Source organism: Antechinus flavipes, chromosome 3 (genome assembly GCF_016432865.1).
Source record: "Antechinus flavipes isolate AdamAnt ecotype Samford, QLD, Australia chromosome 3, AdamAnt_v2, whole genome shotgun sequence".
Lineage (NCBI taxonomy): Eukaryota > Metazoa > Chordata > Mammalia > Dasyuromorphia > Dasyuridae > Antechinus > Antechinus flavipes.
In genome coordinates this window covers 597,363,010-598,516,442 of record NC_067400.1, presented here as the reverse complement: position 1 = coordinate 598,516,442, position 1,153,433 = coordinate 597,363,010, and the positions used below count along the sequence as shown (strand labels likewise).

Genomic DNA, 1,153,433 nt, shown 5'->3' with positions numbered 1-1,153,433 from the left:
TTTCATATTGTTCCCTTTGGGCACTCCCTAATCCAGTAAAACTGGCTTTTATTGTCCCTCACATATCACACTCTCTCATCTCACACCTTTTCAAATACTACTTACATCTGTGGCTTGAAATTCACTGTCTTCTCACCTCTACCTGAGAATTCTTAGTCTCTTTCAATTCTCAACTCATGCCATTTCTTCAATTTAGTGTATTCTGTTTCCATCACCCCCTGCTGTACAATTATTTATTTTATGTACATGTTCCATCCCATATTAGAATAAAAACTCCTCAAGAGCAGGCAGTATTTTTACTTTTGTCTCTGTAGTCCCAGCACCTAGTATAATGCCTGACACACTAAGTATTATGTTATTAAATATTCATTTGTTGATTGAATAATTATATCACTTTTAAAGTATAGAAGAAAGTCACATGCTCAGATATTCCCTGCCTGGTTTCAATTCTTAGAGCACAGATATTCTCTACATTCAATCCAATCACACCATGTCTGGTACATGTCAAGCAATTTAAGGGGATGATTAACAGTTTTTAATTGACTTCAACTAGACCATCTGATAATTCAGGAGATGCTGAGGCAAAACTGAGTGTGTGCACAAAAGTGCCATCCACCAACATCCAATTCTCTTTTCTCAGAGAGAGGAGAGTTATTTTGAGTTTCTAGATCGGGAAGGGACAACTGGACAAATTTCCCCCACCTAGTGGCTGTGAGGACATGTCCCTCCTGTTCTTTGTGTTTATTCTTTCCAGATTTCAAGAACCCAGAAAACCTGGCAAGTTTGGGATATTCAGAGATGCCATCAGAAATCCCAGCAGTGACCAGAGTTGGAAGAAGCCATAGGAGTAGGAAAGTGACCCCTCAGCATAAGATGATCTTGTCTGGGCAATCTGGGCATTTCAAGGCCTGAAAAGATTGCAGGGTAGTCCCTGAGTTAGGTCCAGGTAAGAAGGAATTAGCTCAGTGGCCATATGACCAGCTTGATCCAGGCCAGCAGCAAACTGATGCATCCAGCTGCTGCATTGTGCCTTTTGAGAAATCGGCCCAGCTGGGCAACTTTTCCCTCCAATGACCACTTCCCAATAGCAAATTTCCAAAGGATTGTCCAGAGAAAGAAGAGGCATGGAGACCCTACAGTTATGGAGTTATGAACTACCTTAACCACATGTGCTCCCTACACAAGTAACTTACTACCATTGTATCTTACCTCCATCCCCATGAACTCTGTATATTTGTGGGCAATTAGACCCTAAAGTTTAGGGGGAAATGCTCTGTAACTATGTCTTTTTTTAATTTGTTATTATTACTATTATTATTTTTGCTATGTCGTTTAAGTAAATGCCTTTGTTAAAGAGTTAAAGCTACTGGTTAACTTTTTTTTTTCTTTTCACATTTCTAGGTTTTTTGTTTGTTTGTTTGTTTGTTTTGTTTTTGTTTTTACATATTGGGTTAAATATAAATCTTTTTTTAATAACTTTTTATTGACAGAACCCATGCCAGGGTAATTTTTACAACATTATCCCTTGCACTCACTTCTGTTCCGATTTTTCCCCTCCCTCCCTCCACCCCTCCCTTAGATGGCAAAGCAGTCCTTTACATGTTGAATGGGTTGCATTTTATCCTAGATACAATATATGTGTGTGGAACCGAACAGTTTTCTTGTTGCACAGGGAGAATTGGATTCAGAAGGTATAAATAACCCGGGAAGAAAAACAAAAATGCAAGCAGTTTATATTCATTTCCCAGTGTTCTTTCTTTGGGTGAGCTACTGGTTAACTATTAAGAGGAAGCAGACTTGCAGAAGCTCATAAATTACAGTGCTTGCAGCATAGCCACTAGGAGCTTGCTCTAGTAGTACTAGTTCAGATTAAGGGAATGAGCCCAGAAGGACTAACATATATGTGTTTTTAAAAATTATAATCTATCAAAATACAAATTTTATAGCATTTCCTACTCATTGTGAAAATTTAAACAACTATAAAGATTAGATATAATTAAAAAGCGATCATTTGAGTCAAAGGATATGACCACCTAATTCATAAAATGGAAAAAAAGTAAACATTTGAAGTAATGTTCAATCTTACCAATAAAAAGAAATATAAATTAAAGCAATAATAATTATAAGTTCTCCCCCATTAAAATGACAAAAAATTATAAATTCAAGTGTTGGTAAGGCTGTGGGGAGATAGGTATAATCATAATGTTATGGTAGAATTATAAATTGGGTTTTTTTTAAACATGTAACAAAACTGGAGATAATCTCTAAACCTGATAAAAACCACAATTTAGAATTTGTCCTTAAAAAATACTTAAATAGAGGAAAAGGAAGCTCTTTGTACAAAGATATTTATAACTATGTTGTTAAAACACATTAGGTTGTTGGAAACAACCTAAATGCCCAGTGATTGAATAATGGCTAAACAGGACTGCAAATATCAACCCCATGGAATAAAATAAATAATACATAAAAAATGGCAAGGACAAAGGATATACAAACATATTTAAAAGGATATATAAGACAGAGAACAAAAAATAGAAGTAGGAATATGGTGTATACATATAGAATAGTGATGTAAAATATGTATGTGTATGAGCCTCTGTGTCTATATGAACATAAACAGACATATATGTCTATTTCATAAATCATTATAAAATTAACTAGAGAAGAAATAATATTTCTTCCAAGAAAACTCCAAATAGGGTCAAATGATTCAGACATGATTGAAAAATGGCTGAACAATAACAGCAAATGGTGGGAATCACTTCACCAGAAGAAATGATGAATTTGACAGAGATACAAAAACATGGGAAGATTTGTACAAACTGAATAGAGTTCTATAAGCAGGAGAACAATTTGCTGATGGCAACAACAATAATAGGAACAATAACAACTTTGAAAGACCTTGGGAATTTGACCAAAGCAACCTGGTAGAATGGGCTGAGGGCTGTCCTAGAAGTCAGAACAAGCCAGGGTTCAACCTTCTCTGCCGGGTTGGCTCTAGGATTCTAGCTGAGTCACTTCACTACTTAATTGTCTAGATCAATGAGATCAAACCCAATTTAAAGCACTAATCCTTCAATAAGGATCATTGCCAGTTCCATATAGATTTAGTTTTCAAATTAAATATCATCTATGTTTGACTGTATTTTTATTTTGTTAAATATTTCCCACTGGCATTTTAATCCAGTTTAGGCTGCTCTCAGGAAGGCTGTGGGCTGCATGTGGTGGCTGGTTTTTGACACTTTTGCTCCCACACAACTTTCTAAAACCCTGAGTTGAGAAGGTACCTACTACCTGTATTGGTAGATGCAGTTTCTTGGGGAGAGCTCTTCCTTGGTGTCTTACATTATCAGCTAAGCTGAAACCAGATGCTCAACCCTCCAGTTCCTTTTTCTATTATATATATGGGGTTATATATGTATGTATGTATATATATACACACACATGTATACATATACAATATACACACATGTGTAATATGTGTGTATATATACATGTATATATGCATATGTATTATATATATAATAGACAAAGGAACTGGAGGGTTAAGGATCTAGTTATATATATATGTATATGTATAATCTATAACCTCATAATCACTATAATCTGAAAGTTTAATTCAATAAGACACAGATGAACTTTCTATGTATAAAAAGTATACATATTAAGGTCAGTCAAGAGGCAAGATGACAAAATGGACCTGGTTTCAGAATCTGGAAATCTGAATTCCATCTTTTGACATATACAGGGAAGGTCATTGAGCCTCTTAATGTTCATTCTCAAAAGATTAGATTGATTAGTTAGGTATACTTTGAATCAGGGCTACAAGGCACAGAGCATTAGACTTGAAATTGAGGAAGACTCATCTTCTTGAGTTCAAATACTAGTTTTGTGACTTTGGTCAAGTCACTTACCCCTGTTTGCCTCAGTTTCCCCATCTGTCAAATGATCTGGAGAATGAAATGACCAACCATTTCAGTATCTTTACTAAGAAAATCCCAAATGGGGTCACAAAGAGGTATATATAAATGAAACGACTGAACATAGTATAGTGTGTATATATATACACTATCTATATAAGTAGAAAAGTTAAACTCTGAGAAGTCAGAGACCCAGCATCTTCTAAGTTTTCTTTTCCATTTCTTCTTCAGTTCATTTTACAGATCAGAGAAACTGAGGCAATCAGGGTTAAGTGACTCAGGTCTTCCTGACTTCAGGCCCAGCCCTGGATCCACTGGACCACCTAGCTGCCAATAAGAGCCTTAGAGATCTGCTAAGGAAATTGCTCATGGGAAGATGAAGTGGAAACGTTATTAATACTTCATGAAGAAGAGTTTTGAGTTGGGCTTCAAAGCAAGGGCCAAAATCCAATTGAGAGAGGGATGTTGTTGAAGGTTAGAGAAAATAAAGACGGTGAGGGCCAGCTTATGGGATCCTAGCTTTTGAACTGGAAGAGACTGTGGAGGCCATATCCTTTCAGCTTATAGCTGAGAAGGCCAAAGTCCAGAGAAAGGAGGGACAGGTCCAGATTCCCATCTGCTAAGTGCTTGAGGAGACCTTCAAAGAAAGGTTTCCCTGACCCCCAAATCCAACCCTATCCATTAAAGTTGCCTAATAGGTAGTTGAATGCTCAATATCCTCATTATGGGGAAGGGGAGAAATATACAATCTAGCCATAAAGAAGATTAGTGATATGAGGGTAAGATTAGAGAAGGGAAAAGAAAGCATTAGAACTCTTCATTATAAGTAAATTTTAAAAGCCCCATTTAATTTCCACAGAGGCATAGTGAAACTTAATAAAGATGTGGTTTAAGAGCTGTTAGGTCAGAAATGTAGAGGCAAGTGTCAAAAATCTCACTTAGTTTCATTTATTTGAATGAATACCCAAAACCCAAAAGTCATGTTATGACCAAAAAAAAAAGGTTATGAATGGTATTATATTTTTATGCCAGGTCTGACATGTGATGCTTCATCTGGTTATCTGCATGGCACTGGAATAAGAAATTAAATATTCTTAGCTAGTTAGTTTTCTTTTAGAGAGATACAAAAAAAGTTGACATTTTACATGTGAGAGAAGTCAGAAGACATAGGTTGTGATCCTAGCTTATCATTTTATCATCCTGTAAACTGAGATTGTCAAAATAAAAGATCCAGAAAGTTCTTTTCTAGTTTTCACAGTCCATGATCCCATAAAGCTTCTTGAAGGCAGATGATTACAGAATTAGAGAATTCTGAGCCAAGAAGAAACATTAGGGATTTCCTTTCATAGGTTCCAATTGTGATTTTAAATCTTCTTTAGCTCCCATGATTTAAAGGCTAGAACTTGAATCTCACAAAGCTCCTATGATGTAACATAGGTCCTGCTAAAGGTGTTATTATCCCTATTTATTTATTTAGCTGAGGCAGTTGGGGTCAGATGACTTGCCGAGGGTCACACAGCTAGGAAGCATTAAGTGTCTGAAGCTAGATTTGAATTCAGATCCTCCTGACTTGAGGAGTCAGGTAATCTATCCACTGTGCCATCTAGCTGTCCCTATTATCCCTCTTTTTACAGATGAGTAACTGAGTTCCTAAGGATACTTCAGAACCTGACCAAAGCTGCAACTCCACTAAGATATGGGATTTGAACACTCACTCAAAATATAAATTAAAACACCTCAATTGTATAGTATGGGAGAATTAAGAGGAGGGAATAAAGGCAAAATGGAAAAGAGGTGAAGGGGAAAGGGAAAGGATTACCAGTAAATTCTGAAGTCTGACACATTACTCTGAAGAGTAGATCCTGTAGAGAATCATTCCAAGTCACCATTTGACTAGCAATTAAAAAATAAATAACAAAATAATTAATTTATAGTATTGGATAAAGTATGACTATAGATTTACTCATTGGGCATGTACCTACTATGTGCACCATGAGCAGTAGCATTGGGTTAGTGTTTTTTTTTTTTTTTTTGAGAGTTTGCCTTGGAGTCAGGAAGAACAGGTTACTAATTGGGGAGGGGGGTACCCTTAATACAGATCTGCCTCTTCCACATCCTGATTGTGTGATTCTGATCAAGTTCCTTAATCTTTCAATGCCCCAGGCAACGAAGGCCATAAATTACAGAACATATGCAGTACAGCATTGGAAGAGGGAATTTCCTTACTGGAAGTTCCCTAAACCACTGAAATTACAGGTCCAGTAAATACATACACACACACACACACACACACACACACACACACACACACACACACAAAACATCACACATAAATCCTCCTTTCTCACATTGCAGTTCACTAGAACTGTCGGGAACCCCTGCCCTTTAACATTCTAATGACCTGCATTAAGCCCCATTTACCATTCTGTACTTGACCTTTATTCTTAAAACTTCAATGCATTGAGTAGCAGTCAGTCACAATAGCCTTTTACCAAATGTTTCTTTTTTATAAAATTTTATTGCTTTTTGGGTAACATTTTGAATTTTGAGTTGTCTCCCTCCCAACCCCAAACTAGAATACACCAACATCTGACATAAATGTCTATGTATACTTCCATATGTCAGTTCTTTCTCTCTAAGTAGATAGCATTTTCCTCCCTAAGTCCTTCACAGCTGATTGTAATGTTCATGTTATTCAAAATCACTTACTCATTCACAGTCACTCTTCAAGCAGGATTGCTTGTTCTGGAATGATCAGCTGTGAATATTTTGTTCTTTTCAACTCTACAATGATCCACAACTACTCTAAAAGACTTATGATGAAAACTCCTATCCATACTCAGAGAAAGAACTGATTTTGTCTGAATACACATTAAAACATTCTTTCTCTTTCTCTCTCTCTCTCTCTCTCTCTCTCTCTCTCTCTCTCTCTCTCTCTCTCTCTCTCTCTCTCTCTCTCTCTCTTTCTCTCTCTCTCTCTCTATTTCATTTTTCTTGAGGGTTTTTTAAGGGGGTGGAGATCTGTTTTCTTTCACAAAATGACTTTTATGGAAATGTTTTGCATAACTCCATATGTGCTTTCTTAATGGGTGTGGGATAAGGGACAAAATTTGGAACTCAAAGATTCAGAGTTTGCTGGACAAACAAATGTAAATTGCTCTCCAGGGGAGAGGGGAAAGGGGAAGGGAGAAAAATTTGGAACACAAAGTTTTGCAAAGGTGAATGTTAAAAATTATCTTTGCATGCATTTTGAAAAATAAAAAAGTTATTATTTAAAAAATAAAAACAAATATAAAAATATTGTTTTAAATGTTACTGGGGAAAAATAAAACTACTATTAAAAAAGCAGTATTACTGTGATATATACAATTACTTACTCTTCATTATTTCTTGCAAGTCTTTCCATGTTTTTCTGAAAGCATCCCGCTCTTCATTTCTTACAGCACAGCAATATTGCATAACAATCATGGACCATAACTTGTTAGGTATCCTTCAATTTCCAGTTTTTTACCACCACAAAGAGAACTAGTATAAATATTTTCGAATATATAAGTTCTTGGAATTTATTGGAAAATAGACCTAATTGTAATGCTTTGGAGATAATTCCAGATTGCGCTCCAATATAGTTGGATCAATTCACAATTCCACCAATAATGTATTACTGTCCTAATTTTTCTATATCCTCCCAATATTTGTGATTTTCCCCTTCTGTCATTCTAACAAATCTGATAAGTATGAGGTCGTATCTCAGGGATGTTTTAATTTACATTTTTCCAATCAATAATGACTTAGAATTCTTTTTCATATGACTATAGATTGCTTTGATTTCTTCTTCCAAAAACTGTTTGTTCATATCTTTGATCATTTATCATTTGGGAGAATGACTCATATTTTTATAAATTTGACTCAATTCTCTGTGTCACCAAATGTTTCTTTAATTTTTAGTGACACAATGGTACTCACTAGAATGGATGAGCTCAAGTATATTTGAGCTCAAACTCTGCCTTTGACTCTAGTGGAAGTATGGCTTCAGGTAAGTCCCTTAGAACTCTTTGGAACTCCATTATTTATCTGTAAAAATAGGGATGATAACATCTCTAGCCAGGTCTCTGAGCCTGTTTATTCATTTATAGAAATGGGAACTGTTATGAGTTCAAATGTTGGAGTTCCTGTTATTCTCAAGGCAAAGCCGGTTTAGAGGCTTGGAGCCCTTCGGATGTCTCCAAATCCAAAGGTTCTGTCCTTCAGCCTCTGCCTCTGCTTTCTTCTGCCTCCAACCAAGACAGAGATGGAAGGTCTCTCTTATCTCCTTCTGGGGAGCCCAGCCACCAACTTGCCGCGGAGAGAGGGCTTCTGGCGTAGCTCCACTGAAATCCGTCAAAGTGTTCTCTGCACCAGAGTCGCTCCTCTCGAGTCCAGCGCGATCAGCCAGCCAAGAGGAAAAAATGTATTCTGCCATAGAGCCCTCATCGCTGGCCTTTTATCTGCCTCTTCTGAGAGAATGGGATTATGGGTTTTCTCCCATAGTGCTCTCTGGCCCAATGAGTTTAAAGCTCTTAAAGGGAGGCGTGGACTCCCTTGAAGTTAGAAAGTGTACTTTGTGAAGCTAGCATACTTGTGGACTCCAATGAGTAAAGGTGTGAACACAAGCCTTGTATTGATTAGTTCTACTTAATACCTTGTTTCAGGTTCTGGTCAAAACATCTTCTTGTAAGATTAGATCAACTCTAATTAGTTAGCAGTTAGTAAGGATTCCAACAGGGAACAAAAACTCTAGCAGAATCCGTGCTACCTCTTTGGATCTCTGTGAGGGTCAAGTGAGAGAAAGGGTTGTGGTAACCTTCAAATAATGGGCCCTAAGGAAGGTTTAAAATCCTAAGTGATACATATAAGAGATAATCTTTAAAATCTCTTTTAGCTCAGAATTCTCTGATTCTGTAATCATATGATTTTAAGAAGCTTTAGAGGATCATGGATTATAAGAGCTGGAAAGAAAATTTCTATTTCAACCACCTCATTCTATAGAGGGAGAAAGTAAGAGTTGTCAAGCTGACAAAGGGGAAATAGTCTTCTGACTCCAAATCCAGCTTATTTTCTTGTTCAGTCACTTCAGTCATGTCCAACTCTTCATGATTCCATTTAGTGTTTTCTTGGCAAAGATACTAGAGTGGTTTGCCATTTCCTTTTCACAGCTCATTTTACAGGTGGGGAAATTGAGGCAGAATTGAGCGCTTTGTCAGACAACTGGATTGTCAAGTCTTCCTGACTCTAGATCCAGTATTCTATCCACTGTGCCATCTAGCTATCTGTCCTTCAACCATTTGGATATTTAAAAACAAGAACAACAACAGTGAATAATGTGGTTTTGTCAGCATATGGACAGCTGGTGGAGGAAATCTCTTCATTTACTTAGATTGTTCATTGAAACACCTTTACAACACCCAATCCTGGGAAGTTGCTTTTAAGTTTTGAGAAGTGAAATAACTTAAAACATGATCACAATACTAATTCAAGTTCCTGGGATTTGAATTTAGGTCTTCCTGACTCTAAGAGCAGCATTCATCTCTCCAATGTTGCTGTCTCCCACAAAATTCTATTCATCTAGTATTTGTGAAAATCTATAGAGTCCATGCTGTCCCAATTAGTTTTCAAACCAAAAAAAATCAGTTACATCATAAAAGCTAATCAAAATTAACATCTTGATGTTTTATATAGAATACTTTTAGCTTTGTAATAAAGAGCTGACATATGGACACTGCTCTAAGGTTTTCACTGATAATTGTCAACATAAATCTGTTTTAAAATTTGCAATTCCAAATGACACATACAGTAATTTAGGGTTTTTTTAAATAATAGGTCCCATTAGTTCATCAAAATATTCATTAGTAATAACTGACATTTATTTATTTTATTTAATGTTATAGTTAGTGATATTCCAATTAGATTTCAAATTTAAAAATCAGTTACACCTACTTTGAGCTTCTTTATTTCTTTTTACATATCTCCTATAAACACATAGTTTTAAAGTTGAAAAACAATTGTGTTTTTGTGAAGTCTAATTCCCATCCTTTTAAAAGAAAAGGAACTGAGACCAAGAGAGATTAAATGATTTGCTCTAGTTCATACTGGTAATTTATAAGATGACAGTGGGTCTCGACCTGAAATGGATCCTAGAATCCATTTGAAAGGTGTGAGATTTGAGATAGAGGAAGATTTTAAAAAGATCATTAGGGACTGTAATGGACAAAGAATACATCTTGAAGTAAATATATATATACACTTACCATGTGCTTACCATATGTGAGACATGGGAGATACAAATACCAGCAAAAAGACAAACAGTTCCCCAATGGGGGAAGAGAGTACACAAAAAATACACTGAAATGGGGGAACGGGATGATATTCAAATGGGAAGGGTGGCAAAGTTCTAAGGTATCAGAAACAGGGTCTGAAATGAAGGATGGCTGATCTGGACTCTTCCTAAAAATGATGGCTCCTAGAAGAACTCACCAATGGAAGAAAGAGGCTACAGGGACAGAAGTTCCAGGGTGGATTCAAGTCCCGACTCTGACCCATGTCATCCTTAATTACTTCATCCCTGAGAGCTCCAGGCAACTAAGATTAAAATACAGAGAAGTGTCCATCTGCATTGGTCAAGCTGAAAGTTCCAACACCAGCCAAACCTAGCCCTTTCCCAACTGACTCCTGAGCAAGGATACACTGCTGCCTCCTACTCTTCACACCACAAGGATTATTAAATTCACTATTATTTTAAAACAAAGCTTCTTGGGAACAGCCACTATTGTTGATTTTTCTTTAATTTCTTTAAATTCTTTCGGTTTAATTTTTTTAAATTCTCAGCTAAGCAAGAGCTCAACAAATAGCTGTCAGTTGGTTGATGAAGCAGACAACTAAGGATGGGGGAACTCCACAGAAACCTGCAAAGAGTGAGAAGAAATGTCAAGTCATTAAAAGTTTTGTTTTCTCTCCCCACAGGTTCCCCGCAGGACCACAGGCATTGGTACTACCTAAATAGTCCACAAAGAGTTTGAGGTTTATGCAAAAGAGAGAACCAGAGTTGCAAGGTGCATAGTAAAGATATTTCTGCCAGAGAGGTGTCTCTTCCTAGAACAATTCTGCTTAGGACTTAGGTATGTAAATGAACAAACCGGGTGGTAGAAACCTTAAACCCTCACCCAGTTTTAGAAAAACGCTGGCTTAGCTACCTGCTCTCTAGCTAGGGCCTCATATCTCTTTGAATTTGAATCTGAAAGTATTATTGAATCAGCTATTTATAGTTAAAAAAAAAAAAGTAAGAAGAGTCATCAATGTGTTAAGTGTGGGGATTAAAAAGGTTTGAGAGACATAGCTTGGGAGTAATTTAATCAATTTATTAATAAGGCCAGCACATTATTAATTATTAATTAACCACAAGTTAATTCTGGTTTTTCCCAGAAAAATGCACATTTTCTGGTTGGCCAGTATTAGAGGTGGGATGAAAAGAGCTTTGAGTCTAGACGCAGAACACTTTGGTTCTAACATAGATTTGTCTATTACTTGTGTTGATCCTTGGCAAAAATTACTTCAGGGATTCTTGTTCAGGGATTATTTCATGGACTGCTTTTGTATCCCCGTCCTTTCCCACCCAGCTTCTATTTTTGTCCTCAAAAGCATTTTATTTTCCTCATCTGGAAAAGGGAGGCATCCAGAGAGTTGACTTGAAGTCCCTTTCATCTGTCTATCTATTGGATATTGGAAAATTTAAAAAGAAAACAAATGCAGCTCCAACGAACTAGTTAAATAGTTATTTTACTTTGAAGTATCAAAGTAAATATCATCTGAACTTTGATTGTATCAGCTAATAAAGAATTTTATTGCATTGACTTCTGAAAGGCAAACCAAGTATAAATAAAATAGGTATACAAATCAAACATTTACTGACAAAATCATAATTTTCTGACTCCCACATTTAGTTATGAGATCCCATGTGAGTTGTGAATCACAGTTTAAGAAGTTGGATGCTAGTTCTTTTTGTGGTTGAAAGGAATTGGAAATTGGGTGGATGCCCATTAATTGGGGAATGAATATAATGGAATATCACCATTCTCTAAGAAATGATAAGCAGGCTGATTACAGAAAAGCCTGGAAAGACTTAACATGAACTGACGTGGAATGAAGTGAACAGAATCAGGAGAACATTGTACACAGTACATACATCTAAGTAACAGCAAGATTGTATGATAATCAACTCTAATAGACTTAGCTCTTCTCAGTAAGGCAGTGATCCAAGACAATTCCAATAGACTTGGAATAGAAAATGTTATTTGCTTGCAGATGGAGAACTGTGGAAACTGAATGCGGGTCAAAGCATACTATTTTCACCATTTATTTGGTTAGCTTTTTCTTTCTTGTGGTTTTTTCCCTTTTGTTCTGATTTTTCTTTCACAATATGACTAATATGGAAATACATTTAGGATGATTGTACATGTATAACATATATCAGATTGCTTCCTATCTTGGTAGGGAGGGGGGATAGGGAGAAAGGTAAAAAAAATTTTGGAACTCAAAATCTTACAAAGATAAATGTTCAAAGGTTCTGATAAAGGCCTCATTTCTAAAATATATAAAGAATTGACTCAAATTTGTAAGAATTCAAGCCATCCTCCAATTGATAAATGGTCAAAGAATATGAACAGACAATTTTCAGATGAAGAAACTGAAACTATTTCTAGTCATTTGAAAAGGTGTTCCAAATTACTATTGATCAGAAAAATGCAAATTTGGACAACTTGAGATACAACTACACACCTGTCAGATTGGCTAAGATGACAGGAAAAAATAATGATGAATGTTGGAGGGGATGTAGGAAAACTGGGACACTGATACATTGTTGGTGGAACTGAACAGATCCAACCATTCTGGAGAGCAATTTGGAACTATGCTCAAAAAGCTATCAAACTGTGCATATCCTTTAACCCAGCAGTGTTTCTACTGGGCTTATACCTCAAAGAGATACTAAAGAAGGGAATGGGTCCTGTATGTGTAAGAATGTTTGTGGAAGTCCTCTTTGTAGTGGCTAGAAACTGGAAAATGAATGGATGCCCATCAACTGGAGAAAATTATGATAGATGAATGTTACAGAATATTTTTGTTCTATAAGAAATGGCCAGCAGAATGATTTCAGAGAGGCTTGGAGAGACTTACATGAACTGATGCTAAGTGAAATGAGCAGAACCGGGAGATCATTATACATGGCAACAACAATACTATATGAGGATCAATTCTGATGAACTTGGCTCTTTTCAACAATAAGATGATCTATGCTATGTCCATGACTAGATGATTCAAACCAGTTCCAATTGTTCAATGATGAAGAGAGTCGTCTACACCCATAGAGAGAACTGTGAGAACTGAGTGTGGACCACAACATAGCATTCTCACTCTTTTCATGTTGCTTGCTTGCATTTTGTTCTGCTTCTTTTTTTTTTTTTAACTGGTTTGATTTGATTTTTCTTGGGCAGCAAGACAAATATATAAATATGTATGCATATATTGGAGTTAACATATATTTCTACCATGTTTAAGATATATTGGACTACTTGCCGTCTAAGGGAGGGCATGGGGGAAGGGAGGGAAAATTGGAACACAAGATTTTGCAAGGGCTAATATTAAAGAATTGTCCACACATGTTTTGAAAAATAAAAAGCTTTAATTTAAAGTTTAAAATTTAATTTTTAAAAAATTTTATTTAAAAAAAAGAAAAAAAGATGAATGTTGAAAACTATCTTTACATGTAATTGGAAAATGAAAAACTATTGAGGAAAAAATAGAAGTTGGGTGTGAGAAGATGGGGATATAAAGGCAATCCATAAAATAATCCCTATTCTAAAGAGTTGAATAATAACTGACATAATTTGCAACAACAATAATAATGAATACTTATATAGTGGCTTTACAATTTATAAAAAATAGTAATAGGTAACCTTTACATGGCGTTGTAAAATTTGCAACAATAGAAGACATATAGAGCTTTAAAGCTTGCAATCAAAATTAACAGCTGATGTTATATATAGAATACTTTTAGTTTTGCAATAAGAGCTGACATAGACACTGCTCTAAGGTTTTCACTAATAATTCCCAACATAAACCTGTTTTAAAATTTGCAATCATAATTGACACATACAGCAATTTAGGTTTATGTTAATAATAGGTCTCATTCGTGCATCGAGATATTCATTAGTAATAACTGACATTTAGACGCTTTTAAAGGTTTGCAATAATACTGTAGGCTGACATTTATATAATGCTTTAAGAATTGCAGAAATAATGATAGTTGATATTTGCCTAAAATGTTGAAGTTTTGCAATAGCTACCATTAGGTACCTATTATATGATGCTTTAAGGTTTGCAATAATGATAGTGGACAAATTATATAAAACTTGGAGTTTTGCAACAATAATGACAGCTGTTATTTATACAATGCCTTAATCTTTGCAATAATACTAAAGTTTACACAGTTTAAGTTTGCAATAATAGCAACTTAATACGTTGCCTACTCTTTTCATAATATTTAATTGGCTGCATCGATTTGTGCTTTTAATAAAGTATTTAACTCAATCAGGGTGCCGTTCAAAAACAGTTAGGTAAAAATCGCCCCTCTCCAGGTCTCAGGTAAAAATCGCCCCTCTCCAGGTGTCCTGCCACCTTTAGACCGTGAGCCTCCTGCAGTTTGCTCAGGATTCCAAGCGGCACATGCGTGCTCCAGGCCTACAATGCCCCGCCCCCTGCAATCTCTCGCAAGCGCATGCGCGAATTTAGCCGCTTCCCCTTCATCCATTGGCTGCCTCGGCTGAGTTTTTCCTTTCGTCCCGCCCCCTCGATCTGTGGTTGGCTTGCTCCTCTGCTGGGGAACGCGAGACAGAATGGGGAGAGGGGGCGGTTCTGCGGTCGCGCCGTGCTGCCCTCGGAATGAGCGGGCCGCGGTGACGTCAACTCCTTCGTCACTTCCGCCCACTCCAGAGCTCGTCAGCGAGACAGTGGGTGTGGAGCTTCGTTCCCCGCGCTGGTCCCTGGCCTTCCGCCTGCTTGGCACCTGAGAAGCGGTGAGAGGCGCCTGGGCCGCAGCCCCTCGGCTCGCCCTGGTTGTCAGAGTTTCCCGGCCGCTGCCACCCACTTCCCGGCCTCAAATGTCAGAGCGTTCCTTCCATCCCTGCTCAGCCCCCGCAGCGCGCGGGGAGGCCAGCGTGCCCCGCGTGAGGGTGGGAGAGAGTGTGGCGGCTACGGCTGCAGTAGCAGTACTCGTGGCCCGGGCTTAGGGAGCGCGTCCAGATCGGTCTTTGGGGCTGGCTTTCGTGGTCTGCGAAATGGGGGAGGTTTGCATCAAATGACCTTAGGGGTCATTCTCCCAGCTCCCCGACCCGCGATGGAGGTGCCGGGGGCTCCAAGGAGTAACAAAGACAGGATTTGAACCCAGGCCCCGTGGCTCCACATCCGGGTTTTCTTTGCTCCTGGCAGCGTCCTGTTAGAGGACCAGACCAACCAGTGCCAGCTAGTCAGGAATGCCTGGAAGCAGGAATGATGGCCAGCATGCTTGTGCATATATAAACGTACAGCAGCCGTGTTTTATATATAATAAAATAACACGACAAATACATATGCAAATGTATATGTGTACAATTGTATATATTTATATTACACATATATACTTTTATGGTTTGTATGTTATTTAACTTGATCCTCAGTGGGAGATAGGTGCTATTATTTCCCCCTTTTATGGATGAGAAAACTGAGGCTAGGGGAAATTAAGTGGATTGCCCAGGGTCATACAGCTAGGAATTTGAAGTAGCATTTGAGCTCAGGAAAACTCGAGCTGCTTCAACTTGTAAACTTTACCCCCTTCTGGCTTCGTTTTTTTTGGGGGGGTGGACTTGGTGAGCTAGTGATCTTGAGCTTTCACTGCCAGGAGTATTTGGGGTGATAGAGGAAGCAATCCACCCCTGCAGATTGGCAGCTTCTCTGTAACTTGAAGTCTCAGATAGTTGCCTGGAGCCCTGAGGTTGAATACTTTAAATATGGTCATGCACTGATGAGGCAGGATTTGAATCCAGGACTTGCACAGTTATGGCAGCTCAGGTCAAGGAATGACAGCAAAATGGTTTGTAAGGCTGAAATAACCGGGATCCAGGAGAACATGAAATCTGGAAGGTTACTTTGACATAATTTAGAAAAGACTGAGCTGGTCTTCCCTGAAGTTGCCCACATACGGGGCCTGAAGCCAGTCTTACTGATAGATGAGAGAATAAAGGAGCCAAGTAAAATTCTGTGATCTGAAGTGTGGCTCTATGGGAGTCCACATTATGTCTTTATTCACTCAACCTCTACCTGCTTTGATATATGTTTAATTTTTTTGTATCTTTGGGGCAAGGTTTGTACTCTTGTGTTGTAAGCTGCATCTTAGGGTATATGTCAAAGCTGCTTGATCTCATCCTTGATGTGAATAATAGCTGGTATTTATATAGTGCTTTAAGGTTTACAAAGCACTCTGCATAGATCATCTCATTTAATCTGGTATTAGCACCAGAGGAAAGTCCCCATTATTGGATTCTAAAATCCTTGAAGAAAGAATCTAAATTTATTTTTATAAAGAATCCAGGGAAAGAAATATTTATTTGCTCTTTTACATGCAAGACATTGATAATATAAAGATTAAAAAAGTTACACCAATAAGTGCTTGCTACAGTTACTTGAGCCAGAGGAAACACTAACCAGAGAGATTAGGGAAGGCTTCTTGTAGGGGGTACTGTGGAAGGAAGCTGCCAAGAGACAGGAGTTCATTCCAAGAAGAGGGGATTAGTATCCCTCAGCTCAAGGAGTGACAAAGTCTATTAGACTGAAATATTGACTGAAGGAGCATATGAAATTAGTCTGGAAACAAAAAATTCCCAGTCCTCCTCAATCCACTATTCCTTCCAGTTCTTGTGACATAGGATCAGAAAATAATTTGGGTGGACTTCCTTTTGTCTGGCTCTTGCTTTCCTACATGCCCTCCTGGAAGGTAGCCCCTCCTGGCTTTCCTGACCCTTCAGCCAGTCTTTTATACCTGGGGACTTAAGTTATTGCCAGTGATGAGATATTAGGTGTATTAAACACTTCTTGCACATGTGTCATCTTCCATTTTGTGCAATGTCTCACCCTAAATAGCCGGTTGGTCCCCACTCCAGTTGCCTTCAACCCTCCCAAGATCTCTTGCTTCCAACATACCAACTCCCACTTTGGCTCAGATCCTCACCACCTTTCATATCTAAACTGTTGCAGTGCCTCAGGATAAGTCTCCCCAAGGCTGCCCGAGTGTGGTATTTAAACTGCCTTCCTGACTGTCATTCCATTACCTCCCTTTCCAGTTTTTTTATGCATTGCTCCCCTTCCAGTCCTTGATGGTCTGGCCAGACCAGCCATATTACAGTTCTTCCATGTGCTATCTATGCCTCTGCACTTTCCCCTGCCTAGAAAGTATTCCTTCCTTATCTCTTAAAATTCCTGATTTCTTTCAAGGTTCACCTCAAGCTTGTGCATGAAGTCTTCATTGAGTCCCACACCTGCTAGTATTTTCTCCCCAAAATTTGCCTTGTTTCTATTTTACATATGCATATATATGCATCAAACTTGGCACATAGTAAGCACTACACAAATGTTAGTTTTTATTATTGTCACTACCTGCGAGAATTTAAAATTTGACAGCAAGGATTGTCTGACTTTTGTCTTTGAATCCATAATGTCTAGCATTTCAAAGATCCTCAATAAATGCCTATTGGCTGATTAATTTCACATAGAAAGGCATTGCCCATTTTCTCCTTGCTAGCCGCTTTTTGTCACATTTCCCTTTCTCCCTATTTTGAACCCTCTTATCTCATGATATGTATACCTGCCTTGAAGACATGTACTGGTGCTACTTTTTGGGACCAACTATCTACAATTAAAGTACTTAGCACAGTTTTGGGCATATAGTAGGTGCTTAATAAAAGAGTTTTAAAATGTTACCTAAGGTAGTGTGATAAGCTCATTTAGCTTCAGTCTTTCCTGGGAAAACAGGACTGACCTACTTTTTGTAATTGCATTTCTGTAACAAAATTTTTTGATAAATGAGTTATTTCTGTCATTTTCATTTCTTCTGTGGAAATCTTAAGGGAGTTTTATTTAAGTCACTAAATTAAGACATCCTCAAGTCTAGTGACTCATTAAGAAGAACTTGAGATCATTGTCTTCTTAGAGATAAAAAGATAAGTAAAACTAACTTTGGTACTTAACTTTCAGATACACTGACATAATTATGTAAAATACTGTTCAAGATTATATTTTAACTGCACAACAGGTGTTGTAAGTACTTGGCAGTCTGGTCAGCTGGATTGAGTTTTGAACATGGATCAGGAAGTCCTGGATTCAGATTTTGTTTCTGACACTTAACAGTGTGAGCACAGGGAAGTCTCTTAATCCCTGTGTTCCAGACAAGCTTTAAAATTTTCCTGTTAAGTTTTGGGTGGGTGGTGATGCACACAGATTTTTGAGAAGTCTGCATGCTCACTGTGGGCCCAGCTGCTAGGGACTAGGAGGTTGCTGATGGACAGGCATGGACTCTGCCTTCAAACACTTTTTATATAGACAAGACAGATATGCATCAACAGAACAGGATTCATAATAGCCAATAACTGACATTTAGGATTTGCCAAATGTTTTGCATACTTGATTTAATTTCATCTACTAGGCAGCAGGGGCTATATTGGTACAGCATAAATTCTGAGTATTTTGAAGGTCAAAGGAAGGCTCCAAAGAGCTTGGTTTTTCAGATGAGTAAACTGAATCACAACTAATGACTCCGCAGGACCCATCATTTTTTGGCTGACAGCCCTGGGCCCTCCCACTGTGCCACCTTCCTCACAAACTTGATGATTGTGCCTCTCAAATTTTTCTGTGGTCTTTCTCAATTCCCCAGAGCACACCCAGGAATAAAGGGGGAAGGGAATTGCTATCAGTTACAGAACTTGGTATAGCTAGAATGTAAGAGAAGATTCTTATGAAGGAAATAGGATTTAGTAAAACTTTTAAGAATCATTTATATGGAACAGAGTTTAATTCCAAGCACAGGAATGAGATAAAGTCCAAGGAGGGTAGGATTCTCTTTCCACTGGTTTGTGTTGTCCTCTTAGCAAAGCATTTTCTTCCCAGGAGGCACTTAATGTTTGTTGAATTGGGAAAAGCAGAATATTAAGTATCCAAGAAAAGCTCTATTTTATGAAAATGTCTTATATAAACCATCAGCATAAATGATGGCATGACTTCAATAGAGAATCAATTTAGTATGATTAGAAAAAAACTGATTCTAGCACCTGAAGATCCAGGCAACTTACTATTTATGGGATTGGCAAGTGACAGCCCCATTTGGGACCTCAGTTTACTCATCTCAAAATGGGAGTATAGTTGAACTCGATAATCTCCATATCCTATGATCTTTTTTTTAGGCTTAAGAGTATAGAAAAAGAAATATTCACCCTACATATGAACTTTCCTCTTTAATAACTAATATACTTTATATCGATTAAATTCATTTTAGAAGCCAGATACTGTGCTAGACACTGGAGGCTAGAGACACAAATGAAGTAGTCTGTTCTTAGGGAATTTACATTCTGTCAGGGGGGTGTATATACATACATATAAATACAAGATAGGAAATATATCAGTAGGAGGATCGAGAAAGGCTTCATGTAGAAGATGGTGCTTGAGATGTGTTTTGAGAGATTCTGTGAAGTGGAGAAGACCAGGGAGTGTGTTTGAAGCATAGAGACAGCTTTTCAGGACTGAAAAAAAAATCACTTTGGCTGAATTGTAGAGTATGGGAAGGTGAATTTAGAATCTGTAACAAGACTAGAAAAGTAGGCTGAGACTAGTTTGTGAAGGATGGAGTTCTTTAAAAGCCAGAAGAATTTATATTTTATCTTAGAGGCAATAAGTAAGTAGCACTGCATTTATTGAATGGCAGAATAACATGGTCATATCCTTGCTTAAGGAAAATCATTTTGACAGCTATGTGAAAGGTAGATTGAAATGAGGAGAAATTTGAAGAGAAAGACTAATTAAGGACTAGATCTTGTCTAGGCCAGTGGTGATGGGAGGGTCTCAAATAGAGTGGTAACTTTGTGAGTAGAGAGGAGGTTTGGGTTCAAGAGATGTGAAAATTGAAGGGATGAAATTTCCCAATTGATTATGTGGGATGAAGGAGAATAAGTAGTAAAGGGTACCAAGATGATGGAAGAAGAGTATGTCAAAAGGCTGAAGGGATTTGAATTTGTCCTTGGAATTTTAAGAGTAAATATAGGTATAATGTGAGAGAGTTTCTTCTTTTAAATCCTTTTTGGATCAAAATGGGTTAAAAACAGCAGAGACTTTGGGAGACATATTGGAATATTCCATTCTTGCCAGTAGGGGATCTTAAGTTTCACTGACATTGTAAATAATTTGATTCTTCATTTAACACCATTAAAAAAGAATTTTTAGGAGGCATATTTAAACATAAAAGGAACAAGTTCAGTATAAAATCATTCTTATAAGTCTTCAAGCAGATAAAAAGTGGCCAATATAGTGATTCTGGTACATGCCAAATTATTTCCAAGTTAGAATGAGTCCTCTGCTTGTGCTGTAGGGTAGGTAACAAGCTGCCTCAAGCTGCTTCAAATTTCCTCTTATACTTTTAGATAGAATAATCTGGATAAATGTAGAGGATTCACTAATGCTGAATATGACAAATATAACTTTTTGTGAAAAGAAATGCTTGTTGATAAGATTGCATATTAGTCTATCTTCTCAAAGATGGGGCGAGGATAGTGTTGGGAACTCAAGATCTTTTCACTGACTGGGGCACTAGGAGCTTCTGAACAGCATTGGGGAAAATTGAGAATTAGTGGGCTCATTTTGACATTTGAAAGTTTGGATTCTCTTATTGGAGATTGCCCTTTTTGAACCATTACATAAAATAATTGAATTTGGACTCAGGTTGACCTTTAGCATTTGTCTTGAATGACAATTCAGGAATATTTAATAGACTGCTTACTTATACAGACTGCAACATGATTAGTATTTTATAAACAAAAAGTTGAGAAAAATTAATGCAACCAAATTGTGAATGCTGTTAACTTTTTAACATTACCACCCTTGGGATAATTAAATTTAAAAATAAAGTTTTCTGTTTCTTGCCTTTGATAATTCAGTGAATAATTGCAGCTTATGCTTTGTTAGAAGTATATATAGTGTAAAAGTTATTGTAGTTCTTATGATTGAAAAATATTTGTTTGGCAAACTAAACCATCAGAGCAAGTGATTATGATAAGAACTGGGTTAGAAATGACTTATAAGTAAAAAAAAAATTTTTTTTAAATTATATTGTTTACCTTAAAGCTTGGTATAAGGGTAATATCCTTTCTTCTACTCTTAAAAAAAATGGATGTATTAAAATATTATTGCTAATGTAAAATAGAGTCAAAAATTAATGCTAAAAATTCCCCTCTAAAATCTTTAGAGATAAATACTATATTTTTGCCTATATTAATAAAGCTTAGTCATGTCATACTGTGAATTAGGATTTTCCTTCTTGTTAAAGGAGAAAACCACCCTTTTCTCACTAGATAATGGGTGAAAAAGGCATATATGTTATTAGATGTAGTAAGTTTCACTTGCAACAAAATGTCTAGATATTGTTTTTAAAAATGTATTTAAAACTCAGTTGAACTTTTCTAATCTGAGTTTCTCCTATTATGATTCATGAGAATAGATTCACTAAACCTAACTTTCTTTAGAAATATGTAGTAGATTGATTAGTTGATATAATACTGTGTAAAAGAATGTGCTTTCGAAAATGTTAATGGATGATGATGTTTACTAGTATCTGTCTGCCTAAACTTTGTATTTTCCCTAGCAGGTATTTGCTCTACTGTTTAAGAAGCTTCTCAAGTTTCAATTTTGTACATTCCTTGGTTGCAGTAAAAGGTTTAGTGGATTAATTGTGTTTATTCAAAAAAATAAGATTTAAAAAATGGCTGCAAAAAAAGCATTAGTCATCCTGGCTAAAGGAGCAGAGGAGATGGAAACAGTTATCCCTGTGGATTTAATGAGGAGGGCTGGAGTAAGTATGCACACTCTTTCTGGTAATGTATTTATGGATTTCTTTTATATCTTTTGACAAAACTTACCAGAGCTTTATGAAATTTAAATTTCCACAGCTAGTATAAATAATGTTAAATGTAAAGTCAATTCATTTTTGTTATTATGCATTTGGTATACTTGTTGGAGCTGGAGGACAGAATGTTAGGTGGACTTTTTCTGTGAAGGAGAACACAGATATTTGCCCAGATAAAAATGCATGGCTCTTTTACTCTCTATATCACCAAAGGAAGTGTTGCCCCCATTGAGAAGTTCACCGAATAATCTTGAGTATGTAGTGATCAAACTTATGACAATAAAGTGAAATAAACATTTACTACAATTTCTTCGTGCAACATCTATTGGCAGCATATACAAACATCACAAATAAGGGAATCTGAAAAAATCCCTTCCAACTCAGAAGATTCTATCAGAGACCATTGAGTCCAACTCAAGACTTGCATCTACAACATCCCTAACCAAAGGTCCTCCAGGAGAGAGACACCACTATCTCTGCAGCTAGCTGATCTTACTTTGAATCTTGTCAGGAAGTTATTTCAGGACAAGACCAAATTTTCCTTTTTAAAAACTTACATTGTTTTCTTGTAAAGTACTCTAAAGCCATGTAGAAGCTTACTCCTTCCTTTAAATACTTGAAGATGGTTATCATCCCCACTTCCTCTCTTCATCCCCAGTTCTTTCACCTGATCCTCACATGGCACAATTTCTAGTCCTTCACTGCCCTGTTGATTTTTGCTCTTTAAATGTGACAACTAGATTTGAAAACAGTGTTCTAAATGTAAGCTAAATAGGACAGAGCAAAGCTTGAGTCAGTTACCTTCCATCTCCTAAACATGAGTCTAAACCTAAGTAGCCTGAAATCTTAGCTTTTTAGGCTGCCATATTACATTGTCAATTCATAATGCACTTGTCCTACAAACTGTCAATTTTCTTAAATAGAGGTCTGGGAATTGTTTTTGTTTTTCAGATGAAAGTCATCATTGCAGGTCTTTCTGGAAAGGATCCAGTACAGTGTAGTAGAGATGTGCTCATTTGCCCTGATGCTAGTCTAGAAGATGCAACAAAGGAGGTTTGTCCTTTTTTCATCAAACAGTCCTTAAAGCTGATCATTCTTCTTCAGTAGTTGATTTCAGAAATTTAATCATGGTTTGTTCACTGTTCACAGAGAGTTTTCTATTACCTTATATTATAAATCATTATCATGTGTTATCTTGTTTATTACAGTGTGTAATTGGCACAAAACTTGATCATTTTTGTGTTTTCTATATACAACAATGTAATCTTGTTATCTTGCCTGCTGTTATGCTTGTTTCTTGTTTGCTACCAAAACAAAAGAGGGGCCAGAGTGACAAGGATTACCACTTGATCTGAACATTTCTTGTTCTCATAATCCTGTATTCTGTTTTCAAAGGAACAGAAATAGTTACATGTTTACTTTAGGTAGAATGTTTGACAAGCCTCTAATTGAAGGAGAATTAAATTGGTTGACATAAATTCATTCTATTGCTGTCATGAGAATTTAAATAAGAAAAGTTTCCAGATTTTTTATGTTGACCTGTCTAGTGATGTTATCATCAAAATGAATTGGGGAGGATTACTTTTTTGGGCACAGCATCAGATAAAAAAAAATTTAAGGGGTAATTCCTGCACACAGGGAATTTTGGGTGCCTTACATTTAGGGATATGACTCTAGTTGAGAATATTATTTAGTCAGTGGATTTTTAAAATTTTGAGAGAACACAAATCTTTTTCCTTCTAAAAACATGTTAACGGTAAGTTGTAGGGAATTTGTATGTTGATAATCAGCTATGAAACTTGTTGATGTTTTTTAAAATGAATGCTTAAAGCAAGAAGGAAAAGTCAGTTATGATTTCTTTGTCTCAATTTTTTTTCTGCTCTGATATTTGGATGATCAGAACATCTCACTCATGTTTTGGTACCCAATACTATTGTGACAAAGAAAAAGAATATATATTTCTAATGTTATTTTTCTTTATTAGCTGTTTTTAATGCAGAGAAATTAGGATCATAAAAATAGTGTTGTCTCTCAGTACATCACAATATTCACTGTTGTATTCTCAAAACTTTGTTAAGTGGAGTTTATCATTTCACTTTCTTATAGGATTAAAAAGAAATATTCACAAATGCTATTGGCCAAATTTCTCTCTTGTTTAGTTTTAGCAATTAGCTCTGAATTTGAATCTTTCTTATTACACTTTGTGTAACCCAGGAGAAATGCAAGATGTGCAAAGTTAGAGAAGCCACTCCAAATGTTCATAGGGACTATTTGTGTCTGACCTGTGGCAGAGAGCACTCTGAGTTTGTATTGGCCTGATCAGCCATACTCTTATCTCGACTCTAATATAGTGATGTCATTTTGGTCCTCTTCAGAAATGAAGGACAACCAAGCAGCTGTGTTAACACTGAGCAACTCACTTTACTTTTGTCTGCCTTGGTTTCCTCACAAGTAAAATGAAGCTATTAATGCCCCTTCTCAACGTGGTTATGAGGAGCAAATAAAATAACATGTGAAGAACACTTGATAAACCTTAAAGCACTTTGTAAATGTTAGCTAATTTTTTTGAAAACTGCCATTTTTGAAGTCATTTAGGACATGCTTTTGATCACTTTTCTCTCAGATTTTTTATTTTTCTGAATATTCTTTATAATTAGTTTAGAATAGAAAATGTCATTAGAATGTTTCTCTTTAATGCCCCTTTTTTTGTTGTTTTTGAATCTTTTAGGCACCATATGATGTGATAGTCCTGCCAGGAGGTAATCTGGGTGCACAGAATTTGAGAGAGGTAATATCTAAAGGAAGTATTTAAGAATGTTTATAGTTCATATTTCTAGTGTCATTAAAATCTTTGAGGGGAATTGATATGCCAAGTGTGAAACTAATAATATAGAGTTTTAAGTTGACTATGTCTTCAAAGTAACTATTTTTCTATAATATTTCTAAATCTTAGTTGTTTTAGGTTGTATTTGCATTTCATATCAAAAGCAGAATTAGAAACCAGAGAAGATTGATTCATGGATTAATGACTACTTATATGTTACTTTTCTTTTTGTAGAGCCCACAAGTGAAGACACTGCTGAAAGAACAAGAGAAAAGAAAAGGCCTTATTGCTGCCATTTGTGCAGGTCTAGTATATTCTTCTTCTTTTTTTTTTGCTGAGACAATTGGGGTCAAGTGACTTGCCCAAGGTCACACACAGCTAGGCATTATTAAGTGTCTAAGACCATATTTGAACTCAGGTTCTCCTGACTTCAGGGCTGGTACTCTATTCACTGTGCCACCTATCTGCCCCAGGTCTTGTACAGTCTTATGCTTTTAGAATGTTGATATTCCAAAAGCTCTGGGAATAATCTTTCAAGTTGACAAGTATGTTCTAAAAGGTTCCCTTGTAGAAATCATAAAGTAACTTATTAGATAAGATATTTTGTACACTCATTTTGTATGTATATATGTATATAGATATTTTGGGGGATAGGAACTGTTTCACTTTTGTATGCACAGTGCCAAATATTGGTTTATTAATTGATTGTGATTTCAAGGATAAATAGAGTTGGAAGGTTTTTTTGGCTGTTTCCTAAATTGTTTCTTGATTCTAGAGAGCCCTTCTCCTACTCCCTTTATCATTTTTTCCCTACATCCTTAGCATAGGTTCTTTGAAATTGAAAATTTCAAATATTTTGTTAAACACAAAATGGCACTGTAGTATTAATTAAAATACTTGGCCCAGCAAATAAACTCTTTGCCAAAAGATTCAGTTGTCACACAGCATGAAATCTGTCCCAAAGTAAACTCATTAGTTGCCCTATTTGTGACTTTTCGTTCATGAGTTAAGTTGTAATCTTTCTAATTTTAGTGACTTCTCATTGGAATTTTTCTGATTGCTTGGAGCTACTGTTTTCTATATATATGAAAATGATATTGAAAACATTTCATTGTCAATACCTGACTTCATACAGTATGCCAGACTTCGAGAGCTGGTTTCTAATTCTGCTTTTAGTATTTATAATTTTGGACAAGGAGCTTCATCTTTCTGAACCTCCGTTTTCTCCTCTGAAGATGGGGACAGTAACTATAGTTCCAGCTTTACAGAGTTGTGGAGATTAAATGAAAGAAAGAATGCCCAGACACTTGATGAAATGTCAGTGAAGAGTAGCTGTCATTACCATCCGTGATAATGGAAACTGAGAAAAATTTTGGCTTCTTATCTATCAGTATGCATCGCAGTGAGAAGAGACAACAGATAGCCATGCGGTCTTTTCTTTGAATCTTTTAACTTTTCTTTTTGATTTGGAAAAAGTGCCTAAGAATGTCTACAAAACTAGATTCCAAAGAATAGCAGCTTCAATACAGGAAGAATAGTCATAGAACATTATAGGAGATAAAATCCAAATCTCACTGATACCAAAGAGGTGCACTAAGAGTTTTAATTCACTTTGCCTGTTATCTGTTTTTTGATCATTTGTATATAAATACAAATTTATGAGGTGGACTTATTGCAGAGGACAGAATTAATATAGCTAATAGGGATTTTTCTACAATAAGCAAAGAGATAAGTGGTAAGAAAGTCCTTGGCTGTCCATGATAAGTTCAAGTCAACAGACCTTAGATTACCAAAAGAGATGGCTAATGTCTTTTTTAACTGACAGTGAACTTTACAAGATTAAGGAGAACAGGAGAGAGGCCATGGGATTGGAAAAGGGCAGATAACCCAGTTTTTAAGGAAAAAAAGAATAAAACTAGAACACAGTCACCAAGAACATATTCAGACTAGAATGAGCAGAATTGTAGAACCCATGATCAAAGGGCTGGGTGATGAATATCTCGGCAAAGCAGTGGTTCTCACTTGTTGGTCTTGATTAAAGCCTTTCACCATCCCACTTGCCCCTCCTTTGACATCTTCCTACACATTAAGAATTGTCTTTCCTAAAATGTGGGCCCCGAACTGAGCATGATACACCCAATGTAGTATGAGCTGGACAGGAGGTGGAGGGACTACCATTTCCTTTACTCTGGAAACTCCTATCTCCTTTAAAGCAGCCAAGATTGATTTAGCATTCTGGCTCCTTTGTTGTATTATTGATGCATTTTGAGCTTGTATTCAACTAAAATTCCCAGGCCTTTTGGATAAACGTCTGTCTCAACATAATTTGGTTTTCTCATGTACATGTGAAGTTGAGTATTTGACCCTGAGTTTTAAGATTTTATATTAATCTCTCATTACATTTTATTTTATAGATTATTTGGCCTGACATTATAATATATTGGATTCTTTTTTTGGTCTCAAGTCTGTCAGCCAACAATTTTGTATGATTTGTCAAAGCATGCTTATATAACTTTATTCTGGTTACTCATTAAAATGTTAATGCAAGGATAAGGGCAGATCTTGATCTCTGGGAACTTCCAATAATCACTTCCTTACTAAAATCACTCCATTAATGACTGTTTTTTGAGTATAGTCATTCAACCAGTTCTGGAAAATAAGCTGCTAAAACAACAACAACAAAAAATAGTATTTCTGCACAAAGATTTTAACATACAGTACAGTGACCTTTTACCCTTTGAGAATTAGGAAACACTCAAAGAGATGGTTGTTATAGAGCAGAATTGTGGAATATGTACACTGTTTTCCTAATCTTGGATCCTTAGACTTTATAAGGCGTTTTGTGGCATTTTTGAATCTCAGAAATGCTTTCCATTGTTCAGTGTCACTTAAAAATACACTTGTTGCCTGAATATTAACTATGATTCCTCCACTTTAAATTTCTACTTTTTTATCCATATTGTATGTGCTTAAATCACATGATTTACTAATACCAACTAGTGGTTTTGTGTCATACAAAAACATTAATTTTAACTTTATCCTATATTTGCAAATATCTCCAGCATTCAGACATTTTATTGAATGCTCTGTATTGAGAAGGCATCCAATGTGCATAAGTATTGTGAAGTTTCTTGAATTGTTCTATTACCTTTAAGGAGGTTTTCATTTAGATGCTAAGGCAAGTCATGAATGTGAAAGTTCACTTTCAGTAGAAGTATTAAATAAACAGAAGTTGTCAAAAGGCAGCCATTCATGTAGTTGGGAAGGTGAGGGAGCAGGAGAGATTGAAGAGTGAGTGACCTCAGGCTCCCTTAGGGGAGAGGATTTCAGAAGCAGGTACTGAGGAAGGAACAGCAGGAGGCAGACTGGACCAGGGCTTCAGGATCAGGAGAGCAGTGGGGGAATGGGGACCCAGAGCCAGAGGAAGAGGTGCAGCCCACAAGCTGTGTTTGAGTTGGGGGGGTGGGGGAAAGGGGGTGGAGAATGACTTCATGAGAATCACCACGAGGTGGCACTGTGGATTTGTGTTATGGTCCCTTTTGTTCCCTGTGCTCTTCATTCAGTACCACTAGTATGCTGTGGCTCTGGTTATGTTTGCAGAAAGCACAAACTGATCTCTTTCCTTTCCCTTTTATTCATTCAATAAAGCAGGCATTTACTAAGTGCCTGCCATGTCTAGGACACTGCTAGAGGTTGGCTGGGTAAGATACAAAATTAGGTAAAATGGTGTGGTTTTTTTTCAGGCATGCTGGACTTAAGTATATTTGCAGAACACTTGATTTTTTTTTTTTTTTAGGCATTTGCATGTGTTATAGCTAAATGGAACAAAAAATAATTAAGTTTTACAACAAATTTAGTAAAAAGAACTTGGAATAAATTTACTTCCAACCCAAAAAATAAAAACCCTTTCCCTTGTCCTAGTCATGTGGTCATAGCTGATTAGAATAAGAAGGAACTCTAGAAATTATCTAGTCTAACACTGTCAAACCTTTTTAAAAATTATTTATTATTTATTTAAGACAAATACAAAGTAGGCAAAGGAAAAAAATTGCTGTGTTAACAGTAAAATATGAGAGGATTCATAATATAAAGCAATAAATTTCCATTTTGAGAAACTTATATAATTAAAACCACACATTTTTTTTCAGCTAAATTTTTTTATTAAAGCTCTTTCAAAACATATTCATAGATAATTTTCAGCATTCACTCTTGCAAAACCCTGTGTTCCAAAATTTTTTCTCACTTTCTTCTCTAAACAGCAAGTAATCCAATGTTAAACTTGTGCAATTCTTCTATACATATTTCCACATTTATCATGCTGCACAAGAAAAATCAAATCAAAAAAGAAAAAAATGAGAAAATAAAATGCAAGCAAACAACAATTAAAAAAATGAACATTCTATGTTGTTCAATCTCCACAGTCCTCTGCCTGGGTGCAAATGGTTCTCTTCATCACAAGACCATTGGAACTTGTCCATCTTTTCTTTGCTTACTTATAGATTTTCTTTTGTTCTTGGCCCTTTCCTCCCCTTACTCCCTCAAGGAGACTAAAATTAAGTGTGGATAGATGCATTTCAATATATATATACACATATACATATATACACATACACATTGGTACGCATCTATGTAAGATCATATTATGCTTATTTGTCCTGTCTGTCTTTGAAGATGGATAACATCTTCCTTCATAAGTGCAAGTCTTTCCCTAGTTTTCTAAATCCCTTCATTCATCATTTCTTATACCTCAGCAATATTCCAACCTTATATTGTCTAGGTTATTTTAAATAGTCTTAAACAATATTGATTAATATAACTGACATGTAATGTAGTTTCCCTGTTTTTCTCTTTTGTTTAAATCTGTTTTAGCTTAACTTTGTCTGAGATCCGATTACTTTTACTGCTTTTTTACATAAAAAATTCTGCTCCTGATCTTTCATCCTCATTTTTTAAAGCAAGTGAATAGTTTTTTGTTTTTTTTTTTTAATCTTTAATAAGTGTATTGTGTGTAATAATTGTAAATCAGGGCCAATTCTTGCAGAGAATGTAACTACTTAAGCATTTGTTTGGGTCTTCTAAATCTGACAATCAGTTGGCTTTCATGTAACTTGTAGAGGTATTGTGTAAATACTCTTTTCTTGGGAATTAAATTGAGACATGAAAGACAGTTCATCACAGTAATTCACATTTTTATAATATTTTAATGTTTGGAAAGCACTTTCTTGCAACAACCATTTCTTCATTATAAAGGTGAGAATGCTGAAGCTCTTAGACACGAGATGACTAGCCCATAAAATTACAGATATTAATAATAGTTTAAGTTGGGATTTGAAAACCAGATCCAAGCCCAGTGTCTCCTTGCTATAATTCTAAAGAAGAACTTTATGGATAACTCTTCTTAGTTACACTGAATATAAATGGAATAAGAACAGAGGTGTATTTTAGGAGCTTAGATTGCTTGAGAAGGAGAACTACTATGTCAGTGTACTTTTTTGGGATTCCAGGCATTATATGGACATGAGAAAATATAAAAGAGTATATTTTTAAGTAGCTAGAGAAAAAAAGGAATTCTACTATTCTGCTCTTCTGTTAAGTGCCTTAAGTAGAAAATACCAAACCCAGAACTCTATGTTTCAGTCAGTGACAAAAAAATTGAGCACTAAATGTCCTAAGAGGTACTTACTGAATCCTAGAATTGGGAAACACCTTGGAGACTCAAAAAGCCAATTCATAACTGAAACATGAAACACTTAAATAGTATCTCTGACACAGGTGCTTATCTAACATCTGAACTCTTCCATTGATTGGGGACTCATTACACTATATTTGGAGGCAGTTTTTCCTTATTTTGGCCTGAAATCCGCCTCCCTAACTTATGTCTGTTGGTTCTAGCTGTACTTTTTTTTTTTTTTTTTTTTTGGCTGAGGCACTTGGGGATTAAGTGACTTGCCCAGAGTCACACAGCCAGGAAGTGTTAAGTATCTGAGGCCAGATTTGAACTCAGGTCCTCCAACTTAAGGGCTGGTGCTCTACTTATTACATCAACCAGCTACACTCTGTAGCTGTACTTTCTGAGGCAATGGAAAACAATTATTAGTCTTTCACATGACAACTCTTAAAAGTATCCTGTGATGGTCGTTTTGTCTTCTCTCCCCAAAATCTTCTCTTTTCTAGGTTTAATGTCCAGTCTCCTGTGAGATGGTACACTTAACCACTACCTGCCTCAGTTTCTCTATTTACAAAATGGGAATAATTGACTTCCATGATTGTAAAGATAAAATGAAATAATATTTGTAGTAATTTGGAGACCTTAAAGTACTATATAAATGCTAGTGATGATGGTGAAGATGATCAGAATTAGACTTGGAGTCATAAGAGATTTGGTTTTGTAACCTGACACTTCATAACTGTGGCCATGGACCAGTCTTTGGGCATCCATTTCATCATCTCAGAAATGAAGTTGATAATAGTTGAAGTGTGCTAGGATTGCTGGGGTGATCAAATGAGATTGGGCATGGAGAGTGCTTTGTGAACCTTAAAGTATTCTATAAATGCTGAGCATTATTTTTAGTCCTCCTCACCCAGTTAGACTTGGTTTCAGAGGACTTTAAAAAATTCATATTCATGTCTTCTATACAAGCCATTTAATTTTATTACTTTTAAAGGTAGTCATATTGGTAGTATGATTCCTGTTTCAAACTTCCTAATATACAAACGTGGGTAATCGAAAATAGAGACCAACTCAAAATGGGATTCATACAAATTGCAAGATCCTCTGGATGTAAATGTTTGCAGATGTTAACTGTGCAGATTACATTAAGTCCCAGAGCACTACAGAGTTTTATTGAATTTGATCATCATTCAAGAGTTCAGCTTTAAAATCTATAAAGGAAACTCACGTGGTTGAAGAATGCCAGACAAGGCAGCATTGAATTAATACTGATCTCAGAAAGATACTGTATAGAGCCAATGAGTTGGGCCCAGAATTGGAAGCAAACAAGCTGAATTGCATCTGGGAAGTTGCTAGATTCTTAGAGTAATCCTAAGCTGATCTCTGAACCAAAGGCTCACTTTTTAAATGCCAGGATTCTCAATTATTTGATGACTAATGAAACACCCCTCTGAACTCTGAAGAATCTCAATTGCAGTTGACATAAAGGGGAATGGGGAGACACATGGTAGGTGTGAATGAGCTGCAATCTATTAGGAACAATGACTTGTGTGCAAGAAGGTTATGTAAGAGGTATTCCAGAAATAAGTGATCAATAAAGGAAGTGAATCTGTGGTATGGTAAGAGCAAGAGCTTAATGATGCATTGAATGGGTAAGAGAGGCTATTTGCAGTTGGATGGATCTGTGAAGCAGAATTTAGGGGAGGACATGTACCAAGAGTGACATATGAAGAGAAACTGTGGAAGGTTCTTGGGTGAGAAACTGAAAGCTGTGAAGGGACAGATGGTATTTTTGTCACTGCAACCAATTGTGGGCAAGGGATTCAGAAGAGACGTGGATTTGGGAAATGAACAGCTGGTAATGAAGATGATGTCTGAAAATGGGATCAACATTTGTGGATCACGGCTTCAAATATAGGAATGGCCGGCTCTTAGCCAGAGATGGAATGTACCTAAAAGAAGTTGATAAAAATGTTTTCTGGACTCTTGAAAATCTTATCAGGAGAATGACAAACTAAGAAAGGAAGAAGAGAAAAGACCCCAGATTAGCAAAATTTAACAGAAAGCAAATCAAGGAAATTAGCGGCTGTAAAACCTGTAACCTCTGAAATCTGTTAAAAAACATACACACACACACCACAAATATGTATACTGTGCAGAGTAACCAGCCAGGGAATATTTTAGAAAGAAAACTGCTTTTGGCACCTGATGAATTGAAGTTGGAGTCCACCTCTTTTATCTGTGTGATTTTGAGCAAGTCTCTTAAATGCTGTTTCAGTTTCCTATGAAAGAATTAACAGAGGTTAATGGAAAATATGTTGGAAAATGGCATTCATAATTTAAAAATGAAAGAACCAAAAGCTTGTAAACTCCTAAAACTTTGCGTGCACAAACACACATAGTGAATACATTCTTCAAAAAGAGAATGGAAAGAAGGGAGTGCACTAGGCTGATGAAATCACAGATCTTTTGCTTATTTGTAAGCTCATAGAGGAAATTTTTATTAGAATTATTGCCTTTACCTCATTCATTTGTTTAAAAAGGTCATGTTGAATCTGCTGTCATTGTATGCAGTATCACCTTATCTTTACTCTTCTAATTAGATATTGATTTTGACCTTTGTTCTAACTGGTCTATGCAGTCTAATTGCAGCCAGACTGCTGATTCTGAAATTGCATCCTCATCAGTAATCATTGGTTTCCTATTGAGATGTAGTCTTTGTATGTGGCACTGTTCAGCATTCGCTATGCTGAATATTCAGACATGAGGCTCCTTAGTGGTCTCTGAACCTTTTTTCCCAATGTTTTTCATATTTTTTTTTTGCTGTGTCCATTTTTGCAGTGAAGTCACTAAGTTTTGAAGCCATGTACTATAAATTTTTATTCAGTATCTTTAGAACTTCTTTGCTTTTTCCTTTGCTATAATGACACAAAAGTACCAATTTACTGTTGAGTTTCAACATTAGCAACTACTGACCTATGTATCCTGCCTTTCTCTTGTTGTGAAATCTTTCTAAAATTAGTTGCTTTATGTATATGTCAGATATTTTTTATTTGAAATATGTGAGGAAAACAAGATTTTTGCTGATTATTTTCACCAGCAGATCACATCTTTATGTTTATACAATTGACTAAAGGTACAGAGAAAATATAAGGTCTTGCTGTACTTTGATTTCAGAACCAAAATACAGTGGAGCAAAATGTAGCTTTAAAGATTTTCTTTGTCTTAACAAGGTCTTTTCCATGCATATATTAAGATCATGGAAAAGATCCTTTATAGATGCAGCCACAAAGATGATTCTGCTCACTATCCCTCTTACCAGTGTTAAGTAAGGAATTCAATGGAGGTGCATGTTTCTCAAAGGTGTTTACAATTCTCTAAGAGGAGGGCTTGCTCAGGCAATATGAATCAATTTCCTTTATATGAAGAAATCCCTCTACTGTTTCTGATTATGAATTACATTGTATGGGGAAGCCTCCTTTATGAAAACTAAGGTCACTCAGAAGAGGTCAGCCCAACAGGTTATGCATGATCATATAGGTAGATATAAAACTACATTTTGTCCACATTATGATGTGCAATTAGATGTGCCTTCCATGTAGTTCCTCAATCCTTACTCTTTGACCTAGCATGTAAATTTTGGGCAATGATCTGGCCCAGCGTAGGCTGGATTGCATTTAAGAAATAAGATAGTGCTTTCTGTGATGATAAGCTACTCCCTAATACAGAAACTCACCCTTTTAGTGACCCAAAAGGTAATGGTGATACATTGAGAGTAGCAGGAGGCTGCAAAATATTACCAACAGTGACGTGTACACAGGAAGCAACATGAATTCAATAATCAAGGAAATGTAAGCTCAGGAGTGCCAAAGGACTGGGGTGGCTGCCTGAATGGAGGAAGTTTGCCCATCTCCTCCATACTTAATCTAGCAAAACCCTGAAATTCATACCAGACCAAATAACAATCAAGAAATGCAAGAAGAAACTTCTTGTTCACAAAACTTTGCAAAAAGTGAACCAGCAACTCTTGGACAGTAGTGAAAAGGAGCTGCCAGTAAAGTCAATACAAGCACAGACAAACAGGCCTCACCCAGGGCAACCAGAGACATGTCCCCTGCAGGGGTTTGGCCTAAAAGCAGCCAAAAAAAAAAAAAAAAAGTGGAGGGCTTCCCCCAAGAGAGCCTCAAGGTGATTGTAAAACCCAGCAGGACCCTTAAAAGTTCAGAAGTGTCTCACCGTACTAGGTGTGGCAGTGACCTGTGCGACTGTGGCTTGTACTAAGAAGGGGCTGTAAGGCCCTCAGTGCTGTGAATGTCAAAGGTCTGGGGTGGGGCTCACCCTAGGAAGATGGACATCTCCAGAGCATCCCAAATGACCCAAGGGCAATACCAAGCACAGGGTTCACCTCTGCAACTGAAAGACAGTGGGGGTGGGGGTGGGGGGTGGAAATTCAATCTGATGCAAAGCCTCAAATCAGGAATTAAAGTTGAAGACATAAATAAGCTAAAGAAGACACTAACCATCATGAAATTGTATTGCAAATCATAAGAGCACACACAAAAAAGGAGCCATTCTTTAACTGCAGGCCAACTCAGGATTTGGGGCAAGTAAATTTTCCACAAGGACTATACAATACCTAGAAGAAATAAAGCAAGAGATTAAGAAGTGAAAGTTTTTGAAGAATGAAACCAGAGAATAAGTAATTTATAAGAGAAAATCACCTTTACCCAAATAGTGGATTCACTGAAACATTAGACCAAATAGAAATTAATAATTTAATGAGACAACAAAAAATATTAGAACAAAATCAAAAACTAAAAATGGAATAAACCTAAGATATTTTATATCAATAATAATTTATCTTGAACACAAGTCAGAATTAATTTAAAAATCATTGTCTCCCTGAAAACCATAATCCTGATAAAAATTTGAACATGGATTTCAAGAAACCATAAAAGAATACTTGCCAGATCTATTAGAATTAGAGGGCAAAGTGAAAACACAAAGAATCCACTGGTGCCCTCCTGAAAGAAACTCCAAAGAAAAAGTACCAGGAAGATCAGAGCTAAAATCCAGAAAGAAGTGAATCAAGTACCAGAGTCAGAATTGCATAGAGTCTAGAAGCTTCTACTAAAAAATGAGCAAGTCTTGGAATTTCAAAAGCTAAAAGATACAGACATAATCAAGAATAACTTTCCTTGCAAAGCTGAGCAGTTCTCTTGCTTCCCTTGCTCTCCAGAAAGGGAAGATTTTCAAGCATTCGAACAGAATTCAACTGAGCAGGAGTGCTGACATGCACAAAGTCCAGAAAAATGTATATTTATTTGAGCAATTGGAAGAAGTTAAATGATTTTGTTGTGCTAACATTCTAATAAGAAAAAAGAAGGAAATATCTCTAAAATCTGCAAAGTATGGTGGGAAAAAAACCACAGGTTCCTGGAGGCTTCTATTCTGAAGGTTTTATAGGAAGGCAAATCAGAGGAATACACCAGCATAGAAAGGAGAGAAAAGGGGATCCTAATCAGGATTTTAAAAACATAGAGAAAGGAATGGGGGAGTAAATCTCACTGTTACCTAAAATAGTTAGAGAATCTATGAACTGATACAAAAGAAAGTCATCGCAACCAGATTGTAAAGAGAACTTTTAACTTTCTATAAAGAAGTGATGGGACTCAAGTTCCAGAAAGAGACAATCATTTTTGGACATAGTCACTATATAGGTTTGCGTGACTATACTTAATTGTTATAAGAATGTTTGGGAGGAGTGTCTTTTAAAAATTGTAGATTATTAGAAACGAGTGTCAATATAAAGTAATTATTAAATAAAAATTAAATAAAACCAAAAAAAAAATTGTAGATTATTAGCAGTAGAGATGTCTCTCCCCAAAAAAGAGTCATTTAAACATTTTATATTGTCTATAAGAGAACAGAAGGAAGTTGAAAAGGAAAAACAAGTAGGGTGGTATTGAAAATAATGTGTACTTAAAAAAAAAAGTGTGAAATGCAGATTTATGATTTCATATGCATATACTTCCTGCTGTATATATGGAAATAATCTACTCTTCCTTTGATGTTTTAAATTCATAATTAGAAAAAATTTAAAGTATATACTCAGTCATGTATCAAACCTGAGGAATGGATAACAACTAGCCCTATTATACTCTGGCACCTCTGAAAATTTACAGGTTCTGGATGAAAGCCACTAGTCATTAATGATTCCTTTGGGGAGGGCCCCTGGGAGACCTGAGGATGAGAAAAGGAATGGGCAGTGATCCTTGTGAGTAGACAAGATGGCCACACAGAATGAATCCATTAAAGTCAATCCCATCATATGAAATTTGTTCCATGTTGTCATACAGAGAGCTAAAAAAAATGAATTTGTCTTCAAGTCAAAAGCTTTGTCAATCCTTTAATCATTATATATATTATATATTTATTAGATGATGTAGTGGTAAAGGCTGGACTTGGAGGCAAGTTGGGAAGATCTGAGTTTGAATCCTACGTCCCACACACTACCTGGCTGTGTGACACTGGTCAGGTCTTTGAACCTTGTGATTTCCTTATCTCTAAAAGGAGAATAAGAATGACCCCTATTTCATAAGGTTGTTGTGACGACCAAGTAAGATTATATATAGATAAAATGCTTTGCAAACTTTGAAATGTTTATATATGTGTATATTTGTATAAAAATATTCGTTATTGTAACATTGGTATTAATAAAAATGTTGGCTTATCATTTTTATTGACTGACTTACTTTAAAAACCTATCATCTCATCCTAAAAATCTTTTAAATTTTAAAAATAACTTAGGACACTATAATTCACATTTTTACAAAAAAAAAAAAAAAGAACTGAGGTGATTCAGGCCACTTCCAATAGACTTGTGATGGAGAGAGCCATCTGCATCCAGAGAGCTGACTGTGGGTGCTGAATGTGGATCACCTTTTTTATTGTAGTGGTTATTTTCTTGCTTGTTTTTCTTTTTTTCTTTCTCATTTTTTCCCCCTTTTTGATCTGATTTTTCTTGTGCAGCATGGTAAATTTAGAAATATGTTTAGAAGAGCTGCACATGTTTAACCTATATTGGATTACTTGCTGTTTAGGGAAGGAGGAAGAAAAATGTGGACACAAATTTTTGCAAGGATGAATGTTGAAAACTAACTTTGCATGTATTTAGAAAAAATAAAAAGCTATTATTTTTAAAAGGGCTAAAAAAGGATTGTTTACAAAATTCTGAACTGCAAATAGTTTAAAAAAATTTTTAAGTATAAGTATAACATGGAGTAATAAAATTGCCTCCCTGGTGTCCATTTCTAAACTTTTTTTTCTTCTATATATTTAAAAAGTTTTGTTGATGCCCCTTTTCTCTTCTAGTAATGGACATTACTATCACTATTCTCTAATTAACATGCCCTATATCCAATAGCCCTCCATTGTAACTCACCTAGTAGTTAAACAAAGCAAATCCACATGTTGGCCTTGTCTCATATTACACCTTTAGTCCTTCACCTGTCTGCCCCAAGGATTAGGTTCTTTATCAGTCTTCTGAAGTCTAATTGGACACTTGTGATTAGAGTTGTTCTGATGTCTTTCAGAATTGTTTTCCTTTTCATTATTGTGGTCACTGTGTAAATAGTTTTATCTTTTTACTGTTGCTCATTTCTTTCTATCAGTTCATATGTCTTCCAGTTTCTCTTAATTCATCATATTTGTCATTTTTTACAACACAATAAATATTGCATTCAGCTATTTCCCAAATGATAGTCAGTGAGTCGGGAGGCATTTACCTACATTGTTTCTAGCTGTTAAAAGGCAACAGAAAAATATTGTTATAAATATTTTTGTACATGTAAATCTGGCAGTACAACTTGGTGATATTATTGGTTACAAATTAAATTCTTTTCTGAAACGCTTAGATCAAATCACAGCTTTACAAACAGACAGTACATTAGTGTATCTATCTTCTCATAGACATAGGCCATTTTCATCTTTTGTCATCTTGGCCATTCTCTTGAATTGAAACTTTTTATGTTCAAATTCTTGATCTAGGCCTCCTGGATTTTTTGTTTTGTTTTGAAGTATTGCCATTGCAGTTTCAGAAATGGTTATTCATTATCTGTGTTAAATCTTTCAAAACATCTTTGTTTTATAGGACCTACAGCTCTCTTGGCTCATGAAATAAGTTTTGGAAGCAAAGTTACAACCCACCCTGGGGCCAAAGACAAGATGATGGATGGAAGTAAGTACGATTGTAGATTTGATGCCCCAAAAGCTTTCTTAAAAATATCAACTAGGATATTAAGTAATGAGTAATCTTTGGGAGTTCTTCCTGTTCAGAGATGGCTAAATTTTCTTCTTTTATCTTTGTCAATTTTTATCTGAAGGCTGTAGGGTACATGGGTAAGGGATGGAGTGTTTCTATAAAATGGAAGGTGAGGAGGTGGCTGAGATGTGGGTGGAAATATGACAGGACATTTTTCTGTAGTTTGTTTTAACAATTTTGCAGCTATGTTGTAGACTAAAAATAGTTGGGCAATGATGGCTTGGAATTTCAGCTACATGAATATTCAGGTTTAAAATTTGAGAACCCCAAACAAAAAAATTCAGAAAAGGCCACCTTATTATTAGTTAAATTACAGTATAAATGGATCTCATTCAGAAACCAACCTTCTTTAGTGGGTCCTTTGAAATTCAGGGGACTTGGGGTGGAATTTTATGCCTGTGGCTTTAGCCTATTTTGTAAACATTCTTCACCCTTAAGAGAGAAGTAGTGATCAAATCAGAATGTATCTTAAAAATCGACTCTCCCCATCCCCCAGCTCCCCATGGTTGCAAGATTAATTTCTTCTCTATAACAATTTATAATTTGTTAAAGGGAGAATTTAAAAGTTTTTATAGTTAAAAAGTTGTGATTTTAATCTTTAATTTTAATTATTTTTATTCTTTTTAAAAATATTTTTTATCTTAAGGTTAATCACAGTAAACAAAGACAAACTGCATATAGTATAAAATAATACTGGGACTATTTATATTTTGAGAAACAAAGAAAAATAATCATAGAAGCTTAAGAATTATGAAACTTTGTTTTCTTTGTATCCTGTTCCAAAAATTTTCTGCCACAGAAGACTGGTAGGGGGGAGAGTCAACGATGGTGCTCAATGGCATTCTTTTGTTAATGTACTTGGGATAGGATCCTTGGATTAGGACTTAATAGAAATTGCAACAGCTGTTGCAGGGTTGGATTCCTTAGAAAATTATTATGTCAGGGTATAATATATAGAAATGCTGTCAGGAAGGACTTTAATGATTTGTTCCTTTATTAGCCTGGGAGCCCCCTGCCCAATGCAGTTTATAATTCATTTATAGATCTGAGAATTGCTTTGGTTTAAAGTTTGATAACTCTGTGACCCACCTGGTATGGAGCTTTCTCTCCTGACTTAGTGAGGCTGGTCTTCAAGCTACAGGCCTGGGCTTTGTCACCAGCCCATACTTGAAGTGCTCTGGGCCTGGTAGAACCTGCCTGAGCCTGGGTTGTTCTGGCACAGCCTTTGAGAACCAGGGTTCCCTCCAGGCCACACCTTAGGCATCAGAGGAGGACCTTTGTGGAGGAAGGTGTATCATACTTGCCCCAAATTTATAATGATCCAAACTAATTTGGATACATGTGATTAGTCAAATTAGGGATTAATCAAATACATGCTAAATTCTGTTTCTCTAGACTCAGTAGCAGATAGTAATTAAAAGGGAATTTGGTTTTAATTTTAAAACCAGAGTTTAAAATTTTTTTGTTTCAGTTTTAAAAATCAAATTTTCTATTACCTACTATTGAGTCTAGGGAAATAGAATTTAGCATGCAGTTAATTTATTCCTAATCATATTGCTAATTGCTAATCATATGCATGCCAAATTAGTCTTAAAATATTTAATGTCTGAGAAAATATGGAAAGTTAAGAGAAAAATGAGCACTTAGAGCTCGATTGTTTAGTACTAAGGGGTTTTTTAGACTTTCAGTAGTTAGTATAATCACTGCTAAATTGTTAGTAAAAAGTGGCTTCTTTTGCCTGCTTTGGCTACCAGAGTTTCTGGGTTATAGAGGAGACTCTCACAGCTCAAGAGAAGATTTCTAGAATTCTTTATCAAACTCATTGTTTTTCTTTGTTGCTAAAAAAAAAAAAATGTCACTGATGAAATTGAAAAATTATTAATGCAATTTTGATTTTTAAATAGTTTGTTGGTTTTTTTCTCTCCCCAAGAGAGAGTTTTTAAAGTATTCTGAATTGCTCTGGAATTTTTGAACTTTATTATTTTAATGAGTACTTTCATGTTAAGATAGTGAAAAATAACTTTTGCTTAAGAGTTGTATTTCTGTTTTGACCAAGTTGAGGGCATGAGAACTCTTTAAACATAAGAGGAACATAAAGCTCTTTAACACATAAATGTATAACTGTAGTCCTATACAAATGTATGAGAGGGTGGCACATCATTACCCTTATTTAATTTACATAAAGTTATTTAACTCCTGTGGCCTCCAGGATCAGATGTAAATTCCTTTGTTTGCCTTTTAAAGTCCTCCAAAACCTGGCCCCTTCCTGCCTTTCCAGTCTCCTCCTCCCCTCCCCCTCTCCAGTGACATCGATGATCTGTCTCATACCCTGGGCCTGGATGCTCACTTTCCTCCTTGGCTGTCCCTGGGCCTGGATGCTCACCTTCCTTCTAGGCCAGTTCAGGCCTCCCCTGCAAGGAGCTTGTCCCAGGCTTAATGCCAGCTTTCGGAGACCGCCTCCGTCCCATCTGGGTATGGCCTGTTTCTGCAGAATGGTGGGTTTGATGGGTGAGCTTCCCGAGAGCTGGTGTCTGCTGGCCCAGCCCAGTGCCCGGCTCCCTGTCAGCACGCACTGCTTCTGGAGCTCATGCTCTGCCTTTCCAAAGATGCACTAATCAGGAAGAGTTCAAAAGAAGAAGCAGCACCAAAGACACCCTTACTCTAGTCCAAGCCTTCTTAAACTTTTTCTACTCGTGACCCCTTTTCACCTGGGAAAATTTTATGCAACCACAGATATTTAGACATAGGAAATAAGTATATAAATCAAACATTCACTGATAAGAAATCATAATTGAATGACCCCACATTCAGGTACGATTCCCCACATATGGTCACAACTCAATTTCAGTTTTGCAGTATTTGAGGTTTTCCAAAATGCTTGTTTTGAGAAAAAGGACTTGCTGAAATTCTTTGAGATCTGTAGTTATTACACTCCCTTACCCAGGGTCTCCTGTGCCAAATACTTCAGAGAGTTTGTGGAACCATTTGGGAGGCAGGTCATCCTATCTTGGAATCGGGTTTGTGGATTAAAATTTGATCTCACCCAGTAGACTTTATCAGTGGTGCGAAAGACTGATCCATAATTTTTATGATATGTAAAAGTCATGTCATTTTGAAGCATAAATTAAAGACACATTGAACAATGTTATTTGTGTGTTTCTGGGCAAGGGTGTAATGGTAGGCCCTGTGACGAGTCCAAGTAAGCAATCTCTGATTTTGTGGCTCTTGCAGATCTGTAAGGGAGAGAATACAAGTGTCCAGCCAGCGGTAAGAGAGGCAGGAAACTGTGCGGAGGGTGGCCTTAAGTCAGAGCAGGAAGAAGTCACCTCCTGCAAGTAGGAACCAGGGCAAGCTTCAGGGAGGGGGTGGCAGAGGGCATTCCAGGCAAAGAATAGAATGAGCCCTTATCTGCCGAGGTGAGAAATGCACCAAAAGGGCACCAGCTCTGTTAGTTCCTGCTCCCCCCCTCTTCCTGCCCATCCTGCTCTCTGCCGGAATCTTTGTAAGTCACAAGCCAGATCCCTTCTCTGTTCAAAACCCTGCAAGACTGTACTGCCTTCAAAATAAAATAGAGCTTTTCAGTTTGGCCTTGAAAGCCTGAGTTTAGCCTCAGACTTTCCAGTCCAATTTCATATATTTGTATTTATGCACATAAGTTTCAGCCAAAGCAAGGCCCAAATCAACATTCTGTATCTTGCCTCCAAACAGTTTTCTCCCCTGTGACATCTTTTTCCTTGTCTCCTCTTTTTAGAACTGTTATAGTTTTTTAAGGGTCAGCTCAGATAGTTCCTACACATCATAATATTTATTGCTGTTCTCTCCTTCCTCAAATACTTTGATTATTACTTATCTCGTTATCCCCAGTAGAGTGTATGTTCCTTAGGTGCAAGATTTAGATTTAGTTTTATTATCTGTCCTTTGGGCAGTCAAGTCTCCTAAGAGGCCTCAATATATAGTCACTGGCTTTAACTGGCAGTTTGAAGTTGATAATTTCCACGTAGACTTCATTTCCTTCTTAATGTTCAGCAGTGGTTTGGAAGCTAATCTTTGGTTATGTTTCTTTCCAAGTATTCTGTGTATTTTCCCTCCTCCCTAATCTGTATCTTCTATTTCTTCACTCTCTTCCCACATTATGTAGTCTTCTGTAGGCTTGTAGGTGGTTAAGTAAATGGTCTTGGCTGACATTGGGTTTTTTGTTGCAATATTTATAAAAAATCATCCCTACTAAAACAGTGAATAGAGTTGGCTGGAGCTCACTATTAGCTGTGGCATTCTGAATGACTCAACTTACCACCTTGTGTCCTGTCTTTATTTTCATTTAAAGATCATTATACCTACACAGAGAATCGTGTGGAAAAGGATGGCATCATTCTTACAAGCCGTGGTCCTGGAACCAGCTTTGAGTTTGGGCTTGCAATTATTGCGGAACTGATGGGAAAAGAAGTAGCAGATCAAGTGAAGGCTCCTCTTGTTCTTTAAAATTAGTGAGAAAAGTTTTCTTGATTAGTAAGCTTAAAAGTTCCTTAGAAATCACTAACATTTAATTTTGGGGGAGTATGAGAAGCAACTTAACAGGAGATCATTTGAAATGTAATTATTCCCAAGGATTATATGTATGTACCAATTGCTATTCATTAATGTATGTTCAAACAAAGGAAAACTTAGAAAACTGCCTGCTCAATAATGTGACTGCAATTGCCATTGCCTGAGAGACTGAAGATAGCTGCACGAACTTGTAGCTGAGTTTCGTGCTTTCCTGTTCATGTGTCTGAACTTTGTTGGCCAAATAAAATACATTTGGTAAATAATTAGTTGTTGCTTCATTTTTGTGAATCGTAGAGCCCATTTATAACAGCTTGTCTTTCACTTTTGTAGCATTCAAATAGAGCTTTTGAAAAAATTCATTAACAAGCTTTTGGCTGATGAGAATAAAGCATAAGTTTAGATGGCTTAAATATTGAAATATTCTATTATAAAACAAAAAAAAGTTTTGATTTTCATTCACTGGCTGGGAAAAGTTATATATAAAAATACCCCATATTGTGGAAAATGTGCATCTTAGTACATTTTTGTCAAACACATTGTGTTTGTCCATTACTTACCTTGAATCTGAACATTCTTAGAGACTATTCTCTACCCCTTCCTCACACATCAGTCCCTTCATTTCTCTTCAGTTTGAATTGAAACCTTTTGATGAAGTTAGGGGTTAAGGAGAGGACCAAATTGTGGCGTGATTGATAATCACATGAAGAATTCTTTCTTTCTTTCTTTCTTTCTTTCTTTATTTTTTGTGATGCTGAGACAATTCTAGTTAAGTAACTTGCCCAGGCTTACACAGTTAGGAAGTGTTAAGTGTCTGAGGTCAGATTTGAACTCAGGTCCTCCTGACTTCAGGGCTGGTGCTCTATCCATTGCATCACTTAGCTGCCTCCCACAAAGAATTCTTTTGTTAACACTTACAATAGTGTTTGGATTCATTTAATATAAATAGTATCTTTGCTCCACTACTACCCCACTATCCCCAATCTCCACCTTCTCTACTAAATTAAAAGAAATACATTTTATTTCTGCCTGAGAAATTCTCAACTCCACACTCATTGAAAATTAGTTCCCCACTATGCTCAAAAAGTTATCAAACTGTGCATCCCTTTGATCCAGCAGTGTTTCTACTGGGCTTATACCCCAAAGAGATACTAAAGAAGGGAAAGGGACCCACATGTGCAAAAATGTTTGTGGCAGCCCTGTTTGTAGTGGCTAGAAGCTGGAAAATGAATGGACGCCCATCAATTGGAGAATGGCTGAGTAAATTGTGGTATATGAATGTTATGGAATATTATTGTTCTGTAAGGAATGACCAGCAGGATGAATACAGAGAGGCTTGGAGAGACCTACATGGACTGATGCTAAGTGAAATGAGCAGAACCAGGAGATCATTATATATCTCAACAACGACACTGTTTGAGGATGTATTCTGATGGAAGTGGATCTCTTCGATAAAGAGAACATCTAATTCAGTTTCAATTGATCAAAGATGGACAGAAGCAGCTACACCCAAAGAAAGAACACTGGGAAATGAATATAAACTGCTAGCATTTTTGTTTTTCTTCCCGGGTTATTTCTACCTTCTGAATCCAATTCTCCCTGTGCAACAAGAAAACTGTTCGGTTCTGCACACATATATTGTATCTAGGATATACTGTAACTTATTTAACATGCATAGGACTGCTTGCCATCTGGGGGAGGGGGTGGAGGGAGGGAAGGGAAAAATCGGAACAGAAGAGAGTGCAGGGGATAATGTTGTAAAAAATTACCCTGGCATGAGTTCTATCAATAAAAAGTTATTAAAAAAAAAGAAAAGAAAAGAAAAGAAAATTAGTTCCCCATGTCTGCTTGCATTTTTGATTTCCTTCTCAGGTTATTTATACTTTATGTCTAAGTCCATTTTTTTTTTTTTGTGAAGCAAAATAACTGTATGGATATGCATACATATCTCGTATTTAACATGTATGGGTCTACCTGCCATCTGGGGGAGGGGTTGGGGGGAAGAAGGGGAAAAGTTGGAACAAAAGGTTTTGCAAGGGTCAGTGCTGAAAAATTACCCATGCATATATCTTGTACATAAAAAGCTATAATAAAAAAAGAAAAGAAAATTAGTTCCCCACTCTGACTAGCCCATTTCACATGTCTGATAGACTGCAACCACAATTTCCTATTTCACTACCAGTAAATACTAATGGATCACCAGTTTGTTGTCCAAGGACCAACTTAACTAATTTATAAGACTTGTTACCAAGTTGATGTAAGATTTCTCTCTCTGTCTCTCTGTCTCTGTCTCTCTTTGTCTCTCTGTCTCTGTCTCTGTCTCTCTCTCTCTCTCTCTCTCTCTCTCTCTTTCTCTGTCTTTGTCTCTGTCTCTCTCCCTCTCTCCTCCCCTCTCTCTCACACACACACGCACACACACACGTTTTTTTTGTGCACAGCTACTCTTGAAAATTGCTTTCTTATATGTGGTTATAGTTGATATCTGTGGTGGGAATGCCCACATTAAAAAATTGAGCTTTGAAATTTGGAGGTATCATAAATTAAAAATGAAAGATTATCAATAAGGAAATCAAAATGAGAGGGTTTTGCTGTTGTCACAGAATTTCACAAACAATGTATTATTACCTAACATTTACCTGTGCTAAAATCATTTTGTGATATATAGCAATTTTTGATCAAAGTGGATCTATTCACTAAAGTAGCATATCTGTGCTAAGTGAAGACAAAAACTTGGAGAAGATGGGATAGAAAAGGAAGTGAAAGTGGACATATGCAGAAGAAAATCCTTTAAAAGTCTGTCTCCTAAGGGCTGGCTGTTCCAGCCTTGGGAGATAACTCTTTTGGAGAATAGAATTTCAAAGAGTTGTCACAAACCAAATTAATGTTTGTTTTTCTCCAAAGGCAATCTACAACTAGTGCCCAAGCTCCCAATCTAAGCTCAGGTGTCTAATCTGTCATGAAAAGAATGATTCTCTTTTTTTAGGCATGTAAATAAAATTGTTAAATCTTTTTTAATATCTTCCTACCCTGAATTCCTTGTGCAAAGTAATAAAGCCTATTCTTTGTCAGAATAATGCTTTAAAATATATAATAAAGTATGTAGATTGTGAGGGGAACCAATTATACTAGAATAGTTCATGGATTTTTTTTTTAAATTCTCATCACCATCTCTCCCTGCAGCCCTGAATTAATCAATAGGGGTTCTTATGATATTTGTAGATGTCATTAGGTTATCTTCCATGATGGTATAGCAAGTATTTTTGAAGTATTCATTTCCCTATTTTATATCTCACTTGATAGTGTTTATAGAACACTTTTCCAAGGAATATAACTATATTTTTAATATTATATGGTATGTATTTTAATTATATTTCTTGTATGGTTTTTTACATATATATGAATATATTTTTACATACATAGGAGAAACCTGCAAAGGGGCATTCTTGAAGAGTAGCATTTAGCTCTCAGTCAAATTTTTGGTTTTTTTTTTTTCTTTTTTATAATCAACAACTGGAAAGCAGAGAAGGATTTTTTTCCCTGTACCTTTAAAATTCCCATCAAAATTGTGTGACTATAGTATCCGCTATGGAATATTATGTAGAATGTTAATCTCAGAGTCCAGAGGATTTGCCACTTGCCAGGAAAGTGATGGATTTAAAATCTAAAGACAATTTTTGGAGGTAGTCAGTATGGAAATTTGTTTGGCTATTTTTTAAGAGGGTTTTAAATTGTTTTAAATTCAATTGATGGAGGTGGAGGGGAGAGGAAGGAAACAAGCTATGTTTTTGTATCAGTACATTTCCTAGGCAGACGCTGCAGATGTATAGGGCTGTTAGGTGGTGCGCGGGGCCTGATGGCAGGGGGGCCTGGCTGGCTAAGTAACCTGGACAGGTCACCCCTTTTGTCCTCAGCACTTGGCTCCCAGGGCGCGGGGTTAGCGCAGCGCTGGACAGAACAGTAAACAGTCTGTGAATACGAGCTCTTCTTACTGGCGAAGAGCTGAGTAAACGGGGCATTCGGGAAACTGAACAGGCCTTTGACCGCCTTCCATCTTCTCAGAAGGGAGGCCCCGTAACCTGGAGATGCTGCGTGGCCTGAATCCGGTCCCCGAAGACTTCGGACTGTGGGTCACAGCCAGGGCACGGTTGGGTGTGAGTAGGTCACAGCATATCATCAGCAAAGAATTCTGCAGGAGAAGCAATATAAAAGATACCATCAAAGCAGGGCATGAGCAGGAGCCGGCCAGTCATTTAGCAAGAGGGAGAGATAATTGATGAGCAGCCCGTCTGAGGGACTGGTCAGCAAGACACACAAACAGTGCCAAAAGGCCTGGAAGACAGCCTCCCCCTGCCCCCTCCGGGGAGAATTTGGGGCTCGGACAAAAGGGATCCCAGCAATGGGTGGGTTGTGGTCAGTGCAGCCGTGGAAAACAGGTTCATCAAAGCCTTTGCAGCTTAGGCTTTGGGGTTCTGTTTGTCATATTTAAATTAGATTTTTTTAATGGCATTGAAGGGTTCTAATGTGATTAGGATAAGTTGTCCAGAGTCTCCCCAAAAGTCTCTTAACTTGTTCCCTATGAATGTGTGAGTATATCTGTAAATATCCATATGTATGTGTGTGTTTACACATACATACCCATTTCTTTATTGTTTATTCCCTCTCCCCACCCCCCCACAGTGGTTAATGTAATGTAGATCCTGTGTATAGCATCAAAGGGAATCCACAATTGCCTGAGGCGATCCGCTTCCCTTTGGGGACAGCTCTGTTGCTTAGGAAGCTGAGACTCTGACTGGGCCACTAAACCGTTGCCTTCTGGGGCAAATTAAACAAGTCCTGCATTCATATAGCAACCCTTCAAATTCTCTTCCCCCAATTCGTTCGGAGCATTGCAGCGATGGGTTTTGTTTGTACAGGTTGTATTTGGTGGCTCGTGAGGTCCTTTCCAAATCTGACATTTTTGTGATTCCGGAGCAGCCATGGCGTTCTTGCCATTCCCCATGCTTCCATCCTCTCCACTGGCTAAGTATCTCAAAGTCCCTCAATAGACAGATCACTTTTCTCTGGACCCGCTCCATCTTCTCGGTACCCAACCTAAAATTTGCACTGAGAACTGTCTATGACACCCCAGCAAGACCTAACCAGGGCATTTATATCATCAGTCTGAATCGTTACGGTCACCTCCAGTGATGAATATATGCAGTGAAGGCATCAGAAAGCCAATCACCGCCCAATGGCATCCTTTCCTACTTCCTTCAAGCGATTCTAGAACTAATAATCATGAGAAGCTTCAAGGAACATATGCTCCTGGGAGTCATGTGCCTGTTTCCAAGGCTTGGTCAATGCCTGCAGAGGCTTTTGACATGGAGCAATTCAATATTGACTCAGAAAGATTGTTAATTATTGATTCACCATCATCACTCCCTGCAGTACCAAGTTGTTCCAGATTCTAAACAAATGGAGAGTCTCTGATGTTAGAGTCTAGATGAAGGTGATTGGACTCCTTTTTCTTCCTTTTGTAAAATGTGTGATTAAAAACTCCATTTTACTTTATAGCAATATTAAAAAATACACCTTGTCCACTGATTAAAATAATTAACTATTATTATTGGTGACGAACTGAATAAGTAGGGAGAACAAGATGGCCATCTGGCATTTGGGAAACTGAATAGGGCTTTGTGCACTAATTAATCTTATCTGTCTCTCATTCCACCTCTCCAGTTGCCAAACCTTGTCATTTCTTTCTCACAACATTTCTTGTATATATCCCCTTCTCTCCACTCACACAGCTCTTATCATAGTTCAGGATTTTATTACCTTAGTTGGACCATTGCAATAGCTTTCTCTTTGATTTTCCTGTCTCAACTTGAATACTCTTTAGAGTGAATGAATTCTCATTATTAAGCGGAACAGAATCTAAACTTGTAACATTTAGGAAAAGTCAGAAAATTAAACAGGAATAATAAAGCATTATTTTTTTCATTAAGAAGGTAAGAAAAATAAACCCATTGCAAACATGTATAGCTATGCAAAACAATTTTTATATTAGCCATATTCAAAGAAGAAAAGAGAAAATAAAATATAATATACACTCAAGTCCATTAGCTCTCTATCAAGAGGTAGGCTGCATGTTTCATCACAATGGTGTTGGTCATTGTATTGGGATCAGAAATCTTAAGTCTTTTAAAATTGATTGTCATCACCATGTTATTGTAGAAACTGTTCTCGTTTGTTCCTTTCTTTCTGCCTCAGTTCATATAACTCTTCCCATCACTTCTTGATGAGACTGGAAGTCAGATGGGATAAAGACTAGAAAAACAGAAATAGAGTTGTTTATTTATAGACGGCTTTTTCAAAGCGTTTAACTGACAACAGGAGATAGGGGATGATAGCTGGAGGACATGGCAGGATCTGGGAAAGGTTTTCAAGGATGGGAGGAAGGACTTGGGCATGTTTTGGCAGCAGAGAAGGAGCCAGTAAATAGGGAAATATTGAAGATTAGAACAGAGATCTGTGGTAGTGTAGACAAACTTCTAAAGAAGATGGGAGATAATGGAGTCAAGGATGCAAATAGAAAGTCTATTTTACTATGAAAGAACAGAGCAAGGAGGAGGTGGTGAGGGATGATATCAAGGCTGGAAGCAGAAGGGAAGAGAAAGCTCTCTGTGAAGAATGGCTTCATCTTTTCAGTAAAGTATGGGGGTGAGGTCAGTCCCGGGCTGAGAGATAGCATGGGAAGAAGAGAGAAAGTTTGGAACAGCCAAAGTAATTGGGATGGGAATCAAGAGGAGTGGGATTGCCTTGTTGGGGGAGGGGTCCATTTGTAATATTCTCAGATTCTCTCAAAGAAAATAACAATGCTTTCTAAAGTAGGAGCAACTTTTTTTTTCCCTTCTAGGTAATTGCCAGATCCCATTGATCATCGTAATACACAATTTTAATGAAGTTTTTTTAAAAATATTTTTAAGCACTTACTATGGGCTTACTATGTAAACCCTAGGAATATGGATACAGAAGCTAGTCTGTGACCTCAAGGAGGGCTCAACACACCCAAGGCAATGGTGGTCAGTGACAGCCATTTTTCCCTGAAAGTTAGCAGAACGGTGAATGGGGGTCCTAGGGAAGCAGGTTGACACGGCTCTTTCTGAAATAATGGCTGACTTTTTTGTAGTGGCAAAGAACTGCAATCTGAGTGGATGCCCATCAGTTGGGGAATGGTTGAATAAGTTATGGTATATGAATGTTATGGAGTATTATTGTTCTGAAAGAAATTATTTCAGAGAGACCTAGGGAGACTTGTATGAACTGATACTAAGTGAAGTGAGGGGAAGCAGGAGAACTTTGTACATAGCAACAGCAAGATTATACTACGATCAATTCTGATGGACGTGGCTCTTTTCAACAATGAGATGATTCAGCCAGTTCCAATTGTCTTGTGATGATGAGAGCCATCTGCACCCAGAGAAAGGACTGTGGGAACTGAGTGTGGATCACAACATAGTATTTTCACTTTTGTTATTGTTTGCTTTTGTTCTTTTTCTTTTTTTCCCCTTTTTGATCTGATTATCCTTGTGCAGCATGATAATTGTGGAAATGTGTATAGAATTGCACATGTTTAACATAGATTGGATTATTTGCCATCTAGGGGAGAGGGAGTGGAGAGAAGGGAAAGAAAGAAAAATTTGAAACAAAGTTCTGCAAGGGTGAATGTTGAAAACTATGCATGTGTGCTGAAAACAAAAAGCTTTATATAAAATTATCATAATAATCATAATAAATAAATATCACAAAAAAGGAATAATGGCTGACCTCCTTTGTTAGCTTCCCCCTTTTAGAATGTAAGCTCTTTGGGGCAAGGACTATGTAATGAGGGGTAAAGATTAATGCCGTGTAATATCTGTAATATCCAGTTCATGAGGAATCAGGAGAGGAAGGGACTTGTGCTTTGGGATAGAAAATAAATTGCTGCTTTTGGAGTTTTAAAAGTGTGTCTACTCACCTTGACACCCATTCTTGCAAGAATGTAAAATAAATATTTTTTGCATTCAAAAAAAGAAAAAATGGGAAGAAAGAAATAATGGCTGAGTTGATCATGGTTCTAGAACTGGATAAATGAGGCTGGGGAGTGAGAAGTACGGAAGGGGTAATAGTTTCAATCAGATGGCACAATCATTAGTCTGGACAGTGGGGTCCCAAGATGGAATTTCTGGAGATGAAGGGGTTAAAATCTCCAAGGCATGATATCTGGCCTGGATAGTATTGTGTCCCCCCCCCCTTTTTTTTTAAAGAAAAAAGAAAACTTCAGCTGCCAGAAGCCCACAGGTGGGTCATATGGAAACAGAATCAGATCTCCTGCCTCCCAGGATAACAGCTATTACACTGATCCTTCCAGTCATGTGGAGAGATGAGTTACCTACTCACCTGGGTCAAGTATCACATGGTAGCAGGTGGCTGCCTTTTGCCCCATAGCCATTTCTGGTCGAATAGGGGAGAAGTCAGACAAGGGCCATTAACGGCAACCTGTCTCTGACCTTTATTAACCCTTTCCTGCCTGCCATCTGCCATATTCCTAGGAAGCTGAAATCCTGGTAGCTCTTTACAGAAGACCTGTATGTCTGAAATTCTGCCCCTTTAGAAGTGCATGTAGCTCCTTCAAGTTTTCCTGCTGATTAAAATTCACTCAATTTGTCAAATTGCCAGCCGACCGTGCTCATTTCTGGGCTCCTGAAACTTTATGCTATTAAAGAATTCAAGGGAAACTTGATAGTTTGACATTCCATTGAATGAAAAGGGAGAACTTTGGAATCTGAAGGGAGGATTATAATCCTGAAGCTTGTCTGAGAAACAAAGAAATGATAAGAAAAAATTTGGATGAAATCTTATTGGGTAATAGTGATGTGGGGGGTGGGATTCTAGGATTCAGGAGGTGGGCATGGGGATGAGCAGTCTCAAACTTGAATGCCCAGGTAGGCTGCACTTTGGTTCAAAATGCAAAAAGGAGGATTTATTAAGATTCAAAACTATAAGGGAGGCGGCAGTCCCAAACACAAACTTTCAGGAGCCGTGGCAGAAATCCAAGAGAGGACTGTGATATATCGGATTAAGAGACTTCATTCAAGTCTGCCTCGTTGGGTAAAAAAACAACAACAACAACAACCCTTAAGCCAGATAAAAACACATTTTAAAAGGGCATTTGAGTATTTTCGTCAGGTTTCTTCTTTCAGAGACAGAATAATATTACATAGAATTTACGGAGGGGAGAAGTTTCTTTACAAAAGGAATGTGTAAGGATTTTAATCTCCTTATCCCCATTTCAGAACCTAACTCCAACTTCTCCCCCTTTTCTGTCTTCCCTCTCCCTCTCTGCTTCCTTTTTTTCTCTCTTTTTCTCTCGCTCCCTCCTCCTCTCCCCCTGCTTCTTTCTCTCTTCCTACTTCCTTCCCCTCTTTCCCCTCTTTTCTTTCTCCCCTCCCCCCTCTCTCTTTGTCTCTTTCTATCTTCCTCTTCCCCTCTCCTTCAGAGCCTCCACTGCACATTGGGGTGCATACATACACACCCTGTATATAAGTTTCAGGGGTTCTCAAGTCCTTCTATTACCCAGCTTTGGTTAATCCAGCCAACAAAACTTAAAGTGCTTACTCTATACCTTTGTAGGTGTTGTGCTAAAATCTAGGTTTTCCATGGAAGAGAGAGAAGGAGGAGGAAGAGGAAGAGAAGGAGAAGGAAAAGGGGGAAGAGGAAGAAGATGAGAAGGAGGAAGGCAAGGAGAAGAAAGGATGAAAAGGGGTAGGAAGAGGAGGAGGAAGACAAGGAAAAGAAAGGAGGAAGAAGAAGAGGAAGAGGAAGAGGAGGAGGAAAAGAAGCAGAACACAAGAAGAAGAAATGATCAAGAGAAGGAGGAAGAGGAGAAGGAGGAAGTGAGGAAGAGAAGGAGATGAGGAGGAAGAGAAAATGAGATGAAGAAGAGGAAAAGGAGGAGGAGTTGCTGAGAAGGAAGAGGAGGAAAAAGAAGAGATGAGGAAGATGAGAAGGGAAAGGAAAAGATGAGGAAGAGGAAGAGGAAGAGGAGGAAGGAAAATTTGAAGAAAAGCAAATAAAGCTTCTATCCAGGAGTTTTCATTGTAATGAAGGAAATCATATGTAAATAAATAGGTCAATAAAATACCCCAGGGGAGCACCTTTTGATAATTAGGAGGCTTTCTTTGCCCTTCCATAGATGAGTCTCTTTGCAGGGTGAAGCGGGGTTCTGCCATTGGGGCCTTTGGGACAAACTTTTCAATATTTGAAGACAGCGAACACACTCCTCCAGCCTGAGCCGTTTCCTCAAGGCACAGCATCCCCACATTTCCCTGATGGCGTGACAGCAGCCTGGTTGCCCACCTAACAGTGCTGCAGCTGCAGCCAGTCCGGCCTTGGGAAGATGCTGTCTCCGACACTGACTCCATTGCGTGACCCCAGGCAAATTATTTAATCTCTGTCTGCCTCAGTTTCCTCATCTGTAAAATGAGGATAACAGCAGCACCCACTTCCCAGGATTGTTGTGAGCATGTGAGTCAGTTAACATTTATTAGACGCCTACTGTGTGCCAGACATTGTACTAAGCACTGGGAATACAAAAAGAGGCAAAAGTCAGTCCTTGGACTCAAGGAGCTTACAGTCTAATGGAGGAGTCAACAGGCAAACAGTATGTGCAGGATAAACAGGGCATCATGAACAGAGCAAAAGCCACTGGACTAAGCAGGCTTGGGAAAGGCTTCTTGAAGGTGAAATCAAGTGAGATAACATTTGTAGAAGACATCACACACCTTAAAATGCAATATAAACGCCAGGATTCTCATTATGATTATAGCCTCTCTGGACACTGCAGCTAAAGAAGGAATCCTGAGCTCAGTCGGGCAGATGCCGTCCGAACTGGACCCGGGACAGACAGTTGGACTCCCGTGCGCCTCCCTCGTCCGGGGCCGGGGCCTCTCCCCAGCCCAAGATTGTCATCTGGAGCATTTTTTCCTGCCGTGTCACTCTCCTGACTCATGGAGCTTGCAGCCCACTGAACCTCCCTGCATCTTTTGCAGCTTCTTTCAGGATAGGTCCTTACAAGTCTTTATCTCAGCTATCGGCTGTTGAGAAGCTGCTCCAATGCTCCAGAGCGATGTGGGGGGTTTATTATACGTTTATCGCTTTTTATTGCTTAATCATCATTTAGTTATTGTTCCAAAACCCAGGCTAGGTTTAATAGACAACATTAAATACAATTTTAAATGGTCAAGACCATTTATTTGAACAGAGTAGACATTCTCCTTGGCTTCTACTTTAAACTTTTATTAAACCAGCACTAAAGATAGTCTCGTTCAGCCAGAAAGGATGGAATCATCTTAATTTTATGACAGCTAATTTAAACCCCAATATCCTGCAGCTAAGAGAAACCATTTAGCCCAGTTGCTACCACACAAATTACTAAGTTTCTTTCTTTCTTTTTTTTTTTTTTTTGAATACTGCATTCATTTACTTATTCATTCATTTTTGCTGAGGCACTTGGGATTAAGTGACTTGCCCAGGTCACACAGTGTCTGAGATCAGATTTGAACTCAGGTCCTCCTGACTTCAGGGCTGGTGCTCTATCCACTGCACCACCCAGCTTCCCCTCAAATTACTAAGTTTCTACATTATGCTTTTCTATTCTAAGTATCCAGTGGCCTGAAGTGATAGCCAACTGAACAGTCCTTCTCTCTGCAAGCCTATTTTGATGATAGAATAGCCTTCTAGGCTTCTATTTTCTATATTCCCTATATTCTAGGGCAGTGGTTCTCAAAGTATGGTCTAGAGAATCCTGGGGATCTCTGAAACCCTTTTAGAGGGTCTACAAATTCAAAAATAGTTTTTATTTCCAATATGGTAAATATCTATAAATATAACCCAGATAAACAAAAAACCTTGGAGAGATCCTCAATAATTTTTAATAGGATAAAGATACTGAAAACCAAAGTTTGAGAACCACTGTTCTAGGGAGTAGTAAAATTATTTTTGTTGGATTGTTTTTCAGTTAAGTCCAACTATTCATGATCCCATTTGGGGTTTTCTTGGTAAAGATACTGCAGTAGCTCGCCATTTCCTTTTCTAGCTCATTTTGCAGATTAGGAAACTGAGGCAAACAGGGTGAAGTGGCTTGCCCAGGGTCACACAGCTAGTAAATCAGGTTGGATTTGAACTCAGATCCTTCTTTATGTGCATGTGTATAGTATATATGAATATACATATACATGCATTAAACATACATTTATGTATATGTATCTATATAATATATATGTATGTGTATATATGTTCAAGTACATACATATACATATATTCTTTTTATTGACTTTTCTACATTTTATTTTCTGCATCTGAGAACAGGTGCAGAGGCTTCCCCAGACGCTGCCAGAAGGATTCATGATCCCCCCAAAAAAGGCAAGATATTTTACAACAGGTGCCACACTTAAGAAAAATCTTTCAGGTATTTTCCTGGCAAAACAGGCAATATCAACAACTGTGGAACTAACCCCCCCCCTTCCAACTTTTTAAGTTAAGCTGCCACTAGTTTTAGTGCCCAGTGATGTATAAATAATACGGCCACGGTTTATGTGCAACTCCGGGTGTGGCATTTCTGTATGATTCAGACGGAATAATATGAGTTTGTATAGATGGAAATGGGCATTTGGGTGGAGATTAAGCAAGGACAGAATTATAATGCAAGATGGGTGGAGGGTAACACCTCTTTTTACGTAGACAAAGGCTATTCCCAAGGTCCATAGCCAGAATGCTCTGGATTTATTTGGCTCTATTACTAAGTGCGGGACCTATAATCTTAAGGTCATATGCTGTTTCCAGAAAAAAAAAAAAAAAAAAAAAACAATCATCACAGTAAGAATTGCCAGCCAAATAGGCCGAGAGTTCTGTTCAAAATAGCAGTTTTGATTTCTAAAGAGCAAGTCCAATGTTGTATTCCCCCGGGACCCTGTAAATAACTGGAAGATGATGTAAATCTGACCGGTTAGTTATCACTTAAAATTGTGGATTCCTCATAAAAGAGCATTAGTTAAACCGGAATTCCCGGCATTTATTGTTCATCCTTTTTCAGTCGTGACCCCATTGGGGGGTTTCTTGGCAGAGATATTGGAGTATTTTGCCGTTTCCTTTTCCAGATCATTTTACAGATGAGGAAACTGAGGCAAATAGGGTGACGTGACTCACCCAGTGTCTGAGGTCACATTTGAATTTAGCTCTTCCCGGTTCCAGGCTTAGCACTCTTTCCTGAGCCACCTACCTGCCTTAATAGAAAACTTTAAATGCAATTTAAAAAAAATTTTTAGCCACTATCCTCAAATCTTATTGCTGCGTCTCAACTGCAGGTTCTTACTCCAGAGACAACAGGGCAGTGATCCTCAGCGATCACTAGGATGGCAAATCCCTTGTGTATCTTTCAGAACTTGACTCTGGGACTCTGAGACCAGGTGCATCAATAGCAATTAAGCACAAAGTGTTTGAGCTAGGGATTGCAAACTCTGCTGCTGAGTTAAAGATCATGCAGACAAGTTAAGCCAAAAATTTCACTAAAACCCCGACTGACCAAAAGACAATGTAGAGATAGACAAAATTCACAGTATATATAAGGGAGAAGGAAGGGGGAAATATCAGTGTCTTTAGATTGTAGGATCTTGATCATTTTGTCCCTTTGCATCTCCTACAGAAATATACCTGAAGCAAAATTAGACCAGACAGTCAATAAACATTTATTAAGCACCTACTGTTTGCCAGGTACTGTGTTTAGCACTGGGGATACAAAGGCCCTCAAGCAGCTTCCAGTCTACTGGATGATGAAATATAAGTGATTACCCTCAGGGGACGGCACTGGAATTAAGAGGGTTTGGGGAAGGTTTCCTGTAGAAAATGGTATTTTAATTGGGGCTCGAAGGAAGCTAGGAGGGTCAGTTGCCAGAGCAAAGGAACAGATGGTTCCAGGAATGAGGGACAGTCAGAGAAAATGCCCAGAGCGAAGAGAGAAAGTCTGGTTTGTAGAATAGTCAGGAGGCCAGTTTCACTGGACAGAAGAGTGTGTTTGTGGGAATCCAATGTGAGGAGGCTGCTTGTTGTAAAAGGCTTTGAATGCCAAAACTAATTTTTTTTTTTTTGGTAGATGGGGAAGTGATGGGAAACTAAGGAGGTTTAGTGAGTTGTGAGGACTTACAGTAATTTAAGTTAGATCTGTGATTTCATTGAAGCAGGAAACTCCCTCTCTCACTGCAGATTAGCAAATTGTTCACAGCCCCGAGGAGTTAAGTGACTGGCCTAAGATCACACATCTGTGTGGGATGCAGGTTTTCCTGGCTCCAAAGCCAGCCCCCCACCTTCGACACCACGCTAGCTTTTCAGTCTAGACTTAAGAGGAGGCAAAAATTGGAATGCTTAATTTAAAAATATGAATAACTGTTGAAATATAGGCAGGAATGGGAGACTTGTTAGTCTCATCACTTATGAAATAAAAATGAAGCAGCAATAGCTGTAAGCATCACATTGCAGGGCAGCCGGGGCACAGTGGACAGAGTGCCAAAAGTCAGGAGTCAGGAGGATCCGAGTTCTAAACCATTCACCAAACATTAGCTGTGTGATCCTGGGTAGATCATTTCACCCTGTGTGCCTCGTCAGTAAAAATGAGCTGGAGAAGGATCTTTGTCGAGAAAACCCCAAAGGGGGGTCACAAAGAATCTTACATGATGGAAAACAAAAACCAAAAAAAAAACAAAATAAAACTGATTTTAAAGAAAATCCAAATACTTATCTCCTTAGTGCTTAGCACCTAGTTGGTGTTTAATAAATGCTTGTCGACTCGCCTCGTCTCCACCCTTGCAGATATTTCTCGTACTTCATAAAATCCATTATGGAACCCTGGGAAAAAATTTTTTTAATATAGGTCTGTTATAAAGAGTCATGCTTTTCTTGGAACTTGATATAATTTGTATAAAAATGATTCACTTGACTTAGGAGTTGTTTATCCCCCTGGGGGCAACTTTGCATTTGTAATGAGAACTGAGCCAATCTGCAGTTCTTGGACCATGTGAGCCCATACCACCCGAGTTCTTCCAAACACTCAGACGTGTAATTAGAGGCCCTTGTGTGGGGATGACGTGGCACCCTGACAAGTCGGATCATGTGTCTGACGGAGGTGCCGAGCCGGCCCGGCTCCTGCCCAGCTCCCTACCGGAGAGCGCGGATCAGGGAGGGGCGGTCACTTTCCTATCTGGTCAGCCTGGAACTCTTTATCAATTCCCAATCAGGGACAGCACGTACAAGAATGTTCCCTAAGGACATTTCCGACAGTCAGGAAATCAAAACAGAACGCATCTTCCCCCGCACTGCGCCCAACGGGCCGCAAACGCACCCTGGGGAGACAGTGGGGAGCCCAGACTTCAGAAGCACCCAGCTGTCCAAAGCCAAGGGCGGGCGAACCAGATCACCTATTCTGTTCCTAAGGAAATTGGCTCCCTGCTCCCACTGCTGCCCCCAAAGCATACACCATGACCGGAATACAGGTAGAGCCTCCAAGAGCAGTCAGCTATACATGAGGACCAGTGTACAGGTAGAGCCTCTAAGAGCAGTCAGCAATGCGCTGTCCCCAAGGTATACACGGGGACCGGTGTCCAGGTAGGGCCTCCAAGAGCCTGGGTTTTGGTGGTGACTGACACATGTAAATGATGGCCTAGATCTCTTGTCAGCAATGGCTGATTCAAGACAATTCCAATAACCTACGATGGAAAATGCCCTTCACATCCAGAGAGAGAAGTATGGAGACTGAATGTGGATCAAAGCGCAGAATTTTCACCTTCTTTGTTTGCTTTTCTTTCTCATGATCTTTTCCCTTTAGTCTGATTTTTCTTGCATAACATGACAAATATAGGAATATGTTTTAAAGGATTGGATGTGTTTAACGTATATCAAATTGCTTGCTGTCTTGGGGAGGGGGATAGAGAGGGAAGGAAGGAGGAAATTTTGGAACATTAAGTCTTACAAAAATGAATGTTTAAAGCTATCTTTACAGGTATTTGTAAAAATAAAATACTACTGAGGAAAAACAATGATCCAGAGTTAAGCAAATTGACATTAAATTGTTGGAGCGTTCATTGGTAGATAATCTAGATAGCACAGATTTCATTTTTAACTGGGGGAAGTAGGAGAGAATCCTAAGGAGAAGCCAACTTAACAGACAACTAGATTTTCTTATTAGCAGTCATGTTTTCCCAAACTCTATTTCTCATATTTTTCTTTACTTGCAGGGGTCACTGGTAAGGTATCTATGAAGAAAATAATAATAACCTACTAATAATAATAACTGCTACACTGTGTGTTAAGCAACTTATAATGATTCTCATTTGATCTTCCCAGCAACCTTTTTTTACAGAGATGAAATGACTTGCCATGAGGCTGCATTTGAATTCAGATCTTCAGCCCTGTGGTGCTTTTAGAACATACTCATTAATAGAGAACCAGCCCTCAAGTCAGGAGGACCTGAGTTCAAATTTGATCTCAGACACTTAACACTTCCTGGCTGTGTGACCCTGGGCAAGTCACTTAACCCCAATTGTCTCAGGAAAAAAAAAGAAGAAGAATAACACACTCATTTCCTTGAAAAGCTCACTTCCTTCTGTGTGATTTTGGAAAATGGTAAGTAAATGGCAGTCACCGGGCTTCGGTCCTAGCGAGGATTTCCGGGAAGGCAACAGTTCAGGTGGGCGCTTGCTCCAGTGGCACAGCTTGACAGATGGCACCAAAGCCATCACAAGAGGTTCCCACCCTATTAACAATCAAATTTCACCAGACATGCCCAAATCCTGCTATTTCACTTTGCCCAAAAGTATGGGAGAGAGCTTTGAATCATCCAAGTACAAACACATTCTAAACACGGCTTGCCCCCTCTCTTAAGCCCTGCCCACCCACTCTCAAAACAGACCCCTTTGAAAATTTTATGGTTGTTTGGAAAACATTCACAGGCCAAAGAAGACAAAACGTTCCAGGCAAGCTTCCTGTGGGGAGCAGGAGAGAAGGGACGGGGGTTTGGGACAAGAGGGATGAGCCCCGCTCCGGACAAGATGCTCGGGCCTGGGCTTGGCTGTCCATCTACCCTGTGCCTCTTGCTTTGCAGTCTTCACAGGACTCAGAGACATAAAGCCGCGGAGCGTGGGGGGATGGGGATGCCAGGTCCTTAAAAGAACACTATCTCCCCAGCCATTGGACTGTAAGCTTCTTAAGGGCAGGGACCTGCCTTTTGTCACTTTCTATGTACCTCAAGTACTTCGAACCGGGCCTGGTCAATACTTGGTGCTTAATAAACATAAATTGCCCGACAGTGCTAACAGTATAAGTACAATTTTGGTGCCTCGGACGCCTTTCCCCGCTCCCAGTTGCTGACATTTAGCCTGGGCAGATAATTGAGGCCTGTTAATTTCATCTTGTTCATTACCAATCAATTTCCACATTTTGTCAATATTTGTGTCAGTTGTCAATATTTGTCTCCGGCACCTTAGAAATGGGAGCATCCAAACAAAGCTACCTAGGAGTTTTTAAGCTAAGAAGAGAATGCATGATGGCAATTGGCAAAATTGGCGCCCCAGAGGAGAAGATTGGCTTTGGAATCGGGAATCTGGATTCAAGTCCCAGCTGTGCCTATTTCTCATGTGATCTTAGTCACATCACTCATCTGGGTTCCAGGTGACAGTTTAAAGTTTTTACAATTAAAAATACATTTCTGATAAAAAAAATTATAAAGCTTTTTATTTTCAAAACATATGCATAGTTTAACATTCACTCTTGTAAAACCTTGTGTTCCAAATTTTTCTTTTCTTCCTCCTTCCCCCCCACTCCTAGACAACAAGTAATCCAATTTGTTAAACATGCAGTTCTTCTTTACATATTTCCACAATTATCATGCTCCACCCAAAAAATTGGATAGAATTTTAAAACTCAAAACTAGGATTTTAAGAAATTTATTATTTTTTTGGTACCCAAACCAGCCCCTATGTCCAGCTTCTTTCAAAAGGCATTTACAATTACTCATTTTTCTTAAGTAAACTAGCCAACTGCTTTTTCAATCAGGACCTTGAGTCTAAGATGGAAGACCCAGAACTTAAAAGCCCCCTTTCTCCCATGACTAGCAAGCCAGCGAACTTAATTTTCTAACATGCAGTATTTTAGCCAGGATTTGCATCTGCAACTATAGCTAATAATTCCTTTAAATATCTATAACACAGTCCACTTTTCAAAGCATCCTTTTACGTACTTTTTTTTTGGGGGGGTGGGTTTGGTAAAGATGTACAAGTATTACTCCAATTTTGCTGAAATGGAACCAGACACGAGGAGTTTATGACTTACCTGAGATCATTAGTGGGATAACTAGGATTAAATTACCCAGGTCTCCTGACAGCAAAGCTGCCTAGAATTAATCCTCAAAATAGCCCTACCCCATAATATGAAATTGGTCAAGAGGGCAAAAGAGCATTTGATTAATTCCAGGACATCCTCAAAGCAAATTCTAAGGAACTACAAAGACAGGCCAGCAGTTTATTAGAGGAAGGTTAAAAGTTCAAACAAGTAAAAATGTGTAAGAAAGAGCAGAAGAATAAGGAGGCAGATGAACAGTAGTCTTGGCCAAAGTACAAAAAAAAAGTTCAGAAGGTTAAAAGGAGAAAAATGAATAGATATAAGATTCAGGTCAAAGAACCTTTGGAAACTTTGAAGATAAGGAGAAAGTTTCTACATTATACTTACAAATAGAAATCAGTGAAATAAAAAGTGCTGAGTAGCAGGATTTCACTGATAAAGAGAACTGGACGATGATTGCAGGAGGCAAAAAGATTATGTTATTGATTATACATATATAATCCATATCAAACTGCTTGCTGCTTGAGGAAGGGAAGGGGAGAGGAGAAAAATTTGAAGCTCAAAATCACACAAAAATAAATGCTGGAAACTTAAAAAAAAAAAAAAAAGATGATTTTGGATTAAGGACAAGAGAATCACCTCCAAATTACTTTAGAAGAATCGGAACCTAATCAGCCTGCACAGAGCCTGTCTGGTAAGAGGCAAACCTTATCTCCCCAAGGATCCACAGCAATACGTTTCCCTAGAGCTAAATTGAGACCCTTGATGGGAATTAAGCTCTAGGGAAAGCTTTCCTAGGACATTCACCTTCTTAACAGTGTAGACAGAGAGAATGGAACTGCTTCAAGTTAGTTGTGTTTATTGACAAGACAAGGGTAACCACTGAAGAGGAATTCAAGTTTCAGGTTGGATCCCCTACTAGTTTCTTAGTTACTCTCCCATTACTATTTCTCTGAGAAGGAAATACATTCCAAGGGGTTACCCCATAGATGTAAAAATAGATCAAAATTTATGTGAGAAAGTTCAGATAACCAGAAAGCAAGAAACATGACGAATGGTGTCATAAATAAGTATTATAACTTTATTAAAATGAAAAGACATATTCAAAATAATGCAACAATACTGTACACATGATGCAGAAATCAGTGCATTTTCTATCGCATGTTTTCACCTTCATTTAGTCTGTACTAAAATATAATAAGCTTTAAATAGCTCAAATAATATCATTCAGCAGTTTAAACTGTAAACAGCTTCTTTTTACTGTTAGGAGAACTTCATGAGCACCTTCCTTCTGTGCTTCTCCAGAGAAGATAAATACACTGAAAGCCCGGGAGAAAGGTGGGCACAAGCAATGGGTGCAGACTTGGAAGCAGTGAATCAGATCTTTTGCTCAGGGTTTTACGTCAAAGGGTGGAAGAGAGGCCCCTTGCGACCTCTTGTATTAAGACGTGCTGTGCTGTTGGTCAAAGGAAGTGTTTAGCTTAAAAAGCACAACCACCTCCAGAAAATACTGAATAGAACACCAGCAACACAAGACCAGCTCGTGTTGTATTTCCGGTTATTAATACAGTCTGAAGTTTAAAAAAACAAAAAACAAACAAAAACCCACCCACCCCCAAATGAGAAGAGATTCTGGATCTTAGTCACTGGTTCATTATTGCCTATTAATCAACAGTGTGAACACCTTGGTGCCTTTCCATCAGGGGAGAGGCTAATAGATCCCACTGCCTTGGGGAGAGAAATTGGCATTTTTTTCTGTAATGTGCTGTTTTAGTGGGTAAAAAAGAACTTAGAAGGCACCATGAAGGAAAAAAAAAGAAAAGTCTAATTCTACATGATATTACCTACGCGTTTTGCTTGTTTTTTCATTTTTTCCAAGTGTGAAATATGTATAGGTAGCGTAATATTTCCCAAGTGAGCTTTGGAAAGAAGCCAATCGGACTCTGCGACAATTTCTGAGATGGGCTAACCATGTTCCTTGCTAAGAGAGGCTAGGTTTCTGTGGAAAAGTCAAACTCAAAAAAAAAAAAAAAAAAAAAAGAAAAGAAAAAAGAAATCAAATATCAAAGCCCCCAATCCCACTAAAACAGAACCTTCTGTGGTTCTGAATGAAACAATACTGTCCTTTCACTTGCTCAATTTTCAATCTGGCAGCACAGTCTCATTTCTCCAGCTTGTATTTTTTTTTAATTACTCTGAATATATATATATATTACTCTAAGATAGTAACTAACTGGTTAACCTGTAACTATGGTTATACCACAAGTTCCTATATAGATATATATAGATATATATATAGATATACATATATAGATATGTTTCCCCTCCCCCCAACATCACATCTTTAAATTATATAGACTTGAATAGAAAGACTTTTTTTCTCAAAAAGAAAATTGAGGGATAGTCATAACAACACCTTACAGTTGGTTACCACTTTCTCTTCAAGGCAGAGAGACTTCAGCTGTTTACTTTGCTGCGAGGCCCTCGGCGGACCTCGGCAGAACCAGGGCCGCCACAGAGAGCCCCCCGGGCTCGCTCTGCGCCGTTGCTGAATGATATTCCCAGAGTTTAGGGAGAAACCACATAGGATAAATGCTTGCGTTTCCCCTGGCCCTCGAGGTCCATTTTGGCTTTGGAGTCCAGCTTTTCTGTCACCGCAGCCACCTTGCAGTCAGTGGACGGCGGCTGAAGGGGGGCGCTCGCAGCGCTGGTCTCTTCGGTCTCCCTAAAGAATTTCTCGAATTTGTCCAGGTAGGGCGGCCTCTCAGGTAGTAGGTAATAGTGCGTCGAGCTCACCTTCTTTCCATTCTCAATGATGGGCAGAATGCAAGGACCCTTGCTGGCGGAGCCTTCACTGTTCTGTCTCTGCAGCGCTTTGCTGCTGACGTACTTGGGGTCGGGGGCGAAGCTCTGCGTGGGGGGCATGACCCCGTTGAGGTAAGACGGGAGGCTTTTAGGACTCGGCGTGCGGGAGTTGCTCCGGGACAAAGGTTCTCGGGGCGGCACCTTAGGGGGCCTGTCTTCATCACTGTACGTGCTGGAAGTCACTTCCGCGGACCACCTTCTGTAGTCTGGCTTCAGTGGCCGGGGAGGGATGGGAACCCTGGGGGGGACTTCGGGTTTCTCTTCGTCGGAGTTGGGAGAAGCCCGGTGTAAGTGGCTGGCCAGCCTCGAGGCCGGCTTGTGGAAGGATCCGGCCGGGCCCGAGTGGGACCTCCGCAGTTTCCGGTGGGACTGCTGGAGGAGAGGAGTTGAGTTCTGCACGTCGGCGCTCGGCTCCGAGGGCTGCCTCCCATCTTCGGGAGCCGGGGCGTCAAAGTAGGCATAATTGATCTGCCCGCAGCCACGGAAGCTTCGCCTGCCCGGAAACCCGTATTTGAAGACAGAAAGCGAACAGTCTTCTAAGAGGAAGTCTGTGTCTGAACTAGTTAGAAACTCCACCTCACAGTCTGTGTCATCCGGAGAAAAGTCCTCCGAGATGGGCAGCGGGGGCAGAGGCCTGGAACCCCGCTCACAAGGAGCCGCCGAGGAAAAGAGGGAAGGCCCGTTTCTGACAGGCGTGAGCGGGGGGCTCTTGGAAGCGGCGCAGAGCCCGTTCACAGAGAGCTTCTTCACACCACAGACCACCCGGTCCTCCTCACTCTTTCCAAAGTGTTCGCTGGGGGAAATGAGGAGAGGAGACAAGCCGGACTTCATCTGCGACGGAGTCCTGAAGCAGTTTTCAGCAAAGCAATGGCCATTCACCGGGACAGATTTTGAAATGTGCCCTAGAATAAACAGGAGATGTTAATGCCAGATCTCGTTCTCCCACTGCGTGGGGGAGCCGCGGCTCCCTACACCCTGGGCAGCTTTCTGCCTAACCAAACACCTCCATTAGTGAAATGCTTTCCCGGTGTAACCCTGAGAACACTCATTCAACGACGGGTGTAATTAGAGAACAGAAGATTGTTCATGTGCATGAACTGGTTCAAAGAACAAATTATCTTCTCTATCTGCTTTTGGACATGAGCACGGTGCACACCCACACAGCCCGGGCGAATGGCGTGACGTGTGCACAATCCGCAGAAGATGAGCAGCATATAATTTGTATGAACGCCACGCCGCAGCAGCCTCGCCATGTCAGGAGAGTGACAGCAGGGCATGAGGAGATAAGGAAGGAGCCGGCTGCTCCGTCGGGGACTCCTGGGCTCAGCTCTGGCCAAACCTGCCGGCCCTCTCCCCCATCTCTTATTAATGGAATAAGCCAACCCCCCTTCCAGCTGCGGCTCTCAAGATGCAGGCTGGCCCCTTTCCCCTGCAGAGAGGAGGACGCTCATCCGGGCTCCTTCCGGGCATTGGAACAGAATCCCCGATTCTAACAGCCCGGCTTTGGCCTCGGTGGCTGCAGCAATTAAAAAGCTAGCTCAGTGAACCCTGCTGTGGGTGCCGGGGCCCCTTAAGGGGAAGGTGAGCTCCTGGAGAGCAAGGATCACCCAGACTGTTTATTTTTTCCTTGGTGCTGGCACCGTATTTGACACATAATGAGCATTTAATAAATGTTTTTTCTTTTCTTTAAAAAAAAAAAAAGCGACCTGTTTCCACCCAACTATTGCCACTAGAGGTCAGGCGACCGTTTCAAATGTTTCACACTGTTCCTCATTTTTTTCACATGATGCCACAGGACAAAACTCTCCAAACATCATCCCCCGAATGCTTAACTCCACCCGACTCCAACTTTCAAAAGAGATACGTACCGAAGGTTGTTAGGTGCTGCTGGGTGGTGGAATTCAGGTTGTAGGCCATGGCTAATGGGTCAATATTCAAAAAGTTGCTAAAAAAAAAAAAAAAAAAGGAAAAGAAAAACATGTCTCAGTCACAAAGAAGCAATCGAGGGTGCTGGAGCTCGGCGAGGCAGGCCGGGCAGATCAGGAAGGGTGCCCTCCCCACTTACTTCTCAAACCCCTTGCGGTTTCCCCAGCAGCTCTTCAGACTTCCCATGGCTTGGCCATTCCGCAGAAATCCAGTCTTCAATGGGACTCTGATTTCCTGAGCAGCAACTCCTGCTGTTGACATTGTGCTTTATTCTCAGGGCCTCCAAGCTTTTGCAGCTCAAGGATTCTGATTAACCTGCAGCTTTCATTCCCTAGGGAAAGAGAGAGAAGTGAGAAGGGGAATCACCAATGAAATATAGCACCTGTTTAGAGGGATTCTGAATTTTTTCAGGGGAAAGCACTCGGGGACAGAGTGCTCCAATCACTGTCCAGGAAATCTCGGGGATTCGCTTCACAGCCCAAGCTGCAGGAGTATGTGTAGTCAAGACCACATTGGTAGACCCCAGGCCCAGCAATGTTTCAGCAGAGGGGAGAGGCCGGAGGGAACAGAGCCCAAGCCAACAAAAGCAGACTTGACTGCAAAGGCGGACCAGGCAGATGGTAGCACGACGGCCGTGCTCACTTCCAGCCAAAGCACACAAGCCTTTGTCCAAACTGGGAGATAAGGCCCTCCTGCCCTTCTTCTCCTCCCTACCCACCCACACCTCCAGGGAAAGCCCACCTGGAAAAGGCCTTTCACCTCAACATCCTCCAAAGTATCGATACCCTGTCAGCAGCGCCTTCCCCCCAAATACCCAGACACCCTATTAACTGTGTGACCCTCGGCAAGTCCCACAACCTCTGCGGGTCTCAGCCTCCTGGCCCCTACAGCTCCAGGGCTAAGACCTGACGTCCAAAGTACAGACCCAGGGTGACCTATGCAAAAGCATTTGTTTTGACTCAATATTTGTTTGGGCCATGGGTGTGGGAGAGATCAGTTGTCCACTTATTTCCTTACACGGAATTGGTGTTCAATCATGTCTCATTTTAGATGAGGAAACTGAGGCAAATCGGGTGCCGTGATCTGCCTGGGGTCTCACAGTCGGTATATGTCTGAGGCTGGATTTAAACGCAGGAAGCAGTTTTCCTAAGACTCCAGGCCCGGCTCTCCGTGCACTGTGTCACCCAGCTGCCCCCTTCCTTAAGATACCAGTGGCTATTTCTGCAGACCGTCTCGTTTTCAGGATCCCATGAAAATCAAGTTCTGCAAGTTTACTGGCTTTAGAAGAGCTCTACTATTCAGTGACCTGCTCCTTGTTCCCCTCCCCCCTTTAAAAAATAAAACCACACAGATGTAAAAGTACATTCTTCACATTCTCCCTGGTGGAATGCTGGATAATTCAGGCCTTGCCTAGCTCTAAGGCATGAATTACATAGGATATAAGTAAACTTTGCCTAATGCAGGGGTTCCCAAACTTAGAAGAGGGGTTCCCTCTCCTAAGTCATGACATCTCTAGGGTCCCTTTCAAACTGACCCTATCTTCCCATGGCTCCCCACTCCTCAAAATCATTTCTTCAATGTTCACCAGTGACCTAAAAGGAGGGTTGATTCCTTCAGTCAGAAACGTAAACACAACTTTACTGAGCACCTAACGTGTAATTATTTTACTATCTAAAGGCCTTCAAAATGCTTTCACCTCCTTCTTTCACATCAGAAGGACTGCACGTAGGCCGGTGTTCCAGAAAGTCAACAGAAATCAATGAGGGAGCGGGCTAGTAACCAGTCCTGTGCTCCATTTCAACAGACCTCAATGAAACATCAATGTTACTCTTCCAAAGCCGGATCTGGGCGAGCTCATTGCTATGCAAGGTAAAGATCTGAGCAATGTTTCGGAAAGAAATGTGTATTTCCCCCATTTCATTGCCCAACAGATCCCATTGGTTAAAGCAGAATTACCAAGAATTTGGTTGGGTGAGGTATGTGGATTAATAGTGGCTGTGGATTCTGAGGAAATGTGTTTTTCCCTATTTACTATTTCTTGAGTCAAATGAGGCTGGAGAAAGCCAGAAAAAAAAAAAAGCCACCCATTTTCTCTCTCTCTGTGTCCTCAGACCAGCTGTCAGCACATTAGTCCTAAGTAGTCATATGGTGGTTTTTCTAAGCATACTACAAGCACTGGCAGGAGTATAGGGAAAGTATCTGTGGTAATATAAAAATGAAAGGCAAGATAGGAAGGAGAATATGGTCTTTAAGTAGTTTGAAAGCACCCGTATGAAGATCACTCATTCAGATTACAGGAAAAAGCCCGAGGCGCTTCTGGGAGGCCCAACCCCCACCTGTATGGCCGCCAACAAGCACTCCTCGTAATTACTGTGTGTCAGCCTCCTAATGCCATCTAAATCTTAGCTTTCAACAGAATGATTGTGTAACTATTCCCTGTTCTGAAATTGCCTTGGAATTTTAGGCTTACATTTCAATGGACACTTAAAACTATTTACACATTCTAGGAAAAGTTATTTTTCAATCATTGTTTCCATCACTTACTTGTTAGCTTTCTGAAGGGAAAAAAAATTTTTTTATATATAAAAGAATTGTATTCACTGAGCCAGCTCCCTCCTAACCACAATAGTGTCTTTGTGTATTCATAGAAGGTTGACCTGCCTCTAAATTTCAATGGGGAATTGTGAATGGGCCGTGTTATGAAACTGTCCGAACTTCCTACTTGCTTGAATGGCAGACGTGAGGAAGGCAATATAATTGCATGTTCTCCTCAAATGGAAAATAGCCTTGGATTGTGGACTCAAAAGGGCAATTTAATTTGTGTTCATCATTGATTATAAGCTCCCCAGGGTCAGGGCCATATTTTATATATATATTTTTAAAATCCCTCTACAGCACCTAGCACATAGTAGGAGAGAAATAAATATATCATAGAATGAAAGAGATGGAAAAGATCTGAGACCACCTAAGTTGGACAGGTACAGAACCTAAGGCTCAGATAAGTTAAGAGATTTCCAGGTCACTTAGGTGGGATGTCAAGTCAAGTTTCCAAGTCTCCCCTGCAATCAGTGTTCCTTCCACTGCAAAGCCAGGGAACTTGAATGAAGACGAGTAACTGCCTTCTCATCAAAGAGATGTTCATAATAATTCTAAATAATCCATGTTCATAATCAATTAAGTGAATCTCAAATTTAGGAACAAACCAACCAAAATAGTTTATCTAATTAATATCCATCAAAGGAGGTTCCTCAATGGTCCCATTACAAATTTAGTCCTGGTTTAAAATTCATTGGGGAGAGAATTAAAAAAAAAAAAAAAAACTTGGCAGGGAAATTAACACCTGAAAATACACTATGTGCCATTCTACTGCTACGAAATGACAAAAATATAATTAGATTAAGAAGTGTTGGGCATCACAATCTAGGCTCATGTCCAAATAATCCAGAGCACAAAAACTCTGGTTCCCTATAAATTTACCAACGGTATTGAACAACTTCATTGGGGTGTTAAAAGTCCAGCAAATTCCAAGGTAATGCTGGGCAGGAAACTGAGAGCCATTCTGCAAGGGAGGCAGCAGTGGCTCTTTTAGATGAAGGGCTTCCTCCCTGGTCATGCATGGGCATCCAATGGCACTATGAAGAGCTGACCCCAAACCCTGAGCTGCTTCTACCACACCATCATCCGCCATGATCAAAAAGGCCCACAAGAGGGAAGCACTATATAATTAGTAAAATTAAAAGAAAATTTGCTTCCCATTCTTGCCTCTTTCAAAAATACTTTACTAGGGTTTCCTGCTTCAGATGAACAGCTTTGTTGTAGTCCAGGGAAGCCCAAATATTGATGGGACAGAGAAAGTCTGGATGGAAAAGGACTGGTTGGCTTTAAGCTGATAAGAATGGGAGGCTGTCAAGTAATAAGGGGCAATGATTCTAGGGAGTGTTGAATTTTACAATTCACTTACAAAATTCACCTATTGATTATATTTTAAAATTGATTTTCCAAATTCTAAAAATGGCATATTTTTACAGACTGAGTCAAACAAAATAAGACTTAAATAAAAGGCAACCTCTGCTTAGAATCTATTTACTTCCACTGCAGCATCCTAGTTTATTTGGAGAAATCTGAAGGTACAACAAAGGTCATTTCCTGCTAAAAGAATTTCAGGCTTCCCTAATCTTTTGCTTCCTAGTAATAATAAACAAATATAAAAGGAATTACTAAGAATGTTTTACAATTTACAAAAGGCTTTCTTTCATCCTATCAATTCAAACATCTATTAAGTCACCATGATATGCAAGGATGTAGTGAAGCACAAGGGACTGAAGCAAACAAAAATAAGATACCAAGAAACTTTCCAGAAGTTTACAATCTAATCAGTGGGAGAAGGAGGAGTGGAAACTCAAAACTACAATGCAAATGAGGGAATTAGTGCCTAGGTGAGGTCCAAGTGCTCTCTTCCACCTGGGGATATAGCAGGGGAAAACTTCAGGGAGGGATCAGCCATGTTCCAGGTTCTCAGATGGGAAGGCCTAGGCTGGGATCTGAGGAGTGACTATGAACCCAAGTTCAAGAATACAAGAGAATTTCTTTATTTGGAAAAAAAAAAAAAAGAATAAGATGAACAAAGAGAAGCAAAATGAAGCAAACAGAACTAGGAATCAAAATATAAGAGATGACTACAAAGTAAGAAAGAAAAAAAAAACCAAAATGCTACAATGTAGTGATGATGATCTACTTTAAAGCAGAAGAGGAGAAAGTGTATCTCCTTCCCTCTTAGTAGAGGTGAGGGGCTGTGGGTCCAGAACACTTGCAGGCCTTCTCTGATTCTGAGTGTTCTGCTTCTTGTTCTTTGTTATGGGGAATGGCCCTCTGGCATTCAAGGGGTGTAAGGAATAAAGAAATGAAAATCACATAAAACCCCAGTAATTTCAAAAATTAAGACATGCTAACCAAGAGGTTTCAATGTGGACAGATGTGGTGGACAGTGTATATTCTTGGAGTAAGACTATTGGCAAAGGCAGGCAAGGATGGGAAGGAGGGGGAATGACCCCTATCCCTGGGCAGGAGAGGAAGTCGGACTGTCAAAGTCCAGGGTCTTCTAACTTCACATCCGGAGCTAGAAGATTCCCTGGTGGTGATCTAATCAGTCTTCCATTTCACAGATGAGGAAATTGAGGTCTGGAAGTCTATAAGTGACTTGCTCAGGGTCACAGAGGTAGCAAATGGCAGAGTAGGGATCCAATCTCTATTAATCTGGCTCTAAATCCAATGTTCTCTCCATTATATATACCAAAGCTGTCTCCTTCAAGTAATTTTACCACTAGAAAAAAACAAAACAAAACACAAACTTAAGTCTGATACTATGCACCCACTGGAAAAAAAAGGATCATTTAAGTTTATAACATTTAGGAAGCCCCCTTGTGAAGAAGGAACTGACACGACTTTAAGACATTAACCTAGATTTGCTCACCTGGCCACCTGATCTCCTTAATGAATCTCCGAAGCAATTGGGAGGGGGAGGGGCACATTTTTGTCACACAACTCATCCAGTTCTGCCCAGTGCTTCCTTATTTGAAAGTGTGATGTAATTTCCTCTTTTCAATCTGGTTTTAGAACCTGATTTCTGTTTATTCAGAGTGAAAAAATGTTCTCCTCAGACTTTTAATCACTTATCTACAAAACTACTTCAGAATCTATAGGAAATCCTATATTGTGCTTAAGGCACAATAGGAAAATAGGAGCTCATCTAGAAAAGAACGGAAGTTCCTTTGGACACAACAAATTCCATGGGTTTTTGATTCTATCAGGCTTATGAAAACTAAACCATTGCTTAAGTTTAGGAGACCCAAGGTATAACTAGTAGTAGTTATTAATATTTGTCCTCTAAAAATTATTACTGAAGGTCTGTCTGTACAGTGCAAAACTTTAGATGTTTATTTTTAAAGAAAAGATAGTTAATAACGCTTTATTTGTAGAATAAGCTCTACAGTAGCAGCTGCTCCACTGAGAACCCTGAAACATAGCTCAGTAGCTCCCTTTCTTCCTCTGTATCTTGGAGTTTACTGGCTAGATTTCTGTCCTTCTTTTTTTTTTTTCTTTCTTTTCTTCTTTCTTCATTCCATCTTTCCTTCTTCCAGATTAAAAAAGCTATTCTTTGCCCCATTTTTTACCTAGTCTTAATCATCGAATGGGTAGTTGGTTGCCTCCGTCAAAACTGAGGCCCGTTAAAGTTCTTCCTGTCATCCTGATCTATATCTGGCCACTGGACCCAGATGGTTCTGGAGGACAAAGTGAGATAGGTGACCCTGCACAGCCTTCCCTCACTTAACTCTAGTTTCCTTGCATGTCATGGCATTCCCTTCCTGTAGACACAGTGGTCTGCCAGAATGAAGGACAAACAACACTTGCAGAGTATTTTACATCTTGCAGAACACTTCCCTCCAGATGACCCAGTAATGTAGGTAATGTTGCTCATTCTGCAGAGTCTCAGTGGCTAGTTGGCTGCAGTCAGAATTCAGAAGCTGGTCTGAAGTCCAGGTGAGAGCTTTGACAGCACCACATCCGTTTTAATTAGAAGCTCTGGATTTAGGCTTCTATTGAGATTTTCTTTTAACAGCTAAATTATACTGGAGAAGTCTCCTATTAGTAGTCAGCTTGAAATGCCTCATGTCTGTCTGCATTATACAGGACTTACTTAAATCCCTCTCCATTTTCTGTATCCTGAGTGGAAGATTTCTCAGGAAAGCCCAAGTTCTGGCTGGAAGGTTTTAAGTCTAGACCAGTGATGGGCAGCAAGCCCATCTATAATCCAAGGGTTAGCCTCAATATAATCCTTCAAGTGCCACAGCAACTCATGAAGGTCACCTAAGGTAAACTAATAAGAATCTGGATCTGTTGGAGAAAGAAACACCCAATTGGATGAAATCACTAATGTCTGAAATGTACAAGTCTTCCCGTCTTATAGTCCCACAGTGATCGGGAAACCTGAACTTGTGGTCATTTATACTTCTGCAGTCCTGAAGCTATTTTTCTTCAGAGACTTTTGAAGGGTTACTGTATGGTGCTGTCCCAAGTTTACAAATGGGAAAACTGAAGCAAAGAAGGCCTAATCATGTGCCTAGGACAAGAATCTACATCAGTTCGACAATTCAGAAGCAAAATTAGCCAGGTTCTACAAAGTCTGATACTGTTAACCATCAGATCATATAGTTTCCATGATAATTCTGAGAGATTTATACTTAGAGTTTTAGAGGCAATTTGTATGCAGAGGTATTCTAAATTCAGTATTGGTCAAGTGTTCAAATTTGTCACTAACTAGCACATGTATGGATGGATAAGTTCCTTAACTTCTCAAGCGTGTTTCTTCATCTGCAAAATGGGGACAAATAACATCCACACTTCACAGAACTAGTAAAGCTTAAAAGAGAACACATATAAAGGGTATTCAGATTTCAAAGTACAATATTAAAATCAACTATTAATATTTTTGGGGGAAAAATAGCAAAAAAAGTAAAATCCCTTGGTTTAATCATACTAATTAAATTATTATATAATAGTTTCATAATCTATAGTCTTCTGTAATCAGTCTATATGTTAGGATCTATCTAGACACAAAAAGGACAGAAACAAATGAGATAAGTATATTATTTTTTTAAGGCCCCCTCCTTGCTGTGAATAAAAGGAAAACTAATGCAGTGATTGCATTAGTTTTTTATCCCTAGATTGTAAAGCCCTTATGGGCAGGAACTGAGTTTTATCATTTTATCTTATCCAGCTCTCATCTGACACTGTATTTTGTACAATGGCCACTTAAGTCAGTGAGCATAAAAAGAACTGATGCAAGAAAGAACATGGGCCGTTATGAATGAACCAATGGGGACAGGCCTGGATGGACCAGAGGCTATGTTGGTAACATAAGAAATCCTTGGGAGTATTTTATACATTATATCAGAATATGTTATACAAAATTACCAATCCCCTGCCTTTTCCCAAAACAATTTGCTATTTAATCTTTTAATGTTTTATTTATTTCAATTAATTTAATTTATAGATTATTGATACAAAACCACTCAGATGATACTCTAGGTTCTTGTGATTTCTTATGAGTACCAAAACAGATTTCTGGATTCCTCTCCTTTGCAGCTTTGTACAAGGTCCTCTGATAGGAATGGTCTGAGTTCTGCAAGACCCTTCAATCTTAGTAAGAGATAGCAGAGATTGCCCTCTTTGGAATTTACGGTCACCCGTAAATTTACTGAGAAGGATGGGAATAGCTAGGTGTGCAAGTATGGTACCAATCCTGGAGGCAGGAGGACCACCGTTCAAAGATTGTATGATGCTGAGTGCCTCAAAAGACAGGGAGGAAGAAAAGGGAGAGGAGGGGAAGAGAGAGACCAAGAAAGACAGAGAGAGAAGAAAGGATACAAGAACTTATGAGAAAATTATTTCTACAACAATAAAATGTACAACTTTAATGGCTGAAAGAGATTTTTAATGTAGAAAGTAAACTGACTTGAGTAATATTTGGTTCTCAGCTAATTGCTCTCTGAGAGATCACATATGATTTGGGTTTCTTGTCACATGCCAAATCTATACTTTAATTCTGATGAATGCATTAAAGTCTTAGCATGGTGCATTTGGTATGGTGCAGGTTCCTCCTGAAACCTGGTCTACCAGGATTGAGTTACAAGATGTACCCAACGGATTTCATTCTAACTGCTCTGCACAGTATGGACCAAAGTTCTGCAGAATTCTTCAGAAGTACTCCAAGCTTCCCTTGAGACAAAATTATTCTTCTAGTGAGGCCCCAAATAGGGTTGCAAAAGTAGAATATGTCAGTCTCTGATGAAGCAGGTATTGAGAGTCCCCGAAAGGGCAGAGGCAAGAGTCGATCAATAAACTGGAAGCAAGGAAGGGCACACAAGAGGGTACATAAGGATGCAGAGATATGTGCCCAGTGACATGCTGGCTAACTTTGCTAGATTGTTTCTTCCTTCCCGTCTCTTTTGAAAATCCTCATTACAAGGAATGAGGAGAAAGGCAGATATCTGAAAATGAATCAATAAGACACAACCTCTCTTTCCCCAAAAAATGAATAACTAGGAGACAAATGAGTCAGTAGTCATAAAGTGAGAGCGAGGGATAGCTGGGGGAAGGATAGGTAGGAAGTTGCGGAAACACACACTTAAGCAAATCTATGGAAGATTTAGAGCCCCTGAGGTGATTAGGCACGTGATAGATAAGGTGCTTTTCCCCCCATAGATAAATGGCATGGCCATCCCCTCAGGATCCCAGTTCTTTGGCATCTCTCAAGAGTTCCCATCATAATTAGATTCGACTTAAGTTGGGGACTGCACCAAAACCCTGTTGCTTCAGGGGTGGAGAAGCAAACCAAAGTGCAGCCTTTCCTTTCCTAGGCCCAGAAAAGCTAAGCAACTGGCCCAGAATCATCAGCATAGGGGGTGGAGTAGAATCTGAATCTAGGTCTTGCTGCCTCCAAGATCAGCCCTTTCTTTCTACCATGCCAGGCTTTTAATGAAATTAAATTTAGCCTCTGTTCAAGGAGGAAACTGGTTTAAATTTTAGAAACTGATAACTGTTAGTCTCTGGACTTCCCTTACTACCAAAGAGTTTGAGGAGATGTATCTAGGTGCATAAAATTCAAAGAAATGTGAGTATAGTGTGCGTGTGTGTGTGTGTGTGTGTGTGTGTGTGTGTGTGAGAAAACCTACTCCTACAAATTACTCCTTGACAATTTCCCCTGAGCACATTTGGGCAAAAGAATTTAGTGATCTGTGAATGTGAAAGTGGCCACAGAGCAAGACCACTTAGTGGAGCTTTATACAACCCTAACCCCCAGCAGCCTTACACTAATGGTCTTTAATGGATGTCCTGGTACACTCCATGTTCCAGAACTGTCAGTGTGAAAGTGCCAAAAGAGCAAAATAGAAGAATTAATGGAGACACATGAATGGTGAGGGATTTAGATTTCCTCTGTTCCACGTACCACCATCCCCAAGTTATTAGAGAGCCACCCACCCTAAGAGGGAGCCTGAAGTCTGCTTCACTTCCCGTAATTCACTTCAGTAAAACCTCAAAAGACCAAAACTCAAAGGATAAAGTACCTTAACCAAGGCCAGCTGCACTATTTCCTTTGACATTCTCGACCAACCTAGGTGGCAGTTAGAAGGGCCACAAAATCCAGTTGTTTTTTTCCCTCTCTTTCCCAGTGCTTTCCACTCCAAAGCAGGCATTTATTTAAAAAAAAAAAAAAAAAAAAAAAAAACAACCTTCTTTCTTCTAAGGATCTGGGTCATTATTTATTTTTATAATATTCTATTTGTAGATGGTTAAAAGGAATTAGAGGAAGTTATGTGACGACTGGCAGAGACATCCCATCTCCCCCCAAAAAACAAAAGCGTTCAGAACAGAGCCCCAGAACAGAGCTCTTAGAAAGCAAGAAGACTCATACCAGCTTGGAATGATCTGTGAGGTTACCTGTACAGCCAGAGGGCCTAGAGGACTGAGCAGTGGGCCTGGACTCAGGAAGGTGCTGTTCAGTCACTCAGTTGTGTCTGACTCTGTGACCCCATTTGGGGTTTTCCTGAGAAAGATACTAGTGTGCTAGCTGGCCACCCCAGGGTCAGGAAGACCTGAATTCAAATATAGCCTCAGACTCTTACTAGTTGTGTTGATCCTGGATAAGTAACTTCACCCTCTCTGCCTCGGCTCCCTCATCTGTCAAATGAGGGTTTCCCATTTCCAAGGGTGGTTGTGTGGATCAAATAAGACCAATAATTGTAAAGTGCTCAGCACAGTGCCTGGCACATGGTAGTCACTTTAGACATGCTTCTTCTCTTCTCTTTCCTTGAAGATAAAATAAAACCCTTTTCATGACTATTATTCCCAAATTCTATTTATACATGAATTTTGCTACAGTCTACTTCTTTAATGCTCCAAGGAAAATTTGTTGCTTACATGCTCCCTCCACTGATACCGAATGCAATCCCTTCTCATTTAGAACAGCTGACCCAAACCAAAAAACACCAAAACTGCAACCCCAAACTTTCCTAAACTGTTTTGACTCTAATCCATACCATTAACTCTAGTTCAGAGTTATAACTGCCCCCATAGTTTAAGACCTTTCTATTTTGACTACTTTCTTCTTGAAATGCTGCAAGAGATTCTGAGATTTGGAGCTGGCTCTGGAGTTCAACCCAGAAATTTTACAGATGAGGAAATCGGGACAGAGTCGGGATTCGAACCAGGGTCTCTCCCCTCCAATTCAGCATACTTTTCACTGTTCCATAATGCCTCTAGGTCCATCTCAACTGGGCTTACATTCAGGACCCTGAAGTCACCTGTTTGACCTGCTGCTAAAAGCCTATATTTATGTTATGTGAATAATGCCAGAAGAACACAAGGAGACTGTGTTTATCTAGGGAGTTATTCATTAGCTTTTGTGAAAGCCTGCCAAACCTCTCTGCCGAAGTGTGTTAAACTAATTCCAACGATGGAGCATCCTTCCAAATGATTTGGATTAACAGAAGTGTTGTTTCCTTAGTGTAGATACTAAGGCGATGACATTCCAATTCCTGGAATTACCGTGGGCACCACCTTTCCTCCCCTCAGTTCAGGTTCACCCTCTAAGGCAACCTGACGGCATGTAGACAATCAAGTCCCATTTCAAGCATGTTAATTTGCACCTGTAATTTCAGTAACTTGCCTTTAAAGCTACTATTAGTGTGACCAGAAAAGGAAGGAAGCATCAACCCAGTTTAACTTCTCTGAAATAATAATAGCATTTTCACACCAAAGTCAAGTCAGTGTGAAGACAAAAGTTTTCTATGGTGTGATTAGTCTTCACTCAAGTAATCTATACCTTCTGTGATCAGAAAACATGCAAGCCAAAGCCAATCGTTTTTAACCTTGCTGTTCGAATATTGAAAAATGGCCAGAAAGCTCTCAAGACTAGCTCATCAAGTAAAAGGATATGCATGCATTTATTTTCAGATCAGTCAGGTATCCTCCTTTTTTCTTTTTTTTTTTTTTTTTGAGACTGGGATGGGGCCTCATGGATAATTTAATTCAAAAAAAATTTTTATTGAGTTTCTGGTTTTTCCAGGACACTGAGCTAGGCACTGTGCAGGACTCAAAAAGCCCAAAACATAGTCCTGGGCCTCAGGGAGTTTACCATCCAGTAGATCTGATAAATTATATAATTTGTTGGTCCAACACCTCCAATCCCTTCCTCTTGGACACAATTAAAAATAAATGCATGCGTGAATTGAGCTGAATGATGGGTACCGAATACTAATGTCAAAGACACATGATAAAGACTGTATTTATTTGTGTTCAAATTTGCTATTATCTGGGAATGATCTCGAGTTAGTAGCACACTGGTAACCAAACGAGAGTCAGCATGTTAAAGGCAGCCAGCTCCTCTGGCTTTGGTCTGGTGCCAGATGCGGTAGATGTTGCTGAAAATGACATTCTAGCTCCAGGGAGGGCAATGTGCATGTCCTGCTTAAGAGTGATTTCTGCCTAAAATTGCATTATCGCAGCAATGTAAACAGAAAGGCAATAAAGAAAGAGACCAAGAAGTCTGGTTAGATAAAGCGCTCCAGACACGAAAATACTTACACTGCCTGTTCTCTCATGGCAGCCTTACCAAACCTTAAAGCTAGCTAGCTTGCTCTCGTGAAGTGAGAGGGGGAAAAAAAAAAGAATTTTAACCTCACCTTTCTTCACCCCTGACAGTTGCCTAGAAACCAGTCCTGCCCTACCTGTGTTACAGGTGTACCTAAAGTCACCAACACACCTCCTTTAAAGCTACAGTCTCTTTTCTGACTACACTCAAGTTTATGACTAACAATCTATTCATATGTTATCAAGTAAGAGACTTGTTTCTTTCAAGCAATGATGAAATACTAATAAAGACTTAGCAAGCACCAATACTGCACCAATCAGTGGCCACCTATCTGTACAGAGTCCTGGACCTCCAGACGTTGTTTTATCTATAAACAGCAAACAAAACACAATGCACCAAGAACGGTCCGGCCAGGAGGAATAGCTCCCGGGAGTCTCTCCCTGCGGAAGCACAATGCCTGGGAAGTATGTGGGACCCTCCAAGAGGAGAATGGACAGAGGCACTGAAATGGGACTGAACGCACCCCGGGGGGACGCGGGGGGGACCGCGAGGCTGCTCCCGAACCGACCAGGGGCAATCCTGCGCAGGCAGCGCCCGCCAGCAGCTCCCACCGAGGCTGCCGAGGTAGGATTTATGGGCTAGAAGGCGTTTGAACAGCGTCTACTGCTATAAATAAAACCGTTCTGACTCCAGAAGGATCCCCCCACGACCAGAGCCTGAGCCCGCTAGTCCGGGAGGGACGCGGCCGCGGGAGGAGCCCGTCGCGCCGGGGGTCGCCGCGGGGCTCGGCCGCCCGCTTAGCCCGGAGTCCTCAGTTTCCCCGCCTGTAAAGGGAGGGGGAGCCGGTGCAAGGCTGTGCAAGGCTGCGCGGGCAGCCCGAGAACAATGGTCAGAGGCATGCAGCGGCGCCGGCCGGGAGGAGCCCCGGGCTCCACAGCCCCCCGCGCCCGCCCCCCGCTCATCTCGCACATCTGGATGGAGAGCTCCCGCTCCGCCACATCTGGAGGGCAGTCATCGCCGCCGGGCCCCGCGCCCCTCCTCCTCCCCGGGGCCGCCTCCGCAGCGCCACCGTCGCCGCCGCCCTCCGGCCCCGACCCCAGCCCGAGGGCCCCCTCACCTCCGCGGAGCCGCGGCGGCCGCCGCCGCCGCCGCACGGCCGCCAGCCTCAGTCCCGCGCATGTCCGTCCCGGCTGGCTCAGCGCCGCGGACAGAGGGGTTGGGACATTGCGCAAGCGCAGACGCCGCTCCCTACCCAAGAAACGTCCCCGTCGATTGTAGGCTATTGAGCGCCGGCGCCGCCGAGCGGTTTATATAGCGAGGAGGCAGAAAGAGGGGGGCGGGGCCGTGACGTGTAGCGCAGCCGGGTTCCTCCTCCCTCCCTCGGCGCCGCGGGAGCGGCGGCTTAAAGCGGCGATGCCGCGGGGCCGGCGCCGTGGTGGGGTCCGCGCCTTGGCGCCTTTGTCTCCCGGCTGCTGCCCCGGCCCCTGCGCGCGGGCTCTGCGCTGCGCAGCCTGCCCGGGCTGGCGGAGGAGCTGAGGAGCCTCCCGGGTCAGGCCGGCCCGGGGAAGCCCCGGAGCCCGAGCTTTCCCCGGAAACGTCTCGTGGAATTTCCCTCCGTTTCCCGCACCTCCCGTTGTCAAGATTGTGTTTGTTTGGGGGAGGCGAGTGGCCGCCCCCATGTGTGGGAGGAGGGTGGGAGCCGCCTTGGGGAAGCCTTGCAGGGTCGGGGTACGGATGGGATGCACAGCCGGATCTGGTCGCCAAGCCCCCTCTTCGCTCCAGAACCTGCGCTGGCTCCCTATTCCCTGCAGCAGTAAGGTGGTGTTTCCCATCTGCGCCCAGCGCACCGCCTGCACTCCCCAGGCAGCCTCCCCGCTGGTGTTGCCCCCCACTCAGAGCCAGAAGGGATTCTACCGTGGATCGTTCAATACGCACTCATTAAACCCCTACTATGTGCTAGGCACTGTGCCAAGCGCTGGAGATGCAAAAAGAGGCAAAACACGCCCCTGCCCGCAATGAGCTTTCAACCTAAGGCAGGAAACCACGTGCAAACGAATGTTTACAGAGCAGGTTCTCTTCAGAATGAATAGAAAGTCATTTAAGGCTGCAGAATTAAGAGGGGTTAAGAAAGGCTTCCTGTATACAGTACATTGGATTTTAATTGGGACGTAAGGAAGTCAGGGAGGCCCATAGTCCGAGCGGAGGAAGGGTGCCGTCCCAGGCAGACAGGATGCCCCGAATGTCTTGGTTCGTGGAACCTCCAGCGGGCCAGTGTCACGACATCAAAGAGTCCGCGAAGTCCAGTTACCCCCTTTTACAGAGCAGGAAACTGAGGCCCGGAGACATTCAGAACTTGCCCACGATTCCCTAGTCATCTCGACTCCTCCATAACTGGTCCCCTCTCCCTTCCCTCAAGATGCTCTCCACTCTGCTCTCTTTGAAGGAGCATCTACTACTTCTCTCTTCTCGTCGCTATTTCTTGGAAGCCCTCTCATTTCAAGTTCGGATCTTTACCTGGAAGGAACCTTTCCTGATCCCTCCAACCCCCTCCCTGAATTGTACCCCCCCCATTACTTTGTATTATCTCCGTATGTAAGAGTGTAAGCTTCTTGAGATGAAGAACGATTTTTTTTTCACTCTATTACCAGAGCACCTAGTATAAAAAAGCTGCTTGATGGATGTTTTGAATTAAATTGGACCTTTGGTCTCTGGCCAGCGAGGACTCTGGGTAATTCTGCTGGAATTTTGGGGAGGAGGGGCATCCTTCATGGGTTACTAAGGCAACAACACCCTGTCCCCCCCCTCCCCCTTCTCCTTCACCAGCCCCCATTACCAAGAAATGACTATTCCCCTTAGAAAAGGAGTTCTGGTCCTTCCAGATGTGATGGAGACAGAAGGAAGTAGTGAGTAAATGGAACCCCCACCCAATGAACGCCTTCTTTGAGGTTCCCAGCTCAGCTAAACCTCAGCCTTTCGGGAAAGTCTGAGGTCCTCACTTCCTTCAGTGACATGCCCCCACTGGGGAGATGCTTGGATCTTTACTAATGAAGGAAACCTATTGATTTTTAAATTCGAAAACCCTTCAATAAGCATCCACTACGTGCAAGAGCTTGGGCTAAGCCGGGGTTTATAAAATTGTCGGCTTTTTTTCCTTTTACGAGTTCCTGCCCTCAGGGAGTCTCTATTCCCCTGTGGGATACGGGTTCACAGGTTAGTTAAAGACAATTTTAAACAGGGAGTTTGTGTTCAAGGGCTCTGGCACTTAGGGTCGGTAGTGCTGGGCCCAGAAGCTCACTAGCATTTGAAAGTCATATGATCTTGAATACAGTCTCTGAATCTGGGCTTACTCATTATTCAATCACCAGGCATTTAAAAATCACCTACTGTGTGCTGGGCCATATGGTAAGCATAGAAAGGGCCCGTAAATGACACAAAGGAAGCAATGAAGCTGACTTTCTATCCTAGGAGACTATTCTCATAACAGTTGTATTAGATGTAAGGTGATTTTTGTGGTTGAAGTTGGGGGGATCAGGACTAATCATTTCATGTTGATCCCTGTACTTCCTTATTTTCTTTCCCATTAGAGTAGAGCTGTCTTTTGAGTGGAGACTGGTTCATTTTTTTTTTTTTATCCCTACGGCTAGTATAGTGCCCACACTATAAGTGCTTAATAAATGCATGTTGATAGACTGATATATGGGCAGCTATAGGGTCCCATTAGGCCTAGAGTCAGGAAGACTTGTTTTCAAATCCAGCCTCAGGTCCTACCAGCTGAGTGATCCTTGGCAAATCACTTAACTCTGGTTACCTCAATTTCCTCATCTGTAAAATAAAAGCTGGAGAGGGAAACAGCCTAACTGCTTGAGTGTCTCTGCCAAGAAAACTGCAAATGGGCCATGAAGAGTTGGATGTGACTGAAAAACAAAAAGATCGATCTATAAAATGGATGGTTTGAGCATCAGGACCTTGGATACCAGTGGGAATAATTTATAGATGGGGAAACTGAGGCTAACATAGGTCAAATGATCATACGGCCTCACAAGATGAGTCCAGTTCTACCTGAGTTAGGGTAGTTAGAGGCCAGTGTCCTATCCATTACTTGGGCATAAGGTTCAAATGGCTGTAATCAATCATTTCTAACATTTCAAAACTCACAGGAGACAACAGAGTCACACTCGCCATTTATCTAGCTCTTTATGGTTCTGTTAGACACTTTACATGCATTATTTCATCCGAGCCTCTCAAGGTATATTAGGTAGGTGGCTTCTATATCTATCACCCCCATTTTGCAAATGAGAAAACTGAGATGGGTGGGCAAACCTCCTAGGCTAGAATTAAATACAATGCTTCTTAGCCAAGTCCTCAATCTTGGATTTATTTATTATAATTACTTGGACATCCGTGGCACCTGTGGTACTATTTATATTGAGTTGGATCCCTTTTCTTTATTAAACCCCTATATTTCTTCAGCTAGCCCAATGGATACAGCAATGCACCTGAAGTCTTAAAGATTTGAGTTCAAAGCCAGTCTCAGCCATGTGACTTTGGGCAAATCATCTCCACCTCTTCCATTTTTTGTTTTCTCATCTGTAAAATAGGGACAGAAGCAGCCAGTGTGACTCTGTGAATAAAATACCCAGCTTGGAAGCAGGAAGACTTCATGGGTTAGCCTCAGACACTTAATAGCTATGTGACCCTGGGCAAGTCATGAAACCCTATTTGCCTCAGTTTCCTCATCTATAAAACTGAAACTAAAGAATGGTTTACCATTCCAGTCTCTTTGCCAAGGAAACCCCCAAATGGGTCACAGAGAGTTGGACATAGCTAACTGAGAAAGAACAATAACAAAAATGAGAATAAAATGAGACGGCATTTGTTAAATTTGTCATTTGCTCTTCCGTTTTGAAGAGGACCGATGAAGTCCTTGACTGGCACTTGTGGATTGGATTGAAATGAGGTGTGCAATCTTCATTCTCTCTTCTAGAGTCTAGACTTCCAGTGGAAGTCCAATGGTGGATCAAAAGTGGTAAGTCCCTAATAACTGTGGAGGTCTGGGGATACAAAGAAAAAACAAAAGGTACTCCCTGCCCTCAAGGAGCTCACAGTGAAATAGGGGAGAGAACCTGCAAAGGTTATAAAGAATATATAATTATGGGATCAATTGGGGATAATCAGTAGAACATGAGAGCTAGCATTTAGAGGGATTAGGAAGGGTTTCTTGCAGAAGATGGGATTTTAGCTGGGATTTGAAAGAAGCTTGGGAAGCCTGGAGGTAGAGATGAGGAGGGGGCAGAGATGAGCATAGGGGGATGGGAATAGGAACAAAGGAGGGGAGGAGTTAAGGGATAGCCAAACAAATGCCAGGAGTCAAGAGATGGAGTGTGGTGATGCAACAGAAGTAAGCCTATGTTTGCTTACAATCTCTCTTTGCTGTGGTGATGCAACGGAAGCTTATTGTTTAACCGTAAAATAAATAGCACCCTTGATAACAAATCTAGAGGATCAAAAGTAAGAAGGATGGGGGGAAGGAAAGCAAACAGATGAAATCCCCTCCAGTTCTGAGTGGCTCAAATTCTCCGAAATGCAGCAGAGTAACGTGTTTGGCAGCGTAGATCCAAGGCCTTGGATGGCCTTCAGCCTTGGCCTGAATGAGGTCCATATCTAGGTAGACATAGGAACTTAAATGTTTAATATGGTGCGATTCTTCCTGTTTCATATAGAGAATGAAATTCCGCTGAGATTATCAGTGAAATGTTAACTTTCCATTTAACAACAAGATCACTGACATTTATTTCCCTCTTAACTTATTAATGACTCTCTTGGATTAATATTCCTGATCCTTTGGCCAAACATCCTATGAACATTCCCTAGTTTGGGGTGAATGGCAGCATAAATATTCAATCAAAAAGGGGTCTGGCTGTTATCATGGAGCTGGAGGTTCTCTGCTACTAGGCCTGGGCTAAACCTCAGTTTCCTCATCTCTGAAATGAGAGGAATAGACTAAATGACCTCAAAACTTTTTTCCATCGCTAAATCTCTGGTTTTCCTCTCTTTGTTTACATAAATTGGAACTCAGGTACTACTCAAAGGTTTTATGCTTCTATAGAGACTGGTCCAGACAAGTCCTATGGGAAGATACTACTTCTTCTAAGGCAGGTCAACACTTTCTCTGCCAACTTAGAGGCTCCTGAGGGTTGCCTGGAGCACTGAAAAAGGATCTTTTTTGTATCACATAGCATACAGGAGGACTTGAACTCAGATCTTTCTCCATTGTTTGAAAATATTTAGCATCTGTTGGGCCCTGATTTGAGGACATAAAAGGAAATAGTTCTATCCTATAGGAGTTTGCATTCTGGGCTGTGGGGCTGGGAGAGGAAAGGGGGAAGATAGAGCAAATAAATATAATTTGGAGAGAAAGAGAACTCTACTTAATGGAGTAAAGAAAGGAAATTGGAGGAGAAAATACCTGGAAAGAAGCTGTGTAGATTCAGAGACAAAACCCAACCAACGCCTGCCTTCAAGGAGTTTTTGTTCCATCGGGATTGAGTCGTAAATGCATGCTAAATATAATCCTACAGAAAAGTCAAATACTTGGGGTTTACTTCTTTGCTGTCATTCATTATGTTCTAGCCCAGGTCAATGCTTGCAGGCTTGCAGGCAATTCTCCCTGAGGAAACTCCTTTTCCTCATATCAAATAAAATGTTTGTAAGACTGTAGCACAACTGGCACATAGTAGGGATCCTGTTAGCATGGTAAATTTGGAGCTGGAAAAGACTTAGAGAGCACCCAGTTTTACCCTTTTATTTTACAGAAATGAGACTCAGAAAAAAATTTCAATTTAATTCAATTCAATAAGTATTTATTAAGTGCCTACTATGTGCTAGATAATGTGCTAAGTATTAGGGATTCAAAAAAGGTACAGAACAGTCCTTGTCCTCAAGGAGTTTACAGTCAAAATGGAAGACAACATGCAAACCAATATATACAAAGCAAGCTATATAAAGGACAAAATTAGCAGCAGAAAGGTACTGGAATTAAGAAGGGTTAGGAAAGTCTTGTTGTGAAGGGCAGGAATTTTAGTTGGGACTTAAAGGAAGCCAGGGAGGTCTGTAGTTGGCTCAGGGGAGGGAGAGTATTCCAGGCATGGGGGACAGCCAGAGAGAATGCCCCAAGCCAAGAGATGGAGGATCTCTTGGATCTAAGATACTGGATCTAAGAGTACCTGGTGGAGAGTAAGATATCAGAAGATTGGAAAGGTAAGAAGGGGACAGGTTATAAAAGACTTGTTAGAGAATTGAGTTTATAGAAGGCCTGGAGAAGTTAAAAGTTGATCATTCATCCAGGCTCTCACTTGAAGCCAATTCCTGACTTGAGGTAGGCAGACATTCTTGCAATCCCTGCAAAATGCAGGGATTTTTGTAAAAACTAATGTTACCACTAACTACCAGTTGTTTCCTTACCAAATAACATGAAATGATGATAGAATCCTGCCCAATTCCTGCCCCCTCCTCCATTTATTAAAAAAAAAAAAATCCATGAATAGCTTTTGTCTTCCATGCTTACTGTATACCCATATGCAGTTCTCAGTGGACAAAAAAGAGATCCAATTCAGGACCTGCCAGGGGACACCTTTTCAGCCCATACAAGTATATCTTTTACTGAATGGGGACATAGAGGAAACCTCAAGTTTCAGCAGGAAACTTGAGCTATTCCAAGTCTCTGCAATGCTGTTGTAACTTGTGATTTGGCCCCATTGGCAGGATTTTATTCTCCCCTATTCACAACACAATGATAATCACCAGAGCAACCTTCAAACACGCCCCTTCTTTACAGAAAGAAGATGGACTGGATATTTGCCGTACATGCAGTTGGAGGTTGCAATGTCTTAGTAAGCCTTTGAAAATCCAAAAGAAAATTACTGGAGTGAAAAGAACTACACTCAAAGAACTTGATGTCTTCTTTCTCAGCCAATTCTAACAAGAAGAAGAAGAAGAAGAAGAAGAAGAAGAAGAAGAAGAAGAAGAAGAAGAAGAAGAAGAAGAAGAAGAAGAAGAAGAAGAAGAAGAAGAAGAAGAAGAAGAAGAAGAAGAAGAAGAAGAAGAAGAAGAATCAAGAAAGAAAAAGAAAGAAAGGAAGGAAGGAAGGAAGGAAGGAAGGAAGAAAGAAAGAAAGAAAGAAAGAAAGAAAGAAAGAAAGAAAGAAAGAAAGAAAGAAAGAAAGAAAGAAAGAAAGAAAGAAGAAGCATAAACTGATTCATTCATGGGTTGTTTCAAGATGGGGCTCCTGGAAATCCAGTGTTGCTGATAGTTTCCTGAATTTCACCTTTCATAGATTCAAAGAGACAAATGCAAGGGATCTTAGAGGCCTTCTAGTTTAACCTCCTTATTTCATAGACAAGGAAATTGAGGTCAAAGAGAAGGGGCAGTTTGGTGTCATGGCAGACAATTTTGGACTTGGTATCAGGATGATCTGGATTCAGATCTGGTCTCAGACACTTCGTAGCTATGTTACTCTAAGCAAGTCACTTCCTATCTTTGCTTCAGTTTCCTCGACTTAAAATGGGGATAATAGCAGCATCCACCTGTGACGATCAACTGAGGTAATATTTGTAAGGAACCTGGCTCATAGTGAGTACTATGTAAATGTTCCCTTCCCTTCCTCTAAAGGATCAAATAATCAACATCAGAGGCAAGATTTGAACCCTGTATCAGGCTTTAAATAGTTTTCCATCAGTAATGGCACATGACAGACACTGTTTTCAGTCATTTCTCAGTTGTACCTGACTTTTCATGGCCCCATTTGGAGTTTTCTTGGAAGAGATACTAAAGTGGTTTGCCATTTCCTTCTCCAGCTCATTTTACAGATGAGGAAACTGAGACAAACAGGGTGACATGACTTGCCCAGGATCACACAGCTAGGAAGTCTTTGAAACTGGATTTGAACTCTATCCTCTATACCACCTGGTTGCCTCTATGACTAAGTAAGTAAATAATATATTTGAGGAGTCATCTGAAGAATTTACTAGAAGAAGGCATACTCTGGACACTTCTTTTATCTCATGTTGTGCTAATATTTGGTCCTGGGGAATATCTTAAGGATGAACTCTTAAGGAAAATACTTTATTTGAAATACTTTTAAAGTAGTCTCCCAGATCTAAATCTCTAGTCCTGTACAATACTAATGGACTTTATGGAATTCTCCTTCCTCATTTTAGCAATTCAGAACAAAAACTATTTAGGAACAAAGATGAAAAGGCTAAGAGAAATGTTCTTTTTTCCTATTTCTAATTTGGTTCAGCATCTTTAAAAGGGGTTAAATTCAGATTTAAAAAAATAAAATGTTGCCTGGAGGTCTGTTTCCAGAACAAAAACAATATTAGCTGAGGTTTTCTTTTCTTTTTCTTTTTTTTATTTAAACACAGAAAACTAAAAATAGCTTCCCAAAATACTTAATTTCCATGATAATGGACCAGATTTCTACTTCTGCCCTTACCCTACTTACTGAAGCCTCTTTGAAATCACAAGAAGCAGTCTAAGGGAGACTGTTGTTGGAGTCAGGACAGGGATGAGAATCTAGCCCTCACTTGGCAAAAAAAAGGGCCTCTTTTCTGGAGGACAATGAACCTCCAAAATTAGCTCTGTGGATTTTCATCATAAATAAAAAATATATCATTTCCTATTGGTGTAGAGAATGCATTGGGGCATGTCAAATTTCATTTTACATAGTAAAATGCTGGTTGTAGAAACTCACAACTGAACTCACCGAAGAGTTGTTGGATGTCTACTATGTGCAAAACATTGTCTGGATACCAAGGAGTTCATACTGATGAATAAGACACAATCTGTGACCTTAAGTAGTTTATTGTACACTGGAAATGGGGCAAGACAATATGTGAGTTTAATTTAATTAAACATATATTAAAAGCATCTAATAAGTTCAAGGGGCTGGGCCAAGCATTTGAGAGCTCATGATCTAAAGGACTGGAGTCAGGCAACCAGGATTTAAATTCTGCCTGCAGTAGATAGAAGAAGGAGCAGGCCTGATAAGCTCCTTCAATAGGCTGCCGGGTGACCATGGAATATGTAATTTTTCATCTCTGTGCCGCAGTTTCCCTACCTGTTAAATTAAGGGCTTGGACTACATGGCCTCTAAAGTGCCTTTATCTCTGTAACTATAATCATAATTAATAAACTGTTATTTCAAGAAGTTGAAAGCACCGATAAGTGATGGGATCAGCTCAGTTCTGAAGGAAGCTGGGGATTTTATGAAGTAGAAGTGGAAATCCTTATAATATAAAGAAAAATTAGAGAAAAATTTCTAGGAGAAGAGAACATAGGATGTGGGAAGGGGGAGCACCGACCAATCTAGCTTTCAAAGTTCAGGCAGTAGAGGTCTTTTGAAGGTTTTTTGAGAAGGGGAATGATACGATCAGGATAAAAAATGCTTTTAGAAGGTCATTCTGGCAAAAGTGTGTAGGGGAAAGAATGAAGGTGGGAAGACCAGTTAGAATGCTATTAAAATATTCTAGGCAAGTGCCGTAATGGGGACCAGAGGTAGGGTGGTGGCTGTGGAAATGGAAAGGAAGGGACCAATTTGGAAGCTGTATTAGTCAGCAGGACTTAGTGATGACTGGATATGAGAGGCCAGGGAAGGGAAATATCAAAGATGCTGCCAAGATTTTAAGCCCAAAATGACTAGTGGGATGGTAATATCCATGAAAGAAACGGGGAAATCAGGAAGAAGGAAAACCACTTCTAGAACTGAGGTCTCAGTCTCCAATGGTCCTTCTATTTCTGACATAGGAGAGCAAGACCCAAAAAAAGAGTAGTAAAGATAACTATTATTGGTCTTGTGCCACAGATTCATCACTGACAAACCCTTTGGAGTCTTTAGTTCCCAAACCTCAAGCATATCCTAGTACAGTCCAGACCTCAAGACTTAGAATTTTGACTTGAAAGAGAGATAGTTCCTAAGCAGATTTCCCTGTCCTGTCCCACATAGTGTGAATGTCTGAGAAGTTATGGTATTAGTGGGGAAAGCTCTTAGGCTTGGGATCAGAGCATTTAGATTTAGATTCTGACTCTGATGCTTGAATCAACCTGAGACTCACTTTCCTAATCTGTAAAATGAGGAGATTGGATTAGATTACTCCTCAACTCCCTTTCTTTTTTTTTTTATATATATATTTTTTTATTTTCTTTTTATTTTATAATAACTTTATATTGACAGAATCCATGCCAGGGTAATTTTTTTTTACAACATTATCCCTTGCACTCGCTTCTGTTCCGATTTTTCCCCTCCCTTCCTCCACCTCCTCCCCTAATGGCAAGCAGTCCTATATATGTTACATATGTTGCATCAACTCCCTTTCTATTCTACTTATCATGACCTAAGATTTCCTTGTAGCTCTAAATCCTGTGATTCCTATAAAGGCTGCTACTCTCATAGGAGATTTGCTTCTCCATAATTTTTTGATTTAGAGCTGGCGAGAACCTCGGGTGGTCTGCTCCAATCACCCCATTTTATAAGTGAGAGAATGGAAGCCCAGAGAAGGGAACCATCACGATCCATGGATAAAGAGTTGGAAGAGCCCTTAAGAGATGATCAGTTTTCACTTATTTTTCAGATGAGAAATTGAGACCTGGGGGGGATGAACTGATTTGCTGGAGGACACATAGATAGGAAGTGGTCTTCTGATCCAATCTTTTCATTTCACAGATAAGGAAACAGGTGCAAAGAGAAGCAATTTACCTAAATTCACATAGCATGTTAACCTAAGAGCTGGGCACAGATCTGGGCTCTGTTGTTTACTATCACTCTGCCCTCAGGGATGGGGCATCTGGATGGCAATGGACAGAGTGTTGATTCTGGAGGCAGGAGGGTCTAGGTTCAAATCTGGCCTTACATACTTATTGGCTGTGTGACTCTGGGCAAGTCACCTTATCCTATTTGCCTCAGTTTCCTCATCTGTAAAATGAACTGCAGAAGGAAATGACAAGCCACTGTGAGCTGTGTGGTCCCATAAGTCACGTTAGCCTGTTTGCCTCGGTTTCCTCATCTGTAAAATGAGCTGGTATAGGAAATGGCAAACCACTTAGTATCTCTGCCAAGAAAACCCCGAACCGGGTCATGTAGAGTCAGACATGACAAATGACTGAGCAATTACAACAATCCTTAGGGACTTTATTTCAGCTCTCTGGCCCACGCCTTCCTTATCTGCAGAATGAAGAGGTTACATTAGACTATTTCAAAGGTCTCTTCCATTTTGCAATGGGTTTTAAAATTGGAGCTAGTGAGAATGGGGCTGGCTTTGGAACTAGAAGATGTGTCCAAATACCTTCTCTGCCACTTACTGGATGACCTTAGACAAGTAACCTCCATGGGCTTCTATTTCCTCCTCTGTAAAGTGAAGAGCTTGGACTCCATGACTTCTGAAGTCCCTTCCAGGTAGAGCCAGGCTCCTATAAAAGTTGTTGACTCACAATGTTGTGTTCCTTTCTCCTCTGGCATGACCCAAACTTCTAACCAACAGGAGGAAGGTGAAAATCCCATAGATGGAACTACTTAACTTTAAGACATTTCTTAAAGCATCATTTGTGCCAAGTTTCTTTTCAACTTTAACCTGCATTTGTCTTAAATTTTAATATTTTCATGTATTTTCCCAAATTCAATCCCATATTTCCTATTAGCTGGCCAGTAGGGTGTGCTCTCTCCCCTTGCCACAAAAAAAGAAAAAAAAAATTGGAGCTGGAACTTTTCATTAAGGGATTTTTGTAATTAGGAGTTTTAGCCTCATAGAGGTAACTGAAAATATAACATCCTTAGGTAGAGATACATGCATACAAAAAACAGGAAAAAGTCAAAATGTCACGTGAAGAATGCTTTGAAAGATGTGATGTCCTCTTTTCCTTTAATTTCATTCTGAATTCAGTGATACTTTAATGCAAGTATATTATATTTTGGGGGGGGGGCAGTAAAGGGAGGATGAGAATTTTTTAGAAGAAAAGTTTTAAATAAACTACATTGTTTTTTAGAAATTCAAAACGCTTCCTAAAAATGGGAAAAATGTCATAAGCCAACTTTATGTATTACAACATTCATTCTATAGTTGAACAATAGATTGAGTATTGTGACCTTGCCTCATTCCACTTTTGAATGTGGTATTTGAAACATGGTCAGTGGTATTGCAATTCTGCAAATAAGAAGATAATTTTATAATAAGTAACAAGTTCATGGAGCTAGAAGAGATTTCAGAGGCCTTTTAGTCCTACCCTGTCATTTTATAGACAAACAAACTGAGGCTTGGTCAGAAAATCAGAAAATCTGGAGCTGCAAGGGATCCCAGCCACCCTTTTGTCCAATTTCTACATTTTGCCGAGAAAAAAACTGAGATCCAAAGGGGTTAAATGCTTTACTTAAGATAGGTCCTTTTATTATAAATCTCCAAGGGCAGCATCAGTTTAACAGATATTTGTAAAGTGCTTATCATATGCAAGACACTCATTGTCTCTGCCCTTCATGGAACTTGCAGTCTCCTAGGGAGACATATATATTTACCAATAAGAATAATGCAGGACAGAATGTGAGGGGGGCAAAGGAGAGAACTAGACACAGTACTTTGAGAAATTTGACAGAGAGAAAACAATGAACTATAAGGATGAGGGAAAGTTTCATGAAGAACATAGCATCCTAAAAGCCTTGAAGGGAGAGAATTTTTGGCAGGTAGAGATTAGGTGGTTGTCTATTCCAAGCATGGGGGAATGTCTGATAGAAAAGGCTATTTGAGTAGTAGTAAATTAGCTAGGGCAGGATATGGAGTGTTTGAAGGGGAATGTGAAATAAAGCTAGAAAGATAGATAGAAGCCAGATTGTAGAGGGCCTTGAATGACTTGTTTTCTATTTTATTCAGTGGCAATAGAGAGCCATTGAAGGTTTTTGAGTGGAAGAGTGACCTGTCAGATCTGTGCCTTAGAAAGATTATTTTTGGCAATTGTGAAGCCCCAAGACTAAAGGGAGAAACTTGAAGCCGAAAGACCAGTTTAAAGATTGTTAAAATTGTCCAGGAGAGAAGCAATGTAAGTTTGGGGAAGAGAAATACTGTGGAAGTGGGATATATAATCCTTGATAACTAACGGGAATGTAGGGAGACAGGAAAAAATGACTCCAAGGTATTTTTTTGTTTTCTAATATCTACAACTAAGAGAGCACTGTAGTTTTTAAAGTTCAAAATCTTAAAGTAACAGTGATTTTTTTTTAGCAAATTTAATTTAACTTAAAATGTTTAAATTGATAGTCTTTTAAATATATTTCTCCCTCTTCTGCTAACCAGTCAGGTATTTCCTATAACAAAGAATAAAAAAGAAAAACCAAAAAAAAAAATCAGTTCAGCAAGTCCAATCATCATTTCAGCTGTCTAGGGGTTTATACAATATTCCACAGCACTATAGTCTCCATCTCTGCGAAGAAGGAGGGTAGATATAATTTTTCAATTCTTCTTCTGCTCAGACTTGGTCACTCTAATTATACAATGTTTATTTTTACTCCTTTCTCCTCCTCAATTATTGCTATAATCATCATCTATAGATCTTCTTGGTTCTGCTTACTTCGCTCTGTATCAATCCATGTAAATTTTCTCATAATTTTTTAAATTCTTATTACATCAGTCTCAAAAATTAAAACGTGAAGGACCAGAGTCATAGCTGATTATTAAAGAAATCTAAATAAAAGTTGCTCTTCAAAAATAATCAATTCAAATCAACATGGGTTTGGCACTAGGGATATTATGGCAGAAAAGAAATAGTCCCTAACCTCAGGGTTATATTCTCCCAGGGATGCAGCATGTATATAAGTTAAGTTAATAAAAAGTAATTTCATGAAGGAGAAAGCACCAATAACTATAAAGATTATGAAAGGGATGATGAATGTACTTAAGTTGACAATTTGAAGGATAAAAACAATTCTGAGACAGAGATATCAGCAAGACATTATTCCAGTTACTGGGAATGGCCTTTGCCAATGCATGGAGGTAGTATTTGGAATATCGCTTTCAGAGAATAGCTTGGTTAGAAAAACTGTATGTAAAGGAGTATAATATGAAAGAAAAAGAGAAAGGTAGGAGCAGTTAGGTGGTGTAGTGGTTAGAGCACCAGCTCTGGAGTTAGGAAAACCTGAGTTCAAATCTGGCCTCAGACACTTAACATTTATTAGCTGTGTGATCCCTGGAAACTTGAGACTAGGTGGTGAAGATTTAAATACCAGTTCTAGGAGTTTGTATTTGATTGTTGAGGTAGCAGGGAGTCCATGAGACTTTTTGAGCCTGGAAGTAGTATAATAATATATAGTTGGTTGTTATAATATATCAGATTTTTCTTTTTTCTTTTTTTTTTTCTTTTTGCAATTAGAGTTAAGAGACTTGCCCAGGATCACAATCTAAGAAGTATTAAGTATCTGAGACTGGATTTGAACTCAGGTCCTTCTGACTCTTCAGCTGATGCTCTATGTATTGCATTATCCAGCTGCCCCTGTAGCATAGTCATATCTGAACCTGAGGGGTTATGATGTTGCTTTAGGTGAGCTTTGAAATGTTAGAAACAGATTAATTATACTCATAGCACCCATTTATATAGCATTGGGGGGGTGAGGCAATTAGGATTAAGTGATTTGCCAGGGGCGTACAGCTAGTAAGTGTTGAGTGTCTGAAGCTGGATTTGAACTAGGTTCCCCTAACTCCATGGCCTGTGCTCTATACATTGAGCCATCCATCCAGCTGTCTCTCTTAAACATTTGAGAATTCAATAAGTATTTACTAGATACCAACTGTCAGCTGTGGGGGAAACAAAGACAAAAGGGAAGGAGACCTTGAGCACAAGGACTTATATTCTATAATGGGTAACCATCTTATACACAGAGAAGTCAATAAAACATATATATACATACACACACATACATTTATGTATGTATAAATTATATACATGTAGAGATAAATACATATGTGAATGTAAATGTACTCATACACATACATATATATGGATATATAGATATGTATGTGTCTTTTATATATTTACATATAAACACACAAATTAAAGACAGAGTAATTGAGAATGGGGTAGAAAACTACAAACCTGATAAATTCCATAGGAGGTCGTACCACAGATAAGTTTTGAAGTAAGTGAGATAGTATCTCCTAGTTTGTAATATGTTATATTTAGAATATGCTCTATTGTTTATCCTCCAGAGGTCAAGAGATTTGAGGAAGGCCTATAGCACTTTGGGCTAAATCCCTGTGGCTAACTTAATGGAAAGACCTGAGCATAATGGGATGGGATCTGTGTTGTTGGAGAAAACCCCCAAATAAATGAGAATAAATGAAAAACGTTTTTGAGAATGAAACTTTAAACTAAAAGAATGAATTTCTAATGTGAAATTCCAGGTGTCACCAATTCATGGGAAAAAGCATATAGGTGGGTAGTTGGGGGTCAAGAAAGAAGAGCTTTCTGTAGCTTCTGATAGGACTTATCCTTCTTAAAATAGTTTTAATCAATCAATAAACATTTATTAAGCACCTTGTATGGATCAAGCATTATGCTAAGTGTTGGCGATACAAAAAGAGGTAAAAGGTAGTCCCTACCTTCTCAGAGCTCACAATTTAAAAAGGGAGATAACAAATATATACAAATAAGTTATAGACATCCTTCAGTGCCTGCGGAATCTGTTAAGGTTAAGAGATTTAAATTTAATTTTCTAACTTAGGATATAATCATCTGTCCTCTGGATGCCGGGACTGTGTTTTTGCATCTGTGGATCCCCAATACTCAGGTAGCATTTTATCCAGATAGGCTTTAAGAGTTAATTTATACTGTCAGATATGTCAGTGGAAATTTCTCATGACCAGGTAAACTCATATTAGGAGAGTATCCTTAGCATTTCTCTGAGGTACAGGTTTCTCTTCAGTGCCTCCGTTTCTCCATTTACAAAATGACCTAGTCTAATCAGAATTCAAACTCAGGTCTCTTGGTCTCCAGATTTAGAATTCTCCCAATATTACCTCTCATGATTTAAGGCTAGGGATTTACTATAGAGATCCTGGTCTCTAATTTCAGTTGGGCGCATTCATATTTAAACAGCTAAAATTTGCTTAAAATTTAGGATAAGTCTACTGAGTAAATATTTATTAAGTTTCTATAAGGGTGTATATGTGTTTGTGACAGAGCTGGAGCTCTTAATTTTCTGAAATAATTTCCCAAAGTTGCGTTGAAATGATACATCTGCCTGATGATACCAATGTCCTCGTTCCAATTAGCCGCATCGGGCTTTTTGAACAGTTGCTCAGTTTAATTTTCCATATCCCACATTTTATAATTTCCAGGAACCAATAAGAAGTGAATCTTAATGATTTATTTGTGCAGAAGGAATGAGTTTCCTCCTGGTCTCACATCCGCCGCCCACATGATACCTCATTTGTGATGCTGGGAAGGAACATTTGCAGGGGAAACTTGATGCCCAATTAGTACATTTTAATCGGAGAGTTGTCAGTGGAATTTCCATCTGGCTCCCTCACAAGCTTCTAGAGGCTGGTGGCATAGGGCTGAGGGAAATGCTGAATGTTGGGAACCTGAACCAAATCGGGCTCGATTAGGTGGGATCTCACAGGTCCTGAATGTCGCCTTTCTCACAAGATCATAGTTTTTATAGATGAAGGGACCTTAGAGATTATTTAGTCTCATCCTTCCACTTTACAGAGACATGGCTAAATGACTTGCCCGAGATGACACAGGTATTAAGAGGCATGGTTAGGATTTGAACCTAGGTCCTGAGATTCCAGTTCCAGTATTCTTTCCACTGAACCACCCTGCCTCTTTGGAAAGAAATTTGAAACAGAGACTTAGCTTACACATTTTTTGGTTTTGATCTCTGACAAGCTATGACTTTCTGTGAAGTGATATTAAGGTCAATTTCTCTAATTATATATTTAAAGTACATTTAAAATTCTTCCCAACCTCATTCCAATCTATCTGTCCAATTATCACACAGAATTCTATCCCTTCCATCTTTCCCTTCCTTCCCTCCCTTCCTCCCTTTGTTTGTTTGTTCCTTCCTTTCTTCTTCCCTCTCTCTTTTTCCCTTCTCTTCTCTTCCTTTCCTTCCATTCTTCTCTTCTCTTCTAGCCTTCTCTTCCCTTCTAACATTTCCTTCTCTTTCAACCTTCCCTTCCCTTCTATCTTTCCCTTCATTTCCCTTCTATTATTCCCTTCCTTTCCCTTTCATCCTTCCCTTCCCTTCCCTTCCATCCTTCTCTTCCTTTCCTTCTACTCTTCCTTTCCTTTCTATTCTTCTCTTCCCTTCCATCTTTCCCTTCCTTTTTCTTTTATCCTTTCCTTTCCTTCCACCCTTCCTTTCCCTTGCCTTTCCTTCCTCTTTTTCTCCATTTCTCTTTTCTTTTTATCCATATTGCTACTTTCATCAATCAATATGGATTTTCCCTCCCCTGATGCAGATTAACTCCAGAATTTCAGAGAGTGGTGTGCAACCTCAGGAGGTTAAGATATTGGCCAGGATCACCCAGTCAGGCTTTGTCAAGGACAGTACTCAAAATTAGACATTCATGATTAATTGCAACTTTTTCTTTCTTTTTTGAGGGGTGAGATGGGGATGGGGACAGGGAGAGCTGTGTCTTTATTGTGGAGAAGTTCCTGGTACATACAGTCCCCCACAGCCACATATCAACGATTCTTTGTGACTTACAGAGAGTGGCCTGGGCCACTGAGAACTTAGGGATTTCATCCAGGGTCCCACAGACAATATATGTCAGAGATGAGCCTTGAACCTGGCTCTTCTTGGCTTCAAAGCCATCTTCCATCTGCTACGTCACGCCGCCTCATATGGCTTTCACAATTCACAGTGATTCTTCCTTCTTTGATTTTCCAAATAGCTAAAGGCTAAACATTTTTCTTGGACAGGATGACTGGTCTACCAGTAAAACACATAACAACTCTGACCTTAACTAACACATGATTTCAATTTTGTGTGGCAAAAACGACTAATGTATAAAAGCTACCGCAAAAAAGCTCGTTTACCCACGACGATTGTAATTATCCCCTTGTCTATAAGTCACCAGCCTTAGGATACCTATAGACACACAGGGGTTCGCAACAAATGTACAATTCCCAGACATGGAAAATGCCCATGAAAAAAATTTTGCAATTGCTAGCGGTTAGTCACATTACGTTTCCTGTCCTCCCTATTGCTTTTCTCTGGCAATAACATCTAGAATTTAAGTTGCTGAGGGGTATTCGGGAAAACCCACATAAATGTCTAGGATGAGGTTTGGCAGCCTCTGAACCTTAGTGACATAACAGAATGTTATAACTTGAGGTTTCATCAAACAGAGATGAGGCAGGAAATCCCAGCCTCTGCCAAACACCCACTTGTTCTCGGCTTGGGTCTCAGGATCTGAGTTTCAGTTAAAATGGATTTTCTGCCATTTTAAGTTTTATTAAAAAAAAAAAAAACAACCCCTTTCTTTAGAGGCCATTAAAAAAAAAAGATATTTCAAATGTTAGAATCATAAAATAACACCTTTCTTCTCCCCTACCCCAATATTTTATATCCATTTTATGTGTAATTAGAAATGTATGTTTGTCTTCTCTGATAGACACTGAGCTCCATGAGGGTTAGGGACTATTTCCTTTTGTCTGTTTCCCCAACACCTAACAAAGTGACTGGCACATAGTAGGTACTTATAAATGTTTGTTGATTGATTTATATATGGAAAGGAACTTAAAGACCATTTAATTCAACTTCACTATTTTACAGAAGAAAGGATGTGACAAATCCAAGATTTGAACCCACTTATTTCAAATTTCAAGATCTGAACCCAGGCTTTCAGATTCCAAATCTAGAGTTATATCCCCCCAATGGTCAATCAGTCAATCAAAAAACATTCAAGGCCCTACTGTGTATCCTGACATTGCAGTAGGCATTGGGAATACAAAGGTGGAAATGAAATAGTTCCTGCCTTTATATTAAACCAAGAGAGAGAAGAAGCACATATATACGTACAATCCAAGTTGTTGCTTTGGCCTAATATCCAGTTATTGTTTTCTTATTTTAATGATGTTCCACTATTTAAGTTTTTTCTTGTACATTAAAAAAAATGATTTGACTTTTTTATGTGGAAGATGGAGGTGAAAGAAAAAGCAATAATAACACATTTCTAGATCAAGGGATCAAGGTTCCAAAGCGTTCTTCTCATAACAAACCTGGGTGGAAGTATGGAAATATTATTATTCCCATCTTATGGATTATAAAACCGAGGTTCAGAAGGTATGACAGTAGCCGGTAAATTGCCTTTTGCATAGTAGGTGCTCAGTTGATATTTGTGGAATTGCTACATTAACTCTGAATCATAGAATATCACAGTCTCCAAAGAAGTAAAGCTGAAGGTCACCCTTCAGGGTCAGTGGAGACATTCAGGGCCGGCTGAGTAAGTTGTAACACATTGCTGCTGGGGAATTACTTGCACAAGCAAAGAAGCATGTGTCAGAAACATGTATGAGCAGAAAGAGTCCCGGAACTTAGTTCTAGGAACCTCAGAGACCACCCGTTCAAACCCCTCATTTTACACAGGAAACAGAGGGAAGTTAAATTATTTGCCCAAAGTCACACAGATGTTAAGAATCTGAAGCAGGACTTGAACCAGATCATCCTATTCCAGAGCCAGTGAGTGCTTTTTTTCACTCTTCAATGTCATAAAATGCATGAAATTATAAAGTAAATTAAAGGACAGTGAAAATAAAGATGTCATTTTCTCCCCAAAAGTTCACAAAACTCTAGCTCTGTGGTTCCCGAAATATAAAAATGGTGAAGAACTCCTGGAATGGAAGAAAGGAGACAGACTAGGAACTTGGCAAAAAGTGAGAGGATCATAGGACAGGATTGAAGGTAGAGAGAAGGAAAGAACTTCAGAAGCCATCTAGTTCAATCCCATCACGTTATCAATAAGGAAATTGAGGCTGGAGGATAGCTGATTTGTCCAAGGTCATAGGGGTAATAAATGTCCACGGCAGGAATTGAAGCTCTGGCTCTGGATGTACTGATCTCTCTACTCTCCCACACAACCATAGATTCAGAACTAGAGCCTGAGAACTTGAGTTCTTCTCTTTCTCTCTTTCTGTCTCTCTTTGTCTGTCTGTCTGTCTGTCTCTGTCTCTGTCTCTGTCTTTCTCTCCTTCTCTCTCTCTCTCTCTCTCTCTCTCTCTCTCTCTCTCTCTCTCTCTCTCTCTCTCTCTCTCTCTCTCTCTCTCTCTCCAGGTAAGAATCTGAGCAATTTACCCAAGAACAGACACTGGAGAGAGCCAAGATTCTATCCCAGGTACTCTTATTCCGGGTCCAGTGTTCTTTCCATTATAGTTCTTTGCTTTGCCTTTGATGGCCAGGTGCTAAAATGGGAGAAAAGTGATCATTAGGAATACAAAGGTTTCTCTTGTCAAACTATTCAGACAGGAAGGACTCTCTAGGCAGGATGTACGACTTTTATAACCATGCTTGCTCCAGCGAGGATATGTTATTGGGATCACAGTGTCACTGAAATATCATCTCGGCATTTTAGCTTGGAAGAAAAAAAAAAAAAGGAATTCTGTATTTTCTACTTTGACATCTTACATTTTGATCCAAGGCAATCCTTGACATACGGAGCATTTGCTTCAGGGACTGGTGGGAGAGACGCTCTCAGACAGGATTGTCCAACAAATTATAATTCCAGCTTTACCTTTGCCTCTCTGGGGAGGAGATGGAGACAAAACCCCATTCTCTCCAGCTAATTGGACTATATTTCAACCTTATGGCTGGGGAGGTCAGGACATACAGTTTCAACTGAGTTCTGTATCCTGTCTTTGGAGAACTGGAGAATGTCACATGACTTTCCAGTGGGCCGTTGGCGCAGTATTTAATATGGAGATTTCAGATGCTGCTTTTTCTCTCTCCAAGGGTAGCTTTTCTTTTCAAAGTCCCTCATGATTGGTTTTAAATACATATTTATCGGTTCTATAATGTAACTGGTCTTTGAAAAGTATACTAATGACTCTTTAACCTCAAATTAGAACCCAAGTTACAATTTGAATGAGGGAAAAAGACATTCAATCCCTACCAAATTATCTAACCAAGTTATTGATTTATCTTCCTGAATTTAAAAGGAGTATTTAATGCTGGAGAGATGATAGAAGCATAAAAATCACTCTATCATGTCTAGTTTTTTCATTCGTATCCAACTCTTTATGACCCTATTTGGGGTTTTCTTGGCAGAGATACTGGAGTAGTTTGCTGTTTCCTTCTGAAGCTCATTTTAGAGATGAGGAAACTAAGGCTCGGGATCACATAGCTATTAAGTGTCTAAGATGTATTTGAAAGATGTACTCAGAAAGATGGATCTTCCTGTCTCCAGACCTGGCACCCTATCCACTATGTTACCATATCTAAGAAGGCACTAATTTTAGATCACAGCAACATACATTATTACTGGGTAAGTCAATTCTTTTTTCTTTGTTTCATGGATTATAAATGATTTTTTAAAGTATTACTGAATATATCTTCCCTGTCCTTCCCTACTCACTGCTATTCAAATAAAATTGTGATATAGTAATCTATAGCATTCCGTTGCTTTCTTCATCTATAAATATGAGAATTGTACTAGATCACTTCTAAATTTATGTCTGGTTTAGATTCTCTGATTTTATTTATAAAACTTATATTTTATCTTAGAGGACATAATGAGTCATGGAAGTTTCCTGAGCAAGGAAGTGACACCATTAATGCTGATTTTTGAGAATGGAAGAAGCCACATTAAGATAAATTGCACAAACTAGTAAGATTCAGGCAATCCATCTAGTACAACCACTTTTTTTTTTTTTTTTGGCAGATTAGGAAATAAACCAGACAGAAATATGAAAGGTATATCATACACAGGAAATTTAGAATCTTATGTTTGTTACTATAACCTTTAGTCTGAATGTGGCTCTATAACCATGGTCAGAAAGCCAATTCTGCAGTGGTTTGAGGTATGTCCGAACTTTAATAATACCAGGCCAGCCCTGTAAGTTAACACAAAAGATTAAGTGATACAAGTGATAAGGGAAGCTGTACCTTATGCAACATGAAAAGAAAGAATGAATGCAAGAGTAGAAAATCCTCCCAGGAGAGCCAAGGAAAGATGTCGGGTTGGTGGTAAGTAGAGACCACACCTAACAAATAAGGAAGTGTGAAAAAGAACCAAGAGCTAAAAATGAAGAAATGAGTGATCAAAGAGGAAGATGGGCTGCTCAGGTGCTGAGAATGTGAGATAAGCAGTGGACAATCTGTACGTCCATCTGGCCAGAGGAAGCTGGGAAAGTGCTCAGCTCACACTGGACAGAACCTGTGGGACAAAACAATGGGGGGATATAGACAAGACTCATACAGGATGGGGCACGGATGAGGTGTAATCTATATTATTGAAAGAAATGTTCACATATGTGAGATCCCAGCTCCATTAAAGCTTTAAATGTGTCCATTAATGACTTGTTCTGTACACCTTATTTCAGTCCCACAGGAAGAGTATCTCCTACTCCATCTATAAATGCAATCTCCCATCTTTGTAGTCCCAAAAGTTCCCCCTGTGGCCAACCCTCAGTTGGTGAGTCTGTCGGCATTTATCTTGATGGATTGCTTCTCCAGATTACAAATAGACAATTTCCCCTGCGGCAGAGCTGTAACTAGGACTGGTGATTGGTGCTTTGCTTCAGGACACTAAAGTTTAGTGGGTGCTTAAGGCACTTACAGCCCTTCAGTAGCACAGAAAAAAAAGATTGAGTTTAGTAACTACTTAGCCAGAACATTCATTAAAAGAAGAAACTTGCAAATTCTGTTCTCACTGCTAAAGTGAACACCCTCTGAGAACAGACTGGAGAAGTGGTCTCCCAGTTACTTCATTCTGCTCCTCAATTGAATTGAGCTTGTATTTTATGTCATTTACTTTATATGAAATTAAGACTTTAAGATTTTAAAAGTGCTTTATGTATGTGATCTCATTTGATTCTGGGAGGTAGGGGCTAATATTATTCCCACTTTATAAATAAGGAAACTGAGGATGAGTGAAGTTAATTAACCTGTCCAGGGTCTTATAGCTAGTTAAGTGTCTGAAGTAGATTTTGAACTCAAATCTTTCTGACTCCAGGTTTAGTATTCTATTCACTAGGATACTCAGCAGCCTTTCTAATCCTCTATAAAACCTTGACTGCATACTTATGTCAAAGCTTCCCTTCAATTCATTGACCATTATTAAGTAGCCATGTATGAAAGCTACCATGCTAGAAGCTAGGGACACAGAGATGAAAAACAAAATTACTTACTTCCTGTCTTTAAGGAAGTTGGGATCTAAGTCTTCTGTTATAGCATTGACTTTGAGAAGCCAGAGTCACCTCTGTACTGAGGTGAGCCATTGGAGTGGGTGGGTCTTTATTGGAGGGCTCTATATACAATAAACACTTAATAAACATTTGTTGAAGTAAAAGGATGGTTAGTAGGTAATTAAGGATGAAAAAGCCTCCTGGCTACCACAGCTGTGTTATTAAGTTAAAACTAAAATGTTCTGCCAGACAAAAGCCTACATTCATTTGAGGAAATGCAGAGTAGTAACTGGGAATTTTCTCACTTGGGGTAAGAGAGGAAGGTAGCATTAAGGACTTAGGGAACAGGGAGCTCACAAGAAGCTGCTTAAGGGAAAAATTATGTCCCAGAATAATGCTATTGGTGCCTTCTAAATTTTAATAACCTAGTCCAAAGCTCTACTTACCTCACCTTAGTTGTGCCTCTGATGAAATGGTTGTCACCATTCACTGTCAAATCAATCACTATTTAGTTACCATTCTAAAACAGAACTTTTTGAGGTAGTTCTCAATTCTTTATCATGAAATTTACTCTAGAAGTCGAGAACTTTTAGAAAAAGGAAATAAAGAAACATATATCTAATGATTTGTCAAATTTTAGTGTGAGAGTCTGAGAACTTTGCCCCAAACGTACAAAGTCTCTTTTAGCAATTATTTAAGTTGGATCTAGAGAATCTCAGGCGCAAAGATGTGAAGTGTGTCATCGGATGCTGAGTTGTCAATTCCAGAAATTTATAAAGTTCAAGATTTATCACTTGTGGTCATCCTGACTGTACTCTTATCTCATAAGACACAATCCATCCGGTCACTCATTACTATGAATGATGTAGATATTTTATATAGATTTAGAAAAGATATGTTAGAGCCACAAGAACATTAGACTGCTGGTTGCTGGCCAGGGTTCTTTCTTTTTATTATTATTATTATTTTTAATAGCTTTTTATTTAGAAGTTATATTTATGGGTAATTTTACAGCATTGACAACTGCCAAACCTTTTGTTCCAATTTTTCCCCTCCTCCCCCCCATCCCCTCCCCTAGATGGCAGGATGACCAATACATGTTAAATATATTAAAGTATAAATTAAATACAAAATAAGTATACATGACCAAACCATTATTTTGCTATACAAAAAGAATCGGACTCTGAAATATTGTACAATTAGCCTGTGAGGGAAATCAAAAATGCAGGCAGACAAAAATATAGGGATTGGGAATCAGGATTATTTCTTGTAAGGGATTTCTAATTGTGTAATCTTTGGTATATCACAACTTTTCTGCCTTAAGTTCTTTGTCTGTGAAATAAGGGAGTTGAATTAAACAATCTCTAAGGTCTCTTAAAGCTCTAATTTTTCAGATGTCTATAAGACCAAATATGATTCTGAGAGATCAAAAGGTTTCAGAACATTTTCTCCTCTAAAATCCTTGAACTCCTACAATATTTTATATCAAAACATAATTTATTAATTTTAATTTCAAAAGCTAGTAACTGATAGTTGCAAAGTAAATGTTTTTTTTCCAACTGAGTCAGATAACTTTAGTAGTTCTACCCTCAAACTTATTTTCCTTCACTTTTCTCTACCATGGAGAAAGACCATTTCATTGGAGGAAGGAAAAAAAAAAAAACAGACCAAAGATGGCTAACAAAGAATTGTTGTCCAAAATAAAGGAGAGAATAAGAAAGCCCCCAGCCGCCCTTGATGAATTCAAGCTACATGGCAATAAGGAAAGGAATAAGCATTTATTAAGTCCCTACTATGTTCTGAACTCTTTTCTAGCACTGTATAAATATTATCTCAGTTGATCCTTACAATAACTTTGGGAGGCAGCTTAAGTGGTGCAATGGATAGATCACTAACCCTGGAGTCAGAAAAAGCTGAGTTCAAATCCACACTCAGACACTGGATGTGGACCTGATTGCCAACAACAACAAAATAAATAAACAAAAAACCAGTAACAATCATCCTGGGAGGTAAGTACTATTATTCCCATTTTACAGTTGATAAAACTGAGGAAGAAATGAAATGTTTTGCCTAGATTCACATAATTAATAATTTTCTGAGGCTAAATTCGAATACTTCCTGGCCTGTGGTCCAGCACTCTGTCCACGGTGCCATCTTGCCACCTGAAAACCTGGTCCAAATGAAATTCATCCTCAGCTACTAAAAGTAGGAGATGTCATAACCGAATTACTGTGAGTAATATTAAACAATCCTAAAGAAGAAGAGTTGAAAAAAATTGCCTCTTTCCCTTCTTTGGAGAGAGATAGGACAATGAGCATGCAGTATTGCATGTGGCTTCACACATGCTTGATTGGTTTTGAGAAATCATTTCTTTTCTCTTTCCTTTTTTATTCTTTGTCAGCTGGACAGGAGATGGAAATGAAAAGGTGATGGGAAAGCCAAAAATAGCAATGAAAATATTTAAGTAATTGTTATTTTTAAAAGTGAGATTGTAGAGAATGGGAGAAAGCCAAGTGTCCTGATTTTCAAAAAAGGAAAGAAAATAGCAAACTATAGGCCAGTGAGCTTAACTTCTATTCCTGGGAAATTCTATAATTGGTGATGAGTGAACATCAGGCAAGGAAGCAGAGATTACAAAGAGCTAGCATGGCTTAATGGAAAGGAAAGGCTGGAACTGGCTAACCTTATTTCTATTCGTTGATGTAATATATTATATAATATATATATATATATATATGTATATGTATATACATATATAATTATATTTCTATATGTATATCTATATATAATGAAATATATATGATATAGATGTTATAATCTATAATCTATTAATAGATTAGGGATGCCAGGGATACTATTGCTTTAAGTCTCAGCAAAATCAACAATTAAGTGCCTACTATATACCAGACACTGCACTAAGTCCTGGGGATACAAAGAAAGGAAAAAATAAGCTCCCTGCCCACAAGGAGTTCACAGCCTGCTAGAGGAGACCATGTCCAAATAATGATGCCCGAACTCTAAACTGCATAAATTTGAGGTTAGGAAGGGCGGGATTGGAAGGGGAAGAAAGAGAAATAAAAAGAGACATACAGAGAGAAATCATCTAGAGAAGATGGAGAAATGGCTTCTGGATAATAAAGCTACTGATGGATTTAGAATGGGTAAATAGCCTGGTTGTAAGAGAAGTTGCTAATGGTTCAGTGTGGGTGGAGTGTCCCAGAGATCTCTGCTTGGTCTATAAAGGCTTGGGTAACATGCTCACGAAACTTGCGGATGATACAAAGATAGGAAGAATAACTAACATACTAGCTAACAGAATCTTAAAAGGTCCAAAAAGATCTCGGTTGATGGTAAAGGAGAGGGATTATGTGTAAAATCTTACATTTGGCTTCCAAAAAATCTTCATCACAAAAACAGGACGTTGGAGGCAAGATTAGATAGAAGTGTGTGTGTGAAAAAGATCTGGGTTTATAGATATGATCAATCTGAGTCATCAATATCATGTGACGGCCCAAAAAATACCCCATGCTGAGATCATGAGATGCCTCAAGCGTGGCTAAGACTCCAGGAATAAGGAGGAGAAGTCCTTTTGTACTCTCCCCTGGTCAGCTTTGTGTGAAACAGTTGCGACCACTAAAACAATCAGACAAAAAGATTCAGAATATAGGTAAATATCTAATTATATTATACATGTAATTATATAATCATATATAATTAATAGCTGATAATTTTTAAAATAACTTTTTATTGACAGAACCCATGTCAGGGTAATTTTTTACAACATTATCCCTTGCATTCACTTCTGTTCCGATTTTTCCCTTCCCTCCCTCTACCCCCTCCCCCAGATGGCAAGCAGTCCTTTACATGTTAAATAGGTTACAGTATATCCAAGATACAGTATATGTGTGCAGGACCGAACATATCTCTTGTTGCACAGGGAGAATTGGATTCAGAAGGTATAAATAACCCGGGAAGAAAAACAAAAATGCAAGTAGTTTATCACTTCCCAGTGTTCTTTCTTTGGGTGTAGCTGCTTCTGTCCATCCTTGATCAATTGAAACTGAGTTAGCTCTCTTTATCGAAGAGATCCACTTCCATTAGAATACATCCTCAAACAGTATCATTGTTGAGGTATATAATGATCTCCTGGCTCTGCTCATTTCACTTAGCAATTAGCTGATAATTTTTGTCTGTGGAAACCAAATAAATCTATTTCTCACAGATTTCATCTGGAGTACTGGAGTTCTGAACACCAAGGGTAAGCTGGCTGAGAAGGGGCTTTCCCCATCTTCCATCCCCCAGCTGCACTCCTTAACCTGTACTCCATCATGGCCCTGACAACTCTCTTCTTCCTCCTCTCCCTTCCATCCCTTCTTTCAGCTTCCTTTTGTGCACTGCCTTCCTCACGAAATTCCATGAAAACAGGGATGTCTTTCTTTTTTCCTATTTATATCCTGAACTCTAAGCACAGTGCTTGGAACATCATAAGCACTTAATAAATGTTTATTGATTATTGACTAAGATGGGAAAAGATCTAATGGAAAGGGAGTAGAAGGGTGAAAGGTTGAGTCTTTGAGTCCATGTCATAGGAAGATCTTCTTGAGGAACTGGGAGTATTTGTCCTAAGGAGGAGAAGAATGTGGGCAGGAGATGATACTTGGGTTCTTCAAGTGTTGAAAGAGCTGCCATGTGGAACGCTGAAGAGAATTAGAGTGCTGGGCTTGGCTCAAGCGGATCTGAGTTCAAATGTGGCCTCAGACACTTATAAGCCATCAGACCCTGACTGGGTCACTTCACAAAAAATCTACCTCAATTTCCTCATCTATAAAAGGGGGCTAGTCATGGTAAGACTTACCTCCTAGGGTTGTTGGAAGAAAGTAAGATGAAATAACATATGTAAAGTGATTTGTGAACTTTAAAGCACTTTATAAACTCAGATTAGGATGATGATGTTTGGCCAGGAAAACTGAGCTAGGAACAGGGAGTGGAAATTTAGCCTCCTGCTTTGTCTTTGACTTTTACCTTCTGCTCCACCCAAACCCTGGATTCTGCCCCAGTACCACCCTGCGCTCTAATTGGCCAGTTTTAGCCTTATCTTGCCAGGATCCCAGCTCCATCTTATCTCAGAGTCTTGCTGCAATGGCTATGTCCTCCTTTTAATCCCCTTCTTTATGGGAAGGAAATTGTCTTCTCCCATTAGAAGATAACCTCTTTGAGAGCAGTCTTGCCTGCTTGTATTTGTATTTGTATCTGGCGCATATGAAATGTATCTAGTCAGCCAATTTATTAAGCACTTCCTATGTCTCTGGCGCTGTAATAAGCACTAGGAATTGAAAGGCAAAGACAGTCTCCGTCCTCAAGGAGCTTACAATCAAATCTAATCATATCTTTCTCATTAATCCAGCCTTCTCTCTATCAGAAATGATGCAGGGTGGAACAGAATGCTCTGGGTGGAAAGAGTCTTTCTTGCTGGATATTTATCTCCTATGATCAACCAATGGCCAATCGTGGCTCCTGTAGATTGATGATGAATCATGCTTCTCACCCCTTGGAAGAGAAGTGATAATCCAGGGGTGCGAAATAAGAGATACTTTCAGCCATGGCCATGGATAGATTTGTCTTGCTTGATTATAATTGGTATTATAAAGGGGTTTGGGATGGGGAGAGAAAGTAAGACTAAGGCCAACAAAAAAAGAAATAAAAGAACATCAAAATTTCATTTAAGAATACACTGAATAAAAGGCCTCCAGAGACTTACATGAACTGATGAATTGATGCTAAGTGAAGTGAGCAGAACCAGGAGATCACTGTTCATAGTAACTATGTTACTATGTGATGATCAATTCTGATGGATGTGGCTCTTTTCAACAGTGAGATGATTCAGACCAGTTCCAATGATCTTGTGATGAAAAGAGCCATCTATTCCCAGAGAGAAGATTGTGGGAACTGAGTATGGATCCCAACATAGTATTTTCACTTTTTTCATTGTTGTTTGCTTGCATTTTGTTTCCTTTCTCATTTTTTTTCCTTTTTGATCTGATTTTTCTTGTGCAGCATGATAATTGAGAAAATATGTATAGAAGAATTGCACATGCTTAACAGATACTGGATTACTTGCCATTAAGGAGAGGGAAATAGGGAGAAGGGAGGAAGAAAAAATTTTGAAACACAAGGTTTGTTTTGTTATTATTTGGAACACAAGGTTTTGCAAGGGTGAATATTGACAACTATGCCTGTGTTTTGAAAACAAAAAGCTTTATTAAAAAATAAGAATATGCTGAATAAAATAGAAAGAACAATCAACATCAATAAAGTTTCTTTTAAAAAATACATCAGTAATTTTTTTTTTTAAAGAAAGAAAACAGTAAACTTTGAATCTACTAAATGAGATGTAATGTATGCTGGAAAAAGGGCCAAATCAAACTTAATATATAGAGTTTCATATCAAAGTTTCAGATACAATCCTCTTTTTCAGTTCTTTGAATGGGAAAATATTAATGTTTGTCTTCTTAATGATAAAAATAAAAAAATGAATAACCTATCCCTCTGCTTAAATAGCCCTGTTCTTCTAGCAAAAGGTACACAGATTCAAGGAACTTTAAGTGGCAGTGAATCATGGACTTGGTACTGTGTTCCATGTTTTTTGGCTGGGGACTCTGGAAAGTGGTCAGCAGTGGGGTTACCAAGGGGGAGATGGGCATGGAGAAATCATTTAGGCGTTTTGGATCTTGGGTGGAATCCCACCATCTCTGCCATGAACTGCAGGTTAGCAGCCCTCAGGACTGGAGGAAAGGAAGAGGTTAAAGGCAGGAGCTGAGGGAGGGTGAGGGACCTCCCGCCTGACTTCTAATTAGCAAATCTGGTCTTTCAGGTTGGGCTGGACCAGGGGATGGCTGCTCCTTTGTTCCCCAGAGAGAAAAAAAGGCTTTTAGATCAGCCTGCTCTTTCTCACAGACAGGCCTGGGGTGGCCCATGAACCCTCCACTTTGTTTAATGCTGGAAAGTATGGCGCAGGACTGTGAAATCAAGGCAACAGGATTCCACTTTTCCTAAGGAGATAATTTTTAATTACAGGCATGGAAAGTGAAGGGCCTGGCACTATGGGCACCCAGAGGAGCCTCGGGAGTGGGAATAGGAAGGGTGGTGATGGGAAATCTGTTTCATTATTTAATTCCATGAGCACAATGCCTGGTGCTTAATAAATGCTTATTATTCATTTAAGTGCCTATTATGTGTTAGTTCGTTACCCAGCTAGGCCTTGGGGATAGGGATAGGGGATTGGGCCTGGAAATGTATGATCTCATTGGAACTGGGAACTCCCAGGTGAGGAAACTCCCTTCCCAATACATAGTGACCCTTTTTCTGCAAGTCAGCTGGGACATAACATTCATCTGAGAGCTCCTTGAGGAAAGGAACTACCTATTGCATTTCTTTATTGCTTAACATAGCGCCTTTGACACATATAGGTGCTTAATAAATGTTTATTGCCTCTCAAAAATGAAAGAGAGCTTAATCTTAACAATCTTACATTCTATTGCTAGGGAAAAATAGATGTGCCCAGATAAATTCATACAAAATCTACACAAAGAAAAGCTAAAAAAAAAAATTGTATTAATATGTATACATATATTGAATTTAACATTTATTTTAATATGTTTAACATGTATTGGATTACTTGACATCTGGGGAGCCGGAAAGGGGAAGGAAGGGAAAATCTGGAACACAAGGTTTTGCAAGGATTCATGTTGAAAAATTATCCATGCATATTTTTTGAAAATAAAAAGCTTTAATAAAAAAAAGAAAAAAGAAAAGGTAAAGTATTTTTGGTTGGGAAAGGAAGTGGGAGAATTGGGAAAAGGCAGGTATAGGAAGGAGATGACATTTCAACTAGATCTTGACTAAAGCTAAAGATTCCCAAGAGGCAGAGCTGAAGAGGAACGGTGGGATTGGAGGGTGGGATAGGGCAGCAAGAGGTAAGTGGCCAGAGGCTTGGAGGATGAAGATAAAAAGTTATTCATGGAAAACAGCACAAAGGAGGCCGGTTTGGCTTAAAAAGTTAGCACAGATAATACAAAGAGGCAAAACCATTTCCTGCCCTCAAGGAGTCTACAGTCTGAAAGGGAGGGAGAAGGAAGGAACAGATAAAAGAGGCTGCAAAAATGGAAGGTATGTTGTTGTTCATTCTTTAGGGAGGATCAATGACATCAGAAGGGTGATGTCTTCACTTGCAAATGAATTGGATTTAAGTTAGGTTACAAAGTTAGCTAGAAAATCATCAGCCTCACTCTCCCCTCCAAAATCCACTGGGACCACTGGCAAGACATAGGTCAGGATGGTTGGCTCTGACCCCGGATGCAGTGGGAGCCCCTGGACTTTTCAAGCTAAGGTCTCTCCCAGGTCTCAGTTGGTCTGAGGCAAGTCATTCAGTAATGAGAAGGAAAGGCCCTAACAACTAGGGAGAATAGGAAAGGAAGCAGTAGGATCCTAGGCAAGTCACTTAACTCCAATTGCCAAGCCAAAAAAAAAAAAAAAAAAAAAAGGCATTTAAAATTAATTTAATTGCCTTTTTGAAATTTTCAAGTAATTATTATTATTTTTTCTTATTTTATGTGAGAAGAGCCAGTGGGATGTGTGGTTTGACTCCAACCTCAGACACTCACTAGTCTTGTAATCCTGGGTGGGTCACCTAATCTCTTTATACCTCAGTTGGCTTATCTGTAAAATGGGGAAGAATGATATCTATGGCACAAATTCCACAGGGCAGTGAGGCACCAAGGAGATCATGGCTATGGTGCACTTTACACACCTTAAATATCATGTTAATGCCAGTTTGGGGGTCTTGTGGAGCACTGGGAGTTCATTTCTAACCCTCAGAAGTCTGGTAGCTTAGAAAGGATTTCTTACAATTGCAGCCTTTGATGCTGTGGGAAAAGAAATATGGTGCTTCTCACTCTCTCCAGCATGAAAAAAAAAAAAAGAAAAAGAAAAAGAACAACAAAAAAAAAATGAACTCCATCTTTCTATTTGTTGTCTGTTCCTTCCTTTAAAGACTCATACTTGATCCCAGAGAAGTATCTTAGCCACTAGACCAAATGCAAAAGATATTCTTGAAGAGGATAATTGCAAATGAACAGGAAATAACTGAGTGTGTAAGTATCCCAGGCAGGGGCAGAGAGAACAAAAGAAGTCCGATTCTTTCATTTGCTCTGATTTATTTTCTTAAACCTTTTGTATTAATGTAGCAGCTGTTTAGAATCCCAGTCCTGGAGGGGAAAGATCTGGATTCAAATCCTAGCTAAAGGGATTTCCATAGTTATTTGTATTCCTCATACTCCTTTGTATAATATTTCATATGATAAAATCTTAATCTGGTTTGAAAGAAAGGAAAGAAAGGAAGAAAGAAAGGAAAGAAAGAAAGAAAGAAAGAAAGAAAGAAAGAAAGAAAGAAAGAAAGAAAGAAAGAAAGAAAGAAAGAAAGAAAGAAAGAAAGAGAAAGAAAGAAAGAAAGAAAGGAAGAAAGAAAGGAAAGAAAGAAAAGAAAGAAAGAAAAAGAAAGAAAGAAAGAAAGAAAAAGAAAGAAAGAAAGAAAAAAGAGAGGGAAAGAAAAGGTGATAGGGAAAGTCAAATAACAAGCATTTATTAAACGCCTACTGTGTGCTGTTATATATATATACTGTTACATCACTGAAGATACAAAGAGAGGCAAGAAACCATCCCTGCTCTTAGAAATTCTAATAGCGTAGACAATGTGGAATTAAATACATATGAGATATAGATAGAGGGTAATGTAAGAAAGGAATTGAGGAGTGGGGGATGGAGAGGGGAGACTGGGGTAGATTTGAATAATTTAGAATTTGAGTTTGCTCCTGAAGAATGCCAAGAGAGAGGAATGAGGAGGGAAGGTATTCTAGGCATGAGGGACAGCCAATGCAAAGGCATAGGGACGAGAAATGGAGGGTCCTTGAGGGATATAATAACTACAAAGTTAATGATCTACTAAAGAGGAGCATTGAAGGAAAATAGATGGTCTCCATCATTGGCTTTTGCCTTATCTTTCCTAGAAACCTTTTCCCTTTTTCAGCTTTTTAAATTTTAATTTAATTTTATTTTTATGCGTTATCTTCACCTTTTGGAATATAAGCTTCTTGAGGGTCTCCAAATGTTTGGCTTGTGCTTATATCACCAGTACTTAGAGCTGTGCTTGGTATATAGTAAGTGCTTAATAAATTATTCATTCATTCATTCATGCCCATTGAGATAACCTGGGGGTATTGGCAAGTCAGCCAACCTCCTAGTTAGGAAGTCCCAGATGCAAGTATATATGCATTATATATCTGTAATATTTAATGACTGCCTAACTCTGGACATGTCACACGTTCTCAGTGCTTATGCAACTCCCTAAGAGTATATGTTACTGAAAAAAGATCCATCTATCCCTTATATATATCTTATACATACATACATACATATTAGAGGAAGTTATTCCCTATACATATTACATTATAGGTCTGGTCAAAAAATATAATAATAGCTAGTATTTATACAGTACTTTAAGGTTTCCAAAGTGTTTTACAAATATCATATTTTTAAAATCTTCACAATGAGCCTGGGAGGCCGATTCTATTATTGTCCCCATTTTTATAGATGGGGAAACTGGAACAGGCAGAGGCTAAATGACTTGCCCAGGGTCACTCTGCTAGTTAATGTCTGAGGCAGGATTTGAACTCAGGTCTTCCTCACTCTACAATCAATGTCCAAATTCAGTGTACCATCTTTAAGTTGTTTTTCAGTCATATCTGATTCTCCATGACTCCATTTGGGGTTTTCTTGGCAAAAATACTGGGGTGGGTGGCCATTTCCTTCTCTAGCTCATTTTACAGATCAGGGAACTGAGGTAAACAGGGTTAAATGGCTTGCTTCGAGTCACACAGCTAGGAAGTGTCTGGGGTTGGATTTGAACTCAGGAAGAAGAGACTTCCTGATTCAAGGCCCAGCACTATGGCGCCACCTAGCCGCCTTTACTGACTTTGGTCATCCTTAGTGAATAAATCCTATGGGGAGAAGTTTATAAAGGCAGTAGTGAATAAAGGACTGAATCAGTCAGATCCTAAAAAAATCTCGCTGGATTTGGAGTCAGACTACTTGGTTTTGAATGCTGACTTTGTCTCTTGTTAACAAGTCCCTGGTCTCCTCATCAATAAAATGAGGGATTGAGGCAGGATCAATCACCAGGCCTTGGTTAAGTGTCATATTCTAGGCGGGGAGACAAGGCCTTGAGGAACTTATATTCCAATGCAGGAGGCAGAATAAAAATAAGAAACGGTGCAAGAGACACCTGCAAAGTAGAGAGAAAAGACCAGTGGTCTCTAAGACCCTGCCAGCTCCATGTTTCTGGTTCTACGGCCTAAGGCTGCTATTTGGCATTTTTAAATTTCATGTGGTGAACTCATTACTGTTATTCCATTGGATTCAACAAGCATTCAGGTCAACCTATTAGTTCAATGATTCTAAACTTCTTTTCTATCTTTAAAAAAAAAAAACTTAAAAATTTTTTTTGGTTATTAATATACATTAAATTTTTTAAATAAACATTTCTTTATGAATCATGTTGGGAGAAAAAAATCAGAACAAAAGGGGAAAACCATGAGAAAAAAAGAAAAAAAGTGAACATAGCACTGTTGATTTATATTGAATTTCTCTTTTTTTTTTACTTTTTATTGTTTTCATTTTTTTCTGATTATACATATACATTAATTTTTAAAAATACATATTTCTTTATGAATCATGTTGGGAGAGAAAAATCAAAACAAAAAGGAAAAACCATAAGTGGAAAAAAAAAAAACAGAGAAAGAAAAGTGAACATAGTATTGCTGATTTACAGTGAATTTGTTTTCTTTATACATACATACGCACAAATAAACTTTCCTCTATTTAAAGAAAAAAGTCTTTTTTTTTTTTTTTTTTTTTAACCATTCTATGTTAGGGAGTTCCGTATCTGTTTGCAGGGGCAGCTAGATATCTCAGTGGATAGAACATCAGATCTGGATTCAGGAAGACCTGAATTAAAAATCTGATTTTAGACATGTTGTAGCTGTGTGATCTTGGGCAAGTCATTTCATCCTGCTTGCCTCAGTTTCCCCATCTGTAAAATGAACTGGAAAAGGAAATGACAAACCACTCCAGTATATCTGCAGGGAAAACCCCAAATGGATTTGAAGAATAAGACAACAGCAAATATCCATCTACAAAATAATACTACTAATAACTAATATTTCTATAGCACTTTAAGGTTTGCAAAGTATTTTACAAAAATTATCTCATGACTCACAACAACTCTGGGAGTTAGGTGCTGTTATTTTCCCCATTTTACAGATGAAGGAATTGAGGCAAATAGAAAGTAAGTGGTCACACAACTCATAAGTGTCTGAGGCAATATTCTAACATAAATCTTCCTAAGACCATAGTTCTAACTATTATACTACCTAGAAGCTGTCACCAAGACACAATTCTTTACCTAATGCAATCCCATAATTACGTACAATCTTTATCTCTGTTCTTACTCTAAATATGACCATATGATTTGATGCTTTAAATCATGAGGGTTTGGGAAAAAAAAATAAAGATAAGATCAAATCTGTTTCAGATACTTTTATAAACAATTATTAATTTAGCAACTCCTACTCAAAGAAAGTCATGATTTTTAAAAATAGGATCATGGGAAAAGAGTGCTGATAGGCCCTCAGGGATCCCTCCTACCTCCTATTACAGATGTGTAAACCCCCTGGGAGGTTATGACTTTTCTGATGTTACAGAGGGAGTTAGTGGAAAAATCAGGATTTGATTTCAGGTCTTTCGACCTGATTATTTTTCATTTCTGATTCCCCTACCCCAACCCTCCTTATCCATAATTTCTCTTTTGAATTTGGCTTTAAGAACCATGAGTATATCAAGTCTGATAAGACTCAGAGACGCCTTTATGCATTAATATGGAGAAATTCAATGTTTTCTGCCACTGACAATATATGAAATATGTGAAAATATATTGTGTTTATTCATTCATGTTTTCAGCTCTGTTCTTTAACATATTTAGAGGATAACTGTCTATTGCATGCATTTTGAATAAAGTGAAGTTCTATAAGGCTGTTTTTGCTCATTCCTCTATTTACTGAAAATGTTTCTATTTAGTGAAAATTAAAATGTTTTGTGAAAAATGTCTTAACTCAAATCAAAGGAAAATGGTACCCTTTCAGAGAAAATTCAACGATGTAGCCATTCCCTGTTAGAGCATTACAGAATTCCTACATCTTGATTCAATAACAACTTAAGTTTAGTAATTAATGTTTTGCAATGTAATTATCAGGGAAGTGTTTATAAAGAAGGAACTGTGTTTTTTAAGTCAAACTCAGAAAATGTTATTTTCAAGAAATTAAAAACAGACATTAAAATTTGATGAGGATTTGTGACTCATCTAGAGAAATTTATAGTACAGTGGCACCTCATTTATCTTCACAGAGACAGGCTGAGTGAGTAGACTTGTGACTTCATTGGTAGTAGGACCCACCAGATGAAGAAACTCCTTCTACCCACTTGGGTCAGCACCTTCTCTACAAGTTAAAAGTCTTTGAGAATTGCCTAGAACACGGAGAATGTTAAGTGACTTCCCCAGGATCACCCCGCCAGGATGCTAGATTTAGAACCTGAGTCCAAACCTTCCCATGATACCAAGAAAAAACTGATCTGAGATGTACCAGAGGGCTTCCTGGGAATCGTCAGATCTGACATAACTACTGTCCACTTTGGATGATTCATGTAGGGACAAATGATACCACCAGAAGAAACTCAGCCTTGCTAAAGATGATGAAGTCCTTGGTTAAAGACTGACGACCGTGGGAGCCCAGATGGTTTTTTCATCTGCAGTGCTAATTTAGGACAGGGAATTCAGAACAGAAAGACTAATGTGAGAAGCAAATAGCTGGCTAGGAAGGTGATGTCTGAGGATGGGCTCAGGGTCTAGACCATTGCTTAAACTATGGGAATATTTTGTTCTAAGTAAGATATGGAGTTCACCAAATGAGGACTGGTCAGGACCTATCTGGGGTTTTAGACAGAAAAGGGAAAGGAAAAAAGCAAACTATTTATGTTGATATAATAAGTCACATAGAAGAAAGATAAGAAAAGAGGACCATTCATTCATGGGAGACAGAAGTCAAAAAGTCAAGAGCAATAAATCCAATTGCCTGAGATTTCTCCATATTAATGCATAAAGTATGGGTAACTAATTCTATGAACCAGATATCAGAAATTTTTACCTCATAGGTGTCTCTGAGTCTTGATCAGACTTGATATACTACTTATGGTTCCTAAAGCCAAATTCAAAAGAGAAGGAATGGATAAAAGAGGTTGGGATAGGGGAATCGCGTATAATTGAACTCAATAATCCACCCACCAATAAACATAAATTATGTAGGAACAAGTTTTCTGTTTGACAAGAATTATTAGGAAAATTGGAAAGCAGTGAAGCAGAAATAGGCTTTACCAAAGCTTCTTGAATTTTTTTGTATGAGGGACATCTTTGGTCACTTGGTGAAGTTTCTTGACTCCTTTTCAGAATGATGCTTTTTAAATGTATGACATAAAATAGGATTCACAAGGAAATCAATTACACTGAAATAAAATTATCAAAATATTTTTAAAAACAATTTCACAGATATCAAATTAAGAAACTTTGCTTTATAATACTACTATCAAGTCTTTACCAACAGAGATCAAAGAAAAAGGAAAAAGGACCCATGTATAAAAAATATAATAGCTCTTTTTGTGGGGACAAAGAATTGGAAATTAAGGGGAGTCCCATCAATTAGGGAATAGTTGAACAAATTATGTTTTTTGATTGTGATGGAATATTACTATGCCATAAGAAATGATGAGCAGAATGGTTTCAGAAAAACTTGGGAAGACTTATGTAAATCGATGAAAAATGAAGTGAGCAAAACCTAGAGAATGTTGTACACAGTAACAGCAATATTATAACAATAACCAACTGTGAAAGAGTTAGCCAGTCTAATCAATAAAATGATCCCTAATAACTCTAAAGGACTCAAGATGAAAAATGTTATCTACCTCCAGAGAGAACTGATGATCTCTGAATACCGATTTAAGCATATTTTTTTCACCTTCTTAATTTTTCTTTTCTTTTTCAGCTTTGCTAATATGAAATATATTTTATAACACTTCATATGTATAATATATTGCTTTCTAGGACTGGAGGGAAGAAAGCTTGGAACTGAAAAAAATTTTTAAATGAATGTTTAAAATTTTTTAAAAAAGAACCTCTGTTTTAGGCCAACATTTTATAACATATCATAATAAGTTCAAGATGGGTATGTGATCTGAATATGAATGTTTCTTACTTTCTCAATGAGTTGGAAAGGACTGAAAGAAAGAGAAAATAAAAATAAAATTTAAATAAAAATAATTACACCATAAAACAACAAACAGCTAACATGTATGAAGTACCTACTATGTTCTGGGTAGGAGATCATATGTCTTGTTACAATAGAAAGATCAAGGGATAGAAGTAATTACAAATGATAAAATAGATAAAATAGACATTATAAAGGTTTTTCATGAATAAAATTAATACAGCTAAGATAAGAAGGGAAGTGATTAACTAAGAAAAAAATTCTCTTATCAAATATTTCCGATAAGGACTTGATAATATCCAAGATATATAGACAACTAAGAAAAACACATGTGTCACACCTAAATAGAAAAGTGGGCCAGAGGATAGGAACAGTTCTCAAAAGAATTGCAAAGTATTATTAAGTATATGAAAGAATGTTCCAAATCATTAATAATAAGAGAAACAAAAATCAAAACAGCCCTGAAATTTCACCAACTACTCAGCAAATTGTTCAAAGATGTCAAGAGATAGTTATTGTTGGCCAGGCAGTGGCAAGACAGGCACATCCAAGGGCATCAAGGGGAGGAGGTGTTAAATTAAAGTGCTTTACTGTGGGCGTATATCTCAAGGAAGTAAAATTTATTTTTTAAAAATCTTCCTCAAAATTCACCTCTGGTAAAGTTTTCCATGACTAATCATTGGTAAACAATTAATTGATCAACAAACATTTATTAAAAGCCTACTTTGTACCAGGAACTGGATAATTGTTTAGGAGAACATTGTAGTCAGAGGGTTAGAGTTCAAATTCTGGCTGTGCCGTGGACTCCCAACATGACCTTGAGTAAGTAGGTTCTCTTGGGGCCATGTTTTCCATGCATATAAAAAAGGGGATAAGAAGCATAGCACAGTGGGAAAAGCAAGAGCTCTGGAGTGAGAAAATTGTGAATTTTCCATTTAATAGTTTTTTATTTTGGGCAAGTATCTCTACCATCTCTTCCCTCAGTTTCTTCATTTATAAAATGAGTGAGTTAGACTTAAGGGTCTTCAATTTCTCTTCTATCTCTAGATCTATGAACCTATGATTAAATAATCTCTAAGAGTCCTTAGATCTAGTTTTGGCACCTTGATGCTTGTTGTCTGATCTACTCAGTACAAGTCTATTTTTAACTTTTAACTGTCTATTTTTAGGCAGCAAACTAAAGAAGCTAATATTGAACTAAATTTAATTTTGAAAATAAATGACTCAACTTAACTTTAGCTGTACAAACAGTAAAAATATCAAAATTCTAAGTTTTATTCTGAACTTAAGATATAAAACAAGTGTTTCCATAATAGTAGAAAAGAAAAAAAAGTGATTATACATGAAACTGCCAATCTATTATGAACAGCTTGCTATTATTTGTGTGTGTATATATATGTATATATATTATATATATACATTTATATATATGTGTGTGTATATATGTATATATATATTATATATATACATTTATATATATACACACACATACACATATATTAATGAAAGTAATTCATGTAACCTTTTCCTTTTTTCTTTCCCCTCCAAGATGGTTACCATTAGACCCAAAAGTATATATGTTTGTAATTACATATATTATAATATATGTAATTTGTTATATATTATATATAGTATATAAAATACATACACATATATATTTTTAAATGAAAGTTATCATGTAACTTTTTTCTTTTTTTTTTCTTTCCCCTCCAAGATGGCTACCATTAGACCCAAAAGTATATATGTGTGTAATTATATATGTTATAATATATGTAATTTATTATGTATTATATATATACATTATATAGCATACACATACATATATTTTAATGAAAATTATCATGTAACTTTTTTCCTTTTTTTCTTTCCCCTCCAAAGTAGCCATCTACTATTAGACACATAAGTATATATGTATGTGTAGTTATATATATTATGATATATGTAAATTTATATATATTACATATTATATATGTATAGTGTATAATTATTTTATACATACATCTGCTCCTTTCTATGGATGCAGATGGCATCTTCCTCTTCCTTTGTACTTAATCTGAGAGCAAATAATTGTTTTTTGGGACAGCAGGACATGTCATTAAATCCATGTTTCCACTGCTGCAGACCAGGACTCACTCTGGGACTTAAGAGTCTCATAAAGGAGTTTGAGTGGTTAAAACAAGTTGATGAGCATTTGTTGTGTGCCAAGCACTGTGTAACTGCTGGGAATACAAATACAAGCAAAAAAACAAAAAACAAAAAACAATTCCTATCCTCAAGGAGCTTACAGTCCAGTAGGGAAGGAACATACTTAAACAGGAACAGAAAAGGGGATGGGGAGGAAGAACCTTGCTGGGCTTGGTCAGAGAGTCAGGAGCAGAGTTGGGAGAGCAGGGAAGGATGGCTGGGCCCTTTCTCAAATGGGTATTCTGGGGAAAATTCATTAATAGGATGAGGAGACCAAAGGGGGAAAGGAAACTGAGGCATGGAGGTAATATCTTCCTGGGCATTGAAAGTCCCTGGAATCAGGGGCACGGCTGGGACAGGATGAGCTTACCCAGGTACAGGCAGGCAATATGTGACAGCAAACTCCAAGATCTGTCAGGAGCTTCCCATGACGCCCGTGGAACACTCGGTGCTCTGCGTTGCTTTGTAAGTGCACTTAAATTGTCTCCTCCCCATTGCAAGATAGCTGAGGGAGAGGAAGGACCACTAGGCAGTGCCGGGAGACCCTGTTTTGAATTATATATACAAATGATCAATCTCAGACTCAGTTTCCTTTTCTGTATAATTTTTTGGCAGTACCTTTCTCCCAGGGCTGTGCATTGTGCTCAGCAGGCTCTGAATATTCTGTGCTGATTCCCAAATAGCTTTTCACTCAGGTATGGCATAGAGTAGTCTCAGGGCCAGGGACACTGGGGATGTAAGGCCTCTTTTTTGGTGTAAGGAGGTTGTGTAACCTCTCCAACAATTCTCTCATTACCCACAGACTTCTTGGTCAAGTCAGAGTCAGTCAATCGCATTTATTAAGCCATTAAACCCACTCTGTGTCAGGTACTGTACCAATTGTTGGGGATAAGCCAAAAAGAATATGGTAGTTCCTGCCCTCAAGAAATCACAGTCAATACACAAACTGATGCTGAGTAAAGTGAGTAGAGCCAAGAGAACATTGTACTCAGCAACACCAAGGTTATGGGATGATCAGCTGTGATGGACGTGGCTCTTTTCATCAGTGATTCAGGCCAGTTCCAACTGACTTGTGAGGTAGAGAGCCATCTGCACCCGGAGAGGACTATGGTGACTAAATATGGATCAAAGTATTTTTGCCTTTTTTGTTGTTATTCACTGTCTTATTTTTTTTCTTTTTCATTTTTTGACTAATTTTTGAACTGATTTTTCTTGCACAGCATAATAAATATGGAAATATATTTAGAACAATTGCACTTGTTTAACATATATTGGATTGCTTGCTCTCTAGAGGAGAAGGGAGGGAAGGAAGAAAGGAGAAAAATATGGAACACAGGGTTTTGCAAGAGTAAATTTTGAAAATTATCTTTGCATGTGTTTTGAAAAATAAAAAGCTATTATAAATTTTTTTTAAACAAAAGAAATTACAGTCAAATGGAGAAAGTCATTCTGTGAACCTTAGTTTTATCATCTGAAAAATGAGAGAGTGAGAGGAGAAGACCTGAGGTCTCTTCTAGCAATAAATCTAAGATCTTATATATCACTTCACTTCCTTGGGTCTCAGTTTCCTTATCTGTAAAAAAAAAAAAAGGTTTATTCTATGGCATCTGAGGACCCTTCCAGCTCCAGATGAACTTGGTCTTGAACTTAGATCTTGTGTGGTTGGAATTAAAATGAAAGGATGTGTATGTGTGTGTGCATTGTGTATGTAGTATGTATATATATTATGTGTTAGTATGTATATTGTATCTATGTGTATTCTGTGTATACGTATTTTGTGTGTGTGATGTGTGTGTGTGTGTGTGTGTGTGTGTGTTTAAGGGCCATTTCAATAAATATAGATGACACTGGTGATTATTTCTTTTATAGCCCGGAAATGGAAAATACTACTGAGAAAACAAGAGAGTGATTTCCCTGTTCCCAAAGGAAGGCGATCAGCAATAACTTCTAGGATACATTCCCTAGGAAGATTGGTTGCAACAATCTAGGCTTACATCCGATGTAAATGAAAACTGCTCGTTTCTTACTCTCTTGTTTGAGAGGTTCTAGAACTAGAAAAGTGGGTACAACCTCCTCTACAGATAGGGAAACTGAGGCACAGAAAACAGAAGTGACACATGACCTAGTCAGGACTTGAAACCAAGTCCTTTGACTCTTAGGCCACAGCTCTTCCCCTTGCCCCACACTCCAGCTCTAGCCAATAACATGGGAGAGATTAATAATCTCTCTTCTTCCTCTCTAACCTCTCAGAGGGGGTCTCTGAGATTCCAATCATGGGATTCCCTGGGCCTCAGTTTCCCCATACGTGAAATCAAGAGATTATCTAAGCTCCATTAGTCCTGGAGGTCGGGACTTTTTTTTTTTTTTTTAAAGCTTTTTTGCCTCTCCAGTGCTTAGTATGGCATAGATGTATAATAAATACTTGTTACCTTGACTTCCCTCTGAGGTTCCTTCCAAATTTGGAGCTAGTTTGTGTCTCTCATCAGCTGAATCTAATCTACATAAGGGGGGAAAGAATTAATTTAAACCTTGTTTTTTAAAATTTTTTGACAAGCTGTTCATTTTTTTAAAAAAATAATTTTGAAAGTCAGAATTTTGTTGTTGGTTTTTGGTGGAGATGGGGAAGTTGAAGAGGAACTGAAGGGTTAAGAAGACAAGGATTTGGAGGTAAGAAAAGCCTCCATTCTTCATGGGCCTCCCATCTTTCCAGGAAGGGAAGTGCCTTGAGTGGAGCCCCTTCTGAGCTGGTCAGGAGGGAATTCATTTCCCAGCTGTTTTCTATTCATTTTTGTTGGTCTTTGCTCCCACGGTCTAATGGCAAACACCGGATCTCAGCGCCTACAACGCTGCTCCCCAACTGCATAGCTTGGCTCATGGGTGACTCATAGGCAGGATACAGTGAACCACCTCCTGTAACAGCTGGCCAGATGTCACTGCCCGTCGGCTGGACACCACAACATCTGGAGCTACAGACAGCGGCAGGCAGGAGGAAAGCGAGCTTTTATGGGGGAAAGAACAGGAATGGTGGAAATTAGGCTTAAATAAATTCCACTTTAAAAAAATAAGATGGTATTCATACTTTTATTTTTACATCACCTACACATTTCTATGTCTCCTTCCTCCTCCCAGAACAATATCCCTTAGAATGAAGAGAACAACAAAAATTGAGTCGTTCAGCAAAATTAACGAACACGGTTTTAAAAGTCCTGATTTTTTTTTTACATAATTCATATATATATGTGTGTGTGTATATATATAAAATAGCTTTTTTTATTTTTCCAAATGCACGCAAAGAGAGTTTTCAACATTCACCTTTACAAAACCCTGTGGGTTCTGATGTTACTTGCAACGATTGTTCCACACCCAATCTTCCCACATCTGCCAACAGAAGGGGAGGTAACTTCTCTTATCTTTTTTACAATCAAACAAGTGTAGGAGTGGATAAACTGGACCTGCAGTCAAGAAGATGTGAGTGCAAATTCTGCCTCGGACACTTACTTAGCCGCGTAAAAGTAGACATTTCACCTAACTTCTTTCAGACTCTGTTTCACCATTGATAAAATGGATATAATATTTGACTGGTAGAGGAGGAGTGGGGGCGGGGGCAGGGTAGGGGGACAGAAGGCAAGGCAATTAGGATTAATTAACTTGCCCAAATCACACAGTAAGTATTAAGTGTCTGAGGCTGAAGGCTGAATTTGAACTCAGATCCTCCTGACCCCAGGGTTGATAGGCTATCCACAGCACCATACAGCTGCTCAAATATAATGATATTTATAGAACAATAACACCTGAGGCAGCTGGACCTGGAGCAAGAAGACCTGAGTACATATCCTTACTCAGACACTAGTTATAATAGTACCTTTTTTGCAGAAGTTGTGGTAAGGAATAAACAAAATATCATATATAAAGAGCTTGTAAGGGCTTAGGTATTACTATTATTATTGAATCTTCATTTTATTTTAGTTTTTCAAAAGTATTTTATTTCAAAATAAATACAAAAGTAGTTTTCAACATTTACTTTTTTTTTTTTTTTTAATAACTTTTCATTGACAGAACCCATGCCAGGGTAATTTTTTACAACATTATCCCTTGCACTCTCTTCTGTTCTGATTTTTCCCCTCCTTCCCTCCACCCCCTCCCCCAGATGGCAAGCAGTCGTATACATTCAACATTTACTCTTGCAAAACCTTGTGTTCCAGATTTTTCTCCCTCTCCTCCCCTTTCCCCTCTCCTCAAGGCAGCAAGCAATCAGATATAGCTTAAACATGTGCAATTCTTCTTAGTGTGTTTCCATGATCATCATGCTGTATGAGCAAAATCAGATCAAAAGGGAAAAAGCCATGAAAAAGAAAAAAAAAAGCTCAACAACAAAAACAAAAAGAGGAGAAAATGCTATGCTTTGATCCACATTCAGTCTCTGTAGTTCTCTCTCTCTGGAAAGAGACGGCACTTTCCATCCCATATCTAATGGAATTGCCTTGAATTATCTCATTGTTGAGAAGAGCCAAGTGCACGACAGTTGATCATCACATAATTTTGTTGTTACAATGCACAAAGTTCTCTTGGTTCTGGTCGCTTCACTGTGCATCAGTTCATGTAAGTCTTTCCAGGCTTTTCTGAAATCAGCCTGCTCATCACTTCTTATAGAACAATAATATCCCATAACATTTATTGTATCTTCATTCTATAGATAGTAGAACTGGGGCCCAGAGATATTACTTGTCTGAGATCACATGGATTGTAAGGAACAGAGCCACAGAGCATTGTGCCTCCCATATAGTAAACACTTAAATGCTTGATGACTGATTTAATATGTTGTGGCTGCTTCTAGAACAATAAAAGACACAGATCCTATTCTGAAGGACTTTTAATCTAGTTGGAGTTATAATACTAACATTAAATAAGGAATTAGAGAATATTTGTTGTTTAGTTGTTTTCAGTCACATCTGACTCTTTGTGACCCCATTTTGGGTTTTCTTGTCAAAGATACTGGTTTGTTATTTTTTCTCCAGCTCATTTTACAGATGAGGAAACTGAGGCAAACAGGGTCAAGTGACTTGCCCAAAATCCCACAGCTAGTAAGGATCTGAGGCTGCATTGAAGAACTCAGGTCTTCTTGACTGCAGGTCTGCCACTCTTTCCATCACACCACTTAGTTGCCTTAGAGAATATTACACAATCATAGCTACTACTCAGAAGGAAGAGATTATTTCATGTCAGTTGTTTTTGTTTCTCCTTAGTTCTCCGGGAAGACCATGACATGAAAGTGAATTGGATTTAAGTGAGGGAGCAAGATCACTTGCCTCACTTTCCCCTCAGATTCGTCTGGTTCCAGTGGCCAGTTAGATCAAAATGACTGGAGATGGCCCTGAAGGGAGCAGGGAGAGACCGTGGCCTCAACTCTTACCTGTCAGAATAGTAGGAAAGGTTCCATAGAGGAGATAAAACTTTTTCATAAAAAATTAACTAGTTATTCACATAAACACTTATTCTCTCTCCTTTCCTTTCCTTCAATTTCTAGTTGAACAATTAAAAAAAATAAAAGAAAGTCTTCTATCCCAAATACACATAGTTAAGCTCAACAGTGGCTAGAGTTCCAGCTCTTTCAGCTTCATCCCTTTCAATTCATACCTATTCATTGCTTTGGCCAGAGTTCTAAAATCTTTCAAAGATCTTTATAATGTATAAATTGTGCTGGTTCTGCTCACTTTAGTCTGCATCAGTTCATAGTGGTCTGCTTAGATTTCCTTGTGGAAAATAATATTCTATATATCATAATGTGTTTAGTCATTCTCCAATTGGTGAGCACAATCTTAATTTCCAGTTTTTAACTACCTTGAAAAGAATTACTGTACATATTTTTGTACAAAGTCCTTTTCCTCTTTCTTTTATCTCTTTAGGGTCTAGACCTAATGATGGTATTGCTCAATCCAAAGGCATGCACAGTTTACTAATTTTAGAGTCAACGTTCCAGACTGTTTACCAGAATTGACACACAGTTCCACCACCAATGCACGTGTATCTGTTTTCTCATAGTCCTTCCAATATTTGTCATTTTGGAGGCAGAGCTTTCCCTAGACTTTGAACTCAAGTGGGCTTTGGAAAGACAAAGGATGTCCTTTAAGAAAAATAGTTGAAGGATCAACTCTGATGGGCGTGGCCCTCTTCAACAATGAGATGAACCAAATCAGCTCCAATAGAGCAGTAATGAACTGAACCAGCTACACCCAGTGAAATAATTCTAAGAGATGACTATGAACCATTACATAGAATTCCCAATCCCTCTATTTTTGTTCACTTGCATTTTTGATTTCCTTCACCGGCTAATAGTACACTATTCAAAGTCCAATTCTTTTTGTACAGCAAAATAACTGTTTGGACATGTATACTTACATTGTATTTAATTTATACTTGAACATATTTAACATGTATTGGTCAACTTGCCATCTAGGAGAGGGGTGGGAGGAAGGAGGGGAAAAATTGGAACAAAAGGTTTGGCAATTGTCAATGCTGTAAAATTACCCATGCATATAACTTGTAAATAAAAAGCTATAATCAAAAAAAAGAAAGAAAGAAAGATGGTTGAGAAGAACTAGATAGATCAGGGTAAATGGCAGGGTAACAAAGACTCCATCCTGGAAGCTAAAATTTAGAGGTCAACAACATCATTTGTAGCAATTCCAAAAACTGCTAAGTAAACACTGCCTGGAAGGCAATTAGATAGTATAGTGGATAGAGCTCTAAGCCTGGATTGAGGAAAACCTGAGTTCAAATCTGACCTCAGAAGCATATTATCTGTGTGACCTTGAACAAATCACTTCTGCCTGCATCAGTTTCCTTATCTTTAAAATGAAGATAATAAGGGTTGTTGTGAGAATCAAATGAGATAATATTTGTAAAGCACTTAACACATTTTTTAAGACTAGATTTGATTTTCCTCTTTCCTTTTTTTAATCAGATTTACTAAGGATTTGTCTGTTTTGTTGGTTTTTTCATAGAACCAACTCTTAGTTTTATTAATTAATTCAATAGTTTTTTTTACTTTCAATTTTATTGATCTCTCCTTTTATTTTTAGAACTTCAAGTTTAGTGTTTGACTGGGGGTTTTTAATTTGTTCCTTTTCTAGCATTTTTAGTTGCAAGCCCAATTCATTGACCTTCTCTTTCTCTATTTTATGCAAATAGGCCTCTAGAGATATGAAATTTCTCCTTATTACCGCTTTGGCTGCATCCCATACATTTTGGTATGATGTCTCATTATTATCGTTTTCTTGGGTGAAGTTATTAATTATGTCTATGATTTGCTGTTTCACCCAATCATTCTTTAGTATGAGATTATTTCGTTTCCAATTATTTTTTGGTCTACTTTCCCCTGGCTTTTTATTGAATGTAATTTTCATTGCATTGTGGTCTGAAAAGGATGCATTTACTATTTCTGCCTTACTGCATTTGAGTTTGAGGTTTTTATGTCCTAATATATGGTCAATTTTTGTATAGGTTCCATGAACTGCTGAAAAGAAAGTGTACTCCTTTCTGTCTCCATTACGTTTTCTCCAGAGATCTATCATATCTAATTTTTCTAGTATTCTATATAAAGCACTTAACACAGAGCTTGCTATAGGATAATAACTTCATAAATGGTGGTTCTTATTGAAATAGAGGGCGAATTTTTAGGAAATGGTGGAAAATAATGCTGGTTAGATATTAAGCATTTTAAAATATTTATGAGCTAAGTTATGGAATAAAAAAAGAGCAAGGTTTAAGGAGTCTCTCCCTTTAGAATGGGAGAGACAATATGCAAACAACTGTGTGCCTGTGAGATATATCTGAAATTTTAAGTTATTAACACCTAAGACTATTAATTTTAATAACATTTTAAGCCATTGAGTTTTTATTTAAAATTTTCCCCTTCTTTTCCATTGAGTTTTAATAATGATTTTTAAAATAGTTTTTAGCTATTAAAACTTAAAAGTACAGTCAGATTTTGGGAATGCCCTGTTTACATTGTAAATGGAAGATCATCTCAGAGGTATACTGAGGCCAAGTTTGAGGAAAGAGTTTAACAGAGAAAATAAAATGATTTTGCATTTTATTATCTTTCCCATTATTATCTTCAGTTTCCCCTTAGCATTTCAAGTTGGAGGAGTGCTTAGAAATCATTTAGTCCTTATGGAAAGATTATTTAATCCAAGCCACTCACCATGAAGGAAATGAACTTCAAGTTCAGAGAGGTCAGACATTTAGTCAAAGTCACCTAATAAGCAGAACTGGGATCTGAATCCTATGCTCTGAATTCCAATCTAATGATCCTCCCATCTTACCACACTGCCTCTCATCATGTTGTGTGTGTGTGTGTGTGTGTGTGTGTGTGTGAGAGAGAGAGAGAGAGAGAGAGACAGAGACAGAGACAGAGACAGAGACAGAGAGACAGATAGACAGATAGACAGACAGGCAGACACAATGTGAGAATCACTGTGAGACTTCTTAGAGCATCTACCCCTTTCTTTGCTTTGCTACATCCATATTTTTTTTAGCCTCCCCATTACCCAGGAGGCATGTGGGCTCCTACTTCCAAAATGTACTTTTCAAACTATTATATATAATTTTTCTAGAGTTCTGGACATCTCAGAACTGTAACTAGGGCAGTTTAACTGGGACTTTGTCCCAGGAAGCCAAAATTCAAAGAATGATGACAGTGCTTACAATTCAGCAGATTAGATCCCATTAAATTATCTAGTGGTAAATAGAATAGAATAGAATCTAGTGAGAATAGATATCACAGTGAGAATAGATAGCACTCTCCATCCTGGGCACCTGATTAGTAAGTTCCTGGGTAGTCTAGACCAATACTATTCTACTCTGTCCCTTCTTGCAATTAAGATAAAACTCAAACACAGGCATGAAGGTTTTCTTGACCCCTTTTACCTTCTACTTGTACTGATTTTCTTTATATTTATTCTGTGTCAAATTATATATGAATGTGTTGTTTCCTCTAAAAAAATGGAAGCCACTGAGAGTGCAGGCTATTTCATTCTTGTCTTGGTAAACTTGGTATTCATCAAAGTGCCTGGTACATAGTAAGTGCTCAATAAATGCTTGGTTTTTTTGGCTTTGTTTTTGTTTTTGTTTTTTAGTATTTTTGAGTTCCTTCTAATGTGGAGCACAAGCTTCCAGGCCATTTCCTACCAACTCTTATTCCTGCCCACACTGCCCCTATTTGGATCATCCATCACCGTCACCTCTTCTCCATCAGTTAGCTGGGTTCTATTCCTACATCCTTCACTGTGAGAAGTGTCTTTCTGAGAGTTAAACCTCCATAGCCTGTCCCACACCATAAGATGTCTCAGAACTGTAATAACTTCTCTTTTTCAAGTGCTTAATAAATACTGTCTTTGTCTGTCTGTCTCTCTTTGCTAGGGATGACGGAGAAAACAACAAAAGGGTTTTACCCTCAAGAAGCTTACATTCTCACAGTGGATAGAGCACCAGTCCTAAAGTCAGGAGGACCTGAATTCAAATCCAGCCTCAGACACTTAATATTTCCCAACTGTGTGACCCTGGGCAAGTCACTTAATCCCGACTGCCTCAGGAAGAAGAAGAAGAAGAAGAAGAAGAAGAAGAAGAAGAAGAAGAAGAAGAAGAAGAAGAAGAAGAAGAAGAAGAAGAAGAAGAAGAAGAAGAAGAAGTTTACATTCTACAATAGGAGAAAGGAACAATAGGGATATAAAAATAAATACAAAATATATACAACCAAGAGTTATAACATCAGACTTTTTAATATTTGAAATCAGAGTATTTGATACAGGGCAGCTAAGTGGCACAATGGTTAGAGCAGTGGATAGAGCAACTAGGTAATACAATGGATAGAACTCCTGAGTTCAAAGGTAATTGAAAAATATTTAACAAAATAAATAAACAAGAAAAAACATTTGAAAGCTAAGTCAATATGTATCTTGCAAGGATCTTAATGTACAAATTAGTGGCCCATTTCGATTTAAGTTTGCTTTTACTACTTTGGGCAACTCTTTAAGAGAACTTATTGAAAGAAAGATGGCGACCCGCTTTGGTGGAGGGACGTTTCTCAGCCTGGATATTCATTTTTGCCAAGGAGGATAATAGATTCAGTTCCCATCCCGTCTAAGAGATAGCTCTTAGGATAGAGGAATGGGACTAGGGTAAAGAATACATTAAGAACTATATTAAAACAAAAACTATCAATGACAGTTTATTTTGAAATAAAAATAAAGTAAATACAAAGTCATTTCAGGGGGTGGAGAGGACTAACAGCTGGAAGATCAGGCAAGTTCTTGCTGATAATATACTGCAGCCTCCTTACACCCACCATGTTTCTATCTGTTTCCCTTTGAGTCACCTACAATTTTGATTATTCAGAGATGATGGTTTTCCATGATTCACAGACATATGGCATCACTGAGAAAATTTAGAAGATTGGTTTTGAGGTCAGGGAGCAGTTTGGGATAACTGGATATCCTGAATAGTTTCCTGACTATGATCCCCCTCCTTTTCTTCTTCCTATCCACTTCAAGGACCCGTATGCATGATCTTTTTGTAAATTACACCAAAGCTACACCTCCAGGTGGATTAGCTCAATGGACCAATTGCATGCTGTAGTCTGGACAACAGGTATTAATCTTCATCTGTTTATATTTTCTAGTGTGGATACTTCATAGAGTCATAGATTTAAAGGAGGAAAGGACCTTAGAAGTCACTGAATCCAGCTTCTTTTAAAGTTGAGAGAACTGAGGTAGAGAGAATAAGTTGACTTGCTGGGATCACACAGTTAATGAAGTGTCTGAGATAAGATTTGAACTCAGCTCTTCCTATTTCCAAATCCAATGTTCTATCCACTACAGCATATCACTAGACTGTCTCTCTTTTGAGTGCAGCTCTTTGAGGTGGCTCAGTAATCAGCCAGTTAAGCAACAAGTTTTTATTAAACCCTTACTGTGTTCCAGGAAGACACTCTGCTAAGTTCTAGGGATATCAAAAGTGTATGTGTGTATATATATGTGTATATATATATATGTATATATATATATATATACACATATATATGTATATGTATATATATGTATAAAATATATATTTATACTCTCTGTCTCTCTGTCTCTCTGTCTCTCTCTCTCTCTCTCTCTTTATCTCTTTCTATCTCTTGTCCTCCAGGAGCTTATATTCTAATGGAAGAGACAACATGTAAATAAATAGGTACCTATAAAATATAGACAGAGGAGGTGAAAGGAAATCTCAGAGGGGAAGATATTAGCACCTGGGGGTGGGGAAGGAAAGGTTTGCAATCAACACAATATCATCTGAAAAAAACTCATCATACATCCATCTTTCATTCAGCCTTTGATTCTGTGCCAAAGGCAAAACTCTTAAATGAACATGTTTTATGCCTCATTTGATATTCCTTACAAATAGGGATTGTTTCATTCTTTGTACTTGTATTTTTAGGGCCTAGTGAAGTATTTGACATATAGATAAAGCTTAATTAATGCTTAATCGATTACTAGTCAGTGCATCATCAAACAATATTATCTCTGTGTTTACATCTCTTGAGTAATCTTGTTTGATCTTGACATGCACCAGAGCCAACTTGCTGGAGGAAAGCCTTTGAGTCTGAATTTTATTCTTTGGAGCCAAATTATGTTTTGTTTTTCTAATATCTTGATATGTCTTCATTTTGAAATATCATTTCTCCCTGTAAGAAGAAAAAAGCCCCAGCAAAGCCAACATTCATTATATCTACAGCATGTACAATATTCTACACTTATAGTCCTCCACCTCTCCAATGAAACAAGTGAGGAGTCAAATTTTTTAAAAATTAATTCAACATGAGAAACACAATGAAATCTTCTCCTCTCTATTCCTTTGACTGAAAATATGGTCTGACATAGAAAATCATGTGCCAAAGCTTATCTGCTTCTCATGGGTATAACACATATCCTTGATATGTGTTCAGATAATCTAATAGCTAAAAGCTAACATTGATGTAGCATTTACTATGTGCCAGGCACTAAATTAAGTACTTTACAATCATTATCTCATTCGATTGATCTCATAAAGATTTCTGTAGTGAGAAGAAAACAGTCAAATAGATTGGAAGTTGCTGATAGCCTTTCAAGAATATTTTTTAGAAGCACTAATGTCAGATTTTTTTGGGGGGGAGGTGTTTTAATCATTTTAAATGATAATTTTAATGTGTTTTTGTTAAATGTTTATAACCATTTTACTGCTTCCAGCACAGATTTTTTTTTCCTCTGTGTACTTGACCCAATTTACACTCTCTTTCTAACTTTCTTATCTTGTTTTCTTTGCACATTGGTTTCTCAGATATTCAAGTTTGAACATGGTATCACTGATGATAAGGATATTTCTATATTGGCAAATCTGTTCCATTTTTCATCTTTTTATTGTTTTTTTTTTCATTTCTGAAAATGCTCTTAGTTGAGTCTGATAACAAGCTTTCCATAGACTTAACTTGCCACTTACATACTTGTACTACTTTTTGAGGTAATATTCTTTATAATATACTGTTTTTCCCCCTCCAGTTCTGTAAGTGGGTTTATATGCTTAACTGATCTTGCTATAGGCTGCCATGTTTCTCTGAATGGCAGATATCAAACATTTTCTGACTGAGGTGGTTTCTGGGCTCCTTTGTCCTTCGTGGTGTGGTGGTTTTTTACATTGATTAAATTTTACAAGAGATGCCATCAATCAGAAAATCAGTCTTTCTCTCTTTCCACTTTCCATTTTTCAAAGTCAGCAATTTATTTAAATATTTTGTCATGGTTTCATTCAATATCTCCTCATCTTATTCCTAACTTCTGATTGGCTGTGATTTTTGACTTTCATTTTAACTAGTCAATGGTCTGGCTCCACAAACACAGGTACACACACACCCCTCATTTGGAAATGACTCCCACATCAGGACCTAGTCATTTCCTGCCTATTATAATGCATTTGGTTTCTTTCCTTCCTGCTGTCTTTCTTTTCTTTCTTTTTTTTTAATTGTGACATTTTTCAGTATGTATATTTAGTGGCTTCTAATTCTCTTCTTGAACAAAGAATTCATAATATACAGTAAAGAGGCTTCTGAGTAACCTTCATATTTGTGTTCTATTTCCTTTTATAATCCTAAACCATATTTTCTTTTAAAAATTTAGTTTATGGAATGAAACAAGCATTTCCTTAACATAATATAATAAAAAAATTTCAAATGAAACTTCAAGTTTACTATGTGCAACTTGTTATTCCTTTCAAATATACAATAAAATCATCGTGTGAATTTGTTTCATAAACCATATTTTCCAACATGTATTTTACCACCTTTGCAATGAAGTTACTAAGTGTGAACAGTATGTTAATTTCATTTGGAGGATCCTATCAAGTTCTTCATAGACTCTCTCTCTTCCTTCATCCTCTATAACAAAACTGTAGGCTCATGGTTTAGAGCTGGACAGGATCTTATAGATTATAAGTCTAACACCTTCATACTGATAAGGAGACTGAGGCAGAAAGAAGTTAAGTATCTCACACAGCTAGTAAGTTTCTGAGGTGAGGTATTCTTTTATTAACTCTATAAGGTTTTGTTTTTAAATTAATTTCTTTTCAATTAACAAAAACCTGTCCTTTCCTTCTCATCTCTCCTTGCCTTCCCATATCCCCTACTGAGTAAGAAAGAAAAACAAAACTTCTGGAACAAACATCTTTAGTCAAGCAAAGAAAATGTCCACATTGGACATGTCCAGAAAAATATATGTCTCAATCTGCTCTCTGAGTTGAGCAGGATTTGACCCCAGGTTTTCCTGGCTCCAAGCCTACCATTCTATTACTGGTTCATTCACTTGTCCCAGATGTTAGTATATAAGCCACAGCTGTCTTCATGGTGGTCTCTTTGCTTCCGTTCATTATGAGTAGCCCCTGAGGTTCCCTCTAACTTCAGACCTTTGATTCTATAATAATATATATTGCAAGTTAAGGTAATCAGGCGTCCCATCAAATGACAATCATATTGCCCTTGAGTGCATGATGAAACCAGTTCTGTCTATTCTATATTTGTTTCTCCAAGGCAGGAATCAGGGAGCTATATTTCCTCACCTGAAGAATCTGACAACACCCCTCACCAGCTGTTAATACTCTCTCCTTCCTTAGATTTACCTCAGATTTATGGTACAGAGGAAAACATTCTAGATCTGACATTAGGAGAGACTTAGGTTAGAATCCCACCTTGGACATTTCCCAGTTATGGGACCCCTGGTTAGTCACATCACTAATATAACTTTTGGTTTCCTCATATGTAAAATGAGAGCAATAATATCTATCATCTTTTGCCTACTTCACAGGACTATTGTGAGGATCAACTGAAAGAAAGTATTAGCCCTTGAAATACTATGTGAACACCAAGCATTATCTGGGCACATATTATTTCTCCCCAGAATATAATCTCCTTGAGGACAGGAACTATTCCACATTCATCCTTCCTTCACAAGTACCTAGCACAGTTGCTTGTATCTTCTCCTCATCTACTCTGTATTTATTTCATATGGACTGATTTATACACACTCCTTTTCCACGAGCACACAAGTTCTTTGTGAACAGAGCTGTTTTTTGCTTTTTCTTTGTATTCCAAGAGCTTATCATCATGCACAAAGTAAATGCTTAATAAATGCTTGTTGATTGATGGATACATGTTGAATTTATCTTCAGTCTTCTTATGCCTTTTGATTTCCTTTGAAATGAGAATCTCCACATTAGTTTTAATGTCTACTTTCAGGAGTCTTTCAGCTCATTGGTCATGGTACCCACATCTCACATTTAGAATACTCACAATTAAATTAATGGTCTTTTAAAAAAAATCCTGATATGTGATTTAATTGATTAGGAAATTCTTTTTATCAGTTTTGTAATTTATAACTGGGGGAACTCTGAGATGAAATGACTTGACCAGGGCTATACATCCAATTTCTTTCAGAGAATCTCAGACCAACTCTCTACTTACTGTGCCAAAATAATTTCTGTCTCTCTGTTTAGAGATGACCTAAAAAGTGATTCAGAGCAGACTCTGCCCACCACCCATCTTTCACCACCTTTGAAGAAAGGAAAGGAAGGTCATTTTGAATAAAGGATTGAAAGTCATTTTGTTTTTTTCTTATTTATCATCAAATGACTATCCTTTTAGTCATAGTCAACAACAACAACAATAACAACACCTGAAATATAGAGAGATTCTGCTAGATTTGGAGGGTCAGGAAGATCTGAGTTCAAATCTTATCTCTGAAATTTATTTGCTATGTGAATCATGGCAAGTCATCTTCTCTCTCTATTTCTTTCCCTGCCAAATGAGGGGAGTCCCTTTCAGCTCTAGATTTATGATCATAGGTAATGAGCCCCTCCCTCTTTAATTAGGTGACTAGAGCAGATATACAGCCTGTTTCTAGGACTGTACTTAAAATCTGTGCAGCTTAGTAGACCCTACTAGAATTTGTACTTCAGGAACAGAGCCTTTAAGAATTCAGGCCAAAAAAAATATTGCATTAAATATCTCTGATAAGGGTTTCATAATATCCAAAATATACGTACAACTGGTTTGTTTATTTAGTTGTTGTCCTTTGTTCTCTAAGAGGACCAAAATGATATCACTATGTTAGAGTCAAGTTACAGGGTTTTTGACTGTGGCTGCTCAGACCAATATGAGCTCAGAATGTTCTGCCACAAATCGGACACAAATAGTCTCTATGAACATTTGGGGTACTTCTCTAATTTTGCACATATCGTGTTTCTCTGAGCTAATTCATTTTTGCTTTGCTCATAGAGCATAATACCTTCTCTGATAAGGGTACACCATGTTGGGAGGTCCTGTGCCAGTATCACTCATGTCATGCAATCAGTTCTAAAGTTCCCAAGAGAGACCTTGAGAGTGTACTTGTATTGATTTTTCTGACCACCTTGTGAGCACTTACCTTGTATTAGTTCTCCATAAAATAATCTTTTTGGCAAGTATACATTTTTGCATTTGAACAATGTGGCCAGCCCAATGAAGTTGCGCTCTCTACAGTAGAGTTGGAAAGCTTGGCGTTTTAGTTCGAGAAAGATCTCATTGTCTGGTATCTTATCCTGCCAGGTATTCTTCAGAATCTACCTAAGACAATTCACATGGAAGCGATTCGGTTTCCTGGCATGGTGCTAGTATGCTATCCAAGTTTCACAGGCGTACGATAATGAAGTCAGCACAATGGCTCTGTAGACTTTCAGTTTGAACAATTAATAAAAATAGGCAGGACCAAAGATGTTGCCCAACAGAGAAGTAGTCATGTTATGAACAATAAATTCTCAAAGGAAGAATGGCAAATGATTCACAACCATATGAAAGAATATTTTAAATCACTAATACTAAGAAAAATAAAAGTCAAAATAGCTCTGACATTTAACCTTATACCCAGAATGGCAAAGATGACAAAAAGAAGGGAATAATCAAAATTGGAGGAGCTTATGGACAAACTGGTACACTGTTTGTTGGCTGCTGGTCCAACCACTGATCCAACCATTACACAAAGAAATTTGGAATTATGCAAATGAAATGAATAAAAAGTTCATCCTCTTTGATCTATAGATTCCATTACTAGGTATATTTATGAAGGAGGTCATATGGAAAAAGAAAGTTTTGTATACATCAAAATGTTTATTATAGTAGCACTCTGGTAGCAAATAACTGGAAACAAAGTATATACACATCAACTAAAAAAAGCTTGATAAAATGAGATATATTAGTGTAATGAAATATATGGCTGTGCTGTAATAAACGATGAATATGATGGATACAGAGAATCTTTTCATAAAAAGATTTAAATGAACTGATGCAACATGAAATAAGAGGAATCACAAAAACAATATAAACGCAATGATGGAAAGAATCTAACTGGAGAGAACAACAGTGAAACAATCAAAACTGAATGCTGTGAATTTATAGTGACCAAGTTTGGTCTCAAAGAAGTCTAAGACATAGCTCCCTAAACTATGGTTAGTGATCCCATATGGGGTCTCGAAATTGAGTGGGGGGGGTCAGTAAATGTTTGATTTGTGCACCTGTTTCATATACCTATATAGCTAGGTTCACCTAAAAAATTTCTTGGGTGAAAAGGGGTCGTGAATGGAAAAAATTTAAGAAACTCAAAGACATTTCTCTTTGCTTCTTTGTAGAGATGGAGGGAGTCCATGACTGTGGAATGACATAGAGCATCAGATTTAATCAATGTGTTGATAAGATCTGCTGATTTTTCTTCTTTTTTTTTCCTCTTAAAAAAAATTCATTGTTTTAATGGATAACTTTTTGAGATAGGAGAGGGAGGGATATGAGATGAAATCTAGCTGAGGCAAAACCAAAATGTAATCAATAAAATATATCATTTGTTTAAAAACTCAAATGAATAAATGAGCCCAGTTTTACCTCTCTGCCATGAAGAGGTATTGCAGTAGGATTTTTGTAGTAGACTTTGAAAATGATGAGTATTTCATTGGTTAATCCACAGGCATTTATTAAACACCTACTATGTGTCAGGCACAGTGTTAAACACTAAGGTTATAAAGAAAGAGAAAAAGCCTTAATAAGTATTTAGTGAATAAATATATGCATGAGATACTCTAAGAATAAAAGAACTTGTGTAATACTTATTCCCATCTTTCCAAAGTGGAGGATGCATCTTAACCTTGTAGGAGTATTGGCAATGAAGTATTGTGAGTTCTATCAAAATCAGAATTATGGGGGGAGTAGATAATGCAATAGATAGAGTGCTGGCTCTGAATTCAGGAGGACCTGAGTTCAAATCCAGCCTCAGACACTTATTTCCTACCAGTATGACCTGGGTAAGTCATTTAATTCTGATTACCTTAACTGCTTTCTTATCTTTGGAAGGAGTGCCCACCCTCATGAGGTCTCAGAATCATTGAAAAACTCCTGAATATTGGAGAGGCAGAATGATTAATAGAAAGAGCTTCAACTTTGGAGGCTCCAAGTTCCAATCCTGGCCCTATTACTTCTGGGTGGATGATTGTTAGTGAGTCACCTCTCTGGATTTCCTTTTTCTTATCTGTAAAGTGAGGGGTTTGTGCTAGATGACCTTCCCATCTCTAAATCAATAATTTATTATCTTTTTGAATGGATTTGAAATCAGGTCTTTTTGATTTCAGGCTCAAAGTTCCATTTACTGTACTACCAGCTGCCTCAAAGGAAAAAAGAATGTAGGCTATAATGTAGGTTGTCATTCAGTTGTTTCAATTATTTCTAATGCTATATAGGGTTTTCTTGGCAAAGATACTGGAGTGATTGGCCATTTCTCCTCCAGCTCATTTGATAAATGAGGAAACGGAGGCAAACCAGATCAAGTGATTTGCCCAGGGTAACACAGCTAGTAAGTGTTTGAGGTTGGATTTGAACTCAGGTCTTTCTGAGAATTCCAGCGTTCTATCCACTGAACTATCTAACTGCTTCCCGAGCAGCTTAGCTATTTTCAAAAACTTGAAAGGGAGTAGATTTGTTTTTTTTTTTAATAGCTTTTTATTTACAAGTTATATGTATAGGTAATTCTACAGCATTGACAATTGCCAAACCTTTTGTTCCAATTTTTCCCCTCCTTCCCCCCAATCCCTCCCTTAGATGGCAGGATGACCAATAGATGTTAAATATATTAAAGTATAAATTAGATACACAATAAGTATACACGACCAAACTATTATTTTGCTGTACAAAAAGAATCGGACTCTGAAATAGTGTACAATTAGCATGTGAAGGAAATCAAAAATGCAGGTGGGCAAAAATAGAGGGATTGGGAATTTGATGTAATGCTTCTTAGTCATCTCCCAGAGTTCTTTCGTGGGGCGTAGCTGGTTCAGTTCATGACTGCTCCATTGGAACTGATTTGGTTCAGCTCATTGCTGAAGATGGCCAGGCCCATCAGAATTGATCATCATATAGTATTGTTGTTGAAGTATATAACGATCTTCTGGCCCTGCTCGTTTCACTCAGCATCAGTTCGTGTAAGTCTCTCCAGGGCTTTCTGAAATCATCAAAAGGGAGTAGATTTGGCAAAGTGATAATTTCTCATGTGTTGGGAAAGAGCTCAGGGTTCATCTGGTCCAATTCATACATAAATGGGCAAGATTTTGCAGCAGATGGAGCCCTGAACTTGGAGTCAGAAGCATTTGGGTTCAAATCTTGTCTTGGATATTAACTAGCCCTGTGACTGATTTCTCCACCTTTTTGTACCTTAGTTTCCCCATCTGTGTAAGGAGGAGCTTAAATTTAATAATGTCTGAATTTTCTTCTAACTTTGATATTGTGATCTTTCTTAAGGTCTCTAATAATAGCTCCTCCAAAAGGCGGAAGCTTCCAAGAGCTAATAACAAACATTTTGATAATGCATTAAAGTTGACTAAGCACTATCCCCTCCCCATCCTGTAACAATCTCAGGAGCTAGATTCCCACCCCCATTTTTCAGATAAGGAACCTGAGGCAGGTAGGAATAAAGGGGTCATGCAATTAGAAAGTGACTGAGGCAGGTTTTGAACCTAGCATGTTCTATCCCACTGTGCCACCTGGCTGCTTAATGATGGATATCATTATCTATGGTCTATAATGACTTATAGGTCTAATGGTTAGAGAGGCTTTTTGTTACCTAGGTAAGTACTTACTTCTCTAAAGACCAAATAGGTCAGAAGAAAAGAAGGTAGAATTTTCCCCTTTTATTCTAGAAGTATCAAGAAAGTAAGAGAAATTAAAGAGATGGGTTTTTTTTAAACCAGACCTGCCAAAACTTAGGAAATGGATGGGATGCCCTTTAAATGGGAAATGGCTGCACAAATTGTGGGATATGATTGTAATGGAGACTATGGTGCAATAAGAAATGATGGGCAGGCAGATTTCAAAAAGACCTGGAGGGACTTACATGAATTGATGCTGAGTAAAACAAGCAGAGCCAGGAAAGCATTGTATACAGTAACAGCAACATTGTACTTTGATTAACTATGAATGACTCAGCTATTCTCAGCAATACAGCGATCCAAGATAATTACAAAAGATTCCTGACTGAAAATGTTATTCACATCCAGAGAAAGAACTGAGGGACTCTGAAGGCAGGTTTTTTCATGGTTCTGTTATTTTTGGTTTGTTTCATCTTTTGCAACTCTTTTACAGGATTACACATATATCAATATCAAATTTCTTACCATTTTAGGAAGAAGGGATGGGAGGAAAGGAGGAAGAAAAATTTGGAACTCAAAATTTTGTAAAAATGAATGCTAAAAATTATCTCTACATATAATTGGAAGAAAATACCATAATGAAAAACAAAAACAAAACAGACCTATGATCTCTTTGTTTTAAGGAGTTTCCAATAAGAAACTTCCTCTGACAAGGGATAGCAGCAATTCTCTGCAGTTTACAATCTTGAAGATTTTTCTGGGATGCTGGGGGAGGAGGGAATCACACAGAGGGTAATATGATAATAATACTCATCACTAGCATGTATAGAACCCTTTTATTATTGTTCACAAAATGCTTTGTAAATATTATCTCATTTGATCCTCACAACAACTATTATTATCTCCATTTTATGGATGGGGAAATTGAGACTGGCAGAGTAACTTGCCCAGGATCATACAGCTAATAAGTGAAAGAGGCCAAACTTGAACTCAAGTCCTCCTGATTCCAATTTTGCTGTTTGTTAGCTGCCTGTAGCTCAAATACCTAGGCAAGGTGCTAATATAGTTAACAAAAAATTAATAGATTGATAGATGGCAATTTAAGTTCTTATTTCTATGACTCAGTGTCTGATTTGGAGGGAATAAGATTGAGTAGTTTGTAAAAAGGAGGGCAAGACAAGAAAGACACAAAGGACAAGAAATAATTTCAAGCTTAACGAAGTATGACTGGGGTACATTGAAGGAGGTGGTTCAGTGCACCTGAAGTCAGGAAGACTCATCTCCCTAATTTCAAATCCAACCTCAGACATTTACTAGCTCTGTGATCCTGAACAACTCGCTTAACCCTATTTGCCTCAATTTTCACATCTGTAAAATGAACTGGAGAAGGAAATGGCAAATCATTCCAGTATTCTGCTAAGAAAACCCCAAATCAAGAAAACCTCTTATTTTCTTGATACTTCTAGAATAAAAGGGGAAAATTCTGCCTTCATTTCTTCTGACCTACTTGGTCTTTAGAGAAGTAAGTACTTACCTAGGTAAGAAAAAGCCTCTTCAACCTATAAGTCATTATAAATCATAGATAATAATATACATCATTAAGCAGTCATGAAGAGTCATATATAACTAAACAACAAAGCTACAAAAGGGTCAAGCAGGTCATTTCCCCCTTCTCCCAGTCTCCCAGTCTCCCAGTTCCCATCTCCATGCCTACCAGAGATCTTCAAGTAAAATCCATTTGTTATGTTTCAATTATGTGCAACTCTTCACGACCTCATTTGGGATTTTTTTGCAAAAGATACTGGAGTGGTTTTCCATTTCCTATTTCAGCTCATTTTACAGATGAGGAAACTGAGTTAAACTGGGTAAGTGACTTGCTCAGGGTCAGACAGTTAATCTGAGGTCAGATTTGAACTCAGGTCCTCCTAACTCAGGCTGGCCCTCTGTCCACTTGCCACCTAGATGACTAATTATTGGGCTGAATGCAGAGGGGGGATTTTTTTCCACTCCAGATTGTCTTAAATGGCTGCCTAGGTCCCTTCCCCGTCTGAGTTTGGACGATTCCCACTGCTGTTTTCCTGAGCACTGGAGTTGGAGTTGTAGTGGGAGGCTGAGAGTGGGGGTGGGGAGAGTGGAAGGCAGGTGACATAGTTACCATCATCTGAGTCACTAGGAATGTGGGTGGACACTCGTTTCAAGGGCAATCCATCTGTCTCCATAATGCGCAATAAACGTGTCTCTATTTGTGCCCAAACCCATGTGTGTGCATACATGTGTGTGTGAGTGAGCACGTGCAAACACTATCTCTTCCTCATGGCTTCTCACAAGAGCAACAGTATTACTTCAGAGGAGAAACGGAAGCTAAAGGGTTGGTTTGTTTGATTCTTTTTTTGCTGAAGCATCTAAGAAGGGATCCTGCTTGCGTTTGGGTAAGCCCTGTTCCCCGGCGGTCCCTGTGACCTGCCAAGCTCGCTTGGCTCTCAGAATGAGACTTGGCAAGGGGGTCCTGGAAGGATAAGGAGGAGGTCTGCAGCCAGGCTCCCCCGGATGGCTCAAGAGGACCAGCTAATTAGCTTTCCTGGAGTCTAGGTGGGAGTCCTTTGCCTACACGCTATTGCAGATGGCATGGTAATTTCGGTTGTAATTTGCATTCCGTGCTGATCAGGCAGCCCAGCAGGACCAGCCTTGCTCCCCTTCCTTTGTCAATAAGTTAATTAAAGAGAAAGGGACTATGGGATCAGAGATGCAGAGAGACCCTTGTGGAATCAATGAAGCTTGGATCTAGGCCTGGAAGGATTCCCCGAGCTCTTCTATTCCAACTCCCTCATTTTTACAAAGCAAGGAACTAAGACTAGGAGAGGCTCATAGATTCATAGATCTAAACCATGTAGCCCAATTCGTTCATTTTTACAGAGAAGGAAACTGAGGTCAAGAGAGGGGAGACTGACCCAAGATGGCCCAGATAATAAACCAGAGCCAGAATTTTTGTCTGGAATCTTTTAACTCCACATCAAGCATTCTCTTTGCTATACCACTTCTCCCTGTCACTGGAGGGTTCCAGAAAGTGTGGAGCTTTGAGTAAGGGGTCAAAGGAGTACACCAAATTCATGTCCCAGAGTTTCTGAAGGAGTTTTTATGTTTTTATGAGAGCTGTGCGCCTATTTAAGTCAAAAGCTCATCCTGAAGTATAATAAATATTATTTTATTTAATATAATAATATATTATTATTAATATAATAAATAACTTAAGAAACTTCACTATTTTCTCTAAAATAAAATACCAGCTCCTCTGTTTGGCCTCTAAAGTTCTTCACAATCTGGGCCTCCAATCAATCTTCCAGACTCATTTCATATGATTTCCCCTCCCCTATTCTATATTACAGCCCGATAGTCTCCTTACGATTCCCTTTACATGATAGACTTTATTGCTGTCCTCCATACCTGAACCACTTTGTTGTTGTTCTGTGGTCATGTTTCAGTTGTGTCGGCCTCAGTGTGATTCCATTTGGCATTTTCTTGGCAAAGATACTGAAGTGGTTTGCCATTTTTTTTCTCCAGGCACTGGAGAATTAGTCAGGCACTGAGCTAATAAGGTACTGAAACACACAGCTAGTAAGTAGCCAAGGCTGAATTTGAACTCAGGAAAATGAATCTTCCTGACTTCATGCCCAGAATTCTATCTACTTCACCATCTAGATTGCATTTCCTTTTAATCCCTTGAATCACCTCCCTTGAAGATTCATTTCAAATGATTTCTTCCTTCCCTATTATTAGCACCCTCCCTACCTGTCTTAGTTTATATTTACCTTATTGATATTTACTTTTCAGTGAACATACTGTTTCATCCCAGTAGAATGTAAGCTCATTGAGGACAGGATCTTTTTTGTTTGTAGCCCTTTGTGTCCTCCATACCTAACATGAAGTAAGAGGTTAAAGGTTAATTCTTGAATCTAATCTCTCCATAGTTCTCTAGTCAACCTCATTATCAATGTGGACATCCTTGGAAATACATTGCCAAGGTAATCGTCCACAGCCTTCAAACCTTTTCCATTTGCTAGAACCTGGTTCCTCATATGATGATGTGGTGCTGGAGGCCAATTGTTAGGCCAAAATTAGCATAGAATCAATCCCTATTTTGCTGCATCTCAGCTCCATCGGCTGCATTGAGTGCACAGTCATCTGCAAACTAAAAATCATGCGCCAACACTCCCTCCGTTTTAGTCTTGGCTCGTGGTCTTTTCAAGTTGAAAATTTTAATCAGTGAAGTAGCTGACCTCGATGTCATGTTTGTCCTCATTGAAGAAATTGACAACGTGGCTGCAAACACGCACTGGAGCAAGCACAGAGCCACGTTTCACTCCACTGGTGACTGGGAAAGCTCGAGAGCATCGTCCAGCATCCAGAACTTGGGCCAGCATGAAACTGACCTACGATACTGATGAACTAAATTTTGACATAATTTTCTATCTCTAGTCACTAAGTGTCAGAGAGGATGTGGGGTGGAAGCAAGTCATGCAGATCATAAATTAATAATGCTATGTTGGTAGGAGGATCGGCTCCATTTGGCAATTTCAAAATCCATGCAGCTGGATTCATTTGCAGGACAACCCTTGGCCAGTGTTCGGAGTGAATAGAATGCTGTGGAGGAGGCTTTAAGCTGTCACCCAATAGTTCACGTCCTCGCTGGCTCCAATTCCCGCCTCCGCCTGTGCCCCAGGAAGAAGAGATTAGTGCTAGATAGGATGTGTGACTTTCTGGGGTAAACATTTATCAAGTGCCTACTATGTGCCAGTGTTAGTATGCAAAAACAGGGCGGTCTGCCCTGAAGGAGCTTGCGGTTTACTGGATTTATTTTTAATTTCCATTCATTTCTTATAAAATTATTGCATTCGTGAAAGTAAGATACTTCAGTGGTGTTATTGGTAGAGATTGGCCACTTTTGGGAAAAAAAAAAAACCAAGATTTGGGGACATTGCCATATTTCTGTTTACACAGAGAATTACCAGGATTGTGTGTGTCTGACAAATTTAGTGTCATATCCAAGGATTTTCTGTTTCAGTCTAGTTCAGACTATTCAGGAACTTTATGAGACTGGGCTTTATTATGGAGAGAAATGTTTGTAACAGGGAAATAATATATAACTTGCCCACCTACCATGTAATACTTAATAAATGGGGGAAAAACCTATGTAAAGTCCAGTAATGGGAGAGTAGGATGCTCTGGGAGGTAAAATTCTCCCTGTTACTGGAGACATTCTTGTGAAAACTGGAGGATCACTCGTTGGGTTTGTTAAATAGGGATTTTTTTTTCAGATGCAGGTTAAGCTATATGGTTTCTGAGATCCCTACCAGTTCTGAGACTCAATGCCAATATTCCTCCTCAACATCCAATATCCCCATTGACATTAGAGACCAACTGTTACAAACTGAAGTTTTTCCATAGGTTACAATTCCCTCAAACATCCAGGGCCCATTTAAGTAGAGAAGCAGATGGATTCTCCAACTTGTGAGTTGGAGTCTGTCTTCAGTTCCCAGGAGGCCCAGGCTGTGGAGTTTACCCTGAGTGTCTATCCTTCTAGGGCAGAGTGGGGCCCTTGGTGTTTCCTGTTCTATACAGGGAACCATAAGCTTTCTGAATTATCTCACAGGACATTTCCTGATTTGTGAATCTTGAGACCAGGAGGAACTGGCTCTTCTCTTCATCATCCCCTGATTCCCAGTCTCCAAGGAACATGTGTGTATTTCATTATTCTCCATGGCTTCCCAAGCTCTGCAGTCAATATGGGGGTTACAGTATGTGCATTCCATTGGAAAACCAAAGGTTACCACTTTAGATTTATGATATGTTACATCATTTTATTGGAGGGACTGACTCATTAGATCAGTTTATTTAGCAATTAAATAGAATTAAATAAGGGAACTGTACCAACTTACACCAGTCCTGGCCTGGTTGGTTATATCTCCTCCTCCCTTTTCTAATCAGTAGTCTGATAACAGGTATCTTCATTCCCAGTACAGGACTGGAATTAGAGTCTCTAGTCTAATATTTATATTTATATTTTATATAAATATTTTATATTTATATAAATACGTACACACATAAAATATTTTCTGTATAATATATAATATACTATATAATGTCACATATATGCATAGTTATATACAGTGAATATTACATACACATAAATATATAACATATAGCATATTATATATGCACATAATATGTGTATATTATATTGTGAATAAAATGTAATATATATGATATACATGCACACTCATATACATATGGATGGCATAAAAAATAGAGCACCTGATAGGCCTGAAGTCAAGACAACGCATCTTCCTGAGTTCAAATCCAGTCTCAGTCACTTACTGGTTGTGTGACCCTGGATACTTCATTCTGTTTGCCTCAGTTTCCTCATCTGTAAAATGAATTGGAGAAGGAAATGGCAAACCACTCTAGTATCTTGGCCAAGAAAAGTAAGGTCCCAGATGGAGTCACAAAAAATCAGATATGATTGAAAATGACTGAACAAATATAATTATACATACATACAATATATAGTGTATACTATATAAAATATCATGAATAACATATTATGTGCAAAAGGCCATGCATAATATGTGCTGTATTACATGTGCTATATTACATATTAGACATATACACATATATCATCTGACAAAGTACTTTCCTCACAATGACCCTGTTGGTAGGTAATGTGAGTATCACTAATGCCAGTTTATGGATGTATTAACTAAGGCCCAGAAAAAGTGATTTGTCTGTGGTTCATGAGTTTGATGCTAGAGGGACCTCAGAGTTCTTAGTACAACCCCTTCATTTTTACAAGTCAATTAACAGGCATATATTAAGTGCTTACTATGCCCAGGTCCAAGGAGCTTAGTGAACTTGGACCTTAAAGGCTACCTTGTTCAACACATTCATTTTATAGATTAGGAAACTGAAGCATGTTCCCCAAGATCACATTTTCAGAGGTGAGATTTGAACCCAATTCCTCTTGCTACAAAGCGAGGGCTCTTGCCACTGGATCCCTCTGCCTCCTGAGCTAGGAAATAAAGCAAGTCTTCTGATTCTCATGTCAAACATTTGTCGCTGTGATTTCCATTAAAATAAAATGTATAATGTGTGTTTATAGTATTGTCTCTATTACTCTAGGCTGCTTCTCTGTAATTTTCTGGGGAAAAAAATCTGGGTCATTTTTTTCAGTTTTCCTTAAAAAAAGAAGGGCCCTGAAGTGAAAACTGATACCCCTGACAGGATGGTCATTTGTCATTGGTGTTAGGTCACTTAGGTGTGGGGCATTTGGGTAATGCAGTGAACATGAAAGGTAACACAAGAGTACAAAATGTAGACTTAGATCTTTTCTAACTTAATGATAGGGCACATTGGCTCCAGGACTGGGGAACCCATGCTTATGTGGTACTTCTGTTGAGATGTTAATAGGAGCCTAATTCTGCTATCTTCCATTCCCATGTCAATCCAGCCTCCACATCAGAGACATATTATATGGCAATACATCCAGCCTCTAATGGCTTGCTCTCTGTGTGACGCTGTGCAAATCACTTGAGCCTCTTTTTCTTCACTTGTAAAATATGGGACTGGACTATTTGACCTTTGTAAAGGATCTCTGCTATTTCTTTTTCATTGATAGGTAAACTGAGTGTTCTGAAATTAGAGTGGACATTTTCCTTCTTGGTCCTAATTTCTGGGCTTAATGAATCCAATTTTGAAATAGTAAATATTTAAAAGAAAAATTCCCTCTTGAAAGAGGCAACTGAAATAGAAGCGACTTTCCCCCCTGAAAAACACTTTAGAGAAACATGTTATTAGCCTGTAGAATCTCACTTTGAGTGAATTAGAGTACAGTAAATCTCCAAATATCTCCCGAACTGCCGTTGTGGCTTACTAAACAGCAAAATTACTTTAGCAGCTTGGCGTCTCTCTCAGAGGAGCCACATCATGTAGCTTGTCTTAATCTTCCAAAAACATCTTCCCTCATCCCCCTCCAAGCACCAGATTTCTTGGAAGCACTCCCCGGAAATGAGCATCTTGAGCTGAAAATGAATGCAGATCCTGGCCAGCCCTCAAACAGCTGTTCTGTTGGGAGGGTGGCTTGGGAATGATTGATCATGGTTGGTCACAGCATTTATCTCTGCAGTGGGCAGCGGTACCATGCAACAAAGTGTACATTCACACTGGCTTCCTGTGAGCGGTTGGGCGACGGCATCCTGGGAGGTGTGTCATTGCTCCTGACAGATCTGGCCACCTGAGCCTCGCTCATTTTCTGGGCTAAAGGGAATGTTGATTCCCCCCATCCCAAGGCCTCACACCCCTTCGGCACACAGTAGGTGTTCTATAAATATTTGTTGATTGATTAAAATCAATATTGATTGAGGATATCCCTGTATGACTCAGAGTGGCAAAAGAAAGAGTGCTCAAGTTGGGAATCAGGAAGGTTCGAGTTCAAATTCCCCCTTAGACATTTACTAGGCTGTGTGTCTTGGGCAAGGATGTCATCTCCTGAGTCTCTACTGCGAAATAAGAAGATTGGACATGACATGATCTTTTAGCTCCCTCCCAGCTCTAAATCTGTACTTCTATGACTCAGTTGGCAAGAAGGGAGTTGGATGCCCTCTCTGCTACTTTTGACTAAGAAAATAACTAAAGCCCCAGTTGAAAAGGGTTGGCCTGTCTATTCAGGCTTATTAGTACATGGTACACCCCCTCATCCTCTGCATTCCAGCTCTGCTAAGTGTTTCTTGTGTGTAACATTCTGCAGACTGCCCTCTGTCTTTGTACAGACTCTCCAGGCAGAGATGAAGGAGAGCAATCCAAATATAGAGTGGAACAGTCAGGAGGCCAGTGGTATTATTATTAATTATTCTCATTTTACAAATGAGGAAACTGAGGCAGACAAGTGAAATCACACATCTAGTAAATGGAAATTCGTTCCTTAGTATAAGAATTTGTCACTAGAGCAAAAAATCAAAAATGTATCTAGCTAGTTGAGACAAAACTGATGGAATCATAGGCTTAAGATTAATAAGAAACTTAGAGGCCATTTAATTTACTGACCCTTATTTATCAAAGAAGGAAAGATGGTATTTGAATTCCCATGCTTCAGATTCCAAGTCTAATATTTTTTTTCCTTTATAGTATTCAGGCAAGTTTTCATATAAAGTATATAGTTATAGTATTTATAGAATTCAGGCAAGTTTTTTGACACCCCTGGGCCTTGTTTCCTTGTTTCATCTGTAAAATGAGTGAATTGACCTGGATGATCCTTGACATTCCATTATGGCTCTAAATTTAAGATCCCATAAACTCCATTTTCATGTGTTGAAAATGAGAGCACTTTGGTTTTGTTCCTCACTTTGCAGGTTACTTGGTACTAGCTTCAGACTTCCTGAGCATAGTTGAAGAGAATAATTCCAGCAGACACATGAGGTTATCCTGTCAGCTAATAGCTTTATGTTTACTGAGTGTCTTGGACTTCTTTGAAATAGTTGTGTTCCAAGAATAAGAGTTATTCCCCAGTTGATCAATGGCCAAAAGTTGAAAACAGGAAGTTTTCTAAGGAAATCTAAGCTTTCAATAATTAATAGAAAACTACCCCGAAACACTAATAATTAGAGAAATGCAAATTAAGTCAACTCTGGGTCATCAGATTTGGAAAAGAAAATGTTTTAGAAGCTGTGGCAAAGCACACACACTAATACACCATTGGTAGAGCTGTAACCTGACATAGCCATTCTGGAAAGCAATTTGGTAACTAGTAATTTTCCTCAAATTACTAAACTGTGCATAATTTTTTATCTAGTGTTAATAGTACAAGGCCTAAACCCCAAAGAAGGAAAAAAAGGACCCATATGTAAAAAATATTTAATAGCAAGTCTTTTTATAGTAAAGAACTAGAAACCAAGAGGATGTCTGTCAGGGTATATCTGGAATGAATATAATGGAATATTATTATGAGGCACATGGTAGGTGATTAATAAATGTTGATTGATTGACTATAAAGAATGATGGGGGTTGCTGTTGGTGTAGTGGATAGAGTACCAGCCCTGAAGTCAGGAGGACCTGAGTTCAAATCTAGTCTCAAGATACTTAGCAATTCCTAGACAAGTCATTTAACCCCAATTGTCTCAGGAAAAAAAAAAAACAAAGAATGATGAAGGGGAAGATTTTAGAGAAATCTGGAAAGACTTGCATGAAATAATACAAAACTCAATGAGCAGAACCAAGAGAATAAATTCTATGGTAACAACATTGAAAAGACAAGCAACTTTGAAAGACTTAAAAACTCTAATAAATTCAATGTTAAACTTTAGTTTCAAAGAAGCAAAGATCAAACATGCTCTCCTGACAGAGAAATGATGGCTGGCAGAACTGGAATATAGAGGGTGAGGGAGTGTACTATGTACCAATAAGGCTGGATAGACAGGTCAACTCTCTTCAGCTGTGGCTTTGGTTATATAGTTCTGGACATGGCCAACGAGGGAATTTGTTTTGTTCGTCTATGCGTATTTGTTACAAGGTCTTGATTTTTCATTTTCAAGAAATGGGAAGAGATGGGAGGAAGAGAAAATAGATTTTTGTTAATTTTAAAAATGCGAAATAAAAAGGAAATAAAGTTATGGCATTGGTTTTATCGTCAATTTTACTAGGAACACAGAGCATCAAAACCTCAAGTGGCAATGGGTGGGAAGACTGTGGGTGTTTGGGAGGATACAGCTGTGGTCTTGGAGAAGAAATGAGTAGCTAGGGAAAGGATATGTGACATCAGCTGCATAAAGGGGTGGTCGAGAAGTATTGTTGCTATGGCTCTCTTAAAGAAATACGCTCGCTAGATTAGGGGAAATGGAAAGTATCTACAAAATACACAGCTGGTGTATACAACATGGAGTCAGGGTCAAGTGTAAAAATTCCACAGGGATATCATCAAGAATCATAAAGAACTTCGGAAGTCATCTGATTCAACCACTGTCTGAAGCACAAATCTCACCTATGTCATGTCCCAAAAGAAGTCACAGACGTTCTGAGTTGGAAAGCATTAAAATGAGAGGGGGGCCATCTGAGTCCAACTACGGCTTCCCTCTATGTCATCTTCAATAAGCTTTCACTTGAAGAATGAACTCACTACCTCTCCTACGCTCCGTCCTCCAACTCTACTCCTTTCCCCACGAGGAATGCTCTTCCTTCTCTTTTTCCCCTTCAGTTTCTTGACTTCTTTCAAGCTGGAAATAATAATATCTCCAATTTTCCAAGGTTGAGAATCAAATGAGATAATTGCCTGTAAAATGATTATCACAGTGCCTGGTACACATTAAGAGCTTAATAAATGCTGAGCCTCAGAAACAAATTTGGACAACTGACTATTGAGGTTTCCCTTGACATCAAACCTAAATCTGCTTCTCAGCATCTTCCCCACCATTCTCATTTCCAGTTTTCCCCTTTTGAGCTATAATGCTAGTCCATCTTCCACACTGCAACCCTTCAAATACCCTTGATCAGGCCAGTGAAATGTTGCTCTGTATCTGCTTTATTGTCCAAACTTTATTATTCCTTCTTTCAGCCATGTCTGGCTCTTTGTGGCCTCATTTGGGATTTTCTTGGCAGAGATGCTGGAGTGGTTGGCCATGTTCTTCTCAGGAAACTGAGGCTTGCCCAGGGTCACACAGTAAGTTAAGATTGAATTTGAATTCAGGAAAGGCCTTTCTGACTCTAGGTCTGTTTTTGTATCCGCTGTTTCATTTAGCAGTCTTTATTCCCTTCACTCTCATTTTAAAAGTGAAAAAGAAAACAAAAATGAAAAAATAAATGCTCAGAATAATAGAATTATGCCTCAGGGGCCTAATAATTCAATCTTTTTCTTCTTCTTCTCTCTCTCTCTCTCTCTCTCTCTCTCTCTCTCTCTCTCTCTCTCTCCTCTCTCTGTCTCTCTCTTTCTCTTCTCTCTCTCTTTCACACACACACACACACACACACACACACACACACATACCCTTCTGATTTTATAGATTAAAAAAATCCACCAAAGACTCAGGGACCTAACACACCCAGGAATTAAACATTGGGAAAGGGGTAAGGGTGGTGAAATCTGAACCCAGGTCCTACTATAGCTGAACTAAATTAAATGCAATCTAAATTAAGCTCCTTAATAGCAGACACTGTTTTCATCTTATCTCTGAATCCTCAGCATATAATTCAGTGCTTGAAATGCAGCAGACACTTAGCAAATGCTTGTTGGATTCTAAAATGGACTAGGAAGGAAGCATGGCCTGGTAGAAGGAACATTGGCTCAGAAGTCGGAGGATCTGGGTTCCAGGGCTTACCTCCAGCATTTACTGTCCTCTGTGAGGAAGTGCGACCAGAGGGCTTCTGATGTCCATTTTGGTTCTGAACTATTATCCTGTGATTTGGGTATGAAACTGAGAAAGTTAGTCCAATTCCCAGATTTCTGTTTGTTTAAGAGAACTGAATGGAAGGGAAAGTGATAGTTGGTGAGTCCAACCTGACCCAAGTTTTTGAACCCAGATGACTGGAAGAATGACCGTACCATTGATAGGAAGAGGGAAGGTCCGAAGGGTAGTGACCCGGTCACTCATTAACAAGCCCAGTTCTCAACCTGAAAAGCGGGCCTCAAGTGCTCAAACTACTGTGCTATTTAAAATGGTGAACCAGTGCTGGGGCAATCTGCTGATGTCTCTGCTCCTCAGAACCATCTAATATTCCAGAATTTGGTCAGATAACTGCCTCTCATGGTGTCCCACTCTACTTTGGGAGATGTGCATGTCAGCATGGAAATGGACATCTATGTAGTGGTGGATAAAGGTCACATGTATCCATGATTATTTACAGATAACCTGCAATTATATCCACCTTGCTGGACTCCGTGACTCACCTCTCCCCTCATTAACTCCACCCTCAGAGTTGCCCTTTTAAAAAAATGAATAAAGAAATAGCTCACCCCCTTTACTTTCCAGGTTTTGACCAAAGGCAGCCTAGATTAAGATTGAATGGAGGGGCTTTTTTCAGAAAAACCCAAAACACAGGCCTCAGAATCACAGCATCCCTCCACCTCCCCAAACCTGCAGGCCCAAATTAGGATTAATTGACATCTGTAAATGCTTTTCTAAGAGAGACATTAGCGTTTACCTCCACATCAGCAGCCCAGGTAAGGAAAAGGGCAAAGTGTCTGGAGGTGGTATGGCTGAGACACTGAACTTTAGCCTCAGATTAAAAAAAAAAAGTGGTTAAAATTTTGTTTTCTTAGTCTTAAGGAGCATTAGAGTTCCAACTGGAGAAAGAAAGCAAAATAAGTAGAGATGGGGGTAGCCTATTTTAGCCCTGCGGGGAATACCTGAGAATAACAGGTTGGAGGTCGTTCTGAGCTTGGCTCCCTATTCTTTGGGCAGAGTGAGTAATATTTTTCACAAGAAAGTGGGGTGAAGTTAAGAGGGAAACACTGGGCTCTCTGCCAATCTGCTAATCCTCATCATTCTAATGACAGATGTTAACAGAAGGCCCACTTTATGTGGATAAACTAAGAAAGAAAAAGCTGTAATCCCCGTGTTCTAGAGGACTTCACAAAAGAATTTATAAGCAACCAATCAATCAAATCAATTTGCATTTTGATATTCCAGGCACTGGAAATAAGAAACAAGCATTAATTAAGCACCGATTATAAACCAGATAAGTGCCAAGTGATTTACAAATATTATGCAGTTTAATCTTCACCACAACTTTTGGAGGTAGCTGCTGTTATTAGTTCCATTTTGCTGTTGAGGAAATTGAGATGTTAAATGATTTATCCAGGGTCACACAACTAAGAACTATTGGAGGTTGGATTTGAATTTGATTCCAGGCTCAACACTATCCCCACCGAGCTGCCTCTAGCTGGCTACGAACACCACAGAAGGAGACAATCCCTAGTCTCAAGGAATTGCCATTCTAATAGAAGGACTGATAAATAGATTTATAAGTATGTGCAAAGTACAATATGGAGAATAAGAAATAGGAAGCTGTTGGAGGTAGTTGGGGAATGATGATGGGGGATGATAAAAGGCTTTAAGCAGAAGAATTGTGCTGAACTGTGAAGAAGGAAGCACTCCTTGAAAAGCAGAGAGGAGCTAGGTGGATGGGATGGCCAGCGCAAGTAGAAATTGAGTCCAGACTGTAGCAGAAGAATTTATATTTACTCCTGGAGGCAGTAAACTGAAGTTTATTGAATAAGGCAATGACATGGCTCCATGCAATGGAAGACTTTATAGTTTGGATGCCCTTACTTTCAGAATATATGTGTGTGTGTGTGTGTGTGTGTGTGTGTGTGTATCTCTCTCTCTCTCTCTCTCTCTATCTATCTATCTATCTATCTATCTATCTATCTATCTATCTATCTATCTATCTATCTATCTATCTATCTATCTGTATATCACCAGGCATAATTAGGGCAGAGATAGCTACTGGGTCTTTGCCAGAGGCCAAAATTTAGAGAGAGCTAATAGTATTTGAGTTCTGCAGCCGAGAGACAACAGAGATTAAGCACCTGGTTAGCCAAGACTATTAGTCTTGTTAGAACAGGAAAGGGCCAGATGACCTTCTTTTGCCATATCTTGGTACCTGCACGGGAGAACTCCTCCCCAAGCTCCCCTCCAACCCCCACAATCCAGCGCTTGTGTAACTTCTGCTCCTACCCCAGGCATATTTTGCAAAGTGTAAAAAAAAAATGTTAATTATTGTTTTTTTCTTTCTCACTAATTTAGAGCTGGAATATGGCTTCCTCAAATCTATTTCTATTTCTATTGGTAGAGTAATTCTTCCAAAAAATTATTGGTGTGCAAATATTCTTTTTTTCTTTTAAATGAAAGCTTTTCATTTTTTAAAACATATATGTAAACAATTCTTCAACATCAGCCCTTGCAAAACCTCGTGTTCTGATTAAAACTGCCCTCCCCTAGATGGCAAGTAGTCCAATATATTTTAAACATGGTAGAAATATATGTTAAATCCAATATATGCATACATATTTATACAATTATTGTGTTGCACAAACAAAAATCAAATCAAACAAGTAAAAATAAAAGAGAAGCAAAATAAAACAAAAGCAACCAACAACAAAAAGAGTGAAAATACTATGTTATGGTCTACACTCAGTTCCCATGGTTCTCTCTCTGGGTGCAGATGGCTCTCTTCATCACTGAACAATTGGAATTGGTTTGAATCATTTCATTGTTGATGAGAGTCACGTCCATCAGAATGATCAAAGTGTAATCTTGTTGTTGCCGGGTAAAATGATCTCCTGGTTCTGTTCATTTCCCCCAATATCAGTTCTTGTAAGTCTCTCCAGGCCTCTGAAACCATCCTGTTGATTGTTTCTTACAGAACAATAATGTATATAACATTCATATCCCATAACTATCTATCCATTCTCCAATTGATGGGCATCTACTCAGTTTCCAGTTTCTAGCCACTACAAAAAGGGCTGTCACAAACATTTTTGCATATGGGAGTCCCTTTCCCTCCTTTAAGATCTCTTTGGGATAATGTGCAAATACTCTTAATCATTATATAGTAGATAATTGAAATAATTGTTCCCATTAATATATATATATATATATATATATATATATATATATATATATATATGCTGAGGCAATGGGGATTAAGCAACTTGCCCAGGATCACACAGGCTAGGAGTATTAATCATCTAAGGACAGATTTGAACTAGGTCCTCCTGACTTCAGGGCTATCCACTGAGCCACCTAGCCACCCCTCCCATCAAGTTTTAAGAGAAACTTAAGATTGACTTAGCCTAAGTTTAAGTAAATTGGTGTTTTTCTACCAACATCCTGAAAGCAGATTTGGGGTTTTCCTGGGCTTTGGGTCATAAAGCATCTTTTATGGATTACTTCTATTATCCAGCCTGGTACAGGACTGGCAGCAGCAGGGGTGTAGGAAGACAAGACATTTTTAGGAGAGATAATAACATCCTTAACACTTACCTGATCTAGAAAAGTTTTCTCTGCATTACAAAAGCCTCCTATTAGATTAGATAGGTAGATTTTATGATAAATAGATAGATAAATAGATAGAAATATAAATTGATTTCCCCATCTCTAATTTCTTTTCTCTTTGGTCTATCCACAAAGCTATCAAATAGTGAAATGACAATACCAGCCCCCTCCTCCCGCAGTAGAAAATTTTTATTAACTTCATGTTGCATCTAGAATGAAGTACAAATTCTCAATCTGCTCTCTCCAATATAGGAAATCCCTCTATATAACTTCCCAATTATATGTCCTATTATGCCCATTCACACATTTTCTATTTATTCCTTTTAAATTGACTTGCTAGGCAGCCCCCAGACATTTAATTTCATTCTTATATTTCCTTTGCATAAATGGTTCTCCTCCCTCCCATCTGAAGTGCCCCCTCTCCTTACCTCTGCCTCCTACCATCCCTAACTTTCTTCTAAACTCGGATCAGGGGCTACCACCAATGGGAAGCCTTTCCTGATCTCCTAATTCTAACTGCTTTCACCCTTTGGACATTATCTCGTAGCTACTTTAAATTTAATTATTTATATTTATGTCATCTCTCTCTCATCCTTAGCTCCCAACATCCACAATAGAATATAAATACTTTGAAGGGAGTTTTATCTTTATCTTCCTATCTGTAGTAGCTAGCATGGATTACAGCACACAGTAGGCACTTGATAAATGCTCGTGAAATAGAATTGAATTATTCACATTTAAAATGGCAAAGATTTGATTCTAAATTTTACATATAAATATCATAAACATTTATACCTCTCCAATGGTAATTTGCCTTTATGATCTTATTTTCAAGCTATATAGACAATGAAGTTAAATAGCACAATGGGCTTTTGAGGCTCCTTCCAACTTACAAGGGGGCAGTTGAATGATGTAGTGGATAGAATTCCATACTTGGAGTCAGGAAAACCTGAGTTCAGATAATTACTGTGTGACCTTGGCAAAGTCATTTAATCCTGTTTGCCTCATCTGTCAAATAAACGGAGAAAGAAATGATAAATCATTCCAATATCCAACTCTCAAAACTCTGTGATTCCGTGAATGTAAAATAAAATAGTGGATGAAGAAACAGCCTTAGAATCAGGCAGTCCTGGGTTTAAGTCTTGCCTTTTACATGTACTGATTATGTGACCTGGGTAAGTCAATTAACATCTAAACATCTGAAGAACATTTTTAATATTATATATTGCTGAGAATCAGGTGAGGCAATGGAAGTTCAGAAAGGCTAAATGTCCAAATTCACACAAGATTTGAAACATGGTTATTCTAGTCAACACTTTTTTAAAAGGGAGATTGGACTAGTTGAATCTGTGATCTTTATTGATATTTGGTATTTTCTTGCATCAATCAATAAGCATTTATTAAGTTCTTACTGTATGCCCCACTAGGAACACAAAGACAAAAAGCAAATATAATCCTTGTTTGCACTTTGATGGGAGATGGGGGAGATATATATACACATATAAATCCACATTACAAACTATATCTATAGATATGTGATCAGGCTTTCCTTCTACACAGAGCCAGGAATTTTTGAAGCCTACTTCTGACCACGTGTGAATCATCTATTTAGAGTCTTCTAATTGATTGCTGGGTGGGAAAAGCAGATTTTATGGGTTGCCACACCTGGTGAAAATGGAAGCTCCCAGATAATGGCCTCTCTTGGACAAATGCTTGGACAAAGGGACAATGATGGTTCTCCACCAGACATGATTTCAGCAGGTATGCCCATGGATTCAACTAGCCAGGTCTATACCTGGCTCTCCATCTGTTTTTGCCTTTAGTGTGTTTCCTCCTTTTTAGTCAACTACGTAAAGCATCAAAAGATCAGTAACAATGAAGACCGACACAATAGCACTAGGGAGAAGGGATCGCCTTAAGCAATGAAGAGTCAAATTGTGGCAGGGGCCACCAAAAAGAAGTCAAGTTGGGCTATTTGATGGCCCCGTGCCAATAGAGATGAGTGATTAGAGTGCTGCAAAAATTGTTTTGACTCAGAGAGGCTTCAATATTCATTAAAATGATTGTGCTTTTAGTAATGAGATTCGGTCTAAATCATTCTGTTAAGATACACTGTATTTCTCTTATGTTTATCATTAGTTCCCAAGTAGGAATAAATAGCTTCTCCTATAGTGATTGATATTGTGCATTGAGCACATCTTTCATTCTCCCTTTTTTAGGGAAACTCAACATTGGAACCAAGAATAAGATTGTCCACACACAGTAGCTGAGGAGGGGGTGATGAGTCAAAGAGAGTAAGAACATAATTCCCTCCTTGAGAAGATGGGCTTCCCCAAAGCTGAATCCAAGCTAACCACAAAGGCTGCTAAACAGTGGTGGTATAGATCACCAGTTCCTGTGGTCTTGTCTAAGAAGAGACTCTTAAGTTACAGAGATTCATGCACAGCACTTACACAACAATGAAAATTATAGGTCCATTCAAAATAAAATAAAATTTACTTCTGCCCCATTATCAATCTTGTCTTACTACAGGCACATATTAATTAATAAGGACTAAAGTAGCTAGATCAGTAAGTAGATAGAAAAATAGATTTTATGATAGATAAATAAATAGAAAGAAAGAAAAAAAGAAAGGTAGATTTTATGACAGATAGGTAGATAGATAGATTTAATGATAAATAGAGATTTTATGATGGATAGATAAAAAGAGAGAACCAAAAATAGGTAGATAAATAGAAAGATAGATTTTATGATAGATAGATGTTAAAGACTTGAATACTTTATGTGCCACATATTGTGCTAAAAGCTGGATTACAAATAAAAGAAAATGAGATTTTTTTTCTCTCAAAGAGTTTGTGTTCTATTTGGGGAGAAGACAATCCACAAAGGAGATCTGGAAAGAGTGGGAGAGGGTCCCTATAAAGAACATAAAGATTGAAGTCCGTGATTGAATCTTCTACAATTTGCTGTTACTCACTTCTCGGAGGTAAAATGGAGCTTCCCATGAGCTTCAGGGCCTGGAACAGAGCTATATTATGGTGTCCTTGTCTTGGAGGAAATTCTATTCCATGTTTTCCAAACTACCCTAGGCAGTTTGAAACCAACCACCAATGGTCTTTTTTGGAGTGTTATTTCTCTTCAGTATCTATAGGGTTGAGTGTCAGGGTCAATGCTTCCTGGATCAAATTACTACTCAAACCAGATGGTCTCTTTTCAAGTTAGTGATTCATCATATTCTGGAGTAGGATCCAGGTATATATGTACCGTGTACACACACTCACACATACACACACAAATTTCTGCTAAAAGAGGGGTTTTGGACTGCATAGTCATCTCCTAGTTAAATCTCCCTGTTTATGTTCCCATTTCTCCAAGCATAAATTTTTAGCATAATTGGTCCAGTTACAGTGAACATCAAATTTTGGGGATGATTCATCTCAGTGACTTGGAACCCCATCTGGCTTTTAAACAAAGATTTCCAAGAACAAAATTTTGGAAGAATAAAAAAAAACCACACACAACAAAACTCGTTCTTATTATGATAACACTAGGAAGTTATTTTAAATGAATGAGTAAGTATGTTAATGAGCAACAGAGAGACTTTAGAATCTATTCTGGTTGAATCTCAGGAAGAGGACTCAGAATCTGGGCAATTTCTTTGATGATTCATCTTTTTCTTTTTTTCAGTTTGAAAAGTAGCACATGAATCACCAGTGAATGGTACTATTGCCTCCACTTCCTTAGGAAACAGTTTGCTTATCTTCTGACTGAAGATTTCTGACTGAACACAAGCCAGGAGCCCCAAACTATCCTTTTGGTTTTCCTCCTGGAGATAATCAAAACCTTAAAAAATTATTCTAAGAAAGAGAATCTGTGAAGAAAGAGGAAAAAGTCTCATATGAACAAAAATATTACGTCAACAAGCATTTATTAAGTACATTTATTAAGTACCTACTATGTATCAGACATTGTGCTGAGCATTTAATAAAGAAAAATTATCTCATTTGATCATCACAATTCTATGATGTAGGTGCTTTGAATAATAATTTTCATTTTATAATTGGGGAAACTGAGGCAAGCAGAGGAGGTTTTTGTTATTTTTGTTGTTGTTATCTGTTTATTTTAAGTGACTTTCCCAGGGTCACACAGCTAGTTAAGTGTCTCAGGCTAGATTTAAACTCAGGTATTACTGTGTCCAAGTTCAGCACTCTATCCATTATACCATGGGCTGCCTCTACAAAGTAAGACAAAAAACAACATCCTTGTTCCCCAGGAACTCACAATCTAAAAACAGAGAGCGTGCAAATGATTAAATATAAACAAAATTTAGGATAAAATGGAGATAATCTATAGAGGAAAGGAATGAACATTTCCAAGAATGGAAACTAAGAGAATACCCACTTATTGAGAAATGGTTAAACAAACTGTGGTCTATAAATATAATGGGACATTTCTTTTCTGTGGGAAATAATGAAATGGACTTTTCCGAAAAAGAAATACTCTACATACATATCAGAGTGAAATGTGAAGAATGAGGCACCAATTTATACAATGACAATAAAATTGTAAAGCCAAACAATTTCACAAGACCTTAGAACTCTGATCAAAACAATAAAACAAATTAAAAGAAATTAAGATGAATCATGTTACTTCCTGCAGGAAACCCGATGAATTTAAAATGCAAAATCAGATATATTGGGGCATCATGGCCTATACGCTTTTATAGCAAAGGATTCACTATCTGTTTATTTTATTTATTTTTTTCTCATTCAATGGAAGGAGGAAAATAGGAGAAAGAAGCATATATGTTTGTATAACAAATAAGTGAATTTTGAAATATAAACATGACCCACTCATTTTGCAAATAAAAGAGAATATGTATGTGATAATTATTAATAGCCTCTCTGTCTCTGTCTCTGTCTCTCTGTCTGTCTCTTTTCTTCTTCTCCCTCCTCTCTCCCTCCCTGTCCCTGCCTTTGCCTGTCTCAGTCTGTCTGTCTGTCTGTCTCCTTCCTCTCCCTCTCCCTTTCCTTTTCCCTCTGTCTCTCTCTGTCTGTCTCTGTCTCTCTCTGTCCCTCTCTCTGTCTCTGTCTCTCTGTCTCTGTCTCTGTCTCTCTCTCTCTCTCTCTCTCTCTCTCTCTCTCTCTCTCTCTCTCTCTCTCTCTCTTTTCATAGTGGCAAAGAACTAGAAATCAAGAGGACATCCATCAATTGAGGAATGGCTAAACAAATTATGGTGTCTGAAGGTACTGGAATACTATTGAGTTGAAAGAGAAATCTTGTATGGTATGAATGGATTCCAAAAGAAGTGAGAAGAATCAGAACAATTTGTACAATAATCACGATATCAAAGAAATAAAAAGTCTGATTAATGCTGTGACCTATCACAATTCCAGAGGGATGATGATGGAGAATGCCCATGGTGTATCCCATAAAACTCGAGTCCCAAAGAAAGAGTATAACTCTCTGTTAGAATTCAAAGAATAGCCCTGAGGAGTCAAGACAGAAACATAGTGAGTGGATAGCTTGTCTTTGGCTCTAATGCAATACACTGCTACCAGCTTGTATCATCACGTGAGACCATCCTAGAATGCTTATCAGATAGGAAGTCCCAAATTCTTCAGGTCCCTCAGAACTTGTAGGTTCCTCCTTCAACTCAAAACAGGATGGAGGAAGAAGATCTAGGACAAAGTTAGAGGAGAGAACTTGCCTTTTTTTCCAAATGAAATTAGCTGGAAAGCCAAGGAAGTTAATTGGAAAGTCACACTTACTCCAGTTTTTGGACTGCCTAAAATTCCAACTAGTTTGGTAATTTATAGACAAATGGCCAAGTTTCCTTAGTGTCTTGGAAAACTATTCCTAAACTCTTCAATTCACTCGGTTGGAAGGATTTTCCACACTTAGTCTAAAACCTATGATTGAATATCTTGTCATTTTAATCGGGGTTAAGTGATTTTATTGATTTATTCAGTCATCTTACTTTTACAGAGTTTATGGACTTAGGGTTCAGAATGAGACCTACATTTTCAGGGACTAATTTGCTTTGCTTGAGGATGTGTATTTGTTACAAGAGGAATTGTTTTTCTTTTTTCCATTAAGTTTGGGGAGATGAGAGGCAGAAGAGGGATAATATTAAGGCTGCCAAAGAAAGGAAAAGAAAAGAGAGCCATAGAATCATTTTCATAACACAAAGAAGAGAAGGGAAACACAAATAAGTAGGATAACCCTGAAAGTTACACATTGAATTTATTACACGCTTAAAAGATCCTCATATTAGAGTCACCATTTCATATAAAACTCTCTTTTCTTGTTCTACTTTGCATTTGGAAATGTTTGGTAAGTGAAAAAAAAAAGAAAAAAGTTATCGTTGAACGCTGACCCTTGCTACAGGAAAACCTTCAGGCAAGAAAGTTTAGGAATAATTCCATTGATAAAATGTAAATTGCTCAAGGGGAGCAAATGTTTCAATTTTTTTTTTTTCTTTTTGTATCTTGACCCACCTAGGATGCCACATAAGGAAATATTTGTTGGTTAAATAAGGAAAGAAGTGACCACTGCCTATTTTGTCAGGGAACCAGATAGGCCAGAGCTGAAAAAGAGTTGGGGAACCATCCAGCCACAGATTTAAAATCGGAAGAAAGCTCAGCTCATTTAGTTCAATTATCTCATTATACATAAAAGGAAACAGACTTGGGGGAGGTCATATTGGGTAATACTTGTCAGAGAGAGGATTTGAGCCCATTTTTATTAGTACTTGAAAGAACAGAAACAACAGAATTATTATAGAAATAATTGAGTTGATCTTTCAAGTTTAGTTGTTGGGTTTCTTTTTGTTTGTATTTTGAGAGGATCCCCTTATTTCAGTCTTCTTGCCCAAGAAGATCAATGGACCGGAAATATTTTTCAGGGGAAGGTTGTGAAATAGAGGAAGGAAATAAGCATTTATTAAATGCCTACCATGCTCTAGGCACAGTGCTAACTCCGAACAATTTGGATCAGCTGGGTGGGGCGTGGGGAATACCTTTTTCTAGGACATGAAAGAGTAGCTTGTCCCAAATGTTCTCTTTTTTCAAAAAAAAAAAAAAATTTTTTTTAAATAAAGAAAATCACTTAAATTTGGTTTAAGTTAAAGATTTAGTTTTGGGGAAAGAGACTGAGGAATTCTTGTAAGGGCTTCATCCATAGGCCCTTAATCTCCATTTTGATCTGCAACAAAATATGTAGATTACAGGCTCCAAGGAGGGTTGAATTTTTGGCAGTCCAGGAAGAAGAAATAGGGGAAAAAGAAAAAAAAAAAAAAAGTAGTTTTCCTGGCTTGTTTACTGTGTGCTTATTTGTTTGTCTGTTTTTGTTGACAAGCATAAAATATGCATTAAACCATGTTGCATGACTCAGGATCATAAAAACACAAACCCACCTCCTGGTAGACTGAAGGTCTTGTACTTGTGTACTCACGAGCCTGTGTTCTGTGTTGTTTGAGAACCGTGACCATCCTATGGAAACTGAGCAGCATTTCCTATGGAACATGTACCCTAACAGAATTGCCTGGGGCACCAAGAGGCTTAATGGACGGCGAGCCCAATCAATCAACAAGCATTTGTTAAGATTCTACCAGATTTTTGTTGTGTTGACTGAGACTGGTGACTTTCCCTCAAGAAGGGAATGCTTTCCCTCTTCCGCTCCAACACCTGACCTGTCTGGCTTCCTTTAAGTGCCAACTAAAATCCTCTCTCTTAAAGGAAGCCTTCCCCAACCCTCTTAATTCCAGTGCCTTTGCTCTATTAATTATCTCCTATTTTTTTCTCTATATAAGTTATTCGTACATATTTGTTTGCATTAAATTGTAAACTCCTTGAGGATAAATCTTGTCTTTTGCCTCTTTTTTTGACATCCCAATGCTTAGCATAGTGTCTGACTTAATAAATAATAATTTAATGAATTATTGAATTAAATTTAGTTGACTAGGGCAGGACTTTTTAAATTTTTTCCATTTACAACCCCTTTTCATCCAAGGAATTTTTATGTGACCTCAGGTATACGGGTATATAAAATAGATCTACAAATCATTTATTGATAATTTATTGATTATCATTTATTGATAATCATAATTTCACAACCCCCAAATTTATTCTACCTGTATGGCAGACTCCGTATAGGCTGGCAACCTATAATTTAAGAAGCTCTGGTCTAGAGCACCCATAATAAGCTACTTGTCCAGGGTCTCACAGTTAGTGTGAGTGTGATAGGGGATTTGCACTTGCATCTTCCTGGCCATCAAGAATGGTGATTGGGCCGTGTTAAGTGAGGATCAATTGAAATATGGATATGTGTTTGTTCTGGAAAGGAAGAGACTCAGTGGAAGTCTGAGGCTGCCTTCACACCTTTGAAAAGCAATAATGTGGAAAAGAAATCTCACACCCTCTGTTCAAAGGGCAGGACCAGAAATAAAAGGCAGAATTGCTTCATGTCGGGAGAAACACACACACAAATAAATACACATCTTCCTAATAATGAGGGCTGTTCCTGAGCAGCCTGAGATTCTAAAAGAAGTGTAGGAAAAGGAGGAAGAGAGTCTCTTCCTTGAAGTTTTTCCATCAGAGGCAAGACCACTCTTTATTGTGTATATTGTAATGGGAATTCCTTTGGATTTGGGTTGGACTTCACGGCTGCTGGGGTCCCTTCTGACTCTCAGAGTCTATGATTCTCGACTCCTCTATCCATACTCTCCGCATATATGGTAATTTATATTGCTCTTTTCCAGATGTATACAGTAATAATAATAAATAATAATAACTAACATTTTAATGGCACTTTAAGATTAGCAAAGAGCTTTACATATTTCATCTCATTCATTCCTCACAACAATTCTGAGAGCTAGGTGCTGGTATTATTCCCATTTTACAGATGAGGAAACTGAGGTCAAAGGTGTGTGTGTGTGTGTGTGTGTGTGTGTGTGTGTGTTAAGTAACCAGCCCAGGGTCACATAACTAAATAAGTATCTTAGGCAAGATTTGAACTCAGTATTCCTAACTCTGATTGCAAGATTCCATCCATTGTTTAACAAAGAGACTGTTGTTATCAATAAAATGGAAATCCATGCAATACATATTTGTTACTCCTGGAGGGCAGGGAATTGTCTTTTGCCTCTTTATGTATCTCCAGGACTTGGCACAGTGCCTGGCAATTAGTAGGGACTTAATGAATTGACAATTGATTGGATTTCCAAGCGTTTTTTTTTTTTTTTCTTTTAAATGTGGTGGGTATAGGGGAAAGTTAGAAGAGAGAGAAAGAATAAATTCTTATTAGTTGAAAAGTAAAATAAAAAATCAATGAGGTAGTTCCCAATACCAATGAAGATTTTCAACTATTCTGCAATTGGTAATCTGGCTCCTTCTTGGATTAAATGACTTGTCCAGGGTCATGAAGCCAGTGTGTATCAAAGGTATGTTTCTGACCCCAAAGCCAGATCTCTTCCCACTTTGCCATGCTTCCTCTCATTCAGTGACCTATATATAATTGTAATAAAAGCAACTGAAATCAATGAATCAAATAACTCATCTTGAATCTTTCACAGGACCATGGATAGAATCAACTTTGCCTGTATTTTTTTTCAATACAGAGTTTTCTGGTTGAAGATGGAGAGGGATAGGATTATAGGATAGGAGGACACATAAGGAAACTATAATAGTAGCAATTAAAAAATTAAAAAGAAATTCACTCAAAAACACTATTCAATTCACATTGACTTTTTTCTTAGCATTATGTCTTTTTTATGATATGAGGAATTCTTGCTGCTTAAAAAAAGATAGAAGGAAGGAAGGAAGGAAAGAAAGAAGGAAGGAAGGAAGGAAGGAAGGAAGGAAGGAAGGAAGGAAGGAAGGAAGGAAGGAAGGAAGGAAGGAAGGAAGGAAGGAAGGAAGAAAACAAGTCTTTATTAAATACCTACTATATGCCAGATAGTATGCTAAACACTTTACAATTAGTATCTCATTTGATCCTCACAACAACTGGGGAGGTTAAAAATTGTTATCATTCCTATTTTATAAATGGGGAAACTGAGGCAGAAAGGAAGTGACTTGCCCAGGATAACATGGCTATAAATGACTGAAATCACAGATAGACTCAAGCTTTCTGAATTCCCAGTGCAGTGTTCTATTTGGGCTATGTTAGAAAAGGTTGGGAATCACTTCCCCAAGAGAATGAGTTTCCTACTGAAGAAATTCTGTGGACTGTACGGAAGGGCACTAGCTCCTCCTGTCAGATCCAGACTGACTCTTTTTTTGTTTTTTTTAAATTTTGGTCCTTGAGATTCCTTCTCTTGGACGAGGAAATCAGAAACAACGTCCTTATAGGGAAAGGTTCATTCAGGGTCACAGGTGGGGCTCCTTTGGTGAGTGTCTACTATTTCTCAGTCCATATTAGGCAATAGGAACTGCCTGAAAGGCATTTATTTTTCATTCTGTGTCATTCAACTGTAAGTGAGTCAGTTGTAATGTTATTTACCAAGCTCTCGCTTAGTAAAAACTAAAATCATTTATTCTTTTTTTTTTTAAGCCAAGACTATACACAGTACTTTTTTTTTCCTCTTTTTTTTGGTATTGGGTCAGAGTTAGGGCTAGGGTTTTTTTTCTTCTTCAGAATTGTTCATGGCTCACTTATTAATAGGAAAACCTCATGCCTTCTTGTCCCATTGAGTCAGAATTTGTGACCAATTGCATCAGACAGAAGTTTTTCTCCAAACTGCTTCTGAAAAAATGCCTATGGTAAGAGCAAGAAAGGAGAAAAATGTAAACCTTCTGGAAAATAATCAATTAAGAAATATCTATGAAATACCTACTAAGTGCAGACATATAGGACTTCCTGTATCCAGCTGTCATTTCCTATTTCCTCTTTGCAGGAATATAGTTAAGAACCAGGAAAGAAATTAACTTGCTGTCATACCACCTGTGCATTCAAATCCTTGCACTTTAGTCAGAGAGGGAGAGTCCTTTGGGCTCTTACTCAGAGCTCCATTTACTTTTATTTACTCTTCTATCCAGCCTATCTCTCCAAGCTGATTACACATTACTCTCCTTTCACACACCCTTCTCTTCGACCAAGCTGGTCCACCGGCTGTTCCCCATACACATCCCATCTCCCATCTCTGGACTTGGCGGGTGTAGAATGCTCACACTCCTCTGCTCCTGCCTCCTGAGACCCCCAGCTCTCTCCAAGACTTAGCCCAACCACCATTTCTTTTAAAAAACTCTTCTTGATCCTTCCCCAGTTTTTGGTGCTTCTTGGATCCACCAATCGTGTAGTATTTATTTTGTTATATAACCCATATTTACCTTGCCTGTGAATAGGGCTGAATTGGTCAAGTTAAATTATTTATTATATATATAATAATTTATTACATATAATAATAAAGTATTTATTATGTGCCTACTATACTAAATTTGGAGGATATAAAAAAAAGGAAACACACACACATCCCCAAATGCCCAGCAAGCTGCTTAAATTAAGGAATGATTTCATTTTTGTAGCTCTGTTCTCAGTTCCAGGCACAGCTTTAAAAAATACTTGTCAAGTGATTTACCTTGAATATAACTCCAGTAAGCTTAGTTATCAGGTTTCCAAGCTCCATAGAAGATTAGAAATAGCACTTCAGAAGGGAGGCAAGGGTCTGGTAATACATAAGCAAATGGAGATAAGGGACAGATTGACAGTTTAGTATTAAGGCAGGAGACAGATAATACTAACAAAAGAATGTAGAAATATACTGTGATCCGAGGCCATTTGGTGCGAAAGAAAAAACTCTAGACAAGGGCCTGGCTCTAATACAATATAATACAATAATTGATGTTCATGAGAACCTCGGATAAGGTGAAATTAGGTTTAGGAAAGAAGAAAAGAAAGAAATTTTAGGAAGATTTCTATTCAAAAAAGCAATTTGGCTGAGGAGTGTAGAAGGCAGTGGGGATGGTAATACCACTGAGTTATAAATGGGAATTTTATAATTTCCATATATAGTTTTTCTATCTTTTTGTTTTTGTGATAACCTAGGTTTTTCCAAAAGACAACCCATCTCTGTTCTTTGGATGTTGCTCTGGTTGCCTTTTGGCTAATGTCTGCCAATACAGTGGATCAAGAGGAAGAACTGGCAGCTTCTTCCTCTCTCTGTCTCTCTCTTCTCTTTCTGTCTCTCGATCTGTATCTCTTTCAGTTCTCTCTTCTTCTTTCTTTATTTCTCTCTCTCTCTTTTGTGTGTGTGTCTTGCTCTGTGTGTGTGTATGTTTCTGTCTTTGTCTCCTCTCTTTTTGGTTCTTTTATTTTCAAGACTTCCATTTCATTTACCACTTTTGCACAGCTATCTCTCCCTGTGGTTTACTCCTATCTTCATTTATATTCCCTAAATCCACTAATCTCCTGGCCTTTAGGAGTTCAGGACTCAGCTCAGGTTGCCTTTCTCTCTATCCAAGCTATTATTCCCATTCTTGAGAGATTGAGTAAACCACTAGTACCCTTGAAAACTCTGGGCTTCTAACTTTAACAGCCTTCCCAATTCCCATAATCTACATCTGTGATCCACCTCAGTACTACCCAGGGATGGTCAGTAACTCCTACAATCTCACATAGTGGTGATTCTCCAGGATCTTGGTGCTGAAATTACAACCTCCAGTGCTAACCTCTTATCTTTCTTCTCTGCCTTGACTTCATTTCTCCAGAGCCAATTCTTTGCCTTTTAATCTCACTCTCACTCTTTACCTCCTTCTCAGTTCTCCCTGACCAACTCCTGTGCTCTGGTCTGACTTGCCTCCGATCCCAGTTTTGATCCTAGAGATAATGAACTCAATATTATATTGTTCTCCCTCTTATCTCCCAGGCTCCTTTGTCCTCCTTCACCTAAACCCTTCCAGTCTTTGCTCATAGATAACTTTTGCCATCATCCTTCCACGCTTCTTGGTTATGAAAGGAAATTGTGATCCAGTTGCGTCAACCACACAGGTAGGCATTTGTCTTGCCTATTTTCATCTGGGTCCTTGGCTGCTTTGATGGAATCCTCTTGGTCTTCCTAGATTCCTTGTTTGACTGTCTCTCCTGCACTCCATCACCCAACATCTATTCTGAAGCTACCTGAGTCTTCCGAAGCCTCCAAGGTCAATCTGTTCCCTGACTCTTGCAGGAGATGACCTGTGCTTTTACTGAGTTCCTTACTTTATTGAGAAACATCAGTCTTCTTCATCCCTAAAACACAACAATGACTCCTTGCGATCCTCTCTCTTTATTCCATTCTCCAAGAAAGAAGTGACCCTTCACCTGACTCTTGATCCTAGGCTCTTTTTCTTTCAATAAATCCCTCCCCTCCCACACACCCTTACCTATCTAAATAGATGACTAATAAATGGGGAGATAGGACCCCCATTTTCATTCTCTCCATATCTATTACTCTTCCCTCTAGGCTACAAAAATATACATATATGTATGTATACATACACACAACATACTAAAGAAACAGACACACACACAGAGATTCACTTGATCCTACCATCCCTGTAGATTATTATTCTCTATTTCCTATTCTTTCCATGACCAATTCCAACAATTTTCCACTGCTCCCTCTGCTTTCTCCTCTCCCACCCCCTTCTCAACTCCTTGCTACTGACCCCATCACTCTACTGAAAATGCCATCTCCATCATTATCAAAAATCTCTTAACTGCTAACCTAATAGCATTTCTTGGAGCCTCAGTGATGCTGACCTCTCTGGTCCCTAATTTGGACTCTCTTTCAAGACCTCTTGAATACTCTCCCCACCCTTGATTTTTGTGACTCTTTTTTGGGCACGATTCTCTTCCTACTTGTCAGACCACTCCTTATGAGTTTCATTTGATGAATCATCCAATCATTTCCTGCCCCTTGAGCATGGGTATTCCCCAAAACTCAGAACTAGCCTTTTTTTTTTCTCCTTATACTCTCTCCTTGGGTGATCTCATCAACTCCGTTGGATTCAAGTATCATTTCAGAGATGACTCCTTATTCTACAAGTTAGAATTCTACATGTTAGAATATTTTTAAATTTTCTTTTGGATTCCAGTTCCAAATTGTCAGTTGTCTAGCTGACATATATCTTGGGATGCCCTATAAGGTCTACAAACTCAACATACCCCAAATAGAAGTCATTATATCTATCACCCTTCCCTTAAACCCACTTTTTCTTCAAACATTCCTGTTGGTCTAGTGTATTCCCCAACAATCAGTTGGGCTCATCACCTTGGAATTATCCTAAATTCCTTCTTTTCTCACCAGCTACCATATCCACTCAGTTGCCAATTCTTGGATAGCCTGAATCTATAACATTTTTGCATCTATCACTTTTTCTCCACCCACATGAGTTAGTAACCCTAGTTCAGACAATTGTAATAATCTCCTAATTGCTCATTCTGCTTTTAGTTCGGCCCCCCCTTCCCACTGTTGTGAAATAATCTTCCTAAGGCACAGGTAGAACCCAGAGGATAGTTTGGTGCAAAAATATTGGAATCAGAGTAAATCTTTTCCTTAAGGAAGCTCATTCTCATGACTCATAGAGAACTCTTACTGGTAAGGAAACTTGCCCCAAATTACCCAGGCAATAAACAGGAGAGACAGAACTCGAATCCAGGGCTTTGGACTCATTTTTGTCTTTTCTAATGTAGGATCTTCCTTAGATGTAATTTTTAAAACTGAATTCACAATGTTCCAGGCTAGAGGGAGGAGTTGGCTGTCCCCAGCATCCCATCTCCTTTCTTTCTCCCTCTGGGCATTTTCACAACCTTTCTGCCCCACCCCCCCTTTTCCTCCCAAGCATTCCTTTGGGAGCTCGGTCTCTCCTAATCTTTTACTGCCTTCAAGGCTCAGCTCACCAATGAAGGTACATTCTCTGAGAAACTTTCCCTGACCCCTCTCCTCCTCCCAGTTTTTAGTGCTTTCTTAAATTACCTTGGATTGACAGGGAGGTGCTGGTAAATGTTTAACAACTGGCTCTGGGAGCAGGGAATACATACAATCCACTTTTAAGTTAGATCTGATTTGGGGGGCTATTTTTCGATTATTTTTTTAAATTTAGACAATCAATAAAACAATAAATCAAGCCCCAATTTGGAACATTTGAGACTTTCTGTAAATGCTTGCTGAAAATTCAACAATTGGTTCAGGGAACTCTCTAACCCTAGGCAAATTACACAACTTCTGTCTGCCTCCGTTTCCTTGTCTGTAAAATAGGGATAATAATATCACTTTCTTCCCAATTGTTATGAGGATCAAGTAATATAGTATTTGTAAAGGGCTTAGAAGACCTTAAAGCATTCTATAAATGCTAGCTTTTACTATGAAGATATATTTCTTTCTTTCTCTCTTTCCTACTTTCTTTTTTTTTTCCCTCTTTCCCTCTTTTTTCCTTCTTTCTCTTTCTATGTCTCTCTCTCTCTCTCTCTCTCTCTCTCTCTCTCTCTCTCTCTCTCTCTCTCTCTCCTCTCTCTCTCTCCCTCTCTCTATCTCTCTCTTTCTCTTTCTTTCTTTCTTTCTTTCTTTCTTTCTTTCTTTCTTTCTTTCTTTCTTTCTTTCTTTCTTTCTTTCTTTCTTTCTTTCCCCAAATGAAGCAGCACAGTGGATGAAACACTAAAGCCAGAAAGACTTGAGTTCAAAACCAACTTTAAATACATTCTAGTTATATGAACTGGGTAAATCATTCTCTATCTGCATCAATTTCCTCAATTGTAAAATAGGAACAATAACCCAGGCTCAAATAAGATAATATTTGTAAAGTGCTAGCATAATGTCTGGCATGTAGTAGGAATTGAATAAATCTCTGATATTGGCTTTCATATTTGCAAACACACTTCTTAAGGTACTGTTTCATTTGATTCCCACAACAACATTTTGAGGTAGAACCTATTATTACCCCCCATTTTACAGATAAGGAAATTGAGGTTGACATGTTAACATACTTGCTTAGGGTCTCATAGTTAGAGTCTGAAGGAGGATTTGAATCTAAAGTCTTTTCAGTTCTTTTCTAGTGCTCTATGTGATTTATCTGAAAAAGAGCTGAGGGTTTTAGTGGACTTCAAGCTCAATGTGAACCAAATTCAATATGGCAGCCAGGAAAGTTAATCCGATCTTGAACTACATTTGGAGAAGCAAGGCTTCTAGTAATAGAGAGGTTAAAGTCTCTCTGTAGTTGATCCAGGTCGGACCATATAGGGTGGTCCAGCTACCATTGGACACTGGACACCACTGCACAGAGTAAGCACTTAATAAATGTTTATTCATTGATTTTAGTTCTGAGCAGCACATTTTAGGGAGGACATTGATAAGCTGGAGAATGTCCAAGGAGATAATGGTCAGGGACCTTGAATTCATATCACCTGAAGAGAAATTTAAGGAATTGGGGATATTTATCTTGGGAAAAAACTCACAAGGGATGTGATAGTCACCTTCAAAGATTGGAAAGATTGTCATGTGGAAAGGGAATTAGATTTGTTTTGTCTGTTTCCAGAGGAGAGAATGAGGAGCAATGGATTAGAAGAGCAAAGTGGCAAATTTAAGGCTGCTGTAAGGATGAACTTTTATGTCATGCTGGATGGAGTTCTGAGCCTGGATCAGGAAGGTTAGAGTTCTTATCCAGCCTCACACACATACTAGGTGTGTAATCCTGGGCAACTCACTTCACCTCTGTCTCAGTTTCCTCAGCTCCAAAATGGAGGTGGTAATAGTGCCTATTTTTCAGAATTGTTGTGAGAATCATATGAGGTAATATTTGAAACGTGCTTAGCAAAATTGCTGACACATAGTGGGAGCTTAATAAATACTTGTTTCTTTTCCTCCTTCTCTTCGTTCCTCCCTTCCTCTCTCCCTCCTTTCTAATCTGAAAAATAAATGTACTCCCTAAGGAAGACCTCCCTGGAGGTCTTGGATGGGTGTCTGAATTGTAGCAAGGATTTCCATTCAGGTTTTATGAGTTGAACCAGATGGACTCTGAGGTTTCCCTCCTCTGTGGATCTGTCCATTCCTCCAGTCCCTATCATTTGATCCATATCTCTCATGCAGCCTATTAAGAATGAGAGATTTTGTCACATGCTTTGCTAAAATCCAGGTAAACCATAGTTGCAGCATTTCCCTGACCTACTTGTCTAATCAGCTTCTCAAAAAAGGAAATGAGGTTAGTCTGGCATGACTTGTTCCTAATGAAGTCAGGCAGGCTCTTACTGATCACTGATGACCTTTCTAAATGCTCCCATAGGGTCCCCTTAATAATATGTTCTAGAATTCTGCTGAGAACTGAAATCAGATTCACTGACCTATAGCTTGCAGGCTCGAGTCTTTTCCCTTAAAGAAAAATTGGGACATGTCCTTCCCGTGTCCTGAAGCACCTCTTTCTTCACCATTTTCCAGCTTGACAAGTGCAACTACTCCTAAAAATAACTGAGGTTTCTATAATGATTTAAAACCTGTAAAGTACTTTCAATAAATGATCTCTTAGGAACTCTACAAGTCTAAGAGGGAACTGGTATTATTATCCTCATATTTTCCCCATGAGAAAACTGAGACTGAGAGAAGTGAGATGATTTGCCTGGCTTCACAAAGCTAGTAAATGTCTGAGGTTGGATATGAACCGATTTCAAGTCCACTTCATCATTTAGGAGCCCTAAGATACAGCTTTTCTGCATATGATGACTTCAACTCAACTGGCTGCTCAGGTACTAAGGCTAGATGATCTCTAGCTTTTCTTGGGCTTTGATTCCTAAGATCTATTTTTGTTCTGTCTTCTCTAGTTCACCGATTGTCCTTAACAGCAGAAGGGGGGAAAATAGAAGCTCTGCTAAAGTAGGTTATCCATTATTACCCCTGGACAAGGGAGCAATTTTCTGCCCCTGATTCTATATCAGCCTCCTCCAATTTTTCTTTTAAATCCCCTTTTTTTCTCTCCATAGTAATCCTTGCCAATATCAGCTCACACTTTTCTGATGGGATTCTTACAATCACCCTCCACTCCAATTCCAGGTACTCATCACAAGATCCTTCTAACTTGTCTCTCTGATTCTGATTTCTTCCCATTTCAATTCATCTTCCACATAACTGCCAAATCAATATTCTTAAAACAAATAACTGATCACGTCGCTTCCTTGGTTCAAGAAGACTCTGTGATTCCCTATTGCCTCTAAGGAAATAATTGCAAGCTCTTCTATTCAGTGCTGAAAGCCCTTCCCAAGCTGGTTCCACTCTCCCTGGCCAGACTTATTACACATTAACCCCTCTGCAAATTCCTGAGTCCTGCCAAAACCGTCCTGTTGTTTATCCTCTCTGCACAGCATTCCTTTTCTCATCTCAGTGCCTTGGTACAAGCTGTCCCTTATGCCTGGAGCACTCCCCACCTATGTTTTTAGACTCTTTTAACACTTCAAAGTTCAGTCTAAGTAAATATTTACTTAAATACCCCTAATTGCTTTATACCCTAAGGGTCTCACCAATACCTTTCTCTATTTTTATGTTTACTTTATTTGTATACATCATTTCCCCCAATAGAACATACACTCCTTGAGAGGAAGGATGGTTTCCTTTATGTCTCTGTTTTCCCTTGCTTAATCCAGTATCTGATCTGACCCCAGGTATACACTCAATAAATGTTGATTGAATGAATCTAGCACCATCCCACGCTTGTGGGTTCAGTATATGACTCGAAAACATTACAGTTGCTTAATGGTTCCCACCTTAGTCTCCTTAGATCGCTCTTCCCGGTCTTCCTTCTGGGAAAATTCTCAATATTATCCTTCCTCTTCTGAGCTGAATTCCCTGATAGCAATTTTAGTCTAAGGAAACTGAAGCTTCAGGTTCAGCTTTTGCTGTCTTTCCTCTCCTTAACCTCTGATTGGATGATGAGGATTCCCAAGCTATCTAGTACCTCTCTATGATGATGGCAAGAAAAAAAAAAAAAAACCCAACCTCCCAACAAAAGCAAACAAAAACCTTTCTATTGCTCCCACTTTTAGAAGGAAAAAATATATATCATTAAAATGGGCTAAGAAATTCTTATCTTCCCTGCTTTTGGTGGAGGGAAAGCTCTAATTAATATTGGATCACTGAAACCCTCTCCATGTGCCTCCATGCTACTAGACTTACACCTTGCTAATCACACAGATGATATGTTGCATTTTGGAAAATCCAATTCAGTTCGTTCTCAGTGGGTCACTGCAAAATACCTCTTGTCTTCTACAAATGGTTGAAGCCAAATGCACAGGATCTGTGGTTTTTGCCATTATCTGTATCTTCATATAGTATAATATGCTTGCTGACAATAATAAATGCTTGTTGACAAACCATTTGTTTTCTTTTTCAGAGGTTATATGGAGCAGCTAGGTGATTAAGTGCCTGGAAGATCCAAGTGTAAATCCAGCTTTAAACACTTATTAGCTGAGTGACTTTGGGCAAGTCATTTAATTTTCATTTGCCTCAGTTTCCTCATCTGCAAAATCGGAATAATAAGAACACCTACCTCCTGGGGATGATGTACTCTTTCAGAGCCATATTTCTTTCAGTCTCATTGGTGCCAATGGGATCAATTTGCTTCCTTGCATTGGGATCTCTAACTCATCACTCTGCTTATTATATTTATTTTGTATGTAGACATCTGAGAACATTATAGGTTTCACTGGTTAATGCTATATACCTATGAAGAAATAAAAATACAAAAAGGTAACCCCACTAGAGACAGCATCTTGCTGAGACCAAGGGCTCAGTCACAAGCCTGGTGAAGGAAGAGCACCTCTCCCAGGGCAAAAGCTAAACTTTTCTACATTCAGTGGTGTTCTGGTAAATATTTAACAATCTTCTGTCCAGAAAATATATATATATACACACTTTTATGTTTAATCTGCTTAATCAGCATTTTCTCTATCACTTGCTTAAATCTAGAAAATCAACAAATAATAAATCAAGGACTGATTGTCAGAGATCGCCAATTTCCAAGGAATAAATGTTCATCCTGAAAATTCAGAAAGAAGCTGACTCCAACATACCTCAAAGTCAGCAGAGAGAAAAGTTTGGAAAGGTAGAGTTTGACCATTTAGAATCATCAAGGTCAGTGGCTAATTAAAAGTATCCTTAAGGCAGATAGAACACAGTCTGAGGATATTTCCACGTGCTCTGAAGTTGGGGGAAGGGGAATGGCTCCTCCATCATGCATCCCCCAAGGCAATACTTTTCACACTTCTTAATTATCCTGATTTTAAAATGTGTATATGAACATATATGCATTTTAATGTATGAATAAGGTATAGAAAGTGCTTTGTAAACCTTAAAAACCCTATTGAAAGATGAGCTAGTTTCAATCTGGATAAGGAGCAGTGAGTACAGTGTGATGGCTACAGATTCAGCTGTAGGTCCAGGAAGGTCTCAGTTCAAATCCCATCTGAGAGAAGATGATTTCCCTCCCTTTTGGGGAGGTGCCTCATCCCTACTGAATAGTTTTAAATGTTAGGAAATGTTTCCCTTCCTCCTTACCATACCATTATTCCATCCTCCAAGTTTTTGTTACAGATGAGAATTTACCTTTTCTTCTTTTTATCCTTTCCCCTTTTTATTTCCTTCTTCAATATTTTCTTATCTTACCAAAAATACTTTATCCCCTTTGATAACCTGTAGAATAAAAATGCAATTCTCCAGCCTAATCAGTTCCTGTCCTAGGTCAGAAATCTGAGGCAATAAATGTGTACTTCTTTACTTACAGAGCTGCTGAGGGACATTCTGGGAAGTAGAAATCTAGCCCATTACAGAGGCCCATCAATTGGGGAATGGCTGAATAAGTTGTGGTATATGCAAGTATAATAGTATTATTCTATAAGAAATAATGAACAAGCTGATTTCAGAAAAACCTGGAAAGTTTTACATGGAATGATGCTGAGTGGAATGAGCAGAACCAGGATAATATTGTGTGATAATTTCAGCTCTGATAAACTTAGCTCTTCTCATCAATTCAGTGATCTAAGGCAATTCCAATAAACTTTGGATGGAAAATGCCATCTGTATCCTGAGAGAAAACTATGGAGACTGAACGCAGATCAAAGCATACTGTTTTCACTTTTTATTTTATTCTCCGTTTTTTTCTTTCTGTTTTTTCCGTTTTGTTCTGATTTTTCTCTCCTGACATGACTCATATGGAAATGTGTTTTTAAAAATTAATGTTAATATATAATTTAGAAAAATTTTAAAAAGAAAGAAATCTAGCCGATTCTCCACAGGTCACTGAAAAATCTCTCTTGTTCTTCAGACCAGAGTGAAGACACATTCATAGACAATTATCTTTTTTTTAGGGAGCTCTCCTGGCTTAGCTTTATGGCTAATTTCTAGGGTAAATATCTTGTTTATGAGTTGGAGAAGCAAATTTAGGAAAGGCAGTGTGGTCCAATTGATAGTGCAGTGGCCTTAAAGTAAAGAAGACCAGAGCATTTCCTCCATGTATGATCTTGAGTCACAACTTTTCTGGGCTTCAGTTCCTCATCTATAAAATGAGGACTTTGGACTCTCTGGCTGTTAAGGACCCATCTGTCTGAATCTAGGATTCAGCATCCTATGGATTGCAAATCATTCTTAACCTTACCACTGATGCTGGACAGCCAGATTCTTTTTTCTACTTCCTTTGACACTAAACTCTCTGTCCATTTGTGTGTGGGTCTGGGGTTGGAGAAGGGTTGTAGAGGATCACAGAGAGTGGGGAATCCTGGGTCATATATCAGACCCTTTAGTCCTGTGGAACTCTGCTGACATGTCTGGTTTAGCTCCCCATCCCCCCAGGGGCATCTAAACCTTCCTGAGAAGTCAGGGAGTATGACAACCTGTAATGTAATTAAAGCAGAATTATAATAAAGTGGCAAGGAAGCATCTGCACACAATAGCAAGTTGTTTATGTGGTCCCACTTGCACAATACCCTATAGTTACCACATATACAGCATACTACAGTTATGTAAGTATATTAGGGTATATAAGCCCGAGAACATTTTGAATAAACGGATTCCTGTTTGACCATCTTCATGAGTTTTGCCCTTACTCCTCATCCATGATCAGTTTTCTGGCTGGTACCGAAATCCTCTAGACAGAAGGTATAAAGTTAATTTAAATGAACTAATAAGACACAACAAGATTAAATTATCTAATAAAACCTCCCTACTTTGTTTTACCTGCCCAGCTAATTCCCATCTTCCAAAGGAAATCTTTCCCCACTTCTCTTAATTCACCGTCTTTCTGTTGATTATATCCTATTTATCTTGCCTATAGCTTATTTGAATACATTTGCTTGCATCTTGTCTCCCCCATTAGATTGTAAACTCTTTGAGGGCAGGAACTGTCTTTTGTCTCTTTTTGTATCTCCAGGGTTTTTAGCACAGTGCCTGGCACATAATAAGTGCTTAATATACGTTTATTGACTGATTGCTTTCTGCCCTCGGATGTAACAGCTTTTGATACTTTTTCTGAGTTATTGGTTGGGTTGGGTTTTTACAGAAGTCAGTAAGTAATCCTGTGGCTTTTCCTTTCAACCACTCTCAAGTACTGACTTGGCTTTCCATCAGTATAAATCCCCTGAGGTCAATCAATTGTCGATCCAAGCCCTGGACCAGTCAAGTGAAGGTTTTAATTGTTTGTTATCCTGTCACTTCTGACATAAACTGATTAATGGCTCTGGACACAGGAACAGTGAAGGCGGTTGGCTAATGAATCATATGTTCCTTTTTTCTCCCTCGCTCATCTCCATTCACCAAACACTAATTAAACACCTACTATGTACCAGGAACTGTGGTAGCTCAGGGATACAAAGGAAATAGTGGCTGCCTCCAAGGATATTCATTACATAGAAGGGAGTGGGGGAATGAGCAGAGATCAGGCTTGGAAGTGAAGATCTGAGTTCAAATTTTGCCTTAGACACTAGCTGGATAATCCTAGGCAAGTCACATAACCTCTGTCTGCCTTGGTTTCTTCATCTGTAAATTAGGGAGAACAATAGCATCTATCTCCCAGGATTATTGAGATACTCAATAATAACAAAGAGCAATAATATATCATCTACTATGTTCCCAGACACTGTCCAAAGCACTTTACAAACATCTCATTTTATCTTTACAATGACTCTGGGAAGCAAGTGCAATTATAATCCGCATTTTACAGTTGAGGAAATTAAGAAGTTTAGTGATTTCTTCAAGGTCACACTGCTTGTAAATGTCTGAAATTGATTTTTAACTCAGGTCTTCCTGATCCCAGGGCCACTATACCACCTAGCTGCCTATTAATGAGGTTAATAATAATAACAATATCAATAATAATTTTTACACCTCCAGATAAAAAATTGATGAACTCTTTTTTCTTTATTCTTCTTTTCTTTCTTTCCTCTTTCCTTTCTTCCTTCCTTCCTTCCTTCCTTCTTTTCTTCTTTCCTTTCTTTCTTTCTTCCTCCTTTTTTTCTTCCTTCTTTCCTTCCTTTGTCATACTTAATTGAACATTTGTTTTGCATGACCAAATATATTTGTAATGGGTTTTGGGTTTTTTGCCTTTGTAATGTGTGTAGGAGGGGGAAAGGAAGGGAAAGAATTTGGAACTGAAAATAAAACCAAGTTTTAAAAATTATAATGGTTTTAAATGAGATAATATATGTAAAGTATTTCCAAACCTTAAAGTGCCATATAGCTAGCTATTATTATTATGAGAAAATATTACAAAGTAATTTAAGATCAAAATTTTTCACTGCTACTATTTGTTGTTTAGTCATTTTCAATTGTATCTGATTTTATGACCCCATTTGATATTTTCTTGGCAAAGATACTGGAAGGATTTGCCATTTCCTTTCCAGCTCATTTGATAGATGAGGAAACTAGGTAAACAGGATTAAATGACTTACCCAGAGTCTCACAGCTAGTAAGCATCTGAGGTCAGATTTGAACTCATGAAGTTGAATCTTCCTGATTCCAAACCCAGAACTATATGCACTATGGCGCCACCTAGCTGCCCATGTGGATATTGGGGCTCAGGCAGCTGGAGGATTCCACTTTTTGGGTCAGGAAAGTAGTTAAGAGAAAAGAGGTAAATTCAAATTCAGATCCCTCTGACCCCCAATCCAGTGTTCTTCCCACTCCACTGAGCTGCCTTCAACTCTTACATCCTCTTGGGAAGAACTTCCCAACACAGGCTGTCTCAGGTGGGAGGTGGGAGGTGGGAGGTGGGACGTTTGCTATTTCCCAGAGGCTCCCAGATCTTCAAGCCAAAACTATGTGAAACCTTGTCTGATGTGCTATAATAAGAGTTTCTTTCTGTTGTGTGCTGGGCTGCGGATTCTACAACAGACTTTTAATAAACAAGGGGTTCCAGCCACCAATTGGAAGGCATTTATTAAACACCTCTTAATACCAAGCGCTGTGCTAAGAGCTGGGGATAATAATAACAGCACGCATTTGTGTAGGGTTTGCTAGGTGCCAGACACTGCGCTAAGCATTTTACAAATATTATCTCATTTGATCCTCATAACAACCAGGAATAGATGCTATTATTTCCATTTTACAGATGAAGAAACTGAGGCAATCGAAGGTGAAGGGGTTTTGAATTTGAATTCAATCCTTCCTGATTCCAGGATGTTCACCAAGGACACTTAGCACAGTACCTGGCACTAAGAGGGGCCTAATAAATGTTTATTAATTGATTGAAGGAGTTTATATTCTATGGAAAGATGTATTACATACCTAAATAAATGTATACAAATTAAATAAGTAAATACAAATTAATTGGGGGTGAGAGGGAAGACATTAACAGTTGAGGGTGGTCAGAAAATACTTCATGTGAGAGGAGGTCAGGCAGACTTGGGGCTGAGAAAGAAGCAGGAGGCTATTGCTTTAGCTCAGGCAAGAGGGCGTCACCTTGGCATCAGGATGGTTGGTGGTCATGTCACTCAATCAATTATTATTTATATTTATAGATATAATATAATGTATTTATTAATTAATTTAATAATTAATAATATATGACATAATTATAATTTCCTAAGCACTGACTATGTGTAGACTTTGGGCTAAGGGCTGCAGATGAAAAGAAGGACAAAATACAATTGCTTCCCTTAAGGAGTCTATAATCTATGTACCACTTGTACAGACAATTATATACAAATAATATGCATTTATAGATATGAAATTTGCATAATAAATGGAGGGTAGCCCAATTAAGGAGCACTTTCCTGCAGAAGATAAGACTGAAGCTAAGACTTGATAGTATGAGTATTGTTGTAGTAGAATGGACAGCTGGTTGGGAAGGTTGATCTATACAACAAGCATTTATTAAGTGCCTATTGTATGCTTCTGAGGATGCAAACACGAAATAGCCCCTGCCCTCTAGGAACTTCCATTCTTCTGGAGAAGCCTTCAAGCAGCAGCCCTTGGAAATGTCTGAGCAGCAGCGGACTAGTTGCTTGGTGGGCTTGTGGTCTTGGAGGTAACCCCAGGAGAGAGGAAGGCGAGATTCAGGACAGGGGTGAGAGGGTGGCCACCTCTCTGGGGACCCCAGAAAGGGCCAATACTAAACTCTTCCACAGGAATATTTTTAACAGACACAGAAGAGCTGAGTGGATGGCTCCTTCTGGAGGGCTCTCCATGGCTCGGGGTTTTGTTTTGTTTCTGCATTATAAAAAGCTATTACTAGATAACAGTCACTGGGAAATAGATATGATTGTCAATGGGATACCAATTTTGATTTACGCCTGTTGACTTGGACCCAGGGTTTCGAGAACTCATCGGTCATGCACATGAAAACTTGGCTTTTTTCTGTTTTTCTTCAGTGTGCCTTAAATATCCTTAGGAGAGAAAGGTTAATCAGTAAGGATGGGACTCCAGGCCAGCACTGACAGGCTAATCAACAGCCTTGCCAGAGCTGAGACCCCAAAGATGGACTCCCTTGGAATTTCTTACTCACTTGGCATTTAATCTTCAAAGGGGATTAAATAAACTCTTGCAGGCTAATAGTAAATGTTGCTTTTTTTTTTTTTTAAACAAACAATAATCAACCCAGAACTTCTTCCAATATGTCGGCCTTCACTTTGGTGTATCTTTATTTATTACAATTTCATTATCATAGCATATCATGTTATGTTAATTATATCATGTTAAATTAATTGTACTATTACTATATCACATGTTGCTCATATTTATATTGTTATATTATGATGTCATTAATTATATTATATTGTTATGTTACATATAATATTCTATTAATTATATTATGTTATATATTGTTCATTCCTGTCTGATTCTTAGTGATCCAATTTGGAGTTTTCTTGGCAAAGATAATGGAGTAATTTGTCCTTTCCTTATCCAATTCATTTTACATAGAGGAAACATGAAATGGCTTGTCCAGGGTCACACAATTAGGAAATGTCTGAGGTCAGATTTGAATTCTAACTCTAAGCTCACTATCTACTGTGCAACCTAGCTGTCCCATATTTCATATTCACTATTATATCATGTCATATTGATTATATTACATGTCATATTAATTATATTATATATTATGTTAGGTCATGAGATATATAGATGTTATATTACATAGTCTTTATATTATATGTGTTATTATAGATTACATTATATACATTATATTAATTGTAATATATATTTATAATTACATGTAATTATGTTATATATTATATATGATATATAATTATATATAATCACTAATAATGGTACGTGATTTATATGTAAGTATAATTATGTTTAATTAGAAATAATATTAATATACAATTATAGCATTATATATTTAATAATTATAGTATAACATATATTATTACATAATATCTGTTATGTTATATTATATCATATGTGTTATATATGTTCATCAAAAGTTCCTCATTCCTTTTGATCAATCAACAAGCATTTTCTAAGCGCCTACTATGTGCCTGCTTAGTTCTGTGCTAAGCTCTGGAAACAAAAAGAGAAGGGAAAATAATCCCCGATTTTCAGTAGCTCCTAGTTTAACAGAAGAAAACACTCCATTTATACAGGCTAAGGTGGAGATTCTTATCAGAGGGACCAGTAAAATTTACACTCTTTAAAGGCAGGGACTGTCTTAATCTTGTCTGTGTCCTCAAGGCCCAGCACCAGAAGTCAAGCCTTGGTCTGAACCTCGCTTCTGAGACCGGCTACCTGTGTGATACCCTATTATTATTATCCCCATTTTAAAGACGGGGAAATTAAGGCAAACAGACTTCCCCAGAGTCACCCAAGTCCCTTAACACCTCAGGTCTCAAGTAACTCTCTCACACTAAGTTAGAATAGCTGATTCTCCAATGTAGTCATTAGAAAATTCCCTAAATCATTTCTGTTTAAAATAAAAATCTCAAAGGCTTAACATAAAGCAGAGTTTTTGTAATTGCTGTTGAATTAAATTCTAGAAACTGGAGGGGGGATGGGAGAGCTGTTTCATGGACATAGTTAAGCATTGGAAATGAGCTTGGGGAACCATAATTTTTGACCCAGAATGAAGCCTTCTTCCTGTCCTGGCAAAAGACTTTGGGTTAATCACCGGTATTAATAGCAGGATGAGAATTTCTCTGTTTGTCTAGCCTCCCCCTAGATTAATTCAACTGCTAAGGTTGCTGGGTATCAACAATTAAGAACTTCAGTTTGAATTGATTGCCCATAAGTTTCTTAATTGTTCCTGACTTAAAGGAAGACTTAACTTTGTTTAGGGCCTTGAGGACGGAGAGATCTCTTGTTGTATGTGTCTGGGGACAAATTTATGCCTCTTACCAGCATGATTTCTGCAGTTTGGGCTTTTATCGCTGTATATAGTAAGTACTTAATTAATGCTTGTTTCCTTCTCTCTTTGGGCACTGAATAATCTCCAAAAAAAAGGAGTACCCATAATGATCGGCATTTGTAAAGGTTTGTAAAACACTTTTTAAATATTTCATTTTATCCTCAAAACAATCCTGAAAGGCCCATTTCACAGATGAAGAAATTAAGACAAATAGAAGTCAACTTCACAAAAACCTTGTAAGAGAAGCTCCATGGCAATTATGATCCTCATTTTGCAGATGAGTAAACTGAGGCAGGGAAGTGACAGTCCAGGATCATGGGACCATTAAATGCCTTCTCCCTCCTCACATAAGCTAATAAGTTTTGAAGGTAGTATTCAAACTCAATTCCTCCTCACTTCATCTCCACTACTTTATCCACTATGTCTCTTTACCTACAATTCATTCATGGTCTACTAACCTTAGTCAGTACACTAGAGCTGGCCTTTATATCACATTTATACTCCACGACTTGTTGAGGGTGGAGGGGACATTGAGGCAGCCAGGTGGACTTAGTCCATAAAGGACTGGGCCTGGAATCAGCAGTAAGTTCAAATCTGACCTCAGACACTTATGCCATATGATCTTAGACAAGTCACTTAATTGTTTCCTGAAATACAATAGCAGCACTTAATACTTTGAAGAGATTTTGTGAGGATCAAATGATATAACATTTGTAAGGCGCTTAACCTAGGGCCTGGCATATAATAGACATTTAATAAATGCTTCTTCCCTCCCTTATTCTTATTTCAGATATAATTATCTCTTATTTATTGAAAGAAAGAAAGAAATATCTCCTCTTCCCTCTGCCTCCAATTTATCTCATTCCCAGTCCACAACACCTGTGTCAGCAAAGGCTGCCCTGCGACTCCTTCAGATGCTGTGATCCACAGCTATGGAGGCTCTTGGAGAATTGACCTGCCTCTTAACAATTCCCTGTTTTTTGTTTTTTGCAGATAAAAACTAATAAATAGAAGCAGAAAACAAAGGATTCTCCAAAGGATGTGGTCTTTTCTATAGAATATCATAGAATCTCAGAATTAGAAGAGTTAAAGGCCATTCAACTAAATCTGTATCTGGAAAAGAATCCCTTCAAAGACATATTTGACAAGTGATCATCCAGTCTTTGTGTGAAGTTCCCTGATAAAGGGGAGCCTATTATCTTCCAAAGGTAGTGTATTATTATTGTTATCATCATCATCATTATCCCAAAGCAGTTCAGGACAGGAGCCCAAGCCAGACAACCTTCATTCCCTTCCCACATATGCTGACTTTTCAGACTTTACCACCATGCTTCAGCTGCCATCTCACCCTGGAACTTGCCTCAATATCTGGGATCCCCTCACCCTGGAATATCTGTCCATCCCAATCTTCTGATCCAGGAACAGCCTTCCATGATTTTAAACCCTTTTCTCCCATTGGTGAGTTCCTCCTGGAACCTCCATATTGAGGAAAACTCTAAGCCAGACCACTTTCATTTCCCTTCTGGCTTGACTTCTAACTCTCCTTGCTTCTTTTTAGCTCGCTTTGATATGTTACAGTCCTCCATTAGAATGTAAGCTTCTCGAGGGGCAGTGATAGTGTTTGTTTTTTCCTTCCTGTCTTCTTTTCCTTTCTTTCTCTCTCTCTCTCTCTTTCACTCTGTCTCTGTGTCTTTCTCTTTCTCTGTCTCCCTGTCTCTCTCTTCTCCCTTTCTGTCTCTCTCCTTTCTCTCTCTCTTTCTCTGTCTGTCTCTCTCTTTCTCTCTCTTTCACTCTGTCTCTGTGTCTCTCTCTTTCTCAGTCTCCCTGTCTCTCTCTCTCTCTCTCTCATTCTGTCTCTGTGTTTCTCTCTGTCTCTGTCTCTTTCTCTCTCTCTATCAAGAGATATCTCTATCTCTCTCTGTGTGTCTCTCTGTGTATATATCTTTCTGTATCTCTGTCTCTCCTTTCTTCCTTTCTTAGGATTATGTCCTCAGTGCCTGGAACATAAGTATTTAAATAAATACTTGTTGCCTTGCCTTTGAATTGTGCTATCCATGCACGTTCCCTGACTACCTGAGTTCCCTACACGTGTCCCTTCACGAATGTTCCCTGTATAAATCATTTCCCCTGCTGATGGTGTGATAACTTATGAGCAAGTGATTCTTGTGGGATTGGGGAAATTTTTTCTTGCCACTTATTTCTCTCTACTGTTTGACTAAATGTTTCTCACTTTGTATTGCTATGTTCTCCGGCTTAACCAAAGTAACACATTGATGGAGGCTCAGGTTCCATGACTCTAAGCTGACGCTGACACGGAAAAACCTCAAGCCTCGGGCAGCTTTTTGAGGATCCAGGAGTGAAGAGAGATGTCAGCTGCTACAGAAAGACTTTCAGTACAGAATTCAGAACCTTTTCTATTGCTTTCTTCAATCTAAACATTCTGCAACTTCCATAAATTAGCAATCACGTGCACTTAATGATCTGATGCCATTCAGTCAGCAGCAGCTCACACACTTGGCAGCAGAGACTAATTACATATTGTACCAGCTGAGGTGAGAAAGCCATAATCTGTAGTTACTACTTTCAAGTGATTAGGTACCAAGGGTGATGACTGCTGTTGTTCCATGCAGAGGAGTACCTACATTTTGCTAGGTACTAATTATAATCCTTAGATTGAAGTACAGGGTGGAGAGGTAACGTGACTAGAGACAGTGCCCCTTAAAATCCCACGCCGATGGGAATAAACCTCAGGAATATTTCTCGAGGCCTTTGAAGTGGGAAGAGAAGCCGACGATAACCGTAGAACCATCCTGGGTAACCACCCTCTCGTCTGACACTGTCACCATCTTGGTATAGGCCCTCACCACCTCGTGCCGTTAAACTATCGTTGCTGCTGGGTCTACTTGCCTAAAGTCTTTCCCAACTGCAGTCCATCCTCTTCTCAGCTGTCAAAGTGATCTTCCTTCCAGCCATGTCCTTCCCATTATCCCCCCCCCCACACACACATACACACCCATGACTTTGTATTGCCTTCAAAATTGAATTTAAAATTCTGTTTAAAGCCCACTTAAAAGCTTATCATAACCTGGCCACTTCCTTCCTCTCAATCTTCTTATACCTAAGTCCCCTCCAGGGGCACTTACTTCTTTGATGCTGCCACAAGATAATCCATCTCTGGACTCTCGGTACTGTACTTGGCAGTCCCTGCTGCCTCCAGTTCCCTCCTTCCTTATCTCCCATTCCTGGCTTCCATGGCCTTCTTTAAATCTCAACTTAAGTCCTACCATTTATAAGAAGCTTTTCCCAGTCCTGCTTAATCTTAGTTCTCTCCCTCTGAGACTACTTCTACTTTATCCTGTCTCTGTCTTTCTGTCTGTCATTGTTTGCATGTTGTTTCCCTGTGAGATCATGAGATCCTTGAGATTAGGGGCCGTGCCTTTTGACATTGTGTCCCCAGAGATTAGCACTGTACCCGGCACACGACAGGTAGTTGGGAGTAATAGGGAATAAGACTGGAAAGGCAGAGTGGACCAGCTGGTCCATTTGCATTTGATCCTTATGGTTATGAGGAGCTCCTGAAGCTCATTGAGTAGGAGAGTTATTCTGTCAGATCTAGGTTTTAGGAATACCAATCTGATAGCTCTGTGGAGAACAAGAATTGAGAGATAAAGGCCAAAGTTTAGACAAGAGGTGATGGATGATTCAGTCACTGAGTCTTATCAGTAACCTACTGTGTGCCAGGTTAAATGTGCAATTCTTCTAAACATCTCCACAGTCATCATGCTGTGCAAGAAAAATCAGATCAAAAAGTGGGGAGAACCCATGAGAAATGGGGGGAAAGCAAGCAAACAACAATAACAACAAATGGTGAAAATATTATAATTTGATCCAGAGAGTTCTCTCTCTGGATGCAGATGACATTTTCCATCCCAAGTCTATTGGGATTCCCTTGAATCACCTCTTTGTTGGAAAGAGCCAAGTCCTTCACAGTTGATCATCCCATAATCTTGTTGTTATTGCACACACTATTCTCTTGGCTCTGCTCACTTCATTTAGTATCAATTCACCTAAGTCTTTCCAAGTTTTTCTGAAATCAGTCTGCTCATCATTTATTATGAAACAATATTTCATTATGTTTTATATATATATAACATTCAGCCATTCCTCAATTGAGGAACATCTCAGTTTTGAGTTCCTTGCCACTATAAAAAAGGCAGCTACAAACATTTGTGCACATGTGGGACCTTTTCACTCTTTTATGATCTTTTTAGGGTACAGACACAGTAGAGACAGCAGTAGAGACTGCTGGATCAAAAAGTATGCACAGTTTTATAACCCTTTGGGCACAGTTCCAAAATAAGAGAACAATTTCTGATACCAAAGAATTGAAAACAATGTAAGGTGCCCATCAGTTGGAGAATGACTAAAAAACTATGGTACATAGATATAATGGAATATGATTGCTCTAAGAAATTATGCTTGGGAAAATTAGAGAAACCTGAGAAGATATACATGAACAAATGCAGAAGGAAACAGTACCATGAAAATAATGTATACAATAACTATAACAATAATGCCATGCATGTTGTTGTTCACTTGTATCCAATTCTTCCTGATCCCGTCTATGGTTTTCTTGGCAAAGATACTGAAATTGTTTGTTATTTCCTTCTCCAGCTCAGAAGAGAAAACCGAAGTAAACATCACACACAGATAGTACATGGACTTGAACTTGGGCTTTTCTGATTCCAGAATTGGCATTCAATGCACTGTACTATACAGCTATTTGCTTATTACACATACACACACGTATATATGCAACAAAATCATACATATATATATATAAATCAAAAGTAGATGTTGCCACATTATTGAGAATAAATATGACTTGCAAGAAGAGACATGAGAAGACACTCCCTTCCCATTCCTTAGCAGGGGTTGAGGGGAGGCTCACAAATATTGGATACTGCACATATTTTCAAGTTTGGCTTTTTTTTATTATTATTACATGATTAGTTATGCTGCTTTTCTCCTTTCCTTTCCTTTCCTTTTTTTTATCTTTAAAAATGCTTTTTGTTATATGAGATACCTCTCTTCTTTTTTTCTTTTTTATCTTTAAATATATGCTTTCATTATATGGGGGAGAGAGATCTTTTTTTAAAAAAAAGAATCATTTTTCATTGTACATGGCAACAACAAGATTATATGAAAATCAATTTTGATGGACATGGTTCTTTTCAATAATGAGATGATTGAGACCAGTTCCAATGATCTTGTGATGAAGAGAGCGATCTGCACCCAGAGAGAGGACTGTGGGAACTAAGAATAGATCACAACATAGAATTTTCACTCTTTGTGTTGCTGTTTGCTTGCATTTTGTTTTTTCTCATTTTTTTTCTTTTTGATCTGATTTTTCTTGCGCAGCATAACTAAATAAAAATGTATACATATATTGGATTTGACATATTTTTTAATCATGTTTAACATATATTGGATTACTTGTTATCTAGGGGAGGGATGGGAGGAAAGGGGGGGAATTTGGAACACAAGATTTTGCAAAGGTTAATGTTGAAAAATTATCCATGCGTATGTTTTGAAAATAAAAAGCTTTAATTAAAAAATAAAATAAAATTGACCAAAAAAAAAAAAAAAAAGAATCATCTTGAAACCCTATGTCCCCTCCATTCTGATTTCCATAGGAGCATTTTCCATCACATTGGTCAGAATAGCAATTCAAGCAGTGCCCCAGCTGGCTGGCATTTCAAAATTCATTCCAGGTTTTTAAAGTGATTTTTGAAAATATCAGAGGGCATAAAGTCCCCCCTGTCCTCACCCTAGCTGTTCTTCTCCTCCCTTTGCTGTTGTCTTCCTTCACAACATTAACGACAGGTTAGACTCCTGAGAAAGATTTTTCCAATGGATGATGGACCATGAACTGATATAGAAGGAAGCAAGCAGAGCCAAGGAGAGAGTATGAACAATAACTTCAACAATGTAAATAGAGTTTTTGTTATTATATTAGACGTAATTCAGATAACAACAATAATAGCTAATATTTTAGTGGTGTCTACTATGTGCCAGGCACTGTGCTAAGCACTTTACAAATATTATCTCAATTGTCTCTTGCACCAACTGTAAGGAGTTAATGGTGCTGTTATCTTCACTGCATACCGTGTTTCCCCGATAATAAGACCTATCCCGAAAATAAGCCCTCCCCTTACTGTGTAAGATTCCTCTAAAATAAGCCCTCCCCCAAAAATAAGCCCTATTGAGATTGCTACTGTAGTGAAGGTGATCCCCTGCACTACACACTACATTACGGTACCCTCTGTATGCACGGTCCCCCCCTCTCCCGCCCGGGTGAAACGCACGCCGCGCTCCGAGCTGCATCCAATCAGAGCTGCAGCAGTGAGCGCGTCATCCTGTTCTTCCCCAGTGATTTGCTTGCTGGCGCCATTGAGAGCAGTGCCGCGGAGGAGAGCTGAGGCAGGACAACATAAAAACCCGGTATGTAAGCGGGAGTGAGGGGGCATGATGGAGGATAAAAGAAGAACTCAGGGGGCATCATGGAGGATAGAAGGAGCACTCAGGGAGCATGATGGGGTTAAAACATTATTAAATAAAGGTACTTTTTTTTGTTCACATTTACCTGTTTATTAAAATTGCTGTTGATGTTCATTAAAATAAGCCCTCCCCTGAAAATAAGCCCCTGGTGTTTTTCTGTCCAAAAAAATAATAAGACAGTGTCTTGTTATCGGGGAAACATGGTAGATGTAGAAACCCTGTTACAACAGGATAAACATTTATTAAGCACCCGTGATGTGTCAAGCTCTGTGCTAAATTTTGGAGATACAAAGAAAGGTAAAAGTTTCTGCCCCAGAAATTAGGCATGGACCCACACTTAACACCATATACCAAGATAAGATCAAAATGGGTCCATGATCTAGGCATAAAGAACGAGATTATAAATAAATTAGAGGAACATAGGATAGTTTATCTCTCAGACTTGTGGAAGATAAAGAAATTTGTGACCAAAGATGAACTAGAGACCATTACTGATCACAAAATAGAAAATTTTGATTATATCAAATTAAAAAGCCTTTGTACAACAAAACTAATGCAAAGAAGATTAAAAGGGAAGCAACAAACTGGGAAAACATCTTCACAAAGGTTCTGATAAAGGCCTCATTTCCAAAATGTATAGAGAATTGATTCTAATTTATAAGAATTCAAGCCATTCTCCAATTGATAAATGGTCAAAGGATATGAACAGACAATTTTCAGATGATGAAATTGAAACTATTACCACTCATATGAAAGAGTGTTCCAAATCACTATTGATCAGAGAAATGCAAATTAAGACAACTCTGAGATACCACTACACACCTGTAAGATTGGCTAGAATGACAGGAAAAAATAATAATGAATGCTGGAGGGGATGCGGGAAAACTGGGACACTGATGCATTGTTGGTGGAACTGTGAACGAACCCAACCATTCTGGAGAGCGATTTGGAATTATGCCCAAAAAGTTATCAAACTGTGCATACCCTTTGATCCAGCAGTGTTTCTACTGGGCTTATACCCCAAAGAGATACTAAAGAAGGGAAAGGGACCTGTTTGTGCCAAAATGTTTGTGGCAGCCCTGTTTGTAGTGGCTAAAAGCTGGAAACTGAGTGGATGCCCATCAATTGGAGAATGGCTGGGTAAATTGTGGTATATGAATGTTATGGAATATTATTGCTCTGTAAGAAATGACCAACAGGATGAATACAGAGAGGCTTGGAGAGACCTACATGAACTGATGCTAAGTGAAATGAGCAGAACCAGGAGATCATTATATACCTCAACAATGATACTGTTTGAGGATGTATTCTGATGGAAGTGGATTTCTTCGATAAAGAGATCTAATTCAGTTTCAATTGATCAAAGATGGACAGAAGCAGCTACACCCAAAGAAAGAACACTGGGAAATGAATATAAACTGCTTGCATTTTTGTTTTTCTTCCTGGGTTATTTTTACCTTCTGAGTCCAATTCTCCCTGTGCAACAAGAGAACTGTTCTGTTCTGCAAACACATATTGTATCTAGGATATACTGTGACATATTTAACATATATAGGACTGCTTGCCATCTAGGGGAGGGGGTAGAGGAAGGAAGGGGAAAAATCGGAACAGAAGCGAGGGCAAGGGATAATGTTGTAAAAAAAATTACCCTGGCATGCGTTCTGTCAATAAAAAGTTATTATTAAAAAATAAATAAATAATATTAAAAATAATATATAGGGGGAAAAAAGTTTCTGCCCCCAAGAGGCTTACATTTAATGAGAGAGATGATGTGAAAACAACTATGTACAAATAAGTTGCGTACCAGATAATTAGGAAATAATCAATAGAAAGAAGGTATTGGAATTAAGGGATAAGAAAAACTTTCCTATCTGGAAGGAACAGGATATAAGGGAAGATTAATAAATGCTTGTTGACTGACAAGTATTGTCAAAATAGATAAAAATAATTGCTTTTTGTAATTGAATAGAAATATGATTTTATTGGTGTTATTATTACTATACTCGAGTGAGGACATGATGTTCATTTTATTGGGCAAATGAAGGGGGCAATTATGTTTCTTCTTTTTTTTAATAGCTTTTTATCTTCAAAATACATGCAAAGGTAGTTTTCAACACCTTGCAAAAACATTGTATTCCAAATTTTTCTCCCTCCCTGTCCTCCACCCCCTCCCCTAGAGGCAAGTAATCCAATATAGCTTAAACATGTGCTATTCTTCTATACATATTTCCACATTTATATGCTGCACCAAAAAAATCAGAAAGAAAAAAACAAGCAAGCAAGCAAACAACAACAAAGGTGAAAATACTATGTTGTGATCCAAATTCAGTCCCCATAATCCTCCCTCTGGATGCAGATGGCTCTCTCCATCACAACTCTATTTGAATTGGTCTGAATCACCCTGTTGTTGAAAAGAGCCGGGTCCATCACAGTCAATTATCAGATAATCTTGTTGTTGTACACAATGTTCTCTTGGCTCTACTCATTTCACTCAGCATCAGTTCCTGTAAGTCTCTCCAGGCCTTTCTGAAATCATCCTATTGGTCATTTCTTACAGAACAATAATATCCCATAACATCCATGTGCCATAACTTACTCAGCCATTCTCCAACTGTTGGGCAGCCCTCAGTTTCCAGTTTCTTGCCACTATAAAAAGGGCTGCCACAATCATTTTTGCACATGTAGATCTTTTTCCCTTTTTTTAATGACATCTTTTGGATACAGACTCTGTAGAGACACTGCTGGATCAAAGCAATTCTATTTCCCAATGACATAATACTTTGCTGAGGTCCGCCATTCCCTTTGTCAATCAGAATGTAGGACCCAAACTGACCAGTTTTGATTCTTACCTTAGTTGACTGTAAGAGTTTGGGATGATTAAAAGCATCCATTCCTTCCCCTCTGCCCTGATTAACAGTGAAGAAGTTAACATGTTATTTCCAATAACAGTGAAATGTACATACACACAATAAAAAGGGATCTCTTTTCTTTAAGATGTTTCAAGGTCCATTTCAGGATGGATTCAGAAATCCAGATCCAGCTTCTGGAGAGAGCTGGTCTGCTGAAATATTTACAAAAACTCTCAGGGTTTTTCCTCCCACCTGGAACTGAAAAATGAGCCTGTCATTTGTCCTGTGGGCAGCGTGTTAAGCAAGGCTGGCCCTCTGTGCCCTGTTTATTCTGGAAATAAACCCTGGAAAATGCCTTATACTGTTCTCTAGAGACCTGGATGAGGGCCTGATGAGGGCATGACGAATGAAAACAAACCATCTTTTTGCAGAGTTGAGTCACATCCATTTAAAAAGAAGGGGAAAAAAAAGTCTTTTTAGAGTCCATATCCAAACCTGGAAGATTAAAGTGTGGAGAAGTCAGATTACAAAATGGGTAGAACCAGACAAAATAATCTTTAATACATTTTGTAAATTACTTGGAAAATGAAGATTCCCCATAACATTCTCCTATAAGGAGCCTGTTTATTTTTATAAATTCTCAATCCCCTGGTCAAAGTCGTTGAATGAGAAGAATAGCAAAAGTAAGTGTTCTTTAAAGACTATATATGGCCAAGACAGTCTTATTTGTTTTGTCAACCATGACTAGGATTCTCAAGAATTTGCATTCTTTGCTTCTCAGCATCCAGGGATTTTAATCCTGAAAGCCCATGTAACCATAGGCCTTGAGAACTTTCATTGTAGCCTGGATGCATACTGGGTAAGCCACTGGAAAATTCTTTGTAGGCTGAAAAAGAGTAGTTAACAGTGGAAAAATATTATTCAAAATAAGGTCTTTATTGATTCAGCTCCAGGTATTTTACTTCTTTCCCTCTTAAAATTACTCTGTATTTTTTTGTATTTTTCCAGTGCTTAGCAGAATGCCAAATACTTGTTGACTTGACTTGTAAATAATTTGTTTGCTTGTGTGGTATCTGTGTGATACTGTGGTATCTCCCAGTAGATTTTAAGCCCCTAGAAGGCAGGAACTTGTTGTTGTTGTTTTAGTATCCTGGGTGTCTACAATTTTTAGAGCCTACTGTTATGTAGGTAGTTGACACTGATCTTGGTTGGATTGAATCAAATGATTTATCCACGACTGCTCATCATAAAGTTGGCAGCCAGGTGGCTCAGTGGCTAGAGTTTAGGGCCTGAAGTCAGTAAGATTTGTTTTTAAGAGTTCAAGTCCAACCTCAGACACTTCCTAAATGTGAACCTAGTAAGTCACTTAACCCTGTTTGCCTCCATTTCCTCATCTTGAAAATGAGCTAGAGAAGGAAATGGTAAACCATTTTAATATCTTTGCCAAGAAAACCTCAAATGGGGTCACAAAGAGTTGGAGCTGCCTGAAATGATTCAACAACAAAGCCAATAATAAAAATAGCTAAAGTTTATATATGCTTTAACATTTACAAAGCAAACATCTCATCTGACTTTCACAACTACCTGCTGGTGTAGATACTATCTTAATGTTTATTTTACAGTTGAGGAAATTGAGACTCAGTGAGTTTCTAAAGATCAAACAGTTCATAAGTGCAGGAGACGTGATGCAAACAGAAGTCCACCTTGACTGCAAGGCCAGGACTTTTGTCATTACATCATGCCCTTCTCTCTTAAATTCTAAACAAGCAAACAAACTAACCAAACTAACCAAACCAAATAACTCAGTTCTTGTAGATTGATTGATTAGACAATCCTTTAAAAATGTTCAAATCATTGATTCATCATTAATGGGCTCTTCTTAAATCTACTGGGCTGCTTATCTATAAGCTACCTGTCAGATAAATTGGCCATAATCTATTAAATTTCTATATTTAAATAAATTAAATTGTTTTCTCTTTTTTATTAGATTTTAACTTCTCAAAAAAATAAAGTCTCTCATGCCTTCTCCTGCATTCTCCCAGGCATCCCTCTTCCCCATTCCAGAGCCCAATGTGTTCTCCATAATTTTGCCTTTCTTCTATCTAAAGATAAATCCTCAATGGTTTTTTCAGAAAGGAAAAAGCTTTCTGGGAAAGGCAGGATTTTATCTGGAACTTGAAGGAAGTCAGAGAAGCCAGGAATGGGAGATGAGGAAAGGGAGCATTCCAGACCTGGGAGATAGCTAGTGAAAATGAGCAGTGACTATGAGATGGAGGGGTGGGGAAAGCAATGGAATTTCCTCCTTCCATACTTCTGGTCCTCCACAACCATTGTTTATCTGCTAGGAATAAATGGAACTTAAACCATTTGAATCAGATAAGAGAAAACCAATTTTTTCTTTGCTCTTTTCACAAGCAGTCATTTTTAAAAATTGCCTCTATTTTTAATCAGTTTGTCTGTCAGTAAACATTAATTAAGTGTCCACTATGTACCAGGAATTGTGAGAAACATTGGGAATACAAAGAAAGGCAAAATTTGTCCCTCCCTTCAAGGAGCTCACAGTCTAAATTGTGAGGGTGAGGCCGAATGAACAATATGCACATAACTGTTGTTCAGTTGTATCCAATTCTTTTTGATTACATGGACTCTACTGGGGTTTTCTTGGCAAAGATACTGGAGTACTTTGCTTCAGTTCATTTTATAGATGAGGAAACTGAGGCAAACAGGATGAAGTGACTTGTCCAGAGTCACACAACTAGTAAGTGTCTGTGTCCGGATTTGACTCAGGTCTTTTTGACTCCATCCCAGAGTTCTACTCACTTCGGACAACTTCTAAAGATATTAGCAATGTACAGGATAAATAAGAAGGACTCAAGAGAGGGAAGAGGTGATCAAGAATTGGGAAAAGCTTCCTGTGGAAGCCAAGTTTTTCGTTGGGACTTAAAGGAATGAAAAGTCAGGAATGGGAGATGAGGAAATAGCCAGTGAAAATGTCAGCCACTTTCTACATGAGGCTTTTCATGATTCCTCCATGCCCCAGGAGACTTGAGGCAGGAAGACCAATTCAAAAGCTTTCAATAGTCCAGGTGTGAAATGAGGAGGGCCTGTACCAGGGTGTGAATGGAGAGAAGAGGACATATATGAAAGATACTGTGAAAGGAGAAATGATAACATTTTGCAAGGATTGGTTATACGGTATAAAAGTCTAGAGCGACACTTTGATTACAAGCAAGGTGACTAGAAGAATGATGTTACTTTTGACAGTCATAGGAAAACTGGGAAAAGGGAACGTTTTGAGGGGAAAATAATGAATTCTGTTTTAAGATATATTGAGTGTGAGATATCTTTAGAACATTTAGTTAAAGATGTCCAAAAGGCAATTGATGGTGTAGTGCTGAAGCTCAGGAGAAACACTGGAACTTGATATATAGCTCTAGGAATCATCTGCATAAAGCTGATAATAGAATCTATGCAAAATGATGAGATCGTCAAGAGAGATAACTAAGTGGGGATTGGAAGGGGGGAGGGAAGAAAGCATAGAAAAGACTCATGGGAACATCTGTCGTTAAAGGATGTAACATAAGTTGAGAAGTAGTCAAAGACATAGGAGAAATACTAGGAAAAAGCAGTGTCACAATGACAACCTAGAAGGAGAGAAAATGTAGAGGAGGTGATCAATAGCTAAGTGAAAAAAAGACCCAGAAAAAATGACATACACACTAATTAGAACAGCAGCAGCAACAACAACAATAATAACTAACATTTATATAACATTTTAAGGTTTGTGAAACTACAAATATTATTTCATTTGATCCTCATAAGCCCAGCTAATAAGGATCTGAGGCCATATTTGAACTACAACCATATGAGGGAAATTGAAAGAGGAACAGAGAGTCCAAGAACCCTAACCTCCTTTGGCCTCAGTTTCCTCATCTGTATAATGAAGGAGTTTTGAGGCTTTTGAGGTCCCTTCTGCTGTACAGCATAGATCCTATTTATTTTAATGGTGATCTAGAAGGAATGCTGGAAAAGTTGTTAGAATATTTCAAGCATTGACGTGAATGAATTCTAATGTAAATTATTATTAAGTAAGTTTAGTTGGTTATATTGATAACTTTCAAAAAAAAAAACAAAACTGTGGTATGGGACAATAGGAGGAATGATAGATGTAGCATCGAAGACTTGGGTTCAAATCCTGTCTTTTAACATGTGTGATTTTAGTCAAAGTCTCCAGACTTCTCTCAGTCCTATTTCTTCATCTGCAAAATGAAGAGAAGGGTCTAAAGGAGCTCTAAGGCTTCTTTATCTCTATATCCATAAATTTATGTTTCTTTGACCCACCTTTAAGGTTCCTTCTTACTCTAAATCCACAAAACTATGATTAATTTAGATTATAAAACAAGAGTGGATGGAACTCATTAGTCATCTAAACCTCTCATATTATAAAAAAGAAAACTGAAGGACTGTTAGGGTTAATGGCCTATCCAAGATTCCACAGGTATTAAGTCAGAGGCAGAATGGAAGGAAGGAAAGGAAGGAAGGAAGGAAGGAAGGAAGGAAGGAAGGAAGGAAGGAAGGAAGGAAGGAAGAAAAGAAGGAAGGAAGGAAGGAAGGAAGGGAGAGAGGGAGGGAGGGAGGGAGGAAGGGAAGGAGGGAGGAAGGGAGGGAGGGAGGAAGGGAGGGAAAGAAGGAAAAAAAGGAAGAAGAAAGAGAACACCTGAAGCCAGGAAGACCTGAATTCAAATATGACCTCAGACATTTAATACTTCCTAGCTGTGTGACCCTGGGCAAGTCACTTAACCCCAATTGCTTCAGCAAAAAAAAAAAAAAAAAAAGAAAGGAAAGAAAGGAGAGAAAAAGAGAGGAAAGGAGAAAGGAGAAATAAAGGAGAAAAGAAGAAAAGGAAGGCAGGAAGAGGCAAGGAAAGAAGAAATGGAAGGAGGAGGGAAGAGAGGAAGAAAGGAATAGAAGGAAGGAAGAAGAAAGAAGAAAGAGAGGACGAGGAAGGAGGAGGGAAGAGAAAAGAGGAAAGAAGAAAGGGAAGGAGAAAGGAGAGAGGAGAAAGAAAGAAGAAAATAGAAGGAAGAAGAAAGAAAGGGAAAGAGGAAGGGAAGAAGGAAGAGAAGGAGGAAAAGAGAAAAGAAGGAAAGGAGAAAGGAAGAAGACTTAAGAACTCTGGTCATCTTGGAGATCAATCATGATTCCAGAAGATTGATGGTGAAGAATACTAACAAACTCTTCACAAAGAAGTAGAACGGAGCATATTTTTGTATATAGACAATATAGGAATTTTCTTTTCCTTTTTTATTCCTTTTTTTTTTTTGCTTGACTGTTCTTAATTACAATAATTTTGTTTTCCTTTTTTCTTCTTAATTTATTATTATGTTTCTTTAACCGCACATGGATGGATATGGGAGATAGAATTTAATGTTTGATTATAGAGTGGGATTAAAAAAGGAAAGTGATAGAAAAGGAAAGTGGGGGGGGAAGAGGGAGAAACAATACTATTACTATTACTACTTATAATAGTACTCATTAACATTTACATAGTGCTTATAAGAAAGAAAAGGGAAAAAATTGAATTGTTTTAAAGTTCCTTCATTTTCAGAATTCCTACAGCATTTTTCAAGTAGTGGGGGGCTGACAGCACCTCACTCCTTTTCTGACATTCCTCAGGAAATTATCATGTAATTGAGACAATTCCAGGAGCCCAAAACATGGAACCTAAAGATTTTAGCTGAGTGCTCATTTCCTATCTGATGCTATTTACTCCTGAAAGCAAACAGAAACACCAACTAATCTTTTGCTCTAGTCTTGGCCTGAGGGGAAAAGATGAATGAACCATCTTTGCTCGGCCCTGGGTCTCTCAGATTGCCGACTTCCTGTTGGGTTGTGAAATAGAAAGGTAAACATTTAAATGAATGTGGCCAGCAAGTAACAATCAACCTTATTGTGGAATGAATTCTGGTCTCCTTCCTTCCCTTCCCCCCCCATCAACCTTTTGTGGGGGGAGGTTGGGGGGAAGACAAAGGACCTGGGAAGAAAGTCTTGGTCAGCCCCAGGTAGCTTAGCCAGAAGGTCAAAGTCAGAACCACCATGGGAGGTATGCATTCTTATTCCTAAACCAAAGGGCTGGGTCATTTGAGTTCTTTGTGGAGAGTTCTCCCTATTCTGGGTTAGCTTGAAGAGCCCTCAAGGTAAATAATGGCATGCCCTGAAGGAAAGCCACTCGGAAGACTTCAGAGACTCTGAATTGAGTAATTTGATCATTTGAGTGGGGAATTAAGGATTTACATAACTAGATGCAATTCTGAAATTTAGGATCAAAGTTTGAGAATAGGATGTTCTCCAAGTCAGTCCTTTCTTTGTGTCCCCATTTGGGGTTCTCTCGGCAGAGATAACTAGAGTAGTTTGCTATTTCCTTCTTTAGTTCATTTTACAGATGAGAAAACTGAGGTGAACAGAGGTAAGTGACTTGCCCAGGATCACACAGCTAGAATCTAAGGCCATATTTGAACTCCAGAAGATGAGTCTTCTGACTTTAGGTTCATAGCTGTCCATATGAGATTATAAAGGAAACCAATTATAGTTTCCATAGAAATATAATTCTAAATAAATATGCATTCTATATAAACTATATAGAAATATAGTTATCTACCTATTTATCTATCCATCTATCTATAGAAGAAGTCTAGAAATTCGAGGTGGAGAACCTTTAGAAAATGGATTCATAATTTAATTGTAGAAACAGTTCACCCTATGGAGAATTCATGGATTGCTTGTTTTTTCTTTTTTAATGTATTTCTTCCGCTTAGTTCCAGTTTCATTGTCAACATTTCTGGTGTGTGTGTGTGTGTGTGTGTGTGTGTGTGTGTGTGTGTGTGTATTCATCCAGTGGAAGGTCCCCCTGTCAGTTGATACATTATAAAAATTCATTAAGTATATTCGTAGGAAAGGTGTTCCTTACATGGCAGAATAGATTAGTGCTTTAAAATGTTTCTGTAGGGAAAGTTTTATCTGAATTTCGCGTTGACTTTAATAATAAATTTGGACTGGTATTATAACCACAGTACCTGACACATTATAAGGATTTATTAATTTTTTTTCATTCTTTTATTCACTAATTGATTTATTCACTCCTCTGGGAAAAATTTTGACCTTAAGACTTAAGGTTATAAGTTGTTCAGTGATGAAGAAAGCCATCTACACCCAGAGAGAGGACTATGGGAACTGAATGTGGTTCATAACATAGAATTTTCCCTCTTTCTGTTGTTGTTTGCTTGCATTTTTTTTTTCGTTTTTTCTTCTTGATCTGATTTTTCTTGTGCAGCAAGATAACTGTGAAAATATGTATACATATATTGGATTTAACATATATTTTAACATATTTAACATGTATTGGATTACCTGCCATCTAGGGATGGGGGTGGGGGAAAGAAGGGAAAAATTTGGAACAGAAGGTTTTGCAAGAGTCAAAAATTACTCAAGCATATGTTTTGTAAATAAAAAAAGAGACTTAAGGTTATACTTAAAAGTTAATCACAGCTTTTCAATCTTTCATTTAAGACTTATATGAATTGATGCTGAGTGATTAGCAGAACCAGGAGAACATTGTATACAGTAACAGCAAGAGTATGTGATAACCAGCTGTGATAGACTTAGTTCTTCTCAGTGCAGTGATCCAAGACAATTCCAGTAGACTGGACAAATCCAGTAGATGGAAAAATGTCATCCGCATCTGGAGAGAGAACTCTTGAGACTGAAGGCAGATTGAAGCATATTAATTTCACCTTTAAAATTAAAAAAAAAATTGATTGCCTTTTCTTTCTTGTGTTTTTTTCCCCTTTTGGCCTGATTTTTTCTGGCACCACGTGATGAATATGGAATTATGTTTAAAAGGATTGTATATGTATCTATCTATCAGAGTGCTTGCTGTCTTGGAGAGGGGGGAGATAAGGGAGGGAGGAAGAAAAAATTGGAACACAAAATCTTATAGAAATGAATGATGAAAACTATCTTTACATGTATTTGGAAAAATAAAGTATTGTTGAGGGGGAAAATTACAATAATGGGAAATGTGATATTTAAATAACAGAAACTTAGAGCTGGAAGAGACTTTTGAAAGCATCTATTTCACCTCTCTCTCCTACTTTTGAAATCAAGGCTAGGAAAGAAGGAAGCAAGCATTTATTAAGAGCCCAGGCACTGGGATAAGTGCCTTACACAATAATCGTGGGAGGGAGGTGGTGTCATTATTTTTATCTGAAAGATAGGAAACTGTATCTGGACTCATCCAGCTAGCAATTCTTTTAGATGGGATTTGAACTCAGATCTTCCAAGACCCAGCTTTATCTCCCACAGTATTTAATTGCTTTGATGTCAAACTAATAAAGATTCTTATTTGAACTATTTGAACGTAAGCTAGCCCCCACTAATTCAAGTAGGTTATCTGAATTTCACTTTGACTTTAATTATAAATTAAATGTATTATAACCATAAATTAAATAAGAGTATTATAAACTATAGAAGCATCCTCAACATCTTCAGGACCCTTGCACATACTAGGTTTGATTTCTACAATCTATTCCCTCAAATTCTGCAAGGAAAACATCACGTGTTCGAACGTGACCATGGATTGTGAGTCCAGTCCTCATGTTTGCACACTGCCAAGTGAATAAGGAACAAAGCTATCTGTTCTCTTAGCACAGAGAGGGAACAAATCTATTGATTGTTGATATTCAGTCATTTCAGTCAGGTCTGATTCTTTGTGACCCCTTGTGGAGTTTTCTTGGCAAAGATGTTGGAGTGGTTTGCCATTTCCTTCTCCAGCTCATTTTACAGATGAGGAAATTGAGGCAAGAAGAGATTAAGTGGCTTGCCCAGAGTCATGTAGCTAGTAAATGTCTGAGATCAGATTTGTACTCAAGAATATCACTTTGATATTTGAATCTTTCTGACTTCAAGTCTAGTGCTCTTTCCACTGTGCCACTGAGCTGCCTTCTCTGTTGATTGGGGAAATGACTAAAAAAAAAAAAGAAAAAAAGATGATATATAAATATTGTATAATATTATTGCACAGTAAGAGCTGATGACTCTAAGGGGTTCAGAGATTCATGGGGTATAAACTGATGTTGATTGAAAAGAATAGAACCAAGAGAACAATATGTCCAATGTCTACAACAATATAAATGAAGAGATCACTAAACTCTGAGCAACTGAAAAACCAGGTTTTAGAGAACAGATAATAAAACCACAAGGTAGGGAGGAGAGAATGACAAGGACAAAGTATTATATACATTGCTAAATGTGGCTACTGTAATCAGACTTTTTTGTCTTACTTGTTTTTCTTTGTTTTAAGAGAAATTACAATTGGGTAAGAACATAAATTACTGAAGATGCCAATTACTAAAATAATAAAATCTATTATATTAATAAAATGCATTAATAAAGTATATTAAAGTGGAATGACATTATCTGGGAAAATGAATTGGTTTAAACCCTTTAATATTGTATTAAACTGCATATTAGGTATGTCAAGGACTCAGTCCTATCAAATACTTCCCTTTCATATGGAGGAATGATACTATATGTACAAAGAAGTCATCATCATTCATTTATACTTTTCTGGGCCTGTCATCTTTAACAACACTCAGAAATCATTTATTCCTTTTTTTAATATTTTATTTTATTTTATTTAATAATAATTTTATATTGACAGAACCCATGCCAGGGTAATTTTTTTTTTACAACATTATCCCTTGCATTCGTTTCTGTTCCGATTTTCCCCCTCCCTCCCTCCACCCCCTCCCCTAGATGGCAAGCAATCCTATATGTGTTAGATATGTTGCAGTATATCCTAGATACAATATATGTTTGCAGAACCGAACAGTTCTCTTTGTTGCACAGGGAGAATTGGATTCAGAAGGTAAAAATAACCCGGGAAGAAAAACAAAAATGCATATAGTTCACATTCGTTTCCCAGTTTCTTTCTTTGGGTGTAGCTGCTTCTGTCCATCATTTATCCATTGAAACTCAGTTAGGTCTCTTTGTCAAAGAAATCCACTTCCATCAGAATACATCCTCATACAATATCGTTGTCGAAGTGTATAATGATCTCCTGGTTCTGCTCATTTAACTTAGCATCAGTTCATGTAAGTCTCGCCAGTCCTCTCTGTATTCATCCTGCTGGTCATTTCTTACAGAACAATAATATTCCATAACATTCATATACCACAATTTACCCAGCCATTCTCCAATTGGAAATCATTTATTCCTGAAGCAAGACCAAAATATTGTTCCTATCATTTTCATATATCAGCTGCCATGAGTCAAGCTAAAAATAAGACCAAAAATGTGTTCATTTTTCTGTCCTAAACACCTCCTGTGATGATCTCTTCCTTTGTGGATAGTCTCTATTTCTTTTATACTGTTTGTATCATTATGGGACAAGGGCTCAAGTAATGGACCATGGTCTAAGGATTTAGAGATCCATCTATTCTTATGGGAATTTCTCTCTCTCTCTCTCTTCTCTCTCTCTCTCTTTCTCTTCTTCTTCTTCTTCTTCTTCTTCTTCTTCTTCTTCTTCTTCTTCTTCTTCTTCTTCTTCTTCTTCTTCTCTTCTTCTTCTTCTTCTTCTCTTCTTCTTCTTCTTCTTCTTCTTCTTCTTCTTCTTCTTCTTCTTCTTCTTCTTCTTCTTCTTCTTCTTCTTCTTCCCCAAAGAAGAGACTTCTTCTGTCCTCTTCTCTCCCTCTCCCTCTGCCTCCCTTTTCTTCTCCTCTCGCCCAGAGGATATCAAAAGGATGACAAAGAATTAAGTCTGAGAAATTCTCTGGAGAACCACAGGAGATGTACCTGGTACCTGATCACAAGCCCCTCCCATGCCAGCCCAGTGAGGTATCCAGCAGTAATTTTTGGCTAGCTAGGGACTAGAAAGACACTGATGCTTTTATTCTAGTGGCAGATGTTATTGTATCTGGGAGGGAGAAGGTAGGAGGCAAATAATGTGAACAAATATGGAGTCATTCTGGATCCTTTACTTTTCAGACCCAAATAATTGGCAAGGGATAGGAGAGGGGGGAGTAACCTCTCTAACAAATTAATCTTTGGGCATAACTAAGAAATACTAGGCATAGAAAAATAGATGGAGATAGTTAAGATATCAAAACTCAAAAAGTGGCAGCTTGTAGTTGGGGAAGAAATTGAACTCCTGTGGTAAAGGGGAAACTAACCAAACTAGTTATGAATCATGATTGAATTATTAAATTCTTTTTTTAAATTATAGTTTCTAATTGACAAAATATGCATGGTTATTTTTCAACATTGACCCTTGCAAACACTTCTGTTCTAACTTTTCCCTTTCTTCCCTCCACCCCTCCCCTAGATGACAGGTAGTCCCATATATGTTAAATATGTTAAAGTATATGTTAAATACTATATGTGTGTGTGTGTGTGTATACATATTTATTTTTTAAATTATAGCTTTTTATTTACAAGATATATGCATAGGTAATTTTTCAGCATTGACACTTGAAAATCCTTTTGTTCCAACTTTTTCCTTCTTTCCCTCCACCCCTTCCCCTAGATGGCAGGTTGACCAATACATATTAAATATGTTTAAAGTATAAGTTAAATACAATATATGTATATGTATACATATTTAGATAGTTGTCTTGCTACACAAGGAAAAATGGATTTAGAAAGAATGTTAAAAATAACCTGGGAAGGAAAACAAAAATGCAAGCAAACAATAACAGAAAAAGTGTAATTGCTATGTTGTGGTCCACACTCATTTCCCAGTGTTCTTTCTCTGGGTGTAGCTGATTCTGTTCCTTCCTGATTAATTGGAACTGAATTGGATCCTCTCATTATGGAAGAGGGCCATTTCCATCAGAATGGATCCTCATATATTATTGCTGTTGAAATATATAATGATCTCCTGGTTCTGCTCATTTCACTCAGCATCAGTTCATGTAAGTCTCTCCAGGCCTTTCTGAAATCATCCTGCTGGTCATGTCTTACAGAACAATAATATTCTATAACATTCATATCCACAATTTACTTAACCATTCTCCAATTGATGGGCATCCATTCATTTTCCAGTTTCTAGGCACTACAAAGAGACCTGCCACAAACATTTGTGCACATACAGGTTCCTTTCCCTCCTTTAAGATCTCTTTGGGATATAAGCTGAGTAGTAACACTTCTGGATCACAGGGTATGCACAGTTTGACAACTTTTTGAGCAGAGTTCCAAATTGTTCTCCAGAATGGTTGGGATTGTTCACAACTCCACCAGCAATGTATCAGTGCCCCAGTTTTTCCACATCTCCTCTAACATTTGTCATTATTTTTTCCTTTATCTTAGCCAATCTGAGAGGTGTGTAGTGGTATCTCAGAGTTATCTTAATTTGCATATCTCTGATCAATAATGATTTGGAACACCTTTTCATATGAGTAGAAATAGTTTCACTTTCTTCATCTGAAAGTTATCTGTTCATATGCTTTGACCATTTATCAGTTGGAGAATGGCTTGATTTCTTATAAATTAGATTTGATTCTCTGTATATTTTGGAAATGAGGCCTTTATCAGAACCTTTAACTATAAAAAATGTTTTCCTAGTTTATTGCTTCTCTTCTAATCTTGTCCGCATTAGTTTTGTTTGTACAAAAGCTTTTTAACTTGATATAATCAAAATTTTCTATTTTGTGATCAATAGTGATCTCTAGTTCTTCTTTGGTCACAAATTCCTTCTTCCTCCACAGGTCTGAGAGGTAAACTATCCTATGTTCTTCTAATTTATTTATAATCTCATTCTGTATGCCTAAATCATGAACCCATTCTGATCTCTTTTGGGATACAGTGTTAAGTGTGGGACAATGCCTAGTTTCTGCAATACTAATTTCCAATTTTCCCAACAATTTTTGTCATAAGTCAAATCTTTAAATTAAAATTAAAAACCCTAGTCCATCTGTCAGCTAATATACATTTATTTAGAACCTACTATGTTTTAGGCACTGTGTAAGCACTAGTGATATAAAAATAAGTAAAAATAAAGACAATACTTAACTTCAAAGAATTTATAATCTAATTCATAGAAAAAGATCTGAAAAATGGGGGAGAGCACAGAAGGGAAGGAATACCTGGAACAGGGGTGTGATGTTGAAATCTAAAGTCCTAAGACAAACCCAGGAAGAGGAAGGGAGAGGGCTGGAGTCTGAGTGTTTTTAGTTAATAATAACTGGACTGGGAATGGAACCTAGCAGCATCTCACATATGCATGGGGAAATGGGCTAAATCATCGAGAGCTTGGTGACTTACTCAAATATCTGCTTAAACTTTCCTATCCCACCTCTGAATGTTATTAGATAAAGCACAGTGAATCCCTGTGCTTTTATGGTCTTCCAACAAAAATGAGAGACAGTGAGGGATAGAGAGCTGATTTTGAAACCAAGAAGGTTTGCATCCTAGCACTGTCATTATTCTATATGAATCTAGACAAGTCATTTAAGGTCTCATTATTCTAAGGTGACTCTTGGTTACAAAGATAGGAAAGAAGCTTATATTCTATGAGGGGGATAGCATATATATAAACCACCCCAATCCTACTCCCATCTTCTACAGCTAGCAACACTACAATGTGGTCTCCAGAAACTTGAATTTTAGAAGTGAATAATTTGATTTGGTCTCAAAGGAAGAAGGGAAATAGAGGAATCAGGACACAGCAACCAATCCATCAATAAGCATTTATTAAATGCCTAAATATGACAGATACTAGAGATACAAAGACAGAAATGAATCAGTTACTGCCTTCAAAGAGCCTTCACTCTCCCAGAAGAGCCAATGTGCCCATGTGCAAGTATATATAAACTATATGTGCAATGAGTATTAAGTAATTGGAGGTGGGAAGGAGGCTGGCTGTAGAAGCAAGGATATGAGGAAAGGTCGCAGGTAGTGATGGGACTACAGGGTGTAATAGGGAATCAGGATTCCAAGAGCAAGAGATGAGATAGAAGGAGGCCACTCCAGTGAAAAGGAATGAAGAAAGAAGTCAAGAAACACTGGCTAAAACTCCTGTCTAGCTGTGTCTAGGAAAAACCCCAAAGCCCGTCAAGTACAAATCCATCTCTTTACCTCTGAAGACCCTGGACTCTAGAGAGGCTGTCACGTGTCCATGTTCAAACAGTTTATTATCAACAGAGTTGGAGACAGACTCCAGATCTCATCTTCCTTTCAGTTCTTCCTTCCTCCCTGATCAAAATTTTAGTTAAATGATATGTCCATACTTGCATTTTTGTTTTTCTTCCCAGGTTTTTTTACCTTTCTAAATCCGATTTTTCTTGTGCAACAAGAGAACTGTATAAATATGTACATATATATTGTATTTACAATATACTTTAACATGTTTAACATGTAAGAGACTGTCTTCCATCTAGGGGAGAGGGTGGAGGGAAGGAAGGGAAAAGTTGGAACAGAAGTGTTTGCAAGGGTCAATACTGAAAAATTACCCATGCATTATCAATTAAAAACTATAATTTAAAAAAAGAATTTGACTTAATAATCCAATCATGATTCAATGGTTCAAAGGGTCAGTGTTGAAAAATTACTCATGCATATGTTCTGTCAATAAAAAGCTATAATAATAATAAAAAGAACAAAGGACAAACAACAACAATCAGTATTACTTGGAAGATGGCAAGAAATCCTATTCTGGACTATTGGACTATTCCAGGCCTACTGGAATATTCAATGTTTCTTCCAAAGTTCTTGGAACTTTCTAGTGTTTTATATAACTTTGTGCTGTTAAAAAATTTTTTTAAATAAAATAAAACTGATATGTCCACAATGATTCTATTGTTTCACCAAAGGAAAATCTCAGGAAAGGATGGACTGGAGAGCTGATTGTTAAAATTTCAGTATGAGCATTCATATCTTAAGAATTGATGAACTACAAGTCAAGGCTTGATTTATTGTTTTATGATTTTCTTGATTGAAAAAAGTGATGGAGATTAAACTTCCTGCAGATTAAACTTAAAAAGTATGTCATGTTTGCATTTTTCAGAGAGCTGATTGTTAAATATTTATCAGCACTCTCTAGACTCACATGATTATATAAACAAGGATCTCCATAATAAGATATTCCTCATAGAATTCTCTGTCCAAACCATCCTTCTCAAATAATCTACTTATTTAGAAACTCATGGGATTTGGGTTTAGTGTCAGAAGAGACCTTAAAGGTCATCCCCAGTGTCTTTGCATATAAGGAAACCAAAATCCCAATGAGATGAAATTACTTGTTCAAAGTCATATAATTTTTAAGAGGAGGAGACTTTGAATTCGGATCCTATTCCAAATCCATTTGTCTTTCCATTGATCGATTATTTTTCTGTATATTTTGATTTTTTAAGATGGTATGTATTGAAAAACCAATTTAATATTGTTAAATAATTCTGAATGACAACATGGCATATTGGATAGAATCTGGGAGTTAACATAAGACATGAATTCAAATATTCTCTTTGAAATGAGAACAATAACACCTGGAGTAATTTCCTTCCCAAGTATGGTTGTAAAGACCAAATGAGGTAATATGGTAAATACTTTATGTGTGACTCGATGCATCATCCCAGCCATAATTCACTTTATTTTCCCATCATCTTCTTGCCAACATGAACCTTCTGCCATCCTCCCAAATTTCCAGTCCTAAACAGCTAAGTGTCACAGTAGGTAGAGCACTAGATTTGGGTTCTGTGTAACTGAGCAAGTCACTTAATTTCTCTCTCTGCTCCAGTTTCCTTATTTTTTAAATTAAGGTAATAATAGCACCTAATTTCCAGTGTTGTTGTGATACAAAATGAAATAGTTTGTCAACCAAGTTAGTTATCCTGCCTTGTCAACTACTCTCCCATAAGTATTTTTTCTCATTGAGGGCAGGAATTATCTTTTGTTTTATACTAAGTGCTTAACACAAAGTAAGTGTGTAGTAAATGCCTTTTTATTTATTCACTTTGTAAATCTGGACTATTATTGAGAAGATAGAAAGAGAGAGAGAGACAGGGAGAGAAAATGAAAGAGGAGGAGACAGAAGATACACAGAGAAGAAAAGGGACAGAAGGAGGAATGGAGGGAGGAAAGGAGAGAAGGAGAGAGAGAAAGAGATACAGAGAGAGGCAGGGAGAGAAAATGAAAGGAGGAGAAAGAGAGGGAGAATAAGAGAGAGAAAGAAAAGGGGGGGCAAGAACCATCTCATTTTTGTCTTTGAATCCTCGGGATCTTGTATAATGATAGAAAGTGCTAAAGAAGTGTTTGTTGAATTGAATTAAAACTGAAATTTAAACCTGGTTGTGGTATTTTTTTTTTTTAAGTAATCCATGGCACTCACATATGATCCACTCTCCTGACTCACATTCAGTCTCATGGGCTCATGGCTACTATTGTTAGCATTCTAGGGTCACTCCCGAGGGACCATGCTTCAAAGACTGTAGTTCACATGCCCTCATCATTGTGCTTTCAGTTAACAATCAGCCAGGAGACACAGTTAGCTTTTGAAAAAGATATTTGTCAAGTAATTGTAGCGAGGTTGTAGCAAGTACCAAAAAACATTACCTCCAAAGCCTGGGCACATTTTCTCACAACATACAGCTTCCACAGGGGAAATGGGTTCAAAATGAGAGTATCCTGGCAGTGCAGACCAAATGCAGAGACTGTATAAGGGAAAGGAATAAATAATTAAGCCCTTCCCATCTGTATTGAGCCTTTCTGAAGTTCCCCTTAGGGGTAGCTTTTTGCTAAACCCTAAGGCACGATGCCTTTCCACAACCATGAGGTTCCCTCAGGCACAAGGGGTCACAGTCTCTGCAGTTCCCTGTCCCATATCTCCTGGTACTAGAAACTTTTTTTTTTGTTTTGTTTTGGTTTTAATTATTATTTTGACACAATCATTTGTCTGCAGGATATTCCTCTACTGCCAGCTGAAGACCTTGTTTCTTATTGGTCTAGTCTCTCTGATCCCACCAGGATACACTGTATGTTAGGAGTCTAGACATTCTGAGGATATGAACAATGAAGGAGAGGAAGGAAGGAAGAGGAAGAGATAGAGAGTTGAGGGAGAGAGAAAAAGAGAGAAGAATGAGAAAGAAAGAAAAGGGAGATGAGGGGAAAAAGAAAAGAGAGAAAGAGAGGAGCTGGGGGAAGGAAGAAGAAACAGAGAATAATAGATAGAGAGACAAACATACAGAGAGAGAAGTTTTCTTTCCCACTCATCACTCATCAAGGATTCCCCATCAAGAGATTTGGCTCCACCTCTTAAATAAGAATCTTCAGTTTTCTTAAGTAGAACTCAGAGTCCTCCACTTCTGGATTAACTCTGGGCAGAAATTCTTCCAACTATTTGCAGCCCCCTGGGGCACGGTTAGCTCATTTGGATAGTTTATCTCAGTTCACTTCACAATTTAACCAAAGAGATTTGCACCTCATAAGGGGAGCAATTAAAAACTTCCTCCTGCTCATTGATGGATGGATAGTCAGTTAAAACGTCTGGGTCTTCTATTATTATTTTAATTGCAGAAGGGGAAACAACCACCTCCTCCCTATCCATATACACACAAGTGTCTCAAACCATACAGGGAGCTCAAAATCTAAACTGGCCAATTAAAGTAGAACAGGATAAACTCTTTGAGATCAGAAGCTGATTTAGTCTTTGCTTTTGAATCCCCAGGGTTCAGGACTGGCACATCAAGGACCCATAATAAATGCTTGCTGAATTAAGTAAAACCAAACTATTTGTAGTATTGTAGAACGATAAGGACACAAGGGCCACATCACAGATGTTGGCAGCTGGCCTTCTCGGAGTGAACAGCTGGGCCTGTGGTTACACTTCAGTGGACAGTCAGCATAAAGAAATTGTGACCCCTGAAAAACAGTGTTTCCCTTATTCAGCCTAAAAAGGAAATTATTACACTTCAGATTGACATACAAAGCGAGGATAAAGAATGGTCTTATTAGGATTGCAACGCCGTCAGCAAATTCCTGCTTGTTATTGTTCTAGTGCCTCAGCTCTCCGGCTCTCACATTCCTGGTGGGTGTATTTATTTTGGCTTCATGGGAGCAACAGGGTCACTTTAAGTATAAAATTCAGAGCTGGCTCTAACACATTTTTTTGGTAAGAAATTGTTACTAGACCTTAACTGGGCTTTGGATACTTCAGAAAGATGTAGGTACTCCTGCTCACTAGTTTCCAAGTTGGAAAGACTTTAGTTTCCTCCTTTGTATAATTGGGCTATTATTGATCTCTGGCCTGTCAAGTTCTAAAGTTATTTTTTTTTAGAATTCTGACCTTTTCCCTGACCTTCACTGCTCCTGAACTGATAGAAATGGCAACCCATTAAATCCTTTTAAAACGGCCTTCCAGAGCCTCCGCAGCCAACTTCCCACCTCCACCCCCCATCACTTAATGACCAGACTTCTGGCAATGTTGTGTCTCTGGTTCTAAGCTAAGCAACTTTAACTTCACACAGTGATTTCTCCACATGCTGACAAAATACAAAATGAAATGAAATTTAATTTTAAAAAAGGAAAAGGAAAGAAACAAAACGCTATTTAAAAATTTTCTGTAATAATTATGATTTCTGTAAAATTGTGTTCAAATCAGAATATGAGAACATATTCAATTCAATTCAAATTTTTTGGGGGCAGGGGAAGACAATCAGTGTTAAGTGACTTGCCCAAGATCACATAGTTAGTAAGTGTCTGAGGACAGATTTGAATTCTGGTTCTCTTGACTCCAGAGCCACCACTCTATCCACTGCACTACCTAGCTGTTCTAACCCCCTTCCCATTAAATATGTATTAAACTCTACTATGCTTAGAAAGGGAGCTAGATCCTGGGAGTACAAATACAAGAATGAAATGCCTCCTTGCCTTCTCTCCAAGAGTTTATATTCTATTGTAGAAGATATAGCTCATACAGAGAGGATAATGAAGTTCAATGATTCACTGTAAAAAAAGAACTTTCTCTACCAAGGCAAGTGGACACTTTCAATGCAGTTTATATAATCTTAGAGAGGAGTTCCCTGGGGCATTGAGCTGTTAAGAGATTTGCTCAGGGTCACACAGTTAGTATACTTCAGGAGGCAGAATTTGAATCCAGGTCTTTGAGTCGCTAAGAACAGCTCACAATCCGCTATTCTGAGTTGCCTCTTAGATAATGAAGTACAAATTAATTTGAGGAGGGAGAGAGAGAGTACTCTTACCTGAGGATGGGCAGAAGGAGAATCAGGGAAAGCTTCATAAAGGAAAAGGCATCCTAGGGACACCTTGAGAGAAGAAAAGGATTCTGGGAAGTGGAACTGAGGAAGAGATCCCTCCCAAACACAGAGGACAGTATGGGAGAAGGGCAGAAGTCTCTTGAACCAGGTGGAACTTAAGTCTTAAAAGAAGAAGTCAAGTTGTAAAAGTCTTTAAAAATCAAACAAGATTTTAATATTAATGATGACACATTAGTGTGAATCAGTGGGAAGAATGATTGCATTGGAGTCAGAACCCAGATCTCCTGGGTTCAAATTCCTTCCCTGTCACCCTTTGATACCTGTATGGATATGAGAAAGTCATTTTCATCTCTCTGGGGGCTCAGAGTAAATTGAGTGGGAGAGCAGAGGCTGAATCAGACTATATCTAAAGTCCCTTCCAAATCCTCTGTTAAAGCTTCTACAGTATCAGGAGAAAGCAACTGATCTAAAATATAATCAATTGGAGATTGGGATGTTTGGGAAGTTTGAAAAGGGGATGATGCATTCGACAAAAACAAATAGAATCATTTGTGTGTGTGCATGGAGAGCACCTGCCCCACTTCTTTGTGTCCCCAGTCCCACATTTCTAGATGCCAGGTAGATTTGGCCACTTGGCTTGTCCTTTTGTCCCCTTCCATTCGAACACATAGAAAACCCAAACGATGATTCCCCTCCCTCCAATTTACCCTTCCTCCTGATGTCCTAAGAATTAGTGCTAGAAGGTGTGCAAAGATTGTCTCATATATACATATACCCATACATACATATACACACCTGATCATATATATGTATATATGAAAACCTTTGCACACCTTCCAGTATGTCTGTACACCCCCCCCACATATATATGGGTGTGTATTTATCTATAGTTATTGATGGGCAGATAAGTAGATAGATAGCCTCATGCAGTTCTTTCCATAATCCTGTATAGCTATGGTTTCTATCTCCATTTTATAGAGGAGATTCAGAGAGAATAAGGGATTTACCCAAAGTCACACAGTAAGTCTGATGCACAATTTGAACCCGAGGTCCTGATAAAGGCCTCATTTCTAAAATATATAGAGAATTGCATCAAATTTATAAGAATTCAAGCCATTCTCCAATTGGTAGTCAAAGGATAGGAACAATTTTCAGATGAAGAAATTAAAACCATTTATAGTCATATGAAAAAAAATTCTCTAAATCATTATTGATCAGAGAAATGCAAATTAAGACAACTCTCAGGTATCACTACACAATTCTGAAATAGGCTAAGTTCATGGAAAAGATAATGATGAATGTTGGAGGGGATGTGGGAAAACTTTGATGCTTAATACATTGTTGGTGGAGTTGTGAACTGATTCAACTTTCACATTGTGCTTACACTTTGATTTAGCCTCTACTGAGTCTGTATCCCAAAGAGATCATACAAAAGGGAAAAGGACTTCTCTGGGCAAAAATGTTTGTAGCGATCCTTTTTGTAGGAACAACGAACTGGAAACTGAGTGGATGCCCATCAGGGGGAACGGCTGAATAAGTTATGATATATGAATGTTATGGAATATTATTGTTCTGTAAGAAATGATCAGCAGGATGATTTCAGAAAGGCCTGGAGAGACTTACAGGAACTGATACTAAGTGAAATGAATAGAATCAAGAGATCATTGTACATGGCAACAAGAAGACTAAACGATGATCAATTCTCATGGACGTGGCTCTCTTCAACAACGAAGTGATTCAGACCAGTTCCAATGGTTTTGTGCTGAAGAGAACAATCTACACCCAGAGAGAGGACCATGGGAACTAAGTGGATCACAACATAGCATTTTCACTCTTTTGTTGTTGTTGTTGTTGTTTGCTTGCTTTTTGTTTTCTTTCTCACTTTCTCCCTTTTTTATCTGATTTTTCTTGGGCACCGTGATAACTATGGAACTATGTATGGAAGATTTGTATTTTTTTTTTAACATATTGGATTACTTGCCATCCAGGAGAGTGGGTGAGAGGAAAGAGAGGGAAAAAATTGGAACACAAAGTTTTGCAAAGGTGAATGGTGAAGATTATTTATGTATATATTTTGAAAATAAAAATCTTTAATAAAAAAAAAAAACATTTTAACCCAAGGCCAGTGAAGTATCCACTGTTCTTGCTGCTGTTTGTCCTTCCTTCTTGAAGACGACCATAATATCAGAGAGGTGGTGACATGGCATTGGATGAACTGGATTTAAGGGAAGGAGGGCTGTGAAAATTCACCTGCCTCAGTTTCTCCTCCAGGACCAATTGGGTCCAGTGGCCAGATATAGATCAGCCTGACTGGAGAGCCTCTGGATGCTGTGGGAGACTTTGGCCTTTTAAGTTAAGATCTTGAACTGGTCTCAGTTTGAATGAAGCAAAGTTCATTCATTCAGTGATAATTAAGGCTAAGTAAGAAATGAGGCAAAGAACAGCCCCCCCCTTTTTTTTTTTTTTAAGCCTAGTATTGAATAAATAAATAAGAAGGAATCAGTTTGGGAGAGGAACACCCTCAGGGTTTCTGTCCAAAACAACAACAACTGCTCTTTGTATTTACTCACGATTATTTACGTTGCCCTGAGTGAATGGGCCAAAACAAAAGACAAAGTAGGCTGGGCTTGGGAATTTTTGAGAGTTTATGGGATTTGGATTTAAAGCAAGGCTCTTAAGGAAGAAATCTAGCCCAGGAAAGCCAATTTATGGAGGAGGGAGGGGAAGAAGCTAGCTGTGTTGTTCAGTCTCAGTGGGCAGCTCCCACTTACAGAGCCTTTTAAAGTCTTTCATTCCTAAAAATGACCATGACATCAGGGATATGTCATGACTTGCAAGTGAATTGGATTCAAATAAGAGAGGGTTATGCAAAGTCAACAGCCCTACTTTCTCCTCCAGAACCATCCAAACCACATTGACTTCTCTGAGTCAGCTTTTTTTGGTCTTCAGAACTTTTCTTTCAGGAACTGTTGGCTAGTCGTGCCTTCCCTATCCTATATGTGTGAAGCTCATTTTAATTTTGACTGATTTGGAAACTGAGAATCAATGCCTGAGCGTAAGTGACTTACCTAGGGTCACTTAACTAAGAAAGCATCTAAGGCAGGATTCGAATCCAGATTTTTCTCATGCTTAATATAGTACTCTATCCTCCAAAGCTGGTTCATTTTCTCTTCTTGGATTCAGCCCAAAGAGATTTATTTTGCGTGGGTGGGTGAAAGGACTCTTGATTTATCATCTGACTCATTAACTATCCCTCCTAGCTCTGGGTCATTTGCAAATCTGCCAAGACTGCCTTCTATGCTTTTATCTAATTCATTGATTTAAAAAAAAAAAAAAAAAAACCCAGAACTTAGGATAGATCCCAGAAGCACTTCACTAGAGACCTCCCTCCAGCAGCCTACTAACCCAACAGGTTTTGTAAAATCCCAGACTTGAGACTTGTAAGAAGTTAATCCAACTCTTCCATGAAAGGAAACTCCCCGATCACATCCTCGTCAAGCCTTTTCTGGAGTACCTGCAAGGAGAGAGGAGGGGAGAATGCCCCACCAGCCCATTTCATTTGGAGTTGGCTCTTACCGTTAGTAAGTTTTCCTGACATCAGATCCAAATGACAGACTCCCATCCCTAGTTCCTGATTCTTCCTCTGGGACAAAGAGAACAAAGCTAATCCCTTCTCCTCTGACAACCCTTCAGATACCTGAAGGGTTCTCATGTTCTTTTCCCCATCCCACCACCCCCCCTCAGTCACTTCTGATTAAACCTGACAGATTGACACATTGACTACCAGCAGAATCATCCCCACATGGATGGGGAACTCAATGGTCCCCCGACCATCTAACTGTACTCTCATTTAGACTAACCTTTTCCCATCAGTCCTTAACGATGGCATGGGAGACATTGTCAAAATCTAGGTGCCCTCATCCACGCCATGACCTTGACTTACCAGTATGGTAACGCTGACAAAAACAGAAATGAAGTTAGTCCAGAATAACTAGCTCTCGATGAAGCTCCTGCTGGTGTTCCGGAATCAAGCTCCCAAGCCTAGAGAATGACAACCCCGGCTAAGGCAAGGATTTGTGGGTGTGATTGTTGACCCAGCAGCCAGGAATCTTTGAAAACTTGTAGAGAGCCGCAGGATTGGAGGGAACTAATAAGGCTTCCAGTTTTTAAATAGGTAGAAAAAGATGGGCTCTTTCCAATTTGAATCCCAGGACCTTGATTTTAATGGCTGGAAAAAAATTCTAGACTGTACCAAAAATAATAAATGCATTATTGTTATGATTTGCAAAGCATTTTTGCAAATACCTTGTTTTATTTTCCCAATGATTTTAGGAGGTAGGTGCTGTTCTTATCTTTATTTTACAGAAAAAAAAAAAAAACTTAGGTAGAAAGAAGTTAAATGACTTTATTATCAGGGTCACAAGGGAGACTTTGAATTTGGATCTTTTTGATTCCAAATCCAGCATTCTATCTACTCACTTCATCTCCTAGTTGATTCTAGGTAGCTTTTTTTTTTCTTTTCCTTCCTTCTTTCTTTTCCTTCCTTCCTTCCTTCCTTCCTTCCTTCCTTCCTTCCTTCCTTCTTTCCTTCCTTTTTTTCTTCCTCCCTCCCTTCCTTTTGAATTGTTGCCATATCTTACAGACTTTCCTCTCCTCTTTCCCCACAGAACTTTCCCTTGTAACAAAACAAAAGAAAACAAAACAAAATAACACACTGAACCGGGCTGCCTTATTCTCCTGCTATGGATCAAAGTTCATATTGTTTGCCCTGAGCAGAATGTCAGCTTCTCGAGGGCCACAGCAGGATTTCATGTGCTCTTCTACTTCCAGAGCCTGAAAGTATAGTACCTTCCACAGTACCTGGCTGATCCATTTAATAAATAAGTACCAAATTGAGCCGAATTAATTATGGTATGAAGAGGGAAAAAAATTGTAACATACACACACACAGAGAAATCAATCAATCAACAAGCATTTAATTAACATCCACTCTGTGCCAGACACTGTTTCATGCCCTTAGAGTTACAGGTACAATAAATGAAAAGATCTCTATTCAAAAGGAACTTACATTTTAATGGCAGAAATAATAAGGATTAATCAAGCAGGGATGTGCTGGAGCTTTAGGGTTATAAGAGTTGCTTGTTAAATTTTCACTGTGAATGGGAATTGATAAATGATACAAATCAGGGCTTGATTATGTTTCTTTGATTGTCTAGATTTAAGGAAGTGGTAGAGAAAATATTAAAAATGGAGGGTAAACTGAAAAATGTATCTCACATACATTTCCCCCTGGAAAGTCAATTATTAAACATTTACCAGCACACTCCGTTTATAAGTGTATAAAGAATACTCATATTTAATATATGTAATATTAATAAATACAGTCATTAAATCAAAGAGAGGATGCTAGTAGTTTGGGAATCAGGAAAATGCTTCATATAGAAGGAAGTGCTTGAGTTGGGACTTGACAGGGAGTCTCTGAAACAGAGATGAGGAGGAAGTGTATTCTATGGGATCTATGGGATGCTTAAAGCAAGGTCATGGAAATGGGATATGTTAGGAACAGAAAGATGGCTAGTTTGGTTGGATTGTAGAGTGTGGGAAAGAAAATAATATACAAGGAGTCTGGAAAGATATGCTACAGAAGGGTGCATATATGTATATGTGTTATGTGTCTGTGAGTGTATAAACGGGGAATGACGAGACAGGGAAGGGAAAGGGATGGTGGGATGGTTCAGAGTTGGGTTTGTAGGAAGAGATTTGAAATATCTTCTGAGGAGAGCAAAAGGGAACCAACGAGAAGAATAAAAGGACTGCCTTAATGCAGTGAGTGCCCAATCAACCCTTTTCTTACTTTTGGGAGGAAATGGATGCATTAATTGTAAAAAGACTTTGAAAAAAACATTTCTCTAGTGGGTATATGATGGGTAAAGGTGAAAAAGTCAATCAGGGGCTTCCAGGAACAAGAGACAGCCAATTCAGATTCCTAGGATGTGATGCAAACTGGTTATCTCCTTTAGGTTGCCTGGTACATAATAGACACTTAACAAATGTTGAATTGGATTGGATTTTTTATTCTTTGATGTGGTCTAGAGATTATACCATCTGACAATGACTGTGTGATGGAAAAATTACTCTCTCAAGAGAGAGAGGAAGTGTTTTTGACTCCCAAATCTGCTGCTTATTCCATGGGTAATCACAGGCCCCTGTTTTCTCTTTGTAAAATAAAGGGATCGGACTCAGTGGTCTCTAGGATACCCCTTGCTCCAAATCTATAATCCCATGAGACCATAGAACCTAGAGTATGTATTTTGCTCAATGGAATTTCCTCTTGCTTGTTTTTTTTTTTTTTTTTTTTTGAATCTTCAGGCATAAAACATTAATGTCTCTTTTCTTTCATTGAGATAGCAGAGTATTTTTTGAATTGCCCTTAAGTGATCCCTAGTGCCAAACTGTGTCCTCCCATGACCTCCCTCAATTCTTTACCATTTAGCCTCACTTTGAAAAGCTTCCAAAATAAGCAATCATTAATTTTTTTTCCCCTGTACATTCTACTTTTCTATGGGCTTTATATTTACAAATGTAAACACAGTCAAATTTCAATTATCCCTTTAAAAAATGTTCTGCCAAAGTCCAACTATGTAGTATCTACAGTAGACTAGTAACTCATCATAAAAAGGGAATAACAATTAGTCTGGAATGAATGAATGAATGAATGAATTTATTCATTCATTCAATAAGCATTTATTAAGCTCCTATTTATGTGCCTGGCAGGGAAGAGAGATATAAAGAGAAAAACAAAACGATTTCTGTCTTCAAGTAGTAAATATTCTACCAGGGGATATAGATTCCCACAAATGCATGAGGAGTTATTGCAGAGATGAGGGAAATCCCTAACCAGTGGGAGAGGAGCAGGAAAGGTCCCCATTTCCAGTAATGGGGAGAAGAGCAGAGAAACTACAATTACTCCTTCCATATCACAAGGATTAGGGGTGTGGTGCTCTTATGATCTGGAAAATCCAAGTAAAATTTTTGACCCTCTCTTCATATCAGAGTAGAAGACTGAATTACTATGGTATTGAAAGATAAAATGGGTTGATATTATGCCAAATGTGCTCTGTGTGTGTGTGTGTGGGTGTGTGTGTGTGTGTGTGTGTGATGTGTATATTTTAAATTTCTCAAATTTTTTCTGTGTTGTGTATTGGCACTGCAAAACTCCCTTCAAATTCCAATTTAATTTCTTATGCTGACCTGAGAAATATTGAAACCATTATGGGAAAAGTCATGATGTGGAAAGAATAACTACTGTTAAAAAAAATTAATTGATCTCATTTACTTTTTCTATCTCTGACATTTGCCAATATATCCTTTCCCATTCCCATATAACAAAGAATTTTTAAAAACAAATGAAAAAACAAAACAAAATAAAAAACAATTCCAACTAACATATTGAAAAAGTCTGACATATATATTGTTCTAAATCCTTAGTCCCTGACCTCTACAAAAGAAGGTGGGAAGGTGCCATTGTTTCTGGGAATAAATAAAAGCAATTATAATCCACTAACCCAAGCATGATAATGTTTAAACTGATTTCTAGTGTCTTTGTAATTTAAATTATTGCATTATTTAAATTAAATTATATATGAGACCTGAGTTAAACTTTGGCTGCAGACATTTAGCTATATGATCCTGGGAAAGTGACTTAACCCTGTTTGTTTTAATTCACTGGAGAAGGGAACCCCTTTAGCATCTTAGCCAAGAAAACTCCATGGACAGTATTGGTGTGCTATGGTCCATAAAGTCACAAAGGGTCAGATACGATTGAACAATAAGATGATATAAATAATGAAATATTATATAAATATAAATAATATAAGTAATTTAAGTCTTGTGGTGCTCTCTTCTTTTGTATAATATGATGATTCTCTGGGAGCAGGTTTCTTGGGGAGGTTTTCTGGAGGCAGCCTTAGTTTCAGTTCCAAGTAATAATCACTCCAAATGCAGCCAGGTGTTAAAATCCAGTCCTTTATTGTGTCCTTCAAAGTCCTGAGCTTCAGCCCCTAGCTCCCTCCGAATGTCTCCAGCCAGCGTAAAGGTGGAATATGGAATGACTGTCTCCGCCTCGGAGAGTGGGCTTCTGTTTCTCCCAGAGTGCTCTTTGGCCCTGAGAGCTTCTTGCTTATATGCTGTACACTGAGTACTTACCAATCATTATATCACTGGGAAACCATTGTTTGTTGTAGGATTAAATCAATTCTAAACTAGATTTAAACATTGTCTCCTCAATTCCACTTAGTACCTTATTTCAAGTTCTGGCCCATAATATCTCCTTGTAAAATCAGATCAATCATACTGAACCATGCGAAATTAGATAATTATTGTCTCTATCAATTCTAATGACTTAACACTTTGGAAGGATTCCAACAAAGTCTAATTTAAATTATTTTATTATTCATCCTGTATGTGGTTCTCCTGGTCCTGCTTTCTTTTCTCTGTACCAATCTATACAAGTCTTCCCATGTTTCTCTGAGCTTGTTGTGCTACAATTCTCTTTTAAAGTTCTGACCCAGTTTCCCTAATTGTCCTATTCAGTTACTGTACCTCAGGTTATAACCATTCCCTCTTAATGTTTGATAGGATATAGGTCTTATATCTTAGACCTTAGGCTATAATTATAGCCTATAACTCCCTCTTAGTGTTTAATGGATAAATTTATCCATTTTAGATGTTATTAGAATATCAGTAACCTCTCCAGTACCTCCCATTATGTCATCCTAGGTGCTTCCCCCCATTAGGCCATCCCCATCCAGGTACCTCCCCCATTATGTCATTGGTCTTGTAACCCTATAAAAGAATCTTGTATCCCACAGTCAGGGCTGGATTCTTTAAGACGATAGTCCCGTTCAGCCCTGGGACCAAACATGGATCATTTGGTCCCCGTAAATCTCTCCATTTAATAAACTATTCAATTGTTCTTTCATCTCTACCTTGCTCAGTTTCTCCGGCATTACATACTACACCCCAAAACATTCCTATACCATAATTTACTTGTTGTTGTTCAGTTGTATCTGCCTCTTTATGTTCCCATCCAGAGATGCTGGAATAGTTTGCCATTTCCTTCTCCAGCTCATTTTACAGATGGGGAAACTGAGGCAAACAGGGTTAAGTGACTTGTCCAGAATCACACTGTTACTACTATATAGTTGAGGCCAGATTTGAACTCGGGAAGGTGATTCCAGGTCTGGCACTCTATCCACCACTTAGTCGCCCTTGCTCTGCCTCCTTAAAATGTATCTCAGAAATGAACAGTAGTCTACATGTGATTTGATCAAGGCAAAATACAGAGGACTTCCCTCACTTCCCTTAGGCCTGGATATTGTACATCTCAATGTCATCCCTAAGTTGACACTAGGATTTGAACTCAGGTCTTTCTAACTGCAAGTATAAAACTCTTATCCACTGTGTGACTTGGCTGCCTCTACATCTAATTCATATTCCATGAGTACATAGAGATTGAATTTCATTTACTAGGCTATACTTTTTGTGAGAGCAGTGACCCAGTGTTATTTATCTTTGTCTTCAGCAACTCTCGCTCTGTTTAATGGACTCTCGGTAAATGTTTGTTGAATTTCCTGCTGTTTGGATTTGACATAAACAGGATTCTGACAGCCCCCATAGGGCAGCCTGAATATAATAAAAACCAGTTACTCTAAGAGGAGGGGCAATGGAATATAGTGGGTTATGCTGGGAAGGTGTGGGCACTAATCCTGTCTTGAACACTAACCACATGAGCATAAGCAAGTCATATAACCTTGTTTGTTTTTTGTTTTTTATTAAAGCTTTTTATTTACAAAGCATGGGTAATCTTCCCAGCATTGACCCATAACCTTGTTTAGCTTCAATTTCTATATCTGAAATATGAGGATAACAAGGGCACAGAGAATTGAGGGCTGGACTCAGAGTCGGGAAGGTTGGATTCAAATCCTGCCTCAGACACTGTATGCGGTTCCCTGGGCAATTTATGAAAAGTCTGGCTTTGTTTCCTCCCTTCTCCAAAATGAGGATGAAAATACTTGTAAGAGTTGTTGTGACAAGCAGGAGATGGAGTGTAGGTAAGGTGCGACACAACCGCCAATTATTTTTCTAAGAAGGAAGAAAACCATAGCCACGTTGACGAGCTTGAAAAGGAAAACCCGTAGGATAATTTATTAGCGTTAAAAGAAAAACTTAACAGTACTTGTTTTGCAGGAGAGAGACCGCTATGAGAAATAAAAGCAGCAATAAAGATACAAGTGTTATTCCAAAACTCTTAGTGCAGTTTTAATAAGCTGCTATAACTGCATCTGACTCAATATGTATGTGAAAATATTACACGCAATATACATATATTAAACACACATGTATTAACACATTAAATATTAACATATTAAACATATACACATTTGCATACAAAGGCTTAAACAACTGAGATTTTTGTCTAATTTATCAGATAATATATTATGAGTATGTGACATAAACATATAAATATCTAATTAGTATAGTTATGTCCTATATACCTATACTATATAGTAGTAAGATAATATATGTACAGAGGACCTTCCTCACCTCCCTAGGCCTGGATCTCTTAATTCATCTCTAAGATGACATTATAAAATATGATAATATAATAAATGTACCTATATTTTATGCTAAATAAGCAATTTTATTGATATTTTGTGGGAATGAAATCACATTTGTCAATATAATGTCCTTCCTGGAATGGAAGTCCACCCAAACTTGAACATAATGTCTCTGGGGTTATGTGATTTCACTGATATAAAGAAATCCTATGATCCAGGCTAGTTCCCGTGATTTTATGATAAAGAGAGCCATCTATTCCCAGAGAGAGGATTGTGAGACATAACATAGCATTTTCACTCTTTTTATTTGTTGTTTACTTGCATTTTGTTTTCTTTCTCATTTTTTTCCTTTTTGATCTGATTTTTCTTGTGCAGCAAGATAATTGTATAAACGTGTTTATACATATACATATACATAAACAAAACATACGTTTACATATATTGGATTTAACATATATTTTAATATGTTTAACATATATTAAATTACTTGTTATCTAGGGGAGAGGGTGGAGAAGATGGGGAAAATTAGAATACAAGTTTTTGCAGGGGTTAATGTTGAAAAGTCATCCATGTGCATGTTTGAAAATTAAAAAGCTTTAATTTAAAAAAATAAGTAAATCTCCCTCTATTGATTCAAATCAATACCTCTTCTAAAATCTTGAGAGGCAGCTGCCTGGGACTCTGAGAAATTAAATGACATCCAGGATCACAGAATTAGTCTGTCAGGATTTGAACCCAGATTTTCTTGGCTTGGTGACCAGCCCTTCATCTGTTGCAAGCTCTTTATTATGAACATTTTATTATTATTTAATATATTACATATTTCACTTTTTTCTTTTCTTTTTTTTTTTAAACTTTTTATTGATAGAACCCATGCCAGGGTAATTTTTTACAGCATTATTCCTTGCACTCACTTCTGTTCCGATTTTTCCCCTCCCTCCATCTACCCCCTCCCTCAGATGGCAAATAGTCCTTTATGTGTTGAATAGGTTACAGTATATCCTAGATACAATATATGTGTGCAGAACTGAACAGTTCTCTTTTTGCACAGGGAGAATTGGATTCAGAAGGTAGAAATAACCCGGGAAGAAAAACAGAAATGCAAGCAGTTTATATTCATTTCCCAGTGTTCTTTCTCTGAGTGTAGCTGCTTCTTTCCATCCTTAATCAATTGAAACTGAATTAGCTCTCTTTATCGAAGAGATCCACTTCCATCAGAATACATCCTCAAACAGTATCATTGCTGAGGTATATAATGATCTCCTGGTTCTGCTCATTTCACTTAGCATCAGTTCATGTAAGTCTCACCAGTCCTCTCTGTATTCATCCTGCTGGTCATTCCTTATAGAGCAATAATATTCCATAACGTTCATATACCACAATTTACCCAGCCATTCTCCAATTGATGGGCATCCATTCATTTTCCAGCTTCTAGCCACTACAAACAGGGCTGCCACAAACTTTTTGGCACATACAGGTCCCTTTCCCTTCTTTAGTATCTCTTTGGGGTATAAGCCCAGTAGAAACACTGCTGGATCAAAGGGTATGCACAGCTTGATAACTTTTTGAGCATAGTTCCAAATCGCTCTCCAGAATGGCTGGATGTGTTCACAATTCCACCAACAATGTATCAGTGTCCCTGTTTTCCCACATCCCCTCCAACATTCCACATTATCTTTCTCTGTCATTCTAGCCAATCTGATAGGCGTGTAGTGGTATCTCAGAGTTGTCTTAATTTGCATTTCTCTGATTAATAATGATTTGGAGCATATTTTCATATGGCTATAAATAGTTTTAATTTCTTTGTCTGAGAATTGTCTGTTCATATCCTTTGACCATTTATCAATTGGAGAATGGTTTGATTTCTTATAAATTAGAGTCAATTCTCTATTTTGGAAATGAGGCCTTTCTCAGAACCTTTGACTGTAAAAATGTTTTCCCAGTTTATTGATTCCCTTCTAATCTTGTCTGCCTTTGTTTTGTTTGTATAAAAACTTTTCAATTTGATATAATCAAAATTTTCTATTTTGTGGTCAATAGTGATCTCTAGTTCTTCTTTGGTCATAAATTCCTCCCTCTTCCACAGGTTTGAGAGGTAAACTATCCTATGTTCTTCCAATTTATTTATAATCTCATTCTTTATGCCTAGGTCATGAACCCATTTTGACCTTATCTTAGTATACGGTGTTAAGTGTGGGTCAATGCCTAGTTTCTGCCATACTCATTTCCAATTTTCCCAGAAATTTTTGTCAAATAGTGAGTTCTTATCCCCAAAACTGGAGTCTTTGGGTTTGTCAAATACTAGATTATTAAAGTTATTGGCTGTTTTGTCCTTTGAACCTAACCTATTCCATTGATCAACTAGTCTATTTCTTAGCCAATACCAGATGGTTTTAGTAACTGTTGCTTTATAATATAATTTTAGATCTGGTACAGCTAGGCCACCTTCATTTGATTTTTTTTTCATTAATTCCCTTGAAATTCTTGACCTTTTGTTTTTCCATATGAACTTTGTTGTTATTTTTTCTAGGTCATCAAAATAGTTTTTTGGGAGTCTGGTATAGCGCTAAATAAATAGATTATTTTAGGTAGTATTGTCATCTTTATTATATTTACTCGCCCAATCCAAGAGCATTTAATATTTTTCCAGTTGGTTAGATCAGACTAATTTGTGTGGAAAACGTTTTGTAGTTTTGCTCATAAAGTTTCTGATTTTCCCTTGGCAGATAGATTCCTAAATATTTTATACAATCAGTAGTTACTTTAAATGGAATTTCTTTTTGTAACTCTAACTGTTGGGTTTTGTTAGTGATATATAAGAATGCTGATGACTTATGTGGGTTTATTTTGGATCCTGCAACTTTGCTAAAGGTGTGGATTGTTTCTAATAACACTTTTTTTTTCAATGATGTTTATATAATTACCTGCTAGGCACAAAACTTATAATGATAATGGTTATTCCAGTTCTCACAATAATCCTCAAAATTCAATCTGATAACGCCAGGCAAGATGGGATGAGATAGTCTGGGCTGTAAATCATACTCAGAGTGTGTCTCATGTTTGACTTATCCCCAGCCTTGTCTATAAAGAGGGAAAGCATCTGTGGACTTTTGGCTTTATCTCAGTTTCTTTCCCCTGCTCTGAATCTTTGCTCCCATGACCCTTTTATTTAATGTAGAAACAAATACTGGCTGTCATTAACAGAAATCAAATGCTAATTGTCATTATTAAGCTGCAGGTGCCCTTGAGCTCTCACGAGCTAATTAAAATCATATTAGTGAGGGTGAAAGGGAAGATCTGAGCTCTGAATGGTCTTCATTGGTTTATTATGGGCAGACAGTGAAAGTCACGTTAGGCATGAAACATGCTTCTAAATATCTGTGAAAGGAAAGAACCAGAAAAACAAACTCGGGGACCACAGCAAAGTGGGAGGAGGAAGAGAATGATGACAGAAATACAAAGCCATTTGGAACGTGACAGTCACAGACCGTTGCAGTTTATTCAGCACTGTTCGGTCATGTCTGACTCCTAGTGACCCCATTTGGAGTTTTCTTGGCAGAGATCTTGGAATGCTTTGCCATTTCCTAGTCCAGCTCATTTTACAGATGAGGAAACTGAGGCAAATAGGATTAAGTGACTGGCTCGGGGTCACACAGCTAATAGGGATCTCAAGCCAGATTTGAATTAAAGAGGAGTCTTCTAGACTCTATGTTCAGAACTCTATTCATTGTGCTACCCAGCAGCCCTAATGCAAATGCTAGTTTTATAGTTAAATGGGAAAATGGAGGTCAAGAGAGGTTATATATGATCACATACTAGTTAACAGAGGTTTATCCTCCAAGAGTAAGGCAATAACTTCAGTCTTCTCCCCTCCCCCATCCTTGTAATCACAGATGTCAACTCTCATAGTTGGAAGATAACTTGGAGAGCATCCAATTTAACTTGTACTCTAACACCTGTCCCCTGTGGTGAGGGGGGAACTTCCCAAGGTACCTCCCATTTCACTTTGAGAGCTCTAAGTACAAAAAACTTGCCTTTATATCTGGTCTAAATCTGCCTCTGCAATTTCCACGTCTTCTATCCTCTGAAGCTATGTAGAAAGTCGAATGCCCCATCCCATGAATTCAGATACTGGAACCTAATTATCATGTCCATAAATACATCCACACCCCCAGCCCACTCTGCTATCAATCTTATGTTCTCCAGGTCTTATTGTCTCCCATTCCCTTCAAGGGACTCTGTGTATAATATAAATCTGAGACCCTTTACCACCCTGATTCCTCTCTTTTGGATATTCTCCCACATTTAAATGTAGGGGAGAGAGAGACAGAGAGAGACAAAGAGAGGTAAAGAAACAGAGAGAGAGAGAGAGAGAGAACTGGGGGGTCTGACCAAGAAGGAATACAGCATTTCCTCATTCCTAGAAGTGAGGTTTCTCCTCAAGCTGATTGAGAATGGCAGGAACCTTCTTGCCTGTTATGTCAAGTCTACAACATAACCCCAGAGACATTATGGTCAAGTCTGGGTGGACTTCCATTCCTGGAAGGACATTGACCAGTCAGAAAGAGAGTAACTACAGGAAGGGAACATGGAGGCCAGGGCCATATCAGGTACAGGTGAATGAACGGGAGCTGTTCAACCTGGAGAACAGGGCTCGCAGGGGTTCTCAAACTATAGCCTGGCCCGCGGGCCAGATGGGGCAGCTGAGGACGTTTATCCCCCTCACTGGGCTATGAAGTTTCTTTATTTAAAGGCCCACAAAACAAAGTTTTTGTTTTTACTATAGTCCTGCCCTCCAACAGTCTGAGGTACAGTGAATTGGCCCCCTACTTAAAAAGTTTGAGGACCCCTCTAGACATAGAACCCTAAATCTAGGGCTGAAAGGATCTATATTCTGCTTGAAGACTTCACTGGTGAGAGCATGAGGAACCTGAGCATTTTCAGAAGACCTGAGCATTTTAGCTCAGTAGAGATTAATGGTGAACCCCATTGACCAAGAAAATGAATCATGTTACATGTTGCCCAGGAGCTAGCCGCAAATGGACAAAACTGGTCTGTCTCTCTGATTGTTAAGAATTTTCATAGCTTTGTTTCCAAAGCTGCCCCTCCCCTTTCTCTGTATGTGTCTCTGTCTCTCTTTCTCCCTTTCCTCTCCTCCCTCCCGCCTCCCATTCTCTCTCTCTCTGTCTCTCATTTTTATGCTGACTGGTATTAATTTGCTCAAATTGTTTTAGGACTCAGGAGCTGAGTGAATTCCAAGATAATTCTTTGAATGACTCATGGGCTTGCCAAGAAAAAAAAAAATCATCAGAGTGATTTTACTTACTGGTGCTCAAAGATAAATGGGGGGTAAGAGGGGAGGGAGGAGAAATTAACATGTCCCAGCAGGGAACCCATTCCCTCAGCAGCAGTGATGGGAGAGGAACAAAGGATCCATTGGGATGGCCGGAGGTGTTGAAACTTCTTCCAGATGTGCCAGAAAGGACAGGTGCAGGTGTTTTCTCTGCTAAGGGGCAGGGGAACTGCTGAGTTTTATGGGCTGCAAACTGCTATCAGTAGTTGATAAGCAAGGTTCTGGGTCATTGATTCTCCAGTGATTGGAGAAGACTGATTGCACAAGCTGTAAGCTGTGAAACACGTAATCATGAATCAGGGCATGGGCCATGATCTCCAGGAAAGCTGGGGCATTATGTTCACGTCTGGATGGACTTCCATTCCAGGAAGGACATTGACCAGTCGGAGAGAGAGTATCTACCTGGAAGGTAGATTTGGGGGCTGGGGCCGTATGAGGCGCAGGTGAATGAACCAGAGCTGTTCAACCTGGAGAACAGGGCTTCAAAGACAACAGACATAGAAGTCTAGATCTAGAGCTAGACATCATAACATTGTGAGGGCAGGGAATGTCTTTTATTTCCTTTGTATCTCCAATGCTTAGCACACAGTAGGATACTTAATAAATATTTATAGATCGACTGATTTAGTCTGATCTCTTCATTTTACTTTTACTTGAGATCAAAATGGTTAAGTGGCTTATCCTACGTCATGTAGGAAGTTTGGTATGAGAACTGGGATTTGAACCCAGAGCCTTTTCCATTTTACCGACTGGAGAAACTGAGGCTCATAGAAGTTCAAGAGTCATAGGACCATAGATTTAGACCTGGAAAGAGACTCAGAGATCATCTAATCCAAAATTTCCTTTTACAGATGAGGAAACCGAAGAATAAGTCTCTTGCCTAAGGTCACACAGATAGTTAGTGATAAAGGCAGAATTAGAATTCAGGTCTTCTGACTCTAAAAGCAGTCCAATCTATATATGAAAAGAACCCACATATCCCCAAAGATACCATCCATCCTTTGCTTAAAGACTTCAAGCTCTGAGAGAACCTCTAGCTCTGTGTGACTCAGGAGTATGTCCCGTTCTTGTTGTTGAGAGTTTATTTCACTATATTCATTCTAGATCTGTTACTGAGTTTTATAGACCGCATATGGCTACCATTTTGGGCCAGGATCATGCATCTTGAGCTAGGGACTTTGTTATTGTTCAGTCCTGTCTAACTTCATGGCCCCATGTGCAGTTTTATTGGCAGAGACGGTTTGCCATTGTGTTCTCTGGCTCATTTTACAGATGAGGAAACTGAGGCAAAGAGTGAAGTAGCTTGCCCTGGGTCATGCAAGGAGTAAGTAACTCAGGTCTTTTGGACTCCAGGTCTTTCTATCTATCCACAGGCTGACCTATGGAAAAGGAATTAGCCTTTGCTGCTTAGCCTCTGAGGGCAGAACTAGAAGTGATGATTAGAAGTTTCAAAGAAGTGGATATAATGAAAAAGAAAAGTTACAAATCCTAAAAATTATTGCAAGAAGAATGAAACACTGGGAGATGATTTCTGATTCCCCATTTGTTAGCACACACCCCTTTAAATTACTTTGCATACAAAGTATATTTATACTTTGTATTTATACTTATCTGTATACATGTTACCCCTTATCCCACCTCCAGTGGAATGGAAGGTCTTTGAGGGCAGGGACTGTTTTGATTGAATCAGAGATCTAGGCTTAAAAGGAACTTCAGAAGCCAACTGAGCTAGTCCTTTCATTTTTACAAAGGAGGAAACTAAGTCACAGGCAATTTAAGTGATTTGCCCGAGTCAATACTTATAGGTAGTAAACATTACAGGCAGGATCTTGAATCCAGATCCTGACTCAAAGGCCAGTGTTTCTTTCCCCCCACAGTACCATGACACTGCCTTGCCAAGTCATTTGTATAAATGATAAGTCTGGGTCCTTGTGAGGATGTTCTTCCTTCCTTCCTTCCTTCCTTCCTTCCTTCCTTCCTTCCTTCCTTCCTTCCTTCCTTCCTTCCTTCCTTCCTGCCTGCCTGCCATTCTTTTCTTTCTTCCTTTCATGCCTTCCTTTCATTACTTCTTCCTCTCCTCTCCTCTCCTTCCCTTTCTTCCCAATCAGAATTAAGTGACTTGCCTAGGGTCACATAACTATTAAATCTCTGAAACAATTTCTGAACTCAGGTTCGCCTGACTCCAGGACTACCCCCTGAACTGCCTAGCTGCCCCTTCCATACTCTTTCTGGGTCTATCTCCCTAATGCCAGGCCCATAAAAATGAGCCCAAACGCTCAATTAATTGAATCGAATTACATCTTGGTCCCTTCAGACAGGTTCCATGCACGTGACCAAAGGCTCTTGGTTCCTGATTCACCATCTCTGAATGTTGTGTCAAAGATGATCCATTGCTGAAGAGGAAGGGCCACCTACTCAGTAAGCTTTCAAAGGGAAAAAAAATAGGTTCATTCTAGTTCTTTCCTCTTTGAAATATGTGACTTGAGATTCCGACAGCACGCCTGTCAACTTTCTCCGCCTCCCCCTCCACAACAGCAGCTCTGGAGGCTATCCTCATGTGACAGAGTTCCTGTGCTTGTCTGGGCTGGCCTGAGATTGCTCCTCAGGTTTCTCGATGGCTCCTTCGCTCTGTGTCATCTTCTCTGAGCACACGTGATCCCACTGCAATCTTGCATGACTCTTTTTAGGCTTGGTGACTACCTTGATGAGTTTGAAAATTCCCAATCGGGTCCCGTTTTGCGCTGTCCCCTTTTCCCGGGACAGTCTGATTACCGCCAGTACGTCCGACTGGCCAAAAGAGCTGGACTTTGAATTCGTGTCTGGGAAGTGTCACCTCTGAAGAAAATGAGATCGTCAGCAGTCCCACAGGTCTCCGGGAAGTCTTTCTTATTTCTTGGGAGAGCAAAAAAAACAAGGGGTTATAATTTATGTTTTCAGTATGGTGGCTATATGAAAATTGTATGTGTGCATGTGTCAAGTATTTTTTTTTTTTTTTTAACTATCCTTTACTTGAAATCTAGTGTCTCTCTGGAATCACTTGGATTCTAGAAATTACTTCTGCTGGGGGCATAATGGGGACACCCTCCCAGAACAAGCCTGAATCCCTTCTCTCTGGGGACCAGACTCCTCTAGGACTGAATTTCTGCCATCTAAATCCAAAGAAGGACCCCTTGTGAAAAGGGACTGCCCCCTGGATACAAGTGACACATCTATTCATCTCCCTCTTTACATCCCTAACATATATACAGATATGTATATAATTTATCTGTGTATATAATTTCTCTCTGATCACATGCAAATGGAAAGAAAAGCCTGTTTCCTTTTTTTGTCTGTCTCTAGCATCTAGTTTAGGTACGTAGTATATAATAAATGCATGTCACTTGTTTGTTTTTGAGTGAAAAAAGACTAAACATAGGGGAAAACGCTTAGGAACTTGGACCCCTTTATAGATTTTCTCCTAATTGTTGCAGGAAGTCTCATTCTGCTGGAGTCGCAGATGCATCAGGGTGCTTAGGCATCCCAGCATCCTGAGAGCTACTTACTCTACTACATCTGATTTTGCATGGGATTTCCCATTATCCTCTTTGATGGTTCCTTCATTTTCAGCAGCCTCCTTTTATTGTTGTTTTGTTTAGCTCTGAAATTCATAGTCTACCTTTTAACTAGCGTTAGTCTATCTCCTCATTTCATTCCAATTGGATCAATTCCATTTAATTGAATTCAGTAAACATAACTGAATTCTGGTCCTGCTGTGTTTTAAGCAGTATGCTAATAATGACAGCCAGAGCTTTCAGTTTTGCTAAGAAACTTTTTTTAATCCTTTTTAATTTTTTAACCTTTATTTTCATTTTATCCTCTCAATCACCACAGGAAGTAGGTTTTATCTTAGTTTTACAGTTATGGAAACTGAGGTTAAGTTTCTTGGCCAGCATAACAACAGTTAGGAAGTGTCACCTGGCAGCGCTAGCCCCTGGATATACAAAACCAAGCTCCACCCCCACTTCCCTGCCCTCAAGGTGCTTCCTTTTGATCTGAGGAAAGCCTATGTAGACAGATAATTCTATTTGATTCAGCAAGCATTAATTAAGTCTCCTATGTGCTAGACCCTGTAGATGAAAAGACTTTTTTAAAAATCAAGACTGTTCCTACCTTCAAGGAGCTTACAAAACGTGCACAGATCCGTAACTCTAAATTAAGTACAATATTTAACATGTATAGGACTGTTTGCCATCCGGGGGAGGGGATGGAGGGAGGGAAGGGAAAAGTCAGAACAGAAGTGAGTGCAAGAGATAATGTAAAAAATTACCCAAGCATGGGTTCTGTCAATAAAAAGTTATAATTATTAAAAAAACAAACAAAAAACAAATTAAGTACAAAGAAATTTGGGTGGGAGGGAGAACTAACACCTGGGGAAAAAAACAAAAAAACAAATTAAGTACAAAGAAATTTGGGTGGGAGGGAGAACTAACACCTGTAAGGTCTGGTAGATAAAGGCAAAAGGATTAATGTCTTGAGTCTCTTGACTATTGGTTGGGGCTGTATGAAGAGTTGTTTAGGGTGCTAAGATATCAAGTGACCTATCCAGGGTCCCACAGCCATTGTGAGACAGAACCAGGCCTTCGGCTCAGAGCCCAACTCTCTCTCCACACTGCCTTTCTATTCCTCCAAATACAAAATATATAAAAAGGAAGAACCAAGTAGGAGATGCAGAGTTGGAGTCCACAAGTCCCGGATTCAGATCCTGCCTCAGCAAGTTAATAGTTTTATAACCCAGGCAAATGGCTTAATTCTTTCGTGCCTCAGTTTCCCTATTTCCAAAGGAGGAGAATTGTTGGACTTAATAGCTTGATCTTTTCCATAGGAATCCTAAAGAGCTATGATCCCGTGATAATTTTTGGTATGGATTTTCAGGAAAGGCCGGCTTGTGGGATGCAGTACCTGAGCAGAGCCTTGAAAGGAGCTGGAGATTCTAGATGGAGGAGGAAGAATATTCCAGGTCTCCTGTGCAAAGGCCAGGGCAAAATCCTATGGCAATGAAGATGGGAGGGAGAATAAATCATTGTCAACAAATAATAATGATGCTGCTGATACTGATAGTGATTAAAAAAAAAAAAGAAATTTAGAAATCCCTTCTCTGACCTGCTCAGATTTGATAACCAACTTTTAAACTATGTAAAATAGGAGAAAAAAAAACACCAAAAAAAACTATCGCCTGGCATGGGTCCAGGATACTTCGCCCACAAACTGGTTTGGACCAGTGAGACAGGATGTTCTCTGGAGCAAAGATCATGTGATTACACCGTGTGAACAAACAGATGGTGTATCATTAACAAGGTGTAAGGCTGCATTTCGGAGGCCTTGCCATGGTTAGTGACCCAGACAATTTAATCAGAAAATGGCACAAGGCAAAGGTTTATTCTGTTTGGAACAGACCTCTTTATTTAAAGAAAAACAAAAGCAAGAAACTTGTGAGCCTTCCATATTTCGAAAATATTGGATTTTTAAAAAAATCATAATTTGTTTCCAATGCTCCTCCCCCTCTCTGTCTCTAGAAATCTCTTTTAAAGGAAAACAATCCAACACACTGATCATGTCTGTTTAGTCATTCTCAGTTGTAGAACTTACAGAGCGCAGTCACTCTTCCTGTACCCAGGCCACCAAAATGATGGGATACGGGTAACACCCCCAAACTGGGTCGGGGTTACAGGCTGCTGTCCTGAGTCATCTCAGAGGAATTTGTACACATAGACATCTTCCAGCTCAAGGGATCCAGATTTTATTATACTCCTAAGAGGGGGCTATATACACAATAGTCTTTAGCAAGGAAAAGGGATTTTAGCAATTAAAAATAAAAAAAAAATTAGCAAGCTAAAAATTTAGCAATTAAAAAAAATTTTAGCCAAAAAAAATTTAAAAAGCTAAAAAAAAGATCAATTAAAAAAAAAAAAAAGAAAGTCAAGCAACCGGAAGGAAGACACCATTAAGGGGAAGATGCCATTAAGTGGGATTATGCCATTTTCTGGTGGGCTAAATTCACAGAGAAGTAGAGCAGACCGACCCTGAGGTAGGAAAGGGCATCACATGGCAGGCTAAATCTAAAAGGGATTTAATACCCCAAAAAGAGTGAGCAAAACTGTACAGTTACCAGCTGATGTGTAATAGGGAAAACTTAACCTCAGGAGTTTGATGTCATAATTTGCTTTCTGACTGGTTATGGTAAAGTGTGGTTTTCAGAGACTTCCACTATAATCAAAAGTCCATTTGAATAAAAGGACTAAGATTTAAGAACTAAAAGACCTAAATAGAATTAAAAGGATCCACTTAAAGGCTGAGTTTATCCCTGTTTGCCTCGGGGATTATATCATCTCAGTGGTCAGGCTTTCTCTGCTAAAGTCGGCCTGGATAGCCAAGACCACATCATAGTCATGTCCGATTCTTCGTGACCCCATTTGGAGTTTTTTCAGCAATGATTTCCTGTTTTCTTCGCCAGTTCATTTTACAGATGAGGAAACTGAGGCAGAGTGAGATGTGAAATATGACCAGAGTCACACAGCTAGTAAATGTCTGAGATGGGACTTGAACTCACAAAGAAACTCTGACTCCAGGTCCAGCATTCTATGTGCTGTGGCGCCACCTAGCTGCCGCTGTACTCAAGTCTGTCACTCTTGTACCAAGGGGACCCCTCCCCTTGGGGCATTTGAAAGACCCCCAGGTTTCAGAGTCACCTATGATGCTTCCTGGCTGTGTGACCTTTCTGGGCTCAGTTTCCTTCTTTGCCAAACGAGGGGACTGGACTAGATGACCCTGATGAACCTTCTGGCTCTAAATTTATGATGCTATTGTCAGTCCCCTGATGATGGAGCATCACAGGCCATACATTTGGAGGCAGAGGACATGAAAGGACATGATACAAATGTTTACATTTATACATTATACAAGTCGAGACACAGAAGTCTTGCCACTTAGCATCTCATTGTACAGATGGGGAAACTGAGGCACGGAGCTATCAAGTGATTTGCCCACGATCATGTGGCCAGTGTCTCACTTGAGATCATTTATCCTGACTGGCTTCCTTTCTCCTGCAGTGATCGCTGGTCCTGCTGACTCCACCTTCTGCATGTCTTTCATGAATGAAAGGTTCACCCATTCACCCCTAAGTGAGATGTGATCAGTCACGGATGTTCTAACAACTCTCCCAACCACAAGCCATCACTTCTGATAATTTAATAGCAGGTCTCCTCCCTTTGCATTATCTCCCAGCACGCCTGGAGTTTTGAGGCAATGGGAACTTGTGCAAAGGGTATTTGACTCATAGTCTGAATGTCCTGGGTTCAAATTCCAATTCCACTTCCTCCCGTGTTAACCCCGGGCAAAACCATTCCAGCTTGCAGTCTTCCGCCTCCTCCTTTGTAAAGTGAGGGGTTTGGACTGGTAGGGTTCCTTCCAGCTTTGGTTCTGTAATTCTAGGATTTCTCAGCCAATTTCTTCATATGTCAATGAAATTGGACTAGATGACCTCTATTTCTTTATTATTATTATTATTCTTTACTTTATCTTTATTTACAAAACCTATGCATGGCTAATTTTTCAGCATTGACAATTGCAAAACCTTCTGTTCCAACTTTTTCCCCACCCCCTCCCCTAGATGGCAGGTAGTCCCCTACATGTTAAATATGTTAAAGTATATGTTAAATACAATATATGTATACATGTCCATATAGTTATTTTGCTGCACAAGAAAGATCAGATTGAATAAAAATAACCCGAGAAGGAAAACAAAAATGCAAGCAAACAGTAACAGAAAGAATGGAAACGCTTTGTTGTGGGATGACCTCTATTTCCATGACTTCTCATCTGTAAAATGGACTTGATGGCTCTTGACATCCTTCTAAATCTATGAGCAAGCATATTGCATTCAGTTTCAGGGGTCACATTTTAGAAAGGGCCTCGATATCTGAAAAGGATTTCCAAAAAGGAGGGTACCCAGGATAATGATGAGATCTGAGTCCATGTAACGGGAGGATCCAGGGATTCTTAGCCTGGAAAAGTGAGATTTAGGGACAAGCCTGATAGTCTCCTCAAATTCTTGAAGACAGATTTTTGTGTGTGGACGATCTATTCTGCTAAGAAGCTAGATGGCGCCATAGTGCGTATAGAGCATCAGACTTCTCTTCCCGAGTTCAAATCCCGCCTCAGACAATTATTGGCTGGGTGATCCTGGGCACTTCATTTCACCTTGTTTGCCTCAATTTCCTCCTCTGTAAAATAAGCTGGAGAAAGAAATGGTAAATCGCTCCAGTATCTGTGCCAAGAAAACCCCAAATGGGAACATAACTGAAATGACTGAACAACAGTGACCTATTCTGGAGATCTGCTGACATCTCTTCCAACTTGCAAATTCTGTGATTCTGACTTGTGGAGGATGGGTTACCCTTGTTCTTCTGGGGGCAGAACCCGGATCCATGGTGAAAGTTCCAAAGAATTGAGTGCAGACTCAATGTCAAGACAAACTTTTTCCCAACTAGAGTAGTTCCTAAGTGGAGTGGGATACTTAATGACATGGTGATCTATACAAACACACCTCTGCCCAAAAGGCAGATCTCCTTGGAGATCTGCACACAAAAGTGGGCTATCCGGCTATTAAGGTTTCTATAGAGGAGATTGTTTTATTTATTTTTTTTTCAGGTATGAGTTAGACCATATGGCTTCTGAGGACCCTTCTGGAGATCCATTCAATCATAACAATTTGATTAGGCAGATGAATAGCAAGGAAACAGAGGAACTGGCCCTCGAATCAGGAAAATCTCTGTTCAAGATCTATCTCTATTGGCCAGGTAACTCTGAGCAAGTGATTTAATCTCTCAATGCCCCTATCAAGTCTCTAATCAATCGATAGTATATTAAGTATCATTGTATTCTCTCTCTCTCTCTCTTTCTTTCTCTCTCTCTCTCTCTCTCTCTCTCTCTCTCTCTCTCTCTCTCTCTCTCTGTCTCCTCTCTCCTCTCTGTCTCTCTCTGTCTCTGTCTCTGTCTCTCTCTTCTCTCTGTCTCTCTCCTCTCTCCTTCTCTCCCTCTCCCTCTCCTCCCGCTCCTCTCTCTCTCTTCTCTCTCTCCTCTCTCTCTCTCTCTCTCCATATATACATATATACATACAAACATACATACATATAGTATATACTGTTCAAAGTCAGGGGATACAAAAAGAGGCAAGAGACCATCCCCAGCCCTCAAGGAGCTTACACTCTAATGGGAGGGAGGCAAGGGGAAAGAGACAACATGCAAATAAATATATACAAAGCAAGATATATACAGGATAAATAGGAGATAATTAACAGAGGGAAGGCACTGAAATTTAGAGGGGTTGGAGAAGTCTTCCCATAAAAGGTGGGATTTCAGTTGGGACTTAAAGGGAGTCGGGAAGCTGGCCAAGACCATAAATCACAGACAAACGGCCAATCTATATCAGTGGAGCTACTTACACTGTTGAAATTATAGATCCCACATCTGCCCCTCCCCTCCCCCCAATCCATAACTCTGTGCGGTAGACAAAGCAAGTATTATCTGCCTTGTACAGATGAAGAAACTGAGGTTCTGAGAAGAAAATTCACTGCCCAAAGTCACAAAGCCAGGAAAAAGGAAAACAAGAGTAGGCTTCAGGTCTTTGACTTCTTGTAACAGCACATTTCTCATTATGATCTCATTTGCTCTCAAAATTAAAAGCCTGGATTTCTGAGAAGAGACCTCAGCAAACATTACTCCGACTTGCAACTGAAATAGAGCCCCCACTGTCACATACCCAACCTCTCCTTTTATAAAAGGGAAGGCACAGTTGCCCAGGCAGCCATTCCACCCAGGGAGGGTTATTATCAATAAGAAGAATCTCCTCACATCAAACCTGAATTTGCCAGTCTTGTTTCCTACTTTTGTTCACAGGAGCCAAACAATAAATGAGCCTTCTCTCTTATGAGACTTTTCTAATACTTGAAATGCATTTTCCCCATCCCTGAATGATGGTCCCAGGCCAAATGCCACGAGGTCACTGTTTTGGCACTGATTGGTACAGAGTGAATGTAAAAAAAAAAAAATTGTTTCTGTTTCTGTGTTCTGTCTTGTTTAAGACCCAAATCCTGAGGGTCTTAATTCCCAGACCGATATATTTTGTTTTGACTAGGTACAGAAGGGATTCTTTGCCGCATTTTTTACCCAGCCACTGAATGGGTGTTGCCTCAGTCGACATGATACCTGTTAAAGACCTTAACTTAAAAAAGCACGGCACTCTGGGACATCTCTAGTCATCCTGATCCACATTGGACCACTGGACGAAAGTGAGATTGATGAATTTGTGCAGCCCTCCCACATTAAATCCAACTCACACAGCCAATTTGCATTGGTCGTCTTCAAGAAGGAGAAGGAGAAGTAACAACAATATTAGAAAGTAAGCTTCCACTGAATTTTACCTTTCTTCATTCTAGTACTTATCCAAGTGCCCAGCTGGGACTCAGTCCACACTGACCTTATTGTTGGGGGAATGTCCTGGGCTACTTCAGGCAAGGGAAGACAGGTGCTGGCTAGACATAGCACCATTATCTTCCCCTAGCGCTATTTTCATCTTGAGGGTTTCTTTTGCTTCTTTTCTCAGAGCAAATGCTTGATATATTTGCTGACAAACTGACATTAAGATAGAGCTCTGTAGTTTGCAAAGTTTTTCACATAACTATCTCATTTGAACCTCACTCAAGCCCTATAAGAGAGGTACCACTCGTATCAATACTCCCATTTTTTAAAGCATTGAGTTCCCCACTATATCCATTAGGCTACCCTGTCCCTCATCCTCTGTACTTATCAAATCCTGCCTCATATCATGGTTATTTGTATATCTATCTTATTGCCCGATTAGATAATAGACCTGAAAGCAGGAACTATGGCTGATTTTGTGACAGTGATTGGTATCATTCAGATCCTTTGTAATGCTCAGTAAATGTGCATTAAATCGAATTGGGAGGTTCCAGGGTGGCAATGGAAAGGACCCTGAAGTTGAAAGGATCTTAAGTTGAAATCCGGTGTCTGCCATTGATATTTATGAGACCTTGTTGTTGTTTGCCTTTCCTTCTGGAAGAGGACCATGACATTAGGGAGGAGATGTCATGACCTGCAAGTGAATTGGGTTTACGTGAGGGAGGGCTGGGCCAGGTCACCTGTCTCACCTTCTCCTTCAGAAGGATCAGTGGCAAGATAGAGATCAGCAAGACTGGAGATGGGAGACCTCGGCCTCTTAAAGTTAAGGTCTTTAACAGTTTCTGTCTGACAGAGACAATATCCATTCCACAATCAAGGTTATATCATGTAACTGAGGTAATAAATGGCTTCTTTTATGTAGTCAAAAAAGGAAAAACTCAATCTGGGAGGGAGAGACCCTCAGGATTTCTGGTCAAAACAGAAACTATTGCTGTTTACATTCACTCTGAGGCAACCTATTGCCTGAGCTGTAAAATGAGAAAGAGATTGGATTAAGATTATAGATTTAGAACCGGATGGACCTCAGAGGCTGCTGAGTCTAACCCCCTGACTTTCAGAGCCCCATCTAAGTTGAGAAAGATAAACCTATGAATTGCAAAGACTGAAGTACAAAACACAGAAGATAAGAGTTAGGAGAAGGAAAGGGATCAGAGTAAAGGATGGAGGAGGAAGGGTTTGGATGTGACCTTGAAGGAAAGGTAATGTTTAGATGAAAGAAAGAAAGGCCATTCCATATAAGAGAAGCAACAGGGACCAGACTGAACTTGGTTTAAGCTGTATATAGCTTAAGCAGTACTACTATACTGGAGAAAAAGAGCATGTATAACCAAAGAGTAGGGCATGTATAGCCAAAGAATAGGGCTGAATAATAATAATAATAATAATAATAATAACATAACTGACATTTCTATAGCCTTTAAAGTTTTCAAAGTGCTTTTATAAATATTATTTTACTTTGTCCTCACAATCACCTTAAGAGATATTATTATCTTCATTTTACAGTTGAGGAAACCAAGGCAGGCAGAGGGTCAAGGTCATGCAACTTGTAAGTGCTGAGCTTGGATTTGAATTCAGGTTTTCTTGATTCCAGGCCCAGAGTTCTACCTATTAAAGCACTTGGCTGCCTCCAGGAGAAAAATGGGGAGGAGAGAGTGAGTGCTAGCCAGTGTGTAGGTGCACCTTGGGCAGGTCAACCTTTGGCAAGCTCACGCCATTTTTTAAGTCTTCGGAGACCTGCCTTCCTGATTCCTTGGCTTTTGGTGAGGATTCCATTTTCACTGGGACGATCATGAGATCATAGATGTCAAGTTGGAAAGAACCAAAGGGATTATCCAGGCCAAATGCCTCATTTTACAGAGGAAAGAAAAGGCCCAAAGAGATCAAACTATTTCCCTAAGGTCACCTGACCCCAAAGCCAGTGTTTTTTCTGCAGTAAGGATACAATTCAACGAATCCACAAATTTTTAGTAACCATTGACGGACTGCTAAGCACTAAGGACTAAGGATAGGAATTAAGACTTGCCTGCCCTCAACAAGCTTATGTTCTATTTCATTTAGAGATCATCCCCATCCTACACCTGGGGTCAGGACCTTTCTCAGCATGTTGCAAATTGAGCTGGAACTAGGGCAGGGTGACTGGGACTTGGGCCCAGATTGCCAAGGGTAGCAAATAATGCAGGGGGTACTCTTCCTTTCTGCAGGTGGTCCTCCCTCTCCCCATCTCTATAGGCCTTAGTCACCCCCGCTTTGTGGTTTGACCTTGGCTCCCACCACCAAGTAGCATGGTTGGAGCACAGTGACTTCAGGCCATTACAGTCATGCTTGAGGGGGATGGTCTGACCCCATACAGACCCCGACCGCGTTTGCCCTGCGGCCCAGCATTTTGAGCTAGGTCTGTGGTTTTTAGAGTATGGGTTTGATGAGCCGGAGCACATTCCTGGGATGGCGGAGCACTGTCTCCTCACCGAGAAAATGATGGGGCTGGGCCCAGGGGCCCCTGCAGCCCCTTTTAGCCCGGTTCCATGGGACTCTGGGACTGTCTCTTCTGTGAATTACTTTGTTTCTTGTAAGAAGTCATTAATTTCCGTGCAAAGAAAGGCTTTGGACTCCCGGGCTCCCAGACATTTGTAAAGCAATAAACTGCTTCCTTTCATTAGTCTCTGGTGTGCTTCCTGTGATGTCAGGCAACACCGGCATTGTGTTTCAGGTAATTACTAGTGTCTGAGCTTCCTGAAAGCTTTTGTTTGCATATTTGGATCAGAACAGCAGATCTGGGCAGTAAGGATGTGATTTAGCAAGAATCCAGGGGACTGAAAACCATGGCTTGTGGGGGCTTGGAGGAAAATAACAATAGTATGGAAAGAAAAAAGCAAAAACCTAGAACAAGCAAGTCAGTAACCTTCCTTTCCTCTACCCTTCCTTCCTTCCTTCCTTCCTTCCTTCCTTCCTTCCTTCCTTCCTTCCTTCCTTCCTTCCTTCCTTCCTTCCTCCCTTCCTTCCTCCCTTTCTCCTTATCTTCCTCTCTTCCTTTCCTTCCTTCCTCCCTTTCTCCTTATCTTCCTCTCTTCCTTTCCTTCCTTCCTCCCTTCCTTCCTCTTTCCTTCTTCCCTCCCTCCCTCCTTTCCTTCCTTTCTTTTCCTCCTTCTTTCTTTTTATCCTCCCTCCTTTCCTTCCCTCCTTTCCTCCTTCTTTCCTTCCTTTCTTCTTCCTTCCTCCCTCCCTCCCTCCCTTCCTTCTCTCCTTTTCATTCTCCCTCCTTCCCTTTCTTCTTTTCTTCTCTCCTTCCTTTCTGTATTGCTCACAGAATCATAGTAATATAGATCCGGGAGAGATCTCAATAGTCAACTAGCCCCACCATAGCTACAAAAGAATCCTCAGTATAACAGACCCAACAAATGGTCATTGAGCCTTTACAGGAAGATTTTCTTTTCTTTTCTTTTCTTTTTTAAATAACTTTTTATTGACAGAACCCATACCAGGGTAATTTTTTACAGCATTATCCCTTGCACTCACTTCTGTTCTGATTTTTCCCCTCCCTCCTTCCATCCCCTCCCCCAGATGGCAAGCAGTCCTTTACATGTTGAATAGGTTACAGTATATCCCAGATACAATATATGTGTGCAGAACCGAACAGTTTTCTTGTTGCACAGGGAGAATTGGATTCAGAAGGTAGAAATAACCTGGGAAGAAAAACAAAAATGCAAGCAGTTTATATTCATTTCCCAGTGTTCTTTCTTTGGGTGTAGCTGCTTCTGTCCATCCTTGATCAATTGAAACTGAATTAGCTCTCTTTATCGAAGTGATCCACTTCCATCAGAATACATCCTCAAACAGTATCATTTTTGAAATATATAAGGTTCTACTCATTTCACTTAGCATCAGTTCATGTAAGTCTCGCCAGTCCTCTCTGTATTCATCCTGCTGGTCATTCCTTACAGAACAATAATATTCCATAACGTTCATATACCACAATTTACCCAGCCATTCTCCAATTGATGGGCATCCATTCATTTTCCAGCTTCTAGCCACTATAAACAGGGCTGCCATAAACATTTTGGCACATACAGGTCCCTTTCCTTTCTTTAGTATCTCTTTGGGGTATAAGCCCAGTAGAAACACTGCTAGATCAAAGGCTATGCACAGTTTGATAACTTTTTGAGCATAGTTCCAAATCGCTCTCCAGAATGGCTGGATGTGTTCACAATTCCACTAACAATGTATCAGTGTCCCTGTTTTCCCACATCCCCTCCAACATTCATCATTATCTTTCCCTGTCATCTTAGCCAATCTGATAGGTATGTAGTGGTATCTCAGAGTTGTCTTAATTTGCATTTCTCTGATTAATAATGATTTGGAGCATATTTTCATATTCTATAAATAGTTTCAATTTCTTCATCTGAGAATTGTCTGTTCATATCCTTTGACCATTTATCAATTGGAGAACGGCTTGATTTCTTATAAATTAGAGTCAATTCTCTATATATTTTGGAAATGAGGCCTTTCTCAGAACCTTTGACTGTAAAAATGTTTTCCCAGTTTATTATTTCCCTTCTAATCTTGTCTGCATTTGTTTTGTTTATACAAAAACTTTTCAATTTGATATAATCAAAATTTTCTATTTTGTGGTCAATAGTGATCTCTAGTTCTTCTTTGGTCATAAATTCCTCCCTCTTCCACAGGTCTGAGAGGTAAACTATCCTTTGCTCTTTACTGGAAGATTTTCAAGAAAGGGAACCAAGCAGTGAAATGGAGCAGCTCCTTCTACTTCCAGCCATGGTTCTCATTTGTAGAACACATTGTTTTTGCACCAAGCCCAAGTTTGTCCTTCTGTAACATCTCCCCATTGGGCATGATGTTTTGCCTGCAAGTCAAGTCCTTTTACCTCTCTGGGACTCAATTTTTCTTCTGTTAACTCTACATGGCTTCAGAGAAAGCTACCAGCTCTAAATGTATGTCAGAGGAATCTTGCTGACTTGAAGGTCTTGACTTCCTCTGTGAAAGTGCCATATAAAGCAACATAAATGTATATTATTGTTATTGTCAATCAATAAGCATTTATTAAGTGCTTACATTGCTCCTGGAACTATTCTGACTACATCCTGGGAATACAAATTCAAGCAAAAAGAAAGACAATCCCCATCTTCCAGTAGCTTAATTCTAGCAGAGGAAGACAATACACATTATCATAGATCTAAAAGATCTGAAATATTTTTTAGTTCACACCCTTTATTCTACAGATAAGATTCACAGAAATCATCTGACTTGACCAAGATTCCACCCCTGCTAACTCCAAATGCAGCACATAACTCAGCCTATCACACTAATTTGATTTTCACTATGACCTTGTGAAGTGAGTTGCTTTAATCCTTCCCATTTTGCAGATGAAAAAACTGAATCCTAGAGAAATGAAACATTGATGAGGAAAAGGCAAGGAAGACCAGGGCTCAAAGCTTGTGTAATACTAGTGAGGTCACTGAGTCCCAAACGACTCTTTAAGCAATGGGTCTTAACCTTTTTATTCCAATACCCTTTGGCACTCTATGGACCCCTTCTCACCATAATGGTTTGCAGCCTGAAGGCAGCATAACTGTTTGAAATTCATATCTGAAATAAATGCTAATTTTCAGTGGAAGTCATTAAAAATAAAGACTTCAATTTTTTTTTCTCCCATCCCAGTTCACAGATCCCCTAAAAGAGGCCCAACTCTAAGGCTATTTGCTAATTAATAAATGGGTTTGTTGGAGGGAATTTCCCACAGTGAAGAAATTTCAGCCATTTGATGAAATGAGCCATAAATTAAATATTTCCTTGCCTCTTTTTCTTTCCTTAAACCGTAGAAGCCCTGAAGTATGTTGCATAAGCATAGTTCAAAAGAAGGCTTTGACATTCTCCGGGCAGACAGTGGATAGACAGCACCTTTATGTCACCTGTTTACCCACCATCCCCATTGATCAAGATGGAAACTGACGCCAGGTTGCTGAGCATGTGCCCAACCAAACTTGGCTCCGGCAACCGGCCCATGTTTGGGGTCACTTCTTACACAGGTTTCTTCTGGCATTCCATGAACATGATGTGACTTCCTCTGGTCTCCTTTATACACCTCAAGTTTCCACATCTTAAAAGGAGAAGGGGGGCAGTTTGACAATTATCCGGGGTGGAGTGGACGAGCATAATTTACACAAAATTATGACATAATATGGCAAAGTGACAATGGTATGAGAAAACATTTCCTGGTGGGGACACTGGCTTTTCTATGAGAGTTGTTTTTGAAGGAAGTTGAAATGGAATCCAAATCTACTTACTAAGACGTCAGGGACGTGTTCCAAGCAGGGAGATGAAGAGGCAGGAAAAGGTAAATCAGTGAACATTTAGTAAGCGCCTACTATGCACCAGCTAAGAAGTGATTGGACACAGTGGAAGGAGTTAGGGAGATCTGGCAGACCAAGTTCTGTCTCTGACATACGCTGGCAGTGTGTCAATGGGTAAATCTCTTAACCTTTCATGGCCTCCAAGTGTGTTCCAAGACTAGTATCTTCCCTGTCAGATAGTTAAGAAATACTTGTTAAGCACCTACTATGTGCAAGGAAGCTAGATGACTCAGTGGATAGAGACCCCATGTCTAGGGTCATGAAGTTCTAAGTTCAAATCCAGCCTCAGCCATTTTATTGAATGTGTGACCCTGAACAAGGCACTTATTCCTGTTTGCCTCAGTTTCCTCATCTGAGAAATGAGCCAGAGAAGGAAATGGCAAACTATCCCGATAACTTTGTCAGAAAAACCCCAGAATGGGGTCACAGAGAGTTAGACACAATGAAACAACAACAAATGTGGAAGGTACAGTGCTAAATACTTCTTTCAGAGATATTTCCAATTTATCCTATTTATAGCTTTGCATCTAGTCATCTGCCAGTTGTCCCCCTCATTAGGCTATGAACCTTCTTGAGGGCAGAGACTATATTATTAGTCTTTCTTTGTATCCTCAGCACTTAGCAAAGTCCTGGAATACACTTGGTGTTTAATAAATGCTTGTTGACCACAAATAAAAGCAGTTTCTCTTCTGCAGTAGTAGAAAATTAGAAAAGTTACTCTCTTTCCTTTTACTTGATATGTCAACCAAATGCCATCTTTGCCCACTGACAGGTGATGGAATTCGTGGAGCTAATGTGATATAATAATAATAATAATAATAGAATTTTAAGATTTACAAAGATATTGTGTCTTTTTTCCTCTTAGCAATTCTGGTAGGTAAGTGATACTATTATCCCCATTTTACAAATGAGAAAACTGAAGTAAGACAGAGGGTAAGAGGTTTGCCCAAAATCACACAACTAACAACTAATAAGTATCTGAGAGCACTCTTCCAGACTCAAAGTGCAGTGATCTATCAAATATCACCTCCCTGACCTTTAGTGAACAGAGCATTGAACTGCTTGACAAGAAGTCCTGGATTCAAATCCTGCCTCTAGTAATGACTAGCTTCTTTCTTTCCTTCCTTCCTTCCTTCCTTCCTTCCTTCTTCCTTCCTTCCTTCCCTCCTTCCTTCCCTTCTTCCTTCCTTTCTTCTTTCCTTCCCTCCTTCCTTCCTTCCCTCACTCTTTCCTTTCTTCCTTCTTTCCTACCTGCCTTTCTTTCTCCAGTACCTGGAATGTTGAGAAAAAAGCAAACGGGAGGACCTGGAGATACTTCCCCTCACCCCTTGCCTTCTTAGGTGGGCTATGCTGGGCACTTATTTCTAAATATGTCCCTTTTATTCTGTTAAATTCTGTGCTTGATAGATCTATTAAGATTTCTCATAAATATCCTTGTGGTTGATCCTGTCCTGTGTCCCTTTGTTCATGGCATGAGGATGTGAAACAGCAGCAGAGAGAGTGACTTTTCCTAGCATGGGCATGGAATCTCAACTACCAAGCTTAGTGTCAGCTTTTACTCTCTAATTGGGGGCAAAGTCCCAAACCATTTCACGACTACCTTTCCAGGGACAGAATTACTCTAACCTTAGGTCATTCAAAAATCATCAGACAACCCAATCTAATGACTAAAGGTTTCCTTACCACACTTTATGGGAAAACAGATCCACACTCAAAGGGAAACTCAGAAGTCATCTAGTACGACTCGGTGATTGCCCCAAATCACATAAATCTTGTCAGAGCACGGGGATTGAATCCAAGTCCTTCAATTTTAGCTCCAGTGTTCTTGCCTTTATACCACAGTCTCACAAGAAGAAAACATCTTGGACTTGGACTGGGTTCTTGAACAGTGGAAAGACATGTAAAAGCAATGTATCAATAAAATAGTGAAGTATGGATTGGGGATGGGAGAGACTCAAGGCAGAGAGACCAGGAAGGGAGATGTGGCAATAATCTAGTATTGAGGTAATGAGGAGTTGAAAAAGAACAGCAGTCATGTGGATGAAGACAAAGAGATGATTCTGAGAGACATTTCTAAGAAAGTTTGGTGACATTTTCGATATGAGATGAAGCAAAAGGAAAAGCCAGGGGTTTTCTTACAGCTCTTTAGATAGTAAGTCTAAAAGAATAGTGGTATTGGAGATCAAAATGGAATGTCTTAGTTTAGGAGGAAGAGAAAATAGGTTCAGTTCAGGACACATAGTTTGAGATGATTATGGGAGATTTCTCTTACAAAATAATGAAAAAGAGAATCAGACATGTATATTAGAAGTTATTAACATAAAAATAGGAATTGAAGTCATCATCTCATGAATGAATGAGCCCCAAAAAGTAACAATGGAGTGATGAGGGTAGAAACCTGAAGGTGAAACCTTGGAGATTCAGCTTCACTTTATCTTTCCAGCCTGATTATATATCACTCCCTTTCATAAATTTGCCATTCCTCATACATGAAATTCCATTTTCTACCTCTGTGCCTTGGCAATTACCGTTCTCTGTGTATGTAACACCCTCCTTTCTTAATTCTTCCTCTTGGAATTTCTGGCTTTTAGCCCCAGATCAAGTGCCTTGTCCATGATGTTCCAACCCCTCTAGGGATAATTTCTCAATTTCCTGGAAAGCTGGGACCCTAAAAAGTGGCTGATCATTTCTCTCCTCAGCATTTCAGGGGCAACTGCAAGAGGTTGAAGTTTGTAGTGCTATAAATCATGAGCCCCAACTGATATGCCCCCTATTGATTACCCAATCTTAATAGCTTTTAGAAAGAGCATTTACAAATTTGGAATATTGAGAAGAATTAATAGAAAACATCTCTTTATAAATCAAGAGCGCATACTCCCACAAATACAAACATTTTCCTGAGAATAATGGGATCCGACTAAGAGCAGAATGATAAAGCATCTGAGTGAGATACACATACGACAAAAAGATAACTTGAAATTACTGGATACTAGACATTATTTTTTGATTTATTAGTTCTGGATAAGGAGTCTCATTCTTTGAAACTTCTCCTTCCCTCACGAGGCTGCCTTTTCTATCCATCCAAGAATCCAAGAAGATTCTCCCTGGCTCCAAATCCTTAACTGGAATACTCAGCTCCCAAATAACAAACTAAAGCTGACTATTTCTGGAGAGTGATTTTACTTTTCCAGGAGGAAGGAAAGACTTCCAGAAGACTTGAGACTTCAGAAGAGATTTCACTTTCCTCTGATGATCAAAAAGGTGAGAATGCTAGAAAACATTCCAGGTTACCATAAGTTACAGAACAGTTGCTAGTCTGTACTCATAGAGGCAATTTTCTCAGTAAGAGCTTCCAAAATAGTGGAATTACAAGTCCACTTAAAAAAAAAAAAAAAGGTAAAGGAAGCAGGTGAAGAAATTTGGCATGCATAATGGAGGGAATATACATACATACATATATGTAAAATATGTGTGTATACACACACATAAACACACATGTACAATAGATGCATGGATATAAACACCCATATATATCCAATACAACATACACACATATAACATATACATATGGTTGATTGTTGGCTATTGTCCTTCATTCTCCATGAGGACCAAAATGACATCACTATGTTAGAGTTGAGTTACAACTGTGGCTGATCAGACCAACATGAGCTCAGAATGCTTTGCCACAAGTTGGACACAAATAGTTCCTGGGAACATTTGGGGAATTTCTTTAATTTTGTGCATCACACATTTCTTCTGCGTTAATTCAATTCTGCTTTGTTCACTGAGCCCAGCACCTTCTCTGATGAGGGCACGCCATGCTGGGCGGTCCTTTGCCTGCATCTCCCATGTCATATAAACAATTCTAAAGTTCTTAAGAGTGACCTTGAGAGTGTCCTTGGATGGCTTTTTCTGGCCACCTTGTGAGCCCTTAAGACCCGTTCTTAATAAATTCTCCATAAAATAATCTTTTTGGCAAGTGTCCATTTGGCATTCGAACAATGTGGCCACCTCAATAGGGTTGTGCTCTCTGCAGTAGAGTCTCAATCCTCGGCAATCTAGTTCAAGAAAGGACCTCAATGTCTGGTATCTTACCATAAGTGTGTGTGTGTGTGTGTGTGTGCGTGTGTGTGTGTGTGTATACACACACACAATAATATAATATATACACACAACATAATAACACTCACATAACATGTATAAAACACACACACATACAATACAAGGCATATAATATGCACAATATACATACAGATGTATTATATATTTATACAATATACACACATACACATATACAATATAGACATGTAATATATACACACATATAAACACATAATACACAACATAATATATATGCACATATATACTCATATGTACAATATACACAATGCACACACAACACACATGTACAAGCACAATGTAACACATATGCCTATGTAAACACACATGCATGTAATATACACCTATCACACATGTCTATATGCATATGTACCCATACCTAGATGCAATATATACTTATATACATATAATACATATATATATATATATAATATATATACACACATGACATACTACAATACAATAGACACATACAATATATACACATAGATATAACATATACATATACAATATACACATTCACATACATAAATATGTGTATATATACTCTCTGAGTACATATATACAGAGAGAGAGAGAGAGCTGGAGGGAAAGATAGGAAAAAATAAAGCAGTTTGTGTGAGTGTGGGTATGTTTTAAGATATTTGAAGGAGAAAGGGAAAAAGCTTTTGGAGAGGAAATTTGAAGATGCTAGTTAGAAGAAGGTAGCCTGGCATAATGAATAGTCAGCCTTAAAGCCAGGAAGAGTTGGGTTCAAATATTACCTGGGCAAATTGGATATGAGTCCTTAAATAGCCTATAGGGAAAAATAATTCTAGCTGATCCTAAAAACAGCGTTAATGTTAAAATATAAGCAGTGCTTAGTCATAAGACTCCTTCTTTTATCATAAACACACACATGTATCTATGAACACATATGTACAGGTATGGATAAAGATATATACACGTCTAATACTTAGGAAAATGGATTAGAACTAGCATTTTCCTTTTTTTCTTCTTACCTCTTGCATTTCCCTCTCAATCTCAGTCTGCGGGTTAGCCATTTCTGACTTTTTTCCCTCCTTCAAGAATGTACTCGATTTTCATTTTTAGTCTGACTTCATATATATAAAATGTCAAGTAGGGAAGAACACATAGTGTGATTTGATTAAAAATATTAAGTAGGTTGGAGAAAGATGGGAAAGATAACAGAAACCCCAAAGTTGGGACCCTAGAAATGGCTCTAGAGAAGAGATACTTGTGGGAGCAGATCCTAGAAAAGATGAGAATCGATTGCCTATTTTTGAGTCTACATGGTAGTGTTTCCTTTAAAGAGGAGAGAAACTTTTTTCAGGGGCTTGGACATGGAATGATGATGAAGGAGAGGAGGAAAAGGAGGAGGCAGAGAATGTGACAGCAAATTCTTGCTTACATATATTTTTCTACAACTTTTTACATTTTGAAGGGTTTCTGAATACGTTATTTCATTTGATTCCCACAATAGCTGGGAAGCTCAGATATCATTTTCTTGGTTTGTAGATGGGGAAAGAGACAATGTAGCTAGTACATACATAGACTGCTGGGCTTAGGAAGACCTAGGCTGTAATCCTGCCTCTGACATATACTAGCTGTGTGACATGAACATGTTTCTTAATCTCTCTGAGCCTCGATTTCCCTTTTAAAAAAAATGCAAGCTTTCTGAAATTCCTTATAGGTCTAGATCTACAATCCTAAAATGACCTTAATAGGTACAGTCTGGCTTGTACACCATGAACTCAAAAATACACCAGTAGAAGTAATTACACCAGTGAGTAATTCACAAAATGATTCTAAAGTTATTTACAGAGTCAGCCTGTAAAACAAGAAGTCATATTCTAAGTCTGTACTTCCCATTCCATGGTTCTCCCCCCCTTTTCTCCCACCCACATAATATTTAATCTTTACCATTACATAACTACATTAAACTGGTGCTTAGTATGTGACATCAATATAAACAGGTTATTGATTCTTCCAAAATAGGAAATGAAGGGTTGGAAAGGACATCAACACCAATTACAATAATTTCATACAGAAGTTTAACTAGAGTAAATAAATCGCCATAATGAGGAGACCAAAAAAGCCTAGAAACCGCCTCAGTCAGGAAACCCTTGATCTCTTTGCCAAGTGTAAAGATATTGTAGCCAAGATCAACAAAAGATTAGAATGTTACAGGGAAGGATGGTGGAAGATTATAAGCTGTATTACCTCATGAAGTAGAGAGAAGTAATGAAGGGGAAAGCGAATTTAGAGAGACTAACTAGACAACACCATCTGACGGCACTTACAGATGAATCTGGAAGAAGGATGACACACTGAAGAAAATTAGAAAAGATCTGTAAAATTCCTTGTGGTAAATTCATCCCCACCAAAAAGAATAGAGCCATAACATTAGGACTCTAACCTTATAATCTTTGATGTTTTGCCAGAAGAAATAAAAAAATCAACAATGGGAGTAAAAAACCACAAAGGTGGAACAAATAGTGAACTAGATCAAGTCCAAGTACACATGGTGAGGACAGGGAAGGGAGGGAAACAGAGAGGAGGAACATAGTTTTAAGGTCAGTAAGGATTCATTTGCCATTTATAAGAAGGGAGCAAAGTCCTGAAGTCAGAAGGATCTGAGTTCAAATTTGGTCTAAGACACTTAACATTTCCTAGCTGTGTAATCCTGGGCAAATCACTTAATCCCAATTGCCTCAGCAAAAAAAAAAAGGAAGGAAGAAAAGGAGGAAAAACACCAAAACAGCAGGAGAAGAGGGACAAGTTAGAGCTTATTATTAACAATAACAACAATAAATATAACAGAGAATATCAATAATTATCAAATCATACTTTCTCAAGTATACAGCATTTCATGAGAACAATTTTCATGGATATTGAGGCATCCTTGATGAGAGTAAGGAAAAGACAAAAACCATATTCCACAGTAGACCATATCATTACAATCACACAATTAACACAATTAATTTGTAAGGAATACAAAAGCAAGTGAAGTCTTTGCTGATGGCAGTGCCACGGGGAACACAGACAGCAAAAGAAGGGTTTGAATCTAAGTCATTTGACTAAATTCTATACTAACTTCTTAAGTTATAAGTTGCATGGCAGAAACACAGAAAAAATCTATCTGTACGTAGTACAGGTTGAAGAAGTCACTGTTGGACAATAGTTTGTTTGAAAAAGGTTAAGGGATTTTAAGACATTTCTCTGAAACCAAACTATGAAGTAAAGACAACCAAAAAATCTTTTAAATGCATTGCTAGAAACACAGAGTTTGAGCTGAAGGAGCTTAAAGAGCTTCTCATTGCACCCCTTCATTTTAGATGGGAGGAGAATGGAGCACAAGATCACCAGTTGGTAACAGACTAGTTACTTTGACTTTTCATCCAACACTTTTCCACCAAACCATGTTGCTTCTCTAGCACACTGCGGCCCAGAAATCTTATTGTGCTCTGATTGACCAGACAACCAGAGAATCTGAATGTGGTGCTTGATTGCAAGTCCCACTTAAAAAAAATTTAAATCTTGTTCTCTTTTGCTTTTACATTACCTTAATTTCCTAACATCTTTTTCCCAAGAGAGCCACCTCATATAAAATAAATAATCCTACAAAACTAACCAATATGTCACCTAAATCTGATATCTCAAGAAGTATTCTGGAGTTATAGTTTCTCACCTTTGTAAAGAAAGGAGTAAAGTACATTTTTATATTTCTTTTGGGGGGCTAAGTTTGGTCTTCATAATTTTATAACATTCAGTTTAGGTTATTTTTTCTGTTGATTTGTTCTTTCCTTGGGCATTACAGTCATTCTTTCCCTGGTTCTGTTTATTTCACATTGCAATAGTTCAATCAACCAAACAATAAACCTATTAAGAACCTATTCTATATAGGGCACAAATCTTCCCAAGTTCTCTTTCTTTTTTCTTATAGTTCAGTTTTTAAAAATGTTTGTCTTACCTTTTGATCCAGCAGTGTTTCTACTGGGCCTGTATCCCAAAGAGATCTTAAAGAAGGGAAAGGGACCCACATGTGCAAAAATGTTTGCGGTAGCCCTTTTTGTAGTGGCCAGAAACTGGAAACTAAATGGATGCCCATCAATTGGGGAATGGCTGAATAAGTTATGGTATATGAATGTTATGGAATATTATTGTTCTGTAAGAAACAATCAGCAGGATGGTTTCAGAGAAGCCTGGAGAGACTTGCACGAACTGATGCTGTGTGGAATGAGGAGAACCAGGAGATCATTATAACAGGAAAAATGTTGGATGAGAAGTCAAAGTAACTAGTTCTGTTACCAACTGGTGATCTTGGGCTCCATTCTCCTCCCATCTAAAATGAAGGGGTGCAATGAGAAGCTCTTTAAGTTCCTTCAATATTATATGACAATCAATTCTGATGAACGTGGCCCTCTTCAACAATGAGATGATTGATGCCAGTTCTAATTATCTTGTGATGAAGAGAGCCATCTACACTCAGAGAGGACTGTGGGTGTGGGTCACTACATAGCATTTTCACTCTTTTTGTTCTTGTTTGCTTGCATTTTATTTTCTTTCTCAATTTTTTCCTTTTTTAAAATCTGTTTTTTTCTTGTGCAGCAAGATAATTGTATAAATATATATACATATATTGCATTCAACATATATTTTTAATATGTTTAACATATATTGGATTACTTGCCATTCAGGGGAGGGGGTCAGGGAAAGATGGGGAAAATTTGGAAGAGAAGGTTTTATAAGGGTCAATGTTGAAAAATCATCCATGCATATGTTTTGAAAACAAAAAGCTTTAATTAAAAAAAAAAAAGAAATGTATGTCTCATTATATTCATGTGCTATAATCTATTTTGCCATTTCCTGATCAGTGGGCATCTGCTTTTTTCCAAGTCTTTGCTACTATGCTGCTGTTTGTATTTGGACACAAATAGGGCCTTTGTTTTTGTCATTGACTTACTTGGGAATGACCATTCGTGGCAGTGAGGTCTCCTGGGGATGATGGATAGAGAAATTAATTTGGGGGTATAATTTCAAATGGTTTTCCAAAGGAGCGAGACCCATTCAGAGATCCATCAGCAATGTCCCAATGTCACACACCACCATAATGTTTTAGAAGGACATTGACAAACTAGAAAATCCAGAAGGCAACAAGAAAGGTGAGAAAACTGGAAAACATGTTATGTGAGAATCAGATGCAGGAACTGGGAAGGTTTAGCCTGGAGAAAAGAAGGCTTAGGTGGGGCAGAAGAGAACTGCCTTCAAATATATGAATGGCTGTCATGGAGAAGAGCAATTAGATTAGCTCCAATTCTCCCTGCAGGGCAGAAGAAGGACCTGGGAGTAGAAGTTTCAAAAAGAAAGACTTTGACTAAATGGAAGTAAAAGCTTCTTTACCAGAACTACCCAGAAATGGAATGGGGAAGCCTGAGAAGGTTGGGAGTTTGAGGTCACAAGGAGTAACTGGCTATGTTGTTGGGTACATGAAGATGATATTCCTTTTCCAGGTAGAGAGAGAACTTCTGAAGTCCCATTTCTCCCATTAGATTATGAGCTCCTTGAGGGCAGGGACTGTCACTTTGACCTCTATTTGTATCCCAATCCTTAACAGAGTGACTGCCACATAGCGAGTGCTTAAGAAATGTTTGCTTCAGGGCATCTAGTTAGGGTAGTGGATAGAGCACCGGTCCTGAAAGTCAGAAAGACCTGAGTTTTTGAGCCAGCCTCAGACACTTAACACTTCCTACTTGTGTGACCCTGGGCAAGTCACTTAACCCCAATTGCCTAAAGGAAAAAAAAAAGAAATGTTTGCTGCCTGCCTTTCCATCTACCACTTTCCAGATAAAAGAAGAATCTGTTTTGCTAGATGATTCTAGTGTGGGATTTCAGCTCACCAAAGCAGATTTGAAATCGTCTATAACTTCTAAGTTCTAGGGCTTTGTCTGAGGCACAGAAAACTCCAAGAGCTTGCCCAGGGAACAACAAGCATTTGTTAAGGACATTATGTTAAAAAGTGGACGTACAAAGAAGAAAGTCAAAAAGTCACTTCTGGGTTTTGAGTAGCCTACATTCTAATGGAGGAGACAACATGGAATGACTGCAGATAGGAGGTGTAGACAGAGGCAAGTCAGAGGGAAGGCACTTTCCTGCAGAGGAGAGGATTTGTATCTTGGAGGAAGCTAGGAGGCTCTGGTGAGGAGGCAGGGAGCATTCAAGGCATGGAGCACAGTCAGTACAAAGGGATGGAGTCTGGGGATGGAGTGGTTATTGTGCTTGAGAAAGAGCAAGAAGGCTTGTATTGCTAGATACAATAGAGTGGAAGAGGATCAAATGCAAGAAGACTCAAATCTAAGACTACTAGAAGGAGGTGGGTCCTGAACTGGGTTTTTAAGGAAAGACTTATCAAGTATTCATATTGACTATTACCTTGTCTATTGACTAATACCTTAACTATTTATTATTATTATTTTTTTATTATAGCTTTTTATTTACAAGTTATATGCATGGGTAATTTTACAGCATTGACAATTGTCTAACCTTTTGTTCCAACTTTTCCCCTCCTTCCCCCCATTCCCTCCCCTAGATGGCAGGTTGACCAATACTTATTAAATATATTAAAGTATAAGTTAAACACAATATATATATATATATATATATATATATATATATATATATATACAGGTCCAAACAGTTATTTTGCTGTACAAAAACTAATTTTTTAACTCTTAATAAATAGTTAAAAATTAACTATTAATATAAAATTCTTTGACTAACACCTTTCCCCCTAAAAAGAATTCTATGTCAGTTCAGTCAAAAATTTTCAATTCACTAAGCATTTTTAAGTGCCTACTGTGTGCCAGCCATATGGGTAGCTAGGTAGCACAGTGAGTAGGAAAAAAGTCAAAAAGACCCAAGTTCAAATCAAGATAGTTTCCAGCTGTGTGACCCTGGGCCAGTCACTGTTTGCCTCAGTTTCCTCTTCTGTAAAATGAGCTGGAAAAGGAAATGACAAACTAGTCCAGTATCTTTGCCAAGAAAATCCCATAGACAATGTTGCCATGCTGTAATTTGTGGGGTCTTTAAGAATTAGATACAATAGAATAACTGAATTACCAATTTAGACACTGAACTTATAGAAATAAGAAAAAGGAGTCCTTGCCTTCAAGGAGTTTACAATTTAATAGGAAAAGCAATACACAAAAGGAAGCTGGAATTCTTTATGTTGTAAATATGGAAACGGAAGTATTGGGTGGTGTGGGACCACAGCCCACAGGTCATGGTGTGGCAAAACTGGCATTAGGATTTACGCTCCAAATTAATTAATTAATTAACCATCACCTTATCATTAATTATTTAATTTTATTATTAATTTATTTGTTTTGCGAGGCAATCAAGGTAAAGTGACTTGCCCAAGTGTTAAGTGTCTAAGGTCAGATTTGACTTCAGATCTTCCTGACTTCAAAGCTGGTGCTCTATTCAAGTTACCCTAAATTAGGATACCATTGCCCAGCCAAGAGAGCTTTGGGGACTTAGAACAATAAATTCTTTGGAGAGCAAAAAAAGCCAAGTCATGATTCCTTCCACTGCACAATTACCCCTGCAAAGTGCTGGTTCTTTGGGGAACTTGAGCAGATTTCTGGGAGATAAAAAAGTGACTGAATTGGAAGATGCCTTCCAAATAGCCTTGAACTTGTAGCCCTTCTAAATAAGCCAAACCCTACATTCTGTAGAAAGAAGGAAATGCTTTGTTGCTAAATTCTCAGAACTTAGTCAGGAAATCATCTGTGACTCAGAGGGAATGATAATAATACGGCCTGTATTGAACCACTTTCTACATCTGATCATTCTTATGCAATCTGTCAAAGCTGAAGTGAATTTCTCAGAGCTTTTATCTCTCTCTCCTATTATCTGTTTGACCAAGACTGCCTTCCCCTTTGCCTGGCTTGGTCTGTGTCAGAGCGCAGAAAGCAAAGCTCTTCTATGGATTATAAAAAGACAACGGAAACCAGCAGAATTATTTGGCCCCCCCTGGGTGAGTTTAGGAGGCGCAGCCTTACTGCATAGTCTCCGACAATCTCTTCTAAAATTTCGTCATGGGAGGAGAGGACATTTTCCTCTCTTTTTCTCCCTTGAGTGGCCATGGGGAGGAGGCAGGTCTGTCTTTGGTTGACTGGCTCTCTCTCCTAGGGACGCCCAGAAGGGCACCTTGAACTGTGTTAACAAATGGGTATACTGGAATGTTTGGAGATGCTGCCGTGACCTCTCTAGGAAAATTAGGAACAGCTGATTGGGTCAGGTGGTGGATCCCTGGCCCGTGTGGCATCTGGCCTGCTATGGGACCAGTGCAAAGCTGACAGCATTTTATTCCTAGAGATAAATGTGAGCTGGAACCCAAGATGGCAATGCAGGAATTCTCAGTTAAGAACTGTCCAAAAGAGAAAGGTGTCCTCAGTTTGGATGGGAGAACAGAGACGTCAAACTTCAGTTCCTTTGCTGCAGCAACATTGAGGGGTAAAAGGGGGAGAAGGAACAAAATAGTTCAAATGAGAAAGTAACTGTAAAATGCTCAGTACAATCCCTGGTACATAGTAAGCAGCCTATAAATGAATATAATATATTGTATTATGTAATATGATATGTAATGATGTAATAAATATAATATAATATAAATTATTGTTGGGACAGCTCAGTGGCAAAATGGATAGTTACCAGGCCCGGAGTCAGAAAGATTCCTCTTCTTGAGTTCAAATATGGCTTTAGACACTAGCTGCATGACTCTGAGCATATCGCTTCACCCAGCTTACCTCAGTTTCCTTATTTGCAAAATGAGCTTGAGAAAGAAATGGAAAACCAGTTCAGTATCTTTGCTAAGAAAACCTCAACTGGGGGTCATCCACTGAAAAATGACTAAACGACAAAATTATTATTGTTTTTAGCGATTCCATCATAACAATATTTTGGTAATATAACAATCCAATAATAATTATAATTGATAATATACTATTATAATTATTAAAATATAATTGGGAAATAATGAACAAATGCAATAAAGTCTAGTTGAATGTAAGTAAACATGCTCCCAGCAGGGTCTTCTATCTAGTGTAGTTTTCCCCTGGAGCCCATCTTTATAATCCTGAGTCAGTGGGTGGTACATCCCTAGGTGACCCTTAGCTGGGTGGGAGTAGAAAGCAGTCCTCTCCCACAAGGGAAATCAGGCTTTTCTCTCCCTTTCTGGATTCTTGTCCCCACCCCAGAGTTTCAGAAAAAAAAATCTCTCCAACAAAGCTTAGATGTGACTCATATCTAGGGACTCCTGTAAAAAGGATTAACAGGATCTTTGTTCGAAAGGTATTTGATGTACAACATAGATAAGTATAGGGCATTACTTATTTCCTCTTCTTCAAGAGTAACATTAAAAAAACATAAGCCATCATCACCATCAACATAATCTCCCCCAAATGTAAAAGTACTTTGTGGGACTGTAGGACAGATGCTTCACTTCATCTCTGATCTGTACTGATCTTCTGGATAGACAGGGTTTGCCTTGGGGGAATGGGAGTGGGGGTAGGAGAAGGGGAAAAGCATTAATATTATTAAGCAACAACTATTATTAAGCACTGTGCTTAGTACTTTACCAATATGATCTCATTTGATCTGCCGGGAGTTAAATACTATTGTTATCTCTATTTTCCAATTAAGGAAACTGAGGCAGACAGCAGTTAAATACTTTGCCCAGAGTTATACAGCTAATAAGTATCTGAGGTTAAATTTGAACTCAGGACTTCCTGAGTTCAACTATGGTGTAAACTATGGTGCCACTTAACTGCAGAATCCTTTGTATTTTCTGAGACTTTTGAGCAATAGCATCTTCCAGGTGGCTTCTCCTGGCAGTGATGTATCATCTCTTCCCAGAAGCAGGGAGCAACAGCGGACCACCATCACCAACTCAGTAACCCACGAACTCTCAAACTTATAAGGTGGAAAATGTCCATCTTTCAGGGTCATTGCTCTTAGGGGAAAACACACACACACACACACACACACACACACACACACACACACAAAGCAGATAAGAAAACTGGAGTTGAGGTTTATTCTCAAAACTTTTGCTTCCATTGTTTTCAGCTCTCATTAATCAACTAAGATAATATTTTAAAAGTACTTAGCATAATGCTTAGTACTATAAATGCTTATACTTTTTGCCTTCCCTTCTCAATGCCACATTTTATAAAGGACATTTATATGTGGGGGAGAAAGACAATGAGGATGGCGCAGTTCCTGTAGTTTAAACATCTGCCTTTAATTCCCTAAATAAATATTATTCTGCTATATTCTTACATACACCATACATGGGCACCAACACGCAGACTTGAGGATTTCTAACACCTCCTAATGAAAGAGAATCTTCCAACTATATTCCTCCCAAGCATGTTCCCTGCCATGAGGTTTAAGTTTTCCAGGTTTTCAGGGGTACATATACTTTTTTTTATTATAGCTTTTTATTTACAAGATATATGCATGGGTAATTTTACAGCATTGACAATTGCTAAACTTTTGTCCCAACTTTTCCCCTCCTTCCTCCTACCTCCTCTCCCAGATGGCAGGTTGACCAATACATGTTAAATATGTTAAAGTATAAATTAATTACAATATAAGTATATATGTCCAAACAGTTATTTTGCTGTGCAAAAAGAATCGGATCTGAAACAGTGGTACATATGCTTTTAAAAAATTATTATTATTATTATAGATTTTATTGACAGAATATATACATGGGCAATTTTTCAACATTGATCCTTGCAATCACTTCGTTCCAACTTTCCCCTTCCTTCCCTCCAGATGGCAGGTTGACCATGTTAAATATGCTAAAGTATATGTTAAATACAATAAATGGATACATATTTATACAGTTGTCCTGCTGCAGTACATATATTTTCAAAAGCCCCAAGTGCAGAATGAGGCTGATATTTTCAAATAGGACCATGGATCGGTCATGTACATCATGACTGCTGAGAGGAAGGGAGAGAAATTCCCTCTTTCTCCATCTCCTAAAGGAAATCCAAGGTAGAACTGGTGGAATCCCAAGCCGTGAGTTCAAAATGGTGTTAACAGATAGATGGAACAATGCCCCGGTCCAGGGATGGTTCGGCCAGTTATCGCTAAAGCAGACACCAGTCACGGGAACCAGTAAGGGATTGCTAAATCATCGCTTAAGAGAGTCCTAGTTCACCCTCCCCCAGAGCCAGAGTATATACCAGCTCCGAGGGAGGGACCACAGCCCAGCAAGTCAGGGGATTACCCTACTCTCCTGCTTTTGCTGTAAGCTCATGTGGGTGTGTGTATACATACATATACACACCTATAAATATGTACACGTAGAGACGCATACATGCATATATAGTACAACATGTTTATATATGTACATACCTGTGTGTCTATATGCTTGGACCTGAGATTTCATCAGCCTAGGGAGTGCTCAGGAAGGAAATTTCCTGTACCAACAACGAGGGATGACAAGAGAAGGACTTGTTCAGGTCACATGATGAGTTCTGCATCAGGCTCGACCTGAATTGAGGTCATTGGGACTATGAAATCTCCTGGCTCTCTATGCCCTCTGCCATTAGGATTTTTCCATTCCCCCTTTTCTCTTCCTTGCCACCTCTTGCCCCGATGTTCTTTGTCTTTGTATACCCAGGCCCTACTCAAAGCCTAGCACTTAGTAGGTATTTAATAAGTACTAATTGGCATGTTATCATAAACATGACATGCAGGATGATTTTCAGATAGTTGCTTAAATCAGGGCAAATGAGGTAAAATTAAACCAGGGCATACGATAGGTAAAATTACTTTTCCCAGAATTTAGAATACTTCCTCTTATTCCCAGTTATTAAAAGCCAAAGCAAAATCTTATTTCCAAGGCAGCAGCTCATGAGAAAAAGATCTGGTGGTTTTAGTGGACCAAAAACTCAATATGAATCATCAGTGAGATATGCAACCTTAGACTGTTCTAAAGAGAATTATATTATTCAAGCTTAGGGAGGTGACAGTTCATTTGTATTCTGCCCTAGTGAGAATACTCTTGGAATATTATTTGCATTTCATTGACCAAATGAAATAATATTTGTCAAGAGCTTAGCACAGTACCTAGAACATGGTAGAAGCTATATTAAGATTTATTCTCTTCCCTTTCCCTTCCTAGGGACATATATTTAATATGTCATATATTACATGTGGTACATTTAGTATAGACTTACATATTTTAAGAATGTCACCTATCTGGAGGAGATCCTACCCAGGGAAAAGCAATTGATATGATGAAGGGGCTAAGTTTAAATATTTCCCTTTTATGCCTTGAAGCTCTTTGTAGAGAGGTGGTGGACTGCAGGAGCAGAATGAGGCATACATTTTCAGAGAGAGCCCATGGATTGAGCTGCTTTGCATAACTGTTTTAAAGGCAGAGATATAGAAGGAAGACATTGGGAAATAACAGGAATATTTTTTTGAAAGAATATCAATAAAAGCCTTCTTGAAAATGAAACAAGATTTGCCTTTCTTCACTCTAGCTCCTCTAAGGGGTTCAGAACCATGATTGCTAATTGCTAACATAGGATCAGCTCTCTCTGGTGGGTGGAGACTCCTTGCATAATAGCTAAAGGAATGGGTTATTAAACTGGATGCTTTTGCTTATCAAGAAAAGGCTGTGAGATGCTGTGAAATCCCATGTTACATAAACCCTGACCATAGGGTAAAGCTCAGAAATGGATATATATATATATTTAAAAAACCCAAACAACTGTATTTTTTTTTTGGTTGCCACACAAACATACCTTGTCCAGATTGGTCTTAGGGAAATGGTGACATCCTGTGGCCATATAGGGTACCATAATTTCAGAAACAGCCATTATGAGCTTACTCATTGCTAGAACTTTTGTTCAAAACTCAGCATTTTAGAGCCAGAGGGACAAGGAAGTACACTTGTGAGAGCACTGGAACTAAGATCAGGACATCTGGGTTCAAATCCTGCCTCTCCTCCTTAGGATCTGTGTGATCTTGGACAAGTCATGATTTCTTTGAACCTCAGTTTCCTCAACTGTAAAATGGAGGGTGCTGCATTAGATGGCCTCTGGTGTCCTATCCAGTTTTAAATGTCTGATTCTATGTTAGTGATCCACTAGTGTGATCCACTAGTGATCCACTAGTGTGATCCACTAGTGTGACCCTTTACTTAATAGATGAGAAAGAGAAATCCAGAGAGGAACAGTTACATAGTTGAGTTAGAGTCCAAAGACAGACTTAACTTTCCAATTAAAAAATTGCCTCTGAATAACAGTCGAGTCCCTCCTGGGCCATTAAAGATTTAGGTTGTATATATTTGGTATATACTTACCTGTGTACATTTTACCTCCTCTAATAGAGTGTAAGCACACTGAGGGCAGGGATTATTTCATTTTATTTTTATGTCTTTTGCACCTAGTCTGGTACTGGACACACATAGGTGCTTAATAAATGCTTAATAAATAAAAATTATTTAATATTTTATTTTTCCCCAATTACATATAAAAACAATATTCAACATTTATTTTTTAAAATTGAGGTCCAAATTCTCTCCCTCCCTATCCCTTCATTGAGAAGGCAAGCAATTTGATATAGGTTATACATGCAGATTTAAGTAAAACACATTTCCACGTTAGTCATGTTGTAAAAAAAAAAATCATGGGCCAAAATAAAAAGTCAAGAAAAATAAAGAAAGTTTAAAAAATCAAATATGCTTAGATCTGTATTTAGACGCCATCAATTCTTTCTCTTAAGGATGGATAGCATTTTTCATGATAAGTCTTTTAGAATTGTCTTGGATTATTATATTGCTGAGAATAATTAAGTCGTTCACAGTTATTTATGATGCAATATGCTGCTACTATAAACAATGTCCTCCTGGTTCTGATCATTTCACTTTGCATCAGTTCATGTAAGTCTCTCCAGGTTTTTCTGAGAGCCTTTAGCTCATCATTTCTTATATCACAATAGTATTCCATCATAATCATATGCCATAAATTGTTCAGCCATCCCCCCCATTGATGAGTATCCTCTCATTTTCCAATTCTTTGTCACCACTAAAAAGAGCTGCTATAAGTATTTGGGCTTAGTTCCAAATCACTCCACATAATGGTTGAATCCATTCACAACTCCACCAACAAGGCATTAGTGTCTCAATTTTCCACATCTCCTTCAACATTTATCATTCTCTTTTTTTCTTCTATTAGACAGTCTAATAAATATAAGGTGGTTCCTTAGTATTTCATGTGCATATTTTCACTCAATAGTGATTTAGAGTTTTTTTCTTTAATATGGCTATAGATAATTTTGATTACTTCATCTAAAAACTGACCATTTTTTTTGATATTTTATCAATGGGAAATGGATCTCATTTTTATAAATTTGACTCGTTTCTTTTTTCTTTTCTCTTTCTTTTCTTTTTTCTTTTCTTTTTCTGAGGAATTGGGTTAAGTGACTTGCCCAGGGTCACACCACTGGAAAGTAATAAGTGTCTGAGGCCACAGTTGAACTCAGGTCCTCATGACTTCAGGGCTGGTGTTTTATCCACTGTGCCACCTAGCTGCCCCTCATTTCTTTATATATTTGAGAGATTAGACATTTAACAGAGAAATTTGATTCAATTTTTTTTCATAATAATGATTGCTTATTGTATTTCCCTTCATTCCATTTTTCCCCTGTTTATTCTGTCCTCTCTCTCCTTTAACATATCCCTCCTCAAAAGTGTTTTGCTTGTATCTCTACTAGATCTGTATCCTGAAGATATCATAAAAACTTTCTCCTTCCTTAATTTTATTTTTAAAGATACTCATAATATCATCCCATTCATATCCGTGACTTCTGTTTATATATACTCCTGTCTCAATAATGCCAAAGTTCTTATGAGTTACAAGTATCATCTGCCCTTGTAAGAGTATAAACAGTTTATAGCTAGACTCCTTATGATTTCCCTTATCTGTTTACCTTTTTGTGGTTTTCTTGAGTCTTTGAAAATCAGATTTTCTATTCAGTTCTTGTCTTTTCATCAGGAATACTTGAAAGTTCTCATTTCTTTGAATATCCATTTTCTACCCCTGAATAATTGTATTAATTTTTGCTGGAGAGGTAATCCTTGGTTGTAATCCTAGCTCTTTAGCCTTCTGTAATATCATTTTCCAAGGCTTTTGATTCTTTAATGTAGAAGTCACTAAATCTTGTGTTAGCCAGACTGGACTCTGTAAATTGTTTCTTTCTGACTGCTTATAATATTTTCTTCTTAACCTGGGAGCTCTGGAAGTTGAGTATAATATTCCTGGGAGTTTTTATTTGGGGATTTCTTTCAGAAGGTGATTGGTGGATTCTTTCCATTTCTACTTTACCCTCTGGTTCTAGAATATCAGGATAATTTCCTTGATAATTTCTTGAAAGAGAATGTTGAGTCTCTCTCCTTTTTTAACCATAGTATGCAGGAAGTCTAACAATTTAAAAATTATCTTACCTGGATTGCTTTTCCAATGGGATATTTTACATTATCTTCTGTTATTTTCATTCTTTTGGTTTTGTTTTATTGTTTCTTGATGTCTCATAGAGTCATTAATTCCTATTTGCTCAGTTCTAATTTTTAAGGAATTATTTTCTTCAGAGAAATTTTGTATTTTCTTTCCCATTTAACTCATTCTTTTCTTCAGTGAATTTTTGTGCCTCTTTTAAAATCTGGTCAATTCTGCTTTTCAAGGCATTCTCTTCATTGGATTTTTGTACCTCTTTTACTATTGGGCCTATTTTGTTTTTTAAGATGCTATTTTCTTCAGTATTTTTTATGTCTCCCTTACTAAACTGTTGGCTTTTTTTCCACGATTTTCTCATCTCACTCTCATTTCTTTTCTCATTTTTTCTCTACCTCTCTTATTTGATTTTTGAAATCATTTTGGAGCTCTTCCATAGCCTGTGACCATTTCACATTTTTCTTGGAGAATTTGGATAAAAAAGAATTGACTTTGTTTTCTTCTGGGTGTGTGTTTTGATCTTTTTTGTCACTATAGTAACTTTCTATGGTCAGAATTTTCTTCTGATGTTTTTACATTTTCCAGCCTATTTCAGCTTTGCTTTCAGAGTAGAGGGCACATTTCTAGCTTATGTGGCTGTTTTCGGAAATATTGCTAGAAGTTTTCAGTTTTTCCAAAGGAGTTGTTATTTATCTTTCATTCTCAAAGATGGCCATGACATTGGGGAGGTGATGCCCTGACATGCAAGTGAATTGGATTTAAGTGAGGAAGGACTGTGCTCATTAGCCTCACTTTCTCTTCCAGAGGCATCTGGGTCCAATGGCAAGATGGCATGAGCTAAGGAGAAGTGTATTTATTATTCTCCTGGCCTGTAAGTGACCACAATCACTTTTTTCTAGCCTAGAACCATGAGAAGGGTCCCTTAACCTGCAAACTTCAATGTCCTGGTGCTCCTCTTCACACTGGGACAGTCATTCAGGACTTCAACTGGATCTGACTATGAGCAAAGCAAGAGGATCTCCCTCTCAGAGCCATCAAAGAGACCCATGTATTGTTCTGACCAGTTGTTTGACTCCATTACCATCTGTGGGCTGAGATCTCTGGAAGCAGCTGCTGCAGATGCTGATTCATTCCCTTCCAAGGCCTCCTACTGATTTGCTGGGATGTGGGCTGCACTATAATATACTCTGCTCTTCTCCTGATATGACAGACATTTTCTGCCAAATTTTTAAGTTGTCTTGGGCTGGAAAATTGTTTCACCCCGTCCTTATTGTGAGTTCTGCCCTCCAGGATTTATTTTTATTTTATTGGGGCTATTGGAGTTAAGTGACTTGCTCAGGGTTACACAGCTAGGATGTATTAAGTGTCTGAGATCAGATTAGAACTCAGATCCTCCTGACTTCAGAGCTGGTGCTCTATCCATTGCACTAACTAGCTGCCCCCTGTAGGATTTATTTTATGGCTTTATTTAAAGGTGTTAGGAGGAGAGCTTGCCTTCGTGCCTCCATCCCCTAAGACTCTAATTTGCCATTCGATACCAACTTGTATACAAAGAGGAAATTTCCTCTTTGTAGGTCTTTTCTAATAATTAAAAACACAAAAAGACCACCTACAGGATCTTACTCACTGGATTATTATGTATCTCAAACAAAGTAGTGTATGTAAAATGACACAAAAAATCAGCTCCTTGAAAGCAAAGATTATTTCATTATTTTTGTCTTTGAATTCTCAGCACAGAGCCTGGCATACCGTAAATATTTAATAAACATTTCTTTGTTCATTGATTGAAAAAAGGCTTTAGAAACTTGAAGATGTGATAAGCATGTCTAATAGTAGGAGCAACAGCAGCAGCAGTAGTAGTAGTTGATTTCATTGTTGTTAGGAACTTTTGGTAAGGAAAAAGTTCTCCTTTTTAGTACATATGTTCACTTGTATGCAGGCAAAATGCCGATGTGCACCTGCTCGGCAACTTAACAATCTTAGAAAGTTTTCTGGGGCGCCGAGAAGTTAAATGATGAACCCATTACACAGATAGTATACCAAAACGAGGATGCCAATTTTCAAGATTCAATCCTTATCTGTGACACAATGCCAATGCTTGTTATTTTTTTATCTTTCTTTTTTTCTCCCCCACTTCCTCTTTCTCCTCTTCTTTAGCTTCAAAATTCAGGGCTTTTAAGAGTATATATCTCCCTGAAAACCCAGACAATTTAAACCTTATGGGAAGGAACTTACTAGGAGGAAGTCTGGGTAGAAGGACAAGGAGGGAACCTAAGATTCTCTCTCATTAGGAAGTGCTGGAAATACAACACAGTATTTTCTTGAGATTTTATTGTCCATATATGGTGTGTACCAGGACATTGTAACTCTACTTTCAAATGCTGAGCACTATAAACATCAGAAATCTCCCTGCAAAAACCCAACTGCAGACACAATCATAACTTGTTAGGAGTAGATCATGGGTGCTGTACCTGGACTCAGGATGTGAGTTCAAATCTAATCTCAGATATGGGTGTTGCTTAAACCCCTGCCTCAGTTTCCTCAGCTGTAAAATGGGGGCACAGGAGAAGAAAGTAGCAAACCATGTCAGTATCTTTGCCAAGAAAATCCCATACAAATGGGTCATGAAAAGTCAGATGTGATTAAATGACAATGACAACAATAACAACTGTTCTGAACTTTGAAAAAAAAAAAGGAAACAGGGAGAGGTATTGAGAAAGTAAAGTGATAGGATACTTAAAAAAAGATTTTTCATATCCACTAAAGTAAATGAAAATAAATAAAAATAAATAGTAAAGTAAAAATTTACTAATTAAAGTAAATAATTAGATTTCCCAGTTTCCATTTTTGCTATTAAAGTTGATGCACTTTCAGAGCCATAAATAGGATAGGGCAACCAATACTTTGTCCCTAAATATTCAATATCTAAGGAGTAAGTACATTTCCTCTCCATTCCCTCCCCAATAATTGCAGCCTCCCCAACAGTGGCCCCAGAGTGACTACAAAAATAGTCATTATAGTTTATAGCAGACCACCTGGGCAGGAGGAAATAGATGAGGATTTTGGGAAATAGATCTTAAAGGTGGATTTGAGCCATGATATAGTCATGATGGAGGATGTCAACTATCCAAACAGCTGCTGTAGCACTCTCTCTGCCAAAGCAGAGCAACTAGGGATTTCTTGGCTTGATTTAGTGATAATTTAGTCTTTCAAAAAGTGGAGAAAGGACAAAAGGAATTGCCTTTCTGGACCTAAGTCTCTCTTTAAAAATTTTTTTTATTAAAGCTTTTTATTTTCAAAACATATGCATAGATAATTTTTAACATTCACCCTTGCGAAATTTTGTGTTCCAAAATTTTTTCCTTCCCTTCCCTCACCCCCTCTCCTAGACAGCAAGCAATCCAATATGTTAAACATGTGCAATTCTCCTATAAATATTTCCACAATTATCATGCTGCACAAGAAAAATCAGATCAAAAAGGAAAAAAATAAGAAAAAAAAACCAAAATACAAGCAAACAATAATAAAAAAGTGAAAACACTATATTGTGATCCACACTCAGTCCCCACAGTCCCCTCTCTGGGTGCAGATGGCTCTCTTCATCACAAGACCATTGTAAATGACCTGAATCATCTCACTGTAGAAAAGAATCATGCTGGATCTAATTCTCAACAACATGAAGAAATTAATTTTTAAGTTGAAATGATGAGAATATTGTTAATGAAGTGACCACCTCATCTTTAAATTTATTCTAGAGGAAGCCAACCATATTTTCACATAGATTATAGATTTTGTAAAAAAAAAAAATCTATATTTTGCTGTTCAGTCATGTCTGACTCTTAGTGACCCCTTTTTAGTTCTTGGTAAAAATATAAAAATGGTTTGCTATTTCCTTCTCCAGCTCATTTTACAGATGAGGAAACTAAGGCAAATAGGGTTAAGTAGTGGCTTGGCCATGGTCACATAGCTAGTAAGTGTTGGTGGCAGGACTTGAACTCAAAAAATAAGTCTTTCCGCCTTCAGGTCCAGTATTCTATTCACCAGCTATCCCTTAAATCTATAGATGAAATTTTAAAACAGGTATTTTTTAAAAAACAGTAGTAAAAAAGATTCTTGAAAACTTTTTTTTTTTTAATTTTCATGGATATGTGACCTCCTTTCATCAGTGTTAATCACCACCTACCCCTTCCTTCTCATTCTCTATGATTCTCATTCATGTTCTCTCTTGGAATCCACATAGATGATCTATTTACTGTTTTGGGAGCCATTTCTCAGGTGTGAATGTTCTTGGTTATTGCTACTACACTTGGATAAGAGAGGAATTTCTTTATTAGGACTACAAACTAAGCTAGCTAGCTATCTAAGGCAACAGAAGGAAGAACCAGTTCAAACCCACTAGCCATGCAGAATTAACATAAATCAGAACAATGAAAATGCACAAACTGTCTTACACATATGCTTTATGGGCATTAAGACTACTTAGCCCAAATGGCTCCATATTAGAGACCTATCATTACAACTGAAGGCAGATTCTCCAATTGATAAATGGTCAAAGGATATGAACAGACAATTTTCAGAGGATGAGATTGAAACTATTACCACTCATATGAAAGAGTGTTCCAAATCATTATTGATCAGAGAAATGCAAATTAAGACAACTCTGAGATACCACTACACACCTGTCAGATTGGCTAAGATGACAGGAAAAAATAATGATGAATGTTGGAGGGGATGCGGGAAAACTGGGACACTGATGCATTGTTGGTGGAGTTGTGAACGAATCCAACCATTCTGGAGAGCAATCTGGAATTATGCCCAAAAAATTATCAAATTGTGCATACCCTTTGATCCAGCAGTGTTTCTATTGGGCTTATATCCCAAAGAAATACTAAAGAAGGGAAAGGGACCTGTATGTGCCAAAATGTTTGTGGCAGCCCTGTTTGTAGTGGCTAGAAACTGGAAAATGAATGGATGCCCATCAATTGGAGAATGGCTGGGTAAATTGTGGTATATGAATGTTATGGAATATTATTGTTCTGTAAGAAATGACCAGCAGGATGAATACAGAGAGGACTGGTGAGACTTACATGAACTGATGCTAAGTGAAATGAGCAGAACCAGGAGATCATTATACACTTCGACAACGATATTGTATGAGGACATATTTTGATGGAAGTGGATTTCTTTGACAAAGAGACCTGAGTTTCAATTGATAAATGACGGACAAAAGCAGCTAGAACCCAAAGAAAGAACACTGGGAAACGAATGTAAACTATCTGCATTTTTGTTTTTCTTCCCGGATTATTTATACCTTCTGAATCCAATTCTCCCTACGCAACAAGAGAACTGTTCGGTTCTGCAAACATATATTGTATCTAGGATATACTGCAACATATCCAACATATAAAGGACTGCTTGCCATCTAGGGGAGGGGGTGGAGGGAGGGAGGGGGAAAAAATCGGAACAGAAACGAGTGTCAATATAATGTAATTATTAAATAAAAAATTAAAAAAAAAAAAACAAAAAAAAAACAACTGAAGGCAGCTAGGTGATAGGGTAGATAAAGTGCTAGTCCTAAAGTTAGAAGGACCAAGTTCAAATCTGGCTTCATACACTTAATAGCTGTCACCCTGGGCAAGTCACGTCATCCTGTTTTCCTCAATTTCCTCATCTGTAAAATGATCTGGAGAAGAAAACGGAAAACTACTTCAGTATCTTTGTCCCCCCCACCGCCCCGAAAAAACCCCCAAATGGGTCATGAAAAGTTGAATATGACTGAAATGACTGAACAACACAATCTGTACAACTACAACACTGAACAATAGTAAGTTTGTAATTTATCAGAATATCACTGGAGTACTCAATCTACCCATATGTTATCACTCATTTGAATCATATGATTTCCTTTGATGCTTGTAAGTATTCCTTTTGCCACTCTTTTGTAGAATAAGAATAGATCAAGTTGGAAGAATTCTCCAAAGTCATCTTACTTAATCAAGTAAGTTAATTAATCATACTTTTAATTAATTAATTAATTAGGTCTTTGGAACCAAAGGAGGTTGAATAATTTTCCTAAGCTCATGCAGGTAGTAAACATAAGAGAAGGGATTCTGAGTCCATAGCCACTATTATTTCCATTGCGTCATGCTACTTCTCTTATTTAATATAATCCAATACTGGAAATATCAAAGTTGATTCGTGTCATACTTCATTGCTGTGAGGTCATCTACAATTTTAGTTCTTCAGAGACTAAGAAATTCCAACATTTGCAATTATAGAAAATGACCAACATTATGTTGAAAAGATGCTTTTGAATCAGATGGCTTCTTGTGTTGATTAAATTATGCAACTTCCCAAATTTTAAAAAGTTTTGATTCAGTTTAATACAATTGATCAGTAAAACTAATTTCATTTTTAAAAAATCATGGTACATCTTTGAAAATAACAGAAATCTAGGATCGATAGAAAACAAGCTCAGGATCCAAAAATGTTTTGACTTGACAACAATATGGGGCCAAACTAATAAGATAAAATGTCCAAGATTAATAAAATAAAATGTAGTAAAGACAAATGCTTTGTCTTATATTTAGGATCAAGACATTAATTTCACAAGTATAAGATGGAGAAGATTCAGTTAGAAGTTCATCTGGAAAAAAAAACCATCTGGGGATTATAGTGGACTCCAACCTTCATATGAGTGAAAAGTGTATCATGGCCATCAGAAAAAAGCTAATACCTTCTTAAGATTACTTTAAGAGAAGCAACATTTAGAATTAAAGATATCATGGTTCCTTTATCCTCTGCCCTGGTTATTGTGTTCAATTCTGAACAACATAGCTTAGAAAGAACATCGATTAATGTATATTTTGGCCAACCTTCTCAGCTGCCTCTTGCAAGAAATTTGGACTCAGTGATTGGGATGCTGACACATGAGTTTTCACCTTATCTTGACTGGAACCAGGCCTCCACGCCACTTTCTGGCCATTTCCAAACCCCAGACATGACTCCCTTTTTTCTAACTCTCCTTAATGTGTTGTGTTCCTCCATCATAATAGAAGCTCCTTGAAGGCAAGGGTGGTCTTGCGTGCTTGTGCTTTTATTTTTCTAGTTAGTGCTTGGTATAAGACATTGTAAGTGCTTAATTAAATACTCCATTAGTCATCATTATTCTTCATTAATATACTTCAGAGCATCCAGAGGAATGCATCCAAAGTAGAGAAAAGCCTTTAGTCCTCTTCATATAAGAATTTGTTGAAGGATCTGGGAATGTTTATCCTGGAGAAGAGAAGCCATATGATAAGGACATGATGACAGTCTGTCATGTGGAAGGAGGATTAAGTGTGTTTTGCTTAGCCCTGGGAGGTGGGGTGGGGCAGAAGAATTAGGAGCCCTGGGCTGAAGTCCTAGAAGAGATCTAGGTTAGATTTAAAGAAAAGACTTAAAGCACCTAGCAACTAGCACTTTCCAAAGCAAACTGAGTTGCCTTCAAAGGGAATGGGTTCTTCCTCAATGGAAGCCATCTAGTAAAGCCTGGATGATGACCATTGTTTAGGTCCATTCTAAAGGACATTCTCATCAATAGAGCTCTGGAGTTTCTGCTGATTCTAGGATTCATTAATTTTGTAGGGGAAAAAATATAAAAGCAATGGCACAATAGTGTTTAAAAAAAAAAAAAGACCTCTATCTCTACCCTAAGCCACATAGAGGATTATTTGTTGCTTATTTGATAAGGTGGAGGACTCATAATTCTGATGAAGAATTCATCAATTTCTGTCATCCCAATAATGGTGCAGACTGAAACATGTTCACACTTTCTTATCCTATGTAATTCTCTCGAAGTTCTCCAAAAAGGAGTCATTCACCATACTAAAAATCCATCTTCCTGTTCTTGTAGTATCTTCAAGATGCTATCGATGGGATGTCTTTCATTTTCAGTGTTCGGCTGGCTCACTTCCTTTTCCAATCATACATTTCCTGGATGATGCCTTTGAGACCACTTCTTGTACACGAATCATCCTTGGGAATGTGCTGCAGCCTACTTCCACCCACCATTCATCTCTCTTTCGTTAGTCACTCACAACTGTTCCTTTTTGAAAATTGTGGTACTCTATGATTCTCAGGCATACAATATCATTAATACTTTGCGGTTAAATGAAAGAGGTTTTGTGTCAAGTGGTAGCACAGGATGGCTGGGAAATTTCCCAAGTGTGACCTAGCCTGCCCTCTTCTTTCTGTCCCATTCTGGATCTGTTCCTTCACAGATCTAGGTTGTAAGGGCTACCTCAGAGAACATATATTCATAATGCTTATGGTCTATGACCCACCTTCTTAAACTGTGGGTTGTGACCCCACATGGGGTCTTTAAATGGGGGGATTGTGAAATTGTGATTTATAATCAGTGTTTGATTTGTATACCTATATACTTGGGGTCACATAAAAATGGAGTCATAACTAGAAAAAGCTTAAGAAGTCCTAGTATATGATAATCATCAAGGTCAGTGAATCCAACTCCCTCATTTTGAAGATGAGGAACCTGATGTCTCAGCTTCTCAGTCTCTCACCCCACCATACCAAGCAGTCTTGTCATTTCTATTTTTCACAACAACTCTCATATACACACCCTCCTCTCCTCAGACACTGCTATCATTCTAGTCCAGTCTTTCATCACCTGAATTCTGGACTATTGCAATAACCTGCTACTTAGTCTCCCTGCCTTAAATCTCTTCCTACTCCAATCCATCTTCCACTCATCTGGCAAACTGATCTTCCTAAAGTGTAGGTCTGACCGTATCACCTCCTCCTATTCAATAAATAACAGTGATTCCTCAAGCTTCCAGGATCAAATATAATATCCTCTATTTGTCTTTAAAGCCCTTCATGATTTGACCCCATCCTGCCTTTCCAATCTTCTTATTTCTTATCCCCTTTCCACCTCCATTTAATGTGCAGTTCAGTCATACTGATTTCTACTTCATATCCCAACTATGGACATTTTTTACTAGTTATCCCCTATAATTCAACTCTCTCCCTACTCGTCTCTTAACTTTATTGATTTCCTTCAAGTCCCAGCTAAATTTTTGCTTTTTAAAGAAACTGATCCTGATCCTCCTTAATTCTAGCGTCTTCTCTCTGTTGATTATTTTTCTCTATAGAATATTATTGATATGATATAGTTGTTTGGATATTGTCTCTCTATTGGATTGTAACCTCCTTAAGGACAGGGACTGTCTTTGACTGGCATTAGAAATACTGTAGTAAATATCTGCTGATTGACTAAGTCACTCAGGTAGTAAATATCTCTATATTATTGTCTGGACAATGGTCATTTTTCATTCAGGTAGTTTTTCTTGCTTAGCTGAACAGGCTGAACTCTTTTGGGACATCGTGGATCTCTAGAGGGATGCTTCATAGGTTTCAAGATCTTGTGTAAACTGTTGCAAAGTTGGCTTGATGGAAAGAAAAATTCCCGACAATTGGAATTGTCCATAAATGGAAAAAGCCACTTTGGGAGGAAATGGGCACTTCAACTTCAGGCCCCTCAGAAGCTGGAGGAAGACTCATCCTGTATGTCTCTTGCTTTGTACAGAGAATTCCTTTTCAGGGGTGATTTGAATTAGATGGCTGATAAAATTGCTTCTAACTCTGAGATTCTGTCATTTAATTCAATCAACCCCAAATAAACCCCAAGCAACTAGCAACTAGTGCTGGATTTGGAGTCAGGGACACCTGAGTTCCTTTGTAAGCTATTATATCTAATTCTATACATTTAAAAACATGATTTCAAGAAGAGTTCACAGGCTTTACCAGATTGAATGCCCAAAAATTCACATATAACACAAAAACTCTTATCTAGGGGGATATGATGAAGAATAGGGAATCCTTTTTCCCTTTTCACTTCTTGGGCTTTACATCCTCCATGAGAGTGGCCAAGACCTTTGGGAGCATACTTCTCCCTGTTCTACATCCCACTAAAATGGTTCCATCTGTCAAGGCATCTTGTGCAAACTTAACAAATGGATTGAATGCCTTATCCTTTACTGAGGCAAGTTGGCTTTTCTCATTGATCAACAAATAAAATCCCAGCACCATCTTGTATTCCCTGCACTTTCCATCAATTGAGTGACTGAGGGTGACAAAGGGATTTCATAAGGTCAAAGATTCTAGAACTGTTCATCATTTTAAAGGTCATTGATTTGTTCTTCATTTTACAGAGACCTGGAAAGATTAAGTAACCAAAGGTCACACAATGAGCAAATATTAGAGGGCTAAGTATAGCACTTTTTTGCTACAGAGTAGATGTCTAATTGTTGTTTCCTGAATGGAATTGTACCTCCTTGAAGAAATCAAAGCAAAAAGATGGAATTGATATCAAAGCTTAAATTCAAGGCAAAGAATTAGAGAATGTGTATTATATGTTCATATTCTATATAATACATACACATATGTGATATATAAGACATAATGATATATGATATATATTTATTTATACACAAGTACATATATAATATATACATCCATATATTTATATCTATATGCCTTTTTCCAAATATGTATCCCCAGCCCTTATTATAGTGCCTAGCATATAGTAGGCATTTAATAAATGTTTTTTGAGTAATTGATTATATAATTTATAAATGCAAATATATCTTTCTATATAAAATTTTATATAGTCTAATAATCTCTTTATATATATGTACATATATATATATCCACACACACATATATATACATAATATATAAAAAATTTCTCTCCCTCTTCCTCCCTCTCTGTCCTTTCCTCCTTCCTTCTCTTTTTCCTTCCTTTCCCCCTTTCTCTTCCTCCCTCCCTCCCTCTTCTTCTTCTTCTTCTCTTCTCTTCTCTTCTCTTCTCTTTCTTCTCTTCTCTTCTCTTCTCTTCTCTTCTCTTCTCTTCTCTTCTCTCTCTCTGTCTCTCTGTCTCTCTGTCTCTCTCTCTCTCTCACATGCCTCTGTGTCTCTGTCTCTATGTCTGTGTCTGTCTGTCTGTCTGTCTCTCCCCCATTTTTGGCCACTAACTCTCTATGAGTAAAGGTTGCAGAAGAGATTCCAACCTGCACTGGGAGAGGGAATTTTCTCATCTGAGAGTTACCTATACCAATGAAACCCTAAGTCCTGTTTCTTATCTCCTACTTCCTTATATGTGCACTTACTTCTCTCTCCAGAATGTAAGCCCCTTGAGATCAAGTACTGTTTCATTTTTATCTTAGCATGCCTTCTGTCTAGCAGGGTGTCTACTACATAAAGAAATCCTCCTTTAGCTATTCTGGGCAAGTCACTTCAACCTTGTGGGCTTGTAAAATGAGGATAAAATAACTCTCATCTCCCAGGATTATTGTGGAAATCCTATGCAAGATGTTTTACAAATCTTAAAGTCCTATATAAATGGTAGTGGAAGTTGATTTTTTTTAACTCTAATTTGTTCTTGGGCTCCATGAAGGGAGGTATGGCATCCAGGTCTGGGAGGTGATAGAGCCTCTATACTGTCTTGGTCAGATAACATCTGGAATATTATGTTCAGTCTAGGAAGAATACTGGCCAGCTGGAAAGCATTTAGAGCAGGGCAGCCAGGGTAATGAAGGGACTGGAGTCCATGCCATGTAAAGAGCAGCTGGAAGCACTGGGGTTATTTACCCTGGAGAAGACACGAGGTTCTACTACTCCCTGTACATTTATTTAATCCACATGGTTCGGAATGTTCCTGGGCTGTTCCATCAGCCTGTTGTGCTTTTGCTCCGGTCACCAATCCCAGGAAAATCAAGCTCAGATGTGTTCTTGGCTCATCCCGAGCTGACAAATGCTCCAGCAATGCATTTATGGAGAGATACTATCAGGGCATCTTCACTGGAAATCCAGCAGACTTTCTAGTACTTTGTCCTAGTTAGAATGCCTCTTTCTTAAGGCTCGATGTGTTCAAAGCCTTGAGAATCTGAGTCATTCCTCCTCTCCAGTCATGACATATTTCTGGGAATATGAAGAACGCTTCAGAGACGTGACATTCTTTAGCCTGGAGTTGTAAGTCAATTCCCCACTTCCTTTCTAGTCATGTTGCGTCATCCGCGAGAACAGGACTGAACAAATCTGTTTGAATCTGACATGCCTTAGGAAAGAAATGCGGGCAGGCACATAACGTGGTGCTCTACCCCTCCCTTTGGAGTGGAGTCTGATTTCTCTTGCCCAAAAGAAAAATGGGTTACAGCTGTGCTCTGGACTAATTATGACGTAGGCTTGGACCAGCACCCTCCTAGACTGATCCATCAATTAATGTACCTTGCACAAGAACTGAAGATGGATGATGAACTGGATGCTGAATCAAAGAGGAAGGAATAGAATGGACTGGGTTGTTTTTTTTTTTTTTTTTTTTGGGAGAAATTATCTTATATTTCCATGGATCAAGAAGTAAGGTGTATTACATAAGACTCCACCATCATAGTGAATGACAAAATCATGTCTAAAATATATTGAGAATAACTAACTTTAGTTTCCTTAATGTAACCCATGAACAAATTAGGGTTTTTTTTTGGTAAATTATAAATTAGGATTTTAAAAAATAATAATATTGATTATAATAGTCAGGAGAAATAGGGGAGAACAGAGTCAAGAAAGATAGCTGGGAGAGAGAATACAAATTCTTTGAACTTAGGGACCACTAAATTCTTTTTACTTATAATCCCAGTACTTAATATAGTGTCTGGCACATGTGGGTGTCCAGTAAATGTTTCTAGATTCATCAATTGATTGAATAGGATACTTGGGGGAAGAGATAATTAACAGTGTCAAAGAGAATGAGTATTAAGAAATAACTATTGGAGACAGAAGGACAGCTAGGTGTAATGGATAGAGTACCAGGAGAATCTGAGTTCAAAATCAGCCTCAGATATTGACTAGCTGTGTGACACTAGGCAAGTCATTTTATCCTATTTCCCTCAGTTTTCTCATCTGTAAAATGAGCTGAAGAAGGAAATGACAAACCACTCTAAGAAAACAGCAAATAGGGTCACAAAGAGTCATACAGATATGATTGAACAACAACAAAATTGGAGACAGATCAGAAAAAGATTTGAACAGCTTCTAAAAGTAGAAGCATCCCTTTTGTCCTGATTTTTCTCTCCCAACATGAATCATAAAAAAGTGTATCTAAAAAGTTAATATACATGTAAAAAAGTTTTAAAATAAAGTATATATGTGGGGGGGAATAAAATAAAGTATATTAGGAAAAATTTAAAAGTGTTAATAAAAATTTTTAGAAAAAGTAGAAACATTAAATTTCTTAATTGTTTAAAAAATGCTCTTTTTCATCTTTGTGGGTAATTAAAATGATGTAAAAATTATGGAACTTGGAAACTGAGGAATCTGAGGAACTCAGAAGCCCCTGGGATGGAGGCCAGAGTTGAAATAGAGAGGAAGATGGTCAGCCAACTCCTAGAGAAAGGGAAGAAATCACCCAAAATCCAATAAAACACAGCAAGAAGAGGCTCTACCATATGATCGACAGAATTAGCAGCAATAATAATACTGTATAGAAATAATAATAATACTGTATAGAAATTTCCCTTTTAAGTTGGATACCATAAGGAAGCATGAGGGCTTGAGCCCAAGACTGACAGCAGCTGCTGAGACCAGGCTGCTGGCTATGCTCACCTGAACTGCCTGAAGTCTCCTGGTGCTGATATAGACCAGAAGTCCCACCCAGCTCCTCTCACCTCTGCTGTTCAATGGAGCAGTGGCAAGCCATGCAGCTCTGCAGGCTGCCTATGAATTTGTGGAAATCCATTCCCAAGCACAGGAAGTGGATACATCAGGGCCCCAGCGGGGCTCTGTCCTGTAGCTCTAGTTTCCATTCCTTTTCCATGAGCCAGACTTCTCCAGGCCCTTATCAATTTTATTTTGGTGCCTTTAGATGTTTTCAAGTGCACACTTGTCCATTTGCACGCTCCCTCTTGACTGCCTTGTGCCTGGGAGAAACTCCCATGATTATTTATAACCCGAGTTTCTTTTTTAACTCTGGCCCATGAAGTTGAAACTTCCTGTGCTGAGTCTGAACAGTGGCAAATCTGGCAGGGTAAATTCAGGTTTTCCTGCTGTCTGATCCATTGAGACTGTCATCTTGTTTTTCTCTCAAACCTGGCTGGAAATCCATTGACTCCAAATAAAGGATTTAAAAGGGGAGAACCACAGCTTGATCCCTGGGCAAACTTCTGCAAAAAAGAAGCAGAAAGACATGGCCCCCTGCTTTTTCCTTCTTCTAATTTTAGAGATGGTTATATGCTCCACTGGATAGAGTGTCAAGCCTGACCAAGTTCAAACTCATCCACACTGTGTGTGGCAAGGTATTTCACTTCTGTCTGCCTCCATTTCCTCATTTATAAAATAGAGAAAATAATAGTATCTACTTCCCAAATTGTTATGAGCATGAAAAAATAATTATAAAGTGCTTAGCACAGAGTCTGTCTCATAATAAGTGCAGAATAATGTTAGCTGTTATTATTATTATTAAGGATGGAGGATATCCTAGAATCCATTGTAACTTATAAAATGTTGATTAAAGAGATAGTTCCTTGAGCCATGATAGATCTAGCTCTGGGAGAGATCTTAAAGTCAGAATCCTACATCCTAGAACCCAAACTGAAAGAGATCACAGTGATGATCCCATCCAATGCCCACCTCCACCCCACCACTTTTCAGATAGGGAAACTGAGACAGTGGATCAGGTGATTTGCTCAAGGCCATAGAGCTAGAACCAGAACTTAGCTCCTTTACCTCCAGATGGAAGAATTTCCCTAAAAATGGTGAAGTCAGGAACATAGTACAAAAATGCTTCATTTGAAGTCATTTACTACATGTGAATTTTGGCAACAGACTTCATTTCTTTGGACCTCAGTTTCCTCATTTATGAAATGAAGGAATTAGACAAAATGCTTCTGGGTTTCTTCCTGATCTAAACCTATGACTCTATGCCTTAAATATTTTAATCCTAGTGACAAAGGAAGCTGTGGAGAACAAATCCAGAAGTAGTATAGTGGAGAGAATACTAGAAGTTCTGGGTTCAAATCTCCTTCATACACTTATTAGCTTCAGAGATTAGGTCTTCTAATCTCTGTGGGCCTCAGTTTTCCATCTGTAAAATGAGAATATTGAATTGGATGATCTCAGAAATTTCTTTGATATCTATGTCATAGCATTAAAGCTAAAAGATATGTCAAAGAACTGAGTGAATGCCCACCAATTGAAGAATAGCTGAATAAGTTATGGTATATGAATATTATGGAATATTATTGTTCTATAAGAAATGATCAGCAGGATGATTTCAGAGAAGCCTGGGGAGACTTAGGTGAACTGATGCTGAGTGAAATGAGCAAAACCAAGAGAATCAGCAATAACAAGATTATATAATGATCAATTCCGATGCACATGGCTCTTTTCACACTGAAGTGATTCAAGGCAGTTCCAATAGACTTGGCATGTAAAGAGCCATCAGCATCCAGAGAGAGAGCTGTGGGGGCTGAATATGCATCGCAACATAGTATTTTCACCTTTTTTTGTCGTTGTTTGCTTGCTTTTTGTTTCTTTTCTCATGTTTTCCCTTTTTGATCTGATTTTTCTTGTACAGCAAGATAAATATGGAGATATGTGTAGGAGAATTGAACAAGTTTAACATATATTGGATTACTTGCTGTCTAGGGGAGGATGAGGAGGAAGGGAGAAAAATTTGGAACATAAGTTTTTTCAAGGGTAAATGTTGAAAACTATCTTTGCATGTATTTTGAAAATAAAAACCTATTATTAAAAAAGATATGTCAAAAACAATAATAATTGCTAGCATTTATGTAGCATTTTAAGTCTGCAAAGCACTTTGCAAATATTATCTCATTCTATCCTTACAACAGCCCAGGGGTTGATAGGTATTATTATTATTATTATTTTAATTGCTGAGGCAATTTGGGTTGAATGCCCAGGGTCACACAGCTAGGAAATAGTAAGTGTCTGAGGCCAGATTTGAACTCAGATCCTCCTAACTTTAGGGCCAGCACTCTATCCACTATGCCCCCTAGCTGCCCCAGGCTTTATTTTTCCCATTTTATAGATGAAAACTTGCTCAGCATCATAGTATCTGAGGAATGATTTGAACTCAGATCTTTGTAACTCCAAGACTGCAGTTCTATCTATTGTGCCATCTGGCTGGTGGAATATTAACTCCGAAAGGAAACTAAAGGAACATCTATTCCGGTAATTTTATAGTTAAGGAATTGAGATGCAGAAAGCATTAATGACTTACATTCAGTAGCACAGGGCATACTCAGAATTTGAATCCAGCTCCTCTGACTACAATACTTGGGGGTAGGGACTTTTAAAATAGCTTTATTTACTAGCCTACCTAGGGATAAAAAAAGTTCAATAGGGAATACATTTTTTATAGTAGAAGCTATATTTTGGCCTTTTTAGATATGTATACATATTTCCACAATTACCCTGCACAAGAAAAATCGGATCAAAAAGGGAAAAAAAAAATGAGAAAGAAAACAAAATGCAAACAATCAACAACAAAAAGAGTGAAAATGCTATGTTGTGGTCCACACTCAGTTCCTACAGTTCTTTCTCTGGATGCAGATGGCTCTCTCCATCACAAGATAATTGGAACTGGCATAGATCTCATTGTTGGCAAGAGCCACGTCCATCAGAATTGATCATCATATAACATTGATATTTCTTGTACAATTATCTCCTGGTTCTGCTCATTTCACTCAGCATCAGTTCCTCTAAGTCTCTCGAGGCCTTTCTGAAATCGTTCTCCTGATTGTTTCTTGTAAAACAATAATATTCCATAACATCCATAGGCCACAATTTACTCAGCCATTCTCCAATTGATGGGCATCCACTCAGTTTCCAGCTTCTAGCCACTACAAAGAGGGCTGCCACAAACATTCATGCACATACAGGTCCCTTTCCCTTTATTAAAATTTCTTTGGGATATAAGCCCAGTAGAAACACTGCCGGATCAAAGAGTATGCACAGTTTGATAACCCTTTAGGCAGAGTTCCAAATTGCTCTCCAGCATGATTGGATCAGTTCACAACTCCACCAACAATGTGTGATAGGGGGAGCATTTTAGCTACCAGTGGTTCATGGTCTTTTCTGCTGAAAGTTTATGAGTTTTTTCCCCTAGAAAATCCTTTCTACTTCAATTTCTTTAAAAACAATAGATTCATAAGAATCATGATCTATTTTTAAAAAGGTAATGGAAAAATTTAGTAACTTTCTTTGCAGTAGCAAAGAGCTGGAAACAAAAGAGATATTCTATTATTGTGGAACATTTATGGTACAAAGAGTGTAACAAAATGTTATTGTACCATCATTCAGTGAAGCATAAAAAGACTTGTGGAACCTATGCAAAGTGAAGTCACCGGAACAAATTTTTACAATGTCTATAACAATGTAAATGAAAAGAAAAACAAAACAACCAAGTGTAAAGATTATAATGATTAAGCTTGGACCCAAAGGAAAGAGATAAGAAGGTTCTTTCCTTCTTGTAAAAATTGATATTATGGGTTAGAACACTACATATAATGTCAGACTTGGATGATATATTTTTAAAAATTCTTTATTATAGAGCATGGATATAGCAAGAAGAAAGGGATATGCTAGAAACTTTTGGTAATGTAAAAATAAAACATGGCAATAATTTTCCTTAAAGTGTTCATATACTTTTAATTCAGTGATCTCCCTGCTAGACATATATCCTAAGAGTTCAAAGCCAGAAACTAAAATTCTATATACACCAAAATATTCCTAATAGAAGTTTCTGCAGTAGCAAAAAAGAAATAATAGAATTAAGTGTCTTTCATTTGAGGAAATGGTTAAATAAAGGTATATGGATATAGGAAATAATATCATCCTTTAAGAAATGACAAATTTGAAAAATTCAGAAAAATTTAAGAAGTCTTGTATGAATTGGTGCCAATAAAGAATAGTGAACTATAGGCATTGTAGTGTTTACAAGAGAACACTATAAACGATGGTTGCAGTAGTTCTCTATAAAAATCCTGACAATTTTAACCTTAGTTAATTGTAATAACCAATATTTTTCTTGGAGAACAGCTGATAAAACATACCTTTCTCCTCTTGGTAGAAAAATGAAGGGCTAGAAATGCAGGGTGTTGTCAGACATGATCATCATAATTTTTGGTTTTGCATAACTCAATTCTCTGTTGAGAGAAAATTGAATGTTTGGGACATTGGGAAAAGATGGCAGTATTTAAAAAAACAAATTAAAAAACAGTATTTTAAAAAACCCAATTCAATAAAACTTTAAAAATAAATAAAATTATCTTAAAAACACGCAGTAACATTTTTAGCATGGAGAATAGGTAGTACAGTGGAGAGAGTGCCAGGTCTGGCTGGAATCAGGAAGACCTGAATTAAAATCCAGCCTTAAATATTACTTGCTATACGACCCTGGGCAAGTCACTTAACCCCATTTGCTTCAGTTTCCTTATATGTAAAATGAGATGGAGAAGGAAATGGTAAACCCCTCTATTTCTTCCAAGAAAACCCCAAATCGAGTCATGAAGAATTGAACACAACTGAACCACAACAAATTGGGGTTAAGTGATTTGCCAGGGTCACATATCTACAAAGTGTTAAGTGTCTGAGGCCAGATTTGAACTCAGTCTTTCTGATTTCAGGGCTAGTGTTCTATCCACTGCTCCACCTAGCTGGCCTGTCAAAAACATTTTTAATAGTTGAACAAAGATATATCCTATTGATCATGCAATAAAGATTATGCCTCCAATCATTATTGTTTGGGATCAGATCATGCTATTGTGGAAAGAACACTGGATTTGGAGTCAGAAGATATGCATGTACAAAGTCAGGTATGAAATAGTCCCTGCCTGGACTTTAGAGACCAAGTTCAACTCTCTCATTTTAGAAGTGAGGAAATTGAGTCCCAGAGTGGTTAAGTGACCTGCCCACACAGATCATAATAAGTATTTGAGACAGCACTCAACTTAGGTCTTCCTATTTCTAAGACTGATGCTCTGTCTGCCATTACTTGTCTTAGGGTATGTAAGGTTGGATGAAATTGAGATCCTAAATTCTAAGAAATAGGAGATAGAATATCATGTGGGCTACTCAAAAGAGCTCTCAAAGGAGAATTATACATAAGAAATATGGAAAGATCAGCTGGATCCTGATTGTAAAGACCTTTAGATGCCAATCAAAGAGTTTGTATTTGGATTCTCGAAACCATTGGGATGTCTTAGGCAGTAGAGGGACCTGGTAGTTACTGCAGATCCTTGAAATATCAAATACTGAAATGAACGCTCCAAATTCTCTTCACGCCTATTCCATCCTCTAAGTTGAGAAAGAAAATTTTACTAAAAGTGTAATGTGAGGAAATATTATTGGAACTTAGATGAGTCTTCCTGACTCCAAATTTGGCACTCTATTTGCTAAGCTACCGCATTGACCTAAGATAAGCACACTTCTTCAATGAATCAATTAACTGAAACCAAGTGTGGGAAAAGACCTGTATATTTCCTTGAATCAATCAAAGCCATTGTGTGAGAAAAAATTGGTCATGCCCTGAGGAATTAGTATAAAAGAAAGGAACTATCACAGTAACTGGAAGAGATTCTGAAGTTCTGGAAGCCTGGAGTTGAGTAAGCCGGACTTCCAGCACACCTCTGAGGAGCAAAGCTAGTATGGACCTGCAATGAAGAAAGAAAATGCGTGATGGAGTGGGGCTGGGAATGATCATTGGATCTCCTCAGGTATCTTAAAGCCAAAAATCTAGACAGGGAAAAGTCTGAGAAAAGTTTGTCTCTTTCCCCATCTTCCTCTCCTGGTCTGTCTAACCACAAGCACTGTAGTATAATCAGCCTTTTCTTTACCCAAATATTTCCAGTAAATTGATTTTTGCCTCAACCACAAAGAGGCTAGGCGTTTACTAGAGACTGTTATAATTGTAGGCAAAGAGCCCAACTTCTACCAAATGTTGGGAATTTTCCAAACTGGAGGCTCAAAGTGATTGTGACTGGACTGAAGACTTTTTGTCTGAAATCAACTCTCTAAAGTTACCTACTTGAAGAGGAGATCATTATGTGGGCCTTAAGGGCCATAATATTCTTCTCTAGACTTTAAACATGCTAATTACTGTAATAGAATGTTATATTTGCAATGTCAGAAGAACTAAAGGAAGACAATCAAGTTTTTGGGTGGACCACTCTGTGAAAGAGAAGAATCTCAGGACTGAGAGAGATGGTTGAGTCACAATCCCTGAAGATATATCTATATCTATGTCCATATCTATCTATCTATCTATCTATCTATCTATCTATCTATACACACATATATATGTATATCTATTCAAGTATTCATACATTTTGAAAAAATATTTCAATATAAAAACTGATAAAAATCATGTCATTAATTCATTGGTTTTGTTGTTCAATCATGCTCAACTTTTTATGATCCCATTTGGCATTTTCTTGGCAAAGACACTGTAGTGGGCTGACATTTCCTTCTCCAACTCCTTTAATGGATAAGAAAACTGAGGCAAAGATTGTTAAGAGACTTGCAGGGGACCACCCACATAGTAAGTATCTGAAGCTGGATTTGAACTCAAGGAGATATCTTCTTGACTCCATCCAAGTCCAGCACTTTATCCACTGCAGCGCCATCTAGCTGCCCATTTTATTGGTGATGATATGTCAGTGTTCTTTTAAAATACAAGCCCTTGGAGGATAAAAACTAATTTTTCTTTGTTTTCAGGTATCTCTTGTGCCAGATGCCAGGCATGATTTTTTAGATGGAAGCTGTGATTCCATCAGCATTGTTAACTCCTGGGTGGGGAGGAAGCTCCTTCCCCTTTTAGGGCTTGTGACTTGTAGTCTTAGAGAATTGCCTAGAGCCAAGAGGTTAAATATATATATTGCCATATAAGCTAAACTTAAACCCACCTGTTCCTTGATTCCAAGGCCATGCTTACAGCCATGCTATCCTGCACTTACTTGGCACTGGAGGCATGTTCCTGAAGCTGAACAGACTTGAAAGCCAGCCCTTTCTTCTAAGGATTTCTGAAAAAGGGTTGAGCTCCAAAGTCTGAGAAGGGCGGCATGTGTGTGCTTGCCTGTAAGATTTTAGTGTTCAACATTTAGTGCTCAGAGATTTCCATCTTTTCAAGGCTCAGATAACGTCTTAGTCTTCAGAGGTTTTTTTTTTTTTTTTTTTTTTCCCTTTCATGGTCATTTCAAGGACTTTGGTTAATTGGCAATGTGTCTCATCCTGCATCAAGAAAGCCAAGCACGGACCCTGAATAAACATGTCCTGGCTCTATTTCCATGGACCCAAACAGACAGACTGTTATATTATCTCTCATGAATCATGGGCCTTTGAATTTATTTTACATTTATTCTGAAACAACACAGATCTGCCTCAAGTCATTAATCACCAGCCTTAGATTGTAATTGTAATTGTAAAACCTTCTGCATCTCATTGAAAAGGGGGAAATGGAATGAAAAGCTTTTCTTGTTAGGTCTCTCATTTTCTTTCTTTCCTGATTTCCAGAAAATGAGCTTTGGGGTAGCATGAGTGGAAAGCTTAGAAATGGAATGGTATGAAGGCAGTAAATATTCTAATAATGGGAGTGCCTTGCTTGATTAACCAAGCTACTGCAAACCCTCCTGGGAGTCACACTGTGTTTTGTTTTAGGTAAATGGAGAGGAAAAGATTAGGGGAGAAACGCAGAAGGGGCTTTACAGTGGAAAAAAAAACACTGAAAAAAAGACATACAGAGGAATTGAGCAAGGAAAGACCCAAGAGCCAAAATTGTCTTTCTTTTGGGACCCATGGAGAGTGTTCTTTCTTAGAAAGGATCTCAGAAGCCATGTAGTCCAACATTCCCATTTCATAGATGAGCAAGTTGGAAGCAAAGTGACTTGCCTATGATTATATTGTGGTAGTAAGAGAGTAAGGATGTGACCCCAGATTTCCACTCCTTCCAGTGGACTTGTGGAGTTTTAGCTGATTTTTGGCCAAGTAAACATTGGTTTTAATATTAGTTTGCAAGATCTTTGAGGGCAGAAATTGTCTTTATTTTTTGGCATTTGTATTCCCAATATTTCTCATTGTGCCTGGCACATAGTAGGTACTTAACACATTTATTGATTATTGGTGTTTATATCTTTTATTTGTCAATTGTAAGGGGGTGAGATTTGGGAAGCCGGCATCAATGCACTTGGCTAATGTACATCCCCATATGGAAGAAGCTGGGGAGTATGCTTCCAGTGAGCTCTGACTATAATTTAAGTGCCTTGTAGAAATTTAAAGCATGGACAGCCATTCGATAATTGGGTCTGGTCTGTTAGTTAAACAAAGAAGAGTTTCATTGATTGGCTGATTATGGAACCAGACTTGACTTTGGAGAATGAGCTGCTAAGATCCTCTTGTGGATAGGGACATTGATCTTCTCTCCAGGTCACCTGGACCTGACAGGAGCTGAGAGCTGAGAACATGTCTCTGGTCTGTTCATCCTTTTATGCATATGGATGAAAGAGACCAGAGATTATTATGATATAGTAAGCTTTGAGAAGTCAAAAGAGCAAGACATCAGAAGGTCAAGAGTTTTGTGGTCAGCCAATCCAGCACCAAGGCCAGCACTGGGGGGCTGAGGGAGGAGAGGGGAACAAAAGGAAGAAGGGAAACAGATTTTTTAAAAATCTTCCTAGTTTCCTTCAAATTTCAGCTCCCATCCGCCCAACGAATGAGGCCTCCTCTAATCTCTCCAGTTACTAGCACCCTTTCCCCAAAATTGTTATTGTTGTTCAGTCCTGTCTGACTCTTTGTTACCCTGTTTGAGGTTTCTTTGGCAAAATGGTTTATTCTTTCCTTCTCCAGTTCATTTTTATGTGAGAAAACTGAGGCAGACAGCAGTTAAGTGGCTTACTCTGGATCATAGTGCGAGTAAATGTCTGAGGCTGAATCTGAATTCAGGGTCTTCTTGACTCCAAACCCTGTTCTCTATCCTCTGAGCCACCAGCTGTGATAACATCATGATGACATCTGAGTAGAGAGAAGAGGACAGACACAAAATGAATGTAAGGGGGAGAAAATTTGCTCACAGATATGTAGGATAAGTGAGAGGGAAGAATAGAGGATGGCAAGAAAGGGTGATTTGGAAGATGGTGGTATGCTTGACAGTAACAGGGAAGTTTGGAAAAGGGGAACTTTTTGGGGGGAGAGGTGAAGATTCTAAGTTGTGTTTTAGACATTCAAGTATAACCATGTCACCCACCATGTCAATAAACTCCATGCTACCACCCTACTATGTGGCAAACATCATATTAAGCTTGGAGAGACAGAGACAAAAATCACCCTCAAGAGGGATTCTGTTCTACCAGAAGAAATATAATTTACATAAATAAAACATTTATAAAATAAATACCAAAACCAATCAAAGTAGCTATCTGTATGCTACATGGTCATCAGAGGATACTAGTTACACAAATATCTAATTATGCTCAAATTCTTTCTAAGATATCCCTGATCAGCTCTCCTGGTAGTAGACTGCCCAGCTTCCTCCACAGAGGGGAGACACTGTCTGAGGTCCTTTACATATGGATGTTCCAGTACTTGGTCCATTGCTACTATTAGATTAGGGGAAATCAAAGATACAAATATTAGGAAGACAGACAGAAAGAATTTAAATATGACTTCATCATCATTTCTGTATTTTATATTGCAAATCTAATGAATTATCTGATATAAACACCATTAAAAAATAAATACAGAGTTACTTTGGAAGGCTATTTGGGAGGATTAAGAAACGTCCTGAATCTATATGTGCAAATCTATTTCTAGCAGCCCTTTTCATGGTGGCAAAATATAATTTTTTAGTTTTTTATTATAGCTTTTTATTTATAAAACATATCCATGGGTAATTTTTCAACATTGACTCTTGCAAAAACTTCTGTTCCAATTTTTCCCCTTCTTCCCCTACTCCCTCCCCTAGATGGCAGGTAGTCCCATCCATGTTAAATATATTAAACTATATCTTAAATACAATATATGTATACATATTTATACAGTTATCTTGTTGCACAAGAAAAATCAGATCTAGAAGGAAAGAAAAAAACCTGAGAAGGAAAACATAAATACAAGCAAACAAAAACAGAAAGAATAAAAATGCTATGTTGTGGTCCACACTCAGTTCCCATCGTCCTCTCTCTGGGTGTAGCTGACTCTCTTCATTACTAAACAATTGGAACTAGTTTGAATCATCTCATTGTTGGAAAGAGCCACGTCCATCAGAATTGATCATCATATAATTTTGTTGTTGCCATATATAATGATCTTCTGGTTCTGCTCATTTCACTCAGCATCAGTTCATGTAAGTCTCACCAGGATCTTTCTGAAATCTTCCTGCTGGTCGTTTCTTACAGAACAATAATATTCCATAACATTCATATACCACAATTTATTTAGCCAATCTCCAATTGATGGGCATCCACTCAGTTTCCACTTTCTTACACTAATAAAGGGCTGCCACAAGCATTTTTGCACATGTGGGTCCCTTTCCCTCCTTTAAAATCTCTTTGGGATATAGGGCCAGTAAAAACACTGCTGGGTCAAAGGGTATGCACAGTTTGATAACTTTTTGAGCATAGTTCTAAACTGCTCTCCAGAATGGTTGGATTTATTCACAATTCCACCAACAATGTATCAGTGTCCCAGTTTTCTCACATCCCTTCCAACATTTGTCATTATCTTTTCTATGGTGGCAAAATATTGGAAATTGAGAGGAAATCCATCAATTAGGGAATGGCTAGATAAGCTGCAGTATATGAATGTAATGGAATATTATTATGCAATAAAAAATTAAAAGGCAGATTTCAGAAAAAACTTGGAAATACTTGTATGAACAGATGCAATATGAAATGAGGAGAACCAGGAAAACATTGTGTACAGTATCAGCAACACTGAGTGATGATCAATTATGATTGACTTAGCTCTTCTCAGCAACACCATGATCCAAGACAAGGACAAAATCTCATAAAAAAAAGTGCTATTCACAACCAGATAAAGAATTGATGGACTGTGAATGCAGATCGAAGCAATTTTTTTCACTTACTTTATTCTTTCTTGTGATTTTTTTCCATTTTAGATCTGTTTCTTATTTTACAATGGTGACTAATTCAGAAATATATTTTACATGATAAGACACGTATAAATCTTATCAAAATGCTTGCCATCTTTAGAAGAAGGGAGGGATTGAAGGGAGGGAGAAATTCTTGTTAAAAAAGGAATGCTAAAATTTTTTTGACTTGGAACTGGGGAAAAAATAAAATGCTATTAAAAAAGAGAAAGATCCTAAGTTGAAAGTAATACTCGAGTTGCATCTTAAAGGGGGAAAGAGATTCTAAGAGGTAGAGGTGTGGAAGAAGAGCATTCCAGACATGGGAGAGGCCCAGTACAAAGGCAGACAGATGAGAGATGGAGTGTTGTGTATGAGGAACAGCACCCAAGCCAACTTGGCTGAATTGTAGAGTTTGAGAAGAGGATTGACGTATATAGAGAGACTGGAAAGGTAGGTTGGCGCCAACTTATGAAGGACTTTAAATTCTAAACAGAGGAATTTATCCTAGAAGCAACAAGGATATATTGGGTACAGGAGCAACATGTTCAGATTTATGCTTAAGGAATCACCAAAGTGATTTGGTATCCATTTGGAGACTGGAACGGAATGGGAAATGAAAAAGTTGGGAGACCAATTAAAAGGCCATTGGAATGACCCAGGCTAGTGGGTGTGAAATTCTGAATTAAGATGGTGGCTCTGTGAGTAGTCAGTTGGATGAAAGATGTATTGTGGATGTAGACTCTAAATTTAGCAACAAAATGGATATAAGAGGTATGAGGAAGATTGAGGAAATTATCTACTATAATTGGGCCTCACATATCTTGTATGTACATAGTCATTTGCAGCAAGGGAGCACAGTGAATAGAGAGCCCTACATAGAATCATAAAGACTCATCTTCCTGAGTTCAATTCAAATATGGCTACAGACACTTACTAACTGTGTGATCCTAGCTAAGTCCCTTAATTCTATTTGCCTTAGTTTTCTCATTTATAAAATGAGCTGGAGAAGGAAATGGCAAATCACTCCAGTATCCTTGCCAAGAAAACCCCCATGGGGTCATGAAGAATCAGACAGGACTGAACAACCCATAGCTATTTGCATCTCTTTTCCACCCATTAAAATGAGAACTCCTTGATGGCAGTCAGTCTTAGCCTACTTAGCACAGTGTCTGACACATAGTTAATGTCTAATGTTTTTTGATTAATATCCAAGGGCAATCCTAGCAAATTGAGGGAATTTAATCTGAAGAGATGAGGTTGAAGGGAGAGATAGTCACTTATTAAAGCTGTCTACTGAGGAATGGAGGATGTATGATATTTGTTTTTATTTTTTTAAGTAGCTTTTTATTGACAAGTTATATGCATGGGTAATTTTACAGCATTGACAATTGCCAAACCTTTTGTTCCGCTTTTTTCCCTCCCCATGATGGTAGGTTGACCAATACATGGTAAACATGTTAAAGTATAAATTAAATACAGATATTTGTTGGTGTTGCTTGTATTCCCTCAGATAAAATCACAGATCCTTTAAAGAAGAAGTAGGAGAATAAAAAGAAACAATTGTTTTCATATCAGAGATAATGAACCACTTTGGAATTTTATAACAAATGTAAATTTGATTTGATGATATCCCTGTCAACATTATAACATAAGTATCCTTAGCCCAATACTTGATTATAAGGTTATAGTGTGATCTAGGACTACAAATCTCTGGCTGATTCCAAAGGGTGAAGGTTACTTAGCCATGAGTATGTCTGACCAGCCTTCAGCACCTTGGCCAGTGTGTGGGCTTCTCCCCCAAGCCAATATTTCCTTTCAGATACCTAGGCGATCCAATGTCCATCTTACTTCCAGGACACTCTTTGGATTGTATGACTCTAAGATATTATATATGTGGGAAAAAAGGACACTTGTTAGCAATCACTACATCTCATCCCTTGGCTTTTAATAGAAAGCCGGCATGATGTGTAGAATGAGAGATATCTTAGATTGAATTCTGGGTTTAAATTCTTCCTCAGAAATTGACGGTCTTTGCAATTCTGGACAAGTTATTTAATCTCTTAATTTCTCAATGCTCTGATAAATTTTCTAAGATTATAAGTGGTAAATGAAGAGCCAATATTTACTGTTAAAGTGAATTTCTTCATAGAAGTTTCCCAAAATCAATGAGTTAAAGGTCCAGATTAAGAAAAAAAAGTATAGACAAACTCCAGGGGTGACATTCTTCTGACAGCATTATTTTTCATTTATTTTTTGTTCTTGAGTGATGGAGTTATTGGGTTGGTTTATTATCTTTTTAATAAAATCTCTGGGTTGTTATTTTTGTAGTAAAATTTCTGGAAATTTTCTCAGCCTGAAGATCAATTATAAAATAGATAATTCTCCAGATTTAATTCCACAGCAAAAAGCCATTCTCAGAATCACCTTCTCTTTGTAATGAATAATAGAAATTTGATAGGAAGATGTTGAGAATAAAGAGTGTTTCCCAGAGTACCCTTCATGTCAACCTGCATTTATTAAGTCCCTACTATGTCCCAGACACTGTGCTAAGTAGTGTCACAAATAAAAAAGTGAATCAGAGCTACTTTCAAGAAATTTCTATTTTGGGGAGAGTGGGAAGAAAACATATACATAGAAAAGGAAATCTAAGGTAATGCAAAAAAAAATCCTCCTACTATAATTATGACCAACAAACAGTCATTTAACTTTTACTTGAGGCCGTGGACAAAGTGCAAGGTCTGGAGTCAGGAAAATGAATTAAAATCTAGTCTCAGACACATGCTGGTCAAATCGTGTAAACCACATTTTCTCATCTATAAAGTCGATATAATTATAATTATAGCACCTACTATCCAGGGTTGTTGTGAGGAGTAAATAAGACATTTATAAATGGCTTAAAAGATGTCTGGAACATAGTAGGTGCTTGTTAAAAACTCTTTCCTTCCTACTTCCAAGTCCAATGTAATAACAGCTACCACCTTCCAAGGCAACCTATCCCACTTTGGAGTTAGAAAGTTTTTCCTGTTATCAAGTTGTTTTTTGTTTTTTGTTTTTTGTTGTTGTTGTTGTTGTTGTTGTTGTTTGTTTGTTTTGCAGATTCATCATTTTGTATTTTTTCCCCTCTCCTTCAGTACCTCTTCCCTGAAGAAATTGATTTGAGAGTCAGGATGACCAATTTATATCAGAGCAAGAACCATTCCTGACCCATATGATACATCAAGCTAGGGGCATCTAGTTTTTGCTTCAAGTTCTTCAGGAAGAAGAAATCTTTAGTCTTTTTCTGAAAGCAAATCATTACACTTCTAGTTATTAGATTCTTTTTGTCCTACTTTACCTTTATGCAACTTCCACCTATAATTCCTAGTTCTGTTTTCTGAGGTCATGGGAGACGAGAAAAGGAGAAAGAGAAAAAGAGGCAGAGAAAGAAGAAGAAAGAGGAAGAGAAGGAAAAAGAAGAGGAGGAAAAGGAAGAGGGGGAGCAGGAAGAAGACGAGGGGAAGGAAGAAGAGAAGGAAAAGGAGGAGGAGGGAAAGGAGGAAAAGGAGGGGAAGGAGGAAGAGGAAGTGGAGGAGAAAGGAGAGGAAGAAGAGAAGGAGGGGAAGAGAAAGAAGCAGGAAAAAGAGAAAGAGAAGGATAAAGAGGAGGAGAGAAAATCTAATCCCTTGTTCACATAACAGCCCTTGATGCTTGAAGGCAGCCACACATCTCTCTCATTTCCCAAATCTTCTATTTTCTAGAATAAACACCTCATTTAGCCAATGTGCACATGTGATGGATTCCAAGCCCTTCCCCATCTTGGTTCACAGGATCATAGGTTTAAAGCAGACAGGAACCTTAGTGGTTTCCTAAATATCCTTCCTAAATGGTTGTGCTGATCAAGGAAGAGCATGACAGACCTCTCACCTTATCCCTGTAGGCAGAGAACCTGGTTCAAATTCAGCTGTTGTCATCTATGACCTCTACAAACATGAGTAAGTCACTTAGCTCCTTTGAGCCTCAGTTTCCTCATCTGTGAAATGGTAACTTTGAATCAATGGTTTCCTCCAGGTCTAAGTCTATGATTTTGATTTAGTCTAAGACTATGTTACTTTCCATGGTTTCTCTATCCCACCCTTGACTCTCAATGAAATTGTGCTAAGCCCACAAAGATCTTTTCCATACAAATTGCAATGCAGTCATTCTTAAGAGCAAGTTCGTGTAAATCCTAATTGCAAAAATTCTAACCCATTTCTTCATTTGCACTTTCTCAAACTAATCAAACATTCAACAATCAGAAAACAAGAGACTTGAAATGCCAGCTAAAGCAAGGGCCAACTTTTCAGCTTGGGGGGAAAAATGGGCTTTGTGCTTTTATCAATCATTCATTTCTGCCATCAGTTGGTTATTTTTTTCTTCCCACAATCGGTGTTTAATCTTTCCAGGCAACACCTGGAAATCTCCACTCTCCCCCAATCAGCTACTTTGCCAACAGTGTGCCCAGGGGCTGTTTGCCCAGCATCCCTGTGTTTTGATTCTCAGAAAAAGAGGACTGGGACAGAACACTCTGTCATATCAACAACTCTCCTCCAAGGTCTTGAGCAAGAGAAACTGGGACAGGAAGCAGACAGTGGCCTCCTCGCCCCAGGTAACTGCCTGATCGTGTAAACAAACAGGGCACAATGGCTCCCTGTCTATGGGGTGATAAATATTTATGTGCCAAGCCTTACGTTTGGAGCACTGGAGCCATTCCTCCGATGGAACACTGACCTTTGCGATGCAAAACAGAGGGAGTGATTTTGCAGGTGATGTCATTAATTTCTGTGGCTCCAAGTTGTACAGTGAACAAGGGAAATGAGTGTTTTTTTTTTTTTTATCATTGCTTGGATAGTGACTCAGCAGGTAGGCACAGTTTAGGCTTCCGGGGCTGGGACTCGTTTAGAGTCAAAGTGCCAGCATCCAGCCCTAGCCTTTTCTTGGTGGCAGCTTAGTAGGTGTCTCTAGAACTGGCGAATATCCTTCCAGAGTCAAATATAATCCATACATAATCTTTCCAGGGAAACTTTCACCTCCTCTCAAAGACCAAGTCCATGGTTTCTTGATGTTGGAAGAATCCGTGTCCATAGCATCATGAAATCGTAGGTTGAGAGCCACAATACAGAAAGGGAAACTGTGGTCTTGGGAGGTCTTAAGGGCTTTTCCCAAGTTCACACATTTAGTAACTGACAACCCAGAGTCTGATATTTACCTTGTCTAACTCCAGAGCCTTACACAGTCCCTTTTGTGAAGAGGAAGGAACTTAAATTCTTGTTGATTTAAGTAAGGGAGGAGAGTATGATGGAGGTGGGGAAGAGAGCATTGCTGTACAGCAGGGAGGGCCCAGCTGAAATTAGATAACTAGATAATTAGAATTTGGAGCGTTCTTATTTTTGTAGGATTTCTCTAAGAGTGTTCAGCCAGCAGTGAGCAGGAACAAAAAAAGGGCAGATGATGGCAGTAACCTCAGGTTTTTCCAGGTCAGTAGCTGGCAAGATGTCCCTGGTGATAGAACAAGGAGATGACCCATTCAAAGAGAACTGATTGTATATTGTTGAATTGGTCATTCAGAACATTCAGGTTGTGGTGGTAAGGAAGAAAAGACACAGGAAGTCTGTGTTGTACTATCACAAAGGAAGGGTGGAAGGCCTGGAGGGCACAAGGAAGGTAAATAATAGCCTGTGAAGGGTGAGTCAGAAAGGGAAATTGAAGGAGAGAAGGTTCCAGTTGGGGAAATGGAAATTTCAGAATTGTGGTTATCCGAACAATTGATGTGTCAGGCATTGTACCAAATCCTGGAGATGCAAAGACAAAAGTTCACAAAAGTGAACAGTCCCTGACTACAGGAACTTCCATTGTAAAGAGGGAGGGAGACAACATATAGTCAATAAAACATGACAGGGATGAACTGGTTTATGGGTCCCAGGCTTGGAGAATATAGAAATATTCTTTTTTTAATAAAGCTTTTTATTTTTAACCCATATACATAGATAGTTCTCAACATTCACTTTTGCAAAACCTTGTATTCCAAATTTTTTTCTCCTTCCCTTCTCCCCACCCCTTCCCTTAGCAAGTAATCCAATATAGGTTAAACATATGTTCTATACATATTTCCACAATTATCTTGCTGCACAAGAAAAATCGGATCAAAAAGGAAAAAAAAGAGAAAGTAAACAAAAAGCAAGCAAACAACAACAATAACAAGAATATATGTTTCCCACAGTCCTCTCTCTGGGTGCAGATGGCTGTCTCCATCACAAGTCCATTGGAACTGGCCTGAATCACCTTGCTTATACAGATATTCTCTACTTGCCTTCAACCCATATGATAATATGGAAGCTTGAGTATGAGCCTAATTCCAAGCATGAAGATTTAGAAGTTTATACTAGGTGATGATGATGATGATGATGAAGATGATATTTCTATAACACTTTAAGATTTGAAAGCATTTTACATTTACTAACTCATTTGATCTTCAGAAAGATCCTGGGAGGTAGATACTATTATCAGCCCTATTTAACAGATGAGGAAACCGAGGCTGAGTAGTTAAGTTAAATGGCTGGCTTAAGATCTATCTCTTTCCCTTGTGGCTTCCAATGATTGAGGGCTACTTGAAATTTTCTTCCAGAATCTGGGGGGTTGGAGTGGAGGAAGTGTCTGTCTTGTCTTCACCCCCCAATAGAAGCATGAGCACATGGCTGCCCTTGTCTCTGTATTTCTTCTTCCCTGATCTTCGGTGAGGGATTATTCCAGGAATGAAATATCCAAGCAACCCTGTCCTATCAGACTCTTATCAGAGTTAGGAACGGCAGTAGTCATGCAGCATCTGCTGGAGGGGCAGTGGATGAGTGCATATGAGTTGACAATGAGGGCAGAGAAACATATTGAGAGCCAACAGACATGGAGTCAACTAAGAAAAAGTAATTTCAGAAAGAGTGACCCTTCACAGCATAGAGAATGGCTGTCCATGGAATCTAGAAAGTACTGACCTTCAGAGCCCAGCAGAAAGAGAGTTTAAGGGAGCTTCCCAATGATGCAACAAAGGGAGAAAAGTACCTCCACGGAAGGAATTCTGAAGTTCTCCTTTGTGCTCTCTATGCATGTGCCTCATTACCATTATACATCAAGTTTTGGTTCATTCTACTCATGAATATTGTATGTATTGGTGGAAGACTGCCTTAAGTTTTGGGGAAATGTTTTTGCACCAATAGTTCTTACTATACTTTCTTTAAAAATACCTTTTCTGAAAGCTAATGAAGTCATCTGTTAATTGTCAATAGGGAACACATCAGTGGGGGCTATTGTGGTTTTATATGTATGTATGTATGTATGTATGCATTCCCTCAGGATTACTCCTGTAACCCAAAGGGTAAGTATCAAATACCATTCTGTGTATCCCAAAATCTCTAGTGCAAATACAGATTGGGGGAGAATGATGACCACATACAAGATGTATACAAAATAAAGATAATAATTATGGGAGATTGGTACAGCAAGGGCATAATCTTTGTGTGTGGCTAATACAGAGGGAAGATGGAAATCAAGGTTGTTTAGGAAGCTGATGAACAGGGAGGCTGGGGCGTTCAAGGGGACTTTAGAACGTATATTATTATATTTTCAGATCTGAGGGCTGGGTTAGGGATGGAGAGGAAGCCCACGAGAAAGGAGGGAGGACGAACTTGTCATAGGCTTAGAAGCTATCAAGTTCACAACTTGGATCCCCATCAGAAGTTTTCTTAGAGCACACATAGCTACAGGGTGATGCAGAAAGAAGAACCCTCTTTGCCAAGAATACAGGGAGTTTTAACACTCTCAGACTTGTTTTTGTCCCCAGCCAAGCTTGCAAAAGAAGTAGGGTGATTTGTTTTTGTTCTGTGGTTGGCCTTGCAAGTGGAGCGAGATGAACTGTTGGCCTTGCAAGTGGAGCAGGGTAAACCTTTAAAAAAAACAACTTTTGGGGCCAAATTCTGAGAAATGTACATGACTGCTTATTTTTGCTGAATTGAATTATAGTTTTAAGATAGTATCACTAATGTTCAGAAAGCCCCTTCTCTCTGGGTGTCCACAATCTAAAGGCTGGTTTAGGATGGCAATAAAGAGATGGGAGGCAATATGGTGTAGGAAAGAACCTTAGACTTGGAATTAAGAAGACCTGGATTCAAATTCCACCTTACATATTTATTTGCTGTGTGAATCTCAATATCTCAATGTGCTAGAGATAAAGATGGATGATGGGGCAAAGGACAGCATAAAAATAAGAGTGAGGAGCAAGATAATCTTCCTTTCCTGACACTTCAGGGAACACACAGGATGGAGCACCTAGTTAGAGAGAGTAGTTAGGGATAAAGCATGTTTTGGGAGAACCAGGTTTCCAGTATCCCAAGAAGATGGAAAGAGTTTGAAGGGAAGAGATATAGGATAATGAAGAGTTTATCAGCAGTGGGCTGATGAGGCTATAGAATCAAATGGAACTTGAAATGGTATGGACCATGGAAGAGAGGAGGTGGGTGGGGATGAGAAGATGAGAAGAGGTAAAAGAGAAAGGCAGACAGTGATAGGTAGGCACAGAAAGACAGAGAAAGAGGGAGGGAAGAAGAAAAAGAGAAAGAAAGAAAGGAGAGAAAGAGAGCCATCCAGACAGAGAAGAGAAAAAAGAGAAGATAAAAGAGAGACGAGGAGAGAGAGAAAAAGAAGATGGGAGAGAGAAAAGAGAAAAGAGAGAGGGAAGAGAGAGGGGGAAAGAAAGAGAGGAGAGAAGATTGAAAGAATAGAGAGTTTGGGAAGGAGTAAGGAAAGGGAGAAAATGGAAATCAAAGTATTACAAAAGTAAATGTTGAAAACTAATAAATAAAAAATTTTAAAACAAGGAAAAAAAGAAAGATGATTTTTACTTTAACAAATGTTGACTCTAAAATGTGTTAAGGTGAGAAGTGGAAATTACTTTCCACTTAAAAAATTTTTTTTCTTTGAATTCAAGCCATTCTCCAATTGATAAATAGTCAAAGGATATGAACAGACAATTTTCAGGTGAAGAAATTGAAACTATTTGTAGTCATATGAAAAAATGTTCCAAGTCACTATTGAGCAGAGAAATGCAAGTTAAGACAACTCTGAGATATCATTACACATCTGTCAGATTGGCTAAGATGACAGGAAAAGATAATGACAAATGTTAGAGAGGATGTGGGAAAACTGGGACACTGATGCATTGTTGGTGGAACTGTGAATGCATCTAAACCTTTCTGGAGAGCAATTTGGAACTATGCTCAAAAATTATCAAACTGTGCAGACCCTTTGACCCAGCAGTGTTACTACCGGGCTTATACCCCAAAGAGATACTAAAGAAGGAAAAGGGACCCACATGTGCAAAAATGTTTGTGTCAGCCCTCTTTGTAATGGCCAGAAATTGGAAACTGAGTGGATGCCCATCAGCTGGAGAATGGCCAAATGAGTTATGGTATATGAATGTTATAGAATATTACTGTTCTGTAAGAAATGACCAGCAGGAAGATTTCAGAAAGGCCTGGAGAGACTTACAGGAACTGATGCTGAGTGAAGTGAGCAGAACCAGGAGGTCATTATACATGACAACAAGATTATACGATGATCAATTCTGATGGCCTTGGCCCTCCTCAACAATGAGATGATTCAATCTCTTTCCCGCTATGTTTCTGGCCGTAAGGACTTTGCCATGCTCCCTATCTTGCCTTTCATGCATTACCTTCCCTATTTAGAATGTAAGCTCCCTGAGAACAAATACTATCTTTTATTTTTTAAGCTTGTATTTATATACTCAGTATTTAGATTTTAACATGGTAAACTCTTAATAAATGCTTGTCATCTACCCACTTTATGGTAGAAGGTAAACTCCTCAAGGCAAGGGCGATTCTCACTAATGCTTTGTTCACTACACATATTGATCAAATGTTCACTGGGCTGAACTGAATTCAGGATGAAGAAATGAAAATGGCCAAAGGCACCTGGATTACTGAGAAGAATCACCCCCATCTCTCCTGAGTACCTTGAGAAGAAAATCAGAAGTTACCAAATGTTGCGAGTGTCAAAATGCATCATGGAAAGAAAAAAGAGAACAAGATTGAATTTGTCAACAAGAAACAACTGAACATTAACATGAGAATCATCTCAGAATCAGTGTCCAGGCAAATTATCAGCCGGCCAGAGGCAAGAACAAAGCCAATCTCAAGTCAGAAAGAAAAAGAACTAGAATTCAATGGATGTCATTTTAGGAATTCCACTATAGCCTCTTTGCGCAAAGAATAAGCAAATGAGTAAATGAATGAATGAAAGAAAAAGTAGTAGGTAACCACTTACTTTGTGCTCTGAATTGGGCTTGGGATGGTTTCTTAAATTGGTCATCTGTTTCTACTTTCTGACCAGGAAAGATGCTCTTCACCCAAATACTCTCCACTATTTTTCCTCATTCGAACTTCTGTGTTTTTTGGGGAAAGTATATGTTCTTAATATATAGTACTGCCATGTGCATTCCCTTGATGTATCGTCTTCTGTCTGTACCTTTCAAAGCATATTGCTGGCATGGGTGCAATCCCACAAAATTTCAGGAATACTTTTGGTTCTCCACCCCCTCAGATACTCATCTGAACAAGGATTACAAGATTTGGGGCTTCTGAGGCAAGGGCAGAGTTCCCACTCTACCTGTAACATCAAATTTGCCTCTTTATTTCAGGGTAATTTGTTTATTGCCTGTACTTTGTGCATTTGTGTACAGATGTCTGAGATAATGTATTTTCTTGTTCCCTCTTTTCTTGGATTTTATCTTCTGGGAATCTGGCCACTGCTAGATCTTGGGGGATGGCGTGGATGAGCTATATGGTCTCTGAGGTCTCTTCACTTTTTCCATTCACAACTCCTTTTCACCTAAGAAATGTTTACATGACCCTGGTATATAGGTATATAAATCAAACATTTACTGATAATCACCCATAATTTTGCAACCCCCACATTTAGTTACAAGACCCCAAAAGGGATTGCAACTCACATTTTAAGAAGTTAGACCTTACATGAAAATTACGATGGGTAGCATTTATATAGCACTAAAAGATTTGCAAAGTGCTTTTATAAATCTTAGATCATTTATTCCTCATAATGGCCCGATGAGTTATGTTCTGTGATCATCCCTATTTTATTGTTATTGTTATTGAGTCACTTCAGTCACATTCAAGTCTCTGTGATGCTTTTTGGGTTTTCTTAGTAGAACATTGGAAGTATTTATCATTTCCTTCTCCAGCTCATTTTATGGATGGGGAAACTGAGGCAAACAGGGTTAATTTACTTGCCTAGAGTCACACATCTAATAAATGTCTGGGGCCAGATTTGATTATCTGGGGCCAGACTCAGATCTTCCTAACTCTAAGTCTGGCACTCTATCCACGGCCCCACTTAGTTGTATCATTCCTATTTTATAGATGAGGAAACTGAGAATCACAGATATATGATATGATACTAGTCTCTATTTCACTGGTTTTCTTATCTCTATTATTACCCATAAGAAACTCTATTTGCTCAGTGAGACATGAAGAGACTCATTCTGAAGATTTCTTTTTAAAGTTTAACATTTGAAAATGATAAAACTGAGTCCTTCCAGGTGCAAACATTCTTAGTCATTGATAAATATCAGAACTTTGGAGATGAATGCATTTCCTCCTGGTAGAGAACATTGACTCCAAGAACAGCAAAACAGAAGGAAATGTTCCCTGTGGACAAAAGGCTGGGGTCTTTAGGCCAACAGACAAAAACTCTGAATGCGGTAGAAACATCTTTCTTCTGATTTACCAATTGCCCTTTGAGTGCTGATGAAAGATGGGTTCCCCAGGACAAGGAGAACAAGAATAAATCCTTTTCTTTCTTATGCCTCCAATTGAATGTTCCTCCTGCTTGGAATCCACTGATGCCTTTGCCGTCCAGAATTCTGCCCCAAGAGGTAAGGTCTGGGTTTTGTCAGAGCCTGGCCAGCACACCATGGAGATATGATGCTATAAAAGTGTCTCCTCTCATTTTCAGGGTAAACAAATGGCATTGTTGCCAGGAAATGACCCCTGTGAAAAGAAACTTAGGGAACCTGGAAAAGCTGTTTGAGCAGGCAATCATTTCAGGCATAATTTCCAAGTCCATTAGCCTCATTAGCCAGAGTCAATGGCATGAAACATTAGGTCTTTTAAAAGACTCATAAAATGTGAAATAGTGTCAATTCATCTCTGAGTGTGGGATCATTCAATCTCTTTTCTACTTTGTCCAAGGCTTCGGCTACATTCCTCCCCCAAATTGCATCTCCTCCTTCCCACAAACACCCCTTGTTTCACCCCTACTCTTGGCTGAAGTATAAAACTCTTAGAACACAGAAAAGAAGTTGAAAAAAGAGACAACCTTTTTTTTTCTTGTCTTAAATGTTAATGCTCAGATCCTTAATTGTTCCATCCTATGGAATTCACTGTTTCCCCTCTCCCACACCTCCCCCAACAACCTCTTCCTCCTCCGAGCTTCCTCATTTCTTTTGAGGGAGGGAGGGCATCAGCATGTAGAGGCCACCCAGGTTTTATGATGGTAACTCTGGTTCCTGGAACCGCCTGGTATAAGAATTTAGAAGATGTCTGATTGGTTCATTGATCAATCATTCTTCCTGCTTCCTCCGTGTCCCTATATATTTGTGTGGTATGGCAAATCCAATTTACAAATACTCAAGAGATATTTCAAATGAAGAATAGAAATATTTATTTTTAGAATCTTGCAAGAAGCGAACATCTCCAGACTGATCTCCAAACTAGTCTAGAGAGGGTAATTTCCCACAGAAATTGAAATGAGTTATATAATTGTGACCACAGGACTAATGCTTGGAAGTAACATGAACTTGTTAAATTCTGACCTGAATTTTATGATGGTCAGTTTTACAACTGTTTACAACTGTTTACCCTATTTCATTTCCCAGATAAACTAAACCTCATTCTACCTTAGTTAATGATTTTATAAGAAACCATATAATAAACAAAGAGATTTGTTTAGAAGTAAGTAATCCATTAAACTAGGATAACCAAGGAGGCTGAGTTTACCTCAGGCTTCCTCAACAAATAGAGATTACCCAGTTTACATTAATTAGTTAGCTTCTTCTAATAAGTTAAGTAAAGGTCCAGGAGATCAGATATTTCTACTAGAAGAACAGGTTGTTTGTTTGTTTTTTTTAATAACTTTTTATTGACAGAACCCATGCCAGGGTAATTTTTTACAGCATTATCCCTTGCACTCACTTCTGTTCCGATTTTTCCCCTCCCTCCCTCCACCCCCTCCCCCAGATGGCAAGCAGTCCTTTACATGTTGAATAGGTTACAGTATATCCTAGATACAATATATATGTGCAGGACCGAACAGTTTTCTTGTTGCACAGGGAGAATTGGATTCAGAAGGTATAAATAACCCAGGAAGAAAAACAAAAATGCAAGCAGTTCATATTCATTTCCCAGTGCTCTTTCTTTGGGTGGAGCTGCTTCTGTCCATCCTTGATCAACTGAAACTGAATTAGCTGTCTTTATTGAAGAGGTCCATTTCCATCAGAATACATCCTCATACAGTATCATTATTGAGGTATATAATGATCTCCTGGTTCTGCTCATTTCACTTAGCATCAGTTCGTGTAAGTCTCTCCAAGCCTCTCTGTATTCATCCTGCTGGTCATTCCTTACAGAACAATAATATTCCATAACATTCATATACCACAATTTACCCAGCCATTCTCCAATTGATGGGCATCCATTCATTTTCCAGCTTCTAGCCACTACAAACAGGGCTGCCACAAACATTTTGGCACATACAGGTCCTTTTCCCTTCTTTAGTATCTCTTTGGGGTATAAGCCCAGTAGAAATACTGCTAGATCAAAGGGTATGCACAGTTTGATAACTTTCCAAATTGCTCTCCAGAATGGCTGGATGTGTTCACAATTCCACCAACAATGTATCAGAAGAACAAGTCTTTTGTTCTCCCAGAGCCTTGAAATTGGGTCTGGAATTATCAAGTGGGAGGTTTAAGTTTTGGGATTATCTTCAAATGATTATTCTTGGGAAGTCCTCAGTTTCCTGTTACACTCATATTCCATTGTAAACTGGTTGACGTAAGCTAGACGACACCTTTCCCATCCATCCCCTTTTTCTCACACAGTCTCAGTCCTAGTCCAGAGCTTCAATCTTTATCATTCTGATTGATAATCCTGTCTCCAGTCTCCCCTTGCTCTGATCTTTCATCCACATAGTTGCCAACTTGATATTCTTAAAACAAAGATCTGATTGTGTAACTCTCCACAGTCACAAATCTTCACTAGCTTCCCCCATGGTTTTGAGAATAAAATACAAAAATGCACAAAACATTACAATCTGATGCTGTTCTAGTGGCAGAATAGAGAGTTGTGGGAATCCTCTTTTGGTTGGAAGCGCAGGTCCTTCGTGAAAGAATTCATGAACCCAAAGAATTTGAGGTGGCAAAGAGGGAAGTTTATTGTTGGATGAGAAGTCAGCTCTGCTAGGAGACTGACTTCCTCAGTGGCAGAGAAATAACAAAAGATTTTTTGCTGAGAAGAGGGTCTCTTCACAGCGGGCAGGAGTCCTGGCAGGCAGCTGTGCCAAGAAATTCCTTGACAAGGCATAATCCTACTTTGGACATTCTGCAAAGAAATGAGTTTAAAATTGCCTTTTAATAGGAAATTTGAGACTGAAGTTCCCAGTTGAAAAGAAAGCCATTGTCCCCAGGCCTAGATACTTATCAATATCAGGCCCAGAAAATCACTTTGAAGGCTTAAAAGAATTTAGGATTTCCTGAAAAGGGTCGGTTGGTTCCCTGAAAAGATCAACTGGGGGCTGGGAGGGGGGTAATTTGCCTTAGAAAAGGCCCAGTCTGGAAAGTATATTTTCTCCTAGACTTTGAAAGCTGGAAAACCCCAATCTCTCCTCTTTTGCAAATCAAAGGGGACACAATTTCAGTGATTATTTTACACAATTTTTAGAGTTCACCTGCCTCGAATCCAGTTCCCACTTGCTGTCCTATTCCTGTTGTACATGACTCCTCTCCTTGCACACTGTGACCAAGGCAGACTCACCTGTTCTTTACATATGATGCTTCATTTTCCATCTCTATCCCTTTGCACTCTGTCACCTCATCCTTAGAAAGTTCTTCTGCCTAATTTTTGGGTTCTAGAATTCCTAAATGTTTCAATTGGAGGCAGAGTCAAGATGGTAGATAGAGGGAAGTGGGGCTCACCAGTCTCTAGAATCTCTGATCTTCTTCACAACCACCTTCTCTCTGAGACCTTCATGGATTTCCCCTAGCTATTAGTACCCCCTAACTAACCCTGTTGAATTGATTTTATATATGTTCGGAATGTCTTTATATACATACATTTCTCCCTCATTAAAATATGGACTTTTTGAAGGTACAGATTGTTTCATTTTGTCTTCAGCTCCTCAATATTTAGCATAGTAATTAGCACACAGTAGGTGCTTAATAAATGATTGTTACTTAATGGACCAATTGCCAAGGACTGAGAGTTTTATTTGGCAGGTGACACTAATCGGACAGCTCGTTGTTGTTCAATCACTTCAATCATGTCCACCTCATTAAGATACCATTTGGTGATGGACAGAAACAGCTACACCCAAAGAAGGAATACTGGGAAATGAATGTGAACTATTTGCATTTTTGATTTTCTTCCCGAGTTATTTTTACCTTCTGAATCCAATTCTCCCTGTGCAACAAGAGAACTGTTCGGTTCTGCAAATATGTATTGTATCTAGGATATACTGCAACATATTTAACATATATAGGACTGCTTGCCATCCTGGGGGGGGGGAGGAGGGAGGGAGGGGAAAAAACGAAACATAAGTGATTGCAAGGGATAATATCGTGTAAAAATTATCCTGGCATGGATTCTGTCAATACAAAGTTATTATTAAATAAAATAAAATTAAAAAAAAAAAGATACCATTTGGGTGTTCTTGGCAAAGATACTAGAGTGGCTTGTCATTTCCTTCTCCAACTCATTTTACAGATGAGGAAACTGAGGCAAACAGAGTAACACAGCCAGTAAGTGAGTGAGGATAGATTTGAACTCAAGAAGATGAGTTTCTCTCACTCCAGGCTTGTCATCTACCTGTCTGTCCCCACATCATTCAGCTACTTTTTCTCTTTTTTTATTTATAATTGTAAGACATGTCCTCCTTATTCCCCTCCACAACCCCTCATGTACCCCCTTCTAAGAGAGAGGATTCTTTTCACAAAGTCTGACTAGGCAGAAGAATGACTCAAATGTGAGGTATTTTGAAGAGAGGGAATTTTCTAGACAAAGTTATAACTAGATTAGGGTGATGGGGACTTTCCCCCAGGGCACCAAAATTGAGAGGTTGCTGACAGTAATTGTAATAACTTAGCAGGTAGAAACTACCCATCATAGTACCTACTCAGCAAGAATAGTTAAAGCAAGAAGCTACCAGATAGTATTTTCCAATTCATCCCCAAGTTAGTTAATGAACTTTTATTAAGTGCCCATGTACCAGGTACTGTGTTAAGCCCTAGGGTGAAAAAAGAAAGAAAGAAAGAAAGAAAGAAAGAAAGAAAGAAAGAAAGAAAGAAAGAAAGAAAGAAAGAAAGAAAGAAAGAAAGAAAGAAAGAAAGAAAGAAAGAAAGAAAGAAAGAAAGAAAGAAAGAAGGAAGGAAGAAGGAAGGAAGGAAGGAAGGAAGGAAGAAGGAAGGAAGGAAGAAGGAAGGAAGGAAGAAGAAGAAAGAAAGAAAGAAAGAAAGAAGAAAGAAAAAAGAAAGAAAGAAAGAAGGAAGGAAGGAAGGAAAGAAAGAAGAGAAGGGAAGAAAGAAGGGAAGAAAGAAGGGAAGAAAAAAGAAAGAAAAAAGAAAGAAAGAAAGAAAGAAAAAAGAAGGAAAGAAAGAAAGAAAAAGAAGGGAAGAAAGAGAAAGAAAGAAAAAGACAATTCCTCCTCTCAAGGAATCAACACTAATAGGGGAGACAACATACAAAGAACTGTGTATGAACAAGCTATAGACAGCCTAGACTGGAAATAATAAAGGGATTTCTTGGGAAAAGGTAGGATTTTAGCTGGGATCTTTAAAAAGTCAGGAGGCAGATATAAGAGGGGACAGCCAGTAAAAACGTCCAGAGTCAGGAGATGGAGTGTCTATTCAATGAATAGCAAGCCAGGGTCCTTGGCCCCTGAATAGCTTAGGCAAGGGGGTTTTGCAGCACCCCCAAGATGATCTGTTCCCACATCTCATCTTGCCCTGCTCCCACGCTCCCTCAGTGCCCAACCAGTGGCTTTCCCCTCTCAAGGTGAGCCAGTGTCTGCTTTCTCCTCTCAGGACAGTATTTTGGAATTCCTCTTTTATGCCCTCAAGTCCAGTCTCTGGTATGTCAGCTAACCCAGCTCTGGCTCCAGAAATGCTATTCATGGCTCTATTTTCAGGCCTATTTTAAGTGAACAAATTTAGTCCCCTGGGAGTGTAACAGGGGAGCCAGGAAAAGCATCCACAACAAGCGACTCGCAGAGGTTTCGCCCTCTTCTTCTCTGTTAGAACAAGTCCTCTGAGCCAGGCAAAGCCAAGTCCAGGGGTTGCCCTGTCCTGCAGAATCCGAGTTCACAACCACCTGTTCCCTCTCCTGCCCTATGCACGAAGCGTTCACTTCATCACGGAAAAGGGAAATTCCATTTTCCCAAGTTGAGCACGCAAGATTACAGATGTCTCGGGTCCTGTCCGGATCCGTCATTTGATGGAGGAAGCAAAAGCAGGGAAAGATTATTTAGGAGTTGCTCAGGTCACACAACTAACAAATGTCTGAAGCAACATTTGAATCCAACTCCTTCTCCCTTTAAGTTCTATGCTCTGGCTACTACGCCGGGCCACAAGAAAGGAGAGGAGGGGACACTCATCCCTTCATCTCCATTTTTTGTTGTTGGTTGTTTTTTTTTTGGGGGGGGTCATTTGGGTTTTTTTTTGGGGGAAGCAGAGTCATTAAGTGACTGGCACAAGACCAGGCAGCTAGTGTCTGAGGTTGAATTTGAACTCAAGTTCTCCAGACTCCAGGGGCTGATGTTCTATCCACTGCGCCATCTGACTGCCCCTTTCATAACTTTTAATGTGGGTGGGCTTTTTTTTTCTCTTTCCCAAACAACCAACTTCATTCATTCAGCAGAATTTTCTTTGCTACTTTCTGAAAGATGCTGGTGAAGAAACAATAATTAACTTGTCCTCTTCTATATAGTGCAGGAAGCCAAATCTCCTGGCTCTTCCTGCACCGCTGCCAGGAGAGGAAGGACATAGTCCGTAATCCCAGGTCACCAGTTATTAACAACAAGCATGTGTCAAGAATTTCATAGTCAGGAGGGGCTGTATTTCTTTACACACACACATACACATACACATACACACTTATAAAGTACCATCTCTGTGCCATTTAGTAACCCCAAATCAATCCAGGAAAATCTTATTCATATTAAGCATGAGTCATAGGTCATAGATCTTGAGCTGGAAGGAACTTGAGAGAATATCTAGGTCCATATATCAACGTTACTAAGGTTTTCTCTCCCCTAGCCACACATTATTGAAATTACTTTTTTATTCTGTACATATATTTTGTATTTAATAAGCACAGTTATTTTTAGTAATTAACAACAGCTATTACAAGTAATTATTAGCCAGTTTAAAATTAATAATAGCTATGGTTAATAAATAATAATTATTAATAGTGATAACATATAATACTTTGAGGTCTGCAAAGTGCTTTGCTCATATTATCCCATGTTTTAAGTTTTCATCAGGGTGTGCTTGTTAGACTTTTGTGTTTTAAGCCTTTTTTTTTTGTAAGGAGGAAATAAATAGCAGTCCTATACCTAAACTATCTCAAATCTTGAGTACCTTTTTAATTCCTTTTGGACAGACGCAGTTTCTGCTCCCCATTCTGTATCCTTCAGCCCAGCCCAGATGGGTTTATGAATGGATGAGAGGTGACTATACCTAGAATACTAGATCTGGCGTTTGGAAGATTTGTGTTCAAGTCTTCCCATCTCTAGTACTTACTAGCAATGTGTCTCTAGGCAATTCTTATAACCTCTCTGGATCTCATTTTCTTTATCTGTAAAATGGGGAGAATAATTGCTGTGATACTTAGCTCATGGGATGGTTGTGAGCTTCAGAAGAGATATTCAGAAAACTAACTACAAACTGCAAAGGGGATAAGGGCTGAATTCTGTGACTTCATTGGTATGGGGAGCTCCCAAATGAGAAGAGAGCATCTCCTTATGCAGGTCAACACTTCCATGTAACATGTGATTTATTCAGGTCACACACCCAATAGGTATCAGAGGCAGAACTTGAAGCTAAGTTTTCCTGATTCTGAGACTCTCTCCATTATGTCTATACTGCCTCTGTGAAATAGAAATTGCTACATAAATGTCAGTTATTTCTTTGGGTTGCATGTTTCTTGTGAACAATAGGCTGGGTATGATAATAATAATGACAATACCTAGCATTTATATAGCATTTTAAGGTTTGCAAAGTGCTTTGCAAATATTATCTCCTTTGATCCTTTAACAATCCTGGGAAGTAGGTGCTATTGTTATGCCTGATAAACAAATAGGGAAATTGAGGAAAACAGAAAATAAGAAGCTTGTCCAATATTATACAGCTGCTAAGTGTTTGGGATGAGATTTTTAACTCAGATCCTTGGATGCACCTCTTTTAGGAAGAATAAAGCCTAGCTGAAGAGTGAAACCAAGATGGTGAAGAAAAAACAGGGACTTGTCCACACTCTCTCCCAAACACTCAAAATGTTCTCCCTCTCTTTCGTACCTCTTCCACCCCCAAGACAGCAAGCAATCTGATATAGGTTAAATATATGCAATTCTTTGAAACATATTTCCATATTTGTCACGTTGTACAAAAGGGAAAAAAACACAAGAACAAACAAACAAATGACAATAACAAAACAGGTGAAAATACCATTATGCCTCAATCCAGATTCAGTCTCTGTAGTTCTCTCTCTGGATACAGAGGGCATTTTTCATACCAAATCTATTGGAATTGTCTTGAATTACCACATTTCTGAAAAGAAAAAGTTCATCCCAGTGGATCATCACATAATCTTGTTGTTACTGTGTGCAATGCTCAAAACAAATTTTGGAGCAGCAAAACCTCCAAAAGTTTGATGGTATGGAACAATTTTCCAGCCCAAGATAACTTAGGTCAGCAGAAAAGGTTCTTGGAAAAAGGTGAGAACAGAGGAGAGGTCAGCAAACTAGCAGTAGGTCTTGGTTGACTCAGTGGTGATAGTGACAGTTCCTGGATCTCTCAGAATGGTAAGGGGATCAGACAACTTGTCATAAGAAGAACTGCAAGGGTCTCTTCCTTAGTACCAGGGGCAGGACTCTGTGGCTTTGCCCATACTTGTATGTGCCCATACTCCTGTCTTGAGTGGTCCTAGGGTAAGAAGTACTAACACACCAGAATTTTCAGGTGCAGGGAAACTGGGACCCTGTCCAGGGTAGAAAATCACTCACAGACCAGAGCACAGACTGGGACAGTGGTGAACATACATCTCCTTAAGTCACATCACTTGGGAAGTATTGAAAACTTACAGCCCTCAGAATTAACTCTGAAAATCACTGCTCAGAAAAACTAAAGCTTGGGAAAGTGCCCCCTTCACTCAGAAGTAGAAACTACACTTTAATGTGTAGTTAAAAGTAAAGAAATAAGCTGGAAAATGAGCAAACATTATATAAAGATCCTAGCTATAGAAAATTACTCTGGCAACAAGGAAGATCAAAACACAAAGTCAGAAAAAGACAACAAAGTCAACTGCTATATCCAAAGCCTCGAAGTAAAATATGAATTGGTTTCAAACCATGGAAGATCTTTAAAGGATTTATAAAAAAACAAGCAAGAGAGGTACAGAAAAAAATGGGAAGAGAAAGAGTGATGCAAGAAAATTATGAAAAAATAGTCATCACTTACATGAACTGAGACTGAGTGAAATGAGCAGAACCAGAAGATCATTATTTACTTCAACAACAATACTATATGATGATCAATTCTGCCCACTTCAACAAAGAGATTAACCAAATCAGCTCCAATAGAGCAGTAATGAACTGAACCAGCTACACCCAGGGAAAGAACTCTGGGAGATGACTATGAACCATTACATAGAATTTCCAATCCCTCTATTTTTGTCCACCTGCATTTTTGATTTCCTTCACAGGCTAATTGTACACTACTTCAAAGTCCAATTCTTTTTGTGCAACAAAATAACTATTTGGACATCTATACATATATTGTATTTAACTTATACTTTAACATATTTAACATATATTGGTCAACCTGCCATCTGGGGGAGGTGGGGGGGAAGGAGGGAAAAAATTGGAACAAAAGGATTTGCAACTGTCAATGCTGAAAAATTACTTATGCATATATTTGTAAATAAAAAAGTTATACAAAATAGTCATCAGCTTAGTAAAGAAGGCACAAAAATAAGGTAGAAAATAAGACCTTAAAAAAAACCCAAAACAGGCCAAATGGTAAAAGAGGTACAAAAATCCAATGACAAGAAGACTGTCTTGAAAAGTAGAACTGGCCAAATGGAAAAGAAGGTTCAAAATCCCACAAGAAAATTATTCCTTAATAATTGTAATTGGGAAAGTGGAAACTAATGACTCCATGAGATATTAAGAAACAAGAAGGAAAATTTTTTTAAATGGAAAAGATAAAAAACAATGTGAAACTTCTCATTGGAAAATAACTGACCTCAAAAATAGATCCAGGACAGATCATTTAAAAATTATTAGGCTTCCTGAAAGCCATGATCAAAAATAAAGCACCTAGGCAAGAATCAGAGGGCAAAACAGAAATAGAAAGAATTTACTGATCACTCCCTGTAAGATCCCAAAATGAAAACTCCCAGGAATATTATAGCCAAATTTCAGAGTTCCTAGATCAAGGAGAAAATATTGCAAGCAGTTAAAAAGAATCAATTCAAATATCATGGACAGTCACACAAGATTTTACATTAAAGCAATCAGAGAGCTTGAAATATGACATTCCAGAGAACAAAAGAGCTAGGGTTACAACAAGAATCATCTCCTCAGAAAACTTAGTATAATCCTTCAGAGGGGAAATGGCTATCCAATGAAATAGAGAACTTTTGAGCATCTTTGATGAAAAGACCAAAGCTAAATAGAAAATTTAATTCTTGAATAAGACTCAAGAGAAGCATTAAAAGACAAACAGGAAAGAGAAATCATAAGGGCTTCAAAGGTTAAACTATTTAGATTCCTACATGAGAAGATGATACTTGTAATGACTAAGAGCTTTCTCATTATTAGGGAAATTAGAGGGAATATACATAGAAGATACAGTTGTAAATTGAATATGATGGGAAATTATCTTTAAAAATAAAATTAAGAAGTGAAAAAGGAGTTCACTAGCAGAAAAGGAAAGGAAGAGGTAGAATTGGGTAAATTATCTGACAAAAAGAGATAAGAAAAAGCTTTTAAGATGGAGGACACAATAGGAGTGCATGAATTTTACTCTCATTGGAATTGGCTCAAAGAGGGAATAACACACACTCAGTTGGGTATAGAAATTTATTTTGCCATACAGGAAAATAGGACGGGAAAGGAATAAAAAAAGGATCAGGGTTGATAGAAGGGAGGGCAGATTGAAAGAGGTAAAATTCAGAAGGAAAACACTTTTGAAAATGGACAGAGTGAAAAAGGAGAGAGAGTAGGATAAATGGGGGGGGGGGGGAATAGGATGCAAGAAAATATGCAGTAATCATAATTGAAAAAAATTTACAGCAAGTTTCTCATTTCTAAACCATATTAAAGAACTAAATCAAAATTATAAAAATAAGAGCCATTCCTCAATTGATAAACTGTTAAAGGCTATGAATAGGCAATTTTCAGATGAAATAATCAAACTATTTATAGTTAGATGAAAAATGCTCCAAACAATGATTTTTTAGAAAAATGCATACTAAAACAACTCTGAACTACCATTCCACAACTCATCAGATTGATTAATATGATATAAAAGGAAAATAGGAAATGTTGAAGGGAATGTGGGAAATTGAGACAATAATGTAATATTGATAAAGTTGTATACTGATTCAACCATTCTAGAGGGCAATTTGAAATTATGCTCAAAGGGCTGTATAAAACTATGCATACCCTTTGACTAAGCACTATTACTACTAGGTCTGTATTCCAAAATGATTAAAAAAAAAAAAAAGGAAAAGGACCTGTATGTACAAATATATTTACAGCAGCTTTTTTAGTGGTGGCAAAAAATTGGAAATTAAAGGGCCATCCATCAACTGGGGAATGGTTGAAAATGTTGTTGTATATATTTGTGATGGAATAATACTATTGTGCTATAAGAAACGATGAGCAGGATGATCTCAGGAAAAACTGGAAAGACTTACATAAACTGAAATGAACAGAAGAGAACATTATATACAGTAAAATCTATTGTATGATGAACAACTGTGAATGACTTAGTTATTCTTAGCAATACAATAATCCAAGACAATACTGAAGGATTTATTATGAAAAATGCTATCCATCTCTAGAGAAAGAACTAAAGGAGTCCTAATGCAGAGCAAGACGTACTTTTTCTTTATTTTTCTTGGGTTTTTGTCTGTTTTCTTTTATAAAATGACTAACATGGAAATAAGTTTTGCATGACTACACATGTATAACCTATATCAAATTGTTTGTCTTTTCAATGAGGAGGAAAGGGGAGGGAAAAAGGGAGAGAATTTGGAAGCCAAAAATTTTTTTAAATGAATGTCAAAAATTTTAATTTTGCATGTAATTGGGGGAAAATAAAAATCTTAAATTTAAAAAAAGTGTGCTTTGTGTTTAATTAGGAAAAAATAAAATATTAAGTTTCCCCAAAAAGGTGGACTCAATAAGAAAAAAAAATAGAAATAGAAAATAGAAAAAAAAAAAAGAACCTTTAGCCATAAATATGGACTAGGTGATGTGTTCTTTCCTCTGGGGAGGATTTGTCAGACTGTTCTGGTTTCTGAGTATTGAGAATGGAAACTGTGAGCCAATGGAGTATAAATTGGGCAAGCCATCACTCATTTCATTGGCTGAATTAGAAGTACAGATGAATCACAAATACCATGGAGATGCATCTATTTTTTAAGCACTAACCTTTTTTTTTTTTTTTAATGGAATAACCAAGGATTTATAGAATGCAGGAGCTTTAGGAAAGGTGCACCCAGAGGACATGAAGTAAAACTGGTGAGCTGTCACAAGCACGAGTTGACTCCTGGCATTTGTAGAGCCAGCAATTTTCTGAGTATCTTGGCAATGGTTAAAGGACAAAATGTTAGTCGGGGGGAAGAGGGCAAACTGACAAAAAGCAATTACAAAATAGCCTGTGATGTTTTAGGACAAGTTTGTTGAACTTAAAATAGACTTTCTCCCCTCGCTTTTTTCCCTTCATTAGTCATCAGGCTTAAAAACACATATTCACAGACACTCTTGTTTGACAGCAACATCAAGAATGATTTGTGGGCCCTGGAGCTGGTGGGCTGTGGACTATGGAGTCTCTCTTAGCTTTGCACCTGTGCCTACTGACTGATTTCAGCCTGACCACCTAAAAGAAGGCATGCTCCATGGGGTATAGGCCTGGCTAGATATGTAGCTACATAGTCACACTCACTTCTAAAGGAAACAAGTCATCCAGGAACTAGAAAACTGTCCCATATTTTGAGAACTTCGATCCATAGGCCATTTTGGCCACTTCATAGTATAATATATAGTAGGAGCTTAATAAATGTTTATTGACTGAGTTGCAACCTGTGTGACTCTAGGCAAATGAGTTCATCTCTTTGGGCCTCAAGTTCCTCAAAGAAACAGACCCATGATATTAGAAGTCCCGCAAGTCCAATGCTTTATATATAGTATGTTTGTTTACATGGCTTCTCTTCTATTAGATTGTAAGCTCCGTGAAAGTAGAGACTGTTTTTTGTTCTTTTTGTACCCTCAGCCCATAGAATGATGCCCTGCACATAGTAAATGCTTAATAAATGTTTGCTGATTGATTATAATTCTACTCCCAAGCCACCCACTATTAATAACTCTGTTTCTTCAATATTGGAACTATACTTTCTCGTCTTTGAAAAAATACGTCTCAAATGCAAATTAAGACAACTCTGAGATACCACTACACACCTGTCAGATTGGCTAGAATGACAGGGAAAAATAATGCGGAATTTGGAGGGGATGTGGGAAAACAGGGACACTGATGCATTGTTGGTAGAATCGTGAACACATCCAGCCATTCTGGAGAGCAATTTGGAACTATGCTCAAAAAGTTATCAAACTGTGCATAGCCTTTGATCTAGCAGTGTTTCTACTGGACTTATACCCCAAAGAGATACTAAAGAAGGGAAAGAGACCTGTATGTGCACGAATGTTTGTGGCAGCCCTGTTTGTAGTGGCTAGAAACTGGAAAATGAATGGACACCCATCAATTGGAGAATGGCTGGCTAAATTGTGGTATATGAATGTTATGGAATATTATTGTTCTGTAAGAAATGACCAGCAGGATGAATACAGAGAGGACTGGTGAGACTTACATGAACTGATGCTGAGTGAAATGAGCAGAACCAGGAGATCATTATATACCTCAACAACGATACTGTTTGAGGATATATTCTGATGAAGTGGATCTCTATGATAAAGAGAGCTAATTCAGTTCCAATTGATCAAGGATGGACAGAAGCAGCTACACCCAAAGAAAGAACACTGGGAAATGAATATAAACTGCTTGCATTTTTGTTTTTCTTCCCGGGTTATTTATACCTTCTGAATCCAATTCTCCCTGTGCAACAAGAGAATTGTTCGGTTCCGCACACACATATATTGTATCTAGGATATACTGTAACCTATTTAACATGTAAAGGACTGCTTGCCATCTGGGGGAGGGAGTGGAGGGAGGGAGGAGAAAAATCGGAACGGAAGTGAGTGCAAGGGATAATGCTGTAAAAAATTACCCTGGCATGGGTTTATCAATAAAAAGTTATTTAAAAAAAAGAAAAGAAAAAATACGTCTTAGTTCCCATTTGGTACAATCTTTATAGCAATCTTTTGTGCAACAGAAAGCTGAGAACTTTTTTTTCCTAGAAGAAGTCTCCTTTGTATCACTCTGTGCTCTTATTGTTTTAAAACCAGCTCTGAGGATTTTCATTTCCTCACCTTAAGGTCTTCCACATTCTTTCATGGACTTCTCACCAGTCTGAATGAGCCACATTGTCCCAAAAAGCTGGAAGTCGAGGTGTAATGATTATACAACCAGTCATTCAATCAACAAACATTTATTGAATCCTAACTAAGGGGATAAAGGTGAGCTCGGTGTCAGCAGGAATTGTGGGCAAAGTTCTCCAGCTCTACCCGGCACCTCTGGCCTTGATGTGTGAAGGTCCAGGTCCAGAGAGATCTGTAGAGAGTCTGTACTGGAGGCCCGGAGCATGATGGAAAGTTAAAGGAATTTTCTCACTCCAAAACAAATGACAGACCAGCCTGAGGGACTTGAAACTGGGAGGAAATAAAGTACTATAAAAGGCAGACTTGACCTAAGGGCTTCTGAAAGATAATTGAGTATGGTTGTGGATATGATTCATAAAAGCTGAAATAACCCTGAGACTATGTGCTAGCAAGAACACACAGAAATTGTGCTTATTCCTTCAAAGGGAAGAGGCCCCGTAAAAGTTGCAACTCAGCAAATACCCAGCAGGTGTCAGTGTAGTGGAGAAAATAACCATAACTCATTGGGACAAAGTATCTTTAAACAAGACAAAGTAGCCTACTGGTTGACCAAGCTAGTAGGTACTCTCAGGAACCTTGCAATGGGCAATTTTACAGACAGAAAGTAGTAGGAAATGTCATGAGGGATTGCTCTTTTAATTCCTGCTTCTTTCTCAATTCCCTAAGTTCACTCAAAAACCTACTACTGGCAAAACAAAGATAAAATGATTATCTTTATCCTTAAAGATCTCATTTGAGGGAAGGAGGAAGAGAGTTATGGTAGATATGTAAATACAGTCTATAAAAAGAATTTTTTTCAACAACCCAACTCTTCACATGGACATTACTAGATGGCCAATAGTGAAATCTGATTGATTATATATCTTGCAGCCAAAGGTGGAGAAGCTCTGTATAGTACTTAAAACGAGAGCTGGAGCAGACTGTGACTTGGATCGTGAGTGCCTTATTGAAAAATTCAGACAAATTAAAGAAAGGAAAATGCTCAGACCTAAAAAGCATCCTTTATGAATATGAAGTGGAAGTGATGAATAAATTTAAGGGATTCAATCTGGTAGGTAGAGCACCTGGAGAACTATAGACAGAGGTTCTCAAAAGTGTAACAGAAGGCAACAGCAAAAAATATTCCAAAGAAAAAGAAGAACAAGAAAACAAATTGGCTATCTGATGAGGCTTTACAAAAAGCTGAGGAAAGAAAGAAAGGGAAAGGGAAAAGAAAAACCCAATTGAATGCAGACTTGCAGAGAATACTATAAAGGAATAAGAGTTCTTAAATGAACAATGCAAAGAAATTGAAGTAAACAATAGAATGGGAAAGATGAGAGCTCTTCAAGAAAACTAGACATATGAAGGGAACTTTTAATGCAAAAATAGGCATGATCAAAGCCCCCCAAAATGGTAGGCACTTGACCACTAGAAGAAATTAAAATGAGATGACAAAAAATACAGAATTATTCAAGAAAGACCCTAACATGACTGAAAACCACAACACTTTGGTTCTGAAATAGAATCAGACATTCTAGAGAATGGTTATAATTAAGATTCCACAAGCAATGCTTTAACAATAAGCAAACTGAGAATTAACCAGAAGACCAGGCTGGTTTTTTAAGAGGCAGAAGAACTAGAGACCAAATTATCAAAATTCATTGTAGTATGGGGAAAGCAAGGCAGTTCCAGAAAACCATCTATTTCTGCTTCATTGACTATGTTAAAACCTTTGATTGCATGGATCAGAACAAAATGTGACAAGTCCTCAAAAAGATGGAAGTATTAGCTCACCTTATTTTTTGAGGAAACTGTATATGGTTCAAGAAGCAACAATTACAATCAAACATGCAACAATTGATTGGTTTAAGATTGGAAGAACACAACAAGGCTGTATATTGTTATCTTATTTGACTTATACACACGGTATATCATGAAAAATGCCAGGCTGGATGAATCAAAAGCCAGAATTACAGCTGAAAAATCAATAATCTCAGATATCCAGATGATACTACTCTGATAACAGAAAATGTAGAAGAATAAGAGACCTCTCGATGAGGGTGGAAAACAAGAGTGTAAAAGCTAACTTGAAGCTTAGCATTTAAAAAATTAGCTAAGATCTTGACAACTGCTCCAGTTACTTCCTGGCAAATAGGAGAAGAAATGGAAACAGTGTCTGATTTTATATTCTTGGGCTCAAAGATCTCTGCAGATGATGACTACAGCCATGAAATTAAAAGACACTTGTTCCTTAAAAGAAAAGCCACAGCAAAGCTGTGCAGCATATTAAAAAGCAGAGATACCACCTTGCTGGCAGAAGTCCATATAGTTAAAATATATGTGAAAATATTAAATATAGTTAAAATTATGATTTTTTTCCAGTAGTAATGTATGGCTGGGAAAACCGGACTATAAGGAATGCCATAGAATCAACACCTTGGAATTATGGTCTACTATGTGTTACATGCAGGATCCCAACTTAGAGAATTTGAACACAGATTTCTTTGTTCAGCATTCTTTCTACTGTATCACTATCTCTCCTAGATTTAATAATACATCAAGTTATATTTTAATGTCTTTCCTCAAGGAAAGACCTTTGGTCTATTAAGAATGGAACCTTTTGTCAGCCATGAGACAGTTATTTCCAGAGTCGCTGGCACCTAGGTGGTAAATAGCATTCTTGTAACAAGGTACCTTTGTACTGCCAAACAGGAGTGACCTTGGTGGCCAGAAGAGGAGGAGGTGTTGTTCTGGCATTGCTCTTAGTACATAGAGAGAAACGGAATGTTTTCAGTAATTATTAACTGCTCTGAAAAGGTTACAAAACTACATCTAGAAAAACATAGTCTTTCAATAAAAAAATGCAATAAATAAATGAATAAGTAAATGAAATTTTCAAATGCCTAAAAATGTTTACTACTAGTTGAAAAATAGTCAGTGCTTAGAGAAGTGGAACAATAGTGAGAATGCTACATTTGGAAATAGGTGATAATCTAGGTTACTTACTAGCTGTGAGACCCTGGTGAAGTCATCTAACCATTCTCACCCACAGTTCCCCTCTCTGCAAAATAGGGATAATAAATGTGATACAATGGAAAGTCAAGAAGACCTAAGTTTGGATCCTGCATGTAACACATACTAGCTTCATGACAGCGTGAGTGACTCAGTAACAAATAGCCCAATGCCACAGAGTTTACTTTCTACAGGGGAGAATGCCATATGCATCTATACATATAAACAGAATATATTTATGCAAAGAGGTTTTGGAGGGGATGGAGTTAATAATGTGTTCATTAGAGTTAGAATTGTTGTTTATTCTTCATTCTCAAATGACCATGACATGAGGGAGGTGACATGATGGCATTGAAATTAGGGAGGACAATAATCAAGGCCTATAGCACTCTAGTATTTGGTAATATATCCCCCCCCCAAAAAAAACAAAAACAAAAACAAAAAAAAACCAACTCCAGCTTCAGGAACAAGAATTCACTATTTGACAAAAATTGCTGGGAAAACTAGAAAACAACATGCCAGAAACTCAGCATAGATATACATCTCACACCTCATACAAAATAAGGTCAAAATGGATACATGATTTGGGCATAAAGAATGATATCATAAAGAAATTAGGAGAACAAGGGATAATTTACCTATCAGATCTTTGGAGAAGGGAGGAATTGATGACCAAAGAAGAACTAGAGAACATTATGAAAGTTAAAATAAACAATTTTGATTATATTAAATTAAAAAGGTTTTGCACAAACAAAACCAACAAAAACAAAATTAAAAGGGAAGTACAAAGCTGGGAAAAAATCTTTACCACCAGTATTTCTGATAAAGGTCTCGTTTCTAAAATATATAAGAACGGTGTCAAATTTATAAGAATACATGTCATTCCCCAATTGATAAATGGTCAAAGGATATGAACAGACAATTTTCAGATGACAAAATTAAAGCCACTTATAGTTATATTTAAAAATGCTCTAAATCACTATTGATTAGAGAAATTCAAATTAAAACAACTCTGAGATACCACTTATCCATCTCTCAGATTGGCTAAGATGACAGGAAAAGATAATGATAAATATGGGAGGAGATTGGGAAAACAGACACTAATGCATTATTGGTGGAGTTATGAAATGATCCAACCATTTTGGAGAGCAATCTGGAACTACGCCCAAAAGCCTATAAAATTGTTCATTCCCTTTGACCCAGCAGTATCTCTACTGGCTCTGCATCCTGAGGAAATCATAAAGGAGGGAAAGTGTAATGATCGCGTATTTAAAATCAGCCGGAGTCAGGAACTCAGGTTAAAGAAAAAATCTTCAGTCTTTATTCAAGTGAAGAGGTGAAAAAAGATTGCGATAGCAATATGGGCAAGAAGGATTGCGATAGCAATATGGGCAGCTGCGACAGGAAGCCAGCTAGCAGAGCAAGTGAGGGCTGAGCTCTCCTCCCCTTCCTTTTTCATCCCCTGCCTCCACCCACCAGAATCGTCATTTCCTATACAACACATCAGGACTTGCACAAAGAGTAGGCGGGGGCCATTCTTTCTCCAAGCTTATATATTAATAGAGTATGGTCCAATTACTATTTAGCCTCATGTGCTTGGGACCTCAGTGCATCAACTCAAGCCTCAGCCCATTACAGGAAAATGTGGAAAAATGTTTGTAGCAGCCCTTTTTGTGGTAGCAAAGAATTAGGAAAAGAGTGGATGTCCATCAATTAGAGAATGGCTGAACAAGTTGTAGTTAGTATATGAAGGCAATAGGATATTATTGTTCTTTACAAAATGATGAAAAAGCTGATTTTAGAAAGGTCTGGGAAGATTTATACGAACTGATGCAGAGTGAAACAAGCAGAACCAGGAATGCATTGTACACAAGAATAGCAAGAATATGCGATGATCAACTATGAAAGACTAGATTCTTCTCAGCAGTTTAGTGTCGGAAGCAATCCCAGTAGACTTTGGACAGAAAATGCCATCTGCATCCAGAAAAAAAGATCTAAGGAGATTGAATGTAAATCAACACATGCTATGTTCACTTCTTTTTTTCTGTTTTTTTTTTTTTAATCTCTACCATGAGTTTTCCCTTTTGCTCTGATTTTTCTCTTCCAACATGATTCATAAAGCAATGTGTATTAAAATTAAATAAACTTACTACAATTAAAAAAATGAGGGAGGATTGTGCAAGATCTCCTCCAAAGCCATCCAGGTCTAGTGGCCAGACATAGATCAGGATGATGGCCCTGGATACAGTGGGAGACCTTGACCCTTTTTTTGAATTAGAGTAAGGAAAAAGTCTTATGTAGGAGACAGCATTTAACTGAACTTTGAAAACATTAGAGAGACACAATGAAGAGGTACATTCAAGGCATGAGGCACAGCTTGTGCAAAGGCAAGGAGGTGGGGGAAAATATCTCACATAGGAAGAACAGCAAAATCTGTTTTTTCCAAACTATAAATTGTGGGAAGTCACAAATGATTCCAGTAATTCTGTCTCCCAAAGACACATCCAGTTTTAGGAAACTTAAAACCAAAAGTATAGGAGCAAATTTATCTGTAAATCAGAAAGCACTGAAAAAACTCTAATGTGTATTTGGAAACCAATCCCTACTATTAAGTACCTACTGTATACTAGGCACTGTGCTAGGTTTTGGAAACCAAAGCCCATCTGATCTAGTTTCTGCTTTCTAGTCTTCAGAAGTCCTGCTTTTTGTCTTTCTCCTTATTATAGCTAACTCTGGTTAGGCTCAAACTATTCTATGGATTGAACCTGCCAAGCAACCGTGCCTTTCCTCAGACATATTCCTTTAATGGATTCTTCCAAACTCCTTTCCTTGATAACCTTGATAGATTTGCTCTCCCAAATCTATTCCATATTTGTTACTCTTGGTACCTATTTTACCTCTTCATTCTTCTTCTAATTAAACCTTTTGACAAAGAAAAAAAAATCCTGCCTTCTCTACCACTGGATCCTTTTGGAACTTCCCTTGGAGGTGCCTGGTACCTTCTCATCCGGAACAGCCTACCATCCTGAAATGTCCCTCTGCAGACCCTGTCCCCACCCCTTCTTTCTTGGTAAGTTCATCCGAGCCTCTCCTCTCTTGAAGGGCGCAGGTTAGCCTGCCTTCATTTCCCTCCCAGTCCTATTCCGTTTTGAGAGTTTTGAGTTTTGAGACCAAATCCTGTCTTCATACTGAGTATTTTCAGTTCTCCCCAAGTCTCCAAAGCTTTTCAGCTCCCCTTTTTTGCTGCCTCCATCTGTTAAAATATAAGGTCTTCAAGAACAGGGGCTATCTTCTTTTTCTTATGTTTATAGCCCAAGCACTTAGCATAGTGCCTGGAACATAGCAAGTGCTTTAATAAATGCTTATTTCTAAGCCATGTTAAATCAAAGAGCACTAATTAAGCATCTATTATGTCCTGGGCACTGTACTAAATGAAGAAGACTACAAAAAAAGGCAAAAACATTATCTCTTTTCAAGGGGCTAATGGTGATATAGCTATGTATAAGCAAGATTTAGACAAGATAATCTCAAAGGCACGGCACTAAGATTTTCTAATTAACTTGTTTTAGTTTTAAAATATTTATTATTTTTATTTTCTCTAGTTACACACAAAACATTTTTTTCACCCATGAAAAGGACTTTCCATTGCCTTCCATCTAGTTTGGCCTGTCTGTTGAGATAACTTGGGGGTGACAGTTTTGGCTTTGGGGGGTGTATCTGATGTTCAGGGGAAGCTCACACCTCTGGTATGAGGGCTTGCCAAGGACTTCACAGCGTGCTCATCCACCTGTTACTCAGTTCTCATCTGTGGCTCCGAGTAGCTAGAGCATGATACAGGGGTCCCACCCCTTAAAACCATCTAAGTAGGTTACTAAAGAAGGGATGATCAAAAGAATAGATTTAATCTCAGCCTAAGGGCTTCTTCTGACTAATGGGCTGACCCAAAGGATCTCATCCTCTGGGCAGGTATTAGCAAACTAGGCTTTGGAGCAAAAACTACTCTTACTTTGGCTCAAGGACTATTAGAGGACCAAAAGAGCTAATTCTCCCTTGCAAAGGAAAAGCTCGTTCTATATATATGTATATACATAAATATATATGCATGTGTGTATGTACATGTGTATGTGTACCTAGGTATGTACATGTATATGATATATATAATAGAATACATACATATATATATATCAGAGAGAGTGAGTGTGTGTGTATATGTACCTAGGTATATATATAATAGAATACACACATCTATATAAATCAGAGAGAGTGTGTGTGTACCTAAGTATGAATATGTATGTACATATGTATGTATATACATATAATAGAATATATATATGTATATATATAAATCAGAGTGTGTGTATGGCTTCTTTTAAGACTCAGCTCCCCTGCTATCTTAAACAAGAAACCTTTCCTGATCTTTCCTTTCCCAGCCATGATCCCCCATACACCTTTGCATCTGACCTATATTTTACATTGACCTATTTCTGTATATGTGATTCTCTATGACCACTATCCACTCTAGAATGTAATCTCCTTAAAGGCAAATACTGCTTTTTTTTCCCCCTGTGGCAATTGGGGTTAAGTGATTTGCCCAGGATCAAACAGCTGGGAAGTGTTAAGTGTCTGAGGCCAGATTTGAACTCGAGTTCTCCTGACTTCAGGGCTGATGCTCTTTCCACTTTTGCCACCTGTTTTTTTTTTTTAATTGAAGCTTTTCATTTTCAAAACATATGTAAGGATAATTTTTCAACATTGACCCTTGCAAAACCCTATATCCAGTTTTTCCCTCCCTCCCCCCACTCTCTCCCCAGATGGCAAGTAATCAATATATATTAAACATGGTAAAAAAAATCTATATGTTAAAGTTTAATAGAGGCAAACACATTCATACAATTATCTTGCTTGTTTTCCTTTTGTATTGTGCGTTGCACAGTGTCTAGAACATCAAAGCTATTCAGTATTTGTTGAGCAAAACAATGCAATAAAATCCATGGATTTTAGATAAAATTATTATTAAAATCCTCCTGTCTTTTAGAATGGACAAAGCTAGCTCAGGAAATACCACAGATAGGGACTAGGTGGCACGGTGGAGAGAGTGGCCGCACTCTCAGACCCTTACACTCTGTGCCTCGGTTTCCTCATCCATCAAATAGAACTGGAGAAGGAAATGACAATTCTGGAGTGTATGCCAAGAAAACCCCAAAGAGACGCAGAGAAGGGGACTTAAAACAACCTTGGGGCAGTAAGATGATGCAGTGGATAGAGCTCAAGCCCTGAAGTCAGGAGGACCTGAGTTCAAATCTGCCCTCAGACACTTGACACTTCCCAGCTGTGTGACCCTGGGCAAGTCACTTAACCCCAACTGCCTCAGCAAAAATTAAAACAAAACAACGACAACAAAAATAAATAAATAAAAACAGCCTCCAAGACAAATAGCTCCAATGACTTTTGCAGAGAGAAATGTGAAAAGCGAATCTTCCCCCCAAGCCCCCAGGACTCTGCCCTTTTGCAGGGGGAGCGTCGGGAGCTCCCCTTCTTTTGGTACGGTCTACAACATGAAGGGTCCCTGCCGAACTGCTCTTCAGGCTTTCCGGCCTTCTCTGGGCCCGATCCTCCGGCAAGGCTCCCCTCGCCCATTCACGGCGTGTTGCCTCCACTCTCGCAGCCCTCCGGGAAAGAATCTGATTTCCCTTGCAAAAGACGACGGCCGCTGCCGGGGGGCGTCTGAATGGACGCGCCGGATCCATTGAAGAGGCCTGAAAACCCGGGCGAAACGGGCTTTCCCAAGGTTCTCTTTAAGCCAGAGAACAACCCCGGCTGTGTCGGGGCCATCGCAGGGATTTCACCCAGCAGGAGCGCCTGCTGGAGCCCCGGAGAGGAGTTTCCTGGAAACAGAAAGGGCCCCCATTCAGGGAGGCTAAATAATGAGGTATCTGTCTGGCCGCCCCTGAAAGGCCGAGGCCGGCGCGAAGCTGGCAGCCCGGCCCGCCATGAATGCGCTGTCTGAGCCGCCTTGATGGAGGGCCCGACCCAAAGGCCCCGGGCCGCCGGGGACAACGGCACGGGAGGGGGACGGCGGATCTGGGGGACTGAGTCATGGGGGGGTAAAAGGGGGTCGCCAAGGGCGAGCGGGAACGGAGCTCCCTCTGCATCTTAACTCGGTTCGCCGGGGAGAGCTCGCCCCGGAGCAAAAAGGCAGTTCGACGGCTCCCGCAAAGGGACAAGGATCGGGGGGGGGGGGGGGGGGGGGGGTGGAGTGGGGTCGTCCTGAAAGTCATTTGGGAGAAATAGTCATAATAACGGGAGCTCCCAAACGGCGCTTTCCCTGCGTCATTGCGGGTGCTCCTCCCACGTATTGTAACGGGAGATGGAGGTCTTCAGCTTTTAAAAATCTTTTAAAAAGACATCTGTGCATTCATACTTATGGATGTGTTTATTGTAGGAGTACAGTGTTCCCATGCGTGTTCATAAGGATATATACACTGAATATGTGCCCAAACAGGCGTGTCTGTATGGTCATACCGGGTATTCTGATGCTCACATATGTGTATGTATAGGTAGAGAGAGTCCTGTACACACAGCTCACATAGGTATTTGTATCTCATAGCATATTGTGTGTCTATACATACTCATAGATACATTCTCATATGTGTGTGAATAGATACTTTCATTTATATGCACGTGCACATAAATGTCAGTCTATATATATTATAGGTGCAGTGAATATGGGTTTCAATGCACTGATTTGGCTGATGTTAGACCAGATACCGTGCTAAAAAGATGCACACTGGGACAACTGTATCTACACACATGTACACACAAAGGCTTGTCTCCTTGCTTAATTTCTTTGTGGGTTCAAAAGTAGTCTAACAGGTATAGTTTATAATATATTTTACATTACCAAAGAATGCAAACTACATTTTCTCTCTCTGATTGCATGGAACCCCCATTTCCCCATAAGATTTTTTCCTTAATCTAACCAATTTTAAACATTTTCTCTCTGTGCATAGAATCCCCATTTTCCCCATAAGACTTTTCCTTAATTCCACCAATTTTAATTGAAAAGATTTGACAAGCCATTAGTCAATCATTAAACATTTACCAAGCAACTATTATGTGCCAGGGATGGCACTGGGGATACCAAAAAAAACAAAAACAAAAACAAAAACAAAAACAAAAAAGGCAAAAGGAAATAGCCTGCCCTTAAGAATCTTACAATCTAACAAGAACAACAAACAGATATGTACAAGTAAGTTATGAAAAAGGTAAATGTTGTTGTTGTTGTTGTTACAGTTTTGTTAAAACTGTGTCCAACACTTCATTATCCCATGGGTCATATGATGCTAATACCAAGACATTTTCTTGGCAACAATACTGGAATGAGCTGCCATTTTTTTCTCCAATGGGCAAAAGCAAATAGGATTAAGTGATGTGCCAGAGGTCCCACTGCTAATAAGTGTCTGAGGTCAGATTTGATCTCGAGTTCCTGACCCCAGACCCAGAGTTCCATGAGTCACCTAGTTTTCTCCAGGATAAATATGAAATAATTTTAAAATTCACTGGAGTGAAGAAGGATTTTAGTTGGGACTTGAAGGAAATCAAGAAAGCAGTAGACTGAGGTGAGAAGGAATATTCCCAACATGGGAGACAGAGAAAATGCTGAGGGCTCAGAGATGGAGGGTCTTGTTCTAAAATAAAAAAAAGAAGTCAGTGACACTGAAATGAAGAGTGGGGAGTGGAAGAAGTAGGGGAAAAGGTATGAGAAGACTAGAAAGGTGAAGGGGGTCATAGGTTATGAAGGGCTTCAAAGCTGAGCAGAGCATTTTGTATTTAAACTTAGAGATAGGGAACTCCTGGAGCTTACTGAGTGTGTGTGTGTGGGAGGGGAGGGTGGTGACATGATTGGACTTGTGATCAAGAAAAATCTCTTTAGAGGGTAAACGGAGGATGGGTAGGAGTGGGCAGAGACCTGAGATCCACCAGTAGCTATTGCAAAGATCCAGGTGTAAGGTGATAATGAAGGTCTGCACCACGGTGGGGTAAGTGTCAGAGGAGAGAGTAGGAGATACTCAAGAGATATTGCAAAGGTAAAATCGACAATAGCTTAGACAGGGATAGGGTAAGACAGGGGTAGTGAAGAGTCTGGGATGACCCCTAAGCTGGGAGGCTGAAGGCCTGGGAAGATGATCTTAGATGCAATTGTAATTGGGAAGTTTGAATGGGGGAATATTTATGGGGGAAAATAATGAATTCCTTTAAGATATCTACTGACCATCTAGTTCAGGATGTCTACAGGGCATTTGGAGATGAACACCTAAGCGTCTGATGAATCAGGCACCTGAGTGATTAAAGAAGAAGAAAAGGAGAGAAGAGGACTCTCATGGCTTCGATTTTTCTGTAAAATATGAGGCAAGATTCTCAGCTGAGGAGGTTTCAGGATATTGTTCTACCTGGAGGACCAATGACATCACTATGTCATAGTCAAGGTACAGTTAAGTCCAATACAAGCTTGGAAGGCTCTCCCACCAGTTAGACACAAAAAGACCATTTCAACATTTGGGATAGAGATGTCTCTAGATTTGCACATCCCACCTTTCCTTTTGTGCTACTGAATTCTGCTTTGCCCATGGAGCACAACACCTTCTCTGATGTTGATGTACCATACTAAGTGATCCTATGCTAGCATTTTCCCTCTCGATATTAAAGTTCTTCAGAGAGATCTTGAGGTGCTGGTTGAGAATTGAAGGTTGAAGAATTGAAGGTCATAGTATGGGGGGAAAAAGGTTTGGTTAGGGAAGGTAGCGACAGATCAGATAAATTGTAATTTATTTTATTTTATTTTTTTATTTTAATGAGGCAATTGGGGTTAAGTGACTTGCCCAGGGTTGCCCAGCTAGGAAATGTTAAGTGTCTGAGGTCAGATTTGAACTCAGGTCCACCTGACTTCAGGGCTGGTGCTCCGACCACTGCACCACCCAGCTGCCCCTAAATGGTAATTCCTGAACATGAAAATGGTGCATTTGAAGATGGTAGGATCATGGATATGGCTGTCTTTATTGTGTCTGAAGTGGAATGGAAGAATAGTTCACAGAAAATTAATGGGTTGGGGGTTTGTACATGTTGGGTTTGAGATGCCTATTGAATATCCTGGTGGGCATCCAGCAGTATTAATGGGAGATTTTAGGAGTCAATATGTATGTTGAAGGAATTGGGCAAGAGGGAAAAAATTGTGAACCATGTAGTGATGTCATTAAGAATGGCAGGGAGGGGAATTGGGGCTCTCCTAGACAATGTCCATGGGGATTTTGATCAGCTGGTAGACAAGGATGGAGTCAGTCTCAAAGGAGAAAAGATTACTGAGAAATGGAGGTAAGAAGAGAGCCAGCAAATGCAAAGGGAAACAAGGACCCGTTGGAGTCAATGGAACTCCAGTCTAAGTTGTCAGCAATGTCTTGCAATCTGGCTTTGCCCCAGCATGCTGAAGCTGTTGTCTGCAGTGTTATTCCCACTCTTTTATTGGAGAAATCCAATGGTTTTTTCCTCCATCTCATTCTGTCTGACGCCACCTTTTTTCATACCAGCAACCATTTCCTTCTCCTAGACACTCTTCCCCCTCTTCTGTGCTTCTCTACCTATCCGTGTGCCAGTTTCTTTGACTCCTTAGGGGCGTCATCCTGTGGCCATATGCTAAGGGTGAGCATCTGGTGAGGTCCTGTCTTGAAGACCCTCTATTTTCTCTCAATGATCGTCATAATAGATTCAATCCCCATTTCTAAGGAGATGACTTTCAAATCTATCTTTCTATCCCTAATCTAAACTAGCTCTAGCCCAGAGGTGCAGAGTGGGCTACTATCAGGAAGACGAGAGTTCAAATCTCGTCTCTGGGCAAATACCTCTCTCTGCCTCACGTTTATCGTCAATAAAATGGGGACGTAATAACACTTCTCAGAGTAATTGTATCGAATGAGATAATATTGGTAAAGCACTGAGCACAGTGCTTGGCAGATGGTAGGTGCCATATAAATGATCATTTCCTTCCTACCCTCTCTTCTAAATTGAAATCTCACATTAATAGCTGCTAACATCAATATTATACGATGATCAGTCCTTTCCAACAATGAGATGATCTACGCCAGTTCCAATGGTCCTGTGATGGAAAGAGCCATCTGTACCCAGAGAGGACCTTGGGAACTGAGGGTGGACTACAACATAGCATTTTCACTCTATTTGATGTTGTTCATTTGCATTTTGTTTTCTTTCTCGTCTATTTTCCTTTTTGATCTGATTTTTCTTGTGCAGCAAGATAATTGTATAAATATGTTTAGACATTAAAAAAAATAAAAAATTTAACAGTTGCTAGATGTCCACCAGGATACCCGATAGGCTTCTCAAACCCAACATGGACAAAACAGAACTGATTATGTTTCCCCCAAAACTGTCCCTCTTCCAAATGTCCCTACTTATGTTGATGGTTCCACCATCTTCGCAGCACGAGTCCTCCTTGACCGTTCCTTCTTTTCAGCCTTCTCATAGAATGTCGAAGCTGCTCTGACACTTTTGGGTCACCCTGTAATCAGTCAGTTGCTCTGCAGCAGGTCTAATACTGCCATTCACACTCTTGCCAGCCTCCTGTAGACCTTCATCATCCTCCCCATGACAATTGCAGTAGCCCCTTAATTAGACTGCCAGCTTCTCCTCCCCACTCTCTTCTTGACAGTCCTTCCTCCTCACAGCTACCATATCCTGATGGCATCCAGGATAAATCCAAGCTCTCACCCTGAAATTTGGGCTCCCCATAATCTGATTCTTAAGCCACTCGAAGCACAATTCCAGCACCTTCACCAATCTAAGAGCTTTCTCTATCTCCTCCAGTTGTTATCATTATGTTTCCCCTTAAAATTTCAATCTAAACTTTGTTGTTACTTACTTACTTGTATACAAATCATATTGGAGTGTAAGTTATATGAGGGCAGGAATTATTTCAATTTTTTCTTTGTATTGCCAGCCTCTAATCTAGTGACCTGAACAGAGCAGGTGATTGATAAATACTTGTTCTGGATGAGAAACTTGGTGGTGTTTTCAGGGGCTCGTATAGATGGGAATCGACGCTACATTTATGTTCCCAACATTGCCCAGGACTTTGTTCAGTAATTAATAAGCATTTTATGTTGCTGTTCAATTGTTTTATAGTCATGTCCAATTCTTCACGATCCTTTGGGGGTTGTCTTAGCAAAGACACCGGACTGGTTGGCCATTTCCTTCTCCAGCTCATTTTACAGATAAGGAAACTGAGACAAACAGGGTTAAATGACTTCCTTGGGATCATACAGCTACTCTGAGGTCAGAACTCAGGTTTTCCTGACTCTAGACTCAGATTCTATCCACTATGCTACCTTAAGCACCCTTACAATTATTGTCACTTTTGGTCCTCATAACAACCCTGAGAAGCCACCCATAGACAAATGTTTGAATTGTTTTATTTTGTCTCCAAAGGGAACAAAAAACGTCACACTCAAACTCATCAATTGTCTTTTAGTATATTTAGGGTTTTTCCTAAGATCTGGATCACTTACTGAGATCTGCCTCCTAGATCAAAGAAGCTACAGGGTTTTTGTTTTTTGTTTTTTGTTTTTTTTAGCTAGGGAGGAGGCTCAGGGTGAGATGTGGTCCTTGTCTTCAAATACTTAAAAAACTGTCAAATGGAAGAGAGATTAACCTTGGTCCACCTGGCCCCAAAGGCAAGAACAAGGAATATTGATCGAGTTATAGAGTTATTAGAGCAGGGAAACTTCCTGGCCATTAGAATTCCCTAAAAATAGGAAGAGCTGCCTTAGGCATGGGGCCTCCCCTTGGAGATTTTGGGGTGAAGGCTGAATGAAATTAGAGAGGGAATTCTTGGTTAGATCTGCATTGGATTAGTAGGCCTTCTGGTGTGGAGTCATAGAAAATGGAAGAATAACGAAAGGAGGATCTGGAGGGCTATATAGGCTATAAAAGCACTGCTAGCCATAGTGCATTGAGCACCAGGCCTGAAGTCATGGAATACTCACCTTTCGGAGTTCAAATCTGGCCTCAGACACTTACTATCTGAGTGATCCTCTATCCTGTCACAGGACCTAGATGATTCCAGAGGAAAGAGGGAGATGGGTGACTTTCCCAGTTTTCCCTCACTTAAATCCAATTCATTTACAAGTCATGATATCATCTTCCTGACATCGTGGCCCTTTTCAAGAATGAAGGACAAACAACAACAGAAATATTTATATATACACACACACATGTATACATACATGTGTGTGTGTATATATGTATCTGTATATGTATATTATACACACACACACAAGTTGCAGTAGCTTTTGTTAATTGTACAAAATCAGATTTTATTTTGTCATTTGCTCCCCAGGTTAGGTGTGAAGATCAAATGAGATAATATTTGCAAATATTATCTGTTTTGTAAACATTAAAGTGCCATATAAATGCTGTCTCTTATTATATCCTTATTATTTCCATAGCTCAAAATATTCTAATAGGAGGAGGATAGAAAATCACATTTGTACAGAGATCATTCTATTAATTGGAAATTTTCGTGAGGTGTGTCTAAGGTTAAAAAGGAACCTGACCTTGGAAATGAAGAAGAACTTTATGTATGTGTGTGAGAATGTGTGGGGTCCTGGAAAAAATTTTTTTTAATTTAGTTAAATGCTTCTAGCTCAACAGTATTTTTTTCATAGACTGAGTAAATGTTAAGCATGAAAGGGGCTAGTATCAACAGAAATTGCCCAGTGACTATGTCCCTAGGGTGCCACCTTGTGAGCAACTGCAAGATCACAGCCGTGCCAATTAATCTCATTTCATTCTGCCTAGTTTTTTTTTCTTGATAGAAATGGATTCCTTTTGGTTTTCTCTTTGGAGAGGGGTGGTGAAGGGGAGAAAGGTGGGGAGATGGGAGGGCTAGCCACAAGCAGAGCTGTATATGGTGTTTTTTTCTTTCTTTTTCCCCAATAGTACTTAATTTTTAAAAAATACATATAAAGATAGTTTTCAACATTCATTTTTGTAAGTCTGTGTTCTAAATTTTTTTCCCTTTCTCCTTTACCTCCCTCTCTCCAAGACAGCAAGCATTCTGGTATAGATTAACCATGTACAATTCCATATTTTTCATGTTGTACAAGAAAAATCAGATAAAAAGGGGGAAAAACCCACAAGAAAGAAAAACAAACAAAAAAAAGTAAAAATACTCTCTCTCTATCCACATTCAGTCTCCACAGGTCTCTTTTGGGATGTGACTGGCATTTTCCATCCCAAGTCCACTGCAATTGCTTGAATTACCTCATTGTTGAGAAGAGCCGAGCCCATCAGTTGACCATCAAATAATCTTGTTACTGTGTACACTGTCCTCCTGGCTCCACACACTTCACTCAGCCTCAGTTCATATAAGTCTTTCCAGGCTTTTCTGAAATGTCTGTTCATTATTTCTTATAGAACAGTAGTATTCTGTTGCCTTCATATACCATAACTTATTCAGTTATATTCCAACTGATGGGCATCCACTCAATTTCCAATTCCTTGTCACTACAAAAAGAGTGGCTATGAAAAATTTTGCACATATGGGTCCTTTTTCCTTTTTTATTGTCTTTTTGGGATAAATTCAGTGAAACATAATCAAAGTAAGCAATATGAAAAGAGCTTCCAATATGCTTTTTTCTTTTTCTTTTTTTTTCCTGAGGCAATTGGGGTTAAGTGACTTGGCCAAGGTTACAGAGCTAGGAAGTGTTAAGTGTCTGCCGCCAGATTTGAATTCAGGTCCTCTTGACTTCAGGGCTGGTGCTCCATCCATTGCGCCACCTAACAGCACCCCAATATATTTTCTAGAACAAATTTATTGAAACATAACAAGGTCAAAACAGGGGAGCTAATCTATGGCATAGTAGGGCATCTGGGAGGATGTTGTTTCCAAGATAGTGCTGGGGAGTCATGGAAGAAGCTAGTTTGGGCAATTGCAATGAATATCCTTTTAATTATTTGTCTTGATGTATTGTATTTGTTTAAAAAATTGATAGTCGTGTCATTTGGATCATAATCTCAATCAATAAGCACTGATTTTGTTCCTTCTATGTGCCTGGCACTGTGCTAAATGCTGGCGATACAAACAGAAGCAAAGGACACTTCCTGTCCTCAAGGAGCTCACAATCTAAGGGGGGAGTCAACAGGCAAACAAATTGATATAAAACAAGTTATTCACAAGACAAATAGGAAATGATTAACTGAGGAAGGCACTGGAACTAAGAGGGGTTGGAGGAAGGCTTCCAGTAAAAGGGGAATTTCAGTTGAGACTTAAGGAAAGCCAGGGGGTCAGTAGGTAAAGTACAGGAGGGACAACATTCCAAGAATGGAGAGATTGTCAGAGAAATGCCCAGAGCTGAGAGAGAGCATTTTATTTCTAGGACAAGATCAGGTAGGAGTCAGGGAGCACGGTGCAAGAAGATTGGAAAGGTAGGAGCAAATTGGAGGCAATAGGGAGCCACTGGAGGTTTTTGAATAAGCGAATGAAATGATTTTAGGAAAATCACTTTGCTGAATGAGTAGTGGATTTAAGTCGGGTGAGACTTGCAGCAGATGGACCCACCAATAGGCTATTGCTGCAGTCAAGGTGTGAGATGATGTGGGTCCATAATGCTAGAGGAAAAAGGGGGTCATATTTGAGAAATGTTCCAAAGATAAAATCAGTTTCACCCAGGATCTCTCCTTCTTCCTCCCCCAGAGAGTCTTTCTTTATAACAAATAATACAATTTTTAAAAAGAGGAAGGAAATCAGCTCAAATTGATCAGTTCTCCAAATAAATCTGAAAATACATCACCAAAACTTACGCCCTTTCTACTTCTGCAAAGGGGTAGGGGGGTATCTTCTCATTTCTCTTTGTGATTATGTAACATACATTTTTGATTGTTTTGTGGCTACTCTTTCCACTTACATTATTGTACTCATTGTGTAGATTGTTTTCTTGACTCTTCTTACTTCACTCAGCAGCAGTCCATGTAGACCTTTCTAGGCTTTTCTATATTAATCACAGACATCTTTTCTTACAGCACACCCAGGGACCATGATTTGTTTAGCCGTGCCCCAATCTATCACCATCTAATTTGTTTCCAATTCTTTGCCATCACAAAAAGTGCCACTTCTCATCAATGACTCACTTATTAATGGTCAATCATAGTCTTTATGAGGTATAAGCCTAGAACTGTAATCATTAGTTCAATATTTTAGTAACTTTGTTTTCATAAATACAAATTACTTTTCAAAGTAGTTGTACTGATTTATAGCTCTACTAACAGTGACTTTAGTATACCTATCTTCTCATAATCCCCTCCAACATTGGTTATTGCCATCTTTTGTCAATTTTGTCAATTTTACCAATTTTCAGGGTGTGAGGTAAGGCCTCAGGGATGTTTTTATTGTCATTTCTGTTATTGTTAGTAAATATAATCAGTGCTTTGTGACATCCTTTCAAAGACAATAATTTACAATTCTTCTTTGAGAAGAATACTTCTCAGATTGACTAAGATGACAGGAAAAGATAATTCTAAATGTTGGAGAGGATGTGGGAAAACCAGAACACTGAAACATTGTTAGTGGAGTTGTGGACTGATCCAATTATTCTGGAGAGGAATTTGGAATTATGCCCCAAAGGGCACCAAAATGTGATTCAGCAGTGTCATTATTGGGTGGGTATCCCAAAGACATCATAAAAAGGGGGCAAGGACCTACATGTGCAAAAAGAAATGTTTGAAGGAGCCCTTTTGGGAGGGGCAAAGAACTAGTAGATGCCCATCAGTTGGGGGATGGCTGAATAAGTTATGGTAGATGAATGTAATGAAATGTTATTGCTCTATAAGAAATGATGAGCAGGCTGATTTCAGAAAAGCCTGGAAAGATTTACATGAACTGATGCTGAGTGGAGTGAGCAGAACCTGGAGATCATTATACACGGCAGCAAGAAGATTATGTGATGATCAACTGTGATGGACGTGGCTCTTTTCAACAATGAGGTAATTCAAGGCAGTTCCAATAGACTTGTGATGGAGAGAACTGACTCCATCCAGAGAGACGAACTATGGGGTCTGAATGTGGATCACAACATAGAATTTTTACCTTTTCCTTTTTTACTTTCTCATTTTTTTTCCCTTTTTGATCTGATTTTTCTTGTGCAGCATGATAAATGTGGAAATATGTTTAGAAGAATTGCACACAGGTTAAACAACCTAAAAAAAGAATATATTTCATACCCATAATTATGCAAAATAAGTGATTTGCTTGTCTTCCTTCACTGGACTTTCATTACATTAAATGAATATTTGATTTGGAGACATCTATTAAAAAATATTGTTCTTAAGTTTCTCTTTCTGTCTCTCTCATATATGTGTGGGTGCATGCATGTATGTATAATTTGATAGGTAGATAGATGATAGATTTTTGCTGTTCCGTAATTTTTAGTCATGTCTGATTCTTCATGTTCCCATTTGGGCTTTTTTGGCAAAGATACTGGAGTGATTTGCTATTTCCTTCTCCAGCTCACTTTATAAATGAGGAACTGAGGTGGATAGGGTTAAGTGACTTGCCCAGGAATACACAGCTGAAAAGTGTCTGAGGCCAGATTTAAACACCGGAAGATGCGTGTTCCTGACTCTAGAGCTGGCATTTTATCCATTGCGCCATCCAGTTGTTCATATATGTAGATATATCTATATCTAGCTAAAGTTATAAATAGATAAATAAATAGACACACAGATATAGCTATAGATATATTTGACACGATCAATGTAGAACTTTATTTTGCCTGACTATACATATTTGTTATAGTTTTCTTTTGCAGAGAAAGAAAAGAAACACTTGGTTTTTTTTTAAATTTAAAATATAATGGATCAATGCTATAGCTGGATAATTATGTACAACAGTTCTGTCTATAATGATGTTATGGTTCCAATTTAGCTTATTTGTTGGATTCTCAAGTATATTTGGGGGTTTGTATTTGCAGTCAGGAGATTTATCATTCATTCATTTATAAAGGATGGAGAGCTTCTGGTATATAAAATTAGCTCCCTGCTTGTTTTTGTAGGCATTTTTTGTTTTCCAGTTTCAGTCACGTCTGGCTCTTCTTTCCTTGGCAAAGATCCTGGAATGGCTTGCCATTTCCACCTCCAGCTCATTTTATAGATGAGGAAACTGAGGCAAACAGGATTAAGTGACTTATGCAGGATCACACAGCTAATAAGTGTCTGAGGTTGAATTTGAACTCTGAAAGATTTCCGATTCCAAGCCCAGGCTCTATCCAATTATAGGTATCCAGTAGATATTAAATATCAAATTTTGTTAAGTCTATATCTATCTATAATTTCATTCTCCTCAAGGGATACATTTTCGGTAATTTCTGATGACCGTGACCTGATCTTGAATTGCTCTCTTAGACCTTTCTATTTCTATAAAGAAATCCATGTGACTCAGTGGGCACTTCTTTGTCAAAACAGTTTTGGCTTAGTTCACGTGCAAGTCTCCAGAGGAGGGGAGAAGATTTAGATTCTCTTTCTGGATCCTAGTTGTTTCATAGGCTCAGTCCAGAAATAAATCACTTTTAGTGACACTTAACAAATCCAATGGTATCTATCAATAGTCTATCTTTGCTATTGCTTTGTGAAGTTAATTCTGTTTGTTCCAAATATTTCTGTAAAATTTTAACATTTATCATGTGCTGTCACAAGATTGGATAACTAGTTGTTGCCATAGTGCATAGAGCACTGGATCTGAAGTGAGGACAGGTCCTCTCCCCGCGTTCAAATCTGGCCTCAGACACTTCCTAGCTGTGTGACCTTAGGCAAGTAACGTAACTCTGTTTACCTCAGTTTCTTCAACTCAAAAATGAGCTGGATAAGGAAATACTAAACCACTCGACTATCTTTACCAAGAAAACCCCAAACAGGGCCATAAGAGTCAAATACAAGTGAGAAAGTGACTCAACAACCAACTCAGAACATCTTCTGCCTTGGGACAATGAGCCATTATTTTTTTTTTTTATCAACATTTTATGAGTTCTTCTAAATCTGTCATCATCTATTTTATCATGCCGAAAGTAACATGAAGCTTGGATCACAGCAGTGTTAGAGACTTTAAATGTGTTCTTCCTATTAAGCTTTGACTTCAGGGTAGTGGTCAATCTTTAAATATACTCAGCTCAATTTTCTCTTGATAGTCTTATGCCTGATTGGTCTTTCCTAAAGAATATAGAGTATTTGTTGTTCCAGTTGGCTTTCAGAGTTAAGTCCAAATTCTTCTTGGTGTACAGTGAGAAATTTATAATTATTGAACCCAAATGACATTTTGATATCATTGGAGAAAGCTTCCATGAGATGAGAATGCTACTTAATGGCTCTTCTAGTGAAGATATATATTGGGCAGCTCTTCATCTACACCCATCAATTGATGAATACAATGTTTTCGTACAATTTTCTATTTTATTTGAAAGTTATAATTACGTCTGTTTAAGAGTAATGGATTTGGCTCCAGTAGAACCAGAGTGGACCTAAATCATTTCCTGGGAAGATGTTTTGATTTATGTAAATTGTTCTTGACAATGTCATTATCATGATCATCATGGCTGACACACTACTATGTGTCAAGTACTCTACTAAATGCTCTATCTCATTGATCCTCATGACAACACTGAGGGGTGGGTAGTATTATTATCATTATTTTATAATTGAAGAAACTGAGGCAGATAGAGGTTAAATGATTTGCCCAATCACATAGATAGTGTCTGAAGCTGGATTTGAACCCAGTTCTTCTTAACTCCAAGCCCAGATACTAACATTTTTGTTGTATTACTGTCAAGCTTTAAATAAAGAAGTTTTTCATGTGAACATCAACTACTCAATCAATCTCACTATGCTTAGATCTTATATATATATATATATATATATATATTTATATATATATATATATATATATATATATATATATTTTTTTTTTAACAGTATGGGACTAAAACATGAGTGCATGTTAAAAGCTTTTAGGTAATTAATTAGTCAAACACACTGTAACTTGACTCTAACATAGTAATGAACCAAAAGATATCTTCAAGAATGAAGGACAAAACCAACTGGTAATGAATTAAAAGAGTGTAAATGTTATGGCACTTGGTAAATTATCACTAAGTCAATAATGATCTGATCCTTTCCACCATCCAACCCTTCCCATCCTGGATTTTTATTTTCTTTCTTTTTTTTTTTTTTTTGCTGAGGCAATTGGGGTTAAGTGACTTGTCCAAGGTAACAGCTAGAAAGTGTTAAGTGTCTGAAATCAGATTTGAACTCAGGTCCTCCTGACTTCAGGGCTAGTGCTCTATCCACTGCACCACCTAGCTGTCCTTTAGATATTTTCTTTAACATGACCTTTTTATTTCTCAGACCACGTATAATTTTCTTGCATAGTGTGTATGTGTGTGTGAGCATTTTCTATAAAATGTAATTGGCTTATTTTTGGAGAGATCACTGGGATTGTGTGATATATTTGAGTAACAAAACAACAAAAATTAAAAAAAAAAGATATTACAGAAAGAAATGGAGCATCTTTCAGCTGCTTGGTTTGAAGATCCCAATAAGAAACACCTTTCTGTCAGCAGAGCAGTCATTCACAGGAAAGCTTCAAGTTTATTTAAGGCAGTGAAGGAAAATGGAAATGAAGTGGGTAGCAAAGAAACTTTTAATGCAAGCGTTGGCTGGATTGCTTACTTTAAAAATCAAGATCAGTTATATAATGTGAAAATTACCAAAAAAACCCAAGTAAGACATATAAGGACATATAAGGCAGCTTGGTGACAGAATAGAGCATCAAGCCCGAGCCAGGAAGACCGGCTTCAGATACTTCCTCCTGGCTATGTGACTGGGCAAGCTGCTTAACCACTGTTTGCCCCATTTTCTTCAACTATAAAATGAAGATAATAATAGCACCTATTTTCCGGAGTTGTTGAGAGGATCAAATTAGATAATAATTATAAAAATGCTTAGCTAGCGTCGGGCATATAGTATTTCTTTTTTATTTTAGCTAATACTTTATTTTTTCCCCAGTTACATGTAAAAAAATTTAACATTCATTTTTAACACATAATTTGTATTCTATGAATGCTAGTTTTTATTATAATTCTCTAAGGCTTCTAGATAATGCAGTAGATAAGAGTGCTAACCCTGAAGTCAAGATGATTTGACTTCAGATCCAACCTAGATATTTACTAACTATGTGATCCTTGGCAAGTCATTTAGCCGAGTGTATCTCACTTTCCTCATCTGTAAAATGAACTGCAGAAGGAAATGGCAAACCGCTTCTCTGCCAAGAAAACACTAAGTTGGTATTACAGAGTCAAACATGACTGGAAAAAACCTCAACAAAAATAAATTAGACAGCAAAACAGAGTGAAATTTTAAAGATAATAATCAAAGGCAGATATATTGATTAATAAACTTTTAATGTAGATGAAACAGGTTTATTCTGGAAAAGGATGCTTTGTAGAACTTAAATTTCTAAGAGAAAAAAATTCAACCTGAATTTAAAGTATCTAAGGATTGCTTTACACTTTTAATGGGGGATAATGCAAAGGGGATTTAAAATGAAAACCACTGTTTATTTATTAATCTCTAAATTCTTGGGCCATTACATTCATAGAGATGGCTTCCCGTTCTTTGAGAGTCATGCAGGAAAGCATGGGTGATCTCAAATAGTTATCTGTCCCCCCCAAAAAAAATTCATAGAACTTTAAAAAAAACTTTAAAAATCAAATGAGAGAGAATGAAGAAAAACTAAAAAAGAAAAAAAAAAAAAGAACAATTCAAAAAAAACAAGATTATGAAAAGAAAGGCAATCAACTGGAAAAGGAGATCCAGAATCTTAAAGAAGAAAATACTTCAGGGCAGCCAAGTGAAGCAGTGGATAGAGCACCAGCCCTGAAGTCAGGAGGACCTGAGTTCAAACCTAGTCTCAGACACTTAATACTTCCTAGCTGTGTGATTCTGAGCAAGTCACTTAATCCCACTTGCTTCAGCAAAAAAAAAGAAGAAGGAGAAGGAGAAAGAGAAGGAGGAGGAAGAGGAGAAGAAGAAGGAGGAGTAGAAGAAGGAGAAAAATTGGGCAAGGAAAGCCAACAAAGTTATGAGTACAAAAAATAATTTAAAAAATAAATAGGAAAAACAATTGATCTAGAGAACAGATCAAGAAGAGAAAGCATAAAAATAATCAAACTACCTGAAAGCTATGATCAAAAAAGAAGAAGAACCTTGATACAACATTACAAGAAATAAGTAAAGAAAATTGTCCTGAAGCATTAGAATAAGAGGAGAAAGTAGAAATAGAAAAAGTCCACCAATCACCACTTGAAAGGAATCCTACAAGGAAAACCTACAGGAATGTCAAAACCAAATTTCAAGATCCCTGCTCAAGGAGAAAATGTTACAAGCAATATGAAAAAAACAATTCAAATAGAGTGAACCACAATCAGAATCACACAGCAGACTAGCAGCAGTCACATTGAAAAATTGCAGGTCTTAAAACACTATACATCAAAGAGCAAAAGAACTGGGATTGCAGCTGAAAATATACAGCAAAGTTAAACATGATCCTGAATGGAAAAAAAAAAGGACATTCAGTGAATTTCCAGAGTTTCAGGATTTTGTTATAAAAAAAAATTTGAACTCAAGAGAAAATTTTATATATAAGATTCAAGAGAAATGTAAAATAAACATTAAAGACTAATTACAAAGGACTCAATAAGGACAAATTATTTACTCTTCATACATAGAAATAAAAACCATATGTCTAAGATTGTCATTGCTAATTAGGTAATTTGAAACAAAAATTGAGGTAGAGCTGACTATAATGTGATTCTAAAAAGCAAAACCACATAGAAAAAGGGAAAAAGTAATTATCTTATAAAAAGGAGGTGCAAGAGGAAGAACTGAAACAGAAGAATTAAATGGGCAAGGAGGACTGATAATTCTAGAACCCTATTCTCTTTGGAAGTGGATTAAAGAGGATACTATCATCTATTTGTCTGTCTGTCTGTCTATCTATCTGTATCTAGAAGAATATAAAATTTATAAATTTATAAAATTCTAAATTTATAAAGAAATATGAGAGGAAATAGAGTAGGGGATATAAAAGGGTGTGTAGATTAACAGGAATGGGACAAAGAGGGAACAGCGTGTGTGTGTGTGTGTGTTTGGAAACTACAAAAGTGGTCTAAATTCTGACAGAAAAAAGGGCAAGAGGAAAGGATAAGGGAAGGATTCTTGGAGAGGCAGGTAGGAAATAAATATATACAAACATAATATCGATCAAGAGGAGAATTTATTAAATAAAAAAGCAGGGATAGTAGTCATGCTTTCAGACAAAGTTAAAACTGAAATAAATTTAATCAAAAGAGAAAAAAGGAAACTACACTATATGTCAGTTATATTAATCAGTATTGTTTTAGACTATTTAAAATAACGAGTCAGTATAAGGTTGGAACATTGTTGTGACGTAGAAAATGATGAGCTGGATTTAGAAAAACATGGAAAGGCAACCTTAAGAGAAACAGAGGACAAACCAGCACAGAATAATGTTAATAAATAAAAATGTATGTGTATGTGTATGATTATAGATATCTATGTATATATGTGTGTATAAATATATCCAAGCTTAATTGTAGCCTTCTTGAGGGAGGGAAGGGAATAATGGGGGAGGGGGAAGAATAAAATAAAAAATGCACATCACAGAACAAAAGAACAACAAGGAAGCAAAGAGAAGATGGATAGCTCTGAACACAATGTATAGTAATTACCATATAGGCTTTTTGAAATGGAAATTTATTGCTTTATATTTTGAATCTTCTCTTGTTTAGCTTTGCATGTGGCAATTTTTTTCCATGTTATATATGTTTTAAATTAATTAATTTTTTGTAAAAGAAAGCATGGGTGACTAATGCTGTTTTCAAAGATGGGAGTCGGCTCTATCTTCAATTTGTCCAGCTGTTGAAAATAATATTGCTTTTAAAACATTGTTGATTTGAGATAATGCCCCCAGGCCATGCAGCTACACTTGGTTCATTGTGTAAGAATGTGAACATGTAAATTCCTCAAGACATCTGTATAAAGATTTTTTTTAAAAAGATAGTTTAGATTATGCTGCTAAAATTTTTTAAAGACAATGACAGTGTTTTAATTGGATCATCAGTGTAGCCTTATCTTTAAATATGATATTCATTATTTTTAATTTTTTAATTTTAATTTTAAAATAAAATGCTTTAAAATATTTTAATGCTTTTTGCATCCATCTTAATAACTACTCTATTATTTCATAACAAATTAATCAGAAATGCATTTTTCATATCCTTTGCTATTTTGTTTGATTAATAAAGAAAGATTATTTTTAACAATTTTTGTTGGGTATTTCCATTGGACTGGAACAAATTACCATATTTTACATATAATTATAACTTTGAATGGTACTTCTTTATGGAATTCATTATTTGTACTAATCAGGACTTAGCTGTAAAATTAAATTTTAAAAAAGGAAACTGGGAAAAATGTTGCTAATAATTTATGCACCAATGTGAAGCCTTTCAGATAATAATCGTGGATCTTGTCCCACCCTTCTGCTTTTGGATTTATAGATAAGTTACCCTTTCAATCACTTTCTCCCTTGGTATAACCATTCTGTTGCTCATTATATTAATAGTAAGCTTTCTAACTCTCCTTTGATTCAATTGGCACTTGCATTGTATAATGCAAAATTCCTCATGCCATTTCCATATGTTTTGATCTTAACCATTTCCCAGGCTCTGGCCAGAGAAAAACCATTTTTGTTCAAATTCAACAAATTCAGTAGCAACTATGAATTAGCAGTCTTTGCTATTTCTCTGGAAATTAATGTCTGTTTGTTCCAGAAATATTTCTATAAGCACTTAGACATATAGTAAGCATTGAATAAATGCTTTTTCATTCATTAATTCCTTCCTTCATTTTTTAAAACTTTTGTACTCTGAAAATATCCATAGCAGAGTTCTTCATCCTTGTAGTGTGTTCTAAACTCTCATCTGATAAAGCTTCTGAACCCCATGTCAGAAAAATGTTTTAAAATGTATAAAACACAAAGGATTATAGAAAGAACCAATTATATTGAAATAGTTATTATTTATATTTATATTTATATCTATCCATATATCTACAATCCATTTCACTCATCTATTCATCTATCTATCTATCTATCTGAACCTCATCTCAGAAAAATATTTTTAAATGTAGAAAATACAGAGGATTGGGGCAGCTAGGTGGTAACACTTCCTAGCTGTGTGACCTTAGGCAAGTCATTTAATCCCAATTGCCTCAGTGAAAGAAAGAAAGAAACAAACAAACAAAGGAAGGAAGGAAGGAAGAAAATAGGAAGGAAGAAAGAAAGGAAGAAAGAAACAAAGAAAGGAAGAAAGAAACAAAGAAAGGAAGAAAGAAAGAAAGAAAATACAAAGGATTACAGAAAGAATCAGTTATATTGAAATAGTTATTATCTATATTTATTTATATCTATAACTATATCTATCCATCTATCCACAATCCATCCATCTATCTATCTATCCATCCACCTATTTATCTGAACTCCATCTCAGAAAAATGTTTTTAGATATATAAAATACAAAGGATTACAGAAAGAACCAATTATATTGAAATAGTTATTAATATCTATAGATCTATAACTATCCATCTATCCACAATCCATTCACCTATTTATCCATCCATCTATCTGTCTGTTTATCTGTCTGTCTGACTGTCTGTCTGTCTGTATATCTGTCCATCCATCCATCTGTCTGTTTTTAAAAACCATGTTCACAGACCTCAGGTTTCGAACCCTTGATCTAGATCATCGCTTTTCATATTCCTCTTGGAATCAGGAATATTAATCACACCATAGCCACCTTAGGGTGATGGATGCTGTTTTTCATTGATATCACAGGGGTTTTCCTTAGGATATGATTTCATTTCTTTCCCAGTCCCTCTCACACTCCCAAATTGTCTGTCAAGGCTGGCGTTGCTTAGGTGTTAATTGCTTTGAATGCCTTCCCCCCGTGGGCTGTGATTTCTGGATGTCAGTCTCTCCACAAGCCCACCGTCCCAGCTTTCTCCTCAATCGCCTCCACGTTGCTAGGGCTGCCGTGGCTGGGCTTTTGCCGGCTGGCCCCATCCCAGCCAGGTTCAGTAGTTCCCCTGCTTTGCAGTTGCCCCTTTAAGGAACCGGGCCCAGACCTGCTGATGCTTCTGCAGAAGCTCCCCTGGGCCCAGAGGCAGGAGGACCGGAGCAGTGATGTCATCGGCAGCCTCCCCAGCCACAACGCAGGCTCCTTGAGCCGGAGAGATGATGATGCTGCAGGAGGGACGGCAGCCAGAGCCCAGAGCCTGGGCCTAGGAAGCACAGCCTGGGATAAGGCAAGTCAGTCAAGCAGCTCTTGAGAAGGGATGCTGCCCCCTCTTTCATCACAGGTACCACCATTTCCTCCTGCAGCGACCACTTTCCCCCACCCCCACCCCAAGCTTCCCAGGACACCAGGGGGAAGAAGGAGGATGTCTCCTCGCTAGGCCCCTGAACAGGAAGGAGCTGCCCACAAAGGGGGGGACTGGAGGTTTGGCAAGGGGAGACGCTAGTTCTTTGTTGGCTATTTCTAATGAATTTCATTGTCGGTGGAGAGATCTCCCAGCAGCCCTCTGCGAACACAAATATTCAGCTGGGAGAGACAAGGAGCCTTCTGGGGACAGTTATTAAATTTCTGGAGAAATTAAAGTCGTGGAGGATGGAGAAATAGAGGAAGGAGCTGGGGGAGAGAAGCTCCCCCAATGGGGGAGCAAGGAGATTTCCCCATTGCCTAGCCAGGTTAAGCTGCTTTTGGACCCTGTAACCTCAAATTCACTCAAGCTTTGATAGACAGTCAGGCAGACCTCCACCTCTCCCCGCTTTTGCCGGTGTCTCAGACTGACCTTAGTAAATGTGGTCCAGTTTTGGAGATTCCCTGAATGAAGAATAGTAAATCGGCTTCGATTTTGACTGGTGAAAAAAAGAGCGTGTTGGGGGTGGAGGTGGGTGTCCATCTGTGATTTTTTGAACATGTGGGTCTCCAAATTCAATATAACTTACTCCCGAGTAGAAAGAGCGCCTTTAAAATATTTGCTATTTCCATGGCTATCTTTGTCTTCCTGGTGACCTCATTATTCAGCATTTATTGGGGAGGGAAAAAAAAAAAAGGTACAAAGTGAAGTGCAAGACAGAAGGCAAGCTCTCTAAACAGGAGACTCTCAGAATGAATGGACTGACATGTCTGGATGACCTGGGGCAAGGGAAAGGGACGGTCCCAAAGGAGAAATAAATAACTGACCACAAATCCCACTGCTGGAAATCTTACCTCCAACTCTCTTTAGGGACCAGAGCTGGAAGGGAAAGATTTCTTAGAAGAAGGAACTTTTGAATGAAGTTTGGCCAGAGGAGAAGGAGTAGATTTAGGGAGAAATAACCCGTGATAGGAGTCATATGAGGGTATTTGAGGAGACAACGGGGGAGGAAATGGAGAGATGGAAATAAAATTTCCTTTCAGGGCAATTTTAAGCATTAAAAAAAAAAAAAGACACAAGTATGACCCACTTTCATTAATATAGTTGAGATGCTGGCTTCCTCCAATAAATCTTAAGGCATTTCTTAAGCTCAGTGATTTCCTTATTCTTAAGAAAGGTTCACCCCAAAGTGTCTGATCTCTTAGAGACCAGAGGATCCAGTGTGTTTCCTGTTGATTATGGAAAGGGCTGTGCAATAATACTATTTCTAGGCTTGTAAAGGCTTTTTTATAGGTTTCCTCATTCATCCCTCCCCCAAAACCCTGTGAAGTCAGTGTCATTAGTAACCTCATTTTCCAGAGAAGGAAGGTGAGACTTAGAAAGCTGAAATCATCTGACCAGAATCAAATTGCTAAGATGAGGCAGCATTTGAACTTAGATCTTCCGGCTATCAATTTCTGGTCTCTATACAATACCTGAACCATCTCTGAGCATCCTGCGGTAACTTAATGAAGGCAATTTGAAATAGGAGATAAAGGTTAATTTCTGATTTAAATGAATCCATAGAATCCTGCTTGGGCTTAAAAAAAATCAGTGTAATCTAGTTCTAACCTGATTAAATTTTTGATGGATTTCTACCCCTATTCCCAACCAATATTATATCCAAATATGAAAAACTATAGGGATTTTTAAAGTAAATTTTCTCAGGTATAATTTTGGTCTAGTGAGGATGTTTTATTAGGATCATAGGGCACTATAGTCACCCTATCATAATAGGTCAGGTAAGTGGCACAATGGTTAGAGCAATGGATCCGGAATCAAGAACACCTGGATTTGAATCCGTTCTCAGACATGTACATGAACAAGTATCTTAACCTCATATTTCTCACCTTCAAAATGGGAATAATAATAATAATAATAGCACTCATCTCCTAGAGTTGTTGTGAAGATCAAGTGAGATAATAATTATAAAGTCTTTAGAAGATAGCAAGTACTATATAAATGTTAACTATTATTATTTATTCCCAAGTAAGAAAAGTAACCCAATAATAATAATTTTATTTTATCATAGGATCCTAGAATGAGAGCTGGAAGATTACAATTCCAACTCCCTTCACTTTACAGATAAGGAAACTGAGGTCCAGGGAGGTCTGGAATAAGAAGAGAGATAGTCTGATTCCAAGGTCAGTTTCCCTTTTTTTAACTTGGGCTCCACCTAAATTCTTATCTGTTAATATAAGGATTTGGTCTCTGGGTATAAGTTGAGTGAGCTTCTAAAAAAAGTGTAGCACAGAATATCACAGAATCTAATGACCATGGCATTGAAATAATAATAATGATAATAACTAGTATTTGTATGTGATCTCATTTGAACCCTCACAACAGCCCTGAGAGGGAGGCACTATTATTATCCCCATTCTATAGATGGGAAAATTGAGGCAGACAAGGTGAAGTGACTTGGCCAGGGTCACACAGCTAGTAGATGTCTGAGGCAGGATTTGAATCTGTCTCCTCTTTATTCCTGAGGTTATTTTCAGAGATTAAATGATTCTGACAATAAAGATATTCTGTCACAGTGAAGCTTACTTCAAAAGTTTATACTTAGTTTTGGAAGAAAGATGAAAATAGATATTCTATTAGGCTGGGAGTTCCTTGAGAACAGTGATAACTGAGTTTTTGTTTTTTTGTTTTTTTTTTTTTTTTTTAAATGTCTTTCTTTGTATCCCCAGAACTTAGCAATGTGCCTGGCACATAATAGGTTGCTTAATAGATGCTGGTTGACTGACTGATTGGCTGACTTTGGAATAATTCAGAATTATTCCCTTAAAGAAAGACAGCACTGGGCATAATGGAGAGAGACCTGGCCTTGGATCCAGTAAGATGTAAATTCAAGTCATGCTTGGAGCCCACACCAGCTCTGAAAAACTGGGTAGATCACTAGTTTCTCATTGCATTTCCAATAGAGAACAACTGAGTTTTGGATTAGAGAACACAGGTTCACAGCCTCATTTTGAATTTTCATAATTCTATGATATTAGGTAACAGCCTCAGTTTCCCCATCCAAGAAGTAAAAAGGTTAGACTCATTTCTGAAGTCCATTTTAGTTTGCCTCAATGATCCCATCATCCTATAATCTCTGTGTAACTTAGAACAAATCTTCCCATCTCTCCTGGTCTCAGCTGAGTCATACATGAAATGAGGGGATTCACTTGACCCCTTCCAACTCTTTTATAAAACCATGAGGCTGTAAGTTACAGCCAGGGAGGAGACCTGTAAAGGCAGAGGAGCTTTCCACACTGGGAATGCCCTATGCTAATGGAATCATTAGTCCAGACTTCAAAAAATGTTTTTTTTTAAAAGGTCAGTAAGCAATTAACTGTCCTGGATGCTCTCTGTAACTTCAGTCCTCCCCCTCAGGAAGGACTACAAAGGAAAATTCTAAAATTGCTTAGATGCTGAACAGTTTTCTCTAAAGGGATAGGATAGCAAATTTCAAGCATGCTACTCAGGTAGGTTAATGACTGGTAGAAACAAAGCTTGGGTCAGAGTGGGATTTGAAATCAGGACCTCCTTGCAGGATTTGAATCCAGGATCATAATAGATGGCATTTTGTAGCATTTTATGGTTTGCAAAGTGTTTTGCACATACTTTCTTATTTGACCTGTCCTTCTGAGGTCTAACTGTGCTATTTGTTTTTTGATCAGGTCTCAGTCACACTTCTGAAGTAAGCACTATGAAGTGTTCACTCTTGCAGTGAAAATATTGATTAAAGAGACAAGAGCCTGACACAGAATGTCAGTATGATTGATCCCCTTGGCAAATTTTTCTTCCTTTCTCTAGGTTTCATGGTGTCTAAGAAACAGAGCACTGGGGAGCACCATCTCACCTATGATAGCAATCCTTCCATAGTGTTGCAAGCATGGGTATTCTGGGAAATGTCTACTTTTTGGGGGGGTAGGGAGAATTGTATATAAGATATGCATCATTGACATTTTATCCATCACTTCCTTAAGTTTAGACAATTGACCAAATAATAAATCAAACCTTGATTTGTAGCATTTGATGATTTCAGAGGTATAAATGTTCAAACTGAAATTTTAACAATTGGTATACCAACGACTATAAGTAGGTTTTCAAGCAAGGAGTCAGACTAGACAATAATCCATAAATTAATAAATGCTTTATTGTTCTTTTCACCACACATTCCCCCATTTTAGGAGGTCAGGGGGCCTAGCATCATAGATTTTTAACTTATTATGACCCCATGAAATGCATGCCCTCCGACGTGGCATGCCCACCTTCCACCAAGCTATCATTACTCTTTTTTAGCTGATGAATGGGTAGGATGCTTGGGTCCTCCTTCACCTGCACCCCTGAGAAGTTCTAGGAAAAAGGTGAGGGCCTTGAGTTTTGGAAAACGGCCTAGATTCTCACATAGACATGTCTGATTGGTTTCACATCTGTGATGTCACAGTCAGTGAAGCCCTGGGGATTGGTCGGTGATTATACAGGTATAGGGTTTAGAAGTTTCCAGGCGTAGAAGATTCCAGAAAGGGGCAGGAGGAAGGGGAGATTAGGCAGGAGAAGGAGTGTGTCTATAGCAGAGAGCGCCTGCCGCCAACAAGCCTTATGGATTTCAGAGAGGCCCAGAGAATCAGAGAGGTTGTTTTGGACTATCCCACGCAATTTTTTTTCCTACTAGAATCATCAGGAAATGTTGCTCAAGGATCATTGGGGGTAAGTTCAACCTGTGGACCTCTTCCTCAGCCCCTTCGTTATACCCCTTCCCCACTACTTTATTCTACAATGTCATTTTTTCCCCCCTCCACACTACTTTATTCTACGAGTGCAGAGGGCAGGAACTCTGAAAAGGTATACTTAACACTCATTATGATTGATGTAATCTTACAACAAGATATTTACTCAATAGAATTGATGAGATAATGGTCCCCTAGTGGTAGAATGGTTGGCTTATACTCAGCGTGATGAATTGATGTAATTGTAATCGAGTATTTAAGAGGTCAGAGTCAGACCGAAATCAGAGACTGAAATGGGCAGCCTGCTGACTGGCTGACTGGAAGAGACGAGAGACTGGAGACTGACTGGCTGACTGAGACTGCTGACGCAGACTGGGAGAACGAAGGAGACAGGGCAGCCACCATGAGGGTCTTTGTCCTCTAGTCTCTGAGTCTGAGAGCCGGAGCTCCAGCCTCCAGTCCTCTGTCTTCTCTGTCTCCCAGTCTATCTTCCCTCCCAGATCTCTTCACTCTTCTATATGCTTTTAAAAGTACATCATCATCAGAGGTGTCGATCTTGTAGAACTATACTAAGTACATGTAAATTAGAGAATTATTATCTCAACTTCACTGAGTTAACACCTTGTTGTAAGATTACTTGTTTCAAGTACACTTGGCCCTCTACATATGAGAGGCAATTGAGGTTAAGTGACTTTTCCAGGGTCACACAGCTAATAAGTGTTAAGTGTCTGAGGCTGGATTTGAACTCAGGTCGTCCTGATTCTAAAGTTGGTGCTCTATGTAGTCCACCATCTAGCTGCTCCAATGTTACCATGCTGTTCTAGATTTCCCTTCCTGAAGTGGGAATACACAACTAACAATCATGGTGGTATCAGATATGAAATTAAGATATCAAAATGACCAATGAACTTGGAATCACAGACTTTAAGGTTGAATATTGGCTCTGCCATTGTAATCATGAACAAATTATGCCCTTCTCTAGGTTTCTGCGTCCATAAAATGAGGGGGCTAAGCTAATAATCTCTAAACTGGTCCCTAGAGCTTTGATTCCATGTAAATAATTTAAGCATCAAAAACTTTTGAGATTTTTATGATTGAATTTATTACTAATTAACCATGGTTCTCATCATGACATAAATGATTCAAGAAGTATGGTGTTAGTTTGGGGAACTCTTAGTGTAAGAATTTACCCCCATCAACCCAGGTTGTGATCTATCTATGATTGAATAAATAAGTCTCTAGCACATAGTAGGCATAATAAATGCTGATTGATTAGTAACAGACTCACAATAATAAAATAATTCCTGTGCCAAGCTATCTCTTGGTGAGGTACATGCAGTGGGAAGGAAGGAAGAATACTTGGCTAGATCCCATCTTCTTAAATTGGGGTTCACATCTTGTTACTGAATGTGGGGGTTGTAAAATTATGTTTTCTTTGTATACCTATTTTAGATACCTCTATATCTGGGATCATGTAAAAATTTTTCTGTTGAAAAGGGATTGCAAGTGGAAAAAGTTTAAGAAGCCTTGGGCTAGATCGTCTCATAGATCCTTGTAACTTGCCAGTTTTAGATAGATTCAACACTATAATTCACTTATTAAACTTTTTCTTTTTCTAGTTGTCTTCTGCGTACATTTTCTATAGAACCATCAGAGGAAAAAAATTAGTAGATGAAGTAGATTAAAAATCAATGCAGAATAGTGGATTGAGGGGCTTACCTTGAATGCAGGAGCATCTGCTTCAGTCCTCCCTCTGATCCCCACTAACTATGGGAAAATCATTTGGATCTCCTGGGTCTCAGTTTCCTCATCTGTAAAATAGAAGGCTTGGCCTGATTAGCCAGGGGCTTTGCTTCCTCTAGGGTCTATTTCTCCCTTCAACACTAAAAATGCTCTCTGAATCTGACCACATAAAATCTCTGAGGGCTCTTGTCTTGTGACAGTTTTGCTCATGGGCAGTGTTGATGAGAGAAGGATGATAAGGACCCAATTCAACATGCTGTTGTCATCCTAGAATTGCACAGAACCTCAGAGCAAAAAGGGACTTGGGTCCAGTCAGTGTAATCATTAACTGAAAGAATCCCCCTCCCCAACAACAACCAGGCTCTGCTCAGACCACCTTCCCTCCTATGTGCCGCCCAGGTGGCTCAATCCCATGCTTCCCCTCCCAGATAATCGGTGATTTGACCTCTCTGTCTGACATGAACAAACAGTAGTTTTTTAATTGAAGGGAATGAATGAAACATCACAGGTAAATACTAGAAATTATTCAGACAAGTTGCATTTAAAGGTGAAAACATAAGTTCCTGCTGACATGAGAATTTTCTTATCAATCAATCCATGAAGAAGTATTAGGTCTCTGCAGGATGTTGGCCACTGTTCTAGACTGGGGATACTCAAGTGAAACAAGGAAAGAGGTACCACACTAACAGATAAGTGAATGCAGGATAAATATGCAGCAATGGGAGGTGACCCTCGGAACTGGGAGCATCAGGAAAGACTTTTTGTAGGAGGCAGAGGTGAGGATGAGAAGATTCCAGGCATAAGGGAACATCAAGAACAAATAAATGAACTTTGGGGACCAGAATGCTGTGTTCAAAAAGTGATCCTCCAGCTGCCAGAGCTCCCCAACCCTGAAATTTCCTTGGATGTACTTTGCATCTATTTAGGATTAAGAGTTGGAAGGGACCTCTAAGGCTGTCTGGTTTTACCTCCTTCATTCTATAGCCGTGGATGCTGGGGGCCTGGGAGAGGAAGTTTCTTGCCCAGCATCACACAGGTTGGGTTGCAAGTGGATGTACCTGTTGTTTCCCTCAATAGAATGTGAATTCCTGGAGGTCAGAGAAGATTTCCCTTTTGTCTTTGTCTCTTCCACACCTGGCACAGTGTTTGGCACCCAAAGGGCATTTAACAAATATTTATGGACTTATTGACAAATGGACAAATGTATAGATGAATGGAGGCAGGGAGAAATGGATGAATGGATGGAAGAAGGCAAAGAGGAATAGATGGATGGATGGATGGGTGGGTGGGTGGAGGCAAGGAGGAATAGATGGGTGGATGAATGGATAGAGGCAAGGAGGAATAGATGGATGGATAGATGAATGGGTGGATGGATGAATGGAGGCAAAGAGGAATAGCTAGATGGATGGATGGATGAAAGGAAACAGGGAAGAATGGATAGTTGGATGGATAATGACAAGGAGAAAAGGATGGATGGCAAGGAGGAATGGATGGATGGATGGATAGAGAGATACCAATACACACATGTGACTTTTCTTTTCTACAGGAACGTCCACTGACCTTCCTTTCCTAGGATGATCCCTCCTACAACTGGGACCCCTCCTCCAAGTGAGGTTCTCTTCCCTACACTGACTTCTCAGGAATTCTGGAGGTCACAGGTTTCGGGATACTCAGGAACTGTGACTCGGCACATCAGCCATCGGGCCAACAACTTTAAGAGACACCCCAAGAGGAGGAAACATATCCGTCCCTCTCCACCCCCACCTCCGAATACACCCTGTCCTATAGACCTGATTGACTTTGGGGACCTGCACCCCCAGAGGTCCTTCCGGGAGCTGCTATTCAATGGCTGCATCCTCTTTGGAATTGAGTTCAGTTATGCCATGGAGACAGCGTACGTGACCCCCGTACTGCTCCAGATGGGACTCCCCGATGAGCTCTACAGCATGGTCTGGTTCATCAGTCCAATTCTAGGTAACCACTAATTTCAAATATTCTTCTGTTATTTTCGGGTCTTATACAATAATGACAATAATTAACATATTTATGCAGCACTTTAAAGATTGCAAAGCTCTTTGTGTATATTAATAACCATTTATTAAGTATCTACCATGTGGCAGCGTGTGATAAGCATTGGGAATACAAAAAGAGGCGAAAGATATTCCCTGCCCTCGAGGAGATTACAATCTAATGAGAGAGACAACATGGAAACAAATTACATATATAAACAAGCTATATACAGGGCAAAAAGAAAATAATTAATAGGAGGAAGAATTAAGGGGGATTGAGGAAGGCTTTGGTAAAAGACGGGATTATTGCTGTAACTTGAAAGGAAGTTGGAGGTCAGTGGAGGAGGGAGTGTTCTCCAGGCACAGGGGAGAGCTGGAGAGAACAGAAGGTGACAGATAAGACTGTTCTTGTTCATGAAGTAGCCAAGAGGCTGGGATTAAAGAGTGTGTGTTGGAGAGGAAAATAAAGACTGGAAAGGAAGGAGGAATCTGGCTTGTAAAGGGCTTTAAATGGCAAACAAAGCATTTTGTATTTGCTGGAGTTGTGAGTAGAGGCGTGACCTGAGCTTTAGGGAAATCTCTTTAGTGACTGAATGGAAGATATATTGGAGTGGGTTCCGACTGGGGATGGCAAAGCCACCAGCAGCTACTGCAGTAGTACGGGTGTGAAGTGATGAGGGTCTGCATCAGGGAGAGTCCGGTTCAGAGGTGAGAAGGGGAAGTATTTGAGAGATCCTGCAAAGATAGAATTAGCAGACTTTGGCCACAGTTTGTTTGTTTGTGTGTGTGTGTGTGTGTGTGTGTGTAAGAAAGAGACAGAGACAGAGACAGACATATAGACACTGAGAAACAAAAAGAGAGAGAAAAGGAGAGAGAGAGACAGAGAGACAGAGTGACAGAGAGAGAGAGAGAAGAGACAAAGACAGAGTCAGAGACAGACAAAAGGAGACACAGAGACTCAGAGAGAGAGAAAAACACATAGAGAGGGGTCCAGGATGACCCCAGTCCTAAGGGACTGGGAGGATGATGTCACCCACTTTGATCTTGATGGCAGCCCAGTTAAAACCGGTGCTATTATAATCTGTCTATTAACTGTACTTGAGATAAATTACGTGACTTATTCAGGACCACACAGTAAATGTCTGAGACAGAATTTGTCTCTGGTCTTCCTGACTCCAAGTTCAGTGCTCTGCCCACTGGACCTCCCCAGCTAGCTTCCTTCATAGTTAACACTGCATTGTATATATGGGGTCATAGGTAAATGAAATTTGCTAAATGAATCTGTATTTATGTAGAGGGAGTTATGCCATTACTGATGAAAGAGTAGGAAAAATTCCAGCCTGGATGCAGGACACGGGTTCAAATCTCAGTTGTGCTTCTAATCACCTTGGGGACCTTGAGCAGGTCCCTTTCTTGCTTTGGGTCTCAGTTTCCTCATCTGTAAAATGAGCAAGTTGGACCAACTAATCTTTAAAATTCTTCCAAGTTTACTAAAGAAGGAAATGGCCAATCACTGCAGTATCTCTGCCAAGAAAACCCCAAATAGAGTCCCAACCCCAGGAAGAGCTTGGTCAAAAAATTGAAGGAGGAAATGATGGGGCTGTAAAAAAGTGATTGAACTATTAAAAGAAAAAAGAAAAAAAGAGGGTCACTGACAGAAATGACTCAACGAAACCACACTAAGTCAAAGATGGTTAGCTCCAGTTAATCTGGTGATCCTACTCTCAAAGATGAAGGGAGAAGAGTCATCTTAGGGGTCATTGGTCAAGCCATGTTGATTTGACTCAGGTAGCAAAGTGGTACAATGAATAGAATGCTGGACTGGGAAGTGAGGAAGACATGAGTTCAACTCCTGCCTCAAACATTTACTGTGATCCCAGGCAAGTCATTTTCTCAGTCTCAGTTTCCTCACCTGTAAAACGGAGATTCAAAATAACACTACCTCCCAGGATTGCTGAAAGGATGAAATAAGGTAATATTCTTAAAGCATTTTCCAAACCTTAAAGTGCTATATAAGTTCCAATTATTATTATTAACTCATCTTTAGGAGTTCAAATCTGGCTTCAGATACTTACTAGCTGTATGATCCTGGGCAAGTCACTTCACCCTGTTTGCCTTAGTTTCCTCATCTGTAAAATGAGTTGGAGAAGGAAATGACAGAAAATTCTAGTCTCTTTACCAAGACAATCCCAAATGAAATCCCAAGGAGTTGGATATAACTGGAAAATGAGTGAACAGTAATAATAGAAATATTTAGACTTGGCAACAGATTCAAATAGAGATGACATCTAGATGCAGGCTGGTGGTCTTCTAGGGAACTTTGAAAGGGATTGGGGGAAATCCAAGTTCTGTTTTGAGCTTGTTGAGTTTGAGGTGTCCATGAGACATCCAAAATGTCTAAATAGTCAGAGGCGCAAGACTGGCGATCAGGAGAGAGGAGGGCTAGATAAACGACTGAGAATCATCAATATAAAAAGTTCTTTCTGTTTAAATTCCTTTGAGCTCTGACATCACAGAACAAGATCTGGGAGTTCTGTTGAAGATGTAAGATCATTCAATTTTGGGAAGAAAAGGGCCTGATATATTAACTAGCAGCAGAAACCTCATAGGTCTCATAGCAGAAGATAGATCTGCATCCTGAGAAAAAGGAAAGCAGCAAGAAAAAGCAGTAAAAGGCATTGTAAAGAACATTAGCTTTGAAATCACAGGCTCTGTTTTCAAATCTTGGCTGCTATTTTACTACCTACAGATTTCTGAGTTTAAGTTTCTCCTTTCTCAAATGAAGTAGTTGATTAAAATGGTCTCTTGAAGCTCTATGTTTTAAGGCCCTTTCAGCTTTCAATTTGTATTGTTTTGAATTAAGTTTTTGTTTTTTCCACACTAGACCAGACAACCGCGATAGGGTTTTTTTTAAGTATTTTAAAATTCAGAGCTTAACAAATACCCACTAAAATGTATATCTCCACATACAAAGTAAAGTAGGAAAAGAAGTTTGTACATAAAACTATAAATTTCTATTAGGTATAGCTTGCTATTCTATTTATATAATAAATTCAATACAGTTTTATAACAAATGATTATATTGCATATGATCTTATCATATATTATATAATTATGATATTACTGTTGCATAATATATTATCATAGAATAGATTATATTCAATTAAATCATAATACATTAGAAATATATCACAACATATATATCATGGCAATTATTTAATATATAGCTTCTACAATTGTGTTATATAATATATGATTAACACAATTATATATTATATAATTTATATAATTGTATATGAAGATACAGTTTATATAATAAATTCAATACAGTATTATATAATCAATAATAAATTTGACGTCACTTTCAAAGCTGTCCTGCTTGTCTGTGTTCCCTTTCCTTCTATTTTTTCCTATGCTTTAACTAAAAGGAATTAAAGAATGCTTCAATGACTTTCTTTTCTTTCTTTTTCTTTTTTTATGGCTCAATCACTTTTTTACAGCCCTGTCATTTCCCCCTTCAATCTTTTGGTCAAATTGAAAAGAAAATTAATAAATATACAGTCGATTTAAAAAAAAAACAATCAAGGAAAACAAATCCCCATATCCACTATCCAATTCAATCTATTTGATCCTTCAAAGCACAACTAAGATGTAACCACCTACTCCAAGGCTTTTCCTGATTCTACTCCACCCCCTTCTCACCTCCTATGATTAATCCAAAAATATATGTACCATTTTGCATCTTGAGTCTATCGTCTCTGCCGACAGGAGTGGGTGGTGTGCTATTGGACAAATTGTTGGTTGGTCATTGAATTAATCATCTTATCTCTCAAAATTGTTTTTAACATACAATCTTAAAGAGTTATCTAGGACACCAGGAGGCTAAATAATTAACTCATGCCACCCAAATCATGTGCGTCAAAAGCAGAATTTGAACCCTGTTCTCTCTGACCTCTGCCTACTAGACCATACTCTCTTAAACTTGCTTACATTTTAGTTCATTTGGTTCTCAGGATGAACCAAAGGAGGCTTCTGCTTTGCTTTCTATTTTAAAGTGCTCAATTTAGTCCTGAGAATGGATCATTAATTTAGGAGGCCTCGTGACCAGTAGCCATCTGGGACCACTTGGAGGAGACAAAGCAATAGAGTGGAAGGTTCTACCTAAGACTTAAGTAATTCCTCGGAATCTTATGGACTGTCACAGCTACTTAATGGGAGTCACAGCTGCTGTCAGGAGTCTGAGGAGAAATTTTAAAGGAAATCTGACAGGATCCTCTTTATTCATGTTTTTTCTACTGACTGATAATCCAGGTTTTCCTTCCATTCAATCTCTCAAAATAATAAAACTAATTAGCATAGAGAACATTAAGGTTTGCAAAGCATTTTACAAATATTGTCTCATTTTATTCTTACTTCAATCCTGGGAGATAGGTATTAGTGTTATCCTCAGATGGGGGAAACCGAGGCAAGTTAATTGCTTTTCTAGGGTCACATTGCTAAAAATTATCTGAGACAGGTCTTTCTGATACAAGATCCAGTGTTCCACTCCTTGAACCATCTGATTGCCTCAGAGTCACATGGCTCTTCTAAACACAACTCAGGTGTGACCTAGTACATCAAGACCTTTGCTAATTCTATTTCACCCCTATCCCATCTCCTCCAATTAATACTATTTCCTTCTTAAAATTACCTTGTGTTTAGTTTACTTATCTTTGTATACATTTTTTCTTCAGGAAACTGTTTTAGGGCAGGTCCTAAAAGTTTTTTTGTCTCTCTGTCTCTCATTCTCTGTTTGTCTTTCTCCATCTGTGTCTCTGTCTCTTTTAGTATCGTTCTTTGTTTCTGTGTCTGTCTCTTTTTTCTCTTCTCTCTCTTTCCCTCTGTCTGTCTGTTTCTCTGACTCTCTGTCTCTCTTTGTTTGTCTCTGTTTCCTGTCTCTCTTTGTGTCTCTGTTTCCTGTCTCTCTTTGTGTCTCTGTCTGTCTCACCTTCCTCCTCCCTTCCCTTCCTCTTCCCTCCCCCCTTTCTTTCTGTCCCTGTCTTTGTCTGTCTGTGTGTCTGTCTCTCTCTGTCTCTGTCTCTCTGTCTCTCTCTTTCTTCCCCCCTTCTCTCCCCTTCCCTCCCCCCCGCTCCCCTCCAGTGTCTAGCTCTCTCCTCATTGGTTCTTCTGGATGCCAGATGTGAACATGGTTGATAATTGTGGCCACCTTTTTGTTGTAGGTTTCCTATTGCAGCCTTTGTTGGGTGCTTGGAGTGACAGATGTACTTCAAGATTTGGAAGGAGGCGGCCTTTCATCCTGGTGCTGGCTATAGGTTTGTGATTTTGCTATTTTAAACACTGCCTTCTTCCCCGCCCCCAAGAAAAGTCCCTTTGATTTCAGAAGAGCCCAACCTGGTGACTAAAGCAGACAGAGAATCAGCACCTGCCTCACTCAGGGCATTTGACTTTTGTGTTTTCACTTTTAGACACTTTGCTGAACTGAGACATGAATCATGTGGAAGGGCTCATCCTTGCCCCATGAATGTAACTTGGGTTGGGCCACCTGTCTGATTAAAGGATGGGAAAGGATTTTCCATCACTTGGTTCCCACCACACACAGCTGGCAAACCCATTTCTTATGTGAGGGGATGTTCTAAGTCATATCACAATTCTAAATGGCTGCACCTGGCATCCCCCAAGGGCATATTGCTGGACCAACAACAGCCTGGGCTTTGGGTCGTAGTGCAAAGTGGCCTGTTTATGGCATCTCCTTGACTCACTAAGGTCTTTTCTTCCCTCTCCCATCCTAGGTGCACTCCTGGGGCTTTCGCTTTTACTGAATGGGAGAGACATTGGCCTAGCTCTGGCAGACACTGTCAGTAATCATAAATGGGGCATTATTCTGACTATATGTGGAGTGGTACTCATGGATTTCAGTGCTGACTCAGCAGACAATCCGAGCCATGCCTACATGATGGATGTATGCAGTCCCGTGGATCAAGACAGAGGACTCAACATCCATGCACTCTTAGCAGGTACTGTATTGTTTTCAAAAAGCCAAAATGGCCTTGCTCAACATAGCGCCATGGTCCTTACACATTGAATTTCATTTCATTGAATTAACTTCCTATATAACAAAAACTTCCTGACCCTTAAAACTACTTTAAACTTGAATGAGGTAAGAGGCAATGGGATCCTCCTCACTGTAGGGGAAAGGAAGGGTTTTTAAGCAAAGGTTGGATGGTCATTTGTTTGAGCAATTGTAGAGAACGGGCACCCAAAACAAAGAGTGCCCATTGGACTAGTTGGCTTCTGATATTCTGTGATTATACCCAAAGTTGGGGATGAAAAAACATTTCTTTGTAAACTGGTAGAGATGAATGGTGATTTGCACCATTGAAAAGATCTACCCTACAGACTAGAAAAGAGATTAATCCAAGTGGAAAAACAAAGTCTTCGTAGCACTTGGGTTCTACTGAATGTCCCAGAAGAATGAGATCATTTACACATTCATAGGTCATGGGATCATAGACTTAAAGTTGGAAGATGGCTAAAAGACATTAAATTCACCTTACTGAAGAGGAAACTCAAAGTAATTAATTGATTTGCCCAAGGTCAAAGAGGATTTCAATTCAATATTCTGATTCTAAGATTCTTTCTTCAGTCAAGGAAAAGAATTAGCAACATGGCTTACTTTGATATCTATACACTTTTAATGGCAGTACAACCTAGTGGATAGAGCCTCAAAGTTAGGAAAATCTGGGCTCTGGAAGATCCTGGGGAAGCCCCTCAACCTGACTCAATGGCTCCAGACAACTCTCTCAATGTGAAAGTCACAAAACAGGGGCTGATCAGCTTGGGGGGAGGAAGTTTCCTCGAAGGGAGGAAATGCCAATGAAATAAAAGTTCTGGACCAGAAAAACAATGTTCTAATGAGACAGAATAGATACTTAGAAGGCTCACTTTGCATTCAGGAGAATCTGGATTTAAGATCTGCCTCTGATCATGCAGGATCAGAGGGAGTTTCAACATTGCCAGATTCTGATATTGACAAAATCATAGATTTGGACCAAAAGAAAAATACTTTTAAGATGAAGAATATTAGAAATGAAACAAGTACAAATAAAAGAGTTATTCTGTACAAAATAAATACAAGGTAATTTAGGGAAAAGGAAGGCCCTAATCAATGGGTGGGTGCAGGAAGATGCTGCTTGAATCAAGATTTGAAAGAAATTTCGGATTTCCAGAGACACTCAGCAGAAGTAGAAACCAGGGGAGGAAGATTTTATCTAGGGAAGCTTTATCACAGGAACAGTGAGGGGAATGTTCTTGCTCTTTCTAGAAGAAATGACAGTGCTGATTTGATTATTGCTTTTAAGCAAGAGATGAAAAGAGAGCAAAGAGGTGTCTTTCCATGGCAGAATGGAGGATGGCATGTCCCAAGATGTCCTGGATGGATGAACGGTTATGAAGCAAGTTGTTTATACACTTTTAGGTGATTTTGCAGTAACCAGTTAAGTTCAGCCTGAGGAGAGATCTGAACTGAACAGATTAACTCACCCAAGGAAAAGAGTCATGGTCTCTGGACCATTTGGTAGGCTATGCTATGTAGGAGAGCAGGGTAGTGGAAAGATAGCATGATGTCCAAAAATATCCAGGTTGAATGGATGATTATAGTTAATATGGATATTAAGGGCTAACACCAAAAATATTAGATCACAGAATTTTAGGTTAGAAAGGATTCAAGAGGCCATTTAGTCTAACTCTTAGCTGAAGAATTTATTCTGTTACATGCCTGATTTTTACGTGTGTGTGTGTGTGTGTGTGTATCTTGCAATAACCCCAATTATTTGTTACGACATAGAAAACTGGTGAGCTTTCTGACCTTTATATCAATCCAGGTAGAAGGGGCACAAAATTGTAGATGAGAATGTAGTTGTAGTTCTTGATAAGCTTTGTGAGATTGAACAATGTGCTTTCCAGGTAAGAGAAGTAAGTGTGTGTGTCTATACCTCAACACTATAGTCTGCATTTCAAGTACAACTCTGCTGAAACAATTTTGTTTAATAATATTCTACATCCAAGATGTTGCTAATGTCCAAACTGCCTCCCTTTCTCCTCATGCTCTTCAATATGTGTCTCCCCCAAGATGATTTGAAGTAAAATTTATCGAAATCCTTTACAAGGAGAATATTATAATGTATTAAAATATAGTTTAGGATTAATAGAAACTGTTTATCAAGTGATTTAATAGGTTTGGTATATTGAGCTGAATTGGAGCCCAGAAAGCAATAGCATATAGGGAAGACAAATCCTACTGTTCAAACATACTTGAGTTTCCAGTCCAATCAATAGCCAGAAAACTATGCAGATTAACAAAGCTTTCTAACATTGAAATGGTCCAATCTGAAACTGGAACTTTATTTGGCTGATCAACTGGCCACTGGATAGTCTGATTCTCTTAGCAATAGCCATTACAGAATAAATATTCTGAATCTATACACTGATTCTTCTAATATAGCTATATCTCTCACCTGGAGAGCACACTTGCTATTATTTGTTTAATCTCACAATGCTTATCAAGAACTACAACTATATTCTCATCTACAATTTTGTTCCCCTTCTACCTGAATAGGTGTAAAAGTTAGAAAGTTCACCAGTTCTCTATATCATACCAAATAATTGGTGTTATTCCAAGAGAATTTACCATAAAGTAATCAAACACACATCATTCAGTCTCCCGTGCACACTTTCCAGGATTCTTGAGTCAAGCCCCAGACTTGCTTCCTGGGGCCATAGGTATGGAAAGTGCATTGTTAATACTTAACATTGCCAACTTAGGAACCTCTGAGTAAAACTTTTGTATAAGTTAAAAGGAATTCTTGATTCTTTGAACTGTTCAAATGACATTGATGAGTCAGGTCACCATATATAGCTGTTAGCTGATCATTCAAGAAATTCTGGACCTCAGAGCATTATTCTGTCCAATTGAAATATTTGAGCATGTTAAGCAATATTATTAGTGAAGAGAAAGGAGTTCTCATATATTTTCCTAGTGCAGAAGTGGCTTGGAGCCCTTTCAAACCCACCTAGACCTGATTCAGTTAGGTTCCTGTCATAAGGACAATGGTCTTTCTAATTGTATCAACTAGTGGTCTCCAGGTCTTCATGTGAATTCCAGACTGAACATGCATTGTTGGCTTTATTCCAATTAAATATCACTTATTGTTCCTAGTCAAAAATGACTTTCAGGAACTAATCAAGTTGTGTCCATTAGAAAAATGATAATTAAAGTAAGAATATTGGAAAGCACTTTTACAACCTCTAGCAACTGTCTTCTGTCTACTTCTTTCCCCATTTTAGAGTCTGTAATAAGATAGATAGCAATATGGTTGTCTTCTCACTCAGATCACCACTATTAGGAACTATGTTTACATGTTGTTAGTTTACAAAATGCAGTGATAACAATATAGCATAAGGATTAAGGGAAATAATTTATACATTTTATATGTCATTGTACACATTTACCAAAACCTTCATTAAGAATACATTTGTGGCCATTGAGGTAGGAGGGACAAGTATAAAAATGTGGTGGTAAGTGCATCTGGTTATGCCATACATCACATGTTCCCAGCTAAAACTTCAGTGTTTCTTCAAGAAATAAACATAGTATCTTTTGTCCTAAAGATGGTAGACATTCTGCCCCAAGATACAGTTTCTCTTCTCTGGAGTGACACATCCCTTTCTTTGGACAGGAAAGTCTTCAAACATCATGGGATCAAAAGTTCATATTCAGAGAATATACAATGTTAATATTTTTTTCCAAAAATCTAAATTTTCTCCCTTTTCTACACCTTCCCTGTGAAGACCAAGTTAGCACCCTGGATACTTTAGAATCAGCCGGAGTCAGGATCAGCAAAAGTCCTTGATCTTTATCCTTTGTGGATGTGAATGGAATGGTGATACGAAGTGAAAGGAATCGCTACATGAATCTGCCAGGAGTGACTCTGGCTTTCTCACTCTACACTCTAAATCCTCCACCCAATCTCCTATACAACAGATCAAGCCTGCACAGAGTAGTGGGCAGGGCATATGCTAATAGAGTATTGTCCAATTGATAATTAGCCTTAAGTGCTTGGACCTCAGTGCATCAACTCAGTTTCAGATCCTTACATCTCCCGCTTTCTTTTGTTTTAGCACATAGGTGGTCACGCCATCCCTGACCTTTCAGGGAGGTGAGAGCCCCCAAGGGGAGGTGATCAAACCCCCCCACCCGACTTCTTAGGAAAGGAAGTGAAAACACCAAAAAGGAGGTGATCACGACCCCCCCTGACATCTCAGGAAGGGAGGTGAAAAGCACCAAAGCAAAGTGGGGATTGCTAGAGAGTTTCTGGGTCTTATTAGAAACAGGTATGCACAAACCCATCAGCATGGGAGGTGTTACACAAGCACATAGCAATAACACAGAGGCTATTAGTGATGACTCTCCCCACAACCAGTGCAGGCTCAATGTGGTGTAACAAACATGAATTGTACATGCAAGTAGTGATATAACAAACAATATGAATCAACATGATGGTGTAAAAGATTGCCAGAAGTCCTAGAAGGAGGGTTTGTAAACAACAGTCACACATACGCCTTCTTCAGCAACTAAGAGATAGTCCAAAACCAGTCTAATGTCCATTGCTTCATGTGTCAGGGAATCCAATGATTCCAGCAGATTTTGAAGTCTTGCAACAGTCTTATCATTTCTCAGAAAATCCAATGATTCCTGAGGACTTTCAAGTCCTACAACAATCTTATCATGTCTCAGAGAATCCAACGATTCCTGAGGGTTTTGAAGTCCAACAATTTTCTATGTCCATGATTCAAACGCCATAACTGCCGTGCTCTTTCAGCAGTGAGCACAGTCAGCAACGGAACCACCCGATGAAGGGTCTTCTCCTTCATTTCAAGGGTCTGCTCAGTCTCTCTCCGATGGACAAGGGGAATACGGCTTGTTGGTACCCATCTGATTCCTTTTCCACCTGTAGAGATACAAGCAAACCCTCTCTCCCAAGCAGTTAGCCTATCTGGTCCCTTCCATTCACCACTTTCTGGGTCTTTCCACATCACTTGGCAATTATCTAAAGATAATGGAACTGTTTGCACTGGACACTGCTCTTCTGGTGGGTTATAAAACCTGTCTGTTTTAATCTTTGGCCAGTGACTGGGCCAGTTGGCACCTCTAATGACTGCACAATCTGCACCTGTGTCTACCAATCCTTCTAACGGTAGGCCGTTTATATAGATCATGAGCGTAGGTCGGTCAGCTGTCACAGCTGCTGTCCAGTATATTCCTGGATTTTGTGGCCTGGAGTCAGAATCTGGGTGACCATCACCAGATTGCTTATTAGGATTCTGTATCAGTAAACCTGATGCTACTACTTCTCCTGGGTGATAAGTCACACATTGTCTACCTGTTTAAGTGACTGGGATATTATCTACACATTCCCCAGTTTCCCACATCAGTGTATGGATGGACACTGTTTTGTAAGTAGGCAGTGTTGTTCTCAGGCAGTGAAATGGTCAAGCCTACTGTGCCTGGAGGCAAGGGATCCATAGGCTGGAGAGGAACAGATTTCACCTCTCCAGGGGGTATCTCAGTTGTCCCAGCTTCATACAACTCTATTCTCCCCAATTGTAATCCCTTTCTCCCATCAGATTGCTTCCTGACTGATTGATTGTGTAATCCCTTTCTCCCATCAGATTGCTTCCTGACTGATTGATTGTGTAATCCCTTTCTCCCATCAGATTGCTTCCTGGCTGATTGATTGTGTAATCTTTTTCTCCCATCAGATGGCTTCCTGGCTAATTGGTCATGAATGAGTACTGAACTTCTAAAGGCTCTCTGGGTGTAGCATTGGCTGCCATCATGCCCCAAGTATTTTTTGTCTTGGGCCTTGGGGCTGGGCCCATTTCCCTGAATCAGTCTACATTCTGAGGCCCAATGGAAGCCTCTGTTGCATTTTGGACATAGGGTTTTGGATCTTGTTTTTCTACCCAGTTTTCTCATTCTGTCTCTGTGCCAATATTGAGCTTTCAGATGTCCTACTTTACCACACTGAAAGCATCTACGAGTCTCTCTGGAAGTCCCTTGCCAAAAGGGACCTTGTCTCCCCATGTTGGGATCTTGGGAGGTCTGCATCATAGCCTGACTATAAAAGGCATTTGTGCCCACTGTGGCACAGCGTCTTATGAGCTCCTCTAAAGGAGCATCCTTGCACAGTCCTAGTATAATTCTTCTACAAACCTCATTAGCATTTTCTTTAGCAAGTTGCCTTATCATAATGTCTGTTACTGCATTTTCACCATTAGTTCGTATGACAGCAGTCTGCAAACATCCCACAAAATCAGCAAAGGGTTCATTTGGCCCTTGTGCTATTTTCGTGAAGGCCTCACTCTTGTCATTTTTATTGGGGAGAGAAGCCCATGCTTTGATAACAGCAGCAGCAAATTGCTCATATGCTGCTATGGAATAATTACTCTGTACTGAGATGTCTGCATAAGAACTTACACTTGTTAGTTGGTCACAGGTGATGGAAGTATCAACTCCACTTTGACTATTTTGTTGGGCTTGTCTCCTACAGAGCTCACTATATTCAGAGAGCCACAACAAGTTTTGTCCAGTTTCTAAGCATGTCTTTGCTATAGATTTCCAGTCCCTAGGGGTTAAGACTTCATAAGCCAAATTCTGTAATAACATCTTAACATAAGCTGATGTCACCCCATAAAGAGCGCAAGCCTTTTTCAGGTCTTTCTATATTTCTATATCAAAAGAAGCGTATCTTCTACTTTCTTGACCTGAAGAGTTAAACTGTTGAATCACAGGCTACATACTTTCAGATCACCTATATCCTTCCCTTCCTCAGTGGCTTTAAGTACTGCCTTTTGCAATCTACTCATAGGAAGGGGTGGTTGCTGTGGAGGAGGTGCTGGTGGCATCACTGCCCCTCCCACTACTCCTCCCCCCTCCATCCCAGAAGGTGAAGTTTATGGGAGAAGGTCAATTATCTGCTCTGTAGGTGGTGTTGAAGCTGCCTGGTAAGATGGAAAGTCACCATCACCACACCCTTGAACTTAAATCTCCATGCCCTCTGGGGATTTGGTCATTAAACTGTTCTTTGTCTTTGTTCTCTTTGTCCTCACACTTCTTCATCCCACTGTTCTGAAAACTTTTCTTTTTCTATAACTTGCAGGATTTTTTAAGGCCAATTGTATTATGTTGTGTATATATATATATATATAATGTTTCTTTGGAAAATGATTTGGAACCATTATCATTATAATATTCACATAGTTGATCTCCTACAAGTTTCCAATTGTCTAAACCTATCTCTTCTTCATTGAAGAATCAAGGGGATGTACATTCTAATGTATCCAGGAATCCATCAATCTGCTCCCAAGTCATAAATAAGCCCTGTTTCTTATCAGTCTGAGTATGCTTCCTGCAGATTTCCTTGGGGGTGGGGGTGGAGCTGGAGTTGGGGGGAATCTTTCCTCCATATCTGCCCCATTTCAGCTAGAAAAAGTTACTAGTTTAGCCCTTAACAAAATAAGTTCCCTGCTTGTCTATTCAAATACTCACCTTATTTCCTGATCACTGGGGACTTCTTCAGTGAAAGTGGGGTCCTTGGTTCCATGTTTGGGCGCCAAATGTGATGACTGTATTAGCATCCTGGATACTTTAGAATCAGCCAGAGTTGGGATCAGCAAAAGTCCTTGATTTTTATTCTTTGTGGACATAAAAGGAATGGCGATATGAAGTGAGATGAATTGCGACTCAAATCCGCCAGAAGTGACTCTGGCTTTTCTCACTCCATCTTCTAAATCCTCCACCCAATCTCCTGTACAACAGATCAAGCTTGCACAGAGTAGTGGACAGGGCCATTTTTTCTCCAAGCATATGTTAATAGAGTATTATCCAATTGGTAATTAGCCTTAAGTGATCGGACCTCAGTGCATCAACTTAGTTTCAGCCCATTACACTTCCTCACTTATTAAGAAGAAAGAAAAAAATACTTCTACACGTGAAGTCAAATAAAATATATTTTAAACTCAGCATGAAAGATCTTAGCTTCCAATGGCTATTGGATACCTGTCGGCCACAAAATCTAAATACAAAAGCCTTTTGGTAGTTTCTTTGTGATCATTCTGGCATTTTTTTAGCTATAGGTCAAAGATAATTTCAACTTAAAAAAAACACATCATGTATCATATAAGAAGAATTTATTAATTAACATACTTAGTCATTTGAATAAACCAATTTGCATAATAACAAAAGAAAAAGTTCCATCATGAACATTGCTGTCATTGTTTTAATAGCTAGCACATGTATAGAGCTTTAAAATTTGTAAAGTTCTTTACATAGATCTCTTTCTATTCATAATAACCCCATGGAGTAGGCAGCTATGTAGTTCAGTGGTTAGAGCACTAGGACTGGAGTCGAGAAGACCTGAATTTAAATCCAGCTTCAGACACTTAACTAGCTGTGTGACCCTCTGCCTTACCTCAGTTTCCTTAACTGTAATAGCACCAACTTCCCAAGATTGTTGTGAGGATCAAAAAAGATATTTGTAAAGTGTTTAGCACAATTACTAGCATATAGTAGGCATTTAATAAATGCTTGTTCCTATTCATATAGATATTAATATTACATGTATTTCACAGATAAGGAGGTTGAGAGCAGCCAGTAAGTGTCTGTTCTGGGTCGTAATTGGAAATTAAATTCCCTTGACTCCAAATCTAATACTCTAATTAATGCATCATCTAGTTGCCTTTTTGTCCTGATCTAATTTCCCAATATCACATGATGAGTTCAAGTTTTTCGTAACTACTATTGTTACTATATCTTCTCGGTAAATTGTTGTAATCCAATCTTGTCCAATTCTTTGTGATTCCAGTTGGGGTTTCCCTTCTCCTTCCCTCGTCTTCCCCTCCTCTCCCTTTCCATCTCTTCCTTCCCTTCCCTCTCCCTTCCCTTCCCTTTTCACCTCTCCTCTCCCTTTCTTGGGAAGGAAAGAGATTTAAATGCTATTTCTCTCATCAGGTCTTGGAGGAGGATTTGGATATGTCGTTGGAGGAATAAACTGGGACAAGACTAGTTTTGGCAGAGCCCTGGGTGGTCAGCTGCGAGTCATTTATGTCTTTACTTCTGTCACCTTGAGTATCACCACAGTGCTGACGCTCATCAGCATTCCAGAGAGGCCCCTGCAGCCCTTTAGCAAGAAGAAAACTGTGATGAAGAGCCCAAGCCTTCCTCTTCCTCCTTCTCCCCCCGTCTTATTTGAGGAGGGCACAACTGACAACGCTAGCTCCCAGAATGCCACTCACTTATATGCAAGTTTTACCAGCCCTATTTCTCCTCTCAGCCCTCTCACACCCAAATATGGCAGCTTCATCAGCCGGGACAATTCTCTGACCGGGATTAATGAGTTTGCATCCTCCTTTGGAACTTCCAATATTGACAGTGTACTCATAGACTGCTTTACTGCAGGACACGATAACTACTTGGCCCTCCCTGCTAGTTTACCCAGGCAGACCATCAGTGTCAGCTTCCCAAGGGCCCCTGATGGCTTCTACTGTCAAGAAAATGGAATTCTGGAGAGAGGGACAGTCTCAGTGACTCATGGGCCAGAAGGAGACACGTTAAGGGTAGGTTCTTTGGATGCTCCAAAGCCTCGATCGTCTGGGATTCTGAAAAGGCCTCAGACATTGGCCATCCCAGATGCTGTAATAGGAAGTTGTCCAGAAAGTAGCAGGAGAAGGAATGTGACCTTCAGTCAACAGGTAAGAGCAAATAAAGGGAGGGAAGAGGAAGATCTGACAGCATTTGCTAGTGAAGATGATATACTTAAAGCAGTTAGTTAGGAATCATGAAGATGAAGCATGATGGAACTTGAAAAAGGGAAAATTGGGCTCTGATATCAGGAAAAATTAGTGTTGTCCAAAAGCAGAAGGGATAGTCTTAAGAAAAAATGGGTTCCCCTTACTAGACCCTTCAAACAGAGGCTGCAGAGTCATTTGTCGGGCATGTTATTGTGGGAATTCATTTTTTAGGGCTGGGTGGGACTAGATAGTTGCCGAGTTCCCTTCTACAATTCTCTGATGCTATGAAGCTGCTTCAATGGGTAGTGAGGCTCCTCCTTCCTGCCAGTGCTTAAGAGAGGAAAGTTTGGTTTGTTAACTATTTGTTGGTATATTGGAGAAGACAGAAGAAAAACGAGGTTAAAGTGAAGGGGGCATGAAATTTGTGGGATGTGAGAATCAGTGGCCTCCAGCAGCTAAAAAGAATGATGCTTAAAGCACCTAATTACTTTTTTCAAAGAAAAATCAAATTTCTCTCCCTCCCATGCTTTATCATTGGGAAAATTAAACCAAATCTTTATGATAAATATAGTCAAGCCAAACAAATCCTTGAATTGGCCATGTCCCCAGAGTCGTGTGTGTGTGTGTGTGTGTGTGTGTGTGTACACACACATATACATATGTATTATATATGTATATATATGTACATACACATATAGTATGTGTGTATGTATATATATATATATATATATATAGAGAGAGAGAGAGAGAGAGAGAGAGAGAGAGAGAGAGAGAGAGAGAGAGAAGAGAGGGAAGAGAGGGAAGAAAGAGACAGACAGACAGAGAGACAGACACAGAGAGAGAGATTTCACTCTGAACTTTGCAAGCATCACCTCTGTCAGGAGGTGGGTAGGATGCTTAATTGTTATAGCGCCTAGTTAGCAAGGATAATGAGTTAAAATAGGAAAGCAAGTCCTGATCATGGCTCAACTGAAATTGTTTTAATATTTTCATGTCAATCTCGGGGCCAGTCAATTTCACTCTGCTTATCTCAGTCACCAAAATGTCTAGTGACGGCTTTGGGAGAGGGAACTTTTTGTTCAAAAGGGTTGGACAAGATGATCTTCGAGTTCTTTTCAAATTCTGAGATCCTCTTTTGAGTTTGTGAAGTGGCAACTGCCTTATTGTAAGTCGATATTATGTAATTCCGTGTAACTAAGCAGAAAGTCTTGTAAATGGGAAAATCCTAAACAACTCTAGCAGGCTCAACAGGTGTGTCATCTCTCTTATCAGGCTGATTGGAGGGCCAAAATGAATACAATTCAACAAATATTGATTATAAGCAAGTTATTCTTATGTTCTGGGGAAACAGGTGAGAATGAAACAGTCCCTGTCTTCAGAACTTGAGCGTTCTACTAGAGAACGCAATCCATGAAGGGATAAATAAAAAGGATATAGAAAGTGACTTTATAAGGGAGAGCGGGCTAATGACAGAGAGCTTTGGGGGAAGCTTAGGATACTTCTGGAAAGTAGGGGAAGAAATGACTAGCCTAAGAATGGCCACTTACATGGAGATACAGAGGCAGGAGATGTCATACTACGGATAGGGACGGCTAGCAGTTGAAGAGTTTGTGAAGATAAGGGAGATGGAATTAGGATGGGATTATGCTTTCAATGCCAAGAGGAAAAATGAGTATTTTCTCTCTGGGGCTATGGGGAACCACTGATGTGTTTTTGAGGGTTGAGGTTGGTGACTTGGTCAGCTATGTATTTTAGTAATATTAATCTGGCAGCTGTGTAGAAGATAAGATTGGTGAGGGAAGAGAGTAGATTCTGGGAGCTGAATTAGTAGCTTATGATAAGAGATAAGGTGAGATGAAATTTAAGCATTTTACAAATTCTGAAATCCTATAGAAATGTTTATTATTATTGCTAATCCAGGTGAGAGGTGATAAGGGCCTAAAATTGGATAGAGACATTGTGAATGGAGGAAGGATCTGGAAGGAAGAGATGGGGGGGGGGCAATGCAATGACTTATTTGATTGGGATGTAGGAGGAGAGAGAAGAGTTGAGGATCAATACAGAGTTAGGAAGTGGCAGGAAGGATGATGGCATTCTCAATAGAAATGGGAAGCTTTGGTTAAATTTGAGAGAAATACGGTCCTTTAAAATATAGTGAGTTTGAGATGCACATCCAATGGAAAGGTTTAGCAGGCAGTTGTTGATAAGGGACTACGGCTGAAGAGAGAAAGCAGGGCTGTATTTGGGAGTCCTCTTAAGGGAGATGATCATGAAACCTATGGGATGTGATTAAGACACTGTAGGAGAGTTAGAGACAAAATGAGCTGGGGTAAAGTGATCATCCTTTAAAATGCTGGCATAAATAGTCTCCATGTAGGAAGCGCTTTGAGCCTTAAAAAAAGTTAAGAGTTTCAGAGCAGTGAGTTGGGGTAGTGGATAGAGCACTGAAGTCAGGAAGACCAGACTTCAAATCTGACCTCAGACACTTAACATCTCCTGGCTGTGTGACCCTGAGCAAGTCATTTAACCCCAATTTCCTCAGAAAAAAAGTGAGAGGTTTCCAAGAGAAAGAAGAATATTCCAAACATGGGAGACTTTTAAAAAATTTTTTGTTATTAAAGCTTTTTATTTACAAAACCTATATATGGGTAATTTTTCAACATTGACCCTTGCAAAACCTTCTATTCCAAATTCCTCCTCCTTCTCCACATTCACTCCCCTAGGTGGCAGATAGTCCAATACATGTTAAATTTGTTAAAATATATGTTAAATCCAATATATGTATATATATATATATATACACACACATACATACATATACATATATATGTGTGTGTATATATATATATATATAGTTGTTCTTGCTGCCCAAGAAAAATTGAATCAATTAAAAAACTGGGAAAGAAAACAAAATGCAAGCAAACATCAACAGAAAACATGAAAATGCTGTGTTAGGAACCACATTCAGTTCCCACAGTTCTGTCTCTGAGTGTAGATGGCTCTCTTCATCACTGAACAACTGGAATTGGTTTGAATCATCTCGTTGTTGAAAAGAGCCACATCCATCAGAACAGATCATCATCAACTGTTGTTGCCATGTATAATGATCTCCTGGGCCTGCTCATTTCACTCAGAATCAGTTTATGTAAGTCTCTTGAGGCCTTTCTGAAATCATCCTGCTGGTCCTTTCTTACAGAACAATAATATTCCATAACGTTCATATACCACAATTTACCCAGCCATTCTCCAATTTTGGGGGCATCCACTCAGTTTCCAGCTTCTGGCCACTACAAACAGGGCTGCTACAAACATTTTGGCACATACAGGTCCCTTTCCCTTCTTTAGTATCTCTTTGGGGTATAAGCCCAGTAGTAGCACTGCTGGATCAAAGGGTATGCACAGTTTGATAACTCTTTGAGCATAGTTCCAAATTGCTCTCCAGAATGGTTGGATCCGTTCACAGTTCCACCAACAATGTATCAGTGTCCCTGTTTTCCATGGGAGACATTCTAAGCAAAAGTCCAGAAGTGAGGGATGGAATGTGGCAAGATTTTTAGTAGCTATGTGACCCTGGGCAAGTCACTTAATGTGTTTACTTCAATTTCCTTATCTGTAAAATGAGAATTTCTAAAAAGCACCTAACTTCCAGAATTGTTCAGAAGATTAAATGAAATATTTTTAAATGATTAGTGATGTGCCTAGTGTTTATTAAGTGCCATATAAATGTCACCTATGAACATAATAATGAAAATAATAATAATTATTATTATTACAACAATAATAACAATTATTATTGTCGGGACAGCTAGATGGTACAGTAGATAGAGCAACAGTCTTGGAATCAGGAGGACCTGAGTTCACATGTGACCTCAGACTCTTAATATTACTAGCTGCTACTTGAGCAAGTCACTTAACTCCAATCACCTCAAAATAACAACAAATCCCCCAATAATTATTATTGTCCTCATTATCTCATAGTCACTAAACTTCAGATTTGTCAGGTACCTCAGTGGACATCCTTCCCTGTAAAAGATGTCCTTCTGCTACTTTTCCAAGAAGAAGAGGTCAACTAAATTCTGCGTGGAGCCCTCCAGTGAGGGAAACTCACTGACTCCACTATTAGGTGGCTCCCATTGGTAGACAGCTTCTTCCCTCATAACAAAAGCCTAAATTGTTCTCTTTGCATTTATTTCTCTCTCTTCCCCCCTCCCTTATTAAAGCACCTAATTTAATCTTCAGAATTTAAAATCTTTCCTGTGACAAGATTAAAAAATTTTAAAGACAGCTAAGTGATACGGGGGATACCATGCTGGACCTGGAACCAGAAAGACCCTGGGCAAGTTGCTTACCCCTGTTTGCCTCAATTTCCTTATTTGTAAAATTAGCTAGAGAAGGAATAGCTGTGTGGCTGGGCAAATCAATCCATCCTGTCTGCCTCCATTTTCTCATGTGTAAAATGAGCTGGAGAAGGAATGGCAAACCACTTCAGTGTCTCTGCCAAGAAAACCCCAAATGGGGTCATGAAGAGTTGGACATGATTGAAATGACTGGATGACAACAACAACATGGTGATTCTCCTCTTGAGGCTTAACCCTTCCTTCAACTGATTTTCATACAGCATAGAATCCAGTCTCTTCACCATGATGATGACTTAAAATGTCTCTCTTCCTCCTCAATTTTTGGTAATACTCAAGGTCACTTAACCTCAAGACCTGAGTCCAAATTCTACCTCTCCTGTTTACAGGTGGTGTGACCTTGAATAATTCACTTTGTTTCCTCTTCTGTAAAATGATGGAGTAATACTGCTGGACAATAGGGTCCCTTGCAATTCTAAATCCTTCCATACTAAGTCTTGGTAGTTTTCCAGCTACCAAAAGAGTACTGGGCTGCTGGCTAGAGCCATCACCTGGCTTCCATTTTCTCATCTTCAATCTATTTGCTCCAAATCTTGGAAACTGTAAGCAATAAGTTCACAGGATTTAAGTATCCTGTATCCTTCCCACATGTGTGGCAAGGAAGCTTTAACCTGCTCTCTTTCTGGCTTGAGCAGGTTCATTCTTCCTTGGCTCGCTCCACTCTTGTCATCCTATGGCTCAGATCTCCCACGCTCAAGTGGTCCACCAGCCTTTGCCTCCAGGAGGCAATACTGGAAACAGGGACTCCAGACATTCTGCCCAGCCTTGAGATTCTGGCCTCATTCTCTATTTTCTCCTGATTTACTTCAGATGAGTCAATCCTTTTGCTGTGATGATGATTGACAGTTGTCACTAGCTTGATTTTTGTGATCTTATCCTTTACAGGTTGCTAATATTTTACTCAATGGTGTCAAATATGAGAGTGAATTGAATGGCTCTGGGGAGGTCTCCGAGCAGTCCCTTTCCATGCGGCGTCTCTGTTCTACCATCTGCCATATGCCAAAAGCTCTTAGAAATCTCTGTATCAACCATTTCCTGGGTAAGTGCTAATGATATCGTGGCTAAGGAAAAAAGGGAAAGTCCTAACAACAAAAATGATGTTTAAAGAGGTTCTCCCGTGGAAAGTTCTACCATTAAAATTATTCTTTTGAGCTCATGGAATTTGGATCTGGAAGAAACTTCAGAAATTCATAGATTTAGAGCTAGAAAAACCTCAGGGCCCATCTGATCCAATCTCATTTGACGGATGAAGAATGTACCTTGTGCAGAGTTACACACGTAACAGATGGCAGAGTTGGAATTTGAATCCAGGTCTTCTGGTTTTGAATACAGCATTCCTAAGGCTCAGTCTCTAGAAGATCCCCTTTAATTAATTTTTGACACCTAGCTGACATAGTGGTATAGAATATTGGACTTGGAATCAGAAAGATCTGAATTCTAATCCTGCCTCAGTCACTAACTAGTTGTGTGACCATTTAACCTCTACTTGCCTTAGTTTCCTCTTATATAAAATGAGAATAATAATAATCCCATCTACCTTTATCTTGTTTCAAAGGATATGTGTAATAAAGAATATAGTTAAAGCATTTTGTAAATCTTAAATCCTGATATAAAAACAATTATTATTATTATTGCTAATTTATCAAAGTAGTTAAAACTGTGGTACAAGGTCATTGTTGCTTGGCAAGATAATGAAAAAATTAAGAACAAAGGGAGTCTGAAACCAATACAACTCTATCTCCAAGTTCTCCTGCCCCTTCTAAGTCTCCAGCTGTCCCCAAGTTGATTAGTAGAACATGTAGGAAGCAATGATAATTGTTTATTTTTCACTTTTGCTTTGGGCCAAAACAATATTAAATAATTATAGATGGGCGAGGGAGCTATGGCTTTAATTTGTGACAGGGTTAAGTTAATGCAAGTACGTACCCAAGACATTCAAGATTAAAAGTTACATAAATGGACGTTTTGGCGACTTACAGATTAAATTAGTTAAATACCTACACTTGCTTCCTATATGGCTTTCGGCAAGTCACTTAATAAGAGCAGCATTTATATAGCCTTTTAAGGATTGAAAAGGGATTTACAGGTGTTATTTAATTTGTTCTTTACAACAATCCTAGGAGGCAGGAGTTATTATCCCTAACTTTTTCATTTTCATTCATAATTGAGGCAGACACAAGTGAAGTGACTTGTCCAGACTCACACAGCTAGTAAATGTCTGAGACTGGATTTGGATTCTGTCTTCCTGACTCCTGGTTCTTTTCCACTGAAAATATCAGTTGCCTAGCATTTGAAAATTTTTCATTGTTAAGAATCTCAGAGTTGTAAGGGATATCAAAAGTCCTTTCATTCAAGCCATGCAGCCTCCTTGTATCATCCCAGACAAATCATATGACCTTTACTCAAAACTTCCAGGGAATTAGACCCTAATACTTTATATTCAGGAAGTCCATTCCCTTTTCTGATAGCTCTCTTCCTAGTTTGAAGTAAGTTTGTCTTTCCCCTCTGCCATCAAACCTAAACAATTGCTCCTTTTTGTGTCTACTCATCGTTTCTTCTGGGGTCAAGCAGAATAAACCTGAGCCTTCCTTCCATTTGCTTGGGAAAGGAAGGGCTTAAGCATTTATATAGCACCTACTATGTGCTTTTTACAAATATTATCTCATTTGACTATTCTTCATCTGCTTAAAGACAACTATCATGTCCCTTCACCAGTTTCTCCTACCATGGGCAAGTCATACTGAACCTCAGACTGATCTCTTCCAACTCTGAGGTTATGTTCATTTTTCCAGTGGGAGAATATGTGTTCTCGTCTTCAGCCTAAATATTCACAGTTGAAACAAATAAAAATAAACAAATAAATATGCAAATAAATACCCAAACATGTATACATGTATATACAAATAAATGTGTGTGTATATATGTATAGTTGCAGCAAATAGTCAATCAAATTGTATATATGTTTAGAAGTACATATATAGCAAATGGCAGGGTTTTATGTATATGTATATTCTTATAGAAAAATATCTCCTTCAGGTTTTCATGGTGGGTTACAATGCAGAAATTTTACAGGTGAAAACCTAGGTTTTTATGCTTAAGTACAGGTTCAGGGATCTTAATCAAGATCATGATTCTAACAAGGTTTTTTATTGACAAAAATTACAATAGAGAAATAAGTTTTGATATATAGCAATTTAATACTTAGACCACAATTCTTGGACCATAAATTTGAACAAACTTAGTTAATCATAATCTCATACATATCTGAAGGAAACAAATCTTATTAAAGATACTCTATAGGGAAACTAAATCAGATTACAGATTAAACTATATTTAGAGTTCACAATTGGCTTATTGAAAGAAGATTCACATGTCACAAAGATAGCCAAAGTGGAGCCAGGAGAATCCTTCCACAAATAGGTACATAAGTCACTTTAGGAAGCTGCTATTCCTTTTTGGCTTCTTATCTAGAAATATCAAAGTTTTCTTTTAATATGATTATCCTATGAGTCAGATTTTTAGCCAGGTGAGGTTAATATTAACCGGAGAAAGGATTCAGTTAGCCAGAGATTCCAAGAGAAATGTATAATAAAACCAAATAAAAGGAAATGGAGAATTTCTCATAACAGTATCTTACGTGCAATGATTACATATTTGTTGAATCCCTCTTCTATGGGACAGTTTTTCAAGTATTTGAAATAGTGGTTTCTCCCTATTTCCTTTTTCCTTATTTTGGATAAATATATCTTATTTCCTGCACAGATCCTCATAGACTTTCATCATTTGCATATTTTGAAATGAAGATATTAGATAAAGAAGTGCTATGCAATTAATGATACACAGCTAGGCATAGAAGCCATTCTCTGTGTGTGGTTGTGGGGAAGGCCTACTATGTGCCATGAATTGTGCTAAGCACGCTACAAATATTATCATAATTAATCCTCACAACAATCCTAAGAGGTAGGTATTGTTATTATTCCCATTTTACAGTTGAGGAAACTGAGGCAAACAGAAGTATCTAAAGCCAGATTTAAACTCAGACTTCCTGATTCCAGACCCTGCTCAATTAATGACTCTACCTAGCCATAGGGTGTGATTAGGATTCCTTTATTAGATGTTTTTTCTACTTGTGTCTGTTCATATAGGATGGCTCTCATTTGAGGGGATGCTGCTTTTCTACACGGACTTTATGGGTGAGGTGGTCTTCCAAGGAAACCCCAAAGCCCCTCACACTTCAGAAGACTATCAGAAATATAATGCTGGAGTCACCATGGGATGCTGGGGGATGTGTATCTATGCATTCAGCGCTGCATTGTATTCAGGTATCCACTTCAACCGTGGGACCCAACCAGGGCTTGCTGTTACCTGCTAAGGGCCAGGTCCTGTGGTGGGTGATGGGAGATCCTGCTCTCAAGAATTCTCGTGGATAGAAAAACATGCAGAAAAGCCAATATGTAAAGGTTTGGGGAGGTGGGTGAAACCCTCGTAACTGGGAATGGGAGAGGGGTTTGGGAGAGACTCTTAGGAGAGGTAGCTTTAAGCTTGAGTCTGGACAGGAGCTAATGAGACCCGAAAGGTAGAGCTGAACAAAGAGAATACTCTAGGTATGGAAGCCACGTGCAAAGGTACGGTGATGGTAGATTGAAAGTTGACCGAAGGGTGTAGGGAGTAGCAAGTGTGCCAGACTGATGGGAATGCGATGTTGGAGGACAAGGAGTCAGTCTGAAAACATGGGTTAGAACCTTATTCCAAAAGGCTTTAAATGCCAAACAGGCAAAACAGGGATGGCATATCGATAGATAGGCTGATAGGTAGAAAGATAGTTCTACAGATATGTATTCAGGAGGAAATAATGACTACATTTACAGAGAGCTTTAAGTGCTTTCCAAATACATCTCATTTGATCTTCACAACCCTGGGAATTAGATGTTATCGTTTTTATCCTTTTACAAATGAGACTAGTCCAAGATGATACAGCTAACGAGTCTGGGATTTGAATTCGTCTTTCTCCCTCTCTCCCTCCCTTCCTTTTCTCTCATGCCTCCTTTCTTCCCTCCCTCCTTTCCTTTCCTTCCCTTCTCCCCCCTCTCTCCCTCCCTTCCTTTTCTCTCATGCCTCTTTTCTTCTCTCTTTCCTTTCCTTCCCTTCTCCTCTCTCCCTCCCTTCCTTTTCTCTCATGTCTCTTTTCTTCCCTCCCCCCTTTCCTTTTCTTCCCTTCTCCCCCCTCTCTCCCTCCCTTCCTTTTCTCTCATGCCTCTTTTCTTCTCTCTTTCCTTTCCTTCCCTTCTTCTCCCTCTCTCCCTCCCTTCCTTTTCTCTCATGCCTCTTTTCTTCCCTCCCCCCTTTCCTTTCCTTCCCTTCTCCCTCCTCTCTCCCTCCCTTCCTTTTCTCTCAGGCCTCCTTTCTTCCCTTTTTCCTTTCCTTTCCTTCTTCTTTTCTTCCTTCCCTCCCTCCCTTCCCTCCAAAGCCTCCAAATCTTTGATATTCTTTGAAATTCTGTATAAAATTTAGCGGGGCACTGAGATACTTTAACAATAGGTCTATTTGTGCCTTTTATGAAATGTTCCAGACCATTTGGAGAAGACACAGGTTCTTCTGAAAATTCCCTTGTTAGGTAACAAAATCACACAGCAATAGCATAGAGATAGAAGTTTGCAAAGGTGCAAAGGAGGGAAACAGCAAGCCAGTTTAAGTGACAGAGTCAGAAGGTGGGAAGGTAAGTGGGAGCCAGGCTGAGAAGTTTGTAGGATGTTTGGCGATCTCTGTGATGGCTCACTATCTTTCTCTGTTTTATAGCAATGCTAGAAAAGCTAGAAGAATACTTCAGCATTCGCACCCTGTATTTCATTGCCTATCTTGCCTTTGGATTGGGGACAGGTCTTGCCACGCTCTCCAGGAATATCTATGTGGTTTTATCACTATGCATAACATATGGGATATTATTTTCTACCCTCTGCACCCTCCCCTATTCTCTGTTGTGTGATTACTACCAGAGTAAAAAGGTAGGTGGTGCCCTACCCCACTTCATGTTCATGAAAAACAATCTTAAAATGGAACCTTGCTTTACTTAGGCCAGCTTCAGTTTCTGCCGCCTTTTAGGATCCGTCAATACACCGAGTCCTGGAGGTGGACTGGGCTCAGAGAGGTCAAACTGGTTACGACCTTAGTTGTACAGCAAGGCCCAAAGCAGAATCTGAACCTAAGTCTTCCTTCCTGGTTCCAAGTAGAGCACTTTACCCACTACACCAAATGGAATAACATACAAAATATGCTTTGTGTTCCTTAAAGTGCTATATAAACAGTAGCTGTTACTATACTATACAAGCTTTCTAGGAGAGATGACACTAAATCAGTTTTGCCTTTCCCTTTCTCTCTAGCCATTGTTTTCAGGTCTTTTTTTTTGGTTTGTTTTCAATCCCAGTGTGGTTGCTCCCATATTTGTATTAAAGATTGGGTTGAGTGGGGTTAAAAGAAAAGTAAATCCCTTCCCTCCCCTTCCTTCCTACTTCTCTTTCTTTCCTTTCCTTTCCTTATTTTTTCACTCCATTTCTCCCTTCCTCCTTCCTTACTTTCATTCATCCTTGTTTCCCTTCCTCCCTTCTTTTCTTCCATCCATCCTTCCTTCCCTTTTCATCCCTCTTTTCTTTCCTTCCCTTCTTCCTTCCTTCCTCCCTTCCTCTTTTTTCTTCCCTCCATCCTTTCCTTTCCTTTTCCCCACTCCCTTCCTTTTCTCTCAACCCTCTTTTCTTCCCTTTTTCCTTTGGTTCCCTTTTTCTTTCTCTCGATCCTTCCTTTTCTTTCATCCTTCTTTTCTTCCTTCTTTTCCTTGCCTTCCCTTCCACCTTCCCTTCCGCCTTCCCTTCTGCCTTCCCTTTCACCTTCCCTTCCCTTTCACCTTCCCTTCCCTTGTCTTCCTTCCTTCCTTTCCCTTCCTTCCTTCCCTTCCCTTTTTTTCCCTTCCTCCCTTCCCTTTCTTTTCCTTCCCTTCCCTTCCCTTCCCTTCCTTCCCTTCCTTTTCTTCCCTTCCCTTCTCTTTCTTTGCCTTCTCTTCCCTTCCCTTCCCTTCCCTTCCCTTCCCTTCCCTTCCTTCCTTTCCCTTCCCTTCCTTTCCCTTTCTTTCTCTTCCCGTCCTTTCCTTTCCTTCCCTTCCCGTCCCTTTCCTTTCCTTCTTCCTTCCCTTCTTCCCCCCTTTCTTCCTTCTTTTTTGCCTTCCTTCCTTCCTCCTTCCCTCTCCCCTCCACTTTCTCCTCCAGGCTGTTGCCTACCCACAATCACAATATATAGGAGGCCGAAGCATCCTTAGGTATTGCCATCTGCACCCCCCTGGAAAGGGGCTCAGATGCCCTTGCCTAGGAAGGCCTGGCCTGGCAGTGAGCGTGTGGGACACCTATATAAAAGCGGGTCCAGCACCGGGCAGGCAGGTTCCATTTCACTAAGCCACATGGTCAGTTAAGACAGAGGCCTTCCTCACACCTGGCGGGCCCAGCCCCTTGGCGCGCCCGGGGAAATTGCGCGAGCTTCAGCACCACGAGAAAAGGCCCCTTTTTTCCTTTTTCGCACCACTCTTGGCAGTCCCAGTCTCAGCGGCCAAGTTACCTTTGACTAGAAACCAGCCCCATGGGGCCGGCTCGGCCGAAGGGGTGCCCAGGCTGTGTGTGATGGCTGCTGGCATGTGTGAGTGAAGCCCTTCTAATCACCCTGCTTTTTGGCTTGATTTCTTCAGTGAGGCCACAGTTGGCAACATCCAAGCGCTTTCTTCCCGAGAGAGCCGGGTCAGGTGGGCGCTGACCTCCTCCTGAGCATTGCCCCTAGCCCAGGTGACACTGCAGCCCCCCTCCTGTTAAAGGAACACGGCTGTCTTCAAGAGACTCCGGCACACAGAGTAGTTGTGACTCTCTCCCCTGTAGTTTTAATTAATGTGAGTACCCAGAAGTCCTCGTCACTTAACCCTTGGATTTAGATGGATGTGCCCGGCCTTAACAGGCAGCAAGGCTCTGTCTGGGCTGTGGCTGGCAGGCCCCCTCCTCCAGGGATCGGCAGCTCGGATTCTTCTGCTAATGATCCTGGGTTTCCTAGAAACACGTTGGAAGTCTTCCAGCCCTTTCCCCACGGGAAGCCAGGGCTGTTTTCTTCCCATAGAACGTTACTGTATTGACCTGGTCACGGAATGAATGGGGCAAGGGATCTATCTGATAGAAGAAAGGCTCGAGGACAATTTGATTTCTAGTCTGTAATGGCCCCAGCAGCAGCGGCGGAGGCTTCTGGTTTGAGCCCATTCCCGGGGTAAGAGGTTATGATCCTGCCCCTTGGAGGCAGAGATTCACGGCTGCTCTGACATGTGTCCTTAATCGTGCACGTGTTATGTTAAGGGATGTGGAGAAAAGTGGCTATTGGAGGAAATGAGGTAGGGAAGCCCTTTGTAAGTGCACGTCAGCTCCCAGGAAAGGTTTCTTCTACATCCAAAGGGCTCTTGGCTAGGACGGCTTCTGGGGCAATACTGCACATGATTAAAAATTAAGGGCTTCTTTAGGAGGTGGATTCAGTGACTCTTGTCCCAGGACAACCGGGCCGCTGGGGCTTGGCGTCAGAGAAGGGGTTTCAGGCAGTCTCCAACTTAGCTCATTTGAAACGTGAATTGCATTTTCCCAAAGAAACAAATTGATAAATGGTGATTGACTCCCCCAGTCACTGCACAGAAATCTATTAAACCCAGGGATTCATGACCTTTTTTATGTGCCCTAGATCCATGAGACATATGGACCCATGATGTGTCTAAGCTCTAGCAGTGATAGCGCCATTGGTTTAGAAAAGAGCATGTATGACTTTTTTAGTTGGAGGTTCTTAAACTTGTAGAAGGGGGGCTTGTGAAGTTGGGTTTTTGGTTTGTTTTTACTTTTTGATAACCATTTCAATGCAATTGATTTTCTTTTTCATTATGATTTTATTTGGTGTATTGAAAAATATCCTTTTGAGAAGGGGTCCCTAGACTTTATCAGAATGACTGTGTCCAAAGAGGTCCAAGAACCATCAAAAAAGTTAAGAATTTCTGTTCTAGAAACAGAATCAGGGGTGAAAGAGGTTGAGTTTGTGAGACCTTTTTACTCCCAGGTGCCCCTTTCTCCAGATTCTCCAGGCTAGCCCCTCATCCTCCTCCTCCTCCTCCTCCTCTGTAAATACACACACACACCTGTGGCTTACCAAAATACAGAATTATCTTCCTCTTCTATTGGAAGGCTCAGTTCCTCCATGCTATAAATTCTTGGGAGGCATTAGAAAGAAAGCAAATTGAGTTAATCATACTATACATGACTTTAATCCTTTAAAAAGGAAGGTGCTTATTATAATTATAGGGAATTTCTCTTTCAGATTTCTTTCTGCCAGCTAGTTTCTACCAGATAGTTTTTTTTTTTTAAGTGAAAAGAAAATGATACCCGAGCTCTTTGTTTTTTTGAATTATTTCATGAATGTCACCATGCCCTAGCCCACAGTTTCAGTTTGGAAGGAGACAAGCAGCTTGTGCTTTTCTAAACTGTTTTGTGGCCCAGATTCTTTGGGGTGCTTTCCTCACTCTGGAGACAAATATAGAACTCTTGGGCTATTTCCCTGCTTGAGGCTGGCAGTAGAAAATCTGAAAATGTCCCATGGGGACTTCCTGATGGTCTTAACATTTGTGTAGATGAATTAGAGGTCCTTCTGTGGCAGATTCAGAAAGGGTTTTATAGTTTAAAAAGTCAGTGCGATGGGTTATGCATTGTTTTGTTCATCATGCTTTTCTCCCCTCACATTTTTCTTCCTTTTTGATTAGTTTTCAGGGTCGACTGTGGATGGCACCAAGCGAGGAATGGGGGTGGACATCTCCCTCCTGAGCTGTCAGTACTTTTTAGCTCAGATTCTCGTCTCCATCATCATGGGACCATTAACCTCAGTGGTGGGCAGTGCCAATGGGGTAATGTACTTCTCCAGCCTTGTATCTTTTGTGGGGTGTTTATACTCCTCCCTTTTTGTCATTTATGAAATTCCTCCCAGCGAGGAGTTAGAAGAGGAACACCAGCCACTTCTGCTGAACATCTAGCGCCCTGAGGACCTCCAATTTGGGACTAACACTTGTAACACCGGCATTTTGAAAAAGGGCTAGTTAAGAGCTGACCAATAGAATGACTGGATTGCCTTGACCAGCCTCCTCAACCTGTGTACAAGTGGAAAGATTTCCTATTGGAATGTAAATATGTGACAAGACAATAAATAATAGCAAAAAAAAAAGCAAAAAAAAAAAATTTTAAAAAAGCAAGTCTGCTCCTTCTCATGGTGATGGGTCATTCCAGCAGGGTGAGTTAGGGGAACTAACGCCTCTATGGATCCTGAGGTGGAAGAAGCCGTGAGCATGGACTACAAGGAAGAATACTGATTGTGTTTCTCCTGTCATTTACTGATACAAGAGACCTTATGGATCCCAGCATTCATCATTCAATATAAAGTTAATTCTTGTAAGATATTTTGTGAGGCCCGAGTCTGGTTTCATTTTAGGTAGCAAAGGAGAGTTTCGAATTTCCCTCGAGATGTGTATTTCCTGGCCAGAAGGCCTTGTTTTAGCCCTAAGATTCTTACATAAATATACAGTAGAATTGGATCACTGAACTGGAAGAGGCCATAGAGATCAGAATCCAATTCCTTCATTTTATAAAAAAGAAGATTGAGGGTAAATAAAAGGAAAGTAAAGTTGACTAAGACTAAAAGTAAATGTAGGATGGCTTCCTGACCTCCGATCCACTGTTTGCTCCATTGTCTTTGCTTTGTAATCTGCCATTTTTGTGAACCACCAAAAGAACCCCCACTTAGAGAAGGAGAGAGACCATCTATCAGAACTTACATTTGCTGGTTGAGCAACATGGTGCAAATCTCAGGATCTCCCAAGCAGGTAGAAGGTTAGGGGAGTCCCAAGGGGGCAATAAAGGGTTCTTTTGGTGTTGAGGCTACATTTCAGCTCAGAGGCAGTTCAGCATGTCCCAGGGTAAAGTCACCCAATCTCAGGAGGACCTGAGTTCAAATCTAGCCTGACACTTAACACTTCCTAGCTGTGTGACCCTGGGCAAGTCACTTAACCCCAATTGCCTCAGCAAAAAAAAAAACCCCAAAAACCCTAAATCTATTTAAGCTTTTTGGACTTTGGAATGTCATAATTTTGCCCAACTACATTGCCAAGGACAAATTAAAGGCTGAACCATTGCAGTGGTGGTGATAGCAGAGGGTGAAGCAACATTGGGGCAAATAAACTACACCTTCAAAGTATCCTTCACATATTCTATCACCATTCATCTGGTTAAAGGCTAGACTAAATCAACATGCCCTGTCTTGGACTAATGCAGGAGAGTCTCTCTCCCCAGAACAAAGCTGCCAGCCTTATCTCCCTATATCTGATCAACTGACAGAAAATATGGCACACAGTAGGTCCTTGTTGATTCTTAGTCAACAAACAGAATCCAAGAATTTGGAGAGTTTTTAATAAAAGCCATTGCTTCATCTATCCAGGGTGGAATTGGCCAAAGGTTATCAGGCTGATCTGGGGAAATTTCTCAAGGTATTTAAGGGTCCACAGCTAGTTGCTGCTCTGATTAGAAAATCTACACCAAAGTCCTTTTGTCTTCTGAATAATTAAGTCTAAATTTCTCAGTCTGGAGTGTTGAGTTAGGAGTCACAGAACTCAAGTTTGAATTCTGGCTCAGTCACTGTGACTATAGGCAAGTCACTTTTCCTTTCAAGGAATAAGTTTTATAAAATAGGGGAATTAGATAAAACAACCAATGTCTGAGCTCCTTTTTGAGTCTTAAGACAGATGCTAGTTTAAGACACTCAAAATTGGCAAGATAGAGGGGAAGCTAGGTGGGGTTAGGGAATAGGGCACCAGCCCTGAAGTCAGGAGAACCTGAATTCAAATCTGACCTCAGACACTTAACATTTCCTACCTGTGTGATCCTGGGCAAGTCACTTAACCCTAATTGCCTCAGGGAAAAAAAAATTAGCAAGATTAGGGTTATTTTATCCCCCAATAGTCTCCAATCAAATAATTTTCAAATATGAAATGGATTTTGGATTTGAAGTCAGAGGTCCTGGGTTCTGATTCTGCCTCTTAATCCTGTGTGATCTTGTGCAAGTCTTTGGGCCTCAGTTTCATTATCTGTAAAACTTGGATTAGATGGTTTTTGAAATCTCCCTCCAGCCCTAAGTACACAACCTCCAGTTTTCTACACAGTAGGTAGGTAGCACAATAACATTCAGTGGATAGTGAATGAGACGCAGTTTACTGTAGCAGATAAAAGTGCCATCTTGGGAGTCTGTGACACTTGGACCAAGGTTCAAATCCCATCTTTGACTTTTTCTTGATGGTCCCAAGCAAATTCCTAAATTGCAGTCAGTGCAATTAGTACTGGCATCGGGAGTTTCCTCAACGGGAGTTCCTTTTACCAATGAAATCATAGCTCTGGTTAAGAAAAAAAAAATGCTATGAGCCTATAATGTGTTTAGAAGACAAAAGCTTTCTCTTCCTCTAATGCTGCCATTTGGTGACACAAATATCAGCCACAGGCAAATGTGGGATCTAGTTGGGGTGAGAGAGTACAAGAGCAAAGACTTGGCTTGAGGGAAACGAAAACAATCAGGAGTTGAAGAGCTAGCGATATCAGCATGGCAAATAAGAGTCTAAAATGAGTTTGGGAGTTTGGGTCAAATCAGTTCTTGTCTGAATAAAGCAATTTTCAAATCTAATCTTTAAAAAAATTAATCTCCTTTGAAATAGCACTTCCAAGCTGGGTATTACCCTTTTGCTCATTCATTTAGTTAACAGTCAATAAGCATTTATTAAATCCCTATGTATCTGTCAGGCACTGTGCTCAGCATCAGGAATATAAAGAAAAGCAGTCTCTGCTTTCAAGGATTTCATAGTAAAATAGGGGAGAAAATGTGAAAATATTCAAGTAAGTTATAGAGAAAGCAAATTGGAAATAACCAATAGAAAAAAAGCATTAGCATTGAGGGGGATCAGGAAAGGCTTCTTGTAGAAGGTGGGATTCAGATGGGGGACCTGAAGGAAGCCAGAGAAATGAGAAAGTAGAGATGAGGGAGAACATTTAGGCAAGGGATGGGTGGGTGGGGGTCAGTCAGTAAAAAATACCTGGAGATGGGAAATGGAATATTTTGTTGGAGAAACCTCAAGGAGCGCAATGTCCCTGGACTGCAGAGTAAGTGGATCAGGTGAGAGTAAGAAGACTGGAAAGGTAAGAAGGTGAGATTGTGAAAGGCTTCAAATGCCATATTTTTTATTTGTTCCTAGAAGTGAGAGGGAGCCACCAAGGCTGATTGAAGAGATGGATGATGTGGGCAGATCTGCACGTTAGGAAGACCAATTTGGAAGTTGAGTCAAGGATGGAATTGGTGGTAGTCCTTTCTTCTCACAGAGGACCACAAATAATCCTTGTGAACGCTCGAGAGGATTCTTTAAATCTGTGCATTTTGCATTTCTTTTGGGCTACTTCCATTCTGCTTTGCTACTTTTCTACTGAGGGCACAGCTCCCCGGGAGGTTTGTGCCCGCATCTCCCATATCCCCTCGATTCCATCTTGAGCAGGTGTCACTTAAGGATTGGGGGAGATGAAGGAAAGAGACCAACCAGAAGGTCGGTGGAACAGTCCAGGAATGAGAGAACCTGCATTGAGGGGCACGTCAGAGCGTGTAGGGGGTGGATGCATGAGAAATGATAGGAAGGTCAAAGTGACATGCACTGCAAACAGACTGGGTATGCAGGATGGGGGAAAGGAAGTTTAGGAGGAATGGTGTGCCCTTGACAATAGCAGAGAGAGGGGAAAGATTGGACTCAGTTTAGGATATGTTGAGGTTAGCAGAATTTAAGATGTCTACAAGGAATTTGTCTTGAACTATCTTAAAAGGCAGATCTAATCTAATAAGGTCTTGTGAACCTAACCTATTAAACTAATCTATTTTATTTCTTGCTCAGTACCAAATGGTTTTAGTGTCATTTTATTTTTTAGGTTGTTTGCATTTTTTTTTCATTAATTCCCTTGAAATTTTTGACCTTTTGTTCTTCCAGATGAATTTTGTTATTTTTTTTCTAGTTCTATAAAGTAATTTCTTTCAGTTGGATTGGTATGGTACTGAATAAATAGGTTAATTTAGGTAAAATTGTCATTATATTAGCTGGGCCTACCCATAAGCACTTGATAGTCTTTCAATTGTTTAAATATAACTTTGTGTGAAAAGTATTTTGTGAGGATATCTAATAGGAGCTCAGGAGAGGGGTTAGGTTTTAAACAATAGTCTTTTTTTTTTTTTTTTTTTTTTTTGCTGAGCCATTTGGGGTTAAATGATTTGCCAGGGTCACCCAGCTGGGAAGTCTTAAGTGTCTGAGATCAGATTTGAACTCAGGTCCTCCTGACTTCATGGCTGATGCTCTATCCTAGCTGCCCCTAAAGAGTAGCTCTTAACCATGTGCAGAGATGACTGGGGAACTAATGAGTCCCCAAGTGAACTGGTATAGAGGGAAAAGAGGAAAGAACTCAGGACAATCCCAGCCTGTGCCTTAAATGAAGATCCAGCAAATGTGATTGAGAAGGAATCATGAGACACATGATAGAGGAACGTCACAGAAACCTAGAGGTAGGCTTTCAGGGAGTAGGGGATGACTATAGCGAGGTAAAAAATGATGAAAACTAAAAAAAAAAGTCCTTAGATTTGATAATTAGGATATTAGAGAAGTTTGGAGAGCACAAATGTGGTGAAAGATGAAGTCAGAAAATAGAAGAGAGGAAAGGAAATAAAAGCATTAATTATATTCTGCTTTCTCAAGATTGGCCAGAAAAGGGAGGATATGGGAAAATAATTGATGGGAATGGATGGATCAAGTTGGAGTTTTTTGAGGATGGGGAGATATGGCCACATTTGTAGGGAGCAGCCAGTAAGCAAGGAGAGACTGAAGTGAATGAGATATATTAGGGGCAGTCTGCTGGAGAAAATGAGATGGAAGGGGATCCCTTGCACGCGTAAAGGGGTCTGTGTTGGTGAGAAGCATCAGCTCTTCCTGTGAGATAATGGTGAAAAATAATGGGAGAAGGCACTGGGGTAATACGAAATGAGGTGGAGAGGAGAGGGTTCCAAATTTTTTTTTTCTCCAGTGAATCAAGAGGCCCGGTTCTCAGCTGAGAAGGAGAGGGAAAAGGAGAACCATGGGAAGAGGTTTGAGGAGTAATGAAAAAGTTCATAAGGTCACTGTGGAAAGTGGGATAGTGAGTTAATTAGGAAGATGTAAATGGATTGCCTTTCAGCAGTAAGGGTCCAGTTGAAGTATCTGACAAAAATTTGTAGTGGATCCAGTCGGCAGGATTTTATGGTTTTCTCCGGCTTCATTCAGCTATGGGTGGGTAGGAGTGAAGACCATGGATGGTAGGAGTGATCCATGGCTGAGGCTTATCATGTAACAAGGAGGAAAGAGACTCAAGGACAATGTAGAGTTAAGCCAATTCACATGGGGTCAAAATGGGGGAAAGGGGAATGACTAATTCAAGAGCGATAGCTTGGGGAAAATAATTGAGGGATGGAGAAATTGGACTTCATTATGAGGACAAAAAACTGAGTTAGGAGATGAAAGGCAGGAGGAAAAGGTGGGCTGACAATAAAATGTGGTTAGATGAGGGAATTTCATTTTGTGAACTTGGAAGTGATGTGTTTGTGGGTGATGACAAGGTCAAGGTGACCATTTACTTGTGTAGCTAAAGTGAGATGAAGATCATGTGAGATTAGGATTTTTTTTTCTGAGACAATTGGAGTTGACTTGCCCAGGGTCACACAGCTAGGAAGTGTTAAGTGTGTGAGGTCAAATTTGAACTCAGGTCCTCCTGACTTCAGGGCTGCTGCTCTATCCACTGCGCCACCTATTCTGCCCCAAGATTAGGATTTGAGGGAGGGTCAGTACTATATGTGAAAATCCCCTAGTAAAAGCCCTTGAAGAGCAGGAAACATTTACCTTCTATCTCCTGCTGTACCCAGAAGAAAGAGGAAGTGGAAAGTTGGTGGGGAGCAACACTTCCTGCTGGGCCAGAGAACAGAGGGGTAGGGAAAAGGGGTCTCCTACCTGACCATGTGCCTTCCATCTCATGCTGCCCTTGTCTCCTGCCTGATTTCCTCGGGGAAGAATGGAGCCTTCTACTCTGTGATAATACGCATTCTCACAGCTGGTCATACCTTACCTAATTCGGTGCTTCTGAACTCCTGTAGGTCATCATTCAAACCCCATTCTCCATATTCCACTACTCCATGCTTTATTCCCATCCTCTGAAATCCTCACTCCAAAACCCCATCCAATTCTACCAGACCTTCCACTGTGCACTTCACAATGCTTGTTCCATTGGCAACAAACTTCCCTGCATCCCCTTTTCCTCTCCCACTGCTTCCATCTCCTAGAAATCACTGAAACCTGATCCCCGATGATACATCCTCATTGTCCATCATTTCCAATACTGGCTGTTTTCTCCTTCTGCTAGGCTCACTGGTCAAGGAGGGGAGATGGAATACTCTTTGCTCCCCACTGCCACTTCTGGGTTGTCTCCCGGCCTTCTATTTATTACTCAATAAACACATTTTCCTTTGGGGTTAAAGCAATTTCTAAATCCTTATAGTTGGCTACAAACCTTCAGGTCACTCCCTTCCTCTATGAGTTTAGCAACTGATTCACCATTTTTCTCTTTCCCTCAACTCCTACTCTCACACTAGTGAATTTTACCATAGGATTGATTTTCTTTCAAAATTCTAAAGTTTCAGTTTCTTTAATTCCCTCCTCATCTCACATGAGCTTTCACCCCACCTCAGGTGTACACAGAAAAGATATTTTTACTCCATGATCTTGCCATCACTCCATGTTCAAAATTTCCCAAATCTGACTCTTTGCCTTCCCTCACCAAACTCTACTCCTCCACACCATGACCCCAAATCCTTGACCCCCTTTGTTGTCTCCCAGGACATTACTCTTTTCCCTACCATAACCACTTGGTGACCCAATTCAATTCTACACTGTTGCCGAGTCCCTAACTCCCTTATCATTTTGCCTTTCCATATCTCAGCTTTGGATCATTCCACTTTCATTCTCACATACATATTGAATTAAGTTGAAGAAAATCACACAATCACTGACTGAATCCACTACAAATTTGGTTTACGTCTCAACCAAATGCTCACTTCTACTAGAAATCATAGTAGACATCAACTCACTAACCCACCCTCCATCAAACTTTTTCTCCCCTCAAATTTCCTATGGTCTGTCCTTTTCCCCTTCCCCATCTTCTTGGCAGAGAATCATTTTTTGTGTTTTACAGAAAAAATTAAATAAGGCTATTGGCTGTGAACTCCCTCTTCCTCTATCACTCAAAATGCCACTAATCTACTTCACCTATTTCACATGAAGAAGAGGGCTTACTCTTAGCCAGGCTAACCTTTCTACCTTTACAAATGATACCATTCCATGGCATCTTCTCCAACAGACTACCTCCTCTGTCATCCCCTCTCTCACATCTTCAATTGCTCTCAGTTGCCTACAAATATGCTTATGTCTGCCCATCCTGAATAAGCCATCACCTGATCCTTCCATAATTACTGTCCTATTTTTCTCCTGCCCTTTGTAGCTAAACTCCTCAAAAAGGCTGTCTACCACAGATGCCTCCAAGCCCTTACAATCCAGCTTCCACTTTATCATTCCACTGAAACTGCTTTCTCCAAAATTGCTGATCTCTTAGCTGCCAAATCCAGTGGTCTTGTCTCAATCCTCATTCTCCTTCTCCTCTGCAGCCTCGATAGTTTTTCCTCTCAAATTTTCAGGACATCCCTTTGCTCCTTCTGTCTTATGGATCCTTTCCCAGATCACACTCACTAAACTGGAGCTCTGACTGGGGCTCTCTTTTTACTTTTTCTTTTGATGAACTTCAATCAGCTGCCATGGATTTAATTATGTGTGATTCTCCAACCTACTTATGCTATACTAACTTGTCTGCTTACCTTCAATCTCACAAATGCCTCTTCGCACATCTCAAACTTGGATAACCAATAGACATCTTAAACTCGGGGTGTCCAAAACCGAACTCATTATCTTCTCCCTCAAGTCCTCCCTCCCCTCTCTTAATTTCCTTATTATGGTAGAAGGCAAACACCATTCCCCTAGTCCCTCAGGTTCACAATGTAGGATACTCCTGTCTCTTGCTGCTCTCCCCAGTTATCTGTTGCCAAGACCTATTGATTTTACTTTGGTAACATCTCCCCAATACTGGTCCTTCTGTCCTGACACTGCCACCATTCTGGTACAGACATAGCTTATCCCCTTTTGTAAAAGCTGATGGTGGGTCTGCCACCCTCACTCAACACTCCATTCCAGCTTCCATTCGGACAAAAAAGTGATTTTCCTAAGATCAGGTCACCACCATTCCCCCTGACAAAACTCTAGTGGTTCCCTAGTAACTCCAGGATGGAATACAAAATCCTGTCTGGCATGCAAAGTCCTTTATAACCTAGTCCCCACCTTATCTTTCCCTGGATTTTATCCAGTGACAAGGGCTCCCTGACTATTACACATCTCTCCACCATCTCCTCACTTTTACCTTAATTCCCTACTTCAATCGAGTCTCAATTGAAACTTTTTTTTTTTTAAATTGGAAGCCTTCTCCAAATCCCCCTAATTCTTAGGACTTGACAAACTAGCATGGTTTATTATTGTCCTGAATACATCAGTGTTTAAACATCGTGTTGGAAGAAAATAATGGCAGAGCCTGAGTAGACCTAAGTATCAGCATTTGTGAGAAAAGTGGCAAGACTCGCGATATAAAATTCCTTATTTAGTAACATTCTCAAAGGCCTTGGCGTGCAAAGAGAATTTATAGTATTCCAAGGATGCATCGTGTAAGGCCTAAAATACAGGGCCCAAATCCCAGTGGAACATTAGCCTGGTGATTTGGGGTGGCTCACAATCTGTATATCTCCAGTCACCAGGAGAAGACATTTGGGACACCCCTACATCATAGAGATGAGCAAACAGGCTTAGAGAGATGAAGACAGCCTTTGGCAGAAGGGAGGGCTTACAAACCTTACAAGGTCTGCTGTTCCATGTGTTCTACTCAATTTACCAAGTCAGACATATTGCAGGTAGAATTCCCAATGCTCCTTTGGTTATGTCCACACTCGAGGTATTTTGGACTCTGGCACCCCTAAGTCTGAAGAACTTGGCATATAAAGGTGGAGAAGGGGTAGGGAGGAGCACAGATAATATTTAGGGCAAATCAAGTTTGTGCAGAAGGAAATCCTTTAATCCTGAAATAGCAACTTGGGAGACTAGAATTACATTTAAAAAAACCACACAGAAATGAAGTTAGGAAGAAAAAGGCACCTTTTCAACATACAAATTACAGGAGTAGATACAGGTAGGTCGTATCATATTGCTTTTGTACACAAATACTATAAAAACAGAACACAGTTTGTTGAAAGGACTTTAACTCGCTAGAAATGTGTCTGTAGTTATAACTTTTAAATGATAAATAAAATTTACATATCCACATTAGGAAAACCAAGTCAGTTACCTTAGCTCTTGGTTAGAACACAGTTTTGTTTCATCAAATGATGGCATTTAATTTAAAAAAAAAAACCCAAAGTTATTTTCTATGGTGACTGACAAGCTCTATCAGGTTCGGGTCTCCAGTATTGCTAGTACTAGAAGGAATGTTTGGCTTGGAAGGAGACTTGATGGAGTAGATGCAAGGATGGTAGCTGCCTGAAGTATCTGAAAGGTTACCTTGGTAAGAGGAATCAGTCTGGTTCCCTTGGGGGAGGGGAAAGACCAAATTTAGGCTCGAAATAAAAAAAACTATCCTAAGACTTACCCCCACCAAAATGAATATTGACCTTCTCAGGAGCTAGTGAGTTTTCCCTCACTTGATTTTTTTAAACAATGGCTGAACTAGACATGGTGGTACCTGTAAACTGAGCTACCTGGCAGGCTGAGGCTGGCCTCGTTCTTGATCTTGAGAATTCTAAGCAGCTGTGAGTTGAGCCAACTGGGTGCCTGTGCAAAGGATGGCCTCGATATGGCGAGTCCCTGGAAGTGGGGACCAGGATAAACCGGCCCAGGTCGGACACTGCGCAGATACCGAGGCCCTTGCCCATCAGCAGCCGACGGAGCTGTGAGGAGCTACTGTACTTCCAGCTTTCCCCAGTCTGGGACAGCAGCCTCTGTAAAGGACTGTAGGATCCCTGTGGCGTGTGCCACTGCTGCCCTCCTGTGGTTGCTTTCATGCCTTTAATGGATGACCCATCGTTCCTACTTGGCCCCCTTTGTTAGCCAGGGGCCAGCTAAGTGAGTAACAGCTGTGGGAGCTGGGCCGTGGTCTGAAAGGGAGCTAGCGAGAAGTGCCAAGAAACAAACACGGTGGGTGGGAGGGGGACAGACTGGAACCAGGACCGCTTCTAACCCTGCATTAGATTTCTATTTGTATTTTATTGGGGGGAGGGCGGAGATTGAGGTTTTTCTTTTCTAGGAAGGCAGGAATCACAGCCTCTCTACCTTCTGGACAGGGCACTGGAGAGGAAAGCAGGAGGCAGCTCCACTCTCCATGTCCGGGGAAATTTCTCCCTAGCTCAGGGGGTTGGGGGGAAGAGGGGGGTTCTTCTCCTTCTCAGCTGTGAGCTCTTTGGCAGGGTACGGGAGTTCTATTGTCTCCTCAGAATAATGTTTTAAGTGCATAGAATAAAAGAGAGAATTACAAGGGAAGCAATTATACTGAAAGTGATTAAAACAGATTTTTAAAGTTCATAGACTGCTCTGGAAGTCCAGACAAGCATCTATAATTAAATGTTTATAAAGACAGTAACCATGCTAATATTTTGGAGACACATCGAGAACTTGTTTTCAATAGAACCGACTCTCCTTTTTTGGGAAAGACCAAGGACTTTGGAAAAAATGTGGATCCAACCTAAAAACTCTCACGTCCCTTGAAGCCTTGGCTCCTATGTCCTGAGCTGCCCTGCTCCTCTCCCCTCTCCCCCTCCCTCCCTTAAAGGAGATGGCCCCTTTCCCAAATCCAGCAGATGGAGAAAGCAAGCAGGTTAAAAGCAAGGATAGCAGGGCAATGAAAACCAGACTGGCTCTGAAGGAAGCATCTTGTTTTTTCATCTCACACTCTCCCGACCTTTACATCCCCAAGTAAAGAGACACATTCCACTGGCTAATGCCTGGAGTCTGTAGTGTAGCTTGGTTTTATTTGTCCACAAATATTTCAAAAAAATTACAAAATACTCAAATGGAGAGAACACAGAAGTCACGATTTCTGGGTTTCTACTCTGTTTACACTGTGTTATCTCATGGCAAACTACTCATATGTACATTAAGCTTCCAGATATATATAGATGTAGCAAATCAGAGTGGACACTGAATGTGAGGCCGCAAAACAAGAAGCTCGACCTTGACAACATTGAACAAGATACGTTTGAAACACAAAACAAAACAAAAAACAAACCTGAAACTTCAACTGAAAAGAAAAAAGGGTGAATGAATCTCAAAGGAAACCATGTGTCTGGGTCACTCTAAAAGGGCATCCAACACACCAAGATGACTCCTAGGGCCATTGTCAAGAAAATGTAGTTAATCAGCTGATTTATTAGACTAAATCTCAGTGCTTCACCTTGGGATGCTGGCAGCATGGAGACCCACACACAATTAATAAAATGCTGAACTGAAAAAGGAAACTCATGACATCTTAAAAAAAAAAAGATTAAAAAAATCACTTAATCACTTAACTCTCTTTTCTTTGGGAGAATGGGAATTGGGAGGAGGGTGTTTTTTTGGGGGGAGGGGAGAGAAAGAATTAATTTAATAGTCACCATCTTAGATCCCAAAGGAAAAAAAGACATGTGAAATGAGGGATGAAAGAGGTGGCAGTCCAGTGTTGTTAATTTCCCCTAGATTTTGAGGTGGACTTGCTCCATTAAAAATTTAGGATAAAATGTGTGCACAGCAGGTCAAGACATTCTGATGTTATCATCAGATTAGCCCCCAAAGGCCCTGTTCCTGACTGGCCACTTTTGAATCTGAATGACTTAGCCATGGAACATCTACTACTAAGCAGCTGTGGGTTAAGGCAGGCATGGAATGAGACAAAAGAAAAGCAAAAAATTCCTTCAACAGAAACAACCCATTAAAGCCCAACTGAAATCCAGGCTATAAACACATGGGTAGAAAAAAGCTGGAATCGCCCCTGATGCAGGTTTAATCCAGAACTGAATTGGAGATCACTCTACCCAACGGTGTTGCTGGTTTCTGCGTCAGAACACTGGCTTTTCTTCCTGCCGGTCATAGTGGCCTGAGCACTGGGCATGTCGTGTATTCCTTAAAAGTCTGAGCGATTAACTATGAGTTCATCTACCATGGTCCAAGAGAGTCTTATGATATGACCACCACATAGAACAGTTTAAACGGCAGAGATATAGCCCTCAAGAGTTTGAGAGAAAAAGAACGGAACAAGTTTTGCACCAGTGGAGAAACATGGTCAGCAGATGCAGACATCCCCTGGACCTCACCAACTGAACCCTGGGCTTCAGTAAAAGTGCATCATATGGGCAAAAAGATACAAATGCAGGGAGGTGATTCCATAGAGTTTTGCTTCAAAAAGCTGGATCATCTGACCTTTTGATTGCCCAGAGATAAGAGAAGCCACAAAAGGCTCTCAGGTCTGGATTATCCCATATAGGTCAGCTGCTCCTGAATCAAAAAATGCAATGTTGCCCACTATCCCTTCATCTTAAAGTCAAGGTCCTAACTCACCTAAATGTAATCCACAACTATGGCAATAAGGCTGTTCCCAAGGAATGTGGGAGTGGCAATTTAGGTCTAGCCTTTAAAATTCCAATGTGTTGGCATTTTAATTAGTGTGTAACCTTCCTAAAAAAAAAAAAACACATAAAAACTCAAACATACAGCCTATCTTTCAAATACTAAGTTATTTGAATTATATATATGTACATACCACACATAGATATATATTTGGATTATAAATATGTGCATACACACATATATATGTATGTGTGTATGTATATATATATATATATATATATGTGTGTGTGTGTGTGTATGTATATGTGTGTATGCACACACACACACACACACACACACACACACACACACACACACACAAATTTTTTGGTACCAAATCCCACACTTTATAAACTTCAAGGGGAAATTCTAGAAAAATTAGTTTATTTAACGTAATATATGTGTGTGCCAAGTTCTTGAGCCTACACACACACACACACACACACACACACACACACACACACAAACACACACAAACATATACCCCTTATCCCTCAGAGAAAGAGATGAACAACCATTAACACCAAGGCAAAAAAAGTGGATTTAATTCCTGCATTCCTGGTGAAAAGGGAAGAGGTTCATTCAGTGGATGTCTGCACCATTAACCAACTACACTCCCCATACCAAACCAAACCAAAATACAATCAAGGAAAAACATGAAGAAACAGCTTGTGACGTTATCCCTGCAAACCCTGTGATGCTCACTGCTGCCATCAAATTCCAAGCTTTTGCCCATTTTAAATTAGTAACACCCATCTTTTCCCTTTAATTAAAGGGATAATTTTATATATATATATTTTTTTTTATTAAAAAATCAACTCTTGTCAATAGCTGGTAGGAATTCACGATTAGTGACGTGGCTGGAAAAAAAATATATCAGAATAGTAGTTTGTGGAAGAAAAAAATGGTTGTTTCTGTTTTAAAATTATTATATTTACAGACTTAAAAAGCCATGCTGCAGAACTGAGCTCTCTGTCAAATTATGAAGATTTCCTACAATGTATTAAAATAAAAGTAGATTTTTATTATAGTTCTTGGGTTCCAAACTCATATGCCACCACCTATCTGCAATCCTGTTTTTTTTTTTTTTTTTTTGTTTTTGTTTTTTGTTTTTAAAGAATATGTCTAACGGTCTCTGCACGCACAGTGACGGGTGTGAGCTGGATTCTAGCACCTACTGTGAAATCGAGGAAGGAAAAGAAAACATGAAACCAAACGCCAAGATTGCAGGCAAGATTTCTGAACGTTCTGCCTAGTCCAGGACTCACTCAGCTCCTGAGGAGGCTGTCATGCAGGGAGACCTGAATTAGCCCGGAGGCATCCTCTCTACCAATGAACACTAGTATGCTGGGAAGTCTTCAGTTGCGGGTTTTTTAAATAGATGAAGAAATCTTCAGAAGATATTCTCTTTGCTTTTGCAGCTCCTATTGTATGTAAAAAATCCCATCTCTTCCCCCATGACCTGGGATTTCTGCTGTTACAAATAAATAACTTCTTATAACTGCTTATCACCTTCTTTCTTCAGTCGACTAAAAAAAGAGAGAGAGAGAGAGAGAGAGAGAAAGAGAACATCTTAGTCTTTGGTCTGGTCAGGCTAAGTGGAGACCTTATAAGAGACTGGACCTGGCCTGGAGGCCAGACTGTCAAGACTCCACAGGATGACTTCTCCAGCACAGAAACCCCCAGGCCTTTCTGAGGAGACCTTGTGGCTTCTCCATTCCCGAGTTTTTGAGGCACCTGGGAGGGCTCCACCCGATGGGATGAGTGGTGCTGGGAGCCCCCAAGCAGTCACAAAAGCCTCTAAGTTAATGACCAATCAGGTCCAGAGCCAACATGTGCAATGTTAATTCCACCCAAGCCAATGAAGTGTAAGGAGGGGTGGAGGGAGAATCATTTAGAAACACAAGACCCCTTTCTAATTAAGACAACAGGAACCTCAAGTCCTTTTAGTGGGGTTTAGGGTGCAATTCAAAGGCTCACAGCAGTAGCATTGCGCTGGGCTGCGCGCAGCTCACCTGTAGTAATCTTCCTGACTTGGTAAGTGCCCGCCATGCATGTGGGGGTGGCCGTGCAGCCACTGCTGCTCCATTGCCAGTCTCTGCAGCTCGGCAGACTGAGCATGCATGGCCTGCAGTTGGTGGGCGGCTGACATTGGAGGCGGGATGGCACCAGGCAGGTCACGGGGATATGGGGTACCTGCCACAAAAGAACAGTCAGTGAGTTATTTAAAAAAAAAAAAAAAAGAAAGAAAGAAAGAAAAGAAAAATCCATCTCCTTCATTTTTCTACCAGGACAGTACATGGCTCAGTTTTTAAAAAAAAAAAAAAAAAAAAAAAAGGGCAAAACTTGTCCCTGCTCTCAAGGAGCTTACAATCTAAGGGGAAAGACAAAATGAAAACAAGAGACACAGGTACATAGGATAAGCAGGAGAATTACAAATGGAAGGTAGTAGCATTAAGACTTGGTGCACAAGGTAGGATCTGAATTCAAGGTATTCAAAAGATAGTTGGAGGATGGAAATTGGAGGTCACAGAGGTTAGGGCTAGAAAAATATATCTGAGAACATAGAAGTACAGAAATAAAAATTCCATGCTTAATAAGTGGAAGATCAATAAATGTAAAATTCACCAAATTTTTACAAAACTAAAAACCAATAAATCAATCTTTTAAGATCAGTAAATGAAATAACAAAGAAAAAAAGCCTGTAAAAGCAGAGGACAAAAAAAAAAAAAAAAAAAAAAAAGGGGGGGGGGGGGGGAGAGAGGAAGAAGGAATTCTCCAAAATTGTTGAAATCCATTTCCTGATGCTGTTGAGTAATGAATTTCAGAATATGGTCCTGAGAATCCTGGAGGTCTTTGAAACCCTTTGAGAGGGTCTAAAAATTTCAAATTAGTTTTTTATTTCTAACATGGTAAATATCTGTTAATTATAATCCACAAAAAGCAAAAACTCTTTGGAGAGCTTCCCAATCATTTCTAATAGTCTAAAGGTACTGAGAACAAAAGTTTGAGAACGATTGGGGCCTCAGAGGATAGGGGACAGAATCATTCTGACCACCTCCATATCCTTTCTGAACAAGAATATTAAATCACAAGCCAGCCCTAAAATGAGCACTAGAACTCAAGCCTCACGATTCCGCCTTGCAGGGTCATGAAGAGCACCCTGCCGATCAGCATGTTTAACATAACCTTTAAACAAGTCTTTCGGCAAATGCGTACAGATGAGAGTTCTCACCGAAAACGGGATGTCGAAGCATCTCATGCTCATGAGGTGGCTGTCCAAGCAGAGGGTTGGGAAGGGTGCCAGGGGGATAAGGGAACCGGGCCAGGTGAGGGCCAGCTGCCAAAGGGTCTACCAGTGGATGCACAGGCCCTGCTGAACCTGGAAAACAGAAAAACCAGAAGGTGATGTGTCTCATTTAGCAAAGACACTTCATCAGCATTTGGTCTTGTTCTTCTTATGTCACAAATAAGCAGCATTTGCACTGAATGGCCATTTTACTCTGAAGATTCAGTCCCTCCTAAAACCATGTCTCCTCTGTCATTTCTCTTGGAAATGATATCTGCTTGCCCCAAAATGCAACAATCTCTAACATCCAAGTTCATTCAGTAAGGAGAATTATGTAGGAGGGAGAAATATCAGTCACATGATGAACAGCAGGAGCCCCCTCCGGGGCCCCTGGCCCACCTAGCCAATAAGGAGAGCGGCTCATCTGAACTTTCTGGTGGTGCTTGTTTGGGTGGGGAGGGAGAAGCAGTCTCCAGTTCAAAGACCTGGATCGACCCACTTCCAAGGTCCTCCTGAGGTGACCAAAGTCCAGAACTGCCCAGCCTGCCTCTCGTTTTGGTCAGTCCGATCACCTATCTGCTGTCTCTAAGGTCTAACATTGGTGCTGGCTGTAGTCAAGATATTGGGACTGTGGAGTGGGGTTAAGGTGACCTTAGGAGATCCGACATGTCAGCAGTGACTAACAAAGGGGTGCTGACTTTGGGAAAACCATCAGGCTGCAGAGACCCTGCTGCCCCTCCTGCCAGGCAGACAGCGGGGAGTGTAAACTCAAGGGCAGTTCTCTGCTCATCTCTGGCTCTTTTGCCAGCTGCCCCTGGGGAAGCTGAGCTGCACAAAGCCAACAAACACGCTGGCTGCCCCAGCCTCGGCTCAGCCCCACTGCGCACCAGAGCTTCCCCCTGGGGGAGCATGGCGGCCAGAGGCTTGTGGGCCCTTGCTTCCTCCTCTCTTCTCTTCCAGTCACTTTCCCCTGTGCATTTTCCACAGCTAACACCAAGTCCCGTCCCACGTTTTGTGTGTACTTTTGCTGAAGAGGTTTCCCAGAATTCAACCTGTTGTCTCCAAATCCCACCTGGGTCTCTAACACCTCTTCTTCTCCTCTGGGACACCTATGACTCTTTCTGGTCTACGAAAGATCCTTTTCCTATTCTGATGTTACTGTAGCCTGCAGGAAAAAGGCCTAAATCTCCAAGTCACCCCACTGTGATCAACAAGTTAATAAACCCATGAAATCCTTCTAAAGCTTTCCCTGAGATTTAGGAGAGACAGACCATTCTGTTTCATTCCAAGTCCTACAAAGATCCCACATCCTAAAGCTACCTGGGGTTGACTCCAACCCCACCTCTTCATTTGAAAGCACTTTGTTAATTATCTCCAATTCATCCCATCTCCAGTTCATTAGTACATAGTTTGCATATTGTTTCTCTCACATGGCTGTGTGAACTCCCTGAAAATAGGGCTTGTCTTCTGCCTTCCTTGTATTCTCTGGGGCCCAGCACACAGTAAGTGCTTATTAATGTGCATTGATGGCCACAGATACAAGGCCACATGCTCATTTCCATTGTTTCCAGTGTTTTACACAATAGGGTACTTCCAATTCCAAGGGAGAGGAAGGCCATTTGTAACATATTTACTTAGGTGCAAAGAAGGCAGGGGCCAGCCTGAGCGTCCTATCTTCCCCATGCTCGAGGTCCGGGCTCTGCACAAAGCAGGCATTTACATCATGTCAAGTTATGAGGTAGGGGTCAAAATGGGATAACTCTATCATACGACTAAGTTGGCAAACTCAGCAAAGTGGGGTGATTGGGGATGGGGGATGTCATAGTGCACAGACTGCCAGACTGAGAAGCGGGGAAACTCTGAGTTCAGATCAAACCTCAGACACTTCCCAGCTGCTGACTTGGAGCACATCACCGAACTTCTGTCTGCCTTGGTTTCCAGTCTCTACCACATAGGGTTCAAGTAAGACAAAAATTAGCAAACATTTAGCACGCTTCTGCTCCACAGTAGATGTTCCATAAATGCTTATTCCTTTGCACATGTCACACAATGAGACAGGACTCACAACCAGCACTTCTGAGCTCTGAGCCCCTTATTCTATCTGGTTGCAGAGGGGGCCAACAATAGGTTTTTCCTCAATCTTTAATAAGGGGAGCTCGCTCCATACACAAGCCAAGGATCAAAGCTGCCTTGCATCTCTCTTGGTGTCTCATAGCCCAAAAACTGGGAATGGGGGTGGAGGAGACTGAACAAAGAGAACCCTTTCCATACATCCCTAAAGGTCCCATTTTGTCCCCACCAGATACCCACTGGGGCTGGAGAACAGCCCTGAGCTTGTCTGAATGTGTGCTACAGCCAGGTCCTATTCTTCTATAACGGAAAGGTAAAAACTGAATGAGCTTCAAGGGTATTGATGCCTTTGCTCAGTTCTCTTCAGAGAGACCATCTCTGAAGAGTCCACCTATCAGTTATTGGCTCTTTGGGGGTTTCTTCCCAGTGACCCTGGTGAGTGCTGGCTCCTCTGCCTGGTCAAGCTGGCCAACCTTGTCCTGCGCGGCCACAAGCACTTTCTAGTGAATATTTACAGACTAAGTTGGCAGGGTCCCTATAAGTGCTCTTTCCTCTACAACAGCTCATGGAGAACGGCCCCTATATGACATGAGCTTATGCACATCGGGGAGCTTTCTCATAGTCACACTTTGCTCTCAGAGCCTGCACTTGTCTCTTTCACTTCTCCCAGTGCTACCCAGTCTGCTCCAAGTCTAACTTTTGGAGCCAGATCTCAGGGGGTCCTGTCTCACTCCTTTTCTCCCTGGGTGCTATGGGACTCCAGGTCACAGGACTGATTTCTCCTTCGGTACCCCGGCTCCTTGGGGAGCAAGTGTATCGTTCGAGCAGGCCCGTTAGAGGCAGGTCACCCAAGGATCCTTTCTCAACTTCTGATGCTCTCAGAGGCCAATCCCCTTTGCCCACTGCTGGCCTATTTCCCCTCAGAGGCTCACCTTGATGTAAAGGATCCTGCTGATGGAGATGAAGATGCGAGTGTATGTGAGAGTGTTGGTGATGATGGGGGGTCACATTAAACATCTGGAGCCGTGCAAGGGGGTCATTAGTCAGTGAGGCCATCCGCTCAGCATGGATTCTCTCGGCTGCCAGTCTATCAGGGTAGCTCATTTCAGGCCGCAGCTGGGGACCAGCCAGAGCAAGTCTCTCCCTCTCCAAGGGGTTCAGCCCCGGGTGGAAGGAAGCAAAAGGGTGAGGTCCTGCAGTGGGAGGTATCGTGAGGGCACCGTGCCGAGCAAAGTGCTCCATAGGGTTGGTGGCGGGGTGCAGGGCATCCAACTCAGGAGGCTTCACCTCAAAGCCGGGCTTCATCCTCTCCCGGAGCTCCCGCTCCCGGATCTCGCGCTCCCGGATCTCGCGCTCTCGGAGCTCCCGCTCCCGGATCGTGGGATCCACGTTGTAGAGGCCGGGCATGTGGTAGGCCAGGAGGGGATCGGTGGGGTTGAGGGGAACAAAGAAAGGATGGTTGCGGTTGGTGGGTGACATCACGTGGGGCCGTGCGTATTCACTAAGAGTTCGAAGAGCAGGTGTGTCAGGCCCAATGTACGGGGGAACAGCAGCAATGGTGGTTGGGGGTGGTTCAAAGGAGGGCCGCATGTGGGCAGGTCCACTAAGCTGAGAGTCGCTGAGTCGGCTTTCGTGGGAGGAGCTGGACGCCTTCTGCTACAGGAGAAGGGAGGAGGAGCTTAATTGACATAAAGCGCGTGGAGCATGCCCAAAACCAACCCAAGCACAGGGAGCTCGCCCAGAACATGCTCTGCCCATGCCCACAGCCTCCTCCTCTTGGTTTGGAAGCTTCCCTGCCAGTCACCTAGACAGGAAGCCAGGTAACAGTGCCTGGGAGAGGTCAAGGAACCTCTCCTGCCACGCCTGGAGGGGCTGGCGTGTCTGTGGGGAGCAAGGTAACCTAGGCCCGGGCCCAGGAGCAGGCAGAGGAGCAGCTCCCGGGACAGCCGCTCTGCTTCAGGCCCCCCGCCCCGCCATCGGCCCTGAACCGCACTACTAGCTAAAGCTGGAACGACTAGAACAGCCCGGGAGCGTCTAGGCTCTCTCCAAACAATACTGAGGATGCCGACAATCCCAGCTGCCTTTTAGACAAAGGCCTTTCCGGGTCTGGCTTCATCTGAACCCCACGGCTCCTGGATAAGAGATCTCCCCAGGGGCTATCCGGGTCCCCTCCACCAGGGCGGGTGAGCTGCGATGCAGGCCTGGGCGCACACTTGTGATCGGCAGCACCTCAGAGAGGTGCATTTGATGGACCATCAATGCTCCAAAGCCAGAACAGAACTTTAAGGGCAGCAAATCTTTCTGTGGCTATTAAAAGAAAGTTGGGGCCCCCGCCTCCTGTCCCTGCAGGCTGTCTGTGTGAAGGCAAAAACCCCGGGCTGTTGCCCTGGCGGCCTCTGCCCACTTTGGCCAGGTGGGACTGCCAGCTAAGAGCACTCACGGCGGCTCGCTCCGCCTCTCGCTCGCGCTCGCGCTCGCGCTCCCGCTCCTTTTCCTTCTCCTTCTCTCGCTCCCTCTCTTCTCGCGCCTTCTGCTCCGCTTCTCGTTTGGCCTTTTCAATCGCCTCCTCCCTCTTCTTGGCGAGCTTGGACCCCGACAAGGGCATGAAGTAAAGGTCAGTTCGTGCACATGAGTTGTAGCCCCGGTCCAAGTGTTTGTAGAACCTGGAAAAGACCAAAGACTCCTTAGAGAGAAGGACAGAAAGCTCTGTGAGGGGCCCAGCCTGCGGCCTACCCGGCCCTCTGGGCTCAGCCCGAGCTCAGGACGCCTCCCTGGGGACCAAAGGTCAGGTGGAACATTGAACAAGGCCGTCCCAGGGCTGACCTTGACCTGGTCACACGGGGCTAGCCTCGCCGGCCAGCAGAACCCGCCTTCTCGCAGGGCCCTTACCTTGCGGACTGGCTGGCGTGGCTCGGCGTGTCCACGACGGTGGGCTCGGGGGAAGGGCTGCGGGGTGGCGGAGGGGGACTTTCAGGCTCCTCCGTTTCATCAGGCGCCTCCTCCTTGATCTGGATGGGTGGGATGGCGCAGGAGGTCACTACAGGGACACTTCCGCTAGAAGTCCCAGGCGTGGAACAGGATGGCTGGGAGGGAGCGTTTGGCCCAGATGGGGGGGTGGAGGTGGAAGGGCAGGATGGAGGAGTGATGGGAGGGGGTCCCCCAGGCACAAAGGGGTGCTGAGAAAATGGAGGCTGAGGGGGAACCTGGTGAAGGCCTGAAGGGGGATGGCTGGCAACTGGTGGGAGGCTCTGGCTTTGAGTCAGCACTGGGGGCTGAGCTGGAGATGACTGTAAGGGCTGACTCTGGGGCATCAGCTGTAGAGGGGGTGGGTGAGCCGAGGGCGGGTGATGTGTCGACAGCGAACTCAGCGGTTTCAAAGCAGGAGGCGGCGGCAGGTTGGAGTTCATGGAGAACGGAGAAGGTCCTGAGAGATGAGGCGGGTGCTTGTGGGACTGTGGGGTGGGCAGCTGTGGGATAGGGGTAGTGGGAGGGGGCTTGATGTGAGGCATTGCCATGGGAGCGGGAGGAAGCGGCTGCTCCCGGGGGGGCTGAGGAGGCTGCAGAGATGGCTGGGAGCCCTGGACCTGTAAGGAGCCATGAGGATGAGCAGGAGCTTGTGTTGCTGGGAGTGGAACCTGAGACTGAGAGGACTGCGGGGCAAGAGGGAAAGGTTGTGGCGGTCCGGGGTGTGGCAAGAGAGGCTGTGCCTGCAGGCCGTGAGGGCCCGGGGGCACCTGGCTGTGGAGGGGGGGCTGCGGGTGAGACTGGGACGAGGCGGGAGCCTGAGGAGGGTTCTGTGCCACGCTCAAGGGCTGCAAAGGTGGGTGTGGGGAAGGAAGTCTTTGTGGATGCAGGGCGGGGGCCTGCTGGATGTGGGAGTGGGCTGGAGATGGAACAGGAGCCTGAGGCTGGCCAGGTGGCTGAGCTACTGAGGGCGAAACCTGAGGAGGGGCTGAGGGAGCGCTGGCTGCCGTGGGCACCGGGGCTGGGAGCTGGGTTGCCCCCGGGGGGGTGGAAGGGGCAGCCTGGGCAGGGCCACCGGGAGCCTGCACCACTTGCTGTTGGGCAGAGGAGTCTGAGTCACTCTCATTGTCCTGAGGACTGGGGATGCTTGGGGAGGTGCTGCGATTGTCTTGGTCAATGTCTTTGGGGTCACTGCTCCCTTCATCATTAACGCTGCGACTATCCGAACTCTCTCCTTCTCCCTCACCCTCCGACGGAGAGTTGGGCCGGCTGATCTCCTAGAGGACAGAGAAAAAGGGAGATGTGCAGCTGGACGTAGGGGCGGGGACATCCTTCCTGATGATGCTCCCCTTCTAGCTTGAGCTCACCAAGATTCTCGCATCCCTGCTTGGCGGCCCTCTCAACTTGTTCAGCTAGGCTGTATCTCAAAGCCCCCAAGCCCACCCCCTCAGGAGCAAACTGCTTCTCTGCAACACATTTCTACCGGCTTGCAAAATGTTTGCTAGCAAAATTCCTTCGAAAGTTCCCTTCTTTCTCTTCCTCTACTCTTGCAGGCTGGTCTTTTCATTCCTAGCTCCCAGTATGTTCCTCCTCCCCCTCCCCACCAACCCTGAGCTGCCAGGCTGAGGCTGGAATTAGCAGAGTAGGACCAGACAGTAAATTTACTGGTCAACCATATTATCTGGGCTGGAAAACTCTGCTCTAAGTGAAAGGAAGAGATGATGTGCTCCTTGCACATTACTACCAGCAAGACTACGTCTGGTGCCCGAATACTTCTTGGGCACAGCTCGGGAGTGAGTCTGTCCCCTGAGAAAGCAGTCAGTGCAGAGTGGGGCCCACTGCTCCCAGAGCCTCACCTGGGGGCTGTGGGTTTTAGACTTCTTGGCACTGGTCCTCTCGGGCTCCTCGGTGTCAGACGCTGCCTTTTCTCGCTGACGCTTGGTGCTTTTGAGAGGTGAAGAAGCTTCTTCCTTTATCTTCTACATAAAGAATCATGAAATGGAAAGCTGATAGCAGTGCTTGAAATAATCTTTTAAGCCACCATTTTAATTATGATAGAAAGTAAATCTAAAGAGACTCTCAGAGTAGTGGTTGCAATGAGACATATCCAGGCTCAACAAGAGGAGAACGATCTCAAACAGAACTCTCCAAAATGCACTGAGTGGCCATGACCCCTTCCCTGGAAGTCTTCCAATCAAAGACTGAATGACCAACTCTGGGGATATGTCACTGCTCAGGCCCAGATTCTGCAAGTCCCTTCTTATTTGGAGAATCTGTGACTCTCATGGGAGAATTTCAGGCAGGAGGACACTGTGGGATAGTCTAACTGAAGTGGCAGAGGTATGCTGAGTTTGGAGAATAGCCAAGAGCCCACTTTAGATGGAAATGAATGAAGGGGAATAATAAAAAATAAGGTGTCATCACCCACACATCATCATCATCACCACCACAATATTAATAGGAATGAGGAAAACAGCAGGGCAGTTGGTAATAGCACTACATTTGATTCAAAGACCAAGGTTTATTACTTGATAACTATGTGACTTTGGGCAAATCACTCTAGACCTCAAATTTCTCATTTCCAAAATGAGGGTACTGGACTAGATGGCCCCCAATTCCCTTGTAGTTTTCAATCTTTGATCCTATGCTCCCAAAAAAGGATCCTTGACAGGGAATCTTAAAGGCAAGGTTGGGGAGTATCTATTTAATCCCAGAGGCAACAGCAATCCACTGAAGGTTTTTGAAAAGAGGAGTAAGGCTGGTGTATTATTTGACAAAGTTAGGTTTCTGGCTATTTGGCAACTGTGTGAAGAAAGTATTGGAGAGAAGAGAGAATGAGCTGATGGGAACTAGATTGGAACCTTTCATTACAACAGAAACAATTGACAGGGAGGAGGCAGAAAGGGCAGAAGGGGCTATGCTAAGCTAAGTCACGTCACCAGCTCCCTCCCACCCAAAGACCTAAATAGGTAAGTAGGGGCCATTCAAATCCCAGGTGGCGTTGCCTCGACCGGCTCTCACCTTAGTGGATTTCTTCACTGAATCTGCTTTGCTGTCATTGCTTGAGGTGCTGGCTGCGCTAGGAGAGTTACGGCCACTGGATCGGATGTCTTCGTTGATGGGCGAGGCTCTACCATCAGGGCTAGCAGGTTGCTTCTTGCGGCCACTACGTAGTGTAGACATCTAGCATTGCCCAAAACAAACCCCAAAGAAACCATTAAGGTTAGAATGACCTTGCAGTCCCTGCTAGCCTCTATTTTAGTGAAGTGACCATGAAACTCAGGGAGTAGTCAATACAGGCAGCAATTGTTAACAGCGCAAGATTATTTTCTCTTTCTTATTAAATAATCCCTATCACCTTGGGGGGAAAGGGGAGAGTGGTTATATTATATATAGACATTTTACAGATAGGGAAATATATATTGGGAGGACAAGGACCCTAAGGGATATTTTATATAATATATCATTGTCAGTTCTTTTCCTTTCGTTCTGTATCCTCATCATAAAATAACATTCTCTCAGGTCCACCTAATTTAAGGTTAAAAAATGGAAAATGGGGAACAACCTGTTCCAGAAGGGCCAGTGAGGTTTACACAGAAAGCACAGTGATCCTTAAGCTCTGATGAGAAGCATCAGCCCCAGTGAATTTCACTCAATACACTGCTAAAAGGGAGAATGCTTTTATCAAGAAGATGCTAAGCTTGTCTCCAGCCTGCATGCCATGAGACACATCAATCAAATCCTCATGTGAAGTCTGTTTTTGTTTTCAATTATTATGGAGCATTAAGGAAGTTCCCTATGTTTCCTTTGTGGCTGCATGGCCGTCTGACCACCAGGAAAGCTAAGCTAGAAGGGAAACACATCAAGATGAAGGAGTAGGGAAGGGTTGTGCTCAGGGCCAGGCAGGAGTGCAAACAGGTCACTCTGAAGACAGAGGCTTAGAGAAAGAACAAGCTGTAATGACAGGACCAGAAGAAAGGATCTACTAACTCCCAGAAGATAAGGGAGGTAGGCAGAGGGATAGGAAAAAACCCAAACCAAAACATGTCAAAAGTCTTCAAAAACATATGAAGACAGAAAGACAGACAGAGAGACAGACAGACAGAGAGACAGACAGACAGACAGACAGAAAGAAAGAAAGAAAGAAAGAAAGAAAGAAAGAAAGAAAGAAAGAAAGAAGAAAAGAAAGGAAGGAAGAAAAAAAAGAAAGAAAATGAGGGGGGGATAGAGGTGGAATGGGGGGAAACTTGTCAAGCTACCTGGGGAAGAAGCAGGGAAGGCCAGAGGGGCAGTGACCTGGGCAAGAAGCCCTGAAGTGGAAGCCAAGAAGAGTGCTTTTCTCAACTATTTCCATTATTCTGAGCAAATTATTTTACCTTTGAGGGTCTTCTTAAAGTTTCCCCATGTAAGAGAAATGAAGTTTTTCCCAAGCCTGGCTTCAATAAAAGTTTATGAGAAAGTCCTTCTTTCCTTTCTGCAGATGTGGAGGGCTACTGGGAAGGAACTTGGTGGATGTATGGGCTAGTTTTGCTCAACTTTTCCCTTCCTCCTTCTCTTTTATTATTGTTATAAAATGATTCTCTGAGAAGGATACATTTGGAAATGAAGAGGATACAAAGGCAAGAAAGAATAAAATTGTATCACCCAGAAAGGAATGTATTTTTAGATGAATCCTTGTATTATGCCTTAAAAATCTTTTAGGACTTTGAACATTTTGATGGCAGTAAAGAAAGTTAAGAAAAGTTTTCTGTAAGCTTGAAAGAATTATATAAATATGTATTAGGATAATTATGATGAATAATGAAATGGCATGTTAATTTTGCCTAAGTGGATGATAGCTACCATGGGGAACAGATCAGAGAATGATGGAGATCAAGGGGAACAAATGTTCCAGGAGAGCACTGGAGGTGGCCAAGGTACCAAGATGGTGGGACTGGTAGGACACCACAATGCCCTCAGGCCATACCGAGCCACGACTGCGTCGGGTCCTCATGCTATGCTTTCCGCTGAGCCCATCCTCTTCCTCTTTGACAGGTTTGAACATAAAGGGTGGTGGGTCCACTGGCTTCTCAATTGGGGGGAGCTCACCGTACTTCTTGAAGTGGATGCGACAGTCAGTGCACAATAGGATGTTTTCTCGGCCGCCGTGGTGCCAGTCTTTGGAGGCTTCACAAAGGGTCAGGGGAAGGAGTAAAACAGAGTCAGCATGTCCCTTACCAGAAGGAATGACCACCTGGAGCCAGTCACCCAGACCCCAAACATCACACCTACTCAAGCTGCTGTCTCACTGGGACATGACCAAAGCTTCTAGGTTCTAGGACCAGGACTGCTTATTTCTGGGTTCGGAAGAGACCCTTACAAGGGGCTCCCAGAGCCAACTGTCTCTTCAAGGTGTCTGGTAGCCCATCCAAGCAGAGGGTGGCAGGCCGCCTCTGTTGCCTGTCTCCTCTAGGTTTCCATCCCCCCACCCCCCACCCCTTTTGCTCCTCTCTCTGCTCAGGAATGAGAAGGTAGCACAGGGTCAGGAACGAAGGCCTTTAACGCCACACTGGAGGATTAAGGGCAGATTCCCTGGACCTGTCATTCAAAGCTCTACGGGCCAGGAAGAGTCTGTTGCATTCCTTCCTCAACTTCTCACTTAAGTTGGAATTCAGTCAGAATAAATTGCTGTCTCCACCCCCAACGTCTCATCACCCGTTCCAATTCATCAGCTGTTAAGGCCCTGACAGTCTAGAGCAGCCCAGGCTAGGGAATCGGCCCAGAGAAAGCCGGCACCGGCACAAAGCAGGCCCGGCCTCTGTCACGCGCACGTACTAGTTGTGAAGCAGTGACGACAAGCGTAACCTTTCAGCTCCTGCTCGCTGTCCTCGCTGTCAAAGTCATCTTCACTGGCCGAGCTCAAGTCCACTGAGGAAAGCAAGCAGAGCATGGGGGAGGGGCAGGAGAGAATAGGAACATTCCGATTAGAGGCCCGACTAAGGGTGAGAGCCCCGCTGCGCCGGGAGTCCTCCTCCTAGGCTGGGGCAGGAAGGCTCCCTTCAGGGGAAAGCCCCCGAGGACTCTCCCGGGTGCTGCACGGGGAGGGGCCCGAGCAGTGGCAGGCTGTGCCCCCCAACCCAGACAGCCACAGCTGCAGAATGTGAGAGCCCGGCAGGAGCAGGCTCTGGCCCTGAGGGATTGAAATAGGAGCTTTGCTCATGTGGGTAAAAGGTCGTGCCCTGGCACACATGTTCAGGCCAAGATGGCTCTTGGACCTTGGTCACAAGGGGAGCGCAGTGAGCCGCCGCTCTGTGGAGTCAGAGCCAGAGACTCCGGTCATCCTGCCCCGAGGCCTCAGGAGTGCTCCTGGCGGACTCAGAGGCCGACGGGAAACCCAGGAGACCTTATCCCGACAATCCCACCATCACGAGGATGCCCGTCCTCTCTCCAGTCAGAGAGATAACTGAGGGGGCCCTCGGCTTTGCTGGGGATTTCTCTGTCCAGTTCTACAGCCATGTACAAGCCCCCACCCCACACTGCTTGTACTTACAGAATTCACTGGAGGGGGGCCTGGATGGAGTGTTGACAGGAGTAGAAGCTGTTCGAGTTTTAATCCTTCGAAACACAGCCTGCCGACGGTGCCTCCGGTGAGCCCGGGAGCTGGCAGCTTCTGGGGTTTTCTTCCAATAGTAATAAAAGGTGATTAACTCTCCCTGCAAAACAGAAAAATCCAGTGTCAATTGGGACAATGGTGAAGGAACACCTCTTCAAAGAGCTTCCTCTTTCTGCTGGAAGTGGATAATACGGCTTAATATTGGGTTCAAGTCACAGCAACTGCTTTCCTAATGGCAGGGATGAGCCCTGGGAGGGTGGCCCGGATGTGCGATCCTCAGTTTGCTTGACATAACTTCGTGCTGGTCTCTGACAAAGTCTCTTACACAGAGGAAGGACACAAAACATTCTGATACATATACAAAGGGGGTCAGAGTATGGTTGGTCTCGAGCGCTTTGAGAAAGAGCTGCTTCTGTTCACACTGTCAGCCAACAAGCCAACCTTGAGTTCTGGTCACCAGCTTGTCCCCTGAGACCACTGGGTCTGAGGCAGTCATGTGGATCAAAGAAAATACAGGGCCTTACACAAACACCTACAAACAAAGTACGGCAGAAAAGCTGACTCTCACATGAATTGGGAACAACATATATGCACATATACAATTGAGGGCTGAAATCAGTCAATAAGGATTTATTAAGGCGTTCACAATCTAATGGGGAAGACAACAAACATGTACAAACAAGCCACAGTCTGGATAATTAGGAAATAATTAAGGGAGGGAAGGCATAAGGCTTCCTGAAGAAAATGGGATTTTAAGTGAGGATTTGAAGGCATCCAGGAGGCAGAGTTGAGGAGGAAGTTCATTCCAGGCATGGGGATAACCAAATAAAGTGCCCAGGGCTGAGTGTCTCTCTTGTCACTGCACTGAAGAGTATATGGCAGGGAATAAGAAGCCTGGAAAGGCTAGGTTATATATTTGAATGCCAAAAAGGATTCTGTATTTGATTCTGGAGGCAATATAGAATGCCCCTAGAGTTTACATGGTCAGAGTTGCTCTTAAGGAAAATCACTTTGGTGATTAAATGGAGAATGGAATGAAGTGGGGAGTGACTAAGGCAGTCAGACCATCTAGCAGGTTATTGCAATAATCCAGGTTGGGGGTGGGGAGGGGAAGAAATCTATATCAGAATGGTAGCAATATCAGGGGAGAAAAGGGGGGGTATTTTCAAGAGATGTTACAAAAGGAAATTGCCTGAATGTAGCCATAGATTATGAGGGTGAGAGACAGTGAAGACTTGAGTATGACAAGCTGGAAACCTGAGGGACTGGTAAAATGCGGTTTGCCCAATTGGAGGGGATGGGTTTACCAGGAAAGATTATGAGTTCAGTTTAAGACAGGCTGAATTTAAGTAGTCTCCTAGATATTCCAAGTGAGAAGTATGAAAGGCAACTGGAGATGCAAAAGTGGAGGTCAGTAGAGAGATCAGAGCAGGGTAGGTAGCTCTGAGAATCACCTGCATGGAAATAGTGAAATTTTATAGTAAAGTATAGTATAGTATAGTAAAGTAACATAGAGGAAGGCTTCAGAGCAGAATCCTGTGGGACACCTAAACTTAGAGAATATGATCTGAGGAGTCAGTAAAGGAGATTGAGAAGTAGTCTTTAGAAGAGAGAAGGGAGTCCCAGAAACCTAGAAAGAAGAGGGTAGCAAGTAGAGGTAAAGAGGAGAGAGTGATTAACAGAGTCAAAGACTGCAGAGAAGTTAAAGAGAATCAGGATTGAAAAAAGATCATTAGACTTGTGTTTTGTTCAACCTGAAGAACAAGCTGGAACTATGCCCAAAGAGATATCAAACTAGTAAACCAAAGAAAAGGGAAAAGATCTATTTGTACAAAATATTTATAGGAGTACTTTTTGTGATAGCAAAGAATTAGAAACTGAGAAGATGTCCATCAATTGGGGATGGCTAAATAAATTGTGAAAGAAAATAATTAAGAAATGACAAGGAGGATGGCTACAGAAAAACCTCAGAAGACTTATATTAACTGATACAAAGTAAAACAGAACCAGGACAGCACTATATATGTAACAGCAATATTGTAATGATGATTAACCATTGAAGACTTAGCTTCTCTGATCAAGACAATTCCAAAGGACCTGTGATGAAAAATGCTATCCACTTCTAGAGAGAACTGATGAACTGAATGCAGACTGAAGCATAATTAAAATATATACATATATATATATTTCTTCCTTCTTATTTTTACTTTTTGCAACATAGCTAATATGGAAATGTTTTACATGCCTTCACATGTATAAACTGATTTTTTTTTTGCCTTCTCAATGGGTGAGGACTGGGAGGGAGGGGATTTGGAATTCAAAACTTAAAAAAAAAAAAAGGAATGTTAAAAACAAATGAAAATGAAAAAAGTAGCTTATAACATGCGTATACATACATATTAGATTTAGCTAGATTAATTCAAGAGAATGATAAAATAGCCTACCTACTTCTTGATAGAGAGGTAAAGGATTCCAGTCATTTTGGTTGTGGCCAAAGTTGAAATCTGTTTTGTTTGATTTGTAACAAGGATTTACTTGGTTTTCAATTGGGGGGAGATGAAGGGAGAGCGGGTTAGGCTAGGAAGGGGAAAAGGCAGATTTTTGCCAATTTAAAAAAAAATGAAGAAAAAGCGAGAGTCAAGTATGTTCTTTCCAACGGTTTTAGTTAAACTAAACTCATTCTACTGATGGAAAATGCCTCTTAAATGTTAGCTCAAACAAGATAAAGTATGAGGAAATACAAGTATGAGAATCTCCCAAAAGGAATCTGGCTAATTTGACAATCTTTCAAATAAACATTTTATAGACACAAATCACCAGGACAGGGGATGTACGGGAGAAATTACAGTATGGAAACAAATATTGTAATTGGTGAAGTAAGTCAAATAGATATACTAGAAAGAGGCAAATAGTTGGATTTAGTGAAGAACAGCACAAAGCAATGGAATCCACCTAAAATTGTCATTTGATTAACAAAGCCAATACAAGTCAAGTAGTTAAATATCTCATTTACTCATATCTCAAAGACTTAGCCTAAAAAGAAGACCTGGGTTTGACTACCTAAAAGAAAAATGAGAAACCTAGGGAACTGTGAAGAGGCTAACATATAGGAATTCTGAGCCATCATTTTTTTTTTTTCCAAAACCAGTTTTTAAATCTAGATACTTCTTAGAGCTCTGGGCCTTCTCCAGACTAGATGTTGCCATTTCTTTTATATTATACAAAGAAGGGAGACAGACCAATCTTTTAGGAAGAAAAAAGGAATGGGAATAAATGAAGTTACCACAGGAAACTTTACAGACTCTATGAGTAATCAGTTAGTATGTCTCTTGGAATAATGTGTATGCCTTCTATCAACCAACCCACTGTGAGTGGTTTTAAAAGAAAAAACATGAATGACTGATTTAGGATTTCACTTCCTTTACCTCTTAGTAACCACTCCTGTACCAATGCAAGATGGGTAACTTCTTTGTAATTTAGAGTCTTAGAGAGATTCCTAGAGTTACCTGAGGTCTGATTAAGTAATTCCTGACCATGGTCTCACATGTCATCTTCCTAGCTCCAAACATAGCTCTCTAAGAATTACTCTGTGTGTGTGTGTGTGTGTGTAGGTATATATGCTGCTCCCCACATATGGAGTTATTGCTTATCCTTTTATTTAAAAAAAAAAGTTATAAATATGATCAGAAAGCATTCCAGGTGAGGGGAATATCAAGGCAAAGGTGTAGAAAAGAAAAAAGCAGAATGTGTGGGAAAACATACCATGGCTTGGATGAGAGAGCTTACTAACATTAGTAGGTGAAATTAATTTTATTAAGCTTCACATCAAGAGTACTGATGTTTTTGTTTCAAGCTAAAGAAATATTACCCCCACTATAAGAGCCTTTTTATAAATATTAGAATTTCATCATGAATATGGAGTCAGGTGACTCAAAATCTGGCTCATATTCTGGTTTAAAATAAGAAAACATTTACAATTAGGCAGCCTCTGAGTTCCAAAATGTTTTGCCCTTATAAGTTCTTAAGAAAATATTACTAAAAAATGGCACAATGTCCCATCTAGTCTTTCAGACTAGCCCAAGAAAGGCTTTTCAGCATTATCCAATATAAATCTGTTACTTCCTCCCTTTCTGAATATTTGAGTCCATAGCTTAAAAAGTGAGTCAAAATATCAAGAAAAAATTCTAGTCTGAAAATCCATTCCTATATGTCCAACAAGAAAACTTTCCAATGTCACAGCAAGAAAAGAGCCATGTTCCACAATGAGGCACATTAGGTAAAGTTGCAAATTCCTTGCTGATCTGAAAAGCAATTTGGGACTATGGCCAGGAAGTTAATAAACTGTGCATATCTTTTTTTATCCAATGATACTGCTATGAAGGCCTATACCCTAAAGAACTTGAAAGTAAAAATATTATCTTAGTTTTTGGTGGTAGAAAAGAACTTAAATTTAAGAGGGACACCAAATGAGGAATAGCCAAGGCAAATTATGTTCTATGAATAAAACAGAATGTCGCTGTGCTGCTAGGAATGAGAAAAAAAGACAGTTGAAAAGAAGTCTGGTAAGATTAATACAACATAAAGTGATCAAAATCAGGGAAATACTATTATTATTACAACAAAACTGTAAAAACAATTTTAAAATACTCAAAAATTCTGATCAAGGCAATAGTTCCAGAGAAACTTACAATGAGGCATACAACCTCCACCTTTTAAATTTTTTTTCCTCAATAATATTGTTTTTTCAATTACAAGCAAATTCATTCATCTTTGTAAGATTTTGAGTTCCATATTTTTTCTCCCAACCATTGCCACAAGGACATCATACATGTAGGATCATTTTAAACATATTCATGTTGTAAAGGAAAAATCAGAATAAAAAGAAAAACAAATAAACAAAAAGATGAAAACCGTATGCGTTGATCCATATTCAGTCTCTACAGTTCACTGTCTGGATAAAGATGGCATTTTCCATCCTAAATCCATTGGAATTGCCTTGGGTCACTGCATTGCTGAGAAGAGGTAAATCTATCACTGTCAAACATCACACAATCTTGCTATGACTCTTACTTTCTACATTTCAGCAGAGAAATCATGAACTAATATGAACAATGAGGCACATTTTGGAGCATAGTCAATGTGTGAATTTGTTTTGCTTGACTATGCATATTTGTTACAAGGGCTTTGATTTTCTTTTTTCATGAAGGAAATACATGCTTGATAAAGACATTTTGGTTTTAATAAAGTAGCCTAAAAACATCTTATACTTCCCCAAGAAAATGATTTACAAAGATTCCTTTGACCTTGGGAAATGGCAACTATATCCCAAAGGCTATATACTGAAAGGAGACATCGCAAAACAGAAGGTAGAGGCTACAATATTATTCTAAAGTCTTGCCCTTCCAGCTCTCCACCTCTTGGGTTTATCTCTTCATTTCAGTGCTGTTATCACCTATACCAGCTCTGCTTTACTCTCACTTTTCTACCATCTTCTACAATGCCTTCTACTTCCATTAAATTCACTGAAGTTTTCTAAGTGATTTACATGTTATCTCATTTGGACCTCACAATAACCCTGGGAGATATGTGCTATTATTGTCCCCATTTTACAGATGAGGAAACCGAGGCAGAGATTTGCCCAGGAACCCACAACTATTAAGTGTCTGAGACAAGATTTGAACTTCGGTCTTCCTGACTCCAGGCCCAGCTCTATGCACCGTGATGTCAACTAGCAACTCACTTCAGAGTGTCTGGTTGCTCTGCTTTTTTGCCCTTTATCCCTTTAATCTTCATAATAATCTACTCATCCAAAAATATGTATGTGCGCATGCTCAAAGAAGAGTCCTACTCTGATGCTGGCATGGGGGTGAATCTGGGTTCTCAAAGGCTCTGCTAGGGTCGTAGCAGGCGAGTACAAAACGGCATGCATGTTCCCCTATTGTGGAGAGGTTCATCACCAGATAAGCTGACAGGTGAAAAACTCTTTGACTACAGCAATTTCCAAAGATGATCTACTAATGGGGCTTAGGGAAGCAGAGATCCAGGATGGAATGAATGCCTCAGTAAAATCACAGTGGAAGTAAGTGTTAGAGCCCAAGCAAATCTGTGAGCACAGGTGTCTGCATTTTGGGGTATACAGAGGTAAACACATGCACACATGCCAACTCTTTTTCCAATCCAACTGTCAGGAAATAGACTACCGTCACTGCCATCAGTCCACTCCTTCCATTAAGATGCTTAAGTTGCTTTTGGGCACAAAAATAGAAGACCTAAAAGACTCCATAGAAGACCTAAATGAGTATTTCTAGCAAATGAATGATGAATAACTACCATCAGAAATACTGGATTCCCTGAACAAAGTTGATACATAGAAATAAAAAAAATCTAGTCCATGATTTTTAGATCTATAAGTCAAATGAGGAGGAAAGATAGAAAGAACTGTAATAGCAGCAGCAACAATAATCAACAGTTCTAGGTAATGTAAGCAATGTGTCCAAGGAGCAAAATCCACAGAGAACTAAATCCAGGCTAGAGCCTGACTGTGCTCCTAGCAGAGCAAGGCAAAGTCATGGAGGAGACAAAGTCAGGGAGCCTGCGTTGAGATATTTGTCTCTGTGGACAAGAAATACCACCTTTCTGGATTTCAACTTCCTTTTGTGCATGAGAGAATTAAACTAGAAGAGATTCTTCTAAAGACTATGTCAGGCTTAGATTCTCTGTTGTGGGAGATTAGAGAAGTCATTGTACCTCTCAGGGTTCAGTTCAGTTTTTTCATCTACAGAGTTCTGTGGTAAGGGGTGCTGTCCGAATAGCACTGACTTTTATTTGAATCAGCTTTCTGTGGTCCACATACATTTCAGAAATGAGAATGGAACTTCAAAAATAATCTTTGGTACCTGAAGGCAGACCCCTCTCCTCCTGACTCTCACCATGTAAGAGTGTCTGGAGTTCCATATGCACACATTTACAAGCATGTACACTGTGCCGCTTCCTTTTCCGCTCAAGGCAGACAAGTGTGGCCACAGTGGGTGGATGGTCAACTATAGGTATCTTACAGCCATAGCTGCTGAACCTCTGGTTTTCTTTCCTACTTCTTTCCCCCTTGCCTTGGAAACTGAAGAGACTAAAAACTGTAAACATGTAAAGAGAAATAAGAAAAAGATCCATTTTTCTTCTGTCAGAAATTGTGTGCGAAAATTCGCCTCAGAGCAGTTACCCTCTCAAACCATCCAAAACTTTCAAAGGACGCTGTGTCCCTCACTACAGCTGAAAAAGTAAACAGGCTAAAAAAAGCCACATGGCACTACAGCGACTGCTCCTCTCATTGTGCCAGTAAAGCAAAACCTCAGCCTCTTAATCCTATATTTTAAAGTTCTGTTCAATAAGGAAAAATGAAAAGACCAAGACTCCTTTGTCCTCCCCAAGTAGAACTGTTATTATTAGGGAAGATTTGAATTAAGAGTTCAGGGCTGGGAGAGAAGAGATGAAAACCAGGTGGTAGTGAAGGGATGAGAGAAATATGAAAGGATAAAAGGGAGAGAAGGGAAGGACAAAGGAAGAGAGGGGAAGGGGAAATGCAGTGGAGAAGAGAATAATCATTGATATAGCCCTGCTTATGTGCAAGACACTGTATTAAGTACTTTTAATAACTATTCTCTCATTCTGAATGAAAAGGAAAGTTTTGATGAATTTCATATTCACATTAGGCCTGTGATACAACAGGGCCAGCCTAGCATTGGTACACTGTTTATCACCTGATTGTGCCTCAGTTTCCCTACTTTTAAAAACACAGGGGTGGACCCGAGGACCTCTGAAACTCCTTCTAGTACTAGATTGAGGATCCCACAAATACAACAGAAATGGCACCAAGGTACTTTTGGCCACAGCAAGAAAATGACTATGTGAAGTCAGAAACAATTAGTAAAGTTATCCAAATAAGTCAGATTTTGCAAAATTCTCTAAGGGTTTTATAAAATAAGTTTTATCTATAGACTACAAAAAAGGGAGAATGATATTCACAGAGGTTAGATGATTCTAAGTACATATTGTAAGTTAATGGAAAAGTTAAAGGATGAAGAAGCCTTGAATCCTAACCCCCAACTGTATTCTCTGCTGATTAAAAACCCAAAACACAACAACAGCAGCAACAACAACAAACAAAATTCTAGAAGGAAAGAAATGAACTTAATAGTGGACAGAAATCAATGCCATCAATATCACAGGAGTAGTTTTAAAAATAGCCAACAAAGCATTCTTGACGGGTTTAACAATCTGACTACTACTGACTGGAACTGATAAAACAGACTTTGAAGAAGAAACTCAAGTTTAAGATGAAAGTTGATGAGAAAGTACAACAATATAAATAAAAATTCCAGGCCAGATTTTATTAGCAGTCTGACTTTAAATGCTGTAATGTCTACCTAAGAGATTAAACACATTAGAATGGAGTGAATCTGGGGGATTAGAAACAGCATATTGGTGACTACATGGGTGGCGGGGTCTTGAACACAAACAAAAGAACATGTCGGGAAAACTCTAGTTCTACAAATAGGGAACGAAAGAGCTCCTGGCCTCTCTGGGAGTAAAGTCAATTCAACTTTCATCAAACATGCATAGTGTATGCTGCAAAGACCCATTGCACATAAATTCAGGGAACAAAAGCTGCTGCAGAAATCAATAGTCTACTGAAACATTAACACAGGCAATCATTGATCAAAAGCTTGCTTTACAAAGGCAGCCTTGCAAATTAGCTTCTGCTTTTGCTCACAAGCAAACATAGAGGCATAAATGCTGTCGACATGAATGGCCCGTAATGATCATTTTGTTCCTGGTGATCTCACCTCATCTCACAACAAGGTCTTCTAGTCAACACATCTTACATCTTTGGGCTATAATTGCTAACAGCATGAAGAACCAAACTGGTTTAGTGCCCAGTGGGGGAGGGGGAGAGAAGGGAAAGTCATTTTGAATCCTCAGTATTCTGGGCAGCAATTCTTGCCAAGAGAAGTGCTCCTTACCAATTAGTCTATCTTTAGCAAATGTTTAAACACACACACACACACACTCACTCACACACTCACACACTCTCTCTCTCTCTAGTGTCTGGGATGGGTTTTTCTATCAGTTCATCCACAAAAAGTCACCAATAATTAAAATATTTTGTTCACATTCTGAGTTATCAATTCTCTCAACGGTGTATCTCTCCTTTTCCCAAAATATCCTATCCAGCAAGCAATCAAAGCCTCAGAAATGAACTTTTCCTGGTTTTCCTAAAAAGAAGGTGGGAAGCAGAAAGATAATTTGGAATGGGTAGGTAGGAAATAACAATAAAAATTAAAATATCATACACCAAAGAGAAATGAGGGGCTCTCTCCTATAGGATATTATAATAAGTCAAAATAATAAATTCAGACATTGGAAGAACACTCAATTTTCAAATACCTTCTGCATCAAAGCATCACTGCTAAGAGGCCTAAAGCATATGTAATAATTGGCTGAGAGATGGGGGTGAGTGGGAAGAGAGGAAATGTTTCCTTGACACAAGGCATCAACTCTCCTCTGGCCCTATTTTCATTTCTCTATCCCACTGTGTTCTCCTGCAACTCAATCAAGATTGCTAACACATCATAAAATGCTGGGGCCAAGACAGACAGACAGATACAGACACACACACACACACACAGTGGCCATGCCTAGATGTTTTTTAAATGGACAACAAAAAGTACAAGCTGTGCTTGCTGGTGTATATAGCCCCAGGCTTCTGATGGTCCTAGGAAAAACTAGTTGTTTTGGGGATGACCAGCATATATCTTATCACTTTCCTTTAGAATGTCTGTTATGGTAAAACAGTCAGAGGGAAACACCAAAATTGTTCTTTAATTTCTCCTGGGCAGTACTCTGCCAGGGGAAGGAAATGCAGTAACTCGATCTATCTGATGTGGGAAAAAAATTAATGAAAACTAAGCCACAATTCCTCCTTCTCCCTCAGATTAAGTGACAGGGGAGTAAGAATGTAAAGGTGGTCCTACAAAGGATTCCAGGAATAAGGAGATCTGGGAACAACCCTATAATTCTATGGCAGGAAGTTTCTAAAATTATCTAAGTTCATAGCAAATAGTTTCTCTTGCTCTAGCTTCCTTGTATTTAAAAATGAATGAAAATTAGCATAAGTAGGAGAAGTTTGGAAGGGACTGAAATCAACTCTTTTGATGGTAACTCATCCAGGGTATGTATTACAACTTCCAAACTGGCTCTTATTATACCTTCATTATTTCCAAACAAACCATGGCACCCTGGAAATAAAGGCTGTAAGTAGGTGGAACAATGTTTTAAAATTACTAATGATCTAATTTCTAACACACAGAATAGGAACCTCTGCAAAGGAAAACAGCTGCTATTCATGAATCAAGTGCCCCAATCCTATGGGGATCAACTCCCATCTTTATCAGGATGTAACATCCTAAATTCTAATGAATTAACAGCACTTGCATCTGAGGAACCAAGTACTTAAAGAAACTGTTATTAAAATTTGTATTCTCCCCAAATCTGTAAAGATTAGAACATTCTACAGGTCAGGAAAAACATGCAATTGACTGACTGAAGGCATCAGCAACATACAGCAAATCTACCTAAGGGATAAAATCTTGATTCTTGTAACTGAATACAGTCTAGAGACCTTTGTATTGAAACTGCAAAATTCCTTCTTGAAAGCATTTTTCAAATTTTCATTACATACTGACAACAGAAGACACACAAAATGCCCTGGCATGGTATTTAATAGCACCCAGGTAAATTCTACACTACCAACAAGGAAATGTTGAGGGATGAAGGCTCAATCTGACAACTTTCTTTGACCAGGAAACAACAGAACTAGGCAGCCCAAGTGTGCAAACTCCTTGGGGGGGTGGGGAGGTGGAGGAAGGGAAGGAAGGAAATAAGGAGCATGGAAGCCTAGATCAACAGAGTTTGCTATTAAAGCAGCCTTTTCCTTTTTACATGTTATTTGAGATTTTTAACCATAACAATTTTAATCTTATGACCCCCAAGCCACTCACTAATGTGAATTTTGACAAAGAGGCACGTGCATATTGTAATCAAGCAAACAGGGCAGATTGTGCAGCAGTACTGATTAACCAACAATGTGACTTAAAACCCTGATGTTCCCAAATCACTGGTGTTGGAAATAAAATAATTCAGTAGAAATTTTGCTTTTTACTTATAAATAAAAATGAATTATTCCTGTGCTACAGACACATTCCTCCCCTCCCCAAATTTGTGGACACATATTAATTAAACAACCAGTTAACAAGCATTTATTAGCTGCTTACTATGTGCAAATTCCAATGAGGAAGACAACATACAAACAACTGTGCCCTATAGAGATATACAGCACAAATGGAAGATGATTCTGAAAGTGATACAGGGTGGGAAAGAATTGAGCATGGATTGGCTGTTGTCCTTGGTGCTGGAAGAAGACTTGAAATCAGAGTGCAATGTGTCTGATTATTGCTCATCAGATCAATACAAAGTTGGAAGGCTCTAGTGCAGGTTGGGTACAAATATTCTTTATAAATAATGGAGTGGGAGACACATTAGGAGTGGAGAAATACCCAAAAAAATTTCCTACAGAAGTAGGAGAGATTTGGGTTGTCTTAAAAGAGACAGATGAGCATATTATTCATGGGAGAGCAAGAAAAAGCCAAAACAAAGAGAAAAGTGCCTATAGATAATGTCTAAGTCAACTTTCCAATAGTATACGCTACTCTAATCCAGGAATAAGTCTGAGACACCTCTCCTTCTCCTCCCCTCCTCCATTTCTATGTTTACAAAGCCTCAACAGAATTCTCACTGAAAAGAGAACTATCTCTTTATTTCTGACAAAATTCTAATCTAATAGCGTGATTCACATTTGGGATGATGTAGTTTGCAAAGTATCCTTTTCTCAACCACTCCATAAGATTGTGCTGCAAGTACTAGTAACCTCAGGGGGAAATTGAGACTCTTATACATGGGCACTTGCATATAAAGAGGTATTAAGTATCTGAGGTGAGATCTGAGTTTCCTGAGTTTTTAGTACTCTATTATCAAAAATGTACTTGTATCTAATCTTAGGCAAATCATTCTTCTCTTTTACTCTTTGGAGAAGAAAGAAATGAACTTTAAAAGGAAACTATCAAGTCTGAAGGCAGACTGTGGGTCAGACATTGGACAGGCTTGAATCATACTGTGAAATATCACTGCCAGCATGGAGGGGCAGCTGTCTGTTTCTAGATCAGGCCAGCAGGAAACTATCTTCTAGTTGCACAAGGCTTGCATGGAAGGATGACTCAGGTAATTAAAGTTCTTTCAGTCCACTAAGCAAATCATCTAATCCCTAAAGAAACCTAAGACACTGCTGGTTTGCTCACATTCGAATGGCATTCTATGGTTTGCAAAGTTTTCTCTCAATTTCTCTGTGTACTACATGTACAAGTATTATTAACTTCATTTCATATTTGGGGAAACTGAGGCCAAATATTCCACCATCTCAGAGTTAGCTTGGTGGTCCAACACTGAATAGAAGTAAGCCAAGAAGAATATTTGTCCACATTTGATTGTATGATGTTGGCATGAGCCTGCCATAGTGTACCTGAGCTTCCTGAACAATAGCAGCTGTACCTAGAAAGGGCCATTGTGGAGGAGGCTGCTATCAAGAAACTGTGTCTACTATAACACTGCTTCACTTCCTACACAACCAATCACCTTTATGTCTACTTGAGGCAGGTAGTGTAGGAAGTAACCTGGAAGAACAACAACTGACTGCATCTGCAATTTTTTTTTTTTTACGTGAATATGATGATGTAACACAAATGTGTTCTTAGTGGTTCACCAGTATCCTACACTTGTGAAAAGTCACTTTCCAAAGTGTTAGGTCATAGGACCATCCTTCTTAGAGAGGACTGGCTAAGACTCCCACAGAGATGCCCTTCAACCTGTTGTGCTGGGCTTTTACAAAGTTCTACCTCATGTTAATTAAGGAAAAAAAGTCTCTAAAGTATAAATAAATCAGACATGAGACAAACCTCTTTCTTTTATTCAAGAGACACAGAAAGCAAGAACCCTTAAACTCAAAAGAAGCTAACTTCATTTGTTCCTTCCCAGTTTCCTTTATGTTTCCATAATATTGTTCCCAAGTCTAATCTGGGATAAGAAAAAACACTCCCTTAAATATCCCCTTGTTTAAATCACTTTAAAAATATGACTTCATTTGATTCTCACAATAACCCAGGAAGGTAGTGGAAGGTACATGTCCCAATCTGACAGAGGCCAAATATAGATAGAGGTAGACTTCAGTGAAGTGTCTTGCTTGTGGGGTCCCACAGCTTAGGTAATACCTAAAGTTGAATTTCAACTCTGGTCCTTCCTGATTCAGGCCCAATGTGCCATCTAGCAGCCACAATTGTAGGCTATCATCCTCTGAAGAGAATGAAATGTTCTCTAATTAAATTTATATCGCAATCTTCAAAAGCTAAGGTCCTGTCCAATTAAAAAAAAAAAATCAGCAAACATTTCTTTCATGAGGATGACATAAGATTGAAAGCAGGAGCAGATAGATGTACCCTACCACTGGGTTGAAATTATGTCAGAGGCACATTTAAGTAAAGACTCAGGAGTTATATTGCATATGCACACACTCATGAATTAGCATACATCCACAGACACACACAAGTTAAAGGGAAAACATTTTATTACTACTTGCTCCCAATTGTTTCAATCATCACATGAAATGTCACAATCAACATAAGCAGATCAAATAATCAGATTTCTCACCTAATTGATTGCTATACCTAGAAATGGCTTGCTTAAGAAGGCATTTGCTAAGACAGAGAAATCCTCCAGTTTATTTCTAGATCTGACAGAGCTATGCTATGGAATCATGCACATGGAATTATCTGGGCTTTCCTTGCCCATCCCCAAAATAGGGATGGCTATTCCTAGAGAAGGACATAGTGCTCCAGGGAAAGTAGAATCCCTCAAAGGAGAGAGGTGAGGCTCAACAGAGAAAATGGCTCTAAAACAGGGAGTCATTTTGATTATGTTTAATAAATTAACAGATAGGGGCAATTAAGTGGCGCTGTGATTAGAGCATCAGCCCAGAAGTCAAGAGGACTTGAGTTCAAATCTGGCCTCAGACACTTCCTAGCTATGTGACCCTAAGCAAGTCATTTAACCCCAATTGCCTCAGCAAAAATAAATAAAAATTTAAAAATTGATAACTAAAAAACTAACAGAATTTTAAGAGTTGAAAGGGCCCTGAAATGTCATATGGTTCAACTGGTATACATACATGAGTCCCTTCTACAATATTACAACATCTTACATAACAAGAGCATGGATGTAGCAATGGGAGGATATGCTTAAAGCTTTGCTAGAACCAGGGCAATGGGGGTGGAGAAGCTGTTTCTCTTTCCTTGTATTCCTCCACCCCAATATCCAATATGAATTTATCAAAAAGAAATTCTCCTCAACACTGCCATTAGTCAGATATTGACCCTTAACAACTGCTATATTTAGGCAAAGTCTTCTACAGCAATAAAGGAATTCTTTAGTATCAGCACTTAGAAAACAAAGACGACTTAAAACAAGATCACTTAAATCTTGGGGGTGGGAGGGGGGGTTAGTTTTGATTTTTACAGCAAAGCTATACATGTTTTCTCAAGTGTTTCCATGCCCTCCCCCCCCCCATTTGCTGAAACCACTTTTCTTCTCCATAAGCCAAGTATTTCATTATTTCTTGAATTCATTTTATTAGAGTTCAGGAACAGGGCAAGTGGGATTTCACTGTTGCAAGCTTCTATCACTAATACACTACCTTTCTCACTCTTTTCTAGTTCCTGTAACTAACCTACAATTTTACCAGTAAAAGAGGAGAAGAGAGGAGAAAAAGAAAGAGCTATAAAGCTGTTATTACACCCTTCTCCATCTCGTAAACATTTTTCTATTTATCTGCCCTTCATTACATGTGCAATCTTATTATCTCTGCTCAGCATCAAAGTGACATCCGTCAGGGTCACCCTATAAAATATACATTGGCAATGTTACACTTAATGACAAGAGCAGAAGACGGACGAAGGATGAGAGAGCGTAGAATACTGCAGGACATATGAAAGGGATCATCAGTTCTATCCGTGCATTTCCCGAGGTGATAATTGAATGACAGGGGCTAGAGGGAAATCCATCTTTGAGCTCAAGAAAGGATTGTCAGGAGAAAAAGGGGTTTGTATTGGAGGCATGTAATGGCTGCCTGACTCCTCGTCAGACTGCTCCTGAGATTTATGGCTTTTATGTACTCACTGCAAATGATCAGCCATCACCAGTTTTTGAGAGTCAAATGTAAGAATCAAGGACAGACTGCTTATGACCAAGAACGGACCTTTAAAGTATTTAATGTTGCTGCACGCAATACAATAAATGGTATAAGAATACAGGCACAGCAGAATGTCAACTTCAGAGTCAGTCTGTCTTTCTGGCTATGAAATAGCTGACATTATCATTCCCCTTTCCCCACATCGTAACATTAAGTCAATTCAACCTAACCTCACAAAGGATTGAGAATATGCTAGGTAAAGCTAAGGTATTTTGGTTAACTTCCCCTGCAAAGTGTAATGTGGCATGTGTACACATGAATGACAGACTTATTTTCCTAGTCCTGCGATAAATGAGGTGGGAAATGAGGGGGCGGGGGAAGGGGGAGGAGAAGAGAAGGAGAGACAGACAGACAAGAGAGAGGGAGAGAAAGCAAAAGCAGCAGCTGCCTCATTTTGCTTCAATCCTAGAAACTCCCCCAGGATATTCCAGTTAAATCGTAGTGTTTTATATTATTTCTGGCACCCAATCACATTTGAGAGAGGGCAGCCCCATTAAAAACAGAGTCCATATAAGTCTATATGGTAGCTATGAGGCTTCTTCACAAAAAGAAATACGTTGAAAAGAGCCAGATGTAATGGGGTCTTCTCAGAGAAGATACCAAAGGCAAGGACAGATGTACATTTGTTGAGGGTAGATTTCCAAGGACTGCTGGGGAAGAGGGTGGGGGCAGAAGAGAAAGCAAGAAGGAGGAAGGAGACTGTCTGGACTTGACTCCTTACTTACTTCACTTCTCAGTGATGACCACATTTTTCTACTGTTCATGATAATATTCCCACCATTCATTATCAGGCATAAGGAACATGGATTTTGAGTTAGTAGGATCTCAATGATCATATAGTCCAGGCTCTATCAAAAAGGAAGCCCCACTAAGCCCTAGATGACAAGTGGTCAGCTAGCCTCAGTTTGAAGACCTTTCTAATAAAATGCAGATCCTTCTATGACAACTCATTCCACTTTGAGAAATCTTTAACTGTTAGTCACATTGAAAGGGCACTGTTAGGAAAGAATATATTGGGGAGGAAAAAAGACAGCAGGAGACAGTTTTCCTTTGTCTTTCTTTCATGTGACTGTTTTGGGGCTTTGTTGACCAAGAGATTTAAGATCTGTTTCTACTTTTTGCTGCAGCTTTGGTTCTCTTCAAATGTACACTAGCCAGGGGCATTAATGAATTCTGCATTTTCATGGGCAGAATAAAAAAAATGAATAAATCAAGAGAGGGGAAAAAAGTACACAAAGTATACTTTGTGTTACTGTAAAAAGTCAAAAGCTCAGTAAAACCTCAAAAATCTGTTATGCATCTTGGTCTGTTGCATATGAGAGCTCTCAGAAGTGACAAAGAACAGAAGAGAAAACAAAGTTTTTTGTCCTTAGAAATTAAAGAATGCTCTCACTCTCTAGTCCAGGTCAATTCACAAGAAAATCAAGGAATCTATTGATTAGCCATTGTCGGAACTAATGACTGATTTACACCAAGCTTTATTCTCAGGTCTTTTCTGTTTGGCCCTGGATGCTTTTTCCACCCTCAAGATGTCTCTTCACCTATGGCTCCAATTGGCAAATTCCTGCTTGGACTGTCCAAGTGAAGAAATGTCTAGGTTCACTTTTCTGCTGGCTCAGCTATTGAGTCTCCAGATCTTTTTAAGTATTGACTTCCCATCTCTTCTGATATGATATGATGATCTACACAAGCTTCAGCTTGACAATATGGCAGGCTATTTTCTCCACTACTATTTTCTATAGCAAGGTGTTTTTCCCTATCACATTATTGGAACCTTCTGTACTAATCACTAGTGCACATTAACAGTGATCAAAATATAAGCGTTAAAAAACAAAAATTACAATGGTTTTTGGGGATAAGTGTGTGTAGGAATTTATTTCAAAAGATTATGAATATGTAAATGTAGGTACCAGATTCCCACTATTTATTTCTTCTATAAATAGAACCTGCCTCTTTTAACTGTGTTTATCTCAGTTTTTTCATCTATAAAATGAGCTAGAAAAGGAAACACTCAAGTATCTTTGCCACGAAAACCCCAAAAGGGGTCAACAAAAAATGAGGCATAATTGAAAAAATGTCACATCTCCATCAAGAATGCTTTGGCTTGTCCAATTTTCTATAAACCTTCCAACAATGATTACTAGTATCTTTTTGTCTACTATGCAAATTTGTTAAGGAGGAGATACAGCCTTAATATTGTTTTAATTTATATTTTTCTAATTAGTTAGATTGATCTAAATATTGTTGTTAGTTACTTGCTATTGTAGAACTATTCATTCACGTACTCTTGTCACATTCTTTATCTTGAGCTTACTGTAGTATATGGTGGGTCTAACCTTAATTGCTGCCAAACTGCGTTCCAGTTATCCAAGAAATTCTTACTAAGTTTTCCACCAAGTCATTTGTATTCTTGGCTCTGTCAAACAATGAAGCATTGAGTTTATTTGTTTTGCATTCTTTCTTTATCTAGTCTATCCCATTTTAAGATTGGTACCTAGTAGTTTAGATGATTGTTGTTCTATAAAATAATCTGGAATCTGGGATTTCTATTCCTTAGCAAAAACATTTTGAAGTCTAACCATAATTTATAGACTATTTTAAGCAATAGTTGATACCACTGAATTCCAGCACAACAAAAGTCTGTTACATATATATATTCACAAAGCAAAAATTGGGTCAGGAGAATAAGTACCCCATGCTTCACACATCCAGTCTTTTTCCCTGAAGCAAAAGTGAATCTCATTTTTTTCCTCTGGACTTGGGGAGAAAAAAGTTAGCTTCCATAGCTAATTTATAAATTCATCTAACGGTGTAATGAAATCATTCCATGCTGCAGATTCAGAATTGCCATCCTCATCATGGAGTTGCCACTGCACACAGGAGAATGAGAGAGAAGACTGAAAAATAGAAGCTCCTGACATCCTTATTATTGGAGAGGAGATGCTGGGGAAAAAAAATAAAATCAAAATGAAGAATCCTATGGCTATTCCATTAACTGTCACATTATCTCCTTTACCTAAAGGAAACAAGGAAGAATGTCTAGAAAGGTCAGGCTGTGGCAGCGAAGTCTTTCTGGGAAGATCAGGTGCTGTCACAATTATCCTAAAATGTCACTTGCCCAGGCGGATTCATTTCTCATCTGATGTTAAGGGATGACTATTATTTCCATGAGTACCTTAGGAGCCAACATTTGTGCCTTTATTTGTTCCCTATATCCATGTCACAATGAAATGATCAATTAAACTCTTAAAGTCTCTTTCTTAATATTTTTGTCATAAGAGTTACCTTAATACATTTTTACTTGTACTTTATATTGCTTTTAATTTCAAGCAGCAGACTGATTTTCTTAATGTGATTAGCACAATCTCCTGACCCCAAGGTGACGACATATTACTGTTTATATCATATCATATAAAGCTAATATGTACAGAGCTTTATAATACAAAAAATAGTGTACAACAGTAACAGAATGAATGCATTTTCAAGCATACTTTAACTACTTTACATATGCACCTGATAAAGTGGGAAGGTATATTTCTGAATGGGAGTTTGGGAGGAAATACACCTGGAGATAAAGACTATGGGCAATACTCCTTTGAAATCAATGGAACCAAAGCAGACTTAATGCTATGTGAGTGAACTATACAATATTTTGTTTTGCTTCAGACAACAACAAATAATCCACTTCTTTCCAGCTTAGAATTCTATAGAATTTTTAAACCTAATGTCTCTAGTTACCTCAAGGGGTGTTGTAAAAATTCTCCAAATAACCAAATAATGGTTATAAAGTGTTATAAAATGCTTATAAAGTGAAATAGTAATAAGTTTATCATACTTCTAAAAAAGTAGAACATTGTTGACTTAAGCATATAGACCAATGTGTAATAGTTAAGTGTGTAGAGGCAGCTATGTGGTACAATGGATACAGCACTGAATCTGGACTCAGGAAGACCAGAGACCAAATCCTGCCTCCTATATTTAGTAGCTGTGTGGTCCTGCCCAATTCATTAAACTTCTATCATCATCAGTTTTCTCATCTATAAAATGGGGATAATAATAGTATCTATTTTCTGGGGGATGATATTTTCACGATGAAGATAAAGTGCAGTAATACTTGTAAAACATATTGCGAACTTTCAAGTGTTATATAAATGTTAGTTGCTGCTGCTGCTTTGGCGACTACGACTACTACTTCTTTTACTAACACTATGACTTCAAAAAGAAAAGAAAGCTGTAAACCAGCTTGGTATGGCATTTGTACATAGTACACACATTTATCATCATATATTTCATTATAATGTGCCATGGGAGTGTTCACATTTATGGTGTTTTGACAAAAGAAATTATCAGAGTAGAAAGTTTTATTCTGGCTAGTTTTGAGTTGCTTTCTGCTAATATCATGTCTTGTGTGTGTATACACACACACACGGTAGTGGTGGTGACTAAGATTATGACTACTGACTAAAATCACCATTAATCTATAATTCTCAGGTATTATCAGTCAAAGCTCTTTTTCCGGGTGAGACAGTGAGACTTGCTTACTTACTTTTCTGAAGTCTTCAACAGTCTCTTGTCTTATAGTTATAGGTAAACAACCTATAATTTATTGGAAGATGTGATGGAAAAAATAATTCAGTGGGGTTAGATACTCAGATCATATCTCTGGAAGAAGAAGAGACTTAAAATTTGACTTATTAAAACAGAATCATGAAGCTGACTTTGGCTGTCTTATTCAATCTTTTGCTTCACTAATAACCCAGGAGCAAGGAACTGGGCAAGGAGAACTTTTGACTTGTGTAATGTTCTATCTTCCTTCCTGTGCCAATTAATATCAGTCTAAATTAACTGCCGTTCACAGTACACCCAAAGTCACATGTGAAAAACTAAATTCTTCCTTCCTCAGTAATCATTACAGCAATCAGCACTGTATTAGGCTAGGATTGGTTGCTGCTTTTTGCCTGGTCCTGATGAGGTTCTGCATTAGGTAATCAGAGATCTCTGAATCACAGACAGACAGAGGTAAATACACTCTAGAAAAAGTTGTTTCTCTTCCAGGCCTGTGGGCAAAGTATTAGGACTTTTGTTTCTTCTTTTAAAAAAAAAAAATTCCCTTTACTTTTCCAACTGGTATGCATGCTGCCTCATCATGCCATATTAAAGAGTTGCTGGAGTTATTCAGAGGCTTAGCTGTTGACAAGAAGACTATATCAAGCTAATATTCCCTTACACAGAAATCCGTGCATTTCTTTGGATAAAACAGATATATGCATGCAGGCCAGCTGCTATCATAGCTGTCAGTCTTCTCCTTCTCTCCATCACAAGTGTTGGTACACTCTGGTACAGGTGCAGAGCTTAGGACAGCCCCTGAATTTGCTGAAAGCATATTGCTTCTAGGCAAAGCACTTGGCACACACCCCTCCCCCGCATCCAATGGTATTTTATGGTTATATTTTCAGCTGTATTTAACTTTTTGTGACCCTGTTTGAGGTTTTCTTGGCAAAGATATTGTAGAACTTTATTATTTCCCCTTCCAGCTCATTTTACAAATTAGGAAACTGAGGCAAACAAGGCTAAGTGAGTTACCCAGAGTCATACAGTTAGTAAGTATTTAAGGCCACTCATGAGGAAGTCTCTGATTCCCAGCCCAATGCTTTATCCTCTATACCCCCTGGCTATCCAGAGGGTTATTTTAAGGAGGGATTATAAATAATAGGATTTAGAACTGGAAGGAACCTTAGAGAACACGTGGGTTAGCCCCCTTTGATACTGCATTTTAATAATGGATTTGTGGTCTTGCTGATGTGGTCTCTCCTTTCAACAATGCAAATTACCACTCATCCCAGGCCAAATCTGACCAGAAATTTATTTCAAGGGGTCAACCTAATATTCCAGGAGCTTATCTTAATTTTTCTTACTATATCATGAATACCAATAAAACAAAATAACATCAGTTGTGTCTTGATCTGTCCATGACCAGGTTACCTTTCTTTCCACTGACATTTCTATGGAGACAAACTCAAAAGAATATTAGCATGAAAAAACTGAATTATGATTTTCTTAAAAAGGCTGAGATCCTCACAATTTTACAGTCTTCCAAAGGCAAACTGAGGTTCTCTTCTGTCCAATTCTGACTCTATTTACAGTAACTCTCCAAGATAAAGATGCCAGTGGATAAGCAGTACAGATTGTCAACAGTCAGTATATCATATTCCTGGAAATTCTGCAGATGAGAAAACAGAGGCCTAGAGACTATTGTTTATGTGAAAAGCTTTAGTTTCTAATTAAGTTATAAGCTCTACAAGGCAAGGAATGAGTGCATGAAACCAAATATCCTCTAATTCCAAAATCACACTGCAGTGAAGTGATGGGAATGAATTATAATACATTTTTCCCTTTCCAGTTTTAGTTTGCCATCAATGGACATTCAAGGCCCATTTAAGACTAATGTACAAAATTCTTGTACTTATTCCTCGTCCTAATTTGGCTAGGGGAATTATTGTAGTGTCAAGTCTAAAATAAGGAAAGTAAGACAGATTGGAAAAGTAGGATGGGATTGGATTGTGAAAAATTTTAAATGCTAAATTTACATTTGATTCTAGAGGTACTAGGGAGTCCAAATCGTTTACTGAGCAGACAGAGGTGATAGGGTTAGACCTATATTTCAAGAAAATCCACTTTGCTTTTTCTTTTTGGACACTTTGTGCTTAGCACATAATAGGCATTCTTGTGCTTGGCTATATGGATGATGAAAATAAAGTTGCACTAGTCTAGACAAGACGTTGTGCATGAGAGAAGCTGTGAGGAAAGATTTGGCAACTGAGTTGGAGATAACACTGTGGTTTCAGACCTAGGTTACTAGAAGGATGGTTGTACCCTGAAAAGAAAAATGAAAATTCAGAAGATGAATTCATTTTTATTTAGGGAAGCTAATAAATTCTGTTTAGAACATGTTGAGTTAGAGATAGACTTAATGTGGATGTAGAGATCTGTGGCCATGAGCCCCTAGAAGAAACAAAAGACAGTCTTCCCATCTTCAAGGAGTTCATGATTTAATGGGGGAAACAACAAACCAACAGGTACAAACAAGATATAGACAGGATCAATAAAAAGTAACCCAACTGATTAGAATCAACAAGCTAGAATTAAGTGAATTGATTAACTAGGATTAAGAAGAGTTGGGAAGGGGCAGCTAGGTGGCACAGTGGATAGAGCACCAGCCCTGAAGTCAGGAGGATCTGAGTTCAAATCTGACCTCAGACACAACATTTAATACTTCCTGCTGCCCCCCATCTCTGCCTTTTTTAAGACAACTTCCAATGACAATTCAGCAGAGTCTCTCTATGTAATTAAGTTAAACCTAGAATGTAAAAGATAATCCTTGGTAGGAATACAGGAGTTACTGTATTGCTCTAAGGAAGTACAAGCTGGTAAAACCCTGACATCCATAAATCGGAGGTATAAATACCACAGAACACTATGAAGAAATCCAAACTCTTGCTATGGCCACCCAACGTTTCTGAACAATTTCCTCTCTGGTTCAGAGGGGAAAATTAGGTCCAAAGCAGTTATTAATTTACACCAAGAGGAATCTTCACTATAACATGTCTGACAAGTGGGGTAGTCAGTCCTTACTAAGGAGGGAGATCCATTAGTTCTAGAGTAGAGGATCTTAACTTGAAGGCAATGAATTTTTTTTTAAAAATTACCTTGTTAACTATTTCACCATGCTTACAGTTCCTTTGTAATTGTAATTTAATTAAATTTAAAGACATGGAGCCCATTAGCTTCATCAGACTGGCCAGGGAATGCAGGACAGAAATAGAGGGGAAGATGCTGCGCTCTAGAAGCAGCCTGTATGACCATGGGGTAATTCATGTTTAGGATGTTTACCAGCTCATTTTCTACTCATTCTTCTTGGCTTTTTCCTCAGGCCATCTCTCTTCCATAACAAAGCCCTTCAAATATGTGAAGTACCCAGGTATGTTTTTCCAGGGTAAATATTCAGTTTTTTCAACTGATCATCACATTAATCAGGCAGTTGAAAAACATTTATAAAATGCCTGATAGGGGTTGGAGACTGTGTAAAGTATTTGCTGGAGGCAAGAGAGAATATGGTCCCTCAAGGAGCTCAGTCTACTGGAAGAAAACACATACATACACACAAGTTATACAGGAAAAATAAACTAACAACAGAAAGGCACTAGAAAGAAGATGGCATGAAAGCAAGGCCCTTTACCGACTTTGCTGCTCTCCAACTATTTAAGGAAAGAGAAGTTGTAAAGAAACATTTGTGCCCAATACCTAGAGCCATCTCGGGGCCACAAACATGTTTCCAGTACTAAGTATTGCATCTCTACGTTGACCATATTTTGTTGTAACTAAATATTATTTTCTAATGCTAAACTAAAACATTTCAAGTATAAATAAAGGAATGATACAATGATATTCAATGAATGAATGATATTATCAATATGCTAAATATAATAAATGTATTAAGTATTAACTTTTTAAAAAATTCCTCTTTTTTCTTAAGAATACAGATAAATTCTGATCCCTACCATCGTTTAGACTAACACTTTTGCCCTAAGGTCAATTCTTGGACTAATCTAATGATTCCATTTATGGTTTCATATGAACCCAAAGTAAAGTAGGCCTCTTGGGTGCCTTACAACAAACCCCAATATCTTCCTGGACCAAACAAAACATCCAAAACTAATCTGTTATCAGTACACAAAGAGAACACCATGAATCTCAGAAATGTTGAAAGAAATCTTAATGGTATAGGGAAAAGATTTCTTATTTACTTGGCACCCAAACTGCTCTTCTAGAAATTCTCTTTTCTCTCTTCTTCACTTGATACTGAATCCTCCAGGTTTTCCTCCTACCCCTATGGGGTTCTTATCTCTTTCTTATCTTTCTCATTCCACCCCAAAATGGTCTTATCTTTCAAAACCCTAATGGTAGGGAATCTTCTCAATTTCCGTGGCTTCAACCCCTCTGGCTGATAACTCCTAAATCTGTATTTCCAGCTCAACCTTCTGTCCAAACTTCACACTTTCATTTCCAACTGCCTGTCAGCTATTTCCATGGGGTTGTCCTGCCCACATATCAAAATAGACACATACAGATACCTCACTATCATCTGCATAACAAATTCGTTCATTTAACCTCCTTTTTTCAGTTAATAGTCTTTATACCATGAATGATCTTAGTCACCCAGAATTAAACTCATGAGTCCAGTAAGACTCTTTCCTTTCTTTGTATTTTGCATCAAATTAATCCTTAAGTCTAAAACATTCTCTGCTCTACTCCCATTGTAGACATTCTATTTCATGATGCATTACCTCTTTTAGGAACAATTACAAAAATCTTTGAATCCTCATTGATGTTTCTACTCTCTCCAAATGTTTCCTATGCTGTAAAAACTTAAAAAAAAAAAATCTTATTAGTATGGAACTCCTGGTATAAGGATCCCCCCTACTAAGATAGATCAAAACCAGTTTCTCTCTCTCTCTTCACAGATTAATCTTTATAAAACACAACTTTAATCTTGAATTTCTTTTAAAACTTTCAATAACAATCTCTGAAGATTCGGAACAGCAAAAGATTTTGTAATGCTCTAATATGATTTCTTCATTTTTTGGATGGAAGAAAATACAAGTCCAAATGTGAAGTAATCTGTTCAAAGGCATAAAGGCCATAAATAAAACAAACCTAAACTCACCCCACCAACCTAGCCTCAGTGCTTGTGGCATTGAGGGATCTCTGTGCCAGCTTCTTACCTATCTTACCAAGGCAATTTCCTCCTACTCTGATGCTCTAGCCAGGGGTCCTCAAACTTTTTAAATAGGGGGCCAGTTCACTGTCCCTCAGACTGTTGCAGGGCTGGACTATAGTAAAAACAAAAACTTTGTTTTGTGGGCCTTTAAATAAAAAAACTTCATAGCCCTGCGTGAGGGGGATAAAATGTCCTCAGCTGCTGCATCTGGCCCGTGGACCGTAGTTTGAGGACCCCTGCCAAACTAGATCCTTACTTTCCCTCCCTCCAGTGAAGATATTTTCCACCTTTATATTATTACTCAACTTGTTCTCATAGCCTAGACTGTCCATCCTTCCACGAAAAAGCTCTGCCCACTCAATCACTTTACATTCTTATTTCTGAATGGCAAAGTTTTATTAAGCACTGTCTGTAATTTAAAAAATTATGTCTTGTTTTCATACTGCTTAAACTTTCCCTTATATTGGTTCTTGTTTTCACTCTCCAAAAGCCATCAATAAAAAAGAATTTTAAGTAGTTTAAAAAAAAAAAGGTAAAGAAAAAAAATCATCAACACAAATCAATATGTTGGGGGAAAAATGATTCATAAGCTATGTAATGCTCAACAGCTGTAGACTTTCCACCATGCAAAAGAGTAGGTTCCATATCTTTTCTTTTGGATCATGCTTATGCTTTGCAATTTTGCAATCTTCATTTTTGATATTTTGTGGTTTCTTTGTATTTCTACTGTCTATATATTTTGTTTTGTTTTGTTTTTTTACTTCTCTGTGTGCATCTTTGTTTCTTATAACACAGTCACATTCCATGACATTCATGAACTATGGTATGTTTAATCATTTGTTTTCCAGTTCTTGCTCACACAAGAAAGTATTGACTATATATATATATAAATTCATATTCATTCTGGTGCATAAGGGAACTTTCTATCAATAAACTTTTTTGGGCCTAATTAAAGGAAGATTTTAATTATTGTATTAATTACTGTGTAATTCTAAGTTGCTTTCCAAAAATGGCTACACTGTTTCACCAACTTCACTAACAATGCATGAGTGTGTTTATCTTCCTATAGTTCTTCCAATACTTTTCATAGTTGAATTTTTCTTTTCTTTTCTTTTCTTTTTTTTTTTTTTTTAAAGTTTCAGTCAGAAACTCTACAAAAACGTTTTCATGGAATTTGACATTCAAAAGATATGGTCCTTCAGACACAATAAAAAGGAATTTCATGGCACATAACTGCCACTTTCTTCAGTTTTGAATGTGCATTTCAAATCTGAGTTTTCCCAAAATATACTTGTCTAAGTGAATTCTATAACTTCACCCAAAGAGGTTTTTATTGGACAATTGTGCTTTCAAGTGTTCAAAACAAAACAAAAACAACTCACATATAACATTTAGAGCAAACTGGATATATAGAAAAGGAGCTGACATGGAAAGACATCATATCAAGGTGTCCCAACATTTTGTATCAAATTTATCGCAACCAATTTAAAACAATCACAGCTACATTTCAAAATAAAACTGGGGGGGAAAAGACTGTCTTATAGAAGGAAGTGTCTAGAAACCAGTCCAATAAATAACCCAGAGAATAGGTAATATTGGTCAAAGGCACTGAAAGACCTTAGCTCTAATCTACAGGGACAGAGGAGAAACTCATTTGTTTCCTTTTAGGTGAGAAGAAGATGGTAACTAAAAGGTAGCAGCAGTTATATAAGGTGGCAGACTCTGTTCCTTATTACAAAGAAAGTTTCTGTGGAAAGGGAGAAGAATTTCTGGAAATGGCTATGGTGTAAAGTGGGGTTTCTTCAACATTTTTCACTTATGAACCCTTTTCATCTGAGGAATTTTTATGTGATCCTGGGTATATAGGTATATAAAGCAGGTATATAGATCAGACATTAACAATAATAAATCATGATTTCACATGGGATATCAACCCACTATTTGAGAATCTGGAGTGTAAAGAATTAAAAGCATCAATAAAAAGTCAATTTAAAGTAAAAAAAATCTAAAGAACAAAAGTTAAAAAAATAAAAACCAAAAACCATTGGTCACAGTACAATCATCCTGGAATGATTGCAATGAGGAAAGACAACAAAAGCAAAATGCCTTTTTAGCTTGTGTAAATGGCAGGAACAACTTCTTAGCCCTGTTTCCTCTAAACACTCCCTTTCAGATGTCACCTCGACCTTAAACTCAACTTGTCTAAAAACAAAATTTATCATCTTTCGCCCTAAACCAGCATTACCTCCTGAATTTTTGATGCATGATCATTCTTCCTGGTCACTGAGGTTCCTATCTGTGTCCTCTGACTCTTTTCTTGCTCTCCTACATCTAACTAATCTAACAATCCAAGAAGCATTTATTCAGTACCTATTATGTGCCAGACACCAGAGATACAGAAAGGCTATTCTCTGTTCTCAGGAAGCTGCCGCTCTCTATGGGGAAGACAACATGCAAACAACTATGTACATATAAAATGTATGATTTTATATATCTTTTTTTATATATCAGATATTACATATCTGATAAAATATATAAATATATAAATCAGATAAGCTGGAGAATATTTCAGATTGAAGAACTTGCCCCAAGAGAGATCAAGAAAGATTTCTTGTCAAAGGTGAAACTTGAAGGAAGTCCGAGATGCCAAGAGGCAGTGATGAGGAGGAAGAGAATTCCAGGCATGAGAAGCAGCCAGTGAAAATGTAGGAAATGGAGTATCTTGTGGAAGGAAGAACAAGAAGGCCAATGTCAGTGGTACTCAGAAGATATAAGACTGAAAACATAGGAAGTAACCAGCTTAAGAAAAACTTTAAAAGTCATAACAGATTTGTAAGGCAGACTATTTTATAGCTCAGCATGAGGTGAGGCGAGTCTACATCAGGGAGGTGTCAGTGTCAGGGGAGAAAAGTATTTAAAGTGACCAGTGAAACAGGAAATCGACAGGTCTTGGCAAGAGTGGCTACTTGAGGCTGCGGAGAGATGGTGATAGCTTGCAAAGATGGTGCCCAGATAATGGGTCTGGGAGACTGGGAGGACTATGGTATCCTGAACAGTAAGAGGGAAGCTTGAAAAGGAGGGAACATTTGGAAGAAAAAATAAAGAAATTCAATTTAGGATATATTGAGTTTAAGATGTCTATGGAAAATACAGTTTGAGATAATCCAATGGATGTCTTGTCAATTCTTCCTTTGATTCACAACAATAAATGGAATTTATTTAACACTTTAAATGTGCTTTTTAAAGTTTCACATGAGTTCAGATCTTTTTCATCATGTAGTTAGAATTTTACTTTAAGAAAATGTTTGATATTGTAAACAGTAAATTAGTAACTAGTTACTAAGTTTTTTTAGTACACTAGTTAACTAGTTACACACAGAACATCTCATGTCTAAGAAAGTCTCTATAATAAATTTTCATTAGAAAGGAAACTTCAAAAATATGCAAAAAAGGAAAAAAAGTGATGTACTAGTAATACAGATGAACTTTAAGCCTTTTCCTCACAATGCAGTATTGTTGCTTGTCCAATGGTATCTATCAATTTCCTTTTAAAGAAAAAAGAGCCATAATGTATTATATTGTGAATTGACATTCAAATTTCTGTATGTTTTTGCAATAAAAAAACAAAACAAAACAAAACAAAAACCCGTGAAAAGGCACATGGAGTGAGGAACAATAAGGCGGCCAGTGTCACTACTTTTGTAGAACAGACTAGGAAAGTGGGATGATATAGGTTAGGTAGGGCTTAACAAGTCAATAGAGGATTTGCTCTTTCTTCCTGAGGAGTTGATAAAATAGAAAGATGACATGATTAGACTTCTGCTTTAGGAAAATCAACTTGACAGTTGAGTGGAGGTACACTTGAAGAAGAGAGACATACCAGAAGGTTACAATAATAGTCTAGACATGAAGGGCTGAGGTTCTATACTAGAGGACAGATAGTTGTCAAAAGAGAGAGGGGAAGATGCATAAGAAATAATATAAAGGTAGAAATGACAAGACTCGACCACTGATGAACTATGGGGGTGAGAATGAGGCAACAACACCTTGGCTGCATATATGGGTGACTGGGAAGATGGTGGTTTTTTGGATAGTAGTAATAGGAAGTCAGGAGGAAGAAAGGGTTTGGAGTGAGGGATATTGAGTTCCATTTTAGCCTCTTGAGTTTAAGATATCTGGATGCCCAGTTTGAGATGTCCAACAGATCATGGAAGATATAAGACTGCAAGTCAGGAAAAAACAAAAAGAGTAGACAAATAGAATAAAGTCATCTCTAGAGTCATATATTGAAACTATGAAAACTGACAACATTATCAAGTGAAATAATACAGAGAAAGAAGAGAAGAAAAAGAGCCCAGGACAGAGCCTGGGAGTGGGAGTGATCTGGATAAGAATCCAACAAAGGATCCCCAAATTAGGAACTAAAAGCATGGATACAACCAATACCACTCTCTTTCAGACTGTTAGTGCAGGCAGTAACAGGTCTCTGCCTCAAGAATAACAGCAAGGATAAAAAGAATAAACAGGAAGGTATTTATGGAAGGATAGTTAAGTATTCCCAGGCCATTTTGTATGTGCTTTTCCTTTTTGTCATTTCCTTAAAATGACAGCAATGATGACATTACCTATCCAATTAAATAGTATCTAAGATTGGTACCTTAATTCTTTAGTAGTATTTCCTTTATGGTTAGATTGCGAGAATGCATCATATTCTAGCTTTCCTTTTGTAAAATAAAGACTCTACTAGGGATAGAATACAGGAAAGTGATTTCTTTACTAAAGAGTTTTCTGCTTTTAATTCCTTGCTGATTTCCTACATGTGGTTACTAACTGGAGAAGAATAAGCAGAACTCACATTTTTGATTCTTTTAAGCAATAAAAAAATCAAGTAATTCTGAATAATGCGAGTTCTATTTTTAAAAAATCAAAAAATTGGGGCATGGGCTGTTCCTTGTGTGTTCAAATTTCTAGGTATTTCAGGAACATCCCTTAAGCTTTATCTTCCCATGTGACATGTAGGGGCCTAATACATGCTACTGACTATTAAAAAAAAAAAAGCTACCTCATAAATATTTACAAGAAGCGGAAACATAGGCAAATAACAAGGGAAAAAAGATAATTATATAAAAATTAAGAGAAAAGTTTCTTTGCAAAATGTTTTCTTCAAGAGGTAGCATATCAGAATTCATTATCTATAGAAATAAATTATAAACCTTTAAAATCTGGTATAAGAAATTATTTTAAGGAATGAATGTCAATAATAATAGCTTACTGAATATTTCAAACCCTCTTAATTTGGGGTGAGGGGAGAGACATGGAAGGTTTCTGCTGGGAAGGTAATGAGTTAAATTCTATCATACAGATTATAAATTGCAAATAAAGTAGGTAGGACTATTAATTCTGATAACAAAAAACTAGCCCAAGTAATACAAACACATCCATACAAAAAACTCCAAACTCTATAGAACATACATAGTGCTGAGGTTTCTATTCTGATTGAAAAGGGATTGAATATGAAATCAAAATTCATAGCTCGAGTTTGTACAAGTCTTTGAGGATTAAAATCTCCAGAGATAACTAGTGTCAATATCCTGAAAACTACTAGTCAGAAATTAAATAAATCACAGCATTACTCAGAGAAATGGGGAAAAAGGAAAAGGTAATCTAAGGTAAACATATAACCTACAAGGCAAATGTTTTGAAATACAATGTCCTGAAATATTACTAAAATGTCGTTTCATCTTCAATGATATAACATAGACATGAGATTCTTAAGCTATTCAGGGACCTTTTAAGGAATAGCTATTTTAAAAAACTCATATTGATTCTGATTATTTTAAAAGTATTATTTACAGCTGGCTAAACAATTCTTTTTTCCTTCTCTCTGATAAAAGCTACCCATTAGACGAAAATATCTAAATGCAAGCTCATATATATATACACACATACACACACACACACACACACACAGTATTGCCTCTTTTCTCCCCTAACCCCACATCGCTGTTTTCTTGGCTTTACAGAAACTGCCATCATGAAATAATTGATCTTTTCTGTCAACACAGGACAGCTGCTATGACTATACACAGTCTACCCCCACTTCCATCCTTCCTTTTAGTAGCTTTAATTACTGCCTGAAACAAAATATTTATAAATCTCACTAGCCATTGCATCCATCTAAAAGAGATGAGAAGGCAGTAATGAATTATGTTCAACATTTGTTAAGCTAGCATTAGGGCAAACATCTGCTACAAGGCTGTGTTGAAAACATTTCTATCAACTCGGCCATCTTGTCTGGAAAATTACAAACCCTGAAGGGATGTTTGCTATTAAAGTTTCAGCCATTCAGAGAGCAGCACTCTGACTGATGCAAGTGACACACATAGAATAACACTGCAGCAATGAATATTCTGTACCATTTTAGGAGGCATTTTCAAGGATTTCTGTACTTCCTAAAGCAAGATGACAAATTCTATTCTATGCATGCTACAGACAAAAATGAGGTTAGTATTCAAGGACGGGTACTGATTTTAAAAGAAAAGGAACCAAGAAGCTACTAGAAAGAATATTAATGTACAAATCCATTCAACTTCAGTCTAAAAGGCATGGGAGCTTATATTTATAAGGGGCTGGAGGGCTAGCAGAATCACAGAATTTTAGAATTAGCAGAAACCTTAGATATAATTTAATTCAAAACCCTTGGAGGCAAGGAAGGAGAGGGGAAGCCCCTGGCAGAGCTGGGACCAGAACCCAGGTCTCCAAAAACAGCATCCTTCCCATTCTTCTAATCCAAAGAAGCTCTTCCTTATTTTCTACAGTGCCCATTTTGTGGATTTTGAAAGGTTTCACTGGAGTGTATTTTCTTTTACTCAGAAAATTTCCATTTTAATCTTAATTTAGCTTCCAGGACAATTTTAACATTTTCTGGCCTTGTCTCCTCTCTGGGAAGTTCAGAAATACTTTCTATAAAACTCTAAAAATCTCTCCCTTTCTTCCATTCCATTAAAACGAAGAAAGTCCACAGATGCTCTTCCCAAACCACCTCTCCACCACAAATGGAGTTAGGAATAAGTCTTCCATATTTAACTGTTTTTTTGGTTCAGTGATTCAAAGACTGGCACAACATCTTATACAGCCAAAACATATCCCAAGGACTCTAGGTGTAGGGGTTCTGGTTTCTATGTTGACTAAGGCAAATTGCATTTCTTGATGCCCAAATTCTTATATTTGTATAAGCTGCCCTGTGAGGCCTCAGGATGGCCAGATCTAGATTATTAGAGATTTAGTAAAAGACAAAGGGATTTAACTAAATTAAAAACATCACTAGTGATTCTTTTAACCTTCAATTTTCTGTGAAATCAGGTGCCATATAACTTAACAAAAGTATACGATTATGACAAATGAAATCGGTTCAAATGGTAACAATAAATATGTCTTGATGTTACACAGAAAATCACAACAATATTGCACAAGGTTTTATCCTTTAAAAGAAAGGATAATTTTGTTTGTGATACAAAGAACATGTTTTCTTTTATCCAAGTTCATTTTCAATGACAATTAGGTGGCCAAAGCTTCACCTTTAACCTGTTAATACCTTTGTATGAAATATTTGCTTTCGTATATAATAAGGATACTTTATTTACTTAATAGTTTTCATGCCAAAAAAGAAAAGATACCTGAATGAGTAACTATCATTTCTTCTTGGTTTCCAAAAATGGGGGAGGAGGGTCCCCTTCTGAGAAAATTTGTCTGGAGTTAGGAGATAGATTATTTTTTTCTGAAGAATAATGAGGATGCTACTGTCACTGAATGGAAGAATATAAGAGGTAGGAAGGCATAAGAGTATAAGAAAAATTGGAAGGGAAATAGGGACTATAAAGGGCTCTAAATGCCAAAGGATTTTATATTTGTTTCTGGAAGCAATAAGAAATCCTTAGTTTTACCGAGTAAGAAGAGGATGCCAGGTAGAACAGATGCTTTAGGAAAATCACCTTGGCAGTTGAATGGAGGATGGTCTAGAGTATGGATGGGAGATGGACTTGTGGCAGGTGGATCAGCCAACTGGTTACTGTAATAATCCAGGAGTGAAGAGATAAGAGTCTGTACTAGCAGGTGGCAGTATCAAAGAGAAGGGGCCACATTGGAGAAATGCTGCAAAGGTGAAATGAGAAACCTTGGCAAGGAACTGGATTATAAGGGTAAGAAAGTGAAGAATGGAGGGTGACACCTAAGTTGGTTCAAAAGAAAAGATGATGAATTTGGTTTTGGACAAAAAGAGTTTAAAATGTCTACTCAACATCAAAGACAATAATGGGAGTATTCAAATACCAGGCATTTCTCCTATTATCTTTTGGTTTTACTTTCTAAATTTATTTTGCATTCTGATGCCCTGACATCAGTAAAAATATGTGTGTTCGGATACTGTAAAATTCACCTTTCAGCTTGGAGAAGTGATTTTAGAAAGCTCTAATATTTCTTGATCACTTGATTTCCTCACTAAGTTTAGACAAATCTCTTCGTCAAACAAATCAAACACATAATACACCATTTCTAATCATGGTATTTAATAATAGAAAGCCCTGCACTTTAGAGATGGGATGTTGCTGATAAATATTACAAGGGGTCTCCTCAGTAGGTCTCAATGGAAAGAAGAAGAAAGAGATCAACGTTCCTGTTTTCCAACAATTTTACATGAGGAAGAGAAAGGTATAATATAGCCTTGGAAAAAAGTGAGTCACTGAAGATCACTTGAGGAAAGAGAAATAATACCAATCAAGCCTAAACCTTATCAGGGGAAACCCTGTAAAAAAATTATGTTAACACACCATATAAAAGGAAAAAAGGCAATATATTTTAAAGTCTCTGAAAGAGCCCCCAAAAGCATTGAACACAAAGAGCAAACCTTAAGTCCCCTTGGGCTAACATCTGTCTACCTTCCAGAGAAGCATGTCTTGATTTGCTGTATGAGAGGGAGGAAGTATAGGACCTAACAGGGGGAATCAGCAACACTTTATTGTGTTAAGGAATGAAAATTAAAAATAACACCTCCAAAGAATGGATGATTTCCTCCTTGATCTCTGACCACATTACTGGCTTGGGGAAATAACCTTATTTCCTGCACAGCTGTCTAAGTATCTGAGGCAATGGGAAATAGATGGTAGCTAGAAAAGGGGATTGAGAGAAAAAGGTAACAGAGGGGAAAAGAAGGGTGATTCAGCAAAAGCAAACATACACATATAGCTTCAAAAGAGATGTCAAAATAACACACTGGATTTTTTTTTAATATATGACATTTCTTAAATTCTCTCAAGTAAGTGGAAAACTTTTAGATTTCCACATTTAAATAAACAAAATAATGGAATTACTTGAAGGTAAGGTTCCTGAGATTTACTGGAAAGTCTTTTATGGAAAACCACAGTCAAAGGTCATGGAGATGGGAACATAAAGCATTAAAAGTTTCTTAAGGAGAACAGTTAGCTCATTAATGAACCTAATTTCAATTTAACAAGATTTACAAAACCACTATGAATATAAAAACACTCATTTCTACATAAGCCTGGACCTGTACATACACATTTGACTTCATTTTATAATGTATTTCTATCTTGATTAGAGACCCAAATAAAATCTGCCAGACAAATTTAGCAAATGTCTCTAGTCAAATGCCTTCAAATAACGTTAATAATAATTAAAGGGAAGTAGGGAAACACCCAAATAGACACAATCATCTAGTATGAAATAAGTTTTTTTTGCCTCCTTCAAGGGCAGTTCAATGAGACAAAATAGAAATTCTGGCAGGTGTAATTCTACTGGTAACTGGAAGGGATTGGGAAGACCGTCTCAGGGAAGGGGTTTGGGGCTGGAGCCCTTACAAAAGAGATTTGGAATAATACTTGGCTCCTTTGAGACTTCAGCAATGATAATCATTTAGATGCCACTTAAAAAAAGTCATCCTTTTTAGATTAGGTGTATATTTAGCTGAGTATACCAAAGCTGTCATGAGATTTGAATTCAACATTGTGTCATCAAATAACAAATGTCCAAAAAGACGAAAGGTCTTATGAGGCAACATACATATTTCTGACTCTGGGGGATATGTACAAGAAATAGCAAGAAAGGAAAGTGAACCTCAGTAGTATCAAAGAAGAGATGGGAACAACACACTGGAAAGATTTTTGCAAAGGTGAAATTGACAAACCCTGACAAGGGACTGAATACAGGGGGTAAAGTGAAGAATGGAGGGGGACACTTAAATTGGGAGACTGGGATTAGAAGAATGATGATGTCCTTGACAATAGTAAGGTTGTATGAAAGAGGGGAAAGGTTCAAAGAGAAAAATGATGAATTCAGAGAGGCAAGTCCACCAGACAGAAAAGTGAAAAGACATAAGGAACCACCTCCTAGTTTTCAAGCTCTCCTAATCTGACCTAGAAAAAGGCATAGTGAATAGAGAGATGAAACATTGTCCTAAGCCTTCTTCAGCTACAATCAAAAGGACTTTGCTTCCTTTTTAGCTTTGGGTAACAATGTAGACACTGAGCAAGAAATGAATCCAATTTAATTTTAATTACATAAAGTCTTTCATTGTTTCTTTCAGCAAATACACCTGAAAAGGTCAAAATTAAACTCAAGTAACCCAACACCAAAGGTAATAATATCCAGAATTGATACAGTAACTTTCTCACAATCCACCCAAAATTCAAGTAGCAAAGTTTATTTCCTTAACCCTGAAATTTCCGAAATGTGTGAACTCCAATGAATAAAGGTGTGAACACAAGCATTTTATCAATTAGTTCTACTTAGTACCTTGTTTCAGGTTCTGGCCCAAAACATTTTCTTATAAGATCAGATCAATAATCTATCAACTCTGATGAGTTAGCAGTTTGTAAAGATTCCAACACTCTACTAAAAGATCCATCTTGTTTTTCCCTTTTCTCTCTACTATCATGGTCCAACTATTTATAAAACCATGACTATTATCACAGTAACTTTATTTTTTTGATCCAATTGACATTGGTCTCCTTGAAGTTCCTCCATCTCAACTCAGGACATTTTCTCAGGCTTCTCCCAAGCCTTATCTCCATATCCTAGCCTTCTTCAGTTCCAACTAAAATTCCATCTCCTCCAGGCAGCCTAGTGCCTGCCTCTCTTCTCTCTTAATTATTTCCTACTTAACTTGCCTATAGTTGGCTTGTTTGTGGGTTTTTTTTTTTTTTTCCGCCTATCTCATGCCTCTTTTTATATCTCCAGCCCTTGGAACAGAGCTTAAGCACAAAGTAAGGACTTAATAAATGTTTACTAACTGACTTTATATAACTAGTATTCCCTACAACCTTGCCCCAAGGCATGTATTGGCTTCAGATTTGTTCTTAAACCAGTTATTTTGAGCTACTTCTCAGCTCAAGATCAACAGTGATCACAGAATAAAATTAAAATCCCTTAAATTAAGAGACAAGGCTCACTATAACTTAGCTCCAACCTTCCTTTCTTAGCCTTATCTGCTCCAAATGACTTCTCTGGGAATGGAACTGACTCAAACTGGATATTGGACTCTTTCTCTCAGGCTCAGTAGAGAGCCACCTGGATCATGGCCTCCTTCCATCTGTTCTTCTGTTCACTGACTGGACTCCACTGTGCTACAGAAGCTGCTAACCCAGGCTGAGAAAGCTTCTGTACCCTTTGTATTCCTTGGGCATTGAGAAAGTATGGTGCTCCAGAACTGAAACCCCTTGCAAACCTGAGAAGGCAGAGTAGTGAGTGGTAGGCAGCAAGGAAAGGAATGCCGAGTGAGCACATTTGGGGACATGGGGCTATTGATTGATTGATTCGTCTTGTTTGGATTCTTGGTGTTCTGTACCCATGGGAGAGAGCTGAAACAGATTTTTTTCTGATTTGCATAATTCCTGTTTTGAAGAGTTTTAATAAGTCATGAGGAACAGAGAAGAGGCCTAGTGTTCCAACTTGATTGTATGATCCAGGAGTTATAAAGTTACTTTAGATATGAATCATTTACTGCCCTATATTCTTTCTGCTGTTGCATTGAATTAGAATTTAAATCTTATTTCTCCTCTATTTAAGTCCTCTCCAGATGTCTCACCATATAGTACAGGGGTGACTCTGAGTCCATTAAGGCTAAGATTATAAAGTACAAGATCTGACAGATCCTACAAAGTTACAAAGACTTCAAGTATGGGCCAAGGATGGGGCAGCAATATGAATTGCTGAATATGAAGTGTCTCATTACAAGGTTAATTTGATTAAAATCTGGCTATATTATTTCTCCAAGAGTATCTACAAAAAGTAAAGGGGCTTCAATCTGTGTCAACTGATCTAATTACGACCAAACACAATTCTGGACAAATAATGATGAAGCTTGACAGAGATATGATGAACTCAAAAGGTACAGAATCAGATATGCATTTTTGGACATGGACAATATGAAATTTTGACTGCATATATCAGGGTGCCTCAAACTACAGCCCGCGGGCCAGATGCAGCAGCTGAGGACGTTTATCTCCCTCACCCAGAGCTATGAAGTTTCTTTATTTAAAGGCCCACAAAACTGTTTTTTGTTTTTACTATAGTCCAGCCCTCCAACAGTATGAGAGACAGTGAACTGGCCCCCTATTTAAAAAGTTTGAAGACCCCTGGCATATATGATGCAAGGGTTTGTTGGAGGAAGAGGAAGACTGCAAGAAAAGAAAGAAAAATAAGAGTTTACATGAAGAATTTTTTGAAAAATTACAGAAAAAATTAAAGTCAAAAGGAAACACAAAGCTTTTGCAAGTTACATGTTAAATACATTATATTTAAAAGGAAAATCAAGTTACATATAACTTCATTTATAATTCCTTTTTATTCTACTTTATATATAGAAATGCTCATTTTATTTGATGTTTAAATTCAGACCTTAAAAAAAAGTGGGTCATTTGACAGTTACTAGAAGAATGTCTTATTTTATATTAGACATCTCACAAGTGCTAAACTTCTTTATAACCCCCATACCATCTTGTATATATCAATGATTATTTACCCAGACATATTTCACTCTAAAAATCATTTCATAATAATACCATTAATACACAAGAATCAAATGCACTTTAAGAATGCTCTGAGCATTGCTTGTCTGTAACATTAGGCCTATGGAACTAACTGCCTCTTGTAAGTGCGATTTTCCCAGCATTGTTATATTGCACTTGCCTATAGTTTTCTATTTGAGCTCATGTTTATGAAACCAACACTAACTTTTTGGTATTAAATTTTACTTACAGAGTAAGTGGTACATGTTGGTATATATTTTACTTGTTCAGTAAAATCATGTGTGAGCATTATTCAATTTTTCACATAAAGAATGATTAATTGTGAAAGACTTAGCTACTCTGATCAGGACAATGATCCAAGACGATTCCAAAAGAGCCAAAAGACCCATGAAGAGAAATGCTAAACATTTCCAGAAAGGAAATGAGGAACTCTGAATGTGGACTGAAGCATACTTTTAAAAATATTTTTTTCTTTTTTGCCTGTATTTTCTTTTGCAACATATGGAACATGGAAATGTTTTGTATGACTTCATATACATAAAATCAATCTCAAATTGCTTGCCTTCTGAGAATTTAGATGTCAAAAAAATTTAATTGTTAAAATTTTTTACATGTAACTGGAAACTATTTAACAAAATAAAGAAAAATGTACTTCAAAAATATTTAAATATATACACTCCTGTGAGTCCTTGCCACTTGAGAAATGAGAGAAGTAGGATACTTACTACAACCCCATGATTTTTAACTAAAGACACATAAATATTTGGCACTAGAACTATTAGTAAGCCTAGTCCTTACTTGCTAATTGTTGATGCAACTACATCACTTCCCAATTTATTAAACGTGTTAGGTAACTGCCCACCAAAACACATATTTAATTAGCATCAGAACAAAGAGGTGTGGCCTTGGAGACAAAGATCAAAAGATCACAGAGTTTTTACAGCAGTAATTATGGGTCTGGATGAATCATTCAGTCTTGTGATGAATCAGGGAGTCAAAGTATAAATGTGTAACTAATGACTTAACCTTAAAATTACCAACATATGCTCCGTATATTAAAGATTGCTACTGTCTATCAACAGCTGGGAATAATTTTTGCTTGATTAGACTAAAGAACACAACTCTTTATTTACCAATTTATTCTCTCTCTCTCTCTTTTTTCCCCTAAAAAGCTCAAATCAGAAAGGAAGAAAAAATTATTTTATGGAAACTACCACTATTACTACAAATATGAAAACTGAGTAAGAATATACTGTATAAAATGACCAAGAATTATGAGCACCAGTTTAGAGGGCCGGAACTCTGGAGAAGTATATTTGAAACAAAGATACTTACAAGATGTTAACTCAGTGGAATTGATGAGATGATGGTTCTTTAGTATACATATGCTTAGTACTTAGCATGGTGATATAATAGTTCTCTAGTTCACACATACTCCGTATGCTGTAATGATATAATTGTAATAGGGTATTTAAAGGCTGAAAGGACTGGAAATGAGATATTCCATCTTTGACCATCCTCCTTGTGGCTCTCCTGCCTCCTGCACTCCTCCACTAAGATCGAGACTGGGTCAGACTGTGACAGACACAGACTGTGAAAGGGATAATAAAGACTCTAGACTCTATTCCTGACCATTCTCGTGGTGTCTATCTGGCTGAAACGAAGGTCCATCCGGAGGGCCTCCAGAAAGCTAGTCCGAACATTACACACTAAAACTGTTCGTTCAATAAAAATGAGACAGAATAGAAAAGATGAAAAAGCTTTAGGCGTTGGGAGTCTATCCTTTGGTCATCATAAAAAAGCCCTAAGTGAAACAATGCAACCTGCAGAAGCATTCACCATAATGCTTGTGGACTAGCTAGCTGGCACAAGGCACTTTGACAGTGATGGAGTTCTTTCTGGAGGCTGTTGCCTCATCCTCTCCAGTGACAAAATGCTTCATCTTGCTCAAAGTGACATTGGCTCAGAACCAAAACCTTGATGTCCTGGTTGTTCTTATCCTTTAATGTAAAAGCAGTAGTTACAGATGCCATTTTGTTAGAGTGGTCAAGAATCAGAAAATGATCTTGGGACCCCTGATAACTGCAAACATGAGAAAATAGAACTCTTCACTAACATGCAGACAAGATAGTCTTGAAGGTCCTTACAACTCTAGGTTTACAATCCCATGAAAGAAAGACAAGAAAAGCAAGAATACAAAGGTGTAGTTAGTTATTTGTGTGTCTTTTCATCTTCCTCTCCCTACCGGAAAAAGCAAAGCACAGTGGGATCTTACAAAATGGAACAGCTTGTATCAAGAAATTTTGGCAAGGTTTCTCTTTAAAGCCATAAAAACGGGGAACAAAATTAGACTTATGGCAAACAAACCTAATCAAACTCTGAATAGCTACAAAGAGCAAGAGAAACATTATTATTTTATCACAGTCCACACTGGCCAAGAGCCCAGAATTTTTATTGCAATTTTTCTAAGAAAAAGAAATTTGACAATAGTGTTATCAATGTCCTAGCTGAGAATATCTTATAGTACAACCAAAATTTGTGGGAGGTCAGTCTTTGCGGAAGTCAAAAACCCAGCATGTGGAATGAGTTAGAACCTTTATGCAGTTGGAGTAGTTTTTAAACATGACTACTGTTCTCTTCTGAAGTCTCAGAGCTTCATAGATCATTAAAGGAGAAAGAAAGGCACAGTTGGGAAAGTAAATCAAAAGTTCCTCTGGGATGTACAAATGCTTACTTGGACCAGGTTTTAGGGCAAAAATAGTCTCCATGTTAAACAAAAGGAAAGACTTTTCAAAATAGAAGAAAACGATTTCTCATTTTATTATGAGTCAAACATTTTCTTCCTGGTTTAGAGGTTAGACTTATTATATATGATGATTCCATTCCTGCTGGGAGCTGGAGGAAAAGAACTCTAAATAAGCACAAAATGAAACAGAAAATTCAACTGGGAGTTAAAGAGGCAATGACACAATTTGTGACATATTTTTCCATTACTTCAATTCAACAAACATTTATTAAATGGCTTCTGGTGGGGGTAACTCTGTTAGGTGCGGGGGGAGATACAAATACTGAGATAAAGCATAATGGCTGTTCTTCTGGAGTACATTTTAACCACATCCTTTCTCAATACATGAAAATATTTCAATACTAAAGCATAGCTCAATTGCATTTGCAATTGAACACATGGAAAGCTAGGGGAAAAGGCTTAAATGTATAACCAATATAGAACACATTTCTGAAGTAATTCAAAACTGTTACAGAACCAGCAGAGGGAGGCCTAGATTAGAAAATTGGAAAGATAAACCAGCTTTGTTTGTATCCAGAGCACCAGCACCAAATTGGGATCGATAATCTTCTCTGACCCTGCTCGTGTTTGCTCCTGAGGGAAGTTCTAGAACTTGAGTTCCCTGGCCCAACATTCTAATCAATTCAACTAAATCTATTTCCAGTAGGGACTGCTGATGGTAGAAAGTATGACCACAGACTTAATACACTAACTGTTCTATTAAGTGTTGTTTTGGGAAGTGCTTGGAGGGACAGAGTTTAAAGTAGATTCTCTGACACTGGGAAATGTACACATCCCGCTTTGTTACTCTCATGATGAAATCCACTGATCCTTCTTTTAAGTGCTACAGATTTCCTGAGTCTGTTTAAAAGAAAAATAAATTTAGCTGATTTGAAGCCAAGGCCTCAAGCACAAAGGAAAAAATCTATGCATTAGATTATCCTTATTTTAATATCAACTACAGTTATAGAAACATATAGAAATAATGGGATTGAGCACTGATTAAGTGCCAAGACTGTGGATATTATTCCTGGCGAGAGTTTGATTTAGAAAGCAGCAATTAAAGCCAATGGTGTGTTCCATGAAGAAAGAACATTTATTTCATGCATGGTTGTATTCTGAACAAAAAAAAATAGAGGTTAGTCTGGTCACTAGCAATCTTAGATCATCCACTTTGGATGCTGGGATTCTCAACCTTGGATCTACTGCTACACTAGTTATTCTATCTGCTAAGATTTCAAATGCTACATGCCTAAGCTGAGTATGTGGCCCCAAAGAGGCACAAGTAATTAAAAATCATTTCTACTTCATCTCACCTAAAAACATATCATTGCCTTCTTACATAATTTTTATTAATCTGTGTATGGTCTTAAATCTTTCTAATTAGACAGCTAAGCTTCTTGAAGACAGGGTCCACATTTCATTCACTTTTCTATTTCCATCAGTTATTAGCACAGTGCAATGGACAAAGAAGGCATTCTAAAAAATATTTGTTCAATAAAACAAAGTAAGATAATGAACACTTGCATTATTCTTTTTAGAAAAGTCCCTTTTTTTAAAGGTAAGAATTATTAGAATAATTTCTGAAAAATCTTTCATTTTGCTGTTATATTGCTTATGCAGATTATGATTACTGGCATCATGAGCATATTAGAGGAAGGCTAGAATAATGGATAGGGGAGTGGCCTTCACCAGGAAGTGAAGTTAGGTCAACAAGCATTTAGTACTTACTGTGTGCCAGGCATTGTGTTAAGATGCTGGGGATACAAAGAAAGATAAGTCCCTACTCTTAAGGAACTCCCAGTCTAAAGGGAGAGACACTTCCTTTTTTTTTTTTTTTTAAATAACTTTTTATTGATAGAACTCATGCCAGGGTAATTTTTTTACAACATTATCCCTTGCATTCACTTCTGTTCCGATTTTTCCCCTCCCTCCCTTCACCCCCTCCCCCAGATGGCAAGCAATCCTTTGCATGTTGAATAGGTTACAGTATATCCCGGATACAATATATGTGTGCAGAACCCTACAGTTTTCTTGTTGCACAGGGAGAATTGAATTCAGAAGGTAAAAATAATCCGGGAAGAAAAACAAAAATGCAAGCAGTTTATATTCATTTCCCAGTGTTCTTTCTCTGGGTGTAGCTGCTTCTGCCCATCTTTGATCAATTGAAACTGAATTAGCTCTCTTTATCGAAGAGATCCACTTCCATCAGAATACATCCTCATACAGTATCATTGTTGAGGTATATAATGATGGGAGAGACACTTCCAAGGGCAGAGCTCAATTTTCAGAATACTAGAGATCTTTCCCAAATATGGACTATTGACAAATAGAACCCAACAGGGGAGGGAGGTTTAACATCAGTTTAAAAGTGTTGGAAGAAGAGACATATCCCATCCTCAGTCTAGAACTGCAAACTCTTAACTCTTTTGATGTGGGGAGAAGTGAAAGCACCCCCAACCTGGTTGTTCAGGTCTTGGGCTTGGGGAGGCAGCCTTCAGGGTCTGAGAGAAGTGGGTAGCATCTGGCCAGGGCAGAAAGAAATACAGATGACCCTGATGTACAATAAAGACGGATAACTGTGCAACAGATAATCTTATCTTCTCTGTAAACTTCATGTTCTTCATGATGCTCCTGTTTCACTGTGTGAAATCATAAATCTCATATACAGTTTATTTTTGTAAACGTATATAACAAATTCCACATGTTACTTTCAAAGCTTGCCTGTGTTTCCTTTTTAACTGCCTTCCTTTTTTTGGCTCACTTGTTAAAAGTTTAAAATTTTTATATCCTTCCCATTACATTCTTCATTAAAACAACAACAAATCCTTGTAACAAATATAAATAATCAAAATAAATTCTTTTACTGATCACATTCAAAATTAAACTATTTATAATTCCAGACACATAGATTTTTGCTTCATGTGGTTTGGGTCTCTCGAGTCCAAGGGTTTCTAAACCTGGGGTCTGTGAGCTTAAAAAAAAAAAATGGCTTTTCCAAACTGTCATAGGGTTCTATGACACAAAAATGATTAAGAATCCCTGCTACAATCCAAAGTGGCAAGCTCAATTAACATTCTGACTATCTTTCAAAGCCTAGTTCAAATTTCACTTTCTCCATGACATTCAGCCTTCACTAACTTCTAGTTCCTCTGACTTCTCTGTACCACACAACTCTAGCACTTACTCTTATTTTCTTATGTATTTTACAATAGTTTAAATTCCTTTCTGTAAATAGACTGGGTTCGTTGAGGCAGGAAACTGTAAGCAATTCAGTTTATAAAGGAAATATGGTCTATTGGGTTCCTTTCCTGGTCATACATTGGCCAGTTCAGTTCATATAGCCTAAACCAACCAACAGAACCAAAAGATGTTGAACAGTTCAGTGCACAGAGTTGGCATTGAATGAATATTTATCGGACGAATGAGACAATAATACAGCAATTTTATTACTCAAGTGCTTTTGTGGCATTATACTATTTTTTGCTTCTAAAATTGGCCATGTTGTTGAGCACTAATGTGATATGATACTTAATGAATCTGAAATTAGCTTCACCCACACCAGTTCAAGTGAACTAGACAAGCTAACTCAACGAATGATTTCCAAGATACGGACACAAAGTGTAAATTTTCTCTATATAGCTAGTACTATACTAGTCAAACTTAAATAAGATTCTAAGTATGTTGTCAAAGAAATATATAAACTTTAACAGTCATAACTTACATTCTAATGCTTCAGCCTTCACTTCTACAAAACAGGATGGGACATAGGGAATGGACCATCCTCCAAATAGCCATTCAAGCAAGAAGTAAAAACAGGTAGTATGAATCCTCCAATTTTACATTATGAGAAAAAAAATTTAATGACTTGCTCATAATCCTATAGTTAAATAAATATTGGGGCCAGGATGGGAGAAATAGCCTGAGATCCTTCCACTAAATCATGATCCCTCTTTAAAGTTTAGGGTTCAGCAGGATGAATACAGAGAGGACTGGTGAGATTTACATGAACTGATGCTAAGTGAAATGAGCAGAACCAGGAGATCATTATATACCTCAACAACGATACTGTTTGAGGATGTATTCTGATGGAAGTGGATCTCTTCGATAAAGAGAGCTAATTCAGTTTCAATTGATCAAGGAAGGACAGAAGCAACTACACCCAAAGAAAGAACACTGGGACAGGAATATAAACTGCTTGCATTTTTGTTTTTCTTCCCAAGTTATTTATACCTTCTGAATCCAATTCTCCCTGTGCAACAAGAAAACTGTTCGGTTCTGCACACGTATATTGTATCTAGGATATACTGTAACCTATTTAACATGTAAAGGACTGCTTGCCATCTGGGGGAGGGGTGGAGGGAAGGAGGGGAAAAATCGAAACAGAAATGAGTGCAAGGGATAATGCTGTAAAAAATTACCCTGGCATGGGTTCTGTCAATAAAAAGCTATTTCAAACAAATAAATAAATAAATGAATAAATGAAGTTTAGGGTTCAAAATAAATAAACCAGACTAATGAGTTGATATTATTATTTGCCAAACAGATCTTTGTTTATTTTTTATAAAATAGAAATCAACTGGAACCACCATTTTATCCATGGAATTCAGAGCACCTATTTTCTTGTAGATACTAAGTTCCCTTCTGTGCTATCATCATCTCACTATCTATGAAAATAAATCTAGGATGGGGAAGAAGAAAAATTTGCGTTTGATTTGTTAGATGCATTAAAATCAAATTTGAAGAATTGAGGCAGAAGTTAACTTTTACAACCTGATTCTCAACATTAACTATTTACAATACCCCAATGTCATTCAAATCTCTGGTCCACTTTCTAATTGCCTTCAGAACCAAGAAATGAAGGAGGCCTGCCTGAATTATTTCTCAAACTTGAAGAAAATGTCTAAGTCAATAATCCACAAGTTCCCAAAGGGAAGGCAGGTTTTTATACTATACTCCTACATCATCAAATAATTAACTGTTCATGCTACAATAAAGCACTGACCATTCTTGAGTGAGTTTCTCCAAACATTATATAGGGGGAAAGGTTAGACATTAAGATGGACAGTTGTACCCAGTATCTTTTCTTTTGGGTAAATTCAGAACTATCACAATAAACCACCAGAGCGTGTAAACTTTAAGGTCCAAGATTTCTTCATTGAACCTTCATTTCAACCAGGCAGACAATTCCAGAGAATACATTACCAAGATAATAAAACAGACTATGAGGATAAATTTCTAACAGATGGAAAGGGGAGGAAATCCATAAATGGCTATTTGAATAGTGTAAACTCATTGAAAACATGAGAGAAGTACCTTATAAAACCAAATCCTTTATACAAATCCCTTAGCTCAAATCTCCAATGGGCATTTTTTACACTAAAGATTTGCCTCACTGGACAAGTTGCAATTGGCTAATGGTTCTGTGTTTTTCTGACAACGTTATCCTCAGTTAGCTCACTAAACCTGCTGAGAAAAATAAATAATGGATCTCAATCTTATAAGTAACCTAGAAGATAGAACCGTGGCACAAATGATGGGCACAATAAAAGAGACCAAGAAAGTCCAGATCTGCTATCACATACCAAAGCCCTAGTTCTTTTTCTGGATGCCATTGCTAATAAAGTTTTTCTCTCAAAAACTTTCTTCTTCTTCCTTTTTTTACTCAAGTAAGCTGTCTATGGCACAGGCAAAGTTTCTAAGGCTTTCAAGAAATGGCATTTTAGCAGACTAAGCTACAGAAAAGAGAATGAACTCACAGAAAGCAGAAACAAGATAAAACAAACAAATACATCTCCAAAACCCAGGACGGAGAATCTGCATTGAAAACCAAGGGATCTGAGCCCATACAGAGGGCTCTTAATTACATATACCATGATATCCTCCCTTCCCCCAATTACTTTCATTTATATGCAAAATGTTTTTACAAATCATCTTACTTTATTCTTATAATAATTCTAGTTTACACACTTCATTTGCTTTAGGGATAAGGAATCAGCCTTGAAAGAATTGAGTGTCTCACTTAGAGTCTCCCCATTAAGACTGTAGTCATTGTCAGAATGCCTACAATACAAGGTACCATTGGAAATTCAAAGACATACAGGACAGAGTCCTCTTCTTCATATTAACTAGGAACATGAATTAAAATGGCAGGGACCTGAACCCAAAGTACAAGACTAAAGTTAAACTTACACAGTTGCTATCATGCAAATAAACTGAAATGGAATGGCTCAAGACTTGGCAAATCTTTAAGAAAAATCACCCTACATATGTGTCTTTTATAGAGAACAAGACACTTTGCATCCAGAAAAAGACCAAAAGTATAAAATAAATAGGTGGTTTGCAGTTCCCTTCTATGATAATACTGGTGTTTTTGGAGACCACAAAGCCATAATCTTGATCCTTAGGAATAGTAGCATATCAGAGAGACTAAGACTCCTATTGGAAATATATTGCCAAAGCAGAAAGAAATGACAAGGGCCTCCAAGGAATGAGAAAACTGAAAGGAGAATTAAACTATAAGAAAAACTGATCACAGTGGGAGTACTTGCTATGCTTACCCCAGGAGAGCTAGGCCTCCTTTGGATACCTGTGAAATGATCCTTCTTTTGAGGTCACAGAAACCAGGGCTTGATGACTATTGGAAAACTAAGTCAGAAAAGAGTTAAAGAAAAAACAAAAAAACCTATACCTCAGTAATTTCTGGCTTACTCAACAAACGTAGTGAGTACCATCATTTTAGATAAAATACTAATTAATGAAGGCTTAGTATACAAACAATTCTTTTTACTTTTTTATCTTCCCTAGCAAATAAAATAAATTGTGTACAAAATTCTGTTTGGAAAATCTTAGGCAAAAAAAAATTTGTAAAGCCTAACTTCCTTAAAATATGCATGCATGCACACAGGTGCGCACACGCGAGCGCACACACACACACACACACACACACACCCTTTAAGAGTAATATTTTGATCTCACGTGTGTTTATTTTGAAAAAACTTACGATTAGCACTTGAAAGTAGAAATTGTTCTATGGAGTTGAAAAAGTTGAAAAATCACTTATTTATGGCATAAAATCTTGACTGAGCTCTGAGTAGATAAATATAACAAAAAGCATGAAAGTAATCACAACTTGTAAGTCTTTTTAAAGACCATTTCAACCCTTCCATTTGTTTTACTACCCTATAAAGAGGCAGTCTGCATAGGCCCAAGGGCCATAAATGTTTTCATCCACAAGTAATATGGGTACCTACAATCCAGTCAAATCATTAGGAATACAGGTTGTTGAAGACCAACAGTAAATAAATATCTTTCCCTTGCAAACAGTTTTATGCTCAATTCTACTTAAAAAGTCCATGGTGTTCTTCATTTGAATATAGTTTTTACAGCTTAAGTATTTCATAAAAGTAAGTTATTTTCTCAGCTACACTATTTCTGATACACAAAGAAAGTCTGTGATGTTCTGATTAGATATAAGGTTGTTAGGAGATCAGATAGTAAGGCCCAGTCAACTAAGTAAGTACTCAGTCACAAATAAAAACCAGACTCCTCCCTGCGCCCCCGGTGCAGCCTCTCCCAACACCCACACTAAGTATTTCAGTTATGAAAATTGTCCAGTTGGGCTTAATGTGCAAAAGAAGAAAAAACAAACAAACAAACAAACCAAAAGCCAACAACAAAGCTTTTCCCCAGTGTTCTTGCTTCCAATTGAACTTTAAGCCACTCACTGATCCTTTAGGATAACCAAAAATGGGTTTTAGGCCATTAGACTTAATAGATTTAGTTCCTGTGTTGAACAGCAATAAACTTTTCTACACTGAAATGGCTATAGAATCGCTATCCTTGCTGCCAAGAAGTAGTGCCTGTTTATGTTGGCAGCCATTTGTATTTCTAATGGAAAATTTCAGTGCTGTCTGTATTAATGCTGGACCAAATTATTAAGGAAAAGAAAAGGTACAAATGCCTTCTCCCTTTCCCTCCCCCAACCTGACAGCCTTTTAAAGTGCTCATGCAGTTTCTCCAGATATAGATAATGAAAGAAATTAGTCAAGAAATCTTGTGCCAACACAAAACTGCAAGTAACAGGACGGATCAGATTTAGTGGTCCATAGATCATCTTATGCAATCCTCTCACTTTATAGGAGAAGGAACAAAAGGCCAGAAAAGGAAATGAAGGCAGCATGGGATGATAAATCCAGGGATCTAAAAATGGAAAAACTTGTCTTAACTCCCAATTCTGTCATTCATCACCTTTGGTTGTTTACTATCTGTCTCTAGACCCCAAGTTCCTCATCTGCAAAATGAAGGGCTTCAACTTCATCATCTGTAAGACATGCCAGAGAATTAACAATTGTTTCTATAGTACCTGCCTCACAGAATCGTTATGAGGGGCTACACAGTATGATGGCTGATAAAGCCAGAAAACTTGGATTCAAACACCCCCTCTAATGCGGATCATCCACGTAACCCTGAGAAATCACTTCAGTTTCCTCATGGAATATAAATGGAAAATAAAAGGTTTGGACTAGAAGGTCTCTGAGGTCCCTTTTACTTCTAAAGCTATGATTCTACAAAATCAGATGAAACCAGATCTATGTAAAGTACTTTGCACACTTTAAAACACTATAAAAATGTCAGTTTATTGCAGCTGCTACAGCCACCACTGGTCACCTCATTAAGAGGAAGATCATCATTCAAATAAAGGTTTTCTTATAAAAAAGTAAGACAGTGTTTAGCCTGGTATAAATCATATATAAGTCCAGGTCAGAGTTCAAGATGATTACAGTGAAACCAAAATCCTGGGGAGCAAGGAAGAGAAGAGGTTATGTTAAGAAACTCCAAAGTTGGTCATGATAATTTATATCAACAGAACAAAAGGGAAGAAAGAATCCACTGGCTTTTGCTTCTGAATGTGCTGGACTGCTTTAGCAGAATCGTAGGCAGTTTTGGCAGGAGAGGACTGGGTTTTAAATCCAATGACCTTCTCCAGTGCTATGCCACAGATATAAGATATAAGCTCTTCAAATCACCCACCTGTTCAGGAATCCCATACCGTAGATTAGGTAACAAGAGATTAAGCACTACTGAAGCCAGAATTAAGATTGTTTATCTAAGACCATAAGCCGAAGTTATATAAACCTTTTTGCTGCAATCTCATACTGGAGTCATCCTGCCTCCCAATATTAACAGAATTTGGCTTAGTTATTAGTTCCTGTGTTTTTCCCAATAGAATTCATTTTTCTTTAAAACTAAAGGAATCTGCTGCCTGAAAGAGTTATTTTGCCTAAAGAAAAGAACAATGCATATTCAGTAGTTAGGTACATATTTCAGAAAATACATTCCCAAAAATATAACTAAAACACAGGTGGCTGATTTTCATATTGTTTCCTGAATTGAAATTTTAAATTTCAGATCCTTGGCAGTCTTTTAACCCTGATTTAAAACTAAAAACAGCTATCATTTTACTCAGTGAGCTCTTGCAACTGTTCCAACAATCAAATACTGATATACTTTTCTTATTCTTTTAAAAATGAAATTTGATCAATATATATTATATTTGCATCTCCTTTATTTCCCAATTTGTTCTCCTCTCTGTTCTTCCTCCCAAAAGAGCCACTCTTTTAACAAAAAACAAGAGAAGAAGCAGTTCAAAAAAGCGTAACCAGCACATTAACCAAGTGTTATTTGTAGTGCTCCACAGCCACAGCCACAATTTCCCACATCTGCAAAGAAAAGAGGCCAAGGGACAGAAAGACACATTTCCAACGAGGTGGGGGGGAGGGGGGGGAATCAAGATGAAAGTAAGATTTATGTCTTCTTATCCCACTAATTTGGCTTTTTAGAAAGAACAAGCACTGTGTCTGCAGATTCCTTAACTCTGAAAACAGAAGAGATTTCCAGGAGAGTTCATCCCAGGACACAGATAGCCCCAATCTAAGGACTGCTGGGTGAGGTGCTACACAAATGAGAGCAGAGGGTGGGAGAGGTTCAAGGGCATGTCTGCTTTCTCCTCCTGTATGCCTCCAGAGACTAAGAGTATTAGTTTCATGACACTGCCTTACTCTAAATAAGCCAGAAGGAAGAGATATTGTCTTTTTTCTAAACTCAGTTTGTTTCCAAGACAAGGATCATGATGCTGACCCACAGAGTTCACTGTATAAGGTTCACATAATCTCATCAACTGGGAAAATAACTTGAACACAAAGCAAGATTTATTTTATTTTATTTCTTAAAATCCAAATGCCAGACACTGAAAACCTTACAGTTTCCAAAGGAATTTCTGGAGATGGATGAGTTTTGTTTGTTAGCTGATAGGATCTATTTCACCAATTTTTGACAAACTGTAAGGCATTTCAAAGCCAAAACAAAATGATTTGAGGATTATTTACCCTTTTGGACTATTCATTTAATGTTCCAAGGCAAATAATCTAAAAATGACAGTAGAAATAGTTCTATTTTTGCAGGAAAGTAAACTAATCAAGAGTAGTTATACAAATCCTATAAAATCCAAATATGACTCTGTAACAGAGCTCGAAAAAAACGCAAACCCAAGGGACATAGTTTCCAATCTCTTTCTCAGAAGCCCAGATCACAGGACATTTATTTTGATTTATACAAATGCACTTAACACTGTGGCCTCTGATGTGGTTTGGGCCAAGTAGTGTCTGGAAAGAGAGGGCCAATAGCTAAAGTAAATCTGGAATGCTCTGCCAAGGTTTCTACATTTAACAACAAAAAATTAAATGCCTTTGTCTATCATTCATATATATATATATATATATATATATATATATATATATATATATATATAGATAGAGAGAGAGAGAAGAGAGAGAGAGAGAGAGAGAGAGAGAGAGAGAGAGAGAAGAATGAATGAGGGAATCTGAGAGAGTAAAAGAGTATGAGAGACAAAAGGCAAGAGAAAGACGGTTGAAAGGATACAGAGCAAGACAAAGACTGAACACATAGGGCACATACACAACCACAATGCTAAGGGGCTACATGAGGTTTTACTTGCATATATATTCTCTTGGGTATGATGAGGTTAACACAATACCAATTCAACTCAAACCTCTAGAACCATGTTGGTTTTCCTTAATCAAGACCAGCAGCCCCATTTCAGCAGGGGACACACTCTTAAGAGCCAGGTTTTAGGTCCTATAAAACCAATATAGAAACCTAAAAAAGAATAAGGCGACTGGGTATGCACACACTCCCTAAGAATCTCTCAAATGTCTCTACATCAAAACAAACTGGTTAACATTAGAGCCTTCTCTCACCAGAACTTTAGCTTCTAACAGCTTAGCATCTCTCTCCATATCATTTCCTTTAGTATATGAGAAAGACTAGAAGAGATTTTTACAAAGCCAAAATGGAACATTCAACAAAGTAAAGTACTACATTTTGAGATATGCTCAGTAAATGATGAGTGAGGAAAAGGAGGCAGAATGCAGTCCTAGTCATAGGATGAGTTTTTGTTTGTGTTACTATAACCCCTGAAGAACCATCAAGTCCTCATGTACACCTTGGGCTGAAGAGCTTCTGGCTCTTGTGACGTAGCACCATTTCCTATATTTCACCCCTGAGGGCAACAAATGTCAGAACGGGCACTCTGGGTAACAAAGTAATTTACCAGTCTTTGACAGGATCTGATCTGTCTTGTACAAAGGAGATGTCTGAACCCACAAAGATATCAAAAGGTACTATGGTTCTTTCTAAGAATAGCACACGGGTCTGCTAACGCTCAATCTGAAAAAACAGGTTCTTCAGTTGTCTGTTTATACCATTCTGATTCTTCAAATCATTAAGATTAGTGATCCTAATAAAGAGAAGGGAAATACTTTTAAGTGCCTACAAGAGTGAAGATTTGGTGTGAAAAAGTGGTGTGCTTTTTAATAAATAATCTTCAAAAAGTAATTCACTCATAAGCAAATTCTTAAACAAGCAAAGCTGGCTGCTTACAAATTTCCTTCATCTTCTGTACCAGGAGAGAAATAACCTTTGTCCTTCCTCTTGTGGGCTGTGAATGATTAGCTGGGATGTACTGACAAATAAAAGAGAAAAAAAGATGGCGCCTGGAGGCCAGGATGCTTATGGTTTACCACACTGCTCATCAAATTGAGGCAGAGATGTACAGAGGGATTTTTTGAGTGCAGACCTGTGATTTCATTGATAGAGGGAACTCTTATAAAAATATTCACCCCACCAGGGCAAATCAGCAATTATTTTGCAACTTCAAGACTTAAGAAAGTTGCTTGGGACATTGAAAGGTTAAATGACCTGCCAGCCAAGGGTCATCTAGACAGAAGGTGCCAAAGGCAGGACTCCACATTATTCTGCTTCTGATTACATGTAGCAGAGATAAGGTATTAAAATGTTATACAACAGAGAGTCTTCCAAAAGTCTTAGTGCAGTTTTAAGCTATTGGAAACAAGACTGCACTAAGACCTTTAAGATGCCAGTTCCATCCATCAGTTCCATCCATCCATTTCTTCCTCTCCCTCTCCCTTTCCCTCCCTCCCCCCCCCCCCCCCCCGTCTCCCCTATCCCTACCACCCCTTTCCCCTTTAGTGGAAATAGCTTTTCCAAATTTATTTTTGCTTCTCTTTTTCAACAACCATATCCTGGTGAAAAGTTTGGAAATAGCATGAGAAAAAACTACATGAGAAAAACTAAGCTGGAATGGTCAAAAGATGTAGACAACAGAGAGGTTTTTTTTTTTTTTGTTTTTTTTTTTTTTAAATCAACAAATTATGGGTTAACAAAGAAGATGATGAGATTAAGAGGAGAGGTTCCAGTGATGAGTCTTGTTGCCATGTATTCACACTCAGTCACTAGAGGAGTAAAAGAAAAGAGCTAAAGCTTTGTTAAGTGATTCATCAGCAAGATTAGGGACTGCCAAAAGCCAGAAGATGAAGTATGGCACAGAGGAAAGGGCCCTGAATTTGGATTAGATTTAAATTCTAGTCCTACAACTTAATACCTATGTATGACCTAAGATAAGTCACTTCACTAGACTGAATATCACAGTTCCTCCAATTGTAAAATGTTGTACTACATGACTTTTAAGTCCCCCTTCCAGCTCTAAATCTATGATCCTAAGTGAAATTAAGCAAACTTTTCTAGGTCAAAGATTATCCCACTTACACCAAAACAGATAATACCAGCTTCCAGTGGATACATTAACAGCTCTTGAAATTGTTGTTAAATTTTGTTACTAAAATTTTAGTTAATACTACATATCTTGTATCATATTGTATAGGGTTTGCATTTTTTTCTAATTTTGCAGTACCCTAAATTAAAATTCATAAGTAAAAGCTTGCCTGTATAAAGTACGTACTATGCCTGATCTGATATTCACTCAAAAGTACATATAGAGACCCAGGAACTTAGAAACTTGGGGAGATCTAGGGAGTTACTTACTCCTTACAAATGTTACAACTCCTTACAATACTGTTAACTTTATCAAATAATGAATGTGCCCATCTTGCAGTTGAGGAAGCTAAGGCATAGCTTGATTAAATGACTTGTTTAGAGTTATCAAGCAAGAAGGAGGACTTGCACTAAATGTTTAAGCTCCTAAAACAAAGCTCCTTCCAGCAGAACATGGACCTCAATGAATCAGAGCCTAACATTCCTTAATGAAACTTCTTTTTTATACTATCACTAATCACAAATGTGTAAGCTTTGATTCACTCATTATAAAATTATTTCAAACTTTAAAAAGCTGGAATTACCAGAAAGGCTGTTTTCCACATTAACAATTGCTCAAGTCCAACAGTTGTGATGAGATTTTAAGGAATAAATTGATGGCACTGGCCTGCACAGTATTATGCTTTAGGTTACCTTTTAAAACTTTATTTCAAAAAGTATTTCATTTCCATTTTATAGAAAAAGAAACTGAGGCACAAAGAAGTTGACTTGTTCAAAGGCGCAGAGCTTGTAAGCTATCACCAGTGCGAGAGTAAGAGCTAAGGTCACAAACTTGATTCTGAATCTAGTCTTTCAGTCATTTCTTCTAGATATGTGATGAGAGATAGGTGGGAACAGAGGATATAGCATTGAGCTTGGAATGAAGAAAATTCAAGTTCAAATTTGGCCTCAAGCCAAACTTTGTGATTCTGGGCAAGTAACAACTTGTTTGCCTTGGTTTCCTGAACTGAAAAATGAGGATAAGAAGAAACCTTTTATTCTCAGAAGATTGGAAGATCAAAGGGGAGAATATTTGTAAAAAGTGCTTAGTATGGGGCTTGGTACACAGGAAGTACTACAAAAATACTAGTTCTTTCCTTTTCCCTGTGCTTCTGGAACATTCTTTTCTCAGCATTTTCAGACACACAAAATATACTGAATATATAATTTGGCCATGGGAAAAAGAGCTCTTGACTAGGAATCAGGAGATCTGAGTTCTGCTCTTGACTATGTCACTAAATAGTTTTGTAATTAAATTGTTAACCTCTCCAGGTCTCAGGATGCTCATCGGTAAAAGGTAATAAACCATATTCTCTCCACAGGCCTCTCTTAATACTAAAACTCCATGATTTCCTAATTTATCCTGATTAATACCAACTATCAAAACAGACACTTCTATGCTTTGAATTTCAATGAAACAGCCACATTCTTTTGTTGAAATTGCCATTATGTGAGGTCACTGTTTTGATAATAAGGCTATAATAAGTTGGAGAAAGAAAAGAGCCCTATCTCTACTAATTTTTTGGATAAACTAGGCAAATTACTTTTCTGAGCCTCAGTTTTCTATTCTATACAATGAAGGAGTTGAACTAAATAATTCCTAAAGTCCTATCCTGCTCTAGAAAACCTACCTATGTCCACAGAAGGTCCATTCTATGTGGCAGAATGGAGGAGAAATGAAATTAAATAAATCAAAACTCATATTAAAAAAATAAAAAAATAATCAACCATCACATAGCTAAATTCTCATACCATACTAAAATACAATAGTAATTTTGACATAGACATACTATATAGAAAATGTGGCTCCAAGCAAAAAGCCCCTGTGTCACATTCCTTCCTGGATTGCACAGGAAGGTTTTCACCCATAAGAAGATACCACCTGCGAAAGCTTTGAGGGAAGGCAGGCAATGATGTGTAAAATAATGCTTGATTTCTCCTGGCATTTCCTTTATGTAACTGCACTTTTAAAAAGTACAGAACATTTTTATTCCCTAATGAGTCCTTCTACCTTAATGTTTGGCAGGAATGGGAGATGAATTGATCCCCAATTTTATGAAATTCTAAGGTATGATTTGATTGAAAGAACAGTATTTCCAGGCAGGGATGCTAAAGAGTTAAAATAACTCCCAAACAAGGGCAGCATTTCATAGAAAAACCAGCAGAATTGAACAGATATTTATAATTTAACTATGAGCCTCCTTTTAATTCTATTTTGTTTGTTTTAGGCTTTGGCTAATTACTAAGTTTAAACGGCGACATAAATGAATTATCCTACATCATCGACTTTTTTAAAAAATTAGATTTGAATTCCACAATGCTCGCTTAGCCATCTCCTTCACAAAGTCCATTTCTTATGATTACAAAATAACTTTATTTTCTTCAAGGATATAAGTATTGATTCGTTTTATTAAACCACTTGCAATCTAGACTCATGATATAAAATCAAAAGTTGATTTTTTAAAAGGAGAATCATTACGTTAGCAAGAGCTCTTTTTCCAGTGGCGTACTCTAAACACAGTCCAGGGCTAAAATTTCTTTTTGAAGGAAATAATTTCTTAGTCCGATCCAAGGGTGAACGGCGGAGAGGAGAGGCACAGCGCAGGGCGCCAATCCTTCCCTCCTCCTCCTCCTCCCCTCTTCCCCTTCCCCCCCCCCAGCTTCCCCTTGCTCCCCGTATGTTCAGCCCCACCCCCAGCTCTCCCCCAACATGGAGAACCTCCCTCTTCCCCCATTCCGGGAGGGTCGAGCAATTCCCCAAGCACCCCAAGGCACGGATCCCCCCAACTCGCTACACGGCCACTGCTCATCAATCCCCACCCCACCCCCCCAGTCCCCAGCGCTCCAAGTCCCGTCCACTTCCCCCCCCCCCCCCCAAGCTTCAGCTCGCCAGAACCTCTCAGTACTCACCGTTTCCTTATTGGGAAGCAGCTCCTTTCGGATCCTAAAGAAGTTCTTGCCGTACTGTCGGAGCCCCTTAATGAAGCGTTTCTGCGTTAAAGGAAACAAATGAGATGTAAAAATTAAAAATAAAAACAATAAAAAGCAAACAGGATGTCAGCAAAGCAAAAATCCTTTTACTCAGTAACTCCCCCCACTCCCCCCCAAAGAATAAAGATTCCAGTTAGCGAGAGCTCAGTCACAGCAGGGTCGGTCCGTCTCCCCCCTCCCCCCTCCTCCAGGGACTGGGACCAACCAGTACCGAAGGAGGATCAGTAAAACCTTCGCCCAAACACAAGCAATGGCCCTCAGACTACGTTGGGCTCTAGCATTTCGGGAAGAAACTTGGGGCATTTGCAGCTCCCTACAATCTGTCTGCCCAGGGCCAGGCACGGGCCGGCCAGAGCCCGCAGGCTGCTCGTCTCTCCGTGGGGTTGGAAGCACAAACGCTCTCCTAAACGCTTTCCGCGTTTCATCAAAGCAAGGCGGAAGCGAGCCGCTTCCCAAGGAGAGGGGGATCTTCTTCCAAGGAGAGGGAGCAGCAGAGCCGCGGCACAGATCGGGCCCCGGGACTTTTCCTCCAGCTGGGTTCCCCAGAGCTGGAGAGGAACTCAGCCCAGAGAAGCTGCCCGGGGCAGCTCCGGGGCCTCCCTGCAGGGCCTGGGGGCTGCCCTCGAGCACCCCATCCCTTTCCCCCCATTCCCAGAGCAGCCCAGTCCTCTCCCCCTTGCCGGAGGGCCCGTACAGGGCAGGCAGGGGGCAAGCAGGGGCTGCACCTCTCCCGGAGCGCTTCCCATCTTTTGCAGGCAGCAACTGGAGAGAGGGAGGGAGGAAGGGAGGGAGAAAAAGAAGGAGGGATGGAAGGCAAAAGGGAGGAAGGAAGGCCCCATACCCCTCCCTCCAAGTCCCCCCACCCCCAGCCACAGGTAAGCCCAGCCAGGTGCCCTACACAAGTCTCCAGAGGTGGGGAGCAATCGTCGCCGCCACCGCCACTGCGGTGGCAAACCAAACCCGCTTGTCACTGGGGGCTCTGACACTACAAAGGGGAGGGAGGAAGAGGAGGAAAGGGGAGGAGGAGGCAGCTTGGAGGTGGCGGCAGCGGCTGCTTAGCATGTGATCCCGGCTGGGCAGGGCTGGGCAGGGCTGGGCTGGGCTGGGCTGCTCCAAGACAGTCAATCAGCTCCCTGCAAAAGGTGGCCTGGATCCCCCGGCCCCATCCTAATCCGATTCACCACCAGAGGGGAAAGCTAACCCTGGCTGCAGCTCCCCTGGGGAAACACTGCAAAAAACAGGGAGTCAAGGTTAGTCACCAGGGAATGTGGCACTGGGATGGAGGCCAATTATTTTCTGAACTCGGACACTTCAGCCCAACTTTCCTCTTATGGGATGGGGGTGGGTTATCCCTCACAGAATGCTTTGAAAAAGGATCATCCTAATTTGTGATGGGCCTCCATTTACCCTTTTAAGTATGGAAGTTTCCCTAAAAGAGGAAGTGAAAAGATTGAAAGATTGCCTCCCAGCGAATAATATGAGGCTAGTGGAAAACAATACTAGGGCCTGTCCCATCTGATGGACAAGAAAATCATCTCTAATCAACTGCAACCATGGTTTCTTAAGTCTGGAAGAAGTCTTTCCCAATCTTCTCGGTTGTTCCGAGATTTCCCAACGGAACTAACTTTGCATGTAATTTGTATTTACTTAGCCAGGTACATACTTGTATTTCTTCAATGAGATGTAAAGCTCTTTGAAAGCAAGGACTTTTTCAACCCATTCCCCCCAACCCCTTTTATATCCCTAGCACTTTTAAAATTCTAAGCTTCTGCCCTCTCCCCCAACCCCATCAGACTGACTCTAAAACTCCCCTAGAACACCTTCCTCACCCTGGTCCTCCCCTACCCTGCGATCACTTTACATCTCATGTTTTGGAACCTATAAGGAGATAGCATGACCAACGCAGCTGGATAAGATACGTCAATCAATTAAACCTACCATTCTGTTCAGCAACTCCAGCTACTTTCCAGGCCCAAACACCAATCCCTAATTCCCTCCCTGACCCCCTCCTTGGGGCGGGGCCCCACTCCCACTAAAATGGGGTTTCTAATTAGGACAAAAAACCCTAGAAGGCAGGAAATATCTTTCTTTTGTATTTGTATTCCTTATAAGCATAATGTTCTTAATGTTCTCATTAATTTGTTGTTCATTCAAGATCCCACAGATCCAAGCCAGGCTAGAATTAAGAAAGTAGGCTTAACCTTTGATTATGAAACAGATCCAACTCAGAACATAATTATCCAAAATTCTGTATATTCAGATTACTCCCAATCGGGGTAGAAATTACTTTCACTTCCAACACAATTCATATTCAGTAGGGAGAGAAGGTGGGGCACCTACCCTGAGCAGAGAACATAAAAAAGCTGCAGACAAAATTTGAAGGAAGGAAAATTATGAAAGGGAGCAAAATCTGAGAAAAGGGTTAAAGCTAGTTTTTAAGGCAATTCAAACCCTGTCAATAAAACTGACTCTTCTGAAATCATAAACGTTAATTGAATGATAATTGTGTGTTTAGCCTTGTGTGGGATAAAAGAAAATGACCTCAAAACATCAACTATGTTTTAATAGATATATAATCCTCCAGGAAACCAGAATTCAAATTCACACTCATCTATAATTCTTCCCTGGTCATTCTCTATTTTTATTTCCAAACTAAAATCAGTCACAAAGTCCTGCCTATTTTTCTTCCAAAATGTTTCTCCAAATCATGCCTTGGCTTTCAGTCCAACAATTCAGGCTCTTTAATAGCTGACATCCAGAATCTATAGGGAATTGACAGAAATCTATAATAATCCATAAGATTATAAACCAATGTCTGACAGAAAAGTGATTAAAGGACATCAAAAAAAAATTTTTTTAAAGAACTTCAATGTACAGTTATCAGAAAAAATTTTCTAAAATCACTAATAAGCAAACATACAAACAACAACTCTTAAGTATTATCAATACCCATTAAGTTAGCAAAAATGGCAAACGATGCAAAATTCAATGATAAAGGGGTTGTGAGAAAACAGGCATTTTCTAACTCACTGCTGGCTGACTTCCAATTATTCTAGAAAAAATTTGGAATTATGCAAACAAAGTTATTAAATTTTTCATGCCCTCTGAATCTAAGGTTAAACAGCAACAACTTTATAGGACATAAGTCCTCACTTTATAAGAAAACTGAAGTCAGTGGAGGAGACAGGACATATGCATATATGTGTGTCATTTTCAGTCATGCCCAACTTTGTGAACCCATTTGGATTTTTCTTGACAAAAATTCTGGAGCAGTTTGCTTCTCCAGCTCGTTTTACAAAAGAGGAAACTGAAGCAAACAGAATTAAGTGACTTGTCCAAAGTCATACAACTAGTATTTAAATGTCTGAGGCCAGATTTGAACTCAGGAAGATGTCTTTCTGACTCCAGGCCAATACTCTATCCACTATATCACCTATTTACATTTACATATGTACATACATATATAAATGATGGGTAGCAATAGTCAGAATACAAGGTAACACAAGTAGTAAGTGACAAAAGGCAAGGCTTGAACCTAAGCGCTCTGATTTCAAGATTTCTAGCTGATCATACTTCCTCCAGAAAGGAATTATACACAATTATTCAAATTGTAATGTATATGACATATTTTGGAGAAATGTGTTAATTATTTATGGTAAAAGATGAAAACACAAGGTGCCCAAGGAAGGGAATGGATGAACAAACTTTAGAACATGAATATAATGAAATATTAGTATACTACAAAGAATTATGATTATGAAGATTTCAGGTAAATATAGAAAGTAGCCTTATTTGAAAAGACAGAGAGTGAATAATAGCCATAAAAATATCCACAAAAAATATAGTACAATTAAAGACAACACTTAAAAAAAAAACAAAAAAACACAAAACCAAAACTCCAGTTGAATACAACAGATGAAATCAGTGATACACTTTCAAAGTTAAAAATACATATCTTTTCTCTTAATAGTTGGTAAAAGGAAAATTCCATTTATCAGTAATAATCAAGCTATTGATTGTTTTGCCTAATTATTTTCAGGGAAATAGACTCTGAGGAAATATTTGATTGTTTCTCAAAAAAATATCTTGCATCAAAATAAAATGTTTGAAAAAAATCAATTTCAACAAGTTAAAACTCTCCCTCACAACACAAAATCCCTTCCCTCATTCTGACCACTCCCTAAAAACTACAGAATAAAGCTCAATCTATCTTAGCATTTGAAACTATATGTTGCCTGACCCAACATAACATCAAACGCCATAGTTGATATTTGCATAGGTCTTTAAATTTGATAAAGTACCTTCGATTTATAATCTCATTTAATCCTCACAAGAAATGTGTGTGATTGGAGATATTTTATCTCCTTTTTACATATAAGGAAACTAAGGCATTGAAATGCTAAATTTCTTGTCCAAGATCATACAACAAATAAATCAATAAAACATTTTTTAGCTAGACACTGCACAAAGTGCACAAAAAGAAGCAAAAGCTAGCTAGACCCTGCCCTCCAAGTGATCACAATCTAATGAGGAAACTGAGGCAGACAGGGTTAAGTGACTTGCCCAGGGTTACATAGCTAGTAAGTGTCTGAGGTCAGATGTGAACTCAGGAAGATCTTCTTGACTTTAGACTCAGCAGTTTTTCCACCGTGCCATCTAATTGTCCCCTTGGCAGATAGTAGGCACTGAAAAAAATGCTATTGGTTACTTATGCTTACTATGCTTGGAGTCAGGAAAAGTTCAAATCCAGCCTCACACCTGAGGCTAGTCATTTAATCTCTGAATCAATCCACTAGAGAAGGAAAAGTGCCACAAAAGCCCCATGGACAACACTGGTGTTCATGGGGACCCAAAAGTTGGATTAGACTGAATGACAACACTTCTTAGATGCCTTCTGCAAGTGTTTCTTCCTTTACTGTCTCCCATGGAGAAGTGACCTTTCTCCTTGCAGAGGCCAACTTGTCTACATGCACAAGTGATGCTGAGCCATCTTCTCCAGCTGAGTATCCCTCTATGAACTCGACTTTATTATGTACTATTTTCTGTCTCCTGGCTGCTTCCCTAATGTCTACAAGCCTGCTCCTGTGTGTACCATCCTCAAACTCCCTTCACTTAATCTCTCCATCTCCACTAACCATCAGTCTATCTTTCCTTTTGTGGTTAAACACCCTGAGAAGGGCCTCTCCAACAGGTAGTTCCAATTCCTTGTCTTTAATTCCCTTAACTTTCTGCAGGGTGGCTTCTGACCTCATCATTCAACCAAAATCAAGCTCTCCAAAGTCACCAACAGTTTCTTTACTGCTAAATTCAATGGTCTTTTTTCAGTCGTACCTTTCTACAGCCTTTGAAACTATGGATCACATTCTACTCTGGGTTATACTCATCTCTTGAGTCTTCTGAGTCACTACTTCTTAGTTTTCTTATCTGAACATTATATAATGATTACATAATAATTCTAGTTAATGGCAAATCCTGCCCCTAAAATCTTCCCCAATCCAACTCAGGCATCATTGTGAAGGTCAAATGGATCATATCATCTTAGAACACAGATATAACCCTATCATTGCCCTCGTCAGCAAATTCTATGGCACCTCTAACACCTCCAAGATCAAAAATCCTTAGTTCAGATTTCAAAGCCCTTTATAATATGGGCCATTATGACTTTTCTGGTCTTATAAGCGCCTCCAGATACTCTTGTGATTTAGACACTGATGTACTTGCTATTCTTCATGCATGGCATGCAATCTCCCCACTCCTGGCATTTTCACTGATTGTTGCCCATACCTAGAACTGTTCTTCAATTTTGCCTTCTGGCTTCCTTCAAGTCTCAGCTAAAGTCTCATCTTTTTCAAGAAGAATTTGCAAGTCCTTCTTCATCTTAATGTCTTCTGATACCATCTTCAACTTATTCTAAGTATATTGGTTACTTTATATTTAATTATTTGCAAATTGTCTTTCCCCTTTGGACTATCTTCAAAGAAGATAGGAACTAGTGTTTCACTTTTTTATATCCTTAGTACTTACTTAATTGCCTATTATGCACCAGGCATTGTGCTATCAATGGACTGACATCGAACTAAATCATAGTGTCTTGCCACTTCTACTTCTTTTGCCTTCATTCAGGCTATGCTTCTGGAACCACTAAGAAAAATTCTATTCATCTGTCTTGGAGAGGCAGAGTCCAAGTGGGATGCTGATTCTTCCTCCCCTTCTCCTAACTTTTCTATTCTTTTATTTAATATGTTCCCCCCAGTTATAATCAGAACAAAAAAAAAATTACATTTGTTTTTGAAATTTTTGAGTTCTAGGTTCTCTGCTTTATCCCCATTCACAATTAAAAAACTACATGTGAAATTATGCAAAACATTTTCATAAAAGTCAAGTTACCCTACCTCTTTTTTTATGTGTTACCTTCCCCATTAGACTATAAGCTCCTTTAGATCAGAGACTCGTTTTCTATTTGTATTCTCTAGAATTTAACAGTGCTCGGCACATAGTAGGCTCTTACTAAATATTTCTCGAATTGAAGATTGAACTGTATGTATTTGTTTCTTGTCTCATCCACTAGAAGCGAGGTCCTTGAGAACAGAGATTGACATTTATTTTTCTTGGAATCCTAATGCCTAAAATAGGGCTTTGGCACATAAAAGGTACTCAAAAATGCTAGCTGATTTCCTCTTTTTGAACATGATTTTCCTACTATTTGCTCTTGTATCTTGTTTGATAATTTTTCTGGATTTTTAAAAACTATAATACAGTATTTGTAAAGAATTTTTTTTAAATTGATTCTCTTGAGGTTTTCTAAGTAAACAGCCAAGTTGTCAAAAAAAAAAAAAAAAGCATAATTTGGAGTCTTTGCGGCTCATGTTTATATCTTTTTTATTATTAGATTTATTTTCATCTTACTGCTATGTCTAACATTTAAAAAATTATACCAAGTAACAGTGAGGTTAAGGGGCATATTTATTTTACTCCTATGTTCAAATGAAAAGCTTATATAGTATTTCCACACTGTAAATAATATTACTTTTGGTTTTAGACTTTTTTTAAAAAATTAAAATAGGCCTCCTATGCCTACAATTTGTAGCAATTTCAGTATAAATAGGTATTTGTATTTTTTCAAAGGTGTCCTATATAGCGACTAATATAAACTCATATCTCATTCAACCCCAAGTCTAATCTTTTCTGTCAGGAGAGAGCCAGCATGATTCATCACAGGTCCTTGGGAGTCACAGTTGATCATTTTAATGGTTCTTAGTCTTTCAGAGGTTTATCTTTATAATTGTTGTGATTATTGAATAAACTGTTCTGTCAATTCTTCTCAATCCATGCTAACTAACACTTTATGTAAATCTTCCAAGGTTTCTCTAAAAGAAAACCACACTCTAGCTATATATAGCACATGAAGAATGAATTATATTCACATAGCATAATTTATTTAGCCAATTCCAAAGTGGTGGACATTTCTTTAGTTTTCTGATTTGTGACACTACAAAAAGCTGTTATAAATGATCTGGGGGAGAGGGCAGTTTACATGTGAGGTTTTTTTTTCTCTTTCTTTTATATCTACTTTTATTAGTTCTGATAGTAGCATTGCAAGATATATAAATAGTACAGAGTTTTGGAGGCATAGTTCAAAATACTTAACTGAATTCTTAATCAATTCACAGATGCACCAACAGTGCAAAAAATTTGTTTGTTTTGCATCTGTCCCACTATTGTCTGTCATTTTTATTTTTAGCCAGCTTTGCCAATCTGATCAGGATGAAGTAGAACCTCAGAGTCATTTACAGAGTCTTTACTTTGCATTTTTCTTCACTTCTTGTTTGGTCCTGAACTCTTTCTCAATGTTGTGATAAAAAGTGATTGCTTCAAAAGTGATTGCTTCCTTATTTTTCTACTTGATGATGTAATCACCCATATCTAAGTTATATATCCATTTGAAGCTTACCATGGCATGTGGATGAACCCATGTGAGGTTTTCTTAGCACAGATACTGAGGTGCTTTGCTACTGCCACATCTGAACTCAGATCTTTCTGACTGTAGGCCCAATGCTCTGTGCTCTATGGCAATATCTAATTTTTGCCAGCACACTTTTCGGTTTTCTCAATAGTTATTGTCTAATCATGTTTTATTCAAGGATTTGAGGTTTCTGGGTTTACCAAACATTCTATACTGTGTTCATTTGGCTCTGTACGTAGTATAACAAATTTATTATGCTACATGACCTATTTCTTAACCAGTATCATAATGTTTTGATGACTACTGCTTTGCAGTATAGTTTGATACATGGTACTTCTTAGCATCGTTCTTTCCCACTTTCAGTATTTCAATTAAGTTTTGCTTGATCTTTTCTAATTGAAGATGAACTGTTGTTTTTTTTTTAGCTTCATAAAGAGGATTCTTAACTTGGGATTTGTGAACTTTTAAAAAAAATGTCTTTTGGTAACAATTATTTTCCTTTGAAACTTTATTATTTGACTTTATGTATTTTAAAAACATTATTTTGAAAAGCAGTCTGTAGGCTTCAACAGATGGTAAAAGGAAGAGGACAAAAGAAAAAAATTTTTTTTTAGTAAGCCCTGTTGTTTAGAGTAATGATATGGCACTATTCACATATTAACTTAGTTTGGTTTTACTTTTTCATCCTTCTTTATACTTCTCCTTATTGGCTTAACTGATGTTGTGTAAGATGAGATATTGTTCTTTTGGAAGACTGGAAATCTTCCAAGTTCTTATGATCCAAGACACTTTCCTTTGGTTTCACTCCTTGCTCTTTGATAGCATCATTCCCTCATCAATTTTACAGCTTCATAGATTCTCTAAGATTGGGCATTTTAGTTTTCTCTTTAAGTTAACCAAAATGGAAAATGACAAATTTCACAAGGGCTGTGAGGAAAGAGACAACTACCATAGATTAAACACTGCAATATTAAGCCCATCAATATAAGCTCCAATTATATACATGGTTTCAATATAAAGTTCATATCATAAATTGGAGAAGAGAATAAGGAAATAACGCTTGGAAAACTATGGGTAGAGAAATATACAATGAATACTTTTTGTTATATAAAATGTAAATATTTATAGCAGTTCTTTTGGTGGTGGCAAAGACATAAAACATAAAAAGGATTGTCTATCAATTAGGTTATAGTTGAACAAATTATAGTATGTTAACATAATTTAATACTAGTATGCTCCTAAGAAAAAACAAAAAGGATGATATCAGAGAACTGTGAAAGATATATATGAATTGATGCAAAGTGAACTTTATACTAACAATGACTGCAATGAGGAACAACTCTGAAGATTTAAAAACTTGCAAACTCTTTTCAGTATAATTATCAACCACGATTCCAGAAGACATAATGAAGAATCTACCCTTCTCCTGGATTTACATGGAATTTACATTGCTATGGAAGATGTAATGCACATTTTTGCAGAAAGCAAATGTGAGTGCATTTTTTTTTCCCCTTCTCAAATGGGATGGAAGAAATGAGAATTCCAGAAAACAAATGCTTCTTAATTGGGGGGTGGAAGGGAGAGAAAGAAAGAAAACAAGGATTTCTATGGATATTAATTTCTAAGAAGAGAAGACAGTTCTCAGCTGAGTTTCCTGTCCCTTTCCCCTGGTTCTTGCTAGATCCTGTTATCCTTTCTAGAGATCTTTGCTGTTTTTAGATTTTTGTTTTCTTGACTCCTCTATCCAATGGTTCTTTCTTTGTTTCAAGGACACTTGCTTATTTTCAGGAAGTGGATTGATCAGAAAAATACTAGATTACAAGTTTGTGTGTCCCTTCTCCACCTGCTACATCTAGTGGGTAAAGACTATAAGGACACTGAGTAAGAGCTCAAAGGATGTAAATCTTGTGATGAAGATTTATTTATTTCATGAGTATGTTTTGGTTTTGCGGTATTTTGGTTTTTTTTTTTTTTTTTTTTTTTGGTCTTTATCTATTCAAGTTACACTATAAATGGCACATAATTCATTTTTCTGAGGTTTTTAGGTTGCAGAGGGTTATATAAAGCAACCATTGTGCATCATATGACCAGGTTCCTAAAGGAACTTTTTTTCTCTTTGAACAAAAATATACCTCTCAGTAACAACCACTCATTTGCTCTTCACTCTGCCATTAGGGACTCAGCAGAACTGTAAGGAACCATTTGTTGACAATGGATCAATAGTCAGATAAGACAATTTTTTTTCGTATCCAAAACTGGAAGCTACCTTGAGTGGTAGAATGAGTGCAGTATTTACCCTGGCCAAATCTGGACCCTGATGGCTCAGGAAGGCAGGTGACTTTGCACACACTACCCTGACTTAAATCCAAATTACTTGCACTTAAATCATCACTCTGATGTCATGGTTCTCTACCAGAACAAATGACAAGTAATAACAATAACATTTCACTTCTACCACTTCTTTTACACAGGGATACTTCCTTCTTCTTACCAGAAAGTGGAGTCACTGTATCTTCTCTTCACTGTTCATTATTATTTTTGTATCCCCTTCAAAGAGTAGCTTTACCTGTGCTGTAAATCCTTTGCTACCCCAAAGATGGCATAAAAAGCCCTTTTAGCCCTGGGTTTTGTATATCAAGCTGAGCTCATACCAGATTTAGTATTGCTGGCATTATTTTAATAAAATCATGCCACTCTTTTATGCTCATTCTCTATTACTTGTCCTTCCATTCATCTTTTAGACATATGCTTAAGGGATTGAATGAGTTTTATATGGTGGTTGGTATTGGTCTGTTTGGAAAACTACTTTATTCCCTTCTCATAAGAACTATTTCTATTTGTGTCTTCAGAATTTTATTCTTGCGAGTTTCATATCTGTTGTAGGCTGATTTCCTCTATAGAATTTTAGGCCATAAGATCGTAATTATTTATATTCCAAAGCATTTGAAATCTACTCTTCCAAAATCTTAATCCCATGTCAGAATATGCCAATCTTTTCTTCATCACAAATTCTATAGTAGGAAGGTCATTTTCCCCACACTTTCTATTATTGCAACAACAGCAAAATTATTGCTAAATAGGATGTGAACAGATGTTCCCCTCATTGTTTTTTTTTTTTTTTTTAAACCTTTGAAAGACTAAATTATTACTAAGGCAAATGAAGAAAGTGTTGCTGTTCTTCTTTTGGCAGGGAGACAGTTCCCACAAATATACAGCTAAATGAAATCTCCCATTACACTTGTGGGCCAGATTTATTGTCTCTTTTCTGAACTCTATTTCCTCTTTCGTACAGATGGTCTACTGCATATACTTTGATGATGCTATTACTTGTTTCTGACCCCCTGATGGTTACCAAAACACTTTCTAGTACGCCTTCATCTCCCTCCTCACCCCCAATTTCTGGTTCTCCTCAAGAGCATGTATTCTTAACAAAGGGTACCACCCTACAAGCACCTTCTAATGATAACCTTTCAAAGCCCTGTCTTAACAACCCTGGATTCTATATTTACAGGTCTCAGGGACTTCTATCATGTCAAATTAGCTTCTTTGTGCTAGGATCTCTAAATAAATAAAGTGCACCCATTCGTGTGTAAGACATATGACACCATATATAGCATCTTTCTTTTGTCTCCTGTGAATTTCTGGAAGTCTTTTACTACTCTTCAGTCCCAGAATCCTTGTCTTACAAATTTCTTTTCTGAATAGTTGGGCCCATGCAAAGGTCCCCCAATAGTGTATTAATATGGCTATTTTCCATTTCTAACTATTTCTATCTTTATCAATTTAGGGATAAGGTGAAACATTAGGATAATTTTGATTTGAATTCTCATTTGTTTGGCATATGGAACAATTTTCTTTTCAATAGTTTTCCATCTTTCTGAAGCCACATGTGTGCATGACTACATAATTATTGAAAACTTAGATACTTGTGTTAGTTCCCTGTGTATCTTGGATAAATGAACTTTTATCGGAAATGTCTGATCGATTTTCCCCCTCCAATGGACAGTTTGTTCCCCTTCTCAAATGTGATGGAAGAAATGAGAATTCCAGAAAACAAATGCTTCTTAATTGGGGCTACACAGATTTTGTTCTTGTAAAAGCTTCAAAAAATTTCATGTAACTGAAATTATCTATTTTGCCTTTTGTGATCATATCTGTTACTTGTTTGGTTAACAATTCTTTCTTTATTCATTTCTGAAAAGTACCAGCTCTGATCTTTTCTTTGTTATTATTTTTATTAATGTGATTTTTAATACCCAGATAATTTATTCAATTGAGGGTACAATGATATTTAGGGTAAAATATTTGTATAAAACTAATTTCTACTAAATTACTTTCTAGTTTTCACAACAATTCTTGTCAAATAAAGAATTCTCCCATAGACATATTCCTTCATTGGCTAGGAGAATGCCATTCTAACACATATTCAAATTAAAAAAAACGCAATTCTCTCATATCTTCCCAACATTCTTTACATTCCTAATCATGTTTTTTCCCTTGCATCTCCTGCCATTTGTAGAAAGTAAAGATGATGTGAGTTGCATTCCTTGTGGTGTTCAGTCTCATGCCCAATACTTCACAATCTTTAGTACTATTTTCCAGGTTTCTAATTTCAATATAATTTGTCCCCTATGTGAATCACCAGGAGTGTTTCTGTGTGAATCATCAGGATTGACTTGTTTTGAAAAGTTCTCAACATTTATCCTATATTGAGGCATGACATGCTCATAAAGACAACATACATTTTTATTTCCATCATCAGATGAAAAATAGCTACGTCAGTATGACCCTTAAGCTAAGGAGCTGCTAATTACAAGAACTTATTTCTCCAAATCTTATGGGATGAACTTTCACCTGATGGTTTTGCTGATCTATTTTCTTATTCCATTGAAGACTAGCAGCTTCCAGATCATAAAAGAAGGGAAAGGGACCCACATGTGCAGCCCTTTTTATAATGGCAAAGAACTGGAAACTGAGTGGGTGCCCATCAGTTGGAGAATGGCCAAATAAGTTATGGTATATGAATGTAATGTTATGATATATGAATGTTGTGGAATATTATTTTCTCTAAGAAACAATCAGCAGGATGATTTCAGAGAGGCCTGGAGAGACTTACATGTACTGCTACTAAGTAAAATGAGTAAAACCAAGAGAACAAGAGTTAAAGACAAAGTGGTCAGAAAAAGAGACAATGACACTCTCAAGATCTCAACTTCAGAATCAGTTGTACGAGACCCAGAACAGTGTGCCTTCATCAGAGAAGGTGATGGGTTCTATGAGCAAAACAGAATTGAATTAGCTTACAGGAAACTTGAAATATATAAAATTAGAGAAGCTAACCGCCCCCCCATGTTCATATGGACTTGTCCAACCTATGGCAGAGCATTCTGAGCTTGCATTGATCTGATCAGCCACAGTGGGACACATTGTGTCCAACACAGTGATGTCATTTTGGTCCTCTTCAAAAATGAAGGACAACAACAATGTGTATCCTTTACACTTAGTACATAATAGGGACTTAATCTTTTATTTATTTATTTATTTGTTTTTAATTCAGTGTGGTGGAAAGGACACGGGTTTGTTACTGAATAGCTAATTGTTTGATTCTGGGCAAGATTTTATGCTCTCTGGTAATCGGTTTTCTCACTTTATGAAAAAGAGTTTGGATTAGTTGGTGATTAGATACTCTGAAGACCTAACAGAATAGAAGCTTGACGTGAATGAACACTGGCCAGTGTGGAGTTTTAATAATAACTCTAAGCCCGTTATCATAGAGTCTTGACTCTAGTCATTGCTGCACTGTGAACTGGCAGAGACTTGACGACTGACATTTGTGAGCCTCGTTCTATCACTCGTAAACAGTGGCAGATTTGGGATTCATAGGTAATGCTTTGGCTATATGATTTTGATAAACCATGATAAACACTACCACACATACACAAAACAAACTCCAAAGACACGTGCTATTCCTATACTTCACACAGAGAAGCTTGAGCTTGCTAAACTATGCTATTCAGAATGTACAAAAAGCAAAATATGAATGTGCTGCTTAAATACAGGTATGACTCTTACATTCTCATATTTTTCCTGTTCTTCCTGAATCTCTCACCCAATTTCTAGTCTAAAATTTGCCAAATGCACTAAGTTGTTCCAAAATCCTCATATTCTCCCTTAACTTTCATCAATTTACCACTCTAAAAGAGATCCTCCTGATTCTTTTTTTTTTTTTTTTTTTTTTTGGTTAAAGGTGTTCTTGCTAAGTCACTCCAGTTGAACAGCATAGTTATTTTAAATTTTTTCTCCTTTATTGTCTGTGCAGAAATTTTGAAAAAAAAATTTAATTCAATACTTAAACACCAAAAGAAAATAAATACCCAGCATTTCAATATATAAAGAACAGAAAAGACTGTTGATGAATTTATGAATCTATTACATATAGCTTATTTTTATTTGAAGATATGTAATAAATTCACCATATTACTATAAAAATTGTGCTCATCTATGTTTCTTTTTGGATATTCTTCTATTCTCTTCAGTGCTTTTTTTTTTTTTTTTTAAATGCTTCAGTGAGTACAGGCACAGTCCTGAATCAAAGAATATACACAGTTAAAAGACTTTTTCAACATAGATCCAAATTGCTTTCCAAAATAGCTAGCCCAATTCACAGCTGCATCAAGAGTACTGATTCAAATAGGGTTCCTATTTTTCTACAGTCCCTCTAAAATTTGACATTTTTCTTTTTGGTCAACTTTGAACTTCAAACTGGCATGAAGAACCACTTTAGAGTTGTTTTAATTTGCATTTCTTGCAGCAAAAAGATGGTGTAGATAGACTAATTGACCTAGAGTCATGAGAATCTGAATTCAAAATACATTTTAAAGATTTACTAATTGTATGAACATAGACAAGCATCTCAATCTCTTAATCTCTCATTTTTCTCATTTTTAAAATGGAGATAACAATAATACTATCTACCTCACATGGAGGGTAGCTAGGTAGGGCAGAGGATATAGAGCACCAGATCTGTAGTCAGGAAGACCTGAGTTCAAATCCAGTTTCAGACACCAGCATTATGATGCTGGGCAAATCACTTTACCCTATATGCCTCAGTTTCCTTAACTGTAAAATGAACTGAGAAAGAAACAGCAAATAACTCTGCCAATAAAACCTCAAATGGAGTCATGAAGTTTTGGACACAACTGAAATGAATGGATAGCAACAACTTTCCAGAATTGTGAGAATCAAGTGAAATTCTAGTATTTCATTTGATCATTTTGCTTTACAAAAAACTTAAAATATTGTAAAAATGTACAAGTTATTTCTCTAATTTGTAGTGATTTAGAGTATTTTTCATGTGGCTATTGATAGTTATGAAATTGCCCATTTATATATTTTGACAGTTTAACAATTGGATGGTGGCTCTTATACATTTGAATCAATTCCATAGATATCTTAGATTTGAGATAGTTGCTTCAAAGACGTTCATCCCAATAATGTCTGCTTTCAATTTTAGTTCTATTGATATTTGTGCAAAAACAACTTTTTCATTAGAAAATTTTATATTGACTTCCAAATTTTCTTCTCCTAGACCTTTCACGACTCATTGAGAAGGCAAGCAATATGAGTCCCATTACAAAAATCATGCAAAACATACCTCCATATTAATTATGTTGTCAAAACAAATAAACCCAAAAAAGTCAAGAAAATAAAAAACCAATTTCATTTTATATTCAGATTTCATCAGTTCTCTTTGAAGGTGGACAGTATTTTTCATCAGAAGTCCTTTAGTAATGACATGGATTAATGTATTGATCAGAATACCTAAAGATCTTAGTGGATCGTTGTTATAATATTGCTGTTACCATATATGATATTCTTCTAGTTCTGGTCATATTATTTAAGTGAAAAAACTTTTAAATTTTATGTCATCAAAACTGTCCATTTTATCTTCATCTTTGTAGGTCGTTTTGTTATAACGTGTATGTGTGTATGTAATTTTTAAAAAATTTTCTTCTATAGCTCACATTTCTTTTCTAAAGAAACAGTACTCTAGCTTCAACTGTAAAACATTTTAAATTTTTATTATTAAAAAACCAACCTTTTGGTTATCTTTTTGAGAAATTCTAACTGAATTTGTGCACAAGGCAGGTTTTTCTTTGAGGCTTTGCTTAAAAAATTTTGAAGTGATTCTGCCCTATGTTTGTGTCCTATAAATTCCCTGGTAATATGATGGATTTTTTTATGATTTAAAATTTTTTTATTTGTTTGTTCACTGTTTTAGCTTACCAGAATTGATATTAGGGCTAGGCTGTGCACATTTCTGGAAGAAAAAAGTCTGGATTGTTCTACCTTCAGCTTTTTTTTTTTTTTTTTGGGTGGTGGTGGTGGTAGGTGTTCCTGAGTGTTGTATTATACCAAAATCTCAAGCCCTGAGTGATTCCAGGTCAAAATTCCATCCATAGCCTCCTTGTCTCAGTTCTACAAGTTCCTGATCTGGATTTTAGTCAAAGAAACAGCAGATTACTTGCTGGACTTAGTCATACCAACAGTCATCTAAGAAACTAAACTGGTTTGGAGTGACAATCTTCATTCTTCCCTTTAAATCCTAACTCTAGTTATTATTTGGGAACTGAGATTCCATTCCATTCCATTCCTCTGAGAACCTCCCCTAACAGGCCAGGACCACAACTGCTCCTTGCTCCAGAATACTATCTCTGGTATCCCCCACTCCCTTTCAGCCTTCATTCAGCTACTAGTGATTTTCCTAAAGCAGTGGTGTAAACACACCACCTCCAATCTCTGTAAACTTCAGTAACTTCCTATCACCTAAATAATGAAATGCAAAATTTTGTTTGATAGTTTTTCCTTCATTACCTATTCCCCTTCTTCTAAACCTTTCCAGTTTTCTTATACATCACATTCTCCCCCCATTTCCCCTCCCCAATATTCTGAAATCCAATGACAATGGCCACCTTGCTGTTCCTCCAACAAAATACTCCATGTCCCAATTCCATTATTTTCTCTGGCTGTCTTCCATGCCTGGAATGTCCTCTTTTATGTATCTACTGAACTACCTGGCTTTCTTCAAGTGCCAGCTAAAATCCCACTTTCTTCAAGAAACCTCTCCTAATTCCTCTAAATTCTTCCCTCTGTTAAATATCATCTATTAATATAGCATACAGTTTGTACATATTTGGGTTTTTTTAGTCATCATGAGATTGTGGGCTCTGCAAAGATAGGGAATGTCATTTGCCTTTCTTTATATCAATTAGCAACATGCCTAGAAGGTACATAGCAGGTATTTTAATAAATTTTCACTGGTACTGGGCATCAAAAAAAAGTGCCTGCATTTCTTTCACAGTGGCCCCAGTAGGGGTCACTGCAGGAACCTCTCCTTGCCAAGCATGTGGCCTACTTCTTGTCAGATTTTGTAGACCTCTCTCTCTATTGACCTAGGCCAAACTAGGCCAGAATTTTAATTTTCCTGGCTTTTTGATGGTTAACCTTAATAAGGTCAGAACATTAATTTTTAAAATTGTAAGCAATTTGATGGTTAGATTTTAATAAAGATGATGCTTCTTCAGGAAAAATCACACTCCCGTATCCCTTTCCCTTTTCTATCAGTAGAATATGTGCTCCTTGAAAGAAGGAGGTGTCTGTTTTTGACTTTTGTATCTCTAGTACATAGCACAATGCCTAGCATGCTTAATAAATGAAGAATAAGTACCTGTTGAATGTATATGAACACTGATTTGTGAATAGCCCTCATGTCTCTATATTGTCCTAAAGAATATTTTGGAAAGGCTTTGTTAAATGACAATGAAATCTGTTACATAATATATATAGCCACTTTTAATTGGTGTTTGCTTTAGCTCTTTGTGATAAAATTCTTTTTGAAATTTATATTCTAATATTAATTCAAACACTAAATTGTTTGGTCACTGCAACCTACTAAAAAGGGAAAATATGAAATGATTCTTATTCTTACGATATGCTTTTTGCCTTTAGCACAAAGCAGTGAAAAAAGTACATATAGGGCTAGGTATTGTAATATAGGATTTCTTAAACTTTTTCCACTCCTGACCCCTTTTCACCCAAGAAATTTTTACATGATCCTGGATACAGAGGTATATAAAATAGGAATACGAATCAAACATTTTACTGATAATAAACCATAATTTCATGACTGCCACATTAAGTTACATGACCAGATATGAGGGTGGTGATGCACAATTTTAAGATGCTTTGGATAATAGAGTGCTAGGCTTGGATCAGGAAGAGTTGAGTTCAAATGCAGCTTCTTAATACTTAATAGCTATGTGACCTGAGTAAATCTTTTAACTTCTGTTTGCTTCGGTTTTTTTCTATTGAAAAATGAGAAAGTAATATGTACCTTGTAGGATTATTGTGAAGATTAAATAAGATAATAAAAAGTTCTCAGCACAGTTCCTGACATACAATAGGTGCTATATATAATCTCCTTCCTTTCTCCCTTCTTTTCTTCTTTCCTCCCTACATCCCTATTATATTTCTTATACTGTTTAGTTCATTTAGCTAAATGAAATTTTTGAACAATGACCAATGAATTAATATACTATTAGAAGATTTGAACTGATCTGAACATCAGTCTTAATGTTTCTATCATCAATAAAACCATAAGAAAGTTGTAGTTAAATGTGAGTAGGACTTGAATTAGTTGATGGAGTTGGCTTTATCATTTATCAAATGGTAATAAAAGTCAATTTTATAAAAGTTAAGTTTTTTTTTTTTTCTCAGTGCTTCTAATTCACCTATTTCTGTTGGGGGAAAGAGGGAGACTTTCCTGACCATTCCACAAGGTCACAACACAGGTGACAACCTGAATTCTTTATTTTCAGTCATCCATTGCCCCCATCATATTCAACAAGTTGATAAGTGTTGTCGATCCCACCCCCAAACATCTCTTTTATATATTCTCGTATTTCTATTCACACTGTGCACATGCCCTAGCCTAGAATCATGTCAGCACATCTGGACTACTATAATAGACTGCACTGATCTTGCTTCCTCTAGTTTCTTTATTTTGCCTTATGTCCCTCACACAAATGCCAAACTGCTATTCTTAGAACAAATATCTGACTATGTCATATTGCTCATGGAGCTTAGGCAGCTTTCCAATGTTTTTAGATTAAAAATACTTAATCATTTATTAGACATTAAAAATCTTTCATAATCTAGATCTTGCTGATCTAATTAAACATTACTCTCCCAAAGCACTCTATATTCCAACCTCAGCAGTCTGTATCTGACATTTCATCTCAAGACTCCATGTCTTTGCATAGGGTGTTTGCTCACGAAAAGGTGGCTTTCCTGCCCTTTCTTCAATAGTTAGCTCAAGTCATCCCTTTCTAAAAGAGTCCTTTTTTGATTCTCATGTTGGCTCCCTACCCTGCTCCCACGTCACAATATATTTATTTTGTCTATATCTTGAAGAAATTTATTTGTAAAGATGCTATATTCCTACAGTCTTATTTTTTTATTGATATACGCAGCTTCTAACAGAATGCCTTGTCAGAGTAAATGTTTAATAAATACCTTTATATTATTTATTGCAGAGGATGAATTAGCAAAAATAATTCCATAAAGAACTTGAGAACCTCAAAATTAGTTTAACATATACTTTAATATGAGTAGCTTCAATGCAAATGTTTCATTTCTTGCTTAAAATATGATTTAGGAGCAAGAAATGAAAACTCAAAGATATAAATATTTTAAAAAACACATTACATCTAAATGAGAAGAGAACTAGAAAGGATCTACACATGGTGATCACCAAATATTTCTCTCTCCCTCTCTCTCTGCTTCCCCATCCTACTACTCTCCCCCTAACACTTGCCTCTAATTGATTGAAATAATTCTAGAATCAGTAGTTTATGTATAGTCACAATTAATTGATTCCTATGAAGAAAAACAAAACATTAAAAAGCTTAAAGAATATAAATAGAAATAAAAGGGACACGAATGAAGAAAAGTATAGATGCTCATTACAACAATTTCAGAAGATTTATAAACACAGGTTGTAAGTTATCATGGGGAGAACAAACAACAGAGCCTAAAAACTATCTGGGTTAGTAAACATTAGACATTCCTCTAATGGAAAGATATAGCAAGCCAAAGACAACAGTAGTTTGAATAGAAATTAATTTGTAAAATATGATGTGAAAAGTTTGGTGAGAGATAATAAAAAGCATAATTTTATAAAACAAAAAAGCAGAGGGAAAAATCATTTAAAAAAAAACCTTTGTAAAAGACCCAGCTAAAGCTCTTTTTGTAGTGGCAAGGAAATGGAAACTAAATGGATGCCCATCAATTGGGAAATGGCTAAATCAATTATGGTATATGAATGTTGTGGAATATTATTGTTCTATAGGAAACGATCAGCAGGCTGATTTCAGAAAGGCCTGGAGAGACTTACATGAAGTGATGCTAAGTAAAGTGAGTACAACATCAAGACAACATTGTACATACTACAAAATTATGTGATAGACTTGGCTCTTTTCAACAATGAGATGATTCAGGCCAATTCCAATAGACTTGTGATGGACAGAGCTATCTGAATCCAGAGAGAGGACTGTGGGAACTGAGGGTGGATCACAACATAGAATTTTCACCTTTTTGGTTATTATTGTTTGCGTTCTTGTTTTTTTCTTACTCGTTTTTTTTTCCTTTTTAATTTGATTTTTCTTGTGCAGCATAATAAATGTGGAAACATATTTAGAAGAATTACACATGTTTAACCTATATTGGATTACTTGCTGTTGAGGGGAGTAGGATGGGGGGAAAAAAAGGAGGAAGAAAAATTTGGAATGCAAGGTTATACAAGGGTGAATGTCAAAAACAATTTTTGCATGTGTTATGAAAACAAGAAGCTATTATTAAAAATTAAAACATAAAGATCCAGTTAAGCAAGGTCATTTTGAAGACAAGGGAGAAAAACTAGAAGAGATAGAAAATCTATACAAAGATTTTAATAATAAACTTTTCTCTGTCATTTTATTATCAATAGTCCCAAGGAAGGAAGAAGAAATAGAACTGGAGAAAATAAAGTTGGGAAAAATAGCAAATATATATAGTATACCACAAAGTGTGAATATATAAAGTAGATTCAAATGTGGCATACACTGGTGGTAAGAGACATAAATAAATAGACTGGTGTAGAAGGGGGTAATTTGTAACCTCTAAGTGCTGTATGATCTGAAAGTCCTTCCTCTCCTGCCCTCTACAAGCCTCTAACACAAAATGCTGTAAGACAAGATTATTCAACTTTTTAATAACTTGTTTCTTTAATACACAAGTTTAATTTACAATATTACATTTAATATACAAAATATATAATATTCCTGTATAGTGCCAATCATTTTCATCCAATGGCTAAGACTCCTATGATGTTCTTAAACTAATTAATACATTGTTGTGGGGAGAGGGAAAATTACTTAAAACATATTTAAATTGTATAATTATACTATCTTCTAGAATCACATCAATGGAGGTGAGGAGGGAAATGCATACCTTTAAATATATTTTTAAAAAGTGGGACTGAAAGTATGCATTGAGAGCATTTTGATGAGAAGAGGAAAGAGAACTTTTGTGAGACCTTTCCAGAGCAGACTAACCCACCTTTAGCATCACACATGTCACTAGAAGAGAATAAAAATACCACTGACATCAAGTTTAGTTTTTGTTGACTATAAAAAAGCTTTTGATGCATTAGGGGAAGCATTTTTAACTTTTTACTGTTCTATAACCTTTGGGGCATCATGTTTTTAAATAAGTGAAAGAAATGCTAACAATGTTTCAGTATCAATTTAGTGAAAAAATCCCGGGTTATTTTTACCTTCTGAATCCAATTCTCCCTGTACAACAAAGAGAACTGTTCAGTTCTGCAAACATATATTGTATCTAGGATATACTGTAACATATCTAACATATATAGGACTGCTTGCCATCTAGGGGAGGGGGAGAAGGGAGGGAGGGGAAAAATCGGAACAGAAATGAGTGCAAGGGATAATGTTGTAAAAAAAATTACCCTGGCATGGATTCTATCAATATAAAGTTATTATTAAATAAATTTTTTTTAAAAATAGTGAAAAAAATGATGATTTTCCTTCCATTCATATTCAAAGATTTTTAGCAAAAATCCTGCCTTCATTTAAAAAAGGAGGAGAGGGGAAGAAGAATAGATGCAGGGACAGATGATAAAAAATAGCATGGTTCAGTATGGAGCCAGAGAATCCAAGCTCTACAGTGAGACCTTGGACAAGATGCTTTACCTTTCCTTGAGCTGGAAAGATGAAGGAGTATACTCTGAGGCTCCTTTCAACTTTAAATCTATGAGCCTATTATTCCAATCCTCTCTTCCCTTAAAAACAAACAAAAACTTGTGAAGTCTCATTATTATGTTCATGTATTAGGAGAGATGATTTAGATTTGATTCTGAAGCAGGGATATAAGGCAGGCTCTAGTAAAGTGCCGGAGGCAGGAGATGAAACATTGAGCTTTGGAAAAAAGGAGGTCTATGTATTTGGAATGTAGTGTCTATGAAGGAGTTAAAGGAAAAGTCTAGAAAGGTAATTTGGGGCCATACTAAAGGACTTTCTATGCAGAGCTTAGGATTCATAGTTTATCTTCAATGGAAGAATCTTGAGCAAGGGAATAACCTGTTCAGAATGATGTTTTAGATGTGTTTGGTAGCCATATAGAGGAAGAATTTTAAAATGCAAAGCCTAGAACCTGATAGACCACTTAAAAAGGTATTACAATAATTTAAGAGATCATGAAAACCTGAACCAAGATGTCCACATAAGGTCAGAGAAAATTACAGAGATGAGAGGTACTTTGAAAGCAGAACTAAAGAGAACAGGTATCCAACAGGATAAGGAGACAAAAGACACAAGAACGGCTTGGAGGCTACAAACATGGGTAACTAGAAAGATGACAGCAGCACAGATAGTAAGGTCTGGAGGTAATAAGTACTATGTTAGATGTGTTGGGTTTGAGATGTCCAAAGGAAACTGATCATATAGCAAAGTTCAGAAGAAACTGGGGATATAAATTTGGATGCCATTTGCACAGAGATAATAATTAAGATATTGATTGTAATCTTAGAAAAATGGTTTCACTCAATGGTAGGGTCAAAAAGGCAGAACATTACCTCAGAGGGAACATAGAACAGTAGAAATTCACAAAGTCAGGGAAAGAAGTTCTCCTAAGACAACTTGAGAAGAACCTATCAAAAACCTGACTTCCAGGTTCTGCCTGAGAGAGATACTTTCAGGCCAATTCAGTGGAATCAATAAACAACAAGCCCTAGGGACAGCTGGGTTGGGAGGCAGCCTCAGTCTTAGAAACTTTCACCTTACAAAAGTCTAAGTATAGGAGTCTGAGCAGGATCTTCTACTGTCAAAGGACATCAAGCCCAGCTGTGCTAACCAGATACATCCTAGGCTGGACTGCCCACTGTGGGGGGAGAAGAAACTTGCACAAACCTGGGAAGTGTAGTAGCAAGAGGAATGAGCATGTTATTGGCGATAGGCAGGTGAGCAGAGTCCCTGATTTAATTCTGGAGCAGAGGATACCTGTAGTTTGCAACCACTGGAGGCCTGCAAGGAGCAAGATAATTTGCAGAACAGCATATTGGGGACTCTTGTTGTGGCTTAATTGTGGAGAAATGGAACCCTGGAATAGACCTCAGAAAATAACAAAGAGAAGGAAATGAGGTTTGGGGCATCATTCCCCAAACCTCAGAACTAGAACTTGAGCACACCAACAAGCAATTGCTAAAAAAAAACAAAAAACAAAAATAAATAAATAACAATGAGTAAGCAAAGGAGAAAGAGTTCAATCATTCATAGCCATAATGGTAATAGAGAAGATCTGGGTTCATACTCACAGGAAGATGAAGGACCTCTTTCTTTCTTTCTTTCTTTTTCATTTTTACTTTCCCCAGTTACATGTAAAAAACATCTTTTTTTTTTTTTTTTGGGTTGTTCGTGTACATTTAAAAAAAAAAAAAACATTTCCTTATGAATCATATTGGGAGAGAAAAATCAGAACAAAAGGGAAAAACTATGAAGGAAAAAAAAAGTCTTCACAGTTCTCTATCTAGAATGTAGACAGTGTTTTCTATCCAAAGTTTACTAAGAGTGTCTTGGATCACTAAACTACTGATAAAAGCCAAGTCTGAAATAGTTGATCACACTATTGCTATTGCTGTGTACAATGTTTTCCTGGTTCTGCTTGTTTCCCCCAGCCATCAGTTCATGTAAATCTTTCCAGGCCTTTAAAAAATCAGCTTGCACATTATTTTTATAAACCAATAATATTCCATTACTTTCACATACCATAACCTATTCAGCCATTTCCCAACTAATGGGCTCATTTTCCAATTCTTTGCCATCAGAATAAGAGCTGCTACAAACATTTTGCACATAGGGGTCCTTTTCCCTCCTTTGTGATTTCTTTGGGATAAAGACCCCGTTGTAATGGCAATGCTGGATGAAAGGGTATTGCAGTTTTATAGCCCTTTGGGCATAATTCCAGATTGCTCTCCAAAACAGCTGGATCATTTTATAATTTCACCAACAATGCTTTAGTTTTTCCACATCCTCTCCAATATTTATCATTATCTTTTCCTGTCATCTTAGCTAATCTGAGAGATGGTAATTGGTACATCAGAGTTATTTTAATTGCATTCTTCTTATCAATAGCCATTCCTTTTTCAATGAGAAATGATTAATTGTCTCAAACATAAAAAGAATTCTTGGAAGAACTTTAAAAAGTACAATCCAAGAAAATTATGATAGAGCAGTAACCAATCTTAAACTATATTATGACAGCATTATTGAAGTATAGATAATTTTGATTACATTAAAATATTCTTGTAAAAATAAAATATATGCAGCCAAAGATAGAAGGAATGCAGGAAACTGGGGAGAGCAGAGAATAAAAGAAAACCTATAAGGAAGCAAAAAAAAGTAAGGCTCTCTTGAAATAGAAATTTATTGTTTTATATTGAATCCTCTCATGTTCTGGTGTGCACATGATGATTTTTTTTCCTTTTTTCATTTAAATTTAAGCTTAAAAAAAATAATTTTTTTTGGTTAATTACTTCCTAACAGGGTTGCTCTAAGGATCAAGTAAGATAACACATGTAATGCCCTTGTAAACTTTAAATTACTATGTGAATGCTAACAATTACAACATTCTACAAAAGGTGATTTTCAGGGAGAAAGTATTAGCTAATCAAGGCTTTAGAAAATGCTTCACTTGAAGATGAAGTCTGAGTTAAGTCTTGAAAGTAAGGATTTTAAAAGGTACAGATTGTGGAGGGCACATTCCAGGCACATGGAGAATAGGAGATGGTGGACTGAAAAGAAAAGTAACGAGTCCAATTTGGCTGGAAAGTAAGAGTTTATGAATAGGAATAATGAATAAGATGTCTGGTGAAGCTGGCTGAAGCCAGGCTGTGAAAGGTTTTTCATGGTACACAAAGGATTTTGTATTAGAAGCCAGAGGTAAGAAAAAAATATTACATTTTATTAGGTAGAGAAATGACATGGTAAGATCTCTATTTTGGGAATATCACTTTGGTAGCTACACGGAATATGCTTTACTTGAAGCAAGGAGACCAATTAGAAGGCTATTGCAAAGTGAGAAATGATGAAGGACTAAAATATGTGCATGAGTGGAAAAAAGGGCACATGACCAAGAGATGTTGTGGAGCTAGAAATGGTAAGATGGTAACTAATGGAATACATGAAGTAAGTAAAAGTAAGGTCTTTTGGGTAACATTAAAGGTGCAAACTGGATGACAGAAAAACATGGAGCAGCTCTTGGCAGAAACAGAAATTCAGAAGAGGAGTGAGTTTGGCCCTCTATTTTGAATTTGAGATGCCTACGATATCATCTAGTTTGAAATGTGCAAGAGGCAGCTGGTGATTGGAGAAGATGAGGGAGTCTGGGGCTGGACATATAGATTTAGAAAATACACAGAGATGATACTAAAAACCCGGGAGCAGAGGAGGTCATTAAGTAAAAGAATAGAGAAAGAGAAAAGTGGGGATAGGATGGATGCTGAAGACAGAAGCACACCCACAGTTAGAAGGCCGATTTGTAAAAGACTGAAAAATGAGTAGGAGGTGAAATGGAAGAGTGACTACACATGACTTTTTCATAACTTCGGTCAAGTGAAGACTTTTTAAGGATGAAGGAGAGATATGCATGTAGCTACTAAGGAAGAAGAGTCCTCAGATGACAGATTTTAAGTGGAAAAGGAAAAAAAAGGTGAAAGAGGATAAGAAGAAAAACCAGGGAAAATAAATGGAAGGAGATAGAACACTGGAACAAGGCAGCAAAGAGGGATTGAGACACTGACAATGAAGGAACTCACAATGAATGGTCTCATTTCTCAGGGAAGTTGGAGAAGTCATCTTCTGTAAAGGGGAGAATGGTTATTGAAATACAGAAGAAAAAAGGTTTGGAGCAGCTACTGTGGGAAGTGTAAAAAAAAGAGTCAATTTATGAAGAATAAAATCATCATGTAGTACGTAGGAGTGCAACTGAGATTATGTAACATAAATTTTTAGGTGAGCAAGTCAATATATTTAAATAAGTCCCTTCACGGAACATTCAATTAGATAGAAGGGGAATATAGATAAGAAGAATAAGCCACAAATTCAGTTTAGCAAGGGACCACTGGACAGAGCACAGGAAAATAAAGGATTAAAGAGTAGAAAGCAGTGAAAATATTCAGGGTGCAAGACAGGATTTATTATCTTTAATTCAGAGAATCTTAACCTATTCTGTATCATTAATCCTTTTGGCAATTGGTGAATGAAATCTATATAATCTTTCTAAGAATAATGTGTTAAGTAATTGAAGGAAATTATAAATTTTAGTTATAGAGTAGTAAAAATAGAGATGTAATTTTATTCTCATTCACATTCGTGGATTCCCTGAAATGGATATAGATCGCTAGTTAAGAACCATAAGAACTTTTAATTAAACTGATTTTGGAAGATGGATTTCTCTTATAAGAATGTTTTTTATAAAACTTTGTAAATCACTAAGTATTTATGAAGTATGTACTATATGTCACACATTGTACTGGGTTATAGGCGGCCAATGTGACAAATTATACAATCCCTACCCACAGGAAGCTGACATTTCAATGTGAAAGACAACAAAGAGACAGATACAAAAACTTTAATTTATGGATGCATGAACCACTGAGTGGATATGGGAGGGATGACACACACACCCAAGTTTAAAACTGTACTAAGACATTTGAAACACCTACACTAAGACTTATGGTTTGTTCTGTATGAAATAAATATTAATTGAATAAATACAGTTAAATATAATGTAGTTATATATAAGGCAACTTGAGAGAGGGTATTAACACTTATCAAAATCATGCGAAAGTTTGTGAGTAAAATTATGTCTTGAAGAAAAAAAGGAATTGTATAAACTGGGTGGAAGGTGGGAATGGATTGCATGCATCAGAATAATGAGATTTCTTCCTCCTGAGACTCTGGTAATTTCAGTGCTATTTCCCCCTTTATTTTGCCCTGCTAATCATTTTCTGATTCCCTCCCCATGAATGATGATTTCTCTGGGGACTGGATGTCAAACTCTCTCATTGTCCTCCCACAGCATAGTTCACAGATCATCAGCTTTGATCTCTGCCTAGTAGAGCAACAAATAGCCCCAAACCCTCCATAAATGGCATCCTGATCCTTCCTTTCAGGATCCCAAAAGTTCTCTGCTCAGCAGCACAAATTATTGCCATGCTCCTACTGACGTGTGGGAAAAATTCTGCCATTTTGAGTTTGACTCTCTGATGTACTGGTAATATGGGGGGCTAAGATGAGGACTTGGGTGAAAGGTTGAGCTCTATTATAAGCCAGGCATATATGCACTACTCTGTTCTTTTCTCTCCTGGGCTCTGTTGCAGCACACCAAGTACTGCTATGGTATCGGCTATCTTGGATTCAGTAAATGTCAGAGTTTGGAAACTGGATCTTCATGGCATTAGAAAGAAGAAACATTAGTTTGCATGTGGGACTGCATTATTTTGCATGCCTAAAGGTCTGGCTGCAGCAGCTAGATGGTATGGGGCAAAGCTTCTAAAACTATGGATAATAAGCGCATATTGGGTCATGTAACTCAATGTGGGAATCAGAAAAAAACAAAAAACAAAAAACAAAACCTGGCAACAGTAAAAGGCAGCAAAGATTTGGCTAACATTTAATTCTTTATGTAAAATAAACAAGCATATCTATCTCATTTGCTTTCATCTTTAATAAATGGTAAAATTATTTGTATACCAATGAATGGTTTTTAAAATAAACTTGTTTAATGACATCACCAATAAATAATTTGTGATACATATTTTATGTACTTATATATCCCAGGGGTCACAAAAAAGTTTCTTGGGTGGAAAAGTGGTCACGAATAGAAAAAGTCCTAGTCCAACGGATAAGGTGCTGGAAAGCAGCAGGAACATTACAGCTAAAATCCAGCCTCAGACATTTACTAGCTTTTTAATTGTGGGCAAGTCTTTCAAGCTCTGTCTGCCTTAGTTTCCTCAACTATAAAACAGCACCTCAGAATTAGGGTTTTTATGAGGAGCAAATAAGATATCTGTAAAGTGGACTACAGGACCTGGTACATTGTAGACATGATATAAATTTTTATTCCCTTTTCCTTACTTTCTCTAGTTGGTTAGTACAGCCTGAAGGTAGGCAGTGGGTTTAGAGGTTTCTGAGTATACTTGAATTAGGCCGTTGTGTCTCATATGATGGGATATAAATAGAATTGCTTTATCTCTAATGCATAAATCTATCTTAGTACACAAAAGACTTGTATATGAAAATAAAGAACTTAAATAAGTGGAAGAATATTCAGTCCTCATGATTGGACTGTGCCGATATAATAAAAAATGATGGTACTATCAAAATTAGTTTATGATTTATGATTTGCTTAGTATTTATTAATTTAATGATATACCAATCCAATTACCAAGGAGAAATTTTATAAAATTTCATGAAATAACAAGATAGATTTGAAAAAGCCAAAGATCTAAAGTATCAAGGGAAAAAATTTTTTAAAAAAAGGTAGATAGGGCAGCTAGTTAGTGCATTGGATAAATCACCAGTCCTTTAGTTAGGAGGACCTGAGTTCAAATCTGACCTCAGACACATATGTAACACTTCTTAGCTGTGTGACTCTGAGCAAGTCACTTAAGACCAATTGTCTCAGAAAAAGAAAAAAAAAAAAGCAGGCACAAAAGGAGAATAACATTTCCAGAGTTCAAACTATATTAGAAAAAAAAAAGGGTCAGTGAAACCACCAGAAATTGATTAAAAAATTAGAGAAACAGAATATGGAAACTGATTACACAAAGGAGACTCAGAAACAATGGAACTCAAAAACCCAGTGTTCAATACACCAGAAAATATAAATTATCTAGGAAAGAACGTGTTTGATTAAAAACTGGGAAAATGTAAAGTTATTTAGCAGAAATTAGGCTTAGCCCAACAGCTTATATCTTACTGCACAATATATTCTAAATGAACATGCAACTTTAATATTAAAGATCATGATTTAAAAAAATTAAAAAAGAATTAGACCATATAGCTTTCACAGCTATGGATTATGCTTGTTTTTGTTTTTTGGTCCAATTCCCTAATTTAATTTTTTCAAATTAAATTCTATTTTATTTTTAAACAGAGATCTGTCTTTCCTCCTTCCCCACCCTTCACTCCCCATTGAGAAATTAGGAAAACTAAAGCATATCTAGTTAAGTAAAGCAATAAATACAGAAACATTTATTAGTAAACAAGTAAAACTATCAAATACAGAAATAATTATAGTGAGGAAACATTTCTTACTGACAATGTCTAAAAAATATATGTCTCAATCTGTGCTCTGAGACCACCAGTTCTGTTAAGACAAAGACAACATGGTTAATCATTGAATCTTCAGGAATCATAGTGGTCATTATGTTGATCAAAGTTTTCAAGCATTCTTTCTTTTGTTTTATGTTTTATTTTAATTACCCATGATTCCATTTCTTACAATTCTAACACAGCATCCCCCCAACTCTAATCCCATACCTTTTGAGAAGACGGGAAAAATAAAATTCACTATTATGTATAATTGATGAAAACAAATTTCCACATTGGTCACTTACTTAAAAAATAATTGCCTTATTTTGCATTCTTAGTCCTTCAACTCTCTATCAGGAATTGGATAGCAGGTTTCATGGTTAGTCCTTTGGAAATCTGGTTAATCTAATATTGATAAAGAGTTCACCAAATAATATTCCATCATCTTAATACATCACAAGTTGTTCATTCATTTCTTATGAGCACTCACCTCAGATTATCATTCTTTGTCAACTACAAAAGAGCTATAAATATTTCTGTATATCATTAGAAATTTGTTTTGATTAGGAATAAATTCTCCTTTAATCTGCCTTCCCTCTCATTCCTTCTCTTTCTTTCTATTTCATTGTTGTATTAAATGTATTTCTTTAGCCAAATATATGCATGGTGCATTCTTCATTGTTTTGACCATTTTGGAAGAAAGTGAAGTTCAGTCTATGTGGCTATTCATATATACAATTATTATCACATTATGAGATTAATTTTCCCTATCCGGCCTTTCTCTTCTTCCCCCTCTTTCCCAAGTGTATTTCTCCATGCAAGCACACTTTCCAGATTTAAATTAAGCATTGTTTGGTCCTTTTACCACTGTTTTTTCCTGTTTAACTTTCCATAATTCTCTTCACTCCAGTATTTCTATTCTATTCTACTCTGTTTTTCTTTCTCTGCAGTTTTGACCTTTTCATTATGAATGCTTAGAAGTCCTCTATTTCATCAAAGATTCACTCGTCCTCTATGGCATTCTACTCAGTTTTGCCAAGTAATTTATCCTTGACTATACAACTCTAATTTATCTTCCATAATTTCATATTCTAAATCCTACATTATTTTAAAGTGGCAGCTATTAAATCATCTGTGATCCTGACTGTGGCTACTTCAATTCTTTTCATAGGTATGTTTGCAGTGGTTTTTCTTTGGCCTAGAAAGCTGTGAATTTTGGCTGTAATATTCTTAGGACTTTGCATCTTGGAATTTCTTTCAGGATATGATGAGTAGATTCTTTCTATTTCTACTTTGCCCTCCTGTTCTAAGAGATCTGGACAGTTTTTTGAAAAGATTTCTTGAAACATGATATCTAGGATCATTTTTTTTTTTTGGTCATGGCATTCAGATAATTCAAAAATTCTTAAAATGTCTATCCTTAATCTGCTTTTCAGATAAAATGTTTTGCTATGAGATAGATATTTTATATTTTTTCTATTTTTCAGCTTTTGATATGTTTTTAGTTTTAGTTTTTTTGGGGGGATGGGGCAGAAGTTGCTTCAAGAAGTCATTGCCTTGTATTTGGTCTATTTAAATTTTCAGGGATTTTGATGTTTGGACAAGGTTTTGTATCTCTTAAGAGAAATTGTTGATTCCCTCTTCAATTCTTTCATAGCTCTTATTTCTTTTCCATTTTTTCCCTCAAGTGTTCTCTTTCCATTTATAAAAGCAAAACAAAATATTTTATACTCTTTGAAAACAAAATAAAAACATCTTTTTTGCTTAATCTCTTCAGAAATTTTCATTGAGATTTGTCCTGAAACTGTTCTTTTCTCTGAAGCACTACTTCTAGATGCTTTGAAGTCATTGGGCATCCCTACCACACTATTGGCTTATTAATGGTATGGTTCTTTTTTGTTTACTCAATATTCCAGTCTATTTTCTGATTTCAGATTTTATGTTAGGGCTGGGCTTTGTGCTTCTATGGTAGAAAGGTAGGGGCTGGTCCTCTTGATGAGCGGGGGAGGGAAGAGGGAAGGAAAATACTAAGTGTTATCTTACTCCACACTCTCAGAGGCAGGCTGGGGCTCTACAGGCTTTCAATGCCCTCATCATAATTTAAATCCAAAGAAAAGTCTGGTGCTATTATCCCCCAGCCTGAGATTTTTCAAGTTCTGATCTGGATTTTAGACTAGGCAAGAGTAAATTAACATCAAACTCTGCACCTTTATCCATCAATTGGAAAACTTTATTAGCTCAGAAAAGCAAACAGGGTACACTCAGCCTCAGTCTGGTAATCTTCCCTTGGTTATTTCTGTATAGGATGAACTAGACCTTAGACCTTAGTCCTCCTTTGCTCTTGAGGTCTGTGTCAAAACCACTGTTACTATTGCTGCAGCTGGCTTCTTAACTTGTTCTTTTCTGTATTTCTGTCCAGGGCTTCCCTATCTGGGAACCCCAATGCTGTACACAGGAATCTTAAGTCTGCAATTTGCTACTAAGCAGTAGAAGACAAAAAATGGTGGAATGGCAGGAAGGTATGCACTCAAGTCTTCTCCACATATTCTTTCTAGCAGATCTAAGAGTTGTGGCAAACCAAAGCATGATGGAAAAATTGAGAAGAAGTCACAATCAATCCTTTGTCCAGCCCAATTTGGCATAAGGAGACAAGTCTGGACACTGCAGGTGGAGCTTGGGCAGGGAACAGGTGGAATAATCCAACACTCAAAGAGAGACTACACTATGGCAAGAAGGATCTTAAACCTTTACCAGGACATTTCCAGGCCCACACTAAGACACCTTGATGCAGAGAGGTACAAACTGATAGTTTTGTCCATTTTCATTCTTGGGTAGGAACTATCAGACTAGTATAACTTGTTCCACTGGGGCCAATTCCAATGACTCTACTTCTGCCACTTCTTCTCAAAGCCTCAAAAAATTTGGTGCTGTGGCCTATTTTTTTAATATCTATAATCAATAAGATTTGCAATTCTCATGGTACAAACCTGGACTATTCCTTGAAGGTTTTTTAAAAAGATCTTTCTCCAGATATCCATATTCTATTCTCCTTCTCCTTTTAGTCTCATGTTTCCCTTTGTATTTCCCATCTTAATACATATTACTTTCTTCTATATATTCAGTCCTTCAACCTTATTGGTCTATAAACCTAAATGGACTATGTGACTTCTTATCTACATGTTTTTGTTAACATTATCCCTTAGGCCTATAATACCCCTTCTTCACTATCTGTTAAATTCTTATTCATTCTTTTAAAAATATCTTCTGTTTTTATTTCATAGTAAAATTCCTGATATATCAAACACCTACCCCCTATGAGCACTAATAAATAAAAGAATATTTTAGTAAAACCAATCAAGCAAATTGATACCTGTGAATCAATTAACAAGCATTTTTTTTGAAGTTCCTGCTACATGGCACGCTCTGTGCTAGGAAAAGAAGATGAAAATGAAATAATTCCCATCGGCCCTCAAGAAGCCTGCATTTTAAAAGGAGAGACAGCATGTTCAATTATTAGTATATACAAGGCAAAAAGTAATTTTGTTTTTAAGACACTGGTAGTTGGGGAAATCAAGAATACTTTTATGTAAGTATTTGAAGTAAAATTTGAAAGAAACCACTGATTCTAAGGGACCACAGTAAGGAGGGAGCATATTGCTGGCAGAGGAGTCAAGTAACATAGAGGCAAGGAGATTAAAGATGGTGTGACCTATGTGAGAAGGAAAAAGCTTTTTTGGAAGTCACCTGATTGGTAAAAGAAAAAATATGTAACAAGGCCACAGAGTAGTCATAAGGCAAGGTCGGAGAGGTCTTTGAAAACTAAACAGCGAAGTTTATATTTGGTTTATAAAGTAGTAGAAAGTGACTGGAGTTCATGAGTAGGGGAGGCAATTTAGGTTGCTGGCACGGTAAACTTTGTATATTCAAAGAGGAAGGTGCTTCATTTATGGTATTTTTAAAAATCACAACAGTAGATGGGTGTAATGACTACTTTGATGGCTACTCTTACCCTCTGTGATTGCACCCCTCCTTGGAATGGAACATTCCATATAAGTGTACCTTATAAACCCTAAAGCACTACTCAAATGTCAGCAAATAAGAAACATTCATAACATTCACTATTTGTACTACACTTTGGGCAATGAATCCTGTACTGCCTTCTGTTATCTTTTGAGCTGTTCACATTTGACAAATTTATGTCTATCTACCAAATGAGATGGAAACGTTCATGAGGGCCAGGACATTGATATAGCACAAAACATACATCTTTGTATGAGTTCATCTAAACCAACTGGCTTCAAATATCAACTCTATGCTTCTGACCCCCAAATTTTTCCCTGAATTCCAACTGTATATTAACAAATGCTGCCAGACGGGTCTTTGTAAATGTCTCACAGGCACTTCAAACCCAGCATTTTCAAAGAATAACTCATTCTCCCCCAGACCTCTCTCCTCAATTCTTTATTAATGTGAAAGCAGTTTGTTCGGTCTGCATCCTTCTTAACTTCTCTGCAGTCATGACACTGAACTACCCCCTCTCTCCCTCCTGAGACTGTCTTCTCTGGGGGTTTTCTACCTATTGGACCATGTCGCCTCAGTTCTCTTGGCCAATTCTTCATCTGGGTCATTCCTTTGAACTGCATGTGTCTCCTCGAAGCTCTCCCATAGGAGTTTCTCAATTTACAACCTCTCTCAGTGAAATCATCACTTCCTATGTGCAAATATCTGTGTATCTCTTCCTAGATCCACACGCATATTTAGCATTTCAAAATGGATGCCTCTTAAGTATTTCAAATTGACTGTGTGTAGAAGTTAATTCATATCTCTCCACCAAACCCCAATTATTTTCAAGTTTCCCTATTTCAATTGAAAGCAACATGATCCTTTCTAGTCACTCAGATTTACCATACTGCATTATTCCTTATTTTGTATTGTCACATGCCACATATCCCAGGAGAAATCCAATAATTTCAACCTTCATTTCTCTCATACAATCTCTTTACTCACAACACAGACATCTTCCTAGCTCACAACCTTGTAACTTTTTGCCTGGACTACTGCAGTTAATTCCAAAATGATCTTCATGCCTCAGACATTTTTCCCACTCCACTCTACTCTACATGTACCAAGTCAGTAGCTTTCAGTAACGATCTTATCATAAAATTCCCCTGCTCAGAAAACTCCAATGGGCTCTGTCTCACCTCTGGAATCAAATATAGGTCCATTTTTAATTTTAAAGTGCTTTACTGTCTGTCCCAAATCAACCTTTCCAATCACAGTATATGTTACTGCTTATCCCATTTTCTTTAAAGGTCAGCTAATTCTACTTTTTTGCTCTTTTCAAATACTACATCCAGCTCTTAGTCCTATGACTGTGCTGGCTGCCTCTTTTGTTGCTGTTATTTCAATCATGTAGAGTTCTTTGTGACCCCATTTTTGCTTTGGGTACAAGGGATCAGGGCCCTTGAAGAGCAATATAATTTCCAGTTCCAAGGGAGCAGAGGCAAGCAGCACTGACTGAAACTCCAAGGGATCAGAGGCTCCTCCTGGGAAGAAGCAGAGTACAGACTAGCAGAGCAGTGATCAGATCTCTTCCCAGATCACATCCAAAGCACAGAAAACTTCCAAACCCCAAAAACTAATTCTGAAAACAAGAGTCTGAAAATACCTGAAGCTGAACACAGTGCCCCTCTTCTACCCTGATGCTTTAACTTTAGCTCAACTTAGCATAAAATTCAAAATCCAAAATAGGGTGGAAAATGAGCAAAACCCACCACAAAACTTGACATAAATTCAGAAGAAAACAATGAAGTCAAAACAACTACAAGCAAAATTTTTTGGGTAGAGGAGAGAGATGAATTGGACACAAGCTCAACAAGAATTCCTGGAAGAGTTAAAAAAATCATTTTCAAAATCAAGCAAGAACAGTAGAGAAAAAATTAGGTGAAGACCAAGGGCAAAAGATGAAAATTATGGGGGGAAAAACTCAACCCCAATTAACAGCTTAGTAAAAGAATCACTAAAAAAAAAAAAAAAAAAAAAGGAAATAACATCTTAAAAAGCTACACTGATCATACAGAAAACAGAGGTATAAAAGCTCACTGAAGAAAACCATTCCCTAAAGAAGCAATATGGGGGAGAGAGGGGAAGTGTGCAGCCAGATGAACAGATGGCATAGAGTGGACAAAGACAGAGATAGACAACCAGCCCTGGAGTCAGGGGAACCTGAGTTCAAATCAGATCTCAGACATTTAACACTTAGTTGTGTGACTCTGGGTGAGTCACTTAATCTCCAAATGACTTGCGTGCCTCCCTCTTCCCCCCCAAAAGAAATTTAGAATTGGGAAAATGGAAGCTAATGACGACATGATTCATCAAGAAGCAATTATAATCAAAAGAATGAAAAAATAAATAAATTGCATTGCAAAAAGAACTAATATGGAAAACAGGCTAACAAGCCATAATTTAAGAATCATTGGACCATCCGAAAGTCATGATCAAAAAAGAGCTTAGATATATTTCAAGAAATTATCAAGGAAAACTGCCATTATATCCTAGAACCAGAGGATAAAACAGAAACAGAAAGAATCCTCTGATCATCATCTAAAAAAAGATCCCCAAATGAAAATTCCTGGGAACATTATAGCCAAATTCCAAAGACAAGGAGAAAATATTTTGAGTGGACAGAAAGAAGCCATTCAAATACCAAAAAGTAAGAAGAAAGATTGCACAAAATGTAATAGTTACCATATTAAAAGAGCAGAGGGCTTGGAATATGATACGCCAGAATGCAAAAGAGCAAAAGAAGAATTAAAATCAAGAATAACCTACTCAGCAAAACTGAGAATATCCTTCAAGGGGAATAATGGATATTTAATTAAATAGGAATTTTTGAGCATTCTTGATGAAAAGATCAGAGCTGAATAGAAAAGATGATTTTCAAATAAAAAATTCAAGAGAAGCATAAAAAAGAAAATATAAAATAAAAATCATAAGGGACTCAATAATGGTAAACTTTTATATGCCTAGGAATCAAATGTAGAGCTGGAAAGGATCTTAGAAGTCTTCTCATCAAACCCATTCATTTTATTGCTGAAGAAAGTGAGACTGAAGGAAGCCAGAGATTGCTGGAGATGAAATATAATCTCTGAGGCTCTTGGCTTTAAGAGATAGGCTTTTGGCTTATTTTGCTAAGAATCAGGCCAGTTCACCATTTCTTGGCCATTTCTATACAATGCTACGAAGTGGTAGTACCCCTTCATATGTAGTTCTCCATACTACTAATATGCTTTTAGAGGGCAGGGACAGTCTTATATTCCCAGAGCAGTGTCCAGAACTTAAGTTGTTTTTGCTGTTGTTTACATTCATTCATTCATGTACCATTTGTAGAGAGCAGAATTAACTGCATTTCTTGAGTTTTCCTGGATGTAAGAGCAATCTTGCTTAGAAGATGAATAGAGAAGTTAGATTGGGGGGGGGGGGGGGGGGGGGGGAGGAGAAGAGAAGGGTGTAACCTAGGAATGAGGTTTCCCAGATCAGCATCAGCAAAAGTTCCAGTGAGCAGATAAAGAATTCCAGATATTCTACTGGAGAGAGAACAGAGGAGAGAGGAGGAGAGAGAACAGGAAGACAGAGTAACTATGAATTAGAAAAGGTCTTTGTTAATAATTCCAAGAAGAGAGAATATTTTAGACATAGGAGCTAATCTGTGCAAAGTCAAAGAAGTAGCAGACCAGGAGACCAATGAAGGGTATGGATCTAAGCCAGAGTGAGGTAGAGATACTGGGAGAAATTAAAGATCCAAGGAATGGAATTCGTGTTAAATGAGAGAATGGAAACGATGGATGAGTAGAAAGTTATGGTAAAGGTGAAAAACTTATCAAATCTAGTGCCTTTCAAGCATTTCTGAGGAAAAGACTAGAACTGAGTAAGAATTCTGAAATACAAATCACGGAGTCCAAAGAAATCTAGAAAGATAAATTTCTTTAAGCCTTTGGAAGAAGTTATGTGATGACATAGTGCTGACATTTTAAAAGGGAAATTTTAAAATGAAAGATTCCTTCAGAACCCTAATGTCTTCAAAGGAACTGAGGTAGTTATATGACAAACAAACAAACAAGTTCTAAAGGAGCACTGATTCTGTTCTAAGGGGAAGAAAAGAGAAGATACATTAAGTAAAATACATTAGTGTGGAAAGGAGGAAGAAGGCTGTAGATCTAGCAATTTCTCATTAGTGAAATGGGTTAGAAGAATATACAAAATAGGAGAAAGGAGTAGAGGGAATGGACATCAGTGTTACTCTCTCTTTTTATCTGAAACAAACAAGAGTGCTAAATATACAAATAGATAAATATACCCAATTGTGAAGAAATACATCAAACTCCAGAGAGAAATAGGCAGGGATAGGTGAAAGTTAAAAGGCCAGATAATACTACATAGGGAATAGCCACATGCAAACCAAAATTTCAGATTTTAAAAGGAGTACTAAAGGGGTTGGCAGAGAAGGGATTAGCTAAGATTACTTATTAAATAATTAGGAAATGGTGGAAGAAATTATGATATATATAAAATAAGAGAATATTATGGCACTGTAAGAAACCATGAAAGAGAAAATTTCAAATAGTCTTGAGTACTATGAACTGATGCAGAGTGAAGTGAGCTGAGTCAAACTAAACAAGTATTTATATGAGGATGGCCATATAGCAGAGGAAAACCAACTCTGAAAAGTTTAAGAACTCTGATCAAAGCAATGTCCAAGTCTGTGGAAGAACAATGATAACACACATTGTCTAGCTCTTAGAGAGAGGATGGACTCAAGGTTCAGAAATATACATTTTTGGAGATAGCCATTGTGGGGATTTACTGTGTTTAACTTCTTTGTTTCCATGTTTCTTTCCTGAAGGATTTTGGGGAAAAGATACCACTTAACACTTTTGAAAAAGAACAGAAGGAAGCTCAGAAGAAAGCACAGATAAGTAGTACAATTTTGAAAGCAACATATAGAATTTATCAGATCTTTTTTTAAAAAGTGCCAGGAAATAGATGTTCATGGTTTTGTGGTAGAATCCTTTTTGTGCTCTGCTATATGCATAGAAATGTTCTTTTTGGTGTTTAAACTCAAAATTAAAAAAAAAAAAGAAAGAAAAGAACAAATGAATTATAAGTCAAAGATTTAGTGTTTAATATTCAATAAAGCTGGTTTTCCAAAGAATTTAAGCATGCCTTAATAGTCTTTATAATTTGCTCCATTTCAAAGAGGAAAAATGAGAATATCCAGAAGCTGAAGAGCCTCACCGAAAGCTACACTGACTCTCCTCCTCTGTCCACAAGGAAGTCCGGTACCAACCTGCTCTCATTTAACCCTTTAACTTCACTACGAAAATCACAATGAAAAAAACTTGGGGGGGGGGTTTAAAGAAGGAAAAATGGGGGGTATGGGGAGGGAAGAAAATGTCATTTACTACTTTTCATTACTAGCTATAGTACACATGAAATATTCAAACACACACACACACACACACACACACACCAGGAATAAATAGGAATACTCTATGACAGTAAATCTAGCAATATATTCATATGTCAAAGTGTAATGGGCTGAGGCTTGAGTTGATGCACTGAGGTCCCAAGCACATGAGGCTAAATAGTAATTGGACCATACTCTATTAATAGATAAGCTTGGAGAGAGAATGGCCCCCACCCACTCTTTGTGCAAGTCCTGATGTGTTGTATAGGAAATGACGATTTTGGTGGGTGGAGGCAGGGGAGTGGAGAAGGAAGGGGAGGAGAGACCTTTGGGACGGCCATTGCCACAGTTGCCGACACAGTTGCCTCCATGGTTGCCTCGGCTCGCGTCGCTCTCTCTTAGCTGGCTTCCTGTCGCAACTGCCTATATTTGCTATCGCAATCTTTCTTGCCTATATTTGCTATAGCAATCTTTATTCACCTCTTCGCTTCAATAAATATTGAAGATTTTCCCCTTAACCTGAATTCCTGACTCCGGCTGACTTTAAATACGCGGTCATTACATTTGGCGCCCAAGCGTGGGAACCAAGGACCCTACTTTCACTGAAGAAGTCTCCAGTGACCAGGAACTTAGGTGAGTATAAGACAAACAGGGAACTTATTTTCTTAAAGACGAAAGCAGTAACTTTTTGGCTGAAATGGGACAGATCCTAGGTAAAGATTCTCCATCCCCCACCCCAAACCCCCCAACCCCTGCCCCACCCAGGAGTGGTGTTATAAAAAGCCTGCGTGACCTGATAGAAGAGGAAGGGCTAGTTGTATCTTGGGAACACGCAGCTAAACTTTTGAGTACATTAAAACTTACCTCCCCTGGGTTCTTAGAGGAAGAGCAAATCTCTCTGGGTAACTGGGCATTGGTTGGTCAACAGATCTCTGATTATAACATTGACAACCCTCAGTCAGTTCCCTTCGAGGCATTCTATTTATATAATACGATACAGATGGCCTTAAAATACCGTACTAGTTTTAGGAGAAAAGGAAAAAAACTCTAAGAATGGCCAAATGCGGAAGCCTGAGGTAAAGGAGGAAGACAAAGAACAGATTAATGGCCATATCCCCACAGGGCATGAAGACTTAAGTGAGGCTCAAGGGCGGGGTGAATCTGAGGCAGCTTTAGCCCCACCTGAGGAGCAGGTAATTGACTCTCCTCCATCAACTCCACCCTCCGGGATGGAGGGAGGAGGGGTAGTGGGGGCGGCAGTGACAGCACCAGCACCTCCCCCCCAGCATCCAGCACCTCCCCCCCAGCGTCCAGCACCTCCCCCACAGCGTCCAGCTGCTCCTTTGAGTAGATTGCAAAAGGGACTAATTAAGGCCAAAGAAGAAGGGAGAAATGTATTGGAAATCCAACACCACATTTTTCCAGTTATTCAACAGTTTGATTCTTCAGGTCAAGAAAGTAGAAGATACTCTCCTTTTGATATAGATATCCTCAAAGACCTGAAAAAAGCTTGCACTCTTTATGGGGCTACATCAGCTTATGTTAAGATGCTATTACAAAATTTGTCTTTTGAAATCTTGACCCCTGATGACTGGAAATCTATAGCAAAGATATGCCTAGAACCTGGACAAAACTACTTGTGGCTTTCTGAATATAGTGAGCTCTGTAGGATACAAGCCCAACAAAATAGTCAAAGTGGAGTTCATGCTGCAATCACCTATGACCTACTTACAGGTACAGGTCCTTATGCAAATGTCGCAGCACAAATTAATTATTCTGTAGCAGCATATGAGCAAATTGCTGTTAATGCTATCAAAGCGTGGGCTTCCCTCCACAATAAAGACGACAAGAGGGGGGCCTTCACAAAAATAACACAAGGGCCAAATGAACCCTTTGCTGACTTTGTGGGACGTTTGCAGACAGCTATCACAAGAACAAATGGAGAAAATCCAATAACAGACGTTTTGATAAGGCAACTTGCTAAGGAAAATGCTAATGAGGTTTGCAGAAGAATTATACTAGGACTGCGCAGGGATGCTCCTTTAGAGGAGATCATAAGACGCTGTGCCACAGTGGACACAGGTGCCTTTTATACCCAGGCTATGGTGCAGACTTCCCAAAATTCAAACATGGGAAGACAGAATCCCTCTTGGCAAGGGACTTCCAGAGAGACTCGTAGATGCTTTCAGTGTGGAAAAGTAGGGCATCTGAAAGCTCAATGTTGGTATAGAGATAGAATGGGAAAACAAGGTGGGAGAACAAGACCCCAAACCCCATGTCCAAAATGCAACAGAGGCTTCCATTGGGCCTCAGAATGCAGACAGATTCAGGGAAACGGGATGAGGGGCCCAGCCCCAGGGCCCAAGGCAAAAAACACTTGGGGCATGATGGCAGCCAATGGTGCACCCAGGGAGGGCCTAGAAGTCCAGTATCCAGACATGACCAATCAGCCAGAAAGCCATATGATGGGAGAAGGGGATTACACAGTCAACCAGCCAGGAAGCAACCTGATGGCAGAAGGGAATTACAATTGGGGAGAATAGAGCTGTATGCAGCTGGGACAACTGAGATACCCCCTGGAAAGGTGAAATCTGTTCCTCTCCAGCCTATGGATCCCTTACCTCCAGGCACAGTAGGCTTGACCATTTCACCTCCTTGTATGTACAAAACAGTGTCCATCCACACACTGATGTGGGAAACTGGGGAATGTGTAGATAATATCCCAGTCACTAATACAGGTAGACAATGTGTGACTTATCACCCAGGAGACGTAGTAGCATCAGGTTTACTAATACAGAATCCTAATAAGCAACCTCGTGATAGTCACCCAGGTTCTGACTCCAGACCACAAAATCCAGGAATTTACTGGACAGCAGCTGTAACGGCTGACCGACCTATGCTCACGATCTATATAAATGGCCTACCATTGGAAGGATTGGTAGACACAGGTGCAGATCGTACAGTTATTAGAGGTGCCAATTGGCCCAGTCACTGGCCAAAGATTAAAGCAGACACCTATATGTCTGGAGTAGGAGGATCAATAGCAGCTGAAGTTAGTGCTGCCCCTATGAGATGGACTTTTGAAGGCAAAACAGGAGTTTTTACTCCTTTTATAGTTGAAAAACTCCCCATCAATCTGTGGGGAAGAGATGTTTTACAACAATTAGGGTTTAAAATGAGTACTTCGGTTTTTTAAGCAGGGCTGCTGTTGAAGGCCTGCCAACACTTTCACCTGTTCCTATCCAATGGAAAACTGATACACCAGTGTGGATAGAACAGTGGCCCTTGGGTAGCGATAAAATTCAGGCCTTATTAGATATAGTACAGGAACAGCTTGAACAAGGACATTTACAACCTTCTCTAAGTCCTTGGAATTCCCCAGTGTTCGTTGTAAAAAAGAAATCAGGAAAATGGAGGATGCTCACTGATTTAAGAAAAGTAAATGAACAGATGGAAACTATGGGAACTCTTCAGCCTGGACTTCCATCTCCTACTCAATTGCCTAGAGAGTGGCCTCTTTGGGTCATCGATATTAAGGATTGTTTCTATTCTATCCCTCTGGATAAGGAAGATATGAAAAGATTTGCCTTTTCAGTGCCCAGCGTTAACTTAGCTGAGCCTTATAAAAGATATGAATGGACAGTTTTGCCACAGGGAATGAAAAACAGCCCCACTATGTGTCAAATGTATGTTGCTGCTGCTCTTGCTCCAATAAGAAAAGCATTTCCAAAAGTTATGCTATTACATTATATGGATGATATATTGGGATGTGCACCTGAGGAACAAATGTTAGAAGCATGTCTACAAAAGACCATAGAAACACTAAGATACTACAAATTATATATAGCTGAAGAGAAAATTCAAAGACATGCTCCTTTTCAATATTTAGGATATGAAGTATACCCTAAGGTGCTTACAGTACAAAAACTGTCCTTAAGAACAGAGAAGCTAAACACCTTAAATGATTTTCAGAAATTGATAGGAGATATCCAATGGATGCGACCAGTGTTAGGCTTGACTACCTATCAGTTACAACCATTATATGATATTTTAAGGGGAGACAGTGCTTTAAATTCACCACGCCAGCTTACAAAAGAAGCTCAAGAGGCTTTGAGAGAAGTTGAACTGGCTTTATCCAATGTGGTTGAGAGAGTCACTCAAAAACCTTTGGAAATAACAGTTTTTGCCACACAAGAGGCACCCACAGCAGTCCTTCATCAAGGAGACAGTGTGATAGAGTGGGTGAACCTCCCGGCACAACCAGAACAAAGCCTTACTCCTTACCCAGTGCTTGTGGCTAGAATTTTGTTAAAGGCCATTAAGCGAGCAGTACAATTATCTGGGGCAAGACCTGATAAGATATACACCTTTTACACCAATACACAAATTAATGTGTGTTGTGAGACCATCCCAGAGTGGCAAATTTTATTAGCCATGGCTCCTAATTTTATACATGGGTCTCCATTAAAGATAACCAGACTTTTACATAATTGGCGATGGATTCTTGAAGAAAAAGTTTCTAAAGTTCCTCTTAAAGGACCAACTATCTTTACAGATGCATCCAAACACAATATTTGTGCTGTATACTCTCATGATTTAACCATAAAGAGAGTAGTCAGAACTCCTTTTCAGTCCACTCAGCAGAACGAATTGTATGCAATCATGTTAGCTCTCACTTATTACCCAGGAGACATAAATATAATATCTGATTCAGCCTATTCAGTAGGTGTGGTACAAAGAATTGCCACAGCCCAAATAAAATTTGCAGCTTCTAATATATATCAGCTCTTTAAGGAACTTCAGGAGCAAGTGAGAAAACATCCAGGTAAGATTTATATCTTGCATGTCCACTCACATAGTGGACTCCCAGGCCCTATTTTTGATGGGAATTCAAAGGCAGATAGCCTTTTAACTATGTTAGCCAGTACACCTTTATTTCAGGAGGCCCAGGAATCCCATTCTAAGTACCATCAGGCTGCTCGAGCTTTGCGTTTACAATTTGGGATTACAAAAGAGGAAGCTAGGAGCATAGTAAAAAGCTGTACGGCTTGCCTTCCTTTCCATGTTCCTACACTGCCTCCAGGGAAGAACCCTCGTGGTTTGAGACCCAATGAAATCTGGCAAATGGATGTGACCCATTATAAATCTTTCGGTCGTCTGTCTTTTATCCATGTTGTGGTAGACACCTTTTCAGGATTCACTTTTGCCATACCAGCAGCAAAAGAGACAGCCCGAGTGGTCACTGAATTTCTCATGCAAGCATTTGCCATTATGGGTGTGCCACAAGCAATAAAAACAGACAATGGTCCTGCATACACCTCCAAACATTTTGCACACTTTTGTGCACAGTATAAGATTTTACACACCACTGGCATACCCTTTAATCCTCAAGGACAGGCAATAGTAGAGAGGAGAAACAGAGATATTAAGACGCTGCTCCAAAAACAAAAGAAAGGGGGAGCCACAGGTAACCCTAGAGAGCTTCTAAATCTAGCACTTTATACTATTAACTTCTTGATTTTTGACAAAGATGCACTGGCTCCGGCAGACAGGTTTTATAACCCACCGGAAGGGCAGTGTCCAGTGCGAGCAGCTCCACTATCTTTAGATAATCGCCAGGTGATGTGGAGAGACCCAGAAAGTGGTGAATGGAAGGGACCAGATAGGCTAACTGCTTGGGGGAGAGGGTTTGCTTGTATCTCTACAGGTGGAGAAGGAATCAGATGGGTGCCAACGAGCCGTATTCGCCTTGTCCATCACAGAGAGACGGAGCAGACCCTTGAAGCAAAGGAGAAGACCCAAGAAACTTCGGGTGGTTCTGTTGCTGATTGTGCTCACCATTGAAAGAGTGTGGCAGTTATGGCGTTTGACTCATGGACATAGAAAATCATTGGACTTCAAAACCCTCAGAAATCATTGGATTCTCTGAGACATAAGATTGTTGTAGGACTTTAAAGCCCTCAGGAATCATTGGATTTTCTGAGAAATGATAAGACTGTTACAGGACTTCAAAATCTGCTGGAATCATTGGATTCCCTAAGACATAAAAAGACTTTTGCTGGACTTCAAAAACTTGGGGGGGGGGTTTAAAGAAGGAAAAATGGGGGGTATGGGGAGGGAAGAAAATGTCATTTACTACTTTTCATTACTAGCTATAGTACACATGAAATATTCAAACACACACACACACACACACACACACACACACACCAGGAATAAATAGGAATACTCTATGACAGTAAATCTAGCAATATATTCATATGTCAAAGAAATTCCCTAAAGGAAGTATCACAAGATCATAGGATGTTAATGAGACCCTCCACGAAGCCTTTCTATTATTTTTTGTTTCAAATAAGATTGTTCCCATGATGCCTCACTCCTAATAAAAATATTGGTATTAACTAAGCTTGAGCAAAGCTGTGTACAGATGTTTTATAGTTAGATAGATAGATACATATATATTTATATGACATTTACACAGAATCCATACACTAGTAACATTTACACATATAGCTGAGTACTCATACATACTCATACTCAGTCAGCATACAAAGAGAATTAAGGTTTCAATATGTACAAATTTTTATAAAAGGGATACATTGTTAATGTATAATTAATCTATACATCTTCCCCTCTCACTTTAATCCTTTAAATATTATCAGAGACATCTTCTGTTCATTTGTAATCCTATGGAAATGTGATCTATAATAGGGCATGTAGCTTTTTTAGGATCTTGGTTTTGAAGAGAAAATCTAAACAGTAAAGTAAGAGATTATTATTATTATTATTAAATTAAAGGATGAATAGGGCAGTGAAGGCAGAAGAAGAAAATAGGAAGAATGTGTTGAAACAGAATTAACCAGTACAAAAATGGCAGCTTCCCCCTTCCCACCTACACTGATTTATACACATACTCAAAGGAAGACTTATTTAAACACCTGTTAAAATAGAGCATAATATTGAAGGCAAGGCACTTTCTTGGCAGGGTGTTTTTCCACCCCCAGATGAATTTAAAAAAATAAAAGCTGGGGGAAGGAGGGGGAAGGAGGAGGAAGTATTCCATTTGTCAAAGCTTTTGAGATCCAATGCTGCTCCTAACCTTATTTCTAAGGCCAGATATCATTCCATAATAGTTAATGTAAAGTTACTACATGAGGAAGGAATCAAGAGAAGTAAGTTCTATTACTAAATCTATCACTCCATTAACCAGATGATCTGAGGCAAACCTCTTAACTGTTTCTGCCCAATTTCTCTTTCAGAAAGCTCTTTCAGATCCTATTATGAAAATGATGAGTAAAAAATGTTTCATATGCATTCAGACTTAACAGTATTCTTAAGTGCTACTGCTTTTCTAATACCATATTCACAACATTCTTCAGGAAATTATTTAACCCTAACCCAATGTATATGGGCATCTGGACAAAGGTCTTTTAAAGTAAAAGCTCAGTGTAAGCCTCAATGATTGTCATTAAATTTTTTTCAATGAAGCACCTCAGATAAAGCTTTCTACTTAGGCTTCCTTCCTGTTTTACTACTTCTATCAATTCCCAGCCTTTAAAAAAATGAAGAATGAAAAGGGGGAAAAAATGTACATTTCTGCTGCTTGAGCTTGCCATGCTTATAGTCTCACCAATAAATCATCTACCAATTTGGGCTTGGAAAAGCACTGGCCACGGTTTGATTGCTCCAACTCCAGGTTGCCAAGCAACCAACACAAGAGGGAAGTCTGAGAAGTGCTGACAGAGAGCCAAGCGGCTGAAACAACAGACTTCTCTCTGTCAAAAACGTGTTACCAAGAGCCACTTGGCCGCCTCTGCTCAACACTACATGATTGTAAAATCAAAATCAAAAGGCTATTGTAATAAACACACACTTCCTGCTCAATTACTAATTGTTAAAAAGCTTTGGGGAGGCTGAGATCACACAGTGTATGGCAACAGAAATGTGATCCTGTAAATGAGATCAAGTCACTTGCAGGCTAGAAAACTGATCTAAAAGCAGCCCCGGTAGCTTCAAAGACAAGGACCAGGCACAGAGACTGAACCGGTCCTTCTGAGAAAGTAAAACAATAAAATTGTCATTGTCAAAGGTTAAAAAAAAATGCACACTGCCCTAACAGCTAGAGAAGCTCCACCTCCAACTGTTGTCACAATAATCTGTGTATTACTGCCTCTGAGCTTAAGCAAAGGAAGAGGAAAGGTGTGGGTTTCCCCAGGAGGAAGCAGAAAAATGGCAAAAAGGGAGAAAAGGGAGGGCAGGCAGTAATTCCTGGAACACTGCCCAGCTTCCCTCAGAATCCTCCCAATGGAAACCCAAAATTTCAGACTGATTCAGTTGAGTAGAGTCATTGAAGTAGGGAAAATTATACAACAGACACTTTACCAGGATCCACATCTGCTAGATTATAATTATTGTTCTCATTGAAAAATACTTATCCTATGACTTGTACAACAACCTGGCCATGATTCACCTAGCTTTCCAGCCATCCAATCAAATCTGGTCGGCACCATTTAGAATTGTTAAGGGATCCCTTGAACTTGTCTTTTTGAGTTGTTGTACCTTCTAGAAACACTAGATCCAGAGCATGCAGAAAGCCCTGAATGTCAAGGACAAAGCTCTCCCAGAGCTGATATAATTTGTTGTTGTATCCCAAGTTGGATTCCCTGCATGTCCTTGGGAGGCAGGACAGGCGCCAGCCAGTCTGTTCTAGGCTGGGATAATAGTTGTGCAGCTGGGGTCCTTTGCAGATAAGCAGACCCTATCTTCATAGTCCAGCAGTTCCCAAGGGGAAAAAATGCAGCTTTTACCATCACATTGCTCTTCCCATGGGGAGTGGTCTTGCCTTTTTCCCACTTTTGCTGCACTGTTTCCCCTCCTATGTCATGCCCTTCCCTGGGGTCCCCTCTTCTCCCTGTCCTATTATAAAAATGTAAACTTCTATAAAGACTGGGAATCCTTTGGTTCCCCATGTAAATTCATTTCTCCTGCAATAATGCTGGTTCTCACCTAAGTCTTGTGACAGTCTGATCACCTGTTGAAAGCACACACCAAGGCTCTTTTCTCCAGACCTTCATCATCCTAGTACTTGGCCAGTAACAGTAAAGACCGAACACTAAGTAGAAAGCACTGGAAATGTTTTAAAGGCCTTCAGAACCAGCACTGGAACTCCTTCATCTATAGAAAATAATCTTGGCCATACCCATTCTCACACGTCACTGAAAATTGTAGATATGTTATTATGTAATAAGTTTGTAAATATATATCAAATTCAAAATGTATTTATTTTAAGAAAAAATACCCCAGGACTTTTAAAAGGAAAGTTTAATTGAAGAGATGACAAGTTCAAAGGCTACATTTGCTACCTGCACAGTCCTCTTCTAGATTATGGAGAAGTTCTACTGGAGAAAACCCTTCAATCCTGGTCTCAGACACTTAATACTTCCTAGTTATGTGACTTTAGCCAAAGTCACTTAACCCTCAGCAAAAAAAAAAAACAAAACAAAAAACGGATTAACTAAAATAATAATATAGGATTAAGAAGAAAAATAGAAATATGAAATAACAGAATCTAACCCAGAAAGAACTCAAGACACAGAAGGAATTAAGAATAAGGGCAAAATCCTATCCTTACATTCAAAAATCCAAGAAAAGAAATCCAGAAAAAGAGAAAGCAAGGTCACAAGAAACAGGGCGTTTTCCTTACAGTGCTACAGGCAAAGACAACACTGAGAGAAAAGTATACAAAGGCCTACAGACAAGAGACATTGTATGCAGAGGAAGGGAATTCTTCCCCCAAATTGTAATACTGAGGTTCCAAGTTCAAGAAAGTACTTTCACTTTATTTCTCTTCATGTACAATGAGGTCACAAAAATATTCCGGGTAAGTATCCTTTTCTTCACTTCTTTTAGATTTAAAAAATCTATTCCTTTTCTAAAAACAAGTATTCTTAAGTCAGGAAAATGGATTTTGGAATTCAAAGAAAGTAGGCCTGAGAATTTTGGTCCTATGGAAAGTGCTCTTCTTTCTTTTTGTTGTGCCACAGTTCTCTTTTAAGGTCCGGACCCAGTTTCCCTAATTGTCCTATTTAGTTACTCTGCCTCAGGTTATAACCATTCCCTCTTAAATGTTTGATAGGATAAAGATCTTACATCTTAGACCTTACGCTATACTTATTCCTTCTTAAGGTTTGATGGGATAAAGGTCTTTATCCATTTTAGACATCATTAGAATATCAGGAGCCTCTCCAATATCTCCCATTATATCATCCTAGATGCCTCCCCCTATTAGGTCATCTCCAATCAGGTATCTCCCCCATTATATCATTGTTCTTGTGACCCCATAAAAGAATCTTGTATCTGACATTTGTGGCTGGATTCTTTGAGATGATAAGTCTCATTCAGCCCTGGGACCAAACCATGGATCCATTTGATTCCAATAAATTTCTCCATTAAATAAATTACTAAATGGTTCTCTAATCTCTATCTTGCTCAGTTTCTCCATCATTACATTTTCAGTCAAATTCAGTGTCTCATTCTAAGCTCTGCAGTTATCTAGGTCTCAAGTCATTTGTCAGGACTACAGTCAGATCAAATAAATTATTATGAGAAATCACTTAAAAATGTCAGCAAATGGAATTAAACCAATTGTAACTGCTGCAACCACACAGAAGAAAAGGTGCTGCACAGTTTTAGGAGTCCAGAAATCATAGTGGTATTATTTGTCTGACTTTTCTTTAAAAGAGTAGGAAGACCATTTGGGAAGTATATAGGTCCCCTTCTATATAAGGGGTAAAAGCTTTTGCTTCAAGAATGCACATGATGAGCAGAGGCTGCATCAGTCCCTTTTATATGTTTCTGCCAAAGATCAAAACTAATCCCTCCTCTTCAGGGTGTAATGACAGTTTCCAACATTTGGAAAACAGGAAAAACATTTGAGTACTGCAAAATGATAGAAACTCCCAAACCATACCAACTACAGAAGGTAATGTTGGCTCATCAAGGGAACTTGGCTGTCAAAGTAAAGAAAAATGTTTTTTTTTTGTTGTTGTTTTATCTTTCCTTTGGCATAAATGTCTCAGACTACTTTTAAAATTCATCTTCTTTAAAACTGTATTAAATATAAATATAAAGAAGACCACTTGAATAAAAATTAAAAAGCAAAGAAATGAATAATAGAAAAAACCCTCCAACTATTAAGGGAATTATAATAATGAAAACACAGCTTAAGGGAGATTCAAAGGCAGTCACAAGAATATTTTATTTATGTGTGTTTATCTGTTTACACACACACACACACACACACACACACACACACACACACACACACAACACACAACACACAACACACACAACTTCCTCTCTCCCACCATGGCTTTCTAAAGGTTGTCTGCATAGGCAAAGAAGATTCTGCTCAATTCCATACCTGAGAAATTCCACTTATAAAGTAGGTGAGACAAAAATATACTTTCCCCACTTCCACCAATTCATAACAAATGGAATGCTTGATTTGAGTGCCTGAAATTATTCCAGCTCAGTGGAGGGTAATACAATGAGATGCTTATTGACTCCTCTAAATTCATGAACTACTGCTTGATTCATTCCCAGTGTAGCCTAAAAGCTATATAAATCCAAGAAGATACTTTCAGTATTTGACAGGTATAGAAAGAAATGAAAACCAAGTGTGAACTGAACTCTAAGGCAGAGCATTGACTATGGAAGATTTGAATTACTGAACTGAGAGGCAACTAGAGACAAAAATTTGGGAAGTTTAGACATGAACTAAAGCCTTCACTGGTCCAAAGGAAATGAATGAAAATGTTTTGGACATCTTGTAACTATCATAAAACAAAGGAAATTTTACTGATATGGTACCCAATGAAATGGAGGGCACCAAATTAGTGTTTGGGTTACAAAGAAGCTTTTAGAAGAATATTCTCTCATGGAATGCTTTTCCAAAGTGTTGAGCAGTCAAGATGAGCAGAAATGTATATAGGAGAAGGAATTCTAAATACCTCATTGAAGAAAAAAAAATTAAAAAATTAAAAAATACCTCACTGATGGTGGCATTTAATACCTTGACTAAGGGGAATATGAGTTAAATATTTTTCTTCAACTAAGATCTTCTTTTTCAAATGTAAAGCTTAAATCCTGGTTGGCTCTATATCCTTATAACTAATGAGAAGCTTTAAAAAGAGCAAAACAAATTATTAATATTTAGGCTATAAGCACCTGAAACAGAAAGATGTTTATTAGCAAATAAATGAAACATCATAGACTTTTAAAAAGGCTCTCAAAGAGAACACAGAGCCTGCTGACAGAATGACAAGTGATTTAAGTAACAAAACAGAGCAACTAGTGATGGATCACAAGTTTTTCACTCACTTGATTATAACTTATAATGGAACAAAGGATCATTTTTAAAGCCTAATTGAATAGATAAAGCTACATAATTTGATTCATTGAAATGCACTTCCATGTTCTCCAGATGATTTAAAATTGTTTCCAGGGCTAGTAAGAAGAATAGAAAAATAAAATTTATTATGCAAATATTGTCTACAAGCTTGCAGAATGGCATTTGGGACCCTTATTAAATATTAGCTAAGTGGGAAAAACATGTGTATGTTTGATATGATGAAGATTTTTAAAATAATTACATTGGTACCTTAGCACTCATCTGCTTTGAAACTTGTCAAATTCAGTAATTCCTTGCATTTTGACAAGAAAACATGCTTCAGCCCTTGATGCTGGCTCAGCACTCATTGTCCTTGGTTGTTGTCATGGCTGAGCAGTAGGGATGTGAGACTGGCAGATATAATGCCCAGAACCAGCTGCTGCTACCCTCAGCTGTGGGCAGCTCCTCTCCAGTGAAAGTAGGGAGGCACAAAACTGTCAGGTTGGAGCCCACAATGCTGAAGGTGTACGTGGGCAGGGTGAAGGCAATTCCTGCAGATCCATGTAGTTGCAGTATATGGTCTCCTGGGTTCCCAAAACAGTAGTAATAGAAGAATCACAGAGCAGCCATCATGCTCTGTGGAAGAATAGCAGGAGGAATAGAAGCAGCAGGAACAGCAACAGGGTATGAAGTGGGGAAGGAGCCCAGGCCACAGTAATGGTAGTGGAAGTCATGGGACCTCTGGCAGTCCCAAGCCCCAGTCAGTAGGGGTATAGGGCCACAGATTCCACCTCCACATCCAGGAACTCTACCCTGTCCCCCCAAGTAATCTTGGCTAGCATGAGAAGGGGAGGAAAGGGAGAAAAACAGTATAAAAACTGTGTTCCTCTCAGAATGTGTGTTGGGTCAAGAAGGGAGTGGCTGGGTTGGGCAGCCCTGGGCTGGGTTGGCTTGTTTCTCTATAGTTGGGAGCCCCATTTATCCCTTTAGGGAACTTGGGTGGGGAGGGATGATTAGGTTGCAGACTGGAGATGCACTCCTTATGGGAAAAATTCTTTTAGTTCTCATCATTTTCACCACTCATCATGCCTTCTGGAACCAATTAACAATGAGTACCAAAGTATCACTGTATTTCATTATTCCTTCTACATTTTTTCGGTCAACTTTTTACTTCTTAAATAAAAGCAGGCTCTTAGATAATATCGGAATATTCAAAAGAGCAATGTTTAAAAAAAATCTTGCTCACTCAGCCCAATAACCATTAGTGAATACCTACAGGGAAGGATTTTCAAAAAATGAAGAATGAAGAAGATGAAAGCTAGTATATCAGTAAAGCTAATAAAAAAATTCAAGCTGCCAACAAAGTCAAAGGATGAATATAGAACAAATCTCCTTACTTCCTGAATTATAAAACATAGTCAATACCAAGTTCCCTTATCCCTTATCATTCTACATCAAAAGGAGTTATTTCCCAGGAACTTTTAAGTGAGAATAGTCAACAATGTAGTTTGTTTTGTTTTCTTCTCTGGGCACACTCCTTAATTTGAGCAGGAGAATCCATGTCATATAAAAAAGCAAAAATCCAAGCAAAATGCTAGGTGCTTAATATATTTCAAGGACTTCATCTATAATCACTAATGTATTTCCCATAAAAACGTTTGCTCTCAAAGAGCAAAATTAAAAGAAGTAGAATAACCAAAGTGTGCCTATTCAGTGAGGGGTTCTGTTCCTGTCAGTGGAAATGCTGTGGTTAATCTGTGGTTAAGACTTTATTCACTGAATTTTGCAAGATATACATTAATGTTCAAAGGCCTTGTCAATACTTCAATGCATTCAATGTAAAAATCTTATTTTTGAGTTCAAAAAATTAACTTTACAAATGCAAGGGTAATATGATACAGGAATTTGTTTGAAAAAAAAAAAAAGATCTTGGGGGTTTCAATGGCCCGGTAGCTCAATACATGATGGGAGTATATGTAGCACTTATAAAGTATTTTAACATTTAAAAGCTTCTTCTTAAAAATGACTGAATGACATTTGTTTGAATTCAAGGCACATCATTCAGCATCACAGTAATATAAGTCTATGCTCCAACCTACAGACGACAAAAAAGCCAAAGTTACTCAACTCTATGTAGACTTACACCATTATCTAGAAAGAATACCAAAAAAGATGTTATACTTATCATAATGGATTGGAATACTAAAGTAGGAAATCATAACCTAACTATAACCTGGAGTAACAGGCAATTTTGGCCTTGGAATACAAAATAAAACAGAGGAAAGTCTAATAGAGTTTAGTGAAAATAACTTCCTGGTCACAGCAAACATTCTTTTTCAACAACTCAAAAGGTGACTCTATTATATAATACATGGACATCAGCAGATGATCAACATATAAATCTATCTTATATTTATTATATTCATATTAAATATATAAATAGATAGACTATTTATTTTATGGCCAAAAGTATAGAAGCTCTATACAATCATTTAAAAACAAGACTTGAAGCTGACTGTGGCTCATGATAGGGATGGACCCTGAAACTGTCCTCCTTGACTTTTGGGGTGGACTCTGAAACTTTCTTCTGATAGAGACCCACCCTTCAGGGCAGTTAAGTGGTTTCATTAAGATTAGCCCAGGACCACTCCTTCCTTAGCTTGAACTTGAGTGGTCTCATTCAGCTGGAAATCTAGGCCTGGGGGCAGTGACAACATTGAAGGAATTTCATTCAATAGAAAACCCAGTCTCAGATTTCTTATAAAAAGACAATTTTAAACACCAATTTTTTTTGCAGAAGTCTGAAGCAGAAATTATACTTTGCCAAGGGACCTCTCCTCTTGGCACAGCTGCCTACCAAGACTCCTGCCCGCTGTGAAGAGACCTTCTTCCCAGTGATAACCTCTTGTTATTTCTCTGCCAGGACCTCTTGCAACTGAGGAGTCAATCTTCCTAGCAAAGCTGGCTTCTCAGCCAACAATAAACTTCCCTTTTGCCAGTCAGACTTTTTGGATTCATGAATTCTTTCACATTGGACCTGTGTCAACCAGAGGGGATTCCCATAACTCTCAGCACTGCAACTAACTGCATCAGCTCAGGCTTCTGATTGAAAAATACCGACTTAAATTGTAGGGAAAATCATAAGAATATATAAGTATGACTTAAATAACATTCTTTATGAAGTAGAGATGATAAATAGATTTAAAATAAAAGTGCCTGAAGAACTATGGCAGAGTTTCACAATACTGTATAGCAGGCAACAACAACAAAAAAAAAACAAACTTGTAAAGAAAAAGAAGAGTAAAAAAGCAAAATGGGTGATTGTTAAGCCTGTGTAAAGCCTCTTGAGGCTTTACAAATAAGCTGAGGAAAGAGGGAAAGCAAAAAGTAAAAGATAAAGGATAAGATATATCCAACTAAATGCAGAATTGCAGAGATCAGTAAGGGCAGATAAGGTTTTCTTAAATGAGTAATGCAAAATAAAAGACAACAGAATGGGAAAGAAGAGACCTCTTCAAGAAAATTAGAAACATCAAGGTAAAGCTTCATGCAAAAATAGACATGATAAGACAAAAAGGTAGGGATTTAGCAGAAGCAAAAGAGATTAAGAAGTGGTGGCAAGAATACACAAAAGTAATATCAGAGACAAATCTTAACATTACAATGGTGGCTTACTGAGCTAAAGTCAGACATTCTAAAGAATGAAGTCAAGTGGGCCTTAGGAATCATTGCTAACAATAAGACAAGTTGAGATGATAAAATACAGCTGAAATAATTAAAAAGCTAAAAGATGACTCCGTCCAAGTGCTGCACTCAATATACCAGCAAATTTGGAAAACATTACACTGACCATGGAATTGGAAAAGATTCAGAGACACCCTAATACTAAAGAAGGGGTAATGCCAAAGAATGTTTAACAATTTCACACAATAGCAAGGTTAGACTAAAGATTCTGAAATCCAAGTTTCAGCAGTATGTGACCCATGAATGCGTAGAACAAGAGTCTGGTTTTTGAAGAGGCAGAGAAAGTAGAAACCAAATTACCAATATTCACTAAATTACGTAAAAAACAAAGAAGTTCAGAAAAACATTTATTTCTGTTTCTTCAACTATACTAAAAAGCCTACAATAAAATATGGCCTGTGCTATAAATACAATATATAATAAATACAAAATAAAGCCTGCACTAAAAACAATGACAAAATTTGGCAAAGTCTCAAAGAGATAGGAGTCATCATCTTGTCTCCTGAGGAACTTGTATATGGGCTAAGAACAACAGTTAGAACCAGACATGGGATAACTGATTGTTTTAATCCTGGAAAAGAAGGGCAACAAGGCTGTATATTGTCAACTTATTTAATTTATATGTAGAATACATCATGCAAAATGCAAAGCTGGATAAGTCCAAAGATAGAATTAAGGTTACTGGAGAAATTTCAACAACCTCAGATATGTAGTACATATCACTCTGATGGCAGAAAATGAAGAATTAAGATGTCTTTTAATAAGAGTGAAAGAGGAACATGTAAAAACTAGCTTATAGTTTAACATAAACAAACAAACAAAAATACGTTACACCCTAAGATTTAACAATTGGTCCCATCATTCCCTGGCAAAAAGAGGGAGAAGAAATGGAAGCAGTGTGAGATTTTATACTCTTGGGCTCAAAGATCTCTGCAGATGGTGACTGCAGCCATGATATTAAAAGATGATCCTTGGAAGGAAAGCTACGGAAAATCTAGGCATCCTAAAAAGCAGAGACATAACCTTGTCCACAAAGGCCCACATAACCAAAGTTATGGTTCTTCCAGTAGCAATGTAACATTGTTAAGAACTGGACTTTTTTTTTTATAAGGAAACCACAAGAATTGATGCTAGAAGACTCAAATTCCTTAGGACAGGAAGGAGATCAAATCAGTCAATATTTGAATAAATTAATTCAGTCTATTCACTGGAAAGTCAAATAATGAAGTTGGAGCTTAAATACTTTAGCCATATAATGAGAAGATAGGAGTCATTGGAAAAGATCCTGATGTGTCTGTCCATCATGCTTATCATTTAAAAAAAAAATCAGAACCAAAGGGAAAAACTACAAGAAAGGGGGGAAAAAAAGATGAAAACAAGATACTTCAATCTGTATTCAATCTCTATAGTTTTTCCTCTGGATACGGATGGCATTTTCTACCTTTTACTGGAATTGCCTGGAATCACTGAATTGCTGAGAAGAGCCAAGTCAACCACAGGTAATTTATCACACAATCTCTCTCTTGCTGTGCACTTAGTTCTGCTCACTTCACTCAGCATCAACAGTTCATGTAAATCTTTCCAGGTTTTTCTGAAATCAGCCTGTTCATCATTTCTTATAGAACAATCATATCTCATTGCTTTCATATACTATAACTTAATTCATTCATTCCCCAATTGGTGGATATCCACTCATTTTCCAAATCTTTGCCACCACAAAAAGAACTATTACAAACATTTTTCACATGTGGATTCTTTCCCCTCACAAATAATTTAGAGAAGGTAAAAAATCAGTACACTTAATCATTACATAGAAAAACTGTGGACAGCATTACAATGTTACAAATCTACAACTACAAGGTATATTTCCCATTCCCATTAAGGGTTGGAATGGGGATGTTAGCTCCAATCTTCTCATCCAGATCTTACTTGATACTTACTTACATTTAACTTCACGTTGCATTCACTTCTCATTTCTTGACATCATTGTTTTAATTTATATAGTTGTATGTTAATGTATTAATCTTATTGCTCTTTTTACTTCACTACACATCAATTCATATAGATTTTCCCATATTCTTTATATTCATCATACATTTCTTATAGCACAATAATCTTCCTCCACATTCATGGACCACAATTTGTGTAGCCATTCCCAAATCAATGGATATTTACTTCCATATTTTAGCGAACATAATGCTTTCGTATATATGGGGACTTTCCCCCTGCTGACAGCACCATAATAATAGAGTCTCTAGTTCAAAGGGTATGGGCATTTTAGCTACTTCATTTGCACAATTCTAAATTGCTTTCCAAAATGGGTAGAGCATTTCACAGCTCCATCAACAATGTATTAGTGTGCCTTCATTCCATAACTTCTCCAACGTTTTGCCATTTTGGGGGTCATCTTTGTCAATGTAATAATATATGAGGTGAAACCTTATGGTTGTTTTGATGTTCATTTCTCTTATTATTGATTTGGAGAATTCTCTCATGTGGCTGTGAATACTTTTCATTTCTAATCTTGAGAACTGTTTCTTCATATTCTTTTTTTTTGGCTGAGGCAATTGGGGTTAAGTGACTTGCCCATACACCCGAAAGCCCCTCGAGCTAAGTCTCCTATTATAAAAAGGCCACGCTGGGAACCCCTCTTTGCAGAGATTCCAAACATGGCTACCATGCGAGGACCCTCTGTCCACTGGACCCTCGGTCCAGTGCCCTCCTTATCTCTACCTTCGCCTATACTTTAACTTTGCTTATCTAATAATAAACCTCTTTTATCAATCTAGAAAAAAAAAAAAGTGACTTGCCAGTGTTAAGTGTCTGAGATCACATTTGAACTCAGATCTTCCTGACTTCAGGGCTGGTGCTCTATCTACTATACCAAACTAGCTGCATCTTCATATTCTTTTTGACCACTTATCTGTTAAAGAATGGTTATTAGTCTTATACATATTTATATATTTTGGACCCCAAACCTTTATCAGAGAAATCTGTTAAAAAAATTTTCCCACCATTTGACTACTTCCTTTCTTATCATATGTACATTAAAGTTTTCTGTACAGAAGCTTCTCAGTCTTAAGAAATCAAAGTTATCTAGTTTACCTTTTTAAAATACTTTTTTGTCTTTTGTTTCATTAAGAATATATCTCCTACCCATAACTATGAGAAGTATATGATTTGTTTCTCTTCTAATGTTTTTAAGAGTATGATCTTAAGACTGTATGTCCATTTAGAATGTATTATGGAATATTGTGCAAAGTATTGGTCTAATTCTAATTTCAAATGAAATACACTTAATTATTTCCATATACACTGAATTTATTTTCAGTTTTATCCATCAATGGGCATTGAATTCAATTGCTTTTTTAATCTCTTTTGTATAGTTTGTTTTGTTCCATTCCTCTTCCTGGGTTCTAGAAGTATTACTCTACATTCATAACTATTTCTTTTTATTTTTCTCTTGGTATTCTAAATGTTTTATTACTCCAAATGAATACTGGTATGTTGGAATCTTTACAAACTGCTATTATTTTAAAGAGGAAAAACACCAGCACTGGTATTATTTTATCAAATTCTATAAAGTATCTTCTTGGTAACTTGATTGATATAGCATTAAAACGATAAATCAGTTTTTGTAATATTATTATAATTTTTATCATATTGGCCCAGCCTAGACATAAGCACTGAATACGCCCCCGCTATTTACATTGCTCTAAGGAGCACTTTTTAATTGAATCTATATGAACTGAGAGATTGTTCTCTAGATATTATAAGCAATTTGTAGTTATTTGAAATGGAATTTCCCTTTCTATTAGTGCTACTATATAGAAATGCCATTGATTTTTTTTTTTTTGGGGGGGGGTGGAGGAAGAGGAAAGGGGAGGAAGAGATAATTGAACATAAGTATTTTGTCCAGGGTCATATAATTATAAATGTGTTAAGTGTCTGATGTGAAATTTGAACTTTGGTCCTCCAGATGCCAGGGCTTATACTCTAACTAATTGCACCACCTCAATGACACTGATTTCTGAGAATTTATTTTGCATTTGCTACTTTGCTGAAGCTATCTGAATTAATATCTTTGCTGATTCCCTAGGATTTTCCAAGTATACTATCATAACAACAAATAGGGATAATTTTCAAGTTTTAAAAAATTAGCTTTATAACTTTTCTTTTGTCTTACTGCTAACATTCCTATAGGGAGAGTGGGTATTCCTTGCTTCATACCCGCATTTACTGAAAAGATTCACTTAGTATATTACTGCTACATATGATGCTTATGCTTGCTTTTGGATTTAGACAAATATGTTTAATGATATTTTTGAAAAGTGACTTTATGCCTATACTTTGTAGAGTTTTTAGCATAAATATTGCATTGTACACTGTCAAAGGTTTTTTCTTTCTGCTGCCTGGGTTGAAATAATCACATGGTTTAAGATGTTTGGGTTTTTAATATGATTAATTATGCTCATGGTTTTCCTAACGTTAAATCATCTTTAAATTGCTGATATAATTCACATTTGATCATAATAAATGACTTCTTAGGTAAATACTGCAGTCTGACAGAATCTTATTTAAAATTTCTGAATCCATATTCATTCCTTAACAATCTAGGTCGAGGGCTTTTCTTTTCTGTGTTCTATCATTCCTTGGTTTAGCAATTAGGATAATTTTTGCTTCAAAAGGACTCTGATAACATGCTTTCTTTCTCAATTTTTAAAAATAGTTTGTGAAACTTTAAAAGTTTGGTTGAATTCTCTTTTGAATCCATCACAATCAAGCTTCTATCATTCTTTGCCATGGCAGTACCTTAGCCAGATTTATTTCATTTTCTAAGATTGGGTTATATAGGATCTCTATCTATTCTTCTATCAGGTTGGGTATTTCAAAATTTTGAAGATATTTCTCTATTTCTTTTGTGTTCTCAGTTTTATTAGAATATAACTGCAAATAATATATTCTAATTACTTTTTATTTCTTCTGCTTTTGCTGTGATTTTACTTTGTTCATTTGGTATTTGATAGGCTTTTCTGCTCTCTTTTTTAATCAGATTAGTTAAGGAGTTAGCAATTTTACTCATTTTCTCAAAGAACCAGCCTTGAGTTTTATTCGTTATTTTTACAGATTCTTTTTGTTTCCAATTTATTTTTCCCCATCTAATTTCTAATATCTTTTGTTTTATGTTTATCTTAGGTTTACTGACTTTCTAAGGTTTTAAACACATAGTCATTTCATTAATCCTTTTTTAAAATATAAATTTTGTTAATATGCAAAAAAATAGGATTTTCCCACTGAATACCACTTTGGATGCATACCAAAATTTTAGGTATATTACTTCATTTTTGTTATTATTTTCTCTTACATATTATATTTGTTTCTATTCTTTTAACTACTTTGCTTCCAGTGTTAAAGTTATTATTTCAGCTCATATCTTTTGTTTCTGGTATTTTTTATTGGATTATGGTTTGTAAAGGATACATTAACTATTTTTGTCTTTTTACATTTGTTGGCAATATATTTGTAACCTTTGTATGTGGTCAATTTTTTGCAAAAATTCCATATGGGACTGAAGAATAGCTATAATTTACCCCATTTAATGTCATAAGTCTTTTAACTCACTTCTCTAGCAATTTCCCACATTTTTCCTTTTGGCTAGATTTATCCTAAATTGAAAGAAATATCAGTCTCTTGTCACTATGTATTATTACTATTTCTTCTTTTAGCTCAGATAATCATTTCTTTATGAATTTGGATATGAAAGCATTTATTTCTGATGTTAGCTTGTTGTTTATAGTTCCTTTCAAAACAATATAGTTTCCCTGTTTAGCATGAGTGCAACCTCTGCTTCTTTGAATTCACTTGATATATCATAATTTTTCCCCAAAACCCTGTTTTATTTTATCTTTGCGTTTTTTAAATATGTGTTTCTCATAAGCAACATACTGTCAAATTTTGTTTTAATCCTTTCATGGGCAATTAGATGGCACAGTGGATAGAGCACTAGGCTTGAAATCAACAAGATTCAAGTACAAATATAACCTCAAACACTTTCTAGCTGTGTGATCCTGGGCAAGTCACTTAACTCGGTTGGCCTCAATTTCCCCATCTGCAAAATGACTTGGAGAAGGAAATGGCAAACTGTTCATTATCTTTGCCAAGAAATCCCCAAACTGAGTCAACAAAGAGTCTCAACTTGACTGAAAAATGACTGAGCTTAATTCTTTCATATATAAAGTTATCAGGTTCTACCTCTGATATTGGTTTTTATCACAATTAATGGTTTTTTTTTTTCTTTTCTGCTATAAACACAATGCTATGTTCCTTCAGTTACTTTATGTTATTTGTCTTTTTTAAGGTAGCCCTATTTCCACTGAGTCTCTTCCCCACATTCTGATTAACTAACTCCTCTCATTTCTGACCCTTTTTTTCTCTCCTAGTTATATTTGGTTATATAATTTTTCACCCTTTTTTTCCTCTCTCAGTCAAGTACATTCACTTTCAGCTCCTCCTTTCAGCTAGTTTTATTTTTTAAATTTCAATTTGTTGCACCCATTTCTAAGGATTCCTCTTGCTCTCTTTATCATCCATTGTGCTAATCTAGTCTCTCATTCTCTAATTCATAATCACTCTATTTACTAGTTTCCCTCTTTTTTCTGTTTTCTTCATGCAATCAAAGCTTATCTAAGTTCCCCGTCCAAGGCCATTTTCTTGTGAAACTTATCCCACTTATTTTTCTTTTGCATAGTGACTCACTCTTAGAAAAAGGTCAGATATTGTCTGTGTCAGAGAGGATACTCCTCCATGGCTTCCCAGATTATTACCCTATCACTGGCCTAAACCCCACACTGGCCACCTTTCTTTGCCTATATTATTCAAAATGTCTTGCCCAGATCCATGCTTTCTCACTTGGCCCCCAGGAACTCCAATTGCCTTCCATCTCCTAGTAAGGGTAGAGCCCGGGTGATGAGGTCCAGAGTAACAAGGTGCAGTTGGTAGAAAAGGCCTGAAGGTTTGATGGAATTACTGACTCCAGCAAGCAGCGATCAGCTTAGCCTCAGAGTCCCACCTCTGTGGAGGCGATGGGTAGCCCCACTTTGTTATATCCAGTCAGAAATGAATTATATCAAACCCCTGAGGTTAAATTCCCCTCTATAAATCTGTCCATGGCTCACCCCATCTTTGCTGAACCTCTTTTGGGGCACAGCCAATCAGGCACTTTGTCTCATGGTGTCTTTTCTCTCACCTCTCCCTCATGCCCAGTAGTGTCTCTCCTATCATTCCCCACCATTCTTCTTATAGATAATGAACTCTTTTAGGGTGCTAATCTAAGATTTTGGCTGCCAGCCAAGGGCATACTCCAATCTCATGAAGTGTTCTCTTTCTCCTTGTTAATTCTGAGTTCTACTGCTGTTTGAAGTATTCAGGAAGTAAATGCTCTCTTTAGTTCCGGTTTTCATTCTCAAAATGTTTCAACCATCACCTTATTGTTGTTTATTCTCATTACAAGATTCTTGACTGTGCTTTTCTTATTTGTATTCTCAGTATTTTGTATAATCAGAACTTAATGAATTTAGTCATTTAATGATTTTACTGAAATGAATATCTTTTTTTAAGGTATCTATTTCACGCATCCTAAGCTTCATTGTTCTTCAGGTTATTCTACAACCTTCTACATATAAGAGTAAGTACAGAATTGTCTTGTTATTCAAATTTCTTTCCCTCTCCCTCTATATTTATACAGTCTTTGTCTTGATCCAGAACTTGTGTCTTAATTTAATAATGTGTCTTAGAATTCACAGCCTTAAGTCGTTTTTGCTTTTCTTAAAGTGATCTATGAATTTTTTGACTAGTACTTCACTTTCTATATTCTGGGCAGTTTCCCTGCATTATGCTATTACAATTTTTCCTTCTGCCATTCTTTTCAGAGACCTGTGATCCAAAGGCTGTCTCTATGTACCCTCTCTTCAAGATCAGTATGTTTTTCTTACATAGAGAGCATTTTTAATAGCTAATATTTATATAGCACTTACTTTGTTCCAGGCATCATACTAAGAGCTTTACAATTATTATCTCTTTTGATCCTCACAAGGATCCTGAGGCATGGTGATATCATAAGGCAGACAGAAGTTAAAACCACAGAAGTACTTGAAGTTGTATTTGAATTCAGAACTTCCTGACTCCAGGCCCAGAATTCTATGCACAATGGTACCTCCTAGCTGCCAATCTTTATTTAAAGCTACTGCTTTTTGTCTCTCTCTTTCTGGATTGTCCTTTACTTGAGTATATTTGCACTCCCAAAGTATTTGGTGAGATTTTTTCATAACAGATTTCAATTTCTTTTCTGCCCATTATTTTTGCTGTGCAGGCCCTAAATTCTATTTTAATAATTCTCATTCGAACCACTCAAGAACACTATTCTCTTGAAGCCTCTATCTCATCAAATGATCGATCATTTTCCTTTGTTTTCCAGCATTTATTCTTGTTTACTAAATCTGGAGGACACATTTCCTTCTATTCTTAAATGTTTTCCCTGCTGATTTATCTCAAGGTATTTCAGTATTCTTTATACTAAATTTCAGTCATTCTCCATCCCTCCCTGCCCTGGTTTTCCACCATTCACTTCCTGCCTGCCATCTCTCTCCAAGTGGTTTCTCTGGGGGCTAGTTCTGAAAGTTGCTCAGCCTCCTCCCACTATGGGCAGTACAGAGTTTATCAGCCAGAGTCTGTGCCTCAAGGACTTTATTTGGGAGGGAGGGGGAGTCATAACAGGCTCTAGCTGGAGGCCGAGCTCTTTCCCAAAGACTTAGTGGACTGCTACGCAGCCCCAAACACAAACACTGTCCTGCCCTGTGCCTTTTCATGCTCTTTCTACTCCTCATTTCTCTGGCCTGGCCCTGCTGTCTCTGATTTCTGCCCTACGGGTGCCCAGGGGTCGTCCCCAGTACAGCATCCCCTAAGGTGGCCTGCCAGACCTTGGGGATGTGCGCTCCTAAGTGACTCTGGTTCCTGAAGGAAGTGCCACAAAATTAACCCCAGGTGTTGGCTGTGGCCTAGGCTAATTTCTACGACCCACAGCTGAGGGCTCCAAGGAAAGGAGGCTGGAGGTGGCAGGAGGTTTTATTTTAAGGCTCAACCTTCATGCTATGTCCTTGGGTATGTTCCTACAGCCCTGGCGCTAGGAGCACAAAGTGAGGTGAAGGGTGCTGAGTAAGCTCCAGGTCAGTGAATGTCAGTTTGAGGTTTTTTAAAACCTTCTTTTGGATACTGGATGACCACACCATTGAGGCAGCTTAAGCTACTTTGTCTGTGGTGCATAATTTACTTGTGTATGTGGAGAGGTTGGGAATGATCAAAGAAAATAGCTATTTTTCCATCTAGTTCATCCTTTCTTGCAGATAATAATATTCAATTATATTCATGTACCATAATTTGTTATTCACTACACAAACAACTTTGTCAACAACTTTGTTGCCAGTTTTTTGTCAGCACAAAAATTGGTGTTAGAAATGATGAGGTGTTAGAAAAAAACTATTCCTAATTTTTGCAGTCTTAAAAAAAATGGTCTCTACCTTCAAAGAGTTCATATTCTAATTTAGAGAGGCAGCATGCAAATAACTATATACCTGCAAGATGTGTTCAATGTAAATAGAAATCTTGAAAGGAAGGCACCACTTCTTCACTAAGAATACTAAGACTGGAGAAAGAAGAATGCTGTAGAGAGGGTCATCTATAAATAATTAGGAATGGACCTAGTGATATGGCTGATGTAGACTCCAGATGAAGGTAAGCACCAAATATTAGAATGAGATCATGTGAAGAATTCACAATTGCCATTCTCTTTGGCAAAAGGCAGGTTTATTGGGGGGAATAGGTTACAGACAAAATGAAGGGATACATAGATACTGGGAATGGTAAATACAAAATAGAGTGCAAGTGCATAAAAGACAAGTTTCTTAGTGGAACTCAAATACCCAGTAGAGAGGGAACACCCCATTAAGTTGGGGGACGCCGTTAGCTGGCAGGTTAAATCCTGAAAGACACTCAGCACCCTGAAAGAGTTTGTTAACTATAAGGAGGAGAAGTGGGGTCAGGAGAGAAGAGATTCCATAAGGCATCACGAGATGAAGAGATACCATATGGCATTGGGGAGGGGCAAGATACCACGAGGCAGAGTGCCATGGCACCACAGGAGGGCAGAAAGTATGGCATGGGCCCTAAGTAGACTTAAAGGAAAAATTTAACCTATGGGTCATCATTGGGATTTCCCACTGGAAATGGAAAGCTGAGGTGCTACCCATGACCTCCATGAAGTGGGGGGCCCACAAAGCTAGATTGATCTGTATCAGTCTTCTCCCTGCCTGCTTCAAAGATCAATTTTATCAATTCTTTAGTTTCTCTGCCCACCACATCCACGAATTTGGACCTCATATAATTAGTAGGAAAAAAAAGGGAAGGGTGAAGGAGAAGCCTAATGATTTTTCCCAGCATCATATTCCTATTAAAATCCTTATATTTTGATTTAGTCAAGTAATTTTCAATCAAAAACATAGGAAACACCAATACTTCATACAATCTCCAAAAAAACACAAAATACCAATAATTGGCAGTTCACTAATTTAACTAAAAGAAACAAAAAAGAATTTTGACATATTAATCAAGTAGGAGTCTGGAATGGACTATGATCAAGTGTAATGTCCAGACTAGCTTTCTGGAGGATCTCCAGCCCTCTACAATCAAGAATCTTAAATCAAAAAAGAAATATGAAATTTAATCAAAGAAAAATGATCCTTCTCCTGAGATGTTAATCAATGCTCAGATAATTTTATCAACAAGAAATGGTGAACACATAGGTTTCCACAAATGCAATGTAACAAATGGACATTCTTTGCAGGACAGAAGAGGCTTTTGTGTGAAGATCACAGAGTCAATCAAATGTTTTAGTGACTGAAGTGTTGCTCTGCAGTGACCAGATGCTTTGTAATTAAAAGGCATCTTTTTGTCAAGTCTCTAAAATAATACTGTCAAGACTTCATTATTTTACTTGCCCCCCTTCCAAAACTAAAACTTCCAAAATCCAAACTTCTGGATTATACTGATAGAATTCAAGAAAGCTGTTAGAAGTATAATGGAGCTCAGAGATCATCAATTCTAATCATCTCATTTTCCAGATTAAAAAAAGACCCAAAGACCTGGTCTAAGGTTAAACTGTTCTTAATTGATTAAGCCAGTATAAGAATCCAGATCCACTACCTTCACTCCAGATCAAGGATCCCTTCACCTGGGTCATTATTATTTCCTGTTCTAATAATGAATCATTAACATTCCCAAATTATATTCCCAAAAAATTATATCCCTAAAGCCAACCATAAGCAAGTGTAATGTGTCTGCAAAATTTTTCAATGAATAAAGGATTTGAGAATAATTTGTCAGCCAACTAATTAGAAGTGAGTCAGAATTGTTTAGAAGCCAGATGTTCTCAGGCTCTGGGACCACTGCTGGTTTTTTACTTGGGAGGATCTTTGATTTAAACTGAAGCTAATCCAAGAAAGAAGGGACTGCTGGGATGGTCTAACCTTTCTAACACTGCATGCGCTCTATTTTTTGCACCCTCCCTGCTCTTCTGATGCTTGTTTCCAGATCAATCTCAGTTTCATCTGTGAATCTCTCCAGCTCTACATCTCATGTTGCTGAATATGTACAATGCAATAGATACATCAAGATTGACTTTAGTACTGTTGCTAAGAAACTACAAAGGAGAGAGAAGGTATTCTGGTCCTCCTCATGTATAAAATAAGCACTTTGCCTATGGGAGAACAAATGCAATCTCTCAAGTCCCCCTGTGTCTTGTTCTCCTTTTTAAATGAGAACAGAAAAATGATAGAGAGCATCTGAAAGGGTAAGCCATCTCCATTTTTTACATCCTCTCTAAAATGAGATGGAAAACAGAATTCCAACAACCAACTGCTACAATATTTATTAATCTTTCAAGCTGTAGGTTTTCCCCCCTTGGCAACAATGAAGAATGTACCATAAAATAGCTCTCTAATTTAAAAATATTCTTTGGAACACCTAAGAATAATTTAGTGCATAATAGTATTCTATTTGGATTTAGCTTCCTGGCATCTTTACAGAAATAACCCTCTGAAGAATGGCATCCAGCCAATTAAAATATTTTTAAAAATTTTCTCTTTGGACTAAAAAAGAGTATATTAAATACTTAATACTAATAAATAGTACAGGGCAGTAAGGATGATGAATCAAAAAAAATAAATATTGGCTAAAGCAAGTAAGAAAAATCATAAAATTGTTTCAGAATAATAAAAAGAACACACTTACTTGGTAGCAATAGAAAGATCAAGATTGAGAAAGCAATAAAGTCACATCTGTTGAAGCTAAGGTCACTGGCTGAATATATAATATATAGATTTCTGTGAAGGCAGTTTCTCTTGAACATGAAATACTGAAATGAATTGTTTTGAAATTTCTGTCTCTTCCTGCTGCTTGCTCTATTTCATTTGGTAAAGATTTTTTTAAAATTTATTTTTCTTTATAGCTTAGTAAGTAGTAGCTTCCTTTTGCAAATTGACAAAACTGACTTTTCAGAACTTTGCATAAAATTGATTTCAATCCATTGTCTTATTTCCAAAAAGAACTCGATAATAAACTGCTTTGTTCATACTTTAAGCCAGAGTTTTAGTTCAAACTCAGATAGCAGCTAATCAAAACACTGAAAAATAGTGAAATATGTATCATGATAAATCTTACCTAAATTCAAATTTTAGAGAAGTTTAATATTCTGATTTCAACTAGGAATCTGTTAAAGATGCATATGATATGTCAACAATAATCAGCTTCTGGTATATATAAAACAAATACCTAATTATGTCATGCTTCAGTTATTTTGCATAAATATGGTAATTTGTAACTATCTCCTTTTCTTGTTTTCAAATTTAACTATCAGACTACAGAAAAAAAAAAAATGCATGACATTTTCCTTAAAAGGAGATGTGAGGATAACAGGGGAAAAAAATAAGATTACTTTTTTAATCCATTCTCATAAAAATCTGTCTCTACAATAAAAATGATGCAATCGTGATAACAGGCAAGGGTTCTAAGTGTATTTTTCAATTTTCTCCCATTTCACACGGATTAAAATGTTGCTTAGAAATTGACAGTATGATTCAGTAATATGATTCAAATATGAAGTCTGGGTATTACATGGTTGTTACAATTAGTCCCATCAGAATAAAACAGTATTGTTAACTTCACTCATGATATGAATTAAAGGCAGACACTACTTTATATTCCAATATTAAAAACTCACTTCATGATTCAAATGGAAACTAGTATTGTAAATCTCACCGAGGAAGAACTCTTCTTTGGTCTCCCCTCGCTTGCCTTTTTGTCCACAGCTTTCAAACCAGGAACAACCCCTGCTGTTACCAGAAATATATTTCGATTTTGCTGTGAATTCTATTTTCTACAGCTGCCACACAAATAGTAAATAAAATTCATGGTATTTTTGCCCCAGTAAGCAGCTCTGTTTTCCAGCACATCCCAGACACCTGGATTCAAAGGAATCAACAATGAAAACAATGTTTTCCTGAGCAGATATTCCAAAAGAGGCATAACAAAGGCAATTGAAGATGATGCTGGAGAAAGAAACCATGCTAATAACTGGGTGCATTTTGTGTAAGTAATCCCTTGATCAGGCACACAGGTTCATTGGATTACAAATATTCAAAAAATTAGTTTGCTTTGTCATGTCATTTTTGGAAGGATTTTCATTTATATTTCATTTATATGCTTCAAAATGAAACCAGGATTGAGATATTTTAAATTTTTATTAACTTGCAAGTCTATGTACATAGGCAATTAATGTTTATCAATACCAACAAGTTTGGAATATAAATATAAGAGGTTATTTGAACTAAGACTATTTGCCTCAAATTCACCACCTCACAAGTAGCATAAAATATTTAAAGAATGGACTATTTCTTGAGAAAAGCTAAATATATGCAACATCCTCCACTCAAAGTAAACAAAAAGAAATCTCAGTTTAAATTTAATCTTTTGCTTCTTTTGCACAAGTTAATTCAAGAACAAATGAATTTTAAATATCAAAATGGGCTTGCATGAATGGAGGGCAAAACATAAAACTGCAATTCAGTTAAAAATTAAGTGGCAAGAATCTGAAACATAGGCAAACTGGCAGATTTTGCAAGGAAAATATAGGCCTTGAATTTTAAAGAGAATTCAATTAGCATCACTAGTGTTTCCACAATCAACAGCTGAATGATAATTAAAGAGGCCAACCTCACACATCAGCAGCGGAATCCCAGGGCAGCAGCAAGCAACCCAAGCAATAGGAAGACTGCCTTCAGCCTACATGCATAAACAAGCAGAATGAATAACTACCCAAGTGTGGATGGGTGACTTAATCTGTTTCGATTAGCTGCAGCTCAGCCTGGGTCCTCAGTGTTATTTAAATGTGCTCATCATATTTAATTAAAAACCTAATAAACTAAGGACTTGAAAAAATTTTGATCTAAATTATTCCTTTTTCTTCATTTCTAAGTCAAATTAACATGGGTGAATGAGAACATGGCACTTTAATTAAATATAAATAAATAAATAAAAGCAAGTATGTGTTGGTTAAAAAAATAAGCTACCATTTGCAGGGTTACTACAATTTGATCTATTTTCTACTAATCTGATGGGGGGAATAAGAGGATGGAAAGCTGATTTTCAAGTTGCTGCTGGTAAACTTTTATTTATAAGAACAGGGAGACATCACCTCCTGTTTGATGGAAATCTATACAAACTTGACTAAGATTCAGCAAAGTTTATACAATCTCAGTCCCAGGACAACTTTTAAACTAAGAAACTTTACATATACACATATATATTATGAGAGCTAACTACTGAACAGAAAAAACAAGGTTTAAAAAAAAGGGAAGATTCTGGCAGAATAGCTCAGAAATTTCCAAACTTTCCAGATTTCCCCCACATTATGTCTCAGGGTGAACAGATTGCTGAAAAACAAGTAAGAACTGGTGTAGAACAGGGGCTATCCTGGGACAGCCTGAGAAAACCCAAAGAATGACTCCAAGACCAGGGTTGCACAGCAGTAAAGTGTAAACACTTCCAAGTTAATTCCATAAAAACAGCCAGCAGGGATTTCTGGGGCTATCTGGATTCAGAAGTAGCCTCACACACCCTAGGAACTTTCACCCCTGCTCCCCCAAAATGATTGGGAGCCAGGGGAACCTTAGCAGCTGCCCTGGGTGAGGAGGAACTAGCTCCCCATGGGGGCGCAGGCAGCAGATGCTAACATTGGCAGAAGTCTTGGTTTGGGGTTCTAGGGCAGAGCTCAAGTGAGGCCAGAGGCATCATTCCCTCCCTCTCCCAGGATTGGAGGTCCTTACACTAATAAGTTTTCATTTTAAAAAAAATGTAGAAAGAACCCAAACTTTTCATGGAAATAGAAAGGTTGGAGTTCATCTTTAGAGGAAGATAGTAAAGTACAAAAAGAAAGCCTCTCAACCTCAAAGAGTAATTTTATTTATTATTATTTTTCCCCCTGAGGCAACTGGGGTTAAGTGACTTGCCCAGGGTCACATAGGTAGGAAGTATTAAGTGTCTGAGTCCAGATTTGAACTCAGGTCCTCCTGACTTCAGGGCTGATGCTCTATCAATTGTGCCATCTAGATGCCCCACAAAGAGTAATTTTAAATGGCTACCTACCCAGGAAGAATTCATAGATCTCCAAAAAAGATTTTAAAAATCAAATGTGAGAGATTAAGGAGAAACTAAAAGAAATTTTATTAAAAAATAAGAACAATCCAAGAAAAACAAAAAAATATTATAAAAAGATTATCAACCAACTAGAAATGGAGATTCAGAGTCTTAAAGTAGAAAATAATTCTTTGACGATTAGAACTGGGCAATGGAAATCAGTAAAGTATAAGAAAACAAGAAATAATAAAATAAAATATAAAGAATGAAAAAATAAACAGACTTTAAGACATAAGAAAAACAACAGATCTGGAGAATAAATCAAGAAGAGAAAACATAAGAATAACTGAAGGCTATGACCAAAAATGGAACCTTGACACAATATATTATGCAAGAAATAATCAAAGAAAATTATCCTGAAATGATTTTTTAAAAAGAGGGGAAAGTATAAAAAGGAAAAAAAAAATCTATCATCACTGTAAAGATAATCTATAAGGAACATTATCGCTCAATTTTCAAACCCCTAGATCAAAGACAAATCTTTACAAGAAGCAAATCAACAACAACAACAACAACAACAACAACAACAACAACAACAACCAATTGAAATATTCTGGAGCTACAATTAGAATTGTATAGGATTTATCAGCAGCTATAATAAATGACTGTAGGTCCTATAATATTTTATATCATCAATTAAAAGAACTAGGCTTGTGGCAAAAAAAGTAACCGGCAAAACAAAACATAATACTGAACAGAAAATTTTTTTTTAAAAAGGAGGAGGAGGCAGCGATGACCATTCAACCCAGAGGCATTTGATGAGGGAAGAGAGATGGTAGTTCTGAAAAACTACTTATATAGGGAACAATGCATGCATGTGCGCGCGCGCACACACACACGAATGTCTTTATTATTTCTTCCTCTGCACCTCATTTGTATAGCATAATTACCATTTTTACTTTTTCCTACACAATTTTGCTTTTTAGTCAGGCCATACTCAGCTCTGTCCCAATCTTTCTTTTGAACTACCTACTTACTGATGTCAATCTTAGATATATGTTTACATTTCCACATATAAAACAAAATTAGTCATTATTAAGTCACTTGAAATTAGGCTTTTATATATTAATTTTCTATTACATTTAGGTTTATTTAATAAAAAAATCCTGAAAATCTGTGAGTTAAATGTCCAGAATATTTGAAAGAAGGGCTAGTAATCACTGAATCTCAAAGTTAAACAACGTTTCAATCAAGACAGAAATCTACATTTTTGGTCAGTCACTTTAATATTGTTTTAAATGTATGTCTACATGCGTGTAAATACACACGTGTATGTGCAATAGATATGTGTGTAGATATATGTATTGTGAGGGTGGGGGGAGTGTGTGTGTGTTGTGTGTGTGTGTGTGTGTGTGTGTGTGTGTGTGTATCCGTATCTAACTGTACCTTACTTGGGAAGTAAGGGAGATGAAAGGGGGAAAAAAGAATAAAGTAAAAAAGTATGCAGCAGAGAACAAGAGAATAATCTACAAGAAAACCAAGAAAAGATGGACAGTCTTAAATATAATATTTTCTATTATTATTTATGCTTTCTAAGTGGAACTTTATTGTAACATATTTTGAATCCTCTCTGATGTTCTGCTGGGCATATGACAATGTTTTGTTTTCCTTTTTCTTCTTTTTCTATTTGATTTGTCCTTACATTTTAAATAAAAAATAAAAAGAAAGGCAAACAAGATAGAAAAAAATCCTTCCCATTATTTAATCTTGTGGCCTACTAACTCAAGAATTCAATTTACTAACAGATGAATGAACTTAAGAGGGGAAAAAGGAAAGAAAAAGTTTGGAGCAAAAATGATGTTTCTGCCACAAATTCAATGCTACATTAAGAAATGCATTCCTCTGCAGTTTTATAAAATTGCAATGTACATCCAAAAATATTATTATTTCCTTAGGATATATTTTTCTTTATAATCAATTCTTGAGAATTATAATATCTACTAAGGAGAAAGCTCAGTAAGTGAAACAAAAAGGATAATGTGTTTGATGCCAGATAGTGAAATAAATACTAGATGATATAGAAATACTTATTTCTTAAAAAATTTAAATTTTTAACTTAAAAAAATTTATAATCTTACTGAGAAGTTAACACAAATACATATTAAATAACCAGAGTAAAGAGTAGAATTCAATACACTAATATTAAAAAATGTGCTAATTGATGAAAATTTCAAATGGAGAGTAAAGACATTGTTATGGGAATGTAGGAAGAAGAGGTCATATAGTCAACTGATTTAGCCTGAGAAGGATTTATGGGAAAAAAAAGGGTGTGAGTTGGGTCTTGAAAAATAAATAAGAGTGGGAGAAAAGAGAAGATAAAATCTAAGAGTATAAGAACAGCAAAGAAACTTTGAACATTATATTAATAGGGATCAATCTCTCAGAATTATATAGGATAATTTGTAGAAAGTTATAGTCACGAAGACCAAACAGAATGTCATAAGAATGCAAAAACTAGGAGGGGAAAAAAAGGAAGGTAGTAGATATTAATGTCTCCATGAAATTAATCATAATTAAAACCCATTTCTTCTCTAATTCCTGTGGTTTCCCTAAGTAGATAAAGAAATGTTTTCCCCTGTGATGAGTCTTGTTGAAGAGGACTTCATGTTATTTACTTAAAGGTTGAGGGTCAGACTACCCCTTCATGGTCTTATAAACCAGCCTGTCACATCTGCGTGCATGTGGACACGTATACACACACACACACACACATATGTGCACGCGCACACACACATATCCCTACCCCCTGAGAACAGTCTGACCTCTGGCTCATTAATGGTTAGATGGCTACTAAAACATTTTTCAAAAGCTGGCTGGAATAGAACAAGAAGCAAATATGATGAAATGAGACCAAAATGACAGTGATTTATAGAGTTAATGAACATTATTCCATACTCATGGTGCTCATTATTTGGAATAATGTTTTTTTTTTTTTAATTAACTTTGTGAGTGTGTTCTGTGAGGCTTTGCTTTTCATCATTTAATTCAAACTGCAATGGTAGTGTAGTCAATGCACTGCCACCACAGAGGCAAGAGCTAAGTGCTATTTCAAAGCAGAGAAGTTATTTTTTTATTCACGTATTTGATAGTATATATTTTAGATGTTCTAGAGTCTTTTTACAAAGATGAAATATTGAAAACTATCTTTACATGTATTTGGAAAAATAACATACTATTGGAAAAAAAAAAGATTTTCTAGAGGAAAAAGGATGTTTGTGTATCTGAGGACGGGGAATTCAGGGAAGAGGGCAAAATTGGCAGGCAACATCAAGGTAAGAGAGAAAGGAACGAGATAAGCATACTCAACTGTACAAACATGTCTTATAAGAAACTGGTATATTTTTTATGTTTCAGGCTAGGGTGAGTGAAGGAAGGAAGATTCTCCTCAGGAATAACCTTGGGGCCCTTCACATAGATTTCTGTATTCAGAACTCTTTATCTTCTACTCCCTGTTAAAACTTAAAAGATTTTCTTTTATTTAACAATTATCTTCTCCAGGCATCTTTTCTTTTGAAAAGAAAAATTGGGTTTATCCTAAATGATCTACTTAAATTTTTAACTACTTTGATCAAAAAATATGAAGAATGAGAATTCACATAATATGACAACAGTAAAAGGAGCTTCTCAGTCTGCTTTGGAAGAGGGTTGCTTGAGCTAGACTAAAGAGGACAAGAACCAATAAGTAATATCCCTCAAAATGTCTTGAGCAGCAACACTCCAATATCAAAGACCTAAGCAAAGTCTAACTTATCTCTGCCTGTGTGCCCACAGGTACATATATGCTCATATATCTCTTCGCAGCTCTTTTTCCTCTCAGCTCACTACTCATTTCTTCCTCTGACTCTCTATTATAACCTAACATATGTAACAGATTTTTTTTTTACTATATTCAAATTTTTTTTACCACATTCAAATTTTACATTCTGTTTTTAATGCTATTTCTGGGCCATAGCTAGCCAGGAGGAGGCACACCCTTAAATGACAAAAGGACCAAGAGCAAGGAAAGCCCAGAGCTCCTACTGAGTCTTCGCTCCAGGCACTGAGCCAGAGATGCACTCAGTATATTTTGGAGTCCCACCATTACTGTCATTCTGCTTGTGGAGGTGGGAGGCCTCCAGGTACTTTTTCACTTCCGATCAGGTTGACCTGGCTGGTCACAATCTTATTCAGCCCTTTTTTTCCCTGAGCCAGATTAGCTGCATTCTGGAAAACTGGAGTGACACCCTCCTTCCCAATCACTAAGATCCAAAAGTCATGACTTACCACTTCATCTTCAGTCCAGCATTTCTCAATCAGTTTGGGCACAGGCTTCTTCACCAAGCGTTGGAGGGCTTTTCCAGCATCATAGTTGCTTTCATGTAGCTAAATAAAAAATAAAAGTTTAAGTCAGCAAATTATATTAAGCTAACAAACTACAGGCAAATCAATAGGGGGATGCTACCTGCATTTGCAGTATCATATAACATAAATTAATGAACAACAGTGGAAGTTCATCTTTATAGATTTTCTATTTCAAATTGCCATCATCACTTTTATCAGTATAAACTGTACCTTTCCTTAAAGAAGCAGAAGAGTAAGGGGGAAAAAAGTTAAAAAAATCAGAAAACATATATTCTTCTCACGCTCCAAAGTAACCTAAAACGCAAAGAAAACATATCATTTTATGAGGTATTAGGTTTACAGATAAGAGGACCTTTGCAAAAATATGCTACTTTTGGTACAGATGAAGAAGAAATAGACATCCAGGTGGCAGAAGCCAGCAACAGCCAGGATAGGAAACCAGGCATTTCAATACAAAATGCCACATGCACCCTGGTATGCTATCAGTGTGGTCACTTTAAAGGTAGATCATCACATGCATTTCTCCTTCAAGGTCTCAATTTGTCATGGAGGCTGTGCCAATGTGGTAGATCATCAAGCCAAGATGGTGAAAGAAGTGATAATTTGTGGTTTTGATTACACAGAATGCTTTATAAAATTCAACCTGAGAGGGTCAGCCTCTAGGTCAGATCATCCATTTGTACAACATTCAGTTCTTCCAAACTTCCTTATTATTGAAAAGGATCAACACCTTCTTCCCAGTTAACAGGTCCCTTACCTTCAGAATCTTCCTTGACTGTTCATTTTCTCTACATATGTTAAAATCCCTGCCAAATATTGTTGTTTCTATTTTCACAACACCCTAGTTCAGGCCTCTCCCCTGGATTCCAGCAATGACTGGAATATGAGCTACCAGGATTGAAGATTTGCATTATAATAATTAGCATAAAGACTTTTAATAATAAATTAACATTTACATATACATCAAGTTTTGCAAAGTATAAATATTTTTACAAGTATCTTCTTTGACCATCACAACCATGCCGGGAGGTGGGTATTCCATATAACAACAGATAAAGAAACTGAAGCAGCTAGAGGTGAAGTAACAAAGTCTCAAAGGCTGATTTGAACTTAGGTCTTCCCCACTTTGGATACAGCTCTCTATTGATCTCTATCAAATGAGTTAAATTCTATAAAGCCTTTTGCACACCTTAAAACACTATGCAAATTCTGGCTACTATCCACTACACTAGTCTACAAAAACCATTGTTTTGGAAATTATAGGAATTCACCTCTCTTAAGTGAAGGAGTTGGTCTATCACTTCTAAGATTACCTTTTCAGATCCCAATCTGTATGACTTGTGATTTTTTTATAATAATTTTTTTTAAACCAATGAGGATAACCTTGAAAGAGGATTTATTAAACTCTGGCATTCCAATTGCTAGGGATCAGAAACTTTCAGACAATGTTACTCTGAAGGAACCCATCTTTCAAGTGACTGACACTGAGCAAAAGCATGCTTTCCAAGAGAAAAGAGAAGGGACAATATTTCTAGTTGACAGAAGAGCAGAAACAACTGGAAAAGATATCAAAGTACTACAGGATTTGAGAAACATTAGTTTTGTTTCTTCTTTTAAGTCTCAGAGTACATCATCTAATGATGTTTCTTCAATTTTGTCAACTAAAAAAAGGCGAGCTGCTTTTTGTTATAAAGAACCAAGTCTTGCGAGAAAATTGAGACGAGAAGAGGAATTTACAAATTCTGATTTTGCGGATACCAGACTTAAAAAGTCAAAAGGAAGAAAAAAAAAAGAAAATAAGGAAAACCCTCAAGAAATATTTTAAACAGCCACATTCATTAATTTTTTCTTTTGTTTTTTTTTAACATAGAATGATACATTTTCCATTCTTAAGATTAAGCAATTGTATATAAAGTAGCTGTTTTCTGATTTTGCTATTTACAAAATGGTTTTGATCAAGACAATCATGATATATAATTTCATGTTTTTGCTGTTTCTCTAAATAAAGTCAGATTATTATAGAAATACGAGATCCATTGAAATATTTTTGTGTTTTTACAGCTGACATGAAAATGTTCTGTTTTAATAAACTGAATTTTGTATTGGAAAAAAAAAACCAATGAGGATGGTGGAATCATCCCATTTTAACTACAATAACATCACAGTGCTTCAAAGAGAAGTGAAAATGGTATTATAGAAAACAAAGTTGGAAAAGGAGAAGGAAAAAACTGCTACAGAAAAGAACATCTTTACCATAACAAAAGAAAGACTGGAAATTTCTTAGTGTTTTAATGTTTGTTGGCTTAAAGGATTTCATTTGATACTTTCAATATAGCTCCCAAAGCTCTTTCAAAAAGACATAACATAGAACACTGAATTCTATGAAGTTGTGATTGTTAGTATCCATCAAGGCATAGAATGAGAATACCTGGCTATCAGAGATGTTTGCTATTCTAAGAGAGGAGACCTAGAACAGAGTATAAGTCAAAGAGGTTTGACTGGAGGTTTTCCAAATGTTCTGTTTGCTAAATGTATCAAGCCCTAGAACACTGGTGGGCCTCCTAAATGACACTTACAATCAATGACACCTACAATCACTCAAGAGCTTGGCTTACCTGGAAATCCAGAAGAAACTAAGTAGATGAAAAATGCCTCATCTAGATCAGCAGTTCTTAAAACTTTTAACCTCAGGATTCCTTAAAATGTTCTTATGAACTCAAAGAGTTTTCATCTATGTAGATTATGCCTATTGATATTTACTGTATCAGAAACTGAAATATATTATTATTATTATAAAAATAGTTTTGATCACACAGACCTTCTTAAAGAGTCTCAGGGACCAAGAACCACATTCTAAAAACAACTAGTCTAAACTATGACATACATTTTAGTGCACAACACATAGGGTTTGAACATCTTGAATGGATAATGAGCTGGATTGCTTTTGGGAAATTGCCAAGTACTTTTAATGATGACAGGTTTCCCCCTAAAAGAAAAATCCACTCATTTAATACCAATATTTTTCTGTTGATAATGCAAGGCTATGAGTCTTGGAATATTATAGCCTCTGAAGAACTAATATTGAGTGTCACATAAAGGACAATAAAAAGGTATATGGCACAAGTAGTCTGCTCAATCCACTACAAATAGGGAATTCAGCTAGAGAAGTTGCATAAGCATGTTGGTTAAAAAGAGAATATAGACTGGTCAGATAGCAAGAGAAGGAGGAAAAGTTCTGGGCAGTTCATATGTCTCATCAATATCCTCACTATGTCAAAAGAATCTAAGGAAGTACTCTTGTACATTAGATAGACTGGACCCTTACAGCAAACTTATAGTGAAACATGGAAGAAAGATGCACAGGATGGGCAAGCATAGATGGATGATCACATCCATGGGAGGAACATCCACATACAAGCAGAGCCCCATTGGAACACTACAATATATTCCTCACCAGTAAAGAAGTGACAAGATCTCTTAAAATTATTCTCCATTGTGGAATCAAGATGTAACTATTTTAACTAAAAATTGTCATTAAAAACTCAATTGTTGTATTGCACTGAATGGCTGCAACAGGTGATCTTTGGAGACACAGCTTGGGCATTTAACTTGTAAATCTGTATACACATCCACCACTGAAAACCGGAGACTATTCTCCAAGAGCTCCTTCTTTTCTTTCCTCAACACAACCCCTCAGCCATCTCTTTATCTGCTCCTTCAACCCTATTTCACATGAAGTGGTGCTGTGGCAAACATCTGTGACATAAGAATATACTGTCCTCTGCAGCAGACTAGCCCTTCTATCATGACTAATACTTGTCTGTCCTCCAAAGCTCTGTCATCGGTCTTTTTCCTCTTCTTCCTCTACACACATGCTTTACTCTAATCATATATCACCAAGTACCTTCTGGACTTCTTGAGCTAGATGAAGGAATCTAAAGCTCACGATGTTCAAATCAAACTCATCCTTTTCCTCTGAAACTCTTCCCCTTTCTTAACTTCTCTGTTATTGTTCAAGTTAGCAAAGACCCATGCTCATCCCCTATGTTTCATTCCAGTTTCATTCCATATGTCCAATTTATTCCCAAATGTTGTTCTTCATGTAGGATTCTTTTCTCTCCATTCGCACAGCCACCACACAGGCACAGGACCACATCACCTCCTATGTGAACTAGATTAATAGCCTATGGGTTGAAATCCTTGCCTTAAGTCTCTTCCTATCCCACCCCACTTACCAAAGTGTAAGTCTGCCTTTGCCCTATGTCTCTGTCTGTCTGTCTGTCTCTGTCTCTCTCTCTGTCTCTCTCTCTCTCTCTCTCTCACACACACACACACACACACACACACACACACACACACACACACACACACACACAACCTCCAACGGCTCCCTATTATTTGCACAGTCAAATGTAAAATCCTCTATTTGGCATTGGAAGCTGTTCACAACCTAGCTTCTTGCTAATTTCCCTTACACTTTATTGCTCTGAAAGGTGCTCTTTGACCATGAATACTGACCCTCTTGCTATTTTTTAGGTATAACACTCCATCATGTTTTGTCCTAGTTGTGTCTCTTTTAGGGCTGGTCCATGTTTCTTCTTATGTCTACCCAGATCAGAATAAAGTGCCTGGCACTTTCCTAGGTCATTTTCTCCATTTGTTATCTAGGTTCACTTCCCCAGGTATGTTTTATGGGAAAAGATAATTAATGTTTTCTTTTCACAGTGAAAATGAGTTCTGAAAAATAAGACTAAATATATTCTAAAAGTAAGGCATACAGACTATTCCTATTTGGAAATGATATCGAAAAACAACTTTACAATAGGAAAGCTTAAGCTAAGCCTCACATCTCTTCACTCCATCACCTTTAATCTCTGCAAGCAGCAAGTAAGAGATATATTAAGATCTGGCACTATTAATCCTCCCTGGTCTTGCTGTAAATTAAGAAAAGACATCACCTATATTACATAACCCAGGAGAAGTCATTGCTTTTAAATGCATCATATCACAGATAAAGTTTGCAGTGTTTCAAGAGGATATCTGCTTAACCATCTGCTTCTGTTGTTCATCAGCTTTATCACTGTACTTTCACACCCGTGGATGCAGGTCAGACGTTATGGTTTCTAAATCTGTAACCATTTCCTAAAATAAAAGTTCTCATCTCTCTTTTGTTCTGTCCCTTATGCTTGAGCAAATGCTTTCCTATAGATTCTTTTCTGGTTCCTGTTTGCTCAGAAATGCTCTGGCAGTCACTACTTCAATCAGTAGGAATGGGCCTGGGTGGGGTCAGAAGCTGCAGGTACCCAGCTCCCTCACATGTGTTTCAGAAAACATTTATTTCTTGTTAGGAATAATTAGATGTTTACTGACAATTCAGTACTATAGTTTATGCAAAAAGACCTCAAAACAAAACAAACCCAAAAAACAACAAAACAAAATCTCTTAATGACAAAAGCTAGAGAATTTTTATCTGCTAGCCTAAAACATTAGTAAGCATTTTTTCCCCTCAATCTTTTCCCCTGAACGAATCAATCTAGAGCAAACTATATTAAACTGGGGAGATCTGAGAATTTTTGCCTTCTCAGGAGTCAGAAAAACTGACATCTATAATTTGAAGTAGAAAAAAAATGGGAATCAAAAACATAGATCTTATTCTCTAGACTATTATCTATCCATTAAAACAACCTTTGTGTCTTAATTTCTTCATCATCAAATGGATACACTTCTTAGCTTTATTATGAGATGATTGCGAAATTAAAATTAGATGGCAAAAGCACTTTGGGGAAAAAAAAAACTTTTTCAATGTAAAGAATCGTTTATTACTAAAATGTTCTTAATTTAGATAAAGGGTCATCACCTCAGAATATTCCAACAACCATGGGAACTGTATGAGGTGAGGGTAGCGAATGATGACTCGCATATACTTATATGAAAATTCTAACAAACAAATGGCCTACCACTCTTCTGAATGCAGTTCGAACCAAATTAAAATGTAATTGGGAAGTATTTAAAAAAAAATAAAATTGCAAGAAAATAGATGTTAATATATGGTTTACTCTGTCAAAATGCATCCTACATGGATCCTTATGTATGGATTAGTGGTCCTCATTTCTGAGTCTGACACTACTGTACTAACCTGTCTACGAATAGTACAACGGAAGGCTCTTACTACAAGAAGAAAAACCATTTCTTCATAATTGCCAGTGTTAAATCTGTTTCTCTCACTCTGCCTGACAGATCATTCTCTTGTTTATTACTCTCAGTAATTTAATATATATAAGTCGTTTACTGGCAAGTTACTCAAAAGAATAAATAATACCTAATGATGACTGCCTACAGTTTAATTAACTCATGATTGAACTTTTCACAGTATTGCTATAAACATTAAATTATTGCCTTTCTACAGAGCTGTCATGGAAGAAATCATTGTATTAATTGTTAACCTTGCAACTAAAATAATTCTTCAAGACTGCAGATCCAGAATCACATACATGGATATAGAAGAATCAGCCTTAACTCCTCTTTTAAAATGTATAATTTTTATATAACTAGCACAAGGTCCTAATTTAAATAAAAATCAGAATGAGCACATGTCCAAACACCTCATTTGTATTACAACATTCATTAGTCATTAAATAGTTCAGAATCTTTGAAAAATCTGATTAGCATAAACTCTGCATATTACCAGCAGTTTTCAAGTTGCTGCTCTGGCTTCTCATCTGAGCTGCCGTTTTTTGACTGCGTGATGTTGCAAATAAATTTTCCTTTTGGCATGGCTCAGCTGTCAGGCACCTCTGTTCTATAATGAACCCATGAATTACATCTCCCTGGTCTGACATTTCTGGTCTCGCACATCAAAATATTGTTCTTCAATTGTAATTTATAACTTAATTTAAATGTCCCTTTGACTGTGACCTTTTTAGATCAAAATGGCATTGCATCTGGCAGCTTCAACTCCAGCAAGGCATCCTTTGGCAATTACAGTCATTAGAATGGCTGTAGAAAAGTCTATCTGAGGTAGATGGCATAATATTAAATAACTGGAGCCCATTAAGATCACTGTTGGATTTCTCAATCTTTCCTACAAATTTTGTTTCCTATACATTGGAAAAAACTGCCAAAAATCCATCTGGATCTTTGTGGTAAAGAACAAGGGAAGGAGTACCAAAGAAAGATGCAGTCTTCCCCATAACTTTTGTCTATTTAAGCTGTACCTGTCACTTATCTTGAGGAAAAAGCTCTCTTCTTTTCCCTTAATATGTCAATGCTCAAAAAACATTCAATATAACCCTTATTTCAGGGTCAGTAACAACACATGTTCATTCATCCCCTCAACTTGACTATAAAAGGAGAGTTCAATTCCAGGGCAGGGACAGAGAAGAAGGAACCATTCATAGCCTAGAAATTATGGTGATATAAAAACAAAAGACATCCAAAAAAAATCTTATATATAAAAACAAAAACAAAAATGACTAGTGGAGAAAGAAATGCTGACTCACTATGACCAACTAATTTTTTTTTAAAAAGGCTTCTAATATTAAATATTTAAATATCCAAGTGAAGATTATTTAAACATTTCTATGAGTGAATATTTGAACATCAAAAATAAGCCCCTAGAATGGCAAACCTTGAGACATGTAGAAAAATAGAAGCAAATCACTTAAGGTAATTTTTTAGAAGATATTATTAAATAATCACTGAACACAGGCTATCACTTTGATGAGCTGCAGACAGATTTAAATGACCATAAGAAATTTATCATTAAATCTCGGTACCATCTAGTACCATCCAGTGGTACATTCTTCTGGACTAACTAAATAGGTTTTCTTTTTCTAAAGGTGAGAGTAAAGAACATTTGATTCTTTTAATGGTGGTATAAGGAAACAAGTACAAGGAAGTAATGGAAAGCAGTGGCAATACTTGGATACAAAACATGCTTTCATGTGGGCTTTCATTTTATTGAGTATAAAGGAACTCTTGTTCTTGCAACAGTCCTAAAAAGCAATTCAATTTGATGAGGTAGCTTTTCAGAACTGGTTAATGAATCTAATCTTACTTTAAAATTTTAAATAAATGCTCCATTCATTCACTCACTATTTAAGGTAAAATATAATTTATCCATGTTCAGTCATTTACACTCAAATCCCTGCTTTCCTAGAAGCACAGAATCCTAGAGATAATGGTTTCCCACTCAATACAAACATCTCTTTTCTAGAGACAACCAGGTATTGCTCAAATATTTTCATTGGCAAGGGGGGTCAAGGCTCAATATTTCACAAAAGCAAACTGATCTAATGTAAGATGTTCAAAGTATGAGAAAATGCGTCTTTTATGAAGCTGAAGTGAATCCTGCCTCCCTGAAATGCCCAATCAACTGCAGGTCTTGCTTATGCCCTCCAGAGAAGGACTGAACTTGTGGGCATCCAAATTGTCTATCTTAGATTAGAAGCTCCTGGAGAACAAAGACCTAGCCTAACTAATTTTGAACCATAATGATGTAAATGCTGCATGAAAAATGGTACTTAATTACAGCACTGTCCTCATTAAAAACCATCATCATTTCCATTTCATATGATAGATTATGTATAAACAACCTCAAACTCATGAAAAATGTAGATAATTATCATTAGTATATAGACAGGATGGCAACTGGAACAAAATCTGGCAGGATGAATTTTTTGGTTGGAGGAAAAAAAACTATAAGGGAGAGACAGGACACATGTAAAATATGTCTACTTTCAAAATAATGTTACACAAGGTTGAGGGAAGAAATCTTTTGTAAAGAAAATTAAAACTTAATTAGGAAATCCCATTTTGCAAAATTCTCTAATTTGACATACTGACCTCCTTCTATTTTCATTAGGTATCAAGTGGCCGATCTTTCCAAAGAGATATTTGTGCTAACAGCATTCCTCCATAATACTTCCTAGAATTAAAACTAGGGTTTCTTAATCTAATCCCAAATCCAAGCCTTTTATTTTTATTCAGATCCTGTATAATCTGGTTTTCTCAAACCAGCAAATACAGATTTTTTAATTTGTTGATTGTAATGTTCTTCTCTAAAATATAATGTTCTCTGAGAGCAGGTTTCTTGGGGGGCTTCTGGAAGCAGCCTTAGTTTCAGTTCAGTGTAATCATCCCAAAATGCAGCCAGGAGTTAAAATCCAAATCCTTTATTGTCTCCTTCAAAATAGCCTAGTTAGTTTTCTTAGAGGCCTATCTCTCTCCTTGGTTCTGAGAGCTCTTGCCGCTAGTCCTTTGTCTCTTCTAGCTTCTTGTCTCCTTCACTTGGGGCTTGGCTAATTTTCTGGAGGCCTTCCGGATCTTGGTTTCAGTTTTCTCCACAGGACAGCCTGCCACCACGTCTGTCTTCCTTCGTTCTGCCCGACTGCCATCGCTGGCCTATGAATCTCCTTGACTGAATCCTGGCTTGTGAATCTCCCGGAATCAATCCTGGTTGAGGCTCCTAGCTTATATATGTTCTCTTAAAGGTGTGAATCTTGTAGAACTGTAGTAAGTACTAAGTACATCTAGAGGACTGTTAAGCACCCTGCTAAACAACCATTGTCTCTATCAATTCCACTGACTTAACACCTTATAAGAATTCTAACAGTTGATGAATTGTTTCCTTTGACACATAACAAAACCCAACTACTTTTTTCACTTTAGCATAAAACTTAAATAAAAATCAAATACTATTGCTAGTCTCAATAATAATAAAAATGAGCAGAAAGATATTAATTTTTTGCCTAAGTTGCACACATTAATAACTAGAACAAAATAATTTGAATTCGTTTTCCCCTTTTGCATCAGTAACTGGAGAGTAAAAGCCAACATAAGAATCTTATATTTTCAATGCATGAACATGAAACAGGATGCTAGCTTTCTTGACATAAATGTGAAAATGATTTCCTTATGGATTAAAAGTCACGATCTGTAGTATGGTCCAAGAGGTCCACAGGAGAGACACTAACGTGGGTAGCAATCAAAAAATTGTATTTTACTTCAATATGGACTTTTTTCTCTACATAATTCACCCCCCCCCAAAAAAAAAAAGATGCACAAAAGCAATATAATATTTGAAACTGTCCCCTCCTTCTACTACACCAGAGCTTTTAAACCATATATCATATATCATATATTAGTGGATTATTTTTTCAACAAAATCTGACATATCAAGACTACAACTTACAGGGATTCAGTTTCCTGGTTTCCTGACCAGGTTCCAATGATATACAACAATGAAGTCAGCATAATAGCTCTGTAGATCTTCAACAGGTGTCTCTTTATCTCTGTAGACTGTGGTTGTCAGTCTAATTTCTCTTCTCTCCCATACTTTCCTTTGCAGTCTCCGAAACACTGAACTAGCTCTAGCAAATGCATGTTTCAACCTCATTATCAATGTGTTCATCCCTGGAAAGTATACTGCCAAGATACATGAACTTATCCACAGCATTCAGAACTTTTGTCATTTACTATGACTGATGGTTCCACATGTGGATGGTGTGGTTCTGCCTGATGGAGGACCTATGTTTTCTTGATGTTAATTGTTACAAGAGTGGTAGCTTGCTTTGATTCCATGACTGTCCTCATTGAAGTTGTTTGACAACATGGCTGAAAACATCATGGTAAAAAGCCTTATTTCACTCTATTGGTGATTGGGAAAGCTTGCCCATTTCCACAACCTAGGCAAGCATGCCATAATATAATTGACTTAGTGATGAACTTCTCTGGGCAACCAGATTTTGACATAATTTTCCATAAGTTCTCACAACTGACAGGCCTAATAAAGGCCTTGGTTAGATCTACAAATGTTGTCTACCAGACCTCTGTTCTACGCCTATTATTTTCCAGAGTTGCCAGTGCCATGCCAAGAAATCAAATAGCAGGGGCAGCTAGGTGGCACAGTGGATAAAGCCTCAGCCCTGAAATCAGGAGGACCTGAGTTCAAATTTGACCTCAGACACTTAATACTTCCTGGCTGTGTGACTCTGGGCAAGTCATTTAACCCAAAAGAAAGAAAGAAAGAAACAAATAAATGAATGACTGAATTAAAAAAAAAAAAAAAAGAAATCAAATAGTTTCCATTTGCATTCTCTTAGGGAGTTTCTGAAAATCACCTGGCAGGATAAGATATCAGACACTGAGAACCTTTCTCGAATTAAACTGCCGAGCATTCAGGCTCTACTGCAGAGAGCACAACTTCATTGGGCTGGCCACTTTGTTCAAATGCCAAATGTACACTTGCCAGAAAAATTACTTTAGGGAGAACTCATACAAGACAAGCTTCACAAGGTGGCCAGAAAAAGCCATTTAAGGACTCTCAAGGTCTCCTTCGAGAGCTTTAGAATTGATTATATGACATGGGAGACACTGGCACAGAATCATCCAACAAAGTAGCATGGCGTGCACTCATCAGAGAAGATGCTATGCTCTATAAGTAAAGCAGATTTGAATTAGAGCAGAAGAAATACAACATATATGCAAAATTAGAAAATCCACCCCAAGTGTTCATAGGGATGATTTATGTCTGCCCTGTGGCAGACTATTCATTTTGCATTCAAATGGATCTATCAGCTATAGTAGGCTATAATGTTATGGAAAACAGTAATGTCATTTTGGTCCTCTGAAAAAAGAAGGAGAATACCCAACCAACTACAGAAAATTGTTCTTATCTATTCAGGTCTTTGCAAGATAACTCAAACTCATTCACCTACCACAATTCAATCTAAATTTCTTAGGCTACTGTGAGGAACTGATCTCTGACAGCATTTTATTATTATTTTTAATTAAAGCTTTGTATTTTGAAAACATATGCACAGATAATTTTTCAATATTGATCCTTGGATAGCCTTGTGTTCCAAATTTTCCATTCTTTCCTCTTACCCCCTCTTTTAGATGGCAAGTAATCCAATATTTGTTATACATGTTAAAATATATGTTAAATCCAATATTTGTAAACATATTTGTACAATTATTCTGATGGCAGAAGAAAGATCAGATCAAAAAGGAAAGAAAATGAATAAGAAAACAAACTGCAAACAACCAACCAAAAAAGTGAGAATGTTCTGTTATAATCCAAACTCAGTTCCCACAGTTCTCTCTCTTGGTATAGATGACTCTTATCACGAGATCATTGAAACTGGCCTCAATCATCTCATTGTTGGAAAGAGTCACATTCGTCAGAATTGATTATCATATAATCTTGTTGCCACGTACAATGATCTCCTGGTTCTGTGCATTTCACTTATCATTAGGCCTCTCTGAAATCATCCTGCTGATTGTTTCTTATAGAAAAATAATATTCCATAACATTCATATACCATAACTCATTCAACCATTCCCCAACTGATGGGCATCCAATCAATTTCTTGCCACTACAAAAAGGGCTGTCACAAATATTTTCGCACATGTAGGTCCTTTTCTCTCCTTTAAGAGCTCTACAGGATACAGATCCAGTAGAAACACTGTATGTACTCTGGGTATTTACTCTGACAGTATTTAAATGTACTGGTTAATCAATTATCCTACTAACTTTGAAATGACTGAAATATAGTTTCCATAACTGCATGTCAAAACTGCTAGACAATATCCTCTTGAAAATAATCTTCTAAGATAAATGTATGCTTTGCCTTTCTAAACAATTTCAGAGAACCGTAAAGTTGGACCAGTCAAGTACTCCATCACAGTCTTTTTGGCTCCTGGGCACAGTGAGACATTTAAAAATGAACAGGATTTATCTCACTGGGTTGTTATTTATTTAGCAGTAGAGATATGCAAGTCAATTGTAACTAATATAGTAATAACAAAAAAGACCCTTTATGGAATAAGCTTGCTCTACTAAAGACACAGTAAAGTCTAAGCAAGAAGTAGGGCTTGTTCACAAGAATTTGTCAGTAATCTCTAGCATATACTTAAAAGAGTTTTCTTTGGTTTTCATGTTTGTCTGTAATAAATGAAAAAGAAAATCTATTCCTCTAGCAGGTTAAGATACATAGTAATTTGTAAGGGTGACATCTCCCAAATACTGGAATTTTTCAAAGTTGATATAACTGCCACTTTGTCACTCAAAATGATATGATAACTGTTTTCTGAAAGTACAGAATAATCTTATTAGCAAAAGGAAACAGCACTTAATATGTCTTATACCTGGAAAATCTCACCTAGTCACTTGGTTTTTTAGAGAAAGAAGTTTTCTATCGCATTGGAAAATAATCACAAATTGGCATATATCATCAGATGCTACAACAATCAATTAAAGATATAGACCAACTCTGAATTTTTTAGCCATTTATATCACCTCCCCGTTTTATCATAGCAATGGTGGCTGCTCCCTGCTTCTCTACAGAGAAAAGTTGAAATCCTAACAAACTGGGTTTTATATGCAGGAGTTATCTTTTCTTCTTAAAGACAAAAGGAGCCTCAGAAGAAGGGAATAATCACATGTGGAGATAGCTAGTATTCCAAATGAAAAAACAGGTTGATAAATATACTAGCCCTTCCAAGCATAGAGAATCTATTAACAGAAGCTGCCCTTTTAGGATATGGACTTGAAAGAATCAGAAAGTAGAATATCAAACTGATAGTTAACTGTTCCTTCCTTATAAACAAGGACTAGAATAAAAGCATGTAATTTAATCAAGTACTATTAAATGATGGATATAAACACTGCTGTTTTACTTAGTTCTTATTAGGATGATTATTAAATCTACTGGTATAATGCTTGAGGGAAGAGAGAAAAATGTTATAGTGTAAAAAATAGAAGACCAAAGTAACACATCTCCTTAGTCTACCATGGAGATGATCAATGAGAGAAAGTCACCTTTAGCTTCCGTCAGTGCTAGAAATGATGATGTTCAGCATCCATTACCTTTGAAATTTTCTATGGATTGGCAGATATAGGACACCAACACACTACAGCATAGCAAGGACAAATCTGCTAATGCTGATGTTTAGAAACCTCCATTTCAGCAGTTTTGAGAATTTTTCAAAATAAACAGCTAGGCAACATCCAAATATTCTGTTCATAAGACATTTAAATACCATTCCCTGTGATCAACATTTTCTTTTTAAGAAAAACTGGGGCTGTATTCTTTTCATTCTTACATCTGCTGAAGAAAAGAGACAACACTAAATAGTGAACGTGCAGAGTACCATAGCACAGCACCCAGCGGAAGTCTTGATTGTTTCCACTTCAATTCTTGAAAATTAATATAAACATTTCCTATATTCTGGGTATTAATTTAAAAATTCAAGTAAGGTGTTTAGAAGCAAAAAAGTACTCTCAAATTAAAAAATATTTAAGCCAGGAACAAATCAGTGAAAAATGCAAAGAAACAAAGGAGGCAGGATGTAAGTTTAGCTTTAGAAATTTTGTGAAAGTGCGTAGTTGTCCTCTTTTAATTTATATGCTATATAAATGTTTCATATAGTGAACTAATTTTTAGTCTTTATGCATACTACAGAAATGAAAATCAATCCTATTTTTAGTCAGAATATACTTTAAAGATTAGATTTTAGGGAGGAAAGAGTAAAGGTTGATTGATTATTTCTATTAAAATTATGATTTTAAGAGGCTGGAGAATGAAGTATAATATGAGATCTTATTTCTCCAGAATAAAGGGGAAAAAAAACCTGGTTACCAAAATGAAAAGAGGATCTTAAATAGGAAATGCTTGGCAACCACTGAACTAGACTAAGCCTCTCTCCATTCTATAGCACAAAGGAAAGGATGGCTCATTAAAATTTAAGTCAAGTTAAGGAAAACATTAAGGATAACCAGTATGATCAATGCAACTTGCAAGTTAAAGGACTGGCCCAAATTTTATGAAAAATAAGATACTACTAAATCAGGTTTTTGCTTACATATCTTTATGAACTATAATTACATGTTGAGGGTATCTTCAGTGGAATTATCAGCATCTCAAAGAGTAAACTAGCTTAATTCAACATTTATCCAACATTGACATATACAGTGTTACTCAGACACAGAGTAAATGAACATATTTTCATTTACTCTAGACAATAAAAAGGTTAATTAAAAGCATATTTTTTTAATCCAAATCAAATATCCCAAACATAAGTCATCAATACATGACATTTTGGGGGGGGCGGGCAGGGAAAAAAAATGGATTCCCAAAGCATAGGCAATGGTTTGGTGATCAACTTAATTATCTCAAGATGGTGATAAAAACTCACTGTCTTGGGGCCCACTCAATCTCAAGAGTAGGTCAAATACTGATATATACTGATAACTTCTGAAATTCAAGGTTAACTATCTTCTTTTTCCTCTTAAAATTTAAAAAAAATTTTTTTTCAATGTTTAACAAAGCACAAAGATTTTTTAAAATTTAATTACAAAAAAAAATTTTAAAGCACAAAAATTTTAACATTTTAAACATATTTAACATTGCCCCTTTACTGCAATAGAATCATACAGAACAAAGATATCAAATACAGTTGGTTGTGGCCCATATCACTCCCTACTGGGGTGTGAGACCAGATTAAAATGTAATTGGGAAATATTTAATAAAACAATAGAAATACAAGAAACAAAATTAACTCAATATTCTGCTTACAGGGAACTTTATATTCAGATTAGTGGCCATCCTTTCTGAGTGTGACACTAATGATGTACAGTAAATATCCCTTAAGTTGTTAAAAGGAAAGAAAGGGATATTAATTATTTGGAACATGTAAAACCTAAAAAGCACAGTGTAAAAGCAAAGGACACCAAAAAAAAAAAAAAAAGCAAATAAAAGCTCAATAGTCAATGATCACTTAGTGGAGAGGCAAAGTATCTTTTGTATCTCTCATAATATCCTATGGTACAGCATACCATAATAATTAGCATTCATTCCTGAATTATTGGAGCAATGTTCAGTTTTGCAAAGAAGTTATCTTTAAAAAGGCACTTTAATAGGTAAACTTCAGTTATCTTGAAAATCTTCTTAGGAAGAATTCCTTAGCCTTAGTTCTGTTTGTTTTTTGTTTTTTTTGTGAGACAACTGGGGTTAAGTGACTTGCCCAATTTCATACATCTAGGAAGTATTAAGTATCTGAGACTGGATTTGAACTCAAGTCCTCCGACTCTAGATCCACTCTGGCATCTAGCTACCACGGGTTAATTATTTTTTATTAAATTTATTTTAAATTTTATTATTTTTTTATTATTAAGGCTTTCTTATTTTCAAAACATATGCATAGTTTTCAATATTCATCCTTGCAACGCTTTGTGTTCCAATTTTTTCCCCTGCTTTCTCTCCATCCCTTTCTCTAGATGGCAAGTAAACCAGTATATTAAATACGTGCAATGCTTCTATACATATTTCCACAATTAACATGCTGCACAAGAAAAACAGAATAAAAGGGGGAAAAAATTAGAAAACAAAATGAAGCAGACAATAAAAAAGTGAAAATACTATGTTGTGATCCACAGTTTCCACAGCAGTCCTCTTTCTGGATGTAGATGCTTCTCTTCATCACAAAACCATTGGAACTGGCCTGAATCACCTCACTGTTGAAAAGAGCCACAACCACCAGAGAACTGATCATCATATACTCTAAATCTTAATCAATATTCTCTGATGGAAATGGAAATGGCAAACCACTCTGGTATCTTTGCCAAGACAACCCCAAAATGAATCACAAAGAATAAGAACTCATTGAAAAAATCAAGTTTCTCATGCATAGCAGAAGTCTAGAGAAAAGGATACCTCCTCTGTGATTCCCTCAACACTGGAAAGTGGATCTACAAAGAGGAAGTGGGGGCAGGAAAGGGAGTACAGAAGAGGAGATGGTAGAGATTTAAATAGAACCAGCATGATCCAGGGAAAAGAATGCTGGACCAGGGATCTCAAAACAAACTGAGCCTTTCTGCTAGGCTAGAATCCTGGGTTTCCTCTTCTCCTAAGTCAAGTCAAGACCTTGTCCTCCCCTCTTTCTGCTCCAAAGATATGATCTTGTGATGAGTGAAGAGGGCTGGAGAAAGGAGCATTGCCCAAACTAAGTATTTCCAGATTCATGGGAGATCTAGCATGGACAGAACAAAATAGAGAAAGACAACAGAGGGAGAAGACTCACTAACATCTTAGTTGAGTGGTAATAATAATAGACTTTATAAGGCAAGTAAATATTATCCCTACTGGTTACAGAATACAGAATAGAAACATCATAGCCACAGAGCTAGAGGCTGTCAATGTTTATTGTATATAAGTACCAAGATACTTTCTTCTGTGCCAGTTTCAACATCTGGGATTTAAGATGCTTGGTCAGTTAGATGTTAATATAAATACCAGAAGGTATGGTACTTGTTATTTCTGGATCCTTTCAGTAGAATTCACAATACCATACATAGAACAGGTGCTCAACATATCTGTTTTAAATGAATAACTGATTAAAGCCTGGTTTCCCAAAAATTCCAGATTCATACTTAAGAAAAGGCTTTATCAAAGACTTAATAGGCTCAATTGAAAGGACATTTTATAAAAAATGTTGTTGGGGCAGCTAGGTGGTGCAATGGATAGAGCACCAACCCTGAAGTCTGGAAGACCTGATTAAAATGTGGCCTCAGACACTTAACACTTCCTAGCTGTGTGACCTTGGGCAAGTCACTTAACTCCAATTGTCTTGGCAATAAATAAATAAATAAATAAAAGCCATGGTCAAAATAAAGTATCTCAGTTCTCTTAAATATGAAGACAATCACCTGAAGAAGTCTATTCAAAATAAACTCAGGAATGAATTTTATGGGGTTTTGTTAACTAGAGCATTTAATTCTCATTTAAAGAGAGAAAGGAAGCTTGAAGTTTAAAGCAGACAAAGCTGTAAAACAGATAACAAAAGACCCTTCAAACTTTAAATAAACATCAAAAGGTAAAGCCTGTTGTGCTGACATACCACTCTATTTCTTATGCAGTATGAAACAGTTCTGATGATTATCCCCTTACAACAGAATTTTAGATTTGGTGTAGCTAGATTCACTGTCCTTTGTATTTTTTTTCATGATTTCCATTGATATTCTTGCCCTTTTGTTTTTCCAGATGAATTTTATTATTTTTTCTAGATCTATAAAATATTTTTGGCAGTTTAATTAATATGGCATTGAATAAGTGTCATTTTATATTAACTTAGTCTTCTTATGAGCAATTCATGGTTTTCCAATTGTTCAGATCTGTTCTTGTACAGATTTTATATTGTCTACATTTATATTCAGATCTTGTTCAGGTTCTATATTGTCTACATTTGTATCAAATGGGATTTCTCTGTCTCCTGCTGCTGTGCTTTGTTGGTAATGTGTAGCTCAGAAATAGTGAGGAGTCATCATTTAAAAAAAAAAGCTGAAGAGATCTATAGGAGCAAAGCAAAAGTTTATTGAGAAGGAATGCCCTTGGATCAATGCTCAAAGTCCTTCAGGCCTACTCAAACTCTAAAAAAGATGAAGCCTTACTTGATTTTCACAACTGTCCTGAGAGATCTCACCTCATTCCATTCAGTAATATATAGAAATGACAATGATTTATGTGAGCTTATTTTATAACTAAAAATTTGATAAAATTATTTTTTTTGTGTTCTTCAGTGGATTCTCTAGAATTCTATAAATATACTTTACATCACCTGCAAAGAGTGAGTTTTACTTCCTCACTGCCTACTCTAATTCCTTCCATTTCTTTTTCTTCTATTATTGCTAAAGCTAACATTTCTAGTACAATGTTGAATAACAGTGATGATAATGGGTAACCTTGTTTCACCCCTGATCTTACTGGAAATGCTTCTAATATATCCCTATTATGTATAATTATGTTTGCTGATGTGGTTTTACAAAGATGATACTTATCATTTTAAGGAAACATCCATTTATTCCTATGATCTCTAGTGTTATTTTTTTTTAACCTCTTCTTCAAAAACTTATTTATTTATTTATTTATTCATCCATTTATTTATTTATTTATTTATTTATTGGTTTTGTTTGTTTTTTGGCTGAGGCAACTGGGTTTAAGTGACTTGTCCAGGGTCATACAGCTAAGCAGTGTTAAGTGTCTGAGGCCACATTTGAACTCAGGTCCTCCTGACTTCAGGGCTGGTGCTCTATTCACCGTGTCACTTAACTGCTCCTTATTTATTTTTAATACACATTGCTTCATGAATCATGTTGGTAGAGAAAAATCAGAACAAAAGGGAAAAACCATGGAAGAGGGAAAAAAAAGTGAACATAGCAGCATGTGTTGATTTACATTTACTCTTTCTCTGGTTGCAGATGGCATTTTCTGTCCAAAGTCTATTGGGATTGCTTTGGATCACTGAACCACTGAGAAGAAGCAAGTCTTTCATACTTGATCATTACACATTCTTGTTATTATTGTATACAATATATTCCTTGGTCTGCTTGTTTCACTCTGCTGTTCATGTAAATCTTTCCAGGCCTTTCTATAATCAGCTTGTTCATCAATTTTTATATAACAATAATATTCCATTACCTTCATATATCATGTTCCCAAATGATGGGTATCTCTACTCCTTTTCCAATTCCTTGTTACCACAAATATTTTTGCACATTTGGATTCTTTTCTCTCCTTTATTATTTCCTTGGGATACAGCCCCAGTAATGCTACTTGCTGGGTACTTTGACAAACCTTTGGGCATAGTTCCAGATGGCTCTCCAGAATGGTTGGATCATTTCACAATTCACCAACAATTCACTGGTGTCCCAGTTTCCCCACATCCTCTCCAACATTTATCATTATCTTTTCATGTCACTTTAGCTAATCTGGGAGGTGTGCTCTCTAGTGTTTTTAACAGGAACGGATGCAGTATTTTGTCAAAAGCTTTTTCTATGTATATTGAGATAATAATATAATTAGTTAGCTTTATTATTGATGTGGTCAATTATTCTAATAGTTTTCCTGATACTGAACCAGTACTGCAACTTTGGTATAAATCCCACTTGGTCACAGTATACCAACCTGGTGGTGAACTGTAATAATCTCTTTGCACAAAGCTATTATTAACAAGTAATTCTTTTATGAGCTCTATCATTTTTCAATGAAGTATGTGGACATGCTAGAAGACAAGTTTCTGTAAAAAGTGAAATACTGCATTAAGAGGTCAACAAATTTCAAATTCAGAAGGCTTGCAAGTTTTCCAAATGTTCTTCAAAATATGAGAAATGTAGCATTAAAATACAATTAAGTCACAGAATAAAATATGAAATTTTGCCATTTCAGACAATAATCACTTAAAGGTATTATACTTGAAATTCTACACTCCAAGCATCTTCCCTTATCTTTACTTGTATCAGAGATAATTAACCATAAATATCACTGGAAGGTACCATCACCCTATTATCAAACACCAAAAAAACACCAAAAAAGTAACATGTCACTTTTATTTATATGAGGTAATACTCTAAAGTTTACAGCATTATCAAAATAAGAAATTGCACAGCATATCAATTGTTACCATCAATTATTCAAATCACTGTGTGTTAACTTCAAGTCTTGGATGCTTTAGTACAGTCTGTTTAAAGTGAACAAACAAGAAGTTTCTGAAAGTTTTTCAAATTGCAGCTTCAATTTTTTTTTTTAAAGAAAAGCAACCAAAAAAAAAGATTCTTCAACTAAATGGCTGATTCCCAGTTTTTTATTTCTCTAATCCCAAAATCTTGTGCTATCTTAAACTCTAGAAAATCTCATCTGATTTAAGCTTCAACACTAACATAAAATACAAATATATATATATTTTTTAATGCTCAAATATAGGCTTTATTGATTAGGGATGCAAAAAATCAACTTCATGCCTCAAACATGCATGCCTACATACAATATGCAATAGCTATTTGGATGTGTAGAAATAAAGTGAATAACTAAAATGTATTAACTCAAGGTGTGTAAAATCCTTAAGAGTCTTGTCAAATTAAAAATTATGTTTTACCCACTTCTAGGTCACTGCCAATCAAAGAGGGAAAATTACATAATATTACCTAGGTACTGAAAACATAATGGAAAAAATTTGGAGATGAATGCCAACAATTATTTCTCATGTAGAAGACATATCAGCCTTGTTCTGTTTGGCTGCAGAGGGCAGGACAAGGAGCAAGAGGGTGAAAAGCACAAAGAGGAAAGTTTAGGCTGATGTCAGAATAACAATCAGAACTATGACTACTGAGGGCAGAAGTTTCTTCTCCTCACCCCCATTACAGAGTGACAAACATAAGCATATACACTGTACATGCATGGATACCCTCAGGGTCTTGAGGGAGAATCTGAATAATGTAGCTATTATGTATCTAGTACTGAGGCAGCTGAGTGGCAACTTGGGTGCAAAGCTGGGTCTGGAGTCAGAAAGGCTTAAGTTAAAATCTGCCTTGAGATACTTCATAGCTGCAATACTGTAAATAACTCAAGTTGCTTTAGGTTCCTCATCTGTAAAATGGACAAGAACATCCATGTCTCGGAATTATGGGAATAAAAGGAAAAGGAATTTTTAAAGCACTATTCTAAATACTAGCTATTATTATTAGTGATGATTCTTTTTTCTACCTTGATTCTGATTAGATGAGTGGCTAAAATACTTTCCAACTTTAAAATTCTGTAATTTTGAAAATACAACAGACCTGAAGCATGACAAAGCATAATGGTCAATTTACCATAAAACCCGATTTAAATTCTTAAACTTACTCAAAGAAAACTGTATGTTTTTAGCAATGTTCTAACTTCAATTTTACCTCTCTTCTTTTTTGATAGCCTCAACAGCCTGAGAGATCCCACCAATGTCTTGACATATTTAAAGATATGGTTTATCTACATTTCAGTGTAAGCTTCAATAAAGTCTGTCATGCTTTCCTTATGAAGAAGATGAAGACCTGGGCTAGATCTGGGGAATACGTACCACTTGAAAGTATGAAAAGTTTGTCAAATGGCTAAAGAAAATATGTGGTAAATAACAGTAGAAATGTTGCAAAAGGAACAATGATAGTGAATGTGGATTGGAAAGAGTTGCTGAGAGGGGAAGAAATGGAATCATGTGAAAAAGGCTAGACAGCCTGTTATGGAGCATCTAAAAAAAATTCTGAAAAATCCAGGGAAAACTTCTACTGACCAGAGCCAAAAGAATGGGGTTTAGATGACAACCCTTTTAAAACTAAGTTGGAAAACATATCAGTGACAATGATCCAATGAAAAATGAACTAACAGGTCTCCATAGCAATTAGAAACTATGAATTGATTTCCAATCACTGAAGCATATAATTTTAAATGTATCTGAAGACCCATGCTTACTAAATGTGATCACAAGATTTGATTTCTGCGAATCAAGTTCTGTTAGTCCTGTTCTCAAACAAATCCGAAAAAAAGCTGAAAGCTGAATATAGTATGTAGATATCTCTTTCAATAATTGCATTAAGAAAAAATATTATTGGCTGACAATAAGCAAAATGATAATTTTATTATCCTAAAAATTACACACAAGATAAAAGTTTCCTTTATAAAAATTAGTTTCTTCTTATGTGCATAAGCATAATAAACTTCAGAATTTCTTTCCATTCGTATTAAACAGTTGACATAAGAAGGTTTATTTAAAGTCAAGGGACATTCTTCCCCAAAGGATTTAAAATCCCAAAGCTAGATAATCCTATGGTTAAATTGATTTCAAAGTAATTAAAAGACAAGAAAATAAGAACAGTCATTAGTAGCTGGGAAACCCTATGGCAAAAGACACCTAGTAAGTCTAAGCTTGGTTCTGTGCTACATATCTGACTTCTAGGACACACAGCTTTCCTAGTTATCTTATAAGTTTTCTAGGTAATTTTTTTCAGTCAGTTCAGATTTAGCACCATCCATTTTCTGGACTTTAAGCACAACTATCTCAAGAGTCTATCCCATGTCCTTCATTCTTCTCTCCATGTAATGTCCTTTGCTCTAGTGTCTTCAATTATGTCAGTATAGATGATTTCTGTATTACTTAACAATTCTAATGTGTTATGGGCCAGAACTTGAAACAAGGTGATAACTCAGTGGAATTGATAGAAGTAATGCTTGTGTGTTTAAGTTAACACCTTTGAGAGTTCACAAGTTTGGAAAATTCACAAGTGTTCACAAGTATGGGAGATACACAGTTAGCTTTGTAAATTTCTGAATTCACACTTCCCATAATCCCACTCTTGGAGGAGGAGTCAACCTTTTACACTGAGCATAAAAAGACCTTCAGTGAGTCAGTCAGGGTCAGTTCAGAAGAAGTCCACTCTCGAAGGAGGAGCCAGATTCATTCATCCCAGCCTCTCCTCCTTCGCTTCTCCACTGAAAGATAGGCCTCTAAAAAAGCTACCTGGGCCCAAAGAAAGAGACAGGACTTGGAAGGAGAAAATAAACGTTTGGATTTTATCAGCTGGCTGTGTTTGAAGTGATTATTACTTGGAACCAAAACTAAGGCTACCTCCAGAAAACCTCCCCAAGAAACCTGCTCCCAGAGAGAACCATCATATATTATAAAAAAGAAGAGAACACCACATTATCACCTATCAAATACTACATCACATTATAAATTATCTGCTGAACATATCCACATGAGACTGTCTATAGCATCTCAAAATCACTATGTACAAAATAGAATTAATCTTTTCCCCCTTATGTCTTCCTTTCCTATAAACTCTTTTTATTTGGGGTAACCAAAAATCTTGTCATCTGGGTTTGCAACCTCAATCATCTTCAGCTCATTCTTGTCAACAGGACAAAAAGACAATTGTCAATGACAGAGACTGGGTTTTGTGATTATAGTCACATTAAAACATTTTTGATGGAGCTGTAAACTAGTACAATCATTTTGAAAAGCAATTTGGAATTGTGTAATTAATGGGACTAAATTGTCCAAATCCACTGAACCAAAAACTCTATCACAGGGCTTATATGCCAATGAAATAATTGAAAAAAAAAAAAAAACCCATATACACCCAAATATTTCAAGTTTGAAATATTTTGAGCTCTCTCTTCATATAAGGGAATAAATGAAAAAACATTTATCAAGAGGTGACTATGAATGAAGCACTATGCTAACTATTCAGAATACAAGTAGAAGAAAATGAGGTAGACTATCTTTAGGAAGTCACACTCCAATTAGTGGAAACAACAGATAAACTATAGGACAATTTCAAGGCAGATCTGAATATTCCAAGTGTAAAGTGGTGGGATGGATTTTAAAGACTAGAGGTGCTTAAGTTATACAAGTAGACCAAATGATAATGGTGAGGGGCATATATAAAGGGCTGGAGGACCTTAGAAGACTAGGGCAGAGCTTGATGCTTCTCCATCTCAAGAGACAGAATGGAGCTATTGCCTTATCCAAACTAAGCAGTTACTCAATCTGGGAAATGGAGAATGCATTATCACTGATAGGTAATCTTTCTGAAGTGGCTTTCCCAAATGAGTTTTGAGACAACTAGAAACTGGGAGAGGAGGAAAGAGGACAAGGCAAAAGAAAAATTGCATTTAATAATTATATGACAAAGTGTCCCCTTACCTTCTGCAAACTAGGATCAAGGGAAAAAGAAAGCAATGGTTGCAATGTACAACATGATGATCAGGTTATATCGGGAACATGGTGGTCAACTGGACATTACACATATTAAGAATATTGTTAAGCTGAAGATAGTCAGAGAATGGCTACATTAGAATAGTTGAGTCTCAAGCCAAATGATATTCACTTGAAAGAATTAGGGTTATTTATTCTGGAGAATGGAAAGAATGGATAGGATTGAGGCAAGGGTAGGGGAAGAGGAAACTTTGTCTTCGGACTTGTTCTTCAGGGTCACAGGAGGAAAACCAGGATGGTCATTGCAAAGAAATGAATCTACTTGTTGGCTGGGCAGTGGAAGGAAGTCTTGTTCATGTATAAGCAGGTACTTGCTTAGCCTTGGAGATCCTTTCCAAAACAAACTTTTTGTGAGGAAAGTGATCCAGGTCTGGACAGATATATATAGTGTTAGCTAAAATTTTCTTCAAATGGGGCAATTTACTAAATGTTCAACTAAAAATTTCCAGTGTATTTCTTTAAGGACCTTCATCTAGATTCACTATGTCTCTAGGCAAATGTCTTTTTTTGCATGTTAATACTTCCTAAGTTTTTAATCAAAACATCCACCAGTTGTAGACCTCACTTAGCTTAACTTCACCATCAAGCTTTTTACTATTAACTAAGGGTCTCTTCATCCTTCAATTATTATAGAATAATATAAGTTTTCCGAGGTTGGGAATTTGGGTTTTGACCACTTATTCCCAATATTCACTTTTTATAAGGAAGACATTTAATAAATGTTTGCTAAATTTCCTTTCAGAATAACTATTTCTTAGCACTAACTCAACCTTTTCACAAAGCAAAAAAGAAAAGTCAGCATACTCTTTGCTTCTTAAGGCTACTTTCAAACCTTTCTTCTATTGCTCTCTTAGTAATTTATCCTACCTGAAAGTTTACAGCACCTAATCATCTATCATATTCCATGACATTAAAACATAAATCAAAAGTGTATTCCCAATCCCAAACTCCACCATCTTAAATAATGTCAGTATTTACATTAATGATCCTTTAAAAACATTTGCCTTCACCATCTATGCTTTTTTTGTGAGATGTTTGGTTTTTCTATTTCATCTTTATTCCTTCTCAATTGCTCTCATTAGGGCTTCACTTTTCTATTTTTACTCTTGTATAATACAGTTCAGCATAGCCCTCATGTTTTAAACAATGAATTCCTATTCCTTTTCTCTATTCTTAGTACCAAACTGATCAGTGCTGCTGAAGAAGGTCAAGAAAATAAGCTAATTGTATCCAGTTCTGACGCTGTTTGAGCATATTCCTGTTTTTATTGCCTCACATTTAAATATTTCTTTCGGATTTACAAAAATGCTTTACATATATTCAGTCATGTAACATTCATAATACCACAGTAAGGAAGGTAGTACAAATATTAATTTATAGATGAGGAAAATGAGATTCAGAAGTCATGTGATGTGTGTTATATTAAAACAGCTTTGAATAGGAAGAATTGGAATACAAACTTAAGTGTTCCAATCTAGCAGTTTTTCTATCGTATGATAGTTTTTTTTTTAAGGGAAGGCAAGATGAAAGAAAGAAGAGAGATGGGAAACTGAGCCTAAGTCCTTTTCCCAACTTTGCTGATAATCTATCATAAATATATAACTTCACTGCCAAGATTTTTCATCACTTTTAAATTAGGAATTGATGACCTTAAGCTAGCCCTAGCTTTAGAGGTGAACCAGGGCAAAAGACTTAGTCAAACAGAATGGTTTGCTTTCTTTAAAATAAATACATAATTTTAAAAAATGTTTAAATCTGATTAGATATATATTTGCTAATGGAACACCTTAGCAGTTCTTGTTTAATCCTACATTCTCCAAGGGAACTCTGACATCAGGAAGGTGATGCCTTAACATGCAAGTAAACTGGACTTCAATGAGAGAGAGCTGGGCAAGGTCAACAGCTTCATTTTCCCTTCCAGAGTCATTGGGATCCAAGTGGCCAGATAACAGAATGGGACAACTGGAGATGGCCTTGAATGCAGTGGGAGACCTTGGCCTTCTTAATCTAAGGTCTTTAGTAGGTCTCAATTAGACTGAGGCAACACCCATTCCATGATTAAGGCAAAGTAAGAAAGAAATGAGGCAAAGAATGGCTTTTTTAAATTTAGTTTAAAAAAAAAAATCAATTTAGAAGGGGGAAACCCTCAGGGTTTTTGGCCAGAACAGAAACAAGCTGGGTAACTTGGAAGAGTTGGAGAAAAGATTCTCTTATTTCCCCATACAATTAAAGGCTAAATGTGTCCCAAAAAGACTGAGCTCTAGGCAACACTAGGATTGCAATGACTGACCAACCACAACGGAAACACATACAATATGTATATACATACACACATATTTATACATACATACATGCATATTTTGCTTTTCAGGGGGAAAATCTGCTCCATGTAAATCACATTAAATTTACATTAATTCAACCCAGAATAAGTGATTTTTGCATCAGTCCTTGAAATTAATAGGAATACTAAGCCCTAGGCTATTAATAATTTAAAATTCCACCACCATAAATTTGCATAGAATTATGCAATTTCCAAGCCTATAAATAAGGATGATCTCATTTGATGTTTAGAAAATCTATGAAATACATTGGAAAAGTTTGTTCACAGAAGTATAGACTGATTAGGTAACATTGGAATCTAATAGGAGGATTATAATCCAAATATCCCATCTTTAATCTTCCTGCAATTTTAGGCTAAATTACCTACACTAAACAGTCAAGGGCAGTTTAGAATGAGAAAATTTTTATTTCACTCTACAATCAATACATAGTCTCTCCCTCTTCTAATCCAAGAAATAAACTCTCCCTTTTCTGTTGGGGATTGATTTTAAGAGACTTACTGTGTTGAGCGCATTGAGTGTGGTGTCATCCCGAGAGGCAGCAACACAGCCATCCTCAGTAGAACCTCCATCACACATTCCCGCAAAAGCCGCCATGCTCCTTCATAGGAAAAAATGGAGGGAAAAGGCAGATCTTTTAACCCTTTGATTACCAGGCTACATTTTCATTGTATCAGTCAACCTGCAAGTGGATACCATGATAAACTAACTAGAGTTCTCAAGAACTCTTTTCTGACTCTTTTGTGGATATTAATTTGAGGAGAACACTCATTCTGATATAAGCCAGATAATCTTTCACAACACAAAGTGAACTTCTTTAAGAGGTATCTATGCTCTCTCTTTCAAGGGTCCATTAATACTAAAGATTTATAATTTAGCTGGAATTCCATTGGTTCATTAAAAATATTTCTACAATGGTCATTCTATGAAGTTAAATATTCTCTGATATTCTCATGAATAAATGACTTCTTGTTCCTTGACTATTAAGGCTCCTCTTCTATGTATTGATATAATGCCTAGCATTCCTCTTCCCAACCTAAGCAGTCTTCTTACACTTTATTCTCCCAACAGGTAGTCTTCAATTCAAAGAAACTGGCCTCCAACTTGTTCCTCCAAAAAGATACTCTGAACATTTACTCTTGCCTTTACTCCTACCTAGAATGCTCTTCCTTTTCACTTCAACCTGATAGTGTCAAATCCCAGCTAAAATACTCTTTTTTTAGAAGCCTTCCTCTACTCTCCTTATAGTGATCTTTCTCTATTATTTCCTTTTTATCCTATATATAGGCTTGCTTTGTATATATTTATGAGTATGTCCCCAATTTGTAAGCTTTTTGAGGGCAGGCACTGCACTTTACCTCACTATATCCTGAGGATTTAATACAGTGTCTGGCACATAGTAATAGCTCAGTCTGACTGACCAATTAATCATATATACCTCATTCTTTTTTGGATAGGTTCAATGGTTGGAAAGATTTTTTTCAAAGAAGTTGCAATTGATTTTTCAGCACCTATGATCCACAGCTTCTAGTTTGGGCTCTGAGACTAAAGAGAAGAAGCCTGACTCTGTGCCATAATTATGGCATATTATGATTTTCAAACCTCCCAAGTTCTTGAGATTCACATGTAACAGGGAAGAATCTTCAGTACATTTTTGCTTCTTTGGATGTTCAAGCTCCTCACACTGCAGTGCCCCCAGATAATAGCATAACATTCTACCCCTGATCCCACCAGAGGAGAGCAAAGCAAGACCTATTTCAAGGGCTAAATACTATGCCTCTCAAAGCAACTTACTGCTTTTTTTTTTTTGCTTTTTGAGGGTTTCCATAATGTAGTTTACTCAAACTGAACTTTCATTCCATACTATAATTCCATAATTCTTTTAGATATTTTGTCTAGCTATATATTATTCCATCTCACACTTCTGACAATTGTTCAAATACAAATCTAAAACTTTATACTCATCACTATTAAAATTTCTCTGTATTCTGCCCAACTATTCTACCCTTTCAGATCTTTTCTGAAATGACCCTTGTCATCTATTTCATTCAATGTGGCAGGCATCCCTCCTCTTAACTTTTTGTCACCTTCAACTTTGATAATTATGCTCTCTTTGCTTCCTAAATAAAATCTTAATAGGACCAAGGACACATTTCTGATTCATTCCACTAGAAGCTAATAAACATCACTCAAATATTCTTATTAGACCAAAGACAACAAAAATTTACCTTTACAAAGTATCTTGGATCATCTGCAAAAGATTTTGCTCACAACAAGCAAAGTAAAAGTTATTCCTAACTTCCCAGCTCCCAAACATGCCTACCCAATAGTTCCACGTCTTTTCACCCTTCCAGATTCTCTGATTTATTGTCCTTTCTCCATCAAGATACAGGGTTCTTGAGGGTAAAGACTAACCTGGTATTGAAAATGCATTTTACTAATAAATATGAAAATACTTAGTAAATTCTCTCTCTCTCTTTTCTCTCTGATTCTACATCCAACTCCCACTATACTCATATTTACCAATGCAAAAAATAGGATCAACAAGGTGACTAAGTAACCTAATCCTCTATTCAAGTTTCTTCAGTGCAAAGACTGTATCAGTCATGTTTCATCACTGTATCCCTGTGGCCTGGAACACTGCCTTGCATATATTAAAGGCTTATAAAGTGCAAATATAAATGCTTGTGGATAGTTTAATACTATGAAAATAAGTTCATTTATTTACAGTTTTTATTTAAAGACACTGAAATTTTATCTACCTCTGAGCAAAAAAGTTAAAAAAAGAAAACAGATCTAGGACACCATTGGAAAATGTTAACAAAATAAATAAAAAAGCAATACATGTACTTCTGAATTATACAGATAATGCTCATTTGTGGTTTTCTAAGTCAATATGTGGCCTGCAGACATCCATCTTTATTTGAGTTTGTCTCCTTGCTCTAGCACAGTCATCTCGTAGACTTATTTTCATTTTGTAATGTATGTTCAATTTTGCAGCCCACCACGTAGTTATATATTTGCCATGTAAACCTGTCTAGTTTTGTATATAGGTCATTTATTAAAATGGCAATGCAATATCTAACAGACATTTGGTATGCTGCAATTCCTAACCATATTTCTTCAGGGCAACTGAAATCATTTTTTATTTTTTTCTGAATGATCACTCCATAAGCTAACAAAATATTTAAAAGAATTATGGAATTTTTAAGGAAGTTGAAATATTTTTTATGAAATCATTATCTTTGTGTATCCACATATTGATAACTAATTTCATAATACATACAGTATTATGACCACCTGTAATAAATACTTTGCTTAATTATCGCATATAATTCAATATAAATAATAAATCAGATAGGGATCATGATTTTGTGCATAAAGAGCTAGTCAGAATTAAAAATGTCTGCATTCAAGTCTTTTCTTTTAGATACACAGGTTACATATCCTTGGCCAACACACAACATCTCTGTGTAGTTGCAGGGCAGATAGAGGGCTCTGTATAGGTCCATTAAAATTACATTATTAAAATTACAGATCCCACTAAAGAAATTACTAAATGAAAATGAAACAATAGAATTTTTATGACTTAAAATGGCCAAGTAAAAACCCTCTTTTTTTTTTTTTTTTTTTTTAAGAATAAAGAAACTTAGGCCCAGAAAGGAAAATGAATTACTCAAAGTCACCCAATTAGATAGGGCACTTCCAACATACATCCTGGGCCATGTAACAGGAACATAATGCTTCAGTCACACCACCATTTAACATTATTAGAAGGTGTAATAAAACTGTACTAATTCCTGACTCTGAAAAGAATGTTAATGGATAACTAATTTTTTAAATTTTCTTTTCTTTTTTGGGTGTGGTAAGAGAGATAACTAAGATAAGTGGAAATAAGTTTAAAAATCTTATTCTATATATTAGGAATTTCCCACAGAAATTCAAAAGATCACAGACCACAGAACAAGAAAGGAAGTATGATCATCTATTCCAACTCATTCATAGATAAGGAAGATGAAACTCAAAAGGAAATAAAGGAAAAGGAAAGGAAAATACAAGGGAATAACAGATATTTGAATCCTTTACCTCTGACTCCAAATATAGGTTTCTTTCTCCTACAAGCTGAGAGTGTAAGCTGATTAGTTGCACTTTGTCAATAATGATAAAAACACTCTCAAGACAAAATACTATCATATTAATCCTTAATATATGACGACATCTTGGAGAGATAACACTCTCCAATTTACTACTTAAATTTCAAGGAAGATTTAAATAGTGAAGCAAAATGCTTCAATGATCCCAGAAGGTAAACATAAAGGTTAAGAATATCACCATCGTAGCTCTATTTTAGAATTTCCCTTCAGAAAGAAAGTTCTGGGATAGGATTATGAAAAAGAAGCACAACACTAAAAAAAAATTCACTCAGAAAAATGCAGATATGGATCCCAACTCATTTCTACTTCTAGACAACAGAAAATTTCTGGCTAGACAAGAAGACAAGATCCCAAATGTAGGATATATGGAAAACTCTGTTATAGACAATCTCTATGATGTCAGAGACACTCCAAGTCCAACATAGAAGTTTGGTTTTTAGTCAGTTAGGAATTGGACTACATGACTTATAAAAAAACCTTTTAAATCTGAAATTCTCCAATGGAGTCAGTCAAAACCCCTCCCCCTAAAATGCTCCAACACTATAGACTTAACTGAAAATTAAAAAATAGGAAATTTAGTTTTCATTACCTTGCTGCCCTCAAATACATAAGTAAATCACAATCATTAACTCCAGGCATCCAAACCAGTTCCTCATGCTGGGTCACAGTGTCACCATCTGGAGAAGGAAATGGCTGCAATTCGGGAAGTTTGGCCTAGAAAACAATGACACAAATTTCAAAAAGAAGATGCAAATTAAAAAAAAAATCTCACAAGGAAAGTCTTTACAAGAAGAAATCATTTTTAATGGAACTTACTGATTAAATTCTACACAAGGAATTATAGTAGCACCTTATGTCAAATGAAATATTTGTAAATTATTTAATAAGCTTATACAGACTGGTCACTTAAGAAATGCTAGAAGATCTAAATGATCTCTTATTGTATGTAGTCAGTGTAAACATAAAATAGAAAAAAATTTAAAATTCTATAAACCTTCTGCTTAATCTTGATTTAAGGAAGAATCAAACTATTTCTACTTCAAAAAGAAAATCATTATCATCATTTATGAATGAACTAAAAATGAATTCTTATAAATGAAGACCTTTGAAAATATTAATGTTTTAGAAGGTATGTTTCATTTTTCACAACTAGATTTTATAAAAAGAATGAAATTGAAATATATCAATTTTACAAAATACGCCTTGAACAAACTATTAAAACTACAACAGATATACTTTAAGGAAATTTCCTTCACACAAAATAAATTAATGGATACAATTAATATAATTAGGTATTCATAGCATCAGTAAAAGATGAGTAAGAGCTTAGTGGGAAGTGGGAAAAGAAACTGTCATGACTACTTTTTACAATTGTACCCCAAGACATTTTTTGGCAAATAATATACATTTATACTCAAACTAAAATCACAAACCACTGCTTCACAGACTTTTATTGTTTCCTTATCTCTCCTTGCCCCTCATTTTATTTTTTTTCCTAGGAACACATATTTGTCTTTGAAAAATGTATGTACTGCTCTTTGAGGAGGACTGGAACTAGCAGTGGAAGTAAAGTGGGAATGGTATATATATTAAATTCATACCTAAATTAATTCTAACATTTCATGCTGGAAGTAAAAATTTAAATTATGAATGAGCTCTCCAAAGGACCTTTTCAACATATGAGTAAATTATTTTTAGTAAAAAAACCTATGAAGTAAAAGATATGGGTTTAAATCTCGGGTCTGTTACTGATTCCAGTGATGAGAAGCACAGTACTCTGAATTAGGAAAATGGGCATTCTATTCTCCCCTTTAATCAGAATATATAAAAATTATTGTGTTTCAGTTTAGGGATTTACATTGCAGGAAGAAGAGTGAGACACTGGAAGTGTCAAGACCAAGATATTAAGGATGAAGATCCTGAAAATAGAAGTCATGAGATGTGTAATAGGTTAATTAAATCTACTGTGTCTAGCACCAGAAAGTCGAACAGAGAACAATAATTATAAATTGAAAAATGGAAAATTCAATCTTGTTTTAAGGAAAAAGATCTTAACAATTAAAACTATTCAAAAAAGAAGAGAGCTGCTTTGTGAAATGGGGATAGGAAAAGTAGGAAGCCACTTCATTGGAGGATTACAAGGAAAACTGGATAAACAATTGTCAAGTATATTACAAAGAGGATTACTGTTCATGTGTATGTAGGTTAACCTCAATGGCTGTTGAACTTCTTTCACTTCAGAGTTCTATAACAAGTCATTTAATTTCTGAGTTTAGTTAATGAAACAGACAAGATGATCTCTAAATAACTTTCTACCTCTAAATCTGAAGACCAAATTAAAGGGAAAAAAATAGCACTGAAAAAAGGCAAATATAGTGACATATAATTAATTTTATCAAATATTTCTTAAAAAACAACTACAGTATCTTCCAGTTTAAAAAATTTAAAGCAAAATTGTGGTATTAGTTTTAATTAGGACTAACTGGCTACTTTTTTCTGCAGTTTTCTAAATTGAGTATCCAGTACAAATTCACTGAAAGAGATTTATGATCTGAAACTGAAACTTCAGAACAAGTTTATACAGGATCACTAGTAACAATTTAGACATGGAAACAGGAATCTTATGATTTGATCTGGGTATTTATGGAATTTTAGGAAAGTAAATTAATTTTCCTTGATCTCAGTTTCTTCATCTGACCAACAGAAAAAAGATTTGCTGACATGCTTGATTTCTAGAATAAAAGGACATGTGGTACAACGGGTTTGGGAATCTAAGAGGCTAATGTGAGGTCCCTACTGACCTGGTCCCTGTATGATTTCTTATAAATCCCTCAATCTTTCTGGTCACACATGAACTCTTCTGGCTCTAAATTGTCATAACCTTTTGCTCTGTTATGACTCATACAATTTGAAAGGACTTTGGAAAGGGAAACACATCCAAGGGAAAAATTTCTTAGTTCTTAGGGTAGAAAACATTTTTTATAATAAAACACACATTGTCTTATTTATTAAAATAAAAGTATATGTTCTTTAATGAATGAATGAAAAAGCACAAATTAGGAGCACTTTACTAAGCACTATGCTAAGCTCTCTGGATACAAATACAAAATGAAAGATAATCTCTGCAATGAAGGAGGTTACAAAGGGTTTCTTTTTTTTTTTTGCTTTTTTGCTGAGGCAATTGGGATTAAGTGACTTGCCCAAGATCACACAGCTAGGAAGTGTTAATAATTTGAGACCAGATTTGAACTTAGGTCATCCTGACTTCAGGGTTAATGCTCTATCCACTGAAAAAACAAATATAAGAAGTGATGAGTGGCACGACAGGGAAATTTTGATATGATATTAATCAAAAACAGAATATAAAAATGTTATACTTTTAAGAATGAAAATATAGGGTCTAAAAACCTATTACTAATAAATCAAATTTGTTTCATCAGCAAAACTGAAGACTTACAAAGTGCCTTAAAAAGATCAACTCAGATAAAGATCATTTTTGTCCAATTAGTAATCTGCAAGAAAACTAAGATTCAAAATTTAAATTTATAACACAACAACACTGATTTAATTTTTTTCAACCTATGGGACAACTGAAAGCAGTTTGAATTCTGCTACTGGGAAATGGCAAAAGGCAACTGATCTGGCTAGAACTGTTTAGAACTGATCTTCAAAACTTATGGTTTCCAAAGATGACCCATAAGACCCCTAACTCTTTAGTATCCTTGACATAAGGATCCTCCCTCCTTCCAACTGGAGAGGATGAGGGGATAACACTGGAAATATAATGGTATAGTCTACCATTTAAAGAAGACCCAGAAAACTTATCTTATCATTTCCTACCAAACTATTCTCTAGTTTTGATAATCACTGGAAACTCATAATTCCCCCAAATGAATACAATTCTGAAACTCTTGCTTTGTTAGAAAACTTTCAGAGCCGAGCTGCATGATTTTACAGCCCTGTACCAGATTTTCAGCTTCATTTTGTATATCGTCTCCCCCATTAGAGTGAAAGCTCCCTACTGGCAGGGACTGTTATATGCTCTTCTTGGATTCCTCAGTCCTTAGTACAGTCGTGGCACATAGTATGAACTTAATAAATGTTTAGTGAGAGAGCAGAGGAGAAAAACATAGAGATGGAGTCAAGAGGGAAGAAAATGAGATAAAGAGTAACCAAAAGAGATATGAAAGAAGAGAATTCTTGTGAGTTATTATGGAAGGTAAAAGGAAGAAGAGTGATACCAGAAGACAGACAATTAGTGTACTGCTTCCCTAAAAAACCTTGAGCTCACCAGAAAAATGTTGAAATGGTACTTAAAATGGTACAATGTACAATTATTAAGTCCTTTAGAAAGTAAATCTGTATTGTCCAAAAGACAAATTCTGTGAAAAGGGAAGCAGAGAGTTTTAACTAGAGCAACAAAATAAGCTGCCTTGGTCAGTGGCCTTCACATAAGCTGGCTATTTTTGAATCTGCTTTATAATCTGGTTCCTTTGAACAGAAGCACTGATTTTATCAGCTAGTTCACCACAACTGCTCTAGCCTTGCTGTGGCCACTGAAGAAACACAACTATTGGGCAAAAAAGGAGTCAATGGGAGGTGGTCTTTCTCCTGTTCAAATCTATTATCTTTATGTGGAAGTTTTCTATGCTTCAGTTTCCTAACTGGCTAAATAGGAAAGATAATAGCACCTATCTTCCAGGTTGTAGTCAAGATCAGAAAAGATAATCAACATAAACCTTAAAAGACTTATGCTCTTCTAGCATTGATTGCAAGCCCTTCTCTTTTTTTAAATCAGACAAGAACTCTCAATCATCCCTTTTTTCTCTGGATTCTCCCTATCAACTGGTTAGGATGTCTAAGTCCATAAAATCTTCTTCCTCTGAATCAAGGATCTCTTGTCTACAGCCTAAAACAATGATGATTTTTATTCTCTGAGATATTTTATCCTTTGAAGCTTTGTAACAATGCATTCTCCTGGCCATTTTTGTTTTCTTTCTATTCTTCATAAATGCTAGCCTTTTTAGCTTTCATGGATTTAACTACCATCACCAAGTAATAATTTGGAATAATTTAAAAATCTGTCTCTCAAGCATAGCTATTTTCTGATCAACAGTTTTACATCTTCAACTGTCCAATAGACATTTCAAAATGAATGTCTGATAGGCATCTCAAAATAAACTTAAACAGAAAAGAATTCAATCGTTTCCTCTCAAATCCATCCTTATTCCTAACTTCCACTTTCTATGGGGCACCATTACTCTTCCAGTCACTAAAGCTTTTTTTTTTTTTTTAAACAGTCTTAATTCCATGCTCTAATGTTCCATATGTTTAATCACTTGCTAAATCTTGTCTTTTTCACCTCCACAAAATCATTTCTATCTCTTCCTTTATTTTTTATTAAGGTAACTGACATCCTACTTTAATTCCTTATCAGCTCTTCCCCAGATAAATTATAAGATCATCCTAATTGGTCCCCTTGGCTGAGGTCTCTCTCTAACCGACCTTCAAAATTACATAAGCTAAAGAGAGATAGCCTTTATAAAGGTTTTCCTATTTCATCCTCTTTCAATTAAGTACCCTCTCTCTCTTTTTTTTTTTTTTTTTTTTTTGCATTCACTTACCAATGTATACCCTCTTATCCCAAAGAGAATAGAAACTCATGGAGGGCAGATGCTAGTTAATGAATCTTTGAATACTTAATACCAAGGAAATATTAAATGCTTTGTTTTTAAATTTTATTTTATAATAATTTTGTATTGACAGAATCCATGCCAGGGTAATTTTTTACAACATTATCCCTTGCACTCGCTTATGTTTCAATTTTTCCCCTCCCTCCCTCCACCCCCCACCCAAGATGGCAAGCAGTCCTATATATGTTAAATATGTTGCAGTATATCCTAGATACAATACGAAATATTAAATGCTTAACAAATAATTGTTTGATTGGCTAAATACCGAAATTTGCTTTACCTGATGACTGGGTCCAACACGGATTTCCCCCTGGGTGCTGTTCAGTCTCCTGTCAAGGAAATCAGACAAAGTCAATCAAGGTACAATAATATTAATAAGAATGTTCACATCAAAATAGACAAATATATAAATATCATTAATCCAGAAAGGAATGACTTTGTAGGTTTTTCCCCTTTTTTAAAAAAGTGTTTGTATTCCCAGTGCCTAGTTTTCTGCAAATAATAGATATCTAATAAAAGCTTACTAGATTGGCTTTTCAGTCAAAAAATGAACCATTAAGATAAAATGGCTAAAAGGGGAGGCCCTAGAGAAATGGACCGAAGCTTTTGCTAACTGCTTATATTACCACAGCCTCCCATCTCCAGTATAGCCCCTCATGAGTTCCCTCCAAAAACATTTTCCTTATGCTTTGGACAGTTATTTTGTTTTGGACCCATGACTGAAAGATTTGGACTGACAGATTTCCTAAATCAGTGTGTCTGTAATCTGTTGCAATCTGGAAAAATTGATTAAAGAAGTAATTATCATAGTTTCTTGTCCTCTAATGCACTCAGCTGGGGAGACAGAATGTTAAATTAAAATGAAAGGAAAAAACCATGTGAATCAAAATTATCATAAGTACAAAACTTGAGAAGTAAGATCGGTAAGAGTAAAGATGAAAAGGGGAAGCTAAGTGGTGCAATGGATAGAGTACCAGACATAAAGTCAGAAGAACCCGAGTTCAAAATCTGGCCTCAGACACTTCCTAACTGGGTGACCCTGGGCAAGTCACTTAACTCCAATTGCCTTAGCACCCCCCCCCCAAAAAAAAAGTAAAGATGAAAAAAAGAAAATGGATCAGCTACATTGAATTATTCAAGGAAACACGCCTTAGGAATAAGCATTTTAAATCAGACAATATGGTGAATGTAGAATGAAATAGATAAGATACCTGAAAAGAGGGGAAATCACAATACACAAAGATCATAAGCAAAGTTAGAAGAATGCTTCTACTTGGGGAAATGATGTCAGATAATTTTGGAGAAAAACAGAGAGAAGAATTGGTACTGGATCTATACTGCCATGGACAACAGAAATTATGTATTATTCAATAAGAGTAGCATGTGAAACAGAGAATTATATTATGGTATCTTTATTAATGCTAAATTTGTAAATTGGAAACTGGGATATTAGATAGGCGATTATTTCTGATATTTTTATATTAAGGAGTTTTCCAACATGCCTTATATAAAATATGTAAAATTAAAGGCTATGTCTAAGTCATAAAAAAAATATAAGTGATATCAGAATGTGTAGCTTAATATTGTCTGTTTCATAGGACTCCAGAAAGGGAAAATTTCACAGTATTAACTTTTAATGAGTACAAATTTTTTCAATGGCAAATTGGGAATAGAGAATACATTCCCAAATATAACTCTAAGAAAAAAAAGTTTTAAGTCTCAATATACTGTTTTCAAGTGCCATAAAGAGAGAGCCCAGGTCTAAATGAAATCTTTTAGGAAGTATAATATAATGGGGAACATCTATACTACAATTCCCAGGATTATAAACAGCCACAAGATGCTATGGACTAATTGAAGAACCTGAATATAGCAAGGGGAAGAATGTAGGCTGCAGAATCAAAACCTGGGGATAGGAGGAAGAAGGAAATATAACTATCTCCAATCTGCAATATAATCATGTAGAAAAGAGATTCAACTTTTTCTTCTTGACTCCAGAAAGAAAGGTTTCATTCTGACAGAAAAAAAATTAGCCCAAGAGTTATCCAAAAGTGAATGAGAACATGTTGAGGCAAGGCCAAGTAATTCCTTATCTGGGAGGTTGGAAGAATTGAAAGCTTTGCATAGATTTGGCAACCCTGGTAATTCTTTGTTGTTGTTGTTGTTGTTTTTGCTGAGGCAATTGGAATTAAGTGACTTGCTCAGGGTCACACAGCTAGGAAGTATTAAGTGTCTGAGACCAGATTTGAACTCAGGCCCTGAACTCAGGGCTGGCACTCTATACAATGCAACAACTAGCTGCCCCTAGATAACATTTTTCATCAGGAATTCTTTGAAATTGTCTGGGATCATTGTCTAATCAGAATAGCCGAGTCTTTCACATTTGAGCGTCATTACAACATGGCTGTTGCTATGCACAACATTCTCCTGGTTGTGCTCATTTCATTTTGCATCAGTTCATGTAAGTCTTCAAAGGTTTTTCTGCAGCCATCCTGCCTGTCATTTCTTCTAGCACAATACCATTTCATCACAATCGCACACCAAACAGTGTTTGTCTAACTGAGGAACATAAGGAACTGATGAGAATAAGGATATTCTAATGAAAGAAGACAGCAAATAGAGGAAGCAGAAAAGGAAGAAGGGAGGCAGGTGCACAGCAGCTGGGCCTGATGGAGAGCTCCTGAATAAAGCTTAGAGAAAGTAGATTTTATTTTTTCCTAAATATATATTGTTGAAAGGGAGTGAGTCGTAGGGGTATTTCTGTGTGAGTTTTTTTTGAGAAGGAAACAGCTGATATTATCTCATTTGATCTCACTGGGAGGTAGATGTTATGATCCCTATTTTTTCCCCTGAGGCAATTGGGGGTAAGTGACTTGCCCAGGGTCACACAGCTAGGAAGTGTTAAGTGTCTGAGGACAAATTTGAACTCAGGTCCTCCTGACTATAGGGCTGGTGCTCTATACACTGCACCAAATAGCTGCTCCCAGACCTGGTAATTCTGATGTATGGTGATTTGGTCTCTGAAGAGGGGCTGACCTCCATGTAAGAATGTACAGAGATTTCGGACTACTTTATTAAATTCAATCTCTTCCTTTTCACACTGATGCTGTGCATGCTATGTGCCTAGAAATCCTGAGACACCACATTTGCAGAATCAAAGCTGGAGGCAACACAAAGGGCAATGGAAAGATACATGATGAAAAAAATGCTTTTAAAGGGAATATGATAAGCAAAGTGGACTACAGCATATGTCCAATGATGGCTGACATACAAAAAGTGGCATAAGAGACATAATTCATAAGTTGTTAGAAAAATGCTGGTATATATAAATTGTTTTCTAAGTTCTGTTCATTTAACTCTGCAAAAGTTTATACAAGCCTTTCCAAATTTTTCTAAAATCATCCCCTTCATTAGTATTGCTTTACATTCAAGTAATAATTTTTCTACCATTCAGCAATTGACAGAAACAAGCATTTATTAAGTATCTATTAAAGGCCAAATTGATGAATACCTTTTTATTTCTCACTTCAATACCACTACAAAAAGAACTACTATAAATATTTTTATAAACATGAGTCATTTCTTCTATTTACCATGTTCCCTCGCTCCCACAAGTTCAAGTTACAGTTGAAATAGTACAATGGAGGGGCAACAAGGTGTAATGGACAGAATACCAGCCCTGAAGTCAAGAGGACCTGAGTTCAAATCTGGTCTCAGACACTTAACACTTCCTAGCTGTATGAGCCTGGGCAAGTCACTTAACCCCAACTGCCTCAGCAAAAATAATAATAATAATAATAATAATAATAATAAAGTAGTACAATGGTGTCAAAAGTTTTTGCAATTTAGTAACTTTTGGGGCACTGTTCCAAAATGATTTCTAAAATGGCTGTAGCAATGAACAGATTGAACACCTTTGCTCAATGATTCTTCCTTTTGCTTCTCCAATAATTATAACTTCCCTTTTTTTTTTAAAGCATCAGATTTGCTTTAATTTATATTTCTCTTACTGTTACTTGGAACTTTTTTTTATTTAGCTATTAATAGTATGGATTTCTTCCCTTTAAAACTGCTTATTCATATCATTTGATCATTTGAAAATTGATGAATGGATTTTTTTTCTTACAAATCTGAATCAATTCCTTATATTGTAATCCTTGATCTTCACTATAAATCATTTCCCTTTCCATATTCAATGACCCAACCAAACTGGCCTTCATAATTTTTTTAAATAAGTAATTTACTTCCATTTCTATTTCTTTGTATGTCCCAATAGCTGAAACCTATTCACTCCTTACTTTTTCTCAAAGAATCCTTAGAAATGAAGCTAAAGTACCATTTTCTACAAGAATCTCTTCCTGATGTCCACAAATGTTAGTGCTATTTGTCTGAACTACTTCATATTTCTCTTTGTAAATATTCTGTATACATATATATTTACACGTTTCTTCTCTATTGGAATCAACTGTGTGACACGGGAGACACTTGCACAGTACCACAAGCAAAGTATGTCAAAAAAAAAAGTGCTGTGAACAAAGAAGAACTACAGTAACTCTAAAGAAATATAAAATGTGCCAATTTAGAGACACCGCAATTCTAAATAAGCGCACCTATTACTTGTGTCCAACCTATGGTAGAGCCTTCAGAGATTATACTTGTTTGATTATTAACAATGTTCCTCAACCCCAATACATTGATGTCATTTTGGATCTTTTCAAGAATAAAGGACACCCATATGAAAAGGTGCTCCAAATCACTATTGATCAGAGAAATGCAAATTAAGACAACTCTTGAGATACCACTACATACCTCAGATTGGCTAAAATGACAGAAAGGTAATGATAAATGTTGGAGGGGATGTGGGAAAACTGGGACACTGACACATTGTTGGTGCAATTGTGAAAAGATCCAACCATTCTGGAGAGCAATTTGGAACTATGCTCAAAAAGTTATCAAACCCTGTGATCCTGCAATGTTTCTACTGGGCCTATATCCCTAAGAGATCTTAAAGGAGGGAAAGGATTGTAGCAGCCCTTTGTGTAATGGGAAGGAATTGGAAACTGAGTGGATGCCCATCAGTTGAAGAATGGCTGAATAAATTATGGTAGATGAATGTTATGGAATATTATTATTCTGTAAGAAATGACCAGCAGGATGATTTCAGAGAAGCCTGGGGAGACTTACACGAACTGATGCTGAGTGAAATGAACAGAACTAGGGGATCATTATACACGGCAACTACAAGACTATACAATGATCAATTCTGATGGACGTGGCCATCTTCAACAATGAGATGATATAAACCAGTTCCAATTGTTCAGTGATGAAGAAAGCCATATGCACCCAGAGAAACATCTATTGGAATTGAGTGTGGACTACAATATAATATTTTCATGCTTTTTGTTATCGTTTGCTTACATTTTGTTTTCCTGCTCAGATTTTTTTTCTTTCTAAATCCTATTTTTCTTGTGCAGCAAGATAACTATATAAATATCTATACATATATTGGATTTAACATATATTTTAACATATTTAATATGTATTGGACTTGCTATCATTTAGGAGAGGGGATGGAGGGAAGGAGGAAAAAATGTGGAACAGAAAGTTTTGCAAGGATCAATGTTGAAAAATTACCCAAGCATATGTTTTGTAAATAAAAAGCTTAAAAAAAAAAAAAAAGAAGAAGAAGAACACCAACCAACCACCCTGACAGAATAATAGCTAGCATGTACAGATTACTTTAAGGATTGCAAAGCACTTGATAAATATTATTACTTTTGTGCTCATGACAACTTTTTAAGGTAGACACTATCATTACCTCCATTTAACAGATGAAGAAACTAAAGCAGACAGGGTTTAAAGGACTTTTCCCAGGGACAAACAATCAATATGTATACAGAGCTAAATCTGAATTCAAATCTAACTGACTCCAGGTTCATCACTCTATCTACAGTACCACTTAGCTTCCTTATGTAAGTTCCTTGAAAGAAGGGGACACTTTTTTCCTTTTACTTGTACTGAGTGCCTGGCATTTACTAAAAACTTTTTAAGTACTTGCAATATACTTTCATTATTTTCCCCATAACAATCTATAGAACACAAAGTGGGTTATGTAGTTGGTAGTACTACTATTTTATTCTTACAGAAGAAGAGACTAACAGAGGACCTGAATGCAGGTCTTCACATTATAAAACAAATAGTCAAATTCATTAAATGAGAATATATTAAGCATTTATAATCAACCATAATTCAATTTCACATACATCTATCAATCTCCTTTTACAAATTAAGCATTCTGCAAGGTACTGAGCAATAAAAAAAAAAAATGGTCCATAATATGAAGGATTTTATAAGCCAAGAGAATGATTCATGAACATGAATAAATAATACACGTGGCAGAAAATGATAGAGGCAAAGATTAAGTGAAATAATCTAAGAAAATTTAAGAATAGCAGGTGGCTCTAGATTAATAAGGATGAGAGAATTTCAGGATGGAAAAAGTGAGAAAGAAATGTCTTTTCAGGAATAAAGCAGTGACTTTCAAGGACAAACAAGGAATGCTTTTCTGTGTATGGACAGAGGCAAAAGAATGCCAGATAATATTAAGAAATAGCAAGTCATTCTATTTGCTGGAATATGGTATGTAAGAGAAAAACACACTGAAATAATTTTAATAAATTCAGAGGAACCATACTGAAGAAAAAGTAAATGATAGGTTAAGGAGTACTTTATCCAGAAAGAAAAAATGAATCATAAAGGTTTTTGATCAGAAAATCATAACAGTCAGACTTGTTCATTAAGGAAACTTACTTTGGCAACTTTGTGAAATATAAAGTTTACACCGTTAAGTGTGCTCTAAGTTACCACAGCAACTTTCAGAGAAACATGTGCTCACCTCTAAAAGTCTTGTTGCTTTGGAATGGTGCCATAAATCCTGTTTGGTTGTATGATTGGATTTAGAAAGGAGACATTTAGATCTCTATGGAATGTGTGCAAAGAAGAGGGGTATAGGCAAGAGAATGTGGAAATAAAAATGATAAGAATTGGTAACCCAGGCTCTTCTGAAGTGACAGTGAGAGGCCAAAGATGACACCAATACTATGAAAGTGGATGAATAGTAAACAAGGTATCATCAATAAAAGATATGAAACTGATTAAGTTGAGTCATGACGTCATTACCGTATTACAAGCAAGAGATAGGCCATATTATAAGGTGAGAAAATGAAATGAGAGCAGACAGATATGAGACTTGGGAACAAGAAACTCAAGCTCAGCTTTGGTTGTTGAATCTGAGATAATAGTAGCAGTCTTTTAGGCAGTTCAAGATGGAAGTCTAGAACTGAGGACTAAAAACACAAATTTAAGCATCATCTATGTAGAAATGATAAGGGGAAGGAGAGCAAATGATAGAATGCTGGACAGTATATTGGAAACAATAAGGGGTAAGGGAAGAATCAGTCAAATGGTTAGAGAAGTTGGAAGCTAAGAATCAAGAAAATGTAGTATCTCAGAAACCAAAAGAAGAGAAAGTGAAAAGGATTTCAGAATCCTTTCTGACCACATTCAACTACTGACCACAGTCACACAAATTGGGCAGCTGCTACAATAAAGAATCAAAAATGTTAAGAGTGATAGTACAAAAAGCAAAAGAAAAAAAATGAATACAAATCTTGGGTTGGAGGGAAAGAAACATGGATTTTTAATGAAATAAAAAACATCATATCTAATAAAAGGACAAAGAGTACATTTTTTGAAAAAAGACAAAAAAGAAAATGATTATATCCCAATAAGGAATAATGATATTAGTATTCCCTCAATATTTTAAAATCATCATTGATTGTCAGCTTCTTGAGGGTAGAGGGTGTCTTTTGCCTCTTTTTGTATTTTTAGAATTAAGCTTAGTGCCTGACACATAACAAGTGCTTATTTAGTATGAATTGATTGATCACTGAAAGATTTAAATAACAAAGAGAGCCAGGTAGTGTTTTTATTATGTTTTGATGATGAAACAACAAGAAAAGAGAGAAGAAAAACAATATATTAGAGAACAAATTGGGGAAGAGAAGTAGGGGAACATTATGCCTCATAATAGGTATATAAGTAGGAAACTATAACAAGGAATAAACACCAGACTCATGAGCTACCTGAGGGTAAGAACCATTTTTTTTTTAACTTTCTTTCTTTGTGTGCTTTGCACACATTACCTGGAACATGGTGTTTAATAAATATCTAGTAATTAATTAAGAAATGGGTGAGAGTAATAGATCACTTTTGGACTGTCATTTTTACCAGAACTATCAAAGGGGAGAATGCATTCAGAAACACAATGACTTCAATATATAAATACATTAAACTCAACAGGAAAACTGGAGAGAAAAGGAGGGGAGGAAAGAAAAGAGAAAGGGTAGATTCTGGGAGAAATTAATCATGAGGAAAACAAACCCTAACCTTGAAGGATGAAATGTGAAGACATATTTTAAAGAGGTGAAAAAAGATGAAGATCTTGTTGGCAATTGAAGAAATCAAGAACAACAGAGAGATAGGAAGACACTACAGTCATTCACAGAGCTACTTGGAACAGAACACACTACTTCTTTCAGACCCTAATATTCTTTACAAGAGAGACATAGGAATGAAGGAGAGAAAGGCATGAGAATATTATGAAAAACAAAAACAATGATTAGAACTACTAACAAAAAAAGAGGGGGGGAAGGGGAAGTAAAGGAGCAGAGGACAAGGAAAGGGAAGGAAGAGGGGAAAGAAAAAGGAAATGAAAAGTTAAAGACATTACTAGAGTTTTGCAAAAATTCTCTAGCCATTACTAAATGACAATAGAAATAAGTATACTTACTTCCCAGTAGTAAAAGTTAATTAACAAATACAGATCATATACCACGACACAAAAATTTCACAAACAAATGTAGAAATATCTTTCACTGACCACAATGAAATACAATTGGCTTTTTTTTTTTTTTTTAAATAACTTCTTATTGACAGAATCCATGCCAGGGTAATTTTTTACAACATTATCCCTTGCACTCACTTCTGTTCCGATTTTTTCCCTCCTTCCCTCCACCCCCTCCAGATGGCAAGCAGTCCTTAACATGTTAAATAGGTTACAGTATATCCTAGATACAATATATGTGTGCAGAACCGAACAGTTCTCTTGTTGCACAGGGAAAATTGGATTCAGAAGGTATAAATAACCCAGGAAGAAAAACAAAAATGCAAGCAGTTTATATTCATTTCCCAGTGTTCTTTCTTTGGGTGTAGCTGCTTCTGTCCATCTTTGATCAATTGAAACTGAATTAGCTCTCTTTATCAAAGAGATCCACTTCCATCAGAATACATCCTCAAACAGTATCGTTGTTGAGGTATATAATGATCTCCTGGTTCTGCTCATTTCACTTAGCATCAGTTCATGTAAGTCTCTCCAAGCCTCTCTGTATTCATCCTGCTGGTCATTCCTTACAGAACAATAATATTCCATAACATTCATATACCACAATTTATCCAGCCATTCTCCAATTGATGGGCCTCCACTCAGTTTCCAGCTTCTAGCCACTACAAACAGGGCTGCCACAAACATTTTGGCACATACAGGTCCCTTTCCCTTCTTTAGTATCTCTTTGGGGTATAAGCCCAGTAGAGACACTGCTGGATCAAAGGGTATGCACAGTTTGATAACTTTTTGAGCATAGTTCCAAATCGCTCTCCAGAATGGTTGGATGTGTTCACAATTCCACCAACAATGTATCCGTGTCTCTGTTTTCCCACATCCCCTCCAAATTCCGCATTATCTTTCCCTGTCATTCTAGCCAATCTGACAGGTGTGTAGTGGTATCTCAGAGTTGTCTTAATTTGCACATATGGCTATAAATAGTTTTAATTTCTTCGTCTGAGAATTGTCTGTTCATATCCTTTGACCATTTATCAATTGGAGAATGGCTTATAAATTTAGAGTCAATTCTCTATGTAATTTGGAAATGAGGCCTTTATCAGAACCTTTGACTGCAAAAATGTTTTCCCAGTTTATTGTTTCCCTTCTAATCTTGTCTGCATTTGTTTTGTTTGTATAAAAACTTTTCAATTTGATATAATCAAAATTTTCTATTTTGTGGTCAATAGTGCTCTCTAGTTCTTCTTTGGTCATTAAATTCCTCCCTCTTCCACAGGTCTCAGAGGTAAACTATCCTATGCTGTTCCAATTTATTTATAATCTCATTCTTTATGCCTAGGTCATGAACCCATTTTGACCTTATCTTGGTGTATGATGTTAAGTGTGGGTCAATGCCTAGTTTCTGCCATACTAATTTCCAATTTTCCCAGCAATTTTTGTCAAATAATGCGTTCTTATCCCCAAAACTGGGGTCTTTGGGTTTGTCAAACACTAGATTATTAAAGTTATTGCCTATTTTGTCCTTTGAACCTAACCTATTCCATTGATCAACTAGTCTATTTCTTAGCCAATACCAGATGGTTTTAGTAACTGCTGCTTTATAATATAATTTTAGATCTGGTACAGCTAGGCCACCTTTATTTGATTTTTTTTTCCATTAATTCCCTTGAAATTCTTGACCTTTTGTTTTTTCACATAAACTTTGTTGTTATTTTTTCTAGGTCATCAAAATAGTTTTTTGGGAGTCTGGTATAGCACTAAATAAATAGATTAGTTTAGGTAGTATTGTCATCTTTATTATATTTGCTCATCCAATCCAAAAGCATTTAATATTTTTCCAGTTGGTTAGATCAGACTTAATTTGTGTGTAAAGTGTTTTGTAGTTTTGCTCATAAAGTTTCTGATTTTCCCTTGGCAGATAGATTCCTAAATATTTTATACAATCAGTAGTTACTTCAAATGGAATTTCTCTTTGTAACTCTTAACTGGTGGGTTTTGTTAGTGATATATAAGAATGCTGATGATTTATGTGGGTTTATTTTGTATCCTGCAACTACAATTGGCTTTCAATTAAGGTACAACAAACAATGGACTAAAAGCTTCAAGAATCTCAAGGGAAATAATGAAAAAAAAAAAAAAAAGTAAGGGGATACCAAACAGTATTATATACCAACTTATACTAGGAAGCATTGCCAATTCAATTATTATTGTTAAAAATGGAGATTGATCAGTAGAAAAGATTAGGTATACAAAATAAACAAAAGGGGAGGTGGAAAAGATAACAGAAAAGTGGGATTTTCAAGTGGGACCTAAAGGAAATCAAGGAAGCCAGCAAGCAGAGATAAAGAAAGTATTCCAAGGGTAGGGAACAAGCACTCAAAATCAGGAGAAAGAATGTAATATTTGAAGAATAAGCAAAGAGACAAGTATTCAATGAGCCTAGGTCAATGGAGGGACGTAAGGGGTGTAGATTTTGAATGTAAATCCTGGAGTAGGTAACTTTTCAAAATTTTAGAGGAACGCTGACATGCTCAAATCTGTAATATCACTTTTGACAAATGAATAGAAGATGGACTACAATGAGGAAAGAATTGAAGAAGGAAGACCAAGCAGCAAGCTAAAGGCTTACATTAAGGTGTTGGCCAGGTCAAGGAAAAAGGAAAGCTTTCATGGGATATGTTATGAAGATAAAATCAACAGGCAATGGCAACAAACAGGCAGTTTTCAAAAGAAGAATTTGAACTAAAAGGAAAAAAAATGCTTCAAATTATTAAAAATTAGAGAAATGAAACTTAAAGTCCAACACCTGTCAGGCTGGTGAATAAAAACAAAAATAATAAATTTAGAAGGGTCAGCAGGAAAACAAGAATCTAACTATAGCTGTGAATTGGTAAAGCCATTCTGTAAACCAATTTCCAACTATGCTTAAGAGGTACATACCCCAAGGAGATCAAAAAAAAGGAAAGCTCCTACATGTACAAAAATATTTATAGAAGCTCATTATATGGTGGTAATAAACTGTAAACTGAAAGAGTACCCATCAATTGAGGAATGGTTGAAGAAATTATGATATATTAATGGGAAGGAAGAAAAGGCAGGAGGGAGAAGAAAAGAAGGGGAAAATTTCAGAGAAATCTGAAATGAGATGTATGAAATGATGCAGAATGAAATGAACAGAATCAGAAGAAAAAATTTACATAACAATAACTTTATAAAAACAATTTTAAAATCTCAAGAATTCTGATCAATGCAATAATGACTGACTAAAAAAGACTGAAAATAAAGACTGCCTTCTTACAGAAACAGATTCAAGAGGCAGAATATGACATAAATTTTTGGACATAGCATACTAATCTGTTTTGCTTAAATATGTGTATTTGTTAGAAGGATCCTGTGTTTCTTTTTCATTTCCCCCCACAGGAGCAAGAAAAAATAAATGTGTTAATTGAAAAAGAGATTTTAAAATATATTTAAAATCATTAAACTTTATTTCAATCCTCATCTCATGAAACAAGAAAGAAATGTAAAACTGAACAAAACACAAATGGAGTAGTGAAATCACAGTTCTTTCAAGGAATCCAAGTAATGTCAATGCATCTCCCCCTTCCCCCTTCTCTTCCTCTCTCTCTCTCTTTCTCTCTTTCTCTGCAGTCTGTGTCTCTGTTTTATTTATGAATGATGAGTCATTACTCAAGATTTTTTTGAGTCACAACAGTACAGTTAAGAATAATGTCAAGACCTTTAACTGGTAATAAGGGTATTTCTCTGGATTGTCACGGAGGACCACAAAGCCTATGGAATTGCTTTACAGTCAGGAAGACCTGAGTTTCAATGTGCTTCTGACCCATTCTGGCTCTTTGACCCCAAGCAAGTCACTCTGACTCTCATGTCTTGAGTAATCCTTTAAAACTACAAACTTGCAGAGGAGGAGCCAAGCAAAAAAAGGGTCAAAATCATCAGAGTTCTCTTCGTCAGTGGTGCCAAATTCAAACAGAAAAGGATCCCTGTAGGCAGTTTATTAATTTAGAAAATTATTAACATTATCTATGTTGTACTGTATTTTAATTTATTTTGTTAAGCATTTCACAATTATATTGTAATCTGATGGACCACACTGCAATTTTGAAGGCTTTGAGTATGAAACCTTTGACCTATATTATTGAAACCACAAGTCCAGTACTTATTCCTTATGTAAATAATGTACTCCAGGAGATTTTGTTTGTTTGTTTGTTTGATAGATGAAGCAGAAACCTTATGTATACAAAATCTTGCTGTGGAGATTAAAACATTCAGCATTTCTAGAAGGCAAATTATATTGCTAACAAAGCAATTACAGTAATAATAGTAAGTCGCTTTTTTATTCAGTGCCCCCCCCTCCCCAAAAGAAAAGTCTCAACACTCCATTTATGAAATCTGATACAAAAGAAACTGATGCAACAAAGCAGTATCCATAGCAACAACAACTTAATATTTCAGTCCTCTTCAGCTGCAGTGGATTAAATAAAATGACAAGATGTTCCCTTTGAAAAGTAACCTGTTGCCATAGAAACATTGTATTCTATGAAGTAAACAGAGACTGGACAGAAAGGATCTGGAAGCCTGCAACTGAATAACAAAAAGGCAGAAGTGTCCATAGCAATATAGAAAACAGGAGCACTAATGCAAGAATGGTTTCTTATGAAGAACCTTAAGACAGGGAATGGGATGAGAGCTTGGCTATCACCTTTTCAATAAAGGATTAATGGGGGAAATGGGCACACTGTCATCAGAGAAGAAGCAAAATGAAAGCAAAAATCAGAAATCAATTGAGTATTATCTGTTGAATTTTTATTCATTGTTCACCCAGGATATCAAATAATCCTGAATGAATAATAGAATTGCTTGAGCAGAAGATCCCCAAACTACATTTTAAACACGATGAGGATGGCCAAAAATTTTATATATGAAAGGGAGCTTAGAACGGATCCTTTAGGGCTGAAAATTATATTTCAGGTCACTTAATCCAACATTCTTATTTTATAAATAAGCATGCGAAAGCCCAAATGAATTAAGTAACATGTCTTAAATCAAGACCAAAACAATGAGATCATAGGACTGAGGAAGTTAAGACCAAAGCTAAGAGTGCAGCTACTATCTCTAATTCCATAATCCAGGGATCTTTCCACTGTGTCACCTGGACTCAGCCAGAGCTGAAAGAAAATTTATCTAAAGTGGGTAACAACTATGGGATAGAAAAATGGGATTATAATTCAGAAAAGCCATCCACTTACATCGAGAGATATGATCTGCTAAGTAATACTTTGGCTTCGTTTATTCAAGCCAGAAAAAGAATCCTAAAGACAGAACAGCTACTGGGAACAAGTTGACGAGTAAATTCTGATCCCTGCTCCATGATGGGAATACTGTATGATGGAAGACACTTTGTAACTGCCATTTCTTCTATCTCAAATACCTGGTTCTTAAACTGCAAGTTAGATTTTCTACAACAGGCTGGTACTGAGGTAACTGCAGGACTGCTAAATAACAGCAAGAAAACAATATTCTATAAATGATATTTTATTATTTGCACAATATTTACTATGAAGTTTGCTAGATTTAGTATCATGTGTTACATGTTCACTTAAAAAGTCAAAAATATCAACAGCAATCTTGTTAAGAGTGATCAGAACCATACCTACTCAAGGATGAGGTTAAATCTAGGGGGAAAAATGGACATTAATAAAACTATTCTTCATTCCATAAATAGTTCTATAGTGGGGTGATAAGGAAAGTTTTCCTTTTCAAGAAGTCACTAAGAACTCAAATGTATGTTAATATGGACTTCAATCTTATCATCTGAGTATCATGATGGAAAAGTTTTTGTAAAAATGTTGTTCATGATAAAGGAAAGGAATAACAAAAATGTCTAAATTTTTGGAAGTGATACAAAGCGTATCCAACATTAAAATGTTCACAGAATCATGCAAATAATAAGGATTTAATAAATGTCTGAGATGATGACAGAGCTAGGACATATTTAAAAGCATTTTACAAATGAGGAAACTGAGAAAAAGAGATTATATCATTTCCAAGGTCACAAGATAAATTAGTGCCACAGGCAACATAAGAATGTAGAGTCCTAGGTCCAACTTCATTATGCTGGGAAAATACATAGAGATGTTTTACATCTGTTGGAGGATATGTGAATTTATATCCATACAACTCTACAGATCTACTGAGAAATTAACTGCAAGAATCTCAATGATGATTATATAATGTATTGAACGTATCTTTTTAAGCATAAGAACAAAATGGAAGAGAAAGGAAATAGGAAAAACGAGTCAGAATAAAGGAGAATATAACATATCCATAACCCACTAGATCAAGAATAGTCAACAGCAATATGCAAAAATATTTTCTAATATTTTTCTTAAACTAATTATCTTAAATCTTGATTGGATCTATCCTACCTTGTCCTGTGTTCCATTTAAGAAGCCAGGGTCATGTCCTGATACCAAAAGGGTATCAATTAAGGGCCCAATAGAACATCTAATCTGTTATTTGAATAATAATCTAATTTCAGAGTGACTAATTATCAAAAAGTTAATTATCAAGAAATATGCATGATATCTTATGAACTGATATTCTAGAAAAGAATGGAAAGATAAACAACCCTCTACAATCAAGGGGCTTCAAAGTTCTGAAATAACCCTGCTATACTCAAATATAATTATATAAAACATTTGGGGGAGTGGGAGGGAAGAGGGAGAGAATCCAAGTTCCATGCTAATCCAGGTTAACTGCCTATGTTTCTGGATTTTTCCTGGTTTGATCTACTAATGGTAATAAACTAATGACTTCCATATAAAAAAATTAATAAACCAAAATGAGATTTTCATTCTCACAGTGAGGAAGGGCGATTCCTTTGAAAATCTTTCTGCAGGTTTTCTAAAATAGGGGGGTAGCAAGTAAGAGAAGGGAAGGGAATTCATTCATACATCACCTACAATGTGCCAAGTACTGTGCTAAGTGTTTGTTTTTTAAAATTTGATATGATCTTATTGTATCCTCACAACAACCTTGGGAAATAGATGCTATTATTATTCCCATTTTATAGATTCAGAAACCATAACCAGAGATCAAATGGCCTGTTCAAGATCACACAGCTAATAAACATCTGGGGTTGGATTGACGCTAGGCAGAGAGCACTATCTACTGTGCAGCCAGTTACCAATATTGAGATAAATCTTCAACATTTATAGACATAATAAATATCTTTTCTACTACATACCACAAAAAAATCTAAAAGGACTAAATTTCCTACTGGGAGGTCCAAAGAATTTATTTTCAAAAACCTGATTACCCTCATACATCTCTTCAGTGGAACCATGTGAAGAAGAAGGGAGAAAGACAATGTCAGGTATAGCCATCACTATGCAAAACAGTTTGAGGGAGAATGGTTTGTGTGTACACATATGCACACATGCATGCATACATGGATACGTGACCAAACACATTACACTTGCAGGTACTGTAAGAAAATTTCTTTCTTAAAAATAATTTTGAGAAAAGGATAATGATGTAATACTTCAGAAGAATGGGGTCAGCAACTGTATTTTCAGATCCCATGCCTTTAAGTATTAGTATCCTTTTTATGAAATAATTTTTTTCTTCAGCTCCTAAAGAAATTCTCCCTACATGAGCTATCAATGCAATCTACTAGAGAGTAATGTAAGTGAAGCTTACCAACAAAATTCCAGGAAAGGCCTGAAAATTTACTATTAAATTACGGCCTTTTAATCATCCCAAGTGAAATTATTTAGGTGATTTTAGATTCAGATCTAAAGAATCAGAGGATTTATATAATATGTGAGCAAATTCAACCTCCCTTTTTTGTATTAATTCTGTACTGAATCTGCAAATCAGTCAAAGTTCCTATATCATACTGTGATTAAAAACTCTATAAATATGGTCAAATATAAACTCCTTTATGGCAAAGGGCTATTTCAGGTACTTTATATGGTAGATGAGCAAGTAGAATAGCACCAAACTCATAGGCACCACTTAATAATAAATATCTGTCAACCTGAAAACGACTAATTTTGATTAATTGAATATGACTAATTTTCAAAAAGCAATGTTATAAGGATGTCACTCCACTTTCCAGGGAGTTCTAAAATCCGTCTCAGAGCCATTTTTGCAGTTATTCAATAGTATTCCTATTCCCATCATACTGGTTTATGTGCTTCTTCTCTCACATGACAGTCTATCACTGCTGTTGCCCTGCTCCTTCCACGTCTGAAATATCTTTTTTTCTCATGCTCACCAACTCCCTTCAAAACGTATTTAAAGTGATACCTGCTGTAAAAGACCTTGCAGGATTTCCCAGTTGTTAGTGTCTACTTCTTTCCCAATTTATTGCATTTTCCCACATGTATGTATACATGCATATGTGTATATGTTTCCTAATATTGTATTATGGTCAGATGCTTGGCCGAACAGAATGCAAGATTCTTGAAAATAAGGCTATTTTCATGCTTATCTCTGTATGCTCAGTGTAAAATTAAGCAGACAACAGAAATATTCTAACCAATCAGAATACTTAAGGGGTTCCAGATTATGTCATTTGAGGATAAATTAAAAGAGTTAACTCAGAGAAGAAAAGACAGCTACTCTCGAGTAATTAATGACAACCATGTAAAAGACACACCATTGGTATAACGTGTAGAAATCATGAAGAGGAAAATTTTAGCTCAACATATGAAAAAATTTTCCATTGATCATTTCTCTCCAAAATTACATATTGTCTCATCTTAGGAGGCAGTGGCTTCCTTTTTCACTATAGGGCTTTAAGCAAAGGCTAAAGATCACTTATTTTTTTCAGAAATTCTGGTTTAAATGGTGGTTTAATTGTATGCTCCATGAAGTTCCTATCAACTTCAAAATTCTGTGAGTTCACAAAGAAATCCACAAACCATCATCAAATTTCATTTTCCCCAGTAATATCTACTTCTCTTCAGGTCTTAACCAGATGCAGGTCTGTGATCCTATTTTATGGGATATAGTTCACCTCCTTATAGATGAGAGAAGAACAATTCAAAGCAGAACACAGCAATGGGAAGCAAAAAGGCATTGAGATTGGATAAGGAACAGAGTAAATATGGGCTGAAAAGAATAATTTTAGGTTTGTTCAAGACAGCTCAAATCTATTCTACTTCAAAGTTATGAAACACAGTAGAGGCAGGGGAAACTGAAAGGAAAATACACCAAAATTTTTATTCTTTTTATTTTCCAAATGCTGATCTGTATTATAACCAGATGTAAAGAAAGTCAGTTAAAAAAAAAAAGCTATTTCTTAACAATGGATATAATCCAAATATAAGCCTGTATCATTACCATATTCAAATATTATTTATCCATCTCATCCTTCAATGCTGGGGAAAAACTGTAACAGCCAGATTCAAAAAAGTAAAGTTTTAATTCTTCTCAGATTAAGAAATTAGATTTATAAAAATAGTTTAGAAAATCTAATTTTATAAAATTTTAATTTTACTTATAAATTAAATAGCAATGATTTCAATTAAGTTAAGAAAGTATCAAAACACTATAATATACAAAGCTCTTGTTCCTACAGACAGCAAAATGTTCATAAGAAATGGGGTCTAAGTCAAAAGAACCACCAATCTCTTGCACACAATTTGCATGCCACCCCTGACCTTTGTATCACAACTCTACACTTAGTACACCAAAACAAGCAAACAAGATTTAATCCAGAAATATTAAAGAGCCTGATGATATTCCTATTCTGTTTCAGTTAGATATAAATAATCATTTACATTGTAAGACCAATTATAACTTAACAAGAGACAGATTTAATAACTAGTTGACATAAAATACTTCAAAGACAAAAGGTTGCTCTCTGAAAATAGTAACTATATTATACCAGAGGCAAAGTCCTACATCCTTCCAATTCAAAAAGTTGTAAGATCACTAAATCTAGGATAGGACAAGAGTTCAAAAACCATTTGACTGCAACCCCAAAATGAGCCAACTTCTAGAACAGAGTAGCCATGCAGTTGTGAAATTTTTGTTTGAAGATGTTTAGAGCAAAAAGTGGACTCACTATCTCCCAAGACAACTCATCCACTTTTAAATAGCTGTAACTGTTATGAAGATCACACAATAAGCCTTAAATATGTCTCTAAAATTTTTGTCTACTGATTCTAGATTATTAGTGAAACATAATTTGTTTTAGGCCAAAATTGGGTGAAAGTAGCAAGAACCGTATAATATTCTAAATAGAAATCTAAAGATTAAGCAAAGTCTGCATTTTAATCACCAAATTTATATTAGTATTCATTTTAACAAGAGCTTAAGATATTTATTTGCTGTTGGTATTTTAATTTTACCATTTCTATTAGTAGTATTTTAGATTGTGATTGGATTTAGTATAGCTCATCAGGGCTTAAGGGGACCAGTGAAATATACAAGTCTGAGTTCTTATGGCTTTAATCTTTATGGTGAATTTGCTTGTCCTCAAGTTCAGAAAAAGAAGACACTTGCAGCTTAGCAATATAGGTCTTCCTGGAATCATTATTCCATAACAAGAGGAAAAAAAAAGCTCTTTAAAAAAAAAAAACCTCAATTGTATCACAATAACACTCTTTAAAATGGACAAGCTTATTATGAAACAGAAAGAAGATATCTTATCATGTTATACTAACACACCTTTCTTATTTCAGCTCCAAACGATGATCTCCCAGAGCCTAAGACCCTCATGAGTAACTTCAAAGATCTGAAAAGTCTATGCTGCAGTGCAAGTTGCCACCAAAATAAAACATCCCACCTGAGACACAGATGATGGAACAGGAAGAAACTGAAGCTCCTCAAGTTTCTCACTAACAATCCGAATCCCTCAGATAGTTTTGGTTTGGGGACAGAGGTATGAAGAAGAGAGGATAATAGGAGATATACACATATTTTTAATGCATTCATCGCTTCATCCTTTCAAATATAATTCTGGTTGAATATCTAGTCTAATTGTAGAAAATCTCATCTGTGCAAAGTTGAGAACATACCTCTCCACTACTAGGTAGAGGACAATGAGGAAAGAAGATACATAAACAATCAGACAAGGACACTATTAACTGGTTTTGCTAAATTGTTTTTCTTCAATATAAAGAAGGAATTACGGTGGGGAATAGGGATGAGATTTCCATTAATGACTGTAAAACCAAATTTTTTTTTAACCTGCTCCAATATGGCTTCATGATTTTTCCATCATTTCCAAACATTCACCTAGAGGCAGAGAATGGAACATAAGAATTTAAAAAGTGGGGGGAGTAGGGGAGAAAATCACTAAGATTATCTTTTCTCTGTAAAACAGAATTCAAAAAAACAGATATCAATGCTCAAAGAGACATTAAGTCTATATCTCTTCTGACTGAATAATAGAACTAATCTGACAAAAATGTTTCAGAGAAACCTCTAAAAATCTGGGTAAGGATAATATGAAGAAAGCTAATTGACATACAAAACAATTTATCAATATGATCTCTAGAAAGCAAAAGATCCCTTCTGAATAAGATTCTACCCATGTCTCTACCTTTCCCCCAGCACATACTTGGACTTTTGCTTGCACAAAAACTGCAAGAGAAATGGCAATATTCAGCTTTATTTTTTTTTTCTACACCTCACATTATCTTCTACTATGAAAGAATGATCATCTAGACCATCATCATGGACACCAATTTATCTGATGACTAATCAACACAAAGCAATTTTTTAATAAACTCATGGAATCGAGGGCTACTGCAGCTGAAGTACACTGCAAAGAACAGCGAATTTGGAGTCAAAAGACCTCGAACTAATATCCCTGTTCTTCCCCTCACTAATGTGTGACCTTGATCAAGTCACTGTTCTTTTCTGGGCTTTAATTTCTTCATCTAAGAAATAAAGGGCTGGGTTATTTCTAAGATTCATTCCTGCTCTAAACACCTATGACTTTAGAATTGTCAAACATTTCATCCCGTCTGTGTCTGCCTACCAAAGCACCGACACATATAACACAACAAGTTGGCCTTAAAGGAAACTGACAATTGTGAAATGGCATTGTTGAAATCCTACAGCAGTTTGCTGCATCTGAGTAATAGCTGAGGAACAAAACGTGCAGCTCTGTTTCTACATACTTCAGAAAAATATCACAGGAAACTATAATTTCCACTGGGAAAAGATACTCAACCAAAACAAGTTTCCACCCACCTTCAAAGTAACCAATAGCGGACTACTTACCATCCTCCCTAAAATATTGTCCAAACAGTCTCTCAAAGGCCCAAACATTCCTTAATAGCATCCTGCAGATCAGACCTACAAGCTCCTTGAAGGCAGGCAACAAACCTGGACCCATGCCTACTGAGTAATTGAAACATAACAAGAGGCAGGGGAAGGAAATAGGAGAACAGAGAGGAGGGAAGGAGGAAAGGAAGGAAGGACAGAAGGAGGGAAGGAAGGAGAGATTCATATGGCCTTTACATTCTGCATTTGTTCCATGCATCTCTGAACAGGGTCAGTTCTTTCAAGCTTGCTCTTCATGCATTAAGAAACAACCTGCACAGCTAGGCTGGTCTACATTAAAGGTTCTCAGGAATACATGCACTATGAATAATGAAATGATTTCATAAACATTTTCAGAAGTCAGAAACAGCAGAAAAAGCCATCCCGGTTGGGTGAGGCCAGAGTAAAGTAGCCTACCTGCAGGGGCTGAATGGATCATCCATGACTAACAGCCGCTCTTGTGGGTCTAGCTGTATTTCTGAACCTCTACTTACTGCAAAAACTCTGCCTTTTTCTACTCTAACAACTCAAAATGGAGGCACATGCAGTCTGAGAGACCTCAGAGAGCTTTCACTGAGCTTGTGCTATGACCTAAGCCTTCACGCAGAACGCAGAAACTTCCCCCTCAGACTGACAGGACTGAGCATGTGCTGTGACCCTCCCTCATCCACACACTGTCTCTCACCGCAATCAATCTCAACCCTGCTGTTTCCGTAAATAAAGCACAGCCAGCAGACTCTGCAGCTTCTCCCTGCATACCAAGCTAGTGTGCAGGGAAGTGGGGCCGCTCTGAGGGGTTCTGAGACAGCCAACAGCATGGGGAACATTCAACACAGTAACGGAGGCTCTTCTGAAATCTGCTATTGGCAGAGCAATGGGGACAGTGGATTGGGCAGTTGCAACAATCAAGAGACATTTGAAACAGAGACCACCCCAATTTTGCAAAATCCGTAAGAATCAAAAGTACACAAACCGATCAATTTGCCATAGTTTTTTAATTACTGTTACCTGTCAATAAAACAACGAATATCATAGGACATTTCAAAAGGTTTTAGTTAATAATCTACATAAAAATCCAGCCAACATTTTTTCAAAGGCTTTTGAGAACTTGTAATAGCAATTCTAATTGATATAGTTTGCAAGGTGCTCTCCTCAGACTATCTAATGAGGTTGGCAGTACAAATATTTTACAAAAGAACAAAGGGATGTTCTATTTAGTAACTTGTCCTTGATTTCAGTAATTTAGCAAAGGACCACACAACTTAGGCAAAGCTCACAGTGCCAATGAAGCCAATATATTCAATAAAATGAGAGCTTAAACTAATATCCCTACCGGCAAAAGAGATCTGCAAAGATGTTTTGTCTGATTCTCAAAAATGACCTATGAGGTAGGTGTTATATACACATTATGCTAATGAAGAAACTGAAACAAGACTTGAACCCAGGTCTTCCTAACTGCAAATTCAGCAGCAATTTCATCCACTACACCAGGCTGTCTGTCCTATAAGATGGTCCAAGGCCATTGTGGATTGCATTTGCTAGCATACTGAATAATAATCAGGGTTAAATTCACGCTCTCAAAAGTTGAGTTCTCTCTGATGCGGAAAATCCAGAAACAGAGAAGAACATAAAAATAATGATAATATCTAACATTAATGCAGGGCCTAATATAGGCTAGGCACTGTGATAAGCTTTTTACAAATATTACCTCATTTGGTCCTCACAATAAACCTCACAAATAAAATGGTAGATGCCATTATTAGCCTCATTTTGGAAACTGAGGCTGGGAGATAAAGTGATATACTTAGGATCAAACAGCTAGTAAGTGTCTGATACAGACATGAACTTAGTTCTGGCCTGACACAGGGCCAGTATCTAGCTGCTATATTATACTGCTGTCATATATTTCTAACTCCAGGTTCAGAACACTATCCATGGGGCTACCTGGTTGCTTCAACCTCCCAAAAAGAGACCTGAGGTACAGACATCTCAGGAAATAAATGAATGCTATGGCCAAAGCAATCTGCTTCTGAGGCTTTCTCAATGTGTGATTAAGGGCAAAATTATTCAAACCTCATCTTCTACCCATTAAGAGCCCTGCCTTTTATTTTAGTGGGAAAAAAAAACTGCTTCTCACTCTCTGGCCATCTCATCTCACTTTATCAAGATGTGAGCCCCTCTTTTTTAATTCACTACATCTCATTTGAGAAAGACCTTCTTGCCAAAGCAAAACCCTTCATGAACAAGGGATCTCATTCCATCTTATCTACTGAAGCAGATTGTGCCTTCTATATTCCCACATATTCACTCTCTCCCTGTCTAATGATTATTTCTCTACTACCTGCAAACATTCCTCTCTCTCTCATTTTCACAAAAACTTCTCACTAGAAACTTTATTCCCCTTGTATTAAACCTCTTAATTTTTTGTGGCTAAAATCATGGAGGATGTCATGAACTACATATACTTCAATTTCTTTCCTTTCACATTATTTTTTTAAGTTATATATGTACATTCATTTTACATATTTCTATATGAATTATGGTGGGAAAAGGAAAAAAGGGAGAAGAGGATCATAAGGGAAAAAAAAGGCGGGGGGAGGGGGGGAAGAGGCGGGGAAGGTAAAAATCACATTCAGTCTCCACAATTATCTCTCTCTGGACACAAATGGCATTTTCCATCCAAAGTTTATTAGAATTGTCTTGCATCACTAAATACCTGATCATCACACTATCTTGCTGTTACTATACAACGTTTTTCCCAGTTCCATTCACTTCAGTCAGCATCAGTTTGTGTTAGTCTTTCTGGGTTATTCTGAAATTAGCCTGCTCATCACTTCTTATAGAACAAGAATATGCTTTCAAATACCATAACTTGTTTAGTTGCTACAAACATTTTTGTACATATGAGTCCTTTTCCCTCCCTTTCTCTCATATTCTTCTTAACAGTGAAGTTTCTGAGCTCATTCTTCCACTGAAATTGCTCTCTCTAAAGTTACTAAAGACTGGAAATTGCCAATGGCTAATTCCTCTCTGCATCCTTTGACAGTGTTAATCCCATTCTCCTTGAAACTCTCTTCTCTGATTTGTACTGACACAACTCTCTTCTAGTACTTTGATTACTTTTATGTTGTTATTTTTATTCATTTCAATGACCCCATTTGAGGTTTTCTGAGCATAGACTCCGGAGTGGTAGGCCATTTCCTTCCCCAGCTCATTTTACAGAAAAGGAAACTTAGGCAAACTGGATGAAGTGACTAGTCCAGGGTCACTCAAAGAGCAAATGTCTAAGACTGGATTTGAACCCATGAAGACAAGTTCTCCCTGACTTATCTATTCACTGCTATACCTAACTACCCAACAAAAAGGAACTTCTGGTTTTTGCTTACTTTAATGACCACTCTGACACATCATCTCCCAGGGCTTACTTGAAGACCTGCACAAAACCTTACCTTCTATAGAAAGACTTTCCTTACTTGACCCCTTCCATCCCACCCATTAATTCTGATGCCCATCCTCTGTAGGTTATCTTCATCTTAACCAATACACAGCTTGATTATATGTAGTTCTCTTGTATGTTGTCTCCTCCCAATATACTGGAAATATATACTGGAAATACAGAGCTACTGGAAAATAAGAAGTATTTGCAACTTTCTTTGTATTTCTAGCACTTAGCACAGTATCTGGAAAATAATAGGCACTTCAAGTTATTGACTGATTCATCCTCACTTAACATAACATCTCATACTCAGTTTCATTACTTCTAAAAGCATAAATAAAAATATTTTAATAAAGGATAAGAGCTGAGTACTACTGAATGAAAAAGAGCAATAATGGTAAAAAAAACAAAAAAGCATAAACATAAAATTATTTTTAAACTAAAATGTATAGGATAAAAAAAAAGATGTAATATCTACCGTTTTATAAACCTAAGATAAATGCAATCATAATTTCCAATGGGAAAAAAAATGACCTGAGAGATTCCTTTTGATTATTTTAAAAGACATGTTTCTGAAGTAGCAACATTTTCCTCATTTTTATTTATTTATTTTTTAAAATAAGTTTTTATTGATAGAATGCATGCCAGGTAATTTTTCACAGCATTATCCCTTGCATTCACTTCTGTTCCGATTTTTCCCCTCCCTCCCTCCACCCCTTCCCCCAGATGGCAAGCAGTCCTTTACATGTTGAATGGGTTGCAGTATATCCTAGATACAATATATGTGTGCAGAACCGAACAGTTTTCTTGTTGCACAGGGAGAATTGAATTCAGAAGGTAAAAATAATCCGGGAAGAAAAACAAAAATGCAAGCAGTTTATATTCATTTCCCAGTGTTCTTTCTCTGGGTGTAGCTGCTTCTGTCCATCTTTGATCAATTAAGGCTCTCTTTATCAAAGAGATCCACTTCCATCAGAATACATCCTCAAACAGTATCGTTGTTGAGGTATATAATGATCTCCTGGTTCTGCTCATTTCACTCAGCATCAGTTCATGTAAGTCTCGCCAGTCCTCTCTGTATTCATCCTGCTGATCATTCCTTACAGAACAATAACATTCCATAACATTCATATACCACAATTTACTCAACCATTCTCCAATTGATGGACATCCTTTCATTTTCCAGCTTTTAGCCACTACAAACAGGGCTGCCACAAACATTTTGGCACATACAGGTCCCTTTCCTTTCTTTAGTATCTCTTTGGGGTATAAGCCCAGTCATTTTCTTCATTTTTAAAAAACAAGGTGTGGAGACAGGAGAGAGATCAGTGATAAATGTGGCTAGAGAAGCTCTAGTTGAATCATGAAGTCAGCGCAAGGTTGCAAAGGATTTGGAAAAGAATGAAAGGAAAAGATAGTGACGTAATCAGGATGGATAGCATTTTCTAGGAGTTTAACTGAAAAGGCAAGGACAGATACAAAGACAAAACTAGGATAGGATACATTGAGGATCTTTTTTAATGATGGAAGATGTGTTAGCATCTTTGTAAGCACCACAAGTCAGCAGACAGAGAAATTTAGAGAGAAAAAGAGTTTAGAAAAACAAACACCCCCTCTTAAAGGGTAACAAGAAAAAATACAAGAGTTTGCCAATACAAGGGCTGGTACTGGGAAGAAGAGATACTTTCCCACACTAGAGTGAAAAAAAGAGATATTGGGGGAAAGCTAAGTGACATAAGAAAGAAGATGACTTATTATTGGTACAGTATGAGACTAGGCACTCAGCTAAAAACAATGTAAAATGTAAGAAGCCAAAGAATGGAAGGTTTAGAAAAGTACACTGTGCAAAAATGATTGTTGTTTTTCTGTGGTGAGCTTTTTCTTCTCAAAAAACAGCCAGGTGATAAAAGTTCAGATCTTTTATTATTTCCAATATAGCCCGGTTAGCTTAGAGGCCTATCTCTCGTCTCCAATATAGCCCGGTTAGCTTAGAGGCCTATCTCTCTGCTTGGTTCCAAGAGCTCTCTCCGAATGTCTTTAAATATAAGCAGATCCTCTTCCCCAAGCAGTTAACCTATCTAATTCTCTTCTATTTACCACTTTTGGGATTTCCTACATAATTCATGAAACTCCGAAAGCCACAATAAATTTTGTCCTGGTTCAAGACATGTTTTAGCGATGGATTTCCAGTCATTCGGGGTTAAGATTTCATAAGACAAATTATCCAGTAACATCTTCACATAAGATGATGTAGCCCCATAAAGAGTGCAACCCTTTTTCAAATCTTTAACTTTTCCCAAATTAAAAGGAGTGTATTTTCTCTCTTTTTGACCTGAGGAGTTGAGCTCTTCAATCACAGGGTATGCATTTATAAAATCAGATATATCTTCTCCTTCATTTTTTGCCTTAATTAATGCTTTTTCTAATCTTGTCAAATTCTGCTTTACAGGAGAAGCTGACTGTGTTTCTGTCTCTCTCCCTCCCCCTTGTTCTACCCATGAAGGGTTAATTGCGGGGGGAGGGTCATGAGATGTGGAATCACCTAATTCCTCCTTCTGTGAAGTATCATACTCAGAATTGTAATTAACTCCATTCTCATCTGATTTGTCCTCCTTTTCACCTAGTAAAGTTGGCACTTCCTCCTGTACTTTCCTTTTCATCATTCTATCACTTAAATAACTTCTTATAGCCAATTGTATTACATTATATGTATTAATTATTGAGTTAGGCCCACTTTTATCATAGAATTGACAAAGATCCTCTCCAACCAATTTCCATTCATTTAGATCTAATTCCTTATCAAGAGAGAAACAAGGACATATGTCCTTTACAGTTTGTAAAAGTTCAGTGATTTGCTGTAAACTTATAATTAAACCTTGGCTTTCCATAATTTTGACAATGCTCTCTAAACATTTTCCTTGAACAGAAACAGACTGTTTTCTAAATATCTGTCCCATCTTAGCTGAAATTCTACTTTAACTCTTCTAACAAAATTTCTTTGTTGCACTCACCCTAATTTCTGGGTTGAAGTTTTTTCCACTGGATCAGGATCAGAGGCTTTTCCACTTGAATCAGGATCGGAGCTTTTCCACTTGAATCAGGATCGGAGCTTTTCCACTTGAATCAGGATCGGAGCTTTTGGGCCAAAATGTTGTGATCTAGTTCAGATGGATCTGAATCAGTCCCTGTTCGGGCGCCAAAATGTCGTGATCTTCTTCCCAAATGCAGCCAGGTGATGAAAGTTCAGATCTTTTATTATATCCAATATAGCCCGGTTAGCTTAGAGGCCTATCTCTCTGCTTGGTTCCAAGAGCTCTCTCCAAATGTCTTTAAATCCAAAGGTCTGGTCCTTCAGCCTCTGCCTCTGCTTTCTTCAGCCTCCAGCCAGCTCCAGTCTTCATGTCATTCCGGTGAAATCTCGACTTGTAGCGTCTTCCTCTCAAGAACTTCTTCGACTGGCCCATTGGCCTATTTATGCTCCTTCCAGAGAGAGGGATTATGGGTTTTCTCCCATAGTGCTCTCTGGCCCAAAGAGCTTCAAGGGAGGTATGAACTCATTGAACTCCAATGAGTAAAGGTGTGAACACAAGCCTTGTATTGATTAGTTTCTTTTATTACTAATGTCTCCACACAGTATTTCCAAAAAAATTCATTATTGAAAAGACCATACAATTAAAATGATTATGATTTTTTTTTTCCCATGAGGCACTATGAGCTCTTTTTTTGGTCACTGATGATAGATTAAATTAGTCTGTTTCAAAGAAAGCAGGACTACAATATTTGATTGTATGTTTGTTAAGCACAAAATGTGGTGAGCTTTTTCTTCTCAAAACGCAGCCAGGTGATCTTTTATTATCTTCAATATAGCCCGGTTAGCTTAGAGGCCTATCTCTCTGCTTGGTTCCAAGAGCTCTCTCCAAATGTCACCAAATCCAAAGGTCTGGTCCTTCAGCCTCTGCCTCTGCTTTCTTCAGCCTCCAGCCAGCTCCAGTCTTCATGTCATTCCAGTGAAATAGCCAGGTGATGAAAGTTCAGATCTTTTATTTTCTCCAATATAGCCCGGTTAGCTTAGAGGTCTATCTCTCTGCTTGGTTTCAAGAGCTCCCTCCGAATGTCGCCAAATCCAAAGGTTCTGTCCTTCAGCCTCTGCCTCTGCTTTCTTCAGCCTCCAACCAGCACAGAGATGGAATGAATCTCTTGTCTCCTTTACTTGGGGCTCGGCTAGCTTTCTGATGAGTCTTTCAGACCAGCTTGGTCTCAGTGGGGGGCGTGCAGGAGCCCAGGCACCAACTCCTCTCCAATACAGCTGAACTCTCTTCTGCGACCAGCCAGCCAAGTGGAAAATATATTCTCTCTTGCCTCGCTTCGGAGAGAGGGCTCCTGGCATAACTCCGCTGAAATCTTGACTTGTAGCTTCTTCACTTTGAAACTCTTCGACTGGCCCATTGAAGCTCTATTTATGCTCCTTCAAGAGAGAGATTGTGGGTTTTCTCCCATAGTGCTCTCTGGCCCAAAGAGCTTCAAGGGAGGTGTGAACTCCCTTGAATTTACAAAGTTTACTTTGTGAAGCTGGCATACTTGTGAACTCCAATGAGTAAAGGTGTGAACACAAGCCTTGTATTAATTAGTTCTACTTAGTACCTTGTTTCAGGTTCTGCCCAAAACATCTTCTTGTAAAATTAGATCAACTCTAATTAGTTAGCAGTTAGTAAGGATTCCAACATTTTTCCTTCACTCTCAAAAAGTTCTATGACATCAGGAAGGTGCCACCATGACGTGCAAATGAATTGGATTTAAAGGAGGGAGGGCTATGTAATGTCCCCAGTCTCACTTTCCCCTCCAGAATTATCTGGGTTTTGTGGCCAGATAGAGATTAAAATGCCTGGAGACGGCCCTGGATGAAATGGGAGACGTTGGCCTTTTTAAGCTAAGGTCCAAAGTTCTGTCTTGAAGGAATTTAGTAATGTTGAAGAGATGAAGGTGAGGGAGAAAGAAAACTTGGAGAATTTAAAACAAATGCTGTCCATATTTTGTGTATCGAGTACAAAAATAAACTGATTACAGGGAAAATGTAAGATTAGTTTTACTAAACTAAAAGCCTAGATTAGATTAGACATAAGATTAAATAGTATGAATTAGTGATGGATTCATCAGAACAGATTCATGACCTCCCCCAATCCAATTCCATAATAGTAAGAATAACAATAGCAATACTAGCAGTAGTAATATTTATGTATCACTTAAAGGTTGGAAAGGGCATTACCTTATTTGATCTTCACAATAACCTTTGAAGAGCTAGGTGCTATTATTATTCCTGTTTTATATACTAGGAAACAAAGTCATAGAGGCTAAATTATTTGCATGGCATTATATAGATAGTAAGTGCCAGATGCCATATTAATACTCTTCCTATCCAAATACAAGGATTCTATTTACTTCACTACCAAATTATAGCAGTATGTTTAGCAGCATGTAAATAGCACAAAAGGAATAGATAATTGTACTATTCCATGATTGGAGTTTGGCAAGACATAATGAACAATAATAATAACAGGACAAAGGGATTTGAAAGTAGAAAATATATCAGAATTCAAATGGTTCACTAAGGGGTCAAGAAAGAAGGAAACTTTAACCAATGGAAGGGAAATGATTTGTTAAAGAAGAAAGAAGTTGACAGTGTGTACATCTCAGTGAAAACACACACACATTAGAAGGCACAGAGGAAAAAGGATTTATCAAATGTTATAATCACATAAAATAATTTCAGAATTCATGAACATGAAATGTAACATTTGTGAGTGATGGCAAGAAGAAAAGCACATATGTAATTCTCTGTATGTAGTTCATGAGAACCTGATCCTTGATGTCAAAACAAAAGCAGCTTTTCTTCCTGTGTGTTTCCTTATCTGAATACAGGTGACCAAACAGGGACCCTGCAATATAACAAGAGATTCTAACCTTGGCAGCAACCATAGCTTTAATACCTTGGGAGCTACAGGACATAGGCCTTGGATGCTAACAGGAGTGGCATCTGAAACAACTTTTAGAAGATGACCAAGAGAGAGCAAATGAGACCAATCATTTGCTAGAAGGAAGACATGAATCTTAAGTGAATTGCTTAGATGATAAGAGAGCTGAAGTGAAATACCTGTCCAACTAGCCCACAAGGTGTTTCCAAATATAATATCTCCTGAAAGAAAATAACAGTTTTGTGGTAGTTTGTGATATTTTAATTGTCAATGTGTACTTTTGGGGTATAAGAAATACTTGACCTCTACCCTAATCTACCTTACACATTGAATTTGTTTCTTTTCTTTCCCCCCCCCCCCCGCCCCTGTTTTTTTTCCCCCTGAGGCAACTGAGGTTAAATGACTTGCTCAAGGTCACACAGCTAGGAAATGTTAAATGCCTGAGGCCAGATTTGAACTCGGGTCCTCAGGACTCCAGGGCTGCTTCTACACTGAATATGTTTCTAGAAGGAATCCTGTTAATATCCTTTAGGTAGATTGTAGACAAAGGAAATCCCAAAACTTTAGGAAATATGCCTTGGAGTGGAAGCATAATGAATCATAGTATGCATGACAAAGTACTGACACACCACTTTGGGGTCAGGGTTCCCTAGGATATATTCTAATCTAGTTGAACTTTAATAGGAAAGGGTACCTCTACTTGCTTGGTTGAGGGTCTCTGGAAAAAAAAAATCCTATTTCAAAGCATCTGCAACTGTCCATTTAACTTTCTTGATGAATTAAACACAATCTCTTAATATTAATATTTTTTGTACAAAACTTATGAAACAAAGGAAATGCCAACATACTTCAACAAGTTTCAACTGTAATTCAACACTAGAAACTACGTTCAGATATTCACATGTATGCAAAAAAGTTACTAGTCTTAATATTCAACAATATTTCTCATTAGATTACTAAGAAACATAGTTCTCAACAACAAATGAAAATAGTGATCCAAAATAAACTGGAATAAGAATAACCCATGTAATTCAAGGAAGATACAATATTAGTCAAATAACAGTCTTGCAAAGCATTAAGTATAAACAGAAATTAGGTGATAAATGGAATATATGAGTGTCCTAAAGAAACTGACATTTGGGCTAAACTACTGGGATGAGCACAAGGGTGCTGGAGAAAAAGGAAGATGGAGGGGATCCTTCTCTGAAGAAACTCACATTTTAATGATGGCAACAACACACAATTTCAAGAAACAACATATAGGAAAAATATACTGGAAATAAACTACAAAGAGGTCCTGAAGGAGGATCAGGGAAACAAAGAGGTAGGAATGAAGGAGAGAATTCCAAGTATGGAGGACAGCAAGAGAAAATAATCAGAGTTGAGGTACAGAAGTTTGAAAGTATTAGATTACAAAAGACATTCAAAGAAAAAAGGATGTTACACTTGAAAAGTGCAAGATAAGAGAAAATCTGTAGTAATATGGGTGCATATAGAGTGAGGAAATGAAGGAGTGATGTTACTTCAGGAAAATCACTTTCACATCTGAATGGAAGATGGATTGGAGTGCAAAGCTTTTAGACAAAGACAAACCAAAAGGCTAAGTAGTACTAGTTCAAGTGTAAAGTAAAAGGGATACTTATACTAAGCATGTACTTACTGGGCAAAGGAGGAAAGGAAAAAACAAATGCAGAAAATTCTTTCCTAAAAAAAGTGTATTAACAAGAATTTTTATACTGGAAGGGAAACTAAGAGTGGATGAATGTATGAACCTCACTTATACCTGACTGGTTAAAAGAGAAAACGAAAGAGAGAGAGACAGACAGAGAAAACAGGGGGGAGAGAAGGAGGAAGAGACAAAGAGGGAGAGAGGGAGAAGGTGAGGAAGTGGGAGAGAAAAAGAGGAGGAGGGAGAGGGAGAGAATTGGGAATAGTAATTCACGTTACTCAACAAGGAAATAGGAGGAGAAGAGACTAACAGGGAAAAAATAGTTTAAAGCAGTGGTCAGAAGAAAACAGGGTTTAAAAAAAAGAAGGATAAATGGAGAAGAGAATTGAGACAAATATTACAATTAGCATTCATAACTGAATCTGAAAGAGGAATTCACATATGAAATACAAGAAGATAATTTTAAAAAATGGAATAAAAAGCATAATCCAACAATATTGTTTATAAGATAAACTCAAACAAAAAGGCATAGAGAGAGTTAAAATTAAAACTCTGGTGAAATTTTAAAAGTTCAGGTAGCATTCATATTCTCAGAAAAATATTAAATGCTTACTAAACATATATGCATGAAAAGACATAGAACAGAAATTCTTAGAGGAAAAAAAAAGGTTAAAAGATTTACACAAGGAAATAGCCAGTAAAGTTAAACCAGTGGGGACTTCAATCTACCCTTCTCAGATCTATATAAATCTAAAAGAAAAAAATAATAAAGACATGAAGAATATGAATAAAATTTTTAAAAAGTTAAAATGATAGCACTCTGGAAAATGGAATGGGAATAAAAAAAGAGTATGCCCTTTTGTCAGTTGCACAATTCACCTTCACAAAAACTTATCACATATTAAAGGCATGAAAAGCTCATAAGCAAATACAGAGAAGTAGAAATAATAAAAAAAATTTTTTTTGGATCACAACGAAATAAAAATTAAAATTGATAAAGGATCACTGAAGCAAAAATTAAAAATTGGAAAGTAAATAATCAAAACCTGAAGAATGGAACAAAGAAGAAATCATAGGATGATAATTTTATTTAAAAGCATCAACACACCAAAATTTGTGGAATATATTTAAAACAGTATTTAGTGGGAAAAGTTGTATCTCTAAATGCTTATATCAAAAAAAGAGCAGATCAACAATTGAGCATGCAAGTAAAAGTAAAAAATTAGAAAAAAACAAAAATCTTCAATTAAATATCAAAATAGGTATCCTCAAAAATAAGACAGAAAAGTAAAAAGTAAAACTAGGAGCTGGCTTTATTAGGGAGAAGGCTGAGAAGAAATAGGATACATTAACCAACAGTTAATTCCCAGCATCAAAATTTTAAAAATGAATGTAAAGTGAATGAAGATGAAATTAAATCAATTATATGTCAGTGAAATATAATCTAGAAATAGATGAATATTTATTAAGAAAAAAAGTACTTAAATATGCCAATGGGGAGAGGAGATGAGATCCCTGAGATAAAAATCCCAGGACTAAATGTATTTAAAAGTGAATTTTATGAAATATTTCAACAATTAATTCCAATATTACACAAACTAATTGAAAAAATAGGCTAAAACATCCTATCAAATTCCACCAATGATACAAATATGTTTTGCTATCTAAACTAAGGAGGGTAAAACCAAAGTATACTATACACCAGTAAATTTTTTTACTCTCATAACTCCTTTTCACACAAAAAATTTTTATGTAACCCTAGTTATACAAGTATATAAAAAGGTATACAAATCAAACAGTTGCTGATAATAAATCATAATTTGACACCCTTCCACATTCAGTTATGTGACCCCATGTAGGGTCATGACCAAACAGTTAAGAAGGGTTGCTCTAGAGCAATTTCCCTAATGAATAAAGATACAAAATTTTAAAATAACATATTAGCAAGATTACAGTAATATGTCACAAAAATAATACACTATAAAGAGCTTGGATTTGTACCATAAATTCCTGGCTAGTTCAATATTAGGATGATTATAAAGATAATTGATCATATTAGTATTAAAAAAAAAATCATATAATTACATCAATAGATGCAAAAGCTTTTTGTGTGTGTGTACAAAAATGAGAAAAAATAACATAATGACAAAAAAAGAATACCCATTCAAATTAAAAACACTAGAAAAGTATAGGAATAAATGGACCTTTGTGTTAACCAATAAGTATCATCTTTCTAAATCAAGTAAGTATTATCTGTAATGAGGTTAAACTAGAAGCCTCTCATTAAAATCAGAGATGAACCAAGTACACCTATTGTCATTATTATTCAATGTCATTATAGAAATTCTAACAATAGCAATAAAACAACAACAAAAAAAAGAAATTAAAGGAATTAGAAACAAATAAAATAATTTACAGAGAACCTTAGAGAATCCAAATTTAAAAACTAGTCTATTTTTTAGCAAAATTGCAGGATATAAAATAAACTCACACAAACCATCAGCATTTCCACATATTACCAATAAATCCCAGCAGGAAAAGATACAAAGATAAATACTACTTAAAATAGTTGCAAACCAAATAAATTATTTACTAGTTGAGCTGTAAAAACATAGGCAGTACCTATATGAACATAATCACAAAATAAATGAATGAATGAATAAATAAATAAATAAATAAATGAATAAAGACAAATTGAAACAACTGAAGAAATAAATATTAATTGCTCATAGGTAGGCCAAATCAATATAATAAAAGTAACAATACTATCTAATTTGATTGATTTATCCACAGCCATATTAAACTGTCAAAGAATTGTTCTTTTAAAGCTAAAAAACAACAATAAAACAAAGAACAAAGACAGGTCAAGAATATCAAATGAATGAATAAAAAAAAAATTTAAATTAAAAAATTAAAAAAAAAAAAAAAAACATGAAAAAAGGAGGCAAAATCTCCTTGAGGTACCAGACCTCAAAGAATCAGAAAATCTCATTGCAGGTAGATTTCATACAGTCCACAGTTATTTTTAGTGAAAAAATTTTTCTGTATAAAAAAGTGATCATCAAAACAATCTGATATTGGATAAAAAAAATTAGAGTAGAAGATCAATGAAATACATTAAATATATAGAAGTAAATGACCACAATAATCTAATGTTTGATAAACGAAGAATGGGGCAAAGACTCACTATTTGACCAAAACTAGTAGGAAAATAGCGAAGGAGTATGTCAAGAACTAAACAAATACAGAACAATATTTTACAACATCGACAAAGACAGTCAAAATCAGTACATAATTTTCACATAGTGATATCATAAACAAATTAAGAGCATGAAATATATTAAATTTGGCAAGATTTATGAGCAAACAAGAGGCAGAGAGGATCACTAACCAAAAAAATAGGTAATTTTGATTTGCCAGTTCTTGCTGCCCCTCCCCAGAACTTCTGCAACCAGAGTGGTTTGAGTGTCTGAGCGAGTCTATCTCACACCCCCTAGCGAGAGCAGCTCTAGGGGCAGGAACTGAGCTGCTGCCCTTCTAGAGACTGCCAAAAACCAGAGCCAGGCTTTTGCATGATCAAAATTCAAATTTGCATAAAACAAGAAATATATATGTTTAAAACACATAAACAGACTTCCAGTACAACTAAAATTAAAAGGAAAACAGGAAGTTAGAGGAAGAATTTTGCAGCAACTTTCTTTGACAAAAGTTTCATTTTCCAAATATATAGGAAACTGAGCCACATTTATAAGAGTCATTTCAAAACAGTCAACGGTGTTGAGAAAAAGAAATGAAAGTTATGAAGTTATATTTTTTAAATGTTCTCAATCACTAATAATTAGAGAACTGTAAAATAAAAAAAAAAAACTTCAAATCTTTCAAACAGGCTGAAATGATACTACTTAAAAAGAAAAATTTAAGTCAAAACAACCCTCAGGTGTTAATGTGTTAGAATCTTTACAAACTGCTAACTAATTAGAGTTGATCTAATCTAACAAGAAGATGTTTTGGGCCAGAACCTGAAACAAGATACTAAGTAGAACTAATTAGTACAATGTTTGTGTTTGCACCTTTACTCATTAGAGTTCACAAGTATGCCAGCTTCACAAAGTAAACTTTGTACTTTTGTGAGTTCACACCTCCCTTGAAGCTCTTTGGGCCAGAGAGCACTATGGGAGAAAACCCATAATCCCTCTTTCTCGTATCTCACAATTCCTCCCTCTTGGATAAAAGAAACAGACAGAGGCTCTCGGTCAGATTTCACCGGAATGACATGAAGAGTGGAGCTGGCTGGAGGCTGAAGAAAGCAGAGGCAGAGGCTGAAGGACCAGACCTTTGGATTTGGCGACATTCGGAGAGAGCTCTTGGAACCAAGCAGAGAGATAAGCCTCTAAGGTAACCGGGCTATATTGGAGATAATAAAAGATCTGAACTTTTATCACCTGGCTGCGTTTTGAGAAGAAAAAGCTCAGAAACAGACAGAGACTCTCAGTCAGATTTCACTGGAATGACATGAAGAGTGGAGCTGGCTGGAGGCTGAAGAAAGCAGAGGCGGAAGCAAAGGACAAAGCGGCAAGAGTTCTTGGAACCAAGCAGAGAGAGATAGGCCTCTAAGCTAACCGAGCTATATTGGAGATAATAAAAGATCTGAACTTTTATCACCTGGCGGTGTTTTGAGAAGAAGAAGCTCACCACATTTTGGCGCCCAAACAGGGACCGACAAAATCCTGATTCCAGGGAAGGCACCCAGAGAGAACTTTTAATATTTTAAAGAAGAATAAGAACCCAACATTTGAACTCATAACATTAATGCATCTTCTACAAATTGTCGAAAGAAGGGAAAAGATGGAAATAGTCAATAATAGAAAGACTTATGAAAAAATAAGCACTTATGAAATTGCTGCTGACAATGTTCATCTATATAATTATTGTTAGAAAGAATGTTTAGCAATTTTACTAAATTGACTAATTAATAAATTGACCATTCTTAGATTCATGCACAGAGATTGCATTTCTAAGTTTGCATTCAAAAAAAAAAAAAATCAAGTTTTTTAAAAAAAGCTTCATATACCAAAACATTTATAGCAGCATTTTTTGAGATATCAAAAAATTGAAAATAATGTAGATACCCAATGATTGAGAAATACCTAAAAGTCTATGGTACAAGATTGTAATGGTTTAATATGACCATGCTATTAAGAAATGAGAAAGAATAAATTCCAAGAAGTATATCTATATGTACTGACTACTCCTCAGTTAAGTATGCCTAAACAAGAAAACAATTTATTATGATTACAATGTAAATGAAAAGAATAACAGCCAAAAATCTGAGGTGCTACAAAATTACTAAAATACAAGCAAGAATACGTAGAGCTACTGCCCCATGCTATCCTTTTACAGAGCATTGCATATATTTTTCATGAATCAATCACTCAATGGTATAGAGGCCACAGTCAGTGGGAGAACTCTGGTTGAGGAACAAGACCCTTCAGTCCAAAGGGAATCTGCTGACAATGTCTGGTTCAGTTCCCCATCTCCCTTAAGGGCTCTCAGCCTTCCTGAGAAGTCAGTGGCAGTGACAACTTGTGTTGTGACTAAAGCAGAGTGATGCCAGGTAGCAAAGAGTCATCTACACACAATAGCAAGTTATTCATGTGATCCTGCATACATAGTACATTGTTAGCATATGCGCAGTATTGCTTTGGTTATATAAGGATATTAGGGTATATATGGCTGAGAGAATTTGGGAAAAAGGAATTATCTGTTTGCCTGTCCATGTGAGGCCCACTCTTCACTCCTCTTCTAAGACTGAGATTCTCCAGAGAGCTATTCTGGACACAACAGTGCCTTTTTTCCTTCTTTATACCTACTTTTTGTCTTTTAAGAAATACTATCCATAATATGTGATAATTCTGTGGGAGGAGAGAAGAGAGGGATCTGGAGAAAAGTATGGTGATGCTCTCAATTAAATTTTTTTTTTAAATCAAAAAAATATACTTATGCAAAGAAATCTAAGAAAAAGAATGGGGAGGTGTGGATAAGATCGGAAACAAACCAATGCAGGCAGAAATGGTAGTATACTAAAGAAAGCAAGAACAGAAACAGAAAGAAGGAATAAATTATGATTTCAGAAAAGTGATTACAATTTCTCATGAATGCATAATACAGAAATGATGAGGGACCTCTATAATGTGCTTTCTAGAGCCCCCAAGTTAGGGGGGCCAAAATATATCATCGGAACTAGCTCTCTGGGACCAGAGAGGTTTCTGGACCTCGGGACAAGACTAAGTCCTTGGTCTTAATGGAGGAGTGAAGAAAACAGGAGAGTCACTTGGAGAATGGTCAAAAATGGAATGTCTCATTTCTAGTCCTCTCAGTCCTTATATACTTTGGTATGATTACAGAATTATAGTACACTATGTATGTGTGAACTAGAGAACCATTACATCACCAGACTAAGTACTGAATATATATGTGAACTAGAAAACCATCATCTCATCAGTTTCCCTGAGTTAACACCCTGCTTCAAGTATTGTTTCAAGTATAATTCTCCAGAGTTCCAGCCCTCTACAGACTTCAACTATCTTTATTTCTGATAATGGGACAAAAGTAAAACATTAATAATTTCTTGTCTTAGATTGCAGATAATTTCCTCTTTTAAAAGGAGGAACCACCCAATGGAAATTGTATTCTGGAACTGATATCTGTCAACAAAATGAAAACTAGTTGCTAAAGGAGAAATGATAGGAGCTTGGCGGGGGCAGGGGTAAGGTGAGGGAGCATGCCTCGAAATGATCCTTCCACCTTTCAATTTGTGACAGCAGAAAGATCCAGGCTGGCATAAAACACAAATTCAGGAAGAAAAGCTTTCAAAAGATTCTAGGCAAGTTTATGAAAGCTATCATGATACAAAATTGTAGGAGAAATAAGTCCAAGAAGACTTTCTCAAGAAAACAATTCTAAAAGATATAAATCATTCTTATGAGCAGGAAAAGGAAGCATTATCAAAAAGTATTATGTAGGGCAACTAGTTGGTGTAGTAGACAGAACACCAATCCTAAGTTAGGAGGACCTGAGTTCAAATCTTCCTGGATATGTGATCCTGGGCAAGTCACTTAACACCAATTGTCTCAGCAAAAAAAATTTTTTTTAAAGTTTTTATGTGAATAGGGAGAAATCTGTGAATATTTCCCCCAATTTTTTATAATCAGACAATAAATTTTAACATCATGGCTGCATAAAAAGTATATATGAACTAAGAAAGTAAATGAGTAAGCACATATAGAAAGAATATTATAGGGAAAATTCAAAATTCAAGGTTAAGAGTTGAGTATTGACCCAAGCACCAGCATTCACTACGAAGATTAGACAAAATTAGTAGGAAAATATTATAAAAGAGAACAAGATTATAAGTCAAGAAGAGCAGAACTGTTGTTTCAGGTCTGATACTAACTGACTGGATGTCCTATACTTTATGTATGTCCTATACTTTAACTGGAACTCATCTTACTTCAAAAAAAGGGGACTGCACAATCTTCAAAGAATTTCCATCTTATGATTCTAAACCAGTTAAGTAATGTGCCTCCTTGGACTTTCAACAAGTCCTTTGATCTGTCAAAAGGAAATAATATATAAAATGAAACAAATGCTTATTCTATTCCATGATTATTAGTTTAATTCCTTTTTCTTCTTTTATTGAGATAACTAGCCTAAATGTTTCAACATTCAATAGTAGTGAATATAATAGACATTCATGTTTCATTTCTAATGTTCCTAGAAAAATTTGTAGCTTATCCCTATTACAGATGATGCTAGTTCTTGGTTTGGGTACTACTTATCATTTAAGGAAAGCTCCTTTTACTCCAATGCTTACTAATTTTTTGTCAAAAGATTTTTCTAGAATTAATCTTAATTATTTTTCTTGAAATAATCATGATTTTTGTTACTATTAATATGATTGATTATACTTTATAGTAAATATTGAATCAATCTTGCATTCTGGTATAAATGCAACCTGCTCACAGTATATCTACTGGGATAGACTGCTGTAGTCTTCTAATATTAAAAAATTCTTGAATCAATAGTCACTGTGGATACAGTTTTACTTCTAATGTTTTCACTAAACCCGCTTTAAGTTTCAGGACCATATGATCCTGAAATATCAAGGAATTTGGTAGGAAACTTTCTTTACCTAATTTTTTAATGGCTTATGTAGTTTTGGAATTTTCTTTTAAAATTTAAAATTCAGGGACAGCTAGATGGCATAGGGGATAGAGCACCAGCCCTGAAGTCAGGAGGTCCTGAGTTCAAATATGGTCTCAGACACTTAACACTGCCTAGCTGTATGACCCTGGGCAAGTCACTTAACCCCAAATGCCTCAGCGAAAATGAAAAAAAAAAAGAAAAGAAATTACTAGAATTCATTAGTACATACATCTGATCTGGATATTTTTTTATTTGGGGATTTTAATTGTAGGTTGTAGTCCATTTCCAATGCTGTTTCCCTGAAATAGTTATATTTTTGTAAATATTCACTTATTTCATTTGGATTACTAAGTTTATCAGCATAGAGTTGACCAAAGCTACCTAATCATTGCTCTTATTACTTAATTGCCTGTAAATTCATCTTTTTCATTTTCATTGGTAATTTGGTTTTCTTTGTTTAAAAAGTCAACTAGCTTATGGTTTATCTATTTTGTTACTGTTCCTTTTTTAAAATAGCTCATGGTTTTTTCTTTATTATTTTAATGAATATTCTGCTTTAAATTGTGCTAACCTTTTCTTTTGGATTTCTATTTTGGTGTTTAATTGGGATTTTTAATTTTGTTCATTTTCTAATTTGGGAGTTGCATCCCCTCTTTGTTGATCTCCTATCTTCTATTGATGAAAGTCTTTTAGAAATATACATTTCCCCCTAAAAATGCAAATATTTCTATGATTTGTTCATTGAAATACACATTTCTTAAGATTAGTGTTCAATAAATTTTTAGTATTTGCTTCAAAGATAATTTACTTACTGAAATTACAAATTTTTCTGTTTTGTTGCATCGATTTATAAGGTTTTAATAGTTAATTGGGATACTTAAATAATAGTGAAAACAATTTATTTGTTCAAAGTCATTCTTTTTTCCCCAATTACATGTAAGATAATTTTCAACATATATTTTTGTAAGATTCTGAGTTCCAAATTTTTTTTCTCCTTTCATCCTTTATTCCCCCCCTTTCTCAAGAGAACAAGCAAAGCAATATGATATAGATTAAATTTGTACAATGCTTTAAAATTTCATCTCTTTAGTATTTTTCCCCAGTTACATTCAAAGCAAATTTTTTTTACATGTTTTTAAGATTTTTGAGTTCAAGGTTATCTCCCTTACCGCCCCCCATCCATAATTAAGAAACTAAATGTGAAGTTATACAAAATGTCTCCATAAAAGTCAAGTTGTGAAAGAAAACATAGATCTCCCACCCTAATGAAATTTAAAACCTCAAGAAAAATTAAGTTAAAAATCAAGAGAGAGATAGTATTCAGACAAAATCAGTTCCTTTTCTGGGTGATCTTTCATCATAAATCCTTTAGAGTAGTTGTGGGCGATTGTGGTAAAATATTTTTAAACATTTCAATATTAGTCATGTAAAAGAAAAACTAGAACAAAAAAGCTAAAAAAAAAAAAAAACATGTAAAAGAAAAAGAAACCAAAAAAAAGGGGAAAATAGTATGTTCCTATTGACATTCAGTCTCCACAAATCTTTCTCATGAAGTAGATGACATTTTCTATGCCAAGTCTAATGGAATTGGCTTAGATCTCTACATTGCCAAGAAGAGCTAACTCGATCAAAGGTCGATCATTACACAACCTTGCTATCACTGTATACAATGTAATCCTGATTCCACTCACTTCATTCAGTATCAGTTCATATAAATCTTTCCAGCCTTTTCTGCAATCAGCATGCTCATCATTTTTTATAGAATAATATTTCATTACATTCCTATGCCATAAATTTAGTAAGCCATTCCCCAACTGATGGCTATCCCCTCAATTTCCAAATCCTTGGCACCATAAAAAAAATTGCTATAAACATTTTTGCATATGTGAATCCTTTTCCCTCTTTTATAATCTTTTGGGGATACAGACCCTGTACTGATACTGCTATATCAAAGAGTTTTAGAGCACTTTGTGAATAGTTCCAAATAGCTCTCCAGGATAGGTAGGTCAGTTTACAACTTCATCAACAAAGAATTAGTGTCCCAATTTTCCCACATCTGTACAGAAGCTATATATAGCTAAATATATTTATTTTGGAAATGAATTATTTGGAAATTTGAAAATTAAATTGGAAATTAAACTCCTACTGAAGAATCACTAAACAAATCATAATATAGCAATGTAATCAGATGAAACAAATAATTTCAGAAGAAAGTTAAGATCTTTCTTAACTGACACAAAGAGACAAAAACTAGAATAATTTGCATCATTATAAAAATGACAGAAAAAATTTGAAAAATTTAAGAATTTTGATTAATGCCATGACAAACTAATCGAAAAGAATGAGAATGGAATAAGCCATTCACCTCTTTCCAGAGAGGTGAACTTAAAAATATAGAGATTCCTAAGTTTTGAGACATAGAAAATATGTAGATGTTGTCTAATGGACTATGGCTTTATTTATTTATTTATTTGTTTGTTTTTTTGAATGACTTTTTATTGACAGAACCCATGCCAAGGTAATTTTTTACAGCATTATCTCTTGCACTCACTTCTGTTCTGATTTTTCCCCTCCCTCCCTCCACCCTCTCCCCCAGTCCTTTACATGTTAAATAGATTACAGTATATCCTAGATATAATATTTGTGTGCAGAACCAAACAGTTCTCTTGTTGCATAGGGAGAAATGGATTCAGAAGGTATAAAAAACCCGGGAAGAAAAGCAAAAATGTAAGAAGTTTATATTCATTTCCCAGTGTTCTTTCTTTGGCTGTAGCTGCTTCTGTCCATCCTTGATCAACTGAAACTGAATTCCATTAGAATACATCCTCAAACAGTATCATTGTTGAGGTATACAATGATCTCCTGGTTCTGCTCATTTCACTTAGCATCAGTTCACGTAAGTCTCATGGCTTTATATTTAAGGGTTTCTTTTTAAAATCTGTTCAATGAGAATGGATAATAGTAGGAATAGTTTAATTTGAAAAAAATAATTCTAAAATGTAGTTTATCCACTGGTTTAATTGAACACTATAATTGGTGTTTTTAAAAATGCATATCCATTTAATATTCTTTATTATCTTAGTTACATTAAGAATTTTTGACTGTAAAGCCTCATACAAAAAATATAGAAACAAATATGGCAACTCTAAGATTACTACACAGGATCACCAGCACAAAATTGGTTCAAGTGCTTAGGGTACAAAATCAACATTTACTAAATACTTTTGAGAAAAAAAGAAAGTACAAATGACTATAATTATATCTTTAATTTCCATGTGTTTTTATAAAATATTACAGATTCAAATTTGCTTTGGTACATAATACCAAAGAGCAGAATTCTATTGCCATTTTTATACATATTTTGTTTTAGATACTTCCAACAAAGGAAGACTTTTAATTTCATTATCGTGAAGACAGGAGAAACAATCATGAAACAGACCAGTGCACTTAGCAAAGGTAAACTACAGCAAATGAAAAGCAAATATTTCCAAAGTAATAGTCCAAATGGATAAAGTGTTCAACATTCAGGCTAGCATTTCACTCAAAAATTTCTTTTACCTCTTGGACTCACTCTTTCAACTACCAAATATTGTTCCAATATATTCTTTGTATTATATTTGGTCTGGTATTTTACAAAACAAATCATGCCCCTGAGAGTGTATCAAAAAGAAACCAAAACATGACTTTATCTTCTAGTTGAGAGAATCAGAGGAATTAATTTTAAATCCAAAAGATGAAAGAAAACATTCAACCCATTACAAAGAAACACCTATTTCGCACTCCCTCTTTCCCACTATAAAGATTATAAATGTAATAGTCACAACTACAGTAAGAAAAGGAAAGTCATAGACACCTAGGCCCATCACCAAAAATGCCATGCAATAATCAGAAGAATACAACTGACCCATAGTATGTTCAAGAGAGTAACACAGTCTAGAGCAGGAAAAAAATTTCTCCTTTCTTCATTGAGTGATCCAAAATTCCAACACTGTTTGTGTTTCTCATTCTGCCCTCATCAAAAGTAAATAGCACATTTCACTTGAAAATATTCACTATTACCTATTGGGAACCAAAATATTATTTTTAAATGGAAATTAGCTACCGGAAATAAGAGTTTGGAAAAACAATGCTTTTGGCATCAATGTTTGAAGTTAGCATTTTAAAACTATTCCCCTTAATATAAGAAGTATGTCAAGTTGAATACCAACTTTTTAAAGGGAAGGGGGAAAAAAGGCCCCCAAGTATCTGGGCAATTTATAGAACTTTCAACTAAAACTGCAATACTTTCCAAAGGTACTGGCCCTGTTTCAATCTTCCTGAGATTATCCCCAACTTATATTATATAAATCTTTTATACATAGCTTTTTGCATGGCATCTTCTCCATTAGACAGTGCACTCCTGAGAAAAGAGAATGCTTTTTGCATTTTTTTGTAACCCCAGGGATGAGTCCCAAAGTATGGGACAAAGTGCATGGAACACAGTAAGCACAACTGACTGAATGAAAGTAGTGAGAAGTTATTTGATAGTGAGAGGCTGAAGACAGGATATAGAAAGTAGAGGATTGTAGATATAATATACAGAAGGCAAGAAGGGATGAGATGAAGTTGTCAAAAGAGAAATTAGAAAAGGATGCTATTCTTAGAAAGCAGAAAATCTACCACAGACTAAGGGAAAGGAGGGTATATGGCTAATGATACATAATTTTCAATGAAAAGAATGAGAAGAGAACATTCATGTGAAAGAGTATGTTTTCCTCAGTAAATAAAAACCAAAAATATTCAGCTTAAAAGAGGGAAAACGAAGAGTAGAACACTTCATATAGTTTTCTGTGGAAAATGAGACATGGAATTTATTAGAGAAGAATAAAAAAGGACTGCATTGAGTTGTTGTACAGTCATATTAGTCTGGATCTGACTCTCTTGATTCCATCTGGTGTTTTCTTGACAGAAATACAGGAGAGGTTTGTCATTTGCTTTTCTAGTTCATTTTACAGACGAGGAAACTGAGGCAAACAGGATCAGTGACTTGGTCAGTTAATAAATGTCTATAAGTCAGATTTCTTCTCAGGAAATTGAACCTTCCTGATGCATGTCCAATGCTTCATCCATTGCATCACCTAGCTGCCTGCCTTTGGTTAGCCAGTTAGCAATAACAGTTTACCAATTAGATAAGTGAATATAAAGTCCTAGATTCTGGGATGAATTTTCTAATGTTGTGTGTGAATCTGTGTGTACCTAGCAAATATGAATGGCATGCTGGAAAGAACACCCAGAAATAAAGATGTTAAAACCATGAGGCTCCTATGAATATAACCAGTCAAATATCCACCCCTCTGCCTGGTTTCTTGGTAAGGTGTACCTGACATGTTTTTTAAATAAAAATAAAGGCATCAGGTGATGCTTTTCTAATAAGAAGCTGCAAAAGGTATGTCTGCTGATAAGAAAAGAAGTTATCCATTATGGCACTAGCTCTGCCACAATTATCCAACACCTCTTCAACTCTAAAAGAGAATCAGGACAATATCTGCACTATGAAAGAGTATTGCTGCTGGGAATGCTATAAATGACATGCTTCTTTTTATCTGTTGAGGTTGAAGATCCAAACAAGGAAGTTTAAGAGTAATGTGGCCCAAAATCTCTTACTTTGGCATTTTTTGATTTGAGTCTATGTAGGACAAAGTTCATATGACTGTAGACTTTGATAAAACTTAAAAACAAGGACTGTTCTTGATTATGGAAGGTCTGGAATGCCAATTGGACTTTTCCTAAAATGTACGACTACTGAATGATATATATCTTAGTAATCTCAGTGGGGGGAGTGGGGAATGCACACAAAAACAAACAGCAAAAATAAAACCAGGATTAATGCTGACAAAATATCCTATCTTGCTTAGATTAAATATTAATTTAATATTGCTCATTAGAAATATTAAACAGAAATTATTAAATAGAAAATAATGCTTAAAGAACGCAAAAGATTATTTGCTCATTTGTACTAAGTGATACAGTACACAGCGCCCTAGAGCTGAAGTCAGGAAGGCTTGAGTTCAACAATCTCAGTCATCTACTAGTTTGCTGTGTGAACCTGGTCAAATCGCCTCAGTATGCTTCAATTTACCTAATCTATAAAACAGGGGTGGTAACAGCACCTACCAACTTGAGTTGTGATAAGGATCAAATGAAATAATATTAGTAAAAATCATTTCAGATAGTACAAATTCAGATATACAAATTCTATATATCTGTTAGTAGTTGTTTTTGTTATTTTTAATTGAGTAATCCTTTAATCAAGTTTCTTTTCATTTACCTAGATTAGTGCCTTCAGAAGTTAGGTAAGTGTTACAACTAACAATGTATACTGTTGGTCAAAACAGACCAGTTTATATGCCGTTACTAAGTGAAACTCCATCAAGTCAATCTCAACCATTATCTTTCTATGGATGTTTATCTAATATAGAGCCCTTTACTGTTACGCACTTAAACATAAAAATAGTCTCCCAATTAGTGCCTCTTTGTGCCATTCTAATTAATTCTTCTCACAATTCACAGATAAATATTTATCCAGATTTACTGAAATCACTTCTCTGCTAAAAATCATTCAGTAGTCCTACACTCTAGGAAAAGTCCAATTGGCATTCCAGACCTTCCATAATCAAGAACAGCCCTTGTTTTTCAATTTTATCAAAGACTACAGTCATATGAACTTTGTCCTACATAGACTCAAATCAAAAAATGCCAAAGTAAGAGATTTGGGGCCACATTACTCTTCTTGCTAATGTATTTCAAGGTCACTTAAGAATTCATTAATCTGACCTAAATCAGATCCCAAACATACCTTTGAAAGAGTTAGAACTGATGAAAACATACAAATTCATCAGTAAAAATTAAGGAAGCTGATGAGCTCCTAACATTACCAGAAGAAATAGAGCTATTTCCTGCATTATGATAGGAAAGGAATAAAGTTTCACTGCAGAGCCTCCTTTAAGACAATATATTGTTGACTCTAACTCACAATAAAAAAGTTGTTTTAAATACCATCTTTGTAGTGTATAATTTTTCTGTACTTTGTATACTCTTTACTGTCTTATTCATTTAGGTATAGCCAAACAAATATCAGAATCTGTTCCCTTCCCCATCCTTAGTATCACATTTCATTCCTAGCAATGAGCCACTAGCTTCTCACATAAACTTCAATTATAGTGGCGATTATATTTATTGAAAACTGATCTAAATTTAAATAAGTTGGTTTAAAAACAAAAAGTTAATTTACTTACCTTGTCTCTGGATTGTAGCCCAAAATATAGAAAAATGAATCCACACGAGCTTTAAATTCTCTGGCGGCAAATATATCAGAAAAATGGGAGATATTACACTTTCCTCTGAAAATTAAGAAGAAAAAAAAGGTATCATATAAATTGTTGTTAAAAAAAATTACAAATCAAAATCATGCTAATTTCCATAAAGGGTGCTTCAGGAGAAAGTAAAAATAAATAAACAAATAAAAAACAAACCTATAACTAACCCTTCTCCTTAATCACATCCCATCACATCTAATAGGCATATTCAGAGTCCAGAATGTTAAAAAAGGATGTCAGAGGTCATCCTAAAAGAGCAGCCTGAGTGGCAGAAGGGACTTGCCCAAAGTCACAGCCAATCAATGGGAGGTCTAGGAGAGACTGGTCTAGCTGTCAGACTCTGGCTCTACTGCTCAATGAGCACTCATGAGGGTTTAGGAAAATCAACTTGAAAGTTTAAAGGAAAATTGAATGGAGTGGAGGAGACTTCAGAGATAGATTTAAACAAAATACATTGGAAGTGTCAATTAAGAGTGAAGACACAAAGATGACACCATAGTTGTGAGCATGGATGATTGACTGGGGGATAGTGATAGCTTTGATAATAACAGGTTTAAATTATTATTTTTTTATTATATATTTTATTTTATTTTATAATAACTTTATATCGACAGAATCCATGCCAGGGTAATTTTTTTTTTACATTATCCCTTGCACTCGCTTCTAACAGGGTTAAATTAATAAGAAGGGAAGGTTTGAGGGGAAGATCAGTTTTGGACAGTAGTGATATCACACAGAAGTTATTTGTGACCTGAATATTGACTAAGAAAACCAAAAATTAATATTATCTATGCTATATTATAATTATTGCATATTTTATTTTATTTTTAAACATTTCCATATTATATTTTAATCAGGATTGAGTTCATGAATTTGAAATCTCTGGGTGGATATCCGGTTCTAGGCCTCCAGGAGTTAGAAATGTGAGACTGAAGATCACAAGAGATGATACAAAGAGATAGATCACAGAGATGATCATTTAATTCATGCAACCTGATGAGATCAACCGACAAAATAACATAAGAGAAAAAGAAGGGGGACAAGAACAGAGAACTGGAAACTGTTCCCTTTTAGTGGATATGTCTTATATGGAGATGCAGGATAGAAAGATTAAGAGTAGTCAAAATGGAGGAAAGCAAGGACAGAGTAGTGGCCTGACAACTTAGAAAAGAATATCAAGGAGAAAAGGGTAATCAATACAGTCAAAGGATGCAAAGAACTGAGAAAAGGATATTAGATTTGGTAATTAAGAGATTGAAAACAGCAGTTGCAGTTGCATGATAAAGTCAGAAGCCAGAATATAGAGGGGTAAGATGACAGTGGGTAACAAATTGAAGGGATCTAATATAGATAGGGTTGTAAGGTGGTTAGCCAAAAATAAAGGAAAAACAAGTGATAGAAGTAAAGAATGATCAAGGGAGTTTTGTTGAGGATGGGGGAGTGATAGGCTTGTTTACAGACATTAAGGATGTAGTCAGTAAAGGGGAAACAACTGAATAATGATGTAAATAGAAATAATGAAGGGTGTCATTTACTGGAGATTGGAGAAAAGGATGAGTTTGCTGGTGAAAGAGAGTTTTCTCACCAATGAGAAAGGGAACCTGGTGATGTGAAGGGGGGGAGGTGAATAAGGAGATAATGGCATATTTTTTAAACAAATTTGAAGTGGATCCAATCACATGGTTTTGTAATTTTCTCCAGATTAATTTAGCAACATATGAATAAGAACAAAGGCTATATAGATAGTAGAAAAAAGTCAAGGCTAAGGTTTGACTGAGCAAAATCAGCAAAAGGAGAGGGGGGCAAGAGATTTAAAAGAAGAAAGCATCGAGGGAAATTGGTCAGCAAGAAGATAAACATAGCAAAGAGAAGAGAACCCTCTATTGTTCCTGTACTATCAAGAAATTTATTGTTAAGGAGAATATTTTTATGGGAATAGGTGTTGACTAAAATATGACAACTTCTTGCCACATCTACTAGGCCCTAATTTTTTTTCACTTTTGCCAAGTGTTTTTGATTTTTTTGTCTATGTCAGGGACCCCTTTTGGCTATCTACTAAAGTCTCTGTACCTCTTTTCAGAATCATATTTTTAAATTAAGAAAATTAAATATATATAGAATTAAAAAAAAAATGTAAAAAGGGATTACAGGCAGTTTTAGGGTGATAGCCTGGGAAAGAACTAAGGATTGAAGGGATTAGTAGTAATGATGAAAATGCAAGTCAAAGGGAAAGATGAAATAAAAATATACTCTATAAATAAATACAGAAATTTTACAATTAATGAAGAGAGATGTGGAACATTTATAAGTAACAGAAAGATGAAAGGTATGACCATGCTGAGTATAGTTATAAAGAAGTAGGTCATGAAAAATGAGTAAACTGAGAAACTGGGAAGTAAAACAGAAGAGATAGATGGATAGATGGATGGATGGATAAAAAGATAGATAGGTGGCAAGATGGCAAGATGAGATAGAGATATGGAGAATTCTCCTATTATGAAAGTGGGTATTTAGGAGAAGATTAAGATTACAGTTCACTGAGGCAGGACCCAAACACACTGAAAGAGGAGGGCTAAAAACAGCTACAAAAACTGAGATTGGTTCATAAGATCCTGATTGGGTAATTCTCAAAAGAGAAGAACTTACTGAGTTGATGGAATGGAAGTGGTTAGCAAGAAGTCTTTCAAATTTTTCATCTTGAATAATAAATGAATGGAATGAGTGAAAATGTAATCAGTACTGGGCAGAGAGACTGTATTTACAGGAAAGAATCTGGACTAAGGAGCATCAAGCTGAAAGGAGGGGGAAAAGAAGAGTTTTAAGACAGATGTAACTTTGTTGTCTGTAAAGAAATGATTTTAATGACCAGCAGGATGCTTGGAGAGACTTACATGAACTGATGCTAAGTGGAGATCATTATTCACTTCAACAACTATACTATATGAGGATCAATTCTGATGCAAATGGCTATCTTCAACAATGAGAGGATCCAAATCAGTTCCAATTGATCACTAATGAACAGAACAGCTATATACCCAGGGGAAAAACACTGGGAAATGAGTGTGGAGCACAACATAGCATTTACACTCTGATATTGTTTGCTTGCATTTTTGTTTTTCTTCTCAGATTATTTTTACCTTCTTTCTAAATCCAATTTTTCTTGTGCAACAAGATAACTGTATAAATATGTATACATATATTGGATTTAACATATACTTTAACGTATTTAATATGTAAGGGATTACCTGGCATCTAGGGAAGGAGGGAAAAAGTTGGAACAGAAGTTTTTACAAGAGTCAATGTTGAAAAATTACCATATGTTTTGTCAATAAAAAGCTATGATAAAATGAGAAAAAAACTTATTCTCTATTTATATATACATATATACATTTATATAATTTCAAGAATATTTTTTCTTTATTATTATAGCTTTTTATTGACAAAATATATGCATGAGTAATTTTTCCAACATTGAGCCTTGCAAAACCTTTTGTTCCAAATTTTCCCTTTGTTCCCCCCAACCCCTCTTCCAGAGTGGGACAGTGGAAAGGTGAGAAAGGAAAGTTTGATTGGAGTCTGGGTCCACACAGGAAAAAGGGAATGAGAATTAAATACAGGGTTGCAATTAGTTTAAATACAAACTATATATAAAATATGCTTGTGTATATTTCAATTCCTTTTTATTAGAATGGGACAGGAATTCCATAATGAAACTGATGAGGAATGAGGGTGCGAAAGAAGAGGTTAGGCAGGAATGGGTGAGATTCAGTTCTTCAAGGAGCACTCAGGGGGAAGGACTTATTGCATGAGTCTAAGGGAAGTCTCAAATAAATGTGAAATCTTGCAGGGGTGGAGTGAAGGGGTGGGGGGCATAACTTCCTCCAAGAAAGCTTATCTTGCTCCCAGGAGATGCAAGACCATGCAAGACCATTTGGGTTTGTAGATCAAGGAAGACATTTTTGTTGTGATTTTGCATAATTGTACAGGGCTCACTCAGGACATATAAAGTTTTACTCTCATCAAAAAAATGTCTAACTTATCATTCATAACACTAGAGGATTAAGTATGGTGCTCAGCAACACAGCAGAGGTAGAGTTTTTTCCCCTAAATAATAATTTAGGATTAAATTTCTTAAACTGTTACTTTTTCTTATATCCAAGTAAATAATGAAAAATTATTTTTAATTATGGCCTAATAATCTTCTCATCCACAAAAAATGCGAACACAGAAATAAATTCAATCTAGGAGGTCAACAAACCTGAAAGCAAGACAGGATGACAAATAAGACAATACAGGTAAACAATAATCCTTCATGTCTTTAATAAAACATTTTTATTAATAAAAGGATGGACATTACATTCCCTCTTATATCTTGGTCACTACATTGGGTTTTGCCCATATTTAGAATGGGCCCTTCTTTGCTTTTCAGAATGAATTTCATTCAAGACTCCATTCTCTAAGCTACCTTTCTTATCCCTAAAAATTAATTTGGACAATTATGTATGTTATTGTTGTATTCATTTATATACTTGTTATTTCCTTTGGTAGAACATAAATCTCTTGACTGAGGAGTTGTTTTTGTTTCTCGTTTCTATCTGCAGTTGTCAGCACAGGGCATGGCACATAGCGTTGAATGTTGAAAAATTTGCTGACTGCATAAAAACAAAAATCTTCTGCCTTCAATGCTGCGAAAGATAATTATTTCTTAAAAAGCTGTCATAAAAAATTTTTTCTTCCTCCTTTAACTTTAGAAACTGACAAAAAATAAAAAATGTACCCACAAAACCAAATTTTTAAAAATTCACTTTTACAAAAGTAGTACCCCAAATGAAACATATAATCACTATGCCAAGTCCATGTATGTACATAAACAAATAAATAACTTAATGAATAGACAAAGAAATTCAAAACAGTCCTTGCCCACAAGAAGCTCCCAGAAGAGGGAGATAACATGCACTAACTGAGTACAAACAAGATAAAAACAGACTACAGAAGAGAAGGGGGCATATAGAAGAGATATTAAGTAGAAAGAAAGGAAAGATTCGAAGACAGCCTAGATGTACTCTCAACAGTAATGGAGAAATAATAGGGAATCAGGAGAATGTCTCAAAACTTAATACTAATCCTTGTTAGATTAGTGGCTCATTGAAAAAATCAGCACCTCTTTCAATATGCTCATTACAAAATGAAGATAAAAATACTGGCAATATCCATTTCAAAGAGTTGGCTTACCTAGTTGGTAAATGAACAACAAAGAAATATAATCTGTTATAAATATTATCAAACACTAAATTTTAACTTGCAGAAGGCACTAAATACATATGTACATTAAAGTAACTATCATCCCTCATTATCAAAAGGCAATTAACCTTATTATGCAAATAACTCTGATGATTCTCAAATCCACTAATCCTGCCCTAATTCTACTGTCCACCAATTTTGCTTCTCCAACTGTCTTTAAGATATCTCAACTATTTGTCTATTAGATATCTTACATTAGACATGTATAAAATAAAATTCATGTCCTTCCCCCAAATTCTCCCTTTCATTCTATCTTTGCAGTCTCTCTGGCTCATAACCTAGCAGGCATCCCTCGCTATCTCTCATCACCCACGTCCAAATTATTGCCAAGGCCTGTCAATTCCACCTTTACATCATCTCTCCCCTTTCTCTCCTCTGACAGGATCAACAGCCAGATACAAGCCCTTTCTAACTCCCACCCTGATTACTACCATAACCTGAGGGTAGATCTGCCTGCCTCAAAGTCCCTCCCCACTTCAGCCCATCCCCTTCTCAATCACTAACAAGATTTTCCTAAAATTCAGGTACCATCTTGCCACTCTCTTTACTAAGTAAACTCTACTATTATCTCATTTATTACTTCCCCAATCAAATACAAAATTACTCTATTCAAAGAACTTCATAAACTCTTCCCTCTGGTCTTTCCAGTTTTCATACTATTTGCTCCCTAACACAGACCCCTCAATCCTCAGCATCACTGGCTTCTCATTCAACAAATGCAACCCACTATCTTTCAGCTCCAGGTATTTTTCCTGGTTGCCCACTAAGCCTGAAATGTTTTGCTTCCTCATCTTTACCTCCTGGCTTCTATGACTTCCCTTAAGTTCCAAGTATATTCAGTCTTCTATAGGAAATCTTTCCCAGCCCTTTAAAATTCTGGCAAGTTCCATCTGTTAAGAAAGTCTTGTTTATCCCATAGATGGGATTTCTGTAAAAAGCTGTTTGTCTGTGGTTTCCCTATTGTCAGTTCCTTTTTAGGGACAGCCCAGCAAATGGCAAGCAGCAGGTGCTTAACAAATGTTTACTGATTGATCTCTTTAGTTCACTCTTCATAGACTATTCCTTTCTTTCCTTTTGTATTCTCAAATCCCATCAAAGTGACAATAGATCTCAAGCAAGGAGGCTTAGAGACCATCTAGCTCATACCTCTAATTTTACAGAGGAGGAACCTGACACTCGGAGGTGTGAAGTGATTTGCCCAAAACCACAGGGGGAGGAGACATCAAGAGAGCTTTGCAAATAATAGGGGACTATTTAATTTTCTCGGAGGATCAATGACCTCTTAATGGCGTGATAGCTTGAGTTGCTACTTAAGGCAAAGTTGCCCAGTGATTTCCCTTGCCTCACTCTTTTATCCAGAATCATCAAAGTCCAGTGGCAAAATAAAGGTCAGGACCACAGGATGATCCATGTCTTGGTCAATGTCTGACCAAACTCTAAGTACTCCACAATGCTTACTTCAGTTGCCTGAATGAACATTGAACAAATTCTTCTCATCTGCTTATTCCATCAAAGGAACTCTCCACATGCTCTGGGTGAACACTCTCCTAATTAACTAATGGCCTTATAGCCATATGGCTATACTCAATCTGGTTTAGCTCATATGCCAAAATGATTTACCAAAGTGTGGCCAATGAACATGCTACAGCTTTTTGAAGACACAAGTGAGAGCCGAGTAATAAGTGGACACCAAAATAAGTTTAACATATAGAGTGACATTATAGGAGAACAAGGCAGCATGCTCAAATCTCAAAGGATAATTAGCATCCAAAATCTCACTCTCAATAAGAAAGGAGAAGCCTTGATTTGAGGACTGCTGTTCTTTCAATTCTCTATCTATTATCCTATGATTCAACCCATATTTTTCAGCGGCTTTTCAAATTTATCTTTCAATTGACCTCTAGAAACAGATAATGAAGTTCTAGGGTTCCATATGTGTATATGTACTATGTTTATGTATACATTCTCTCTCTCTTCTTCCCTTCCCTCCCCCTCCCTCTTTAATACTTGAAGTTCTTGGGAACTTTAAGTTCTCTAAGTTCTAAGGAAACAATGAATTGTTTCACCAATAGTTGTTTTTTTTTTTTTTTTTTTTTGCTTTTGAATCCTGAAATTAAGGGGAGGAAGTAGTATGGTTACATAAATGAGCACTAGTTCCATTGTCAAAGGATCAAAGTTCATATTTTCCTGATGACTCTTAATATCTACCTGACTACATGCAAGCTATGTAATCTACTTAGATAATAGATCCCAAATCAAAAAAAAAAAAAAGAAAGAAAAGAAAAAGAAAGAAAGAAAAGAAAGAGTTAAGTCTAGTTGACCTTTAAAACTCTGAATCTATGATTATTATGTGCACATAAAATCCTGTGACAGAAAAATGTAGAAGAGGAGAACTGGCTCTAGATTTAGAGTCAGGACCTAAATTCCATTTGATTATACTTTATGAATGACAGTAGGCAACTCACACAAATTCCCTAAATTCCTCATTTATGAAATGAAGGTGTTGACCTAGTTGGTCATCTATAATCGTTGTCTGTAATACATCTAGGATCCTGTGATGATAATAACAGAATAACATCATTCTAAGGAATCCTGAAGAAATGAGAACTCCAAAGCTAAGAAAAATGTGGCAAGAAATATAAGACCAATTATCCAGCCAATGAAATTAACTTGATGAAATTCATGTGATAGTTCCATGTCTGAATTTAGAGTGAAAGGATTCTTTTTAGAGGTAGTTATTATACCTTATCATTTTATAGGACTAAATGGTGTGAAAACTCAAGGTAAGTCCACTCCAACAATAATAAGATTATAACCAACTACTTCATCACTGGACAAGGCACTTAACTTCTCTAAATCTCAAATCTCTCATTTATAAATTGAAGACAATAATGGCATCTATGTTGGTAGTATGTTGTAAAGATTAATTAAATATTTTATTTAAAAATGCCTTATAAATCATCAGTTTCTAAGAAATAGCAGTCATGATTATCTGTGATAGAATACTTGGATGGACTCCTGGCTTTGAGAGTTTCTGCTAACACTTTGGGTAGTTCTTTTAAACCTAGTGAGTTTCACTTTATTCACCTGAACTCTTCCATAAGACAACTGAGAAGGTTTGTATAAACAATAAATTCTTATTGAAATCTAAGCTATTAGAATTTCTACATAGAAACAGCTTGGTCGCACAATAAACAAAGCACTGGAATCAGAATTGACCCAACTTCAAATCCAGCCTCAGACACTCACTAACTGTGTGATCCCAGGCAAATCACTTTGCCTTACACTGGAGAAGAAAATGGCAAAATACTCAAATATCTTTGCCAAGGAAATCACATATAAGGTGAGAAAGAGCTGGACATGACTTAAATAATCAATAAAATTATATTTTACTAATATTCAACAGCACATGAGAGGCCTTAATAGGTTAACTTCTGTGACACTATTATCAGCAATAAAATTTTACAAATGATAATAGCAGTAGAAGTTGAAGGAGTTAAAAAATTACTAAGCTACAGGCCAAGCTGTTCTTGGTTAGTACTTCTAGAAAAAAGTGATTTTCTAGTGGAACCAAGATTACCAAATACTTGAAATGTGAAGGTTAATTCACTGAAATCCCACTCTAATATTTCATTACGACCTGGTAGAACCTGGAACTCTTAAGGAATATCCTAATGGACCCCAAATTCTGAAATTTTCTCCAAAGTAAAGAAGTTTTCAGTATGATCTTGCAGTAAATTGAAGGAATAAACAGAGGTTTATTACCCTCAGAAAGGAGGCCAGAAGGTATTTACTTCTTTTCTGATGACAGCAATAAGATGACTTTAAGATTAAAATAATTCTTATCTAAGACTAAAAAGCTGCATCACTCAATTAAAATAAAGTCTTCCCAGGAACACAATTAAATCAAATAACTAATCATTTGAAAGCCACATTTTGTTGGAAATAGCCATTAACAATTGTATTTTATTTTAATAACAAAAATAGCTTTAAAAATAAATTTTGTAAAAAAAAAAAAAATTTCCCCACTAAAATGGCCAAAAAAAATCTTCATCACAAAATTCACTATCAATAACAACAAAATTCAAACTGTCCAATTAAACCCCTGCTCAAGAATTGGACCTCAAATATTGATGCTATTTGAAAGCTCTAGCTAGAAGCAGTGTGAAGGGAGAAGGAAAAACCACATCATGTTAAAATTCTTCAACCAATTTGCCCAGGCAAACTATGTTAAAATCAGATTGAAATATTTCAATATAACCAGATCAATGATATTTGTAAAAGTATTAGAAATGAAGTAAAAATTACCCCAGAAGAGTGAAGAACAAAATAATCATAAAATACAGATTAAATATTAATTTTAAATGCTTGCAAATGAAAGATTTTTGTGATCTCCAAACACTGGCCTTATCACATAACATACATTTATTTCAAGAAACATCTAAACTACCTAATATCTTAATGCCCAAATCATTTCATGATGGAGTTTGGGATAGAAATGGTGGAGTGAAGGAAATGGAAAGAAAGGGAGAATGAGGGAAAGAAAGGCAGGTTCTACATATCTGATTTCTATGTCACGTTAGTATGAAAACTTAGCTCAGTTAATTCAATTAAATTTCTCATTAACTTGTATCTTTCCCATTTGCAAACTGTATGTTAGAAATTATTTTTATTAATCCATAAAAAGCACTCTAGAGTATGGATGAAGGACTATCACAAATTTCTAAAAAACAAAATTTCTAAATTTCTCTGAAGCCTTCTAAGTCCAAGGAAAGGCTCTCTTCCCCACCTTCAATATTTCTTACTCCCTTCCACATTAAAAATTAATGCTAATTTGTCTTGCAGTAAGAACCTTCATTTAAATGGCTTTACTTTAAGTAAGAAAAATCTTCTCTAGATGCTTGCTATGAAACATCATCTAAACATCTGTATTGGAGATATTACTCCATCCACATATAGTAATATCCGTTCCACTATTGATAATCTAAAGGCGGCAATTTCCCAAAACATAAATACTTTCATTATTGGAGGGAAAAATATTATCTATCTCCTTCCATACAAAGTACAAAGCATGTCATTTAAATACAAAATCTAGGAGAATAAGTTTTGTTTTTTTTTAACTTCTGTTGATCATAAAACACAAATGATTAAAACATTTCTACAAATTATGATTCATATATTGGCCTCAGACTCAAAACTTAATAAATTTAACTGAGCTAAGATTTTAAAGACAATGTCAGATAATATGTAGAAGATGAAAAAAAGAGGAAAGAAAAAGGAGGAGGAGAATTTTGATTTAGAAGGGAAAATGGGCCTCTCAAAGTTGAAATGCAACAATCTCTTGCACATAACATATGAATTAGGATGTCAGCATCAGGATTTTGGAGTCACATCTTTCCAAATTAATACTTGTTCTTGATTTATTATTGACATGCTTAAAATAACTAAATACAACAAGTGTATTAAACATTTCTACAAGATAACAAGGTAGACAATGTTTTTCATCATACTAAATGTCTTTTAGTTTATATGAGACTTTCATCTAAATTCTGCCACTTACCGAAGGGCAGCAGCATGGTAAGTATCAACATAATCGGAAATGAAGAGCTCTCGATTCTTGATAACTGGGTCTGTAATGACAAGTTCTCGTCCAGAATCTGTTAGAAAAAGGACATAAGATAGGGGTTCTTAAAATATCCATCTTTCCTAAACCAATCACCTTAATTTCTCTTCCAATCTACCAGCATTTAAAAAAAAAAAAATCACTGATAATCCCCAAATTTATTTTGAACAAACATAAGAGAATATGGTGACTTGAACAGGGTGGGCATCAAGATCCAGGACTTCAATAATATGAGAAACCCCTAAGTGGAAATTTCTTTCACCAATGAAAATCAACCACTTAAGTAATATATGGTGAAACAGAGTTGCCAGTGGTATGCTTAGAAATGTGTCCTAGTTTACAAAGTAAGACTCAATCTATTAATTAATTAACAGAAGAATAAGAAAGTACTAAGTTAATTTATAATTTAACTGGAGATAATAAAAAAATAAAATTAAATTTAAAAAACAAGGTAAACCCGGCATCCAAAAAGTTTACAATAAAATAAGGATAGGAAAAAACAAATAAAAACAAACTTCCCAGGTAGCCTTTAGAAGGGGTCTTTTGCTCTAAAAATGTCAGGGCATGCTAAATAGAGCCATGAAGATCTAAAATGGCAAACTCTTTACAGAAATACAACCTAAGGAGTTGACTTGAAGCCAAGACTTGACTTGAACTCAGGTCTTCCCAATTCCAAGGTTGGCTCCTTTATCCATTCACATCAATTATGCCATACTGCTTTCACATGGTGATTTATGGCAATAATAATTCCATTCACCACATTTATGAAGTGCCATCTATGTGAAAAACCCTATGCTAACAATTGGAAAAACAAAGACATTTTACAATCCTTGTCCTTACATTCCATTATGGGGTTACAGCATGTAAAAAAGTAAATCTAAAGAGTATATAAAACAATATCAAGTGTTTTCCAGAAACTGCTAATGTGGGGAAGAAAAGAGGTCAAGAAAAGTTGGAGGGAGCAAATGAGCCATGCTCTGAAGAAAGCTTAAAACTGTAAAGCCAATGGTAAGTAGAAGGGGAGCATCATGGGAGGAAAAATGCTAGTTGGACACTAAAGCTGGCAGAGAAATGGATGGACTGCAAGACAAAGACAATCACTAGTGATCAAGTCAGTCCAACTTCAATGGAAAATATATCAAGAGAAATGATGGAAAGCTGAAAAGGGTAATTTAAGGTATATTACAGGAAGCATTAAATTTCAGGCTGAATAGTTTATATATTTTATTCTAAAGGCAGCAGATACAAAAAGAAAAAGTGTGACAAGATCACTGAAAAATTACATAAACTCTGATCAAAGTGTGACAAAACTATAAACGCCAAAAAATAAAACAATGGAAGTTTGTCTGATTTGTTTCTGACAAGCTACTTTAATTTGATTAAAATGAGTCAGTTCATCATCCCCAAGCCAAGGAGTCATAGATCTACATTTAGACAATAGCTGCATCTGATAAATGAAATCTGTCCCAAAAGCCCACAAGGTCATCTTACTGATTATTAACTTTTTAACTATCTGTTGAAAGTAAGTTAGCTAACATACCCTATTTTCTACTGGAACTTCTTTGGAATGGGTAACCAATCAAAATGTAACAAAACCTCTTGGCTAATTCTGACTATCATATTTCTTACTTACAAAAGATGTATCTTTAGAAATTTTTTTTGGCTATCTGCATCTGGAGAAAGAACTATGGAGACTGAATGCAGTTCAAGACATACTATTTGCATCCTTTTTGCTGCTCCTGTTTGCATTTTTTTCCTCATGATTTTTCTTTTACCACATGACTAGTAAGAAAATATGCTTAAAATGATTATGCATAACCTATATCAGATTGCTTGCTGTCTTGGGGAGGAAAAAGTAAAAGAAGAAAGTAGAAAACAATTTTGGAAGCCAAAATTTTACAATAATCAATGTTGAAAACCATCTTTATATGTAATTGGAAAAATAAAATACTATTGAAATTTTTTAAAAGAGAGAAATGTTTTTCTGGTCTTCTCCATGCACATTTTCCTTGCCTTACTAAATACTTTTCCCCACACTGCTACAAAATTTCAAATTCAGTTCCTCAAAAATGTCCTCTCTAGATGCTCCTGACTACTGATATGCTATTCAAAGTAAAAGTATGATCATCTAAAGTTACCTCCTAAAAACCCAAATTTCTAAAAGAAACTTGAACCAAAGGCTGGGAAAATGCTTTGATGACAAAGGAAGAGGGAAAACATGTCAGAAAAAGTATACTTCAATAGTATCTAAATATAGATGTTAAAAATTATTCATATATTTGCAAATTTTATCCTTTTTTAGTAAACTAAGAAACATTTTTAAAACTACAGACTCAGTTCTGAATAAATGATTAAAATGAAACTGCAAAGAATAATGAAAAGTTGTATCTTTCTATGATTTGAACACTTCATGACTCAAAGAAAAATCTAACATGAGATGTCATGTTTCTTCTAAATTTTAATTCCTACATGATAAACTTAGATACAGACACATATAACAGTGAAACTGCAGAACCAACTGCAAAAGTAGATAATGGAAAGTGTAAAGTTTGATTTTTTACAAAAGTACTGAATGGAGGCCTCTTTGGCAACCTTGAAATAACATTAAATATGGACAAATTTTATTATGTATAGGAAAAAACAAGAAAACTTAAAAAAAAAAAACAAGTACAATTCTCATCAAAAAATACATTTAAACATTTCATTGTTGTAATCTGAGCAAAAATCTATATTAACAAAAATTATTCTAGTAGTAAGTTCCAAATAAAAGTTATAGTTATTCAAAACAATAATGCATTTTCTTTAGAGATTAATATACATCAAAGAACCCACAGAAGGAAATAGATTTGATAGCTGTTTTTTCATAATATTGGGAATGGGAGCAAGAGAAGCAAAAGTAACAAAATATAATCCTATAGGGTTTTTACAATCTTGATTATAGATCAAATGTTGTGGAGGGGAGAGGGGGCCAAGATTTTTTAGGTATAAAAATGGTGTAAAAATTAAAAGTTTCAGATGAGGAGACCTCCTCAGTATCTGCATTATAATTGGTATCTTAGTCACTGACAAATTAAGTAGTTTCCCCAGGGGACATAACAAGATGTATGTATATTTGTATGTATGTATGTACGTTCATTTACAAACATGTATTCATGCTTCAGAGTTCTGACTCAATTCTGTACATTAATTATAACACTCCCTCAAGAATTTTACACACAGAAACACTTATGAAGTGCTGGAAATGACCTGTTTATAAAAATGAATATATGCAGAATGTTTCTCTCAAATTTACCAATGTTACAAAAATAACTTTACATAACAAAGAAAACTTTTCATTTAATTCAGAAAAGAGAGATATATATTTTCCTTGTCAATTTTGCAATCTGTAAATGAATTTGTTTTTATGATATTTTAATCTACAAATGGAACACCTTACCCACCTCTCCCGAGAATGTTCATTTAGATTCTACTTGACAGAATAATCAAGTTTTGAACTAATATTTAATTATTGATTTATTTCCTGTGCTATTCTTGAATAACTTCTTGGAATTCTCCTTTGACCACGCTAAATGGCCCTAACAGTAGGGGTCAGTATTTACCATTTTCATTGTGCCGGTCTTGAACCAAATGCTGATAGACAGAATCGGGAACTTCAGATTGACGATAGTACCATTTGACATTCATAAGAAGATGGTCCCTCTTGCTCTGAAAAAGAAAATCTAAAGCATTACTAAAAAGAAATTCACAAGAACATGGATATAATTATTACAGATTACTTAGAACTTAAGCCCGTGAGGTCCCAATGTGAAAGGCAGAGGGTACAAGTCAATTACACAAAGGTCAGATCTTATTATTTTAAAAATGGACAAAAAACAAAATTAAAAGCCCCTTAAAATAAAAAAAAAGCCTGAGTCAAATAATGATTATTTACATAATATTAACTCAACAAATCAATTAATTAGAACATACCCTCCACATACCAAAGTTGGGATATCTAGTTGAACAGCTTAATAGAACAGCCAGTGTAGTTAACCAGGAAACCTTTTACATTGCATCCCTTCTGACAAATTTTTATAAAATGTGTATTTCTTTCTTCCTGTAGTATTTAAATCAGTGAACAAACATTCATTAAGAACCAATGGGAAAGAAAATATATTAGAGACAAGGTAAAAATTAAAAATATCATACTGGCCCCTTCAAACAACTTGTCTACTGAGGTAGAAATGGGAAGCCCATAAGAAGGCAAGAAAGTTCATCAGGAAATATAATACCAGACCAAAGCTGAAGAGAACCCACAATAGGTCCAAAATGCTTTAGGAAAAGGTAAAAAGGAAGAAGAGTGGGTAAGGGAGCAATAAGATCAAGGACTCTCGGACCAAAGGGTAAAGGCTCAAAGTATGATTCAGATACAATCAAAGTGATTTTGGCAAAGTTATTCCAATTCCCTGGACCTTCCCAATTTCCTCATCTATAAAATAAACCCGTCCATTCTAACTCTATATCTAAGATCTTATAAAACTTTTAAGTTAGACAAAGAAAGGTTTTATGGAGGAAGTGGCACCTGAATTTGAAGAAAAAGATTAATTCTGAAAGCCAGATATAAGAACAATGATTAGATTTTAGAAACAGGGAAAAGGACAACAATTAAGGCAGAGCAGTGGTCAAGAGTATGTCCAATTTAATCAGAATGTGAACTTTCAGAAGAAAAGTCAAAAAATTCATACAAATCTTTAAACATGTAAATTTAGATCTTTGCTCAATTTTAAAGACTAATCCACCCATGAATGGCCATCCCGTGTAATTCCTATTCATGAATTCTGATGAATTCCCTAAAGGGTGTTCATGCAACTGACTCAAAGTCTTCCCAACATTCTCAAGGAATTAATAAGGTATCAGTGGAGGATTTGAACTAGCAAATTGTCAATACTCATACACAGTCTTTTCCTCTCATAAATTTCCTCCCAATATCTTTTAATCTTATTGATCTTCAAAATTTTTCAATGTGTTACAGATTGCTTACAACCACCATGTGTCTTACCTTTGCTCTTTGTATGATGCTATATGAATACAGAAAATGAAATAGATTTGATGAAGGTAAAATGGCAAAATAAGAAATGACTAAATATGTGATACTGTCCTCGATGGAAACAAAGATGCTTGAAACAAAAGACAAATTAACTCAATTTTTAATATGCTGAATTTGAAATAACCACTAAGGTATCCACTTTTGAAACATCTAAAAGACAATACTGTAAGACAAAATCTCAAAGACTGCAGTTAAAAATATACATGAATATATATAACTATGTACATGTCAATATACATGTATTTATAACTATATGTAGATAATGAATCATTAATTCTTCATAGTTATCTCCATGCTTACTCTTCAGATGTACCTATATACAGAATATTTGTACCTAAATTCTATTAAATGTGTGCATATTCTACATATATGTGTACATATATGACTCTAAAAGTATAATATATAGGTGTAGTATATGTGTAAATATTTGGCATAGAGAAGATAAACACAAAGATACATGGTCAATTCCTGAATATCCCTTACAAAAGCCTTTTTGGCTCTTAAATTTTGGCCACTGTATCCCATGAGATAAAAAATACAAAATCACACTTAATTGAATATGCTCCTTTTCAATTTTCTAATATTAGAATGAGAGTGGAAAAAGCAAGGAGGGGGTAATGATTAAATTCACAGACTACTAATAAACATAAACTTAATAACAAGACTTTAGTAATAATAGTGAGTGAACATACTAATATGAAATGATCATCATATCTTCCACTATAAATGAAATGAGTAGGAAAAAAAAAAAGAAAGAATAGCTCATGAAAAGGTCAAAACAAAACAATAAAAAACCACCAAAACCAAAAGATGTGGCAAAATAGGATTTATTAAATATCCAAAGACAATAAGAAACATTACTTGATATGACAGCCATCTTATACTTCAGTGACCTGATTAATACTGAAAAAATTTTACCATGAAAGTAACATAATTTCACGTTCCAATATCAATTGTAGATGATGAAGTAAAAAAAAGAAATCAGAAAGCATGAATAAAGATATGAGACAAATCTTTTTAGCATGTATTAAATACCCTCAACCTGCCTGACATTTTATTAAATGCTAGGGATACAAATTAAGAAAAAAGATAATACCTGCTCTCCAAAAGTCTTCCCCATGGGGAAGAAAAATAAAAACAATTATGTACAAACAAGATAAACTAAAAACAATCAATAGAGGCAAGACCCTACCTTCAAGAAAGACATATCAAAGAAGGCAGGATTTTAACTAGAACTTGCAGGAAGTCAGGTTGGCCAAGAGGAAGAGACAAGAAGAAAATGGAGTATTCCAAGAATGAGGAACATGTTTAAGAGAAATGTCAGAAGTCTAAAAATCAGAGTCTTGGACAAAGATCAACAAGTGTAACTGAGTCCCAGAATATATGAGAGGATGAAGGAAAAAGACAAAGATAGGAGGAATCAAGTTGTAAAGGTCTTTGAAAAACAAATGAGAAAATAGAATCTATGTTTTCTTTTACAACATGACTTGTATGGAAATGTTTTATATAACTTCACATGTGGTTACTTAATTCTGAATGGGGATAAGGGAGAAAACTGACAACTCACAAATTTTAAAAACAAGCAGCTAGATGATGTAGTGGTTAGAGCATTGGACCCAGAATTCAGGAGGACCTGAGTTCAAATCTGCTCTCAGACATATAACACTTCTTAGCTGTGGGACCTTGGGCAAGTCATTTAATTGCAATTGCCTCAAAAGAAAAAAAAAAAAATTAATAATGAACCTGAAGGTAAGTGGGAGGGTAGTGGTGCCTGAACAGTAACATAATGATCAGAAGAATGAAATATTTAGGAGAAAAGATAATGAGTTCCGTTTTGGCCATGTTAACTTTGGCGTATACACAGGACATATTGTTGAAAATACCCAAAAGGCAAGTTAGTGATTCATGATTGTAGTTCAAGAAAAATAGACAAGAGCTAAATTGTTAGGCTCTGACAATTTAATGTTCAGAGGACAGATAACCAAATGAAATAAAGAAAAAAGTAAAGAGGGCTGAGGACAAAGTCTTGGAGGTCATCCATGGTTAGTAAAGAACCAGCAAAGAAAACTGAGAAGACAGAAAAGAAAATTAAGAGAGAACAGTGAAACAAAACCTTACAGAGGCAAGAGAATTACAGTGTCAAATTAATGCCAAGACCTTTAACTGTACCCATACCCACACCCACACAATGTGCATAATTACAAATTTTTGGATAAGTAGTTGTATCAATTCTGGATTAGTGAATACCACCATTTTACTCACATTACTAGAAATTATTTTCTTTATCTATTATACCTATTCACAGGTCCACCAATAATGTCTCAGTATTTTTCTCTCCTTAAAACCTCTCCAGTAATGATTACCCTAAGCTTTTCCTATCTTCACTACTTTTTTGTATAGAATTTGAAAATTCAAGATTATTTAGGTTTGCATTTCTTATCATTATTTACTGGGAATGTTCTTTTATAAGACTGCTAATCACTGATAAAATCACTCATTTTTTGAAAATTGCTTATTCATATATTCTAACCATTTCTCTATTGAGAATTTTATATATGTTAATTGTCAATATATAGGATATAAAAACCTTTATAAATTATTTAAAATATAAATATTTATTTCTTGAACTAAAAATATTTACATCTTGAAGTTCTTGATTTAAAAAAAAATTATCTAATTTATCCTTTGTACTTCCCTTCACCTCTGGTTTAAGAATTCATATTCCACTCAAATTGCAAAAGTTATGTGATCAGCTCACTTTTGTCTCTGTCTCTCCCATTCTTTAAAATCCAAGTCATAAATACATTTTGAATTTGTTCTAAAATATGGTGGCGAAATATAGCTTTAAGTATAAATTCTGCCAAGGTCCTTTACCATTTTTCATCCCAATGAAACAGAAATGTAATTGATTTTGGTGGGTTCATTTTGTAGTCTTCATCTTTTATTAAAATTATTTAACATTTCAACAATTCAAGAAAAATGTGAAATTCTTGGAGGACTCTAGTATTTTCATAAGAAAACTTGTTATCACTCAAAACAAACATCTGAAAAAGCTGAAAATAAGAAATATGAAAAAAAATTCTCACTTACTTCTTTGCAGAGGTGGAAGGTACAAAATTGTTTCATATTGACTACATTGTCAGACTTTTTGAAATATTTATTAGGCTGAATTTCTTCCCTCTCTCTTTTAGTCTTTAAAAAAAGTTTTTATATGAGATAGTTTTGTGGGAAGGAGTGGCAGAAACTAAAATGATATTTTAAAAAACATCAAAAACACTTATTTTTAAAAAGTTACTTGGGGCAGTGCATAGAGCACCTACCCTGAAGTCTGGAGGACATGAGTTCAAAGTCACCTTCTGACACTTAACACTTATTAGCTTGTGACTCTGGATAAGTCAATTAATTCCAATTGCTTTGTACCACCCCAGAATAAAAATCATTTAAAAGATTGGATTCCAGAGCTTCCAAAAAATGAAGTCTGAATGTTAATTAAAAATGCAGTTTTCACAATGTTAGCTTAAGATAAATATGTAATGCCAAAGCTGATTAAAATGGCTTTATGCAAGAATAAACAGTCTTAAAGAGAATTAGAGAATATTAAAAGCCATACAAATGATAAAAAGCAAAACAATTCTGAGATTTTACCCACACTATAAGCATAGGAAGACATATAAAACAACAGAAAAATGTCACAATAACCAACATATCAACATTTCCTATTAATATATGGCAAATGTAAAATTTTTAAAAATTGAATATAATTTTAATTACCAATCTTAACTCTAAAATACAGATACGAGAATGTATCCCCGCCCCCCTTCCTGCATGACAGGTAGGAGATTTGGATCATGAAAATAATACATAACAAAATTTGAAAAATATTAATTTTGCTTAAATACTTTTTTAATTTTGGAGTCTTTATTAAATGATAGTGTCCTGAATAGGAAGAGTGAGGTAATTATCGGGCTTTAAAGATAATGTAAAAACAAAGGTTGATATATAAATTTTAAAATTTGAATTGGTTTTAAATGTAGAAAAGCAAACTGGAGAGAATTATAAAGGAAATTTCAAAGATAACTACAACTATTCTTTCCAGGAGAAATAAAATTCTCTACAGTATAGATATTTCAATTCTTTTGTGAATTTGCTAAGTAGTTTCCTAAGAATTTTCTCTTCATGTCTTTTTTACCCTGCATAATTATAATCAACCAAGCCTCTCTAAAAAGCACTTCATGCATATGTTCATTTTGAAAGATCTACACTATTAATAAAATACATTTTTCATTATTTAAAGAACCTTTAAGCCAAACTTATTTTCAAATAATATTAGAATGCTTCAATAATCCATAGCCCTTCACCACTTAAGTAACAAATCAACAATCCCCTCAATCTCTTAGCAGAGTTCTAAAAGGAGACATAAATGTAACAGATAGTAGCCAACTTTCTGGAGACAAGAATTTTGAGAGCTTAACTAGGTTAGTCATCAGTTAAAGTGTTTCAAGAGCACACATATCTTTCACAGCTCAATAAGAATTGTCTAACCATTTTTCCTTGACCTACCCTTCAAGAATTTCAACATTAAAAACAGCAAGATGGCACAACGGATAGAGCACTAGACCTGAAATCAGGAGGAACAAAGTTCAAATCCATCATCAAACACTTAACACTTACTACCTGTGTTACTCTAGACAGGCCACTTAACCCCAATTACCTCAGCGAAAAAAGAAGGAAGAAGAAAGAAGAGGGGGGAGGAGAAGAGGAGGAAGAGGGAAAGGAAGGGTGATTGAGAAGAGAACTTGGATAACAAACGCAAAAAACAATGACAAATGAACTGAATGGTATAATTGTGACCAAAAATTATTGAGTTTGTATAAAAGGGAGGATTTTTCATGAGGACAACTGAACATACTGTCAGACTCAATTGATATGTAATGTTAGTTTCTACTTTTTGTTACATATTTACTACCTGAGTGGGGGGTAACAAAATAAGCAGGATGGTACAAAATATCAATTTTTAACAAAACAATCCTTATAAGATTTTACATCCACACAGTTTTTAATACTTGTAAATAATAATTTTTTAAAAGACTGAATTATCATTAAAACAAGTTTATTACTTAATATCCAATTATCCAAAAGGAATCAGGAAAGCCATGGGAGAATATTAAGAATAAAAATATCAAGGGCAGAGCCAAATTGCAAGCACAGACAGAAAGTTTCATATAGGGATTTTCTAAGGATAAGAAATGCAAGGCACATGATCAAGTGAATAATTCTATGTACTGTAAGAAATCTTCATGACTCAGGAAGCATTCTTTTTTAACATTGCTAAATTCACTACATTAATCAGAAATTCAAAACACAACCCTGTTCCCATTATACCATTTGGGGCTTGAGAATATGTGAAAATTAACCAGAAAAATAATAGAGCTTTTCCATTGATAAAACTTTAAAATGAATATTCCTAGTATATACTTTTAAACATTTAATAATTAAATCTATTGGATAACAACATTATTTTAAAAGACAATCAAAATTCAAATAAAATGTAATACTTTCAAAGAAAATACATTTATTTTGTTATGGTTATATTTTATATTCAACAAAGCAATATTTGTTTTTCAGACAAGAACAGTACTATCTATTCTTTAATCAATGCTAGCTATTGTCAGAGTCAAAACTTCTTAACCCAAAGTACACCAATTTCCAATTGGGTTTTGTAAAAGTTGGACTGAAACATGCAATACCACAAGAAAACCAGTTAGTGGCAGCATTGTGTCACATAAAAGTCTTGAAACAGTTCATCAGTTGGCTGCAAAACAAAGCAAAATTCAAATTACAAAGCCATAAGGGTTAGTGCACAAGATATATAATAAGCTTAAAACCTGAAATATTATTTAATAAAATGCTTTATTTCAAAAGTTATAATATGTTGTTGTGAAAGAAACCAGGGCTAGGATCTAAGAGCTTTGCCTATTTAGATTTGGGTGACAACTATTGTAGGACTCCACAAAAATCTATAAAATGAGATTAAGATCAGATCATTAAGGTGCCATCTAGATTGTCTTTTAACATAAATTCCCTTGACTACAGGTGCCTCACTCTGAAATCATATTCCACTAAATGTGTGTGAATCATCTAAGTGTCAACTGTTGACACATTACCTTTCCCTTTAGGGACCACTCTGTGACTGAAGTATTTCTGATACATTAAAAGACACTTAAATAATTTTAAATTCCTTGACTGAAAATTATAAAGACAAATATTTATAAAGAAAGACCGAGTCCATGAAGCCAATTGCTCTAAAGTCCTCAATTTCAGATGAGTGTGGTCTGTTAACAAAATAAAACAATTTTAAAACTAGAAAAGAGCCTAGAATAACATGCCTCAAGACTCAAATAGACCTGGCTTCCTAAACTACAGATGCCAAGACTGTAGGGCACTGAAGTATAAAACACTTTAGGCAAAAACAATGGAAAAGGAAAATCTCCAATACAAAGATGCTCTTTTTTTTAGTCAGTCATAGTTTTGAAAAGAAAGACTAATTAATATTTTGATAAGTGAAATTTTGTTTGTTGTTTTTGTTGTTGTTGTTGCTAGAATCAGAAGAGACTTTTATATGAACTCTTAATATTCAGGGAGGATTTATGGTAGAACATGTACAATAGTCACACAGAGTGGGAAAGGGAACGAGTTGTGATTTGTACTACCAGAAGAAGTCTCACAGATGTGATCACAGATCCCTGTCAAATATAAGGATGAATGGACAATGGGAGAAGCCACAGAAAAAAATAGTAACTTCTAAATGATTACAGTGGGAAAAGCATTGATTTCAAATCAGAGGATCTTGGGTTCAAATCATAGCTTTGAAAGTTACTTGGGCAAGCAATTTTTCCTCTCTGGCCCCAATTTCTTCATCTGTATTTCAATAAGTGAAATTTTGAAAAATTGAACAATGTTAAAAGATGTTACATGGTAAGAAAAAAGTTGCTATTTAATGGAAGCATGGTGGAACTTTTTATCAAGAGAAAGTAATTTACTCTGGTTAATAACTGTACTTTTAGTGAATATGTTTGGGTACTGCCCAAAAATTACTTTTAATTACCAAACAACAGAATGGGAAAGGTTTTCAGAGGTACATGATCTTAACTCTACAGGAATAAGAATCTCCTCCACCAAATTCTCAACACAGCAGGATACAAATGGGAAATATGATCCATGCCTTATGTGCAAAGTCTGGTAGAGAGAAAAGAGCACTGGAATTACTATTTTAAGATCTAGAATAGAATCTCTGGCAAGAGAAATGAAATATAAATGAAAGAATGAGACAATGCTATGTTGAAAGTATGAATGGCTCGGCATGAGGTTTTTTTGTTAGAATACTGTCGTAATATTGATCTGTAAATCTCTTTGCTTTATATTTTTCTGATTTAGTCAGTAGGATTGTGTGGATCAAAATACATTTTTTCTCAATTTAAAAATAATTTTAGAGTACATGTAATAATTCTTTAAAAGGCTATTCCAGTTTTCAGTTTTATCAGTTTTTGAATTTCTCTATTCTCTGATCATTACTATGGGATAATTTGTTTATTAAAAAAAAAATCGTTTCAATTGATCAAGGATGGACAGAAGCAGCTACATCCAAAGAAAGAACACTGGGAAATGAATATAAACTGCTTGCATTTTTGTTTTTCTTCCCGGGTTATTTATACCTTCTGAATCCAATTCTCCCTGTGCAACAAGAAAACTGTTCGGTTCTGCACACATATATTGTATCTAGGATATACTGTAACCTATTCAACATGTAAAGGACTGCTTGCCATCTGGGAGAGGGGGTGGAGGGAAGGAAGGGAAAAATCGGAACAGAAATGAGTGCAAGCGATAATGCTGTAAAAAATTACCCTGGCATGGGTTCTGTCAATAGAAAGTTATTAAAAAAAAAAAAATCAATGAATCATGTATTTTTCCCCCCATCAATAGCCGCTTTTCAATTGTTAATTTATTTTTTCAGAAATACAAATTATCCTGTAAAGATTAACATAGATACCAAAATTATAGCATACTACCTTTGGCGTTTCTTATAACAAAAATTTTTGCATGGATTGCCTTTTCAACCACTGACTATTCAAGATGTAATCAGGTCTACATTAATATCAGTAGCTTTTACTTTTATTCCCAATATTAATGACTGCTTTCATATTATAACTTGTATTTGGAATTTCAGTTTTTTTATATTTCTTTATGATGAAATGTATTGTCTATTGTGTAAAATAAGATATGGCAGTGTAAAATATGTATATTCATTAATGATTTCCTTCAGCAGCTTCTCTGGGCTTGAAATTCTTGAATCATTTATTCAGTTTCTTCTTTGTTTTATTCTATTTTTCTAGCTCTGAAAATGGTACACTTAACATTTTCAAAAATTATTTTCAAATTATTAATTTATCTTCTACTAATTAAAAAAATTTCACCTTTGCTTTTTCTTTTAATATGGCTTTCTTATGTAATGCACACCAAATTGTCACATGACTTCTTTTTAAAATTTTTATTTTATCCAGTTACATGAAAAAGCATCATTTTTAGAGGGGTTATACACGTACATTCATTTTTTTACATATTTCCTTATAAATCATGTTGGGAGAGAAAAATCAGGAGGGAAAAAAAAAGGGGGATGGTGGAAATGAACACAACATGTATTGTTTTTATTGATTTACATTCAGTTTTCATAGTTCTCTAACTGGATGTGGATGGCATTTTCCATCCTAAGTTTACTAGGATTGCCTTGGATCACTGAACCACTGAGAAGAGTTAAGTCTGTAATAGTTGACCATCACACATTTTCTGTGTACAATGTTATCTTCTTTCTCCTTGCTTCACTCAGCATCAGTTCATGTAAATCCTTCCAGACTATTCTATAATCAGTTTGTTCATCATTTTATTAAAACAATAATATTTCATTATTTATATGATATACAACTAATTTATTCAATCATTCCCCAATTGATGGGCATCTACTCACTTGCCAGCTGTTTGCCATAACAAAAAGAACTGTTACAAACTTTTTGCACATGTGGTTCTTTTACCTTTTTTATGTTTATTTAGGATAAAGACCTAGTAGTAACACTACTGGACCAAAACGTATGTGTGGACAGTTCGATAGCCCTTTAGGCATAGTTCCAAATCGCTCTTCAGAATGAATGGATCATTTCACAACTCCATCAACGATGCATTACCTGTCCCAATTTTCCCACACCCCTTCCAACATTTATCATTATTTTTTCCTATCATCTTAGCCAATCTGACAGATGTGAGGTGATACCTCAGAGTTGTTTTAATCTGATAATTTAATCAAATAAACAATGACTTAGGGCATTTTTCATAAAGCTATATATTGCTTTAATTTCTTCCTATGAAAATTATCTTTTCATATCCTTTGACCATTTATCAATTGATGAATAACTTGTATTTTTATAAATTTATCTCAGTTCTTTATATATTTTATAAATAAGTCCTTTATCAAAACCCTTGGATGTAAAATTTTTTTCCAGCTGTCTTCTTTTGTTTGTGCAAAACCTTTTAAATTTAATATATAATGTTCTCTAGTTCTTTTTTGGCCATAAATTCTTCCCTTTCCTCTAAAGATCTGATAGGTAAACTATCCTTTATTTTCCTAATATGCTTATAGTGTCCTATGCCTAATCATGCCTAATCATGTACCCATTTTGACCTTATTCTGATATGGGTTGGGAGGTATAGTTCCTTACTGAATTTTTGATAATATTTTCCAGTTTTCCCAGAAATTCTGGTGAAGTAGTAAGTTCTTATCCCAGAAGCTGGGACTTGAGACTTTATCAAATATTAGATTACTATAGTCATTGATGATTGTGTCATATATGTCTAATCTATTCCACTTATTTACATACCACTCTTATTTCTTAGCCTGCACCATACTGTTTGGATGACTGCTGCTTTATAAGAGTTTTAGGTCTGATACCATCCTTTTTATAATGCACACATACACATATACACATATATTTATTAATTCCCTTGATATTTCTTGATCTTTTGTTTTTTCAAATGAATTTTATTATTATTTTTTTCTAGCTCCATAAAATGACATTTTGGCAGTTTGATTGATATGGCAGTGAACAAATAAAATATAGGTAGAGTTGTCATTTTTATTATATTAGTTCAGCTTAACCATGAGGAACTAATATTTTTCCAATTGTTTAAATGTGACTTTATTTATTTGAAAAGCTGTTTTGTTATCATATAATTCCTGAGTTTGTCCTGGCAAGTAGACACTCAAATATTTTATTTTGTCTACATTATTTTAAATGGAGTTTATCTTTCTATCTCTTGCTGCTAGGCTTTGTTAATTAACAGAGAAATGCTACAACTTTGCTAAAGCTAAGCAGCATGTATCTGCTTATCATTTTAAGGAAAACTCCACTTATTCCTATGCTTTCTAGTGTTTTTAATAGGAATAAGTGCTGTATTTTGACAAAAGCTTTTTCTGCATCTATTGAAATTATTATATGATTTCTGTTCTTTTTTTTTGTTGTTGAAAAGGTGATTTATGCAAACACGGTTTCCTTATATTGAATCAGCTCTGCATTCCTGGTATAAATCCCACTTGGACATATTATATTATCTTGCTGATAAGATGTTGTAATCTCTTTACTAACATTTTATTGAAAAGTTTTGCATCAATGTTGATTAGGGAGATTGGTCTGTAATTTTCTTTCTCTGTTTTGACTCTTCCTGGTTTAGTTATCAACACCATATTTCTGTCAGAGAAGGAATTTGGCAGCACTCCTTCTTGGCCTATTTTTCTAAATAGTTAACACAGTACAGACTTCTCATTATCATTCCTAAGAGAAGAGGACAATCATTTATTAAGAGTTTATATATCATGTACAGTATAAGCACTGAGTATATAAAGACCAGAAAAACAATTTATTATATGAGGACCTAAAAGTCTAATGGAATAAATAACATGTAATCACATATGTAGAAAGGGGATAAAAGATGAGAAGATAAAATGAAAATAATTTCAGAGGGGAAAGCAGTAAGATTAAAGAGAGAAGTGAAAGGCTATTTGAAAAGGTAGAACAATCGGTTAGAAATGAAGGAAACCTAAGAAGTCAAGAAATGGGGATGAGAAGTATGAGAATTACCCAGTGAAGATTTTGAGACATAGAAAATAGAGTCTTGGAGAAAAAAGAGCAAGGAGACTGATCTGAAGTGTAACAAGACCAGAAAGACAGGTGATAGCCAGACTATGATGGACAAAAACCAAGCATTTATAAGCATTGACTATGTGCTGTACACAGTGCTAAAAGCTTGACATTAATTATATCAATTGCCTCCTCAAAACAAGTCTGTGAAGTAGAGATTATCATTATTACTATTATTATTCATATTCAACAAGTGAAGACACTGGGGCAAAAAAAAAAAAAAAAAAAAGTTAAGTGATTTTCCTAGAGCCACATAGCTAGTAAGCATCTGAAGTTATATTTGAACTCAAGTCTTCCTGCTTCTAAGTCCAATACTAGAGTTATTCTGCCATCTATCAGCCCAAAGCAAGATGAGGACTGAGAAAAAGCCATTAGGTTCAGTAAATAAAAATTCAATAAAGAAAATAGTTTCAGTAGAATAAGGACAGAAGATAGACTCTAGAAGAGAGTGAACAGAAAAAGTACTGGAAGTATTGATTGCAGATGGCCATAGCAATGAGTTAAGTCATGTGAGAAATTAAAGATAAGAAAGGGAAGATAACAGAAGGGGACAATCTTGTTGGAAAAGATCAAATAAAATATAAAAACCTGGCAAAGAGAAGGATCAACTTTTCACCAAGACAAGAATAAAGGAAAAGGCATTGAGAGAAGGCAATCCAATGATGTGAGATGAGCTGAACAGAGAAAAAACAGATCTCTCTCAGCAAATGACAAGAATTTTTTTCTGTTGAATTATGAAGCACAGTTCTTGATTGAGATAGTAGTGGGAGGTGCTGAAATGGGAAAAATGAAGATGGGTGCAAAGGTGAAATGACAACACTCTAATGAGATCAGGGAATTTCAGAATTCATGAACATCTATGAATGAAGGTAAGATCAAGAGTGTAACCATATTTCTGTGTGCCTGAAGTGGTTTAGAAAAGTAAATAACAAAAATTGAGAAAACTGAAGAAAAGTGATGTTAAGGTGTATGAGAGAGCAACAAAATTTATGTTTAAAATGCCTACTATAAATTAGGACAGGAAGAATTGGGGAGAAGAAAAAGACTACCAGATTCCAAACTCACTGAGGAAAACTAAAGTCTAAAGGGACACTAGCATCTTTGACCTCTATTATAATAAGGGACTGCTAAAATTTCTGTCATGCCTAGAATATCCTGCTCTTTATCTTTTCCAACTGGTTTCCCTGGCTTTCTTCAAGTCCAAACTAAAATCCCACTTTCAACAAAAAGCTTTTCCTAATCTCCCTTAATATCAGGGTCTTTCATCTGTTGATGATTTCCAATTTCTTCTGTATATATATTGCTTCTACAAAATAGAAAATTATATACTTGTTGATTGATCATGACCTCTGTTGGCAGTAAAATCTTTCTCCAAATACTGCTAAAAGTATAAAAGAAAATATAGAAGATGCTAAAGAAAACTATTTCTTAAAGTTAACAAAACATTTTTGAAACTATCAGAGACACTAGTACTGGTAGTATTACTATTACAACTACTAGTTATACCAGCAAAGCAAGAATATATGTAACATGTTAAACTTTGTTCTGTCTTATACAACTACTTAAAACTAACCCAAGAGGTAAAAGCTGTTATTATATCCATATTACTGACATAGAAAATGAGGCAACTTGACTCCAGAGAAAGAACTGATAATGTCTGAAGACAGCCTAAATCATGCTGTTTTTCACTTTCTTTCTTTTTTTTCCTTTGAATTACTTGTAAAAAATGACAAAGAGAAATATTTATTTATATTATTTTTAATTTATTATTTATAGGTGATTGCACATATTACCTATATTGAATTGCTTACCTTCTAAGTGAGTAGGGGAAAGAAAGAAAGAGGAAAGAATTGCATTTTGGTCTCAAAACTTTAAAAAAAATGTGAAAAAATTTTAGCATGCAAATATGAAAAAATTAAATATTTTTTTAAAAATAAAAGGAAGATATTTTTTCTTTTAAAAAAGAACAAAAATTGCATGACTTACACAGGATCACACAGCTAACTATTATCTAGGGAAGGATTTGAATTCAACTTTTTTTGAGTCAAGCATTCTATTCACTAGATCAACTAGCATTGTTAGAATGTTAGCAAAGCATCATTATATAGTTCCTTCTAATTGCACAAATAAATTTACATTTCTAGGTTTTATAATTTTAAACTTATATTTCAAGGATTCTACTACAAATTGGTCTATCAGAAATGCATAAAAGTTCTATATTCCATTAAATTTCCATTATTAGCCTTATATGTTTATATTAGGATTTACAAAATAAGTTATTCTTGATTGGAGGCCATTTGGAATATTGCATGCCAAGACTACCTGTGTTATAGCTGACGAGATTTCTGTGATTTTCACTGTAGTTCTTGATACAAAACTCTTTCTTTCTTAATACTTGCATTTTTATCCATGATAAGAAAGTTAATGACATTCATGGAGCTTTAACTTTGTTGGAAAAGAGTGGTGGTGGTGGGGAATTTAACTAAAAGGTTTTTCTATCTCTGCTTTGCCTTCAGGCTCTAAAAGATCGGGGCAATTTTGAATTATAAATTCCTGAAATATTTGTCTAGGTTTGTCTGTAAAATGTAAGAAGATTAGAAAGACTAGTTGATAGAAAACTGAACACTTTTACATTTAAATGTAAGAGAACATTTACATTGATGAAACTAACAGAGAGCCCCTGGAATAGGGGAACTGAATATGATAGTGAAATAATCAGTTCTGAATTTCATTTTGACAAATGAAGGGAACATGGATTGGAGGGAGAAGAGATCTGAGCAGGGAGATAAACTAGCCTGATAAGTTAATATTTCAGGTAGAGGGTGAGAAGTCATATAAAAGCCAAAGAAAGCAATTTGTAATTATGCAAATAAAGTTAACAAAATAATTATACCCTTTGATCTGGACATTACTCAATCAGGTTTACATTTGGAAAGAGGTCAGTAATAAAAAGAAATTATATTTTATGTGATATGAAATCGGAAATGTTTATCAATTGGCTACATAAACTGCAGCATGTAAATAAATGTAATGGAATAGTACTGTACTGTTTTTTAAAATGAAGAATGTGATCCATATATATGATAACGAATTTCATTCTAAGAAAAATGGCCTCTTCCATTTATTGATCAGTTGTGATAATAAATCTATCGTGACTTTTACATCCCAGTGATGCTGAAACCCTGCAGATTTTCATGAAAATCCCATTCACCACTAAGCACCAAATTCCTTACTGTTATCTTCCTCAACCCTCCTACCCCCAACTTTCAGATAAACACAACCCAGTCTTTCCACTGTGACCTCTGGAATACGAATTCCATAGGTAACAAATTCTCCTTTCTTCTAAATTTTTTCGTCTCTAACTTCTTTGATCTATTATTACTAAACCCTCTCTACCTTCTATCTTCCCCTATAATAACAGTCCCTCAGGCTTACAACCTAGCAGTTATCCTCAATACATCTCCATTCTAATCTCTCCAATCTGTTGTCAAGGCCTATCAATTTCACCTTTACAGCATCTCTCAAATACACAGACACGTCACCACTCTGTTAAAGGTCTCTCTTCATCTAAAACTAAGACTATTGCCAACAACCTGCTAGTGAATATGCCTGCCTAAATCCTTTTTCCATTCTAATCCTTCCTCCATTTAGCCACTAGCAATTTTCCAAAAGTACAGTTCAGATCATGTCACTTGTTACTCAATAAACTCCAATGCCTATCACCTAATGTCCCAGTCTTCTAACACCTTTCTTCTTGTCACATACCCTTCAATCTACTGACATTAGCCTCCTGACTGTTTCACACACAAAACACTCCATTTCAGTGCCAACATTTTCTGTGGCTGGAACATCTCCCTCCTCTATTCTGTATACTAAACTCCTGGAATTCTGCTACGTCTAAACAAAAAACTGATCTCTTATAGGAAAGTTCTTCTAACCTCTTCTAATTCCAGTACCTTTCCTCTATTAATTATTTCCTCTTTATCCTATAACTAGCTGGTTTTTAATAATATTTGCATGTTATCTCTCCCATTAGATTGTAAGCTCCTTGAGTACAGAGACTATCTTGTGGCCCTTATGCTATACCTAGTGCTCAGGAACAGTCCCTGGCACATAATAACTGCTTAAGAAATGTTTATTAAATAAATAATCGGGGGGTGGGAGAAGAGAGAAGAGAGCATGGCAGGAATCACATCAAACTAATGAAGAGTAAAGTAAAAAGAGAGAAAAAGACAAAAACATGAATAAAACATAACAGAGGGAAAAAAAGCCAATGTGTCAGAATTATGAAGAACATGTTTTCAAAAAGATATGAGAATATACTCCTATTCCTCTGCAGACTGAAATAAAAGCCCAAATTTTCACACTTTTTCAGTATATTGACTAATTATATTGATTTTTGTCTTTTTTTTTCTTTGTCTTCAAAAAATATATACAGCAGTGGTTATGGAATAAGAAGATACTGAGGGAAGCTATGATGATATAAAAATGAACTAAACATATCAATAAAACATTTTTTAAGCCAGAAAAGTGAGAATTTAACATAATAAGAAATAAGGAACAATTTTAAAGATTCTAAAAAGAATGACACAATCAAAATGATGATTAAGGAAGACTTGCATGGTAACAGGAAGTAGGACTGAAAAATCAAGATAAACACAGGAAAATTCAGCTGGGGGTTATTCCTTGAAAGAGTCGATTTACCTTACCAGTCCACTACCACACAACTCCCATGTCCAAAATGCTAGTATAAAGAATTAGATTTCTTTAGTAATTGGTTATGGTACAAAATCCTCTATAAAAGAGTATGTATGTATATATGTATATGAATTTTTTTTCAATTTTAAAAAGAAGTCATTCATGGTAAAGAAAATTTTCCTTATTAGACAATGTCAGAAATAACTCCAATAAAATGACAGATTTGAAAACTAAACAAACCTTAGTGACTATCCCAATTATTTTCTTCAATAAATTAGGAAACTGAGCCCCTAAGAGGTCAAGTAATTAGCCCAAGATTCAAATGGAGGTAAATGCCTGATAGACAGGATATGAACACAAGTCCTCTCATTGTAGAAAGCCTCTATTATTTCCATCAATTTACCTAGGATCAAAATTACCTCAAACAACCTTTAACTCCAATGCCAGGACCAGAAAGTTTTATAAAGAACTCTTAAAAGCTATATTAGAACAAAAGTCCATTCAAACCCAATATCTATTGGGGCCCATGCAGCATGGTATTGATGAGATCTAGATTTTGGGTTGTCAGAGAACCAAATGATGAGATTAGGGTTCCTGGTGATCAGGGACTTAAATGGTGAAACTAGTGGCAGGTACAGGGTTTAGGGAACTAAATGAAGAGGTTTGACTATCCTAAATCCCCTTGGGATTCAGCGCATGGATAGGGAGTTTTAGGAATCCCCCCTTCTGACAGGGCAAAGAACCTGAAAAGCTAGATTGATAAAAGGGAGCACTGGGAAGTCAGCATGAATTGACAGACTGAATTCCTTAGTGGCAAAGACCCGACAGAGAGATATAAAGTAAGAATCTGACAGGAAAGTAAAGTAGTGGAGGAGTCCTGGCAGAGAAGTAAAGTTTCTAATAGAGAAATCCCAATAGAGAGGCATAAAATCTAATTAGGGAAATAGGTGAGGGACATAAAAAGGGGCTAATGCTGGAAGAGACTATCATCCCAGTGGACAGAAGCTTGCTATGCCATGAAGAGAGATTCCTTGGCATATTAGGTCCTTTGCAAGGAAAGGGTTTAAGACTGGCTCTTAAATAATAGAAGCTTTGGATACAAGCCAAAGCTGGGTGGGGGTTAGTGGGTGGAGTTCCAAGTTGGCTCTTTTTATCTACAAGCTAGGTTTCAGCTTGAGCTGGAATTGAATAGAAAATCTTAGAACTGAATGAGTGTTTCTCCAATTCAATGGGATTGGTATCTCCAACTCAGCTAGGCCCACCTAGATTACAGAATAAAGCCATTTTCTTCCTGCAGGATCTTTACAGTGGTAGGATTCATGGAGAATTTGTCTTTTAAGGAATTTTAGAGTTTCGGGTCCTTTCAGTGTCTCTTTATATGGAATTTGCCTCAAAGGTGAGGGCTACAGTATAAGAATCTATGATTTACAGTTCCAGCTACACCCAGAGAAAGAACACTGGGAAATGAGTATGGACCACAACATAACATTTCCACTCTTTCAGTTAATGTTTGTTTGCATTTTTGTTTTTTTCTTCAAGTTATTTTTACCTTCTTTCTAAATGTGATCTTTCTGTGCAACAAAATGACTGAATAAACATGTATACATATATTGTATTTAACACATTTTAACATATTTAACATGTATGGGACTACCTGCCATCTAGGGGAGGGAGTGGGGGAAAGGAGGGGAAAAGTTGGAACAAAAGATTTTGCAAGGGTCAATTGAAAAATATGAAATATGCATATGTTTTATATCTAAAAAGCTATAATAAATAAAATTTTAAAAATAGAAAAAAAATCTATGATTTATGTCTAACATCTTCCTTCTTCCACATATTTATGAACAACACTGTTACATCTATTTATGTGTTAGAGCATAAAGAATAGAACTGCATATTTTATAAACAAAGGCGTCCTATTCATTTTTGTCCTGAAACTATTCTTGACAAGTTCCCTGGGATACTAGATACATACATAAGGGTGGAGAGATATTCATATCCTCATGTTCCCTTTCCAATGTGCAGAAATGAAGACTGTTTCCTCATAATCCTCAGTTTCCTCATCAAAATGTCACTATAGACTCTCACTCTTCTGTCCTCCATAATACAAATTCAAACATAATGAGCAATCTTAACAACTAATTATTTGACATCCCGAGTTTTATACAAGAAGTCAAAGAAGAGGGAAACATACAGTTCACATCTGGGGCAGTTTATCTTGAGTAAAAAGTGATACTATTATCAAATTTTTAGTAAGGAAGAAAGAATATAGGCAAAACCAAGCTCCATTTGGCTAATGTGTCTCTTTCAAACAATTATTACTATCAAAATTACTCACTGTCATTAAAAAAAAAAAAGTCCTGAATTTTGTTCAGTCATTTTCCAGTCATATCCAAACTCTTCATGAACCCATTTGGGGACTTTGGGGCAAAGATATTGGAGTTATTTGCTATTTCCTTCTCCTGCTCATTTTACAGATAGGGAAACTAAGAACAAATGGTTTAAATGACTTGTCCAGGGTCCCATGAACACAGCTATTAACTAAGCCCCAAGTTTGAACTCAGGAAAATGAATCTCATTAACTTCAGGACAGAATTCCATCTATTACATCACCTAGTTGTCCATAACCTTGAATACTTACCATAGCTCATCAGAATGTAAATGTAGTTAGTTTGAAGGACAGTGACTTGCCCATGCAATATTTTTGAAAGCACAAAGCACAAACTTTCCAACAAATTATCTGGTTTGATTCTCAAAAACAATAGCATTTAGTATGAAAGGAACAGCAAGGTGTTGCAGTGAATAGAGTACTAGATTTGGAATCAGGAAGACTATCTTCATAGACTCAAATCCAGCCACAGACACTTATTGAATTGTGTGACTCTGGGCCTATTTGTCTCAGTTTCACCATCTGTAAAATGAGCTGGAAAAGGAAATGGCCAATCACTTTAAAATCTCTGTCAAGAAAACCCTAAATAGAGTCACAAGGTTAAAATGATTGAAAAACAACAAAAATGAATGAAATAAGCACAGTAATTAATTATAATTGTTTTATATGTGTGGAGAATGAGGCTCAGAAAAATTAAATGACTTGCCAAAAGTCACAGACAACATTAAATGGCAGATCTGAAATCATGTGTCTCTGAATTATGTTATCTTTCTCTCTATGAGAGGATTCTTGTAGAAAAAGCTAAGGAATGAGGGTGGAGTGCAACAGGAATACAGCCAGAAAGATAATTGTATGTATTTACAAAATGAAGATGTAAAAATAACAAGTTATTTATAAATCTCTAGACAGATGATGCAACTAAAAATTTGCTGACAAATTATTTCACTGAAATGTATGTTACTACAAGGTTTTTTTAATTATAGCTTCTATTTAAGATATCTTTCCACAGTGACTATTTTGACTAATTAAAAATATAATCTGAAAAATAATTCCAAATAGGCAGGATTAAAACTTTCAACATATAAATGGCCAAATCAATCTTTTAATCATTGTAGAAATTATTGCCAATTATTTTTTTTTCCTCTACAAATGTATATTCTTCAAAACTCTGGGATTGTAGACATATTATCTATTTACTCACCAAGAACATAACTAGTGATCCTTACACTGATAAAGATTTTCAATTTTCTCACCTAGATAAAAGAGGGAACTGGATGAGCTCATACACATGAGGTAAGCTAATCAACTTGTGGTAAATGAATATGACAGAATATTACTGAGTAGTGAGAAATAATAAGGGAATGATTTCAGAGAGACTGGGGAAAGACATGCATGAAAAACGAAGAGAGTCAGGAGAACAATTTGTGTAATAATGACAATAAAGTAAGAACAAACAACTGTGAAAGAATCAGGAATTCGAGATCAGTGTAATGACTATGACTCCAGAGAAATAATGATAAAACATGCACCCACCTCCTGAAGAAAAAGTTGAAGGACTCAGAGTATAGAATATATTGTTAGACATGGCCAATGAAGGCATTTATTTTTGACTCTACATGTAACAAGTATTTTCTCTCTCTCTTTTTTTCATATTTAGGGCGGGGGCTTTCATATGAGCTAAAGCAAATTTCTGCTGAATGAAGAAACCTATATAGGAAAACACAATGTGAAACGATAGAAGGGTTTCAGGCTTGATGTTCTGTCCTAATATGGAGGGAGGGAGGGGAAAAAAAAAAATCGGAACAGAAATGAGTGTCAATATAAAATAATTATTAAATAAAAATTTAAAAAAAATGAATTACAAATAACAATTTCCCATGTAGGACTGTAACAGTTTAACCTTATTAAATTTCTTATGATTTCCCTTTAAAAAATAAAATAAAAAATAAAAAAATAAAAAAAAAAAATAAAATCATTCAGTTATATAAGTAAAAATGCTTCAGTTTCATAGGAATAAGATTTTATTTTGAAACTGAAGATATCAGGTTATCAAGAACACTTTAAAATAACATACACTGATAATGGAACAAAAGTAGTTTTTTACTAACTTCTGTCAAAATATAACATATAAGAGAAATAATCCCCAAGTGAGTAAATCACATCTATAATTTCTACTCTCATCCTTTTGTTACAGGAGGGCTTCTATAACTCAATTTTATCCCTACTATAAACTTTTTTTTTAAAATCTGGAAAGTGGAGTCAAGTGAAAAATTTACTGGCTGAGGTCAGAATACTCAATTTCATTCTGTCAGTAGAAGTTGGCCAAGACCTTCAACCACATCCACCTTAGCTTCTACAGCTTTAAAAGAGGTGATGATAGTACTTCAACTAGTCTATTTCACAAGGCTGTTGTGAGAACTATGTGAGATACAATCTATGAAGGCAATCTATATATTGTGTAACCTCCAGAAATATATAAGGTAATTAGCAAGGAAAGTAGATATGTCATATGGAAAAATGATTTTAAATTGGATCTCTGGCACATAAATTGGCAAAGAAATTTTAAAGTGTTCTGTGTGTATATATGTAAATATGTATGTGGGAGTGTATTTTTAAAATAAAATCTACATTCAAGAAAGGGAGACTTAGTTCAATTTGCAGTTAGCATAATTACCATTTGTTACCCATTCAAATCAATGGGGCAAATCCATAATAAATTTGGTGTCTGTGTCAACAAACTAGCAAAGTCAATTTAAGTAAAAGTAAAAGTAATGTAAAATGTTAGAAACAAACAAGAGAAATTAGTAACTGGACAACTATTGATGGGAAGAAGAGTATCATTTTCAGGCCAGTTTCATTTTTTTTTTTAAATAAACATTTTAATCCTCATGGTATAAAAAAAATGGTTTTTTTTAAGTTCATACCTACTTTAAATATCTTCTTTGAGAAATCAAACTACTACTATGCTATTTGGTGGAGAAAGGTAAGAAATAAATGTAAAAATCAGCTAAAACATAAAATAATTTTTTGTATATTCAGATACCAAAAAATGTAGAAAAGAATGACCAGAAGCCAATTTGTGACTTCCTATCACACTACATACTTTAAAATCATTCAGTTAGGGACACTAATGCATTGTTGGTGGAGTTGTGAACGAATCCAACCATTCTGGAGAGCAATCTGGAATTATGCCCCAAAAATTATCAAATTGTGCATACGCTTTGATCCAGCAGTGTTTCTATTGGGCTTATATCCCAAAGAAATACTAAAGAAGGGAAAGGGACCTGTATGTGCCAAAATGTTTGTAGCAGCCCTGTTTGTAGTGGCTAGAAACTGGAAAATGAATGGATGCTCATCAATTGGAGAATGGCTGGGTAAATTGTGGTATATGAATGTTATGGAATATTATTGTTCTGTAAGAAATGACCAGCAGGATGAATACAGAGAGGACTGGCGAGACTTACATGAACTGATGCTAAGTGAAATGAGCAGAACCAGGAGATCATTATACACTTCGACAACGATATTGTATGAGGACATATTTTGATGGAAGTGGATTTCTTTGACAAAGAGACCTGAGTTTCAATTGATAAATGACGGACAAAAGCAGCTACACCCAAAGAAAGAACACTGGGAAACGAATGTGAACTATCTGCATTTTTGTTTTTCTTCCCGGATTATTTATACCTTCTGAATCCAATTCTCCCTACGCAACAAGAGAACTGTTCGGTTCTGCAAACATATATTGTATCTAGGATATACTGCAACATATCCAACATATAAAGGACTGCTTGCCATCTAGGGGAGGGGGTGGAGGGAGGGAGGGGAAAAAAAAAATCGGAACAGAAATGAGTGTCAATATAATGTAATTATTAAATAAAAAATTAAAAAAAAAAAAAAGAAATGACCAGCAGGATGAATACAGAGAGGACTGGCGAGACTTACATGAACTGATGCTAAGTGAAATGAGCAGAACCAGGAGATCATTATACACTTCGACAACAATATTGTATGAGGACATATTTTGATGGAAATGGATTTCTTTGACAAAGAGACCTGAGTTTCAATTGATAAATGACGGACAAAAGCAGCTACACCCAAAGAAAGAACACTGGGAAACGAATGTGAACTATCTGCATTTTTGTTTTTCTTCCCGGGTTATTTATACCTTCTGAATCCAATTCTCCCTATGCAACAAGAGAACTGTTCGGTTCTGCAAACATATATTGTATCTAGGATATACTGCAACATATCCAACATATAAAGGACTGCTTGCCATCTAGGGGAGGGGGTGGAGGGAGGGAGGGGAAAAAAAAAATCGGAACAGAAATGAGTGTCAATATAATGTAATTATTAAATAAAAAATTAAAAAAAAAAAAATGATAAACAGTAATAGGAATAAAAGGATTTTCCAAGTATATACATATTTGTGTCTAATGGGCATCATCTATAAATTGAGGTAAGGGGAGAAAAAAGGCGGGGGGAGGGAAGGTATTTTATGGTATGTTTAAGAGAATTACATAAGAATTACATAAGAGAATAACAGCATAGATTTACAGTTTCATATACTATTATCTCTTTTCTCCTATTTTACAATGTTATGGAAATGCTTATTTTAGTATTTATCAGAATAAAATAAAGGCTTCTGTTAAAAAATGTTATCATCAGTTACTATTTCAAAGGGTTATTTTCTAGTACAATTCGAGACAAAATTGTTTGTTAGGTCTACTATTCAGACCCTCTGCCTGAAACATAACTGATCACAATAACATAATGTTCTCTCCTCTTCACCTACATCTCTTGAAATTCCTATGGCCCTTCAACTCACCTCAAGTATTCTTCCTACACAACACTTTGGTGCAATTGGCCCTCTGCTCTCTGGTCTCCTCTAAGATATTTGGAACTGCTTTGCAGATACTCTCTAGTTATCTATTTGTTGTTACACTTCTCTCTTACCGTGAGTTTCTCCAGGAGAATAAGCTCCTAGAGGGTGGGACAAATAACATTATACACTGTGCTTGACACAGCTGCCTTTCTGGTCTTTGACATGACACACAGTAGGTATGTGAGCAATGTTTCTTGAATTGAATAATTTAAAATAAATACATATTCTCCAGAAATTAAGCATTTTTAAGGACCTCAATAATTTTAAGTCAACAATACTTTATCAGTAGCATAAAAACAAGCAAACTCAGAGGCTCTTTGTGTTAAAATGATTATGTCTGCCTTTGTTTTCTTTTAATATTTCATTTTTCCTTAGACCTTCTTGATTTTGCCCTTTATATTGGTAGGGTTTGCCAGAAGACAACATTAATATACACTAAGCACACTGTTACAAAATAAAATGTCTGATGATTTCTGTTTGTGCTACAATATAGATGTATATTCCAATATTGATAACTAGTAGACCTAAAATTGTTTGAGATTTGAAGGCAAGTTAAAAGCTCTCAGTTAGAATCTCAACTACATTATAATCATCTGCCCTCCTCCAAATATTTGATATTTCTGTGGTGTTAGATTTGAAGGCAACTCTAACATAAAACTGGATTGCAAGTTCTCACGTTGAATATAAAGAGGGGTTACTAAATTTTATTCTAGGAAACATAGTTGAATTTAAAATATCATACTGTTAAATTCCTATTATTCACTCTCTGAAATAGCATAAAAGGTGTGCACATATATACGCACACACAATTCATCAATATCATGTAATTAAAATCAATACTAAAGAAAGTAGTAAACACTATTTTTTATCTCAGCTTTTTTTGTTCATGTTTGCTGCTTCCACAAACTCTACTTTGATTACAGATTGTATTTTTCCCACACTCAGAAGCAAATTTGGCAGCAAGCTGCTGACACAGTATTGATGAACACCCTCCCTAACATGCTACCTTATTAGCATTTCTATTGCTATTCAGCACACATAGACATTCTAAATCAAATATACTCAGTGTCAGGAACAATAAGCAAACAGTTATCTAATAACCAACGTTATTAAGAATGGATTGAACTAATCTTTGAATATATGCTCTAGGAATTAAATTCGATTCAAGTTTTTTAAATCTTTAAACCTTGAAAAGAGGTAGTAGTGAAGTGAAAACACCATCCACAGGTTCCAAACATTTGCCATTAAATGGCACATAGAATACACAGTTCACATGTAATTAATTGTTGAACACAAACAATCACAGCATCTATCACTTACATTAAAATAAGCAGTGCACAGTACTGGAGATATCTGAAGCTATCATAAGGTTTAAAGCGATTTCTCATCTTTTAAATAGCATGGGCCTTATATCCTGGAGCATCTCAATAAGGGGTTTTGGTTCTTTAACAAGGTGAGCTAACCAAGTTGAAAGGAGAAACATTCAAAAAGGAAGATTGCCACAAAACCCCACTAACAGCTGGGACACCCACATCTTGGGTTAAAATAAAATGTCAATGGGATGAGAATGTTTCATGTTGAAAAATAAACACATGAAAAAGGAAGTCTCCTCCTTTTTACTAGGTCACAGAGATAAATTCAGAGAAATCATAGTAGTTATTCATAAATCTCAAGAGTGTTGGAAGTGGTAAAAAAGAACTTAAAAAAAAAGATATAACCCCTTCTTCAGGTATCATTTATTTGTTTGCCTGTTAAAAAATAAAAACACCTCTTCTAAATTTTATGCATGATAATACAGAATGAACGCTCATATCACTAAAAAGTAAAAGTGTATATGTGTATGGCGGTGGGGGGAAGAGGGGAAGAGGTAGGAATATAGCTCAATTTCTAAATACAAGTGTTAACCATGTTGCTAAATAACAGTGAGACATGTAATGCAAGAGCTTCTGAAGAATTAAAAAGGAATATCACAAGGGGGAGAACAAAATAGGCTCACAAAATGCTGGCTATGGCTGAAAAACAACTGAACAAAAGTCACAGAGGAGGCAATAACAAGTAACATGATGAAAATGAAAAGATTGTATGTAATCAATGAGCAATTTCAAGAAAAAAACAGCTATAAAATATATCATTAAAGAAATGAATGAATAACAAGATTTCTTTACTTGAAAAGAGACAAGGACAGGTACATAGCCAGAGTGTTTTCATATGATAAACTTAAAATGTTTAAGAAAATTAAAAAAAAAAAAAAACTTCCAATGATAGTCTATGTCTTTATATTGTGTTTCAAATTTTGCAAAGTACTTATCTCATTTAATTATCATTATCTCATTTAATCTTCACAACCACCTTGCAAAATCGGTGCTATTATTATTCCCATTTTAAATGTGAGGGAAATGGGGCAGAGAGGAGTAAAGTGATTTATTTGTCTAGTGTCACACATAAGTAAGTTTCTTAGGTCTTCCTGACCCTTGGACTAGGGCTCTAACCATAGCACCACCAACTTTTTGCAAAATCTCAGAAAAAGCAAAATGAATAGTGTTTCTCTGAATGGAATTTCCTAATCAATGAGAGAGGGATGTGGGTGCTAGCAAGCTCGAGCACATAGAGCAAATACACACTTACCATTCATGATTTTGAAGATGATTTTCCAATTTCATGGTATAATTCTTTTTCTAATTTAAATTCTGGACCATATTGCATAAAAGTAATTCCTAAAACAAATTCTTTTGAGAACATTCTTTTCCTACTTCATCAGAACTTTTTTTCTTTAAAGGCTTATTATCTAGTGCGAGAATTTGTATAAGGCATTATAAGGGGAAATTTACCATTTAAGTGGACTGAATCAAAAGTTAATTCGTCATTCATGATTTATAATGGTTGAACTGACAAATATCAGCCCAAATTAGAGGCATAATGTCAGTAATTACTGTGATAAAAACAGAATCAACCACTCAGAGGAGCAGGATGATGCAGTCAGAAGACAACTAGATTTGAAGGCAAAGGACACGGGTCCTTAATAATCCTATACTAGCAATTTACTCTATGACATTAGGTGAGTCAAAACTTCATGCAACCTCAAGAGTCATTTGTAAAATGAGAGTATAGACTAGATGATGTATAAGGCTCCTTCCAGATTTAAAACTCTGATCCTATAATGCTAAGGGGAAACTGGAACATACTATGTAGAAAAGATAATAGGCCCAATGATATTTATGGCCATCTTTACAATAAGGAAAACCCAATGCTTTATAGTCAGTCTTACTGCTTATGTGTCAAAATATTTAATAAATTAAAAAATAAAACAAAACCACCTGACATATGAATTTAGAACTTACAGTCTCATTTAAAACAAGTGATTGAAAAGGTACCAGGAAATCACTAGCAAGAAAACTGAAAAATAACTAAAACTAGAAGAAAATGGAAGGATGGGTGTCATCTTATAGATTCCAAGGAAATTCTAAATCTCTAAAGAAACTTTTAGCAGATGCTAAAAAGTATAATTACTTTTATAAATCTGTAGAATAGTTTACTTTCATAAAATAATAGTATTCAAGAGCTGGAAGGGACTTTAATGGGCATCTAGAACAACCCCGTGTCAAAGAACAGAAATACAGGAGTGAACAAATGTAGTGGGTATACATCAAAAGCAATAGAGCTTCTAATAAGTAGCTAAATGTACATAAGGTGACAAAAGTGAAGAATGAAAATTGACAGAGGTAAAATGAAGAGGAAGACAAGGGGTAACATAGACACAACCTGGTGACAAAAAGCCAACAGGTAAATCAACACATCTTCAGTGGGAATTACATCATGGAGGGTACATAAAAGAGAAGGAGGGAAACAAGAAAAACAGAAGGGAGTGATGTAAAAAAGGGTCAAATTTAGGACAAGCAAAGAAGGAAAAGTGGTCTCAGAAAAAAGCCTATAGAGAAATGGATGAAGAAGGGGAGAGTGGAAGTGGGAAATGAAAAGGGAAAGAAAGAAAGAAGATCTAACTGTGGAAGAGAGAGGGCTTCCCCCATGAAAGCACCTAGAAGTGAGGAGAGACAGTATGTAAAGAAAGACAGTATGACACTGAATGATGCCAAGGGCAAAGAGAATATTTATCAGTAGACTACAGAAAAGACTTGATCGGGGAGGGGGCTTCCCATGAAGAAGTGTCCTCTCTGATACCTACAAGACTGGCATTTGCTAGAATCGAGGCACAATCAAAAAAAAAAAAAAATCCACACAGTAAGCCCCATAAAGCACAGAGAAAAAGCACCCAGCGGGGAGAGCATACAAGAGCCTTTGATTGATGAAGAAAGAACACAGAAGAAAAAGAAAGTCCAGACAATTTTAAGAATCATGAATCTGAGAAGGAGAGTCTAGAGTAAAAAGCAAGAAGAGGAAAACAGATAATGAAGTATAATAGAAATCCTTTTTGGAAAGGGGAGCAAAAAATCCAAATCTCAAAATTAAGGAAGAAAACTAGTTGAAGGGGAGGATAAGAAGGGATATATTTAATTGAGAGGAAAAAAGATGGGGAAGAAATATATAACCAGATAAAATCAGGGAAAAATTAATAACCAAAACTTTTAAAGTCAATGAGTATCAAATGAAAAAAAGGAATCAGGGTGGTGAAGAGATACTCCATGGAATCAAGTTCACTCTAAAATTAAAAATTATAATGTAATTGAAGAAACAATGTGTTTACTATAGACCAGGGAACTTGAAACTTGAGCACAGCCAACATAAATGCATCTAAGATAAGAAAGAAAGTGGTCGAACAGAAGAAAATTTTGTTATCAAATTCTCCTTTTAAGAGTTTCCATACAAGTATATTTATTTGTATATGCATTTGTAGAAGATTAATAAATATTCCTCAAAGATAATGGTTAAAGGATATGAAGTTTTCAAAAAAAAGAATGGCAAGACATTCATTACCACATGAAAAATTCTCCAAATTACTAATAGAAGATAAATGCAAATAAAAACAATTCTGATATTCTATCTTACTCCCACAAATTGGCAAAGACGATTTTTAAAAAACCAACAATAACAAAAAATCCCAGCAACAATCAATGTTGGAGGAGTTGTAGAAAGATAGGCACACTGACACACTGCTGTAGAGTATGAAGTGATATAAAACATTCTGGAAAACAATCTGGAATTTTGTAAATAAAGTCTATACCTTTGTACCAGACTCCATTACTGAGCTTATTCCCCAAGAAAGGGACTGTTAAGAAAAAAGTCCCCATATAGTTCAAATGTTTATTGCAGAACATGTTATAAAACCTAAAAATCTGAAACAAAGTTGATAGTGTAAATGTAATAAAATGAATTGTGCTATAAGAAATGTTATTATCAAAGAATACAGAGAAGCCTGAAAAGATCTATGTGAACTGATCCAGAGAGGAATATGCAAAGCAAAGAAAACAATATGCACAATAATTACCATAATATAAATGGAAAGAACTAAATACCAATAAATCAAAAATGAAAGCAACAAAATTATAAAGAACAAGTAAGTTTCAAATGAAGACATATAAGGGGATAATTTTCCACCATTTGTGGAAGTGGGAACTCAGAGATATTACATATTACATATATTTCCAGAAGTTTCGTATGGGGGGAAAAATTGTAATATGAGATGGCTCTCTAAGAGAGGGGTAGAGATACACAGGACACTATGGTGATGTAAGAAAAAAGAAAATTATAATAAAACTTATTTCTGAGGGCTAAGGGTGGTACCAGGGAATTCTAGAATGACTTTTGTAGGCAAGTGAGCCTGAGGGACTGACTCAGAACATCAGGTTGCCTTCTATAATAATCAGGGATTTAGGAGGGGAAGTAGTGTTTAGGGAGAAAGATATTTAAACAAATTAAGCTGAAGAGGTAGAGGTCTACTGGAAAAGATATTTTAAAAATATTTAAAATAAATAAAGATATTTTAAAGATATTTCCAAAGCATTTGGAGGTAATATTAGAGTTCACCAGAGAGATTGAGAAAGGAAAAGCAAATTTGAGAATCATCACCTTAGAGATAGTAATTAAATATAAAATTGTCCTTTCAGTCAAGTCAACTCAATACCCTTAAGTTCTTACTATGTGTCAGGATTGTGCTAAACATTGTGAACATTAATGAAGCATTTTTTAAAATGGAAATGGGTGGGTATAATGATGGAGACTCAAGAGGAGGTTGGCCAAGATCTTTCATGTGATCAGAGGAAGGAGCCCCAAAGATCTTTCAGGGTAAGAAAGCTACTAAAGTATATTAAAGAATGTACTTTCCAGGTGAAAAGGTTGCTTTGGAAATCATGGAATAAAGTCCAGATGACACTGCAATATCAAGGTCCTCCCTTAAAGCAAAGGCTTTAAGACCACTCCAGAGTTCATTAGCTGCTACTTTACATATTCTAGGATACAGACACACTGACCTGCAGCAGTGTCACCAGGGATGACACTCCTCCTATTTTTTATCTCCATACCTTGGTTGTTTCCCAATGCCCAGAATTTTCTCCTTCCTCATCTTAATGTTTAAGTTTCTTGAGAAACTTTAAAAACAGATAGGGAGAGACAGAGGAATTGAGATACTTGTACCTAGTTATTTACATGCTGTCAACCAGATTAGAATTTCTGTTTTTTTTTAATTTTGGTGCTGCAGTCAGTGCCTGGCACAGAACAGCACTTAATGTTTGTTGTCTAGCTCTTGACTGATCATGCCTAATCTTGAAACACAGCCATGGCTCAAATTTTCACTGGAGATTTATGCATGGCCCAATGAGCCTTCTCTGACAACAAAGTAGCTTTATCTAAATTATCTATTTTACATTAAAAGGCATCAGAAAAAGTGAAAAGGGTAAAAGTAAAGGTTGGGCAGAAGAGACTTTAATTAACCAAAATTAGACTACATAAATAAGAAAGTCAGATGATGGATATGTTCTAAGTAATCACAAATAAAATTTATGCTTAGGACAGAATTTCAATACAGCATAGAGAGTAAAAGATATTTCAGTTCTTTTATGAAAAGGAAAAATTATGTATTCTGTCACCAATCAAAATTTCCTATTCATATCCAGTTCTCAGGAAATATCTAAGTCTAGGAGATGAATTACTACCCCAAAAATACAAGGAGAAAATAAAAGGAGAGGACTAAGGTGTCCTGAAAAGTCAGAAGGAATGAATGTTGCATGAAGAGACAAGGATTTAAGTTTGGCCTTAAAAACTTGGATAGAATTTGAGAAATAGAAAACTAGAGTACTAAGAATGATGTGAACAGAAGATATATAGGCAAGAAAGCATGGGAAACATGAGGAATAAGTAGTCTAGTTTGGATAAAGGAATGTTGACTTGGAAGGATGTATTTTGAATGAAGTGAAAAACAAATTATAAATGATAATTAGAATAGACAATGTTGAAAAAAATCCTTTAAATGCATTAAGAGGCTTACTAGATAGCCATGGCTATTTAGCATGTTTTTGTCCTTTCTTTGGATCTCTAGCACTTAGGACAGTTCCTGGCAAATTGTACCTTAAACATATGTTATTCCAATGCCTATTATCTCTCTTATGGGGTGAGGTCACTGAACAAATACGAAACTTTTGACTATTTCAAGAAGTCTGAAATCTAGCTGAAAAGATCAAAGAAATAAAAAAGAATTCGTTCTACATAGCATAATACGAATTATATAGCCACATTATGTAATTTTATCAACTATTAATTTTGAAATAATATCATTATAAACAAATCAAACGGTATGTCAGAAAACTCTGCTAAATAAAGGCATGTAATTACCTTGTCAATGAAACCAGTGTTTCAAGGTAGCATATAGTCACCCAGCTCCCAAAACAACAGTACTGGAAGGAGCTCAGCAGGTACATGGGGAAGTAAAGGAGCGGAGTGAGGAGAAGGGAAGATTAGAAGCCTAAGCAGAAAGAGCAGCAGACCCAGGATTCCTGGTAGTCCCAAGCCCCAGAAATTGGGTCCCAGTCCTGGAGGGCACAGGGCAGGAGACCACAACTTCCATTTCCACATCCAAGAATTTCCTCTATTCCCAAACAATCTTGGAGGGCATAGAATAGAAGAGTATAAAGGATATAGTTCTTCTCAAAAACCAATTTTCAGATGATGAAATTATAAATATAGATGGCTTTTCATAGTTGTATGAAAAAATGCTCTAAATCACTACTGATTTAGAGAAATGCAAATTAAAGCAACTAAGGTGTGATACCACCACTTCTCAGATTGGCTAAGATGACAGGAAAAGATAATGATAAATGTTGGAGGGAATGTGGGAAAACTGGGATATTAATGCATTGTTGGTGGAACTGTGAAATGATCCAACCATTCTGGAGAAAAATCTGGAACTATGCTCAAAGGGCTATCACACTAACTCAGCAGTGTCATTACTGGGTCTGTATCCAAAGGAAAGCATAAAAGAGGGAAAAGAACTCAAACATGCAAAAATATTTGTAGCAGCTCTTTTTGTGGTAACAAAGAATCAGAAAAAGAGTAGATGCCCATCATTTAGGGAATGTATGAATAAGCTGTGATATATGAAGGCAATGGAATATTATTATTCTAGAAAAATGATGAACAAGCTGATTTTAGAAAGGCCTGGGAACATTTACATGAACTGATGCTGAGCGAAATAAACAGAACTTGAAATACATTGTACACAATAACAACAAGATTGTGCGATGATCAACTATGAAAGACTTGGTTCTTTTCAATAAGTTCAGTGATCCAAAGCAATCCCAAAAAAATTTCGACAGAAAATAGCATCTGCATGCAGAAAAAGAAATAAGGAGACTGAATGTAAATCAACACATGCTATGTTCACTATTTTTTTCTCCTCGTCATGGTTTTTCTCTTTTGTTCTGATTTTTCTCTCCCAAAATGATTCATAAAGCAATGTGCACTAAAATAAATAAAAGAAAGAAAATGGAAAGAAAAGGAGAGAAAAGAAAAGAAAAAAGAGAGAGTAAGAGAATAAGAGAGTGAGAGAGACAGCGCTGGGTCATGAAGGGAGGCACACTTGTTTCCTCAAAGCTGGAATGCCCACTTGCTCTTTGGGGAATTGAATTTGGAGGGATGGTTAGCCTGGAGATGTATTCCTTGTAGGAAAAATGCATTTGGTACTCATTGTGCCTTCTGGAAGCAATTAACAATGAGTACCAAAGTACCACTGTAATTTATAAAACTAAATGAGCAATTCCACAAATAAGAATTTCCTCTTTGCAAAAGTCACCAGGGTTTTTTAGTAAGTATACTAAAAACTTGTCCTTCTAAATGTGGAGCTTCCATTTTTGAATAAACTCCTCTATGTTTAGAATTGAAATACATAAGCAGTACTTTCAGTGACAAACATCAACATAATCCAATAATTTGTCAATTTGAAAAAGTCTGGGCGTCAGATTAAATTTTCTTGACCTAACTACAGGATTGTTTAGTTTACAATTCCAATTTTCCTATCCTCTTTAAGGAAGTAGATTGAACTAAAGGACACTTTTTGCTTCATTCAAATACATTTCAGTGCCTGTGTGCTTAAAAAAAAAAATTTTTTTTTAACAACTATCAAGTTCAGAGGGTTGCTAAGCAATTAGTCTCCAAACTTTTCTGACTCAACTATGTCCTTCTGTAAGTGTTTCAAGCAGTTGAACGATTTTCAGCCATTTCAGAAATGAGGAACTGAGCATCAACCTCCCAAAGATTTGTTCACTATCAAGAAAAAAGACAGTGAAAGTCTTCCCGCAGGGTATTTGAAGAAAGGGCTGGGAGAGATTCTGTCGTGTTGCCATCAGATTCACTACATCTTGTTAGAGAGAATTCCAATCTCAAACTACATGGGCCAAAAGGAAAAGCAGACATCAAAATACCTGTATTGGCAGATGAGGCAAATTCTTCTCTCTGAAATAGCAGCAAGGGTGAAGAAAGCTCTCAGGGATAAAACAAGAGGAAGATATCATGAGAACAAAGAAACCCTGATTTTCACAGCAGCCAGCAAATACTTCTAACCCACTGGATGGATCTTCATTTTTATACTGAATAGCAAAGGCTATGTTAATATTATCAACAGAAAAGGATAATCAGAAATCAATTTAAGCCTTTAGGTATACAAAATCCTGAAGGGCTTCAGAGAGGTCCAGTGAGGAATGCAAGTGATTAGACTGTTTAAGGTTTTCCAAAGACAGTTATGTTTTATCCAGTAATACCTAGGAGGCCTGCCTCAGGGAAGCTGAATTTATGGCTTGAGAAAATCCAGAAAAGAAGTAGATGGAAATTTGAGGAGGATCTCCAGAAAACAAACAAATAAACAAACAAACTTCTAAAGCCCCGAGAAGACCCTGGGAAGAAGCAGAGGTAAACAATGAAGTAGTAAAGTGGGATGTCTGAATTGGAGACTCCATTGGAAATGTCTGAATTGAAGAGGTAGATAGCCTGATAGCCAGTACTCTGATTAGGACTGAAGCCTATATTCTGATATTATATATATATTCATTCTGATGTATTCTGATGTATTCTATATTCTGATATTCTGTTGAACTCTTAAATCCGCCATGTTCAAAACTAAACTCATCAACTTTCCCCAAAAAATTCTCTACCCTGCCAGACTTCCCCATTCTTGTAAAGCAGAGAATGGGGAATCTTTTTTTCTGCCAAGGACCATTTGGATATTTATAATATCATTTACAGGCCATACAAAATTATTAACTAATATAATTCAATCAGTAGGACGTTGTACCTAGTTTTCAGTTCATTATTACCTGTACATCCCTGCTGTACAAAGTACCATCATCCTCACAATCACCTAGGTTCACATCATCTTCAATTAACTCTCTCACTAATAAAGCTGTGGACAAGGCCTCTACCTACCAATTTAACCATTATAATATCTCTTCCCTCCTTTCTTGATGCCACCATTCCAGAGCAGGCCTTTAACACTCATGTCTAGATGAGTCCCAGAGTCTATTATTTAGTATTTCTAACACAAATCTCTCCACTGTAGCCCATCCTTCATTCAGCTATCAAACTATCTTCATAAAGCACAAGTCTGACCCTGTCACACACTAATCAATAAAGTACTGATTCCCCATCATCTTCAAGATCAAATATGAAGGGGGGCAGCTAGGTGGCGCAGTGGAAAGGAGGGAGGAAAGGAGGGAGGGAGGGAGAAAGGGAAGGAGGGAGGAAGAGAGGGAGAAAGGAAAGGAGGAAGGAAGAGAGGAAAGGAAGGAAAGAAATTCTCTGCTTGGTATTCAGGTCCTTCACGATCTGGCCTCTCCAACCTTCCCAATTTTCTTATACCTTATACATAGCATTCCTTCCCCTCACGCATGCTTTTATCCTAAGACACTGACTTAGAATTAGAATATCTAATAGAATATATTCAAACTTTGGGTTCTAAGCATTTTTTCTGGTATTTTCTCCCATTCCTGCAATGCTCTCACCTCCTCATCTTGGCTGCCTGACTTCCCTAGTTTCCTTCAGTTATCAAATAAAATCCCACTCCCAACAGGAAGCCTTTTTCAATCCTTCTTGATTCTAATGCCTTTCATTTAAGACAATGCCCAAATTGTCTTATATATAGAATATACAAACTTGTTTCCATCTTTGTTTCTCTATGTATCCCCAATGCTTAGTATAGTGCCTTGCAAATAATAAAGCATTTCATAAATCTTTTATCGACTGTAGAAATGCCCCACTGGTCCTAGCATAATGCTCAATGAAGAATGGAAATTTAAGAATTGGTGATTTCAAGATAAAAAGAAACTTCATCTAATACAACCCCATCATTTTGTGGCTAAAGAAACTAGACATTAAATGGAAAAGACAGGATTTAAACCCAAATTTATTGATATTAAATCTAGTGTTGTTTATACGACACAAAATGTCTGGAATAAAGGTTGTATGAAGATAGAAGAAAAATAAAAATATTAATTTGCAGACTTGTTTAAAAGCTAAGAGACTTAAAGCATTTTATTTCAATATTACAACGAGAAAATAAAATAATGGACTAAATAGAAAAACATGTACCCAAAGTTGAACAATATGTTTTTGAGGACAGAGGAAGTGCAAAATTGGCTATTTTTTCTAAGCTTTCTAGTCTCATGCCTATACCATTATGATAGCATTGCTTATCAGTCTCCCAGCCTCAGATTTTGCCCCACTTCTGTTCGCACTGTCAACTTAAATCAGAACACTCCAGAAATATAATCACTGAACAAAAGTTATAGATTTAACAATTTAGAGAACATTAGTGCCTTTAAACTAATATTAAATTTAACACGATTATAACAAAATCTCCTGTCTTTGTTTTCTGTAAACTTCATTTTGTTTTGGGGTTTTTTTTTCCTGTGTATTTAAACATTTTAATAGTTGCTCTTTTATTTTTTTCTCTGTAACTGCTATCCATCATTCTTCTAATAAGCTCCTTCCTGTATACCAGTCCATCACAATTCTCTTCATCATTGATTATCTCTAACGTACAACTTTCTGGTATTTTCAGGGAACATTGAGAACTAAAACAAATTTCAAATATGAGAAAATTGGGTGTGATCATCAAGATCAGAATGAGCAGAGTAGAGAGAGTACATGGGAATATTCGTCTGTAGTGACAAGTTTTAAGAAGTTTGACATCTTTCATTTATATATCTTGCAAATAAATTTTTGCTATGAGTTTTAGTTTGTTTTAAATTGTACCCTGGCTCTTGACACAAATCAAATTCATTTGTTTTGGAGAATAAAACTAAAATAATGGAATGTTTTGTAAAATGGCATAATTTTTTAGGAGTTTTGTTTGATAAACTTTTGTAAAGTACATTGGGTTGTATTAAGATTCCGTTTTTTATCCCCTTTGTAAATCATGCTTCAAGACTAGATCATTACTCTATCTACTTCCATCCATTACACACATATCTTGGCTAAACATTGTTATTAAGTCCCCTAAATTACAGCCACAACAATAACTTTTATTTCTAAGATAAAACGTTCATGCTTGAGTTCGTAATAAAAAAGGAAGACTTTAAAAAAAAAAAAAAGACAGGCATTTATGCACTGCTGGTATAGATGTGAATTGCAAAGGAATTAAACCATTTATGGATACTTGGGGTCAAAGCTCTCCTGCTGATATGTATTTCCTATTCCTTAAGAATAGTTACTAAAATATGCTCTCTTGGCATAGAAAAATGTTCCACCTGACCTATGGGCAAGAAGACATTGACTCTGAACAGCTCTTTCAGAGCCAATAAAAGACTGCAATAAACTTTCCATTCTCTCCTGTTAGCAGCTCTATGACTATTGTAAGGTGGCTGGCCAGGATCAGAGGTGAAGGTGGTAACTATCAAAGGGAGTTCTCTCCTTGAGCAAAATAAACTGGCATCTACTTAAAATCATTTCATGATTTCCTTACCAATGATCTATGGCTAATTTAACTAATTTACCCAAAATCTTTAATGTTTTGGCCTCTTCTGTGGATAAAAGCAAAAGGAAAAAAAGAATTTTAAATTAAATGCAGAAACATAACTTAGATGGGCAAGCCCTGTAGAGTTCAAAGAAATACACAAGAAAAATCAGAAAATAGAATATGAATGTATTTTAATGCATATGGTTAAACTTTTAAAATTTCCATTTACAAATAAGCTAAATTAAAAACAAACATAAAAATGAAAGGTAAATTATGCTTTTATCTGACTATATCCCATAAACTGACATTCCTGATTTTTAAGACAACATAGTCCTTTAAAGATAACACACCTGATATCATCCCTGAATAGAAATCACTAAATAGCGGCTAAAATTCAAAATGGGGACCAAGAGGTGAGTCATTTTCCAAGAATAATAGTGGACAAAGAGAAAAAAAATCATTCATCATTAGCTACAAAAAAGCATTCAACTTAACAGGTTCTTGAAGTTATTTTTTAAAAAGTATTAATATTACTGGAATTTCTCACTCAGTGAAATATACAATATTCTATTGGCATCTCAGTTAACTATAGAAAACCTCAATAAGAAAAAGAAAGAAAGAAAGAAAGAAAGATTGTTTCTTTGACAGGAAAGGGAGAGAAGAAAAAATACAGGAAACAGGGTATCTCAATTCCGTGGTGCAGTGACTTGATTATGCCTGATAATTTATCTTCTAAAAAAGCCCCGAAAATAAAGGAAAAAACCTAACTAAGGCAGATATGAAAGAGGATCCTGTTCAATACACCAAACTCAAGCCAGAATATGTTAATGATATGCACAATGAATCACACTGACATTTTATCTAAGAAAGGAAACCTATTTCTTGTGAGAAAACAAATTTCACTAATGAATTATCTATAGTGACTTATGAAGTGATACAAAATTTTTTTTTACAATGTTCAAGTAGCCCCTGATGACCTGAGAGAAAATTTCAACTTCAATAATTCTACAGGTCAGAAACATTTTTAAACCTAACAGAATCCCTTGACATTTGCAAGTCAAAGCAAAAATTAACTTTGTAGTTCAACTTGTTTCCAAACAAGACTTTTAAAAAAAAAAAGAGTTTAAAATTTTAACTTTGCAGTATTTCAACAAGAGGATTTTTTTAAATTTACATTAAACAGATCCTCCTGTTTACAACATGAAAAACAGAGTTACCATTGTTTTCAAAAGAAATGTAGTATCCACTATAGAGTTGCTAAGTGGCACAAATAGCTACAAAGCCCTCCCTTACCAGGAAGCAGGAGAAACTGAATTCAAATCCAGTCTCAAATACTTCCTAGCTGTGTGACTCTCAAGAAGTCACTTAACCCTGTTCACTTCAGTTTTCTCATCTGTAAAATGAGCTGGAGAAGGAAATAGTCAAAGTATCTTTGCCAAGAAAACCCCAAATGGGGTCACAAAGAACTGGACAGGAGTGAAACAATTCAACAGTATCTACTACACATTTGTCATTGCTCTAAAATTATGACCTAGAAACTGAGCTAATGTGAAGAAAGAAAAGAACATTAAAAAAAAAAAATCCTGATTTAGAATAAAATCAGTGTGGTGAGCTTTTTCTTCTCAAATGCAGCCAGGTGATAAAAGTTCAGATCTTTTATTATCTCCAATATAGCCCGGTTAGCTTAGAGGCCTATCTCTCTGCTTGGTTCCAAGAGCTCTTGCCGCTTTGTCCTTTGCTTCTGCCTCTGCTTTCTTCAGCCTCCAGAGCCAGCACCACTCTTCATGTCATTCCGGTGAAATCTCAACTTGTAGCTTCTTCCCTCTGAAGAACTTCTTTGACTGGCCCATTGAAGCTCTATTTATGCTCCTTCAAGAGAGGGATTGTGGGTTTTCTCCCATAGTGCTCTCTGGCCCAAAGAGCTTCAAGGGAGGTGTGAACTCATTGAACTCCAATGAGTAAAGGTGTGAACACAAGCCTTGTATTAATTAGTTCTACTTAGTACCTTGTTTCAGGTTCTGCCCAAAACATATTCTTGTAAGATTAGATCAACTCTAATTAGTTAGCAGTTAGTAAGGATTCCAACAAATCAGGGTTGATAATTTTTTTATTATTTTTTTAAAAATCATTCTAAAACATGTTTAAAAAATGCTTATTCTATGATAAAAACAGAATTTGTTATAAGTTCGCCTAAAAATGAAAAATATTCCATATATTATAAGCTATAAGGGGAGCACCATATAACTGATAATACAACCAACTTTATGTTTATAGGAGGGGGCAGAAATAATATTTTAAAAAACCTACAGCAAAATTTCATTAAGTATTTAATGAGATTTTTGGGTTTTCTTCCCTATGAATCATTTAGGAAATAAATTTCCAGTTAAAGTAGCTTTTTTTCTTTTTTAAGGGGAGGAAAGGAGAGAAGGGAAGCTTTTGACATACTGGGTTGTTCATATTTGTTGCCTCAGTAAATAGTTGAGAATGGGATGAATGAGACAATTATGTTTATCTACCATAAAATACTATTTATTAAGTGTGTTTTAATAACAACTAACTTTCACATAGTGTTTTAGTCTATAAAGCTTTGTACATATATATGCTATCTCATTTGATCCTAACAATCAAGGAAAAAAGTTTCTATTATTATGCCCATTTCACAAAGGAGAGAAGTAAGAAATAGGCTATACAACTTGCCTGGCGTCTATATCTAGTAAGTATCTGGGGTTGCATTTAAACTCTGAATTCCAACTCCAATGTTCTATCTACTGTATCAGTATTAGCAGCTTGGGGAAAAGGTGGGGTAGGGAAGATTAATGGGTCCCAAGAACTCTTCCTCCTATAAAATACATATACCTTAACTGCTTTAAAACGAAATGAAAATAACAACTTTCTTAATGAACTCAATGTCAAGATGATTCTTTTTAAACCTTAAAATTCTATGAGATTTCATTTTCCCCAAGCAAAACAGTACCAAGTATAAAAGAAATCACAACATCTCAATATCCAACTCACTTCAAGCACCCAAGACAGCACAAATTAAACGGCTTCCCAACCTCTGTTAGGGTAAAAATGTGTTCCAAAAATGTCACTGATATGCACAATCCTAGGAGGCTTCCTTAAAAATCCAAGGTATGAACAATCTATTACTACCATATACCCAATTTCTTACCTCTCACACAGTCCCAAATTAGCATCCACTCTTTGGGCTTTCCTAGAGTGGGTAGCCTGCTATTCCTAATTCAGACACCCCTGAAGCAGTAGAGACACCACTGCTTTTGGTATTTATATTTTACATATCCATGTATTTTCTCGTCTATTATTGTAATTAGGCTGTTTCAAAGATTTACTATGTGTATTTTTATCAACAGACTGATGTGTCTCTCTCTCGCTCTCGCTCTCTCTCTCTCTCTCTCTCCCACACACACACACACACACACACACACACACACACAGTATTTAAAATCTGACTTCACTAGTTTTCTCAGAGTTTTTTTTTTTTTTTTTTTTTAAATAACTTTATTGACAGAACTCATGCCTGGGTAATTTTTTTACAATATTATCCCTTGCACTCACTTCTGTTCCGACTTTTCCCCTCTTTCCCTTCACTCCCTCCCTCAGATGGCAAGCAGTCCTATACATGTTGAACATGTCACCCATATATCCTAAATAAAATATATGTGTGCAGAATCAAACAGTTCTCTTGTTGCACAGGAAGAACTGGATTCAGAAGGTATAAATAACCTGGGAAGAAAAGCAAAAATGCAAACAGTTTACATTCATTTCCCAGTGTTCTTTCTTTGGGTGTAGCTGCTTCTGTCCATCCTTGATCAATTGAAACTGAGTTAGATTTCTTTGTCGAAGAAATCCACTTCCATCAGAATACATTCTCATACAGTATCGTTGTTGAGGTATATAATGATCTCCTGGTTCTGCTCATTTCACTTAGTATCAGTTCATGGAAGTCTCTCCAAGCCTCTCTGTATTCATCCTGCTGGTCATTTCTTATAGAACAAAAATATTCCATAACGTTCATATACCACAATTTACCCAACCATTCTCCAATTGATGGGCATCCATTCATTTTCCAGTTTCTGGCCACTACAAACAGGGCTGCCATAAATATTTTGGCAATCTCTTTGGGGTATAAGCCCAGTAGAAATACTGCTAGATCAAAGGGTATGCACAGTTTGATAACTTTTTGAGCATAGTTCCAAAGTGCTCTCCAGAATGGCTGGATGTGTTCACAATTCCACCAACAAGGTATTAGTGTCCCTGTTTTCCCACATCCCCTCCAACATTCCGCATTACCTTTCCCTGTCATTCTAGCCAATCTAACAGGTGTGTAGTGGTTATCTCAGAGTTGTCTTAATTTGCATTTCTCTGATTAATAATGACTTGGAGCATCTTTTCATATGGCTAGAAATAGTTTCTATTTCTTCATCTGAGAATTGTCTGTTCATATCCTTTGACCATTTATCAATTGGAGAATGCTTGATTTCTTATAAATTAGAGTCAATTTTCTATATTTTGGAAATGAGGCCTTTATCAGGACATTTGACTGTAAAAATGTTTTCCTAGTTTAGTATTCCCTTCTTGTCTGTATTGAGGTTTGTTTGTACAAAAACTTTTCAATTTGATATAATCAAAATTTTCTATTTTGTAATCAACAGTGATCTCTAGTTCTTCTTTAGTCGTAAATTCCTTCCTCTTCCACAGGTCTGAGAGGTAAACTATCCTTTGCTCTTCCAATTTATTTATAATCTCATTCTTTATGCCTAGGTCATGAACCCATTTTGACCTTATCTTGGTGTACGATGTTAAGTTGGGTCAATGCCTAGTTTCTGCCATACTAATTTCTAATTTTCCCAGCAATTTTTGTCAAATAACGAGTTCTTATCCCAAAAGCTGGGGTCTTTGGGTTTGTCAAACACTAGATTATTTTTTTTTTGTCTTGATCATTTGTTTCTTTTTTTTTTTTTTTAAATAACTTTTTATTGATAGAACCATGCCAGGGTAATGTTTTACAGCATTATCCCTTGCATTCACTTCTGTTCTGATTTTTCCCCTCCCTCCCTTCACACCTTCCCCCAGATGGCAAGCAGTCCTTTACATGTTGAATAGGTTACAGTATATCCTAGATACAATATATGTGTGCAGAACCAAACAGTTTTCTTGTGGCACAGGGAGAATTGAATTCAGAAGGTATAAATAACCCGGGAAGAAAAACAAAAATGCAAGCAGTTTATATTCATTTCCCAGTGTTCTTTCTTTGGGTGTAGCTGCTTCTGTCCATCTTTGATCAATTGAAACTGAATTAGCTCTCTTTATCGAAGAGATCCACTTCCATCAGAATACATTCTCAAACAGTATCATTGTTGAGGTATATAATGATCTCCTGGTTCTGCTCATTTCACTCAGCATCAGTTCATGTAAGTCTCGCCAATCCTCTCTGTATTCATCCTGCTGGTCATTCCTTATAGACAGTAATATTCCATAAAGTTCATATACCACAATTTACTCAACCATTTTCCAATTGATGGGCATCCATTCATTTTCCAGCTTCTAGACACTACAAACAGAGCTGCCACAAATATTAAATTAATGAAAAAAAAATCAAATGAAGATGGCCTAGCTGTACCAGATCCTAAAATTATATTATTAAGCAGCAGTTACCAAAACCATCTGGTATTGCCTAAGAAATAGACTAGTTAATCAATGGAATAGGTTAGGTTCAAAGGACAAAACAGCTAATAACTTTAAGAATCTAGTGTTTGCATCCAGCCATTCTGGAGAGCAATTTGGAACTATGCTCAAAAAACTATCAAACTGTGCATACCCTTTGATCTAGCAGTGTTTCTACTGGGCTTATACCCCAAAGAGATCATAAAGAAGGGAAAGGGATCTGCATGTGCACAAATTTTTGTTTTTCCATATGAACTTTGTTGTTATTTTTTCTAGGTCATTAAAATAGTTTTTTGGGAGTCTGATTGATTTAGCACTAAATAAATAAATTAGTTTAAATAGTATTGTCATCTTTATTATATTTGCTCGCCCAATCCAAGAGCATTTAATATTTTTCCAGTTGGTTAAATCAGACTTAATTTGTGTGGAAAGTGTTTCTCAGAGAGTTTTTAACTGGGTAGAATATTACTTTCAAATCACTTTTTGAAAAACCAAGGCTCAAGACATTTTTCTTTCCTGAGATAATGTGAAGTTTTCAACTATTTCTCTCTCAAGCCCTACTCGAAGTGTCTATGGAAAGAGCCTCGATTAGGGCTAACAGAGAATATAACTGGAGAATCCAGTTTGCCAACATGCCCAGAACTCACTAGGATCCAAAGAGTAAACTGAGAGCTCTACAAGAATTTCAATGTTGACATTTTCTAGAATACAGCAAAAACCTCAGAACTTATGAGACAACCAAAAGTTACTATCTGCAACAATATTATCCAGGAGCTATAAGCTTTCCCTTTCCCTCTACCTCCCACCTCTTCTCAAAGTGCTCTACTCTACCCTAAAAGATGGTAGTAAGAAGCCATTCAATGAACCAAATGGGCTTTATTATCTAATTATCTTCCAGACTGAGGCATTGTCATTGGACTGCAGTTGAATTGTTAATGTTCTTTCCTCTAATTATAACAGGAGATCCTTAGTAAGAGAGACTGTCTTGTATCCCTGGAACTTAACACTGTGTTTAACCTTTTCCTTTCCATTCCATATGTAAAATATTTCAGATAAGCTGATGCAACAGACACTTCCCACTCCTTACACAAACTGCTTCTACTCCACAGAACCCACTAGTTAGAACTCACTTCTAGGTTATGGCACTAGCAAGGGATCCAAGAGTAAATAGCCTTTGTCTCGGTTCCAGATCCTCCCATGTCCTTGGCTTGAGATAAGGTAAGCCTTGCAATGCAGTACTCATCAAATGTGGTTCCTTTCCTCCTTTACCAGAACAGACACAAAGGATCAAGCTATTATTTTTCCTGCAAACTGACTGAAAATCTACTAGACACCTAACAAGGCAATCATCAGTTTAGAAACCACAAGATTAGGGTAACAGCAATCTCTGGCATAATTTCCTTTAGGAAAAGCATAAACCACAGAGTACATTATTCAATATGTCATGTTAAGGTAACATGTCAAATGGAATCAGTAATTGGTACAATATCCCTACAGCAATCTTGCTAAACAATTCCCCCCCAATCTATCTACACTTCCCCTCTCTCCAAAAGGAAAAGAAAACATGGGGACAGGGAGAAAATAAGAGGAATGTAGCAAGACTTTGCATTTAAAAACATTGGTTTAATATAGCAGGAAAATATAAAGCTACCGAGACAAGAATAAATCATGAATCTATAAAGGAACATTGTAAAAAGGAAGGGAATTATCCAAACGGATTCATAGACAGATTGAGAAATTTTAATATAAAATGCCCAGCAAATCTCTGCAAGATGTAGACAAATCGCCAGCTGAGGCAAATCTCAGATAATGAAACATTGTAAGAAGGGCCCTTTTTAATAATTTAGCCTCTGTCAAGGAGTTTGTATTGATTCTTGTTTTCAGCACAGGGAGAGAATGTTATCTTCAGCTTTACAGCTCAGTGACAGCATCAGTGAATTTAATCACTGAACCATTCCTGCCATGCAATCCTTAAACTGTCACCTCTGATTCTTTGTCATTCCCTGTTCATTTCTTTATAACCCCATCTCTCTGTAGATTCTCATCCATTCTTAACCCATACTGACCATAGCAGCTTTTCAAGCTTCCCAGATTAAAGGTATTTGTCAATCCTCATCTGCGAGTCATTAATAAGAACTGAACATAGCCTTAAATAGAGGTTTGAATTGCAGCTCTTTTATAAACAAGTCTGCTCAGTATCTTAACAACAGAATTATATGAGGATCAGAGTCATAGCGTGCCAATCTTTGGACAGCTGCTCCTTTGAAAATTTTGAAAAATGCAGCCAAAAAGATGAGTAACAGGAATAAAAATCTCAGTGAAAATCAAAATGGATATGTATCAATTACCTGTTTTGTTTTGTTTTTCAATTTAGAATGGAAAAGTCAAAAACTCTCTAAACAGTAAGATTATTACACATCAAATTGTTATCAGTGATGTGTATTGTCGGATACAGGAAGACACCAATACTATCCAATTTTCATTTGAGGAAAAATGCAAATGTTATTTTATTAGTTCACACTGAAGATAAGTGAAAGGTCCTAAATGATAAGAGTAAAAAGACAATAATAATTTTTTTTAAAAGGAGAAAACCAAAAAATGAAAGTTGAGCCAGAGGGGCGGATGTTCTCGTTTTTGTTTGTTTTTCAAAGGGGATAGAACTTGGGCTATATCTCCACTCTGATTTCATATGAGATCTCAGATCCTTGTAAGGTTACCAAGAGTCTTTACAATCAAGGTCATCATACAAAGATTTTCTATTATGGACCACCAGCCTGCATTTCACAATTTTCTTTTTTATGCATTTCTGCCTTTCCAGCTACACTACACATAGATACAAGACCCTGGGGCAATTCCACTGAATTCAAATCAGGAGTCTAGAAGAAAGCACTACAGACAAGATACTTCAATCAAGTAAACAGGGCAATAGCATAACAACTGATATTATTTCCTGATATATGGAAAGTGCCAAGTTCTCCCAATTTAAAAGCACTTCTAAGCAAATCTGATGCTCAGATTATTAATTCTGATTTAAGGCAAACAATCAGCATTTTAAATAAGACAAATAATCAAATGAAAATAGAAATGTGATATATCAACTTCAGTACTTTTTGAAGCAAAATGTGTTCCTATATGTAGAAGCGTGTGTGTGTGTGTGTGTGTGTGTGTGTACACATACATGCAATTCAATAAACATTTCTATAGCACCTGCAACACGCCAGGCACTGTACTAAGCAGACATTTTCCAAATGGTTACAATATTTGAATCTTGGGAGAAATAGCTGAATCATAATTTTACTCTCTACTCACTAGAACCATTTAAACTGTAGTGATAGTATATTTACCTTTGGTTTTGTTTTCTTTTAATGCCAAGAGAAGAGGGACACAGAGATTTTTTTTTTAATTATAAACAAAATTTTATGTTTGTTGTCCTAGAAGAGATTTTGGCCAGTCATTCAACTAGTTTTAATTAATAGGTGATCTCTACGGCTCCCAATCATATTTAAGGAGACTTTTTGTTAAGCAGAATTACTTTAACATTATTCTTCTTTATCTGCATCTTTATTGAAATGCTCAAACCATAAGCTCAACTTTTTAATTCATATATTATATGACATAGATTTTATGGGAGGAAAGCCACTAAAAATGACTTGACTTTTGTTTTGTTTTCAAATGAGACGGCACACTATTGTTTTAATTTTCTGCTACCTGAGATTCAAAGTAATGTAAACGTAATCCAACCGTATGCTTTGTTATACTTTTGATCCAAGAAACACATTGCTTTGCTTTGCAAAGGACACAAAGCTCTCTGTCAGGATATTGCATCTCATTGACAATCTAGCTAGAGTTCCATGTACTACTAATGCCACATGCCAGCCCATTAGCTGTTGGCACTTCAATATCTCCATGGATTTGTAAAGAAAAAAAAAGTTTGCACAAGTGTTAGAAAAATTTCATTAACATTTTATCAAAATGTATTTCCAAAAATAGGTAATGTGATTTGTTTAGGTTTGAAAGTTAGCATCTCTAAAACATTTTTAAGCTACAGGTCTCATATCAGTAGTTCTTTCAATACAAGTGACAGAAATGTAAATAACCAAGAAGAAACTAAAAAAAAACAGGGAAAACACAGCAAAAAGTAAAGAGAGGAATAAAGTGGAGGAGTTCAGCGTTTAAATTCTAATAAACAACAAATACTTTTTTAACTGTTAAATTCAACAGAACAATTTTATGTTCACTTTCTATTAAAATTAAAATTATGATTTTACAGTTTCATTTCATTATAACTTATTTTATACTCTCATGCTGATTCTTATATAAAAGGTCAAAATGACAAGCTTTAAATTGGTTATTAATAATTATGAAATATGCTAAGATAAGGAGCATTTCTTACCCTGATAACTTATTTGCTAGATTCTAATTATTATGTCACTGTGATTATGAATTTATTCACCTATTCAAACATACACCAAGAAGTTACAATTTATCCTTGTTTTTCTCCAACTTTCTCAATATTTTCTATACTGAGATCTGAAGGCATTTGAAACACTTTTAAATAAAACAAATTATGGCTAAATCAGCCATATATTCAGTGAATTTCTTTAATATCTTTGCTTTTTGAGACTATTTTCTTGATGTTCCGTGAACATATTTATGTTGCTTATGCTTTACCAATCAGGAGGTATTGATATAAACCAACAAATGAGTTAAAGTTATTCCTAACATATTCATGTATTCTGTCCACTCCCCAGTTAGGATGGATTGAGTATTATAAAGAAAAACAACTTTGAAAATCTTAAGAATAAGGATCAATATAATGCAAGTCCAAAAATTCATGCTACTTCTGCCAGAAGTGATAACTTTAAATTGCAGAAAAACACATGTTTTCAGATATAACCAATTACAGGGAAGTTTTTTTAATGAACTATACAATTATGTATTGAGGATTTGGGTTTTCAGTATAGTTGTAATTTAATTTCCTCAAAGTCAATACATCATCCATATATTGAAAAAGATAAAAACATTTCTCACTCTTCTTCAAAAAACACCATGTAAAAAAGCCAATGTACAAATTCCACTTATATCAATCTGGCTCTAAATGGCCATAATGTAAGTATTTGAATGCATTTTTACTGTGATACAAAAATTAATCTTTATTATTCATTGTAATGTTTGAAATGACTCTACCAAGTACAGCAATTTATTTTTAAATATGCAAGCATTTCAACTTCTTATCAGACCTATCAAATAATAATGCTAAAAGATTTCCCCTTTCATTTTTATTTCCTGATTTAAATACCACTGAGTATTATATAAACTCAATTGAGATTTAATGTTCAGGTGCAAATAATACACACTACTTTCAGTGAAATCGAGGCGTGCTTTTTCCCCCCTTTCCACCCTCCCCCTATCTGTCCTCCTGTCCTATTTAGTCAGGAAAATACCTCACTTCTCTAAAATGAACTTTAAGCTTCTTTGTCTCTGTCTCTGTTTCTCTCTTTGCCTTTCCAGCTCTCAAGAGAAAGCTCAGAAGAAGAAAAAAAAATTAGGGAAGGAAGAAAGGAAGGGAGGGAGGGAAGAAGAGAGGGAGGATAAACTTAAGAATTTGTTTACAATAACAATCTCTCCCTCTGCTATTTGGGGAGAGAGTTGTAGATAGAACTTCAAACCCACACCCACCTAGAGAAAGCAGATGAGAATTCTGAGAATATTCAACATTTATAAAAATCCAGAATTCCCACCCCCCCAAAAAAAAAAATTCCCTTCATTTTCTAAGACTTTTTTTTAGTACATTCTCTACAATGAAGAGAATTTTAAAATGTACAGTATCTAGTAAAATATAATACTGCTAAAGATAATGGTAGTGGATACAAATAACCTAAAGTCAGATAATGCCCTAGGCCAGAAAACACCATCATTATTACATAGATTTTTTTAATGGCTTTTTCACTTTAGTTCACAAAGATATTTTGGTATCTACATGAAAAAAAAATCATTCCCTATTACTCTCAAACATCTTGTATTAAAGATGACATTCCCCACCAAAGTAGATGAAATCAATCTTGAGATTATAAAATAATAAATATAATTCAAAGAAAATTTAGGAGTCTACTTCCATCTCCTTATTTAACTGTGATGCTCTTAAACTTCTGAAAAAGAAAGATTATCTTCCTGAAGCAATGTAGAAGGAAAAAGGGATGGGAATGAAGGAGGGGAATGGAGGGGAGAAAAAAGGGAAGAAAAAAAGTCAGACCAAAAATTAAATTTAAAATAATGGGTTATTTTCTCAACAAATATAAGAGCAAAAAACAAACAAACAAACAAAAAAACCCACACAAGAGGCAAAAAAGAAAAAGAGGCAGCAATGAAAAAAAAAATTTTTTTAACCAAAAAAAAAAAAAAAATTTGCTTTTCCACTTTTCTTTTTGTGTATTAAAAATTACTATTTCTTTCATAGGATAGTTCTCTGGGAAAAGATGGTGGAGGAATACTGCAAAAATATATGGCTTTACATATAAAATATATACACACATATATAAGATAAATAAAATCACTGATATCAATATATCAATAAAAATATAATTTAAAAATTGCAATTAAGCAAACTTCATTTATCAATGTGCAACTCAATTCATTTTTTCTTCCCTTCTAATAATATCATAAGCTCTTTTTGAAAAGAAAGGAATATTTCCTTTTTCTCTTTATATCCCCAGCACCTAGCGTGATGTCTTACACATATCAGATGCATAATAAATGTCTGTTCAAATGAATTAAAATGAATTCTATGAATCACACAGAGCTGCCATAAGGGAAGAATATCTTCTTCATTACTATTCTCATTGAATATTGTTAGGTAGGCAGTAATAACATTGAAATGTTATTATGGATCACCCATAGTAACATTGAAAAGGTAGCATCTCCTAAGAGACTAATTAATATGTAGCTAAACAGGCAATAAGGCAAAATAGACCAGCAACAGGGAAAAGAAAATACAACTGCCCTAAATTCAAATGAAATCTAGAAGGTGACAATTTATTGTATTCATCATTTTAAAAAATCATTTAAAAATATTGTGAAGGCCCAATTCCAGCATGGCCAATCACAACAGATTATTACTTCTCTCCTACACCATACAGTATGTAGTATTTTAAAACCACTATAGTGTGAGTTATCTTTAGTAACCCACTTCATTCAAGTTCCAGATAGATAAAAGGAAGCCTTGAAAGATTAGAAAACTATGCAAATTAATTTTTAGAATCCTGGGATCGAGGTCATAGTCACCATAATATTGCTGTTCCTGAGAGTTCCAAATAATTTAAAATCACTTCCAGTTTCTGGAAAATTAAAAAAAAAAAAAAAAAAAAACCTACCATCTACACAAGTAATTCAACAGCTCACCCTAATTTTGTTGACAAGAGGTCATATATTTATACCTGAGGGAAGGACCTATTTCAATTCATTCATTATATAGAGAAAGAAAATAAGATGCAAAAAGGTGAATTAGTTGCTAGGGTCACAGAGATAATTAGTAATCTTCACAATGAAGGAAAAAAGAGGTCAGAATCACAGAAACATCTGCAAAGTATTTTCTACCTAGCATCATATTAAAGATGTGGGTATTCAATAACTTATTGATGAATTGGAAAGCCTCTTAAATCAATTCTGCGGTTATTTCTAAGATTTACCCACAAATACCCTGAAAAAAATTAAATCTACCTTTAAAAACCTTTAAAATGATCATGTTCTTCAAGGACCAGCAATCTAAAATTAGCTGGCAAAAATAGCAATATCTACAAAGGGTTCTGGGGAAATGGGTGTTTTATAAAGCATGATATAGACACAATGAAAAACTCTGTTAGGAAAATGCCTCTAAGCTGCAGTATCTTTAGCCACCCATTGCAGCACTGTTGTACATCGTCAGTGTGTGACAGATTCCTTAATGGTGGTCTTAAATACACAGACAGATCTGGCTAAAAATGGAAGTTGTAAGTAATCCAATTCAAATACAAGGACATCTTATTCACCTAATGAACAGGAACACAGGAAAAAAAAAAAAAAAGGTAGACTATATTCTCTTAACACTGAAGCACATTCCATTACACAGAAAATAAATGTTCATTTTAAACCAGTTTTATAGGACTGCCTATTTTCTACTTTGAAAGGGATTTTGGTAACACTGCCATATAATTTATATTTCAACAACTTGGTATTGCAGACAGTTGGGGGTGGGGGAGAGAAAAGAAGAAGATAATTCTCGTTCTTGAATTCAATAGCACTTCAAGGGATTATTTTTTAAGGATTGCTGTGTTTTTTTCACACTTATCTGTCCTCTCATGAAACTTATTTCCAGTCTCAAGAACCTACTTTCTAAACCCCCCCCCCCAATAACAGCATTTAAAAGAAAACGTTAAATTTAATGGGATATTAGACACAAATAGAAAGCTCCCTTTACAATATCAATATATAGAAACTGAAAAGTTAAAAATCTGTAAAGTGAAATGTATGAGAACATATGCTGGCATTAATGCAAGTACTGAAACACCAATTTATACCTGAACATTGCCACTAAAACCTTAAATTATGATGAGATCAATACTACTCTATAAAAACTAAATTAAGAAAAATAAATCTATTAAGGAAGACATCTGGTGTATTATAGTAAGAAACATTAATGATATTGTTTGAAACCCTGTGATCAACTTTTTCCCCAGCAGCTCTATCATTACACTGTATTAGATCTGTACGCCTGTGGAATTTATTAAATCACTCCACTCAGTGGGGTTTTTGCCAACTGGATCTGGTTCAGATCCTGCTAAAATGATACTGGCAGCATTCAGCGCCTTTAAAGAACAATCAATAAAGTTACATTTGTGTAGCATTGTCCTAACTAGAGGACGAATTATGGTCTTATTCGAGAATCTCTTTCAAGCTCAAGTACAATCGTCTTAGTAGATTGCTAATTACATTTAATTCTTCTGTAAAAATTGAAATATTGATAATCAAATATGAGGAGTCAGTCACATAGGATTAATACCAATATAATATAATGGGTAAAATTATCATCGGTGCAGCAAATGCAAATTAGTGAACAACATAAAAACTGGAAAAGATAAATAAGTATACAATTCAATCATTAAGACATTTGATAAGAATAGTAAATTTGTATGTTAACACTTATTAATACTTAATTTTGTCCCCCAAAACAAGACAATTTCATCAGTAGATTTTTTTTTCCTTAATCCTCAGTCTTAGAGAAGCTCTAAACTATAAACATGCATCATAGCATTGAATTAAGTAAAACACCAAAAAGTTACAAATCAATCATTAGTGGCTTTTAAATAATAATTGTCCATATAGGCAAGAACTAAAGGAGTAAACACAACACTGAAGGAGACAAAAACTGGCCCTTTTTGACACTTAATTAACATTTCAGATTAAAATTAAGTGAGAGACTTTTTATTTTATTTCTTAAAATCAGAATGTCAGAACTGAAAAGGACCTTTGATTCAATCCCATTATTTTACAAATTAAGAACTTTAAGTCCAGAGTACAATTTTTAGATGTTAACCCAATTAACCAGCAAAGCCAGCCAGAACAATAATTCAAGTATATTTTAATCGAATTATTATCTAATAACTCCTAGTCTATTGAGCTCCATTCCCCCAATGAATGCTTGTTCATTTGCACTGTCAAAATTAAGAGGTTTTCATTTTCTGTGGCCTCTGTCATTCTACTTCTGAGCCCAGACTTCCATCTCTCTCCTTAAAGACCTAATGCATATCTTGTTGGCCCAAAGTGTAAACAGATTTGGATCCTACCCTGCTGCCTCTCATTTGGAAGACATACTATTTCTTCATTCTTTTGCTAGCAAACCATAGAATTTATGATCTCCATTCATGGTATTCCATTTTCCTCTTTCATTCTCCCCTCAATAACATGAATGATATTTTGATTTCTAGATCAAGGTTTGAAATAAGTAAATGATGAAATCTGGGCAATGGTGTGTGCACTAAATAATAGAAAAATATATTTACCTGGAATTTAGCAAATCTAATAAAGAAAGCTTTAAAATAATTGGAGAATGGGAAAGAAAAACTTACTAGATATAACTGCATAGATACAGGTATAAAGAAAAACAGCAATTGAGACACCTAGTTATTTACAATAAAACACACAAAAAATGTCAGCAATGGAACTCAGATTCTGATGTTTTACATGCACGTAATCATAAAGTATGATAACAAGCAAAGGGAATAGATAGCAATAAGATAGCAAGAGATAAAATACATGACCCCATTATGGCTCTAGAAGAATACATTAGTAAGGAAATCTAGCAACCAGAAAGAGGAAGCATTATGGAGAAAACTTGAGTGAAAATGAATGGGAGTAAATATTAGTTCCAATTGATATTTTCCTTTTTTTTTTTTTTTTTTTTTTTTTTTTTTTTTTTTTGGTTTAGAAATAAACTGAAAAGGCTCAGTTATATTTGTTTATCAGCCAGAAACATATTAGTTTTACTTAATAAGAAAAGGCACCATGAAAGGTTGTTTACTAAAAGATGAGTGCTGTATCAAAATCAATCAATGGTAAACAAAAATCAATAAGCAAGTGAAAAGAAGCAATAATATTAAAGCTACCTGGACAGAAAAAGGAAAAAAAAAAAGAGTAGTTTGGGAAACAGATCATAAACCTAGTAAAGAAGCATATAGTAATGGGAGTTGAGGGTAGGGAAGCTTTAAGGATCTTACAAAAAATGTGACAGTAGACAAAACAAGATCCTAGAACCAAGAGTCTTAGATTAGAATTATGCCTCAGAAATCTAAAATTGTGTAACAAACTACAAGTCAATATATCTCAGAGAGAGTCAATTTCCCCATATATACAAGGATAATAGCTGTGTACCTGCTGTCTAGGTCAAAGAATTGTTTGAAGGAAAGTGTGTCACAAACCTTAAAAGCATTATATAAATGGATGGTCTAGGGTTTTGCCCAGACCCATATACCTCTAGTACCTGTTCTAACTCTTTAATTACCCACTAAGAAGTTACAGTATTTGTATTATTGAGTTCTGTTGGGACTCTTTGAATAACAAGAGCATTTAATAATTTAATAATCCCTATCTCATTTTGATGATTATTTTTTTCTACTCCAAAAGGAAGCAACGAGGGTAATTGATTGTATGGACAACATATGGTTGTATGGACATCAAAAGATGAATTGTTTCTTGAAACAGACACACAGAAAAGCAATAAACGAAGGGGGGAGTTGCCACAAAAATCATGATATTAGATGCCAAAAAAGCTAGGTATCACCTGAAATGATGCTTACAACAGAGGAGATAAAATTCAAAGGGTTCAAAGCAAAGGAGAGAGACAAAAGCTCCTGCGTCCAAAAACTACTGTGTGGCAATTAGAAGGATGTAGACAGAGTGCCAGACCTGGAATCAGGAGGAAATGGGTTCAATACCTGACTCTGACACTCTGTGAGTCTTGGGAAAGCACTCAGCCCCTCCGGGCCTCAATTTTTCTACACTCAAAATGAAGTGGTTGGAGTCTGCAGCCTTCTACTAAGGTACAATAAATCTATTATATTATCAAGTCAGGCCAAGAGGGACAGGAAACTTTGAAGAAAGAAATTCTGACATAAAAAGAAATCATTCTGAAGAAGGGAAGGGGACAGGACCCTTGGGATGGATGCAATGATGATAACTGGAAAAAAAACAAGGGCAAAAAGTTTATCAGCCAGAACCATATTAGGCAAAAAGAAGGGCACAACTCAAGACTTTGCTTATGCTTTCTGAATAACTTTGAAACTAGAATAGACCAAAAAAAAGGCTAATACGGGTGCTGAATCTTTTCTCTAAATCCTACTATATTTAGTCAATATCACAGATTTTAGCACTATACTAAATGTTTCATTATTTGATAATTGTTGCATAAACTTTATAGTGAGTTTCCAATTAGATGATAAGCCAATTAATTGAATGATGGAATTATGTCTTATATAAAGACAAACACACTTAAAGCTTCCTAAATGAACCAAGAGCAAGAAAAATGTCTTCTAAATGTTATCAATGTAAAAAACAAAAGCAACACATTACTACTTCCTAATACTGGACAATGAGGTGAAAGGGAAAAGAGAGAAAATAGAGCTGGAAAGAGAATACAATTCCTAATGTTATGTGTAATACTGCTAATATTTCATTCTATAACCTCAAGACTTTTACATACAGACTACACCTATACCAGGATAGGAAAAAAAACTACAATTCTGAATAGGCTCTCTGATCCAGATCTGCAAAACTCATACTATCATTTGTGTTTTTAATCATAAAGTCACAAATTTAGACCTACACAAGCCATTAAATAAGACAAGTCAAATGCCCCAAATTTGCAACTGAGAAAAGAAAAAGGAGAAGTGGCTTGCACAAAGACAAAGAAGTCCTCAATTCAATGATCATGACACTACACTAAACTAAGACAATCCAAAAAAATAGATTAATAGCTATTTCTCAGCCACAACAGTACAATTCTTGTCAAGATGGGCAGGAAGAAAGCACTGAGACTTATGTGCTATAGATCCAATGAGTCTAGGTAAAAGCACACTTAGACTCCACACTTGGACTCAAACTTACCCCCATCTTTCCCCATTTCAGGTGCCAACCTTCATACTCGCTGCTGATTGCCAGCTCCTGCTCCTTGCAGCAGCCCAGCATGCTCTCTGCTGGTGCCATCATACCCCACCACCAAAACCCAAAAAGTCTGAAACGGTCCTAAAGGGGTAAGGCAATTCCCGTATTTTGTTTCCTCTGTGCATGTACTTTTTAAACTCCATTAAAACCACATACAATACAGCACATTTCAAAGGGGGCTTTGGGGACAGGTAATACGCCTATTTTATACCCTATGGGATATAAAATACTGATAGCTTTTAAAAACGGGATTCTCCTTACCCCTACAGGCCCTCTCCCGGCTTCAGTAAGGTGATGTGGTGGCTGTGATGCCACCGGTAGAGAGCATGCTGGGGGGTCACACAGAGCAGGAGTTGGAGATCTGCAACAGGCCTGCGAGTTGTGAACCTAAAAAAGAAAAGAGTCTTAAGTTAACAGGCCCAATGCCCCTCTCATCCTGGTTGTTAGGGGCACTCAGCAGAAAAAAATTAAGATACAATATTCTTGTAACAGATTATCTTGGTACCTCTCATATATAACCATTTCTGAAGTTATATTAGTACCAATATTTCATGTAAGTGGCCCTTTTGAATTGATCAAAATTTTGCCTATTATTTTCTTACAAACAGAAATATATATCCTTGTCTTTCAAACATGTTAATGAGCTTTTTGTCAATAGGCAGCATAGCATGTGCCTCTCAAAAATAATCATACTATCTATGATCCAATATAAAAGCACTTATCAGTGGAAGATCACCAATACATAAAATAACAAAAGAGCTTTAAGAACACAAACTATAGAAATGACCTGCACATATAAACTAAGCATACAGGACAATACATACAGGAATATTCTAGACAACTGAAAAACAAAACAAGGGCTCATGCTCAGGAAAGTAAGGACTCTACAAAAACAGAATAGCCTTGACCCATCCCCTCATTTCTCTGTAATTTTAGTTATAGTTTGTCAAGAATTAGAAATTTGGACTTTTTAAAACAAATCCAAGAGAGAGATTTCTATACATACAATCCACAAATGCTGATAGGTAAATTTAGCAACTAAAGTCCAGATCACAAAAACTAAAATAAAATTTTATTATGGTAATATAGCTGACTTGTCAGACTTATTTTTTAAAGGGACACACTAAGAAAGGATAAGTTTAAAAACAGCTTTTGGCCTGTGCTATCTTGAGTTCCACAATGATCTTTATAATTCACAAATGATGTATGGAACTAAGTGTGAATACGCAGCATCCATTCATATCCAAAATGTCTTTTACATATGTAGTATGTAAAAGAGTTAGGTAACGGAATAGAATAAATAATTAAACACAATCCCAAAGATATAGGAAATCAACTTAAAAATTAGGAGTCAAATTATCACACAACCTGAATTTTTACTTTTAGGCATACATCATTCAATCAACTAAAAAGCATTTTATTAAGAGGTTACTATGTGGCATGTCCAAGCACTGTGGCAAGTAACAAGAATACAAAGAAAAGTAAAAATAGCCCTTGCCCTCAAGATGCTCGCATTCTAATAGAATTGCAACCAGTATATAGATACTTACATATAAAAGAAATAATTAGAGTGGTTGAGAGGTCATTTCTGAGGGGAATGCATTAGGGCTGAGGAGAATGGGAAAGGCCTCCCCTGTAGAATGCACCAGTCACCACTAAAACTTAAAGGAAGCCAGGAAAAAATGAGAAATAGGTAGAAGAATTGAAATATTGCATCTTAAACACAATTTTTGTAAGTAGAAAAATATTTTAAATGTACTAGAAGCTTGAATGCTACTGTGAGTCACTTTGGAAAGCAAGTAGTCCTCAGAGAATTAATCTTTTTGAGAATTCTAGTTATAAACTACTTACTTAAAAAAAAAAGGCAGATTATAATAAAACAATCTTATTACATTGAGGATTTATAAGTTGAAAAAAAAAAAGAACCTCCTGTTAGTCATTCACCAATGTCTTCTAAAACTACAGTACAATAAATACAATAAACAATGTAGTCAAAATGATGAAATTCAACAAAAGGAAGACCCTAGCTATCAATGAAAGATACAATTATCTTCTGTGCTGCATATTCTATGAATACAAGGAAGTGAACTACTTTTCAAAAAAATATTTTATTTAAAATCAAAAGGATTGTTAAGTTAATTTTTAAAACATTCAATTAAGCAGAACACTTCATTCCAGCATTCTGGTTAATTGAGATGAAGTTCATTAGGCGATTTATTGAGAAAAGATTTATCTATATTTAAACATAGACAAGAAGACCAACACAATTCAATAAAGATTCAGCAGCACTGCTGAAATCAGGTCAATAAGTACATCAGCTGCCTTGTCACTCTTGATTTATAAAATCTTTGGTAAAGGTTTATGCTGCAAGACCATGTACTGATTATGGGTATACAACCCATATCATTTACAGACTACCTGTAATGCTAAATTGCTAATCTTTTCATTAGATACTGCAAGTTATAAAAATGGATCAGCAAGGCAGTTTTCAAAAATAATGTTTGGCATGATTTTTTTTTTTTAAGAAATAAAAAAAGAACAACCATCAGAGCTTTTTACTCTGGTACAGAAACCAGTTTTGATGTTAATGTAGCAAATAATTAGATTTTTTTCCCATAACAAAAAAGTCATAGCATTTCAAAACAATTATATTATGTGAAAAAATAAAACTGTATATCAGAGCAATAATCAATTATTAATATTTAAATCCTATTTGTTTTTTTCAAGATGGGCAACAGTAAGGGAAGACTGTCAGGAAGCAGCATCTAGAGTTTAAAAAAAAAAAAAAAGATCAAAGTCATTTAATTCCCTTATACTCTGGCATCAATATTTTTCTTTTTTCCAGTCATCACCAGATTAATCACCCCCATTTTCAGGCTACCATCACTGTCCCTCAATAAAGCATCATTGTACACCAATGGAGATAAGATATTCAAAAAATATATACGAACAGCAAATGCTTCCTCTCAAAGGAAAAATATTTATCACCATCTGAGACTGAAGGATTTCACCATACTCTTTTCACACAGAATTCAAGAAATTACAAACAATTCCCATATTATTGAAGTGGGATAAAACGAGCATATTCCACTACTCCTTGATGCTGAAGATTCTTTCTAAATACAGCTAGTCAAGGGAATGTTATTTTAACTGCTGCAAATTAGAAAAGAGTATCAGCTTCTCACTTGTACTGTCTACAGGATTTCCTCTCAAGTACAAAAATAAATAAATAAATAAAAGGAAAACAAACAATAACTATGTTATTGTTTGGAAAATGAATTAGGCAATGGGATTCCTGTCAAACCCATGATATACACTAGCTTGGGTAAACCAAGGCAAATCCTTTAAGCTCTCAAAACTTCAATCATTTCTCTATGTCTCAGGGACACAGAAGATGCTGACTTCTTTTCAAAATAGGATCCTCATCAAGAAACTCTTGGCACAAGGAAATCACAGGGCATGTCCCTAACCAGTTCCTATGTGAATTAAAAATTAATAATTGATGTTGGAGCACCCCAAATCAAAAAAGCACATAGTGAAACAATACTCTCAAATAGACAGGCTTATATAATATACTAATTATTATTTGTGGAAAAAGTCCCACAGGAGGAAAACAAGGAACAGATTGCAGTACTATGTTCTTTCCATATTTTCATTCAGATTTCTAAAGTAAGAAGCGATGAAGATTAATGCTATTTCTCAAATAGATCAATCATCATTGCAAGCCTTGAAATAGAATTTTTTCCAAACTGTCATGACTATTTTGTAATATTCTTAATACACTCAATTCTCAATTATCCACATTAGTGACAAGGGTGAGCAGCTTCGTGATAGAACAATGGATGAATTAATTAAAGAGTATTTCAGTTAGAGTGCCAAAATAGAAATTGAGAGAATTCCAATTAAAATAAACAGAATTCTGATTTACTGTATAAGAATTTTTTAATGAAGTTATTTTGAGGGAAACATTAGAACTAGGGGCAGAAGAAAGTAGCATTAAGAAAAATGAGATATCTACAAGTTAAAGCACATTACTCACACAATTCATATGCAAGAAGAGCATAAAAATATATAAAACTGGAAAAGGAGGTAAGCCACTCATTAAGTACAAATGAAGAATAAAACATAGTTAGTCTATATTCTTTGTTAATATATAACGATTTAAAATCTTAGAGAAAGGACTCCTTTGTAGGACCTCTAAGAAGTCATAGACAAAGAGTGCCATCAGAAGAGAAAACAGATGAGTCACAATGTAGACGTATATACGGGTGAAAGATAAGAAAACATCAACAATCAAGGACAAGACCAAGGCTGCAAATTTGGGTAACAGGAAAGAAGTGTTCCTCTTGACAAGGATCTCTTGATAGAGAAATTTGGAAAAGGGGTTCCGACAGAAGAGTAAGATTCAAGACAATCCCAGGATCTAAGTGCTACAGGTTTCTGCACAGGCCTCAACTATGCAGGGATCCTCAAACTACGGCCTGTGGGCCAGATGTGGCAGCTGAGGATGTTTATCCCCCTCACCCAGGGCTATGAAGTTTCTTTATTTAAAGGCCCACAAAACAAAGTTTTTGTTTTCACTATAGTCTGGCCCTCAACAGTCTGAGGGACAGTGAACTGGCCCCCTATTTAAAAAGTTTGAGGACCCCTGGTAAAGTGTTGCTATGTCTGGTGGTGTCTTGGTGGCCCAAAAGTTTATGAGAAGAAAAAGTAAGGTTGATAGCCCATAATCATTCCAATCCAGCTCTCAATGTGGCTTATCAAAGCCAAGAGATGCTAGGAATCCTAAAAGATAGCTTTTTAACTAAGTGAAATAAGAGTTATACGATAGAAAGAGCAATGTCCCAGGCTCCAGTCTTACTGCCCACACAAATCAGGTTACTTTTTCATTTAAAGGAATTGAAAATATCTTTGAGGCCGAACTGGTTTAAGGGGACTGAGATTCAGACAAGTTATGAACGTCAAGATGATGACCAGCAACACAAGTAACAATGGGAAACTTCTCAAGTGAACCAGTATTCAAAACCCCAAATTATTATACTTAGACTCTAACTCAGGTTGGATTTAAAGAATAATTTGGTATTTGATTTAATCTAATATTATCAACTGAAATCAGAAGAAAGTAAAACAATCAACTCAAAATAAGTTTCACAACACGGCTTTAAATAGAGGCCCTGTTGAAGTCCAACACCAAGCCTGTTTTGTAAAACACCTAAGTGCAATTATAGCTAGTCTTAAGTATACCTAATTTTTTTCTTCTCAAGAAAGTAATTTTGGGAATGTTATCTTTATTTGGATGCAATCCATATAGTCACAGATGATGAAAGTTCAAATAGCTCAACTCTTTTATAAGCAGGAATTTACTCTTCAACAGTCTCCATTTGAAGACTTCCAGAGATTTGCTATATTCTTGGATCTATTCTTCAGCTTAAATCTTGAGACACCTCCCATACACTCAAACTGGGTTCCTTTCCTTTATGTGGTTCTATGAGAGAAAAAAAGTTTTTTTGTTTTTTTTTTTTTCCAGTTCTTAATAAGAATAACTAAGGGAACAGGGAAATGGGACAGTATGGGTAGATTTGGGGCCCTGAGGTCAGGAGGACTTAAGAGTTCAAAACTGCCCTCAGATTCTACACTTTCTAGTGGTGTGACCCTGGGCAAGTCACTTAAGCTCAACAGGCTTGCCAATGAATGAATGAATGAATGAAAACAACTAAGAACACCTCCTACTAAAGAAATTAAAAGATGGAATAGGATAATTACATCTGAAAAAAAAAACAGTTCATTAACAAGAGAGAGAAAAGGAAAGGAATGTAAAACTATTAAGTACCTACTACCTTAGGCAATGTACTAAGCTCTTTTCAACCCTATGTTGTTGTTATCATCCCCATTTTACTGATGAGAAAATTGAGGCAAAAGGGAGGTAAAGTAGTTTGACCAGGACCATACAGGTATTAATTGTATGAGACTATATTTGAAACCGTTATCCCCGCTATAAACCCATATTCTTGGTGTCACAAGAAACATCACAGAAGCTATTAGAAAAATCCCCTTTCTGAAAACAGAATCTCTCACTATATTAGGAAGCTCATAACCTTCTAAAAGCGCAAACAACATATTTAAGGCAAAAATTAAAATATAATTTTTTGTGTAATTGGAAGGCAAAGGGGAAACCTATAAGAGAAGCACATAGTAAAAACTTCCTAGCAGTTTTCTTCATTTAAGATGGGCTAATGGGACTCTATGAAAAGTTGTTTCCCCAAATACAGTAAATTATAAACATCTTAAGAGGCAATGACTATATTTGAAGTAAATTTATTTCAAGGCAGCAAAAATCATCCCAAACAGTGTGAAATGACTTCTTTTTAACTGTGTGCCATATAAGCCTCTCAAGCCCTACTTACCACATCAATCTCATGAGACCCTTAGGCAAGACGCTTTAACTTTCCAGGTTGGAGCTTCTTCCAGTGTAAAATCAAAGGGTTGAGAATTGGACCAAATTACTTCTAAGAATCCTTTCCAGCTTTAAATCTATAATATGATTGAAATAGCTAAAAAACTCTTTTCTACTTTCCAAAATACTCAAAAATAGTTAAATAAAAAGTTTAGAAGAAATCTGTTTAACAAAGGAAAATTACTATTAAATTACTATTACTACCTATTAAACCCTAGTTGGGTGATCCATTACTCCAAAGGGTCCTAATGTTTTTCCCTTTTCAAGTCTCCAGTCTTCTTTCCCCAATCACCAAAGTAACTATCCTTAAAGCACAAATATGACTCATGACCTATTCAATAAATGCTAGTCTCTATAGCCTCTAGGATAAAATAGAAACTCATCTTATTGGCACTGAAAGTTCTTAGCAATCACTTCAGATCTATTATTGTCCTCTCCACATTATATATATAGTACTAGCAAACTTGTGCCACTTCCACTTTCCCAAAAACCACCATCATTAGGCAACCTCTCCTTTAAAGTTTTCACACGGATATCCACAGTCAGTACCTAATCATGTTGCTGGAAGAGAGAGGGTGAATAAGACTCCAGCAAAAGGCCAAATTCCTGCTAAGAACCGAATCTCTGGGTGTTCTATAAGACTTGATGGTATATTAGATATGTGGGGTGAGTTTATGAGAGAAATGAAGGGATTGCACAGAGGTTGTAAGCTTGAGCAAATTGGAAGATAGAAAATGGAGCTAAATTGGAAATTAGCCAACTGTCATCAGCATAATGAAATCTTTGCCTCTTTGCTTGGAGATAGTCTAAACATGCAAATTCTTTGAAGACATCAGCTTGCAACACCAATATATTTGAATTTCATTGCTTCTGCACTCTTATCACTCCACTAGTCATAGTCTCTCCTTTCTCAATTAGTTCAGTACCTAGCCTCACTATCTCCCTTCTCAATCTCAACTTTATCTTCACATTAGAGGACTAGATAGGATTAGATAGGCTGGCTGGTGGCAGAGCTTAAAGCTACCAGTGAGAGTTCAGTGGACAACCAGATTCATCTTCATCTCACACCACTGTAGTTGGTGGCTGGGCTCCCCAGAAGGAGACAAGAGAGACATTCCATCTCTGTGTTGGTTGGAAGCTGAAGAAAGCAGAGGCAGAGGCTGAAGGACAGAACCTTTGGATTTGGAGATATTCGGAGGACTCTAAGCCTCTAAGCCCTGTTTTTTGAGAAGAACAAGAACTCCAACATTTGAACTCATAACACCTCACTAAGCAATCCTCCTTTTTTCTCATTAATTCACCCCCCCATATCCAGTGTATCAAGTTTCATTTCTACCTTCACTCAATCCATCCTCACATAAGTCACAGTTGGGATCTTTATTACTTGTCACATAGACAATAGCTTAATGTCACTGTCTCATAATTATTGATGGTCCAGCCATAAGACTCTCCCCACACCAATTCATTCTCCACACAGCAGCCACACAATTGATTTTTCTAAAGAACAGGTATAAACAACTCAATGTTTTTTGAATGAACTTCAGAAGATCCATATTATTACCTCCAGGATCAAATAGAAACTCCTCTTCTTCTTCTTCTTCTTTTTTTAAACATTTCTATCTCTTTACAAAACAGCTCCTCTTTTTCCATGATCATTACATATCCTTCTCCTCCACAAACACCATTTATCCAAACTGTTCTATTTGCAGTTCCTTATAGCCCTTATAAGGAATATATATTCTTTATATATGGAATCCTCCAGATTCCATTCCTATGCTTTTACTAAGACTCTCAACGTGCTCCCTACTATCCCTTAATTCTCATCATCCCTAGTTTTCTTCAAGACTCAGCTCAAATGCCAACAATTACAAGAGGATCTTCTTGCTGCCACAGCTGCTGAGGCTTTCTCCTTTCAAGTTCATTCTATTTACTTTGCATCTATATTTGTGGTGCTTATAAAAATGTGTCATCTCCTCCAGGACACAGTTTATTCCGTAAGGACCGATTCTTTGCTGCTTTTTTGCAACCCAAGAGATTAGTACCTAGCCTGTGACACAAGAGGCTTTTATTAAACATCTGTTGAGTTCTGAGAGTTTCTTCCACATGACATCCCAGCCTACATGAAATGAACTCCCTCTTCAGCTCAGGCTCTTGGGATCTCTAGTGTTCTTCTGGGCCAAGCTCAAATATCACTAACCCCTCTAAAAGCTTTCCCGTTCCTTTACATACACTTATCATACATATTTACATATACAGATATTGTTTCTTCCAATGAGCTATAAGTTTCTTGAAGGACTGTTTTTTTCTAGCATATGGTAGGCACTACTAAAAAAAATTTTCTAGACTAAAATTGACAATTATATGAATTTTGTAACCTCATAATACTAAATGTAATATAGTCAATTAATTGCTAGTCATGCAACATACTGTTTGTTGGAGGTAGTAGAACACTCCATTTAAGTAAAGAGGAAAACATATAAAAGATTCAGGCTCAAAGATTAATTAAAAAGCTGGGAAAATGTTCTTAGCAAACCAATATGAAAAGCATTATTCCAAAAAAAAAAGCAGATTCCAAGAGAAGAGTACGTAAAAAAGGTCAAAAATGTGCTGAAGTCAATAGAAACTGATTGAGTTTCAGTATTAGCATCAAATATATCATCAAATAATACAAATAAAGGAAGCATCTAATGTTCTGTTGGATGGCCTAGACTTATAGTGAAGAAGAAAATGTTAATGAAGATTCATTTTAAAGGTATTTTAAGGGCACATACTCCTCTATTCACTCCTCTCCACAATCTGTTAAACGTCTACCACCACAAAACAGATCAGAATCCATTCTAAAACTTTTTACCTTCTGGTCATAATTAAAACCCAATTCTTTACAGAGGACACAGTTCTCTACAGTTCTAAGAAAGGATAGTATTAAACATTCATTTTAACTCAAGGGAAAAGAGAATTGTTTCATTTTCTAAAGTGGTACTCTTTCTTGAGAGCTTTAAAAGAAGAGAATTGTTTCATTCAACTTTTTATCAACCTACAATGAGAAAGAGTAGGTTGCATAGAAATACTTAATAATTAAATATTAAATTAACAAACAGCTTGATTCCTTCTTCATGTCCTAATGTTACTGATATTCTTGGGGACTCCAAAATGACAGTGATGACCCTAAATATATGTAAGCTTGACCAGACTGCTTAATCCACCAGTCTGTCACTATTTTTCTTGCCTTGAGCCAAGGTTTCACTCATACTTCATTAACTGGACGTCTCATTTTATACATGATGAACTCACCTCTTCCTCCTTCTTCCTTCATACAACAAAGAGTTCAAAGCCTTCAATCACAAGGATTTGTCTGCTCTTTCCCTTTTTGTAAGCTGCTAAGTACTGCAATTTTAAAAACCCTAAGTAAGTACCTTATCTATCAATGAATTCTCCCCTTCCCTCACACTCAATGAAATCACATTTCTATATTTCCTCCAATTGCCTCTACTACCTTGGGTTATATTTTGGAACCTACTTCAATAATTATTTCTGAAGAACTATTAAGTCACTTGGTAACTGCATGCTCTTGGTCACAACTTTTATCAAAAAAGTGAATAGCTCAGAAGAAACTATCACACTTAGGAAGCAAATTCTTTTCCTAATGACAATAAGTTCAAGAATGCCTTTATAAACAAAGAAAAGTAAACCATTATCAATGTGTCAACTGTATGTGCAATTTAGAATGTAAGCTAAACTGGAGAGTGACTCAGCTACCCCTTACAAAAAATCATTTTCTCTTTTTATTCCTATCTCTGAGTAAGAACTGTCATTCTATATAAATTCAATTCCTTTGCTCCACAAGTACAAGATAATTGTCTTCATACCAGATTTACCAGTAGCTCCATACTGTGGACACCATAATTCTTCTGAAGGACAAGGATAGAAGGCAGTTTCTCACCGTTAATTCAAACACCGATCTCCTATGTGACCTTTTCCATCAATTCCATACAATTATTTTACTCAACATGGATTCAGTGTTCATTACCACCACAATTGCAGTTGCTTCATCAAACAGCCTAAGACCAGCAACTCCAACACAAGGCCCTCAATTCCATGATCCTGTCCAGATTCCCTGAGCCTCCCACACTAGAATTCTTGTCAAAAGGATCCCTCAGGGAGCAAGTCTTATTATCTCTTAAGTCATCCTATAACCCATATGCATTAGAATACTAATCAAATGATAAATAATAATACTCTGACTAATATTTTTCAGTTAATCCCTGAGATTCACTCATCGGTTACTTAGTCCAAAATAAATGGAAAAAATAAATATCTAGCAACAATTTCCCCTCTAATTTATTTTCCCCCCCACTGTCTAGACTTTAAAGACCTTCACAATCAGGCATAAGTCTCTATTACCAGATATGTGCAAGGTAATTTCCTCCACAAACTCTACAGTTGAGCTCTGAGACATTCCATCTGCTATTTCTGGATATTTATACAGGATGTCCCAAATACCTGATAAATATTCTCTTCTCATGGATTAGATTCCCTGGCTTCCTTCAGATATTAACTTTTATAAGAAACTAGGGACATTAGGCCAATCATATAAAAACTTTAGAAAAGGGATTTCAGAAATTTAAAATGCATTACAAGCTTATGCACACTAGAAATTGTGATACAGATAGGAGAACTAAAGACAAACAAATATGAAATTCTTCCTACTCTAAGTCAACATAGGGAAGGATGCTCTTAGAACATAGACATTGACAATTAAAGGGAATTTCTGGTGGAAGGGCACTAGAATTGAAACAGCTCTTTCTAAAGTTAACACAAAAGTTAACACAAAATCTAGTAATTTCTTTTCCATATGCTTTCTTATTTGATACATTTTATCCCTTTACCTCCTGGACTCTCTCCTTTCTGAGTTTTCTTAACATTATTCTGTCTGCTCACTTGCTGCCTTTGTCATGTGACCTCTCTGCAGTCTCCTTTGCTGAACTTTTATCTCTCACATTCAGATATCTCTGCATACAATAGCAGTGGCTCTCTGTCCTTGACTCCAGGTTCACAAGATTAAGTGATTATTAAATGTTTTGAATTAGATATTACACAACATGTGAAACGTTTCCAAAACAAAACTCACTATCATTCACCAAAACAAAGCACAAGTCTGAATTTTGCCTCCTGACAGCAGCAACATTTCTCTTAGTGTTGCAGTGAAGGGAATGCTAGGCTTAGAAACAAAAAGAACTGAATTCAACTAAAGCCGCAGAGATCTACTTACTCTGTGAAATCACCAAACCTCTTTTGATCTCAATTTCCTCATCTATAACATGGGGGTTATAGATTCATTTCAACAATTCATACTTACCAGGTAAGCATCAAATAAGATAATTTTTGTCAAGTGCCTAGCACTTTGCCTAGCACATAATAGACACTATAAAAAACATTAGTTATTTTTATTATAAGTATTATATTTGACTCTTATTCTTACTATGCATAAGTCAAATCACTCCCCAAATATTCTCATTACAATTTCCACAATAGCTCTCAAATTTATAGCATCCTTTTCAGTGACGATGTTCATTTTAGGCCCCATCCCCTCTTGCCTACATTACTGCAGTACCTTCCAATTTTTATACCCCTAGCTTAAGCATTGCTCCCCTCCAATCTATCCTACATACAGTTAACAAAGTAATTTCCCAAAACACTGGTTTAGACCATATAACGTCTCTATTCAATAAATTCAAGTGACTCCTCATTTTCTGTAAGATAAAATATGAACTCTTTTGTTTAACATTCAAAGCTCCTCAAAAGCAATTCCTACTTTTCCAATTTTCATATATGTAATGCTCTTCAGTGAACAAGAATCAGCAATAATATAGCCTATGTGTTGATTTACACAGAGGTCACACATTTATCCATATCAATACCTTTGTACTAGCTGGCCCCCAAACCCTAGAATGCCTCCTTCTACATGAACTGCATAGAATCCCTAGTTACTTCCTAAACTTGATTTAAGTACTGATTCCCTCAGCTATTAGTGTCCACCCTCCCAAAATAATCTATGATGTCATACATGAATATAGGGACACACACACACACACACACACACACACACAATTTCATCTCTCAATATATTTATAGACTCAGTGCTTGGCACATAGAAAGATGTTAAACCTCAAAAATATTTTTTGAATCTTCCCTTAGTAAATTTCTTAAATGTTTCCTTCTTACTGTTATGTAATAGAAACCCCCTCTCCAAAAAAAGCATTTATACAATTTTTGAGTATGACACAAATTCAATCAGGACTGAATAATTTGTGTGTCGTGTATGTGTGTGTATGCATGCCATCTCATATTCTGAAAAGTTCTATTTAAAAAATTCTATGCTACATAGGAACACAAAAGTATTTCAAAACACGAAGGAAGGGAAACATTTAGATTAATCAAGTAATCAAGGTCATTAATTAACAAAAAGAGGCAGGAAAAATAGTTCTCATATTTAAAGGCCTTAATTATATTCTTTTTTAGCCTCCTTTCACGCATAGGCACACACATACATACCCTCCAAATTTTCTCAATCCACAGAAACTTCAAACTACCCCAAATGTGTGAAAATAAGCCATGCTGATAAACCTAAATGTGGCTTCTGTAATCTCACATACCTGTCAATGAGACATATCTGGATTAAAAAACCTTGGCTATCCTGCAACACATCCTCACATTATACTGATGAGGAAACTGAGACTCAGACATACCACAAGACCATTAGTATAATAGTCAATAGCAAACCTGTTACTCCTCCAAAAATCATCAACACAAAGATATCCTTGAATCACAGTTTTCAAATATTAAAAATCAGAGAAAGTGACTGGTGACAGATGTGAACTGATGCCTAATTTTCAATTTATGGCCTTTTGTTCAATTGTCAGTTATCTTTTAAATTGTTTCCCAAGCTAAATGGGCATACAATTAAGAGCTCTTTATTCTAGATTTGAAAATGTATCCAAGGTAGCTAATCTTCAGTGAGAAATGAGTATCTTTTAACCAGCATTATAAAATGCTTAATTCTAATTCGGAAAACAGATTCAGATGTGTCTCTCACCCACTTCTGCATTATAACTAAAAAGATAATGTACTTAATTAGCCAATGACATTTCAAAGCTGTTAATTTTTTTTTCTCTACTTGATATCTTTTGCTGATGGCAAAATAAAATTGGAATTTAGAAAAAAAAAAAATTAACCTAAGAGAATCACTGTAAATCTTCTTCAATCCAGCCTTGACTAAACCATCTTCTGACCCAAGTGAAAACTTGAATAAATCTACCTTAGCAGAAGTTCAATAATAACTCCTCTCTAAAATCATCGTACAGCAATAACCTTATTGAGGGGAAAAACGCATTCCTAATATGAACTGTTTCAGAAAAGATTCCCTTAATGCTCATAAGAACTAAAATAAAGAAAATAAGACCAAAAAGTGATTTCTTTCCAAAGCAGAAATCAGCACACTACTGCTGCTCTTATACAGCCAATCAAAGTGTGTGATTAATGCAGACTAAAAATAACAACATAAGAAACAGCACAGAGAATAAAAAAGGTATCAAAACATTTCATCCCCTGCTCCAAACACTGATTCTGTAGCCAGCTTTTAATGTGTTCCACTAGACCAAGGCTGACAACAGACTTTTATTGCTGTTAATACCCTGAGCAATTACTGGAGCTCAGCAGCAACTTCTTGCTTAGAATGGCAACGATCATATTGTAATCTGGCATTTCATGGGGGATTCCATTCAAACATGAAGGCACCTGCTAATGGGCAGAAACTGTACAAATGGGGCTTAGCGCATTAGTGGAAACTGGTAGATAAAAAAAGAATCATTAAAATTTTATTCCATACTAAAGCTTTTTCCACTAGTGGTACTGACTTAGTTTAGTGACTAAGATGCACATATATAAAAGGGACCAGGGAAGCAGCAAACAGGAAAAAAATTCCAAAGAAAACTCTTCAAAACTTAAGATGAACTTGTGTTCCCAAATGTTAAGGCAGCATGAGAAATGTTGCGGGGAAAGAAAGAAATTCTCAATAATAAGCTATTTTAAAAAATTAAAAAGGAAACTCATTTCTACATATAAACATTACATTTTTTTAAGTATTTAAAACAAAAGAGGACACAGAACTAAAGTGAAGCCTTACTACAGAAAACCAAAGGTAAGCAAAAAAAAGCCTACCCACCCAAGAAAATGTTTGTTAGCTATATAATAGATACAGAAATTATTCATTTGGCAGGACATTCCTCCCATTCTTCCCAATTTTAATATTCCTCTCATTTTAAAAACAAAAACCAACAAAAATATTCCTAAGGTAGAGCCTTTCTGGACTTTTTATTAACTATTTCACAACTTTTAGGTGACTACTGATCAATCTTCAATATCGTCATTATTAGAATTCACACTATATAAAATTCATAATCAAAATTGAAACATACAAGTTTTTTCTGCTTCACAAAATAAAGTTGAAGAACTGAAGCAGTGCTATTCTGAGAATATTAATATTCCATGTGTTCTTATATCATGTTTCTAAAAACAGTCCCAAAGATTATAATTTTAATAATCATGAATCGTCTAGAAATAGACTTCCATGGGAAAAATTCCAAAAATCCCTAACAACTTCTAGTTACCTATTATGGATCTATTATTTAAAACTAATCTATGGCCTATTCATATTTTGTTACTATAACATCTATCAGCCTTCTTATATATTCACTTTATTTCAGGGACTAGAGAATGGTTAAGGAAAGAAATTTAGAAATTAAATATAATGCTAAAAATGTAATCATAAGAAAAAACTTTAAAAAGCAAAGAGCTCAGTAAATGCTGATGCCCAATGATAAAGTGCATTATGAAATTACCTCAGTTCTCAACCACCATGCAATCAGTATACAGAGCTTACAACAGATTACAATAAGTAAAAGAAGCAACTGGAAAATGAGTTAAACTACAAAAGAAAACGTAGAAGGGATGGAGTAAAATAAAGAACATAGTAAAACAATGCTTACCAGTTTGAAGTCTTGAATGCTACAGATGAAATATGGTGTGTTTGGCCTTCGACTCTCAATATACACACAGTCTTTAAGAGAAAAAGAAATTTTAAAACAATGTAATTTGTCACTAGGATAAAATAAAAGTTCTTATTAAAGCCACTGAATAAGCAAAGCATATATATGTAAATAATATCTGGGAATAATTGTTTAAAATAACTTGCAACTTTACAAACTATTCAAGAAAATGCCAATAATAAATGTCTTCTTTTTAAAGACAATTTTCTCAGAGGTAACAGAATTGTACAAATATGTCATAGAAATCCTTGTAAAAGATCTTATTATATGATCCAGGGAAATGACTGAATAAAGGACACAAACTATATACATTTGGGCCAAAGTCAAAATACTATTCTTCTTTTTCTAGGTTAGAATTAAAACTACCAACTGTAACTATTCTGCCCATTTAAAGAAGAGAAATAATCCGCTTAAATTTTTTAAAGTATTGGTGTACTTTGAGTGAACATTCCGTAAGGAAATGAAAACAAAGTCCTATTGAGCTAGACCAGGAGCATAACTAGTATTAAAACAAAGGAAGGAAATAAAATGCATCTAAATCTCTTGTAATTTCTTATTAAAACTTAAAAGTACTCATATGTTCTTTTCTAATTTTAAAGAAAAATAAGGCAACCCTTTACATCTAAAAAGAAATAAACTATATGAGCTTGTCCACAGAGAAGAGAGCACTTTTTCAAATTACATTTGACATGGCAGAGGTAAGGTAATTATTTCTGCAGTTTACAACAACTGGACTTTGAAGAATTGCAGTAAAATAGTTTCTACTATATTATGAATAACCTCAGAATAAATATAACAAAAGTAACGGCTTAAAAGAAATAAACAACTCCAATTTAAAACATAACCACAGCTGCTTTTTAATGATAAAGCTCCCAGGGAAAAGCTATAAACTAGTTAGTGTAAAACTATGTCATCCCAAGAGTAAAGCAAATATTCTGCTGTTAATCTCCTTGCCCTTTTCACTCATAACACCAATTACCTGAGTGAACTAAGACTCATACATTCTTCTTGTCACTCCTCCTGAACTTTCTTAGCAGGTGCATCTTATAACAATTCAGGTGCTAAACAAGACAATCAAGTCTCTCATATATAACAATTCAGGTGCTAAACAAGACAATCAAGTCTCTCATATATATATATATATATATATATATATATATATATATATATACACACACACACACTTATCATACTAGACAACAAGTGCCAAGTGGAAGAAAGAATTCATTTAAATATCTTCAACCCAGATTAATGTACTTTAAATATTAAGCAACAGTATTAAGTGGCAGATTAGTAAAGACAAGAATGATGAAATTATATTATTCCAATAGCCTCCTAAAGGATCTCCCAACTTTAATTCACTTCTCTCTTCAATTCTTTCTCCAAAAAATTTGCAGATTTAAATACTTAATGGACAGATCTGCAAATATCACTTTTCTTCCTTAAAAAAGTTGCAGCGGCTCCTTTATGCCTCAAGATTAAGTACATTCGCTCTGCTTGAGACTGAAAGCCTACACAAACTGATCCTGCTAAATGGACTTCTCCAAGCTAACAACATTAATCCCATTCAGGTATTCAGTGGTGCAATGAATCTGCCCTGTGGTTTCTCAAATGAAGTATTACATCACTCAATTCTCCTCCTTTTTAGTAACTATTCCCCATGTGTGGAGAATACTTATCCAGTCTTTCAACACTGAACAGCCTACCCTCCTTCAAACTAGCCCAGTTTTCCCTTGGTACATTAGAACATTCTTAATGCCCAAACTACTGGAACAATCTCAATCCTAATGTCCATTTAGCTAAATACCTAGTGTTATATGTTATCATTTAATCATTTCAGTCATGTCCAACTTCTCATGACTCCTTCTGGAGGACTTTGCTGACAAAGATACTAGACTTTTTGCCACTTCCATATCTAGCTCAATGTACAGATGAGGAATTAAGACAAACAGGGATAAGTGTCTTACTGAGCGTCACATAACTAGGAAGCAGTTGAAGCTGAAAGTGAATTCATTCATTTGAGTCTTCCTGATTCCATGCCCAATGCTCTACCCACTGAGTTTTCTAGTTTCCAATATATACTGTATGTATTCTGGACTTAAGTGAGTAGTACATCTTTCACCCATTATAAATTGTAAACTCTTTAAGACAAAGATTACTTCATTTTTATATTACTATTGCTAGGTGCTTAATAAATACCTCACAGCACTATCAGGATAAAATTTCTTCCATTTTCTTCCTTGCACATTGAAGGTGATTAATAAGTTCTGATAATTAGTCACATTAACAAAATCATTAAACATTCCTCCACAGCAAGTCAAAAATTATTTATCCCTCATACTCATAGAGCTTTACTTTTCTCAATTTATTATTCTGAAAAAGAACATAAAAACACGGGCATTTCATTATACACAGCCAAAAAGATGACTGTATATGAAATTGTGAATCTCTAAAACAAAAAGCTTGATTTTAATATGACAAATTCCACATATTACTCTCTTAACTCTCCTGTTCTTGCTTCAGAACTTCTTTCTGCTCCCTTCTGTGGATTTCTTACAAAGTTTTAACATCCCTGCTCTTTAAAAGCAGGCACTATTGCTAACTTGGCACAGCCTCCAAACCTTTCTGAAATTTAGCTCTTAAAAAATAGAAAATGAAATTCTTTTCATCAAAATACAGAGTGAAGCAAAAAATGAATGCAGGCAATGAAAAGTCTGAAAATGTATGACTTGATATACCTTGAGTAAATGATCTCTCAAATCAGAAGGTAGATAAAATACTTCATCATAAAACCTCAAGAAATATGGCTGGTCATTATACTGCTCAAAGTCATTCCAAGTTGTTTTTGTAAGGCGCTCTACTTGACAGTTACACTCTTCTCCCTCCCTCCTCCCCATCAAGAAGTTGAAATCACTGGATATTCAGGGTTGAGGGACCTCCACACTACCTTTTTACCAATCAAGGAAATTGCTACTATAGGACTTCCAAGGTCCCCACTCTGAATGTGTATCCAACCTTTCCAGAGTTTGCTTTTCAGGGGAATCTCTTCCATTCTTGCTTCTAATAAATCGTCACATAACTTCATGGGTTATTTGTGTATCTTATCTATATCTGCTGAACCATTTAATGGAACAAATGTTGGGATTACAAAGAAATCCCCAATTTTTATTCAGTTTGAGTCAATTGATGAAGCAGGCAGTTAGAAGTTGGACAATCTGCCTATATTCAATTTTGCAGGTCTGAAGCTTGTCCACATTTCTAATTCTTACTATTAGACTGGGCTCTTTGAGAAGAGGGAGAATAGAGACCTCATAAAGTATTAAATTTAATGCTAGCAATGAAACATCCTCCCAAAGCCAGCATGCCAAAACATCTTTATTACTTCATTCAATTAATTACTGAAATCACAAAATTTCAATGAACTCTTCCATGAACTTATATAACATCATCTATAAATAATGAATTTTAAGATTCTTACTCGATTTTCCACAAAATATATCTACTATTTCTTAGTAATGTAGCAATATTTCTGTATGATCCATTACCTGTTTCTTTCTCATATGATCCTTTATACATAACACCATTTTTGTCAATATTGGATTAGTTTAAAACAGGATTGTGTCTAATTTTATAGAATTCTATGAAATGTAAAACTTTTATGCAGTTTTATACAAAATAATAGCAAGAACTGATATAAAGCTTTAAAGTTTGTAAAGTATTTGATTTGATCCTCAACAACCAAGCAGAGAAGGTACTTACTTTAATCCCCATTTTACAAATCAGGTAAAAAGAGGTTAATTGATCAGTGTGACAGAGCAAGTGTTTAAGGCAGAATTTGAATTCAGGTTTTCCCAACTCCAGGTCCAGTGCAATTATCCAATATGCCATCTAGTAGTTTTTCAACACAGAATGAACTACAAAAAATACACCAGATTATGCTTAATAGTATTTACATACTTGTCCCAAAGGAGAAGATTTACATTAATTGAAAAACAAAGAATCAAGCTAGTACATGAATGTAATGGAATATTGTCTTATCACAATAAACCACGGTTGTGAACAAGTGAAGGAATCACAAAAAGACTATTTGGAACTCAAGTAAAAGAAAGGAGATACAGGAAAATAATTTTAGAACAAGACCCTAAAGATGTAAATGTAAAGAACAACCAATTAAGCTGAAAGTTGAACAATTATAATGACTAATAGGGAAAAAATGTATTTTTCTTCCTTCTTTATAGGAAGTAGAGGAGAAGATGGGATGGGCAGAGGGACTTTGGGGATGGGACATTGAAAAGAAATTCAAAAACACTAGTGTTTAAGTTTTGCTAAACTTGCCTTTTTATTCTACGTTATGAGATCAAAGGTATGGTTTAAAATTGAAGGTCAAGTAAGAGAAATATAGCAATTTTTAAATGACTTTCTTGATGATCAACATTAATTTTTTATTTTGATTCCTCTTTACTCTTCTAATCTAATATATATATATTTTAAAAGAATATTTGTGCTTATGGAAATCTGTTTCCATATTAGAATCCTCTCCACAGAAAATTTATGTGGAAAAATAATTACTCTTAATAAATAAACAAAATTTTTTCTCAAGTGAAGGTTAAAGGAAATACCTGATAAACCAGAGGGAGACATCTACAACTATCTGACAAAAAGTTGAACTGTGAAGGGAAGTCTGAAGAGGAATGGAGGGGGAAAGGGAAAGGGGAAAACTGTGACAATCTCCTCTGATTGATATTGCTCTCAAGGATGAACCCAGGCTTAGTTTGGCAGATTATCAACCACAGGGGAGGTAATCCTTTCACTTCAATGGTAATGCCTTGTCATAGGACAAAAAGTCACTTCCTACTGCGTGTTTATGAAGTTACCATAGCAACTTGACAAATCCAAATCCACATGTCAACTTCCAATTGAACACTCTTATTTGTATAACAGGCTACTCTATCAAATTGTATCTTACTCATCAGTACTTCTGTAGTTAATTTATTTGATGTAAGGATTTTGATAATGTTAGATGAGCTCAGTATAAAATTTTTAAATAGATGAAACCTGCTGCTTATGCAATACAATGCCATAAAGATTAGAAACAGGAATAATAAGAATTCATGGTTGCATTGCTTTCTCATGAATTTCTCTATTAAAAATAATACAGAATGAGGGAAAGCCCTAGATTTTTGGAACAAACGGAATATTAATACAAATAATGATAACTGTTTCAATAACTTCTCTTCAACTACTCTATTTACTTCAATTTCAACTAAAAAAGGAAACCTGCGAAAACATGTTATTCAAATGTAAATGTAAAATGTAATTTTTTAGAAAGATTTTAGGAAGATGGCAGAGTAAGTCAGAAAATTCCAACCTTTCCAATTTTCCCCCACAAACAAAACAAAATTGTATTTCAGGGCCAACAAAGACTGGTGAAAAACAAGTAAGACTTGGACAAAATAGAGGTACTCCTGGGACAACCAGAGAAGACCTAAAGACAAACCCCAGGATCAGGGTGTCTATACCTCCAATCTAGCTCCACAGAAACAGCAAGCAGGGAGCCCTGGGGCTAGCTAGGTTTGCAGATAAAGTGGGGAGTCAAGGGTCTAAATCAGAGAAGAGTGAGGGAATTCCAACTGTTTAGAAAGGCCAGACCCAGCTGTACTGCAAAGACCTGGCCCTGGGAGAGAAGGAACCAGCACACTTGGTGAAGGCAGAAACAGTGGGACTGAAGTGCTGCTTGCTGCCAACATTTGCAAGAGGGTAGAGTTTTTAGTTTGGAATTCCAGGTCAGAGGGGAAAGCTGAAATGAAGATAGAGACATATCGCCTTCACCCCAAGATTAGACATAGTTGCACTAATAGTTCTCATTTGGGAAACAAAAAACAAACAGCCAAAGAAAAAAGAATGCCACCATAAAAACTTCCTATGGGAATAGGGAAAAGTGGGGTTCACCTTCAGAGGAGGATAGTGAAGATTAAAAAAAAAAAACTTCTTTACCTCAAAGAATCATGTTATGTGTATCTGCCCAGAAAGAGTCCGTAAAACTTAAAAAATACTTTTTTTTAAAAAAAGAAATAAGGAAAGACTGAGGAAAAACTAAAACTAAAAATGATCCAAGAAAAACAAAATTATGAAGGTAAAAGGTAACCAACTAGTGAAGGAGACAGAAAACTGTTTTTTGGGGGGTGGAATTGGTGGGGGAAGACTGTGGTTAAATGACTTGCCCATGGTCACACAGCTAGGAAATGTTAAGTGTTCGAGATCAAATTTGAACTCAGGTTCTCCTGACTACAGGACCAATGTTCCACTGCTGCATTAGCTGCCTAAAGACAAGAGTCTTAAAGGAAGAAATAATTCTTTGAAAATGAGAGCCTGGAAACAGGAAGCCAGTAAAGCTATAAGAGACAAAATTATAACAAACCAATATATAAAGAATGAAAAAATAGAAGAGAATGTGAAATATAAGAAAAACAACAGATCTGAGAACAGATCAAGAAGAGAAAACATTTTTTTTCTTTTTTTCTTTTTTCTTTTTTTTTAATTTTTATTTAATAATTATTTTATATTGACACTCGTTTCTGTTCCGATTTCTTTTTCCCTCCCTCCCTCCACCCCCTCCCCTAGATGGCAAGTAGTCCTTTATATGTTGGATATGTTGCAGTATATCCTAGATACAATATATGTTTGCAGAACCGAACAGTTCTCTTGTTGCGTAGGGAGAATTGGATTCAGAAGGTATAAATAACCCGGGAAGAAAAACAAAAATGCAGATAGTTCACATTCGTTTCCCAGTGTTCTTTCTTTGGGTGTAGCTGCTTTTGTCCGTCATTTATCAATTGAAACTCAGGTCTCTTTGTCAAAGAAATCCACTTCCATCAAAATATGTCCTCATACAATATCGTTGTCGAAGTGTATAATGATCTCCTGGTTCTGCTCATTTCACTTAGCATCAGTTCATGTAAGTCTCGCCAGTCCTCTCTGTATTCATCCTGCTGGTCATTTCTTACAGAACAATAATATTCCATAACATTCATATACCACAATTTACCCAGCCATTCTCCAATTGATGGGCATCCATTCATTTTCCAGTTTCTAGCCACTACAAACAGGGCTGCTATAAACATTTTGGCACATACAGGTCCCTTTCCCAAGAAGAGAAAACATAAGAATAATTGGACTATTTTTTTATGACCAAAAAAAAAACCCTTGACAATAATATAAGAAATAATCAAAGAAAATTGTCCTGGAGTAATAGAACACAGGGAGTAAGTGGAAATAGAAAAAGAAAAAAAATCACCATCTCAAGGAAATCCTATAAGGAAAGAAAGATTATTGCTATATTTTGAAATTTTCAGAGAAGAGAAAGAGAAAATTTTACAAGAAACAAACTAAATAAAACATAATTCAAATATGCTGGAGTTACAATTAGAAATATACAGTATTGCGGGCAGCTAGATGGCACAGTGGATACAGAATCAGCCCTGATGTCAGGAGAACCTGAGTTCAAATAGGGCTTCAGAGACTTAATACTTCCTAGCTGTGTGACTCTAGGCAAGTCACTTAACTCCAATTGCCTCAGGGGGAAAAAAAAAAGGGGGGGGGGGGGGAATGGGGTGGTCAGGAAATGAAATAATCAAAAATTTGATATTTCTATATTTAACAGAATGTTGACTTTGTTGACAAAGCCATGTAATACTCTTTATCACTCCATGGACTATGCAAAGATTATGCCAAGCACTTCTGTCCTCCAAGATCTTATTCATGTTATTATTTATCCTTCTTATTCTCTGACATTTCCTTTTTTCTTTTGCTGTCAGTCTTTTCTCAGCATCAGGATCTTTCCCAGCAAATCCCATATTCTCACTATGTGGCCAAAATATTTAAGCTTCAGCTGTAGAGTTTGACCTTCCAGTGAAAAGCCTGAATTAATTTAAAGAATTGAGTGATTTGACCTCCTTGCTGTCCAAGAACTCTCAAAAATCTTCTACAGCACCAGAATTTGAAGATGTTGATTCTGGGGTATTCAGCTTTTCTTATTGTCCAACTTTCACAGTCAAATACTGCTACTGGAAAAGCAATAGCTTTGATTACAAGGACCTTTCTGGGCAAGGTGATATCTCTGCTTTTTATAGTATGCTACCCAGATTTGCCCATAGTTTTCCTATTTAATTTCATGGCCAGAGTTGCCATCTGCAAAGATCTCTGAACCTAAGAATATAAGGTCTGACGTTGCTTCCTTGTCTTTTCAATTTGCCAGGAAATAAAGGGCAAAGTTGTGGAGATCTTAGTTTTTTAAACTTCAAGCCAGCTTTTATATTCTTTCTCTTTCACCCTCATCATGAGGGTTTTTCATTTTCATATCCTAAAAGATTTGGCTCAAAGTACATAAAAGATAATTTTCTTCATTTTTGTTGTTTTGCTTGGAAATTGTCAATTTTTGCTTCCTAGATTTAAAATTTTCTTCTATTCTAATTTGATGGGGACAAGCGTTTTAAACAGAAGAAAGGGTATATTTGTGATGATTGGAGAAAAAATGCTAAGCATAACAATAACAATTTTTAAAAGTAGCTTTTATTAAATCCTTAAGATATGCCAAACATTCTGCTAAGTGCTGGGGAAAAAAATAAATGCAAATTGAAAATATTTCCTGCTAAGAAGAATTTACATTTCTATTAAAGAAACATTTAAAAGGAAGAGGAAAACAGATGTATGGCTGGGAGGGAGATGATACTTTCTCAGGCAAAATGGTAGGGAAAGTAGTTCAGAGAGTCAACAGCAGAATATAGAGACAAATGAAGAAATTTCAATGACTGGACTGTTGGCCCTTTCTAAAAATATATATGGACAGCATACTAAAAAGTAGAGATATCACAAAGGTCCATATAATCAAAGCTATTGTTTTTTCTAGTAGCAGTGTTTGACTGTGAAAGTTAATCCATAAGGAAAACTGGGTGCCACAGAATCAACATCTTCAAATTCTGGTGCTGGAGAAGATTTTTGAGAGTTCTTGGACAACAAGGAGGTCAAATCACTCAATTCTTAAATTCAGGCTTTTCACTGGAAGGTCACACTCTGCAGCTGAAGTTTAAATACTTTGGTCACAGAGAAGATTCTAGAAAGAACTGATTTATTCAAATGAAGCATCTATAGAAAAAGAAGAATCTTCAGTGAGAATGCTCCATGGGAACTATGACAAAAGAAATCCATTGAGGAAACCAAAAAGAAAAGGAGAGGTAAATGTGGTTATTTGTGTTCTAATTTAGAAATAGAGGTGTTTTGAGGAAATGACCAATTATCAGAAAATGGATCCATCTAATTAAGAAGGCTTTTCCACAGTGAGGAGCATAATAAAGCATCTTGGAGAAGGAATTTTTGGGAGAAAATCAGTTATTATGATATAGAAGAAAACATCTAGAACCTCTGGAATGGAGCTTTAAAGAATGAAGGAATGAAAATAACATCAGTAAGATGGAGTTATAAAGTGACATTGTTCTGATCCTATTGGGAGTAAAAGATAGATCTTGGGGTTAGACCCAGGTGTGCGGTCTCCAAATCTAGCATTCTTTCTACAATGTCATAATTTGCCTACAAGCCTGTTCACTTATGGCTTGAGGATTAGTTTCTTGAGTTCTCATTCTTTTGTAGACTAGACTGCTTTTATTTTTAGAATGTGTATGGTAATGAAGACAACTTACAAGATAACTGTCATTTGCTTTTTAAAAAAGCATAACTTATCTCATATTGTCCACAGCATTATAGACAAGATTATATGGAATGTACAATGAATGTCTTTAAAAAAAAAAAAAAAAAAAAACTTCTTTTACCCTTAAATCTGAAGTTAATCAGCTGTGATGATTTATGGAATTGTGTTTGAATATACTTTTGTATAGAATGCCTCTCAAAGAGTGCCTGATTAAAATAAGTGAATAAAATCTTGCTTTGTATTTTAGAAACTAAGAGCTATTTAAGGCCCTTAAATACTAGTATCTTGCTCAGAAGTATTCTTCTGCTTATAAAAGTAGCAGGTGGACTGCAAACTTTGCTTGACAAGTGGGACAGGTAAAACAGACAGGTTTATTATGCATCTTTTTGCAACATAAAAAAATTGAGTCTGAAAATGATGTCATTGTTATAAAAGACACTGCATGTGAAATGTTTCAGAGATAAAAATCTGCAATTATCAATATGGTGACTGAAAAATAAGTTTGAATACTTAATTGAGACTCATTTACGAAAAAGAAAATATTGAAAACCTGACATTTAGCTTTCTATATGAATAAAAATTTTTCTATTATCTTGTTTTCTTTAAATGTGATTCGATATTTTTAATTGTTTTTACACCTTTATTTTAATAATAGTAATGATGAGGATGATAATAAAATCCTAAAAGATAAATTACTCCTGAAACTTGAAATCATTCCTACTGTCAAGGAATCCAGTTTTTAGACGTACATAGGGAACATATCTTTGCCTTTCCAAGATAAACATGGTGGAAAAGGAAAATAGTATGTCACTTTTAAACCACTGCCCCTAGCTTGCTATACTTGATTATACAATGCATGGAGTCAGACAAAAGTATAAGATTGTAAAGGTAGGAAGGGGCTAGGTTATGAAGAACTTTAAAATGTTCTATGAGGGAGATTATATTTGATGACTAAAGCAATAAAGAATCATTGGCATCACTTTGAGTAATGACAAGGTCAGAAGCTAAAGTGCAGTAGAATGAAACTTGAAAGAGGAAAATTAGTTAGAAACATATTGCCATAATTGAATTAAGAACTGATGAAGGCCTGAACAGGGCCTGTTACTATGGAGTAGAAAGAAGGTTACACTTATAAACTATATTTTCAAAATAGAAAAAACAAGCTTTGTCAATGGATTGAATTTCTGAGTTCAGTGTGAATTTAGGAAAACAGCGAAGTTGCTAGCCTGGCTGATAATAAGTTAGGAAGAAGGGGTAGGGCTTGAGGGTTAAGGCAATGGATTTCAAATCACATACATATATTGAGTTTGTGTATAGAACTATCCCAAAGAGGTTAGGGTTATTTTTTCTAAGAATAATTTTCTGAAAAATGAAATTGAATCTTTAAGATCTGATGAAGTGATCAAGCAAGATCGTCGATATAAAAAACAGAAGAGAAGCTAGGACAGAGAATCCTGGCATCTACTTGGTTAAGGCTTATGTATTTGGAATCAGTAAAAGTCAAAGAGAAAGACATCTACTTGGTTAAGGCTTACGTATGTGGAACCAGTAAAAGTCACAGAGAAAGAGAAAGTAGAAGCAATGTTTGGGGATGATCACAACTATTATTATAACTACTATTATTGCCATTTATACAATGCTTTTAAAAAAAATTTATTAAAGGTTTGAAAAATACATTAGATGAGGAAACTTACACAGACAAAGCTAAGTGATTCAGCAGGACCATGTTAGCTTCTGAAGCTGGATTTGAATTCTTCTGACTCTACACCACCTCTCTATCCACTGCTGCCATTCTGAAGACAGATGACAACTGAGAAAAAGTGTTAAGCCTTGCCAATTAAGAAATCATTGATAATGTTGCAAATAACAATTTTAGTAGAACACTGAAGTTAGAAAGGTGAAAGAGAACTGAGAAGAGAGTGAGCCAAGAGCAAGAAGAGAGCATATGTGTGCATTTTCTCAGAATTTCAAGCATATGAGGTAGGAAAGATATAGAAAGATAGCTAGCCAGCATCAGAAGGATCAATTCAATGTCTTATAAGCATGAAGGAGAGATGTTTTGTATAAAACAGGGAAGAAACTAGCAACAGCAACAGGTGAAGATGACAGAGATTTGGCACATGAGGCAGGCAGTGTGGTGGATGAGTCAGGAGGAGGTGAGATCAAAGAGGAGGTAAGGATGTGCTAGGAAGAACTGCAGTGTTGATGATCTCTAAGGTCCCTTTCAAGTGTCAGGGACTGAGGAAAAGGTGACTTCCAGGGTCTCTTTAAGCAATCAATTTAAACCTGTTCATCTCTTGTTAGGCCTCACATGCCCCCTGAATGGAAGAAGATGGACCACCTACTTTTCTTTGACTTCCAAGAAACTGCCCCTGGATAGGGAGTCTTCAGCTACCTTAAGTTGCTCATAGTCATTCTCTGAAGATAAGAAACCTGAGCTATCTCCTGCTAACAGCAGAGTCTCTACAAAGGGGAGGCTGCCAGGGGCTAGACCTGGCTCCTTTCTGGATGCCAGCACCTAACTTCTGCTGCCAATGCAGCATTCTCTATCTAAGGGAAGAACCTCTGATGAAAAGTGCAGCCTTACACTGACTTTAGGTCTTCCATCTCCTGCGGCACCTTTTCCTTAAAGGAAGAGGAACAGGACTTCTTTTTCCTTTCCTTTTTCACCTTCCATCTCCTGCTAGACCCTTTTCCTGCCTAATTTCTACCCTTGTAGGGAGAAAGAAATGAAACAAACTCTCATCTCATCATCTGATTGTATTTCTTCCATTTTGTGTTGCACTTACCTCCAGTCCAATATCCAACCTGTATCAGCAAAAATGGTACCCTCCACTATTTGATGAATGAATTCACACCTGATCATACCCTTGACATCCCAGTGACTCTGAATCCCTGGAGATCATCTTCCAAACCCCATTCTCCACTTCTCATATCATTCAATTCCTTATACTTATCCTTCTCAGTGTTCCCACCCCAAAATTTCAACCATTCTCCACCTTGCCTTTCCATAAAGAAAGAATTTTACATCATCTTAGATGTTGTCCTCTTCCATCAATTTGCTATTACTGAAACTGGCTTCCCCTAATGATGCCTCTTCCTTGGCAACCATTTTCAGTACTGACTGTCACGCCATTAACTTGATTTAATTCAGTGATTAAAGTGAGGAAGTTGGAACACTCATCACTTGCTGTGATCACTTCCAGCTTCTCCCCCTACAGCTATCATTCAGTAACCTCTTTCCTAAGAGGTTCAGGTTAATTATAAAAATAATCCAATCAAAATATTGGTAACCATTATCTTGTGTCTTCTCTCCTTAAATTATTTCCTATTTATCCTGCCTATAGCTTGCTTTTTCTATATTTCTTAGCAAAATTCCTGGCACGTAATACATGCTCAATAAGTGTTTATTAATTGATTGTTGTCTCTATTACATTGCAAGATACATGAGATCAGGGACCTGCCTCTTTTTCTGTTCCTATTTTGGAGTTATCTCTGTAGCTGGGTTATTGCAGGACTTGTTGGTTCTGCCTTCCTCAAATCTCTCACGCCAATTCATTCTCCAGTCAGTCACTAAAGTGATTTTCTTAAATCTTATGTCTGATCCATGTCACAGTCCCTAGTAGGGCATCATCCACCCCCATCCCCAAATGTAGTATACTCCAGTAGCTTCCTATTGGCTCCAGATTAAGAAACCAAATTCTCTTTTGAGTATTCAAAGCCTTCTATAACCTATAACTACATTTCTTGCACTTTGCTCCCCAACATGTACTCTTTGATCCAGTCAGGTAGAACACCAGCCTGTTTCAGAAACAAAGCAACACTATTCTGTGGCACTGGGCATTTTTCCTGCTTTTTTAACTGCATACCTCTAACATTCTCTGGATTCTACTCTACTGATTTCCTTGGATTCTGTGAACAACCAACTAAAATCCATTCTTTTACTAGAAGCCTTCTGTAATATCTCCTAAATCTAATGCCTTTCCTCTGTTAACTGGGTCTCATTTCTCCAGCCTCTATCTTGATTGTTGAAACTTGTTTATTGTTCCCTCCATTGATTTGTGAGTTCCTTGAAGCCTAGGATGATCTGTTGTCTCTTGTGTCTCTAGTGTTTAACATAGTACTCCCTAGTAGGTGCTTAATAAATGTTTACTGATTCATGGATTGAAAAATGAATAATTTCAAATGAATTAGTTTTTTTTTTAAATTTTGAAAAACCGGGGCAATCCCTCACTTGTCAAAATGAATGAGATGGGGTCTATTGGAAGCTTGTTAGAAACTCAGGGAAATTTTAGAAATATATCCTGTAAAAATTAGGAGAGTGACAGGAATGGAATATTCTTATTATATTAGGACTGGAATGTCTGTTTGGCTGTAGCCAAGACCCATATAGGGCTACGTGATGTAAATGTTTTGTGGATCAATCAGTACGATTTCATTATTTCTTCAAGCTCCATCATATGAATAGGAGCAAAATAAGTTTATGGATGGACTAATCCAGAATTGGGCTTTTGCAAGAGAAGACCACTGAGAAAATAGCAAGTAATTTTTGGTATGTATTAATACCATAGGAAACAACTGAGTGTTGGAGGGTAGAAGGTCAAAATGAGGTATTACCAAGAATGTACAGAGTAAAGTTTGAAAGCATGGAGAATACTGATTGGTATTGGTAACATGGTTGGTAACATGGAAGTAGAACATAAGTGTTATGGCAAGGTCAAGAATATATGTATCTGAAGTTAGAGAAACAAAATATGAGAATTTAGTAGTTTGGTATGAAGAGGGTAGATGGAGATTTGAGTGTTATCAATAAATGTCTTCTGGTATGACCTAAAGCATGACATAAAGGAAAAGACTGTAGTTAAGCACCAAATTTATTAAATGTGGAAGAAATTCCTCTAGTCCATTACTAGCAGGGATATTCAAGGACACCTAGAACTTCTGGCGTGTGGGCTTATTGAGGCCTTTAAGGGCTGCTCTTCAATTTTTGGAGGCTATTTAATACTCAGAAAAAGGAAAAAGAGAGTAAATGACTTGTCCAGGGTCACATGGCTAATCTAGTGTTTGTCAGAAAATAAAACCAAATAATAAAAACAATTCATTTTGAGTTTATGCATACTATACCTTTAGTCTGCAAATGTAAATAAATAAGTTTTGCTTAGCATTTAGAGTTTAAAGCATTTTTATCCCCAATATGGAAATATAAGTGAATATTTTGAAAGATGTTCAAAAAGTAGTCCCAGAGTAAATAAAACAATAAGATCTTGCTTGTCAGAAACTTCATTTCTTCCTAGAAATTTTTTTTAAACTGGTAAAAATAGCATATCATTCAAGTTTAGGCCAAATAACAATCAATTTCATCAGCTATTGTTGTAAAGTACTTTACCTCTGGATCTGCTCTTTTAAGGAGAAATTAGAAATAGAAAAGAAAAGCCATTTGTTTGCCATATGTTTAGCCTTGAAAGAAAGCCATATGCAACATGGTTTTGAATGCATAGAAAGTGTAGCAAAAAATAATTGGTGTGGGAAATCATGTAGCTTGATGCTTGAACTGCGGAACAGTTGCTTTTTTCAAATTCAAAATTGTAGACTACAATTAACCACCATTAATTTTGCTGAATAGAAATATGTTCCATTTGCTGTACCATTAGGAGATAGGCTTGAATGAGTTTAAGTAGACGAAATCTAAATTATACTGCCAGTCCATTAAACAGCCACAGAAACCCCTTAAAGAAAATAGCTTCACTATGATACCATTTTATAATAAAATAACTTGACAAATATGAACCACAGCCTAGCCATCCTGAATCCTCTTGTGCAATTCCAGAAAAAGCTGCAAATCACTTGAAATGCTTATTGTAAAAGGGAGCCTTCTGTGTATTGTTTTCCAGAAAGGAGCAAGCAGTGTTGCTTGAAATCTGCTCTGTGGGATGTTACTCTGAGATCTAAGGAACCATTTGTTTGTTGTCAGCCATCTGGGCGGAGAGGAAGTTTCCTCCCACCTTACCTGCCAAGAGAGGGTCTTTCTCCTTGAAAATTTCACATAGTATTCCTGCTGCCTTTTTAGAAAAACTGTATCCTGTTTAGCCCTATGCTGTTCTGATTCTTTGGGCTAGAAGTCTGTCACTATTAACATAATTAGCCTGTATTTTTTAGATTTTTAAAATAGTACTTCTTGATTTGTAGATTTTTAATGCCCTAAGAGCAGGGAAAAAATTATATGTCTTCAAAACAGGTATTTTTTGGAAGATCATTTTATATGATATAATTTTGAATTTAAAAACTGATGGTCACAAATAGCATATGAGCTAAGGTAGATTTTTTTGTCAGTACATACACTTGGGTTTACTCATGTCTCTGTTACATTGGAAAAATGTCAGTTTGCTTGTTTTGAGCCTCAGATTTCTCATCTGTAAAATGAGAATAATAATAATACTAACAACTTTTCCCTCTGTATCAGGGATTAAAGGATATCTAAATTGCTTTTTGTAAAGCTTTATGTCTCACATAAATGTCAGTAATTATTAATGTGATATTTATATTTTTATCATATACACATTCTAATTCAATGATTAGAACAATAATATTTGAGTTCTAAAAGATCTCTTCTCAGTACTAAGTTTCAGTTGCTATTCCATGGACCACATTCTCTCATTTTTGAAATGAATATTCCACCAAAGGAAGGCACTTCACAATATATACATTATTTTGCCTCAGTTTTATTTGTGTGGCTTTTTTTAAACCATCTGAGAAAAAAATATATTTTTCTCATTATGATACAGGACCCCCAAATTGAGATGAAAATATTTTAAATTCATTCTCTATGTCTCTGTTTCTCTGCTTCTCTCTCTTCCTTTTAAATCTCTTAAAACTCTTCATTTTAAGTATACTGCATTGCTTTTAGGTCATTTGAGGAATATAAAAATTTTCTTAAAAAACTTCTGGGTAAAAGAGAGTGGAAAAGACTAAACTGCCTTTTGAAAATACGATTAGGTTTTTGGGGATTTATGAAAATAGGAATTAGGGAAATATGAAGAACTCTTGTTGTTTATGTCCCCTCCATCCTCCCACCTCTTGCTCATGACCAACACTTCACTACACTATTTAGGGTTTTCTTGGCAAAGATAGTGAAGTACTTTGCCATTTTCTTCTGCAGCTCTTATTACAGATGAGGAAACTGTTTGCCTCAGTTTAATTAATAGGAATGCTGAAAAAATAGGATTTTGTATTCATTAGGGGAATTTGAAAATCACTAATTTTTTTTCATTTTACATATGAGAAAATACTGAGATAGGTAAAGTAATTTACCATGTCATTCATATAATTAATGTGTCAGGACTGGGACTTCAATCGAGATCAAATGGCTAACAGATGCTCTCTTAGAAAGATAACAATAAAATATGAACGAAAAACAAAAGATTTAAGCAAAATACATTTTTTTAAAATCAGGGTCTTCCTTAAATCAGAAATAAATTTGATTCAATACAATTTTTTCAGTCTTTTCTGGCTCATGGAAGATCTCTACTGTCTTTCTCTTGTGGATTGCCTTTACAGATTTGAAGACATTAGTCTCAATATCTCTTAATCACCTAGTTATTCCAATCTTTTTGGTTTAGTGAATGTAGCACTAGAAGTAAGGAAAATTTTAGTTCAGATTTTCACATTCTTGGCTGTGCAGTCTTGCATATTTGTCCACTGATTTTCTTCCTAGGTCTCAGTCTCTTTATTAAATGAAAAGAATACCAACACCTCTACTATACTGGCCTGTGTTCCATTTGATCTCTGTATTATTAGTGAAGAAAAGGATAATATTACCTTTTAAGCATGTTGCTTTTAAGGAAGTTTTTTGGGTAAATACAGTCTTAACTTTTCATGTCTAAGAATACAAATTAAGAGTAAAAATAATTTCAGCATCTTTGCCAAGAACATCCCTTTAGTACTGTCAATAGGGTTAAGAAGATGACACTGGAAGATGAGACTCTCAGATTGGAAAGTGAAAAATAGACTACTGGGGAAGAGTGGATGACAACTTCAAGTAGCTTTAATACAAATGAAGTAGTTAGGGTAAAGTCAAAAGGCAATTCATCTGTGGATACATTTGTTGATGAAAGGAGAGCCCAATGTTATAGAGATTAATACTGCACAGCAATCTGGAAGATAAGATCTATGAAACAAGTAAAGCTTGATGTCATCAAGCAGAAAACTGAAATATGTGACTAAGTAACTTAGGTGTCACTGAGAATTTTAATATAGATGATGATTACATATACTATTACTGTGAACAGGAATCCTTAGAAGAAAGGCAGTAGCCCTCATATTCAACAAAAGAATGAGAAAAGCAGTACCGAGGTATAATCTCAAAAGTGATTGACTGCTCAGAACCCTACAATATGTTGTTTACAGGAAACACATTTAAAACAGGGAGATACATACAGAATAAAGGTAAAAGACTGGAGCAGAATCTATTATGCTTCAGATGAAGTCAAAAAAGCAGGGGTAGCCATCCTTATCTCAGATCAAGCAAAAGCAAAAATTGATCTAATTAAAAGAGAGAAGGAAGGAAACTATATCTTGCTAAAGGGTACTATAGACAATGAAGCAATATCAGTATTAAACATATATGCACCAAGTGGTATAGCATCTAACTTCCTAAAGGAGAAGTTAAGAGAGATGCGAGAAGAAATAGACAGCAAAACTATAATAGTGGGAGATCTCAATCTTGCACTCTCAGATTTAGATAAATCAAATCACAAAACAAATAAGAAAGAAATTAAAGAGGTAAATAGAATATGAGAAAAATTAGTTATGATAGATCTCTGGAAAAAACTGAATGATGACAGAAAGGAGAATACTTTCTTCTCAGCAGTTCATGAAACCTTCACAAAAATTGACCATAATATTAGGACATAAAGACCTCAAAATTAAATGCAGGAGGGCAGAAATAGTAAATGCTTTCTTTTCAGATCACAATGCAATAAAAACTACATTCAACAAAAAGTTAGGTGTAAATAGACTAAAAAGTAATTGGAAACTCAATAATCTCATCTTAAAGAATGATTGGGTGAAACAGCAAATTATAGACACAATTAATAATTTCACTCAAGATAATGACAACGGTGAGACATCATACCAAAATTTATGGGATGCAGCCAAAGCGGTATTAAGGGGAAATTTTATATCCTTAGAGGCTTACTTGAATAAAATAGAGAAAGAAAAGATCAATGAATTGGGCCTGCAACTTAAAAAGCTAGAAAAAAGTGATTGACTGCTATCTGTCTGAAATCAAGACATACTGTTCAGCATCCCAGTAGTAATACAAATCTATCCTCTAAGCATGGATGACAAAAAAGCCATAGTGCATCCGTTCCATGAAAACCTACATCTTCTAAAAACAACACCAAAACAAGATATCACATTCATCGTAGGGGATCAGAATGCTAGAGTAAGAATTTCAAAAATAATTACAGTAACAGGGAACTTTGATGCTGGAGTATGAATTGAAGTACTCACAGAATAAGATTCTACCACCATAATTCACTATTCATCACATGTTCAACAACTCAAAAGGACACCCCCCAGATAAATGGTCAATATAGAAATCATGCAAAGAAGGTTTGCATTGTTGGTTAAGATAAAACATGAAGCAGGCTGTGGCCCAGATCATAAGCTTCTTATTACAAAATCCAGACTTATATTGAAGATAGGAGGGAAAACTTTAAGACCATCAGTATAACATAAATAATATCTCTAAGGAATATGAAGTGAAAGTGATGAATAGAAAATATTAGATCTCCTAGATAGACTGCCTAAACAAGTATGGACAGGTTTACAGTCTGATACAGGAAGCAGCAAGAAAAACATTCCAAAGAAAAGATGAAAAAAGCAAAATGATTATCTGATGAGACTTTAGAAATAGCTGGGAAAGGGGGGGGGAGGGGAAGGAAAGACATACCCAAGTGAATATAGAATACTAGAGAATAGCAAGGAAAGATAAAGTTTTCTTAAGTGAATAATGCAAGGAAAGCAATACAATGGGAAAGTGAGATTCTTCAAGAAAATCAAGACATATCAAGCGAAAATTTCATGCAAAAATGAGCATGACAAAAAATGGTAGGAATTAAACAGAAGCAGAAAAAATTAAGAAGAGATGTCAAGAATATATAAAAGAACTATATAGTTACAGATAGATCTTAACATCACAAATAAATAGACATCCTGGAAAAAAATGAAGTCAAGGGCCTTATGAAGCATTGTTAACAATAAAGCAAGTGAAGGTAGAATTCTGGCTGACCTGCTTAAAACCCTGAAAGATGATTCTTTTGAAGTGCTGCACTCAACATGCTAGAAAATTTGGAAAACTCAATAGTGGCTATTGGATTGGAAAAAACGAATTTATGTTCCAATTCTAAAAACCGGCAATTCAAAAAAATTTTGAAATTATGAAAGAATTGCTCTTATTTCACATGCGAGCAAGGTTATACTTAAGATCAGCAAACTAGCTTCAACAATATTTGAATTTAGAATCATCAGAAGAACGATCTGGTTTTCAAAGGCAGAGGAAGTAGAGACCAAATTGTCAGCATTCACTGAACAAGAGAGAAAGCAAGGATTTTCCATAGAAACGTCTACTTCTACTTTCTTGACTACACTAAAGTCTTTCATTGTATGGATAAAAAGAAAAAGTGGCAATTGTCAATGCTGCAAAATTACCCATGCATATAACTTGTAAATAAAAAGCTATTAAAAATTTAAAAAGAAAAAATGGCATGTCCTCAGAAGAGATGGGAATATTACACCATCTTATCTGTCTGCAGAGAAGTATGAAGTCTAAGAATCAGCAAACCAAGAACAGTTTTAAGATTGGAAAAGGAGTAGAATAGTGCTTTATGTTGTCACCTTATTTATTGAACTTATTTCATACAAAATGCTAGACTAGATATATTCAAAAGCAGAATGAAGGTAGCTGGAGAAATATCAACAACCTCAGATAAGCTTTTTGACAAGGGTGAAAGGGGAGAGTATAAAAGCTAGCTTGCAGTTTAACACGAAAAAACTAAAATCTTGACAACTTTCTCCATCATTTTTTGGCAAACAGAAGGAGAAGACATGGAAGCAATGTCAGACGTTACGTTCTTGGGTTCAGAAATCACTGTAAATGGCAACCATAGCCATGAAATTAAAAGGGTCTTGGTTTCTGGGAAAGAAAACTACAGGCAAATCTGGACAGCATACTAAAAATCTAAGCTATATAAAGCCAATATAGAGTAAAGACTGTGTCCTTGAGTTCTACAAAAATGTGTCACTAATATTCTTATTAAAGAATTAAGACAGGTCCTATTAAAGAATTTTTAGACAGAGATAGATAGATATGACTGTAAAAGTATTCTCTGGCCAGGGGAACAGAAGGCAATGAAACCTTAAATAAAGATTACAAACATGGATTGAAACACATCTTAGAGATTATCAGTAGCCACCTCTTCCCTTGACTATCAACAAATGAAAAAATTTGATAACTTCTCTATATGAAGAAATTCAACACAACAAAAGACTAGTGATGAAAAATATTTTATAGTTTATAGTTTCATGAAATGCAAAAGACACGAAAAAGTCTGAGGTTTTTCTTAGAGGAAGAAGACAAGAAAAAAAAACTTTTAGCATAGTACTAAAGCAAAATAAGCTGCTTCCAATAGGATTCACCTATTTGGAGGTCACCTTCAAATACAGGCTAGACAAGGACTTCTAATAATATTAGGGACTCTTTACTGGGAAGGATAAAAAAGAGATTAGCTTCTGAGTTCTATTCCAACACTCAAATTGTATTGATTCTCGGATATTCACATCAGGACAATCACAGGCCTTTCAAAAATATAACAAAGCAAACATGGACACATGGAAACTCATTAGAGATTAGCATGGAAATCTGGGTTAAAGTTCCTTTCTTGATATTTAAAAGCCTGAGTAACTCTGATAAGTCATGGTAACTCAATGTTCTAGCCAAATCTCTTTCTCTCTTAACTGCAGAAAAGGTGCATTTGTAGAAGGAACTTCTTGACCCAAGAGTTCTCTTTACCAATGAAATCAGTTATAGCTCCTATAACTATAATTACTAAAAACTGCTACAAAACAATCCTCTCATGTGATTTATAAAGCCCATTGCACTGACGCACTATATGTACATATAATAATGGCATCTTTTCAATTCAACTGTTTTTAAAATGTGTGTATACACACACACACACACACACACACACACACACACACAAATCAGGTTAAAGCCCTTGTATGCTGTTTGTATCCTATATACAGATCTTAACCAAATTAAATCCATACCAAATAAACCAATAAAACCCATACTACAAACTGAAATGAACACTTTATTAGTATTTATTCATTAAACCAGCAATTAACTAATTAAAAGCATAGCACTATTGCTTAGACAAAAATTTTTTTAACATTTACAAGGCATTAAAAATAAAGCATTAATGAAAAATCATCATTTTTTAAAAAGTAAAGTTAAATAATAAAATTTGGTTCTACTCTCCACACCCTCAACTCCGTGACCCCCGCAATTCAACCACCAACAACAACTTAAAAAGGATAAAAAAAAAATCTAAGAAGCTAAATATCCCCCTTCCCCATACCAACCTATATTGATCAATTTTAAGTGAGACATTAATATTCCATCTATCAAATATTAAGTTGCCCAATATGCAAAGTTACCAGAGAGAGATATAGAAGTAAATCATTGTCTTTTAAATGCAATGCAATGCCTCTCAGCTACATTGTGCATTATAGAAATAACACTACCTGAGAAAACAATGATACAGAACTATAAATATCAAAATGCCTACTTTGAACCTGAAAACATAATGCCAATATATAGCAAAATCAACTCAACTGGTAATCAAAATTTTAAAATATTCAATTACTTTAATATATAAAATTACATGCTAAATTTTCTACATCTCACTGGATATTACATTATAAAAAAATTTTAAACATCTTTCTAATGTGATAAAAATGCAAAGTTATTTTCAAAGTACCAGATAGTAATAAAAAACAACAACATAAAGTACCTAGACAGAAAATTCATTAAGATTCAAGGGCTTAAAGCATTACCTGAAATGAACCAACTTTTATTGCATTTTCCTGCTAACTAAAATTGCTATTGAAAAATTCATAATAAAACAAATCTAACAAAGTAGAATAGAGAAAGGCAAATGAGTTAAGAGGAGAAAGAAGTCAGTCAACAAGTAATTATTAAGTGCTTATTAATTGCTAGACACTATGGTAAGTATCAGTTATGTAGATAAAAGCCAAAATACAATCCTTATATTCTTCTTGAGAAAACAGAACACAAATAATTGTATATACATTTCAAGATGTGTATATTTTCGTTTTAATTTTATATACAACACATTTGTGTATTATTTTATCATATATATTCATATTTAGGTTTTTCCATTATGTATAAATGTTTATAATGCTTCATTTTATACGTAGTAGACAAAGGTATATACTTATTGTGAACAGAAGGCAAGTATGTTTTTCTAATTATAAATACTAAAGTTATTTAGACTTTTCTTATGTCAAAATTTGAAGGGAACTTATTTACATTTTTAAGAACATTTGAATTTAAGTTAAAGAAATTATTTTGTATACACATGGAAAAGCAATCTTCCAGGCACAAAACACTGCTTCATCTTAAATTCCCTAGAAAATATTTTTAATTCTGGCAAGTCTAATTTTCTCTACTGGTAAAGTTGTCAGAATAAATAGAGGGCAGTATTTGGAAGGATGACAAACACATGGGTCAATGTCAACTTCAAGCCAATCTCTGTCAAGGCAAGAGCCAAATTCCTGCATTTCAATTTAACTCAAGTCATCCAACTCAAATACCACAATGCCACTTCAGATCAAAATTGTTCTCCTTAAAAAGAAGAGGTTTTTGCAAAACTGTTAGAGTATAACAGATTAAACAACTCTTTCAGCAATTTCTTCAGTTGCTACAATGCAAAGGCATCAATGTATAATTATCATAAATGGAACATTTAACAATTAATTGAGCCAGCAAAAGCTAAACCTCAGGAGCTTAGGAGTTCAAATGCTTGCTCAATAAGCAAAAGGGCAGCAGATTTTAACATAACTGCTGGAAATCTCAGTCCAATTAGACTCTAGGTAAATATAAATCTTGTTCCACTGTGACTGGAATTCTATTCGTCACAGTCCACTAAACTGATTTTAGTAGCAGACTCAGAAAGTTAACAAATGCTGACCCAGCACCCTCTATTGTATCTCTACATGCTACTGTACTAATTCAGCACCTTAGTTTACATGTATAAGCAGCTATGGTTTAAAAACAATTTGAAAACTTATTTTTAGTATGACTTTTTTTTTTACTCATTTGTTAATCGAATTCATTTTCTTTATTATTCAACACAAGTATAAATGCCAACCAGGAAAAAAATTATTACTCAAACAGAAATCAAGCTCAGAAAACTCATAGTCAAAGTACCTTTACTTGAATTGTAAATATCACAAGGGGAAACTACTGTAGCAAACTATGCCCATTTATGAGTAGGCAAAGGAAATGAGAGACTGAATGTTATCTAAGCACCATGATAAAAAGTAAAGGCAAAGGAGCTATGACAGTTCCATGTAAAGTTCACAACTGACAGGAAACTCATTCTCAAAATAGCCCACCAAACTCATAGACAATCTTGATTTTTAAAAAATAGTTCCTTCTATGAAAGAAAATCATTGAAACTTCAGTCTACTGTTGCTATTGCTGTCCCACTAGGATAAGAATGCAGCACACTGTGGTAATTTTTAAAAAATAAAAAATTTTTAAAAGAGGAATGTTGTTTTTGGAATCAGAAAACCTAAGTTCAGATCCTACAAAGGTCTGGTTTATCTAGTCTTAGTCAATCTACAAAATAAGAAGACTGAAACAGATTAATACTGAAGTCCTTTTGCAAACCAAAATTATGAGTCTGAGATGCTATGAGCCTTTGATGCTGGGAATAATTCAAATCCTTAGTCAGCTGTCAAAATGACCATCACATCTACCCATACCAGATTCCTAGTTTTCAGGCTAAAATATCACCAGTTCTTTTCAATGGCAAGGCTTTTCTAGTGTCCTCATCATCCTGTTCAGCTCTCTAAGCAAAAATATTGATAATTAATGTTCTTCCTAAAAAATTAGAGCTCTAACTATCCTTCACAAGAATGCTTCCAATAATTAAGTAATCACTTAACACAGTCTAGTGAAAAATACATTGAAACATCTAACACAGTATACCACGATAAGAATGTGGATCAAAGCATAGTGTTTTTGCCTTTTGTTAAAGTTGTTTATTTGCTTGAATTTTTTCTTTCTCCTGGTTTACTTCCTTTTGGTGTGATTTTTCTTATATAGTATGATGAATATGGAAATATGTTTAGAAAAACTGCACATGTTTAACCTATATCAGATTGCTTGTTGTCTTTAAGAGAGGAATACAAATTTTGAACGCAAGGTTTTGCAAAGATAAATGTTGAAAATTATCTTTGCATATATTAGTGAGAAAAGGAAGGAAACGAGGGAAGAAGGAAGGGAGGGAGGGAAGGAATGGAGGGAAGAGGGAGAAAGGAGGGAGGGAAGAGAGAGAAAGGAGGATGGCGGGAGGAGGAAAGGAGGAAGGGAAAGAGAGAGGGAAGGAGGGAGGGAGGGAAACTGAATCAAGGGTCAGGAGCTGGTAAACTTGAGAATCTGAGTTTTTGACCTGACTGTTCCTCAAATCCCTCAATTGGATAACAATGAAGTAAGAACAGAGAACTTCTAAGATATCTTCAGTCTAAGATTCTCCCTATATATGCAATTCCATTCCAAAATAAAATTGTTCTAACAAATCATCAGTCCATCCAAAAAAATCTCAAAGGAAAGCCTTTTCTTCCCATGAAATATGTAATAATTTTGTCACCAACTACTACTGGAAAGAATATGTCATTACCTAGCCAGTAAGAATAAGATTATACTGGATTACTATGAATTCTTTCAATTGCTGCAGATCATTTTAAATGGCAAGTAAAAGATTTACCTTCCTAATGTCAGAGAGATTTGTAATTGGGTACATAAAATTTTTAGTTTTTGTTCTTGACCACTTATCCTGGTATCCATTTAAAGTCCCCCCCATTATTTTAGGTTGGGCTGGTAATTCTTGTAATTCAGTTTATATCCTATGAAAGTCCTACTATTTAGGCTGTATGCATTTTTCCTCTTGAAAAATTACTTTTTTTTAATTCCCAACAAAAAGATGACTCAATAACATATTTCTCTTTGGTCTTTAAAAGGAAGAAGCCTTCAAAATCTACACCAGCAGAAATATGTAGGGGCTTTCATTTCAATGGGGAGAAGAGGGAGAGGGAAAGAAAAAAGAGAAACTAAAAGATCAGAGAGATCCAAAAAAAGATTAACTGACTACCTGAAAAATTTGAGCACAGTTGTTATCAATTTTCCTATTTACAGGGGAATGTGTGTGTGTAGATAGACAGAGAGAAAGAGAGAGACAGACAGACAGACAGAGAGACACAGAGACAGAGACAGAATCTTAAAAGGGCTCCGGAATTTCAAGGTCTTCAATTCAAAGCTAGGTTTTTCTAGTTTCCTAAAGTTTGTCTCTGAAATATCCAGATAAAGTAGTAAAGGAAACACTTTCAAAAAAGCCTATAATCCAAAACATAAAATTTCTCACCAATCTATGAGTCTCAATAATAGGGCAGATTAAAATGTGTAGGTGAAAGGGGTAACTCACTGGTGAGTGGAAAGAGGAAAGAATATATGTGGAAACAAAGGGAAGGTATAAAATGAAAAGCAGTAACAAAATAGTCAAATATAAAAAGGAAAAGTATGCAGGAAATTTTGTTTAATAAGAAATGAGCAAAAGGAAATATACTCTTCCTTTAGTTTTATTTTGGTCTAAAATTATTTGAAAATATTTAGATTGAGATTTGATTCAAATGGTTTGAAGGAGAAATAGACAACTTGTCCTTTTTTGCCATTTCACTACTCTAATCAATTCCACTTATAAAGTAATTCAAATCATTATCATTTTTGCTCAGGCCTACCTTTGTAACACCTATTATATCTCAATGTATTAGCAAACTTTGACTAAAACTTCAACCCAACCCCATTTTACCTCCTCATCCCTCTTCCTCCCCCACAAATCCATGATCATTTGCCAAGAATACCCTATACATCGTTCCTCATTTTAACTCACAATACAATAAGGCCAAGATCCAGTCCCTACACATCAAAGAAATAAATACTGCAAACAATGAAAAAAAAAACAAAAAACCCAGTTCAAGTATCAAGGAACTATACAGAGTCACTCCAGATTAGGCAGCTCTTATTATATGTGAAAGTTGATCCTGAAAAATCAGTATTACAAAAGGCAAAAAATATGCAAAGCAAGGCTAACCTATCATACAAAACTATGTGTAAAACTATAGCAAGAAAATATGCAAACATTTCTGACAAAGGAAGAAAACACCGTTTTGAGGAAAAATACAGTACAAATAAAAACAGAAGAGCCTAGAGGCACCCAGAAGGATAACTTTATTTTAGTGACTGAAAAGAGATGCAAAACGATAAAGTGCTAAAATCTAAAGAAGTAAAGAATGTATCCCTTCAAAACCCAAATCTTTTAAAGGGTATGAAGGAAGTTAAGTAGGAAAAAAGTCTCAAAGATAGATTAGCTCTAAGAGCTTTGAGAAGGTAAAAAGAAAAAAGGGTAATGTCAGGAACATTAGTAAAGGCTGAAGGAAAAGTAGCTGAAACTTTACTGCAGTGTGAGAAGAATATACAAACATAGAGAAAGAAAAATGACAAAGGAACATCAAAAACACATATAAAGAGTGTGAGATAGAAATATATCAAATTCTACAGTGAAACATTAGGTGAGCAAAGCAAAGGGAACCATTCCAGAGGATAATACCAGGAAATAAATACTTGCCTTGTAATGCTTCCTGATCAGTCAATCTGGCAGTCAATCAATATTTAATATGTGTCTACAATAAGCTAGACACTGTGATAACCACTGGGGACACACAGAAAGGTAGAATTGAAGGAAGACAGGAGAAAAAAAATAATTGGAATTTAATAAGGTACTTTAGATTACCTCTTAGACAACTGGGGAATGGCTAAACAAATTGTGCTAAATGAATGTAATAATATATGACAATCAATAAGAAAAGAGAAAATTTCAGAAAATTGTGAGCATTATGAATTACTGCAGAGGCAAGTGAGTAGAGCCTGGATAGAAATTTATTCATGGCAATAACACTATAAAAATAATAACAATAATTTTTTTAAACATCTAAGAACTCTGATCAGATAAAAGAACCACCATGCCTCTGAAGGATAGTGATGAAATTTATTACCTATATCTTGACAGAAGATGTATAAAAGATGTAGATACATTTTGCAATATATGACAATTGTATGAATGCATTTTACTTGATTATGCTCATTTGCTGTAAACAAAATTTATTTTCCCTTCTTTCAGTTAACTGGCATGAGGGTGGGGGAGAAGGAATGAGAGTCATGGGGGAGTAGCAATAGAGATGTCACGAAAAAAAAAAAAAAAGGGTCGGGGAAGACAACGATTAGGAACAGAAGGAAATGGTAACAAACAAGCAGTTTTGAAATGTAACATTTAGGATAAATTTACTTACTTGTTTGTTTATTTATTTATTTATTTATTTATTTGTTCATTTTGTATGTTTTGAAGGAAGCAGCATGTAAAGGAAGATTTGTAATTTTATATAAAATGCTCTGCATTCTCCTGTATTAGGGGAAAACCTCTATTTGCTATTTAAATTCAAAACATATTTTTTCTAAAACAAAAAAATTTAAATCCTAGGAAAAATCCCTCACTACATACTTGTTTAGGAAGTTGTTTATAATTTCAAAACAAGAACAAATATTGTTAATTGGCTTTCAATAAATGCTAAAATGGGATGCCACTTACCTTCATCTTATTTTTCTCATTTTTTGATCTATTTCTACATGCTGACTCAGGCAAAGAATGAAAAATTCCCAACAGCTAACAGTATATAAGAGAAAGAAATTAATTTACTAGCCTGACCATGCTAACACTAGAAATCAATATCCTGTACTGAAGAAACCTATAAGCAAATCTGGCTGCACATTTGCTGTACAATAAATCAATTTGTTGCTATGACAAAGTCATCTCATCAAAAGCAAGGTAAATTGTTGGCAGACAAAGAGGGGTTGGAACAGACAGAGGGAATATTCAATTGGAAGCTAAGAAATTTAGAGGGTTTTTTAACCTTTCAATAGGTCTATGTCATTTCAATGTGAACAAAAAATGGCACATTGCATGCCTTTAAGTAATATTCTAACCTGAGCAGTATGCGAAGTTTTTATCTTTAAAAGTTAACGTGTAGCAATGCCTTTCCTCTCCCCAACTGTGGCCTAAAGAGAGAGACTGTGGGGGAGGCAAAAGGATTGGGAACCTTCAAAGTGTCCCTCCTTTTTTCTATCCTCTTTCAGAGAAAAGGTCCTTTAAAATTCCATTTACTGTTTGTAAGGAGAAAACTACCCCACCAAAAAAAAAAAAAAAAAAAAAAAATCAATCTCTTTCTCTTCACTCTCCCAATGCAAATAAACAATGTGAATAGCCTGCTTCTAGGGGAAAAAAAAAAAAAGTTATGTGAATGTAATACCTAAGACTAAAAATTTAAGACTAGAGAATAATTGTGGAAATCAAAAATAATGAATTCTTTTCTTCACAGGTCTATAAATCTACATAAATCAAATATTTCTGAAAGACCTGAAGATTCTTTATTTAAATAATATTTTATCTTCAGCATATTACTGCTTACCTTGTTTCCTTGGAATAACTTTTAAGGATTTAGTTTTGAGTATACGCACTGGCAAAATTTCTATTTTCTGCCACAAAAAAAGAATGAAATAGAAAAAATACTGTACCACTGATAAATTAAAAACTGTTTTTGAGAATGTATTTTGTGTATATTAAAGGCTAAGGAATTCCTTTGAGTATTTCTACAAAATATCTACACTATCGAAAAAAATAATTGTATCAACACTCTTTTTTTTTTAGATAACTGGATTTTAGAAGAGTAAACACTCAAGGTCTAGTATATTAAATATAGCCACTAAAATAAGAAGTTGTCATATAATACAAAAGCAGATAAACAGCTTGGAAGACTTCAATTTAGTACACAATGCCTACATGAAAAAATGTAATTTTTTATCATTAACATTGTCATTCTAGATATTTATACTAGAAAAGAACAAGTTAGGATATAAAAAATTAAAAGCAAAACTATCAAGTATCATATAGTGTCTATTATTCACATTAATGTAACAATAACCAAAATAGCTTAAACATAATGCAAATACTATAGTGCATTTATGATCAATGTAGGTTAACTTCTATAATGTACAGTACAATATAGTCATATCTATTTGGCACAAGTTTGGTACGTGTCCTCACATAAGGGATGCACCAAATATGCTTCTGGGCTTATTTAACTTTCCTGACATCTCAAGAACATCAAAGGAACACACTAGCCATGAACCAATTATCTTCCATGCTCCCCAAATAACTATATCTTTTTCCATCCTGGGTTTTTCAAATATAAGTTATTTACATTATTCACAATTCTTTGTTTATAATATGTTATGAGCCAGTACTTCTCAGGTGTTCTCGGGGAAATAGTGTTTCTCAAACTGAAATTTCTGGTGCCATTAATGCATGTAACTTGAAACCATAATTGTTAATGGTAATTAAAAGATGTGAATTTTTATTAGAAAAAAATTTAGGCTAATCAAAAAATTCCAATTACACTAAAACAATTCATTCTGTTTTCCACCATACTTTCAATTATGTGATTTAACCATCTGAAGCGCTGCAGACAAATTTAACAGATTAGCACCATAGTCTGCTGTTTGTATGAAACTGGTATCAATGGTTGGAATGGAAATAAATGGAATTCATAGTTTTTTGGTGCCCAGGATTACTTAAATAGTTTTAAATTGGAGTTATTTTAATCATGATTAAAGTGATTTTTGTGACTTTTATGCTTTTCTCATGTTTCTTCTAATTTGAGTTCCAATTGATATTCAACAAGTTAGTGGTTTGAAAGACAAATGATTCAAAAATGTTTCCTTTTATCAGTAATGACCTATATCTGATTTTTAAAAAGATAAATTTTCATTTTTCTTATATGATCCAAGGTTACTTTTAACCTATATCTTGCAATTCTCTGCTCAAAGTACTGACAACACAGAAGAAAGCAGCATTTCATATCAAATCCTAATACTGGCACTACCACATTCTTTGTGTTAAGTCACTTAATTTTTCTAGCCCACAGTTGCTAATTTGTAAAGCAAAAGATGTTTAAACTGAATGACTACAAAGTTCCCTTGCCTCCAGACTTAAATCCATGAGTCTGCATATAAGAATGAACATTTTATGTGAATCTGTAGTTTCACCTAAGGCATATTTTCCAACATTTTCATCAACCTTTGAGTTTTAAGTTGACAAGAATCAAGGTATATCTTAGCAAATTCTAGATGGAAATTTGTTACTTCATACTCTGAAAAAGATGTTGGCATGCAGAAATTACAATTTCTGTGTAAAAATTAATTATAAATATTGCAACATAAAATGATCAAATGTTTCTTCATGATACATCTGGGACACAAAATAAAATTAAGATTGCTAAATCCTTTATTTACTTCTCTAAGAAAAATGTGAGTAAATCTGAAACTTCTTTTTTGACTTCTAATTTTATTTGTAGAAAGTACATCAACTACATGTATGTGTGTATGTACACACATTATATAAACATTTAAAATACCTATTTATATACTATTTAAAAACAGCAGCTCTTGCTTTTTTTGCTACAATATCTTTAGCATTTCAATGAAAAAAGGGAGAACTGTAGAACTGAAGACCACTGTCTTTTTCTTTGTTTCATCATTTGCTAATTATAAAGAATCCATCAAGTAGCAAGATTAGGGATAAGGAATAGCTTTGTACTTAGTAGTCCTCAAAAATGCCAAGATAGCTTTTAAAAAGTACCACAATGGTAGAATTGGCATGGGCTTGTGGCTTGTTGGCACCGACAAGAAAATACCATGATGAAGCACGAGAGCAGAACTTTGTGGAGGCTGCACAAATGTGTGTGACAGAAGGAATAGAAAGAATAAATGACAAATTTCAGTGATTTACTAAGTCAATCAAGCCTGATGATGAAGACACTAACTACAAAGCTCTACTCTGCTATGCAGAAAAGTGATAAAGTTCCTACCAGGTTGCTAGCAGTTCATTCTAGGACAATTATACTTTAGAAAATGAGAAATTCACTAAAATAGGTCAAATCCAATCCCTCCACATGTTTCAAAGTATCACATTAATCAAAATGTTATACTTCTCTTGCATAGAGGAATTTACTGTGTTAAGACTCTTAGAACACCAAGTAAATTCCTTAATATTTTATTGTTCCCAAGTTTACCTAAGCTACTGACTTCAGCGCCCCCAGGGAATTTCATTGTAGGGATAGCTTCATTATTCAATGAAATCTCAGCAGCCTTCATACTGCACCTCATTAGGACCCAAGATGGCAGACTAAAGCCAGGAAGTTGCTCAAGCTTGCCCAGTTTCCCTCTAAAACCACATGAAACCAAGTCTCTGAACAGAGTTTGACCAAAGGAAACCACTGTCCAGCTCAAGATAGATTTAAAGAATGTCAAGAAAGGTCAGTCCCACTGGAATGAAAGAGCTAGGTTCAGCCCAGGCCTAACAGTGTCCATGAAAAGCCAGTAAGACAGTCTTAGTCACAGCAGATCAGCAAGGGAGACCCTCAGTACTGGAGCAGATCAGTGGGCAGCTTCCATTCCCAATGCAAAAGGCAACCTAGGAAACCAGACTGTTGCCAGGAGAGAACTGTTAATGCTCCTGCTGTAAACAAGAAAACACATACAAGGGGTCCTTGTGCTCAAACTCAAAGCACAGAACATCCAAAGAAGGTTGGACAGCCCGTCCTTACCTCAGGAGCAGAGTTGACCTTTAAAAGTCACACACACACACACACACACACACACACAGAGAGAGAGAGAGAGAGAGAGAGAGAGAGAGAGAGAGAGAGAGAGAGAGAGAAAACCATAGAAAGGTACCATGGTAACAAGAAAGAACAAAACACAAACAGAAGAAGTCAAAATGGCCAGATGAGAACTCTCAGAGGGTGATAGCAATTTGGTCTCAAGTCTAAAAACACTTCTTAGAAGCATTCATAAAAGATTTTAAAAACAAATAACAGAGAAAGAAAAATTGGGGAAAAAACAAGAGGTATGCAAGAGTCAGTTTGGAAGAGGAAGGACAAAAATTGACTGAAGAAAACAAATTCTTAAAAAACAAAAAACAAAAAAAAAGTTGGTCAAATGGGGAAAAAAAGTTCACTTTAGAAAACACCGTAAAAAGTAGAATCAATTGGGAACAGCTAGGTGGTGCAGTGGATAGCGCACCAGCCCTGAAGTCAGGAAGACCACAGTTCAAATTTTAGACACTTAACACTGCCTACCTGTGTGATTCTGGGCAAATCACTTAACTCCCATCACCTCAGCAAAAAAAAAAAAAAAAAAAAAAAAAAAAGGAAAAAAGAAAAAGAAAAAAAAGTAGAATTAATCAAGTGGAAAAGAATATAAAAGCTAACTAAAGGAAATGAGTTCAACTAGAACCAGGCAATTAGAAGCTAATGCCTCTAAAACATCAAGAAACAGTCAAACAAAAAAAAAATTTTAAATAGGGAAGAAAAATTGTAAAATATTTCATTGGAAAAATAGCTGACCTAAAAAATAGATCCAAGAGAAACAATTTTAAAATTATTGGTTTACATGAAGGTCACAATCAAAAAAAAGTCTGGATAGCATTCTTGAATTGATCATCAAGGAAAATTAGCCTGACATTCTAGAACAAGAGGGCAAAATAGTTACTGAAAGAATCCATCGATCACCTTCTAACAGAGACCCCACAAGGAAAGCACCATGGAACATTACTGCAAAACTCCAGAACAATAATTGCAAGCAAAATACTACAAGCTTCCAGACAAAAACAATTCAAAAACCAAGGATTCAAGACAAAAACAATTCAAGAACAGTCAGGATTAGCCAGGTTCTGGCAGTTTTTACAATAAAGGATCTGAAGGGCCTAGAAAACCTTATTACAGACGAAAAAGGAGCTGGGGATACAATCAAGAATCAACTCCCCAGTGAGAGTGAGCTTCATCTTTCAGGGGAGTTAATAGATCTCCAATGAAGTAAGGGACTTTTCAACCATTTCTATTGAAAAGACCAGAAATGAATGGAAAATTGTATCATTAAAAATAGGCCTCATGAAAAACATAGAAAGGAAAATTGGTTTAGGAAAAAAAAATCACTTAAGAGTTGAACTGTTTACATTCCTAAATGTGAAAATGATATTTCTAACTCTTAAGAACTGTATCTCTTTTTAGGGCAGTTAGATAGGTAAGACAAAGACAGATGGGTGTGGGTATAAATTGACTCTAAAGTGATGATACTAAAGAAAAAGAATGGAAAAAGGATTGATTGGATTACCTGAAGAGGCATAAAAGATCTATTACAATAGAGGAAAAGATGGGAGGGAAGAGCATTGTCCAAAGCTTAATCTCATCAGTTTTGGAATAACATACAGACCCAGTTAGGAATAGAAATTTATCATGCCCTATATGGAAAGAGGAGGAGAAAGGGGGAAAAGGAAGGGCTGGAGAGGAAGGGAGGCCAGAAATACTGAGACAAAGGGATAAGAGAAGAGAGGATGGGTGATAGAATGGAAGGCAAATGAGGATTGAATGGGTCAGAAACAAAACACCACTAAATAGAGTCAGGATAGAAAGAGAGAACAAAAGTATATGTGGGGAGAAAATAGGAAAGAAAACACAGAACTAGTAATCATAACTGTGAATGTGAATGGTATAAATTTTTCCATAAAACAGAAGAGGTAGCAGAGTAGATTTAAAACCATAATTCTGGCCTATAGATAGTTTACATACTGAATCTTATCCTGGTATAAATTTTTCCATAAAACAGAAGAGGTAGCAGAGTAGATTTAAAACCATAATTGTGGCCTATAGATAGTTTACATACTGAATCTTATCCTATCTTTCTTTTCTTAGACTGGAGGCTAAGACCAATTTAAGGAGAAAGCTGAACTCAAGACATTTCCTTTGCTTCTCACCTCAATGTACCTTTGAAATTTCTCCAAGTGACTTCTATACTATAACCCAGAATTGAATACTTTTTCCTTCCTCTGTATGGCAGGTAGAGCTATGAATCCACACAGCCATCCTGGACCACAATTTGAAATTATGCAATTAAAGTAGTAAAGTAGTAAAACACTTTAACCCAGAGATTCCACAATAGGGAACGATACAAAAGAACTCATTGATTTAAAAAAAAAAATCCCATGTACAACAAAAGATTTATAAAAACTTTTTTTTTGTGGCAATAAAGAACTAGAAACAAAGTCAATATACAATGAATGTGAAATGAATAAATAAATCATGGCATATGAATGCAATGGAGTATTATTATGCTTAAAGAAATGATAAATATGATGAATCCAGAAAAGCATGCAAAGATTTACATGAACTGCTACAAAGTAAACTGATTAGAGCTAAGACAGCAATGTAAGCAATGAAAAATAATCAAAAGTAAATGAAAATTTACAACAAAATCATGACACGAAAGAAAACATCTTCCATAATTCCTATGAAGAAGTGGAAGAAAAGGAACCCTGAAGATATTTGTTTGATTTTTTTCAATATATTCAACAATTTTTTCCATTTTTCCCCTTCTTGTTGTACTTTGTTTCTTGTAAAAAATATTATGATAGATAGATGGGAAAGCTCTCTATTAAGTGGAATTGGGAGTAACACAGAGAAAATAAAGCCAATGGAGAAACAATTTACCAAAAAAAAATTTTCTTTAATTTTCTTTAAGAAATTGTTATGATAGTGACGCTTTCCAACAACAAGATGAATGATGCCAGTTCTAAAGATCTTGTGACAAAGAGAGCCATCTGTTGTGCCACAGTTCTCTTTTAATGTCCTGATCCCTGTTTCCCTAATTTTCCTATTCAGTTACTCTGCCTCATGTTATAACCATTCCCTCTTAATATTTGTTAGGTCTTATATCTTAGACCTTGGGAGATAATTATTCCCTCTTAATGGTTTATGGGATAAAGGTCTTTCTCCATTTTAGACATCATTACAATATCAGGAGCCTCTCCAGGACCTCCCTCCATTACGTCATCATAGGTGCCTCCCCCCATTAGGTCATTCCCATCCAGGTACTTCCCCCATTATGTCACTGTTCTTGTTACCCTATAAAAAAATCTTGTATCTGACATTCGCTGCTGGATTCTTTGAAACTATAGTCTCATTTAGCCCTGGGACCAAACCATGGATCCATTTGGTCTCAGTAAATCTCTCCCATTAAACAAATTAATAAATTGTTCTCTAATCTCTATCTTGCTCAGTTTCTCCGACATTACATTTTGAAGCTCCCCAGCGAGATGTTAGAAAACGAGCAGAATTAGACATAAGAGACTATCCAGTCTCTGCCTTGGGCCTCAGGGTGGCTGCAAATCTGAATTCTCAGCCTGGAGAGGCCAACCCCCTCCCCCCCAAGATGTTTTTTCCAGAGACTCCAGGAAAGAGTTTCCAGCCACAACACCCCCCATTTCAGCCACAAGAGAGTCTGTCTGGGTATCGTTTGGGGTACCATCTGGTTAAGTCTTAAGACCTGTTCTTTCTGTATAAGACCTGTTCTGTTCTGTCTGTATGCTAGCTAGCATCTGGATTCCCGGAATTATGAAATGCTGACAGGCATAAATTCTGGGAGTTAGGTCTTCTGGATGCAGAGGACCATACCTTGGTGTCTAAGACACATCTGTGTGCCAATTGGCACAACCCTGGGCATTCCAGAATGTAAATCTGGGTGTCTTTTTTTAAGATTCCACCTGGCTTTAAAAAAAAAAAAAAAAAAAAAAAAAGGCTCCATTTGGATCATGGACGGGAACAATGGAGCTGACAACTTCCCTCAGGACTATTCTTTCCAGAGAAACCCTAGTCTGTGTTAAATGTTTTGACTGCACAATCTATGTGTGTTCTGTGTTTTGTGTGACTTGTTTGTCTGTTTTGTTAATGTAAGAGCTCTGTTAAGTTTACGAACAATGATCAAGAAATTTGGGAATTGGTTATTTTAAATGTTGCAACTGTACTTAGTATAATTCCAGCTGGAGAAAACATTTGATTAGGAATTTTAGGACGATTCTAAATTTGGGAACTAATTTTATTATTGCCTTTGCATGCCAGATTTGTTCTTAGTATTCTTTTGGACAGTTTTAAAATTGTGGGAAATAATTTTACTGTTGCCTATGCAGGCTAGATTTAGTGTAAGATCTTAAAAGAACAATACCCTGTTAAAGTGAAGTTCTGTTAAGTTGCCGAAAAGGGGTCACATGCCTCTAATTCGATAAAGTATATACCAAAAAGGATCTGACTTTTCTAAAGGCTTCAACTCTGGCCAAGTTGGAGCTTAGGAGAAGTCCACTGGGAATAATAGCCATGTGGGGCCAGAGGAAGAGAAAAACTACCTATAACGTAAGTTATGTCCAGCTCTGCCAGATATGTGGGTTTTATGGAATCTTCCCCATCAATCCCCCCACTGATTTCTGCTACTTTAAATGTTGGGTAGGGTAGGGATCTTTTGTCTTCAAAGGTAAAGATTAAACTCACCTGCCATTGCTCTCTGCTACTTCTATGGAACATGTAGTTAGCCTGGAGTGCAGGTTAGTTTAGCTCCCCTCCCTCCTGCCTCTTTGGAAGTGGAGTGGGGAAAGGGCAACCATGTGGAATTCTGTCCTTCCTTTAAACTGTTCGAGACTTTTTTTTATCAAGTTGTAGCCCCCTGGTATTGGATAAAAGGAGCAAATTGATTTGTATAACTGTAAGGTTATGGTAAATATCTGTTTAGGATTCGTCCGAAATTTTGGTTAATGGAATTTGGAATTGGAGGGAACATTTCTTGGGTTTGTAGTTAAAATGTCACTGCAATGTTTCCTCCTGTAACTGATTTCTGTAATTGGAGCAATGGTCAATAAGAAATTGCTAATGCAATTCAATTGTCATATCTTGCTATTTCCAATCTGGTTATATGTTATACCTGGTTATTTGTATTCATTATACCCTAAATAGTTGAGCAAATAAGTATTTAGTCTGGTCATCTATCAGTTACTAGATATTATGTCTGGATATTCAAGTTTTTTTAAGGTTTATAATTAATGAGAGGCCACATCTTGTAGCAGTCCTTGTGGACCAGTCTTTCTATCTCAGACTGCTCTAACCTTTCTTTGTTAGATTTGTTTTTGTTTCTAGATTTGGTCAAATTATAGATATATTGACTTGTGTCTGGGATCTAGATCCAAGCTTTGATTGTCAGCACCCCACACTACAACCATTCCCCTCTCTGGACTGAGCATCTCCGCCCATCTTCAGCAGGAAGCAGTTTTTGAGAAAACCTTTCCCCTGCTCCTGATGTAATTTGGACTGATATGGGAGAGTAGAAAAGTGGCTGAATTGTTAGAATTTTAACTGTATTTAAACTGTGTTTAAGACCTGGGATGGAAATTGTAAAACTTGTATAACTATTGCTGTTATGTTTGAAGGATTTTTGCTCTGCTATATATATGTGTGTGTATATATATATATATGAATATGATTTATATGTGGGATGGTTATTTGATAATTCCTTTCTGTGAGAGAGAAAAAAAAAGGGAGGAAGAAATAGGAAATTGGTAATACTAGTGTATTTTCTTAGGTACTTCTGCCCCACCCCCTATCTTACTAGTTCAGATTTAATTGGAAATCCTTTAAACAGTCCTTTTCATTTTTTTACTCCTTGCTTAAATTTACTGCACTATGATTTGCTGGTTATGCTTTAACCTTGGAACCCCTTATTCTGACGGAATTCCCCTAGCAGACTCGGTTTCAGGGATTATTTTTTTTAGAAACTAGAAATCGGGTATGTGTCTTGGGACTGGCAGATCAGTTTCTCCACTCTTGTGACCCCGGTCCTTAATTAGTATTTCAACATACTTCAAAGGACCTTGCAGTTTGGTGTCAGGTCTCTAAAAGTTTGTGGTTTGCCTGCCTCGGTCTAACTGTGCATAATCTGCTCAGAAATCTGATCCTTTCTGCTGCCCTGTCTGTTCCTCTGGGCGGGGACAAGGGGAGCTACTCCAAGCCTGGAGCAGGTTGCCCCTCTGAATAGGCAACACAACTGTCTTGAGACCTGCTACTCTGTAAGCAGAGGCTGAGTCATAAATGACCACAGACCTAACTCACAGTGAACTGTCCATATGCTCCCCAAGTGCAGAGGACCTGACATGATTTCAATGAGGAAATTTTGTGCATTGCTGATTAAATCTGGGGTTATCCCCAAGGGTTGTCCTTGCCATAAGTCCTTGCAGTGTTCTAGCTTTATTTTTATTTTTAATTTGGTCTATTTACTTCACATAGGGTTGGTCAAAATTATGGTGCCAAGACCTAGAGGAAGGTAATTCAAAGATTTGAACAGTTAGAAGAGAGAATATGGAAGGTTGTGCCACAGATCTTTTTAATGTCCTGACTCAGTTTCCCCAATTGTCCTATTTAGTTACTCTGCCTCAGGTTATAACCATTCCCTCTTAATATTTGATAGGATAAAGGTCTTATATCTTAGACCTTAGGGTATACTTATTCCCTTTTAATGTTTAATGGGGTAAAGGTCCTTATCCATTTTAGACATCATTAGCATATCAGAAGCCTCTCCATTACCTCCCTCCATTACGTCATCCTCATCCTAGGTTCCTCCCCCCATTAGGTCATCCCCATCCAGGTCCTCCCCCATTGTGTCATGGGTCTTGTAACCTTATAAAAGAATCTTGTTATCCGACATTCAGAGCTGAATTCTTTGAGACGATAGTCTCATTCAGCCCTGGGACCAAACAATGGATCCATTTGGTCCCAGTAAATCTCTCCCATTTAATAAACTAATAAATTGTTCTCCAATCTTTATCTTGCTCCATTTCTTCCGCATTACAAGGGGAGGGAGAAAGGAAAGGGAGGGAGAAAATTTGGAACAGAAGTGTTTGCAAGTGCGATTGTTGAAAACTATCTTTGCATATATTTTGAAAATTTAAAAAAAAAAAAAATCTAACCTCTTTATACTTCTCTATGTGACATATTCTGCCTTCTCCCAGGGTACCATTGACTAGAACTGAGTAAGCGCATGCCTTAATTACTTTTACTTGCAAATTTTACAAACACATTTTTTAGAAGCCCAGCTCTTCTTCATAGATCATTTTAACTGGCATCTCAAACAGGCCATCCTTTGAGATTCTTCACTTGTCACTATTAGCCTTCCCCTTTCAAACCTTTATTAAATTGGATGATTTTGTAAATATGCAATATTTATGTATCTATATACATGACATTTATCACCACTGTCATCAAAAAATATAAGTGCCTTAAGAAGAAGGATTGTTTTGTTTTTGGCATCATGTCTGGCAAACATTGTGCTTAGCACAAAATTTGCATTTATAAAAAGGGTTGTTAAAATAGCTTTTAACTAAACTAAATGAAAAAGCTACATGAGTTAAGACATTCAATACAAGAAAAGAAAAAATTTGCATTTGTTCTTTGTACCCACAACTCTAATTACATAATAGTTCAAGTGTTGATAATTTCAAGGTCAAGTACATATGAAATCATTAAGGTAAGACTATTTAGTGGAAATAATATGTAACAAGCAATCAGGAGATCATTGTCCAACTCAACCTTCACATTTAACAGCTGTATGATCATGGACAAGGAACTTTTTATTCTCTGGCACAAGTTTTCTATTTAGGAAATGATCATGATATTACAATAACTCTTAGTTGCCTTGCACAAAATAAAGCATTCTGTTAACACTAAAGTATTATATAAATGCAAACTAACAATAAGCATTAGCATAAGTAGTTTCCAAATCAAATTCCTACACGGATTACTGCTTCAATTTCATAAGAATCTATTATATTATCAGTAGTTACTCTCCACTCACACAAATATAAAAACTTTTATATATATCTTCCACAAAAGACCAAAGACAGATTTTTTTTTTTAACCTTGATTACATTTGTCATGTGAATTTTGTTTTTTTCTTTTTTCAAATGAAAGAGGGAAGGAGGAAGATAGTACAAAGGGAAGAGAGATCGAAAAAAAAAATAGATTTTGTTAATATTTAATTTAATTTTATATTGCTATGAAGCAAAGTATTTACATTCTAAAACCTATCCTTTAAAAGGAAAAATGATTTGTAAATACTTCTTCCAAATTCTCTTCCTCCAGTCTTTTCCCCTATCTACTGAGAGGGCAAGTTATGTGATATCTATCATATATGTGAATTCACACAAAACATTTCCATATTAGTCATGTTGTAAAAATTAAATTTATATTTAAAAATAAGATAAATATAAACTTTTTGTTTAAAGAGGGAAAAAAAGCTTAAATCTTCAGAGAAAATTTCAATAGTTCTCTTTTAGGAGAAAGCGTTTTTCATACTAAGCCTTTTGGTATTTTGGTGCATCACTCTACTGATCAGGGTAATCAAATCTCTCATCATTAATTGTCATTACAATATTGCCATTTAATGTATATGATATTCTGTTTGTTGTGCTCACTTCACTCTGCTTGAATTCATTTGAGTTTTCCTCCGATTTTCTGAAATAATTCTGCTCATTATTATTATTTTTTCTTTTTTTGCTGAGGCAATTGGGGTTAAGTGACTTGCCCAGGGTCATACAGCGAGGCAGTGTTAACTAGGCAGTGTTGTGTCTGACACCAGATTTGAACTCAAGTCCTCCTAACTTGAGGACTGATGCTCTATCCACTGCACCATCTAACTGCCCCCTGCTCATTATTTCTTAAAACACAATAGTATTCTTATTACAATCAAATACCACAACTTACTCAGTCATTCTCTTAATGACCATCCTCTCAATTTCCAATGTTTTGCCACCAGAAATTGTTTTGTACAAATAGGTTCTTTCCCAATTTTTAAAATCTCTTTGGGGTACAGACTTAGTAAAGGTATTATTAGTTTTATACACAGTTTTATAATTCTTCAGGAGTTGTTCTAAACTTTTCTCCAAAATGATTGGAATTCACAATTCCACCAACAATGTATTTGTGTCCCAATTTTCCAACATTCTTTGCATTTGTCATTCTCCCTTTCTGTCATCTTACCCAATACCTAAGAGATGTGAAATAGTATCTCAGAATTGTTCTAATTTGCATTTCTAACAGGGATTTAAATCATCTTTTCATATAACTATTAAATGCTTTGATTTCTTCCTCTGAAAAGTTTTTTTTAATTGAGCATATGTCTACTGAAAAATGGCTTTTATATTTATAAATTTGGCTCAATTCCTTAGATATTTGACAAATGAGGCCTTTATGAAAAATTTAGCAAAATCATTTAATGTCTGTGCTATTCCCTGGTAATGCTACAAAGATACATTACTGATAAAAATATTTCCATGTTCCTTTTACTTCCATGAGGACTAAATGCAGGATAGCTTCTTTTATAATGAACTATAGTTTATGTGAATTCCACTAATCAGTAACATCAGAAATTCAAATAATACCTTCCCGGCTTCAGAATCAAAATTATTTATGTTTTTGTGGGCATAGATATGGACATATTAATATTTGACATCTATAGATAAACATAGATAACGTTATAATATTCACAGAGTACAAAATTAAAAAGATACATAAAAGACCACATGAAAGAATGGTGAAGTTCCATGACTTGCTATCATAGTTTTGCTCTTTGAAATTTGTTGCTTAAATGATCTCAGCTTCAAATATTCATTTGCAATTCATCATTTATTAGCTTTATAATCTAGAAAAAATAATTTAACCTTTTTGGCTCCATTTTCCTCATGTATAAAATAATATTGTTAGAGAAGATGAACTCTCAGGTCCTTTCCAAATCTAAAAATACTAAAGTTCTGTGAAATACCTGAAAATTGAGAATTTAAATTTGTTTAGGTTTCTGAATTAAAAATTTGGTTTAAAAACAAAACTGAGTTTTCCTTAGTTTTGTTGGAGTAAACACATTACTATTCTTATCTCTTGTTAAGTTACATGATCTTTACCTAACATTTTAACACCTTACAAACAAGTGGGTGAAAAAACTTAGGTCTCTTACCTCCTGGTCTGTAGACAACATCATCTTCAGTAATAAATGATGTTATCTCCCCAGTATCTGTTCTTTCATAACGTGATTTCTTTTTGGGAGGCTTCTTTTTGTTTTTCTTTGCAGACTCCTCTGTTGTGGCACTATTATTGTCATTGTCCTCATCTTCACTATGGTCACTTTCTGCATAATTCTTGGCTCCACCTTCCAAAGTGCAGCTTCGACGAGGGCGGGAGTTTTCACTCTCTCTAGTTTTGTCCCTCTTTTCTCTTTCCCGGTCCCTGTCTCGGTCCCGGTCCTTTTCTTTGTCTTTGTCCTTCTCTTTATCAGCTGTCATGATTCGCCACGTGCCTTCTTCTGTCCTCTCACGGCTGGGCCTCCGTGAAAGGTAGACAGTGAGCCTGGGCTTCAGTCTTCTGAATTTCTCACTCAATTCCAGGAAAAATCCAACCACTCCAACAACCCCACTGTTTCAAAAAAAGCTGTTAGGAAAACAAAATAGAAAAGCAGTTACTACTGTATTCTGACTTACTTTCACAACTCATTCCATCATAAAAACCTTTTTAAAAGAAGGAAAAAAACAATCTAAATTAACTTATCAGCCATTCTCAGTATACTAAAAGATAAAGAGCCATTTGAAAGAAAATTTTAAATGTTCTACTCCTAAAAACTTTTAACAGATGTCAAGAAAAATAATAGTAAGTTAACAGCTTGAAAAATCATGATGTTATCTTCAGAAATTAAGAGTTTTAAGGTTTCCTTCTATACTTATTAGCATACAGCACTATATAAATGTTACCCACCGTCACACATACATATTGATATAAGAGATTTCTCCATAACAATCTTGAAAGAAAGGCAGCCAATAAAACTTAAAAGTTCAGTAATATGAGAGTAAACTTGAAATTGTTAATTTTTCATTAAAAATATATATAACTTTGAATCATTTTTGCAAAACATAATACCTATTTAAAGAAAGAAGAGGGAGAGAAGGATTAAGGTTCCCTGTTTTCATTCAATGAGATTGTACCTTGTAACCCTGACCTGGCAAGTCAATTGTGAACTATATTTCTAAAGCCCATAATCACCAGAAGACTCCTGGATACTGGTGCTTCAAGAGTTTTATATATAGGTATATATAGAATCTTAAAATTAAGTTTGTTGATCTTTACAAATCTTCTAAATATTGTAATATTTTGGGGATACCATATTAGCATTTTAGCATTGTGGATTTCCATGTTGAATAAACTATTTTTAACCCCAAAAAGGCAACCAATATATCATCAAGTACTAAATAATGTCCAATTTCTAATTTGAATGAAAATTTTATAATAAAAATATAAAGACCCATACACATTCATACACACACACCGAATGAACTTTGCAAAATTACAAATATTTAATGTGGCTTGAAAGAAAGGTATGAAAGGGCCCGCACAATCCATCCCTTTATAGAGGTGGAGATATACAGATATTACACACTATACATATTTTTTGAATTTTTCAATGTACTGATCAGTTATGCTAATTTTTTGTCATATTTCTTTTTTAAAAAATATTATTTGATACATAAGATGTTTCACAAAGAGAAGGGAGAAGGGTACTAAGGGAAATTATAAATATCTTGAAGAATGGATTCACACAAATTTTCTTATTTTCTAACTAACCATGTTTATGTTCACTGTTAATGAGTTTTATATATATAAGTAGTTTTATTTATAGAGAAGTAGTCTATTAACACAACACTAGTGAGGATATAGAAACAGAAAAGGAAATATACCAATAAAGAATGAAAATAAGATTCAACATGGAAATCCACAATGCTAAAATGCTAATATGGTATCCCCAAAATATTACAAGATTTAGAAGATTTGCAAAGCTCAACAAACTTAATTGTAAGATTCTTATGCCCTTCAAGATAAACTAGGTTTTTAATATAGCATTATTCTTATAAATTATAAGAAGACTTATTCTTCTACTTCTTTTTTTGCCCTCTCAGTCTCCGTAAAAGCTTATTAATAGGAAAAAGGAAGACAAATAGTAAACTGACATCCAAACAAGTTACAAAGACCACAGGGAAAACACCTTATAAAAATGAACACAAAACTGGTCATCCTTCCATAAACAAATGACATTTGTTTACCAACTTCTGCTACAAGACAGAGCTAATTCTTTTCAATCATGACATCTCCCTATAAAGAATAGACATAGACATAGACACAGGCATACATCTACAGTGATAAACATGCATATATGATAATATATTTTTTCCAATGTTCAATATCAAACCAAGTATATAAAATGAGATCACAACAGTTCAAATTTAGTATGGCTTACTTTTATACCATGAACTATGTGCTGAATACTTTATAATTATCTCGTGACTCTCACAACAACCCTGTGAGGCAGGTGTTATAATTATCCTCATTTATAAGTGAAGAAACTAAGGCAGAGTGTGATTTGAACAGGATTACAAAATTAGCAGGTGACTGAGACTAATGTGAACTCAGATTTCTCTAACTCCAGAAGCAATACTCAATCCACTGTATCATGGAGCTGCTCTAAATTTTGACATCTTTTCAAGATGGACAAATTATAGATCCCGTAGCATATTTATATTATATTTAAACTACTATGGTAATTTACATAAGTGTGAATTATTACACACTTTATGAGACTTAATAATTTGCTTTCATCCTGCCTTTTTCTTTTCTGACGTAACCATAATAAATTTTTTAATTAATTTAGGATTACAGAGTATTTGTGCCTAGCCCTCAAGAGAGCCTTTAGAACTGAAATTGGTCTGATTAGCCACAGCTTGCCACAGTATATATTGACACAAAACAGTGATGTTACTTTGGTCCTCTTTTAAGAACAAAAAAAAAAGGAAAAAAAAAAAAAAACAACAACAACAACACCCTGATTTTTGGGTTAGGACAAGGAAATGCTTCTTGTAAAAGGTGAGGTATTATCTGGGTGAGACATAAAAAAATTAGAAAAACTTAGGAGTAGAGATGAAGAGAAAGAATATTTCAAGAATTGGGGACAAAGAAAACATGCAGTCCAAAGATGAAGTAAGGAGCAATGAGGTTGGTTGGTGGTTGTGCTTCATTCTCAAAGAAGACCAAAAAGATGACTTAGGGCTCAAATCCTGCACAACAGTTGTGACTAATAAAATTAATACAAGTTCAGAAGGCTCTACCACAGGTGGGTACAAATAGTCCACATGAATATTTGGAAAGAGATACTTCTGAATCTGCACCTCTGATGTTTTGGGGTTTTTTTGACCTATTGTGTTAAGAGTTCAAATGTTGGAGTTTGTTCTTCTCAGGGCAATGTTAAGAGTTCAAATGTTGGAGTTTGTTCTTCTCAAGGGCACAGCCGGTTTAGAGGCTTAGAGCCCTTCGGATGTCTCCAAATCCAAAGGTTCTGCCCTTCAGCCTCTGCCTCTGCTTTCTTCTGCCTCCAACAGAGATGGAAGATCTCTCTTATCTCCTTCTGGGGAGCCCAGCACCAACTTGCCGCGGAGAGAGGGCTTCTGGCGTAGCTCCACTGAAATTCCAAAAGTGTTCTCTGCAGCAGAGTCGTTTCTCTCAAGTCTAGCGCGATCAGCCAGCCAAGAGGAAAAATGTATTCTGGAATGGCTGTCTCGCCTTATATGTGAACCTTCTGAGAGAATGGGATTATGGGTTTTCTCCCATAGTGCTCTCTGGCCCAAAGAGCTTTAAGGTGTGGACTTTGAGTAAAGGTGGGAACACAAGCCTTGTCTTGATTAGTTCTACTTAGTACCTTGTTTCAGGTTCTGGCCAAAACAACTTCTTGTAAGATTAGATCAACTCTAATTACTTAGCAGTTAGTAAGGATTCCAACATCTCCCCCTTTCTTTTGTTTTAAAACATAGGGGGTTTCTGAGGGGGTACACATAAATCCATCAATATGGGCCAGAACTTTGTAACAGATATACATGGTATACATAAATCCATCAATATGGGAGGCATTATACATAATTTACATGAGCACATAGCAATATAACACAGGCTAGTAGTAATGTAACAAATAACAAGAATCAATCTGAAAATTTACACATGTCCATAAGTCCTAGAAACAGTCCAATAGGATTCCATTGTCCATTAGTTCATGTGCCAGGAATCTAATAATTCTTATGAGCACAATCAGCAACAGAACCACCCGATATTTCTTGGGTCTTCTCCTTTGTTTCAAGGGTCTGCTCCATCTTTCTGCGATGGACAAGGCGAATGCGGCTCGTAGGCACCCATCTGATTCCTTCTCCACCTGTAGAGATGCAAGCAAATCCTCCAAGCAGTTAGTCTATCTGGTCCCTTCCATTCACCACTTTCTGGGTCTCTCCACATCACCTGGCGATTATCTAAAGATAGTGGAGCTGCTCGCACTGGACACTGCTCTTCTGGTGGGTTATAAAACCTGTCTGCTGGAGCCAGTGCATCTTTATCAAAGATTAAAAAATTAATGGTATAGAGAACTAAATTTAGAAGCTCTCTAGGGTTACCCGTGGCTCCTCCTTTCTTTTGTTTTTGGAGGAGTGTCTTAATGTCTCTGTTTCTTCTTTCTACTATTGCTTGACCTTGAGGATTGAAGGGTATGCCAGTAGTGTGTAGAATCTTATACTGTGCACAAAAGTGTTCAAAATGTTTGGAGGTATATGCCGGTCCATTATCTGTTTTTATTTCTTGTGGCACACCCATAATTGCGAATGCTTGAATGAGGAATTCAGTGACCACTCGGGCTGTCTCTTTTGCTGCTGGTATGGCAAAAGTGAATCCTGAAAAGGTGTCTACCACAACGTGGATAAAAGACAGACGACCAAAAGATTTATAATGAGTCACATCCATTTGCCAGATTTCATTGGGTCTCAAACCACGAGGGTTCTTCCCTGGAGGCAGTGTAGGAGCGTGGAAGGGAAGGCAAGCTGTACAGCTTTTCACTATGCTCCTAGCTTCTTCTTTTGTAATCCCAAACTGTAAACGCAAAGCTCGAGCAGCCTGATGGTATTTAGAATGGGATTCCTGGGCCTCCTGAAATAAAGGCGTACTGGCCAACATAGTTAAAAGGCTATCTGCCTTTGAATTTCCATCAAAAATAGGACCTGGAAGTCCACTATGTGAATGGACATGCAGGATATAAATCTTTCCTGGATGCTTTCTCACTTGCTCTTGAAGTTCCTTAAAGAGCTGATATATATTAGAAGCTGCAAATTTTATTTGGGCTGTGGCAATTCTTTGTACCACACCTACTGAATAGGCTGAATCAGATATTATATTTATGTCGCCTGGGTAATAAGTGAGAGCTAGCATGATCGCATATAATTCGTTCTTCTGAGTGGACTGAAAAGGAGTTCTGACTACTCTTTTTACGGTTAGATCATGAGAGTATACAGCACAAATATTTTGTTTGGCTGCGTCTGTATTTTACATTAAGGTCCTTCCCTACTGCCTTGGAACTTGTTGGAGGGATATCATAAACGCCCTCAGGTCTGAGTTCTGGTCTGAGGTGTTGTCTCATAGGGGGAGGGAAATCATATTCCTTTTCTCTTAATCCTACTTCATCTCGGGAAGCAGGTGGAATGGCATAAACCTGTTAAGAGTTCAAATGTTGGAGTTTGTTCTTCTCAAGGGCACAGCCGGTTTAGAGGCTTAGAGCCCTTCGGATGTCTCCAAATCCAAAGGTTCTGCCCTTCAGCCTCTGCCTCTGCTTTCTTCTGCCTCCAACAGAGATGGAAGATCTCTCTTATCTCCTTCTGGGGAGCCCAGCACCAACTTGCCGCGGAGAGAGGGCTTCTGGCGTAGCTCCACTGAAATTCCAAAAGTGTTCTCTGCAGCAGAGTCGTTTCTCTCGAGTCTAGCGCGATCAGCCAGCCAAGAGGAAAAATGTATTCTGGAATGGCTGTCTCGCCTTATATGTGAACCTTCTGAGAGAATGGGATTATGGGTTTTCTCCCATAGTGCTCTCTGGCCCAAAGAGCTTTAAGGTGTGGACTTTGAGTAAAGGTGGGAACACAAGCCTTGTCTTGATTAGTTCTACTTAGTACCTTGTTTCAGGTTCTGGCCAAAACAACTTCTTGTAAGATTAGATCAACTCTAATTACTTAGCAGTTAGTAAGGATTCCAACACTATTGCAAATCTGCTTTGCTCACAGAGAACACAGCATCATCTTTGACATGTGCACTGTAAATTAAGAAGTCCAGAGCAGTGTTTCCCACATCTCAAATTATCCTTGAGGCCATTTTAGGGCTTGTTTCATCCAAATATTGCTGAAAACATCATGCTAAAAAGCATGGGAGTAAGTATACATCCCAGCTTCACTCCAATGGTGACTGGGAAAATGCAAAGGGCATAGCAAACATCAAAACTGGTGGAGAAATTCATAAAGCACTAAGTGAAAAACAACTCCACAGGATTTGCCAGCAAGATAATTCACCCATTTTTAAGGCAGTGTTCAAAAGTAAAACGCAAGCAATGCTTAGAGAGATGCAAGATTCTTGGCTCAATAAGAGGCAGATAAAAATCAGTTTTACACTAATAAATAACAATCCAAAGTGTTTTTATGATGACCTGAAGGCTATTTATGAATCAAAGACCCATATCAACTACTCAGGGCTGACTGAGCCACAATGACTTTAAGGGTACAATCAAGGGGAGATGGGCTGAAAATTTTCCAACTTCTCAACAGATTGTCATCAATCACTGCTGAAGTTCTAAGAGAAGAAGAGGTTTTTGGATGCCATTAGGTCCTCTCTCTTAGAAAACTGCTTGGTGCTGATTCTCTTCCAGCCTAGATTGACAAAGCAAGGGATCCACTGCTCACACAAAAATTTTCTGGATTATATGGCAAAAGAAGCTTAACTCTATAAAGGAAAGGGTAATAGGTTGTCGTGTGATAATGTCCTAGGGCAGTGAGTAGGGACAGGAGAAGAGGCCGTCCTCTCAATCTTTGCTGACATAGTCCACCTTAATACGCTGATTTTTCACATGAAAGATGGTCATCTAAGTGAGAGCCAATATATTGTCAGAGAGAATCAAGGATCAGTCAATATGGTGTTTGCTGCCCAATAAGTCTAAGAGAAATATCAAGAGCAAAATCAGATTTGTAAACGTTCACTGAGCTGAGCAAAACCTTTGATAATATCATGTGGGTGGGCTCACAAAAGGCAAAAAAGTTAAGTATATTAGTATTGTACATCAGATTCATGACAGCTTGCTTGATAACAGACGATGCTCTCTCACTTTCCCTCTACAGTATCACTTTAGAATACATGGAAGAGAATAAGGTATGAAAATATTGAGGGCATAGATAATGCGACAGGTTACTAAAGGTTTTAAAAGTTTACAAAACATCTTTATATCTGATTCTGGGAGTAACACTGGGAATTCATTGTGATAGCTGAGTGGAAGATAAATTAGAATAGGGAAATACTTCAGAGAGCCTACAGCAGAGTCAAGAAATCAAGTGATTAAGGGCCTATGCCAAGATGCATCAATGTGTGAGAACAAAGACACATGAGAAAGAGATGACAAAGGAAAAACAAACAATATTTGGCCATTAATTGGAGGTATATAAGTTAAGAGATAGGAACCAAGTCTTATAACAGATATAAGCCTGGGTAAATGGTATTGGTACCTTGACCATGCTCAGAAAATTGGGAAGAAATAATTTTTAAGAAAAATAAGTTCAGTTTGAGACATGCTGAATTTTAAAATATATGTAAGACTGTCAGTTTGGAATAATTAAAAGAAAGTTGGAGATTCAAGTCAGGAGAGAGGGATGAGATGATAATTCAAAGTATAGAAGCTCACAAGATCATCAAGTAAAATATCATAAAAACAAAAGAGAAGACAGTTCAAGGCACATGAGAATTGAGTGGGCCACTGGTTTTGGAACTTGAGATCAATGGTAACATCAAAAAGAACAGTTTAAGTTGAATGATGAAGGTGAAAATCAGAATCCAGAGAGCTAAAAATAGAAATAGAAGAAAAGAAATATAGATCTTCTCCAGGAGTTTAGTCAAAAAAAGGAGAAAAGATATAGGATAAGAGCTAAAAAAAGAGCTAAAAGGACATATCAAGTGAGCATTATGGGGTGAAATGAAAATGTTTATAAAAAGAAAGGAAGCAGTAAGTAGACAGCAAATGAATGAATATTGGCTTGAGTGCTGGAAAAGAGAGAGGTGTTTAACTTGGAAAGCCAGGAATGAAACAAACTGTGCCAGAAAGAAAAGGTATGAAAAAGCAGTGTGATTTAAAAAAAAAAAAAAAAAAAAAAAAGGATAGTTGTGGTGATCATCTTCTTTCAAAATAAGTAGAATAGTTCTCTCTGGGGGCGAGGGCAGGTTTCTCAGGGGAGGTTTTCTTGGAAGCAGCCTTAGTATCAGTTAAGATCAATAATTATCCCAAATGCAGCCAGCTGGTAAAATTACAAATGTTTATTTCTCCTTCCAAATCTTGTGTCTTTCCTTGGGCCTAGATAGCTGGATTCTTAAGGGCCTATCTCTCTGCTTGGTTCCAAGAGCTCTTGCTGCTTTGTCCTTTGCTTCTGCCTCTGCTTTCATCAGCCTTCAATCCAGCTCCACTCTTCATGTAATTACACTGAAATCTCCCGCTCAACTCTCGACTTGTAGCTTCTTCCTCTCAAAACTCTTCTTCAGCCACCAGCCAGCCAAGTAGAAAATATTCCACTGAATCACTCTTCACTGGCAAATATATGACTCTTCTGAGAGAATGGGATTATGGGTTTTCTCCCATAGTGCTCTCTGGCCCTAAAAGCTTTAAGGGAGGTGTGAATTCAGTTATCTCATACTAAACCCTGAAATTTCCCAAATGTGTGAACTTCAGTGAGTAAAGGTGCAAACACAAACATTGTATCAATTAGTTCTACTTAGAACTTTGTTTCAGATTCTGGCCCAAAACATCTTCTTTTAAGATCAAATCAATAATCTATCAACTCTAATGAGTTAGCAGTTTGTAAATATTCCAACAGATAGTGTCTTACAGCAGAGAGGGTCTAATTGAGACTTTATAACAAACTTGTAGAGAAACTTTAGCAAAAATGGAAGCAGTAGAGAAAATAGCAAGATTTCTTATATTTTTCCATTTGGATTCTGTAGTACACAAATCGAAGATGCAAGTAATCCAAGGATATGGTTTAGAAGATCAAGCTTTTCGATATCATGAAGAGGCAACAAACTTATGAGAAGAGTGTAACAGTGAACAGCTTATCACAAGATCAAGATGAGGAAGGGAACAATATTGTCAATACCAAGAGTGATGGCCTGAAAAAAAAACTGAGGACTAAAGGTTTAAACATCTCAGTGAGGACAAAGAACAGCATATAAAGTTGCAAAGCAGTGAGAGGTAGAATGAAAACTGATTATGATCAGACAAAGCAATTTAAGTATTTATGAATAAGGATATGGAATACTTACAGGTAATGGCAAGATCAAGGTATGACCATCAATCTAGGTAGTCATGGGAAACTGAAGTTGAAGAAATATGAGGGTAAAGTACTAGAGAGAAAAGCAATATATATGTTGAAATACCCTAGAATGAAGGCAGGGGTTAAAAAAGGACTGTGAATGAGTCTTTGAACTTAATTATGGAAAGATCAATAGACAATGGCCATGAGAATCTTGATTGGGTGGTATGCGGGAACTGAGTGAATCTCAAGGGAAGAGTTCTTGAGTGATGATGGAGAGCCAGGAAGTGACAATGCATGAAACAAGGAGTATAGCGCTTCAGAGTTTAGGAAAAGATTTAGGATAAAAACTGGTTTGTCACCTATGAAGCAGACATTTCACAGAGCATGAGAAAAGCTAGACAATTCTGGACTGGGAATTCAGGGTATTGACAGAAATAAGCAATCAGTTGTGGGGAAGGGAAAATAAGAGTATGAACAATGGAAGTATTTCATACCATCAATAAACATAATTAAAAAGTCTTCAAAGCAATGTAGCACAACTAGCATAAAACCAGAGTATTTCCTTTTCCTTTCTAGCAGACAAACTTTGAGACTGGATATTTCAATTTTCTGAACCTATTTCAAGACATGGAGACTTACTACATAGGCATGGATTTTTTTTTTTTTTTTTTTTTTTTTTTTTTTGCTCTCAATGAATTATCTCTTAAACAGGCAGTAATAAACTCAAATCTCTGTGGGCCACTAGTCTTAGCAATTGAAAATACACAAAGAGACATTGCTTTGCCTATTGGGATTTATTCTGGAATATACATTTTCTCACACAGGTAAAAAAATAATATTAATAATTTGTAAAACCACCCTCATTGACTCTGAAAACTCACAAAGGTCCAGGGGGAATCCATGAAGGAGAATAGTGTCTTAGGAATGAAAAATGCCAAGGCATTCACTCAGTTATGTAATTCAGAATAAAAATACAACTATATAAATTTAAGGGAGGATATCATTTTTCCCCTTGGCTACTAAGATTAAGTGATTTCAAAAAATTATTTACAAACATTACAAAAATGAATACAGCTAAATAGAGGAAAATAAAAATTCAATCTGTAGTTCTACTCAGCCCCTCTGAAATCACATTCTCTATTTCTAAATATGAAGACAGCAAGGTCATTTCTGTCACGAATGCATAAGGAAATAAGAAAATATAAAACAAAAAGACAAGTTAAGATCTTTTCTTAAGTAAAAATTCACACATATAAGCTTTAATGAACATCTTGTGGTGTAGGATAAAGAAACTGAAACATAATATTGGAGACAACAATTGTCTGGAGACTGTCTGCTATTAGTCTCTTCAGGGTTGAAAAGCTGTTCTCTTTCTGTATAGAAACTATCAATCGTTCTTTTGATTTTTTTACTCATTTTGTTAAAGCCAGTAGGGTCTGCCTTCAGAGGCAGGCGGTTACCAGCTTCCTCTGCAGAGCAGTGAAAGGTGTATGGACTGGTAGCTGTCCTGCCAGCCGGCTACAAAAAGCAGTGAATGTGGAATGTTGGAGGGGATGGGGGAAAACAGGGACACTGATACATTGTTGGTGGAATTGTGAACACATCCAGCCATTCTGGAGAGCACTTTGGAACTATGCTCAAAAAGTTATCAAACTGTGCATACCCTTTGATCCAGCAGTGTTTCTACTGGGCTTATACCCCAAAGAGATACTAAAGAACGGAAAGGGACCTGTATGTGCCAAAATGTTTGTGGCAGCCCTGTTTGTAGTGACTAGAAGCTGGAAAATGAATGGATGTCCATCAATTGGAGAATGGCTTAGTAAATTGTGGTATATAAACGTTATGGAATATCATTGTTCTTTAAGGAATGACCAGCAGGATGAATACAGAGAGGCTTGGAAAGACTTACATGAACTGATGCTAAGTGAAATGAGCAGAACCAGGAGATCATTATATACCTCAACAACGATACTGTTTGAGGATGTATTCTGTTGGAAGTGGATTTCTTCAATAAAGAGAGCTAATTCAGTTCCAATTGATCAAGGATAGACAGAAGCAGCTACACCCAAAGAAAGAACACTGGGAAATGAATATAAACTGCTTGCATTTTTGTTTTTCTTCCCCGGGTTATTTATACCTTCTGAATTCAATTCTCCCTGTGCAACAAGAAAATGTTTGGTTCTGCACACATATATTGTATCTAGGATATACTGCAACCCATTCAACATGTAAAGGACTCTTGCTATCTTGGGGAAGGGGTGGAGGGAGGAAGGGGTAAAATCGGAACAGAAGTGAGTACAAGGGATAATGTTGTAAAAAATTACCCTGGTATGGGTTCTGTCAATAAAAAGTTATTTTAAAAAAAAAGAAAGAAAGAAACATAATATTAACTTATGCACATCAGGTAGTAAGGAAGAAGAACTCAAAATCTAGCATTATTTGCATTTCATATGCTAAAGAGTCAGCTATTCAAAGATTTTAAAGATATATCTATTACCTGTAATAATCCCAAAGAGAAAAAAGTCAATCCTACTTGACTTTCAAATATAGTAGGCAAGTACAAGTTACAACATATTTCCTATCTTATCTCAAATTGAATTTAATTTGTATTCCTTGAGCACATATCAACAGGTTAGTTAGCAGAAAATGTCAAGAGCACTATGCCAAGTCATCTTAAGATTTGCTAATAATAATTTATAAAAAGAATAGCCCAAACTATGGAAAATCAAAAAGTGACTTACAACTACATGTGATTTCTAGAAAATACTCCCCTATGTCAATTATTCATGACCACTGAATTCCATATATTAACCTCTGGAACTGAATTCTATGAGTATAATTTTTATCCTTTCTACCATTAATGTATCCAAAGAAACTAGAAGTTCAGACAAGTGCTTTTATTTTTTTTTCTTTTGCAAAAACTGAATGAAGACAAACAATATTTGCAATCCTATAGGAAACTTATTCATCATTTCCAGCTACCCTGAAAAATGTATGGTTTGAGCACTTATTCTAATTATTAAATTCTCTGGCCCTGATTTTTATCTCTTATAAAAGGTGATTGGAAAACATCATTTTTGTAGTCTCCCTAGGCTCTCTAAATGTCACAAACCTTTAAAAGCACAAAAACTTAAAAAAAAAAAAATCCACTAGCATGTTTTACTCCTTTAGCCATAACTCCTTTGGGAACAACCCAAAATGGAAGACAGTGAAAGACAAAGCCAGAAACTAGTGATAAAAGGAAATTATATAGCTTAAAACTAACTGGCAAGTGCATATTGTGCTACTGAACCAAAGAAAAAGGCAATTGATGAAAATGAAAATTTATCCACTAATAAAGCACTTTTGATTCCTCTGGGTGTTTATTTTCCTATGATTCTCCAAACTATTTGTATTTACTTATTTGTATAAATCCTGCCCCCATAGAATGCCAGCTCTTGTATGCAAGGAATTAAAATGTTGCAAATATATTTCTTTTAATCTAGTATGTGCTTATTTCTGGTGTTAAAGGGGAAAATTTTCATTTCATTTCAGGGAGGAAAACTATTCAGAAATTAATATAAAATCTAGCATAATGTGGGGATCAACAGAATAGGCCCTAACAACTGGGATAATCAAGAAAGACCGATATAGAAGAGAAATAATTCAAAGAGCTCAAAAACAAAACAAAACAAAAAATCTAATTTCTAAAACCATTTAAAAAGAAATTATATTTATACCAATTCTCTTTACATCTGGAGTTGAGAAAAGGGACAGATTTAATGAAGAAATTGAAATAAGAGCTGGAAACATGAATGAGTAATACATGGATAAACAGAAAAGAGCTCAGCATTCTCCCAAGAGTCAGAACAAGCCCAACAGGTGACATAAGACGGTCAAATACTCAGCCCTACTGAAGTAGAAGGCCACATGCTAAGAAAAAGTGAGGAAATTAAAAAATAAATACATATCAAAATATATGAAGTGCACATAGCAAAATTACAAAGCCCAAAGGTAGTTCAAAACAATGGATAAGAGAACTGCCAATTTACTCTTTCAGAGAACCACAAGTATTGCATTTAAACCTGTTTTCCTTCTTTTTCAACATACTGATCAATTGTACTTTTATTATCTACTTATTTAAATCTTTTTTATCTTTAAAAAGATATTTTTTGTTATATAGAAAGGAGAAAGGGAAAAGAGAAAATAAGTATTTAGATCACTTTTACTATGTGTGAGGCACTATCTAAGCCTTAGCTTTAGAAATATCACCCATACACTAGAACTATGAACAGATTCAACCATTCTAGAGAGCAATTTGAAACTATGCCCAAAAAGTTATCAAACTGTGCATACCCTTTGATCCAGCAGTGTTTCTACTGAGCTTATATCCCAAAGAGATCTTAAAGAAGAGAAAGGAACCTATATGTGCAAAAATGTTTGTGGCAGCCCTTTTTGTAGTGGCAAGAAACTGGAGAATGAATAGATGCCCATCAACTGGAGAATGGTTGAATAAATTATGGTATATAAATATTATGGAATATTATTGTTCTGTAAGAAACGACCGACCAGCAGGATAATTTCAGAGACACTTGGAGCGACTTACAGGAACTAACGCTAAGTGAAATGAGCAGATCCAGGAGATCAGGGTACATGGCAACAAGAGGATAATACAATGATCAATTCTCATAGATGTGGCTCCCTTCAACAATGAGATGATTCAGATTTTACGATGAAGAGAGCGATTCAGACCAGTTCTTATGACGAAGAGAGCCACCTACACCTAAAGAGAAGACTGTGGGAACTGAGTGTGGATCACAACATAGCATTTTCACTCTTTTTGTTGTTGTTTGCTTGCATTTTATTTTCTTTCTAATTTTTTTCTGCTATGGCTTGAATTTTCTTGTGCAAGATAATTGTATATATATGTATGCATATATTGGATTTAACATATACTTCTATCATGTTTGACATATATTGGACTAGGTGAGGGGGTGGGAGAAGGGGGAGAAAGATTGGAAAACAAGGTTCTGCAAGGGTTAATGTTGAAGAATTATCCATACATATGTTTTGAAAAATAAAAAGCTTTAATAAAGGGGGGGAAAAAAAAAAAAAAGAAATCTCACCCATGATATTCACAACAACCCTTTGAGACACAGGATCCTATCATGTCCACTTTACAGTTAAGGAAAATGAAGCCACCAAATGACTTGCCCAAGGTCCTACAACTACAACTTAGAAAGGGTGTAAAGCCACATTTGAAACTCGGGTTTTCCTCACTTCAGGCATAGATCTCTAGTCCAATGTCACCTTTTACGGGATGGATGTATGAGACTGGGAGAGAGTCCAAGGAAAGCTATAAAAATATTCGTTTGTCATATTTAACATGTATTGGTCAACCTGCCATTTGGGGGAAGGGATAGGAGGAAGGAAGGGAAAAGTTGGAACAAAAGGTTTTGCAATTGTCAATGCTGAAAAATGACCCATGCATATATCTTGTAAATAAAAAGCTATAATAAAAAAAAAATTGTTTGTTTTAAAGGGAAGGAGGATTAATAAGTAGAATGAGATTAGAGAGATCCTTGAAAGCCAAACAGAAGAGTTTAGCCTAAATTTGTTAAACCAGTAGTCTTGAAACTTCTCCAACAATAAAAAATTTTTAAGTACACACTTATTTATCAATTCTAAAATGCATTATTATGCAAATAATTATATACATTATAAAACACAAAACATACATGTTAAAAAACAAAAATATGAGATATTTAATCGGAAATCAAATAGAAACCATTGAAGTTGTAATTTGAATGGAATTGTACTTTAGGAAAAGAACTGTATGTAGGATGATAGGGAAAGCCTGGAGGAAGTAAGACCAATTAAAAAGCTACAGCATGACAATTGAAGTGAGAGGAAATAAAACCTGTACTGAGATAGTGACTGCTATAGTGGAGAAAAAGGAACAGATGTGAGAGAAATAGAAGCACAACTGAGATTATTTTCTATTTTTTTTAGAGATGTAAGCTGAAAGAAAGTTGGAGTTTAAATAATGAAAGTGCTTTGAATTTTAAGAGAACGTTTGGAAATGGGGTGGGAAGGAAAAGAAAGAGAATGAAGTAACAGAGATACAATCCATCTGTGTCACCAATTGTCCCACCTGAAATGAAAAGGGGACAAGTAGGGCTCTTGCTAACTAGTTACTGCCACTAAGGGCAAAGTTCAAAGTATGGCACCAATTGTAGCCACAAGGAGATCCAGGTACCAGGTACAGGACAGAATGTTCCCAATAGGATCCAAGCTGTTACTTCTGAGAATATTCCATGGTGAGGAGGAGGATAAGTAGAGGTCTCCTCAGGATAGGGGGAAATCCTGAGAGTCAGGCCACAGGTCCAGATTGGGGGACTACTTACACTATTAGGCAACTTCTAGAGAAAGAACTTAACATGGCAAAAGTAATACTTTAGGAAAACTAACCTGAAATGATTGCAGGATGTTCAACATTTTCCATAAGTATATGAGAAATCAAGATAGTTTCAGCAAAAATTAGTTTAATATTTACTGTACCTCAAAGATGATAAAAGGGGCTAGAGCAGCAGAAATCCTTGTGATATGTACTTCTTCATCTAATAGTTCTGTCATAAAATGCCTCTAGTCTAATTCATCTTTAGAAGCCTTATATGTGAAGGTGAAACTATAGCACTCCTCCTGCAAGAAGGTTGAAGTATATTGTTAAGTGGCAGGATTCCTGTGTCATGAGCAGCAGCTGCAGCTGTAGCACTTCACCCCCAACCTCAAAGCTCTTTGTAATTTGGAAATCTGCTTTGTGAAGAGGAGCAGGTCCATTCCAGGATAACCAAGAAAGAAATGATAATATCTAATAAAGATTAGTAAGCAAACATTTATTAAGAGCCTGAAAGTCAGCTCCTCTTAGGACAAGAAATGAAACTTCATAATTTTCTAGGGAGGACACACCTGAACACCCAAGAAGGTCACTTGGTGTAACAGAGCCAAATGCCAATCCAGCAACAGAATTTTTAGAATCAAAGGATGGAATGAAGTTATTTTCAAATTGAATAACAATTATTTTACACTGATACAAGTTATACTGGAAATAATTCTTCATTAACAAAATGAATTGGTTCTTATAACTTTTTCCATACCTGACAAGATAAAAATCAGATAAACAAATGATTTAATTAAGTTCTTAAGTTGGGCTCCCAACACAATTATCTGTATTGAATGACGAAACTAAGCAAGTCATTTTGTGTATTAACTCATACAATGATAGCAGGACTTGATAAAGGAAACCCATTAAAACTTCAATCGAATACAATTATCTGTAATACTCCCTCCGCGCCCCCCCCCCAATTCTGTTGTATCAAAACATAAGAAAATGATAAAATACAATAAAAAATACTATCCAAAGATTCTGCACAAGTGTTTCGAGTTTCCTAGCCTCTCTTCCAGAAATGAATCAGAATATGTAAAATGTGAAAGTTAAAAGCAAATAAAAATTTTTCCTCGAGAAATAACAATCTAACTGTTATCTAACTCCTTTGTAAAAGATAAAGAAAAATCACTGAATATGAAACTATATTACTTAGAAAATCTAGTTTAGAAAAGACAAACGTGAGAGAAAATGTTGGAAATTAAGCCTTTTTCCAGAGCTTGGACTGACTATAGGGGCTGCAAACAAAATTCAACATCTACTTAGCACTTTCAAGGCACTGTGCTGGGCATTCCTTATTTTCTGTCTTCTGTTAAAAAGAAAAATAATGAAGCAAAAGAGTGCTTTTTTTACTAATAGAAACTAAGAAATGATAGTAAATTTAAAATCCTACTTATTTAATTTACCTTAGGAATCATTCTAAGCCTGAATTCTTTTAGACAGTGTGTTTAGTGAAATTTACCAGTGCCTGAAAACAAAAGTGCTTGTTTCATATTACTCATCTAGCATGAATGTTTTAATAAGTATTTTCATCATTTTAATACAAAATTACAATTGGTGGATATGAAATCCATAAAGTGAGAATCAATTACAAAAATATAATGTTCAGTGTTTTTACTCTCCAAAATAAACTGTGTTAATATGTCACAGATATTGCCAAAATGGTAATTACACAGATGTTTAAAACTGGATTAGGACAACAGAATTAAATGCACTCACAATTTGAGTGCTACTGGGAAGCCCTAGGGCTTGAGTTAGTAAAAATATTACTCACTGGGGGTAAGCCTGACCTAGCCACACAAAACAGAATGGTACCTAACAACAGCTTTTGTGGCCCACATCTGAAAAAATGTACTGCTTACAACACTTCCACACAAAAAAAAAGAAAATGAAGTTAGAATGGATACCAGTTCCTGTACTAGAGAGAGATTTCCTAGGTCCACTTTGACAAAATATATAACCATAAATAATAGGAAAATATAAACAAAAACCAAACTGCAATATTTAAACAAATAAGATAATGATGCTCTTGAGAAATGTTTAATCTTCTCTACATCCAAATAAATAAAAGAGCATTTCGATACAAAATTCTAATAATATATATGCCTTTGTATTACTAGAAAACATTTTTTTATATTTGTGAGAGCAAGTCTCATCGTAGAAACCTGTCTCAGGACGCATTATTCTTTAACATTCAGGAATTCTGGTCAAACCTATGGGTTGCACATTCAACAAAGGCAAAGAAGATCACTTGGTCATGGTTTGTTTCAGTGTGAAGAGGGTTCCAAGTTTCATATTAACCTGCAACTATGGTACTGAACTAATAGCAACCATTCAGGAAACTGAAGCAACCATTAACACCTAGTTTAAAACAAACACATTCAATATACTTGTTTTAAAGCACTTATACTTTATTCTTAATGCACAGGTTCATATTACCAAAAAGAGAGGTAGGGGAGGGATGGGGGACAGCAACATTTCAGAATTAAATTATCAGCTCATTCTAACAAAATCAATATCAAATAAGAAAGCACAACGATGAAAAGACAACAACATATCTGTTTATAGCACATAGTGGGGGTTAGGAGAGGAGAAGCAGTAAGAGGGGAAATGAGCCAATGAATTTGACTTAAGATAGAACTAAAAGGTACAACTGCATATCTAAATTGCTTTGATATTTTAATGTTTTTCTACTAACAAGAATAAATTTTTCTTTCCTGCCCACATCTACCTCAAAACTTAATAAAATAAAAAAAAAGAAATGCTCAGAAAAGTCCTTTATATACACATTATCTAACTGAATCAATTAAGGAATCAGTCAGTATTCATTATGTGCATTTTATTGTAATAAGTTAGAAATATAAGGAAAAAACAAATAGTCTTCTGATCCAGAAGCTTACATTTATTGGAAAGAGCAATATTTATTTAGTAGATAGAGACAAGAATGAGTTTATTATTTTCAATTTACCCTGCATATAGGTGGCTTCTTTATAACCATTTGCATGTTGTTTCTCCTATAAGGCTGTGAGCTCCTTGGGAGCAAGAATTGTTTCTGACCTTTCTTTGTATCTCCAGCAATCAGTATAGTACTGGCACATAGTAGGCACATATCAATTATTGACTCAAAGTGATCTTAAGAGGGAAAGATATGAGTATCTTCCCATGACAGGCTTCCTACTTAGTTGGCATTTGAGTTTGAAAGGAAAGCAGGAATTCTATGAAGCAGAAGTAGAGAAAAAGGAGACAGTGGGTCATATGTGAGGTAGGTCACCATAAGAGGTCATTGAACACGTAGAGAGGAGCAGTGTGTAAAAAGACTGTAAAAAAGAGTAAAAAGGAATCAGGCTAAGAAGAACTTGAAAAGCCAAACAGATATTTTCTATTTTATCTTAATAATTACAATAGGGAGACTAGAAGTTAATGAATAAGGGGAAGACAAAAATCAGGAAAACCACTACCAACACCCTCTGAGATAAACACTGTAGATAGTATCCCCATTTTCAGATGAGGAAATGCATGCTCAAAATTCTATGGTTAGCCCAGTCAAGTAGCTTAGATGTACTACAATGGGCATTTGAACTCAGAACATTACTAGCTCCAAAATCGAATGCAGTTTCCACTGTCCAGTCTGTAGAGATGGGATCAATCTGCCTACAATTCTACACTCTATTCTCATTGGGAATGCTAATATAACTACTACATGTGGGTTCTAAGTGCCTCATACTATTCAATCAACTTAGTGAAGATGTGGCAATAGCACTTAAGAAACTAAGGATAGCCATTAAATGGCAATAATAAATATAAAAAGGCATGATGGTGATAATATTAAAGGCATTCAAAAATAATACCACAAAGACAGGAAGATTTCAAAACTGGTGGTGGTGGGAGAAGAGACAGAAAAAAATCACTGGCAATATCATTTGTAGCCCACCTTTGGGGAGGTTGAAGGGAAAACTACAAAATTAGTAATTACCAGTCCCGGTAGTATTTATGTGTATATGTTGTGTTTTTTTTAGCTGCAGGAAAGACATGGAACTTGTAATTTTTATCATTGAGTCCCCTGCACTAATCACAGATCAGCAGCTTAATAAACTCTTGGTTACTGACTAAAAGATATGTTTCAGAATCAAAAACAAATAGCAGTCCCAGAAATGGCAAGGTTCCTCCAGATGTTCCTTATAAGTGGATATCAGATAATATATCACACCTCAAATATCACAGCATCACCTCAGTAAAAGCTAAGCACACATATCAATCTAGACATTCATATTGAAAAAAACAAAGTATCAATAATTGAGGTCTGTGACCCAAATTATTAGTCAAATTCCACATAAAAATACCATGTATTTATATGTATACACAATACATACTAAGGGAGAGAAAGGGGAGGACCTAACTGAGATTAAACATTTCTCAAATAACTGAGCTGAAGATTCAGAAGAGAACAGAAATAAGTCCAAAAACAAACAATGACTTGAGCACAAAAAATATCATCTAGAACATATATGACCCAAGAAGTCACCAGTAACAAATAACCAATATAGTAGGAATATTTCATTGGTATCTACAAGTTATTAAAAAGAATAAATTTGTGAAGGAAAGACCTTCAGGGTTTCTGGTCAAAACAGAAATGATTGCTATTTGCATTCACTCACAGACAATCAGCTTGAGCAATTGGGGATCAGCTGAAAATATATAGTTGGCCAATCAATCAATGAGAGCCAGAAAAATATAGGATTAAGACAAGGTCCTTAACAAAGACATCTCACCAGTAAATTCCAATATACCTTGAGAGGGTTTAGCAAATCCAAAAAAAAAAAAAAAAAAAAACCAAATAATTTAATTTTTAAGAGGAACTGCTGGGTATGAAACAATATGGAAGCAAGGGAGAAGAGGGAAAGGGGGGGAAAAGAGGGAGGAGAGGGAAATGAAAAAGAAGGGAGGAAGGAAAAGGAAAAGTACTGTTGAGTCATCAGTGGGGACGCTCTACTCACAGAAAGCCTTCAAGATAGTAAGTCTTCTGGAAAACTTAGTGAAAGACAGAGATAAGAATCATACGGGACAAGAAAAAACATAGATAATGATTGCCCATATTGATGAGATATAGTATTCCTTTTCGACGATATAATAAACTTATAATCATAACTTTAAGGTTAATGAATGCATAAAGAGTCATTTTGACCAGAAAACTCACAAACATAAAGATGCTGGATTTTTTCATTAAAGATTGAGAATATTAAGGTATATATATATATTATATATATATATATGTCATCAATGAAAAAAGTGATTACCTATAACACACACACACACACACACACACACACACACACACACACATGTGCACTGCTAAATAATCACAGAATTTTTGGAATCAGGTATTATTCTAGTTTTTTAAGCAGATTAAATTGAAAATGAAAAGTGAAACACAGATTAGTGGATTTTCCTGATCATAAAGAGGAAAGATCCTTCTAACTCTTAGAAGTGTAGACATCTATGTATTTTGCTCAACTCAGAGCTATGTCATTTAATGAAGAATCTACAACATTCAATATATCAAACTTCAGTCAGTATTTCCCAAGGAGTATAAAAGGAAACAGCTATCCCCAGGTTGTTCTTATTCTCTAGACACACCCACACTCCGTCTATTATCTACCATGGTGAAAAAGACACATAGTCAAACAATTCTACATATAAGCTTTCCTAAAGATAGGGAGCCTATAAATTCAGAAGAACAACAATAGGGTAGTTCCAATCACCCGAAAACATGTGATTTTCTTTACCCTAAAACTGCACAATTCTTTCATTATGACTTTAGCCAAGGCTGATCTTAAATGTGGAAAATCCTCAGAACTCAGAATATAAGCCTCATCACATTCTACTTTTATAACTCTGTAGGCTCTGGAATGATGTTACCGCTACCTTTAAAGGGGATACCAAAAGATAAAGATATAGATATAGATATGTAGATATGATTATGTGTATGTGAATATATATATGCACACAAAACTTATCAATTGTAAAAAAAAAAATTGCAGAAGTGCTATTAAAAAAGGGAAAGGGGATGAAAATGGGGAAGAGTGCCAACAGTGATAGGGGATTGTAAATCAGCACAGATAATCTCTAGAAAAAAGCCATCTATCAATGCTTATTGGAAACCTCTCTGCAAATTAATATTCCAAGTGCAGCAGAATCAGATTTAAATGTTAACAGAAAATTTTAATAAAATAAAAATAGTAAAACCTAGATCATGTTACTGTTATTTCAAGGATCCTTATATACAGTTTAATGATTTCCATTTCCATTTGAGTTTGTTTGCTTGATACCACTGATCTAGAGGATTGATATGTTCAATGACATGCCATGGTCACACAATCAGGAGATAATAAATATGGAACTTGAATGCAGGAGTTCCGAGTTCCAAGACCAACTCCAGTCCAACTTCACTAGAAGACTGTGCAATAAAGGCACACGAATATTTATACATAAGATACATGTAATTCTACCACGACTATTCCCTATTAATAAAACAACTGAACGTTGAAAAGTAATATAATGGACAGCCTTTTCCCATCTTTCCATTTTTGTAAGAAAATTAGATATAAGTTCAAGAAAGAAAAGAAAAAGGCTTTAGAAAACCTTTTTTTAGTACTAAGACAAATTTCCTAGTCATTTATCCAATAGAATACAAAGAGAGGGTCAGCAAGAATGTTAAAAAAAAAAAAAAAAAAAAAAGCCCAAGATACTTTCTATTCTAAGACAGATATCAGTTGAACTAACATCTCCAATCTCTATAACTACAGAAGCAACTCATTTAACTATTTGTAAGTTAATAGGATGATGACTGCAAATAATTTACAAGAGTGTAGTTAAATATATATTAATTTCTAATGAAAACAACTCTTCTCATTGTTTATCATAGGTAAATTGATGAATAAAACCAAAAAAAAAAAAATATATATATATATATATATATATATATCTTCAAAATGAGAGTTAAAAAAAATCATGGACATTTAGCTGTGAGGCAAATAAGAGAGTAAATCATAGAATATCACAGAAGAGAAACAAACGTTATATCTAACGGGATGGAGGAAAAAAATGTTAAAGAAATCTTAATTCTATCTTTTAAAATTCAAACCTAAACCTCTGAAAGGATTCTATAGCACTGTACCTATCAGCACCCCCTTTCTGTTAAACAAACTGAGGAATGATATATTTAATATAAAATATTAAAAACATATTCTGCAAGCATCACTAATAAAAATAGAACTGTTGTGGCTATTTGATTTGTGCAGCCAGAAGTTGTTATTATTAGAAAGAAATAGTATAAGTACTCTTCCTAAAACAATACTAGCTAAAAGATTTCAGTGCTTACCCCAGCCAAGTTTTAAAATATAAAAGAAACAATGAAACCACGGTAAAAGGTAAACATCACAAAACATTAACTTCAACAGCATCTAAATATATACATACATACATACATATACACATAGACATACACATACATATAAAGAAATGGCTAGTCTTTGCTCTAGAAAAACATTTACATAAATCTTTTAACAAGATCTGTACTAGTCAGGTGTTAGCAGTTGTAATCAACACAACACAACAGGACCATTCTTCTATAAGCTTTTAGTCTGACAACACAAGATGAAAAGACACTGTTCAATAAAATGCTGATTTGAAAGAGGTACATATACACCAGCGACTCAAACTCAAGTTCCTTGGAAAAACTCTCCACATATATACCAGCTACTCAAACTCAATTTCCTTGGAAAAACTCTCCACATATATAGCAGCTACTCAAATTCAAGTTCCTTGGAAAAACTCTTCTAATTTTATCAAGAAAAAATTAGGCCTAGGAAAAATCAACATATATGCTTTATTGCATAAATGGAGTGGGGGCATGGGAATCATACCAAACTGTTTATTTGGGGAGTTAAGTAATTATTGAATAGGCTATATAAGATTCAAGTCACACTAGAGAAAATAAATTCCAATAGCAATGGGCAAATATAGCCTAGAGGCTAATTTGTAACTATGCCATAGGCTTATTGTTGCATTTTCAACAGATGTTTTTGTTTCCAGCATATAAAGTTTTTGTGAACAGCTTTCACTAGAAAATTTTCTTTTGGATAAAAAGTATATTTAATCACTTTTCCAAGGACCTATAGAATAAACACCAGGATCCTTTTCTCTATTCTCCCAGTTTAACTCAACAATTTACTTCATTGAATCATGCCAACAGAATATCTATATAATTTTTAATAGCCTGTTCTATGTTTTTTTATTATCAGAAGAATAATAGTTTTTTGAAGAAAGTTTTACCTCCTTTGGCTGCTTTTAAGTAAGCTTTATTGAGATGAGTTTGCATCCATATGAACAGCAACCTCAGAAAGATTAAGAGAGCTAATTTGGAAAATATCTTTTCTTTAAAAAAAAAATCAGAGAAAATATCACTAGAAACTCTTACATCACCAGAAGAGGACACAGACTACAAAGGACCACAACAAAAAAAGAGGAAGGAGCTTACCAGATTATTCTTATCTTAGCCTAAGTAATTGTATTGCCTATGCGGAACCTTCCACACATACTAAAATCAGTAAGTCAATTTACCATTCCTTCTGATCTCCCAAATCGGAATTCTCCTAGCTCTTAAGGAAACCTAGGAAGCAGGAATGGGAAGGACACAAATCACTGAAAAATCTAAATGCTGTGAACTTTTAATCCATTCCAAAGAGTTTTGGCCCTCCACAGCTCAGCTAGATTGATGGTTGTATGACAGTTATAAGATAGATGAATTACTCAAGACAAAAAAATTTTGACATGATTTCTTACTGTGACTGTAAACAGTTAAGTAGCTTCTGCTACTTATGAAAGTAGAGGCTGACTCAGATCAGCTAACTTTGACCAGATGAAACAATACTGAACTAGTCTCAATTTTCACTTAATTCCTTGTCAATTCAGCATAGAACTTTGTTTTTTTTTATTATTATTATTATTTTATTTTATAGTAACTTTTTATTGACAGAACCCATGCCAGGGTAATTTTTTACAACATTATCCCTTGTACTCACTTCTGTTCCGATTTTTTCCCTCTCTCCCTCCACCCCCTCCCCTAGATGGCAAGCAGTCCTATATATATTAAATATGTCGCAGTATGTCCTTGATACAATAGATGTATGCAGAACCGAACAGATCTCTTGTTGCACAGGGAGAATTGGATTCAGCAGGTAGGAATAACCCAGGAAGAAAAACAAAAATGCAAACAATTTACATTCATTTCCCAGTGCTCTTTCTTTGGGTGTAGCTGCTTCTGTCCATCACTGATCAATTGAAACTGAGTTAGGTCTCTCTGTTAAAGAAATCCACTTCCATCAGAATACATCCTCATACAGTATCATTGTTGAAATATATAATGATCTCCTGGTTCTGCTCATTTCACTTAGCATCAGTTCATATAAGTCTCTCCAAGCCTCTCTCTATTCACAGAACAATAATATTCCATAACATTCACATACCACAATTTATCCAACCATTCTCCAATTGATGGGCATCCATTCATTTTCCAGTTTCTAGCCACTACAAACAGGGCTGCCACAAACATTTTGGCACATACAGATCCCTTTCCCTTCTTTAGTATCTCTTTGGGGTATAAGCCCAGTAGTAGCACTGCTGGATCAAAGGGTATGCACACAATTTGATAACTTTTTGGGCATAATTCCAAATTGCTCTCCAGAATGTTGGATTCGTTCACAACTCCACCATGCATCAGTGTCCCAGTTTTCCCACATCCCCTCCAACATTTATCATTGTTTTGTCCTGTCACCTTAGCCAATCTGACAAGTGTGTAGTGGTTATCTCAAAGTTGTCTTAATTTGCATTTCTCTGATCAATAGTGATTTGGAACACTCTTTCATATGAATGGTAATAGTTTCAATTTCATCATCTGAGAATTGTCTGTTCATATCCTTTGACCATTTATCAATTGGAGAACGGCTTGATGTCTTATAAATTTAGAGTCAATTCTCTATATATTTTGGAAATGAGGCCTTTATCAGAACCTTTAACTGTGAAGATGTTTTCCCAGTTTGTTGCTTCCCTTCTAATCTTGTTTGCATTAGTTTTGTTTGTGCAAAGGCTTTTTAATTTGATGTAATCAAAATTTTCTATTTTGTGATCAGTAATGGTCTCTAGTTCATCTTTGGTCACAAATTTCTTCCTCCTCCACAAGTCTGAGAGATAAACTATCCTATGTCCCTATAATTTAGTTATAATCTCGTTCTTGATGCCTAAATCATGGACCCATTTTGATCTTATCTTGGTATACGGTGTTAAGTGTGGGTCCATGCCTAATTTCTGCCATACTAATTTCTTGTTATCCCAGTAGTTTTTGTCAAATAATGAATTCTTATCTCAAAAGTTAGGATCTTTGGGTTTGCCAAACACTAAATTGCTATAGCTTGACTATTTTGTCTTGCAGCACAGAACTTTCTGCCCAGAAAAAGTATTTCACTGCTCTTTTATAAAGGTTTTACTTTTGGGGGTTTTAAGAAAGTATTACAAAGAAATGTGGGAGTAGGGGGAAATAACTCAAAGTGATTATTTCACTCACATAAATCCAATCCAAAGATCAGTGGTCCTCTAAGAACAAAGGATAAAAAATAATTGTATTGTTTACATATTGATGAGGTAGTCAAAGTTGAAAAATCAAGCGTTTCAAGAATCATTAAGCTCCATAATGAACTAGACTCATAGAACTACAAAAAAAAAAAAAAAAATGAAGTTAAAAATGAAAAACACCAATAACTGATAAACTATTGCTGCAAGAATAGTCTCATCCTCAGAAAACAAGCAAAAATAAAGCTCTTCATTGAAAACTGAATTGCTGGAGAGGTTATAACTAATTCCTCTACAGGTGAAGATTTCTTGCAATTGAAAGACAAATTAAAACACATTCTAGTAACAACAAGTAAGAAGTATATACTAAGGGCAAGATACTAACTAGAAAACTGTGAATCTTTTTTAGTGACTAAATTTAATTTTTATTCAAAGCTATATCAAAAATATGGCCAGAAGAAAGTCATGTGAACCTGTAAGATTTTAGATTTCTTGATCTGACCATACTAAAGTGTAACTTAGAAGAAATATTTTCGAGATTGATTCATTTCCAATAGGAATCTTTTACCTCATTGGGAAGGATGAACTTAAAAAAAAATTGATATACTTAGAGACAGAACTGTTCTGGAATTAAAGTAATTTACAAGTAGAGAAAGACTATTACTATATAACTGCACTATGCCTTCCACTACTTCATGAAAGGTAAGAAATTTATTCTAGAAATGAAAACAGACTGAGAAATCACTTGATTTACACCCCCATTGAAAACCTGGGAAACATGGAAGCTTTGTCAAATATATTTTTAATATCCAATGTTAAGTGTGGTTTCAAATTAAAGAATTTCAAAATGTATCAAAATTTTGCAAATACATTATCAAATGATATAATACAAATGATTGCAGCAAAAGGTTATGTTGTAGATTAAATTTTTTTAAAGACATAAAAGATTACCGCATGAGACAACAAATTTTATTATTTTACTTTGTCTCAGCTGCTACTATATCTGCATTTTACTATCCCTACTGGATGGTTCTTATGAGGACAGGATCTTTATATAAATTTTTGTATTTATTTCACAATAACAGCCAGCACAAAACTATCCACACACATATAGAAGACACCTAATGTTAGAAGAATTTAATTAATGGTAGAGGGGAAGAGGGAACAAATACTATAACTTCCTAAGTTAAAAATATGAAGGACCGAAAAGTCAGACTAGAGAGACTAAATACAATTTCTTTGACCCTCCATACTTTCCCTTTCAACTCTACCTTTTAATGACTTCCCTAAAATACTTCTCTAGCCTGTGCAATGCCATCCCTGTGTTAATTATTTCCTGTAGGTGGTTAAAAATATATATGTATATTTATTTGCTTGTTGTCTTCCCCATTCGATTGTAAGTTCCTTGGAAGCAGGGACTATCTTTTGACATTTTTTGTATCCCTAGCACTAAGCACAATACCTGGCACACAGAAGGCACTTAATAATACCAAGTGATTGGTTGAAGTAACCAAAGGTTGGCCTAGTCTCTAATATGCATTGCCTAAAAGGTTTCAAAAGGAAGCTTTGTCAGATTCATTGAGAGAACAGGCCCAGTGATTTCAACGAAGTGAGCTTGAGTGTGGTACTTCAGGATAATCAAATTTTTTGCAACAGAGTTGACTAACAATTACTAAAACTGCAATGGTTTAAATTAAAAAACAGTAACAACTCAGAGCTAAAGGAAATCTCAGAGGCTATCTAATGTGCCTCTCCATTTTACAGCTAAAAAAGCTTAGGGCAAGAGGAATGATGTAATTAGCCCATGGCAGCATCCCAACATCTTCTTTCTCTAAAGAACACTGTCCTTGCTCAGATTATAGTGCAAACTATGGATCATGAGAGAAATGATCAATGTGTCTCTCCATTTACAGAGTGAGGAAACTATGATAAAACTGTAAACAATGAGAAATAGCATCAGCCACATTGAGAGGGATACTACCAATGTTAACATGAAGATAGTCATTTTTCTGTTATTCGTGTTTAAGTTTTACCTTGTGGGGGAGAGAGGAGGGAGAAGAGAGTCAGTTTATTTCTCAATTGTTAAAGCTACAATGTAATTCAAACAATGTCTCTTGAATACATTACTTAGTGATTTTTTGGCATCAAAATCAATTACTCACATTTCTATAGTTTTTTTAGTGTGCATAAATACTGTGTAGTAAGAAACAGAGGTAGTATTACTCTCGTTTTACAGAAACGATAAGTACAATGAAATTTAAAGATTTGTCCAGGGTCGCCCAGTATTAATGTACACACTGAAATCAAAAATGCCAACAGTAATAAAGGCACAAATTTTATATATATCATCAATGTATTACACCACACACACACACACACACACACACACACACACAAATTATCCCTAGCATCAAACCAAGTACCCTTGAAATAAAGAAAAGTGACAAGCATTATCTGAATCAAGAAAACAAATTGTATATTCTCCTTAACAACTGCTTCACAGTGGAGAAAGCAAGTGTGGCTTTTCTGCTCTCGTTTAAGATACATACATACATATATATATATAAAATCTATTGCTCCCAATCAGGACTCCAAGAACTAAAACAATGAGAGGGGGAAGGAAAATCTTGTCCTGCCTCTCTCTCTTTCACTCTGGCTCTCAGAAATGGGGTATTTGTTTCTGTTCTGGGTTTTTTGACTTCAGTTTTGGGTAGTAAGGTGATTCCTTAAGAGCTAAAAGTTCAATTCATGGTGATCTTGGAGATGGATTCTGGACCTGGAACTGTTGCTTCTCTAGCAACCAAGCTCAACCATCAATCAAACCTACTCCTGACCCCACCCCCAGACAGAAGTGATACAAGAAGCAGGCAGAGGAGGCGGATTGTGCCTCCTACAAGTTGGGGAGAAATGAATTTGCATTTTTTTAATTCACCAGAGAAAAGGTGGAGAGAAGGATAGGGAAAAAAGGAAGAGGGGAGCCTTATTCACTTTTTTACCATGGACTAGTTTAGTAATTAAAGGTTACTCAGTATTTTTCATCTCATCTAACCCAATGTTGGATTATCCTATCAAACAGATGAAAATTCAGCTCAATGATTCTTAAAATACCAACCCCATGAAATTTAAGCTAATCCTTACGATTTAACTGGCTCAGCAGCCTAAAGGTAATGCTAGTGCTGCGATTACTGACCAGGAGTTGTAATGTTCTTCATTTGGTTTTCTTGGGGTCTCAGGACAGCCTTCCTTTCAGTTCAATAATCACCTCGAGAGTAGCCAGGGATTAAAGTCCAAATTTTTTATTATCTCCTTCCTGGGGCTGCGCAGCTTTCTGGAGAGCTTTTCAGACTAGCCTTGGTCTCAATGTAGAAATGCAGGAGGAGAACCTGCCACCAGGAGCCTCAGGGAATGAACCTGGTGAGGTTCCTAGCTTATATGCTCTACACTGAGTATAAAGCAATCATTATATCACTAGGAAACCATTATTTGTTGTAAGATTAAATCAATCATACTGAACTTAAAGATTATTAAGCATCAGGCTAAATTAGATAACCATTGTCTCATCAATCCCACTTAGTACCTTGTAAGAATCCTAGTTTTAAGTTCAGAGTTCTGGCCCATAACAAGGAATGAACAAGATGAAGTGAGATCTTTCAAGGCAGTTGTGAAAATCGAGTAAGGTTTCATCTACTTCAGAGTTTGAGTAGGCCTGAAGTCTTTCAGGACGTACTTAAGTCCCCTTCCTGCTATACTCCCATGACATCATTTTTTCCTTATTTCAATCACCTTATGGGCACCTATGTACTTATTGATCAAGTTCAATTTCTTGAATACTTCCCGAGTTTAGAATATAACACTCTCAGCCAATGAGGATGAGAATCAGTGGTGGGAGGGGTGTTTGCCTTAGGGACTATTTAAAGTGTCAACCGAAAAGGTGCCTCCTCCCCATTCTCTGGAGAAGGTAAACATTTGCTTTGCTCCTAGAGATTTCTCCAGCTTTTTTTTTTTTTTAATTAAATGGTGACCATTCACCATTTCTCAACCACACAAGGAGTATAACAAACATTGAATAAATACAGGAAACTCAGAAGCAGAAAAGCTGGGTTCAGCACAATCAATGTGTCTTACTGATTATCTTTGATATATATGCTTTCCCTATAATGGCTATTTAAAAACTATAAGACCTACAAATTTTTAATTCCAAAATTGAATCTAAATTACTAGAAGGCCATGCTGAAATATTCTATTTTCACCAAAAGAATTCTATAGGTTTTCCTTTGAAGTAGACATGAGAATTTTTTTTTATTTGTTAGTTTTTAGCCAATGCCAGGGTAATTTTTTACAGCATTATCCCTTGCACTCACTTTTGTTCCGATTTTTCCCCTCTCTTCGTCCACCCCCTCCCTGAGATGGCAAGCAGTCCTTTACATGTTAAATAGGTTACAGTATATCCTAGACACAATATATGTGAGCAGAACTGAACAGTTCTCTTGTTGCACAGGGAGAATAGGATTCAGAAGGTATAAATAACCCAGGAAGAAAAACAAAAATGCAAGCAGTTTATATTCATTTCCCAGTGTTCTTTCTTTGGGTGGGTGTAGTTGTTTCTGTCCATCCTTGATCAATTGGAACTGAATTAGCTCTCTTTATCGAAGAAATCCACTTCCATCAGAATACAAACTCAAACAGTATCATTGTTGAGGTATATAATGATCTCCTGGTTCTGCTCATTTCACTCAGCATCAGTTCATGTAAGTCTCGCCAATCCTCTCTGTATTCATCCTGCTGGTCATTTCTTACAGAACAATAATATTCCATAACGTTCATATACCACAATTTACTCAACCATTCTCCAATTGATGGGCATCCTTTCATTTTCCAGCTTCTAGCCACTACAAACAGGGCTGCCACAAACATTTTGGCACATACAGGTCCCTTTCCCTTCTTTAGTATCTCTTTAGGCCCAGTAGAAACACTGCTGGATCAAAGGGTATGCAGTTTGATAACTTTTTGAGCATAGTTCCAAATTGCTCTCCAAAATGGTTAGATGTGTTCACAATTCCACCAACAATGTATCCGTGTCTCTGTTTTACCACATCCCCTCCAACATTGCGCATTATCTTTCCCTGTCATTCTAGCCAATCTGACAGATGTGTAGTGGTATCTCAGAGTTGTCTTAATTTGCGTTTCTCTGATTAATAATGATTTGGAGCATATTTTCATATGTCTATAAATAGTTTCAATTTCTTCATCTGAGAATTGTCTGTTCATATCCTTTGACCATTTATCAATTGGAGAATGGTTTGATTTCTTTTAAATTAAGAGTCAATTCTCTATATATTGTAGAAATGAGGCCTTTATCAGAATCTTTGACTGTAAAAATGTTTTTCCAGTTTATTGTTTCCCTTCTAATCTTGTCTGCATTTACTTTGTACAAAAACTGTTCAATTTGATATAATCAAAATTTTCTATTTTGTGGTCAATAGTGATCTCTAGTTCTTCTCTGGTCATAAATTCCTCCCTTTTCCACAGGTCTCAGAGGTAAACTATCCTATGCTGTTCCAATTTATTTATAATCTCATTCTTTATGCCTAGGTCATGAACCCATTTTGACCTTATCTTGGTGTACGGTGTTAAGTGTGGGTCAATGCCTAGTTTCTGCCATACTAATTTCCAATTTTCCCAGCAATTTTTGTCAAATAATGCGTTCTTATCCCCAAAACTGGGGTCTTTGGGTTTGTCAAACACTAGATTATTAAAGTTATTGGCTGTTTTGTCCTTTGAACCTAACCTATTCCATTGATCAAAGTCAATTTCTTGGCCAATACCAGATGGTTTTAGTAACTGCTGTTTTATAATATAATTTTAGATCTGCTACAGGTAGGCCACCTTCATTTGATTTCTTTTTCATTAATTCCCTTGAAATTCTTGACCTTTTGTTTTTCCATATATTTGTTGTTATTTTTTCTAGGTCATCAAAATAGTTTTTTGGGAGTCTGATTGGTATAGCGCTAAATAAATAAATTAGTTTAGGTAGTATTGTCATCTTTATTATATTTGCTTGCCCAATCCAAGAGCATTTAATATTTTTCCAGTTGATTAGATCAGACTTAATTTGTTTGGAAAGTGTTTTATAGTTTTGCTCATAAAGTTTCTGATTTTCCCTTGGCAGATAGATTCCTAAATATTTTAAACAATCAGTAGTTACTTTAAATGGAATTTCTCTTTGTAACTCTAACTGTTGGATTTTGTTAGTGATATATAAGAATGCTGATGACTTATGTGGGTTTATTTTGTATCCTGCAACTTTGCTTAAGGTGTGGATTGTTTCTAATAACTTTTTAGTAGAGTCTCTGGGGTTCTCTAAGTATACCATCATATCATCAGCAAAGAGTGATAATTTGGTTTCCTCATTGCCTATTCTTATTCCTTTAATCTCTTTCTCAACTCTTATTGCCAGAGCTAGCATTTCTAATACAATATTAAATAATAATGGTGATAGTGGGCAACCTTGTTTCACTCCTGATCTTATTGGGAATGGTTGCAGTTTGTCCCCATTACATATGATGCTTACTGCTGGTTTTAAATAGATGCTACTGATTATCTTAAGGAAAAATCCATTTATTCCTATAGAGAGAGGGAAATCAAATTAGTAGTCTTAAAAATGAAAAGGGAGAACTTTCCACCAATGAAGAGGAAATTAAAGAAATAATAACGGGTTACTTTGCCCAACTTTATGCCAATAAATTTGATAACCTAAGTGAAGTGGATGTCTACCTCCAAAAATATAGGCTTCCCAGATTATCAAAGGAGGAAGTAAAATTGCTTAAATAGTCCCATTTCAGAAAAAGAAATAGAACAAGCTATTAATCAACTCCCTAAAAAAAAGTCCCCGGGGAACAGATGGATTTACATGTGAATTCTACCAAACATTCAAAGAATAATTAGCCCCAATGCTTTATAAACTATTTGAAAAAATAGGGAATGAAGGAGTCCTACCAAATTCCTTTTATGACATAGAAATGGTACTGATACTTAAACCAGGTAGGTTGAAAACAGAGAAAGAAAATTATAGACCAATTTCCCTAATGAATATTGATGTTAAAATCTTAAATAAGACATTAGCAAAAAGACTACAGAAAATCATCCCCAAGATAATACACCACAATCAAGTAGGATTTATACCAAGAATGCAGGGTTGGTTCAATATTAGGAAAACTATCAGTATAAGTGACCATATTAATAATCAAATTGACATGAGAATTTTTAAATAGATAAGACCTTGGGAAGTAGTTATCAAATCCAACTTGCCCATTTAAGATAATGAGAGTCTAAACTATCAAAAGGGAAGGAAATTTGTCCAAGTTTTACACAAGTTAAGAATAGTAGAAAATAGGATTCGGGTCTTTTCTAAATTCCTAACACACCTAACACTATAACAAACTCATAGAAGCAAACAAAGAAAACAGATACTCTCAAATATAAATGGAAAAGGTAATATGAAGATCAAACATTAAATGATGTCAGTAAAATAAAATTTGAAAAATCTCGCTTTAACTCCACTTTGCTTCAACTACAACCTCCATCATAAATCCTTTATCTTTTTTTCTCATTCTTCTAATGAAAACCAGCTGAATCCCATAAAATCATTAAGTGATTAAATTTAAATAGGTATTTTTTTCAATGAAATTCACAGGCAGCTACAGATTCAAAATGTTATTCTAAAAGAATATCTTCCAAGTCTTTTATTGGCAGGCAATATAATAAACACATTTATCCAATGGCTCAGGCATACAACATTGGTACTCTAAAGTAATCCAGTACTTCACTAAAAATATCACAACACTTTGTTTATGAACCCAAATGTAACAGCAAGGAAACTATGAAAGTCATCTTTGTCAGAAACAAGGACAAAACCAAATATTTCCAAGGAATCCTCAGTTTAACATGCCAACAACAAATCTAGCAACAAAATGTATTAAAAACACTTGGAAAACTCCAAATTGAATCTCCTTGGTCTCTTTCAACAAACCATACCCTTTTTCCAACTTCAACATGATGGTGAGGGATGATTCATATTGTGCTTTAAAGAAATGTTTAGCAACACACTGCATATCAATAGTAATAACCCTAACAATCAAACGAGCTGTTCATCTCTATGTTAAAAGTTAACAAGGAAATTAATGCAATATTTTAAAAACCCACTGATATCAGGGTTAAATTCTCTCAATAGTATTTTATTTTCCAATTCATTTTAGTTAAGATTTAGAGTTACAAATTCTTCTCCAAAATCCTTTCCTCAAGACAACAAGCAATCTAATATAAGTTGTACATGAACAATCATTTAAATTCCCTCCCAAATCCTTTTTTTTTCTCCTGAGGCAATTGGGGTGGAGACTTGCCCAGGTCACACAATTAGGAAGTATTAAGTGTCTGAGTACAAATTTGAACTCAGGTCTTCCTGACTTCAAGGTTGGTGCTCTATCCACTGTCATCTAGCTGCCCTCTGAATCCTATCTTTCTTAATAAATGGTTTCACTGACTAATGGGTGAAAAAATATTCATCACTTGGCAGCCAAATTTGTGATTAGACAACAAATACAATCCATTATGAAAATTATATTGAAAATTTTTTCCAGTTTGTTATTGTTGCAACTGCCTTGAAGCAACCAGCATCACCTCCTGGAGTGAGTCACAGGAGATCTTTAGTAGAGCTTGCAACCAATCTGTCTGGGTTCTCCTCCTAATTTGCTTTTCTGTCTCTTTTGCCAGATCCTGGGTCATTCCAGGATAGTAAGTCCTTTGTTCTTCTACCTTTACACCAAAGCTTCTTAAACTGTGGGTCAAAATTGCAAATAGGGTCATATAACTGAATATGGGGGTTGTGAAATTACGATTTATTACCACTAATGTTTGTATACCTACATCTACCTGCACACCAGGCTTAAATAAAGATTCCTGGGATGAAAGGGGTCACAAGTGAAAAAAGTTTAAGAAGCCCTGCTGTATACCACTTCACCTGATCTCATTAACTCTCAAAGATTTTAATTATCACCTCTCTGTTGATGACTGTCAAATTTACCCATTCTATCTCAAATTATCCTCAGACCTCAAATCTCACATCTCCAGCTACTTTTCAGAAACTCCAAAGGAATTCCATCACACAACTCAACTTCTCAAAACTGCACTCATTCTATTTCTACACAAACCCTCCTTTACCCCTATAGGTAGCTGTGGTATATGAAATGTGAAATTAGGGTTTAATTTTTTATTTTTATAAACAAAAGAAAATAATCATAGACTTACTCTTCAAGATTTCTACAACAAAAGCATGAAAAAGATTTTTCTGCCTCCCCTCTGTGGTATTCTAAATTTTGTAACATGGCTCTCTTAAGCTTAAGTGCACACAACTAAAAAAAATCAAATATCAGTACCTTCCCTTCTAATTAACCAATAAGCCACAATAAAAGGAAGCCCAGGCATTCTTTCCAGCAATGAATCTGAGAGAATGGATTAGATTCCGCTAAAGAATAAGGTGATATTCTCCCATGGCAAGCTCAGGTTTCATTCTTCCAATAATTTATCAAACTTGACCTTAGAAAAAAGTAGGAAAGGATTTTTCTAACCAACATTTTTATCTAACTCAGCTCTACCTGCAAGATTTTTTAAATCACAAGCTCCAATCTTGTACAAAAGCCGAATTCTTCTTTTGCAAATTCTCCATTCCACACAAATCTACTTTGACTCAAGATATTATGTAATCATTCTAAAATCAGGGTCGGGGGTCTCCTGACAGACAGCTCCAAGTAATAACATTTTGGATAAAATCATATAAGTCTATCCCCTCTCAGAGGAATTTCTAACAATCTCCAAATGCTGTGCCAGTATGAGGGAGGCTACACATTTTTCTTCATAATAAAAACAAAACCCCAATTTCTGCAAAACTGATAAGTTACCTCCATATTTATAACACAAGTTGACAGGCAGTGTTCTGTATTTCTGCACAATGTGAGCTTTTAGCAGCACATGTTTTCAATCACTTATTCCTCAAGGATGTTTGAAAAATCTTCAAGCATTCGCTGAGTACTTTGCCAGTTTCATCTGCCACTTGTACTGATTATCAGAGGTGGCTTATGGGGAAAGAGGGGAAAAAAAAAAAGAAGAGTGAAGGGAACATAAGGGGTGTGTGTGTGTATGTGTATGTGTGTGTGTAAAAAGGCAGTTTCTTGATGTGAGGATATTCTAATTTTTTTTTTTAGCAGAACTATTACAAAGTACAACAAACTGTATATCTGAAAATTGGCCAATATGCACCAGTAGAAAGGTTTCTCAATCTTTCTAATACTATTCTTTCTTAGTTTGTTTTTAACAGTTTTCTTCCTCTTGGGGTATGAGGAAGGTGGAGAGGAAGGATAAGAACTCTGAACAATAGCTTTAGAACTATGTTAAAGCCATTACAAATAAAATCAAACATCACATTTCCCCTACACTTATCATGTGACTACTATTTTAAAAATAAATGAATAAAAGCGATCAATTCACGTTATAGAAATCATTCAATCCCAAAATGATTGCTTAAAAACAAGGTACATAATGCTCTATATAATGCTATACTGCATTCTTATTAAAAGCATTCTTATTAGGAACTCATCTTTCCCCAAAGAATCCTCCCCATTTTCCCAACTCTCTTATTACTGTGAAGCACATCACATCTGGTTCACAACTTCAGGGTCATCTTCAGCTCCTCATTCTCATTCAACTCCAGGTCTCAACCTGCATTCACCCCATGTAGCCCATTTATTTCCTTCAAAACAACTCTTCTCAAGAGCTACTATTGAGGCATTTCTTACCCCAGGCCTGGACCACTATGACAGACTTCATATTAATCTCCCCATTTCAACTCTCTTCCAGATGCAATGTAGACTACAATTAGCTGCCAAAGTGAGCTTCCTAAAAGCTCAATTAGGACTGTGTCACCCTTCAACACAATATGCTGCAATATCCTCTTAATAGAGCTTGCTATTATTTCTAGTATCAACTATAAAATCCTCTTCTTAGCAATGAAAACCTTTTTACACTCTGGTCTTCTCTACACTATGATCCAGCTACGCAGCCCCCTTGCTGATCCTATCCCAGATCCTTTTCTGCACTTCAGTACTACCTGACCCCCAGGCCTGGAATAGAAGTTCTCCCCTCTTATTCTCTGCCTTAAATTTTCTTCCTTCAAACCTCAGATTAAATTTTTTATGTAGAAGGCTTTTCACAATCCTGACTCTTCTTCCCTCAGAGATTGATTCCCACCTACTTTTTATGTCTTGGATAAATATTGTTGTTTATATGTTCTCTCTCCCATTAAAATGTTAAGCTTCTTCTTTTCTTTGTATCCCATACCACAATTTCAAATGGATTAATATTTATTAAATGCTTATTTTATATATATATATAAAATAAGCATTTAACAAAAATATTTGACTGATTAGCACTCTAATAGAGAGAAAAAATGCTATCCTAATCCGACCTTATCTGGAATACAATGTAAAGTTCTGAGTGCTACATTTTTGAAAAGCTTTTGCCAAGTTACAAAGCCTTAAGCCTTAAGCATGGTATGTTAACAGGGCTCTCAGAATTGAGCATTTTTAGTCCAGAAAAGACTGAGAAATGGCAACAGCTGGCAAATATTTGAAGGATTTAAGTAGAAAAGGGTTGCTTTTTTTTTTAATTTCCAAATTTTGTCAGAGGCCTACCCAGAAGGAGAAAAGCCAGTAATTGCCATCCTTTTTTTTTTTTGAAACTTTTTTTTAATATAACTTTTTATTGACAGAACATATGGATGGGTAATTTTTTACAACATTATCCCTTGCACTCACTTCTGTTCTGACTTTTCCCTTCCCTCCCTCCACCCCCTCCCCCAGATGGCAAGCAGTCTTATACATGTTAAATATGTTATAGCATATCCTAGATACAATATATGTGTGCAGAACTGAAGAGTTCTCTTGTTGCACAAGAATTGGATTCAGAAGATAAAAAATAACCTGGGAAGAAAAACAAAAAATGCAAACAGATCACACTCATTTCCCAGTGTTCTTTCTCTGGGTGTAGCTAATTCTGTGTCCATCACTGATCAACTGGAACTGAATTAGATCTTCTCTTTGTCAAAGACATCATTTCCATCAGAATATCCATCAGAATATATCCTCATACAGTACTGTTGTTGAAGTATATAATGATCTCCTGGTTCTGCTCATTTCACTCAGCATCAGTTCATGTCAGTTTTCCCAAGCCTCTCTATATTCATCCTGCTGGTCATTTCTTATAGAACAAGAATATTCCATAGCATTCATATACCACAATTTACCCAGCCATTCTCCAATTGATGGGCATCCAATCATTTTCCAGTTTCTAGCCACTACAAAAAGGGCTGCCACAAACGTTTTATTGCCATCCTTTTTATGAGTGTATTTAAGCACTTAAAAAAACAAAACAAAACAAAACAAAAAAAACAAACAAAACAAAAAAAAAAAAAAAAAAAAAAAAAAAACAGACAGCTAATACCTAGGTACTTTAAATGGCTAGGCCCTGCATAGGGTTCCGAGTCTGAGAAAAAGAGTAAGTCATTATATAGGGACTCTGTGAGGTTGGGGAGAGAAGAGAAAATAACCTTTTCCTCTTGCTGTGATATTACAGGTACAGGATTCTTCTTTTCTATAATTACCTCCTTTTCTTAGACTCTGAACTTATTCTGAATAACTTTCCTGTCTTCTACACTTCCTACATAGCTTTTCCCCCTTTACAATCATATTCCTCCACTCTCACAGTTCTGGACAACAATTAGAAACTATGCTCAAAAAGCTATCAATTTGTGCATATCCTTTGATCCACCAATACCACTGCTAGGTCTATATCCCAAAACATCCAAAAAAGGGAAAAGGACCTATTTATATAAAAATATTCATAGTAGCTCTTTTTGTGGTGGCTAAGAATTGAACATTGAAGTGATGATCATCAAACAGAATATTACCGTGTTTATAAGAGGTGACAAAGCAAGATGATTTCAGAAAAACTTGCAATGACTAAATGAACTTTTTTTTCCTTTTACCTTTTTTCTTTTATTCAAGTCTTAGACAAAATGACTAAAATGGAAATGTCTTAAATGACTGGATATGTACAATCTATATCTGATTTCTTACCATTTCAGAGATAGGGAAGAGAGAGAATTTGGAATTCAAAGTTTAAATTGAAATGCTTTAAAATTAAAGAAAAAACAACATTTCTATAATCATTAAGATTAAGTGTGACTATCCCTGAATGAAACTAGCATTTGAGTTTGACCTTCTGACTTGGGATTGCATTGCTTAGATCTCAATATTCTTGAAAATTTTATAATAATGTTAAGTTACATGTAAGTTTTCCTATTGACTTATGAAATATGGCATCATATATATTAAACACAATAAAACCTATCAAGCAATACAAGCTTTGAATTGAATTATTATGCTGTATAACCAGCTTCTGCTCCAAAGCACAACAAAAACATTTTGCAAAGCATGTGGGTCTCTTTCTTTTTTTAAAGTGAAACTTTCCCAAGTACCTATTTCATTTTCAACATTAAAAAACCCTATGTAATTTCTCTACTCAGATTATATATCAAACAGTTCTTTTATTTATGGACTTCCTATCTGATTTTCAGGAGTCACAATCATTTATCATGCAATGCAACTGAGGTAAGCTTTCAAGAATTCACAATTTATAAACACTTTTACTATAACAACGTCCTAATGCATAAATAAAAAATAAGAGAGAGGGAAGGAAAAAGACAGGGAGGAAGAAAGAGACAGAGATAAAGAAAGAAAAAAGAATCTAGTTTCAATCATATTAACCAAGGATACATTTTTAGTCACAAATACAAAAATCAAACTCTATAATAAATTAATAATTAATAAACTTTATGAAGTACCTACTCATGCCTAGGCACAGTTTATCCAAATAGAAGCAAAAATCAGTCCCTGCCCAGAAGGGGCTTACAACATAAAAGGGTCAATAAAATGCAAACAAATATATACAAATTATATATAGGATGGAGATAAAATAGTTAAAGAGAGAAGTCACCAGGAAATTGGTGAAGGCTTTCTATATAAAGTAGGATTTTTACTTAGGAAAAGCACAGGAAAAAGAGCGTTTCAGGCATGGGGGCACATCCAGAGAAAATGGGAGTGTCTTTTTCAGGGGACAGTCAGAAGACTAGTTTCACTATATTAAAGAATGAATTGGGTAGCAAGGTATAAAAAGACTGAAAACATAAGAAAGGTAAGAAAATAATAAGTTATGAATGCCAAACACAGCATTTTCTATTTCATCCTGAAGGCAACAGGAAGAAAGCTACTGATTTGAAGAAGAGAAGGCAACAAGTGACATGCTCACATTTACACCTTAGAAATAAATACTAGAACCTGCTACTACTACTTTTCTAGTGAGATTACATAACCAACATATTTAAGAAACTTTTTTTTAACATGTCAAACATATAGTAGATTATTTTCCATCTGGGGGAGGGGATGTGGGGAGATGGGGGAAATTTGGAACACAAGGTTTTGAAAGGGTCAATATTGAAAAATTATCCATGCATAGGTTTTGAAAATAAAAATCTTTAATTTAAAAAAATTTCATCACAAAAACACTTAAAACAAACAAAAAGGGGCTGGTTTAAGGCAAAAAATTTATTTTCCTTTTTCCTTTCTTTTCTGTTTCTTCATAATAAATCAAAAATGTATAATTTTATCTGCTAAAACAGATCATAACCTATTCATCTTACCTTCATGTATGGTCACCCCACCTTCAGAGGAAACATTCTTTATGGTGATTGGTTTCTGCCTATTAGAAGTCACCACATTCTAGGCCACCCCAATTTCTCAGGCCACGTCAGAGACAGTGTTCCAGTGGCATAGATATGGGAAACCAAGGAAGTATCATTTTACATCAGTGCAAAACTTGACATACAATTATTTGTGTATTGTCACCTTCCTAGAGAGATCATAAACTCCTTTAAGGCAAGAACCAAATAAGACATTTCATGTTCCTATAATACAATGCCTTACAGAAAAGGTATTCAATAAAATATTTATGAATAAAACAACAATTAATTTGCACAGATTCAGGCACAAAGCTGCGGGTATGCATTTGAAAATCAAATGACAGATTTTCCAATCCTGTTTAGACAATTTTTCCTTTCATATAATTAGTTTTCACATTAAATGTGCGATTCAGTGAGCTTTTTGTACTTAAACCTTGTGCTGAATTTAAAAAGTCATCAAATCCAATATTATTTTTACAAAAGGAAACTGAATTATGTTATTTTACAGAAGGAAACTGAAAAAAGGGCGGGCCACCTTGTCTTGTCCAAGGCCAAACGGGTATTGTCACATATGCACTTCTAAGTCTGACACTTACCAGCTATTGATCATGATCAAGTCCCTTGCCTTTCTAAGCTTCAGAAGTAAAAATAATAGTGCTGACACTAAAACTGAGCTGCAGAGTTGCCTTACAAATGGCTTTGAGGACATGCTGAAAAGAGGAGTATGAATTATTCTTGTTATTCAGTAGGTTTTCAGTTATTTCTGACTCTCCATAACACCATTTACAGGTTTTGTTGACAGAGAGGCTGGAGTGGCTTGCCATTTCCTTTTCCAGCTCATTTTGCAGATAATCAAGTAAGGCAGCCTGTGTTAAATGACTTACTAAAGGTCACACATCTAAGGAAGTGTCTTAGGCCACTCAATTTCATGCAAAGACTTACTGACTTCAGGTCTGGCACCTTATCCATTATGCTCTAAATGCCTTTGTGAATTATTATTAAAGGTACTTATACTAAGTATTTTTGTTGATTAAATTCAGCACAAGGTTTAAGTACAAAAAGCTCACTGAATTGCACATTTAATGTGAAAACTAATTATATGAAAGGAAAAATTGTCTAAACATGATTGAAAAATCTGTCATTTGATTTTCAAATGCATATCCACAGCTTTGTGCCTGAATCTAGCAACTGCTAAAATTTAAGAAGTGAATTTGGCAACAAAAAATAAGAACCCAAGCAATCTTTTACCAAAAAGGCTTTTGCTCCTACAATTTCCATAGCATCCATATTTCATTTGTGAAATCTCTGGGAAATTAAGAGTGTAAGATCTGTTTGGATCACATGAACATATCCAATTACATTATGTACTGCAACTTCTCTTTAATAATGATTGTCCACATTTTTGTAGATAGGGTCTGCCCTGATTTGACTGGCATACTAAGTAAAGAAAATCTACATATCTCAATTCCTTGAGCAACACAATCTAGTTTTAAGAAAATATTCCTGCTCCACAATCACTCCTTATAAATTGGTTAGCAACATTATCAATGGTAATATCCGATACATTTAGGAAATCTTCTTATACTTCAAGTTAGAAACCATCACAAGTTGACTTAAAAAGCCCTAGACTCAAAATATATACCTTATACTGAAATTCCTATAGCACTTCATTGAAATTTGCAAAATCTTGTACACATATCATCTGACTGGAGTTCTACAACCACTCTAAAAAGTTAGGTATTATAGAAATATTAACTTCATTTTACAAAAAAAAAAAAGAAAATGAATTTAAGAACAGGGTGATACACAAGATTTAAACCTGATTCATCCAAATATATCACTTTAACTATCATGAAAAGGTGCTTTTCAAAAAATTCATTCAAATCCAATGCAACAAGTATTTATTAAGGATCTATTAAGTGCAAGGCACTGGAGATACAAAAATCAAAATAAATAGTCCTACAAATGAACAGCATGGAAAAGGATATGGAAGATATAAATTGGTTCAAATGCTAAATTTTATTTTAAAAAGAGATGAGTTTTATTAATCAATTCAATAGTTTTTTTACTTTCAAAAAATCCCCAGGACCAGATGGATTTACATGTGAATTCTACCAAACATTTAAAGAACAATTAACTCCAATGTTATATAAACTATTTGAAAAAATAGGGATTGAAGGAGTCCTACCAAACTCCTTTTATGACACAGATATGGTACTGATACCTAAACCAGGTAGGCTGAAAACAGAGAAAGAAAATTATAGACCAATCTCCCTAATGAATATTGATGCTAAAATCTTAAATAAAATATTAGCAAAAAGATTACAGAAAATTGTCACCAGGATAATACACTATGACCAAGTAGGATTTATACCAGGAATGCAGGGCTGGTTCAATATTAGGAAAACTATTAGCATAATTGACTATATCAATAACCAAACAAACAAAAACCACATGATCATCTCAATAGATGCAGAAAAAGCATTTGATAAAATCCAACATCCATTCCTAATAAAAACACTTGAGAGCATAGGAATAAATGGACTTTTCCTTAAAATAGTCAGGAGCATATATTTAAAACCATCAGTAAGCATCATATGCAATGGGGAAAAACTGGAACCTTTCCCAGTAAGATCTGGAGTGAAGCAAGGTTGCCCACTATCACCATTATTATTTAATATCGTATTAGAAACACTAGCCTCGGCAATAAGAGTCGAGAAAGATATAAAAGGAATTAGAGTAGGCAATGAGGAAACCAAACTATCACTCTTTGCAGATGATATGATGGTATACCTAGAGAACCCCAGAGATTCTACCAAAAAGCTATTGGAAATAATTCATAATTTTAGCAAAGTAGCTGGCTACAAAATAAATCCCCATAAATCCTCAGCATTTTTATACATCACCAACAAAACCCAACAGCAAGAGATACAAAGAGAAATTCCATTCAGAATAACTGTTGATACCATAAAATATTTGGGAATCTATCTACCAAAGGAAAGTCAGGAATTATATGAGCAAAATTATAAAAAAGTCTCCACACAAATAAAGTCAGACTTAAATAATTGGAAAAATATTAAGTGCTCTTGGATTGGCCGAGCGAACATAATAAAGATGACAATACTCCCTAAACTAATCTATTTATTTAGTGCTATACCAATCAGACTTCCAAGAAAATATTTTATTGATCTAGAAAAAATAACAACAAAATTCATATGGAACAATAAAAAGTCGAGAATCTCAAGGGAACTAATGAAAAAAAAATCAAATGAAGGTGGCCTAGCTGTACCTGATCTAAAATTATATTATAAAGCAGCAGTCACCAAAACCATTTGGTATTGGCTAAGAAATAGATTAGTGGATCAGTGGAAAAGGCTAGGCTCACAAGACAGAATAGTCAATTATAGCAATCTAGTGTTTGACAAACCCAAAGCCCCTAACTTCTGGGAAAAGAATTCATTATTTGATAAAAACTGCTGGGATAATTGGAAATTAGTATGGCAGAAATTAGGCATGGACCCACACTTAACACCATATACCAAGATAAGATCAAAATGGGTCTATGACCTAGGCATAAAGAACGAGATTATAAATAAATTAGAGGAACATAGAATAGTTTATCTCTCAGACTTGTGGAGGAGAAAGAAATTTGTGACCAAAGATGAACTAGAGACCATTACTGATCACAGAATAGAAAATTTCGATTACATCAAATTAAAAAGCCTTTGTACAAATAAAACTAATGCAAACAAGATTAGAAGGGAAGCAACAAACTGGGAAAACATTTTCACAGTTAAAGGTTCTGATAAAGGCCTCATTTCCAAAATATATAGAGAACTGACTCAAATTTATAAGAAATCAAGCCATTCTCCAATTGATAAATGGTCAAAGGATATGAACAGACAATTTTCAGAGGATGAGATTGAAACTATTACCACTCATATGAAAGAGTGTTCCAAATCATTATTGATCAGAGAAATGCAAATTAAGACAACTCTGAGATACCACTACACACCTGTCAGATTGGCTAAGATGACAGGAAAAAATAATGATGAATGTTGGAGGGGATGCGGGAAAACTGGGACACTAATGCATTGTTGGTGGAGTTGTGAACGAATCCAACCATTCTGGAGAGCAATCTGGAATTATGCCCAAAAAATTATCAAAATGTGCATATCCTTTGATCCAGCAGTGTTTCTATTGGGCTTATATCCCAAAGAAATACTAAAGAAGGGAAAGGGACCTGTATGTGCCAAAATGTTTGTAGCAGCCCTGTTTGTAGTGGCTAGAAACTGGAAAATGAATGGATGCCCATCAATTGGAGAATGGCTGGGTAAATTGTGGTATATGAATGTTATGGAATATTATTGTTCTGTAAGAAATGACCAGCAGGATGAATACAGAGAGGCTTGGAGAGACCTTCATGAACTGATGCTAAGTGAAATGAGCAGAACCAGGAGATCATTATACACTTCGACAACGATGTTGTATGAGGACATATTTTGATGGAAGTGGATTTCTTTGACATAGAGACCTGAGTTTCAATTGATAAATGACGGACAAAAGCAGCTACACCCAAAGAAAGAACACTGGGAAACGAATGTGAACTATCTGCATTTTTGTTTTTCTTCCCGGATTATTTATACCTTCTGAATCCAATTCTCCCTACGCAACAAGAGAACTGTTCGGTTCTGCAAACATATATTGTATCTAGGATATACTGCAACATATCCAACATATAAAGGACTGCTTGCCATCTAGGGGAGGGGGTGGAGGGAGGGAGGGGAAAAAAATCGGAACAGAAATGAGTGTCAATATAATGTAATTATTAAATAAAAAAAACTTAAAAAATAAAAAATAAAAAATAAAAAAATAAAAAATAAAAAATAAAAAGAGATGAGTTCAAAACCTGGTTGAGACATAGGAGTGGCTGACAAATCAAATCCACAAGCCTCTGTTTCCTCTTTTCTAATACAGGTATCAATCATTTTCTCTCATCTATCAGTGAAGGGTTAATGTGAAAAATAAATGTTAAAATTTCTGTGCTTTTTAAATCTTAAAGCATTATCCAAATGGCAGCTATTGCTGTTGCAAGTGTTGCTATATCCCCAGTGGAGATGTCCCTAGAACACTCCTTACCTGATACAGAGAGTCTATAGTGCTATAAATTAAATAAATTAAAAGACAGCATCTCTGATCCTGAAAGGCCAATTAATTTTCCTCTCACTACAGGATTTTACATCACCTGGATTAAGTATTTGTCAAATATGTCGAAGGGGAAATTTCTAACATGAAATGACCTATACAATGCTTTCCAAAACCAAGGTTCTAAGATTAATATCTAGATACAAGTTTCACCTTGCCACTTACTAGAGTTCCTAAAACTTTAGACTGTCACCTAATTCAGCATCAGGTTAGTAATCTATGAAATGGTGATACTTATGATACCAAAGGAATATCAAGAGGATAAAGCACAGAAATAAATTTGTAAGCCTTAAAGTAAAATGCAAATATGATTATTAATTCAACAATTCAATTTCAAAAAACATTTACTAAACACCTATTGCGTATAAGGCATTGTGAGTTCAGCACTGGGAATACAATTTTTTGTAAATACTGTTACAAGAAAACTCAACTAACATTAATAAAGTATATCACACCAAGCTAGTGCTGTAGCCTCCCCCCCCAAAAAAAAAATGAAAACTGCTTATAAAATAATTATTATAATCAGCTATAATGACACCCAAAACCCTTCTCGTCTTATATCCAAAATATGGATTTAATGATTTAAACAAGATTGTGAAATATTGTTAAAAAATTATTATTAAACTGATACATAAGCCTTGAATAGACACCTTCGGGGTCTATTAGACATAAGGAAACATGAAATACCAATTTCCAACTAGGAAAAAGAAGCAACACCATAAAGCAGCAAACATGTTCAATCATTTTCAGAATATAAATGATCTCTGAGATCCTTGTGACATAAAATGCTTTCCTAACACTATGTGGTAGGTATTAACATATTTTATTACCACAATTTTTACAAATAAGGAAACTGAGACTCAGAGGAGTTAAATGACTTAAATCACCCAGCTAAGAATAATCTAAAGAGCCAGAATCTGGAGTCAAAGTCTCCTGACCCCATACTGAGTATTATTTCCATTATACCAGATGCTTTAACTATTTAAAGGTATAGCTGAGACAAAGTTTTTGAGATATATTTAAAGAAAGAAAACAGAAAAATCTATTCTGACAAAACAAAATTCTTCTTCAAAAACAGTTTTTTAAAAACATGGTTTTTTAAAAAGACCAAGTTAATGAATACAACATTTTATAGAATTACAATAACATAATGAAAACTTTTGCCATTAATCCATTACTGAGAAAGCGCTGGAAAGGAAAAGACAGAAGAAAACTAAAGAATAGCCCAATGGGATCTAAATCCCTTGACCATGTTTGGTTTTGCCCAAGTCAAATGGATTGAAGCAATAATCAGATAATACAATGTTGTAACTCAAAGTTGTCATCTATGAAGATCTGAAAAATGGTTGATTTGTAAAAGCTATTTATTCCTGTTTAGATGGGATTTTTTTTTTTTTACACCAACTTTTGTCCAATCACTTAATGCTAAAATCTGCAGTCAAAGCATAGTGTACAAATTCCTGGTCTTCATTTCAAAACCTATTCTCTAACCTTAGGAACTTTCTAAATGAATTTGAATAACTTAATAGCTTGAACCCTTAGCATTTAACTAGCAATCAGCATATAATTTGAAAGTTCACCTTAAAAATGCAGCCAAAAAAAATGTTTGTGGCAGCTCTTTTTGTAGTGGCTAGAAACTGGAAATTGAATGGATGCTCTTCAATTGGAGAATGGCTGAATAAATTGTGGTATATGAATGTTATGGAATATTACTATTCTGTAAGAAATTACGAGCAGGATGATTTCACAAAGGCCTGGAGAGACTTACATGAAATAATGCTAAGTGAAATGAGCAGAACCAGGAGATCATTATACACTTCAACAATGATGGCCGATCCTGATGGTCAGGACTCACTTCAACAATAAGATGAACCAAATCAATTCCAACTGTTCAGTAACGAAGAGAACCAGCTACACCCAGTGAAAAGAACTATGGGAAGGGAAATAAGTATGAACTACAACATAGCATTTCCACTCCTGTTATTGTACACTTGCATTTTTGTTTTCCTTCTCAGGTTATTTTTTACCTTATTTCTAAATCTGATTTTTCTTGTGCAGCAAGATAGCTGTATAAATATGTATACACATATTGTACTTAACATGTACTTTAACATATTTAACATGTATTGGTCTACCTGCCATCTAGGGGAAGGGGTGGGGAGAAGGAAGGGAAAAGTTATAACAGAAGGTTTTGCAAGGGTCAATGCTGAAAAATTACCCATGCATGTCTTGTAAATAAAGAGCTATAATAAAAAATAAATAAATAAATTTCAGAAATAAGTAAATAAATAAATGGAAGTGCGGCCAAAATCTCTTGGCATACAAAGCACTTTATAACAGAGAAATAGAACAAATAAGAGTGTTTACTCAGGACCTACTATGTGCTGGGCATTGTGCTAAATTCTAGGGATATACATATAAAGAATGAAAAAATTTCTAACTACAAAGACAATTAATGGGGCAGAAAACAAGTATGTGTAAAATATATGTGTAGGAAAATTATATATAAAAGTTAATGAAAATTAATTTTAAAAGTTAATGAAATTAGCATATAGAAAGCACTTAATACAAAATGTATGTATGAAAGAGGGAGGAAAAGAGAAAGTTTTTATGCCGAAAAAGAGAGTATGTTACAGGTATAGGGGAAAGTCAGTACAAAAACTAAAACATGAGTGAGTTGTGTGAGAAATGGAGAGAAAACCAATTGTATTGGAATCAAGAATGAAGGAAGTGGAGTAACATCCAGTAAGGCTGTTAAGACATATTAGGGCTAAACTACAGGGCTTTAAAAGCTAAACAGATGGGTTTATAATATTTGATCCTGAAAGTAAGAAGCAGCCATTGGAGTTAGCTGATTTGGGATGAGTCATATGATGAGATCTGCACTTTGGCAGCAATGTAGAGGATGGATTGGAGTGGGGAGAAATAATGCAAAGGAAATAATTAGGAGCTTGTTCCAATAATCTAGAGGTAAATAGTGATCATATTTTGAAAGAATATGATATAAGAGATAATGTGAAATAGAAACAAGAAAATTTGGCAATTTGGATATATTGGATTAAGAAACCAGGAAATTAGAAGAATAGTACAAATACTATTTCATACAAATCAGGAAGTTTGGGAGAGAGGAAGATTTAGAGAAAAAAATTTTAGACATGGCTCCAAAATATGAAATTCATAATGACCATTAGGCATTTAGTGACGTGGAACTGAAAGTCATAAGAAATAGGAGAGGCATGTATAAATTTAATATTGATCTATAAGAGTTTGTTAGTTATTTGTGAAACAGTCATGTATCACTCTTTGTGACCCCATTAGGGGATTTTTTGGCAGAGATACCTTAGTGATTTGCCATTTCCTTCTATAGCTTATTTTACAGTTGAGGAAACTGTAAGGGTGAAGTGACTGCTTGAGATCACATAAATGGCAAGTATCTGAGGACAGATTTGAATCCAGGAAGATGAGTCTCCCTGACCAGCTAAGCAGACACTATTTGCTGCATCACCTAGCTGTTTATCCACTGGATAGAAACCTAAACATAAAAGATCATAGCACAGACAAATTAGAAGCAAAGAGGTACCTTTCACAACTTTGAAAAGAAAGAAGCTGCTCTTCTTTTAGTTGTAATAATATACCTAAAATTTATATAGTGCCTGAAGATTTGCATGGTGCTTTAAAAATATTATTTAATTTTCACAACAATTCAGGTAAATGTTCTTATTATGTCTATATTCTCCTAAAGAGGAAACTAATGCAGGGAGAATTTAAATGATTTGCTCAGGATCATACTGCTAGTATCTATTTGAACTCAGATAAAACTCAAAGGGAAAAAAAGGAATTCATTTTACAAAACAAATAACTCATTATACAAAAGATCAGCCAAGGAAGGTAGATGTCACCTTGAAGCTGTGGTTACAAAAATTAAAATAAACATGGGGGGTGAGGGGAGGGGGGGCGGGGGAGGAAACACCACAAAATGATAAGTTCAAATGATATCCCCCCCCCCCCACCTCAAAGAACTGATTGGCTTTCTTCATTAATTACTAGTTTGCATTTGATGACTTCACATTTATTTTTTTTACACATTTTCTTTTTATTTAAGTCTGTATATTTTTAGATTAAAAACTTATTTCTTTTATTTTAGGAATAAATATTTTAAATTTGTATAGGAATTGTTTTATACTTAGTAGTTGTATATCCATTGCCTGATCATGTTAGGTATTTTTTAATTCTCTTCCCGCTAAAATCCTGTTACTATTCTCAATATGAAAACCCAATAGGAAAGTTCTCATATTTTAAAATAAAGCAAAGTCTTAAATATTGTAAAAGTAAGCATTGGTTTTTAAATAAACAATACTGATAATTCAATCTTTTTGTCTAACTTAGTTTACTGTTAATTTAAGTTGTTCTAATTACCTACCAACCTACATCACAGCACATAAATGTTTTTTTTCAAAAAATGTCAAATAAATCCAAAAAGCATCTGATGAGTGATGAATGATATTACTGTCTACATAACATGTCTTTCTTTGCTTTTGTTCTGCATTGGTTTTAGAATACCATTTCTAAATGGTAGTCTCCTTCAGGACACAGTCTCTAAATAAACACTGTAATGAAAAAAGAAAACACATACTAGAAATAAATAGGTCTAATTATAAACACAAGTATACATACATATACAGAGGCAGAAGTAGACAAGCTATGTCAAAAAAAAAGTCAGTTGTACAATTTGTTAAAACTACTGTAATTGATTTAGATTAAAATTGTAAAATGTTATAAAATATTTATATTTTTTTATTATGTATATGTATTATATCATAAGTTTAAGTTATAATGTTAATAATTCTAGTGTCTTTATGTCCCTTCTTTCAAAGGTAAACAATGGCTATAGACCCTTCCCCCATTTACAAGATCCAAATACTTTCCGTTTCAGTAACATATAATAATAAATGGCCACAATCAACATACAAAAATATCAAATAGGTGGATTTAAGAGACTTAATAATGTACATTAACTTTTTTTAAGATATTGGTACAGTATTTAATCATCCACTTTTTAAAAATGTATTTAACTAACTACTGGAGGTCCCAAATAAAACCCATTTTAGAAACCAAAGATTTCTAAAGTTACTCTGGATGGTACAGCTTGTTCTTCAAGTAAAATAGGAAATAAGAGTTTGTATTGTTTTGTTTTGTCTCAAAGTAGAATAGGCTTGTTCTGCTTGAAAAAAAAGAGTAAAAAATAAGAATATGGGATGTAATTAATAAATTAGGCTTATTTAAAAGAGCATCTTCCTAATTAAAGAGCATTATCCAAAAATGGAATGGGTCAATGAAAGTGGTAAGTTCCTCCCTATACTGGAGATCATCAAGTAGAGATTTATAGGAATGATTCTTGTACAGTCCTTTCTACCTATCAAATCACTCCTTGACTGTGTACCTACTCCATGTATGACAGGGGCCTATATCATCATTTAATTTCTAATTCTGCATTTCAACTTTCTTTTATAGCCATAACTATCAAAATTGATATCAATGTTCAATGATAAAAGTTTACATTAATGTCCACTTTTCTATAATCATATCGGTCTAGTTTATAGTAAATTTGATCATTTCCTTCAATACCACACTGACTGAACCTGGCGATAGTGTTATCTAAATTTAAGAATAGTCCCTAAAGGAAGAATGCTTTTCTTTCCTATTACTTAACTCAGTGACCATCCTGCATATTCTTCTCCTTTCTGTCGATGGGAAGTCAGAGCCTAAACCAGAACAAACTAACGCCCTTAGATTCTCTAAGCATAATCATTCTCTGGCTCAGAGGAGTCTCTTGGATTCTAGTAGTATTCTAAATGACAACACTCATAATAACAATCTGTTGATGAATTTTCCCCTTGGGGGAGGGGGAGGGAGGAACTATAATTTCATGGTGTAAGGAATCATTCCACAGACATAAATCAACAGCTCATCTGCAACCTATGTTAGCAGAAAACTGCCAGGAACACGTAGAGGTTAAGTAATTTAAGTGCCCAGAGACACACAGCCACCATGTGAAAGAAGATAGACCTGAAGCCAAGTAATGCTGACTCCAAGACAGACCAGCTTATCTATCACTCCATACTACCTCTCTCAACTTTCTCTTGGAAAGCTAAATAAACAATTTGTTTTATGACAGTAGCATGAGTTTAAGGAAGGAGAAAAAAAAAAGTTTCCCTGAGGAATCAACTGGGAAGGAAAGGAGGGCAGAAAAAAGAGGAGGGAGGGAGGGATGTTTCTATGTATATTAACCACGACAAAAAAGTGTACTCCCTCCCAGCATTTTAGATACATAATATATTAAACAATGGGAAAAGGAAGTCAATATGTATTATTTTCAGAAAGAGGAAGTAAATAACTTTGAAAAAAAGTGAACCTATTTTCAAACAATATTTATAATTACTTTATTGTCCCATGAAGGGATAAGCACTCGCTAAATAATCTAATAAGCTTGAGTTGCTCTAAACTCCTTTATATGCACCACTTTTCCCCATTACTTGCACCTCAAACTATAAACAAAACCTGGATTTCTCTAAAGCAAATTATAATATTCCAATAATAAACATACCATTTAGCTATATTCGTACTTCATGAGAAAGAGCTAAACTTACACACAAAAGATTATCTAAGAGTATTCAATTAATCAGCAGGAACTGCCATATAAAAATCTATTCCAAGCTCTATTCTCAAAGGAATAGTTTTATTATCAGGAAGTAGAAATCTGATTTCTTGGCTTCTTTGTTGAGATTTCAATAGGAAATGGAGCAAATACGATATGTTTTGACTGCTTGTAAAAAGTAAATTCTATAGGGATTTGTTACAGTGTCAGATTCAAGGATAGGTTTGGGATTGTAGAGGAGGGGTTTTTTTTGTCTTTTTTTTTTTTAAACTGAAGTTTATAGCTTCATGAATTCTTTTTCAGTCATTTTGATACTTTCATTGTATCCCTGCCTAGTGCTAGGAACACTCAATCCCTCAGCAATAAAAAAACAATCTTCTTAACTCTAAATAATTACAAATAAAACAAACTCTCACAATCTATATTTGTGAGGGAAATTCCAACATTTGAACAGAGAAACTTACCAGCTGTAGTGAGCTAAATAAATAAATAAATAAATATCTGGATGCCGGCTGAAGCTAAGAAATTTTTAGAGAGAGAATAAAGGTTTACTGTTGTTAGAATTCTAGAGGAAATTTAAGATCTCAAATATTTCAAATACAGCTAGCCTCAGAAAGGATTTTAACGGGACATCTAGACCAATTCATGCCTAAACATGAATCCTGGATGCAGCAAAGCCTATATAGTCATTCATTCAACCATTATATCTCTGGAGAATAAGGAAAGTACACCAAAGGTGAAAGATCTGCAGACTAAAAAGCATGATGATTTAGCCACAGAGGACAGAACCTTGAGGATAGATAAAAGGAAATATGTCTTGTACTTGTTTAAAAAAACAAAGGGGGAGGGGGCAGTTAGTTGGTATAGTGGATAGAGCACCAGCCCTGAAGTCAGGAGGACCTGAGTTCAAATTAGGCCTCAGACACTTAACAGGTCCTGGCTGTATGACCCTGGGCAAGTCACTTAACCCTAATTGCCTCTGCAAAAACAAACAAAAAACTTCCTATCAGAGCTGCCCAAAAGTGGAAGGCAAAGCATCTGAAGTTGTGAGTTCTTGCTAACTTAAACTCTCCAAGTCAAGAATGGATGACCAATTATTGGTGCTAGGGAGAAGAGACTCATGTGAAGAAATTGCTTTTAAATTCCCTTTCAGCATTGAGGCTCTGTGATTTCAGAAAGACTTGGACTCAGACTCTAACTCAAACTTATACTATCTCTGGATTTAGGGTAAACTGAGCTAAAGCTTCCTGATTTGTAAAATGGGGGTTATATGAGATCCAGTTTGAAAATGAGAAAGGAGGCCCATTCTATAAATTTTTGGCACTTAGTTCTATGATAGAAATGTAGACTTTCAGAACCGAAAAGAAACTTACTAGATGATTTGGTTGAAAAATCACCATTTTATAGAGAAGGAAGCCTGAGCCCTGATAGGGAAAAGTAATTTACCCAAGGTCACAGCAGAGATTACAAAAAAGGACCTTCAGACTCCCCAGTCCCCTTCCAGGCCTTTTTAATCAATCAAATCAATGTTTGGAGCAAAGGGAGATTTCCAGACACTTAGAACAATTCCACTGCAATATTTTAAGGCAAAAAGGATAAGAGAATCATTAGTAATTAAAAACATTCAAAAGCTTCAAGCTTCCAGTTGTTATTCTTAAGAGAAAAAGAAAAAAAAATAGATTGCTAATTGTATTGCCTAGGGTAAAATTCTTCCACAGACCAAAGGCAGGAGAAAGAAAGATGCCAGATAGAAAGGACATTGATCTAGATCCAAAAGCTCAAAATAGGAGAAAGAATTTTTTTTTTTTTTTGGAAAATACCTGAACACACTTTCAAAGCCTCCAAACTGCTCTCCAAATCAGATTAAAAAGTCATCTTTTTAACACTAATATCATCCCAAAGAGGCCTTGAGGCTGTAAATCATGAGAGACAATAATCTCTGAAGAATCAAAATTCCCAGGGAGTCCAAAGGCACTGGAAAGTTAGTTGCAAGATGGGTTTGGATAAGTGATTCACTAAGACGTGATATAAAGGATTTCAGTAGGACACAGAGAATGACTAGTCCACTGCCCTTATCTACAGTAGCAACAGTAGCAGCAACAGCAGTCAGACAACTTAACTACTTCTTGGTGTCCATTAACTGTTTAAAAAGCTATATAGGAAGGCCTCTGATGAGTTAGAGAGATCCTGCCTAAGAAGATCCATAAGAAAAAAAAGGACAAGAATCAGACTAAATAAAATGTGGATGGGCTGCAATTGGCAAAGGAAATGCTGTCCCCCCTCCCCCATGAATGCTAACGAATCTAATGATCCATAAAACTACTAAAAAGGTAAATAATATTCTATTGGTAAGTATGTACCTTCGAGTTTCCTCCTTACAACAAATATTAATAAACTATTCTCTTCCTCATCTTGTTTTAAAACAAAAATCAAAAAAGTAATTGACATGACTCTAAAAAATAACAATGCTACATTTTTATTTACTACAAAACCTAATACTGTTGCATCTGAATTATACCCATTTCCACAAGAGCTTAATCACACTGAATCATTCCTTTGAAGTTTGCACAGTTCCCTCTGGAGGAGGCTAGCAAGCAATGCTACTAATGTAAAATTTACAGCCTTCTCCCCAATACCAGAGGTAACAGCAGGAGAAGCCAGAATTCTAATCCAGCTGTCAAATCAAAAATGCAAGGTTGTAAGTAGAAAATTTCCTGCAAGAAAATATTATTTATTTTCAATGTGTTTAAATAGTTATTCAAGTTGCTTACAAAATTTGACAAGGAGTGACAAAGTTTCCTAAAGAAGTCATTATTATTTTTACATGTTTCCAATTCTATTTGTCCCACTCCATTCAAAGATCAAAACTCAAACTGCTTCTTTCAATATACTCAAGACTGAATATTAATTGCCAAAGTTTTCTCAATGAAACTTTAATTTTATTATATTAATCATTCAACTTTTGTTGTTATAAAAGGTGAACATTCACTCAATGAACACCTAATTCCTCCAAAGGAAAATTATACTTTGAAGAAGGCTGTGACTGGGAAAACAGATGCCTAAAAAGGTAAGGAACTAGATGAAATTAAATTTAAATTCAATTACACCTCTCCCCACTACACACACTTTGGTCAAATTATTATTACATTAGACAAAAAGTAAATTATTCAAATGCAAAATTTCAGTGATGAGGACCATATTTATTTCCCCAATGTCTGAGTTAGAGTTCTAAATACAGTATTAATAGCTCTATATGCCATTCGCTCAAGAATAACTAATTATGCCCCCAAATATAACTTGTATATTCATTTTCACAAATGTCTTATACAAATTGTTGACAAATTACTAAGTGAAATTGTTTCGGTGTGTTTATATGCATAGTACAGAAGTAATTAAATTTTTGCAACATAAGACATCCTATTAAAACTATTAAATACCTGCAACAAAGTGCAAGACTTTACTATTTTTTGTTCATGTGCTATGACAAGAATAATTTTAATAAAAAGCAACTAACAGACTAAGTTTCTTTAACCACAGTAGAAGCTATTTAAAAAAAAAAAACATTTAACATGGCCTTTTCAGATACAAAGATAATAGTTAATTGCAAATAAAAATAACAATATTCCCAAGAGGCTGCTTACACTGATATTTCTAATGAAAGAATACAGTTTATGTTTGATGTCAGGACAAACTTCCCAACTACAAATAACTACCTCAAAATGGACTAGGAGGTTTTAGAAGGCAAAGATTGTCCGTTTCCTTTTCCTTTTTCCACAAAGGTTTCATGACCACTTCTGAGGGTATCTCACAATCATAAGCTCCTTTTAGATATGGAAGGAATTAGCCTAAATTAATAAGTACTTTTTCTGGCATGATAATCCCATACACCTTTCCCCCAAAATGTGTTTCCTTTCACCTACTGGAAATAAAGCAAACACCTTAAAGATTTTAGCAAAACACAAATATAATCCAACTCAACCAAACTCTTGAATTCACTCAACTGATTTAAAGTCATTTCACTGGAATTTTGCTGAAAAGCATACAGAAAATGGAACTATTTCTATTGTGGTTCAAAACCAGCAGAGACCTGAACATACCACTGTTCCTAACCAGCTATTTAAAAATTATTAGTAGATAATCTGGTGAGCTAGTGGTAAATACAGCTGTGAACACAGCAGCACACACCATCTGGAGGCTCTTGACTTAAGTAATTTTTCAAATGGCACAATCTACTTATGGAGTTTTGTTCGTTTTGTGGCATAATATTCACAGAAATTGGCCTTAACTTAAGCACAATTACAAAAAAGTAATTCACATCATGAAAAACAGGTAGATGAGAAATCTAATTGGCTATCCCTGTTACATATTGTCTATTTCAAACTTGTAACAGTTGGAATAACCTAAAAGCAATGGGAATTCCATTACTCTGATTTATGTGTTCTAAAAATTCTCACAGTAATTCTGGCTAATATCACCTTACATTTATAAAACATTTTGTACTTTTTCAAATGCTTTCATTTCCATTATTTCATTTGATCCTGTACAAAGCTGATGGATAATTTTTTTGGTAGAATGGGAAGAAAATACAATGATTTTCAGTACCTAGATGCTGTTATCAAATTCATTTAACAACCTTTTTTAAAACTCTAGCTCCAAAACTAGGTGGCTGAGAAGCTGTCTCAATTTCTTTATCTATTAATTTTTTTTCAAAAGATAATAATATAACTATTCCATCAGCCTTTAATAAATGAAATATATATCAATCTAAATTTGGCAAAGTGCTTTAACTATACTATCGCATTTGATCTTCATAACAACTGTGCAAAATAAGTGATCCAGGTTTTATTATATCCATCTTACAGTTAAGGATAGTTAAGATCAGTCAGGTTAAATGACAGACTAGTCAACTAAAATAGACCTCGAGTGTTGAGCAATTTAGTCACTGTTTTCAAACATCTCTTCCTTTGAAGGTGCTAATAGGACAAGTAAAATAACATATATAAAGATCCTTTCACATTGGGAACTTTCATATTTTCACATGTTTGGTAAATTGAACTGAAAATGTTTTAAAGTGCCACATCAATGTGACCTTTCCAAAAAAAAAAAAAACTTTTACTCCCTGCTCAAAAATATTTAATGGCTCCTTAGTGCCTAATAAGAATAAAGTCCACAGTCCTTACTCTAACATTCATGACTTTGCTACCCTCTAGCCCCAAAATGGCTTGTCATTTCTTTCTAATAAGCCACTGAGGCTAACAAATGTTACTGCCAATTAAGCTCTTGACCATATCATTATATATAATGGAAATGCTTTCAATGCTGCTCTTCAGCCATTCAAATTCACTCCATTTTTTCGAGATCCTTTAATTTACTTTTAATTATCTTCTCTTTTCAATTTATTTCTCTCCCCAGACCTCAGCTCCAAGAATAGATCTCATGCACTTTCACTGGGCTTTTTTTTTTTTTTTTTTTTTTAAACCTGTAGGCAGAAGACTCCCAAATAAACATCTTAATTCCTTCCTAGACTGGCAACATAGACTGGCAAGTCTAACAGCACACTGAACATTTCCACTTGAATGCTCCACTTTCAAATTCATTATATGACTAAAGACTTCCTATCAAACACCTTTCTTGGGTTAAAATTGCATTTTAAAAGACAATCTTATCAAATCCAGCAAGTCTCTAAAATTGGTAATAGGGGAGATTACTTTTTGAGCCTGAGGCCTTCCTGCTCCAGAATATAACTTGCCTTAAACCAGTCAAAATAAAATGTATGAAATCTGCATTTTAGCCCCACATTTGTATCCTTCGATTTGGAAGGATATTTGTATCCATCTAACTATAGATGTCTATAATATGTAGAAAGGTATGGAGGTAGCTAAATCTATTCCAAGTTATCACTGAAAGTGGGCAAGATTCAAGGAGAGCTGAAAAGTAGAAAAGGTAGAAAATTCAGATACTAAATACTGGGAAATTCTATTCCCACCTTTGTCTTTTACCAGTTACATAACTTTAGACAAGTGATCCCACTATAAGATTTAAATTCTTATATCTCTTAAGAAAAGAGAAAATACCTGAGTTAACCAACTCACAGAGAAATATATTATAAAAACACTATACAAAAACATCACCCTCATCGTGTGACAAACTGAGGCAACACAATAAATCAATTCATAATAAGTTATTCACTAAGAATACCATGAATTTGGTAACATGCTTTATTTCTAAAGAAGGCAGAAAACATTTCTTTTATTTTTTATTTTATTTTATTTTATCTTTTTTTTATTTTATTTTTTATTTACTTTATTCATTTATTAAATGCCTAATTTGTACACTTTGCTAAGTGTTTTACAAATACTACAAATTTATAAAAAAACTCATTTGATCCTCACAACATATATTATTGTCATAATTCCTCTTTAACAGTTGTAAAATAAGGCAGTGTCACAAAACTAAGAAATGTTTAAGTCTGGATTTGAACTGGGTTTCAGACCCAGTGTCTTTTATGTACCTACCTGTTTTCTAACATATACTGGGTTTAATTTTTTATATGTGCGTTTGAGAATTATTGTGTTCTCATTTTGGCTATACCATAGCTTCAAATACCTGCCCCTTCATTATTTTTTTTTTAACTGCGCCCTTTTTCTTTGGTCACAATACAATTCAAAATGCTATTTTCATAATGATTCCCTATTTAAATTACTTCCTATTTATGTTGTGTATATAACCAGTCTGCACACATTTTTTTGCCTGTTGCTTACCCCATTAGATTGTGAGTTCCTTAAGGGCAAATACTGTTTAACTACTTTGTATATCCCCAGCACTTAGCACATGGCAGGGAACACAGTAGGCATGTCATTTCCGACTAGTTAACCTGCTTGGTTTCCACTTCATAAACATCAGATTTCCATTAGATAAGCTCATCACCAAATGAACCTATAGATAATTTTCTGAAGGATCTTGCACTAAATTATTAGGAAGCAAATAAAAAATTTACTACTCTTTAATCATTTTTCCCCATTTTTCTTTGAAAGTCATTAAGTTTCTCTAGTACCATTTGCTCTAATAAAAACAACTTAATGACTGATCATGATTTCACTATTTATAAATGTTATCTAATTTTTAAAATCATTATTTAATTAATTGTGAAAATCAGGCTTAAAGAACAAAGGGCCACTTTCCATCATCTTATTTTTTGATATGCTGGTTGTTTTATAGAATTCCATCTACAATTCTTCACTAATCTGGGTAAAAAGTAAAATTCTTTTCCCAGCAGAACTACCAAAAAAAAAATTTTTTTTAAAAAAAACCATATTGGGCAAGGAACAAAGTCCCAACATATACAAAAACAATATGCTCGACTATGACTTTAAAAAAACAAAAAAAAAAAAAAAAAAAAGAAAAGAATCACATCTATTTTTTCTAAGCTCTACATATCCCCAGATAGCTATGTGATCTTACTACTACTAAATGGCCTTGCCTTAGTCTCCATATTTTTTTTTTGGTTCCCATATTTTTCAAACATTACTGGATTAGTAGCTACTTTCACAAATTTATTCATTCCTTATCTAAACACTCTTTTCATTCAGGATGAAATTCTACCAAGCCATGGTAAATAGTTGTAAAGCTTTAGATTTTCAAAGATTTATGATTTAGAGATTCCTTTGACCACTTTCCTCATTAAGTTTAAAGAAAAAAAATTTTAAATGCTTAGCACCAATGCTTGATACACAGTAGGCATAAAAAAAAATACTGACTGACCATTGGGAATATATCAAGGTTTATGACTAGACACTCTCATAGTATAGGAGAGAATATAAGACTGTGGGGAACATAGAAAAAGAAATGGAGACATGTGGCACTTTAATCAGGAACCTAATGATTCTCAGGAAGCTATCTTCAGTAGCTCTAACTAATCAGTATATTTATCGAAATCCAAAAAAATGATGCCAATGTATCACAGATCATAAGAGTAAGGGGGGTAGAGGGGGGGAGACAAGCCAGATGAACTTCAAGAAACACTGGTAATTTTTCCTGGCTTTCTCAAATAAACTCATCATCACTCAGCAGACAATCTTGGTATGATTATCAAGGCTTTGTATGGGTTTCTAGGTAAACCTTTTCTTCAGACAACAGATACAATTTTAACTGGAGTCGCATGCCAAAAAACACACAATCAAGAATTCAATCTTAAAAATATCACAAAGAGAGATTTTAAGAGTAAAAAGATCATAGATAGTACCATGATCTGAAAGCAACCAAGAAGCTATAGGCAATTACCGATCAAACCATATGTCACCATTTACATCTTTATAAAATCAAAGAAAGTCCTACACACATAGAGGGTGTATGGAAGAAAACATTAAAATGGTACAGAAAACTTTTGGGAATAGTAGGAATTTCATTTTGGAACCTACTTGATTTCCATTTCATGAACATCAGATTTTTCCCTAGATAAGCTCTTCACCAAATAAAATCTTATTTTCATATCATATAATCTTATAAACATATAACTAAATTCATAGAAAATATGAATTGAAGCTATCTGTTAGTTGATTACAAACAAAGAAAAAAGGCAATTAATTAATTCCTGGCTTCCTTCAAGATAGCTCAACCCCATCTTCTACAAGAGGTCTTTCCCAAACCCCTCCCCATTGCTTGTGCCTCCCTTTCAAAATTACACTCTACTTACCCTGTATTATGTCTTATTTGTACAATATGGTGGGTTTGTATGTTGTCTCCATTATAATATGAACACTTTGAAAGCAGGACCCATGTTTCTGTCTGCCTTTGTAGGCGAGAAAAGGTGTTTGCCATATTTCCTGACATATTAAGTACTTAATAAATGATCATTGAATGACTTAGCTTTTCCAGCGAGCATGGTCTTTGAAAGCCCCGTTTTCAGGTGCTAAAACAGAGCAGGTAGCAATAAAATGGTTGCAGTGAAGCACAATAAAGCCTTGGTCCATATTTCTAAGACCACAGCTCACAAGTAACCATTAGTGTGTTTATCTTTCAAGAATCTCTCAAAATACATATTTAGTTAAAAGCAAAGGAATTTAGACAAATTACAGTTAAAAAATAAAACCTTTTCCTCATAAAGTTGGAATACATTCTCCCACAAAAGCACATGATATTGATGAGGTAAGAGTCAGGAAGCAAAAAAAGAACTTATATAACAGGATAAATTCAAAGATGGGCAATCTCCTTGTCTAATGGTGCCATGCAGCTTCAGTAGGAGTGTGTGTGCATATATATATATATATATATATATATATATATACCAATGACCACAAACCCTGTCAAATAATGAACTATCATATGGGCTGTTGACCAATGTTTTGTTAGGCATGGTAGGTAGTGGCTTTTGTTGTTCCAGGTTTCCAGACATAACACAAACGAAAAAAGAAAAAAAGAACAATGACAACATTCTGGGACATTTTGTCCCAGGGTAAACTGTCCTGTCTCAGGTTGTTTTTCTCACTCCCACAGTAGAGATACCTGGCAGCAAAAACCAGAGCATGACACTATCATATCACAGACTTCATCTCACCACCCACCTGAATTTTTCTAGGTAACAACTAAATAGTATTGAGTGCCAGTCTGGCTGCTGGGAACTGACTCTTCCCCACAATTTTACTTCTTACCCAGATTACTGGAAGACTGAATATTTCGAATTTTCCATCTACCTTCTCCACTCCTTCCTAAACCATTCCCAACTCAGAGGTCAGTTAATTCTATTTTAGGCAATCTACTCCTAAAACACCTTCACTCAAATTAGAAACTCCAATCCCACATAATCAATTGCCTATTGGATGTGGCCCAGGTTTCTAACACTCAACATGTCCCAAATAAAACTCATAATCTTTTCCCCAAAACCTACCTCTCTTGTAGATCTCCCATTTCTGGCAAAGGCATCATCTATTTCCAATCACCCAGGTTCACAATTCAAGATTTGACCTCTATCCTTCATTCTCCTCCAATAACCTGCCAAGTCATGTTCATTCTTCCTCTAGACACCTCCTTTATTCATCCCTTTCTCTCAATTCAAATAACCACCTCCTAGAGTTCAGGACCTCTCACTTGGATTATTTTAATAGCATTTTTAATGAGCTCCCTTCCTTAAGTCTTCTTGCTCTCATCTACTCTCCACAGCCACCAAAGTAATATCCTAAACTTCCATTATTCCCATTTTTAAAACTCCAGTGAATGTTTTACATAATTGTACGTGTACAATCTATGGCTTACCACCAAAGGGAAAGAAGGGAAGGACAGAATTTGGAACTTGAAACTCTAAATAAAAATTTTTTTAAATTGGAAAAAAAATTTTAATTAAAAAGAAATCTCCTGTGGCTCCCCTTAATACCTTTGGTATTTAAAGCCCTTCACAGGCTGCCCCTGATCTACTTTGACAGGTTTATAAGCACATTGTTCCCTTCACTCAGCCCATGATCCAATTTGTCTTCCACAAGAAGCATGATACATTATGCTCTAGGTTAAAGGGAAATGAATTCAAATTCCAACTATAGCATTTACTTTTTGGGTGATCCTGTAAAGTTAAATAAACTTCAATGGGCCTCAGTTTCTTCATATGTAAAAGGAGGGTTTTGGAGTAGATGATCCTTGCAGTCCCTTCAACTCAATATCTATTATCCTTTAATCTTATGAACTAACATTACTTTTTCTGACATGATAATCCACCTACCACAAACTCTATCTAAAACCTAGTGCTCTCCCTATACCCCACCATTCTTCTTAGAAGATTAGCTTTCTTCAAAGCTTCACTTAAGGAAAGATATGAGGACTTTTCCTCATCACAACTGTTATTTCTTCCTTTGCCTGAACATTACTGGTTACCTTGTTTATATATATATATATATATTTGTCTATTTATATGTGAACATGTTATTTCCTTTAATAGAACATAAGGTTCTTGAGAGCAGAATTTATTTTTCTTTATATGCTTGGCACATAAAGAGTTCAATAAATGCTTTATCATTCTTTTTTTTTTTTTTTTGCATTATTATTATTATTGCAAGACAACTGGGGTTAAATGAATTGCCCAGCATCAGTTAAGGCCAGAGTTGAATTCAGGTTTTCCTGACTTCAGGTCGGTGCTCTATCCAATGCACCATTTAGCTGCCCCTGTCAATTATTTATTAATAAATGCTTACCCACTGCTAGTACCAGCTAGGTGGTCTATGGATAGAGCATTGGACCTGGAATCAGTAAGACATAAATTCAAATCCAGCCTAAAACACTTTTTTTCTCTGGGCAACTAACAATCTCTTAACTTAATCCACTGGCAAAAGATTGAAGTGTCTAAACACTTTAGTATCTTTGCCAAGAAAACCCCATGGACTATATGCATGTGATCACAGAGAGCAAACACAATTGAAGGACTAAATAACAATTAACTGCTGATTAATTTGTATTTTTTCCCAAATATTATCCTTATCCACTCTTCCTTCATCCAAACTTTCTATGTGCCAAATAATGTATAATCGTAGCTGACAAATATAAAAAATATTACTAATGATATATCTATTATCAGGAGGGGGAAAACTTAAGTCTAAAGAGAAATTAGACATTAAATAATAGTATTAATCTCTAAAGTCCTCTTCAACATTTAGAAGTCTTCATTTGCCTATTTTTACATAACAATTCAAGATTAAAAAAACTATTCCATTTTTAACTTAGTATTTACCAGAATTTCAACAATATTATTTTTCACTATAAGACGAGTATTTCACTTATTACTTGACTAAAAATAAATTTTACAAGTTTGTAAGGGAACCTAGTCACTACAAAGAAATATCTCTCAATTTAAATGAATTTAGAAATAAAACTCATTTATGAAATGGGAACTTTCCTTCTGTATATTTCAAATTTTAAACAATGTCTCTGATACAAGATATATTAATTACATTAGCAATATATTATAAAGCAAGTCAGTTTTACAATGTTTCATTATAAGTCACATTTTCTAGAAAATAACCTACTCTCTTAAATATGCTTTGTCACTTCTCCAAAAAATTAATATACAAAACTGTCCCACCATCCAATCTTTTCCTCCTGCCATCTTGACCCTGCTCTTTCAATCAGTTAATTGAGTTTCAGATAAAGGCAGCACATTAGCCATATGCATAAACAAATTTCATGCATGTTTGCTTTTATGTCTCCTGCTCCTTTTAAAAAATGCAAGTCTACATAATATTGTCAACAACTACTAGGTCTCTCAAAAGCTTAAAGAATACTCTTCCCAATACAAAAATAGTTGTGTGAAGAATGAGCAGACCATTTAAGGACTAGGAAAGGTCTTTGTTGATGTATTTTATGATTTATGACAGTCTGGCTCAGTCATGGTACTATATTCAAGAATGATAGACAGACAGGATAGGATAGAATGGACAAGTAGAATGGTAGACAGAAGAGATAATCCTGTTCAGTATGGAACCAGGAAATTTACTTTTACAAAGTTAAAGTCGATTATAAAGGTAATATAAATATACCAAAAAAATTTTCCAAGACATATTATTAAGCACTATTAAAGAAAGATTCTTTAAGTCATGGAATTGGAAGAGAGTTAGAGGGAGTAGAGAGAAATTAAAGTTCAACACTTGTGTGGTTTGAGTTTAAACAAAGTTAAGGTGTCTATACAAAGTAATAAAAAAGACAGAGACAGTGACAGAGACAGAGAAAATTAATCAATTTTATCATATTGGACATAGCAAAAGAAATGACCTCCTAGGTCATTATAAAATGGTTGATTTCTTTGCCTAATGTTAAACTACACAATAGCTAGTAAAACCCTTTGACCTTAAAACAAACTGGCTTGTGCAAAGTCTATTAATAAATTACTTGGTTTCCCTTTTTCCTTTCAAAACCATAAATAAAACCCCTTACAAATTAAATACTGACATGAGTATACAAAAGCATGCTTTTTTCTATCACATGAAAACCAGGCAAGCAGAGTAATGAAGAAAGATTAAATGAACTTAGCATTTTCATAAACCTTTCAGTATTGAATAAAGTTACAATGAAGAAAGAAGCCCAATACAAAAATAATCCCAACAGTTGTACACAGTCACATTACTTAAAATACAAGGATAACACACAAGCAAACAGAAGTATTTTACTGAATCTTAATGACAAATTTAAGGAGTTCTGACCTCCTTCACATGCACTGCTCTGCCATTCCCAAACTATACATTATGAGAAAATACCATATCAATGAAGACACCTAGAAAAAAATATTTTAAAATGTATAATGCATACGGTGCAAGCATAGACAAATAATCACAAATGCTCAAAGTGGAATTTCCCACAAACCATAAAATATAAACACCACATACACATAGATATACTTGCGCACGCGCAAACACATGTTTAAAATTGGAACTCACTACAAACCATAAAATATAAATACTCAACACACACACATACACACACAAAGGAAGTGGCTCAGATACATTCTGTCAGCTTTTGCCTCAATTCATAAATGTAAAACCACAATATAAGAAAAAAAATCTAAGCAGCCTTCCTCTGGAAACCTGCTTAGAGTGTATGCATGCAGTTAGTCTTTAAATATGTTACTGAACAGCACTCGCTGATGCATCACTTTCAACAGCCACAGGGAAAGAAATGGTGTAATCCTAGTCAATTCTATCGTACAGCCAGATCAAATAACATTTCAAGCATTGCCTGCCAAGCACCAGGCCCAGCCAGAGTACAATAAGCATTCAAGTACTCTGGACTCAAAACCACCTTTCACTGGTCCCTGAGATCTTTATAAAACAGTTTAAACACAACTAAATTAGAGGGTAGGGGGAAAAAATGCTTCTAAATGTTGCTCCCACACAATTCTGAACTTGCGGTTAAGCATCTAAAATGTCTGCCTTATATTATTTTACTAAGAAATGGCAATATTCAAAAAGGTTCTTTCCTGAAAGCACCCAAATATGACCCACAAATAAAAACGTTGAGTTGATGATAACTAGAAAACTGCCTAGAGATCAACTGCTTTGCATATAGATACTATTGCACACTGTAGATTTTAAATAGTATTTACTTTAAATACAAGTTCCAAGCAAAAATTTCCAGAACCCAATGTTTACATTTCAGCAACAGATTTTGAGACTTTGACACCTCTGCCCTCAACTTTTAATTATTTTCTAAGCCTAGAACTAATAAACCCTCCCCCTAAAAAAACCACAATTACAAGGGGAAAAATTAGTCTCCTTGTGCACCGCCATTTTCATTCACATGCCATTAAAAAAAATTTCCATATGGCTGAAAGAAGGCCTTCTAGCCAAACAATGCCCCATGGAGAGCAGTGCCACATGTGCTTAGGAGAAGCCTAAAAGCTGATTGTAAAACAAAGTGAAGCTGGTTTCTTTCTCAACAAACAGAAAAGTGGTCAAGCAGGTCTCCAGTCATTTCAGCTGAGAACAAGATTTGAGTAAACATTTTTTTAAGCCATCAAAGTATTGTACCAATTAAAACTTAAAAGATTCTCCCTCTAGGATATTCCTGCACTTTAGCTACTGTAGTAAAAGGCATCCAGATTAAACTGGAAACGTAAATTACATTTCTAAACGAAATAACACCAAAGTGTTTTAAAAGAATATTTAGCAAACGGACAGAAGTAAATTTAAAAAAAAAAATTTTTAAACTAATATCAGGCTAGGTGAGAAGTGGTGCTGAGGTAACCACAGTCTCAGCTCATCAACACAAGCCAACTTTTCTTGCTTAGAGTTAAAAATAAAATACACAGTAGAGTATTTTCTCTGTCCAAATGATTTTGGTTACTGTATGTTGGATTTCTGAGGCTTCAGCAATTAAAAAAAATAAAATAAAATCAAAAGTATTTCAGTGGATATACAATAGGCAGTTTACTTACTGCCTATTCCTGGAAAGACACTTCCATATTTGATCCTTCAATAACATGTTAAGAGGTCAACTTCAACACTGCACTCTTTAGAAACTAGGTATAAGCAACTTTTGAGCATTACAGATCAAAAAGTCTATGGCAAGATATAAATCCCAGACTCTTGAAAACCTCCAAATTCACTATAACTCACTTATTCTGACTTCCCGGCCTACGACGGGAAATCTTTCCCACCCCTTCCTAAACAACTCCTCTCATTCACAATCCCTGAGTGAATTCGTGCCAAGGTTCCTGCCCCAATTCTTCCTGGCACAGTCTCTGACCACTTGCATGGCCCTCACTTCACCCCCTTTGCCTGCCTTGGGTTTTAATCTTGCCAGTTCTTGGCAGGGAATGGGCCAACGCCACTTGCCTGCAGTCTCAGCAGCTGTTACAAGCTGACCCCAGCAGAACTCCTCCTCCTCCTCCTCCTCCGGAGCCAGCAGCAGGGCTGCAGGGCTGCCTCCAACCTCATAGGGGACCCTACACCAAGTCGGGGCCCCCAAGCAAGGGATGAGAAGAAAGCAGGAAGGTGGGGAGAGGAGGAAGGAGCAGGGCAGGAGAAGAGGGGGGAGGGGAAGGAGATGCACTTGCTAAACAAAAGGAGGCCCCCTCAGTTTCTCGGCGGCGCGGCGCTGCTCCGGGGCCGGCCGGGAAGTGAAGAGCATTGCCCGCTTTGGAGCCTCCCTCCCGGCGGCGCTCGGCCGGGTGCAGAGCTCGCCAGAAGTGGCCTGGGCTGCTGGGGTCCCCCCGCGCGGCCAGGAGCCCGTTCCGCGGCCACTGCGGCTACTTGCAGCAGCCCCAACACAGACAGCGGCGGCCGCGGCGGCTCGGCTCACTCCAGCCTCAGCTGCGGGGCAGACAGTTCCACATGCCTGTGACCCAGGCTCTTGTCTTTTACCCAGACACCAGAGGAGAGAAAGAACAGCCTCCGAGAGACAGGAGGCGGCAGTGAGGAAAACCCGGCGTGGAGCCCGGGGAGCCACACTCGCCAAGCTCGCCTTGCCGGGGCTGGGCTAGATCCTCCCCGCCTCCTTCTCCTCCTCCTCCCTCCCCCTTCCCCTCTGTTTCTTTACTCCCCCTTTCCCCCTCCCTCGCTGGCCAGGCACTCACACTACGCTTCCTCCCGCTGTTGCTTTATCCCCTTCTTTCTCTAGATTCCCTTCTCTCCAGTCCTCTCGCCCTCCCCCTCCAGAGCAGCCGGAACCAGGAGGCTGCGTGATTGATGGCAGCTCTTAATAGCGTGGTCAGCTAGAAAATGCATCTGCAAGCAAGATATTAAAGAGGCAGCGCATCCCCGAGAGTGATCAGCAGTTCACACATCCTAGAGCTAGAGCTGCTGCTGCTGCCGCCGCCGCCAGGAATATTAATGTAAACCACCCACTGACGTCTTACAAATGCTGATGAAAAAATAATAGTAATAGGAAAAGACACACAAAGCATTTGTTCTAAAGATGCACAAGAGAAAGATGTGTTTCTTCATTTCAAGGCTCTGGCCCCAATTTGGGTTGCAATTTTCCAATACCGTGAAAGCCATTTTGTTAAAAATCTTCCTCTCCCACTCCTTATCCACGACAGAATAAAGATCCATCTGCTATGGAAGGCACTGCTTAAATTGGGTTTGATGGAAATTCGTCTAATGAGAAAACGCATTCCTTAGCATGTGGCTTTAAAAGAGCATATACATGCATTGGCTACCAAATTACAGGCTCCTTCACTAATTCATTTTATTTCTATCTAAATCAAATTAACAACTGTCAATTTCAAATTAGTTTTCTCCCTACCAACAATGGAAAAACTGATAAGATTCTATTAATAATTTATTTTTAAACTAAATTTGTGCAGTTCATCCCTTGATAGTAACACCGCCATTTATTTTTAAAAGTTATCACAAGACAGAGACTAGCATACTGGATTATATTGAACTGTGTATCCTAAACAATAAAGAGACTCAATGAAGACTCACAATAAGCCGGAAAGTTTCTGGTTATCAAATTCCAATGACAAACTTCAGGTGTCACTAACACTACCTTTAATTTTCAGACCAGCCATTTCAAGAGAATCTGAAAGGGATTTTTAGAAATATTAAATCTTTCAACAACCCAGAATTATTAGGTTCCCATATTTTCTGAAACATCCATAGGGATTAAGGAATAATTTGCCCAAGGTAACAAAACAAATCAACTTAGAATAAAACCCAAGGGCTCCCAACAAACTGGGAGGAAATTGACATACTTTTGTTGTTCCCAGCTTATTTTTAGTACATTCATATTATCCTCAACTTTAAAGAAAATTCAAGTTATGCCACACTGGATAGAAACATCTACCTAAAACTACTAACCCAACAAATATACAGATAGCTGATGAAGTAAAAAGCCGTTGGCCACCCTGAAAAGGCTTCTGTGATCAATACAAATTGAAGGTAGTATACAGTGTTATATAGTGCAAGTCTGGCTCTGCTGCAAAACCCATTGTACATTAAACATCTCAATAAGAGAATAACCTGAGGGGAATGTGCTCTCTGAAAATAAACTTAATATCCAAGTGGCTTTGTGACAGTAACTGTCAGAGATGAAATCACTCCCAAAGTCAAACTACAGCCCCTGTATTTGCCCAACCATGTGTCCCGTTTACCAATTCACTAAATCATGAAACACAACAGAACCACAAAAGGCACCTTTCGCCTCCCCTTCAATCTACCTAAGAAATCTAGATCCATCCCAGATTAAGGAGTGCTAGTGAGAAAAGTAATATTAGTGTCCAAATTAAAATGGTATACATTCAACAAACCTCTCATCTCTGGAAAATATGTTGAGGTTGAAAAGGAGGAAAAATATTTACTCTTATTCTATAGGCTGTGGCACCAATATATGTATATGAAAATCCACAGGACTCCCTGACCAGCTTTATTCAGTACATTATACAAATTAGTTTGTCTTTTAAAGAAAAAGTTAATGAGGTGAGTAGACCAACCTTTTATTAGAGATAAATTCTTCACAGCCTGCAAATTAAGCAACTTGTCAATAACATCTTAAAAACTGCAGACTGAATTTTGTTCCTGAGCTGCTGTGCATTCACACTCCACACAGCATCAAGCAGGTACAGATGAACAGATATTTTTCTTTTGAGGATTTTCTAACAAGCAAAATCTTACTAAACCCTTTTATAAGAATGGAGAGAGGAAAAGTATCTTCAACTTTTAACACTCAATTCTTTCCCTTTTTCAATTTCTTCCTGTCTAAATATAAAATTTTCCCCTATCTTCACTAGTTGCAAAACCTACGCTCTCTTGAACTGAAGTATTCCAGCCAGTTGTTACTCAAATAATGTAATAGCTCCTCAACACCCTGGTGGGAGTATAAAAAGATCTGCTTATTAGAAAAAGCGATTATTAGAACATACTAATGTGTTTTATACAAATACATCAGACAATAAAAATAAGTACTAAAAGTAAATCTTGGCTTAGAAATGTAGTATCAATTAGCTATTTCTTAACAGTAATAATACAACTGATTCATCAATGCATAGATTATTTCAGACATTATGTCTCTGACCTGTGCATATATCTCCCTGTTGTCTTCAACTCCAATCCAAAAGAAATCCAGTTCCAGGATTCACAAAAAACTCCATTTATCAAAACAACCCTGTCATGTTGAGTACCATTAACAGATAATGAAAGGAGACAACGGATGCAGTTACAAGCAAAGCACTCAGTATTCTACAGGCCTAAGCTTGCAGCCAAGTGAACTGACATCTGACTTTGTCCCAACAATTATAATTAAGTTTTAAAAAAAAATCTAGTTAAAGTAACACTAGTGCTACAACCCTGGAATCTAAAATTTGCCAGAATCCTAAGAGAGTGAGATTCAATGTAATAAGCTGTCCCATAACCCAGAATAATCTTTTTTTTTTTCTTTTTTACTTAATAGCTTTGCTCTTTAATTCCTGAAGAAAGAACAAAGTGAGGAAGATTGTGCTTTCCCTCTCTCACAGGCTGCAGCCAAAAGAAGCAGACCACTCCTCCCTCAGGAAGGGAGTGGGGCTGAAGGGCAAGGGAAGACAGCTTTACATCAAAGGGCAAATAACACTTACCCAGAGAGACTCCAGATAGGGTTCATTAAAATTTCAAAACTGTCAGAATGCCAGAGGAAAAACAGTTCAAATCTTTCCAGAGAAAACCCATTGAGCAAACTGACGGAACAAACCAAAAGAGTCTTGATATTATTATACTTTGCTCAGAGACAGTCAACAACTGCTATTTACAAATGATGCTAATCTGTTTTTCTCTAACAGAATATGCAGCAGGAACATTAATCAGATCAACTTCTTTCACCAACTCATCACAACAGATCTTACCTATATGCTATACTGAAGTAATACTCGGACTTTATTTTTTAACTCTGCATAAATTGAAAAAATAATCTTTATGAAGTTAGGGTCATAATAAATATTTTCTATTTTCAGTTTGAAATTTAGCTTCAATTGATGTGTAATTTTCCATCATCACTGGTGCTGTATCTGCATGGATTACAATCTGTCCATGCCTGAGAGTAATCTGGTGATTAAACAACTGAATATAGTTAGGCAGGTATTTGAATGACTTTGTGTTGGTAAGTGGTACTTAAAGCCTTCCCATTATGGTTAAGATTCATTTTTAGGATAGAAAAAAAATTTACTTATAAAATTGATGACTCCACCAAAATCCTACATTGATGATTTCTCAATGGGATGTGGAGGTAATTTTGGTTTCTTGAAACATTTCAGTAAAGCACAAGTGCTAATGAATATTACCTAGACAAAGGACTAAAATTGTTGAATTTCAGGCATTTTAAATGTCTAAAAATGGCTACAGATTTTTGCTGAGCATTTGGATTTCTCCACCTAGGCAAAGGAATCTATTCTTCAGATCAATCTTAATCTTGTATTCTATCAGCCATTTCTAAAATCCAAAGTATTTACTGCTTCTTAACTTCTTTCATATCTAGAACTAGATTGGTACATTTTACAAGTCTCCAAAAATATTTCTAATAAATGTGTATGTTACATAAATACAGATTTCTAAATGTATATCTATATTAAAAAACCACTAAGTTAAACTACTAATGAGTAAGTCTTTAAAATGAAGGTAAGAATTCCCTAAAATGACATGAAGAAGAGTAATCAAATACTTACAGGTAAAAATTACCATATTATAATCATGCCAAAATATCCTTCAGCAATTCCTTCTGGGTAAAATTCAGTCTATAGACTTTTTAAAAATAAAATAAGTCCTTTAATTCTTATATTCAAAAACTACAAATTCTAAGAAGTAAGGTAAATTATAAGTTAAATCCACATAATATGAATTTTTCAAAATAATTTTATTGTCAATCATTTAGATTGTCACATCATATTTTTCATATTCAGTATTCACAACTTTACAAAGTTTTTCTTTGTAAATAAGAGTATTTTGCTCCTCTTTCTGTTGCCATTTTTGTAGCTTATCTGCTTACATGTCATATTTTCCCTGTAAAATGTATCATCCCTTCTTGATCAAAACTACGTTGATCCTATATGGAACCTAAGTCAATCCTTATACACAGAGTCATTCCAAATACAAATCTGTAAGAGAACTGGAGACAAGGGGAAAATTCACAGATTGTATGGAAAAAATGAAGAGAGAAACTACTCATTACATTGAAAGTACCAATACAAAATTTACAATGATGATTTTGTTGATTACTTCTTGAATAAGACTTATACAACAAACCATAATAGTATGATAATAACAAGTTGTAGGATTCCCAAATCTGAGAGAAAAATAAGTGTCGCAGTATTGGGGGAAAAAGAGCATTAAGTGGACAACAGATAGTAAATATTTTCCATTTTAATACTTGGGAAAAAACATTAATAATAAATAAATTCAATCTCAACAAAGGGTACCAATTTCTAAATTATGACTCTTTTTAAAAGGGCCAAAGAATACATTAGAAATCACAATTACAACAGATTAACCTGTATCAACACTACAAACAGTATCCATACAAAGCCTGAGATAAGAGACAACAAAGGATAATGAAAAGAACACATTATTTAGAGCTGGAAAAGTCTTCATGATCATTTAGTCTAAATCCTTCATTTTTAAAAGAGCAAATTACTCACTGGTAAAATCTGCTAGCAGATGAACAGCATTAATTTGGACAAATTAGAACTACTTTTTAAAAAGAAAGCATTTCAAGACTTTCAAATATTACTCCACTAGATATTCATACTCTGTGAGGCAGATTCTACACACCTTAACCCGCTCTTATAGTTAACATAATTGGACTCAAATGGTTAAATATGGTCCATTGTCATACAGCTGGTACAAACTTGTACCCAAATATCTCTAGACTCAGTCCCAGGTAGTTTTTCTACTATACCACAAACCTCCCAATAACTTTCTGATCTTTTGTTTTTTTATCTGTTAAATGAGGATGCTGGACTAGTTTACTTCCTTTCCCAAGTATTTATAATCCCTCTCTATTATTGCTATTCAATCATGTCCAATTTGTCATAACCCCATTTGGAGTGTTCTCATCAAAGATACTGGAGCGGCTTATCATTTCCTTCTCCTACTAATTTTATAGGTGAAGAAAGTTGCCCAAGGTCACACAGCTAGTCAATGTCTGAGGTTGGATTAGAACTCACTAAGATGAGTTTTCCTCATTCCAGTACCTGTCCCTATGCAATCTGGCTATCCCAAATTCCCAAAGTATACATAAAAATTAAGTATCATGTTCAAAATTCATAGTTCCTTTATGCATAAAAAATAATTTATTATGTCAGGTAGAACCAATATTTTTTAAAATGATATATTTTTACTCTAATCTTAAAAAAAAAACCTGTAGAGTATTAGTAAACACTTAAATACACATAATCAGCTTTGTTGTTTTTGTTTCTTCATTACTAACAAAAGTAGCAATTTTGTTAAAACATTTATTGGAAAACTACAAGGTCCCAGCTTGTAATTTCCCATACAATGGAGTCAACTTCTCCATTTTAAGGAAGAGTTAAACTGACACCATCACTACATGAGTACCCACTACAAACTTGTAGGGTTATTTAGGATTCATCCATTGCCCTATCTACACAAATATTTCAAAATATATAACTCAATCAAAAATACAAAGATTAAAAAAAAAAAAAGGATTACAAGAATGGAGGGAAGAAAGGGAGGGAGAAAAGCCTTACAAGTAAAACAATGAGCATTTATTAAGCACTTATGTGCCAAACACTGTGTTAAACTCAGAAATAATAGGAATATGCTTTGAATATTTAATAACATTTCCTCTTACAGCTCAAAATTTACAAGTGATCAAATTGGGAAAATGTAGCTGTACCATTCCAAAGACATTTGTACTTTTAAAGGACAAAATAAAAGGGGGGGAGGGGGAAGAATAGAAAGGTCTCTCATTCAGTGGAAGAATTGTAGATAAAATGACAAAGAGCGTCATATATGTGAATGAGATGAAGAAGTGAGGGACCTGGCAGGATATTTAAGATGAGATCTCTTATGCACTTAGATATTTTACTAAATGTAATGCACATTCAGTTGTAGGATCTAGCCAAGTTGCTAGGAAGCAAGTTGTGAAAAAAGACTTAACTCAAAAACACAGCAGGAATCTTCACAGCAAGAAATCAAAACAAAAGCCAGGCCAGATATTTCAGCAAATAATATAAGGTCTACAAATCAGAAACATTAACTTAGCTATTATTTTTTTCTTCTGATTTGTTTCCCCTACTACTTAGCACCTAGTAAGAGAGGTTAAACATTTCCCTTTCTATTAAAAATAAATAAATAAAACAAAACACAAATACCTTATTCCAAGCATCAGGAAGATGAAAAATTGAAAACAAAGACTGAAAACAAAAAAGAATATCATTTCCCAGATTAAATACAACAAGCAGAAAATTATACCCATCTAGCAATTCTCTGCTTCAAGACCAGGTACTTCCATCTGGAATTATGTGCTTTTATTTTGGGAGTTAGCAATTTAAAAATACACATTCCCATAAAAATTACACACTTGCTAAGATGAAATTAAATGCCACATTTGTAGGAATTTTCAACCAAAAACACAGGGGTTTGTGTTTTATCATGAAGTAAAAACACATGATTATGAAAATCCACATTTAGGAGAAGCTGGATATAACTGACTTCCAGAAAAAGCAAACATTTGAGTAGGCAGGAAACCCAGTTTAATACAAAGGAAGACCCAGGTTACCCTTTTAACTTGTATATTATTTGAGTAATTCTAACAATAAAAATCAAACCTTGATCTTCCCCTAAAATCGTCAGGGCCTATTAACGTTCCAAAGGAAATTATAATACCCCTATCAGCAGCTCTTATATCTTTAAACTATTCTAATGTAAAGCATGCTCATTCTCACAAGTGAAAGGAAGTAACTGCCAAGTGCTTCCTTTACAATCTCTTCAAAATAGGGCAGATCCTTTAATGTGAGATTTTCCTGACATTCCAAATGTAGCAGACACTGAACAAACACAAATGCATTAAGTATTACCCTGATTGTATAATCTTTTATTGAGGGTCCAGCAGAGATCAGAAATGAGAATAAGCTATTTACATTTTGGGGACATTAATCACTTTTACGTTCTAGTGCATTAGAAAATTTCAATAGACTTTCAAAATGACAATAAGCACAGGATGTAACCATAGCTATATTAGTCTTTTTCTCAGGAGAAGATAAGCTTTAAAAAAAAAAAAAAAAAACCATGTTTTTATGACTGAAAAATGTATACAGTAGGAAGATTCTTGGTTAAAGTTATATGTTATGGTAGCCAGAAGTTTACTTCTGCCAGGCAAGGATTCACATTTGAGGAAATAAATAACTAAATAAATGTAAAAAGCTAAAAAGAGCTAATTTTCTGAAAACAAGACTTTAAAAAAAAATCTAAACTGCACACAGTGAAGAATAAAACTAATCACAGAATGGAACTCAAGAATGATCTAGCCCAGTCCTCTGTTCAATTCCTTCAACAATATTCCGCAGAATCATAATTTCCAACTTGGAAGGGATCAAAGAAGCTATCCATTCCAAACCAAGGAAGTGGCTATTCACTTTAGAAATCTTCCACCTTTCCAGGTGAGCTATATCCCCCTTTCAGACAGTCAGCTCTCACTGTGAGAAAGACCTTTTTCCACCTTCCAGGATTTAGCCTTCCAGGGCCAAACAAAACAAATCTAATTGCTCTTCCACATGACAATCCTTCAAATATCTGAACACAGCTACCACTTCTCCCCTGAGTCTTCTTTTCTCCAGGCTAAACAGGTCCAGTCCTTCAGTAGATCCCAAAACATAACAAGACAGGAAAATAAAGCTCTTCACCTGGTTGCATTTTCTGAACAAGTATGTATCATCAGTGTCATTATTAAACTCTAAAGTCCAGAGAATACAATGCTCCATAGGATACTTGAAAAATGCAGAACGGAATTCTCACCTTGTTCTTTGATGGTATACCCCTCCAAATGCTGCCCAAGACTGCATTAGCTTTTTTTGGCTGCCATATTACACTAATAATTTATATTTCTATCAAGCGGTCATCTAAACCATTCATTGTCTTCCCAACTTTTCTGATACACCGTTCAGTAAAATATAGTGTACATTTCCTTATTTGCAAAGTAATGCCTATATCATAATTATCTGCATTATACAACTTAAGCAAAAATAGTTTACTACAGAGGTTTAATGGAGCAGGAAAAAGATGTGGGGAAAAAAGGGCAACCAATTGGGAGATAAAATGCAATAATTTTGAGGATCACCCTTTGGAAGTGATTAGGGCCTGAACAAAGGTGGTGACTGTCCAAGAGGCCAGCAAAGTGGTTGAAATCTAGTAATTGGAAAGATGCTGTATAGCTGAGAGTCAAGAGGGAAATTTGTAAGAGAGGTGGGGAGAGGAAGAGTTGGAAATACAGTAATGATAATCTGCAATTTCAGATCACAATCTGTGTGACTCAATCTGTTCCACCCAAAATGAAAGACAGGAGGCAGGACAGAACTATTACAAACCCTTCAAGGCCCTAAAGCACAGACTCCATCAAGATTGGGAGGGAATGGTGGCTGGGCTAGGGAGGTAAAGAAGGAAGTTAGGGGTTTGTACAGAAGAGAAAGGGTAACCATCAGGGGAACACAAGTAGGAATCATAATGTTAAAAACAAATCCCACAAATAGCTATCACAAAAGGGACTGGATGTGATCTCAGATTCCGCCCACAGATCATACATATCCCCTGAGGCATAGTCACCATCTCCACTTTGGAAACCAGTTAGGTCAACAGAAAAAGAAATGTAGCTTCACAAAATAAATCTAAAAGCTCTAATTTAATCTAATGTTTAAACTAGAGTTTAAAGTAGAACAGAATAAAAGGAAATTTTAGAGGTACATGTAACCATTTGTAAAAACTTAATTAAAAAACAACTAACCGATCTATGATAGTTAAATTGTACCCATTGATCAACAGTTACCAGCGGTTTTTAAAAGTGACACTTGTCAATTTACACAAATTTTCTATTGATTAATACCCCTTTTAACTCACTACTGACATGACTTTCTGGACCAAATGCTAGACTAGTATCACTCTGCAGGCGAATTCTACATTGAAAATCTGAGTCTATTTAGATTAACAACCATGTGTTTTATCCCTAGCAAAAGGCTTATTTTTTGCTTTGAAGAGAATGGTAAAGAGATTATGTTAAAACTATTATTCAGAGAAGACCACACTCTCAGACAAGGTAGACAAGGTAGCATTTTGTTTACAAAAATTCTATTTGATATTTCCACTTTTTAACCAACTGCTATTTTTAAAAAGGCAATGAATTCATGCTCACAACTTCAAAAGCATATCATTACTAAAATCGATTTTAAAGGGAGCTAAATTTTATATATTATCAGAACCATATGCATCAACCACATAGCCTTCCTTCCTAGCACCTAGATCATGTCCATTTATCATTCATCTGGCCTCTGAAAGTAACACTAGGTAAATTATATTTGATAGCATGTTTTCTAAATATGAGATTAAAAAAACTCAAAAAAGCCTTTATCTACACAAAGGTTTCCTTGTTTATTTCATGGATGTGTCAAACAGAAAACAATTTACATGGATTCATCTTTTCTATCAATAGTCACAATTTAATAAGCTTTTTTGTAAACCATTCACTCAGCTTGTATTCCTATGGGTTATTTTGTCACTATCCTCAAAATGTTCAAGCAAAATTGCATCAATTTAAAGCAACTTTGTTTCCTTCTGTTTCATCAGGGTGAGTAAAACAGCTGGCAAACTATCTTAAGAAACATGGTGCTTCAAAGAAAATAAACAACCCCTTACCACCCCAGCACCCCCTCCCCCATATACCTTTCTCAGTGGCACACTAAGGTTTTTCTTACTATTCATTTTCCTCCTGGAGGTTAGAAAGTTAGAGAAACAAATAAAGGAATTATGCTGTACTAAATGGTCAATTATCCCTAGAATAACAAGGACATTCTCACTAACAAACAAAGCATAGTGAAGAATTGTCAGACACTGAATCTCACTTGTTTAACCACTGTATCAAGTTTAAAAACTTAAGCTATATTAAACACTTTTCCAATAAAGGAATTTAAAAGAAAAGGAAAAAAGAAATGTCAATGAACAAATCAAGATTAGAGGGAAGAAAGGAGATGAGGGCAGAGGTAAAGCAATTAAAATTATAGGAGACACTATAATGTGTGAAAATAACATCACCTTGACTTTTAACTGAAGGATTACTACTCCTATTACATAACAATTTTGTGATCCTGGCCAAGTCACTTCCCTTTCATTAGGCCTCAGTTTCCTCACACAGAAAATGAAGGAGATGGACTCTAAGGTGCTTTCTAGTGGTAACAAATTCTAACTTTCTCTGAATTCTAAGCCTATAAATAATCATTTAGTAACAATAGAAATGAAATGTTAGCTTGTTCGACACGTTAGTATGAACTTTATAAACATCTCATTTTTTAAACTCCTTAACTGTAATATTCTTGTCTAAAGTATAATATTCTCTGTGAGCAGGTTTCTTGGGGGGCTTCTGGAGGCAGCCTTCCTTTCAGTTCAGTAGAAATACCCCAAATGCACCTAGGAGTTAAAGTTATTGTCTCTTTTCAAATAGCCCGGTTAGCTTTCTTAGAGGCCTATCTCTCACCTTGGTTCTGTGAGCTCTTGCTGCTAGTCCTTTGTCTCTTCCAGCTTCAGCCTCCAGCTCCCTCTGAATCTCCAGCCAACACAAAGGTGGAATGGAATGAATCTGACTCCACCTCAGAGAGTAGGCTTGTGGGCTCTGTGACTTGTGAATCTCCTCCACTGAATCCTGGCTCTGAATCTCCTGAAATCCCCAGTCAGCACAAAGGTGGAAGTTGGAATGAGCTGAATCCGCCTAGAAGAGAGTGAGCTTGTGGGCTTCTGTGAGCTCCTCCTTATATGTGCTCTCTTAAAGGTGTGAACTTTAATAAGTACTAAGTACATAAGCATTGTATCAATTCCAGTGACTTGGCATCTTGTTTCAAGTTCTGGCCATAACACTTAACAATCCTGAGAGGCACATTTTACAGAAAAGGAAACTGAGTAGCAAGAAAGGAAGAAAACCAGGGCAGGATAGCAGCAGCCCCTGGGGCAAGAAGACCTTCCCAGGATTTTGTTTGGTTTCCTTACTTCCTCCAACTATCTTCAGGCACACAAGAGTAGGAGCCAAGGAAGTGGATGGCAGGAATAATGGTAGGATCTGGCAAGGCTTGAACAGTCCTAAGACAGAGAAGGAGATTCAAGAGGAAAGAATAGGATGGAGGTAAACTGATTCACAGAGAGGACAATATTGAAAAAGGAAGAGAATATAATCAAAGAAAGAATGATGGCTTGGGAAATAATTGAGAACTTGAATGACTAGAATTCACATTGAGAGTATAAGAGGTTTAGGAAAAGAAAGGCATAAGGAGAAATGGAATGATAGATGAGTAGGACTGGATAATGGATTTAGCATTCCTCAACGGGATATACTTATAGGTTATGGCAAGACTAAGGGTGTGACTAGCCAAGGTAGAGTGGAGGAGTGGGTCATGGAAGTAAAATGAGGAATTAGAGTATTTCAAAGAACAGAAACATTTATTTTGAGATCTGTTGACAAGTGAATTGGGGGTTATGTGACTGCAAGCCACGCAATAAGCTCATTTTGGAAACAACCAGGAAAAATGTCTTAAGAGAAGGCAAGAAAATGGCCACCAGGTTCAGGACTGGAAAATCAATCTGAATACAATGAACATTAAAAGAGAAAATGCTGAATTAAAGTAGCAAAAGATGAGTATGGGTGACAATGAGAAACAAGAAGGTAAGGAGTATTCTGAAAAAACATTACCAGTAATGGAAAGAAGGATTATAGATGGTAAGTCAAAGAAAGGGAACCAAGTCTTGGAGTATCAGACAAAGGAAGAAAGAGGAGAGGGAAAAGTTAATAGTTGGTTAATTATAGAGCCAGAGATCCAGAGGAGATAGTGAAAGGGATAATAGTGAATGTGATTCTAAGGGGTTAAGGCTGAGACAGAAACACAGGAGGCACTTAATAAATATTTACTGACTGGCTTAGGTTCACCTTTTTTAGTATCATTGATTGTAAAGAAAAAGAAGAGGTGAAGAATAAGCTAGGTTCTAGGGAATGAATGTAGGCAGAGTATCATATTGACAGAGCTGTGCTCATAAAGGCAGTGATTAGAAGGTTCAAGGTGTCCTAGTTTCTACCTGGCCCCTGAGGTTAACAGAAGATGCTGCTATATTGCAGGGGCATTTGTAAATGGATAATATGGCAGGCCATGTTGTTATATTACAAGAGAAATAGATCAAAATTATACGTAAGGAGTAGCTACAATATTTTAGGGCCCAAGAAAAGAAGTCAAAGAAGACATGTTAAGCTGAAACCTGAGGAATTAAAAATCACAGAGTTTGGTGATAAAAAGTAACTTAATAGATCCCCTGTCATAGATTTAGAAGGAATTCAGAGATTAAATAGCCCAGTGTAACACGAAGTAAAAATCTCTTTTAAAATATCCCCAACAAGCAGGCATCTTTTACTTGAAGTCTTCTAGTGAGAAGAAATTTCTTTTCTTATTAAGAAGCTCAATGGACTTTAGGAAAACTCTAATCATTACATTTTCCCTTACATACAGCAGAAATCAAATCTTGCCTCTGAAACTATTTTGCCATACTACCATTAAGACCATATGAAAGTCATTTAAGTTCTGGAAGCCTTACCTATCTCAGCTATAAAATAAAGGTATGGATATCAATGGATATCAATGGTCTCTAAAATTACTTCCAGTTCTAAATCTCTCTGAACTTACTCCTGATCCTAAGTGAACCTTACTTTTCAATAAAGAAAGACAATTAAACAAATACGACTTGTACGGAGACCATGTCTAACAACAATTGCACTATTCTTTAGAACAAAATGTAATTTCTTATTTCTCTGACATGAACAAGGAAATATGTTTCTTTACTGATATTCAAAATTTTTCATTGGGTTTTTGTTACAATTTTCTTTACATCATTGTTTTGTATGTATATGTCTATATACATATATGCATATATACACATACATATATACGTATGTACTTGCATGTATATATATTCTTTTGGCTCCAACACTTTCAAATTGACTAGCAAAAGTGAGATTCAAAGAAGTACAATGATTTCTCCAAGATCATACAAGTGGTTGGGGAAAAATGTGAACCACAAGTATGATAACCCCAAAATAAACCCCACACTATTTCTAAAGGATAACTTTCTTGAAAAAACATTAGTGAGAATTCATAACATTTTTGGTCTACACAATTACCCTGAATATTCTGAAAAATTAAGTTAAAGACTGGTCATCTGTGCATATACTCTAAAAGTTAAAGGTTTTTAACCCCTAATCCTTTAATAAGTGAATCTACATAAATTCATAACATCATTCAGAAAGCTCAGTAATTCTTAAATTGCAAAATAATTCTGAAAATGAATTATTTACTAAAAACTGTCTTGAGATGTCTCAGAATTCAAAGACCTTTAATAAATTCTTCTTTTACTTTTGGCATGCCAAAATTTATTTCTAAATTTTACCCTGCTTCTGAAAGGTTAAATAAACTAAGCTTTAACAAAATTAGACTTAGGAAAGTATTCCAGATTTTTTTTTAATGTGTATTTCAATGGCTATTTGTTTTGATCAATGTTGGAAAGCACTTGAAGAAAATTTATAGCAACCCAACCCAATATTTTCATTTTGTATCGTCCAGTAAAGTCTTCCCAGATATTCAACAGATATGCTAGAGGCAATCTTCTAAATCTCAAGAGATTGCATAGAATATCCATGTAATTAATTATCTTTTGCCCTGCCTAATCACTGATTCAGCTTCTTTTTCACACACATATCTCTTCACATCCTTTAGGCAACTCCTCAAACAATTCAGCCTTGGTAAGATCTTAGAGCATGCTCAACTTGTACATCTCCACTTCCTACTGAGTGCCTCTCAAATGTAATTATTCAGAGACAGTGGCAGTAGCAGTCAATGACTTGCAGACATATAGCACAAAATATGATGGCAACAGCAGGACGTGCAATAACAAGGAATAACCTATATCAGCTCCTCTTAAAATGTATAAATTGACAACTCCAAACTTAACTCCTTTCCCCTCCTTCTCCATTCCCCATTCCCATTCTCTGAAAGGGTGTTGAGAAGAGCAATGAAAGAATGAAAAGAGTTATTAAGTGCTTACTATGTACTAGGAATTGTGCTAAATGCTAAGCATATATAAATACATTCAAGAAAGACTCTCCTTCCTCTCAAGAAACTTATGTTTAATAAAGCAGAACAAGAAATAAAAGGAAGCTATTGTTGAAAAGGGGAAGGAATGGTTTGGAAATGCCCTGAATCCCAACATCAAAAGATAAAAATTCATGTACTAGAGGCCCAAGATCCCGACAGCACAAAGTTCCAGTGATGGAAGAAAAAGAGAGAGAAAGAGAGACACAGAGAAATTGAATGAAACCAAGTATGGTTTAGAAATGGCCAGGAACTGAAACCAAACGATAGAAAATATTACTTAAAAAAAAAAAAAGTCAATACTCAAGTTCTATACTAAGAAACTGCTAGTAATGCAAAGGTTATCTTTTGAACTTCACCTGAATAATTCCATTGCCCTTCAAAGGAAATAGATGGATTAATATGATGAACAAAACTCTGCTCCAGTGCCCTAGAAACTTTCCCAGAAAGACTAAAATTACATAATACAAATAATGCTTTCAGGATTGGTATTAAAAGGCATCAAGAAACTAAAATTGAAGTTAACCAAGAATATACAAGTAAAAATCCAAGAAGCAATGAAAAATTAAAGACTACTGGTACTAATTAGTATCTGAAGTAATCATTATTTTTATGATCAAGGATATTTTTAAAATTATATAAATGCAATGATATTTTCAAATTCTGAAAACCAGCTTTTGAAGTTTGCTAAGCTCTATGAGAAAGAAAATGAAAAGTTAAAAGACAGATAAATTTTAGATAAATTTATCTATTATCTATTTATATTAGATAAATTGTTTCTCCACAGCTTTGCATAGCACCCTTTCAACCTCCTCTATGTAATAAGTATAGCAGACCAAAAAAAAGACCTTACCCTGAAAGAACTCAAAATCTAATGGGAGAGAAACATGCCCAAACAAATAATATATATAGAATAAAGGCACTGTTTTTAATACAAATGATCTAATTTAAATCAAAGGAAGTTAACATGCCTGATGATACTGAATGAAACTATTTCTAAATAAATAATAGCTAGCATTTATACAGTGCTTGCAAAGCTTGCAAATTATTTCCATGTTATCTCATTTGATTCTCATACCAAGCCTAGGAGGTCTTTGCTTCATTTTAGATGAGGAAACAAGGGTTGAGAAAGGTAAATTGATTTGCCTAGGGCCACATGACTGACTGACCATTTGAGGCAGAATTTGAATTCAGGTTTTCCTGAATTCAAGTCCAGCATTCTATTTACAGTGACCCCAAGGTGGTCCAAGTAATTTAATATTGTAAAAAAAAAAAAAAAAATTTCCCCAGGTGGGCCTTCAATTCAGGAGATACCTGAGAGTAAATACAATCTATGTACTGAGCAATTTTCTAAAATTAAAAATTCAGGATATTCTGTTCCTCCATTTCAATTCTGGCCCCAGATCACAATCCACCCAGGCGTGTATCAACTCTCTAGTTCATCTAAGCAACTGTATCGTCTGGAAAATTGGCATTCTTCCTATTTAGACAATTCAGTCCTATAGGAACAGGTCAAAGAAACTCTTGAGAGATTTTAGATCTTGGAGGCTTTGAAATGTTTCAGGGATTGATACAATCAGGATAATATCTTTCACAAAGATGAGTTTCTGAAAGATTTCATAATCTATAGAGAATCCTTCTAAAATAATTTTCTATACTGAACATTATGTTTTGTTATTGTCCATTTTAGAAGAGGACCAAAATGATATCACTACGTTAGAATCAATTTCCAATGTGTCCGACTGGTTTATCAGGCCAATAGGAGCTCAAAATTCTCTGCCACAGGTAGAACACAAATAGTCCCTATGAATATTTGGGGTGTCTTCTCTACTTTATGTATTTCCAATTTCCTTTGGGCTAACTTAATTCTGCTGCACTTCTTTCTCTGCCATGCTGGTCGGTCCTGTGCAGTGTCTCCCCAGTCATGCAATCAATTCTAAAGTTCTTAAGAGATAACCTTGAGAGTGTCCTTATTGCTTTTTCTATCCACCTTAGTGAGTACTTGCCCTGTGTGAATTCTCCCTTAGGTCAGGAAGACCTGAATTCAAATGTAGTCTGAGATACTTAAGACATCTTAGCTATGTGACCATGGGAGGGGGAAAGAGGAATGGAAGAGGAGGAAGGAAGGAGAGGGAAAGAGGGCGAGAAACTCATCTGATCCCATTTACTGGACATTAAGTAATAATGGCAGACAATTTTGATAGAACATGTCTATTTTGATATATTTGGGAACAAGCTAGATCCAAAAATTTGAGGGCAAAGTTTGTTGTTACATATTTCAAAGAATCTGCTTGATACAAATTGTTAGAAAAAACCTATAAAGCTGGACTTTTCTATACAAAATCAAATACTTTGATTATACTCGTAATATAATTGCCAAAACATTCACTTTTTCTTGGAATGAATTCTTTGAAAAAATATTATAATAATGATATGAAAGCAAGTAGCTCTTATAAATGATAATTTGAAAATGTAAAGATATTTGTGAAATATTTAAAGCTCAAACAAAACATAGCTAATACATATACTTTAAAAATTTTTTTATAGAATTAGATATTTGCAAACTATTTGTAAACGATATGACTGAATGGTGAATAAATGACATCAATTTCTACTGTATATTACCAGCTAATTTCCACGCAAACAAATGCGATTGGGGGGTGAGTTTAAAATATAGTTTTCAGGTACTTTTTTACATGGTACTAGCAAATACATAACTATTTTATTGAAAAACTTTACAGTCAATCTAGTGAAGAGAATCTCACTGCTCTGAGAACATTAAGTTGCTTTCTGTTCCTCCCCTCCCCCAAAAAAGTAAAACATGTTATCTTAAGCCCAGAAGCCTGTAAAAAAAACAATGATAACCTTTACTAACTCAGTTTGATCTATTCCAGTTTTTAAAATGACTCTATAGATGTTTGAGCTAAATATCGCCACCTGCTGGCAGAATCCTTCAAAAACCGTCTGCAATGAAATATAATAACTAAATCTGAATAGTCAAATCTGTCATGTCAAAAAGAGAGGAGAAAAACACAAAAGCAGTCACTTATAAGCCAAAATCAGTGATGTGATGGCAGGTCCTAATCACAGTGATTTCTTTCTCTAGATAAATGATAAACATATCACTGCCTGAAGTATCAGCTATTATGAGATAAATGTCATAAAGGTATAAATATTTTATCTGCCTTCGAAGAATTTCTTACGATATTTTTTAGCTACTTGCAATATTTTATCAGATTAATAATACATGCTACTAAAAACAGTCTCAAAAACTGGATTGGAGGGAAAAGTTATAACAGATGTTTCCAAATACTTTTAAGCAAAACTACAAGGCAATCCTTAAGATTGTGTAATAGTTGTGTTTTTGAGTTATCTGAACACAACTTCTAGTTTTTGATTAGAATCTTGATGAATTGTTGAATTTTACTGCCTATGTTTTATCAATAAAAAGTGGTTATGTGTTCTTCACAACTTCATTAATAATCTAAGAAGATCTAAATTAAAGCTTGGCAAGAAGCTTCTTTATGAAACAAAATCTGCTCCTTCTGGTTTGCAAGAATAAAATGTGCCAAATGCAAATTAAAATGTTGAAAAACATTTTAAAGGTAAAGCTTTGACAGCATTCAGTGACTCAAAGAAAGGTGTATCATTAAGCAATGGCAAAACAATTAGTGCAGCACCTAAGAGTATGGTTTTATCTTACATTTTTATCAAATTTAACATCATTTTACAAAGACCACATAGAGAAACTTTTAAAAGGAAAAAGATACTCTCCTACATATGCAACAGAAAATAACTGAAATGGATGCTTTTTGGAATAAAACTGGGGAGGACTCACAATATTGAATAATTTTCAAAGAAATATAACTATTGTGCCAATAACATTATGTGTGTTTAGCTTCCATAGGAAGGCTGACTTGTACTGCAAGTAGCGACTGAAGAGTCAATTAAGTAGTGGAAGAGTGCTTACAGCATAAACTTAAACTAAAAATAATCCATTTACAAGGGAACAGTACAAGAAAAACTGGCTAAACTATAATCAAAGTCTGTACTTCCAGTTTCAAGAGTAAACACAGTTGTTAAGAGTGGTTAACACACAAGACCATAACTGAATGCAATTTCAAGCAAGTGACATCTGTTTTACCTACAGTAGTTTGTTAAATCCTCCCTGCATGTTGTTCTTGGGGATGAGGGAAAAAAGAATACATACTATTCAAAGGGGAAAAAAATGGAATAACACTATCCAGGATGAACAGAGTATTTAAAGTACTCCCCTATTACCAAGGCTACAAATTGATTAAAAATTCCACTTATAGCACTGAGATTTTTCTAGGTCAAGGTCAGTCAGTTCATAAGTAATTAGTAAGAATCTATTGTGTTCCATGCACAGAGCTAAGTATTGGGAATACAAAGGAAGTCAAAAAACATGGTCCCTATCCTCAAAGGTGATGACAATATGCAAACAACTATACATTGGGAGTACATAAATAGGATCTATGGAAGTTAATCTCAAAGAGCCAACATAAAACAGAAGTGATGACTTTTAAAGAAAGGTATCTTGCAGAAGGTGGAAGATGAGCTGAGTTTTGCTAAGAAGGAAAGAAAGACATGAGATAGAGAAAGTGTATTTCTTCTAAGAAAGGCATCCGTGAAAACGAGAAGAGTGTACCATACAAAGAAGGGTTAAGAAGTTGTAAAAGAGAAGAAAGTTGAAAAGGTAGAAAGGGCCAGATTATGTGGCTATAAAAGGCAAATAGAAACATTTCTGTTTATACTTAGTAGGAATAGAAGAAGTTGGTATGTGACATGGTCAGATCTATGCTACACAAAGATCACTTTAGAGTATGGAAAGGAATAAAGAAATATTGAAGGCAGGAAGACTCACAAGTATATTGTGCAATAGTCCAGAACCACAAGAGGGCAATGGCAGTCTCAGAGGAAAGAAAGGATCATAAGCAGTTTAAATTCTACCAATCACTTGAAATACAGATCTTCTCATAGGTCTTGGTTCCCTTAGTAAACTTTAATATCTTTATAATGACCAGGAAAAATACAAGGAAAGCATTAAAGAGCAATTATAAAGGACTTCAAGTCAAACTATTTATTTTTTTCTGTGTAAAAATGTTATCAGTACTCTTTTGACTATCATTATTTGGGTAGTTCAATAGAAAGGCTTGGAAAGATTTGGGATGGGTCGTGTATGATGGGGTGATTCCAAAAGAGAAAACTTTGTAGGGAGAAATTAAAAAGCAGTAATTATTTCAAACAAGTGAAGCATAAAAGTTAGAACTGATAAGGAAGCAGGTTGGGGGGAGGAGAGTAAATAGCAATGGAATCTTATTCTCATAGGAAATAATTTAAAGAGGGAAAGGGTGTGTGTATGTGTGTGTATGTGTGTGTGTTTGAGTGTGCGCACGTATGTACACGCACACATGCACACACAAGCATACTCCTGCATGCACTTAAGTCTTCTAAATTTAGAATTAAGAGGGTGAGGGAATAGGATAAGGGAGGGCCTTTTATCAGGGTAATTTATACTAAGATAGATTTAGATAGGTTAAGAATTAGAAGAAGGGAGGAGTAACAAAGAAACTCTTAGATAGATTAAGATGGTAGAAGATTGGGGGGGGAGGGGATTACTCATAAGGAAGATACTCTTACAGGACAAACAGGAAGAAGGAAAATATATAACAAGTAGCTATAGCTTAAAATGTGAATGGGATGAATTTACCTACAAAATGAAAAGAGATAGAATAGATTAAAAATCTGAATTCAAAAACACATTGCTCTCAGGAAAGAAAATTAAAATGAGATATACGCACAGAGATAAATAGTAATCATTATCTCAGACAAAATTAAAGCTAAAATAGTTTAACTAAAAGAGAAAAATAGGAAAACTATACTATATTATATTAACATTTACTATTGTTTTGGAACATTTAAAATAACTGGACAGTATAAAATACCTGAGAGTATACCTGCCCAAAACATAGAACTACATGAACATAAACATAAAATACTTTTTGTCTAAACTCAGGTCTAAATAAATGGAGTAATATTTATTCTTCATGTGCAGGTAAAATCAATGAAATTTTTTAAAATGACAATTTTACCTATTTATTCAATACCATCCCAATTAAATTACTAAAAAATCATTCTATTGAGTTAGAAAAAAATAGTAAAATTCATTTTGAAGAATAAATGGTCAAGAATTTCAAAGAAACAAAGGGAAGTGAAATGTAAAGGAAGGAGATTCAGCAGTATCAGATTTTAAAAGGAGCATTACTGAAATTTAAAAAGGGTCATTTCTATTATCTTAAATTAAAATTTTCTTGTATGAATAAAACCTATGTAGCTTAGAAGCAGAAAATTATGGAAAAAACTTTCATAGACAATACTTTTTTATATATACTTTGACTTTAGGGACAGCACATTGAACCTTGGGCAAGTTAACTATAGTTCTCTGCTTTCTCACATGCAAACAAGAATGTCAGGCATATGATTTTTGAGGTCCTTTCTAACTATAATAACTCATCCTAATTAAAGATTTTTCAGGTATATTATTGAGTTAGTGTTAATATGACCCAATTAAAGAACTCAGATTTTCCCAATTCCCAACCCAGTGCTGGGACACCCCTAGCGGTCTACATCTGTAATAGTATCTTTCCATTCCAATTCATCTCATATTCAGTCATCAAAGGGATTGTACGACAATGCAGATCCAATCATATGAACCTCCCTTCCCACCATGCAAAATAAATACTAGTGGCTCTCTAACTCTGCCAGGACTGATCCAATCATGTGAACCTCCCTTCCCACCAGGCAAAATAAATACTAGTGGCTCTCTAACTCTGCCAGGACTAAATAAAAAAAATTTTTGGCACAGAAAGGGCTTTATAGCTTAACCCTGTCTGCACTTCTTTCCAATCTAATCCCCTCCATCTGGGATCCCTTTCACACACAACTGTCCAACCCATCCTCCAACTGTTCTTCTCCCCAGTGACACAGATCTCAGCTCCAGGCATTTTCTCTAGTTGTCCTCACTAGTGCTTCCTGGCTTACTTCAAAGTCCCAACTAAAATTTCATCTTATTCAAGAAGCATCTTAATTCTAGTGCCTCCCTTCTATTAATTATCAATAGTATATGTAGAGCTCATTTGTTTATTGTCTCCCCTATTATGAGCTCCCTGAGAGCAAGGACAATTTTGGTCTATCTTTGTAACCCCTACTACTGACCACAGGTGTCATCACTTAAGACTGCTTTCTGTAACCACTTGTAAGTGCTTCTTCACTGAACCCGATTGTTCACCTGAGACATGAACAAAGGTATCTGATTTTTAGTTCTATGCCTTAAAATGACATGCGGTTTCTTAATAGAGAAAAATAAAGATAAATTTAACTTTTCCTTCATTACTTAAATACATGAACAAGCATTCTTCTAAATAGAGGCAGTAAATTATAGTGGAAAGCACAGAGGCTCAAGAACTCAAAATAAACAAATAAATGAATGAATAAAAACACAACTTGGAATCAAAACCCAACCTTGATATGTATTTCCTGCATGTCTTTGGACGAAGTCACAACCATTTTGGGAACCTGTTTCCTCACTGTAAAATGAATTAGTTGAATTGGATAACATCTGAAATCTCTTCTTGTTCTAGCATTTATGATCTTAAGAGAGTAGATGAAACTTTTGATGATTTACATTTAGGAAGTGCCCATTATCTTCCCTTAAATCATATTTCTTCCTAAAAAAAAAGTCATATTTTCAATGACTCCTCAAAAGTGCTCCTAGTAAGTAAATTAACTTTAGTAAAACGATTGAGTAATATCCAAATTACAAAATGATCACACACAAAAACCTAAATAAAAATTAGTGAAATAAGCCTTATATTCCATTATCGTAATTAATCTTCACTATTAAGTCTAAACATATTATATAAAAACAACAATTCAAAAAATGGAATAATATAATTTAACAATTATTTCCTCAAAACTATGAAAGTAGAATATTCATCTACAATTTCCCCAAAACAAAAAGGGGCTATACCATCACAAAGCTTAAACACCAAAAAATAAATAAATGAGAAAAATAATTGCAATGATTACAACAGATAGCAGCTCATTTCATGGCAGGCAAAAAATAGAAACTGTACAGTTGAGATGAGCTAGATAAATGTAATTAGGTAATAAGACAAATATTAGGTAATAAACAATGAAATGGACAATTTCAGAGGAGACTGGGAAGATGCATATTGAGTTGAACAGAATAATTTTTGTGATGACAATATCATAAAGAAAATAAAACAACTTAAAAAGATGTTAGAAATTCAATCAATTGCAAGATATACCACAAGTGTGAAATGATCAATTTAAGAACAATTAAGAAATAAAAGTTTTCATACATGGCTGTAATAGGATGGGAATTGGGGAGGATGCCCATACTATATAAATTATGTCAAATCAAAAATTTATTAGCATCTACTATATGCCAGGTTGTAGTGCTGTTGTCCATCATTCTCAAAGGACAATGACATTTGTGATGTTTTCATGAGCAAGTAGATTACTTTAAGTGAGGCAGAGTTGAGCAAAGTCATCAGCTCTTAGGTGCAAAATGATGAGAGCCCAGTGGCAAGACAAAGTTCAAAACACTAGAGATGCACTGGTCTTTCTAACTTAGTCTTTCTCAGTTCTGAGGCTTTGCACATTCAATGATGAAGAGCTAGATAAAAATAGAATCAAAAAAATAAAACCAATTTACCATTACAATAGATATCAATCTGGGAGGGGAAGACTCAAGAGTTTCTGACCAGAACAGAAAACAATTGCAATCTACATTCATTCTAAGCCATCTGACTGAAATAAGTTGGAGCTAGATCAAGACATTCAAGTAATTAATTATTAGAGTTTAAATCAGGAGTCCTCAAACTACGGCCGTGGACCAGATGTAGCAGCTGAGGACGATTATCCCCCTCACCCAGGGCTAAGAAGTTTCTTTATTTAAAGGCCCACAAAACAAAGTTTTTGTTTTTTAATAGCTTTTTATTTACAAGTTATATGCCCGGATAATTTTACAGCATTAATAATTGTCAAATCTTGTTCCAATTTTTCCCCTTCTTCTCCCCACCCCCTCTCCTAGATGGCAGGATGACCAGTTAAATATATTAAAGTATAAATTAGATACACAATAAGTATACATGACCAAAGCATTATTTTGCTGTACAAAAACAATTAGACTCTGAAATATTGTACAATTAGCCTATAAAGGAGATCCAAAATGCCGGCAGGCAAAAATATAGGGATTGGAAATTCAATGTAATGGTTCTTTCCCTGGGTGTAACTGGTTCGGTTCATTACTGATCCATTGGAACTGATTTGGTTCACCTCATTGCTGAAGATGGCCAGGTCCATCAGAATTGATCATCATATAGTATTGTTATTGAAGTATATAATGATCTCCTGTCCCTGATCGTTTCACTCAGCATCAGTTCGTGTAAGTCTCTCCAGGCCAAAGTTTTTGTTTTTACTATATTCCAGTCCTCCAACAGTCTGAGGGACAGTGAACTAGCCCCCTATTTAAAAAGTTTGAGGACTCCTGGTTTAAAAGCAATGTCTGACATCACAACCTATATCACACTCTAAAATTGTAGATTCGAGCAAAGAGGAGACTTACAGAGTGACAAGACCCATCATCATTTGAATTGTCATATGGAAGAGTAGTATGATTAGGAATCCTTATTTCCGCTGGTCCTTTCATTTACCAGACAGACTCAAATTCAGGAAAAAGAGTAAAAATGTTATGTTGTGATCTACTCTCAGTTTCCCCAATCCTCTCTCTGAATATGGATGGCTCTCTCCATCACAAGTGTATTGGAATTGCCCTGAATTACCTTCATTATTGAAGAGTCAAGTCTATTGCACTTGATCATCACATAATCTTCTTACTACTGTGTACAATGTTGTCTTGGTTCTGCTCACTTCACTCAGAATCAGTTCATCAAAGTCTCTCTTGCCCTTTCTGAAATCATCTTGCAGATAGTTTCTTATAAAACAATACTATTGTATTGTAATTTATTCAGACATTCTCCAAGCAATGGGCATCCACTAACTTCCCAGTTCCTTGCCAGTATAAAAAGGGCTGCCAATATTTCTGAAAGAGACATGTCAACTTGCTTTCCCCAGGACCCCCATTCATTTTTATCTTTTTCTGTAATCTTAGCCAACCTGAGAGATGTGAAGTGGTACCAAAGAAAACCCCTCTAACCAAATGCATTCTAAGGGTATGGGGAGTTGAAGAGTGAAGTAGGTGGCAGTCAACACTTCTTTGGATGGTATTCTTACATTAAAGAAGATAGAAGAACCTTGAACTATTGATATTATGTCTTTCTAACTCTGGCTTTTCAGGGTGGAGATAATTTTCATTAGATGTATGACAGTCTGCTCTAAGAAAAAACATCCATCTTGTTGGTTTTTAATGAAATGGCTAAAGTGCTAATACTTCTCAATAATTATTTGTATCTACCATATGCCTTGACAAGTAGGAAAGATATATTGTATCTCTACAATAAAACTTGCCATAATTATTTCTTTCAAAGGATACTTATATACACAGGAACAGAAACACTGTATCTCAAATGGTGCCTCTGGAGGGGCAAGATATCATTTCTAACCAAGGAAGATTATGAACTTTGCGACATGACACCATGCAACTTTTTAGTAGTGAAACAGTTCTCTTGAGAAAACTTGCTATTTGCACCATTTTAATTTATAATTTGACAAAACGGGAATCTTATGCAATTGAGAAAGATCCACAATGGGACATTATGGAAACTGTATGTAGTTTTTTGTTGGGAGCTTCTTTTGTTTTGTGGTATTTTGAGTAAAATTATTAAACTGGCTAATATTGGAGGTTGGGAGACTCAGCTAGAAGCTCCATTTGAAACGCAATGGACTTTTTTTAAAAGTTGATTTTTTTCAGAGCTGTATTTCAAGAAATCAAAAAATATCCCAGATTTTCAGAAAAAAATTACAGAAAGAGAAGAAACTCCTTTTCAAATTGGCATGTTGGGTCTCCAGAGGACTCCTGGTACTACTCTCAGATAACATAGTAAAAAACAGTAAGTAATGTTCTAAAAACCTGGTTTATTATTCCCAACATCCATGAAAGGATATAGTAACATGGCATACTTGTACCAGACTGTGCTAAGCATATGGGGAAAGAAAGACAATCCCCATTCTCAAGAAACTTTACAGTCTAATAGGGCAAATTAAATGTAAAACAAGATATATGAATATGCTCAATTGTAGATATTACAATTGAGAAGAACTAAGATTAAAAAGAAATAGGAAAGGGTTAGTGCTGAAATGTGGGACTTTTGGAAGGGCTTGAAAAGCTAGAAAAGTCTAGAAGTAGAGTTGAGGAGGGAAAGAGATCCAGGCACAGGAATAGCCAATGAAAATTCTTTGAGGGAATATGGAATATCATCTGAAGAAGGGAAAGTGTCACTGAATTATTTTTTGACTTATTTGTTTCATTGATTCAATTAATCAAGGGGAGAGAGGAGTGGGTGGGAAAAAGTAAATCAAAATAAATATGTATTACTTGAAAAAAATAGTGAAAAGAATTTTTCACTTTTTTAGTGAAAAGAAACCTTGCCATCTGAGGGAGGGAGTGGAGGAAGGGAAGGGAAAAATCGGAACAGAAGAAAGTGCAAGGGATAATGTTGTAAAAAATTACCCTGGCATGGATTCTGTCAATAAAAAGTTATTAAAAAAAAAAAGGAAAAAAACACTATTCATATCTTCAAGTCTGTATATATCTTAGTTCTGATACTCTCTATAAGACTTTGAAATTCATTTTACTCATCTCCAAAATGAGAGGATAAGACTAAATGACTGTATTCATTGTAGCTCTAAAGCTATCCATAAGATAGTCTTATGTATTCTGAACACAAAAGCAAGCTGCATTATAATTTTAGCCATATAAGGTGTCTTTTCTTTCTATTAAATCCCACATTCAGGGTCAGATAAAGTTTCTAGACAACCATTCATTTAATCAGTCAATATACTTCCTGCTTTTCAGTCAGCAAGACATGTTCAAATTTATTCAACTCATAAATGAACAATGATATTATAATATGGTCCACTTGGTAATTCTGGGTAAAAGAAACCAAGAATAACTGTCAGCATTTAGTTTTACAATTTCCATTAGAACCCAAACTTTTTCAGTAAAACAACCATAACTTATTGATGGTCTATCATTTTCATAAACATCATATTAACCAATTAACAATTAGAAGATCAGGGGAAACCTGGAGCAAGATACAGAAAATTTAACAACCTTACCTGAACAAAATCTCAAATTTGAAGTATACACAATCCTTTCAATATCTGAAAGGGCCCCCTTTATAAATAGATTTAGTAACTATATTGAATAGCCATGACTATCTAAATGATACATTTTTCTGCTAAAAGAACTTTGGATCAGAAAAACTAAGGGACAGTTAAAAATAAATTAAATGAACTTTGGAATAAACAATCCAATTCATTTTTTTCTTGCCTGATTCTACTTCATAACGGCTTCAAAGAGGGTTTAATGTTGATTAAAACATTTTTACAGCTGAGATTGATTCCTATTAGTTCAGACAATGTTATGTTCAATGATTTTTACTGTAACCAGAAAGAACATTATTTTAAACAAGTACTCAGAGTATTTAAGAAAAATATGTCAGGTACAAAATGTACCAATCGAGTAGCCAGAGCATTATTCACTGCCAACAAAAGCTAAAAAATGGGCCACCTGTATTTCAAACTTTAAGCAAGAGGAAGGAAGAAGATAATCTTAACAGCAGACATTTGGCTCTTATCAATGTTTCAGATAAAAAGCTGTGATGTTAAGAAAAGTTCCAAATTAAGAGACAACCCATCTTCCAGCTCTGAATTACCATCATTACATTTCACAAATCATTAGGCTGTGACAGTGTACAACAAAATAAGAATCAAAAGCTAAAATAGCCTGGTAGGTAGTTTTAACCATTAAATGAAACCTTTATATTAAACAAATCTATATAGTATTCACATTACAGCCTACGACCAAATTGTGCCCTGGGCAATTTCCCACATATAATATCTGGCTAAGAGACACAAGTTGTAACCTTTTGTCAAGCAAAAATAATTTTCTCCAAAGCCACTTTTAAATTAACATTAATTTTATTCAGTTTACATGTCTTACACATATATGTGGGCATACAGAAGTTAAAGTGTTTATGCAACCAGTAATTTAATGAGCATTTTTATATGCATGACACTAAGTTGGAGACTATAGAGGATACAAGAAAAATAAATATAAAATCATCCCCCTCCAATAAGCTTACAATCTACAGATAAGTTCTTAGCATCCACTGACAACTTCAATATTAAAACTTCCATGAATTTGTCCAAAGACAGAATACTCTCTGGATTTTCCTATTTATTTAATCAATTCTTCTATCTCCTCTTCCTCCTCATTCTCTTCTTTACCCCTTAATAAAGAGCATTTTCCAATGGCACATCCTTACCCTTTTCCCTATTTCTTGCATTATACCTGGGGTTTTTTAACCTTGAGGTCCATGAACTAGAATAGGAAAAAACTATTTTCATTCAGTCATATTGCTAACATTTAACATTTGTTTTAAAAAAAAATTTTTTAACATTTTGAAAAGGGATCCAAAGATTTTACCAGACTGCCAAAGGAATCCATGACACAGGAAAGATTAAAAAGGCCTCTTTTACCCACACTTAACATCATACACCAAAATAAGGTCAAAATGGGTTCGTGACCTAGGCATAAAGAATGAGATTATAAATAAATTGGAAGAGCATAGGATATTTTACCTCTCAGACCTGGGGAAGAGGGAGGAATTTATGACCAAAGAAGAACTAGAGATCACTATTGACCACAAAATAGAAACTTTTGATTATATCAAATTGAAAAATTTTTGTACAAACAAAACAAATGCAGACAAGATTAGAAGGGAAACAATAAACTGGGAAAACATTTTTACAGTCAAAGGTTCTGATAAAGGCCTCATTTCTACAATATATAGAGAATTGACTCTAAAAGAAATCAAACCATTCTCCAATTGATAAATGGTCAAAGGATATGAACAGACAATTCTCAGACGAAGAAATTGAAACTATTTATAGACATATGAAAATATGCTCCAAATCATTATTAATCAGAGAAATGCAAATTAAGACAACTCTGAGATACCACTACACACCTGTCAGATTGGCTAGAGTGACAGGGAAAGATAATGCGGAATGTTGGAGAGGATGTGGGAAAACAGGGACACTGACACATTATTGGTGGAATTGTGTACACATCCAGCCATTCTGAAGAGCAATTTGGAACTATGCTCAAAAAGTTATCAAACTGTGCATACTCTTTGATCCAGCAGTGTTTCTACTGGGTTTATACCCCAAAGAGATACTAAAGAAGGGAAAGGGACCTGTATGTGCCAAAATGTTTGTGGCAGCGCTGTTTGTAGTGGCTAGAAGCTGGAAAATGAATGGATGCCCATCAATTGGAGAATGGTTGAGTAAATTGTGGTATATGAACGTTATGGAATATTATTGTTCTGTAAGAAATGACCAGCAGGATGAATACAGAGAGGATTGGCGAGACTTACATGAACTGATGCTAAGTGAAATGAGCAGAACCAGGAGATCATTATATAATCTCAATAACAATACTCTTTGAGGATGTATTCTGATGGAAGTGGATCTCTTCAATAAAGAGAGCTAATTCAGTTTTATTGATCAAGGATGGACAGAAGCAGCTACACCCAAAGAAAGAACACTGGGAAATGAATATAAACTGCTTGCATTTTTGTTTTTCTTCCTGGGTTATTTATACCTTCTGAATCCAATTCTCCCTGTACAACAAGAAAACTGTTCGGTTCCGCACACATATATTGTATCTAGGATATACTGTAACCTATTCAACATGTAAAGGACTGCTTGCCATCTGGGGGAGGGGGTGGAGGGAGGAAGGTCGGGACAGAAGTGAGTGCAAGGGATAATGCTGTAAAAAATTACCCTGGCATGGATTCTGTCAATAAAAAGTTATTTTTAAAAAAAAAAGGCCCTCTTTTATACCCTCACCTTCAAAATCTCATTTACTACACACAACTATTACTATGAAGATAATTTCGAAATTCCTAATTTCTTTTTCAGTGACAGACATGCATTACCAATTACCCTTAAGACATAACTCTTCACATTTTCTAGAAGGTGGCAATGAAGGCACTGAAGAGTATCTAGATCTTGGAATAAGAGAATGAAGTAAAAGGACTAGAGATATAAAATTTGAAAATGAGACGTCTTAGGAGGGTACATATGATAAATAAACCTCTGGTATTTTAAAAACTGTAATAAAAGAAATGATTAGCCCAATGGTGCTTGTTCCCTAAGAACTTGTTCTACTCTCCTTTCCATCAAGCAGGTGTACAATTTCACTTCTCAACTCCTCTCTCTTCCTCATATATCTCCACGCCCACATCTAGTCAGATGACAAGTCCAATCAATTCTTTTACCACACCTCTCCCATCTGTCCCCTTGTGATCACACATAGAGCTATTACCCCAGTTCAGGTCCTCATTATCTTCTACTTGAACTAATTCAGCAGCTTCCTAATTGGTCTCCCTGCTTCAGTCTCTCCCTACTCATATTCATCTTCAGCACATAGCTGCTAAAATGATTTCCCTGAAACCAGATCTAAGAATGTCATTCCCATACTCCAAAATTTTCAGGGGTTTCCTACTACTTCTAGTATAAAATATAGAGAAGGTGGAATTTCTCAGTTGCTACTTTGTTTCTGCTTTCTCTGCTAAGAAAAATGATCTGTATACTGGAAAGGGGAAAAAAAAATCAAAAAATGGTTAACAGAAAGTTTTGATACTAAAAAAAAAAAAAAAAAAAAAAAAAAAAAAAAAGGAGAAAGATAGCACCCTAAACAAGATGAACACCTCAGATACTGAAATAACTGGCCAATGTGATGGCTGCATCACTGCTAGTGTTACATGAAAGAATGGAGTGGAAAGATACTATATACAAGCCTCGAAGTGGGAAACTGCTCGTTTCATTTCTTTTGTTTTATTTTTTTTTTTCATTTCTTTTGTTTTAAAGGAAAGAGAACAGAGTCTGAAATGGTCCAGTAAACCTGACTTTGATTCCTGGAAAATATGAAGATATGTTATTAAAGAGATGGTTACTGACCATTAAGAAAAGGAAGGAATGATTAACAAAAAGCTAGCTGCCATTAATTTATAAGACTAAATCGCCTGGAATTATGCCCAAAAGGTTGTCAAACTGTGCATACCCTTTGATCCAGCAGTGTTTCTATTGGGCTTATACCCCAAAGAGATACTAAAAAAGGGAAGGGGACCTGTATGTGCCAAAATGTTTGTAGCAGCCCTGTTTGTAGTGGCTAGAAACTGGAAAATGAATGGATGCCCATCAATTGGAGAATGGCTGGGTAAATTGTGGTATATGAATGTTATGGAATATTATTGCTCTGTAAGGAATGACCAGCAGGATGAATACAGAGAGGCTTGGAGAGACCTACATGGACTGATGCTAAGTGAGATGAGCAGAACCAGGAGATCATTATACACTTTGACAACGATATTGTATGAGGATGTATTCTGATGGAAGTGGATTTCTCTGACAAAGAGACTTAACTGAGTTTCATTGGAGAAATGATGGGCAGAAACAGCTACACCCAAAGAAGGAATACTGGGAAATAAATGTGAACTATTTGCAGTTTTGATTTTCTTCCCGAGTTATTTTTACCTTCTGAATCCAATTCTCCCTGTGCAACAAGAGAACTGTTCGGTTCTGCAAATATGTATTGTATCTAGGATATACTGCAACATGTTTAGCATATATAGGACTGCTTGTCATCCTGGGGGGGGGGGGGGGGGGGGGAGGGAGGGAGGGGAAAAAAACGAAACATAAGTGATTGCAAGGGATAATGTCGTGTAGAAATTATCCTGGCATGGATTCTGTCAATGCGAAGTTATTATTAAATAAAATAAAATTTAAAAAAAAAAAAAAAAAGACTAAATCGCACCAGATTAACTTTATTTCTTTCCTTCTGTAGGGGAACTAAACAGACAGACTGAGCAGGAAAGGAGGAAAAGGAGGTAGAAAAGGACAAAGACATACTAGGTTTCCCCTCCTTGGATGTGTTCAAGAAGAAACTGAATGAATAACTTGTCTTTCAAGATTTTTGTACAAATTGATTTTGATTTTACTCATTTACACAATCTATGATTCAGCCAAATTAGGCAATGTCTCTGGTCCATGAATAAATCCTTCATTGTTACACTCAAATTAATTCCTTTGCCTGATATTTTCTCAATCCCCTTTACCCGTTAGAATTCCACTCTATCCTTTATAGCATAACTTCATTTGGGAATTTTTTCTTGCTAATTTCACAACCATTTTGATCAGGATCTGCAGCTCCAGATAGCACTTTGTTTTATAACTGTCTAATGCTATAATCATATTATTACTATACCTTTTAGCTACATATGTTAAATATCCTTTTCTTTACTAGGGTAAAGAACTGTCTTAGCTCAACTTTCTACCATTCTTAGCACTTAACACGTGCTTACTAAATGTTTGCTAAGTGAGTTGATAATTTGCAAAGAATAAGATACAGCAATGTAAGAAGGGAAAAGAAAGTTATCAAAAAATGTCACATTACATCATGCAACGGTATCAAATTCAAATAGAAATTATCCTAGCTGGCAGCATGTTAACCAAGGAAACTAGAAATTAATATTATCTATGTAGTATTGTAGTTTTATTAATTTTATTAAATGTCTTCCAATTACATTTTAATCTGGTTAGGGCACTAGGGAGTTTTACACACAACTAGTGGCCTGGGTGTTTGAAATCTTTATTCCAATGGTTCAATTTGAAACTATAGGAAAAATTTTTAGCTCTTATTAGACATGTTAAGCATATGATCCCTCTGCTAAATAAGATTTCAATTCAAAATGGCATAATTATTCCCTATATCAAGTGTTTTAAAACCCTAAAAAAGAATAAAAATAAAAATAAATGGACTAACAAAAGAATTCAATTCATGATAACTAATCTTTGAGAAATTTGACTCTCTTCTCAAACAAAAACAAAGGATTTACTATCAGAAATTTAGAGAGAGTGCATTAAAGTACAGTGTCAGTCACCCATAATCACAAAACAACTCAAGAAATAAAAAAAGGAAATTGGAGGAAAAGGAACCGTTAAACGACTAAAACTCAGGCCTTACACATAATTTTTACCAACAGTTGCTTGAAAATAAGACAGTGATAAATATCTGGCTATTTAAATTTCAAATGAAACTCAAAAAGACAAAAATATTCTAATAATTAATTCTGAAATACTTTATTAGAACTGATGAATTTCAGTGAACTGAAAAAGACAGATCTAATTATTAATGCTAAAGATGTTAAAGCAACATAAATTTAACTGGAAAATGAGTGGCATTATCACTTCCTTGAGAAAGATCTTTTTCTCTCAACCTCAATTCCCTCTTCTATAAAATGAAGAACTCCTTCCAAGTCCAAAAACTTATAAATCTGTATTATACATTTTAAATATTATAAGACTTTTATTTTTTTTAGGTTCCTAAGCATTTAATACATCTCTTTCTTTTTATATCAGTAATTATTACTACTTCAAGATTGGACAAAACTAAAATCCATTGAGTTTCTATCAAGCTTAAATAAATAGGCAGTGCTGGCAGGAAGATGAAAAGCAACCTTCCACAGTCAAGTACTTTTCAACTTAACAACTTCCCTCACTGATCTGTCTGGATGCAAGTGCCATAAATAACAGATTAACTTGGTATCATAAGAAATTTGGCTCTCTCAGCAAATAAAATCTGACCTTGGCAAGATCATTTTTTTTTTTACAAATATAAGATGAAATCTAAGTAAAACAGTCACATCACTAGAGTAAAACAAAAAGACATAAAATGTTATTGTGATACACTGCCTGGTCATTTTTAAACCAATACAAACACCAGAACTGGAGTGATTTCTACAATGTAAAGTACTTTTTTCAACAATAACTCTAATTATTGGTAATTTTGCATGAGGGTTTCAACTTGTTCTAACAAATGATTACACTAGCAATATGTTTACATATTAAAAAGAAATTATCTCATAAGAAAATTGAGGGCCCTGAAAGACTGAAATTATTCAAAAAGTGTCATATTTGGAAATAAATTTAGAATCTCAATTCCTCTACCTACTGCTTAAACTATTAATTACACTCTTTCTCACTTGATAATGACCATCAGAAAAAGAGAGTACTATGAATTTACAATTATGCATTTTGAATAGAACTCTAAAACTTTAAAAGATTCAGTTTAGTTTTGTTTTTCCTAAAATACAGGGAAATAAATTCCCCCAAAGTGAAGACATTAAACAGTACTTTCCAAACTATATTTTGATGACTTATATGTACATGAGTTAGAAATATATGAATTAGATTTTCCTGCAAATATACAAGCTTTTAAAATTAAGAGGGGAAAAAAGATTGGCAAAATGGGTTACAAGTTTACATAACAAACGAGTTGAGTTTGAATTCAAAATTCAAAAATTTTGAATAGTTATTTTGAAAAGTTTAGTACAGTCACAAACATTCACTCACCTTTTATGCAACTAGTTTAATCCATTCCCACATAAAAGCATTATTTAATACTTTGTTACAGCCAAGTCAAACATTATCTACATATTTAAATTTTCTTCCATTTATATTGCTTCCTAGGCAAATAATAATAATGATGATAACCAGAAAAAATAAAATTAATCTCTTCCTTTTCCAAAAGTTCCACACATGACTGAAAAACAAATCCAACAACTTAATTAACTCAATAAGAAAACTCATGGATGTCAATATCTCAAAATATTTAAATTTTACACAGGAATTCCCTAGGACCAAAAAATTAAGAAATATCAACTAGAACAACCTTATTTGACTTTGCAAATCAAACTAGAGCATTTTTTCCAAACTCAATTTTACACCAAATTGGAATATCTTGTGGTAGGGAAAGAATGTAAATGTTTTATTGGTTCTCCAAAGTGAAATATAAACTTCATAGACTATCTACACATGCTGAATTATAGTGCTCCCTAGTTTTCTTTTAGTGTTCCCCAAATCAAGACTTCTTCCATTATTAGCTGCAGGTTTTTTTTTTTTTAATGGATTATTATTAGATATAGAAGCCTACAACCTACCAATTATTCATGCTTGCTAGATGGTTGCAAGTAATTTCCAGAAACATAAGAATTTGGAAAAGGAGAAGCTTTCTGAATACCTCCTTCAGATTTCCAAAATTTCAAAAAATATTAATAAATGCAACACATGTAACAAGTTCACAATTAATTCAGAAGAAATATGGGATGGAAATCTAGCAAACGCTCTCAACATTCTGCCAGTCTATACAGCTGGGTAAATCACCTTGGCCAAGTTATCTTGCTCCAAAAGTTATCTCTGCTACATTCATCCAATTCTTTACTCTGCAACAATTCTGCTTTTTGCCTCCCCTTACTTTTTGGCAGGGAGCAAAACAGTGCTACAATATGAACCTTAGTCACCATTACTTCTGGTTACCAGAAAACACTCATTCTTACTACTTCTCTTGTATTCCTAATGAGAAAATGGGAAAAGAATGCTTGAGGTTTACTTTTACAATTTATATTTTTAATGTGATTTTATTGGTATAAAGAACTCTTTCAGAAGAAATTTCCTCTTCCAAGGTAAACAGTAAAGATCATACAATTTCCAGTTTCAAAAAATGGCCCAGGACATTGAGTTGTTAAGTGACTAGTCAGTATGTGTGGACTTGCACCCAGCTTATCATAACTCTCAGGCCAGCTCCCTAGATACAACATAATGACTCTAACAGTATATAGAACTTCCTGGTAATAATATATCTTTGCTCTGCATACAAAGAAATATGGCTTTCTATATTTGACATATTATATAACAGATCTGTTATAAACACAATATCTAGACACATACCTAGAGAAACATATCTTTCCATATTTTTTCTCTTTCAAGAGAGAAAGCCATTTCAGCCAAACATGACTTGAAGGGGTGGAACATTGCTTCACTAATCAAAATATTCTTTATCTTAGGAAAGGAATGTCCAAATCACAGCATTCTACTCCAAAAACACTTGCCCTAGGAATATTTCACTTGGGCAAACACAAAGAATTATTTCAATTCCTTGAGAGGTCAATAGGTAGTCGTTTTAAGCAAGTGGAGTTTTTTATCTGCTTAATACTGATCATGAATTTAACTTTTGATATACTACCTAATCTAAGAGCAAAAAGAGTCTTGTACATAATCAAAGAAATAACAGAATAAGCTGAATAGAGCTTTGCCTTATGGCACTGAAACTAAAAAGGTGCTGAAAACATCTGCAAACAGAAATAAGGAGAAGCCACAGAACTTAGCATCTAGTTAACAAGAATAATTAGCAATGATAAAAGTATGATCCAGGCCTGCTCTGCTCACTCCACTGGCCATAGACTCCCTACTAAGTCACTTGAGTATCCTCAAGTTCTTTCCCTCAAAGTGCCTTGTATTCTGAGGTTTCTCTCACAATTCCAACTGAACCTATGGATTTCTTTTTGTATTCTGCTTACCTTGGGTACATTATTACATGTACCCTAAAACCAGAATCATTACAGCTTTGTTTCCAACTCAAAGAGATTTCTCCCACATTCGATTTTCCAAGCACAATGTTTGGATTTCTTTTTTGCAAATTATTTGTATATGTCATATCCTCTCATTCTCAACATTAAAGGTTAAGTTCCCCCCCCTTTTTTTTGTTGCACTTTGTAAAGCTTTTTTATTTTCAAAACACATGCATAGTTTTCAACATTTATTATTGTAAAATTTTGTGTTCCAATTTTTTTTTTCCTCCCTCTCTTTCCTTCACTCTTCCCCCAGGGGGCAAGTAATCCAACATATGTTAAACATGTGCAATTCCTCTATATATAGTTCCACAATTATCATGATGTATAAGCAAAATCTGATTAAAAAGGAACAAAATGAGAAAAATTTAAAAAGGCAGGCAAACAACCACCAAAAAAAAGTGAAAATACTATGTTGTGATCCACATTCAGTTCCCCAATCTTCATTCTGGGTGCAGACGGCTGCAATACAAGACTATTGGAACTGCCCTGAATAACCTCATTTTTTTTTATTTTAACTTTTTATTTACAAGACATATGCATGGGTTATTTTTCAGCATTGACCCTTGCAAAACCTTCTGTTCCAACTTTTCCCCTCCTTCCCTCCACCCCCACGCCTAGATGGCAGGTAGACCAATACATGTTAAAGTATATGTTAAATACAATATCCACAGAGTTATTTTGCTGCACAAGAAAAATCAGACTTAGAAATAAGGTAAAAATAACCTGAGAAGGAAATCAAAAATGCTGGAGGAATAAAACAGAGGGAGTGGAAATGCTATATTGTGGTTCATATTCTTTTCCCATAGTTCTTTCTCTGGGTGTAACTGGTTCTCTTCATTGCTGAACAGTTGGAACTGATTTGGTTCATCTCACTGTTGAAGAGAGCCATGTACATCACAATTGATCATCATATAGCGTTGTTGTTGAAGTATATAATGATCTCCTGGTCCTGCTCATTTCACTCAGCGTCAGTTTATGTAAGTCCCTCCAGGCCTCTCTGAAATCATCCTACTGGTAATTTCTTACGGAACATTAATATTCCATAATATTCATATACCACAATTTATTCAGCCATTCTCCAATTGAAGGACATCCATTCAATTTCCAGTTTCTGGACACAACAAAAAGGGCTGTCACAAACATTTTTGCACATGTAGTTGCCTTTCCCTTCTTTAAGATATCTTTGGGATCCAAGCCCAATAGAAACACTGCTCGATCAAAGGGTATGTACAGTTTGATAACTTTTTGAGCATAGTTCCAAATTCTCTCCAGAATGGTTGGATGCATTCACAATTCCACCAACAATGATCAGAATTATCTCGTTGTTGATAAGAGTCTAGTCCATCACAGTTGATTATCACATAACCTTGTTGCTGCCCTGTATTCATTTCTTAAAGAACAATAATATTCCATAATATTCACATACCATAATGCAGCCATTTTCCACTCAGTTTTGTGTTCCTGCCACTATAAAAAGGGCTGCAACAAACATTTTTGTACATGTGGGTCCTTTTCCTTTTTTAATGATCTCTTTGTGATATAAGCCCAGAAGAAACACTACTGGATCAAAGGGTATACACACAGTTTGATAACTCTTTGGGCATAGTTCCAAATTGCTCTCTAGAATGGATGTATCACAGTTCACAACTCCACTAACAATGTATTAGTATCCCAGTTTTTTCACATCCCTTCAACATTCATTATCTTTTCCTGTCATCTTAGTCAATATGAGAGATGTGTAGCGGTATCTCAGTGTTGTCTTAATTCACATTTCTCTAATCAAGTGATTTAGAGCATTTTTTCATATGACTAGAAATAGTTTCAATTTCTTCATCTGAAAATTATTCATATCCTTTGGCCATTTAACAATTAGAAAAGACTTGTATTATAAATGAGTCAATTCTCTATATGTTTTAGAAATGAGGCTCTCATCAGAACCCTTAGATGTAAATATTTTTTTCCCAGTTTACACCTTCCCTTATAATCTTGTCTTCACTTTCTACAAAAAATTTTTAACTTAATATAATCAAAATTAAAGGCTAAGTTTTTTGAAAGCAGGAGCTGGTTTTGATTTTTGAAACTCCCAGTACTCAATGCATGGTCTTGCAAATAGTAGGCAAACTATTTATTGAATTACCATCAAATAACAATAACAACAACAACAAGTAACAAATAGCATTTGCATAGCACTTATTTTGTGCTAGGCTCTGTGTTAAATGTTTTATGAGTCTTATTTTACTTAATCTTCACAACTATTATATCTTCATTTTACAGCTGAAGAAACTGAAGCAAACAAATATTAAAAATTTGCCTAACACCGCACAGCTGATAAGTTTGAGGTTGAATTTGAACTCAGATCTTTTTGATTCTACTGTGACAACTAGCTGTGTGAGTTTCTGAAATTTGTCCAGAATTTATCTTGATCAGATCTAGTAAATAAAAGCAATTGCTTCCTTTTAAGAATAAGTGTGAAATTATATCACCAGATGTTCTAAACAACAACAATGGCTTTAAAAATCATAGAATTTCAAAGCTGGAAAAATAAAGTGCAAGAAGGCTCAAAAATCCACAAGACAATGACAAAGAATAAGTAGCATTTAGGAACTTTGATGTTTCTTTTTCATAGAAAATAATCTTCAACAAAATGATTAAAACAAAACAAACATGATTAAAAAAAAAAAAAACCCAAAGTCCTTGCCTTCCAAGAACTTAAAATCCAAAAGGGGAAACAACAAATAGCTATGTTTGTATGTATACAGAAGAAATGGAAAGTAATCTCGAAGGAAGAACATTAATAAGGGAGAGGGAGACCAAGGAAGGCCTCTTGCAAAAGGCAAGATTTGAGACAAGTCTTAAAAGAAGGAGCGTATCCCAGGCCTGGAAGACAGGAAAGGTAGTTAATTAGCAGCTGGAATGTCCTAGGCAAAGAACAGAAAGAAGGCCAATACTATAAAGTAAATAAAAGGGAATAAAGTATAACAAAACTGGAAAGATAAGTAAGAGATAAGGTTCATAAAAATTTCTAAAGCCAAAGAAAAAGATTGTCTATGTATCTATGTGACAATATGGAGTCAGTGGAGTTTACTAACAGGAGGCAGTGAGGTGGTGATATAGACCTTTTGACAACTGAGCTGATGATGGAAAAAAGTAAAAAGAATCAAAGCAGGGTGATCAACCACTCTTATTGCATCACTCCAAGAGAATACAGAGAAAGAAGTTAAAGAGTTTTGGAGGCAGGTTGGTAGCTGAGACAGAGTCCTGAACTTGGAGTCAGGAAGGCTAAATTCAACCTTAAATTCAACTGTTTTCAATCTTCCTAGCTATGTGAACCTGAACAAGTCTCTTAACCTCTGTCTCTGTAGAATAATAACTACACTTATCTTATAGTGCTGTTATAAAGGTCAAATGAGATAATACAGGTAAAGAACTTTGTAAACTTTAAAGTGCTATATCATGGCTACTGCTGCTACTATTATTAGGGAAGATAACAAACATATAAATTATATACAAAATAAATGTGCCATTCTGTATCTACCTTAAGTTACACTGACTCCCACTGACATACACTAGGACACATACTTCTCATCTTAAAATCTAAAACATTCCAATGTAGCTCCCATTTGTCATTCCAGATTTTTTCAAATCACTCCCTTTTACATCCTCTAAACTGCAGGCAAATTGACCTACTAGCTATTACCAAATCTGACACCTTATTTCTGGCCTTCGTACAGAGGCAGCCCCTATGCCTGGGCCATTCTTCCTGTCTTGGAATTCCCAGCTATTCAAAATTTAGTTCAGGTCCCATGGTTCACACAAAGCCTTTCCTGATTCCCTTACTTCAGATGTTTGGACTTTCTCAGTAGCCTGAAATCAGGTTAAATCTACTTCATACAGTCTTTCTACTTACTCATCTGTGAATGTATTCCAAATCCTGGGCCTCTCCACCTCCTTCCCCTTAGCTCCCCTTTAAGGCAGGAACTGTTTTCACTAACTTTCCCCTCTCAGCTATGTTTCTGACTTCCACAGCATGCCTAAGTTCAGGCAGCCTCACCTTTGATGCCTGGGAGCTTTATACCACTAGACCTTCTCTGTTCTCCCAAGGCTTCAATTTTTGGAGAGCCTTCACTCCCACCAATCTTCACTGTCTCCTCCCAACACCACTACCTCCTCCCAAAAAAAGTACTCAAAAACATGCACAAATAATTTCATGCATACAAGACTCCTGACCCTCTTTTAGGTTGTCAAATTTTGAATATTCATGTACCAAAATTAATCACAGTAAAGAACACTCCCCTAGGGGGGAGTGGGATTAGGGTCTGTTGCATAATGCAACCATGGATTAAGTTATGCGTCAATTTACTTATACCTTAATACGAACTAATTAACTCAAGGAAAGCACTTTACAACATTCACTTTTTGAGAAAAGTCAAGACATGTCCTTTAACTTTGATAGCATGGTACTAACCATGACACGTGTCTGTGATCAGAATTTTGATATTTCTCTCTGTGTAAACTATTCTTCTGTTTCTGGGCTCTAGATCTCTTCATTCAAGCTTAATTTCAGAATTCTTGCATAAGTAGTAGTAGATTCTTCTTAAAGCTATCTTATTTCAGAAAAGAGATAAGAACTAAAAAAAAGAAAAGAGGGGGAGGATCATTAAAAAGATCCATTTTTCATTATATTCCTGAGCTGCTTTCAATTATAGTTCACAAGAGACAAACAAAGGCTTTATCTTATATTACTGAAAATCTATGATTATCCTTCTCATCTTTCTTTGAAGAGTATATTCACCCATCATCTAAAAGGGCTCAGAAGTATAGGCAGAAGATGTTTAATGCCATTCCAAACTATAAGGGACAAGGGAATAGCTTGGAATTTTTCCTTTAAAACAAGAAAGTAAAAAATTAAATTGAATCTTTTTTGGTGAACTGAGTAGTCTTTTCCTTGAGATGCCTCAGCTAGAGCATACCCACTGGAATAACTTGATCTTAGAAAAGAATTAACTATTACAGAAATATCTAAACTGTTCAGAAATAGTCCAAAAAACTAATCACCATGAGAAATAACTAAAATTAAATACCATTGGTCTACAGAAGGTCTACTGTAAAAAAGATTAATTTTCAGTCCTAGGCCGAAATCATTCTTCGCACTAAAAGAGAGTCCATAATTTTGGGTTCCAAAAGATTTCCAGAAGTAGAAGAAATAATAAGCTCGTCTGAATTTATACATAAGGAGCTAACAGAAGAAATTATATATTTCATAGAATCACTGAAGTGAATATTCCTGATGAGGGATGCAACCCCAGTAAGCAAGAACTTTCCTGCCAAACTTTTAAGTAGTCATGGACTAAAACATTATTTCACCCCATCTTTTCATGGGTTCTGGCCCTCCACAATTGATTTTGAGACATTTTTAAAGGCTGTTAAGAGAATTTCAAGTAACTCAGGTGAAGCCCTGTGTTTTCCTCGGCCATCTTGGTTCCATTCTTTCAAAGAAAAAACAAGTACAAAACAACAGGTGGATAAAAACTGAGCCTTATCTCCATTGTCCCTTATCCAAATCCCATATAATCAAGCAAAGGCCCCATCTCTTTCTTAGTCCTTCTGTACAAATATAATTAAAAATGAAGAAATCTGATGTAACTCTTAGCTCCTCTTAATTTTGAGCTTCAGAACTCCTATTTATTATTTTACAGGCTTTACATTAGTGTACTATTACCTGGTGGGGAAGTTCACTAGAGAGCCCCATCATGCTGCTTAGGTGAAATTTTCTAATTCCATTAGAATTGTTTCCCTTTCTATCCTTAAAATTTTATCCTTGAGAAAATTCTTTAAAATTTTAAATATACGTGTATATATATATATATACATATATATATATATATATGAATACATACATACACACACACACACACACACACACACACACACGAGGTGAGAGTGCTATAATTTCATTTTTAATAAGAAACTCCATCAAAGTAAAAAAGGGGAAGATAACAGTCATTTGTAGTCTTAGTTGATTGGAGATCTGACAAGTTAAATTACTTGCTCATGATCACACAGCTAATATATGATAGAAACAAGACCTGAATCCTATATGTTACCAATGGTCTCCTATTAACACTGAAAATGTAAATGCAGAGAAATGTATATTGGAAATTCATTTTACATTATTCCAAAGACAAATTTCATGCATTAACAGTGGTTTACTAGTTCTGTTACCTATTGATCTGTAGAATCATTATGTATTGATTTTCAGGTTTAAATAAATTCCTTTCTGCAATTCTAAAAAAAAAAAAAAATTTATCCTTGAGCATCTCCCATTATTCCTGGACTGACTCCCTTGAAGCATTTTCATCTATGAAATCCAATCTATCTCTTCTGTGAACTTTTTCCAATTTGCTTTTCCAGAACTTAGAATGCATGTAAAACTACATGCAGATTTCCTCTTCAATAGACCTGGATATGAAGTCATCAAGATTTGTATTCACATTCTTTCTGTGCCTCTCAGAAGTGCTGGTAATTTTCTGAAAAACTTAGTCATAGAGAAGGTATGACCTCTATTAATAAACAGAGGATCCTCATTTTATATATATTTAGAAGTTCCATAACAGCTCCTACTCCCTTTACACAAACTGTAGAACAGAATAACCTCTCTCCGAAGGTTTCAATCATTTCTACTCTTCATATATACTTCAATGTAAGATAAGCTCAATAAATATGACTAAATTTAAGAAAATTAAGAAAATTTTCAAAAAGTTTCAAAAATATGAACGTAGAAAACAGAGAAGTAAATGCTGTGTATAAAATTAAAAGTTTACTCACCAACTACCCTTTCCATGAGGGAGACTCTTATTCACTTTTCCAGACAATTTCTAAAGTTGTTTAAGCCAATAGAAGTAATAACACTATATTTTTTAATTGTAAGAAGCAGTTCTAATTATGGAGAAATTTATTACATTAATATCTTTATGTATGAATCCTAAAAAGGACACTATATATGGCCATGGTTTCTTTAAAACCAAAGAAAATATAAGTTTTTTTTTATTACAATGCAGTAATTCATTTTTAAATTATATATAGATACCATCATTCTTCTAGTAACTTAGTTTTGCAATTTTGGAGTCATACTTAGTTTCTCATACACCCTTTCAATCCCTTATCATCACTTGTCAATTGTATCCTAACAAAATCCCTTGTATAAACCCTCCTCCCCACTCATAAACACAGCCACCATCCTAACAACTTTACCTCTCCAAAGAGAACTTCTAAAACACATTCTAATCATCAGGTTTTTTTTCCTCTATAAGCAACAGGGAAGAGCAGGAAGAAATATATCAAGCTTCCTATTGTCTTCATCCCCAGCACATTCTCTAAAGCAATGTAGAAAACAGGACACTGGCTCTAGATGGAGAAATTCAAAGGGGAAAAAAAGGACAGAAACTTTTTTCCAGCCAAAGTGTATATAGGGAGAAAGAAAAGCTGGGGCAGGATGTAGCTAGGTATGAGGTATTCTAGTACAAGAAGAGTCTGTACACTTCAGCAATAAAAGTACATAAATCCAACAAAGAGGGATGTAAACTTATGTAGGGTAATAGGAATGGATGTCAAACTGGCAGGTCTGTGACTCACTATTCAGTTCCAGAGTAGAACGAAAAGTGTTTAAGCTCTTCTCTTTTCCTGCTATAATTGTATCCTATCATAGCTTTCCTTCTCCCCATTTATTCTTGACCCTTAACTTTGAACTTTTTGACTACTTGTATAATGAATGAGCTTACCTTTCTCTGAGATCACTGATGCTTTTAAGCATTTAGCTCTCATTCAGTGGGAATCTGTATATCATAAGTGATATTTCTATTTAGACCAGTGATCTAGAATTATCAAAGCCCTGTTGACCCAGATGTGAGGGTAAGGAGCAATTAGTTGCAGACTCTGCAAGGGAGCAAATTCAAAAACAAACAAACATTAGTTATGAGTTGAGACCCCAAAGATAATCAGGATCTCAGTTCAATTGTAGAACAACAGAAGAACAACCAAGACAAGAATCCAGATCAAGAATGAAGATTTATGTTCTCCAAACCAGCATAGGTTTCCAGAATTATAACAGAAACCAACTACAATAACAATCAACTAGAATATCAAAACAGGCAAGCTGGTATGCACACTGTTCAAGGCTAGATACAGGTCAGGATTTTGCATAGCATAATCTAGCTAGGCAACAAACACAGCTAGATAACAAGCATACTTTTCTCTGGTTCAAACTACTTTGGGTATACTAAAAGCTGGCAGCAGCCTGAGTTGTCCCTAACATACTAAAATAACATCAATAAATAAGAATTCCATCATAAAGTACTATTACTGTGTCAGGAACATATAAGATATAAAGAAGTAACTCCAAAATAGCAAAAGCAAAGCTTCAAAGAAAACATAGCCTGAGCATATTTTAGAAGAGAAAACAAGAGGGATCATTTGGGGAGTTTTTTGTTTTTTCTTTGGAGGGGGAGGGATTGTCTTTAAGTTTAAATGTTTTTCTAAATGAAATGAGAGCACTAGAATGGGAAAAAAATGGAAAAGTATTGGAATCCTTACAAAGTGTTAAGTATTTAGAGTTGATAGAGACAATAATTATCTAATTTAGCATGGTTCAGTATGATTGATCTGATCCTACGAGGAGATGTTATGGGCCAGAACTTGAAATAAGGTACTAAGTAGAACTGATAGAAACAATGCTTGTGTTCACACCAATAGAGACCTCATATAAGCAAGAAGCTCTTAGGGCCAGAGAGCTCTCTGGAAGGAAACCCATAATCCCACTCTCGGATACCACAATCCCACTCTCGGAGAAGAAGCATAAATAGAGCTTCAGTGAGACAGTCAAGTGAGTTCAGGAGAAGCCCTCTCTCGGAGGCGCAACCAGATTCATTCATCCCACCATGGTGGCTGACCTCCAGCACTTCCCCCACTTGAGACCAAAGCTGGTCTGAAAGGCTCTCCAGAAAGCTGCCCAGCCGCAGGCAAGGAGACAAGACTCAGAAGGAGCACTCTAGGAGATTGAGAGCCAGAAGCCCTCTCTCAGAGGCAAGAGAGATTCAATTCATCTTCCACCTTTGTGCTGGCTGGAGACTGAAGAAAGCAAAGGCAAAGGACAACTGCAAGAGCTCTTGGAACCAAGCAAAAAGATAGGCCTCTGAGAAAAACTAACCGGGCTATTTTGGAGGAAGCAATAAAAGATCTGAACTTTTAACACCTGGCTTCATTTGGGTGATTATTACTTTTAACTGAAACTAAGGCTGTCTCCAGAAAACCTTCCCAAGAAACCTGCTCTCAGAGAGAACCATCTTATATATATATATAAAAAAGAAAAACAGCACAAAAAAGAAATGAGTCACTGGAAAAAAAAAAAAAGAATTGGAAAGGCAATTGACTGCTTGGTATCTTGCCCGGGATAAAAACTTATTAAAAATTAGAATGAGCTAAATAGAAGTTAATGACTCCATGATACAAAGGAATATTAAAACAAAGTCAAATTTTGGTCAGTGAGAGGAGAGAAGGACCCACAGGAGAGAAATATCTCATAACAAATAGAACTGATGCAAGAACAGAGTAAGGACTGATAAGTTGAGAATCACTGGCCTACCTGAAAGTTATAATTAAAAAAAGAAGGGCCTAGTCATATTTCAAGAAATAATAAATTTAAACTGTCTAGATCTCTTAGAATAGAAAGGAATAGAACTCTTAGAACAGAAAAAATTTTAAGTTAAGTCACCTCCTGAAAGAGACTCCAAATGAAAACTTCCAGAAATATTATGGCTCACATATAGAGTCTCCATAAATATATAAACATATATATATGTATAGTAAGCAGAAGAAAGGATTTAAATACTCAGAAGCCACAGTCAGTATTATACACAGTTTAGCACACACCACAGGTGTACAACAAAGAACAACATATATATAGCAAAACTGAGTTTTAGTCTATAATTCTAAGAGTGGAAGAAAGGAGTGGATTTTTAATAAAATACAGAACTTCTAAGCATTCCTGATGAAAAGACCCAAATTTTATTTTTTTAAAGAAGTTATGACATGCAAACATAGGAGTCAAGAGAAATATAAAATGGTAAAAATGAGGAAACAGTGATTAAGGAACTAAATAAAGAAAAATTGTATTCTCATAGGGGAAGAAAATATATCCAAGGTCCCCTCAGAACTCTATCACCACCAGAGATTATGCAAGGAAACCAATTAGACAGGGGGCCTGAAAAAATTGTTATGTTTTGATGATCTTTTAAAAATAACAAAAAAGGAAGAAGGATAGTAGGGAAAAGTTTCACATATAAGAGGGATTATGTGTTAAGGGTTAAAAAATGACAACAGATACTTACTGCCTGTGTGATCCTAGACAAATCATTAAATCCTGATTGCTCCCCACTCCAAAAAAAATATTCCTTCGAAAAACAACTATAGTATGTTCATCCACTTCCTTTCCTCCCATATAATTCTAAGCCCTCTGCAATTTGATTTACAATTTGAAAGTTACTATTCATCTCTTGACAAATTTGATGACCTTTTCTCAATTTTCATCCTTCTAAAACTACGTGAAGCATTCAACCCTGCTGATCATCTCCCACTATTGCTGGAGAGTATGTGGGAGAAGGTTTTGGGATAGTGCCCTCCCTTCTCCATCTACCTATATGACCCTTTTTTCCTCACTGACCTATGTAACTCACTAACTCTGGGTACATCCAAAGACTCTTTTCAGGGCACTCATTTTTTTTTTCTCTCTACATTCTCTAACTTAATGATCTTATCAATTCAGATGGGTTAAACTATCAAGACTAAGCAGATGGCAACCAGATTTATGGATCCAGCCCATGCTTTTGCCCAAGCACCAGTTTCACATTATGAATTACAATTTCTTAGTAGATGTCCTATTGGAACCAAAACTCCATTTCAAAAGAAACAAAACTGTATTTTGGAAAAATCTCCCCACTCTCCCAAACTTACCTATTGCTGCTAAGGACACCACCAGTTTTTCCAGTCTCCTACATTCAAAAATCTAATGTCATCCTCAGTTCCTCACTGCTTGAATACATATCCTATATTTCCAAATCTTTTCAATTCTCTGTGTTTAATATCTCTCACATATACTGTCTTGCCTTTCTATTTGATCATATAGGTACTACGCTAGTGACAGCCTATCAAGCTCTCATCGCTTCTTGTCTAAACTGTTAAAACAACTTTCTAATTGGTTTTCCTGTCTGTTCAATCCACTCTCCCCTAGTCTACCAAAATGATTTTCCTTAAATGCAAATCTAACTATGTCATTACTGCCTATTAAATAAACTCTAGTGGCTGCTAAATACTTCTAGGATAAAATATAAAATTCTCAGTATTGTCTTTAAAGATATTCATAACTTGGCCTCTTTGTATCTTTCCAGTCTTAATATTTTACCTTCCCCTTCATGTATGCTACTGTTTTTCAAATGCACAACACAATATCTCTTGGATCATGTCTTTCAATTGGTTGTCCTCTACATCTTGAATGTCTCTCTCTCCTCATTTCTCTACCTACTGGCTTCTATAGCTTATTTCAGATCCAACTCAAATCCCATTTTGTTTTTTGTTTTTTTAATTTTCCCCAGTTACATATAAAATTATTTTTCTTAACATTTGTTTTTAAAACATTGAGTTCTAGATTCCATTTCCCCCTTCTCATGGAGAAAGCACATGGGAACTTATGCAAAACATTTCCATAGAAATCATGTTGTCAAAGAAAACATAGATCACTCTGCCATCCCCAACCTGTCCCCCACCAAAAAAAAACACAAAAAAACCCTCAAGAAAAATAATGTTTACAAAAATGTATGCTTCAATCTGCATTCAGACACAATCAATCCTTTCTCTGGTTACTAATAGCATTTTTCATCATAAGTCCATCAAAGCAGTTTTAGATCAATTATGTTGCAGAGAATAGCAAAGTTATTTCATTTTGCTTGAATTCATGGAAGAATTTCCAGGTTTTTCTGAAAGCATCCTGCTCTTCACTTCCCATAGAACAACAATATTCTATTATAATCATATATCACAATTTATGCAGTTATTCCCTAATTGATGCCATCCCCTCAATTTCCAATCCTTTGCCCCGAATAAAGAGTTCCTATAAATATTTTTATACATATTAGTACTTTTCTTCTTTTAAAAAAATTTTCTTTTGGGATTTATGTCTTATAGTGGTATTGTTAGGTCAAAGGATATGCATGATTTTATAATCCCTTTGGGCAAAGTTCATATCTTTTGATCATTTATAAATTGTGGAATGGCTCTTATTTTCTACAAATCTGATTCAGTTCCCTATATATCAAATCTCATTTTCTATAGATTTTTCCCAGTTCCATTCCATACCTCCACCACAATCTGACTGCTAATGTATTTTCTCTAAGACTACCTTTTACCTAATTTTTACATCATAGTTGTTTGTATATTCTCTTCCCTGTTAGAACATAAGCTCCTTAAGGGTAGGCACTGTGTATTTTTCTATCTTTACATCCCCTCCACTTATATAATGACTAAGTTCACAAACTACTTAAAAGGTATTTAAAAAAATAGAGCTCAGGTTTAATATGATGCATTCCTTTTGTCCCAGAAATACTACATACTACTAGGTCTGTACCACAAAGAGATCTTATATATAAAGGAAAAGGACCTACATACAAAAATATTTGTAGCAGTTGTTTTTGTGGTAACAAAGAATTGAAAATTGAGGAAATGTCTAGCAATTAGGAATAAGCTGAACAAATTGTAGTATACAATTGATAAAATACTACAGTGCTGTAAGAAATGACAAGCAGAAGTTTCAAAAAAGTCTTTACTGATGCAAAGTGAAGTGAGCATAACTAGTAGAATGTTGTACACATTAACAATACCACATTTTGATCATTTGAATGATAGCTACTCCCAGCAATACAAGGATCCAAAACCATTTCAAAGAACCTATGATGAAAAATGACATTCACTTCCAGAGAAAGGAATCTGAGGGTAAACTGAAACAATTGTTTAACTTTATTTTTCTTGCTTTATTGAAATAAAAGATCAACCGGGGAGGGAGGTAGTTTTGTTTTCTTTTGCAACATGGCTCATATGGGAAAATATTTTATATGACCATACTATATTATATAATCCATATCAAATTGCTTGTCTTCTCAAGGGAAAAAGGGAAGAAAATTTGGAAAATCTTAAAAAAATAAATATTAAAATTTACTTTTACATATAGTTGGAAAAAATTAAAATTCAGAAATTAAAAAACAAGAACAATAGTTCAAGTCCCTTCATTCAGAACTGGCATAGCTATTCTTATCCTTATATATATGCTTATATTTAATATTTATCCTTAATAGAATATTGGCATTTCTCCTTATTCATCTGTGTTGTTGTGCTGTGGTGTAAAACACTGTGCCAGGCAGAAAAGGATGAATGACTCCATAGAAACTGCTCTTTTCTTCTTCTGGCATTTTACTCCAATTATTCCATTCCCTTCTCCCTTTTCCTCACAATTCCCACATCCGCTTAACCCTTAGTTTCACCTTATTAGTTACTTATATTTCTCTGCAACTATTCGAATTATACACAAAATTATGTTAACAGTGTCTTGGAAACTAAAAGTTTCCCATTAGGTTTTGTTGTGCTTCTTTTGCTTTGTTTTATTTAGAAAAAGGAGATTGCTGTTATTTTCTTAGTTATTTTCTTAGTTAACAGACAATTGTAGTGCACTTATAGTCAATCAATCCACAAGTATTTATTAAGCACCTACTATGTGCCAGTACTTGCTAGGTACTTACTGGCACATAGTAGGTGCTTAATAAATACTTAATAAATTGCTAGGTACTTAGAAATAGCCTATCTGCAATAAATTTACATTCTGAAAAAACATTGAGCAACTGAAAAATCCAAGATGTTGAACTTCACTGTTGGCTTCTGAATTCTTTCCACTTTACACTGAACATTTTAAAACGTTTTATTAAAATTTTATAAAATGTATATATACCCAAACAACAACTTTTTAATATAGGAACCAACATAGTACTTTCTGGTAGCAAAATAAGCTAACAGTACTAATTACAATTATCTTTAAAGCATCTTCAAAGTCAAAGAACGTTTTGTTCAACTGCAAATCAGCCAAAAGAATAAGAGACAAAGATTTTTATTTAGAATTTAAGAACTATCAAATCAGGCCATGTTGTCTCTATAGCCTCCAATTGAAAAGTAGGGCACTTTGTAAACCTTAAAGCATTAGTTAGAAGCTAGCTTGTTGTCACTGCTATCACTATTTATTATTTCCAAAAATATACAAAATGATGCCAGTCTTCTCACTAAATTAACTTTAGAAATTTTTTCATTAAAAAACATTTGTCAACATGTAAAATAATTATTATTATGGTTTATGAATTTCCATCCATTTTGATTTCTTACATAGTAGATACTGATAAATACAACCCTTTTGAAATTAGGATCTCTGGAGTCTTCAGTAACTTTTTAACAGTAGGAAAAATGATGAGATGAAAAAGATTGAGAACCGCTACACCAAGGTAAAATCCAGTCTATTTCTCTTTCCTAGTGAGGTCTTTATACATAAAGCTGAATGACATCTCAGACATATTGTAGAAGGGGTCCTACTTCAGGTCAAATTTATATTACAGCCTCTAAGATATCATCTGCTTTTGAGATTTGTGATTATATGATATTCTACTTAAGAAAGACAACTCTTTATTCTTTTCTGCAGCACTTTATTTCAGACTAAACAATTAGGGAAAAGCAGCATTTAAAAAGCTAATCATAAGAGAAAAAAATCAAGCAGCTGGTGTTACAAATTATAATTATCATACTGATTTATGATAAACAAAAAGATTATACTTCTTTTCAAGGTGAACATTGAGATCCTAATGTACTATGTACAAGAAAGGATAACAGTTTATTTACCCACAATAATGAAAGTCAAATATTACATACAGCTTGATATTCCATAGCAAACTATGTTTCCTCACTGGTAAAAAGCAGTAAATCAACTTCCTTTGCATCAACTTGTTTATCTAGCCATAGATCCAGAATTATTATCCAATGCAAACAATCTTCTCAAGCACTGTGCCACCATCTTAAGTCAAAAGTGGCCCTATATGATACATTTTCAAAATGCACATCTTGTTTACTTACTAGTCAGGACTTGGTTGAGATCTGCAGAAAATTAAAAGATAGACAGCTAAACCTGATGTCTAAACTGGTCTTTAAAAATCTATAGTTAAGTTGACAATGCTGAGCAGCTATTTTCTTCATTATATGCTCAAAGTGTTGTTTCAAGTCATCGCTTCTTGAATTCTTTTCTTTCCTTCAAAATAAAAATAGTAAATAACAGGACTACTACCTCTTCAGACAATCACCTTTAAAAATCCTTCAATCTAGTACCTATCCTTTAAAAAAAAAAACTATAATATATCTGTGGACTGAATTCTATAACAAACACAATAAACTGATACTTCTTTCAGGGCCACTATGTAATTTGACGTTAATTCCCTAATCTTCCTAAATCTAAGACATATTTTATTGATCATTATGTGAAGTTTTGTTACTAAATTGCACATGGGTTCAAACAACAACTGCTATTTCTTTATCAGTGAATTATTTAAGGTGGTTTTCATCTTCAATGTTACTTACACAGCCAAAGCCAATCTTCAGTATCAAAAATTGAAAAAATATTATAAAATGGCATTACAATAATAATCTTTCCTATTCAAAGAGTTCACTATCAAGAACATGTCACTTCAATAATAGATTACCTATACTCATCTCTGTATTAAAATAATGAATAGTAATATGTGATTGATAGTACACAGCCTGCCAAAACGAAAGCATAATATACACAGAAAACTACCGATTCTAAATAGCAATGTTCTCTTAACTATATCCATTACAACTATTTATTTATTTGTTTGATTGTTGATTATATATATGTATACAACTAGTTGTTCTACCTTTATTCCTCACCATTCATGCTATCATCCATTATAACACAGAAACCCATATTTCTTTGTCCACACACTTTGTACTGGCTGTCCTGCACACCTAAAAACTCTGTCATATCAGCCACATCTCTTCGTTTTGCTGACTTTGTTCAATACAATTCTAGCACTACTGTAACATTTGACTGACTCATTGACAAAGCAGAGCAAATTTGAAATCATTACCTTTCTTATCCTCTTAAAGGATAACCCAAGATTACATTAACTTTTGGGCTACAATAGGACATTGTTCATTTATATGAAGCTTGAGGTTCACTAAGCCCTCCATTTTCCAGAAAAATACTTCACTATCTTGAATTTTAAATGATGAAGTTTTTTAACTCAAGTTTAAAACAATATATTTATCCCTATTATGTTTATTTTATATATGGCCCAGCATTCTAGACTAACAAGATCTTTTTGATCTAACTCTTCCAGGCAATGTTCTAGCAAATCATTCTACTTTTAGGTCATCTGCAAATCTGTCATTATGCTATCTATGTATTTAAATGATAAAAAATTTTAAGGAATATGGTATTAAATACAGATCCCAGAAGCTCTTCACTGGAAACTTCAATAGATCTTATATTTTTTTGTCCACATTGGGCCTTACTTCTCTATCCCACCTACCAAATCTCTATAAATAATCATTACATGTAAACTGACATTCTCTCTTCAAGTTATCCTGTTCTATGAACTTACACTGGTTCATAATCAAGTCTTTTTCTTGGTTTTGCCCCCACAACTTTAAAAAGTACAAAACATTTTCCACTATTATTTTTCATCTTTAAAGTTTCTATGAAATTTCTCTACCTATGTAGTCATCGTGTAATTGGCAAAAGCTAACAAGCAAAGTTTATCTCAAAATCAACATCATTCCACGAGAAGACTCTGAAATGAATTTTTGAAGACAAAAGAAAAGTTTATATATGGGAGCAGATATGTATGATAGAGAAGTGACAAAAGTACATGGAATTGTGAATTTTACTACTTTATTGTGCTCTGTATCCCAAGGGGAATTACAAATTTAAATGGATGCCCAAACTACACAATGGGAACACTTCATTACAGATGAACTGGAACATCATAACTGTTTCAAGTGTAATGCTATGTAGAGGTAAAAGGTCTAGAGCTACATGTCCTAATGAAATATGAAGCACAAGTGAGGGATGCACAAATTGGGAACATGAGGATGCTGAGATTTACCTTTTCAAATCCTAATGCATGAGAAAAATCATGCTGATTACAGCCATTGGATAGTCCGATGTCCTCTTTTAAGACATTTCACTACAGATTCAACATTACATGTCTCAAACAATAAGCTGAGATTACTAATAACAAGACAACATTACATACCAAACACAATGCAGACCAAGATATACCAATAGGAATATGAATAATAAACCTACCTGGCAAAAAACCATGCCAATTAAATGTGCCATCCGGAGAACCCAACAAAGATTTTAAAAGACTACTCTAGATTCAATGAATAGTTTCAGATTACTCAATTTGCAAATTATGAATATTCCCTAAAATAAAGTATGGCTTCAAATTTTAGTATGCTCCCTTTACTCCAGGAGCCCAAGAAGAAAGGGACAGAAAGGGCTGAAGAGTGAAGTCAGTAAATAAGAATTCATTATGCAAAGAATGAAAGGAACATTATTCTTAATCCAGTGGTAGGAAGTAAAATAAGTAAAATAAACTAAGAATTTAAGTTATTAGAGAGGCAAAATATAACTAAGAAATGGCAAGAAAATTAAATTATACAAACAAGCAATAAAAGGACTGTACACTGTCAGGCATAATCAAAGAAAGCTTCCTGGAAGAAGCCAGATTTGATTCAAGCTTTAAAGGAAGGAATGTAGATTGTTATAAAAAATGTAAAGGAATATGATCAGGATAATCAAAAGCACTGAGGTAGACCCTAACAATCTTGTGCAGCAAACAATCTAGAAGTTAGCCTAGGGTTATGTTGGGGAAGAATGGGGGGAGGAAGGGAGGGAAGGTAGGCTAAAGAAGGGTAAGAGACTCAATTAGATAGAGGCTTAGAATGCTAGCTAGGCTAGGAATCTGTTACAAAGAACTACTGTTGATTTTGTAGAAGAGCTGCATAATGAAAACCGAAACATCCTGGCAGATATGTGTACATAAGCATTATCTTTTAATCAATTTCTATATAATTGTGATTACTTTTTTTTTTTTAAATTTTACCCTTCCCATACCCACAATACACAATGAAAAAACACATCAGCAAAACCAAAATCCCTTTAATGACAACATAGTACCAGCACACTATTCTCATCTGAACATTAACAGATGGGGGATATGAGTCTCAAGTAGAAAGGTCAGTGTTGACAATAAATAAAAATATTTTAAATTTGCAGTCAACATATTTTGAAGATCACTATTAAGGGAAAGATTTGGTAACATAAAAACTGAATTCAAAACCAACTTTTGATACTACCTATATTATCCTGGGCAGGCAAGCTTACCTCTCTTAAGCTTTGATATCTTTATATGTAAAATGAGAGGACATAACAAAATTACTTCTGAGGTCTCCTATTGTTTTAAATCATATGTAATCTCTTATTTTAAGACTTCTCCAAAAATGATACTTTGATTCAATGTCAGATCTGAGAATGGAACCTAGATCCTCCTTTTGATTATCAACTCAGTGCTAGCATGGTATATCTCCCAATATGAAAAATTTCAGGAAAATAACTGGAACCAAATAAAAATCTTAAATATTCTGTTTAAAAAACAAAAGACTTCCAAATTCATGTTAGACTAAAAGTAAATGAGAGCCTAAGTTATATGGAATTCTATAGAGAATTCTCTATAGAGAGAAAAACTCATCAGAATTAAGCTTGAAAATTAGCAATGTGATTTCATTCATTTTCCACAGTTTTAACACATGTAATTTAAGCCACCAAAACACAAAATAAAATTTAAAATAAAAAATAAAAAAATATAAAATATATTTATAACCTTGGAAAACATGTTATCTTTCAAATTCACCCTCTTCTTTCTGAGCCTGTCACCACTCTAGAGCAGACCTTCATTACTTCATACCTGGACTATTACAACAGCTGCCAGTCAAAGTGCCTATCTCATCTATCTCCACTCTAGTTTATCCTCCGGTTGGCCAGTAAAGTGATTTTCCTAAATTTCAAATGGGTCATTCATACATGTCATCTACCAACTCAATAAACTCTGATGGCACTCTGTTGCCTTCAGGATCAAATACAAAAAAAATTCTGCTTAGCACTAAAAGTCCTTCCTACTTTCCCTGTCCTCTTAACTACTCCCCATTATGTATTCTTTGATCCAGTGACACTGTGGTTCTAGATATTCCACAAACAAAACATTCTGTATCTCTCAGCTCTGGACATTTTCTCTGATGACTCCCCATTCCTAAAATTCTCGATTCAATTCTGACTCCCGGTTTCCCTTAAATTCCCACTAAAACTCATCTTTTACAAGCTTTCACCATCACCTCTAAGCTCTAAATTCTTAATTTTTCCTTAAGTTAATTATTTCCTATTGATCCTGCATATAGCTTGGTGTGTGCGCACGTGCAAGCGAGTGTGTGAGTGAGTGTGTGTGTGTGTGTGTGTGTGTGTGTGTGTAAACTCTTTGAGGGCAGACCGATTTTTCTGTCTTTTTCTCTTCTTCCAGCTTAACACAGTAGCTGGTACATAGTAAGCACTTAATAAATGTTTTCTCATTGACTGATTTCCTATGGAAATACAATTAGATGGATAGCCAGGTATATAATTGAACTGGAAGATAAGAATTGACTCCACTGCACTTAGGAAAAAACAGTCTTTCTACAATTGCCTGACACAAAAATCCATATTGTAATACAAATTGTGTCCCCAAAACACTTACTTTGAATCAGAAAGCCAGATTAAGCTTCCAGCATGCACTGGATGGATCTTCTATGGACAATTTTGGGAAGACAAAGTCAGAAATCTCCCATCAAGGATTTACCGAATATATAAAATCAAGGCATACAGAAGTCATGTGGCATGGTGGTTAAAGGACTGGTGATGGGGCCAAAGAGAATTGGACTGAAAATCTACCTCAGATATCAGCTATGAAAATATGAATAACTTACGTAACCCTTCAAAGACTTACTTTACTCATTTATAAAACGGAAATAACAATAATAATTATTCTTTCCAACTGACAGAATTTTGTGAAAATAAATTTAAATGGTATGCATAAAAAATATTTTACAATATTTTATTGTTTATTACTAGTATTTAAAAAACCTCTCTGACCTTACTGTAGCCAGAATTTAGAGGGAAAAATTATCAAAAATTAACCCTTACTTATTATATCTTGGATTTCACAGTGATCTCACCAATGATATAAATCTTCAATGACCCACTGACATTTATACAGTTTGTTAAATTTTCAAAGTGCTTATGTCTTATATTAGATACTGTAATTTTTTTTTTTTAAACAAATCAGGAAACCAAGACTCACACAGGTCAGGTAACTTGCCTATGTTCATACAACAAGTATCAAAAGCAAAAGTTGAATTAAGATCTTTGAAAATGAATTATGTATTCATATATATATATAATTTTTGAATCTCAGTTCTCACAGGAAGAAGGGAAAAAAACACCATCTGAAGTTAGTACTGAGACTCCAAACATGGTATCAGTCCAGCACTCTATTTATACAAACTGTTCCTGATCAATCATTAATCCAATTACTTATTTTTTTTTGGCTGAGGCAATTGGGGTTAAATGACTTGCCCAGGGTCATCCAGTTAGAAACTATTAGGTATCTAAGACCAGATTTGAACTCTGATCTTTCTAACTTCAGGACTGGTGTTCTATCCACTGAACCACCTAGCTGCCCCTCCTAGATTAATTTTAAAATACCATATTCTGTGTATTACAGCTAAGAAAAGGCTGTATGACTTAAGTGCCAATATTTGAAAATTAAGGCTTACTATAGAAAAATGTAATAAAATAGAAAATGATTTTACTGTTTCAATCAACTGTGACATATCCACTTCAAAACAGAACCCTACATAGCAGCAAATATTATCCTATTCTTTGGAACTATGTTTTGGTTCTAGGAAAGGAAATTAAATGACTATTCAGATTTAAATTCTTACAGTTCAAAACATGAGCTCCCTTTTTGAAGTATATTTAGAGTTAGTTCGTCCTTTTCTGTTTCTGACTCTATTTCTGACATGTTCTTTGATCTTGAAAACACTGTTTTATACTATATCCTCAAGATATTAATCTGTAGAGATGTGTATGTCTGAACTACAAGAATTACAATTTAAGGTGCCTGAAGATTCTTGGATGATGTAACAGAAATATACCTAAAATGCAAGAATAATCCTTTTTTTTTTTTTTTTTTTTTTTTTTTTTTTGCTGAGACAATTGGGATTAAGTGACAGCCGGAGTCACACAGCTAGGAAGTGTTAAGTGTCTGAGACTAGATTTGAACTCACTTCCTTCTGACTTCAGGGCTGATGCCCTATCCATTGCACCACCTAGCAGCCCAGGAACAATTCTTAATGGGGGAAGGAGGCTTAATTTTGTAACTGCAAAATAAGAACTATGATAACCTTCATTTTTGACATATCTTCCTCCATTTAAAACACATTTTCCTTTATGGAGATTTTATTAGAAAATATGGGCAATAATTGTACAAGATAAGGAGGTATATGTGATTAGTTTCATGGAAGAGAGTACCATGCAAATGAGCTCACAAAATAATCAATATTTTAAAAATAATAATAATAATGCTCCAAATTGTAAAAAGAAAAATTAAATGATAGCTGGCTAAGACATATAAATCAGAAACCTCTTACATTGGTGGTGAAAAGGAGGGAGCACATGAGAACAGGGAGGAAGGAATCAACATAAATTGAAATGGTTTCAGTTTTTTTTCATATAAGTAGAATTTTCAAGGTAGAGAGTTTGTTTGCTTTGGAGAAAAACAGCACTAATTCCAAGATCTATTTCTCCTCTATCAATCTGGAAAGACTCCTGAAAACAGCCTATATGAACGTCAAACAGAGCAAAGGGAAATGTTCATGGCAATAAGGTATGTATTATATATAATTCTTAAGTATACAGCAATAAAAGGAATAAAATTCAATATTAGCAAAACCATAACCACACTATACATTATTGTACAGCTAGCATTTACATGCTTGATATCTAACAACAATTTATAAGAGTTCTTTATTAAGAAATTTCAATTGTAAAGAATCATTAAGATAGTCAAACTTGGACTTGACTTGAGCAAAATGGTTTATAATCAACCTTTGCTGGTGATATTCTCAGACACAGTTTGGTTAATTTTAAGGGACGTTTGTTATTAGCAAATTCAATTAACAGGTTTTTTGATTGCAAAGCCCCCACATTAAAACCTTAAAGCATTAGGAAGAACAAAGATCATACACAGCCAATCAGTGAACAAAGTCGCTGCAGTACCTTCCCTCTCAATGCTAAGAATAACTGTTGCATTGAAAAAAAATCCCATTTCTTTGCATAGTTACAAGTACAAAAAGGGTGAACACAATTGTATCAAAGATTTTTTTTTAAAAAGAAACCATTATCACTATATGATGATCAATTCTGATGGATGTGGACTTCTTCAACAATGAGATGAACCAAATCAGTTCCAATAGAGCAGTAATGAACTGAACCAGATACACACAGTGAAAGAACTCTGGGAGATGACTATGAACCATTACATAGAATTCCCAATCCCTCTATTTTTGTCCACCTGCATTTTTTTGTACAGCAAAATAACTGTATGGACACGTATACATATATTGTATTTAACATATACTTTAACATATTTAACATGTATTGATCAACCTGCCATCTGGGGGAAGGGGAAAAGTTGGAACAAAAGGTTTTGCAACTGTCAATGCTGAAAAATTACCCATGCATATATCTTGTAAATAAAAAGCTATTAAACAAAAGAAACCATTATCAAAAGTAATTTTATTCTTAATACTCTCCAATTTGCTCCAATTCTCTCCCTTGAAACAAACAAACAAAATCTGTATCAAGCTGACCCAATGATGATTATTTTACATCCATCTGCTTCACCATACCTTATTCCAGAATTTTAAAAAGATGTCTAATTCTTATCTATCTGATAATTTCCTGGCATCATTTTGGATACATAATACAATTTTAATTCAACAATGCTGTATTTCTTTTATTAGGATCATTCTGTGAACAAAAATAGAATGTCACACTGAAGAAATGATGATAGCATATGTTCTATCATTTTCTCCAATGTCCTAATGTTTGAATGATCTTTAAAGCACCTACTTACGTATAATGTAACCATAAATACACATCAGTCAATCAACAAGCATTCTCTTTAATGTTATACTATGAAAAATAATGCTATCCTCAAGGAGCTTACACTTACCCTGAGTCAGTCAGACAACTAAATTGCTACATATCAGGCCCTGGTAAATGCTGAGGATAAACAAAATAATAAAAATTTAAAAAGCAAAAATAACAGTTCCAGCTCTCAAGGAGATCAACACCTCAGTGGAGAAAACAACATGAAAACAACTACATGCAAACAAGATAGCAAACTAAATGAACTGGAAATAATCTCAGAAGGAAGATATTAAAATTAAGGAAGCTCCCTGAAGAAGGCAGGACTTTATCTAAAACCTGAAGGAAGCCAAGAAAGCCAGGAAGCAGAGATGAGGAGGGAAAACATTCCAAGTCTGGGGAACAATAATGAAAATGACCAGAATGTTGTGTGAGAGGAACAGCAAGGAAAGCAATGTCATTGGCACATAGAGGATGTGAGGCAAGATAATGAATAAGAAGAATAGAAGAGTAGGAAGGGACTAAGTGATGAAGGGCTTCAAAAACCAAACAATATTTCTATATTTTATCTGGGAAACAATAGGAAGGCACTGGTATTCACTAAATGGGGGTAATATGGTCAGATCTGTGATTTAGGAAAATTATTTGGACAATTGAACATAAGATGGATTGGAGCAAAGAGAGATTTGAGGTAGGAAGACCAATCAGTTGGTTAATGCAACAGTCCAAGTGATGAGAGCCTGCATCATCATCAGACAATATACACATACATAAATTAAACAAAATGCATGCTAAATAAATAAGAATAGCATTTTAAAAGTGCATTTTATATATGTTAATTCATTTGATCTAACAACTTTGTGAGGTATTATTATTATTCTCCACATTTTATATATGAAGTAGAGCCAGACTAACTTGCTCACAGTCACATAGCTAAGTGTCTGGAATAGAATCTGAACTCACGTCTTTGAGTATCCACTACTTTACTTCCTAGGTGCCTAGATAATTAGGAGGTAACTGGGCAGAGCAGGCAGTAGAGCACACTGGCAGCTAGGAAACCAGTAAAGGTTTCACTGAGAAAGAAAAGGAAGGTAAAGAGTGTGCAAGCATTTCATGTACTCTTTTTTATGCACCCAAAATTCTGAAGTAGAATGGTGAGCCTTAAGGTATCATATAATTTAACATGTGAATTTTTTTTAAGTGAACAATATGAAGCCCAGATAGCTTATGTGACTCACCCCACAACTCACAAGCACTAATGAAAAGGACTTGGGATCAAAGGAAATCTGGGTCCAAATTGCAAATACTAACTTACCCATGTTACACAGGACAAGTTTCTAATTTGGATATGATGATCAAAACAGATTTCATTCTACCTAGTCACCTATTAGACATTAGGGTCTAGCCAGTTATGTATTTTATCGTTTGCCTCGCCTCTGTATCCATATTACTACTATCTCCTCTCATTTTACCTTTTGTTCTGCAAATAATAATCAAATCAATCTTATAACTGCTAAAAGTACAGGATGCTCTGATGCTCTATGGTTCTCTTCACAATCCCAGTGAATACTTAAATCTCCCATACTTCTTTGGTCACCAATCCATGATACATGCTATCTTCTTTGAATACTGAAAGAGCAATGAAAATATTGAGAAGTAAAGAACAATCTGAAAGAAGAGAAGCAAAAAAGCAGTAACATTAAAAGAAAACAGACTCTCCAAACAAGCAAAACATAATCATCTCAAAGACAGGATGTATAGGGACAATTTAATGATTAGTGTTCTCCCAGAAGACATGACAAGTCAAAAAATATGAGCACCATAATGCAAGAAATAAAACCGTCCAGAAGTTCTGAAAACAGAAAACAAAGTGCCAATCAAAAGAATTCACAGATTACCTCAAGAAAGGAAAAAAAAAAAAAACTGAGACTGCAAACTCCGAGACACATAGTGCTTAAATTTAACAATACCATTGGTACAATAATTCCTAAGCAAGCACTGAGGAGAAAGATCTTGAAATTTAAAGGAAAATAAAATTCAAACAACATATGGTTCATATGTACCCACTAGAAAACAAAAGAAGGAATGGAATATAGTTTGAAGAGCAATAGGTTCTAGATTCAAGCCTAAATAATCTAATCTACAAATCTGAGCTTAAATATAAATGGGTGGGAGATAGAAGAATGGATTTTCTCTTACAAAGAAATGTTTGAAATATTCATAGAAATAAAATCCAACCTTCCAAGATTATTTGCTCTTCAAATTCCTCAGAAATACAAGAATGGTAAACAAGTACAGTAACTACGGACAATAAAAATACAGATAGAGAAACCAACAACATAGCATAAACATTAAATAAAAGATTTCTTTCCCTTACTCGACCAAGTAGAAATCAAACAAAAATGAAAAAGATGATCAAGAAACATGCCTGAAAGGTCATATATTAATCCTCATGACACTGTGTCAACAGGCAAATCAATACTTTTTGTTGAACTAAATTACAAAATGGGAGGGGAAGGGAAGAAAAAGAGAGGCATATGTGATACATCCCAATCAAGTAAAAGGCTATAAATATGAAGGGGAAAATAACTCCTTTAGTCTCTCAGTAAAAGAAGCAAGGAGAAATGGGGCATGGGTTTAAAAAAAAAAAAGTGAAAAAAGGGGAAAGAAAAGAGAGGACATACTACTGATAAATGTTCCTATAGATCAAGATAGATATTCTGTATAAAGATATAGTGAACTTAAAACAGGTATTATCTGCAGGGATTTGGTACTAAAAACATCCACTATCTTGCCTGAAAAGGGGAATCAGAGTTCCTGGAGGCAACTGACAACTCTACCACAAAATCTTAAGCCACAAGATTTTACAAAAGCATAAAGGAAGCTTAACTCTAGCACTTTACAAGAGAAGCTATTCAATCCATGTGAATTTTAAATTGGCAGATGTTGGACGCAAGAACCTGGCAGCCTTTGGAATAAGGTGACTCCAATGCATATCCTTCTCATTCCACATATACACAATGTATACACAACTACCATTTTGACAAGATTTTCTATGATACAAAATGCAGTAAGTTTCATATTTGTCGTGAAAACTTTAATTTCTACTAATACTTTTAATATATTAGAGAACTATTTGATTCTAATACAAGTTTTATAGTTACTTATGCAGTATTTCTTCTGGGAGGAACATTAAGAAAATACAGAAAACTGCATCATTTCTCAGTAACTCAAAAGCTCGAAGCCTTTCAGTACTCACTTTGACAAGCAAATTTCAAGGGTTTTTCAAGGTAATATAGCAAATTCCTGATATTTCTTTGAATATAAGTAAAAGCTACAGGTAAAGAAGGGCTGTAATGTCCTTACTTCTTCCCTTTTTCCTAGTTGTAGTCCCAGGCCAAAATTACTAGGGGAAGAAAAGAGGGAGAAACAGATGAAGCAGCCATCCAAAGTCCAAGCCATGGTCATCATTTACTGTAGTATTTATGTATTTCTTAAACATTAACATACACAAAACTGCTATTTACATTAAGTTCGAATCATTTTCTTAAATGCATCGTTAAGTATTTGAAAGCTGAGACACAGCTTTATTTTTCTTGTGATTATAGTTAGTTTTTTCAGTTTTAATAAATTTTATGTAGCACCTACTGTGTGCTACATTTGATCCTTACAACAACCCTGAGAGGTATTATTATCCCCATTTTACAGATGAGGAAACTGAAGGAAACAGAGTTTAAATGACTTGCCCAGATCATTATGCACTCAGTAAGAATGTGAGGCCAAATCTGGACTTAAATCTTCCTAACTCAAAGCCCAGCATTTTGCGCATTGTGCCATCTAGTTACTTCTATTGATTACCCTATATTCCACATTATGAGGATTCTAAAGATGTGCATGTATCAAGTTACAGCAGAACTGACTGTACATGGAAATGAATATTGTAGCTGACTACCACCCCCTTTCAAAATATAAACTACCTGAAGTTGGGAAAGCACCCCACATCTAAAGGGGCAAAATAAAGTAGTTTTTAGGGAGGGAGACTGTTAGAAACAAACTGAAAATCAGAAGCCACATCTACAATAAGATTTATTCATCCCTAAAATAACATTCAAATTCCACTTCAGACACTTAATAAGTGGGTGTGACCCAAGTATTTGCCTCAATATCCTCAACAGTAAAACTGGGGTACTAAATACCATCCATCTCTCACGACTGTTTTGAGGATCAAAGGAGATATATGTAAAAGCACTTATCACAGTGTCTAGTACATGTTCGGCACTTAATATTTATTCCCTTTCCTTCCCTTCCCCCTGACCCAGGCCATATGTAAGTACCTACCCAATGATAACAAGGTAATTTTGGGCAACATCCCAAATATGAATTCTGTTAGCTAATCTGTTATTCCTTCTCCTTACATCTGCTAATTTATATAAAGACAGAGGGCACATTTCATCCTCGTAAAAGCTGTACTAGTTTCTTTTAATCCTATTATAATTCCTCAAGTGTATTAATATCATACTTTCAGTAATTCTCTATGAATCTTCTGGTAAAGATATTAATCAGTATACTAATTTCTAAGATTACTTTTAAGAATGGGCAAAATGTTAGTCTTCTCAAGAATAACCACTATACTATAAATCACAAGCATTTTCATTCTCCTTGTTAAAATGCTCTGTTGTTCTTTTTTTTTTTTTTTTTTTTGGTACATTCATTAAATGTGTCAAATTAAATATGTCTCCCACCTTTACACAGGTCCATCTCCCATGCCTGCAATATTCTCCCTCCTGACTCTTAGAATCCATACTTCCCCAAACTATGGTTTGACAAAATATTTATTATCTAGTTTCTTCCAAGAATAAGATATTTTCTTCCCCAAAAGTCAAAAAAAAAAAAAAAAGAGAGAGAGAGAGGAAGGCTTCTAGTATTCATAACTAAAAGAAAAACTAAATTAATAAGTTGCAAATAGGATATAGATTATGTCCTATTACTGTCATGCATTGATTCCAATTTACAATCCTCTCTGAAATCATTTTTTAATCAAAAAAAGTAATTTGTTAATTCCTGCAAACAAAAGCAATACTGTTTGTGCCAAACTACTACAAATTAAAATGAGATCATTTCAAAAACATCAACAGTGCTGCTGAAAAAGGAAAAAAAAGATATGGAGTGAAAATGCCTTATACCAATTGCTGTGTCTTTGTTTCAGATGCTTTGAGCTGCCTTAAACAACCACTGATGTTAAGCATAGTATCTGAAAATAGTCTTTTCATCTACTATGACTGCTGAGAATGTGTTGGTACCAAATACACAATAAACACAAAAAGTATTCCTTTTAATAAACTGCCATGGAAAAAGTATTAAAAAATGTTTCAAGCTGAGGACATATTGATAGGTACAGAATCCTCTAGGCTCTATACAACTCATACAAGTACAATGATCAGGATTATCACAGCAACAGCATCTATCTATATCACTCCAAGAAAGTTTCTATGAGGACTGGATTCTAAGAATACATTCTAAAATTACTAAACACTATGCAAATGAAAAAAAGAACAGGAAATACTGAGAAAATATAAGTCAAATGAACAACATTTCTATTCCTTATCTATTAGCACAGCAACAAATTCATCAGAATCCTATCAAAAAAATCTTCTCTTCTCAAGGTATTATCTTTTTTCTGTAACAGAAAACTTTACCTCACACTTTACTTTGAACTAACCCAATATGTGTACAAACACATTTACATTACTACTACATGCAGAAAAATATAAAAGAAAGCCACCAACTTTTTTGGCTACCAATAAGGTAGTTATTTTATTTCAATTGTGATGAAGACAGGAGTATTTCTATTTCTTACTAGTTAAAATAATAACAACTCAAATCTATAGCTTCTTTAAATTTGCAAAGCACCTGACATAACTGCATATAATCTGCATAACACTGTGAAATGGATGCCATTGTTATACACATTTTATACATGGGCAAACTCAGTGAGGTTAAGTGATTTATTCAAGGTCATCCAGCTAATCAAATGTCTAAGGAAGGTCTTCCTGACTTCAAGTTTACTATTTTAGCTATTTTGTACTTCTTGGATTAAAATAGGCAAATCACACTCAGGAAAATGATGATTATTTTGAGGCTTATAGCCAAGACAATTTAAATTGTCATTTAAATGGAAAGTGGAAATGATGTAGTATGATCCCAGAATTAAAGTCCTTTTTACATTCTGAACTAACCTAAAATCATTCACAAATATGTATATGTGTTTTAAATTCAAGATCCATTTGCTGTTCACTATAAAATTAAACTATCCTCTTTATCATACTTGAGAATGCTCATGGGTTACTTCAATTTTTAAGTCCCATGGCTTCAGATTATTGCACTATATAAGCATTCACTTCAAAACCTATTATCAAGTCTCATAGTCACCACTAAATGAAGCTCCAAAATATACCCATAAGAAAAATGACAAATGTTGCAAGGGATGTGGAAAAATAGATAAATTAATGCACTATAACTGGTATAGCTGTGAACTGGTCCAATCATTCTTGAGAACAATCTAGAACTAGGCTCTAGGGCATGCCCTTTGATCAGAATATTACTACTGAGTTTATATTCCAAAGGGGTCAAAGAAAAACGAAAGTGTTTTCAATGAATGGTTAGGCTATTTCACAGTGCTGCAATGAGTGCATTAGTGTCCCTATTTTTGCACATTCTCTCCAACATTTGTCATTTTCCTTTTCTGTCATCTTCATTATTCTGATAGGTTTGATATATTATCTGTTTTAATTTGCATTTCTGTAATCAATAGTGATTAAGAACATTTTTGTAATATCACTATTGACAGTTTTGATTTTTTTCTTCTAAAAACTGTTTATTCATATCTTCTGACCATTTATCAAGTGGGAATAATTTTTTATTTTTATAACTTTTTAAAATTTTCATGTAATCAAAATTATACATTTTATTTGCCATGATCCTCTCTATCTCAATTGGTCAAGGCTCTTCCTTATCCATATCTGATAGGTATTACTAAAAGCAGTATTACAACTAAGTTGACTGATTATACTATTAAATACATGTTATCCACTCTTGACTGAGTCCTTATTAATGCATAATACTTTTATTCTTCCCTAATCAGTTCTGGTAACAATGCTAATAGCACAATTTCAAATCTTCTCAAGGTATTATCTCTTTCTCTTAATAGAAAACTTCACCCCACACTTTACTGAAAATTTTGAAGTCAAATGTCATGAGTTCTCCTCCTCTACCCACATACTTCATATCATCCCAGCATTTTATCTTCCCTGATATCCATATTTCCAAGGAGAAAGCAGGTACAGGGAAGCAAACAAGTTTTCAACGGGTGTTAAGGACCATGCCTAAGGGTAAAACCCAGAAAGCCTGTAAAGGATTAAAGGGGATTGTACAATTAAGAGTCCAGTCTGTTCATTGAAAGGCCCCATGGCTATGAATCATAATACACTTTACTGATGCAGATGTTGCTAAGGAAGAGAGAAGAGGAGAGAGGTCAGAAAATGCAACTACCTCTCAGTCTCTTAGTATCGTATATGTTATCATCCTCTCACATGAAGGAACCTATTTTGCTGGTCAGAATTAGATCCCCACCAGCTACTAGCAGGTGGCTCCTGTAACAAAGGGGGAAATTCCTAGGCTGGCATTGAGTACAATTTCATAGAGGAGGTTTCTATAGAATTGTTATAAACCACTGTGGGGTTAGAGGATATATAAAGACAAAAACATCCTGCCTTCCTTCCTTTTGGCAACTAGAACAAAATGGTCTATTTCACAAATAACTAAAGGCTGTTCACTAGTGACATGGTATTAGTAGCCCTCTTGCTTCCATATATTAAACTGCCTCATTCTGGGGGTCTGGAATGTCCACAAATCTTGCCATTCTACCACACCATGCAAGTATCATTTCTGTGAGGGAAAGGGAAACAACAAGAGGTCTTGGCACCCAACTGAAGCAAAAACAGAATTAGCAATAAGTTTGATTGTTCTGTATTCAATATCTATATCCTTTTAAGCAAAGCAAATTGTTCTTTTACAATGTCCTTGCTTAAGCTAGACCAATGATTTGTGCTATTTGTAGGCCTAGGCTAACAAGCTTTTCCTAGACCTGCCAGTACACAAAGCCAGTGGCCATCCCATACTATCTCCTCTGATTACTCCTAATCCCTAATTTTCAACTTCTTATCTCCTACTGTCTTGCTTGCTTGCTTCAAATATGCCTAGATTGTCTTCATGCTTAGAGGAAAAAAAACAACCCCATCACTTGACTTTACTCTCTATTCAAAGTATTGGCTTATTTTTTATCTCCTTTTCACAGCCAAATTCCTAGGAAGGCTATGTATACTCATTGTTTCCACTTTCTCATCTCCTACTCATTTTTCAACATTTCACAAACTGAGATTCCATTCCTACATGATATAAAACTGCTCTGTCCAATATCACCAATGTCATCTTTACTACTAAAAATCAAAAGCCTGTCAGTGCTCTTCTTCTTGATCTATTTATATCTAACCCTGTTCAAGTGCCTCTTCTTGCTTCCTTTCTAAATGCTGTCCTCCCTGGATTTTAGTGTCAGTACTATTGGTTCCTTCCTGCTTATTGAACCAGCTTCCTTTTCAGGATCATTCATGTCCCACCCCATGTTATACCAGTAAATAGGAAGTGAAGATTTGTCTGAGAATTTATCACCGCACTCAGATATTTGAAGGACAACAACATTAGATTTGGTTCTCTTGGACTGAGAAGACAGAAATGGGAATAATGGGTGGAAGGAGAAAGGATACAATGAAAAACTTCCTACCTAGAAGTATCTTAAAAGGAAAATGGATTACCTCATGGACTCTCCATTTATGTTATAGAGGGGATTCCTGCTCAAAATACAAATTGTGCTTACTATGCTCTGAAACCCCTTCTGATTGTGAAATTCCATATCGTTACAATCATATGGATTAAAATGGAATTTTTTTTCTTGCTCTCCTTTAGCATCCTCTCACAAATTTTGCTGCAGCTATCATGAAGTAGGAAAATAAGAACAAATGGAACTACAAATGCCTCATAAGCCAAGGCATCTGCTGAAATCGCATTGCCTTGTTTTATCAAAGCAGCAGGGAACTTTTCACTGTGCAAGCGTGCCCTCCTGAGGAGATGCCATCTCAGTCATAGAAAATTAATAACCTAGCATTTCAAGAGTAATCATGAAAATTTAGCCTGACTACATTTAATTTAATAAAGAAATGAAAAAAAAAAGAATGTTCCTTTTTTTTACCCTCTAGATGAAACATCTACACACAGGTATGAAGAGAAAGAATTCATATTCCTCTCACTTCTCATTCACATAAAAGGCTTTTCTGATAGACATTTTCATAGGTATATACCCCTTGCTTCTCCTAAGACTAATGAAAAGAGCACACAAATAAAACTGATGCTACACTGGTTACTTTTACTTCATGGTAGATCATACTATATGATGACCAATTCTGATGGACCTGGCCATCCTCAGCAATGAGATGAACCAAATCAGTTTCAATGGAGCAGTAATGAACTGAACCAGCTACGCCCAGCAAAAGAACTCTGGGAGATGACTAAGAACCATTACATTGAATTCCCAATCCCTATATTTTTGCACACCTGCATTTTTGAGTTCCTTCACAGGCTAATTGTATAATATTTCAGAGTCCGATTCTTTTTGTACAGCAAAATAACGGTTTGGTCATGTATACTTATTGTGTATCTAATTTATATTTTAATATATTTAACATCTACTGGTCATCGTGCCACCTTGGGGAGGAGGTGGGGGAAGGACAGGAAAAATTGGAACAAGAGGTTTGGCAATTGCAAATGCTGTAAATTACCCATACATATAACCTGTAAATAAAAGGCTATTAAAATAAAAAAATAAATAAAAATAAAAATAAAAATTTATAAAAAATCTTTTACTCCATGGTATTAGAAAACAATTATATAGAGAATTTATAGAGCTTCATTCTTCAGAGAAACACAAAGTATTCATTTTAGCTCTGTAGCAGTTTTGTTGAGCTACAGTAGGTTAGTCTATACTCCATTAAAAAAAATCTGCTCTTGAAAGTCATCCAATCACATAGTAAGGATATTATCTCCCACTTATATGCAAGTATATTAAATGTGATCAATACCTAAATATTCACAAAATCACAAAATCCTAAAATGATTTATCAATGATAAGCACCTAAATAATTATAAAATCTCAAAATTTCAGTCCAATTTATATTTGAAAACAAATTCTTTCTAAAACACACATGACTGATAAGATAGCCCTTTTAAAGAAATGAAATTCTAAATTTGACATCAAATAAAATGAGCATTTCTAGATTCAAAGCAGAACAAAAAAAGAGGATTGATTGTACATGACATTGAAAACCTCTATTCCCATCAGTTTTCTTTTCCATGTAAGTATTTAATAAATTTAATGTGAAACGCCCCCATTTTCTACTTGTCCCATTTCCTTCTGGCCTTCCTTCTGTTCCCTTCTGTGCATTTAAAAAAAAAATGTTTTAATGGCTCTTTTTTTCCCCCTCTTTTCTTTCTTCTTTCAGGCAATCTTATTTCTAGCTTTACTCACTTCCCACCCACCTGTCATAGAAAAAAAAAAACAATAACCCTCATAACAAACACATATAATTAAGCAAAACACATTCCCTTATTAGTCTTGTTCTAAAATACAGATTTCATTCTGAATATTTCGTCCCTCCCCTCTGTGAAGAGGTAAAATATTTCATCATCAGTTCTACAGAATTATAACTGATTAATCAGTTATTAAATATATTAAGACTATTTTTCCTTACAACGTCATTGTGTAAATTCTTCTGGTTCTCAATTTACTCTACATCAATTCATAAAAGTTTTTCTAATTTTTTATGAAATCATCTCTTTCATCATTTTTATGGCACAATATTCTATTACATTCAGATATTATAAGTTGTTATAAATTTCTCATGAAGGACAACCCCTTAATTTCGAGTTCTTTAAGAGAGATATAGAAGCAGAAAAAATTATTACAAATACCTTTTACAGAGCTAGATTCTTCCTTTAAAAAAAAAACCTCTGGGGTATAAGTCAAGGAATTCATTCAACTTTTGAGAGAAACCCCTCCTGAAACAGTCCATTCCATATTTGGATAGCTCTATAGATTAGAGGGTTCTTCCTCACAATCTTCCTCTTCATAACTTTCTTCCTCCAATTCTGACCTCTAAGACCAAGCAAAATGTAGCTTTCAAATGGCAGCTTTCAAATACTTATTATACAGGTATTGTTTCCCTTAACTCTTCTCCTCTCTTTGCTTGCCCATTAAATATTCACAATTTGTTCTGATAGTCTTATGTTTGGTTTTTTATGAAAGATTTAAAAATCTCACTCTAGTTTTAAAAAAAGACAAAAAGCAAACTTCAATTCAACAAATACTGATTAAACAACTCACCAGGTGCTCCCTATGAACAATGAAATCTTAAGTTCCAGTCACTCTCCCTATATATTCAACAAAGAACTGTGCTAGGCTTTAAGGATAAAAAGCAAACATGAAAAGACATTAAGAAATTTCAATCATAAATGAAATTAGCAAAGCTTTCCACTTTTGACTTAAGGCATGACATAAGTATTTGAAGCAGGTAGTGAGGGGGAAAAAGAGGATTTGGCACTTGACTGGGGTTCAAGTTGTCCTTATTCTGTTATTTCCTGGCATTATGTTATTTTAATATTTCTGATAGTTTCTTCTTTAAAATGGTAATTCTTCTACTTTCTACCTTAAAATTGTTTCTGTCAAAAGCATTTTATAAATTTTTAAACAACATAAATAATTATCACTAACATTTTGGATTTGCAAAGGAATTACTTTTTCTTTGGGGTTGGAACATCTGAACTACAAAATAATACTAACATTTTGTGATCCTTTTTCATTTATAAAAGTATTTATTTAAAATAATTTCTGATACATTAATATTGTCATCTAACATACAACCATGAAGGAATATATCATAACTTGACAAATTTAGGTTCATATAAATGTATCACATATACCTTTTCAGAAAAAATAAAATTTGCCAGACATTTTGTGGTAAAAATAGAAAATAAGTTTATGTATTAAGAGCTAGCCATTTAAAATACTGAATCAAAAAAATATTATTTTTGAAAAGCATTTCTTCAAAGATGCCAAGATCCTATTTGAAACAGCTTTTGTTACCAACGTACTGAAACACAAATGTATCCTTTCTTAAAAGAATTTACTTTCAGAATATCTCTCTTGTAACTATTTGAAAGAGATATAGAACATATTTTAATAATGCTAAATGAAAAAGGATCAATATTGTTTTAATTTTTAAAGGTCTGTTTATGAAATATAATCACCCTTCATTAAAAATGCAAGCTGTACTTCAGCAAGAGGTTAGTGTAAATGATTCATAGTATGATATCTCTCCAGTATAATCTCTCTCTCCTGGGAGCATCCATCAGATGCTTCATCACACTATTCAAGCGATTATTAAAAATGCTTCCCCTGATAAAAAAGAATCTTAACCCAGAGATTCACACTTATTTACTAACATCTCTCTCCATATTTGACTGAATTATACCTTCTGCAGCTAGAATGATTCTCCAGATTTTTAAAATCAACTTTCTCTTTAACTAGTATTCTCAAGACATTTCATGATCAATTCAGAATGTTTTAAAAAGCTTTGACTTAGGTGTGATGTTTTGGCATGGATGCTGCTATTTCTCACACTGAAATTAAATACAATCTAGCAATTCTTAAATAGATTAGAAAAAAATCTCAATATCCAGGTCTTCAAAGCCATGACTACTCAATTTAAAACTCAATTCTATTCTACTTTAAAATGCTAATGAAAGTAGCTGCTTCAATATAGCAGCATCTGGCTCATTATAAGATTCAGTTTTAAATAATAAATCCTTAATTATTAACTCTAGTATTTAATTCCTCTCAGACAGATAAAATAGGTTCATATTACTACAATTATAAATACCTTGAATAACTAACTTCTATCATGGAAACCACTCTCCCCTTTTTTTCCAGTGACAACATATCAACTTTTACAATAGGAATTCAAATACATAATCAGCATATTTTTAAAACACCAAATAGTAAGTTTCTATAGTATCTTGTATAGAGAAGCTGAATTTCCTGGATAACAAATATTTTACTCTGCTGGGTACTCAAGAATAATGCACAGAGTAATTGGGCTGTTATCTTTACTTGTCACTTTTTCCCCCAGTGTCTAAAGTGCTATATAAATGCCAACTGTTATTATTATTATTATTATTAGATGTAATTATACAATTTAACATAATTCTGGATTTACTGAATAGCTTCAATCCCAATCCAACTTGGCATATTTAAGAAAGTGATATTGAACAAAGTTATTATACATCACAGTGTCCACTATAGACAGATTTCCCTAAGAGTGTACTTGGCTTTAGAGTTTAATATATACCAGGAATTTTTTTCCTACTTCTGTTCCCAATGCCCCAATCTTTCCCCGCCTCTTTTTAATCAGCAACATCGACAGTACTGACTGAATATTTTACAATGGAGTTGCAGAGTATGTGTGTTCAATCGTTTGGTTTCCCAGAAGATTCATTACAGTTACATTAGAAAGTCAAATCAGGCAATTCTGCAGTCTGCTGAAAGCTAGCATATGAAAGAAGGTTAATACAAAAGAATTTCATTTTAAATAGAGGACATTTAGGACTTTTAAAAGCAACATTATGATAAAAATTTCAAGCTGTTTGTTCTGGTTTTAGCACATGCTTTTCAAGTCTAATTTCAAAGATGTCTAGGTGATTTTCTAGGGAAAAAAAAAAAGAAAGTATGTATATAAGGACGGGGAAATTGTTTGATGTGCAAGGTTTGCCATCTTAATTATACTTGTGCTTCCCCATGGCTCAAAGACTCACAGGGAAGATAGATTGTTTACACTCACTCATGGGTACAACTTCCACATTAGCCAATTACTCTGATACAAGAGTCCAGAAAAAGAAAAAAAAAAAAAATCAAGGTGCATTCACTTAATCCATTTCAAAGGCTTGGAGTGCTTTTAACAAATATGTTTTAAATGTAAGAAAACTAAATTCTTTTCCAGCTGCCAGGCAGTAATACATGCACATGCATTAATGACAAAAATCAGTAAGCAAATTATAATTTTCAGGGTTAGTAGCTAGTTTGGCAAAACTTCAGCTATTAAACAAATGCATGTAAATGACTAGCTTTTGTGTACATGCTGCTGCCTTTTACTAGGGTTTTCCTTTAATTTAAATAATCTCATTTATTTGATTTGTCTCCATTGGTTTCTAGTTAGTCAAGAATAAAAGCAAGCTTTTTCCTAGAATGACTGGAAAAATGTCAGCTCTTCACAAGTACAAGCTGTGATCCAAAAGCCCATTTCACTACACTGACATAGCCTCTCATTGCAATTGCTCAGCCCAAGTATCAGAGTCATGGAATGAAAGCAGTTAATAAATATGGAAGGGACATCACAAAAAGAAGCTGCTTTGGGTGCCAGCTCTAACAACCATACAGATGGACTCTTGGCCTGTGGCTCTGCTTAATTTAATATAAAGCTAAAAGAATCAAAACATCTGGCACATCGTTGATTGTTATCACAATAAATTACAATCAACATCATAAGGAGCTCATTAAGTATTCAATGTATAGAGGTTGTCCTAAAAGTCTGAGTGCACTTTCAAGCCTTAAGCTGTAATAACTTAAAGCTGCATTGAAACTTTTGGGATTACCTTTACTTTTCATTTCATCTAATATCTAAAGCCAAAAGCTATACATTTCCTTGTTTTGCATAATATCTGAAAAAAAAATGTTCATTACAGATTATTAAGATATCTTCATACCCCGAAGAGGAGAAAAAGTGGTTATGTACAACAGAAAGAAAGCTAATCAGTACCAGGAATATACCAATATACCAATTTTTTAAAAAATCAACAAATTCACTGGCAGCTTGTAACTGAGCAAAAAAAGAAATAACTAAACAGATTCTGTGGAATTACTTTGTAACTATACAAAACTTAAGTAAATCTTGGACAACTCTGAGAAATGATGATAATGCATTAAATTTTTCTTTTCTAAGCTTAAACCCAAACATGATCCTCAAAGAATATTCTTGACAACCCTCTTTTTTGAATCTTACTTGAGCAACACACTTCAAATTAATATCACCAGTAATACCTTCAATCAACAGTTACTGACAGAGTAAATCTCAGATTCCTAAATCAAATTCTAGATCATCCAATATTTGTGGGCAGAGGAGGAAAAAGAACAAGTAATATAGCAAGAGTACAGATGCTTCAAGTTATCATTAATATGGCAAACCATGAGTACAAAATTACCATTATAGATAATAAATATAATCAAAAAAATGGAATATTAGAAATAGAATGGAACGCAAAAAAGAAATGGAATATTCTATTGAACACAAAAATGTCTGCAAAACCAAAGTGTTTTTTTTAACAAATTGGCATATAAGATACAGAGATGATGTACAAAGTTCAAACTGAAATGGATACTTGTTAATATGCAACATTGAAATTATTGATTTTTATTAAATTATTCTGAATGACAATGAGTAAGCAAAGTTTTAAATTTACCTTTCATGCAAGTGTTATGTAAAATTAACTTCACTCACAATCTTTTAAACAGCAAAGTCCTACCAGCCCTATTCCGATATCTGTAGGGAAGATGATGCTCCATATCAAAGACATAATAAATTCAGCACAATCAAAATGAGAACCATATTTCTGTTTAACTTTTCACATCTTGGCTCAAGAGCTGTAAAAAAAAAAAGTTATTAAAATTAATGCATCAAACGACCATAATTCTGTCCTTTTTATTACTGGTAATATTCTTTCTAAAATATTAGTAAGTCTTACTATACCAGTATATCTTTATGAAAGTTTCTGCTGAAGAATAAGATCATTTTAAAGAAAAAAGAAACTGCAATTATAATAATTTGAGGCAGAGAAGAAATTCACTTTCATATTAGAAGATGTGAAACTTTACAAATTATTTCCTTATTTAAAAAGCCATCTTTTCCCTCACTGCATCCAACACTCCTTATTAATGCAAACAAGAAAGCTATTTGAATTTCAAAAAAGCTGTATTTTTTAAAAGAAGTATCAAATGACAAAGTAAGAAAACTTTTTCATATTTCCTAAACAAAAATTACTCATTAAAATACTCATCATCCCACATTCTCCACGCTAACTGCTTCATTTCCCTTTCCTAAGCAAATATTTAAATGCAGGGCAGTGAGAGTTCCATGATGAAATGACAGGTCCAGGTCCTATCTCTTCCTTCCAATAACCAAAGAAATCCAGTACTAATAAATCTCACAATGCCCACAATTAAATGAGTGAATTTTGAGTCCTTATAAAAACAAATCTCTTTGATGTAAAATCACTCACAAAAAAAGCTCCTAATCTTCTCAAAGAAAACTTAATCCAAGAAAATTGAAATAAAAAGGAAAAACCAAATATTTCTTAATAGGGAACATTCTTATTTGCAACTCTAGAGAGTTTATCAAAATATCTAAAATGAAAAGTGGTTTTAAAATGGGGATTATTGTTAATATCAAACATTTAACAATGTGTAAGTCATTAAAATGGACTTCAGCTGATCTTCCCACACATACACAAAAATGCCATATATGAAGAGCAAGTCTGTTAATCAAAGACCTAGGTTTTCCCTTAAAACAATTAAGTTTCATGAAGTGCATTTAATTGAGACTGAGTAATAGGGATGATGCTCAACCTGACATCCTAAATACTTTATAAAGGGAGTCAATCAAGATTTCTCATAAAGGAAAAGAAATATATTTACAATAATTTGACAAAGAAAATTTTTTGAAATTTAAAATTGTCTCAAAAATTCAATTCAACAAAAGTGAGTAGTCAGTCACTAAGTACAATTGTTTTATTCAATAAAATTAAGAAATTTGTTCTTTTACTGTCACTTATTTCTCTCCTGCCACTTAAATATAGATATCACATAAGTAGAGAGAAAAAAACCAGAGTTTTTAACTAAATCAGACTGTCCACTTAGGAGATTCACTGACTGTGTAAGGTGGGAAAGGGCAGCCTCCTTTGAACAGGAAAAGCTGAAGAACAGATTCAACTATGAGAATGAAAAAGATCAAAAGGACACAAATGAAACAAGCCAGGGCTCCTCAGGCCTTTGTTTGCAATGGCTTTAACTGCAGGAATAAATTTCAAAGTGGAAAAGAAAGATTTTGCAGTTATCAAGCCAGGCAGTTAACAGAGAAGTTCAAAGGCGCCTCTTGCCAAGGTAAAAGATGCAACAATAAAAAATAGGACAGGGACACCATTGTCCTTTCCTCTCCCATACTGAAAGCATCATCTGGTCCAGTAAAGAGTAAAAAGAGCTGGGTTCTAGTCCCAATTTAGCAATTGACTCATTGATGTGACTGGTTTTCTGTCTGATTGCTGCTTAGATTGCAAACAGACACAACTGACCTAGTGAGAACCATATTCAGAGACCTTTTTAAAATACCAAGTTTCAAAAAGGTTTAAAACCACTCTAATAAATTCTATCATTCAAAATTCAAATTACATTCTTTAAAATGCACTGCATTTGAATGGACAGAGGAATATATGAGCATGTGTTGTATCCAGGGTGCAGGTGTTTTGTAGATTTTTGTTGCCTTAGAGGAATTGATGGGGGTGAAGAAGTTGGAGATTAGAGAGTGAAAGAGAGGTAGAAGGTTCTACTTCATGACTAAGGAAGGAAGGAAGGCACAGAATAAACAACATCAATCACAGTGCTCACTAAGTACATGGCACTGTCACTTTATTGAACAATTTTCTCACCCCGGGCTCAAAGAAAAATGACATAATGACCTTAACCCTTCTGTTATAATTTTTAAAAGTGTATTTCTGTGTATTTCTGGTTAAGGTCTCAGGAGGTCTCTGGACAATGCACTAAAAGACATGAAACATGAACTGAACACCAGTAACTGACAAGTTATTTAAGAATATCTTCTTTGGAAAGTCTGTTTCCAAATACTTAAAATTTCTGTTAAGAGCTAGGGTCCTTTATCTTATATAAGCCATCTGAGTAATGATTTGTAGAATAAAGAACACATCTAAACACAGAAATGAACAATTTTTATAGAGAGAGGTCATAAAGAATATTTTTTAAGAATAAAGAATATTAATATTAGCTTTGATAAAATTACTGGTATGTAACTGAGTTAAGAATACTATCTGTGATACCACTATAGGGAAAAGGCTAGGAAAATAAATTTAGGTTTCTTGTATAGTAGAGCTCTAAGATATGGAGGAGAAAGGACCTGGTTTTCAAAATCCAAGTAGGTTTTTGTTTGTTTGTTTGTTTGAAACTTTTATGTATTTTTTTAATTATAATAACTTTTTATTGATAGAACTCATGCCAGGGTAATTTTTTACAACATTATCCCTTGCACTCACTTTTGTTCTGATTTTTCCCCTCCCTCCCTCTACCCCCTCCCTTAGATGGCAAGTAGTCCTATATATGTTAAATATGTCCCAGTATATCCTAGATACAATATATGTGTGCAGAACAGAACAGTTCTCTTGTTGCACGGGGAGAATTGGATTCAGAAGATAAAAATAACCCGGGAAGAAAAACAAAAATGCAGTTTATATTCATTTCCCACTGTTCTTTCTTTGGGTGTAGCTGCTTCTGTCCATCATTGATCAATTGAAACTGAGTTAGATCTCTTTGTCCAAGAAATCCACTTCCATTAGAATACATCTCCATACCGTATCATTGTTGAGATATATAATGATCTTCTGATTCTGCTCATTTCACTTAGCATCAGTTCATGTAAGTCTTACCAGTTCTCTCTGTATTCATCCTGCTGGTCATTCCTTACCGAACAATAATATTCCATAACATTCATATACCACAATTTACTCAACCATTCTCCAAATGATGGGCATCCATTCATTTTCCAGTTTCTAGCCACTACAAACAGGGCTGCCACAAACATTTTGGCACATACAGGTCCCTTTCCCTTCTTTAGTATCTCTTTGGGATCCAAGTAGGTTTTAAGTCAGGAGGACCTGAGTTCAAATTTGCTCTTAGACACTTAACACTTCTTAGGTGAGTGATCCTGGGCAAGTCACTTAACCCCAATTGCCTCAGGGGGAAAAAAAAGGAGGCTTTCAGCTTCTATATCTCTAAAATGAGAGGGTAGAACTTCAATTCAACAAACAAAGTATTTTTTCTTATGTGTTAAGCACTGAGAATATCAAACAATTAAACTCTGTCTTGGAGGCACTGACATTTTAATATAAAATAGAGCAAGCATACTCAAGTATTACAAGTTTATCAGAAATTGAAGAAGATAGAATATGTATACTATAATTAAAGGGCAATTTAAAAGTTGAGAGAAAGCACAGTGTCTGAGTTTTGGGAAAGTCATCAGAAAATGACCTGATGACCTGACACTATCTGAGGAGGGAGTACATTCTACTATAGTCTATCTGCATACATGCATGGAAGAGATGGAAAATCAAGATTTTTTTTAATCTTTCAAAAGTATTTTAGTAAAATTGTGTTACAAATTCTTTCTCCTCCCTCCCCTTGCCTCCCCACCCTGTCCTGAGATAACAAGCAAGCTAATATGTTGCACATGTACAATCATTTTAAACATTTTCCCATATTTGTCAAATTGGAACAATGAAAACAAGTTTAAACGACTTTAAGTGGTTACACTGATGTTCAATGTAAAGTCTTCTATATGTGCATATATGGTTGCATGTGGAAGAAATAGGACAGAAGTAGAAAACTAGAGAACATCCAGAGGAAGGCCAAGAAGATGCTTTCAGTCTAAAAATTTTGTCATGGGGCTCAACAGAAAGAACAGAGAAATGTCTAGCATAAAGAAGGGGGTAGGCACAGAGGGCAGAGCAAAATAGCTAGTTTCAAGTATTTGAAGGGATAAATACACTTTTTCCACATGGTAACAAAAGACAGAAGTAGGAAAGATAAGAAGATTCACTGTAAGGAGAAAAATTACTCAACAACTAAAATTGTGTGAAGTTATCTAAAGAATCACTAAATAAATTAACAAGATTAAGCATGTGGCAGCCACAATGTTAGGTCCCAGAATGAAAGCCTATTTTCAGTAGAAATCAAAGCTATTTATGGTCACATAAAAAAAAATTTGCTCTAAATCACTACTAAGTAAAGAAATGCAAATTAAAACAACTCTGAAATACCACCTCACACCTATTAAATTAGTCACAATGACAGAAGGAAAAGAACAAAATATTGGACTGGATGTGGGAACACTGGGACAGTAAAGCACTGTTGATAGAGTTCTGAACTGATTCAACCATTCTGGGAGTGGACTGTGTTCTCTTTTGCAACATGGCTAACATAGAAATATGTTTTACAGGACTGCATATATACATCTACAATAATTTATATAAGTTTTTCTCTTCTAAAGAAGGATGGAAAGGAGAGAATTTGGAATTCAAAAAGTGTCATTATTAAGGTAATACTTGAGTTAAACTTTAAAGAAAAAAAAAAAAAAAAAAAAAAAAAAAAAACAAGGAGGTAAAGAAAGAAGGGAATGCATTCCGGGCATAGAGGAAAGACACAGAGATAGATGGCAGTAGGTTATCATGGGTGAACTATTTGGATGGACCAGTGAGGGTTGAAGAGCATAATACATAATAAGACTGAAAAAGATTGTAAAAGCCTTTAAGAACCCTGTATTTCATGAAAATCATTTTAAGCAGCAATGTAGAGGAGGAACTAGAAAAAAGAATAACTAGACTAATAAAAACTAATTAAAGGGCAATTTAAAAGTTGAGAGAAAGCACAGTGTCTGAGTTTTGGGAAAGTCATCAGAAAATGACCTGATGACCTGACACTATCTGAGGAGGGAGTACATTCTACTATAGTCTATCTGCATACATGCATGGAAGAGATGGAAAATCAAGATTTTTTTTAATCTTTCAAAAGTATTTTAGTAAAATTGTGTTACAAATTCTTTCTCCTCCCTCCCCTTGCCTCCCCACCCTGTCCTGAGATAACAAGCAAGCTAATATGTTGCACATGTACAATCATTTTAAACATTTTCCCATATTTGTCAAATTGGAACAATGAAAACAAGTTTAAACGACTTTAAGTGGTTACACTGATGTTCAATGTAAAGTCTTCTATATGTGCATATATGGTTGCATGTGGAAGAAATAGGACAGAAGTAGAAAACTAGAGAACATCCAGAGGAAGGCCAAGAAGATGCTTTCAGTCTAAAAATTTTGTCATGGGGCTCAACAGAAAAGAACAGAGAAATGTCTAGCATAAAGAAGGGGGTAGGCACAGAGGGCAGAGCAAAATAGCTAGTTTCAAGTATTTGAAGGGATAAATACACTTTTTCCACATGGTAACAAAAGACAGAAGTAGGAAAGATAAGAAGATTCACTGTAAGGAGAAAAATTACTCAACAACTAAAACTGTGTGAAGTTATCTAAAGAATCACTAAATAAATTAACAAGATTAAGCACTTACTATGTGGCAGCCACAATGTTAGGTCCCAGAATGAAAGCCTATTTTCAGTAGAAATCAAAGCTATTTATGGTCACATGAAAAAAAAATTTGCTCTAAATCACTACTAAGTAAAGAAATGCAAATTAAAACAACTCTGAAATACCACCTCACACCTATTAAATTAGTCACAATGACAGAAGGAAAAGAACAAAATATTGGACTGGATGTGGGAACACTGGGACAGTAAAGCACTGTTGATAGAGTTCTGAACTGATTCAACCATTCTGGGAGTGGACTGTGTTCTCTTTTGCAACATGGCTAACATAGAAATATGTTTTACAGGACTGCATATATACATCTACAATAATTTATATTAATAAGTTTTTCTCTTCTAAAGAAGGATGGAAAGGAGAGAATTTGGAATTCAAAAAGTGTCATTATTAAGGTAATACTTGAGTTAAACTTTAAAGAAAAAAAAAAAAAAAAAAAAAAACAAGGAGGTAAAGAAAGAAGGGAATGCATTCCAGGCATAGAGGAAAGACACAGAGATAGATGGCAGTAGGTTATCATGGGTGAACTATTTGGATGGACCAGTGAGGGTTGAAGAGCATAATACATAATAAGACTGAAAAAGATTGTAAAAGCCTTTAAGAACCCTGTATTTCATGAAAATCATTTTAAGCAGCAATGTAGAGGAGGAACTAGAAAAAAGAATAACTAGACTAATAAAAACTAATTAGATGGCTATTTCAATAATCTAGGCAAGAAGTGATGAATTTCCATTTGAGAAAAGGTAATAGATGCAAAATATTTTGTGGAAGTAAGAATGATAAAATGTCATAAGATTGCATAGATGGAGTAAAACAGTGGGAAAGTTTAAGGTTTTGTCACTTTTCTGAAAATAAATAACAAATGGCAAAGTTCAAAAGAGAGGCTGATTGGGACAAAGTGAATAATGAATTATTTTGGACACATTAAATTTGAAATAAGCAACTTCAATAACTAGTTTTCTCTTCACAAAAGGATGTTCCAAAAAAGGCTGGTTAGTGGTAAAAATGGTATTACAAGAGATTCGCATTCAAATATATAGATTAGATCAGATGGCTTCTGAAGTCCCTTCTAACTCAGAAAATGTTTCAGTTTAAAAGAAAGATTGGGGCAAAATATTTTGGATTCATTTGAATAAAGATAACTGAATCCACGAAAAATAGAGGAAAAGATAAAAAGAAAAAAGGGGACACAATAAAGAACCTTAAGAAATACAAAAGTTGAGAATGTGAAAGATGATCTAACAAAAAGGCCTCTGAAATAGTAAAAGACAAGTCACAAAAACCAAGAAGGGTCTTTCCTGTGTTGAGAAGGAAAGTGTGAAGATGGTCAAAATAATGCCAAAAATTACCAAAAAAAAAAAAAAAAAAAAAAAAAAGGTAGGCAAAAAGAGGACCAAGAAATGATTAACAGATTAAATATTAAGCGATAACACCAGAAATGTCTGAGATGAGTCAAGTGATGGAGTCAAAAGCCAGATACAAGAAATAAAAAATGGATTCTAGAAAAGCAGAGACTGAATTTCAGACTATTCTTTTTTATGAGGTTGGCAGTAAAAGGCAAGAAAATTATAGAATGACAACTTAAGAGGATGAACATGTTTTTAGTTATGGGTTTTTAAAAAATATATATTTGCAATGCCTAAACATTTATTTGCAGACAGTGAAAAAGTCAATACATAATAGAGACATAAGATAAAAAAAGAAAAATACAAAGGATATAAGATTTAGATGAAGATACAAGAAGGGAAAATCAAGAACACAAGCCTTGGCAAGAAGGAATTACAATTCTAACTCAAAGACAACAAAAGAACAGAAAAGAACAAATAAAATAGGAGAGTCAGGAATAGAGAGGAGGTGTCCTATAAGAAATGATGATGGGTATGGTTTTAAGAAAAACTGGGAAGATCTGTATAAACTGTTACAAAATTAAGTATGTGAGCAGAACAAGGAAAACAATTTACATAAAAACAATACTACAAAAATAATCAACTTTGACAGATTTAGAAACTCTTAGAAACACCACAATGACCAATCACAATTCCAAAGTACTTGATAAAACATGTTATTCAGCTCCAATTAGAGATCTGATAAAGACCTTAAAGTGCAGAATGAAGCACATTTTCTTTTCCTTCTTTTTCCTTTATTTTTAGATTTGGCTACTGCAGTACTTTGTTTTGCATGCTTATACAAGTTTGAATTAGATTTTGTTTTTCTTGTCTTCATAGATTAGGGAGGGTAAAAAGAAGGAAGAAGATTCAAAACTGAAAAAACTAAATTTAAAAATAAAAAAAAGGATTGCTGTTCAAGCATTGTGGACCCAGATGAAATTAAACAACATGAATCTGTAGAGAACCCAGTCTGAAGTTTTGTGACTTTCTCCAGCAAAATTCAGAAACTCATTCTATAGATGATAGAAACAAAAAAGATAGCAGGTGGGAATGATCCATCTCAAACAGAGCTGACAGGACATAAACAACATTTTTAACCTTAGGGTTGAGATCTGACAGGGTATGAATGGCAGTGGGTCAAGAGGTTCTTAATATTCAGGTTGGAGGATGATGCACAGTTTAAAAACATTATATTTAGGGCCAAGATTATGAAAAGATGAAAATAAAAAGAGAGGAGCTAAACTGAGAAAATAAATATGACAAGATCAGAGTTTGTAGATGATAAAGTACAAGTTTATTAGGAGTGAGGAAAATGTAAAAAGAACCAGTACTAGAATGGGATTCAGAGGATGAGGAGATGTCTGGAAGAATCTTGTCTTTTTAATGTGTTTATATGGAAAAATATGAGAAGAAAAGATCTCAAATAAAGGAGAATTTATTAACACCCGACTAAGAGTTCCAAAGGGCAAAATAGAAAGAGTAGCTTGAAGGGATAACAAATATTAACTGAGAGTTTGAAGGATGAAGATCTAGATATGTGTAAGAAGCAAGAAATGAGCCAAGGTCCCAGTATTTAGCAATTAGAATTAGATACTAGCCTAATAGGTGAATGGGGAGTGAGCAGTAGTTCCCTGCATTTTTAATAAGCACTAGTGTGATTCTACTGCTTCAAGCAGTGCCTCTAATCTGTTCTTTTCTTCCTATTTTGTTTCCTTCCCAACTTTTAGTTAAAGAGCACCCTAGAGCAAATAGGTATTTCACCTACAATATTTCTGCACACCATACTTGACCAAAAGTAGAAACAGCATGAACCTGACTAGTGTTTTCCTTGGTTTCTCACAATTTCTACTGTCAGTGATAAGGGAAGCATTTAATGCAAAAGGCAATAGTTTTAACAATCTTCTCTGTAGAATTCTATCTCATCATCACTTGTTTTGGGTAGGAAAGTACAAGTGCACAGAAATGTACCATATAACATGTTCAATTTAGATTCCAGGATAGAAAAACTGAATCTATATTCAAAATCCTAAGGAAAAAAAAGATATTATAGAAATCAATCAATTGTCCAGCAATATTATTATTTTACCTGGATGGTGGCAAAGTAAAATATTTCTAATATTCACAAGACCGATGATAACAGGAGTGAAACAGCAGCAAGAAACAAAAAATAAAACTTAAATTGAAGTGCAGTGCTTTTGTGGTCTTTAAGACCATAAGCTGCATCTTAGCAGCAAATTCTTCTTGTATTAGATTAAGTTTGAATGGCCCAATTATCTCTTTTGCACTTTAATAATTCAAGGACCTATGATTTATCATTGTGGGTCCTCTCTTCACCAAAGCAAATCACAATTCCTCTAAATGTTGTGGCTTACCAAACCCATAATAAGACAATCAGGCAACATAAGCAAAGAACAGGGAAGTCAAAGCACAGAACTCAGAAACTGGAGCAGGCTGAGAAAAAGTAGTGTCAAAAAGCCCAGGGCCTCTTTTGTGTAACTGTTGAAAACAGCAGACACAATGTATCGTGTTTCACTTAGAAAGACAGAGCAGTATATAGGAACTTCCTTTTCAAAAAAAAAAAAGATTTTAGAAGAATTATGGAGAGGATCTCATAAAACAAAATCCTGAAAGGCTAGAAAGGGTTTTTTTTTTTAATTGATTTGTCAAAATATATCTGGTTTTTTTTTTTCAAAAGAAAAAAAAAATCACATAAGTTTATTTTTAAAACAATAAAACAGACACACAGGCACACACAACATCTACCATATTAAAAATAAAATTAATTAAATTTTCTGGATTAACACTATACCAATATCTCATATATTACTATATTTTCAAAAGTAATTTTCAAAATCACAGCATCCAGCATAATTATTTTGACTAATCCAGAATGATCTTCTCAGACGCTATAATAACCTGAATTAGAGGATTATATTTACATATTTAGAGCTAAAAGAGACCTCAGAAATGAGATAACACAATCAAAAAAAAAAAAAATGCTATATTTGGAGTCAGAGGACCGGATTGCAAATCTCAGTGCTGCTATGTATTACCTATGAGTCAATTCTTTAAACTCTCTGAGCCTCATTTTTTAAATCTATAAAATGAGATTAGATAATTTCTATGGTCCCTTACAGCATCAAATCTATGATCCAATGATCACATACCTGTAAACCAACCCACTTACAGTGAAAGAAATAAAGACCCTAAAAAGCTATCTTAGTTGACCATATAAGTAGAATTGGAATTTGAAACCAGATCCTGAGTATATATCCTCCTCATTCTATAATGCCAATATAAAAAAAGATTATGTTCAATTTATTTTAAAAATGTTAATACATTTTAGAAAGATCTTTAAAACAAAGAAATGAAGAGTCAAACAACCAGTTATTTCCTATAATTATTAAAGTTTTGTTATAAGATGGCAGAGTAACAAATAGAATTAGAGCAAAAGTCTCCTCCCACACCATCTCTAAAAAGATCTAGAAAACATACCAAATAAGAGGGAGAGTAGTTTATGAAAGAGACTAGTTTCAGGCTAAACAATAATTCTAAAAATGTACAAAACCACGTAATTCTTTTTCCAGAGAATGAATTGGAAAGAAATGGAAACTAAGAGAGTACTCATCAATTAGGGAATGGTCCAAACAAATGACATATAAACATGATGGAATATTATCACACTGTAAGATATACAACTTTTAAGATCTTAACAGATGAAATGAATAACCAACTGAAATTCCAAAGGAGCATGGTGGATGCAATAGATTCACAGTGAAGATTTAGACAAATCTGTCAAATGCAGTTTGGTGGGGAAGAAGGAAAGGAGATAGAACAAGTAGGCAGAAAAGAAGCCTGTTAATCTTTTTATATTTTTATTGTACAGTTTTCAAAGAATATTCATTTGGGTCCATGATCACCTAATAATGTCTTTAAAGATGAAATTTCTTGACATGATATTTAACAATATTGTCATAGTTCCATGTTTGAATAAAGCTCAATATCTTTCATATATTTAGTCACCATCTTGAGTATTCTCCCAAATTAAATTTTACAAAGTATTATTTAGAATTCTATGAAAGGATAAGAATAGCTCACAAATGAAATGCAACCTATTAACAAAAGGAAAAAATGCTTCAAATTATTTGTAAAATAAATGCAAATCAAAACAACTGGAGGTTTCACTTCATTCCCTGAAAATGGGAAAAGATGACAATAAATGAGAATAATTCACATTGGAAGGATTGTGAATAGATAGATATTCTAATGTAAAGTTCTGCATTGTTATTATGACAACAATGTGAAGTGTCATGAATCAGTACAATCATTTTTGGCCTGTGAATCTATAGAATCAGTTTGGAAAGAATTTAGGAATTATGAAAAAAATGATCACAGTGCCTAAGAAAAGCTCTAATATGAGAGACCTTGAGATTCCACTACTAGGCTAAACAAGATACTAAGAAGATAGTCCTCACATACACCAAAAAATATTATTGCAGAATTTTTTGTGGTAGGAAAAACAGGTAACAAAGCAGGGGCTTATAGACTAAGCACATTGTAGTACATAGATGTAACATAATATTGTTGTGATATAAGACGTAAAAATAGGAGTCTAGACGACTATGAAAAAATTTTCATATTTTGATAGAAGCAATCAGAGTCAAGAAAACTACAAAAAGAAAAATGGAAACAACAATAAAAGATTTTTTTGGGGGGGGGCTAAGGTAAATGGGGTTAAATGACTTGCCCAGGGTCACACAGCAAGGAAGTGTTAAGTGCCTGAGGCCATATTTGAACTCAAGCCCTCTGGACTTCAGGAATGTGCTCTATCCCTGGCACCACCTAGCTGCCCCAATAAAACAATTTTTAAAAACATGAATGATACAAGATTATAAAGAACAATCATGTTCCCAACATATAGCTGAAAAAACATTCTCAAACCAATCTTTTACAGAATTGGGGGGACACAGATATCAATATATATATATTGCATAAATTTTTGGACTTTTTCTGTATTAATTAATTTTGGTGATTTATCTTATTTTTAAAATGTTATATGGGATGGTTCTCTGGAAGAGAGACACTGGAAGAAATTTTTGGTGATGCAAAAAGAAACAAACAAACAAATAAACCACCACATGAAATAAAAGTTTAAAAAAAACTATTTTAAAACATTATTTTATGCAGGCAATTACTGAAAAAATGCTATGTCATATATTCATTCTAGCTTCCTTTACAAGGAAGTATTTCTAAATGAAAAATATTCTTTTCCAACAGGAAGCAGAGTGTGTGATATTTTTCCATTGAAGACTCAAACACATGGCCTATACCATCACTTTTAACTGTATCAAGAGTTTAAAATATCCTAAAATAAACACTTCAATTCATCAAATATATTTAATTTTTTTTTCAACATTTAAACTTTAAAAATATCATTACTACTTGACCACTCAACTTAACAATCCATAAGACGAACATCCGTCTCAGGTCTAAAGTTCAAGTATAAAAAAAATTACAGCCAAATCTTGTCCAGATGGAAAGTCATCCATAGGTAGTCTCATACAAACAAAGAGATTGCTATAAATAAGTTTGAATTTTCTGCAATTCACTATTAATTAGTAGCAAGAACAAACATATAGTCAATATAGAAAAGAGAACTACAGTATTATTTCCAAAAAATACAAGAAATAACTCCCATTCTCACTTTGAGAACTCAGTAATGTCATTTTTTTTTCTATTTAAAAGAAAAGAACCCATAAATGACCAACTTCGGGATTCTTATATTTCTTAGATCCTTGGGCATGGTTTTAGTTTCGATTAGAAATCACATCAATTTTATTTGAATTTTACCATTCTGTTGCAGTAAAAATGTAATATGGTCATCAGTTTTTCTTTTTAAAATTTTCTTATCAAAACAATCCAGCAATGATCACCTTAACAAGATCCTACGTGAAAAACAGATAGGAATATTATTGCCAAATTCCAAACCCTGCAGATCAGAGAAAATTTTGGAAGAAACAAGAAATAAAATTCAAATGTGCTTTAGCTACGATTAGAATTGTACAGGACTTAGCAGTAGCTAGCCATAACAAAAGACTGCAGAATCACACTCATGCATGTTCTTTCTTTCTTTCTCTCTCTCTCTCTCTCACTCTCTCACTCACTGTTAATTTGTTATAAATTTTAAATCTTCTCTGATGTTCTGCTGGGTGCATGATAATGTTCTCCTTTGTTTTTATTTTTTATTTTGCTTTGTATTCCTTTTCTGTTTTTCTTTTTTTAATAATTTTTTTTAAAAAGAGAAAAGATCAAAAACACTCTAGCCACTTCATGAGAAAGAACTAACACTATCTGAATACAGAATGAAGCACACTTTTTCACTTTCATAATTTTTAAGTCTTCTTGTACAAAATGACTAATATTGCTTACCATTTCAGGGAGGGGGGAAGAGAAAGAAGAAAAAAGAAATAGAATTTGGAACTCAAAACTTGTTTTAAAGAAAGATTTTTCAATTGTTTTAACACATAATTGAAGGAAAAAGAGAATATCATAAAAAATAAATAAAATGACTGGAGATGAGGAAGGGGGATAAAAATCTATAGTTTTGAATATTAAAAAATTTTTTTTCCAAACACTTCAGGTTCTGCCCTCTGGAGCCAAGTAAAACAAATCTAATTCTATTTCCAATGGGCACAGAGCAGCCCTTCAAATACTTGAAGATAACCAATATATTCTTATCCTTCTCTCTTCTCTTCTTCAAAATAAATATACCCAATTGCATCAACTGCTCCTTATATGATATGTACTAAAGAGCTATCACTATCCTCATTATACTCCTCTATAGAAATTCTCTGACATATCAATGTTCTTCAATGGTGGTGCCAAGTATAAAAAAAATTACAGCCAAATCTTGTCCAGATGGAAAGTCATCCATAGGTAGTCTCATACAAACAAAGAGATTGCTATAAATAAGTTTGAATTTTCTGCAATTCACTATTAATTAGTAGCAAGAACAAACATATAGTCAATATAGAAAAGAGAACTACAGTATTATTTCCAAAAAATACAAGAAATAACTCCCATTCTCACTTTGAGAACTCAGTAATGTCATTTTTTTTTCTATTTAAAAGAAAAGAACCCATAAATGACCAACTTCGGGATTCTTATATTTCTTAGATCCTTGGGCATGGTTTTAGTTTCGATTAGAAATCACATCAATTTTATTTGAATTTTACCATTCTGTTGCAGTAAAAATGTAATATGGTCATCAGTTTTTCTTTTTAAAATTTTCTTATCAAAACAATCCAGCAATGATCACCTTAACAAGATCCTACGTGAAAAACAGATAGGAATATTATTGCCAAATTCCAAACCCTGCAGATCAGAGAAAATTTTGGAAGAAACAAGAAATAAAATTCAAATGTGCTTTAGCTACGATTAGAATTGTACAGGACTTAGCAGTAGCTAGCCATAACAAAAGACTGCAGAATCACACTCATGCATGTTCTTTCTTTCTTTCTCTCTCTCTCTCTCTCACTCTCTCACTCACTGTTAATTTGTTATAAATTTTAAATCTTCTCTGATGTTCTGCTGGGTGCATGATAATGTTCTCCTTTGTTTTTATTTTTTATTTTGCTTTGTATTCCTTTTCTGTTTTTCTTTTTTTAAATAATTTTTTTTTAAAAAGAGAAAAGATCAAAAACACTCTAGCCACTTCATGAGAAAGAACTAACACTATCTGAATACAGAATGAAGCACACTTTTTCACTTTCATAATTTTTAAGTCTTCTTGTACAAAATGACTAATATTGCTTACCATTTCAGGGAGGGGGGAAGAGAAAGAAGAAAAAAGAAATAGAATTTGGAACTCAAAACTTGTTTTAAAGAAAGATTTTTCAATTGTTTTAACACATAATTGAAGGAAAAAGAGAATATCATAAAAAATAAATAAAATGACTGGAGATGAGGAAGGGGGATAAAAATCTATAGTTTTGAATATTAAAAAATTTTTTTTCCAAACACTTCAGGTTCTGCCCTCTGGAGCCAAGTAAAACAAATCTAATTCTATTTCCAATGGGCACAGAGCAGCCCTTCAAATACTTGAAGATAACCAATATATTCTTATCCTTCTCTCTTCTCTTCTTCAAAATAAATATACCCAATTGCATCAACTGCTCCTTATATGATATGTACTAAAGAGCTATCACTATCCTCATTATACTCCTCTATAGAAATTCTCTGACATATCAATGTTCTTCAATGGTGGTGCCAAGAATACAATACTATATATTAAATCTAGCAAGGCAGACTATCATGGAACTATCTTCCCATTCCCAAGAAATGTTTTCTCACTTAATCTTTACCCTCAAGACTATACTAAGTCTTTTGACTATTACTTTAAAATCATAGACTATCCATTTCTTCCTGGTTGGACTTCTGAGATTGATTTTTCTTACCCAAGTGTAAGAGTTTGCATTTTTTCCATTGAATTTCATCTTATTAGACTGAGATCAAAGCTCTAGACTATCAAGATCTTTCTGGATCCTGATTATTGTTTAGTATGTTAGCTAACCCCACTTTCAGTTTTATGTGATCTGCAAATGTGATGAGCATTCTAAGACCATCTGTGTTATTCAGGTTATTAATAAAAATGTCCCACAGCACAGAGGCAGGTATAGATGCTTGGGTAGTCCACTGGAGACCTACTCCTAATCTGACAGCAAAATATTCAGAATCCTTCTAAATGCACTTTCATCTTGTCCATACGTTTTCATCTTCTCCACAAAGCTAATATATAGGAAATATTATCAAAAGTTTTCCTAAAACCTAAGTAAACTACAAATAAAGCATTTCCTTCTACTTAATTAGTAATCTTGTCAATAAAGGAAATTAAGTTATAGTCTGGAATAACTTGTTCTTGATGAAGCCAAGCTGGATCCTTGTAAAAACCAATTATCTTCCTAGATATTTGCTGACATAACAAAGATAATACTGACCAGTTTGATAATGTACACTATACTTTGCAACCAGGAAAATTGTGGCACTTAATCAGTTCCTCTAGTAATTGCTGTGATTTGATAGTTGTCTGGGGTGTTCTAATAAGGAACGAATTTGATATATTAGAACCACAACATATCATTAACATCTATTATAGCCTAACAGGTAGGTATGATTTTTTAAAAAAATAATAAACTATAACCATATCAAAATGCTTACATCTTAAAGAAGAGGGAAAGAAAAATTGGAGAGAGAAAATTTGGAACTCAAAATTTTATTTAAAATTGTCTCTAAATTTGTCTTTAAAATTGTCTTTATATGTAATTGGAAAAATAAAATACTATTTAAAAGAAAAAAATCATATAAGATAGAATATCTCTATAGCACTCTTCTTACTTTGTCAGCTCCCCAAAAAAAATTACTCAAGTCCATCATCCTAATTATTACAAAAATGCTACAAGATGTATATTAACTCACCATATGAAAAAGCAAGTTAACATTCTCCCTAGAGCTAAATGTCTTTAGAATCACACTTTTAAAAGTCCCAAGATGCAGAGAACCTGAAAGATACAATTAAAGAAGTGATGAATATAGTTATTTCGGAATGTTCATATATTCAAGAACAAGTTTCCTGGTAAATTTTTTCAACAAAAACAATCTGAAAAATAAAGTTCCCAAGAACATCAAATATGAAAAAACAAGCATCTTTTTATCATGACTGTACTTTCCAGTACACATAAACGGATAGTTTGATAAATGAAGTCATGAAAATGCCAACTTTCTTGAGTCTTATGTTTAATGACGGATAGAACTACCTGCATCCAGAAATAGGACTATGGTAATTGAGTGTGGTTCACAACATAGCATTTTCACTCTTTGTGTTGCTGTTTGCTTGCATTTTATTTTCTTTCTCATTTTTTTCCTTTTTGAACTGATTTCTCTTGTGCAACATAACTATGGAAACATCTTTAATATGTAATAGATTACTTGCCATCTAGGGGAGGGAATTGGGGAAAGAAAAAATTTTGGAACACAAGGTTTTGCAAAGATCAATGTTGAAAACTGTCTATGCATATATTTTGAAAATAAAATGCTTTTTTAAAAAAGTTAAATCAAAAAATGTGTAGATGACCATTTAATGTCAAAACATTAAATATACATGGGTAAAATATGACTCAGGTTCAGAATTATGTATAGCTCTAGTCTCAGGTGGGGTCAACTTTGACCATGAATATCCATCCATCAGAAGAGTTAATTTAATTGCAGGAATCTATTTTTAATAATGAAAACTAATAAAGTGCACAGAAAAACTAATAAATTTGTTATTGTACAACATCAAAATTGGTGCTAACAAAAGTTTGAAAGGGTCTAATGCAAACATCATTTAAGTTCTTATTGTGTGCTTTAATATAGGTACCATTTCAGTGAATCAATTTTCAAACAAAAGAATTTTACTTGATTTATATAACAAATGAATAGTGAAATATAAGACCATAATTACAAAGTCGGGGTGATATAAATTAGTACCATCCTAGTCAGGATTTAAAATGTGAAATCTTTTAGAAATGTTAGAATCTTAAGCAAATAGGGATTGAAGGAGTCCTACCAAACTCCTTTTATGACACAGATATGGTACTGATACCTAAACCAGGTAGGCTGAAAACAGAGAAAGAAAATTATAGACCAATCTCCCTAATGAATATTGATGCTAAAATCTTAAATAAAATATTAGCAAAAAGATTACAGAAAATTGTCACCAGGATAATACACTATGACCAAGTAGGATTTATACCAGGAATGCAGGGCTGGTTCAATATTAGGAAAACTATTAGCATAATTGACTATATCAATAACCAAACAAACAAAAACCACATGATCATCTCAATAGATGCAGAAAAAGCATTTGATAAAATCCAACATCCATTCCTAATAAAAACACTTGAGAGCATAGGAATAAATGGACTTTTCCTTAAAATAGTCAGGAGCATATATTTAAAACCATCAGTAAGCATCATATGCAATGGGGAAAAACTGGAACCTTTCCCAGTAAGATCTGGAGTGAAGCAAGGTTGCCCACTATCACCATTATTATTTAATATCGTATTAGAAACACTAGCCTCGGCAATAAGAGTCGAGAAAGATATAAAAGGAATTAGAGTAGGCAATGAGGAAACCAAACTATCACTCTTTGCAGATGATATGATGGTATACCTAGAGAACCCCAGAGATTCTACCAAAAAGCTATTGGAAATAATTCATAATTTTAGCAAAGTAGCTGGCTACAAAATAAATCCCCATAAATCCTCAGCATTTTTATACATCACCAACAAAACCCAACAGCAAGAGATACAAAGAGAAATTCCATTCAGAATAACTGTTGATACCATAAAATATTTGGGAATCTATCTACCAAAGGAAAGTCAGGAATTATATGAGCAAAATTATAAAAAAGTCTCCACACAAATAAAGTCAGACTTAAATAATTGGAAAAATATTAAGTGCTCTTGGATTGGCCGAGCGAACATAATAAAGATGACAATACTCCCTAAACTAATCTATTTATTTAGTGCTATACCAATCAGACTTCCAAGAAAATATTTTATTGATCTAGAAAAAATAACAACAAAATTCATATGGAACAATAAAAAGTCGAGAATCTCAAGGGAACTAATGAAAAAAAAATCAAATGAAGGTGGCCTAGCTGTACCTGATCTAAAATTATATTATAAAGCAGCAGTCACCAAAACCATTTGGTATTGGCTAAGAAATAGATTAGTGGATCAGTGGAAAAGGCTAGGCTCACAAGACAGAATAGTCAATTATAGCAATCTAGTGTTTGACAAACCCAAAGCCCCTAACTTCTGGGAAAAGAATTCATTATTTGATAAAAACTGCTGGGATAATTGGAAATTAGTATGGCAGAAATTAGGCATGGACCCACACTTAACACCATATACCAAGATAAGATCAAAATGGGTCTATGACCTAGGCATAAAGAACGAGATTATAAATAAATTAGAGGAACATAGAATAGTTTATCTCTCAGACTTGTGGAGGAGAAAGAAATTTGTGACCAAAGATGAACTAGAGACCATTACTGATCACAGAATAGAAAATTTCGATTACATCAAATTAAAAAGCCTTTGTACAAATAAAACTAATGCAAACAAGATTAGAAGGGAAGCAACAAACTGGGAAAACATTTTCACAGTTAAAGGTTCTGATAAAGGCCTCATTTCCAAAATATATAGAGAACTGACTCAAATTTATAAGAAATCAAGCCATTCTCCAATTGATAAATGGTCAAAGGATATGAACAGACAATTTTCAGAGGATGAGATTGAAACTATTACCACTCATATGAAAGAGTGTTCCAAATCATTATTGATCAGAGAAATGCAAATTAAGACAACTCTGAGATACCACTACACACCTGTCAGATTGGCTAAGATGACAGGAAAAAATAATGATGAATGTTGGAGGGGATGCGGGAAAACTGGGACACTAATGCATTGTTGGTGGAGTTGTGAACGAATCCAACCATTCTGGAGAGCAATCTGGAATTATGCCCAAAAAATTATCAAAATGTGCATATCCTTTGATCCAGCAGTGTTTCTATTGGGCTTATATCCCAAAGAAATACTAAAGAAGGGAAAGGGACCTGTATGTGCCAAAATGTTTGTAGCAGCCCTGTTTGTAGTGGCTAGAAACTGGAAAATGAATGGATGCCCATCAATTGGAGAATGGCTGGGTAAATTGTGGTATATGAATGTTATGGAATATTATTGTTCTGTAAGAAATGACCAGCAGGATGAATACAGAGAGGCTTGGAGAGACCTTCATGAACTGATGCTAAGTGAAATGAGCAGAACCAGGAGATCATTATACACTTCGACAACGATATTGTATGAGGACATATTTTGATGGAAGTGGATTTCTTTGACAAAGAGACCTGAGTTTCAATTGATAAATGACGGACAAAAGCAGCTACACCCAAAGAAAGAACACTGGGAAACGAATGTGAACTATCTGCATTTTTGTTTTTCTTCCCGGATTATTTATACCTTCTGAATCCAATTCTCCCTACGCAACAAGAGAACTGTTCGGTTCTGCAAACATATATTGTATCTAGGATATACTGCAACATATCCAACATATAAAGGACTGCTTGCCATCTAGGGGAGGGGGTGGAGGGAGGGAGGGGAAAAAAATCGGAACAGAAATGAGTGTCAATATAATGTAATTATTAAATAAAAAAACTTTAAAAAAAATAAAAAAAAATAAAAAAATAAAAATAAAAATAAAAGTCATTATCAAAAAAACAACAAAATTAGGGTGGACATCATATTTTAAGAATTTATCAATGAAAACTGCCCAGATTTCTGAGAGGGAAAAGTAGAACCAGAAAGAATCCACCAGTCACTTCCAAAAAGAAATCTGTAAATGAAAATACTCAAGAATATTATAACCAACATCTAGTAGGGATCCTCGAACTTTTTAAATAGGGGGCCAGTTCACTCTCCCTCAGACTGTTGGAGGGCCAGAGTATAGTAAAAACAAAAACTTTGTTTTGTGGGCCTTTAAATAAAGAAACTTCATAGCCCTGGGTGAGGGGGATAATCATTCTCAACTGCCACATCTGGCCCGCGGGTCGTAGTTTGAGGACCCCTGATAGAGTTTACAGATCAGATCAAACAGCCAAAAAGAAAGAATTCAAGTATCAAGGATAGCAATCTCAGAATTACACATTATTTAACAAACATCACTATAAAGAAGTATAAACTTAGAATACAATATTCCCAAAGGCTAAGGATATATAAAGCTTACAAATAAAGGATGATATATCCAGAAAAATTGAGTATAATTCTAAAGAGGGAAAAATGGAAATGTAATAAAAATCCTACATTCTAATGAAATTCCAAAGATTCCTGATGAAAAGACCAGAAATGTTTAGAAATTCTGAAGTGAAAATATAGGAGTCAAATATAAAAAAGTAAACATGAACAAATAATCATTATCACCAAGAGAAACTGATTGTATTCTAATGTTGGGGGAAAATATATGTGGTGTATACATATACATATAAACATATATATATTTGTAATGTATGTACACACACACACACACACACACACACACCTCCTCTGAATCCTACCTAATTAGACAAAATGCCTCAAATATCTCATGCGTCAGTTGTCTCAAAAGAAGAATGAAAACAGAATAGAAAGTTAGGGAAATTAGTATTATGTAATACAGATGCAAAAGTTGGAATCTATACCAATCAGAAAAAAGGGCTAGAGAAGTGGCTGACATTTGAACCTCACTTCATCTAAATTAGTCAAAAAAGAGAAGAATATACACAAACATGGATAGAGAAATAATTCATTTCACTCAAAAAGTTAATAGGAAGGGAAAAAGAAAAAGAAAGAAGAGAAGGATAGATTAAGACAAGGATATCTTTTTAACAGGGAAGGTATGTAGCACAGTGAATAAATAGGGTTAAGCCTAGACTGAGAAAGACTCATCTTTTGAGTTCAAATCCCATCTCAGGCACTTCCTAACTCTAACTTCGAAACTTCCCTGGGTAACTCACTTCATTCTGTTTGCTTCTGTTTTCTCATCCATAAAATGAGCTGCAGAAGGAAATGACCAACTACTTCAATATTTCTGCCAAAAAAAATCCCATAAAGGGTCATGAAAAGTCTGACATAACTGAAAGAACAAAATTCTTTCAACATTTGTACAGAGAGTATGTACCATATTTAGCTGTTGGTTTTAAATTATTTACATTTTCATCCATCTTAAAAATCCAACTAAACTGCAAGCCCCACAAGAGCATGGACTTCTCGCATATTAGGGCATTTCTTTTTCATCTGGTTTTATGATTTCACTTTAACCTTAGTGGACACTCCTTTCGCCAATGCAGATTGGTAATTCAGTGCTAATTCCCACTATGGAGCAGTGAGAAATTAAGTGAATTGTCCATGGCCACAAAGCCAGCATATGTCAAAACAATATAATCAATCCCAGGTCAGACCCATGTCCCCCACCCCTGGAATGCTTTCTCTCCTCATCTCTAGCCCCAAGCTTCCAGATCAGAAAATCAAACTCGCTTTCTTTTCAGCAGTTAGCCAATAAACATTTATTAAACTCTCTATGCCAGGCATTGTGCTAAGCAATGGAGATACAAAAAATGGAAAAAGATACTGACTGCTTTTGAGGAGTTCACAAGCTAATAGGAGACAACATGCAAACAACTTCATGAGGGGAAAAAAGGAAAGATAGGATAAATTAGAATTAATAAAGAGAGGGAAGGCACAAGAATTAAGAGGAATTGGGAAAGGTGGGATTTTGGATGGGACTTGAAGCCAAGGAAGGTGGGAGGGTGAAGTGGAGATGAAGGAGGAAGAACATTCCGTAAATAAGGAACAACCAATGAAAATGACCAGACAAAGGAAATAAGTGTCTTGGTTAGAATAAAACCAAGAAAGGAAGCCAATGTCACTGGATCTCAGAAGAAGGGGAAGTCGGGGGTAATAAGAAGACTTTCCAGGACTGGAGAGGGAAGGCTATGAAGGGTTTTGAACGCTCTACTACCCTTTCCAATAAGATTATTTTCTATTTGTACTAATACCAAATAAATAGTTGTTTGCATGGTGTCTGTCCCTTTAGAACTAACAGCTCCTTGAGGGCAAGGAAAGTGTTTTTGCCTATCTTGGTCTGCAAGAGAGGCAGAAATTTCCTAGAAAATAAATAAACTTAATAAATGTTTCCTAAATGACTGAATGCCTTCCTCTTAGTAAACACACAGGTTTGTAAGAATAAAAGCATCATCAAAACTGTAATTGATTTATTCTTCTCACCAATTAAATCAAGGTTTTTTACAAACATTTTAGAAGTCCACACTTAAGTTTTCTAGCTTTCTTAAAATAAATTTTAGCGTTCCCCCTCCAAAAAAAAGTATCAAAAGCCTACTTTCTAGAATTCTAAATCAACTTTCTATGGTTTATATTTCACTTTTGAGAACTGATTTCAACATATGGTTCAAGTAAACATCAAATTCTTAAATAGTTTTCATACCAATTGCAATAATCCCAGACCTAGCAACATCTGTTTTTGATTCATGATATAATTATACTTTTATTTTCAATCCCACAAATTGACCCCTTACATAAATTTTCTTGATCTTGAATATCATTTTAAATAACCTTGGGACTTTTGAAATTTTCTCATTCAGATGAAGTTCTTTTTCAAGCATTTCTGACCCCATAATTTTGCTTTGTTCCACTATAAACAAATAATGTCATTTGACTTAGTCCTCTGGGTCATTTGTCTCTCTTCAGAATTAACCATTAGCATTGAGTTTTTCCACAAATACTTTATCTTTTATATACTGATTAAGTCATCTCACAGCCAAAAGTTAAGACCCCTCTTCTCTCCCCCCCCCCCACACAAAACAAGCACTATATTGAAAGCTTAAGGGGATAATGCAAATGGAACAGCAACAAATAAAGTTATCAGCATTTAATCTACTAACATTTGTAATTAAATCTAATCAAACTGGTACTGTACCAGATACAACTGTTTTCATTTCCAAAAGCTTGGTTTATCTAAGAATACAGACTTGTTCTTTGCCTTTATGAGCTACTAAACATACTCAAATATTTTTGTGTTATTCCTTATCCATCCTATATTATTATAGAATTATATCATAATTTATAAATAAGAAAACAAGTTTCTAGGTTTGACTCTAATATCTCATAAAAAGGCAGGATAATTCAATACTGTTTTATTATTTACAAAGCACTTTTCCATGTGATTTTTCACAATGTTCCACAACATATACATTCATCACTCTTTCTCCATTTATATGGCCACTACACTATCTACTTCAGATACCCATCACTTCTTACCCAGCTTAGTTTCTAAACTATTTTTCTAAATAGTATTTTATCTTTTCCAATAACATGCAAAGATTATTTTTAAAAATCTTTTTTTAAATTTTCAGTTCCAAATTTTTCTCTTTCCCTTCTTCCCAACATCCCTAAAACAGTAAGCAATTTGATAGAGGTTATATGTATGCAATCATATAAAGCATACTTCCATTCATGTAAAATAGTAAGCAATTTGATAGGTTATATATGTGCAACCATGTAAAAATAGACAAGGCAAAATAAACACATAAAAAATAAAGTATTACTAATATGCTTCAATCTACATTTAGATTCCATTAGTTCTTTCTCTAGACATAGACAGTATTTTCCATTACAACTCCTTTGGAACTGAGAATCATTGTATTACCGGGAATAGTCAAGTCATTCATATTTGATGATGCAATATTGTTGCTGTGTATAATATTTTCCTCCATCTGCTCACTTCATTTTGCATCAGTTCATATAAGTCTTTCCAGCTTTTTCTGAAATCCAGCTTTTCATAGCACAACAATATTCCATTTATAGACCACAACTTATTCAATCATTCACTAATTGATGGGCATAGGCATCCCCCAATTATCAATACTTTGCCACCAAAAGAGTTGCTATAAATATTTTTGTACATGTAGGTCTGCTACCCCTTTTTATGATTTTTTTGGGATACAGACCTAGTAATGTTATTGCTAAATCAAAGTAGTTTCATTGCCCTTTGGGCATAGTTCCAAATTGTTCTTCAAATGGTTAAATCAATTCACAACTACTACAATGCAACAGTGTCCCAATTTTTTCACATCCTCTCCAAGATTTATCATTTTCCTTTTCTGTTAAAAGCCTCCTAATTGGTCTCCCAGCTTCTATTTTCTCAAATCTATTCTCCTCACAATTGCAAAATTTAAACTTCTAAAAATGCACATCTTTCCAGGGCACATCTTCTGTGACCCAGTATTACCTCTTAGAACACACACACATATTCTTCAGTTCTACATAGTTTGATTATAAAACTTAGTTCCTATTATTACTTCCTTTTCAGGGACACAATTCACTTTTTTTTTTTTTTTTTGGGGGGGGACACAATTCACTTTCAAGACAAAATGGCCTACCAGTTGTTTTCTGTACTCCACATTTCAGCCTCTATCTCCATGTCATTTCACAAATTGCCCCTAACTCTAAAATGTACTTTCTCTATACTTTTAATTCCTAATTGGAATATAACATGATCAGGAAAAACTAGCACCTAACAAAAGAAGTAAGCAGCTTTTAAAGACTTGGTGTCCAGCATTGCATTTACTCATATGCATCAGAACACTCACAAACATCAAGACAAGTTTGATGAAAATGATAGAGAAATTCAGAAGCTGATAAATGAAAAACAAGAACTCCACAGGGTTTATGGTAGAATTGTTCATCTCTAAGAAGGTAGCATTCAATTCCATCAAAAGTAAAGTGCAATCAAAATTAGAGAAATGCAGGATTCTTGACTCAGTAAAAAAAGCAGATGAAATTCAGTTTTATACTAACATCAATCCAAAATATTTTATGATGCACTGAAAGCTATTTATGGGCCAAAGACCTATGATGCATTCACTACTCAGTGCTGATTAGTAATAAGTTCATGGTCCTGGAGAGATGAATTGAACATCTGCACAGTGTTCTCAACAATCAATGCTGAAACTATTGACCATTTACCTCAAGTTGAAATCAATCACTCCCTAGCTGAAGTTCCAACTGAAGAAGAGGTTTTGAATGCCATTGGACTAGTGTAGTAAAGCACCAGGGACTGATTCTATTCCAGTTGAGATTATATAAAGGGGGTAGGGAAATGGGGTCCATTGCTCATACAAAAGCTGAATAAAATTTTGCAGATGACATGGCAAGAGGAAATCATGACCTAGGAGTTCAAGGATGTCTTTATATAGATAAAGGGAATAGATTGTCCTGTGACAATCACGGGAAAGAAGATGGGAGATCCTCTCTCTTAGTCATTGCTGGCAGGTTTCTTGCCAGAATCCTCCTTAATAAGCTGACTGTACACCTGGAAAAAAAAGTCATACACCAGAGAAGCAGTATGGCTTCAGAAGAGGGCTAAGAAGTCAATATGTTTACTGCCCAAGGAGCAGAATAGAAGTCTATAAACAACATTTGAAGATCTGACCAAGGCCTTTGATACTGTCAGTTATTAGGACTTATGGAAAATTCTGTCAAAATTCAGTTGTGCATTAGTTTATCAGTATAGTACATCAATTTCACGCTGGTATGCTTTCCCAGGCTCTGGACAATGAGTAATGCTCTTGAGCTTTCCCAGTCACCAATGGATTGAAACAAGCCTAAGTATTTATTCCCATGCTTTTTATTATAATGTTTTCAGTCACATTGTCAAAAGCCTTCAATGAATACAAACATGGAATTAAAGTCCATTACCACCCAGATGGTAAATTCTTCAGTGTGAAAAGGCTACAAGCGAAAACTAAAGTTTAAAGTGTGTTGGTGCATGATTTTTTGTTTGCAGATGATTGTGCACTCAATGCAGCTTCCCAAGGTGAGATGCAACAAAGTAGGGATTAATTCTCCACTGTTTGTGCTAATGTTGCCCTAACAATTAACACCAAGAAAACACAGGTCCTCCATCAACCAAAACCACAACATCCACATGTGAACCATTAGTCACAGTAAATGGTGAAGTTCTGAATGCTGTTAGATAAGGTCACTTACATTGGCAGTATACTTTCTAGGGATGAACACATTAATAATGAGATTCACACACACACACACACACACACACAACCACAACTGGCTCTGAGAATTTGCATATATATATATATATATATATATATATGCATATATATACACACACACACACACAAACCAACGCCATACCAAGAAACTAAATAACTTAGGAAGATTCTGAAGATCACCTGGCAAGATAAGATACCAGACACTGAGGTCTTTTCTAGAACTAAACTGCCAAGTATTCTAACTCTACTGCAGAGAGCACAATTCTGTTGGGCTAGCCAAATTGTTCAAATGCCAAATGTACGCTTACCAAAAAAATTATTTTATGGAGAACTCACTCACAAGATGATCAGAAGAAGTGATAGAAGGACACTCTCAAGGTTTCTCTTAAGAGTTTTTGAGCTGACTGTATGATATGGGAAACAATGGCACAGACTCCCTAATATGACATGCCCTCAGCAGAGAAGGTGCTGTTCTCTATGAGCAAAGCAGAATTGAAGTAGCTCAGAGGAAAAGTGAAATACATAAAATTAAAGAAGCTACCCCAATGTTCATAGGGACTATTTGTGTCTGACCTGTGACAGAGCATTTCAAGCTTGTATTAGTCTGATAAGCGAGTCAGACACACTGTAACTCGATTCTAACATAATGATGCCATTTTGGTCTTCTTCAAAAATGGTAGAAAAGGATTTGGCAGCTCCATTTAGCAAATGGAGGCCAGTTCACTAGAGTCAAATCTCCCAAAAGAAGTAAAAGACAAGACTTATGACAATACAAATGTCTCTTGCAGGAAAGTGCCATGTAAATGTGTACATTCCCACCATGACAAATCCTGATGAGATTTAAATATATATATATATATATATATATATATATATACACATATATACATACACTTGGAGACCTTCATCATTAACATACCAAAAAAGGATAAGCCAATAATCCTGGGTGACTTTAACACCAAAGTAGGCACAGACTATAAAAGTTGCAGGTAATCCATATGCAAATGTAAAAATGATTTTTTTGTAATATAAAATTTTTGTAATGTAAAATGTAAAAAAAATTTTACATGTAATTGGGGAAAATAAAAATATTAAAAAAACAAAAAACAGAAATAGCCCCTGGCATTAAAGAGTTCACAGTCTACGGGGGAAGACAACTTGGAAACATACAAAATAAATATATGGGAGATAATTTCAGAGGGAAGAGGCATTAAAGGGAAAGCTTCTTACACAATGTGGGATTTTAGATAAAATCTGAAGAAAGTCAGAGAAACCAAGAGGTAGAGATTAAGAGGAAGAGTTTTACAGGCACAAGAGTCATTCAATAAAAATGCCAGGAGTCAGATAAGAAGGAATGTCTTATGCAAGGAACAAGAAGGAGGAAGAATACAGTCCAAAGAAGAGTTGTGATTAATAAATGTTTATTAAATTAATCTTATGAAGGAGTCAGAACAGGTAAAAAGTTATTCATCTAAGATCATCGGTTAGTAACAAAGGATTCCAAACTCATATTTTTTACTCTTAAGTTACATTATAATAGGAATTATATTATGCATTATAATAGGAAAGACAAAAAGGGGTGAAAAAAGAAAAGCACCATGACATAAAGGAGGAAAGTTTAAATATGGAACCAGATTTCTCACAATTCTCACAAGAATCTTTCCTCAAGGGATTATTTTTTTGGAGTAGGTAGATGAGATCAGTTTCAGGTGCTTTAACACTATTGTGATTTTTAACACTGAGATTGTATGATTACAGCATCATAGTGCCAATAGTACAATCTGTGAAGTACTTACAAGGCAATGTCACTGCACTTTTTTCCTCATCTATAAAATGATGGGTTGGGACTTGCACACAGAATCAAAAAGTCCAGAGCTAGAAAGAATCTGGTGTCATCTCCTCATTTTAAAAATTTAGTTACTGAGGTCCAAGAAGTAGGACTGGTTTGGTCAATACCATGTAGCTAAAAGATGCAGAACTGGGACTCAAACAAGGGTTTTAGTATTCCTATTTCCCCTTAAACTAATCTTTCCATTATGCCACAGAGAATATGTACAATGGCAATAGCAAGATTATATAATGATCATGAAATGTTTTAGTTCAATTCCAATACTCATGTGATGAACAGAATCACCTGCATTTATAAAGGGGACTGTGGGGACTGAATGTGGGATCACAACATAGTATTTTCATTTTTGTTGTTGTTGTTTGCTTGCATTTTGTTTTCTCATTTTTTTCTTTTTTTTGATTTTATTTTTCTTGTGCAGCATAATTGTGGAAATATATAGAGAAGAACTGCACAGGTTTAACATATATTGGGTTACTTGCTGTCTAGCAGGGGGAAGAGAGGAAAAAATTTGGAACACAAGGTTTTGCAATGGTGAATGTTGAAAATTATCTATGCATAGATTTTTAAAATAAGCTTTAATTAAAAAATTTTTTAAAATAATAATAATATGTACATAGTATTTGAAGGTCAGCTAAGTGATTTACCTTTAGTATCTCTTTGGCTCCTGCCAAATATAATCATGAAGGAACTCTAATTATCCTCATTCTACATAAGAGGAAAGGGATGCTGAAAGGTTAAGCGATTTGACAGTCATATCTAGTATCCAAGGAGTTCAAATCCAGAACTTCCAGGTTCCAAATGATTGTTCTAGTCACATAAATAAAACAAAACAAAAGGTATGGGGGAAGGGGAAGATTGTCAGCATAATACTCCTATAAACAAAAGAATACATGTTTCTTAAAAATGAAAATTTGTCCTTTTGCTTTTTTTATTCCATTAATCATAGAATAATATTCAGCAAAGTCAGTGTTATTTAGTGACTGTCCTCATACTTACTATCAAATTAAACAGCCTATCCATGCACTTGTGGATTAGATGGTCAGTGTCAAAATTAGTGCCAAATGTGGACATACTGCATAAGCTGTTATCCTCAAGGGCTAAAGTGCATCAGTTCATTAAGATCCATATGCTGTGTGTATATGTATATATCTATATATGTATACATAAATATATTCTTTTTTTAACTATAGTCTGCTTGGAGATGAGAATATGAAAGAGGGGTAAAAAGAATAAAGTAAAAAGGTGCACAGCAGAGAACAAAAGATTACTTTACAAGGAAGTAAAGAAAAGATGGACACTAATGAATATAATTTCTTCACACATATAACACTCTTTCTTGAACTGGTAATCCGTTGTTATATATTTTGAATGCTCCCTTATACAATGCTGGACACATGACAATGTTTTCTTTAGTTTTATTTTATTTTGTTTTGTATTTCCTTTTCTGTTTTCTTTTTTTGTTGTTTTTTTAAAATAAACTTTAAAAAAAATAAAAAGATCCATTTGCTATAATATCTATTCTTGTAAAGAAAGTTATGTCTTTCATATACATCTTGAGTGGCAAAGTTGCTCGAAAGCTCTTTTAATTTGAGGTTAGGTTTTTTTCCTTCATTTTTTCCATTCTACATTACTGCTAGATAACTATAAACCTGTCACATCTGGGAAAAAAACCAAAGTGGATAACAAATTTCAGTACAAAACACCTAAGTCATCTATTTTCTTATGGTTTCTATAATGCCCAATAGAATTTCCCAAAAATGGAATTTCCAAGAGAAAAATCATTCTTATCAAGGGAGTTAGAAATTTCATCAATTTTTGTTGAAATCTGATTTTTACATAGGTTTAAAGACTAAAGTAATATGAAGTTTTGATTGAGAGATCTCAACCAAGCAAAAAAATTACTGTTAGATTTTAAGCTGCTGAGGAAAGAAGTCATTAACCAAGTCCTTTTATTATAAAGAGTTGATGATAACTGAAATTCTCTCATTTAAGTTGTGTTATTATGTATAGCTAGCAAAGATTCTCTAAATTTTTTACCTCTAAAAAAACATTACAGTAACATGGTAGGAAATATAGAATTTGAAATTGTAATCTAAATTATACTCCTGATTTTGTCACAAACTTATCATATGGGCTTGGACATTTTGTTCAAATGAATACATATACAAGAAATACAATACCATTATTAAAAAAAAAAAATAAAAGGTAGCTATTTGACTCCAAAAAGTCACAAAACAAGTCACAAATCCCATGATTATGTCAAGTTATTTTCCAAAATGAGAGCAGGGAATCCCCTGGAGGGGGAGGAGGAGAAGGGAAGGAGGAGAAGAATAAGGATTTTGGATAGTTCATCCTTGGATCTTTTGATCCAATAGAGAAAGAAAATCAAGACTAGAACTTTTAAAAATGGGCTATAAGCACTTAAACCAAAGTCCACTGTCACCAAAATCTGCCTCTTTTGAGATTTTGAATCAAATGAGTTAATGTGTGTCTAGTACCATTTCAGTAGAAATAGAAAGGAAAAAAAAATCTATGCCTCTTTCTCATGGATCCTGTACCACAACTGGGGAGATAAAACTAAAACAGATGAAATAATCCACAGAATTAAATAACAATAAATACAATGGGAATTTAGATAAAGGTACGTCTAGTATGGACTAAAGTAATAAGATAAAACTAGATTTTGAAGGAGAAAATATTCTAAGTAGAGAGAACAAAAAAGGCAATAATGGAAGTATCTATAAAAGTATGTTAGGAAATAGTAGAAAATAAAGGTAGATGGAATCAAAATTATAAAGCCACATAGAAGATAAAATGGAAATCTCAGCCAAACAACTCTCACAAAAGAATAGAATCTTTTTTTTCTACCTATAGAAAAGCAACTTTATCCATAAAAAATGAATTTATTATTTAAGATTTCACTCTATACCATTAGATATTACCAAAAATAAACTCATGGTGAGAATACTCCTTCTAGAAAATGCACTATTCAGATGAATACCTCAACACAAATTCGAATATGATAAATATAAAGAGAGGCTGTATAAAGAGAAAGCTGAATATGGATGTCTTACATATTACTGGCTAGAAATTATCTTTCAATGACTAGACACTTTAAAGATACCAAATTGAAGATGGTTGGATTTGGATTTGGAGTTTTGTTTTGCTTTGTTTTTACACTTATAAAATCCCAGAACTAGAACAAACTCACAATATATATTATTGAGGTCAGATGAGAGAGAAATAACTTCCATCAATTTTCCACTTAAAGATCACCAGAGACCTTAAGCCTACCTATGTTTTAATTACTAAGTCAAGCCCCTTCTATTTAAAAAGAGAATTCCAAAGATGAAGAGAGTTAACTTCTCTATATTTTGTGGAGAAAGTTATTATAAGGCCTTTTGTTATACATATGCTCAAAAACAAAAAGTGCTTCTAACTCAAATATCTAAGAAAACAAAATTGTAAAAACATATTATCTTTTACAGTATTACAGTGTTTAAATTCTAGGATTTCTGTTTTACTTGCCAAACACCAAAAAAGGTTCTTCCTGTTCCGAACCAACATTGTTTCTGTATGCAAATTTACATCAAGCATTTATCACTACTACTATTTGATATTTTTACCCAACTCCTATTTCGAAAAAAGAATTAAGATGGCCTGCATATCAAAACATAAGATAAGGTCAAAATCTAAATATAAGAAAAGAGAACCCCTTTAGGAAGCAAGGTTAATTGCCTTCAAGGACCAGATTATGTGTTTCATTAATAAAATGTTTCTAACTTGAAATAAATTAATGAAATTCAGATTTCCAGAAGTCAAACACTTCATATTTGTGTGACCACGGATAAGTCATTTATAATCTCTCCACGGCTCAGTTATTATACCTTTAAGAAAGGATAATACTCCTAATTCCCATAAATTGAACAATAGCTATGAAGATGAAATGGAGTAATTTATGTACAGTGACAAAACACTTAATAAATGTTAGTCCGTCTCATTGTCATTATTTCATGATACTCTTTGAAAATTTGCAGTACACTAACCTAGGTCTATAACTATAGAAATGAAGGATTATCATAAAAATTTTTCATATAACCAATCTAGCTTAACATAAACATATCATGAAATATTTTTCTTTCTCAAACTAAAAATCCTAATCCCTATAAGACAGAGGAAAAGAAAAATAAATCACAAGCAGCCTGGTACTCATTATTAAAAGGTAAACATGTTTACTGAAAATGTAACAACACTTTGTAAAATCTTTTAGAAATTGTTGTATCCTCACAGAAAAGATGTCATTTACTTACAATGCTTTAGTATAAACCATAAAACATAACAATGAAAGGCATTCAAGCACAGCAAAACTTGTTAATGGAGTCTGATAACAGCAGAAAGCACCCACTGCATTCCTTATTACTGCTTCAATATATTTCACAGTTAATTCTAAACAGAACTAGTTGACTACAATCACACTAAATACCAGAATTCAGTCCATCATTTATAAAAACATGTATTCTTCTGACACTCCTTTTATGTAAAGTAAATGACCATTACAAATGAGAATTTGTAGATCTACTATTATGGAACCTACACTTTTTCAACAGTAGATGAATTTTCTGTTTGTAGCAGCCCTGTTTGTAGTGGCTAGAAACTGGAAAATGAATGGATGCCCATCAATTGGAGAATGGCTGGGTAAATTGTGGTATATGAATGTTATGGAATATTATTGTTCTGTAAGAAATGACCAGCAGGATGAATACAGAGAGGACTGGCGAGACTTACATGAGCTGATGCTAAGTGAAATGAGCAGAACCAGGAGATCATTATACACTTCGACAACGATATTGTATGAGGACATATTTTGATGGAAGTGGATTTCTTTGACAAAGAGACCTGAGTTTCAATTGATAAATGACGGACAAAAGCAGCTACACCCAAAGAAAGAACACTGGGAAACGACTGTAAACTATCTGCATTTTTGTTTTTCTTCCCGGATTATTTATACCTTCTGAATCCAATTCTCCCTACGCAACAAGAGAACTCTTCGGTTCTGCAAGCATATATTGTATCTAGGATATACTGCAACACATCCAACATATAAAGGACTGCTTGCCATCTAGGGGAGGGGGTGCAGGGAGGGAGGGGAAAAAAAAATCGGAACAGAAACGAGTGTCAATTTAATGTAATTATTAAATAAAAAATTTAAAAAAAAAAAAAACAGTAGATGAATTTTCCAAGTTCTTTTGCCTCACACCTCCTTCTTGGTAATGTCAAGTATGTTAATCCTACCAGCTGCTTTTTTTCTGGGCATCAGGAGAAGAAAGAGGAAAGAATAGGCTGACAGATGACATTACTAGATAGTTATATACTTACTCTGAGTTGCTTTTTTTCCAACAGTGATGACAAACTTGGATTATCCAATCATACACTCTAATTCAATCAGTTTTCAATATAACCAATTAAAATATTTTTGAAGAAGTCTAGGTAAGATCAGTCTGTTCTATGACCAAGGAACATAATAAAACTAAGTGATCCATGAACAGATCATTACCATATAAAATCATAAATTCAGGGGCAACTAAGTGGTGCAGTGGATAGAGCACCAGCCCTGATGTCAGGAAGATCTGAGTTCAAATCTGGTCTCAGACACTTAACACTTCCTAGCTGTGTTATCATGGACAAGTTACTTAACCCCAATTGCCTCAGCCAAAAAAAAAATATATATATATATATATGTATGTATATATATAAATTCAGCAGTCATAATCTAAGCAAAAAAAAAGGCTATTATACAAAAAACACTATGTTTTATTTTAAATTATTTTGATATTTCATTCTTGTGTCATTAGTAATAAAATAGGTTATAGTCATCCAACTTAATCATGAATTTTTAATAACTGAGTCTAATTAATACTCATAGGTATTTTAAAACTACCATTTAATATCTGCACTTTATAATCTAGAGTCAATTCTATGTCAGGTAAGAGACACTGAATACATTCACAATTTCAAAACAACCACCTTTATTTTTCAGAATATTAAAATACACTAAATTTGTCCACACTACACTGAATTTTTATTTCTCACCAACAAAATAAAGACATGACTCTTCTAGACCATTTCCAAACAATACTGCCTGAATTCTAATCATCTTCCTGCCTTCCAACAAGTACTTTGCCTCTGCTCCTGGAAAGCTTGGAGCTGACAGGTGAGCTTTACCTAAGCCTCCATACAAGTCTACTACAGTATCCCTGGCCTCTATCTTCCCAGCTAATGGCTTCACCTCAGGAGACTTCATCAAAAACATTAAAGCCTTTTGCAAAGAACTCCTTTTCCTCCTCTTCCACCATCATCACATCACTCAGATATGTATCTTCATTCATCTCACATGAAAAGAGGGACCTTCTCTTTGCCAAGGCAAAACCCCTTTTCTGCACAAGTAATGATCCCATGCCATCTGCTCCAGAAGACTACCTATTCCTACAATTACTGGTGATTATTTTTTTCCTATTGGTTATTTCCCTCCGCTTGCAAACATACATCTTCCCATTCTTAAAAAACCTTCACTTGATCCACCCAGGCCCATTAATATCATTATACAATCTCTCCTAGAGAAAATCATCTGCAACAGGGACTTCTATTTGCTTTCCTCACTCTCACTGCTGTGAATATGACTTCCAACCTCATCATTCAAATGAAAATCTCTCTTCCCAAAGATATAACCATCCCAGTCATCAATCCCAATCTAACAGACTTCTAAATCCTTATTCTTAACTTCTCTGCAGCATTTGATATGATCCATGACCCTCTACTTCTGAATATTTTCTCTTTTCTATGTTTTTGACATTGCTCTCTCTCCTCCTTCACCTCCTGCCTAACTACTCCCTTTCAAGTCTCCTTTGCTGTACCTTCACTGAAGGTATGCCCACTAACTATGGGTGATTTAATGCTCTGTCTTCCATTTCCTTCTTCCTCTATACTATTCATTTGGTGATGACCTTAAGTCCCTTGAGTTCAACTATTATCTCTATACAGATTAGATATAGATTATGTACATATACTTACATACACACATTCATTCATCAGCTCTAATCTCTCCCAGAGCTTCAGTTTCCTACCACCAAGTACCTTTTGAACATCACAAAGTGAACACCCCACAGATATCTCCAATTCAACATGTCCAAAACAGAACTCATTATCCTTTTTCCCTATATTTTCAACTCTTCCCTACTATTATAGAAGATATCACTATCCAACCTTAAAGGTTCAGAAATCCAAGGTCATCCTCAACTCTACTTTTGCATTCCCTCTACATGTTAGCTAGATGATAAAATGGATAGAGGACTGGGTCTGAAGTCAAATCCAATCTTACTTATTAGCTGTGTGACCATGGGCAAGTCACTTAAACCTGTTTGTTTCAGTTTCCTCATTTGTAAAATAAGCTGGAGAAGGACTAGCAAATACCTCCAATATCTTTGCTAAGAAAATCCCAAATGGGGTCGCAAAAAGCTGGACACAACTGAACTACATATTCAATCTGTTGCCATGTCTATCATTTCTATCCAGTTTCCCTCATATATGTTCCCTTATTTCTATTCACACAGTTACATGGCTGGTACAGGTCCTTATAATTTCTCATCTAGCTTAGCCTACTGCAATAGCCTTCAATCCTGTCCAACACTCTCTTCACAGCACCACCTAGCAGTCCCAACATTAATAGTAAACACTTAAATGATTGCTGATTGACTTTGTGTATTTCTACTCTCTACCTCCTTTCCAGACCTCCTTTATAGTCTCCCATTATAATATAAGGTCTCAGTGGGTAGGCAACTATCTTGTTCACTGGTATCTGTATCTCCAGTGCTTAGCATAGTGCCATACAAACACATAATGATTTGTCATGCATTTATTCATTAAATCAGTATTTCTAAGTGATACATTTGTCTTAAAAAACACATCTTTAAAATATCTTCCCAGTAGCCACTGATGAACCTTTTACAAACCTAATTTTCAAGGAAGTAACACAGGATAAGCACAAAATAAGCATAATTAAAAATGCTGAGTTATACTGAAATTCAGGGAAACCTATTTACTATAGGTTTACTAAGTCTTTCCCACTAAAATAAAAAGTATCAAATATGTTCAATAGAAAAACAATGATAACGAGCTACAGAATAGATTAGTTACTATATTTATTAATTGCCTACCATGTGAGACAAAAAGAAAACAATCCTTACTCCCAAGGAGCTTATATTCTAATGGGGAAAGAACTACAGTACTTCTGCTATAACTCAACATGCAAAACATAGGAATTCCCAGAAAGCACTACTCTTGCAAAATTGCACAATAAAAACCACAGAGTTTATGGAGAAAATATGGGAAAGGGCATAATATTCAAAAATTCCTCAGTTATACACAAATACATATACATACACAAGATAGGATCCTAATAAAAACAGCAACAGTTTTATACATGTTACATGGTTAAGAAACCCATAAATACTAGACAGTCCTTCCTCTCTGATCCTAATTACTACTGCACTACAATATGGCAATAAATATGGCAATTTACCTTCAAAAAGACCTGAAGTTTATTTGTGAAAGTGGGTATCCAAAGGGTTGAAGTTCAGAGAAGAAATCATGCAGAGATAAACCTGAAATTCATATTATGCTCAAAATGTTCCCTAATATAGCAATCATACTGAAACAAATTCAGGCTTTCAAAATCCAAAAAAGAAAAAAGTATACATTTTAAAATATATATAGGGCAGCTGGGTGCTGAGTACAAGCCCTGGAGTTGGGAGAACCTGATTTTAAATCCTGATATTTATAAGTTCTATGATCCTGCTGGGCAAGTGACTAAATATCCTGTCCAAAAAAAAAAAAAGCACATACAAGGTAGTTTGGGAGAGAAGGCACTAGGAGTTAGATAAACCAAGAAAGGCCAAATAGAAGGCAGTAACTGGGCTCCATCTGGGTCCTGTGAGATGGAGGGAAGATAGGATTTTCCCAGACAGCAAGTGCCAAGGCCAAGAACAGATGGAGTATTGTAAGTGGAGAACAGTACAAAAGCCAGTTTAATATACAGGTAAAATCTGAAGGCTTGAGGTCCAAATGTGAAAAGCATAATTTAAAAAAAAAAAAAAAAAAAGAGAAAGACAGAGAGAGAGGAAGAAGAATTCAATGTAGAACTTTATTGTTTTCACAAATTATGATTTGCTTTTCTCTTGACATGTCACCTCTTTGGGAGAAGTAGAGAAACTTAAAATGACGATAATTAAATGTGTATTTCCTTGCTCAAAATAAAATTTGGTGAAAATTTCATGTATTTGGCTAGGTCACTGTAAAATATAAGGAAGCATTTCTCCTTTTAAAAAATTTACCATTTGGCTATCTGATAAGAAATCACCAGATGTCATTTAGTGTATGGCATTTTTACTGTATTTATTGTTGTTTTTAACATAAGACTCTGAAAGTAATTTCTTTAAACAGAAACAACTACTATTTCTACATGTAGTCCATGAAATCATTTTAAATCCTCAGAGCCTAATTCCCTTCTGAACTCTCAACTTCATTTACCATCCAAAAATACCTGTCTTTAAACTATGAAATTTAATAGAAACATAATTCCTTTTATCAACTACTTCAGTTTCTTGCTTTGTTTTATTTATCCAAATTGCTCTGGAAAAGAATATAAACCAAAAAGTATTTATTTGGTCTGTTATTTATCGCCAGGGTGGCTTAGCACAGTATCTTGCATATATAGTAAGTACATTAGGACCTGTTTCTTCCATTTTAGCATTCTTCCACAAAGAACTGCAATCATTGAGCACAATTCACCTCTAACAAACTGAATTTAAACATCTCTTTTCCCAAAGCAGACTAGGCCTATCTCTAAAGAAGCAAATAAAGATAGAGCCAGTTATATAGTACTAGAATGCCAGTCCCTCAGCATAGGTTATCTTCCCAGATAATCCTCCTAATCATATCACTCTAAAACTTGCCAGCAGCATTAAGTTTAAACTCTTTTCAAAGTCCTCAATAACCTTGGTTTCACCTTCCTTAACCAATTTGACCCTCCACCTCTATTCCAGTTAAATTAATCTCCTGAGGGCCTGTCTATTTTATACAGAGAGAGCAAACTTCTAAGATCCAAACCAACCAACTCTCTCACTGCAATCATTCTACCTTCATGATGCTTCTCCAGTTTGGAATATTCTCAAATCCCTCTTCAATTTGCATCCATATATTCAAGTTCTAGCCATGCTTTAAGCTCTCTTCCCTCAATGAATTCTCCCCAATGAACTATTCCATTACTGTAGTCTTCGTTGATGTCCTCCATTACCTGAATTTATATCACATTGATTATCTGTGCCAGATAATTGAGCATTATGATCTTGTGTGTTCTTTATAATCCAAATGCAAAGCATCATAGAGCCAAGATGTCCTGAAGACAAAAAGGGAGTATAAGCTCCAGCAGAGCCTAATAAACTAAAATAACCCTAAAACTTTTTTTAAAAATTCTACCATTGCATTTATCAATAGCAGAAAAAAAGCAAAGCTTCAGTCAATGAGTATTTTATTAGGTACTTACTATGTGTTAGGCCCTGAAATGAAAAAACATTCAGTTCTAAAATAGTAACAAATGGAAAGGGTGCTCTCATGTAATGAAGCCAAAGTTCCAGATCTAGTAAACTAGTTCAGGCATCTATGAATAAATACTACAAAATAAGAGAAAATTATTTAACATTTGAAGAGGCATGGGAACCTATAAAATTTGACAGCATAGTACTACCACAATATTCCTGAGTAGTTAAAAGAGAAATGAGAATTATGAAATCAGAATTTGTATTCTGGACAGCAAAAATAATGAAGAGTACAGAAAAACTTGAATCTTCGATGGCAAGCCTCAACAAAGAAACAAAGAAAATAGTTTGGAATGCAAATACTCATAAATGAAAGACAACCCAGAAGAGAAGCAAACAACAATAATATTAAAAGAATATGAGCTCCTAGAGGGCAGGAACTATATTCCTGCTTGTATTTGAGTCCTCAGAGATTTGATAAGTGCTTATTTATTCAGATGCTTTTGAATAACTATCACCTCAAAAAATGAAAGATGGCTTCTACTATCTTCAAAGAAAATAGACAAAAAAATGTAATTGTAAATAAGTATTGACACCAATTTTCAAAATTTAAATGGATGTCAAAGAAAAGCTTAAACTGGATCCATCTCCTTTATTAACAGTGCTTTAGTAGGGGCCAACAGGCACTTTCCCCCAGATTTTTTTTTACCAAGTATTCTTTCTCAAGTCTGAAAAGATTTAAGGAAGACTGAGGAGGATGGGATAGGGGGGTGGGAAGTGCTTTAAAGAAGCAGAGGTTTATTTTGATATTGGGGGCTTAAAGGGAATCATTAGACTGAGATATACAGACAACACTGAAACCCACCTTGATGACAGCTATATCAAAGGCATAAATTTCTAGGAATCATAAATCACTACAGTAAGCATATCAACAGCATGTGGTACTCTGTAAAGTGCTTTGCAACCTGAACATTTCCATCCTCAGCGGTCCTTTGATATGCTCTAAAGACATGTTGGTATCAAAAGGCAGGCCTATATCAGGCAGCTGGCAGTCAGAAATCTAGAAAACTGTAAAAATGAGGGGAAGATTTAAGAATAATGTATCTTGAGGTTACAAAGAGCATGTTATAATCCTCTTTCTCTTAAGAAAATGAGGAAAGGATGACCATTTCCTATTGCATCTGATTTTTAAACATCTACCTCAAAACCAAAATATAACAATTTGTGATAGCAAGTTATGGGAAAAGCTGCACCTAATCCCACCTATCCCTTCAATGCTTTCAATAAGATATACAATATAAACTGATCCTTTTCATCCAAATAATTTTATGAGCATAGGAAATAAAAGGCTGCTTCATTTTTCCTCCTTGAAAGATGACAGTATAATGAAATAATCCCATAAAAGAGTGCATGGCTTCAGGGGCCACAAGTTACCTTCAAGTCAACAGAATTCCAATAAATAGCCCTAAACTGTGACATAGGTAGAAAATGCTTTCATTTCACAAAAACAAACTGTTAGAGAACAATTCTCTGTACCAAAAAATAGTAGTGATGGAGCAGAGGTTCAGATTTGTGACACACTCTTAAAATAGGAACTACTAATGTAAATGGCAAATAATACTAAAATCTGTCTTTACATTATAAGATTATAGGACTTAAAAAAAAAAGGATTCTGAAGGATCATTTCTTCACTTATATAAACTGAAATCGGGGAGTCAAGAAACTTGTTCCAAGGTCATACAGGAATCAGCAGCCTGGCCATAACACAAACCAAGATTTTCTGATCCACACAGGCTTCTTCCCACTCAGTAAATTGCTTTTCATAGTCATTGTTTCCTTGAGGAATCTCTCGGGTCCAAGTAATAAGAGTCTTATAGAAAAAGAGCTAGGTTCAAAGAGAATCACTGTAACTAAAAGTCAGTGAGATTGAAATAACATTTAGAAGCATATTTTCATCAAGTGTTGACTCACTCAACTTACTCAAGACAATCCTTTTAGACTCATTTCTCAAACCTCAGCTTTTGAACATTTCCACTTGTCCCAAATATTGTGGCTGAACAAAGCTTGAAAAAAATTGCGAAACCATAGTGACTAAAAGATTTTTTTATTTTTTTAGTTGTTTCACTGGTGTCCAACTCCAAACTTAAGGTGATACACTTTTATATAATTTGCTCTTGTTTTGTTACAATGAATCTGGCTTCATATTAAAACAAACATATATAAATGTATGTATGTATGTATATATAATCATATAAATATACACTTATCAGGTCTACAAAAATTTGTGTTACCACCTCAACTGGGGCCTCGATGCTGCAAGATAATCTTTTTACCCCTAATTTAGTATCTCACTATATCACTCACTATAGCAGTTCTTTCAAATTTTTTTAATCTCTTCTCAGACTTCCCTTGAATCCCCTTTCATGAACCTCTTAGCTAGGAATCTGGAGCCATATTTTTTTGTTTTGAGTGTGTGTGTGTGTGTGTGTGTGTGTGTGTGTGTGTGTGTAAATTTTCCCTCAATTACATGTTAAGACAATTTTTTAACTTATTTTTTTCAAATTTGAGTTCCAAATTCTATTTCTCCTTTTCTCCTTCCCTCCCTTCTTTCCCTTCTCAGACAGTAAGTAATCAGATATAGGTTATACATGTGCAATCATGTTCATATTAAGTCATTTTGTAAAAGAAAACTTAAAAAGAAAAAGAATGAAAGAATGGAAAATAACATGCTTCATTCTGTATTCAAACAATATCAGTTTCTAAAGGCAGATGGTATATTTTTAAATTAGTCCTTTGGGACTGTCTTGGATCATTGTATTGCTGAGAATAGTTGTAATTCACAGTTCTTCATCAAACAACAATACTGTAATTGTGTACATATTCGCCTGGTTCTGTTCACTTTACTTTGCATCAATTCATGTAAATCCAGTTTTTTCTGGTATCATCCTGCTTGTCATTTCTTATAGCACAAAAATATTTCACTACAATCATATACCACATTGTATAAATGTTTACATTTATTGGAACTAACATATCTTAACATGTATAACATACTAGATTGCTTGCCATCTAGAGAAGGTGGGAGGAAAGAGAGGAAAATTTGGAACACAAGGTTTTGCAAGGGTCAATGTTGAAAAAATTATCCTAAAAAATTTTAATTAAAAAAACAAATCACAAATCCAATCATTCTGGAGAGCAATTTGGAATTATGCCCCAAAAGTTATCAAACTGTGCATACCCTTTGATCCAGCAGTGCTACTACTGGTCTTATACCCCAAAGAGATACTAAAGGGAAAGGGACCTATGTGTGCCAAAATGTTTGTGGCACACATATATCGTATTTAGGATATACTGTGACATATTTAACATGATTGCCATCTGGGGGAGGGGGTTGAGGGAGGGAGGGGAAAAATCGGAACAGAAGTGAGTGCAAGGGATAATGTTGTAAAAAATTACCCTGGCATAGGTTCTGTCAATAAAAAGTTATAATTATTTTTTTAAAATAATAATAAAAAATAAAAAATAAATCAATCATATGCCACAACTTACCTAGACATTCTAAATTGTACAAGTCATTTCCCTCTCCCCCTCTTTTTTGATGTCTTTGGGAGACAGGCTAGCAGTGATATTTATGCTGGCTCAAAAGATAAACATAGTTTTATAGCCCTTTGAACATAATCTGAAGCCTTACATTTTTACTGAAAAAGTTGAAATCAATTACAAGCTTTCTTTTATCTCTTCATCTTACAACCACCATAAGTCTTTGGCCACTATCTCCTCTTTCACTCCTCTCCCATAATAAGGTGACTTGACAAGGCAAATATCTCTGTGTGAACAAGTGGTACTATTTTATCCCATCTTTTCCAAAAATCTTTCCATTAGTATCCCCACACTCGCAATTATTTTTAATAGTATTTTATTTTTACTAATATATGTAAAGATCATTTTCAACATTTATTTTTGTAAAATGTTTGTGTTCTAAATTTTTCTCCCTCCCTCCCTTACTTTTGCCCCCGAAAGAGGGAGTAATCTCATATGGATTAAATATGTATAAATTGTATTGTACAAGAAAAATCACAGAAAAATGGGGAAAAAAAAACCACAAGAAAGAAAAACAAAAGAGTGAAAATACTACACATCTCAATCCACATTCAGTCTCCATCGTTCTCTCTCTGGATATGAATGGCATTTTCCATCCCAAGTCTATTGGAACTGCCTACAATCATCACATTGTTGAGAAGAGCCAAGTCCATCACAGTTGATCATCACATAATATTGTTACTGTGTACAGTGTTCTCTTGGTTCTGGCTCACTTCACTCAGCATCATCAGCTCATGTAGATCTTTCCAAGCTTTTCTGAAATCAGCCTGCTTATCATTTCTTATAAAACAATAATGTTCCATTACCTTCTTCTATCATAACTTATTCAGCTTTTCCCAAATTGATGAGCATCCACTCAATTTCCAATTCCTTGCCATTACAAAAAGACCTGCTACAAACATTTTTGCATATATAGATCCTTTTCCTTTTTTCTCTCTTCAGGATATAGACCCAATAGTGAGATTTCTGGATCAAAAGGGTATAAACACAGGCAGAGTTCCAAATTGCTCTTCAGAATGGTTGGATCATTTCACAGCTCCACCAACAATGTATTAATGTTCCAGTTTTTCCACATCCCTTCCAACATTTATCATCTTTTTCTATTATCTTAGCCAATCTGAGAGATATGAGTTGATACCCCAGAATTGTCTTAATTTGCATTTATTTAGAGCACTTTTCATATGACTGAAAATGGCTTAAATTTCTTCATCAGAAAATGTCCTTTGAACATTTGTCGATTGTTTCTCAGTTATTTTCAAAATCTCTCCCTACTGCTTAGGCACAAATTGTGAACATGTCTTCCTCCATCCTCAAAAAGAAAACTGCTTGATCAATTCATTAGTTTCATCTCTTCCCTTTTATGGCTAAACTTGAGAAATCTTATCTATATTAGATATCGCCACTTGCTTTCCTTTCACTCTCTTCATAACTCTTTATAGTCCCATTTCCAACCTCATCATTCAATCCAAATTTTAACTACCAAAACATTAATAGTCTTTTTTCCATCTTCATCCTTCTGGAACTCTCTGAAGCCTTTGATATTATCAATCACCCTCTTCTCCTTAATATTCTCAAGCTTTCACTTCTCTCTCCTGATTCTCCTCCAATCTATATGATCCTTCAAAGTCTCCTTTGCTAGGTTTCATTGAAGTTATGCTGTTCAGTGCTCTCTTATCTTCTTCTATACTATTTCACTTGGAGATCTCATTAACTCTTATGAACTCAATTATCTCTATGATGATGGTCTCAAATCTATTTAGCCAGTCCTAAGCCCTATGCTGACCTTCAGATTCAAATCTCCAACTACCTATTAGATATTTCAAAATGAATGCCCCATAGACATCTTAAACTCATGTTCAAAACTGAACTCATCTTCTCCTCCCCTCCAACCCCTGTCGCTAACCCTTCCCCTTCAGAAAAATTCTATTGCTATTGAGGGTCCCTAAGGATTCCAACTTCTAAGTGTCACTCATCTGCCAGAGAATTTTCTCACCCTCTATATCCAAAGTGTAGCCAAGATTTGTCAATTTTACCTTGGAAACATCTGTTATATAAGCTCCCTGCTCTCCTCCAGTGTCACCACTACCACAAGCCCTCATTACCTGATGCCAGGTCCACTGTAGTGACTTATTAGATTGGCTATACCTTACTGATTGATCTCTACTTCAATTCTCTTCCCATTATATTTCATCATCCACTTAGCTGTCAAAATTATCTTAAAACACAAGTCTGCCCATGTCACATATCCTCCTCAGTCAACTCTAGCAGTTCTTTATCACCTCCAAGATCAAACATAAAATCCTGTTGAGAGGGGCAGCTAGGTGACACAATAGATAAGAGCACCGGTCTTGGAATCAGGAGGACCTGAGTTCAAATCCAGTTTTAGACACTTACTAGCTATATGACCCTGGGCAAGTCACATAACACTGTCATCCAACCCTCCATAGCTTCAAAAAAAAAAAAAAAAATGCTACTGACATACAAAGGCCTTCATAATCCGTTCTTTAATTTTTCAGTTTTCTTACACCTTAAATACCATCCCTCTATTCTATGATCCAGTGATATTGGTTTCCTTGCTATTCCTCAAACCAACATTTCAGTGGCTATCTCTTCCTGGGTCCCTCCCTCTTCATCTATGCCTTCTCACTTCCATCTAGTTCCAGTCAAATCCTCTTTTACTGGAATTTCCCCAATTCCTTAAGTCTAGTGCCTTTCTTCTGTTTATTATTTCTAAATTATTCTTGAATAAAGTTTATTTGCATAGTTGTTTGCATATTATCTCCCGCATTAGACTATGAGTTTCCTTGACAGTAGGGAGTATCTTTAACCTTTGTATCCTTATCCTTTAGTCCAGTGCCTGAAACATAAAAAAAGCTTAATAAATGTTTACTAATTGACATTAAAAATGATTAGTACTTCAAAGGCTGAACTAAAGGAGGTGTCAACTGAGATATGTCCATTTGCCTTAAAGGAAAAATGAAAGCAAAAATGATTTTCTAAATTTAAGATAAAGTAATGAAGCATAACCCAAAAAGGAATATGCACTCAGGGAGGAAATCTGTTAGGATACCAAAGTACTTGATTACTTAATTAATTGGTTCCATTAGCATCCACAAGTGAACTTCCCTAGGCAAAGAAAAAAGATAATATGTACAGATAACAGTCTTATCTCTAATATCTATAATGAAGGAATATGATTTCAGTGATAAAGCTTTCTTATGTGTCAGACATTGCTATGAGGCAACATAACATAAACAGACATTAACGGTGACCTTCAAACCAAAGGATTAAGCCTCTATTCACCAACAAAAATAAAAAACACCAACACTTAGAGAAAATATCAGTGGTGCTGGTGGTAGTGTTACATTTAATTATTCCCTCAGTGTCAAGTCAGATCCTTGAGATCAGGGACTGTTGGATTCAGCAGACTTTAATATAAATGTGTTTAATTGAACTAAATTCTTAGTCTTCAATCAGAAGTAACTAAATTTCTCAACTTGGTTTCACTACATAATCTATATATAAAATAAAAGAACTTTGCATTTAGCTAATCAAATAACAGTTAGCTTGTGTTAAAAAGTCACACCTTCCTAACATGCTTCCTAACTAAGAAGAAATTTGACATCTATTCAATTGTCCAAAAAAAAAAAATTACAGATGATATTTAATATCAGTGGAATTTGGGGAAAATTAAGACAGTGTAAACTTTTTAAATGGCAATTTGTTAATATCTCTTAAAATGATAGTCTAATGGGGTTATTAAAAAGAGGCATGTGCAGTAAAAACAAGTTTTTTTTCCTATTTTTTCCCTTTTCAATAATAGTTTACTTTGATTTTTCAAATAAGTATTTTTTTTTTGTTTTTTTTTGTTTTAGGCAATTGGGGTTAAGTGACTTGCCCAGGGTCACACAGCTAGACAGTGTCTGAGACCAGATTTGAACTCAGGTCCTCCTGACTTCAGGGCTGGTGCTCTATCCACTGCGCCACCTAGCTGCCCCAAAATAAATATTGTTTTAATCTGTCCCTCCTTGTCCTTTAATCTAACCCTCCCCATTAAAGAATTTTTTCAAAGAACTAAAAAATCCCAATATAGTTACATAGTCAAATAAAACAAATTCCCACATCACCCATGTCCACATTTTTACATTAATCATATCTCTTTATGCATTTTAAGTTTATCACCTGTCTAAAAGGTGTATGTTTTAAAGTTAAATTAGTATGTTTTATCTTTATTCTTTTGAATTTAAATAGTTTATTATTTTCTAACCTCTTTCAAAGTTGTTTTTCTCAATGATGTTATCATATAAATTGTTCCAGTTTTGCTCACTTAACTGCATCAATTCATAAAGGTCTTCACAATTTTCACTGAAATTGTCCATTTCCTCTTTTCTTATGGCATAATAATATCCTATTATATTCACATACCACAATTTGTTTAGTCATTCCCCAAGACATCTTCTCAGTTCCAATTATTTTCACTAGCATGAAAGAAATGCAATAAATTTTTTTCCATCGAGTATAGGTCTAGTAGTAGTATAGATAGGTCAAAGAGTATACACATTTGGGTAACTTGCTTAGCAAACTGCTTTTCAGAATGGGTGGATCAATTTCACATGATCGTAATTTCATCAACAATGCTACTACTGTGTACTTGCATTGGTTTTTTTCACAGCCCCTCCAACATTTGTAATTTTCCTCTTTGTCATCTTTGCCAAGTATACAGTAGACTCTTGAAGTTGCTTTAATTAATCATGAGTGATTTACTATGTGACTGTCAACAGTTTGATTACTTTGAAAACTATTTCTTCATATATTTTGACCATTTATCTACTGGGGCAGATTTTTTCAATGTATTTTACTGACAGCTTTTTCTTCTTTTTTCTTTAAAAAAAAAAAAAGTCTTCATTAAGAGGCTTGGCTCTTTGGGAAAGAGGCAACTAGAGGACTGAGTGCTGGGCTGGAAACAGAAAAATATAAGTTCAATTCAGCCTCAGACTCTTACTTTGTGTGTGACCCTGGACAACTAATTCTGTCTACCTCAGTTTCCTAAACTTTTAAATGGAGAAAATAATAGGATTAGGAGGATTAAAAGAGAAACTATTTCTAAAAATTGCTTCCAACAATGCCAGACTCATAAAAGCCACTATAAAAATGCTTATTCTTTCCCCTTCCCTTCTGGAAAAAGGAGAGAGGAAGGATACAGGAGATAAGTTATATAACATGTAAACAAAAGATATCCCAAAAAATTTATTTTTAAGAAAGTTACAGACTGTATGAACATCACAGCTGCTTTATCTCTAATGATGAAAGTATGAAAACAACCTACTTTCTAATTGAGGAATGGCTAAATTAACTATAGTATACAATTGAGTTCAACAAATATATATTAAGTACCTAGTAGTTGTCAAGCATCCCTTTTACAAGTGGGAAATGGAGGCAAAAAAACAATGAACTAAATGTTAAAGATATAAGGACAAGAAAAACAATCTCTGCTCTCAAGGAACTTACATTCTAAAAAAAAAAAAATGGAAAGAAATGCTCACAAATATAAGTAAATAGATGAATTAACAACTGAGGATGGGCCGCTTATAAGAGGTAGTACTTGATCTTGAAGAAGGCTAGAGATGGTGAGAGATGGAGAAGAAGAAGAATACCTGGGTAATAGTTATGCGGCTGGGGAGTGGGGGAGACCCAACAATGTCAGAAGTGAGAAATATCAACTAGGGAAATTTGAGCATAATGCAAATTTCAGGAGAAGTAATGTATATTCAGTCTGGGAAGATAAGATGGGTTTGCTCCAAATCATTGTAGGCTATAATTTTCAAATAAGTTTATATTTTATTCTAGCAATGGATAACCACGGAAGCTTCCTAGGGAGTGATTGATGGGAATATAGGAATATTCCTATTCTTTAGGAATGTCTTCTTGACAGCTATGCAGTGGCAGCATGGCAATGTGGATTGAATCCCAGACCTTAAGTTTGGTACACATGGGTACAAATCAGACTCAGACACTTATTAACTAGGTAACTCAAGTTAAGTTAATTTATTGCTCTGTGCTTCCATTTCCCATCTGTAAAATGGGACAATAGTTAACAGTATTGTTATGAGGAGAAAACATCAATGTAATAAATACTATTGCACTATCAAAAAATTACAAAGATGAAAAACAATAAAATATGATAGTATAGTCTTAAAAGAGCATTATCTCTAGATCTGGAAGATCTAGGGGATCTAATCCAGTCTCTGGAGCTTTTTCCAGTGCTAGATCTATAATCCAATGAAAGGATTCATACTAAGTAATAAAAATATAGAAATACAGGATTGTACCCATGGATTAATTACAATTATTTTTATAAAAGCAACAAAATTTTGACAAAAGTTTTGAAAAAGGGATAAAGCAAATAAATATTTTTTGTTAAAATTTAAAGATGTTTTTATCTTTTCCCCATCTTAATTCAAGAAATTTTGATTAATATTTTAGTCCATGTTTAACTTTTTTTTTTTAACTTTTTAGCTTTTATTTATAATACAGTGAGGTGGAAGAAAATGTCCAAGACTAAAAATATTCTGCAATTTTTCAGTTCTAAAGTGTTGTCATTTATCAATGTAAGTGTAGATATGTAATGCTATCTTTTTTTTGTTTTCATAATATTTTTATACTTTGAAAATACTTTTCCATCTATTTTCTCAATTAATGCTAAAGAGCACAAGAAAGATGAAACACAGAAAAATTTAGGCACATAGCAATTTTGTGTTAAGGTTTGGGACCAGAACTCTTTGTAGAAGAATAATTAGGTATCCTATATAAAAAGATGGAAATGTTTTACATGGTTGCACAAATACAACCTGCAACAAACTAACATCACAGGGAGAAAATCTAGAACTCAACATTTTTAAAAATGTTAAAAATGTTCTCCTATATGTAACTGGAAAAATAAAATACTATAATATATATGGGGAAACACTACAACAAATACCTTTTTTTTTTTTTAAAGCTAGAATAAGCTAATAAGTTCCTATGAAGCTAATTAGTTTAAAAGATCTACAGTTTCTCCTCTCAGATCAAATCAGTATCAAATTTTCTAGTACAATAATGTTTCAAGGATTATAGAGTTCTCCCAGAGTTATTGTTCTTTCCTCTATGAGTCTTAACCAATATATGTTATATAATTTTTATTTCTAGAAAATTTTCTATAAGCCAATACACTTTCAAATGGAAATAAAGCTCCTAAGCAAGGCATAGAAAATTCTCATTCAACCTACTAAATGTGCACAATGGTAACATTCTAATCAGTCATGCTGCTGATCTAGGTGGCAGCATCATATTCCATTTCCCCCCAAAGAATGAAAATATAATATTTGTTTAAATTAATGAAAAAGGATAAATTTTTTTAAAAAAAGGAATCTTAAAGTAGAAAATAGACATGAAAAAATAACAACTAAAGAAAATTTGATAAAAGACACTTTAATAAATGAAAAGACTAAAAGTCAAGTGAAAATCCCCTTTAAAATAAACAAGGTATAAACAATTCTATAGATGAAAGAAAATTGCAAAAAACAAAAATAAAAAATTATATAGAAAACTAAAATTTTAAGACTATTAAAGTAATGGGACAAGAAGAACGGTGAATCAACAATGCAAAAGCTTAGGCAACCCCTTCAAAATATTAAGTTAGAACACAAAGAAAAATTGAATGACCAAGGTAAGATCTACAGCCCTCCAAGTAAGCAGACGACAGTCAAATTTTGTAAGCAGGTGTTTTCTTCTAACCAAAAGTTAGAATTTTCTGTTAAGTCAAAAGGAACAAATACTCTATTAAAGAAGGTACGTAATAACAAACCCCAAAAAACTGTTCCTATAAGTTTATCAATATGGGATAGTCTCAACTTTACTAGGGGAACCAAAAGAAGGTAACAGGAGAAAACCTCTTTTATTAGTTCTATGAAAGGAAGGCTAAAGAATAGAAATAATCCACTCTATCTTATCCATCAAAACATTAATTTCTAGTGTCCCATTCACTGTAAAACAGCTACAAGAATCCTTAAAACCAATTTCAGTCCTAATCATATCTACTCTTAAGTAGATATTTAATACTTAGGAGAATTCATCTTATATTATTAATTTTAAAATAAAAAGCAGGGCATCAGTAGTTGATATTAAGAAATTTTTAACAATAAAAAGGAAAAGCATATAATTCAGTGAATTTATTCCAGAAAAATCTTACTTCAATGACTAAGGATTTCCAACCATCCCAAAAACAAAACTAAAAGATTTACTAATTTATGACACTTACCATATAAAATTCAACTTTCTACCTCAGAAACCTAGCTAATTTAAGATTTCTGAGTTTAAAACTGTTTTCAGAAAACAGTTGGAACACACCATGCATCCATATTGAACAGTTGGAAATCAGTTTCCACTAACAAAGTTATTTAAAAGAAATCTTCCCCTCTTCAGACTGAAGCGCTAAAATTCTAAAGCAGTTGTCAGGCATAGTTCTATTTTAGAATACAGTTAAAGCCAGCTCAATTAGACTACCAGTTAAGAGAGTCCCAAAGACTCAAGAAATAACGTATACATTTTTTTCTGATTTCCAAGACCATAGTCTTCTATGGTTAATTATTTATAGAAAGGATATGGGTTTCTGCATTCAGCTTCCATTTAATTCCAAGAACAATTAATAATTTATTTATTACCAAGTTTAAAGCAAAATTTCTTTTTAAAATGCATGGGTACCCAAAAGTTAGAACATAAACATAAAATACATGAGGGTCCATAAAATGTCTCTCTTGATTGAGAAGTTCAAAAAATTTATATTTTAGAAGATTTTATTTGAAAGACCATGAAAAATGGTAAATGAAGTGTTCAAGTCCTACCTCTGATGAATTGGCAAAACATTTAAATCTCTTCATCCTTGTTGTCTCATCAATCACTTATCAATAAACCTATGTGCCCCCATCTACTAAAAAGAAATAACATCTTTCCTTAAAAAGCAAAACTTAAAGGAACTACAACTGACAGCACCTGTACCATTTCACTCTTCTAAAAAGGTCTTCAAATTGAAACAAGTATTTGCTGAATGACTATTATGCTGAAGTCCATGAAATCTATAACAAGAAAATTCACTCTTCAGTACTAAAAGGATTATAGAATGCTTCTAGTTAAAAAAAAAAAAAAATTCAAACAAGGCTAAGAAAGACTTTTTCATTCTCACTCAATTGTGAAAAGAGACCAATCAAAAAGTGTCATCAAAGAAGTGTCCAGGGACATTTGACAGTGTTAGATTGGGAAAAACATGTAACAAAATTTCTCAGCATAAAAGCAATAAAATACACATGTTACTTTTTTCAAGACTCAAAAAGAACCATTAGTTGTGAGAAGAAATCTCATCAAATAGTAACAGGCCTGGAACCTCAGGAACTAGTCATTATTATCACAGGAATGAAGTTCATGTCTAAACCAAAAATAGGGTTTAAAATACCTTCAAAATTAAAAAATCAGACTTTCAACAGTTCAAAACAATAACTAGTGATGCTCTAAAAAAAAATCTATCATTAGGTTCAGATATAGTTCAATGCAAATGCAGCATACTACTTTTTTTGAATGGTAGGATCTTAATTCTTGAAAATAAAAATAATGCTTTTGTGCAATAGCCACAGAAAGACAGCTAGATGGTGCAGAGGACAGAAGGAAGACTCCTCTTCCTGAGTTCAAATTTGCCCTCAGACACTAGCTGTATAATCTTGGCCAAATCATTTAATACCATTTGCCTCAGATTCCTCATCCATAAAACAAATTGGAGAAGCAAATGGCAAACCATTCTAGTATCTTTGCAAAGAAAAACCCAAATAAGGTCATGAAAAATCAGACACACTGAAAACCAACTGAACAAAAAAGGAAAAAGGTACATTTTCTTCATTAATTAAATCAGAAAGCATAACATCCTAAATGTATTTGGTACAGAAGTGTCTTTAATGTTATAAAGCAAAAATTAATTTAATTAAAATCTCAAATAGCCAGAAAAAGCTGAAACAAAAATGACATGGATGCATTTTGCTTTCATGGAATTTATAAAACTCCAATCAGCTAAGGGTCCGTGGTTTGCTTTTTTAGTCAGCTTTCTATATGCATCATAATGTAATCTCCTATAAATTCCACATATAGAGTCTGATACAATGATTTCAGGTCAATTTAAATATTTAAGCAATTCCTAAGTACAAAGCACCATGCTAACTGCTGAGGATCCAAAGATGGAGAGCAACCTAGTTTCTATCCTCAAGAAATTTATAATGGGATTAAAGGAACAATTCAAATTATTATTAAAAAAAAATCTGAGAAAGGATTCTTTAGGTGAGGGGGATGGAGAGAAGAAATAAAATCAGGAAAACCTTCATAGAGGAAGTAGCATCAAGATGAATTTCGAAGTGTTCCAACTAATAAATGAAGATAAACCAAAAATTACAACACCTAAAGTTCTTTTTGAATCAAAGAAAAATGATAACATTGTATTTGCTAAGGCCTCAAGCAGGCAACAAGCAGTAATGATAGGTCTTCTATACTTTAGATACTGGGCTAAGTTTTAAATATTGTGCTAAGATAGGCCAAAGACTCTTGAGAAGTTTCCAGGTTATTGGAGGAGACAGTATGGAAACAGTTACATATAATCAAGATATGGAGAGGATAAACTGGGGATGATCAACATAGGAAGTCACTAGAATTAAAGAAGCATTGGAGGAGGAGGGGAAAAGAAAAGGCTTCCTGTACAAAGTAGGATTTTAGCAAGGAAACTAATGAAGACAGAAGGTAAAGGTGAGGAAGGAGTATTCCCAACATGGGGGGGTGGAGGGGTGGAGGGGGTTGTTCAGTCATTTTCAATAATATCTGACTTCATCAAGAGTGGAGATAGAGCTAGGAAGCCAATGTCGCTGGATCACAGATCAAGGGTGGACCAGAAAGGTAAGGGCGGAGTGAGGACAAGTTATGAAGCATTCCAAATGCCAGAGGATTTTCCATAGGATTTTGGAAGTGTCAGGGAGCCAATGAAGTTGATTGAATAGAGGGTGTGATGTGGTCAAACCTGGGCTTTAGAAAGATCCTTTTGACAGCTGAGTGGAGAATGGACTAGAGTAAGGAGAGACAAAGCAGGGAGAGCAAGAGCTAGTACAAGTCCTACTGCAATAGTTGTGATTTGTACTAGGATTACAACAGTATTAGAGAAAAGAAGGGAGCATATTTAAGAGATGGTATGAAAGTAAAAACAGATTAGATTGGAAGGGAATAGAAGAAAGCCCAAAATGACAGGTTCCAAGCTTGAGAGACTAGGAAAATGGTGGTTTCCTTAACAGTAATAAAGAAATTCTGAAGGAAAGGGGGAGTTAATGAGTTCATTCTAGACATATCTAGATAAAGATAACTATGGGACATTCAATTTCAGATATATAACAGATAAACTGGAAATGATTATCTGGAGTTTAGAAAGGTTATATACAGCTAAAGAGATCTGACAATCATCAACATGGAGATGATAGTTCAATACAAAATTGATGAGATACAAGTAAAATAGTAAAGAGAAAGAAATGAGCTTAGGACAGAGCCCTAGGAGACAATAACAGCAGAAATGAATTGGGAAAAGATACAATATAGAAAAAGAAATGGTCAAATAGATAGAACCACAAGAGAACGGTGTAATTAAAAAACTAAAAAATTATCAAAGAAAAAAGAGTAACTAAGTGTTAAAAGCTTCAGAAAACTCATGAAGGATAAACAATGAGAAAAGACCATGAGAAGTGGCAATGAAGAAATTACAGTAACTGGGGAGAGAACTTTTACTTGAAAAATTTAAACTCTGGCCATAAGACTATAGTGTGTTAAAGAGGTAAGAGGAAAGTAAAGGTACCAGCTGTACAGTCTTCACCAAGAATTTAACCACAAAAGGAAGGAGAGAAGCAAGAAGATAAGAGACAGATGAAAGGTTCAGTGCTAAATCTACTTTATTTCTAAAATGGATAATCTAGGTATGAAAATACATGGTTACAGTATTAATCAGATCATTCCATTCCCTAAAATCATACCAAATAAATATAAATTCACTATGTCAAATAACATTTATGAAGGATTGTTCTAAGATACAGATTAACCTTTTTCTGATAATTTTTCATTTTTTTAATTCTAATTTTTGTAATGGGCTGAGGCTTGAGTTGATGCACTGAGGTCCCAAGCACATGAGGCTAAATAGTAATTGGACCATACTCTATTAATAGATAAGCTTGGAGAAAGAATGCCCCCCACCCACTCTTTGTGCAAGTCCTGATGTGTTGTATAGGAAATGACGATTTTGGTGGGTGGAGGCAGGGGAGTGGAAAAGGAAGGGGAGGAGAGACTTTTGGGATTGCCATTGCCACGGTTGGCTCAACTCACATCTCTCTCTGTTAGCTGATTTGTTTCTCTTCTTCTTTTTGCTTTTGCTGCTTTCGACAACCTTTTCTGTTTGTTAAGTGTCTGAGGCTGGATTTGAACTCAGGTCCTCTTGACTTCAAGGCTGGTGCTCTATCCACTGAGCCATCTCCTCCCTGAGCTGAGCCAACCGTGGCAATGGCAATCCCAAAAGTCTCTCCTCCCCTTCCTTTTCCACTCCCCTGCCTCCACCCACCAAAATCGTCATTTCCTATACAACACATCAGGACTTGCACAAAGAGTGGGTGGGGGCCATTCTTTCTCCAAGCTTATCTATTAATAGAGTATGGTCCAATTACTATTTAGCCTCATGTGCTTGGGACCTCAGTGCATCAACTCAAGCCTCAGCCCATTACAAATTTTCAGTTTTGTTTTTTTCTTGTAATCAGAATGGTGAACTAACATTTTTTTACCTAACTATATTTTCACCTATCCTCATATTACCATTATTTGTATATAAGTTATCTCCCCCAATAAACTACAAATTCCAAGAGGGCAAGGATACCTATCTTATTTTTCTTTGTATCCCCAAATCATCTTGTATAAATGTTCAATAAATATCTGCTAAATGGAAATTTACATATTTAGCTAATAGAGCAGAAAGAACACAGGCTTTAGAGGAAGAAGGTCTAGTTTTAAACACTTCTTCAAGACTCAGAGATGCATGACCAGTGCAAATCCCTTCACCTCTCCAGGCCTATTTCTTTATGTGTAAAATAACTGAACTGAAATGACCTTCAAGATTCCTTTCAGTTCTAAACCCCATGATCTGATACTATATTTAAGTGAAATCTCACTACAATGGATTCAAAGAAGCATTCTGATTCCGATGCCCCTTTGTATTCACAGATTTTGCCCAGAAGCTTCAGGGTTCCTGGAATTTATATTAAAAATTCCAGATATTCTAGCAATAATTTTGAGCTGCCATAGTTAATAAAGACATAGATAGTTTTATGGATTTGAATTAGAACTATCATATCTTTGCATGGCAAATTAAAAAAAAAAAACACTTTGTCTCTATTTTGAGATAATATTTATCTCAACTCTACTTTTATGTACTTTCTACAACTTTTTGTATTTGATTTTCCTGGACAGTTTTAAAATTTACAAGATTTTCTTTTCCAAATAATAATAAAGTGGCATAAATTTCAAATACTTTCTGGTTTTCTTGCCATCTAATCCATTCTGACTGCTTCTACACCGTCTAAAAAGGTACAAGGGTCCTTACACTCAGATGAAGCTTTTGCAGACTGTCAAATAACAATCTCTGCTACCTGTTTCTATGATAATTACTCAACCAGCTGTTTTCAGTAGTCATAACCTAAAGACCCTCAGGCCAGTTTTACTTGGGATCAGTTCTAATCAAGGTAAAGAATAAAAGCAGATGAGACTGAGACAAAAGATTTTTCCTTGATGTAATAATCTCTCTCCTCTGTCCCCCAATTTTTTGTCTCCCTTCTCCATATTCTCTCTCTCCTTTCCGTCTGTCTCTCTTTTTCCCTCTCCCTTTCCCCTACTATGCCCTCATGACTTTTCTTTGCTACCTGTCTGTCTACAGACATCAGACTACCAAGCTTTCTTTACTCTTCTGTATCAGTGTCACAGAGCACTCAATCTGAAGACGGAGAATCCAAGATTCCAATTTCAGCTTTGCTGCTACTTTGTATGACCTTAGCCAATTCCCTTCCTAATTTGGAACTGTTTCTTCACCTATAAAATGAAAAGGGGGTTGAAAGTTTGGGCTAAACAATCTCAAAGTTCCCTAACAGCATTAAAGTCCAGGCTCAGTAGAGTTGGATTACTTAACCTCAAGAGTGCCCATTGGTTTTCTATGTTCTAACTCTCCCAATTTGGCTCCTGGCCCAAGCCCTTTTACCTGCTGCCATATATTATATAGTAAGACATAGATTACTCCAGCTCATAATGATCCTTTTCCTTTTCTGAATGAATAGCATTCATCATGTTTCTACCACTTAATCATGTACTCTCTTGTTTTCAGAGAATTTTATAGCTAGAAAAGACTGCAGAAAATATCTTGTGGAAATCCCTCATTTATTGTGTTTGTTATTTAACTTCCATGCTTATGCTTTGTCTATCCAGAGAAATTCTCAAATTCTCAAGGTCAGGGACCATAGCACAGACTTCTCGTATCACCCACCCTCACCCGTGGCTTATTGTGGACTAGGGAATATTAACAGAATAGCAAGTTGTCTAAAAGAGATGGCCTTAGCACATCTCCCAATTGCTATACTGAGCTGAATAACCAAATATAATAGCACACCCAAGCATGCTGCTCAAAAATGCAAGTCCAAATCCTAAAAAGTCACTTTCAGAATTCCCAATGAATTAAGAATTTACAACATAGTTTATTTTAATTACCTCAACTGCAGGTACAGGATTAATTTAGGACAACAGAACCCGGATTCAAATCTCATCTGTCCTGCTTCTCTCTGGTGTGGCCTTGAACAACTCAATCACTGTAAGCTCTTTTCTCTTCTTTGAAATGAGGGAGCTAGATTAAACGGCCTCTAAAGGCCTTCTAAATCTATAATCCTACAAAATGGCTAATTTTTTTTCTTCTTGCCAACTACTCAAAAAGAACTAGGATCTAGGGAATGCAAAAACAGAAAGATATGATACATTTTTTAATTCATCTGTACTGATGACATTTCACAATGTTGTCAAACAGGTAAAATAGATGTATATATCTAATAAAATTATGAGCTCTAAAAAGAATAATTTTTATTGTAAAGTCTCAGGATTTAGGGCTAGAAAGGTGCCCTAGAAGATAAATTGTCCAATATTTATGTTACTAATGAAAAAATTGAGACCTAAATGGGTCAAATATCATAAAATGCATCAGATGAGTTGCCCAAAGAACAAAGTTGGGATTTAAAATCAGGTATCTAACTCCAAAATAGAGTATTCTTTTCTACCATGATTCCATTGGGCCAAATTTTTATCAATAGGAGGTACCTTTAAAATTATAATGGAAATAAATGAGAGGAAACATATGTGATTATCACTGCTTGGTCATCTAACATTGTTTAATTTGACCTCTATTTTCAAGCCTAAACTAATTTATTAAATGGTGTACTGATAAACAACCCTTGAACCTGGTAGACAAGGGAAAAAGGCAACTTATTTTTTGAAGAGCAGACTGACTCAAGGTTCACGGGCATGCTTTTGAATTCTTCTATTTATTACAAGAAATCTTATTAAGAAAAAAGCATCAATCCAAATTAAAGTATACAGTTTTAATTTGAAGGAACCTGGTCTATCCAAATCAACCCTCAAAATTCCTACTAAATTTAAAGAAAGAAAACAAAATTACCTTCTTTATTTTGAAATCTGAAGACCAGTTTCTACAAGAAATCTTTCCTGATTCCCTCTCTAATCAGTTATATTTAATTACTCTTTCTTTGCATTTGTTCCAAATGATTAAAAATAAGGACACTTTTTTTTTAATTTTTCTTCCCACTTTAATTGACCCTGTGTAAAGCCATGACATTTCATTTGGTAAACTGCTTATAATTATAAAAATCATTCCACCTGGCCCGACTAGGACACCTTTTTAATGAAAACATTTGACCAGATTTGCTATATAACAGATCTGAAACAACATTACCTCTAAAGAATTAATGATAAGTATTGGAGGACAATGGAAAGGTATACATGATGGGTGTAAGCAGGCTGCTACACAAAACCAAGCAAGAACTCTAGAAAGTAGGAATAAAGAATATATGACAGAAACAAAAGAGGAGCTGATCATGTAGCAAAATCAAAGGATGACAGATGGACAGCCAGAAAGTCCCACTTGACCTGATCCTCCACTCTTATCATGTCAGGAAAAAGCAAGGAAGGCTTCCAGAATATTGGGTATGAACTCCCTATAGCAAACTTTTAGAACATGGAAAAGGAATCAAACTCATCACCTCCTGTGATACATTCTCCCTCTCCAATGACTGTCCCACACACCTGCAAACATGTCAGGTCCTAACCAATCCTAATCTTCCCTTGGTCCTAACTTATTCCAGCTGTCCCCATCCCTCTCTGAACTTCCATTTCAAATTTCCTGAATTGTTTATAAAGAGGAAGTTCAACATCCAGCCATTCTGGAGAGCAATTTGGAACTATGCTCAAAAAGTTATCAAACTGTGCATAGCCTTTGATCTAGCAGTGTTTCTACTGGACTTATACCCCAAAGAGATATTAAAGAAGGAAAAGGGACCTGTATGTGCCAAAATGTTTGTGGCAGCCCTGTTTGTAGTGGCTAGAAGCTGGAAAATGAATGGATGCCCATCAATTGGAGAATGGTTGAGTAAATTGTGGTATATGAACGTTATGGAATATTATTGTTCTGTAAGGAATGACCAGCAGGATGAATACAGAGAGGACTGGCAAGACTTACATGAACTGATGCTAAGTGAAATGAGCAGAACCAGGAGATCATTATATACCTCAACAGCGATACTGTTTGAGGATGTATTCTGATGGAAGTGGATCTCTTCAATAAAGAGAGCTAATTCAGTTTCAATTGATCAAGGATGGACAGAAGCAGCTACATCCAAAGAAAGAACCCTGGGAAATGAATATAAACTGCTTGCATTTTTGTTTTTCTTCTCGGGTTATTTATACTTTCTGAATCCAATTCTCCCTGTGCAAAAAGAGAACTGTTCAGTTCTGCACACATATATTGTATCTAGGATATACTGTAACCTATTCAACATGTAAAGGACTGCTTGCCATCTGGGGGAGGGGGTGGAGGAGAGAGGGGAAAATCGGAACAGAAGTGAGTGCAAGGGATAATGCTGTAAAAAATTACCCTGGCATGGGTTCTGTCAATAAAAAGTTATTTAAAAAAAAAAAAAAAAAGAGGAAGTTCAGAAGAGAACATAAAAAGAACAGTGTTTGTAGTGCCATGTTGACTATAACTTGTTTTTTTTTCAAGCCTGTTTTAATAGAGTAACATTTCATATACATTTCTCTTTTTTTGACTTTTGTGTATTCAAATGTACAGGTAGATGATTTTCTACCTTATCTAGCTCATTTTTTTCATTTTTCTTTTGGAGCAGGGGAGAGGAGAGGCTATCAGGGTTAAGTGACTTGCCCAGGGTTATACAGTTAGTATCTGAGGCCTATTTGAACTCAAGTCTTCTCGATTCCTGAGCCAGTGCTCTATCTACTGTGCTACCTAGTTGTTCCCTAGTTCATGTTTTCTAAATTAGACAACCCAGATGTTTCTAATTCCTCACTACCCATTCTTTCCTCAACTTCCTGTAATTAGGTTCCTATCTCCCTTCACTTACTGAATTGATTTTCCTGAAATAATTTCCTAATCATCAAATCCAATGTTGTCAGTTACAATGCTCCTTGATTTTTTTTTCCCCTCTCCCCATCACATCCAACAAATATTCTTCTCCTTTCCCTTCCCTTCAGGGATTCTAGCCCCTTCTGGTTTTCCTACCACTTCTTCTAACTCACAGGTTTTTACTTAGCCTTTTCTGTGTTGTAGATCCCTTTAAAAAGCTTGCGGAAGTTTATGAGGCTCTTCCCAGAATCGCATAACATAAAATTCATGGGATTATAAATGAAATCAATTATATTAAAATAATTACTAAAATATTTTTTAAACAAGCTCATGGATCTCAAGTCAAGAACTTTTGTTCTTATGCCCAAAGTGCTATCACACTGTGCATACCCTTTGATCCAGCAGTGTTTCCAGTGGGTTTATATTCCAAAAAGAAAGAGACCCACATGTGCAAAAATGTTTGTGGCAACCCTTTTTGCAGTGGCAAGTAACTGGAAACTGAGTAGATGCCCATCAGTCCGGGAATGGCTGAATAAATTATGGTATATGAATATTATGGAATATTAGTGTTCCAAAAGAAACGATCAGCAGGATGATTTTAGAAAGGCCTGGAGAGACTTACATGAAATGATGCTAAGTGAAATGAGCAGAACCAGGAGATCATTGTAAATGGCAACAAGATTATAAGATAATCAATTCTGATGGGTGTGGCTCTTCTCACCGAGATGATTCAGACCAGTTCCAATGGTCTTGGGATGGAGAGAGCTATCTACACCCAGAGAGGACTGTGGGAACTGAATATGGATCACAACATAACAGTCTCACTCTTTTTGTTGTTGTTTGCTTGCATTTTGTTTTCTTATTCATTTTCTTTCCTTTTTGATCTGAATTTTCTTGTACAGCAAGATAATTATATAAATGTTTATATATATTGGATTTAACATATATCGTAACATGTATAACATATTATTGAAAAGATTGCTTGCTATCTAGGGAAGGAGTTGGGGAAAGGAGAGGAAAATTTGGAATATAAGGCTATGCAAGGGTTAATGTTGAAAAATTATCTGTGCATATGTTTTGAAAATAAAAAGTACTTAATTAACTGTACTTATTATTATGTACCAATATTTGACTAATCCCTTCCTTTCACAAAAAATCTCTCATATTTATAACCTCCTTTCTGTTCCAACTGTTCCACCCTAGTGCAAGACCATTTCTAGATATAGTTATTACCTAACAGGTCTGCCCATCTTAATTCCCTAACAAGCCTGCCAGAGGAATCATCTTTCTTATGCATGGATCTACAAGTAACATTTCTGTGTTTATTAAAATAAATCTTTAGTTATCTCCTCTCATTTACTAACTTCTAACTCCTCTGCTTGGTATTCGAAATCTACCAAGAGTTGATACTGTCCTCCCTTTCCACTGTTGTTTCATATTATTTCTCTCTATGGTCCTCTCTGCACTACCCAGCCTCAGCCAAAAACAAAAACAAAAAAAAAAACAAAAAAAAAAAACTAAGACATTTGTTCTCATACTTTTTCTAGGCATGGAGTAGTCTTGGTGAGTCTCTCAATCTATTAAATTCCTACCAATTCTTTAAGGCTTAACTCAAATGTTATCTCCATTTATGATGCATTTCCTGATCAAGAATAATCTTCCCTTTCAAATCTCACACAAAACTTTAGTAAATCTATAATACATACATCATCATGTAATTTTGCATATTATATGGGTTCCTCATTTATTCTATCAAAATATAAGTTTAATAAGAAGCAGAGACAACATCTTATCTACACTGTCCCCAGCATCTAGCATAGTGACCTATAATTAGTAAGGTTTTAATATTTGTGGAAAGGGAAAGAAATGCTTAATTTTTGTCACTAAGATTAGTTTAAAGTCAAATGTGTAATAGAATCATATTTTTATGAGTTATAGATATAATTTAATAATTTATAACAGACTAGAGATAATAAATTACAAAGTTTACCCATTTTATAGGCATTTGATTGTGATTTTAGTATTTTAAATTATTAAAGGTTTATGGTATGTTGTACTTTTGCTTTTGTATCACATCATCTATCTATGATTTGATGCCAAGTCCTTAGTCAAGAACACAATTCCCAATTACATTGTTCCTGTGGGAAAATACAAACTGTTTGATGATCTAGTTATGATATGGTTTCCTGGATTATATTGTGAAGAACTGAAGAACTTCTAAATATAATTTCTTTTATTAATAATAATACTGGCTAGCATTTATATAGTGCATTAAGGTTTGCAAACTCCTTTACAAATAGTATCACATAAGTAAAGTGCTTTGCAAACCTTAAAGCACTATATAAATGCTAACTAATATCATTCTCACAACCCTGGAAGATAGGTGCTACTATTATTCCTTCTTTACAGATGAAAACTCAATTACAGTGGATATCTGAAGTGAAATTTAAATGTGGGTCTTTCTAGGCCCTATGCTCTGTGCACCACCTAGAGCCACAACTTTTCAGGAACATACCTAATTCATAAAGTATAATATACTTGTGATATTATTACTAACCTTCCTAACTTTTCCTCATCTTCGTGCCAATACCCCTCCACTCCTCCCCATTCAGTTGTACAATTTGTTTCAATTTTTTTTTTTAACATCTCACTCTTTACCATTACTCGGAGACTCCACATTTGTCTGGAACTTGACCTTCTCTAGCCCAGGCTAAACCAATATTCTTTTTCATGTTTTCCCTGACATGTCCTTCCCCTTTCCATTCTATTTTCCAGATACCAAAAGTGATTTTCCTAAATATAAGGACCTATATAATCTTCCTAGACAATACACTTCAATAGTTCCTTATTGCCTCGAGGATAAATTCCTTTTTGGGACATTTAAAGTCCTTTAGAAATATCCTTTAAAATTCTGGTCCCTGCCTACTTTTCCAACTCTGATCTCTTAATTCTCTTCTTAAACTCTACAACTGAACCAAACCGGCCTTTGGGTTGTTTTTCACCATTCCATCCTCTCTACCTTTGTTCTGGCCCTCTCCCAAATCAGGCCTGCGCGTCCTTCATACTTCCACTTCTTAGAATCCCTTCCCTAAGATTCAATTGAAGCACTATTACCCAGACCTTGTCCTTCCCCACCCCCAGGTATTACTGCCCTTCTTTTCAAAATTAACTTCTATTTATTTTGTAGATAATCTGTGTAGAATTGTCCTTCCAGATAGAAGATGATAATCTCCTTGAGAGCAGGGGCTGTTTCATTTTTGTCTCTGTATCGCCAAGGCCTAGTACAATAGCTGGCATATGTCTCATAAATACACAACTGATTTGATTTGTCCCAGCCCTCAAAAGCAGTGGCTTTTTTTTTTCCCTCAAAAGTATTCTAGGACAAGGGGTATTTCAGCACACATTTAAGTTGCTAACAAAGTAGAGCCCCAGGGCAACTGGGATTCCGGAGCAATTTTCCAGACCTTGGGATTCCACTTATCTTTTCTTTCCTTCCCTTCCATCAGTCCCTGAGTTTCTATTCTTTACTTCTCCAGGACGCACAAGGAAATAGAAGGCTTCTTTTACAGCACTTCTGTAGTAATCAGCAAACTGGAGTTGGGAATAGTAGCTAAGAAGGAGTTTCACAGGACCCCTAGCAGTACAATGATGTGCTTTGGCTCATCTTTTGAGAGGCACTGCCTAAAAGAATTTACAAGTTAATGGAAAGACCAATATTACAGTAGCTGACTAGATTTAAGATGATTAAAACCAAAATTAGAAGTTAGCTTTATAAAAGGGAAGGAAAAACCCAAAGAAAGTGATAGGAGGGGGAAAAATCCATGTGAATTATGGGGGATGAAGGAAGTGGAGATAGAAGAATTCATTCAAGTCATTTCATGGGAATGGAAGATAAAGGATTGTCTAGGCACAGTTTGGCAGACAAAGTTGAAGGGTTCAGCCATCTTCTCACTATAATACTAGCTTAAAATGAGTGAAAAACTATGAGCAAAACACCACAATACTGACATCATGACACAAACTCACCAAAGTATTAAGAAGCTACTTAGAGTTCTATGGAACTAGAAAGATTATACATCATTTGAAAAAGTGTTACTTACTGTCCTATTGTCACAAAGAGTTGAAAAAAAAATGCATGTTATAATATTATATCAAACTATTATAACCTAAATAAGTCAGGGTATGTGAATTGGATAGAATCTCCTAAAGTAATATTAGCTAGTATGTACATTGAATGAGGCAATAAGAGAACAACCATAGTAGAAAATATTAAAAGGAGAGAAATGGTAGACTATAAGCTAAAAGAGAAAGGAACAAACCTGCAAGACATGCAAAAAATCAATTTTAGTTGAGCATTTCCCATGTCTTCTTTATCCTAAGGTCTTAAAAGAAAGAGGATTGGGGGAATCTTATCAAAGGTTCTTTTATAAAATGGAGGTCAAACTTTAAAAATCTATTACCTTCAACTAACTACAATTTTACTGGGAAAAAATAAATGAACAGGAGGCCTTTGAGTCTCTTATAAAATGGCATACATTATTCTTGGATCCAAAATATTGTATATTAATGTAAACATCTAATTCCAACAAATAAGAATTCCTAGTTCTTAAAAGTATCTAGGTTTCCATTATCAGCTGGGGTAGTCATCTTGATAAGTCAATATCTATGAAATATAAAATATTTCAGCAAAAATCATACTAAATCATTATAATCATACTAAAGGTCATTTCAACCACATTTCAAGATAAATGTTATTAACAGTAAAAATATACTAATTTTATATATGTATGGTAAATAACAATCACCTTTCATCAAATATTAATTTAAATGACAAACTGAGAAACTAATTTTTTTGAACATTTGGCTAAATATTCAGCTTATTTTTCAAAGTATTTGAGAATGACTAAAGCAAAAATAGTCTGTTGATGAAGCTATGAATTTGTCCATTCTAGAAAATAATTTGGAATTATGATTTTTTTTTTAAAAAGAGATTAAAATGTCCATCCTATTGAATCCTCAGATCTTACAGCTAGGCAGACTTTTTTCCTCTAAGAAAAAAATCTTTGACAGAAAGGTTCTATATATATTCTCTAATATTCATAAAAGTATTTGTTAGAAAAAGAACTAGAAAGAAAGTAGATACCCATCAAATTAATAAAATTTTTTAAAGTTGTACATCGATTTAATGGAATATCATTATACTGTATGAGATAACAGAATATGAAGAATATGAAGAACCTCAGAAAAATCTCTATGAATTGATACAGAGTACCAGGATTGGCTCAAGCAAAGTAAAAGGAAATAAAGCAAAAGTGAACTATGTGATTACTATGGGCAAAACATGCAATATGTACCTCTTTCCTTTCAGTGCAAAGGTACTCAGTATTCTAGATACACATAGCACTCAAGGATGCTGGATATAGATCACTGCATGTAATCAGAATCAGTTGATGTGTTAAGTTGATTCTGAGGAACTCATCCCCCATTGCAACTTTCTTTTTTTATCTTAGTTACAATAGACAGCTTGTTGGAAAGGAAAGAAGAGATATGTATATTTGGAAATGAATGTGACTTAAGCAAAAGGTATCAATAAAAAATTTTAAATTAAAAACTAAAAAACTTTAAAGCACTGAATCCATTTAATATTTGTTTTCTTTCCCAAAAACAAAAGATTCTTTGATGTACTTTTAATGAAGTAAATAGAAGCAGGAAAACAATATAAACAATGAGTACAAACTAAGTGGAAAGAATACCTGAACCTACTAAACTGAAAGCTATTAAATAGTAATGACCAACTTTTCTTTGGAACTTTTTCTTTTGGAAAGAGAATGAACTCTTCTGATCAGAAATGGAGGATTAAGGACACACCAAACTCCTATGTCAGACATGACTGACATACATATTAATTGACAAGAAAAGACTTTCTGGGAAGGAATGGGAAAGAAACATAGTAAGAAAGAAAGATGAGATAAAAATTAAAAGATTATCAATTTTTTTTTTTAACTTTAAAGAAAGCGGCCATAGAATTTGAAAGTTAGGTGTTTGGAATATTTATCAAGATTAAATTAGTAAATGGTCAAAATTGATTCAGTAGAAATTTCTAGTCATAGGAAAAAACTTGTGATCGACTATAGCACGGTACCTTTGTACATTTATCATTTATCAAGACAAGGGTATATTGGTTCTGGGTCAGTTTTTTGTTTGCTTTAAGTAAGTCCATAACCAGGTTACATTAATGACTCACTAACATTTTCTATCATAATCTCTAAATCTGCTACAAAAACAAGCAGTCACAATCAGTTAGTAGAACTTGTTACTCCTCAAAAAAATAGTATACAAGTTATTTTATTCCTTAAAATGTTTGACTAAAGTTTGATTCAATCAAGATGCTAAAGATTCAAAATTAATTTTAAGAGAAATAAGTATTTACTAAACTAATACAATATATAATTACCTTTTAGGAATGGGAAATCTAATTTTTTTAGAGCACCTTGCTTCCTAATGTTTCATAAATATTGAATATTAGAGACAGTTATTGCAAAGAAGGCCAAACTGAATCATTCTGCTTTCTTTATCAAAGTTAAAATTCTGGAGAGTCAATGAATTGAAATAAAATAAATCAATGGAATAAAATTTAAAATAGGCAAATAATTTACTGATTTAAATTATCTTTTACTTATCTTGTCCTTAGTTATTTCGATTTCCTTGCAAGTAAAGGAATACTTACACACAGGATTTAAAACATCAAAAAAACATTCAATTAGATAATATTCTAATTGGACAACAAAATGACCAACCAGTCCCACTTTATACTTTTCTTTTAGATTTCCTCTACTGCAAGGTTTAAGTTTTAAAAGAAAAGCTAATCAAACTTACAAATAACTTTTCAAGCACTGGCAGGATGAGAAAGGAAAAGTTTATCCTACATACTCAAGCCCTTTATTAATACTCTAATCTGTTTTAATCACTCTATTGTTCATTTCTTTAAAGATACATATAAAAATGGTCGGTTTGTTTAACAGTAATAAAAAAAATCTTTCTGATATATATATGAAAAGTCTACCCTTTTCATTATTAACTCAATAACTATCTCAGTCTGAAACAGTTTGGTGGTCTCAGATACTTAGGTTGAAAAAGAAAAAACTGGAGGACTATGGGATATGGGAAAGATCACTGTAGTCTTCAGAGGGCAGAACCATAGAGATGAAGGCCGGCTCAGGAAGGAAAAATTTCCCAACAGTAAGAGCTCTTCAATAGTGAAAGGGGCTGCTTCCTAGGATAATGACAATCCCTTCCCCATAATTGGGAGCCTTTAAGGCCAAGGCAGAATGGTCACTGTTATAGATGGCACAGAGAAGATTCAGATTTTCAGGGCTGTACTTAAGGTTCCCCTTAATATTAAGCTTCTATGACAGTAATTCACACACTCCTACACCACTTCACCAACTCTGCACCTCAAATTTCTGTTACACTCAGTCACACTACAGAGTAAATTAATTTTGTTAATGCATAGTAATAATGTTGTTTTTGAAGCCCAATCTTGGAAACCCAAAAACATGAAATTTCTACTCTGATTTAAACCATTTTTTATCACCACAGCCAAACTCAAGCACACCTGAGGCAATAACCAAACTGAATCTAAAGAGCATTTAGTATTGTTACTGAAAAGATTTTCATTCTACTTACTCTTTATACAAACAAGAATATGAATAATGAACTTCATTATTTTTGTTTCATTTTTTTCCAAGTGCTTCACACTTCTCATAAAATGTTATAGACAATCAAACAAGGACAGACCTTGAACAGTCACAATGTGTAAGACATTTCCTCCCAACAGAGCAAAATCTTTATCAGTAGATAGACAATACTATAATAAAATCTTTATGCCCAGCCTATATGTAGGCAGCATTGATAGGTAGCATTTGCAGAGCATTCAAAATAACATTAAGCTAGTCATTATTTCCCTCCACCATCTTTTTAATCTACACACTTCAAAGAAATCACCAGTGTAAGATGCTACCCATATCAAAACCAACCTAAAGCCCAGATGGTCTCTTTAAAATCTGTCCCAATCCAACTTTCAAGGTGGCCTTTATATCGGGTCCCATAATCATAGATCCAGGTCATTACTTATAACTGCTATTTACAAAAACTGCTTTTAAACAGCAAACACACACAAATATGTATATAACAAACAGGGTTTAAACCTCATATACATATATACACATTCTTTCTCCCCAAAGATAAACCCAAAGTCTAGTTTTAACAAGCTTTGCATTGCAAAACAATTAAGAAATAGCTCCTATACCTAAAACAGTCATTTTGAAAATATAGGGGAAGGAAGGGGGAGATATTCCTGTTCCCAAAAAGTGAGGGGCAACTGAGAAGAGGCCAAAGACAGTGAGAAGCTACTGCCTATATGCCCAATCTTCCTATTTTCATCCTATCTTCAAAGAAATAGCAACAGAGAACAGAACTAAGAAGAGTAGACACAAGGTGGAAGTAAAAAAAAAAAAATCTGGATTTTTTTTTCACCCCTTTAGTTTCTGATTTACTTTTTTTTGATGACTGCAGAGAAGGCCACATGAAAGGGGTAAAAGATGTGCTCAAGACAAATAGTACTCTACCCTTCCCCCATTTTTACTCCTCTTTCTCCCAAAAAAGAACTGTGTTTGTCTGTGCAAGCCTCGTCCCAAATATGGGAGAGAGATGTGTGTGTGGAAGAACAATGAGCTCTCAGCCTGGAGAGAAAAAGTGAGAGAGACAGAGAGAGAGATAGACAGAGACAGAGAGGGAAGGAGAAAGAATGAGAGAGTGAGAGTGTCTTCATTTGGACCTCAACAAGGAAATCTGTAAGCCAGCTCTCCACCTAGTCTAAGATAACAAAACAAAAACTGGTTTATCATTTACAATAGAATAAACTCAGGGAGTAAATCCAAGGAAAGAAATATTTACCCAGAGATCCAAAGATGTTTTTATTATCACACAGATCTATTCTCTCACCCCTCCTCACTAACAGACTGAGAATGAGCAAGCCAATGTACACAAAACCAAAAAAAAAAAAAAAAAAAAGTCTTCTTTTTACATTGAAAGCAATTATTAAAGCTGCTGCAAAATCACATAGGATAACATTAAAAGGTCTGTTGTGCAAACTACAAAGTTTCCCTTTTACAAGTTATGTTTTTTTCTTTAATAATAAAACAAAAATAAGGCTATTTCAGAATTCTTTCTTTCAAAAGTACTTTCTAAAAATGCACCTTAAAATAGTAACACATACTGAAACATTTAAAGCACCCAGTCCCTCAAGGACACATATTTTGCTTGTCAATGTTATAAGTCTGTAATCCAGAAAAAATGCAAGCAAACCTTGGAAAAAAGGCAGAGGAAAATGACAACTCAACAATGAATCATTTTGTTTTCTTCTCAGCAACTTCTTAAACAACCAATTTCAGTTGAAATGCAATGTTATGTCTCTTTCCCACCCAAAACTAAGGGGAAGTACTTATGTTCTTTCCATGTCCTTTCTTTAAAAAACAAACTAGAAGATACCATCTCCAAGAAGAGAGCAAAACTGAAATGACAGCAAGGTTTTTATTTAGGTATTATGACTACTGATTCTGTGTTATGTACAATCACATAAGTAGGGCTAAAATTTTAAAAATACAGTACAAAGGGCAAACTGTCCCCTGATGGGAGGATGATAGTCAAGTTCCCCTCCACTACCCCAGACTCTCCACATTCATTCAAGATATTCCCATTTGGTTCCTTTTCCTCCCACAGGTCACAGTGATTCAGTTACAGAAAATAATTCAGCCACCGACATCTAAAACAAGAGCAAGAATAATAAAGGAGCAAAAGAAGGGAATAGATACATAGTTACTTTCCCCTAGATTAGGCCAGATGAAGTCCTCTGCCCTTTCATTCCTCACAATGGGTTGTCCCCCGTATCCTCTTCACTTTCTCCAACTTACACAATTCAGACCCCAATTCAGAAACACAGCCCACCAATCTGGGGTTTCCTCCATCCAAGTCAGTTATTCCCAGGACGCTTCCTTCCCACCCAAGAACCCCTCCCAGCTCCTTGGTGGGATGAGAGGACCAAAAGCCAGGAGGCGGCGAGTTAGGGACTTACCTTTCCCTACGGTCCTACACCATCCAAAAGGGATTTTTGGTGTGGCCCAGCTGCCTCTGAAAGTGGAAGGGGAAGGGGGTTGGGGGGTGGGGGGGTAACGTCCTGTTCAGGGGCAGCTGTGGAGACAGAGCCGGTAGGCTGGGAAAGGGGAACGAAGGGGTATGTCAGGGGTGAGAGAGAGGGGAAGAGAGCGATGGGGTGCAGCCCCCCCTTCCTTGATCTTTAATGAGGTTTAAACTAAATCCCCCACTCCTGGGGCTCGGGCAGCCCGGAGGGATGGATGCTTCAGAGGCAGGGCTCCAGGAGCATGTCTGGTGGTGGGTTTCCTGGAGGAGGAGAGACTACAGGGGGATGCAGAGTGGGGGGGTGGGGTGATGGGGAGGATGATTTTTGAGGGGGGGGGGCGGCTTTTCTTTCTTATTCTTTCTTAGACCAGGAGGGAAAATGAGGCAGAGACAATGTAGGAGAGAGGAGGAGGGAGGAGGAGGAGCTGGAGGGAGGAAGGAAGGAGGCGGGGGCCACTGAGGGAACCACACTGAGGGCGAGTGTCCCCGCGCGCGCGCGCGCGTGGAGCAGAGGGCGTGCGGGGCGTGCGTGGGCGCGAGCGTGTGCGGCCGGCGGGCGGGCGGCGGCGGCGGCGGCGGCGGCGGCGGCTGGAGCGGAGGCGGCGGCTGGGGCGGCCGGGGCTGAGGTGGCTAAAGCGGCGGCTGCTGCGGCGGCGGCGGCGGCGGCGGCGGCGGCGGCTGCGGCTGAGGCAGCACCAGACCCTCCCCTCCCCCCGCCCCCGCCCCCCAGCGCGCGTCTGACCAGGACCGGCCCACCTCCCAGTATCGAAGCTTCTCATTGGCCTAACCCGGGCCCATGACCCGCGAGAGGGCTGGGCTAATGGAGGGAGGAGGGGACGGAGGCTCGGGATGGGACGGGATGGCGGCGGCGGTTCCTCTCATGAAAAGAGGACAGAAACTGAGCGAGTGGAGAAAAGAGAAAAGGAAAGAAGAAAGGCGACATAGGGGAGAAGAACGGGGAGAGCCGGTGCTCTCGCTTGAGGGCTGGAGCTAGGGAGCGCGCACGCGCCGCCGCACGAGCTCCGGAGCTGTCTACCGGGAGGGGGGAAGGGGCCCCTCCCTCCTGGCTCCACTCAGTTCCATTCCTCCCTCCCCCTCGGGAGGGGGCGGGGCTGACCTCGTGCGCTCACCTCCTTAAACACCCTCCCTCCCCCGCACACACACATATTCTCTCACGTTCTCGCCTCCTCTGTAGCCAGCTGTGCCCAACCCCCTAGTGCCCAACTGCTCCTCCGCCTGTGAAGGGGGGTGAGGGGGCGCGTCCCTTCAACTCCCCCCCCAAAAAAAAAAAACATCACTCCTTAGAGGGCAACTCAGGACAGAGAATTGTTGACTGCACCTCCCCCCACCACCCCTGCAGTGAGGGATCTGTTGGATTTTAATTAGGGTCGGTGGCGGAGGGGCTCTGAGGGGTGGTCTATGGAAAAGCAAACAACTCCCTCCCTTCCCCCCCCCAAAAAAAACCACCTCAGAGAACAAGACAGGAGCTAAAATTACTGGATTTCTCCAGGAGCAGAGTGGGTTATGACTTTGTGAGAGGGAGAGAGAGAAAAAGGTCCCTTTTCCTCTTCCCCCTTGAAAAAAATACCGCACAGGAAAATATATTTCCTCGTCCCTTCTTCCCGGGGAGGAGTGGGTTTTATTTTTATTGGGGGAAAATGGGAGAAGGGGACCTCTAAAAACACCTCTGAGAAAGCCTTTGGAAATGGGAAATTTATTGGCTTCCCCTTGCAGAGGAACGAGGGGGTGGGTTTTGTTTTTATTAGAGTAAGTGGGATGGGTTAAGGAGAAGTCTGTTGGAAAAACTAGGAGCTACGCTTCCCCCTCCCCCACTTAAAAAATGTGCTTAGGAGCTTCAACCTTTGTTAAGATCCTTTGATTACCCTATTGTAGAAAAGTGAAAGATGGGTTTTGATTGTTTCAAAAAGGACGTGCCAGTAAATAAAAATAGCCTTCCTTTTTCAAAAAAAAAAAAAAAAAGACTCAGGATATGATAAATTTGTTGACTGCTTCCACTTCAGGAGTGAAGGATGGATTTAGAGGGGAGAAGGTCTATTGAAATCAAAATACAGTACCCAGACCTATAAACAGTCCCTTTCTCCCCTTAAGAAAGAAAAACCAACACATGAAGCCAAATTCAAATGATCGTAAATTTGTTGATTCCTCCCTTTTCCCCATAAGGGTTGAGATTTGTTTTCAATAAGGGAACTTCTGTTGAAATATGGGGGCAAATCCCCAAAAAACTATGGGAAGAAAAATGGAAAAACTAAGGCGTTTTAGATACTGCTTGATTTTCCCTCAAAAGGAACTAGCAAGGGAGCGTGTTTTGTGACTATTGGAAAAGGTCTGTTAAAAAGCTGGAAAGGAACTGTTCTCTTCCAAAAAAATATCACACATGGCACAATTCAGGAGATAGATTCATTTATTATCCTCTTCATTCAGAAGTGGGGAGTGGATTTTGTTTTTATTAGGAGATGCGCTTTTGGAAAAGAAACACCCTCAAAAAGCTGTTCCTAGCCCCTAAAATTAGCCAGGTTCCCCCAAAACAAATCAACACAAAGTATAACTCAAAAGATGGGAGATTCGTTCTCACTGAAAAGAACAAAGAATGGTTTTTGTCTTTAACTCAAGTAGGAAGTGGGGTTTAGGGTGGAAAAGTCCACAACGAAAACCACCAAACAGAAAAACTCAGAACACGTAAAAGGCAATCTATTCTGAAAGGAATATGGGACAGATTTTATTTTATTAGGATTATAGGAAGAAAGTCTACTGAAAAAGTGTAGGTGGGGTAATCACCGCCCCCCCCAAAAAAAAAGGAAATTGCAAAGAAAAAGTCAAGAAATGAGAGACCCATTGCCTATTGACAGGAGTGAAAATTTTATTTTAATTAGACAATTTGAGGACAGATCTCTTTAAAGATGGCAAATATATATTCCCTTTAAAAACTTCAAAGAAAAAAAAATCTAAGAAGGTGGCCAGTTCACAGGGGAGGAGAATGGATTTTGTTTGTATCTGGAGCACTTAGGTAAAAAAATCTTAGAGGTTCTAGCCTCTAAAACAGCCTTCATGAGCATAAGATACTTCTCAGACCTGTGGAAGAAGAAGGAATTTATGACCAAAGAAGAACTAGAAATCATTATTGATCACAAAATAGAAAATTTTGATTATATCAAATTGAAAAGTTTTTGCACAAAATTATGCAAAACAGCCTTCATACTCTCCCTCTCCTCCTCCCCACCCCAAAAACAAATAAACAAACAGCTTTTCCTTAGCAATCATCCTGCAAGACCTAGATGGGAAAAGTCTGCTGAAAGAAGTAATGGGTATATTTTTGTGTTTATTGAGGTGGGATGAATTTTGATGACAAGCCGAGTCTCAAAAAACACTACTAGAAAACCACTACACATGGTAAAATTCAGAAGTTCATAGGTTGCACATACATGAAGAAATGAAGACAAATTTTGTTTGGGAGAAGGAGGAATGAAGAAAGGGCTATTTAAAAGAACGACACAGAATTTCTGGAGAGATGAGATACTGAAACAAGTGAGGGTAGATTTTATTTTTCATAGAGGAAAATTGTTTTTTTTTTTTAAATCTCCCCACTCAAAAAAAGAGACTCGTCTTGGGGAGAGGGGACAACCAATGAATTTCTCATCTGAGCTTTGTCTGGTGCTTTTTGCAGGATATTTTGGGGGGAATGCCAAGGCTTTTCAAAATACATCCCTTACTGCTTTTAGCAGCTTTCTCCCATCGAAATTTTGCCGAGTGTTTATTAGAAGGCTGTAGGGGGTAAGAGGAGTACTGGTATTTTCTACATACCTTCTCCAAATCAAAACCTATCTCTTATTCCTCTGAAGGGAATTAATGAAAGAATTGCCCATCTCCTTAGATCTTTTTTTCTGTGCAGCTTTTTTAAAGAGCATGTTACTCACCAACTTTTAAAAAGACCTCCCCTCAAACTCTCTGCCTAATAAATACAAAACTCTCATTCCTTTCAATGAGCAATTGGCCTCCATCTTCTTTCTTATGGAAGGAGCTGTTATTAGTAGAGGACTGGGGAAAAGCCTGCATAAAAACTAAGATGGTACTCAAAACAGTTCCCCCAAACCATTAAACAGCAAAACTCAGGTGTGAATTTCACAAACTGAAAGGAGCATTGAAAAGCTAAAGGGAAGCTTCACACAAAAAAAAATCTTAAAAAACACACCAAAAACACTGTACATGGTAAGACTAAATAACTGAGACTCACAGAGAGGAGTAAAAGATGGGTTTTGGTTTTCTCTGAAAGGGTGAGAGACCTTTTAGGAAGTTAAGAGGAAAACCTTTTCCTTCCAAAAATCCACCATCATGTAGACCAAAATTCAGAAGATGGAAGATTTTTTGCCCTCTCTGAAAAGTGAGAGATAGATGCTGTTTTTATTGGGTGAAAAAATACATTTTTGAAAATATTAAGAGAACAATCAACCCCTCTCCCCCCAAAAAAAAATTTCCTACATTTACTGGGAGAAGTGGGAGAGGTTTTGTTTTTACTGGGGTTATGGTAAAGAGTGGAAAGTATTTTGGTAAGAGGGGTGGTGTACTATACAACTAAGATACTGCTTCATTCCTCAGCTACCTCTTCTTATAACCTTAGAAACAGCTCAAGTGGGAGGGGTGAGAAAAAATTTCTCAGCGAGAGGTGAAAGAGGGATTTCAGGTTTGGTGGTTTGGGGGAATTTGCTTGTTTATTTTACAATCTAAGGAAACACATCCTTGTGTGAGTCTAGCCCTTCTCTCCTTTGCTCAGTGTTTCTTTTTCTTCTCAAACAGACTTTCAGAAAAGGGTGTATAAATCTTAAGGACATGGGAGCTGGGCAGCCTAAGTAGCCAGGTGCCCCAGGCTCTGCCCTGGGTTCCTGAAGTCTAATAAACATTTGCTCAAAGCCCAGTCAGTAGGCAGGTAACTTGGAAGGAACCCTTTTACTTCAGAAGCTTCCTGGTAAAAATGGCAAATCCAGCCTCTAGTTTTTAAAGAACCACTTTGGGTTTTATTTCTAAATAGAAAGGAAGAATCAGAAGTAGGTCTACCACCAACTGAGTACCTAGGAGATTTGGGGCCCATCGTTTTCCAGCTTTTTGCCAGGAACCTGAAGAAAATAATATTTGACGTGTTTTTTCATTACTTCCAGTCTCTGAAGATTAGTCCCATTTCAGGGGCCACATTAAATTTCTCATTATCTAAAGGTATGTCAAAATTCTCAGAACATGAATATAATGAAATACTGTTGTTCTATAAAAAATGATGAAGAGACTGATTTCAGAAATGCTTAGAAAGACTTCCATGAACTGATACTCAGTAAAGTGAGCAGAACCAAGAAAACAATGTACACAGTAACAGCAAGATTATGTGATGATCAACTTAGCTCTTCTCAGCAATACAATGATCCAAGACAATCCCAATAGACTTGAGATGGAAAATGCCATCTGAATCCAAAGAAAGAACTAGAGACTGATTGAATGTGGATTGAAGCACACTATTATCACCTTTTTTATTATTGTTTTGTCGTTGTTTTCTCATGGTTTTGTGCTTTTGTTGTTCTTATTTTTCTTTCTCAACATGATTCATATGGAAAATGTTAAAAATTGATTGTACATATATAATCTATGTTATCATATTGCTTGCTGTCTTTGGGGAGGAGGGAAGTAAGGGAGAGAAAGAGGAAAAAAAATTGAAACTCATAATCTTAAAAAAAGGAATGTTGAAAACCTTTACTTAGTAATTAGAAAAATATGTCATTTAAATAAAAAAAATTTTAAAATACTTAAACATCTTAAAGCTTTACTTTATAGCAAATAGCACTTTTTGAAACCAGTTAGGAAGTATAATTTTTTAAAAGATGCCCTATTTTCAGAAAAAAGTATAATTATTTAATGGGTTTATTTTAAAATATTCAAAAAGGTTTTCTAAATTTTCACATTCTATATACTATACATATAACCATTGGAAGTATTTTAATTAAAAGCAAAATTCCAATGAACAGGATTTGAAATCTAGTTCATTGACTCAATAAAATCTATATTGAATACTTGGTAAATTCAGGGCTCTGGGAGAAGTCTAGTGTAAATTAGTCCATTATTGATTGAAAATGTTCAGGTAAATCTTTATTAGGTATGTTTTGGTTACTATACAATGCATTCTTATTTTAGTACTTGTGATTCAAATATAATAGGGTCTAATATCATTGGATGATAGCACATATTTCAAACAAAAATTCTCTGTTCATTTATTTCTAATCAAAATGTTAATTTGCTCTTTGGCAGCACTACTCAGGTTATAATTTCCACTTTCAACAGCTTCTAACTTTCAAGAAACAATTTAGCCTAATAGATCATTGGACAATGGACCAGGAGATCTAGGAATAAGTCAATTTTACCACTAAGCTTTCTGGGAGACTTCCAACAAATAACCTCTCTGCTGCAATTTCCTTAGCTATAAAGTTGGAACACTAATACGTGTTCTTTGCATAGCTCACAGTGTTCATATAAGAATTGAATTTAAAGAAAATAAAAAAATCAATAAAATGCTTTGAGCATCCTGGATTTAGGTGGAACTATTTAACATCCATTTGAAAATAATAAAGTGAAAACAGCATCAGTCCAATCACTCTAATTTCAATAATACCTACATGTAAAAGAAGCACTATTTCAAATACAGGTTAAACTATATAGTTCTCGAAGGGATATTACTCTGAGGATGCCTCTGAAGTAGGCATTATATATGTTATTATTCAGTTGAGAGGTTTCTATTTCATTACTGATGAGAGCGAACTACTTTGGGAAGACTCACCACAACAATCCTTAGTGATTAATACTAATTTTGCTCACTCATAAGGATGTGGCAATAACAAGTATCTGAAATTGAGATGTCTCATAATTAGTTACCATAACCAGAAAGCACCAGAGTCATGTATACAGCAAATAAACTCTTTTTAACCTTAGAAATTACACATAGGCAATTAGGTGGAGTAGCAGATAGTGTCAGGTATCTTCTTGAGTTCAAATCTGGCCTCAGATATTTACTGGCTGTGTGTCTCTAGGCAAGGCATTTAGCCAATTCTTTGCCTCCATTTCCTCATCCATAAAATGAGCTGGAGAAGGAAATGGCAAATCATTCTAGTACCTTTGCCAGGAAAACCCCAAAAGGGCTCATGAAGAGTTGGACATAACTGAAAAATTGTGCACACGTACAATTACACAGAAAAATGTAGTCCAGTGAAATGTCACAAGACCAAGAGACCACAGTTATACATCCTTTTCCATGATCTAAGATCATGGTATCATCTAAAATCAAAGAAATATTTAGTTTAACAAAGATAGTTGTTTCTCTTACCATCCCCACTACTACTGATTTGGGTGAACTTGATGAATTCTATTAAATTCAGTTCAAAGATATTTATTAAGTGCAAGGCAAAGTACTCAATGTTAAGAATACAAAGTCCACAACTTAATAGGTCCTGCTTTCAAAGAGTTTATATTAAACTGGGAGAATTATAGCAGGTTCCCAGATAAGGAAATATAGCATATACAACAGGACTTTACTGCCCACAGGAGATGGCAGGGACTTGTTTCTGTGAGAGGACATTCTGCATCATCCACCACTTGAAGGGGAATAGACTCCTTCTACAAGCAGTGTAACTAAAACAGGCCACACCTTCATTTCCTACCAGACTAAGATACTCTTACCATTTTTCTAGCTGCATCCAGAGGGTGAAGGCCCTACTGTACAGCCCCAGCATGGACACTTTGAACTAAGCCAAGTGGGAGGAAAGGCTAGTTTCCCCACCTATTAGATATTTTGGCCCGGAAACAGGAACTTAGGATTTTGGTATGCTTTGTTTGTTCCTTTAGGATCTAGGTAAAGGTGATAGAGTCCCTAGGAACCTTGGAGGTGGCATTCCAGACTGGATGTTGCTAGCAGCCCAGCAGGAAAAGTCAGAGAAGATAGAAGTCCAGGAGGGTTTTGGATCTGAAATTTTGTGGAATCATGCTGTATAGAACTGAGTTTAACGATATAAATATTTCCCCTCACCTCTCCAGGGTCTGAGGTGACAGAGAAAATTATGACACACAACCCCTCTCCTCCCAGGTATTGGGGTAGATGTTGGATATTTGTAAACATTTTTAACAAATATTACTTCACAAAAACTAATCTGGTTGTTGAATGATTAAATGAAACTGAGATACTAAAACAGGGAGAATAAAATCTGTGGGGGCTTAAGCCAATGACAATAGTACTAAACCCACATGTACTATAGTTTACATATGAGAGAACTCCAGGGGGGGCAGATACAATGTAACACAAATATTCAAAAGATAGAGAATAAAGAAAAAGAAAAAAAAAAAAAAAACCTCAGGGCATCTGGAAAGGCATCATGTATGTAGGAAGAGCATATGAGCTTTGAAGGTGAGGAGGAAGTGCATTCCAGACATGGTGGAGAAAGCCTGTGCAGAAAAAGCAGAGTCGGGAAAAAGAATGTTGTGTATAGAAAACAACAAATAGACTCTATCCTCAATAAGCTTTAGAAAACACAAGTTGCTTTGTTGATTCTTAAAACATGAGAAGGTATATTTGAGACTTTATTAAAGTTTCTATTCTGCACTGTAGAAACAAAATGAGAGCTGGCTACTTCTACAAAGGGACACAATGGATATGAAATCTGCACCCCAGAGATGTCAGGGTCTATGAACATATGGATTATTGCACCCTGGTAACTATCCTTAATAATTCACCAAAAGAATTTAGGCTCTCACACAACTGAATTACTCTTGCCTTAAATGCCTCAAGCAGATCTAATGTACTCTAACAACTCTTGTAACATACTTCAGCCTTCATGAATTTCCTGTTCCTGTGCATTTTCTCTGAAAATAGTTTCCAAATTTCTGTAGTGCAAATATGGGCCAATAATGAGCTTCAACTCACCTTCAATTACATTTATTCAGGTTGAACGATTGAGCAGCTTCCATTCCTTTCTCAGTGCTCTCCTGGTGATCATGCCATTGCCAGCTCTCACTATGCATTTACTAACAATGTATTTGCGCTTTATAATTTGTTGTAAAACAGAATTGTTCCCGTCTCCAACCTTTTCCCTCAGGGCAGATAAGTAACATCTGGATAGCGTTCGGAAGTTCGTGCAGTGAGCTGGAATGGAAAAATGGGTGATTATTGGGTTTGTTATAGAAGGCGTGTGTGCGTGTGTATGCACAGAGATGAAACAACTTTTCAAAAAAGGGACTAAAATGGAAAGCTTTTCTTTGCTTGAATATGATTCTGATTATGGGATGTGATAAATGGATCTATGCAGTTCTGTATTTTGATTTTATTTTATTTCATCCAATGTAAAATTGGGTCTGGCTAACATGTTACAGATCTCTAAGGAAAACTCTGGTATTGCTAAAATTGGCATCAGTGATTCAGTGGAACTGACACTCTTCCCTTTTGAGTCAATGCTTAGCAAATGCCACAACATGTTGTCTGGGGGCACTGGGCTGCAGTCTTTCACGTGAAATTTAAACCCAACATCTGACTCCTGACCACTTGAAGTTATTAAAAAAAAAAATCTCAAAGGGCTTTGCATAAGAATGGAGGTGGGGAGGTGGGATGTCCTGGCCAAATTCCAACTTTGATAATTAACAGTCATCCTCTTTAGTCTTCCTGCCACTTCAATGAGATGTAATATTCCACAGTTCCTGTTATAAACAGCTGTGTACTGTTAACTGTGTACTGCCAAATAGCTAGTGAATTCCACCCTAGAGGAAGTTGCATTTCAAAATGAATATCTTCTCCCACATATTTATAAATCACTTAGGTATACTTTGGCAGAAAGGTATTGTTTTCTAAATATATTAGGAACATAATAAGCAGGGACTTATAAATTATCTACAAGCCTTGTTTTATAGATGTTAATGCTATCTGAGAAGAATATGAATCATATAATAGCTAAAAAAATGGGGGAGAGTTTCCTGACACAGATAAGTTTATTTTGCAATTATTGCAAACATTGCAAAATAATTTGCAGTAAATTGCAAATAGTTTCTAATCTTTTTGCTTTAAGATTCAAAATTAGTTGCCTTTTCAAATCTGATTCATGGGTAGACATAATTTAAAAAAAAAAAAAACAGATATAAGAAAAAAAAAAGAGGTAGACCAATTACCGTAAGAGTAAAATATGACAGATGGACAACCTGGTTGCTACCCTGGGATCCACCAAATGTGAAAAGAACTAGAGGAAAGCCTGCAGCATGTTGGGTGAATCTTCTGTGAAGGATTTAGGAAAAGATCTGAACAAAACTCTCACCGGATGAAGGTCATTTGCATGAGCAAAGTAGCCACATCAATAATATGGCAAATATCACACTTTAAAAATTTTTGTTTTGGTTTTCTCTAAAAACTGTGGCAATAGTCCTTCAGTTTGACAGCTTTATTCTAAAGAAGCCCTACCTTTTCACAGCATAAAAGCAATGGATAGATCACCAAACCCTGAATCAGGAATACTCAATTTCCTGAATTCAAATCTGACTAAAGACACTTACTAGCTGTGTGACCTTAAGCAAGTCACTTTATCCTGTTTGCCTTAGTTTCCTAAGAGCTGGAGAAGAGCATGGCAAACCATTTCAATATCTGTGCCAAGAAAATCCCTAATGGGGTCATAAAGAATCAGTCAAGACTGAAATGATTCAACTGCAAATAAATACCAGCAAAATACTTGCTATATATTTCAAATATGTATCATTCAAATTTAATTTGCCTTCTGTATTGAGGAAAATAAATATTTATATAGTGTCTATTGTGTACCAGGCACTATTACAAGTGCTCTTTACCAACATTATGTCTTTTGATCCTCACAACAACTGTATGAGGTAGTCACTATTATTATACTCATTTTACAATTCAGCAAACTGAGGCAAACAGAAATTAAGTGTTTGCGCAGCTGGTAAGTACCTAAGCCAGATATAAATTCAGGTCTTTGCGACTCTGGACCCAGGGCTGTATTGAATGGGCTACCAGCTATTCTGATGAAAAAGCCTGCTAATTACTCTCCTTAAAAAACTTCCTATTTGTTTTCCTTGTTTCCAATCTTTCCTTCTCCATCCTTTGCATAGCTGCCAAAATAATCTTTCTAAAAGCACACAGTCTAATGATATTGCTTTCCTGCTCCAGAATCTTCAGTGATTTCCCATTGAATTTAAGATAAAATATGAATTCATCTACCATGTCATTCACAATCTGGATTTATTTTTACATTGCTCTCCTTCATATTCTAGCCAAGTTAACCTGATTATTGCTCTTGAAACTAAAGCATTCCATCTCTGGCCTACATATCTTTGCACAGGTGCTCTCCCTTCTCATGTCTATGTTATAGAACTGCTAACTTCCTTGAAGAATCAATTACTATGCCAGCTTATACAGAAAGCCTTTACTGAGCCTTGTTTGTTAATACTTTCTCCCTACTCAAATTATCTTACACTTTATTTAACTTTTTACATATCATATTCCTCAGTAGAAAGCGATTTCCTTGAGGGAAGAGACTTTTTTATTTTTGTTTCTGTTTCCCCAACATCTTAATTTCATGGGCTAGAGCTAGAGGTAGAAAGACAAAATGAAAAATAGTGTCTAACCCTCAAGGAGTTTACATCTTAATGATTTCCTAGAGAGGGGATGGTTCTTTACATGACGCTATTTGCAATTAACAATTAACATATTAATTTCAAACCTTGGAACATATTACAGAATCTCCTAAGAGAGCTCTGCAGTCACTTAAAGCAGTTTGGTTTTAGCATCCATATAAGAAAGATCAAGTGGATGAAGAAAGCTTATTGCCCAGACTGCAACATGCATTTGGACAGAAAACCTATAAAGTTTATCTATGAGCATATATACTGGAGATAAACCGTTCCGATAGAAAGTGAGTAAAATCTAATATTGAACATGAGGAAAATGGGCTGAATCATCTTAAGAAAGCTGCAAATCTCCTTTAATACCCCAAGCTTCCTATGAAATAAAAAGCCCATCTTCTTAGTACCACTACTACACTAATAATAATAATAATAAAAATTTAAAACCTAACATTTAGATAGCACCTTCAGTTTCTTTTACATGTATTACCTCTTTTAATCCTCACAACTCTTTAAAATAGGTGGCATTTTTTGCATTTTGTAGATGAGGAAACTGAGGCATAGAGAGCTTAAGTGATTTGTCCAGAGTTATATATTTCATAAAGGCAGGAGGCAATTCCAAGAGCCACACTCTAGCCACTATACTACTTGGCTGTTGATGAATCCTGATATAGATCCTACCAATGTTACTATATTGCCATAACACATAGAAGTCTCCAAAGAATAAAAATAAATATCACCCAGAAGTCAGTGGAAGAATGCTTCACGGGTGAGAGCAGATTGCAATATACAATCAACAAGGCACAAGAAAGAACAACAGGAAATAAGGATATCATCAGGAAAATACATAATAGAAAGGAAATGTAGACTTCATATGGCAAGGACTACTCTGGTACTTCTGCAACATCAAGAAAAAGAAAAGAAAAACTCCAGCCCTACAGGAAGACAAAAATTGCACAGAAAAGTCACACATGAATGAGTTCAATCTGTTTTCTGGAAGGTAATTGGCAAATCAATAAAATCAAAAATCTACTTGAGTATCTTCAGCACTAAGTTTAGCATCTTGCTTAGCTGAATGGCATCTTGATGTCACAGAATGTCCCTAGCACTAACCATTAATGTTGCTTCTCCTTTTTGTACTGTAATCAAGTTTTCTGGGTCCCAGAATGATCCCCAAACTTAATTCTTCTTATTTCCAGATTTCTTCTCTAATAATCAAATATCCAGAATATTTTAAAAATCTAATTTCCTGAAACAGTTCTAAGATTTAGGGGAAGATGAAACAAAGACATCATGTACACAACTATTATATTTAAGTAATAAAAAGAGACAGCATGGCATATGTTATAGTCAGAAAGACCTGAGTTCAAGATCCACTCTGGGACACATGCTGTCTAGATGATCCTACCCAAGTTCCTTTACCTCTCAATGCTCTAGATAACTAAGCCCAAAAGTTGCAGAGAAGGCGCCAATTTGGTAAAAAGGAGTTTCCTCACCTGGTGTATGTCATGGTGACATACACCAGTGAAATGACAGGTTCACTCTTTATCCTTTATGCAGAAAGAATGTCCTCAGTCTATAAGTATAAGGATAGCAATGGTAAGGCCAAGAAAAATTCTATCTGCTCTAATTTCAAATGGTAGCTTGTGAACTAACAAGTTCATAGTTCATGGGATTCAGAACTAGAAGAGATTTTCTATATTTAGTGTAACTTCCTCATTTTACAGGGGAAGAAACTAAGATCTAGAAAAGTTAAAAGAACATAATCTAAAAATGACAAATGTTAGAGAGGATGTGGAAAAATTGGGACACTAATGCACTCATGGTGGCATTGTAAAGTGATTCAGTCTTTCTGGAGAGTAGTTTGGAACTATACCCAAAGGGCACTCAAATTGGGCATAATCCCTACTATATTATATCCTAAAAAGATTTTTTTTTAAGGAAACAAGGGAGATGGAAGAAGAAGGACCCACTTGTACAAAAAATATTCATAGAAGTTCTTTTAGTGGTGGCAAAGAATTGAAAATTCCCCATCACTTGGGGAATTGCTGAACAATTTATGATGTTTAAAAAGAATACTATTTAAAAATAAATAGAATACTATTATCTTATTAAAAATAATGAACAGGCTGGTTTCAGAAAAATCAAGACTTACATAAGATGATACAAAGTGAAATGAGCAGAACCAGGAGAATATTGTACTTAATAACAGCAACAATGACCAGTTATGACAAATTTAGCTATTCTCAGTTATACGGTGATCCAAAACAGTTCTAAAAGACTCATGCTATTCACATCTAGAAAAATAATTATAGAGCCTGAATGCAGATTGAAACATACTATTTTTACTTTTTAAAAATTGTTTGCTTTTCTGTGGCTTTTCCCTTTTATATTCTATTTCTTCTTTCATATCATGACTAATGTGGAAATATGTTTACATGAATACAAATGTAGAATGTATATCAGCTTGCTTGCCTTCTTGGGGAGGAAGAAGAATTTTGAAACTCAAAATTTTATAAAAAATAAATGTTGAAAACTATCTTTATGTATAATTAGAAAAAATAAAATACTAATTTACTAAATAATCAAACAGAAACATAAAATGTCAACAATGAATGACTTTATTCTCAGCAATAGAAAAATCTAAGACAATTCCAAAGAACTTACAAAGAAAAATGGTATCTCCTACAGGAGAAAAAACTGATAAGAGTCTGAAAGAAGATTGAAGCATACTATTTGTGCTTTGGTTTTTGTGTGTGTGTTTTTCTTTGGCTCTGTTTCTTCTTTTACAACATAACTAGGGGGCAGAGACAAGATGGCGGAGAGTAGACACAACTGTATCTGACCTCCTCTGAGCTTCTCCTCAGATCAACAAAGATAAAGCCTCTGAACTGGTTTTGAAGTGACAGAACCCACAAATATTTGGAGTGTAACAAATTTCCAAAAGAAGATACTTTGGAAGAACTTCAGAAGAGGTCTATTTCTACCGGGCAGGGAGAGAGGCTGCTGAGCCCAGCTCACAGCCCAGGGAGCCCAGGGTAGGGAGCCAACGCAGGGAGCCAGGGCATTGTGACATCCATGTACTAGGAAGTCTACTGCGAGGCTCTTAGGCTATTCTGTCCTGACTGCAAGCCAGTGATCCAGCAGATTTGCTGTGAGACACCCAAAGCACATACAAAAGAAAAATTGTGAGCCACTGAGCCCTGGAAAAATGCAGGACCTGGCCACACCTATTCAGCACCAAAAGTCAGTCAGCAGTACCAGCTCCAGGGCAAACTAAAGTGGATATCACCCCTTTGCCCTCAGAGTAGACCTCAACCTTTTAAAAATATGAGCCAAAAAGCAAAAAGAACTCTGATCATAGGCAGCTTTTTTGGAGAAAGAGAACAGACTTCAAACCTTGGGGATCTTAAAGGCAAATCAGCTCCAATCAAACTGCATAGGGTGATATGAGTTGGTCCCCATTTCACAAGGTTTTCTTGGAAGAATTCAAAAAGGATCTTAAAAGAGAAGAAAAATGGGGAAAGGAAATGAGATCTTTGCAAAAAGATATGGAAAATATCTGAAGAAAACTTCTTACAATATGACTAATATGGAAACATGTTTACATCATTTTAAGTGATATTAAAACTTGTCTTTACATGGAGTTAGAAAAAAATAAAATATTATTAGATTTTTAAATCTGAGAGAGAGGGAGAAAGAGAGAGAAATATGGCCTGAGTTTAGGTTTAGTTTGAAAAATACTTTCAGTCTGGTGAATTGGGTAGGTCAGACAGTATAACTTTTTTCCCCAGAATCTAAAATCTTAGAGAAAGATAGATACTACAAATAAAAGAAGTTATATTCTGTCTTTCTAATTAACAATAAAATAGATGAATACCCAAAACCATTAGAAACAGCAGTATCCTGAATTCTTGCCATCAAAGGCAAAGAAAAGCATACTGCCTGAGAGATTGCATACCTACAAGGTGAACTAGTGTTAAAGATTTAAAAAATCAAAGCTGACAGCTACCCAATTGTGCTTTATAAGATTCTCAGACAGATTAAAAGAAACAACTCTCCACCTTGGAGCCCATAATAAAATACTAATGGGAAACATTAGAGACAAGATTTTTTTTTTTTTTATGACAGCGGGAAAAACACTCCAATCTTCCATTTCTGTCCAGATTGTACAAAATCTCAGACATGGACAGAAATTCAGAGGCTGTCTAGTTCAACTTGCACTTGACCACAAAGCTCCTCAACAATACCTCCAACCAAAAGTCACCCATCAAGTAATCATATTAGAGATGAGGCAAAGCCTCTGACCTTGAGTTAAGAAGAAAGTGCATCAATACAGACATACATTTTTCTGATCAGAATTACACTAGATTCAGTTCAGGAAATTACTTTAGTATAATATTCAAAAGGCATTCTCACTCCAACAAAACCTCCATCACCTACTGTGCAGAAGACATTTAGGGTTACCATTACCTTTGTCTGTCTTCAACCTCACTGGTGAATTCATCTATTTCAGGGTGACTGACCATCGTTACCCAGGCTGGTTCCCAGCTGATCATTTTTGTTAAATCAATCCAAAAGCTACAGATAGTTTGTTTCCTAGGAGACATCCTTCAGTGTAAACATCAACAGATTAAATATCTAGGAAATCAATGAAGAAACATTCAGATAATAAAACAAATAAACAAATGATAGACAGGCTGGAGATGGGCTCAGTATATTGGCAGCCTTTACCTATAAAGGAAGCTGGGAGGAGACCATAGAAGCTGTTTTGTGCTTTTCAAAAATTAAATTTCTTCTCTATTTCTCTGTCTCACTCTTTCTCTCTCTCTCTCTCCCCACTTCGCTCTCTTTTCTGTCCTCTTCTGTTGAGAGCTGCAGATAGTGGGGAACTCTGAGTAAGGTTAAAACCCTTCAGCCCAGAGGGAACTTTGCTCCCCATCTCCCCTAAGGGCTCTCACCCTTCCTGAGAAGTCAAGGAGTCTTCACGTTTTTTACTCCTTCCAAATAATCTGAATTCTGATCACACTGAAATCTCTCAATGTGCCCTGTGCTTTTCTGCCTCCATAATCTTTATTAAGTTGTTTCCTACTTGAAAAATGGCCTTTCTTTTTCTTCTTGGACTATTAAAATATCTATCCTCTAAAGTTAAGATGCTCCAATAAACATTTCTTAAGCATTCATTATAATTAGTTATAATTAAGGAAGGAGGCACTAAGCAAGGTGCAGAGATAAAAAGAGAAAATAAAAAAGTCCCTGTGCTCAAGAAGGGCATGTTCCAGTGGGATTGATACAACATGTAAACTGGTAAGTATATGATCATTTGAGAAGTGAGAGAACATTAACAACTAAGATGAATCAGAAAATGCTTCCAATAGGAGACAACACATGAATTTAAGAAATGGAGGAAGAGGGAGAAGAGCTATATGATTCAGTGGATAGAGCACCAGTCCTGAAATCAGGAAGGCTTGAGTTCAAAATCTCCCTTAGACACTTATTGTGTGAACCTGGACAAATCACTTAACCCTGATTGTCTCTCCCAAAAGATAGGGATTCTACTAGGTTGAGGAAGTCATTCAAGAGATGAGAGACAGCCTAACTCAGCAAAAACTGAGGTGGCAGATACACGGCCAAAGAGATGGGAGACGGAACATTGTTTGGGCAACAACAAGGTCAGTTTAGCTGGAACATAAAACACTGGCCAGAGAATAACATACCAAAAAACCTAGCTTTAGGCTAGAGCTATATTATGCAGTTTCAAGGAACAGAGTAAGGAGTTTGTACTTTATGCTGTGCAGAGAACCAGCGGAGTTCTTGAATGAGGAAGAGAAATAGATGAGTTTGGGCAGATTTTTTGGCAGATATTTGGAGGATGAATGGAAAAGGAGAGAAGAAGCTGAAGGTTTCAGTGAGGAGGCTATTCACTTGTCCACGCAAGTGGCTAAAGCCCACTCGCTGCCAAGGCAGTGATGACGAGTCTGAAGCTACCAGTACAGGTTATTGCCAGGATCAGAATGTGCTCAGCAGAAATAAGCCAATTGGAAGACGCGGGAAGGAATGGGTTGTTTAGGATGGGTTCCTGGGTTCCGGCCTGTGAAGTATCCATACAAGTAAGTCAGTGGTGGCAGCTCTGGGTGAAGCATTATTCTGGGAAGGAGATAAGAATCCAAACCATTGGCACTGATCAATCCAGAAGGATTGCCAAGGGGGCTCGGGACAGGACCTTAGCCAGTGGAGAGGAGGATTCGGGGCTAAGGATTAGGATTTGGTTGAACCAGAGAAGGAGCTCCATGGTGGTTAGTAGAAAACAAAGAAATGGTCAAACAAATAGAAGACTTTGGCAGAGGGAATAATGTCAAGAAAACTCAGGGAGGAGATGGAGGGTATCATCATCTACGGCAGAGAAGTCAGGCAGGATGAGAATGGAAAACGATGGAGATAGTTCTGAGTTTGGCTCTCTGGTGTTAAACAAAGCAGGTTCAATTCTCCTTTCACATGACAGCCCTTGAAATCCCCAGGTAGCCATCGCTCTGTTCTCCTTTCCCTGCGTTTTCTCCTTGGCAGGCTAAATATCTTCAAGTCCATTGATTGATCTTGATATAGAATGCGCTCTAGGCCCCTCAGCCTCCTTGCCTTCCCTGGATGTTTTGTAACTTATCAATATCTTTACTAAAATATGGCACCCAGAGGAGCTACAGAGCAACTACTGAATAGTTGCAGAACAGCTGTAAATATGTGAACAGCAGTTGGACTTTCTTCCCTTTTCATAACATCCTTGTAACATATAATTCTACCAGTGAAATCACTTAGTCATATGATAAAATCAGCTTTTAAAATTCTCGTTGTCTATTTATAGATTGCTTGTCCCAAATGTGGACCAATTCAGCTTCACCAACAACTGAATAGGGTATGTTTCCCCACAACTCCATTAAAACTGAATTGTATCATTTTAAGCTATTCTAGTAATTAAAGAAATGCAGGGATATAGTGGGGAATTCAAGCACGTGGGCAAATTCAACTGAGTATGAAAAAGAAGAACCAGCCGTCACAAAAGACTTCAGGACTGGTGGGGCAGCCATCACCCCTCATACTGGGCACCCTGTGGTCAGTCAGGGAGTGTGGGGGCCTCTATTCTGGTCCAGAGCAATCACTCATCCTGATGGTGGCGGGGGAGGAAAGCAGTGACCACCACAGTTTGCTTGGGGCTCGGAGACACAGGAAAGAAAAGAGGTGGGCCATTTTTTCTTTAGGATGTCAACCACCAAGATGGCACCTTTTTCTCTTGTCCCAGTCTCTGCACCTCATGCTCCTCAACTAATATGGAGGATTCGCTTACCTTGCTTGCCCCTCTGCTCCATGGATGATAGCAGCCCGAAGTAGAACAGAATGATAATAGAAGCCTCTTTTACTCAAATTTCCAGAAATGAGATCATCAAAGAGAAGAATGGATCTTTTTCAGAGCTGGAAAAATTATCAACTTAACTCACCTATGGTTTTAACACTTTCAAATCAAGATACTGCTCGCTTTTCAGAGTACAAGCTTGGTTTTAGTGTAATGCTTTACATGAATGTGTGTGAATGGGAACCTCTTTTAACCTTGGACCTCTCTTTGGACTTTTTAAGCTAAGGTCTTTAACAGGTCTCAGTTTGATGAAGGCAAATACCCAATTGGTGATTAAAGCTGGGTAAAAAATGAGACAAAGAATGGCCTACTCAAAAAAAAAAAAAAAAAAAAATTCAACCTAGGAAGGGAAAACCCTCAGGATTTCTGGCCAAAACCAAAACAATTGTTATTTACATTCCCATTGAGCCAAAATGCAGGAAAAGGAGAAAAAGAGAGAATATATAGGGGTTTGTTTTTTGTTTTGTTTTGTTTTTGCTTTCGCTTTACTATTTCTGGCTTTATACAGACAACAAAGTTCTCAAACCAATCTGAGTCATGGATTCTCCACTGTTATTAGTGAACTATCAAGAAACCCAGGGGGAGATTGAGTTGATCTTCTGTTCTCATTTTCTGAGAGATCATGGACAAGTGTCCTACTGGAGGGGAAACAATCTTCACTGCTGCTGAAAATAATTTCATCTATAGCACACAGGAACATAAATGATCTACTTTGTAAGTTTTGTAACATAATGCCTTACTGATTAAATTTACTCCTTGGTCCTCAAAGTAAGATTTTCTCAAATGGAACTGATTTTTTTTTTTTTTAATAAAGAAATGACATTTGGTTAAAAAAAAAAAAAGATATTTTGATTCATCTATCTTAAAGTTCAATTCCACAATAACCTATTATAATTGTCTCTGTGTAGTCATGTGTATTAATCAGCTATATACTTTCCAGAATAATTTTCTTTTGTGAAGGATTCCAAGTAATGAAAATTAGCAGAGATTGACTTATGATTTATCAAAGCCCAGAAACTATATATAGTATCAAAAGCAAGAAAGCTGCTTTAATTGAACAGCAGTTTAAAACAACCTATTATTTATTTTTGTGTATTTGCTGTACACAGTAAGAAGATAGAATGTCCATCTGTGGCACAGAAAATTGATCTTTCAAGAGATTTATTTGTACAAGTGCTGAAGCTACAAATGACTAATGAAGGTTTCCCCCCCTGAATAGGATGAATCGCACATCCTTATAGATGCCTATTTATGTATTCTGTTTATACCCTAGGGGAGTAAGAAGTAGTCCATTCTTGTTTTTTATCTGGTAAAATATCATAGTTTAATTAAACTATTTTGGTCTTAGTCCAAAACATCCTTTTGCAATGTCACAGAAGTTATGGGATTTGTGAATAATGTCAAGACTATTAAGAAAATAAATTATGACCATTATATATTCATATATTATGGTCTTATATGTTTTACAGTTCATTATTTAACTAAATTTTTCTTAAATGATTTGTTTTAAAGATTAATTATATGAGTTTGGCTACCTCTTAGCATTACTTATGGCAATTCTCATAAAAGTCACAAATTGCACCTAGTTTCTCTCTTATGAACCTGTGAAAATCCTCCTGTGAGGCTTTGTCTAGATAGAGGATAGCTGGAAAGTTATGACAACCGAATACAAGCTTCACCAGCTCCCATCAGACTTAAGGAAAGGTTTTAAGTACAGGTCAAAGAATGATTTCTATGGCCGTTGCCCAAGGAACACAAGCTCTATGTTCAGAGAGACTCATCTCTAGGCAATTATTTGGGATAGTGGGGGGGTTTGCATTCATAGCAATTCATTAGATTGCCTGTTAATGTGTGAAAGGACTGCCATTTACACTGATGAACTCATGGATCCTGAAGCATTGAGATCTCTGCCAATTGGCTGGAGCTCTACTTGGGGCTGAAGGGAAGTCCCAGATGACAGATCCTTGATGACATGCCAACTCTGCTGTTGCTCAAGAGCCACCCATCCATTATTATCAAACTCAACTCATCAAAATAAAAGTAGTATGTATTATAAGGCAGTAGCCTAATTAAAAAAAATCTTTTCCCCTTACTTGCTAAATCACAGGAATCAGTAATTTAAAATGCAAAATCCATCAGTATTAAGAATGAATGTATAAAAATAGAAAAAATATTTATTACTTTCTGCGAATAAAAATATTTTGTCTTGCCTAGTTAGTTAAACTGATTGAAAGCACAAAAGAAAACTCCAAAGGGATTATTATTATTATTATAAAAATAAATACATATAACTTTTATAGGGTAGTTAATTGTCCTCTAGGGAAAATCTGAGCATTTAGTGGTTTGGTGCTTATAGCCAGCTCTCTGAAATACTGGCCAAGAATAAACCCATCACACAAGCAATTTTGGAGCCTAGAAGAGAACAGACTTGTTTTTTAAAGCTATCAACCCAGGGATTCACTCATGCAAATCTAAACAACTCAAAACACAGTTCTGAATGTTTATCTAAGGCAGATAAGGAATTAGGAGCCTTTTATAATATCAGGCCACCAGGTCTTTGCTTCTTAGGTCTTAAGAAAGGGTTTATTCTGGGAACAAAATCTTGAAGTTAATGTATGTCAGTGAAGAATATCATTCCGGATTTAGCAAGCACCTTTGAAGACCTCACAATGTTTTTACATATCATTAATTCATACAACATTCCTTTGGGGTTGGTAAATAACCCAAGTTGCCTTAAATATGACCTTATTTGAAAGGGTCACCTTGGATTAATGCAGTAGAATACTTCCATTTTGCCAGAGACACAGATGCAACACATTTAATTAATCAGACAGTCTCAGGCAGGGGACTGGATTTAGTGACTGTAAGCAGTTCCTGACACATAAAATATCTCTCTTCCCACTTAGAGATGATCTTCCTAAAACAACCTTTAAAAAAAGTCATCCATGTCTGCCCACTCAACATGGTCCCTACATGGAAGGCATGCAGTTAGCAACTCACCTTGACAAATAATTCATAATACTTCTTCAATATTTAAAGGATACGTGATTTTATCAGGATGTGAATGCCTTTCAATCAGCTCACAACCTCTGTTCATTTTAAGTCTTCATGTGTTGCTGTGATCAAAACATTAATCACCCTCAGCCAGTCTTGTGGTGGGACTCCTTTGTGGTAAAAATGCTGCTTTGTGCTTACAAGGGAGATGGAGGGTTACCTGCACGGCACTTCAGGTAATGCAATGACAAGTGTTTTTAGTTTCTGCGGCATAAACCTTAACCCACTTCCTCAGACTTATTTCTGTTTTCTATTGAAAAAGAGGCAAAATGGAAGGGACAGAATTACATAAGTGGAAAGAGAAGAATTAGCACAGCAAGGCGATCCCTGAACTTACATCCCCAACTTCAGTTTCAACATGTGTAAAATGGACATGATAATAGCTATAATAAGGAATTCACAAGATTGTTGTGAGCTTCCAACCAGATATTATATGAAATCTCTGAAAAATTTTAAGTGATATGTATATATACATATATATGTATCTGTTAGTTAAATTTTTAAAATTATAAGTAACTTTCTTCCTATACTACTGACATGACTGATTTAGCAACTGTCAAATACACTGCTGTGCACCCTGTGGGCTCACAATAAATACTTATTGACTGATTCATGTAGCAGAAGGTTGGTGGGAGGAAACAGATGAAATAATAGTGATTTTTTTTTTTTCAGTGAGATAGCCATACCCAGTGGTTAGAAGCCAAAAGCTGAATCCTTTGGTGGGAGAACTTCTAGGAACAGAGATCCAGAGAATTCTAGAGAGGGAGATCTGAAAAATATTCCTTTATGGGCAGGAAAAAATGGCAAAATCAATGTGATAATAAATATTCACTATTTCCCAGCAAGATTATTCACTTAATATTATCTTTTTCAGCTTGAATCATCAGTCCCTTAATTTTGACTCAGTAGGATGAAGACCACATGTCATCTAACTTAGAAAACTCTCTATGAAATGACTAACATAATGACAAATGAATTATTACATAACTTGAACAGTTATATGATCAAAAATGGAGTTCGCCACAGACTTCTGGCAAGAGAAAAACAGAGGAAGTGTGGCAAAAAAGACTTTGGTTTTTATTCAAAGGCTAAGAAAAAGCTTCACATGAACATACACACACAAAGCAAGAAAGTGTATCAATTAATCAACAAGTATTCATTAAGAGTTTACTCTTAGAGCAACTAGGTGGCAACAGGCCCTGGAGTCAGGAGGACACGTTCAAATCCTGCCTCAGATGCTTACTAGGGTATATGATCCTGGTCAAGTCACTTAAGCCCAACTGCCTCACACACCAAAAAAAAAAAAAAAAGAAAGAAAGAAAGAAAGAAAGTAAAAAAGGAAGGAAGGAAGGAAGGAAGGAAGGAAGGAAGAAAGAAAGAAAGAAAGAAAGAAAAGAAAGAAAGAAAGAAAGAAAGAAAGAAAGAAAGAAAGAAAGAAAGAAAGAAAGAAAGAAAGAAAGAAAGAAAGAAAGAAAGAAAGAAAGAAAGAAAGAAGGAAGGAAGGAAGGAAGGAAGGAAAATCTAGGAAGGAAGGAAGGAGGGAAGGAGGGAAGAAAGGAAGGAGAGTCTACTTTTAATAAATGTTCAACTACTATGCACTATTCTAAGGGTACTTAGTAGTACAAAGAATAAATACATCCCTACTCACAAGGAGTTTCTGTTCTAATAAGGGAAGATAAAAATACAAATAAATAAAGTAGTGGATTGGTTTGAAGGAGAGGGCCCTAGGAGTTGAGATCAAGAAAGACTTTACATAGATGTGCCCTGAACTGCATCTTAAAGGAAGAGATAGTGGTAAGGAGGTAGCGCCTAGGGGATGGCCAGCACCGAAGCCCAGAGATTTCTGTTTTGTCTGTTCACCAATATCCACAGTTGCCAGATACTCAGGGAAGAGTCAGGTAGTTCACTTACAAACATGTCTTTATGAAAAGCAATCCCAAAAAGAAGAGGTTGAATAGACTTTAGAGTTTCCAAGGACCATCAAGGCTACAGGGAAAAGCTTGTTTCCTCATGAAGTAGTTGTTAGATATCCTTGTACCCTCTGCAGTTTTGTCGTTTTTTCTGATCCCTTTTAGAAGCAGAGGAAGGTGCCAAAAAGTTAACATGCTATCAGAGCCACTACTCCTGCAAAATCCATACAGAAACCGGCTCACATCCTGCGGCGCAGCTCAGCACAAAGTGCAGTAGGGCACTAAATGAATTTTGCAAGAATCTCTCTTGTCTTCAGCAACTAAGTTCACTTTGAGCCAGGAGGAAAGAAGCCAAAAAACAAAATACAAGGAAGAGAAGCAAGGCTCTTAAAACGTGGGTTTGTGTGTGTTCTACCTGCAAAGTACTGCCCTTTGGGAAGATACTCGAACTGTCTGTCACCGCTCCTTCCCTGGTACTATTATCTTTGATGAAATCACTTTAAAAGAGGTTTGGGAAAAATAGCTACAGGAAAGAGATTTCCCTTTGCAGATGCTACTGTTCCATTCCTTTCTCTTCCTCTGAGTCATGAATTTTAGCAAGCTGCTGGTTTGTGTAAAGAAATGCAGTCTACCCAGGCATGGGCTCTGTCAATAAAAAGTTATAATAATAATAATTTTTTAAAAGGTAAAAAAAATTAAATAAAAAAGAAAAAGAAAAAGAAATGCAGTCACTAAAAAACTCAAAAGTCAATCAGAGTGAAAGCCCCAAGACGCTTTGACTGTCTGAGAATCTCAGGAAATCTGCATGCTGATAAATCTCAGAATTAAGCTAGTTTGACCTCTCACCCCAGGCGGAACTCCATTTTATAGGAAAGGCTAGGGAATCAGGAGAACTCGCCCCTAAGCTCTCAATAAGTATAGCACTCCTCCTGAAAAAGTAAGGGCACATCCAATGGTGGGCAAACAGGCAGCTAGGGGATGAAGTGGGGACTTCCGGCTCTGAAGTCGGGAGTTCAAATGTAGCCTCAGACACTTATTTGCCTCAGTTTCCTCCTCTGTAAAATGAGCTGGAGAAGGAAATGGCTAAACCATTCCTGGATCTTTGCTAAGAAAGCCTCAAAAATGGAGAGAATCAGACACAAATGAAATGACTCATTTCATAATGAAATGAAAAGATAACAGTCAAAAGTACCTCTGGGGGCTAAACTTTGAAGGGGGACAATAGACTGCTCTCAAATCTTTTTGCCTTTTTTATAGACTGACTTTTTGACCTTCTCAGGCAGAGTTGAAGAAATTAAGAGATTAAGCCTCCCCCACCCCCATTCCATAGTAAATTTAGACTCGGTCTAGAGTAGAATGCCCAGAATGCAGAAGGAGGAAACCATGAACTATCATTTACTGCCATGAGAAGGAACCACAGTTATGATCCGGAATCTGGAACAATGGAGGTGTTTGGAGCATGAACCAGGGACTAAGCAAACTCTGCACTGCTGATCAAATAGGATGAGAAGAAAGCCAGGGACAACCCTTTTTCTTTCCTCCCTTCCCCCTTCCCCCTCCTTCTCCCCTCTAGGGAAAAGTTTCCTGGGTCTAGTTAATCCCTTCACTTTCAGTTCTCTATTGTCCTGTTTGACTGTTTGAAAAGGGCAGCTGAGGATTTGAAAGCTTTATTCTCCTAAATGTTCAGCATTACTACAGAGCTTTTAAAATATGATAAAAACTGTTGGCCAATAAACCCCCAAATATTGATTAGATTTTACTTAATGTGGATACGTGTGGGGGTGAAATAGATCTCATTTTATTACATAAATGTTATAAATATATCTTATTTTTAGGTATTATGATATTCATGTGAATACACAAACATGTGAATGAGAGTGAACCTTGAGGAGATGAAACCTTCTGTCCAGTGAAGGTGGCCTGGGGGCTGGAGCAGAGAGATAGAAAATGTAAGGTTTGCCTAAACTCAGATAAATACTTAAAATCAAATAAGGATAAATATCCTGAGCTCTGTATCCTTTCCCTTTTCTGAAAGAAATCACAAGCTCGAAAGCCAGCGGTCTAAAAGTGAACAGGTATTTTCTTCTAAGAAGCTTGGGCAGTTTCTCACTTTAGCAAGTCCTTCAAAAACAAGTTAACATCCAAAGAGAGAAGGAAAAAGTCAAGATGTCCTGCTTGAGCAAAGAGAGCTTTAACTGAATATGTCCAGCTAGCTAAACAATGCCAGCAGAGCTACATTTCTCAAGAGCTCCCCCCAGGGAGTTAAACACCTTTTTCCTGTTCGGGAAATGGTGCAGAGCACAGCAAATCAGATCTGTATTCCGGGCTGAGGGTAAGTCTTTGCATGAATGAACACAGTCACCTCTTCCCAGGAACTATCAGGCAAGGATTAATGGTGGCCTTTGGGGCAGAAAACACACATGCTTGCCCACACCTTTTTGACTACAGCTCAACAACGGGAGAATTGATAGTGGACTTTCCCAGGCCAAAAAACAACAGTGGCTTAGAATCCTATTTAGAAATCTGTGGTAAAAGTTTATATATGTGTGTGTGTTTGTGTCCACATGGCACAAAAGAAGAGTTCTTGAACCTCAGTTTCCTATGTGGAAGACAGATTTTGATGTCCAAGTGATGAGATGCCAGAATCTAGCCTTCTGTCTAGGAAAGGAAAATGGTTTGGATGGTACTGTCCTTGAAGGCTGCCTTTTGAGAGTCCTAGAATCTGGTCTTTTAGTCACTGCTTTATACATAATTGATACTTAATAAATATGAAATAAAAATTAAGTTTCCTTGATAGAAGGGGGAAAATCACATTAGAAGTTAGACAGGGGGGTCATAGAGCTAAAAGAACTTTTTATAAACTGTTTGGATAATTGTGTTTATAATAACATAACACTATATATAGGCATATATGTATATATATTATATTATAAACCACTTGAACTTGTTCAGAGAATGCCTTTTCCAACTCTCTAGGATATCAGAGAGAATGAAGTATTCCTTTTAAAAACAATTACTGATGTAATGTGAAATGATCCAGCCATTCTGGAGAGCAATTTGAAACTATGCCCCAAAGGCTGTTTTTAAAAAAAAAGGATATCCTAGGGCAGGCAAGCTCTGAAGTCAGGAGGGGCTGAGCTCTGATACTTAACATTTCCTGGCTGTGTGACCTTAGGCATGTCACTTGACCCCAATTATCTCAACCAAAAAAAAAAAAAAAACCAAAACAAAAACAAACAAAAAAAGGATTTCCTTTGATCCAAGAGCACCACTATTGGGTCTGCTCTTTTTGTGGTGGCAAGGAATTGGAAATTGAGTGGATAGCCACCAATTAGGGAATGACTGAATAAGTTATGCATGTAATGGAACATTATTGTTCTATAGGAAATGATCAGCAGGCTGATTTCAGAAAAGCCTGGAAAGATTTACATGAACTGATGCTGAGTGAAGTGACTAGAACCAAGAGAACATTGTACACAGCAACTACATTATGTGATGATCAACTCTGATAGACTTAGCTTTTCTCAGCAATACAGTGATCCAAGACAATTCAATAGACTTTGGAATGGAAATTTCATCTGCATTTAGAGGGAAAACTAGGAAGACTGAATACACAGAGAAGTATACTATTTTCACCTTTTTTTTTGTTTGTTTGTTTGCGTTTTCTTTCTTGTAGTGTTCCCCTTGTGTTCCAATTTTTCTTCCACAGTATGACAAATATGGAAATATGTTTAAAAAATAAAAATTATAGAAGATCTTTTAGGTAAAAAAAATAAAGTTTAAAAAAGGATTTGAAAGAGTCAGAGGACCTTTTGTCAGGTGGTTAGAAGGTAAAAAAAGGTCATTAAGTACTGAGAAGAAAGGGAAGAAGGGCCAAGAGGAGAGAGGTCAACATTCTGCAGAGGAAGTAACTGCACGGTTCATAAAAGTAAAGGCCAAATTAGGAAGAAATAGGACAGACAACCCTTTGATAACCAGATAATAAGAAAGATGTCTGTGGAACTCAGAAGCCATGTATATAAAATGGAACAGAGACCTTCCCAAGATTTGTATATGCACATAAATGGTTTTGCCAGGAGGAATTTAGAAAGCATTGTTACAGATGATCATATCATGAGTGAGAAACAGAAGGCCTTATAGGAATAGTTATTTTGTTTTTAACACTGATATCCTTTGAAAATGGGCTGCTAGGTGGCCCAGTGAAGAGAGAACCTGGCCTGGGGTCAGGAAGACTTATCTTCCTGAATTGAAATCTGGCCTCAGACATTTATTAGACGCTTAGTTGTGTGAGCCTGGGTGAGTCACTTAACCTTGTCTCACCTGCTAGAGGAGGAAATGGAAAACTATTCCTGTATCTTTGCCAAGAAAACCCTGTTGTGCCACAGTTCTCTTTTAATGTTCTGACCCAGTTTCTCTGATTGTCCTATACAGTTACTCTAACTCAGGTCATAACCAATCCCTCTTAATGTTTAATTGGGTAAAGGTCTTTATCCATTTTAGACATGATTACAATGTCAGAAGCCTCTCCAGGACCTTCCTCCATTATGTCATCCTAGGTTCCTCTCCCCATTAGGCCATCCCCATCCAGGCACCTCCCCTATTATGTCATCATTCTTGTTACCCTATAAAAGAATCTTGTATCTGACATTCGGGGCTGGATTCTTGGAGCCAATAGTCTCATTCAGCCCTGGGACCAAACCATGAATTCCATTTGGTCCCAGTAAATCTCTCCATTAAATAAATTATTAAATTGTTCTCTAATCTCTGTCTTGCTCAGTTTCTGGGGCATTAAAACCCCAAATGGGATCACAAAGATTAGACCAGATTGAAAAGAAACAACAAACCTTTGAAAGCAAGGAAGCAAACTGTCTTATGGTATCGGAAAATAGGATTTGGCCTTGAACGAGATAAGGTGAGATCTTTCAAGACAGTTTTGAAAATTGAGTAAGGCTTCATCTATTTCAAAGTTTGAATAGGCCTGAACGACTTTAAGCATTAAGTCAAGGGCATACTTAGTGTCTCCTCCCAGCTATCCTCTTAAGGACATACTTAAAGCCCCCTCCCTGTTATCCCCCTAAGGGCATACTTAAGTCCCCTTCTTGTTATCCTCCCTATTTCAGCCAAATATGGGCAACTATGTACTTGTTGGTCAAGTTCAATTTCTTGGGTAGTTCCCACATTTAGAATGTAAGATCCTCAGCCAATAAGGATGAGGGTCAGTGGTGGGAGGGGAATTTGCATTAGGGATAAAAGCGCCGACCCTGCCCCCTACGGTGCCTCCTCCCTTCGATTGTTTGCTCAATGGGTGGGATTCCCGTTCTCAGGGACGTAAATAAAATTTGCTTTGCTTCTAGAGATCTATCCAGTTGCTTTATTAATGGTTTCTGACCCACACAGCCTTCTGAATCACAGCTTCAAATGTGGGAATGATGGGCTTCTGGCTAAGGATGAAATTTGCCTAAGCAGAGCTAGCAAGAAGGTATTTGAAAAAATATAATCAAAAGGGTCTTAAAGGTGAAAAAGGTCAAGTAGAAAATTGCCTATATATGGCAGCCAAGTCATAATAAGAGTAAACAATTATGTTGTTGAAAAGGTAGCAATAAAGACACATAGAAGTCCTTATGAGACAACATACAAGAAAGAGATTAGTCCTAAAATCCATGGGCTCAGAGACAGCTAAAGCGGATAGAGCACCAGACCTGAAGTCAGGAGGACCTGAATCCAAATGCAGCCTCAGACACTTAACACTTCCTAGCTATGTGACCCTGGGCAAGTCACTTAACCCCAATTGCCTAAAAATAAAACAACAAATAAATAAAATCCATAGGCTCAGATACTTGGATAAAAACACACAAAGTATAGGTAATAAGATAAATTGGAGCTCTTAAAACAAAGAAGCTAATTTGGTCTCAGTTTTCACTAAGATTGATGGAATGAACAATGAAAAATGGCTTTCTCTTCTCCACCTTCTCGTCCAAGCAATTTCTTTTCAGGGGCTTAGCTGAATTTGTTCCACCTCAAGGCTGGCCCACCCCTGATTGTCATCTGTCCTTTCTTACTCAAGTCTCACAGGGTGTGAACTCCTCTTCAACAATAGAATACAACTCCTGTTTTCCATTCTTGTTTATAGACCTGATTGATTGGTTGTATGACTCAAGTCAAAGAAGCATTTCTTACCTGATAAAGGCTTTGGATATCATTAGTTATTTTAAGTGGATCTTAGTGGATTGATTCATTGTTTCAAATAATGTTCCCACTCACATTTTATTCAAAAGAAATAGAATATAACTTCCTTCCCATGATGCCTAAACATACCTCACTGCCTTATGTTATGTCTTAGAATAATGCTGCTACACAATGACTAATGTGGAAAAATGTTTAACACGATTGTATATGTAAACCGATATCATATTCTTGCTGTCTTGGGGAGGGGGCAAGTAAGGGAGAGGAAAAAATATGAAATTCAAAATCTTACAAAGATAAATGTTGAAAACTATTTTGCCATTGGAAAAAATAAAATACTATTTAGTTAAAAAAAGACAGGAAAAAATAAACAAAGAGAAAGGAAAGAAAAAAGGAAGGAAGGAAGAAAAAGAAAGGAAGATAGAAAGAAAAAGAAAAAAAGAATAATGTTGCTAAAATGACTGTAGCCTCTGAGTCTTTGAGAAAAGATAGACTTTGGAAGTAGGGAGAAGGAGGGAGGCTGAGATTATGGGGTCTGTCATTTTTTAAACCCCTAAATATTTCAAGTGGAGAGACTGTAAATTTCAAGAGAATATATGAGGAGGCTTAAACAGGCTAGGGCTGACCAAGAAACTCTTCCTAGCGTCACTGTCAATCAATCAATGAATATTTATTATGCCCTTATTCTGTGCCAAGTATTATGCTAAGTTCTGGCGATACAAAAAGAGGTAAAAAGCAGTTCTTGCCCTCAAGGATTTTACAATGTAACAGGGGAGACAGTTTGCAAACACAAGGTGAGCTATCTGCAGGATAAATAGAAAATAACAGAGGGAAGAATTGAGAAAAGTTGGGAAAGGCTTCCTATAGAAGGTGGAAGTTTATTTGGGACTTAAAGGAAGTCAGGGAGGTCACCTCAAGAACATCACAAGTTTTACTAGCCCTTTGGCCAGGCCATAAGGAGAAGCTACAGGTTTGTCCTAAGCCTCCACCGGTTGGTCTGTAGCACCCTTAACATAAAGTTTCAAGGGTGCATGTGTATGCACAACTACATTCAGGTAGAGACAATTGTGTGAGGCTGGCTTGAAACCTTCTTTGGATATTTATCAATAAATGCATGAAAGCCTTAAAACAAAAAGAAACAGGAAAAAGCAGGGAAGGGTTGGGGAGGAGAAAAAGGCAAAGAAGCATTCCTTATTAAAGAGATAAGTGAAGCAAGCCTTTTATCCCAATGTTTGGATGAAAAGCTATGAGGCAGGAACAAGTATTGTCGCTGGAGCCACACCCTTCTCACCTGGATAAAGAAATTTGCATGATCTAGTAGTGTAGTGGACTAAAATGTCTTGATTGTCTTAATGATAATTTAAAATTAAAATTAAAATTATCATAAAAATGATAATTAAAAAGCCAGAATATCTAACAAGGAGAAATTCTATTCTGGACTTCCTTCTTACCAACAAGGAGGAATGTAGAAATGATGGGAGTTATTTAAGCATATTTAAAAGTCTTATTTGTTTAAAAAAAAAACTGAAAACATTAAGAAATCATACCTTCCTCTCTAGCTCTTTTCAAAAATCCTTGGAAATGTCCATTGTAAAGGTAAGCAATAAATAGAGGACAAAAAGGGTTTCCTTAGAGAAATAAAGCTAGTGCCCTTTCAAGACAGTAATTTTTAGTCTTATTCTCATCTTTGCTTCCCCACCCACCTGAAGATCCTAGAACCACCCTTCTCCATTGAGAAAGGATTAAGATATCTATGGAATAGATAGATAAACAAAAGCTCTTTTTGTTTATTCCAGGAATGGGGGACTTGATACAAATCACTTGTCTACTAATCTTGAATATTAACCCAGATTATATTTTAACATATTATCTCCTTATTCAAGATTCCTGAAATGTTATCTTGAAATCCATCAGTTATTTGGAGGGAGTATGCCATCTTAGATATCTCTGTCTTCCTATCTCTGTTTCTCTCTTTGTCTTTTTTTGTCTGTGTCTATGTGTATCTCTGTGTCTTTCATTTCTCCTAGAAGTACCTGGAGTTATTCAATTTATGTTCAGTTAACATTGTTTCTGGTAGGTTAGTGCATAATGTTAGTTTTTTTTTTCTTTTACAAAATTCTTTAACAGAATGGGATATCATAGAATTGATGACAGAGGAAAGAAAACCTCAGCACAGTCTGATATGCATCCCAGATCTGAGGAGAATAGATTATAAAGGGTTTCAGAGATAGGATAGGCAGAATATCTTGAACTAAAAATCTACAGGGGAAGTCATTCCATCAAGGAGGAGAAATTCTTTAAAAAGGAATTCAAGTCCCATCGCTCAAGGGAACTATTTCTTAGGACTGAAAGAATTGGTCATGATGCTTGCTGAGCCATTGTCACATATGGGCAGTGAGTCATGTGTGGGCAAGATCATGGAGAGTGGGAGATGAATTGCAGTTTTGATTTCCAAAAATGGGTCAAGAATAGAGAAGTGTCTTGGATCATTGCATTGCTGAGAAAAGCTAAGTCTATCATAGCTGATCATCATATAATCTTAATATCACTGTAGACAATGTTATCTTGATTTTGCTCAATTCACTCAGCATCAGTTCATGCTTTCCAGGCCTTTCTGAAATCAGCCTGTTCATCATTTCTTATGGAACAGTGATATTCCAATGAAACTTTATTACTGATAACACTCCAGAATGTATTCTTAAAGATGTTTTTAGTAAATATCTTCAGAAGGAAGCAGGGAAAACAAAAAACAGATCAAAAGAACAACAACAAAAAAAAAACAACACCCCAAACTCACCATGATTTCTTCATTAAGAACGATTGAGGGGCAGCTAGTTGGTGCATTGGATAGAGCACCAGTGCTGAAGTCAGGAGAACCTGAGTTCAAATCTGACCTCAGACATATACCACTTTCTAGATCTGTGACCCTGGGCAAGTCACTTAATCCCAATTGCCCCAGCAAAAGAAAAAAAGAGTGATTGGGAAAGACTCATTTTTTAAAATTATGAACTTAATAATTATAAAAAACCCTGAACTTTAAAAAAAATTAAGAGGTAGGGCTAGATGGCCCAGGGATAGAGCACCAGCCCTGAAGTCAGGAGGACTTGAGTTCAAATCTAGCCTTAGACACTTAAACTTCCTAGCTATGTGACCCTGGGCAAGTTATTTCACTCCAATTGCCCCAGCAAAAAAAAACAATTAAGAGGCAATTGGGGTGCAGTGACTGACCCAGGGTCATGCAACTAGTAAGTGTGTGAGATCAGATTTGAACTCAGATCTATACTGGCTTTAGGGCCAATTATATGACAATTATATGACTGTGGGCAAGTCTACCTCAATTTCCTCATTTGTAAAATGGGAATAATAATGGCTTCTATGTCCCAGAGTTGTTGTGAAGATGAGATAATTATAAACTTCTCTGCAAACCTTAAAGTGCTATTATTATTATTGTTATTTATGTATTTATTTCCTGAGGCAATTGGGGTTAAGTGACTTGCCCAGGGTCACATAGCTAGGAAGTTTAAGTGTCTGAGGTCAGATTTGAACTCAGGTTCTCCTGACTTCAGGACTAGTGCTCTATACACTGCACCACCTAGCTGCCCTGCAGGATCAATTCTTTTTAGTAGATAAACTGTTGAAATTTTATTGCAAACAGCAGCAGCTGGAAGATACATGTTCCTTTCTAGAACTTAGTAGAGAGCCTGTCAAATAATAGGTGTTTAATAAATGCTGCTTGACTTAAATTGATGGTCAAAGAAGTGGATCTAGAAACACCAGTCCTGCAGCATGTTTTTCTGAAGTATTTTTCCCAACTACCATCCATACTCATGAGCTTAGCTATTACATTCCTTAAGGGCTCCAAGAACAGATCAAGCCAACTCCCTGTGTAGTTGGAGAGGTATATTTTCTAGAGCTATAGATCATGGGCTTTGGGCAGCTCGCTGCACAGTGGATAGAGTGCCAGGCTTGGAATCAGTAAGACTCATCTCTTGAGTTCAAATATGGTCTCAGATGCTTATGACCCTGGGCAAATCACTTGTCCCTATTTGCCTTGGTTTCCTTTTCTGTAAAATAAGCTGGAGAAAGAAATGGCAAACCATTCCAGTATCTTCACAGAGAAAACCCCGAATGGGGTTATGAGGAATCAGATATGATTGAAAAATGATTGAACAAACACAAAAGACCATGAGCCCCCACCAGGGTGCTTTCCTCCTAGTTGAAAATCAACATAGTCAGCCAGCCTTAAGTAGCTTTTATAAAAATCATTTACTAAAGTGGTTCAGTAAGAACAGACATTGCTAAACATTTTCTCTGCCAAAGTACATGACATAGTCTTGCACAAGTACATACAAAGTCTGGGAGAAAGTGTACTTAAGCTTGGAGAGAGAGTACATGTGACAAAGGAGAAACACATGCTAGCAGCTGGAAAGGCTTTTTTCTCCTTTGAGGAGGGCTTAAGAAATTACTAATTGACATAATACAAAATTCTGATGCTCTCCTGGTACAGTCACGAAACCACATCCATTGCATTTTCTTAGAATCCAATACAGACATTGCTATCAGCTGATTTAGGGGTTCCACTAAGATGCTGAGGGAAAGATGTTCCTCTGGAATGCTGAGGAAGGCCAAGGCAACAGCACATTTGCTCTAATCTCTGGAAAAATGTTTGTTCTCAACTAATTTTATATGCTATTTTAGAGAAGACCTCTAGCACATGACCAAGTTTCTCAGCCAACCCAAATATGATTCCTGTGCAAGATTCCTACATAAATTCCTAAGGGCTTTTCACACTTGAACCTGTGACTGGTTGACTCTTGCAAACTAAGGCCTATGACTGAGACTGATTGATTGTTTTCCCCTGGTTAAGATACACATTATCTTATCACTTAAATGTGGTAGGGTGATTTGCTTTATTTAGTCACTCAATCCCACCATTCTATGTAGTTACAGATAGTGTGACTGTGTGTGTGTTGTGTGTGTATCCAGTTAGAGATAGAAAGCAAGTAGACTTCAATGAGGTCAGAAACAAGAAGATAAGAAGTTGCAAGGACATATTCAATAGTCCTTTCAAAGTACACAATTCTCAGAACTGACAACTGACATTAAGGCAAAGAGGATTTGGGGAAAAGATTATACAATTGCCCAAATATATGTATATTGGGGATATGTGTGTCTGTTTGCATGGGAGCAAGTAGGGTAGGCAGTTATTCCTGTTTGGAAAGGGATAGGATCCCATCTCTTGTCAGGAAATATCTTAGGGTCTCAAGGGAAAAAAAATCATAGTTAGATATTTTAGAGATCTGAGAAACCTACTCTATATGTAAGCCAACTCTACAAGTGTGTGAAGTTTGCACATAACAATAAATATGTTTTCTTCATCATAAAACAAGTGAAACAACTTAGCAGGTTCTTCCCATTCTTTTCACAGAAAAAGTTCTTGTGTATTGAATTCAAGTATTTCATTGTATAGAACATAAAATGGTAAATAGTGGATTAGGCAGATTTTAGCTATAAATCAAAATGTTTCCTTGGCACAAAGAACTAAAAATAGGATTCTATGTGAAACCTCATTTTCCTTTCTTGTCTAGTAGACAGAAGAAATATTATATATATATATATGATTTATCTAAATATCTCATACTACTCTTCCGGAAAATATGGTGAGATATGGGCTAAATGGCAGTATAGTTTTAATGGCCAGACCCAAAGAAATGTTTGAATGGCCAGACCCAAAGAGAAGTCATTAGTTCTTTGATATCAACATAAAAAGAAATCTTGAATGACATATCCAAGCAATCTGTGCTTGGGTCTGTACTGTTTAATAATTTTATTAATAGGGTTGATAAATATATAAATGACATACTTATCAAACATGCTGATGATAGGAAATTGGTAGAGATAGCTCACACAGTGGGTGACAGTGAGAATTCAAAAAGATCTTAATAGGCTAGTAGTTTGGGGCTGAACTTAATGAAATGTAATAGGATAAATATCAATTTATTACAATTGGATTTTAACAATCAACTTCATAAATACGATATAAGGAAAGTATAATTAAACAATAGGTCATCTGGAAAAGATCTGTGGTTTCTGGTGCAGTAAAAGTAGAATATGATTCAACACTTATATGGCAATCATGAAAGCAAAAGGCATCTTAGACTGCATTAAGGAAAGTTTAATGTTCAGGACCAGGGAGAGTTCCATAATGTTGTACCCTGGTCAGAACACTTCTAGAATATTACATACAATTCTGGGCCCCATATTTTAGGAAGAATGGTGAAAAGTTATAGAGTAACTAGAGGAAGATGATCAGTTTGTTGAAGGGCTTCAAATTCTTAAGAACTGGTTGAAAGAACTTGTAATGGGCTGAGGCTCGAGTTGATGCACTGAGGTCCCAAGCATGTGAAGCTAAATAGTAATTAAACCATACTCTATTAATATATATGCTTGGAGAAAGAATGGCCCCAGCCCATTCTTTGTGCAATTCCTGATGTGTTATATAGGAAATGACGATTTTGGTGGGTGGAGGCAGGGGGGCAGAGAGGGAAGCGGAAAGATAGTCTGCTAGCTGGCTTCTTGTCACAGCTGCTCGCATTGCTATCGCGACTCCCCTTCACCTCCGATCCCCCTTCACCTCCAATCCCCCTTCACCTCCATTAAAAATAAAGATTGACAATTTTCCCCTAACCTGAATTCCTGACTCCAGCTGATTTTAAATACACGGTCATCACAAGAACTAAAGATACTTAATCTGGGGGAGAAAAAGACTTGGAAGAAGGAAGACCATTTTAGGTCTCCAAGTGTTTAAAGAATTCTTGGAGAGTTGTTTTATATGTAACTGCGGCGAAATATTAAATTTTAAAAAGTTTAAAGAGAATTGTAGGGAACTTGAACTCTAGACTAGGAAGTTTTTGTTTTAGTACAATGCTAATTCCTACTAGTGGCACTCAGAGCTAGTTAGGAATCCTATGGTAAAACTTCTCATTTGAAAGAATCAAGATTCTCAGTTGAACATCTCATAGCAGGATTTGTTCCATGTTATAAAATATATAATTGATAAAATCTAATAGTAAACCCTTCCTCATTGGTGTTTTCAGGGCAATAAGTTTTTTGAAATATAGTATAATTTACTTGAATACACCATTGTCTGAAAACTTTACTAAAATCTTTCTCTGATGCTTTATTATGGCAGGAAGGACACTTTAGTTCTGGAAGGCCCTCCTAATAAAACAAAAACTCTGTCAAGTCTTACCAAGAGGGAGAACCTTTGAGTTAGTTAGACTTTATGAAAGAGGACTAACAGGAAGAGGAGAAAAGGAAGAGGTGGGGGGGAGGGGAAGGAAAGAGAGGAAGGCTTAGAGGCTAAGGAAAAGAGAGCAGGAAGGGAACAGAAGAAGAGTAAAAGTGAGGAAGAGTGAAAGAGGACAGGAGAAGGAGAAGAACAGGAGAGAAAAAAGAAGGGGAAATGAGAAAAAGAAAAGAGGAAAAAGAAGAGAACAGAAGGAGAAAGAATTTATTAAGCATTTACTATGTGGCAAGAATAATGAATTATGATGTAGTTGACCATGGAGTTAAGAGAAACTCTCCTTCTGATTCTTACTAGTTGTGTGATGCTGGACAAATCACTATTCTTTCTGAATCTCATCTTCCTTACCTACAAAATGAGATACTAACTCTAGGATCTACATCAAAAAATGGCTCTTTGGAAGAAGAGTGTGATGAAGTATCTTTCAAGGTACACTTCCTTCTGGACATCTTTATTAATTCTACTCTGCTAATGGCATGTCTGCTCACCAATTTACTCTCTTCAGTTTCAATCACTACCTACAATATTCTTGAAAATTTACAAAAATTGCAAGTATTCTCTCTCAAAAGTTCAGTTCCTAGCCTTCCACCCCAGAGTAAGATCAGGAAATTCACTTTTTCCACGGCTTACCTTCCTCTCTCTCAATTTCCGACTATAAATATATAGGCTGAGTCCAAATCATTGCTAATGACCATATAATTCATTTACTGTATCAAATACCATGAAAACAGAAATAAACATTCAAACACCTTCCAGCTGGTCTGAGGAGGTTTCCTGGGGGGGAAAATATTGAGATTTAAAACCTGGTAAAAGCAGCAGGAGGAAAAAAGCTGCCAATTTGTCTTTATTGTCACCAACTATTATATCTTCCACAATTTCTAGGGGGCCTACTATCAGATCCTATCTACACTTGCCATGTGCTAGCCTTCTCTCCTTTTGGTCTCTTGTCTAGAGATTTATTCATTCATATCTCACTTTTGCTTCTCTCCTTCCTTTTTCTAATTCATCAAAACTTGAAAGAGGCTTTTCTTTTTTTTTCTTTCATTTTTAAATAATAGCTTTTTATTTTTCTAAATAAATGCAAAGATATTTTCAACATTATCATTTGTAAAATCTTGTGTTCCGATTTTTTCTCCCCTCTTTTCCCCTTTCCCCTTCCTTTAGACAATAAGTAATCCAATATAGGTTAAACATATGCAATTGAGTCTTTTCTTCAAGGTCACTGGAATCTCCAAACAACTCGACTCTCTAGTCCAAGAATTCCCCGTCTTCTCAAGAAAGTCCTCCAAAGAAAATCTCTATGATCCTGGACAGGTCTAGCAAAATCTCTGGAAATTGGGACTATATATATATATAAAATTCTTTTTTTCTGGTTATACATGTATGTTAATTTTTTAAATACACATTTCTTTATGAATTATGTTGGGAGAGAAAAATCAGAACAAAAGGGGAAAACCATGGGGGGGGGGGGGGAAACAGAAGAAAAAGGAAAAAAAAAGTGAACATAAGGGCAGATAGATGACACAGTAGATAGAGAACTAGTGAAATCAGGAGGACCTGAGTTCAAATATGGCCTCAGACACTTAATATTTTCTAGCTATGTGACTCTGGGCAGGTCACTTAACCTCAACTGCCTCAGGAAAAAAAAGTGAACATAACATGTTGATTTACATTCATTCTTCATAGTTCTCTTTCTGGATGCACTTGGTATTTTCTGTCCAAAGTTTATTGAGATTGCCTTGGAACATTGCATTACTGAAAAGAACCAAGTCTTTCATAATTGACCATTGCACAATCTTGCTGTTATTATCTATACTGTTTTCCTGATTCTATGTGTTTTGCTTCAGCATCAGTTTGTGTAAATCTTTCCAGGCCTTTCTAAAATCGGCTTGCTCAACATTTTTTTTAATAGAACAATAATATTCCATTATTTTCATATACCATAACTTATTCAGAAAGCAGGGCAAGTCTCAAAGACTGTCATCCAAGTTGTAGAGAAGTTAAGATCACTTTGGTAAAAGGAGTATATACTCTAGTGGAATCTCAGATCTTTGAAGGATCCGCAGATCCTCCAAAAGGGAGGAAATACTGTTAGAATTTAGTTTAATAATAATAATGACATATTACTAATAATTAACATCATATTAACAATGGATTATATAATAATACATATTTTCATAGCACTTTAAGCTTTAAAAAGTGCTTTTATATATATATTTTGACCTTCAAAACAACCTTGTGAAGCTTTATAAAGTATTTTATTACATATAATTTGATCTTCACAACAACCTTGTGAGGCAGAAGTTATTATTCTTATTTCTCTTTTCCAGATAAGGAAACTGCAAAAAATTTAAAAACAAAAAAAAAATTTAAAACAAGCAAACATGTGCTCGTGGTTACATAGTTAGCAAGGTTGGATTTGAACACAGACTTCCTAATGCCAAGTTCTACACTTTTGCTACATCCTACTATCCCATTTTATTGTTCCTCTACCTTGGAAGGTTCTTTTATAGTTGATGAGGTGCCATAGGACTTGAATGGAGTGAAAATCCACAACTCCTTCTGATGAATGAGAGACCAGCAGGCCTTACCACCTGCCCTGCTACTACCTCCGAAGATCCTCCAGTCATTAAAATCTGTCTGTTCTTCTTTCCTGTAGAGTTCCCTGGTAATGTCATCTCAACTACTTCAAAAAATCTAAGGACCTCTGGGCTTTGTCATCTGAAATGTATTACCTCTTCCAATTAAGATATGAACTCTTTGAGAGGAAGGTCTGTCTAGTTTTCTTTTTGTGTCCTCAGTTCATACTTGACACATAGAAAGAACTAAATGAGAGCTTTGTCATTGATTCATCTCTACATATTTACAAAAATCCCTCGAAGCAGAAAAGGAAGAGATGATTTCTAATATGGATAGGGCCAGGGATTGACCTTGTGATTCCATTGGTATGGGGAACTTCCAGGTGAGGAAACTCCTGCAAGTGAGGTCAATACCTTCTTTGCAACTTGGTCTTAGAGACCAAAGAGCTTAAGTGATTTGCTCAATGTGCAGCAAATATGTGTTGGTACTAGCTCTGCCACTGACTCTATTATTCCCATTATACAGATGAGTGGAAATAGATCTGGAGAGCTTAAGTGACTTGCTGAAGGTGATAGAACTGGCAAGTGGCTGAATATTGTCTAGAACCCAAATTTCCTATTTCCTACTCTTTTTTAGTGTTCTCATACTACCTGGCTGCTTCTTTCTAACCTCTGAGCCTGGACCACTGAGTATTACTGACCAGAAATTTCTGAATTCTTTTTAAAAGTTTCTTTTGGGGAAAAGGATAACAATTTTAAAATTCCAACATATGTCTTTTCATTTAACAGTATTTCTTGAACTCCCGTTATATATTAACTGTATAATGATAAGCACTGAAAAATAGAAATAACCACCATCACTGTAATAATAATAAGAATATAGAGATCATTAAGGGGAGGGGAACCAAGGAGGGAAGAGAGTGTGTGCTTATTAAGTTCCTACAATATTATATATGTGTGTGTGTGTGTGTGTGTGTGTGTGTGGCAATTGGGCTTAAGTGACTTGCCCAGGGTCACACAGCTAGGAAGTGTTAAGTGTCTGAGGTCAGATTTGAACTCAGGTCCTCCTGCTTCAGGGCCAGTGCTATATCCACTGTATCATCTAGCTGCCAGATATGCCAAACAGCTTTATAGATACTGTCTCGTTGATCCCTACAACAACCCCAGAAAGCAAAGCTTTACTTTGCTTTATTTTACAGTTGAAAAAACTGAGGCAGACAGCAATTAAGTGACTTGGCCACTTGGCCACTCAGTTTAGGAAGTATCTGAGTATTTGAAGTCAGGTCTTTCTGGTTCTAGCTCCAGTACAATATCCACTGTGAAAGTCACCTTCCAAACACCTGAGAAGAAGGTGGTCAAATTATCTCTATTTTATAGATGAGGAAATTAAGTCTCAGGAAGATTATTCCAATCACAGCTACCTTCTTCCCAGGATTGTTGCAAGGCTCAAATAAAATAATAATTAAAAAGTGCATAGCCCAGTTCCAACACATAATAGGTGCTTAATAAATGCTGATGGTGGGACTGAGGGTGATGATGATGATAGCCAGGATATGATGGATTACAAACTGCAATCTCAGCAACACAAAGTTGCTCACGGTCCAGTCCCCGTGGTTAGGATGCAAAGCCACCAAAATTTACTTGGGATACAATTTAGGGCAGCCTACCAATTCCTATTCCTTCCCAGGGAGACGCTGTCAATTATCTTTAATCCTGCTGAATCTCCGCACAGCCGCATAAGCCAAGGTGCCCTCTGGCTTAAGATGTCACCCAAGTGCAATCCAGGGACCACCTAGCTGTGCTCTAGCTCCTTTGCACTCGGTTGGCTCCAGGGAAAGGAGGAAAGTGCCAGCCCAGAAAATCCAAGAAGCTTGTTGCCATTGTTCCTGTGTTCTGGTCTGATTCCCCGTGGGCTCCTTTCAACCTTGAAAGTGGAAGGCTATTAAAATGAAGCACTGAAGGAGCCCGGCTGATTCTGTATCTACACCTAGCCGTATCCTTTGATTTTAAAATGCAGTTACTCGGCTGGCTTGCTCCCGACTGACACTTTTTTTGGATAAGGGCTAGAATCTGGGCATTATTTTATATATTTTATTATATAAATATGTAGAAATACACATACATACACACACTTATATCCCCCCCCACATACACAAATCTTTCCTATCCCTGCTGACTCTTTAATTAAATTCTGCTCTATAACTTGCTTTGCTGTTACTTAACTTCCCCCCACCCAAGGATCTCTCCCTTGTCTTCTTCCTTCCCCCTTTGCTTTCCCATCTGCCTGTCCTTCTCCCCTTATTTCTTTATAGGTTTTGGAGGGCGCTATACCCTTCATGGTGTATGGGTAGTGTTGCCAACTGAACCCATTCCCGATGCGAGTAGGGATGTGGACATTAATAATGACTTCCCATGACATTTTTTATTCAGTCTCAGCTGATGTTGCTCAAATGCCAGAGGTGGAGGGGACATTCCCTTCTTCCTTCATTGTGACCTCACAAGAAATCAATTCAACTCAGTTCAATATAACAAGCATTTTTCAAGTGCCTACTATGTGTCTGGAATACAAAGACAAATAACAATATAGTTCTTACCCTCAGGAAGATTACTTTTTGGGGGGGGGAGGAGCAATGCAACATGTGCATAAGTAAATGCAAAGTAAGTTCTAGAGGAAAGAGGTTCTAATAAAGGAGTTGGGGAACTCAGAAAATGGCTCCCTTGAGATAGCGTTAAAGGAAAACTCACAACTATAAAGCAGAGAGAAGAGATGACATTAAGACTTGGAGGAGAGAGGGAAAAAAATGACATAAATGGTATAGGAACAGCTAACAGGCTTGATGGACTAGAGTTCATGGTGGGAAATGTTTTGAAAGAAGACTAGACAAGGAGATGGGAGATTGGGGAGCACTTTAAACGTCAGGATGAGAAGTCTGGGTTTTATCCTTGAGGAAAATGTTGGTGATTTTTTAGTATCAGATGGATGGGGTGGGATCCTGGTCAGATCTGTGTTTTAGGAATATCAATGTGTCAGCTACAGAAAGGATGGATGAGAGAGGAGGGAGAGAAGTGGGAAAAACAATTTGAGAGTTTCTGCAATAGTTCAGGTCGGGGCAATGAGGTTGTGAAATAGAGTTGAGGCTGTGTGAGCACTGAGAAGTCGATGGAGGTAAAAGATATTGGGAAAATGGAATCGATAACACTTGGCAGCTGATTGTGTAAGGAGAGGAAGGAGTCCAGGGTTACTAAGGTTATAAACGTGACTAACCAGAGAAATAGCAGAAACAGAAACAGGGACGTTCGGAGAAGGGAGGGGCGTGAGGAACTGAATCCTGAGCTCCATTTTGGACAGGTGGAGTTTGGGCTTGGGATATCCAGGTGCTGGGAGCATGAGAAGTCCCACCTTTCCCAGTTACTTGAATTTCCACAGAAAAGCACTTACAGTTAGAGTCCACATTTATGGAAAGAACTTCAAGGCTTATATTCTTTGTTTCATTTTATCCTCATAACTACCCCCTTAGTAGAATCCTGAGTCTCGGATGTATAAAGTGATTTGACCAGGGTCAAACTGTGAGCAAATCTCAGAGGTCAGATTTGAACTGAAGTCCTGCTTTCTCCCGGCTCTCTCTCTTGCCTGTTTTCTCTCCTCTGACCAGGGCTCTGGAGCATCAGGTACAGTAGTACCAAGAGAAGATAAACCTCCCTGCAGGCATTCTCTTATGGAAATCTTAATTATGCATCCATCAGTTGGCTAATCTCACCCTGTGGTTTTCCTACAGGAGGAAATGGGCCATAGGAAACTAATTCAGTGTCCACAACAATACCCAGTCCTTCTGGAGCCCCGAGCATAACCAGGCGAGCCCCAGGCTCTGTTGTTGCTACAGGATGACTATTTATCCGGGGCTGATGATTCCCGGGCTCACACAGGCACAGCACAAAGATTTACAAGAGCTGTGTTTCACAGCAGACTCTCCCCGCCAACCAGCACTTCCCCTTCTCTCTAGAGGGTGCTTGATTGATTGGATGCTGGCGGATGAGATGAGGCTGAACATTCTGTTAAAGGGGGAAGCAAAAAATAAACCCCAAACATCCAGATCAGCAGGAAAGGGAAGCTAAGTGCTTAATACTCCCTCAGGGCCACCATTTCTCAGGCTGAGGCTCAACCCAAAGGCTCGGGGACTTGGCTCCTTTGTCCAGTTGCTGTTGTTGACTGGATAGGAGGAAAGCAGAGGGACCCTGGCCTGTGCAGGGCTGACTGGTGAGGCCGGCGGCCACAGGGATGCTGATACAGCCCAGCCCTGGAGGTTTGGACTCAGTCCGCATCTGGACTGAGCATAAATTTGTGAATTTTAACAACATCTGGTGGATAACGAACCACACAAATCTCCTTGTGCTCCTATGATCTCTCAGATCCAGGCAATTCTCTCTGTCTCTCTCTCTCTGTGTGTCTCTGTCTGTCTCTGTCTCTCTCTGTGTGTCTGTCTCTGTCTCTCTTTGTCTCTCTCTGTGTGTCTGTCTCTGTCTCTCTTTGTCTCTCTCTGTGTGTCTGTCTCTGTCTCTCTTTGTCTCTCTCTCTGTGTCTGTCTCTGTCTCTCTTTGTCTCTCTCTGTGTGTCTGTGTGTCTGTCTGTCTCTGTCTCTGTCTCTCTCTGTGTCTGTGTCTGTGTCTGTCTCTGTCTCTGTCTCTCTTTGTCTCTCTGTCTCTCTCTGTGTCTGTGTCTGTGTCTGTCTCTGTCTCTGTATCTCTCTCTTTTTTTTCTGCTGATCAACACAGGTCTACCCCCTCCCACTCCCAGCCCACCTTTGTGTAGTGGCTACAAGAGCCCCCCACAGTTGCTGATGAAAGGGCCACCACCAGCTGAGTCCTGCTCATTTGGTTTCCTTCCGCCGAATTAAAATGAGGGGAAGTCTAGGAAAAACACCTGGCTTTCTTTCCCCTTTACCTGGCTTCCCCTCCAGGTCAGGTTCGCTGCTTCCAAATCAAGGATGGTGGGGAATGGTGGGAAGGCCAGGACCCGCCCGGAGGGCACTTTGCAGAGCTGAGGTCTTGTCATGTGAGTTTGGTTGCACGGGCTGTGGGGAAATTCATTGACTACAGCTCCTTGTCAACACCCACTCATTCATCCACATACAGGTGTTCAAAAGTACTGGCCCAGTGGCTCCCTGCTCTAGTGGAGGCTGGAAGGGGGAGAGGACTCCCCTGCTCGTGGAGGAAAGGAACACGTAAGGCCCTGGGTCCTGCTTAGGCTAAATCTTTTCTTTTACTCCCTTTTATCTACAAAGAGCAAAAAATAACTCAGAAGTTATAAACAGGAGCTCTTACATCCCAGGAGCCGCTTCCACATGAAGGCCTATGGTTTTCTTTCTTTCCTGGCCTGCGATGAGAAAAACAAGGGACGGGTTATTCTTCCCTTTAATAGATTAGGTAGCTGAGGGTCAGGAAGAATAAATGATTTGTCCATCTGTTCCTGCTGGGGTGAGAACCTTCTCCTTGTCAGAGTGACCTCATTCGTAAGCAGGGCAGCTTCCCTCTGAGAAGAGAGGATTTCCCGCCTCTGCTCCCCACCCTTTGGACAGGGCAGAATCCAGGGTGTCTCAGAGCGGTGAGACCCTCAGAATAGAGATGATATTCAGCTCTGGGCAAGGGCCGATGGGACAGACAGGTCTGCTAGGTTAACAGAGGAAAGATGCTCCAGGTGATGGGGTTTTCATCAAAGGTCTGAGGAAAACTCCCGGCCCTTCCTTTGATACCTGACAATCCATTTCTCTTTTTTGGATCTTAGTTTCTTTATCTGAAAAATGAGAGAGCAGGACCTTTGAGGCGCCTTCTGTTCTAAAATCTTATAAATATACCTCTCAGCTGAGGGAAGGTGTTCGTTTTATAAGGAAAGGACCAGTGCAGTAGAATTCTATGACTTGACTCCATGAGGATTATGTTTTTTTCCTGGGCATGGGCTGGAATGGGAGTGGAATTACAGTGAGGGACATGAAGATTCAGCCGAATTCCCCACCCCCAACTCATAAGGAATCCCTGATTCTCAGAATTGGAAAGGACATCACATGGACATGGCTCTTTTCAACCATGAGATGATTTGGGCCAATTCCAATAGACTTGTGATGGAGAGAGCCACCGGAATTCACCGAGAGGACTATGGGGGCTGAAAGTGGATCACAACTTAGTATTTTCACCTTTTTTATTGTTGTTTGCTTGCTTTTTTTTTTCTTTCTTTCTCTTTTTTTCCCCTTTTCAATCCGACTTTTCTTGTGCAACATGATAAATGTGGAAATATGTATAGTAGAATAGCACATATTTAATCTATATTGGATTACTTGTTCTCTAGGGGAGGGGTGGAGGGAAGGGAGGGAAAAAATCTGGAACACGAGGTTTTGCAAGGTGAATGTTGAAAAGTATCTTTGCATGTATTTTGAAAATTTAAAAAACCCTATTATAGAAAGGAAGGAAGGAAGGAAGGAAGGAAGGAAGGAAGGAAGGAAGGAAGGAAGGAAGGAAGGAAGGAAGGAAGGAAGGAAGGAAGGAAGGAAGGAAGGAAGGAAGGAAGGAAGGAAGAAGGAAGGAAGGAAGAAAGAAAAGAAGAAAAGAAGGAAGAAAGGAAGAAAGGAAGAAAGGAAGAAAATCAGAGACCAATCCATAAATGAGCAAGAATCCTCCCTGTCCCATCCCTTGAGGGGTGATCCAGTCTCTACTCCAAGGCCTCGGGACAAATGAAAGCCACACTCCCCTCCAAGGTGGCCATTTTCACTTTGCATAAATCGAATTGGAAGTTTTTCTTACATTGAATGCAAATGATACTTTGCAAATTCGTTTTGGCCTTTTCCTAAGCCAGCTCTCAGCTGGCCTTAAAGCATCCCAAGAGGAAGGTTTTCAATCCATTTTTATCCTCTTGCCTAGAGTATATTTGGGATGGTAGGATCTTGGATTTGGAAGGAGCCTAATTAAGGGGTCAGGTAAATGCTCCCTTTTCCAGGTGAGGAGGCGGAGGTCCAGGGAGGTGAGCAGCAGATCTGGAGCCTCAGCCTTATTTCACCACTCACAGACAATCTGAATAAGCCTGAGGTTCAGTGTCAACCTTCCTGCCTTCTTCTCTTGGGCGTCTGGTTATTATTTAACTTCACTTAGGAAACAGTTCTGACAGCTCTAACCACAGCGCTGGAAGTTCTCTATTTAATCAGAACAATGAAGTGTCAAAGACAGGAACAAGATGACCAAAAAAGGCAGCGTGGACCCAGAAGAATGGGGAGGGGGCAGGGAGAGGGAAAAGGGGTGGAGGGGGTGGAAGAGAGGAAGTAGAGGGGGAGGAGGGTTCTTCTCAAGTCCAAGTCTTTGACTTTGTTAAATCAGATGTTTTTCTGGTCCAAGAGGAAGCCGGATTTGTTGTTATTTCCAGTTCATTCCCGTCAGGTCCATTCCCTTCTCCCCTTCAGATAGCAGAGCAGTCCCACAAAGCCTCTTCCTGCCAAGTCCTTGTCTGGTTAGCTCAGAAGCCTGCTGGGGAAATGGGCAAAGGAACCGAGAGGATCCAGGAAGACACAAGGACCGTAATCGCTGAGAGCTGTTAAAGACCTTCCAAGTCCGAGGCCTTCCACAGCGTCCAGGGCTATCTCCAGCTTCCTAACTTGCATCTTGCCCCTGGACTCAGATGGCTCTGGGGGGGAAAGTGAGGCCGGTGACTTCTCGCTGCCCTCCCTCCCTTAAATCCAGTTCATGTTACACGTTACACGCATCCCCTCCCTGATGTCCTGGACATCAAGGACACACGGCAAAAAGAGCAGAGCAAATATACCGCCAAGACCGACTGCCATGAAGTCCAAAGAACTTCACTTTCTAATATTAAGAAAACTGGGAATCACAGAGAAAGAAGCCTAGATTTAACTAATCCTAGCTCTGCCCTTTATGTGTGTGTGATCTTGTGATCACTTACCTCTGCGGGGCAGCGGTTTCATCCCTAATAGTGAAATGACAACAATAGTGATAATAATGTCAAACCCATCTTCATAATAATCCTGTGAGGTAAGGGCTATTATCCCAATTTTACAGATGGAGAAACTGAGACTCAGAGTGGCCGAGCCAGAGACAGCGTTTGAACTCGGGCTTTTCCTGACTCCCAGTAACATGCTCTACCCATTGCACCTCCCAGCTCGGTTGTGTCCCTCACTTTCAAACTCCTTTCTGTCTATAAATTCTATGATAGATTCAAGTATAAGGGCTTGGAAAGACCTTCTCAAGTATCTTGAAGCCTTTAGAAATCAGTCTCTAATTCACTCAGACGGGTCGACCCTCTATGCAGTGAATACACTGGCCTTGACGTCGGAAGGATTTGAGTTCAAAGTCCACATCAGACACTTACTAGCTGTACAATCCTGGGCAAATATTGACTTCTTTCCGCCTCAGTTTCCTCAACTAGAACGGGGAGGATAATAGCCCTTATTTCACAGGGTTGCTGTGGAGATCAGATAATGTTTGTAAAGTGTTTAATAAGCCTTAAAGCACTGTGTAAACGCTAGCAATGGTTCCCCCAAGAGGGATTCTCTTTCAGGTGATTGCCGTCCCAATCAGGGCTAAGTGACTTATATAGGGTCACACCATCTGTCTGAGGACAGATTTGAACTCAGGTCCTCCTGATTCCACCGTGTCTCCCAGCTGCCCTGGGAGATTGTCATCTTCAAGAAAACTGTTCAGTTTTCTTCCAGCCCTCAGTATTTTAACCAGCTGAACATGCCAACAAACAGGCTGGTTTATTCCCTTCCACCTCCCCTTGGCCACCCCAGAAACCGACAATCAGCAGAGCCCAACAGATGGCCGGAAGCAGCGAGCGCGAGGGGCTGCGCGCCAGGTGCACAGAATCGCTCTGGACAGGGTGTGGGGGAATCAGTGAGACACAGCAGCCTCCTGGGACCCCGAGGGGACAATGGAAGGACGATTGCAAAAGCCGAGGTAAAAGAGGGCTTCATTTCCCGGCCATCTGAGCCTTCTGGCGGAATCCCCAAAGCTCAAAGGTCTCTGTTTTCCTTGAATGCCAAGTTCAGTCACAATACAGGAGAGAGGCTTCTGCAACCCTGGGGGAAAGGGGGGAAAGGTTGCCTGCACTCTGGCTCGGAAGCTCTCTGCCCCTGTGTGTCAGGGCGGGCACAAAACTGGGATTTCTGGAGGGGGCCCATGGGCTCTTTTGAGAAAGGAGAATAAGAAGTCACTTAAGTCTAAGTCATTTTACAGATAAAGGAACAGATCCAGAGAGCTGAAGGATTGACCTGGGGGGTCTGTCCGTGGGACTCGCATCCAGACTCAGGTCCTGCTTCCATCAGGGGGCCTCATGTTCCATCAGCCCTGTGTTTTCTGTCTTCAGTTTGCTAGAGGACTGGACAGCGTTCTGTAATATCGCTGGAGCCTTTGTCCTTGTCCGAGGTTTCCTTGGTAAGATCCGGGGAAGGGAGAGGATTTTACTCGCAGATTTGGCACTCAGAGCCTAAATATTTGTTCAGCCCTTCTCGTTTTACAGGTGAGGAAACTGAGGCCCAGGGGAGTAATTTAACTTGGCCAATGAGCAACAAAGGCTGGAGGTGAATGCAGCTCTTCTGACTCCAAACCCAAGACTTCATCAGCAAAGTCACTCTTCTCTGCTTTTCTCTTCAGTAGATTCAAACCCTCTGAGGGCAGGGACTTTGTCCTAGTGCTGGGCACATTGTCTGCTGCTCAGTCGAGCTGGGCTCCTCAGGAACAGGGGACCAAACTGTACGTGGAATTTTCTGGGCAAAGACACTGGAATCGTTTGTCATTCCCTCCTCCAATGGTCTAAATTAAATGGATGTTAAATGACTTTCCCAGGGTCACGTAGCTAGTAAGTGTCCAAGGCCAAGTTTGTACTCAGTTCCTCCTGACTCCCGGTCTAGCTCTCGATCCTCCTGTACCTCACTTACTCCAGTAATGCGAGTGAGGAGAGCCATGGAGTCCTGCGAGTCGGGAATTATTAATAACCCCCGGCACATAGTAGGCACTTCACAACTACTTGGGTTAGATTTGAATTGAACTGAAAAGGGACATGGTGGGAATGAATAACAACTGAGTAGACAGCAGTATTACCACATAGACAAGGAACAATATACTTGGTGGTTAGAAGACAAGTTAAAATATTGGGGGTTGGAGGCTGAAAGGCCCTACTGAGCGACATTTCTTGAATAGCGTTCTCTAAGAATACTATTTGATCTGTCTTTGATCTGGACCACTCAGCACCCACTCTAGCCCTTCTACATTAGGTCTGACCTAGATGTGAAAATGAGCTAATTACATCATGATCATGATCATCCTCCCTGCCCTGGGTACCTCATGCTGGTAAAGTGACTTAAAGGAGAGAACGTTGGATCACAGAAGTCCTGTATCCCAATCCTCTCTATATCACCACGAGATTTTGGGCAAATCACTTCAATCAGCCCATCAATAATTAGGCTCCTACTAGATTTGTTTCCTCATCTGTACAATAAGCAAGAAGGATTATTTGATGTCCCTTCCAGATCTAAATCCAGACTCCCACTCCATCCTGGTCTAATGGACTTGTGATAGGTACGATAGAAATCCTTATCACTGGTGGAGTTCACAATCTGTTCCTAGCCTTTCATCCTGTGTGATTCTTCTTTATGTCTTTCCATAAATCTTCCATAGATTTACTTAATGCTTTGATTCTTTTTCTTTTTTTAAATTAAACCTTTTTATTTTCAAAGCATATGATGGATAATTTTTCACTGTTGACTCTTGCAAAACTTTGTGTTTCAATTTTCCCCCCTCTTCCCCCATCCCTTCCCCTAGATGGCAAGTAATCCAATATATGTTAAACATGGTAAAAGTATATGTTAAATCCAATATATGCATACATATTTATACAATTACCTTGCTGCACAAGAAAAATAAAATCAAACAGGAAAAAAATGAGAAAGAAAATAAAATGTAAGCAAACAACAAAAAGAGTAAAAATGCAATGTTGTGAAACACACTTAGTTCCCACAGTTCTCTCTCTGGTTGCAGATAGTTCTCTCCATCATAAAATCATTGGAACTGTCTGAGTCATTTCATTGTCAAAAAGAGCCACATCCATCAGAATTGATCATGGTATAATATTGCTATTGCCGTGTACAATGATCTGATTTTTGTTCATTTCGCTTAGCATCAGTTCATGTAAGTCTCCCCAAGCTTCTCTAAAATTATATCCTATACTGCAACATATTTAACATATATAGGACTGCTTGCCATCTTGGGGGGGGGGGGGGTGGAGGGAGGGAGGGGAAAAAAAAGAAACATAAGCAAGTGCAAGGGATAATGTTGTAAAAAATTACCCTGGCATGGATTCTGTCAATACAAAGTTATTATTAAATAAAATTAAATTAAAATAAAAAAATAAAATTATACCTGATTGTTTCTTATAGAACAATAGTATTCCATAACATCCATATACCATAATTTATTCAGCCATTCTCCAATTGATGGGCATCCACTCAGTTTCCCTTCTTGCCACTACAAAAAGGGCTGCCACCAACATTTTTGCACATGTGGGGCCCTTTCCCTCCTTTAGGATCTCTTTGGGATATAAGCGCTTTGGTTCTTTTTTATACTTTGTGGAAACAAGTGTAATGCTTTGGCTGTGCATCTGGTGTCATGGCCCACTCCTGGACCATGAACCTTGCACTGGACCTTTCAGTCATGCTTACTCCCTTTTATGCCATTTCTTCTGTCCCAACAATAAGCACACTTATGTCTGCTCTGTATATCTCCATTGCTCTGGAAGTCATCTGATGCTGAGACCTCTTCAACAAGAATCACAGTCATCGCAGGGACTAATTGAAACATTTACTGCTTTTTGATGTGATAAAGGAGGCAGGAAAGAAAGCCTGTCCACCAAGAAGAAAGATGTTCCTATGAAGATTCAATAGCAATTGAAAGAAAAGAGAATGCAAGATCTTTGAGGGTAAGGACTGTTTAGTTTTTGTCTTCCTAGTTCCAGCACCTGGGGACTGGCACATAGTAAGTGCTTAATACATCCTTATTCATAGGTTCATTATTCTTGGTCCATCCAAGTGACTTGCCCAAGATCCCACAAGGGTAGAAACCAATGGGTCTTTGATTGAATAACTGTCTTGGGTTATAGATTTATTTAGCATTGGAAGGGACCTCAAAGGCTACTTAGTTCAAACTTACTTTATTGATGGGGAAACTGACATCTGAGGAGAAGTGATTTTTCTAACTGGCCTGGCCTAGATTTGAAAAGAAGGCTTCTGACCAAAAATCCTGTACCCTTTCTACTGCATCTCAGTGCTTCCCAGTAAATGAATATTCAGTCATTCAGGTCCAGGTTATAGTTGTCCTCATTACAAACTCATTTACTCCAATAACATGAGCCAAGTGAGGGACAGGCTCCCAGGATGCAGTGATAACCTCCAATCAGCCATGTGTGATAAAAGATCTTGCATGAAATCCAAATGACCCTGAGGTTTCACCCCAAACTCTCTAAGTTGGCAAAGATGACAAAAGATTTAAATAGTCAGTGTTCAAAGGAGCTCTGGGAAGATGTAGACACTAGTGTATTTTTGGTGGACTGGGAACCAATACAACCATTTTGGAAAACCATTTGGGATTATGCAAAAAAAGTAACTAAAATGCCCATCTCATTTGATCCAGTGATTCTGCTATTAGGTTTTACTCCAAAGGTTTTACCCCTGATAAGAAAAAAAAGTCCCAATATACGGCAGAATTTTTTACAGGAATTGGGAACATTTTCTACTTCTAGGGGAATGGCTAAACAAATTATAATATGTGAATGTAGGGGAATAGTATTGTGTTGTCCGAAGTGATAAATATAGAGAATATTAAAAATTGAATATAGAGAAATATGAGAAGACTTACATGAACTGATGCTAAGTGAAGTAAACAGAGCCATTAAAACAATATACACAATATACATTTACAGCAATATTTATAAAATCACCAAAAAAGTGAATACAATTTAAAAAAATATGATATATACCATACAATTAAATGGAAGATGATATACAATAATATTATATATACTATACATATGAAATACTATAGAAAAATACAACAACATAAACATAATAATGATAAAAAAAAAACCAAATATAGTGCTATGAAAAGACACTTTTACCTCATTTCTTTGCAGAGATGGGAGGTATACATTGCACATATTTTTAGACTTCTTTTTCTTCTCTCTTTTCTTCTCTTCTCTTTTTCCTTTCCTTCTCCTTCTTCTTGTCCTCTTTCTCTTCTTTTCTTTCACTTCTTTCTCCTCCTCCTTTTCCTTACTTTTTTCCTCCTCCTTCTGTTGTTCTTCTCCTTTTCCTTCTCCTCCTTTTCCTCTTCCTCCACCTCTTTCTCCTCCTTCCCCCTCCTCCTCCTCCTTCCCCTCCTCTTCCTCCTCCTCATCTTCCTCCTCTACTTCTTCTTCATAATTTTTAGAAGGTCTCACATGGTATTTGCCTGGTTATCTGGTACATGAATATCTGGGAACTTCCCTTTGTGCCATTATCTCATTTGGAATGAAGAGCCATCATAATTAGTTATCAATAGCCATCACATTGCAAGAGTAGTCTTAGAAAAGCAGCAATTCTCCAAATGAAGGTTTGGGATCTTTGAAGGCTCAGGAGGGATGTCAAATACTTGTGATTGGCAAATTCTATGGGGGAAAAACTATTAAGAAGAGAACCAAGAGGAGCATCTCTGAAGAGAAAGGATCAGGAGACTCTTTGGTATCAGATAGATAGACTCTTAAAAAAAAAAAAAAGATCAGGAAAACAGGGGAGAGAATGTGAGCCAAGTTGGATAAAAATGAGACCCGAATGTCATCATACTGCATTTAGTTTGGGACGGATTTCTTCTCTTTTTGTACCACAATTCCCCTCCTACTTATTTTAATTGGTCACTTCCCCAAGACTTCCCTGCCTAACCCACCCCACCTGCAGCTCTCTCTTTAACAAATACATGGGTCTCTGCATCAGTGGCAGTGCTGGTGGCTCTCAGGAAAGAAACACCACAGAGCACTTGGAGATCAGCAGAAAAGTTCTGTGGAACCAAGGCGGGAGCCCGGTGCACAATTCCAGCCCAGGCCTTCAGTGCAGTCCTGGCCCGAGCCCTGGCTTCAGCTCAGCCTTAGCCCTGCCCCAGCATCAATGAGGTGGGACTTCTGAATGTGATGATGGCTTCTGGATCTCTTGGCCTGGGGACACCAGGAGATGTTAGAAGGTCAGCCAGAAGGACACGGGGTGGGAGTCTGGCATTCAGTACAAGATGGCATCAGGCCCAGCCTCAGCCCTGGGGCCAGCAAAGCAGGATTGTGGCTTTAGCACACTAGATCTTACAACTACAGTAGAACAGGGACACTCCTAACAGCTCCAGGGCAGAAAGGAGTGGTTGCAGTCAGGTCCCTAGAAGGATCTCTGAAAACAGCTGCACAAAATCCTCGAAGCTTGGAACAGGGCATCTTCCATTCTGGAAACAGAGCCCCACTTTAACACAGAGTTAAAAGCCCAGTAATGGGCTAGGAAGATGAGCAGATAACAACAACAAAAAAAAGGTTACTATGACTTAGAAAGCTACTATGGTGACAAAGAAGATCAAAACACAGACTCAGAAGATGCTAACAAAATCAAAGCTCCACATCCAAAGCCTCCAAGAAAAATAAGAATTGGGCTCAGGCCATAGAAGAGCTCAAAAGGGATTTTGAAAACCAAGTAAAAGAAATAGAGGAAAAAATAGGAAAAGAATTGAGAGAGGTACAGAAGGAAATACAAAAAAGCTTAAAAAGCAAAAACGGCCAATTGGGAAAGGAAATACAAAAGCTCACTGGGAATATAATTCCTTAAAAATTAGAATTGAGCAAATGGAAGCTAATGAGTATGAGAAACCATGATACAATAAAGCAAAACCAAAAAGAAAAATAGCAAAAAAAATATGAAATGTCTTATTGGAAAAGCAACTGACCTGGAAAATAGATCCAGGAGAGATAATTTAAAAATTACAGGTCTACTTGAAAGTCATGATCAAAAAAAGAGCCTGGACATCATCTTTTAAGAAATTATCAAGGAAAACTGTCCTCATATTCTAGAACCAGAGGGAAAAAAAGAAACTGAAAGAATCCACTGATCACCTCCTAAAAGAGATCCCAAAATGAAAACTCCCAGGAATATTATAGCCACGCTCCAGAACTCCTAGTTCAAGGAGACAATATTGCAAGAATCCAAAAAGAAACAATTCAAGTATAGTGGAACCACAGTCAAAATAACACAAGATTTAGCAACTTCTACATTAAACTACTGGAGAGGCTGGAATATGATATTCTGGTGAGCAATGGAGCTAGAATTAGAACCAAGAATCACCTACCCAGCAAAACTGAGTATAATCCTTCAGCGGAAAAGCTGAATATTTAATGCAATAGAGAACTTCCAAGCATTCATGATGAAAAGCCCAGAGCTAAATGGAAAGTTTGATTTTCAAATACAGGACTCAGGAGAAGCATAAGAAAGTAGTCAGGAAAGTGGTATCATAAGGGGCTTAATTAGTTTTATCTGTTTACATTTCTACGTGGGAGAATGATACTTGTAATTTATTAGAACTTTCTCATTATTATAGCTGTTTGAAGGAATATATATATATATAGACAGAGGACACAGGTATCAGTTGAATATGAAAGGATTATATCTTTAAAAATTATGAAATTGATGAATGTTGGAGGGGATGCGGGAAAACGGGGACACTGATGCATTGTTGGTGGAGTTGTGAACGAATCCAACCATTCTGGAGAGCAATCTGGAATTATGCCCAAAAAGTTATCAAACTGTGCATACCCTTTGATCCAGCAGTGTTTCTATTGGGCTTATACCCCAAAGAGATACTAAAAAAGGGAAAGGCCCCTGTATGTGCCAAAATGTTTGTAGCAGCCCTGTTTGTAGTGGCTAGAAACTGGAAATTGAATGGATGCCCATCAACTGGGGAATGGCTGGGTAAATTGTGGTATATGAACGTTATGGAATATTATTGCTCTGTAAGGAATGACCAGCAGGATGAATACAGAGAGGCTTGGAGAGACCTACATGAACTGATGCTAAGTGAAATGAGCAGAACCAGGAGATCATTATACACTTCGACAACGATACTGTATGAGGATGTATTCTGATGGAAGTGGATTTCTATGACAAAGAGACCTGAGTTTCAATGGACAGAAACAGCTACACCCAAAGAAGGAACACTGGGAAACGAATGTGAACTATTTGCATTTTTGATTTTCTTCCTGAGTTATTTTTACCTTCTGAATCCAATTCTCCCTGTGCAGCGGGAGAACTGTTCGGTTCTGCAAATATGTATTGTATCTAGGATATACTGCAACATATTTAACATATATAGGACTGCTTGCCATCTTGGCGGGGGGGTGGAGGGAGGGAGGGGAAAAATTGAAACATAAGCGAGTGCAAGGGATAATGTTGTAAAAAATTACCCTGGCATGGATTCTGTCAATACAAAGTTATTATTAAATAAAAAATTTTTTTTTTAAATTATGAAATTAAGGGGGAGAGAATATGCTGAGAGAAAGGGGAAAAAAAGAAGTAGAATGGTTTTATCTGCCAAAAAAAAAAGAGGAAAGAAAAAACTTTTATAGTGGAGGGAAAGAGGGGGAAGAGAAAGGGAATGAGTGGAACCTTACTCTCATGAGAACTGGCGTTAAGAGGAAATAACAGACACACTCAATATGGGTATAGAAATCTATCTTACCCTGCAGAAAACTAGGAGGGGAACAGGATATGGAAAGGGAGGAAGATGATAAAAGAGAGGGCATATTGGGGGAGGAAGTGGTCAGCAGCAAAACACTTTTAAGGATAGGCAGAGTGAAAGAAGAGAGAGACTAGAATTAATAGGGGAAATATAGTTAGCAATAGTAATTGTAAAAAAGAATTTTGAAGCAAGTTTCTCTAATAAGGCCTTATTTCTCAAACATAGAAGGAACTGAGTCAAATTTATAAAAAATAAGAGCCATGACACAATTGGATAATGATCAAAAGATATGATCTGTGCCCAGGGGGCTATTGTTTATGCATATCTTTGACCTAGGTGCCACTGTTTAGCATGAATACCAGAGATTTAAAAAGAGGGGAAGAAAGGGAAAAGGACTTATGTATACAAAAATATTTGTGGTGGCTTTCTTCTCGAGGCAAAGAGTTAGAGACTGGGGAAATCAATTGAGGAATGGATGTATAAATTGTGATGTATGATTGTCATGAAATATTGTTGCTCTATGGGAAGTGATGAGCAGAATGCTCTTGGGGGAAAAACCCTGGAAAGTCCCCCATGAACTCGATCAAAGTGAAATGTACTATATACAAAGTAATAGCAATGTTCTGGGATGACCAGCTGTGAATGACTTTGCTGTTCTCAGTGGTACAGTGATCCATGATTATTCTTCAGGACTTAGGATATAGATCCTATCCATGTCCAGAGAGAAAACTGTTTGTTTTTGAATGCAGATTGAATTATTCCCCCCTCCTCCCCACTCCACTTTTAATTTGGTTTTTCTTGAGGATTTTGTTTTTTAAATTATGGTGGGAGATCTATTTTTTCTTTCATGACTTTTTACTTTTTTTTTAATCTATCTTTTTATTGAAGCTTTTTATTTTCAAAACATATGCAAGGATAATTTTTCACTATTGACCCTTGTAAAATATTGGGTTCCAATTCCCCCTACTTCCTCTGACCCCCATCCCCTAGATAACAAGTTATCCAATATATATTTTATAATTTTTATGGAGGTATATTGCATGGATTCTCATGTGATTTTTTAATGGAAGCTAGAGTGGGAATAAGGGAGAGATTCTGGAATTTAAAACTTTAAAAAAAATATTGTTTTAGATGTAACTGAGGAAAATATTAAATAAATAAAGATTTAAAGAAAAAACAAAATAAAGCAAATACATAGGACAGCTAGATGGCACAATGGATAGAGCACCAGCCCTGGAGTCCTGGAGTTGGAGTTCAAAATCAACCTCTGACATAACCCGGCCTAGCTGTGTGACCCTGGGTAAGTCATTTAACCCTAATTGCCTCTCAAAAACAAAACAAAAAACAAATAAGCAAACACATACAGTCCAGCAAAATAAATTGATGTATTTATTCTGAGCCAGACAATTGGGGATTCAATTCTGTCCTTGATGTTTAGTACCTGTGTGACTTTTAGCAAATCCACTTAACCTCTCTAAGCCTCAGTTTCCTCATCTGTCAAATATGAGTAAGGTTTGGACTAGATGAACTAGAAGTTTCTTCTAGCTCTATCTACAATTCTAAGATCTTTGTCTAAATATGGATGCACCTGTAGTGCACTCGTTCTCTGCCAAAAGGTGGAAAGCATATTTCACCATCCATCCTCTGATGCCCAAATTGGTTGGTGCACCGGTCAGAATTCTCAAGTTTTTACAGCTTTACGACTATGGAATAAATTATCCTCTCGGTTTTCTGCTTGTCTGATTGTGTATCTGTTCATATAGTCCTTCCCAAGTTTACCTAGAACCCTTTTCCAATCCTTTCCTCCATAGAGAGATAGGTCATTAATTATCCTAGTGTTCTAAGCAACATCATTCTGAGCTCGGTTGAATTGGGACGCCAGCTTAGAGCAAATAGGGTCAGCTTGGAAAGCTCGGGACACTGAGGCAGCTGGGGAGCTTTAGGGAATGAGGAGGCTCCTCTCCGTGGCAAGGCACTTTGCTGAGGGCCTGCCCAGTGACACTGATACGGGGCTTAGGTTGGGCTCCACACTGGGCTTGGAAGGGCTCCCTAGCACACAGTCCCCTGCAGTCCTGGGATGGGGGGGCCTGCAAGCAGCCGAGACCGACTGAGAAGCAGACCCGTCCCTTCTGGCCAGCTGAACCCGCCTGGAACTCATCGCTTTTAGAGAAAACAGCCTCATGAACCGGGCTGGCAGCATTCAGCTGCCATCTTCCCGCTTCAGATGTATTCAATTAAGAAAAAAATGACGAGGGATTTGGGGTTTTTCCAGAGTTTCTTTTCTCAGAGTCCCTCGGCTGCTTCCCACATTGTCTCCTCGAAAAGCCAGCTTCCAGGCCTGCCTGATCCCCACCAGCCACCCAATTCAATTACTAAAGGCTTTACAATGATTTCCGCTCTGATGTCAGAGATCCAGGAATAGTGGGGTCAGAAGCCAACCACAGACAATGCAGAAAAATATGCACATACGGTGGAGAGGGCTTGGAACGTGAATTATTAAATCAGGGAAGGATGAAAAACACCATAAAGCATGGCCCCAGAGACTAATAAAACATGCTAAGAGACCTGCAGGAGATAGCCCTGGCCTGGTCTTTCCCTTCCAAAATAGAATACTCACTCCATTACTGGTAAACGAGAGTGAACTTCAAACATGTGAATTCCATTTTAAAAAGACAATGCAATGTCTGTGTCTTTTTATAGTGTCTTCCTATCGTTAATGCTCAACTTAGCATAACTTCCAAGAAACCGCCGATGAATTTCCCCTGCCAGCTTCAGTCTTTCTACAGAGGAGTCTTTTTCTTAGGCACAAAAGGACAAATGGTTTCTCAGTTTTTTAGAGTCTAATCTCAACCCGAGTGCCATTTGCAGACAGAACTTAACTTTTCTATTAAAAAGACTGATTTCACAACTAACATAATTTTTTTTTTTGACTTTTATGTTTCCAGAGCTGAAATTAGCAGAATATTCAGGATAGAATATCAGAGCAAGCCGCCTTCTTCTGGGGCATAAAGGCCATACTTTGCCATGGGATGAATACATTGAATCTATCGTGATTATTATTATTATTATTTTTTTGATACTACCTCATTATCCATAAGGGCTTAGCAAGAACAAGGGGGAAAAAAGAACAAATTGGCCCGTGACGGAAGATAGTGGAAAGAGGTGACCTGAGGTTGAAAGAGCAAAGGGGAGGAAAGAATCTCTTTTTGTTGTCTTCCTCTTTTCCACTCTTCAGCCTCAACCCGGGAGCTAGGCTTTGAGCTCATTTAGAGAACATGAGTTCCATCAGATCAGGCTAGGGAATAATGTGATGGAATTAAAATGAGATTTTTCAGTTTTCTTCCCGAAGGATAATGGATTGCTTCTAGGATGGGGTGGTAGAGACAAAAGAGTAAAGTCTTCCTCTCAAGAACAGGGGAGACGTGTTGTCTCCCTATATATACTTATATGTAAGTATATGTAATACAAGGTTACCTTATACCAAAAGACAGGCTCTGGGAACAAAGGGAAAAGCTTCCTGCAGAAAGTGGCCCTTGAACCAAGTCTTGGAGGGGAGTTAGAGATTCTGGGAAGCAGAGCTGAAAAGGAAGAGCAATCTAGACCTGGAGGATGGGACGTCATGGTTGGAGAACACAGCTGAACCATCGAGCGCATAAAGGGGAACAGTGTGTATCAAGGTTGGAAAGCTAAGATGGGGACAGGCTGTAAAAAGTTTTAAATTTGATCATCAAAGTATATAGTTGTTACTGAAGTTTACTGAATGAATAAAAAACATTTGCTAACTACCTGTGTGCAAGCACCATGATCAATATTGGAGCTACAAACAGAAATACAAATACTAATAAATAGTTGCCCTTAAAATGCTTATATCCTAATAAGGGGAGAGAAAATGTGCAGGAAGGGGAGCAGTGGCCAGGTGTGTTTTGATCTGGAAAGTCAAAGCAACAGTAGTGGAGACCTAGGGAAGGTCATTGACGCGGCTTTTCCTGAAGCAATAACAATATTGATTTGATCACAGTTCTCAGAATCACAGGGAGGAATGAATGGGAGCAAGGAGCTGGTCGGGGCAAACAGCTGGCCAGGACGGGACATATGGCGAGCTCTGGAGTCGGTTGGATAGAGCAGATAAATAGAGTCGGCACCAATCTGGTGCTAGAGTGAGTTCCTGTTTGGACAACTTAAGGGGTAAGAGTTCCAGCACCAGGAGCCTGAGCTCCCCCAGCATGGTCTCAGGAGGGTCCAGTGCTTTGGGATTGGCAGAACGGGTGGCAAGAAGATGGCCAGAGTGAGAGCCGCGTAGGCTGTGAAACATTATGGAGGAGATGGGCTACCCTCCTCAGGTCGGCATTTTAGGAGAATCACTTTGAAGGTGTATAAGGTGTAAATCAGAAGCATGGAGGCCAATCAGGAGGCTTTGGCAATAGCTGAGTCTAGAGATGTGAATGAAGAGACGGGACCTTATGCAAGAGACGTTGTGGAATTAAAGTCTGGCAGCTAATTGGATGTCTGGTGAGTGGAGATTGGTTGGCAACTAGGAGAGAGGGAAGATGATGGTACCCGCGGCAATAACAGGTAAGTTCAGAGAAGGGGATAGTGAGGAGGAAAAAAGATAACGAGCTCTGTTTTAGATGTGCCTATAGGATTTCTAATTTGATATAATGAATTTAATGTGCCTATCGGATGTCTAGTTCAAAATGTCTAATAGGCAGGTGGTGATATATAGGCCTGGAGCTCAAGAAAGAGAATGGGGTTGATCTGTGGATCTGGGAATCATCTGCAGAAAACATAATTAGATTGATGGGAGGTAATGAGGTCATTGAGACAGAGAATGGAGAGAGAAGAGAGAAGGGAGCCCAGGATGGAGCCTTTATTCAAAAAGAAAAAGTGAGAAGGAACAAGAGAGTCAGAGAACAGAGAAAGGGCAATTTCACCCAGTGAGGAAAGAGTACCCAGGTGAGGATAATCTCAAATATTGTCAAATTCTGCAGAGATCAAGAGAAGTCATTAGGTCTAGCAATTAAGAGATCATTGGTAATTTGAGAGAATAGTTTCATTTAAGTGAGATAGTGGAGGATGTAAAAGAGTGTGAAAAGTGGCAATGGCTTCCTTGAAAAAAGGAAGGAGAAAAAAGGTCTGAGAAAGGAAGGAGAGGTAGGATGGGAGATGGGTAGGATGAGAAAGGGAGAGGTAGGATGGTGGGTAGGATGAGAAAGGAAGGAGAGGTAGGATGGGAGATGGGTAGGATGAGAAAGGGAGAGGTAGGATGGTGGGTAGGATGAGAAAGGAAGGAGAGGTAGGATGGGAGGTGGGTAGGATGAGAAAGGGAGAGGTAGGATGGTGGGTAGGATGAGAAGGAAGGAGAGGTAGGATGGGAGGTGGGTAGGATGAGAAAGGAAGGAGAGGTAGGGTGGAGCTAGATAGGATGAGAAAGGGAGAGGTAGGATGGTGGGTAGATAGGATGAGAACAGAAAGAGAAATAGGATGGCCTAAATGGATGGCATGGTTTAGTGAGGGCTTTTCATTTAAAGATATAGGATGTCTAGTATATTTGCAGGTAACAGGAAAGGAACCAGAACATAGAAATTAAAGATGAACAAGAAAGTGGGAATGACAAAAGGGATAAATTGCTGGGCAGAGGAGGGGACAAGAGCAACAGAGGACTTGGTCTCAGTGAGAAAAAGGGTCACCTTTTCATCAGAGAATGGATTGAAGGAGGGAATTGTGGGTGATGAAGCAAATGTTTGTAGATGACAAGGAGAGAAGAGGAAGTTCATGGTGAATAACCTTGATTTTTTCAGCACAGTGTGAAAGGAGATCCTCAGCTGACCTTTTGTTTCAGGGTAAAGGGTCTTCAAACACTAGGAAACACAAGCAGCCTCTTACTGAGCTGTGATGGTCAATTTTTAATAAAATCTCAATTTGACCTCTCAATTTCTAGGGGCTCTTTCTATTCTTTCTATTCTCCCAGGAATGAGCGTTGTCTTTACCTGCCAGACATCATAAAAAAACTAAGCTGTAGAAGAATGTGACCGGGGCTTACCAGCTATTTCAGTATTTTCTTTTTAAATGAACAGAATGTTAACACTCCTGAAAATTCAGCCCTTTATATAAACATTTGTGGTAGAAGACAAGTTCTACCTGTTTTCACTCGGCTCCACCCGCCTGAGGCCCTGAAAGGGTCATGTCTTTTAAAATATAAGGTAGCTATCAATTCATGAGAACATCCACAAGAGGTCAGCTTATTCCCCAGGGCCGAATTTCATGAAATATAAATTTTTTTCTTGAGGGGGGGACGGGGGGGGGGGGCGGTAATCTGGGGTGAAGGGAAAGAAACAAGGAAGAGAAACGTGCAAAAGAAGAAGGGTAGAGATGTCAAGTTAGGTATTCACATAAGGAAAAATGACTCTTTTCCCTAACTTCCTAATGCATTTTTGAACCCAGCAGGCCATCTTAATAAAAAAAACTCCATGGCAATTATAAACAGCCCCTCTCATCCAGGAGCAGATTGTGGCCACCCACCTCCTCCCACTCCATCATTTAATATTTGTCGAGAGGACACACACTGCTAATATCCTAGAACATCCAAAGTCCTGGATTCTACCATCCGTGAGCTGACATTTCAGGGATGGATCAAAGCCAAGCTTTCTGGCAAAGTTTTATTTTATCCTCACCCCCTGAAAAATCTCTCATTGGTCATTTGCCTTGCTGGGCCTGGATGACTCCTGTGCAATTCAGAGAATTCATCTTCAGAGGCCACACAAAAATAGGGTAGGGAAGCACTCTGTTGCTTCCCAGAGATTATCCGGCTTTGGGGGCTCTTTGAGAGGTTGCTTCCTAAAGCTGCTTCTGATGTGTGATTTGCACCATCAGCTTCTCTCTCTCTCAGGACGCTGGCAGGTTTGGCGATCATAGAATTTAAAAGTTTAAGAAAAAAGGATACAGACATGTCTAAGTAAACCCATGGAGATTAGACACACTCCTCCCTTAAAGCCATTAATCTAGTTGTTGGATTGTGCTCTATATTTTATCCAGTCTTGAGGGCTTAGTTAAGTCTTGGCTTCTAGACCCAATCCAACCACTAGCATCTTGGGAAATGAAGTGTTTCCTGACTCCAGAGCCCTTTAAAATGGTAAAATATCTATCTCTTGCTGTCAACTTAGCTCCTGTTGTGTTCAAGCCGAGGCTGTCTTACTGAGGGTCACTCATACCACAGATTCATTCTTCCACCCTCCCCTCCTCTGTAGCTAAACTGACCAAGTGGACTTCCCCACACTCAGGACACTCCACCTTCCATCTCCCTGCCTTTGCAGGGACTGGACGTTTCCGTCTTCCACTTTTCAGATGCTGCTCAGGCCCCATGTTCTGAATATCTTTTCAGATTTCCCCTCATCCGCTAGTCCTTCCCTCTCAAATTACTTTATTTTTTAAAAAAATAGCCTTTTATTTTCAAAATATATGCAAAGATAGTTCTCAACACTCATCCCTGCAACACCTCGTGTTCCAAATTTTTCTCCTTTTCTTTCCCCATCCCTTCTCCCAGCCAGCAATCAATTCAATGTTAAACATGTGCAATTCTTCTACACATATTTCCACACTTATCTTGCTGCACAAGAAAAATCAGATCAAAAAGAAAATAAGAAAACAAAATGCAAGCGAAAAACAACAGAGTGAGAATGCTATGTTGTGATCCTCACTCAGTCCCCATAGTCCTCTCTCTGGGTGCAGATGGCTCTCTTCATCACAAGATCTTTGGAACTGGTCTGAATCCTCTCATTGATCTCATCCTCCATATCCATCAGAATTGATCATCATATAATCTTGTTGCTAGGTACAATCTTCTCCTAGTTCTGCTCACTTCACTCAGCATCAGTTCCTCTAAGTATCTCCAGGCCTCTCTGAAATCATCCTGCTGGTCATTTCTTACAGAACAATAATATTCCATAACTTTCATATACTATAACTTATTCAGCCATTCTCCAGCTGATGGGCATTCACCAGTTGAAACAAAGGCCATTCACCCTTGAAACAAAGGAGAAGACCCAAGAAATATCGGGTGGTTCTGTTGCTGATTGTGCTCACAAGAATTATTAGATTCCTGGCACATGAACTAATGGACAATGGAATCCTATTGGACTGTTTCTAGGACTTATGGACATGTGTAAATTTTCAGATTGATTCTTGTTATTTGTTACATTACTACTAGCCTGTGTTATATTGCTATGTGCTCATGTAAATTATGTATAATGCCTCCCATATTGATGGATTTATGTATACCATGTATATCTGTTACAAAGTTCTGGCCCATATTGATGGATTTATGTGTACCCTCTCAGAAACCCCCTATGTTTTAAAACAAAAGAAAGGGGGAGATGTTGGAATCCTTACTAACTGCTAAGTAATTAGAGTTGATCTAATCTTACAAGAAGTTGTTTTGGCCAGAACCTGAAACAAGGTACTAAGTAGAACTAATCAATACAAGGCTTGTGTTCCCACCTTTACTCATTGGAGTCCACAAGTATGCTAGCTTCACAAAGTACACTTTCTAACTTCAAGAGAGTCCACACCTTAAAGCTCTTTGGGCCAGAGAGCACTATGGGAGAAAACCCATAATCCCATTCTCTCAGAAGGTTCACATATAAGGCGAGACAGCCATTCCAGAATACATTTTTTCCTCTTGGCTGGCTGATCGCACTAGACTCGAGAGGAACGACTCTGGTGCAGAGAACACTTTTGACGGACTTCAGTGGAGTTACGCCAGAAGCCCTCTCTCCGCAGCAAGTTGGTGGCTGGGCTCCCCAGAAGGAGATAAGAGAGATCTTCCATCTCTGTTGGAGGCAGAAGAAAGCAGAGGCAGAGGCTGAAGGACAGAACCTTTGGATTTGGAGACATCCGAAGGGCTCTAAGCCTCTAAACCGGCTGTGCCTTTGAGAAGAACTAACTCCAACATTTGAACTCTAACAACAAAAAATACAGAGAAGCATAGGAAGGCTTATATGAACTGATATATAGTGAATTAAGCTGAACCAACAAAATTATACAATGTCTACCATAAGGTAAATCGGAAAAAGTACAAAACTAAACTATATACTTATAATGACTCATCCTGGCCTTGGAGAAGAGTTTAGAAAACATTCTCACAGCAGAACGAGGGATGGTGAAGCCAATGATTAGAGTAGAGAAACAACAGGACTATAGAAGACAAGACAGCAGAACTCAGGATGCCCCTGGTCCTGAATTAATACTGCCTGCAAGTATAGAATTCAGGGAAAGTCCTGAAGATTCATTTTTATCAGCTATTATAAATTATACGAATAGTTCTACAGTGCATTTTAAACTATCACCTACATATGTGTTATATATGGCATGTCGGTATGTACTGTCAAATCAATACAGACCTGAAATCAGCCCTACAGAGCGTACCCATAAAGTCATTGCCATAGTTAACAAGATGGTGAGCATGATGGAAGGAGTTATTCAGAAGCAGAATATTGCAGGAGCACTTGCCTTTTGGATGGCAAATACATCAGAATTACTCAACTTCATTAAGCAGGACCGTGATCTCAGCCGAATCACTCTGGATGCCCAGGACATTTTAGCACACTTGGTTCAAATGGCATTTAAATATTTGGTTCATTGTCTTCAATCAGAACTTAATAACTACATGCCAGCCTTTCTGGATGATCCTGAAGAAAACAGTCTACAAAGACCTAAAATAGATGATGTTTTGCACACACTCATTGGAGCTATGTCATTATTGCGAAGATATAGAGTAAATGCTGCCCTGACAATTCAACTCTTCTCTCAACTCTTTCATTTTATTAATATGTGGCTGTTTAACAGACTTGTTACTGACCCAGATTCAGGGTTGTGTTCTCATTACTGGGGAGCCATTACCATACATTCACCAGAGATGGCTTGTATTCTTGAGTCAATTCCCTAAATATTTTAGAAATGAGGCCTTAGATGTATGTAAAGATTTTTGCCCATTCTCTGCTTCCTTTCTAATTTTGTCTTTTGTCAATTTTGTTTGCACAAAAAATTAAAATTATCCATTTTGCATTTCATTCCAGCTCTTCTTTAGCCATAAGTCCCTTCCTTCTCCACAGATGTTCTAATTTGCTTGTAGTAGGACTAAATCATGAACCCATTTTGACCTTATCTTGGCATAGGGTATTAGGTGCAAGCTATTATTAAACTTAGTACCTACAACTTTTACATTTATGCTTTTTTACATGTTTCCCCCACTAGAATATGAACTAATTGCAAAAAAGGATTCATTTTGGGCCAAGTGCATGGTCCTTACTTGACATGACACTTACTTGAAACCATCTTATTAGATGACTTCAAGGCTTTTGGGAGTCAGCGAGGTGGCTCAGTGGGAACCAGTCCTGAAGTCAGGAGGATGGGAGTTCAAAATTGATCACCTAGCTGTGTGATCCTGGGCAAGTCACTTAACCTCAATTGCCTCAGGGAAAAAAAAAAGATCTGCTTTCTTCATGTATCAATATAGAACCAGACATCTCTTGATCTATTTCCTCTACTCATCTAAAATGCTTGTCTTGTTTGCTCACTGATGGCCTTTTATTTTGGTGACTGTACTGACTGAATCTATCTTGCAGGACTTACCCCAAGCCCATCCACACCAGGAGCACTGCTGATCTAAGTCACCTTGGATCTTTATTATGGCCCAAAAGACTCCTCCCCACAATTTCCCGGTAGACGTGACCATCCATCCTGTCAGTCACTAAGGTTTATTTTTCTAGCCATTCTTGATTTTCCATCCCTGCCAACCCCCCTCAGGGGACAGACCTTGTCGATCCCTTTACTTCCATTATCCGCTTCCCAGTCTTCATGTGGACTCTAGCCTTATTTCCATCCTTCACTATCTTTTGCCTGGACTATCAAAAGCCCGACTGATTTTCCAGGCTCAGGCTTCTCCTCCAAACCTGTCCAGGGCCTTTCTTAATCTTGAGTCACCACATTCTCCCTCTTGAAATGATTTTTCACCTACATTTACCTGTTGACACATCCTTCCGGCCATTAGGGGCAAGACTGGTTCTTTGTATGCTTGAGGCATTCCAACCTGCACTTTTGCATTCATCGACATCTATACTCCCACTCTCAACAGCCCCAGCCCCGAGATAAACAGACACGGTTTCCAGAGGGTTACTGAATACTTTTATTCTGCACAGAGAAGCCACTAAGGATCTGCCTGTGGGCTTTTTGGGGCTGCATCACAAACATATGGCTCCACATACCAACAAGGGAGGGGTGAGAACAGGTCACTTTAGCCCAGTCACAAGACAATAAGGCCTTCTGACAGAGGTGCAGATGATCAGGGACAGTCTCTGATAAGACAGTTCTAAGGAAGCAGTGAGAACATCACAGAGAGGTGGAGGGGAGAGGGAAGTTACACAGCAGAGGCCCCTGCCCCCAGAACAAAACTGGTCTAGTACTTGGCGCTGCCCACTCGCAGGACAGGAGCAGACTTCTACGGAGGTGACTGGAGCCTGCTAGCTTTTAGCTCGGAGGCTTCCCTGCCAAGCAGTTTACTTGGCCTGAGGATTTCTGAAGTTCCTTCCGGCAAACCTAGCCTTGCTGCCCAGTTCTTCCTCGATTCTGCGGGGGAAGAAACACAGGTAGCATAACCATGGAGAGCACCAAGGCAACACATTTACTAATCAATCCATCTATATCCAGAGCCGGCCAGATTCCCATTATTAGGTTACAAATGGCTGACACTCTGTGGCCCAGAAAGTTCAGGAGCCCTCTAAGATCTCGTTCTCCAGAATACACCACGGGGATGCCAGGCAGTGGCATATAGCAGGAATTGAATGCTTATTACTCCTTTTTCCCTGCCCCTGTCAAGTCTTGAACACTTCAAAGGGAACAAAACAAAAGAAACAAAAAAAACCCCAAAACACCTCAAAAACTCTGGAAGTCAATATTTTGAAGGAGGGATGTTGAAAAGATCAGGTATGCATGGAAATAAGCAAATGAAGAAAGAAAACGTCCCAAATGAAGCTGAGGGCCATTACTACATTAAAAAATGTAAAAACCTTCTTGAGAATCTTGAGAAAGGCTCAATGTCTGAGGAAAAACTCATTGACCAAACACAAAAAGAGATCAAGCTTAATCATATGTTCAAGGAGATAGATTTTGAATAACTATGATCTTCTGGACTAGGAATATGCACACGTGGTGAATTTGAAAAACCTTGTTATGTTCAGGATGTCCTAACAGGGATGGGTGAGAGAACTCAGAAGAGGAGTGTGCAATAAAGCTTGATATAATTTCCTCAAAATGAGTGATGATATTTCTTCTCTGATAGTTTGATGATCCAGGTTAAGAAGGATCCTGGTTCCTTCTCTAAATCACCAGAGGGTGGCAGTAGGACAAAGAAGTCCTCTTCTGAAAGCTCATACAAAGAAATTCAATTGCTGAGGTTAAATGAAGGAGGAATATTTTATATTTTCCTACAGAATTTTTTGCCACCAAAGAAAGTAGAGTGAGCCAACATTTACTTGGAGAATTGACAATGCTAAGAAATCTTTTGCACAAAGGCAGCCTTTTAGTTTTTCCCCCCCCAAAGGCCCATTAAAAAGCATCTCCTTACCTAAGAAGCTGGTTATACTTGGCTAGACGCTCAGATCGGCAAGGGGCACCAGTCTTGATCTGGAAGAAAAATCAAGTCAGGAATAATATGAAGACTTGCATTTTGAGGGAAAGACCAATATTAGACATGAACTCAACAAATAATCTAATGGGAGAAACCTAGGGCATTGTCCACCCTTTAAGATGCGAGATGGACAGAGGTATCTATAGATAAGAGAGAGCTATGTAGCTCTCTCTAGGATAAATTACCACTCCCAAAGCCCCAGCATGCAGCTTGCTGAAAAAGCATTATAGCACAGGTTAGATACTTCCGCTGGAGCTAGTCCTTACCTGCCCAGTGCAGAGACCCACCACCAGGTCTGCAATGAAGGTGTCTTCAGTCTCTCCAGAACGATGGGAAACCATTACTCCCCACCCATTGGACTGTGCCAGCTTGCACCTAGAAGTCATACAAGAAAATTAAAGCAAGACAACAATTGTTTATATTTCTATCAAGCCTCTCAAAATCCCCACCGCACCTCATCTACAACAATCATGTGACTAAACTCTCCAGCACTATTGGACCATCTCCCTGTGAAGGCTGACAAATTGATTCCCTCTATCCCTTATAGCAATGTGATGAACCAATCTCAACCTCAAGAGTTGGGTTAGTTTCAGCACTGCTCAATGGAATCTCAGGCAAGTCACTTAAAATTAAATCTGTATTCTCATCTTTAAAACGACAATATACTATTTTTACTTGGTAGGATGTCATAAAAAGCATTAACATACATAAGTCACATTATAATGCTAAATCACTACCAGACCTCTAGCAGCAGTTGAATAATTTACTAATTTACAGCTGAGAAAGTAGACTTCCTACAGTAATTCTTGCTAATATTCTAGGGTCATCTTGGCAATAGACCAGCTGAACTGAGCAGAAAACTCACTGTCTGGTTGGGCCTTGAACTAGGCTCTGATTATCCTCAAATTCCTGATATTAAAGGCAAAGGAAAAGACTCTTTGAAACGTTAATTCAAGATCAATTCAAAGCTTGAGTTTTGAAGGGAAAGCTTAATCTAGGTAACCAGAACAGAATAACATGCAACAGACTCTTCTCAAGAACTATCATTCATACTGCCCTATTATACAATGTCACATTCACAACATTACAACAAGTGGTTAATAAAAACTATAAATAGTTATACATACACATATATACATAATAAGCTATAAATTTCACCTTACAGACAAGCAGTCAGGTGAGAGCTGAGGTGACTTGACCATGGTCAACCAGGTAGGGGAATATAGGGGAAGAGGGATAGAGTAGGGGGTATTTCCTTTCTGCACTGGATTGAGATGGCTCCTTAGAAGCCCGAGCCCTGCTCTCTCCTGATAGTTTATCCCGGTGTCCCCAAAAAGGACTCACGCCTGGAGAGACTCGGTCACGGAGCCAATCTGGTTCACTTTGAGGAGAAGGCAGTTGCAGGCTTTCTCATTCACAGCCTTTTCAATGCGCTTGGGATTGGTCACTGTGAGATCATCCCCTACCACCTGGATGCCTGCAGTGGCAGTGAAATCCTTCCAAGCCCCCCAGTCATCTTGGTCAAAGGGATCTTCAATGGACACCACTAAGGAAAAAGACAAGGCATTGCGTATAAACACATTCCCAAACTTCAAAATCCATAACCCAGAGTGAAGCCAAAATGAGCATAAGTTTTTATGCTCAAAACTCAACCAAAACAAGTTTCCCTGCATAAACAATCCTTTAGCAGGGTATAAAAATAACGTGGACTTCTGGAATAGATTTTTAAAAAGCAAACTCTCATTACATGGGACAGCCAGAGTAGTAGTAACAAGAACCAGCTAACCTTTATGACTCCAGAATTATAGTGAATGTGCTTCCACAAGACTACTATTGTGCTTTACAGAAACAACCTAGGGAGTAATTAGATCACCACATGTACGACCTCAAGTCGCTAGAGGTCATGAGATGCCTTGTATCATTTTGTTCCTTCATCATTAAAAAAACCTGGTGTCTCAGACCATCACATATTCTTTTCATAGAATCATAGGAAAGGATCCAAATCACGGAATGTAAGCCCATCATTTTACCAATGAGCAAATTAATTCCGAGATATTCAATAATGTGATCATGATCACAGAGCTGGTCTGTGGAACCAGATGCAGTTGGTGGGCTCGTACCTGGATAGTCCTTGATGAAGGTCTTGTAGAGGTCCCCGAGCTCAGAAGGAGAGATGTATCGGTTGGGATCATCAGGAGACTTGAAATCCAAGTCATATTTCCCAGAGCGGAAGAATTCTGAGGCAGCCACGTCCATACCAATCACAACCTTATCAGTATAACCGGCTTTACCAATGGCTTCTTTCAGCAGCTCCAGAGCTGGAAAAGATGGCAGTGGAAAAGAAGGTAAGAAAACACTGTAGGTGAAAACAGAAATCTCACTTCAATAGGTCTCAAGCAGGGAGTTTAACAGGGAGGGCAAGAGACACTCAGTCTCCACAGAACTGCTCTGGTTCCTAGCTCCAGTTACCTTTGCTCTCCCTGCCTTGGTAATGAGAAGCTGATTCTAACTGAGGGGTAGCCTAGCTCTTAGAAGGTCACCCAGCAGGAAATTCGGTAAGGTCTTTAAGGAACAGTCTTCCCCATCGACAACTGGCCCAGATTCATTGCTCAGGAACAGCTGCATTCACCAAGCTACAGTTACAGTAAGCAGCTGAGATCAGCCTTTTCAAAGGCGGCAGTTTAAATGGAATCAGTGGCTGAAAATCCAAGAACAAATACAAGCACTACGGAGGTGGAATCCTGAATGCCAAGTGCCCAGCTTGATCAGAAAGAACGTAGGAAACATGCCTTCTGACACGGCATCTCCCTGATGGAGATATGTGTGTGTATGGGGATATGTTTTCTCCCTATCTTTGCAGGGTCTTCCCTTTCTCTGATGGGGTGCTGTTGATGACCCATTTCCCCTCAAGATGAACAATGGCTAAATCCCTTAACATTTCCTTCACCTTTGCTTTCTATTTACCCAATTGCCACCCTTTAACTAGATCTAAGAACTAAAATCAGAACAAGCCAAGTCAATGAGACAGCATTATGGTAATTTAAACAAATTTAACCAAGAGTTAAAATTAACTGAGGGACTTGAATTATTGCTCTGTCTCTGAAGATGGCCTAAATTTCTCCCCTGGCAAAATGGAGGTTGGGTACTGCTAGCTGGGGCACTGCATACAACTACCCTTACAGAACTTATCAATCATTGAACATTTAAGTTGATTAGCAAGTCACCTATTTTTACTTAATGAAAAGCAAAGTCTCCTAAGCAATCTGATCTTAGGTCTAAGAATGACAATTGAAGAGCCCAGAAAACTGTAAGGCTTGCTCCCAAATAGGCGAGGAGCCATATCTCTACAGTCCTGTTGGGACAACAAGGACAGAAACAGAAATCAGTTCATTCTAGTCCACGATTCATTACCTTCTTTATTCTCTAGAATGTTAGGAGCAAAGCCACCCTCGTCCCCTACGTTAGTGGCATCCTGTCCATATTTCTTCTTAATCACGTTCTTCAAGTTGTGGTAGACCTCAGCCCCAATGCGCATGGCCTCCTTGAAAGTTGCTGCTCCAACAGGGAGGATCATGAACTCCTGCATGGCCAGCTTGTTACCAGCATGGGAGCCACCATTGATCACATTGAAGGCCTGGGGAGAAGTACAGAGATCAATTTGATCCATCAATTAACTGTTCTAGGGTCTGTAAAGAACAAATACCCCTGGGATGCCGAATCCAGTCAACGCACACCCTGATAAAGTCCTTGTCCATTTCAGAACAAGGGTGCCATCTGTGTTGGGCTCATCCCTCCCAAAGCACTAGCATGAGCCAATTAGACCCAGAAAATAATACTTTGTATTCATGAAGTGCTTTAAGGTTTTTAAAGTATTTTGTTTGATAATCACAACACTAAAAAGTTCTGACTAGTGTTGGAGGTGGAATTTAACCTATATCACATGAAACATTGTCAGAATATATTCTAGGCCAGAGAGAAACAATCAACTTACTGGAACTGGAAGGATGACTTCACTATTGCCTGCAAGGTCAGCAATATGGCGATACAGGGAGACACCTTTCTCAGCAGCTCCAGCCTTACAAACAGCCAGAGACACTCCCAATATGGCATTTGCACCAAATTTAGCTAAAATGGTAAAAAGGAAATGTTAAATAAAGTTTATTTCCTGAAAAGTTATCCTTTGTATTATGCATATAGTAGTAGCTCTATGGGTTATCAGCTCTTGAAGACTTTTACAATATGGCTAATAGGGAAATGTCTTGCATGCCTATACATGTATAATCGATATCAACTGACTTTTCAAAGAAAGAAACTCAAAATTTTAAAAATTGAAATGTTAAAAATTTGTTTACATGAAATTGAGAATAAAAAATTGTAAAAATCAAAAATGAAAATATCTATATTCCGTAATTCCACTCCTGTGCTTGAAGGGCTCTGCAATTTGGCTTCTGGAACCAACCCACACACTTATGATCACCCAAGCTGTCAGCCCAAGACTATCTTTCCAGTCTCTATGGACAGAGGAACAAATGGGTAATGCTCTTCACTGAATAGAATGATGCATTGCTTTAGATATGGAGAATTCCATACCCTTTTGGATCAAGGGTATCAGCTACTCACATTTATTTTCAGAGCCGTCCATTTCTATCATTAACTTATCGATTTTCTCCTGTTCCACAACATTCAGTTTCTGCAAAATAGAAAAAAAAAAGTTGCAGAAAGGAAGAATTTTTGCTACTTCACTAATGGCTTCTGAAGCTTGAGGATGGGGAAAAATTGCTGGCATAGCACAGATCTACTAGGCTCATAGAACTAAACTAAATAAGTTTGGAAAAGCAACTGGACTAATCACAACATGAGGGGAAGAAATGGGCCTAGAACTTATGAACTTTAATCTCCTAAAGTATTTCTAGTCACACTCTCATTCTGTTTGTAGGAGTTGTAACATCAGTTGTGAATGGATTTCCATTTATGTCCAATGCGCACAGGACACCATCTGAACTTGTCATCTCAGTGACAAGGGATTTTTAGTGAAATTTAGTCTTTAGAGAGCTGCTAAGATGGAGTATCAAGTGATTAAATGACAGGCTCAGAAGCAAACTGCCAATTAAAGAAATAGGACTAAAACCAGGTGTTCTTAAGGACAGCTTTATCCATTTTACTACTGCCTTAAATGGAAAGGATCCAACAAATTATTTGTACTCCTCACTTTGGGAGATAAAGGCCCATTTCTACTCTTTTCTATAAATGTCCACTTTGCTAAGTAAGAAGTATATGCCAAATTCCTCTAACTACAGGAAGAGTAGTTTAATAGGCATGCCGGATGCCCTCATAAAGCACAAAGTCTACCCAGAGATATTAACAGATATAATATGAAAACATATGACTGATTTTAAAGATATCATGGCATTTATCCATTCAAATATTTTTCTTCAAAGTGTTTACTCTGAGAAGCTTTATGCTTTACAATATTCTTATTTCACATTTATTTTAGGGCTCTTCTAGAACTGCATTTAGAGCCTGCATATTTTTTTACTTTTGCCAAAACAGCATAATTTTAGAGCAGACAAATTTTTGCTAAAATGTCACTTGGAACTGATCTGATGAATAGATAATCAAGATGGGTACACAACTGGCATGGGTTGAAGGGAAGGAGAACCAACAAAGTGACCAAAATGTGGTTAAGTTGATTTCTTCTTGCAAATTGCAAACCCTGGAAATTAGCTTAAAAAGCAAACCCAGAGAATTCCTACTCTCTTCTGGGCAACAAAAGCATACCTAGAATAAAATGTAAATGAGATGGTCCCCAATGAAGACTTTGGAGGACAGCAGTCATTTATGTGAATAGATTCTATCATGCTTATTTAAAAAATTAGTTTAATTCTCTGCCAGGTATGGGGGAGGAGAAGGCAACATAATGAATAAGACTTGAACTGACTCTTTGTCAGTTAGTACTTAAAGAAATGCATGCACGTCAAAGGAGCAGAAAGCCTATGTACAAGACAAGGAGGAGCCAAGAAAACCTGGTTGGCACTGAGCATGCATATGGGCAAATAAGGTAGCCAATATAGTGAGGCCAGAGCAGAAGGACTAGACTGAAGCATTTGTAACAGATATGGTTAGCCAAAGAACTGTAGGTTCCTGACCAGGAGAGTAATATGATAGAAGTGGGATGTGTATATGTGTTTGTCACTGACTTGACCAAATTATTATGATGGAACATACAGTAATTCAAGCATGATATTAAGACAGGAGAATGGAGGAAAACAGAAATACAAGAGATTTTTCAAAGGCTGAAGAAGAGTTTGCTAATACATGAAGAGTAAAAAGTGAATGAACCTGAGGTTTCTGGAACAGGACAATGGTACAACTATCAATATAAAGGGGAGAGTTGAGAGGGGGAGCCAGTTCCTAAAGTCAGGTTAGCTTTTTAGCTTCTTTTAGAGTTAAGGGAGTTGAGCACAAGGGAGTGGAGACAGCTAGTGGAGTAAGCAGGCTTCCTGACTTCTAACATTCAGTTTAGCTATAAAGATTAAAAGAAGTTTTCTCAATGAGACAGCAAGGAAAAAATTTACATTTGCTAAAGCAAAAGTCCTTGGAATACTGCTGCAGTTATTCAATGAAATCTTATCCCAAGGAGAATGTTAATTTCCAAAATGAGGAAAAACTCTGTACTCAAGAGGATGGTCTTTCCTTTCTGTGCAAATGATTTCCTTAAAATAAAAAAATAAACTGGTGAATAGTAATGATCTACACCATGACAAGTGATTCTAGCTTCCAATTCCATTTTCATTATGTAAGACAAGATCTTATAGCCCTTCTCCCTTATCTATAAATTTAGGCAAATACCAAAATCCTAGGAAGGAAACTAGAAATAAGCACTTGGACACTGTCTTACCTCTTTAGTGATTTGTATACCCGTCTTTAAAAAGCAAATAGCCAGTCAGCCAAATAGGTTAACCTAAAGTATATTCATGCACTGGATAGAATATCCCACAGGCTGGTTTCTCCAGCTTGAGCCTTTAACAGAGGAAAAGGACACTGAAATTGGGAATATGTATTAGTTAAAATGAGGAAGGAGCCTACCTTGCTAACCAGGCTTGGGGCAATAGTTTTATTGATGTGCTCAACCGCTTTTGAGACACCTGGAAGGAACAAGCAAATCAAATCACTAACATTAATACACAGGCCAAGCAGGCATTGCTAGATGATTACCACCAATGGTCCACAGGGGATTCAATCCGCCATGTGACCCGCAAAGTCCCTTCTGGTAGAATTCCCACCTCTTTCCCCTCGGCACTGGCAGGCTTTCCCGCCAAACCACGAGTACATCTGCACAGGATCCCAAAGAGTTAAAACCAGAGAAGCACCATCTAAGAATACCTGCTGGTAGGTTAATTGGGAGACCATGCATTGGAAATACCATCTGCAGACAGACTACAGTCAAAGCTTTTACCAGTCCATTACCTGGGTACATAAAGCAGTTGCCAGGAACTCATTAACATATTTAACAGGTCTGGAGACACCTGACCAGGGACACAAATGATAGAGAAGGAGAAAAGGAAAAAAGAAAACACTCAGGAAAGATCAGACTGTGTGAGACAAAAGAAGAAATCAGAAAAGGAAAAGAAGAGTGAATCAAGATTCTTAGGCTTAGTATTTATTCAACATATATTTAACTTAACTATGATCTCATGGAGAGGAGAGAGAAGAGAGAAGAGAGGAGAGAGGGAGAGAGAGAGAGAGAGAAAAATCAATAGTTTAAATTGCTCCTATTTAAGACTGACACTGAGACACCTTAATAAAATGATTTAAGTTAATTATAATAATAATAAATAATAATTTGATATGGTCTTTCCACTCTTCATTCAGCGATACAATACATCCAAACAAAAGCAGTACAGAACGACTTCCTCATCAAACCCAACTCGGAGCAGTATATAAGTGTCAGTGATCTGCCACAGAGAACATAAGGCACTATGCAGGCTCCTAATTATCAATTCTGAGTCCAAGATCACAGCTCTTTCTGCTTCAACCTTCTTTCCAGCAAAGAGGCAGGTTCTTAATTAGGGAGTTTCATTAGCTCCTGGTGTAATTCCCTACCTGAAACTATAACCCTCAGCGGATTTTCTACACTTGTTGCCAGGGAAATTGTTGCAATTCAACAAACATGAGAATTAAGACATGGCTGCTATGGAAAAACTAATGCTTGTATACAAGTTAATTCCATAGGAAGGGAAATAGTGAAATCCAAGCTCTTTTCTAGTACTGTTCTCCTAAAAACTAACAAAAATATGAAGGTCATTCCCTAAAAGATTTACTTTCGTTAACACAGTTGGAATTTCCTAAATGCCAAGTAAGCAAAGGCAAATAAATATATTTTGGAAATTCTGCCTTGGCATTCCCAACCCAATTTTGCTGGAGGAAATATGTAGGTTGTTGTAATGGAAATAAACATATTTTATTCATTATTTCCTATAATAAAGATAAGCATGTTCACAGTGGGTATGCCTTACATAAAGACTGTTAATTCTTTAAAAATGTACAAAAATGTAAGGATCGTACCCAAGGGGAAAAGCTAATGTTGGTTCTGTATCAGGAGAATGAATGGGCATAGCTAGGGGCTAGGAGCACTCTAGTCTTGAGATAAGGGCTGCAGAACTGCCAAGATGGCCCTAAGGAGGGAGAAGGACTGGAAAAGGTAAAGGGTCCAAATTAATGAGCCAAATGGTGGGTGGTCTTGAAGGAAAGCCCCTCTCCACAAACTTATGAACTAAATTAATACCCCTGAATAACAAATTGAAAAGCAAAGTCTATTGCCACTAGAAAATTATGTTGGTGCTATAGTTTAACTGCCACTAGTAAATACTGATGTCCAATTCCAATAAGTCTTATCTAGAATGAAATAAGATGATTCTAGTTAAAGTCAAGATCCCTTTTTCAACATCCTTGCTTTTGATCAACAGGATCAGAAATGAGTTATTGTCCTAAAAACAGCAAAATGAAATTTTGAAAGGACTGTCATACATCTGATTAGTAAAGATTAGGAAGTTTACTGCATTTTCCCATACTATCTTCTAGAACTATAAAAAGACTTCTTATGGAATTTTATATTTATAGCTAATTTTGTTTTTATTTTAAAAGAAGCTAAATTAAAATTAACAGGTCTCCTTTTTCAAACTTATCCTTAATTTCAATAGCCTAAGCATAGATGAATTGTAGAATAGGAACTAAATAAGGATATGCTATAAGCTAAGAGACAGACGATAAAGATAAGAAATGTTGATCACTTACATAAGAACCCAGTTAGATTCATTCTTAAACACAAATAGGTGAATACTGTGGAAAAGGGGAAACAGTAGTAGTACATTCCCAGCATGGTTCTCTTACCTTTCCCCATATAGCGGGTCTTATCATTGTCCCGGAGTTCCAGGGCTTCATGGACACCGGTGGAAGCACCACTGGGCACAGCAGCTCGAAAGAGACCTGGGTGGTTTTTTCCATTTCATTTTTTTTGGGGGGGGGGGGGGGGGAGAATAGGGGATGAGGAAGAAAGAAAACAGTAACATATTAATCAGCTAGGTGTAAGTCAAAAAGCTATGCAAATAATTCTCTCTCCACTCAGATGGCAGAAATGACAAGCAAAAAGAATCCTCCTTCCACTTCCCTCTATCAATTGAGAAAGAGTTCACCTACACAAAGTTTCATTTCCTCTAGCTTCCCCTAATACTTGTCCTTATCAGATCCAAGTATTACATCATTTACCAGGCTGTTGACTTGACAGCAATAGTTTGGAGAAGAACCTGAGGAGGGAGAAAGGGAGCAAGCACTGTGGCTCTAGTGCTCTTAAATCAAGCTGAACCAGGCAGCCAGTTCTCAGTCCTGAGGTTGGTTCAAACATTCATCAAGCAAGCTCATTCAACCATTCAGGAAGCAAAATCAGCTCAGCTGGGTCAGGGAACAAAGTCTATTGTGATTGCTTATTGCATTAGGTCCTTGAACAACAGGAGGTCTGAAGAACTAAGATGGAACACCACCAAAAAAAAAAAAAAGCAGACAAGAAAAGGCACAAAGCTTAGAAGTAATCGAACCTAAAAAGAATCTTAACTATGCAATTCCACAGATACACAAAGCCACTTGGTGAGGCTCATGCCTACAGCAGAAAAAAAGGAAAACTGAGGAGGGTTCCTGGAAAATCATGTTTTAAGAATACATTTCAAAGATTTGGAGGCAGGTGAAATTTTTCAGACCATAAGCAAAACCATTAGGTGTGTCTGGGTAGTAAATACAAGTGGCTGGCAACAAGTAGTATAATGAGTATACCCATTTCCTAATCAAATGGCATAATATAAGCACTGAGATTTTTCACCAAAATCCAAAAGAGAAATTGTGAAATCTTATGCACATTATCAGTTCAATTCAGATTGAGGAGAAAACAGATGGGTGATATCATTTAACAAAATCCTGCAACCTTACATTACTTTCCTTAACATACATTCAAGTCTCGGTTTCAGGAAAATCTATTTGTTATTAAACTTAAAATCTACTATCTAAACTTCATCAGGAAAATTCAGAACTTTTATAATTTGGAAAAGTTTCTTCATAACAATTCCCTACCACTGCTGTATTCTGCCTCCTGATGTCTTTCTTCTCACCTTTCCTTATACCAACTCTCCTCACCCCATGGTGTCTTTCTACTTCTTATAACTCTAACTAATTCTTTTAGCATGCTAATCTCCACTATGGGATTTAGCCTGTCAGTTAAGGGTATACTCCCCACCTCATGGATTTATTTCCTTTCTCCAGGTTAATTGTGAGATTCACTGGGGCACTTTTCCATTGTGAATTATTTAAAACCTGTTTAAAAATCGCTCATATTTACCATTCCCAGTGTCCATTGTATCTTTTCCTTTTACCTCTTCTCATAAATAAACCCACCTTTTAGCAAAGGAAAAAAGCTGCCTAAAGGTATGCATTCCTAACCTCAAGCCTAGTCTTTTTCTTTTCCTTTTTAAAAGTTCAGTTTACTTCTCTTTAATCAGTTTAACCTTCTGACCTAACAAAGAAGTCTCACATCATGAAAGGATGCCCAGCCTACGTGACATGAAGCACATACCACAGAGCCATACTGAGCATGCACCTCAAGAAGCTGCTTTGGCTTAACTCAAAAGAGCAGCTCATGAGGAGCTTCCTCATAAAGGAAGGGGCAAAACATGTCAAAGGAAAGTGACAGATTACATAGCACTTTTTTTTAGTAAAAAGGAAAGAACCAGGGTAGAAAAAGCAGAAGAGTGGAGTTTTGTTAGCCCAGTTATGAGTCACAATGAGGGGCTCATTCTCACTAACCAGTAGTATGCTAATGATTCCCTATCATTTCTCATCTATCTCAAAAGGAAAGTAAGGAGAAAACCGTTTTTTCTAAGGGCTATTAAAGAGCTCTCACTCATTTTTTATGTCCTTCCACTTCCGGAGAGAGACCTGCAAGTACCATGTGAATCAGCAGCAGGCACTACAAAATTTCCATGGAGTTCTGCCATGCTTCTCTGTCCCTACTTTGGTTACAGAGGAATTAAGGGCTACATTTTAAACTGTAAATACTTGGCCTCTTTGAGGCCCGTCAAACAAAGACAAACCCAACTGGTGCCGATTTACAACTTCAGCCCACGTTCATCTGCTCTCCGTTCAGGAGGGAAGACTGCCTTGTTTCTAGTCTTCTTTCCTTGTCTCCTTTGTCTTCAAGAACCAAGCGAGGACAAGTTGAATACACTTGGAAGAGCCATATAATGTTCTCTTACATGTGCTCCACCCCATTAGTCATCCCACAAGCCAGAGCTTACTCATGTGTGCCAAAGTCTGCTAAGATTTTTCTTATGCACAAGGAAGTAAATTTATTAAGAAATTTATTAAGTGCCTACTAAGTGTCAGGTCTGTGCTAAGTAAACCCAATATCTCATCTGGAAGTATAAGGTTTGGTGGATCTTTAAAAAAAGAAACTTGAGCTTTTAACATGGTGAGAAAGTAGCCAGTTTATATGAGGATAGTGGAAGAGAGAAAAAACTAGAGAGCAAACAGGTAAAACTTTATGGTTTGCACCTTTTCCAGTGTAGAGATCAACTTCAACAGTGGGGTTTCCACGAGAGTCGAAGATCTCTCTGGCGTAGATCCTGAGGATAGACATGTTGAATTTCTGTGGGGAATAAATTTCAAAAATTAACAGAAGTCATCCTTCAGCTCTACTTCTAACAGTTATACTTACTCTAGCCTTGGTAAGGAACACAAATGTGAACCCTACTTTCAAAGGGGCACGTGATCTAGCACGCAGCCATAATACAGATATTATAATTCAAAGTAGCAGCTGATAAGGGCCAGATGAGTAGCACAAACTAAGAGTTTCATAGAAGTACAAAGGTAAGAGATCATTTCCAGCTGGAGTGATCTTTTAAACTAGATTCTTAAGGGCATATAAAATTTTAATAAAGGATATGAGGAAAGGTAAATAGCTGCAATAAACTAAAAATAAGATATAGGGTGGGAGATAAAGTAAAGGCTGACTTGGGGTGAGTCTATGAAAGGATCTTGAAAGCCAACAAAGGCCTTTGGACTTTTCAGTAGAGGTCCCTTTGAAAATTCAGAGGTAAAACAATGAAAGCAGTGTGTTAGGAAAAGAACATTAAGCTGACAGGGGCAAGCCAAGTCTATAGGCGGAGGGATAAAGAAATTGTAATGTTGGGTATTCCAGTGCAAGTTTTTTGGGGGAGGAGTTCAGAATTTGAATGAAGGGATCAAAGTCTGAAGCCTGGGAAAAGCGAATGACATCGGGCCCAAGCTTAAGCAGCCATCAACTTCTAAGTCACTTTAGGGAGTTGGGACTACAATGAAACAGTCCTTTACCTTCAATGAGATTACATAGAATAAATGATCAATAGCAAATCACGGAACTCAATAAATGCTTTAGGATGCTCACTATAATTTTCTGTTTCTTGTTAATAATCTACTGGTCCTTTTTGATACTGATCAACTGGTTCAAGAGCATCCTTATTTTCCCTATATCTTAGGTGATTTAATAAATTCTGGGTAATTTAAAAAATATGCTAACCTAAGTTTTTGAAGAGAAGCAAGTTATCCAACTTATAAAAGTCTTAAAATTTAAAGAAAGGGGTACTGTGCAGTAGTTGAGAGTCTCAGGAATCAGAAGACATCATGAGAAGACCAAGTCTCACCCTGGTACATTCTGGCTGTGGGACCCAACCTTAACTTTTAAGGAACTCTTTTAAGATGTTAACTTGCAGAGAAGTTGCTGACTTTCAGGGAGAGTTTCCTCATCACAACTCGCTATATAAACTGATTCGGTTTTTCTCTCTTCAAAATGAAAAACATGTTACAACTTGTAAATGGAAATTATGACTGGGGAATGATACAACCATGACACACTGGAATGCTTAGGGAGAAAAAGGGAAAAACCAAATGACCCAGAACTGACACATAACCTTCCCCTAGTGGAAAGTAGAGGACCCGCAAAGGCCTAATCTCTGCAGCTCTCCCTCCATTTGTTTTTCCCCAAGGCAAGCAACAAATGTAATAAGTCAAGGAACTGAGGAGGACTGGCAAGAATCCATGTCCCCAAACCATTAGAGCTTCCCTGGCCTCCCCCATCTCAGGAATGTTAAGGCAACAAATGGTACAGCAAATGGAGGCACTTAAGCCATTTCTTCTATCCTATTCACTGAAGAGTCATCAGCAAAGGTAAAACATCCAGCTAATTCCATGCCATTTGTGATAATTTAAAATTTCTAAATTATTCAGATTATTATCAGGTTGAAGTATAAATCCAACTTTCTTTTCAATAATATTTTGGTATGTTAGTGAAAACAAGTGCTCTTTTAAAATGGCACTACACCCACTCTAATTTCGTCTTAAAGTATAGGTCTGATGGCACCCTATTTTTGAGTTTTGTTGTTGTTTGGGGCAGCTAAGTGGCACGGTGGATGGACCACTGGGCCTGGGCTCAAAACAGGCCTCAAAGACACTAGCTGTGTATTCTTGGGCACATCAATTTACCCTATTTGCCTCAGTTTCCACATCTGCAAAATGAACAGAATGAAAAGGCAAACCACTCCAGTGTCTTTGCCCAGAAACCTCTGAATGCAGTTACAAAGTCAAACAGAACCGAATGATCACACAATTGTCTTGGGCAATGTACTGAGTACTTGTATTTACTGATTTTCAGTAAAATGATCTTCTAGATGGAGAATCACTCTAAAACACACATGGATCTCTGGACTGAACCATGTACCAGAACCTTAAAGTCATGGCCTAAATTGTGAGCTAGGGAAGAAAGTTTGCTAATTAAGACTAACCAATATATTCTAGAGGAAAACAGGGATCAAGAAAATATGGGTATTTTTAGAGGTTCTGTACCTGCAGATGTGAATGTTATTACAAGAGAGGAATAAAAAGATCCTTCTTTCAATGTGAATTGCTTACTCCAGCCTACTAAGATGAGGCATTCTGGCTAGTGTAGCCTTGGTCAAAAATAAGCATCATTACTTGCAGTTATTATAAGTTACAGTTCATTCCAAGGCAATCTAGCTGGACACTAAACCACTGAATTGCAATCACTGAGCCAGCTCCAATCACAGTGACACTCTAAGAAAAGCTATTGGGGGAAGTGCATCTATTCACAGCCCCTTCCTCCATTTTAGGCAAGGGACAAGTGTGATACACCATGAGGCAGCAACAATCTGCAACTGAAAAGGCCCGTTTTAGTTCACACAACAGAAGCTCGAAGGGAGAGAGGAATCCACCAGAAAGGACCAGTATCAATATTTTTTCTGGCCGCGATTTAAAGTCACTCCTACCTTCTTAGGGCCTTAGTTATTTTATCTGTAAAATGTGTGGCATGGATTAATCTCTTCCAGCTCTAACATGGTGTGACCTATATTTAGAAAAAAGATTACACCTCTTCCCTTACCACCGAGAAGCATAATTACTCAAACTGCTCTGTAATACTCTGAGGCCCTTTCAAAAGTGGCCCTCTAGCAATTATTCTAAGGAATTAGGACTACACTAAGGAATCACTGCACTCCGAATCCTACAGGTATTATAAGAAATCATTCTCTTCATTTAGAGTTCAGCTCCAGAGAGAAATAGCCCTGCGGAAAAAATAGTGGGGTCAGGTCCCCCCCCCTCCACTGCAAGGGAAATGTGTTGGTCCCGCCAGCATCATCCCGCACGGCCACCCCAAGTCGCTGCCCGGCCCCTCCATCAGCGTGACCTTGAGGGAGGCGCAGCACTCCTCAGGGCCGCCCTCTACGACTTTCTAAAGAAAAGGAGTGCGCGGAGCCTCGAAGACTCCAAAGTCCTCTCCCGATGCAAAAAGTTAACCGCCTCAAGGTGCTCCCGGGCCCAAGGGGAGCTGACCCCGGAATGGGCAGCGAGAGCCTCTGCAGTCCACAGGGAGGGAGATCGGAGCCGGCACAGGCGAGCCCGGAGGGGCTGGGACCCTTCAAAGCACCCCCCGCCCCTAGCAGGACTGACGGCCCAGGCCTGTCGGACTACCGTTACCTGGACAAGATTTCCTCCGCTGGGGTCAGAGAACAGAGGCCGAGGGACCTAGATACGCCGAGAGGGAGCGTTAAATGGGCGAACTCACCCCAGGGAACCCCTCCTTCTCCTCCCGTGGCTCCTCCTCTTTTTCCTGCTCGCTCCCCTAGGTCCCAGCGGCACCTCCTCCTCCTTCCAAACTTCCGGTCTAGGTTGGAGGGGGTAGGACTTGAGCACCGCCTCCCCTTTCTCTCATTTGCCTATCCCATAGCGCCACCGGTGCGTGCTCTCTTCTCCATTGGCGGAGCGCACAGTCTCTCTCACCTCCGGCCTTCTCATTGGGCAGTAAGTGGGCGGGGCTACGGCAGTAATGGAGAACCGCTTCGAGTCTTGCCCCTCCCACAGAACTGGGATGAAAAGGGGGGAGGGGGAAAGGGGGAAGGGTATGGGGTCGGGCTCGGGTTCGTATGTCACGTACTCTTCGTCCAGCACGATCTCTGTCCCCGGATTTATTTTTTGCAAGGACCACCTGTTATCCAGCCAGAGACGCTGGTCTCTTCTTTCCCCCACCCATGCTCTTGCTTCCAATCGGTACCATCTGCGCTTGCGCAGCCATCAAACCGTTAGGCCCCGCGCGAGAGCGGTACTTTATACCAAACCCTTCCCCCCACCCTCCAAGCTCATTCCCCTCATTCTCTGCGTGTGCGACCCACTGTGTCCTCCCAGCGAGGGCCAGAAAAGGGACTGACTAGCAAGTCAGTACAGCAGCCTTTCAGGGGCGTGGAGGCCTTATTGGGTGGAATTACTGACTGCCTCGCAGAATGCACCAAGTTATTCATTCTGCTCATGGAAAAAACCCAGCCCCTTACATCCCCGCCTCCCGAGCAGCTGCAAGACGGGACGCGCAGGCGCAGCTGTCACCGGCTAGAACTGCAGTGCTGCGTGACTGAATGAACGTAGCACCTAGCGCGCTCGCGCTCGCGCTCCCGAGGCGGGGGGTGGGAGGGAAAGAGGCTCGCGCGTGCGCAGGGCGAAGGACGGAGGAAGGAGATGCCTGTTCCTCCCTGGCCCGCCCCTTTCGGAGAACTCTCTTCACCCCACTCGGTCCCCGCCTCTCCTGGGCCTGATCCTGGAGTTTTTTCAATCACTTTGCAACTCATTACGGAAATTCTGGGTCTCCGTGTCTAAATCCAGCCCCATCAGCGCAAGATTCTCCTCTCTTCCCCATCCATTCTTGACTCAAAGACCAAACAGTGCAGGGTGTTTGCATATTATCTCCCCCAATAAGCACTTTGCCCCGTACCTGCCACTTAGTAGGTGTTTAATAAATGTTTGTTGATTGATGGACTGACGCTCTACCTTTTCACTGCTCTAATCGTTAAATTTCAGCTTCTATGAAAACTAAATTGGTCTTATTGCAACTCATTGCATGCATGGCTACTGTGGGGCTAAAAAGAAGAAATAACCACTTTCTTTTATATATATATATACTTTATTTTATTTTATAATAACTTTAAATTGACAGAATCCATGCCAGGGTAATTTTTTACAACAGTATCCCTTGCACTCGCTTCTGTTCCGATTTTTCCCCTCCCTCCCTCCACCCCCTCCCCTAGATGGCAAGCAGTCCTATATATGTTAGATATCTATAACCACTTTCAAATGCATAACTGAGGACAACTAAAATGTTTTCTCTTTCCGCAGCCCCACTTTTCTCCAGGCTAAACACGTTTTCTTCAACCCGTTCTCAGCTCAAGGAGCTTTAAAATCCCTCGGGATTTTAGAGACAGCGGCGGCACAATCGGCAGATTATCTGTAGGGATAGATGGTTTCCCAAGAATAGGGAGCTCTCCTGTGAGAAAACGCCAGTTCAGACAGACACTTCGTGCAGAATTGCCTAGCCCCAGCTGGGGGAGTTAAATGACTTGGCCAGGGTACACGGCCGGTGTGTTCTAAGCCAATTCTCCATTCACTAGCCGCGCTGCTTCCTTTTTAACGACTATAAAATGGAAAGGGGAAGGGAAAAAACCAAATAGAATTTAACAACTCAAACGTTTGTGCTCCTTTTGTGTTCATATTATGATTCGGGGAGATAAAGATGAAAAGCACACACATTACAGATGAAGAAAGTCAATCTAAAGCCAGATCTCCTGGAGTGTAAGACTAGCTCTCTCTGGCCCTTATCTTATCGACATCCTTCCTAAAAATGAGGGGATCAGAAAGGAACACAATGCTTCGGTAGCAGTCTGAAAAAGGCAGAGGACAGCAGGATTAGCTTATAAAGCACCTAATACTTGTGAGACCTTGTGTTCTAAGAAGGGCCATCAGGGTCAAAAGCAGCACAATCTCCGCTCGGACTCCTACAATGGATCAGTGAGGTTCTGGCCCATCGGTAGAGATAAGTATGGCATAAGGAGCAATGAAATGGACAGGGCAAAGGAGACGGTCTCTAAGATCCTTGAGGATCGTGGGTTTAGCGTCGGAAAGGAGTTTAGAGGCCATTTAACTCAATCCCCCAATTTTCCAGAGGAGGAAACGGTCATTTAGAGAGCCTTAATGAGCTGTTGTGAGTCACACCCAGGCAGAAAGTAATAGAAGGGGCACCCGGTCCGCTGACTCCAGGGGACTCCCCATGTTCTTTCTAATAAGTGACTCCACACCACTTATTAGGTGAGCAAGCATATGCAATTTATTAACAATGAAAAAAGGGAATTCAGGGGGGTTGCCGGTGTCAGGTGTCATGGAGGACAAGAAAAGTGTATTCGTCATCAAGACAGTTTCAATAAAGTGGAGATGGGCAAAGGAGAGTATCTTTAGAGCTGAAAGGGGCCTAAGAGGCCATTAAATCCTGTGCCTACCTGTTGTAGATGAGAAAACTAGGCCCAGGGAGGTTTGGTGACTTAATCAGCATTACATGGACAGTGGAAGAGTCTGAGGGCTCCCAGACTGCTGGCTCCGTACTCTGTTTCAGCACGTTGCCCCTCAAAAGGGAAGGGCATTAAGAAAAGAATTACTTAATGCAGAAGAGGTAGATAGCTCCTCTCTCCCCTATTCCTAATGACTGCCCTTAAAGGCATCAACTAAATGTACTTTTAATAAGGAAAAAACTGAGTGACAAGATGACTAGGAGCAGGTGTGAGTCGTGGGTGTAAAATGACAAGGAAAGGAGGGAAGGGATTAATCTAAATTTTGTTTCATATCCAATATCAGGCTACACAAAGCTCTGCAGATAGTCATGATAACAGCTCTCAGATCTATAGCTGTTTATGGTTTACAGAGCATGATTCCTCACCCCTCTCATCCCCAAATATGAAGCATTGAGTTAAATAGTAATAATGTTATCCTATTTTATACTAAACTCAGGGGTTAAGTGATTCATAAATAGTTTATCCAGGGTCATAGTTTGGAGGTGAGCTTCAAACCCCGTTCTCTGCCACTCAGTTATTCCTATACAACTATGCCTCAATTTAGGTACGTAAACAGTTGCTGCTTTTTCCAAATGCATTATTTTTTAATCTGACTTTGAGGTAGTGGAGAAATGAATCTTAGCAATTCTGTCACTCTCTGTAGTTAGTATATGCTACCCTGCTATTGACTTTCTCTGTTATTTTGGATAAATGATTTCCTCTTTCTGTAACTCAGTTTCCTTTTCTCAAAGATGAACAAGTCAGACTAGATATTCTCAAGTCCCTCACAGGTTTTGGATGATTTCAACTTTTGTGATTTCATAACTTAGGGCCGATCACAGTTTTCTATTCCTAAGACTCCCATGAAATCAGTCTTCTATGAAGATTAATGAACTTTGCAAAAAGTAAAACCGGGAAATGGAATCATTTCTCTGTAGAAGTTGCACATCCAAACCCAGGGGCACATTAAAATGCAGGCTTAAAAGGTGAACACTATCCCCCGTCCATCTGGCAAATAAAATAATTTGCTAGGTTTTCCTTCTGGCCTGAAATACCAGACACCAGAAAGATCAGGGAATTAAGATCAAATAAATGGTCTTCACATTTAACAAAGGCCAGAAAGGTTACCCAAGCTGATTTTTTTTTAAAGCAGAATTTGTGGTTGTACCAGCAAGATGTTGAAATGTCTGCCCTGTTAAAAACTAACATCCCAACCCCATGACTCAGCATCATCTTTGCAGCCGCCTGGATGCCTTGTTCACTCAAGCTTCAGGAAACTGAAGACTTATTATTTCTCCTGTGCTCAAAGCAAGCCCTAAGGGCCCATGCTGAGATGGTTTCAAATATTTCTTTTTCTTTTTATAGTGCTTCCAAAAAGAAAAGAGAAAGAGAGAGAAATGAGGGGAAAGAGACATCAAGGCATGAAGCCCTAGCAGAACCAGTTAATTCCAGCAGGAAATAGCAGAGAACAAGATGAGCTCCAGACAGCTACTGTTGCAAGCTTCTTGGATAACTTACACCCTACTCAGAGCCATAATAAACTTTACACGTCAAACTATCACTCTCTGTTGTTAATGATTAGAAGAGATGTCCTCAAATCTTGTTTCAAATCCAGAGGGTGCTACAAAGTCTTACTATCTCCCCAGGCATTTGTGTGCTGAGGGTACAGAACCTCAGCCAGTGGCTGAGAGAGGGACACACCCCACTCTAAAGCACAGACTGAATTTATCCAGGGTCTCAAAGCAGAGCAAAAAAACCTCACAAAATCAGATCAAAGGCTGAACGGGCCCTTGGCCATGACTAAATGGAATTCCTCTTCTCCAATACAAAGGCATTTTGGACAGTGATTTAATCCGAGGTCTGTGATTTTTTTTTTAATATTTTAATAATTGTACAATTGGTGTCCTTTGCAATCCAATGGGTTTTATTTGAAAATATTATTCTAAAAAGGGGTCTAAAAGTGCTTTAAGAACCCCTGATTTAGAATGGTAAAGCGCTAAAGCTGGAAGATGCTTCAGAGATTAGCTAGTCCAGCTGTCTCATTTTAGAGAGGAGAAAATTTAGGCAGAGACAGGGGAAAGTCCTTGCCCAAGATCTATCTGATAGAATCAGAGATTTTAGAATGAAGGGGCTTCTGGAAATTGAAGCTCCAAGAAGTGACTGATGGGGCAGACATAAGTGTGACTCTACTTCCCTTACTTCTTTCAGAATATATTGGTATGCATGGATAATATTCAGCAGTCAATTCAGCAGTTTTTCAGCATTCTAAGCATGTGTTTGAGAGTTTTTGGGGGGAGGGGGAAAGGGGTGTTTGTTTTCTGACCAATGAACAGAATCCAACTTGACATCTAATTAACAGTCTCTACAAGCACAAGATTGCATTCCAAATGACAGATTTAGAACCAGAAGAGAAATTTGAGGTCACCTTTTCATCGTCTGCAATCCTGTTTCCCCTCTTGCACCAGAATTTGCACTTTGCAATCAGTAGCATTAAAATGCCATTTCATCTTTCCTCTGAATAATAACCTGCTAATTCTAACTCTTAACTCTCCTCTTCATCTTAAGCCTCTGGGCCTTGGCTAAAGTTTAGCTTCTGCTTAGAATGCTCTTTATCTTCAACTCTGCCCCATGGAACCAATCCCTTAGCTCCCTAAAAAGCTCAGTTCAGATGCCTCTTCCTCATGCCCTCCATTTGTAAGCATTACTCCCCAGCCTCCAAATTACTTCACATTTATTTTGTTTATGAAAATAGAAACTGGTACAGCCTCAAGATTGTTCTCCAGCTGGATCAATTCTAGGTGGCCAATTTGGTACTATGCCCAAAAGGTTATAAAACTGAGCATACTTTTTGATCCAGCAGTGTCTCTACAGCCTGCATTCCAAAGAGATCATAAAAGAAGGGAAAGGACCCACATGTGGGAAAATGTTTGTAGCAGCTCTTTTTGTAACAGCAAGGAGCTGGAAGATGAGTGGATACTCATCAATTAGGGAATGACTGAATTAAGTTATGTTATATGAATATAATGTAATACTATTGTACTATAAGAAATGATTTCAGAAAAGCCTGGAAAGACTTACATGAACTGGCGCTGAGTGAAGTGATCAGAATTAGGAGAACATTGTACACAGTAACATTACATTATGTGATGATCAACTTTGATAGACTTCTTAGTATCACAGGGATCCAAGACAATTCCAATAGACTTGGGATAGAAAATTCCATTCACATCCAGAGGGAGAACTATGGAGACATACTATTTTCACCTTTTCCTTTCTTGTAGTTTTCCCCTTTTGTTCTGATTTTTCTTTTATAACATGACTAATATGGAAATATGTTTTAAATGATTGTGTTGCTTGCTCTTGTGGGGAAAAAGGGGGGAGAAAAACTTTGAAATTCAAAATCTTTCAAAAATGAATGTTGAAAACTATCTTTGCATGTAATTGGTAAAACAGAAAATTATTGAGAAAAAAAAAGAAAAGACTGTTCACCTAGAAAAGGCTGGGTGGGTATCCTTCTTCTGCAAGAGCTGTGTAAGAGGAGAACCTTGAAGCATATGAACAGAGAGTTCTCTAAAGAAATACAAAGTATTAACAAAGATATGGGAAAATGTTCCCAATTACTAATGATAAATTAATTGCAAATGAAAATACTGAAGTTTCCTTATAGGCCTTAAATTGGCAAAGATGACAAAAGATAAGAATAACATTTGAGCTAGTTATGGGAAGATACTAGTACATTGTTGGTAGACAACCATATTGGAATGCAATTTGAAATTATGCTAATAAAGTGATTAACATATCCTTTGTGTTTTGACCTAGAAATGCCACTGCTAGAATTATACCCTGAAGACGATAAGAAGAAAATCTCCATTTACACCAAAATATTTATAGCAACATTTTGTGATAGCAAAATAATCGGAAACAAAGTAGTTAAATAAATTGTGGTATAAATGTAATAGAACTTTACTGTACTTTAATAGAAATGAAGAATATTATGAATGCAGAAAAGCATGAAAAGATCTACATGAATTGAGAGAGATTAAAGTAAGCAGAACAAAGAAAATAACACACAGTGGCTACAACAATATAATAGAAATAGCAATCACTAAAAAACTCAAAAGTGAGTGCTGTGAAATTATAAAGAAACACAGTTTATTATAAACACAGAGATATGAGGAAACACCCTTCCCTATCCCTTCCAGAGGTGGGGGTGATAGTGGTGACAAATGTGGTGTAATGCACATATTGTCAGTTCTTTTGATGTATTCATCAGCTTTGATGATTTTCCCCCCCTCTTTATTTTTTTGGTCTTTTAAAAATATTTGTTATATGCGATGGCTGTCTGGGATGAAAGGGATGCTGGGAAAAACTGGTGATGTTAAAAAAAAAAAATCAATAAACACTTATTTAAAAAAAAGAAACGCCTTGCAGACACATTTGGAGCATGTGTAGATGTTCTCTTAGAGAAGGAAATGGCAAACCACTCCAGTGTCTTTGCCAAGAAAACCGCAAATGGAGTCACAAAGTGAACGTCACGACTGAAATGCCTGAACAATAACAAAAATAGACATTCTTTACCTGATTCTGCTTGGGAATGGCAGTCTCTTTCATTGAAAGAGTAGCTGGAACTCAGAGGATCAGAATTTGAATCTCAGCTCTCCGACCTATTCAAAAAATGAAGGACAAACAATAAATAAAATGTCAGACACCTTCAAAAAACCAGAGTCTCAGCTATTCTCAACTTCTCTCTCTCGGTGGATCTCTGGTCTAGGTTCTGACTTCTTTGCTGACAGGGATCAAGCGAAGGTTATAAGGAAAGATGCTTTAAACCCTCTCACTCTGAGGCTGACATATGACCCCCATAAAAACAGGATTTGTTCCTTTGCTTTTGCATTTGTTCTTAGATTTAAGGTGAAGGGATTGGATACTGGGATCTTTCAAGTTTTAAAAGATCAGACAAATGGGAGATATGGGAGGTCATTAGTCAAATTCAAACCAGCTCAACACAGATGCCCAGATAAGCAAGTGACCTTCAGACCTAGGTCAGAGGTCTCTGAGATTCTGACCCTCCAACAACAATTTGAACAAGAGCTTGGGGGAGGGGATTGTTATAATGCAATATAAAAACTGTACCAAGAATAGGGAAGGATTCCCAAAATGGTCCAGGAAAATGTATTGCTTTACTTGCTATATCTTTGAAATAAACATGTTTTTTTTAAAAAGCTAATTGATGTTAAATAGTTAAATGGAACTGGGGCACTAGTCACTGGCATCTAACGGTGAGGAAAGCAAGTTGTGGGAGCTTGAGCTGATAGCATTAGAAAAAAAAAAAAAAAAAAACCCTTATAACCCTGAGGCAAAAAGTGAAATGACTTGGTTAGGCTCACACAGCTAGTAAATGTCTGAAGTCAGATCTGAACTCTGGAAGGAGAGTCTTCTTCATCCCCAGCCTTGGTACTCTATCCATTGCTCCACCTAGAAGTTCATGTTTATATACAGTCTTAGCACCCTCTGCTCCCCCCCCTTTTTTTTTTTTTGCCACTGCCCCCATCACTGGAGCAATGATAATGGCCACACCGGACTGAGGACCATTTAGTATTTTCTTTTCCTTCCTTCCTTGGTTGCTGTATACAAAGCAGCCAGTGTCTCCGCATGAGCCTTCGTGTACTTAGCTAGGCTGGCCCTAGGAAAGCAGCCACAGACCGAAGCCAGAGACAAGACTTGAAGTCTTTCCAGCTCCTTAGAATCTGCCAGGGCTCAAGCAACAGGGCTATAGCCTTTGAATGAGTAACACCAGGAAGATGAATCGAGGAAGACATAGAAGTGACTTTTCACTGAAGTAAACTATAGGTCACCTGGACAGAAAGAAGAAGTTGATGAGTTTAGGAAAGAGATTAACAAATCTGGCACAGCCCTATAACATCATAATTACAGAGGTCTTCAATTATCCATACATCTGCTGAAGCTCTCTCCTTCTGCCAAAAGCATAACAGCTAATAGCTCTGCTTTGCTTTAATGATAATTTCATTGTAACTGGAGGCTGGTGAGAATGTACAGAGTCCTTGGCTAATGCAGTCTCCATGTGGAAGAGGTCAGAGAGCCTGCTTCTGAAAGAACATGATGATGTTTAATGAAAACATTCTGCTCCTAATTGGGAGCCGTAGCCGATGCTTTCCCACTCACCACAAGATATGTTGTTTAACTACCTGCATAGCCAGAACTGGGGTGTGTTAGCCGGCTAAATCAAGACTAGATCTCCTTCCTGCCTCGGCATGATCAGGAAGGAGGCAAGAACTGCAAAAAGCTTTATGGCTCTTTGGCTCTTTATCTCCCGTTTGGGGTTACCACTGCGAGCTCCCTACTATTACCTTTGTCTTTATTGTCTGCTTTATTTTCTAGTTTTGGTGATTGGAGGCAGCTATAGTCTGTGAGTTTCAAATGGGCAGAGAGGCAAGCCAGCCAGGAGGAGAAGGTGTTCTGCCACAGTTCTCTTTTATTGTCCTGACTCAGTTTCCCTAATTATCCTGACCCAGTCCTGACTCAGTTTCCCTAAGTGTTCTGCGAAACCTCCCCTCCCTCTTAATCAGAATATTTGATAAGGATAAAAGATCTTATATTTTAGAATATCAGAATGCCTCTCTCCATCCCAAGCTATTGGAATGTCAGATACCATCTTATCAAGATGTCTCTCCCCATGAATGGGGTGCCTCCCCCTGATTATGTCATCCTATCTCCGGAGGCTCACCCCACCTTGTCAGGGTTCCCATCCCGCTCTCAGTACCTGACTCTGCCCTGCCTCAGTCTACCCCCTGTGTCTGAGCCATGTGTATATATGTCATTGAGAACTCTGCTGGATTCTTGGAGACCAAACCATGGATCCATTTGATCCCAGTATATCTCTCAATTTAATAAACTATTGAATACTCTCTAATCTCTATCTTGCTCAGTTTCTCCGGCATTACAAAGGCAGAGACTATGCTGGCCAACTAGCCCTATAGCTTGTCCTCAAGGAGTACTTTTTTAGAGCTCAACCTAGCAGTAAATCTCTAAAGAATGATGGGAGGGAGTTGGCCCAGTAGTAAATGAGATAACAATGCATTTGGAAGTGAATGTGGGGGAATCCGGAAAGTGCTTTAAGTTTGAATCCACTCTCTTTAGGGACCTAGGCAATATAGGGGAGATGTGACACTAAATATTTGTCCTTCTACTTCTATCTTTACAGTAAACATTCCCTTTGTAAAAACTAATTTATGTTAAATGTTTAAAGTGGATCCAGGGGGGGGTCAATAGTTAAATGATTAAAAGCGAAGGTAACACACCAAAATGTGCACTTGAGCAAATGATATTAGAGAAAGCTAGCTTTGTTTGGGAAGAGTGAGTCTAGAGTCCTTGATCCTTCCAAAACAAGGGGAGATTCTATCATGGATCTATTTCTCACTCACAGAGAGAAATCAATAACTGGAGTGGAAATGATGGGGAAATAACCTTCCTAGAGTCTGTGACAGATGAGAAGAAACCTAGCTATACAATCTAGAGACCATTTCAAAACATTCATAGGAAGGATAGGTAAAATTCTATGGACTAAAATACTGGGGTGAAAGTCAGCCCACAAAGAATTATTCAGAAACAAAGGGAAACAATTTATATGAGGATGAAAAATGCAAAGTATCTGATGAGCAATAGGTCATCAACTAGATGAGATTAAAAAGGAGGGATATGTACAGAATATGGAACACTCCTCCGCCCCAAGATGGGTAACAACCACTGTATACAAAATCATGTGACATGATCCTGTAAGAATAGTGGTGGGAATTAAGACTCAGAACTGAGCGAAGATTGGTAAAGAAATCTAAATGTAATATTACATGTTGGTGTGGAGGATGAGGGGATCTAGTCCTTTCACTCTCATCCTTCAGGTAAAATGAGTTTTAGTAATATTAGCCTCTAGGAGCAGCCCCTCAGCAGGGCCATGGCTTCCAGCAGCTCGGTCTTCCAAGAGTCAGGGAACAAATAAGCATTAAGCATGTGTCAAGTGCTATGCTGAACACATTAGAAATATTTCATTTGATTCTCACAGTAACCCTTTAGGATAGATCTTATCTATAGATCTTATTATTATCATTTTACTGTAGAGAAAACTAAGGCAGAAAGAGGTTAACTCTTTCTGGGTCCTATAACTACCTAGCAAAAATCATTTCTGTAATTAAACAATGGCTGGTTAGCCCTCCAGGAAATCTTCTTCTTTTTTTTTAAAATAACTTTTTATTGATAGACCTCATGCCAGGGTAATTTTTTACAGCATTATCCCTTGCATTCACTTCTGTTCCGATTTTTCCCTTCCCTCCCTCCACACCCTCCCCCAGATGGCAAGCAGTCCTTTACATGTTGAATGGATTGCAGTATATCCTAGATACAATATATGTGTGCAGAACCGAACAGTTTTCTTGTTGCACAGGAAGAACTGAATTCAGAAGGTAAAAATAACCTGGGAAGAAAAACAAAAATGCAAGCAGTTTACATTCATCTCCCAGTGTTCTTTCTTTGGGTGTAGCTGCTTCTGCTCATCTTTGATCAACTGAATCTGAATTAGCTCTCTTTATCGAAGCGATCCACTTCCATCAGAATACACAGGAAATCTTCTAGTGTGGAGAATGCTAATGTAGACAATCTCTGAATTCAAAACAACAACAACAACAACAACAACAACAACAACAACAACAACAACAACAACAACTCTCAGAGTCATTCTTCATGCACATTCTAATCTCAAGATCAAGTCCCCAAATCAATGACACACTCATTTAGAAAACGAAAATCACCAAGTGTAGCAGGGAATAGCAAAAAGATAACATGGGTGGGTGTTTTTTCATCTCCATTAAAAGAAGGAGCAAAGTAGGAAAAACCAAAATAACCAAAGAGAATCAATACTCAAGATAAGAAGATAATAAAAGAGCCCCTAGGTGCCCTTAATAAATTCAAGTCACTTGATTCAGAGGAATTATGGCCTTGGGTGCTGAAAGAATACAGTGGCTGTGATTTTCTATTTACTGAGTGATATTTAATGGATTCCCAAAAATGGGAGTGATACTGAAGAGAAGGATACTTTCTCAGTTTAAAAAAAAAAGAGAGAGAGAAAGAAAGAAAGAGGAGGAGAAAGTGAAGGAGGAAAAGGAAGTGGAGGAAATGGTGGAGGAAGAAAAGAAGGAGAAAGTGATGATGATGATGATGATGATAATGAAGAACAAGAACAAAAAGAGCAAGAACAAAAGTAATGTTTGCAAACTTCAGATTGGTGTGGCCTTGACTTCAATTCTTGTTAAAATGCTAGAATAGATTGTTAGAGAGAGAGTGACTATATTGAAAAGGAAGTAGTGATCATAAGATCTAGTAAAGCTTCTTCAAGCACAATTTTCTATTCAAACACAGGGCTTACTATTATTTGGTTATTTTCTGATAGGATTAATAAAGTGACAAGACATTTCGATGCTAATGATATATTATTTTTTCTCTTTCATACTGAAGTCTTCATTTGCCCAGGATGGAAGGATAGAGGGAGGCAGTTATTTTTGGTTGTCTGGTGATTTTCTTTTGTTTCTCCTATGACCTCCAAACAAATTGATCTCTCCCTCCTCCTCTCCTCTCTCTCCTTCTTCTTTTCCTTGTCCCCTTTCCTTTTCTCCTCTCCCTTCCTCTTCCTCTCTCTCTCTCCTCCCCTTCTTTCCTTTCCTTTCTTCTTTGCTCTTCTCAGGCTTAGACTGTTTGGTAGAAAACAATTGATAAAATATCTCATGCAGTCTTTGTGGGACAGATGGAAAAATATGGGCTACATAGAAGTACATGACCTTGGAACTGGTTGAGATACCAGGGCCAAATAGCACTTGTTAATCGTTAAATGTCAACTTGGCAGGAGATCTCCAGGAAAGTACCCCAGGGTGATGTGCTTTGCCCTGTGTTGTTTTCACAGTTTATCAATGACCTGGATAAAAGTATAAGGCAATACTCTTTTCTTTTCAAATTTCCAGATGACACAAGGCTGGGAAGAATAGCTAAAGGACTAGATGACAGCCAGGATCCCCAAAGTTATTGACAAGCTAGAGCACTGAATCCAATAAGATGAAAATTTAATAGCCTTAAATGCAAAGTCTTGGAGCAGGTAGGTAGCACAATGGATAGGGTACTAGATCTGAAATCCAGAAGACTCATCTTTCTGATTTCAAATTTGGCCCTGGACACTCACTAACTGCGTGACCCTTAGACAAATCATTTAATACTGTTTGCCTCAGTTTCCTTATGTATAAAATGAGGTGGAGAAAGAAATGGCAAACTAGTCTAATAGTCTAAGAAAACTCCAAATGAGTTCAGACATGACTGAATAACAACAAAGGCAAAGTTTTACATTTGGGTTCAAAAAATCATCATCCACGGTATGAAGAAAGTGTGATTCAGTGGAAAGAATTCTGGATTTGGAATCAGAGAGCTTGAGGTCAAATATTTATTCTATTACTTAGTACTTTGATCTTGGACAAAATACTCTACCTCCCTGGGCTGCAGTATTCTCCTCTGTAAAACCAGCAGATTAAAGTGGATTACATTGGAGGGCCCTTTTAGAAATCACAAATATAAGATATAGGATGAAGAGTAGATAACAGCTTTTCCAAAAAAAGATTTGGAGAGCATAATAAAATGCAAGCTCAGTATGAGTCAATGATGTGATGTGACAGCTACAAAAATTAATGCCATTTTTGGTTTATTAAAGAGGAATGAGCAAGGGAGAGTCACTCTCTCTGATGCTCCAGGGCGACATCATTTAGTTGTGGGCACTGTGGCTGAGCAAGAACACTGAAGGAATCCTTGCCTTATATGTAACCATAGTTTATATACTGGACATTTTTAGCCTAGAGAAGACTTAGGGCAGGGTGGGGCATGACAGCTGTTTCCAAGTATCCTACAAATGTCAGATCCAAGAAAGATTAGACTTACTCTGCATAGAGCCAGAGGGCAGAGCCAGGAGCACTTCAGGTGGAAAGTGAAAAAGGCAAATTTAGGTGGAATGTCAAGAAAAGCTTCACAAAAAAATTGTTATTGTTCTTTAATTGTTTTCAGTAATGTCTGATTCTTCCCGACCCTATATGGGGTTTTCTTGGAGTGATTTGCCATTTTCTTCTCTAGCTCATTTTACAGATGAGGAAACTGAGGTAAAAAGTTGGCTCCAGCATGCTGATAAACATGTCCCTGCCATCTTACAAGTCGCCATATCTTAGAGTAGGGAACCTTAACTTGGGGATCATCAACTTGATTTAAAAATACTTAGAGAGAGTAAGATATAGATATAGACATAGATATGTAGATATAGATATGTGATATGAACTCTCTTCCCCTGTCAAGAAGAAATCCAACTAGCTATTATCAGGTATAATCAAATTCCCAGACTATGGTTCGTATAGTAAGTGTGAAGATGGAACTCTTTATCTATCCCTCAAACCTTTGTGTATCTTTAAGCAACCTTTGAGATATTGATTAGCATGTCTTTAGACTGTCTGGGACCTGGTCTGCCAGGTGTATTCCATCTGGTTCTTGCATCCCCCCAACTTTGTGCTCCCTGGGACTTCTCCTCCTCCTTAATCCCTCCTCCCTCTTGAGTTTGGACCTTTATGCCCAGGAAATCCCCAAGGCTGAATTTCCCCTATAAAAGATCTGCTTATGATGAAGATCTTTGCTAAATTCTTTTCAGGACTCATTCTCTTTCTGCCCCTCATAGTACCTTCCTTCCAATGTCATCTTTCTATTTACTCCAGCTGACTATGATTGGTCTAACCTGTCAGTCAATGGCTTTCTCTTATCTCTTGGGGTATTTCCTTTCTCTTGGTTAATTATGAGTTACCCTGGGGAATTTGTTTTTTTCCTTGCTAACTATATGCTTCCCCAACTCTATTTTATACTTACTATTCCTGGTGTCTATTGTATTCCTTCATTTTGTTCCCTAAATAAACCTGCCCTTCTTTTCAGCAATGAGGTAATTCAGGCCAACTATAATAGACTTGTGAAGAAGAGAGACATTCATTCTAGAGAGAGAACTATGGGACTGAATGAGGATCCCAACAAAGTATTTTCACCTTTGTTGTTATTTGCTTGCTTGTTTTTTCTTTCTCATTTTTTTCTTTTGATCTGATTTTTTTTCTTGCACAGTGTGATAAATATGGAAATAACTTCAGAAGAATTACACATGTTTAACCTATATTGGATTATTTGTTGACTAAGGGAAGGGGATGGGAAGGAAGGAGGGAGAAAAATTTGGAATACAAGGTTTTGCAAGAGTGAATGTTGAAAACCTCTGCATGAATTTTGAAAAATAAAGAGCTATCATTATCTAATAAATAAATAAACATTTTGCCAAAGAGAATGGCCATTGTGAATTTGTTACAGGTTTATTTCTAACTAGGAATTGCTATTCAATAGATAAAGATATATCTCTTAATATCTATTATTAAATATATTTCTCTATATATTAAATATATTTCAGTGTGGTTTCCTTTGTAATCCTATTTTATTTTGTGCACTTGAGAACATAGCTCTGAAAAGTTTATAAGCTTTATCAGACTGCTTAAGGGTCCATCACACATATACAGAGAGGTTAAAAACCCCAACCCCGAGTTGTTGTGGCCAAGAAAGAATCCATTACTGAGCGGTCAGCTTTCTGGTGATAAAGCTCTCTAAAGTGAAAGAGACTGCTCCTTGTATCACAGCTGCCCAAGTTCATTCTCAAAGCTTGGGGAGAACTTACACACCAGAGCCAACATTCAGAGTGCTGGCACATCATTCAGTGACTCAGGGTCATCCCCATGCCATCCTATAATGAATTGGGTTCCATTTCTCTGAATCTTAGTGCATTGATCTTAGCATTCCAATGCTAAGATTGACAGTAAGAATCTCAGCCAACTGGCAGAAAGGTGGAAGATGGGACAAGGGAGGAGAAGTGTTAGAAAGCTGGAAGAAATATAAGAGATGCTCCCTCTCCTTAAGTAATATATAATCTAGCTGAGAGCATAAGATTAATGTGGAAAAAAGTTTGAGAACAATTAATTGATAAATTTATAGCTCTGAGTATAATAAGAACTTGGAGAAATGAGGAATTCATGTGACCCGAGTCTAGTCAGGGAAAACTTCATTAAGAAGCTGAGAAAATGGATTGGTACCAACATATTCACAGCAGCATTATTGGTGACAGAAAAAAAACTGGAAACAAAAGATTGGGGAATAGCCAAATAAACTATGGTTTCTAGAAGTAAAGGAATATTGTTATGCTATTAGAAGAAAAGAACTCTCATAGCACAGAGGTCATTCTGCATCATAAAGTCACAGAATTTAAGGTCTGGAATCAATAAGTCAACAAGTCCTTATTAAGCACGCACTGTGTGCCAAGAATTGTACTAAGTGCTGAGAAGCACATAGAATAAAATAGTCTCTACTCACAATAAAGGGGATTAATAAGAAATTGTATATACAATCAATTGCATATATTATAATAGTAATATGATATATACAGCATAAGTATAAAGAGAATAAATACAAATATATATCAAGTACTTAAGTACAAGGTACTGGGGAACGAAGGTGAAATCTGGCATTTGGAGGGTATCTGGAAAGGCTGCATGTAAAAGCTGATGCTTCAACTGCATCTTAAAAGGAAATCAGGGATTCTATGGGGCCTAGGTAAGGAAGGAATACATTCTAGGTTTCAAGCATGGGAGAGAGCCATTGAAAAGGCAGAGTGACAGGAGAGGAAGTCTTGTATATAAGGAACCCTTAAAAATCTCTAGTTTTACACCAGAACAAGAGTCCATTCTACAACAAACCTAACCACGGGCCATGCAATCTTTGCTTGAAGACCTCCAAGTTGGTGATCCCCAAGTTAAGATTCCCTACTCTAAGGTATGGCGACATGGTGGGACCATGTTTATCAGCATGCTGGAGCCAACTCTGATTGACTCTGGAGAACTAATTGTTTAATTTTCAAGCAAGCATTTATTTCTATATTGTTTTGTTGATGGTTTAGACTTTAAAAAATATTTATAATGCAGAATAAACTTAACAGTGGGTTGTCAATAATATATTTTTTTAATGCAAAAATGCTGTTAAAACATTTACTAGTAGTTGCAAGTTCCAGGGTCTTTACTAGCCACTGCACAAATAAGTCAGTATAGGATAAAGGCCGATATGATGGGATGTGAGCCTTGGCAAGGAAGGCAGAGGGAGGGGAATTCTTGTGAAAGAATTCACTAAACCGAGTTATCTATGGCAAAGAATAGGAAAGTTTATTTCTGAGTATCATTAAGAAAGAGACTCCCTTAGTGGACAAAAGCCCCTAATACAATCAGGAGATTTTGTAAAGCAGTTTGTTGAAGGTACTTAATTTTATGGGCATATTGAGTATTTTCAAAGCAAAATGATCTGTGTAATGTTAAACTTAGAACCATCTACTTAGATATGAAAGGAGCTGCATAAGCTGTGAACTTTCTAGGATGAATCTTTTACTGTGATTCATCTGAAGCTTTGATTAATGATAATTGCTTTAGGAGATAAAATTTTTTGGGACTGAAGCTAAAATTTATCTGGAGTTTTGAATTCAGGTCGTCAAACTTTTTAACTAGGGGGCCAGTTCACTGTCCCTCAGACTGTTGGAGGGCCAGACTATAATAAAAAAAACTTTGTTTTGTGGGCCTTTAAATAAAGAAACTTCATAGCCCTGGGTGAGGGGGATAAACATCCTCAGCTGCCGCATCTGGCCTGTGGGTCATAGTTTGAGGACCCCTGGCATAAATCATCAAACTTCACCATCTGAAAGAATAGGCCACAGGATACTGAGAAGATGCTGTTACAGGTGGAAGATGGCATTTGGGAATGAATTGGGAGGACTATCTTGGTCTCAACTGAGATAAGATCCTTCTGACTCCATTTCCCAGTGGCCTTCTTTTGAATGAGAACCCACCTGATTATTCCTGACTCTGGTTTAAGATGGAATGGTTAAAAATTAGGACAGTTGCCTGAAGTAAAACTGCCTTAAATAAATCATGTCCTTGATTTTTCCTCTTACAGCAAATGTCTGTAATCTGAGCAAGTGGTCAGTGAGATATAAAACACAAGTATGTAGATATTTTACTTTGCAGCCCAGCCCTGGAGGACTTTCTGCTTGCTGCTATTATATCTTTTAATCCTTTTATTTAGAGTTTTTTTTTTTTTTATCTAAAGGCTTACTTTGCCCAAGTTCTTAGGCCACTCCCACTTTGTGAGAAAGAAAGCGGGACTCTCATCATGTCCTGATTAGGCTAAGTTTTTTTTAGGCCCCTAAAAGTTAAACTACTTTAGCTAGAATCTTTTACACTGTATGTTGCTGGAAGGCTGGGCTGGGTCCTTAGGCTCTCTGGAATCTTAGATCCCTAACTTATTTATCTAAGATCTATACTGTCTTCAAATATGTTTTTCCTGTTTTGCATGATCATGGGGGATGTGGAAAGAACTTTTGACACCCAAACAATTCCCCATTAAATAGAGAAAATGAAATAAAGGGGAATTCACTCCAGGTGAAGCGAAGCAGGCCTACGGATCAGCTGCCCATGTTGCTGATCATTTGTCCCTGACTGTGGCAACTTTAATTCCCTGACTCCTGCATTCTCTCATAGAGCTCCCAGGCAAGTAAATTCTGAAAAGGGCCTTCATGTACCCCTGCCGGGGACTTAACTGCTTTGTTTTGTTAACACCTGTTAAAAAAAAAAAAAACCAAACAAAACTTGGGTAAAAACTTCCTTTGTAAGGCTCTAGTGTTTTTGTGGGAGAGATCATACACACTGAAGGGCACATGTTTTCTATTGCACCTACTCTTTTGAGGAAACAAAAGCAAGAATTTTGTAATAAAAAAAAAAAACAAACCACTCTACTGTGCTGCTGCTGCTCCCTTTTCAGTCTGGACCCCACTGGGTAGTCAGCTCTATGCCCCTGCTCAGGCTAAAGCAGCTTTTTGGTTTGGTCTTATAGCTATTAGTGATGTTACGTTACTCCCCACCTGCATACCTTGTTTGATCCGATTGATAACTAGAATAGTCCCAAACTCATTATTCAGAATGATTAAGTTAGAAGGGAAAGCTGAAGGGTCTGTTAGATTGATGGGGATAAAAGGGTGGGAGCCAGTGGCCCAAGAAGACCAACAGGAGCCGGAAGAGGATGAGGAACTCGATAGGGAATGTGAAGTTATGTTACAAGTGATTGAAGAGATCTCAGTGTAAAAATAAAAGGGGGGACCGAAGGAGATGAGGTGAGATCTTTCAGGACAGTTGCAAAAATCGAGTAAGGCTTCATCTACTTCAGAGTTTGAGGAGTCCTGAAGGACTTTGAGCATTGATTCAAGGGCAAACCCAAGTCCCCTTCCTGCTATCCTCTCATGACATCATTTTCTCCCTATTTCAATCACAATATGGGCAATTTCTTGGGTAGTCCCTGAGTTTAGAATGTGAAACCCTCAGCCAATGAGGATGAGGGTCAATGGTGGGAGGGGGTATGTGTATTAGGGATTAAAGTGTTAACCCTGCCCCCAGGAGGAGCTTCCTCCCTTCCATTGCCCTTCTCCAGAGAATGTATAATAAATTTTGCTTTGCTTCTAGAGCTCTCTCCAGTTTTTTTTTTTTTTTCCATTAAGTGGTGACCTTTCACCATTTCTGAACCACACAACCACAAATAGAGGACAAGATGAAGTCACTTATATTCTCCTAAAAATCCGCTTTAGACATCAACATACCACTGGGATAGCCTGAACCAACGATCCAATCGTGAATCATTGTGATGTTTCAATAAGTAACGGCTATACAAAAGCTAGATACTCCCAAGGGGTTGGCTAACATTGGAAAGTTCTTGGGGGCTACATTCAGTGGAGCACATTGAAGTGTAATGCTATTGTTTAATCGAATTAGTCATGTTTGTGACCTTATTTAGGGTTGTGTGGGAGAGCTATGACCCCAATCCAAATTAAAATCGGAGATTCTCAGCTAAAAAGAAAAAAGGGGGGATTTATGATGATCTTGCAAGAAAGGTTAACTCCCAACAGACAAGGAGACAGTAGAGGAGTACAAAGCACAAAATGAAAGATACAAGATTATATAGATGCTAACTAGGAGTGCCCCCTCCCCTGCCTCCCTGAGCTTTTCTCCTGTTGTCTGGGGGAGTCCAGGCTTACACTCTAAAAGCAGAAATCTAACCCAGAAACAAAAGAATATTAATAAATAGCAAACTCTTTACCCATTGAGTATTTAAATACTAATTAAAAGATGGGGGAAACAGGAGGGGAAATGTTCATCCAAGACAATTGAACACTTGCAGCTTTTTAGCTATAGCTCAACTTGTTATTGCAAGGTCTCATTACAATTAGGACATAGGTCCAAGCCATATTCTTATGAGAGATCTTCACTCAGTTTTTCCCATTCAGTCCCTCCTCTTTATTAAGTTTTGAAGAGATCTCACACCATTCTTGTTACATTTCCTCAACAATCTCCAATCCCTCTGAGTCTGGTTTGTCTTTTTTTCTCTTCTGGGATTCATCCTCACTGGGAACCAAAGAACCTGTTTTTAGTTTGACTCTTGGTCCCACCCTCTAAAAGTCCAATTCTAACTGGACCTCCCCCTCCAAGTTGTTTAATCTTTAATATCCAAGTTATGTCTAGCTCTTGAGATCCATCCTCTGTGGAAATCCCAGTCATGTTTTTGAGGTTACATTTTCCCTGTAAAACCTACTTGTGGGTCATCCTGTGGCTGCTACCTTCCTTTGGGTCAATTCACCCCAGCTTTCTGCTTTGTGGTGTTTTTTCCCTTTCCCCACACCACATGCTTCCCATGTTCCTTCTCTTCCTTATAGTTAATTAACTTTTTTAGGGTGCTAAATTCCTTTCAGGATTTAGCCTGCCTGCTGACGGGCATGCCCCAACCTCATTCCCTTTCTACTGGGAAATTGTGAGTTTTAGTGAGAAACTTGTCTTTCATATGTTCTCCTAACTATTTCATATCTCTTCATTTTGTCTGTAGCCTATTCTCCCAAATAAAACTACTTTTTGCCAAAGAGAATGGCCACTGTGAATTCTTCACAAACCAAACCCCAACTTTTGGGGCTTGCCATAATTTGGTGACAAAGCCCACACCATAAATCACATCAATGGGGACCAGGTCTGGAATGGGACATGGGCCAATTTTCTGCAATCTTTGGCAATTTTCTTCACTACCTGCCCATTGTCATCAATTTAATTAAGCCAATTAATTTAATTAAGTGAAATGAAAATTTAATTTCCCATAAACACTACCTTCTTCAGCCAACATTAGTCTAATACCAATCTGTGCTAGAATACTGTTTCTCTAGTCCGAGTTGCCTGGTCTGCTAACAAATCCAATGCCTTTGTCTTCTAGTTAGTAATTATTTCAACCATGACCTGTAGTCTAATGAGCTTATTCAGCATAGAAATTGGGGTTCTGTACCACCAAGTCCTATCTGGGGCTATCACCCCAACCATTTGTATCCCTAGTAATCAGAATAGTTAACTTTTCACAAGTAAAGATACCTATCAGAAAAGTCAGCAACTATAGAAATACTAAAAGAAGCAGATAGACATATGCATCTAGCAAGAGATAGATGATTAGGATAAATGCTTATTTATCTACTTATTTGGGATATAATGACCACATTTTCAGATGGGAAACCGCAAAATCTTAAACACTTGAATCGTGCTCATAGCTTCTACTGACCACTTGCCCCGATTATAGAAATTTGCTATAAGAGGAAAAAGCAGGGATATGATTATAAAAGCATCAAAATTGGTCCTTCAGGCTTCAGCTTGAGAGCACATATGTGACAGGATAAAGCATCCCTAGCTAATTGTATGCAATAACAATTCCATCTTATAGCCAGATTCAGGAATAATCAGGTGAGTTCTTATTCAAAGAAACACCATTGAGAAACTGAGTCAGAAGGATCCCACCTTAAGGAGAGGTCTAATTAGGAGATATAAACATATGACCTCTTTAGATTAGTTATCAGAGAAGCAAAATTTCTTCACTTAAAATCAAATCAAACACAGATTTAAATTTCTAGCACCAATACTTCAATATTAATGCACACAAAAATTCTAAAATCTTATGCCAGAATAAACAAATTCACAATTTTAGCAGTTACTAGTTAATAGTAATTATCTTATACAATTTCAGAATCAGAATTCCAATTTAACCACACACGGCCCCTAAATTTAAGGTGGCAGAAAACTGCCCTTTCAAGTTTGTCTATGGGCCTTACTTAGGATTTTAGCAACCGGGAAGAGGGTCAGAAAAATTTGGACCAAGGTGTTCAGCTGCAGATCTGTGGCCCAGTGACTACCCCACCCTTCATGCTGGAATGATGTTGGAGCACCAGTGTTAAATCCCAAAAGAATCCAGGTCAGACAGGGACACTAGTCTAGCCAGGACAGATTCTATAAGCCTCTCCAAGGGAGAGAAGCATAGAAAATTGCAGAGAGGGCAGTTATTTTATTTTTTTTAGGTTTAGGCCTATTGAAGGCTTTTAGTCATGTAAATTAGACCTACTTAACAATACAATAGATTAATTCAACTTAGCTGATAGAAAGACAGTGTCAACCAAGTTAAAACTTAGTCTCAAAAACTCCAGAGTCTGCTAACTGTAACTTTTTTTGCAGACCCAAATAGGCCAGTTATAGGTCCCCAGAAATGTCAGGTCTGTCTTCCTTTCTTTCTCAATTAAAAACTTTATCTCAGAACTAGTCCTTCCTCTCTCTACCTAAAAGCTATTTGCATAAATCCAATTATGTACAAAACAAGCATTTTAAAAACCCAAAAAAAAAATTTTTCTGTAATTCAGCTGACTGAGAGAAACACAGAAGACAAAACAAAGGCTCACACAGACACACAAACACAAACTGCTAGTCTAGATCAAACTCTTATTCTCAGTCCCACTTTAGAGTGGGAGTGAGGAGGGGAGTTGTAGAACTAATAATAAACTCTCCTTTGAATTTATACCCAGCCCTAGAGGGTATACCCTAGAGGGTATAATCTCTATACATTTTGTTACTTCATCCCAATTCTTTCTGAATGAGATAAGGTGAGATCTTTCAAGACAGTTGTGAAAATCAAGTAAGGCTTCATCTATTTAAAGTTTGAGTAGGCCTGAAGGACTTTAAGCATTAAGTCAAAGGCATACTTAGTGTCTCCTCCCAGCTATCCTCTTAAGGACATACTTAAAGCCCCCTCCCTGTTATCTCCCTAAGGGCATACTTAAGTCCCCTTCTTGTTATCCTCCCTATTTCAACCAAATATGGGCAACTGTGTACTTATTGGTCAAGTTCAATTTCTTGGGTAGTTCCCATTTAGAATATAAGATCCTCAGCCAATAAGGATGAGGGTCAGTGGTGGGAGGGGGAATTTTCGTTAAGGATTAAAAGCGTTGACCCTGTCCCGTATGATGCTTCCTCCCTTCCATTGTCCACTGGACACCCGATTCTCTTGAGAACTTATAATAAACTTTGCTTTGCTTCTAGAGATCTATCCAGTCTTTTTTAAAATGGTTTCTGACCCACACAGTCTTGGGGCTCGTTCCGGGATTACACTACTTGTTGTGAGTAGGTGAACCCTTGGGATTCTGCCCTGATTTAGGCAGCCCGCCAGCGTCCAGGGCTTCTCCTTACTCCCCAAGGTAAAGTGGGCCCGAAGTGGAGAAACTCAGAGCAAAGCAAAAGGAGAGAAACTCCACAGTAAAAGGAAGAAATCCCAACCGGTCGGTGGAGGACAGGTGTCAGTCAAGCAATTTGTTGCGCAACAACCCAGAGATTCTCTCCAGGAGAGAAATGGGAAAAATGATCAGAAAGTACCGTAGATAGTCCCTTGGGAGATAAATTAAGTAATTGGAACGAACTGCCAAAATATATATATATATAAGGAAAAAGCAAGGAAAAAGAAAAGGATAATAAGGTATTGTTGTTTTGTCTGGGGTGACAAAGATATTGGTGAAGGCACTATTGAAGACTGGGGTGCCAAAGACTGAATTTGTACCTGAAAGAGAAGGAAAGGATTTAATTCCTTTAGCCCCTCCAAGGCCCTCGGGGCTGGGAGGAGAATTTAGGTCTATTTGAATTCTCTCTTCTCACTAGAGGAGAGGGGACTAATTAGAGGTGCAGCTATGAAGGAGTGGGACAGGAGAAACCCTCCAGCTGCAGGAGTAGTTTCAGCTGACCAGAAATATCGTCAGCAGATCCCAATTGGGAGCACAATCACCCTATACATCGGGAAGTATGTGGGATGGAGAGAGTGAAGACAGTGGCTTCTTTCCTTTCCCTCCCATGTATCCTGACCTGCAGTAGGGCCACATGGGACCAAGGGGAAGAAACTGCTATTTGGTGAAATTCATTATTTTAAATATGATGGCGAAAGTAGTTTCATATTTTGGGGAATTTAATGCCATGTTTGGGATTTTAAGTTAAAATATTGGTTATTAAAACAAAATGCTGGTAGTTTACCTTAGGGGAAGTTGGGGTTGTATCTCCCCACTTAGATGGTGTGTGTTTTCTAGAGGTATTGGGTAATTTGTAACTGGAGTTATGCTTTAAAATTTGTCATCTCTGTTGGGCAATTATAAGTTTTATGAAGTTTGGTTCAATTATTTGAGAATCTTGAAGTTTAAAAAAATTTTTTTTTCTTTGACTTAAGGGACAAGAAAGATTGATTTGCAAAAGCAATCAATAATTTAAATGGAGCATCTAGTATTGGTTTGGGAGTGTTTAACATATGTCAGAGAAGGTTTAAGCAAATAAGCTTTGGAAGGAGAGAGATGGGACAGGAAAAGATGGTGGGAAAGAAAAAGAGAGGAAAATAACTCTCCAGGAATGGGGAAGAAAAAGGCAAATTCCCTAGTGAATCTGCCATTTGCCATGGTAAAAGGAGATGTATCCCATGAGGTTGGGGCCTGTCTTGAGATGGCAGATTGGATCCTGGGGAAATGGCACCCTAAAAAAAGTTAACTGATAAGTTAGGGTTGCATGGTGGAGTGGGGTAAGGGTGGCCACATGGAGAGGGACCTTGTCAAGTGATCTAATCTCCCTTCTCCATTAAGTATGGTGACTGCAACACCTTGCTGGTTCTGATACCAATTGCTTCTACAGTTTAAAGGAATAGCCTACATTTATATGGTGTTAATAATTGAATGTTTTATTTTTATTTTTCATTGGAACTGTAAGTAATCTGAAAGTGATTTATTTCTACTAAGATTCCATCTGTCTAAAGCAAATTATTTAATGCTTATTTACATGTATGGTAGTCTCCTTGTTTAAGGAAGATGATAAAAAAATCTAGAGCAGGATTTTAATTTGATCTGATAATTTGATAGGGTTATTTCCAAAAATTCTTTTTTTTAGAATGAAGAGAGTATTAATGTTAAATCTGAAAGATTTAAAAGTTTCTTTTATGTGGAAACGGGATGCACAACATGCGATTTAGAATTGTTTTTCTTTGTATTTGAGTATTTTAAAGGCAAATGATCTGTGTAATGTTAAATTTAGAACTATCTACTTAGATAAGAAAGATAGCTGTATAAGCTGTAAACCCTTTACTGTGATTCTTGAGAACTAGATTCATCTGAAGCCCTTGATTAATGATAATTGTTGTAGAAGATAAAATCCTTTAGGACTGCAGCTAATATTTGCTGGGAGTTTTGAATTCAGGTGTGACTGCATAGGTCATAAGGTGGAATGGTTAAAACTTAAGGACAGTTACCTGAAGTAAAACTGCCTTAAATAGATATTTTAATTTGCAACCAGAGTTTGGTTGCTGCTATTAACCTCTTAACCTTTTTACTTCCTGGGCAAATACTTTGCCCAAGTATTTGGGGCCACTCCCACCTTGCCTTTGGAGAAAGCTGGGAATCTCATTGCCCAGATTAGGCTAAGGTTTAGGCCTAGAGCCTTTTACACTGTGTGTTGATGGAGGGCAGGGCTATCTCTGGAACCCCAATCCTAAGCCCCTGACTTACTGATCAAAGATCTATATTGTTGTCAGATGCGTTTTTCACGTTTTGCATGATCATGGGGGGGCTATATGGGAAGAGAACATTTGACACCCACAATTCCCCATTATATACGTGCAGAAAATTAAATGAAGGGGAATTCACTTTAGGTGAAGGGAAGGAGGCTTATAGGATCAGCTGCCCATGTTGCCTTGCTGGAGCAAAGGCTCCTGACTAGTGGCTTTCCTTTCTAAAGTATTAGATTTGTTAGCCAAAGGATGGCTGACGCGTACCAGCCGTGGCTGCTACCACTCTCTTGGTAGAAGAGAGTAGGAAGCTCACCTTTGGAGGCAATGTTATAGTAAGTGTCTCACACCAAGTAAGAATTATATTAAATCAGAGGGCTGGGAAATAGCTCACAGATTTCAGAATGTTGATAATCTTAATCCTGCCTCCTGTCCCCTGGAACAGAACCACCCCTGCAGAGGAATATTGTTGTTTAGAGTTAAATCGATTTTCAAATGAAAGTAAGAGGATTCACAAGACTCCCCAATACCTGGGGGAGTAAATTGGTTTATAGATGGTTCCTCTAAAGTGGTAGATGGGAAAAGGAAAAATGGGTTTGCTATTGTGGATGGAGATAGGACTTCCACTGTTACCAGAGGCAGTCTGCCTGCCTACTGGTCGGCTCAAACTTGTGAATTGTTTGCCTTAAATCAAACCTTGAAGTTATTGAGGGACATCAGATGGGAAGCTCTTTTGAGGTAAAGGGAAATAGATTAGCAGATGAGGAGGCCAAGGGAGCTGGAGACCAGGAGATTTCTCATATGATGGCCTTGATACCTGTACTTCCCCTAGTCTACCCTCTCCCCACTTTACCCCGAAGGAAAAGAGAAGGCCTTGACTCTCAGAGCAGTTGGGAACTCAGAAGGACGATGGCTCTTACCTGATGGCAGAGAGGTACTGACCAAAGCAAGTGTGAGGCAGGTCCTTCAGCAACTGCACCAGGGCAGTCACTGGGATGTCCAAAACCTGTGATGCTGTGCTGACAAGGTATGTTACCCCTGGCCTATATACAATGGCCCGACAACTGGTGGATGGCTGTCTCGTTTGTCGAAGGGCTAACAAGGCTGCTCAACGCCAGATCCCGAAAGGGGGACGACCTCCGGGAATCAGACCATTCCAAAGCGTTCAGGTGGACTTCACTGAGCTGCCACCAGTCGGTCGCCTCAAATACTTGCTGGTCATAGTGGACCATCTGACCTCATGGGTGGAGGCATTCCCCTCAGCCCCAGCAACTGCCTCGACAGTAAGGTCTTACAAGGACTTCAACAAAAGGGTTAATAGCTCAGACTTCTCTAGGTTTCCCTGTTCATAGAATTCAGGTGGAGATTGGGTGTTGCTCCATTCCTGGAAGGATGAGAAGCTGACTCTGTGCTGAGACGGATCCTGATGGACCCTACCAGATAATACTGACCCCTTGGACCCTGCAATTCGCACCCAGGAGCGAGGCTGGACACACCACACCAGAACAAAAGGGCCTGGGGCGCCACCTTTATCCGAGTGGACAGTTCAAGATGGGGAGACCTCAAATTACATTTGAGGAGGGGACTTCCACTGAATGGGACACATTCTGAATCCAGTGCATTGTAACTGTATGACTTTTCTTACATTAATTACTTTGGGAAACTCTCATGGGGCTTTTCCTGAGCTTTGAGTCTGCCTATTTCCTCATGATAGCCATAGAAACCAGACCTTTATCTTCCAGAGATGAGAACCAACTCCTCCTGCTCATGCAGAATATAGGGAGAACTTTTAACTTAGCAAATTGTTGGATCTGTGGTGGATCCCAACAATTGAGCTAATGGCCATGGGTATCTATCTCCTTAAGCCCAGCCTGGATCCTTAGTAACTGATCCCAAATTCATAATGAGACTGATTTCTGGAACTTAGAAGAGAAATATCAGTGGCCATTGACAGAAGATAGAGCAAAGTTTGAAGCTGGGAAATAATGTATGTGAGTGGACTTAACTCTGGACAAGGTAAAAGACTTTTTCTTTCCTTATCTTGTAATGGACACTGCAGTTGTTCTTTGGAGCTCTTGGGAGCTCTGACAATTCCTGAGGAATTGCTGCGGATTGACAAAGGACTTCCTTTGTCTGCTCTGTCTCTAGGAGACACGAGGGAGGCTGCAAGGATTTGGAAAACTTAAGTTTTTACCTGTCTAGACATCAATGGGGTTGGTACCATGTCACCTCAGGGACACCTGGGAAACATGGGACTCTGTTTCCCACATTTTGGAATACCTCTAACCTAATAGGTCAATGGCCAGTTACCAATTGTAGGAGGAAGGAGCAGGGTTTATGGAAATGTCACTATGTCACCTTTATAGGGGAAGGTCCCCTAGGAACAAGAGACCAGCAATATTACCCTTTTACAAGGAATAGTTTAGACATATTTTCGAGGGAACAACCTATTCTAATGGGTCATTATTGGATCTGTGGCTTAACTGCTTATACTCACCTACCTCTTAATTGGACAGGGATTTGCTATATTGGACTATTTTTTCTTTCTTCCTGAATAGGCAAACCAATATTTAGGGATTCAGTTGTACGATGATTTGGGAAGAAGAAATGGGGTTTAGACACCACCATTGGAAAGATATACCTCCAGACTGGAGATGCAAATGGTTGAGATGATTCCTGGCCTCCAGAAAGAATAGTTAAAGAGTATGAGCCAGCCACTTGGGCTCAAGATGGAAGTTGGGGATATAGAACCCCAATGTATATGTTGAACAGGATAATTAAGCTTCAAGCAGTTGTAGAAATTAACACTAGAAGGGGAAATTTGTGTGAAACTAAATTTGCATATTTGTTGTATAAAGATGACAATGGAAATCTAGTAAAAAGTCATTAAAAACATTAGGAAACTTGCTCATGTTCAAGTACAGACCTGGACCTCACTGTTCAATACTTCTTGGTGTTCCTGGTTTGGGGAAGCTGGAGGAAGCAGCTCCTTTGGTTTGGCCTTATAGCTCTCAGTAGTGTTATATTACTCCCTATCTGCATACCATGTTTGATCCGATGGATAACCAGAATAGTCCAAACTCATTACCTAGAATGATTAGGTTGGAAGAGAAAGCTGAAGGGTCTGTTAGATTGATGGTGTTAAAAGGACAAGGGTGGGAACCAGTGGTCCAAGGAGACCTACAGGAACTAGAATGGGATGAGGAATTCAATAAGGAATGTGAAGTTATGCTACAAGAATTTGAAGAGATCTCAGTGTATAAATAAGAGAGAGGACTGAACAAGATAAGGTGAGATCTTTCAAGACAGTTGTGAAAATCGAGTAAGGCTTCATCTATTTCAATGTTTGAGTAGGCCTGAAGGACTTTAAACATTAAGTCAAAGGCATACTTAGTGTATCCTCCCTGCTATTCTCCTAAGGGCATACTTAAAGTCTCCTCCCTGTTATCCCCCTAGGGGCACACTTAAGCCCCCTTCTTGTTATCCTCCCTATTTCAGCCAAATATGGGCAACTATGTACTTATTGGTCAAGTTCAATTTCTTGGATAGTTCCCTCTTTAGAATGTAAGATCCTCAGCAATAAAGATGAGGGTCAGTGGTGGGAGGGGAATTTGCGTTAGGGATTAAAAGTGTCGACCCTGCCCCCTACGATGCTTCCTCCCTTCAATTGTCTGCTTAATGGGTGGGACACCCAATTCTCACTAGAAAGTATAATAAACTTTGCTTTGCTTCTAGAGATCTCTCCAGTCTTTTTAAAAATGGTTTCTGACCCACACAATAATATCTTACCCTCTTTGATGGAAGACTCAACCAATCATTACCAAAAGAAAAGGGAAGAACCCTAATGGACTCAAACGGCTTAGAATTTCCCGGTATCAAAGAGAAATTGCCTTTTACAAACTCTAACCAAGAAAATTCTTCTAATCCCAATTCCAATCAGCCAGGCAGCTCATCAGTTCTTGGCAAAGGGAAAGCCCTCTTAACCATTCAGAGTTTCTCCCCATCTCTCACCAGTTGCTTGTCCTATCTGCGTTATGTACAATTTACCTGACAGATTTCAAAATTTCTCAGCTGCTTATCTTTTAAACTGAGTTAATCCTCTATCTGTTAGCTCATTTCCATTTTTGCTTTCTCTGAGTGTCTTTCTTTGAGAGTTTACCAGATCAGAGCTGGAGGTCTCACGCTGAGTCCAAGGACTGTTGTGATGTGGGAGCCACCTGCCAGTGGCTGCTGGAGGTGTAACTCATACCTGTAGGATGGCTCTCTTCATGTGAGAGTATGATGATGATGATGATGATGATACAAGGAGACCGAGAGGCAGTTGCTGTTCTCTGACCTCTCTAACTGAGAGGCAGTTCTGTTGTCTGACATCTTTCCTCTTCCCTCTGCCTCCAATTTATTTCATTCCCAGTCTGCAACACCTGTGTCAGCAAAGGCTGCTTTGCAATTCCTTTAGATGTTATGATTTACAGCTGTGGAGGTTCTAGGAGAACTGAGTTGGTCCTTCACTTAGGCATGGTCCTTAACAAAGGACCACTGGGAGAACTCTCCGGAGAGCACCTGCCCAAGGATTCGGTATAGGAGAGACCCCTCACAAACAGAAATATTCCAGAGTGAGCCCCTAAAACTGTTGTAGTACAGCTGTGATCTCAACTTAAATTAAAATTAGAGACTCTCAAGATAAAAAGCAAAAAAAAAAAAAAAAGATTTATTACAATTTCACAAGAAAGGGCGACTCAAAGTCCTAGTTCAACATGGTGGCAGTACTGTCTAAGGGAAAGAACATTAAATTTGGGTTCAACGGACCTGATTCACAAAATGGAATGGAAAGGGACAAGCATTTATTAAGTTACTACTATGTGCTAGGCATTGTATTAAGTATTCTACATATATTATTAGATTTGATCTTTTCTGATTCTCCTAATAAGACCATGAAATAGATGTTCATTCAAATTCTGGCTTTTCTATTTATTTGCTCTAGAACTCTTAGTTTCTCTAAACTTCAGTTTTTTTTCATCTGTAAAATGGGGATAATACTTTCAGCAAAGGCTACAAATTTCTTTTTTTCTTTCCCCACTCTCTCCAGAGTATGTGCCAGCAGCAGAATGGCCACACATTTTTTTCCTCCCAAAATGTTTCAGGAAGCATCCCTGGGTAATTTGAATAACTTGACCTAGATGACCAGGGGAGGAAAGTAAACTAAAGACCTAAGGACAATCTGGAAGAGGAGAGAGGTAATTTTTTTTAAGCTTTTTATTTTTCAAAACATATGCATGGATAATTCTGCAACATAAATCCTTGCAAAACCTTGTGTTCCAGTTTTCCTCCCTTTCTCCCACCCCTTCCCCTAGATGGCAGGTAGTCCAATATTAATAAACATGGTAGAAATATGTTAAATCTAATATATGCATACATATATATATATATACAATTATCTTACTGTACAAGAAAAATCAAATCAAACCAGAAAAAAATGACAAAGAAAATAAAATGCAAGCAAATAACGACAAAAAGAGTGAGAATGCTATGTGGCGAACCACACCCAGTTCCCAGTCTGAGAGAGGAACTCCTGGGGCCAGCTGGCAGAGCTCACTCAAGGGAAACACAGAATATAGGAGAAGGAAGATCAATTACTATGAGTCACCTTGAGCCTTCATGGGATTGGGATGGGGAAACTCCCTTGCATGATGTCTGAGCCGTGTGCAAAGCGAGCCAGAGCAGCACTAAGAATTACAGAGGCCTGTGTTTGAATTGTAAATGTATCTAAGGTTTCTGGGCTGTGGGTCAGTATTTGGACAGCTGGTCTTTGGGGCAAGGTATTTAGCACCATCTGCTGGAAGATGAGGTGAATGGTAGGGCCAGGGAAGACAATGAAGGAACCCTTCTGGGAACTGAGAGTTGCTGAGGCGGGGATTGGAGCTGGGGAATGGGATGATCAATCACCTTTTGGGAGCCAAGAAGAGCTTCATCAGGATTGCGGAGGGCAGTGACAAGGAGGGGCAATGGGGACATCAGCAAAGGGCAAATCGGGAAACCATCAATATTACACAGAGGAACCAGTGGAAGAATAAACTCAAACCACTCATGGCTGGAGTCCTGCTCAGGGCGGCAGCATAAATCATGGGAATTATATGTCTTTGAGGAAAGGATTGTTCACTGCAGGTGGGAGAAAGAGAGATTTTATTGCCTCACGGGTGAATTCTGTTTGCCTTACCTTGTCAATAAGTATGTCCATGTTATAAGCCTTGTGAGTCCAAGTGCTTATAAGGGGAATTAGTGATTGCTCTTGAAGTTTGTGTCATATTGAAGTTCCTAGGTCATCTATGTGGGAGCAATAAATTAGAGAAGCAAGTTTTCCATAGTGGGCTCAGGCCTTCCATTATCAGGAGAGAGCTTCTGATAGAAGGCTTCTATACTGAGGAGATGTGGGGATTTTTTGGAGGGGCTTCATAAGTCTTTACCCTGGCTTCCACTTTTTCTACTCTCTCTTTTTTAATGATACAGACTTCCTAGTAGTGCTGAGAGTTACTACTCAGGCCTACTATCACCAACCAGGACTGCCAGATTTTGCACTTTAGTGTCTAAGGAGCAAAGCAGAATAGGGAAGCCTATCTGATTTGGAATTTGGAGAATTAGGCCTAAATATTAGCTCTGAGACTTAATAGATGTATAACCTTGGAGAAGTTGTTCTCTGAATTTCAGAAATGGATCCAGTAATATCTATTTCCCTACATTATAGAGTTATAAGGAAAATTTGCACGACCTCTTGAAATTCATATTATTTTATATAAAGAGAAGTAGATTTGTGGATAGGAAGTCAGTCTTAGAGCCAGGAACACTTGGACTCAAGCTCATTCTTTTCTAGGAATTTGTTGATTTTTTCCCCCTGTATCACAGCAATGAAGACGGTGTAGCAATTCCTATTCAAAATAAACACGTAACAAATTCACAATGGCCTTTCTCTTTAGCAAAAGGTAGATTTATTTAGGGGAATATGTTACAGACAAAATGAAGGGATACAATAGACACTGGGAATGGCAAATACGAAATAGAGTGGGGGAGCATATAGTTAGAAGGGAAAGGAATTTGGAAGAATCCATTAAAGGAATAGGCCATGAAGCCTGAGTAGGCCCCATTGACCAATAAGTTAGATCTATAGGGGAGTTTAACAGACTAATCAGAGTTAGTGAGAGTGAGGAGAAAGATGTCAGTAGAGGGAAGACATTATGGGGGGAAACAGAGAGAAACCTTATGATGGGCTTAGTCCTGAAAGCCTAGCAAAGATCATCATAACCAGATCCTTTTCTTTTTTTTTTCTTTTTGCTGAGGCAATTGGGATTAAGTGACTTTGCCAGGGTCACACAGCCAGGAAGTGTTAAGTATCTGAGGTCAAATTTGAACTCAGGTCCTCTTGACTTCAGGGCTGATTTCAGATCTTTTAAAGAGGAACTACAACCTTGGGAGATTTTCAGGGAAGTAAAGGCTGAATGAACTCAGAGGAAGGATCAGAGAGCTAGATGGACTGCACCTGGCTGACCAGGTCCCAGATTTTTCTAAAGATATGCAAATCAATATCTCTCTCTTTTTTTTTTTATAATAACTTTTTATTGACAGAACCCCTGCCAGGGTAATTTTTTACAACATTATCCTTTGCACTCACTTCTGTTCCGATTTTTCCCCTCCCACTCTCCACCCCCTTCCCCAGATGGCAAGCAGTCCTATATATGGCCAATCAATATCTCAAAGGTTGTTTAGAGATGCTCTGAGATTTCAGGGATAGACACAAGAGTTCCACCCTTATAAACACTAGTCTGAGAACTGGTTATATTTAATTTTGGAATTATCTCAGCCTATTACTAGTCTGAGAATGGGTTATATCTGATAATATCTGTATAATAGCCATTTGGATTTCTTTCTGACAGGGAAGAGATTAAGTTCACATCAGTAGCAACCTTCTCACCCTGAAAAGTCCACTCTGCCCCTGCAACCTTCTTGGGGAGCATACCTATTCCTGACTTTTTCATTCTGAAAGATCATTCCAACCCAGCAATCCCTTCATTTCATTAGGTCAGTTCCTCCCATTCAAAGGAAATTGCCCAGGCCAGCTTTGTCTTTGTTCTTTTTTTTTCAGGTCCATTTCTGATTCACTGGACCCTTTTCAGCTTTCTCATATGTGTTGTCTTTCTTCCTTAGAATGCAAGCTCCCCGAGGACAGGGACAACTTTTTTTTTCTGTTTATATTTACGTTTCCACCACTTAGTACAGAACCTGGAATATACTAAAAACTTAGTAAATGATTGTTATTTTATTCAAATCTCATTTCTGATATATTTATATATATATATATATATATGTATATATGTATATGTATATATATATATGTTCTGTGGAAATGGGCGACAAATCGGAACCTTTCTTTCTAGGTACTATGACAAAGTGAGTTTTGTGGTCATTCTTCTCTTAATGGCATTTCCTATCACCCACTTGGTCTGAGAAACTTACATTCAGTGTTCCCATGCCATTCAGATAACTATAATTCAACTTTAATGGGAACAGTTACATAATCAGGTTAGTTCATAAACATTGACTAATTATGGCTCCCATCATCTGTGAAGCTATTAAATATTATTTTCTTTCTATGGTGAAATGGAGGTTGAAAGGTTAAGCAGTTTGTATGACAGAAAAGAGAAAGAGAACCTTTGTAATTATGTGTGGGTGTGTGTTTAAATCTGATTTCACTAGCATGGGGAACTTGTTTGAGTTCTGTCCAAGTCTCTGTGACCCCATTTGGGGTTTTCTTGGCAAAGATCTGGAATGGTTTGCCATTTCCTTCTCCAGCTTATTTTACAGATGAGGAAACTGAGGCAAATAGGTATGAGTGCTTTGCCCAGGGCCACACAGCTAGTAAGTGTCTGAAGTCAGATTTGAACTCAGAAAGATGAGTCTTTCTGAACTATCCAAAGGACACCAGATCAGTATCCTGTGCATACTAGTGCATAGATCTACTTCCCTCCCCTAACTGCCCTATTAAGATTACCAGCTTTTCAGTAATTTATAGTTTAGAGAATTGCCTGGGAGTACTGAGAGGATAAATGATTTGCCCAGAGTTACACTGCTTTTCTGTTGCCTGAAGCAGTGCTTGAACCCATTTTCCTATCTCCCAAGTAAATCTTGTATACATTATACTACACTTCCTCTCAATTGAAGCATATCCCAGAATCCTTATCTATATCTCAGAAATCTCAATATCCAATTCAGAAATATCTTAGTTGCCTTATGAACAGAAAAACATTGTAGGACACTGAATGCCCTAAGACTTAGCACTGAGTCCAGCACACGGAGACTTTGGGACAACTGGTCTACCCTGTGAGAAGAAGCGACTTCAGAGGCCATGGAGTCACCTGGACCTGAATAAGAATCTTCTCTATAACCTTTCCAGGAGGTTATTCAGTTTTTCCTTCATGATCAATAGGCAAAGAAAAGTCGTTCATCACACGGATGCACATTTCTATAGCACTCTAGGCTTTGCAAAACTTGTTCCTGAACACAATCACTCAAATTAGATAGAATGGGGATTATTTTCCCTATGAGAAAAGCCATGTTTCTTGCCAAGGGACAATCCCTACTATTTCTTGCACTAGACCCTCCACCTTCTGCCTGTACATTTCTCTTGATGTCACCATGACAGGAATTCTGTCTTACTAAGAACTCCACTGGCTCACTGATGAGCGTGGGAAAGAGTTCTACATTCTTGCAAAAATGGGTGCCTAGGTGAATAGACACCTTTGGGACCCCAAAGGTAGCATTTTCTTTCCTATCCTGAAGTACAAGTCCCTCCCTGATTCCCTGTTAATTGGATGTTACAGAAGTTACATGATGAGAATCTCTACCCTTCTTTACATAGACAGTCCCTGCTCTAAAGGAGGGTCCATTCTAAAAGGGAGGGAAAGTAATGGAGGAGGACTAAGGGCAAAGAACAAAAGATTCTTTTCAAATCTCAGGCTACTAGCCCTGATTACAAAAGTCAGTCCCTGTCCCTAAGGAGCTTATATTCTTTTGGGGGAATATAACCTCCATCTTTGAGTATTTCTATGTTTCATTTCTCCAATTTAATTTTCATAACTGTGGAAACCAAAATGCCCATCCATTTCTCACATCTCTTTCCTCATCTCAGCCTCCAGATTTCCTCGGCTTCTTTTAAGACCCAGATAAAATTTCAGCAAGAGTCAGTCAACAAACATGGTTGGCATTTAATAAATGCTTGTTGATTTGAGGAATCAAATGGCTTGTCCAAAATCACACAATTTCAAGACTCAGAGCTGGGATTTGAATCCAAGTCCTTCTGATTCCAGTTTTCTTTTTTCTATATCAGATCACCTCCCTGAGTGGCTCAAAACTTAGGATGTTTTCCCAGCATTTCAGACTTTCTGTGATCCTTCTTGGGTTTTCTTGATAGAAATAGCACATTTTACAGATGAAGAAATTGAGGCAGAGTACAATGACTTGCCTAGGGCCTTACAGCAGTAAGAGGTTGAAGTTGAACTCAAGGAGCCTTCCTGACTCTAGAAGCAGGACCCCTGCCCTTCTGTTAGTATAAATCTGTCCCTGCAACTTTTGTAAATTTGCTTATAGTTCTGTGCTCTGGGACCAAGCAAACAAGTCTAATCCTTATAAGGGCCCTTTGGGGGTCCAGTGAACACAAGAAGACAATTCTGAGACTCGTGGCAGTTGTCTTTTGTTAGTCTTTGTTTAGGTCCAGAAGCAGCAGGAATGGGTCACCAGTTAAAAAGTATTAACTTTTCTTTTAAATTTCAATTTTTAAAAGATTAAAAAGATGGGCTTCCCAAGTATCTTAAGTCTCTGCCCTCAGACAGCTTGAATTCTACTGGGCAACCTGGAAGTGGGGGGGGGGGATTGACCACAAATATACAGATAAATAATCAAACAAATATATGTATATATACATGTGTGTTATATGTGTGGGTGTGTGTGTGGGGGGTATATATGTGATTTTAGAGCTGAGGAGAGACCTAACAATTGGAGGGAACCAGGAATTCCAAGAGACAGAATGGAGGAGGAAGAGCAGTCAAAATCTGGGGGATGGCGTCTGCAAAATCATGGAAAAGGGAGACGGAATATTGCATGTGAGAAAGCGCAAGGACAATGTTTTGGCTGGAACAGAGTGTGTATGAAGAGATTGTGAATTGCTTTAAATGACAATCAGAAGAGTATTTGATCCTAAAAGAAATAGGAAGCACTGAAGCTTGTGCTGAGGAGCCCTGTGGTGTTTTAGGAATATCAATTTGTTAGCTCTGAGGATGGGTCGTGGGGAGGGGAGAAACTGGAGCCTTCCTTTGTTGATTTATTTTTGCTCCAGGGCTCCCTCTAGAGGAGAAATTACTCTGTAGAATTAAAAAAAAAAAATTTAATTTGGTTTATTTTGAAAAAGCAGATGATTTCTTTGCTTTTAAAGGAGGAGGGTTTTGCGTTGCTTTTAAATGCACATTGCTTTTCCCTAAAAAGGTAAAACACACTCGTTAAAGTAAGGAAATCACCTGCTTTTACCCTAGTGAGCATCTTGCATCTTTAATACAAGCTATAATTAAAATGAATCGGGAGCAAATGTGTGTGCCTGTCAATACCAGGATTGTAACGTACAGAGGATTTTAGGCCATAAAAGGTTTAAGTAGGTCCATAAACCACGCTTAATCGGAAACCAGAATGAGCGGTAAAGCTAAGAACAAATAGATTTCTTTTAAAATCCTCTGATTTCAGAGGCAGGCTGCAACGTTTCCACCAGGATAAGGAAGAATTCATATAAGGAGGAATATTCACGGCCTCTCACGAAAGGAAACATGACCTTGAAAATGAATCGGTATCTTTGCCAGAATATAATTTTTTTTTGGAAATTTATCTTTGACTTTAAAATTTTTTAAATTAAAGCTTTTTTTTTAAAATTTTCCAAACATATCCATAGATCATTTTCAACATTCACCCTTGTGTTCTAATTTTTCCCCCTCCCTTCCCCCTCTTCTCCTAGACGTTTGTCAGGATATATCGGTCTTAAAAATTAAATTGAAGCTAAGCAGCGCAGCAGTCCCTGCAGTCGATAAAGGAAGGAATTCAGCATTTATTGATTAAGCTTCTACGTGCAAGGCTCTTTACAAATCTCATTTAACCCTCACAATCATTCTGAAAAGTAAATGCTATTATTATTCTTTTTTACGATTGAGGAAACTGAGGCAGACAGAGGTAAAATCACCCGCCCTGAATCACACAGCTGAGAAAATGTGAGTCAGGAGTTCGGTGCCTTGGTCCTGATCCCAGAACCGGCGCCTCCAGACGGGGACTTTGGCAGGGTGCGGGCTGTCAATGGCGGCTGTCACTTAAATGGGTTCCTTTGTTACAAGGGAGGATTCGGCGCGCGGGAGGGGTGAAGGGGGATGACTGGTGTGCAAACAAACGGCTTTGTGTAAAACGAGTCCCTGCCCTCTCGGGGACGTGCCGGGGAGCTCGGAGCCAGCCCGGCTAAGGGAGCAGCTGCCACTGGCCCATCCCCTAGAAAAGCCCGCACCTATGGGGGCTGCCTTTCCGTTATTACGAAAGCTCCTCCAGAAAAGCAGCGGGCGGTTTGAATCGTCACCCTGCCGCCTATCACGCGCCTTTTGGGTCCTTCTCAGCAAACTCCTTTTGTCTCCTTTTCCCTCAGTTTCTCCGATCGGGCAGCGAACCCGGATGTCCTTTAAAAGGCATCTCTGACAGTTTTTTCTAATAAAGTTTGAATTTCTGAGAGATGGAGATTAGGCTTCTTGCTGAGATTATAAATTGGGGGAGGGGAGGGTGTCTCCTTTGGGGCTTCAAACAGAGGGAGCAGTTTACGTTTCTCAGCCTTTGTCGTTCAGTCATTTAAGTGAAGTCAAACCCATCTGGGGTTTTTTTTGGCAAAGATACCGGAGGGTGGGCCAGGTCCTTCTGTGACTCTTCAGCTGTGTCTCCACAGACTTCCAAGTCCTTCTACCCTCCATTTTTGAGGTCTCTCCTAGCGCATCAGCTCATTTTACAGATGAGAAAACTGAGGCACGGGGTTATATGATTTACCCCTGAGTCACGCAGATGAGAGTATGGGTCGAATTTGAGCGGTCTATGCACTGCGCCCGTTGTCTTAAGGCCTGTAGCCTTACGTGCTATCAAAAATCTATTTAAGCCGTTTAAAATGGCTTCGGCACGGCATCCCCTACCTCACGTAGAGCGCCAGGTCGCTCATTTAGGGCGAGGCTTCTCATCCTGAGGAGCCGATCGTTAAATGAATCAGTGAAGAAAGCAGCTCTTTCCCCTCCCGGCTCCTGACCCTGGCGACGTTCTTGGCCCTCCTCAGGGTGAACCCTGGAAGCCTTGATTTTAGGGCGCCGAGGACAGCCCCTTTCTTTGCCTCTCCCAGATCCTGCCTTTGGCCGCAATCCCCGGGCGTCCGAAAGGCGTCGGCCCCACGGCGGGCTTCTCGGAGGCCGGGCTTTGTTCTGCGCGCTGCTGGGGGAGGGGAGGGAGAGGGGGAGGGGAAAGGAAAAGAGGAGGAGGAGGAGAAAGGAGAGGGGGAGGGGAGGGGAAAGGAAAGGGGGAGGGGAAGGAGAAAGGAGAGAGGGAGGGGGAGGGGAAAGGAGAGAGGGAGGGGAAGGGGAAAGGAGAGAGGGAGGGGGAGGGGAAAGGAGAGAGGGAGGGGGAGGGGAGGAGAGGGCTCCTTGTTCAAACTGAGTTCGAGCTCGAAAGGACCCTCTTTCCCAAGCACAAACCACCTGCTTACAATGGTAGGGAGTAGACTCGTGCCCAGGGTGAACCTCTTCGTCCCCCAGAACTAGCCCTGGGCAAAGGAACCAGCCTGTTCAGCCCAGTGCCGCTTGTGCGGGGATTGAGAGAGCCGTCTGCGCCCAGAGAGGGACCGTGGGAGCTCAGTTCTCACTCTGTCGGTTGCTTGCATTTTGTTTTCTTTCCCAGGGGAAAAAAAAAATCTTCTTGATCCTATTTTTCTTGTGCCGCAAAATAACTGTATAAATATGTATACACATATTGGGTCTAACATATATTTTAACATATTTAACGTGTGTGGGACTGCCGGCCAGATGGAGAGAAGGAGGGGAAAATTTGGAACAAAAGGTTATGCAAGGATCAATGCTGAAAAATTACCCATGCATATGTTCTGTAAATAAAAAGCTTTAATAAAAATAAAATAAAAAAAAACAAGCCTAAAGTTTGCTTGCTCTGTCTCCCTCTCCCTCCCCCTTCTCCTTTTCTCTGTCTCTCTCCCTTTCTTTGACCCTCTGTCTCTTCCTCCCTCCCTCTGTCCTACCCTCCCCCATCTCTCTCCCTTTCTCTGACCCTCTGTCTCTTCCTCCCTCTTTCCCTCCCTCCCTCTGTCCTACCCTCCCCCATCTCTCTCCTTTTCTCTGACCCTCTGTCTCTTCCTCCTTCTTTCCCTCCCTCCCTCTGTCCTATCCTCCCCCATCTCTCTCTTTCTCTCTCTGTCTCTGTGTGTCTGCCTCTCTCTCTCACACGCACAAGATCAGAGATCCGATCTCAAAAAGACCTTCAGATTCACCCCTGCAAGCAACCCCTTACTGATGAATGTGGAAACTGAAGCCCAGACAAGTTTTGTGACTTGACCAGGGTCACACTTAAGTAGTAAATGGAGCAGCTGCCCAGAGTCAGAAATCCACCCACTGTACCATGCTGTACCAGGCAGTATTTTTGCCCAAACAACCACCACCCCAAATGGGGTCAGGGAGAGTAGGGTATGAGTGAAATGACTGAACAGTAACAACTTAGAAGCTCAGCTGGAGGGACTGAGATGGTTGTAGAAGAAAAGGCTGAGGTCCCCATAACAGTCTGCAATCAATCAATCAATCAGCTTGAATTTATTAAGGACCTACTAGGTGCCAGGTAATGTAGTGAACAAGGGATACAACAAAATTAAAAAACTGTTCTTGATCTCCAGGAGCTCAGGGTCCAAAACAAGACATATTGGGGATAATCATGTAATGCTGGAGAAGCTGAGGCAGGATAGAGATTAGAGAACAATTTAATATTTTATTTGAAAGGGAGTGATTTACTGGGACCAAATGGATCCATGGTTTGGTCCCAGGGCCGAATGAGACTCTCCTCTCCAAGAATCCAGCCCTGAATGTCAGATACAAGATTCTTTTATAGGGTAACAAGAACGATGACCTAATGGGGGGAGGCACCTAGGATGACATAATGGGAGGTACTAGAGAGGCTCCTGATATTCTAATGATGTCTAAAATGGATAAAGACCTTTATCCCATCAAATATTAACAGAGAACGGTTATAACCTGAGGCAGAGTCACTGAATAGGACAATTAGGGATCTGTGGCACCACAACCAGAGAGGAGGGAAGACTGGGACACTAATTCACTATTGGAATTGTGAATTAATCCAATCATTTTGGAGGACAATTTGGAATTATGACCACATACAACTGTCCATACCCTAGGTCTCAGCAATATCACTCCTAAGTCTGCTTCCCAAGATGATGAGGGGAAAAGGGAGAGAATCTATATGTTTTAAAATATTGATAACTGCTCCTCTTTGTGGTAGCAAAGAACTGGACAGTGAGGGGATGCCCACCAATTGGGAAAATGACCGAACAAGCTGTGATATATGATTGGGATAGAAGACTACCCTATTTTAAGAAATGATGAGCTCAACTATTTTTAGAAATTTTTTTTTTTTTACAATTTTTTGAAAATTTAGAAAAAAAAAAAAACACTTTCTAAACAAGAAAGACTTGCACAAGATAAAAGAGAGTGAAATGGGCAAAACGAAGAGAAAGTTGGTGATATTATTTTCAGAACAACTTTGAGCAATCAAGTCATTTGGAGTATTGTAAATACCCAAATTACCTTCAAAGAACATATGAAGGAAAGTATCTGAATCCAGAGTGATGATGTTTATCCTTCATTCTGGAAGGAGCCCTGACATATAAGTAAATTGTATTTAAATGAGGGAGGGCTGTGCAAAGTCACCTTATTTTCTTCCCTGGGGCTATTTGGGTATTATGGTAAGACATAGTTCAGTAGGAGACTTTGACCTTTTTAAATTAAGGTCTTTAACAGGTCTCAGTTTAACTGAGACAATACCTAATCAGTGATAAAAAGTAGGTAAGAAAAAGAACTGATAAATAAAATTATGTACCGTATGGATTTACCTATCTGTATATATTTATGTTTACTAGTAGCCATGGGGTGGGGGAGGGAAAAATAAAGTTATGTGATAACTTTATTATATATTTAAGTAGATATAATTAAATTATATATTTATATATTTAAAATATAAATATATTATATATTAAAATATATATTTAAAACAAGTATTATATAATAGTTAAAGTTTCATGTGCAATCTTTTTTTTAAATTCTACTTTGTTATGGAAATGCTTGTTTTTTATCTCTTAAGTTTGAAATTCTAAAAAGAAAAAGGAAAGCTCTTGAAGAAGATGGGATTTGAGTTGGAACTTGAAGGAAGCCAGGAAGCAGAGATGAGGAGAGAGAGCATTCCAGACATGGGGGCATTGAGAATGCTATAGCTTGTGAAGTAAATAGTAAAGAGGTTAGCATTGCTGGATTGTAGAAGAGAATCGAATATTAAAAAATTGGAAAGGTTGGAGGAGAGCAGGTTATCAAGGACTTGGAATGTCAGAGATTCTATTTTTGAGGATGGAGGTAATAAGGACTCATTAGACTTTGTTGAATAGTCTTCAAGTATTTGATTGCTTGATTAAAGAAAAGGTTGTGATGTGCAAGATGGATTTGGTATTCTCTTAGCTCCCTGTTTTTTATTTTTGACTCAGGGGATAGAATTAGAAGCAATGGGTAGAGATCCCAAAGAGACAAATTTAGGCTTTATTTTAGGAAAAACATTCATAAAATTAGAGCTATCCCCAAATGGAATGGGCTATTTTAGAAAGCTGGATGAACACTTACGGGATGTGTTGTTCTGCTATAGATTGGCCTAGTAGCTGCGGAGGTTCCTGCCAACTCTAAAATTCTGAGGTTTTATGATTCCCTAGAAAGAAACAATAGACTGCTGAGATAGCCTGAGCTAAATATGAAGTTTAAATAGGGAAAATTTCATCTCATTGGAAGTTTCCTGCTTTCTTTAAGGAGGGCTCTGAGTGTCTAATCCCTTCTCCCTAGCGGGCTTGGTGCATCTCTGGGTATGTTAGTTTATACCTAAGTGAGAAAGGATTGTTAGTCTTTGGGAGGAAAGAGGAAAAACCTCATGTGGCTTACACTGACCTAAATGTGGGTTAATTTTGGTAATTCATTCCAGGGATCTATGTTCAAACAACTTTGCTGATGGGAATTGCTGAGATAGTGAAAGAGCCAAGGTGAGGAACTTGATGGTCTTGGTGAACACCTAAGAATACTTCCTCCCTTCCGTGGATCAGTGATCTTATCAGGAAGGAGGGTACTCCTTTCTACCAGCTCACTTCCCAGTTCCTCTACTCTCCCTCCTTCTCTTCCATCCTTTCCCATGCCCCTCTGTAAATTTGCTAAAGAGGATCTACCCAGTGTTATTCGCCTTCTGCTAATATTTCAGCAGTATTTGTGCTTAGGGAATATTACTTTTGTATTTTGTCACTCATCTTGCTAAATAATCAGTCCAATTTCCTTTTCAAGGCCTACATATTTCAATGACTTTAAAAAAAAAAAAAAAAAAACCTTTCAGGCTATGGTAACATACTGCACGATGGTAACATTCTGGCAAGCATACATATCTACCATGAATCTTTTCATTGCCCTTTGCATTGATGTTCCATAATTGGAAACCATTCAAGATAACTCAGAGAATACTGGTATTAAGCAGTGGGCATTCTGGAATTAGTTTCCCAACTGTTGTTTAACTTGATCTCTTCCTATTTAATTTTCCTCCCGGTTCATTTGCTTTCTGAAATGTCTGTACAAGATACAGATTTTTCTTTTCTCGAATTTTTCTAGAGTATTTTCTGTTTTCTTTTTCTTTTTTGATACCTTACCTTATATTACAGGATTCTCATGTATTCTCATACATGTATTCTCAGTTTATCTGGAAATCAGGAAGGCCTAAATTCAAATTTGGCTTTAGACACTTCCTAGCCAAGTCATTTCATCTTTATTTGCCTCAGTTTTCTCACCTGGGAAATGGGGATTATAATAGCACCCACCTCACAGGGCTGTTGTGAGGATCAAATGAGATAATATTTGTAAAGTGCTTATGTGAGCAGTCTATAGAATTGTATTTCCAAATAAGGACAAAGACTTAAAGAAAGGTCATGGTCAACTAATTTAGTTAGTGAGCCACTGAACTGATAAAACCAACCAAAAACTGAGAAGTGGGTGAAAGGTAATTGCAAGACTGAGTACACATGCTTAATGAGTTAATTAACATTAACCAACTTCTCTCCAAAGAAGGGATTTTCTGTCATTTTTTTTTTGGAACGTGGAGGGAGAGCATATTAAGGAGGAACATACTTAGGCAGACCAGGAAGTCTATTAACTTTGTCATCCCCAGCAAATGGGATGATGAGGGAGGGATATGCTTCTGGATAGGAAATAAAAGGCTTTTTTAAAATCCTTGTAGCACATTTCTAATACTCAGTGCCTGACACACATGTTTCTTGTTTCCTCCTTTGGCAGTTCCATGTATGCTCCCTGAGACCAGGGACTATACTATTTGTCAGTTTTTGTATCTTCAGAGCCTCGTACTGTGTCTTAATAAGTAATGCCTAATAAGTGTTTGTAGAATTGTTGTACGTATATGTGTATACAGATGGCCTGTCAGTGGATTGTGTATCTGACTGGGTTTTATGATGCTGGGCAATATATCTTTTATCTACAAAGCAGGTGTTGATAAGCAATCTAGTTTGAATGATTTCAGATTTCACGTAGAGGCTTTGTTGGATTCTATAGCTCAGTTTAATTAGTTCTCTCTAAAGAGGAATGTTCAGAGAATCACTGAAAAGGAATGTTTTTTGAATTCTGCACAGTACTGGAAAACACTTGTTTTTCTCTGCTTGATTCTTCATTTGAAGATACTCAGGAGCTTGCTATGTCATTTCTTTGGTTGCATTTGTTCGAGATCTACATATGATTTTAACACATGTGACGCAAGAGAAAGGTGCATCTATTTTATCAAATTATATATGAAATTTCAAGTTTATACTTCACTAAGTCCAATGTTTTAAACCAGCAAATGATGTGCTCATCTATCTTTCTACCCCTCTCAGAAGGATGGTGGACTTGTGTGGTTGAAAGGTGTTAATAACCCAATAGCCTTTCCGCTCAAAACATTTGAGCTTTTCTGAGTTCCCTTGTCAGAGTATGACTAACAGCAATCCATCCCTCAAATTCCTTTTCCCTTCTGCAAAAACTAGTTCATCCCTGATCAGCAAGTGGCTATCAAATTTTCAGGGTCTGATGCTGATTCATGATATTAAGATACCCTGGGCCCAACTTCCTTGCACCCTTCCCTCAGTGCCTGGTCCTGCTGGACCCAGAGAATAATCTTTCTTAAGACATTTGAATTTATTGTATAGAGGAGACAGTGTCCTATTCCTCTGGGGCCTAGTGAGGTACCCAACTCCTTCCAGGATGACAGCCCTGTGTCTAATCCTCCCTGACCACCCCTTCATTTTGTGAGTTGAATCATTTTTCAGTCTTGTCCAACTCTTCATGATCCCATTTGGGGTTTTGGATAAGGATACTGGAGTAATTAAACCTTTCTCTCTGCAGTTCATTTTACAGATGAGGAAACTGAGACAAACATGGTGAAGTGATTTGCCCAAGGTCACCCAGCTAGGGAGTGTCTGAGTCTTCCTGACTCCTGACCCTGTTCTATCCACTACATCTCTAATAAAACTAATTTGTTTTTATTATCTTGTGATGTATTCCATGTTTCTTTATACCAGGTTTGCTATTCCCAGTCTTTGGAATGAAATGAAAGGGAGATGAATTTGGATTATAAAGCCGGGTTTCAAATCCCACTTTGCCTACTGAAGGCAGTGAATGAAGACCCGAGGCCCTAGATAGCTGGGTAAGTCATAGTAAAGGACATCAACAGGACAGGCCCTGAATTGCTATAAATAATCAGGAAGGCAAGCTGCTCCTGAGGCAAGCAGGCAGGAGCCTTGGCAGGATTATCTCCTTAAGTGAGCCTTTTGTTCCTCCTCAAATTCCTAGCACTGATCCTATTACCATGACCCTACAGTTACTGTATCCAATTAGAAGGACCAGTTATGATATCAACCCCAAGGTTATTTTTCGCCTATAGAAGAACATTGGTAACCCACTTCTTTGCCTTTTAGGGTTAGCCTGCTTATCAAGAGACACAATATCTAACTGCCAATGGTATAATGCCCCCACTAACTCCTTTTAGGAAGTAGCCCACTTACCAAGCATCATAATGGCTAGTTCATTAGGAACTTAGTTTGACTTATTTTACTCCCTTATTCATGGTGAGTTCCCTTAGCCTATGTCTTTCCCCTTGTTAATGGCTAAAACTTTCCTTTTTGGCAATTAGTCTGTTACCAGCAGTGTAATAAAATCTTTGCCTCTTGATTTGGAGATGGTATAAACCTACAAATCCTTTTGAGGCACTTTGTGATATTGTCCCCCAAACCTAATGTATATTTGGGATTCAACTCTGCTCCCCAACATTTGGTGGCCCATATGGGGGTCCAGGAACCCCAATATATGATTGGGATTTGGTGCTTTTTCGCACCCAGATCCTATCATTACTACTTAAGAAAGCCTTATCTTTCTTATTTCTAAATGGAGGTAGCTGAACTAGAGTTCTCTCTAAGGTCTGTATACAGTAGTGTGCAAAGTAACTGGGACAAAACAATAAATTTATTGATAACATTTTGTAACTTAAAGAACCCCAATATTCAATAAATTCTTATTTAGCTGCAGTCACTTCTTTTACACAAATTGGCATTGTGTTCATAGGATTTTTAATTCATCATGAAATCATATCCCTCTTGATAGAAAGAATACCTTTGATGAGCAGGCCATTTTTCAAAGACTAAGTTTTGATAACAAATTTTCAAAGCACACAAAATCAGGTGAATTTCCAGGCCATTAAAGTTTATTTCTTCAACTTGAATAAATTTTTTAATTGTGATCACATCTTTTGTGAAATGTGACTTTGTTTTAGGTGAAGAGGGAGCCCTGAAACTCTCACTTTCTCTGACTTTGGAGGAGAACATTAAGCTCTTTCCTGAGAGATCTGCCTTAGAGAATCAAGATAAAATGGTTTCATTCTGTTATCTAGGTGGGGCTAGTTGAGACCAGAACCACTCCTACTTACCTGGAGCTGGAGATTCCAACTCTTTTTAAGTTGCAAATTAACCCAGATACACTCATTCAATATCAAGATTTTCTATTCTGATTTCAGCTCAAACTGCTTTCAGCTCCCATCAAAAGCTGCCCCCAACTTCTAGCCAAGGTTTGAATTATAAAAAGAGCCTACTTGGGGCTCACTTCTTGCAGAGAGCCTAAAGTAGCTTGCTCAGCTGCAACCCTCTGCCCACTGAAATGATATTCTCTTTCAGCGTTACCCACTTCTTTATCTTTTTTTCTCTCTCTGCCAGGACTCCTCCATTAGAAACTTTACTTCTTTGTCAGACCTGCACAAAGGCTGACTTCCCAATGTCAATAATAAATTTTTTGCCAGTCTAGCATTTTGGGTTCGTAAATTCCTTTATGAAGGACCTCTTGTAATGCTGGAGAAACTGAGCAAGATAGAGATTAGAGAACAATTTAATAATTTATTTAATGGAGAGATTTTCTGGGACCAATGGATCCATGGTTTGGTCCTAGGGCTGAATGAGACTATCGTCTCAAAGAATCCAGCCCTGAATGTCAGATACAAGATTCTTTTATAGGGTAACAAAAAAAATGACATAATGGGGGAGATATTTGGATGGGGATGACCTAAGCAGGGAAGAACCTAGGATGAGGATGACATGATGGAGGCAGGCACTTAGGATGACATAATGGAGGGAGGTACTGGAGAGGCTCCTGATATGCTAATGATGTCTAAAATGGATAAAGACCTTTATTCCATTAAATATTAAGAGGGAATAAGTATAGTCTAAGGTCTAAGATATAAGACCTTTATCCTATCAAACATTGAGGGAAGAGTTATAACCTGAGGCAGAGTAACTGAATAGGATAATTAGGGAAACTGGATCAGAACTCTTGCACAACATTCTGTGCCAACCAAAGGAGCTCCCATAACTCCCTGCCCCTTGCTAAACCTCATCATTTGGGGACAACCCTAAACCTCTTCATTTGGCTCCCTGACCACCAGGAATCGAGGGGAGCCAGAACCTCTTAAAGGTTATGTTATAATAGTCCACCTCAATATCAGGACTTAATTCTAGAACAACTTATATGTGTCTCAGTCTATCAAAATGATGGGGTATTGGGGCACAAAAATACTGAACTCCAAAATATATTGGGGTTACATGACTCTCCTAATATAGATCACCAAATGTTGAGCTCCCCAAATATATTGGGGTTTTGGGATGGTGTCTCAAAAGAATTTGTAGGCTTAGACCCTCTTTAAATCAAGAGGCAAACATTTTATGTGGTTAGCAGAGTTTTAGTCATTAACAAGGAGAAAGACATGGGCTTAGCAGTGGGCTGATTTCCAAAAGGGAGTTTTAGCCATTAACAAGGAGAAAGACATGAGCTAAGTTCCCTAGTGGAACTCACCATTAACAAGGGAGAAGATGCCATCAGATGGTCTAAGTTCCTATCTAGGGAATTACTGGGGAGATTACACCATTGACTGGTGGACTATGTTCTTAAAAAGGAGTTAAGAGATGGGGATACCAGTAGATTCTTTCATAATAGAAAATTAACCTTTGAGAGGTTGCCATCTATAGTTTGGCCTTCTGATTGAATACAGTAACAGAGGGATCATGATAATTTTTGTCAATGCAAGAAATTCACAAGGAATTCAACAAGGGTCCATTGCAAGGCCTGCTTCAGAACTACAAAAGGCCCCACTTAAGGACAAGATAATCCTCCTCCCTGTTTGCCTCAGGGAGTAGCTTTGGGAATTCAACTAGGATTCACTGCAATAAAGGCCCTCTTCTGTAAATGCTCCCTTCCCCCTGGCCCACCCAAACAGTGTCCTAACAGGGACCTGGCCTTTTGTGGGCCACTTTTTTACCCATCAATTATATTTATCAAAATTTGTAATTTCCTCAAGGGGAACAGGACTCTCAGGCTCACTGGAAATTTGTACAAAAATCTTTTTTGGGTACATGCTTTATATTTTAAGTATCCAGCTCCTCGGACTTCCGAAAAGGTTTTGGATGATCCTTGAAAGTGAATTTGTAATTTTGTGGACTTTTTTGCAACCTTCAGGAATCCAGTCTTTTATTCTTGACAAGTGTTATTTCTTCAAAAGTTAGCTTTTTAAAACACTTTTTTTTCCAACTTTAAGTAGCATATGAAGCACTATATAGTCCTCAATACCTACTCCTCCAGCCCCCAGGTCAATCTGAAGAACTTGTTTATTTTTTGCAGATTAGTTGTGTCTCAGAGATAGTTTGTAGGTTCATGTCACTGGTTTTTTATTTTTTCACACTTTCCTTTTCACTTTGGTATTACTGATCTTATTTCATTGTTGCCTTGAATGATCCTTGAAAATACTTGACCTGTGAAGGAATATAGCTTCTAGGATGGACAACATAAGAAAGGTCTCCATTCCCAATCTTGGAGTACTATTGTTCTGACAATCTGTCAATGATTGTAAAAGTCCTCTGGCCTAGGAATATAATATTTCTTCTCTTAAATTTTAAGGAAGACATATTAATGATCCTGAGGCCCTCTGACCTAAGAATGCTATTGTTCTGTCAATGATTCTAAAGTCTTCTGGTCTTAGTCCTAGGTCTGCTGGTCAGTGATGACCAAGTTCTTGAGAGCACTCCTCAATTCTACCTCTGGGCCATAAAATTAGTATATCAATGACATGAAGAACTAGATCATTGTCTCCTTGCTCCAGTTTTTTGGCTAACTTCTTTTGGAACTTAGCCTGCTTTAATTGGTGACGCAATTATAATAAACTTTGTACCTTGACTCGGAGATATGTTCAAGCCTCCAAATTTTTCTCAACAGCCATCTTTGACTCCAACCTTTTGGCTTCCCAATCTCAACATTTCCACCAATGGCTGCTACAAATCTCCAGTTGTCATTGTATGTAATGGGGTGCTAGACCTCCCCTCCCTTTACCCAAATTACATCTCCAGATACAAATAAAGCATTTATCTGGTTCTTGCAAGACTTGAGCCACTATACCAACTGGATAGACAGAGCATCATGGTGCGTGGCACATGACAGAAATGGAAAATGGATTATATAGCAGAAAAGATGTGGGAAAATTCCCCTCTGCCTTTGATTTTTAAATTCATTGGTAGACTGAAAAGTAACCATTGACCAATAGTTAACAGCCTGTCTACTTCCTGAAGCTTAGATCTCAGGTTTGACCTTTTTTGCCCTACGGGTCCTCGAGAATAGGGATCATGTGACTTCCTGAAATACTCTATCCTAGTCTCTGAGAAATATTCACTTGTTCCATTTAATTGAAATGTGTTATTGAAGAGCTACAACTTTTGAACATTTTCTTGGATTCTTATGAGCACAGACTTTGTGATCATAATTTAAAAAAAACCAGAGACTTTAAAGCACAACAAAAGAGAGCACTGACATGTGTTTATAGCCCCAAAGGCAGCACTCAGCTGATAAGAGAACTAATTAAAACTGGGGAAGCTAGCTCAATTCAGCTTCACAGGACCAAGGCTGGATGTGCTGAATCAGCCCAGTGTCAGCCAAAGTGAAACCCCAGGGCCCTGCCATACCAAGTGAAATCATGTTAGAATGCTTGCTTGTCTCAAGTAATCCGCACTGCTTCCAATCCCAATTGGAATCCCATTTCTGTAACTGAAGATGTCATCTGCAAGTCACCTATGAATGCTTGGGACTTTCCCTCTTCTCAGCAAGGATGCATGTGGACATTCTCCTCAGGGTTTTAAAGAGACATAAAATGAGTCTGCTGGTTAGTGGTCTTTTCAGTCTTTAGAATCTTCCCCTTTTGGGAGCTTCTTTTTTTTTTTTTTTTTTTGGTCTCTTTTAATAACTTTTTATTGACAGAACCCCTGCCAGGGTAATTTTTTACAGCATTATCCCTTGCACTCACTTCTGTTCTGATTTTTTCCTTCCCTCCCTCCACCCCCTCCCCCAGATGGCAAGCAGTCCTTTACATGTTAAATAAGTTACAGTATATCCTAGATACAATATATGTGTGCAGAATCGAACAGTTCTCTTGTTGCACAGGGAGAATTGGATTCAGAAGGCAGAAATAACCTGGGAAGAAAAACAAAAATGCAAGCAGTTTATATTCATTTCCCAGTGTTCTTTCTTTGGGTGTAGCTGCTTCTGTCCATCCTTGATCAATTGAAACTGAATTAGCTCTCTTTATCGAAGAGATCCACTTCCATCAGAATACATCCTCAAACAGTATCATTGTTGAGGTATATAATGATCTCCTGGTTCTGCTCGTTTCACTTAGCATCAGTTCATGTAAGTCTCACCAGTCTTCTCTGTATTCATCCCGCTGGTCATTCCTTTTTTTTTTTTTTTTTTTTTAAATTTAAATTTTATTTTATTTAATAATAACTTTGTATTGACAGAATCCATGCCAGGGTAATTTTTTACAACATTATCCCTTGCACTCACTTCTGTTCCGATTTTTCCCCTCCCTCCCTCCACTCCCTCCCCCAGATGGCAAGCAGTCCTTTACATGTTAAATAGGTTACAGTATATCCTAGATACAATATATGTGTGCAGAACCGAACAGTTTTCTTGTTGCACAGGGAGAATTGGATTCAGAAGGTATAAATAACCTGGGAAGAAAAGCAAAAATGCAGTTTATATTCATTTCCCAGTGTTCTTTCTTTGGGTGTAACTGCTTCTATCCATCCTTGATCAATTGAAACTGAATTAGCTCTCTTTATCGAAGAGATCCACTTCCATCAGAATACATCCTCAAACAGTATTGTTGTTGAGGTATATAATGATCTCCTGGTTCTGCTCATTTCACTTAGCATCAGTTCATGTAAGTCTCGCCAGTCCTCTCTGTATTCATCCTGCTGGTCATTCCTTACAGAGCAATAATATTCCATAACATCCATATACCACAATTTACCCAGCCATTCTCCAATTGATGGGCATCCATTCATTTTCCACTTTCTAGCCACTACAAACAGGGCTGCTACAAACATTTTGGCACATACAGGTCCCTTTCCCTTCTTTAATATCTCTTAGGGGTATAAGCCCAGTAGAAACACTGCTGGATCAAAGGGTATGCACAGTTTGATAACTTTTTGAGCATAGTTCCAAATTGCTCTCCAGAATGGCTGGATGTGTTCACAATTCCACCAACAATGTATCAGTGTCCCTGTTTTCCCCCATCTGGGAGCTTCTTGAACAGCCACTCCGGCTTTCCTTTGATGGTCAGTCAGATCCCACCATTCATCTCCTTCAGTGCCAGTGCAATGCCCTCAGATCAGTCCTCAGGGTATCGAGGTGGTCTCGTTCCAAAGCAGGGATGTCAGTATTATTGTCACTGATGGAGCTGTTGCCCTTTACATCCATTACTCTTTTTTTTTAAATAAAATATATTTTATTTTATTTTATAATAATTTTATATTGACAGAATCCATGCCAGGGTAATTTTTTTTACAACATTATCCCTTGCACTCGCTTCTGTTCCAATTTTTCCCCTCCCTTCCTCCACCCCCTCCCCCAGATGGCAAGCAGTCCTATATATGTTAGATATGTTGAAGTATATCCTAGAAGGAGGGTATGTAAACAATAGTCACACATATGCCTCCTTCAGCAACCAAGAGATAGTCCAAAACCGATCTAATGTCCATTGCTTCATGTGTCAGGGAATCCAATGATCCCTGCAAGTTTTGAAGTTTTGCAACAGTCTTTTTATGTATTAGGGAATCCAACAATTCCTGCAGATTTTGAAGTCCTGCTACAGTCTTATTATGTCTCAGGGATTCCAATGATTCCTGAAGGTTTTGAAGTCCTACAAGAATCTTTTCATGTCTCAGGGATTCCAATGATTCCTGAGAGTTTTGAAATCCTGCATCAGTCTTATTAACAATTTTTGATGTTTATGAGTCAATTGCAATAACTGCCATGCTCTTTCAGTGGTGGGCACAGTCAGCAATGGAACCACCCGATGTTTCTTGGGTCTTCTCCTTTGTTTTTTTTTTAGGGTCTGCTCCGTCTCTCTCCGATAGACAAGGCGAATACGGCTTGTTGGCACCCATCTGATTCCTTCTCCATCTATGGAGATACAAGCAAACCCTCTCCCCCAAGCAGTTATCCTATCTGGTTCCTTCCATTCACCACTTTCTGGGTCTCTCCACATCATCTGGCAATTATCTAAAGATAGTGGAGCTGCTCTCACTGAACACTGCCCTTCCAGTGGGTTATAAAACTTGTCAGTCAGAGCCAGTGCATCTTTGTCAAAAATCAAGAAGTTAATAGTATAAAGAGCTAAATTTAGAAGTTATCTAGGGTTACCTGTGGCTTTCCCTTTCTTTTGTTTTTGGAGGAGCATCTTGATGTCTCTGTTTCTCCTCTCTACTATTGCCTGTCCTTGAGGATTAAAGGTTATGCCAGTGGTGTGTAAAAATCTTATACTGTGCACAAAAGTGTGCAAAATGTTTAGAAGTATATGCAGGTCCATTATCTGTTTTTATTGTTTGTGGCACACCCATGATTGCAAAAGCTTATATGAGGAATTCAGTGACCACTTGGGCTGTCTCTTTTGCTGCTGGTATTGCAAAAGTAAATCCTGAAAAGGGGTCTACCACAACATGGATAAAAGACAAATGACCAAAAGATTTAAAATGGGTCACATTCATTTGCCAGATTTCATTGGGTCTCAGACTATGAAGGTTCTTTCCTGGAGGGAGCATAGGAGCATGGAAAGGAAGGCAAACTGTATAGGCTTTTACTATGCTCCTAACTTCCTCTCTTGTTATCCCAAATTGGAAACGTAAAGCTTGAGCAGCTTGATGACATTTAGAATGAGATTCTTGGGATGCCTGAAATAAAGGAGTATTGGCCAACATAGTTAAAAGGCTATCTACCTTTGAATTATCATCAAAAATAGGACCTGGAAGTCCACTATGAGAGTGGACATGCAAGATATAAATCTTACCTGGATGCTTTCTCACTTGCTCTTGAAGTTCCTTAAAGACCTGACACATATTGGAAGCTACAAATTTTATTTGGGCTGTGGCAATTCTTTGTATCACACCTACTGAATAGACTGAATCAGATATTTTTATATCTCCTGGATAATAAGAGCTAGAATGATTGCATATGATTCATTCTGCTGAATGGACTGAAAAGGAGTTCTGACTACTCTCTTTATAGTTAAGTCATGAGAGTATTCAGCACAAATGTTATTCTTGGATGCATCTGTAAAGATAGCTTTAAGGGACCTTAGAAATCTTTTCTTCAAGAACACATCACCAATTATATAATAGTCACGTTATCTTTAATAGAGATCCGTGTGTAGAATTTGGAGCCATGGCCAATAAAATTTGCCACTCTGGGATGGTTTCACAGCATACATAAATTTGTGCATTAGTATAAAAGATGTATATCTTGTCAGGTCTTATCCCAGATAATTGTACTGCTAGCTTAATGGCCTTTAATAAAATTCTAGCCACAAGCACTGGATAAGGAGTAAGGCTTTGTTCTGGTTGTTCTGGGAGGTTCACCAATTCTATCACATTGTCTCCTTGATGAAGAACTGCTGTGGGTGCCTCTTTTGTAGCAAAAACTAATATTTCCAAGGGTTTCTGAGTGATTCTTTCAACCACATTAGATAAAGTCAGTTCAACTTTTCTCAAAGCCTATTCAGCTTCTTTTGTAAGCTGGAGTGGTGAGTTTAAAGCACTGTCTCCCCTGTCTCCCCTTAATGTCATATAATGGTTGCAATTGATACTCAAGCCTAACACTGGACACATCCATTGGATATCTCTTATAAATTTCTGATAGAAACACATTTAAGGTGTTCAACTTCTCTGTCTTAAGAAAAGTTTTTGTATTGTAAGCACCTTAGAGTATACTTCATATCCTAAATTTTGAAAAAGAGCATGTCTTTTTTCTGGAGCTATATGCAATTTGTATGGTCTTAGTGTTTCTATGGTCTAACATTTGTTCCTCAAGTGCACATCCCAATATATCATCCATATAATGTAATAACATTATGTTTGGAAATGCTTTTCTTAATGGAGTAAGAGCAGTAGCAACATACATTTGGCACATAATAGGGCTATTTTTCATTACCTGTGGCAAAACTGTCCATTCATATCTTTATAAGGCTCAGCTAAATTAACACTGGGCACTGAAAAGGCAAATCTTTTCATATCCTCCTTATCTAGAGAGATAGCATAGAAACAATCCTTAATGATTGTAACTGAAAGATGCCATTCTCTAGGCAATTGAGTAGGAGATGGAAGCCGAGGCTGAAAAGTTCCCATAGTTTCCATCTGTTCATTTACCTTTCTTAAATCATTTAACATCCTCCATTTTTCAGATTTCTTTCTTACAACAAATACAGGGGAATTCCAAGGACTTAGAGAAGGTTGTAAATGTCTTTGGTCAAGTTTTTCCTGTACTATATCTAATTAAGGCCTGAATTTTTTCACTAGCTAAGGGCCACTGTTCTATCCACACTGGTGTATCAGTTTTCCATTGAATAGGAACAGATGAGAGTGTTGACAGGCCTTCAATAGCAGCCTTGCCTAAAAAGTTAAAGTACTCATTTAATCCTTTTGTAAGATGTCTTTTACCCACAGATTGATGGGGATTTTTTTCAACTACAAAAGGAGTAAAAACTCCTCTTTTACCTTCAAAATCCATCTCAAAGGAGTAGGACTAACTTCAGCTGCTATTGATCCTCCTACACCAGACACGTAGGTGTCTGCCTTTGGCCAGTTGGCACCTCTAATGACTATACGATCTGCACCAGTGTCTACCAATCCTTCTAATGGTATGTCATTTATATAGATAGTTAATATAGTTCAATCAGCTGCAGTCCAAAATATTCCTGGATTCTGTTGTTGGGAGTCAGAGTCGGCAAATATCACCAGATTGCCTATTAGGGGTATGTAACAGTAAACCTGATGCTACTACTTCTCCTGGTTAAGTCACACATTGTCTACCTGTATTAGGGACTGGGATATTATCTACACATTCTCCAGTTTCCCACATCAGTGTTCTGTTTTGTAAGTACTCTCAGGAGATGAAATCGTCAAGCTTACTGTGTCTGGAGGCAAGGGTTCCATAGGCTGGAGGAACAATTTTCACCTCTCCAGGAGATATCTCAGTAGTCCCAGCTGCATACAACTCTATTCTCCCCAATTGTAATCCTTTCTCCCCTCAGATTACTTCTTGGCTGATTGGTCATGTCTGAGTACTGAACTTTTTTTTTTTTTTTTTTTTTTAATAACTTTTTATTGATAGAACCCATGTTAGGGTAATTTTTTACAGCATTATCCCTTGCACTCACTTCTGTTCTGATTTTTCCCCTCCCTCCCTCCATCCTCTCCCCCAGATGGCAGGCAGTCCTTTACATGTTGAATAGGTTACAGTATATCCTAGATACAATATATGTGTGCAAAACCGAACAGTTTTCTTGTTGCACAGGGAGAATTGGATTCAGAAGGTATAAATAACCTGGGAAGAAAAGCAAAAATGCAGTTTATATTCATTTCCCAGTGTTCTTTCTTTGGGTGTAGCTGCTTCTGTCCGTCCTTGATCAATTGAAACTGAATTAGCTGTCTTTATCGAAGAGACCCACTTCCATCAGAATACATCCTCAAACAGTATTGTTGTTGAGGTATATAATGATCTCCTGGTTCTGCTCATTTCACTTAGCATCAGTTCATGTAAGTCTCACCAGTCCTCTCTGTATTCATCCTGCTGGTCATTCCTTACAGAACAATAATATTCCATAATGTTCATATACCACAATTTTGAGTACTGAACTTCTAAAGGCTCTCTGGGTATAGCACTGGCTGCCATAAAGCCCCAAGTATTTTTTGATTTGGGCCCAGGGCCTGGCCTCATCTCGTTTCCCTGAATCAGTCTACAGTTTGATGCCCAATGGAAGCCTCTATTGCATTTTGGACATGAGGTTTTGGATCTTGTTCTCCCATCCTGTTTTCTCACTCTGGTTCTATGCCAACATTGAGCTTTCAGATGCCCCACTTATGAAAACACCGATGAGTCTCTCTGGAAGTCCCTTGCCAAAAGGGACCGTATCTTCCCATGTTCTGCATCATAGCCTGGGTATAAAAGGTATTTGTGCCTACTGTGGCACAGTATGTTATGATCTCATCTAAAGGAGCATCCTTCTATAGTCCTAGTATAATTCTACAGACATTAGCATTTTCTTTATCAAGTTGTTTTATTATTGCTGTTACATTTTCATCAATAGTTTGTATGACAGCTGTCTGCAGACGTCCCACAAAATCAGCAAAGGGTTCATTTGGCCCTTATGCTACTTTCATGAAGGCTTCCTCTCTATCTTTTCCTGGGAGGGTGCCTCATGCTTTGATAACAACAGCAGCAATTTGCTCATATGCTGTTATAGGGTAATTATTCTGTGCTAAAGTGTCTGAATAAAGACCTAAATCTCCTAGTTGGTCAGAGGTGACTGGAATATTAACTCCAGTTTGCCTATTTCGTTGGGCTTGTATCCTACATAGTTCACTATACTCAGAGAACCACATGTTTTGTCCACGTTCTAAACATGTCTTGCTATAGATTTCCAATCATTAGAGGTTAAAACTTCAAAAGCCAAATTCTCTAATAACATCTTAAGGTAAAATGATGTAACCCTATAAAGAATGCAAGCCTTTTTCAGATCTTTGATAATTTCTAGATTGAAAGGAGTATAACTTCTCCTTTCCTGACCTGAAGAGTTAAGTTCTTCAATCACAGGGTATGCTATTTTAAATCAGATATATTCTGTCCTTCTTCTTGGGCTTTAAGTAGTGCCTTTTGTAATCGAGTCATGGGGAGGGGGGGCAGCTGGTGAATCACTGCTTCTCCCACTCCTGTTCCTCCCTCCACTCAGGAAGGGAAGTTGATGGGCAAAGGTCAAGAGCCTGCTTGGGGGTAGGCGGAGGTAAAGCTGGACTGTGAGTGTGAGACCTCTCTCACTCTTTAAGTTCCTCAGCTCTCCATGTCTTTCAGCTATTTTGTCAGTACCATCCTCCTCTTCCTCTTTCTCCTCATGCTTTCTTGTCTGGTTGTTGTCCTTAGAACTTTTCTTATTTTAGAATTTATGGGATTCTTTAAGGCCAATTATATTATGTTGTATATATAGAATGTTTCCTTAGAAATTGAATCAGGACCATTATCATTGTAATATTCAATTAGTTGATCTCCTACTAATTTCCATTTATCTGCCTCTAATTCTTCTTCCTTGGAGAACCAAGGGAACGTGCTTTCTAATGTTTCTAAGAGTCCACCAATCTGCTCCCAAGTTACAAGCAAACCTTGCCTCTTTATTAGCCTAAGTATGCTTTCTCTAGACCTCCCTTGGGGTGGGGATGGGGGAGACTCTTTTCCTAATATCTGTCCCATTTCAGCTAGAAAACGAAAGTTTAGCCCTTAAAGTTTCCCGCTTGTCTATTTTAATACTCACCTTATTCCCTGGTCACAGGGACTTTTCACTGAAATTACGATCACGTTAGTTAAGGTGCATGTAGGTCCTTAATCCACGTTGGGTGCCAATATATAATGTCCTGGCTGGCTCTCTGGAGGGCCTCAGGATCAGTGAGAGTCAGGATCTAAGTCCTTGGTCTTTAGGAGGAGAAGTGAAGGAGGCAGCCAAGCTGCCACAGGACTCATCAAAGATGAATCCTGGACTCTCTCAAGTTTGCAGCCTTGCTGCAGCAGAGTCTGACCCTCTCCCTCCACCCTCCAATACTTGTTTCTGATTACCTCATCACAATACATTCAGCAGGCGCCAATCATGAGGAGAGCCATCAAATCACCATATCATCCAAGTATATTCTTATAGAACCATTATCTCACATTGAGTAGGTACTTAGCCTTAAGTGCTCTGCTGTCTTAGATTCAAATACACCTTTTCGGAGTTCCAGCCCTCTACACAAAGTCATGGATCAACTCAGGAACTATCTCCCATTTCCATTTTCAACAAAAAGCCCTTTGAGGGAAGAAGCCATTTTAATTTTTTCTTTATATGCCCAATATGTGTCTGACACATAGTAGGAGCTTAATACTTGAACAGAATTGAAATTGTTTCCTATATTTGAGCTCTTTTAATTGTATAGTGGCATTTATTTATTTTTGCTTTGTCCCAGGGTATACTTTTCTGTTCCCAACCTATTTTTTTTTTTGGTGAGGCATTTGGGGTTAAGTGTCTTGCCCAGGGTCACACAGATAGAAAGTGTCAAGTGTCTGAGACCAGATTTGAACTCAGGTCCTCCTGACTTCAGGGCTGATGTTCTATCCACTGCAGTACCTAGTTGCCCCTGCTCCAGCCATTCTTGTGAGTCACTTCTCCTTGGTTGTGAAACAAGGCTCTTCCCCAATACAATTAATTAACCTCCAACCCATGAATATGACCCTTGAACTGCCCTTCTTTCCCTCATTTCTTAAGTGCAATTCTACATAAGAGATCCTCAGTATTAATGAGCACACCAAACATTTTTCAATGACAAAGGGGTAGAAAGATGATTTATTAGCCCAGTAGGAACCTGTCCCTCCAGAGATACAGCGATGCCCCTGGGTTACCGCTGCTTTTTGAGATGGCACATAAAAATTGCTAGGGTGGTGACTGCGGGAGGTTTATCCGTTGGGCAAACTGGAGCAGGTTTTCTGTAGTTCTTACCAGCAAATTTAGCTCGGTTGCCCAGCTGTTCTTCAATTCTGTAGAGAATAGAAATAGTAAAACCTATCATGTGTCAAATTCTAATGCCATACAATTCCTTGCTTAAGGATTGGAGCAAATAGGCAGTGTGTGAGATAGAAATGGAAATACTAACTCCACTGGCTCCCTTGGGGGCTGGGTCACAGCGGATGATTCACAAACCTTCAAATATAATAGAAATGTTAGGCGGTCTTATAATTACCCTTTATCCTAAATGGACCAAGAAGGGCCAAATGCTCTGTTGCGTTCCTCTCAGGACATTTTCTCTCCCACTTGAGCCAGAGTTCTCAGCTATTTCCTTTATCTCAACTTTTATAAGCAAATTTGTAAAGTGCTATATCTCATTTCCCCATCTCCCAACTGCCTCCTACTCTCCAGCCTCCGTGGCAGCCCCTGGAAGTTTCAAGTATCTAGTGACATTCCCTTGACCAGATGGATGTTGCCTTTGTGAGCCTGCACGGTCACTCCCCACCCTCCCTTTCTCAAGTGGCAGAGTTAAGGGGGCAGGGATGCCTTCCTCTTTTCTGCAAACCTCGGCTCTCATTCTTGACAATCCCAATATTCACATCGCCGTTCCTCTAAGCATCCTTCCCTTTTTTCCTACCCCAGCCACTCTCAGGCATGGGAACATCTTAGACTTCACCAGAACCCCAAATTTTGATAAATAATTTTCATCTTCTCATCTCTCCAGGTCACCTCAGTCTTTGGCTTACTCCAATCCTATTCTTCTAATCCATCACACAGCTGCTAAAATAATCTAATAGGCACAGACTATGTCACTCTCCTGCTCACAATCTACTACCTACAAGAGAAAACAAAACTCATGATGTAAAACATGAAAGTAAAACTCCATAACTGGGCTCTAACCTTTTAGCTTGAATTCCCATTATTCTCCTGGATTGCTAGCTGTTTCTGAACTTGATACATGAGGATAGCTGCTAGGTGTGCAGTGGAAAGAGCACCAAGACCTGAGTTCAAATCTGGCCTCAAAAACTTAGTAGTTGTATGAGCCAGGGCAAGTCACTACATTGTGTTTGCCTCAGTTTTTTCATCTGTAAGATGAGTTGGAGAAGGAAAAGCTCTCTACAATGTTTTGCCAAGAAAACTTCAAATAGGATCACAAAGAGTTGGAAAACAACCGAACAACAAGAACAAAGCTTTGATCATAGGTCTGCATAATAAATAGCTGGCACAAGTCTCCTGGAAGATGAGCTTTTCCAAACTAGACAGAACAGAGAAAAGTATTCTGGAAGTTGAATCCCAAGGACAGCGGCCCAGCTCAATTCCTGCCCACGAGTTCAGCATTCTGACCAAGCGGCTTCTTTGTCCCTCTGGGCCCGCCTTTCTCCTCTGGCAAATGTGGCTCATGGGATTTACAGCTGCCTACGTCACAGAGCTGGGGGAGGAACATGGCAGCTATGCACACAGAGAATCCTGAAACCAGCTAGTGCTAGGCCAGACGCAGGGAAAGGTTTCTACAATAGGGAGATGATGTCACTTTTTGAAGAGGGAAGGATGATTTGGGGCAAACTGGCATGGAAGCTGTGAGCGAAGAGCCCATAATGATTTTCAAAACTAGACTTGGGGGAATCGGGCATTATTCTATGTATGGAGGGTCACACAGCGTAGATTTGAGCCCGCGTGATCTGGCCTCCAGGCCCAGCACTCTGTACTCTGCACTGAACTTTGCCTGAACAGTTTCTCTCAGGACAGAGTGGGAAAAAAGGCAATAAAAATTAATGACATGAGATTTAGTCATGTGCCAAGACCATCTCTAGAAGACCAATTTTGAGATTCTGTCAGAATTTGCTGAATAGGAATATGGAAACCCCCCAATCCATAAGGCCCCCAGCCATGAGTGCCTCTCCCCGGGGGTACCAGCATGTTGTGGTGACAGGGCACAGCTCTTCCCCTGCCTGGGTTTCAGTCCCCTGTGCACCAAAAATATCCAAGGACAAAACAGAGTAAAGGGAGCCAGGACGGCTCTAACAGCTGGGGGACTCAGGAAAGAAAAAGAACTCCCAGTTTGTCCTTTGTGAAAGGGCTCCTGCCACCCCTGCTCCTGGTGGTAAAGGCAGCCACACAAATAGGCATCTCTGATGTCCTAGAATTTAAATCTGGACAGGATTCTGGTCACTGGCTAGCCTCTCATTCTACGAGGAGCCAGCTGAGGCTCAGAGGGATGAAGGAGCAGTGGGGACAGGCTCACTGCTGCTCAAGGAGCCCAGATGGACTTCACACTAAATGGGTGTATAAAGTGGGTTCTGTTTTCCCTGAATAATGCTCCTTCATTCACTTGAAGGTACAAAAAGATTCTGGGACACCCCTTGGTTCTAAAGAGGAGAGGCTGCTGGGGCTGGATTGTTTTTGGTAAACCACAGGATATCACAATCCTCCCACAAACAAAGCCTCTGCATTCAGTGCTGCAATCATCTGGGTCCTGCTCCATGGGAGCTATGGTGGGAGCACCCCCATGGGTAAGGTCACACAGACATTTAAGCACCAAGGTGACTCTGCTCAGTTTTCCTCAGAGGCCCCCAAACATCTCACCTGAGAAGCTGATTATACTTGGCCACACACTCAGATCGGCAAGGGGCGCCAGCTTTAATCTAGAAGAAAGCAAGTTGGAGGCAATCCTTACGGCTGAGCACGGAATGGGAGGCTCTGCAGGATGGGCAGGGGAAAGTCAGCAAGGGCCTGAATGAGACCCCAAAAAGAAGCCCGGCTCCAGATGAGGAGCTCACTAGAAAGACACTGGGAAATCCCGGCCTTCTGGCAGGTCATGGCCAAGGATGGGCATGTGCAGTTTATGTGAAATCTCGCCCTTCTACCAAGAACTTTGGTTCTTGGTAATTTAAAGTCAAGTTCATCAAGGGGGGGAGTCTTCCTGACCTAATGTAATCAGCACTTCAGATGTTCAGGATGTCTTGTGACCTAGTCAGTCTGAAATCTGGGGACAGCAGGATGGAAGGAGTCACTTCCTTACCTGCCCAGTGCAGAGACCTGCTGATAGGTCTGCAATGAAGGTGTCTTCAGTGTCTCCAGAACGATGGGAAACCATGACTCCCCACCCATTAGACTGGGCCAGCCTGCACCTAGATGCCCCACCAGAGACAGAAAACACATGTGATGATCCCCACACAGGAGCAGGGACTGCTAAGTTCGGACACATTAGTAACCTGCAGCTTACTCAACATCCTTTAAATTCAGCAAACACATCTTAAGTTTCCTGTACAGAGGCCCTCAGAGAGAGAGAGAACAAGAAGCCCGGGTTACTGGGGATGTGACACACAACGGTGAATGGGATAGAAGGAAAGTTTGTTAGAGTCCCGTAAGTTCAAGGTTGTTGCTCAGTGGGCCTAAAGGACAGGCCAAGGAATCATGACTTCGTGTGATAGTTACACTAAGTTTTTGAAGAATTGGGATCAGCAGATGGTCATAAAGTGAGCTCTGTTTCATCTGCTCTGGCCTGGAAAAATGGAAAAGGCTCCTGAAGGTGTCCAGGGGAATAATAATGAGCTCTAGACAGTGGCAGTGAGAATGGAGAGGATAGACAGAGGGAGAATCAATAGGACTTGGGAAGGGAAAAGAAAGTCAAAAGAACAGATGGATGGAGAATAAGGCTCTGGGAAGTACATACTTTAGTTCTTGGTAATTTAAAGTCCACTTCATCAAGGGAGAACATTCCTGTCCTAAATCCATCAGGCTATTTACCCCAAGCTATGATCACAGAAAAATCACCAGGGAGTTGATGATCCCAGCTCCTCATTCCCATAGCCTCTGTCCTGCTCTGTATCACTCAATTGTCCACCATCAAGTTTCCTTAAAGCTGACTCTGTGCTGCAGGGTTGGGGTCCTGGGAGTCTAAGTAAAACCTCATCTTTAGATGGGCAGGACTGGTAATAGCGGGGGCAGGCCCAGGCCAGGACTGGGCCCCCACTCGTGCCAGAGGACTCACGCCTGGATAGTTTCTGTGAGAGTGCCAATCTGGTTCACTTTGAGCAGGAGACAGTTGCAAGCATTTTCCATGATGCCCTTTCGGATGAGATCAGGATTGGATGCTGTGAGGTCATCTCCTACCACCTGGATGTCTACATTAGAAGTAAACTTCTTCCAAGAGTCCCAGTCTTCCTGGTCATAAGGATCTTCAATAGACACCACTAAGGAAAGGAGAATAGTGAATGGGCTGTATGGACCACCCTGAATTCCAAAAGGGGATTTCATCAAGGGAGTCAGAGGACCCTCTAAAATACCTTCTCCTTTAAATATAAGTCAGGAAACCCAGGATTCTCTGATATAATCTTTTCTTGGGGCACAAAAAGCAACTTGGAGTTTTGGGACAAGAAATCTTTCCAAGTAAACACTAATCCAATCTACGTCGCTTTAAGTATAATACTAGTCTCTATGTGCCAGGCACTTTGCTCAGCACTTTTTTACTATTATCTTATTTGAGCCTCAAAACAACCCTGCTAGATAGGTGATACCAAAATCTCCATTTACAGATGAAGAAAAAGAGGCAAACCAGGGTTATGTGACTTGCCCAGAATCTCACAGTTAATGAATGTCTTGAAGCCACATTTGAACTCAGGTCCTCCTGACTCCAGGCCCAGACTGTTGCTCACCATTCCATCTAGCTGCCTCTAAGTATGAAAGAAGCTAGAAGGAAGAGCTCTCCTGCTTCTGAGGTCCTGAAATCTCAGGGTTTTAGTGAGAGTGCCGCCAAGAATCTCTCTACAACTTCATGGGGAAGGTGAGCACGGACAGGGCACTTGTGCAAGCACATGGGACAGACATGCACATAACCATGGCCACTGCCCAGGGAACTGGAGTCCCCGGTTCTGCTGAGCTAAGAGAAGGGCCCCTGTCAAGGGCCTCACCTGGGTACTCATTGATAAGAGACTTGTATTGGTTCCCCAGATCCTCAGCTGTGACGTATCTGCTGGGGTCATCCTCGGGAGACTTGAAGCCCAGGTTGTACTTCCCGTCCTTGTAAAACTGTGAGGCAGCCACATCGATGCCGATGACGACCTGCTCAGTGTGACCAGCCTTCGCAATTGCGTTTTTCAGCAGATCAAGAGCTGGAAGACATGGCAGCAGCAGCAACAGGGGTAAGGAAATAGGAGGTCCATAACCCAGGAGGAATGGTTAGAAATTTACTCCAAAGGAATCAAGCAGGGAGAGGAAGAGATATTCTTTCCATAATATATCTGGTTCAAAGCTCCAGTTACCTTTGCTCTCCCCAGGCTTGAGGATGACAAGCTATTTCTAACCGCGAACGGCACAGCCCCTAGAACTAGGTCACGCAGTGGGAAATGTGGTCTGGTCATTAAGAAGGGGTCTTTCCACTGACAAGTGGCCCAGATTTAGAGCCTGGGGCAGGTCTGTCTGCCAAGCTGCAGTGACAGTAAGCAGGTGAGACAGGCCTTTCAGAGAAGCAAAGTTTAAATAGAACCAGCAGCTGAGGATCTCAGAACAAATCTATGGACTGTAGAGACGGAGGCCAGAAGTGAAAGGGTCTCTAATCTTGGCTGTCAAAGACATACACCACAGAACTCGATACCTACTATAGGAAAAATTTGCCACTGTTGATGGAATTTGATTTAGTTATGCATAAGCAATTAAGGAGTACTAAACAAATAATGGAGAAAAGTTGTAAATAACACATGGTTCCAAACCATGACCCCTTTCCTGAACATTATTAATTTCAGACCTTTAAGGGTGCAAAAGGGCTCAAAGCACACAGCCAGTCTCATTTGGGGAAATAATCAGGCAGGTCAGCGTTCAGGTTTATAGGGCTTTTTGAGGAAGAACAAAGTAAAACATAATAGGATTCTTTCCTATTTTGTTTTTGTGGCTGAAAGGGAGGGACTAGCCACCAAGCAGCGGCATCAAGCCTCAGCCCTCACACTCTGGCTCACTAAAGCACATGCTTTTTAAAGTGTAGAAAAAACACAACTTTCCCAGCAGTCTGAACTGACATATGGGAATAACTCAGTAAAGAGCAAGCCCAGCAGAGGGCTGACCCTGGAGCAGGAAAAAGGTGAGATTCTGACTTAAAAACTCTCTTGAAAAAATGCACAAGTCCCCCAATGGCCCAAATAAACTGAAGCTGACTTTTCCACTCAATGTTTTCACCTTCTTTATTCTCCACGATGTTAGGAGCAAAGCCGCCTTCATCCCCCACATTGATGGCATCTTGCCCGTATTTCTCCTTAATCACGTCCTTCAGGTTATGGTAGATTTCAGTCCCAATGCGCATGGCCTCCTTGAAGTTCTCAGCTCCTGTTGGGAGGATCATGAACTCCTGCACGGCCAGCTTGTTACCAGCATGGACGCCACCATTGATCACACTGAAGCCTGGGGAGGAAGAGGGACAATGCCCACAGCGTGTGACCGAGGTTGTCTGGGAGCTCTACTTCTCTGGGCCGTCTCCACTAGGGCAAGGGCAATACAGGGGACAATCTCTCGCCCACTCTAAGCTTCTCATCAAGCCACAGAGATGTTCCCTTGTATTCTCTGCCATCAATGTCACATGGGTTTTTGAAGTGGAACTCATCAGGTCTCCAGAGTTCTCATTCAGAATTTAGGGGCCCTGATCTGGAGAGACCTAAACAAAAAACCTACTGGTACAGGTAGGATGACATCTTCTTTACAAGCCAGGTCAGCGATATGGCGGGACAAGGGGACACATCTCTCCGCAGCTCCGGCCTTGCAGGCAGCCAGAGATATTCCCAGGATGGCATTTGCACCAAGTTTACCTGAAATAGTAAAAGAGAGCTGTTAAAAGACGATCTGTCTTTAAAGATCATCCCTCTGATTCTTTTTTTATTGCTTCTTTTTAACATATGACATACTATTAACAAAGGCCTATTCATCCCGTGATTAAATAGTAATGATGAAAATTATTTATGGGAGAATATAGTTCTTCCAAAAATTTTTTTCTGCTTTTATATCACCTTCACTTCCAAATATATTCTTCCCTGCTTCCCTCCCCTTCCTTCCCATTGAGTCCATTCCTTGTAACAAAAAATAAAAAGAGAGAAACAAATAATTTGGCCTGGAGTTAGGAAGATCTTATTTTTCCCCCTTTTATGTTCTTTTTTAGTTTTCAACATCTGCTTTTATAAGATTTTGATTTCCAATTTTTCCTCCCTCCCTCTCTTGTACAATCATATTAGATATAGTTCCACATTATTCATGTTGTAACAGAAGAATGAGAACAAAAAGGACAAAAACTATGAGAAAGAAAAAACAACCAAAAAGTGAAAACAGTATGCTTTGCTCTGTATTCAGACTCCATAATTCTTTTTTTGGATATAGTCTGCATTTCCCCTAATGCATCTTTTAGAATTAAGACCTGATTTAAAATCTGGCCTCGGACACTTAGTGTGTGACCCGGGGCACATAAGTCACTTCACCCTATTTGCCTCAGTTTCCTCATCTATAAAATGAACTAGACAAACCACTCCAGTATTGCTGCCAAGAAACTTCAAATGGGGTCAAGAAGAGTTGGGACACGACTGAAAACAACAACAAAACCAATGCATCAACTGAGGTGGCCCGTCCATGCAGGGTGCCAGCCTCTCTCTGACTTCTGCAAAGAATTTTCTGATCTTGTCCTCAAAGCTAAGCCTGGTCATTATATTTCTTTAGATTGTTCTTGTCTGCTTTCTGTTCTGTAGTCGTCCATTGTGCACACTGCATTTCTGATTCTGTTTATCCCACTTCTGCATCAAATTTAAATGAACCTTTTGATGCTTTTCTGTATTCATTATATTTATAATTTTTTAAAATAGTGAATGATATTTTATTACATTTATGTACAATTTATTTAGTCCCTGTCAATAGTATCTGTCGTTCATTCATTTCATCGTCTGCCTCTTCATGACCCCATCTGCATTTTCTTGGCAGAGATATTGGAGTGGTTTGCCATCTCCTTCTCCAGCTCATTTTACAGATGAGGAAGCTGAGGCAAACAGGTGAAGTGACTTGTACAGCGGTCACACATCTAGAAAGTGTCTGAGGCTGGTTTTGAGTTTAGGAAGATTCAGTCTTCGTGATTTTAGGCACAGTGCTCTATCCATTGCACCACCTAGCTACCCATCTACTTTGTTCCCAATTCTTTGCTACCATAAAGAATGCTGCTATAAATACCTGAGCATAATAGAGAGAGGACCTTTCTTTCCCCATGGTCTATACATAGCAATGAAATCTTTGGGTTAAAGGGTATGACTTTTTTTTTTTTTAGCACAATTCCAAATATAGGATGAAAATGTCCAATTAGTTAACTATAAAGCTCTGTAAAGCACAATATAAGCCAATAAACATTTATTAAATGCCTAGTCTTGTACACAGCACTAGTGTGTGTTGGACTAGGGAAAAATAAAAATATTTACATTGAGTCTCTGCCCTCAAAACACCTAAGAGTCTAATAAGGTATGACAGCAACATGGATGGTGGTAACAGACAAGTAACAGGATAAGTAATCAGAGACAAAGAAAAGAGATATGGGAAGTCTGAAGGCAAAGACTGTTACCCCTGGTGGCTCAGCAAAGAATTCCCAGAGGAAATGATGTTTAAAGTGGGCTTTGCTTTAAGATATGAGAGGGATTCAATTTGGTTTAGAAGGGGGCATTTCTTGCTACAAAGGTACAATGAAAGAAAATGTACTTAGGCGTGAGGGTAGCTGCAGCTTAGAGACTCCTAATTTTCTCTGGAATGGCACTTTGGGGGTGGTTCTATCTTTTTATTTTTAAAAATCAAATTAGCTGCATATCCCACTAACCTCCTTAGTTTTTTTTTTTTTTTAATTAAATTTTTTTTTTTCTTTTAACAATTTGCTGATCAGAAACACCAGCACATCTCCTGTTTGGGCAGGAAGGAGGGAAGGATGACACTTTGAGCTGATTTCTTTGGCCAAGGAAATGTGATTTGAATTTCAGCTTTAGCAAATCCTACAACCAGGGATTTTAAACCATGAAACACATTTTGGCTGTTTCCCACAAGCAAACCTTTCCCTTTAGAGTTTTGTAATTCTTGTCAGGGCAAATCCAATTGAATTCAGTAAACATGATTTATTAAGAAATTATTATGTACAAAGCACTGGGCTAGGTCCTGGGGTGGGGAGGGGAGGAGGTAGAGGAAAAGGAAAGGAGAGAGAGAAAGAGAAGGGGAGGGGGAAAGAGGGAGAAAGAGACAGAGACAGAAAGAGAGGGGGGGGGCGGGGAAGAGTTGCTTAGCTCACCCCAGAAGGGATGCAGGGCAGAATATAGTTGTATTCTGATAAATATACCTAAGGGTAAAGAGAGCCTGGTGCTGGGAGCTAGGCAAGGAGGCTGCTGCCTGAAGAGTTCACTGCAGATCTAAGGGAGAAGGGGTAAGGGAAAGTTGAGCTCTCAAATGCTGAGCAGCAGGAATGTTGGGTCCTACTATCTCTTGGGTTGAAGAAATTTCCACTTTGAACCTGTTAAATGCTACCTAAATACATTAGTAGGAAAGACTGTGCATACAACAAGGGTGCCAGGACAACCACTCTGGGCAATAGAACCCTTATTCATCCATTCAGTTGTTTTCAGTTGCGTCTGATCTTCATGACCCCACTTGAGATTTTCTTGGCAGAGATAGTGTTTGCCATTTCCTTCTCCAGCTCATTTTACACAGGAGGAAACTGAGGCAAAGTGAATTAAGTGACTTACCTGGGGTCACATAGCTAGTGAGTATCTGAGGCTGGATCTGAACTCAGGAAGAGTAGCTAGTTGCCAGGTCTCCAAAAAGATTTCTTTAAGCCTAATGCTGGAGAGGAACAACAGACAGCACACTGCACCTCCAGGACCAAAAAACCCCAAACTGTTCTTCTGGGTGATACAAGAAGTCTCCTTACTCACCTTCCGAGAAGGAGATGCTCCTGCCTCCTTGCTGACCAAGCCAGGCTGGGCAGGCTTTTCTCCAGTACTTCCCTCCCAGCGCCACCTGACCATCCCCACTGCCTTGGTCTTCTATGTCCTCAACTGTTGTCACTCTCATTAGACTGGGAGCGCTGGAGAGCCGGGACTAACTGGTCTCTTGGCACCCAGTGGGTGCTCCCCAAATGCTTAGTGATTTCTCATTTCTACGTTATTAGCGACTTACTTTTGTTCTCTGTGCCATCCAACTCCATCATCAGTCGATCGATTTTCCCCTGCTCCAGGACAGAAAGTTTCTGCAAGGTAGAAGAGAGGTGAACAGTAGAGAAGACAAAGTTCCAGGGTCTGTGGTCTGTTGCAGTGACAGAATTTTTGGCTGGGGAGCGGAGAGCTTATAAATGGTTAATCAGACCAGCTGACACACCTCTGATTGGGAAAAAAATCTAAGAGGGAGAAATCAGTAAATCGATTGTTCGTTAAGTAGTCAATGAAAATCTCTAACACATGGGACCACTTACTCCTGCCTGTTTTTACTGTTATGTATCACGGTGATAAGTTGCATTTGAGTATTTCTTGTCACAATTTTCCTTCTTTTTACTAAGAAGCATCTGACAAATTCTCAGGGATTGTCAGGATTATCTCTGGGAATAGAGGAGGGAGATTTGGGCAGAAATGGGCACTCCCTCCCTCCTCCAGCCCCTTTCTATAATGTAGTAGTTAAATCTTAGGCAGTCAGTAGAGGATAGCGCTTAGCCTATCAGCCCAAACTCCTAATGCCAGATGCATTTGAACCCAGGTTTTCCTCAGGCCAAGCTCAGAGGCTATCTGTCAGGAATAAAGGAATCAAGAAACACTGAACATCAATGTGCCCAGCCCCGTGCCAGATATTACAGAACAACGGAGCACAGCATGCTCTTTGTCTTCAATCTGTTTAGAGCAGAGAGAACATTTTGTCACTTTACTTCCTCTTACTGCTGGTGGCTCCCTGGGCAGTGCCTGTCTGAGAGCTGGCTGCTCCCCCAGCCCTGGTGAGCTCCCTTGGAAATGAATTTTTATCAATGGGTAAAGAAATATTCATTCTCATCACTCTACCACACTGGGATCCAAACACATTCAACATATCATTCCATTTAATTTTTTTTAAAATATCTGTTAGGATTTTTACAAGGTGCTAAATAAATGGAATTGAGGAGACAATGGCTAAATCTAGTTTGCCATTGATTTAATCCTACAACAAATAATGGTTTCCTAGTGATATAATGATTGGTGTATACTCAGTGTGGAAGATATATAAGGACGAGCTGTCACGGCCAAAAAGGAGAAGCGCACTAGAAGCTTTCTGAGGCTGAGACAGATTCATTCCATCTTCCACTTTTGTTCTGACTGGAGGCTGAAGCACAAACCTTTGGATTCAGAGACATTCGGAGGGAGCTAGAGGCAGAAGCTGGCAGAGGCAAAGGACTAGAGGCAGGAGCTCTCAAAACCAAGGAGAGACACAGGCCTCTAAGAAAGCTAACCGGGCCCAAGGAAGGAGACAAGACTTGGAAAGAGACAATAAAGGATTTGGACTTTAATCCCTGGCTGCACTGGTGATTACTGAACTGAAACGAAGGCTGCTCCCTGAAGCGCCCCCAGAAACCTGTTCCCAGAGAAGATTGCATTTTAGAGAGGAATATTACAAGTATCATTTTATCTTTATTATTAAAATTAGAATTTATTAGGATTAGGATTTCCAAAGTCTGTTCTTTGCCCTAGCTGACTGTCTATTCCCCAGGTCTTTATAGGGGAAGCAATTCAATTTAATACAGCAAACATTTCCTCACTGGTCTCTGGAAAGCACTGGGGATATGGAGATATAAGCAAAAGAGTTCCTGACCTCAGAAAGTTGTCATCCTATTGGGAACTGGATATAAGTGTTTGGATTCACAGCAATGCAGGGAACAAAAGGTCTTTTGGGGAATTGCAAATAATGCAAGGTTTGAGAAACAAGAGCAAAAGAAACAGCCTCTTAAGAAAAATATTAAGGCAAGGCTTCAAAACTTGCTATGGACAGTGAGGAGTTATACACTACAAGATGGGGGGAATCCATTTGCTTCGCTATCAGTCCTACCATACTGATGACTCCAAAGTTGTAGGGAACCAAAGGAAACTCTTAAGGTCTTTTCCAGGCAAACTTCTGTCTCACTATTCCTTCTTTATTTTGCAACTTTGAACCCAAATATACATTTGTTCTTTTAATTATAAATTACATTAGTCCAACATACTAGCCCAAGGATGTCATACTCGAAATAGAAATCCATAATGAGGATCTCCATACTCTGCACAGCAACTTTGTTTTAAAATGGAATGTTATCTATGTTTTGTTTACTATTGCCTAATTATATTTTAATGTGTTTCAGGCTAAATGTTGACATCTCTGGTCTAGCCTGTTTGGATAATTTTTTATACTATCATTCACTAAGTGAGCTAATTACTGCATTTGGGTCACCTACAGATTTGAAAAAAATGCTGTTTATATTGGGCTTCTTCCAGCACCAACTCTTTCTAGCTTAAAAATTTTTTATGTGAGCCTTTGTAAAGAGGTATATCAAACAGGTATACAAATGAAACATTTACTGATAATAAATCATAATTTTGCAACTCCCACATCAATTACAAGACCCATACTGAGTTGTGAACGACGGCTTAAGAAGGTGAGGTCTATACTAATATCCATCCAATTCACTGATAAAAATGTCAAGTAAGGGAATAGTGATTCCAAGTCCCTTCCTCTGCTTCACTATGTGAGTGAAAAAAGAGAGAGACACAGAGAGACAAACAGAAACAGATACACAGAAAAACAGAGATAGAAAGAGAGACACAGAGAGAGACAGAGAAAAAGAGGGAGGCTTTCATAACTCTTTCCCCCACTCTATAATCTCAAAGTCACCCAGATATTAGTGTTGGGTTTTTTCAGGGATCCTCCATCTCAATAGGTCAGAATAGGCGAAATCATTTTCTGGCATTCAAAATCTGATTTCTCTACCTCATTTAAAAAGTTGGTTTTATTTTTATTTTTCTTACGAGAGGAAGAAAACTACCAGGATTTGGAATTACTCCATTATATTATTATGTATTAGTTAAAATAAAAAAAAGCTCCTACCTTCTGAATCAGGGCTGGGGCAATAATTTGGTTGATATTCTCAATAGCTTTTAGAACACCTGAAAAAAAGGCAATGAAATCACTGACATCAATGCGTACATGTCCCAAAGGGAGTTCTAGAGTTGAGGTGAACCTAAACATGCAAGCTATTTAATGATACCTTGAAACTCCCCAACTCCTATGAATGCTAAGGATAGTTATAACCAAACTGATGACTATGATCTGGGAATGCCTTTTGGCAGGTTAGTTTCCAAAAATGTTTCCAGGAAACATTATCTCCACATAAACTAAAAAAACCATTTACTAAACTGGGTCCAAGTCGTTATCTGGAACTCATTAGCTTATTTAATAATTCTGTAGACACTGAGATGAATGATTACTGGCAAAGAAGGAAAAAAAGCGAAAGAAATCATGCCCAGGAGAGATTGTACAGGGCACAAAGCAATGGAGTAACAGAGAAAAGTGAAATCTGTTCAGGTCTCATTGAAAGTCTTCAGGCAAAGGCTATAGAGACATTTCCAGATATCCTGCTTCTTCCCTGAACAACAGTTCATTTTTTAACGTGGGCAGCTGCCTTCTTAACAGAGACTTACAGAGCTAGCCCATCCACCTTTTGTCTTGCTTTTTATAACATATCTGATCTGACCACAAACGTCCCCTATGGTATCTCTCACACTACTTGTCTGCAGGGCTTCATTGGTAATAAGCTACACAGCCTTTTTATGCTCTCCTCTGAACTTGGGGACACTTGTAATTTCAGTTCTTTGGAAACCATGGTATTCTCTGATTTACGGTCACCCACTATTGCTTGGAGAGTACTGGAATTGAACTTGTCTAACTAATTGCAAGTGCCCTGAACAATAGGCATTCTTCACCTATTTAATTTTTTCTAAGTAGTCTGAAATACATTGTATCTATTGTTTCTCTCTGCCTCTTGTCCTCCATCCAAATGACTTAAGTAAAGGAGGCCATTCTCTGCTTCAAGGCAATTGGGCATTACCTTAGTCAAATTTCGCCCTGTTAGAAGACCTTAGTTTAAAAAGGACCTGGTTTCCCACTGCCTCCAGGGCCATCTCCAGTCCTTCTCATCTCTAAGTTGCCACTGGACCCACATGGCTCTGAAGGAGTGAATGAGGCTGGGGATCTTGTACTGCCCTCCCTTGCTTCAATCCAGGTCATGGCAATACCTCCCTGTCTTAAGAGAATGAAGGACAAACAATGGACAACAATGTGGACCAAGAGGCTGCTCTCTTCTGAGGAGTTTATGGTACCAAGAATGCACCTCTGACTGTGGATCTCAATGTAACATTCTCACTTTTTGTTGTTGTTCGCTTGCATTTTGTTTTCTTACTCATTTACTTTTTTTTTAATCTGATTTTTCTTATGCATATGAGAATTGTATAAATGTTTATACATATTGGATTTAACATATTTTTAACATGTTTTAACATATATTGGATTACTTGACATCTAGGGGAGGGAGTAGGGGGAAGAAGGAGAAAAATCTGAAACACAAGGCTATGTAAGGGTCAATGCTGTCAAATTATCCATGCATATGTTTTGAAAATAAAAAGCTTTATTTTAAAAAAAAACCTTTAAAAAACAAACAAAAAGAAAACAATCTTTTTTTTTTCATTTCATAAAATGATTTTTTTTATTTTTTAAAATTTTAATAGCTTTTTATTTACAAGTTATATGCATGGGTAATTTGACAGCATTGACAATTGCCAAACCTTTTATTCCAATTTTTCCTCTCCTTTCCCCCACCCCCTCCCTAGATGGCAGAATGACCAATACATATTAAATATATTAAAGTAAAAATTAAATACAAAATAAGTATACATGACCAAATTTTGCTGTACAAAAAGAATCGGACTCTGAAATATTGTGCAATTAGCCTGTGAAGGAAATCAAAAATGCAGGTGGGCAAAAATATAGGGATTGGGAATTCAATGTAATGGTTCTTAGTCATCTCCCAGAGTTCTTTCGCTGGGTGTAGCTGGTTCAGTTCATTACTGCTCCACTGGAACTGATTTGGTTCATCATCTCATTGCTGAAGATGGCCAGGTCCATCAGAATTGATTATCATATAGTACTGTTGTTGAAGTATATAATGATCTCCTGGCCCTGCTCATTTCACTCAGCATCAGTTCGTGTAAGTGTGAGTGATTTTTTTAAAGAAAGCATGAAATAAAAATAAATTAATGCAAACAAAAAAATGTACCTCTGGTTTTTAGGAACTAGTATTTTCTGGTTGAGGATCTGTATATGTTCTAGCCACATTCCCTTCTCCTCCTTTTTTTCTCCAGTCTTCTGTGCTTGTAATCTATTATGTCAGTAACTTCTACTTCTAGTGAATCAAGTGAGATCTTGCCCCACCACATAAAACCCTTAAGCCTCCTCTGAGCCCCTGCAAACCTGGAATGATAGTGGACTTTGGATCACTTTTACAGAATACTGAGTCTCTAAGAGAAGGAAGAAAATCTTTTCAGCTATGTACAATTTATTGCACAAAGTGGTGGTTAAAGGCACAGTGATCTTCGTGCACACAAACCATATCAGGTTTGCTGAAGTACTCTAAAGGACCTTGGGACATATAACTCTATTTAATGACAACTACACTTATGTAAAAGCAGTACTTTCCAAGGATTCATCAGAAAATCTGCCAGAGAAGACAAGCCAGGAAAGAAGCCATCAGAAAAAAAGCAAATTAGCCAAAAAGGACCCTGGGCCCATCCCTCAGGTGTCAGGGACTCGTGAGGGAGAGAATCTGGCTAAGGTCAGCCTGGTTGGGAGAGCTGCATCCCAGGACGCTCTTCAGTCTCCTCCTTGTGCTGGGATTGGGGGGGTTTGGGCTGAGGGACTGAGGTTACCAGCTCTCTGAGCAGTCTGTGAGGGAACCCAGGAAGAGCAGCCTCATCTGTTACATTGTGGACATTTGATTTTTTTCTTGGCTAGGTCCTTCCCATCAAATTCTGTTTCTTTTGTTGATGCTATATTGTTTAAGTCTTTATTTGGTATTGTGGTTTGGCGCTTTTATATTTTTAAGGTATTCCTCTATTTCTGGTTTTGGTAGTACATCACCATGCAGAGTCAATTTTCAGTACTCTTTAATTTTCTGGTTTTGGTGTGATTTCATCTTGTTCATTTGCTATTTTGTTGATATGATTTTGTGCTCTATGGACATGATTTCTGAACCTCCAAGAAGAGAACCAACTCAGTATCACAGCTCTGATTCAGTGGATGCCTTTGGGAACCACCCTAAAAGCTGGTATTTACCTATTAGGGTTTGCCAAGTGCTGGATATACATTATCACATTAGTGTTTTACAACATGCCTTCTCCATATTCAAATTCCAAAGGTTCCCTGTCACCTCCAGGATTAAACACAAAGTTCTCTTGCCTGACATTCAAAGCCCTTTATCACCCAGCCCCTCCCACCTTAACCTTACTTGCCCACACGTACTCTTTGATCCAGTGACACTGGCCGACTGCCTGTTACATGAACAAGACTCTTCATCTCTAGGCTTTAGCATTCTTTCTGGCTACCCTCAAGGCCTGAAATACTCCTCTTCATTATCACTACTTACTGGCTTCCTTCAAGTCTCAAACCTCACCCTTTAAAGAAACCCTTTCTCAAGTAGGAAACTGGGAAAAAAATTTTTACATCCAGTATTTCTGATAAAAATCTTATTTCTAAAATATATAAGGAACTGACTCAAATTTATAAGAATACAAGTCTAATTGATAAACTGAAAAAGGATATGAAAAAAAGAAAAGAAAAAAAAGAAAAAGGATATGAACAAATAATTTTCATTTCTAGTCATATGAAAAAATGCTCTAAATCATTACTGATTAGAGAAATGCAAACAAATTAAGACAATTCTGGGTGTCACAACACACCTCTTGGATTGACTAAGATGAAAAGAAAAGATAATGATAAATATTAGAGGGGATATGGGAAAACTGGGTCACTAATGCATTATTAGTGGAGTTGTTCCTTCTCTAAAAACCCCTTGATTCCTTCCAACCACAGCTATTCCTAATCCATGCTCTCTACCACCTGAAAGTACAATACACTTAAGGGCTCTTGTGTTTTCACTGAACCAATGAAACAAGAGAACTACACTTCTCCAATCAGATGGGCTGTAAGTGTTCCTTGTATATGATATTTAACTATAAACACCTCTGGCTTTTGTGTCCTCCACATCTGAAATATTCCTATCTTCCTTCTCAAAAAATCCCTTGATTTCCTCCAAGCACAGCTATTCCTAATCCATACTCTCTTCCACCTGAAAGTGGGTATTTATCTCTGAACATAGTATATCTCCAAACAGAATGTAAGATCTTTGAGGGTGGGGACTGCTCTGTTTCTGTGTTGCCAGTGCTTTGTATACATTTGCTGAATTAAATACACATACTAGCATGATTGCTGATGAGCAATATGAGAATAGGATTGAAAAATGATCCTTTCTGAGACAGCATGCACATTATGGAAGCCCTGGAGCCATGCCTGATAGTTTACATGGGAAATAAAGTAGATTAGTTCACCATTCTATGAAGTCACAACTTTTATCAGTCAGTGGCTCTCAATGTTAGGCCTGAGCAGTGAGCATGATCTGGGCAGTTCAGTGGTTCTGGGAATAGAAGGCTAGATCCCTGCCTCAGAAACTGTTTATGTGATCTGGGAAAGTCACTTAATGTCTAAAAGTCTTAGTTTCTTCCTTTCTAAAATGGGGAAAATAGAAGACCATAAAATGATCTTTCTATGGTTATGAAGAAACCCAAAGGAGATCTTTTCTGCAAAGTACCTTGCTTAAAACACCTTATAAATGCTAGTAATTATTATTATTATTATTTTAGAGTCTTCTGGTAAATGAAGATAAGACAGTTGCTTTCATTTGTGTATGTACAAATCTCTTTGTGGAACTAATGGCATACAATATGAATGCCTGGTCTACAATGATGTTTAAAAAATCCAATGAGAATAGATTTAGAACCAAAACAGGTTTTAGAGTTTACTATATTCAACCTGCTCGTTTTACAGATGAGTCTCAGAGAGTTAAATGATTTTCCTAGAATCACACAGTAATTGTTGGAGGCAGGATTGATTTCAGTCTTCATGATTCCCAGTTGAGTGCTCTATCTCTGCTATCACATAACATTGAAGACGTTTTATGATCAAATGATGTCCAAGACTAAGAGTCATTCGACTGAAAGCTTCTTGAGAGTAGGAGCCATTTGTGCCTTTAGATTTCAGGTACCTATCAAAGCATCCTTTACATAGTATGTGTTTAATAAAAATGTCTTTTTTCAAAGCATCTTTATATATGTAAGCAAGAGACACATTTACTACCTGATCACATTCAAAGGTGGTACATAGTCATCAAAGCACTGGGCCAGGAGACAAGAAGAACTGAATTAAAATCCTGTCACAGACACTTATTAGCACTGTGAACCTAGGCAGGTCACTTAATCGTTCTGTAAAAATGAGGATAATACAACAGTTACTTCTCAAGGTTGTTGAGAGGATAAAATGAGGGATCTGCAAAGCACTCTGTGAAGCTTAAATTACTATGAAAAGGTTAGTTGAGATTCTTATTGACTGAATCCATTTTTTGCATTGGTAGTAATTTTTGAAGTCTTGCAAAAAGCCACACCAATAACACTCATGATCCTAGCCTGTCAATGACTGCCCCTTCTTATTCCCCCAGACATCTTGTTAGAAGAAATAACAGGAAGAGCCTGAGAGAAGTTCAGAAATCATGTCTTGCACAAAGCCAACAGTATGGCCTTGATTCTTCAGCATTCTTTGGAATACTAAAATGAAAGATGTGACCAGATCATCCAGAATCTAATTGCCTCATAAACACACACCTGTGTTGCCTTTGTCGATTTAGGTAAATTTTTGCCAAGTAAGCACAGATGCTAGACTGGAGAGCCTGAGGATAGTTTTATACAAGGAAAATAGGAACAATCAGAAACCAAAGTCATTTACCAGCTGACAACTCATTAATAGTCAGACCCATTCTAGGAACCCTAAGCTTGAGTTTGGTTCCTTCCAATAGGCTATCACTAAAAAAGAGTTTTTATGGAGTACCTTTCATAGTAAGAAAGAAACCTCTGACCTTTGTACTCTAGGTGCCAAGTTAAATGCTCTCAGTAAGAGGCAGATAACTTTTCAGGCAAATTATGAGAATCATCATCATATCCCTGAAATGTCTTCAGTTCATGATAATTCTCTGGATGTGGCCAACATATAGAGAGTAGATCAGGAAAAAGCACAGAGAATGAAAACACCCTATGTGTATCCTAGCCTCATCTACTCAAAAATGATAGTGATTACTGCAGATGATGTAAGCTAATGAGACTCAAAGTGGGGGCCTCTGACATGGCAAAGTATGGCAGTTTTGGGATCCCTCTGGAAACATCTGTGGAATTATACTCTACAGCTCTGAGTCTATCCTCCTCATCTAGGCATAAAGGGGATGACTGGCTGCAGGATGGTGATAAATGACTTCCACTGATGGCAAAAAAGAAGGGACACGAATGCCAGAAAACTAAGCCTGGAAGACCTAAGGCTCCCACTCAGAGAGTGAAGACTTAGGAATTTATAAATGTCCTAGTATCATGTAAATAGTAAGAAACTTCATATGAGGTAGACTTGAATAGGAATCTACTCCCTGCCACACCCACTATGGGGGACCCAACCCAGTATTTGTTTGAAGATCTCTAGTGAAGGAAACCTGTTCCTCACCCACCTGTCAGGTGGCTGCTCTGGGCACTGTTCTCCTTCGCTTATACGGGTGCCAAAAGTGAAGTGCCTTGCCAGTAATCCCAGAGCTAGGAAGTGCTGGGCTCTCCTGATTCCGAGCTCAGCCTTCTTTCCACTATGCCCCACTGCTTTTGATGACAGCTACTAAGTCAAATTAATGGGCCCCAGGTCCTCAGTCTTGACTTTATCTGTCTAGCCCAGTATTTCATGAACATTAACAACTCAATATATGCAGCACTCGACAATCTATGGGGCACTATTCTTAGAGCAATCCTGTGAATTTAAGTCCTAGCAGAAAATTGTACTGCACTCTTCTTGTACCATCTGTGGATAGTGAAGGGGACTTGCTCAGGCTCAGGCTCTGCCAAACCTGGGATTGAACCTGACATTCTCTACTCCCTGCTGCTTCCCTACTCCCTAAGTGCTATGTACTCCAACAGGAATGTTCTGGAAAGCATCTGAAGATTCCGAAATCATGAGCTAAGAGAAGCATGAAAAGCTAGGAAATGCATATCTTCTACTGAGCCTAATAACATCTCTATGTTTGCCATCAAGAGCAAGTGTCTGGGGTTAGACTCCTCCTGTGTGCAACCACAGATAAATAGCAGGTGGAATCAAGAGGAAAAGCACCCAGTGCCATAGGGGAGAATGTGAGGAGAGAAGATGGGGCCAAGTCTTTTACCTTTTCCCAGGAAGTAAGTCTCATCATTGTCTCGAAGTTCTAAGGCTTCATGGGCGCCAACAGAAGCACCACTGGGCACAGAAGCTCGGAAGATACCTGCATAAGGGAAAAAATAGGACAGAGGAATGAATGAAGACGGGAGGGCAGCCAGTATGGCCATCAAGACCCTAAGTGGGTTGTTTCTTCTCCTACTCACAGGAAAGAGTAGAAAGGATGGTGAGTGACCTGGAAGCCATGACCTATAAAGAGTAACTGAAAGACCCATATATTTATTTGGTCTAGAGAAGATTCAGGGAAGGAATACAATAGTATTTGGAGGACTGCTATATGGAAGAGGCATTGGGGGGGGCAGTGTTTCTGTGGAATTCCGGGGACAGAACACAGAGCAAGGGATACAAGTTTGAGAAGCAGATTTCACTGGTGAAGAGTTGGATCCTCTGTTCTAACCAATCTGAACAAGAATTTCCCCTCCAATGTCATGGTGACCATGGGTTTAACTGGCTAAGGAGCAGAATGATCTGGCCTGACCAAGGGCTGGCTCAGGTCCAGGACAGCATTGAATAAGGCATGTAGGGGCTTAAGGGAAGCATTGAGGTTGTCTGTTTTGCTCCCTCCTTAACTCCTGCTCAGGTAACAGTCTAAGGATTAATGAATGCTGCCAGAATTGGATGAGAGATAATTAGGAAGTGCTGTGGTTATGGCTAAAGCTAGAGTGCAAGAGATCCCAAACAGCATGTGTTTAACATCTCCATGAACCAAGTCTGGAGCAGAGAGGGGGCAGAGGCAGAACACAGGCTGCCAGGGTGTTAGTTACTAAGGAATAAGAATGAACAATTAAGGTGTAACATCCAGGAGGGACCACAGTGGCTTTTGGGAATGGAGAGGAGGGGAAAATGACTTAAGATAATGTCTGCCATTCAGATATAAATGGGAAGACCCAAGACTATACACCACATAAATCCATCTTCTACACTTTTAACTAGTGCTATGTGTCAATAATGGACTTAGATAAATTCAAGTTTAAGTTACTCCTGGATTTTAGGAATGGGAAAGGGGAGGAGGGTACAAAATATATTACCAACAATAAGTAGTCACCTCTAGTGAGAAATAACATCTTATTTCCCAAGGAAATCCATTCTACTTTTGGGAAGCTCTCATTATTAGGAAGTTTGTCTTAACACCAAGCTTAAAACTGCTTTTTGAAACTTCCACCCAATGAATGTTAAAAATTATTTTTACATGTAATTGGGGAAAAATAAAATACTAAATTAAACACCTTCCCCCCCCCCAAAAAAAAAAAAAAAAAAAACCCTTCCATCCATGGTTTCTAGTTCTAACCACTAGAGCCAACTGCAGGAAGAGCACAACCTACCTTCCACACAGCAGCACTTGGATTGAGTATCATGGTCCCCAACTTCTTCTGGCCCATTGACTAAACATCACTGGTCTCTTCTGCTGATACTCTGATCGTGTACTCTGTAGTTTTCTCACATTCTGGTAACCCTGGCTGTATACCAGTTTTTCCTATATGGGTTTTCTTAAAATGTGGAACCTAGAACTAAACCTAGTTTGTGGCGTGCCCAGGGCTTGGTATGGTAAAACTATTAAGTCAAGTTAACAGCATGTTAATAAGCACTGACTAAGTGCTTACTAATATTATTTGATATGTTGCATTTATATGACGCTTGAAAGGGCTGTTAAGTCATTTTATACTATGTATGTGCCAGGCACTGTCCAGAGCACTGAGGATCCCTCCCTCCTTCATTCTGGATATACATTGTCTGTCTGTCTGTCTGTCTCTCTCCTACCCTCTCTTAATAGCATTTCATTTTGTTCCAATTACATGTAAAGACAGTTTTCAACATTCATTTTTCTAAGATTTTTGAGTTCTAAATTTTTTCTCCCTTCTTTTCTTCCCTCTCCTATATCTAAGACAGCAAGCAAGCAATCTGATCTAGGTTAAATATATACAATCATCTTAAACATGTTTTTGTATTAGTCATGTTATGAAAGAAAAATCAGAACTTAAAGGAAAAACCAAGAGAAAGGAAAAACAAAAGAAAGTGAAAATAATATATGCTTTGATCAGCATTCAGTCTCCATAGATGTGGAAAGCATTTTCCATCCCAAGTCTGTTGGAATAGTCTTGAATCACTGCTGAGAAGAGCTAAGTCTATCACAGCTGATCATCACATAAACTTGCTGTTGCTATGTACATTCTTCTCCTGGTTCTGCTCACTTCATTCAGTATCAGTTTATGTAAGCCTTTCCAGACTTTTCTGAAATCAGCCTGTTCATCATTTCTTAGAGAACAACAGTATCCCATTACATTTATATATGATGTATCTTTTAATGTTACATAAAATAAAATTTTTGTAATGCGCTATTACATTACTGACTCATGCAGGTTTGATAAGAAAAAGGCAGGATGGTGAGGTAAAGACCACTGGATTTGGAATTGGAGGATCTGGATTCAGGACCTGGTTCAGCTTCCTTGCTATTTATGTGACACTGGGTAAAATCATTTAATCTCCGAGAGCTTGTTTCCTCCACCATAAAATGAAAGAATGTACTGGATAATTTTTAACTTAATCTTTCAGCTCTAAATCTAAGAACTCCCTAACAACTATGAAATTATTCTATAAGAAAAAATTTTCCCTTTCTTACTGTAAGGTTTCCGGTAGAGACTGGATGGGGCAATAATTGGTTCAACTATAAAGAGGATTCCCATTTTTGTTCTGCTTGGCCTGGTAAGTGAACAGATCAATAAAATAGTATCTAAAAATAGGATTAGGATTCTGAACCATCACAGTTTAAAATACAGGAATGACATGCTCTTGGAAAGGATGAAATATACTTAAAATTTATTTGTGTGGGGTCTTGCAATTTAATTACAAGACTTCAAACTGAAAAGGAAAAGGGACGGAGTTAAACTGCTTATGAAAACCTACCAATATGGGCATCATTTAAATGGAACTAAATATGTAAGAAAGAGCAGCAGATATTCAGAAATCATAGGAGACAAAAATCTAAGAAAGAAGCCACCAGTAAAAACCATGGTGTTCCAATTGTTTATATATGTTTAAACATATCAACTATGAATAGCAAATTAGGTGAATTAGAGACCATGCTGTATGGAGACTTCATAAATATTACTGAACATTGGTAGGATAAGACCTGTGATTAGAATTATTTCTGAAAGAAAATATGAGATTTAACAGCTACAAGGAAATGAGGATGGAATACATTAAAAGGAAGTACTCCTGTGGGAAAATCCAATAAAAAGGACAAGGGCAGAGCCTGGTGGACATGATCTGTTGTTGTTATTTGTCCTTCATTCTCCAAGATACCCTGACATCAGGGAAGAGATGCCATGACATGCAAGGTCTATGGGTCTCAGTCTAAGGCAACACCCAATCAGTGATTAAAACTAGGTAAGATATGAGGCAGAGAGAAGGGTCTCTTTTACCCAGTCATTCCACTTATACCTTAAAGGATAAGAGGCAGAGAAAACAACAGATTTCATAGTATAATACATGGACAGAGGGAAGAAATACATAAGGAAATTAGGAAAATGATTATAATTTAGCATGGAAGGATGACATATTAAGCAGATTTCTGCTGGAAATTTTCTTTGACCACAGTAGGGCAGCTAATAACTTTTTGAATCACTTAATAACAATTTTATCATCAAAAAGCAGAGGAACTAAGAATGAATCTGATTCTCACTAATGAGGTAAAAGAGTTTGCTGGGATGGAAATAAATATGTCATATGAAAAACCTAGAAATAATATGTCATACTCTATAGACTTTAGGAGAACAGATTTCATTGGGTTCAGAGAAAACAGGAATAGGGATCTATACTTTAAAATTCTACAATGGATGCTAATCTAGCTCTGGGAGAAATGGGAATCTGTAAAGAATGACATTCTGAATGGAGATACAAGAGGTAAATAATTCCAGTGAGGAGGGAAAAGAGGAGATGTGAATATACAGAAGAGTATATTTTTGTTCAAGTATAGATTTAATTAGATAGATGGCCTCCAAGTTCCATTCCAAGAAAGAGATTCTATGTCTCACATATGATCCAAGATATAAGAAAAAAGTAATGGAATCTAGCTCCCCCACTCACCCAGGAACAGTACTGACTGCAAGGCTGTTGAACTATGTTGCTACCAGCTGAAAGGCTCCCTCGAGTGTCAAGTAAAAAATATGCTCAGTTTTGCTGTCACACAGTTTTTTGGCTCACTGTGAGATTTAAGTTTATGTTATTTGGCATAGAGCTTTCATTGATGAGGATTTCTTAAAGGTCCTATTTTGATCACTATTCTACAGGGAATAATTAGCACTGAGATTTAAAAGCTTCCACCACAGAATAAATGGGAACTATAGAGAAAGCCTAAGGGGTTCAGAATAAAGATAACAAGGAAGAAAGGGAAAAGTCTTTTCAATGAGGAGAGTATTTATTGTTTCCTTATGAGCAAAAAACCTCATTCTACAGGCATGTGACTCTTAAGACTTTCCTAAGTGCTCCCTTTATAATTGAAATGTACAATTGGGACTTAAGAGTCTATTTAGTCCAATTTTCCACTCTACAGAGAAAAACTCTCTATAATATACTTGGGATAGGTGGCCATGAAGATCGAGGATGCAATGGAAAGACCTCTGTGCTTGGAGTCAGAAATGTCTATTTATATCCCAGCCTCAGATACTTCCCAGTTGTGTATCTGGACAATCATCTAACCTTTGTCTATCTCAGTTGGCTCCATGGAGATTAGAACAGCATCTCCCTCTCAGGGTTGTTATGATCATATTTGTAAAGTGCTCAGCACCTTCCCCTAGCTTTTGCTTGGACACTTTGAATGACCATCACTAACAAAGTTGCCTATTCTAATTTTGGACCAGCTTTGTGGATTCTTCCTCTGCTATGTTCACATTTATAAAATATATAATCGCAGGAAAAAAAGCTTAGGTTTGCTCTATATTTGAAAATTCTCATTAGAGAACAGTTTTAATTTTTTTTTTTTTTTTAGTCTGGACCTAAGACTTCATTAGTTAAGGCAACACCTGGCACAGGATCGCCCTCTATAGACCCTGAACAGCAAAATCTCTCTAATTGCCCAAGAGCTGGGTTGTGTCAAGAGGCAACTAACAACATGTTAACAGAATTAAAGGGTCTATAGCCACCCACTTTACTCCCCTCCTACTTTTCTCTCTCTATCTCTTGATTTAGTTTCACACTCTGACCAAAGAATAGTCTCACATCATGAAATGAGTTCCAGCTCTCTCAAAGAAGTGATAGAAGGCATGTACCCAGAAGAACTGACTCTTTGAGAATATCTACTTTAGGAAGCTTGCTTGACCCTGAAAGCAATTATGATAAAGAAGCAGAAGATAGACTCTCCTGTTAGTAAAAGGCACAGATTTAAGGACTCTGTTTTGGTAAGCAGGAGGGAAAGAGGTAGGGGAGAAGAAAGGGAGGCTTATACAATCCTGAGTTGGAAAGTCATTCAGTGCGACCCCATCACCTGATTCATGAATTCCCTCTATACCATCTCTGCCAGGCTAAAGGATCTTCCTAGTTAAGTCAGAACTCACAGAGAGGTAGATTCAGCTCTCCCCAGGAAGCAGTATACTCAAGTATTATTCAGACTAGAGACTGTTCCCTTTAGTTTTTCACGCATAAAACAGTCAGTTCAGGAGGCAGCTATAAACTAAGAAATAGGGGACTACAAAAAGGGGAGAAATCTCTTTGAAATAACAAAAAGGATATCTTTAAGAACCCTCAACCCTATTATTTCCTGGGAACAACATGGATACTTTCTCTCCTGCTTCCTAAAAAGAATGGCAGTGGTTATATCAAGTTTCCAGAGGAGTTGTTTTGTTTTATCTCTGTGTCCCTACTCTCTGGTTCCAAAGGGATTGTCATTTTCTCAGATGCTTCCAACTGTTGCAAAGGGAACCCTAGTTTCTTTTTTCTTTTTCTTTTTTTTTTGCTAAGGCAATTGGGACTTAATCAGGGCCACATAGTTAGGAAGTGTTAAGTGTCTGAGACCAGATTTGAACTCAGGTCCTCCTGACTTCAGGGCTGGTGCTCTATCCACTGCATCACTTCGCTGCCCCAAACCCTAGTTTCTTAAAGGTTATGCCAGCAGGACACAAGCTCTACAAGGCACTGCCACATTGAGAAGGACCAGAAGCAGATCAATGAGCAGGAGCACTGTGAGGTAGAAGCTCTTGCTACAAAGCTGGCACTAGGTGATGAATTTCTGGCCAAATTAACTCATGAATACTACCAACTATGGATTATGATCTGCGTCAGAGAAGGTGCATCCAAGCCAATAAAATCCGGTGTTTGATGGGACTAAGAAGATACAGAAGTGAATGTACACTACGCATATTTGGTCTTGTACTCACCCAAGCTTTTCCTTTTTTCCTGCTTGTTAGACAAAGCACAATCCAGCTGGCCCTCTCACTTCTGTCCACATCTATCTACTTTGAATAAAAGGGTTTCTCCACAGTGTCCAGAACACTTGCTTGTTTGATCACTGGAGAACACCAGGTTAACTACCAACCAAGCAAATGAAGGCTGCATTGGGCAACAAATAAGTGGATTTGCACCTTGGAGACATTTTTGAGGTAGGTTTTGATCTTCCCAGCTCAGCTCTTTGTCCCTAGGAGCCATTCTGTGCCAAGTTTAACGTACCTGGAAGAGGGCCTGGGGATCAGGAAGGCAAAGGGGGCATGCACCTTTATGAGTGTGGAGATCAACCTCAACTGTGGGGTTTCCACGAGAGTCCAAGATCTCCCTGGCAATGATCTTGATAATAGACATGGCGAAGTTCTATGAGAAATAAAGATGAACATTTTAGCACCCACCATCTCCTGCTGAAATACAGGTACTACATGAGGCTCTGTAGAGGACACAGATTTATACAAGATATAGTTCTTACTGTAAAGGAGTGTAGAAGAGGTAAACCACACATACAAATATCTCTCATGTAAGGCTGGCTATGGTAAGGTTCATGAAGAGCACAAACCAAATACTATACCCATTTAAAATCTTACAGGTACCTCAACTTTACATGTAAAACAGAACTCTCATCTTTTGGCCAAACCCCACATCTCCCTGAAATTTTCTACTTCTGTTCAGGGTCAATAAGTCAGTTACAATGGATAAAGATAAAAAAGAGCTTTAGGCTTGATGTCAGGAAAAAATATTCCTAATTTTCCATCTGTTCGATGGGTTCCTCCTCATTGGAAATATTCAAGAAAAATTTGGATGACTTGGATAATTAGCTTTTAGAGATATAACAACCTTTGTGAGTAGAAACTGCATCACTGATCACCCAACTGGAACTGTCCAGTTAGGCAACACAGTTCCTTTTCTTTTTCTTGTTTTCCTTTCCTTCCCTATGTCCACCTAGTGTATCATACCCTTACCTGCAAGCTTTGCCCAAAGGAATGTAAATGCTGATTACTGAAAACTTGCAAATATATTGGGGTTTACTGGCTAGGATCATGCCTTAAACCCAAATCACTCTGGCTCTCATTGATTGACCAATTATAGGTCCCAGGCCACATGCCACTTGGAACCTGATTGGCTCAGAATGAATGTAAACAGCAATTGTTTCTGTTTGGGCCAGAAACTCTGAGGTTCTTTCCCTCCCAGACTAAATTTTTTTTTTTTAAACTAGACAGAAGAGGCCATTCTCTGCCTTGTTTCTTATTCAGCCTTAATCACTGATTAGGCATTGCCTCAGTCAAGCTGAGACTTAAAAGACTTTAGCTTAAAAAGGTCACTGCATCCAGAACCATCTTCTGTCTTTTGGGTCTATAGCTTGCCCAAATAGCTTCAGAACAGAAAGTGAGACTAGGGATTACACAGCCCTCCTTCACTTAAATTCAATTCACTTGCATGCCATGGTATCACCTTTCTGATGTGATGATTTTCTTAGAGAATGAAGAACAAACAGCAAGAACAATAGTCTAATTAATGTGCTAAGTGCTGAGGATCACCCCTCCCCTCCCCCCCAAAAAGGGCAAAAATCTCTGTCCTCAAGCTCACATTCTAAACAAGCTATGTACAAAACAGAAAATAATTATCAGAGGGAAAACACTAGAATTAAGAAGTATTGGGAAAGATTTTCTGTAGAAAATAAACAGAGGGAAGGAATTAGAATCAAGGGAGACTGGGAAAGGTTTCCTGTAGATAGTGAGATTTTGACTGGGACTTGAAGGAAGCCAGAAAGCAGAAATAAGGATAGAGCCTTCCAGGCCCAGGGGGCAGCCAAGTGAAAATGCCTCAAGTTGGGAGATAGAGACTCTGGTAGGAAGTATAGCAAGAAGGCCAGTGTTAATGTGTTGCAGGATACAAGAAGACTGGAAAGATAGGCAGGGGCTAAGCAGAGAGTCTCCCTCCTCTTCCAGTCACTCAGGTTCAAAACTATGGATTAATTTTCACTTCTTTTCTCCAACCTATCCAATAGGATCTTCAGTATCCTAATCTTACCTCCCTCCAACAAATCCAATCTCTTGCTAAGTCTGGTCAATTCCTTTTCTTCAAAATCTCTTTTTTTCTACTTCTATAACCACTCTAGTCATCACCTCTTTACCTACAAGTTTTATAATTAATATTCCTGAATCTAGTCTCTCCTAACTCCAGGCACACAACCATCAAACTGATAGCCCTAAAGTGCAGGTCTGACCATGTCACCCTTCGGCTCAGTATTACCTCTGCCCCTCTAGGATTAAATATAATGCCTTTCTTGGGCCTCTCCCAAGGGGACTCCAATCCACTGAATCAGCTTTATCATATACTGCTCCCTTTCACAAAATGGTCCCATTAAATTAGTTTTGATTTCCTCAGACACAACATGTTATCTCCTATTTCTGCTTTCACTCAGGTGGCTCCCCCGATCTAGAATGAATGAAAGAGCATTTATAAGCATTTTGTGGCAAGCACTGTGCTAAGTGCTGGACACACAAGCAGAAGCAAGCAAAATAGCCCTTAAAATCAAATAGTGGAAAATGAAATCTAAGAGGCTGTTGTTGTTATATGTCCTTCACTCTTGAAAAGGATCAATAACATCACAAGTTTGATTATTTGACTTGTGCTTGTGGGTGAATTGCATCTGAACTGGGAGGAGTGCTTTGGAAAGGGATGTCAGAGAGAATGGTGAACTGAATCATGGGGCATTTGACTGACATATCCTTTTTTTTTTTGTCCAAGAAGTGTTTATTGCTTCAATAGGTACAAAAGAAGAGAAATCATCTAGAGTATCCAAGTCCAGTAGTAGTGTCCATATAATACACACACACACACACACACACACACACACACACACATATATATATATTTAAAAATAACTTTTTATTGATAGAACTCATGCCAGGGTAATTTTTTTTTACAGCATTGTCCCTTGCACTCACTTCTGTTCCGATTTTTCCCCTCCCTCCCTCCACCCCCTCCCCCAGATGGCAAGCATTGACTGACATATCCTTACTAATGTTGATTGGAATATTTTTCTCCAAAATAGAGTTGGAAAGGAAAGAAACATGTTAAGAGGTTACAGGTTTCAGACATCTTGCCTAGGCAACAGAAAATGAACTGCTCAAAAATCAGTGGCTAGAAACCAGCCACAAAACCTTTTGGTCTGGATGAACTGTTAACATGGCCTCCATAACTCTCTTCTCTGGGATAAATATTCCTTCCTCAACTTCACTTCTTAAAATCGGTAGCTCCCTTCAAAACTGAGCTCAAATGCCATCTTTCAAATGAGGCCTTAATGGCCTCAATTACTCTTTATTTTATATTTATTTGTATGTAAGCTGTTTCTTCAAATAGAATATAAAAATTTTAAGAGCAGGGATTGTTTCATTTTTTATTTTGAACCCTGAATACCTAAGCCAGTAGTATATACTAAGTAGACAATAAAGAATCTAATAAGTAGATGAGTGAAGATAGTTTTCTGATTCCTTCAGATGTTTGTGCTTTCTACCCTCATCCCTGAGCTTTTATATATATATATATGGATGTATATATAAATATGTGCATATACATGTGTATACACACATCTATATGCGACATCTACACATATATTTTGTTTTACTGGTTATATAAAACACTGAAATACTGGAAAGCGCCATGGAAGCTACTATAAACACTCCAAACTGTCGAGTATGACCAGGAGACCAAGTGGGTGAAGGCTGTGTGTTGACCAGATTATGTCAAGCGGCTGCAGTACAAGCTCCCCTGCAGGCTCCACGGCCTTCTCGTAAAATGCTGGGCTTGGCCGAGTGAAGTCCGAGGAGCTGGGACCGTTCCCTTGACTGTAAGAGAGGTCGGGCTCATGTTTTCTTTGGCCTTAGAGCTTCTGGGTCTATTAGAGCTTCTGGGTCTATTAAAGTCCCTTGGGGGGCTGAATGAATGATGTGAAGCCACGGGAGCTTGCCTTTCACCCTCCTCTACACGTCCTCTGTAGGGGTTGTTTATACACACATCGGTGCAACCGCAGACCGGAAGCTCCCTGAGGGCAGGGGCGGTTTTTGCTTTTCTTTGAAGAGTCTGGCACACAGCGGGTGCTTAATAAAGGCTTGCCTCTGGCAGAAGCTGCCATCCTTACCTGGTCTTGAGGCTTCTTGGCCTTCACGCAGAGGAAAAAGGCTGTGGGTGGGGTTGACACCAACAGGTGCGTTAACTACGAATTCATCTTCCCATAAGTCCCTCTCTCTGTCTCCCCCAAGAATGGGCCCTGACCAGCCTTTCTCCCGCCATCATTCCCGAGCCACGCCCTCCTGGGGCGGGCTCCTTCCTCTCCTCCCGCAGCTCTTCTCCTCTCCCCCATATTTCCGGTCTAGGCTTGGTGGAGGGGGAGGTACTTTTTTTAGACACCGCCCCTATCCCCTATTTGCCAATCCCCGGAGCCATCCTCTGCGTCCTCCCTCCCCATTGGTGGAGCGGGAAGTCCCTCTCGCCCCGACCTCCTGAGTGGGCGGACAGCTCAGCTCACGTACTCTGGCTTTGACTGGCCTCCCGCGGGGCTGAATGCTTCCTTGGTCCAAAAGCTCTCCTATGATACCCTGGCCCTCTTCCCTTGTTCCCTTCCCGTCCCGACCCCCTGGGATCCCTACCTCCCTGGCCTACCCCCTTTGCCCTCGCCTTAGCTACCCTTCACGCGGACCCGATTTCCGTTCAAACGGTTCGGGCCGCGTGAGGGGGCGGGACTGTGTCTGATGCGCATGCGCATCACATCCTTGCTTTGGGTGGGGGCCATGGATAGTGATGGAGAGCTTCTTGCACCTTGGCTCCCAGCCAGGGCTAGACGGATCGTAAAACATTTATTAAGCGCCTGTTCGGTGCTTAGCCCTAGGAGTACAAAGAAAGGCAAAAGACAGCTCTTTCTCTTTAGGAGCGCACTGTGACAACATGCAAACAATATGTGCAAACAAGATACTGAGAGGATATCAACAAAGGAAAGGGGATTAATTAGAATTAAGCGGAATTGGAGCAGACTTCCTGTGGGAAGTGGGATTTTATTTGGGATTTAGGGGAAGGCAGAAAGAAAGCAGAGATGAAGGAGACGGAGGCGGAGGGCACTGAAAGGGGGATTTGGGGACATCGCGGTTTAATAATAATTATAGCTTGTATTTATAAAGTAACATTTGGGGTTTATGTAAGTCAGTTGAACCTCACATAATCCTGGGAGGTAGATACTGTGATCCTTCCTTTAACAGATGAAGAAAATGAGGCAGGTTAAATTGCTTGATAAGGTCACTAAATATCCGAGGGAAGAGTTGTTCCTGAGTCCTGTTCCGGAGCTCTCTACTATGCTACCTAATTTAGTGGACATAACCGTTTTAGGAAATACTTAGAATCTAGTGAGAAAGATTAACATTAGAAGGACCAGGTTCATCAGATGATGCAAATTTTAAAATAACTTTTCTATAATTTGTACAGATGGATGTTAATTACAAATAATTATAAGCATCCTAAAGAGATTTTTTTTTTAAGGGAAAAGAACCTATTTATAGAAAAAATATTTTTAGCTCTTTTTATGGTAGCTAAGAATTGGAAATTGAGGGGATGCCTATCAACTGGGGAATGACTGAACACATTGTGAGATATAATTATGATGGAATATTATTGTGCTATTAGAAATAACAAACAGGATGATTTCAGAAATACCTGGAAGACTTTTATGAACTGATAGAAAGTTA

At 37.1% G+C, this 1,153,433-nt stretch overlaps 6 protein-coding genes and 2 long non-coding RNA genes across 17 annotated transcripts; 2 read left to right on the top strand and 6 right to left on the bottom strand.

Annotated features, from left to right (window-relative positions):
- Positions 1 to 14,909: 14,909 nt before the first annotated feature.
- PARK7 (Parkinsonism associated deglycase) lies at positions 14,910 to 43,769 on the top strand. The gene is made up of 7 exons (XM_051988648.1): positions 14,910 to 15,025; positions 21,886 to 22,089; positions 23,095 to 23,196; positions 24,872 to 24,931; positions 25,202 to 25,271; positions 38,791 to 38,877; positions 43,286 to 43,769. The coding sequence occupies exons 2-7, from the start codon at positions 22,000 to 22,002 to the stop codon at positions 43,438 to 43,440; spliced, it is 564 nt and encodes a 187-aa protein (XP_051844608.1). The 5' UTR covers positions 14,910 to 15,025; positions 21,886 to 21,999; the 3' UTR covers positions 43,441 to 43,769.
- On the bottom strand, positions 43,441 to 192,496 carry LOC127555920 (uncharacterized). The gene is made up of 2 exons (XR_007952307.1): positions 192,416 to 192,496; positions 43,441 to 44,608 (listed from the first exon to the last, which is right to left on the bottom strand). It is a non-coding gene; the product is annotated as an uncharacterized LOC127555920 (long non-coding RNA).
- On the bottom strand, positions 62,966 to 80,627 carry ERRFI1 (ERBB receptor feedback inhibitor 1). The gene is made up of 4 exons (XM_051988645.1): positions 80,463 to 80,627; positions 66,836 to 67,027; positions 66,639 to 66,715; positions 62,966 to 65,672 (listed from the first exon to the last, which is right to left on the bottom strand). Exons 2-4 carry the CDS (start codon positions 66,955 to 66,957, stop codon positions 64,474 to 64,476), a joined length of 1,398 nt encoding a protein of 465 aa, XP_051844605.1. The 5' UTR covers positions 66,958 to 67,027; positions 80,463 to 80,627; the 3' UTR covers positions 62,966 to 64,473.
- A 38,894-nt stretch (positions 192,497 to 231,390) lies between the features above and the next one.
- Positions 231,391 to 234,541, bottom strand: LOC127555921 (uncharacterized). The gene is made up of 2 exons (XR_007952308.1): positions 234,453 to 234,541; positions 231,391 to 232,406 (listed from the first exon to the last, which is right to left on the bottom strand). It is a non-coding gene; the product is annotated as an uncharacterized LOC127555921 (long non-coding RNA).
- A 111,398-nt stretch (positions 234,542 to 345,939) lies between these two features.
- Positions 345,940 to 385,433, top strand: SLC45A1 (solute carrier family 45 member 1). 5 transcript variants are annotated; one of them, XM_051988640.1, is made up of 10 exons: positions 345,940 to 346,111; positions 348,243 to 348,354; positions 354,218 to 354,645; positions 359,900 to 359,992; positions 360,470 to 360,694; positions 369,748 to 370,487; positions 375,827 to 375,980; positions 379,087 to 379,263; positions 380,738 to 380,943; positions 384,747 to 385,433. In XM_051988640.1, the coding sequence occupies exons 3-10, from the start codon at positions 354,246 to 354,248 to the stop codon at positions 385,011 to 385,013; spliced, it is 2,262 nt and encodes a 753-aa protein (XP_051844600.1). In that variant the 5' UTR covers positions 345,940 to 346,111; positions 348,243 to 348,354; positions 354,218 to 354,245; the 3' UTR covers positions 385,014 to 385,433. The 5 variants fall into 5 exon arrangements, with proteins under 5 accessions (XP_051844600.1, XP_051844599.1, XP_051844597.1 ...); XM_051988639.1 differs by lacking the exon at positions 348,243 to 348,354 and having other exon boundaries at positions 345,941 to 346,111; XM_051988637.1 differs by lacking the exons at positions 345,940 to 346,111; positions 348,243 to 348,354 and adding an exon at positions 350,722 to 350,908.
- A 12,925-nt stretch (positions 385,434 to 398,358) lies between these two features.
- On the bottom strand, positions 398,359 to 976,158 carry RERE (arginine-glutamic acid dipeptide repeats). 4 transcript variants are annotated; one of them, XM_051988633.1, is made up of 23 exons: positions 975,539 to 976,158; positions 759,787 to 760,256; positions 716,678 to 716,748; positions 701,441 to 701,566; positions 644,716 to 644,821; positions 641,054 to 641,150; positions 630,112 to 630,216; positions 582,628 to 582,676; positions 577,244 to 577,368; positions 573,002 to 573,101; positions 545,505 to 545,603; positions 469,867 to 469,947; positions 412,694 to 412,856; positions 411,979 to 412,071; positions 411,131 to 411,330; positions 409,186 to 409,347; positions 408,021 to 408,143; positions 406,090 to 407,441; positions 405,641 to 405,863; positions 404,133 to 404,856; positions 401,077 to 401,223; positions 399,857 to 400,037; positions 398,359 to 399,370 (listed from the first exon to the last, which is right to left on the bottom strand). In XM_051988633.1, exons 2-23 carry the CDS (start codon positions 760,109 to 760,111, stop codon positions 399,337 to 399,339), a joined length of 4,686 nt encoding a protein of 1,561 aa, XP_051844593.1. In that variant the 5' UTR covers positions 760,112 to 760,256; positions 975,539 to 976,158; the 3' UTR covers positions 398,359 to 399,336. The 4 variants fall into 4 exon arrangements, with proteins under 4 accessions (XP_051844593.1, XP_051844594.1, XP_051844595.1 ...); XM_051988634.1 differs by having other exon boundaries at positions 404,133 to 404,853; XM_051988635.1 differs by lacking the exon at positions 701,441 to 701,566.
- A 67,462-nt stretch (positions 976,159 to 1,043,620) lies between these two features.
- LOC127555910 (alpha-enolase) lies at positions 1,043,621 to 1,060,877 on the bottom strand. Of its 3 annotated transcripts, none has more exons than XM_051988630.1 (12): positions 1,060,797 to 1,060,877; positions 1,057,238 to 1,057,331; positions 1,054,535 to 1,054,630; positions 1,052,612 to 1,052,670; positions 1,049,765 to 1,049,834; positions 1,049,136 to 1,049,269; positions 1,048,556 to 1,048,778; positions 1,047,265 to 1,047,462; positions 1,046,489 to 1,046,690; positions 1,045,411 to 1,045,519; positions 1,045,082 to 1,045,140; positions 1,043,621 to 1,044,084 (listed from the first exon to the last, which is right to left on the bottom strand). In XM_051988630.1, the coding sequence occupies exons 2-12, from the start codon at positions 1,057,320 to 1,057,322 to the stop codon at positions 1,044,015 to 1,044,017; spliced, it is 1,305 nt and encodes a 434-aa protein (XP_051844590.1). In that variant the 5' UTR covers positions 1,057,323 to 1,057,331; positions 1,060,797 to 1,060,877; the 3' UTR covers positions 1,043,621 to 1,044,014. The 3 variants fall into 3 exon arrangements, with proteins under 3 accessions (XP_051844590.1, XP_051844589.1, XP_051844591.1); XM_051988629.1 differs by lacking the exon at positions 1,052,612 to 1,052,670 and adding an exon at positions 1,052,231 to 1,052,289 and having other exon boundaries at positions 1,060,797 to 1,060,870; XM_051988631.1 differs by lacking the exon at positions 1,052,612 to 1,052,670 and adding an exon at positions 1,052,231 to 1,052,289 and having other exon boundaries at positions 1,060,709 to 1,060,807.
- A 59,613-nt stretch (positions 1,060,878 to 1,120,490) lies between these two features.
- On the bottom strand, positions 1,120,491 to 1,152,364 carry LOC127555911 (enolase-like). Its single transcript, XM_051988632.1, has 13 exons — positions 1,152,231 to 1,152,364; positions 1,151,840 to 1,151,880; positions 1,147,965 to 1,148,058; positions 1,141,214 to 1,141,309; positions 1,133,758 to 1,133,816; positions 1,130,842 to 1,130,911; positions 1,127,334 to 1,127,471; positions 1,126,849 to 1,127,070; positions 1,125,591 to 1,125,791; positions 1,124,672 to 1,124,873; positions 1,123,700 to 1,123,808; positions 1,123,264 to 1,123,322; positions 1,120,491 to 1,120,712 (listed from the first exon to the last, which is right to left on the bottom strand). Exons 3-13 carry the CDS (start codon positions 1,148,047 to 1,148,049, stop codon positions 1,120,574 to 1,120,576), a joined length of 1,380 nt encoding a protein of 459 aa, XP_051844592.1. The 5' UTR covers positions 1,148,050 to 1,148,058; positions 1,151,840 to 1,151,880; positions 1,152,231 to 1,152,364; the 3' UTR covers positions 1,120,491 to 1,120,573.
- Between the last annotated feature and the right edge of the window lie 1,069 nt (positions 1,152,365 to 1,153,433).

What these genes read in the sequence shown, in the direction of transcription:
- PARK7 (XM_051988648.1), top strand. Translation starts at nt 22,000, where the DNA reads ATGGCTGCAAAAAAAGCATTAGTCATCCTGGCTAAAGGAGCAGAGGAG. An exon ending in ATTTAATGAGGAGGGCTGGA is followed by an intron (nt 22,090 to 23,094) that starts GTAAGTATGCAC and finishes TTTGTTTTTCAG; the next exon opens with ATGAAAGTCATCATTGCAGG. An exon ending in TAGAAGATGCAACAAAGGAG is followed by an intron (nt 23,197 to 24,871) that starts GTTTGTCCTTTT and finishes TGAATCTTTTAG; the next exon opens with GCACCATATGATGTGATAGT.
- RERE (XM_051988633.1), bottom strand. Translation starts at nt 760,111, where the DNA reads ATGACAGCTGATAAAGAGAAGGACAAAGACAAAGAAAAGGACCGGGAC. An exon ending in ATGTATTTGAGGGCAGCAAG is followed by an intron (nt 573,102 to 577,243) that starts GTAATGAAAACT and finishes TTTCCTATGAAG; the next exon opens with GAGCATGGCGGCTTTTGCGG. An exon ending in TGCTTCCCAATAAGGAAACG is followed by an intron (nt 412,857 to 469,866) that starts GTGAGTACTGAG and finishes TCTGTTTTGCAG; the next exon opens with GGAGAGTTAATCACCTTTTA.
- LOC127555911 (XM_051988632.1), bottom strand. Translation starts at nt 1,148,049, where the DNA reads ATGTCTATTATCAAGATCATTGCCAGGGAGATCTTGGACTCTCGTGGA. An exon ending in GGATGGCACAGAGAACAAAA is followed by an intron (nt 1,127,472 to 1,130,841) that starts GTAAGTCGCTAA and finishes TTACTATTTCAG; the next exon opens with GTAAACTTGGTGCAAATGCC. An exon ending in CATCGTGGAGAATAAAGAAG is followed by an intron (nt 1,125,792 to 1,126,848) that starts GTGAAAACATTG and finishes CATGTCTTCCAG; the next exon opens with CTCTTGATCTGCTGAAAAAC.
- LOC127555910 (XM_051988630.1), bottom strand. Translation starts at nt 1,057,322, where the DNA reads ATGTCTATCCTCAGGATCTACGCCAGAGAGATCTTCGACTCTCGTGGA. An exon ending in GACCCGCTATATGGGGAAAG is followed by an intron (nt 1,052,671 to 1,054,534) that starts GTAAGAGAACCA and finishes GTCCCTGGTCAG; the next exon opens with GTGTCTCCAGACCTGTTAAA. An exon ending in GGACGGCTCTGAAAATAAAT is followed by an intron (nt 1,049,270 to 1,049,764) that starts GTGAGTAGCTGA and finishes TTACCATTTTAG; the next exon opens with CTAAATTTGGTGCAAATGCC.
- SLC45A1 (XM_051988640.1), top strand. Translation starts at nt 354,246, where the DNA reads ATGATCCCTCCTACAACTGGGACCCCTCCTCCAAGTGAGGTTCTCTTC. An exon ending in CATCCATGCACTCTTAGCAG is followed by an intron (nt 360,695 to 369,747) that starts GTACTGTATTGT and finishes TTCTCTCATCAG; the next exon opens with GTCTTGGAGGAGGATTTGGA. An exon ending in CAGCGCTGCATTGTATTCAG is followed by an intron (nt 379,264 to 380,737) that starts GTATCCACTTCA and finishes TCTGTTTTATAG; the next exon opens with CAATGCTAGAAAAGCTAGAA.
- ERRFI1 (XM_051988645.1), bottom strand. Translation starts at nt 66,957, where the DNA reads ATGTCAACAGCAGGAGTTGCTGCTCAGGAAATCAGAGTCCCATTGAAG. An exon ending in AACCGCAAGGGGTTTGAGAA is followed by an intron (nt 66,716 to 66,835) that starts GTAAGTGGGGAG and finishes TTTTTTTTTTAG; the next exon opens with CAACTTTTTGAATATTGACC. An exon ending in GCAGCACCTAACAACCTTCG is followed by an intron (nt 65,673 to 66,638) that starts GTACGTATCTCT and finishes TGTTTATTCTAG; the next exon opens with GGCACATTTCAAAATCTGTC.